The following is a 1,089,406-nucleotide window of genomic DNA, read 5'->3' as shown; positions in this document are numbered from 1 at the left end:
GCTCCAAAAGTAGGACCGAGGACGTGGTGGCGGAGAGCTTCCTTCATGTCCTGCTCTTTTTTGTGTTCCCGCAGAAGTCCCTAGAAGCTTCTCCTCCCGTCTCCTTTGCCAGCCCTGGCTCCCCTGCCCAGCCCCAGCCCAGCAAAAGAGAATGGGATTGCCAAGACTGGCTTATGTGACCTGCTGCCTGAACAAAATTAGGGTTCTGTCAGCAAGGAAGAAAAGGAAAACAACCTGTGAGTGGAACGCAAGAGAAAAATCCGCTATTAACGGAGAGGAGGAAGCATAGTTGTTGTTCCCCCCAGGCTCGAGGAACAGGAGACTCAGATTCTTCTTCCTGGGTAAAAGGCAAGGAGTGAACAGAACTGGGATCGCATTCTCAGGTTTCTTGTGACTGCTATTTATCATCCACGTGTTTCGTATCATTACAAAACCTGGAATTAGAGGTACAGTCTGCTCCACAAATCTTTAGGCTTGAACTCTCAGTTCGGTACTCCGCACGGTGCTGTCTCCACAATGTTCAGAGCTATTTTCAGGTGGCTGTTCTCGATCAAAAAAAAAAAAAAAAAAAAGCAGCTTCCTAAAAATAATTTTGCAGCGGCCATCCTACAACTCCTGGAAATGATGCCCCTTCATCTTGCTGATTGGGTCTGCAATCTGATGGCAGAGCCAGCAGCCATAACTTCACTGTTGGTGATAATGAGATTAAATCCCTTCCCACCGAAGACAGTCCTCATCTTCCAGCACAGCCCAACAGCACTCTGCAACTCTATCCAGCAAGCCTGATGTTGGAGAAGAGCGATGGGCGGCTCGCATCTGGATTCACCACGCAGAGCTGGAAGGCTTAACGTAATAGGCAACTTGCCTCACTCCGATTTCATCCAGAGCTTTCCCCTAGAGAAGAGAAGAAGTCAAGTGGTGTTCCTGGGGTGTCTGCCATGTGGTAGGTGGTTTACATATATTGTTTCTCAAAGCCCTCCTTTCGTAAATTAAGATGGTCTTACTCCTGTCTGAAACCCCCTTACAGGCCGAACATGGATGGGATTCTGGGTTGGCTGAGTTTGGGGTTGGAGGCTGGAGGTCTTAGACTCTGAATTCAGATATCCGGAATTAGAAGGAACCAAAGGCAGCGTGTGGAGTCTGCTTCGGATTCTCTGTCTCCCCCTCTCTCTGCCCCTCCCCAGCAGTCTCTCCTCCTCTCTGTCTCTCAAAGATAAATAAAAACATTCAAAAAAGTTTCAAGAAAGAACCAAACGATGTACACAAGACAGATTCCCCAGCAGACGCCAAGGGTCCAAGTCTAATAACCCAACAATAGTGCAGAGAAAGAGGAGGAAAGGTTGGAAGAAGTCATGGAAAGATCTGAGGGGTTTCCATAAATAAAGTTCAAGGGCACATACGGTGTAGGAGTAGTGTTCAGGTTTTCAAATGTTGAATGATAGTGTTGAACAACAATGACAAGTGGGAGAAACGTCTTTCGGTTGTGATGTATGATCTTTTTTGTACGTTGCTAGATTCATTTTGATAGTATTCTTTTGAGGGTTTTTGCTAGTATGTCCATGAGGGATATTGGTTGGTAATTCTCTTTTCTTGAAAGTTTTTTTGGTCTCATTTTGGTTTTAGAGTAAGCCTGGCTTCATCGAGTCTGTTGCAAAGTATTCCATTTTTTGCAGTTTTCTGAAAGAGGTTGTATAGAATTGGCACTGTTTCTTCCTCACATGTGAGGTAGATTCACTAATGAAAATCCATCTGGGTTAGGAGTTTTCTTTGGGGAATGTTTTCGACTATAAATTTAATTTCTTTAATATTTTTAAGGCTATTAAGATGATGTATTTCTTCCTGAGCAAGCTTTGGTTGTTTTATCCTTTGTCCCTTTCATATAAATTGTCAAATCTATTGGCATAAAGTTAATTATAATATTTATTTATTGCCCTTTAATAACTGTAGAATCTGAGGTGTTGGTACATCCCTCATTCATACTATTGGTAATTTAAACTAATGTCATTTAATTGATCTTCTCTATTTTTTTATGTTTTCTATTTCATAGCTTCTACCCCTGATCCATTATATTCAATCTTATTTATTTTCTTTTTGAGAGACAACCTGACTTTTTACTTATGATACCATTCTGATACAGACTATACTCCCAATATGTTTTGTGTTTTGCCAGAATCCCAGACCCGATGTTTCCGGCACGTTTAAATTCTCGTATAACCCAAACCCCAGCAAGACTGAATTCTCTCTTCTGTATCTCTGATGGCTATTTGTTCAGACTATTCTTGAGTATCTGCAATGATAGAGAGCTTGCATACTCAAAGGTGCCATTTTCACTTGGGACAACTCTGGTCAACAAAACACGCTCTCTTATTTTGAGGGGAAAAGGATTTTCTCCCCTATGCGCCCCCCCCCGCCCCGATCAATCTTAATGTAAGCTCCAGAATGACAACATCTCCAGTGCTTGAAATTAGAGGACTGCCAGTTGTATGGAGTTAGACCGTTGAATTAGGATTCCAGCTCCAACACTGGACCTACCACTCCGAGCCTCAGTTAACTCACCTGTAAATTAAGGATAATGAGAGCACTCACTTCAGAGGATCATGTGGAGATCACGTAAAATCATTCACACAGGATGCTTAGCACAACGCAATGACTGACACAGAGCGGGCACTCCAAAAAGTTAGCTCTTACTAAGTATCGAAGAGAAGGCATTTTGCATTGTACGATCTTCCTCCCCTTCCGAAGAGCTAAGCCCTTCTGGGTTCTGAAGGAGCCAGCGAATGGCTCCTTGATTTGGGGTGGGGTACTCTGGAAGCTTCCCTCAGGCCAAATGCTTGCTGGGAAGTGTCAAACACTGCGTTAATATTATTAAGATGGGAAGACCAGGTGCTCTGGGGTGTCAAGGGGTTCAACTATGCCACGCTGGCACTGGAGCTTACAGCCAACCCAGCCGCGCTCAGCGCGTCGCAAGCTCCCGTGATATTCGTGGTGGTGATGTAGCGGATGCCATCATACTTTTGTAGAACTCCACAGGTGTAACAAGAGTTGCATCTAAGCTGCTACTTCATCTCCGTGGGGACCCGGTGAGACTGGAATTAGCATTCCCGTTTTACAAATGAGAAAACCAGAGTTCAGAAGAACAAAGGAACTTGACCAGGGTCCTCAAGGGCAGAGTAGCTACCATCTATGGAGTGGCAGTTCTGTGCTAGGTATTTTACCAGCTGATTTCGTATATGTTATCTCATTTTATTAAAAAAATCCAACTTATCCATGAGTAGGTGCTCATTTTTATTTTATTGTTCTTAAATGCTTATTTATTTATTTTGAGAGAGTGGCAGAGAGCGATTGCACGCGTGCACAAGGGGAGGGACGGGGAGAGAATCCCAAGCAGGCTCTGTGCTGTCAGCGTGAGCCTGATGCAGGGCTCGATCTCACAACCGTGAGATCATAAACCTGAGCCAACATCAGGAGTTGGAAGCTTAACCGACTGAGCCCCCCAGGTGCCCCGGTACTCATTTTTAAATAAAGAAACTGCGGTTCAGAAAGGTTAAGAGACTTCTCCGAAGTCACACAGCTCTAATAAATCCATTAGCAGCAAACTCCGTGTGCTTTTTACATTCCCCACATGGCCAAGGAGAATTACGCAGAACGTTCTGAACAGCTTCAGGTGGAATGGAGACGACAAATGGTCACCTTGGCTTGGACCACATTTTCTCCCAGGTGTGTTATAAATCTTGCTCATGAAAGAGGTTCTCTCCTGCTCCTAATTTGGTTCCTCAGCATGGAGGAGTCACATTCCTCGAGGGAGAAAGCTAAATTAATGAGTGTATCTGGGGATCCATCTGCAGAATTAGAAGCCAGTTCTCACCAGCCCTTTGGGTGTTCCTCAACAATACGGAACACCTTGGGAAAAACCACTCCTCCTATTACCAAAGAAATGGAAAATAACAGTTGAGACTCAGACCGTGTTCCTTCTACAGCGGTTACAAAGGTTTTGAACCTTGGCTGGGATATACAAGAGAGCTACTGAGATCAGAATTAGCCAAGTTCCAAATGGTCAGCTTGATGGCTGGCTTAGAGATCGAGCCTTGGCGATCCCTTGTGTTTTCAAAGCAAAACACCCCTACCTCACACCATTAATAAACTCGACCACAAAAGAGGAGGAAGAAGTGGGACCTCATTCCACGGAGTATGGTGGTGGCATTGGCCACGGCCCCGGGAGCTAGTGTAGATGGGTGGTTCTCATCCAGGGGCGTTTTTTTCTCCCGGGGAATATTTGGCTGAATGTCTGAGGCGTTTTTGCTATCACAACTTGAGGGGAGATGGGGATGCTATTGGCATATGGTGGGTAGAGAACCAGGGATACTGCTAAACCTTGTATAGTATGTAGGACAGTCCCCCAAAACAAAGATTTATCTGTCTCAAAGAAGAGAAACCTGTTATCAGTGAGGAGGGACTCCCAACAGCTAACAGCCTCAGTAGCATCTTTACAGGTCTTCATAAAGCTGGATGGGGACAGTCTTTAACAGGTCTTCTGAGAGCAAGGTGCCAAGGAGAGACCCCCCCCCCCCAATGCTGGTGTTCATAGCCCAACTCACTCATTCCCTGTGTAAGAGAGTCTACACGGAACCAAGTCATGAGATTGCTTTCTGGCAGGAAGCCAAAGCAGAGGGAGGAGGTAAGGTGGCAGAAAAAGCCAGAACTGCATGAGGCAGGCACACCTGTTTTAGTTGGATTTCCCAGAAGTAGATCCTGAGATAAAAACCTGGCAAAGGAGTTGGGGGGGTCAAGAGCCAGGAGGGCAGGAAGCCAAGCAGAGGTTCCCACCAGAGACACTTTCGGACTGACGGCCGGCAACTCCGGGGTATGAGTTTTGCTCTGGAGTACAAGTTACACCTGCAAGCAGGAAATGGCTTTGAATCCTCCCGCACCCATCAGTCCTTGGCCATGGGCCATGGCGGAGAAGTAAGCTCGCTCTCCAGAACTCTCAGCCTTTGCTATGGATGCACGTGGGGGGCTGCAGCAGCCCAAGGGCGTCCTCAGGAAATCGCTGCAGGCACTGGCCGTGGGCAGTGGGATCACAGGGAAGACACAGAAGTGGGAGACGCACACAGGGAGGGGTAGACAAGGATGTAAGGATATCTGGGCCGAGCGCCTTACCTTTGGCTCTTCACTCCATCCTCCCTGATGGAGCTTTGCGACTGCATTTGTTACATCCCCAGCCCTCAACTTACGCTCTGGTCTGGTCTGTGGGTTCCCCTGATCTCCACCGGAGTGCATTCAAGGGTGTAACCCCACCGTCGGGGGCTCCGAGTCAGACCCGCAAACCTGTGCTCGGTGAAAACCCATCGAGGCCTCCTCAGTGTTGCTGCAAATGCTGGAGGGCCTCCTGCCGCTGGGGTTTGCTTCAAGTATCTCACCCTTCCGCCACTCAGGAGGAGATACGAGCTCCTTCACCCCTTTGCGCGAAAATCCAAGGGCGCCCGGGGCTCGGCAGGGGTTTGGGCTGACCCAACTGACCTTGCTTGGAGCACAGAGAGAGGGGTAACAGTGCAGAGTGTGGCCCACTGGCAGCCTGCCGGTTCCTTCCTTTCTCCCTCTCCCTGTGTCCGAGGATCACGAAGAACGCTCTGCAGGGTTGCGCACAACAGTTTAGTGAGCACCTTCGAGGCCTAAGCTGGCCCTGGGACTCCCCACAGCACCCCGGCGGCTCATCCATACATCTCTTCCACATAAATGTGATGCTGCTGCTCACGGGAATAACGAGGCTTCCTTTCGCTGCCTTGTGTTTTGAACAGATGATTTTATTTGTGTGTCGCACCCCGGTGAATTCTTGTACTTTCATTTATATGTGGATTTCTTTGTTTGTTTCTTACTGACATTGTAATTTCTCTGCCTTTGTCTTAGATACGTTACTTAGGAGTAATCCCCACTTAGATCCAATCTGGGAATCTTTGCTTTTATTTGCTTCGAAGATCGACGCGGTCGGTCTTGTCTCTTTCACTGTAGTTTCCGGAACCTGCTTGGGATTTTTATGCCTCTCTGCCTCTTTGTTTCCCATCTTTTGCCAAATGGCTTATTTGTTCTTTTCTTACTCAAGTGAGTGGAATGTTGTGAATTCTGTTTTTCCCGGGGTAACGGTTACCCTTACGTTTCAAGAAATTGTCGATCCTGTCTTCTTTTTGTTGTTTGTCGTTCCAAGTTTTTGTTTGAATTCAAGTTAGTTAATTTGGTATTTACCCAAAGGATACAAAAATGCAGTCTCAAAGGGTACATGCACCCCAATGTTTATAACAGCATTATCAACAAATAGCCAAACTATGGAGAGAGCCCAAATATCCATTGACTGATGAATAAAGAAAATGTGGTATATATATATATATATATATATATATATATATATAATGGAATATTACTCAGCCATAAAAAGAATGAAATCTTGCCATTTGCCATGACATGGTTGGAGCTAGAATGTATTATGCCAAGTGAGACAAGTCAATCAGAGAAAGACAAACACCACATGATTTCATTCATATCTGGAATTTGAAAACCAAAACAGATAAATTCAAGTTAGCTAACATATAATACAGTATTGTTTTCAAGAGTAAAACTAGTGACCCATCACTTACATATAACACCCAGTGCTCATCACAAGGGCCTTCCTAATGCCCATCCCCCATTTAGCCCATCCCCCACCAATCTCCCCTCAAGCAACCCTCAGTTCTCTATAGTTAAGAGCTTCAAAAATAAAATAAGATGAAAACAGAGAGGGCGGTAAACCATAAGATCCTATATTGTTTTATCAGTGTCAAGAATGAGACAGGATTAATTGGCCCTCTCCACAGTGGATGGTTTAGTACACTTTTATTTTTTTCCCCACCTATGCCCATGTCCAACTTCCCAGGGTTTTTTTGTTTTTTGGTTTTTTTTTTTGGTATAACCTTGGTTTTTAAATCCAAGTTAATGTTATTGTTTAACTGTCCATCTTTTTCTGTTCATAAGTATTTTTACATTAGCATTGTTTCCCTACATAATTAAAAATTTAATTATATTTAATGTGATATTTACATTAAAAAATCTTTTTTAATGTTTATTTTAGAGAGAGAGAGACGGAGCATGAACAGGGGAGGAGCAGAGAGAGAGGGAGACACAGAATCCAAAGCAGGCTCCAGACTCCGAGCTGTCAGCACAGAGCCTGACACGGGGCTTGAACTCACAAACCATGAGATCGTGGCCTGAGCCGAAGTCGGTGCTTAACCGACTGAGCCACCCAGGGGCCCCATGATATTTACATTTTTAATCAATTACTTAGAGAATAATTTCACTTTACACTCTATCATCGCCCACCCCACTTCTTTCCTATTGTGTTTTCCTCATACCAGGGTTCCGTATTGTGATTTGTTGCTAAGATCACTGGACTACTTTTCTGGGAAAACAAAATTAAGAAGAGAGGTGAGTTGCTGCATTCCCCCCGGAGACCTTGTCATCTGGGCCTTCCCTATTTTATTTGCCCCAAATTTGTTCAATTGCCATATATAACATGGCCCCATTTCCTTCCGATCTTGAGAGTTGCAGAAAGAAAGTAAGCAGCACATTTGATCATTTTGTTTGTTTTATTTACATGGTTACTTGTAAGACCTTTTCCCCTTATTCTTAAATTTAAAAATTTTTTTCCAGGGTATTTCTAAGTGTCTATTCTTTCTCTATATTAATTTCTCTGATACTTGGTAAGCCCTTTTAATCTGAAGATTTTAGTCTTTTCCGCTCTGGGAAATAGCTTTCATAATACCTCTGAATCAATTTTTCATGACTCTTATCTTTTGCTCATGATCTCAATCTTTTTACATTTATAGGAAATCTTTTTACATTTCTGAATAATCAGATAATTTATCAAACCATCCTTCAAAATCAATGAGTGTCTTTTCTGCCTTATCCACTGTGTTACTCACGCTGTCCAGGATGGTTTTCTAAATTAGGGAATTCATGTTTTCATCAGAAAGCAATCTATCCTGATTTCGAATTTCTCCCTTTTCATCAGTGCTGTGCCGTCTTGAATCTCGCTGAGAATACAAATTGGGGGGATTTGTCTCCTGTTCCCAGGTTGCTCCCAAGGTCATGACTTGCCCGGAAGCCACTCTCTCCAGCCCCTGCGGGAGGTGCTTGTGTTAATCAGGACTGCCATTGTCCACTGGAGACGGGGAGAACCCGCTGGGGAGAGAACAAGACGGTGCAAAGATTCCCTGCGAACTGAAAGCTTCTCCTCACACGTCAGTAACCCCAGTTTTCTAGAGCGCAGCAGTGCTTTCTTAGGACCACAGACAACTTTAGGCAGCCCCATTTAATTAACTGTGCTGACCGTGCCACACGCGGGCTGGTGGTGAACACCATCGCCATTCACTCCCTATGATGGGTTCTAGTACAATTCATTCATTCATTCATTCAACAAATATCCCTTGAGCACCTCTCTGTACCGAATCTGGTTCATATCATTGCAGATATGATGGCTCAGTTTGTCCTACCCCCATCACGTTTTTATTACGGTGGGGAGACTTGATATACTATCGAGGAATCACAAGTGCTATGAGGAAAAGCAAGTAAATCCAGGGTAGGAGACTAGAGGAGAAAAAAAGCGCTATTTTCGTAAAAATGGTCTGCAAAGATCTTTCTTAAGGTCACTTGAGCAGACAACGGAATAGAGGGGGGGAAGTGAGCCAAGAGGATGTGTGGAGGAAAAGCAGTCCAAGTAGAGGGGAGAGCAAGGAGAAAGGCCCTGAGACAGGAAGGTGATGGACTTCCTAAGGAAAAACAGAGACCGGTGTGGTTAAGGCTGCATGAGGGAGCAGTGCGGGGCAGGGACAAGTCCTGGGGCTAGCATGTTGTGCTGTGCCTGCGTTGTCAGACAGCCCTGTGTGCATCTGGGCCATACCTGGGCTTCTTATGGGAAGGCTGTACCATTCGAGATGCCAGGCCAACTCAGGGACCTAGCTTTTAGCAAACTGCCTCCCAGCAGCCCAGCTCCAGCACGTGGGGCTGAGCCACAAGCCTAATACTTGCTGTGATGAGTTCTCAGGCCACCAAAAGGCCCCCTGCCTCCACTTCTCACTCATACCCATCGTGTTGGGCCAGCTTCCCACCTTCTCTCGTCCGCAAGCCTGGGGCTAAGCTCCAGTCTTCTTGGCCTGAGGCCTGAAGCTGCTGAGGGCCCACGGTACCCTCATTTCAGAGGGGAACCAGATGTCCCACTGTGGCGTTAACAAAGCTGCATTAATCTGGTCAGTGGACTCCTCCCCAAGTGGGTTCAGCCCTCTCCCTCTGAGAGGACCACCTACTGCCTCTGCTGGTTGGGACCCTCCTAACATTGGCCAAAGGCTGGTTGCCCTAGAAGCCTCTGCCCTAGAGTCCTGGACTTTCACCTCCGCCCTCATTCTTCCCATGCTTCCCTAGCCTTCTCCGTCCCCTACAAGCCTGTGGTTCTGAGGTCTCCGTATGCCCCACACCAAGCCCATCTGAACTTTTACAACTGGGTACTTACCACCCTCACCCTGCTCTATATCCAAGCTGGGTGAGGTAAAGGGATAAAATCACATCCAGATTTTTATCAGCAAAGAAACTTATCATTAAGGGAGCCCACCCTTTCTGAAGGGTCTGAGTCTTTCTGAAAGTTTTGGTTTATGTAATACAGTCATCATACACACTGTTAAATTTTATAGATCTAAATATTTGCTTGGGAGTACTGTTAACAATAACTTACATCCTTTCTCACACTAAATTGATATAAATTGATATATATATCCATAAATATAAATAGATATATATTGATTTGTATCAACATAAATTTATATCAAGAAATTCTTCCCTTGCACTCATGTTGCAGAAATCTATGTCGATTTCTCATTGGAATTTTTTGACCAGTCATCCTGGTTGTTAGGATCTATTCCAAATTACCTCGCGGTTATTATCAGATGGGCAATACTTGGGTGAGTTATAGGGTCCGCATATCACAGACACCAAAATGCTTTCTCGGGACGCCTGGATGCCTCAGTCGGTTAAGCGTCTAGCTTCGGTTCAGGTCATGATCTCACAGTTCATTGGTTTGAGCCCCATGTTGTGCTTTGTGCTGACAGCTCAGAGCCTGTGTCTCCCTCTCTCTGCCCCTCCCTTGCTCACACTCTGTCTCTCTCTCTCTCTCAAAAATAAATAAACATTAAAAAAAAATTGTTTTAATCCTCTTCTATATCTTTCTGGAGAAAATATGTAGTTTCTACAGCTTATGAATAAACTGAATTGTAGAGACAAGTTTAATTACTTGCCACCCACTGACACCGATAAAGGCACTTGTCAATCAACACAGTCTATACTGTCTGGCTGCATCGTTAATGTAGTCTGTGTCTTGGAGAAAATAGCCCAGCGTAATACGGGACCGGCATGGCAAGTGACTCAATGACATTTGATCTAACATAAGCCAGTTGACGTCTACTGTGCCCTACGCTCTGATATTGCCAATAGTAATAATGCAGTACCCTTGCAGAGACTCAGAGTGTCTTCAAGGACAGTCTTGACCTTGTATCACCTTCCAGACAGTCTTCATAAGGAGTCCAGTTGGCTTGAACTGGTTCAACAATGGTTGCTATTCGTGAAAGAAAAAGATCTGAATCAAGCATCACCAGCTAGGCTCGAAACTTGTCTTTGGAGCCGGCCCACTGTGGATGACGAAAACTTAATCTTTGATGTTGTGAACAGCAGCTGCTTTGACCAGTTAGCTTTAGAAGATGAATTGACTCAGGATGTTCTAAAATTCACAACATACGCAGTCATTTCTCAAAACTCTTTCTTGGTAGTAGAAGGGGCACAAATTATTAATATCCAACTTAAACAGCAGTGGTTCACAGGCTACAGATTCCATTTGTGTAATTTAAATCTCTGGGCAGTGACTGATGGTGCTTGGGAAAAGGGCCTCTTCGGTAAGCCCACAAGTTCAGCTGTCCTAGTCTAATTTAAAGAAGGGCTGTGAGAAACTCTCCTACGGCATGTGTTTCTGTCCCACAGAGGACAATGTGAGCGAAGCAGGGGTCCTCCCCACAGTAATAATTTACATTTCAGTGACACAAGCCTATACCTCATGCAAAATCTACCCACCGTCTGCTCCTCCCACATGCACTCATAAGCAGTCGTCCATTCCTTCTCTGGTCCCTTCCTTGGTGCTCACCAAATCAGAAAGCCGCCTAAGGGTGGTGCCCCCCACTGCCTCTCTTCCAGAGATGATGTTGCTGGGTCATATGGTATTTAACTTTTTCTTAAGTTTATATATTTATTTTGAGAGAGAGAGAGAGGAAGAGAGAGTGATTGTGAGCAGGTGAGGAGCAGAGAGAAGGGGAGAGTGAGAATCCCAAGCCGACTTCATGCTGCCAGGACTGAGCCTGATGTTTCTTGTTTGTTTGCATATGGATGTCCAATTGTTGAAAAGATTCCCTGTACTCCAGTAAATTGCCTTTGCGATTTCGATGAAAACCAATCAAGCATATATGTGGATCTATTTCTAGAGTTTCAATTCTGTCCCATTGATCTTTGTGTCTATCCTTTTACAAATAACATACTCTTTTTATCACTGTAGCTTTATAAAATTCTTGAAATCGGATAGCGTGAGTTCTCCAAACTTGTTTTTTTCAAAAATTGGTTTGGTTTTTCGACGTGCATATTAGAATCAGTTTGTCAGTGTCTAAAAAAATTCCTGGTGGGATTTTGGTTGGAATTACATTGAATCTATAAGTCAACGTGGAGATAATTGGCACCTAAACTATATTCACTCTTCCAATTCACAAACATGATATTACTATTTACTTTGGTCTTCTTTTATTTCTTTCATTAGCGTTTTGCACTTTGCAACACACTCATTCAGACCATATTTTATAAAATTTGTACCTACGTATTTCATACTTTTGGGTGCTATTAACATGATACTTTTTTAAATTGCAAATTTCAATTCTTCATTGCTAGCCTATGGGAATAGCATTGATTTTTTTTTAAATTAACTTTGTATTCTATAAAACTGCTAAGCTCACTATTTCCAGTAGTTTTTTGTAGATTATTTGGGGTATTTTATGTAGACAATCATGCCATCTGTCAGTGGAGAGAGTTTATCATTGTTATCATTTCTCCTTTCCAATAGAGATGCAGTGGCTAGGATCTCCAATACAATAGTGAACGGGAGTGGTGAGAAAAGATATGTTTGTCTTGTTTTGATCTTAGGGGAAAATATTCAGTCTTTTCTAGTGAGTATACATTAGCTGAGAGGTTTTTTTTTTTTTTTTTTTTTTGCAGATGTCTTTGATCAGGTTGAGGTAATTCCTGGTTTGCTGAGAGCTCTTGCCTGTGAATCAATATTGAATTTTGTTAAATGCTTGTCTTGCATCCATAGAGGTTATCACATGGTAATGCTTCTTTAGTGTTTTGGCATGGTAAATTACAGAGATGGATTTTTAAATGTTGAACCAAACTTGCATTCCTAGGAAAATCCTTGTTAGACATAATGTATTATCATTTTATATATTCCTGGGTTTATTTTACTTGTATTTTGCCAAGGAATTTTGCATCTATGTTCATGAGGGATATTGGTCCATAATGTTATTTTCTTGTAAAATTTTTGTCCAGTTTGGTATCAGAATAATACTGGACTCCTAAAATAAATTGGGAAGTATTCCTTCTTCTTTTCTGTTCTCTAAGCATTTGTGTATAGTTGATGTTATTTCTTCCTTAAATGTTTGGTAGAATTCACCAGTGAGACATCTAGGCCTGGAGTTTTCTTTTTTGGGAGGCTTTTACTAGTTCAATTTTTTAAATAAAGTATTTTACAAATAAGGTAAAGGACTATTTAGGTTATCTATTTCTTCTCGAGTGATATTTGGCAGTTTGTGTCTTTCAAAGAATTTGTTTATTTCATCAAAGTTGTTGAATTTGTCGGCAGAAAGCTATTCATAGTATTCTCCTTACCCTTTGAATGTTTGCGGAGTCTTTAGCGATATCACCTCTTCTTTTCCTGATATTTGTAGTTTACATCTTCTGGATTTTTCTTGGTTAGTCTGGTTAAATGTTTATCAATGTTATTAAGCCTTTCAAAGAGCCAGATTTTTAGTTTCATTGACTTTTTTCTTTTGTTTTTCTGTTCTTAATTTCATTGATTTCTGTTTTATCTTTACTACTTCTTTCCTTCTGCTTGTTTTGGATTTCCTTTCTCTACTTTTTCAAGCTTCTCCAAGTGGAAACTTAGAACCTCACCATATTTGGCTCATCCTTCCTGTGTTTGAAGACATAATGAGTCCTTTGTCCTATTGTAGCCGTCAAGTATTGCTTTCTCAGCCTCATTGTGTCTATGCCGCTGGTATGGGCATGGGTTCTACCTATTGGACATATGTACTCAAGTCTTCAGAAGAGGGAAATATGAAGAAACGGGTCAACATGAGATCCTTCTTTTGACAAGGTTTGTTGTGAAAGTGTTAGCTCTACAGGAGTTTCAGAGGCAGAGTTGCTGGTGTCCAGGGTCTAACATCACTGGTGCCACTTGCAGAGTCTGGATCAAGGATGGGCAGCAGGGATATCTTAGCCAGAATGGCCCCCATAGTGTGATCTGGTGTTGTTCCAGCCCTGCATCCTACAATTTTATCTCTAGCCCTCCTAGAACTTCCACGAATTTCTTTCCTGCTTAAACTCTCTGGATTGAATTCTGTTGCCAACTAAGATCCACTACTGATGGGTCCATCTTTAAAATTTTTCCAATTCTATGTATGTCAAATGATAGCCCTTCTTTATTGTTTAATTATGACTGGAGTCTAGAGTGTTTTAATATATATTTGGCTATTTATATATCTGTGTCTGAAGCACCCATTCATATCTCTTGTCTATTTTTCTATTGTAACAGCTTGTCTTATTGATTTGTAACACCCACACTCCATTCTAATAATCTCTTTGTATTAAATATATTGCAAATATTTCTTCTGCGTATAACTTTCCATCTAACTTTGCTTATGGTATTTTTTTATTGTTGCTCACACGTTTTTTTCATTTTTATGAGATAAGATTTCTTAATTTTCCACTTTTATGACTTTTGGGGGTTTATTTGTTGTTTAGAAAGCCCATGTCCAAACATTTTTTTTTTAAATGAACTATCCTAAGGTGCCTGGGTGGCTCAGTCGGTTAAGCATCTGACTTTAGCTCAGGTCATGGTCTCACAGTTGGTGAGTTCAAGCCCCACATCGGGCTCTGTGCTGACAGCTCAGAGCCTGGAGCCTGTTTCAGATTCTCTCTCTCTCTCTCTCTCTCTCTCCACCTGCTTGCACTGTGTCTCTCTCTCAAAAATAAATAAACATGAAAAACTTAAAAATAAAATAAAAATAAAATGACCTCTCCTGTGTTTTATCCTCATACCCTTATACTTTTATTGTTAACTTCTTAATGCTCTTTGAATATATTCCTGTGCACGGTATGGTGTAGAAGTGTATCACTTCTTTGTAACACCTTTTATTGAATGGTCCAATAATTTCTCCACTCTTCCGCAAATCCTATTGCAGAAAGATTCCAATATGAGTGTACCTGGCACACAGCGAGTCCCTGAATGTGGAATATTTACAAATTCTTCTAAAAATACACTCTCTATATAAACATTAAATATATAAATATGTAGCTAACACTGTGTGATTATTTCTTCATCTATTTCTCATCCTATTCCAGATAGGATTATGCATAGAGTTGTGCCATTCTTCCAGCATTAGAAGCAACCAGCGGAATATACCAGATGGACTGACTTTGCACTATCTTCATCTCCTTGGCAGAACTCTTGGGCATCAGGCATTCTCAGAGGCCCTGCAGTGGTGGGACTTGAATTGGGCAGGCTCTCGCTACAAGAGTTTTCTGCTTGGGTTCCTCGCGTATTCAGTATGTGTGTGGAGCAGGCACAGAAAAAGAGTCAAAAATGTGTCCTTGGCTGTCATTGGGTAAAGCAAGTAGGAGGAGAAGGAGGGGTGAGCAATTTTTTCTTTTCATTTCGCCACATAGAGCTTTAAGGGGGGAAAAAATGTCTCAGAGCATGTCACACTAATCCAGGAGGCAAAAAAAAGGACAGCATGGTACTGGGCAGAGCCCCTCCCGGCTAAAGCGTGAAGAATGGTGAAGGAATGCTTTTCCAGCCTGGGGCCAGCTGCACCTGCTATATTTGGGGTCAGTCTCCTTGAGGCAATGCCTCTGCAGGAGTCACCCAGGGAATTCCTGGGAATTTCCACCCACTTCCTCCCCTTGAAAAGACAGCAAGTGGCTTTTCACTCTGACAGCATTTATGTTTGCATTTGGGTTTAGGATAAATTGTCAACTCAGGCAGGCTTCTTGGAGAATCCACGACAACCAACGCCTCTTTAGGAATGCAAATGAAATGTTCCTCTGTGTGCTATTTTGTATGTATGCTATTTTCTTTGTTTATCATATCTTTAACAAATACGAGGCTGAATTTTTAAAAAATATTTATTTGTAGAGGTAATCTCGACACCCAACATGGGGCTCAAACTCATGACCCTGAGATCAGCTCTTCCAACTGAGCTATCCAGGCGCCCGTATGTTGAATATTTGAGGGCAATGATTTCAGTACTAATTAAAGGCACACAGGAAAGGCAGAAATAGCCATGCAGACAAATGTATGTGAGAGACGAGACTGGCAGTTCTTTGGTGAGAGTGTGCCCTGTAGAGCTCAAAGGGTGGGGGGATGCCTTCAGTTTCACCTACGGGGGAGGATTGGGGGGTCAGGAAGGTGTCTCTGCGGGTGATTTGGTCGTGGTTCTCACTTCCTCTCCCAGGGAAGGTGCTCAACTTCCATTTCCTGCCTTTCCTGTTAAATACCACCATTTGTCCCAAGACTCACAAGCACTCTTCCGTAGCCCTCTGGGACATCTGAACCAGCCTCCAGAGCTCCTACTCTCCTACACCTACTAGACCAAAGAGAGAGGTGGCTGTGCAAGAAGGAGGTGGCTCTGACCTTCCCTCACCCCTTTTAAGGACCCTCTGGCAACTATGGAGGAGCTCAAGCTATGGCCAGAGGCTGACCAGGAGCTGGGCAAGAGGGCCAGTAATATGGGTGGAAGGGAGGGGCCCAGGAGACTGCTATTGGGTAATCTCACCGGGTTAAATCTCACTGCGTTAAAGACCACTCAGATGGTTGATTGCAAAACGAATCATAAGTGAGCGTGCGATCAAACCAGTGTGCTAGAAACTCTGTTAATTCCCTCAACACTCCCACTCAGCTTGCATTTTCATTCCCATTTTACAGATGGTGAAACAGGTGCAGAGAAGGTCGGTGGCCAGTCAGTTCTGAATTCAAACCCCTGTCTCCTCTCCACGAGCCCCTCCCACTCTACTGCCCTTGGGGATCCAGGGTTATATTTTAAACCAGAGGTTCTCAGCCTTCCCTCTGCCCCCACATTGTCCACATTCCAAGGCTTCCCCATCAGTAACTTCCCAGATTTCCCACAGGGATTCTTTGCCAGGGAGGCAGAGAGGAGGCCGTATCTCCACCCCTGACCCTCTGCAGGGCAACCCATCAGATTCAGAGGACAAAGTGTGCCTGTTTTGAAAGAAGCTCCCCAGAAATTCTAAAAGCACCCTCCCGGCCACTTGAGAATCACTGATTCAATTAAACTAACTAAACTTGGCCTTCGCTAGAGGCCAAGGTCACATAATTTTCTTCCTGCCCACATAACTGCCGTTTCCATCCCCAGGGACGAGTTTGGATTAACATTTGATGCTCCCCTGTTAGCCTTTATTCCTTGTTTCTTTTTAATGTGGGAGTTTATCAAAGAATTACATTCTCCATCTAGAACACTCACATCCAGAACCGGTGTGGAGGTACAGATAGTGGGATCACAGCAGGTGCGGGCTCCAGGGCTGCCTGGGAACACAGCGGAGAATTCAGGGACAGGAAAAGGGACGGGGACCAAGAGCTGGGGCAGCAGGAGAACAGGAAGGACCCAGCAGCATCCAGATGTGTCCTAGCCACATCCCCCCAGCCTCCCTGGAGGACTCCTTCTGCCGACCGATGCCCGCACTGCTGATGGCTGCCTGTGTTTGTCAGCCGGAGGGGGGCATTCTCTGGCCGCAGGCACCTGTTGTGTCCACATACTGGTCAGGCTGGAAGCACTGGGGAGCGAAATGCCTCAGAAAGTCTCTCAGCCGTAGGGGGATGGGCGCTAGCGAGCAGACACTGGTTTCCTCTGACACCGGTGAGAAATTTTGAGATACGTTCTTCGCTGGTTCTCGGAGACCCAGCGGGATCGAGTCCCAGGTGCCCATAGAGGTGCCATGCTCACAGACACCCCTCCAATTGTCTTCCTTTCCTCCACTTGCACCCACGCCCTCTCTCAGGGTCTGCTGTGAAGACACCCAAACGAAGACAGATGCTTGATTTGCAATCAAGCTCTTTCTGCGGCTGCCTGACCACACACCAGTTGCCTGGAGGACAGCCTCCATCACACCCGCACCAGACTCCGCATTTGAGTGTGAAACGTGCTCCTCCTCCCTCCTTTGCTTTCAGCTAATGGTTCTTAAGATATCACCTCCCCTGGCCTCAGGGATTAATTCAAGTGGCCCAAGTGAGAGGAAATGAAAGCCAAGATCAAGCCTTCCGCTCACGTACTGGGGGAGAAAGAAAAAAACCTGTCCTTTTCCAGCCCCGAGAAATGGTTGTCCCTTGTGAGTGTCAAGGCAGAGCCGGCGAAGAATGGAGATGAGACTGTGCTGTCGGGGCCCCACCATTATCCGTGGGGCTTCTTCCCTGCGGGGCACAGCAGCTGGAAGGGACTGGGAATCACTAACTGCCTCTGAGCAGCTAGCCACCAGTGACCGGTGGGAGTCGTGACCCCAGCTTCCCCAGCCCTGGAGCAGGGAGCCCGGATGCTCTCGCTTCCATGGTTTCCCAGAGCTTCTGGGAGGCCTCGAGCTCCGGGCACAGAGATTTCCCAGCAGCCTTCCCTCCCTGACTCACTTCCCGACACCCTCACTGGTTCTTCCTGCATTTCCCAAATCCTAGTCAGATCCTTGCCTCCAGGTCCAGTTTGGGGGAACCCAGATTAAAAAGTGACACCTCCAAGGACAAAAAAAAAAAAAATAAGAGAAGAGGGGGAAACCTATTCTCAGTCATCATTCGAACCCGAGATGGAGCAATGCCTGGGGCAACATGTGGCTTATTTTATTTTATTTTATATATCGAACACCCCCCAACGGCCACCTACCCTGTCTTTCTAGATGCTGCGCCCACGGCCCCAGCCTGAGGTTCTCCAGCGCCCTCTCCCCGCCCTCCCCCATCTCCAAACACAGCCCAGACTGGGCCTCTTGCTGGTTGCCGAAACCTTCCAGCCCTTTTCTTATGCTCGAGGGATCCCCGCCACCCTGGCTCACCTACGCCTTTCTCTGTTTAACCTCACCCCCAGCCCCCCCCCCAACCCCCCCTCCCCGTCTTGCAGGGCCCAGTTCTGAAGCCTCCTTCTCTCTTTCCTGTCGGAACAAACAAAGCACCCTCCGTTTCCGGCAGGACACTGTTCCCCCTCCGTGGCACTTTCTCTGTTCCTCTCAGGTCTGCAAATACGAAGAAAACATTTGCTATTTAAATTACCACCTGTCTCAGAGGCCCGGAGATGGGGTGCTTTTGTTTTGTTTCCTGGTCTGCACACGGGGTTCCCCAGGTGTGTTTTCTTTGTGCAAGTTTATCAAATAGTAGGCTCCAATGTGTGCACTCTGCATGGATGTAGTCTGCCAAGGAAAGAGTTTATTTAAGGATAAAGTATCAACTGGGTCCAAAGTCCTCGTGGCAAAGACAGAGTTCTTTTTTTTTTTTTTTTTTTTCTGAGCACTGTGATGCATTTGGTTGTTCACCTTTGGGGTTCGGAGGTGGGTAAACAGGTCACCCTAAAAGAGGAAGAGAAACATTGGCGTTTCCCTGAGGGGCAAAGGGGTGTGGGGCAGAGAGACAGGGCTGGGGGCGGGGGCAGCTGTGTTCCCGCAACGCCGCCGCGACTCTGTGACTCGCAATGTGCGATCCAAGCTCACAAAACGCACCAGGAGGGTCTTTTTCTGGACTGCGGTGAAGTGGCTCAGTCCCACGTGTCCACTGGCACAGAATGAAATGTTGTTAGCACACTTGATTCAGGAGCTGGCAGTAAAGAGCCTCAGGAGAGGCTGAACTCTAGAATTGGCATTCATCCCTGAGAGGACATGAGACTTTATGGAGCCAAGAAATTGGGTGTTGAAGCAAGTTCAGTGTCTACCAAAGGGGCTTGGACATGATACAGTTTGTTCAGTGTGTTTTTCTCCTTTATTGGTCTGTAATTTTCTTCAGGCTGAAGGCAGCAATTGGACAGATAGACCGGTATGTGGATAGATGGATGGATGATTGGATGGATGGATGGATGGATGGATGGATAAATAGGATGGATGGATGGATGGATGGATGGATGGATGGATGGATAGGATGGATGGGTGGGTGGATAAATAGGATGGATGGATGGATGGATGGATAGGACGGATGGATGGATGGATGGATGAATAGGACGGATGGATGGATGGATGGATGGATAGATGGATGGGTGGGTGGGTGGATAAATAGGATGGATGGATGGATGGATGGATGAATAGGATGGATGGATGGATGGATAGGATGGATGGATGGATGGATGGGTGGGTGGATAAATAGGATGGATGGATGGATGGATGGATGGATGGATGGATAGGACGGATGGATGGATGGATGGATGAATAGGACGGATGGATGGATGGATAGGATGGATGGATGGATGGATGGGTGGGTGGATAAATAGGATGGATGGATGGATGGATGGATGGATGGATGGATAGGACGGATGGATGGATGGATGGATGAATAGGACGGATGGATGGATGGATGGATGAATAGGATGGATGGATGGATGGATGGATAGGACGGATGGATGGATGGGTGGATGGATAGGACGGACGGATGGATGGATGGATGAATAGGACAGATGGATGGATGGATGGATGGATAGGATGGATGGATGGATGGGTGGATGGATAGGACGGACGGATGGATGAATGGATGAATAGGACAGATGGATGGATGGATGGATGGATGAATAGATGGATGGACAGATGGATGGATGGATGGATGGATGGATAGGATGGATGGATGAATAGATGGTGGATGGATGGATAGATGAATGGATAGATGATAGATAGATAGATGTTATTCTTGTAGCTGCTCTCTTTCCTCAGCATAAAGAAAGTGCTCAATACATTTCTTTTTGCATGAATTAATGGAAAATGGAAAGAGATGAGGGACTTGGGGTTTCTTGGATAACCAAGGATTCTCCTGCTGTAGAAGGAGCCTAACAGCACATAAAGAACATAAATTTTCTAGTTGAAGAACCGGGTGGGAATCTCAATTTTACCACTTACTAGTTGCGCAACGTTGGGCAAGTCACAACCTCTTTGAACTGGAGCCTCATCACAAACAAAATAACTGCACGAGGGAAAAAGGACTTTTGTAAACTGTAAAGTGCTTTTCAGACTTCTATGTTGGGAGGGTCATTTTCAGGTCCTGCGTTCTTTTTTTTTTTTTTTTTTTTTTTTTAATTTTTTTTTTTTCAACGTTTATTTATTTTTGGGACAGAGAGAGACAGAGCATGAACGGGGGAGGGGCAGAGAGAGAGGGAGACACAGAATCGGAAACAGGCTCCAGGCTCTGAGCCATCAGCCCAGAGCCCGACGCGGGGCTCGAACTCACGGACCGCGAGATCGTGACCTGGCTGAAGTCGGACGCTTAACCGACTGCGCCACCCAGGCGCCCCTCAGGTCCTGCGTTCTAAGACCGCAGCACTTACCCGAATGGTGTGACTTCTCTGCCCCCAGATGCCTCCCCCGACGTGTTCCTGGCCCGTACCTTGATAGCTGTGACAGTCGTTTAGACTGGAGAAATGCAAATGCTCATTGATTTAAATTCACCCAGAGCTCTAAGTGATTCCTGCCAGACTCTCATTCAGAAAGAGCAGGGTTCTTTGGTAGGAGGATCAAGGGAATTTCAGTGGGTGGGGAGGGGACACAAGAGAAGGGACCGGGACCTGTGGTGGCTTTATCTCAAACCCCATCAGGAAAAGACAGTGATACCCCCCCCCCCCTTGCTGTATCGTCACTGCTGTGAGCTTTCATCACTTATGTTCTTGCCTTGTTAAAGGGGGCACATGTTCTAGGAACTCTGGAAAGGCGTAAAGCAGGTGTGGAACGTGGCTTCTCAGAAGCTCCCTCTTCAAGCGCCTCACGGTGAGGGCGTGATGTTTGCCAGATGCACCCTCCCAGCATCCCTGCAGGGCTCTACCCCGGAGCGGCCCATTACAGTTATCCTGTAGATCAGGCCTTCTGTCTGGTCTTAGGGTCAAGGATCCCCTGGCAATTTTGTTCAAATGCAGATTCTACTTCAGATGATGCCGAGGCTGCGGGCCATGGCCCACACTTTGAGGAGCCGGGCTACATAAATCCTAGTTAAAGGAATGAACAAATGAATAATAAATCAATTTATTAGATTTCTGTTATATATATCATCGGCTCCAGGACTTTCATCTCCTAAGGGACTCTTACCTGTCTGCCCCTCCCAGGAAATTGCAGCCTGTTATTTACAGCCAGCTGTCGGACAGGAAGCCAGGGTCTATCTGCAGCCTACGGGGCCCCATCTCTGCTTTGAGCAGCCGCTGTCTGCCCTCACTCCCCTCACCCTCAGCCTGTGCCCTGTAACTCACCAGGTAGCACTTGATGTGAAGATGAAAGGACCAGCACACCTGGGTGTCGGCCCCACTCTTCAAGCCCCGCTTCCTCCACATCAATCACTACAACCCTCTCATGGATCCAGATTAAAAGCTGGGCTCCCAAGTTCTTGCCGTAACAAATTCTGGTTCACGGCTGACCCCAAGGCCAGCTCCGTTTCCACCCCCCCCCCCCAAGAAGAGGTGGTGGGGCCAGCCAGATGGTCACTTCCCTCGCTCAACCTCCGGTGACCAACTCGGTGTCCAGGTGACTGCCCCTCTCTTCCCGACCGCCCCCTCTCCGGGTGCTGCGTTGGCAATAGCTGGCAACTGGAGGTGGAGGCCCCTGCACATCTTCAGGGTGTGCCTAACAGCACGCAGCCTGCCAGGTGATCAGTCTGCTGACAGTGCATCATCTCTGTCCCCGCCATTCATGACTATTAGGCTCAGCGATGGTTGTGGTCCTTTCTGGACACCCAACCCCATTCCGAGCTTCCCTGGTGGAGCAGTAATTGTGAAAGGTGGGAAAGTAGTGGGAGTGGACTTCTGGGCATTGGCATCGCGGAGGTCTCTAATAGCCTTTTTTTCTTGATATTTTAGGAGAAGCTCTGAGGGAGATGAAAAGCCATAAAGCAGTGTTGTGGCACCCACACAAGGAAGAAGGGAAGTATTTCAAACTATGGAAGACTTATCTGAACTGTGGTTAAATCACTTGAGTGTTGATGAAAGAATTATTGAGGAAGATGGGGTTTCCTGGAATTCTTAACAATTTTCCTCCCTTTACAGACGCTTAAAACTGGAAGGTATGAACAAGCCAGATTCTCTCATTTCAATGAAGAGGAAATGGAAGCCCAGCAAATGAAAGGAACTTGCCCCAAATAAAACAAATTGGTGTATTTTCACCTAGTTTATTTCCAAAAGCAGAGCCTGGGACCAGGGCTTGCGTGCCAGTGGCACATTTGGGAAACGATCCTAAGGAGCAGGAGAGGAGCGCTGGGAAAGGCAAAGTGGAGAAGAAGACGAAGCCAGCTTCTGTCCCTGATGGGCTAAGGTTTCCCCATGGGACATCCTGGACGGTGGGTATCAGAATGGCTGCGCAGGTGCCCCAGGCTGACCCAGGGCAGACGGGAGAGATGCACAGTGCCACTGAGGTGAGACGCTTCAGTGTCTTTCCACCACCCCTGGCCGTCCCTGACCGATGGGATGGCCGTGACCACTGCGTGTGTGCAAAGGGTGAAAGGCAGGTTCGAATATGGAAGTCAAATTCACAAGTATTAACGCTTGCTGTGAAATATTGCCTTTCAAATAAGACTGCCAGGATGCCAGACTACTGAAAGATAAGGTATACATTTAACAATAAATACGAAAATCCGAATGGACTGTATCACTAGTAACTCACCCAGTATGCCAGCGTCTGCTCACTTCTGTTCACTTCCTGGGCATGCTGACCTCAGTTAACACTTCAGATTCTAGAACAGATCAAACCTTTCTCATCCCTTGCATTGATTCACTCCGAGTAGGGGGCTAAGAGCCCAAGTGAGCTATAGCAGAGTCAAATGGGGATCCTTGAGCTGGCTCTGCTCACAGCCCCCTTTCATTGGCATAAAGGACAATTTCATCTATCACCTCAAGAAAATCCAAAGAGAATAAATGAGGATAAAAAGACTGTCTTTGAGAAGACACACGCCCTTCCCTCAAACAGCCACACTGTTATAGCTTCATGAAATTCTTTTTTTTTTTAAATCTTCATGAAATTCTTAAACACTTTCAGAATTTGTCATCTTCAATTAATAGATGTATAATAGGAATGTCTGCAAGCTTTTTACCACTGGTGGTAGCTTTTTGCTTCACAGCTGATGGAGACTAGGTTTTTGCCAAGCAGAGGACACAGCTGATCACACTAATGTTCTCTTTTTTCTTTTTCTTTCTTTTTTTTTTTTTGGTCTCCAGACCTAAAAAAAAACCCAACCAACAGTGTAAACCATTCCATCCTTGGCAGGCTTTGACTATGAGATAATTTCTTTCTGTTACTGATCCCAACCCTCTGGCTTCTGCCTCTTGGGGCCACACAGAAAACGTCTGGTCCTTCCCCCCTGTGGGAGTCATTTTCACATCTGAAGACGAACACCACACTCCTCGTCATCCTACAGGCTTATCTTCTGACAAAACAACAAACTTTGGTACGTACCCCTCCTCAAACGTGAACACTAGGGTTGTTTCAAAGAAACATGAGGTTTAATGGAGGTGATCTTAAATACATTATAAATATGAATTCCTACATTCTTATTCCACCTCCCTCCTCCAGGGCCAGTGGAGACTTGGGATGTCATATGTTGACATTGTATGATAAGGTGTTTGATGCCTTGTGGTCCTTTAAGGTACAGTTTTGAATAGTGCAGTTAATCCTAAACTGTCATTAAAACAGCATATTAGCTTCTGTGATAATGCAAAGTGACCTGGTCAGTTGTGGTAGCATAATGTCCTGAATGCAAGAAAAAAAAAAAAAAAAAGAGCGTTTACCACCACAACCATGCAAGGGATCTGTATCAAAAACCCTTCTCTTTCTTCTGGAATTGCCAAATATACTTATTTATTTACTTACCTGGGCCTTGCCCAATTACTAGAAAAAGTTTTGTAATCACACAAATATATACATGATTTCAAATAATGTCAGTGAGTTGTAGGGATAAAGGGGAAAATCAGAATAAGTCAGAGAGTGGGTCAGTCCATACAATAAGAGTCAAAGGTTATATGCAAATTGCTCAAATTTGGATCATAACACCTTGAGGTGAAAGGAAAGGGAATTGTAGTCATTCATTGGAAAATGTCACAGGTAGGAGTGCCTGGGTGTCTCAGTTGGTTAAGGGTCTGACTTCCGCTCAGGTCATGATCTCATGGTTCATGGGTTCAAGCCCTATATCAGGCTTGTGACGACTCCTGGAGTCTGGACCCTGCTTTGGATTCTGTGTGTGTCTCTGTCTGCCCCTCCCTTGCTCGTGCTGTCTCTTTCTTTCTCTCTCAAGAATAAGTGAGTATTAGAAAAAAAAGTTTGTTTTAAAGGAAAGAAAATATCACAGTCATCCCTAAGAAAAAAATACCAAGCCACGGATAAGAAATTTCACATTGCGACCCATCCTTGGTAACTTAGAAGCCTCCCAAGTCAGAGCGCTATTTTCTGAAGCAAACTATTCTTATTTTCTAGGCCCATGATGCTTCTATAGAGTTATAAAGCATGAGAAGCAAAATTGCATATTGCTTAGGAATATACACACATTTAGAGTATAAAGACATAAAGACATGTGTGGAAATAATAATTACTAAATTAAAAAGGACAATAACATCCAGAGGGAGAGAGAGGGAGGGACTTCATGGAGACTTCAACTATATCAATAGTATTTTATTTCTTGTGTTGGATTATGGATATGTGGGAGTTTGTTATGCTATTCTTTGTACTTTTCTCTAGTTCTAAAATACTTCACCGTCTGTATTTTATTCTGTTATGGAGGCAAAATGAGGCAGTACGATCATTAAGGGGGCTATTAAAGTTGTACAGAGGAGGGAGGAAGGTAAATTGGACTGAAATGAAGACAGTGTATTTATAAAGGAAATGGAAAATTTTGAAATATGGATTTTTAAACTGCATGTGGGGTGTGAGGGAAAGAGAGCTGAGATTAACAAAATTTGGGGCATCATAAACTGCATAAAGGGTGGTGACACATAGTAGTCTGGGGATGATCGAGAAGGGATAGTTGGGACTAGGATGAGGGAGGATGTAATAACCATTAGCTCTCTCCGAATGTACAAAGTTTGAGATGTTTGATAGGCAAACAAGTGAAGATGTTGAGTAGATGGTTGAACATATGAGTCTAAAACTCAGAAGAAAGATCTGGTCCACTAATTAAAATTTAGGTCATCAACACATACATGTTTTTTTATACACCTGAGACTGTAGGAGACCACCTGTAGAGTCTGGATAAAGAAGAGGGCCAAGGAAAGAGCTTTGGGCATTATAGCATTTCAAGATCTGAAACAGAGGCAGCAGCCAACTAAAGAGTCTGAGAAAGTGTGCGCAGTGGGGCAAGGTAAAGAAGAAGAAGAAGAAGAAGGTGTTATCTCAGGATCATGTGCAGTAGTGTTTCAAAGACGGGAGGAGTCAATTGGATCAGATGCCACTGAGAAGTCAGATGAGGACAGAAAATTGACCTTCAGCTTTGTCAGAATATAGGTCAAAGGCAACCTTAGGAAAAGCCCTGTCCGTGTGGATTGAACGTGGCTGGAGGGAAAATGGGAGCCAAGGAATTTGAAAGGTTTGCTTGTGCTCAAATATTTTGATGAATTTAGCTACGACTAGGAACAAGGAAATGGGAAAGCCGGGAGGCGAGGGTGCTGGATCAAGAGGATTCCATTTAAGGTGGGAGATGTTAAGGTATATATATGTGGGATGACCTAGATGAAAGGGGAAAAGTGGGAAAAGCTGAGATTAAGAGGTGAGAGCCTGAAGGATAAAAGAGATCTATTTTAAGCTGTTTGAGAGGTAGAAGGGTAAATGTATTGGGGAACAGTAGTAGGAGTGTCTGAAAGTGTTGAGTGCCCATGTGAGATTAAGGTCACAAATTTGAAGTTATTGAATGTCATTTTCCTCAGTACTATTCAGCTTCTTGGGCACATAGAGTGAGCAGAAAACCAGGGTTTAACTGGGTTGTTGTTCCAGGAGTAATTATGAAGGGAGAGAGGAGCAAAGGGTGTTTATAAGGAGACAATTATACTGTGTTGTCTGCATAACTTAAAGCATGGAGGGAGGGAAATAGACGGTGAAGGATGGTGATAAAGATAAAGTCAAAGATTTGGAAGTTTCAATAAAGTCAGATATCTCCTGCCATGAGAGAACCAGAGCAATGAGACAGAAGGAAAAGCAATGATGGTCAGATAGTGGGATATTTAAAATGGAGAATTAGGTCCTGATTCACTTATTATGGTTGACAAAGTCTAGACTAGAAAATGACCATGTGAGTGAGGCCGGAGGGGCAGTGAAAAAAGAAGGGTAACAAAAAAAAATCGACAAAATTCACAGCTACCTACAAAGGCATTGATTATTTAACAAAGAAGTATAAAGATGAAGATTAAAGGTAAAATGCCAAATGATCTCAACATGGGAAGTTACTACAGAGGGTAGGGAGGGAGAAGGTGGGGAGAGTAGAAAACTGTAAATATGCAAGGTTATGTTTTATTTGGAGAGGGGATATAATAAACACCTATTAACTCTAAGTATGGATAGAAAAATGTGTGCATATGCACAGTAAAACCTTGGACTGTGAGTAATTTGTTCTGCGAATGTTCCGTAAGATAAGCAGACATTTCTAGTAAATTTTAACTTGATAAACGAGTGATGTCTTGCAATACAAGTAATATGTGATGGCAAATGTCACATGATCACAACTGAGCCAATGGTTCTTGAAATTCTCTTTCACATACAAGTGGTTTGTATTACAAGCATGTTTCTGGAACAAATTATGCTTGCAAACCAAGGTTTTACTATATTTACTTAAAAATTAAAGGTAACTGCTAGAAGACAAGAAACAGTATCCAAATTCCTTTTTTTTTTTTTTTAGTTTATTTATTTATTTTGAGAGAGAGCACACGCCAGGGAGGGGCAGAGAGAGGAGGAGAGAGAAAATCTCAAGTGGGCTCCAAGCTGTCAGCACAGAGCCTGACATGGGGCTCGATCCCACGAACTATGAGATCATGACCTGAGTTGAAACCAAGAGTCAGACACTTAACCAACTGAGCCACCAGGCACCCCTTAATTCTCAACTCTTTAAAAGGGAAAGGGATTAAAGAAAATGCAATCAATTCACTAAAAAGCAACAGGGGTGGGGGGAAAGAACATAAAATATGGTAAATACAAAAGCAAAATGAGATGGCATAGATGAAATGGAAAAGTTCCTAGAAGATAAAAATTTAATAAAATGACTCAAGAAGTATAAAGAAAGAATGAAACAAACAAACAAAAAGAAATGAATAGCTTTAAAGTAGTAAAGACTTTGAATTAGTAATTGAAAATTTTCCATCAAGTTAAGGGACAGCCCAGATGGCTTCAATGGTGAATTCTACCCAACATTTAAAGAAGAATGAATACAGATCCTTCAAAAGCTCTTATAGGAAATAAAGGAGGAGAAAAAAAAAACTTTCTAATTCATTCTATGAGGCCAAGATTACCCTGATACCAAAGACAGTATCCTTTACGAATATATATGTAAAAAATTCCCAGGAAATTATTAGCAAAATGAATCCAGCAACATATAAAAAAATTACATAGCATGACCAAATGGGATTTATCCAATAATTCAAGGTTGGCTTAACGACCGCCCCCCCAAAACAATTAATGTAATATAGGATATCGATAGAACAAAAGACCAAAACTATCTGAACACTTCAACAGAGGCAGGAAAACATTTGACAAAATCCAGCACCCATGAATGATAAAACTCTCAGCAAACTCAGAATAGAAAAAAACTTCCTCAACCTGATGAAGGGCATCTATGAAAAACCTACAGCCAATACCATACTTAATGACGAAAGACTATAGCCTTTCCCCCTAAGATTGGGAAAAAAGCAAGGATGTCTGCTTTCACCACATTTATTCAACCTTGTACCGTAGGTTTTAGCTGGTGCAATCAGATAAGAAAAAATGAAATGAAAAGCATCTATTTTCTGTTAGAAAAGAGAAGTAAAATTGTTTTTATTCATAGATAACATAATCTTATATGTAGAAAATCAAAATAGTAGAACTAATAAACAAGTTCAGCAACTAGTAACAGCTAGCAATGATTACATACTACATACTAGTGACGAATGATCCAGAAATAAGATTAAGAAAACAATTTCATGTGCAATAACATCAAAAAGCATTACAAACTTAGAAATAAATTTAGCCAAAGAAGTACAAGATTTGTGCATGGAAAATTACAAAACATTGTTCAGAGTACCTAAAAAAATCTAACTAAATAAATATTTATGTTCTATTCATGGACTGAAAGACTCACACATGATGGTAAGTCTCCCCAAATTAACTTATAGATTCAATGCAATACCTGTCAAAATTTTAGATGGATTTTTTTTTCCAGAAATTGTCAAGGGGCACCTGGGTGGCTCAGTTGGTTAAACGTCCGACTTTGACTCAGGTAATTATCTCACGGTTCGTGAATTCAGGCTCTATGCTGACAGCTTAGAGTCGAGCCTGTTTCAGATTCTGTGTCTCCCTCTTTCTCTGCTCCTTCCCCACTTGCACTCTGTCTCTCTCTCTCTCTCAAAAATAAATAAACATTAAAAAGTAAAAAAAAAAAAGAAATTGTCAAGATGATCCTAAAATTTATATGAAAACGCAAATTACTCAGAACAACTAAAGAAGTCTTGAAAAAGAAGAATAAATTTGAAGGGATTTCAAGCCCTAATTAAAAAAAAATTTTTTTTTAATGTTTATTTATTTTTGACAGAGAGAGACAGAGCATGAGCAGGGGAGGGGCAGAAGGAGAGGGAGACACAGAATCCGAAGCAGGCTCCAGGCTCCAAGCTGTCAGCACATAGCCCGATGAGGGGCTTGAACTCACAGACCTTGAGATCATGACCTGAGCCGAAGTCAGATGCTCAACCAACTGAGCCAGCCAGGCGCCCCTCTAATCTTAAAACTTACTATAAAGCTATAGTAACTAAGACAGTATAGTACAAACATAAAGGCAGACATAAACAGAATTAAGCATACAAGAATAAATCCTGACATTTATGGTCAATTGATATTTGAATAATGTGTCAAAGTAATGAATAGTTTTTTAAACATATGACTCTGGGACAATTGGACATCCATATGCAAAAAAATTATTTTAGACCCTAATCCCAAACCTTAAACAAAAATTAACACTACAGAAGTCATTGACCTAAATGTAAGAGCTAAAACTATAAAACTTTCAGAAAAAGCCTAGGAGAAAATATTTGTGACTTTAGGTTAAGCAAAGATTACTTAGATAAGACACCAAAAGAACTATCCATTTCTTTAAATTTTAAATTAGACTCCATCAACATGAAAAATGTTTGCACTTCAAAGGCACCATTAAAAAAAAAAAAAACGAAGACAAGCCATAGATTGGGAGATGTTGCCAAATCATATATCTGATAAAAGACTTTTATCCAGAACACTAAAGAACACTTACAACTCAATAGTAAAAGACAGACGATTCAATTTTAATTATTTCAACAATATTGTATAGTTTAAAATTTCATCTTAATGTCATTTTAAATGGAATTGTTTTCTTAATTTTATTTTTGGATTGTTCATTTCAAGTATATAAGAATACAATCCATTTTTAGAATCTTGAGCTTGCACCTGCAACCTTGTTCAACTTGTTTATTTCTTCTAATAGTTTCCGCTCCCCCCACCCCCGCCCCCAGTGGATTCCTTAGGATTCTACATACAAGATCAAGTCATCTGCAAAGAAAGACAGTTTTACTTCCTATCTAGATGCCTTCCCTGCTCCCCCATATTCTTGCCTAATTGCCCACCAAAAGCTCTAGTACTATGTTGAATATAAGGGGCAAGACATCCTTGTCTTGTTCTTGATCCTAGAGGAAAAGCTTTCAGTCCTTCACCACTAGGTATTGTTAGTTGTGGGTTTTTCACAGATGCCCTTTATCAGCTTGAGAAAGTTCCCTTCTATTCCTACGTTGGCAATTTTTATTGTTGCTGTTACAAAAGTGTATTGAATTTTATCAAATACTGTTTCCACATCTGTTGAGATGATTATGTGGCTTATGTCCTACATTCTGTCTATATGGTAGGTTACATTAATAGATTTTTGCATGTTGAACCTATCTTGCATTCCCAGGATAAATCCTACTTAGTCATGGTGTATAATTCCTTTGATATGTTGCTGGATTCAATTTGCTAGTATTTTATTGAGGATTTTTGTGTCTGTATTCCTAAGAGATATTGATTTATAGTTTTATTTTTCTTGTGATGTTTTTGTCTGCTTTGGGTATCTGGGGAATGCTGACCTAACAGAAGGAGTTAGAAAGTGTTCAATCCAATTTTAAAATGGGCAAAATACTTAATTATTGCCATCTTACTACGGGTAGTTATACACCAATAAACTGATTACACTACAAGAAATGGATAAATTCATAGAAATGTACAATTTAGCAAGATTGAATCATGAAGAAATAGAAAATCCAAACAGACCAATAACAAGTAAAGAGATTGAATTGGTAATCAAAACCTTCACAATGCTGAAAAGCCCAGAACCAGATGACTTCCCTGGTGAATTTCTACCAAATATTTAAAGAATTAATGCCAATCCTTCTCAAACTCTTCCCAAAAAAAATTGAAGAGGAGGGAATCCTCTCAAATTCATTTTATAAGACCGGTATTACCCTGAATCCAAACCCGGAGAAAGACACTACAAGGAAAGAAAACTACAGACCAATATCCCTGATGAATATACGTGCAAAAATTCTCAACACAATGTTAGCAAACCAAATCCAAAGTGCGTTACAAGTATCATACACCGTGATTAAATGGGATTTATTCCTGAGATGCAAGGATCGTTACACATCCATAAACCATAAATGTGATATACCACATTAATTGGTACACTTCCAGGCAGATGGGCAGCCGAACCGCACCTCCAGGCCACTGTTGCCACCCGCAGCCTGCATCGGGGCTGCTACTGATAAACCAAAGTCACTAGGCTGTGGAGCATCACCTCCCAGGGGCCTGGACTGTTGCTGCCTCCATTCCGGGTGCCAGCCCGGCCTTCCTATGTTGCAGACATTTTTCAATCAATATACCTATAATACCGTAAGTGCATTTCCTCTCCTTATGATTTCCTTAAAAACATCTTCTTTTTATAGCTTACTTTATTGTAAGAATACAGTATGGGGGTGCCTGGGTGGCTTAGTCGGTTAAGCATCCGACTTTGGCTCTGATCATGATCTCATGGTTTATGAGTTTTAGCTCCGTGTCAGGCTCCGTGCTGACAGCTCGGAGCCTGGAGCCTGCTTTGGATTCTGTGTCTCCCTCTCTCTCTGCTCCTCCCCTGCTTGCACTCTGTCTGCCTTTCTCTCAAAAATAAACATTAAAAATTAAAAAAAAAAATAATGCAGTGTGTAATAATAAATATACAAAATATGTGTTAATGTTGTTATCAGTAAGATTTCTGGCCAGCAATAAACTCCTAGTAGTTAAGTTTTGGGGTAGTCAGGTTATCCATGGATTTTCAACTGCATGGGGATTGGTGCCCATAACCCCCACCTTGGTCAAGAGTCAACTATACGTAGAACTACATCACACTTCTGCACAGCAAAAGACATGATCAACAAAATGAAAAGGCAACTTGTGGCATGGGAAAAATATTTGCAAGTGATGTATCTGACAAAGAGTTCATGTCCAAAATATATAAAGAACGTACACAACCTAGTAGCAAAAACCCCAAACAATCCTTAAAAACAGGCAAAGGACTTGAACAGACATTTCCCCAAAGAAGATACGCAAATGGCCAACAAGTACAAGAGGGATTCAACACCATTTCATAATCAGGGAAATGTAAATCAAAACCACAAGCTACCACCGCACATCTGTTAGAATAGCCATCGTCAAGAAGACAAGAGATGACACATGTTGGCAAGGATGTAGAAAAAGGGAACCCTGGTGCACGGCTGGTGGGGATGTAAGTTGCACAGCCAGTACGGAAAATAGTATGAAGTGTCCTCAAAAGAATTAAAAATAGAGCTACCATACGATCCAACAATCCCACCACTGGGTATATATCCACAAGAAGTGAAAACCATCTCAAAGAGACATCTGCACCCTCACGTTCACTGCAGCATTATTCACAACAGCCAAGGCATGGGAACAACCTAAGTGTCAATGGAGGCATAAATAAAGAAGATGCAATATATAATAGAATAGTACTCGGCCGTGAGAAAGAAGGAAATCCTGCCATTTGCAACAACTGGGATGAAACTTGAGGGCATGATGCTCAGTGAGATGAATTATATGGAGAAAGATGAATACTGTATCATCTCATTTGTATGGGGAAGCTAAAACAGTCAAACCCATAGAAACACAAAGCAGAATGATAATTACCATGGATGGGAGGTGGGGGGGAATGGGGAGATATTGGCCAAAGGGTACCAACTTGCAGCTATAAAATTAACAAGTTCTGGGGATCTAATGTACAGCATGGTGATTATGGCTAATAATACTGTACTATAGACTTGAAAGTTGCTAAGAGACTAGATCTTAAATATTCTCATCATAAAAAATGTAATTATGTGACATCATGGAGGTGTTAGCTAATGCTATGATGGTAATCATTTTGCAATATATAAGTGTATCAAGTATGTAAGTGTATCGAATCAAATCATAATATCAAATGAAATCATACACCTTGAATTTATACAATACTATGGCAATATATCTCAGTAAAGTTTAAGGAGGGGTGGGAAAGAAGGGAAGATTTGTTTCTCTCTCTCATTAAATAACCAAAACCGTAAAGACATAGGGACTTTGAATACCATAATAATAATAAACTTGATGAGAAAGAGAAAGAGAGAATAGCATTCTTCTCAAACCAACATGAAATTTCCACAAAACTCACCATCTATTAAGCCACTCACACAAATACACACACACCACAAATAAAATCTATAAAACAATTTCCCTGAAGCAGAAATCATACAGGCTATATTCTCAGACCACTGCCATAAATTTAAAAGCCAGCCTCAGGGGCGCCTGGGTGGCTCAGTCGGTTAGGCGGCCGACTTCGGCTCAGGTCATGATCTCACGGTCTGTGAGTTCGAGCCCCGCGTCGGGCTCTGTGCTGACAGCTCAGAGCCTGGAACCTGTTTCAGATTCTGTGTCTCCCTCTCTCTGACCCTCCCCCATTCATGCTCTGTCTCTCTCTGTCTCAAAAATAAATAAACGTTAAAAAAAAATAAAATAAAGTAAATAAAAGCCAGCCTCAAAAGGATAGCCAAAAAGAGTCTACTGCTTAGGAATATTAAAATATTTCTAAACATAAGAAAGACAAATACCATATGATTTCACTCATATGTGGAATTCAAGAAACAAAATAAACAAGCAAATGGGAAAAAAAGACAGCAAGACAAAGCAAGAGACAAACTCTTAGCTACAGAGAACAAACTGATGGTTACCAGAGGAGAAGGGTGTGTGGGATGGTTTCAATGGGTGGGTGGGATTAAGGAAGGCACTTGTGATGAGCGCTGGGTATTTTATGGAAGTGTTGAATCACTATATTGTACACCAGAAGCTAATATTACACTGCATGTTACCTGGGATTTAAATAAAAACTTAATATATTTTTCAAATATAATTTTTGGATACAAAAGAAAAATAGAAATTATTGCTATTTAAGAGTGAACAGAAATGAGAATGCAATACATTGAAAGCAGTTCTCAAGGGAAAAGGTTCAACTTTAAATGCACATATTAGAAAGCTAAACATCTTTAAACGAATTAAACATACTACCAGAAAAATTACACAAAAGCTCTACAGAATCGTTCGAAAGATGTAGGGGAATTTAATAGTGATAAAAGAAGAAACGAATAGGCTACAAAACCAAAGAGAAAATAGTCAATAAGAATTAAACTCACTCTTCGAAAAGACCAACAAACAGATAAACCTCTGGCAAATCTGATCAAGAAAAAATACAGACACAAACAATATTAATGACAAAAAGGGGTGTGGGTCAAAGAGAAGATTGTTATAAATTTTAAAAGACTAAATAGACATAGAAAGCATAATTACCTGCAGATGTGAAAACTTAAATGTAATAGATGATTTCCTGGGGCAGAAAATAAATTTTCAAAACTTACTAAAGAAGACACAAAACCTGAGTAGACCAATATCAATTGGAAAAGAAATGGAAAGGTAATTGAATAACTTCCCTAGAGCAAGCAGCAAGTGGAGATGGTTTAAAAGCCAATTACGCCATACCTGAGAAATGTTTGCACCCTCTGTTCTAGCACTTCCATTTCTAGGGATGTACCCCAAAGAAATACTCACATATGCTCAAAGAGTTGTGCACAAAAGTGTTTCTTGCTTTGGGGTTCATACCAGCCGAAGAAGTGGAAGCAATCTACATTTCCCAACAGCGATGGAGTAGTCAAGAGCACGTATTCCATATGACGGAATACTACACGGCCTTTAAAAAATGAATTTGACCTCCATACTTGATCTCCGAACAAAAAGATCTCCAAAACAAACCGGTCAGTGAGAAAAACAAATTTAAAAACATTGGGTTTGGCATGATCCCATAAGGTAGCAATAGGAAAGTAGATCCACCAATATATGTCCATTTTTATAGGAATGTAAACAGATAGAGAGGGGTCAGGAGGATGCCAACAATGGCTGCCTTTGCAAGGGTGGGTAAGGGCACCATGGCATGAAGAGGCAATGTTGCTCTTGTGTGACTACTTTCCAAGGCGAATATATTCAGGTTTTGCCTGTGTCCATAAAAACATAACTATAAAAACACAATGAGGCATTCAAGTGGAGGACAGAGGTTTCTCACAAGACAACCTTTTAAGTATTTATTTATTTTGAAAGACAGAGAGAGAGTGCAAGCTGGGGAGGGGTAAAGAGAGAGGGAGAGAGAGAATCTCAAGCTCTCAGGGCAGAGCTCAACATGGAGCTTGACCTCAAGAACCGTGAGATCATGACCTGAGCCCAAATCAGGACTTGGATATTTAACTGACTGAGCCATCCAGGCACCCCGCAAGACAACCTTTAAGACCCCTTGCAGATGTAAAATCTCATCACTAACCCCTGTCGTGGAGCCATTCAGACCAGACCCTTACAAAGCAACAGCTGTTTGCCTTTGCCATTCTGTGCCCTGGCTGGGCCAGAGCAAATTCCCACTTCTCATGGGGTGCCCTTCAGAGCTAGAAGGCATTGGAAACTCTGAATAGGTTCTCTCCAAAGACACTTTCCTTCCCTCTGTTATAGTTCCCACTTGGCCCCTAAACGCCGTAAGTTGAGCACCCCTGTGGTAAGACTCAGCAGCTGTCTTATAAAATGTTAAGTTCCTTTTGGACGGAAAAAACAAAACCCTGCTTGTTGTTTTGCCCAGAATGGGAGTCAAGGGGCTGTGTATCTGTCCCCGCAAGAAAATGAGGAGCTTTGCAGGCACACCCATAGCTGCCTGTGGGCTCCACTCAGCTCGGAACTCACTGGTGACACCCGTCCACTCATCCATCCTCCCCAGTCCTCTTGTTGGGTGACCTATGATCCAGAAACCTGGCTCCAATCTCTGTTGTTTTGCGTGTTTATTTACCACCCCCACATCCTTGTCTGTTGAGCTGTGCATGAAGGTCAGGAGCAGGAACACTACTCGCCCACTCCTGCCCATAACCCAGTTTTACCGCTAAGCAAACTCTTCCCAAACCTAGGGGCTTAGAACAAGGGTCATGCTTGGCTGGGCAGTTACTCTGGTCTCAGCTGGACTCCCTCATGGTCCTGCAGACAGTCCGTCTTACCCGTGGTTCTGCTTTGCAGGATGGGCTTGCGATCAGCTGGGTGGCAGGGATGGCTGGGACACGTGTCTTTCAACCTGCAGCTGGCTAGCCCGGGCATGTTCACGTGGTGGGGGCATCTGTACAAAATGGTTAACAGGCCATTTCCAGGCATTAAATTCTCAAGGAAGAGAAAGAAGAAACCCCACCCTATAATTACCGTCCTGTGCAATGTCTCCAGACAAGCTTATGGTTCTTAGAGGTTGTCACATATACCATGGATTCCTAGCTCCTCAGAATCACCTAGCCCAACTCCCCTCTTTCTCTTTGTCGCCAATGAAGAAACTCACCCCTGAAAGGGGAAGGGTCTTGTCCAAAGGGACACAGATTTCCCGAGGGGCTTACTGATCTTGCTCAGACAGATTCTCTGCAATATGGTACACAGATTTTGGATGTTCTGACTCACCTCTATTCCCAGGCCCCAATAACTATCTGGAATTCTGTCCCTTTGGGAGACCAGGAGAGCATGGAGAAACCAGAAAATGACTTCCATCCAAGCCCAGTTAATAACAGCACAGCATGTCCTGCTGGTCAGAGACAGATGCTCTCAGTTATTCACATACACTGTGACCAGGATCCTCCTTCCTAAGAGAGTTCAACATCAGGGGTCCTTTGAAAGAGATGGAAGAAATAGAACCAAAAACTTGAGCTGTCAAGTATAGAGGCTGCCTACAAATACTGGCTATTAACATTCAGGCCTACCTTCATGGATGCTGACCTTGACTCCTCAGCTAAATCCAAAGACCTACAGGTTTTGAGATAACTAGGGTGGCAAAACACACAAATGCCCATCGAATGTATCACTGCATCCCTTTCTTCTTTCCAGACACCATTCCCGTGATTCTCAATAGTGCCTGAGCCCCTTCTCAGAAGGTAGGCAGAGGGAAAGGCACAGAAGAATGCCCTTTGCTGGTATCTCTGGTCTTAAGCCCAAAGTGTCCCTTACAATTGGGTTTTGGAATTGTATGATCTACCTCTGACTCCAAGAATTGATTGTTCATTTAAAGGATGAGTATGGAGAAAAAAAATTTTTGAGTTACACCCTAGCCATGCCAATCCCTGCTCTGGCACTGGCATCACAAAAATAAAGGGGCAAAATCTTTGACCTCTGGAAACTCATCGTCTAGTAGAGAGTACAGATAGATATTCTAGTATTTGTAATGCAACAAGGTAACTTCTATAATGAAGTATGCCAAAGTAGGAGCAAGGGGGAGAAGGACCAGTCATGAAGGAGGAAAGAGAGACTAGGGGTAAAGATCCAGAGGTGAGAATGAATCAACAAATGAAAAGGCAACCTACGGGATGGTAGAAAATATTTGCAAACCTTATAAGGGGTTAATATCCAAAATATATGAGAAACTCCTAAAACTCAATAGCAAAAACATAAATAGTCTGATTAAAAAATGAGCAGAGCGGGGCGCCTGGGTGGTGCAGTCGGTTAAGCGTCTGACTTCAGCCAGGTCACGATCTCGTGGTCCGTGAGTTTGAGCCCCGCATCAGGCTCTGGGCTGATGGCTCAGAGCCTGGAGCCTGTTTCCGATTCTGTGTCTCCCTCTCTCTCTGCCCCTCCCCCGTTCATGCTCTGTCTCTCTCTGTCCCAAAAATAAATAAACGTTGAAAAAAAAATTAAAAAAAAAATGAGCAGAGGACCCAAACAGACATTTTTCCAAAGGATACCTACAGAGAGCCAACAGACACATGAAAAGATGCTCAACATCACTCATCATGAGGGAAATACAAATCCAAACCACAATGAGATGTCACTCCACACCTGTTCGGATGGCTAACACGTGTGGTAAAAGACGAGCTAGAAAGTGTTGGTGAGGATGTGGAGAAAAGAGAATCCTGGTACACTGTTGGTGAGGACGTAAACTGATGCAGCCACTGTAGAAAACAGTATGGAATTTCCTCAAATGTTAGAAATAGAAATACCAGGGGCGCCTGGGTGGCGCAGTCGGTTAAGCGTCCGACTTCAGCCAGGTCACGATCTCGCGGTCCGTGAGTTCGAGCCCCGCGTCGGGCTCTGGGCTGATGGCTCAGAGCCTGGAGCCTGTTTCCGATTCTGTGTCTCCCTCTCTCTCTGCCCCTCCCCCGTTCATGCTCTGTCTCTCTCTGTCCCAAAAATAAATAAACGTTGAAAAAAAAAAAAAGAAAAAGAAAGAAATAGAAATACCATATGATCCAGCTATCCCACTTCTAAGTAATTATCCAAAGGAATTGAAATCAGGAGCCCCAGAAAATACCTGCATGCCTATATTCTTTGAAGAATTATGCACAATAGCCAAGATAGGGAAACAACTTCAATGTCCACCAGCAGATAAATAGATAAAGAAAATCATGTATATACACGCAACGGAATAGTACTCAGCCGAGAGAAAGGAAGAAATCTTGCCATTTGCAACAGCACAGTTGGGCGCACAGAGCACCACACTAAATGAAGTAAGTCAAATGCTGAAGACAAATACTGTATAATCTCACTTACATGTGGCATCTAAAATAGTCAAACTCGGGGCGCCTGGGTGGCGCAGTCGGTTAAGCGTCCGACTTCAGCCAGGTCACGATCTCGCGGTCCGTGAGTTCGAGCCCTGCATCGGGCTCTGGGCTGATGGCTCAGAGCCTGGAGCCTGTTTCCAATTCTGTGTCTCCCTCTCTCTCTGCCCCTCCCCCGTTCATGCTCTGTCTCTCTCTGTCCCAAAAATAAATAAACGTTGAAAAAAAAATTAAAAAAAAAAAAAAAAAAAGTCAAACTCACAGAACCAGAAAGCAGAATGGTGATGACCAGGGGCCGGAGGTAGAGGAGATGGGAAGACATTGGTCAAAGGGTACAAAGTCTCAGTTATGCAAGATGAGTAAGTTCTGGAGATCTAACACACAGTATGGTGTCTATAGGTAAAAACACTATGGTATACTCAAGATTTGCTAACAGAATAGGCCCAAAGTGTTCTCATCTGTGTGTGTGTGTGTGTGTGTGTGTGTCTCTCTCACACACACACACACACACACACACAGTAACTATGTGAGGTGTTGATCGATATGTTAATTCGCTTGACTGTAATGCACTTAGCAACCTACAATTATCAAGTTGTACACCTTAAATATATGTAATTCTTTTAAGTTAAAAAAAAATGGCTCAGAGGTGAGGGAGAGCTTGGCTGATTCCTTGGGGGGCACTTGGCTCGGCATTGTTGGGGCAACCTCGATGAAGACAGAAGGGAAGAAAAACAGACGTGGGAGAAGCCCGGCACAAACAATAAATGTGATTTGGTGGCTGGAAGAGAAAGGAAGGAGTCAGAACTCTCAAAGACGTGTTTACTTGGGTCTCAGGGCAGGTGATGGTGTCGCTGGCCAAGTTAGGGAGCACAAGAGGAGGAGCAGGGGCTGGGATGGGTTTGGATGGAGGCAGCAAGTGGGTAGGTCCCATCCAATGCTGAGTGTGGCCCCTGTGGGGTGGGGAGGGGAACAAGCTCTGGTCATATGGTGCGGGGCAGCAGGGGGAAAAGGCCTGGGCTGCAGAGAGGGACTTTTAGAGAAGCTGAGACAGAGAATGCTGGAAAGAAGGCCTGAAGGAAAAAAAAGAAGGAGCAGAGAATGGAGCCTTGGGGAACACAGTTTACAGGGCCAGAGGAAATGGGAGCTGGAAAGGGAGGAGTCAGGGGAGCGGCCCTCAGTGTCACCTGCTACTAAGAAACTGGGGCAATAAAGCATGAAAGTGGGCACTGTACTGGCCTCATGGAGGTCACTGGTGACGTCAGTCGGAGCTTTGACAGTAGACAGGGCTCAGTTCCAGTGTGGTAGGAATGAGAGAGAGGTCAGAGTGTGCAGGCAGCTGGTGCAGATGGCACTTTGATCATAATGAGAGAGCGCAACGGCTTCAGGTGGCAGAGAATACAGCGTCTAGGAAGGGTGATGCTGTAAATAAAGGAGACTATATTTAAATGTCATCTGGAAAGTGGGATAATAATAGCGCCCTCGTAGGACTATTATAAGGATTAAACTAGAGCATACATGTAAGGTGGTTAGCAAAGTGCCTGGAACTTAGTAAGTATCCAGTAAATAGTCACTATAATATTAATATTATTAATAGTGACAATAATGGCCGTAGAATGCAAAACACCATGGAGAAGCAGGTTGAAGATGCACACAGAGAATGAGCTATTGACAGCTTGTGGTGGCAGGCAGAGAAAAGATCCAGAATGCAGGCGAATGGGTTAATTTTCGTACAGCAAAGGGATTCATTCATTCAACACGCACCAAGCACCTACTACGTGTTAGGCACTCTGCCAAGTATTGGGAACATAAAGAAGGAAAGGAAGACACTATCTCTGTCCCCCCTCCCAGAGCTCACAGTCTAGAAGGCAAGATGAACAGTGATTCAATCGCTCCAGTATGGTGTGATGGAGTGAAAATCAGAGCTGTGCAGAAACCCCAGGAGGGGACCCTAACCTCGTGTGGGCCGGCAGGGGTGGGAGGATCCAAGAAAAACTTCCTGGAGGAAATGATGTCTAGTCTTGGCCTCGGTTTCTGCAGACAGAAGATAGAAACCAGGCTGGTAGAAGTGGGAGAAGGAGGAGACCAGCTGCAGCAAATTGGGCAGGGAGTGGAAGAGTTCACACCAGGGTTCTCCCTTCTGTGCTAGCATAGTCTGTCCAAGGCTTGAGAATGGGTTTGGAACAGCTGCAAAAGGAGGGCATGAGGAACTGGGGACATCACAGAGATGCTGAGTGGTGCTGAGGGCACAGGTTAACAGAGCTGTGCAATTGTCCCCTGGCAGCATTCATAGGCTCGACAAAAATCCTCTCCTTAATCAAACTCTAGTCAAGCTCCTCTAAGCCCGCTTCTCAACCTTCAACCTTGGCCTCCATCCTCGTTGCGTTGGTACAGCCCAGTTTTGGTAAGAAGTCTGCTAAGTCAGTTTAGAGAGAATCCCCCACCCCTGGTATCTGATCAAATTCCTCCTCGCCCACCATACCACCCGTGACACCTGATTGCCCCGGCCTGCCTTCAGCAAGAATCCTGTTAGGTCAGTTCTGCAAGAATTCTCCCTACCCTTGATGCTTTCTCTAGTAGAACTTCTCATGCGTCAACCCTCCCAAACTGCTCCTCGGCTATGAATTCTCACGAGTTCTTGCTTTGTTCAGAGCTGAACCCGGTTCTATACCGAGGCCTCTTTTCCTCTATTACAATAGTTCCTGAACAAAGTCTGTTTTTCCTGCTTTAACCTCAGTCTGGCCCAGTTCTCTTTAACAGGCCAGACAGGGGTAGAAAGGGTGGTTGTGGTTTTTAGAGTATGGAGCAGGCTGAGGGCAGGGGAACTAGCCAAAGAGAGACGATGCCCTCTCAAATTAGGGGAGCCTAGAGAGGACACATAGAAAAAAAGGCACAAGCAGTCCAAGAGTGGATGTGGTAGTAACTGGGGATCAGGAAGCCTGGGTGGACAAGAGGCTGAACTCAGAGAGGGAGACACAGAGTGGCCAGGAACTCCCGGTTGGTAAAGTCCAGCAGATGCCATAGGCATGGAGGAGAGGGGGCGGTCTGAGCAGATCAATGAGATACGGGGTGCCAGGATGATCACCCTGGAAGACGTAGGATGATGGCCGGAATGGGTAGTTGTCTCATCTCTGTCACCTTGATCGACGTAGGGGTAGGACCAGGGTTGGGGCTGAGAGCTCTGGGGCTATTAGCTTAGGCATGGCCTGCCTGACTATAAGGGCACCCCATTCTGGATTTACAACCATTCCCTCCCCTTGCTCTCATAAGTACTTGGGAGAGTTGGTGCCCCGGCTTTCTTTTTCTTTTTTTTTTTTTAACTTAAAATACAGTCTATGAGTATGAAGAGTGACCTATTTTCTCCCATCTGCAAATTATATTCTGATGTTCACCCTGGGGCTGTTCCTTTGTTGCCAAGTAGGCAAGACCAGCAAGTACAAATTTACCACTTGATTAAGGCATCATGATTTGCTTTTAAATATTATTATTCGATGACTTCAAACCCTCAGACCTAGAGGTTTTCATTCAACCTCATCAACCAGACAAGTAAAAGGCAATTACAAAATAGTGTGTGAAATGATGTAGTAGGAGTCTGCAGGAACACACTGGAGGGGCCTAGGCCAGTCTTGAGGTGGTCAGGAAAGGCTTTTGGTGCCCCAAGGTAATACCTGCCCTACTCCTGCCCCTCCCCACCTGGCCCAACCAGAAGTACACATAAGACATTAACCATGTAAAAGCCAAGCAGAAGCTGAGAGTGGAGGGCAAGCTATTTTCTATTATGCTCTTTGGAACAGTGGGGATAGGGAAAGGACACGGCCTTAATCTGGATTCGTCAAAGAAACTATAAATCAAGGCTTGAAAGACACATCCCTAAGGGGACGCTGTTCCTCCCTCTCAGAAAAAGGATCCCAGGCACCATCTCTCTTTAACTTGGGCCCACTTGGCTCCTCAGTCTCCTGGCCCCATGTTTCCAAGACAACAAAGTCCCAGATAAGTCAAACACTGCCGGTGAGTTGGACTTTCCAGAAATAAACCAACACAGAAGAGAGATGTGGCTAAGGGCCCAAGCAGACAGTTGCCTGGATCCAAAAAGGTCATTGGTGGATGAGCCCCACTGTACATGTGAAAAAGCTGACTGAAGATTAGCCAAAGACAAGAGGCATCTTCCTGGGAAAGAACAGAGGCCTATGGGAGAGACATTCAGGATGAGGAGAACTTGAGAGAAGGATTCAGGCACAGGCAATTAATTAAGGACTTGCTCACAGTTGAGACTGGTATGGGAGGGAGAGAAGCAGTACAGAGAAGGGGAGAAAGTCGAGCAAGGTTGTGATTTCAGGTGAAGCCCTTCCAAGGGCAGCTTCTACCTGGTCCCAGAGGTAAGCTCTCTCCTATCACATCTCACAATTGGCCTTCCCTCAGGTAAGGTGGCTGGGCTCTCCTGTTCCTTTGCCAGCCAGTCATTGGTCATGGGCTGCCCTTGGAGGCGTAAACTCCCTAACACTCCAAGATCTCCATCAGCAAATGGGGTCCCAGAGCTGGAGGGCCATTCACTGGAGAAGAGCAGAAGTTAATAGTTGTTGTAAGCAAAAATTCACCAAAGCCAAGGAAAGACACAGATACGGTAAAAGGGACCTGCATGGATCTGGGCAGAGTACAATACCCACTCCGGTTACTAATATCTGTGAAGGTGACGGAACGATCAAAAGAAACACCCTGGACTTGAATGCCCGTTTCCTTCTTGGAACTTCAGAGTTCTGAGGAATTTTTAAGGGGCCACTGCAGCTGGGAGGAGGGGGAGGGTGGGGCTGCACATGCCAGGATCTCCAAGGAGAGTAGCTCATCCTTCCTTCTTCTTCCGTATACAATGCCATTTAAAGAAAGGCTTCTACTAAACAGAAATCTGAAAATCATCCAACAATGGCTCTTCAACCCTTCCATGTGCAAAGAGAACAGAGTAAATCAAAATGATAATTAAGCATGGCGCCCATGGAAGAAGTCATCCACCCTATACCAGGATAGCAGTAATCTTAGCCTTTGCTGTATACCCTCCCTCCTGCCCCCTGTGCACCCTACCAAACTGAAAACCCTAAGCTCTCAACAGCTCTGGCTACACTGTCACAGAATTCTGTGGAAAACCCTAAGAATAAATATGCATAAAACAGACTTTACCTTTCAGTGTATAGCAATGAGATGGTGCCCAGATATAAACCAAGGACAGAACTAAAAGAAGGGAGCTTTGGCAGTGGGTAAATAAAGCTCTTGGAAATGAAAAATGCAACCCCCTAGATACAAAGAAGAGGCCCAGAGGGAGATTTGTGGTCCCAGAGAAGTCTTGCTCTCCATCTGGTTAAACAGGTTCCTGAAAAATAGCTTTAATTTCATTCCAAGAGGAGAGAGATACAAACTAAAAGAGTTGCTGGGGGAAAGAAGTGCCTGGATTCCTAACTTAGCAATCCTTCAACAAATAGTATGTGCCAAGCAGCCTACTGGATCACCTGCCCTTGTGGAAAGGTGGAGGAGGGGAGAGGTAGGAAGAAAGACCATAATTAACAGAAGCCAAGCAGGACCCCAGGAGAAATAAAACCTGGGAACCCAAAGGAGAAGGTGTTTCATGCAGGCCACTGAAATCCCACAGTGTCCAAAATTGCCACTTAAATGTTACCAACCATTGAAGCTACCACCTGCTTTAGAGAGAAAAACACCATCAGCTCTCAAGTGACATAGCTAGTGACGGAGAAACTTTGCAGAGGCATAAACTGGCTGGCCACTTTCATTTGAGTTAGTGGCCAAAGTCATAAAATTGAGAGGTTTTACATAAAAGTCCCAACTTCTGTTTTTGTTTCTCTGAAAATTGAATTTGACAATGCTGTGCCCAAGATCCTGATAGGTAATGGTGGGTGGTAGCTGGGTGGTGCTGTTTAGATGGGGACACTTTCACATTTCTTTATGGGACGTGTCCTCATGGCATGAAGAACAGGACGTGCATACCTATGTAGACATCATGATGCAGATGGACAGGAAAGCCATCGCTGCTATTGATGATCCTGTTTCTTTGCGTGTGCCACCTCTGTCCCATTCAGGACTCCATTTCTTTGCACCAGGTCCTGTAATCATACACTTAACTGAATACAAGTCGGACCTGATTGCATTAGTCAGATTGTATTAATCGTGTCCTGATTGATGGGTGTGCCAGGTCCTCACTCAACTAGGAGGTGCAAGTGAACAGGGTCTAAGAATGTCCATTTCTGGGGAGGTGATTTTGTTAATCCCACTTGCTGAGCGTGGCTCTAAATTCTTGGCCCATGGTACCTCCTTTAATCCTCACGACGGCCCTGTGAGGTAGGTCACATTGCCAACTACATTTTATGGATGAAGGAGCCAAGGATCTCAAGTTGTAGGATCAAGATGTGAACTATTGGGGTTTTGCTATATTTGGGAATCAATAGACTCAACACAAACTAGGATTTGAAAAAAAAGGGGGGGGGGGTGACATTCCTATGTGTTCATTCCACTATGTCGCACTCTAGGACACAACAGGTGTTACATCTAGGAGGATGGAAACGTGTTCATGGTCTGAGCTGGAAAGCTGAAGTCAGGAAAAGGGAAACCCAGGCTGGGAGTGGCCCAGCTCAGGGGGAAAAAAATGGTGTGAGCATGTTTCCCAGACCAAAACATAAGTGGGTCCAGATTTTCGGGAGTCTATTTGCAAGGGCAGGCCACTTGGGAAATGAGAATCAGGATCAGAAAACTGGCTTTATGATTGTCAGGGGGCCGAGATCCAGGCCACGTGGTCAGATAATCACAAAAGATAATATTTATTGAGTTGGCAGGCAGGGTGCTGAATAGTCCACATGTGCTAACTCATTTCATCTCAACAGCTGTATGAAACAGGTACTATTATTATCCTCATCATATAGATGAGGAAACTGAGGTACAAAGAGAGGTTCAGAAACCTATCTGGCATCACAGTTAGAAACTGGTGGAGCCTAGATTGAAGTTCATCAGTTGTTTTCAGAGTCTGTAATCATAAACCCTACATTTGCCACCATCAACGCAAAGAGGACAAGGGTTTAGGTGAAGGGATCTCCTGAGGACACATCAGCAGGTGTCAGGAGGCAAAGTCTGGACAAACAAGGTCAGGGGCTCAACACAGGGAGGACAACCTCAGTGGTAAAAATCTAATATCAAACTCAGATGCTTTGGGGGCGTGGGAAAATACAGGTTCTCCCATATTGCAGGGGATCATATAGGGCCCACTGAGCAGGGAATTTGCCTGAATCTATGAGTTAATATTGGACATCCTTAGAGTCAGAAGTCCTCTTCTCCATATTTACCCAGAGAAGTCCTCATCAGGTTCCTGCTGTGGATGGAGTGCTGTCCAAGGATGGTGATTGCCACACTGTTCATAACAGCAAAGAGGGGACCAACCTAAGCGTCCATCAAGAGGGGAACAGTTAAGTCAATTGTAATCAACCCATACTGGGGAACACTTTCCAACAAAAAGCATACGTATCCCTCATGAAAAGATTCTAAGACCAATGAGGCCGCTGTGGGACTGTATTCTTGGAGCTCCCCTCAAGAGAGGACTTGCCACTGGTTACAAGGAGTGCAACGAGCTGATGGCCTCCAGCAGCAGAGTTTTGGGGATTTGCTGCAGCATTTGAGTCAAGGCCATGATTTTCCTGGGTGCCCCCTAGCCAATGACAGAGCATGGTGGGGTTCTGAGGCCTAGCCATTTCTGCCAAGCGAGGAGCTCCTCTAGGAGGCAGTCTCTGAGCTCTCTGAAAGCTGGCCAAGACCCTGTGAGATCCACATCTCTGTCCTGTCTTGGCCCCCATATCTTTCCCAGGTATTACCCTCAATTAATCTCCTACACTTCTAACTGCTTTTGTGTCTGCCTCCGAGAAAACCCCAAAGTGACACACTCATTGATGGATGAAAACAGCAAATTGCAGGACAATGCATGCCCTGAGATATCATTTAGGTAAGTAAATAAACACATTCATATCTACATGAATAAAATATTTTTTTAAAGACAGAGAAAGAGAAAAAGAAAAATCAAGAAAAGAAGGAGGGAAACTCTCACACACAAAAACATATTTTTCTAAGCATTCATGTATATCGATAGATATGCATTGGAAAGTTCTAGAAAACGTCTGCTCACATGGCATCCGTAGTTATTGCTTGGGGTGGAGGGAGGAAGTTTGGAAGTAATCTGTGAACAGGACTTCAGATTCTGTATATTGCTGTAATTTTCGTTTTATAAGGAGAGCACGTTCAGATATTACTTACGTAATTAAAAATTTTTAAGACATATGCCAGCCATTGGGAACCCAGCTCCCTTGGATCGAGATAGAGTTTTCTTAAAGGGTATCCCCAGCCTCTCAGTTGGAATCAAAGCCTTTAGAGTGGGGCCCATGACTACACAGTAATGTTCCCTTCTGCAGGGGTCAGCCACCCCTGCCCTGCTCCCATTCCCTGCCTCTGTTGGAATAGCTAATGGCCCAGCGATACATCGGAAAGGTGTCCAGAAAGATCTATGGAGTGTTTTAAATTGCATGAGACTTTCCTGGCCTCCCTGGCTGCACTGTACAGAGATGCCATAACTCCCCAGTACAGCTTCTCTGAGAATTGCACTTGTAAATCTTCCCCCTACCTCATGTGGCATGGAGTGCATCAGAGAATGATCCTGGACGATGCTAAATCTAATCAGCAGCATAGATGGTTCATGCAGGAGGAGACCACATTTGTTACTTATCCGCCAGAACTATCTCTTTCACCTTTAAGCTGTCAGAGTCGTCTTTCTCTCTCTTTGGCTCTTCCCCATCCTGCCTCTCTTTCCCCCCCCCCCCCCCCCGCCTTTACTCCTTCTTTCCCCAGAGCCCTTACCAGGGTTGAAGGAGCAGCTGGGAAGGGAAGAGTCCCAGCCTGGAGACTGTGCCCTGGGCACAGGCTGGAAACGTCCTTTTTGGATTGCTGGCCTGCGTCCTCTCTCGGCCTCACTGACACTGACAGGCTGGTGACGGGTCAGAGGTCTGCAATCTGAACGTGGTGTGAATGGTTTTCACAGCATGCCTGGAGGAAGAGAGAGCACACTGGCTGGGTCAAGCTATTACCGTTTAGGAAATTACTATTATTTTTATTTTTAGACACCAATAAAAATGACATCTGGGACCAGGGCAGATGAATGTTCCATTTATAGAGAACCAGAAGCCTGAGTTATGGCTGGGGGTGCCCAGCCAGGGCGTGGTAGGGTGGAAAATGGGTTAGGCAGAAGTTTGAGAGGTCCCAACTCCCAGTGCCTGACCAAAGGGTGTGTTAAGTAGAGTACCATCTCCCAGGTGTCAAGTTCTACTGTGCCCCTGAATCTATATTCACCAAATGTTCACTGTAGCTTTTTGAAGAGGGCACTGTCACCACCACTCCACTTATGAGAAGAAAAAATAAGGAGCACCTGGGTGGTGCAGTCATTCAAGCATCCAACTCTTGATTTTGACTCAGGTCATGATGTCGTGGTTCATGGGTTTGAGCCCTGAGTCAGGCTCTGTACTGACAGCGTGGAGCCTGCTTGGGGTTCTCTCTCCCTCACCCTCTGCCCCTCCCCAGCTAGTGTGCATGTTCTCTCAAAATAAATAAATAAACTTAAAAAAAAAAAAAAAAGGTAACACACCTAAGGTCACACAGCCGATGGGTGTCAAGGCTGGGTTTGATATCTGGTTCAGTTGAAATGATCATGCTTTCCTTCTACCAGCCCTCGATGCCCTCACAGACCATCACACCAGCCAGATCGTCAAGGGAAATCCTGGAAAATGAGCAGGGGAGGGAATGGGACACTTGCTGGGCTAATGTCAATCCTTGTAAGCGTATCCATCATGAATCTTAGGAATGAGATGTTGACACTGAGGTGACCAAATGCTGATGTCCCACCCACCCCCCTACCCCTCGTGTGCTGAAGGGAAGCTAGATTCTTGCTCTATCACCTTTTTTTTTTTTTTAACTTAACTAATGTTTAGATTTACCTGATGTTCCTTTTCTGTCCCAGGATCCCATCTGGGATACCACATTATATTGAGTTGCCTTGTCTCTTAAGTTCCCCTTGGCCATGACAGTTTCTCAGATTCTCCTTGATATTTTTTTTAAGAGAGAGAGAGATAGAGTACACACAAGCAGGGGAGAAGGCCAGAGGGAGAGAGAGAGAGAGAGAGAGAGAGAGAGAGAGTCTCAAGCAGGCTCCACACTCAGCACAGAGCCTGATGTGGGGCTTGATCCCACAACCCTGAGATCATGACCTGACCTGAAATCAAGAGTCAGACACTCAACTGACTGAGCCACCCAGATGCCCCCAGACTCTTCCTGTTTTTGATGACTTTGACGTTTCTTACGTCCATTTTGTAGACTCTCCCGCAGCCTCACCACTTGGTACCTACAAAATCCTACCGTGAGGCAGGATTCGTGCAACTTCCACAGGCATCTATGAACTTTACAACCAGAGAATAACTGAGATGTTAGGACGAAGGCCTTTAAAATTCATTCATTCACTCACTCACTTATTCATTCATTCTACAATCACTGAGCCCTCCATCTACGCAAAGAAAGCACTGGAGGAGGCACAGAGGAGGGTTCCAGAGAAGCTAGAGATGAGCAAGATTTGAATGCCAGAAGCACGCAACTCTCCAGCCAGTAGTCCTGCCAGCCCGCTCCCTCTGGCTTGCAGCTCTCATCTGTGGAGGAAGGGTTGCAGCCGACCAGTGTTTCTCAGAGTAACAAATAGGGCCTCCTGCATTACAGACCCAGAGGTTCTTGTTAAAAATGCAAGTTCTCAACCTCACTTCAGATTCACTGAATCAAATGCTCTGGTCAGGAATCCACTTGGAGGAAGAAAAAAAAGAAGAAGAAGAAGACCGTAGTTGATTCTGAGGCTCAGACAAATTTGAGGATGCCATGAAACATAACACTGAATGGTCTACCTGCCCTGATGGGATATGTATAAGCCCAAGTAGATAGAGTGCAGACAGATGAAAGCAGGTAGGTGACATTACACACGGGCATTGCACTGGGTTGCAGAAGAAACAGAGCAGACAAGGAGGGATGGGGATCCAGGGAAAGAGTCTGATCTAGATGGTTCTGCATGGTGTCAGGGGACAGAACAAGCACTACCTGGGCTTGGGGTTGGCTAGAACCATGTAGGTATAGAATGGAGAATCTGGAATCCAAGGTCACTTGTAGATGTCAACATATAGTGAATCTATAAGGCAGAGGCATAGAAGAAAATGAAGGAAAGCTGGGTTTGGTTCTAAACATGTTGTGTTAAAGGCCTTGATGAAATATATAAGCAGACACGGCCTCTAGGCAGTTGGGGGTCCTGACCTGGCATTCATGTGGGGGGAGGTGCCCTAGACACTCATGGGCTTTAGTATCATCACAGAGCTGGGTTTGAGCTGCCTACTCTCATCGCCCTCCAACCGAGTGGACTTCAGCCAGGTCAATGGATTCCTCTCTACTTCAAAGTGGGTGCAGCATTGACCTTTAAGGGTTATGTTGAGGATTTAATGAGATACCCTATGTAAAGTCCCCGGAGCGCTCTTGGAAAAATCAATATGAATTCACATTCAGGATCAAAGTTAACACTGAAACTGTGAGCCAGACCGTGAAGGAAAGAGTATGTGGTAAGAAGAAGAGATTAAGGCCCGAGTCTTGGGGAAAACAACAGTTAGGGGACAGCAGAAGGAGCCAAAGCTGAAACAAAAGCGAGATCCTTCAGGTCCGAGGAAAGACAACAGCATCCTGCTAACGGAGGTAGCACTGACCTGGGGAGTAGTGGCAGTCAGTTCCCCCACACCAGGGTGCGAGTCCTTGCTGTTCCCCTTACTAGCTGGGAACAGAGACTTGCCGAAACTGTTTCCTCAAATGTAAATCTGGGGTGACAGTACTCACCATGTCTGCCTATTGTGAGAAACAGTCAAGATGCTCCACGTAAATCTTTCACGTCCCAGAGGAGGAGCTTCCAGAACGCTAATCGGCATCATAATTATCATACAGGCAAGGCCAGCAAGTGTTTTGAAGAGCAGTAAATGGTGTCCAATGCCACCGTGAGATTAAGAAAAATGAGGATTTGAAGGAAAAAAATCCTGGATTTGTGATTTCCCTGAGCAGAGACAGGTAGAAGCCAGTTGGCAGGGCTTAAGGAATAGGCTCGAGATAATTAGGACAGTTGATATGGACTGCTGTCTGAGGGCGGCCCAACCTTTCACAAATCATGGCCCACGCAGACAATTATTATACTTATACAACGCACTGAGACAAACCATTGAGGCCGCTCAAATTCACAGAAGACCTGTGCTATCCCCTGTCCAGCTGCCCCAAGGGCTGAGGAGATTAACATGCCAGCTTTCTGCAACCATCTCAGCATCAAGGCACCAAAGCATACCAGGTGGGCACCTGTCCCCACTGGCTGAGAAAGCCAAGAAGACAGCAACAAGAGACTTACAATGATTACTGAAATCATTTTTCCATGACCCACTTGCTTTAAACAGGGGTCAGCAAATTTCTTCTATAACTGGCCGGCAATTGTAGGCTTGTGGGCAATGCAGTCTCTGTTACAACTGTTCAGCGTGGCTACGTAAGCACGTAAGTAGTCATAGACATACACAAATGAATGAGCATGGTTGTGTTTCAAGAAAACTTTATTTACAGAAACAGACGGTGGGCTGGATTTGACCTGCAGGTGGTAGTTACCAACCTCTGAGTTTGAGCTTCAAAATCTGGCAATACGCTTGCACCAGAATCACCAAACACGCAAGGCTGACAAAAATGAAAAGAACTGACGTTACCAAATGTTGGTGAAAGTGTGGAGAAACTGGAACTTTCACATACTGCGAATGGGGTTGTAAATTAGTATAGTCACTTTGGAAAGCATTGACAGTCTCCACTACAGCTAAATCTGCACACCCTACAAGCTAGCAATTCCACTTTTGGATATAAACCCAAGTAAAACAAATGTGTATACCCACCCAAACACACGTATAAGGATGTTTATAGCGGCTTTATTCATAATAGCCACAAGCTGGAAAATGCTCAAATGTCCAACAACAGTAAAATGAATAAATGAATTCTGATACATTCGGTACGATGGAATACTATACAGGAATGGGAAAGAATATATTCTGCTACCTGCGACTATCTGGGTGCATCTCACAGCCATAATATTGAACGAGAGGAGCTGTAGTATTCCATGAATGCAAAGTTCTCGAACAGGCAAGGCCAGTCTATAGTGATAAAAATGAAAAGTGATTGCGTTTGCAGGAAGATATGGATGAGGATTCCTTCCTCTAGGTGGGAGTCACAAGTGTGTGTATATAAAAAGATTTGTCAAAATGTGCATTTAAGATTTCTGTACTTTATGTTACACCTCAATTTTAAAAAATTTAGTGAGTAACACCAAAAAAATGCAGAAGATTCGGAATCCAATATGTCTGTCTCCTGGGGGGCCAACAATAGCATATTTCCCCTACAGAGCCCATAGGACTGAGCCAGTCTTTGGGCACACCACACTTCCAGCCTTGATAAAATTGGGAGTTTTTAGTAAGTTTTTTTTCCCCTTACCATGCTGGACAGGGATATTTCACTGGCTTGGGTCAATGAAACAGCTTCTGGGTGGTGACTGAATTGGAGGTAGAGGGGAGGTGGGGGTTTAATAAAGGGAGGGTGGGGTTAGGTGACAACGGATGACAATGAACAAGATTTATAGGAAAAAAGCTATGCTCGCAGTCACTCAATGAAAGATCCCATCTCCTCCAGCCCACGATTCCTTCTGAAGGCCACTCTGTGATATGACGTTTTCTGCCAAGATGGGAGATACAGTGGTCACACGGCATGGAACATACCACCTAATGTTTAGGTGGTTTGTAGATATCAGCCCTCAGAAGACCAGGGATCTTAGGAAACCGTTATCATACTCACTGGGCTGTTAAATCATCTGGCAGTGTTCTGGTAAGTCTGGCAAGTTCTGGTAAATCTGTGCATCAACATCTAATCTTGCCCGCATGCATACATTGGGAAGAACCAGTTTTTTCTCGAGTTTCCAACAACACAGGGTCCTGTGTTCCTACCTAGTTACCAGGTAACTAGGTAGGAACAAAGTTCAAACAGTGTTATTGCCAACATCCATTTGGGCCAGCCCCTTAAATCTGGTTCTCTTTCCAACCTTCGGCTCTCTTCACCCTCAAAATGAACACCTCGTGCTCTCGTCACTATCTTCTCAGAAGCTGGTGACTGAATGAGTTTTCAGAGAGATGTGGAGGGGGTGTGGGGGACACAGGAAGAGAAGCCAACATCCATGGAGCCCTACTAGTTTCTAGATGCCGTGCCGGATGATTTTATAGATCTGTGCTATACAATACAGTAGCCACTAGCCACACGTAACTACTGTCATGTCTAATTTTAATTAATTAAAATTATTTCAAATTGAAAATTTATTTCTTCAGTGGCTCTGGTCACATTTCAGATGCTGAACAGCCATGTGGCTAGTGGCTACTGTATTGAATAGTATAGATATAGAACGTTTCCACCATCACAGAAATGTTCACTGGACATCCCTGTATAGACTCTTTTCCCCTTAATCCTTGCAACAGTTCCCTGAAACGTTTATCAATGAGAATGCGTTGGACTGCCTGTAACAGAAAACCTAGTCTCGAAATGACTTCAAATATAAATAACAATCTTAAAATAAATAATAAATTTATTTCCACTCAGAGACAAGAAGAAGGGTGTTTCTAGGCACACCCCAATGAATCAATGAGGTTATCAGTACCCACGGTCCTTCTGTCTCAATGCTTTGCCATTCTCACTACTGTCTTCACATCAAGCCTAATCCCTCATCAGGCTACAAGATGGCAACCAGTGGCCTTTGGGGAAAATGTCCTTCTTTGCTCACACGCACCAAGAGGAAGGTAGAATGCCTCTCCTCCAATGTGATTGGACCAGCAGGAACCATGTACCCTTCCCCGGACCAATAGCACATGCCAGGGAGGGACTGCATTATACTGCTCGGGATAAATCAAGATTCCTCTGTGGCATTAGAGGTGGGGAATCCTGAACAAAATCGGGGTTCTGTCGGAAAGGAGGAGGAAGGGAAATGGATAATGAAAAAAATAACCAGGGGCGCCTGGGTGGCGCAGTCGGTTAAGCGTCCCGACTTCAGCCAGGTCACGATCTCGCGGTCCGTGAGTTCGAGCCCCGCGTCGGGCTCTGGGCTGATGGCTCAGAGCCTGGAGCCTGTTTCCGATTCTGTGTCTCCCTCTCTCTCTGCCCCTCCCCCGTTCATGCTCTGTCTCTCTCTGTCCCCAAAAAATAAACGTTGCAAAAAAAAAATTAAAAAAAAAAAAAAACCAATATTAAATTCTACAGTGATTATTGCTATGCCCATTCACAAACAAGGAAACTGAGGCTCAAAGGCATTAAGCGAATCGCTCAAGGTCACAGAACACACATGCAATAGGACTGAGAGGACCAGTCTAGGGTCTGTGCTACTGCCAGCACACCACCTGCCACACAACACTGGATATATTTTGTCATTCAGGAGTACAGGGCCACTCGAGGGGTTATCACCTCACTTTTGATTAGTAGCAGCGTGATGATTAGCTAATAAGGCAAAGCAGTAATGAACTTGCTCTGATCATCTTTCTGTGTTAGCAACTTCTGGTTATCTGTTGAACAGGACACACTATGCTGCTTGCCTCTCCCAACCTTTCCTTTTATGTTAAATATATGATTTTTATCCTCAGAAGGGGGATTATCTCAGAGCAGAATTGGCAAGGTTAAACACTATCTATAAAACACATTCAGCTGTGCCATGAAATGAATTACATAATATATCAGTCATCTACCTGGCTTTCAAAAACCTGCAAATGCATTTCTGTTCAGTATGGGTGAGTATTTTATATTTTGCCTCCCTTCCCATGAAGGTAAAAATGACCTTGGTTCTTAGGAAGTGAAGATATATTGAACGGGTTAGGATCAACACAGTTCCATTTCATTTAGTCTCCACTAAAATTGTGAGGAGTGAAAATGGAGCTGGAATTTATTTTACTATATATTGCCTCATTTGAACTTTAGTAAGGCATTAGCTTCTAAGGAAAACCCTCCCCCTTCCATAATCTCTTATTGATGGCATGTTAAGGAAATTGCCTTGACTTTATTGATTCTGAGCTATGAGGTACAATGTACCCAGTGGTGTGTTAAGCTGAGAAAAGTATGCAGGGCTGGCTACCGCTGCAGAGATGGACCTAGCTGACAGCCGGCACCCATGGCCATTCTCCCCAAAGAGCAGATTAACAGGATGCTGCCTGCGTTGGAGCCTTCCCGCCATGACCTTGCTTTAAAAGAACGAGGCCTGGAAGGAGAGAAACGGAGTATCCAGCTTTCTGGAGGTGGGGGGAGGTGGCAGGAACTAGGTGGCCCTGAAGGTGCCAGGATGCTCCACTTTTGGGAATCTCGGAGTTTTTAACTCCAAAGTGGTCTTGGCAGGGTGAAACGAGTTGCTGGTTTGGAGGGCACCAGCATCCCCTTCCTACGTTTGTTTGAGAAACTACCGTGATCGCACCACTTTGGGTGAGGGAGGGGCACGTGGAGAAGAGTCTAGAAGCAGACAGTGAAACAGCTAACGTGCTGTGCACTAAGAAGCTCCCAGAAATGTGCGGGGCTGGGAGAGAATCGGGCGAGCAGGCAGAGATGAGAAATGGAGACAGGAAGAGGAGGTTGAGGGGCTGGATGAAGATAGGGTCGTTACGGTCGGGAATATCCAGTGTCATTTTAAGTCGTTTATAATAAAAAAAACCATCTGCCGCTACCAAACTTTGATCAAGTCTGCCCCTCACACAAGTAGTGGTTCGGGGTAGAATAGACAGGAGAGCAGGCCTGGGCCGAGGAGGAAGGTCAGCACGGCACTGAGGGAGGAAGCAGCTCTGGAAGGCAGATCGGGTCGAAACAGATCAGAAGGGACCATCTGCATCCCAGCCCGGAACCTCACAGGTATCTTAGAGCCCAGCCCAGCGATGGACACAGAGAAGACTGCCAAGTGTCCCAGGCCATCCCAGCTGCCGAATGAGCTTGTTCACCTCTGATGGCCCCCAAGCCATAGCTAAAAACCTTCCCACCCTAACAGAAGGGCAGTGTCCCTTCTTTTCTGAATATGATACTAAGTTTATTTTCTTACCAGTGGGGTCAGAGAATAGTATGGGCAAAAAAAAAAAAAAAAAAAAAAAAAAAAGAAACCTTTTTTCTTTTTTAATTCATATTAACTGACTTGCATGGCTGTACTCTGGATATTGTGCTAACCAAGGCTTTCCTTTTTTCCCCATCTTAACAAAAGGTGCAGGTAGGTTAGAATGGTGGTGGGAGTGGGAGGCAAAGATCAGGGTCAGGGAGAAGAGGTTATGAGGACAGCAGAAACCCCATCCTACCGGGTAAGTGGTCAACAAACACATGTGGAATGAATTTCACCCCAAGATGGCACTAGACATCGTACAGGTCACGGGCCAATAGCTCAGATGCCTCCAGATGGAAATGAGTGAGGCCGCCAGCGTGATGCATAATGAGGGGCCGCTGCTCCCCGAAAGGCTAGTGGCCTTTCTAAGAGCACTAGCCTCTTCTCAGCTCCAGACGATTATTGCCAAGCAGGCGTGAGGGTCCCCTGTGGCTGGATCTTCTGCTATTTTTTTTCCCCCAAGAAAAGCCAGAAACATGGATTTTCCTATAAAAATATCCATTTGGGAACACCGGAAACCAGTTCAAACCATTTCAAACGCTACACCAGTCAATACAAATGCATCCGCAGGCTGGACCTGACAAGGTCCCCGTGTGAGATGTAGAACAGTGATTCCCAAACAGGAGTAGGCATCACAGTCGGCCACAGACCTTAGTAAAACAGGTTTTAGTGGGCTCCACCCCCAGAGTCTCTGAGCCAGCGGTGATGGGGTGGAGGCGAGACAGGTGCCTGTCTAACAACTTCCCAGAGATGCTGACACAGCTGGCCCCGGACGACACTTGGAAATCCACTGCGGCTGTTGACCACCGGGATCCCCAGCCTCTTTCTGCCCCGCATCAGACTGCTGACAGCGGTGAAAGGGGTCTGCCCTCTCCTCCAGGGTCTCCTGCGAATAAAGTTCTGTGTGTGCCTGCTCTCTGTTTAAAGCCTGCCTTTGGGGCACGTTTTAAAAATAGAAGCACAAGGCTCTAATTCTTGGGCCCTTTCATTTGCTGATAATATTTTCCCGGCGAGGTCTGGGCCCCAAGCATCACGTTGTCTTCGGCGAGTCCCAAACCAGAAGATTCTCTCCTGGAGAATCAGGTGCCCCGGTGCTCAACTGCATTTGATCATGTTAATATTAGAAAAAAAAAAAATCCGATATAAATCCCCTTGGTGTCAGGGGTTCTGCAAGGTTGCTCTAATTGCCTGAAGCTTAAAATGCATTTTTAGCCTCTTCTGCCTTTAGAGTCAGTTCTGACAAGGCCAGGGGAGAGGTCTACACCCTTGGGGTTCTCATTAGGGCTGGAGGGCACACAGTTCTGGTAACTAAGGGGGGTCAGAAGAGGAAGCACATGTTTATTGTTCCAATAGGACTATGCTCACCCAGGATTTCCTCTGTGACTTGCGTCCTTTCAAACGCAGAATTACAGAGCTGGCCAGACCTTCTCCCTTAACACAGGCCCCGACTGTAAAGCAGCAGACTTTCCAATTTCCACAGAGAATGGTGCAGAGATTGCTAAAGCCCATGTCTGTAGGGTGGCCCAGAAAGCTAGAGGTACAGGAATCTGGTGGTCCTAAAAGACTCATCGCTAGGACCCCCGGGTGAGCACTCACACATCCCTGCCATGACAACAGATTCAAGAACTTAATCCCAAAAGTCCGCAGGGCTTCCTCTCACCCCAAACGCCTGCCTGCCCTGGCCTTGAAATCTCCCAACACTTCCTCACCGACCAGCTATAAAGCTAGCAGGCAAGTCTTAAGGTAACCATTCCTACCACTGTCCAGCATCTGGGAAAGGATGTCACAGGGCAAGTGAGCTCCGGCATCATCCATAAGCAAGATGGTCACAAGGGCAGGACTCCGAGTCTCCGTGGGTTCCGCCGGGGAAGATTCCAGCTCGGACATCTCCTCTGGCTGGAGGGGAGCGAGGTTCTGGGCCGGGACCTTCCAGGTGAAATCTAGCCTGGGAAGCTTGCCAAGATCCTGCTCTTGGAAGCCTGCCACCGGAGCTTCCCAAATCAGTCATCTCCCACCGTCCTCCAGTGTCTCTGGGCTGGGGTCTTTCTCCCCTTTGACGGGGGTTCTGGGGCTGTGTCTCTGCCATTGTTTACTGCCCTGAGTGCCCCCTGCTGTAGCTCACACCCACCTCCCCCGTCTGAAATCAGGAATCCTGGGCTTGGTAGACCCATGAAGAGTCCGGAGCCCCATCTGTAACGTGTGTACCTGTCCCCCTCTCCTGACCTCACAGGACGACAAACAGGCAGCGGGCAGGGTTGCTCTGCCAGGGACAGTGGTGGCTTCGCATGGAGCAGCCACACCCCTGCCTTCCCACGCTTCCTCTCAAGTGGCTCTTCTCAAAAGGCTGAGACCATGGGACAGAGCCTTGCTTCCCAAAGTGTGGCAGACGGAGCTGCAGCTTGGGCATTGCCTGGGCACTTCTTTGGAAGGCAGACCCCGGAGCCCTGCCCCAGAGCTGTTGACCTAGAGTCCAGTCTGGCAAGCCCCCCAGGAGACCCCCGTGCACACGGAAACACGAGATCGCTGGGGTAGACGCTTCCCTTCTCTCTCCTCCCACTGCCCCTCTGCTCACCTCCGCTGGAATGCTTAGCACCTTTGCTACAATTTTCACACTTGACTTTTTATGTCCAAAAAAACAGTGGGAGGATGAAGTCAACAAGGAATCTGGAGACCTACATACTGGCGGTGGAAACCAGCTTTGTCACTGGCTAGCAAGGTGGCCTTAGGCAAGTCGCTCACCGCTCTTGAGCCTTTATTTCTCCCCAGGTAAAAATGGAGAGGATGATGTCGACCTCACAAGGCTGTTGCGAGCCAAAGGAGTTAAAGCATCTAACTCTGTCCCAAGCACACAGTAGGCATGACGAGAAGTCCCCCAGGCCTGGCTTAGCGCTTCTCATGTGGTGATATTAAGGAAATTTAATTGAAGCGAACTGAGTTGAAGCAGGCTGGCTTTCAGCCTCCAACGAAACACAATGTCTGCAAGGGGGGTGAGGGTGGGGAGGGTTTCAGAAACTTTGATCTCCCTGCTTGCTTTCGGTTCTCTTGCCCTTGATGGTTTTTACATCGTGCCTTCAGCTGTTGACACGCGGAAGTATGTGTCCCAGCCTTGCAGTACTCAAGAGGATGGATGGAGATTCACGGGGACAGAGAACAGGGCAAGAGGCCAGGTGGCCTTAACATTTGGAGCTCACAGGCCGACCTCCTGACTTCAAAGCAAATGTAGCAAACTGATGGCTACGCCGAATTCAACCCTGGCTTCTCTTTTGTTTGGCAGATAGAGGTTTTAATTTTTTGTTAACTACTTGAAGACGTTTAAAAATCAAAAGAATTTAGGGGAAAAAAACTCATCTGACTCCCTGGCTTTTCTTCTAAGACGTCCTGGCATCACTCAACCCCCACTGCCTGGCAACCCCTGGCTGGAGCTGAGAGCAGCTGCTGTTTTTGTCAGAGCCTTCCCTCTGTGACTTTGTCACAGTCCACACCTTACCCTCTTGTCACCCGTCACCACACATGTTCCCTGTTTGGCCTCAACCCACCTGTCCTTCTGGCCCCTCCTTGACCGACACTTGGAAAAAGCAGAAGACCCCAGGGAATTGGAGGAAGACTTTGGCCTTCTATAATCCATGCAATGAGGCTTTGGATGAATTGTGTCATCCTTTTAAGCATCAGAGAGGCCCTCACGAACCAACATTTTATGTCTCTCACTCTCTGAGCACTTAGGGTATGCCAAGCTTTTTGTAGAACTCTCATAGTTTATCCTTACGATGGTTCTGTGAGCTGTGTCCCATTTTATGGATGAGAAGAGAAATGCCACGAGAGGTAAATATGTGGCCCCCAATCACACAGAACCAGGACTTAAGTCGGGATCTGTAAGACCCCAGGGTCCCTCAGGTTTTGAACACAGCCTTAGCTTCATGTATGTGCATATACAGGGTTGTAAGAAGATAAAACCCCATGAAATAAGAAAAAAAAAAAAAAAAAAAAAAGAAGAACCAACTAATTCCACCATCAATTATTTATAAGCTTTGAAATCAGTTGAAAAGAAAGGGAAAAATCAATCAGTAACAAGTGTTGGCAGATGCGTACTCTTGTACACGCCCTTTAATGTGCAATCAACTCTCTCTCGAGCACTCTCTTCTTGACATGTATGCTGAGGTAAGAACAGGCCCCCTCTAGGGCCTTCTGCATCCCTGTCAGCGAGCCAAGAGTTGACTGGGGCCTTGAGCTGCCCGAACCTTCACACGGGCCTTGCTGCTGGTGACCAGCTTCCCCCCACCTAGTCCTACGGGCCCCCCCTGGTCACCCAACTCAGATGCCACCTTGTCATTCTCTTGATTGATCCAGAATTCCTCCCCTAACTCCCCCCGCCTAGAATATTCCAGGATTGTGGAGTCACAGCGACCAACTAGGCCCCAAATCGTCTCTTCAGTCCTAATCGTATTGCAGTATCACCCTCAGATTGTGGAGCCTCTTAAAGAAACACTTCTCAGCTTTCCATCTGCTGTGGGGTCTTGCTGCTTTCACACCCTGACAGAATGTTAACGGTGGAAAGGTTCTATTTCTGCATTCATATAGACCCATCTCCTCCCACGGGGATTCCTTCAGTACCCCTGACAGAATGATGCTGCAGCCCAGCCTTACACTTTTGGAAATATGAAACACATTACCTCAGGGGGGCATTCTGTTCTCTGTTTCAGAGCTCCGAGTTCTATAAGCCCTCTGTAAGCCTCCCTGAAATCCACCTTATTCTAATACCATTCATCCCTCAGCAAACCTGTGTTAGCACAGATTCATTTTGTATGACACAATTTTGTTAAGTCTATGTGTTTATTTTGAGAGCGAGAGAGCAGGCCAGCGGAGGAGGGCAGAGAGAGGGGAAGAGACAGAATCCCAAGCAAGGTCCACACTGTGAGCACAGAGCTCGATGCAGGACTCAGTCTCACAAACCGTGAGATCACGGGCTGAGCTGAAATCAAGAGTTGGATGCTCAACCGACTGAGGCACCCAGGTGCCCCTGTATGACGTAATTTTACAAGTGACAGAAAGCCCAATAAAATTGACCTACCCTGAAAAAGGCCTTTTAGAAAACAGTTTCATGTGAGGCTTATCCCGGAGTTTAAAAATGCCACAAAGGATCTGGTGGTGCTCCCATTCCAATTTGTCTGCCATGTCGTTACCCCATGTACCCTCAAGCAATCCTGGTAGCTCCTGGGTTATCCTTCGCATTAGCAAAATGGTTGGTGTGGTTCCAGGCCTCTTATCTGATCTTCTAGAAAAACCAGGAGCAACTCTTTTGTTAGCTTTCTCAAAGCCTTAAGACTCACTCCTATTGGCTCAAATTGAGTCATGTATGGATGTTAACTAGATTTATTGTGGTGATCGTTTCACAAGGTACACAAATATTGAATCACTATGTTATATACCTGAAACTAATATAATGTTATATGTCATGTCAGTTATACCTGAATAAAAAAAAAATTTAATTGAGACTTCTATCCATCTCCTGGGCCAATCACAGCAGCCAGAGGGATGACATATGGAGCTGGGGTGGGAAAGGGCTATTGTCTATCCCACCCAAACCAAAAAACCTGAAATGAGGGAGGAGCCAATTCTCTAAAAGAAAGTATGGATGCTGTTAGCAGGAGAGGGGGTAATGGATCTTGGGGAGGAAGCCACAAGTGTCTCCCACAAGCCTCTGCTTTGTGACAGCCACCATGTTGTTTACTAAGGATAGCAAGTTGAATAAAACCCGATCCCTGCCTAAAGAAGCTAATAGCTTGGTGGGGTCCCTCATTATGACTTATAGAATACTCACCAGGGCCGCATTCTGGAGTGGGGGCCACATATCCTCCTTTTATGAGGCACCTTCTGGGCATTTGAAGACACCTTGCCCACCTCTTCAAAATCTTCCCCGAGTTAAACAGCCCCACTTTGTCTGGTTGTAAACCCTCTGGCTGGGTGTGCAAGACTCAGATCATGACAGTCCCCTCCTGTTGGTGATGTGAACACAGGGCGCAGAATTGGACCTGAGCTCTGGATGTGATGGAACTGCCTTAGCTGGAACCCCCCAGCTAAGGTTCTGAGAATACGACTAGAGCACATGGAGTTTACTTGGGAGGTGGTCCCAAGAGATGTCAGTGGGAATGTAGGGGAGACAGCCAATGCAGAGTGGCCAGTGAGCCAGTTATCACCTTGGGCAACCAAAAAACCCAACCCTCCCAGGGAATTCTGGAAAACTACACAAGGCATGCTGTCATCAGCCCCTCAACAACAGAGATTGGAAAGCTATCCCCCAATTCCCTTTTGTCATTGGGCAAGGCCTCTCCGAGGGTCCTCTTTGAAAGTGTCAAGGTCTTGAAAAATAAGACTGAGAAACTGTCACAGATTGGAGAAAACTAAGGACACGGGACATCTAGATTCTAGATAGTATTCTAGATTAGATCTTGAAGAGAAAAAGAGCCTTAGTGGAAAAGTGGCAAAATTTGAATGAAGTGGAGAGTTTAATGAATAAGATTGTATGGATGCTGATTGGTTTCTTAGCTTTGATAAATCTGCCATGGTTATATAGGATGTTAACATCCAGGGAAGTTTCTGTGAACGGTATAGTGGAACTCTTTGCACTCTCTTTGCAACTTTTCTGTAAGTCTAGACTTATTTCAAAATAAAAAGTTTTAAAAACTTTTTCCAGTGCAATAGAGGTCTACAATAGCATTTGTAATGGCCGCCTCACATTTCATTGTATACAATGCCAAATTTTACTGAATCAATACCTAGTTTCCCGCCACCCCCCCCCCCATTTTTCTGCTTTAACCACATTGAAATAATTCCCTTAAATTCACTTTTATGCCCTTGCCTTAGGATACATTTCAAAAGGTAGAATCTCTGGGTGCATTTTAAATGGCCTTTTCCAGTGTCTGAGGGTTCCGGCACCATTATTTCCAGAAGAACTTCTGCCCAGTGCGGTTCCTTGGACCACACCCTGACACACTGAACTCCGATCTCAAGGAGTATAGGCCTAGGAATCTGCATTTTCACAAACAGCCCAGTGACATTTGAGAAGGTTGGTCTGGTCTTGGCTTGAAAGAAAGAAAGAAAGAACTTACACGGAGTTGTAGGTCCCTCGGTTGGCCCACGCCCTCTACAAGGCCTGAACCGACACCCCATATGTCAACTTAGTTTTTTTGTAGCTAAAGAGGCTACCATCCCAAGGGTGATGACACCACTCAATCAGTACTTCGTTTTGGGGTGCAGGTTGCAGAATATTCTGGAGGAAACATGGTCTTGCAGCCAGGGAGGTGGAGCTTTGTGCTTTTCTAATCTAAGAGCAGAGCTAAGTGTGAGAACAAGGGAGACGCTGAACAGCCCTCACCTCAGACTGCCTCTTGCCTCTGCAAACCCAGGAGCTGTGAATGGACATCACCTCCTCCATCTTGCCTTGAAGAGAGGAGAGCAATGTTTCCCCTGCCAGAAAAGCTGTCTTTCTTGCTTTCTAGGGTGACCAATTCATCCTGATTTGCCAGGACGTTTCCAGTTTTCAAACTGAAAGTCCAATGTCCTGGGAAACCCCTCAGTCCTGACAAACTTGAATGGTTAGTCATCCCAAGTGGCCTAGAGAGAACCCTGGGCCCTAACTCAGACACCTCCCTCCCCAACCATGTGGCCAGAACAAGTTCCAGACTCTGAGGTGTTAGAGGAGGAATCCAAGATGCCCCCTGAGCTCTTGATCTGACTTCTCTTCCATAACACCTCTCTTCCTGCTCTCAGCCCCTTCTTCCACCTGGGAAGCCTGCCTCAGCCCCCACCCCCCCCACCCCAGCTGCCTTCTAGGTACCAGCCAACTCTTATTCAAATATCAGAATTCACTGCCACTATCACCTTCTCCAGGTAACCCTCCTGCCTCTCCATAGGCTGGTTGAGATGACAATACCCCATGTTCCCTGTGTCAGGGGACTCAATCCCTCACCAGGACAGGCAGCTTGACATGAAGGTTACAGACGGGCCCCATGCCCACTTAGCAGCCACGTGACTGTGGGTAAGTAACCTAACCTCCTTAAGCCTTCCTTTCTCCATCTGTAAAATGGGTTTAATAATGCTGCCTACCTCATCAAGGGAGTATTGAATTAGATTAAGTGAGAAAAAGTTCATATAATTCATCACATAGTAGATGTTCACTCAATATTCTTTGGATGAATGAAGGCGTGACTACAAAGTTGAAAAATTCAACTCCGAACCAAAAGCTAGCCATCTAGGTAATGCTTCGTTCTTCTTCTCCTTATCCCATCTACTACCCTATCTCTATATTCGCAACATCCTTTGCCATAGGTATTCTTAATCTTCCTAGTGCTGTGGGGCCCTCTGGCAGCCCTGTCCCATAGACCCCTTCTCAGAATAATGTGTATTTTTTATTTTTATTTTATTTTTATTTTTTTTTTAATTTTTTTTTTCAACGTTTATTTATTTTTGGGACAGAGAGAGACAGAGCATGAACGGGGGAGGGGCAGAGAGAGAGGGAGACACAGAATCGGAAACAGACTCCAGGCTCTGAGCCATCAGCCCAGAGCCCGACACGGGGCTCGAACTCACGGACCCCGAGATCATGACCTGGCTGAAGTCGGACGCTTAACCGACTGTGCCACCCAGGCGCCCCTAATGTGTATTTTTTAAATTTAAATTTTAGTTAGTTAACATGCACTGTAATATTGGTTTCAGGAATAGAAATCAGTGATTCATCTCTTACATAAAACACCCAGTGCTCATCACAACAAGGGTCCTCCTTAATGCCCATCACCCATCTAAACCATCCCCACCCTCCTCCCTCCATCAACCCATAGTTTGTCCTCTGTTGTTAAGAGTCTATTGTGGTTTGTTTCCCTCTCTTCTCTTTTTCCCCCCACTCCCATGTGTTCGACTGTTTTGTTTCTTAAATTCCACATATGAGTGAAATCATATGGTGTTTGTCTTCTCGGATTGACTTATTTTGCATAGCATAAGATATTGTAGCTCCATCCACATCATGGCAAATGGCAAGATTTCATTCTTTTGGACGGTTGAGTAATATTCCATTGTATATGTGAATACCATATCTTCTTAAACCATTCATGAGTCGATGGACGTTTGGGCTCTCTCCATAGTTAGGCTATTGTTGATAATGCTGCTAATAACATTTAGGGGCATGTGCCCCTTCAAATCTGTATTTTTATATCCTCTGGCTAAATACTTAATAATGCAATTGCTGGATCGTAGGATAGTTCTATTTTTTAACTTTTGATGAAACATCCGTACATTTCCTCGAATGGGTGCACCACTTTGCATTCCCACCAACAGTGCAAGAGGACTCCCCTTTCTCTACATCCTTACTGACACCTGTTGTTTCTTGTGTTGTTTATTTTAGCCATTCTGACAGGTGTGAGGTGATCAGAATAATGTTTTTAAGTAAATTCAGTAAAATAATAGAGGGGCGCCAAGGTGACTCAGTCCGTTGAGCATCTGACTCCTGGTATTGGCAAAGGTCACAATCTCATGGTTTGTGAGATCTAGCCCTGCGTCTGGCTCTGCACTGGCAGGGCTTGGGATTCTCTCTCTCCCCCCCTCTCTCTCTCTCTCTGCCCCTCCCATGCTCTGTCTCTCTCAAAATAAATAAATAAACTTAAAACATGTTTTTTTTAAATAGACAAAATAAAAGAAAATAATAGATTATAAAGAAATCTAATTATATTGAAATCATTATTTAAATATAAAATATAATTTGCGACGCAGCAATGGATAGCTTCCACATTAAAGCATTCAATAAAGACTAGCAGCAGATCTAATAACGACTATTAACTTAATGATATCTTAAGATAACCTCAAAAACACTAATGGGATAGAAAAACATTGATTTTTCTTGGTGACGGTCCTAATACTATACTTCACTGCCTACGTTTATAATTGACAGAAATGCCAAACTCTACCTAAAGTTAGTAGAAATAAAGATGCAATGGTATAAGCTAGCCAAGTTCCCAGTCCCACTGACTTCTACCTTTGAGCCTTCGAGGGGAGATGTCTGTGGAGCCCAAGTTAAGCACCCCTGCTGTCCGTGCCAGCAAAACTTGGGACACAACCCTGACAGCTGCTTCCCTCCAGCCTGGGGTACAGTTGGATGTTGGGGGAATGTCCCACGGTACCCCTGCTCCTAGAACATGGGATTGTTCTCATTCTAGCCTTCGGGTACATTTCTTAATACATTAGGATCATTGCCATCCAGGCATCTCCCGGGCTCAAGGGGGAATGTCCGTGGGGATGGTCTGTCACATGGTCTTTCCATGACTAGAGTGGCCGCCAGAGGCCACAGCCAATGGCGGCTCTGTGTTCCCAGAAAGATTCCTCTGCAAAATTCACGGTGGAGGGATGTAGCCAGTGCCCCATTCTGGTGGGTTCTGCTGTCCCAGGGCCACCAGTCAGAGCAGACTCCTGTGCTGCAGGGCCTAAAGCTCACACAACTCAGGGACCTCTCTTTCGGAAATAACACAAAATTACTAATACATAATTAGGCATAACAACGAACACCTAGAATGAGAAAGAAATGACAACAAATTAAAAATATTGAAAAGCTGACAACACAAACATCACAAAATCCGGAGAAACAGCATATTATTTTTATTACATAACTGCTTGACTTCCTTCTAACCTGTTTTTCCCCTGTGTTTATCTGTCTGCATTCTCTTTGATTGCTTCATGACACGACAACAATTTTATAATATTTTCTACAGAGCCAATAGAAAGATAATTAAGTTTTTTTCTCTAGCATGGTTGATCAGTTCTTTTTTAATTATGGACTATAGTTTATGAAGTTTCTTATAGCTTCACAATCCATTACTGTTAAGGTTATAGACATTTTCAAGGTTATTGTCAAACTTGGGGAATCTTCTCCAAGCTGGGAAGTTCCCAGGACGTTTCAGGTTTCCTTATGCAGTGGCTCATCTTTATGCTTTGAGTTGGAGATGCCCATTAAAGAGTCTGTCAACCACACCACCACCACAGCGCCCTACTGGGAGGCTGATGCCCTCACATCTGACCCAAGAACTTGGTGAGGTCTTGGTGAGGTGCTGCAGAGAACTGAGTCCTTCACTTACATATCCTGCAAGTGGGAGGAGTTTCCCCAGCCTACATTTCAAATCTTCTTTTTCCTCTGCCTTCCATGTGGTTCTGGGCTGTGTACCATGGTCCGTGTATCACATCATGTGACAGTCTGCAGCCCTGCACCTTTGAGACCCAGTGCCCGGTGAGTCAGCTCCGTGGGTGGTAAGAGAATTCTTGGAAGTCGTTCCCACATGGAATCATCCAGCGTGACTTAAGCTAAACCCCAAGTGACCGTGAACCATGTCCCTCCACACCCAGCTGAATGAGCGACCAACTCATCTGTCCCCGGGCCAGATTCTCAAGTTGCCTTTGGCTGCCTCCGCTGCACCCAACCCCAGGGCAGTGTGACAGAGTGAAAAGAGGTCAGAGTGGAAAGAGGTGTGTTTTGATGGACTGTGGTTAAATAACCTTGCCTTTGCAAATTTTACAAAAACATGTTTTGCTGGAAATACCTTGTGAGGCCCTTCCAGGGCCTGGTAAGGGACCTGCGTATGTAAAACAACCTTAATACACATAAGGCTTACGGTTCTTCAGCTTACAGAGATCAGCTCTGCTTCCAACTGCAGGTAACAGAAAACCCAGGTCAAAGAAGCCCCCCAAACAAGGACTTCCTGATGCATGTACCGGAAGTCAGAAATGGGCAGTTTGAGGGCTTGAGCCAGCAGTTCCCCAGGGACCCAAGCTCTCTCCGTCTTTCCTCTCTGCCCTCTACAGAGTCAGATTCCTCTTATACCTGCATTCTCTCTGTTATTTAGACGGCTGTCAGAGGCCACTGGCCATCTGCCTCTTCTAAGAATGTTTTTGGAACCTCCAGCCACTCTCCCCTCGAGTCTTACTGGCCCAAAATGGGGTGCCCACTGGAACCTAAGCCAATCACAGGCCAGGCCATTGGAATGACTTTCTGCCCACTTGAGTCTGCCTTGGAGCTGAGGTCAAGGCCCCAACCTCATTGCTGCCTCTCCGTGAGGGTAGAGGAGCCAGTCTGTTGCAGTCCCCCAGGGGTCAGAGGTCAGCCCTGGTCCGTGGTCTACTGGGAACACAGAGTCATTTTCAACATTGTTTCTGTAAAAAGATGCCTTCAGACCTCCAAGCCATCCATTCATTCTTTCGTTTATTCAATAGGTTTGCAAAGGTGCCTACGGGGACCAGGCCTGGGCTAGAACGTGGGGATTTGGAAGGGACTCCCACGCTGTCCTCATCCTCCAGTGCTCGGGCCCGTTGATGAGAAATGGAAGGGAGCAGACAACAAAAACAAACGATGAGATGACCTTAAAGACGGGAGGAGCCCGGACAGTCCTGGAGGCAGGACCTGATGGTCAGGTTCATCCTCAAGGGGGAACGGAAGGGAGGGACTGGTGCAGAGGGAATGACCCAGGGGTGCAGAGGCCCCAGCCAGGGGAGGGGCAGGTGTCTCTAAGTGGCTGGAGAACAGGAAGCCCTGGGCCAGGACTGCCTCGGCTCTGCTGGCAGGCATTGGACGCCTCTCCAGGTCCTCATGCTGGCTTCCGGCCTGAGCTGCACCCCGAAGGTGGTAATGCAGGCTGCTGAGCGAGAGCGACGTGGTTAAATTCCGGTTTAGAAAAGACTACTTTTTTAAGTAGGCGTGGAGCAGTGAGGGAGGGATGCCAGCAGCAGTTGAACAGAAATTATTCCAAATCCTGTGTCGCTGGCTCGCATGGCGTTCCCTCTGAAACAGCCCCGGACGCCCACATAGAGCTTTACCAGCGACTCCCGAGAAGGCCCAGAAGGCACCAGAACCAGCTTGTGTCCCAGTTTGGGGCCATTGTCAGTCGTCTCAGACTGCTTGTGTGTGTGCATGCTCATGTGAGTTCATGCGTGTGCTCATGTGTGTGTGTTCATGCGTATTTGTGTTCGTGTGCACATTATATACGTGTGTGTGCATGTGTGTAATATGTGTGTATATATGTGTTCGTGTGTATTCGTGTATGTGTTGTGTGTTCATGCATGTTTGTGTGTTTGTGTGCACATGTTATATACATCTGTGTACACGTGTGTATATGTGTTTGTGTATATGTGTGTGTGTTCGTGTATGTGTTTGCGTGTTCATGTGCACGTTATATACATCTGTGTACACGTGTGTATGTGTGTTTGTGTATGTGTGTTTGTGTGCTTGTGTATGTGTTTGTGTGTTCGTGTGCACATGTTATTTATATGTGTGTATGTGTGTTTGTGTATGTGTGTGTTCTGTATGTTTTGTGTTCGTGTGCACATGTTATGTATATGTGTGTATGTGTTTGTATATGTGTGTGTGTTTGTGTATGTGTTTGCGTGTTCATGCGCACGTTATTTATATGTGTGTATATGTGTTTGTGTATATGTGTGTGTGTTCGTGTGTTTGCGTGTTCATGTGCACATTATGTATATGCGTGTATATGTGTTTGTGTATATGTGTGTGTGTTCGTGTGCACGTTATTTATATGTGTGTGTATGTGTTTGTGTATGTATGTTCGTGTATGTGTTTGTGTGTTCGTGTGCACATGTTATGTATATGTGTGTATATGTGTTTGTGTATGTGTGTTCATGTATGTGTTTGTGTGTTCGCATGCACATGTTATTTATATGTGTGTATATGTGTTTGTGTATATATGTGTGTGTTCATGTATATGTTTGCGTGTTCATGTGCACATTATGTATATGCGTGTATATGTGTTTGTGTATATGTGTGTGTGTTCGGGTACGTGTCTGCATGTTCGTGCGCACATGTTATGTATATGTGTGTATGTGTGTTTGTGTGTGCTCACATACGTCTGTGTGCTTGTGTGTGTGTTGGGAGTGGGGGCTGGTCAGCCACGAGTTTTTCCCCCTCTCCTCCACTTGATGCTCACTTTGCAGGGATCCAGAGTCACGGATGAAAGAGAAACCTGAGCTCAGTCTCCGAGAAACCCCTCTTGCCTTGAAAAGCCTGAAACAGAGAAGGGAGTACGCCTTCTGAGGCGCCTTCAGAGAAGGCAAAAGCCTGAAACGGAGGCGGAGGGCACCCTTTCTGCGCTGTCAGGAGATGATCTTGGGCACAGGTTCTATGTTCCCAGGTTCTCCATCTCCTCCTGTGTAAAATGGGGGAGAGAATTCCCAGTTCTGCCCACTTCCCGGGAGGCTACCGGAACGGACGGCATACATTTGGGGAACCTAGAGTTAAGAGTTCCTTCTAGGATCACCTGCGTGGAACGGTGTTACCACGCCGGGCCGTCAGCTGGTAAAGACTTAGTACTCTGGTGAGCGGTGCTCCCAGGTTCAGACTGGAATGGCACATACCTTCCCCACACTCTGGGGAAAGACAAGAGGTCCCCAAGCATCACAGACATATTTGGAGGAAATGGAGACTTAGCAGGATCGGACTTTGGAAGATTAAGAGTAACTTCCAAACAGAAAAACATATTCTTCTCTTCAAGTAATTGCTGGAGTGAAGAATAGGAAGCAGAGGGCACAGGCCATGCCCACGTCACTCTGAGGACCACAAAACAGGATGATGAGGCAATTGCCAAGTTTATTGGAGGAACATATGCAAACAGACCCAGATCAACCTTAGGTAAGTAATCAATCAGTAAACATTTACTGAATACTTAACTATACGCCGAGATGAATACCATTCCACCAGCGGTTTTCCCACTATGGTTGAATTTAAACAGAATGAATAATGCCATTTTAACCATTTTTACGCATACAGTTCTGTGGCATTAAATACATTCACACTGTTGTGCAGCCATCACCACCATCCATCTCCAGATACCTTTTCATCCTCCCCAGCTGAAACTCCGTCCCCATTAAACATGAATTCCATATATAAGAGGACCTATAATAGTTAAATTCACCAGTTCCTTTAAGTAGATGCCATTTTTTTACATTTCACTTCTTTTTAAAATTTAATTTAATTCAATTTAATTTAATTTTTAATGTTTATTTTAGAGAGAGAGAGAGAGAGAGACGAAGTGTAAGAAAGGGAGAGGCAGAGAGAGAGGGAGACACAGAATCCGAAGCAGGCTCCAGGCTCTGAGCTGTCAGCACAGAGCCCGACACGGGGCTCGAACTCACGGACCACGAGATCGTGACCTGAGCCGAAGTCGGACGCTTAACCAACTGAGCCACCCAGGCACCCCATCACTTCTTTCACTTCTTTTTTTTTAAAGTTTATTTATTTATTTATTTTGAGTGAGAGAGAGAGAAAGAGAGGATGATTGGGGGAGGGGCAAGGGGGACAGGGGAGACAGAGGATCCAGAGCGGGCTCTGCGCTTGTCAGCCCAGAGCTCGTTGTGAGGCTCAAACCCATGAACCACGAGATCATGACCTGAGCCAAAGTCAAGACGCTTCATCGACTGGCAGCCCACATTTCACTTCTTAAATAATAGGGACATGGGTACAGAATTGACCCTGGGATTCACTGATTCACTCAGGTATTCAATCGAGCTAGCATGCCTAAGTGTGAACCACAGAATAGTTGCCCTCTGTCGCTTGATATGAACTATAGAGAGACAGGAAAAACATAAAAACGCCTCAGTAACTTCTGAGCCACATTTTTCAGAGGGCTGTGGGAGAGCTGGCAACAAGGAGAAAGGATGTCTTTTTGAAAGGATAAAGCCCCCTTATTATAGCATTACACAAAATTCCTGCTGCTACAGTTTCCTTCAGGAAAACTCCAGGCGCGGCCAGTACCGGTGTGTGTAAAACAATGAAGACATTCTGAAGCTCTGTTTTCAAAGCCAAGAACAGGCTTCAGGAGTGCAAGGAAATGTCACCGCAAAAGTCTGGGGAGATGGAAGCACCCTGCAGACCACGGTGATTCAGCTTTTCTCTGCACTGTTGTTCCATGGCACGGCCTGTCTTGCTCTCCCTGAGTGTGGAAAGGGGCAGCCTTGCAAGGGGAGAGCCTTTTGCTGGTCACTTCTTCAGCTCCAAGGGCTGCTTGACTCTATGTAACTGACAGCATTAAGAGTCAGGACAGAGTATATTACATGTTTCCAGTACGTGTATATTACATGTATATTACATATAATATTACATGTACATTACATGTTTCCAGTGTGTGTATGTGTGTGTGTGTGTGTGTGTGTGTGTGTGTGCATGCGCGCGCTGCGGGTGAAGCAGAGAAGCCCACGCCGCCCACGCCCGTCCTCCAGTGTTCTCCCAAGGAAGGTGGAGCTTTGTGGGTTGCCCAGCTTAAAGCTTTCTCCACCTCTGCACTGCAACAACCTCCCTGGTCTCAACTCACGAGAGCCTAGTAGCACTGACCCCCGGCCACACGGGTTGTAGTTATGACCACCCAAACTGCCTCCAATCATTGCCAGATGCCCTCTGGGAATAGGTTTGCCAGATTTAGAAAATAAAAAATTAAAAAGATGCCTAGTTACATTTGAATTTCAGATAAGCAAGGAATCAGTGTATTATATTTGAGATATACTTATACCAAGAAAATATTCATTTTGGGGGGTAAAATCACCCCCAGTTGAGAACCAGTGATCTAGGGTAACCAAGCATCCCAGTTTGCCCAGAACTATCCTGGTGTTAGTGCTAAAAGTCCAGCATCCCAAGTGTACTGGGACGGTTGGCCATTCTAGAAGATCTACCCTTAATCCTTCATGCTGGGTTTAGCTTTTGGGCCCCCCACCGGCCCCCCACAGCCCTTGGGAGGTGCTGGCACTTTCAATGGATGGAGAGGCTTCATTGCAAGATTGATGGATAGGGCCCTCCATGGGAACTACTAAATGGTCCTATTTTTTGCTGAATTGATTTGCAAACACAACCAAAACATTACCAATAATGGCTTGAGTCAGCCTTCAAAGTGGCCTATTGATTTCGAAGGCCTCAGAGTAGATTATTCTTCCCAGAAAAAAACATCCATATCCCAGATATTTCACCTTAAATAATCCAATAACCAGAGCTAATGGGACTTCCCTACCAACAATGAGACTATAAGTATGCTTTGGTCTTCCTATAAATCCTCAAGATGGATTTTTTTTTGTGGGTTGTTGTTGCCTTAATTCAGAATTGTATTGAACTGGTCTCCCCCTGCATTCTGGGCTGTTACTAGGCAACAGAGGTGGGTTTTTTTTCCCTGTCATTTTGTATTGGGCAGAACAGCAAAGTGAGGTGGAATGGGGGGTGGGGGTTCCAGAAGCTTCTTCTGTACTAATGCTGCTATTGCTGCCCATGGTGTTAGTCCATCACAGACCCTGTACCCAACTCTTGACATTTTTTTTCCCCATAGAACTTGATTCTCGGCATCATGAAAAGGAAATCTATCTTGGGTTTCTTGAGCCCATCAAGTTCCCAGTCACTTAATGGCCACCTTAAGCCTGTATTAGTTGGTAGCATAGGGGGGTAAAAATAAAATGTTCTCCAAGAACTTGGAAGTGAGGCCTTTCCCCAGGAATTGACATGCAGCGGCTGTGACAAGTTTGATAAATGTGCTGCTGAGAAGTCTGGGGACACTACTCAACTCCCTTAGGGCATCTGGACCTTATCACAGAGAAATGCTAGAGCCTGCCCACACCTGCTCTGTGTGCCACTGTGCACAGCTCTTTCCACTGGTAGCTTGAAATCAGCCTTCGTGGGTATATTTATACCATGGAGCTTGGCAAATACTATAAATCAAGGTGCTTTTTTTTCTCCAGAGAGAAAGCAGTCACTAGCCCACCACTGAGCAGAAGTATAATTAATAGGGAGAGGTCTGGCCAGTTGAGTTTGACCATATCTGGAAAAGGACTGTATAAACAGCCTGGAACTTTGAAACAGGAGCCTTGAGACTTGGCCATTCTCTTATTATAGCTAGACAGAGAGACAAGGCCCAGCCAGCCCTTGCAGACGTGTGACCCCATCCGGGTATCAGGGGTATACTGATCTCTGCTGTCCGTTGATCTGCTTCAGGCTCCCTCAGGGGTCTTCTGAATATAACTTGGCTTCCCAAATTTTGGATTACAATGCTGATCAGTTCTATTTCTCATTATGCATTAGTAAATCAACATTCCAGGCTTACATATCCACCTTGGGAGCATGACTGTGGTAGTTACTGGCTCAGGTATTAGAAGGAGTCGCACCCCAGGGTTGAGCCTCAGCTCTGCTACTTTCCAGCAGTGTAATCTGGAGCACGTTGCTGTTCGTGTCCTCACCTTCGTCCTTCTCCCTGATTGAGACCCAGCTCAGCTCTCCCCATCTCCACAAAGCTTTTACCTACTCTAGCATGCACTGATCGTGTCTTTCTCTAAACCATTTATTTTGCTTTATTTCGAGTCTTGTCTCCACCAACTAAATTTTATGATGCTTGAAGACAAGGACAGTACTTTATATGACTCCTTTATTCCCAGGAAGACCTGTCCCTGTGCAGCCCATGTGGCAGGTGCCTGATACAAGCTCATCGAGAGTTCATTCGTTAATACAGATCCTTGGGGATGTTCCAGGTGGAGTACAAGGTGTGTTTCACACCAACCTGTCCAAAGTGTCAAGACCCCCCACTGTCCTCTGTGTGCTCTTCCCTGATTTCTCGTCTTAGAGGGTGCTTTTGTCTCAAGGACATGACATCACCTATATCGGTGAGGACGCTTTGGGGGACAAAGAACAGAGGGTTACAACTCACAGTTGGCATCAACAATAAGCAAGAGAGGCAATGTAACCTGAGGGTGGATACGGTTCGATAGCCAGGTGGTAAGGTGGTACTGTCCTTGGAGACCTAGGAACTTTCCATTCTACCGCTCACCCATCCTTCGATGCTGGCCTGTCCTATGGATGATGGCAAGGTGACACATCAATACCAGGCACTCATGGCAAAGTCCACAGGAAGAAGGTACCATCTCTCTCTGAGTCTCCTTCTTAGGACAGCGTAAGCCTTCCTGGCCCTCCCCCCTCCTCCACCGCACACAGGCTTTCCCTCATGTCTCACTGGCCGGGAGAGGACCACATACCCTTCCCTTAACCGATCACTGGGCACGAACGACCCCACCACCAACTGGAGGAATAACTTCTCCCTCTTCTGTAGATCTGATAAAGTAGTACAAAAATTCCTCTAAACGTTTAGGGGAAAGAATGGTAACGGAGGTGGTCAGTTCCCTGCCAGTATTTTTTGGACTTCATTATTACAGCATGCAACAACCACCTTCAAACCCAAGTGTTTGTATCTCTGAGCTCGAGGCCTCTATCCTGAAGGCTTATGGGAAGGCTGCTCTGTCCTCAAGAGCAGGCCAGAAGTACCAGGGCATCATCATCCCGGACCCCCAGAAGTCCTCGTCCCATGGTTCTCAGGAGCTGGTATATAAACACCTCAGCTCCCTCACACCCCAACCTGGGGTGGGGTTGGAGAGTAGGGGGAGGGTGAGTGGATAACTCTCAAGTGTGCGTTCTACACTGTTTCCCAGGTTTTCCCACATGTTTAAGCTCCAGGCACCCCCTGGCTCACTTCTCCACCTCCCTACCTCGCCAGAGTCCCCTCGCCTCCCAGAAGCCTCATCTTAGGGTCTGCTTCTGGAAGAACATAGGCTATGACTTCCAGTTAAACTTACAGCCCTGTCTCCCCCTTGTAGCCCAGACATGAGGGGACTAAACAGTCTGGAAGAGAGACACCAAGTTTGTGTCCCAAACATCCTCTCTGCCCACCCCACGTGGAAGTGCCCAGTGCTTAGTAGACGCTTCACGTGCCCTGGCTCCTTCTCCTTCCTGTCCCCAGAACCACATTCCCAGTCCAAGCAGAACTGGAAGCAGAGCAAGGTGACCTCTCATGTGTAGTTCAGACTTTGAATTTCCCTTTGATTACCTTATTGTCATGTAATTGAGGGGAGCTGCTCTCTTACAAACGGAGGGGGTGAAGTTCAGAGGTGGGGCAAAGAGGGACAAGAGAAGACAAAGACCCCAAAATGTGATCTCCAAAAGGTCCTGGTCTTTCTTGAGGGGGTTTCAGCCATTGAACCATGCTGCACTCATGGGTGTAGATTACAGAAGGCAAGATTTTTCTATCTTTTTAAGGGAGGGGGTTGTCACTGTGTCCTCAAGAAGTCCCGACACTGTAATTCTACCAAAGAATTGAGTGATGTTTATCACGGGCTGCAGGTAACCCTGTTTCCTGCATGGTCACCTCTCCCAGGTCATAGCCTTAGCTGGGACAATCCTGACAAGGGCCTCGGTCCCTTTGTCCTAAACCTTTGGGCCAAGCATGATTCAAAATGTAGAGTGTATTTTAGAAAGGTGGTTTGGTGCACAAACCACATCTTACACAACACCCTCAGGGGGCTTTGGGACATCTCCTGGTCAATGGCATTAATATTTTTGCAGCAGCATGTATATGTATATTCACACCAAGTGAGATCAATAAGGTCTATAAATAGCCTCCCCTTACAGTGCAGGTCAGATATTTCTGGCAAATGAGATAAGTCAGATCAGATTTTGCTATTTAGATTACAACTAACTTTTGGTTTGTAGCACTTTTCTGGATCTTGAGATTGTGGATAAGGGATTAAGAAACAATAGAGGCGTGTTTTCATACCAATATATTACCATTTCAAAAAGTAAGTGAATTCTGGCTCTTATCCTAGGTGAGACCTCACCAGTACCCATTTGTGAGAGCCCAGGAAGGGCTAGAGAAGGCCCCAGGCCCCCAGTGACCACTTAGGTCATGTATCATAGAGTTAAGGAGAAGAAGATCCCCTGTGAAGCTAGAAACTGCTGGAACCCAAGGAGCCAGCCAGCAAGAAGGTGGGCAAGGCAGTCTCCAAAAAGCCGTATTAAGTGTCACATTTTAGGGACAGGTATGGGGACAGCATAAGTCAAGGCTTAGGCTGGCAAGAGGGCAGGAGGATGAGGACCAGACATTCCTGCCAGGACCAGACACTGGCATAGGCACTGGAGGCCGGTCAGCTGCCTTGGACCGATCAATAATGGCTGAGCTAGACTCACCTCCAGAAGGATTCAGTGAAAAGGTGCGCTCATTGCCTGGACACAGAGACTCTAGGCCTCCCCCATGTGAAAAGATGAGGTCATCAGATGAGTGAGGGAAGGTCAGGCACCAGGGAATGGCAAAGCGGTCTCTTTTCTCTGAACCACTTAGTGGCCTATCTGGAAGGTGTGTTTTGCCCATGCTGCAATCTATTATCCATCAATTATTAAAAATCTAAGTGACTGTGGTCTCTAGCAGTCTTCTCTTCCCAGAAGGCTATAATTCAGAAGGAGGACAACTTGAGTTTGATGGTTTCACATCTAGGACTCAAACCTTAGCTCTCAAATCTTTGTTAGGATCCTGAACAGCAGGGCACACGGGGCAAGCCTCTCTAACGGAACAGAGATACGGACAAGGTTAACAGGCAGGCGGGGCCACGTCACCTGCCCATCCTCAAACAACCCATTTACGTGGGGGTCAAGAACCTCCGGGCGAAAGGACTGGAACAGTGTCAGTAATCAGAGTTCTGACACATAAACAAGGCATGTTTTGTGAACTGAAAGTTAGTCCCTTGAGGACATACCCACAGGGCCTAGAGAAGCACCAGGCACGTACCTTCACAAATAATAACAGCAAACACACACACAACCTTACAGGGCCAGGCATTATTCCAGACGTTTTTACATAAAGTAGCTCATGTGATGATAACAACATCACGGGGAAGCATAGCTTATGTTTTGGGTCCCACGTCATGGCCCCTCATCTCAACCTTATTTCAATCCAGCTGCGATGGAACCTTCCTCCCTGGACAGGGTCCCCAGACATATGCCCATGGCTTGCTTCTTGACCTCACAGCTGATGCTGCAGAAGCCAACTCAGTCCCCTGAAGGGCAGAGGGCAGGGTAGGCAACCCCTGGGGCCTGGCCCCCACTCCAGGCGGCTCTCCATCATGCAGAGCTGGGAGCTGTGGATAAATGCTCCTGTCCCCTTCCTTCGCGAGGACAATCCTGGGGGGTGTCTGCACACTTCTTAGAGGTTCAAGCGCAACTGGGATCCCACTGCAGCAGAAGTGACCTTCCTTCCCTCCGGTGCTGGTATGTCCTTCCTTCCCTCTCCCTGCCCTCTCACTTCTGCTTCCTGGGGTCACTTTCCAAATATCCAACCTGAACTCTTCAAGTCCTTGTCTCAACTCCGCTTGCCAGAGACCCAAGACAGACAGATACTATTACTATATAGATCTTTATATTTTACACATAACCAGGCACCAATGAATATTTGTTATTGACTGCGTAAATTAATGAATGTGAGGTCAGGGCTGGAGAATGGTTTGGCCCAAATATTTTTTTTTTTTTTTAATTTTTTTTTAAACGTTTTATTTATTTTTGAGACAGAGAGAGACAGAGCATGAACGGGGCAGGGGCAGAGAGAGAGGGAGACACAGAATCGGAAACAGGCTCCAGGCTCTGAGCCATCAGCCCAGAGCCTGACGCGGGGCTCGAACTCACGGACCGCGAGATCGTGACCTGGCTGAAGTCGGACGCTTAACCGACTGCGCCACCCAGGCGCCCCCCAAGGCCCAAATATTAAAAAGGAAAAATCACACACACATACACACACACACACACAACCAAATATCAAAAAGGAAGGTGGGGTTGTCAGTGGGGGGCAGCAGAGGGAAGATGTCATACCGGCTGGTTTGTGCCCTCGGGGCTGAGGGTGTCCTCACATTGCTGTGCAGACAGCTGTGCTGATCCCAAGGCAGAAGTGAGTGTGGCTTGTTGGAGCAACTAAACGTGCCTTCTACTGAAATCGGAGGCTCCTGGGCGCCAAGTGGCCTTGCCGAACTCGCCCCATCACAGATGCAGCCAAGAGGAGCTCATCCTCTTCTGCCCTCACAGGCACCCCCACGGCTGAGAGTTCCAGTGTCCGTAGGGAGCTGCAGAGATCTGCTCCTGAAGTCATCACCTGGGTGAGAGCCAGCGGTCCCAGAGGGTCTCAGGCTTGATGGACAGTTAGGGCAGACTAGAGGGACGTGTAGCAGCAGGTGGCTCAGTCCGGAAGGCGGAGGAAGAGTTGGGAGGACCCCCAGTGCCGCCAAGTGGGGCTGAGGAAGAGGGTCTGCCCACCAGCACCAGATAGAGCTGGAGTTTCTCAGCAAGGCCGGCTGTCCCCCCACAGCAAGCCTAGCCTGAAGATGGTGACAATACAGTGGCCACCGAAAACCTGCTCTGGCTCAGAAGCCCACATAAGCTCTTCTTGGAGACTCCCAGAAGTACCTTGAGATGGGGCTTACAAAAGACGGGAGTTCCTATGAACAATTAACGTGGCATAATTTGTCCCTATGAACGGTGAGGCTTAGAGACGGCTGGTTACAATGCTCTAATTTAGAGAAATATTTCTAGAGCTCCTCACCCAGCCTCCGTCATGGAAGTGTGACCACGGGTTCTGAAGACAGGACGTCTAAGCTAGAATCTCAGCGGGGCCACCTACTAGCTGTGTGCCTAGGACGTGTCTATATTACATTTGCCTTTTTTGTAAAATGGGTACAATATTAGTAATTGCCAGGGGATCTGTCAGGAGGATTAAATGAGATTCTGTCTTTACAACACATGGAGTAATTGCTCAAAACCCATTAAAGAACATTATTACCACCAGTACCTTGACCCTGCCCACAACTTCCCAATTCTCCACTAAGGCTACTACTGTGAATATTGGTCATTTTATTTGGCCGCCCAAGTATCTGGACCCCATTATATTTGGAGAGCTCCCCACTCTATGAGCCTTCATGGTCTTTGGCGTCAACCTGCCATCGTAGATGCTGACGATAACAGAAACTGGCACTCCCAGCATCCTCTGCAGCCAGAGCACAGGCCATCTCCAGGACCCATCAACACTGTGCCCATGTCAGATTTTGACACAGAAGCCGGAAGAAGGACTGGTGGAGTTCTTTCTCTCCCTCTGCTGCAGGTTCAAGTTTTGGGCACAGAGGTGGTAGCAACGTCATCGAGGGTGCAATGGCCACGAGAGTAAAAGTTTCTCCAGACCCCTCTGCCACGTGACTTTGAGTGTTGCTCCAGGCTGCTATCCTCCAGCTCCATCATCTGCCTCTCTACTGATTCTCTAGGTGCCCGGCATCCTTTCCATCATACTCTCTTCTGCCTCAATCAGCAGAGGTTGGTTTCCAATGCCTGTAACTAAGAGCAATGACTGGTATGACCACATCGCAATGGAACCAAGCCACAGCCTGGAGCTCACAGGGCCTCTCCCTCTGAATGCCTCCTAGAGCCACCCTGCGGTCCCGTATTTCTAAATCTGAGGCCAGTGCAAGCCATGACTCATGAGGTCCTCATGGCTTCATGCCTGCATTACTGTGATGCCTCCCTCTAGTCCAGGCTCCGTGGTAGTCAAAGCAACACTGGCAGAATACACATCAGATCTGCTACCCCCTCCTTCACTGATAACTCAGTCTTCGAAGCACCAGGGGCATGCAGTACATCTATGCTATGTTCTGACGGCTTCTCAGCTGCATCTCCTTTCCCCACCCAGCTTCTGTCGCCAGCTCATAAACACCCACCGTACAGACACACCATGTCCCATTACTTGTAGCTCACAAGACATGCCAAGCACTAGGGTCTACTCATCCTTTGTCCACTGAGACTTAGTTCAGAGGTCACACCCTCCAAGGAACCACCCCTTCCTCACAAGGATTAGGTTTTAGAGCCCCCTGGGCATGCATCTATTGTTAAATATTTCTAACTCCTTGATAATGGCCTATGTCTTTGTAAGCCTACACTGTGATTCCCTGGTGACAAGGATGTGTCTTTTATATCTATTTCCTCAGCATCTAGAGAGGGGTAAGAGTTGGGTCAGTGTCTGCTGAATTACTGAAGGAGCAATTGTTGCGTTGATCCCCTTCCTCCCTCAGGTCCTGTCAGTCCTCTGTTTAGACCTCTTTCTGAGTCTTTAGGCTGTTCTGCAGTACCCAGTGGTTACTGGTGAGCACGTCTTGTCCATCTCGGGCATTACAGCCTAGGATCATGTACCCAGTGTTTGTGAATTTGGTCTAATCTGAGTCAACAAAGTGAGGTGAGATCCTGTGTAAGCTCATGCTTACCACACAGCAGAGTTGTTGAAAGCCTATACAAACCCCTTTAGAGATTCTCCTACTCCTTTTCTTCCCCAGGGTAGGTGGGCCCTATCAGCCCCTACCCACAAAGTCTCTTCAAGTACATGAGCCTGGGACTATCTGACCATCTTCAGAGTAAGAGAGAGTGGGACCAAACCACTGGAATGGCCAAGAGAGGCCAAGTGTATGATGGGCTGGATGGGACAGGTAGAGACAGGTGGCCTTGGACCAGAGACCCAGAGCTCTCGACCCTCTTCCAAACTGCTAGGATCTGGGCTACTCAGCTTTTATTATTTATTATTTATTTATTATTTATTTATTATTTATTACTTATTTATTATTACCTTCTTAGAGACATATTCAGCTTTGCCATCCCGAAGGAAATTAGGTAAAGAAGATACCAAAGAACTCCACATAGCAACCTACAAGTGATATGTGTATAGAAGGGGTGTAGGTATGCGTAGACTCATCTATGTCTGTTCTCCAGGGACTTTGTTTTAAAGGAGCTTAGGACAAAACTACCTACTCCTCTCATTACCTCTCCTCCCCACCCATTGTATCTTGAGTCACCTAGAGTACAGCCTGGGAGGTTCCTGAAACATTGTTCCCGGGCTCCAATTTATTTCACCCCAAAAGCTGTTCTATTTTCTATCCCCTACTGTCTCCCTTTTTCCTTCTAGCCTCTTACGTAGGTAGTGAAGTATGGCTGACTTGGGTCCCCCACATCACTTCCCTCAACCTCAACTTATTCATCTGCAAAATGGGACCAATAATACCTATTTTGAAAAGTTGGTAATGAGATAACCATGCTAGTACTCTAAAAGACATCCCATAAATGTCAGTACTATTCTTTTTTTTTTAATTTTTAATATTTATTTATTTTTGAGAGAGAGAGGGACAGAGTGTGAGTGGGGGAGGGCGGGGAGACAGGGAGACACAGAATCCAAAGCAGGCTCCAGGCCCCAAGCTGTCAGCACAGAGCCCGACGCAGGGCTTGAACTCACAAACCACAAGATCGTGACCTGAGCTGAAGTCGGACGCTTAATCGACTGAGCCACCCAGGTGCCCCATATTAGTCCTATTCTTGACTCTCACCCTGGCATCCCAGCAGCCTAAGGCTCACAGTATTTACAGCCACACCTGGCTGTAGCCTAGGAAGAGGCAGCTCTGTACATAAGAGAGGAGGGAGGGAGGAGCCAGTGGACTGGTGAGGATGCCAGGGGTGAGAAATAATTGAGCTGTTTCACAGCAGTAGCTGATGCCCCCAGGCGTGGAGGAATGGTCTCTGGGCTACACCTGTCATAAAGCATCAGGAAACATCCAACAGTCAATTCCTTAGTCTCTGAGTGTTTAAATCATGGACACAATCAATACTGAGTTCCGAATGTTGCAGCAGTCCTTCATCCTGAGGTTACTGGGGGACCACAAACAAAACAGGCTGCCAGCTAACTCCTGCAGATGGGCCACGCTATTTACTCCTTGAGTCGTCCAGCTGCATTCTGGGTGTCAAGGGCCAAAACTATGCACCCGCTAGTGACCTCTCCATCTCCATAATGATTTTGCATAACAGGGTAGCAGAGTCTAACAGAGCCACGTGACTCCATGCACACGCGGAACCGGATTTCCACCTTCTGAGGTCGGACTCCCTAAGAGCAGAACCTGCCAGCTCCCTAGATACGCCCGTACCCTCAATAATGCTGTCCATTTCTAAAATGCTTATTATTCGTGAAGGTTTGGGCATACAACAAGACTCTAAGACCAGGTCTCTCCATTCTCTCGGCTCATAGTCAGTGCTGTAAATTTCCACCACTAGGTCTCTTCCTGTCTTGAACACTTAAATAGTCCTGCTTCTCTAATAACCTGCACATAGAGTTCTCAGAGCATGCAGTCCGCTGGCTTATCAGCCCCACCACCTAGACTAAGACCTTATCTTGCTCATCTTTATAGCTCCAGGTACCTAGCATCGTCCTGCTTTCCACATGAACTCCATCACCTACAAGCAATGGTAAATGCAGCTGGAGAATGAACCAAAACAGGCCATATGTGGCCTTGAACGCCAAAGGAAACCACATGTAATCCTAGACTGGAGATACAGTAGTTCTTACGGTTGTAGCATAATCTGATTTGCATAACAGAATCAGCATGGGTCTCTGTGGAACACCGCAGGAAGGGGTCTCCCAGCACTATTTTAAAATATGACAATACCTTAAGTATGAGAGAGTTTTCACTGAGGAAACCGTATTATTGTAGAGGAGCTTGCAGCAGGGGGAGGGGGCTAGATCCAGAATTCTCTAATATGAATTCATGACCATCCATGAATGATCATTCTCCCATCCCCTCCAACCACACGTAGCCTGCTTTCTGTTTTGCACTCCAGTCATTTCAAGCTACTTACAGTTCCTGAGAAGGCCACGCCTATTCCAGATAACCACACTTTTGTCCATGCTGTGTTCTCTGCCTGCAATGCCTTCCATTCTCGTCTCCTTGGGAAATCCCTACCCGGTGTATTAGAGCAAATTCTAGGTCTCTTTCTGTCACTCAGTCCGCTCCCTAACCAACCGCTGATGAGGCTGCATCAGTTTTGAGGACATTTCTTGGGACTAAAGGTCAAGCTTTTGGTGTAACCCAGGAAGGCCAAAGCGCTAAGCCTTAGAAGCCCAGAATGACCAGCTGCTTCATGTCTCCAGAGTTTAATTGGAGATTGTTTAGCACAGGGGAAAAAAAAAAAACCAAAGATGAAATGGAGGGTTTTGCAAGTTTCTCCGGAAGTTAGAGTATGAGACAGATACCCAGGTAACTCATGTCTCCTCGGTCCTTATTCCCTCAGGTGGGAGCTGGGCACCTTCTTGAGAGGCAGAGGAAGAGATTGTGCCAAGCCACACTTGCATCAGCCGTGTCGGAGAGCAGCCGGTGCTCTGTATCCTTGCCAACCTTTGTGGTTTGGGGATTTTGTGTGAGTGTTTTGCTTGCTCCTTGGACACCTTATCGCTTCTACATCTCCATCCCTGGAGCATGTATGGACTGTTAGCCCTGCAGGAACTTTGGGAACTGCAGCTTTCTCCATTACGTTACACTTCAGTGGTGGTTTAGTGTCTTAGCACCCTCTGTAGGCTGGCATTCTTGCCCAATGTGCCCAATGGGCCACTCCTTCCTTATCTAGCTCTAGAAAACACTCATAGATGTAGCCAGATTACATTCCCATTGGGCGAGCTCTAATTCTCTCCTTTCCTCTGCATCTCAAGAAAGCATACCAGTGCAAGTAACAGTGGGGCTTTCATAGGAATTATATCTGCCCTACTTTTTTAGTAAAGAATTTATAAGCTTCACTTAATAATTACCAGTAGCCACTTTCTTGGCCACACCCCACTGACACCACAGGTTTGCCGATAACCCGCTGTGTGATTCTAAACAATTTCCTTCCCCTAGCACCACACTCAGATCTGGGCAAGTAAGCGGAGCCCCTACTCCAATCCCTGTGTCTCAGAACCCAAATCCCCTCCCCTTGCTTTGGAATATCTTCCTCAAAGCATTCCTACAAACACTTAGGTACTTGGAACCAGCCAGGGACAACACTACTGTTTCAGCAGGGTATCCTGAGCACAGACTGGGATCCATGCAGGCCCCAGTCCCCATTTCTCCCTTTCAGAATGCTCTGACCTATCCCATGGATAGTGGTGACTTAATGCCATGAAGAGCTTCAGGACTCACGCTTATGAGGTTGTCCTAGGGTGACCTGAGAAAAAGACTGCCCCTACTGGCTGACGTGGTATTTCTGTTAAGGGATTGCACAGGATTGGGCTGCCAGAATGGTGCTGATAATGCTGATTTGAGGTGACTCTCACTCACATAAAACATAGGATGAGGTCAGGGTTCTGGACTTACAATAGTTCACCATCAACTCTTAGCCCTGGGTCTCGTGCAGGTACCTGTGGGTTAGCTTTCACTCGATGATGTTCTGACCACAGTGCCATCACCAGTCTCTAGCTCCTGATGGCAGCAGGGATATTTTAGCCTGTAAACCCTCTGCTGTGGGCATGCAGGGCAGTCACCACCCCCAACCCCCGCAGGCTCCGCTGCCTCTAGAGTTGGCTGCACCCATCTCTTCCAAGAGTTTTCAAGACGATTACTCCACAAAGGCAACGAGCCTGTTGGATCAACCTCCCCTCTTCCCATAAATCAATGTAGTGACATGGTGTCTTTTCAGGTCAATGTTAAGTGATGCTGAACAACAGATGGTTTTGTGCTATTGGCTCCATGCATGGGCCTTAGCCTGTCTTCCAGTATGGAAAGCAGGGGTGTAATCAACATTGGTAGCAATCACAGTTTAGACATGCAGTGATTATAGCCTAAAAAAATTCAGTAGAATATATGGTTGGAAGACACGTTGTTCTACATTTGCACTACAAAATTCTAAATAGTACATTTAACATGACCAAAAAATGAAGCACCATTCATATTTTCCAGAATATTCTAGGTAAGCCTTGCATTTGTGGTTGTAATGGTCAGCTTTACGTGTCCTCTTGAGTAGCCTATAGTCCCACACTATTCAAACAAATACTAATCTAAGTAGATATGATAAACATCTATAAACACTTTACAGATGTTACATGAAGTGTAAGAAGATTATCCTTGACATCCGAATGGGCCTCATCCAATCAGTTGAAAGGCATTGAAAGCAGAACTGAGGCTTTCCCAAAGAAGAGGAAATCCTGCCTGTGAAGAGCAGTGTTAGCTCATGCCTGAGCCTACCTTCCCAACAGCCTGCCCTATGGATTTCGGACTTGCCTAGCCAGCTCTCACAATTGCATAAGCCAATTCCTTACAATACATGTCGTAATATATACATATCCTACTGATTCTGTTTCTCTGGCTGACCCTGACTGACACAGTGGTCATCATCCATGAAGCACAGTAACAATCTTGGAGAAAGTCACTGAAGCCATTATTCACAAGTGGCACAGAACATGATACAGCACCACGAGTAATGGTGAGTCCGGCATTAAATAGATGGCATTAGGGAACTGCAGAGGCAAAAAGATCTGTTTTGTTTCAATACCAAGATGTCCCAAGGAGCCATGGCCCTGTGAGTGTTGCTCTCTTTTTCTCATAGTGGGAGATATGAAATTACCCAGGTGTATTTCACGGTAAAGAACATGAAGAGATGGTTGATGGACCTAAAAAGGAAGACACAACGCCTAGAGTCCACAAAGAATATTCGCATGCACGGATAGGACAATAAACAATTCATACATGCCCCTTCTTTACTCATCATTCTAAATCTTCACTGATAAATGACTATGCCTTCCATGGGCCCATGAATTTTATAATACGCTTGTTAGAAAGTTATTATTTTCTAATTATAATTTTATTATCATCATCATCATTATTATATCTATTACATTATTTTAAGACTATAATTTCTTATTATTGTTTCAAATTGTTTATACTGACAGAGACCCTGCAAAAACTATTTTCCCAGCGTTCACACGCTCCAAGAGTGATCACGCCTTCTCCTCCTGCACCTGTTTCCCCATTGGTAATGAGGGATTTGCCTGGTTCTTCTTCAGAGTTCCTTCCAGCTCTAATATTCTGATTCGTTTCCCAAGGAATTCAAAGCACCTTTCATCTAGAGTTAGGACAAATTTCAGCCTTTGGGCTGTGGTGTGGGGTTTTAAATTTGGCTTAAAGAGGGGCGCCTGGGTGGCTCAGTCGGTTAAGCATCTGACATCAGCTCAGGTCATGATCTCTTGGTTCGTGGGTTCGAGCCGTGAGTCGGGCTCTGCACTGACAGTTCAGATCCTGGAACCTGCTTCAGGTTCTGTGTCTCCCTCTCTCTCTGCCCACCGCCCCCCCAACTCATGTTCTGTCTCTGTCTCTCAAAAATAAAATAAACATTAAAAAAATTTTTAAAGCACTAAGGTTGCTTTCAGTTCTCCCACACTGCATTTTCTTTTAACATGTAATAGGAATTTGAAGGGAAAGTACAAATAATAAGGTAACACTCATCATACTCCTTCCACTCAATGTGTGTGTGTATGTGTGTGTATGTGTATGTATGTATATACACACATATACACATACACACACACATTCGTATGTCTGCATGTGTGCATATGTCACATTTAATTTGTGTAGGTGATATATTTATTCTCCATTTTTTAAAAAAAATGAAGAAATCAGGGGCGCCTGGGTGGCTTGGTCGGTTAAGCGTCCGACTTCAGCCAGGTCACGATCTCGCGGTACCTGAGTTCGAGCCCCGCGTCAGGCTCTGGGCTGATGGCTCAGAGCCTGGAGCCTGTTTCCGATTCTGTGTCTCCCTCTCTCTCTGCCCCTCCCCTGTTCATGCTCTGTCTCTCTCTGTCTCAAAAATAAATAAAACGTTAAAAAAAATTTTTTTTAAATGAAGAAATCAAATGTAACACAATGCCTTTGACACTTGGAGGGATGTCCGAATTAGCAGCCCTAAAATGGCAGCCCTTGGTCCCGGTCGGTTCACAGTTATGTTTGGTTTGGCCAACAATGTTTTTAAAAATGTGAATGCTGATGTCTTCCGATGGGACACGCGTTCCTTGGTTCCATTATAGCTCTGTCCCCCACCAACTCGCTACTCACCACACTCACTCGCATTTACATATCCCACCAGGCCATCAAAGGCATTTGAGTTTGTGAACATCAATTGATTATGCTTACCTGAGAACAGAAATAACACAAGTGTTTCCTGTCCTGTCCCATTTCCCTTCCGCTGTTATCTCCCAAGAGATATTACATGTGCAGCTAGGCCACTAAGAAGTCTGTTCTTTCTGCTGTGGATTAATTGTATCCTGATACAACACAGGAAGAACTTGGGCTTGGAATGAACAGGCATGGGCCCAGATTTCATCTCCACCCTTGGCTTCTTTATCCAGAGCTTTCAATTCTTCATTTGCCTGCCAGAGATTTTGTGGCGTTCAGCAAAAGCATCTGGCACAGAAGCGCACACAGCAGGAGCTCAATAAATGCTAATTCCCTCTCTCATCCTGTTGCAGAGTCAGCATGAAACTCTCTCCAATTGCTTCTCCAGGGACAAGGTCTCTTGGGCCTACCCAAGCCAGGTTGTGGCGTGCAACTCCTCATTAAGAGATGTGAAGAGTCTGGAAATCGAAAAGCTAGAGGAGAGGACAGAGTGGGGCTGCCTGTTTTGTTTCTTTTGCAATTGCACGTGACCATAAGGAACAGCATCATGAACAGGGCAAATGTGACAGTGGCATAGGTCAAACGCACCTGCCCTTCCCCAAATGCCTAAGGCAGCACAGCTTCTGGCAGCTCTTTTTTTTTTCTAATCACGGCCAAGATTGCTCAAAAAAAAAAAAAACACATAGGAAAGAAAGCCAAAGGAATGTTGCTCCCTGTCCCTAGAAGCCACATATATCTATTTTTGGTTCCCAGTAAAGCCCAGTACACTGTAATTAGTATAATAACATGCTCTCCTCCATAAAGACAGATGACACAGTTGACCCCGGTCCCCATCTGGGCACAGGACGTGTGCTGTGGGTTGTTTTGTCAGCTGTGGCCTTGGATTATTTGTCAGTACCCTTTCATCTAGTTTGGGCTGGAACCAGGCATTTGCAGGAAGATGGGGTCAACTCAGCCTCTGAGGGAAGAACGGGTAGGTGTGGAGTGTGGGGACATTGGGGGTGAGATTAGTATGGAATGTGGCTCCAGGAGTCACTTCTATAAAGATCAACTGGTTCCCAGCCCCTTTGGGAATCAAACCCTTCACCCTGACCTCACCTGAGGCTCAGTGCACTCAGCGCAGGTCCCTTCCCTGACCACTTCTAGTCTTCAGAGTTGACTTGCCCTTGGGGATACCTTCCAATACCCTCCAAAGTCCAGCCTCCTGGTAAGATGTCGAATGTATACTCTTAAGCCAGCCTCCCCGAATACAGCAAAACCCAAATACCCGTAAGTATGCAGCCATGGAACACTGGACATTGTCTATGGAAAGAAAAGTGAGGACACATGAAGAAGAAACAACGTCAGGTTGGCTCAGGTATAAAGCTTTCTGAATCCTCTGCCTTACAGATAGCACTGTCCAGCTCCCTGCCAATGTCCCTTTTTCCTCTCCCTGCTGTCATTATTGTCTCTCTGGTTCCAGTCTGCTCCTCTCCCAATCTGGACTGCTCCTCTCCCAATCTTCCTCCCGCAGATGACCCAAACTTTCTAACATTACATTTACATGTTACAATTCTCTTGGTCCCTGCCTACCCTTGAGTCATTAGTCCATATGCCTCACTGTCATTTTGCTGCCGCTGGGGAAAGTACAAAGAAATCTCTCACCGAGCTCCATTGTCCTTGTTTGTACAATGTGGCCATCTCGTAGGCCCCTTCCAGTCCAGAAATCCTAACCCCAAGAATAGCTTGTTCAACTGTGAGCAACCCGATATAAGCCTATCAACATTGGATATACGTGTGTGTGTGTGCGTGTGTGTGTGTGTGTGTGTGGTATATAGACACGTAAAACAGGTATGTATAGATACGTAACAGCCAACTTTTATAAAAGCCATCACAGCCTACAATTATAAAGACCTTAGTCAGGCAGATTGTAGCATTCAATCTTTATAATAAACTTAATATAGGCAGGGTAGGTGTTGCTGCTCACATCCAGATTTGCTGACTCTGGAGCAGTACTATCTCTGTGACCCCTCACTGCATTCCTGGTAAGCGGAGGGGCTGAGAATGCTCAGAAAGAACTGGTAAATGGGGCACTCTTGCCCCGAGTTCTCTGAGCCAGGAAAACACTCTGACACTCAGTGGCTGTGTACTGTTTCTTTTTTTTTTTTTTTTTTTAATGTTTATTCATTTTTGAGAGAGAGAGATACAGAGTGTGAGCAGGGGAGAGGCAGAGAGAGAAGGAGACATAGAATCTGAAGCAGGCTCCAGGCTCTGAGCTGTCAGCACAGAGCCCGGCACGGGGCTCGAACTCATGGACCGTGAGTTCATGACCTGAGCCAAAGTCGGACGCTTAAACGACTGAGACACCCAGGCGCCCCAGTGGCTGTGTACTCTTGATCAAGTTACCTAACTTCTCTGAGCCTCCATTCTACCCTGGAGGGGATTCATGTATCACAGTATAGCTATGAAGATTAAATGAGGTTGTCCGTGGAAGTGCTTGGCATAGATCTGGCCCATGGAAACCAATAAATAATATTATTATTTGGATTAATATTGATATTAACGTGTAAACGATCCCCAAAATGTTTCTTACACATATGTTCAGAGTTGTTTTAATTTTTAAAATCCAGTAGTAATACATCATTCCTAATGAAAAGCATGAATCCAAAGTGAGGTTAGATGAGCAAATTCCAAGAGGACATTTGAGAAACCTGATGGAAAGAAAGGCTCCACCTCTTGTAAAATTCTGTGGTCTTCCAGACTGTAGTAATGCCCATGATTCATGCATAAACCAACACAGAGCAAATCATGTGTCGATAAACAGAGCTGCCCACAAAGAAGAGCTGACAGGTCTCTTTAAAGGATCACCAATCCCATAAAAGGCCATAAATAAGAACGAACAATAGCAAGAACCTTGGCTTTCAACACAAGACACATTTCCTGCATGGGGCCGGCACTAAACGCTTAAGGATCCAGCTGGAAACAGCATCAGGCAGAAGCAGGGTCTGCAGCCAGGTCAATTCCAGCTACCTTCCATGCTGAGAGACCAGCTCCCTCGCAGTCAGGAAGTTTGGAGTGAATTCTCTTCCACATCCCGGACAACCAGCTGCTCCCAGGCATGGCTCCTAGGGAAAACCTCTCCTGAGCCCTCGAGTGAGCAAAGAATGTGTCCTCTCATGAGGGGGTCGACTAAAAAGTTTCCAAAGTCAAACACAATGGAACCCACCTCTCGAACCAGCCCACAGAAGAGCTTTACTCCACCATGATTGTTTCCTATGTGACTATTGAACATGCATCCTGAAGCCTCTGGGAGCCTTCTCTCTGAGACAGCTGGTCCTTCCGAACCGATTCCATCTTTTAGATGTAAATGGGAGTGGAGGTTTAAGCATCTTAGGAAGCAATCCAGGGAGAGACAGAATGGACGCAGGTGATGAGCTCTAGCCCAAGACTTGGGAGCCCTGCGTTCTGGCTCTGGCTCTGGCCCGAGTGATCTCTGTGACCCGTGGCTGGGGGTTCCAAGCAAAGCGGACTCTCCATCTGTAGATGGGCTCCGAGGAAACGCAAGCTTCCAAGGTGGGGAGAGCAAGAGACCCCAAAGCCCTTGATGAAGTACTTATATTCTCACGAACGTTAATACCACATGTACAGCCTGTCTCACTGTTTGGGGTTCCACGTGTGGATAAAAGAGGTTGTCCCTCCATATAAAGTTCCAAGTCTTCTTGAATCCGAGGGGCTACCAGACATCCTGTTTCTCCAGCCTAGCTCTGGTCTTAGGCCAATTCTCTACTCACTTAAAAAAAAAAACAAAAACAAAAACTCAGCCCTTGTCACTGAATGCCCTGATGTTCCACCCTGGGACAGGGAGTAGGATCTGTCTGTGGCACTGCCCAGTGGAAGCCATCCACCATCGGACACGTGGGTGAAGTCTGGGAAGACACACGAAGGACATTTAGCATGCCTAGTGCCTCCTGCCCAGATCTCCGACAAATCTAACTATTTCTGAAGTAGGGCCTTATACTTGGGGTGGCCAAATGGGTTATCATCCAAACAAGGACATTTCTGAGAGGAAAGGAGTGCTATTAATAAGCACATCTGGGGGCGCCTAGGTGGCTCAGTCGGTTAAGTGGCCGACTTCGGCTCAGGTCATGATCTTGTGGTCCGTGGGTTCGAGCCCCGCGTCGGGCTCTGTGCTGACAGCTCAGAGCCTGGAGCCTGTTTCGGATTCTGTGTCTCCCTCTCTCTGACCCTCCCCCGTTCATGCTCTGTCTCTCTCTGTCTCAAAAATAAATAAACGTTAAAAAAAAATTAAAAAGAAAATAAGTGCATCTGGACCACAGGAGTGCCTGGCACTGCCCCCAGGTAAACTAGGATGTGTGATCTCCATACTCAAACACATGTATGAAAGAGAGTCGATAATGATCTTATCATTAGCCCAGGATGTGAGCAGATGGCCCAGTTTGGCCACACATGGGGCCAGTTTTGGTTGCCACCTTGACTCAGGGGCACTCCTGGCCTTGAATCGGTGGGAGTCAGAGATGCTAAGTGTCCTGCAATGTCCAAAACAGTCCCAGAAAACAAGGAATTTTCTGGCCCCCAGGGCCAATTACTACTGAGAGATAGTGACTGATACGGTGGGATACTAATAATCATAAATAATGATATAAAACTTGGGACGGCCAATCTCAAACACCCCCAGGGCCAGTCAGGGATGGAAGGGTACATACCCCTTCCTAAGACATTCAGATTCAGCTCTTTGGAAGATACTTTCAAGCCAGACGCTCCCATGGCAACAGGTTGTCATCTCTTACTGAAGGTTTACTGATCGGAAAAGATGCTTATGCTGTATTAAGTGAAAACAAGAGGCCACTAATCAGTGTGATCCCATTTTACATATATCCATGTATGCATGCATGTACACACAAGCATACATGTATTGTCTCTTTATATGTGTATGCACACATGCAATTGGAGATACACATACATATACGTATATATGCATGTGTATATATACATATATACGTATATATATACGTATACGTACGTATATACGTATATACGTAAGTATATGTATATACATATACGTACATATGTGTGTGTGGGCACAAAAGTTCTGGGAGACTATGCAGTGAGATGGGGTGGCAAAAAGAGATGACCCAAAGCTTAAGTGTTTTCTCCTTTAAAGTTTTCTAGGGCTGGGGCCCCTGGGTGGCTCAGTCAGTCAAGCGTCCAACTCTTGATTTCAGCTCAAGTCGTGATCTCATGGTTCACGGGATCTAACCCCACGTGGGGCTCTGCACAGACAGTGAAGAGCCTGCTTAGGAGTCTCTCTCCCTCTCTCTGCCCCTCTGCCTCTCTCTTTTTTAACTCTCTCTCTCTCAAATTAAAAAAAAAAAAAAACCTTAAAAAAATTAAGTTTTCTAGGGTTATGGGGAAGTAGGAAGTTTTTTAGCAGATATTAGCAACTGCTTAAGACAGAGGGCTCCTGGGAAAAGTCTGTGAAAAGAAACAGCAGCTTACAACCATAGGGTCTGGGCCTCTGATTGTCATCACATTTCAAATGAGTCTTGCTAACCCTCAAACAAACCTCTCATGGACATAAATCCACATCCCTGGGCCCAGCCTGTGGACCCACAGGAATTGGAACAGGGCTGAGGGGTGGAGGGTAGACTGGGAGCAGGGGGGTGGGGGGTGGGGGAAGCAGGAGGGAACTGGCTGCAAATGAGCAAACCATTCCCACTCCCATGTTCTGTGAGGAAAACACGTGCCCTGGCCACCGACGCAATCATTTCTGGGCTCTAAAAACAGGAAGAAATTCACTAAACACTACATCCCTAGCACAAAGAGCAGAGAAGTTTTGCCAAGAGTACAGCCCTGTCCTGACCAGGGAGTCAGCTAAGTCGTTAAAGGCAGGACCATGATTTCTGAGGCAAAGGGGAAACCCCCCCCCCCACCCCCGGGGCCTCCTCTGATGGCTCTGAGATAACCATAAATTAGACCGATGGCCTGGACAGAGCACCGGGACTGTCGCCTCATTCATGTGGGGGAAGACTTCTTTTCCAAGCTGTTATGCCAGGCCCCACCCCTGCATGATTCCCTCCACTCTTCCCATCCAATCCTACGATGCGATAGGCCCCGCACATGTACTCATTCATTTCATCCTAACAGTGACCCTAGGAGGTAAGCATTACCGTCCCCCTTTTACTGATGCAGAAACTGAGGCTCCAGTAGTTTAGGTCCCACAGCTAGTCAGTACCAGGTTTCAAGTCCAGACTTGTCGGTGCTACAGTCTTTATGTTCTCGTGCCTCCCCATCCCCGCACACCTCTCGGGAGGAGCCGCAGGAGCTGACGTAGGTTTTTTGCGGGTGGTGTAGCCCTTGCTACTGGCTTTCCTTGGGGATAATGTTCAAAGATGCAAAGAGTTCTGAAACTGGACCTTTGCGGACAGGATGTAGACTGACTGATTAATCGGCTGTGCCACGGACCTAGACATCAGCCAGAAATCTTCCCCTGTAACTCCTAGGAAAGTCAAGTGTAAAAAAATAATGGCATTTGTTTGCAGTGAGTGTGGGGAAAGGGACCCGCACCGCTTTCTCTGACTCTCAGATCCCCTCCAACGTTGTTAAATGATGTATTATTTATTCCTGCATTGCAAACAACCCCAAACTAAGTGGCTAAAACCATACCATTAATCCAGATCACGATACTGCATCCTGGCAAAGGTTCTGGGCTCTGCTGGTGGGTCCTTCTGTTCTTGGCTTGGCTCCCTCATGCACCTGCAGTCAGGCACACGTCCACTGTCAGTTGGCTTTGCTGACATTCTCCATCTTCTCACATTTCTGAGGCCTGCCTGGACAGCTGGGCTCACACAGGCCCTCTGCTGCCCTTGGCCTGTCATCATCCAACAGGCTGGCCTGGACTTGCTCACGTGACAGTACAGGTTGTCAAGGCAGAAAAGCCCACAAAGCCTTTGGAGTCCTAAGCTCAGAACTGGAACAGTGTCACTTTTCTGCCACTTTCTATTGGCTAAAGGAAGTCGTAAGGCTGGCTCAGACTTAAGTAGAGAAATAGACTTCACCTCCTGACGGGAAGGCCTGCAAAGTCATATTGCAAAGAGGCCTAGTTAGAGGGAGAGCAATAATTCATCACAACAAAAATATGCCACAACTGGTTTAACATAAGTCCTATTAGTATGAGTTTCATCCTTCCCCAAAATGGTCCTTGCTCTTGCCCCGCCTTCTTCAATTCAGTTTACTCTGAAGAACCCCAACCAGGTAGATGTCGACACCCATTTTTTACCCCATTTTCTGCACCTTTTATCTAATAGGATCTTCAATTCTTCTAGAAACTTTTGCCTAAGGAGATAGACCCCTACATACACACCCAACTAATGAGGGTGGAACAGCCCATTGCCTCTTCTTTGGGGGGCCTAACCTCAGTTGGATCCCAATCCATTTCTCCATACACCCATTCTTCTAAAAAAGTATTTTTTGGGTATCCGTGATATGTCTATCATGTTCTAGCATCTAGCAGTATAAGGAAAAAGCTAGAGCCAGTTCTTGCCCTCATGGTGTTCAGAGTGGGATAAATAGACACAACGAGCTGGGGATTGAGTTAGCTCATCCATGACATATGGTAATCACTCAGGAAATGTTAGGTATTATTCTTTAAATGTTTATTTATTGGTTTTGAGAGAGAGAAAGAGAGAGGAAAGACAGAGAGAGAGAGCACAAGCAGGGGAGGGGAAGAGGGAGAGAGAGAGAGAGAGAAGAAAGACAGAGAGAGAGCACAAGCAGGGTAGGGGGAGAGAGAGAGAGAGAGAGAGAGAGAGAGAGAGAGAATTCCAAGCAGGGTTCACAGTGTTAGAACAGAGCCCAATGCAGGGCTCAAAGTCACAAGCTGTGAGATCATGACCCGAGCTGAGATCTAGAGTCAGAAACCTAACTCACTGAGCCACCTAGATGCCCCAAATGTTAGGTGTTATTAATTCAGGAGGTGTTATAAGGATTACCTGAAATATATAAATACAAGGCTTAGCTCAATGTCTAGGACGTGAGAGCATTGGTAACTGTTTGCTATTGTTAATTAAAGTCATTGATTATCTCCCAAACTACCAAGTCAGTTGGACATTTTTTTCCAGCCTTCATCTTACTGCAATGCATTGGAAACTTTTGGTCACTCCCCTAATCTGGAGTGTCCTGTTCTCTAGGTATCCATTGACACTGAGGTCCCCACACGGCACGGCCAGGATTTCTGCCCGAGAAGACCCACTTCACAGCCCGTGTGCTTATTAACCCCCATGCTGGGCGCTGATAACACGAACAGCCTCTGCAGGGTGGGGGAGTAAGAGCCAGACCACGGAAGACATAGACCTATTTGGGGATATTTGGGGGGTGAGGAATGGGACCATAGGACTGTGTCCTCAGAGTGACAAACTGTGGAAGACATAGAGAGAAGGGGAGTGGGCAGAGCTCTTCCAGCTGTAGCCATCCACGGGGCTATGGAGGGGGTGGGAGCCCAGTCCCTCCAGCAAAACTTAGGCTCACTGGTGCCTGGAGTATTGGGGCATGGCTCCTCCCTCCTGCCAAAAATGTTGACCTGGCCTCCAGAGTGGTCTTCAAGGGAAACTTTGCTGCTTCCCCCAAGGGCCAGGCAATCCCAGCTCCTTAAAGAGAGTAAGGAGGTGTGTGTGGGCTCTCAGGAAGTGTTCACCCAGGGCACCAATTTATCTTCATTGTGATTCGGCAGTTATTTACTGCATTCCCACGGGGGCAGCACCAGCTGCAGCCAAACTTGGTAATCGTTTCCTGACTTATCCTCAGCAATTGTGTATTACATTCCAGCTGATGCTACGTACACCGATATAAATTGTTCACCAATAAACACGTCTCTTAAGAGCCTTATTTATCTTTGGGAAGCTTCATGAAATAATCATACAGATTCATCATGCCATATTCTGTCCTTAGACTTTATAGGAGATTCCCCATTAACTTTAATGTGGAAGGTTGTTAGGTGTCTGTTTCCCCCTCCCTTGGCATAGATCAAGGTTAGTGCATGGCCAATAAAAGACATATTTTTCAAAAGGCCTACCGGATCATTCCTACCCACCTCCTCAGTGACTGCAAGAGTGCCTTGTCCCAGGATGATTTCTCATGCTTTGCCTTCTTCACAACAGAACAACTTCCCCTGTGCGTTTCTGACTTCAGCCCCCACTTCCCAGTACCCATTGGTCTCATGCTGGGAAAGTCTTCCCGCCTAAAAATGCCAGCATTCTTTCCTCGCCTTCACTCGGTGTCTCTCTCCTCACTGTTCCCAGTGTAAATCTATTCACACTATTCCCACCAACATCGTGGCTAGCCTTCCGTAGGCGTTCCCAGCAGCTCCTGGATGGCCCTCTGCCCTTGGTCTTCCTCTATTTTACACTCATCTAAAGGTTCTGATTCTTCAGGCTTCATTCATCAGCTGAAATATGTCACTTTCAGCTTTCTGATTTTTCCATTGGTTGATTGGTTTGTTTCGGACTTGGCTCTTATATCAGTTAGGGTAAAGGTTAAGCTGCCATATTGAAAATACCTCCAAGAAACCATGACTTTTGAAAAGACCGTGTTCTCGCTGTCTCACATAACAACACTGGGGGAAGTAGGGGGCAGCAGCTCTGCTCTTCATGGGTCACCTCGGAATTTCAGTTTCTCTATCCTATGACTCCACGGTTCTTGGTTCCATGGTCAAAGCCAAGTCATTAGCACATTTGGCATCCGTGTTTGAGTTTATGAGCTCAAAAGAGGAAAAATGTCCTCTTTTGTGTGTGGGGGGGATCACCTGGAATTGACACTCCCACTCACCTGGCCTCGGCCCCCACTTGGTCCCAGAGATGCATCTAGGTGCTTCATGCCCAATGTCAGTTCTGCTACCGTGTATGCGAAAGGAAGAGAATGGATTTTTGTGGACCTCTAGCACTCTCCCCGCAGCTGTGCTTGGTTGACTGACTTAGGACTGGACTGCGCAAAATCAAGCATAGTTAAAAGGAAATCTTCCCTGAGAATAAAATTTGTGTAGGAGAAAGAAATAAAAACCAAAGAGCTAAGTGGTAGACTGCCACCATGCCTCCAATCTTCCTAAACGAAAACATTTTCTGTCAAGTTAATATAAGAAAAGGCCTTAACAGAAAGAGGTTATCCTTGGCTTCTTTCCCACACACGGCATTATCTAAGATCTGGTGGCAAACATTATGGGTTCTTCCTTGACTGTGTATTCAGACTCTAACCATTTCTTCACCTCCCCTACCAATCAAAACAACCATCAGCTGTCTCCTGCATTACTTCAATAGTCTGCTAAGGATTAGAATTCTTCCCTCCTTCAGTTCTATGCCCAACACAGCAGCCAGAGTGATCCTTTCAAACATGAATCAGAACATGTCAATTCTTAGCTCAAAATCTGTCAGTGACATCCATCGCAAATCAGGAGTAAAAGCCAAAATGCTTATAGTAACCTACAAGGCCTACATCTGATCTTATCTCCTACCTGTCTCCCCCTTGTGCCCCATCTTATCACTTACCCCCCTTCTATTCCCCACTCCCTCCAAATCTGCTTCAGTCGCACTGGCCTCCTTGCCGTTTCTAAGATATGCCAACCACACCTGGCCTCAGGACTTTGCGCTGGCTGTTCCCTCTGTCTGGAATGCTCTTCCCCCCAAAACCCATATGGCTCCCTCCCTCATCTCCTCCAGGTCAAATGCCACCTTCTCAGTGAGGTCTTCCCCGACTAACCCACACAAAATGGCAACCCCATATCCAGCTGTTGTGCTGATAAAAGTTTGAAAACCAGCTGCCCCTGGATTGTAGCATTTTACGTGGGTGATGTAAATACTTCCATGAGCAAGTTCCAGCTGCAAACATGAGGTCACTGGACCCAGGCTGGGAGGCATACACGGAGCTGGTGCCAGGTGGCTGGAGCACACCATTGCCCACATTTCCCTAGCATTCTCTATCCCTTTTCCCCATTTGGTTTTTTGTCTCTTCCGCACGATAAATTATTCGTCCAGTCACTCGCTTATTAATAGCGCGTACGTGCCCCGGTAAAACTTGAGCTCGATGAAAGCCGAGACTCTACCTTCACTGTCACACCTCAGCCATCCAGAATATCTTAGACACTCAGTAGCATTTGTGGCAACGAATGAATAAATGAATGGAATGGTGAGTCCCTAATTGAAACCACCGGAGGAGTTGGCCAGATAGAGAACGTACACACCTACAGGAACCCGGAAGACAATCAAACCTGGCAGGAGCCAGGGGCAGGCAGGGAGATTCTTCCCCGGGTTTAAGGAATCAGTGAAAGCAGGGGTGTCTGGGTGGCGCCGCTAGTTAAGCATCTGACTCTTGATCTCAGCTCAGGTCTTGATCTCAGGGTTGTGAGTTCAAGCCCCGATCCTGAGCTCGGCACTGATCTCGAAGCCTACTTGAAAAAAAAAAGAATCCGTGAAAACAGATTCAGGATTAACTTGGGGGCTAAAGGGAGGTGGTAGAAGGTTAAGGCCAGCAGGGTAGGACAGATGAGTAGATCTTCCTAGACAAAAGGGTCAGACACAGGGAAGATAGGAAGAACTTAAGAAATGTAATTAAAGCAGACATGGGATACAATGTCTCAGCTATGAAAATTAATACTACAAAGTTTAATGGCAACAGGCAACGTGAGAGGAGTTGAAAAGAAGGTGGTGGCATCATATACAGCTGATAACATTGCAAATCGGTTCACTCCTTTTGGGGGATAATATGTATTAAGAAGAAGAAGAAACGTCATACCTCTCAATCCAGGAAGCGCATTACTTACACTTTATCCAAAGGAAGAACTTAAGAGAAAAACCCAGCTGTGAATACAAAGATATCCTCACAACAGTCACCATCATAGCCAAAGTCAAAAATGATCTAAATGTTTATTAATTGGGAATGACTAAATAAATGATGGCCCAGGAACTCAGCAGTATATTTGTCATCAAGTTCTGTGGAATAATCATGAAATCATATAGCAACGCTAATGATGCTTATGACATAATGTTAAGTGAAGCCCGGACTACAAGCGGTAGACTATTGGTTGCAGAAACCAGAACTATATTCGCAACATGGCTAAGTCTGAAGGAAAAACGTTGCAAACGCAATGATGTTGGTGGAAAGGGGATTTTGTTTCTTGTTCTAAAATTGGTTTTATGTAATTACTAAAGTTTTAATATTAATAAGCTTTTGGTAGAGACTGTTATTATTATTATTATTATTATTATTATTATTATAGAGAGAGAGAACATGTGTGTGAGCCAGGGAGGGGCAGAGGGGGAGAGAGAGAGAGAGAGAGAGACATCCTTAAAGCAGACTTCACGCCCAGAGCAGAGCCCCATAAGGGGCTCGATCTCATGACCCTGAGATCGTGACCTGAGCGGAAATCAAGAGGCAGACTGAGCCACCCAGGCGCCCCAATAGACAGTTATTTTTACACAAAAGTGGAGGGCTGAAGTGTGGAGAAAAGGCACCCCTTTCCTTGGTGGCAAGCCCTCTGCCCAGAGTGCCACCCAGCCTGGCCACAGTGAGCACTCCATCTGTCCTACCTACCAGGTCCGGGGCCGAAAATCGCTGTGACACGGGGTTTGAGCAGCCTCTTGGGGCTTCCAGCAGTCAGAGCACATTTCCTGCCTATCACCAAGGAGAACAACTTGAGACAAGGAACTTCATGGGGACACTTCCTGCCTCCCAGGCTAAGCAGTGAGCAGCAGCCCCAGGCTCCCTGGCCAAGGAAGACCCAGCCTTCCTTAGTTAACAGCTGAGGAACCTTCTGCCCTGGAGCCTCTTCTGCCCGAGGGGAGCTGGGGGCTTCTAGCAATTATTCAATTAAGTCTCTGAGCCGCCAGTTCCTTGCTCTCAGAGCCACCCGAGTGCAAGAGTCAAAGGGGCATAATTTTGTTTTCCTTTTGCAACTTGTCTTTTTTAATAGCTCACTTTTCCCGACTCCTCCACGCCGCACGATGGGAGCCACATAATCTCGCAGAGACAATCCTTGTCCGGCTCAGATTATCTATTCCCCTGACTCTGGGCAAAGCTACGTTTTAAATCCCCCATAAAAAACAGTTGTCAGCCTTAGCCTGAATCTTCTCCAGAGAAAAATAGTCTTCACCCTCCCGTGACGATGCGCATTTGAAAGGCAAAGCAGTGTCCCGCAGCTCGGCCATCTGAAAGCACCACTCATCTAACCTCTCCTACGGCACCGTGCGTCTAACCACTCAAATTTCCTTGCTCCTTGTCAACCGAGGCAGCAAGTAGCTGCACATCAGAATTACCAGCAGCAGCAGCACGGCACCCACCGGGCCCTTACCTTGAGCAAGGCACAGCTCTAAATGTCATTCACTTGAATCTTCACGAGTTGATGTCGTAGCTACTCTTACTATCCCCATTGTTAGAGATGAGGAAACGGAGACACAGCAAAGCTAAGTAACTTGTCCAAGGTCACACAGAAAGTGGCAGGACCAGGCTTCGAGCTACTTTGGTTTGGATCCAGGACCCGCCCACCTCCACAGCGTTCCCTGCCTTCCCGTACATATAACACTGACACTAAACAAGAAAGCACAGGGGTGCCTGGGTGGCTCAGTTGGTTAAGCATCGGGCTCTTGATTTTGGCTCAGGTCATGATCTTAACGGTCTTTGGATCAAGCCCCGCTTCGCTTCGGGCTCCACGCTGGGTGTGGAACCTGCTTGGGGTTCTCTCTCTCCCTCTCTCTCTCTCTGCCTCTCCCCACCACACACGCTCTCTTTCTCAAAATAAATAAATAAACATTTTTTTGTTTTTAAACGAGAAGTACAGCATCTGCAACAGAAAGGCTTCCAAAATTCAATTTGCCTTCTAAAATATGTCTGAGTTGCTGGGAATTCACTTAAACCCAACCATAAACTTACACTGATGACCAGCCTCAGGGGAGGCTGGAAAGCTTCCAGCAGCAAAAGCCCAAGCGAGCAAGGGTTTTTTTTCAAAAGTAAGCATCTAATCCAGCCCCGTGCTCTGGGAAAGAAAGTGGTAGGTCTCAAAGTAAAAAAGAAGTTTGATTGTAAGCCTTAATCTTCTCTAAAAATAATAATAAAGTCTTAAAAAATTAAAGTCTTAAAATTAAAAAAAAAAAAGGAAGAGAAAAATAAGATAAAAACAGAGAGGGAGGCAAACCATAAGAGACTTAAATACAGAGAACAAACCGAGGGTTGCTGGAGGGGAGATGGGTGGGGGGGATGGGCTAAATGGGGGATGGGCATTAATGGGCATGAAGGAGGGCACTTTTCGGGGTGTTATATGTTAAGTGATGAATCACTGGGCTCTACTCCTGAAGCCAAGACTGCACTGTATGTTAACTAACTTAAATTTAAATAAAAAAAGAAGGTTGACAAAAATCCTGGGATACTCCTGGGCCTAGGTAACCCTGCCTTGGGGCGCTGGGACAGGACCGAACACAGCGGAGAAGGAATATTCCCCGCCTGCAGGAGAGGTGAGCCCAGGTGGTGTGGATGGAGGCAGCAGACCTGTAGGAGGCAGGGAGGCCACCTTCAACCCAGGGCTGGGAACCGGGCGGTGGCCTGGCAGCAACAGAGAGGACAGCTGGAATAGGGTCCTTTGGTTCCGCAGGTGGGAGGGGAGTATGAAATGATGGGAACACAGCCTGGATCTCACTGTCACTGTCACGTCATTTATGCCCACAAGCCGATAAGGAAGGAAGATGACCCAGTTCTAATCCTAAAAAGCAAAGCTAATCACAAAACTTCCTGTTCAAAGCCCTCTGCTTTTTCCCCGACAGCCTACAGGACAGAGCTCTCCTCTTGCACGTGGCGTACAAGACCCTTTGCTGTCTATCCCACCGCTGCCTCCCTCCACAGCGTTGGCCCCTGGATTGCAACACCCCCCCCCCAGGGCCATGGTGCTCCGTTCTCCCGCTGACACCCCATGGCTTGTCCACCTCTGCCCCTGTGCCCTTCTGCGCCCTCCCCAGGAAGCCCGCCTTTCCCTTCCCCTTCCCTACTATTGACTTTACGACACCTGCCGAGCTGCTGCAACCCCACAACTCACCTCTCCTTAGCCCCCTCCTGCCTCCTGCTCCCCAGTTAGTCCTCCTTAACTTTGGGTGCCAAACACACGGTGTTCGGCTTTCTTTAAACACTCACCGCGTGGTATCGTAATTGTCGCCTGCCCTCCCTGTCTCCCTTGCTCTGCCACCATCAACCAGAAGACAGCCACACCCCCTCACCTTTCTCTCTCCCACCCATTCCTATCTGCTTCCTATGAGGCTCCTGAGCCAACCTCTGCTAATAAATGGAGGGGCTTCTCAAGTCAGTGGGCGCGGCGATCCTGTGTCCAAATCAACAAGAGGAAGTCTTTTAGCAGTCTAGATAGCAATAGATTCTTGTTGGAAGGCAAGGCCTGGAGGGTTGTGTGCTAAGTGACTCAAGGACAGGGGACCAGGGAAACCAACCTCTGTGATGGTGCCGGGATGCGGTGCACACCCGGTGACTCTCAGTGGAAGCCAGGCTCTCCACGGGCCCTGGCGTCTTGGGTCCCTGCGTGCAAGAGTGGGTATGCACGTGCCATGCCTTCCCCACGAGACCATAACTGTCAGAATTTCCAACTGTTGGTGGGAAAACTCTTTTGTAACATGAAGACCGTTTTTGTTTTGTTTTGTTTTGTTTTGTCTTGTCTTGTTTCATTCAAAAGACTGGGAGAATCGGAACAAACTAACTGGCCAGTTGTCTCCTCTCGCCATGCCCCCATCCTTGCCTGGGTCACTGCCACCCTTCCGCTGTCCCTCCCTCCCAGGCTCCCGGAGCACCTCCCCCTGCTCCTCCTCCCTGTCTGCTGCCAGGATCATTTACTAGGCCGGGTGGTTCAAGCTCCTTGGCCACATGATAAAGGACAGCGTGCGCAGCACGAGCAGTTTCTATGAGGCAGGTCACTTTCCCGAGTCATCTGTCACTGTGTCACCCAACACACTGCTTTCTGAGCACTTGCTCCCAAAAATGTCTCTGGCTATTCATATTCCTAAAAGGCTCCTCTTGTGGATGGACTTTAGGGTAGAGACGGGATGACCTGGCCTTCTGGCTGAAGAATCCTCTCCGCATTTTAACAGGGTTTGACACTGAAGCCTCAAAAATGGAGATAGGATTTGGCTTTTTCCATCTGCCCCCGAAGATTGGCCAGTGTCAAATGAATCCATCCCTGGCAATCAGCATTCCTCAGAAGGCCTGCCTCCTTGGCTCCTGGGGAATGTAGTAGGATTGCCTGACGATGAGGGCTGGGGGCCCGCCTGTGGGAAGACTGAGCTCAGGTCTACACTGTCAGGGACCAAGAACCTCCAGCCGCTACAACTCAGACTCCAGCACAGCTCAAGGTGCTTCCTGCACAAGTCCCACTTGGGGGCAGATACAGAGCTTTCCCCCTTCCCTGGTCTGGCTGTAGGACACCACTCACCTCAGGAACCAGCTGCATGCTGGTCCACAGATGGGCACGGTCCAGGGCATCAGAGCACGCCCAGGGCTGCGGGCCTTTGACCGTGGTCCTCAGATCCACTGATACTGACTCCAGACTATACTACCTTCCCAGGGTTCCTGTAATCACCTGGGCTGTCTGTGGACACCTAGGGTGTGAGCAGACCCTCCAAGATCTGGTCTGCTCCCTGGAGTGGAACACAGAGCCAAGGATGCTTCCCTACCATTACCCACAGCCATGCCCAGTTCCACGCCTGACTCTTTTCTAATTTCTAGAGGTCAGTTGCTCTTGCACAGAATTCCCTGGAATAAAACCTGGCTGTAATCTAGTACTCTGGTGTAGGAAGGGAGTTAGCTCTCTGTTGTACCCCAGGATCCAGCCAAGCATAGAGCTGCGTGCTAAACTGAGCTTCTTCTGGGAGGGCTCCAGAGCCATCTGCCAAGAGCTATGGCTGGGGAGAGGGGGGTGCCTGGCAGAAGGTGTCAGCAGGGGCAATGAAAAGCAACTGGGTAAGGCGATAGGGAGACAGCCAGGGCACGAGGGAAGGAAGACAGCCCGGGAGATGGCTGGGGCCCTGCTAAGCAAGCCTGGAGTCAGGAGCCGAGCCCCTGGCTCCGAATCCGCTTCTGAGAACAGATAGCATTATCTGGGACACGGGAAGGGGCAGACGAGGGCAAGGATGATGCTGAGCTCCTCTGTAAGGCCAGGGCACGGGCAGAGTCCCTGAGCTGCTAGAATGAAAGAATGACCAGAGGTGGGGGGCTGGGCAAGAGCTTCTTAATTCCCTCTAGCCCAAGGACAGAATTGGCCTGGAAACCTCCTGGGCCTACAGATGATTGACAAAGGGCCTCCACCAAAAACAAACAAAAAAAAAAAAAAAACAGACAAGGGTTTCACATGGTATCAGCTAGGAGGGGAAAGTCTGCATGGGACAGAGTGACATTCCTTCCTGTGCCCACATAAGTCCCCTGAGACCAAACCAGCCATGAGGTGTTTGAGTTCTCAAGGGCGCCTTCATGGGAAGGGGCCCTCTTATCCTCAGGAAGAGGGACAGCACCTCAGAGACCCTCCTTAAAAACCTTCTGGCTTTGGGGCGCATGGATGGCTCCGTCGGTTGAGCATCCGACTTCGGCTCGGTCATGATCTCAAGGTCTGTGAGTTCAAGCCCCTCATCGGGCTCTGCACTGACAGCTCGGAGCCTGGAGCCTGCCTCGGGTTCTGTGTCTCCCCCTCTCTCTGCCCGTCCCCTGCTAGAGCTCTGTCTCTCTCTCAAAAAGAAAATTAAAAAAAAACATTACAATAAAACACCTTCTGGTTTTTTAAGGGCTAAAATTGCCTGAGACCCTCAGGACTGCAGGACAAATAGCACCCCAAGTGTGAAATTATACAGACTGGATTATAAAGGAGAAAGGCTCTCTTGTTTTCAAGGTTGTAGAACTTCTACACCCAGAGGAACTCTGCCTTCCAAAGCATCACTCTGGAAAACCATAAGCATCTTATGCCTTGTGGATGCCATTGCTGGAGGTGTTTTGAGACACCTCCTGCCGTGACCTTCTGAGACCATTTACAAGGCATCAAAGAGAAGCAGTATCATCACCATAAAACCACGCCTTGTTTTTGTCCAAGAATGATATTACCTAGTATATTAGTCAAGACCTTTAAATGACTAGGATCAAAAATCTAACTCCAACTAGCTTTCTTCTGGTTTTTTTTCTACTTTTATAAGCATTATAGTTTTACATTTCATATTTAAGTTTGTGATCCATTTTTCAGTTAATTTTTGTACAAAGTGTGAGACTTACGTTAAGGGGTGTGTGTGTGTGTGTGTGTGTGTGTGTGTGTGTGTGTGTGTGTTGTTTGTTTGTTTGTTGCCTATGGATGTCCAATTTCTCCAACACAATTTGTTGTATTGGCTATCTATCCTCCATGGGATCATTTTTGCACCTCTGTCAAAAATCAGTTAGGCATGTTTGTGTGGGTCCCTTTTGGATTCTCTGTTCTGTTCCTCTGATCTTTGTGTCTATCCCTCCGCTATTCCCATGCAGGCTTGATTGGTATAGCTACTTGATAAATCTTGAAATTTGGCAGACTTATTCCTAACACGTTATTCTTCTTTTTTGAAAATTGTTTTAGATAACTTATTTGCCTTTCCATAAAAATTTTAGAATAATCTTATATGTCTAAAAATCTAATCCTCCTGGGATTTTTATTGGAAACATGTTAAAATCATAGATTAATTTGTAGAGAATTGACATAGTTATTGTATTGAGACTTCCAATCCATGAACCTGGTATGTCTCTCCATTTATTTAGATTCACTTTGATTTATTTCATTAGTGTTTTATAGTTTTCAGCATATAAGTCCTGTACACGTTTTGTTAGATGTACACTTAAGTATTTCATTTTTTTTAAATGAGTGATCATAAATGATACTGTATTTTTAATTTAAATAGTATACAAAAATATAGCCGTTTTTCCATATGTTCATCTTGTATCCTATTTCATAACTCACTGACTACTTTTAGGACATTTTTGTTGTTGTTGTTCGATTCCTTGGGATTTTCTATATAGATAATTAGGTCATCTGCAAATAGGAGCCGCTTTATTTCTTCCTTATCAATATGTATGCCTTTTATTTCCTTTACTTGTTTTATTGTGCTGACTAGCATTCTAGCACAGTGTTGTTTGAGAGTGGTAAAACAGACATCTTGCCTTGCTTCTGAGCTTAGGGATAAAGCATTCAGACTTTCACCAATAAGTATAAGGTTAGTTGGAGAGTTCTTGTAGATACTTTTTACCAAATTGAGAAGGTTTTTGCATCGGTACACATGAGCTATATTGGTCTGTATCTCTATAATTGGTCTATAATGTTTTCATGTTGTATCAGGATAATACTAGCTTCATAGAATGAATTGAGAAATGTTTCCTCCTTTTCTATTTTCTGGAAGAAATTTGGGTAGAATTGATTTAAATTCTGAGTAGAATTCTCCAGTGAGACCATCTGGGCCTGGAGATTTCTTTTGGGGAAGTTTTAAAATTAGAAATTCAATTTCCTTAATAGTTAAAAGGCTGTACAAAATTATCTATTTCATATTGAGTGAGGTGTGATCGTTTGTCTTTTTCAACAAGGCAATCCATTTCCCCCAAGTTGTCAAATTTATACGTGGAACGTTGCTTACAGTGTTCCCTTATTATCTTTTTGATGCCTTTGGGGTTTGTAGTTAGCTCCCCATTCACTCCTGATATCAGTAATTGGTATCTCTTCTCTTTTTCCTTTTGTCAGTCTTGCTAGAGGTTTATCAACTTTATTGATTTTTTTTCAAAGGCCCATCTCTTTGTTTCATTGATTTTCTCTATTGTTTCTATTTTCAATTTTCATCGATTTCTGCTCTTATCTTTATTATTTCCTTCCCGCTGTTGGCATCGGATTTATTTTGCTCTTCCTTTTCAAGATGCTTACAGTGGGAGCTGTAATATTGACTGGAGACTTTTCCACTTTTCCAATGTATCTACATAGTGCTACACATTTCCTGTTAGCGCTGCTGTAGCTGTGTCCCGCAGTTGTGAAATATTGTATTTTCATTTTCATTCAGTTGAATGTATGATTTTATTTCCCCGGATACTTCCTTTTTAACCCATGGATTATTTTCAAATGTGTTGTTTAGTTTTCAAGTATTTGGAGATCTTTCAGTTGTCTTTCCGTTACCGATTTCTAATTTGATTTCATTGTGGTTAGAGAACACGCTATGAAGGACTTCTATCATCTTCAATTTGTTGAGGTTTGTTTTACTGGCCCAGGATATAGTCTATCTTTGTATGTATGCCATGGGTACTTGAAAAGAATGTGTATTCTGTTGTTTGGGTGAAGTGTTCCATAAATGTCTATTAGATTCTCTTGGCTGACTGTGTTATCATCTCTTGATTATCTTTTGTTTGGTTGGTTGGTTGAGACTTGCCTGGCTCTTGGTATTATAAGTGATCTTCTATTGAAACAGGGACATACTCATTTTATAAGTCTGATTCTTATTTAAGCCTTCTGTTACAGCTGGCTTAGGGGAGAGGGGGCCTCGTGACTGGCCTGGGGGAATGAAAGTCCTGGCTCCGTAAATGGCCTTCTCAGACCTCACGCCTATGGGGGCTTGGGGATGCCTTGTTACAGCCTTGGGAGGGTGGAGGTTTAGGCTCCCAACTGGCCATTACCGGCATGCGTAGAGGTGAGCCACACTTTTTTGTGCGGTGTTTGGATGAAGTAGAGCAGTCATTGTCTAAAAGTGTTCTGTCTTGGGGCGCCTGGGTGGCGCAGTCGGTTAAAGCGTCCGACTTCAGCCAGGTCACCATCTCGCGGTCCGTGAGTTCGAGCCCCGCGTCAGGTTCTGGGCTGATGGCTCAGAGCCTGGAGCCTGTTTCCGATTCTGCGTCTCCCTCTCTCTCTGCCCCTCCCCCGTTCATGCTCTGTCTCTCTCTGTCCCAAAAATAAATAAACGTTGAAAAAAAAATTTTTTTTTAAAAATAAATAAAAAAATAAAAGTGTTCTGTCTTGTTAGTCTGCCTCTTTCCTGGTCCTTTGGACCAAAAGAACAGGCTTTTGTTGGAGCTTTTTATTTTTTAAGTTTACTTATTTATTTTGAATGAGAGAGAGAAAGAAAGAGAGAGAGGCAGAGGGGCAGAGAGAGAGGGAAAGAGAGAACCCCAAGCAGGCTCCATGCTGTCATCACAGAGCCTGATGTGGGGCTCAAACCAACGAAACGTGAGATCATGACTTGAGCCGAAATCAAGAGTTGGATGCCTAACCAACTGAGCCACCCAGGTACCCCTGTTGGAACTTGTTAAATCTGTACCCGTTGGTGTTTTCGGACCACTGGCTTCATCAGCTCCAAGTTTGGTATAGAGTTAATGTGTCATTCCTTTGCTCCTAAAGTTCCCAGCTGCTTTTCTCCAACTTTGAGAATCCTTATGTTTGTTTCACCTATACTGTCCAGAGTTTTTAGTTGAACGTAGAAGTAGATGAAACAGAAGCATGTCCAGTCCATCTCCCCAGAAACAGAATTCTAATGGAATTCTATCTTTTCCTATGCATTTGAAACTTGAGAATTTTCTGTACGCAAAAAAGCTCTGCTTTTTAAAACTTGGCATTATGCTGTAAATATGACTTTCATGGATACGGAATATTCCATCACGTTGATATTATGCAATTTCTTAGCCACTTCCTTTTTAACCATCTGAATTGTTTCCAATATTTTATTGTGGCATTACTTTAGCTCTTGTCTTAATGAATGTGTGACTTATCTCCAAGGGCCATCTAGTGTAAGCACCACCGGAATTAACATTTTTGTGCATACAGGATTATTTCTTTATTTGGGGGTGACTTTTTTGGGGATAAATACCTAGAAATGAGGTTACTGAGCTAAAAGAGAAGAATATTGTACACAGTGTATTTTTACTTTAAAAACAATTTTTTTAATGTTTATTTTTGAGAGAGAGAAAGAGAGAGAGAGAGAGGAGGGGCAGAGAGAGAGAGAGAGACAGAATCCGAAGCGAGCTCCAGGCTGAGCTGTCAGCACAGAGCCCAACACGGGGCTTGAACTCATGAACTGCAAGATCATGACCTGAGCCGGAGACAGATGTTTAACTGACTGAGCCACCCAGGTGCCCCATAGAATATTTTTAAAGCGCAGCTTAGAATGCATGTATAAGAAACATCTGTGAAGACTTGCCTGTAGTATTTGGGTTCAAAAGGACCCAAGTGTCTTCACTCCCATTTCGGTGTGAGGCTGAGAAGATCATCAGCTTAACTTAAGAAGACAGACGTGACCATCCTGATCAGGAATCAGTTACTAGTGTTTGTGTCTTAGGCACGTCACCTCCAAGGAATGATCAACGAACCCTTTACTACCCACTACCATGATTATTAGCTTCATCAGGATGTATATTTTAACAACAAATTGTTTTAGAGCATTTGCATGCGCTATGGTTAAAGTTTTTACAGCAGCCACGAGTCACTACAACATTAGGGCTGCATGTAGACGGTTCAGATCAGTAGCCACTTGCCATGCGTAGCCCCTTAAATGCAAATCAGTTAAAATTAAAAGTTCAACAACAAAAAATTCGAGTTCTCATTTGCAGTCACCACTCTTCGGGGCTCAGTAGCCACATGTGGCCCCTGGCTATTATGTTGAACTGTGCGGATTACAGAAATGTCCTGTAATTACAGAAAGTTCTATTAGATCGTGCTGGCTAAGCAATTCTTCTTCAGACCGAGTTGTCACAGAGGACCTTTGTTTCATATTGCCGTTCTCCAAATCAATTCAGATTTAGAATGAAGTATGTCTTCCCACTTACTGAAGGCACCAAGGAGCATCCCACCGAAAGAGGCCGGCAGTAATAATAATCATGAACAGCAGCTAAGGATTTACCAGGTCCCAGGCACTCGGCTACACACCGTTACTTCCCCACAACCCCAAGGCGTGGGTCCTATTTTAAACTATTTTAAATAATGAGAAATTCTGGTGAAAAAAAAAATGTTCTCCCGTTCATTAAAAGCAATTTGTTGGGAAGAAATGCTTTAATATGCTGCTCAGGGTAGAGGGTGAGACTCCAAGATTGTGCCCAAGGAATAAAAGGGTGCTGATCAAATTACTCTGTGATAATTTGTTTTTCTCCGGGGAAAGCTGGCAGAGGACAGAAAAACGTAGTGCCAGGAGGGGAGAAGCATGAAGAGCACAAGAAGCTCCTAAAACTCTTTGAAAACCCTCCTGTGATGCGGGAAGGACCCTCACAGGCAGGCCTGGGGGCAGCTGTGCAAGGAGAAAGGCGAGGCGGTGTGGTCTGGTGTCTCCCAGAAAGTCAGAAAGACGTCCGCTTAATGCTGGACTTGGCCTCTCGCTGGCTAGGAGAGCTTGCTCAAGCCTCAGGGGGCTGGTCTGCAGCGTGAGCCGGTGCCCCCTAAGATGGGCACTGCTTGAAGCCGGCACTGGAGAGACTCAGGTGCTTTTCCAGGGCCACGTCCCAGGTTACCCCCCGGCTGCACGCCTTTGTGGCCTGAGATGAGCCACCAAGAAGGCCAGCGGGCACACAGCCGTCCCGCACTGACCAGGGGCTTGCCTGTGCTCCTCCAAGAAAGAAAGGGTGGCTTCCCCCAAATCCCAGAGGGCTGGGGCTGGTGGCTCACGAGGGCTGCTGGGAGGGGGGGACAGGATGAAGTCAGCCCTTTGGCTGCTCCCAGGACCTTGCTCCCAGCACCCCCACACAGAGGAGATTCTCGGTGCCGCCAGGAAGCAGCAAAGTACATCCTTGCAATTCAGGACGCCGCAGAGTGGGAGCCCCAGCACTCCCTGAGATACGGGGCTGTAAACCTGTCACAGTAAATAGTCAGGAATTAATACACCAACTCCCCAACCCTGGCAGTGCAATTTGCCATCTAAATTGTTACCTACCGCAGGACGGTACATAAACAAAAGAGCAGGCTGCGGAGAATTCTCGGCAGCCCTGGGCTCATGGGGAACTACGTTCTTCCCCAAGAAGAGGGAGGAGAGGTCGTCAAGGAAGGGAGTAGGCATTTCACAAATTCCTGCTGGGAGCCAAGCAGGGGGCTAGGCGCCCAGCAGCACGGCCTTTTATCTTTACAAACGCCCTATGAGAAAGGAATTACCATTCCCCATTCCCGTGGTGCCAATGAGGAACGGGAAGGTCAGAATCATTGGCTCAAGGTCACAAAGCTGGTGAGTTAAGGAGCTGCCTTCAGCCTCGGTGGTGGTGCTGGCCCAAGCTGCATTCTGCACCAGATTGGCTCTTCCAACAGCTCCTGGGGGAGGGAGCCAACACAAGGCATGCGGGCAGCCAGCCCCCAGAACATTCCTTTTGCCCTCTCTGTGCACTCCCGCCCCAGGGGCTGTGTCCCTCTGCTGCTAACAGCCGCCCTGGCCTCTCCCTCAGGAGGACTGTCCAAGGGCTCCCGCGGCACTCTACTCACATGAGCAAAACGCTGGTGGTGCCTAGAAGTTTCCGAACGCCCAGGTGGCCCTTAGTTAACGACTGACTGTTTAGGGGCTATGAAAGCCTCGAGTCGGGACAGCCCCGAAGGTGGAATGTGCTCCAGAGCATCTGGTGGGACCCTGTGGAGGCTGAGACCCTGCCCCGCTCCCCCATCCCTTCACCATTTCCTTTGGAGGCACCTCCTAAGAGATCAGTTTCCCACGGAACCCTGTCTCAGGGCTTGCTTCCAAGAACCCCCCTAACACCGCGCATTTCCTCACTGAAGGCAGCCAACTTGCGTCTGGGACACAGCTGACTGAATGACTGGTCTCTTGTCCTCTGTTAATAAATTACTGGGAGCCAATGCCTCTCTTCCCACGTCCACCAGAGCGCCTGGCACATAAGTCTTTGCCCTGTTGATGAGTACGGACTGATGAAACGTGTGTGTGTTCGGATGCACCGTGAGTCAAGATTTCAACCCAAATCCCAAAGTGCAGACTTGTAAAGCCTCGCTCAAAAAAGCTGTCCACTCTCCCCAAAGAGCTCTCAAGCTGGTTGGTACAAACCAGTCGTATTTCTTGTACGATGATTTCTTCAATCATCCACTCCACCCTTCCCACCCTAACTAGAAGAAGATTCCTTCTTTGGGCCTTCTTTACCCTCCTCTCCCAACACTCCCGGGCCTTGCGCAGACTGAAGAGGCCAGTTCTGCTTTTAACTGAGAGAGCACAGCCCTCTGCTCAGTCCCACCCCTGCTGTGGCACCTGTTGCCGTGTCGCACACAGGGCCGCCGTTGAAAACCGGTCCTGCAAATTGGATGGATGCTGCTGCGCTGAGGTCAGAGCCAAAGGGCTGCAGGCCCGCTCACCGGTGCTATTCCCACCCACAGCCACGTGACACGAGAGGCAAGCCTCCGCGCGGCCTGCTGGGGCTCCAGGGTTGCGGTCTTCTAGATCTGCCTTCACGGGCTCAGCGGGGTCCACAGGTACAGTCGGAGGAACGTCCAGCTCCTGGCTCTCCTCCCCACCTGGACCCTCCCCTCCCCCCATTCCTCAAACGCACACACGCCAGCTCTAGACTCTGCCGGTGAACCTGGGTCACCAACCCAGACCTCCCTTCCTCCTTGGCAACCTCACCACGGGCTCTCTTGATGTCCTCTGGTCAGCGTGCGTCGGTCAGGATGACCCAGTGCACCAGGGAGGTCCTGACGTCTCTGAACGTCAGCAGCTTAGGGGACACCAGTCACTTCTCCTCTGTTCTCCGCTGGCCCAGCTCCAAACCTTCTTACCTGTCCTCCCAGGAGGCCTGTTAGGGGCTGAAGTGTGTCATCCTCAAAATTCACATGCTGAAATCCTAACCCCCAGTACCTCAGGATGTGACCGTATCTGGAGACGGGGTCTTTAGGGTAAGATGAGGTCACTGAGTGGCCCCTGCCCCAGTATGACTGGCGTACTCATGAGACGATTAGAACACAGGCTCGCACAGAGGAAAGACCACGTGAAGACACAGGGGGAAGGCAACCCTCTACGAGCCAAGGGGAGGGGGGGCACCTGGGTGGCTTAGTCGGTTAAGCAGCCGGCTCTCGGCTTTGGCTCGGTCATGATCTCATGGTGTATGAGATCAAGCCCCACGTCAGGCTCTGTGCTGCCCGTGCAGAGCCTGCTTGGGATTCTTTCTCTCTCTCTCTCTCTCTCTCTGCCTAACCCCGTCCCCCCACTTTTCTCTAAATTAATTAATCAATCAATTAATTCGAGCCAAGGAGAGAGGCCTAGGAGGAAGGCAACCCTGCCAACACCTTCAGCCCGGACTTTTGGCCTCTAGAACCACGAGGAAATACATTCTACTGTTTAAGCTGCCCAGCCTGTGGTATTTTGCGGCGGTGGTCCTCGCGAAAGAACAGAAAGCTGCTTGCAAACTTCCCCACCATCTTCCCGCCTGCCAACTCCGCCTCCCAAGGGTATCGGGCAGAGCCAGCCTCGCTCCCCTAGGACAGCTAGGACAGCGGAGGGAGACCTCTGTATCTTACGCTTGTGCGACAAAGAGGAACCCTCCCGGAGTTGACGGTGGCCTCCTACATCTCCCAGACAGAGAAGGGGCCGGCAGCGTCTTTCACTGCCGTGTTTCGTCACCATAATCAAAGCTACTCAGCTACCCCCACCAGCAACCCACGCCCCAGCTTGGGTGGAAGAGCTCTTACTCCTGCCCTGTGCGGTGAAGCAGGCGTCGGTCCTCCCCAGGCCGTAGCTCGGTGACGGCACTGCTGACTTGTCTATGTCACGCTCCAGAATTGGAGAGGGAAGCTACCGAATGTTATTTTTCGAAAAATGTTAGCTGCCTGGAAGGAAGTCACTGCTCTCACACAAGGAAAAGCAACGTGAATATAATCTCCCTCGCGTGTAGAGCCACCTTGAATGCCTGAGGGACTTCCCCAGAGAGCTCCAAAGCCACACCGGACCCCAGAGATGGGAGTCACTGCTAATTTGGGTCCCTGGGTCACAGAGAAATGGAAGGAGGTGGCACAGGAAGAGGGAGGCTGGAATTTTCTTTCCGCTCACAGGGCTGCAGTATACTTTACATTTCCCAAAGGCCATAATTATTTCCCGGAGAAGAAATTCAAATGACCCAGATAGTTAATTCAGTGAGATTGGCCCAAAAAGTATTTACCTAAAAGGCAGTTTTGTCAAAAAGAACATCACAACATAGGCAGGGTCTGCTCTCGTTGCCTGAAAAATGCAGGCACCAGATCCAAGGCTGAAGCCTAATATAATTAGAGAGGGCAGGAGGTTTGGGAGTTTGGGAGGCAGAGAGAGAGAAGGAGGCTTGCAGAGTAGGAGGGAGGGAGGGAGGGAGGGAGGGAGAGAGAGAGTGGGAGAGAGAAAAAGAAGAGGGGATTCTCATGAGCCATCCAATGCAATGACCAGGGTGGGGCTGTCCATGAACCCCTGGACCCCAGGAATTCCCTGTTCATGGAAAAAGGCGGAAGTGCAGGAGAAGCTTATCTTTGGCTACCCCCATCTTCCTTTCCACGCTCATCTCTGCCTGGCTAGGACCAGCTTTCCCCTCTTCCAGGGCCCCGGGTTCTCCCCACCCCCATGACAGAGACTCCGCTCCACAATCACCGCCCTCTGCTTCTCCCAATCCAAACACGCACTCGCTTAGCACAGGGAGCTCAGCCCCGAGTGGAGAGGGAACTCGCTAGTGGAATGAATCCACACCAACCGCCACTGTGTGCCCAGCACCTTGCCCAAGGCCTTTGACCAGGTGAAGCCATCAACGGACAAATAAGAAAGCATTCTGCAAGAGCCTGACGATGTCAGCGTAAGGTACCTCATTTGCTATAATAAAAGTAAATATCCCTTAAACAGTTCCTATGTGCCAGAGACTGTGCTAAACCCTGTGTTATAAATTATTTTACATAATCCATAAAAACAATAAGCACTACCTCTATTTTGCAGATAAGGAAATTAGGAAGAGAGCCAGGGCTGACTCCAAGAAGCCATGCCCTTGGCCACCATATTACTAAGCCTCTCCGTGTAGGAAAATGTTGTAACAGACTCTCACGGTCCCTCTCTCCACCCTCTTTTCCCTCTCCAAAGAACCACCCCCAGGTAGCTACCAGTAGGGTGGCCTTCAACCCCTGACCTCACGATATGTCTCCAAGACAGCCGGAGTTGAGTGATATGGGGCTAGAAAGGGTGTCCTTACAGAGAGGGACCCCACCATGTGCGTAGCTATGGTATGGTTTGCACTGTCGAGTAGGAGATTTACCCACTTAATAACCCTGACCTTTCCCCGCCCTGCACTCTCCCCAAATCTGACTGGTGAGGTTGAAAGAAGCTACCAGAAGTTCTTTCCTCTTGGGGCTCTGGTTGTCTACAGGAAACTTGCATTCTTCCTTGCTCCCCGGTGTGAGGTCAGGCCCCAACATGGGGACAACTGGAATGTGCTGGGAGGTCAGTCTGTCCTACTGGGGGTTCATTATTTTGAGATCCACAGCGGCCACGATGCTCTCTGCCGTCGGCCTGGCTAGCGAGGAAGTTGCTACTTCATTGTCAACCCAAGGGTTCCTGCATCTGCCTCAGCGGCTCGGCTGTTCGGGTGAGAAGGGACATACTGTTTATTGGGCCCCTTCGAATCTCAACGTGAGACGTTGCTCCCTACAGAGAATGGGCTGAGCTGAGCGAAGGGTGGGTCTCAAAGAGTTAGACCAGTTTTAGGTGCTTAGCAAGGGTTAGTCACTCTGTCTGGCCAATGAGGTTTCAATGACTCAGTGATCCATCATTTGAGACCTTCTATCTCTATGCATAGGAAAGTGTGTATAATTGTTTATCCAAATGGGAACCTATGGCAGGTCGGTAGGAGGTAGAGTCTGTTTAAATGCCATTTAAAGGAGTCTGCTCCTAGGGACCAACATTTTGGCAAGCCTAAGAATAGATCTGGGTCTGCCAGCATCATCTTTTCCACACAAAACCAGTCCTACCCCTTCTATGGGGGCCCTGAGAGTCAGGGACCTCACAGGACAGAAGCTTCACTCTCTGTGTGAACCTGGGCACGTCCGCCACTCAGCCTCAGTTTCCCCCTCTGCAAGGTGGAAACAGCAGGACCACCCTTACTGGGTATTTGCAAGGGCTAATTGATAACAAGCAAACATTTTGTGGATGTTTACGTGCTTCGTGTGAAGGGATAACAGTTACGTGGGACTGAAGATGGGCAGGGTGGGGGGCAAAAAGACGGGTGGGAGTAAGGAAGGGGGCCGGAGTCCACGAGGGGACCCATCTGAGGAGTAAAGGCAGTTAGTGGGGCTTGGAGGAGAGCCCACGGGCAAAACAACAACGGCTCCACAGCCTCCTCCGGATTCCGACAACGTGCCAAGTCACCGGGAGGAGGACCGGCGCCTGCCTGCGGATTTAGTCTGCGCCTTCCCACACATCCAAGCATCAACGCGTGGCTCGGGGGTCAGCAGGGACCCCCCGGTTTCCCGTGCGTCCGCCTGGCTTCTCGGTCAGAACATAAGCTCCTTGTGCCACACAGGGCGCCTCTCTGTGCCCCGCAGACCTGGGCACAGGGCTGGTCCGGGGCAGACCCTCAATAAATATTTGCGGATGGTCTGCCAGGAACGAAGCCTGACTTAGGCCAGCTGCCTCACACACCTTCGGCCACCCCTCAGCCTGCGGCCGCCTTTCACACCTTGACACTGCGGAGGGACTGCGACTTCCACCAGCTGTGGATGAAAGAAGCTCTTCCTTGGTACTCTGAGGGGAGGAAAAGGCAAGGTAGAGCTCCAGAAAGCTGCAGGGCCGGCCTCAAGAGGCCCCGTAGAAACACCACCCGCTTGGCCTTTCTGGGGACACAGGGAAAGGTCGGGGCAAAGCTGGCTTTCCTTGCTGGTGGGGCACCGTCACCTGGGGTGTTCACAGCAGGGCCCGCAGGAGAAAGAGCGGATGCGAGGGCAGGAAATCCCAGCAGAGCCCTCACACTCTGCAGTGACGCGAGGCCCTGGCCACGCCCGGCCACCCTGCAGCTCCAGCGGGGAAACAGCTTCCTTTTGTGGTCTGACCCTGGCTGGCCGCCAGGGCTTCAACAAGAGCCTTGTGATGTGCACTTTTGAAATGTGTTGGTGGCGCGGAATGGCATGTCTAACTCGTGTTTAATGCCCGTCAGCGTTTACGTCTCTTTCCCACGCCCACGGATGCAGACTGGCTGCGTGAGGGGGCTGTGGTGTCCAGCCATCTCAGCGCCTGGCCGTGTGGCCGGGGCTCTCTCAGGACACGCTTCCTTTTGTCCTCAGCCTGCCCTCCGTCGGGCCAAGGATGTGGCTCCCTTGGCGGAGGACAAAGAGAAGGCCGACGGGAACTGTCCTTAATGTCAGCCGCTGGACGTGCGTTATGTTTTCCGCGAGGTGCTGCGTGTGGCCCCTGGTTTGCAGCTGGGGAAACTGAGGCTCAGAGACGTTAAATCTTTTGCTGAGGGTAACACAGCTAGACCGTGTGCAGCAGACGCGACACCTCACCCTGTCTCCTCCGGGATTCAGAGTCCTCCTTAATACCCCCAGCCCCTCTCCTAGGAGGATCATTCTCCCCAGGATCATTCCTTAAGGACAGGGCAACGGCAGCCACGTCCCACATTCCTACTGCCTACACCCACCTCACAGATGACCACCGACAACCAGAATTTGAGAAGGGCCAAGAGAGGGCCAGGTCAGCTCACTCCTGGCATGGCTTGCTCCAAGAACATTCGATTTGATTTGCGTTGTTCATTCCCACAGCATGCCTATCAAAGTTCAGAAGTTGCTGTGCTCATTGTTTTTTCCACGATTTTCTCGTTTCTCTGTTGTTTCTTCATTAAGGCGGCTTCTGCCTGACGTTGCTTGTAGAGGCACACTTGGGCTCCAGCAAGTTCCTGGGTGGTCCCCGGGAAACCCGGACAAGAATCACGTGCTGCTTTGTACTGTGGAGACACAGCCCTTTACATTCCCACAGCCCACAGGAGCTGGGGAGAAGCTGCTGTCACCACACAGCCCCTGTCCTGAGAGGGCCAACTCAGAAAGCTCCAGACCAGTAGCAAGCCGCAGGAGATGGGGAAGGAAAGAAAGACAAGACAGGGGGAGTCACTGAGTGGGTCACCTCTGGGGGCACCTGGGGCTCTCTGGGAAACTGTAGGACATGACTCAGAGTTTGTGCTAAGGAAGGTGGGGTATGTACCCGCCAGCTGTTGGTTTAGGCCCACCCCCAGACAAGCCAACACCGGGGCCAGAGTCCTCAGGCAGAGAAAGACACGCATCAGAGGCCGATAGTGGGCACGGGAATGGTGGGCACCACAGGATGTGGGCGGGGTGTCCCTCATCGTGGGGTGGTGTCAGATACCATGACTGTAAGACAGAACTCGTTCCCTCTCTCCCCTCTTCCTCCTTATGGGCTGTGATTTGGGAGATCCTACAGCAAGGACTCTAGCTCACTTGGTCCATCTGCATGCACACCTTCTCGTGCGTCTCAGGCAGCAAAGGAGGATCTGGGGGTCACTTCCCAGTTTGGGGGAGTCTGATGGGATGCAGACAAGGTCCTGGGGCTTGTCGTCAATCCAAGGCAAACGTTCCAGAGAGGAAAGAGGGCAGACCCAGAGGTCCCTTGATGCACCAGGCACAGAAGCTAAGGCTTCGGTGACCACTTGTCAAGCTGGAAGACTGCACTGAAATCTTTCGCAATAATTATAGTATTTGCATGCTCTTCCTGCCAGTTGTCCATTAGAAGCAAAGATGACCATAAAACAAAATCAATCATGGCTCCTCTTAATTTTTTTTTTTTTTTTTGAGAGAGACCACAAGAGAGTGCAAGCAGGGGAAGGGGCAGGTGGAGAGACAGAGAATCTTAAGCAGGCCCCACGCTCAGCGAGAAGCTCAACTCAGAGCTTGATCCACAGCCCTGGGATCATGACCGGAGCCAAAATCAAGAGTCTGACGCTCAGCTGACTGAGCCACCCGGGCGCCCCAATCTTGGCTCCTCTTGTAAACTCAGAGAAGGGCTGGGCATAGGAAGAATGGATCATTTGCAGCCTGGGGGAGGATGCTGTGTCCCCTTCCTTCTCATTATCCAGCAAGGAGCTCACTGCTTCCTTTCCCTTCTGTGGTGGATCCCCCTCCTTTCCTCTGTCTCTGCTTCTCTGCTTCCTCCTGTGGGCTCCTGTCCCCATTTGGCTTTTGTCTCTCTCTCTCTCTCTCTCTCTCTCTCTCTCTCTCTCTCATTCCCTCCCTCCCCCTCAGTACCACTGGGTCTCCAAGGTGCTCATCAACTCCTGTCAGACGTCTCTCTTCATTCTCTCTGCACCTCTCCCCTTCTCCCTGGTCTCCCCCAGAGCTCCTTCCCCGTCCTCCGTAGACACTTGCGGGCCCCTCTGGGCAGGTTTGGAGTTTCAGTGACACGGGGCTGCACAGATCACCAGGGATGGGCACAGGGTGTGCGTATCCCCATGGCGTGCTGCCTGTGCAGACGGAGGCTTGACAGCCTCGTCCATTGCCAAGGACTGCTCCCAGCATCAGCCACCAGCGGCCCTCCATTCACCCGCCTCCTCTTAGCCGCGATCAACATTTCAAAAGCAAACGCACAAGGCCTAGTGTGGGTTCCTATAATTCACCCAAGGGTTGCGCCTGCCTGCCTGCCTGCTTCGAGACAAGCCGCATTCTTCCCTCTGAGTGAGCTATTTTTAAGAAGGCTACCCCCCCTCGTTTCCAGTTCCCATTTCAGCCCAAGCGCTGAATTAGATTCTTTCTTCATTTTGTAGGCTCCCCCTCTCTGTTATTATATAAAACCATTTCAGCCCTTAAGGAGTTGGCATCTGACATCTACAGCTTCTGAATCCCCAGAACAGAGAAGGGAAGGAATAAACAGAAGGGAGGGAAAGAAATGTTCTGTTTCTGCTCCAGGAACATGAATCGGCAGAGAGTTAAATAGCAACAAAGTATTTGGTGTTAATCTTTAATATTCTCAGGAACTTCAATCCCAGAGCTGCCATTCTCCAAGTGACTCTGGCACCTCTCTCAAGATATCACACCTTCTATTATGCTCTAAAAAAAGTACACACCGGAGGGGAGTTCTTAGTGATTAAACTGGAGGGGAAAAAAAAAAGAAAAAGAAAAAGGAAAAAAAAGCCAAGGTGCTCGTTGCTATTTACAGGGAAATGACTGAAAAGGATGAGCCGTGAATTCCTCCGCCATCGGTCTTGCCTGTTTTAAGCAGACCCTGCCTGAGCTCATCCTGTGATGTGATCTCTACCTTCCTTGTCTCCCGAGTCAGGGAGGGGCGTTTGACAGATATCAAGGGCCTCAGGCGGCATCAGGAAGTGGAGGCGGGGAGAGGTAGGGTGCCCCCGCCCTGGCTGACTGTGCCCTACCTCAGATGAGGTGAGCCAGGACGTCAGCGCAAAGGACAAGACTCTTCCTGTGTGGCCCTGCTATCCCAACGTAGACTCCCCCCAGGCAGAACCAGGACTCCCGTGGGGGCAGTTTAGCTGGGAGGGGACCCCTGGAAACACTTGTAGGGAAGTCAGAGGTGAGACGGGAGGGCAGATAGCCAATATGACCGTGATAGCAAGCAAGTGACTACTGGGGGCACCTGGGGCTTAATCCACCCCCCCCCCCCCCCGGACAACTCCGGGAGACCGCATAGATCACGCCATCTCAGAGTTGCTACACCTGGAGGTGAGGGACCTGGAGTGTTTTGTCTACCTGCTCCTGCCAGTCCTTGGCTGCAGGTGACAGGAAGGAGGCTGTTACTTCTCCGGCACTTTGAGCTCATGCACCGGCTGCAGAGGACGCCGCCAGCAAAGAGACACAGGTGCTGATGGCTGGAAGGACATCGCAACGGTAAGCTAGACGGCGAGCACCCACGGCGAGTATCAGTGACCCGTATCGTTCAAGTTTGGGGCTGTAGCTTCAAAATAAAGAGTGGGAATTGAAATCTAGCAGATAAACATTGCCTTCAGCCTGCCACACCTCTTCTCATTGGGTGCCTCCTGGGTTTCCAGGCCACGAGTCACACTGGGTTGAGGAATCTTTGCCCCACCATCACAGTCATAACTGTTTCTCCCGGAGGAAACATTTCTCCTCATTTTGCAGGAAGAGTTGCGTGGACGTGAAGTCCCGTCCTAACCCCAGATTGCCTGCAGGACTTTCTGGAGCTGAAGAATTCTTTCTCCTTTCCTCTGGCACCTGTGGATCTAGAGTTGTGTCCAAGCAAAGCGGAGCAGTAAGGAGGAAGGCGATGCCTCCCCATCAGTGCTCCCCTCTCATCAGAGACTCTTCCCAAGCACATGGCTTTTGTAGAAACACTTACTGTTACATGGTTTATCTGCTGACACCCTCCCTCCCTGCTGGTTCCATGTGAACCAGGCCTGAGCGTCTCTCAGAACCGCCAGCAGCAGGATCTAGGTGACAGATCATCAATAAGCTTTTCTTCAATGAAAGACTAAACGAGTATCCTCATTGAAAATTCTTTGAAGAAGAATACGATCGAGTCTAAACCCCCTCGTATAATTAATTATTCAAGGCCCTTTACAATTTTCTACCCGGATTTCTTACCCGGGTTTCATGCCCTGTCATTCCTCTACGTGGGCTATTGACCATTTGGCCAAAAGGTCACCATTCTTCACTCTGTTGCGCTTTGCATGTGCTCTTTCCTCTGCCTGGAATACTCTTCCCCCTTCCTCTTCCTGTTAAAGGGCTGCCCGTAACCCTTAAGGACCCACCTTCAATGTCCCCTCCTCCATGAAGTCCTCTCCAACTCCTCTAAGAGGTGGAAGATGATCAAATAGGCAGAACTAGCATGTATTCAGGGCACTAGCAACAGAGACAACCAATAGATCTTTTTAATCAATTTCAATACTTCTAAAAAGCCAATACTTCTAAAAATACTTCCCCTCCTCCACGAAGTCCTCTCCAACTCCTCTAAGAGGTGGAAGATGATCAAATAGGCAGAACTAGCATGTATTCAGGGCACTAGCAACAGAGACAACCAATAGATCTTTTTAATCAATTTCAATACTTCTAAAAAGCCAAGTCAGCTAAGTAGACAATATGCAAAATACTCTGATCTGGTTTGGCCTTCCTTCTGTGTTTTATTTTTGGTTTTTGTTTTGTTTTGTTTTTGTTTTGTTTGTTTTGACTAATCAAGCTTGGAGAAAGTCGCCATCAACCTTTTGGAGCTTGGGCCGCTAGAGATCTTAGTATTGCCTCTACTTACAGGCATTAAAATCATTCATTCATTCACTCATTCATTCACTCATTCGGCACACTGCAATGCCTGTGGCCTGGGAGATGCCAGTCACGCACTCTGGGAGGAGTAACCAGTGCATTACAAATCGTTCAGACACTGTGAGGCTCCTGACCACTTGAAAGGGTCTGCCCTGGCAAAATAATAATGACAGCAGTGGATTGTAACATAAGCCACATATTCAAGAGTCTACACTCATATAAATAAACGTGTGAATAAATAATTAAATGGCAGAGAAGGGACAGCTCTTTCTCACACTAGAATTCTAATTAATAAATGCCCAAGGGGTGATGGAAATGGAAAATCATCATTTAGCAACTACCACGTTGATACGGGCGGTAGGCAAGATTCAAACGCTAATACTAAAATTAGTGGACAACTGTGTGCCTGAGAAATGGGGCATTTGCATAGTCTCAAAGTGTCTCCTTACAAGGAATAAGGGAAGAAGACCAACTTTGTAGGGGAGACACCTGGCAGACATCACCTTAACCGAGTGATCAAAGTTAATATCACCAATGATAAGACAAGGTGACATCATGCGCCTCCTGATACGATGCACTAAGGAGGGCACAGCATCACTTCTGTGCTATTGCTGCCAAAAATGCATAATTTCACTCTAATCATGAGAAGATACCAGACAAACCCCATTCTGCAAAATAACTGGCTAGCATTCTTCACAAGTGCAACACTCATGAAAGGCAAAGAAAGACTGAGGAAGTATCCCAGATTGCAAGAGGCTTAGGAGACAGGACAGCTAAATAGAGGCAGACGGTGCAGGTTCCCGAATTGAAAAAGGATATTAGCGGGGCGATTGGTAAAATATGAATAAAGCCTATAGATTGGTTAATAGAGCTACATCAGTGTTAATTCCTTGGCTTTGATCACTGTACTAGGTGATGTGAGATGCTAACACTAAGGGAAGCTAAGTGAAAAATAGACAGAATCTCTGTGTACTATTTTGGCAACTTTTGTCTAAGTCTGAAATTATTTCAAAACAATGTCAAAAACATATGGGGAAAAAATCCTGCTCTATTTCCTCACCTCATCTTATCACAGCACCTAGGGGATTGTTTTGGAATACCTGTTTTATTTATTTCCATCCCCACAAGCCTGTAAGCCTCTCCAGGGACTGTCTAATTCATTCCAAGATCCCCGTGGTGCCAATGCTCCAAGATTTCATATCATCCCCTCCTGCAACACCCACTCCATGTACCACGGGGACCATTGCTTGGAGGTACAAAGGGAACTGTAGAAAAATTCTGGACTTACACGGTGCTGCTTAAATATCACCAGGCCTTTTATGAAGAGAAAAGGCAACGCATTAATAGTGTGATAGGCAGATTGTTTCTACTCTTCTCCTATCCATGTCCCTTGGTACTGAAACCTTTCAGATCCTATTTCCCGCCCTGAATCATGGTCGGCCTCGTACTTGCTCTGACCAACAGGCAGCAGAAGAGACACTGAGCTAGTTTTGAGCCAAGCCAAAAGAGGCCTTGCATGTTTCTGCTTATTGTCCTGGGACCCTGCCCACTCACCAGGTGAAGAAGCCCAACCTAGCTGCTGGAAGATGACAGGTCCCGTGGTACAGAAACAAGCCAATAGCCAGCCAACCACCAGACATGTGAGTGTAGCAATATTTGAGCAGTGGGCCTGCCAGCTGACCACAGACTCATGAGTGAGCCTAACTCAACCAGAAGAACCACCCAACCTAGCCTCACCCAGATTCCTGACTCACAGCACCGTGAGCTAAACAAATGGTTGTTGTTTCAAACCACCAAGTCTTGGCATTGTTTATTACACAGCACTGGATAACTGATACAGGTAACGGTATATACATGATTTATCTCCACATCCTATATCCCCACGGCTCTAAGTTTGGGGACTAGTAGTATTATCCTCTCTTTGCCTCCGATAGGCAAATGCAAAGACACGGATCCTCGTTTTAAACAAAAAGCAAGCCCCAACTGAAATAATACCAGAGAGATCTCCTCTCCCAAGAACGATAATTTGGATGCCTCCCTCCCTCCCTCCCCCCCAAAAAAGGAATCCTGGCAAAGGAGTCTTACTGGGTGAGGAAGTAAAGCACGGGCAAGGTCAGCTAGGCAACTTCTCAGTGCACCGGGGGCTGCTGGGGCAAGGGAAGCAGAGGGGCTGGTGGTGGAGGGAGGTGCTTAAATAACCTGCCTCCACAAACTTTGTCCACACCTCTCCCTGAGGGACAACCAGTGTAGTCTCTGGAGGCTTGGGTGGCAGGGTAAAAGCCTCCTTGGGCTGCAGCAGAGAATTGCATCCCAAAGGGCTTATCAGAGAGAAGAGGAGGGGGACACGGGCTGCCAAAGGGCCAGCAAGGGCGAGGCAGGAGGGTATGTCAGGACTGCTGGAAGTAGGCATGGCAGGCTGGGCAGGCAGCAGCCACGGGGTCCCCATAACTGGTGGGGACCCCCAGAAGCTGGGAACGGGTGGGCAAGGCTCCCAGGAGATGGGATAAGTAGCTAAATTCCACATTAAACGCCAGCAGGAGTGCTTTGGTTGAACACCGCACCAACCGTCTCATGTGCCTGGGGCCCAGGATGGCAGAGTGCAAGGACAAGGCTGGGGGGAGTGGGTAAGCACAGTGCAAGGCGGGGAGGGGGGAGGTTTGAGTTTCTGGATAGAGTCAGGGTGTGTATCTTCATAGACACGTTGACTGTTGTGTGCTATAACCGTCCTATCAAATGAGAGGCTTGGTCAATGCTTCTGTCAAGATAACTTTCGAGGCCCAAGATAGAGCGTCTCTTGCCTGGGGTGCCATATCAGCAAACCAAAACTCAGAGACCCCACGTCCCTGCAAATGCTCTGCTTGACCAGAAATGCAGTCTGTCCAGTCAGCCGATCCGCAAACGCCAAGCCAACTCTGGGCCTTCTCACCCCAAACAAGGTTGACCATGTGGCCTCAGCCCATAAGATATTTTCTATTTTTCTCTTCCTTGTTCTTTATTCTTTATCCTATGCAAGTGTCCTCCGCCTCATTTTGCAGTTCTCTGAGACTGTCCACCTCATGAAGTGTTAGATAAAGTTTGCATCCCCTAAATTGTCTTTCTTTAATCATTTTTTAACATTTCAAAGGTCTCCCCTATCCTGGACACGATGGGAGAGAAGCTGGATATTTACTTTTTCCTGTCTCCTTGGTCAGGATTCAGCACTGGTCACTGAATGGAACACCCTGTCTTTACCTGCTGGGACGCAGGCATACTTCCCAAGGTGACAGCTTGTCTTCGCTTTGGGGAAGTGGCTTCTTGCCCTCAGCACAAAGGAAATGACTTCCAGTGTCCCTTTTCCAGCTCTGCCCCTCACAGCATGCGGACCCTGCGTTTTCCCCAAGAACCGGCAGTCAGAGCTGAGGACAACATAGCCCAGCTGTACAGATCACAAGAAAACAGTGCTCATCAAATGTCAGACTGTCCCAGTATTCGAACTGAGGAACCACTGGTGTGATGTGTTCTGCTGGTAGGAAGGTGCAGGAATAGAGGGGAGAAAGAAGGAGCAAAATAGCCAAAAGATATGTGTTAGTCAGATGGGGTTTTTTTTTTTTTTGAGAGGTTTTTATTTTGGGGAGAGAGAGCATGAGTGGGGGAGGGGCAGAGAGAGAGGGGGACAGAGGATCCGAAGCAGGCTCTGTGCTGATAGCAGAGAGCCCAATGCGGGGCTCAAACTAAAAAACCATGAGATTATGACCTGAGCTGACGTCCGATGCTCAACTGACTGGGTCACGTGGGTGGTCCGCCCCTACCCCTTACCTGAGACTCCTTCCTGTACCATCCTGGGCCTCCTCTGTGCTGCCCAGCAGAATGCCACAGGCTACACTTGGCTCAAAGCTAAGCTTGGATGGAGTCCAGCACAGCTCAACTCTTTCTGTTTTCCCCTTCAAGATGTAAGACAGTTATTAAAATAACTAGCTGTTAACTCCCATGATTAACCTTGAAGGGCCAATAAAGTATAACCCTGTGATCAATTATACAATGATGACCTCCCACCCCTGCCCCTGAGCTGTCCTACTCTTTGAGGCCACTGTGAAGGGCCCAGCATGAGCTGGAAGGTCAAGGGCTGCAGCTCTTGAGAGGCCCATATGCTTTCAGGGGCTTGCCAGTGGACAGTTGGGCATGAGGGGTGCCAAGGCTGATCCCTGACAGAAGGCAAAAATGCTCTTGGATGGCTCCAATCTGTGCCAAGCTTCATCATCACTTGGAATAAGGCCTTTCTTCACATGGTCCAGGCCTCACATGTCTGTGGGAGAAGCTGTCACCTGTACCTGCCCACACGAGAACATATCTTGTCTTTGATCAGAAATACCCATGCAGCAGACCCAAAGCTGACATTTATTCCCTCCTACAAGGCAGGAGCAAACTTTTCCCAGGGAGACAGAGTTTCCTCAAGCCACCATTTATAATGTAAGTCCACCCAAGAAGCTCAGAAGCATCACCTAGTAATTATATCAGATGTGGGTTCCCCAAGAAGCAGCCCCTGAGACAAGGATTCAAATGCAAGTCATTTATTTTGGAATAAAAGAGACTGAGGAAGTTAGGAAATAAATGGTGCCATATCGACTAGCTGGCTATGGGTCACTAGAGTTCAACCCCCTGGGAAAACTGGGAGCTCGCGTAGATTATTCACAAATTAGCTGGGGCACTTTTACACTAACTTCTGCAGTCTCAAGCTAAAGATGAGCCAGTTGGAGATGGAGGGAGGAGAAAGGGGGTGTTAATTCCCAGCATGTCTGACCTTTCATGTGGATCCATCACACAGACTTTGGTGGCCAGATGAAGCCTTCAAGAAAGGAAACAGCCTCTGGCAGGTGGGAATCAGGCCAGCAGGCCCTGGAGTACAGGAGTACAGCTGGGATTCCCTGCGTCCACACGGACCCCTTGATGTGAACAGGACAACAGCAATGATTATAGATAACACTGGTATATCACCCAAGAGTCAGAGCCTACACAGGCAGGTGACAAGGGAGTCCACCATTTCCTCGTGAGGAAATAGAGGATCTGGGAGGTCCTGTGACTTGTCTACAACCACATGGTTGGTGAACTGCTCACACTCTCTGACCCCAAACTCCAAATGTTTGCTACCTGACCACATGGGCAGAATGAGGAAACCAGGAACAAAAGGCTGGGCCCTCAGATGGACAGGGAAACCTTTGAGGACAGATATCAACCACCATTTATTGAGCAGTTATTATCTGCTTGGTCTTGTTATCAGTGTTTTACATGAATTTTCTCATCTCTTCTTCACAGGTCTCAACCTCATGAGGTTGAGACCACTATTTCGCCCACCTACAGATGAGGAAACGGAGGCACAGAAAGGCTAAGAAATTGGCCCACGCCATGCAGCTAGGAAGGGACAGACCTGGAGTGCCAACCTAGACAATCTGGCTCCAGAGTCTCTATCTGTAAGAGCTGTGCCTTGAAGGTTACTGAGCTCTCCTTGGCTAATGCATAATTCCTACAATGTTTTGACATCAGCAAAGAGGCCAAGGCTGGGTGAGGAAGAAGCCAGGAACTCCTAAACCATCTAGCTGTGCACCTCCGCAGAGGCAGCAAGGCACATGGGCAGATCCGGCTCTGGAGTCTACAGCCCTAAATTGGAATTCTGAGCTCTCCATTCGGGCATCTCAGTAAGACTTTGAGGGGCAGCCATGTGCCAAACACTGTACTAGGCTCCAGGGTCACAAAGTTGAGAATCATGAGAACATCCAACTGATTCTATGTCCAGACAAATAGCCAATCAAGGATGAGAATAGAATGAAGACATGGTCACATACGAGAACTCAAAAGAATGATCGGCTATGTATCCTTTCTTAGGAAGCTCCTGGAGGGTGTGTTTTGGCAAAATGAAAACAAAAACCCATAAAGAGAAGGAACAGCAGGTTAATCAGAGCAGAGAGTGACAGGACATGCCAGGGTAAATGATCTTTACCGTCCTAGAAACCAATTAGTACAGAGTGGGGGACACAGGGAGGACAGCGGCAGTGTGGACTTGGGAGGGGAATGACAGGTTATTTGATGGATTTGTGAGAAACATTGATGAGTCTGACAGATCTGTAGATGTACTGGGCACAGATTGGGGGTGGAGGAATTGCCTTGGATAGACAGACAATCAAGCAAAGGGAACAAAATGGAACACTTTTTCAAACATTGAAACGTGACCCTATCACCCTCCTTGATCCATCAATGGGTGATCGTTTCATAGCCTTAATGTAAACAAGGATTTGATTAACCAAAAGTTGCAGTAGAGAGATGGAGGGGGAGGGTCAGGACAAGTAGTGGTAGGATATTAAGTTCTCAACTGTCATAAGAGAAGTTAATAAACAGCATACAAACTTACATATCAAGATATAGTATAATATGTGGTCAAATATACAAAAGGAAGTCAAAAGGCACAAACGTCCAGTTACGAGAAACATAAGTCCCGGGGATGTCATGTATAGCCCCGTGCCTATACAACCCTACTGTGTTGTGTATTTGAAGGTTGCTAAGAAACTAGATCTTAAAAGTTTTCATCAGAAAACATTTCGTTAACTCTGTACGGTGATGGGTGTTAACTCGACTGAGTGTGCTAATCATGTCCTCAATACATACATATATCAAATCATTCTTCTACACCTAAAACTAACGTTGTATGTCAATTATATCTTAGTTTTAAAAAGGAAAAACTAAAATTTTTGCAAAATAAATAGTACACTAACTTAATACAAGTAATATATATATATTATTTATAATACATATATTATAAATTATATATATATATATATATATATATATATATATATATATATATAAAACTTGTGGGGGGCAAACAAGAGGTAGAAACCTTTGGGTATTTGGTGTCCTGGAGGGGCAGGGGGGCCAAGGAGGGAATTTCTGTTTTATATTTGAGAGAGAGAAAGAACACTAGCAGAGGAGGGGGGCAGAGGGCCAGAGAGAGAGAGAGAGAGAGAGAGAGAGAGAGACAGAATCTTAAGCAGTCTCCATGCTCAGTGCGAAGCCCGATGCCAGGCTCCATCCTGTGATGCTGGGATCATGGCCTGGGCTAAAATCAAGTTTGACACTCAACTCATGAGTCATGAGCCCACAGTTTGTGAGATGCAGCCCCACATCGGGCTCTGCAATAACAGAGTAGAGCCTGCTTGGGATTCTCTCTCTCCCCTCTCCCTCTGTCCCTACCCCATTTGTGCACTCTCTCTCTCTCTCTCTCTCTCTCTCTCTCAAAATAAATAAACTTAAAAAAAAATTTTTTTAAAGGAAACTAGTCTAAAAGGTAGCTAAGTGGACTAGTCAGGCCAGAGCACCCATAGCCACGTTCCACTTTGGCCGGGAAAAGCTAGTTTTGCCTAAAGACAGAGAAGGCAGAATTAGGAATTGGCATTATGAAGAATAGTGGCTCCTCCTTGGGGACAAGGTGCAGCCCCCTACCAGCTCACCCATGGCACTTGCAGGACTCCCCAGAGCCCTCCTCCCCTAAGATGTGCTGTGGCTGACAGGGACCCATGGCTGGCTTGGGACGTGTCCATGTTGATGGGAGCACGTCTCCCAAATCGGCCCAGGCCAGGAGGGAGAGATTATTTCAGAGGTGTTGATGCTTCTGTCAAACCTGATTAAAGGAGAAAACCCTCCCCCAAAGTTATTTAAAAGACAAACACAATATTCTCACCCCTGGGAAAATGCAAATAATTGTTCCAGGTCGAGAGATGTCGCTCTCCAGTATTTGCATACGTGGTAAAGATGGGGTGTTTTCTTCGATGAAATGGGGCGGATTCTATGGAAGCAAAGAGGCCCTTAAAATGGCTTCTTTCTCTTCTCAGGTATTTAGGTTACCATCGGGACACCAGGTCGACAAACCTCGTATCCGTGACTCAGCCTCCCCCAGCTCTGACCCGGTGTGCAGACAAGCCTACGGTCCATCTTACAGGCCTCCCTGACTTCTCAGGGCAAAGGTGTACATGTCGCTATGAAAACTGTAATTCTCACCTCAGGAACTCAGCACCTCGTACCACGAGACCAACGCTCACAGCGGAAAAGGCTGATCCAAAATAGCTTTGCAGCAGCTGGAGCCAACGAAGGGTGAAGTGAATTCAGAAAGGCCCAGAGCTGAAGGCCCCTCGCTCCCGATTTTGGAAATAGCAGCCCTGCCCCCTCGGTTTTTCCTTTCCTTTTGCTTGGCCGAATTTCAGAACTAGAGTAAAATCTGCATGTGCCTCAGCCAAGTATTACCCTTAATCGTGCCTCTGCTACAACACATAGTGATACTTTGTAGGACTGTATTGCCATACAAATCCCTCTCATGCACATCAACTCACTTGACCCTTGAAACTGCCCAGTGAAGTTGGCAGGGCGTTTTACAGAAAATTGAGGTGCAGGGAATCTGAATGTCTTTCCTGAGAACGCCCAGCTAATAGTGATCAGAAGAGAGTCATGTTATTTCTAGCCAGCTTTTTTCTACAAAGGGAATGAAGATGGCAACAGTAAATGCATATAATAAAATGGTGCAATACGGAACAGAAACAGGAAAGCATGGGATTTAGAACAGGAAATAAGGGCTGAGAAGAAAAAGGTCTCAACAAACTCCCGCACAGTTCAAGATATCCTGGCAGGCTAAGTGAAAAAGGAAACAAGATCAGCCACATAGTTTTAATTGTAAATGATGTGCCAAAACTAAGATCCAGCATTACAGAGAAGGCTTAGATTCATTTCTCATCCCAAGAAATATGCTATTCAAATCAGCACCGAGGTCCATCAACTAAGGGCTTCCCCCCTTGAAATATACAATCCTGTCACTGATTAGCACAAGTTCTGAGAACCGTGGCAAGGCTCAAAATAAAAATCTCCCTATTCAGGGGCACCTGGGTGGCTCAGTCAGTTAAGCATCCAATTCTTGATTTCAGCTCAGGTCATGATCTCACGGTTTGTGAGATTGAGCCCCACTTATCTACAGATAAGAAATGATCCCTCCATCTGGGACTCCGAAAACAAGCCAACAGGGAGTAGTTTCGGTTGTACCCGAGGAGATCCTCACAAAATGTAGTAACACTTAACTGTTCACACCTTCCCAGCATCTCTCCTTTTTCCTTGCTAATAGAACGCAGTTTTTCTTCCAGGGTCCTGATAGGTCAAAAAGCCCTACCGCCCCATTGGGCCAAGAGATAGGAGTAGGCTCAATGAGATTGAGATTCTTCTGGAAATTGGAATTTTAAGTGGAGAGACACAGAACTGAGACATCTGATGGAAAGACCCCAAACAAGATAGCTCACCAGTGTTGTGTTTGACTAAGATTTTCACGGCTCTCCTGGTTTCCCTAGCCTGCTTGCTCAGCTTTGTCTGTGATTCTATCAACTACCCAACATCCTTCCAATAAATTCGTTTTTAACTAAACTAATAAATACTAGTTTCTGTTGCTTACTATAAAGAAACCTAACAGATCCCTAGAGAAACAGTACAGGCGAGTAGGCAAACCTTTTTTTGACATCTCTTAACTACAGGCCAATGCAATATAAATAGGCAATGTTTATCAGAAACACCCACAGGCTTCCAAACAATTTAGATATGCATTTTTAAAAAACTGCCTGGTGATGCTGATGCCAATACATGATTAATAATCCCTCCTCCAATGGATGAGAGCAAAAAACCTGAGCTCTCATCCTGGACACATTCTGCGTGAGACCGGGGGCCAGCCTTTAACCTCTTAGCCTTTGTTTCTCTATAAAGTGAAGGAGATGGTAACTGTGAGCAAGAAAGTGGGTGGGGGTAATTCTGGAGAAATACCCCCCTAAAGTGAGGGGCCAGCCCTCACCCTAGTAAATTGTGACCATTAGGGAAAGAAGGTCTGGGCTTGCCAGACCTTTCAGCTTTCCGAGAGAAGTCGGAATTCAGGATCATTTGCCATAGATGGACGGTCATCACAAAAAAGTATCTACAAGGAAAACAACACTACGACATTCCATCTGGAAATGTTGCCTGTGTCAGGCTCTAAGCCTAAGGCCTACGGCCTCTTTACTGCAAAGGGAGATTAGAAAGAGAGCAAAGTTTGCCAATGTCTGATAAAGACTCTTTCCTTCACATAACAGGGGGAGCGTTGATGAGGACGTAACTATCATAAGGTGATTCAGTGTTATTCAGTATTGGATCTGTGGACCCCACGTACAACTGTCCACCACCTTGGCCACTCACTCAGGAGCCTTTGAACCTCCCTTCATGCCCAAGCTGGATTCCACACTCCTTGGTGAGATTTTTCTGCCTGCTTCTGACACAGCCAACGTGGAAGACGTGTTTAGGCCGTCTACCCTGGAAGTCATCTTGAGCCAGTATTTTCTTTTTTCTTTTTTTTTTCTTAATGTTTATTTATTTTTGAGAGAGAGACAGACAGGGCGCGAGTGGGGAAGGGGCAGAGAGAGAGGGAGACACAGAATCCAAAGCAGGCTCCAGGCTCTGAGCTGCCAGCACAGAGCCTGACGCAGAGCTTGAATTCATGAACCGTGAGATCATGACCTGAGCCGAAGTCAGACGTTCAAGTGACTGAGCCACCCAGGTGCCCTGAGCACCTACAGCATTTTCGACATCATTCCTCACTCTCCATCTCTGTATTTCCTCTGCTTCCTTATGGATCCCTCCACACATCCCATGCAGGGCCCAGTATCTTCGTATTTGCCCCAAAGAGGGGAGAAGCAAAGTGCCCAGCCATGACTGCAGAGACCAGGGGGGGTCCTGTCATCTCCTCATGGGACAGATGGGCTACTCAAAGGGACCAAGTGACTTGCCTGAGATCATACAGTACACAATCAGCAGACCTAAGGAGCATTCTCTCACTGATTTCATCCAATATGCTTTGAGGACCTCTATTATATTCTAAGCACAGTATATCTCTAAGCACAGAGATAGAGACAAGTCTCTGCCCTCCACAGACAAAGAGATACTCTCTGGAGGTGAAAAATGCTACGATATAAGCCCAGCGGGGGTGGAGGTGGAGAGTGCTAGGACAGTGTTTTGGACCAGGTAGAGAAAGAGCCTCTCTGAGGGGCTGATATTTGAGCACAGGACCAGAATAAAGAGTGCGATGCAGACACCTGTGGGAAGAGCATTCTGGGTTGAAGGGAAACAGCCCCAAGAAATAAACACACTTGGTGTATTTGAAAAGCAGCAAGAAGGCCAGTGTGGCTGGAGCAGAGTAAGTGAGGGGACAAGACTAGGGATGAAAACAAGCCAGGTCATGGGGTGCTATTAGGGACTTTCTCTAAGAAGCTGTTGAGTAGAAGAGTAGCACGATTAGGGTGGCTTTCAGGGATATTAGAAACCATCTTCTAGGCCCCGGCTCAGTGGTATTTACAGAAGTCTAAACTGCCTCCCTTTCCACCAGGGTCACTAAGCACAGCTGCACAAGTTGTGCACTGCCTAACTACAGTTCACATAAGCTATTATAATACCCCCGAGTTGTGAAGTATAGTGACTACATCGCCTCATATCCATGCCTAATCTCTTCCTGGTATGTGTAAACAAAGCTAACAACTTCTGACTCCAGTCCTCACTTTCCTTACGAGGTTGTGACAAGGTTGGTCTGGGGGTTGAAAGGGGCATTGATGGAGGACCACCAGCATTCCACCAGAATGAACCGGAAGTTGATTCTGATCTACAAATCTCCTCACTCATTATCTTCTTCCCAAAGCCTGTAATTTCAGAAGCCAGAGGACAAGGCATGAGCCAGCATGGCCTCTACCAGTGACAAAGCTGACTCCTTGGCTCCTTGGACTGGGCAGAGAAACAATGAGCCTGCAATTCTCCTCCCCTCACCTCCCGGCCTCTGGCATAGGTCTTGCCTTTAACAAGCGTGAGAGAGGAAGAGAGCCTCTTTTTTGTTACACTTTCCTTTCCTTACTTCTTATTGTTTTGCTTACACACCCACCCCACCCCACCCCCCGCAAACACACACACATACTGGAGATGAGTCAGGTCAAGTGAGTCATCTTCCTTGGTCCCCAAAACCTCACTTGGGATCTCTCTCATACCCACTCCTTCTAGAACCCCACGGGCCTACTCTCCGATCAGATCTTTGAGTACACTATAGACAGCAATTGAAAACTTAGCTCACTTTACATCAACCCAGGAGACAGGGAGACAGACAGCAGCTTGAGCAGGTGGCTTGTGCAGATTGATTGTCCAGCACAGCTAACAACACCTCGTTTGGGGGGGGGGGGAATGTTTATCTTCATATCATTGGGGTTTGGGCCTGAGATTGGCATAAAGTGCCAGCACCCCGCAGGAAGCCAATAAAACTCCCGATCGGGGAAGTGTCATTTTCACGGACCCATTTTTAGAAGGCAAGCAGTTAATCAGACATAGCTGCTAATTAGGTGAGCTGTGGAAGGAACAACACATAAACATCTTGCTGGAAGACTCAGCAGAGAGAAACATACAAGGAATACAAGAGCTCACTCCCCAGTCCTTTCTGCAGGAGGTAAACACTAGACCAGGGCCCATCCTACCTGCAAATTACAACATCCCTGAGATTAGCTGGCAGTTTTGCCACCACCTTTCACCCACGGAAAGCTGCCCTGAGAATGTTCTTCTTAGCACATGGGGGCAGGTGTGCACATCTCGGCTCCCCGTTATGTCCTCTGGGAGAATCCCCTTGTAATTGGAGTCTTTAGTCCAATTCCTGTTATAAGTTATCTACTGCTGTGAAACAAACATCCAAAAACAGAATGGCTTAAAGCAATTTGTTACGATCTCTTATGAGTCTGGGTTAGCTGGGCTCAGTCGGGCAGCTCTCACTTGGTGTCCATCATGGAGTGACAGTCAGATGGCAGCTGAAGCTGTCTGAAGGCTCAACTGGGCTGGACATCCGAGATATCTCCCTCGTGGCTGGTGGCCAACAGTGGCTACAGGTTGGAAGCTCAACCTCTCCGTGTGGCTTGGGTTTTCACAGCATGGTGGCTGGCGTCCAAGAGGAAGCAAGAGACCCAGGTGGCAGCTGCTTGGCTTCTTCTGACCTAGCCTCAGCACTCTCAAAACATCCTTCTGCTGCTTTCCACTAGATGAGCAGCTCGCCAAGTCCTGCCCCGATTCAGGGAAGGAATATTAGAATCCACCTCTTAATGCAAGGAACGACACGCATGTGTGGTGAAGGAAGGAACGGATGGAGGCCATTTTTGGAGACGACACGGTTCCCCCAAAGCAGACCTTGAGTGGATGATTCGTGTGCAGGCGAGTGATGGAAGAAGTGTTCCTGGGAGAAATGGTAAGAGATTAGGGAAGCATGCCAGGGAACAGGAAGAAGCCAAGCAGGGGTGGTTTGGGGCAAAGTTCTAGCCTCACCCTGAATGCAGAGATGAGTGCTGGAGTTTATGCCTGAAAGTTTGATCCAACTTGAGAGAAGGAATGGAGCCTTCCATATTTCTACACCCGTGAGTAACTGGCTGGTGCCTACAGGGAGACACAGGGGGTGTGAACACCCAGACACTTCCCTCTCTGGACATGGCACAAAGGGGCTCCAGTAGCCTGAGGGCAGTCCTCTGAAGAGGCACCTGAGCTGCCGGGAAAAGTGAGGAACACAGATGTTGGGGAAGGGGTGCACGGAACTGTGAAAGAGGCTCAAAGGGGCCTGAGCAGAGGACCAGATCTGTCTGCTACAACTGACTCAGACAGTTTGGGGAGAAGACGGGGAAGTAAGGATTTGTCGTTAGAACATCTGCATGCACCATTTTGCCCTCAGCTCTTCCACGAGGTGGGGCCTGAAATCCCCATTTACACAGAGAAAACCCACACTCAGATGGATTGGGTAATGTATCCACAGAGCAGGACCTGAGCCCAGAACCATATGGCCCTGAAGGCCGTGCTCTGTCCTTAAACCACACTAAAGTCACAGAAGAGCAGGAAACGTCAGCTAACAGCTGCCTCTCACCACAATAGGCATGGATGGCCTTGGGGTAAAAAGCCCGGGTTTCCCTCCGGCATCTGACAAAACCACACCATTTGCAGAATGCTCTGCACCACCACCACGGTAGACGTGGCAAAGTTCTCTGCCATTTAAGTCATGTTATTCTCAGAGAGGTGCTGAGTGGTTTGTCCTCCGTTTAAGGCAGTGGTTCTCAACGTGGGTGGGAGCGGGGTTGCTCCTCAGGGGACATTTAGCAATGTCTAGAGACATTTTTGTCACAGGGATGGGAGGTGGGGACGTTGCTACAGGCATCTAACAAGTAGAGGCCAGGGACGCTGCTGAAAATCCTACAATGCACAGGACAGCCCGCTCTAATAATTATCCAACCCGAAATGTCAACAGTGCTGAGCTTGAGAAATCTCGATTTAAAGGGATAAGAGTCAGGGCTGCTAGGTGCCTCCGTAGGTTGAGCATCCAACTCTTGATTTCAGCTCAGGTCACGATCCCAGAGTCGTGGGATCGAGCCCCACAGCAGGCTCCCTGCTGAACATGGAGCCTGCTTAAGATTCTCTCTCTCTCTCTCTCTCTCTCTCTCTCTCTTTCTCTCTCTCTCCCTCCCTCCCTCTGCCCCTCTCCCTATTTTGTGTGCTCTCTCTCTCTAGAATAAAGTGAAAAAATAATTTTTTAAGAAAATAAAGGAATAAGAGTCTCCAACCAAGCTGAATGCCCAAGAGAATGGAGGCTGGAGGACTAGGGACTCTGCCTACTTTCATGTGACCCAAAGGCCAATCAACAGTGAAAACTGAATTTTAGATGACTTTCTGTCCCTATGAACCTGGCTACTTTAGATATCCCATATAAGTGGAACCATGCAGCATCTGTCCCTTGATGACTATTTCACTTAGAATAATGTCCTCAATGTTTACCTATGTTGTAGTAGGTGCCATAATTCCCCCCCCCCCACTTTATTCCATTGTCTGTATTTATCACATTTTGTTTATCCATTCATCTATCAATGGGCAGTTGGGTTTATTTTCTATCTTTTGACTATTGTGAATCATGCTACTATGAACATGGCGTACAAATATCTCTTTGAGTTCCTGCTTTCAATTCCTTTGAGTCTGTACTCAGAAGGGGAATTGCTGAATCATAGGGTAGCTCTATTTTTAATTTTCTCAGGAAACCCCAGACTGTTTTCCACAGTGGCTGTACCAGTTTGCATTCCCACCAACAGCGTACAAGGATTCCAAATTCTCAACATCTTCACCACTTGTCACTTCCCATCGTTGTTATTGTTGTTGTTTTTTAAATTCGCCATCCTAATGGGTTTAAGGTGGTATCTCATTATGGCTATGCATTTATTTTTAACCAATCTGCCATTGTTGAAGGTATTTTTGGACTTCAGCCTTTAGAAATGCATTCCAGTGAAGCTTAGAGCAACAAACGAAAAAACAAAACAAAACTGATTACTTCAGAGTCATATACCTTATTTATAATCCAAAACAGCCTTTCTCACTTTGAAACACTACCAGAATTTGCCAGACTTATCTCTGAGCAGATCTGGGTCATTTCTACACATCAAATCCACTCTCAAAGAACCAAAGTTTACAAGATATTATCTTTAAAACCCAGCTTTATAATGGATTTAGGTTACGGTTGAGAATAAGATTATGCCCAAGGTTAAAGTAAGACTTGAAATATTCACTGTTCAATTCGGTCATAAACAATGTGCACAATAGTCAGCATCTGACTTAAGCTAAGCTTTGGGTAACCTTGGTATTAAATAGATATTTGTATTCTGATACCATTTGTGTTTCTAGTATTGAGTCGCCAAATGTGGCATGCCCTTTACTGGCTGATGAGAATATAAAAATAAACACAACAGTCCTTGCCGGAAGGCACACAATCTAGTGAAAGAGACAGACATGTGGGCATATGATTACAATCAAGGGGCGATATTCACAGTATTTTACAACCAATGGGGCACAGACCTCTGACAAATCAGAGTGGAGCAGGGACCTGCCTGGCCAGGAATTAACCCTGTAGATGCTAGATTATGAGACCATCTAGAGGTCTCAGGAAAAGCTAAGAGCTGGCATGGGGTTGGGGACATGGGGTCCTTAGTTCCGTGTTTGGACACCTGAAGAGAGTACCACCACCGGTACAGTGCGGTGTGGTTGGTGTAAGCCAGGTGTGGGCCCAGAAGAGGGGGTTATTAGCTGGGCAGATGCGTGGGCACCCTGCCATGTCCCTTTATCCCATCCATGACTTCAACCACAGCTACAGTGGCTAATTCCAGAAGCTGACAGTGTTCTACCTCGAGCACCACTGTCTTTCCATTTTTTGCCCCAGAGCCGTCAACATTCTGTAGCTCAACCCAGAAGGGAAGGGCACCACACTCCCTGAGTCAATCCTCAACCAGCAGTGGGGGAGGAAGGAGTCATGCTAGAGAGACACCTTCCTCCTCTCCTTCAGTGAATGGTCCTGGGAGGCCTTCTGGCCTTCTTCTCCACAGTCCTGGGAGCAAGACCTTCATAAAGCATTTGTATATCAGCTTCTCCTCCTCCCTGCCCCTCATTCTTGCTTCCAGGAGTCACTCCCTGAGCCCTCATCTCAGGCTTTGCTTTTGGGTGAACACAAACCAAGACAGGAGGAATTAGGAAAGTTACCACCAAGAAGACAAAGTTCAAGCTGCACGTTGCTTCAGAATAAATGAGGGCACAGAGACCTCAGAAACCAAAGTAATCTTGGAGTAACTGACCTGATCTGTGGTGAAGGCATTTGGAAACACAAGGCCCAGCTCCTTTTAAAGGCCTCTCCCATTTAGACTAACTAGTGTTGACTTTCCCTGAACCTGTGTCAGCCCCCAGGTAGATGTGGGTAGTGGGCAGAAAAATTGGGTGAGCACGTAGAGCTCTAGGACATTGTTTACAAACTGTTTCAACATCTTTTTATGTATTTTCTTAAATTTTTGTTGTCCTATAAACATATTGTCATTTCATCTTTTCCCTTCTCTCTTATCTATGTCGCTCATCTTTTCAGTTATCTCTTTGCCCCTATTCCTGACATTTTTGCTTGCTCGTCCTTCTTAGGACCAATTTTTATCACCAGTTCGAAGCCCTTTGAATTCTCCTTCCCTACTGTCTCTCACACCCATACCTTCTCTTCTTCCCACACTGCCACCCTCAGTGGAAACCCCATTACCACATGCCTCAGGGATTGCCAGCAGTCTCCTGCCCCTTGCCACCACAGTCCATCCCCAGCTTAGCTCCAGGAATATCATCGACCTGACACAAGATGGGATGTGGGCAGGGAACCCAGAAATGCCAAATCCTACCTTCTCCCAGTGAGCTTCTAAGATAAGTTTACCACTGTACGAAAGGAGCAAGTGAGTAACAAGGTGTTGTTTTGTTATTTGCAGACTTAAAATCCTAATGTAGGACTTTCTAGAAAACAAAAGACTGGAGAGCATGTCTGAGTACCAAGGACAAGGAAGATGTCCACCCCCTCAGCTCAAGACAAAACTCCACAGCCCGGCACCCAAGACTGAGGGCAGGATGGTATCCACATTCGCATGACTGAAGATTAGAGAAATGTGTCCCGTTACTCTTCCAGATGCCAGAAAACAAGAGGAAGAGAGCTTTCTTCCAAACGGGACGTTGGAGAGGATAATGAGGAGGAAGAAGATGACCATAAAATGCATCTGTACGCTTGGGTTAAAAAGGTATTTGTGAAACAAGTAGACAATGATCTGAGGCGAAATGGGCTGGCACCAAAAAGACACGACCACAGTGACAAAGACAATTAAAAAATAGGTAATTTAGTTGAACATCAGTGGCATCTCTAAAGAAAAATGGAAGGTTTAAGTCTAGTCCATGCAGTTTGGGTCACAGAAGCTTAACGTGGTTTGTACAGACCTCGAAAGAAAATCATCTATCAAGATGTCACCAAGCAAGGACTGCACAGACACTAAACAAGGTACCCTGGGAAGTCAAACTTCTTCCTATATTATCATCATATGGTGGTGCCGGGAAGGGAACACACAGGTCTAGTTTGAACCTAGAAGTGGGACTATCCAGAGTGGCACAGCTACTCAGTGGAGTCAAGAGGAAGCAAGGAAATCACTGTCCACCCATCCAGGTAGGCTGGCATTTCCCCCTCCGGGAAGGAATGAAAATGGGTGAAAGATGAGGCCATGAGTATATTTCTCCCTTTAGAAGCCTCCCTGTGCTTTTTGCTTTTGCTAAGCATCAGGCTCAATTGTCAGGTCTCTTGTCAGTCAAACCTGAACTATCTGACTCGGGGGAGAAAATCCACAGAATGTCAGGGATACCTCTTCCTTCATTCTTGTGGTCCTTCTTCTAATACTTTCACCCATAAGCAGTGCCTCGTTTGCGTTGCCCTCAGAAATTTCTGAAATGGGTCAAGAAAGGCCACTCATTCAACTCCAAAGTCTACTACCTAAGAATTTGCCCCATTCTGTATCCCAGCTACATCATCCAACCTGACTCCTCAAAGAAGGTCACGCAAGGCGCTTAACCCCAAACCGGCAAGGTAAGAAGGAAATTAAGACCATTATGAAGTTTCCACGCAGAAGTTCTATTTCCAACAATGCCATCACCCTTCTGGTGTTGTCTCAGAGACAGTAAAGTCCTAAAATCAAATCTCCCCCACTTTACCACTTAAAAAAATCAAAGTAGCACAACATCCTTCCTTTGCAGAATTTTGTTGTTTCACGTAGCCCTAAACTGAGAGATGGCTCTTCTGAACCTGGATGGAATCTTCAGGAGCTACAGTGTGGGCTGGCTGCTTGCTTGGAATGGTGTAGCCCTTCCAATGTCTTCCAGGTAAGATTTATCCAATGCTAAGTCTCCCAGGGGTCCCACTTTCTGAAATTCCAAACTCATGGGTCACATCAGAATATCTCGGTCCCAATCTCACCCCATAAAATATCACCATTCACTCCAAACGCTTATCATGTAAACACTACTTTCTTAATCCCCAAGAGAAGGCTGGGGGGAGGAATGGTGCGGAGAAGTACGGCTTTAATCACATTACTTCTACTCAAAACCTGAAATGGTTCACCGATGTTTAGACAATGAAGCACTACTATATCCTTCTCCTAGTATTCAAGGTTTTCCCGTATCTAGCCAAAACTGGGCCTCCCATATCCGCATACTCTATCTGCTGTTTTCCCCTTCTCTCTCTCTCTCTCTCTCTCTCTTCCTTCCTGCCTCCTTTCCTCCTTCCCCCCTCCTCTCTAGACTCAACTCATGAATTAAGTTCCATTCAGATGCCATCTTTTCGATGAGACTTCCCTGGCCATCTACACACAGTGCTATCTTCTCCCCATCCCTCCCCTGCCCCCACCGCCACACCCAGCCATCCCTGAACTCAGGGACCATCACTTGTGCTCTTCATGTGCCACTGAACGCTCCTGTCCTTGGCTACCCAGTGACAAGGCAAACACCAAAACTGTTCCCTCTGTATACAAGAGGTGATCGCATCCTGCGCAGAAATTGGTTTTAATGGTCAGAAAAATCTCACTCTACAAGGACCTGATTTTATATCACTTAGTGTTCTATCCAAAGAATAGAAGCTATTCTAGCCAGGTTATGCAGGAATGAATTATTATAGGGTACTCACAGCTTACGAGATCACTGGAAGTACTCAACAAACAGGTTGAGCTTTCCCAAATGACTCTCAAAACCACAGAAATAACTGGGCCACCGAAAGAGCTACAGTGTCTCTCACAGTCAGGGAGCTACTGGCTACATCATCAGTCTCACAATCAAGAGATCGCCACACCTGCCATGATCCACACCACTGGAAGCATGCCCCACCTGCCCCCTGCCTTTTGACACCCTCAAAGACAGTGACTGGACCCCGAGACCAATACATATGGCTCTGTAAGTGTGCCTGACAACAGAAAGAGCATAAGCTAGTCAACCGCTCACTTTAGCCCCCATACATTCATGTAAGTGCGTCTGACAGGCAAAGTCTAAATCCTACCTAGAACTTGGCCTGCGAGGAAGTCTGGGAAATATAGTTCTTAGCTTTCCAGCCTCTACAAGAAGAGAAGGCCCTAGAAAAAGGGTGAAATGGCTGCTGAGGGTCAACCCATCATATCTGCCAGAAATTGATAGATATGTTAACCTTGCCTCTGATCTGCCCCTCAAATTCACACACGGTTGAATTGTCTGCAGTCCCTGATATTTTTTAATTCATTTTGGTGACCACCACTCCCCCAACTGTGTCAAACTCTTAATAGTCTATAATCTGCATATAAACATTTCAGTACACTAAGGCAATAGTTCTCAAATTTTAATGGGAAAATTATTACAGACCCCCCAGTGTTTGTCAAAATTATTTTTATTACAACGTTATTTAAAATGTAGAAACATAAAAACAGTTACAAAATTCTCATGGTTACAAAATCTAAAAAAAAAAATAACTATAAAAACCAATTTGCAAATTAAACACAAGCAAAACTCTAAAATGAATGAAATGGAAACTAACCACATTTCTTTAGCATGATTAATGATGTTGTTTTGTTCAAAGTAAATCACCAACCCTTGGACCCAACAGTGGGAAAATTCATTTGCACATCTCACATTTCACATGTTAATGGCTTGATTCTTTTGATTTTGAGCAGGATGGCCCATTGTTTCAGTCACTGTCAGTATCAATACCGTTACTTTTCCATTTTAACAATGAACTCATTTTTAACCACTGATTTTTAATGGGCCAATCAATTTAATGGTGCATTCCCAAATAGAGTGCTGAAAATTTTAAAGCACCATTTAATGAAAACTTCTTCAGTGCACAATTACTAATACCCTTATTGTTAATGAACTGTTGAAGGTTGGTTTGTACAAAGAGGTGGCCCGTATAGCACAGCCCTGTGCCGTGAGCACGGTACTAATGGCCACAGTGCAGGCTCTTGGGGTGGTGCGCTCAGTGCTACCCGGGATGGGGAAATGACTCATTCCCCCCACCTCCTTTCTTTGTAGGAACTACTATGAGTCCTCGCTCCTATAGTTTGTTTGAGCTTTACCAACATGCTCATGAACATAAATGGAAACAGGGACAGTATTTGGTTATGATAGTTCCCATAACAAAAGGAACACCTACCTTCAAATCTGTAAGAACAAGACAGGAAATCCAATAGGGAAAAATGTGCAATAAATGTGAACAGTCAATTCAAGGAAGTGGAAGGTGAATGGCCGCCAAGCATGAGAATTGATGCTCCCACTGACACAATGGACTGAATCAGTGATTCGGCTTACTTAACTGTTTAACAGTCTAATTAACTGAATTAAAATAATTAGGAGATACCACTTTATATCCGTGAAATTGGCAAAATTAAAAAGTCAGGCAGTACCAATATTGTGAGCATAATGGGCAAATATCTGGGGGAAGGAACATTTATGCCCTAAAGGTGGAGAAGAAGACCGAGTGCAGCCATACTGGAAAGCAATCTAACATGACTTACGTCTGCTTATAGCCTGTGACCCAGAAATCTCACTCAGGTGCACATCCAAGAAGAGCTCACACCCAGGTCTGTGAAGAAATATATGTGAGGATTTTTTTTTTTTTTTGCAACACATTTTTTTTTTTCTAGCAGGGGTTTGGTGATAAGGGAGGCATACATCATTAGGGGAATGGATAAGCAAAATATAATGCCAACTCAATATGGAATGCACAGAAGCAATAAACATAATGAACTAGAGGTTCATATAGTAACATAGATAAATCTTAGAGAGCTTTGTGTTGGTTACAAGAGTTAGAATAAGATCTCTATTATAAACCAAAACATTTGCATACACAAATGCTATGTATTTTTCAAAGATATATATCTATTCCAAGCTACATACCAAATACATCAGAATGGGTGCCCACAGGGAGAAAGGATATAGGATAAGTATGTGAACAAACATGTGACAGACCTTGAAAATAGAATCAAAGGGATTTGGTGATGGATTGGAAATGAAGGTGAGAAAAAAGTAGGTATTAAAATAAACAGCAACATCCTGATAATATAGAAATTCAGCCTACGTGATGCTGATAGAAAAGGAGAATATTGGAGAAGGACATTATGGGGAAAAGGGAGTGAAAACTAAGTATTCAGTTGTGATTGAGGGCCCAAGGTCATCCATGTAGAAATGTGGAGATGAATTTGGGTAAGTGGGTCAGGACCTCAGAAGTGAAGTCTGGTCTAGTTTATTACTTAATTAACAAGCTAACCTGATATTACATAACAAAGCTGCAAATACAGATGTTCAATAAAGTAAAATTTTAGTGTGGTATTACTCTGCTCCATGAGGTAATTCAGGGGCTCAGGCTTTTCCATCCACCCCCAACGTGTGTCTTCACTGGGACTGACAAAGCTAGGTTATTACTGTCTGGATCACATCCTGTGGGAAGGAGAGAAGAGGGGAGGTCCAAGGCAAGTGGCTTGTTTTTAAAGTGGAATTAACCAAAATTTGCCACCACTTCAGCTCGCCACCAATTGGCTCAAACTTGGCCAAACCTCAAAGTTGGCCACAGCTAGCCACAAGAAAGGCAGAGAATGTTGGGTCTAGCAAGGAAGCCCAGGGCCTGGTTGCAAGCGAATTAATACGGAAGAAAGGAGAACAGATCTGGGAGCAACTGGTGGCCTTCCCAAGCCAGCAATTACAGTCACGAGTGGACAGGTGGAAGGAAAGCCAAGGAAGCCAATAAGATAGTAGAAGATGGTGGTGCAGGTAACTAAGGAAACAGGGAGACCAAAATTAAGGGAAATCTACATTTAATGATGGATACAGTAGGAGGATCCCAAGAAGTAGACTGAAAACCAATGGAGATGTCACACAGCAGTGGGTCCCAGAAACCAAAAACTGACCCCAGGGAACAACCCCCCATAGCAAGAGCAAGAGTTTATATATAAACATCCCATCTTCTTCCCTCCACCCGGGAACAGTCTCTCAAGGACCGCTGTGGACTGAACCCCAGCATGCCCACAGAGGAGACCTGCTTGTTAATTCACACGGACCTACTTCCTTTCCTTCCCTGTCTCACTTCCCTAAACCTATACAGTTTCCTGAGACTGCTTTGGGGGGGTGCCCAAACTCCACCAAGGCCTCAAAATGCACTCTGCAAGTGTTATTGTGATGCTGCTTTTATGATTCCACACTTGTTCAGAGCAGGCTAGGGCTGGAGCCCTCCCTCAGGGCCCCAGCTGCAGACTAAAGAATTTATAACAAAGCTCATAAGCCTGTATCTCTGGGCCACATCATCCACACTCCTACCAGCTACGACTATGACAGATCAGACTGCTCCCTAAATGTAATGCCCTGCTGAGCTACAACAACAACAACAACCAAAGAAAGGGGGGGGGGGGTTGGCCAAGTGACCCCACCAGACACTTCACTCCCAAGAAAATAAATAAACTCTCTATCTCCGAGGGCAACGTGGGAGATGTTTTATTTTCACACATTTGCTCTGCACCTTCCAGGCTGGACTCATGAATCCTCAGTTTTTATCTTGGTGCTATATTAAATGGGAATTCGACTGAATGATAGTGGTCACGTCTCACAGGAGGCTCAGCCCACACTGGGACAGAGCAGTTGGCAATGATGGGCAAACAGCCCACAAGGCAGGGAAGCAACTCTCTCAGGGGCCCTAGGGACAGTGCTTCTTGTCCCTCGTACAAGTCCTCCTCAGCACCTTCTTGCCTCAATTGCTCTCCGTGGAAAGTGGAGCCCCACAGGGAACCTGGCCTTTTACTCATCGCTCTGCCCAGCACTTAGAGGAAGCTCTGTGTATTGCAGCTGCCTTCCTGGGGACAAACAACTGTGAGAGAAGAGATTGCTTTGAGGTTGAACTTTTGATTTCAGATATTGCCTAAATCTAGATTTGAAAGTGTGGTTTAACATTTTAAGGTTGTGTCTGTGTTCTAGAAAGATAAAGCAGGGCAGAGAGAATGACGAAGGGCTAAAGAATAAAGCCTCCTACTCCCCCTTTGTGCCGAGAAAACTTATAATGATTCTTAACCTTTTTTGGGTCAAGTACTCCTGAGACACTGATGAACGCACTGGAGACTGCCCCCAGGAACATACACATGCACCCAAATACCAGAGATGCTGCCTTCCCTTCCCCTGGCCCTCAGAAGAAGGACTTCCGTTAAATAAGGAGGAAGAAGAAGATTGACAATAAGAAAGAACAGCAAGAAGAACAAAGAGAGGCAAAAGCAGGAGATATGCTTGGACGGTACTTTATAGATTAAAACCACCTTCACATATGTTAACTCGTGAAAGGTACAGAATGACCCTGTGGAAGGCATACAAGGGACCCCCAATCCCACGTGGGAGTCAAATGACTCCAAGGCATCTTGGAAGAGGTGCTTCCAAGGGAGACCCCTGAAAGAGGAGTAGGAATCCACCAACGGGGAGGGGAAGAAGAGGGTTCAAGGCCAAGAGGAAAGCAAAGGTCTACAGGTAAGAGAAAGTGTGGGTGTGCATGGTAGGTAATCCTCCGTCTAAGAATTGTTAGACCACATCTCTCCTGTACTCATACCCTCCAAAGGCTTTCCCTCTCACTCTGAGTAAAATCCTAAGCCTTACAATGGCCTAGAGAGTTCTGCATCACCTGCATCCGTCCCCCCAACCCCAGGGGCCTCTTGGATTTCACCTTCTATTTGCTTACACCAAGGCAACCACACTGACTTTGCTGTTGTACCCCAAATGCATTAGCCCCACTAAATGCTCAGGACCTTTGCACCTCCCGTGCTCTGAAGCCTAGGAAGCTCTTCCCCCAATTATCTGCAGGGTTGTCTCCCTCACCTCTGCCCTTGCTTTACTCAGATACCTCTTCTCAGTGAGGTCTTCTCTGACAACCTTCTCCAAAATTATAATTCCACACTCCTCTTCTCAGCTTTTTCTCCTTATCATTTATCACCATCTGACATTTACTTTACTTGTTTATTCTTTATCTTTCCCCATCGGACTATATGGAGAGGACAGATACCTTTGTCTCTTTTGTTCACTATGATTAGAAAGTTGCCTGAACATAGTAAATGCTCAACAAATAGTTGTTCTAAAAATGAATGAATGTAGAAACCCTTAGCAGGGACAGTCTTGAGAGCCAAAGTTCTCCATCAAAAGAACTAGAGGGAAAAAAATTCTGAGTTCCCAAAAGGTATGAGCCCTGAAATAGAGGGAGTAAATTTATGCCATAGGTTGGAAGGAAATAGCTTTCTTATGCCCAAATGGAGAGAATTCAGAGCTAGTGGTAGGAGAATGAGGGGAGACAAAACCATAGCTAGCTGCTACCTGACCCCTGGTGAAATTCTGAGAATGGGGGTGGGGGGGGGTGGGGGGTGGGTGATAGATTCCTCAAATAGGAAGAGGGCACTCGAGGGGCAGGTGGGACTGACTTTTGGCCTTCTAAGTATAACCCAGGGTGGCTGGAAGAGTTCTGCAGAAAATTCAAGTGCCCCAAGAGAGAGGCAATGGTGATTCAGGCACCTGGGGCCTACACCTGGGAGTGAGGCTAGGGGGTGAGGAACGGGTGTGCATCTGGAGCTCCTGGGGCTGGGGGCAGTCTTCAGAAGGGCTGAGAGGGCCAGTGGATTGGTGAGGTCCGTGTGGACACATGAATGGCATGTGGCCCCGTCAACCAGTAGCCACAGCAGGACCCAGGACACGAACCACAGACAAGGTTCATGCCAATGGAGTAGCAAGGACGTGAATCTCCCTTGACACCTAGAAACGTAAATCACCCCAGAGAGAGGGGAGTTGCCAAGTAGTAACCAAAACACTGAGTATTAACCAGGGCTATTCATAGAGACAGGAAGTGAAATGGCGGTTATCAGACACTGGGGGCAGGGAGAGTTATTTGATGGGTATAGAGGTTCTGTTTGGGATAATGAAAAAGTCTAAAGACGGGTAATATTGATGGCTGTACAATGATGTGAACAGGGTAATGCCCCTGCACACTTAAAACTGATTAAAATGGTACATTTTATGTTATGTATATTTTGTCACAGTAAAAAAAAGTATTTAAAAAAGGCAGCATGAGTCAAGTTACCTTGAATTGGCAGGATTACTTTTTTCTACTCCTGAGCGGAAAAGGAGCCATGTAATCATTTGAGTTCAGTTACAGAAAAATAAAGTTTCATTGCTCTCACAGCTGAGCTCGGCGACTATGTAAATGCCCATCCCCTATGTATTTTTGTGGAAGCGGAAGTGGTCCATGCCACTGGGGTGTAATAAGGCCATGGGAGAGGCAGGAAGAGGGAAGAGGGAGACACAGCCGGGGAGATATCAGTGACCAGATGACAAAGTCCTTGTAAGTTATGTTAAGGAGTTGGAGAGAATGAGGGAGCCATCGGAGGGGTTTAAAATAGCAGAATGACATGATCAGCTTTATATTCTAGGAAGAGTATACTCATTTGGCTGCCATGTGAACAAGGGGTTGCTGGAAAGGGTGGAGGGTAAAAATAAGGGTAGCAGGACAGACAGGAAGCAATTCCAAGCAAGCGACAAACTAGGGTCGTGACCATGGAATTGGAGAGCTGGGTGTGGGTTAGGGGCAATTTGGGTATCAGTGACTGGGGCAAGGCAGGGTAGGAGGGAAAAAGAAGCATCAGTGTTGAGACCCAGGCCCTTCTTGGTCAACAGAGGGGAGGATGGTCACTGGGATAAGCAAAAGAGAAGAAGAAAAGCAAATTTGGTTGGGGGCAAGGGTGCTTCCTTCTGCCTATTGGCAGTCAGATATATTTATGAAAGACTCGGCCCTTCCAGCCATAAAACCATGACCAGCTGGCCTGGAAGCAACTTCAAAGAGCATGGAGACCAATATCTTCATGTCACCTGAGCTAAGCCTTGAAAGGGGAGCACATTTCCATCCACAGGGAATCAAGTTGCAGAGATAGGGATGGGCCAGGTTGTGGAGGGAATGATCTACATCAAGGCTCTAGAATTTTATCCTAGCAGTGCTGTGCTGGATGGACTGGTGGGGAGAGACTGAAGAAAAGAGGCAGGGAGTTTCAGATTGCGATAAGAATGATTTTCCTTTAAGCCTCAGGAGCCAGATGAACCTGAGTCTCCCAGCATGGCTTTCAGCTGGCACCTCACCACTATGGAACCCGGCTACCACTTGCAAATGAGGAGCTCTTGACATTGATCTCGGGGCTTAAATGAAATAGCATCGCAGTGCCTGGCACACAGTAGCTGCTTCATAAATACTGGTTTCTTTGTGTTTTCCCCAGTCAGTCCCACTGCCCAATTACCCACCTTTCAAAGATGCTCATATTGAACGAGTAACACTATCATGGTTTTCCCAGCTCATTACTAAAGCCAACCGTCTCCAGTCACCCAGAACCTCTTCTCACCCCATGATTTCCTCCACAGGCTGGTCTATCCCAGAAGCATATAAATGCATGCGGCTGGAGACAACGATGGGGTTGTCAGACTGGACATTTCGGGGGGACATGTCGGAGCCTGCATGGTTCTGCCTCCCATCCCATTTTATGAGAACACATTGGCTCAGATCTGTTGGAAAGCCTCTTCTCACGTATTAATTATGCCCCCACTAATTACACAGAAGGATTCAGGCAGCATTATGGGAAGGGATGGGCCCTGAGCAACCCAGGAGAGAGATGATGAGCTTGGCTTTTGCTTTGCACTTGAGTCCAGTCTGAATTTCAGAACAATTTTGACTGCCTTTCCTTCATTCTCTATGTGCAAGGAGTAGGATTGTAGCCCCTGATCTGGTGGGCCAGCAGAGCTGCATGGGGCTGGATGTGAAGGGGAATATAAAGGGGCCATGTATGTTCCCTGACTCCGGTACCCCACCAACTGTAGGACGGCACACCCCCTATTTAATAATAGGCTCCAGAAAGGGCCAGGGGGAGGGACACTCCCACACTCGACGTCCACCTGCCACTGCAGGAGCACTACAATGTAAAAGAAGAGTGGGTATCTGAACAATGAGAAAATGTGGTGTCTATTTTGCAAGCACAAGAAGACAAGGGCTGGAGGGTTTGGGTCCAGGACGAGGACCCATTCTGCTTTCTCTCCCCCCAAAACATACCCCTGTGGAGCCAGCAGCCTCCTGCACCTCCAGGAGATCCATCAGGCCTAAGTTCCAGAGAGGCCACCCCACCTCCTAGGAGGCCATCAGCCCCTGTGATCAGCAACAGAGCCTTCTCCGGACTGGTCAGCGACCACCGACAGCCAAGGAAAGGTCTTTGGGCCACCAGACAGTCTGTGAAAAGTGGAAATCCAGGGCCATCCAAGGACAATCCACCCCCCCCCCACTGTCCCCTTGAGGTTTGGCAACTGCAACCACCTCCCCTGATTCCTGTCTGCTACCCTGGACCAGATACTCCCGGGGGGGGAGGAATCTGTAAAAACTATGTGACCCAAAAATATGCGGTGTTTATTTACAAGGTGGTGCTAGTGAATAGCTCATTTATCCTGAGGGGGAAAAAATGGTCCAAATGAGTGCCTTCAGGCTATGAGAAACAGTCTAATGGAATCTTTTAATATGTGAATATCTTTAATGATCGAAATAGCACATGGTCATTGCAGAAAAACGAAAACTAAGAACGCTTCTACATAAACGCACGCACATGTCCACAAAAGCACACATACAAGAACATTCTTTGTGATATTATTTGCGATGGTAAATAAATAGAAAGTGCTTAAATGTCCAACGAGGTGGAAAGGGTTGCGTAAAGTCCAACCTTGCAGGATGAGAGGCACAGCATAGGGAACACAGTCAGTGGTATCGTAACAGTGCTGTATGGTGACAGATGGGAGCTACGCTTGTGGTGGGCACAGCGTAAAGTATAGAGTTCTTGAATCACTATGCTGTAAACCTGAAACTAATGTAACGTTGCGTGCCCACTCCACTTCGATAAAAGAGAAACATACATCCTTGCAGCATGGAAAGAGGTTAATGATAGAGTCAAGTGAAAGATGAAGGCAGAGACCAATAGACACGGTATAACTCCATGGATGGAAGAGTTACTTTAAAAGTTTTTATGCATTTACAGAGAAAAGGTCCTGGAAAGATACCCACCCATGGATATGGGTTATTTCCAAGGCGATAGGAAAGGGTGAAAGGAGCAGAAGTCTGGTTTTATAGCTTAGATACATCTGAATTCTGCAAGTTTGGAAGTATTGCTTTCCTAACTCTGAATTGAGAAATGAGAGAATTCACATTACCAATAAATAAATAAACACCATACAAAACCCTGGAGATAACCCTGTCGGGAGGTGTCTACTCTTGCAGGTTTTGTTACGCAAATAAGACGGTACTCATAGCTGAAATTTGTCTCTAAATAATATATCGTGCAGATCTTTCCAAGTCAACAAGCAAACATTACAGTTTTAAGGACCATCTCCTATTCCATTGCATGGATGTACTATATTTACTTAAACAATCTCGTGTTGGTAGACATTTAGATTGTTTCTCATTTTCTTTCATTCTTTTTCAAACAAAAACAATGCAGTAATGAACATCCTTATTGCTGGATTTTTGCTTGTAATCATGATCATTTCCTTAGAACTAAGTCCTAGAAGTAAAACTGTTGGGTGAAAGGTCGTGTATATTTTAAGATTCTTAACACATATTGTCAACGTGCCTTGCAAAGAGGTCGCAAGGTCTCTAATCCCTTATCCACAAAGCCCTGAAAACTGAGAACACTTTACAAGTTTAACATCTCAATTCATTTGTTGTCAGACCCTGACCTGAATGGACACAAGGCTATTTCCAGTCTTTATTTATCCCACTGAGTATGAATATTTGTACATTTCAGGCAGACACATAAATGTGTGATATTGCCCTGATTCCTACAGGGGGTGTTATATAATATACAGTTTATACATCATATTGTTTTTCAAAAATCTGAGAAATTCAACATCCCAACACGTTTCTGGCCCCATGGGTTTCCAGTGAAGGACTGTGGACCAGTGCTAATTCATGCTGCCCCAAGCAAAGTATGAGAGTGCCGTTTTCATAAGTGCTTTCACCTTTGCTAATCTGAATTTTGAAAATCCTAAATTAGGTGGGGCACTTTTCTCCAGTTATCTGGCCATTTGAATGCCCCCTGGAATAGCCTATCAGCTGCCGTCTGAGCGCCTTGGTCCTGGCTCCCCTTGGTGAGGCCATGGGTCTCTGGGCTCTGACGCTTTCCTGCTGTCGATCATGTCTTCACATCCCCTTCAGGGACCACTGGCCCAAACTCTCACATCAGCACTTCCTCCACTGTCTGTGGGAGCTTCTCGCCCTCTGCTTCCTCACCTCTGGTTCCCACTTCCCACAGTGGGGGGACACCATTCTTTTCTAACCCATCCAGGTACTGGATGGAGAGAAGGAGGAGCAGGGTCCCACAGAGACACAGGACCCCTGGTAATACTAGTACTTTAGGAAATCTTGTTTCCAGGAGGCCTGGGACTCTGATGGGGGTGCTGGGTCAGTGTAGATTCTAGGGAAGACTCACACCAACCATAACCCACACCTCTGCCCTGGAGGCCAACCCACCCTGCCGGAGCCACCCTCCGTGTAGGCTTTTTTCTACCACTGTCATTTACAGCAGTCAAAATGACCATGAAATTATAGATATAGCCGTTCAGGGAGACTGACCCTAGCAGTCTGGCCCCAGCGCACCACTTGGAATCACTGGGGTCAAAAAGGCTGCAGGAAACCCAGGCACACTGACTCAAGGGAGCCAGCACCTGGGGGGGGGGGGGAGACACCCAGGGGTGAGATATACCAACAGGAACATAACACTGATGTCCAGGGACGATGCACCATCACAGCTGCCCCAGGTATCTGGAAGTTGGTGGCTATGCCTGTCTCACAGATGCGACTTGGAAGCAGAGGGTCACCCATGGCTGATGCACATAATTTCCTCCCTTCGGCCCAGGCCCGGGGCATGTCACAGAAACATGCAAAGGCTAGGCAAAGGGATCAGGAACACAACTGGGGAGGCTACAATCAGAAATGTGTCTCAGAGAGTGCTGCTAGGGCCTGGGGAGGGGATGTCTGAATCCCAATAAAGCATGACCCTGAGACCCCACAAGAACAGCTGCAGCCAGTGTAGACAGTAACAACCAAAAGAAGGGTCCAGATGCAGAGCCTTTAAGAGCACATATGTGACAACTCACATCCTCAAGACAAACAGTGTTTCGGTAACAGCGTCTGAATGTCCAAGACCACTTGAGCAGGCTTTGGGAAGGGGGCCTACAGGATATGCAGATATTTCCACACACGAGATATTCCCATGGCTCTTAATCTGGGATATTAACAGGGCTCACACATTGGTTCTAGCATTTTAGTAAGTTACTTAAATTTTCTGTGCCTAATTTTTTCTCATCTGTACAGTAGGGATTGTCATCAGGGTCAAAAGAGATCATATCTGTAAAGCACATGGAATCGTACCTGATACATAAACATGGACTAGTATTATTGTTGTTTTATTTTGATTCTGAGTATTATTAGTATTATACAAGAAGAGCCAAAGGTCTTTGTCATGAGCCTGGACAGCATATGTGGAAAGCAATAGATAAGAGAACAATAAACAAAGAAGGCGCCATTATCAAGGGTTGAGTTCTGAGTCCTGAACCACAGGGAATCCTTAATTTCATCCAGTTAGTAAAACGTATGTGAGAAGACACAGTGGAAATGGTCGAATCCCAAGACAATGCAAAAGGACTGAGAGGACAGCAACTGAGAGGACTTCAAGGAAACCTGCTCGAACCCTGGTGGCCGGGCGGTGAGCCCTCAAACTGCAGATGCAGCCCCTATAACAGTCCTGGGGACATGCCGGGAAAGGGGCAAGCCACCAAGAGGGGGATGAGCATATGCAAAATGAGTGGGTTCAGAAAGAGAATTTCCTCTCCACAGCTGCAAAAGTTAAGGACACTTAGAGAAAGTCAGAAAACTGCAGGAGATTAAAAGAAGGGCTTTGCCACCGTGCACTGAAATAGTCTCCAGTGGCTGAAGCCTGTCCCCAAGAGAAACATGGAAGCTGAGATAAAATGGATTCGGTGCATCAGTGGAATGTCACAAGTCTCCATGAGCTTTGGCTCTCCTGGCCAACCCAGAGCCCCACCCAGAATTTGGCTGGGTTGGGAAGGTGGATTCTGTGGGAGAAGCTTCCCCCCAGGACAGAGAGGCCGTGAGGCTGGAACATAGTAGAGGGGGCTCAGGGAAGAGGGAGGTGGTGGTGGGAGGAGTGCAGGGGTGTCAAATGAACAAACACCCACGTGGTCATTTTCAGGTGTTCGCGCTCCACTCTAGGCAGCAGGGCCGGGCTCTGTGTGGACATCCTGGCCCTGCATCCATGTCGCATGAAAGCCACAGAGGCAGAGAGAAGCTGTCTGTGGCCCCCTTGCCATTTCTAAAAGCTGAGGGACTTGACTTGTTACTTGACAGACGTCAGTTACGTCTACCCTTGGTGAATTAGGTAAGAAACAGAACACCACAAAAGGGAGGAGACTCCGATTCTGAACAGATACCAAAACTAGCTTCAGCCTAGCACTTTTGGGGAAAGAAAGACCTTCTTGGAGTTAAGGGCATATCATCAAAGAGTTGTGAAGGATTATTTCAGGATAATAAGATCCTTTCGGGCATTTCTAAACTGGAATTCTAAAATAAGGTGGCAAGAGGGAGAGAAATACAAAATATGACCATTTATTTTGTGTGTGTATTTATACATGTATATATATATATATATATATATATATATATATATAACAAAAGTTCCTATATATATACATATACATATATTTATCATGCATGTTTCATATGTATATATTTATATATGTACACACATACGCAAATACCAAAAAGGGAATATTTACTGACCATTAATGCAATTTATCACTATATATGTGAACAAAATATGTAAACGAAAGAGAGGGAGCAAATATACCCAAAATGTCAATGATGAGATTCTGCGTGGGAGGATTACAGCCCATCATTTTCAATTTCGGGTTTTTCTCTGTTTTTCAAATTTCCAATGTTTTGGGGTTTGGTGTAGTTTCTTAGAGAAGGTGTGAGACCGCCATGCCCTGTGTCCCAGGGAACTCGTTGAGCCTCGGACAAATGTGGCCAGCTTGTCCCCAGCAGCTTCACAAGAGGCATATATGGAAGGGTACAGTAGCTAAACCCCAAAAAGTCCAGCTATATCTTTTTCCCACTCTGCGCACAAAACAAAAACGAATTTTTCCATGGCAACCTACAACCTCCTCCCTTAGACACAGAGGCCACTGTCAGCTTTTAAATAGCAGCATCATGCCTCGTTCCTCTTCATATATACAACTTGAGGAAAAAAAAAAAAAAAGAACAGTCCAGAAAAGACATTCTAAATTGTTATGACTGACATGTCAGTTCAAACTGACTATGGTTATCTGGGTGGTGAGAGCAAATAGGATTATTATTCTATTTCTTTATACTACTGCTATAATATGAATTCAAAAAAAATTTTTTTACACTTTTATTTATTTTTGAGAGAGAGAGCACAAGCGGGGGAAGGGCAGAGAGAGAATGAGACGCAGAATCCGAAGCAGGCTCCAGGCACAGAGCCTGATGTGGGGCTCGAACTCACGAGCTGTGAGATCATGACCTGAGCTGAAGTCGGACGCTCAACCGACTGAGCCACCCAGGTGCCTCTGAATTTTTGAAAATAATAAGATATGACAGTTACATTGCCATACCCCTCAAATAAATGGTTTTAAGGAGAAGAAAAGGTAAAATCTCTTCGCCTCTCCATGCCCTCAGGAGAAAATTAAGTCTCTTTACATAACTCATAAGGCCCCACATGATCTTGTCCCTAACTATTTAGTGACATTTGAAGCATTTGGTTGAACTGTAAGAAGTTGTTGCTTTTCTTAGTCAAGAATGGTCAAGTACTGGCAACTTTGTATGGTTGAACCTACCCAAGGCCCTCTTCCACGACTGTGTGCTGCTCCATTGGCCTGCAAGCCCCAACCCCTTCTCAATCCCTGTCCTTCCCCCCCCACCCCTACCCCCACTGCCTCTCCTTGCTCACCTCTACCCTTTGAAGCCTTTCAGCCTCTTGTCACTTCTTTCAAGCAGCCTTGGATATGGGATTACGGCCCCCTCCTAGGGGATTCCCAGACATCCCATCTGTATTCACTCATTCAACAAATCATTATGAAGCACCAACTGTATACATATGTGTTTATATATGTCTACACACACATAAATACCAAAGAGTGAATATTTGCTGACCATGAACCCAATATGCTTTATCACTATATACATATACATGCTTGTGAACACAATATATAAAGAATACATATCGCAATCTAGCCAAAATCTAAACAGTGGGGGTACGGTAATGAAAAAGGGAAAGTCAGTGACCCCTAGTCCTACTATATGATAGTCTGCTCTGGTTCTTACTTCTAATCTCCACTGAACCGTGCCCCCTTCTAGGTCACACTCTTTGTCTAGTGCACCATGACACGGCCACAGCTCCACGTACTGGTCATGAGATTCACATGCTCGTTAGAATGAAAAATAAGCGAATGCTTCAATTTCATCCACGTATCTGTGACTTACTTTCTCTCCTGTTCCAGTTTTTTAAAGGTTATTACTCACAATTTATCTTATGACAAAAGGAAACAGCTGATTAAAGAAGCCCTCTTTTGTTCTGGATTTCCTGGCCAAGTTGAGCAAGTCCTGTTTGCTTTGACCGCCTCTGGAGTGCTTGCTGGATGAGGTCAGGGAAGGGAAGGAGAACACCGCCCGCCTGCTGTTGGAGTGGCAGGAAGCCAGCTGCAAGCTCCCACTGTATGGCGAGGGGCAGGGGGGATGGAAGGGGTAGCAGGATAGTGACCAGCCGGGACAAACCCCGATCCGAGGAGAAATGTGTATTGAACCCCTATGCCAGCCTCAGGATCTGACCAGCAAAAGCAGCCCGTATGCATTCAGGTCACAGAACTCGAGGGCACCCAGGGACAAATAGGGAAACCAAGCCACCAAGCAGATGCAGCACTTGCCAAGATCACAGAGCCAGGCAGCAGCAAAGCTGAGAGTCAGACTGTGGCTTGCTACCCGGGAGTCCTTGCATTTTCCTGGAGAGGCAGTGGTGGGCTGGGGGGCAGGGCTGTCTAAAAGTCCTAGCTCCTGGCTTCCACTCAGCTAGGAGGACTTTGGGTGATTAACCTGCCCACAGTTGTTTACTGAGCATCTATTATGTTCTAGCACCTGTCTAGGTAGGCAGTCGTGGGGGCGGTAAGTTCCCACCCTTGAAAATCCCCACAATGAGAGTGATGTGATTTGTGGTACCCATAAAGTTGTGCAACTCACCTGGGTGAATCAGAGGTTGTGGCTCGGGAAACCTTCGGAGGGGGAGGTGGCCTCTTCAGTCTGCCCCTCCCAGGGGCATAGACTCTGCTCCCTGAGTCCTGCCTCCTCAAGGTGGAAACTTTTACTTGTCTGAAGCATGCAGGAATTCTGAGAACCAAGATGACGCAGGGAAGGGAATTGGAATCTACAGTGGGCCAGGCCCTATGCAAGGCATTTACACTCTACGCCTTTTGATCCTCAAAACGATCCTTTACAAACTAAGAGACTGAAGCATCAAAGGAAAGATCAAGAAGACCGAGTTCTGGAGTATTTGCTGCAAAGTCCCCAGCACTGTATTCCTTCCTCCAAGGCACTTGGAGTCCAATATTATATTGGACAGCACAGATCTTGCAGAACTTTTCTATCATCGCCAACAATTCTACTAAATAATGCTGGACGAAACCATGAGAGCTCATAAAAGCACTTTCCACTACCTTACATCTTCCACTCTCACTCCTTCCAAAAGTGACCAAGGAGCAGGGGACACTGTAGGTACTCAATAAATATTTGTTGAATGAATGAGGGAGGTGTGGCCAGAAGAACAAGAAGGAGGTGGCTATAGAGGTGAAAATAGAACTGATTTATCTGAGAAACTTAACAGAAGACCATGGGGGAGGGGAAGGGGGAAAAAAAAGAGAGGGATAGAACCAAACCATAAGAGACTCTTAAAAACTGAGAATAAACTGAGGGTTGATGGGGGGTGGGAGGGAGGAGACGGTGGGTGATGGGTATTGAGGAGGGCACCTTTTGGGATGAGCACTGGGTGTTGTATGGAAACCAATTTGACAATAAATTTCATTTTAAAAAATAAATAAATAAAATAAAATATAACAAAACAAAATAAAAACATAAATGCACTCTCTTACGTTAAAAAAACAAAACAAATAATTAATTAATTAATTAATTAATTAATGTTTCTATACAAAATTAAAAAAAAAAAAAAAAGAAATGTTCACTACCTGGTTGAGGGCTTGTACAGAACGAAAGGTTCTTTCTCCATCACCCATCCCCATCCATGAAAACACACAAATGAATGGCAATACAAATTATTGGAGCAATAAAATACATACCTACCTATTATCTTCTCAAATGATTCGTGTCCGACTGCGTGCACTCACAGTAAAGCATTTCAGCTGGACCAAACAGTGGTTAACTCCGATGGGGGCAAGAGTGCCTTTTCAAAGTGAAATTTTTTAGCCCTATTCAGGCCAGAATTTGAGAGCTAGGACACTGGAGTTCCTGTAACTCAGTTCCTTTGTGGTGCAGATGGGGAAACTGAGGCCCAGGCAAGCAGCTGGCCCATGATCACACAGCTAGGCTGAGGCAGACCTGTTGTGCCCATTTGCCACCTGGAATTCAGGCCAGAATGAGACACATGCTCCTTGTCAGAGTAGATGGACCAGCGAGCAGGAAGCTCAGGTTGGCCAGAGAACGAAGATTGAAATCAAGCTGATGAAGAAGCTCGGGGCAGAATAAAACAATAGATTCAGAACAACCTCCGAGCAGTAGGGTTGAGTAGATGCACATTAAGAAGGAGAAAAAAATTAGGAAATATCCAAGTCTGGCAGCACCGAATGTTGGGGAGGATGAAGGAAGCGGGCACTCTTGTGCACTGTCCGTGGGACTGCATATCGGTGGGGCCCTTCAGAGGACAAGTTAGCGTTGTCTCATAGAATTTAAAATGTGCATCCCTATGACTCAGAAATCCCAATACTTCTCTAGAGAAACAGTCACACGTGTGCACACAGGGACATACACAAGATTGTCAGTGGCAGCGTCGCCCACAATCAGGAGAAATTAGAAACAAACTAAATGTCTAACCATGGGGAGGGGTACATAAAACGCCATCTATCCACTCTATGGAACACCACTAAGAAATTAAATAGAGCCTAGAAGACCCACCCAGGGCCACCACATCACACACCGTATCTTTGTATGAATTAGAGAAAGATAGCCCCCTCTGGGTAAACCAGTTAGAAAAAAGCAACCCTCCCTTTGGGCTAAGTTAGCACAGATGGGCTGAGTTTCAGCCTCCCTCATGCCCCCCCCGGTTCTGTGACCAGAGAGGCGGCTTCTGAGTTCAGTCCTACCAAACTGAAGGACCATGTCAAATGGAAAAATAAGTTGCAGTATAGTCTATAAAATATGATGTCTTTAATATATTTAAACACGCATTCTTTATATGTTCTGTAAAGATATAAATATATAATGTGCATGTTAACAAACAGAAAAAAGACAAGAGGGGTATACATCTTCCTGCAATGGCTGTTACCTCTCTGGGGAGGGGGGCACTGTGGGTCAAAGGGGCCTTTAATCTTATCCAAAGGGTTTTGATTTAATTTTTCACAAGGAGGACTCATTTCTCTATCATTTGTAGAATTATTTTTAAAATTAAAAGCTGAGAATCAGGAAGTTGGGCCTTCGGGGCAGAAGGAGGGATTTGTGTCATCCTAGGTTACACCCACCACCACTACCGCCAACGCCAGATTTAAAGGCACCCTGTACCGTGTGGGCCAAAAACCCACACAAGTCCATTCCAGACCTCTGTTTTGATCTCATTTCCTGGGGTAGAAAGTGACAAGAGATCTCAGATGCGATGAAAGACCTTTTTAAAATCAGAGAACAGTAAGCCTAGTGAGACCCTCCCCTGGGTATGCCTGCAGATAACCTTGGTGACTTCAACCCCAAGAACCCCAGCTTTGTCTCCAGGCTGGAAAACAAGAGAAATGGGGGGAAGGGAGTGGAGCTTCTCATCTCCCCATCCTCTCCCAGAGGCAGCATTTCCCCAAAGCAAGGAACACCCGTACGCTCCAGTGGAAAGTGATGAGAAAGCCAACACACCAACTTAAGCAAGATCAAAGGAACCATCCAGGGACTTTGGGGGGCTTTATCACAGTGAAAATGTGAGGGAAGTTGACCGGACTTGAAATTGTTTTTTAATGGTTTGATTTCACGGTCTTCTTGTTACTTAAGTACCATTCATCTTCCTCCAAATCTCTAGCGGGAACTTCATGTGGCTTGGCGGCTCAATTTCCTCTCGGCCCACTGGATGAGACAAAGGTCCAGCGGTCACTTATCTAGGGAAAGCACACTGGGGGCCCCGAGAACCTCCAGCCCCAGATCTCAGTATCCCCCTCTTTGCAAGATTTACAGCCGTCCCGGGAATGGATTTATATCTCAAAACGCTGGCTACTCTTGTCCTGCCTATTCAGAAGCAACCTTTCTATTGATTGTCCCTGCTTTGGGTACTGTTTAATGACCTCTCAGACAATTGGCCGCTCAGACAAGGAGACTTCACTGAAATGACAATGATGTCTGATGTGAATGTGCGACTCCCAGGGAACAAATAGTCCCACACCCATTTCCCCCATTTCCTGTGCCTATCTTTCTTCCCTTTGCCTAGACCACCCACTAGTGGTACCCGCCAACTAGCTAGTATCTGCTCTGGGGCCATGATGTGCTACCAGCTGGCATTTCTATGTTAGACACTCTCTGCTCGGAGAGCAGCCCCAGTGAAACTTCCCAAGGCCCACTCCACACAAGAGAGACTGGCTCTCACAGCAGGGGTAGCATTTCTCTTCCAATGACTGACAGAGGAGGAAAAATCTGGAATGAAAGGGCAGCAAACAGAATGCCGAAAAACCAGAAGTCTAAGTCAGCATCTAAAAGCTGCGGCTGAGGACGGAGGAAATGCTGGCTCCAAGCTGATGCTCTATGCGCTTGTCAGCATAATCTCGCGGCTATTAAATCTGATGTGTAGACACATCTCACAGTCGAGCTGCAGCCCAGCCACAGTTGCAGTTCTTGCTCTGATGCCTCCATCTCCGCCGCTTGCAGGGTGCAGTCCAGCCCCCTTTGTCCACGTTCCTGCTGCTTCGGGGACCGTGACTGCCCTTAGATGGTTCTCCCAACGCTGGCCTTTGGGAATTGTTTGGGAAGTGACCTCAGGAAACAACTGAAGCGAAGTGAGGAAGTGAGGCAGGGAAGGAAAGAAAGTTCATAAAGAATGTGTTATCAAGCAGACCGCTGTGGATGAGAGAGACCCGGACGCCTTGGAGACTTCAAGCAAACAGCATGAAGCACACCTCCAAGTCGTCCCACCTGAGGGGCAAAGAAGTTGGGGCCCCTCTCCTCCAACGCCCACCCACCACTGGCTGAGGGCTGCTCCTTTAGGCGCCTGCTCACCGGCACTTCCGGCCTGCCTAGCGCACTTCCGGCCTGCCTAGCACACTTCCGGGAGAAAGCCTCAGGCCAAGGGCTGTGTGTGCAGGAAGCAGCTGGTACCAGATCCCGGACAGTGGGCTGAGGGACATGGGCCGCGCCCCCGGAGACACTGCTACTCCTCTTAATCCCCATTTGGCCTGGCGGACTCAGTTATCTTTCAAGACCCAGGGGAAATGTGACCTCTTCTGAGATATCACCTCCTTCCTCACTGTCTCTCCACAGAGTAGAAATGAATAGGTTTCTCTCCCAAGTCCCATTAGCACTTCACACACCCTTCAATTAAGCCAGCGACCACGTTTTCTTCTGTCTTGTTGGACTAGTCTTCTTCCCAAACGGTGCAGTATCAACGAAGAGATCAAGTTTGAACGATCCAGGTATCCTATAGTACATTCACTCGTTTATAATTTGTATTTAGTGAGCACCTACTCTGTGGCAAATACTGTTCCATGTACTGGGGACACAGAAGTAAAAAAAAAAAAAAAAAAACTAGGCCCCTGTTTTCCTAATTTTAACAGTTGTGTGTGTGTGTGTGTGTGTGTGTGTGTGTGTGTGTGTGTGTCAAAAGATGACAAATAAAAACAAACAAATAAACATATACTATGTCAGTGGTGATAGATATAATGAAGAAAAATAGAGCCAGGTATGGAATAGAAACTAAATGTGTTGAGGGTAGTCTTCTACGTGGGATGTAAAGGTCTACTCTATTAAATAGCATTTGAACGTGGATGTTGGATAGTGAGGGAGTGATCCATAAGGATATTTGGAGAAAAGTAATCTCGGAAAAAAAAAAATCAAATGTTCAAAGGCTCTGTGGTCAAAGCATGCTGAGTGTGTTCAGAAAACAGCAGGAAGTGCGTAGTATACACCCAGCTCATGATTGATTTCACAGCGAGATCCACCCACAATCCCTTCTGAGTTGGCCAAGCCACCCCTCATCCCGTGCGCATCTCTAGCACTGCATTTACCATATGATACTACAATGATTTGCAAAGTTGTCAAGGGTAAGGACGGTGTCTTTTGATCATTTTTGTGTCCCTGGTGCCACTCAGTACTTGATCTGTTGTCTGTGCTCAGTATCGTTCCTCAAACTAAAGTCATCATTATTCTCCATCTCAAACTTGGGAAAACACAGATCAAATCACAGAAAGGTTTCGTTCAAAGGGTGCATTTGCTTGCAAATTAAAATGCATATGGATATCGGGGAATAGCTTCAGATTTTTTTTTTTTTTTACGTTTTACTTTCTCATTTCTTCAACATGTCCTCTGTTGAGGTTCACCAGCAACATCTCCTCTACCCATCCTGAGCTTGACGATTTCTTTTTTTAAAAAATTACATACAGCACTGTGTACGTTTAAGGTATATATAGCTTGATGGCTTGGTTTACATATGTCATGAAATGATTACAGCAATACGTGTAGTTAATGTCCGTCATCTCAAATAGATAGAATATTCAGAATTATTAACGGGGGAAGTCATTCTTGGGTGAAACTAGGCCCTCTTTGGGGGAGTTACAACCCTAAAATGCATAGCTTTTGTCCCCAAAGGCATTGGATTGGCACAAATGGTTGAAGGTATTCTACAGACTGACCAGAGTGAATTTTTGGTGCTTAAAAAAACAATGATGTATTACAACCTTCATGGATGAACATGGCCTTCAGTCCTCTAGAAACCACCAATGATGTATGTCTCTTTCTAGGGAAAAGGCAGCAGAGGCTCAGGTGTTGGCTCAGATATGGGTCTGAGTGATTGCATGTTAAAGTAGTAATAGATGACAGCATGTTCCATTAAAAATGTGTCATGAGCCTTCCCATTAGTAAGGACATTGGGGTCACAAGGACATCAGTGCCTCATCTGTCCAGCACTCTGTACCTTTCCTATGGGAAGTTTACCTTTCCTATCTCAAACATACAATTGGAGGGAGGGGGACTTGGTTACAGGCTCAGTGGCCCCAAGAGGGAGGTACTATTAATATTCCCATTCTGTGAATGAATAACCTGAAGTTCAGCAAGATGAAGTTTGTGCCCAGATTCACCCAGCTAGAAAATAATAGGGCCAGGGTTCAGACCCAGTTCTTTGTGATTCTAAGATCCCTGTTCTTCATTGGAAATGACAGGGAACAGAACAGCAGTAGAGTAGAGGTGCTGCAGACAGGGACGGGAAGCTGCCATTGAGGCCACATCGTCCCCGTAAGCTTAGGCCCCAGAGCTCAGCCAAGAGATGAGGTAAAGGAACCAAGCATTTCCATAGGGTGGAGCCGGCTAAAGAAGCTTCAAGGACCCCAGATGGACTTTTAAGAATTAGAATTTCTCATAGAGTATCTAACCTAGGGGGTCAAGGTGTCATCTATATATTTTCCCATCCCAAGACCGATCACTGGTGTCAGGAGCTGAAGCACTATGATTGACCCCATCAAGTCAAGAATGTGGTTTCCTAGGAATGGCAGCCTTTACTAAAACCTCACGCAGCTTTAGGCGTCATTCCCTGAGGAGAATGGGGATATAGCAAGGACATAACTTACGGTCACTGCTGGAACCTGGGCAGCTACACCAGAAGTATCTACATCAGCTCCAAGATATGTCCCCATCACCAGTCCAACTCCCATACCTCTTGGTAGGAACAATCTACGAAACTTACTCATTTTGAGAAGTAAAGCAGGGATGTCATCTTTGTTACAGGGAATAGGAACTCATGATACATCTCTAATCCACACAGCAAGGTCAATAGTAGTGCCCCACCTTGCAGATGAGGAAAATGAGGTTTCAGAGAAGCAAAAGTGATTGCCTTGGGTCACATAGGTAGTAAATGGAGATAGCAGGCATCTTTTCATACTGGTAGCAGTTTTACAGGTGAGGATATGTCTTCCAACCTATGGAATCTCTCTCCAAGAATACTTGTACACTGGCCTCAAGGTAAGGTACAAATTCTATTCAGCATTTTTCAGGCTTCTCCTCCTGCCCACCTAGGGATATCCGCATAGACTGTATACAGTCTATATCCATATCCATGGCCTGTCTGAAATCCAAACCCATCAGGAAAAATGACCCAAGCCATTGAGTGATGTACTCTTCTTTGTGTCTTTTGGTTTAGAGGTGGAAAGACCCTTTACAAATGATTGTAACATACTCTGACCGGGCCTCCTTGTCTACATGGAATTGACAACTGGTACCCTTGGTGCTAATAACCTCCACATTTGAAAAAGATGGCATCTCCTACCGGGCTTACTAAGAGGGAGCAGCAGTGTCCGTTCTGCTATCAATCACCAACGCTGTCCCTGGATGGTACTTATAAAGATAGCACTGAGGAGAAGAAAGGAAGTGGAGATGAGTGGAGAGTTCTGTGTGGCTTTTCGGTGAGCACGGGGTTCCTGGCAAGAGTCAATTCCATACCTCTCCATTAATGATGGGGAGATAAGAGGGATTTCTCCTCTTCACACCATGGGCAGAAAGGATCAGGAAAATCACTCATGGATGTTTGGGACATCTACAAGAAGAGAAGATTTCATGTCCCTCCGGCTTTCTCTAGTGCTGGCAACAGTCAGGGAGGAACATGTTTGGAGAGTGGCTGGGGAATTTGTAAATGTCTCCTGAAGGTGAAGGACACATGTGGACATCCTCTTCTTACCTGGAGAAAAAACTCATAAAGGTGCCCAGGAAGAAATAGGGAGAGGCACCTCCACCTCGACAGAAGGAACGCAGAGGTAGAGGGGGAGGCAGGAAGTGTGGGGCTGCCCAGATGTCCCCCAGCCAAGAGAGGAGACACGGTGCTGGAAACTGAACTGCCTGCGGGGAGACACGGTCACCTCTAACAAATCTTTAGCAATAGGAAGAGGTGGAACAAAACTGCCCCAGGAAAACTGTGTACACAGTGATGGCCACATCCAAAATGACCTCAAGTTTCAAACAGAACCAGATCGAACCAGAGAGAAATCAAGACCACTTCACCACATAAGAGTCATGTAAGTTGATCCCTTCTTCCCATCCCTCCCCCACTGCCTCAGTGTAGACAAGCTAGAAACAAGAGGGAGGGGGAATAAGGGAAAGGAAGACTATGTTTTTCCCGTATACAAGTCCTCTGAGTCACAAGTCTAGACAGCAGCGGCAGAGGAGAAATCATGGCATTGGACAGAAGATTGGTGCTTCTAATGGGACCTGGCTACGTTTAATCATTGGAGGTGGCCAGAAAGTTATGAAATCTGCCAAGAACAATTAAAAATAAAAAAAAAAAGGCATCTATTGCAAAGAACAGCAATGAGTAGGAAAAAAATCTTGTGTTTATATCTCTACCACACTGAAAGTTCTCAGTGAACCACCTACATTTAGCTTCTCTTAACCGACATATTTTCCCTAATCCTGTTGAGCCATTCAGAGCTCATTTTTATGTGCCCTCTTAGGGGTGAGAAATAAGACCAGAGCTCTCTCTTTCTCTTTTCTTTGCTTATATCTGCTTGGCTTATGTTCTCCTACAGCAGACATGCTTTCTCTGGGCGACTAGGAACAAGGCCACCATTCTCCAACTTCAAACTCCTTCCTGATCCATAATCCCAGGGACAGGGCCCTTCTCCAACACCAACTGAAAAATCTGAGAGGGACCCTGATTGGCCTTACTTGGGTCACATGACTCCCGGGAAGGGATCAGGGTCTTGTGACTGCCCACCCCCACCCATCATGCTTGAAGTTGGGGACGCACAGCTCCCCAATGCAAGGAAGGAGCATGTTGGAACAGACAAAATACTACTGATGGGCCATGTAACACAAACATGACTCTTCAGGAAGTAGGGGCTCTTTCAGTCTTCTGATATCTTGGAATTCTTGTCTCTCTAGACATTTCTGAAAGATAGTTTAATTCATGAGGGGTTTTTAAAAACTCTTTTTAACAGACTCAAGTAATTATGAAACAGAATAAAAATGAATGATAACAATTTCCATATTTCAGTTTCCTCTTCCTTAAAAGTTATAAAGGCCCATTTGTAAATTTTTTTTTAACGTTTTTATTTATTTTTGAGACAGAGAGAGACAGAGCATGAACGGGGGAGGGTCAGAGAGAGAGGGAGACACAGAATCGGAAGCAGGCTCCAGGCTCCGAGCCATCAGCCCAGAGCCCGACGCGGGGCTCGAACTCACGGACCGCGAGATCGTGACCTGGCTGAAGTCGGACGCTTAACCAACTGCACCACCCAGGCGCCCCATAAAGGCCCATTTGTAAGGAAAAAGAAAAAAAAAGAAAAATCTCTTTGACCATCCCTTTTCTTTGGACAACAACCAGAGCTTAGAAAAAACTAATTTTCTTTTCAATGGGATATAGTCTATTTATTCATATTTTGAAATATTTGGAAATAAACATAAGCAATATCCAAATATCTAAGCAGGACATTAAAAAGAATCAATTGCTCTTCAATCCACCCCCCATCCCCAGAAACCTCCAGTTTGGTCTTTAGTTCAAGGTACCAAAGATTAACTACTAGAACTTCAGGAAGGTGTTAAAGATGCACAGAATAGCATATGGCTAAATATTCCTCTTGCTGTTTTGCAAGACTGATCACAAAAACTATGTCCTCTCTGACTAGCCACCCACCCAAACCTAAGTGTAACTGACCATGCCCCCTTTTATGTCCCTACTATTATTCTGAAGTCTATTTTTTTTGTAATGTTTATTTATATTTGAGAGAGAGAGAGAGAGAGAGAGAGAAAGAGAGAGAGAGAGAGAGAGAGAGAATGTGAATGGGGAAGGGGCAGAGAGAGAGGGAGACACAGAATCTGAAGCAGGCTCCAGGCTCTGGGCTCACCCAAAGCACGGCTCGAACCCACAAACTGTGAGATCATGCCCTGAGCTGAAGTCTGATGCTTAACTGACTAAGCCACCCAAGCACCCCTGTTCTGAAGTCTATTAATCATACCAAGAAGGATATAATGTTGGAGGTAATGGTGGCCATGTTTGTTTATCTGTCTCCCTCCTCCAGGCTGTGGATTTCTTAAGGGTAGCGTTCATGTCTGATTCACCTTTGTATTCTCAACACACATCTGAGAGTATGGGACAAGTGGCAATCTCTGGGATGAGTGGATGGGTGGATGGATGGATGGGTGGATGGATGGATGGATGGATGGATGGATGATGTCAAGAGTGTAGGTGTTCCACGAGTGTGAAAGCCCAAAGATTTGCTAGTGATCCAGGCCAGGGAAAGTCTCTATCTAGACCTGTACTGTCTGGTTCTGGTAGCCACTCTTTGTGGTTTTTAAAATTTAAATGAATTAAAGGTAGACAAAGTTAGAAAATTCATTTCCTCAGTCACATTAGCCATGTTTCAAGTGCTCGCCAGCCACATGTGGCTAGTGATTACTGTCTGGATGGCACAGATTATAGAGCATTTCCATCACCGTAAGACATTCTATTGGGCAGTTTAATAGAGGCCAAAAGCACAAGCTTCCTGAACCAAGAGGATGTTAGTAATCAAAGCAAGGCAAATAAGAAGCAGAAAGGACCGAACACCAGAGGGCAAGGCCAGCCAGCAGAGATCAGAATTCCTACAGAAACTTCTGGGGGACAAATGAGGTCACAGTTTTGGGGACCACACTTTAGTTCCTGCAGGGCTGGCTGCCTTTCCCCAGGCAAGAACCAAAGTCCAGCCAGTAGAAGGAGGTAAACAGGAAGAGCTAGCCAAAGTGAGGAGTATAGCTGCTGAGAACAAGCACAGATTCACCTTACACATTCCCTTTTCCAGGGGAACCCTCACAATTTTGGATCCAAATTTGTCAAGGGAGAAGCAGAGATAAAGAAAAGCAAAGCCACTTAAGCTATTCTTTCTGGCAGGCCCTTAATCTTTTTTTCTCTCCCTTTATGAAATCTCTGATCAGGATGAAGCCCAGAATAAAGATCTCGAAGGATTTCAACTTGAACCTCCAACCCAGAATACTCCTGTGTATACATGTCCCAGAATTCAACCATTCTGGATGAGGCACAGTGAGTTTGTCCTATTATGTTTGCTTACCCAGACCCTGGCAAAGTATATCCGACCCAGGTATTCAGAAAATGTTGTTAAATTACTTAATTGGTCCCCTTTCAGTGATATAAGGAAACAGTCTAGTTGCCCAGGAAAATGTTCATCCGTTACATGTGGGCAAAAAGGGAAAAGATACATCATTTAAGCCAGTGGCTACTGCCGAACAACGACAAAAGTCTTGGTCCCAACATTGGTTTGAGCTCTGCCAGTAACTAACCATGCTCCTTGGGCCTCAGTTCCCTTATCCGTAAAACGGAGGGACTTGTCCTGATGTGCTTCATGGCCTGCCCAGCTTGGTGACAACTGACCATTGCTTCTTTGATCTAGAACACATGTGTTTGCTTTTCCTAAAAGTGCATGAAAAATATTTCTGCTTTCCTTTTGGTGGGGATAAGGGATTTTATTAAAGGATTTAATGCATCCCTCTCCCTCCTCAAAGGTGAGTTTTGGAGCACCCCCAGTCCAGCTAGGGCCAGCTTAAGTGACCTGTAATTAAGTTGTAAATCTGTTCATGATTAAGCAAGTGTTTGTCAGAGACCACAGGGTGGGGAGAAGTCTTCCCTAACCACAAAGAAAAACTGGAAACCTGCCTGGGTGATGTATTTCTGGAGGGAGAAGGGAGAAGAACGTGGAACTCTGAGAATGGGCTAATGCGGGAGGTCATAGAATTACAGGCAAGAAATTTTTAAAAAAAGAAAAAGAAAAGAAACACCAAGGAAACAGCCACCTCTGGTAGGTGAGCAAAAAAATGGGGCAGGGAATAATATGTAAAACTACCTATGTGCCTTGTACTTGACACATTTATTTTGTTTTTGAAAAAAGACAATAACAAAAACATATGCTAGTGAGTTCAAGATCATCGGATTTACTTTACAGATGAGGAACCTAAGGTCAGGAGAGGTCTGCTTTGATTCATCCACATTGCTGAGAGCCTACCGTGTGCCAGGCACAGGTTACATGGTAGTGAACATGTCACACATTTTCTCAGCCTTCGTGAAACTTAGTCCAGTGCGCTCTCAGATACTGAAAAAATGATTACCCAAATAATTATGTACAGTTGACCCTTGAACAACACAGGGGTTAGGGGCACCAACCTTCTGCACGGTCAAAAATCTGCGTATAATTTTTGACTCCTCCCAAAACTAACCTGTTGACAGGAAGCCTTACTGATAACATAAATAGTTGATTAACACAGATTTTGTGTGTTATATGTATCACATACTGTATGCCTACCAGAAAGTAAGCTAGAGGAAAAAGTTATTAAGAAGATCCTAAGACAGAGAAAGTACATTTACAGGACTATATTGTAAAAAAAAAAACAAAAAAAACAAAAAAACAATCCACATACAAATGGACCCATGCAGTTCAAACCCATGTTATTCAAGGGTCAGCTGTAGTTATATGAGGTGACATTGTAGAAAAGGAAAAGTCTAGGGTGTTCTCTAGGGTACAGGCTAACAGCAGGTACAACTATCTAACTGGACGCGGGCATCTGAGAAAGGCTCTTGGGACATAAGTGGGGACCCGAAGGGTATGGGAGAGGGGCCAGGTGAGGAGAGGAGGGGTGAGAGGAGAGACTCCCAGCTGAGTGGTCTCAGAAAGCTCCCCCTAATCGCCCAGACAGTTCCGGGAACCCTGGTAGCACCTTACAGCATTGTTCTCTTTCCAGCCCTCTGCACGTTGGCAGTTACATACTTACTTTGGGGATTTTTAGATGAATGTCTGCCGTCTGCTGTTAAGCACCTCTACAGCAGAGATTTTGGTCACTACAGTATGCTGAGCACCAAAGCCAGGACTAGGACAGAGAAGATGCCCAATAACCATTTACGGAGTGAGTAAATGAAGAAAGCTAGCACACATGGGAAATTTGCTAATTAAAGAGAAATGGGGTATCGGTTGATAATAACACCCTGACCTTTGGTTTGTATAGGGTCTTTAGTGTATTGCCTGACACGTAGAGTTCATGCTTTAAATGGCAGCTATTAAAAAATAACTGTAAGATAATTGTAAGTAACCTAGAGCTGTATGAATACTTGAAGCTCGTGAACTATCACTACCAAACTTTGGAAATCTCCATCCCCCCTTCTCAGTTTTGATCTGTATCATCTGGATGATTATTCGCTTAATATTTTTCTTTAAATCAACCCAGTGGATTCCTTTGGTAAATTAAATGGGGGAAAATGATCGCTTTTTTAAAATATCAGAGAACTCCAATAAACACGCGGAAACAAAAACCGGTTTGACTAAATTCAGATGTTAATGTCTGAGTAATGTTCTTCGCCTGAGGTCTGCTCTCCCTGTGTTTAAAAGAGAAGAAATGCTTTAGAGGCTTCTTCATGCGGAAGGAAACTAATTCCAGACAGAAGGAAGGAAGTACAGGAAGAAAGGTAGTGCACCTAAAAAATATAAAAAACTACGGACTGTTTAGACCAAGAGTAATAACAACATATGACATGTGTGGAAGTAAAATATAGGACAATGAGAGCAAAAAGGCAGGGGAGAGATACATGGTTCAAACTGTTGTTGGGGCACCCAGGTGACTCATTCAGCTAAGCATCTGACTTTTGATTTCGGCTCAGGTTCATGGGTCCGAGCCCCACATCAGGCTCTGTGCTGGCAATGTGGAGTCTGCTTGGGATTCTCTCTCTCTCTCTCTCTCTCTCTCTCTCTCTCTCAGTCTCTCTCTACTCCTCCCCCTTTCAAAAAAAAAAAAACTGTCGTAAGGGTCTTTCATTGTTCAGGATGGGGTAAAAGTACTGATTTAAGATAGACTGCAATAAATTAAAGATGCATTTTGTAATGTCTAGAGTAACAATCAAAAGAATGATACTATGAAGCATAGTAGAAAAGCGAGTCCTCTGAGATAAAATGGGAGAAAAAAAGAAAAATAGCAAAGGCATATTATTGAGATAGGAAAGAGGCTAGCACCAACCTGAGATTTTGGTAGGGCTGAAAGAAACAAGTTTTGTGCTCTTGATTCAACATTTTCTTTCTTTCTTTTTTTTAAGTTAATTTTCTTTTGAGAGAGAGCACACCTGAGCAAGGCAGCGGTAGAGAGAGAGAGAGAGAGAGAGTGAGTTAGAGAGAGAATCCCAAGCAGCCTCTGTGCTGTCAGCACAGAGCCTGACGTAGGGCTCCTTCCATCTCGTAAACTGTGAGATCATGACCTGAGCAGAAATCAAGAGTCCGATGCCTAACTGAGTCACCCAGGCGCCCCTGGTTCAATATTTTCTAACACTGCATCTGTGATCCACCCGAAATCCCATCCTTTATCCCCAGTGAGCAAAATACCAGGGTTCAAAATCTGGCTCACCCAATGGATGTGATAAGGAGGCTATCCCATCATGAAGAATGATGTTTAGAGTCATATGTTCACATCCTCTTTGCTTCTCTCATGGCACAAATATATTAAACAGCCAGAGACCACTTCTAACCAGAAACCCTCCTTCTGAACCGTAATTTTCAAGTAAGCGTGATTTTGCCCACCCAGATGTATTTGGCGATGTCTGGAGACATTTTTTTGTTGTCACAACTCGAGGCACCGCTACCTGGCCTCTGGAGGCCAGGGATGTTGCTAAATCCTACAACGCACAGGACATCCCCGAACAACAAACGATTATCAGACCCCAAGATGTCCATGATACCCAGTCTGAGAAACTCTGCTTTAGGGCAAAATTAATCACAACACCAAACTGGAGGCTTGAGTTGAAGCCACGAGGAAAGGAGTTGGCAACACGGATTGCACCTGTCCTCCATTCCACACCAGAAGAAAACATTTCAGCCCTACTTCCGCAGGCTAGAATCAGATGCATCCTTAACACTGAGGCTCTTCTCAAGAGACTTTGGTCACTGGTTCTAGAACACATTAGATATGTCTAATATCACATAGGCCAAGTCCTGGGAATTAGGAGAAGCCTATTCCTGACATCAAACCGCCGAGGGTCAGCACTGTGGAACTCAAAAATGCGGTCAAGAGATGCTCTTTTGACAGGGTGCGTCCACAAGATCTATGATAAGTAAATAAACAACATCCCTAACTACAGGGGACCCAGGGGTCAATTTGGGGCTTCAGGCAGGCTCTCAGGGTGACTGAGTCGCTTTATCCGTCTTTGCTTTACTTGGTTCTATGGGGCACGGCCTGGTGTGTTTCTTTCTTTCCTTGGCAGCTATGGCTTGCGCCTTTCATCACTCACCTGTGAAGCGCCACCAGGCACCGGTGCCACTCTCGCATCCTCCTCTGCCGGAGTGGAGGCTCCGGGAGCCAACGCGCGTCCTCAAACCTCTGGGATTAGGCCCTCCTGTTTCCTGCTGACAGCTAGGCCTTTGCAGAGCCTCAGAGGCAAGAAAGCAAAGCTCCCCAGAGTCCCACTGCTCCCTGGCAGGCATCCCCAGGGATCCAGGGTAGATGGAGAATTCTCCCAGGGGCAGGCTTTTCCTCCCACTCGGTGGTGGCGCGTGCAGCCTGACGCAAGGCCGGGGGACCAGAGGGGAGGGCTAACCCTCCTCTGGGACTGCGTGTCTCCCCAGCCTCTGGCCCTGCAGGGAGTCTCCCTATTGCTTCCCCCTCCAAGTTCTCCAGAGGCTGCGGCCTCGGGAGGTGTAGCCTGCACGCCTTGGGGTAGCCGGTGGCTTGCGGCTGCGCGGAGGTCGCGCTGATTGGCTACGCGGCCGGGGGCGGGGCTGACCCTAAAGCTGTTGCTGGGTCAGTTTCACCCACCGAGCTCCGGGCCTGCATCTGCGGGGAGCCCACTGGACCTCCCCCAATGACCCAGAACGCAGCAAGTCTGCACGCTCTTCTTTCCCCAAACCTGCCCTGCATCCCGCCCCAGGCCATGCGTCCAGGCCGGAAACTTGACAGCCGGGTTCCACCCTCCCCCGGCCCTGCACCCACCCACCCACTCTCCACACCCTGCTAAGTCTACCCCTTGCTCTCGCTCGCTCCTGTCCATTCTCTCCTCACTCCCCTCTATTCCCACTGCCCCATCTTTGTCTACATGGCTCATCTCTCACTTGAGTGACGTGGGGAGTCCCCACCTGATGTCCCTCACGTCCTACCTCCTACCTGCATGCATGGCCTTCTGTGGACACTTGTGGGGGTGCAGCATCTTCCCTCGTAGCTTTTTTCAGAACCGTAATTCTGACCCTACCACCCTGTTGCTTAAAATACTTGGAAGGCTTGCTCTAGTTTCCAGAAAACTCTAAATTCCTTTGTGCCGGACAGAAGTCCTATTGGAATCTGGCCCCTTTTCTTCTCTTGAGCTCATCTCTGGCCGGTCGAACCCCAGGGAGTGATAATTAGACAAGTCAATCACAGAAAGAGTACAATTTTCTGGCCTCAGGGCTTGCCCATTTTAAAGGTCATCCAGGCAGAGGCAGCCGTCCAGACCACGGAGGCCAGAGTTGAAGGTTCTGATTCAGAGTCTACAGAGCAACAGCATCCGGTGCTGGCCCCAAGCCCCTGGTCCTGCTCCTGTGCCCCTCAAGAGAGCATCTTTCTGTATTCCAGACTCCCGTCAGGCCATGCGCCTCCAATCACAGCCAAGGGACAGGTAATGATTGATGTTCACTGAGCTCCTACTGTGTGTTCCAGGTACCATGCTGAGTCCGCCACCTGCCCATCTCATTAATCTTCACAGCATTCCTGTGAGGCGCTACAATTATTATCCCCATTTTGCGGATGACCAACTTGAGACCCAGAGGTCAAGTCGTTTGCCCAAGATCCCACAGATGGAAAGTGGCAGAGCCGGGGTGCATAACCGTAGGCACGCCCCACACCACTTAGGCTGTACTGTTTTTGAGGAAGCCGGGGTGGCTTCAGAGTCCAGAATGGGGAGGGCACTCTACAGCACATTGTTTATTTTTGTGTGTGTTCCTCCAGCATGAGCTGGCATCTCTTCTGAAAATACGTTTTTGCCACCTTTGAGAATTTATGCATCCTTCTTAATAGGAAGGATTCAGAAGCACCCTGGTGGTGAGTTGCCGCTTGGCCAACCAATCCTGGAAGAACTTTTCTTGGCCAACTTTGGGGGGAAAGAGCAGGAAACTCTACGTGGTCCCTCTGATCCCAGGGGCTGTAGGCAGGGAATCTCAGTTCAGGAGGCGACCTCCCACCCCAAAAGGCCCAGGAATGAGTTTGATGATGAACTTAGACTCACAGTAAGGGCCCCACTAGGGATGGGAGAGAGGGTGCTCAGGTTATCTCAGAAATGATAGCTGAGTTATGTGGGTTCTGTGTCTCCCCTCCAATGTAGAGAAAGCCTTGCCACCTCCCGCGGGTCACAGGAGGTGAGACCACCGCCCCAAAGATGCCAGACAGGGAGGGCCTCAGGCAGAATTGCATAAGAAGAGTCGTATCAGATGTGAAGACCTGTACCTGGGAGTAGGGATGAGACTTCCCAGATGTGATGGATTCCTTAAAAAGTGAAGGCTCAACCTGCCTTTCTCATCCTTGTGGCTGTTTTTCATCTATTCTGTTTTGGTTTCAAGGTCCGTGAACACAGACAGCACAGGTTATTCGGGAACTAGCTCATGTGGCAGCTTCCTTCCAAGAGGTAACACGGAATTCGACGCGGGTTACCCACGCTCCGCGCGCAGTACACGGGAACCATGCTCGAGAAGGATCTGGAGGTAACCGCATGGAGGATGTCCGCTGGGTGCCTATGTACTCCTGCCATTCAGGAGACCACTGCTCCCTTAAGATTTATGACTTTATTTTATGCTTTCTGTCAAAATTCCAAGATGCTGTAGTGACTAACGGGAAGCAAGGAAAGGGAGGGAATACTTCAGGTAGTGGAAATACCAGAGATGATGGTTTCATGTTTTTTTTTAATGTTTATTTATTTTTGAGAGAGAGACAGATAGATAGAGTGTGAGCAGGGGAGGGACAGAGAGAGAGGGACACACGGAACCCGAAGCAGGCTCCAGGCTCTGAGCTGTCAGCACAGAGCCCGGCACAGGGCTTGACCTCACGAACCCCGAGATCACGACCTGAGACAAAGTCGGATGCTTAACCAACCGAGCCACCCCGAGATGAAAGTTTACAAGTTAGCAAATGTTTACTGAGCACCTATTACACACCGCTGGCTGATTCCAGATACACAGAGTTCAGGGCCACGCCACCCCTTCAGACACTCTGAAGGATCCTGCAATGCCCAGACTCTCTGGGAGAATGAAGGTCTGTGGTCAATTCTTCCAGCCATGGGACAGAGAATGGCACCTCAGAGGGGGCCCAGTTCATACCAACCGTCCCCAACCAGCTGTACAGGCTCTGAAAAAGAGTCCACGAACGGACCCAGGGCAGAGGTACAGAGGTACAAACTTTCTCAGTGCTAAATCCTGTACGTCCTCAAGCCCCCGGCGCAGTGACACTCCCATCAGACGTGAATCTGGCCCTGCTGATGTCTGCCCAACCTGACCTCTCTGATACCAATGCATTCTCGCCCCAGACCGTCTAGAGCCTCTTGCAAAACAGCCAGGAACCTTGAGGAGCATGGTGTCCACAACAGCCCCTCTGCCCATTTCTGTACTCCAAACACTTGAAATAAATGTATTCGGTACAAAGGTACAAAACGGATGAAAGTTGTTTTCAAATGCTGATTTCATGCCCCTCCCGAAGGCGCTCTTTTGTTCTTCTATTTAATTTTTACATCAGATTGGTGATAACAAACGCTAGGGCTGATTCATCAAAGGAAGCTGATAATTACTAACTGTACATTTTATTTTGTTCACGATTTTGTTAACACCCGATTCCAAAAAAAAAAATATTCCTTCTGAACAGGCTGGAAGCTGACATAAAAATTATTAGCAATAAAGAGATCTTTTTGCATAGAAATAGATTTAATACCTGCCAGCTGCAGTAAGTGTGTGGGAGTTGCTTTGTGGCAGCCAACAAAATCTGGCAGGCACCTTTCCGTCTGCCTCCAGGTAAACGAACACCTTGTTAACCTAAGGGCTGGTTTGGGGTTATATTTTGCCTTGCAGAAACATACCCATCTTGTCCTGGTTGTGATTCCGGGTGGGCGGATAATTGCAGATCACCAGGGAGGTGGGGTCAAAAACTGGACCCAGGGCAGCCCCTAAAAGGGCAAGAAGGAAGGGGAAGGATCTCCTAAGAATCGGTTGGGGTTGCACCCTGGGGGACCCCAGAATCACTGAGAGAAGCAGAAAGTGAGTGCATCGATCATATATGGACAGTAAAACCTTGGATTGAGAGTAACTTGTTCTGTGAGTGTTCCACGAGACGAGCAAACATTTCTAATAAATTTTAACTTGAGAAACGAGCGATGTCTTGCAATACGAGTAGTAGGTGACGCCGAATGTCACGTGATCACGACTGAGCCAATGGTTCTTGAAATTTGCTTGGATATACAAGTGCTTTGGCTTACAAGCATGTTTCCGGAATGAATCACGCTCGCAAAACAAGGTTTTACTGTACTTGCTCTGTGCACAGTCCTCAGCAGAAGTCAGATGTATGTAAGTAGAGGGTATTGGATGCTTCCCGGCGTCTTTAAATCCCTTTCTTATTTTGAGGGCAATTCCCTGGTTTATGACCCCATGCCTCCTCAAGATAGAAGCTGGGATTTCTCTTGCTCCACTGCTCTTGACCCTAAGGTACGGGCAGCAGATCTGGGCTTCACCGATCTGACACACCCCCACGAGACTCTGACTGGGAGGCTAGGGTCCTGAGGGATGTGGGGGCACACAGAGTCCATGCTGCTGACCAGAGCAGCAGAGTCTGTAGCTCCCAGCGACAGAGGTCCCAAGTAGCTCTCAAGCACCAGGGTTAGGGGCACAGACATGCTATCTGTGCTGAGGGGTATATTCTGTTCGTGATAGAATCTGGCCGTGGTTATCGTGGGCCTTTAGGTTTGTTCCTCTAGACCTCTCAGAGATTCCGTGAGTTACCTGATGTTCTTGAACAAATTCTTTTCCTGCTTAAACTGGCTAGAATGACTTTCTGACATTTGCAAGTGGGAGCCCAGACTGTGACCATAGCTCTATAAGCTGCCAATGACAGAAGCCCACAGGAAATTTGCTGGGTTGCCAAATCGAAATAATTCAGGAGAATGTAGCTTCAGGTATGGTTAGATCCAGGGACCATGGTCAGCTACACAATTTGCAGGGCTCAGCACAAAACGAAAGTACAGGGACCTTTTTCAAAACGTATTGAGAATTTCAAGATAACAATGATGACAATGTGAGAGCATTCAACTACATACAGGGTCCCTCTAAGCCCAGAGCCCTATGGGACTGCACAGACTGCATGCCCATAGTGCTGGCCCTGCCAGGGGCTCAAACAATGTCACCAGGCCCCTGGTGTCTTTCTCCTTTAGCTCTTGGTTCCAAGTCCCACCTGATCCCATGAGGAACTCTGGAATATAAGCTGCATCTCACAGTTATCTTGGCCTGAGACAAGGAAGCTGGCATTTCAACAATCCCCATCTGTATCCCTTAGTCATTGATTAAAGCTGCTCCCTATGTACACAGGCACATAAATTCCCAAGTGCTTCTGGCTCTCTGTGCAGGTAGACAATCTGTGCCCCAGTAGACTGAGGACAGTCTTTAAAAAGAAATGCAGATGTTACCTCTTGGAGATGAACACCAGAGTGTGGAGGAACGGGTCCCCAAATGGTACAGCCTTTCTGAGATGTGGGCAGAACCTAGACCCTGGTTCTGTGACATCCTAGCATACTGGCTCTACCTGTAGCAGCTCTCATGAAATGCTGAAGAACAAGAACCTGTAGTTCCACTGGGCATGTTCTTGTGCAGCCAATGAATCGGGAAGTACGAGGTGACAGGCGCGTAGCGACTGTAAGGTTGTATCTATGGCAGAGCTTTTATTTACCTAACATTTTAAAAATTAATCTTAGGCTATCTAAGCATATAAAACAAAGCTCATGTTCCCTGTTTGGAACCGAGTGAATTGCATGACAATGTTTGCACGAGCTGTATGAGCTGCTGAGTCTGTCACAAGAACAAACTTTGTACCATGTCTGCTCATATCTTTTGACACCTGCACTTAGTCATGGGTGACGACATGTTGCTCTTGAGAGATGCATATCATTAGCTTCGCTGAGGATAGGATCCTAGAAGACTAGGTCAATTATTAACAGTAAGGTATATGAATACATTTTCATTACAGTTCTGTTGAAGTATAATTCACGCACCGTACAATTTCCCTAGTGAGACTGCACATTTCATTATTTTTTGGGATAGTCGACAAAGCAGTGCACCCATCACGACAGTCCATTTTAGGAGATTTTCGTCACTCCAAAAAGACACCCCACACCCATTAGCAATCATTCCTGATCCCCACCTCAAGCCCCTAGTGCTAAGCAAAAGAGTAGACAGGGCTGGTGGACCATCCCTCTTGTTCCTGATCTCAGGAACCATCCAGAAAGTCCTATGGGAAAGAATTAGCTCTGGAAAGTCCCCCCGTATCTACATATGCTTGGGGGTCAAGAGTTTAGAGTGCCTTTCTGATCCCCAGGCTCAGCGACTGGCAAATCAAGAAAGAAAAGGAGAGGCCATACCAATTCAATCGAGCCAAGCTAATGAATCTGGCCCGGTGTCCCAGTCCAAGAGAAATGTGAGCGTTTGCCTACGCAGCTATCCTGAGGGCAGCAGTGGCCTCGGGCACACGAGGCAGAGGTGTGGCCTGTTTCCTTCCTGAACACCAAGGCGATGTCAGGTCACTCCTTACACGGGCCCTGTTTCTCCAAATTCAAGCGTGGGGAAAACAGAGCATTCCCTACATGGGAAGCTGGCGATGCTGGTTGAACCAATTTATACACTTTCTGTAAAAAAAAAAAAAAAAGCCACCTTACCTTTCAGGAGAAGAGAAAGGCAAGGGAACACCCAGCTAAGCATGTTAGAAAATCCTTTAGAAATACATTGACAACACTACTAAGAGATTTCTGTCTGACCAAACATTTTTTTTTATTCTTCCACCTGAGGTTTCGAAAAAAATCATCTACAAGACCCAAGGTCATTAAATCAATTAAACATATATGCCTGCGTAACTTTGCCGTAGAAAAATCTTGGCTACAGTGTGGTGTTATTGAGTTAGGTACATTAAGTAAACACTCATTTGAAGACCTTTTCCACTGGAACGTGAGAATAAGTCAGTGAAAAGAATACATTTTCTGAACATCACATCGGCCCCATTAGGAGAGCTCTGTGATCACATTATTATGTGCTTTGTCTTCAAACAGAGACTTCCCTGTCTTTTTCACCCATAAGCAGAAAAAGTCCTTTCCATGCTCATTATCAGGCTCCCAGAGCCCGTTCTCTCTGATGTGCCTCCCTCCCTCACTTTGGAGCTCTACTTCCTTGAGATCTGTCATTGTCACCTTTATTATAATGGAGTCTTACAATCCCACAGCTAGTGACACTCAGGGGAGGAGTATTCTGATGAGGAGGGTGGGGGTGCCCGGGGAAGACGTCTGTGATGGAAGTTTCCACAGAGGCTACACTGAAAACTCGCAGAGAGAATGGAGGACTGGTAGGGAGATGGGCATTTCACTACCCAGTTCCCCTCCCCTGGTCTCCTACAAGAAAAGTCAAAAAGGCCCGGAGTATCCACGAAAGGGGATCTTGTGTTATTCTAGTTGCATTATTCTCTCCCCAGGTAAACAAGCAGAATCGTACACAGTTGAGTAAACAGGTCGAGGTGATGTATTTTCTTTGTATCATATGTGAGCAAAGGGAGCTTAACACACCCACGGGAGGAAGGAATGAAAGCTGGTTTCCTTTTCTCACATTCCATAGAGCGTCTGACTCAATGGTAGGACAGTTAACCAGACCAATAGGACATGATGAGTTTCTTTCATTCTAAGAAGAGAATGTGCCTCCACGGGTGTTACTCAACCAAAAGAAGGTCCGGGAGATCAGGGTGTATGATTCACCCACATTTGGAGGGTAGAATTAGCCTGCAATATCAAAAAAGGCATCCGAAGTGCAAGACCAATATTTTTAGAAGTACATCTAAGAAACGGCCAGACAGGTAGGGCAGCAATAAATCAGAAAAGGTTTAATTCTTCCAGTTTGTCTGCTTTGGCCAAAACAACAGAATTCAATCAAGTTCATGTGCAGATATGATTTGCATGACTTGTTTAGCATTCTACAGATGAATACAGATCAGGTCTATTCATCTATCTATCTGTCCATCTGGGGTTTTTTTGTTTGTTTTTTGTGTTGTTTTTGTTGTTGTTTGTTTGTTTTGTTTTGTTTGTATTTTTCTCCCTAAGAGTGAACTGCCAAGACAAAGTAATTTTAAATGTACACCACAATGTGCTGAGTTGCAGAAGGATCCTGCAGATTTAGAAAACTGCTAGTGGCCCTCTCAATCTTTTTCATTATTTTTTTGAACTTGCAATTAAAATCATGCTGCAATCTTAGGAGAGACGGGATCCAATGGCATATGAAAATGGCACATGAGTTGCTCTGCAATTTTGAACAGAACTAAAGAAAAACTGCAGAGTTGTGGGAAAGGAAGAAAATATGTGCTTTTTGCAGACATAAAATACGGGCTCAGGAAAATGAGAGATACAGGAAGGCTATTCCAGACAGAGAAATACTGCAGCGGGAAACTCTTCTGCTAATAAGGGTAGTAAAGGCCAAGTGAAGAGGAAAGACAAGAGACCCATAATCATCTGCAAGAGGAAATAGGTTGGGGCAGTGAAATATGACACTTTGCTCAAAGTAACCCAAGGGCAGTTTCAGAGCAGTGGGTGATCCTGGGAGAGATCAGAGTGCAGAAAAGCACAACAAAGGTAAAAGTTGATGAATGTTCACTAGGATAAATTCCAAATGGATTAAAGATATAATTAAAACTAAAACAACTTGTGTTATTAGAAAACATGGAATTCTTCCTCTATAATTTAAGATGGAGGAAAGCATTTTTCCATGACCAAAGATTCAGTAGACACAAAATAAAGAGTGATTAATTTGTCTACATAAAAATAAAAACTTCCGAATGGAAAAAAAAAAAAAAAAAAAAAAAAAAAAGAAGAGGAGAAGGAAGAGGAAGAGAGAAGAAAAAAAAAAACCAAACATTTTACAAACCCCATAAAGACAAACAACAAACTGGAAAAACTATTCACACCACAGACAAAGAACTAATCTTCCTATCGATTTTATAGAAATTGAAGAGACCAATAGGCAATTGATATGACCATCAGTTCATAGAAGTAGAAATAAAAACAGCTCAGATGTATGAAAATATGATCCAACTTCATGTACAAGAGAAATGCAAATTCACATTACACTGAGATATCATTTCTAAAATTCCAAATGTTTGATGACCAGCTGTGAGACTGGGTTTTCCCAGAAAGAGATTTTAGGACAAATAGTTTAGTGTAAGTAGTTTACTTGGGAGGTGATTGCAGGAAATGTCAGCAGGGAAGTGAGGAGAAGGGAAAGGAGATATGATAGGGTGTGTTATTAGGCCAATTACCGGGATGGGTATCTGGACCTCAGCCGGGAAACTGTGGGAGACACTGCAGAACGCACTTCAGAGCTATCCCCTCAATAAGTGACAAAGCTGGGGTGTTTCTCCACCAACTGCCTGGCCACCATTTTTGATGGCGGTTTGTGGGGAATTAACTCTCAGGCATTTCTGCCTTGTCTCCCACACTCACACGGGGGCCAAGCTGGCTTCCTGAAGCCAGAAAAAAGCCCTGGGGCAGAGAGTTGCAGCTGTAGAATAGCGGTGATGGTCTAGAAGGCACGGATGGGGTTCAGTAGCATCCTCCTCCTTTGATGCTGCTGCTAGGGAACAGGCACTCTTGTACGTTGCTGGTGAGAATGGAAATTGTTACAACACCTATGGTAACTGACAGTGTCAGTGAGTTGTTGGCTGCCTGGCAATACCTAATACTGATTCTTGTCTCTTGGTGCATGTACCCTTTGACTCAGCAGTCCCACTTCCGGGAATTTATCCTACAGCTAAGACTTGCACATGAAGCAAATAACATACATAGAAGATTATTCATGCGGCACTATTTGCAATGACAAACTCTTGGAAACCACCTAATGTCCATCAGTGGGAAGGGGCTAGTTAACTAAATTAAGGTGCCATGGAATGCCACGCAGCTATAAAAACAAATGAGGCAGGTGGCTCTGTTGGTTAAGCATCTGAGTCTTGATCTCAGCCAGGTCTTGATCTCAGGGTTGTTGAGTTCAAGTCCCGTGTTGGGCTCCACGCTGGGCATGAAGCCTACTTAAAAAAAAAAAAAATGAGGCAGTACTCTGAGTACTGATGTGGTGAGATTTCCAAGATAGGTTGGGAAGTAACAAAAGTAAAGGGCAAGAAGATTATACTCTCTTTTCTGTAAGAAGGGAGGTGGAGGGTAAGTAAGCCAAACTCATATTGACTCATATATGCACAGAGAAACTGGCTGGATACAGAAGAAATTAATAGTAATGCAAAGGTGAGGGTTGTGGAGGTGGTAACTGGTGAATCGGGTGAAATAGAGATAAAACTGTGAATACATTATTTCATTTGAAAATTAAATTAGAAGTGCCTCTGGATGTGGGTATCTGGGGGATATGGAATTATGTGGCACTTTTCCATCCTATGTTCTATATTTCTGATTTCTTTCCATGTTCTACACGGCGCGTGCATTACTTGGCAATATGAAAAAATAGCAGAGATATAATGACTATGTGAAACTAAGGAGATGGACAGTGGTCAAAAATAAAATGGAAAAATTTATTGGACTAGGTACAGAATAAAAGTTGACTGGCTGTGGCTAAAGGAGGAAAACAATTTACTGGAAGGGTGTGGGATATTTCATAGAATCACCAGAAAGGTAGAAGCAATGGGCTCAAAATAAAAGCAGAACCATCAGAGGAACAGACTGTGGCCATGCCCCCACCGGACTGGGTTCCCTCTGCCGTCCTTAGGGGAACAGGAAGTCAGACCAGAGGTTTCAACCAGAGGCACCAAGATATGACAGCTTGTAGATGTCAGAGCAAGGCGTGAGGCAGGTCACCAGGCAGAAATGCCAAAGCAGATGGCCCAGAACTGGACACAGTGAGGACGTCAAAGGGAGGAGAGACTGAGATCAGAGGCAGACTCTTGAAGAGGACCCTAAGGTTGTGGAGTCCCACCATGCCCAAGAGAGTGATACAGCATTCTGGTGGGAGAGCTGTCAACAAACCCACAAAAATGCCCATAACAGTGTCACCTTGAAACATTGGCCAGACCCAGACAACAAAAGCCAGTTCATGACAGTAACCTGTCTATGAGGAGATGCCACATTCCTCTTAGCCCTAACACCAGAAGGGTCAAAATAAGCAGCTAGGCTGTGGGGAGGACGTAATGGGGAGAGGAACAAGTCAACCTATTCTCTTCATAGTCCTACCTGGGATAGGGAGGATAATTTTTACCTTCCACTGAAGGTAGAAGTATGGACAAACTGAGATTGTGTTTTGCAAGTTAGTGACCGTAGGACTCTGCTGCCTGGAGAAGTCCTAGAAGGTCATGGGCATTCATTTCACGTGCCTTCGAGTGGTAATGGCAAAACCACTCCCGTGGAGGAGACTTAAGGGGGTGTTGGGTGGGGTGGACAGCAATAAAGTTGCTTGTAGGAGTGCCTGCCCGTGCAGTGACAGTAGTGTAGAAAACAGTAAATCTTCTGTAGCTACATTTCACCTGCTCCCATTTCAAAGTCCCAAGCAGAAGTAACTGATTGGCTGAGACCTTGTGCACATGCTCCCATGTGCAACATGCTGCCATGTTGCTCAGAATACTCTACTCAATGAATTGGACAAGTTTAGGAAAGGTGGATGGGGTTGATATACGTGCACTCTAATGGGAGGTTCTGCATTCACTTTTGATGGGTATTACACCCTGCTAAGTGCCAGAGGAGGAGGGAGGACGGGATTCCAAGAAGAGTAAAAGAGACCCTTCCCTCAGTGAAGTAGAGTCCCACTACATTATAGCAACTATGACACAAACGTATCTCCCTTTCATCTAGAACCTTGCGGTTTAAGAAGCGCTTTAATGTGTGTTGCATTTGTTCTTGACAACACAATGAGAAAACTCTCTAAGGCCCAACGTGGTGGTGCCTGGCAAGTGGTAAGTAATCGGTAAATGTTTGTTAAATGAATGAGCAAAGGAACGAGTTGGGCAAGGAAGAGTTAAACCCAGTGTACAAAGTACAGGCTTTGCAGTTGGTCAGTCTAGTTCAGCCCTGTCCGATGGAACCTACCATGGATGTGGCTCTTTCCGCTGTGCAGTATGGTAGCCAGATACGCTTACTGAGCGCTCGAAATGTGCCAATGAGACCGGGGAATTGAATGTTAATTGTCTTTAATTATAATTTATTTCAACGTCAATTAAAATGGCCACAGGCATCTAATGGCTACTGTACCAGACAACACGGGTCTAGAGTTCTAATTCCAGTTCTGTTTATCTCGCTTGTAATCTGAGCAAACTCTTTAGTTTCCCTAAATCACAGTTTGTCCAAATGTGAAACCGGGAAAATAGTGGTCCCCTACTTAACCGTTCGTGATGGTTAAAGGAAGTCTTATATGTGAAAAGGTGGAGTTCACTAGGCTGCAAAAGGCAAAGCTTCATAGCCGGCAGAAACTCAACAAATGGAAGCCACCATTTAGATTCCTGACTGCCACCGCAGAGGAGATGCCAAGACTCAGGGGGATTAGAGAGCTTTGTTCAGGTTACATGGCAAATTCGCCGCAGACTAGGGTTTGCATCTCCTGTTTTCCCTACCACGGTGGCTTCCTCACTACCAGCTTAAACAAGAGCTCCAAAACCCGTTTGGGCAGTAAGAATTGTCTGTGGGTTGAAAAATGTCTTCCCTATATGTTTGTGATTAGTATTCACATTCATGTCGATTCCGCCGGGATTAATAAAACAGAAATTTGTTTGAAAGCATTACTGACTTTATAGGAGCGTCTTGTCATTGTGCAGTGTCTCAACACATACTAAAAGTACAACTATTATCATGTGAGGTACATCAGGATCTTTGGACATTGAAAAGGCATCCTCATCCTCTTTGTTGCAAAGGTTAACACCTTGTTAAAACAAGAGTTAAAGAATGGAAAGATACAGGAGATGCGCACACAAAAGAGTTAAGTATCAAGAGAAAAGGGTGATGCAAGAGATTCCGTCAACCAGTATATATTCCCCGGTACTTGTGCTAGAAACATGAATGGCAGTTTTTACCAAAGAGGGTTTATTTAAAGTCAGTTAATAGAAAAGATCAATGAGTAATTCCCTAAAGGACTCTGCAATCATCAGCAACTATAATAAATAAAGCTCTGAGTTTAGTTTTCAAAAATGAATTGCACCCATTCAAGTGGGGTGAAATAATGCTTTAAAGCCAATTATGAGAAAGATTTCAGACTTTTAATGACTGGTCCTGAGTGGATGAATATAACCCAGAAGATGCACATGAGGACCCGTTGGGATGAAAAAATAAAATACTTCAACTTCTATATTTACTTTCTTTCTTAAAAAAAAAAAAAAAAAGAAGCCAAGTTTCACTGATATTTCATACAAGCATTGAGAGCAGTACATATGTATAATTTAAATAAATACACATCTAGAGGGTGCATACTCTAAATTATTTTACTAAGAAGACTACACAATGCAAAATCTTTCAAAATGTTTGTTTTAGAAGACAATCAGCTCAGGATCACGCTAGTTAATCAATACTGATGATCAATTACTGATTGGTAAAAACAAGCCAAAAATCGAATCTTAGCTAGCTTTTCCTATGTAACAAAACACCCCAAAACGAGTTGGCTTTCAGCAACAACCATTTTTTTATTGTTCTGAACCTGCAGAGTCTCACTCGCACTGCAATCTAAGAATATGGGTTCCAAAAACTAAGAGTCCTATGAGGAAGGGCTGGAAGACCAGGGATTATTATGCTATGAAAAAAGAACATGAATAGGAAAGAGAAATATGTGTGTTAGACATTTACTATCTTGATTTCTTATGGCTTAGATTTGAATACAATTTATAGTGGAAAGAAAAATATTTTGAATGGACAACTGGTTGAAGCAACAGAAATTAAAGCATTTTTTTTTCTTTTCCCTAATTGATCTCAAGATGACGATTTTATAGAACTACATGATTTCAGAGAGTTACATTTGTGTGAACGACACAGTCAGCTGACTTCAAAATAACTGGAAAATCCTGGAGGAGATGTATACATTACACACTTGTCGACTTTTCTCATTTTTACCAAGAAATTGGCCATTTCCTGCTCCTCATTTTTAAAGAGAACCCATGGTCTTTGTTTCTTTTTCTTTCCCCCACCAACTCAAATTCTCCAATTGTAAATTCAAAATACGAGCAGATTTGAAGATGGATTATGAAGAATGAAGCCTTGGTATAAACAAAAGAAAGATGAAGTAAAACGCACGTCCGTCACCGCATGAGAAGTGGTATGACAAATGTGCGGAACCTCTGCATCAGATGTTAGTGACAGGTACCACTTGTCCACCCGAAAGAAATATAGGAAATAAAATCCATTTTAAAGAAAACTTGTGCATGTGTACCGTCCCTTCTGGGTACAGCTGAAACAGTGTTCTGTTAGAATAATTTCGTATCTTAACCTAGCACTAAAATGTCTGCAAGGTTAAATCAAAATGCTGTAGAATGCTATCCGATATTTAAGAAATAATCTAATTTGTAATAGGATTTAGAATTGAAATTTAACACAATACATTTTAATGACCAATAACCTTGGGTATTTAGACCACGATAAAATGTATACTTTTAACAAACAACGAACCAAGGCTACAGTGAAAACAAGAATGTCATTTTATTCAGTGGCATAACTGGAAGAAAAGTCAGAAAGGACTATAGCCTTACTCAAAGAGAATTTTTTTAGTCAGGTAGTTAAAAAAAAAAAAAAATCAATCTCTCTGTTCCTCCACTTTTCTAGGCCCAAAGTTATTTTTTGCTGAGTGGTGCAAAACAGAAAATGGACATTTGCTTCTGGCATTGTGACCTTCTCCAGGCCCCTGTCCGAGCTGCCCCGATGCAGTGTATTTCTGGCATATACTTGTGATATAATCTGCCACCATTCTCCATAAATGTTCAACTTGACAGCAAGTGAGAGGAAAAAAAAAGTCTCTTTTGCATCAGTGAAGCGTGTTACACTACTACAAACACATTTCTCTCTTTTAAAAGATACATGATTTTTTAGAAAGATTAATTCGGATGGGCAACTCCTCAACACAGTTATTTTTCTTCTGGCTATGCACATTAATCCATCTAATTTTTGTTTTAAAACCAATAGGGCTCTTAAATATTATAAACGATCTCTAATTCTTAAAAAGAAATTTATAGCCGGTCCATACGTTTTCCAACTAAGACACAGCATAAAACCTCCATCTCTGTACATAGACACTAATACACGTACACACCCGATCCAACTCCACACTTATCCACTGATGACTAAACCATCTGAGATGGCTTGATGGGGGACGGTGGGGGGCGGGGGGAAGAGGCTGGAGAGGATTTTATTTTTTACAATAGGCATGCAAAATATTTACTGAACAAGACATTTTGCTCTGTCTTTTGCTTTAGTGTGTGGGGGGAATCATAATTGTATTTAGACTTTATATGGCATGGGTTACTCAGTTCACAGCAGAGGCACCTGCAGCAAATTAATTTGTTGTAGCACATTAATTATCTCATAGCTTCTATTTAGGCTGCAGCTGTTGCTATTATGTTAATAATATTTTTTATCACCACTGTATACAACAGGTTATGGAAATAATAGAAATATCTCTCTTTTTGGCTTCCCCCCTTGTCGTTTCCATTTTTCTATGTCAGAAGGAAAGACTGAAAGAAATTTAGGCAAATTAAGCCCCAAAGCGCACTATAATTTTCTATTTCTGAACCGATTTGTAAGAGAATGGGTAACTGAAATTAGCAAAGAATCACCCCACACAAAGATGGCGCGTGCAGAATTTGTGAAAGCGAAAAAGAAGACGAAGGAGAAGCAAAAGAGGGACGGAACACTGCAGTGCTGGGGTGGTGAGTGTTTGGATGGGGGCGGGGAAAATGCTGCAGTTTTCATGAAATAATAAGGTGGGGGAAAAGAGGCATACAAAGAGTAGGTTTTTCATTGTTTGTAAAATATAAACACAGATGAATTCTGTCTTTGGTTTGTTCATGCTTTTCACTCTGCACAGCAGGGATGTTCTTAAGAAGTTGCCCTCTGCGAAATTTCACTAAATGGGAACCGTGGACCCTGCATGATGGGATTATAATCACACCAGCCACTCCTTTTACATAATTTTTTGTTTAAGATCCAGTAAGACTCCCTGTTTTTAATATATATAAAGCAATAGACATGTATGTGTCGATAAACTGAGAGTTTGCGTCCCCAATAGCCCAGTGCAGGCTAAAACAAAAAAAAAAAACGGTGATATCACATCTACAAATCTCAATGGATTCAAAAACAATATGAAAATTTTTAGCTGACAAGAACATGTCTGCTGCCTGCAGTCCCTGCAATAGCTCACCATGTTGCCTACTAACCGAAAGATCAAAAATTATCGATTTCATGGCGCTGCGTGCTCTGGAAAGAAAAGCTACTTTAAAATTTGCATTGTTTAAGAAATGAGTTAAAAGAAAAGAATCATTTTTTCCTGAACACTTTGGAATGTGAAAATGGCTTATTTTAATCTTATCCATGATTTACTATAATTCTATTATTTTTAGCAGCTGGAGTCCAGAAATGATTTTTTTCGATGAATTTAGGATTTTGCCGCAGTATACATCTGCAGTCCCAGAATCCTCCGGTAAGTTAATCCTTCTTGCGATGGGAAACGCCTTTAACCTTCTTGTGAATGAAATATCTGCAACCATTTTGAAATTTTTAATACAGAAGTGTGTGTGTGTGTGTGTGTGTGTGTGTGTGTGTGTGTGTCTATGTTGGGGGGGGGGTTATGTCTCCAAAGCGTGATTTCTTTGCAACGCAGCGGTAGGTATTTGTCTTAATTCTTAGAAACATACACCTTTGTGTTCTTTGAATATCATGGATGATATCTCCATTGCTTTTCCTTCACACTTTCTATGGTAGCCATTGAACGTATGTACATCCTTAGTATGGCAAGGACTGTTGTGTCAAACCAAGGAAGGCCTCGAGAACGCTAACTCCAAGCAGGAACCGTGTTCCTGGCATAACTGAAGCCGCCATGATCGTAGCTACCACTCTGCTGCTGCCACGGCCACCACCATGGCCATCGCCTCCCACCACCTTCACAGCCCCCTCCCTCATGCTGCAGCGCACCAGATGCAAGCTTTCCACGGTGGCTCTCCGCCGAATTTGCCCAGTGGGTTCCTAGATTACTTCTGTGTGCGAGAATAGCCAACCATGTAGCCTGACAAGAGGTATTTACAACTACTTAGCCTGTTCAGCTGGAAAGAAATCAAAAGATAACACTGAACCCTGAGATGATGTATTGCGAATCAAAAGTCCCAATCCATAAATAGCGCACTTGATGAGCTGCTAAATGAAAACCTGATCTGATTATTGCCCAACGTTTTCACGTTGTTCAGAAAGAAATATTTTTAACACACCTTCTTAGAGAATTGGGACTGTTTATAAATGCAGGGAGTATTATTTAGTCTTACCTTTCTGCTGGGAGAGGTTTCTTCTCAAGGAGGTTCGGATATCGAGTCCAGAGGAGACCACACCCTCATTACACAGTTCTTATTTTCTACTGTTTCTGCTTACTTGTAAGTAGGACTGATTAACAGCTATAATTATACATTAATTTAAGGGACCTAATCAAAAGAAGACGGCCACTCATTTCCCTCTCTCTAAAGGAAACTCATTGTCATAGTGCTCAATAAATGTTTAATTAATGGATTTGATAGTTAACTATCCAAAAAGTGAATGGGCCTTCTTTACAGTGCTGCCTTGATTAATGTTTCTGTTGGAAGTGCACAAACACGCTGGGCATTTCTTTCTTTGCCTAAGGTGATTCAGAATCATGTGTTTTAGTGAAGGGATGCTTTCCATTCAGAATCCATGTAATCACTGCTTGATGTGCCAATGGTCTAATATCATGACAAGCAATACTTCCTCTGTTAAACCAGCTGGAGACACTTTTGGTTTCTAGGCACAGAGCCTGAAATTTGGAACCATTTGTCTTTTGCAGCTTTTTTTTTTTTTCCGTTTAATGCAGTCTTTTGCATTAAAATGGATTAATTCATGTCAAACCCAAATGGCTGGCTCTAGAAGAAGGTGTAAAAAGATAACCAAATGTTTTTTATGAAACATATTGCCCAAGGCCAATTTTGAAAAATCATTTTTACAATTATTTTTACAATTATTTTTACAAATATGTTTACAATTATTTCACCAACTCATCAGGTATTTTGATGCTTGTATTTCTTATTGGTTTAATGGTAGCATTTGTCTTTATTGCACAGAAGTTATTCAACTCATATGTTCGGTGAGAAATTGGAACAATTTCTGTTTTTTGAGAGAAGAAAATAAAAATGCTGAGCAATCTGTTAAATTCAACTAATATTTTTAAATGCTAGTCACACAGTAATTCTTCAGTACACTTAAATTTGATAGGAAACACAGCTTACTGCATTGTTGCAAATTTTACATTTCCTTTAATGACATGGTGTTTACCTAAAATATTAGCAGGGATTTAAAAATCTTAATTCCAAATTTGGATTAAGATATCTAAATTATAGAAAATGTTTCAATTGTTTTGGTACCTGAATAAAGAAATACAAACATAGAAGAGTTTTTATCCTTTAGAGGTCCTAATGGTGCAAATATCTCTAAACCAGTTTTAACAGAGTGCCTTATTGAGGAAAAAAAAAAAAACAACAAAAAACCAATCCCCCTCCAAAGGGAATATACAAAAAGGAAACATCCATGAAAAATTGCTCAAATGTTGATTAATCAGTTATCTGATTTTAAATGTATGACTCTAATCGAATCAACTGTATATTCTTTAATACTTTTTATGAGGATTAAAATTGGGGGTCAGTGCCTAGAAACGCTATTTACACTCTGAGTTTACATGAGAAGCACTGTTTTGATGAAATACCTTTTTTAGTTTAATTTGTTTGAATTCTGACTGGCCGAGTTAATCACCACCATCGGCTATATTTAATTCTATAGAATTACTTGCGCAGATAAAAATGAGAAAGTAATTCTAGACAATGGATCTCACCGAACATCGTCTTAGTGTGTGTACTCTTTCCACCGGTATGGTCATGGCAGTTAAACGTTACCGCTGTATGTAGTAAAATACCTTTAAGACGGGGGAGAAAAAGAATTATTTAAAGAACATGTTGGCCCTGAGCATTAGCTTGCCTAAAACTACATATCCTACTCCATGAGTGAATAAGTAGGTTTCCTGCCCATACCTACGTATAAAGACCTATTGTTTGCATTCATTAATTACAGGGATAAAAGACCCAAGACAACTTTCACTGTTGCTTTTTGCACTCTCCATTGTTTTGGAGGAAAAATAAGCATAAAATAATAGAGCAGAGAAACTGAATCAATCATAATTGTTTCAGCTTTGATAAATGCCTATCTTGCTGGGTGACAATCGAGACATTTCCAAGGGAAAGGAAGACCCAATTTTAGCCTGCTGATACGAATTAGAAAATGTTTTTGAGGAATCGAAAATTAGTTTTCAAAAATCACAAGCTGCCTAATTGATTACTCCTTCCATAAACAACACACTTGATTTCTCAAAAAAGTAATACCTTAGAAATGCATTTCCTCCAAAGAAACACGCTCACAAACAAATCTATTGATAGTAGTAGTACTGTGGAACCAGATAAAAATGGAATCCATCAGAATTAACCTAATTGACAGGGTTCTAGAGCTAATCCATTTCCATCAGTCATTTGTTCACAGCGCTTACTCCTAAAGACTTGTTGAATTGCGGACTGGGCGCCCATCCTAAGAGTTCACAGCCTTCGGGAGGAGGGATCGCAGGCGGCCCGGCCGGTGTTTCACTTCCAAATTCAGGCTGAGCAACCGGTCGGGACGCGGGATCCGCGACCCGGACGGGGGGGGGAGGGGTGGGCTTTGGGGCGATGTGAGGCTCGCAGACGAGCCGAGTCCTGCGGGGAGAATGAGGCCCAGACCGCAAAGACCACGGAAGCCCTAAACCGCTGGAGTTCCTCGACTCGACAGCGGGGCGGCTGCGGCGGCGGCCAGCAGCTCCGGGAGCTGGCGGGCCGCGACCTCAGGGCCCGCGCCGCCACCCGCCCCCCACCTCCCCCCGAGGGCCGGAGCCCAGAGGCCGCCTTCCGCGGGCAGCGGGAAGCTTGCGGCAAGCCCGCGTCGGCTCTCCCGGTCGGGGCCCGAGCGGGGGCGGGGACGCCGGGCTCCGGACAGTAGAGGCTCCGGGTGCCGCCCTCCCTCCGTCCCCGGGCCTCCCCGCCTCGGACCATAGCGCCCTAGCGAGCCGCCCCCCAGACCCGCACCGCGGACCAGCCTCGGGTCCCTCTCCGGGGAGCGACAGGGGAGTGCGCGGGCGCCCCGCCCCGGCCCCGGGCGGTCGGACGACGGCGGGCGCTGGGCGGCGCGGGGACTACTTTCCGCCGCTCTCTCGCGCCCCGCCCCTTGTCCTCGCGCGGCGGAACGCTCCGCGCTGCGCCGGTGGCGGCAGGATACAGCGGCCACTGCGCGACTTATAAGAGCTCCTTGTGCGGCGCCATTTTAAGCCTCTCGGTCTGTGGCAGCCGCGCTAGCCCGGCCCTAGGAGCGGAGAGCGAGGGGAGGCGGAGACGGAGGAAGGTCCGAGGAGCAGCTCCGGTCCCCGCCGAGCCGCAACAGCAGGCCGAGGACGGTCGGACTCCAGCGGCGGGAGGAGCCTGTTCCCCTGAGGTGCTTGGGCGCTCCTTTCCTTACCCTTCCGGGGCTGCTCCCGCTCCGTCTTCGGAGCCAAACTTCGTCGCGGGCGCGCGGTCCCGGCGGCGGCTGGGAACCGGGCCCGGCGCGGCGCGGAGGCCCGGGGTGGGGAGCGGGGGGCGCGGGCTGGGGGCGCCGAGGAGGCGGCGGGGGCGGGCCGCGCCCGGGGGGCGGAGGGCGGCGGCCGGGCCCGGGTTCCGGTAGCGCTGTTCCTCGGGGGCCCCCGGGGCGCCGCTGGAGGGGAGGGGGCGACGCGAGGGCGCGTCCAGGAGCTCGATGGCCGGCGGGGGCGGGCGGGCGGGGGGGAGGCTGTGGTTTCCGTCCGGGGCTCCGGCCGCGGCCGAGTTTGGGGGAGGGACCCTGCGCCTCGGGATGCTCCGGGCCGGGGTGGGGGGCGGGGTGGGGACGGAGGGTGGGGGTGCTCCGCCTTCCCAGCCCCATCGGGGAGTTGGGGTACGGGTGCTGGGCCTGGGACGCCAGCCTAGGTCCCATCTGCAGGGCCGATAGGGCCAGGAGACTTTCTGTTCCAATTCTCTCTTTCCGTTTCTCGAGAACGAATTAAGAGAATCCTTAAAGAGAATTGTTAGTATTTTTTTTTTTTTTTTATTTATTTTTAATGCCCTGCTTCTGTGAGTTTGGCACTGGTTCTTGTTTGGATCCGAGCAACTTTAAACCTTAGAGGAACCAAACTCCTAGTGCAGACGGTGCGATGCGTCAGTAGGGCTTGCACAAATAAACCCATGTCCTGCACCTACGTTTTCTTGTACCGTGTGCAGGTGAGTGGAAACGGCGTGCAATGTGCTGAGAGTCTTGGATTTACGGCGGTGGGTGTGAGACCCTTGTAAAAATAGGGGCGGGGGCCAGGGCGACTGGCTTTTACTGTTTCTTATCAAGCGAACCGCGGGATTCAGCTTCTGACTGCTTGGAGGAGAATCTTGGTAGAAATGATGTATTCAGATACTTTTATGGCAGCTAAACGTGATTTTTGGAGCACGTTTTTCTTTTCAGCGGAGTGAATTTTTCCCTCGCTACAAAATTGACCAAATGAAATTCAAAGTGTTGCAACTTCTTTCAGTGTTTTGTCTCGGGAGAGGATTTTGAACAGAGACTTTCGAAGTTCTCAAAGCCAGCTTCTGAATCCGCGAAACTTAAAAGCTTTGGCAGTTGGGTGTAGTTGTTTCCTTGGTTTTCTGTTCCCTTTCGGAGGGAGCATTGTCTCCATACTTTGTATCTTCCAGACATCTGTGGTCTCCCCTCCCCCCTGAGTTTGTGAGTGGTGAATGAAGAGAGACTGGCCTGCTGGTATGCAGAGGTCGGCAAAAGGAAATCGAGGAGTGGTTTTAGTGAAATGAGAGCTTTGTGTCGTGAATAGTGGTGGCTTAGACTAGACATCAACTTGAAGAGACGGCTATCCTTTGATAAAGTCTAGGCTACTGTTTTTCAGATCGTTGGAGTTATAAAGCATTTTGTGTGGAATTTAGGAAGTCATTTCGTTACTGTGAGTTGAACATTCAGTACCTTCAGATATTCTTCATGTGAACTTGTCTGCGTCCTACAAAATAGTCGACGTGCCTTGAAATGTATTTACATAATGCTACTGTTAAGTATCCGCTTAGATTAGTGACCTAAACTACTTTGGAGGCTTTGTTTTGGGTCTAAACAGGCTGCTGCAGTATTTATTTTACGTTCCCAGTTGAACCCACAGAAATCTCTGGATTTAAAAAAAAAAAAAAAGTACCATTATGGTTACTTGAGAATATCATTTCACAAAATTTGCTCAATTTGCACCAGTATTCATTACTTTGACCTAGTCTTTGTTCTGAAGGCCATGTACAAGGACAAGGCCCTAAAGTGATTGCAACAGTAACTTGAAAAACTTGCAGAAGACTGTTCTATAGGATTAAAGGAATGCTGAGACTATTCAAGTCTGAAGTCCTTGAGGGGGAAATGAAATGCACTAGGAAGTTTAGTATAGCGTGCAACTTAGAGTCCTTGTGGAGTCCTAGGCTTGAGATTCTTCTCCCAGAGGTTGGGGACCAGTCGTTTTAAATAGTTTCCAGGGAAAATGAAGTTTTAAGAATAAGGTGGTTAATGAAAAAGTAAAACCACTGTTTTTTACCACTGTTAAAGTGTCAAGAAGCATTCAAAAGTTTTCTTTTTTTGAACCAATTGTTGTTATCTGACTACTTTCTTTGCCAAGAGTATTATGTAGAGTGTAGAGTAAGTATTAAACTTCTCAAACTGAATTGAGCTTCCTATGATTACTAGTCAGGCCTAGAGTAAAAATTCTTCATGTAAATAAAGTTTTGTGTGCTTGTTTTCAGAGAGATACTGCCCAAATAGAAGGGAAGACATGAATGAAGTAGGCCAATTTCTCTAAGGGTATTTGAAGGTGGAGCACTTAGGAAAACTGGCTGCAGATACCCGTCTTTATTGTTTGGAGGGTGGGAAGAAGAGCGTAAATATTGAAACTAGGGAGGTGGGTAATTCAGAAGTTTGAGTATCTTTTTTATAGTTTTAAGAAGCGGTGAAATTAAAACTCCAGAAATGGACTGAGTGTATTTAGCCAAGTGAAACTTTTGTGTTATTGAAATGAGAGAATGTATCTGTTCAGTTACAACAAGATTTTGTTTCTCTTTCATGGTTTACTAGTTGCTGATAATCAGGAATTGCAGATGAGTAGGTGGTGAATTTTAAGTTTGTACTTAGAGCTTGGTGGGAAGTGTGCTTGATTGCTAACCCAGGACGGAAGGGGTGAATGCCTTTTAGAGTAGGACACACTTTTTCAGTATCAGCAACTGTTGTGTAGTGCATATAGACTTGTGACATTGTTTTTGAAAACATGAGTTGTATTAACTTCGTTTTCTTGTAACTCTCTTTTTGTTGGGAATGTGATATCTTCTGTTGAAATAGCTTGACTGAAAACATTTTTATACCATAAAAGTAAATAGTAAACAAAGACTAGGGACTGCTTCTGAGGATTCCAGAGCATGTAGCTACTGCCTCCAGTACCCTAATATAGAGGATACTGATTTGCAGAATCAGTTCTCAGTTTTCAACAGACCATTGTTAATGTGATGCTGTTCTAATTGTGTGATTAGATAACTGGCTAATAGGCTAAAATAAGTATATGCTTCTCAGGTTCCACAAAGGGAGAATGTGTGATTTATGTTGCTTGAAAATGAGTAGGAATTAACTCCATGGCTTTTCATCATTTAAACTCAGGAGAAGGTGATTTCTTCTGTTGACTTAAGAATGCTGCTTTTGCGTTTCATGCAAGACTGAGCTTGACTCAATTGGAAACTTAGACCCATCTGTTGAGGCTTGAACCCTGCTGTCCTTAAAAGTATGTATAAAACCTACTTTCTCTGAAGAAAAAGATGCTCTTAACAGAGAAAAGGAAGTTAAATTAGGAACCCTGTTTTAGAGTTTAACTGCCTTTTTAAAATTTAATTGTGGACATCTCTTAAGAGAGACATTCCCACCCCCAGAGTCTCCCTCAAACCTGATGCTGCAGCAGAGTGAGAGTAGTGTTAGGGCATGTTTTCATTGCATTCTTTGGTCATGTTGAGTGCCCTCCAGTGGATATAATGTAATGCTTCTGGTTGTTTTTTTTTTTTTTTTTACCCCCAGCAAGTTTGTATGGAATCTATTTTTGGATAATTCTGATGAGAAAGCATCAATTGGGAAACCTTTTGAATTCTAGAATAATTTATTCATATTAATATTTCTGATTAAAAGACTGGCTTGAGAAAATGTCATTTCAACCAATATTTATAGGAGAAAGATCAAAGTTAAAATAGGGATCACGTATTTAAGTCACTTTAAGTAGGTTAAGTATATCATAATGGTAAAACCAAAAACTGATACTTTGGGGGTAAAAGATCAGGTGTTTAGCCATCTTAATGAGTTACAGAAACTCAAGTGGTCAGCAAAAGTTAATTGAATCTCTCAATTTGTCTAAATCCATTACATGATAAAACATGAGTAAGTGCTCAGCTCAGTTATATTATTAAGGAATATGTCTGTTAGGATCTAGATAAAAACAAAGCCAGCTGAGTCAGTGTATGTGAACTCTGGACCATAGTTACTGTAGGCTCTCATTGTGTAGAGTTGTGGGTGGTGATACACTAATTTTTTGCCCTTTAAGTTTTTCAATAAAAACCTTTCTCCAGGCTCCTGTATTAAAGTTCTTATGTTTCTGTTAGTAACACTTTTTTTTTTATGAATATACTTGTTTCAAATAGGATTATTAGTAACAAGAATGAAGTGTATTCTCAATTACCTTTTGGAAGTCAGATGTTAATTTTACGGAAAACTCATCGGTTTAGAAAAAATTTTAGATGTCTTTTTCATAATGGGTGGTTGAAATGAAATTGAAAAGTTGATGTAGGGAAGGGAAATGACAGTATTTTTGCTCTTGGAATTCAGCATAATATTGTGGAAACGTTAATGATTTTTGACTATTTGAGAAACGTATTATAGTTAGGAGTTTTTTTTTTTCTTTAAACACGGCAAGAATGCCTCAATTGTTTTATGTAAGTGGTTATTCCAGAATGGATTGTATTCCTTCATAAAGAATCATTTTTTGGAATTAGATGTCCAAGTTACTTCTTAGTATTTGCAGCATTTATTATCTCTAAGGTCAAATAGCTTCTGTCCCAATTTTCCAAGATTTTTATAAGAGATGAGAGTAGATTTGAAAGTTCCTTTAAAAATCATGTACATACAGTTTACTGAAAAAGTCTACCTATTAGGGACTTAATTTATTTCTTGAAATTGGCTGACATACAACATGTTGGCATTCAAGATAAGTGACTAAAGTAAGATTGCTTTCAAAAGCCATATAGGTTTGGTCTTCTGTTACAGTGGGAATGGCCTCTCAGTGTTTCTAGGACCAGACAGCATGGGGTGTCTGAGACCGTGGACTGCAAGAAATTGGAGAGTACAAGTTCCATCTAAGCAGCCAGTCTTCGGTTCCAGCCATTGTGTTGGTATATTCCCACATGAACTGTATTGTTCATGTTGTCATATCATCTGATTGTTTTTTTCTGAGAGAAGAAGGATCAGATTTATGTGCATCCTTTGATTTGCACATGTTGGTGAATGAGATTCATGTTTAAAGACACTGTTCAGCACAAATAAAATACACCTGTTAGCAGGATACTGCTAGTTTGTAACATCTGCAGTACTTCGATTTAGAGTACAGTTCTTAATGATTCTGAAATGAAGATAATACGAATCTGTGGGTTTGTATAACTTAGGAAATAAGATTGTTAAACTGTTAGGGTTATATTTTGGCACTTGGAAGATGCCTTCTATCAATTGATTATACGCAGGAACTTAACATTTTCATGTGATTGTGAAATCTGGAAGACTCAATTAAGTTTAGGAATTATAAGATGGTTTGGGTCAAGGAAAAGGAAAAATAACAACTTGATCATCTTAATTATAGCTTTTTAAAGTATTTTTAAAAGAGATCTCAAAACTTAATCTGTGAAGGTATTAAAAACGCTGGAGATGCTGTGACTGCATGTACGTAATCATGTCAGCCTAAAATTTTATTAATGCCTTTAAATCATGTTCTCCTGGTTTTTATCTGAAGTCTACACTTTTTTTAAAAAATTAATTTTTTTAATGTTTATTTATTTTTGACAGAGAGAGAGACAGAGCATGAGTGGGGGAGGAGCAGAGAGAGAGGGAGGAGACACAGAATCCAAAGCAGGCTCCAGACTCTGAGCTGTCAGCACAGAGCCCAACGCGGGGCTCGAACCCACCAACCGTGAGGTCATGACCCGAGCCGAAGTCGGACGCTTAACCGACAGAGCCACCCAGGCGCCCCTAAAAAAAAATTTTAATGTTTATTTTTGAGGCCAAAAGCATGAGTGGGGGAGGGGCAGAGAGAGAGGGAGACACAGAACCTGAAGCCAACTCCAGGCCCGATGTGGGGCCGAACCCACGAACCAAATCTTGAGATCATGACCTGAGCTGAAATTGGATGGTGAACCAACTGAGCCACCCAAGTACCCCTGAAGTCTACACTTTTAAGATAAACTATTATCAGACCAAATCCAAAACTTAAAAACAAAGTTTAGATAATTAAAAATATATTGAACGTAAGTTTTATTTAAATTAATGGCATTCTATTATTTGGTCAGAATAAATTTATAAAGGCAGTTAGATTTTGGTTAAATCTTTTTTTGCTAGGGTAAAAATTTTCATTTCCGGAGTTGGAAAAGTTGGCAAACTACATGTTTAATTACATGTTTAACCTGCAGACTACATGTTTAAATGACAAGCAAGCTATGTCTGGACTGAAAGTGCAATGCATAGGACAACATTGGTTATAAAAAGCAGTATCTGAGAATAGTGCTACAAATGTATTTTATACGATATGGTATAGAATACAAACTAAACTGATCAGTGGACTTTTTACAAAACATTTGTCTCAGAGGTACTGACTCCCTGGCCTATCCTCCTATCCCTGTGTAACTTTACCAAGCCACTGTAAAGTTTCCCTTACAATATTCCAGAAATTTCCAGCCTTTGATTTCTTTTGAACTTGTTGAAAAGGCTCCCCCTCATTCCCAGCAGTTTGAATAGTGTGAACAGCTGGATGATGCTGGGGTGAAAATGCTCCATAGCACTTCTCGTTTTCTCTCCTATTTTTTCCCTCTCTTAATTTCTTCACTAATGTTCCCACAGTTTTACTTGTGATTTCGTCATTCACATGTTGTTATGCCGGTAGTTTCCTTTCAAGATTCGTAACAGGTATGTTAAACAATGAGTTTAAAAAATTGGGCAGGGGGAGAGATTTTTAACCTGTCTACGTTCTTTCAAGTTCATAAATCCTTGTGGCATACAAACCATATCTGTGATTAATAAGTCTTATCTTAAATGCTGGTAGTTGATTTGACTTGGAAGTAAAAGATGTGCAAAGGCCGAAGGGCTAGTTTAATAAGCTTCTTTTATTAAAAGGGTTTTATGATAGCTTAAATAATTGTGATATATGTGTATGTATATATACCCATTTTATTGTACATTGTCCATATAAAAATGACTGCAGAATTTCTTGGAAAAACAATTTGAAGGTGATCTTAAATGATTGTAGTAATTTGCACCGAGGGGTGGTTGTTGTAAACTACTCTATTTTTTAAGTATAATTAAGTGGTTTGGGGGTAAGAGTGTAGGGAGCAAGTCTTTGAAGTTTTCCACATACTAGATGAGTGCCGTATGTGTAAAGCAGGAACCAGAGTTTCTTAGAAATATTTTTCAATCTAACTGTCGAGGTTTCCAAGTCGAGTTCCATTCCACTGTGTAGAAAGTGCTGGCTGAGACACCTAAATTATTTTCTGAGCTACTGAAAGAATGCAGTGGTGTCAGACATGTATCTCCCTAATAGTTCATAGATGCAAAAGTGGACACCAAATGTTACAGGACACCTAGTATGCGTGGACATAGAACTCTTTAGAAAGCTTAGTAAGTTTAGTCTGTTTTCTCGCATTTTGCTTGATTTTAAAGTTTGGTTTTTTAGGCTCAGCTAATTGGATCCCTTTTTTTTTGGTAAGAATACGTACTGATCTGCTTGAAGAATACCCTGACAATATGCTAAAGGACTTCACGTTTCTCCCTTTGCCATTATATCCCAGATACTACGTTTCTCTAGAAAGCTCCAAGACAGGAAGACTATTTAACCTTCTCTGCTTTTCAGATGAGTCCCCTCTCGTCTGTCTGAAGCTAAGCAGGAACTCCTTCAACGCCCTGCCAGTCTGCATCGAGTGTCCATCTTTAAAATGGAGGAGGGACACCTGGGTGGCTCAGTTGGTTAAGGGTCTTGACTCCTGATTTCGGCTCAGGTCATGGTCTCACACTTCACAGAGAGATCAAGTCCTGAGTTGGGCTCTGCTCTGAGAGCCTCCTTGGGATTCTCTCCCTCTCTGTGCCTCTTCCCCGCTTTCATGTGTGCTTTCTCTCAAAATAAATAAATAAACTTAAAAAAATGAAATAAAATGGAGGAAATAGTATATTCTGGTCAGAGGCCAGTCCTGACCCATGTGGTTTCAAGGACTTTGTTCTTTTAGTTCTACCTAACTCTTCTGTATTAGCCTTATCCCTTCCTCCAGATTCTAATCCCCTTACTTTTTAAGTCTCCATCTCCCACCTTTTATCACTCACTGTACCTTATGTAACTCCCAGAACTCCTTTTATTTTCAGTGTATTCTGGGAATGTTCCCTTCTCTCTCTTACTCCAACTGTAACCTAGTCTGTCCCCTGATAATGCTACTTCCTTGCGGCTCTCTCAGTGGTAAATGTTTTCCCTTTTTGCACACATTTTACTACTAAACTGAGAGGTAGAGAAAGTGTCTTTGTTTTTCATTCACTTCTTAACCGTTATTTTCTAGAACTTCGATCTTTGACTCTCATGCCATCAAATTATACTACCCACTACCCCTCTTTATTTCAGTCACCTACTGACTTCCTGGGGAGGTGTTGGGATATTTGAGAAGAGAAGAAAAAGTAAGGAGGGTCATCTCCCTCCTTCCTTGAACACTTTATTAGCTTGGCTCAGTGTCCTCTTTTATTTCTGTCATAATTCTTGGAGATGTCAGTGTCCGTGTAGAGCAGTGCTACTCAAAATGTCGTCTGGTCTGAACTGTTGGTTACTGGTGAGGATTATGATAAGGGGTTTGTGCCAGAATATAAATCACCTCTGTCACTAAGTTCACTGTTTAGTCCAGCTGACTTTTTTTGCAGCAACTCTTTTTTGATAAAGGAAGCAGCATGTTGATATATCATCTGGCACAGGCTCCTCATGGTGTCGTGGTCTGGCTCTTTGAGGAACACTGGTATAAAAGATGTTCTGGCCTATTCCTGCTTTCTTCTCCAGTGATCTCATTTTTCACTCTAATTCAACCACATGTTCCCATTGTCATATCCTAGAATGCTTCGTCTTATACTAATTACTACCCCCTCCCCAATCTCATTTCTTCTTTCTTTTTTTTTTTTTTTAACTTTATTCTGAGAGAGAGCAGGGGAGGGGCAGAGAGAGAGAGGGAGAGAGGGAGGGAGGGAGGGAGGGAGAGAGAGAGAGAGAGAGAGAGAGAGAGAGAATCCCAAGCAGGCTTAGTGCTGCCAGCACAGATCTGGATGTGGGGCCAAACTCTCTGAACTGTGAGATCATGACCTGAGCTAAAATCAAGAGTCAGGACACTTAACTGACTGGGCCAGGTGCCCCTCTCCAATCTCATTTCAAGTGCCCCACTGCCTTACTCCTCTAGGAAGTACTTGAATTCCAGCAGCCCTTCAGCCCCACCAGAACCTATAATCTATATCCATCTAGCCTTTTCAGGGTCCCTCACCCTCACTTACTCCCACCTGAGATTTCGTATTGAATCATAATCACTTTCTTATATACACTTTCAACAACTTTGTCTCTCCCTGGCTTCATCCCCAGTGGTCCCCAGTCTGTTAGTTCGCTCTCTTTTATGATTGCATCTTTCTTTTCCTCTAACATTCCAACACCTTCTCCCCTATTCTTCCTCATCTAATACCCTTGCTTTCTATCTCACTAAGCATATTGAATGATTTGAAAAATTCCTGCATGCTCCCGTATCTGTGACCGTGTGCTTTACCTTCTCCATCACTGCATGAACTGTAGTGTTCCAAGACAACCAGTTCATTTGTGTACTAGATCTCGTTCCCTTCTTGGTCTCAAGAATATTATCACTCTTGTCAGTCTCCCTTCTCCTGCATCATTGGTTTTTCCTTCTGTGCTGGCTCTTCCCATGAGCACACAAACATGATATTGCTTATCTCATTTTAAAACAATTTTTTCTTCCTGTCTCCCCTGTTACCCACCACCCACACAAAATAGCTTGAAACAATTGCTTTTATTCACTCTCCCTTTCTTTTGAACCCATACCAGGAAATCACCATGTTATAAATTAACAGTCCTCATCTCATTTAACCTATGAGTAGCATTTGGCACAGTTGCTTGAAACACTTTCTTCTTTGGCTTCTAGGCTACGATGTCTGCTAGCAGGTTTTCTTCCTGCCTTGCTGGTGGTTCCTTCTTCGTCTCCTTTGGGTTTTCTGTTCTCTCTCTCTGATCTCTTTTTTTTTTTTAATTTTTTTTTTTTTTTTCAACGTTTATTTATTTTTGGGACAGAGAGAGACAGAGCATGAACGGGGGAGGGGCAGAGAGAGAGGGAGACACAGAATCGGAAACAGGCTCCAGGCTCTGAGCCATCAGCCCAGAGCCCGACGCGGGGCTCGAACTCACGGACCGCGAGATCGTGACCTGGCTGAAGTCGGACGCCTAACCGACTGCGCCACCCAGGCGCCCCTCTGATCTCTTTATTGATGTGACTGAGAGTTTAGTCTTAAGACTTATTTTTTGTTGTCTAAATACACTCTCTAGTCTCATAGCTTTAAACAGATGGCATTTAATCTGTTTGCTTCTGACTTCCAAATTTATATCCCTAGCTTGGGTTTCTCTCCTAAACTTTAGATTCTAATACCCAGCTATTTTGAAAAAAAATTTTGGGGTGTCTAAGAAGTATCACAGACTTAACTTTTCTAGAAATGAGCTCTCAATTTCCCCTAATGGCTGCTTCTCTTAGTTGTTTCTGAATGGAACTGTTATCTTTCCAGTTAACTCAGGCTTTTCTTTTTTTTTTTTAATTTTTTTAATATATATATATATTTTTGGGAAAGCATGCACGCACAAACAGGGGAGGGGCAGAAAGAGGGAGATACAGAATCCGAAGCAGGCAGGCTCCAGGCTCTGAGCTGTCAGCACAGAGCCCGACGTGGGGCTCAAACTCACAAACTGAGATCATGACCTGAGCTATAGTTGGATGCTCAACCAACTGAGCCACCCGGGCGACCCCCGCCCCCCACTTCTTTAAAAAAGATTTTTTAATGTTTATTTTTATTTTTGAGAGAGAGAGAGAGCACCAGGTACTCAGACTTCTAATCATATTGTTCTTTTTCATTTTTTGGTGTTTATTTATTTTGAGAGAGAGACAGAGGCAGAGAACTGCCAGCAGGCTCCATGCCGTCAAAGCAGAGGGCAACACAGGGCTCGAACCCATGAATGGCGAGGTCATGATGTGAGCGGAAATCAGGAGTCGCATGCCTAACTGACTGAGCCTCTCAGGCAGCCCTGACCATATTGTTCTTGACTCCTGTTTCTCTAACACTCAGTATGGAAACCCTGTCTGTAAATCCTGTCTTTTCTCCCTTTAACAATATCTAAAATCTAACCATTTCTAACCATAGCAGTACCGTTGTAATCATTTGCCTGGGTTACTGCAAAGGCTTCCTAACTGGTCTCCCTACTTACACCTTTGTTCTTCTAAAATATATCTTCAACACAGCAGCCAGAGGTAACCCTTACAAAGCAGTAGATAAGTAACTTTTCTGTTCAGAAACCTCCAGGTGCTTACCCAGTAAAAGCACAAATCCCTCCGTGTCTACACTCTCTTTATCACTTACTACTTTTGTCTTCTTTATCTGTGCAGGCTGTTATGTTTTTCCTCCAACTGGTCAAGCATGATCCCATATCGTGGCTCACTTCCTCATCTCCTTCAGGCTTTTTCTTGCTATGCTGTCTAAAATCACAGTCCTTCCCCATCTTCCTATCTCCTTTCTTGCTTTATGTTTCTCCACAGCTCTTGTCACTTTCTAACATAATAGTTTGGTTTTTTTGATTGTTTGTTTTCTTTTTTCTTAGCCTACTAGAATGTAAACTCCAGAAAGACAGGGGTTTTGGTCTGTGTCCTTCACTGCTTTCTTCCTCCCAGTGCCTAGAGTCATACTACATAATAGATGATCAGTAAGTATGTGTTGAGTGAATCTTATCATCTCATTTAGATCATTCCCAGTAGCATACAGGTATATTCCAGACATTTGCAGAGATGGTTCCTTCTTGTCATTTATGGCTCATGTTTAGATACCACTTCTACATTGAGGACTTTTCTGTTCGCTCATTTTAATTTTATCATATTCTATTCTTTTATTTGGTTTGTGGCACTTAATTATACTCTGAAATAACATTGTTTGCTTGTTTGTTCTTTCTTCCTCTCCTGATCTTGTCCTGATTTTATATCTCTGGTACTCAGAAGAATGTCTAGAAGTTATGGGTGCACAGTAAAGGTGTGTTGGCTGGGTGAATATTCTAGAAATGACACCCTTTGTTTTCCTCCGGCTAATGCCCCCTTTATTTCTCTGCTCTATTTCATGGTGTGTCCATACCCTATGGACATGTCTGCACTTTTCATCTCCCATTCCAGTTCATGCTCTGCTTTCATTATTCCAGCGAATATGCTCTGCTGAGCTCCTATTGGACCTGCGTGTTGACCAACCATGTGGATACTTTTTAGCTTTAGTCTTGCCGGACCACCTAGCATTTGGTATTATGTATATATTTCTTTCTTCCTTCTGTAACACCTTCCTTCTACTCACCAGTAGAATTTTCTCTGGTGGTGGAAATGTTCTACATCTATGTTGCCCCGTGTGGTAGCCACCAGCTACATGTGGCTCTAGAGCATTTGAATATGGCAATATGAAAAACTAATTTTTTTATGAAAGTAAATGTAAATGTAAATAACCGCATGTAACAAGTGGCTACCATATTGGACAGTGTAGTTCTAGAAACATTCTCCTCTTTTTTCCTACATTGCACTAAACTTAGTATCACAACTTAATTGCTCAACCCAAATATGTAGGACTCTTCTTTAATTCCACTTATCCTACTTTAATTCCTCTCATTTATTAGAACTAGTCCATCAACAGTCTATTGTTTCTACCTCCAAAGTATTTCTCCAGTGTAGCTATTTTTGTGCTTAGTGCTACCATCTGAGCTTAAGCTGCCACCATCTATTACCTGGACTATTTGCTATGGTTTCTTTACAGGTTCCCTTTTTTATTTCTTGTTCTCTTTCAGTTGTTTTCCCATATAACCAAAACCAGCTTTAAAAACTCCATGAGATCTTGTTATTAACCAGCTTATGACCTTTCGTGGACTTTCAGTGGCACTTAGGAAAAAGAAATGCATTCCTTAACCGAAGGCTAGACAGCCCTACACAGTCTGGCTATTTTCAGCCTCATCTCATTGCATCCACTCTTTCCCACTATAATTGAACCACTCTGGTCTCAAGGTTTAGTTCTTAAAGTGATCGGGTCTTCATGACTCTGGGCTTCTGTTCATGTTATTTCTTGTTTCTGGAATGTTTCTGCTCTGCTCCTTACATGCTGGCTCTTTTGCATCCTTCTTCAAGTCTCAGCTTGAAAATTACCTTCAAGAAGGCTTTGTCCACTCTAAAACCTTCCATTTGTCCTTGTGTCATTCTCCTCCCTTCTTCCACTTGTGACTTAGTTATATACACTTATCACTCTTTGTAATTGTTTATTCACTTATTGTCTCCCTTCCGGTCAAGGATGCAAGGACCATATCTGCTTTAATTGCCACTGTATACCCAGAATCTATTACACGTCCTCGCGAGTAGCAGTTACATAAAAATTTGTTGAATAAATGTGTTGAATAAATCTTTTTTTTTTTAATATGAAATTTTTTGTCAAATTGGTTTCCATATAACACCCAGTGCTCATCCCAACAGGTGCCCTCCTCAATGCCCATCACCCACCCTTCTCTCCCTCCCACCACCCATCAACCCTCAGTTCTCAGTTTTTAAGAGTCTCTTATGTTTTGGCTCCCTCCCTCTCTAACCTTTTTTTTTTTTTTTTTTCCTTCCCCTCACCCATGGTCTTCTGTTAAGTTTCTCAGGATCCACATAAGAGTAAAAACATGTGGTATCTGTCTTTCTCTGTATGACTTATTTCACTTAGCATAACACTCTCCATTTCCATCCACGTTGCTACAAAAGGCCATATTTCATTCTTTCTCATTGCCACGTAGTATTTCATTGTGCATATAAACCACAATTTCTTTATCCATTCATCAGTTGATGGACATTAAGTCTCTTTCCATAATTTGGCTATTGTTGAAAGTGCTGCTATAAACATTGGGGTACAAGTGCCCCTATGCATCAGCACTCAATAAGTGAAATCTATGTATACATTGTATTCATGCCCTTGGTATTGCTATGTCCTTGAACTGTTGAGTAAGTGAAGGAATTGTGGGAAAACTTGTGAAACAAAATCTTGATTAACAAATTGGCAAATTGAGAAAACAAAAAACAATATGCCAATGAGACATTGATATATACCTCCAGGTTATGACTCATTTACTGGTGTATTTTTGGACTTCGAACAGATTTAGAGCTATTACTCCTTGAAGGTTTTTTGTATTGAGATAATGAAAGTAGTCACATTTCGAAAATAAAAGCTTTCTAGCTCACTCTACCTTTTGTAATATTCTGCTATTCTTTCTAAATATAAGAGAGCCTCATGATTATGAAACTTTTTACTATGGTAAAGCTGTCAAAGGCAGCAAAAATGTCCTTCTGTTTGGGAGAGTAACATAAACTTGACATGTATGGTGGGGTATTGAAGGTTGCTAAAAGATTAAGTAATTAGAATCTGTAGTGTCTTAATGAATAGATGCTTCTTTAGGAGCTGGTCCTGGGGTTACTCTGTGGAGTCACATTTGTTTTAATTTAATTTGATTTGAGTTATTGACTAATGTTATATATATAAAACATTATACATATAACATTGTTATGCATGTAACAGCATGTTATATATAATAGAATTGGATCATATTATTTGCCTATAGCTGTAGCCCTTCTTTGGGGGTATCAGTGTCAGCAACATGTATGACGCTTCAAACAAATTAAAAATTGCAATGCCAGGGTCCTGTGCCAGTTCTACTGGGATGGAGAACCATGGGGATGGAGCAGAGTCCTCTTGTTTTTGAAATTTCCAGGTAAGAACCATTGGAGGGATCTGGTAGTCAGTTTAAAGGGTCCTTCAAACAAAGTTGGAGATCTTTATAGTAAAAAAAGATTTTTAAAAGTATGCATATATTGAGGCTTAATTCTGGTTCAGTCCATACCCAGTCTTAATGGCCTAAATTGGTTTTCCCAAATAAATGGTCTTGTTGTGGCTTTCATATGTCATTTGGTCCAGTTTTGTTTTTTACACAACCTGTTTCTGAAGACACATGCAAAAACTGTGTGTGACCTCTCAAGTAACCTGTTAACTCACTTAAAAACCCTTTCTGTTATGGGTCTTCACATTTAGGTTTAATGTACTTGATTAAAATGTAAACTCACTTGCCTTTGGTTTGTTGCCAGTGAAAGTATGTAATAAATAAATGAGGGGATGGTCAACTTCTGTCCTCCACCTGTTTCTGTATGGCCTGAGAACTAAGAATACGTTTTATATTTTTTAATGACTGATTAAAAAGTCAAGGATAAGATCTCTTGACATGTGAAATTATGGGAAATAGCAGATTTGCAATTTCCAGGAGTAAAGTTTTATTCAAGTACAGCCATGCTTGTTCATGTGCATATTGTCTGTGGTTGCTTTCACACTACAAGAGAATTGAGTAGCTGTGACAAAGTTTTTTATTTTAATTTTTATTGTTGAAGTATAGTTGACACACAGTGTTGTATTAGTTTCATGTGTACCACGTAGTGACTTGACTGCTCATCATGATAAACAGTTGCCACTTATCACTATACAGTGCTATTACAGTATTATTGACTGTGTTCCCAATGTCGTATTTTTCATCTCTGTGACATATTTGTCTTATGACTGGGAGTTTGTACCTCTGAATCCCCTTCACCTATTTCACCCATTCCCCCACCTCTTCACTGTGGCAACCACTAGTTCTCTGTATTTATGAGTCTTTCTGGCTTTTTGTTTTTTTTTTTTTTTTTTTTAGATTCCACATACAAGTGAAATCATATGGTATTTATTTTTCTTTATCTGACTTCACTTAGCATAATAATACCCTCTAGGGCCATCCATGTTGTCATGAATGGCAAGATTCCTTTTTTTTTTTTTTTTTAGTGGCTGAGTGGTATCCCATTGTGTATATGTATACCACATCTTCTTTATCCATTCATCTGTGGATGAACATTTAGGTTGCTTCCATATCTTGGCTATTATAAATAATGCTGCAGTAGACATGGGGTGCATATATCTTTTCCAATTAGTGTTTTTGGTTTTTTTGGAGTACACACCTAGTTGTGGAGTTACTGGATCATACAGTATTTCTATTTTTCATTTTTTGAGGAACCTCCATACTGTTTTCTACAGTGGTTCCACCAATTTCCACTCTCACTGACAGTGCACAAGGATTCTCTTTTCTCCACATCCTTGCTAGCTCTTGTTATTTCTTGTCATTCTGGTATTAGCCATTTTGAGTTGTGTGAGGTGATAGCACATTGTGGTTTTGATTTGCATTTCCCTGATGATTAGTGGTGTTGAGCATCTTTTCATGTGTCTTTTGGCCATCTATAGGTCTTCTTTTGAAAAATGTTTATTCAGGTCCTCTGTCCAGTTTTAATTGGATTGTTTGGGTGTTTTGGTGTTGAGTTGTATAAGATGCTAACCCTTTATCAGTATGTCATTTGCAGGTACCTTCTTCCATTCATTATGTTGCCTTTTCATTTTGTTGATGGTTTCCTTTGCTGTGCAGAGCTTTTTATTTTGGTGTACTCCCATCTTATGGCCCACAAAGCCTAAAGTAATTACTGTCTGGCCCTTTACAGAACAAGTTTGTTGACCTCTGTTTCAGATGAGATATGTTCTTTCATAAATGAATATTTCATGTTTTTAAGGAATTTAAGAAGTCTCATAGGTTATACATAATTGTTAGTTGGCTATCTAAGCCTTTGTATTACATTTTATTCTACTGTCTAGTTTTTGAACGTCTTTCTTATTGGCACATTTAGTCTGCCAAATACCTAAAAGCTTATTACATGCTAAGCACTTTGGATACAGTGTGCAACTAAAGGGCCCCAGCCCTCATAGGGTTCACACATTGAACTTTTTTTCTTATTTTTTTAAAGGTCTGTGTGCTGGTATGGTGGAAAAGGGAGACTCCTACAAGTGAAAAAGAGGAAGGTTATTGCTGAGGGATAGAAAGCATTGCATTAAATAAATTACTCCTAGAAGTCATTGACTCCCTGCCATTAATTCTTCCTATAGTCAGAGCCTAGAGATCAACATGTAGAAACTCTCTCGAAATAACTCTTCCATCTCCTTGGCATGATATACTCGTGTTTGATTGCATTTTCTTGTCAGCAGTAGTGCTGTCTGGCTAGGCACATAGTCAAAGTATGAAGTATATAGTGATTCACATCTTAGATTGATCTTTTTCTGTAGTCGCTGTTCAAAGAATATAGTTCTTTTTGTTAACCTTTCTCTTGAACTGATCTGTAACATTGTTAAATACTAATTGTCTTTAACTTTGGGGTGCGAGTGGGACATGTGATTTGATTAAAAGGGCACATGACTCTGAGCTTAAATGTAAGACCTGGATTTCAATTTTAACGGAGCAACTAGACTCATATTAACGGCTGCTAGTCAGACTTTTAATCTAATAGTTTGGGGAATGTTGTCTACTTACAAGGTTGCTGGGAGAATTCAATGAAATAACATTAGGCTCAGAACTAAAGTTACTAAGCATTTAATAATGGTACATTGTTAAATACATCAAGGGCAAAATTAGATGTTTACCTGATGTTACGAGGCTGCATCCTCAAATTATGCTGTAAAATATATTATTTAAAATAAGTCCACAAAACTTGGCGCATTACATTGTGATGCAGTTGATTCTTAGAATAGTACCACTTTAGTAGAACAAGAAATGAATGAAAATCTCTATGAAATTACTAAAAAATAGGAAAACTATTGATATAATTAAATAAAATGTTATTTGTCTAAGTATTTAAAAACTGCAGTGAGTTTGATCTCCTTGCTTTTGGAAAACATTATTATCCAAAGAATATGTCCTTTTTTTTTTTTTAAGCAATTTGTTCTTGCCTTGAGGTACTAAATGGTTGCTGAGAAGTTACCATCTTTCCTTTGCAGAAAGTCTATTTTATGGGCCACTTAGCTTTTATGCTTAGAAACATTTCCTTAATGCTGTGTATCACTGGTTAACACACATTGGGGCTAAATGATTTATTTTCTTGGAGACATATAATTATTTTAAAGCTTATTTATTTTGAAAGAGAGTACGTTGTGCGCGCACGTGCACTGGAGCAGAGGAGGGACAGAGAGAGAGGGAGGGAGGGAGAACCCGATTCAGGGCTCCATCTCACAAAATCCATGAGCTGAAATAGGACGCTCAACCGACTGAGTCACCCAGGCACTGTGGAAAAGTATCATTTCTAATACTAATGTATTTAAAAAAATTTTTTAATGTTTATTTTTGAGAGAGAGAATGACAGTAGGAGCCGGGGAAGACAGAGAGAGAGAGAGACAGAATCTGAAGCAGGCTCCAGGCTCTGAGCCCATGCGGGACTCAAACTCATAAGCTGTGAGATCATGACCTATGTGGAAGTCAGATGCTTAACTGACTGAGCTACCCAGGTGCCCCAGATACTAATGTATTTTTTACATGCATTTAATTCTGGGAATGTATGCAAAAATGTCGTAAAATGTGCAAAGGCTTTGCATATTAGATATGTGGGGTTTTTTTCTGTGTCTTTTTTCATTCATTTTAAAGGCTACATAGTTATCCACTACTGCATCTCACCTGGATGATTTACCACTTACAGTAGCTTCCTTATTGGTGTCCCTGCTTTTCTTTTGGCCCCTCGCCATCTTTTTTTCCATACACACACTTAGAATGAACTCTGAAAAGACTACATCATAGTACATGTGTACCTCTAGTGGCTTCCTAGTGCACTTTGGATTTTATTCTATATCCTTGTTGATCTGGTCCTTTCTCTTTTCATAGTTCCCTGATTTCTTGTTACACTGGTGACTTTTTAGTACCTTTACCAAACAGCTCATACCTTCCTTTCCACTTTTTTTCTGCATGAAGTGTTCTGCCCCATCTTAAGCTGGCTGGTTCCTCCTCCTCTGCTCAAATGTTCCTGTCATCCCATGCTTCCCTAGAATAGCCCTTCTCCACCATTCACTCTCTTCTCACCTTGTTTATTTCTTTCACAGAAGTTCTCTTTAAATTGTTTTGTTTTTATTGCTTAACTTTCTAGTAGCAGAATCCAGGCTTTACTGGATGTACGAGCTTGAGTCTCAGACTCTGGTATTCACTCTTACTGCAATGCCAGTAACATGAAAGGTGTTACATGTTTGTTCGGCGAGTGGATAAATTATTGTTCATTCATTGCCTTGTTGATGAGCATTTGGGTAATTTCCAGTTTTTTTCTATGAATGCTTCATTGTGCAGACCTCTTGGCATTCTTCTGTGAATATTGCTACAAATTATGTTTCTATTATAAAAATGGAACTTTAAAGTCAGAGGTTATTTACACATATTTAATGGGTAGTGCCAACCTACCCTCCAAAAAGTTTCTGGTAGTTGAACTACAGTTGATTCTTGAATAATGTGGGGATTAGGGGCACCGGTTCCTATGTAGTCCCAAGTCTGCATAAAACTTTGACTCCTCCAAAACTTAATGGCTAGTAGCCTACTGTTGATAGAGAAAAAAGCCTTAGCAATAGCATAAACAGGATTAAAACATTTTTTTGTGTGTGTTGTATGTATTAAGTACTGTATCCTTACCATAAAGTAAGCTAGAGAAAAGAAAATGTTAAAATCATAAGGGAAAATACATTTATTATAGTACTGTACTGTAAAAAAACAAAAACAAATGTATACAAGAAACAAGTGTTGACCAGGATGTGGAGAAAAAGGAACCCTCTTACACTGTTGGTGGGAATGCAAATTGGTGCAGCCACTGTGGGAAACAGTATGGAGGTTTCTCAAAAAATTTGAAGTAGAATTACCCTGTGATCCAGTAATTCCACTACTGGATCTGTACCCAAAGAATACAGAAACACTAATTTGAAAAGATACATGCACCCTTACGTTTATTGCAGCATTATTTACAATACCTAAAGTATGGAAGCAGCCTAAGTGTCCATCGATAGATGAATGGATAAAGAAGATATAGTGGGTTGTGCGTATGTATCTAATACCTATACCTATACCTATACCTATACCTATACCTATACCTATACCTATACATCTATATTTATGTCAGATCCATAAGGATATAGAATAAAATCCAAAGTGCACTAGGAAGCCACTATAGGTGCATGTACTATGATTTAGGCTTTTCAGAGTTCACTCTAGTGTGTGTTTGGAAAAAAAAAGATGGTGAGGGGGCCAGAAGTATACACACACACACACACACACACACACACACACACACACACACAGTGGAATATTATTTAACCATAACAAGGAATGAAGTCTTGCCATTCGCAACAACATGAACAGAGCCAGACAGCATGATGTTAAGTGAAATAAATCTGTCGAAGACAAGTAACATATGATTCCACTCATACGGAATTTAAAAAGCCAAACATGAGCAAAGGAAAAAAGAGAGGCAAAACAAGAAACACTCTTAACTGAGAACAAACTGAGGGTTGAATGGGAGGTGGGGGAGAGGAGAAAGTGGGTGATGGGCATTGAGGAGGGCACTTGTTGGGATCAGCACTGGGTGTTGTATGGAAACCAATTTGACAATAAATTGTATTAAAAAAAGAAAAAGAAACAGACTCAACTGTAAAGAACAAACTGATGGTTACCAAAGGGAGGTGCGTGCGTGGGGTTGAAATTGGGGGTGGGGATTAAAGAGTATACCTAATCATGATGAAAAAAAAAATCACGTAAAGTGCAGCCGCGCATTTTGAACCCTTGTTCCAGGGTCAACTGTATCGTCTCAGCAGTCGATATTATTAATCTTTTAAATCTGCTGGGCTGATATGCAAAAAATAAATGAGTTTAAATTCTTTTGTGTGTATTTATTGCTTACTTTGTATTTTTCCTTTGAAATGATGGTTTCTGCCCTTTCCCTGATGTTTTTTTTATTGATTTGTCTTTAGTTCTCTGTGTACCAAGGATATTAGCCTTAACTAAGAGAAAACCAACAATATCTTTATATAGTACAAAACGATTTTCCAGCCAAGAAAAAAATAATTACATTTAATCTTGTATGTACTTTGTTTTTATTGTTGCTTTTATGCATGAGATCTTTTTGTGATTATGATTTTCTAACCTATTTGTACATAGGAAAGTAGTTTGTACATAATGGTCACTTTTTATTAACAATTTAGTTTAACCGTGAACTGTTTTCTGTGCAGTATTATCACTGTGTGTAACTTAAAAGAGTTGTAAAAGTGTCTCTAGAATGTTAACAAAGAATGTCCTCAGTTTAAAAGGATTTCGCTAATCATCATTTTATGAACTTAAGAGGAACAGGATTTTCAGTTTCAAGATGTAGTGGAAACAGATCCTCCCACATAGCTGCAGTCTCTAGCCTTCTAAAATAGATTTGTAGCCTATTCAGCTACTGTGACTGCTGCCTCTTCAAGGAGACGGGAGTATTTTATCCTCACTTTTGGTACTTGAATTGTAAGGTTTAGCTGGTTTGACAGAAGTGTACATGAAACATTTGTGTCTTTTATGGATAGTTCCATTTTAATTGTTTGAAAAGGTACAAAGATTTTCTTATGTTTTAAAATCATATTTGGGGTTTGAATTACTTTACCTGAGATGCTGATGTAGAACTATTTCCTTATTTTATTTTCAGTCAATTATTCTTGCTACGCACAGTATAGAGAATAATGTAACAAACAGCCATGCACTCATGGGTGGCCTAGATATTAAGAGGTGTATGTAATTTTGCTGTATTTTTCTTAAAAAAATGCAGAAGAGTTGAAGCCATCTTAAAACCCATCTTTCTAGATTCCCTTTGTGCCCAGGTATTTAGAAGCTGGCATGTAATCTTTGTACTTTTACCACATAAACAGTATTAAACATTTTGTTTAACTTAGCTGGCATAAAATTATATTTGGAAATTATAAAAATGTGCCTGTGTAGATAGATAAAGCCTGTTTATTGTGTACTTTGAAATAACTGTGTTTTAAAATATCAGTGTTTTCAGTTGCTTAGAGTACTGTAGGCTGAAGAAAAATCATCTGCTTTTTGTAGTGACTTGATCTTAGAGTGAATAAAGTAAAAGTTTGTTTTAAAACATTCTCTTTTTTTTTTTTTCTGGAGTATCAAGACTATTTTAGGATTATGTTACTGACCAGAGATTATGTATGAAGGTACTCATTGGTGACAGTAAGGATATATCATAAGTGTAAAGGATATTACCATTATCACATTATTTTAAGTAGTGAAATCATATTCTCAGACACACGATAGGCCTAAATATGCTGTATCAGTGATTATTCAAGGAACTTCTTATATATAACATATACATGTACCCTATGAAAATATAAAAGGACTCCCTCTAGAATCTGGCAAGGGGCACATGAGTGGCTCAGTTGACTGAGCATCTGACTCTTGATTTTGGTTTAGGTCATAGTCTTGTGGTTTGTGAGTTTGAGCCCTGCATTGGACTCTGTGCTGACAGTGTGGAGCATGCTTGGGATTCTCTCTCTCTCTCTCTCTCTCTCTCTCTCTCTCTCAAAATTAAAAAAAATTTTTTTTAAAGAATCTGGCAAGCCAAGAAGGCTGTACACGTGGCAAAAAAAAAAGGTTTTTTTGAGTATTTAATCTCAGAATTTAGAGAAACTTACAGGGTGGGGTGATGTGTATATTACATGGGAGGACATAGCTGCTACAGGATGTCCTGAGGTAACAGTTGATGCTGCTCCACCTCGATAGGCTGGCCTCTCATACGGGGCCTTCTCTGAAAATTGTATCAGTTTATGCTCCATCAGTCTTTTGGAGCTGTGTATCAGAGGCCCTAAAAGTTTTTACCCTTTTAGCAGTCCTCATGTGGAAGGGAAGTGGAAGAAGCTAAAGAGAATTATTTATATGCAAACGTGTTTGTTCAGCATTGTTTGAGTAGCAAACTAAATGGGGGAGGACAAACTATTCAAGAATAGGAGATTTGGCTAATTATAGTACAGATATATGATACAAATGAAAACACTTTTAGGCATCTACAATAAGGAATAAGGAGTTGATTTATATATATACATGCATATATATACATATGTAGTGTCTACAGTAAGGAATAAGAAATTGATTTATATATGTGTGTGTGTGTGTATACCTTTTTTAAGTTTATTTATGGGGGGCAGGAGGAAGGGGAAGAGAGGGAGAGAGAATCTGACACAGATTCTGCTCTGTCAACACAGAGCCCGATGCGTGGGGCTGGATCCCATGAACTGTGAGACAGTGACCTGAGCTGAAATCAAGAATCAGACGCTTAACTGACTGAGCCACCCACACGCTTCTGATATTTATATTTTTATAATAAAAGCATACTTAATAGTAAATTTAATAAAATACCGAATATACCAAAATGTCATTAATTGTGGGAACGACAAAGAAAAATATTTTACACTAAGCATATATTACTTTATAGGTAGGGTAGAAGATAGAGAAGACCATAAAATGAAGGAAGGAAAGCGATCATTTGGGAAGTGTCCTAATTTTTCCCAGTTCGTATTTCTTCCAATAGCCATTTTACACCTATGTATTTAAAGTAATAGCAAGGGCATCAATATTAGGAATTTTGGAGGAGCAAAAGTGTCACTAGATATTTATATTTTATTGACCAGTGTAGGAAGACTCCGCTCAGAATATACACAGACACAGCTGAGGAGTAAAAGTAGAAAAGTAACTAGATTGAGTTGTGATTTAAAACTGTTAGTGATAAGGGGCGCCTGGGTGGCTCAGTGGGTTAAGTGTCCAACGTCAGCTCTGGTCATGATCTCAACAGCTTGTGGGTTCAAGCCCTGCGCCGGGCTGTGTGCTGACAGCTCAGAGCCTGGAACCTGCTTCAGATTCTGTCTCCCTCTCTCTGCCCCTCTCCTGCTCACGCTCTCTTTCTGTCAAAAATAAATGTTAAAAAAAACAAAAAACAGTGATAAATGAAAAGTGCCTAAACAGAAGATTTGAGGAGAGTATAAATTTTGTGAATGGCAAGATAATTAGTAGTGACAAGAAAAATGCGTATGTATGTGCTTTTAGATTTACAAAACAAATTTTACTTAGAAATGTTTTTAATCCTTGAGGATTTTTTTTATAAGTTTATCATGCTCCTGAAATAGAGTTGGGTTTTCTTACTTTAAAACAGAATAAGTGATTGGTTTTTGTTCTTTTAGTACAGGTTATTGGAAAGTGAATTGTTAGCATGAATGGCCAGTATAAAACTGGTTTTATAATAGATCTGCTTTATTTTTATATAGCAAAGTTACTCCTAGTTAGTAATATTCAAGTTTTATGAAATCTAGGGTAATTAAGATAATTTGTCCTAATAGGAACTGGAGAAGTAAACTTCAGCGTGAGACCTATATCATGTCAAGAATTCTCACCTCTACTTTGACAGAAGGCCATTTAAAGTACACAGGGTGAAGTAGAGGCTCCAATTCACTCATTGTGAACTGGAGTAGCAGCCAGTAAGGCTGATCTTCTATAGTAATGTTGTGGTATGCAAGAAAATATCCTTACTTCTCATAGCCACCTGATGAACTACTACTAGTAATAATAATGTATATAGTTTACTTTGAAATTATTCTGTGGGTGGGCACAAATACTGCCTGATATTAACAGTTGTTAAGTATAGGTAATGTGGGTGTTCATTATACAGTTGTGTCTACTTTCCTGCATATTTGAAAATTTTCCTAATGAGAAAAAAGAAAAACCTAGAATGCTTAAGTAGTCCTATTAAAAAAGTTGAAGGAAAAATTACTCATAGTAACACTTTGGGTAAGATATGGATCAGAATGAACTTTTCACCTAGATAGAAATTATTGTATATAAAGAGTGTATATTTTTTCTAAGTCTTTACAGATTTTAAATCAGAAGTAGCAAGATAAATTTTGAGGTGTTCTTTACAAATTATATAACTGGAAAGAATATATGTTTAACAAAAAGAAAAAATAAAAGGGTGCATGCGTCCATTACCTCACTAAACTGGATAAATTGGCGATCCTGGCAACCCTCTTTCTTTGTCAAAGTACCACTTGGTGGGGATGAAGCTGGCAGGACACAGAGCATCCTAATGTATTCCATAGTTTGTGATCACTGCATTTGGGAACTTCTAGTACTTCATAACTTGTTAGCATTATCCTCCCTTTATCTTGAGTTGGTATTAATGGGCTTTTCCCCATTTTTGTTTCTCCTAATTCTTTTTGAAATGCCTATTAGTTGGCGCTCTGATCCCCTAGATGATCATCTTGTTTCTTCTATTTTGTATTTTGAATATCTTTCTCCTTTATGTTCTAGGAGTTTTTCTCAACTTTGGTTATCTAGTGAGCTTTTAATTTATTATCTCCAATCTTTATGAGGGTAGTAAATTGAAACATTCTGTTTCCTTCCCCCCACCCTTACCCCTATTTTAAAATCCTGTGTTTCTCTGGAGTCCGCGTTTTTTCTGTTACTTCTTTCTTGAACTTTTTCCTTTGCTCTTGAAGGCTTTCCAGATGTGTTTGGTAAGCTTTGGTTGATTGGGAGCTTTAGGATTGGACCCCTAATGATTGACAGGGTGTAGTGGAAGGAGCCAATCCTTGGGCTGAAAGTTCTGTCCAGAAGAAGAATGAGGAAGGCTTTCCTTTTGGGCAGGACTCTGGCCTAGATCTCTTTGGACAGTATATTCAGTTTCTTTAGTGAATAGTTCTCATAGTTTTGGTAAATTTGGATTCATCTGCAGTGTAATGTAGGAGGTGAGTTGATATATACTGTTGCTTATGTAGATCCCCGTTTTCATTCCTATTTTTTACTTCTCAACCTGCTGGATTGATACTTGGCCTCCTTTACGACGTAGGATTGTAGACTCACTGTTATGTATGTTGCATAAATTTTAAAGTATATAAAAATATTAGTATTGAGGAATCCTCAACATACAAATAGATATTGTAAGTTTGGAGTATGAACTTGCTTTTTCCATAAAATCATTATAAATTGTGGTCAAACTACAGGTCATCCCATATAAACAGATTTTACACAATAACATGGCTAAATATTTTGTCTTTGCATCAACAACAAGGAAACAATACTATAAATATTTTTTTCCTTGAAGCCATGTACACTTGAACATGGAACAACACCGACCCCCTACATAGTCAAAAATCTGTGAATAACTTTTGACTTGCCAAAAACTTAACTACTGGTAGTAGCTTTTTGTTGGACCAGAAGTCTTACCAGTAACTATACAGCTGATTTACACATATTTTGTATGTGTATTATAGTGACTAGTTGGTTTCTGAGCCCTGTGGCATTGGCCAAAGGAAGAGCCCAATGTAGAACTTGTTTTAAGTTGCCTTTCCCGGAAATAAACTGGAAACTGGAGTGGAGAACTCAGTTTCCAGAGAGGTGGAAAAATGTAAGCTAAAACACAGTATCAGTGAACAGAAACCTTGGGTATTTCTCAGTGTGGTCTGTAGATCGCTTGTGCATCCTAGAATATTCATTAAAAATTCAGGTTTCTGTGCCCCACTCTAGTCCTATTGAATCAAAACATTGAACACACATAATCCTGCTTAGTATCTTAAAAGATTCATATTGACAGGAATCACCTTCATTTTCTGTCCTTCATTTTGCCTTGTACAAAGATTGTCAGTTGTTTCTACCGTGGAACTAAAACAGTTGTATCCACAGCTCTTGTCATCTTTACGTGTCAAGTGACCTTTGTGGTTATAAAAATCTAGTACTGGAAGAGCAATTTTAGGAATAATTAACACATGCTTCCTTTACATAGAGCAAATAGGACTTTAGACTGTAGTTTCCAACTTTCATTAAACATACTTAAACTCTGTTTTACGGTGATAGAATACACAGTTCACACGTAAATGTTTTAGTCCATGTCTTTACGTGTTGGTAAACCATTATGTTAATTTGTAGTGCAAGATAAACTTGTTTAGGGGAATACTGTGTAGTAAAGGAAGTTTTGTTATTAGGAATATCTAGTGGCCATGAGCCTTCAAACGGTTCTCATTTGCAATTAGTTTCCTATGTGATTCAGTGTTTTCCTGAATGTTACACAGTAAAGCCAAAATGCAAAGATGCTAAGATTTTTATGTATATGATTAAGTTTTTCATACTGATAAAACATTACTCCAGTGAGGAATACTTCTGTTTATAATACATCATTGCTATAAATTTGAACTAGAAAAAATTTACTAAAAAGATTCTTTTTGTGTTGCAAACTTTCATTTGAAAAGTAATGTTACTTCTTAGTAAAAGATCTAAAATCCAGTGTTCTGATCCATTTGCTTTATAAAGGTATTTTATATGGCATTGTATTGTATCAGTAAAGAAAAACCATTTAATGAAAATTTGATCTTTTTTAAAACCACTGTCCAAAAAGATCTATGAGTTTTTCAGTGAAAGAAGTTAAAAAGGGAGAACGCTTTTGGGAACTCAAGGAGGAATTGATTTTGAATACTTTTTTTTCCCCACCTTGGCTTTCACTATAAATTTTCTTCATCTGCATCAATAATTGTGCTTTTTGACATCCTGAATAACTATAATTTGTATTCCTACTTAAAAAGAGGTGCTTGTTAAAGAGGAGTTTTTACTTGGAGTTTTCACCAATGATAGAGCTGTGGTTGAGGTGTATAGAGGAGACCGTGGGGTTTGGGTTTCACGATCACATGGTAAAAGGGGTTGCGGCTATTTATAGATGTGGTCGGTCGGTAGTATTTATCAGCCCATCGTAGTGGCTTAAAAATACTAAAAACAAGCAAATTTTAAATCCTAATGACTTGATTAACTCTTTCAGGGTATCTGAAGCACACCATACACCGGTTTTGAAAATCCTGTGTGGGCAATGGCTACCCAAGGTTTGTATCACAAGTCTTTAGTTACTGAATTGGGGCTCTGCTTCATTGCCATTAACCCAGTCTGGCTCAGATCCCCCTGCTTTACTCTCTCCCTGCTTACTTGTCAGGCTACCTTTTGCTCCATTTTCTGCTCACTCCTCCTAATGGCTTGGTGAAATAGCAAACAAGCCACCAGCAGGAATCTAGTCTGGATGACTGCTTCTGGAGCCTGGATGCAGTACCATTCTTCCACTAATTCAGTGAGTAACTGTTAGGTGGTTCCCTAAGAGTGTAGATATTTCCTCACTGAGCTAATCCTGGCTATCATTGTTATTCTTGGCTGTCTTCCACATGTGACTATTTCTAACAATATTTCAATGGGTCGTATCCCAGATTTTTTAATGAAGATAACACTTCCTTGGCAGTAATGCGAATGCTGTTGGATTTTTCTAGCTGATCTGATGGAACTGGACATGGCCATGGAGCCAGACAGAAAAGCAGCTGTCAGTCACTGGCAGCAACAGTCTTACCTGGACTCTGGAATCCATTCTGGTGCCACCACCACAGCCCCTTCTCTGAGTGGTAAAGGCAATCCTGAGGAAGAGGATGTGGATACCACCCAAGTCCTGTACGAGTGGGAACAGGGGTTTTCTCAGTCCTTCACTCAAGAACAAGTGGCTGGTAAGGGGGTTACATTACTGCCTTACTGAAAGTCAGAATGCAGTTTTGAGAATTCTTCTTACAGAAGTCGGTGTGTAACAGTTTAAGTGGTGTCAAGAAAGGGGGGCGGTGGCAGTGTTACCTTCAGGTAACATTTCGGTAATATGTTTGGTGTAGCACGTGTTCAGCACAATGCTGAATTGGGAATAATGGGTGTTGAATTTATCTTTTCCAGATATTGATGGTCAGTATGCGATGACGCGAGCTCAGAGAGTGCGAGCTGCTATGTTCCCTGAGACTTTAGACGAGGGCATGCAGATCCCATCCACACAGTTCGATGCTGCTCACCCTACTAACGTCCAGCGTTTGGCTGAACCATCACAGATGCTGAAACACGCAGTTGTAAATTTGATTAACTATCAAGATGATGCAGAACTTGCCACACGTGCAATCCCCGAACTGACAAAACTGCTAAACGATGAGGACCAGGTCAGTAATGACGAGGCTGGCTTGTGATCTGCTTTGAAGGAAACTCTCCAGGAAGGAGCCTCAAAATAGCCATCCAATATCAGTATTGAAAACCAATGATGTCTCTTAATTCCCGTACGTTATAGGTGGTGGTTAATAAGGCTGCAGTTATGGTCCATCAGCTTTCGAAAAAGGAAGCTTCCAGACACGCCATCATGCGTTCTCCTCAGATGGTGTCTGCCATCGTACGCACCATGCAGAATACGAACGACGTGGAGACAGCTCGCTGTACTGCTGGCACCTTGCACAATCTTTCTCATCATCGTGAGGGCTTGCTGGCCATCTTTAAGTCTGGGGGCATTCCCGCCCTGGTGAAGATGCTTGGGTAAGAAAACATGGTCAGAAGGCTCACAGCTAAGAAGGAGAAGAGTGCCATCACTGCATTTCTGATGTGGCTTTTTTCTTCTTCCCAGGTCACCAGTGGATTCTGTATTATTTTATGCCATTACAACTCTCCACAACCTTTTATTGCATCAAGAAGGAGCTAAAATGGCAGTGCGTTTAGCTGGTGGGCTGCAGAAAATGGTTGCCTTGCTCAACAAAACAAATGTTAAATTCTTGGCTATTACGACAGACTGCCTTCAGATTTTAGCTTACGGCAACCAAGAAAGCAAGGTAAAAGAATTTTTCTGAATGTGGTTGTCATGGAGCATTGGGAACCCCAGTGTCATGGCTTTCTGTGGACTCTAGCAAATTCTTTGTATGCCTTACCCTTTGTGTGTATCCTTAAAAAAAGTTGGACATCTCTTTTTCTATAAACGTTTGTATGTATCAAGCTAGGTGTTGGGGATATAGTGGGCAAACTCCTCTCAGAACTTTCATTCTTAGGTGGGAGATAGGCACTGAAATGATATAATTACTATTTAATTCGTGAGTTTGGAGGAAGTAAAGGAGCAGTGAGAGCATATAAGTGAACCAAACCCTGTTTTGAAAGTTCAGGGAGACCTGTTGGAGGAAGTGATAGGTTGCGTTCAGGTCTTAAGGGTGAGGAGAGATAGACTAGGTGAAGATTAGAGGAAATGGCACCTTTGAAAGCCCTACAGAGGGAGAAGAGTGATGAGTTTTGGAAATTCAAGAGATACAAAGAGTAAAGAAGGGGCACCCAAGTGGCTCAGTTGGTTAAGCGTCTGACTCTAGATTTTGTCTCAGGTCATGATCTCCTAGTTCGTGAGATTGAGCCCTGAGTTGGGCTCTGTGCTGACAGTGCGGGGCCTGCTTGGGATTCTCTCTCACTCTGCCCATCTCCCACTTGAATGTGCTCGCTCTTTTCTCTGTCCCTTAAAATAAATAAAGTTAGAAACAATAGTAAAGAAGAGGAAAGGTTTGAGTTGAGATTATTGAGCTCAGCAGGGCAGGTCCTGCAGGACCTTGTAGAATATGTTAAAAGAGTAATGACTAAATGCAGTCAGTTTTAGCAAGGTATGAGCTGATGAGATTTGTGTTTAGAAAATCAGGATAGTTTGGAGGTGGGAATATGGAGGGAAGTAAAGGGCAAGAAGGAATGATTATTTGATGATACCTCATTTTAAGGTGAAAACAGCCAAGAGCCAAAGGATTAGGAGTTTTAAGTGCCCATTCTGGTTCACATTTTTAACAACTCCGCTTTGATACAACAATAATATCTGGGCATTACTGTCGCACACCAGCGTGGTTTCTGTTGTTTTGTTTTGTTCTGATCAGTGTGGGAGGAAGAAAATTGGGGCAGAGTTGATCTATTCTTGGGAGTATTGGGATACCTGAATTTGAGTGGAATCCTGTAGAAGGAGGGGGTAAATGGGGCCCCAGTGTGGGAATCTGGATAATGGGGTCTGGGAATACATTTAGATCAGTGGCAAGCTGGCTGACATGCTTGTATAATAAAAATAGGTTGGTTGTTTTCTTGGGCATATGATGACAATTTTGTGATTAACAGTATATACATGTCTTTCTAGCTGATCATTCTGGCTAGTGGTGGACCTCAAGCTTTAGTAAATATAATGAGGACCTACACTTACGAGAAACTACTGTGGACCACAAGCAGAGTACTGAAGGTGCTGTCTGTCTGCTCTAGTAATAAACCAGCTATTGTAGAAGCCGGTAAGTATTCTCAGTCTCGTGTGCAACATCTGGCAGTTCTAATTTGATTCCTTGTTTTAGGAAAAGGGTAATACAACTTGACCTTAATGGGCTGAAACTAGACGGTTCTATTCAGTCTGCAGCCAAGACCGCATTTAAAGTGTATGTGTTGCTTAACACCTGCACTGGTGCTGTTTAAGCCTAGGCCAGTTTAGGCAGAGTTGTTATTACCCATCGAAAATGATGGCTAATACTTGGTAGTTTCTGTTGTGCGTGTTGGTAGCAAAGGAGAGGAATTGGTGGACGAGCCACAGCCTTTTGTTTTTTTATCATGAGGATACAGTTACTCTGCAACTACCCAGCATCAGTTCTTTCTGTAACTCACTTAGCAGTATCTACCTGGACTCTCAAACCAAGTTTCATATCAGAACTGGAAGGGGAAAAATATGAAAGCATTTAATAGAAGAAAATACCTGGAATGAAGTGTAGGGTTAGTAACGCCTCCTTTACTTGTTGAGAGTAGTTTCATTTGAGAATTTGTGGGAGAAAGGGGCATTATGGTTGCCCAGGATAGCTGGCTGGCACTGAGACAGACAGGTGTGGCTGGGTTTATCTAGAATAAGGGGATGAAATTCTGGCCCAGCCGTTCCAGAAATATGAGTACTTGAGGAAAATGCAGAGTTTTGGACTTACTCAGGATCCTTGGAGTGGAATGACAAGGTCATTATTTTAAAAAGTTAGCCAGGTTATTCTGATGTTCATTTGTGCATTCTGAAAACATTCAGCACCTATGTCTTAAGCACTGGAATAAGCACGTGGTATATACTGGATAACTAAGCAGATATGGTCCCTGTGTTTATTCTTCCATTCTGTTGAGGGTGACAAAAATATGCAAAAAATGGGGGCATTAACAGCTTAGAATGAGTATCAGAGAAGAAAGGAACAGTAAGTAGTGATCAGAATTAAAGGGGAGAGAGGAGCTTCTCTGAGAAAGGGATGTAAAATGAGATTGCAGGACGAGAAGGTACCTATTAGCCATATGAGAAGTGGGGATTAGATGTTTTCCGGGCAGAGAAAAGAACCCTATGCTATGTCCTGATGGTAAGAAAGAGATTGTTGAGTTCTAAGTGCTAAAGAGGAAGTGTAACTTGAATTTAATGAATAATGGATGAGTAGCCCAGGACCCAGGATGAGGTTGATGGGCTAGGCAAGGGCCATATATTGCAAGACATTTCTAGGCCCCTGTAACATGTATGTTTATTCATGGTTTGTTTTTTTCCTAGCTTTAGAACCACAGATGTAGAATAGGTCAGTTTGCAGTGCTAGGTGGGATCCAAATTCTAAAGGGTTCCTTCAGGTTATGCTAAAGAATTTGGCCTTTGTCTTAGAGGTAATGAGAAGCTATTAGCGGCTGTTAAGCAGTGGCATCGCATCACAGTGAGGTGTTTGGATTATTAATATTAACAATGTATGACAGTTTGGCCAAAAGCAAGCAGATCAGGCCACCGAGCTGTGTTACAAACTTCTGTTTTGGTATGAAAAATAGAAAGAATGACTGTTTTGAGGCTTCTGATAGCACCCATAAATGTAATAACTTGGGGGCTAAAGGGCAACCAGAAGTGATTTGTGGTGGGGAGAATATCCTAAATGGAGCTACCAGAATGAATTGGTTAATTTTTGGAACAAGGTAATTTAAGAAGCTGAGATAGAGTGACTGGAAGGCCAGTAGGTAGCTGGATTATGTATGGCACAGAGATGCAGGGGGAGACGGGGCTAGAGATTTGGGAGTTGACCTCTCAGTGTAGGGGGGAAGAGGGGGCATGCCGTAAAGTCATCTGCGTGGACTCTTACCTGAGACCTGCCGAATGAGCAGGTCTACGTGTTTTTGAAGTCTGCGGGGTATTCTGAGGAGACGTTTGGGGTCAAATCCACCCTGTTCGTGTGAATAGTAAAGGGAGGGAATGAAATCTGTGAAGGAGAGAAGGTGGAGGAGGGGGATCTAGGCACGGAGCAGGTCTTGAGCATCAGCCGTGTGGCAGGTCTCTGTTAGTAGCTGGAGCTGCTAGGAGGAAGCAGCCAGATAGGGATGATGCTTGTCTCCTAGGGGAGGTAGACTTAACTTTAAGAGAGACACGAAAAGGGGCACCTGGCTGGCTGGCAGTAGAGCATGCGACTCTTGATCTCCAGGTCATGAGTTCAGGCCCCACACTGGGTGTGGAGCCTACCTGAAACGTAAAATAAAACAGACCTGAAGAGATGAACAAGGAGACAAGGGAAAGTATCTCCTACATTAGGAGAAAGATGGGTGAAGTTAAGCCAGTGAGTGAGGAATTGAGCGTCCGTTTACTCTCCACCGCCAGTACAAATGCTCTTCCTTAGGGTCCTGAATGGCAGAAGGTTATGAACCTTTGGGTCACACGGTTTGGAGTCCGTCATTTTCATATGGTTCCTGGTAATAAACTGGAGTTCCAGTACCTTTTAGGATTGGTCCTCCTCCATATTTTTGCGCAGATGTCACCTTCACGCTGAGGTGACCTAATTACCCTACTTGAAATTGTAGGGCACCCACCCCCCGACACTTGTGGGGTTTTCTTCGTGATAGCACTTGGCACCATCTGACACACTGTGTAGTTTCAGCTTATTAATTGTATATTTGTTTATTGTCTGCCTCCAGCTAGACCATGAGTGAGCTCTATGAGAGAAGGGGCCATGCAATATTTTGCTCACTGGTACAGCTCCAGCTCAAAATGGTCTGATTTTATTTAGGTGGATATTTTTGAGATGATTGAATGGACGAAAGTAAAATTACGTAAGGAGGAGAGTGGAGATAGAGAAGGCTTTTTCCACATTGGGTATTTGACAGAAGTTACCACTAGTTGAGGTGAATGGGAAAAGAAGGGGAAACTGAGCACCATCCTAGCAAATGAAAACAAATAAAGGACTTAGAGGGGCTAAGCTTTGGCAGTGAAGAGGGACACCCTCTAAGACTAGAAAACACACTTAGTGCTGATAGGAATTGCCAGCTAATGGCCATTGCCTTAGATCTTTTTTCATATTCTAGGTGGAATGCAAGCTTTAGGGCTTCACCTGACAGATCCAAGTCAACGTCTCGTTCAGAACTGTCTTTGGACTCTTAGGAATCTATCAGATGCTGCGACTAAACAGGTAAATTTTGAATATGCCAGTGCCTTGGTGATAGAATTAAGATGAATATGTACTGAGCATTTGTTTTTATGTCCATAGGAAGGGATGGAAGGTCTTCTTGGGACCCTTGTTCAGCTTCTGGGCTCAGATGATATAAATGTGGTCACCTGTGCAGCTGGAATTCTTTCTAATCTCACTTGCAATAATTATAAGAATAAGATGATGGTCTGCCAAGTGGGTGGTATAGAGGCACTTGTGCGTACTGTCCTTCGTGCTGGTGACAGGGAGGACATCACCGAGCCTGCCATCTGTGCTCTTCGTCATCTGACCAGTCGACACCAGGAAGCAGAGATGGCCCAGAATGCTGTTCGTCTTCACTATGGACTACCGGTTGTGGTTAAACTCCTGCACCCACCATCCCATTGGCCTCTGATAAAGGTAAACTGTCTGTCACAATAGTAGGTTGCAGAATTGGACATGAACCACCTCTAGCTATTGGATGGTTGTCTAGGCATGAGGGATTAACAAGTACGAATCCTGTCCCTTAGTAAATAGGAAGTGTGGCCGGGGTGGGCTTCCGAAGTGTTTGTGAAGTCTGTGCTACTTTCAGGTGATACCAGTAGAGTTAGTGTGGTGGGAATTTTAGGCTAAGAAAATGATTTTGTTGAGTTACATGCCCGCTCTTTATTCTTCTTATCTACAGGCCACCGTTGGATTGATTCGAAACCTTGCCCTTTGTCCAGCAAATCACGCACCTCTCCGTGAACAGGGTGCCATTCCACGACTAGTTCAGTTGCTGGTTCGTGCCCATCAAGATACCCAGCGCCGCACATCTATGGGCGGAACGCAGCAGCAGTTTGTGGTAGGTAAATCTTAGCAGTGACACCTGGCTATTTAAAAGGAATGCATAAATTCATGGGATCCTGAACTTCTTTGGTCATTGGTTCCCTTGATCTTCTAGCCTGAGGGGCTGTTTGCTAATGATTTAAAAAAACTGTGACCTGTCCCTGGCTGCAGAGAAGATCGGGAATAATGTGGCCCCTCGTGCTGTTGCCTTTGACCTCTCCTTGGATCGTCAGTCTTACAAAGAGAGCAGGGTGTGGGGTCCTGCTGTGGGGTTAGGTGCTTCTTGCAGTGTTTTCATTTAATGCATACAAAGGGTCACCTTCTTAGGAAGTAGCAGAACCATCGTTTGAATCCAAGTCCATCTGATTTCAGAGCCTCTCATTCCCCATTGTAACATGAGTTTTGCCTGTAAATATTTAACATACCTTTGACTGTCTCTTCCAGGGATGGTTTAAACTGTTTTCACAGACCTAAGAATACTAAGAAATTTCAAGAAGTAGTAGTAGCATTTACCCATAAGCTCAACCTAAAGCTTTCCATGTCAGGTTTGCAGTCTTTAAAAACTAGCTTTGTTACAAGTATCTGAAGACACTGTAGAATTTATTCCTCAGAATTTATTTTAAGATTCAAGCCTTCAAAGAGCTTTCTCTTATTTAATTAGGTCACTTTAGAAAACAAGAGCCTACCAGCACAGATTTTGGGAATCTCTTATTGGTAGTTGTTATGTGTATGCACTCATTACTGGGCTTGGCTTTCGCCATTCATTACTTTTGGTATTGGCCTGTCTCCATGAGGTGGCTTAAAAGAATGCAAAAGGTACCTTTTATTTTACATCTTTTCTCTAGGAAGAAAGGAGTATCTTGTGTTTTTATAAAAATCAAGTTGTTTATAAAAGCCGAATTCTAACCTTTTTTAAAACTCAGAAACAGGGAAACAGTACTTAACGTTTTGCAAAGGCTAACTTCCTTCTTCTATAAGACTACCAGTCAGATAGTCTTAGAGGTGGTGAGGAGTGGATTTTCCACTTGACAGCTCAATAGAATTTTAGCAGTTGGTGATAAAACTTTGCTAGGTTTTCATGAAATACACATAGATATACAGAAATGGAGCATGTGGAAGAAAAGCATTTGTCAGTCTGCACATTACTTTCCCATCTTTGTGTATCTTCATGTATTCCTTTCACCTGAAGTTGGTGTCTTGATTGTCGGAGTACATCGAAGCTGTAATTCCTGTGTGTTGTATGTGTTTGCGGGGAGGGGTACAACTTGGAATTAGTGCCATCAGGAGCCCCCTACCCCCCAGTGACGTTCAACTTCTTGGAATCCTCCTTCATTCCTAGACTAATTGCAAATTTTGGGGAACTTTGGGTGTATACTGTGAATAATCAGCTTAGGAATTGTGACTCAGAACAGAAAAACTTTAGAGATGAGAATGCCCTATTTGTTAACCATGTTTCTTTTGGTAGGAGGGAGTCCGTATGGAAGAAATTGTTGAAGGTTGTACCGGAGCCCTTCATATCCTAGCTCGGGATGTTCACAACCGAATCGTAATCAGAGGACTAAATACCATTCCATTGTTTGTGCAGGTATGTTGGTTTTATGTGAGGCAGTCTAGATTTTATGTGTCCATAAAATTTCGGAAAATTAGGGACCAAGTTAGGGGCAGCTTTTCCTCTACTATCTCCAGTTCCAAAATGACAACATGCTCTGTTCATGCCCCTTGCCAGAGCACGACAATTGGAATCTCCGTGTGTAGTGTCCTTTCGGTTGAGTGCATTTTATTTTATTAAAAGTCCCTTTGTTTTTCTTGGGTAGTAGGGGAAACACTAGAGCCTGAAGAAGAGAGAGACTTCATACTCCACTTCAGGGGTGCTGAGGTTTGGAGGGAGGAGAGCCGGTCACAGTTGCCAGAGCACAGGCGTCCAGCTACCTCCTGGATCGCCCAATCCAGGAGTTTGGAGAAGAGAGTTTGAGGCTGAAATTGCTCTAGAAAACCAGTGCTCCGGAGCATCAACCAGCTGCCTGAGGACAGGAAGTTAGAGGAATAGGATTTAACACCAGAAGCGCAAAGGCCATCTTCTCTCTGAACAGGGAATACTTGCGCTCCGGTGGGGTGCCTGCCGTGTTTTTCCTTTAGATTTAATTCGGATTTGTTTGTGTTTTTCTCCCCAGCTGCTTTATTCTCCCATTGAAAATATCCAAAGAGTAGCCGCAGGGGTCCTCTGTGAACTTGCTCAGGACAAGGAGGCTGCGGAAGCCATTGAAGCGGAGGGAGCCACGGCTCCTCTGACAGAGCTCCTTCACTCCAGAAACGAAGGTGTGGGTAAGTCGAAACGGAACCACAACCTTTAGCCGGTGCACACCAGAAAGCCTCAGCTTTTCCTCAGGGACCTTTATTCCTCTCCCAGCAACATACGCAGCTGCTGTTTTGTTCCGAATGTCTGAGGACAAGCCCCAGGACTACAAGAAGCGGCTTTCGGTGGAGCTGACCAGTTCTCTCTTCAGAACGGAGCCAATGGCTTGGAATGAGGTAGGCCGTGTGGACGCGTTTCTTCGGTAGCGTGTGGCTTCCCCTCCAAATACTTGTACACGTTTATTTGCCTTGACTGCGTCCTTGGCTTGAATATTCGTTCTCTCCGCTGCCTTAGCAGCTGCTGAGGAAGAACCACAGCTTGAAACGGCCTATTCAGAACAAACAAGTCATACTGCTTATTGACATTAGAATTCGTGAGGGAGACGGATGAAAAAGTTATCCGGCTAAAGTATCTTTTTCAAAAGGGAATTTTTTCCTTTTAAGGAAAGAGGAACCCTCTTAAATACTGTAGTTGGAGGTTAATTTATTGATTCTCTTTCTGTGAATTTGTCTTCAGCATTCGGCCTCATTACAGAGGTGTTCTTAAAACATTAGAACCACCCTGGAAGTTCATTCAGTGATGTTACATAGTTGTACAGTGGATTATAAGAATGGAAAGAGAGCCTATAGATTATTAGGTTACAAAAAGAAAAGAGAAGAAAAAAGCAGATTGCCAAACAGTGAGTAATTTGTCAGTTGGGCTTTTAATGGGCAGTCTTAACGTGTTCCAACTTGAGCTCTGAACTTCCCCAAGCCTGTTCCTCTCATAGTCTCCTTCCAGCTGTTCAAGCTAAAAATCTTCTTTCATGTAGAATATTCTGTTTGTCAGCAACTCCTATTGGGGGTAGACACTTTGACGATTGTGTTTACGGTTATATTTGCTTGAAAGAATAAATTAGTGACTATTTTTAATGCTGTGTGCAATGACAAAACATGCTGCTTTAGGTGTCGGTAGTTACTCTTTGAGGGTAGAGTTTCAAGTATTTCTGTGCGTTCTTTGTTCCTTCTATAATGTGAAAATAAGTGTGTTCTCAAAATATTACCATACCTAAGTTCAGAATTTTCATTTTGCTTCCTTGCCTTGTACCTGTTTATCTAGACTGCTGATCTTGGACTTGATATTGGTGCCCAGGGAGAGCCCCTTGGATATCGTCAGGATGGTATGTGTCTCTTATTTCCCGATTGACTCCAGGTCAAGTTAAGGTTCAAGTTAAGCTTTATCAGAAAAGCTGGTTTGCTCATCTGGGAAACCAGCGTTGGCAGGAAAGTAGTGGCAGCAGTTAAAGGCACTTCTGAAATTCCAGAGTCGGCAGCGGTATCTTTCTCAGAGCCTGGGGAATTTTGAGCCCCACCACGAGCAGACGACATTAACAAATCGCCTGCACTGCAGACGCCCAGTACTAGTGACACATATCACAGGTTGCCTTTGTACGTGCTTTTTTTTGTCAGAGAATCTATACATCCATACAGCCCACCCAGGAAGCGAGAGTAGAGGGAACGGTGGCCCCAGGTTCAGATCTGGCGTGGGTCTACATCATTCTAGTGTGGGGGTTTTCCAGAAAACTCATTCGAATCTGGGTAATGGAGATGGAGCGTGGCAGACACCGCGAGTAAATACAGCTCTTCACTTTGTATTTATTATCTCATCTGGCTTTTCCTAATTATTAGACCACTAAAGCTCATAGGCATCTTCTGTTGGCAGATCTGTAATGTCAGCCCTTAATATAAAAGTTTCACTGGAAACAACAGCCTGAGTTTTCACAGTACTTCTGTTTCACTGGACTTTTCAACAGGTAGATTACATCCGCCAGACCTCCTGGCTTTTGCTTTCATCTCTTGCCTGTGACTTCTTGATACTGGGCGGTCACATGCGCAGTAGTAGACTGCTGGCTGTCCCCCTCAGGGGTTTTATGTCTCCGCCTAGGCAAACACAGAATGTTCCGTGGTAAGCTGATGGTGTGGTTAGAACTTGCTGGTCTGCCTCTGGTGGAAACAGACTTTATAGCCCCGTGGGTGGCCTGGCACTGAGTAATTACTTGGTTGAAGAAGCTGAAGAGGCTAGAAAGGCCTGCTTTCTGACCAGCTCGCGGACATCGAAGGCCCAGGCTTCAGTGTTAACGTTAATGTCTGTCTCCTCTTTCTCTGTGTCCCTTGCCCCTTTTGTTGCCACCCCCCACCCCGACTCCTGTAGATCCCAGCTACCGTTCCTTTCACTCTGGTGGATATGGCCAGGATGCCTTGGGTATGGACCCCATGATGGAGCATGAGATGGGTGGCCACCACCCTGGTGCTGACTATCCAGTTGATGGGCTGCCAGATCTGGGGCACGCCCAGGACCTCATGGATGGGCTGCCTCCAGGCGACAGCAATCAGCTGGCCTGGTTTGATACTGACCTGTAAATCATCCTTTAGGTAAGAAGTTAAAAAAAGCCAGTTTGGGTAAAATACTTTTACTCTGCCTACAGAACTTCAGAGAGACTTGGTTGGTAGGGTGGGAGTGGTTTAGGCCTATTTGTAAATCTGCCACAGAAACAGATACGTACTTTGAAAGGAGATGTCTTGGAACATTTGAATGTTCTCAGATTTCTGGTTGTTAAGTGGTCATGTGTGGAAGTTATTAACTTTAATGTTTTTTGCCACAGCTTTGCAACTTAATACTCAAATGAGTAACATTTGCTGTTTTAAACATTAATAGCAGCCTTTCTCTCTTTATACAGCTGTATTGTCTGAACTTGCATTGTGATTGGCCTGTAGAGTTGCTGAGAGGGCTCGAGGGGTGGGCTGGTATCTCAGAAAGTGCCTGACACACTAACCAAGCTGAGTTTCCTATGGGAACAATTGAAGTAAACTTTTTGTTCTGGTCCTTTTTGGTCGAGGAGTAACAATACAAATGGATTTTGGGAGTGACTCAAGAAGTGAAGAATGCACAAGAATGGATCACAAGATATGGAATTTATCAAACTCTAGCCTTGCTTGTTAAATTTTTTTTTTTTTTTAAATATCTGTAATGGTACTGACTTTGCTTGCTTTGAAGTAGCTCTTTAATTTTTTTTTGCAGTAACTGTTAGTTTTTTAAGTCTCTCGTAGTGTTAAGTTATAGTGAATACTGCTACAGCAATTTCTAATTTTTAAGAATTGAGTAATGGTGTAGAACACTAATTCATAATCACTCTAATTGTAATCTGAATAAAGTGTAACATTGTGTAGCCTTTTTGTATAAAATAGACAAATAGAAATGGTCCAATTAGTTTCCTTTTTAATATGCTTAAAATAAGCAGGTGGATCTATTTCATGTTTTTGATCAAAAACTTTATTTGGGATATGTATGGGTAGGGTAAATCAGTAAGAGGTGTTATTTGGAACCTTGTTTTGGACAGTTTACCATTTGCCTTTTATCCCAAAGTTGTTGTAACCTGCTGTGATACAATGCTTCAAGAGAAAATGCGGTTATAAAAATGGTTCAGAATTAAACTTTTAATTCATTCGACTGTGTCAGCCTTTTTTTCCTTGTCATTGAATGGTTTGTGAGGATATTTATTAGCTTATTCAGCTTCATCCTGAGGAACACACACATGGTGCAATAATTTTAAGTTTTAGTGAAATAGAGTGCCTTACCTCCAGATGGGATCATGTGCCAGGGAAACCTCCGTTCAGAGGCGTGGGATGGAGTCTGGGCTACACAGAACAAAACTGAAAGCCGGATAAGCTAGGCTTCCCCCACTCCAATTACCATCAAATGGTTCCTTCCCATGAAGGTAATAATGAATTAACTACCTGGATTTGGATTTCAAGCACCTTCAAGTAATTGTGACTCATGGGCAGAGGGGAATTCCTTCAACTCCACTTTGAACTGAAAAATGAAGGTGGTTTAAGTGTTGATGTTTATCTAAACATAATCGGAGAGACCAGAATGAGCCTTCTTTCACTTGTCTGCCAGGGAATCCTGTCATCCTGGCGGTAGGTCTGACCAGCTTAGTTCATCCTTCAGGGCGGAGTCTGTAGACCTGTAAAGACTTGTGTTTTGGTCTTTAAGAAGAGTGAAAGTGTTTTGTGCTTAGGGAGGGCTGTTTCTGAGTTCCCGCGCGTTTTTATTTAAGATCATGGCTGTTAGATCAACATTTCACTTCCTCTTTGTTGAAGTTCTGTGAAAGCCACTGTGGTCTAAAATGCGATTGGGATTGGAGAGGAAATCCCATACCTGGTGAGGTGGTTGGTTTCAGGTTCCTTCCAGTTCGTGACAGAATCAGGCTATTGCAAGCAGCTTAACATAAGGTACCACAGCAGGGGGTTTCACTTACAGAAATTCTTAAAATCAGAAAACATCTTCAGAGCTTTGACTGACATCATTATGGTTTTGAAGTTCTATTTAAAAAATGGAAAGTTAATCTAATTCAGCCAGGTGGTTCTGCAATGTATTTAGGGCCAAAGGCCAAAGGGCCAAAAAAAAGCCAAGACACAGGTGAAGAGTGAGAGGGGAGACTCGCTGTGTCCGCGGTCACGGCCTCAGTGTAAGGGTGGAGACAGGGATCGCGTGCTGGCACAGAGGCAGACAGAATACGGGACAAGTGTGGTATGTAGACCACGAACCGTGCTTCAGAGGTAGTGCTGGAGGTCAGTGTGAAAAGGAGGGACTGACAGCCATTCGGAAGAATCGAAAACACGGGGGAAATGCATGACCGACAAAATGCCAAGATTTTAGAGACGAGTAGGATCAGTATTGATGAGGTTTCTTTCGCCCCACGCCATCGTGGCTTGGCAGAGCGCTGCGTGGCAGGCAGCCGTGTGTCCCGTGGTCGCTGTGTTCACACACGAGAACGGCCTCGCTGCAGCCTCACGTCAGGTGTGCGTTGCCAGCATGATCGCGAGAAGCAAGTCACAGATGCCGCGCGGCTTCGTTGGCGGAATGAAAGGGCAGACTGTTCCGAGGAAGTCATGCGTGGATGGATGGTAAAAACAGCAAGGAAGTGATTGGATTGCTGCAAAAATCAGAATAGCGGTTACCTGGGGGACAGGGATGCCTCAGACACGTGGTCCCATTGCGGTGACCGCCACTAAGCTGAAGAAGGAAGCTCTTCCACGTCGGAGCAGATGTCCTAGATTCTCATCCGATTATCTGAGTTCTTGACAGTGAAAGATCTTACAATAAATATGCTCTTCAATTTTTGTTTCGAGTTCTGTAATAAAAATGGAAGGTCTGAACTGTGCTGTTTGGTTTATAAAGTGGATCGCGCCCTGTTGCTGGCGGTTGTCCCCATGGGTGGGCATCGAACTGCCTTCCCTCGCCTGGAGGGGATCACGAGGGTGTGGGGTGGGGCTGAAAAGCCATGTCTGGCTTTTCCTCCTCCATATCGGTGGCCTGGCCGCGGGGAGTCCTCGCCCCTCCCTCCCGCCCCCAGCACCACCTGCGCAGCCAGGGGCCCGAAGTGGCATTTAAGGGACCAGTCCTCCTTCCAGGCCTCATCGGGACTCCACACCGCTCCGGTCCTCCTCCTGGGCCGTGGCTTCTTGCTTCTTGTCCCTGCACTTCCCCCTCCTCAGCCCCCCGGAAGCCTGAGGCTTTCGGGGCCTCCTAAACTTTGGTCCCCGGCCCTCTTCCCTGCCACTCCTTCCTGAAGCTCCTGCCTCGGCCCCTGCATGCACATATACACACCTATACACACACACATATATACGTACATACACGTACGTACATACGTACATGGATCTTGCCACCGTACTTTGCTGTCGGCAGGGGAGGGAGAAGAGGAATCCTGCTTCGTGCCGAGACCGGAGAGGCCCAGTTCCTCTCTCACCCCAGAGCCCCCGGTTTCTGAGCGGCGTCACAGGGACAGAGCCTGTCTGCAGTCACAGAATTGACCCGAGAACCTCATGAGGCGGCCCGAAAAGCCTCACGGTAACGTGGGAAACACGAGCTAGGAGATGAGGCGAGTGTGCAGAACGGAGCGAGAAGATTCTGTTGCTGCGTCCTCGAGAACCCCCGAAGACTGTTCCTCTCTGGACCCCTGTGGCCAGAGCGCGCCCTTCGCAGAGGGACGGCCCCCGGCACCTACTCTCAGGCCGTAAGTTAAGGCAGGGTCTCGAAGCAGGCCTGCCGGTAACGGAGGGAAAGTCAGCCCCTTCCCCGTGCAGCCTGGTCCCCTCTCCCCTCCCTAATTTGTTGCTCGCCGACTGGCCGGCCGTTCACCTCTGCAACTGCAGTGACACCACCTGCCCCTGAGGGGGCTCAAGTGGCGGTTGTAGCCACTTCGAAAGCAAACAGAAGCGGGAAGGAGGACCAGTAGGTGCCTGCGTCCGGGCCCCTTGCCGTTGCCGGAACCCCGAGAGCTCTGATGGGCCCGCAGCCAGGGGCCTTCTCTTCCCTTAGAACTGGAGCCAGCCTGCCGAGCCGAATGTGAGCGTGGGGGCCTCACACGGGGAGGGCAGGAAGGGGCGAGGCCTCCTGCCCGCCCAGCCGAGCCTGTTCGCGTCCCCTACGCCCGAGCTCGGTGGGACCAGGGCCGCTGCTTTCCAGTTGGCACCTTGGATGATAGGATCCCCCCGATTCCAGGGTGGCGGCCTCCCATCGGTGTGAAGCCCGGCGTGGGCTCGCTCTAGTGCCCCGGCACCCCGGGCCGAGTGCCCTCGGGAGAGCGGGAGCCCCGCTCTCCTGAAAAAGGCAATGCCGAGAGGCTCCGGGCCAACGACGCTCCACAAACCATTCTGGAACGTTACAACTTCGTTTTACCTTAAACAGCAAAGACTCCTCCCTGCTCAACTAGAAAGGGTAAAGAAGAATCTTCCGGTGCCCCGAATTAACCTTCTGGGAAGACTCCAGGCACACAACTCCAGGGCCGTTCCCCCCGAGAACCGAACCAAGGGACAGAACAGATTTATTTCCTGGCAAAATAGGGAGACCTGCGCCTGTTCCCTGGACCCGGCAGGCCAGGCCGCTGGAGCCGAGGCCGGGCCTCTGGCTGCACCATGGGCTGCTCCCCCGCCCAGGAGCACAGGCAAAACGAGCGGGGCCAGGGCCACGAGGGCACACAGCCTGAAGTTGGGCACATCGCCTGGGGCCGCCTCCCCACGGGCAGTAAGTAGGCTGGGAGAGATGGAAGGCGACCGCCTGCTCCTGGGGTGCTCTTGCACCCCAAGTACAGCTCTAGCTCTGGGTTACCCCCGTGGGGGACACGGAGGCTGTGCAGTCAGGGTCCTGAGTTAAACCAGACCCTGGGGCCTCGGACAAGTGGACCAGCTCCTCCGAGCCTGTTTTCTCTCAGTTACGAGATGAAGCCAGGGCGGCCAGCTTTGTAGGTGGTGGTGGCGATTAAACAAAGTAACAGACATATGCTTTTGATGGAGTTGGGCCGAATGGAATGGGCCAAGTGGAAGCTTGGCCAACCACCCAGATCACTGTGGCAAAGCGCGGCCGTTGGTGACCGCGTGGCCAGCTTCCCGTGATGCAGTAGATGGGGCCGCCTGTGTGCCCACGTGGCTACCATTTGTGCTTGTCCCGCCCATTCGGTCTGCGTGCTGGTTGCCGTCTGGGACAGACTCCCTCCCGTCTGGGCTCGGGGGGGGGGGGGGGAGGGGGGGAGGGGTAATCAGTAGGAGTTGGAATCAAAATAGAATCATCCCCCCCCCCCCCACCCCGTCATGACATCCAGACGGGCAGACCTTCAAAGAGGCCAGGGTTCCTCGAGTATTTTGCATCCTTTATGCAAACTTTCACTGCCTGCCCGTTGGCGGAGCCTTGCCCAGTCCTCCCCAGGATTCTGTAAAAGCGGGAGGACGACAAGAGGCTAAAACTAGCTTCCAAAAAGGCCTGCTCTGGAGCTGTGGCTGGGAGAACCTTCATGCCTAGTCCTGTCTTTTAAATCTTCTCTGGAGGAGAGAGATGCTCACAGATGCCGGAGGCTGAGGACCATGGCTTCTCATCTACTTGAAGAGCGTGGGCTGTAGAGGAGGCCTGTCCAGGCCACACAGAGGGGAAAGAACAATCTCGAATAGCTAGCAAACCCGGGGTTCCCAGACTCATCCCACAAGAATGGAGGAACCGCTCCGTTCTGAGAGGGTGTCCGAGGGCCCAGAGTCCACGAGAACACCTCGGCCGCAAGGGTCTGGGTTCGGCTGACTTTATTAGGTCCAAAGAGAGCCACGGGTGGCGGTGTGGCCAGCGTGTGTAGCCGAGGGCTGGTGCTAAGTGCCTTCTCGCCTGGTGTCCAACAGCTGGAGGATTTCCAGGGCCAACGAAGCCACCACACTGTCAGCAGACGAACTGTGGGAAAAACCAAGGTAGAAACACTGAGCCGTCTCCGGGGGAAAACAGCCCCTCTTCCAAAGGGACTGGCCTCTCTCGTACCTGAGTATCTGCTGGACCAGCTACTTCGTAAAACTGCCCTCGTGCATCATTTTGAGCGGAAACAGGATACTCCGTCTCCGGGGCCTCAGCCCACGGTCCCAGAGGGGCTCGGAACTGGCCGCGCCGGCACCCCTAAGCCAGGCCCGAGCGCCCGGCCCCGCCATCCGAACCACTTAGGCCGCGTGCACGGACACGGAGCCGTGGGGGCGAGTCAGACGGCAGCCCGACCCTGCCTGGCCCGGATCCTGCAACGGGCCTGCCCACGGCCGGCCTGCAGCTGACTCGTGCGCCCGGGCCCAGATCCCAGACCCGCTCCAGACGCTGGTTCTCCCTGCTCCTTTTTGCCACTTCCTGGCTGATCAGCCGGGAGGCTTTGGGTTTCTTACCCTCATCCATGTGGATGTGCCGTTCAGAGCTTAAAATGGCAAGTCTGTTGAATGAGACATTTAAACCCGCGCCTTAACAACGGTTAGCAAGGAAAAGAATGACCTGTAGCACCGCCCTGAAGGATAAAACTAGTTCGTGGCCGACCCTCGCCTACACAGAAATAGGGCTGTTGCCAAATAACCGGGGGCGGGCGTGCTGCATGAGCGGTGGGTCGCCGTGGCCGGGGGGGCTGTGGTCAGGGGACGGTGCCACACGTTCCTGCTCCGCGCATCAAACGTCCCAAGGGATGGCAAGAATGCGTTTGAACTCAGCCTGATCCCGGCTGAGTCGAGGCCAGTCTGGCAGAGTCCTGCCGTCCACCCTGCCCACCAGAGCAGCCCAGGGGGGACCCGGGGACTGGCAAGGAGGGGACACCGACCTCTGACAGAGCCACGTCAGGACCGGGAACACGGCCATCCACTCGTTCTTGGTCAACATGAGAAGGCCTTTTCTGGTTGGCCATCTGGACGAAGCCCAAATAAGACACCTTCGTGGCAGCAACCTCCCTAACCCAAGATGGAGGTCAGCCTGGTGTAGACATTTCAGTTGCTGGAGTGCCGGGCGGGGGGGGGGGGGGGGGGGTACAGAAGAGGCGACTCGCTTCGTGGTGCACTGAGCCGTGTTTTGACACATTTGGTCCAAATTTGGGTCCAGCTCTGAGGCTGTGCTGGCCTTGGCCTAAAGGCACGGAGTCCCCTGCTGGATGAGGAGTCCCGCAGAGGCAGGCACTGGAGAGGACGGGCTCTCGGGGACTCTCCGCTCAACTCCTGTCCACCCGGTGGCTCTCCCGGGCCCTCCGTGGCACACGTCTGTTCGGAGTGGCTTCCTGACACACGAGGCCAGGTCCCTGGGGACACATGCCACGTGCTCCTCACAGCAGTCTTGCAGGAGGCCTGCGGCCCAGCCCGGGGAGTCACTGTCCACGTCTCACGCCACAGCGTCCCAGCACGGCAAGGAGGCTCCCCACCCCTGGCCGAGCTAGCCGGTCCTTCCCCCTCACCTCACAGAAACCACGCACAGCCTCCCTCTTTGGCTTCAACCTGAGAGCAGGACCCGGGTAGTCTAGGAGACGGCGTCCCTTGTCCACAGACCGCCTCTCGGCAACACCCCAGCCGTGCATCTTTCTTCAAATTAACACTGAACCCGGAACACCAGGAAGCAGAATTCAGAGAACGCTGTGGTTGTGAAAACCAACCACCGGGGGACGCCAGCACCCGTTCTCCGGCTCGCGTGCCTAGTGAAGGCCGGGTGCCCCCTAGGAGGTGGATCCCTCTCCCCAGGCCCGGGAGAGCGGCTGAAGCTCAGGGGACTGTGGCCCCCGCAACCTCAGGCCACCTCCCTCAGCTCTGGGGACGAGGGCCGGACCCCACTCCAGGCTCTGGCACAGTCACGCGCAGTGAGTGGGTAACACAGGCCCGATGAAGGATGGATGCTTGGGGGCAGCTTTCCTCTTATTCCCATGTCGTTCTTCTTTGGTCAGTTGGCATCAACAGCTCAGATCAGAGGAACAACTCGTAAGCACGCCCCTTCCTCCGTCCCCACCTCTCAAGTTCAGGGTGTGTGTGTGTGTGTGTGTGTGTGTGTGTGTGGTGTCATTGTGGGATGAACCCTCCCTGTGGCCCTTACTCTACCACTCTTACAGGTGGAGGAGGCCACCTGTGCACAAGGGGTGACTGCCTGACTCGCGAGGTTCATCCCATCCCCCCGGGCGTCCCTTCCCAGCTCTCTTCCCTATAGATGGGAATATTCCCTCCCCCCCCGGTAGGGCTAAGACATTCTCCTTTCCTCCCTCCCCCTGCTGATTTCCCCACCCACCCCACCTGCCCGGGGGGTGGGGGGGTGCAGTGGCACGGCGGCCCCTCCCACACCGGCAATGACAGGCTGGAAGGTATGGGTCCTGGTCCTCGGTCTACTTACCCGCCAGCGACGGCCAGCCCCTCCAGAGCCCGCAGGAGGCTGCCTGCATCCTTGAGATTCTCCAGATGCTTCTCATTGGATGTGACCTTCGAGGGAGGGAGAAGAAAGTGGTTGGCCGGCCCATCCCTGACTCAGGCCCCACTGGATAGGCACCCTGAGTCTCAGGCTACTGGTGGCATTAGGGAGCAGGCCCTGAGTCCCCACCCCCCAGGGCACTGCTGAGCGGGGCACTAGAGGCAGACAGTGGTGGCACCTGGGGGTGAGCATGACAGAGCCTGTCGGGGCTGGAGACATGCCAGGTCGGGGTAGGGTGCCTTCCATTGGGTCCCTCAGGAGTGTTTGTGTTCTGGAAGCCTGAACTTCCGAGTTAGAGTAAGTGATGACGAAGGAACTCTTCCAGTTGTCAGGGCCAGGACTCCTTGGGACCTTGAGTCCAACACGACCTTGTTCATATGGACAGGAGAATCACAATTCTGGTTGCCTGGAGATCTGGGGGGCCTGCGGGGGGGAAGGACTAATAACCAAACCTGGGCACATACCCCTTCCCAAGTACCCTAAGGAATGGGCCCTTGCTCATTGCCATGGTCCTGGGAAGAACAGGAAAAACATGTGGGGATCTCTAACTCTCTGGTGCCTATGAGCCGAATCACACACAACCTAGGCTTCCAGAGACTTCCTCTGAAAGCCCTCCAGAAGAGTGCATGTCCGCAACACAAGAAGAGGCTTCAGGAATGAACTGGCTCCTCTTAATTCAACGTTTGTGTCCTATTGTCATTTAAAAATATTTTATAAACACTTGCATGGTGCTTTACCTTTCAGAAGGCCCTGCCATCTCCCATCCACTCTCTCATCTATTCTTTTTATGTATTCACCTTGCAACGCAAGCACACGGCATGCTTTACAGACGAGGTAATGGAGGCTGGGCGAGATTAAGGGGCCACAACAGAGGTGAGGTACACCTGGAGCCTGATCCTAATCCCACCACGAAGCTGGAACCAGGCTGGCCTCCGCTGCCCCCCGCTGCTCAAGTGCTCCTGGTCTTTCCACTTGATCACAGTGACCAGGGCCGGATGATCCTCTCCCCAGTTCGCAAGAAGAGGTCAAACATTTCTTAATCACTCATGGTGACAGGAAGGTCGCGGAGGTAATTAGACCTTAACACGGACTCCAAATTACGTGTGAATGAATTTGCACCTCCACGGAGATCCGTTCCCACCCGCTGGGTATGCCAGCTACCAGCAGCCAGCTCAGTTGCATCAGGGGTGGTTTCCGCAGAGGTTTGCATCTTAAAAGAGCCGCATGTAAATCTGTTCTGAAATTACACCCACCTTGATGCGTTCAAAGGCTGCTATTTGAAAACAGTCAGCTGTAGTTCAATTCTGTCTGAAGTAAGCATAACTTGTACTAAAGGGGTCTTCAGTGAGGCTTCCCACCTGGTATTTCTCAAAGTTGCCACATACAGCTCAGTTGAACTATATCCAGAATCGCTGCCTTATCTGTACTGTGGGCCTGTGTGCAGAGGCCCCACAAGTTGCAAAGAAATTACAAGACTACCTCTGCCTACGAGGCTCACGAGGTGAGTTAGAAGGTGCAAATAGAAAACTACAGTGAGCATTAGGTGATCAAAGGAAAAGATCAAAATAGCATCATGTGTAGCCGACATAAATGTAGCCATAAACAAATCCAAAAGAATTAACTGAAAACTATGTGACTGGGCCACTTCATTGAACTCTTTCTTACTAACAACATCAGTTGTCCTGTATATAAAGCTGAGTTAATTAGAAAATAAGGGTTTTCAATAATATCAATCGGAGGTTCTAGTTCTGGCTGGGTAAGATGGGAAAAACACATGCCACCTTTTCTCTCCCTCTACATGTAATTATAAAACCCAAACTATAAAACGCACAGCACAGTGATTTGGGACACTGAAAAGTAAATAGCAGCAGGCAGATTGGGGAAAGGCACTGGACTCAACACACCACTCAGCTGGTGGTGAGTTTACTACTTCTTTCCCTCCAGTACAGCCTGGATTGAAATCAGCAAACCCAAACCATGGAAGTGAGCACTGTGGGGCAGAAGAGAGAGCTCTGGGGCAAGCCAGGCTTGAGAAGTGGGAAAGGAAACTCCCAGACGCTCACAGAGAGCAGATGAAACCTTCCAGGTTCTTTCCTTTCCTTTCCCTCAGTTCTCTTGTCCCAGGTCCCAGGAAACTCTGCAGTGGCAGTGGCAGCAACAACAACGGCCAGAGACAGGAGCCCCAGGTGGCCCCTCTCCCCCTAAACGTGACAGTTGCGGAAGTGAACAGTTTATGGCCAGAGAATGGGAGATGCAAGGAACCAGAAAAGTACTGGGGAGATAATGAATCAGGAAGACCTCAAGAAACAAATCCCATAAAATTGTCTATAAACTCCTAGGCTCACCCTCAACCTGTGCATGCGTGGAACTGATCCAAATGGCATACCAAAAACTTAAGGAACTGAGCTAATAAACCGCTGTCCAGATCCCAGACTGACTCCCAAAGGACAGACACATAAGATAGGTCCAAAGAGCATTGCAAATGCTTTGAAACTAACCTGGCATTGAAATTACTATTCCGGCCTTCAACCTGATCATAATCACCATTCTGTATAGAGTTCCAACTAGACACAGTGTCTCATAATATTTAAAATAGCCAAGATAAAATCCAAAATTGTTCAGCATACAAATAACCATGAAAATCTCAACTCACATGAGAAAAGACAACAAAAGACAATAAGTAACAAGATGACACAGATATTGGAATTATCTGACAAAGACTTAAAAGTGTTATAAAAATGCTAAAACAAGTAATCACTAATGCTCTCGAAACAAATATTAAAGTAGAATGTAACACTCTTAAAACAAGTATTAAAGTAAAACAGTATTGGAATAGAATGTAAAAAAATTAGAAGATATAAAAAATAAGCAAATGAAAATCTAGAAAATATAACCCAAAATTTTTAAAAGCCATGCCAAATGGATTCATTAGCATAATGGAAAGAGGCAGTGAATTTGAAGACAGATCAATAGAAATGGTCCAATCTGAGCAACGAGACAGAAAAACATTTGAAAACACAAATGGACAGAGTCTCAGGAATCTGTGGGATAATAACGAAAGGTGTGTACCACTGGAGTTCTGGAATAAGAGGGCAGAGCATGAATGGATGAAAATTATTTGAAGAAATTGTAGCTAAAACTGTTCCAAGTGTGATGAAACATCTAAATCTACAGATTCAAAAAAGTGAAAGACTCTCAAACAAGATAACCCCAAAGAATCCCCATCCAAAAACATCCACGGTCAAATTGGTTGAGGACAAAGAACTGTGAACTCAGGCAGAAAATAATACATTACTTATAGGAGAACACTGATTTGAATTATGGTGGACTTCTCATCACACTGAGATCAGAAGAGAGTGACACAACATTTTTAAAGTGCTAAAAAAGAAAAGAAGTATCAAACTAGAATTCTATATCTAGCAAAATATCATCCAGGAATTAAGGTGAAATAAAGATATTCTCCAATGAAGGAAAACTAATAGAAGCAGAATTTCTTTAAAAGAATCACTAAAGGAAACTCTTCAGGGGTGCATGGCTGGCTCATTAGGAAGAGCATGTGACTCTTGATCTCAGAGTCATGAGTTTGAGCCCCACGTGGGAGGTAGAGATTACTTAAAAACAAATAAATAAATTAATTAAAAAAAAAGGGTGGTGGTGGTGGGGAACTCTTCAGAGAGAAAGGAAATAACACCAGAAGGAAACTTGGAACCTTAGGAAAAAAAGGAAGAGCAACAGAAATGGTAAATATCTGAGAAAAGCAAAACACACTATTCCCTTTATTTAAAATACACTTGGGGCACCTGGGTGGCGCAGTCGGTTAAGCGTCCGACTTCAGCCAGGTCACGATCTCGCGGTCTGTGAGTTCGAGCCCCGCGTCAGGCTCTGGGCTGATGGCTCAGAGCCTGGAGCCTGTTTCCGATTCTGTGTCTCCCTCTCTCTCTGCCCCTCCCCCGTTCATGCTCTGTCTCTCTCTGTCTCAAAAATAAATAAATGTTAAAAAAAAAAAAAAAATTTAAAATACACTTGGTGGCAGAAAAGCAAAACATACAATATTGTCTGATAGGGTTTTCAACATATGTAGATATAAGAAAATTGGAACATAAAGGGGGAAGGGTAATCTATAACATGGTAATGTTTCTATATTATAATTGAAGTGGTAAAATACTGATTATAAATAGATTATGAAAAGTAAAGTCTTTCATAGTCCCAAAAGCAACAACTAAAAAAACTTAGTAAAAAATACAGCAGACAAACTGTACTACTAAAAAATGTTCAATAACTTAAAAGAAGTTAGGAAGAAAAAAAAAACAAGAAAATGAAAACAGAAGGGATAAGTATAAATCAAGTAAAAAGGTAGACTGTATCCTATCATATCAAGAATTACATTAAATGTAAATGATCCAAAAGCAGCAAATAAGAATTTTTGTACAATGACCAAAAAAAAAAAAAAAAAAATGACCCAACACAATACTATTTACAAGAATTTTAACTCAAATAGAGAGAGACAGGTTGGTTAAAAGTAAAAGGATGAAAATCATGCGAATATGAGTCAAAACAAAGCTAGAGTAGCTATATTATTATCAAAGAAGACTTCAGAACGAAAAAAAATTACCAAAGATAAAAAGGTTTTGTCATCAAAAAGATAGAACAACAAGTGTGTACTCATTTAGCAATAGAAATTAAACATACACAAAGCAGGGGTACTGAGGTGGCTCATTCAGTTAAGCATCTGACTCTTAATTTCGGCTCAGAGCATGAGCTCATGGTTCATGAGTCTGAGCCCCACATTGAGCTTTGTGATGACAGCATGCAAAGCCTGCTTGGCATTCTCTCTCTGCTCTCTCTCTCTGCCCCTCCCCCAACTCACACTTGCACATGTGCTTTCTCCCTTGCTCAAAATAAATAAACTTAAAAAAATACACAAAGCAAAAACTGATACAACTGAAAGGAAAAACAAACAAATGTGCAACTGTAGTTGGAGGTTTCAAAACTACTCTCATAGTAATAGATAGAATGAGTAGGTAAAAATCAGCAAGGACATAAAAGAGTTGAACCACATCATCAACTAACTGGATCTCATTGGCATTTGTGGAGCACTAAACCCATCAATAACAGAATATATATATTTTCCCCAAGAAATCAGGAACATTTGCTAATGTATATAATATTCTGGACCATAAAACAAATCTTAACTAATATAAAAGAACTGAAACCATATATATTATATTTGTAATCATAAACTATAAGTCAATAAAGGTAACAGGGATATCTCACATCCCTTGGAAATTAAACAACTTACTCCTAAATCATCCAAAGATCAAAGAGGACACCCCAGGGAAAATCAGAAAATATTTTAACTTAAAAAAATGACTATACAGTATATCAAAATCTGTGGAATTTTGCTAGAGCAGTGCTTAAAGATAAATTTATAGTACTAAATACATTAAAAAAGAAGAAGAGTTTAAGTTAATAATCCAAGCTTTCATATTAAGAAACCAGAAGAAGAGTAAGACAAACCAAAACTCGAAGAGGGAAGAAAAAAGGAGCAGAAATCAAAGGTAATGTGGTAGATGTAAATCCAAATGTTATCAATACCTACCTTAAGTGTGCATTTAATAAATGTACTACAAGTAAAAGACTAAGATTTTGAGACTAGATATAAACAAAATAAAATACAACACAACTACATGCTGCTTACAAGAAACATATCTTTTCTTTTTTCCCCCTTTTAAATGTTTATTTATTTACTTTGAGAGAGAGAGAGAGTGTGTGTGCACAAGCAGGGGAGGGGCACAGAGAGAGGGAGAGAGAGAATCCCAAGCAGACTCTGCACTGTCAGTGCAGAGCCTGACACAGGCCTTGATTCCATGAACTCTGGGATCATAATCTGAGCTGAAATCAGGAGCCAGACATTTAACTGACTGAGCTACCCAGGTGCCCCCCAAACATACCTTTTTAAATATAAGGGGACAGACCAAATGAAGGTTAAAGAATGAAAACAGATGCCGCATAAACAGTAACCAGACAAAGCTGGGGTAGCTACTATCAGACAAGGAAGACTGGAAGCCAATAATTGTAACTAGAGGTAAAGAGAGACATTTTGTATTTATAGAAAGATCATTTGACCAGTAATATATACCAAGACTAATTTTTTTTTTAATTTTTAATGTTATTTTTGAGACAGACAGGGACAGAGGTGAGCAGAAGAGGGGCTGAGAGAGAGGGAGACCAGAATCCGAAGCAGGCTCCAGGCTCTGAGCTGTTAGCACAGAGCCCAACACTGGGCTTGAACTCATAAATCATAAGATCATAACCTGAGCTGAAGTTGGAAGCCCAACTGACTGAGCCACCCAAGTGCCCCTACCAAGTCTAAATTCTAAACGTACTTAATAACAGTCTAAAAATAAATTTAAAAAAAATGATGAAACCAAAGGGAGAATTAGACACCAAAATTATGGTGGGATTACTTTTCAATCTCTCCCAGTAACATGCATACAAACATCAGAAGGACACAGAAGTTTTACACAAGATTAGCAAACCTGACCTAATTGACATATGTAGAAAATTCATCTAACAACTTCAGAATATATATTCTTTTCAAGGGTACATGGGAAGTTTTCAAGATATGTCATATGTTGAGTTATAAAACAAATTCTGACAAATTCCAAAGGTATTAATCCAACAAAATATATCAGGATCTGTATGCTAAAAATTACACAATGCTGATGAAAGAAAAAACACCTAAACAAATGGATATACTATGTTCATGAATTGGAAGACTCAATAAAGATACTAATTCTCCCCAAATTTAGGTTTAATGCATTTCCTATCAAAATCCCGGAAGGATTTTACGTAGATATAGAACAGCAGATCCTAATTTGTATGGAAGGGCAAAGGAACTAGAATAGCTAAAACAATTTTGAAAAAAGGAGAATAAAGTTGGAGGAACCACACTATACAGTTTTAAGATTTACTATATAGCTACGGTAACCATGACGGTATGGTATTGGCAGATATACAGATCAATCAAATAGAATTGTTAGCCCAAACACAGTCACACACAAATACTATCAACATTTTGACAAATGTGACAAGGTAATTGAATGGGGGGAAGACAGCCTTTTGAACAAACAGCGCTACGACAAAGGATGCCCATATGCAAAAAAACACAAAAAACAAAAAAAAAACAAACATGAACCTAGACACGTATCTTACACCTTAAATAAAACATAACTCGGGGCGCCTGGGTGGCTCAGTCGGTTAAGTGACCGACTTCGGCTCAGGTCACGATCTCACAGTTCGTGAGTTCGAGCCCCGCGTCGGGCTCTGGGATGACAGCTCAGAGCCTGGAGCCTGCTTCACATTCTGTGTCTCCCTCTCTCTCTCTGCCCCTTCCCTGCTCATGCTGTGTCTCTCTCTGTCTCAAAAATACATAAACATTAAAAAAAAAACATAACTCAAAGTGAACCGTGGATCTGAATGTGTAAAATCTAAAACTATAAAACTTCTAGGAGACAATGTAAGAATCTATGTGACCTTAGCTTTGCTGATGAATTTTTAGATACAATACGAAAGCACAACCCCTGAAAGAAAAAAACCGACAAATTGGATTTTACCAATATTAAAAACTTGGCTCTTCGTAAAACATTGATAAGGGAGTAAGATCGGCACAGACTGGGAGAAACAAATGCAAATCACATATCTGATAAATGACGTTTATCTAGAACACATAAAGAACTCTTAAAATTCAACAGGAGAACAACCAACAATCTGAACAGACATTTGACCAAAGAAAGTATTATGGGTGGCAAATGAGCACGTGAAAAGATACTCAATACCATTTTTCATCAGAGAAATACAAACTAAAACTGCAGTGCCATGCCGCTACGTACCTATCAGAATGGCTAAAATTCATAAAACTAACAATGGCAAACGCTGGCCGGGAAGCAGAGTAGCAGAAACTCTCATCCGTTGCTGGTTGGAATGCAAAATTCCAGCACTTTGGAGGACAGTGAGCCGCTTTCTTATAAGATTAAACACAGTCTTACCATATGGCCCAGCAATTGCCCTCTTAGGTACTCACCCAAGTACACTGAAAACTTACGTTCGCACACGAGCCTGTCTGCAAAAGTCTATAGCAGCTTTATTCACAGTCACTAAAAAGCGAAAGGAACGAAGATGTCCTTCCACAGGGAAATGAAAAAACAGGGAATGCATTCATGCATTATTTGGTGTATAGGTCTGACTGGGCTTTCAAAATGACAGATCAGTAAAGTCTGGATGATTTTTGAAAAGATACGAGTTTTAATTTACCTTGCTAAATTATTTTGTCCTGTGATACCAATTTTCTATAATTAGTCAAGCTGGTAAATTAGGACTTCCAGTAGCTTTGAAATGATCCTTAGGAGTGAATCACTCCTTTCTCCCAGAGTGTGGGCCTCTCAGGCCACTGAAGGTTAGAAATTAAGATGGGAACCAACCTTATTTTTGAAACATTCGCCTGTGCCTACCAATGTGGCCTTGGACCTTCTATTTTCTCGGTACTTAAAACTTTGTTGAAAACCAAATTGTGGGTCTGCTCAAAAGCCATCCTACCTATCCTCTTCTGTGCTATCAAAACACAGAATGTTTCGTGCACACCGAAAAATCTCAATGACATAGAAGTGACACTTGTCCATTATGGCAGTGAGTTTCTGGTTCAGCAACTGTTGGAGAACTTCTCATGTCCGTGATTAGAGAAGTCAAGAAAGGGCAGGGACTCTTTAATAAATCACGTAAGAGGAGCCTGGCAAAGGGTGTAAACACAATACTTGTTCCTGCAATCACTATTTTCATTACTAGCACTCAGTGAGTTCCCAGAAGCCAAAGCAAACAAACTCAATTTTATTTTCTAATAACGTACTACAGCAGAGGTTCCTGGACCTCTAAGAGTCTATGAGTGGATTTCATTATTTCAGAACGTCCCTTTCCTGCGAACAGAGTCATGCCTGCCTCACATTCCTCCTCTTTACGATAAAAATGCATCGGCTGAATACGGAGTGCCTGTCATTATCTCACACTGAGACATCCGACTGGTAGCTGTGCGGCTAAAGTCAATCAAAATGAAAATAGGAATTATACTAAATATGTGCAGTTCGCATGGTAGACAGGATCATTCAAAACATGGGGTGTTTAAGAAAAAGGTCAGAAAAAAGTTGGAAGTTTGAACTTAGAATTAAGATCCACCTGGGAGGACTATCCCTCCACTTCTGTTTGATTGAGGATATATAAAAAACTGATGATGTACTTTGGGCAAATACACGACTTATTCAACTGGCTACGGTCACTTGAAGACGGCGTGTGTCAATCAGCACTCACGCATCACTGGGAATAACCAAAACACCGAAAGGAGACGCATGCGTCCTACAGAATCAACCTTCACGTTCCCCAGCAGGCTCACGAACTGTAAGGTAGTGGCTTTACATACACCATAAAGGACAGAACTGGGGTTGGCTCCTTTCTGGAATTCAGCTTCCCAAAGGCAAACTGACAAAAAAATGTCCCACTGTCCCCCATAATGGCAGGACACTGAATTTGGCCAGCCCCCTCAGTTTGCAGGTGAGGCTGTGACGAGAGGACAGTGGCTGGCCCAGGGTCACAGTGGCCTCTGAGGGGCAAAGCCAGGCCTGGCGCCCGCATTCTTTATCCAAGGTCATAACAAATGTGCGAATAAGAACTTTGATTTTCGATCGCTGTGGCGTATCGTGAATTCATGCTCATAAACGTGACTCACAGCATCGTCCTCGTGAAGCTCATAAAATGCTCCAGGACCAGCTTCTCTATTAGAAACGGTTTGGGGAATGGGGACTTGACGTGGCTGCAGCCGAGTCAGGCATGGGCAGACCGTGGGGGTTGTTTATGAGGGTACAATGACATATGCCTGTGTCTTCGGTGATCCTGAATGCGTGTGGCGAGGCGAAGCCAAGTTAGCTTTAGTTTTCTAACCAGAGAGGCCTCCAGACAGGCCCAGGCAACACTGAGAAACTAGAAAAAATCTGGAGGTGAAACAGGCAACAGGGAGCCAGGCCAGGTGCTCCCCGGTGCTTGTTATTACAGACACACACTTCACACAGGGGAGGACTGTCTTCATTCTGCGGCCTTCAGATCTCACCAACACAAGTCGAAACAGGCAGGGAGCTATGACAACTCTACTTCAAAGAGTTGAAATTTCAAAAATAAACCCATACACGGGGCCCCTTTATTTAGTTCTCTTAACATATGCTTTGTCTTCTCTCGGCTGAGGTTTTTAGGTTACTTCAAAGCCATTTTTACCAAACGCATATGGAGACAGGCTCTCTCCACTTGTTATCAGACGCCAGGATGGAATCCGGGGAAGAACTTCCGGAAGGTGTGATGGGGTCTGGCAGTTCCTCCCCCAGGCTCTATCTGGCGTTGTAGTGCTCGTTGGGGGCCTCTCCAGAAACTTCTTGAGCTGCCGCCAGGGTCTGGCCTCCCACATTCACATTACAGCAAGACTGTATTAACACACGCCATGCTGCATCCGGGCCCCTATGCTCATTATGCCTTCCATGATGCTGAGCGCATCTGGGGTAAAATGGAGTAATTGTCGTGCAGCTTTCCATAGCCTCGTGGCCTCCATGCCTTCCCTGGAGTCCACTGAAAAACTTATGTTCCTCAGTGAAAGCAAGGGAGGTCCCTTCTGACCAGGACTAATAAGCAGGGCGATGACTGGAAGGAAGTCCGGAGGTATTCCTGATTCCTGTGAGCGGATCTGCTGGTCACGGAGGGGTGAGGGGTTCCAGCTAGAACCTACTCTGGGGCGTCTTCGGGGAAGAGACAGGACTTACCGATGAGGCAGCCCTAGTCACCAAGACTTGCTCATCTAGATTTGGCCCAGACTCCCAGAACTCAGGCTCTCTGGAGAGGGACAGAGATGCTATACTAAGCCTGAATGGTCCTGGGGCACACGCAGACTGACCGCAATGGAGGCATTCTTCTATGCTCTTCCGGAAGCACCAGCTAGCTTTGATTTGCGGTTGAGCAGCACTGAGGCCCGGAGAAACGGGAACATATTGATTCCTCAAGTTGAAGAAGTCCGGGCGAGAAGAAGAAGAAAATGGCTCTTATTCAAGAGCACCCACGAGTTTCCACGTTGAGTACGTAAGAACTGGGGTGGCAAGGGACTGTGCCCAGGGCATTAGCAGGTGTGCATGGGCAAGGCTAACAAAACCTAGGTTTCAGGTAGGAACTGTTGGGGTTCACCTCTGTCTATAAGACTATTTGTGCTAAAAGGCCCAGGAGTACAAAGGCCCTGGAATTTGGGTCAGGAAAGGAAACGAACACATCTGTGGTACTATGTCCACGAACAGAATTAAGTGCTTTCAAACACATGACTTTCTTTTGGACAACCTTGCAAAATAAATCCGAGTATGCTCACTTCCCAGAAGAGGAAATGGAGGCTGGCAGGGCCTCCGTGACTTGCCGCAGGTCACCTGGCCAGCAAGCGCTGGCACTGAGACAGGACCCCGTCTACCCAACTTCAAGACCCCGGCTCTTCCCGAGAGACTGCGGCATCCTCACATCTGCTGAACACCCAGCACAGCTGTTGGCTGACTGACTGGGTAATGAAAGCAAGTGACTGACTGGCGAAGCGTGGTGTCACCTCGAGCGCCTCCACCTACAATGCTGGTGATCTGGTGTAAAGGCGTGCCCGCTCCGTGCTGCTATGCACGCGGCCCCTTGCAAATCATACAGCATCCTCTGCTCCCCCCCCCCCCCATTGTTGTTGTTGACTCGCATCACTTTCACTGGGAGCGGGGAACCACAGACTCTCTCTTGTAGACCGAACTGGGGTTCCAGGTGTAGACCGAAGGACTCTGCGGGTCACATGTACTGTCCGCTAAACCGTTTCTGATGTGGCGACCGCCACTCGTTTGGCGATTTCTCTCAGTGCCTGGCTACCAGAAGGCTTTATGCATCCCTCCTTGCACCCGGGGTGGGAGGTCTGTCCTTGCTGCTGATGGGAAGTGAGTTACCAGTTTTCTGGGTTGCCATTGTGGACTAGTATTTCCTAGTCTCTTCACAATAACCATATGAGGAAGATCTTCTATGATCCTCTGGTTAGAGATGAAGTGACAGCGGGATCCCCCACTACTGGCCAGTAGTGGAGCTGGGATGGAGACCAGGTCTGGCTGACTCTCTCTATTGCCCCCTTGCCCTAATCGCCATGCTGTCCTCTGCCTTCTCCCCCATCAGGGTCTGGCTGCAGAAGCACTCAACACAGAGACAGGGCCGGTGTCGGAGTGGGGAGGGTAGGAGCGGACGTTACCCATGAGTAATGGGAAGGCTGACATTCTGGAATGGGGGGAGTCAGCCCCAGCCTGCAGGAGCCAGGGTCCCTGGAGGAATGGCTGGGCCTGCAGTGTTTGGGGCCACAGCCTCTAGAGCTAGGGTCAAAGCTCACTCTTTCAACTGGTATTTGCACATTTGGAAGGGAAAGCTGACTTTAGTGAGAACACACCAGTGTGGGAGGATTTCCTTTTTTCTCTTGACCTTTCTTTCCTCCTCCTGGGGTCTGTATGCTTCCCAGTCTAGCCTGACACCTCCATTCTCCTCTCCTGCCCAAAACTGCTGCCTGTACGTCTGGGCACCTGCTAAATCCAGGGGCCGTGGAAATGATATGCTCAGGATTTGAATGTTTTTCCTTTTCATCCCATAAGACATGATTATTTTCTGGAAGAAAATTATCCATATCTGCCTCCTTCATTTCAGGCCAGCCAGTTCTCTCATCTCTCTGCAGGGCAGTAAAAATGCCCTTATTGCTTAAAACTGTCCGTAATTATATCAGTTTCTGGCCATTAAATCTAGTAAGTTTAAAATGTTGAATATAATATAGCCGGTTTGGGAAATCTTTTAGGCCTGATCCAACTGACTAGTTACAACAGCCAGGTCCTAAATATGTTAGGAAAAAGCAGTTTTAATTGGCAAAGAATGATGATCGTGGACCTTGTGTGCATATAAGGATAAACTAGAGGATGGCCCAAAGAAAGTTCCGGTGAAATATAGGATCAGACCGTGCCATTCTCCCCAGAGGGCCTGATCCAAGTGCTGAGAAGGGCAAACATGAGGGAAAGGATTTCCAAGGCAGGGGTATGGGGGTGCCAACTATGGGATGTGGCTGCAATCATTGCCTCCCAAGAGAAGATACTCAAGGTAGCAGCCATCATGTGATTAGGTAAGCGTGAGAACTTGGGTCACAGGAAGTGAGGAGTTGTATGGGTAGTTGGAATTTGACCTTGACCCAAGAAAGTTCCAGCTCATCCTTAGGAACACTATATGGTCATACTAAGGTGCCTATTTGACACTGGGATCCCTAATTTGCGGTGTGGGGTGCAGGGGTGTAAGGGTGGGGCTTTGAGGTGGGAGAGAAGCAGATAGGAGAAGTGGCTTAATAGTATCAATTTCCAGCCCTTTCTCTGACCCTCCTATCGGACAGGGAGACAAAGTAGGGTCATGTCGATGTCAGGTCAACAAAGCTTCCTTCTTTCCTCAGTTCCTCACTCCCCTAAGTAAGGACACGGTCAGCCACTATTCCCCTGGGCTGTGATTCAGCCATTATAAATAAGAACAGTCGGGAAAATGCTTGCAGTGTAGAGTAAAAAACAAAATCTAAACACATGTGGCACATGAGTACAATTATATCAAATGGGGACGGGTACCTTCTAAGCTTGAAGCCACCAGTGTTATAAGAAAATTACACACCTAACCCTCGCTCCCAAGGCCCTCAGTTTAGTGACAGGTGGGCAGAAAAGAAGCCACAACGGTACACGGAGGGCACGTGAAAAACTCTTTTGGCAATCGTAAAGGGTCCTACAAACCCTTTCTTTATGCTCGAGATGAAAGGGTGTACTGAACACCTACTATGTGCCAGACTCCGTTTGGACTCAGGGGATACAGCGTGTGCAGGGGTGTGAGCGCAGAGCTGTGGCTGTGAGAAACACAATGAGAAAGTAAACGTGTACTTTGCGATAGCAGTCGGGGAAAGGAGCACAGGAGGAGAGGAGAAGCGGTGTGCGGTTGGGTGGCCGGGACAGTCCCCCGGTGGGCGGAATGATGAGCGTGCCAGCCATGACAACAGCCTGGGGACCCGCATTCTGCAGAGGGGCAAGGACAGCAGCCACCGTCCCGAGGTGGGGACGACGCCGTGGCGCCTGGTGGCCTGAAGAAGCAGGGAGCCAGCTGGGAGGGACTGAAAAAAGGGTCCAGTGGTGGTGACGGGGACCGGGGCACCGTATCCAAGAGCTCACCTGCCAGCCCGGGATCCCCAAGCACGCTGACTTGATCCCTCCTGACCTTCCTTCCCACCGAGCCTTCGGTTAAGCAAAGACGAGACGCTGCCTGGACCTTAGTCCTCCGTGGCAGAGACGGAGGCGTGAGACAGCAGGTGACCAGGGGGATGAATGTGCCAAACGAGTCAACCCTTTACGGTGGGCCAAGCGTCTACACAGTCCCTTTGGAGGGAATGCGAGAAAAGTCTGCATCCTAGACTTCGTGACGTGGAAACGGAACCCTTGAGATTTCTATCCGGAAAAGGCGGACGTACCATACATTTGGAACTGACATGATCACACAGGAATTCTGAGTGGAGGGGGGAGATAAACTCATCCACAATTACTAGTAATTTTTTTAAACAGACTTATTAGATGAGCATTTTGTTTCTGGGTGACGAAACTGTTAGCTAAGCGAACAAAGTCTTCGACAGACTCCTGCGATACATGTCATGACGGGAGGGAAAAGACAGTTGCTTATGGACGCCACGCATTCTGCTTATGACAACATGCTCCATGGGCAGAAGCACCTTAGCTGTTGTGAAGCCACTGAATTTGCAAGTACAAGGGGGAGACAACGTGGGGGTGGGGCCTATCAACCTGCCCCCACAGACCCTCAGGGAAACATGACGATGGACTTCAAAGGCATCAGGTTGGGATCTGTAAGTTTGGATAGAGGGCCTCAGGGAAGAGGGACATGCGAGGCTCAGGCGGCCCTGGCCGGGCCTGCAGGCCGAGCCAGCACCCCAGAATCCTCCAGTCTGGGCTGGGCCCTGGGCCTCCAGTCAGGAAGGCAGGTGAGGGGCCGCTTTAGGGCTGGTGGGCAGACCCACAGCCACAGGCACCACAGCCACCAACGGCGTGGAGGCAGGGGGTGGCCTGCATGCTTTCCTGGGGTTCAGAGGCAGGTGGCTTCCATGAGGCTCGCTATCACCTCATGTGTCAGAATGAGGCTGGACACGGGCAGGCGGAGCTGATGGGGATACCTGAGCCAAGGGTCTACTCATTTCTCTTCCTGCCTTGCACTGTCCTCCAAACTTCACCTTGTACTTCCGGGACTCTCTAAGGGAACATCGGGGCTTGCTGAGATTTCCTCAGATTGCTAAAATTTGGAAGAAAATGAAATGGAAAGAAAAATTAGAGCACACGTGGTTTACATGATTAAAGCCGTCAGGCACCTTTTAGTCAAAATTTAGGCCAGACAGCTGAAAATTCCCATGGTGGCTGTTGTTGTTGTTGAGGGACTTAATCAAATGCTGAAAGACTCCATTTGGAAGCATTTTAATAGTGACCATTTTGAGAAAATGAGTAGCCCCTGTGAGCGTCTCATCCTCCCTCCCTCAGGCAGACCACAGCGCGAGGACATTCTTTGTGAGGCCTTGAGAAAAGCTGCCTCCAGAAGCAGGGAGGGGAGCTGTAAAGTCTTTGGATCCCACCTCAGACGCAGGTCGGCTGTCAGCTGACCCTGAAGCATCCATTACGCCCAGCTAGGTGGTGACAAGGAGCGTTGTGTGTGGTGCGGGTGGGTGGGCTTGGAAAACTCCCACGAGAGGCCTGCTCTGCTCCGGGGCAAACCTGGTGACCCACACAGCACTAAGCAGACTTGGGATCTACAGGAAACAACTTCCTGGACCAGGGTCAAACTGGCCGTGGGATAGAATTAACTGAAGCAAAGTCACAGAGGCTTTGAGGACAATGTCAAAGGGCCTGGATCTTCCTCTGCAAAAGGCTTTGATGGGCTGAGTTGACCCACCTCCACAAGCCTCTACCCCTCATTCTTCGTGGGTACTTCATGGGGCCAGGGCCGGGGAGGGGGCTGGTGTTGGTGACTAGACAGGGGCTGGAATCAAGGGAATTGTGGCTCCCATGTGGCAATCACTCATGGCCTCCTTCTGGGCCACTGGGGGCACTTTAATAGGGCAGCCAGAGCTTTGGTTTAAGTGAGCCTCTAATGGGCGGCTCAGAGTCTCTAGAAAAGCATCAGGTTGGCTGCTCACACATCTCTGTAGGCCAGAACGGGACACCAAGAGGGCCTTGCAGAGCTGAGGTCCCGAGCTGTGAGACCCACAGGGACACTCCCTCTGAACCCAGGCCAGGCACCATGGGGGGATTTCCCAGAAATAGGTGGTTTGGCCACAAACAGGCTAGACCATTTTCTTCGCCCTGTCCTCAACGGCTCCCAGTACAAGGGCAAGCCTCTTGGAAGCCTAAGAACATTATCCAAGAGGAAAAGCTTTTTCGGGCTTTCAGATGAGGTGGCACAGACAGGACTTCCAAGTACTTTAGGAGCCCCAGCTCAAATGCTCTCCCACTCCTCCTTCTGACGGAAGTGTCACCACTGTGCCTTCCCTCAAACAGCTTCCTCTTAATAATCCCTTAGTCCCTCAAAACCAAAACACACTCTGCTTGGGACTGACACAGAACCAAGCCAATGCTAACGGGATGGTAGGGCTGCCTGACATCTTTTAGGTAGAGAAGGTGGCTGTGTGTGTGCGTGTGTGTGTATGAGTAAATGTGCTGGGAGGGGGCGTTTTAAGGCTTTAAAACACTTTCCTTAGATACACTCACTTATCCTGAAATGAGGAACCCAGTGGATGGCAAAGAGGGGGAAATCCTACATACACTGTAACTTCCGCAGGATTTTAGGTCTTAACCTGACAACACCTGTAGTGAAGATTCCTTCGTGTGCGTTACCCCAACCGGCCTCTGAGTGGGCGGGGTCCTGCTGCTGTTCTCGTTTCTCAGAGGAGGAAACTTCCACCTCAAGAGCCAAAGTGGCCAACCAAGGTCTTCTCGACTGAGAACATCTGGGCTTGGTCATCAAGCGCCACCCTCCAAGTCGGGAGGAGCGTGAGCTGTGATGTCTGTGAGATCCAGATGGCCTGCCAAACAGGCCTCAAGGTGTGAGGGGGCTTGATCTGCCGGCTTCGTGACAGTCTCTTGCCCCATACTGGTGCTTCTCAAATGGGGGTGGTTTGTTCCCCAGAGGACATTTGGCCATGTCTGGAGACGGTTTTGGTTGTCACAACTGGGGATTCATGGAGGTGCTACTGGCTTCTGGCATCTAGTGGGTAGAGGCCAGGGATGCTACTACACGTCCTACGTGCCCAGGCCAGCCCCACGATAAAGAATTATGACTCCAATGTCAATAGCGCTGAGGTTGACAATCCCTGGGTTCGACACCAGATCCTTGCTCAGGCAGGTTGGGTCACCTTCTCGTGCAATACTAGGACGTCTGAGGAAGTTTAGAAGGCTAGCTCCCCTGTCCTGTTTTGTTTTTTCCTATGTGAGGCTGCCTTGGACTAGTTTTGTTTGATACGCAATACCCTTCCTTCTGTGGCATGTGGGTCTGTGACCATCATGGGATGTATCCCACCCATCTAGGGGCCTTCTGAGCTTCCCCAGGCTGAGATGTCCTGGTGGAGCAGCCTTGCAGGCTCCCACGTTCTGCCGTCCCACAGGAGTTCTCCAGAAAGTAAAGGCTTTGCACACAGCTGCTGCAGTCAGTCACGGAGCAGGACCTGACACGTGGCTCTCCGGCCAGCCCCTCAGCTGCTCTCCGGACCAAAATGCCCACCCGCCACACGGACTCAACCAACCTAGGGGAGACATTTCGTATCCAGACCAAACTGGCATTCAATTGTCAGCTGTTCCTTTTTTCCCCATATGACCCACTTGAGTGAAAATTTCAAGCAAGCTTTATTCACTCCTCTGAAATTAGTTCTGTATGAATTTTGGAACAGATCAGCATTCTGGAAAAAATTAAAGTGGGATGAGCACGACATCCTTATTTTGTATTTAGAATATAGTTACTCCTTCATCATTCCAAGATATTCCTTGGAAATGGGTAATTTCATCCCCCTCCATTAGCTTCACTAATAATTTCAACGCAAATCCATGAAAAGAATGAAGGCCACAGCCTGCAATATTACCTATTACCCAACATGTCCTTTTATACAAAATCCTAGAAACAGACATCGGGCCTAGGATAGATAGATGAGTTCTAGGAATTGATGGTCAAATGCAGTCTTTCAGCATATGGATGAGGTGGCTTCTGGAGAATGTAACGTGATCTGAAAGCTCCCTTAATTACAGACATTAGGAGGCTTCAATCCATTTCACCCCATGACAAAAAGGCACCATGATTCAGTTGCTACCTTGATGAGATGCCTTGGTTCATGATAATGAAACGTTGAGTTGAGATCATAGGAATTCTGGCACTATTTTAATGAAACGCAACTTTATGAAAAACAAATTCTTATGCAGATTATCTACTTAATGGACCTTCATAGGGTTCCTTTAAATAGTATAATCTCCATGTCTCTTAAAGTTACTCAAATGATAATACATTTCATTTTACAGGTTCCTATAAAATTAAATTACTTAATAAAAGAGAAGCGTACAATAAAGTATTTGAACATAACCGTAGTTGCAAGGGTACTGGGGAAAAGTCCTTGACTCTGGCAGCTCACTTTTTTTCCCACCCTCCATACTTTTTGATGACTCAACCTTAAGTTTGAAGGTACAATGAAAATACTATTTATTACTATGAACTGTTACGTGTGAAAATTACGGACTGTTTTCTGTTTAAGATAGAATGTATATATTAGAACAAACACACATACACACATCACGTAAACATCCCAGGACAATGGCAGACAAGGCTGTTGGTCCAAGGTGGAGAACAAGAGGATCATCACTCAGAGAAAAAAATGATCCGTAATATACAATAAGAACTACCTGCTCGAATAGGGGGCCTGGAGTTCAGAGATAAGAGGTATGGATGAACACAGTCAGATAGGGGAGGATACAGACGCCTAACCAAGAAAGGGTCTGAGGGCCAGGCCTAGACATCCAGGGAAGGTACTCACTCCACCCAGCTGGGGGGCCATGACCTTGTAACAGGTTCCATGTGCATATCCAACCGTCTGCCCAGGAAGACTCAAAGATTTGCTCTGCGCTGTTGTAGGGTCTCAGTCTCAGAGTTAGGAAGCGCAAAGATCTTAAGTCCCTTCCCCTTCCTCTAGATCTGGTTTTTTCTGTCTGTTTTGTTTTTAGCTTTTGTTGTTTTTTCTCTGAGTGTATGGAGTTGGGGCAGACTCAATACGACTCCAAAGTTCAACCTCTGCCTTTCATTCTTGGATCCAAGGTAGTTGTGAGGCAGCATTATATTGGCAGCTGGTCCTGCTAACATGTACCGAATGCCATGTGCCAGGTACTGTTTGATGCACTTAGAGAGGAATTAGCTCATCTGAGCTCCTAAGAGTTAAACGTTGTTAATGTTCCCATTTCACATATGAAGAGACCGGGGCACAGGAAGGGCACATTCCTAAGGAAGCTATTAAAAAGCTCAAATAGAGACAATGAAATTCAAATCCATAAAGTGACAAAACCTGAGAAAAAGTGCATTTTTGTCTTCCATTCACTTTTTTGTATTAGAACAAGTGGCAAAGATTACTACAGTAACTCTTTTTTTTCTAAACGTGACATCTTCCTAAATTATTTCTTTTTAACCATCTGTATCACGCAGTTTTTAGCTAGTTGATACAGGGCTTCTAAAATTATGTCTTTTATTGTTTTTCTATGTCCTTTTTCTATTTCCTTCTCACTTTCATTATGTCTTCATGTATTAATTTTTAACAGTTTTATCAAGGTTTCACTGACGTGATAAAGGACATCAACATAAGTTATACAATCTGCTAAATGGTACGTATGCGTACAATTGTACACGTCCATGAAACCAACACTATAATCCAGACGGTGAACATAGTCACCATCCCCAAAGTCTCCTGACACCTATTTGTAATCTCTCCCTTCTTCTCTCTGCTCCCACCTCCATTTCCAGGCAACCACTGATCTGCCTTCTGTCACTATTTTGCATTTCATAAAATTTTATGTAGGTGGAATCAGACAGCATATAGTCTCTGGCTAGCTACTTTCACTCGATACAATTATGTTGAGACTCATCCATGCTGTAGAATGTATCAAGAATTCATTCCTTGTTATAGCTGAGTAGTACTCCATTGTACCATTAACCAGTTTGTTAATCTGATCACTTACTGATTGGCATTTGGGCGGTCTCCGGCTTTGGGGTATTACAAATGGAACTATCGTGAACTTTCATACGCTGCTGATGGGAATGTCATTACCACTTCTGATGACCTTCATTTCTTTGTGTTGATACAGCTTTCAATCTGGTGTCATCTTCCTTCCAACTGAAGGGCTTCTTGTAGTGTGGGTCTGCTGTTAATGAATTCTTTCCACTTCCACATATACGAACATGTCTTTTTTTTTTTTTTTTTTGTCTTCAGTTTTGAAAGATACTTTTGCTGGATACAGAATTTGAAGCTGACAATGTTTCCATTCACTACTTCAAAGGTGTCGTTTCACTGTCTCCTCTCTTGCATCGTTTCTAAAGAGAAATGGACTGTCGTCTTCATTTTTGTTCCTCTGTATGTAATGTTTCTTTTTCCCCTGGCTACCTGAGGACTTTTCTCTTTATCACTGGTTTTGAGCAATTTGACTGTAATGTGCCTTTTGTTTTCACATTTCTTGTGTTTGGGGTTCACGGAACATATTGGATCTGTGGGTTTATAACTTTCACCAAATTTAGAAAAATTCCAACTACTGTTTCTTCACATATGTTTGCTGGCCTCCTCTTTTCCAGGATCTCTAATGACACATATGTTAAGCTACTTGAAGTTATCCAAAAGTTCCTTGATGCTCTTTATCTTTTTATTATTCTGTGTCCCATTTTGGATAGTGCCCATAATTATGTATTCAAGCTTCGTTTTTCTTCTGCAAGGTCTGATCCACTGTAGATTTCTTTCCATGGGTATTTCATCTCTAAGAGCTCTATTTAGGTCTTCTTAAAAGATATATATTCATGTCTCTGCTAAAGGTTTTAAGTGTATGGAATATGGTTATAATAACTTTTAACATCCTTATCTGCTAATTCTAACATCTGTGTCAGTTCCGGATTTGTTTTGATGGATTGTGTTTTTCTGCTTCTTTGTATACCTTGTAATCTTTGACGCCAGATATTATGCAATTTGCCCTGATGATTGATATTTTTGTATCCTCATAAATATTCTTGGTTTTTGTTTCGGGATGCAGTTGAATTACCAGAAACATTTTTATGATTTTGGGTCTTTCCTTTTTGATGTGTTAGGAGGGTCTGGAGCCCTCTCAATTGAGCCCTGCTCAATTTGGGGCTAACTGTCCCCTGCTACCGAGGCAAGCAAGACCTTTCTGTGTATTCTACCCTATGCCTCGTGAATTATGAAATTTTCCAGTTAGGCTGGTGGGAACACTATTCCTGGCTCTTTATGAGCACCAGGCTCTGTTCCCTTTAATCCCTTTGGATAGATCTTTCCCTGGCCTCACAGGTATTGATCAGTACTCTGTGGAGTATTCAAGGGGAACCAGCTGTGGGTGTCTGAGGTTCCTCACCTGACCTCTCCTCTCTGAGGCTGTGTCCTGAGAACTCCAGCTGCCTTGGTCTCTCTGGACTCAGCTCCATCTCAACTGGGGTGATCTTCTGGGCTCCACCTCACTGCCCCTCCCATAGGCCGTAGCCTGCAAACTCTCAAGCTGGGGCACCCACAAGATTATCTCCCTGCGAACTCTCTCTCAGGGACCGCTATTTTTCACTGCTTGATGGCCAGTGTCTTAAAAACCTTTGTTTTACAAGTAAAAAATATATATTTATAAAATTATTTTAATATTTTCTTGTTTGGTTGTTGTTTTTGTTTCAGGTTGGAGGGTCAATCTGTGCCCTCTTACTCCGTTTTGCCCTGAAGTGAAGTTCTCATGTATTAATTGTAATGCTTTCCTGTTCAAAGTTTATCCAACCTTTTCTCTATTCTTGGGTACCTGGGATGTTTCTAGCTTTTCCCTTTTTGTGCACACGCGTGAGTCTGCAGTGTACTTTAAGATTGCACAGTCACACAAATAGCCAACAATACACTGATATTTAGTCACAGTGCTGGCATTTTTCCTTAGAAAGCAGAGATTAATTGTATTAAGAAGAATAAAAGGCCTAGGTACTGACTCATGGATTTAAAGATGGGTGGCAACCACAGAATCTCAAGTTCTTATTTGTAAGAATATCTGGGCACCGATATAGCCCAATTCGTTATAGGCCTCGGCAAAGAATACATGCCTATAACTGTATTGAGCCAGAAGACAAATTCTGCCAGGCTTGATTCATGGTAGGTTCCTGAAACCTCAACAGGCAGGGCCATCCATTACGTCCTAAGGCGCCGCGCTCCAATCCGCTGGCGTTTCTCTGCATCGTGTATCTCACAGCCTCATGTGCCTAGGGTTTCTATCTACGTGGTGGCAGGGAAGGCAAAGGGTGAGGGGAAACGATGCCGCCTTCATAGCTACCCAACTCTGGCAACCCGGATGCGGTGCCCGATGCACTGATAGTTGTATGAGAACACCAGAGATGCCTGTGCCCTGTACCACCCACCGGCTAAGCGGTCCGTAGTCCAACGGGGCCCAAGCAGAGTGAGCCGGGTTGTCCCACAGCCCTCGTGAAAAAGACACGGACAATCCATCACCGTAAGGCCTGTGGTCTTCGTGAACGTCCCCGAAGATCCAACTCATCTATTACTTCCTATAAAGAATAGGAGGCTGGTGATGAGACAGAGCGGAGCTACTGATACGTATTTGCTATTTGGGCTTTGAAGATCATGAGGCTGGTGATTCCCTGTCACAGAGGAGACCTGGGAAGTTCTCCTCTTCACTCCCTGCCCAGTTAGAATCAACGTGCTGGTTGCAAAGGACAATTTAACAGCACTTTGTTAGGGGTTACAATAAAGCATCGGTATGGGTTTTGCTTTTGAAAGTGTTTGTCTTATTTGACCTGATATTTAGGTGATTTTGAAGCAAACCATTAAGTGCACAGAAACAAAACATTAGATCAAAAGATCAAACTTAAAAAGAATGCCTTCAAGATCAAAGCCTCTTGTTCATCCCCTTGCTCCAGGAGTGTCTAGCAGAGGGAGAAAACATTTCTTTTGAGAAATATTCTTTTCAAAGAAAGATTAGAATCCAACTTCCAGAGAACGGCCAAAGGGTGGAGAGATGATAAAGGGTGGGGAAAAATCAGTAACGGCATTCAGAGCAAACCTCTCAGCTACCAGTCCAGACAAGCTGGTGCATCCACAGGATGTCTGAATACTCATGAGGGAACAACCCAGCTGTTGGTGAACTTGCCCAGAACCTTTCCAACCATCCACAGGGGCCAGGGGCCAGGGGCTAGGGTGATGGCACGTATCCAGGAAATGAGGCTCTCTGATCAAGACTGACCCAGCTGCTGCTGCCACCGGCCTCCCACGCAGAGCAGGTGGTCGTGAACTGTCCTCACCGCACATGGGTTTTGCCGTAGTGTTTTACGGAGGGGACGTCAATGCAGAAGGGACTGAGAACCAGTTCCTTTCCCAGCCCAATTCTAGGATTCCACAATGACACAATATGTACCGGATGGGACTACTGTTGATCTACAAGGGCCTGGCTTATCGTCCTAGGGGAGAAAATGAGCTGGAGGAGGTGTGTCCATGAATGACAGACACCTGTCTAGTGGCTGACCTCAAAATGTGTGGGTTCAACTCATTGACTAGGTTAATTCTCTCGTTTTCCTGTAGTTGCCAGATGACAGGATGTGTACAGCAGGCTTGGCATCCTTAACCCAACTGCAGCTTAACAAAAGACTCCTTTCCCAGAGCTCTGAGGATTCCTGTTCTGGTCACCCAGACCTTCCAGGCCGCTCTCCAGGGCAGGCCCTTCATTTGAGATCTAATCTGTGTCCTGAATTTGCCCCAAGACTCAACGTTTTGGACTGTCCCTTGCTTCTTTGGACCACCCCAGTCAAAGCCCCAGCCCTTGGACCCTTGGCTGAGATGGGAGGTCAGAGGATAACAACAGGTGACAGAAAAAAGAATAAAGGCTCAAGACAGACTCACTGAGAGGCAGCCCTCAGAGCTGATCAGCCCTCCTGATCTTCATTCATTCTTTCCATGGTGTATGACAGAAGTGTGACTGCAGAAAATCACAGTCCGCATGGAAACCAATTCAGGCGGAATCAAGAGGTAAACCATATGCTGGGAAAAGAGCTGTAACAAGGATCACAGAGGGCTCGCTTCCCTAGTAAAGAGCTACAAACCAGTAAGTATAAGATCAACTGAACAGCAACAACAAAAAACCCTAAAGGGCAAAGCAGGAAAATCGAGCTCGCAAGAAAAGAAACTCACATGGTTTGTGGCCAGCAAATTGCACTTAATCCCACTTACAGTAAGTAAAACACAAATGACAGACACGGCAAAATATCACTTCCACCTCCTGATTGGCAAAGACGAAACCACCAAGGAGGAAGTGTGAAAGGTGCAGCCTGTAGTAGGAGCCTGGGTGGCTCAGCGGGTTAAGCACCCGACTCTTCGTTTCGGCTCAGGTCACAATCTCATGGTTTGTGAGTTCAAGCCCCACCTCGGGGTCGGCACTGACAGTGCTGAGCCTGCTTGGGATTCTCCCTCTTTCTCTGCCCTTCCCCTGCTTGTGCTCTCCCTCTCTCAAAAGAAATAAAACAGGAAGGAAGGAAGGAAGGAAGCTGCCATTTGTGTAAAGGGGGAGGGGGAGAGTGGCCGTCCAACCCTTTCTTGTGTATGCACAAGGCACCCGTGGACGGATACACAGAAAATGATAGCGCTGGACGCCTCCTGAGAAGAGAATCTGGTGGCTAGAGAAAGGGGTGGGGGAGAGCTTGTTCCCTCTATATTCCTTTATTGACTGAAATTTGAACCAGCCATTGCTTTAGAGCTGCACTCATTTTGTCAATATCGAGGGAAAGAAGGTCCTTTCTGGAACCTCGTTCTGGTGCGTGTGCTGCTGTGGCATGCTGAACGAGAGGCTCCGTATCTTCAGAGATTGAAAATATACTAATTTCCATTAAAAAGACAATAGATTGGGGGCGCCTGCGTGGCTCAGTCGGTTAAGTGTCCGACTTCGGCTCAGGTCATGATCTCACATTTCTTTTTTTTTTTAATTTTTTTTTTCAACGTTTATTTATTTTTGGGACAGAGAGAGACAGAGCATGAGTGGGGGAGGGGCAGAGAGAGAGGGAGACACAGAATCGGAAACAGGCTCCAGGCTCCGAGCCATCAGCCCAGAGCCCAACGCGGGGCTCGAACTCACGGACCGCGAGATCGTGACCTGAGCTGAAGTCGGACGCTTAACCGACTGAGCCACCCAGGCGCCCGGATCTCACCTTTCTTGAGTTGGGGACCCGCATCGGGCTCTGTGCTGACAGCTCGGAGCCTGGAGTCTGCTTTGGTTTCTGTATCTCCCTTTCTCTCTGCCTCTCTCTCTCTCTCTCAAAAATGTATATACATTAAAAAAAATTTTTTTAAGACAATAGATTGGTGCATGACGGTCTGTGAAGGTCTTTCATATATTATGCTCTTGAATCCTTGTAATAAGCCTCTGAGGTGGGCATTATTTTTATCTCTGTTTTTCCGGGGGTTGGGGGGGGGGCGTGGGGAGTGAGACTCAGGCTCCTCTCTTGAGCCACAGAGTCAAGTTCCAGAGCCTGGATTTGGCACGTAGTTATTCTGGTGGTCACCCGAGGCTGCATTTTTGGATCTGCCCAACCCAAAGCTCAGAGGCTATGAAGCTGCCAGAAGCCATGTGGGAAAGCAGATAAGGGAGTAAGGGCAGCTGGAAGGCTGAGGCTGTGACAAGTGTTAGAGGGTCCACCTGGGTGCAATCCCGAGGCCTGTCCAGACCTCAGGAGGAGGAGGCAGGGCACATGGTAGAGGGAAGGAGAGAATCTTCTCCGGGGGCCAGGCAGTACCTCAGGCTGTGGCCATAGCCCTGCCTAGGAGGGAAGGGAGCTAGGGCTGGGCAAAGAAAGACGGTTCCACGTGTATGCTCAGGAGCGGCACAGGAGTACAGATTTGGGCCAGGCTTCCCGCCAAAACTGCAGAACGCCTCCTTTCTCTTCCATGCTCGGGCCTTCTCACACCCAGGGCCTTCTCTCTCCGCTCCATCCCTCCCTGCCTCTTGCCTTCAGTCTCTGTACAAAACCTTCCCCCTGGGAGTGACAGTTATCCCGGAGGCAGAGACCTCCTTGCTCCCCAGGGACACCCATCATCTCCCCAGCTGGGCTTCTCCGGGGCCCCGAGGCCCAGTCTGTGTCTTTCTCCGTGGTAGGACACTGCAGATCTGTCTTATAACTGCTCTTTGTGCAAACCATTCACTGAAGACTGGAGAGAGTCCATGCAGGAGGCATGAGAGCTCCCTGCTGGCGCTCCGGGCACATCAGAGGGCCTGGTGCAATTCTAAGCGCTCGTGGCAGACCCGGTCAAAGTCTCCACGATCAATGGCAAGGTCAGGGTGGGGACTGACTCTTGGGGCCACGCAGAGGGTGCACAAGAGCCAAGGTGAGGCAGGCCACCGAGCAAGGGAGGCTGGAGGTCGAGGAAGGCTGAGCAAAGGGCCAGGGACGGATGTGTTTCTTCTAACAAGCAGGAGGAAAGAAAGTTGCTCCCGTTTAACTCAGTGGAAGGAAGGACAAGAGGACCGAACAGGAGAGAGTGGGATACGGTTTCCTGCTGGCTCAAGAACTGAAACGATGCGAGGAGAAAAACAAGGCAGCTTCCTCTTTCTGCCCTTGGGATAGGCGTTTCGGCTGTGAGTGGAATAGGATGCTTATCTTTAGATTGATTTTTCTTGGTCCAAATTTCAAAAGCAAAGTCAGATCAAACGGGGGCCCTGTGGGGTGAAATCTGGTTGTGTAATTTCGCTCTGCAGAGGACAGGACACAGAGCTGGGACCGACGGAGGGCACATTTTAGCTTCTCCTTTCACCCCTGAGACACGGAAACTCTCCGGGGGTTTGAGCACCCTTCAAATGCTGTCTGACTAGAGATTTGGGTCTGTGGAAGCATCCCTCTTCTCTGGAAAAAATTGAGGGAAGAGCCTCAAACCCGCCTAGGATGACAACATTCGCCAGAGTCCAAATACAGGAACTAGAGTCATTCTGGAAAGTACTGCACTGAGTCTGAAGTCATGTCTGTTCGTAAGGTGTAGCCCGGTGAATCTTATTATTGGCCAGGGATGCACATTTGAAGACAGGGTCTACATAGCTGGTTTTCTTAAACCAGGGTTGAAACTTCTTTTGGAACTGATCCCATGAGCCTGTGTGTAAATACAAGGTGACTGGGTTAAATGTCTTCAGAGTTGCTTCTAGATCTCTTAAGTCTAAGGTGTGTGTGAGCAGACCCAAAGGGAAACAGTGATTTCTTTGATAAGGAGAATTATCCTAAAATTCAGTTTGCTTCTATTTATCCTTCGTATTTAAGTTTTGTGGGAAAACCAAACTTCAATAATTTCACAAACAGAATGTGAAGTCTCCGTGGCCATAAACCTTCCATCTCTCACTTTTTGCTTCTTAACTGAATCCCAGGTATGCACTTCTCCACATGGCTTTGCCTACGGAAGCTGGGCCCACCCGAGCCCCAGAGGTTGTGTCCAACCAGCCTGAGCTCATCCCAGCCGAGGCACTGACCCTAAGCTGGTCAAGGAGACTTTAGGGAAAGTCTGTGGGGAGCTACTTTGGAAGGTCCCTTCTCCAAGACTTCGGCAGAACCCAGAGAAGCTCTGGAGGGCCTGTCTTGGTGTGATTTCTGGAATACCACCAGTGGCCTGCTCCAGTCCAACCAAGCAGCTCATGTGACAAGGAGGGCAATTAGAGAGTGAGGGGCAGGGAGAACCTTGGGCCCTCCTGTATCTCTGACTCCCTTCTAGAAGGTGTAACATGCTTACTCTCTGCTTAAACCAGTTGGACTCAGAGGTTTTGTAATTTACTGGTGACATAAGAGAGTAACTACTCCATGATCCTAACAATGCTTCAAGGGACCTTATTATCCCCCAAAGTATAAGCAGCCAAAGAGCTGCCAAACCCACTCATGGACATGCCCGCTGGCTGTTTACTCAGACAAGAAACCCTCCTGGAAGTAATCTGAATGGCCAGTTTCCAGCCTAGTCTTGAAAGGTGATGGTCAAAGATGGCGGACCTTCGGGTCCCTCCGGTTTCCATTCACAGCAAGGCAGGCACTCCCATCTGACCGTCAGGGTCCATAGCACCAAGCACATTGTGGGTGTGGAGGGGGCTCCGTGTCTGAGAGTGCTGCTGGGGGAACATCTGAAGCAGGTGGGCATCTCCTGAGGCTTTCTAGCTTTTTCTATCATAGCTGTATCTCCCATACATTAATTTTTTTTTAGTTAACCTTCTTAAGTTGTCTTATTATTGCTGCTGTTGTGGCAATTATATACCACGGCCTTAAAATGTTTCTAATTCTGGAATATCGTGCCATCATCTGAGGGCAGCGACCATTTCAAAATCATGGCTATTACTTACTGAGTTTATAGTTTCAGGTATTAGAGGGAGAAGGCCCGGTGCGCGAAAATGACTGAAATAAATGATGAAATATCCCCAAGGGTGACTCTAGCCTCTGAATTTTTGATTAGATTTTACAGTCGCCCAGCCCCCAACGCCCACTAAAAACAATCATAAATACTCCCACAAAACTCCCTCAGAGATTCAGCATTACTGAAAACACCCACAAAATACAAAGTGAGCTTAATATGACTTTGGTGCCTGAACCCACACATTTTATGTTGACAAAAGGCCAAGGCTGAGGGGAACTTTCACAGGACGAAATCGTGAGCGGTACCCTCTGACATCCCGCAGAACCTCAGGCTGATGAAGCCTGCGGAGTCCAAGGTCATCAGAGCAGGAGGAATCCTGGGGCATATTGACCCCACCTCTCCTCGTTGTACAGAAGAAACAAGAGCGCAGGGCTAGAGAGAAGCCCCAGGAAGGGGAGAGTGAGTTGGTCTAACCAGAGCTGCCCCTCATCATCTCCATTAGAGCAACCTTATTTTGGTCTAAGATCTGGTAAGGTCTCCGCCCTATGACATTACAGAGATAGTGATGATGACGACAGCTAAGTTCACTGAAGATTTACTATGTGCCATCACTCTGCAGGGACTCGCTCATTTAATCCTACAATGACGGGACGAGGAAGGTGCTGTTACTACTTTCATTTAACAGATGGGGACACTGAGACAGAGGTTAAGTGCCTTTCACCCAGCTGGAGAGCGGAAGAGCTAGGATCAAACCCTCCCCATCCGGCTTCGGAGGCTTTTCTCTTACTCTTACTGCTTCCCTTCCGGGCTTCCGTCCTCTTCAGCGGGCTTCCACTCCTCAGTGAGCCCTTTCTGGCTCTGCGGTGGTATTAGTGATTAGCGGGCTTGCACTGGGAAGGGGCGGAGGGAGACCCAAGTAACTGGACTGAGTTTTATTCCTGAGGTGCCAGATCCCTGGGGGCAGCATGACACAGCATATTCCAGGTGCTTCCCAGAATTATTCGCACTCTCCAGGCCATGAGTCCCCCATGGACAAGGGCTGTGGCACATGTATGCTGAATATCGTCTCTCGATCCTAAGGACCACTGCTACCCTTCTAAGCTCCTGCCTGTAGGAAGGAACCCTGGAAACGACAATTCCCAGACTCCTTTGCCAGCGGGTGCCACCTGAGATTCTGCTGGTGAGATCAGTCACGTGAACTAGGGCAGGCAGGCAAAGAGAGGTCAATATTCACTGGAGGTCCTGAAGACAGCAGCCTGGGGATTTGCACACGGCAGGTGTGAGGTAGGCTTCTCGGTGGAGGTGATATTCCACCCGCACCTCGAAGGATTAGATGCGGTTTACAAAGCGGACTGAAGGCAGAATGACTCCCTGTAGAGAGGGCTTGGTGGGAACCAAGGCATGAAGGTGTGAAGGACGCGGTGGGTCCAGGACCCAGGGATGGGAGTGGCGTCGGTGTCACTGGAGGGCGCGGAGATGCGGTGGGAGAGCGTATGGGGCCAGCTGTGATGGGCTTTGTGGGTCATGCTAAGGAGCTCGTACTTTATGCTGTCAGTAGAAAAAATCATGAGAGTTTTTATAGGAATGGAAGTGATCAGATTTGTTTTGTAACGATAATGTGACTTCAGGACAATATGAATAGTGACAGTGATGTGACAAGTCCCCCTCCCCCGCCCCTTCATCCAAACACGTGGAAATGCTGGGCAGCACACAACCCAAATGACAAGGAAACACATAACTCAGTCTGAGAGAAAGGGAAGGGATCCCTAGAGGGCAGTGGGAAGCGGGGCAGGAAGCCAAAGCCTCTGGGGATCTTGACCAGGGTGGCCCTCAGGGGGACAGGCTGCAGCGCCAGCCCCGGTGCATGCTGGAGGCCACAGGCCCCACACTTGCCACACCAGAGCCGAGCTTCCCGGCTGAGGCCGGGGGTCAGGCAGGCCCGTCCTGTCTGTGGCGCAGGCCTGGGAAACTGTCCACCAGCTGGGGACCGTGTCGGGGAGGCTGCCATGTCTCAGAGCCGCTGATGGAGGAAGAATTATCACTGAGACGTCAGAGGTCTTTGGTGAGGGGCGACATTTGTGCTGGGGCCTAAACTAGAAAGAGGAGCCTGAGGAAGAGCAGAGGACGGTGAGCAGAGGGAACCCCAAGCCCGAGGACCACACACCAAGGGGCCTGAGTGAGGGGCTCCATCCCTGTGGTGGGAAGTTGGTGGGGGGAGGAGGAGGGGCCAGGCCACCTAGGACATTCCAGACCTCTGCAAACAGAGCCCCAGGTGCTGTGATGGGCCACTCCTGGGCCAGGAATGTGCCCCATCAGAGCCCATCCATCCTTTAAAGAAGTTTTTTAATGTTTATTTTGAGAGAGAGAGAGAGTGTGAGTGGGGGAGGGACAGAGAGAGAGGGCATCACAGAACCCAAAGCAAGATCCGGGCCCTGAGCTGTCAGCACAGAGCCTGACGTGGGACTCAAACCCATGAACTGGGAAATCATGACCTGAGCTGAAGTCGGACGCTTAACTGACTGAGCCACCCAGGCATCCCCCCATCCATCCTTTAGGGACCAAAAGTCTCCTGAAATTTCTCTCCCTCCCATGGCCTCTATGAGCGCCTGCTGTGCTTATGGTCAGCACTTATTTGCTGTTTAATTTTCCTGCATAGAAGCTCTGTGATCCTGAATTCCTTCTGGAACCCTAACTCCTGCCTCTCTTCAATTACCGATGCCTGGCATCTGCCTGGTGTGAGGGGCGGGGGATGGGGGAGAGGGGGAGCCTTCCTGCTACAAACACTGAAAACAGAACAGAAGGAGTGCCTCACCCTTTTGATTCTGAGACGACTGATGCCACACCGTACGAAGGGCCACAGGAAGGTTTTCAGCATACTGCAGTGGTGAGTAGGAGCCACAAGGATGCGGACATTGAACGCCGTTTAAAGGACTGGCAGACCTTTCTTCTTCAGAACACAGACCCAATCCGAGGGGTCTCAGCCCCAGAGCTTTGGAACACAGAGATTTCCAGGCCCCTCTAGACCCAGTAAGTCAGAATCCCCGGGGGCGAGGGGTGAGCACTCTTCAAGTTCCACAGGCAAAGAGCCACTGAAATCGACTGAAGCCAAAGAAAAATTCACACTATTAACAGATTTGATTTCTGTTCTTTCCAATGGGCCACAGGGACGCTTGCCAAAACAAACTGCCTTGCTTAACCCAGCCTCTCTCGCCGTAAGAGGCTAAGGATGATGAGATCGTCAAGAGTCCTTGGATGGGCTAGTACGATATCACACTGCAGAAGCGCGTACCCGTCAGCTCAGTATCCCAGGTGACAGAGGAAATGAATGATGTCCTCCTGCCTGGCGACGTTACACCCACACTTTTCGCCCCTATAGGTCACAGGCCTAACACAAATCAACACGTTCACAGTCGACAACTGACTAGGCAGCACTTGGCCTTATGAGTTTACAGTAGATGAAAAATTGTGTACCTCCTGGTGATGCTGCATCTATCATTTGATTCTGCTAATGAATGGGAGACTCAGGCACCCAAATAATACCATATACCACGTTTAGCAACTGACATTCAGTTTCAGATGCAAGGGAGGGAAAATAATATTTGGCTTACAAGGCTAATGCATAAACTCAAGCCAGAAAGCTACCAGAAAACTTTGAAAAATTGGCTTTTGGGGTTCCTGATAGATACATTATTGCAGGTTTTCTGTCTGTAAGGAGAGATAATATTGAGATTCTATGGACAAAAGTATGGGCCTTTTCTAAGAGTTTATGGCTCACTATTCAATCCCACATTGGCCAGTCCCCAAAGTGACTTGTAATTTCCACACTATGCCATTAAACATCCCTGTGCACTCATGTTTTTTCTGTTTTTAAAATAAACAAATTAACCAGAATTGGTACTGTTTAAAGATATTTAGACCTTCCTGTTCTCAGGTTTTTTCCTTTAAGTCAAAAAACAAGATTTTGATCTAAAAATAAGTAAGGGTCCCAACTACCATAATTACATCTTCTGTTTTTGAAGATTAAATCCTTTAAGAATTAAGTTCACCTCCTCTAAACTGTGTTCAGAAGGATGATAACCCTGAAAAGGTGGTAAACATTTGTGCCTGTTGGGGGGCCTCCAATCACGGAAGGTCAAACAGAAGAGACAGTCAAAATACTTAAGAATCGGCATGGTGTGGGACCGAGCAGCCAGAATGGGCACCTGACCAATCCCAGGTGGTACCCACTGGGGCATTCGGGATGGATCTCAGCCTGGGGTAAAATAGCAGGTCTAGGTACTCAGGAATACCTGAACTCTTGAGAACATCACTAAGGAACCTCCACAATTCGGTGAGAACAATTCAGTGAGTTGGGAGGGTCGAACGTTTGCAAAAATGGCTGCAGTTATTCTCCGCTTAGTAGCCGCGCCTTTGACCACGTGACCTTGCAGCTCCTCCTATCAAGAAGTGGACTCTTTTCCCACTTTTAAATCTGGGCTGGTCTTGGGACTTGGGGTGGCCGACAGGATGTGATGGAAGTGATGTACCAGTCCCAAGCCTAGGATTCACGGGGCTCTGCACACTTCCGTTCTCCCTCTTGGACCCAGCCTGGGCGAGCTGGGTTCTCCCTTGAGAACCAGCCTGGGCTAGCCTGCTGGAGAACGGGAGGCCACATGGGGCAGAAATGGCCCAGCCACGATCCCAGGTACGTGAGACAGCCCAGCAGACTTGCATAGCCTCCTATCTGACCTGCAGCTGACCAAGGATGCATGAGATAGCCCAGTCAAGACCAGTAAAAGAATGGCCAGAAACTCCCAGCTTCAGCGGCTGAACAGAATCATGACCCATTAAAGTGGCTCTTGTCTTAAAGTCAGTAAATTTCAGAGTGGTCAGTGTAGCAATATTTAATTGATATAAGTAGAGGTCTTTGAGAAATTTGGATGGGGAGATTATGTTCTGTGGTCCTTTGCTCAAGAGGAGTAACTTAGAAACCTAGCGAACATACTATTTTTGTGTTGCTTTACTTCCAACCATAATAGCCCATATATTTTTCCACATTGCTAATTTGTATTATAACAATTTCTAATGACCACAAAATATTCCACCGAAGGAGTCAAGTATAATTTACCCGATCATGCCCATGTTGGTGGATTTTTAGATTGACTACAATTTCTGAACTATAAATAATTTTGTACATACAACACATCCCATGTTTCTGATGATTTCTTTATGATAAACTTAGGCACAAAATTACTGAGTCAAGGTTATTTGTAATACTATGGTTCTTGAAACACGACGCAGATACTTTCGATAGGGGCTAAATGTTCACTGACACCAGAGGGGATGGACACGGGTTTCATCACACACTTGCCAGCACTGGATTTATTTTGGGGAGGCACAAATTTAGTGGATGAAAAATTGAAAAATGAGAGCTGTGCTCACATTTCTTTGGATGAAAGCCTGGGGCAATCATGGAGCCATCTAATGGATATACCGCCAGATGAATGAGGTTGGCATAAAATTTTGAAAATGTAGAGAACGAAGGGAGAGGTAAATGTTGCTCAGATATTTATTTCTGGAACATTTACAGCAGCCCTAAATTGTGAAAACTGGTACGTATTTATCTGCTTTTCTAAATAAAACGAGCTTTCAGAGGAGGAAACTTCATTACTACAGATAACCGCATTTGACTATGTGTCACTTACCTCTAAATGTGTGTCTATAACGGGCATTATTTAACACAATCATATCGAGGGATTAATACTAAATTGAGAACAAATAAACTCTACAGGATTTCACAGTAAGTTTTCACTGATTTCTGGATTATTCTCTGGTTGCAGAAGACTTCCCAGATAATACGTGCATGCCTGGGACAAGCTTTATCTTAATCAAGGCCTAACGATGCATGCACACAGCCCCACGTCGGCCTGGAGAGGTTCCTGTACCCCTCCATAAACCACTCAGGTGGTAGTGAGAAGCACCACGTAAGTTCAGCCAGGAGAACCCACAGTGACACCCTCCCGGTAATGATACAAGTGATGTGTAGCTAACAGCAGTTAAAGCATTAAAGTTTATAAAACAGAGTTAATTTTCTCTCCTTAGGAAACAAGTTCGAGACTGACTCAAGGTTACCATCTAGAAACATTATGCTCACTTTCTTGCATTCTGGTAGGCTTTGCATAGCAAATGAAAGTGTGGAGTTATATAGCTAACGCCAGAAACTGGGCCTAATGTTCAGCATATCATATCCATGCAATAGCAAGGAAATTCCAGAAGCTTCTGAGCCCTTGTGCAAGCCTAGCCAAACTAGGTCAATCCCAAGACTTGAAGGAAAAGTCAGGTCATGCCTGTGGGACATCTACTTGTATATCTAGTAAGCATCTCAAATCAACATACCCTAAATTGAACAGAACAATTCAACACCAATCTTGTCCTCAAAATCGACTTTTCCTAGTTATTCTTGGTTCCCTTATCTCTCTCATGCCCCATATCCAATATGTCAGGAAATCTGTTAGGTCTGTCTCCACAGTGATCTAAAATGTGACCTCTTCTCACCACCTACACTGCGACCACCCTGGGCCAAGTCACAGTTATCTTTGTCCCTGGTATTGCAGTAAGGGACCTGACTTCACCTTCCACTGTTTCCACCCTCCCTCCAGTCTCTCCATACTGGCCCTGTCACTGTTCCTTGAATCTGCTACACCTGGCTGTTTTTAAAGTAAGTTAGGAACATTCCTACCGCAGGGCCTTTGCACCTGCTCTTTCCTCTGCCTGGAACGTTCTTGTCCTAAACACTTACAGGGATCAGTCCCCCACCTCCTTCAAGTCTTTACACAAATGTCACCTCTCAACTGCAGCCAGAACCCTTCACACCTTGTCTGCCCATTTCTTTGTTAATTTATCCCAGGCACTTATTACTTTCTGATATTCTAGATCATTCCCTATGCCCTCCACCCAAGAATGAAAAGTCCATGAGGACAGAGATTTATGTCTGTTTCGCTTCACTGATGTATCCCCAGATCTAGGGACAAAGTCTGATACACAGTAGGTAAGTGTTTGTTGAGTTGATTTTTTTTCTCCTCTTCATTTTAGAATTTGAGATCAGAGATAAGAAAGAGCACAATTATGAAATTCAAAACTCCAGAAAAGGTCATCAAAAATAAGACAAAATGTTATTAACATTGCTGCAACCCAGTGCTTTGCACAGGCTGGCGTTCCTGCCTCAGACCATAGGTAAGCTTCGAAGCACCAGGATACTTTAAACAAACACCAGTCCCCAGGAAGGTTCATGGGCTCAGGTCCCACAATACACACTGAACACTTTCTGAACCTAATATACTTAAACCTTGATCATTTCACAGACATATATATATATATATATATATATATATATATATATATATATATATTTTTTTTTTTTTTTTTTTTTTTTTTTTTTTTTTGCTTCTTTCTGATCTAGAATAATCAGGACCCGAAGTCCTGAATCCAGATTGAGAAGGAGGGTCACGAAAGGGTGTCTGGTGTGACAGAATTCCTCAAGCTCAGGGACTTGTCCAAGACTGTGCAGCCACATGGATGGAACAGACCCAGAAAGGGTCAGAGAAGGCTACTGTATTTCACTCCAAAATGAAAAGGTATGATTTCTGAATCATTTATTGCCCGGGGATCATCCACACTGCCTGCTGCCTTCATTAGTCAAGACTGAGGGCTGAGTAGGATGGGAAGAAATCAATACCCTGTAGAGGTGGTGCCACTGAGGCAAAGAATATTATATTAACCACTTTTTTTCTCTTTTAACCAGCTGGCATTTTATTTCATGTTTAAATGAAATGCTATTCAATCTTTTAAGATGAGGGGAAATGTTCATTTCAACGTAACAATGTTGAATACAATGGACTGAGTCTTCCCAGGACTCAAGATAACTTCTAATTAGCTCTAAGTTATACACCAGGAATGGATGTAACGAGTGAGTGAGCAGTAACTTATTTAATGGTATACAGCCAGCTGAAAAGATTTCAACCTACCTTGATTTACCTAACTTTCCATTAGTTAACAGCTTAAGCACTGGGTGGGAATGGTTGGTTGGTCACTGTTTTCTACAGAAACAGGCTATGTTTACAGTGTTGCAACGGAATACATTTGAGTAAATGCATCTTTAAGTATCTGTTAATACAAGTGAAGAAACACAAGAAAACACACACACACACACACAAAGTAAGAATTTGGCTGGCATTGAATGCATATTGTCACAGATGTCATTGTTAAAAGATTTCACAGTCTGGGTGGCTCAGTCAGTTAAGCATCTGACTTCAGCTCAGGTCATGATCTCACGGTTCGTGACTTCGAGCCCCTGAGTCAGGCTCTGTGCTGACAGCTCAGAGCCTGGAGCCTGCTTCGGATTCTGTGTCTTGCTCTCTCTCTCTGCCTCTACCCCATTCATGCTCGCTCTCTCTCTCTCTCTCTCTCTCTCTCTCTCAAAAATAAATAAACATTTAAAAAAAAAGATTTCACAGTCTCATAAATTGTGAACTAAAGTATCAAATAGTTTAAAGTATTAAAATACTCTGAAAAATGAGTTGGAATCTCTAATGACTGAACACCGCTTGGAAAGAGGAATTCTACTTTTTTTAATGTTTATTTTGAGAGAGAGTGACAGCACGTGCATGTGTGAGTGAACGGGGGAGGGGCAGAGAAAAAGAAGGAGAGAGAATCCCGAGCAGGCTCCCTGCTGTCAGTGGAGAGCCCGATGCAGGGCTCGAGCTCACTGTGAGATCGCAACCTGAGCCGAAATCTACTGAGCCACCCAGGCACCCTGAGGAACTCTACGTCTAAGAGTTATTTGATGTTGGGCATCTACAGTAAAACTCAGTTTAAGGTTCTAAAACCATCTTGGCCTCTTGATTAATAAAATATTTTTATAATATTAATAAATTTAACACTTTCTATTTAATAAATTTAACAGTTTCTATTTAAGATCGCCGCTGAAGCCCAGGCCTAACTGGTGATGAACGGTCATGCTGAGGATGTCAGAGTCAGAGCAAGAACACGGGAAAATTGTAATCATTTGAGCACCTGGGTGACGAAAGTGGGCATTTCGTTCCTCAAGGGAAGCTACAGTAAAACCTTGGACTGCGAGTAACGTGTTCTGCGAGTGTTCCGCAAGACGAGCACACATTTCTAATAAATTTAACTGGATAAACGAGCGATGTCTTGCGATACGAGTAGTACGTGAGGCCGAACGTCACGTGATCACAACTGAGCCAATGGTTCTTGAACTTTGCTTGGAAATACAAGTGCTTTGGTTTACAAGCATGTTTCCGGAACGAATCACGCTCGCAAACCAAGGTTTTACTTGCACTTTTGTAAATCTAAGCACTGTCAAGAATGTCTGACTAATGGAGACTTACACACAGTTAAAAGGTTCCACTACCGGTTTTCGATGTGCTTGACTCTTCTCTCAGAGATAAATGGAGTTGTCTTCAACTCATTGTTGAGTGGGAACAAAACAATATTTGAATCAGGACCTCCTGAAACTGTTTAAGCAAGTCAGTAAATAGAGCTTCTCATATGTCTGGGATCCAGAAGGAGAGAGGATGCGGATGACGGGGAGCCTAACGCCACCATCTTGGCTCTCACACGCCTGGTGGCCTTCGGAAGGCAGAACACAAAAGGACGGAAGGCTGACAGGAACAAAGCCGTGAAAGAGTCTTCTTTGGACACTCAAGTCTGTGATCAAGAGAGGCAGTCTTATGAAAACTCAGCATGCTGTTAGAAGCCATTTCTTTCAACCATTTTCAAAGTACTTGAAATATTTAGAATATTGCCCAGTTGCAGCCATGGTTTATTTACTCCCAATTATTCTCTCTCCAAAAAGTTCAGATTCCAAGTTGGAAAACGGTCCTTATTTAAAGTGAACAGATCATTTTAAAATGAGAGAAAATGATAAAAAGCTCTGATTCCAAATAAAAAATTCACAGCGAATGTCTGTCGGGGGGAGTATGGGTAATTACAAACATTTCCAAGTGATCTATGTTAGCAGAGAAGTTATCTTTGGCTCCATATCTGTCAAATTTAGATACACAAGTATGGTTAAATGTTTAAAAATTGAAATAATTTATTCCCTGACTAGTGGGATGTGGACACAAGAACATTTTCACAATATTAAAGAATAGGCAAAGTTTTTCTTAAAATTAAATACATTACAACAGTGTGCAGCAAAAGAATGTTAGACAGAATCATGTGTTTATGTCAGGATGAAATCAGTATCACATTCAAAATTCATAAAACATCAAACATTCAAATACAAATGAACAAATGTTATAATTGTTATTTAGCCATTATGATTTTTTAAAATTATAGCGCTGCCTCTGATAATAATTATTTGGCTCTGTCTTCTTCCCAGGGTTTGGAAGAAATGAATTTCCTCTTCTTGAGGTGCATTTACAGAGCTCCCAGCTCGGGAACCTACACTGATATTTCACTCTGTCTAAATCAAGATGAAATCACTGAACGTGTCATGGCAAGAAGTAAGTCTAGGGAGGCTATTAACAATTTAGCATCTGTAGTTCAGGCTGGAATGTTAATTCCACTTCCCAAAGAAAACGAGAGAAATGGTATTCATTAAAATTAAGATCTTGTGACTGCAAAAATGTGCTACCACATTTCTATTAGAGTACATTCAGAGTAACATGCAAATGTCTCTGCAAAGCCAGGGAGGTTCGTGGAGCCTCAGCATGACTGACTTCTCCTGAATTTACTTCTTCACACAGTAAAATACAGACAACTGACTTCTGATTATTCAACAAACGTAAGTGAGCCTGCATACATGTCTAGCAGTGTTCTCTGAGGTAAGGGGTTTTCTAGGCCAGGCAATGTGATCTTTAAGAACGCAGCTGTAGGGGCGCCTGGGTGGCTCAGTCAGTTAAAGCATCCGACTTCAGCTCAGGTCATGATCTCACAGTTCGTGGGTTGGAGCCCCGCTTCAGGCTCTATGCTGAACGCTCAGCCTGGGGCCTGCTTCAGATTCTGTGTGTCTCTCTCTCTGCTCCCCCCTCTCTAGCGTTCTGTCTCTCTCAAATTGTAAATCTGTCTTCTGCACTGTCATTCTCTTCTGACCTGCTTGAGTCTATAACTCAGGGTAGTCTTGGGTAGCACCCCCTGTGGATATGCCTGCGCTCTAAGGTAAGCTGCTCTGGGAAGGGCAGCCGCCTGCAGAAGTGCCCAGGATTAAGTCTGGGAGACACGTGGTACAGCACACAGTCAGAGGCATTCAAAGATCCCCTGGGAAAGGACTGGAGAGCCTATAGTCAGGGCAAATGAGTGTTCCCGCTTATATATGGATACTAAAAGAAGGGACACATTTGAAGGTCTGGAAAGTGGGGGGAGGGAAGGTACTCAGCATCGTGCACACAATGGTAAGCCATCTGCCAGGACCTGCCTTCTTCAAGAGAACAGACTTACTGGCTCAGTAGAATCAGAACCTTAACACAGATAAATGGAACTTGGGCTCTTGCTTTTTAATAGCGAGGTGCAGAGATCAACCCTGAACCATCTAAGCAGAGAAAGATACTGGGGGCTCACAACTTTGAGGGGAGCTAAAAAATTGAGGCTGAACTTCCAGGGACAAAGCCCACACCAATCACTGCCTCTGCTACAAGGTACTCCAGCTTGCCACAGGGCCACTTCTGACTGGGAAGGCCATCAGAATGCAGTCATGATGGGCAGAAGCCCTGCTTCTGCTCCCACGTGCCAGGAAGTCAATCGGCAAAGGGGGATCCCATCACTTCTCCGGAGAACAAACTCACCATCCTTTGCTTATATCACTAGCTCCTGGGTCAACATATGCAATGAAGGGGTCTGACAGGAAGAGCTTAAATCACCTGCCTGTGGCTCAGCTGCAAGGGAGCCCAGAATAGCTAGTACGTAGTATTACCATGAGAGACCGTCTTTGTTTCCTGCCAAGAGCTGAAGGCAGAAAACATTCCCATTTTATGGAGAGAGGTGCACACACTGGGCCGTCAAAATGACAGCCAGGCCTGGAGGGGGAAGATTTACACTCTGGGAAAGGAAACGCAAACCCTTTCTAAAGGTGACTGCTTTGTTGTCTTTTAAATGAAGATATATCAATATTGTTTCGGATGGATAACAATGCATTGTGAGAGACTTCCATTTCCAACGATATAAGGTTAAGGCCTGGATAGACTAGAAATTCTCACACTATAAGAGCCTACATAAGCTGATAAAAAATAACACACATTCCCTAAAATATATAGCTCAGCCTGCGAGGAGAAAATCCCAAGCAGGAAAACACACGGAAGAAATTAAAACCTGGGGCTATGTTTGCTGATGTGGCTGCCTCAGAACATGCTCATTTTGGTACCCCAAAACTTGAGTTTCCACTTCCTTTCTTATTTATCCAAGGTCTCACTTTCTGTTCTTATGTGCTGTGGAAACTCAGTCTAAATACTAATGTCATTGTGAACTAGTACAAAAAAATTCTTGGTCTGTGGTCTACACTTTGAGCAGCATTGCTTTTAGAGTTTGTTAAATCAATTGTATCTGTTAACTTTTCAAAGATAATTGCTAAATAAAAGAGAAAGAACATATCCCTTTCAAATCAGCAGAATATGAAAAAAGGTATATATTTATTTATATTACTATCAATTTCTCAGAAGCCACAAAAAAACAGAAGAGGAATAACTCAGGAATACACAGAATGGTAGAAAACACTAACTCCACATAGGATCACAATAAACACAAATGGAAAAAACGGACCAGTTAAAAGGCAGAGACTGTCAGCTCAGATAAAAACAATAACAAAATCGAACTTGATGCTATTTACATGAAACTTACCTAAAGCATAAAAACAGAGAATGGCTAAGAATAAAGAGATGGAAAATGAAATAACGAGTATGACAATTTATGTTTCAACTTGGCTAGGCCATAGTACCCAGATGTTTTACCAAACATTATATATACAAGATGTTTCTGAGAAAGCATTTTTTGGATGACATGAACATTTAAATCAGTAGGCTTTGAGCAAAGTAGCTTACCCTCCATAATGCAGGTGGGCCTCATCCAATCAGTTGAAGGCCTCAATAGAAATAGGCTGACCCTCCCCCGCCAACTCCCCAGAAGGCAAATCTGCCAGAAGACTGCCTTTGGATTTGAACTGCAACTTCGCCCTGGATCTCCAGCCTGCCACCGACTTTGCAGATTTGGGGCTCACCCAACCTTCAACAATTATGTGATCCAATTCCTTAAAATCAATCTTTCTCCATATGCATATATATGGAAATCTGGCATAACTCCCTCTCCATACACACATGTGCATGCACGTGTGCGTGCGTGCACACACACACACACACACACACACACACACACACACTGTTGGTTCTGTTTCTCCAGAGAACCCTGACTAATACAACAAGCACAAGTAAGGTAAAACAGATCTAACAGATCTTAAGGCAAAAAACACTATTTAGAAACGAAGATGAAGAAGGCCTGCATACAGTGATCAAAGATGAGTTCTCTAGAAGTTTGCCAGGAAACTAACAATTCTGATGTTGTATCCACATAAATACCACAACCCTAAAATATACAAGGTAGAAATTAACAAATTATTAGGAAATACTGAAATCTATAATCGCAGCCAGAGATGTTAACACATCTCTCATTGATTAGTCTATCAAGCAGCCCAAAACATCAGGAAGATCACAAAGATAGGAATGTAACACAACTGGTAAGATTAACATAATGGCTATACATGGAATCCTGTACTTTAAAACTAAAGTACACATTTTTTTCCAAATGTGAAAAATTGCAAAAACTGATCACATATTATGATACAATAGTCTCAATGAAGAGCTAAGAATTGGTATCATAATAGATGGTGTTTTCTGACCTATGATGCAATTAAAATAGAAAAAATGTTTTTTAAAAAAACCTCATCAATTTTATTTTTATTTTTTTATTTTTTATTTTTATTTTTATTTTTTTTAACGTTTATTTATTTTTGAGACAGAGACAGAGCATGAACGGGGGAGGGTCAGAGAGAGGGAGACACAGAATCTGAAACAGGCTCCAGGCCCTGAGCTGTCAGCACAGAGCCCGACGCGGGGCTCGAACTCACGGACCGCGAGATCATGACCTGAGCTGAAGTTGGCCGCTTAACCGACTGAGCCACCCAGGCGCCCCAAACCTCATCAATTTTAAATATTGAAAACGTACTTCTAACGACACGAGAGTGAACAAATGGAGCACAGAATATATTTAAGGGAGCTTAGAAACTATTTAGAACTGAAAAGAATAAAAGAGCTACATATTGAAATTTCTACTTTTTAACTGAAGGGCCACTGCAAGGATAAAGTCTTGAGTTCTTTTATTAGAAAATAAAAGAAATGTTATATTATTATTATTATTATTATTATTATTATTATTATTAATGGTTATTCATTTTTTTTTTTCAACGTTTATTTATTTTTGGGACAGAGAGAGACAGAGCATGAACGGGGGAGGGTCAGAGAGAGAGGGAGACACAGAATCGGAAACAGGCTCCAGGCTCCGAGCCATCAGCCCAGAGCGTGACGCGGGGCTCGAACTCACGGACCGCGAGATCGTGACCTGGCTGAAGTCGGACGCTTAACCGACTGCGCCACCCAGGCGCCCCTGGTTATTCATTTTTGAGAGAGAAAGGGACAGAGCGCCAGCCGGGGAGGGGCAGAGAAGGAGACACAGAATCCGAAGCAGGCTCCAGGCTCTGAGCTGTCAGCACAGAGCCCGATGTGGGGCTCAAACTCACAAACCCTAAGATCATGACCTAAGCCTAAGTCAGACGCTTAACCAACTGAGCCACCCAAGGTGCCCCAGACAAATTTTAAAGTTATAAAGGCACGAGAATGATTATCATGCTAGTGAGGAGCGGTTACAGTTAGGAGGACAGCAGAATGTTGTAGGGGAGGGAAACGCAAGCAAGGGCTGCCAAGGGACTGGCAATTCTGTGTCCTCAACTGCAGCACAGTCACCCGGCTATCTGCATTATAATTGCCCTTTAAATTACGCAAATCCGTTTACATAGCCTCCTGTAGGAAAGATGTCTTACAATGAAAGAGAACTGAGAAATCAATGGAGTCAAAACAAAACAAAATCCACCTGTATGCTCTTTATAAGAGACACTTTGAAAGCAAAAGATGTAGAAAGGTTGGAAGGAAAAATATGGAAAAAGATCAACCAGGAAAGTCATACTCAAAGAAATCAGGCATAACTATATTAATCTAAAAAATAGACCTCAAGGGCACCTGGTGGCTTAATCGGTTAAGCATCCAACTCTTGGTATCAGCTCAAGTCATGAGCTCACAGTTCAGGATTGAGCTGCGTGTCAGACTCTGTGCTGAGAGTGTGGAGCCTGCTTGGGATTCTCTCTACCTCTCTCTCTGTTCCTCTCCCCTTCAAAATAAACAAATAAAATGTTTAAAAAAATATAAAAATAAGAAATGAAAAATAGACCTTAAGATAAAAACCATTATTAGAGGGGCGCCTGGGTGGCACAGTCGGTTAAGCGTCCGACTTCAGCCAGGTCACGATCTCGCGGTCCGTGAGTTCGAGCCCCGCGTCGGGCTCTGGGCTGATGGCTCAGAGCCTGGAGCCTGTTTCCGATTCTGTGTCTCCCTCTCTCTCTGCCCCTCCCCCGTTCATGCTCTGTCTCTCTCTGTCCCAAAAATAAATAAATGTTGGAAAAAAAATTAAAAAAAAAAATAAATAAAAATAAAAAAAAAACCATTATTAGGGATAGAGAAAATTACTACATAATATTAAAAGTTTCAAATCACTGGGGCATCTGGGAGGCTCAGTTGGTTAAGCATCCAACTTTAGCTCAGGTCACGACCTTACGGTCCATGAGTTCAAGCCCTGCATCCGGCTCTCTGCTGACAGCTCAGAGCCTGGAACCTGACTGGGATTCTGTGTCTCCCTCTCTCTCTGCTCCTCCTCCACTCACAGTCTGTCTGTCTCTCTCTCTCTCAAAAATAAACATCAAAAAATTTTTAAAAATAAATAAAAAATAAAAAGTGATAAAATATTAGGCCATAAAGCAAGTACTCAAAACATTTTAAGGACTAGAATCTATAGAGGTCATGTTTCCTGACCATAGCGCCATTCAATTAGAAGTCAATTGCAACAAAACAACCGATACGTTTGGCAATCTAAAACCACACTTCTGAATAACTCATGATCCAAAGAGGGGATGAAGAAATTGTTTTCAAAAGTTAGATATGAGTGATAATAAAAAACACTATATATCAAAAACTTGTGGAATGGAGTGCAAATGGCCGTGTGTGTGTGTGTGTGTGTGTGTGTGTGTGTGTGTGTGTATGTGTGTGGGGGGGTATTTATAGCCCTAAATGCTTGTATTAGAAAAGAAGAAAGGCTCAAAAGTTATAAGCTAATCATGCAAGTTAATTAGAAAAAGCAGAATAAATCTAAAGGAAACAGAACTAATTATAGGAACAAAGGTAAAGCGAACAAACTGAGGGTTGCTAGAGAGGTGGGGGGGGTGGAGGATGGGCTAAATAGGTGACAGGCATAAGGAGGACACTTGTTGGAATGAGCACTGGGTGTTACATGTAAGTGATGAATCACTGGGCTCTACTCCTGAAACCAATACCACACTGTATGGTAACTAACCTGGATTTAAATAAATGAATTTAACACGAAAAAAATCAACCAAGCCAAGGGATGGTTCTTGAAGACCAAGAGTAGACAAACCTCTAGAAAGGTTGCTCAAGAAGAGGGCACCTAAAACACCATGAGGAACAAAAACAGGGGCATAAACACAGAGACGATGGAAAGCGATGGGGTGCTTAGCGGCTCTGTGTCCCACGGGCAGATTATTTAACCTTTACTATGCTTCATTATCACCATCTGTAAATTAGGGTTATCGAACGGGCCAATCTCATTTAATTGTTGGGAAAATGAAGCTGCTTAATGTAATATACCTAGATGAGTCCTTGGCAATAAACGTTTAGTGCTCACTGAATGTTGGCTATTGTTCCTATTGTTGGTGCATTATTACTTGTTTTTCTCCTTAGCCAGTTGGACTATTTTATCAGTATTTTATCAGATCGCCTTTTGGTTTTGCTGATCTTCTCATTTATTGCATTGTTTTCTACTTCATTAATTTCTACTCTTATATCTAGCATTTCTTCCTTCTGCTTTCTTTGGGTTTAATCTGTTATTCTTTCACAAGCTTCTTTGAGTGGAACAATCAACCTATTTATTTTCAACCTTTCTTGCTTTTAAAATTTGTTTTTAATGTTAAAAATTGCCCTCTATCTAAAGTACTAACGAGCTGCCGAAGTTAAACTATGTAATTTTATTGCTGCAAGCCTATAGTGGTTTTAAAACATCTCCAGGGGTTCTTTGACAATCCTCCAATCAAACGATGGAGTCTAATTTCCTGCTTCCCTCAGCCTAGTGACTTGAACTGGAGCAGAGAGAAGTGGCTTCTGAAGCTGGGTCATAAAAGGCAGTATAGCTTCTGCAAGGCTCTCTAGAGATGGTCATCCTTAGAACAAGCCACCATGTTCTGGGAAGCCCAGGCTACATGAAGAAGCCATGTAAAGAGATAACATCAATTGCCAGACGTTTAAGACTAAAGCCTCCAGATGATTCTAGCTGCCAGCCTTTGAGATGTGCCTGCTGATGCCCCACGGTGCAGAAGAGCTGAAACAGGTTGACTTTGACTTAGTCGAAGCCAAACTACAGATCAGCAAATAAATTTTTTTAGGCTATTAAGTTTCAGTGTGGTCTGTTTTATGGCAATAGATAACCAGAAAAGTTCTGAATATTTTCAGTTTTAACATCATCAAATTCTTCTAGAGCCATGAATTATTTAAGAGTATGTGTACGCCAGAGTTGTGGTGATGGTGGTAGTGATGGGATGGTTTATTATTCATTTCTAATTTAACGTGACTACGGTTAGAGATGTGATCTGAGTGTATAATTTATCTTAAATGTGTTAAGAAGTGTTGTGATAATCTATAAGGGTAATTGTTCCATGTGTCTTTGTAAAGAATATATCTTTGTTCAATGCAGGCTTTCCTATACCTATGTATATGTGTGCCTATGTAAACACACACAAATGCCTAACAGACATTATATATGGGTCTCCTTCAGAGGAGTGGTTTTCAAACTTTTTATTCTCAGAACCCTTTACATTAATAAAAAGTTGAAGGGGCGCCTGGGTGGCGCAGTCGGTTGAGCGTCCGACTTCAGCCAGGTCGCGATCTTGCACTCCGTTAGTTCGAGCCCCGCGTCAGGCTCTGGGCTGATGGCTCAGAGCCTGGAGCCTGTTTCCGATTCTGTGTCTCCCTCTCTCTCTCTGCCCCTCCCCCATTCATGCTCTGTCTCTCTCTGTCCCAAAAATAAATAAACATTGAAAAAAAAAAATTTAAAAATAAATAAATAAAAAGTTGAAGACCTTGGAGATTTTTTTGTTTATGTGGGGAGTATTTATCAATATTTACTGCATTAGAAACCAAAACTGAGATATTTAAAAATTTATTAATTCATTTAAAAATAATAATAAAACCATGCATATTAGCAAATGTTTTTCCTTAAAAAATATTTCTCCCTAAGCAAGAAACTTGAGGAGTAAGAGTGTAATTGTTTTACATTTTTGCAAATTCTTGAACGTCTGATTATTAAAAGATAGCTGGATTCTCATATTTGCTTCTGCAGTCAATCTACTGGGATATATTGTTTTGGTTGAAATATACAAAGAAACTTCAGCCTTATGCAGATATGTAATTGGAAATGGGGAAATATAATAGTCTTTTTGTATGATTGTGAATATTCTTTTTTGATGCTACACCAAAATTCAACAAGTGGAAGTTTCTTAAGGATTAATGGAGACATAGAATGGAAAACCATATCACTAAACTTTCCATGCCCTTATTACATGGAAATCCATTGGTTTATCTTGCACTCGGAATAGGTCTTTTACATTACAGAAGTTTGTAATCTCGTATGTTTTTGTCATCTCAAAAGTATTGGTCTACTGAGTTATAAAGATCTGCCCAAATGTTGACACATTTCGTTATCTAATATAAAAAATTGTATTTGTTAACCTCACCACTGATCTCGCCAGGGAAGTCTTTACATATTGGGACACTGTCAAACTCTCAGTGGTGGTTACACAGTCCTAAAATTCTAATATTTGCTTGAAAACTCAGGAGTATGGCAACAACTGCTGTCAGTTGTTTTTCTTAAAGTGGTAGACTTTATATCTTGAGAAAATGCTTGCCAAATGCTTGAATCCAGCCAGTAGTTGTTCTTTTGAGTAAAAATGGTTCTAGACTTCTGGAATGGCATCGTGAGGAGCTCCACAGACTCACGTCTCAGCAAAACAAGCATAACTGGTAGAAATTATTATTACTTTTAAGATTTTTTATTTTTGTTTGAGAGAGAGCATGGGCAGTGGGGAGGGGCAGAGAGACAGGATCTCAAGCAGGCTCCACGCACAGCATGGAGCCCAATGTGGGGTGCAGTTCCACGACCCTGGGAACATTACCTGAGCTGAAACCAAGAGTTGGATGCGCAACCAACTGAGCCATCCAGGCACCCCAAAATTATTTTTTTTAATGGTGTCTAAAATTGTCTCAAGGCCATATGGCAAATGGAGACATTTTTACTCAAGAAAATCCACTAACATGCTCAATAAGAACTGTGAAAGTCTGTGGCATATCAGCCACTATCCTCTCCATTCCTTCCTCTTTCCAACTCACTACAGTGGAAACTCCACTCTAGGCTGGTGTAGCCAGGAATAATGGGCTCCCTTTCCTGCCAGTTCCCAGTTAAGGGCTGTGATACACCCCTAGGAGGGGCAAGACACCAACATTTCCCATTTTGCCCAACTATGTGGTGTAGAAACTAAATTCCATGCAAGTACATCTGAGAAATTGGAGGCGTCCTTCCTTCACCCAGTTCCCATTCGGAGAGTATATGTTCCCTGACAGGTGTGGCACACTGAGAACAGTGGCGCCCTGACGGCCCCTGCCCCAGTTTGCTCATAGGGCAGAAGTTCCATGCTGGAAGAGGTAAGGTGAGAAGGCCAGAGGCTGCCAACGCTATCCTACTCCACTCATAAAGCAGGGATGTCGCTCTGAGAGAAACTGCCCACGGTCCCCTCCCCAGCTCCAGGGTTGTGGCTCAGAGATACTGCCCAGGGCAGAGGCAAGCCATAAGAACAAAGAACTCCAAACTTTCTCCAAAGGAACTGACTTTATTTGGAACAGAGTAGGAGGAAGTTCAAGCTTAAGGATGCTCTTAAGGGCAAAGACAAAGAAGCTTTTGGTGGTGAGCAAATAAGGGAAGGCTAGCAGTCTCGTAGCTGCAAGCTATACTGTAGGCCAGCTTCTTTATCAGAGAGAACTGAAAAAAGAGCCCAAAAGAGAGCCCTCCTGGGGTCAGAAGAAACCTTGAAGACTGGCCTCAAAAAATTCTCCTGCAAGGGACCTAAATTTATTTGGATCAGACTGCAGAGCGATTTTTTCCCTACAGCATTCCTAAAAACAAATACAGCAATCAGTAATTAATAGAAGCTCATGGCAGACAACTTAACAGAGAGTTCAGGGAAAGGGGCAGAGAGCCTAGTAAAACCATGATCATCCCAGGGTGACTGTGCACACCCTCAAGGATAAACTCCTGAGAAAGTGTCATGAAAGGCTCTATGCTGTGGGGAGGGTGGAAAGAAACAGACTCCACCTATAATAGTATTACCAGTCATGGAACAAATAAACAAAGAAGAATAACGAGCTCTGGGAGGAGGGGAACCAGTGACCAGAACTGCCACAATATATTATCTAAATTGTCTAGTTTCTGAACCAGAAAAGACCCCAAATAGCCAAGCAACCTTGAAAAAGAAAACCAAAGTAGGAGGCACCACAATCCCGGACTTCAAGCTATATACTACAAAGCTGTAATCATCAAGACACTATGGTTCTGGCACAAAAACAGGCACATAGATCAATGGAACAGAATAGAGAACCCAGAAATGGAACCACATAACTAATCTTTGACAAAGCAGGAAAGAATATCCAATATCCAGCAAGTGGTGCTGGGAAAACTGGACAGTGACATGCAGAAGAATGAACCTGGACCATTTTCTTACACCATACACAAAAAATAAACTCGAAATGGATGAAAGACCTAAACATAAGACAGGAAGCCCTCGAAATCCTCGAGGAGAAAGCAGGCAAAAACCTCTCTGACCTCGGCTGCAACAAGTTCTTACTCAATACGTCTCTAGAGGCAAGGGAAACAAAAACAAAAATGAACTATGGGGACCTCATCAAGATAAAAAAAAATTCTACACAGAGAAGGAAACAATCAGCAAAACTAAGGCAACTGAAGGAATGGGAGAAGATATTTGCAAAAGACATATCAGGGTTAGTATCCAAAATCTATAAAGAACTTATCAAATGCAACACCTAGAAAACAAATAATCCTGTAAAGAAATAGGCAAAAGACAAATAGACATTTTTCCAAAGAAGACATCCAGATGGCCAACTGACACATGAAAAGATGCTCAACATCACTCATCAGCAGGGAAATACAGATCGAAACCACAATGAGATACCACCTCACACCTGTCAGAATGGCTAACATTAACAACTCAGGCAACAACAGATGTTAGCGAGAATGCGGAGACAGAGGATCTCTTTTGCATTGTTGGTGGGAATGCAAACTGGTGCAGCCACTCTGGAAAATGCATGGGAGTTCCTCAAAAAATTAAAAATAGGGGCGCCTGGGTGGCGCAGTCGGTTAAGCGTCCGACTTCAGCCAGGTCACGATCTCACGGTCCGTGAGTTCGAGCCCCGCGTCAGGCTATGGGCTGATGGCTCAGAGCCTGGAGCCTGTTTCCGATTCTGTGTCTCCCTCTCTCTCTGCCCCTCCCCCGTTCATGCTTTGTCTCTCTCTGTCCCAAAAATAAATAAACGTTGAAAAAAAAAAAAATTAAAAATAGAGCTACCCTACCACCCAGCAACTGCAATCCTAGGTATTTATCCAAGGGATACAAGTGTGCTGTTTCAAAGGGGCACATGCACCCCAATGTTTATAGCAGTGCCATTGACAATAGCCAAAGTAGCAATGTCCATTGACAGATGAATGGATAAAGAAGATGTGGTATATATATACAACGGAGTATTAGTCAGCAATCAAAATGAATGAAATCTTGCCATTGCAACTACATGGATGAAACTAGAGAGTATTATGGGAAGCAAAATTAGTCAGAGAAAGACAAATATGGTATGACTTCACTCATATGTGGAATTTAAGATCCAAAACAGGTGAGCCGAAGGGAATTTATTATTTTTAAATAATATAAAAACAGGCAGGGGGACAAAACAGAAGAGCCTCTTAAATATAGAGAACAAACTGAGGGTTGCTGGAGGGATTGTGGGTGGGGGGATGGGCTAAATGGGTAAGGGGCATTAAGGAAGACACTTGTTGGGATGAGCACTGGATGTTCTACGTTGGGGATGAATCACTGGAATCTACTCCTGAAATCATTATCGCACCAAATGCTAACTAATTACTGGATGTAAATTAAAAAATTAAAAAATTAAAAATAAATAAAAATAAAATGCCTAGTTTCTAAAAAGAAGTTATGAATATGCTAAGAAACAGAAAATAGCACCCATACAGGGAAAAAAAAAAAAAAAAAAAGCAAGCAACAACTGTGATAGGGCTCAGATGTTGGATTTAACAGATGTGAACTTCTAGGCAGTTTTCTTAATGGAAATCATGTTTGAAGAAGTACGATGACAATTTTCATCAGAGAATACTGATAAAGAGAAAAAATTTTTTAAAAATGAATTCTGATGTTGGAAAGTATAATAAATGAAGTGGTAAGTTCACTCGAGACTCCCAATAGTAGATATGAAGAGTCAGAAAAACCCCCACCATATTTAAGATTTATCAGTAGAGATTACGCAATCCGAAGAACAGAGAGAAAACGATGATGAAGAAAAATGAAGAGAGCCTTAGAGAAACGTGAGACACCATTAAGTGTATCAGCACGTGTATAATGGGAGTACCAGGAGGGGAAAGTCAGGAGCAGAAAAATACATTCAAAGAAATAATAGCTGTGAAGTTTCCAAATTTGATGAAAACCAATCTACGCACCCAAGAAGCTCTCCCACTTAACACTGACAAAGTAGAATTCTTCTCTGAAATTGTTTCTCACCTCAGCTGGTGGTCATCAACTCGCCAACAACCCAGGCAAAATATAGTGGTCCTATTTCCTGGTTCCCTCACACCCCACATCCAACACAAGAGCTAGTCCTGAAGGCACTACCTTGAAAGCACACCTCAAGTCCTATTATAGCAGTCCATCATCACCATCATCTGTATCTGTATTTAGTACAGTAACCTCCTAATGAGTACCCTGCTTCAACTCTTGCTTACTCTAATCCTCTGTTCCCACAGCAGCCGTAATTCGGAATCATTTCATGTCCTGATTAAGACTCTCCAAGAGTTGCCTATTGCAATTAAAATACAAACCGTACCAAACTAACACCTATTCTAGTGTCCAGTCACCTCTCCTACATCTGTCCCCTCTCGCCCTATGTGTTTTGGCCTCACTGGCTTATCTATTCCTTGAACAAACCAAGTTCATTCACCATAAGTGCACCTGGTGGTCTATAGGTCCAGAATAATCTCCCCTACATGACCAGCTCCTACTCAGCATTCAGGCCTCGGCTATCAGAGAGGGCCTCCCTGACCATGCCTTCCCCAGTTTCTCTTGACTGAAAAATGGGCCAGGGTGCCTGGGTGGCTCAGTCAGTTAAGAGTCCAACTCTTGGTTTCAGCTCAGGTCATGATCTCGTAGTTTGTGAAATGGAGCCCCCATCAGGCTCTGCTTGGGATTCTGTCTCTCCCTCTCTCTCCCCACCCCTCATCCGTTCACACTCTGTCTCTCAAAATAAATAAACATCTTTTTTTTTTTAATGGGCCAAGTATTGAAGAAACATCTGCCAAAGAAGATATCCAAATGACCAATAAGCACATGAAAAGATGTATAGTATCATTAGCCATCAGGAAAATACAAATCAAAGCCACACTGAGATACCACTTCACATCCACTAGGATGGGTTTACCCGAAAAGACAAATATTAGCAAGTGACGACAATGATAAGGACAATGTGGAGAAACCAGAATTCTCATACACCACCGATGAGGATATAAAATGATGCAGCCATTTTGGAAGAGACTGCGGGAATTCCTCAAACGATTAAACACAGATTTACCGTGTGACCCGGCAATCCCATACCCAAGAGAAACAAAAACTTAAGCCTACATGAAAATTTGTATGTGAAGGTTCCTAGCAGTAGTATTTATAACAGCAAAAGGTAGAGAAAACTCCAGTGACCACCAACGGACGAATGGATACACATAATGTGGTATACCCATACAACGGAATATTATTGGGCAGATAAAAGGGATGAAATACTGACACGTACCACAACACAGATGAACTTCGAAAGCACTCTACTAGGTGAAAAAAGTCAGAACGAGGTGCTGAAGGTAGGAACCTGATTCAGTCTACCGCGTACTGTCAGCATCTACAGTAGCATCTTGGACATAATTGGCACTCAAATCTTTGTTAAGTAAATGAGTTAATACGTTGGAATATCTTCTGTTCTTAGCCCACGTATTTCCCTATGCAGTTTTCTACATGAATATTGTATCAGTCATTCTCTGAAAACATTAATTCTCTCCTTAAACGTTTTCATTTTTGAATGACTAAATATTTTCATGTAAAATCGACAGTTAACATCTCTTTTCTCAGCCATTCAAATTCATTTCTTCTGATTTTGAAACACTGCCAATTTACTTCTTAATAACTTTTTAGTCCCCGCACAGCCAATTATTTATAAAGGTAAAATATCCAACATAAGGATTTGTGAAGCTTCTATGACAGAAGAGAACACAGCCCAGCTCCAGCCTGTCAGCCCCCTTCCTGCACCTATAGATTTACCAAAACTCAACCATTTTTTTTCTCGGTCAAATATACATCCCATCAATTTTAATATAGGGGGGACCTTACCATAAATGGCTGATGCTGACCAGAATTGTAATTGTGATGGAGAAATTTACCGGAATACTCTACAGAGTTCTGATTTATTCCGCAACGCTGCCTAAACCACAAACCAGGGCTCTGGCACCCTCCAGAATAACTTCCTGTGATTACAGACAGGAAAGATTTACTTTCAGGTCCCCAGGTTGGGAAAGTTGCTGCCAACCGCTTTTGATATCTGTTTACTGTTAACTCACAGGTGCTGCAGGGAATCTATCACCTGACCTCCTTCCTCCTGTGGATGCAGTTTTATTGACCCTTTAACTAATGGGTGTATCCGACACCATTGTCCCAGGGATTAAGGTAAAATATTAATGAGTTTAAAGGAAAAAAATTGCTCTCAACCCTTCATCTTACCTCTCAAGAAAACCCTAATGGGGCAAATATAGGTTAAAAAAAAAAAAAAAAAAACAAGACAGAAAAAAATCTCCTTGTTTTAGTTCTTCCATTTCATGACTGGTAAATTACAATTGGTGGAATTTTCTCTGGCATAGAGAATGGAGACGATATTTTTAGAATACAGGTCTCAAGTAGAATTTCACTTTGTAGAACGAGTTTGGTATTCTAATTTAAGAAGTCCACACAGGTTTGAACTGGGTTTGTTAGGTGAGTTGTTAAAGAATGGTTGCTTGTGTATTTTAATAAAAATGGGTATTTGGGTTTGGTTTTAAATCCAGTAAGCAGGCATAGTTTAAAACCTTAGTTTCTTAAATATAAACGTAATAGTACTTACAGGCAAACCAGAGAGCTGGAAGAAATGCTACAGACAAAGCTTTTGTTCTGGATCATAGCTAACACTATCCTAAAACAATTTATCCAGAGTCTTCTACGTAGTAAGGGCACCGTGCAGAGCGTTGGTAGGAAGAGAAAAGTCCAGGGCTTGTAGCGTGCCCTGAGGGAAATCTTGATGTACAGGGTCAGCCAGTCACTCGAGACACCTGACAGTGACAGCAGCAGACAATCAGCAGTGTCCTCTGTGAGGGGAGAGCAGATCTAGAACTGCAACTTGGACACCATGTGTCCAATCATGACTTACAGAGAAAACGGGTGGCATTTGGAATGAAGTGGTCTTAATCAGTGATGTCACCGTAACTGGCAGAAGATGACAGACCCATTAAAAACATTTACTCCCAGCATGTTAATTTCGTCCTAAACAGAACAATGGAGGAGTCTGTACCACTGATTGTCTGATGGTGTAGTTTGAGGAATAAAGGATTATGTCTGAAAAGGTATCATTAGCTGTGACAGGTCTGTGAACATGAGTTAAGGTATTTCTTGCATCCTTTCTAGGATGGGGTTTTTATTTGACTTAAGTGCAATAGAAAAGCTAGTACAAGATGGCCCCGGAGACGACTTTAAATGGCTGTGCGGAGACTGGGGTAGCCTTGAGGAAGGCCCTGCAGGCTGTGTTTCTCTCTTTGGTCTGAGGGCATCTCCTCTGGGGAGGGGGTGCTGTGGGCTAGTGCGAGGAAGGGTTCATGACTGCAATTTATTCCGCCAACCAGATGGTCTCCATCATAAGAACTGCAGGCCACCTCATTTCCACAGAGATCTCAATGGCTCGAAAGACCTAACAGCAATTTTTGTACCACACGTGCATGGTTACCCTAACTCATCAGAATGAGCAAGGTGTTTAACTGTTGTCAATTTTGGGAGAGGCCAGATCAAAAGGGAGAATCTGCAGGTCTGGCTCTCTCAAAATCTAGGTTCTAGAAAATAAGAAGTCTTTGCATGTATCGTTTTATTAGCCTAAATACATCCTGGTACATGGTCAAAATAAGTACATCTCCAATCTCCCATGGCAAATGCCATCTTATCACCATATTTATTTTTTAAATTATTTTTTTTCAGTTTACTTATTTTTGAGAGAGAAAGAGAGCACAAGTGGGGCAGGGCAGAGAGAGAGGGAGACACAGAATCTGAAGTAGGCTCCACGCTCTGAGCTGTCACCACAGAGCCCAATGTGGCACTGGAACTCATGAACCATGAGATCATGACCTGAGCTGAAGTCAGACACTTAACCGACTAAGCCACCCAGGTGCCCCACCATATTTATTTTTTTAACATCTACCATTTATTGGTGTTTCCCATGTACCTGATGCCCTTCAAACCTTTTATATGTATTACATCATAGAAGCCTCCCAAGAACTACATGAAATAGGCATTGCCACTTTGCCCAATTCATAGATCTGGAAACTGAAGATAGGTTAGATAACTCTCTTTTTTTTTTTTTTTTTCAACGTTTATTTATTTTTGGGACAGAGAGAGACAGAGCATGAACGGGGGAGGGGCAGAGAGAGAGGGAGACACAGAATCGGAAGCAGGCTCCAGGCTCTGAGCCATCAGCCCAGAGCCCGACGCGGGGCTCGAACTCACGGACCGCGAGATCGTGACCTGGCCGAAGTCGGACGCTTAACCGACTGCGCCACCCAGGCGCCCCTAGATAACTCTCTTAAAATCACGGAATCGGGAACTGAAAGGGCAGGAGTCGTTGAATAATACATGTAGAGCCCAAGCTTTCATGCACTGAATCCACAGTGGTTTCTCTGTCTAGACAGATCCAAAAGTTTCTCATAACTTAATACAACTCAGAAGTGATATAAATGTGCTATATTTTAAGCGTTTATGGGTTAAAACAAATATAAACTTGTATTTTCCTTAAATCACTCAACACACTGCACATGACTAGAGAATCTGCTACTTGAATTGTGAGTCCAGATGCTGCTTACTGGTTACGTGACACATTTGAGTGGTTCGAGCCTTTGTCTCCCCAACTATAGAAGCACGGATTTCTTGAGGGGGATTCAGGGTAATGTACGTAAAGCATCCATCTCGTTGTGGGCACGGGACAAAAAGCAGCAATTATTATTATGGGATAATCTAGGGGAAAGTCCTGTGTAAACCAAGCTATATGAATCCGGAGGGTATCACTATTACTACCTTGGTAAGGATGATGAACGTGTTAATACAAGGCAGCCGAGAGAATTCCAGCACATTCTCCAAGAACAAGGAGAGTGGCTGGGTCCCCGGCAACCTCACACGCATAGTATAAATTCCTCCAGTGTCTGTGGGACCAAGGGAACCATCCATTAACCTTGCCCACTCCCGCAAACCAGGCTGAGCACTGAGCACAACTTCTGCCTGCCTCCGTCCTGGACAAGAATCCTTCTCAAGCGTGAATGTGCTCCTGAATCGATCCTGAGATGTCCCAGCCTTTAAATAAGCCATGGAGGCTGCTTTGGAACAAGTTTTAAGCTCAGTAATTTAATGAAATTATAGCTTACTGCCATTTTTTAAAGCCTGGAAACTGTCCATGGGTCTTAATTGCCAGACCTTTCTGGTTCTTACTTTTCTCCCTTTATAATACAGAAAACTGGGACCCTGGGAAGGTGCTTTCTCCCAAGATCTCACATTTCCATTACTACTTCAGGGGGCACCTTTAAAAGAAGAGGAGAGGTGTTAATGAGGGTGGTAATGGTCTCTAAAAAACTGTTTCTAGTCTCCAGTGCCCTTTAGAAAGTCAGCATTAGTGTGAAAAGAGCTAGGGGTATAAAAAATTCAACAACTCCTAGGGATAGAAGCTTTGCTTCCTCCAGCCAGTGACACCCCTACTCCACAAAGGCTGGACTGGTGTTGCAGGGAAATTTTCCATTGCTGTCCCTTTGCTCAAAGTCCTGTATTTGGATTGTTGCGGCTGTTATTTCTTAAAGTAATGTACCTGCCCCAACTGGACCCACTGAAAGGTAGTACCCCCGAGTGCTAGCCATAGAGCACCTGCATGGGAACCATCTCAAACTGGATGAAAAGCAGATTCCAGAGCCCCACCCCAGACCTAATGAACTTACGGTAGTTGGCAGGGATCAAGAATCTGCATCTCTGCAAAGCTCCCGGGGGATTCGCATAAACACCAAAGTTTGAGAACAACCGGAAAAAGAAATGATGGACGCCTACTTCCGGCCAAACGATCCAAAATGCTTAGCAGGTACTGCTTACTAGATTACGTCACAAACACATGACATCTGTACTCAGGATCTGTGCTTGACTCAACATTAAAGGAACCGAAATAAATGCGTGCCAGAGACTTATTGGGGGACATTTTGAAAATGAAGGTGAAAAGAACACACTGTAGGAGGTTATCTTTATGACCAGGGATTAGAGGAAGACTTCTCGAGCCAAGCTCTCAAGGTACAAACCAAAGACAAACAGCTGATATTTTTCTGGTCAGCGAAGGACAGGACAGGCAAAGTCAACAAACATGCCAGGCGTGGAGATACTATTTGGCATCTTTAGATCCACATATAAATACCTAGACTATCGACAAATCAGCCAGGAATACCAACAGGAGAATGGGCAAAGGATATGAACAGAAAATTCACAGAAGCACTTGTGTGCAGAGAAATGCAAAATGAATTTACAGTGAAACATGACCTTGCACCCACCAGAGTGGATATGAGTGCCTGGAAAACAGAAAGGTAGATTACACTGAACGTTGACAAGGATACACAGGAGCCAAGGACCCTCCAGAACCATTGTGGGGGATTAACCCCGTACAGCCACTCTGTCAAACAATCTGCAAGGACTTAATGAAATAAAGTTATGCTCATGTATGGTCTATATTCTAGATGCAAAGAACTACGCGTACATAAAGTAACATGAACGGGGCTTTCAAGTACAGTGTTAGGTTAAAAAAGAAATGTTAAAAAAAAGAGAGAATGTGATCACATTCACAAGAACAGTATCACTTGTGTAAAGTAAACACACACACATACAAACACAAAAGAGCTCTCTGTGCATGAGTGGAGCGTGGAGAGGGAGAAGACAAACAACGACAAATAGCTTAGCTTATAGTTGAATTACAACAGCAAAAAACAGTGGGCACGGTGCATCTATCTAGAGAAAGAAACTTTAACTTCAGCTACAAGACAAACAATGAACATTTTCCTTAAGTAGGATTTACAGGATCGACTAAAAACTGTAGTGGTCTCACACTGCTGTATTACAGGAGATTAAGTCTTCCCCGGCAATCCAGGAGCTCACCTCCGAGAAGCCCTCGCCCAGGCACGTGACTCTGCCGATGGCCCGGGGGGGGGGGGGGGGCAGGCTGGTGGCGAGGACGCCTGTGAGGTTGCTGGGAGGGCCCCTCTCCTCCCCCAGTCCAATCCCACTTGTAGACGGTGTGTCAAAGGCGGAGGGGTACCCCGGCCTAGGCTCGGGGTACTGAGATTGCGGGTACTCTGCAGCATGAAGAAGGCGGCCCGTTCTCTGCCTTTCAACTCAGGGAACAGGTTCTGAGACTCTGGTGAGCCCGCCCTGTGTTAGGGTCGCAAGGAGGCACAAAGAAGATGCAGGCCTGGCCCCTGGGAAGGAGTCTTCAAGCTAGTGTCACTACACTACCTATCATTCAATAGTCCTTAATCAATCCTCCGCTGAATACGACAGCTACGCTGAGCGAGGGGACGGTTGAGTATCTGTTCCATTTATGAGATCCTGTATTAAAGTCAATGCATTTATTGAGGGTCTGCTCCATGCAAGAGCTATACAAAGGCATGTAAGAAAACATCCCTGCCTTAATTTGGCAGGGAGAGTAGACAGGAAAAGGTTAATAGGAACTCAAGAATCACAGAAGACAGGCTCGGGAACGCTATTAGGTACAGAGGATTAAGAGCCCGTTAGGGGAGTGTCCACTCCTTCAGCAGACAGAGGGCTGACAGAGACAGGGGGAAACTGGGAAAGTGGAAAGAACAATGGGGGAAGACACAAGCAAAAGCCAAGGTTGAGAAGGCGAAGGGCCCCTCTCTCTCTGGGACTCTCCCTGCCAGTATTTTTCTCTTTCTCTCCTGGAGGGCCATATAAAGGCATTTTCCTCTTTCATCTTGTACATTATGATCCTAGGAGGGATCTCCTCGGCTTCTCTTGTTTTCCAACTACCGTCTCATGACAAATGATGTGTGTTTCACTCTTGCGTGGAGAAGTATTGTACCAAAATATTAGGTTGGAAAAAAAAAATTAGCACCACAAGAGTAAAAACAAATGATCACCTTTCCAAAGGAGATAATTACCCAGCCAAATGAGATCATCTGCCCTGGGAGGGACCAGTCGGACTTGTTGGGGTGGGAGAATGCCCCTCATTTCTTCCTGGCACAACCTACAATTTTCTGATGGTTTGGGTGATACGCTTTTCATTAAAGTACGGCTTGACACTGTTCTCTCAGTCCCCAGTGACCATGAGATGAGTGCGATGGCGATATTTTCCCGAGAAGCCCCAAGGTAAATCCCTCTTTTCAAAAAGTGACAGTATCAGTTAGGTCACTCAGAAAAGTGAGGACGTCTGAAAGTCCGGGAGGTGGGGGTGTCCCGGGGACCTTGAAGAATTAAGACGAAGTACAAGTTAGACAGACTAGGGGCTGAGCCAACTTTTCAAAAAATACTTATATTTAAATATAAATTATTAATTGGTTTCCTAGAAGAAAGAGAAGAGTTAAACTCTAACTAAATATAAGGAAGAAATCAGATTTTACATTATTATGCAAAGCAGACACTTTCAATGCAAATACTTATCCATTCAGTAAATTCTAGAATTTATGTTATTGTCTTGGTTGAAAATGGTTTTCAGGACACAGAAATTGCATGTGAGAAGCCCCTGACATTAAAAGAGCTGTTTTTAATGAAAGAATGGATTTTATAATATGTATGTATATAAAAAATGGATATTAGGGGCTCTTGGGTGGCTCAGTCAGTTGGGTGTCTGACTTCAGCTCAGGTCATGATCTCGGGGTTCGTGAGTTCGAGTCCCGCATCAGGCTCTGTGCTGACAGCTCAGAGCTTGGAGTGTGCTTCAGATTCCGTGTCTCCCTCTGTCTCTGCCCTTCTCCTGCTTGCACTCTGCTTCTCTCTTTCTCTCTCAAAAATAAGTAAACATTAAAAAAAATTTTTAATGGACAATATATATTGTATGTATACATAACTCTGTATATATATGTACACGTGTGTATATGCATATATCTGTATAAACATAAAGTAATGCACTTATATATGTAATAAAATAAAGCCAGGTCTTAGTCATGGCCCAGTGAAAATCAGTGGACACGATGACTGAGCCCCTGGGCCACCCCCCCTTCACCCCCCCCAACCCCCCCACCGAGTGCAGCATGGGCTCCCTGAGGACAGACTGCTCTGATCTGTTCTCCCATTCTCTCTGCAGGCTGCCAATCCCCAGCCTTCTGACCGTGAGAAGTACCAGTCCCCTTCACAAATCAACACGGACAACTCTTCAAATTCGATTCTCGGGTACAAGTTCACAGCTAATTCCTGCAAGAATTTCATTACTAACTGAAGCATAATTTAGAATCTGTGATTGAAATGCCCGCCTGCTACCATCCCCAGCTTTCCTCTTCAACTAGATTACCCTACGGTTGTTGGGAAATGTATTAAGTGCAAGCTAAATAAAGTTACATTTACATGCTTGGATATACACAAGACTACACACGTAGTAGAATGGTATTATATGCTATCTCCCGTTTGAAAAGGGGAAAAAGAAAAACATTAGGTCAATGGCAGATGTAATGCAATAGAAGCTTACAGTCAATAGGATACATGCTTGGGGGCTTTGGAATAAAAGGAAAAGCTCACACAAAATGTGTATTTTGATGGTCATGTGCAAAGTCTGTTTTCCAGATGTTTTGAGCTGTTTGTAATGAAGTTTCTCTTCTCTCTCCCTAAGTCATGTTACCCTGATTGGTGAGAATGGACAGTTTAACTATGTCAAGGCCTATTAGAAATGGTCCTCTTTGACAGTGTCTGGTGCTTTGGGAGGGACATAGAAAACAGGGGTACCATTCACCAGACTATCAACCAGAGGGACCACTGACCCAGAGGCCAGCCCCTTCTCTGCCCATCAAGAGCAGGGTCCCTAGAACATGGTGGCAAATACTTTATGTAAGGGCTCTGAGTTGAATGCAGTCTCTTGACCAAGTAGTTTAGGAGTAGTTCTATAAAACAGGTCAGTGGGGCGCCTGGGTGGCTCAGTCGCTTGAGCGTCCAACTTCAACTCAGGTCATGATCTCATGGTTTATGAGTTCAAGACCTGCGTCAGCCTCTGTGCTGACAGCTCAGAGCCTGAAGCCTGCTTCAGATTCCGTGCCTCCCTCTTTCTCTGCCCCTCCCCTGCTCATGTACGCTCTCTCAAAAATAAATAAACATAAAAAAATAAATAAAAATAATCAGCAAAACTAAAAGGCAACCAACGGAATTGGAGAAGATATTTGCAGACGACATATCAGATAAAGGGTTAGTATCCAAAATCTATAAAGAACTTATCAAACTCAACACCCAAAAAACAAATAATCCAGTGAAGAAATGGGCAAAAGACATGAATAGACACTTCTCCAGAGAAGACATCCAGATGGCCAACCGACAATGAAAAAATGCTCAACATCACTCATCATCAGGGAAATACAAGTCAAAACCACAATGAGATACCACCCCACACCTGTCAGAATGGCTAACATTAACAACTCAGGCAACAACAGATGTTGCCGACGATGTGGAGAAAGAGAATCTCTTTGCACTGCTGGTGGGAATGCAAACTGTGCAGCCACTCTGGAAAACAGTATGGAGCTTCCTCAAAAAACTAAAAACAGAACTACCCTACAACCCAGCAATTGCACTACTAGGCATTTGTCCAAGGGATACAGGTGTGCTGTTTCAAAGGGACACATGCACCCCCATGTTTATAGCAGCACTATCCACAATAGTCAAAGTATGGAAAGAGCCCAAATGTCCATCGATGGATGAATGGATAAAGAACATGTGGTGTCTGTGTGTGTATACACACACACACACACACGCATACACACACACACACACACACACACACACACACAATGGAGTATTACTCGGCAATCAAAAAGAATGAAACCTTGCTATTTGCAGTTACATGGATGGAACTAGAGGGTATTATGCTAAGTGAAATTAGAGAAAGACAAATATCATATGACTTCACTCATATGAGGACTTTAAGACACAAAACAGATGAACATAAGGGAAGGGAGGAAAAATAATATAAAAATAGGGAGGGGGACAACACATAAGAGACTCTTAAATATGGAGAACAAACAGAGGGTTACTGGAGGGGTTGTGGGAGGGGGGATGGGCTAAATGGGTAAGGAGCATTAAGGAATCTACTCCTGAAATCATTGTTGCACTATTTGCTAACTTGGATGTAAATTTAAAAAATTAAAATTAATCAATTAGTTAATTAATTAAAAAAAAAAAACACAGGTCCCTGTTTGATAACATTGCATTTATATGTTAGGATCTCCGTCTTGGATCCTAGCCTCTGGATCCAACCTCTGGATAAGGTAAACCAGCACATTGCTTCGGGATGAGTTATTTAATTTAGTTTTTGGTGAAATGAGGGGGGAAAAAAAGAGGTTGGAAACAAACCCGTGGCTTCTAGGAGGGAAAGAGTATGGATGATCCAGCGGTCGCTGCATTTACCCTCCCATTTTTAGCAATGTTTAAGAAGGTATCTTGATGGATAAAGGCCACAGAGCACTTTGTTCGGAAGCAAACTGCGCCAAATCCCCGGTCTCTTTAACTTAGCTCATTATATCAAGTGCACTTTCTAGTCAGGCCGAAAAACCGCCTCAATGACCACTGATAATCCGCTTTCCCTTTACACATTTTTCTCACATTTCTTTGTCGAGTCTGTACTTCCCTTCACGGCCATTTGCTGTTACAGCGGCACCAGGTCCCTGGCTACCTGTCTTCTCTGTCGTCTCTGTAACCCACACCCCTCCGGGACTCACTAAGAGAAGCTGCTTCACAATTCCTAATTATTAACATAATTAACACCTTTTCATTCTAGAACAGGCCAGTAGTCACCTTTCAAGTGCAGCAATTATGGAAATAAGACGTCCAGATGTGCAGGAATTTCACAACTCCACACCCATGAAGTGCCAGAGAAGGCCTCGAGGTTTCAGACCCACTGAAGTATGCAATGATGCCAATTAGGAAGATAACTTGTGTTTATGCGGCGCCGTCCTGCCCCACCAGCCTAAAGCAGCATATCAAGGCATACAATTACCAGTCACGTATAAAGAGTGACAATATTGGGAACACAAGAGAATCTTTTCAGAAAGGAACACGGGCAGAGGAAACCTCAAGGGCACGTTGGCCTTTCTTTTCCTGTGGAACCGGCTCTCCCGGTGAATCACAGGTGATGGGGCAGAAATGGAGCTGAGGCATCTCCCTTCTTCACGTCTTTCGGGAAGAGGGACGATACTGACAAGACATGGAGGCTGGGCATGTCTGAGCCTGAGGCTGGCAAGGATGGTGGGTGTGCCAGATGCTGGAACCCTGGAGGATCCTGGATAGTTTGGGATGCTCACCCTAGGAAGACACACCTGAACAGGATGAACGTGCAATTCTGAAGCACCTGCTCGTGAATACGATGGGCGGGACGAGGCTCCATGGCAGCAGGTGTGAAAAGATGGTGTTTGCACACTTTGAGTCCACAGAGGGATATGGCCTCTAGAAATGGCCATGTGACCAGCGGTGCCATTGACCGAAAGCCTGTGTTAGGATCAGCGGGAGAGCTGGCCGGCTCCGTCCTCCCCGGCCAGACCACAGACAGAGGAGCACATCCACTTCTGCCCGATGCATTTACGGACAAGAGAGACCAGAAAGCTGGAGGATCTCACGAGCGGAACGTAGCAGATGTAAGACCCTCAGAGAGTAGAGATGTGACTGCAATAAACAGATGCTTCTGGAGTTGGCCTTATTTTATTGCCAGAGAGCAACAGAAGATTCCCTTGGTGGAAGCTGGAGGGCGAAGTTCCATAGAAGGCATACACGTACATCCAAGATAAAGTCATGAAAGGTACTGAGCTTCCCGATATGGGATTTGCTCGAACACAAACGGGACCATCCCTCACAGTTGTCAGTTGGAGGGGCTGGTGCCCTGGGCACACAGGTGAGGGCGAGGCCTGCGTCTGAGACTCAGCCAGGGACAGCAGGCCCTGCAGAGAAGCAAATATACGGTGCTAACAAGTGCAAGACCATGGCCAAGTTCTTCCGTGGGGTCACACAATCCTCCTCGGTTCCCTGTTCCTTTATTTTACCGCTCAAGAAAACCTGTTTTAATTAACATGGAGTGAAATGGACTTTTCTGTGGTTTGTTCTACGAATTCTGGCATGAAAATTACATGTTCACCCCTGCCACCATCCTGATCCAGAACGGTTCCATCGCCAGAGACGATCCCCCTCTGCTGTCCTCTTTCCCAAACCCTGGTAACGCGTGATCTCTCTCTGCTGTCCCTACAGGGAGGGTGTTCTGAGAGTGTCAGGTAAATGGAATCATACCGTATGTAACTTCCGGACACTGGCCTCTTTCATTCAGCACAATGTTTCTGAGATTCACCCAAGCTGCTGTGTATCAACAGTCCAAATTTCTTTTTTTTTTTTTTAATTTTTTTAATGCTTATTTATTTTTGAGACAGACAGAGAGAGGGTGAGAGGGGGAGGGGCAGAGAGAGAGGGAGACACAGAATCCGAAGCAGGCTCCAGGCTCCGAGCTGTCGGCACACAGCCTGGCACGGGGCCTCACCTCACGAACCACCAGACCATGACCCGAGCCAAAGTCGGAGGCTCAGCCGACTGAGCCACTCAGGTGCCCCGCAACAGTCCAAATTTTTAAACGGAGGGTAAGGAGGGACTTCAATGGGCTAGGATGGCTCCTTTGAAATCTCTGTTTCTTCAGATGTTCTAAACTTTTTTGGCTCTAACTGGGAATCAGTGAATCCAGTTTAAGGAAATCACAGGATTTAGGGCCTTTAGTGATCTTTTTCTTTCCACTGGTGTTTAAATGAAATATGAAGTCTAAAAAAAAACAAAGTCCATGCTCACTATAAAAAACCCAATGCTAGGCATGAACACATACAAGCATGGCTAAGAAAATGGAATCTTCCCTCTATCGCTCTCACCTTTCCAGGGATACACTATTAATGGTTTGATGCCTATTCCTTATAGACTTGTTTTTAAACTTAGTCACATGTATTCAGTATTTACAAAAATGGGATATTATTATAAACACAGCTGTGTAACCTGGTACCATAAACATCTTCTCCCATCAATAAAATATGGTTCTACCACAACATTTTTAAATTTTTTTTTTCAACATTTATTTATTTTTTTGGGGACAGAGAGAGACAGAGCATGAACAGGGGAGGGGCAGAGAGAGAGGGAGACACAGAATCAGAAGCAGGCTCCAGGCTCTGAGCCATCAGCCCAAAGCCTGACCCAGAGCCTGACGCGGGGCTCGAACTCACGGACCGCGAGATCGTGACCTGGCTGAAGTCGGACGCTTAACCGACTGCGCCACCCAGGCACCCCCTACCACAACATTTTTAAGAACTGCATAGTATTCTATTATACAGATGGACCAACATTTACATAATAGGTCCCTATGGATGAACATTTAGATTATTTCCAAGTTTTCACTAACATAATATACCAATAAATGCCTTTATTTATATATATGTTAGGGTTTTGAACCATTTGAATGAAAAAATAGAGCTCTTCACAAAAAAAGGGTATTCACTGTAAGAGCATATTAGATTTGACAGATGGTATTGCATTAGGGAACAAAAATATGGAAACATACTGGATTATTAAAATATAAGCACCAGGATTCAAGTTCCCTAATTTGTGTGAGCAGGAAGATGTTTCAGATTAATATCACATTAACTGGCCCTACCTCCACAGGCCCCGTGTTTCCTCTTTGGACAGTTAAATGTGTTTCTCCCCTGAAGCTAAGAGCTGTTTCCTGCCACAGATTTCACAATCCTGCTGTCGCTGAGCTTTCTGGACTCAGCGTACTGGAGTCAATGTCAGAGATCAGAACTGGCCAGCACGAGGACGTTCTGCATCTCTAATCCCTACGTGCCTATTTCCCCCTTGTTCCATTCAATCAACTTCTGCCAGCTTCTCTCTACCCCAAAGCATCTTGATTTTGCTTTCCCAGGGAAACTGGCCCTATACTGACTTCTTTTTATGAGTTTTATAAATTATCTGATGATTGGAGCACATTTGGACACTTCCCAAGGCTGGCCACTGCTCACAAGCTATCCTGATTGCTCAGGCAATGCTTACCTAGGCAGTTCTCATAGGCAAAACCACTAAGGTTCGGTGTAACTTTTCTCCTACTGTTCTATACACCCATCCAGGAATGAGGCTTCAGGGACCAGAGCTGGGCAGGGACAAGCAACGATTCTGTTAAGAGGCAGGTGATTATCAAGGTAAAGAGTGCGGAGTGAGAGGCCCAGAGCCAAGCCACAGACTAAGATGTCTGTTCACCCCCAAGTCACCTAAAAGCTCCAAAGAACCCTCTGCCCCCAGAATTCCATGGCTTAAAGGACTTTTATGCCCACAATTTCCCTTCAGCAGTTCTGGTATACCCATGGCCACGGAAGGAGTCTGGGGTTCTGGACTTTTGCTAAGCTCTGCTGTTATGCTCCCAGTGGCTACAGAGGTCAGAAAGAAAGGAGGAGTGAGGAGGCTAAAGGGATACCAGGAGGAGTGGCCCATCTCTGCCAGTCTGGAAGTGGGGGGGGGGGATGGGGGCCGAGGGGGCGATGTCCCTGAGCTCTGGAGCCCAGCACCTGCCATGTCAGTTTCCCAAAGACTAAAGGGTCTACTCATGTAACATGTGTATATACACACACACACACACACACACACACACACACACACACACACCTCCCACAAAAACACTGAACCAGCCTCAGGTCCCTGCTCTTGGGCTATCACCCTTTCAGGCACAGAAGCCATTTGGGTGAAAGAAGGGAGTTACCCTCAGACTGCCTGAGGTATCGGTGAGCTCTGCGGGTCAGGCCTGCAACCATTCATTAAGGGTAAGAGACCTAGTTAGTTCCAAATGCATCAGGCAGGGCTGTCTCCCTGGGGGCGGGGAGCTGCTTTGGGCCAACAATTGAGGAAATGGCAGGGCAATGATGCACGTAAGGGACTCGTCAAGAGAGCAGCACCATTTGGGCAAATCAATTCAAACTGGGCATGTGTCCCCAGATTCTTGACAGCTAATCTACTCTAATTATCGAAAGAAAATGGAGTGTTCTTGGGTTAATAATGTCTGCAATTACAGAATAAAACCTGATCCTTAAAAAAAAATAGTAAAAACATGAAGGAAAATGTCTACCTAAGGTTATTCTTAGGCTTTTTGTCTTCTGTCCACATCTCCAACCCCAGGGTAACAAAAGTGTCACAAAGTCATTGAGGATCCCTCAGTTTCTCCTTTTTCTATATTTACCTACACATTTTCTTAAGCATTTTACAGATTCAAAGTAAAAATGAACATTTTCTCTGCATTCCACCTTCCTCCTCACTCACAACATTGGTGCCAAATTTGCAACTTCGGAAGTTGTTGGAGACAAATTTCTTAACACTTTGTTTTCCCCATTTGGACTTAATGAGAGCTCCCCAATAATTGCACTCATCTCTGTTTGACTCTCAATAACTTCAGATTGTTCCTTAGGGCCTTATAAGGAATAACTGATCAACAAATACTCAGTAATACAGAATGAGTAGACATATGATTAAAGAAGAAAATGCACCAAAATTATAGCCAACAATTTATCTGGGATTATGGTATAGTTTTTCTTTCCTCTTAAATGTCTTTCCAAGTTTTCTATCAGTTAAAATAAATAGCTTTTAAAAATAAAATAAAATAAAATAAAACATAAAGATGTACCTACATTTCCATTTCAAAGCTGACCTATCCCAAAAGCCATCCATTACAAACCCGAGCTGGGGCCATATCAACATTTGTCAATTCCAATCAATCGTTCACATGATTTAAAAAAAAAAAAAAATTCTGGAAGATAGTCAAGTCCCAGCAAGAATTAACTTGATTGCATCATGGATAATGACACCAGTGGTGCAAAAGGACAGTATTTAGAACATCCCATCTTCCCAATGACAGTCTTGGTTGGAAGCCAGGACTAAGCCTGCACTATGCTGCTTGGATGGCCAGATGGTATGGCAGGCAAGAGAGTTTAAGATCCTTTCTTTAACAAGGTTGGCACCAACCTTTAACTTTATAATCAACCTTTAAACATACTTTCTAGTCATCTCATCTGGAATTTCTGAAACATTTTTCAAGCACAGCGTTGTGCACGGAGATCCAGAAGGCAGGTGGATAACACACTTCTGAATAACTTAAGCACAGCCGTGACAGATCCAGGCAACGTGAGAAAGAATCTTTCTAGAAGGTTCCATTTCAGACATCAGAGAGATGTCATCGCCCTCTGTCACTGCTGCAGTCTGGAAGGGCCTGTGTGGAGGAGGGGCCCCTCAGCTCCCCCTGATATTAAGTTAGCTTAAGACCATCCAGAGATATTTTGGATCAATTCACTGAATGGGATCATACAGACAAGTGTAAGCCGGATAATTGCAAACTGCAAACTGATCGCCAGTGGGATCCACAGAAGTTGATGCTACAACAGCAAAGCCTGACGGTGCACACGGCCTCAACAGACACTCATTCGCAGAGGGGAATTCGCAGAGCTCACAGAAATGAGCTCTGTAGTTCCTGCTCATTTCTGTGACTGTGAGACTCTCCACATCCTTTTCAATGGGGATGCACCAAAAATCCCAGAAAATTTGGTGCAGAGAAGTCAGATACACAATCCCAACGGGGGGCTCTAGGTGGGGCATGTGCCTGGGGAAAGAGCTGAGCTCAGTAGATGTTGCCACCAGCCTTGGCCTGCGTTCCTCTTTCTTTGTCTTGGTGTCTGGGATTTTTTTTTTTTTTCTTCTATTTCTGAAATCTTTCCTATCTTACCTAAGGGTAACTAAGAATAGTGCCATCTTATGATGATCTTTATTTTGGTCTAAAACAGTTCTTACAGCTCCCTTCTGTCATCCACGCAGGGTTAGATAGGAGCTGTTTCACTTTCCATCTGTTTGCTACACAGGACATAGAGACAGGGTTGGGATGCTGGCTCTTCAGGACAGGAACGGTGTGAAATAAACCAAGATTGGCAAACCTGGTGGCTCCTGAGTAGGCAGCATTAAGGATTCCGGCTCCTGGGCACCCTGACTGAAGACTGTCATTCGGCCGTTCTGGGGCCTTCAGGACTCCGTAGCAGCTGGGCCACAGACCGGCACTTGGAAATTCCTGATCTAAATGGAATACTTCGTGCTGTGTTACTGATGCTTCCAGGCCTGGCTTTCTCATTTTAGCGACCAGGGGCTATTTATTATAAGATGTTACGATCTTGAGAGGAGAATACAAGTTCGCAGGACAGGACAACTCAGGAAAAACCCCACACGCGCTGGCAAAACTGAGGGTAGGGAAAGGTCACGTTTGCAAAATTGCTTCTTCCCCCTCCTCCTTTATTAGAAGCGTGTTGCCATGGGGATGTGAAGAGGGCTGAACATGGAGGTCCGTGAAAGGCGCTGCAAATTGGAGAAGGCTTAACCTATAGGAACCGTTGCTAAAATTATTTTTGTGAATGGAGTTGAGAGGCTGCCCCATCTACTCTCACGCGGAGGCCTGTTGAATCTCTTGAGGGTCCTTCCATTGGCCACTTGGCTCTTTGTTTCCCTCTGTCGTGCTGCGGGGATCCCAAGCCTTGGCGCCACGGAAAGAGCGTCTCATCTGATATCCTGGGTTCCTTGCAGCTGTACATTTCTGGACCTCTACAGTGACTTCGGGGCATTTTTTAGGGGTTCTTTTTCTGTTTAGGGGATGAAAATGTAGAAATATAAACTCATATATAGAGAGAGAGATTTTTCAAATCGGTGCCCCTGCTTTAAGCGTCTTTAGAGGTTTCCTGCTTGTCCATGAAGACACAGAACAGTGAGCCGTGGGGAGCAATCCGGATACAGCTCGGAAGGTGCTTGTCGCTCAGCCCTCCTCCGCTGCCACCCCTCCACTTCCACGCACGCTCCACGGAAGTCCCCTTGTGTGGCCACGTATCATCTAAACAAAGAACCAATTCTGGGTCTTTGAAGTTTACTGCCTAAAGAAAGATATCTGCGATGTATGTATTAATAATGAGAATGGATTTGAAGGTTTACGGAAAAGAATTAACTACATATAGTAGAAAAAAAAAAAGAAAGAAAAGAAAAAGTTTCATGTTTAATTAACTTTTGTTTTAACTCATCCTTTGAAGGGGGTGCAAATAAAGAAGACTCGGACAAAGAGGGAAGGAGAAACCGGACAGGAAAAATCGACCGGGACTCTGGAATGTCATGGCTAGAGGGGAAAGGGACAGTCAACATGATGGCTCATTTCCATGGGACCAAGAAGTTAAGGCAGGATGAAAAACTGTTTCTGAAGTTTACTTATTTATTTAGAGAAAGAGAGTCGGGAGGGGCAGAGAGAGAGGGATAGAGAAAGAATCCCAAGCAGGCTCCATGCTGTCAGCACAGAACCGGATGTGGGGCTTGAACCCACAAAGCTGTAAGTTCTTGACCTGAGCTGAAATCAAGAGTCAGACGCTTAACTGACTCAGTCACCCAGGTGCCCCCAGGGTGAAAAGTTCTAACGTAGAAGGTGAAAGAAAGGGCAACAAAGGTAAATTGATATTTATATGAAACTGCTGGTTATACAAGTGAGAGAAACAAAACCTGGACAATTCTAAATGGATTTTTAAAAGGTGCTTTTTTTTTAAATGATAGCACCCGATTATTTCTTCATAATAATGTTCTTATGCAAGACAAGTAGAGCGGATAATTAAATCATGAAACAACAGTATTACATATACTCATTAAGAGTGGAGTCTTAAGTTAGCTTAATTTGAGTCAGGAGCTAAGGCACAGGTCTTTAACGCTGGTTAACTTCACAGGAAGACGACCTGTGTGTAAAGAATCACATTTCCCGACTTGGGACTGAAAACCTGGTGTTAAAAGTAATCAGCAACTTTGAATATTTATCAAAATCCATATTTTCATGTATTTAATGGATCTCTAACAAGTAAGGTAAGAATATCTTCATCTTTGCATCATCAAGTTGAATGAGATTGGAAATTATTAAAATAGGTCTTGGTGGTAGCTGATGCTTCTTGGGAACACCCTAAAAATGTAAGAGATCATAAGACAAAATGAAAGTCTTTTGCCCTTTGCAAAAAAAAAAAAAAAATCACACCACTAATGACGCAAAGGCATAAGAAAATGGGGGCCTGTGCTGAAGGTAAGCAAAGAACTATTTTGCTAAAGAGCGCTGTGCATAATGTTAACCTACACCATGGAACTGGCTACTGCAAGACGGGTGTGTCCCAAAGGCATAAAATTTAAGGGAGTCGGGCGTCAGAAGTGCGAGGGCAGAAAGAATGTAGTGGTCTTTGAGCCTCACTGACTCTGTCATCTGAAATCATTTCTTATTTTAGATATTTAAAAACGGCCCATCCCAAGGCTCTAAGGAAATATGCAAAGGGTGGAAAGGAACACATCGACATGAGGTCACCCAATACGTGCTTGTAAACAAATACTTCATCGGAAAACAGGAAACACAGCGAACCTCTTCTAGAACACGGCTTGCTGGCAGAGAGGGATGCCCCAGGGGGTGGGGGGGCGGGGCAGGAAGCACCAGCTACATCAGCTGACTGCATATACGGTCTCTGCCACGCAGAACATGAGCGCAGCTTCCACCCAGACTCTCTCAGCTCGTCCCGGAGACCAGGCGGACTGTTCGCGGGAAAACCACCACGGTATCGAAATTGCCACTGGAGGAAAACACTCTCTGTACAAGAGAGAACAATTGGCAAGAGCTCTAGGAAAACGGAATGCACTGAAGGCTCCTCCATGTGAAGTCCAAAGCCAGGAAAGGATGGTGTGGTCGAACTTCAGCCCCTTCTGAAACTTCCTCCAATGTTACTGGGGTCCAGCTTAGGAAAGCGAGTGGTGAGAGGGGCGTGCCTTGGACTTCTGTCCCACGTACCTTGTGCACTCGCGCAGACATTCACTTCTCCTCCCCAGCTTTCGAGATCAAGATGTCAATGCAGGAGAGAACTTGCTGGGAGAGGCAGGCGCCGGGCTGACTCAAAGGTGCAGGAGAAATTTCAGGCCAGTCGACATCCACTCTTTACAAATGCCCACGGTCAATCCCTCCTTTGATGGCTCCGCTAACCCCCTCAGGTAGGTCTCCAGCACCGGCACTTACAGAGCCTGGCACGGGCTGGTACCCGGCAGGACTAGGCTCCGGGAGGCAGGAGAGGCCATCTACCCCAGCATCCGCACAGGGCATGCACTGCACGGGAAGCCATGGGTTGCAGCCCCACTGCCAGTAACTGCCTGTAGCGCCGTGGAGCTGTCTGAACCAACCTGGCGCTCTGCTTCCTCATTCTGGGAACAGGGAAAGGGCTGTACTGTGGCTCCAAACCAACATGCTGAGGAGGCCGATGATATGAACTCTGTACGAGGAGTGCTCTGCAAACCAACATACTAAGGGTGTTGATGATATGAACTCTGTACGAGGAGTGCTCTGCAAACCAATACACTAAAGATGCCAATAACGTGAACTCTATACAAGGAATGCTCTGCAAACCAATATACTAAGGACACCGCTGATATGAACTTTGTACGAGGAGTGCTTTGCAAACCAATATACTAAGGGCACCAATGATACGAACTCTGTATGATATTAACTCTGTATAAGGAATGCTCTGCAAACCAATATACTAAGGATGCCAATGATATGAACTTTGTACGAGGAGTGCTCTGCAAACCAACATACTAAGGGCGCTGATAATATTAGCTCTGTACAAAGAGTGCTCTGCAAACCAACATACTAAGGGCGCTGATGATATTAGCTCTGTACAAAGAGTGCTCTGCAAACCAATATACTAAGGACGCCGATGATACGAACTTTGTACGAGGAGTGCTCTGCAAACCAACATACTGAGGACGCCAATGATATGAACTTTGTACAAGGAGTGCTCTGCAAACCAATATACTAAGGATGCCGATGATATTAACTCTGCACGAGGAGTGCTCTGCAAACCAACATACTAAGGGTGCTGATGATATTAGCTCTGTACAAAGAGTGCTCTGCAAACCAATATACTAAGGGCACCGATGATATGAACTTTGTACGAGGAGTGCTCTGCAAACCAATATACTAAGGGCACTGATGATATTAGCTCTGTACAAAGAGTGCTCTGCAAACCAACATACTGAGGACGCCGATGATATGAACTTTGTACGAGGAGTGCTCTGCAAACCAACATACTAAGGATGCCGATGATATTAACTCTGTACGAGGAGTGCTCTGCAGCCCATGCTCGTCAAATCTCTTACTGCACCATCACACCATCTTTCTACCTGTTTCTCAGTCCTGTTTTCTCGATGGGGAAACCGAGGCTTAGAGAGAATGCATGTACATAATGAGTCAACTGCAAAGCCACATCTTACTCAAAACCCCGATGAGGACTCCATTTTTATTTCGAATTTTACCTTTCTGGGCTCTGAAAGTGCTACTATACGGTGTATCTTTCTCATGTTTGTTTAAAAATAGAGGCACCTGAGTGGCTCGGGCATGAAGTGTCTGACTCTGGATTTTGGCTCAGGTCATGATCTCACGGTTCATGGGACTGAGCCCTGTCTTGGGCTCTGCACTTAACGGCACATGGAGCCTGCTTAGGATTCCTTCTCTCTGTCTCTCTCTCTCTCTCTCTCTCTCTCAAAACAAACAAACAACCTTAAAAAAGGCCATTCTGGTAAAATAAAATGGATGCTGTTTTGACAGGCTCCTTGCATGGCTGGGGGCGGGAAGGAGTTCAGGGGGAGGAGTCACCGCCATCCCCCTCGGTCACTGCTGCAGGCTGGCCTGTGTGGAGGAGGGGGCTCCTCAGCTCCCCCGTCCCGCAAAGTGGGATGAGGGAAGGGCCGACCACCTGCGGGGCAGGTCACCACTAACTGCTCTCTGCTAGATGGGGACAAAGCGCACGCACACGCACGCACACACACGCACACACACAGTATTCCGGGGTCCCACGACCCACAGTTCACCATCGTCATCACCACCAACTGAACCTGCTTGACGCTTTACAGTTTACAACGCGCCCTTTTCGTGGTGAGCTGAGATGTAGCGTCCTCATTTCGAAAGGTGGGATTTTCAAAGCCACTCAGCGGCCGAATCAGCCTCAACCACAGACAGTTCCTCTCCCCCTGCGTGGGCCCTGGGCTCAGCCCTCTGGGTCTGCCGTCCTGATAGGGATCCCAGAATCTCGGGCAGCTCTGTGATGAGGGCACAGAGAGAGCCCTGGGGAGAGTGCATGAGCCTCTCTGTCCAGCCTCGTCCCTGGAAGCCGGAGGGGAAGATGATGGGCTAATCAAGTTCTCCGAGCCCCACACTCTCTCTTCTCTCAAAGGCAGAGAGCTTTCTCAAACGGAGCAAAGCAATTTCTTTGCCAAGAGAGCTTTCATGTTCACCTTCAGAACAGCATTTCTGCTCTGCAGAGAGCCAAAAAGAGGAACACCTTCCCTGAAAGAAAATAAATAAGGAGAGAGAAAGTATCTAGGGCCCCAATTTTCCCCCAATAGGATCTGAGTGCCTGGCACCTGGGATTCAGTTTCCCCCACCGCTCCCCCCACCCTCGGCCCCCCAAACAATGACGCAGGTGTGGGGAGGCTGCTGCAGAGGCCGACAACGTGGCCCACTCCCTCTCTAGCACCCCCAGGAGAGTCCCGGGTGCTGGAGAAGAAACGCCACCCCTTAGTTTCTGGGTTACGTGGGGGCCTTAGGAGCCGGCCTTGCCCGTGAGTAGCTCTCTTGATGTGAACGCGTTCCACAGACCACCCACCCCCCTCCTAAGATTCTGCAGACTGCCGCTAAAATGCCAGTGTGATCAGACCGAATAAAAACCATTATGAGGGGGGCGCCTGGGGGGCTCAGTCGGTTGAGCGTCCGACTTCGGCTCGGATCGTGACCTCACGGTTCGTGGGTTCGAGCCCCGCGTCGGGCTCCGTGCTGACAGCTCGGAGCCTGGAGCCTGCTTCGGATTCCGGATCTCCTCCTCTCTCTGCCCCTCCCCTGCTTGTGCTCTCTCTCTGTCTCTCGATAATAAATAAACGTTAAAAAACTTTTAAAAAACCATTATGAAAAAAATCCCAGTCGCCTGGACGTAATGTACCAGGAAGCCATCGAGTGCCCGAGGGGGACTCCAGGGAAGAGACACCATGTACTTTGGGAAAAGAGCAGCGAGGTAGGGGTGCCCTCCGTGAGCAGGCACCCGGGGTAAGGTTGTGGTGGACACAGCCAGTCCTCTGCCCAGTGCCCTCGGGGCTCTGTGCGCCCATCCACGGGCCTGCCCCAGCGGCTCCCGTCAGGGGTCTGCCTTCTACCAGTCCCGGGGAGCTGCAAATGCCTCGGGGTGGCTTGGGCCCATGTCTGAGTCGGAGGGCACGTATGAAAGCCCAGTCCCCTGGTCTCAGGTGGGGACAAATGCTGAGGTGAAACTTAGGTCCAGTGGCCCCATGGAATCAGAATGAAGGCAGCCTCCGTGGGACTCTGCCTGAGGTCCCACTCTCGTTTGGCTTTCGCCCCTTCCACGCCCCACACCTCCACCACCCTCCTTACGAGCTTCCCCTGGGAGCACTTCCTCAATAAACTACTGGCACCCAAATCCTCCCCTCCGGGTGGGCTTCCACAGGACCCCCCCACCCCCCACCGCCAGGGAATGGGGCTCCCCTGATGAGGCAGGGGCGAGACAGTTCTATATCCACTCTTCAATTTTCACTTCCGGCCTCCTGTGGAACAAAGCTGGGAATCATAGCTTAGAGTCTAGAATTGTCCGTGCAGCTGGAGGAAAACGGCCCTTTCTGACACAGCAGCTTTGCTTACTTGTGGATTTAATCAAATTCATGGCTAAGGACTCATCTGGTGCCGTTGCCTAACACGTGTGGGCAGAAGGGCTGGAAACGGCTGTTCTTTTTCTCCACAGTGATTAGTATTATTTGCATAAATCTGCAGAGGCACTCACCACAAAGAAATAAAGTATCCACCTAAGCGGCGCGTGAAAATCAGCATAATATCAACGAAAAGAGGAGATTAGAAAGGAAAGTGTCACCAGAAATTTTAGCTTATCCATCTTCATTCTTCCCCTTTAACACTGTTTGCTGCTGCGTATATCACATTTGCATAATTAAATCGCTGGGAGCTTGTGTTTTAATTTGGATGCAAAGTGTGTATTATTTCGACTGTGTAAAAAAATATTTGATGTCTGATTGAGTTTTTGATGCTCACTCTACAAATTACCAAAGACAGAGAAATAGTTTGATTTTTCCATTCCCTTCCCCTCCCCCACCCCCACCCCCGCCCTGCCCCAACCTATTTGACCATGAAGAGTGTAGATATTACTAGAAGGTTATGGGTAGACTAGTGCACACAGATTTGGGCCTTGAAGGGGCCGTGGGGCGTAGGGGACGCGCCCCGGTCAGCCCGCCCGTGTCCCAGGGTCTTACTTTGGCCTTGCCACCAGTTTGCTGTGTGATGTTGGGTGGGGGCCATTTCTCTCTTTCTCGTTCAGTTTGAGAAATATCTATTGATGTCTACTCTGGGCCAGTAAGGGACTAACTAGATCTACACTGTCCAATACAGTAGTGACTAGCCACATGGGGCTATTTAAGTATAAAACTAAATTAATTAAAATTACATAAAATTAACATTCAGTTCCTCAGCTCCACCAGACACATTTGAAGAGTTCAGCAGCCACCTACAACGATGGTTGCTCTACTGGACGGATCTACAACATTTCCAAGTGGAGAAAATTCCGCTGGACAATGCTGAGCTAGATGGTCTCTAAGGGTACCATCTTCGTTTCTAATGTGCTATGACTAAAATGATACAAAAATGAGCCCAAGTTCATACTGGGCTTTGCAGCGCAACGCTGAAGCTTCTGCCATTTTATGGGTGTTCCCCGGGAGGCCTTTCCAGACTGGGTGGGGCTGAGGGGCAATCACAGGGGACAGAGGGACAGCTTTCTCCAAATTAGGGCCTCCCAGGAGGAGACAGGCATATGCACAAACAGTTCACCAGTGTGGGGGCTAAGAATGGTTCCTAATCTGAGTACAGGATCGGCCTCCTCAAATTTCCCAACGGAAGCCCGTCTGTTATGTCATCCCACTGCTGGGCGTAGCCCAGGCCGCCGTCATAACTGCTGTTCCGTCTAGATCACGTTCTTTAGCACGTGAGTTAATTCTCCCACCCGTGCTGTAGTTATACCATCAAGGTGTTAATACAGGCAGGGCTATGTTTCAGCATAGGCAGCAAGAGAAGAACAGGAAGACTGAAATGGGGTTTACCTTATATGGCCAGCCCCTGGGATGGTGTGAGAGTTTATGTTATTTTTCAACAAATATTCACTTGGGTTTTGCCATGTGGCTTGAGTTGGCCTCACAGGGTAGAGATGTGTCCCATCTCCTTGATCTTGGGCCTGAGCATGTGACTTGATTTGGCCAATGGGGCGTCAGTGGATGAGACACAGGCAGAAGCCTGGAATGTAGTCGCATGATCGGTTTGGACTTCTGTGCTTCACTAGCATGAAAGGACCCACTTCTGGCTGGTTCACTGGCCTTGAGGAGTGGAGCTGAGCTGGATCCACCCTGTGGGCGGGCCGGGCCTACCTGAGCCTAGCCTAGATCGGTGGAACCCAGAGAACCTGCAATCATACGATCAAGAAATAAATGCTTATTGGTGCAATGCGACGAAGCTCAGGGTGGTTTGTTATGTTATTACGTTATTGTGTTATGTTATTGTGGCAACTGACCCATGATGCGAGAAGGGAGGGCCAGGCCTGGTGTGGGGAAAGGACACGGTCTGAGGCTGTGATTTTGGGAAGTAACTGAGCTCTCCTGAGGAGCTGGTCTGGCAGCACCATATTAAGCACGGTGAAGACAGACCAGGTAAGTTATGACAACCGCAGACCCACATGGACCGGCAGAAGCCTGCTCAGACCAGGACAGCAACTCAAAAAGGGAAACGTGGATGTTGAAACCATCTCTATCACTAGATTATAACTTTGCTTTCTTTATTTAAATGTTTGCTTATTTTGAGAGAGAAAGAGGGAGAAAGGAGGGGAGGGCCAGAGAGGCGGGGGGGAGAGAGAATCCCAAGCAGACTGTCAATGCAGAGCCCAAGGCAGGGCTTGATCTCACGAATCGTGAGATCGTGACCTGAGCTGAAATCAAGAGTGGGACTCCTAACTGACTGAGCCACCCAGGCGCCCCCAGAGCTTTGGTTTCATGAAAGACCTACGTGCCCCAGCAACCCTCGTCAGGCATATTATTTGCCTCTGTTGCAAATCTGTTGTAACTGTAAGGGGAAGGGGAAGCTGAAACTAACCTCCTTCCTCAAAATCTTCGTTTTGTGATCACCAGAGACCCCTGGGCACAAAAGCACCGGCTTGTCGCAGTGTCTACTGTAGGACAGACCCACAAAGCCACACGGGAATGGCAGCCATGAGCTGGGACAAACGACACCACAGCCATCCTGCAGGCTCTGTGGGTGGAAACACCGCTAAGTGGCCCCACGTGTCACTGTCCCGCGAAGGATGATGTTTGTCTCTCAGAGGATCAACACGGGCAACTAGACAAATGGCAGCAAGGTACTTGAAGGTTTGCTTATGCTCTTTTAGAAATGAAACAGACCCTGAAACCTCTGTAGAACTGTCTCCCACAGCAGAACGTTCCCTGAACTGTTCATAAACAAATTTTGCCATATTAAAAGCCAAACAAGCACAAAATTTTGGCTGATGTGTTTCACTTGGGTGATTCGGGGAGAAAACAAGTTTGAATATGGTTTGTGCTAAGATGATGGTTTCATAAAGTTTCTCTCCCCCCTTTGGAGGGCTGGGTCAGCGGTGAGTACGGAAGCGAATGGGGAGCGCGCATTAATGAGCTGAGGGCCGAGAATCAAATTTCCCTACTTGAGCTGTCGTGCAAGGGGACAGGCTAATGCGCCCAGTCATATCCGAAATGCACAGCCACGGGCTCCTTCACAGCCATGGGCAAGCGTGCACAAGAGACAGGAAGAGGCCTGCCCGCCACGCTGCTGGACTTGCGCTACAATCTAATGCTTCCATGGCGCGTCTCTGTGGAGCCCGAGGTTTCTACTAGATTTCCCTTGTCTACGTTGCAATCAAAGCTGATTGAGGGGCTCCTAATAATTAGGATGTTGCTACTGTTATTAGAGCTAACGTCATACAAGAAATACGCAAGCAGCCACTGCCTAATAAAGAGCCAAATGAACAAAAAAGTAAACCACCGAAGGGCTGTGGTCTTGTTTTAATGTGAATCCTCACAGGTTCCCATGGCATTGTAATCGTGTAGAACAATGAATAAGCCTGTGTCACCGTGGAAGCTTCTCCTGCAGCCTAACGCTCATTAGCTTTTCCTTTCCCAGCCCAGCCAGTGAGGAGACTACTGGGGACAGAATGGGAGCGAGGAGCCACAGCAGGGCTGGTGTGCTCTTCTCTGGGCTTTTACACAGCTCACAGGAAGGACAGCTACTCACCAGGACAGCACTTGGGGCATGTGATATTAGCCTCTGGTGTTTAAACACTTTAAAAAAGATAACACCTGTTGATGCCCGAGTTCGTTAAGTTCGTATAGATTTGCCTGTCGTGTTCTTTCCTCTCACAGCATCACAGCACTGTTGGGAGCTGGGCCAGCTCTGGGGAGAAGGCGAACCTTCTGGCCTCCAGCAACTCATCAGAACCACGCTAAAGCTGGAAGCCCCTCCACGTTCGGGCAAGAGGCAGGGCCTGTAGGAATCAAGGGGCAGTTTCCCTCCACGCTTCCCCGTGATTTGGGGCATGTAAGCCCAGAGATCCTCAGTGGCCCTACACAAAGCACAGATTAAAAAAAATTTTTTTTTGTCAATGTTTATTCATTTTTGAATAAAAGACAGAGAGAGACAGAGCACAGGCAGGGGTGGGGCGGAGAGAGAGGGGGACACACAATCTGAAGCAGGCTCCAGGCTTTGAGCTGTCAGCACAGAGCCCGGCGCAGGGCTCGAACCCATGAAATGCGAGATTATGACCTGAGCCGAAGTCAGATGCTTAACCAACTGAGCCCCCCAGGCGCCCCGACAAAGCACAGGTCTTGATCCCTGGGACTGCACATGGCAACCTTGGTGGCCAGCCTTCTACCCAGGGCCATCTCCTCGCCTGACCTCCTGGGCCCACTAGCCTGAGATCTGTAAGGTCTCACTCATGCTCAGGAACTACCCTGTGGGGTCCGGGATGCTTGTATGCACCACTATCATATGCCCTCTCACGCTGCATTTGTAATAATTTAGCACAAGTCTCTCTTCCCCATCAGGCTTCGAGCTCCTTGTGGGCAAGGGGACTTGACTCAAACTTTACTTCCAGTGCCTGGCTCAATCCCCTGCAGGAATTCAATTCTTTCTCCTCCTCCTTCTTTCCCCTGTCCTTCCTCCCTCTGGATGTTTGGATGTCCTCTATGTGTGCTCTATGCACTCTGCCATAGACCATGCAGTCTACATGGAGGAACTAAACAGAACAACGCCATGAAATGCTACAAAGGGGTAGGCATAAGATGTTACCCCACGCTAGTCGGAAAAGGCTGTCAGCTGAGACCTACGGAGAGAGCAGGGATGTGCCGTGGGAAGGAGGGGAGGACAGGAGGTGGGGCACAGACGGAACACGGCTCCAGGTGGAGGGGACAGCTGGGAGGCAAGCAAAAGCACGGCCAATGAGGGTAACTGTTGGTGGCCACAGGGGCTGCGGCGAGAGCACAAAGGGAAGCTATGGAGACTCGCCCATGGGCTTAAGCCAGGCAGTCTGGTGCCTTCCCCAGAGGCTCTTTCCTGCCACTTCCTACATGACCCGCTGCTCTCTAGCAGACACATCATGACAGGATTTCATTTTACCTGCCTCTCCAAAGTTCCCAGTGTCATATTCATGCCTCACAAGGAATGCTAGGCTTCTTCGTAAAGAGCATGAACCCTGCCCTTTCCTGCACGTTGAGGTCCTTGGTTCTTTCTCTGCACAAGGTGAGCTCAGCAAACACTGACTCTTTTCTTTCTTTTTTTATTCAAGAGAGAGAGAAAAAGAGAGAGAGTGCACATGCAAGCAGGGGAGAGGGGCAGTGGGAGAGAGAGGGAATCTTAAGCAGGCTCCACGTTCGGCATGCAGCCCGACACGGGGCTAGATCCCACAACCCTGGGATCGTGACCTGAGCCAAAACCAAGAGTCGGACGCTCAAATCGACTGAGCCACCCAGGTGCCCCTGGATGTTCATTTTCATGGTTGGTGACTTTCCGCAACAACTACAAGATGAATAAGAAATATTCTTTCGTGTGCGCCGTGGAAAATAAATCTGAAATAAAATAACTGAAAAACACGCCAGTAAGTAGAGCTCCTATATCCTTGAGTTCTCTTGTTCTAAAATAACTCATTTAAAAAACCATTTGCCAAGTAGTTTTAAGTATACATCATTGAACATGACAAAAGAATGCGAGCCAATCATCTGGATTTGAGGGCTCTGTCACATATAGACTCCTTGCTTTTTCTGATGAGCTTCCAACTTTTCTAATGGCTTAAAAATAACCTATAATACATGAGTCATTACTCAGGATTTATCTTCAAAGAACTCCAATTACAGAATTCAGTCACTAGAATCCCCCCCTTTTAAACACAGGAACAAGTATTCAGGGAAAAAAAAAATCACAGAGTTCACAAGTAAAGATTTCCATTTTTTTTTTTTCTGAACAGAACAGGCATTAAATACAAATGCCATCATTGCAGCTCTGGGTTCAAAGGCACGGTGCATCGGCTTTAAGGTTCATCCCAGTAGGAGACTCAGTCCAAAGTCACACACGTGCTAAGTAGGCCTGTCATGTGTATATGCTGCTTTCAAGTGTTTAGTACGCAAGATGTCCCTTCGTTTTTGGGTGGATCATAAAATAAAGAATTCTTATTTTGACCATTTCCAGTATAGGGTTCCTAGTCCACAAACAGCTCAAAACACTGGAGGGAACACGCAAGATGGCTACTTCCCCAACTCTGAAAAATCAAGACACGGCCAAGCTCCTTCCAGACCAGGCTCTGACTGATCTTGCCAACTCCGTTGCTTCCCCCTCCTCTCTTTCGTGCATTTAACACTCCATCTGAGATTGACTTTCTTTCTCTACACATGGCTCTTCCTTTCCTGCCTCCGTACTCTTGCTCATGCCATTCCTGCCTCTGGAATTCTCTTTCTTCCACATCTGTATATCCAGATCATACACACGGATCACACATGTGTCAAACTCATCTCAGATGCGACCTTATCTAAGAACCTTGCCCCGGTATGCAGAAAAAAGGAGACGTTCACCCCAGTGGAATCACTGAACCACGCATTGCTGGTTTGTGCCATCGACTCTAGGCTCATTAAGGGCAAAGTAAACTCCAGGTGACCCCTAGTGCATAGCTTGATTTACAACAGCCATCAATACCTGCTCCCTACATGAGCAGTAAGGTATTAGGAAGCCATCAACAGGCGTATTTGCTGATTTAATGATAAGTTAAAGCAAATGGATGGGAGCACTGAATCTTAACCCCACTGAACCCCACTGAATCTTAACCACATAGATGCATCCCTACGTTTATTGCAGCATTATTTACAATAGCCAAATGCGGAAGCACCCAGTGTCCATTCCGCTGAGAGATGAATGGATAAAAGAGGAGGTGGGCTTTTATGGACTATTAGCCATATAAAAGCCATTTGCAAGAACATGGACGGATCTAGAGAATATACTGCTAAGCAAAACAAGTAAGTCAGAGAAGGACAAATACTATAGGACGTCACTCATATGCAGAATTTAAGAAACAACACAAATGACAAAGGAAAAAAAAAGAGAGAGAGACAAACCAAGAAACAGTCTCTTATCTTCCGAGAACAAACGGACGGTTACCAGAGGGGACATGGGGGTGGCAGGATGGGCGAAACAGGTGGTGGGGATTAAGGGGTGCACGTGAGATTAGCACCAGGTGTTGTATGGGATTGTTGAATCACTAAATAGTACACCTGAAACTAATATTACTGTATGTTAACTATACTGGATTTAAAATGAAGAACTTGTCGAGCCCCACGTTGGGCTCTGTGCTGACTGCTCAGAGCCTGGAGCCTGTTTCGGATTCTGTGTCTCCCTCTCTCTCTGACCCTCCCCCATTCATGCTCTGTCTCTGTGTCAAAAACAAATAAACGTTAAAAAAATAAATGAAATAAAATAAAATAAAATAAAATAAAATAAAATAAAATAAAACAAAACAAAACAAAACAAAACAAAACAAAACAAAACAAAACAAAACAAAATAAAATAAAATAAAATAAAATAAAATAAAATAAAATAAAATAAAATAAAATGAAGAACTCAAGGGGCACTTGGGTGGCTCAGGTGGTTAAGCGTCCAGCTCTTGATTTCGGCTCAGGTCATAAGCTCACAGTTTGTGAGTTTGAGACCTGAGTCAAGCTCTGTGCTGACAGAGTGGATCCTGCTCGGGATTCTCTCTCTGTCTCCCTGCCCTTCCCCCGCTCGTGCGTGCACGTGCACTCTTCCTCAAAATAAATTCAAAAACTTAAAAAAAAAAATAAAGAGCTTCATAAGAAAAGTAAATGCATGGAGACAAAGTGGGGGAAAAAAAGGTCTCAGATGTGAAGAAAGCTTTGGCACAGCAGTAGTGTTCACAATTGAGCATTTCGGGGTCCCTAAATAACCCCAAGGTGAAAAGCTACCCGTTTAGTGTGTCAGCCAGATGCCAGAGGGTTTGTGCAGGTGCCTTACTTACACTGTTTTATTTATTTCTCAAAGTAATTCTAGAATTGTTTTATGATCAACAAAAAATATCAATGAAAAATAAGTTATCAATTGTATTATTATCCCTGCTTTCCAGAGTAGGAAGGGGGGGTCAGAGAGGCTAAGTGAGCTCAGAGAGGCCCAAACAGCTAAAATTCCTTCCGTCTCCATGTCCCATTTTTTATGCTGCCGCAAGAACACAATAAATCTAAGAGAAAGAACTAGAACTGCAAACACATTCCAAGCCCCAGGAAAACCCGGGGAAATGTACACGTGAAATCCTTTTGGAGCGCTGGTAGCTTCACAGTTTTTTGAAAAATCAAAAGAAGTCAACAGTCGCACCGGCACAACATGTCGTACTTCTCAGAGAGCATCCACATCCACATCCACGAATCTGCTCACCTGTTAGGTTCTGCATACTCCCGATCAGTAAGGCATGGACAGGCAGGGTGCACCTGTGCTTTGCCAGACAGCCCCAGAGTCCTGAGTTCTCCACTTCCACAAGATTCCAGAGAAGTGAATGCCTTCTGCAAGCCTACTCAGGACCAAGAGACCTGGGGAAGTGAAAACCTCACGAAGGTGTGATCCAAAGGGTTCATACTTCCTCGAATCGCTCTCCGACACAGGTCCCATCAGAGACTGGGCGGTGGAAATCCAGTCAAGGGCTGCAGTCCAGCACATCCAGAAGACCAGAGGGTCTCCAGGGCTAAGACCATAGTAATGGTCACATGAGATGGGAAGGCTGAGCCCCTACTGAATCCACGCACCCCTGCACCCAACGTATCATTTACAGAGCTGAGTCTTCCCGTAATGACCAAAGTCCCCCTCCTTCCCTCCCTCCATATGTAGCATACCTCCTAGAAGGCAGCCACGGACCCTTGCGATTTGACCAGGGGCCAAAGAAGTACCTCCTGCACAATGTATGCTCGGCAACAGCAGATCTCTGGGGTTATCCTAAGGAAGCGTGATTATCTAGGTTCGCTGTTGACAGTTCACCACCAAGTCCATTCCACGCGGGATGACCCGAGCCAGACTCCTCCACCTCTGGCCCCTGCATCTGAGTCCTGCTCAGAGGCCAGCACGGAACTGCCCCATTCAGCAACACCAGCATTTCATGGGCGTACGGATGAGAGGGACAGGTAGGTGTAGTAACTGTAGCAATGCTAATACAATTACTACTGATAGTAATAAGCAGCAGCAGAGGCTTCTCAAGTCCTGCCCCTCCTGTAGAACTGACTCTAGGAAAGGCCAGGTCAGGCTTCAAGAAGGGCAAAACTGGAATCTTTTCCACCCTCACCCTATTCATCAAATATAAACATAAAACTGATGTTCCCATGAAGCTCTGGGCACACATATAAGGCACGTAGGTTTCTCCTCGGGAGGTGTCTCACTATGGAATGTGGCGCCCAGGGTTCCTCATTCCCACTTTCAATGCAATAGCATCATTTTTATGTCATTTTCTCCCCTCTGTAAAGTGAAGGAAATATCGCCATGGCACCACTCTCAAGGCCACACATGCCTTTGTGAAACGTGAGATGTCGATTATTGTGTCCGTCTTGCCATTATTAATATGGGCATAAATCCCTTTGATATTTTGTGGGTATATTTCCAGGCACCTGGTAGACATTTTATAATTTAACACTACATTATGATAAACATGATTTGTGGAAGTCATTTCTTCACAAACACAGATCTTTTCCCACACTTCATGCAGGCCTACTATCCATCATATTTAGCATTCCCATATTTAACCTAAGAAGATAATAAAAGTGTAAGTTGAAGGAATCATTTTTTACTGTTCTCACTCGGAGAGGCAACATGTTCTTGATCTTTTGTTTTTGATTGTTTTTCTAGGGTTTTGTTCCAAGCCATGGGCCTGAGGAATGAAAGTTATAGATCCCTTCTCCAGAAAAATACGCATGAGTAGAAACAAAGTTTTCTTATAACTAATTATAGGTCATTGGAGGTTTATTTCCTTAACATAAACACAATATGGAAATAATCTTTACAAAGAATGATGTATCTTTCACTTTTTTTATGTGCTTATTGAACATATAAGCCAACAAGTGATCCCGCTTAAGAACAAACTTCAGGGGTGCTTGGGTGGCTCAGCTGGTTGAGCCTCGACTCTTGATTTCAGCTCAGGTCACAATCCCAGGGTTAGGATCGAGCTCTGCATCAGGCACATCGAGACTGGAGCCTACTTAAGATATTCATTCTCTCTCTCTCTCTCTCTCTTTCTCTCTCCTTTACTCCCTCCCTCTCTCTTCCACTCCCCCCCCAACTCCTCCCCAGCTCGCTTGTATGCTCTCTCTCTCTCTCTCTCTCACAAAAATAAAAAAAGATAAAAATTATATTACAAAAAAGAACAAACTTCAATTTAAAGGCTTTCTATCTTGAATAGCCAAAGGAATTTTGAAGAAGAAGACCAAAGCAGGAGACATCACAATCCCAGACTTTAGCCTCTACTACAAAGCTGTCATCATCAAGACAGCATGGTATTGGCACAAAAACAGACACATAGACCAATGGAATAGAATAGAAACCCCAGAACTAGACCCACAAACGTATGGCCAACTCATCTTTGACAAAGCAGGAAAGAACATCCAATGGAAAAAAGACAGCCTCTTTAACAAATGGTGCTGGGAGAACTGGACAGCAACATGCAGAAGGTTGAAACTAGAACACTTTCTCACACCATTCACAAAAATAAACTCAAAATGGATAAAGGACCTGAATGTGAGACAGGAAACCATCAAAACGTTAGAGGAGAAAGCAGGAAAAGACCTCTCTGACCTCAGCCGTAGCAATCTCTTACTCGACACATCCCCAAAGACAAGGGAATTAAAAGCAAAAGTGAATTACTGGGACCTTATGAAGATAAAAAGCTTCTGCACAGCAAAGGAAACAACCAACAAAACTAAAAGGCAACCAACGGAATGGGAAAAGATATTTGCAAATGACATATCGGACAAAGGGCTAGTATCCAAAATCTATAAAGAGCTCACCAAACTCCACACCCGAAAAACAAATAACCCAGTGAAGAAATGGGCAGAAAACATGAATAGACACTTCTCTAAAGAAGACATCCGGATGGCCAACAGGCACATGAAAAGATGTTCAGCGTCGCTCCTTATCAGGGAAATACAAATCAAAACCACACTCAGGTATCACCTCACGCCAGTCAGAGTGGCCAAAATGAACAAATCAGGAGACTATAGATGCTGGAGAGGATGTGGAGAAACGGGAACCCTCTTGCACTGTTGGTGGGAATGCAAATTGGTGCAGCCGCTCTGGAAAGCAGTGTGGAGGTTCCTCAGAAAATTAAAAATAGACCTACCCTATGACCCAGCAATAGCACTGCTAGGAATTTATCCAAGGGATACAGGAGTACTGATGCATAGGGGCACTTGTACCCCAATGTTCATAGCAGCACTCTCAACAATAGCCAAATTATGGAAAGAGCCTAAATGTCCATCAATTGATGAATGGATAAAGAAATTGTGGTTTATATACACAATGGAATACTACGTGGCAATGAGAAAAAATGAAATATGGCCTTTTGTGGCAACGTGGATGGAACTGGAGAGTGTGATGCTAAGTGAAATAAGCCATACAGAGAAAGACAGATACCATATGGTTTCACTCTTATGTGGATCCTGAGAAACTTAACAGGAACCCATGGGGGAGGGGGAGGAAAAAAGAAAAAAAAAAAAAGAAAAAGAAAAAAAAAAAAAAGAGGTTAGAGTGGGAGAGAGCCAAAGCATAAGAGACTGTTGAAAACTGAGAACAAACTGAGGGTTGATGGGGGGTGGGAGGGAGGAGAGGGTGGGTGGTGGGTATTGAGGAGGGCACCTTTTGGGATGAGCACTGGGTGTTGTATGGAAACCAATTTGACAATAAATTTCATATAATAAAAAAAAAAGAAAAAAAAATAAAGGCTTTCTATCTTATTTAGCTTCAGTAAGGAGCTAAAACTCCGGCAGTGGTGTTTGACAGCCAGGTGTGCAGGTGTGGGGGTCTTTTAACAGTATAACCAAAGCTAAGCTTCCATCAACTAACTCCAGAATTGTCTTGTCTTCTTTGTGACGGATTCATGGTTCTTCACTAAGTCTTTCAAGAAGTATCCTTGTGTTTGGCAAGGTCCGCCTCGCTGGGGCTGCCTCAGTCATCACAGAAAAAAGGCAGAAATCCAGATTTCCATTCTAAAGTCGGGGCGGGAAGAGCCCTCAGAGGCGTTGGCTGGTGTTGCCAGACGTGTGCCGATTTCCCCTTGCAGAGAAGTTAATGAGGCTTCGGCCTTCCGGGGCCACTCAGCCACAGGGGCCTCTTCCTCTAGCACCCTGGCAAGACATCTGCCTGCACCCTTCTCTTTCCGAACGGAAGTTCAGCCAGAGGCGCTCGGGATTTCTCAGGAGCTGTAGGACCCGGTCATGAACGACCTTCTTCGTTCGGGTGGCCCAAATCAAAACACAACTTTCGCAAGTGTTCCATGATCCACTCCTCCCTTTCGGCTCTTCTCAGATGCATTTCGCCCCACACAGGAGCACTGGGGACTGCCAACAGGCCAAGCCGCCCGAGTCGTCCTCTGGAAAGCCGGCAAACTCTGGGCGGTATGTGGGCACTTTACACCCCATGTCACCATTAGACCAAAGCCTTCAGAAGCTGGTGAGTCAAGACCTTGGCTCTCCCAAAAGACAGCTTAGCCCGGTGGGAAATACTTTCGCAGGATTGCCGGGGGAAGGCCTGGTCTCAGGGTATGAGGAGGTACAGACTGATTCCCTTCCTTCTTCACAAAAGGGAGTCAAACCAGGAGCTCTTGGGTTGAAACAACACGTATCTGATGGACAAAGCTATGGCCTAGTTTCTGGAAATACGCCAGGAACTTCATCCAGTTTCAGCTGATGAAAAGTGGCGTAAGTGCCAATGCCTCCAGGATGTATTTGGAAACAGTTAGAAATGAGAAGCACTAGGCGTTCTAGCGTAGTATCTGACAGGGCAGCGCTCCATTCTTTCTCTTCTTACTCCAGCTACAAGCTGCACCTGTGCCCCTGCCCCCAGCTCCTCACCCCTCGCCACTGTTACAAGAGTAAGGGTGGCTTAGACATAAAGCTTTCCCTCTGAGACAAACCCAGGTTTCTGCCTTTTCAAATACAGCCATCTTCCCTACCACCAGCTCAGTCTCCCCACGGGACAGGCACTCCTTTCAGTGCGTTGTGTCCAGTATCAGTCACCCAAGTGACTGCTTGGGTCATTCCCATCCACGGTGTAAAGGACCTGACCTTCTCGCCTTTCCGGGTCACCTTCTCGGATGTGCATTCTCAACAGGGTGATACTGATCCCAAAGAGGTGGGGGCGGGACTAACTCTTGGATGTTACAGTGACTTGTGGCTCTCCCAAGGACCACCAGATAAAGTCTGTGGTGTTAAAATTTTATAGGGAGAGGTAATTAGAAAAACAGATCTTAAAAGGTTCCCTTGGATGCATAATCATGATAATGATAATAATAATAATAAAGATCGACAAACACTGCTCCAGTGTCTTTGAAGAAGGGGGTTGTCTCTGGACTGTTATGCTATCTGGCTGTGGTCCTACATTCTTTACTTGGCTGCAGGCGTCTCTGCAAGGCTCCTGGTTACCACCTAGATGTGAGGACCAGTGACTCCTTCCCCATACATGCTCTAATTATCATTGTAGCCACCGAGGGATGGTGAGGGTCACACCCCACACTGCTCCCCCTTCCTTTACCTTCAAGGCACCACTGACTCGGCCGTATTTGGAAGGGTTTAGACTGTTTCAGAAGGGCTCTGCCATTTAAAAAAGAAGATTTAAAACTCTATGTCAAGTTTTGGTGTTCCTCTAGAGGGCTTCGCCAGTCCCGCTGCTGGGGTCCCTTTTAACCACTGCTTTCCCTGCCACCTCCATATTTCCGGGGCCCCTGTGTTTCAAGTATAAGCTCATTCTCCCCATGCCCTCGTCCCAGGGTCAGGACCCTCTAACCACCAAGAAGAAGTCCAAAATAGTTAACACCCTAGTAACTTCCCCTTCCCCGGCAGAAGAGCTTAGCAACTCTTGGTTTAACCTCCTCCTGTAGACTAGGCTCCCAGCCACATCTCTGCAGAGCCCAAAACCCAAACAGGAAGCACGGAGGCATGGAGGAAGGCAGATGACTCAAGGGACCTAACCTAAGGTACTAGTTAACAGGGAAATGCGTGAGTCTTTGAGGTCAGACAAGGGCAACTCACAAGAAAGTAGGGCATATGCATTTTCAAATCTCGAGAACAATAGATCAATAGCATCTTCCACCCACTGGGTGTCAGAATGGTGCTCATGGAACTAGGAATCTGCCTCCTGCCCTGCTTTCTCAGGCTTTTAACTCTGCTGGACTTGTTTTCAATGCCAGCAGTATATGGCAACCTTCCTCTTTGGGCTTAGGAATCAAAGAAACAACTTGACTTTGACCTCTCCCGGGGATACTGCCTCCTGCTTACTCTGTGAAATTCTAAGCTTGGTGTTCATTGCTCCTGGGTCTTCCTATCTTAGAGCCCTCTCTGGACATCAAGTTCCCACTGATTAGGACAAGCTGGGCTTGTTCCACTAAGCAATGACCTACCTCATTGAGTACAGAGCAGATAATGTTCACTCAAAGGGCTGGGGAAATAGGCACACATTTGTACTGATGTATTGGATGAACAATTTGGTGTAGACTGGACAGACGTGAAGTCAATAATAACGAAAGCAAAACAAGGAGAGGCTGTGTCACAACTTTCCAACTTCCTTCCTTCCATAGGTTAACCTACTACATTAGTTAAAAGGATGCTAGATGAAATAACAGTCCCCCACCACTCCCTCCACCGAAATCTCAGGGGCCTAGAAGTTTACCTTTGTCTCCTTTGACAGTTCAGCACAAGCTTCAAAGGGGCCCTATTACCTGCTGCCTTAGACACACATGCTCCTTCTATCTTGTGGCTCCACTGTCCAGCTGGCAGATGGGCAAGGAGAGAGTGGAAAAGGTACTTCTGCCTGAGGAACCTCAACCCAGAAGCTCACATACATGTGTCCCTGCACCTGGCTAGAACCTGACTGTAAGGGATGCTGGGATATGCAGTCCAGTGTGGGCACCATGCTCGTGGTCCCTCCTTCTCCCATTAGTCCATGGTGGCTGAGCAGAGGCCGCGCTGGAATTGTGATTTCATAGGGAGGGCCTTATGCGACCATGAGGACTCCTCTCCTTTCACTAAAAGGCTTGAGTGACTTGGCAGGGGCTTCTCATTTCCTGAGCATTACTGGCCACCATTTTCATAAATTGCATCCATTATGAATCAAGCTTCTTTAGCTTGTTCAGAGATTTCCATGGAGAATGGTTTTCAACTCTCAGTTTCAGCTATCTCATCCATAGACCACATTTACAGGTAGTTTTCATTTCTGTGGAAGTTTCTGATTTCACCTTCTAATTACAAACACTGTGTGAAAACATGCCTCTTGCACATTAGGATTGGGAGCTCTCTGAGGTCAAGATACAATACAGTAAGTATTCTTTATTGTACTTTCTGCTTTTAAGTTAGGAACCAGGCAAAAGTTTGACAGAGGCCAGCTTATACAAGGGTCTTAGAAGCTCAGGAAATGAGGGCCCTGCTCTGAGGTATATCTGCCAGCCCACCAAAGCAACTGTGTTCACTAAAGTATGAGTTCTTTTCCAAATACACTTTCATTACAGGCACATGTAATTGTCGACAAGAACTACTGTGCAGTCTTCTCCAGGTAAACACTTGCCCTCTATTTTACCGCGGAAATCCAGAATGGCCTGCTGACCCCCCTTTTACCTTGTGGATCCCCCTTCCCCAGTGATCGGGGTCACTGTCTTTCCCTTCCCCCACTACATGTATCAAGACACTGAGGTGTTCCTAGTGTGTTCTGCATTCTTGAAGGAATCGCTCTCAGCTTTCTACCACGTTGAAAAGCAGCTAGAAAACTCTTATTTTCCAACCAACTGTGCTCAGGGCAAAAACCTCACCTTTCCAAGAGCGCCTTCCTATTAACGAGAGCTTGTTCCCCCAAAGAGAGATCGCCAGTGGTGGAATTTTAGAAACCGATGATGACTTTCAGCGAGGACAGAGATACTCTGAGGTGGAAAGGCATTCCTAGTACTCTACAATCACCCTGAGAAATGGTGGCTTTTGGTCTACCCACATCTAAGACTCACCCTGGGAGGAGGGATTCAATGCTATAGGTTGAATCCCAACCTCTAAAGCCAATGCCCTTGGGCTCAGCAAAAGCTCTGCAGAACCTAACTTCTGCTTACAGCTCATTACTGCACCCATCCTGGACTCAGTGATGTGTTTTAGCGTCGTCGTCTCCATGGATACAATTCTAATGGAGATTTGGGGGTAGAAAGTCTTCAGGGCAGTATTCATAATCAATCAGCACTTCCTTATTGTAAGAGAGCTGATTGTCAAGATTGTTGTTTGGGAAAAATATTGTCGGAGGTCTCAAGTCAAACTGTATAATCAGCACTTGTGTTTTATGTAAATGGAAGACATAGTCTTATGCTGCATCAGAGAAGCTAATCATCCCGGCACCATCGCTCAGAGAAAGCATCTGCCATCTGAAATTTAGAACAATAATTCACAGTCCATGGAACAGCGCGTCACCACAGATTAGACTTGTTATAAATTTATAATGATTTCATATAAAAACATTACACTTTAATAGTTTCAAGAAATGACATGGTAGGGCTGGTATAAATGTTTAACTAGCACTGCCTCATATTCACACTTTGTTTATTTCATTACTGGGTATGCTAAAATGAAACAGCGAGCTTAAAAATGTCATCAAATTCAAAACAGAAGACTTAGGGACGGATACTCTATGCAAACCAGATTGCTAGCCCCAAGGATATCCCACAGCCACTTTTAGATCAACACTTGGATATTTCACTTGGCAATCAAGTAATTTTCCTTCACAGGTAATTTCAATTGTTTATCATTCTTACCTTGGTGAAATAAAAAATAGGTCATGGCCCTCATCACTGAATGTCTGTTCATATTCGAAGGCCACGATGGAGGGGCCCCATCCCCCCGTGTTCTACGTGCCCAACTGCTCATTGGCTCTACTGTGACTTTCCATGTTTTTCCATAAAGGAAAAAGCATCGCTCAAAGAATATCAGGTCCTATGAATAGGAGATTGAGATGTGACAGTCACTGGGATGTGTCAGACACACAGACGAGGCCTGAAGCTGCCTGGCAGGAACACATTTGATTTGCTATCATCAGATGTGTATTATCTAGTGTCCCGTCTCTTGCTTGTTCTTTTTTTCTCTGAATTTTCAGTGATTCTGACCATTCTTTTCTGATATGATCATTCACAGAGGTCTGAGGATATGGTGGTATTCTAAATCATAACATCAGAAACCATACCCTTTAAAACCCCACTATTTATTGATTGTAGACTAACCAGACTCAAAACTCCCTGCCATTCAAGCCTGTGCGAAAGGGCAGCTGTGGGACAGTGTATGTCGTAGGATTCCCTTTCTCTGGGATTGCTCATTTTCTCAATCATTTCTGTAACGCTTGAATTGCTATGACTAAATGTCATATGTTACCTGTACAATCAGAAAATAAAAATAAGGATTTAATTTCGCTAGCTAAGGGGGGGCGGGCGGGGAAAACACTCCTCGGGTCTAGGTGGTCCACAAGGAAGACAGGATCGGGGTGGAAGGTAAGGTGAAAGCAGGCAAAGCCCATGGGAGCCAGGGGCCTGGGGAGCGGGTTCGAGCGGCAGGGTTAAGTCCTGGGTAGGAGCCACGGCCGGGGGAGCAGGAGCTAAGAGAAGGGGGCAGCTGGGAAGTGGGGTGCAAGGTAGAATGAGGCCTAACAGTTCAGGCAGCAGGTGGAAAATGCCCCCTCCCCATCCTTGGGGAGGCGCAATGCTGAGGGATGTGCTGCGAAGACTCAGCAAAGCAGGGAGAGAAAAGACAGGAACGGCAAAAGGTCTGATCGTGAGCCGCGAGCAGGGATCTGAGGTGCAAGGGACCAACAGAATCTAAGCCCCTCCTACTTCTCAGGCATTCTCTGCAACCATGGGGACGGGGTGCCAGGCCCTAGGGAATAGAGATTCCTTTATTTGGAGGTTAGAGGAAATGGTGACCCCCAAAGCCTGAAATATGTGAGGACCTTTGGGAAAACCTCTGATCTGCCTAGGAACCTACAGAGCAGATGGTGAAATTTCTCGTTTATTGGCCAAGGTTTCTCAGTGTAGAGCAGAAACTTAGACTTACACCTGAAATGGAAAGCCTCCTCCCCGTGAACGCGATCTTGGAAGGAAAAAGCAGCAGCTTGCAGCCATCTCCGAGAATGTGTCGGTGCTGTGGGGGGCACATCCTGCCCCCCGAGTGCTGGAGCACTGAGCTGGCAGGAAGGCCATAGCAGCCCGGGGGCGTGGGAGCCAGTGAGATGAAATTACTGACTGCATTTAGTCCACTTCCCTCACTGCCAGCTCCTCTGGGTGGGACAGTAAGATCCCATAGCTACACAAGCGGGGCAGAGAGCTCCTGAGACTAGAGACTGGCCTGTGTTTGCTCGTCACTCTGCCCAAGGCCCGGCACCGAGCCTGGCACAAAGTAGGGCTCAGCACGTCTCCTGTAGGCAGACACAAATCGGCAATAGATCTGCTGCCTGGCCAGCCAACACTTCACCTACTCTCCCTTCGGCTGTCTCCCCAACAGGAGACAAGGGTTTGATGAATGACACTTGATTCAGACTACTGTGGCAGGTGTCACGGCAGATCCAAAGATAAACAAAAACAACGGCACTAACGCAAAGACAGTACCTGCCACGGGTTGGGCACCGTTCGCTTTTGCAGAAGTAACTCGTCTGATCCTCCCGATAACCCTATACTAGGAGAGAACTATTAGAATTCCATTTTACAGAGGAGGGCCCTGGGGCACAGACAGGTTGAGCAACCTAAGGTCACAGTTCTGGTAAGGAGAGCCGGGTTTTAATCCCAGCTATTCTGGCTCCAGAGCCGATGCTCTGTTCACCATTATGCACAGAGCATCTTGCATGTTCTCTAGCCACAGAGCACTTGTGGGCAAACACACCCTGCAGGAGTGGGCTCTACAGGACAGCTCAGGACTTCAGTCCATCCAGTGGGGAGCAGGCCCCCAAACCATTCATGTATTTAAACAAATCATATATGCCCAGTACAAGTCCAGGTGCTATGGAGACAGAAATGATGCTAAAAGCGGACAAATTCCTTGTCCTCACAAGTGTTTGTATCCTAGTGAGGAAGAGATATGATAGAAAATAAGTCAACAGGCAAAACACCACAACGAGGAGTGTAATGAAGAGAAAGGAAGCCGGTCAGTAGGCAGAGGCAGGGAAAGGGAGCCTCGTTCAGGGAGGCTCGCAAGGAAGGCCTCTCTGTCCTAGTCACACTTGAGTAAAGACCTGAAAGAAGGGGGTGGAGCTTTGTGGGCGTGGGGAGGAATCTCCTAGAAAGAGGGTACAGCACAGACACAGGATTTGAGGTCCAAACATGCCCGGAAAGTCTGAGGAGTGGGACGTGTGTCTGGACTGACGTAAGCGAGAAGAAAAGCAGTAGGACAGATGACGAGATGGGCTGGGGTGGAGGCCCCCTTGCTACAGCCTTGTGGAGTTTGCTCTGAGAAGGACAGCTATGATCTCACTTCGGGTCTGAAGGGATTACCCTGGCTGCCATGTTGAGAACAGACTGTGAGGCAGGGTGGGGACCGGGAAGTCTGAGGAAGGATGGTCAGCCAAGTGCTGGTATGGAGCAGGCCGGATGCCATCAGACTACAGTTCAGGGGCTTGAAGGAGCAGATACGGAGGTGCCAGGAGAGGCACCCTGAGGAGCATATGTAGGTGGAACAGGACAATGTGGTGTCCTGGGAGTCCAGGGAGGAGAGAGTGTCGCAGAGGTGAGAGCCGCCGCTGTGCCACTTGGTGAGGTCAGATGAAAGGCAGGCTAGGGACGGACGGGTCACCAGGTGCTTCAAAAGGACACCTGATGGGAGTGAAAGCCTCACCAGCTGGGTCCCAAGGGGTTTTGTTGGGAGAGAGAACAGAGGAATGGGGCAGCTAGGCAGGAATGCAGGTCAAGAGAAGTTGTTTTCTCCTTTGTAAAGGTGGGTGATGTCACAGCATGCTGTGCTCTGAAAGGAAGGACCCAGCTAAGGGGACCATGACGATGTAGGGGAGAGAAAGGAGAAATGTCAGAGCAACATCCTCAAGCAAGAGGGAAGACATGGGTCTGGGGCAGAAGCAGAGGGCCTGGCCCCCCAAGGAAGCAGAGGGCAGGAGGTGAGTGGCACAGACACAGGGAGGTGGCCATGTTGGGGCAGGAGCTCGAGGCAGTTAAATCCTGACGGCCCCTATTTCCTTAGAGGAATATGAAGGAAAGTCATGAGCTGAGAGAGAAGACGGGGGAAAGTGATGGGTTTGGATGCCTTTTAAAAGATTTTAAACAGAAAACAGGGAACTTAGACTTGTTTGAGAGACAACTGATTCGATGAGATAAAATTCAGGAAAAATATGCAAAATGACAGAAGCGTTCATGTCGTATCTTGCTGTTTGCCAAGTGCTCTCTAACACAAACTTCTCTCTTTCCGGGGTCAGGACTGACACGGGCCATTCCCTGCGGAGGTAAAAGACTGAATCCACCAGAATAGGCTGCACATCCTCCATAAAACCGCTTATAAGCTCGAAAGCTCTACTGTTGAAAATGCATCATTATTTGGGCATTATTTTATAACACAACATTTATGTAAGTTTTTATAACCTAGCGTGACTCACTAGGACACTTTTTCAAAGCAGCACCTTATTGGGTGTGGTTACACGAGTGTGTATTATTTTGTTCGCTGCACATTTCTGGGAACGTGTAATGTTAATCATGCTAATAAAATGCACACCCTTACTCAAATTTTGGTATAATGGATGTGCGTTAAGTGCAAGTTTCTGCCGTAAAATCTTTAAAGACAGATTCTAGGGGCGCCTGGGTGGCTCAGTCGGTTAAGTGTCCAACTTCGGCTCAGGTCATGATCAGGTTTGTGAGTTCGAGCCCCGCGTCAGGCCCTGTGCTGACAGTTCGGAGCCTGGAGCCTGCTTTGGATCCTGTGTCTCCTTCTCTCTCCGCCCCTCCCCAACTTGTGCTCTGTCTCTCTATGTCTCTCAAAAAATAAATAAATGTAAAGATAGATTCTAACACCTTGGTGTTGTTTCTTAGGAAGGTGGCTGTTTTGTGGATTTACGTCATGGTGAAGTAAGGACTTCAGGAACACTTGTAAGGCAACAACAACGAAATAATCGAAGAAGCCTATGCTTGGTGGTCTGCATTCATGATATCGCACGGGTCACTGAATATTCAGAAAGGAGCTCGTAACAGTCAAGCCAAGACTAATTTGTGTTTAGAAGAGTTCTGCTGATAAGCAGGTCTTACAGCAGTCTAGTTTCCTGGGACACCTTTAATTAGATGCCTCCATTAACCAGGATAAGCCACTTCTCAGCCGTATCACACAGCAGAGGGTTAAGAAAGATGGCTGGGGCTAGCAAACCCATTTCGGGCGTGACGTGAAAACTGGCACAGACGTGTGGATTGACCAACATGAGAAGTGCAAACCCTAACAGTACTGCCCACGTGTATACAGAAAGTGCCTAGGTATGACGACACCAAATTATTTCCGGATTTTTGTTGTTGTTGTTGTTGTTGAGAAAAGACAACTTGAAGGGAAAAGATAGACTTTATAATTGAATTAGAGATTCACACATTTGGGCTACTGAAAGCACAGATCAGTTAGGAACATTCAAATGTGCAACACATTTGTAAAAGTAGGCCCTGGAAGATTTTGCCGATTCTTCCTTTTTCCCAGTCTTTTAAAAAAATTGGGACAAAATACATAAAAAATGTACCGTCTTAGCCATTTTAGGTGCACGATTTCCTCCTTAATTGGGGTAAATAGGATACGACATATGCTATTCACGATGACGACGGTTGACGATGGTTAAGGTGAAATACGTGTGTTCAAATCTCAGCTTTACCACTTACTCACCTGGCCCCCCATGCATGCCTCAGTGTCCTCAACTGGGAAAAATGGGGACATTAATATCTGCCCCCGTAGGGCTGCTCTAATATTGTCCAGGGCAATGACTCACCTTGGTGGCCAGTCCAGAGAAAGCACTCTTCGACACATGTTGGCATTTATATCATCATTAAGAGACTGGTCACAATTGCAACTTTGAGGAAAACTGCTTCCCAGTCATTAGAGTCACCTCTGATCGGCTGTCATCTGATGAACAGCTGGCGACAGTGACTGGAATTCTCTGCACTTAGCGGCAGAGAACATTCCAGGTTCACGATGGCTCAGAAGCTCAGGAGATCCAGGCACCCCACCCCGCATGCACTGTTCCTGGGAAGTTTTTGTGTGGTAGCATATGCTCCAGCCGTGGCCCTGACGTGCCGTCTGGCCACCCTCCTGCCTTCGGAGTGGTTGAGGAGGCAGTAAGCCTGTGCACCACCACACTGCGGACTCTCTGAACCATGCTGCCCATCCTCACGATGCCCCGGGGCCACTGATGAGGCTCAGACTACAGGCTCCAGCTCTCGGTGGCCATGCAATTAAGCCTAACAAGGAGCAAGGAGCTCTTGGGGAGGCACGCGGAGATGCCCACAGTAATTGGCAACAGGCCTCTGGTTCCCCAGGGGCTAAGGATTCTGTGTTGGCAGCAGAGAAGGGCCAAGGGAGGGTCAAGACCTTGAAGGAGGCCAGCTGGGATCACCTGGCTTCATGCATAAGTCATGAGCAGCTCTGTTGACGGCTCCGGGCGCCCCTGAGCGAGACACGGCGAGGCCAATCCCTGGTTGGGGGAAACAGACAACAGAGGCGTTGTCTGTGCCGTGAGACTGCTGCTGGCCCGGGGTTGCTTTGCCACATCTGACTGTGACTGCAATAAAACTGACTTCAGAGCTCTGGGTCCTTGCAGAAGCGAGCAGTAAAACTATATGCATTATGCAGTGTGCGTTCCAGTTCGGCCGTCACTGACGCCCTCAGCAGAAGGTGTGCATCACAGACAGGAAGGATGTGTGTTCTCAAACAGCAGCAGCAACGTTAACTGAGAAAATCAGCAGGATGAAAGTCTACAGCCTGGCAGGGACAGATAGCGGGTCCTGGGTATTTGTGAAGATGCTCGCCGTTTCCCGTGCGCCCGCATGTATGTCTCTCATTGATGGCTTTGTCTGTGCCATGATAGACCATGTCCTGCCCTATGATAAAGCCCTTTGCATAACTAATCTCCTGTAATCCTTACAGAAGGGCTCCACCAGGTATGTACTCAGATTTGAGACATTAAATAACTTGTCCAAGGACACACAGCAGGTAAGGGACGGTGAGGACTGAACCTGCCTATCTATGTCCAAGTGTCTTCTCCCAATCCAGTCACTAGTGACAACTAAAAGGGCTCCCTCAATACTCCTCTCCCCATCTCCACTGCCTGGCCTCTGCCCCCGAACTGATCGATCGGCAACAATGTTGGCTTCTTGCCCTCCACCGGACCCTGAGCTGGGCCCTTTGTCCATGTTACTGCATTATTAATGCATTAGTAGGTGGATTTTATCATTTCAGCGGATAAGAAAACTCTGGTGCTTTCTGGTAGCCCGTTTCACGGGTTTACTTAATCAATATTCTCTCCCTGGTATTTCTCTTCTAGTGCTGTTCAAAATTTCTCCCCTTGTGAATTCTTTACTCATTAAACTAGCTTTTAGAAACAGAATCCATAAACAGTTATGTCAACTTTGAATGTTATGATCATGTTCAAATGTAAGAAAAATGAAAAATAAGAAATAAAAAGCTTACCAAAAGTAGGTGTTAGCAGAAATAAATGGACAGACACAAATTAGGGTCCCAGGCGTCTTCCTTGAAAACACAGCTGCAAGTGTATGGAACTCGCTCGAGAGAGACTGGATTCTGAAAAGGGAACCTCGCAGACCCACATCTTTTGTGCGGCGTCAGTAACCACCCACTCTGGATTTTCAGGCGCAGCCTCTCTCGAGTAGTGTTTTTCTTTACTGTTTTCTTTTTTAAGGAGTTTATTCAAAGAGTGTGCACACGAACCACCCGGGGGACCATGCTGATACGCAGGTTCTGATTCAGCAGGCACAGGGTGGGACCTGGGACTCTGCATTTCACATGCACCACCGCGTCCTAAAGCTGCTGCGGGTCTGGGACCACAGTTTGAGTGGCAAGGGGCTGGAAGTCCTGTTAGCTCAGGACACCATCAAACCTGCCCTGGGTGAAAAAACGCTATTTCAGCATGTTTCACTACACTCGGGATTCAGAACCAGAAGTGCTTTTTGCTGGATAATCTCAACATCTGGTCTAGAAATCTAGCTGTCCTTACCGGGGTGTGTCATGGGCGAGTGCCTCTTCATGTCACAGTAAACAGTAACACTTGCCTCATTTAAGAGAGAGAAGAAAGGAATAAATTTGACAATACACGGCACCGGCCCTCACGACCTTGAGCTCTGAGCCCATGAAAGTTCGATGAAGCAAATTCAAAAACCTCTCAAAGAGCCTGACCGTCTTGCCGTCCTGATGCTTTTACAATTATGTGAGCAAAACATAACACGTACTTGGGAAAGAAGACAACTAAGTAGTTTGAAGCCTAGAAATTGACATAATATAGGAATAAAAATGACGATGGGGATGTTGACGATAATGATAAGAGAATGGTTATGGAGGGCTGCCCAGGTTAGATCTGCTCATCTAGAAAAGAGGACAGTCTCACAGTGGCACCATTGCAAAGGCCAGACATGCTCTCAAAGCAAACAGCAAGCGGCATTTGGGTGCTAAAGGCAACCCACGAGAGAGCCCTTGGGACCGGAAAAGGAATCCCAATCAAATGCCACATAGAGAGCCCTTGGGACCAGAAAAGGAATCCCAATCAAATGGATCCTTGGCTTCAATACGAGTTCAATTCTTTTCTCCCATCCCCCCCGCCCCCCTCGCTCTCTCAAGAGAGCACACCCATGAGTGGGGGAGGGGCAGAGGGAGAGAGAATGTTAACCTCCAGTGTGGAGCCAGACATGGGGCTCAATCTCACGACTGTGAGATCATGACCTGAGCTGAAATCAAGAGTCAAATGCTCAATGGACTGAGCCACCCAGGGGCCCCCTCATTCCATTCTTGAAACCCTATTAAGACTTACTTCAATGGAAACACAAGGAACCTGGGGCTAATGAAGTTGCTGGCAGTTCCCATTAGCTCAGCAAACAAAGAGGAGTAACTATTTAGATTAAATACAAAGGAAAGGGGGGGGGATGGCCTTTTATTTGTATATTATAGTTTTGTAACTGTATAATTCCCTAGAAAGTATGTACGTCCTGGAATAATCTTATACATCCTATGTTTTAAACAGTACAAAACAATACGCATCTAGTCCAATAGATAAATGAAATGCCCAAAACACCTATCTTTAGAAAATATGCCTTACCTACATACACACATATATATATATACACACACATACTTATTGTGTGTATATATACCTCCACAGGAGCACAATTCGCAAACAAATATACAGTAAGTACACATACACACATATGCATATACCCTGTAAGTAAATTGCTCTCCTGTGGAAGATGTGGGGGAAATGACCATGTACCACGGTCGAGTGTTTGGCCGCTTTTCCCTATGCCAAGAGGGTAACTGATTTGGGGGGATCGCCAGATCTGTGGTGCTAATGTACCGTTCCCCTGAAAGGCTGCTGGATTTCTGGATCCATCTGCCACAATCCTTAACATTTCTCTCACTCTGTGTTCAGAAAGAACTCTTTAAGTTGGTTTTATAAATAATTCAGTTGGCTTTTGTCAGAGTTTATTCTGTTACTCAACCTCTCTACTGGGTTTTAAAATTCGAAAGTCATGTTTTGTTTTATGGATGCAATAATCTTTCAAAGCTTTAGGAGGATACTAATTAGAATTTTTTAAAGAGTCTTATTCCTTAGCAGTTTTCTTCTGGAACCACTGGCTTTTCTGGTTCACCCGTTCTTTGGCTATAGACTTTCCTCAAATGTCTGGTGATTCTTCCTTGTCTGTTCATATTCATAAATGGAGATCTATATGAGTGAGTACTGGTAGCCCGATAAGCCACCTCAGAATGTGTAAGATCTCACTTTCCTGACAGCAGTGGGCAGCCTTGCCCTGGGAGAAATGAAGGAGAAATGAGTAGACTTAAATTCAAAGGAGGAACAGGGTCAGAGGTTGAACATCCACTTTGATGGAGGGCAGTGGCTCTGGGGGGCCAGGGCAGCCCAGCCCAGAATTCAGTTACCCTTGTGCCCACCACAGGGCACCTTGGGGAAGTTCCGTGCTAAGCAGGTGCAAGGATGGGCCAGGGCCTAGGCTCTGTCCGCCCTCTAATCTCCTGCTGCCCCTGAGCTTGGGATTCTTCCAGAGCTTCTCAGTAAACCTGCTTTTTTGCCTGCAGTGGCCTGAGGTCTCTTAAATTCTGAATATCCTTTCTGTTGAACTAAGTGGTGTCTTCTAGAAATTTCTCAAATTAGGCATCTATTACTGATACTTTTCCTGGTTTTCATGAGATTGGGCACTTTTGCTTATTTATTTAAAACATTTTATTATTTTTAATTTTACTTGTTTTTATACTTATATCCACCATTTTAATGGAATTTGTGGAGGCAATCAAGGTAAACACATGAATTTTTCTTTACCATGATTTAAAATCTCAAATCACTTAAGAATGTCAATACATGTCTGTGTGTTTGTGTGCATATGCATACATGTAGGTCCTGTGTGTCCAGAATGAAATAAAACATTAACCATGATAATTATATGGGTTATAAGTTTAATAAAGGATGATGCTATTTTCTTTTGGGTTTTTTTTTTAATTTTTAATGTTTATTTATTTTTGAGAGAGAGGGAGAGAGAGACACAGAGTGTGAGCAGGGGAGGAGCAGAGAGAGGGGGAGACACAGAATCCAAAGCAGGCTCCAGGTTCTGAGCTGTCAGCACAGAGCCCAACACGGGGCTCGAACCCACAAACTGCGAGACCATGACTTGAGCCGAAGTTGGGTGCTTAAGCAACTGAGCCACCCAGGTGCCCCTTGTTTGTTTGTTTTTAAGTTTATTTATTTTGAGAGACAGAAAGAGAGAGAGAGAGAGAGAGAGAGGGAGGAAGCAGGGGAGGGGCCGAGACAGAAGGTGAGAGAGAATCCCAAGCAGGATCTGTGCTGATAGAACCATGAGATCATGACCTGAGCCGAAATCAAGAGTCGACCGCTCAGGGCCATCATGTATTTCCCTAAGTTTCTACAATGGCTGTATATTCCCATTTTGCTTTTTTTGTTATTGTTCTGTTTGTTTTTGGATGCTATAAATCTTTTTTATAAAAAGTTCACTTAACGTAAAATTCATCACTTTAAGAGCATGCAATTCAGGGGTTTTTAGTATATTCACAAAAGTGTATAACCATCATCACAATCAGTGTTGGACCACCTTCATCACCAATCAGTGTTTGGACCACCCCCTAAAATCCTGTATCCGTTAGCAGCCACTCTCATTCCCCTCTCTTCACGCCCCCGTCAACCACTAATCCTTCCGTCTCTATCGGTTTGTCCGTTCCAGGGACATAAACGGGATCATCCGCTATGTGGCATTATGTGTCTGACTTCCGTCACTTAGCACAGTGCTCTCCAGGGTCGTCCTTGTACCATGTGTCAGTACTTCATTCCCTTTCATGACTCGATAATATGCCACTGCATGGATATACCACACTTTATTCATCCACTCATCAGTTGATGCACATTTAAGTTGTATCTACTTTTTGGTTATCATCCGCAATCCTGCTATGAACCTCAAACACAAACTGTCTATTCTTTAATGATATAAACAATACTGCTTTAGAAAATGACAAAACATCTTTTCAAAGACTGTCGATAAATCAAACCTCCCCCCTTAAACATATGGTTTTACTATACTCTGAAAGCCTCATACCTGCAAATCCCTGGACAGAATAAATTAACTAGTAATAAACAGACATCCTTGCATTAACTGGAAGTCAACTAATGAGGCTGATCTTCTCAACACAGTGAAGGTACACACGTATGTTAATAATGTATATGGAATTTACAATCCTGATTTCAGAACAGTAGATCTTCCTTTTAAGAATATCATCGTAGAATCTATTTCATTCTGTCACATGCAACATTCAGAAAACAATACTTGTGCACTGAATTAAAACCTACCCGGATCAGGAGAAGAGAAAAAAAAAAAATTCTGTTTTGCTGCCCACTCACAGAGCGCAACCTTTAGAAAGGGATTATTTCCCTTACATTTTCATCAGGGACTGGCAAAGAAAAGTATATCATGTTATTACAGAGCCTGGAAATGTAATGACTTCCAGGTTGCTAAGCAACGGTGCAATGTTAAAGGCCCCTGTATCTGTGATCTCTAGAGACACTCTCAAATTTCATTAAAACCTGCTCATAACCATTACACAAAAGGTCCATGTGGAGTTTATAAACAGGTTTAGTTTGACATGATAATGAAAGAATAAAAAAAAAAAAAAGGAAGTGGCATCCAAACTTCTGTGGTACTTAAAACTAAATCTTTTGGACACCCAGCTAATGAAATCTATAATGTTTCTAGGAGCATTCATAGAAAGCAAATACTATCAGTTTATGGTAAATAAAAGTAGTTAACATCTTAAGAAATGACACTGTGTAGAACTTTGAGTCTATGAGGAAAGGATAAAAAATACATCTTAGGTGTAAATCAGGAAGGGAGGCAAGGATAATTTGAAATGAGACTCCCAATCATCATTTGCTTCAAGGAGGGTCATGAGAGTGGCAACAAGAAAGCGAGATGCCACAGGAAATAATTCTCAGGAACGCTTCCAAAACATTTCCTTTGGCAGTGGTGTTGGCAAAGCCAACCCTGAAAACAGAAGAAGTTATGGCAGGTCTCAGCAACAATCCCACGGGTACCCCTGGGATGCTTGTGTGGGATGCTGGCTGAACACCCTAAGATGCTAACGAGACTTGATCTCTCTGTACCACACATGTGGGCCACTAACCTCCTCAACCATCTCCCGAGCCTCTAGGGAGGAAGAGCGGAAGGAGACTGTGTCGTTTGCGTAGCCTTACTCATCAGCCCTGCAAATCGACATATTAAAATATCAGAATAAATGTCTATTGACATAGATCAGGAGGGTCACTTATTACGATGGTGGACTTTAAAGGCAAATTCTTTCATGCAAACTATGACTGTAGGTGGGATCATCACATTTACTAAGTTAAAAGGGTCGTTGCAGGGTGGCAGAGGGTTCTGATTACCTGAATATTTATTTTCAAAACCCCTGTCCCCAGGCACTCTGAAGGAGCTGGGAAGCACACAACCTTGGGACAGGAATAAGTTCACTGCACGTACCGAAGTGCTCCGCTGGGCCTGGGCAAAATGTTTTTTCCTAGTCAGTATATTTGCAGTACACAAATCAATTGCAAAATGAAAATTCACATCTTGCGAAAGATACACGATTTCATTAAGTTTCATTCATGATTTCGTTAAATCATTGCCAGCGATGGTGGAAGAATCACACCCAAAGCCTTTGAAGAGCGAAGGTTTGACAGCTAGAAAGCCTGGATGAGCACCAGCTGAGGAACGGGAAAATATCTTCAGGTGTGATGACAGGACAGGCATTTCAAAAGGGAACACTAATTTGAATCCCAACGGAAAACTGATGAAGGCCCTAAACAGACCTTAAACCAGTCAAAGACGGTGCTGAGAAGGTTGAACGTGAAGACTATTATAACGTGCCATCACTCAGGTGTGATGATGTGAAAGATGGCACACAAAAAAGGCCACAATCACTGGTAGAGCCCCACGTGATGGAGGGAAGGGCCAGGCTTCAGGCCACCCTGGCAGGGCTCGGGTGGGAATTGCAAACTCAGAAGCAACGTCAGCCCTCTGCTGTCACGGGTGGAACGCTCTCGGTGGGGTCACCTCTGTCCTGGCTGGAGTCAGGGGGACGCAGGTGCTCTCTCTCAGCCTCACCCATCATGTCTGCCTGGGACAGTCGGGACGAACGTCCTCACGCCCTTCATTCTAGTTCACATCGGTCACTATGCAAAGCCCGGTCTCCCCCTTCCCCTGGACCGTCATACACAAAAGGCTCCACACAGACCTTTCTTGGGCTCCCTGCCCACTCCTCCTCTTGAACTTCGCGCACTGCGCCCTTTGGATAGTCGCCAGCAAAATCTCTTGTATCTCCAGTCTCTTCCCAGGATATTCTTTTCGCTTTGTTGCTCTAACTGAAACTGGGCTTTTCCCTCAGGAGGCTGCTTCCTCTGAAGGTGTCTCTCACACCCCTTGAACCACTGGGCTTGGAGGTGGCTCCTTGGGTCTCACCAACACTTGCCAACCATTCTCCATCCCTCCTCCATTCCCCCATTCTCCAGCTTTAAATCCACTGTCACCAGAGAATGCCATTGGCTGCTCTTCCCTGTTGCAATTCCAGTGGATCTCTTGGTCCTCGGCTCTCTGTCCTTGTCCTCAACACCATTCCTGTCACAGCACTTGGCAGCATCAATGTCCAAGGAGAGGATCCCTCGAGCACCACTCAGTTCTTCGGCTTTCTGCCCAATGACCTTGGACCCCTTCGCCCTTCAGACACTCACTCCTGTGGTTTTAGCCTAGACCTGGTCATCACCATTAGCTGTGGCCCTCCAGAATCCACATGTAAACATCCTACGCTCTGGTCACCACCTCCCACCATTCTTCTCTCCAGTCTAGACCTCTCTTACTTGGAATTCCAGACCTATGGATCCAAGAGCCAACTGGACACTCCCACCTGGATGTCTGACAGGCAGCTCACATGTAAAATATCCAAAACTGAGCTTTTGATTTCCCCCTCTTTCCCCAAACCAGCTCCCCCTGAGTTCTGGCCGTCTAGAGCCTGGCGTAGAGCAAAACTGGAACCATCTTCGACTATTCTCTTTGTCTTGGCCTATATCCAATCTGTTGGCAAACACTCTTGGTTCTCCTTTCAAGCCTTGTCTAAAATATAAATATAATTTGTCTAAAATATCATGCAAGCCATGATCAGGACTCCCCTGGACTGCAGTAAGGTCCTGACACCTCTTACCTCCAATCTTTATGACTCTTCTCAACGCAGCAACCGGGGCATCCCAGCTCTCTGCTCAAAACCCTCAGGATAAAGGCCAGTCTCTCCAAAGGCTCAAAGGGCCTCAAGGACTTCCTCCCTCCACCACACCCCCTCCCTGTTATCTCCCCTCACAGCTTACATGTCTCCTTTCACTCAGATGTCACCTCAGGAAGACATTCCCTGCACACATCAAGTTGCAAATGTCCCAACCTACTTCTTTCTTTACTGCCACATTCTTCTTCCTAGTGCTTTCGCTACCTAAAATATAATATAGCTGTATTTACAGCTACATGGTTATCATCTCCTTCTCCCAGAAAGCTCCAGCAGAGCACGGATTTTTGTCTGTGTTGTTCCCTGCTGCGTCCTCAAGCCTTTAGAACTCTGTCTGCCACAGAGTAGGCACTTAATACCTACTTGTTGAGTGGTTACTCTTAGTGAAGCCCTTTCCTGCATAGTGTTGCAAAACACTAGGTAGTAACTCTTTATCAGAATGCCTTATAATGTTGGGGCGCCTGGGTGGCTCAGTTGGTTAAGTGCCCAACTTTGGCTCAGGTCATGATCTTGCGGGTTGTGAGTTTGAGCCCCGCATCGGGCTCTGGGCTGACAGCTCAGAGCCTGGAGCCTGCTTCGGATTCTGTGTCTCCCTCTCTCTCTGCCCCTCCCCCACTCACACTGTCTCTCTCTCCTTCAAAAATAAACATTAAAAAAAAAGAATGCCTTGGGCGCCTGGGTGGCGCAGTCGGTTAAGCGTCCGACTTCAGCCAGGTCACGATCTCGCAGTCCGTGAGTTCGAGCCCCGCGTCGGGCTCTGGGCTGATGGCTCAGAGCCTGGAGCCTGTTTCCGATTCTGTGTCCCCCTCTCTCTCTGCCCCTCCCCCGTTCATGCTCTCTCTCTGTCCCAAAAATAAATAAACGTTGAAAAAAAAAATTAAAAAAATAAAAATAAAAAAAAAAAGAATGCCTTATAATGTTGTCAAAAGACAATTCACTTTAAAAAATTTTATTTTTTTGAGATCAATCCCAATCACACATCCTATCACTATTTCCCACAATTGTCAGGTGACTCATTTACATGACTTTACATTAAGTGGGTATTTTTCCAATATCACTTATTCTGGAATAAAAAGGAACTCCTGTGTTACAAAATAATATGCCTAAACTTGGTCAAGTACTTCTGTTGATCAATTACTTCAAAAAAAAAAAAAAAAAAAAAAAAAAAAGGAGGTCATAATATACCTTTAAACTCAAGTTATCCAAAAGCTTTTTAAAATACTCTGTTGGATATTTAAAATAGCAGCTGAAAAACATGTTTTTAATCTTTAGCTTTTTCTATGATTATTTAAAAACTGAAAATCTGAAACCAAATTCTGGTTCTATCTATCTACCTACCTACCTACCTACCTACCTGAGATACAGAGATAGAATGAGCAGGGGGGGGGGGGGGGAAGACAGAGACAGAGAGAGAGAGAGAGAGGGAGGGAGGGAGGCAGGCTCCACACTGTCAGCATGGAGCCCGATGCAAAGCTTGAACTCATGAACCGGGAGATCATGACCGGAACTGAAACCAAGAGTGGGACACTTAACCAACTAAGCCATCCAGGCGCCCCTCTGGTTCTTTGTTACATACGGTGAATCACCTGGAAAACCATCTTTTTTTCTAAGGAAAGAAACATATTCCTATGAATATGTTCAAATATGAACGGGATATTACCAATATTCCTATGAATATAATGTAGATATTAACTATTGTTTCCTTCAGTGGATGCAATTCATTTCTTAAAATTAATATAGATCATATAAAGGAATGTTATATGTAAAATACTTTAAAAATAAAAAATTTTGAAATATTTAATGCAGGCGTTCAGAAGGGAAGGGTCCAGAACAATGTTCTTTGCTGTCCACATCCACAAGGAAGTATTTTTCAAACATGTCCATCCTAATACTTAACACACTTTGAGTGCTCGTTATTTTGGGATGGTTTCGTTAAAAGCGTGTCATTAAGGAAATCCCACCAAGAGTCTGCAGCATTTTGCACACAGCAACAGCTTCACAGTGGGGTTGATGATGGTCAGAATGATCACTAAAAATCAGGAAAATGCCAGAGTGAGTCATAATCACTATAATTTGAACCAGAGAATAAGTCCCTATAAATGGGAATATTCTAGGTTTGAATTAATAAATCATCCCTCAGAGTAAGCTCCGTTATTTTTTGTTTCTTTTTCCTTATCCCCCCACCCCCCCTCCCCAACCTTGGTTGTTAGGAGGCAGGACATAAAACAATTCCAAAGGCCCTTAGCTTTTTATTTACCATTTATACCGGGTGCATTGCCCGGGAACTAATATCGGGAAGGAAGCAGCATTTCTGGCAGGTCTTCCCTCATTTTGAGGGATATTCTACCTGTTGCCAAGGATGGCACTTTGGTCCTTCCCATGCTTCATATGTTCCCTCTCTCATGCTTACAAATCACCTATTTCCTTTGCTCTGTGAACATTATCCCATTTACACAGTTCTTACTCTTTGGTTTAAACAGCTGTGAGGACTACAGATATTCACACAGTGCCAAGTCTCTCTCCGAGGATTACTTTGTACCACACCTGCAAGATGGAGAGATGTGGCGGACAGCCCTTTAACCAAGCAGTCAAACTGAGCCCACAAGTGGGGCAGCCTGGCATCATGTACTTCTTACGGGATACATCATGAGGGACCATTGCCAGTGAGATATTCCAACCAAAAATGTCGTGAGGAAACAATCACATGTTCCAGAATGTTGGACATTCTGCCAGATGACAGACTCCGGCGCTTTAAAAAGTCAATTTCATAGGGGGAGAACAACAAAAAGCAGAAGACTCTTCCAGAAAAAAAAAAAAGAGACTAAAGGGTGCCTGGCTGACTCCGTTAGAAGAGCACGTGACTCTTGATCTCAGGGTTGCGAGTTTGAGCCCCATGTTGAGGGTGGAGATTACTTGGAACAAAAAGGGAGAGACAGAGAGAGAGACTAAGAAAACAATTAAATTCAGTATGTGAGCCTTGACTAGAATATGGTTCTAAAAAAAAGGTACAAAAGCCATTGTTTTACACGTAGGAAAATCAAATATGAACTGCACATTACTAATATTAACAAGTTGTTATTTTCGTGGGTGTGATAATGTTGTAGCTAGGGGCCAAGTGTCATGATGCTTTCATATTTGCATAATTCAGAAAACACAGACACACAGAAATAGAAAGGGTGGTAAAATGGTAACAATTCTGATAATTCTTGATTACAGGAGTTCTTTTTTCTGTGGTTTTGAAACTTTTGTAACAAAAAGGTGGGTAAAAGTATCGTCAATAGCAATCTCTTTAGAGAAAGTAAGGAACAGTTCTTTTTTTTTTTTTTTTTTTTTTTTCCTTTCTCTCTAGAAGAATCTGAGGAAGTGAGTAGGGGTGCTGGACCTCTTGAAGAAAAGTCAAAACAGAAGGAAAATTATGGTGCCCAGGGGCCACACACATCAGACTGGGAAAGAAGCCGGGAAGGTGAGCAGCTTAGTCCTGAGGAGCCTCTACATGGGAGGGGAAGGGGGAAGCAGGCGCATGTAGGAAATGTGGGAGAAGACGAGTCGTGTTCAAAGTGGATTTTAAGGAAGCTTTCTGTCTTACGTGCACATCCTGAAGAAATCTATGGCAAAGAGCCACATGTCCCCTCAGCAAGACAGATGTCTCCACCCTGAGGGGGACTGGCTATCGAGGACTCTATTCCACTGGCCACTTGCTTCCTGGGTCCGTCTTTCTTAAAAGTTCAGAAAGGCTTCCTCAGGGAATTAGGTAAAAAACCTAGGTGTGGTGCCTGGGTAGCTCAGTCGGTTAAATGTCGACTCTTGATTTCGGCTCAGGTCGTGACCTCAAGGTTTGTGAGTTCGAGACCCATGTTGGGCTCCACAGAGACAGTGCAGAGTCTGCTTGGGATTCTCTCTCTCTGTCTCTCAACTCCTCCCCACCTCAAAAATAAATAAATAGACTTAAAAAAATTCCAGGCAAGATATTTCTTTTCTTTGTTGGAAACAGAAAATTCAGTCATTCATAGAGTTCCCAATTACTGTGCAACCATATGGCAATCATTGGTGGAGAATGCTTTATCCAGTGTGACTACAAATGGATGTGTGTGAATTCAGAGAAAGATCCCCCTTGGAAGAGCCTCTCTCAGAGTTTCAGAACAACCTTTTTAAGTGACCAGATTTCACAAAAAAAATGATTACATTTACTTTCTACTCATTTGGGTGCATTGTGTTTCTCTTGAAAATTTCACTGGTTTCACACCAATCTCCCTTTTTCCTTAAAGAAAATAAAGCAAGAACAGAAGATCTTATCATGAGAAAAATAAGCTAGGAGGGAGACAGGAATCATTTTGCCTTTTTGTTATACCTCAAGAAGCATTTCTTTACTTTTCTAATAGAAATGAGGTCCCTCTTTGGGGCACCTGGGTGGCTCAGTTGGTTGAGCAACTGACTCTTGCTTGGTTTTGGCTCAGGTCATGATTTCGCAGTTTTTGAGTTCGAGCCCCTCATCCAGCTCTGCGCTATTAGCTTGGGACTCACTCTCTCTCTCTCTCTCTCTCTCTCTCTCTTCCCCTTCCCCCACTGTCTGTTTCTCTCTCTCTCAAAATAAATAAATAAACTTAAAAAAAAAATGAGGCCCTTTCTGATCCTAAATCTGCAGCTCATCCTAGTCCTACAATAGAAAAAGAATGGCTGCAGAATTTCCAGTTTCCTACGTGCTCTCCTCGAAGCCTTAACGCCTCTGCACATGAAGAAATGCGGTCACGCTGATTTTTGGTGACAGAGCAGCTCTCTTCTCAGGGCGGAACGAAAGGACCAGGGGACGTGCATGAGACTCTGGAAGGAAAATGATAGCATAGGGAGGTTTTCTGAAAGCTATAGGGTAAAAGGGGCTCCAAGACATAGATATTTGTAATAATCTTTAAGCATCTTCGTAGAGCACTCCCAAGTTGCACTCCTGTCACCTCTGCCACACCAGGTAGACAGGTAGGCAGGTGACAGGAGTCAGATACATCAAGCAGGTCTCAATCACCCTCCAACGGATCACTTCTCTGCTTTCATAAAGTAGTCAACAGTCTACCCTGAAGCCAGTTTTATAGAACAAGTCTGTGGCAGTTTATGAGTAGTCAATATTTTGGGTGTTGAAATAAGCTAGCTTTAATTAAGAGACAAGTCGCTAATCTATAATCATTACCCTGGGAAAACTCCCATTGATACCACGTTTAAGGGATAGGTAAACATGGGAGTGGCTTGAAGGAGTCCATCCTATTTTTAAAGCTAAAACACAAAGTAGAATTACAACGCCTCCCAACTTTCTGGTAAATTGCAATAGATAATTAAATTCTTAGGTTTATTCAACATCTTCTGGATGTTCTAAATACAGCCTAAATAAGGAAGAGCACCCCAGGGGCAGAACATATCCCAACTCCATTAGCACGAATTAAACATTCTCTATCTTGAATGGGTTACTGAAAATTGTGGTTTTAGGAAGTAATTGTCACAGGCTTGGGACCATAAACAGATATTTCAAGAATTCAGGCCTTTTGTGTGACTCACTGGGAAGAAAGTGGCACATTATTCCCCAGGACAGCTCTCTGAGGACCGTGGTTTACTGGTCGCAGACATGCTCCTTCCCTGGTCTTGTGAACGATGCGGCCACATGTATTTTGGAGGCCACCCTCTCCGGATGAAACCAGCAAGCTCACTTGGCTTCAGGGAAGAGAGGGCACTCCTCTGTCATGCCGTGGTAGCCCCACGGCACAGGGAAGGGAGGGAGTGTGCCTTAGTGAATATCCTTGGAGGAAAGGAGGGAGTGTGCCTTAGTGAATATCCTTGGAGGAAAGGAGGGAGTGTGCCTTAGTGAATATCCTTGGAGGAAAGGAGGGAGTGTGCCTTAGTGAATATCCTTGGAGGAAAGGAGGGAGTGTGCCTTAGTGAATATCCTTGGAGGAAGGTCCTAGGGAGCTTCTTTTCCCTCTTAACTTCTTACAGTCAGGAGGCTACACCAGTCAGGCCTCCTTAATCCAAATACTGACACCAGGTAGTAAGCCTAGAATGATCCCTGCTTCTCTGTCAAATCTGGTTCCTTTAGTACTGTGAGCTGAGGTGAGCCTGAGACACCGGCCTCCATAAAGCCACAAGGAATCTTTGCTTACAATCCTCTATCTTTTGAGTTCTTGTTCTCTACGCATCCGTCTATACAACCTCATCCACTCCTCAGAAACTTGGCAGGGATACCATGGAGGAGACTGGAACATCAGACTTTGGGCTAACTAAATGCCTGCTGAGGTCCCTCTCAGTCTGACCCATGCACCTATAAAGCACTAAAATGAGCTCACAATACACACTGAACAGCAAAAGCTAAAATCTGCCAATAACAAAAGCAGAGATTTTATAGACATTTTTTTACTCGGCTCAGTGGATACTTACTTATTAAATATCTATTATATGCCAGCTACTATGATGAAGCTTTATTTCCCAGTTCAGATCACTGTAATTCAATTAGATGCTGCCAGTGCCCTTTTGTTTCAGAGGCCAGAATTTCCTACTTCCAAAAAATAGTGTCCAAACTCCAAATTCTACTAAAATTGCTCCTGGAACTGTCTGGTCTTTCCTGGCCCTTTTCTTATGTCTCCCATTCTAACTTCATAAATTTCAGATTCTGTGCTCAGGATGCGCCTCTTTCTTTCCTCTACATTCAGCTCGAACATCATGTCCTTGCCAACTTCATCCCTAAAGGGATGGTCCCTGTGGAACTTTGCTGCCCTCTCCACTGCAGCGCTGACTGCATTGCAATGAAGCTGGGTGTTTTTCTATCTCTCTAGTTAGAGACCCTTGAGAATAGGGAGCCGGAAAATGTTTTACTATCTTAGTATCCTCGGTGCCCTGCTTGCACGTAGGAAGAATTTTATTACTTATTGTTCTAGGAATGAAAGCATAAATCTCTCAGGTGCTTTCTAGATCAAAATTTGGTCAAAGTCAGCTTGATGAACGCCCACAGAGTCCATGTCAGTACTGGGCAGAGCAGCGGCAGGGAGGCTTGGAAAGGGCAGGGGCGAGGAGCAATCCAACTGGGGCTGATGGGAGCTCGGCCATCTCCTAGTTGGTGGCCATGGGGACATTATTACTCAAGTTCTCTGAGTCTTAGTTTTTAACCTGTAAAACGGGACTGATCCCTGGGGCTGGTTTCTAGGGCTTCTGTTAAATGAGACAATGTACCAAAAGTTCTTAACACAGGGACGAGTACAGAACTATAAACATCTGCTGAGAATCCTTTACGGGTCAGACACTATAACACGATGAAGATACAATGGTATCTTCACACACAGAAATAAACTCAAAATGGATCATAGACCTACATGTGAGACCTGAAACCATTAAAATCTTAGAAGAGAGCACAGGTAATAATGTCTCTGACATCAGCCATGGAAATCTTTTTCTAGATATGTCTCCTCAGGCAAGGGAAACAAAAGCAAAAATAAAGGACTACATCAAACTAAAAAGCTTCTGCGCAGCAAAGGAAACAATCAACAAAAAACATAAAGGGAATCTACCAAAAGACAGAAGATATTTGGAAATGATATATTCCATAAGAGGTTAATAACCAAAATACATAAAGACCTCATACAACCCAAACAATTTGATTAAAAAATGGGCAAAGGACCTGAACGGACATTTTCCCAAGGAAGGCATACAGATGGCCAATAGACATATGAAAAGATGCTCTACATCACTAATCGGCAGGAAAATGCAAGTCAAACCACAATGAAAGATCATCTCACATCTGTCACAACGGCTAGAATCAAAAAGAAAATAACAAGTTTTGGTGAGGATGAAGAGAAAAGGAAACGCTTGTGCTCTACTGGTGTGGATGTAAATTGGTGCAGCCACTATGGAAAACAGTGTAGAGGTCTGGTAATTCCTGGGGAAGGTAATTCCAGGTAATTCCACTGCTGGGTATTTAACCAAAGAAAATGAAAACACTTATTTGAAAAAGATACATGCACCCCTATGTTTACTGCAGCATTATTTATAATAGCCAAGATACGGAAGCAACCTAAGTATCCACTGATAGATGAATAGGTAAAGAAGAAATGTGTGTGTGTGTGTGTGTATGTGTGTGTGTATGCCTGTGCATGTGTCTTCGTGTGTGCATGTACATGTATATACACTGTATATATCTACAATGAAATATATATAATATATACACATAATGGAATATTATTCCACCATAAAAAAGAATGAAATCTTGCCATTTACAACAGCATGGATGGACCTAGAGAGTATTATGTTAAGCAAAGTAAGTCAGATAGAGAAAGAAGAATACCGCATGATTTTACTTATATGTGGAATCTATGACACAAAGCAAACAAAAACAGAAACAGACTCATCAACACAGGGAACAACCCGGTGGTTGCCTGAGGGAAGGGGATGGTGGATGGGCGCGATAGGCAAAGATAATCAAGACGTACCAACTTCCATTTATAAAATAAATACGTCTGTCTTTCTCTGCACCAGAAATGAAGTGGATACGTTGCAAAAAAATAAAAATAAAAATAAAAAAATCAAATAAATAAATAAATAAAATACGTCACAGAAATGAAAAGTACAGCACAGGGAATATAGCCAATAATACTATAATAACTTTGTATGGTGACAGATAACTACACTTATCCTGGTGAACCATGTGTGATGCGGAGAATTGTTGAGTCACTCACTGTGCTGCACGCCTGAAAGTAATAACATTGTCCATCGATGCTTCAATTAAAAAAAAAAATACATACGTTACTACAAAAAAAAAAAAGATGAACGTGCTCAAAAAAATGATGGGGGCCTGTCGAAAGGCACAGCTGACATCCAGAAGAGGTTCCCACTGGCCAGATCATAGGAAGCAGATTACAACAAACTGAATGAAAGAAAAACCCATGAGTCTACCTTGATAATAGAAAAAGGCAAGAAATAAATGGGGCAGAAAAGGTGGAAACAACCCACATGTCCATCAACAGATGAAAAGATAAACAAAATGGGGTCTATATACAAAACAGAATATTACTCAGCTTTAAAAAGGAAGGAAATTCTGACGCAGGCTACAACATGGACGAACCTTGAGGACATTACACACGAAGTGAAATGAGCCAGACATCAAAGGGCAAACACTGTAGGAATTTGCTCGTATCATATAAGGGACCTGGAATAGACAGAGACAGAAGCTGGGATGCACATTACACCACTGAACGGTGCAACCGAACTGGTTGAGATGGTGAATTTTATGTTTTATAGATACATATGTATTACATATATTTACCACAATTCAAAAAGAAAAAGCAAGAACAGCACCAGAAATGACTTCTGTTTTCACATACATGGTCAAAGTCACTCAGATTCCACTTTTCTTCCACAGACGGAATCTAACGGGCTGTGTCGGAAACGGTAAAGAAATAATCTTAGGGTAAATGTCTATCTCCCTTCTACTCTGTCACCCATAACCTGCCCTGCAGATTCGGCTGGGTCATTCACTACAGCTGTCTATCGAATTGGCACAGAAGTTGTCTTGAACCTAAGTCTCTGTAGCATCCACAGACTTCGCTCCCAATGGACCCCTCAAGATAAGTGGGTCTAGAGGTGAACACAGACTGACAAGCCAGAACATGACACAGATGAAGAAGGCCTCCACTCCATCCTTAATTTCAACAACAGCTACTATATATAATGGCTTTCCCAACCAGCCGAATATTTACCGTAAAAAGAAAAGGAGTCAGTCGTCAAAAGTATTTTCAAACAAACATCAGCCATCTACATTTGTAAAATAGAAAACAAAACAAATGGGGCAAAAGGGAAATTTTTCCTTTAGGTAGATAGAATACCAGGAGTTAGAAATGCTGGATGTTAGAAAATCCCCATCTTAAACCTTTACGTTAAAAATAATGGCTACCACTGACGAAACCCAGTGACCAAAATCAGCATCACCAGTGAAGGGGCAAATAGAGATCATGAGCCTTGAGATGGGGGGAAATGAGAAAGGCACGATAACCCTTCTGGGGTTTTCCTGAATCTAATCATCAGAAAACATCACACAGACCCAAACTGGATAAGAGTCTACAAAATGCCCAGCCTATACTCTTCAAAAATGTCACACAGGGGCCCCCGGGTGGCTCCGTTGGTTAAGCATCCAGCTTGTGATTTTTCGCTCAGGTCATGATCTCATGGTTCATGGGTTCAAGTCCCACATCGGGCTCCACGCTGACAGTGCAGAGCCTGCTTTGGATTCTCTCTCTCTCCCTTTATCTCTGCCTCTCCCCATCTTGCACTTTCTCTCTCTCTCTCTCAAAATAAAAAAATAAACTTAAAAAAATGTCATGGAAAGTAAAGAAAGGCTGCAGGTCTATTCCAGATTAGAGACAAATGTCTACCGACATATGTGATCCTGGACTGGATCTTACGCCAGGAAAAAAAAAAAAAAAAAGCTATATAAAAGGCATTATTGGGGCAACTGACAAGAATTGGAATATGGACAGTACAACAGTAAAAGAACTGTATCAATGTTAAATTTCTTGATTTTGAGTACCGTGGTTAAAAGAACATTCATTTTGTTAGAAAATGTGTATTTAATGCCTTAAGGGGGGAGAAGCCACAACGTCTCTAACTCATTCTTATCAATAGTTCAGAAAACAATATATATACGTATGCAAGATAGACAGGCAGAATGTGATCAACGTTGACAAGAGGTGACCGCAGAGAAAGGTAAGTGGGAATTCTTTTAGTGACATCAGGTCCAGGAAAATGACCACTGTCTTCCATCAGACGCCACTGCAGCCATCAACCCCGGCCCCAGTTTCTGTGTGGACTCACCATTCTTCGGAGAATCTTCAATAGAAGCTTCCGCTCTTTTGGGTCCTCCTTAGACGTCAGTACATCAGCAAAGTTCTCTGCATTTTCAGGACACAGGCTGTCTGGGTTTTCCCCTCCATACAGCTGAACCAGCATAGACAGACACTTGGATGAAACTTCAAAAATTTCAGGATCCTCACTTGGAAGCTGCAAATTAACCAACAGGACTCTGTCAGTTAATCAAAGTCAGTTGGTATTCCTCAAGAAACACAGGAAAATCTGGCTTCATTGGGAGAACATCAGTCTGAGTGAGTGTACAGATTGACTAATTGAATGTCTTTTTTTTTTAGTATCTTTTTCAAAATGCATACAGTAACTCAAGGCTAATAGCACCAAATGAGAAGAAAGTCTCACGGTCCTCTCTTTAAACCGTAATAAAGACCGCCAGTAACAAGCAGAGGACCAACAAAAATTTAAATGCATTCCTAATATGTGAATATATACATACAGTGTTGTGTGTCTGCAGAAATGGAGACAGCTTGGGTTTTCAGAAGCACTGCCCACACATTCTTGTTTGTTACCAACTTGTTTAGGAAAAATCTACTTCCTAGAAGATATTTAGGAACATTCTGAATTTGTCCGTGTCTGAATTATTGACTGAACAGGTGGGACAGAAAGCACTGTTTCTGTTATGCATTGAAAGGCATAATATGAAATAACAATCAGACTCCAAAGAAGTATAACCTCTTCATTTTTAAAGTTTTATTTTATTTGTGAGAGCTTGAGATATAATTCCTGGGCCGTGTAGTTTATTTAACATGTACAATTCAGGGATTTTTAGTATATTGTCCAACCATCACCATAGTCAACTTTAGAATTTTTCCATTACCCCCAAAATAAACCCCATACCATGTGGCAGTCACCCTGCCCTCCTCTCCCCCTCCCCACTGCCCAGTGCCCCTGCCCAGTGCTAATCCGCTTTCTGTCTCTCCGGATTTATCTCCTCTGAACATTTCAGATACATGAAATCGCACAGAATGTGATCCTTTGTGACTGGCTTCTCTCACCTACTGTAATGTTTTCAAGATTCATCCCTGCTGCAACATGTATCAGAATTGCATTTCTTTTTATTTATAAAAATATCCTGTTGCGTGGATGTACCCCATTTTGTTTATCCATTCATCAGCTGATGGACATTTGAGTTGTTTTCACTTTCTGGCTGTTATGAAGAATACTGTTGTGAACATTTGTGTGTAAGTTTTTACGCAGACACAGGGTTTTCATTTCTCTTGGGTGAATACCTAGAAGTGATTGCGGGGTCACAGGAGAACTCCATGTTTAAACCTTTCGGGGAACTTCCAGACTGTTTTCTGAAGCTGCCATGAGCACCAGCAATGCAGGAGGGTTCCAGTTTCTCTATGTCCTCACCAACACTTGCTATTATCTGTATTTTTAATATCAGCCTTCCCAGTAGGTGTAGAGTGGTAACCCATTGCGGTTTTCACTTGTACTTCCTTAATGACTAATGATGTGGAGCATCTTTTCATGTGCTTATTGGCCATTTGTACATCTTCTCTGGAGAAACATCTGTTCAGATCCTTTTCCCATCTTTGACATGGGATCTGACATTTTATGATAGAGACTAAGTATATATATTTTAAATACAACTCCTTTAGATTAAACAATGTTTTTCCTATTCTGTGGGTTGTCTTTTCATCTTCTTGATAGTATCCTTTAGAGCACAAAATATTTTTTTAAATTTTGATGAATCCAAATTCATCTATTTTTTTATTCTTTGTGATTTTGGTATCATACCTAAGAAACCATTACTTATTCCAATGTCCTGAGAAATGCATCTAAGAATTTTTATAGTTGTAGCTCTTACATTTATTCTTGTAAGAATATTATAGTTTTAACTTTTACATTTAGGTCTTTGGTCCATTTTGAGTGAATTTGGTGTATGGTGTTATCAGGGGTTCAACTTTATTCTTTTGCATGGGAATTAATCCTTTATTTTGAGATATTTGTAGGTTCATATGCAGCTGTAAGAAAAAATACAGAGAGATTTCATACATATTTCAACCAATTTCCCAGTTTGTAGCTTGTCTTTTCATGCACTTCACTCATTTGCAGAAAGAAAATTTTAATTTTGATTCCTCCAACTTGTGGTTTTATTTCATTGGGATTGTGCTTTTGGTGTCAATTACTTGAAAAACTCTTTGCCTAGCCCTCAGTCCTGAAGATTTTCTCCTGAAAGTTTTGAAATCTACATTTAAATTATTTTTTTGCATAAACTATGAGGTTTAGGTAGAGGTTCTTCCATTCATTCATTCATTCATGCATGCATGCATTCATTGTTGCCACCAACTGTACAACTGCTCCAGCATCGTTCTTAAAGATTTGTTCCTCCATTGAATTGTTTTCACATCTTTTGTTAAAAAGTCAGCTGGGCATATTTGTGTGAGCTTATCTCTGAGTTCTTTATACTGTTCCATTGATCTAGGTGTCTATCTCTCCCCCAATAACACACTGTCTTGTTACTGTAGCTAAATAATACATCAACACCAGGTAGAGTGTTTTCTCTAACTCCAATTTTTTTTTCAAATTATTTTTGCTATCCTACGGCCTATTGTTTTTCTATACACATTTTACTTATTTTTTTAATTTTGAGAGAGAGAGAGAGAGAGAGAGAGAGAGTGACAGAGAGAGAGAGAGAGAGAGAGAGAAAGAAAGAAAGCAGGGGAGGAGCAGAGAAGGAGAGAGAGAGAGAACCCTGAACAGCCTCCCCACTGTCAGTGTGGAGCCCGATGTGGGGCTTGAACTGATGAACCATGAGATCATGACCTGAGACAAAACCAAGAGTTGGACACTCGACCTGGATGAATGGCCACCCAGGCACCCCATGTTTTTCTATATAAATTTTAGAATAGGCTTGTCTATTTATTAAAAACTTCATTGCAATTTTAGCAGGAATTGCCTTAAAATGCTCCAAAAAATGAGGGAGAATTGACATTTTTAGTCTGTTGAGTCTTCCAATGCAGGTATATGTGGTATCTCCCCATTCATGCATGTCTTCTTTGATTTCTTTCACAACAATTTTGTAATGTTGAGGATATACATGTTTTGTCATATTTATATGTCAGCATTTAATTTTTTTTTTGCAAACTATAAATAGTGATTTTAATATTTCCACATGCTCATTGCCAGTATAGAAATACAACTGAATTTTGTTTGTTGATCTTGGATTCTACAACCTTGCTGAACTCACTTATTAATTCTAAGAGCGTTTTTATAGATCCCTTTGAATTTTCTACATTGTGTCACGTGCAAATAGGATAGGTTTAGCTCTTCCCTTCCCAACAGTATGCTTTTATTTATTTATTTTTCTTGTCTTAGTGCACTGGCTAGAACTTCCAGCACTATGGTGAATAAAAATGGGGGGAGCAGACTGACACCCTTGCTTTGTTATCAATTGTAGGGAAAAAGGATTCCATCTTTCACCATTAAGTATGATGATAGCTGTAGGTTGAGGAAGTTCCCCCTCCAATTCTAGTTTGATGGGAACTTTGATGATGGGTACTGGATTTTGCCAAATACCTTTTTTTTGTAATAATTGATATGATCATGTGATATTTCTTCTTTAGCTTGTTTATATATGGTAGAATACACTGATTTCTGAACATGGAATAACCTTTGTAAATGCAATAAATCTTGCTTGGTCACAGTATTAATTCTTTTTATAAATTGGTACATCCAGTTTGCTAATATTTTGTTGAAAATGGTTATACCTAAGATTAAAAGAGATATAAGTTTGGGTTATTTTTTGTTTTTATGGTTTCATTTTGTTTTTGTAGTTTTTTTTTTTTGTTTTTTTTTTTTTTTTTTAGTTTAGTGTCAAGGTAATATAATCTTCGTAAAACTCCTCTTAAAATTGGGATTAAAAATTCTTTAAATGTTTGATAGAATTCTCCAGTGAAATCATCTAGGCCAGGAGATTGCTTTTTACGAAGTTTTAAATTACAAATTCAATTTCTTTAGTGATTATAGGACTATTAAGGTGTTTATCTTAGTTAAGTTTCAGTACATTTTAGAGAATCTGTCCATTTCTTCTAGTTATTGAATTTATGAGCATAAAATTATTCAGAATATTCTGCTATTATCCTTTTAATGGCTGCGGATCTATACTAACATTTCCTGTTTCATTCCTCATATAGGTAATTTTGTCTTTTTTAAATTTTTGTCAGTTTGCTAAAGATTTTTCAATTTTGTTGATTTTTTTTAAGTGTCAGGTTTTTGTTTCATTGATTTTTTTTTTTTTTGTATTGTTTTCCTGTTTTTAACTTCACTACTTTCTGGTTTAATCCTTATTATTTCTTCCTTTTTGCTTGCTTTCAGTTCATTATGCTGTTCTTTTCCTAGTTTCTGGAGGTAGAAACTCAGATTGTTGACTTAAGATCTTTCTCCTTTTCTAATGTAAGCTTTTGTTACTATAAATTTTCCTCTCAGTGGGGCTTTAGCTGCATCCTACATACTTTGAAAGCTTTTCTTTTTCATTCAGTTCTATGCATTTAAAAAATTTCCCTTGCAACCTCCTTTTAGACCCATGAATTATTTAAAGTGTATTTTCTTTTCAAGTGTTGGAAATTTTCCTATGGTCTTTTAATTATGGACTTCTAGTTTGATTACACTGTGGCCAGAGAACCCATTCTGTATTAGCTTAATTTATTTTACATTTGTTTAGGTTTATTTTATGGCCCAGGGTCTGTGAGTGTTCCATGGGTACTTATAAAAACGATGTATTCTGCTGTTGTTCGGTAGGGTGTTCTATATGTGCCAATCATATCCTGCTGGTTGATTGTGTTGTTCCATTTTTCTGTATTCTTGATGATTTTCTGTCTAGTTCCTCCATTAATTGCTGGAGACTGGAGTTTTGAAATCCACTACAGTCTTGAATCTATGTATTCTTTTATTATCTTAAACTCTATTATTTTTCTGCTTCATGTATTTTGAGGTCTTATTTTATACACATTTAAAATGGTTATCACCTCAGTGGGATTGCTCTTTTTATCATCATGCAATATCCCTGTCTCTAGTAATTTTTCTTTTTTAAAATGTTTGTCTGGGGGCGCCTGGGTGGCGCAGTCGGTTAAGCGTCCGACTTCAGCCAGGTCACGATCTCGCGGTCCGTGAGTTCGAGCCCCGCGTCAGGCTCTGGGCTGATGGCTCAGAGCCTGGAGCCTGTTTCCAATTCTGTGTCTCCCTCTCTCTCTGCCCTTCCCCCGTTCATGCTGTGTCTCTCTCTGTCCCAAAAAATAAATAAACGTTGAAAAAAAAATGAAAAAAAATAAATAAATAAAATGTTTGTTTGTTTGTTTGTTTATTTACTTTGAAAGAGAGAGAGAGCTCAAATGGGGGAGAGGTAGAGAGAGAGAGAAGGGAAGAGAGAGAATTCCAAGCAGGCTCCACTTCAGCACGGAGTCTGATGCGGGGCTTGATCCCACAGCCATGAGATCATGGCCTGGACCAAAATCAAGTCAGATGCTTAACCAATTGAGCCACCCAGGCGTCCTTCTAGTAATTTTTCTTACTCAGAAGTCTACTTTATCTGATATTAAGACAGCCAGTCCTGCTTTTTTTAAATTAATATTTGCATGGTACATACTTCTCAAACTTTTACTTCTAACCTGCCTCTATTTGAAGTGAGTTTTTTATAGGCAACATATTGTCAGATTATGTTTTCTTATGCATTCTAGCTCTCTTTGTCTTTTAATTGGTGCACTTAGACCATTTATATTTAAGGTAAATATTAAGATATTAGGGTTTAAGTGTAATATGTGATTTTATTATTTGTCTTCTGTATATTTCTTATTTCTTGTTATTCTTGATTTGCTTCTTTTTAAAAACCTTTTTGTGGGTTACTTTAACATTCATTTTACGGGAGTAAAAGAGAACTTCAATTCCCAGTAGTAGTTTCCTAAGGGACCATAACAAAGTACCACAAACAGGTGGCATAAACAATGGAAATTTGTTGTCTCACAGTTCTGGAAGCTAGAGGTCTGAAAGCAAAGGTCAGGGCCATGCTCACTCTGAAACCTCTAGCAGAATGTACCCTTGCTTCTTCACACCTTCTGGCGATCACTGGTATTCCTTCACTTGTAGCTACATAATTCCAATCTCTGCCTTTGTCATCATGTGACACTCTCCCAGCGTGTCTGTCTTCACATAGTTGTCTTCTTAAAAGGACACCAGCCATATTGGATTAGGGCCCAGTCCACTTGAGAATGACCTTATCTTAGCTAATTATATCTGGAACAACACTATTTCCAAATAAGGCAAATTCTCGGGTACCAAGAATTGGGACTTCATCATATTATTTTTGTGGGGGACACAACTCATCATAACACTTCCTATCAACTTTGTTCCTTCTGTGCTGTTTATTCACCTTGTTTTTTCTGCTCCTCGCTGTTACGCTTCCCCAAATGTCTAGCAGTCTTTGGTTTTCTATTTTATGAATGAAAGACCGGGCAGATTATTACAGGCAGATGGTATGGATTTCCTCTGCATTTGTGTATATCTGTTTCTTCAACTGGCTTCCCCTGTCTGTGTTCTATGGTTTCCTCGAATTCTACAATGCTTCTTCCTAGGCCCTAACCCCATAGTAGAAATCACCTCAGATAGACAGTTCATCCTCTTTATAGGGCAGTTCTTGACTTATTATGCTGGAATAAAGCAGAGCAAAATGGATGAGGTGGGGAGACTGATTGGTCTTCCTGTTCTAAATGTTAATCTTCAATTAGCCTGGGAAATGCCTTAGGGCCTCTATCAGTTTTTCACCTCACTCTGAGTTTATAGATCTTCTGCATCTGTTCCTACCTTCTGGTTAGTTTTCTCCTATGTACGTTGTGGGTAATAGGTTTCTTAACTATTTCAATTCATTCCCATCTGCTTTCTATCATCTAGTAATTGCACAAGATTTCTTTTCCATTAACAGCATCTCTTTCTTTTCTCCCCAAATTTTAAGATATATTTAATCTTTTCTCTCTTTTTATAGATTGTGCGTAGTTGGTGAGATAGGCACAGGTGTTCAGACTTCTATTTCAATCCACTTTAACGTTTCTTCATTTTCCAGCTAATTTTGCTTCATTGTTCAAGTAACTGGAGACTGTTTATAAGCAACATTTTCAAGATGGCTTCTTTCTTGGATAATTGTAAATCTCATAATGTTTGTGGGGTATTTTCGGTGCCCCCCCACACACAAAGATTGAAAATATACAAATCCTCTCATCTTTCCTAGAGTAACAGGGAAAGGATATACCCGACTGCCTACAATAACAGACTAGAAGACAGATACATGAAACAATGGTTTTTAAGACACAAGACATCAGACAAAGCAGGAAAGTGATGCCCAAAGGATGGAAAACAAGTGAGGGGAGCTCCACTCTTGTCACAGGTTAGAGACCTGAGAGGTTTCCAGGCCTAAGCACAGGGAGGGCAACTGAAGTGGATACCAGTAGATTCCTTAAGTTGAGGGGACATTATAAATAAAAAAATCTCACAAATCCAAAGCAACTAGAGCTCATAGGACAAAATAATCTTGATAGCAATTTGTCCATTAGATGAAATGAATTTATGGTTAAGGATCTTCTGACAAAGAAAACTCCAGGCCCAAATGGCTTTACTGGTCAACCTACCAAACATTCAAGAAAGAAGTAATATCAGTTCTACACCAACACTTCCAGAACACTAAGGAAAAAGTGACACCTCTGTACTCCTTCTATGTGGCTGGTATTATCTGGATTCCAAAACCAGACAGAGATACTTCTCCTAGAGAGCAAACTACAACCCATGAATAGAGGTGAAAAAAGCTTCCACAAAATGTTAGCAGACTGTATCCAGCAATGTATTAAAAGGATTACAGGGATGCCTGGCCACCTCAGTTGGTAGAACACGTGACTCCTGATCTTGGAGTCATGAGTTCATACCCCAGATTGGGTAGAGGGCTTAATTTAAAAAAAACAAAACAAAACAAAACAAAAAAAATGATTTGGGTATGTCAATTTTATCTCAATAAAACTGAAAAAAAAAAAAAAAAGACATAAGAAAAAGTAAAAGGATTAAACACCATGACCTAGCAGAATTTCTCCTAGGAATGCAAGGCTAGTTTAACATTTGAAAGTCAATGTTATGTGCAACACTAATAGGTTAAAAGACAAAAATTACACGATCCTCTCAACAATCACAGAATAGACATCTGACAAAATCAAACCCTATTTAATAATAAAAACGCTCAACAGATTAGGAATAAAAGGGAACTTTCTCAAAATGACATAGGATATTTAGGAAAAATCTACAGCTAACACCATACTTAAGTAAAAAGGGACTTCCTTTCCTCTAAGATCATGAACAAGACAGAGATGTCTGTTCTCGCCATTTCTATTCACCATTATATTGGAAGTTCTAGCTAGGGGAACTGGGCAGGGAAAAGAAATAAAAATCATTTAGAAAGTAAAACTCTATTTGCAGATGACACGATACACAGAAAATCCTGAGGAATTCAGCAAAGAACTATTGGAATAAACAAATTCAGTAAGGCTGTAGAATATAAATCAATAACCAAAAATCCATTATATCCACACTGCTAGTGTGTAGAATCTGAAAAGGCAATTAAGAAAACAATTCCATTTATGAGAGCATCAAAAAGAACAGAGTTTTTTGGAACTAAAGTTAAAAGAAGTACATGATTTGTACACCAAGAACTATGAAACACTGTTGAAAAAAGTTAAGGAAAGTCTGCATAAATAGAAAGACATTCCATGTTGTAGGGTCAGGAGTCAATATTGCTCAGAAGTAACATGTCCCTAATTGATCTACAGATTGAAAGCAAAGCTGAAGCTGGCTTTTTTTTTTCTTTTGCCAGAAATTGATAAACCAATCCTACAATTCATACGGAAATGCAAGGGACCATGAACGGCCAAAAAAATCTTTAAAAAGAACAAATTCTGAGGGTTCACATTACTCAGTTTCAAATTTTGCTAAAAAGCTGTAATAATTCATCTAATGTGGAAGTGGCATAAGAATATACATAGAGATTAATGGAAAAGCTTTGACAGCCCAGAAGTAAACCCTTATGTTTATAGTAAATTGGTTTTCTGCCAGAGAGCTGAGATAATTCAATGGAGGAAAAAGTCTTATCAACAGATGCTAAGAAAACTAAATATCCACATGCAAAGGAATGAAGTTGGACCCCTACCTCACACCGTATATGAAAACTATCTCAGAGTGGATCAAATATCTAAACATATACAACTTTCAGGAGAAAATATAAGAGTAAATCTCTGTGACCCTGGGGTAGGCACTGCTTCCTAGGTCTGACACCAAAGGCACAGGCAACAAAAGCAAGACATAAATTGGATCTCACCAAAATTAAAAAATGCTGTGCTGCAAATAATACCATCAAGAAAGTGAAAAGTGCCCCCCCAAATCTAACGATCTGACAAGGGACTTGTATATACAAAATATACAAAGACTCTGACAGTTCAATCAGAGAAAGACGAAAATCTTCTTTTTAAAGGGGTAAAGAAAATAGACATTCCTTCATAAAGGTATATAGATCATCAATAAGCACGGGAAAAGATGCTCAACACCACTAGTCATCAGGGAAATACACATCAAAACCACCATGAGATACCACTTCATACACACTAGGACGGCTATAAATTAAAAACACAGATAATGACAAGTGTTGGTGCGGACGTGGGGAAACGGGAACTCTCACACGTTGCTGGTGGGAAAAAAAAATGGTACAAGAATTATTGTTGAAAGCTCCACACTACACAAAACAATCTACAGATTCAATGCAGTCCCTACCAAAATACCGACAGTATTTTCCACAGAACTGGACTGACTCTAAAATTTGTGTGGAATTGGGGCGCCTGGGTGGCGCAGTCGGTTGGGCGTCCGACTTCAGCCAGGTCACGATCTCGCGGTCCGTGAGTTCGAGCCCCGCGTCGGGCTCTGGGCTGATGGCTCAGAGCCTGGAGCCTGTTTCCGATTCTGTGTCTCCCTCTCTCTCTGCCCCTCCCCCATTCATGCTCTGTCTCTCTCTGTCCCAAAAATAAATAAACGTTGAAAAAAAAAATTTACAAAAAAAAATAAAATTTGTGTGGAATTATAAAGACCCCGAAGAGCCAAAGGAATATTGAGAACGAAGAGCGAAGCCAGGGGCATCCTGCTCCCTGATGTCGTAACGATAGTAATCAAAACAGTGTGGTACCAGTACGAAAACAGACACATAGGTGAAAGGAACAGGACAGAGAGCCCAGAAATAAACCCATGCTTATACGGTCAATTAATCCAAAACAGAGGGGGCAGAAGTATACAATGGGGGAAAAGAGTCTAATAAATGGTGTGGGGAAACTGGACAGCTACGTACAAAAAAATGAACATGGACTATTCTTTTATACCATGCACAAAAATGAACTTAAAATGGTTCAGTCAGTTAAGCGTTCAACTTTGGCTCAGGTCACGATCTCATGGTTTGTGGGTTCGAGCCCCGCATCAGGCTCTGTGCTGACGGCTCAGAGCCTGGAGCCGACTCTGGATTCTGTGTCTCCCTCTCTCTCTCCCCCTCGCCCGCGCACACTCTGTCTCACTCTCAAAGATAAATAAAATTTTTAAAAAATGGATGGGAGACCTAAATGTGAGACCTGAAAGCCTAAAACTCTTAACTGAAAGAAAACTCTTAGACATTGACTTTAGCAGTATTTTCTGAATGTGTCTCTTCCAGGCAAGGGAAACAACAACAAAGTATTAGGGCTACATTAAACTAAAAACTTCTGCACAGTAACAGAAACCATCAACAAAAAGGCAAGTTACTGAACGGGGGAGGCTATATGCAAATGATATATTTGACAAAGGATTAATAACTAAAATATATGAAGAACTTGTAAATTTTTTTTTAATGTTTATTTTTGAGACAGAGAGAGACAGAGCATGAACAGGGGAGGTTCAGAGAGAGAGGGAGACACCGAATCGGAAACAGGCTCCAGGCTCTGAGCTGTCAGCACAGAGCTCAATGCGGGGCTCGAACTCACGGACTGTAAGATCATGACCTGAGCCGAAGTCAGACGCCCAACCGACTGAGCCACCCAGGTGCCCCATATGAAGAACTTCTAAAACTCAACAGTAAAAACACAAACAATTCAATTAAAACATGGGCAGAGGACCTGAATAGATTTTTTTTCCAAAGAAAATCCATAGATGGCCAACAGACACATGAAAAGATGCTCAGCATCACTAATCATCAGGGAAATACAAATCAATACCACAATGAGATACCACTCACACCAGTCAGAATGGCCAGTATTACAAAGATAAGAAATAAGTTTTGGTGAGAATGTGGAGAAAAGGGAACCCTTGTGCACTGTTGGCGGGAATATAAATCAGCGCAGCCACTATGAAAACATCATTGAGATTCCTCAAAAAATTAAAAATAAAAATACCATACAATCCAGTAATATCACTGTTTTGGTATTTACCAAAAATAAAAACACTAATTTTAAAAGATATGTGCGCCCCTATATTTATTGCAGTATTATTTACGATAGCCAAGATAGTTTAGCAACCTGGGTGTCCATCAATGGATAAATGGAGAAAGAAGATGCGGGACATATACACGATGGTACGTTACTCAGTCATAAAAGTGGATTAAAATCTTGCCATTGAAGAAAACATGGATGGATCTAGAGGGTATTAAGCTACGTGAAGTGAGTCATACTGAGAAAGACAAATATCATGATTTCAAAAACAAAATGAACAAACAACAACAAAACAACAAAAAAGAAGCAGACTCCTAAAAACGGAGAACTGGTAGTTGTCAGAGGGGAGAGATGGTAAGGGGATGGGTGAAATAGGTTGAGGGGATTAAGAGGCACAAACTTCCAGTTATAAAATAACTAAGTCACAGGGCTGAAAAACACAGCATACAGAATACAGTTGATAACACTGTACTTTGTAGGGTGACAGATGTTAACCACTGTTATTGTCCTATTTCATGTTTCTAGTTGTTGAATCACAATGTTGTACACCTGAAACTTATATTGTATGTCAACTATAATCAAAAAAAAGAAAAAAAGTGTAAAAAGTAAAATACGAAACAATTTCCTCATGAACACAGATGCACAAATTCTGAACAAAACCATAGCAAGTCAAACTGCACAAAATATTAAGGGAATAACAATAAAGATAACGCACCCTGACTAAATAGGGTGTATCCTAGGAATGTAGGGTCAGTTTAATGTTCCAAACAATCGATCAAGTAATATATCGTCGGTATTAATTTCCTAGGGCTGTCATCATAAAGGACTACCAAGTGGGTGATTAAAACAACAAAGATTTATTCTCTCACAGTTTCAGAGGCTAGAAGTCTAAAATCAATGTGTTGGCAGGGCCATGATCCCCAGAAGCCTCCGGGATGAACCCTCTCTTGCCTCCACCGGCTTCTGGTGGCCCCACATGTTCCCTGGCTTGTGGCAGATGCCCACTTGCTGCCTCTCACGTCACACTGTGTTCTCACACGTGCCCCCGGCTCCGTGTGGCCATCTTACTATAAACACTGCAGTCATATTTGATGAGGGAGCCCAAACTATGCTAGTATGACCTCATCTTTAAAAATTACAACCGCAATGGTCTTATTTCCATAGAAGGTCACGCTTGGAGGTACTGGGAGTTAGAACTTGATCTTATCTTTTTTGAGGGATACAGTCAACCCACGACGTCATATTAATTAGTAAAAAAGAAAAGCCATACGATCATCCCGATGGGAAGAATATTTATCAATATTCAACATCTATTTCTAACAAAACTTCAGCCAACTAAGATAGAAGGAAACTTCCTCAACCTGATAAAAGGCATGCTTCACCCTGAGATCGGACAACGACAGGATGTCTGCTCTCACCACTTCCATTCAACAGTGAATGGGAGGTGCTGGCCAGAGCAGTCAGGCCCGAAAACGGGGCATCCAGATTGTGAAGTGACCACAACTCCTGATTGGCAGAAGGCATAATCCTCTCTGTAGAAAATCCAGTGGCATTTACAAATAAACTACTTGAGCCCATTAATGAGTTTACCACAGTTACAGGATTCAAGAGCAACATACAAATCAACTAAATTTTTCTATGTTAGCAACAATCAAAAATTAGAATGAACCGACGCCACCTACAATAACACCTAAAAAATTGAAATACCTAAGGATAAATGTGATAAAGGATGAAAGACTCGTATATGGGAAAATACAAAATATTGCTGAGAGAAATTAAAAAGGACCAAAACAAAGGGAAGGATATGCCTTGCTCATGAGTCAGAAGACTCACCGTTGTTAAAATGGACATTCTCTCCAAATTCGTCTACAGTCAATGCAATCCCATTCAAAATTTCAATAGTTTTGGGGTTTCGGGATATTTTTTTGTGGGGTTTTTTTTGGGGGGGGAGACACTCACAAGCTGATTCTCACTTTCACATGGAAATGCAAAGGACACAGGATGGCCAAAACAAATTTGAAAAAGAACAAAAGTTCAAAGAGTAACATCACCAGCTTGCAAGACTTATTATAAAGCTAAATAGAACAGCGCTATTGGCATAAAAGTCAGAGACCCAGAAATAGACCTGCACAAATACAGTCAACTGATTTTTCAGAAAAGTGCGACGGCAACATGGTCAAACAATATGCCAAACATAAACTTCAATACCTTGTACCAAAATTAACTCAAAATGGTTGACAACACAGGTCAATTCTAGTGCTAAGGTGGCTCAGGATGACTGGGGAGCATCCACACTCAATGAAAGAAAACTAGGTCCTCAGCAATCTCTGAAACTCATTTCATTCTTAAAAAAAAAAAAAAAGTGGTTCATAGACCTAAATACAAGACTTAAAACTATAAAACTTCGAAGACAAAGCTGGGAGAAGCCTTCTCGACCTTGGGTATGACTGCAAAGGCATAGTTTACAAAAGGAAAAAAGAAAGGTACAATGGACCTCATCTAAATAAAAAAATTCTCTTTGAAAGACACTGTCTAGCTCATAAAATGTTTAGTAAAAGGTAGATATCCCCACTCCTACCCCCATCAGAAAGTGTCCCTCCCTTTAAAGGAGACTCATTTAGAAGGGTTTCTTCAGACCCAAAGAACAGAAAATGTTTCCTCCCCTCAAAGAACTGTCCCCGCCACCCACCCCCTGCAACCTGTCCCACTTTCTGAGTAACGTACATCTCATAAATAGTTATATTTCCATTTCTGTGTGGCAACCAGGATCCTCGAGGCCAAAACCATGGCCCAACTTGAGGAATTATGTTAGACTTCATACTTGTATAGAAACTTCCCTCTATCTCATCTTTGTTATTTATGTTTTCCACTTTATTTAGAATTGCCAGCCTTAAAAACAAACAAAAAAGAGCACACCCAATTAAGTTTGAATTTCAGATGAACAATGAATTTTTTAAAATGTTTATTTATTTATTTGACAGAGGGAGAGAGTGTGTGTGTGAGCAGGGGAGGGGTAGAGGGGGAGGGCAAGAGAGAACCCCAAGCAGGCTCCGTGCCCTTGGCTAGATCCCACAAACTGTGAGATCATGACCTTAGCTGAAATCAAGAGTCAGACATTTAACTGACTGAGCCACCCAGGCACCCCAAAAATGAATCTTTTTTGGTGTATTTCCATCTGGCATTTTGTATTTTATCTGTCAACACTGAATTTATTGCACACATTCTTCTTGGCCGACTCAGATGCTTTATGGAAGAGGTAACAAATACATATATACACACGCATAATTCAGAAATAAAGTAAACTTACACTTGACTGCTTAATACTGTTTTAAAACAATTAAAAATTACAGTTGTGCTTCCCTTTATTCGATCTACACAATATAATGCCTTTGAAAATTGTTCTCATTTTATATTGTATTTTAAAAATACTGCCTGGCATACTATTTTGTCAAAAATATGTGCGAATATTTATTTTCACAGAACAAATTAACTAAAAAAAAACAATAACCACTTATAATGCAATGTTTTCTATTTTTGTGCTGTCTAAAAGCACCTGGAGAAAAGACTCCCTCTGTATTGTTAGAACATCTTTAACAAGGTTTCACACTAGGCCATCAGTCCCTGTTCTTCTTCATTTTAATATATTACTCCTGCCCAAATTCAGCTAAAGAGGTAGCAGGAAATATCATCAAGCTGATAAATGGTGGTAATTGCAGATGACATCGCCCAAGGAAACACTATTGCCCACACAGTCCTGCCATTGCCCCCTTACCCTTGAGAAGTAAGGATACTCTTTAGTCTCATTGACCCCTGGCAAATTATACTTTTAAAGTGAAAATTTAAAGGGAAAAAAACCTGTCACTACCATTATTGATTTAGTTGTAAGTCTATACATCACAGACCAGAGTGCCAGGGTTTAAAAAAAAAAAAAAAAAGAAAGAAAGAAAGAAAGAAAAGATCCAAAAACAAGTTTAAAGTCATTGGGAGGTCAAGTGGGTCTTGTCTTCTGGGGCTCCTGCACCATCCTGACTTTTGTAACAAAACTTCACATTTTCCTTGTCAATAACTACAGAGTAGGGAAACATCGCTTGTGTAAATAGCCATAACTCGGGGGTGCCTGGGTGGCTCAGTCGATTAAACAACTGACTTCGGCTCAGGTCATGATCTCGCAGTTCGTGGGTTCACGCCCCACGTCGGGCTCTGTGCTGACAGCTCGGAGCCCGGAGCCTGCTTCGGATTCTGTGTCTCCTTCTCGCTCGCTCGCTCGCTCTCTCTCTCTCCCTCCCTCAAAATAAATACACATTAAGAAAAATTTTAAGCAACCATAACCAGTCAATATAGGAGATTTAAATGATTCCACTGAAGCAGCAAACTGGCAGAGACCATAGAGGGATTCAGGTAGATTTCATCACCACTGGATGAGAGAAACACGTGCGAGATAGCCGCTCAGGAAGCAGGCAAATGTTCCATCACGCTGCCCTCTGTGCTGCTTGCAGTCGGTTTCCCACACGGAAGCCACAGCGGTTGTTTAAACTTTAGTCGCCTCACATCATTCTTCTGCTTGGGGCCTCCGATGACATCTCCCTGCATTCCGAATCCAGTCCAAATGCCTCGCGCTGATCCACAAGGCCCTGAGCAACGAGACGGCGTGACCGGAGTCAAGTGCAAGAAGCCAGGCCAACGCAGTCACAGGGGACAGCAAGAGGACACAGAGCCCACAAAACGTCAGTTGGGTCCTCGTTCGCGGCCGGAACCACTACTGGCGGGGACGTTCCTATGGAGCGGTTGCAGGCGGTGGCGGCCCAGGGTATTCAAGTGTGGGGCTCAGGGGGCAGGTCACGGCTAAAGGTACGGATTCGGGTGGCAGACCATCCCTCCACCATGGGTGTGGAGCTGGGGAAGCTCTGCTTTCGGGGAGCACAGCATCACTTCCACTGCCACTGCCCGTCAGAAAATTAAGGAAGGCTGTTCTCGGTGGTCCTGGGTAATTTCTTCTCAGCTTCCACTTCTTTAGGGAAAAGTCCTGGCACCGTTTTGGAGGGCAAATACTAGCCTACTTAGTCTCCAGCATGTGAAAGCTGGAGAAGGGCATACGAAGGATCAAATCAGAGCTGTTGGTCAAACGCCCCTATTTTCATCTCCTCCCCTAAAACCAGACGTGCTGTGGGGTTTGGGTGGGAAGACCAACGCCCCCCACCAGGCTGGCGCGTTTTGGAGCCAGGTTTTTCCTGCCCCAGTTTAATTCTTCTACGGGTTTCCTTCTGTCCTCCAGAAATATACTGAAATCCTTACCTGCTACTGACTCCCATGTCCCCCCCCCTTCTCTTCATTGTTAGAAGTTACTCCTTTTTGAGTCCCTGCACTTTTCCTTCAAAGGCATCTTGTGAGAGACAGGAGGTGAGTGTATGGAGGAAAAAAAAAAAAAAAAAAAAACAGGTGGAAAGAGGCCATCCTGGTGAAGATTTTCATGGCAAATCTCACATTTATTTCATAGGATCGTTTCCATGAACTAAAAAAATGTGGATGGAATTCCGATAAAAACTAAATTTGTGTAAGATTTTGGGAGAGTCTCTATTTTTAAGTCTCACAACTAGGTACCCAGCACGCCTCTCCATGAATTTAAGTCACACATTATGTCTTTTAAAATGTTCTACAGTTATCACATGACTTGCATTTTCTTGTTATATTTCTTTTTGGCTTTTATTATGGGGTGGTTTTAGTCACTGCTGTAAAAGGGATTCCCCCCCATTTCTATTTCTGTCAGATTAACGTCAGCAGAAAGAAAAGCTGCTGGGTTTTGTGCATTACGTTATGATACGCCAGCTTACTGAACTTCATTTTTGAGTTCCAACAGGTTTTTTATTTCAGTATTTTCCTAGGTATAAAAATTTTACCAACTTAAGTGATAATCCTTTTTTCGACTCAATATTTATTTATTTTATCTCACAGAATTATCTACAATATCCCACCTCTCATCCATCATTGCTGACCATTACTTGTAGTAGAAGGTATTCCTCTTTTTCCAATTTGAATGAAAATACCTTCAGTGTTTGGTTTTTTTAATGTTTACTATTAATTTCTAGGAAATAACTTTCAGTATGTTTAGAAGCTTCACTCTATCTTAAATGGAGTTTTAAAAAATGAAAATGGCTAGTTACTCTTTCTAGTATTATGACCATGTTTTTAATCTCCTTCAATTTCTGAAAACATTAAATTATGCCTTTCTAGTGCTTCTTTCTGGAGTTTCCGGATCAAACCCTATTTAGTTATATTGGTCCTTTAACATATTGCTAGATTTGATTTACTTTTTTAATTTTCTTAGCTATATTCATAAATAAAAGTGATTTACAGCTGTTCTGTATTATTTTAAAGTAGGTTATGGCATTAAACTGATTCTCATATTTTGAAAATGAATCAGAAAGCTTTCCATATTTTCCTGTACTCTAAACTAAACAGCACAGAACTTGTCTATTCCTTGAAAATTTAGAACTCACATGTAAAGCCACCTAGACTTGCAATATTTTAATAATAACCTTGTGGATGCATAATATTGCATTACCACAATCTAGTTGTCTGTTTTCTCTCTCTCTCTTTTTTTAATCTTGAAAGTTTTTTCTTTTGGTAAGTAATTAATGGAATTCTAGTATTTACCTTTCTAACTGCTTGTGAAAGAAATCTAAGCAGGATATAAAGAGAAAAATGGTCCCTCTTTCCTTTTAGCCGAAGAGCAGGTTATATTCTGTATCATAAAGGAGCCCTTGAAAATACCATTTCTAATAAACAAGTCTCGTAAGACACATAGAAGACAAAAAAGGGTGATTGTATCCTGTGATCAACGTTTAACTTGTAAAACATAGATAACTCAGGAGCGCCTGGGTGGCTTGGTCGGTTAAGCGTCCGACTTCGGCTCAGGTCGTGATCTCACAGTCCGTGAGTTCGAGCCCCACGTCGGGCTCTGTGCTGACTGCTCAGAGCCCGGAGCCTATTTCAGATTCTGTGTCTCCCTCTCTCTGCCCCTCCCCCGTTCATGCTCTGTCTCTCTCTGTCTCAAAAATAAATAAAATAAATAAATAAATAAAATAAAACATAAATAACTCTGATTGGTCATCCTACCCAACAGTATTTGTTCTGGTGATGATACTTAAACTGACATCTTTGAATTTCTACACAGCGTACCTGCTAAAAGTAAGCCACTCAGAAGAGGTGATGCTGGTGATGATGTAGCAAAATTAGTACATTTCCACGCCTTTAATTGAATATAAACTGCTAAAAAATGTGGGAAGTTACATGGTAATTAATACTTACTGAAATTTATTTTTTTTTTAATTTTTTTTTCAACGTTTATTTATTTTTGGGACAGAGAGAGACAGAGCATGAATGGGGGAGGGGCAGAGAGAGAGGGAGACACAGAATCGGAAACAGGCTCCAGGCTCTGAGCCATCAGCCCAGAGCCTGACGCGGGGCTCGAACTCATGGACCGCGAGATCGTGACCTGGCTGAAGTCGGACGCTTAACCGACTGCGCCACCCAGGCGCCCCAATACTTACTGAAATTTAAAAGCACTTTTCCACCTACCCATCTCACTTCTGGGTGCTTCCAATTAAAGGAAATGCAGAAGCACCTCAAATTTTACAAAGATGTGTACTGTATGATGATTATAATAGCAAATAAGTGACAACAATGTGGATGGCCATCCATTGGGAGACGACTGAGGTGGAGAGAGAGTAATACATTCATACTATGAAATACCATACAATTATTAAAAAGAATGAGATTGATAAGTAAAGTACTGACTTGGAAAGATGCCCATAATACTGAGATAAGTAAAAAGTTACAAAACATCTACATATACTATGAACCTATTTTTAGGAATGAGAGCTAAAACAAAACAAGAAACAAAATCAATGATACAAGCGCATGTGATTGTAAAAGATTGGAAAAGAATGCAAGAATATGTGTCAAACATAAACAGTGGCTACACGGGCCAGGGTGGGGGTAGTTTCATTTTCCTTTAGGTGGAGACTTTAGTTCTTCGTACTTTAACCGTTTCTATATTGTTCAGGTGTTATAATGTGCTTATGGCACCTTTTGTAACTTAAATATCTGAAACAGTGTCAACTATGCACATCCACAGATACATAAATATAAGTATCTGGAATACATCTGCCTTCCCTTCCCCTAAGATCTAAAAGAGGGTAAATCTCCTGGGCACCCTCTGTAATGACCCTTAGGTACTGACATGAGGCAAATACAAGACTTGCTATAACCAAATATAATGGCTGGAGAAAATGTGAAGGGCAGGGGTGTCTGGGTGGCTCAGTTGGTTAAGCGTCCGACTTCAGCTCAGGTCATGATCTCGTGGTCCATGAGTTCAAGCCCTGTGGCGGGCTCTGGGCCGACAGCTCAGAGCCTGGAACCTGCTTCGGATTCTGTGTCTACCCTCTCTCTCTGTTCTTACCCTGCTTGCACTCTCTCTGTGTCTCTCAAAAATAAATAAACGTGAAAGGAAAGGAAAGGAAAGGAAAGGAAAGGAAAGGAAAGGAAAGGAAAGGAAAGGAAAGGAAAGGAAAGGAAAGGAAAGGAAAGGAAAGGAAAGGAAAGGAAAGGAAAGGAAAGGAAATGTGAAGGGCTACTTGGAAATGTTACTTTTTGGTTATAAGATTCAAAAATGTATTACAGAATTATATCATTTAGAAGCCTGTTAAAATTACAGTTCACTGACAAATACCTGAAGTCCTCTTTACACTAAAAGAATTCCTTTCCGAAGAGCTCACCTCTAAATAATACAGGCTTGAGGTAGAGAATGTACCCCAAAGGAAAAAGAATAAAAGAGAACACATTTATCCCTAAAAAAGGTTTTTATTCCCATTCAAGAATGGCTATTTTAGAATAAAAGTGCAAGGCTAATAAAATTTAAAAAACCACTTCCTAATAGTAAAAACTTATCAAACAGGCAATTTTTACAACTGGAAGAAGAAAATTCTCCAAAGGAAATCAGTTAAACATAGTTATGGCTTTATTATATAGACGTTTAGCACGAATTCCATAAGGTAAAGTCTCGGTCTTATAAACTAATGGTTCATTTATTCAAAGAGACTGATCCAGAATTAAAACTAACATGAGAGTGTTTGTCTAAAGTTTTATGCTGTAGGACTTTGTTGCCCCCAAATCACCTTTACTGGGAGCTCTGCCCCACGCACCTTCGTGATCAGCAAGGCACTGCAGAAGACTCGATCAGCGGGGCTGAAGCAGCAGTTTCCCCACCAATAGAGCTATTAGGGCAGCTAATTTTAGAGCTACAATGAAATTGCTGGAAATACCCCCGGGTCCATTATTTCAGCACATTAATGAGGCTGTTCACAAAAAGAGTTTATTACAATGAGATAGATGTTTATTAGATCAGTAATATGATTACAGAACATGCTGTATGGGAAGGGCCTCTGGGAGCCGTAGGCAGGATAATTTTGCAGGCATTAAACAAAACAAAAAAGCCAAACATCATTATCAAAACTGCTAACTTCGCTGTATCACGGTTACGGGTAAATATCCACACTATTAAGTATCCACATTATTTTCTTGCTTCAAGAAGAATGATGCATAGGCATGCTTTCTGAGTTTACAAAAAATCAAAGACGTTTTTGGGGGTAGCAAAAATAAAATGAAGCCAACTCAAGAGTGTTTACTGCTCATTTTAAATATGGCCCACTTCTAAAGACACCCAGGAATTGTATTTCAAGGCTGTAGCCATAATGTGTTTTTCACTGCATGTTATTGTACTACTGAGTAATAAAGATAATACCACCATCCACAATGATACAACAAAGATAAAGACAGGGGGGTATTTACTATGTGCTAGTAAGTACTATGCTAGCGGCTCTTCACCCATTGCTTCTTTGTCCTCCCAACAACCCCGTGCGGTGTTACTATGTCCTCCTTTTATATGATGCAGGAATGGAGACTTACTAACTCCCCCATGGTCATTCAGCTGGTGACCCACAAACCGAACTTAACCACAGGTAAACGAGTGGATGTTCAGAGACGACCCAACTGAATCATGGAAATGCCATTGTGTCTTGCCAAACGGCCTCCCGTGCAATGTCAAATGGATTGGATGACTTTGTTTTGTATTCCCTTTATAAAGATGCGATCGTTTCTCTTTTTGTGACTGTTGCCTGGACATGGACAGCTCCATGCACGCTATCAGGCTATTAACCCTACTGGCAACAAAGCAAAAGCAGTTTCCACGGTTTAAAAATCTAGCACACGTTTGGGGCGCCTGGGTGGCTCAGTCGGGTAAGCGGCCGACTTCGGCTCAGGTCATGATCTCACGGCCCGTGAGTTCGAGCCCCGCGTCAGGCTCTGTGCTGACAGCTCAGAGCCTGGAGCCTGTTTCAGATTCTGTGTCTCCCTCTCTCTGACCCTCCCCCGTTCATGCTTTGTCTCTCTCTGTCTCAAAAATAAATAAACGTTAAAAAAAATCTAGCACACGTTTTAGGGGGCCGAGATGTTAAAGACCAGACTGACAAAGTAAAATGCAATCAGGATGACCTTGAAGTAGGTCAAGTTTCATACAGATAGATACAAGGACACATGCTACAGAGATATCTGTAGACACATAAAATGCATGGCAAATTACCCGTTACCCATCATTGGAGTTTTAAATGGAGTTTTCTGCATCGCCCCAAAAGAAACAGCATAACGTGTCTTGAGTCTGACTATTTCTCTCTGATGAACCAATGAAGAAAAGATGTCTTTCCACGGGGGAAACCGGTTCTGAAAATGCTACTTTCTCTGGAGGATCACATAACGTAAAAGGGAGGCTCTGCCGTGTAACACTTGGGGAATACGCCAGAATACTGGAGGCCACTTCTCATCTCCATTTCTGTGATGTAAAAGAATATCTATGGTTTTATCCCCTTTTGTTTGCTGTTATTAGGAAGACATCAAATTAGGTTAAAGAGATGAGGTTATCATCGGATACACTTCGCTACTGTCTCCTAGCACAGCTCCTCCTACTAGTCCCAAATATTGAGTTTTGTGGTGCAAAGAATAAACATAACCAATTGTATTCAAAGAAATGGTATTTTCATAGGAAATCCAAGTGCTACTCCCACTTATCTACTCATTCGACTGTAAAAGATAAATACAACCAATTAAGTAAAATCTTAATAGTACACGATGTCTGTAATCTTTTACAAATATGCCACCACATGGAAATCCACCTTACTCCTTATAACACAATCATCCCGAATAAATTAAATATCTAAATGTAAAACAAACAAAACATGAAAACACTAGAAGAAAATATGGATGAATATAGTTATAACCTTGAAATACGAAGACCTTTAAAACACGACATAAAACTCAACAGTCAGGGGTGCCTGGGTGCCTCAGTGAGTTAAGTGTGACCTTTTGCTCAGGTCATGATCTTGCGGTTCGTGGGTTCAAGCCCCGTGTCGGGCTCTGGGCTGACAGCTGAGAGCCTGGAGCCTGCTTCCGATTCTGTGTCTCCCTCTCTCTCTGTCCCTCCCCCATTCATGCTCTGTCTCTCTCTGTCTCAAAAATAAATAAACGTTAAAAAAAATTTTTTTTAAATAAAAAAAAAAACCTCAAAAGTTAAGAAGGAAAATACTAAAGAAATTTCACTACTAAATGGAAACTACTTTTATGGCTAAAATAACAGTAAAAATTAGAAATACAAAGATAAAATGAAAGCTAATACTTGTTATAACAAAATAAGCTTAATATACAAAAAGCTTTAAAAAAAACCAACAGAAAAAGGTAAGCTAAGTAGAAATAAATGGACAAAGATTACACTAAAGCAATTTATAGAAAAAAAAAAACACACAAATGGTTAACTAACCCATAAAAGAGGATAAACTTCATTCACAATGAAGTGAATACAAGACATCAAAAACCTACAATGTTTCACGTGTCAGAAAGGCAAAATGTTAGCAAAAAAAACCCCCTCAGTATCAGCAAGGCTGTGGGGGAACAGGCAGTTTCAGTGAGAATGAAAATTGGAATTCTACCTTTTGAGGAGGACAATTGGGCAATAAATATCAAAATTAAAAATTTATAACCCTTCCACTTAGCATATTAGACAGGATTCTCCAGAACACAGAGCCAGCAGGAGATACACACGTATGCAGAAGACAGGTTTATTATGAAGGACTGGCTCACGTGATTATGGAGGCTGGCAAGTTCTACAGCCTGCCACACCCACAGGCTGAGGGAAGCTGATGGTCTAGTTCCCATCTAAACCCAAAGGCCAGAAATCCGGGGTTGCCAGGGCAGGGGCAGGGTGGGGGGGGGGCGGGCAATGGAGTAAAACCTACTCTGAGTCTGAAGAGCCCAGAACCAGGAGCTCCAACGTAGGGGGGCAGGAGAATTTAGAGGTTCCAGCTCAAGCACAGAGCAAACTCACCCTTGTTTTCCTTCTCTGTCCTATTTGGACCCTCAAGGGACTGGATGAGGCCCAGTCACGCTGGCGAGGACAATCAGCCTCACTGAGCCTACCATTTGAAATGCCACTCGCTTCCAGAAACACCCTCATAGACACACCCAGAAAAATGTTTCACTCGAAGTCACGCACATTCACTAGAAACTCAGAAGGGAGCTATTCTGCCCATACGTCAGGATGACTGCCTACTTTTTCCTTTTTTGTTTGTGCTTTGTGGTATCATGTATGTGAGACCCTGGCATGGAAATACCTTACTTTATAATTATTTTGTATTTGCTCAGTATTAATGCTCAAAGTGTTTTCAACTAATTATTAAACAATAACTGCTACACAAAAACGAGTTTAGTTCTTCAATACTCAATTTATGTTTCAGTGATAAATTAAGAGAAACTGATCACTGGGTTAAACATTGAATTTTCTGTATTTGCAGTGTTTCTGCATGATGGATTTTGTAATTATCTTGGTCTCCACATTCCAAACAGCTTTGAGGTCTCATTTACATGAAATGTGAGTTTCCTGTTTTTTTTGCCTCAAGTCTATCTTTAATTATGTGCTAAACCATAATTACAAAATAAGTTATGAGTTGAAAATTTTACCCTTCAATTCACACTGACAAAAAGAAAGCTAGAAATAGCTTAACTGCACAACGTACACTTAAATTTACTTCTCTGTAAAACGAGAGGTTGTCTGCTCCATTTGAAAATGTGCAGGCCCACAGGCATGCCCCTGATGGTGGAATGATCACAGCCAATGAGCTCGGCATGCCATGTTTTCAGAGGGGTCACACTACTGTTCCTAAAGACGGCTTCATCCCAAGGACAAGCCAACTACAGAAAACCTCCTAGAGACTGCAGGGAATCCAGTCAAAGTGAAAATAAAAGTACCCACTAGAAGATACATCCGTGTGTTTATAATGCAAAGGAATGATAAACTGACGTCTAAGAAGTACGCTAATGAGGTCAAATGCAACAAGGTCGGTGTTACCCAATTATTTCACCAGATCATGCAGGCATGGCCTAAAATAAGTCACAGATTGCTCAATAAAATTCTAGAGAAGAATAAATTGTAACTTTGATCTAAATAAGAGGACAATTACTTGTTGGCCCAAGGGATGCTCTATTTTTATTTTACTTGCTTTATCATTTGAGTACAATCGACACAATGCTACATTAGTTGCCTGTGGACAACATTCAACCTCTCTACACGTGGTGCAATGCTCACAACTGTAGCTACCATCTGTCACCCCACAATGCTACTGCAATATCATGGTCTATATTCCCTAGGCCGTGCTTGTTATTCCCCTCACTTATTCATTCCATAACCGGAAACCTGTACTTCCCACGCCTTGTCACCCATCTCGCTCACTCATCCTCCCGCCCCCTTCCCTCTGGCCACCATCAGTTTGTTCTCTGTATTTATAGGTCTGATTCTGTTTTTTGTTTCCGAGATCTCACACATGCCTAAAATCATATAACATTTGTCTTTCTTAGTTTGACTTATTTCACTTAGCATAATACCCTGTAGGCCCATCCATGTTGTCATAAATGGTGACATCTCATCCTTTTTAACGGCTGAATAATATTTGTGTGTGTGTGTGTGTGTGTGTGTGTGTGTGTGTGTGTGTGTGTGCATGCACATCTTCTTCCATTCATTTACTGATGGGACTTTTAGGTTGCTCCCATATTTTGGCTATTGTAAATAATGCTGCAATAAACACAGGGGTGCATATATCTTTTTAAATTAGTGTTTTCATTTTCTTTGGGTAAATACTCAGCAGTGGAGTTCCTGGATCATTTAGTAGTTCTATTTTTAAGTTTTTGAGGAACCTCCATACTGTTTTCCACAGTGGCTGGACCAACTTACATTCCCACCAACAATACACAAGGGGTCTTTTTTCTCGATATTCTCAATACTTGTTATTTCTTGTCTTCTTGATTTTAGCCTTTCTGACAGGTGTGAGGTAAGATGTCATCGTGGTTTTGATTGGTAGTTCCCTGATGATGAGTGAAATTGAACGTCTTTTCACGTGTGTGTTGTCTTCTTTGGAAAAATTCCTATTCAGGTCTTCTCCCCATTTTTTAATCAAAAAAAATTTTTTTTGTGCAGACTTCTAGAAGTTCTTCATGTATTTTGGATATTAACCTACTATTAGATACACCAACTGCAAATGCCTTCTCCCATTCAGTAGATGACCTTTTTGTTTTGTTGATGGTTTCCTTTGCTGTGCAAAAGCTTTTTGTTTTGATGTATTCCTAGTAGCTTATTTTTGCTTTTGTTTCCCTTACCTTAGCAGGCATATTTAGAAAAATGCTGTTATGGCCAGTATCAGAGAAAATACCGTCTTTGTACACTTCTAGAATTTTTATGGTTGCAGTTTTCACATTTAGGTCTTTAATCCTATTTTTGTGTATGGTGTTAAAAAGCGGTCCAGTTTAATTCTTCTGCATATAGCTGTCCAGTTTTCCCAGCACCATTTACTGAAGAGACAGTCTCTTCCTTGTGGTATATTGTTACCTACTTTGTCATAGATTAATTATCCATGTAAGCATGGGTTTATTTCTAGGCTCTCTATTCTGTTCCATTGATCTGTGTGTCCGTTTTTGTGCCAGTACCATACTGTTTTGATTACTACAGTTTTATAGTCTATTTTGAAATCTGGAATTAGATTACTTCCAGCTTTGTCCTGCTTTCTCAGAATTGCTTTGGCTATTCAGCGTCTTTTGTGGTTCCACACACATTTTAGTATTATTTGTTCTAGTTCTGTGAAAAATTCTGTTGGTAATTTGGTAGGGATTGCACTGAATCTGTAGATTGGTTTGGGTGGTATGAACATTTTAACAATATTAATTCCTCCAGTCCATGAGCATGAAATACCTTCCCGTTTGTTTGTGTTATTATCAATATTTTTAATCAATGTTTTATAGTTTTCAGAATGCAGGTCTTTTACCTCCTTTCAAGTTTATTCCGAGGTATTTTATTATTTTGGCACAACTGAAAATGGAATTATTTTCTTAATTTCTCTTTTCTTTATTCTTACTTCATTATTAGTGTATAAAAATGCTACTAATTTCTGGGTATTAATTTTGTATCCTGCAACTTTCCTGAATTCATTTATTACTTCTAAAGTTTTTTCACTGCAGTGTTTAGGGTTTTTTTTACGTACAGTATGATGTCATCTGCAAACAGCGACTGTTTAACTTCTTCCTTACCAATATGGATGCCTCTTATTTCTTTTTCTTGTCTGATTGCTGTGGCTAGGACTTCCCAACAGATTCTCTAAAAGTAGGAAAATGGAACTGCATATAACCAATATTTTTGAAGAATATTTCTGGTTGATATGTTTTAAAAACACTATGCCATTTCAAACTGATATTAGGTATTTATCATTATCTCAGGTGAATCTTAAAATCATAGAGTTTGAAGAGGCCCACAGAGCTCTTCTTATCCAACCACTAGCCTGGTGGCAGGAAATGGTCATTTTACCTCCTGGTCAAGCTTTCAAATGAACTGGATGATAATGCTGCCTTTACACACTGTGTCAACTGGTTGCACTGGGTCACTGGATAAGGACAAGGTATGGGCTACCTGCTCCAAACAGTCTGCTTGGGAAGAGACTGCTGGTGATGTCCTCTGCAGCGAAGGGACACAATCCAGCTCCCTCAGGAAAGTCCTCAAACATCAATTACAATTAGCAATCATCACAAGTGATACAGATCCAAAAACCTCGTCTTCTTTTTTCTAAAGTCACTAATCTAGTCATTTCATGGGTATAGCACAGACTCCAAGACATGGAACTGAGTCAGAAAGTAGAAGGACAACATTTTAACGTTCAACCTAGAGTTTTATGCTAAGTCATATCTAGTACTTATTTTGGAGACCCAATATATATATGTGTGTGTGTGTGTATCACAGCACTTACAGAGCTTATTTACCGCCACAGGAAATCCAACCAAATTGTTCTCAGTTTCCACTCAACAGAACAGTATGTTGACCTTTACCGGCAGAGCTGGAGTGAATTCTGTTGATAGCAGCTACTGTGAGAATTGCAGAACTGGTAAATATTTATGAAGTTTTCCTACTGTGCTGGCCACTGGCAAAAAGACTGGGAGGGATGTGTGCTTCTGAGTCACCCAAGAAGCTTGGAGGTACCTATCAGATTTGAGTCTGGCATTTCAAATCCTATATTTAGGAAAAAATTCACTGTTCACTAAAAATGATAAGGTGTACCTGGAAAAATGCTCAAGATTCTGAAGCTAAAGTACACTCCAGATATTTCTCTCCATCTGATGGAGAGACTGTCAGGTATCTTTAGAGGGAAAAGAGCTAGCAGTAAGATGCTGCCTTGCTTGGTTTCTGTGTCTTAATACACTACACTCTGGGCAGACCAAACAGCCCCCATGGCTCCCACTGACACAGGTAAGGGGTGCCTCTGAGGTTAGGTTCTGGCCACTCTTGGAACGGAGAAAGGTTTCTGAGGCCCAGGTTGAAGGTCAACTGTCCTGTGTGCTCTTAGGAGCATCCCTGCCCCACCTCATGAACACCAAGCCTTTCTGTTTTACCACCTACACCCCAAATGAAAATGGAAACAATCTGAATGCCATCATTGACTTGCTAGAAATGCATACACATTGATTTGTTAACTCTCCCAAGGAGGAAATCCAAGCCTAATATTTTGATTTCAATTAAAGGAATTTTAAGCAGTGTCAAGCAAATGGAATGACTTCTTGAAGGGATGTGAGGAAGAGATTCTATTTATTTTTTTAAGCCCTTTCGGTCCTTAGGTTTTCTTTCAACCTGTTCTACCAAATATCAGGAGAGGGGTAGTGAAATCTCTGACTAAAATTGCATTTATCTTTTCATCCTTGTACTTCCAACACGATCTTGTTTCATGTAGTTTATTTAGGACTATTAGGTCTACTTGATTAACTGATCACTTTATCATGAGAAAACAACCTTCCTGGGTGCCTGGGTGGTTCAGTCACTCAAGCATCTGACTCTTGATTTCAACTTGGGTCATGATCTCAGTTTGTGAATTCAAGCCCCACACTGGGCTCCGCGCTGACAGCACTGAGCCTGCAGGACACTCTCTTTCTCAAAAATAAACATTAAAAAAAGAAAGAAAATGACCTTCTATATCCCTAGTAATATTCTTTGATCTGAAATCCACTTTGTCTCATATTAAAATAGTCACTCCAGCTTTCTCTTGACTCGTATTAGAGCACATCTTCTTCCATTCTTTTTCTTTTAACCTACTCATGTCATTATGTTTACAGTAAGTTTCTTCTAGGCAGTATATAGTTGGCTCTTGGTTCTTGACCCAATATGACAATTACCGACTTTCATTTGAGGTGCTTAGACTGGTTACATTTTTTGTGATTGTTCATCCTGTTAGGTTTAAGTCTATCTTTTTGCCATTTGTTTTCTATTTGTTCCAGAAGTTTCTGTTCTCGTTTTTCTCTTTTTTTGTCTTCTCTTTAATAAAATATTTTTGGGGCGCCTGGGTGGCTCAGTCGGTTGAGCGTCCGACTTCGGCTCAGGTCACGATCTCACGGTCAGTGAGTTCGAGCCCCGCGTCGGGCTCTGGGCTGATGGCTCAGAGCCTGGAGCCTGCTTCCGATTCTGTGTCTCCCTCTCTCTCTGCCCCTCCCCCGTTCATGCTCTGTCTCTCTCTGTCTCAAAAACAAATAAATGTTAAAAAATAAAATAAAATAAAATAAAATAAAATAAAATAAAATATTTTTTATTATTCATCTCCTTGGTTGATTAGAGTTATGACTCTCTTGCGCAGTGGCTGCTTTAGGGTTTAATAGTATCATCTTTAACATAACAAAGTCGACCTCTCAAGTCATATTACAGAATTTCACATTAGTGGAAGAATCGTTCAGTAGTAGACTTTCACTTTTTCCCTTCCAGATTTTGCATTTTACATACACACATGCTTTTATAAAGCTCACAACACACATAGCTATTACTGTGGTTTAAATGGTCAATTATCCTTGGGAGAGATGCTAGACACTGTGAATTTAACCCTGTTGAGTGCTTGATATATGTGCATTCCTGAAAATACTTGTGAGATTTGTTTTCCCCTTGGAGGCAGTTCTGTTAATGAGAAACAGTTCGATCCCTTCAGATCTTGTTTTTATGATGTGTTAGGTGGGTCTGGAGCAGCATTCAGTCTAGGACTAATTATTCCCCACCGCTGAGCCAAGATCTTCCTGAGTATCTTTTCCAATGTTCCATGAATTAAGAATTTTTTCCAGTCTGTCTGATGGGAAAAAGAACTATTTTTGCCCATGTGTGAGTAACTGACACTACTCTCTAATCCTTATGGGTGTTTTGGTCCCTGGCCTTGGGTTGCTGCCTCACACACACATACCCTGCAGAATATCTAAGAGAAACCCTCTGTAGATCTCTGAGGTTCTCTCCTTGTGCAATTTTCCTTTTTTTTTATGTTAATTTATTTTTGAGAGAGAGACAGAGGGAAAAAGGGAGGGGCAGAGAGAGAGGAAAACACAGAATCTGAAGCAGGCTCCAGGCTCTGAGCCATCATCACATAGCCCGATGCGGGACTTGAACGCATGACCTGAGCTGAGGTCAGATGCCCAACCAACTGAGCCACCCAGGTGCCCCTCCTCGTGCAACTTTCTGTCCTGGGCACCCTGGTCACCTCGTTCTGTTCCTCCTCTCAGCTTCATCTCAACTCAGTACTCAGGCTGAAACAAAAAATCTGATAGCACGCTCTTGCTTAAAATTCTTCCAAAAATGCACCATTATTGCCCCAGAATGAGACTAAACACAGCTATGTTGGGTGATCCACATTAGAAAAAACGATGCCTCAGTTTCCCGTAGATTCTTCAAAATAACCTGAGAGCTGGCTCTCTGTGACATAAAAGCTTGAAGAACTGCGAGACAGGGAAGTGGCCAAACTACAAGAAGGGTTCACAACTGGGAAACAAGGGGCAGGCCACACAGGGCAGGTTTCAGAAGGGACTATCAGGACGCAGTGCCTAAGAGCTAGGGACACTGAACTCCAAGCGCCACACTCTTGGGAAACAAGATAACCTTCAAGAATTTTACGGCGGAAAGTCAATTCAGGGAGAAGGGCTTTTGTAGTAAAAAAAAAAAAAGTGATGGCATATGGGAGCCAGATTTCTTCCTTTCTCGAAGTCCTTAATTTTTAATTTTTTATTCTGATACCGTCTGGGACTTAAATGAGCTACAACAAATAGGAAAAATGAGTGCACTTTACTGCCCTAAATAGTAACATCTTATAGAACCATAGTATAGTTACTACAAACAAGAACTGAATATGGAGACATTATTATTAACGAATTTATAGACCTTACTCAAGTTTCGCCAGTTTTTCCACTAATGTCCAGGATCCAAGCCGGATTCAGATAGGATTTAGCTGCTATGCCTCCTTAGTCTCCTCCAACTTATGATAGTCTGTCTAGTCTTTCTTGGATTTTACTGACCTCCACACTTCTGAAGACGAGTGGCCAGTTAGTGTGGAAGATACTTTGATTTGTCTGATGTTTTCTCGTGATTAAATCTTGGTAATGCTTTTTTTTTTTTTTTTTTTTTTCCCCAGGAATACCAGAGAAGTGATGTTGTACCTTTTTTAGTGCATTCTATACCAGTAGGTACAGGATGTCCATAAAGCTTATCACTGGTGATACTAACTTTGGTCGCTTGCTTAGAGTGGTGACAGTTTTGTGCACTGTAACAATCAAAATTGTTTCTTTTGTATCTTGTGGAGAAGTAACTTGAGATTTTATTTCTTATTTCTCATTATACGTTTACCCACTAATTTCAGCATCCATTGAGAATGCCAGGTTTCATCTGACTTAAAAAAAATAAAGTGATAATGGTTATTTAATTAAGATTTACACTTAGTAAAAAGGCTTATTTTTTTCACTGTCTGTCCCCGGCAACTTTGCAAAGTGCACTTCTTTAGAACACCCTGAGTTCCAACCCTACTGTTACCTTCAGAGCCTCAAGCTTCCAATGATAATTTACGCCGATTAGTATGTCCTCTACCTGGGATGCACAGTCCTTTGGTCCTTCACCCATCCTCACGCCACATGTGGTTGGCACATTGTCAACCATTCTTCCAACAAAATTAAAAAAGCCCTGGAGGATCTGGGTAAGAGTAAAAGGCAGCAGGAATCTGTCTCCCCACTTAGACAACAATTGCAGTAGCAGAATCTGTCTGATGCAACTACTCTGGAATTCTGGAACCTACTGAAGGCTTACAACGACAGAAGAAGGCTTGGACAGTAAATTGAGGTTAATTTTGTTCAATTCCAGCTCTCAGCACAGTGGTAGTTACCCATTCCCCACCCCAAGCGCCATGGCAGACAGTCATTCATGTGTTTTGGGGGCAGCTTGTAGACGCTAGGGTAGACAAAAAGGATTCAGTCCTCCAAATATCAGGAATCTGTTCTTTAATCACTGACTACTACTGCTTCTGATCACAGAGGTGCAGGCAAAAAGGCAGCCACTCTTATTATACCTCCCTCACTGTGGCAAGTTCCTCTCCCTCTAGATAAAGTGACTTCCATATTTAAAAGACAGCATCCTTCTCCCTCACCTCCCCTCCCAACGTCCCCCCACCTCGTTTTTCTGTTTTCCCTCTTTTGAAAACCAGACGGTAAAAAGCAACTACACATACTGAGAAAATCAGAAAGTCACCACTTGTGCCCGGGGAAAGATGCACACTCAGAAAAGACCTGAAAAGACCTTGTATTCACACAGCAAACTGATCCTTAGCATCAAGACAGCCTACAGCAACCACAAACATAAGTAAATGAACAACAAGAAAAAAACAGCAAACCCTGGGGAAGTTGGAAAATCTAATTGACGGAGTTATCATCATTAGATTCAAATGTCCAGCTCTCACAAATTTTTTTAAGACAGCATGGCATACGAAGAAATAGGTGAACAAGGCACATTCAAAAGAGAAGAGTAAATAAACAGCAACTGTCCCTGAAAAAACCCTAATGGCAAATGTACTAGACAAATGCTCTAAAGCAACAATCTTAAATACGCTCTAAAAGTACTAAAGGAAGTTGTATGGAAAAGTCAAGGAAACAGCGTATGAACAAGATGGAAACATAAATAAAAAGAAAAATCTAAAAAAGAAACCAAAAAGAAATTATGGAGGTGAAAAGTACAATAAATGAACTGGAAAATACACCAGAGAGATTCAAAGGAAGATTTGAGCAGGAGGAAAGAATTAGTGAACATTAAGACAGGAAAATGAATATTATCGAGGCTGGGGAACAGAAAGAAATAGATTGAAAAAACGTGAACAGAGCCTAACAGACCTATAGAGCACCATCAAGTAGACCAATATGCATACTGTGGAAGTTTGAGAAGAAGAAGAAAGAGAGAGAAAGGGGTAGACAGAATATTTGAAGAAAGATTGGTTGAAAATTTTCCACATTTGAAGAAAGATATGAATATAAACATCCAAGAAGTTCAATCAATTCCAAGTAAAATGAACTAAAAAAAAAAAAAAAAAAAAAAACCCACTGAGACACACTATACTTATAATTTCAAAGGCCAAAGACAAAGAGAATCTTGGAAGCATGAAAAGAGAAGTGACCTAACTCTCAATAGATTTAAAAAGACAGATGGGGTGCCTGGGTGGCTCAGTCGGTTGAGCATCCAACTCCTCAGGTCATAATCTCACAGTTTCATGTGTTCGAGCCAGGCATCAGCTCTGTATTGATGGTGCAGAGTCTGCTTGGGATTCTCTCTCTCTCTCTCTCTCTCTCTCTCTGCCTCTCCCCTGCTCATTCATACTCTTTCTCTCAAAATAAATACGTAAATAAAAATTTTTAAAAAATAGGTATCATACAAATAATCTTGTCCAAAAACAAAAGGATGAAGTTAGAAAACAGTGATAAAAAACTAAAAAATTCCCAAATTTATGGAAATTAAATGACACATTCATAAACAACCAATGGATCAAAGAAGAAATCATAAGGCAAGGTAGAAACTACTTAGAGATGAAGGAAAATGAAAACACAACATACCAAAACTTATGAGACATAGCAAAATCAATGCTAAGGGGGAAATTTATAGCTATGAATGCTTATATTAAAAAAGATATTTCAAATCAACAACCTAACTTTACAACTCAAGAAACTAGGGGGAAAGAAAAAGAAAAAACTCAACCCAAAGCTAGGAGAAGGGATAAAACAAAAAACATTAGAGCAGAGATAAGTGAAATAAAGAACAGAAGAATAGTGAAAAATCAATGAAACCAAAAGCTGGTTCTTTTAAAAGATTAACAGAATGGACACACCTTTAGCCAGATGGACAGAAAAAAAAGAGAGAAAAGACTCGAATCACTGAAACCAAAAATTAAAATGGGAATATTATAGCCAATTATGCAGAATTAAAAAGGATTAGAAGACCGTACTAAGAACTGTAAGCCAACAAATTGGATAACCTAGAAGAAATGGACAAATTCCTAGACAAATGGACAAATTCTTGGACAAACACAGAACCTACCAAAAACTAAATCACAAATAAATAGAGAATGTGAATAGAAGTACAACTAGTAAAGACTTTCGATCAATAATCGAAAATCTCGTGACAAAGAAAAGCCCTGGACCTGATGGCTTCACTGGTGAATTCTATCAAACATTAAAAAAAAAAAAAAAAAAAAAGGCACGAATACTAATTTGTCTCAAAACTTTCCCCCAAATTGAAGGAAACATTTCCCAACTTGTTTTAAGAGACCAGGATCATCCTGATGCCAAAGTCAGACAAGGACACTACAAGAAAACTACAGATTAATATCCCTGATAAACACTGATGCAAAAATCCTCTAAAAAAAAAACCAACAAACAAAACTATAGCAAACCTAATTCAGCAACAGCATATTAAAAGTACTAGATGTCATGAACAAGTGGGATTTATTCCTGGGATGCAAGAATGACTCTACATATAAAAAGATGTAATACACTATACATCTGTATAGTGTATACAATGTAATACACTATAATCTACCCAAAGCAACCTACAGAGTCAGTGCAATCCCTATCAAAATCCCAACGATGTTTTCTCTAGATATAGAAAAACCCCTCTACAAATTCATGTGGAATCTCAGATGGCTCCAAATAGCCAAGACAATCTTGAAAAAGAACAACAAAACTAGATGATTCAGACTTCTTGATTTTAAAGCTTACTATAAAACCACAGTGATTAGGGCCACCTGGGTGGCTCAGTCAGTTGAGTGTCTGATTCTTGATTTAGACTCAGGTCATGATCCCAGGGTTGTGGGATTGAGGCCCTTGCTAGGCTGAGCATGGAGCCTGCTTAAGATACTCTCTTTCCTTCTGCCCCTCTCCCCTGCTAGCACACTCTCTAGAACAAACAAACAAACAAAAAAACCCCAAAACTATAGTACTTCAATCATTGCAGTCCTGGCATACAGACTGACATAGAGACCAACAGAACATAGAGAGTCCAGAAATAAATCCTTACACACACACACACACACACACACACACACACACACACACACACACACAGTCAAATCCTTATACACACACACACACACGGTAAAATCCTTATACACACACACACACACACACACACACACACACACACACACACACCCCTTGTTTTTGACAAGGTGCCAAGAACATCCAATGGGAAAAGGACAGTCTTTCCAACAAATGATGCTGAGAAAACTGGTACCCACTTTCAAACGAATGAAGGTAGACCTAACACCATATACAGAAATTAAATCAAAATGGATCAAAGACTGAAATCTAATACCTAAAACTATGAAATATTTAGAAGAAACGTTGGGCGAAAGCTTCATGACACTGGATTTGGCAACAATTTCTTGGATATGACAACAAAGGCACAGGCAACAAATGAAAAATTTTCACAGGCACACTGGACTTCATGAAAATTTGGGGCATCAAAAGATACTATCAACATTTTTTTTAAGTTTATCTATTCATTTTGAGAGAGAGAGAGAGGGAGAGAGAATCCCAAGCAGGCTCTGCACCGTCAGCACAGAGCCCAAGACAGGGCTTGAACCCGCAAAATTGGAACATCGTGACCGGAGCTGAAACCAAGAGTTGGACACTTAACCAAGTGAGCCACCCAGGCACCCCTATCAACGTAATTTTTAAAAATCAACTGGGGTGCCTAGGTGGCTTAGTCGGTTAAGCATCCAACTTCAGCTCAGGTCATGATCTTGGGGTTCATGGGTTGGAGCCCCGCGTCAGGCTCTGTGCTGACAGCTCGGAGCCTGGACCCTGTTTCAGATTCTGTGTCTCTCTCTCCTCTCCTCCCCTGCTCGCACTCTGTCTCTCTCTCTCTCAAAGATAAATAAACACTTCAAAAAATTAAAAATCAGTCTACAGAATGGAAGAAAATGTTTTCAAATAACGTATTTAAAATGGATTAATATCCAGAATATATAGGGAGTTCTTAAAAATCAACAACAAAAAGTCAACCAGATTAAAAAATGGGCAAAAACCTTGAATAGAAATTTCTACAAAGAAGATATTCAAGTGACAGTACGCACACGAAAAGAAGCTCAATATTACTAATAATTAGGGAAATGCAAGTCAAAACTATAATGAGATATCATCTCCCATCCATTAGGATGCCTACTATCAACAAAACAGAAAACGACAAGCTGGTTTGTTTGGATATAGAGACAGGTGTACTCTTGCATACTACTGATGGGAATGTGAAATGGAATGGCTGCCACGGAAAACAGAATAGTGGTTCTTCAAAAAATTAAAAACAGCATTATCACAGGATCTGGCAGTTCTGTTTCCAGGTATATATTCCAAAGAACTGAAAGCAGAGTCTGAAAAGACATTTGTACATCCGAGTTCACAGCAGCGTTATCCACAACAGCTAGGAGTGGGAAGGAACCTAAGCATCCATCAGCAGATGAATGGATAAGCAAAATGCAGGACACACACACATTGGAATATTATTTAGCCTCAAAAAGCAAGGGAATTCTAACACATGGATGAACCCTGAGGACATTATGCTGAAAGACGCCAGCCACAAAATGACAAATACTGCATGACTCCGTTATACATACTAGAGTAGTCAAATCATAGAAACAGGAAATAGAATGGTGGCTGCCAGGGGCTGGGGTAAAAAGGAATGGGAGGTTCTTGCTTAATGGGTATAGACTATCAGTTTCACAAGATAAAAAGAGATGTCGAGATGGACAGTAGAGATGACTATACGACACTATGAATATATTTAGTAACAGTGAACTGTATACACAAAAATGGTTCACGTGGTAAATTTTATGTTTATTTTACCACAAGAAAAAACAAATTGGAAAAAAATTCAACCAGCCCTTCATCCTTGGCCCAACTCACGTAGTTAGTTGTTCCCTCCACGGGCCCGAGGGCACCTGTAAGCCTATTAGAGGCTTTGCTATCTTTTGTTGTGTGATGAATTGGCTAGTCTGCGGCCGTTCCTTGATCTTATGCATAATGCTTACGAAGATATATTGGAGATCCCGTATATTTTCGGAGGAGTATACTCTGGATCTCTGTAATTCAAGAATCTATTGTCAGGAAGCTGCAAGTCTCTGGCTGAAACTGCTGCTCCACACTTCACTGAAAGAAAAGTTGTCCTGAGGACACTGTGGAAGACGAAGTGGAAGGCGACTTCGCGTTGTAACAACAACCACAACAAAGACCAGCTGTTGGCTGACGGCAAAGGGAGGTCTCTCATTCACAAGAGGGTAGTAGGAAGCTGGGAAAGGGCAGAGAAGATAGAAATTCGATAGTATAAATTGTTTTCTGCTGAGTAAGATGGGATTATATAAGGTAGAAAGGAGGACTTAAAACCTTTTATGATTATGAAAGTAACAAATGTTCAATTCATAAAAGCTGAAAGCTACAGATGGTACTAAAAAAAATAGAAATCACATGTCCTCCTACCACCCAGAGTTAACCACTGCAGAGTACGTCTGTCCTGACTACCTACTCTGCGTGGTAGGAGGCGACCGCAAAAATGACCAGGCAAATTTTAACCATGCAAAATGATCTTAACGAGTGGGGAAGTTACAACTGTGCCATGACCTTTAAAGTTTATCAAAACGTTAAAAACTTTCAATATCAAGATTAAGTGTGTGTGTGTCTTATAAACGTGCAGAAGAATACATAAACAGTAAACCTGATATTTACTGCTGTAATCCAAAACGTTACAGTGAGAATTAAGGGTTTGTTTTTGTTTTTGTTGTTCTGAAAAAATACTTATCAAGAGTAGTTTGAATGCTTTTCTGTCATGTAACTCACCATACAGAGAGAGCATTTTTTCTATGCCTTGGGCAACTGTCATGCTCCTTTCTAACTCTGGCTCACCTCCCAACATTTTATCCTTTATGCTTTCACTGTTGGAAAATATCTCCCAGGATTCTTGTAATGTGAAGGTTTTCTTGTTTTTGTTTTTGCCTTTTTTTTTTTTTTTCTTTTTGCCTGCCTTGCTCCCTCTGAGACTCCCTTCTTTTCTTCAAAATCACTTTCCTCATTTATGTAGATGACTTCACTTCCACTAAGTTCCTCTGGCTGCCTATCTAGAACCTCTTAACCATTGTCAACATTCCTGACGTCTGCTGTTCCTCCTGCAACTCCGTTTACATTAGTTTCAAATTTCCCTTGCATCATTAATCGCTTTTAGCTTCTTTGCTGCCCTTCTGTCTTTGTTGCACAATTCTCCCAGTCAATTATCCGCTTTTGTAAAATGCGTCATGGGTTTATCATTGGAAGACAAGGAGGCAACGTAACTACATGCTTTGCTGCATGTGAACTAAATAATACATGTAACGTGACCAATCGCCGGCAGATTTTCACGTAAGTGCACGACTGGTCACTGATGATGATGCACATCAATTATGTACATGCGGATTTTTTCACTGAAGAGCTAGCAGCAAAGTCTGTACTTACGCAATTAAAGTGAATCCAACAAAGTGACTGAAAACCGAACGATCTTGCAGAGGACTGCTGTTATCTGGCTGAAATTTGTACATATTAAAGCCCCGTGAAAGTAAAGGATTGCCGGGGCGCCTGGGTGGTTGAGTCGCTTGGGCGTCCGACTTTGGCTCAGGTCCTGATCTCACGGTTCGTGGGTTTGAGTCCCACATCGGGCTCTGTGCTGACAGCTCGGAGCCTGAAGCCTGCTTCAGATTGTGTGTCTCCCTTTCTCTCGGCCCCCTCCCCGCTTATACTTGGTCTCTCCCACTCTCTCAAAAATAAATAAACATTAAAAAAAAAAAGTAAGGATTGCCTCTGTGAGCATCATGACATATAGTAATTATAAAATGATGCTAATTTAAAATATATATACATTTTGAATACATGTGAATTTTTTATGATACATACTTTAAAATTTATTACATTTTACATTAGCATCCTACAATTAATATATATTCTGATATTTTCCTTAGCCTTATGTTACAAATATTTCCCCATGCTGTTAAATATGCTTGGGAAATATATTTAATAGCATAACAGCATTCTACCCTAAGAATGGAAATTATTTAATTTCTAACTGAGCAACACAGAGGTTATTACCAAAGTGTTTGATACCAAAGATAAAGCTGTGAAAATACCTGTTTACACAAGTCATTCAGTATTTCTCTATTTTCTGTGCATAAATTTTCTAGAAGTGGAATGACTATATTAAAGAATATAAATAATTTTAAGGCTTTTGATATGGACCTATGTATATTTTTATTTACCTCTTTTTGTCCCCAAAGTAAGCTTCTAATTTTGAAGCCCGTATTGCATTTTTAAAAATTAATTTTCTGGGGCGCCTGGGTGGCTCAGTCAGTTATGCATCTGACTTTGGCTCAGGTCATGATCTCACAGTTGGTGGGTTTGAATCCCACATCAGGCTCCGTGCCGACACTGTGGAGACTGCTCAGCATTCTCTCTCTCTTTCTCTCTGCCCCTCCCCCATTCACACTCTTTCTTTCTCTCAAAATAAATCAATAAATTTAAAAAATTCAATTTTCTGTTATTCATAGTGTGCTCAAATGCATTCAGTGAAATTAACATTGGATATTTGCACTTTTGTTGTTGTGAATTGTCCACTCCAATCTTTTGCCCACTTTTCTTCTGGGATATTTCTAGGTAATTTAAGTGGCCTCTTCCTAAACATCACCTCTTTACAGACACTGCTTCAAAAATGGACAAGTGTGGAACTTCAAAAACTGCAGGTTGTTATTGCCTTCTGGTCATTTGTTACATAAGTGAGATGTGCAAATATAAAACCAAACAATTCTGATGTGTCCGTGGCTAGTTCTAATAACGTTTGGAGCCAGTTATAAGAGTCCAATTAGTAACACTCACTTTTCTCACGGAGGCACATAAAACACTCAACCATTAATTATTAAGTCAAGACAAGCGTGCTGGGAACAGAGAATAAAGTACACCCCAAAAACCTTTATTAACTAGACTTTGATTTTGGCATGACCCATGTTTCACAGTTCCCCACTCAGTTCTGTTTCTGTCCCTCAAACTTCCTCTTTTTCCTCCACTGGTCTGCCCTGCTGCCCCGATCTTCTTTTGTGAAACACGTGACATGCTTTCATGTTAAAGCATCACTATTTGAAAGAAGGCTTGAAAAGAGGGCAATAATAATATAGGAGTTTGGGTAATCAATGGGAGAGAACGATCTTTAGAGAGGTTGCTTTCTGGCACCCCCACCGCATAACTGAATGCTTGCCTACTCAACTTCACGCGGGCGGCTCTGGCCAACAACAAAATGCCATTAAAAAAACCTACCACTATACTGCAACCTCTTCAAGAAAAGGTATAGGAAGTCATGGCAGAAAACACACCTGCAGCTTGGGGATGTTTCTTTCCTACCGCTCCCCAAGTCCAAACGCTGAATGTCAGAATCCTGCGTTGGGGGTCGGGGGGGGGGGGGGGAGTCTCCTTTCAGAGAAAGTAATGATACTGAAGCTTCTATTTTGATGGCTCAGAGGATTTTATGCTCACTGCTGCTGTGGTGATTCCAGGGCTGGGTTTTTATATTTTGCAGTTACTATAAGTTTAGCAATTTTCCAGAAACAGAAGTCCCTGGGCAATGCTACCTGCCCTTTTGTATCCTTTCCTGTCAATCTAAGGTAGGATATGGGTTATTTCAGGAATATAGGCTTCCTGCTGAAGGTCAGGGCAACTCCTGCCAAGAAAGAGGTCAACCTCTAGGGAGAAATCCAGATGATGCAATTTTAAAGCAAACAAGCTCGCGAGGCATCATCATTACCAGTCCTAGGAGGGGCTGGCTTAGCGAGGGCAGGAGAGCAAGGGTGCAGATGAACTTTCTGGATAAATTTGTACTTGAATCTATGTCCTACCAAACGTGGTCTATTCTTGGTTATACTGAGGAGAGGTAGAAAATATACTGCATTTGTCAGCAATTAGCTTGCTCTCCTACACAAATGTTTACCAAACCTCTCCTGTGCACCAGACCCAAGAGCCAAGCTGGAAAGAAGAGACATCGAAGCCGAAGAGCTGAAAGCTGAGGGAGAGTCGGCCACGTAGGAGGAGAAGAGCATGTTCTGGGCAGAGACAAGGGAAATGGAGGAACATTTAAAGAAACGAAAAGAGTTGGGGTGCAGAACACAGAGGAGGGCAAAGACAATCACGAGATGACGCTAGAAACTAAGTGCCAGATCATACATGGTTTTGTAAACCTGTTAAGGAGTCGGAATTTATCCACGAAGAGTGGGGGATCATTGAAAGGTTTTAAGTCAATGAGTGAGAAGACGAGTTTGCAGGAGTCTTTCTCTGAAGAGAAAGCATGCCGCCTCCACTGAAGAAGACGGTGGGCAGGGCGAGAGCAGGCAAAAATCCCAGGGAGAAGGCCACCGTGGCCCTGCACGCACAACAAGATGGTTGTGGCCTTTACGACACTGCCCACGGGAATGAAGAGGGATGGCAGTCTGAGTTTTGGTGGCTTGACGGAATGGGGAGGGATGGCAAAGGAAAAGAGGCCAAGATGACGCCTGTGTTCTTGGCTTGGGCCACTGGGGGGAAATGAATGTCATTCACTGACACAGGACACAAGAGAAATAGTTTCAAGGAGGCGATTATGGATTTGTTTTAACCCTGCTGAAGCTGAGGTGTTTATGGTGCATCCAACGGAGATGCCCAGTGAAGAGATGGGCAGTGGCGAACTGGAAAGACAGGTAGCCCTATTAAAGGAGGCAGTAACTCCTTAGAGCAGCTGCTTACTAGAGAGCTAACACGAGGCCTGATCTCTTGGCTTTGACTCGCAAATGGATGACTCAGGATCCCCAGCCTCCATCACCATAAAACCATCACCTGTATTTCAAGCAACTGGTGAGGCAGGCAGCATGCAAAAGAAACAACAGACAAGCCCATTACTATTTAAAGAGAAAAACCTATTTGGTTACTTCTTAACAGAAAGAAATCAGAAAATGAAAAAAAGAAATTGCTTTTTCTCTCCTATGCTTTGTGGGGCACAATTTTTTAAATTGCACAGTGACGTCAGAAACACAAATTGGTAAGTATCTCGTGGCTATAGGCTAAAATGTTGTTCCTGGGAGAATCGTTAACTGCTTGGGAGACAGTGCAGGACAGGAAGGTTATGTTCTCATGCTCGGTACGGACCTCCACTCTGACCACACTGCAGAGGGCCATCTTCTCAATGGCCAAGGAATGCATGGTTATTGCGAAACATATAAACCAGGCTACCTACTGGCATCTCGAATGTATGCTAAGGTAAAAAAAAAAATTGAAAGCAATTATCTCTTGTAGTTTTGAAAATACCTAATTGAGGAAGAAGGAGGCTGTAACATAATTTCTTACAGCAATTAGTTATCTAGTTAGTTATAAAACTCATGTAGGATGTATAGCCTAGCTTTTCATTTTCTCTTCTTAAATAAAATATTACAGTCAAACAATTACCTCGTGCTATCATTTCTTCAGGAGTCATGGTCAATGGGTTATACCTTTTCTTAGCCAGATCTTATACTATGGCTCCAACTGAGGGTTCAAAGATCCCACCGAAATCGTGAATTGTGTGCAGAACTTTGCACATAAGTGAATCTATGCATTTTTCAGGGAAGAGGGTCTAGAACCCTCAGATCTCAAAGCAGTTTAACAGTCAAAACAGACTAAAAATCCCTGTCTCCTATCTACCTTCCACTATGACTCTCCTACAGTGTATTGTAAAAATATGGGGCATAAATTAGGGGATGACAGGTTTTCTCTTCTCTTAAGGATATGTTCACTTTAATAGGACCATTATCTGGAAAGAACGTCAAAAGCCAACAAGTTCATCCACCTGCCTTTAGGCGAAATACCTCCAAAATTATCCACGTCAGATGAAAACTGAGAGCCTGTTTATTTCTCCCCATGGGAAAGCAATTCCAGCACCTCATTCTGTAACCTATTACATTTTTTAACAACCACTGTAAAATTTATCTTTGGTCTGTATGTGCTCTAGTTTAGGTCCTCAATTGCCTTAGTACTATTTTTCTTCACTTTATACACAGCTATAAATGTGTGTTAATCTTTTCCAGAGAAGATATATTGCAATGTTCTTGTCACAGGCCATTTTTAAAAGCAATGACTCTGGTGATCAATGGGTATACACACAACACAGCTCACACACATTAGGCAGACGTCCGGCCATATACTAGAACATAAGGGTGATCAAGTTGCTAGGAGTAAGAGTTTGGAGTCTCACAGAGCCGGGGAAAAATCTCTGAGATGACACATCCCAGGAAGAGGACGCTCTCCTGCTGTGTCTGTCAGTCGGAAGGGTGAATGTGAGGCATCTGGTGGAGATCCAATCTAACCATGGGTCCAGAATGGGTGGTCCCTCAGCAACCCTCAGCTGTAGTCTGACCTGTGATGATGGTCCCGTCGCCCTCCCCAAGGGAGCCTGTGTGTCTCAGGCTTCCCACGGACACTGGCCACCCGACTCCCCCTGCTTGCCTGCCACTCGCATAGCTTTGTTTCCTGTGGTCCTCTCTACACAAATTCTGGGTACCTCTCTACACAAATTCTCAGGCCTCCCAACAGTGGCACCCCGTCCCTCTGATGCCTACCCCCTGGCTAGGATTCATCTGCATCCTCAAGGGTTGCTTCTTGTTTTCCCAGGAATGGTGAACCTTCTCTGGCCTGGGCAACCCAGCAGACTTGTCCACTGTTTTATGGGCTGCAAGCGTTTCCCAATAAGGTCTGACCCACAGCCTCAGTGTAGGGGTGTCCCTAGTCAAGGCCGTCCTTCCTTGACTACTCTCACTCAGTTTTAGGATACCTTATAGAGTTCTTTTTGAATCTTATGGTTACTCTTTTCTCATAGCTACTAATGTTTCATATTAAAATTCTCCTATTTAATGCCAATAAAATGGGCAATCTGGAAGAAATGGACAAATTCCTAGAAACATATACACTACCAAAACTGAAACAGGAAGAAATAGAAAATTGGAAAAGATCCATAACCAGTAAGGAAATCGAATTAGTAATCAAAAATCTCCCAAAAAACAAGAGTCCAGGGCCAGATGGCTTTCCAGGGGAACTCTACCAAATATTTAAGGAAGAATTAACACCTATTCTCTTGAAGCTGTTCCAAAAAACAGAAATGGAAGGAAAACTTCCAAACTCTTTCTGTGAAGCCAGCATTACCTTGATTCCAAAACCAGACAGAGACCCCACTAAAAAGGAGAACTAGAGACCAATTTCCCTGATGAACATGGATGCAAAAATCCTCAACAAGATATTAGCCAACCGAATCCAACAATACATTAAAAAAAGTATTCACCACGACCAAGTGGGATTTAAACCTGGCATGCAGGGCTGGTTCAATATCTGCAAAACTGTCAATGTGATTCATCACATCAACAAAAGAAAGGACAAGAACCACATGATCCTCTCCATAGATGCAGAGAAAGCATTTGACAAAATACAGCATCCTTTCTTGATAAAAACCCTCAAGAAAGTAGCGATAGAAGGAGCATACCTCGAGATCATAAAAGCCATATATGAAAGACCCAACGCTAATCTCATCCTCAATGGGGAAACACGGAGAGCTTTTCCCCTAAGGTCAAGAACAAGACAAGGATGTCCACCCTCGCCACTGTTATTCAACACAGTATTGGAAGTCTTCACCTCTGCAATCAGACAACACAAAGAAATAAAACGCATCCAAATCGGCCAGGAGGAGGTCAAACTTTCCCTCTTCGCAGATGACATGATACTCTATATGGAAAACCCAAAAGATTCCACCAAAAAACTGCTACAATTGATTCATGAATTCAGCAAAGTTGCAGGATATAAAATCAACGCACAGAAATTGGGTACATGCGTATACACCAACAATGAAGCAACAGAGACAGAAATCAAGGAATCGGTCCCATTTACAGTTGCACAAAAAACCATAAAATACCTAGGAATAAATCTAACCAAAGAGGTGAAAAATCTATAGGCTGAAAACTATAGAAAGCTTATGAAAGAAACTGAAGAAGACACAAAAAAATGGAAAAAGATTCCATGCTCCTGGATAGGAAGAACAAATATTGTTAAAATGTCGCTACTACCCAAAGCAATCTCCACATTCAATGCAATCCCTATCAAAATAACACCAGCATTCTTCACAGAGCTAGAACAAAGAATCCTACAATTTGTATGGAACCACAAAAGACCCCAAATAGCCAAAGCAATCTTGAAAAAGAAAACCAAAGCAGGAGGCATCACAATCCCAGACTTCAAGCTATACTACAAAGCTGTAATCATCAAGACAGTACGGTACTGGCACAAGAAGAGACACTCACATCAATGGAACAGAAAAGAGAACCCGGAAATGGACCCACAAACATATGGCCAACTCATCTTTGACAAAGCAGGAAAGAATATCCAATGGAATAAAGACAGTCTCTTCAGCAAGTGGTGCTGGGAAAACTGGACAGCGACATGCAGAAAAATGAACCTGGACCACTTTCTTACACCATACACAAAAATAAACTCAAAATGGATGAAGGACCTAAATGTAAGACAGGAAACCATCAAAACCCTCGAGGAGAAAGCAGGCAAAAACCTCTTTGATCTTGGCCGCAACAACTTCTTAACACGTCTCCAGAGGCAAGGGAAACAAAAGCAAAAATGAACTACTGGGACCTCATCAAAATAAAAACCTTCTGCACAGTGAAGGAAACAATCAGCAAAACTAAAAGGCAACCGACAGAATGGGAGAAGATATTTGCAAATGACATAGCAGATAAAGGGTTAGTATCCAAAATCTATAAAGAACTTATCAAACTCAACACCGAAAAAACAAATAATCCAGTGAAGAAATGGGCAAAAGACATGAAAAAGCACTTCTCCAAAGAAGACATCCATATGGCTAACCGACACATGAAAAAATGCTCAACATCACTCACCATCCGGGAAATACAAATCAAAACCACCATGAGATACCACTTTACACCTGTCAGAATGGCTCACATTAACAACACAGGCAACAACAGGTGTTGGCAAGGATGTGGAGAAAGAGGATCCCTTTTGCATTGCTGGTGGCAATGCAAGCTGGTGTGACCACTCTGGAAAATAGTACGGAGGTTCTTCAAAAAACTAAAAATAGAACTACCCTACAACCCAGCAATTGCACTACTAGGCATTTATCCACGGGATCCAGGTGTGCTGTTTTGAAGGGGCACATGCAAGCCCATGTTTATAGCAGCACTATCCACAATAGCAAAAGTATGGAAAGAGCCCAAATGCCCATTGATGGATGAATGGATAAAGAAGATGTGGTATATATATACAATGGAGTATTACTCGGCAATCAAAAAGAATGAAATCTTGCCATTTGCAACTATGTGGATGGAACTGGAGGGTATTATGCTCAGTGAAATTAGTCAGAGAAAGACACAAATCCTATGACTTCACTCATATGAGCTCTTTAAGAGACAAAACAGATGAACATAAGTGAAGGGAAGCAAAAATAATGTAAAAACAGGAAGGGGCACAAAACAGAAGAGACTCATAAATATGGAGAATAAATAGAGGGTTACTGGAGGGGTTGTGGGAGGGGGGATGGTCTAAATGGGTAAGGGGCACTAAGGAATCTACTCCCGAAATCATTGTTGCACTATATACTAAGTTGGATGTAAATTTTAAAATATAAAAAAGAAAATTAAAAAAGAAAAAGAAAAAGAAGATGTAGTACATATACACAATGGAATAATACTCAGCCATCAAAAAGAATGAAATCTTGCCATTGGCAATGACGTGGATGGAGCTGGACTGTATTATGCTAAGTGAAATAAGTCAACCACAGAAAGACAAATACCATATTATTTCACTCATGGAATTTAAGAAACAAAACAGATAAACATATAGGAAACAAGCCACAAGAGACTCTTAATGACAGAGAACAAACTGAGGGTTGAGAAAGAGGTGGATGGGAGATGGGCTAGATGGGTGATGGGTACTAAGGAGAGCACTTGTTATGATGAGCATGGGTGTTGTATTTAAGTGATGAATCAATGAATTCTACTCTAAAACCAATATTGCACTATACGTTAACTACCTAAAGTTTAAATTCAAAATGGGAAAAGAAGAAGCAAAGAATAAAGAAACTGAAAAGATTAAAAAAAGAAAAAAAAAGAAGTATATTATTTAAACAAACAAAAAAAAAGATAAAACTCTCCTATTTAAATCACTGTATGGTTTCTGCCTTCTGATTGGACCCAGACTGATACAATCACAATGGTTTATTCTTTTTTTTTTCCTAATGTTTATTTATTTTTGAGACACAGAGAGACAGAGTATGAATGGGAGAGGGTCAGAGAGAGAGGGAGACACAGAATCTGAAACAGGCTCCAGGCTCTGAGCTGTCAGCACAGAGCCCGACGCAGGGCTCCAACTCACGGACCGTGGGATCACGACCTGAGCCAAAGTCGGACGCTTAACTGACTGAGCCACCCAGGTGCCCCACAGTGGTTTATTCTTTAACTACGCTCACAGATAGTATTTGCTAACAGTGCATCTTCTATTCTTATTTTTCCTTCCAGTTTAATTGCATTATGGTTGAAGAATGTGGTCTATACAATTCCTCCTTATTGGAATTTATTGATATGCTTTTAACATAACGCAAGACCAACTTTTCAAGATGTGTCTGGCAAACTGAACAGAAGGTACAGTTTCTGTTTTCAAGGTACAGAGACGGATATATTTCTCTTAGCTCCATTTTATTAAAATGTTTATAGTCATTATACAGGCATAAACAAACTTCTTCTGTGAAGAGCCAGATAGTAAATAACATAGGCTTGTGAGCTACAAGGTCTCTACCGTAACTCCTCAACACTTAGGAACGTGCAAAAGCAGCCACAGACAATATGTAAACAAAAGGTCTATGTGGCTCTGTTCAATAAAACTTTATTTACGAAAATAGGCGGTGGGCCAGAGTTAGCCTGCAGGCCATGGCTTATCAACTCCTGCTCTACATCATTATATTTATCCACTTGGTCTGTCAGGCGATGAGAAAGAGAAGTTAAATCTCTTGATCCTACAGTGTTTTTTGGATTTCCTCTGGTGTATTTTTGTTCCTTTCTTTACACAGTCCTATGTTCTAATATATGACACCAAAAAGTTCATAGCTAGTATATACTCCTGTGGATTTTATTCCAGATCTTTGTAGCATCTTTTTGTTCTGTTAAAGACTTTTTTATACATTAAGCCTTATGTTAACGTTTAAAAAAATTTAGAAAGAAAATATAAAATAAGACAATAAAGTTAAGATCAAAGACAAGTTTAACAATATATCTAACTGGAATATATTCGCCTGTTAAAAGAAAGCAAATCTGAGGATGTAGCAAATACCAAAACTTGGTCTATAAGATACATGTGAAAAAGAGTGTTCTAGAAGTTTTGCCTGTAATGGATTCTGCATTTCTTTCTTAAGATAGATCTTCTTCATCTGTCCTGTTTAATCTTTATTCTCTATAAATATAATTATCTAATATATCATATATTGCATCAATTTATACGTATGTGTATATACACACATATATTTTTTTAATTTCATGCTGTTTTGAATCTCTTATATAAAAGAGAGTCTGGTTTGTGTTAGTCTTTCCTCTGTTTTTGGGAGCCTCATCTGTTTCCTGCCCTTGGCCGAAGAGAGAGCTGGCTGTCAGAGTTCAGTCCCCATACTCTGAGCTGAGCAGTGAGTGTTCTATTTTCCATGTAGCTTCACACAAAAGATCTTCTACACTAAAGATCCTTCCACCGTTGGGTTTGAGGATGTTCCCTGGGGGTTGGGGCTATTCCCACACTTCATTATGAGCCCACTGACACTTTTTTTTTGTGACTGCTTTACTCCACATATGCCATTATTTGATATAACCCAGAACTGACTGATTTCCCCACTTTTTTTACTCCGTTGAACCAAACGTACATTTGTTGAACACAATTAAGTCTACAGAATTATTCACCCAAACTACATTTGCCTTCCTTTGAAAGCCACTGAGCAGAAAAGGACAAATCCTAGCAATTCTGAGAGAAATGAAGGTCTGTCTCCATCTTCACTCGGTGGAGAGTGGAGGCCACAAGAGGTTAAGTTCCCTGGGGCTACAGGGGCCCCCAGTCCTTGGCTCCCCAAATCTGAAGAGGCTTCCAGGAGTCTTCACGGAATGTCACCAACCCACCCTCTGACTGAATGCTTTGTAGAAGTCATGTGTCTAGACACTGGGCCCTCTTTAAGTTTCGTTAAAACTGGTTGGTTGGTCCAAACTCCAAGTTCCTGCTGGGCTCTTTTCATATATTCAGTGGTCTTGTGTAGTCTTACTTGTTTGCGTTGAACCTCACTTATCTCCCACATTTGTGAAAATTTAGGGAAGTGTTATCTAGGTCAGCGTGCATACTCCTATTTTAAGTGCGTTTATTTTGAGAGAGAGCAAAAGCGGGGAGGGGCAGAAAGAGACAGAGACTCCCAAGCAGGCTCCACATTCAGCACAGAGCCCGGCACGAGGCTTGAACTCACGAACCGTGAGATCATGACCTGAGCCGAAATCAACAATCAGACACTTAACCGACCGAGTTACCCAGGGGCCCCTGTGTGCATCCTACTGTACTCCTGCAGAGTCCTGCATGCCGAGTACTACTCTAAAATATCTTTTTGAGAAATACTGATAATAGCGATTTCTTCTTCCTTCTTGGAATTCATTTCTTGAATTTTTGACCTCACGCTCATCAAGACGGATTTGAGAAATTCTGCCTTAAATACCTATTGAAATGAATAAGCCATCTAGTTTTAAAATAAAGTAGAAATTTAGTGTTTCTAGGCCAAATAATCTTCTGAAATTTCTTTTGGTTCTAGCTTTGAAAAGAATTAAAGTAGCATAAAAAAATCACGGCATCGTGAAATTGAAATAAAATTACTACCACCTCAGGAGTGCTCTGAAAGACACACGAACAGGTGAGCTCTTACCAGCGGAATGAGCAGGCTGATGAGGTCTGTCAGAGGTTTGCTCAGCAGAAGCAGGTCCTCCGCGGCTTGGGTGTCCCCTCCTGAGCCAGACTTCTGTGCCTTGAGCAAGAGAAGGGAAAGGGGTTCTTGGAAATTAGTCAGTTTGGCCAGAGGAGACAGATCCACTCGGTGTAGGAGAGGAAGGGGGCGGAGGAAGCAATCCCCCATGGCACCCTGAGAAGTTATGCTGTGTTATAACATGACAAAGAGTACTCTCAGTGCCACTGCCACCAGCTCAGGCTGCAGAGACAGACCCAGATGGCCCACAGATAAAGCAAGACCAAGGCCGTCGTTGACAGAATGATGTTTACATTCATGTACTGTGGATGGGACTTTATCTTTCCAACCATGCTGAGATGAGGTGCCTTTATGCACATTTTTCAGGTGAGAAAACTTAAGTTCAGAGAAGTTAAGTAATTTGTCGAAAGCCCCAAAGACAACGAGTGACAAAGCCGGAATCCAAATCACGAGTGCTCATTTCTCGTGAGCATGATCATACACAGTATACGGTGCATGCCATCATCGTATAATTCTGGTATGCTTTCCTTCCCTGCGTGCACATGCTTGAATAACATCTAGAAGAGCTGTCCAATGACCCAGTGCAATGTATCAGACATAGGTCTACACTGCTTAGGAGGGACGGGCTTAAACTGCAACGGAAAAAGGCAATGAGAAGTGAGGGGCTCTAAGGTGTGTCTGTTCTCAGGAGTTTTACAGAACGGTCCGATCTCCATTACAGAGGCGAATAATTTTATGTTGAAAAAAGGCACTGACTATTTATTGTGTTTGCTGCAGTATATGCACAATTCATTCACAAATTTTTGTTTTTAATTTCACTCAGAGGAAATACAACTACTTGTAAGTAATGACCTCTGCCAGGGCCTTCAGAGAAGGCTGTATAGACTGCCTGTCTCAGGTTATTAGCCTGGACTCCCAGACTCTTTTCATGGAGGCCCAGGTCCTTCCAGACTTCAGGCCTATGGGTAGAATTTTTTTTTCCATTTTTTTTTTCATTTTATGTATGTATTTATTTTAAATATAATTTATTGTTAAATTGGCTAACATACAGTATGTAAAGTGTGCTCTTGGTTTTTAGGGTAGATTCCCATGGTTCATTGCTTACATACAACACCCAGTGCTCATCCCAACAAGCGCCCTCCTCCATGCCCATCACCCATTTTCCCCTCTCCCCTGCCCCCTACCCGCATCAACCTTTAGTTTGCTCTATTTGAGAATCTCTTATGGTTTGCCCCCCTTCCTCTCTGTTTGTAAATTTTTTCCCCTTCCCTACCCCCATGGGCTTCTGTTCAGTTTCTCAAGATCCACATATGAGTAAAAAAATATGATATCTGTCTTTCTCTGACTTGTTTCACTTAGCATAATACCCTCCAGTTCCATCCATGTTGTTGCAAATGGCATGATTTCATTCTTTCTCATTGCCAAGTAGTATTCCATTGTATATATAAACCACATCTTCTTTATCCATTCATTAGTTGATGGACATTTAAGCTCCTTCCATAATTTGGCTATTGTTGAAAGTCCTGCTATGAACATTGGGGTAAAAGTGCCCCTATGCAACAGCACTCCTGTATCCCTTGGGTAAATTCCTAGCAGTGCTATTGCTGGGTCATAGGGTAGATCTGTTGTTAATTTTTGGAGGAACCTCCACACTGTTTTCCACAGTGGCTGCACCAGTTTGCATTCCCACCAACAGTGCAAGAGGGTTCCCGTTTCTCCACATCCTCCCCAGCATCTGTAGTCTCCTGATTTGTTCATTTTAGCCACTCTGACTGGCGTGAGGTGGTATCTCAGTGTGGTTTTGATTTGTATTTCCCTGATGAGGAGCGATGTTGAGCATCTTTTCGTGTGTTGCTTGGCCACCTGGATGTCTTCTTTGGAGAAGTGTCTATTCACATCCATCTCTTCACTGGATTATTTGTTTTTTGGGTGTTGAGTTTGATAAGTTCTTTATAGATTTTGGATACTAACCCTTTATCTGATATGTCATTTGCAAATATCTTCTCCCATTCTGCCGGTTCCCTTTTAGTTTGTTGATCATTTACTTTGCAGGGCAGGAGCTTTTTATCTTGATGAGGCCTCAATGGTTCATTTCTGCTTTTAAATCCCTTGCCTTTGGAGATGCGTGGAACAAGAAATTTCTGCGGCTTAGGTCAAAGAGGTTGTTGCCTGTTTTCTCCTCTAGGGTTTTGATGGTTTCCTGTCTCCCATTTAGATCTTTCATCTATTTTGAGTTTATTTTTGTGTATGGTGTAAGACAGTGGTCTAGTTTCATTCTTCTGCATGCTGCTGTCCAGTTCTCCCAGCACCATTTGAAATCAACCACAGGAGAAGGTTTGGAAAACCTCCAAAGGCACGGAGGTTAAAGAATGAATGGGTCAACCAGGCAATTAAGGAAGAAATTTAAAAATATATGGAAACAAATGAAGATGAAAATACAACAGTCCAAACCCTTGGGGATGCAGCAAAGGCAGTGCTAAGAGGAAAATACACTGCAATCCAGGCCTATCTCAAGAAACAAGAAAAATCCCAAATACAGAGTCTAACAGCACACCTAAAGGAACTAAAGCAGAACAACAAAGAAACCCAGCAGAAGAAGAGAAATCGTAAAGATCAGAGTAAAAACAAACAAAATAGAATCCAAAAAAAAACAGATCAATGAAACTAAGAGCTGGTTTTTTGAAAAAATAAACAAAACTGATAAACCCCTAACCAGACTTCTCAAAAAGAAAAGAGAGAGGACCCAAATAGATCACATCATGAATGAAAATGGATTTATCACAACCAAGCCGTCAGAAGTACAAGCAATTATCAGAGAATACTATGAAAAATTATATGCCAACAAACTGAACATCCTGGAAGAAATGGACAAATTCCTAGACACTCACACACTACCAAAACACAACCGGGAAGGAAGAGAAAATTTGAACAGACCCATAACTGTGGGCAGAATTTGAGCCGCCTGCTTTCTCTGGCTCACAGGGGCTCAAGTGAAAAGCAGACACCTGCCTTTTAACCTCTCTGTACTCAAGGGGAACCAAGGTAATCGTAGCGTGGAGCTTCCTTCTCTTCTCCCCGCCCCCACACCTCCCGCTTTCCCAACTGACTTTACCAGAAAGGTAGAATTTCCTTCCAGAAAACAAATGTGCAGCATCACCCTGGAGGTCTGAACCCTTCTGATTCTTGGCTGTTGATCCCGTCTTCTGAAGCACGGCAGAGACAGAATCGCGGCCTTTCCTCACTAACATGTTACCCTGTAGAGCAAACGGATTCTCTCTTGGGAAAGATAAGACAGTCTTGCAGACCAGCACCTAGGCCGTGCGGGGGCACGATGCCACGGCTTCCTTTCCGAACACACGGGAGCAAGCAGATGGGGCCACAAGAACAAGTACACACTGTGGGACTCTTCCCACCGGGACATCCAGTAGTCCTCCACAGCCTCTAAGATCTACATGGTCATTAGTTACTGTTACCAAGAAACGTTTAGACTCTGCCCACCAGTACTCAGGTACCACCCCCCTACGAAGCTGCCAAGGGTTGTGGGGGAATGCTGCCTGTCTGCACAACAGAGAAGTTCATACCAGGACTACAATACAAACTCATCTCCTTGCAAAAATGTGGGACCGCAACGGAAGCTCTGTGCACATGGGAATCCCAGCAGGAATGTAGGAGGAAAAAAAAGAAAAACAAATCCTGAATAACAATCTCAGGGGCCCAGGCCCACCTCTCCTTTCAGTCTGTCTCCAGGTCCTTAACACCACACTCCCTAAAGGCAGCCTCTAGATGGCCTGGGTCTGTGGGCCACTGTGTGCATTTTGTAAGGGGCCCTTTCCACAGCAAGAATATTCTCTCTCTGCTACGACATCGCTATTACCCTCTCCATCTAGGTCCTCTGCCTTTGCCTCTGGCCCATAACTCTCTTGCCCCTGTCACTGCTATACAGTACCTTACCCCCCTCCCAGCCATCCAATGTTCTTGGCCCACCCAGCTACAGCCTAAGTAAGGAAGGACGGTAGACTGAACTGGGGCAGTAGGGGTTGAGAGAAGTGGTTGGACGTATTAGGTATTTAAGGTAAAGTCTACATTATCTGGTGACAGATTAGATGTGGAGTATGAAAAGGAGAGAAAGTTTACGAATGACTCCCAGGTTGCTCGTTTGCACAGCAGGATGGGGGTGGCAGGCCTTGGGGCAGCGGGGTGATTGGGGGAGGCAAATCCCAGGGTTAGCTTTGAACAATGTTGAATTTGAGGTGAGGATGCGTTGTGTTGGCGATCATTTTGAGAAAGCTGCTGGATCTCTAAGGATGCATTTCATGGGAGAACTCTGGACAGAAACACAAACTTAACAGTCTTAAACATATAAAACCTGGGAACGCCAACTTATGAGCCATCTTTAATATTAAATGACAACACAGCACTGTCTAAAATGAGGTAAAGGAGTACAGCTGAAAAAAATAAAAGTCAACAAAAGGCCAGGGAAACACAATTCTTTTTTTTTTTTTTTTTTAATTTACTTATTTAAATTCAAGTTAGTTCACATACAGTGTGGTACTGGTTTCAGGAGAATTTAGTGATTCATCTCTGACCTGCAACACCGAGCGCTCATCCCAACAAGTGCCCCCCCATGCCCATCCCCCATTCAGTCCCCCCCCCCACCCTCCTCCCCTCCAGCAGCCCTCAGTTTGTTCCCTATCTTTCAGAGTCTCTTATGGCTTGGCTCCCTCTCTGTTTTTATCTGACTTTTCCTTATATCTAGCACTGCTACACGAGTCTAGTGCACACAAGTAGGTACTCAACAGAGGTCTGTTAAACTAACACAGAAGTAAGGATCTGTAGAGAACAAGGGACAGTCAGTTCCTCAGGCAGTTGAGGTCTGACGTCCCCAGAGGCTTAAGCACAAAATGGAGCGCTGCCTGCAATGGTGGGGCCCAGACAATCCAGCACTCGCTGTGCGCCCCGATTATCACCACGCGCGTGCTCACCGTCCGCGGATGACACAATTCGGGTCCCCACTCTGTAGGGTCTCACGGTTTGACCAAAAGAACAGCATGCTTCCAAACAACTGTGCTGAACGAAATAAGTCAGTCAGAGAAAGACAAACACCATATGATTTCACTCATACTGAATTTAAGAAACAAAACAGATAAACACAGGGGAAAGGAAGGAAAAATAAGGCAAAAACAGAGAGGGAGGCAAACCATAGGGTTTGTTCTCTTCAATAGAACAAACTGAGGGGTGCTGGAGGGGAGGTCAGTGGGGAGATGGGTTAAATGGGTGATGGGCGTGAAGGAGGGCACCAGTTGGGATGAGCACTGGGTGTTACATGTACGTGACAAATCAGTAAATTCTACTCCTGAAACCATTATTATACTGGATGTGAACTTGAATTTAAACAAAATTAAAAAACAAAACAAAGAACAAACAACTGTGCTCAAGGCAGAGTGTGAAAACTGCCACAAAGGTAGACACAGTTTGGGTGGTCGGGAGGGAAGTAAGAGGAGGTGACATGTGACTTCACATTCGTTGGTGGGAATGGGGTCTACAGGGAGTAGTGTGGACAGCAGTGTTTCAGGTGCTGGGAACCACAGGACAAAAGGCATGGGGTGAAATACAGAGAGTGGACTGTTTGGGGTGGGTATGGGGAGCACGGAGGCCTGGCAGGAAAGGCTGGAAGGCACCCTGGGGCTGGATCTTACAAGGCCTTGAATGACGCACCAAGGAGTTAGAAAATTATATCACAGATAATGAGAGGTCACTGAAGTTTGCAAAGGAAGGAGAGACATGATGAGGATTATGGGCAAAGGCAGAAAAGTCTCTCTTGGATTCAGCAACCAGGCGGAGGGTAGCTCATGGGAAAGAACAATGAGGGGAATGCCACAGAGGAGACCAACTGGATAATTTCAAGAGATACTGAAAACAGGGGCATCTGGGTGGCTCAGTCAGTTAAGTGTCCAGCTTGGGCTCAGGTCATGATCTCGTGGTTCGTGAGTTCGAGCCCCACATCAAGCCCTGTGCTGCCAGCTCAGAGCCTGGGACCTGCTTCTGACTCTGTCTCTCTCTCTCTCCCTCAAAAAATAACTAACACTAAAAGAATTTTTAAAAATAATAATAATATTAAAGATATACTCCAAACAGATACGGCTCCCACCAAGGATAGCCTTGAAGTGCGTGTGAGTCGAAGGAGGACTGACTCATGGCCACATTTCAGTCTTTCGGCAACACCAACTCTGCACGGAAACAGCAGGTGAATGGCTCTCCATCACTTCACAAATGATAGTCAAGGACCAGACTGGGGAGTCGGGTGACCTGGATGTTAATCCTGAATTGGGCTCCCCCCCACCCCCGTCAAGTTAGGCTCTCCTCTCCCACCTTCACGCTGCGGCATCCCGTACCTCCAGCAGCCACACCCTCGCAAACGTAACGGGATGATGATTTCCTCCCCATTTGTGTGGTGACGGTCTTCCCGACGAAACCGCGAGCTCCTTGACCGCTAACACCCTTCCTCTCTGGATCCCTGCTGAAATCACGGTAACCCAGCCCTGTTCCAGACTAATGCGTACAAAAAACAAACCATAAATTATTTCACAAGCCTGCTAGGAGTCAGTTTAGTCAGGAAACATGGCCCGAGTACCCTCCCATGTGCCAGGACACAGACAGGAGGAAGTCATGGGCCACAGGAAGCCTTCTGTAAACAGGAATGTGAGGCGGGCACCTTTCTTCTTCTTGCTGTTAATGATATAGCAACCATTTACTGCTCACCTTCCCTAAGCCGGGTATATACAAGGCACCTCCTATTTACATATATTTGCATACATTTTGGTCTCTCAGTAAAGTCTTGGGACAACCCTGCACAGCAGTTTCACCTTTTTTTTTTTTTTAAACATTTATTTATTCATTTTTGAGAGACAGAGAAAGAACGCAAGCAGGGGAGGGGCAGAGAGAAAAGGAGACACAGAATCCAAAGCAGGCTCCAGGCTCTGAGCCGTCAGCACAGAGCCCGACACGGGGCTTCAACTCATGACCTGAGCCAAAGTTGGTAGTGTGACCGACTGAGCCAGCCAGGTGCCCCCAGTTTTACCATTTCTACTCTGCAGATGAAGAAACAGTACTAAGCAGGTGAAGAAACTTGCCCAGGGTCATATAGGTAGAAAGTGGTGTGGCTGGGACTTGTATCCAAGGCATTTCAGCCTGCGAGGCCCATACCACACCAGCCAATCTGGAGCATGTATTTGTCTCTGCTTCCACATCTCTCCCACACAACCCTCCAGAGGTTAAACTAGGACCGATTTAGAATCACAAGGCATGTTGGAGGCAGGGACTGAACTCCTGATGGAGATTCGAACACCCGCCTTCCCATGGTCCCTGCCTCCCTGGTATATATTCCTGCATCAATCATATCACTCTCCTCCCTGAAAAGAAAAGCTAGGCGCCTATCATTTTAAAGGCTGGCAACCCTCAATTCTTTTACTTTACAGTCGTTCCTGTTAGAAGTAGATCAGGTTTTGAATGCAAAAGAATCTCCAGTGGGGAGCATGTTTATAAATGGAAGAGGTGACTGAAGGTTTGGAAAGTACTTACAGCCTGTGCTCAAGGAGGATGGGCCTTTGATACACATGCCATTTCTTTTCCCAGCCCTTTCCCCAAATTCAGTCTCAAAGACTCTACCTCTGTCAGACTGACACCAGGTATTATGAAGATCAAAGTCGGTGGTCAAGGCCAAAAGCAATACATGGCAGATGTTATGGGGGAGGATTTAGAAAGATGTTAGCTGTAAAATATACAGTGGTGGGGAAGAAATTTAAGAAGTAGACACAATGATCTATCGGTACAATAGAATATAAAAAAAAAAAAACGAATTAGAAAATGTTTTGTACTAAGGAGCTTTCTTTTAAAAACCCTTGAAAATCTATCCTTTGTAATAAAATGATTTCTAATGTGGAATTTTTAAACGTCTGATCCTTTTTATCTACAATCTACAAAACATCATCTTTTACAGATTGATATCATCAAAGCATCTTGCAAGAGTACCTATTGACTGCACCTTGAAGAATTACCTAAAATCACTACAAAAACTGAAATTAGAGAGGTGCCTGGGTGGCTCAGTCAGTTAAGCGTCCGACTTCAGCTCAGGTCATGAGCTCACAGTCCGTGAGTTCGAGCCCCGCGTCAGGCTCTATGCTGACAGCTCAGAGTGGGGAGCCCGCTTTGGATTCTGTGTCTGGCTCTCTCTCTGCCCCTCCCCTGTGCATGCTCCGTCTCTCTCTGTCTCAAAAATAAATAAAAGCATTAAAAAAAACTGGAATAAGAAACAACATTCTCCAAAAAACCTCTAGAAAAGAGAGGACAAGCTAAGAGAAATCCATAATTTGGGATTTCCTAAGTACTTAACAGTGCTGTTAACATTAAAGATGAGCAAATAAATACAACCAGGTAGTGTGAAGGCCATTTCCATCTACCGGCTTTTCAAGATTGGGTTAAACACTAGCTATTATGTTTACTGAGGGGATCTTGGAATTATTTATTAAACCACACTAGACAAGCTAAAGACTTGACCAGCTCAACTGGGGATAAACGATAGCATTTATCAGAATGATGAATAACAGAGGTTAACCGGGGTCTGGGGAATCATTCTTGGCTCCACTGCTAGGACTCCTGGCAAAGAACCAAAACAGCTTGGTTTCAACTCGAGCTTCTGCACCCACCCAAGGCGAGATGCGGCTACCACCTGATGTACATCTTTTGTAATTTTACCAGGATTTAAAATACAGCCATGGATTCATACTGGCTGTGTGCTTTCACATAATCTAAGTATCAGCAGACTCAGTTGGTTAGAGAAATAGGCATGTGCAGGCACTTAACATCCAACACAGAAAGTACTCAATAAACCCACATCCCTGGCCTTCCTTATAGCACGATGCTAAGTAAATCCAGGTTATAGTTTGGGGTGAATTGACTTTTCCATGGGCACTGAACACACTTCTAGTCCTCAAAGTCCTAGTTACTGCTCATAAGAGAAAGCGAGAGAGTTTATGTGTTGTATATGTATGCATGTGTGTGTACACAAACACGTGTGTTGCGTGTGTGTGTGTGTGTGTGCGTGCGCGCGTGCCTAAAATCTCAATCCACTGACCCTAACAAGCTAATTCATCCTGGTGAGGGTGGGCTGGAGCGCCACCCCTAGACAGGAAAGATGGCACAATGCGTGGCCGGCCCTAGGGTGCCTGTAAGGCAAATGATCCCCTCCATCGGGGGACTTCCCCAGCCAGAGCTTGGTTAGGTCTTTCCACAGGCCTCTCCTGCTTTCCTCTCAGATTCCGTGATCACATTATCCGTCCTTGACCTTGGTCGCCCAAAGACGGCTTACCTGGTAGTCCTTCTCTACAGCATCATACGTTCTTTTTCAAACATAAAGACACAACAGAGGAAGCTTAGGTAGGAGACGATGAAAGACAAGGAGCACCACACGGTGCGGTGCTCCAGACGTGGGAGGGGAGGTGCCATACCTGCAGAGCCAGCCGTACGACACAGGCCGTATAGGTCAGCATGCCGTGCAGAATATCGAGCAGGGAGAAGAGCAGGGTGGCGGCCGTCTCACTGTGGTTCTTGTTATCCACATCCAAGCACAGCGTGGCAGTTTCAGTGAACAGGTCACAGACATGACGGACCAGTCCTGAGGGTAAAAAGAAGGGTAAAACATGCCTCATAAACGACAAAATAGGGGCACCTGGATGGCTCAGTTGGCTGAGCATCCGACTCTCGATTCCGGCTCAGGTCATGATCCCAGGTTCACAGGATCAAGCCCTGAGTCGGGCTCCATGCTCAGCGTGGAGACTGCTTAAGATTCTCTCCCACTCTCCCTCTCTCCCGCGCGCTCGCTCGCTCTCTCTCAACAGATAAATAAATGAATAAATAAAGTGTCACAAAAACCCAACAGAAAAGGCATATGTATTCTATGTTGTATAAACTCTAAGCAGTCCTTCAACTGTACTCATACCGGATACCCTTGGGAAAGTTTTAAAAATGCAGGTTTCCAGGCCTCACTCTCAGAGTCTGCTCAGGAGCCTGCGACAGGGCCTAGGGATGTGCGTCTTAAATAAGCTCCCCAAGTGATATGATGCAAAGGTTCCCCAAATTACACTTTGAGAAACACTATCCTACATGAACAGGCTTCACAGGGACAGAGGGCTGCCTGACGCCGGAAGATCCCGTGCTGCATATGAACGTCCTGCTCCCAGGTTCTCTGAAAGTAGTTCTTCACAGTGTAGGTCAGGGACGACAGGTGGACCCAGGGGATATAAGGATCTACGAGTAATTGGGTCATTCCAAGAGGATAAACCAATGAGACATTTTTTTTTGCATGCATTCCAAAAATATATTGAAATATAAGATCGATTATGATTTTAAGAAATTTGGAATTTAAAAACTTCCAGGTTCTATCGTTGTGTCTCTGCACACCTCATATTAAATTAACAGTGCAGGTGGTCTGCACCTTTCAGTTTGATGTAGTCTGTCACAAAAAATACATTTTCACAGGTAGGGGCCATTCCTGTTTACACTTAATTTGGCATTTTTATTGATACTATTATGTAGCATTAGCCTTTGAATTAAAAAAAAAAAACAATTCAGATGTAAATGCGGTGAATATACAGCACTGCAGCGTTACAAACCTAAAATGGTGAATAGGACCTTTAGCATCAGGAGATCATCTGAATGTTCTAGGAAAAGTGAATCTTCAAAAATGCGTATTTTACACAGCAGTTGGTGGGGGGAGCATGGTAAGGAGCTGTACCATAAGCTGGATTTCATTGGTCCTGCAATCCATTTGTCCCTAGTTCCCAGATGATCAATTGGATGGGAACTCTGCCAAATGCAGCCATCTAAGCCTTACTGTCTTTTCCAAGCACTGCCATTGCCATTTCCAGTAAAGCAAGTTAGGTCTCCTAGACAAGTAAACAGAGTAAATCTTGGACTTTGAAAGTAATTAATTTTGTCACTGACGGCAGAGAGGAACCAAAACTACAAAGGCCTCATCCAAAGTTGTACTGCTCATGGCAAAGACCGGTACAAGTCACAAAGCTGAAGGTAAATACACTTGAAGAGAAGGTAGAATGAATTACTGGCAAAGTTTCTTTATCAATGACAAGGTGTGATCACACGTATCACCAATGACACACAGTATAGCAAAGCGATCGTTATGGCATGTCCATGACCAGGGGCTCTTGTCTGAGTTAGGCAGCATCGCTAATACACATGCCATGAATCAGCACTTGGCCTTCATGGGCTGCAGATAGGGCAGAAGGGCTTTGAAACACAGGACGTGGTAACCGCATGCTGCAAGACGTTTTCCTCTGGGGGGTCGTGATCACTTTGTGACCACCATGTAGATGGTCCGAGGTGCAGAGGGGTGAGTACTGGTGAAGTCTCACTCTGTGAACAGCAGAGAAGGACATGACTCCTCAGAAGGTGGCAGTGGACCCTTGGACATCCATCTCCAGGCTGCTTCAGACTAAACAGCTGGTGGGCAACAGGGAGCAATCTACCCGACCTCACTCAGTCTTCAAGGAAAGAGGGCAAACAACGAATGCCATCGTGTCCCTGCTGGGATGGAAAGTCTTCCCAGCGTGCTGTGTGAAAAAGCAGGCAACAAATGCCAAGCTCTGACTTGACACACTGAAGTCACCAGCTGTCAGGGAAGGTGCTCACAGGAGATTAGACATGAAGCAGGACACAAAATATTTCTTCACAGCAGTGATAATGCCAGCAAGCTCATTAGTACGATGTCAAGTGGTCTATTCCCAGCCATATATCCAAAGTTCTTCATCTCCAGAACGTTCACTTCAGGGTCAAAAGCACACATTTTTCTCATTTAAACTTTTTATTATGAAAACAAAGAAAGTCACAAGACAGTCCTTTGATGATTATCAGCATTTTTGCTCATCTTGTTTAATCTATCCTCATCTTTTTCAGGAATTTAAAGCAAATACCAGACATCATCTTATTTCTCCTGTAAACACTTCTGTACAGTCTACAGAGAAAGGTTCTTTTCTTTAGCATTATTACCACCCAATAAAACGAAACCTACTTAATATAGGCAATACACAGCCTACGTCCAAAACTCAACTGTCTCAAAACTGTCTTTTGTAGGATTAGTTTGTTGAAATCAGGATATAAACCAGGTCCGCACATTCCATTTGGTTGCAGACCTTAAGTCTCCTTTAATGTCTAACAGTCTTTCTTCTGCTTGCAATTTTCATGCCTTTTATTTTTGGAAAAGTTAGAACACACTTGTCCTGTAGATTTTCTTGTGGTGGTATTCCTCTATCCCTGTATTTCCTATACAATGGTAATTACAGTGACCGGAGACTCCATTTAATTCAGGTTCAATTATTTTGGCAATAATACTTGGGGCTGGAACTCTGCACGTTGTATTGCATCATATCTGGAAGGATATACCGTCTGGCTATTCCACACTTAACAATGTTAAAATTGATCAAGGTCAGGGGTTGTTAGCCTAACCCAATCATTATAAAATTCCCCATCAAATGTTACCTACTAACGACCACTGTCTAGTCCCATCATTTCATTAGAGGTGGCAATATAGTAAGTTTCAAATTCTATCATTCTGTTTGTACTTTTTTCAGCTCATTTTGCTCTATAAGGAATCTTCATTTAACTATTTGGTTATCATAAAATACGGTTTGTAAAGGAAAGGCAACAGAGATGTTTGATAAATGTTTCTTTGTTGCCATTTACCAGTTTTCAGACCAATGATTTTGGAGTATCAGCAATTATCAAATGTGACTAATGGAGGAATGGGTGAGGGAGCAAGAAACTACCAACAGTTACTAATGAATTCATTTTGTAGCATCATTGTGAATATAGTGGATGTTTAAAGAATACGTTTTATGGATTTCAACTGATTCAATCATTTTTTTAAAAATGTTCAACTTGTTTCCATTTTAGGCTACTGACATCCCCTCGAAAGTGTCCTAACTTCTGCTATAATATGTCCCAAGTTCATCTTAAGAACTCCCACCTCAAAGACACGAATAGACACTTCTCCAAAGAAGACATCCAGATGGCCAACCGACACATGAAAAGATACTCAACATCACTCATCATCAGGGAAATACAAATCAAAACTACCATGAGATACCACCTCACACCTGTCAGAATGGCTCACATTAACTCAGGCAACAACAGATGTTGGCGAGGATGCAGAGAAAGAGGATCTCTTTTGCATTGTTGGTGGCAATGCAAGCTGGTGCGGCCACTCTGGAAAACAGTATGGAGGTTCCTCAAAAAACTAAAAATAGAACTACCCTACGACCCAGCAATTGCACTACTAGGTATTTATCCAAGGGATACAGGTGTGCTGTTTCGAAGGGACACATGCACCCTCATGTTTATAGCAGCACTATCAACGATAGCCAAAGTATGGAAAGAGCCCAAATGTCCATCGATGGATGAATGGATAAAGAAGATGTGGTATATATACACAATGGAGTATTACTCACAATCAAAAAGAATGAAATCTTGCCATTTGCAACTACGTGGATGGAACTGAAGGGTATTATGCTAAGTGAAATTAGTCACAGAAGGACAAAAATCATATAACTTCACTCATATGAGGACTTTCAGAGACAAAACAGATGAACATAAGGGAAGGGAAACAAAAATAATATAAAAACTGGGAGGGGGACAAAACAGAAGAGACTCATAAACATGGAGAACAAACAGAAGGTTACTGGAGGGGTTATGGGAGGGGGGAATGGGCTAAATGGGTAAGGGGCATTAAAGAATCTACTCCTGAAATCATTGTTGCACTATATGCTAACTAATTTGGATGTGAATTTAAAAAAAAAAATTAAATTAAAATAAATAAGTAAATAGAATTCCTGGCTCAAAAATATTAAATAAAATAGATTAAAATAAAATAAAAGGCTTTATGAAGGGTTTCAAAAAATAAGAAATCCCTGCCTCAGATTGAGCATTAGCTACTTCTCCAAGAATCCCTAGTTTCTTTCAAGAAGAAACTGTATTTAGAAACCAAGGTCTGAGCACCAGTGACTCTGCTACTGAGTCACTGATTAAGTAGATAGAGATAAGAAGTATACACCTATTAGAGAAAAATAATGACTTCATGCAAATATTTTCAGTATCAGTGTCCAGAAATGGACCCGTACGTATATGGTCACAAACATTTCAACAAGTAAATTCTTTACAAAAAATTCTTTTCAACAAAAAGGGATAGAAAAACTGAGTACCCATATTAAGAAAGGAATCCTTGACCACTACATCATATACTATGCAAAATTACTTTCACACGAATCATAGATCTACACATAAAAGCTAAAACTGTGAAGGTTCTAGAATAAAATGTAAGAGAAGATCTTTGTAACTAGGAGGCAGGTAAGATTTCTAAGGTCTCAAAAAGCATGGATCATTTAAAAATGAGTAAATTAAACTTCATCACAAAATTAAATATTTACAACATAGGTATCTAATAAAGAACTTAAATCCAGAATACCTAACCAGTTCCTACAACTCAATAATAAAAAGACAATCAATTTTAAAGATGGGTATAAGACTTAACCAGTCAGTTCACAAAAGATATGTCAATAAGCACATGAAAATTGTTCATCATTAGTCATGAGAAAAATGCAAATTAAAATTACGACGAGATGCCAGACACAAACAGAAATAATTATAATGAAAAAAGCAGACAACAGCAAATGTTAGTAAGGATGTGGAGTGACCAGTACTCATATATACTACTAATGGAAAACAGTTGCAGTTTTCATTTATAATTTGTTTAAACATGTATTTATTTTCAAGAGACAGAGAAAGACACAGCATGAGTGGGGGAGGGGCAGAGACAGAGGGAGACACAGAGTCTGAAGCAGGTTCCAGGCTCTGAGCTGTCAGCACAGAGCCCGCTGTGGGGCTTGAACACACGAAAAGTGAGATCATGACCTGAGCTGAAGTCAGATGCTTAACCGACTGAGCCACCAGGCGCCCCCAGTTAGTTTCTACGAATTTAAACATACAGTTAGTATATTACCTAGAAATTCCAATCCTAGGTATTTTTCCAAGTAAAATGAAAACATGTATCCACAAAAAGTCTCATTAGACCTTTATTCGAAATAGCCCCAAGCCAGAGATAGCCTAGGTGTCCATCACTAGGAAAATGGATGAATAGATTAAGATATACTCATACAATGGAATCCTAGTCAGCAATAAAAAGAAATGAGCCACTGAATCCCACAACAACATGAATGAATCCCAAAAAGGAGGCTGATAGACACCAGAAACAGGTGTATAAACTCAGTGGTATGAATACACTTACCTAAGGTTCTGAAAAAAAAAGTGTCCATGTGGATTGAGATCAGAATGGTAGTCGCTTAGTCTAAGGAAGGGACAGGATGGAACCTTCTATGATGATGGAAATCTCCCATACTTTGAAGATGCAGTCTGTGCTGGGATGATAGCAGCATTTACTGAGCACTTGCTCTGTGTCTGGCAATAGGCCTTTACTTGGCTTTTACACTTACTACCTCACCTGACTTCTGTAACAGCTCTGTGAGGCAGATGCTGAGATCTCCATTTCATACATGCAAAAACAAAAACTCAAGTAACAAGTACTCAAGTAACGTGTTCAAGGTCACAGAGTTAAGTACAAGACACAGAAGTGAATGGATCCCATGTATAACTCCCAAGTCCATGTACTTTTATAAATATTATGGAGCCCCTTGGGACCCACCAGTGGGGAAATGAGAGCAGAAGGCCAAGGAGTAGGTTGCTGTGGTCATGCAATAATCAAGTGGGGCGGGGGGAGCAAGGAGGAAGGCAGACACATCACTAAAGAAGCGTGATTTGCAACCTGACCGCAATAGTGGGTAGGGCCATAAAGGGTCAATAAAGAATAGAACTATATCGTAACTGGAAGAAATGGGGAGTATTCTAGAAATCACAAGTGAGCTTTTAAGACACGGTAAGTTTGAGATAATATACAAAAGCCAAAGCCCAAAAGCAATTGGAGATTAAAACCTAGAAAGCAGATGGCAGTCAAGACTGGGAAAGGCTGAAGTCAAAGATGAGCAGGGAAATTGGAAAAGTTCCCAAACAGTAGTCAAGACAGACAAGCAAGACAAGGAGCATTGAGAAAACCCCAGACAGCTCAGGGGTTATAGAGGAAAGAAAAGGTACTAATAAAGGAATAATCATGACAATATAATCATGCTATAGGTAAAAAGGAACGACTAGAATTTAAGAAGAAAAAGGTGTCAAGGGTGTTTAATTGCCACAGTTCCAAGCCTGAGGCAAGTTCACCAGTTGGATCATCTCCAGGCCCTTGACGCTAGCCACTGGTAATCCTGTGGCCCGAAGTCAAACTTCAAGACGTCAATCTTTCTTGGTGCACTTTCCCCATAAACCCGTAGGTTTGGACATATCTGCTCCCACACTGTGTCCAGAATTTCCCCCTAGAGGGAGTTAGGAAATACCATTTTTCTTAAAGTTTTACTTATTTATTTTGAGAGAGAGAGAGAGAGAGAGAGAGAAAGAGAGAGAGAGAGAGAGAGAGAGAGAGAGAGAGAGAGAGAGAGAGAGAGAAAGAGAGAGTCAGTCAGGCAGTCAGTCCGGGAGGGGCAGAGAGAGAGAGAGAAAGAGAGAGAATCCCAAGCAGGCTGTACACAGTCAGCAAGGAGCCCAATGTGGGACTCTAACGTGAGATCATGACCTGAGCCGAAGTCTGAAGTTCAAATGACTGAGCCACACAGGCGTCCCACGAAATATTGCTTCTTAGAAGGGCGGGCTTGAACGTGCATTTGCACAAGGCTGACAACACCAGCTGCCGACAGCCATAATGGAGCAAAGCGAGATACTGCTCTTTGTCCCCTCACCTTATGCCAAGGGACTCAAGGATTAGATAGCTAATACTGGCAAAGTTCCGTGAATGAGATAAAACACGATGCATCTTACTAAAGTGGAGGAAAAAAATCTAAGGAGGTGGCAAAGGGAAGGAAAGGGAGTTAACATTCTCCCACTTCTGTTCTTTCATTCTTCTCCACAGAGAAGTGCTAATCAAGAGAAAGATACTCCACCTCCAAAGAAAGTGAAGTTCAAGGATATTTCCAGGGCTATATTCTCCAGAGTGAAAATTTTCCAAGTGATTTGACTGTCAGTGGACACACACATATGGCTCTTTCCACTCTCTTCTTCCACTAAGAAGGCTGGTATACAGCATAGCCAGAGGCCTCCACTCCTTGGAAAGGCCTGGACACTCTTTTGTTGTTTTTTGGGTTTTTTTTTTTTCTTCCTCTCCTCTCTCATCCAGACCCAGTCTGGGATTTAGTAGCTATCTGTGGCTTAGGTCAGCTCTGCTCCAGACCCCTGGGCAAGTGCACAGGCCCTTGCTGTGTCTCTTGCCTCTCTCCATCCATGCTAGCTGGTATGTACCTGTGTGAAGGGAAAAGGGAGACCCTCCTTCATGGGTGGTGAGCTACAAGACTGATGTCTCAACACTGAGGCAAACACCCAGGGAAAGCCACAGGCAACTCTGTTTCTGGTCTGGCAGGTGGACCTAAGGTAGGAAGTAAAGCTAAAAGCAGCCCTCTAGGTAGACCAGCACAAGAAGGTTTCTGCCTTGCTTGTGCATAAGCTTCCAGAGAGATGCTGTACAAAGACATCTGACATGGTGCTCCCTCTAGCATTTCCCAGCCCCCTGCTCCAACGCCATCGTAAGAACTTCTTAATACTCCACTCTAACACTTCCAAAAGAAATCAAAACTCATTAAGCCATGGAACCCAAGCATTATTTTGCATTAATTACAACCAACTCGGGGCGCCTGGGTGGCGCAGTCGGTTAAGCGTCCGACTTCAGCCAGGTCACGATCTCGCGGCCCGTGAGTTCGAGCCCCGCGTCGGGCTCTGGGCTGATGGCTCAGAGCCTGGAGCCTGTTTCCGATTCTGTGTCTCCCTCTCTCTCTGCCCCTCCCCCGTTCATGCTCTGTCTCTCTCTGTCCCAAAAATAAATAAACGTTTAATTACAACCAACTCATCAAAAAAAAAAATCTAAGAATTATTTTGTATTAATTATAAGCAAATCTCTAAAGGAGTCATCCCCATAAGTTATTTTCAAGTGTTTAATGTTCTGGGAATATTAATGTGCATGAGCTGTTCCCAGCTCCGGTCATTGTGTCCTGATTACAGTATTACTTTTTCAAAATCTGTTGCAGAGATAATATGAGAGTATTACTTTGAAATCCCAAGCTTTTGAAAGCAACTTATATTTCTATCATTTATGATTTGAATACAACGTTCTAAATTCAAATGTAACCTCCCCAAATTGAGGCTTCCTTGTGGATAATTCTGTATTTGCATCATGCAACCATGTGGCCATTTCCCTAGGATTCATTAAAGTCGACCTGAGCAGACAATCTGGAAGAGGAGTATAAAGGCATCCGTGAAATCTGATGGGGGAAAATTGTTCTTTCCCAAATTGATCAGTGCTGTACCACCAAATGCAGAATCACAACAAACCAGCTGAGTTAAAAGTCTGCTTTAAAAACAGAAAAACTAGGGGCGCCTGAGTGGCGCAGTCGGTTAAGCGTCCGACTTCAGCCAGGTCACGATCTCGCGGTCCGTGAGTTCGAGCCCCGCGTCGGGCTCTGGGCTGATGGCTCAGAGCCTGGAGCCTGTTTCCGATTCTGTGTCTCCCTCTCTCTCTGCCCCTCCCCCGTTCATGCTCTGTCTCTCTCTGTCCCAAAAGTAAATAAACGTTGAAAAAAAAAATTTAAAAAAAAAAAAAAGTCTTTAAAAACAGAAAATCACAGAAGTTGAAAGTGGCAAGGCCCATCCTGGGCACACCAGCAGGGTGAACGGAGGCATCTGTGGACTGCGAACCTGAGCCACGGCGCCCAGGTACACGACACCTGTTCTGGTTGAGGGTTAATGAGCAGCCACCCCCACACAGACACGACCCCAAATGAAAATATGTCCCATCTCTCGGGCTATAAACTTAGGAACTATCTTAGTGCAGGTTTCTGCCTCTTATGCCAGCCCCTTCCTAAGAGATCCTGGGTGTCCATACCGTGCCCTGGCCTGAACTCTCCCCATGTATTTGTGCCCCCCAGCACACCCCCTGCCTTGGAGCATTGGTTTCCACTCTGCATCACAAGCCTTCCCCCTCACACCCTGCCCAAACACCAGGGCCCATGGGAGTCCGGCTTTCCCCACTTCGGAGAGGGACACTGGACAAGTTTCACTTGACATAAATGACTGGACAACAGAAAACTGTGTATTCTACTGAAATAAAGTGATCTATCAAACCTGTATACTGGAATAACTTCATGGTCAGAGGCTGGGCCTTCTCAAATATGACAGAGGCTAATGTTTTAATTAAAAAATTTCCCCCCAGGGGCACCTGTATGGCTCATTCGGTTGAGCATCTGACTTCATTCAGCTCAGGGCATGATCTCACGGTTCAGGAGATCAAGGCCCCCATCAGGCTCGCTGCTCTCAGTGGGGAGCCGGCTTCAAATTCTCTGTACCCCTCTCTCTCTCTGCACCTCCCCCACTCACACTGTCACTCTCAAAAGTAAATAAACCTTGGGAGGAGCCAAGATGGTGGAACAGCATGGAAGTTTTTTGTGTGTCTCGCGTCCATGACATGGAGCCAGACCAACATTAAACCATCTTACACACCTAGAAAACTGATTGGAGGATGAACACAACAATCTGCACAACCTGAACGACTGAATTCGGTAGGAATTCACCCCAAAAGAAAGAGCAAGAAGAAATGACAGGCACGGATTTAACCAACACAGATACAAGCAAGATGTCTGAATCAGAATTTAGAATCACGATAATAACAATACTAGCTGGAGTCGAAAATAGATTAGAATCCCTTTCTGCAGAGATAAAAGAAGTAAAAACTAGTCAGAATGAAATTAAAAATGCTATAACTGAGCTGCAATCACGGATGGATGCCGCGGCGGCAAGGATGAATGAGGCAGACCAGCGAATCAGCAATACAGAGGACAAACTTATAGAGAAAAATGAAGCAGAAAAAAAGAGGGAGATGAAGGCAAAAGAGCACGATTTAAGAATTAGAGAAATCAGTGACTCATTAAAAAGGAACATCTGAATCACAGGGGGCCCAGAAGAAGAAGAAGAGAGACAAATAGGGGTAGAAGGGTTACATGAGCAAATCATAGCAGAAAACTTTCCTAACCTGGGGAAAGACACAGACATCAAGATCCAGGAAGCACAGAGGACTCCCATTAGATTCAACAAAAACCAACCATCAACAAGGCATATCATAGTCAAATTCACAAAACACTCAGGCAAGGAGAGAATCATGAAAGCAGCAAGGGGAAAAAAAGCCCCTAACCTACAAGGGAAGACAGACCAGGTTTGCAGCAGACCTATCCACAGAAATTGGCAGGCCAGAAATGAGTGGCAGGATAGATTCACTGTGCTGAATTAGAAAAATATTCAGCCAAGATTGCATTATCCAGCAAGGCTGTCATTGAAAACAGAAGGACAGATAAAAAGTTTCCCAAACAAAAATTAAGAGTTTGTGACCACTAAACCAGCCTTGCAAGAAATTTGAAGGGGGACTCTCTGAGGGGAGAAAAGATGGGAAAAATATATATATATTTATATAATATTTATAAAACTTATAAATATAAACGATAAATTATTATATATATAATACCAAAAGCAACAAAGATTAGAAAGGATCAGAGAACACCACCAGAAACTCTAACTCTATAGACAACATAATGGCAATAAATTCATATTTTTCTTAATGTTTACTTTTGAGAGAGAGAGAGAATGAGTGTGGGAGGGATACAGAGAGAGAAGGAGACACAGAATCTGAAGCAGGCTCCGTCTGAGCTGTCAGCACACAGCCAGACGCAGGGCTCAAACTCACGATCTGGGAAATCATGACCTGGGCCGAAGTCAGCCGCCCAACTGACTGAGCCACCCAGGCGCCCCAAATTCATAATTTTCAGTACTCACTCTAAATGTCAATGGACTCGATGCTCCAAGCAAAAGACACAGGGTAAAAGAATGGATAAGAAAACAAAATCCATCTATATGCTGTTACAAGAGACCCACTTTAGACCTAAAGACACCTTCAGATTGAAAATAAGGGGATGGAGGGGCGCCTGGGTGGCTCAGTCGGTTAAGCGCCTGACTTAGGCTCAGGTCATGATCTCGCAGTCTGTGAGTTCGAGCCCGGTGTCGGGCTCTGTGCTGACAGCTCAGAGCCTGGAGCCTGCTTCAGATTCTGTGTCTCCCTCTTTCTCTCTCCTTCCCCGCTCGTGCTCTCTCTCTCTCCTCAAAAATAAATAAATGCTAAAAAATTAAAAAAAAAAAAAAAAAAAAAGAAAAGAAGGGGATGGAGAACCATCTATCATGCTAATGGTCAACAAAAGAAAGCCAGAGTAGCCATACTTATATCAGACAATCTAGACTTTAAAATAAAGACTGTATCAAGAGATGCAGAAGGGCATTATATCATAATCAAGGGGTCTATCCACCAAGAAGACCTAACAATTGTAAACATTTATGCACCAAATGTGGAACACCCAAATATATAAATCAATTAATCACACACATAAAGAAACTCATTGATAGTAATACCATAATAGTAGGAGACTTCAACACCCCCCTCACCGCAATGGAGAGATCATCTAATCAACAAATCAACAAGGAAACAATGGCTTTGAATGACACACTGGACCAGATGGACTTAACAGATATATACAGAACATTTCATCCTAAAGCAGCAGAATATACATTCTTATCCAGTGCACATGGAACATTCTACAGAATAGACCATACACTGGGTCTATCAGCCCTAAGTAAGTACAAAAAGATCGAGATCATACCGTGCATATTTTCAGACCACAACGCTATGAAACTCGAAATCAACCACAAGAAAAAATTTGGAAAGGTAACAAATACTTGGAGACTGAAGAGCATCCTACTAAAGAATAAATGGGCTAACCAAGAAGGTAAACAGGAAATTAAAAAGTATATGGAAGTCAATGAAAATGATAATACCACAACCCAAAACCTCTGGGACGCAGCAAAGGTGGTCATAAGAGGAAAGTATATAGCAACCCCGGCCTTCCTAATGAAGGAAGAAAGATCTCAGATATACAACCTAACCTTATGCCTTAAGTAAGAGCTGGAAAATGAACAGCAAATAAAATGCAAAACCAGCAGAAAACAGGAAATAATAAAGATTAGAGCAGAAATTAATGCTATCAAAACCAAAAAAACAGAACAGATCAATGAAACCAGAAGCTGGTTCTTTGAAAGAATTAACAAAATTGATAAACCACTAACCAATTTGATCAAAAAGAAGGAAAGGACCCAAATAAATAAAATCAAGAATGAAACAGGGAAAAAAAAAAGAATGAAACAGGAGAGATCACAACACAGCAGAAATAAAAACAATAATAAGAGAACATTATGAGCAATTATATGCCAATAAAATGGGCAATCTGGAAGAAATGGACAAATTCCTAGAAACATATACACTACCAAAACTGAAACAGGAAGAAATAGAAAATTGGAAAAGATCCATAACCAGTAAGGAAATCGAATTAGTAATCAAAAATCTCCCAAAAAACAAGAGTCCAGGGCCAGATGGCTTTCCAGGGGAACTCTACCAAATATTTAAGGAAGAATTAACACCTATTCTCTTGAAGCTGTTCCAAAAAACAGAAATGGAAGGAAAACTTCCAAACTCTTTCTGTGAAGCCAGCATTACCTTGATTCCAAAACCAGACAGAGACCCCACTAAAAAGGAGAACTAGAGACCAATTTCCCTGATGAACATGGATGCAAAAATCCTCAACAAGATATTAGCCAACCGGATCCAACAATACATTAAAAAAAGTATTCACCACGACCAAGTGGGATTTAAACCTGGCATGCAGGGCTGGTTCAATATCTGCAAAACTGTCAATGTGATTCATCACATCAATAAAAGAAAGGACAAGAACCACATGATCCTCTCCATAGATGCAGAGAAAGCATTTGACAAAATACAGCATCCTTTCTTGATAAAAACCCTCAAGAAAGTAGGGATAGAAGGAGCATACCTTGAGATCATAAAAGCCATATATGAAAGACCCAACGCTAATCTCATCCTCAATGGGGAAACACGGAGAGCTTTTCCCCTAAGGTCAGGAACAAGACAAGGATGTCCACTCTCGCCACTGTTATTCAACACAGTATTGGAAGTCTTCACCTCTGCAATCAGACAACACAAAGAAATAAAACGCATCCAAATCGGCCAGGAGGAGGTCAAACTTTCCCTCTTCGCAGATGACATGATACTCTATATGGAAAACCCAAAAGATTCCACCAAAAAACTGCTAGAATTGATTCAGCAGAGTTGCAGGATACAAAATCAACGCATAGAAATTGGGTACATGCCTATACACCAACAATGAAGCAACAGAGACAGAAATCAAGGAATCGGTCCCATTTACAGTTGCACAAAAAACCATAAAATACCTAGGAATAAATCTAACCAAAGAGGTGAAAAATCTATACGCTGAAAACTATAGAAAGCTTATGAAAGAAACTGAAGAAGACACAAAAAAATGGAAAAAGATTCCATGCTCCTGGATACGAAGAACAAATATTGTTAAAATGTCGCTACTACCCAAAGCAATCTCCACATTCAATGCAATCCCTATCAAAATAACATCAGCATTCTTCACAGAGCTAGAACAAATAATCCTACAATTTGTATGGAACCACAAAAGATCCTGAATAGCCAAAGCAATTTGAAAAAGAAAACCAAAGCAGGAGGCATCACAATCCCAGACTTCAAGCTACACTACAAAGCTGTAATCATCAAGACAGTATGGTATTGGCACAAGAAGAGACACTCACATCAATGGAACAGAACAGAGAACCCGGAAATGGACCCACAAACATATGGCCAACTCATCTTTGACAAAGCAGGAAAGAATATCCAATGGAATAAAGACAGTCTCTTCAGCAAGTGGTGATGGGAAAACTGGATAGCGACATGCAGAAGAATGAACGTGGGCCACTTTCTTACACCATACACAAAAATAAACTCAAAATGGATGAAAGACCTCAATGTAAGACAGGAAGCCATCAAAACCCTCGAGGAGAAAGCAGGCAAAAACCCCTTTGATCTTGGCTGTAGTAACTTCTTACTCAACACGTCTCCAGAGGAGAAGGAAACCAAAGCAAAAATGAACTATTGGGACCTCATCAAAATAAAAACCTTCTGCACAGTGAAGGAAGCAATCAGCAAAACTAAAAGGCAACCGACAGAATGGGAGAAGATATTTGCAAATGACATAGCAGATAAAGGGTTAGTATCCAAAATCTATAAAGAACTTATCGAAGTCAACACCGAAAAAACAAATAATCCAATGAAGAAATGGGCAAAAGACATGAAAAGACACTTCTCCAAAGAAGACATCCAGATGGCCAACCGACACATGAAAAAATGCTCAACATCACTATCATCAGGGAAATAAAATCAAAACCACAATGAGATATCACCTTACACACGTCGGAATGGCTAACTCAGGCAACAACAGATGTTGGCAAGGATGTGGAGAAAGAGGATCTCTTTTGCATTGTTGGTGGAATACAAGCTGGTGAAGCCACTCTGGAAAACAGTATGGAGGTTCCTCAAAAAACTAAAAATAGAACTACCCTATGACCCAGCAATTGCACTACTAGGCATTTTTCCACGGGATACAGGTGTGCTGTTTCGAAGGGACACATGCACCCCCATGTTTAAAGCAGCACTATCACAAAAGCCAAAGTATGGAAAGAGCCCAAATATCCATCGATGGATGAATGGATAAAGAAAATGTAGTGTGTGTGTGTGTGTGTGTGTATGTGCGCGCGCGCGTGTGTGTGTATATGTGTGTGTATATATGTATGTATATATATACATATATATACATACATATATATACATGTATATACATATATATACGTATATACATATATACGTATATATATGTATATATATGATGGAGTATTACTCGGCAATCAAAAAGAATGAAATCTTGCCATTTGCAACTACGTGGATGGAACTGGAGGGTATTATGCTCAGTGAAATTAGTCAGAGAAAGACAAAAATCATATGACTTCAGTCATATGAGGACCTTAAGAGGCAAAACAGATGAACATAAGGGAAGGGAAGGAAAAATAATATAAAAACAGGGAGCAGGACAAAACATAAGAGACTCTTAAATATGGAGAACAAACAGAGGGTAACTGGAGGGGTTGTGGGAGAGGGGATGGGCTAAATGGGTCAGGGGCACTAAGGCATCTACTCCGGAAATCATTGTTGCATTATATGCTAACTAATTTGGATGTAAATTTAAATTTTTTTTTTCAACGTTTATTTATTTTTGGGACAGAGAGAGACAGAGCATGAACGGGGGAGGGGCAGAGAGAGAGGGAGACACAGAATCGGAAACAGGCTCCAGGCTCCGAGCCATCAGCCCAGAGCCCGACGCGGGGCTCGAACTCACGGACCGTGAGATTGTGACCTGGCTGAAGTCGGACGCTTAACCGACTTTGCCACCCAGGCGCCCCAATGTAAATTTAAAAAAATTTAAAATAAAATTTAAAAGAAAACAAAACCAACAAAAAGTAAATAAACCTTAAAAGAAATTTTGCCCCAAACCTGAAGGGACTCTGCATATGAGAGTATCTTACAAACAAACTTGCCGCAGCTCCTCCAAACCCAGAGTGGTCCAAAGACCCCCATGATTAGCACTGGCAGAACTGGTCTGGCACTTGGCTCCCAGAGGAGAACACTGTAGTGAATTATTTCAAGTATACGATTTATTCTGGTCACCTGTCCCAGGAGACTGCAATGCCCTTTTCGGTTTTAAGCAGAGATGCTGCATTTCAGCAACATGTAAGCCCACTTCTCTGTGTCCCCTGCCCCCTCATGCATACGTGAGAGAGAGAAATTTTGGAGAGAATAAGCTCCCTGACAAAGTCATTAAAAAGAGAGGTTTAAAACTTGAGCAATTTATGCACTGAAGATATATACTCCATCTGATTACTCGGATAGCTAAAGTAGCTTAGAACTGATTTCCACAAACATATCTGGAGCCATCTTTGAGAGGGAGAACACAAAAAGTAGAAGCAGATGCTAATTTCATATCCCAAACTTAAGATACATTATTTATGACTAATTCAGTGAGTAAATTTTATTAACTCAAAGGGGCGTAAACTTCCTAGTTTCTACCAGGAAATGAAAGAACAAATGACTGATCATAGATGTGCAATGCCCACAAAGTGCTGGAAGAGAGTGGGGAGGAACAGGGAAGGACACCTTCTCAGGAGGGAGTGTGACCTCGCTGAGCAGCGACACAGCCCAGGGTCTGCCCCGAAGGCGTGAAAGCTTTTTCGACCAGAATTCTGACGTCAGCGCAGCACTTGCTGGCTGAAGCATGAAGTGGCTTTTAGGAGCTGGGCCCTGGGCTGGAGCACATCCTCTTGAGTTGCACACGCCAGATCTTCTGCCCTCCCCTTTGTCCTTCCCTGTGATCTCTGAGATGGCAGGTAAACATTCAAGAGAAAACAGGCATCACTCACTCAGCCCCTGGTTCATATGCAATATGCTGAGCATTTGTAATATAAATTTTACTGTGCTCGGCAATAAAGGAGCTAGGGGAAAAAACTCAAGACGTGGTCCTTTCCCTTCAGGGCCCATAAAAAAGATATCCATGTGTGAAACAGATCACGGAATCAAATGCCCACGTGGTGCTGTCAGGCAGAGGGAGTAATGATCCAGTTCACTCTTGTCATTTTTTCTTATACTCTGTAAAAGTTCAATTAATACAAATACATGTATTTGTATGTAAAAAGTACAACACAGACAATACAAAGTTCCCCAACATCCCGTATCCTCGAAACTCACCATACGTAAAGGTTCGCTGTAGGGGGGGCCTGTGAAACATACACAACACACATATAAATATGCGTGGAAGACAGTCTATACCTTGCTAGTTTTCACTGAAGAATATATCAGAGACTTATATGTCTTACCATGTTATATATATAGATACGGTGCTAACTAGTTCTTTTAAGTAACTGTACAGCCTCTCTTTGTAAAATCAAATTCCAGGGGCGCCTTGGGTGGCTCCGTCAGTTGAGCATCTGACTTTGGCTCAGGCTATGATCTTGTAGTTCATGAGTTCGAGCTCCACATCAGGCTCTGTGCTGACAGCTCGGAGCCTGGAGCCTGCTTCGGATTCTGTGTCTCCCTCTGTCTGTCCCTCCCCTGCTCACATTCTGTGTGTGTGTGTGTGTGTGTGTGTGTGTGTGTGTGTGTGTGTGTGTGTAAATAAGTAAATAAATAAATAAATAAATCTCTATCACACAGTTAACAATCCCAGGAAGAAAGGGTGAAGTTCATGTGCCACCTGGTTGCTCTGTAGCAGCCACTCTACACAAAGTGACTATCCCCAGCCACAGCCAACTGTCTCCTTCCCCTACAGCTCCAGAAAAGGGGCGGCAAAGGCAAGAGTTCCTCTCTAAGGAACACATTTCGACATCTGAAACGGAGAGTGGCAGTGGTGATGCCTCATCTCAACGACCAAGGAGCAAACAACACTAGGCGGTAATGAGGACGGCAAGGAAAATGATGGAGAAACCTGGCAGGGCAGGGGCTCCAAGGGTCACATTTGGGCCTCTGGGCCTCTGGCTCTAGCTGCTTCTGGGCCCAAGAGCGATTCTTGGCTTGAGTTGCACCAGATACGCACTCACTGGTAAGACATCTGCTCTTTTCATGTGGCTAATCTAAGTTTCTGACGTACGTAGGTAAGCGTCCTAACCAGCACAGTGGACTGGGAGTTAGAACTGTTTCTTCAAATCTTCTCTTAGTGGGACAGAGTAGCAGTCTCTCCGGCGTTAAATTTCATGCTATGTAGTCGTCTTCAAAAGCTTGCTTTCTGGACTCCATGCCCTATCCATACCCCTCACCTTCCTTTTCTTTCAATCTATAAGTATTGTTCAATTTTTTATTTTTTTCAGAGTCAAAAGTCTTACTGTAATCCCAGGTCACTTTCTTCTCCCCAGAGGCAACTGAGTTTCCCTTGTTTTAGCTACTTATTATTAACCTCTATTTCCCTAAATGATACACACTTGGCATTGTTTGGGTTGCAGGCATCTGTTCACTTCCTCGCAGGCGGTAAGGAAGCTGTGGCTCTTTCCCCACCCCCTACTCACATGCAAACAACTCTCCCTCCTCGTCCCCCCCCCCCCCCCCCCCACTATAGTTATCTCTTACTTTCAATCAGATTGACGGTCAGTGACTACATTGCTATGACCGTATAAACATTATTCCCAATTAAGTCACACGGAAAACTGTAATTATTTTTCCCTTCCTGGGCAACTTCGTGTTTTCTCTAGAGTTAATCAGTTCGAAGACTTGACTCTCATTTTAATGGTGTTTTCAGAGTGTGGTAGGATGAACAGTGCCCCCTCCCCCACAGATATCCATATCCTAATCCCAGGAAACTGTGACTGTCACCTTATATGGCAAAGGGAACTTTGCAAATGTGATTTGGTTAAGGACTTGGAGACAGACTATCCTGGATAACACAAACGGGTTCATTGTAATCCCAAGAGTCCCTATAGGAGGGAAGCAGGAAATGAGAGTGAACAGGAAATGTGAAGACAGAAGCACGAGGTTGCAGTGATGCAAGAAGGGCCAAGAGACAAGGAAAGCAGGCGGCAGCTAGAAGCTTTTTGCCTTGGGTTTTCGAGGCAAAGGAACAGAAGCCCCTAAAAGGAATGAAGCCTGCCGACAACTTGACTTTAGACTTCTGACCTCTAGAACTGTAGGAGAATACAGTTTTGGGTTGTTTTATTTTTTTATTTTTTATTTTTATTTTTTAGTTTTGGGTTGTTTTAAGCACCTAAGCTTGTGGCTTTGTTACAACAGCCACAGCCATAGGAAACCGATACAAGGAGAGAGCAAGAGTAATTCCCTTGGCCGAGTCTGCCATCTTTACCCGGAAGTCCTCAGCCACTTCCTCCCGATAAGATGTACTTCTGAGTCTGTACCAGCTGATGAACAGGAACTCTGAGAACCTGGGGTGGATAAATACTGGAGACACTCTACATTCACTGTATCGTTTTAGGGGAAACGTCTTATGAACTGGCTCATTTTTGGCTGGCCAAAAATAGGGACAATGTATCATTCAAACTAGAGCACAGGAAGCTCGCTGGACTGGGAGCCCCACATGCTGGTCTCAGCACTATCGGGACCTAACAGAGGGACTGACTGCGGTCACCTCGCTCCATTTTCCTGAGCCTTAATTTCCTCGTTAGAAGTTAAAGAAGGAGCGCTCTGTGATACTGGAAGCTTCTCCTGGCTCTAATACTTTATAAGTCAGAATGTGACAAATGAATATTAAATAATATTCATTGACTTCAAACCTATTAAAACTCCACAGGGAAAATTATTTCCGCACAATCCATAAAGACACAGGGCAATAAACTGGTACTATTATTTATAAATCAATACTCCAAAGCTAAAACTCAGGTATCAGGATAAGTCATGCAGAGAAACAACAGACACCTATACGTCTCTTACCAGGTGGCAAGTACCATTCTAAGTGCTTTAACAGATATCCAGCCCCACAGCCCCTTAACTCCATTTTACAGATGATGAAACTGAGGCTTGGAAAGGTTGAGTAACTTTGTCACAGCCATCTGGCTCCACGGCCTATGCTACCACTCACTCTGCAAGACTGCATTTCTATAGCTGAAATGGCTGAAAATAGAAAAGGAAGAAAATAAGGACTATCTATGAAGTTTACCGTGTGAACACAGAACAAGACACAAAAAACAACAGGCTTAAAAAGATGTAATTAGGAACAGGTAAGGATGATAAAGGTGAGGGGGAGGGCGGCGTGTACCAAGTTGAATCTCTGCAACCACTAGAGAAATACAAAGGGCGGAAAAATAAGCCAACAAAAAGAAAGGATAGAAAATTGCCACACCGTGCCTTGACAATAGAACCGCCTCGTTAAAGTCTGATTTTGCAAAAGTTATTTTGGCATTTGTACACAGCAGGCCTGTTATCCCGTGACAATCTTCTACTTCAGTGACATCTTTCTGCATTAGTTAATTAACAGGTGCCACTCACAGAGCGAGCCCATGTCGCTTATGCTGCAGGAGACGCAGAGCACTATTAGATATTCAACACCCGTGCTGTCAAGTAAATGACAACAATCAGCAGGGAATGCATTTCATTTGCAGGTTTCTGGCAGAGAAAACGAATATTAGTTAGGAAAAATTCGATAGGCACCTTCTATGCATCAAATTCCTGAAAATTTCGAAGTCACATTGGGAAGCAATTCAAGCTATAAAATAACTTGTAAATGCTCACTTAAATATGAATGTAAAAAAAATGAAGCCTGCAGAAAAAACTGTAGAGGAAAATAAATGAGGAAACGTGGTTAAAAAAAAAAAAAAAACGTAAGAGCACAATACTCATTCTTTACCTCCTTGCACTTGACTACCTGATGGCTCTTGTCACATCTGATCTTTTAGAAGAGCTTCTCTTGGCGTACAGGACACCCCACTCCTCTGGGTTTCCTCCCTGCCCAGTCCTTCTCAGTTTCCTGGAGCTCTTTTCTCCAAAACCCCCCAATCAAGTGTGTGCACTTATCTGCTGAATGTCTGTATTCCTTACCAGGCCATAAATTCTACAAGAGCAGAAAACACGTCTATTTGGGTTCTTCCTATCTTATGGAAGCCTAGCACAGACCTTGGCTCCTAGCAGGTTCTCCAGAAACAGGTGTTGAGTAACTCACATTACATGACCCAAGAAGGACACATTCTAGAAATTTAGCTGATTAATCATTAGAAAACCCAGCAGTGGAGATTATACTTAACAGTGTATGGAAAGAAACAAAGATCACCCAAAAGAGAACAAGCAGAGGCTATTCAGAGCTTGCTAGACTAGCAAGGGGGTCAGCCACTACCGCTCGCATCGGGCAGAGACTCTAAGGCAAGGCAGGGGAGTGGGAAAGCTTTAGAGGAAAAAGATGGGAAGGGGCGCCCGGGGGGCTCAGTCGGTGGAGCGTCCGACTTCGGCTCAGGTCAGGATTTCGCGGTTGGTGGGTTCGGGCCCCGTGTCGGGCTCTGTGCTGATGGCTCAGAGCCTGGAGCCTGCTTCCCATTCTGTGTCTCCCTCTCTCTCTGCACCGCCCCAACTGACTGGAGGTTGTTGGTCCAGGGTAGGTGGAATCAGGTTAACTAGAAGGAGGACATGTTATGCTATTGGTTTGGGAAGCATATTTGCTTTTCTGCGGTTGATCCTGAGTTGGAAGGAGGGGCAAAATTTAAGGAAGCTGACGGCTGCTGACCAAGTCCTGGCCAATTTGTGCCAATTGCTACAGAGGTGGTGGTGTGGCTTCCTTGAGTGGTTGCCGCAGAGGTTGTAGTTTGGCTTTCCGGGCTAAATGCTGCAGAGGTTGGGAGTCAGGGCGTCATCTTCATATATGAGCTGGCCACTGGCCACATATATACAGCCTCTCAATAGCAGAGGCATCCCTATTCAGGTCCGCAACCGGAAAAGGAGGCCTACTCACAATTTTCATTCAAAATTCTGTTGGCTAGTCTGGCCAAGGCAATGATAATAATAGTTAACGACTCTGATAGTTAATAGGCTTCTCTAAAAGCCTACTTAGGGAGGGGATCAATGAGATTTGAAAGCATTAAACAAGGTGAAGCAGAACTACACACACTGCTGTAGACATAGATCTATCATATAAAACATGGAAAACCAAGTTAAAAAACAATACACCTAGAATAACAGCATATATAGGAGGCATTTAAGAGTCATTTATTGAACACGTCCTATTTTTCAAGCACTGTACCGTTTTACACGAGATATCTTTACACACATTATCTCATCCACTTCTCCATGCAGATAAGAGGGTGGGGACCCTCCAGAGAACTGGAGAGGCAGCAAGGCCCCAGACCTTGATTCTTCCTCACCACCTACACTGCTTGGTAAGCCTTACACACAAAGGGAACCCAGCTCATCAACTCAGGGGAGCTCACTTTTGAACCTCATACCCTTCCGCGTTAGTGAATACGTTTATATTGAATACCTGTTGCTTTTATGATCAGAAAGGTTACAGATATTTTACATCTTTAAAAGTTAAAGATAAGAGGAGCGCCTGGGTGGCTCAGTCGGTTAAGCATCCGACTTCGGCTCAGGTCATGATCTCGCGGTTTGTGAGTTCGAGGCCCGCGTCAGGCTCCGTGCTGACAGCTCAGAGCCTGGAGGCTGTTTCAGATTCTGTGTCTCCCTCTCTCTCTCTGACCCTCCCCTGTTCATGCTCTCTGTCTCAAAAATAAATAAACATTAAAAAAATTAAAGACAAGAATGAATGATAGTACTTTAAACACTTTCAGACCTGCAAATAAAGGCTACTGTTCAGGGTCCAGATGGAATCCCTGTACCACCATGGACTATTAGTCCATCCTGACACCTTTGTGAGGCTTGTTCCATCTCGAAGAAAGTCTCAAGTGTCTCAGTCCTGAGAAGCTTGATACCAAGAAAAGAAATACTACTTAGCCTCTTGGGGGACATCCGAGTGCTGGCTTGGCCTGTCTAATTGGGATGGCTTTAGCACAGGGGCAGAGCACGAAAATCAAGGAGCTGAAAAAATGACCGCCTCTCATCATCCTCCCTGGAGGTGTCTAAGCAAAAGCAGGCCTCATCCCTGTTAAGGACCCACTCCTCATTCGGAAGCTCCACCCCAGTCCCTTCTGCCTTCTCCAAACCTTCCACCGCCGGCCTTGCCGTCCAAACCACTCACCTCATGTAACTTTCCCTCATCTCTCCCCTCACCTGTGTCTCCACTAAGCCAATTTCTCAGTTCCAAAGGGAAACCTTCAACTGGCCTTGCTGCCTCCTGAAAATATCATCCAATCCCTCTTTCTTTTGCTGACAAGGTAAACAAATCTATTTCCTTTCTATTTTTTTTCTGTTAGTAGCGTCACCATTAGATTTTTCAACAGGTACTTAACCACACTCACTTCATCTCTTCTCACTGTCCTGCTGGATTCTCTGTCCCTCATCACCAGTTGGTTGGTGACAGAATACTTGGCTGGGCACAATGGGACGGTAACAGGATCTTTGCGACGACCAGAGCGTCCAGGGGGCAGGTGTATCGTGCTTCTGATCTCTAGCTTGGCCCAACGCCCGGCGATCGACAGGTGCGCCTCCTCTGATAATGGAGCCAAATGCTACTAACAACTTGAGACAAAGAGCAACACTATCTCCCTTCCTGGCACAATCCTTTCTGCCCTTACCCCACTTGGGTAGCAGTGGACTCTTTCCCCCTAACCTTCATCTCCCCTGGGACTATCCGCAAAGTTCTTTCCAGCGTAAGATACGCGCCTGCTGTAGGCTCAAGGCGGTCAGCACTAACACACCCTGAGAGCCAGTAAGCAAGCCCTACTGTGGATCACTCACCTGATCCCACTCAAGAAAGACAATGTCTCAGAGGTCAGTCTCCACCCCTCCTGGCTAGCAAAAATTCTAGTTGCTAGACTCTAATTATAAAGCGTAGGGGTGCCCGGGTGGCTCAGGCGGTTGAGCGTCGGACTCTTGAGTTTTGGCTCAGGTCATGATCCCAGGGTGGTGGGACAGAGGCCCACGGTGGGCTCCATGCTGAGCACGGAGCCTGCTTGGGATTCTCTTTCTCCCTCCCTCTGCCCCTCTCATTCTCAAAATAAAAATTAAAAAAAAAAAATCCCAAAACATAGGATATTAACACATGGCCTATGACTGGAATTAGCCTCACAAATGAATTCTTTCACTTTCCCAACTTATTAGCCCAGTTCAGAGGACAGGGCTCCCAAAATGACATCTTCAGGAAGCGGCCAAAGGCGTGATGAGTTTTCGCATCGCTGAGATCTGAAACCTTGTCGGCGATGCCATCTCTGCCCTCTCAACCCAAACGCCCGAGAGTCCCCGCTATGCCCCTTTTGCTCCGTCTCTGTGCGTTACACCAGCGCCTTTCCTGTTCTGGGGTTGACTTGGATCCCACACACCTACGATCACTGTTTTCGCCTCCCACGGTTCAGCTTCCAATCTCCATCCTACCAGCAGGGCAGCCTCATCTCGTTGGGCATCACCGATGGAATGTCCCCGCACCGCTCAGGGAGCCTGAGCACCAGCCCCACCACCCCTGACCCGACCCCACATTCAAGGCCCTCCACACTCTGGCTTCAGCCAGGCCTGCGAGCACAGGCCCACTCCTCCAGCCAGGATACACAGGCCCCGCCTCTGCGCCTTGTCCTTTACCCCTGCCTCCGCTCTGTTCCCTCCGCTCTTTCCAGGTAAGGTGGCCTCTCTTCCTCATGTTGCCTACAGCCTCCACCCCCCTCAAGGTCCACTTTCACTCACCGCTTTCTCCTCGGAAAGCTTCTGCTTACACACCATCCATTTTTGCAATATCATCTTGCGTTGCTACTTATGTTTCACCTAAAATGTTCCTCCCCAGTGAGACTACAAGCTCCTCAAAGAAAGGAACTAAATGGAACGAAAAACACATTTTAGAAATATTGAATTTGAAATATTTGAATTGCACAAAGTGCTTTTTGTAAGTTTTACAGTGTCTATCATGGTGTTTTGAATAGGGAATGTATTCAGTAAGTACTTTCCGAATGAACAAATAAATGACTAATTTAGACCACTGGCACCTGAGGGTAGGAATGTATCTTGTGCATCGTCCCACCCAGAGCCCATCTCACTGGACTAAATGTCTGTGTGAATGACAGTGAGAAAAGCAGACAGAGGAAGGGGATGATATTTACCTGAAGGTTATGAATATCACAGTTTAGAATTTGTTGCAAAAAGAAAAACATTTAGTGGAAGAGCAATAGTCACTTAGAAGACAGAAGACCCCATTTACAATAGCAACAAAAGAAGATGAGACACTTAAGAATAAATGTATCAAGGACCCTACAAGGTCTACATGAGGAAACTAACATTACTAAGAGATAAAGAATCAGACAAATGGAGACTCATACCATATTTGGGGCTAGAAAAGCTCAAAATATATTTCTATATTTTGAGAATATTTTCTAAGGCTAGAAAATAATAAACCTGTTGATTCTTCCTAAATTAATCTATGAATTTAAAGTAACTGCAAAATAAATTAGGAGTCAACATGTTTTGTTTTAGGAAGAAAAAGAGCATGAGAAGGGGACAGGGGAAGATGGGGGAGAGAGGGGAAGAGGGGAGGAGGGGAGGGTGGAGGGAAGGGGGGGAGAGAGAGAGAGAGAGAGAGAGAGAGAGAGAGAGAATATCCCAAGTAGGCTCCATGCTCAGCCCAACATGGGGCTTAATCCCACAATCCAGGGATCATGACCTGAGCTGAATTCAAGAGTCAGGTGCTCAGCTGACTGAGCCACCCAGGCGCCCAGAGTCAACATGGTTTTTGAAACCAGACAAATTACAAAGTTATTGTGGCAAAAAAATTCAAAAAGCAAAATAGCAAGGAAACTCCTAAAATAGGTAAAGTAACTAGAAGTGAGAACTACCCCAAATGAATGTCTAACTACATAACAATGCCACAAAAATTAAAGAGTTTGGCACTGACATGTGAGTAAACAAAATCAAAGGGAAAAACGTAAAGGCTGAAAATCTGTTCAAAAATATACAGAAATTTAACACAATGGCATTTCAGACTGATGGAGAAAAGGGAGAACATTCACTTAATGGTATTGGTACTACTGAGGCATCATAAAATAATAAATCCTACTCTCAACACTTAAAACCAAATAAATTCCAGGGAGATCAATGATTTAATAATCAAAACTGAATCCATACAAGTAGTAGAAAAAAATTAAGGAGAATTTAGAGTTAAGAAAGCATTCCTAACAGAACACAAAACCCAGAAGCTATAAGAGATTTATAAATAATATTTACGAAGAATCTCCTAATTTCTGTGGCAAAATACAACATGATAAACGTGAAACGACAAAATGGTAAATATCTGCATACCATTTCACAGGAATCAATTTTCACTTACTTGTAAAGAACGCTGACAAACTGATAAGAAAACACTAAAAACACAGGAGAAAAGCGGTCAAACAAAATGAACAGAGAAATGTGTCCAAGAGAAGGAAATACAAATGGCTTCTGAATAAAGGAAGAGATGCTCGTAATAAGTAAACTTCAAAATAAAAACAGACTGAGAGAGGCCTGTGACATCCGGGCACGATGGTATAAATGGTACCAAACTGCTCCTTCTATATAAATAAAATTAAACGTAGACAAAATATATGACACGACCCTTTTCAGATGTTAGACAACAAATAGCACAGGACTCTGATGAGAGAGAGAGAGAGAGAACACGCATGAAGGAAGCCCTATAATCACCCTGATATTTTTTCTGTCTTTCCCGGCATTCCTCATGTTGAGGTACTTTCCAGACTAAGGCGTGCGGTTGTGAGATTCAGACAGAGCACAGCAGCCTCACTTTGCTGAGCAGCAGGAGACTGGAGCTAAGGTTTGCTGAGGCAGCTCAAGTTTCCCAGGTAGACCAATGAAGAGCATGCACCTGCTCAGAAAAGCAGCTTGGGAAATCTGCATAGCAATACCCTCAAGTCTTTGGTCACGTCCCAAGAGGTACGTTGGGTAAGGTTCCAGGGCATGTGATAGACAACAGCCCCCTGGAAGCTGAGAGCTGAAGGGAGGTTCTGACAACAGCACAGAGCTGGGAGACAGAGAGTTCTGGGAATCCACAGAGAACCAATCTTGGTAAACACTCTGAGTCCTCAGAAAAGCCTTATTAATAGTCCCATGGTAACAAAAATTAAAAACAAGGCTTGAAAGGGTCAAGCTGAACTACCAATAAATCAAATGATGGCCAGAAAAACACTCAACAGTCTCTAAAGAAAGACACCAAAATGCAGACTCCCTATTGTGCTTTCAGAATGGTTGCTGTGCAATCAAAAATTATTAAACATTGCAAAAAGTCAGGGAATGAGAAAATGTAACCCATAACCAAGAAAAAAAAAAAGCATTAAACGGAGATAACAAGATGACCTGGGCTTTAAAAGCAGCTAATGAAAACATATAGAAAGACATAGAAGAAAATATGGTCATAATGAATGAACAGATCAGAACTCTTTAAGAAATGAAAACAATAAACCAAATGGAAATTCTAAAACTAAAAAGTATACTACCTGAAATGAAGCTTTCACTGGTTGAGATCAAGAGAAGACAAAGATGGCAGGAAAAAGGTCTGTAAACTAAAACATCTACAGAAATTATCCAGTATGAAGAAAAGAAAAAAACGTTAAATTTTTAAAAATAGAGACCATGATACATCTAAATAGACTAATGCATATACACACATATGTAGTATATACATAACAATTGGAGTTCTAGAGGAAAAAGAGAAATAATGGGGGCAGGGGGAAGAAATATTTGGAAAAACAATAGCTCACAGTTTGCCAAATTTGATAAAACAAAACATACACTTGCAAATTCAAGGAGTTCAGCAAACCACAAGCAGGAAAATTACAATTAAAAGCATAGGGCGCCTGGGTGGCTCAGTCGGTTGAGCGTCCGACTTCGGCTCAGGTCGGTGTCTCACAATTTGTGAATTGGAGCCCCGCGGTGGGCTCTGTGCTGAGAGCTCAGAGCCTGGAGCCTGTTTGGGATTCTGTACCTCCCTCTCTCTGCTCCTCCGCCACTCGTGTGCTCACCCACCCACCCGCCCTCTCTCTCTCTCTCTCTCTCTCTCAAAAATAAGCAAACATTAAAAAAAAATTTTAAAAACCATACCAAAGTACATTAATAGTCAAACTTATGAAAATCAAATATATTGTACCAGAAGTAAAAAGGAATAGAAGGGTGAAATTGTCAGGAAGACCTGACAATCATAAATGTTAAGAGCGCTTAAAAACAAAGTTTCAAAATACATCAAACAAAAACTGGTACAACTAAATGAAAATCGACAGATCCAGTCATAACAGGAGATTTTTAATACTTCTCTCAGTGGTTAACCACTTTAAGAAAATCATTATATAGAAAATGAGCTTAAAAAATCTGAACAGCTCCTCACAAGCACCTTGACGTCTACCATTTTTATAGGCTACTATACGCAACAACTATCGCAGAATTCACATTCTTTACTGGTACACACGAAACCTTCAAAGACAGACCACATGCGGGGCCAAAATGATAAGCCTCAAAAATTTCAAAAACTTGAAATCTTACAGAGTGTGTTCTTTTAACACAGCAGCGTTATTGACAAAAACCATGATACAGAAGCAACTTGAGGGTCCACGGATACATGAATGCATAAAGAGGATATGTGTATATAAACATACATATGTATACACACGTGCACACACAATGAAATATTATTCAGCCATAAAAAAGGAAGGAAATCTTGCCATTGGTGACAAGATGGGATTATGCTAGTGAAGTAAGTCACAGAGGAAGACAAATACCATATGATTTTATTTATACATGAAATCTAAAAAACAAAACAAAACAAAACAAACAGACTAAACTACAGAGAATTAGTCACTGCCAGAGGGGATGGGGTGGAGGGATGGGCGAAGTAGGTGAAGGGGTTAATAGGTACACATTTCCAGTTATAAAATAATTAAGTTGTGGGGGGGATGAAAAGTACACCATAGGGAATATAGTCAATAACTATAATGACAGATGGTGATGACACTTATCTTGGTGGACACTTCATAATGTATATAAATGTTAAATCTCTAAGTTGAAATTTATTCACTTAAATTGAATTAAATTAAAAGTAGGAGCGCCTGGGTGGCTCAGTCAGTTAATCAACCAACCGACTCTCGATTTTGGCTCAGGTCATGATCCCAGGGTCGTGGGATTGAGTCCCTCATCGGGGGCTCCACGCTGAGCATGGAGCCTGCTTGGGATTCTCGCTCTCTCCCTCGGCCCCTCTCCCCAACTTGCGTGTGCTCTCTCTCTAAAAGATAAAAATAAATTTTAAAAAATGTCATCACCACCACCACCACCACCACCAAAAAAGCAAGGATCTGAAAAGAGAAGTCAGAACGAGAAACCCCGAATTCCAGAACTTCAACATTCAAAACTAGGCATTTGAATCAGTGCTTTGATTTCAGCAACAGTAAGGGCCATTTTGGTTATGTCCAAAAATATAAAACCAAAGCAAAGAAAAAAAACAACAAACACACTCCATAGAAATATTTAAAACATTTTTATTTCGGGTGTTTTTTTTTTTTTTCAATTGGAAGTGTAAGTAACATACAGGGTTGTATTAGTTGCAGGTACACAATATAGTGATCCAATACTCTACGTTACCCAGTGCTCATCATGAGGACTGTGCTCTGAGCTCCCTTCACCTCTTTCACCCATTCCCCTACTCGCCTTCCCTCTGGTAATCACCAGTTTGTTCTCTGTATGTAACGGTCTGTGTTTTCATCTCCTTTGCTTTGCTTTATTTCTTAAATTTCAGCACAGATGATCTGATTTTGAATTAAGACGAGGGTGTGTTGAGTTGGTCGGGCAGACAATGTGTGTCCTTACACATTGGTAAGATTCTTCACATCTCTGCTCAAATGCCATCTTTTTTTTTTTTTTTTTTTTTTTTTAATTTTTTTTTTTTTTTCAACGTTTATTTATTTTTGGGACAGAGAGAGACAGAGCATGAACGGGGGAGGGGCAGAGAGAGAGGGAGACACAGAATCGGAAACAGGCTCCAGGCTCTGAGCCATCAGCCCAGAGCCCGACGCGGGGCTCGAACTCACGGACCGCGAGATCGTGACCTGGCTGAAGTCGGACGCTTAACCGACTGCGCCACCCAGGCGCCCCATCAAATGCCATCTTAAAAGACAGGCCTTCCTCAGTCATCCTGTGCATAACCCCCATGTCACATGTCCTGCCCCCTTATCGGTCATGTCATGATCTAACATATATTTGACACACAGATCGTATTCTGGGGGAGAGAAACCATAAAGAATCACTGTGAAGACAAAAGCCTTTCTTTTATCCACTACCCAGTGCCCAGAATAGTGGCTGGACTCAGTCAGTTCTTGACAAATATTTAAATAAATGAATATGTCCATGACTAAGTGGATGGAAATAAAAACCATTTCCATTATTTTAGACTATAAAATGGCTCAGGTCTTGAGATTGATGTATGCAAATATGGAAATGTAGAGCATAACTTTGAATTTCATTTTCCATCAATGTCTGATTACCTACTGATTAAATGTGACAAGTTGCAAAGGGAGAAAGATAATTATTAGATCCCAACATATCATCTATAACCACCTAAATGTAACTAATGATACATTTTATTATACATAACAGCTTTTAGAGGGGAAAAAATATATGGCCATACTGTCACTGTAAAAAAATTTCAATGAACTGTGCTCTATAGTTGAACATAGCCACATAAACGCAGGGTTATACTTGATTTATAAATGTGAACTGTAAACATATTTAAAGTTTCATTTGTAGACACATCATTTTGAATATAATCATGAACTGTAATTTAAAATTCACTGCTCTCTATCACAGGTATATTATGTGCATATACACATGCATAAATGCACACGGTGTCCCTTAAAGGGAAGGAAATGAGCTTTTTTCTCAATGACATCTACACGCCATATTCAATTCTCAATATAACTAAATAATGACGATATTATCCACCTTACAGATGATGAAGTAGTTCACACATGTGCTGGCTGGGTGCACGAGGCCATACGGCTATTACGTATCACTATCACATGACAATCCAATCGGACTGAATGAACCTAAGGTATCTATATACCCAATGTTAAGCTACTACTATCCACATATAGATATGTGGAGTACTAGATTTTTTTAGAAAACGTTTTTATCGATGTGTAGTAGACATAGGAAAAGGTATAAATACCCAAACACATAGTTAGATGAATTTTCCCCAAACTCAATATATGTAAGCAGCCCACAGCTAAAGAAGAATGTCCCGAGCACCCAGATTCCTCTTGTGCTCCCTCTAGACATTATCTCCCTCTCCAAAAGTCATTACTACCCTGACTTCTAAGATCAAGAATTAGCTGCTCGTTTTGTATTTTGTATAATGAGAATCACAACTTATGTTCATGAGGTCCACCCGTGCTATGCTAACAGTAGAGGATTGCTATGTATTGTGACTACACCACTGTGTATTTAAATATCTTAATGTCGATGGGGATTTGAATAATCTACAGTTTCTTGTTATGTTATGAACACCCTCGTACATGTCTCTCAATGTTTTATAGCTTTGAGTATGTAAGTTTTGCCCATTAGATTTATTCCTAAGTATTTGATTTTTTGGATACTACCATATTTAAGGAATCATCCTTAAATTTTTTGTTTATTGTTAGTAAAAACCTGGTTTTTATATTGATCTTATATTGATATTTTATAGCGGCCTTATACCTGGTGACCTTGACAAATTTGCATATTAATTTCATAGTGCATGGATTCTTTTGAATTTTCCAGGTTCACATTCATGTCATCTGAAAATAGTGTTAGTTTTATTTCTTTCATTCCAATTCTTATGCATTTCTCTTTATTTCTCCATATTTGTTTTATTTTAAAAAGCAGTTAAAAATTTTTTTATTCTTAAATATAACTTATTGTCAAATTGTTTTCCATGTAACACCCGGTGCTCATCCCAGCAAGTGCCCTCCTCAATGCCCATCACCCACTTTCCCTTCTCCCCCACCCCCCATCAACCCTCAGTTTGTTCTCCATATTTAAGAGTCTCTTATGGTTTGCCTCTCTCCCTCTCTGTAACTTTTTCCCCCTTTCCTTCCCCCATGGTTCTGTTAAGTTTCTCAGGATCCACATATGAGTGAAAACGTATGGTATCTGTCTTTCTCTAACTTATTTCACTTAGCATAATACCCTCCAGTTCCATCCACGTTACTGCAAATGGCCAGATTTCATTCTTTCTCATTGCCAAGTAGTATTCCGTTGTATACATAAACCACATCAAATGACAAATGGATAAAGAAGATACTTTTAATTTTTTGAGGAACCTCCACACTGTTTTCCAGACCAGTTGCACCAGTTTGCATTCCCACCAGCAGTGCAAGAGGATTCCCATTTCTCCACATCCTCTCCAACATCTCTTGTTTCCTGAGTTGTTCATTTTAGCCACTCTGACTGGCGTGAGGTGGTATCTCAGTGTGGTTTTGATTCGTATTTCCCTAATGATGAGTGATATTGAGCATCTTTTCATGTGTCTGTTGGCCATCCGGATATTTTCTTTGGAAAAGTGTCTATTCATGTCTTCTGCCCATTTCTTCACTGGATTATTGTTTTTTGGGTGTTGAGTCTGGTAAGTTCTTTTTTTTTTTTTTTTTAATTTTTTTTTTCAATGTTTATTTATTTTTGGGACAGAGAGAGACAGAGCATGAACGGGGTAGGGGCAGAGAGAGAGGGAGACACAGAATCGGAAACAGGCTCCGGGCTCTGAGCCATCAGCCCAGAGCCTGACGCGGGGCTCGAACTCCCGGACCGCGAGATCGTGACCTGGCTGAAGTCGGACGCTTAACCGACTGCGCCACCCAGGCGCCCCGAGTCTGGTAAGTTCTTTATAGATTTTTGGATGCTAGCCCTTTATCCGATATCTCATTTGCAAATACCTTCTCCCATTCCATCGGTTGCCTTTTAGTCTTGCTGACTGCTTCCTTTGCAGTGCAGAAACTTTATCTTGATGAGATCCCAAGAGTTCATTTTTGCTTTTATTTCCCTTGCCTTTGGAAACATGTTGAGTAAGAAGTTGCTGCAGCTGAGGTCAAAGAGGTTGTTGCCTGTTTTCTCCTCTAGGGTTTTGATGGTTTCCTGTCTCCCATTTAGATCTTTCATTCATTTTGAGTGTATTTTTGTGTATGGTGTAAGAAAGTGGTGCAGTTTCATTCTTCTGCATGTTGCTGCCCAGTTCTCCCAGCACCATTTGCTTAAAGAGACTTTTTTCCATTGGATACTCTTTCCTGCTTTGTCAAAGATCAGGTGGCCATACATTTGTGGACCCAATTCTGGGTTTTCTATTCTACTTCTTTGGTCTATGGGTCTGTTTTTGTGCCAATACCACACTGTTTTAATGATTACAGCTTTGTAGTAGAGGCTGAAGTCCAGGACTTTGATGGCTCCCACTGTGGCTACTCAGGGTCTTTTGTGGTTCCACACAAATTTTAGGATTGTCTGTTCTAGCTCTGAGAAGGAAGCCAGTGCAATTTTGATTGGTATTGCATTGGATGTGTAGATTGCCTTGGGTAGTATTGACATTTTATGCATCTATTTCTTTTTTCCACCTATTGCACTGGGTAGGGCCTCGAATACAATGTTTAAAAGTAGTGATGGTGGGCATCTTTCATTTGCTCCAATGTCAGGGTGAAATTGTTAATATTCTGATATTACAATATTGAATACGACCTCTGCTTTTTTGGAGGTATCATCAAACCAAGGTAATTCTCTTCTAATGTTAGCCAATAGTTTTAAAATTATAAATAGGTGTTGTATTTTGTCAAATGTATTTTTTGCAGTGTTATTCTTTAATTGTCTATATAGCAAGAAAAACCAAGCTAGAAATGCCTATCTCACGTAACCAGTATATAAATTGATGCAATCATCTTAAAAATTGGATTACAGAGTTCATTAACATTTTTTATCTACATTATAGCTCCTTCATCCTACCTTGCTGGTACTAATTTCATTTTTGTGGAGGCAGGAAGCCGGGTGAGAATCTCAGGGCTCCAGGTCACAGAAAGAGAAGCACAAGACTAAGAGAAGGCATTTGGGTAGCTACACATGCCTTTCTTCTCATCTTCTGGCACCGGATAGAAACGATTATTCCAGAAATCCAAACAATCTGAGAGCATGGTTAGATGTGTGTCCCAAGTGTGGATACAGTGAACACTGGAGGGAAAAGAGTGGAAGCTGACAATGACTGATGTAACATTCTTTCCAAGTTTTGAGACAAGAAGCAAGAGAATTGCAGAAATTCTGGATCCCAGTCATTTTTTTTTTTTTCCTTGCTGCTGCTTTTTCTTCTTCTTTTTTGGATTCTTCTTTCTTCCACGGTTTTTCTTTACCTTTCCACCAATTTTTCATCACCTTCTCTGTTACTTTTTTCTCTCAGATCTCTTTTCTCGCCTTCCAAACTTCAGTCCTTCATTAACAAATCAGTTCCCTGTTCTCTAGCACTTAAGCAAGTGTTTTGGTATTTTAGACCAGAGGTCTCCAAAGTCATCAATTGGAGTGTGTTTAAAAAAATATTAGAACTCGTCAGGGGGCCTGGGTGGCTCAGTTGGGTAAGCGTCCATCTCTTGATTTCAGCCCAGGTCATGATCTTGCAGTTCATGAGATAGAGTCCCATATCAGGCTCTGTGCTGACAGTGAGAAGCCTGTTTCGATTCTCTCCCACTCCTCTCTTTCTCCACCCCTCCCCACTCATGATCTCTCTTTCAAAATAAACACTATAAAAATATTAGAACTTATATATTATTTATATATTATATATACATATATACATATATGTGTGTGTGTGTGTGTATGTATATATATAGCGCCATTTATTTTTACCAAACAAACAAAACCCACCAACAACTGGTCTTTTCACTGAATGTATCATTCTTCTGCACAAAGCCAGGGGTACCTGGGTATCCAGGTGAAAGGCTGGGGGCAACAAGACTCGGGGAGGCAGAGTGGGCAAGGAGTTATTGCAAAATTTCACCACACAGGGACATAACGGCAGTTCACGTACCTCTGCTTGAATGGATGTACCAATTATATGACCTCATTTTGACTAAATTAATTTAATAATTGGGGCGCCTGGGTGGCGCAGTCGGTTGAGCGTCCGACTTCAGCCAGGTCACGATCTCGCGGTCCGGGAGTTCGAGCCCCGCGTCAGGCTCTGGGCTGATGGCTCAGAGCCTGGAGCCTGTTTCCGATTCTGTGTCTCCCTCTCTCTCTGCCCCTCCCCCGTTCATGCTCTGTCTCTCTCTGTCCCAAAAATAAATAAATGTTAAAAAAATTTTTTTTTTAAATTAATTTAATAATTAACAAATTAAACAGTAGAGAAGTCCTTGTGATGCTATCTGCAACAAACCCACAAGCGGAGCTGAAGGGAATACTAATAACACGAGCACAAGAAAAGACTCAGAGCGACTCTGCTCCCTACAGCTCTCCTCGACCACATTAGGATGTTAACAACAATGACAAGGTAACGGGATCTGAAAAGCTTAAAAAATGGAAATTCTGACAACTACCTACTGTTACGAGGAGTTTGCTGTGTATTCTGTCTTGATACTTTAGCTAGAAATATGGACCTGTCATAATTAGCATGAAAATGTAAAACTAAGCGCCTGAATAGAAAAACGTCTTTATTTCAGGTGATCTTCAGTCTAGTATCTCTCAACATTTTATGAAACTTAATGATCAATATACAGAAGCTCCTATGAGGCTTCATACTTTACAGTAAAAGTCAGAAAAAGCATAAACCATCTGGCAACACTTTTCTTCTCATGGTAAAAATGGCTGAAACAATATCCTCCCCCCTCAAAAAAAAAAAAAACAAAAAAAAAACAGAACCTGGAATTTAATCCTTATCAATAAATACTGCTGGCGATATTTTTAAAATACTGCTGAAAACTTGAAGGAGCAAGAACAAATTATATATTACGAGAGGCTGGATCACAATATAGCTACTTCAAAATTGATTCTATATTCCTACCCAAAATACAGTCAAAGAATTACTTTTTCTATGAGTCACTGAAGAAAAGATGTTCTGGAAAAGATATATTCTTGACAGTAAATAATTTATTTACTAGAGATGTTTTTATTAAAAATGGTATAAGTGAAATCACTTACAGAATATCTGCTTTGATATCAATTTTTTATAAAATTATTCTCAGGGTAAGGTTACAAAGATAACTCCACAAGTAAAATTTGTTTCTAGATCATTCCCTGACAAACTGCTGCAGTAGGGTTACTGAATGGCAAAGTACACAATGCGCTAGAGGAAAAATCACAAAATTAAATAAACACCCGTACATACCTGACTATATGCATATAAAATATTTATGGAATATTAACTTTGTGCAAGACAACATTCTGACTTCTTTATATTCATTTTTATGTAGTATTTGCACCAATCCCCTATACTGGATATTATAATTAAACCAACTCTTACAGGTGAGGCCACTGAAGCACGGACAAGGTTAAGAATTGCCTAAGGTCATAGTGACTATAAGTTGTACAACCAGGACTCAAACTCAGGCAACCCGGGTTAAGAGTGCTCCTCCCCAAACATTAGGCCACTCATGTGGTTAGTTTTATAAAAACAGAATCCTGGGGCACCTGGGTGGCTTAGTCCGTTGAGCGTCCCATTTCGGCTCAGGTCATGATCTCATGGTTCACGGGTTTGAGACCCGCATCGGGCTCTGTGCTGACAGCTCGGAGCCTGGAGCCTGTTTCAGATTCTGTGTCTGCCTCTCTCTCTGCCCCTCCCCCACTTGTGCTCTGTCTCTATCAAAAATAAATAAATGTAAAAATAATAATAAATTAAAAATAAGATCTTCACAATGGGCAAATCTTTATAACGTTTTTTACACTTCAAAAATTTTTTTAATGTTTAAAAACACATTTTTAACCCCTCCCCCCTCCGATGTGGGGCTCGAACCCACAAACCATGAGACCATGACCAGAGTCAAAGTTGAACGCTTAGCTGACTGAACCACACAGGCACCGCATAACATTTTTTAATGAGATGCAGAGTGATCAGAAAAACACATGGATTCGCTGCTTATCTCATGGCTGAGACCTTAAAAGAGTTGCTAAACTTGATGATTTACGCAGTTTTTTCTTTACAAAAAGGTACTTGCTAAGACTCTGTGATAACAGACAAGTTGTCGGCATGCTATATAGCTGATACTTACGCACACACGCACACTCTTTTCCTTAACATATACACTTCGCCCACTCCTTCAAGGTAAAGAAGTTTAAACACGGAGCGAAAACATTAACTACTACAGAGATCATTCAAACAAAGATATTTGATGAAGTTTCTACAATCATCTGACTGGGTGGCTGAAAGTACTGTAAGACTGCTCCCTAAAGACCTCAAATTATACCATAAGGAAAATCAGACAAAGAGAAAAAGACTTTAAATACACAGTGCCACAGATTAAAAAAAAAAAAAAAAGAGCCATGACCATTATATCCTACTATACATAGAAATTAATCTGAGACGTTTCATATGAGAGGTAAACGATAAAGCTTCTAGAAAAAAGCATAGGAGAGTATCTTTGTGACTTTGGCAAAATTTCTTAAACATGCCTCATGAAAACATTAACCCTAAAAAATGTAAGATTTCTTTAAATTATGAACATCTGCTCATTAAGTTTGCTGCTGAGGAGTATAAAGAACACCACAGAACTGAAGAAAGTTATTTGCAATATACATATCCAACCAAGGAATCTTACCTAGAAACATAAGGAATCCTATAAATCAATTAGACACCAAACAAGCCAATTTTAGAAATGAGTGAAACATATTCACAGGCACAAAAGTAGATATCCAAGTGGCCAGTCAACAGGTGAAAATGCTACAAATTAGAAACATAACAAGATACTACTACACGCTAACAGAAAGACTAAAATTCAAAAAAACAAGTACCACATACATAGAGCAACTGCAATTCTCTGACATTGCAGGTAGACACGCAAATTAAATTAGCACAACACTTTAGAAAACTGTTTGGCAAAATCTACCGAAGACTAATGTACATCTTTCCTAAGACTCAGCAACTCCACTCGTAGGCGTACATATGCGTGCGTGTACACATGCATGCGTGTGGTTCTGTATGCATCCAAGACAAATGAGGGAATATGGCCACAAAAAGACGTGCACAAGAATATCAAAAGCAGCTTCATCCATAATAGCCACCAAGTGAAAACAAGCCAAATGCCCAACAATGGGAAAAGAGAAACCTGCAATATAATCATACAATGGGATACTGTATAGCAATTTTTTAAATGAAAAAACCCGTATGAAAAGGAACCATGTGAATTACTTTCACAGCAATTATGCTCTGAAAGTAGCCAGACACAGAAGCGGGTGTATTCTGTATATCTTTTATAAGAAGTTCAAGAACAGGCAAACTAATCAATTGTTCTAGAAATCAGAATACTGATTAGCTCTGGGTAAAGCATGGACTGGGAATGAATTTGAAGGAACCTTCTATTGTAGTAAAAATGTTCTTTCTCTGGATCTAGACGTAGGTTTTACATATGTTTTACATATGTTCATACCTATGTAAAAAATCATCAAGCTGCATGCTTAAAACTGGTCTACTTTGTTACTGCCTGTTAGAGCTCAATAAAAAAGTAAATAAAATATGACCCAAAAAATTGAAAGCTGTTTTCACACCCATTTAAATGTTTTCCAAGTAATCTCAGTAGGTCTTGAATCTATATAAGAATGCAAAATGTTCCAATTAGTTTGTAAGAATAGGCAATGTTCTGGGAAAATGGTATTTTGCTAAATAAATTATTAACACATCTTTGCATAACCGGTTTATGGGCTTGAAAATGAGTATAATTGAGCACGCAGAGTCAATGGTGCACCTTTGCTACACACATCTATGCACTGTTAGGAAGATTTTTTCACCGATAACCACCATTAAAACCAAGTACCAAAATTAACTAAACCAGAAGAAAATAAAAAGAGCACAGACGGGAACAAATATTTACAAAACATGTATCCGCAAAAGGACCTGTAGCCAAAATATACCAAGAATCCTTAAAGCTCAACAATAAGAAACAATCCAGTTAAACCCCCCACCCCCACCCCTCAGAAGATCTGAACACAAACTTCAACAAAGAAGATACACAGATGGCGAAGAAGCATATGAAAAGATGTCCCGGGGGCGCCTGGGTGGCGCAGTCGGTTAAGCGTCCGACTTCAGCCAGGTCACGATCTCGCGGTCCGTGAGTTCGAGCCCCGCGTCGGGCTCTGGGCTGATGGCTCAGAGCCTGGAGCCTGTTTCCGATTCTGTGTCTCCCTCTCTCTCTGCCCCTCCCCCGTTCATGCTCTGTCTCTCTCTGTCCCAAAAATAAATAAACGTTGAAAAAAAAAAATTTAAAAAAAAGAAAAGATGTCCCACATCATATGGTGTTAGGGAATTGAAAATCAAACAAGATACCACCACAACTTAATAGAAGAGTGAGAATTCAAAACACTGACACCAAATGCTGGGGAGGATGTGGGGCAAGAACTCTCGATCATTTCTGGAGGGAACGCAAAATGGTTCAGTGACTTTGGAAGATGGTTTGGCGTTTTTTTGTTTTGTTTTGTTCTGTTTTTTTAATGTTTACTTACTGATTTTTGAGAGAGAGCACGAGCAAGGGAGGGGCAAAAAGAGACAGAGGGGGAGAGGGAATCCCAAGTAGCATTGACAGAGCACCGGGAGAGCACTGACAGGGCAGAGCCTGGGGCTCGAACACATAAACCATGAGACATGACCTGAACCAAAATCAAGAGTCGGATGCTCAACCGACAGAGTCACCCAGGTGTCCCTTGGAGCTTTCCTATAAAACTCAACATAAGATTGCCATACAGTCCAGCAACTGTGCCCTTTGGTATTCATACGGGCTTTGGTACTCATATGGGCTGAAAACTTAAGTCCACACAAAAATCTGCCCACAGATGTTTACTGCATCTTTATTCATAATTGCCAAAACTTGAGAGCAACCAAGAGTCTTTCAGTGGGTAAGTGGATGCACAAACTGTGATAACCCAATGGAATGTAGATCGTAAATACAATGGAATATTATTCGGCAATAAAAAGAAATGAGCCATGAAGCCACAAAAAGACATGGAGAAATGTCCTAAATGCATATTGTTGGCAAAGAAGCCAATATGAAAAGGCTACACGCTGTATGATTCCAAATATATGATATCTGGAAAAGGTAAAACTATAGAAATGTTAAAAAGATCAGGGGTTTGGAGTGGGAGGGAGAGAAAGATGAACACATGGAACACGGGGGGTTTGGGGGGTAGAGCCATTTAATATGCTACTGTACTGGTAGACACAAGACAACATGCATTTGGTAAAACCCACAGAACTAAACAATACAAAGAGTGAACTCTAAAGTAAACTATGGATCTGATATAATACTAATGAATCAATACTGGCTCACCGAGTATTGATGAGCACACTAATGTGTGCTCCAGGAAGAGAATCTGTGCTGGGGGCTGGAGGAAGGAAACAGGTGGGGGGGCTTCTCTGTACTTTCTGTGCAACTTCTCTGTAAACCTAAAACTGCTCTTAAAAAAAAAAAAAGTCTACTAATTAAGAAAAAATAAACCAAATCTGCAAACTGCTCTATCATAAAATGCTGTCATATTTTCAAAAATAATGAAGCGTATTTGATTAAGAACTAAAAGGTCATTTCATGCCATTAAAGTCAGTTACAAAATGTTTATTTCATTTATATTTCATCCTAATGGGATTCAAGGAACCCCTGTCCCCACAAGAACATACAAAGCACTGCTGTAGATCCAGACTCCGCTTCAGGGAGGAGAGAGGAATGGATTTTGAACAGACTGTAAACAGACTTAAAATCAGGCGATTTGCAACCAGAAAAGGATTAGACACATTTAACTGGGAAGTTCACGTTTGGGAGAAAAATTAAAGTTTTGGTTTTTTTTTTTTAATTTGGGTTTTGCTATGAAGTTGAGATGGGGCTTGTGAAAGAAAATGTTTTCCTTTATACGTAACATTTTTGCCCCTCAACAGTGTGAGTCTGTAATATCATTAACAACATACGTTGGACATGTCACCTTGGTAAAATAACCCACAAGGCCAAAACCAGGTTTCACCCATGCTGCCACTGTCAAGGCCCTCTGGGGGCTCTCTGGATTTCGGTGGCTGGTTTTCCTCAAAAGACGACCACCCTGCCTGGTGGACAACTGGGCTCAGAAGCAAACCCCGTTAACATTGTCCGATGCTAGATAGCTGTATCTTTGAAAACCAAATGCCGTTTGGGGCCCCACTTCTCATTGTCACTGTTGTTGTTGCTATTATTATTATTATTATTACAGGAACTGTTGTTCTCTCCTTGTCTGATTGACTCACGAGTACATACCTTATGCCATCATCTTTAATTCATATAATTTTCAAATTCATTCATTCTTTCACTAATTCATTGAATAAATATTTATCGAGCAAAAATGACATGCCTGATGTAGTACCAGAAAAATCTAGATAAGCATCCCTTTATCCAATCACAAATACCTGATTAGGCTATCTTAGAAAAACCCTGAGGATTGGCCATTCTGTCAAGATATGATCAGGAGGACTGAGCAGCACTGAAAGGTCTTACCACCAATCTGCTTACCGCTTTCATTTCATAAAATAGACATGTGCCCAAACGATTGTCCTTTCTTTTTTCTTTATTGTCAGAGCCCTAAGGTCACTGCCATTTCCAGCTGGAGTGCAGTTGGTAGAAGCCCAGGATTAAAGAATACATGTTCTTATTCTCTAGGCAGAGATGCCATTTCTAAACACTGGCCAGAAGTCTCAAAAAGGAAGAAAGTGCATACCACTGGTCACCAAGGACATCAAGAGAGAAGATGATGAACCTGGTCTATAAAGGAGGGCCCTCAGGTTACCAGTAATATTTGCCTCAAAGAGGGAGGGCAGTGTTCCAGTCCGTTTCACCGACAGCACACAGAACTAAAGCAAACTCTTGGTTCCAAAGGAGAGGCAGAGAAGAATACCGAGTGGCTGTTACCAAGTAGCTGGTGTCAAATACTTGGTGTTCCGGGGGCAGAGGTGAGCCAGCCCTTGCTGAAGGCACAGTGAGCGAAGGGGGCTCAAGTTCAGAACCTCTGCATCTCAGGGTCATCCCAGATGCTTTTCCTCTGGGAGCCCCACCCCCAAGGCAAGTCTCTGCACCTGTTGGGCCCCGCTTTCATCATTCACATAACGAGGGGTTTGAATAAGTGACTTTTAGGAATATTCCAACTCTGGACGCTGTGAGTTGAAAAACAGTTATTGAATGAAATTGGAACGAAATAAAATCCAAATCAGACAACCGTCCCCAACAGGAAAGGAAATCTGGACACGGGGCAGTAGAAGACAGCTGTTAGGAAGGAGGTAAGGACAAACTATAATGCCCACACAGACTCAATCGTGGTACAAGTTGTTAGCAGAATGAGAGATAAATGGACTGATTTATTCAGCCACTTATAGCTAATATCCGCGAGACACCTAGAGAAAAGGACTGGCTTCAATCCAAAGTTTGGTGCTTATACAGACAAAAGATCATTTTATTGTTTGCCAATCACTCATTTATGTATCTGTAACTGGAAAGAGCTGATACCTTACATTTTATTAAAAATGTTAATGCTAGGTCATTGCTCTTTGGGGACTCATTTTTTAAGCATGCAAAATTCTACCTGCTTTAACAATAAGATGCACATACTGATGTTTGAAATCTAAGTAATCTCTTGACATTTGACTAAAAGTCAAAGCAGTGGACCACAGGACAAACAGAACACTTCACCCATGAAGGGTGACTATTAGCTTTGTTTCATGGTCTGTAAATGAGTTATTAAACTCCTCTATAAAGTTTTATTACTGTTCTAATCCCATTAATAACTGTCCTCAGTTTAAATGGCCTACTGTTTGCTGAATATGCCAGCAAAGTACTGTAATAATTGCTGCCCGACATTAGATTTTTTTCCTTCTAAAACTAAGGATAGAAAAGAGCAGGCGTCAGAGACACTATGCATCACTGATTATACCCTTTAAAGGAAAAAAGGAAAGAGCCAGATGTTAGCGGTCTCTCTTTGTATGGGGATAACCTGCTTGATTCCACATTTCCATCTTTAGTTCCCAAGTGTTTGCAGCCTAGACAGAAGGGAATAAAAATGAATGTATGTTTCAGCACATCTCGAAAGCACTTATGGGGGAAAACAATTTACATCTTAATAGCTTCCTTTCATTACATTAACTCCTCCTCTGCTTTTCATCTTGGAGACTGCAGGAATGTTTGCAAACATTGGCAAGTGCAGGAAAGAATCACAGACTCTCCAGAGCTGCTAAAAGCTCTAGAGGCCATAAGCCGGCTTCCCACGAGCACTGGAATCGCTTCTCCGTCCGGTCTGCCTTCCAGGCTTGTGTCACTCACTTTGCCCAGAAGCTGACCTCTCCACACCCGAGTCTTCAAACTGCTGGAAAGATCTTTCTCGTGTTGAACAGGAAGTGGTTGCCCTGGAACCTTCACTAGGGCTCCAGGTCCCGCCTTCTAGAGCGACTCACCGCATGAACCTCCTCCCATTTCACAGGAGAGGTGGACACCTATCTGAAGACAGTGCTGGGAGCGCATCTGGCCCTCGAGCCAACGTCCCAGCATCTTCTGCCATTTCTTAAGAGGCCTGGCTTCCATCCATTCCTTCCTCTCCATCATGGATGCCTTAAGCTAAGCAGTCTCTAGTGTTATCTGTGGTGTTTCTTCCATGTTTGACCCAGAAGTAAACTCAACATTCTTCCTCAAAGCAAGGAGACATCTGAAGCCCCACAGCTGGGACAACAGAAAGTACACCCCTTCTGAAATGCAGTGTGGGACAGAATTTGAGTTTAAAGTATATAGGAACACGTGGGGAAAACAGGGACAGGAGAAGCGAAGTCAATTCACGAACGCCTTACCAAGACACGGAGCACACATAAATATAAGAAACATTTTAGTCATTATAAACATTTAATGCACTTAAAATTAGTAAAATGGGAACCTTAATATTTCTTTTACTCAGTTCATGTTTGATAAGAAATTTTCAGGGTCTTTTGATTCTACAGTTTCAAGAGGTTGCCTTCTAAACTGGATTTATACTATCTTGCAACATACATACATACTAAAAAACATTTTAAAACTTGATCTCTGTGTCTAAAATAGCTGGCCGTTCACAAAATATTCACGCTTCTTTCCAAACTGTGCCATCATTGCTGGGAAGAGGCTGTTCAATCATGCGCTCCGCTGCTCAAACTCTCTGCAACCTAAAATGGCCATACCACCCATGGAATGTGAGCAAAGGAAATGTGTGTCATTTCTAGCTGAGTTTCTCCCTCAGTTGTGGTAAAATATACGCCACATAAAATTTACCATCTTAACCAAAAAGTCTACAATTCAGTGGTAGTAAATACGTCCTCAATGTCGTAGGACCATTGCCACTGTATCTAGACCACTTTCAATCATCCTAAATAGATTTTGTACCCGTGAAACAGTAACTCCCCACCCCTCTCCTCCCCGCCCCTGGTAACTGCCATTCCACTTTCTGTCTCTATGAATTTGTCTATTCTAGGTACCTCATATAAGTGAAATCATACAGTATGTGTCCTTTTGTGTCTGGCTCCTTTCACGTAGGGTAATGTTTACAAAGTTCACCCATGTTGTGGTATGTATCAGAATTTCATTCCTTTTTATGACTGAATAATATTCCACTGCGCATATATTTGTTACGGACACCACACTGTTCATCCATTTATCTGTTGACGGACACGTGGGCTGTTCCCACCTTTTGGCTTTTGTGAATAACACCGCAACTGACATTTGGGTTTAAGTACCGGAGTCCTCGTTTTCAATTCTTTTGGGCATACACCTCAAAGGGGGATTGCTAGATCATACGGTAATTCCGTGTTTGATTTTTTTGAGGAATCACCGTACTGTTTTCAATAGCAGCTGTACCACTGCCATCAGCAATGCATAAAGGTTCCAATTTCTCCACACCCCTTCCAACATTTATTTCCCTTAAAAAAAAAAAATCAATGGTCATCCTAACCAGTATGAAGTAGCATCTCATTATGGTTTTGATTTGCATTTCCCTAATAACAAATTACGCTGTGCATCTTTTCATGTGCTTACTGGCTATTCGTATGTCTTCTTTTGAGAAATGTCTATTCAAGTCCTTTGTCCATTTTTGAATTAGGTTGTTTGGGTTTTTGTTGTTGAGTTGTAGGTGTTCTTTATATATTATGGAAATTAATCCCTTATCAGATAAACGATTTTCAAGTATTTTCACCTTTAGCTGGGGTTCTTAATAAGCAGGCCTGCCCTCTCCACTATTTTACTATTCTGCCTGTTGGATGTGAAGGATGCTAAGACCCAGGGGAGTAACAGAGCCACAAAACGGAAAGAGATGGGCACCGCATGGAAGAAAGCCACCCGCTAACCAAGAAGGCCACATATTTTACTATTACATAACTGATAAACTTCTTTTGTATTAATCTACTGAAATTTTGTTCCTTTTCTCCATAAGCTACCATTACCCAACTGAACAGTTCTCTTTCCAAATGTTCACAGTCTTTCTTAATTGTATGACCTAGGAGTTCATGATTTCCATTCTCTAGATCACATCTCCATTAGTGCCTCTCTTTTTTTTTTTCAATGTCTACTCATTTGAGAGAGAGAGAGAGAGCGCGCGCGCGCGCACACATGCCAGCGGGGCAGGGGCAGAGAGAGAGAGTCCCAAGCAGGTTCCACACTCTCAGCACAGAGCCCCACACAGTGCTGAATCCCACGAAGCATGAGATCATGACCTGAGCCGAAACCAAGAGTCAGATGCTTAACCAAGTGGGCCACCAGGTACCCCCCATTAATGCCTCTTAATTAAGGTCTTGGGCATTCCCTGACCGACCTTCTTTTTCTCAATTATCACAAACTAACAGCATCATCATTTTAAGACAGCCTTACCTAGAGTTCCGAAGTCCTTCTCAAGTCCTTCCCTCCTTTTGTAAATGGATCTTAGGCAACGCTATTTCTCTGTAACTTCTTAAGAACAACGGCTGAGTAAAAACTTTCAGTTATAAGATGAATCAGGTCCAGGGCTCTCACGTACAGCATGGTGATTATGGTTAACAGTCCTGTATTGCACACTTGCAAGTTGCTAAAAGAGTAGTAGTACTTAAGTGTTCCCACCACAAAAAAGGTACTTATGTAACACGGTATAACTCTGCAATGTACGTGTGCCAAATCAACACATTACACACCTTACAAACATATCATTGTTACGTGTCAATTATATCTCAGAAAGAAGGAAAGAGAAAGAATCTCACAAATAAATACCTAATTATAAAAAAAAAAAAAAATGGCTCAGAGATCGTATTTGGGGATATTTCAGCACATTGCATTACAACCTATTTGAAGTGGTAAAGTTTAACTCATTTTAAATGGCTGGCAGGGTTTTAGAATCGAGTGACTTATCTCGGGCTTCACTTCCAATGATCTGCTTACAAGGTCCCACGTGAGGACCACTGAGCTGTTTTTAGTACTTAATTTGAAATACTTACACTAATTTTATTAATTACACATGAAAATCTTATATGTATTATAATGTAATGCTCGAAACCAACACATGAAATAGGTACCATTATCCTAAAGAGATTAGGACCCAAAGTATCTCACAGGTAACTTGTAGACTTAGGATTCAAACTCAGCCACTCCAATTGCCAAACCGTGTGCCCCTCTTTCACTTCCGTGCTGACTCCTCCAAATCCTTCCCTAAATGATGGGTCTGTATCTTTTTTCTTAAAGCAAGTTTGGAAAACCTTTCTCGGGAGCTCTTTGAAATATTTCAAGGAGGCACAACTCATTCGATGCTATTCCCTGACACTAATATATAGATTCACACCTTCTGTTATATATCCCTTCCTCCTATGTAACATGTTTTTAATCTGATTTAATAAAAAAAGCTTGTTAAGTGTCTTTTTTTCCTTTTACTGAAAAAACTTTGGTAAGGGATAACATGGTTTTGCTATTTCTGAGTATTTCTGCCATTAAGAAGCCTAGCTGAGGGCTGGTGAGGACGTTCTTGGGAAGGGGAAGAACGGTGCACGGGCCCTTCTGCCTCAATGAAACATTAAAGAAAGATAAGTGGACAGTGCCCTTTAACACCCAGCTCTCCTTATTTTAAAATTAAATACAATAAAAGATGCAAGATGAGATCACTGCAAGTTTTTAGCTCCCCGAAATCGCTCTGCTAAACCCAAGATGATGGTCTCAGCCTCTGACAGTGATCTTCAGTGTGTTCTCAAAGCGTCGGAGCTGCCCGTAGGAGATCAGCCAGCTGGATCCCAAAAGTGAGGAACTAGGTGAGAAGTGAGGAAAAATCAGTAGGATGCTCACATTTCATCCGATTCGGTGGCCTTAAAAGAATCGAGCACACGACGTCTTATGTAAATATGGGGCGGGAAGAAAGATACAAAGCCTATCACTACAGAGGAGGCCAGCAGTTGGACAACACACGTGGCCAGGGCATTCTGTGGCTGAAACTGTGAACAGAGGGCAGAGACTCAAAGCACTTATCCTAGAAATGGAACATGAACACTACACTGGGTAATCCGCTATCATTCACCCATCAGTGCAAATTTACTCAGCAAATACCATGCACCAGGAACTACGCAGGGGAGACCATCGTGAATGAAACAGGCAGGTTCTGAACTTCATAGGGATTTCGCTCGGACAGGGGACTTGGACGTTAAGCAATTAACCGACTAATTTGTATTTTAATTAAAGCTGTGATAAGCACGATGGAGGAGAACATGGGGTATCAACAAAGGCTTCCTTGAGAAAATGGTGTTTGAACTGAACTCTGAAGGCAGTAACGAGGCAAGAAGGATGGGGAATGGTACACGGGAAGGTGTGGGGTGGAAAGAACATGACATCAGTTGAGATCAAGTGAATGAGGCCAAAGCACCGACAGCAGAGGGAAAAGTGGCTTGAGATGAAGTAGGAATAGGGGCTGTGTGCTATGTCAATGATTCCATTCTTGCTCCTAGAAACAGTAGAGAGTTAGTACAGGGAGCAACAGAAGATCTGCCCCTGAAATGATCATTCTGGCTATTGCTACACGAAAAACAGGACACAAAAGATAGGCTATTTGCTACCTGATGGTACTTTCAGTTGTACTGACTTGGTTTTTTGCAGTGTCCGGTGTGGCTTTCACATCTGTGACACAGAGCGTGCAGTATCACAATAGAAGGTTCTCCTCTTCCGTTTCTTCCCAAGCTCTTCCAGTTTGCAGTTCCTTTCCTTCTCTGTCTCGTGTCTCCTCTGAGCCCCCACGTCTCTCCTTGCTCCTTCTTCGGGAGTGAGCCTGTTTAAATCTCTCAGACTTAAAAAACGTGGATTCTGATTCTCTCGAAATATCTGTCCTTTCTCAACCTCTCACTTAGGTTCCTTTCTTCCATTTTTTATGGATGGTTCCTTCCTGACAATTATTCATCTTTGAAAAATAACAGGTACCTGCTGAGCAAATACGGGGAGGGACAGGGCCAGCATGAGTGGCATCAGTCCGCAGCCTCCACATGTATCTCTTCAACATTCAACAGACCAGTGGCTAAGCCACTTTGGACATAAGTTGCAGCCAAAGGCCCTCCGTAACACATTTCCTAAGGTTGCTGCCTTCGCCTTGAAGGCAAGTTCAGAGATGACAAAAATGGCACATGAGCATGGTCTCCCTTGCAGCCCCCCATTTCCCGTGGGTTTCCTAATGTCCCTGTGGTTCTGAACAGTTATCACTATAGGGAGACCACCACGTGGCCGGCCTGTATCTTGTCATTCCAATCAAGGACTTATGAGATATGTCTTTCAAGGCTGTGGCATTTACCTGGAGAAAATATACACCTTGATCAAAGTCTCATGGGGTGTATATCACTCATCTTTGTACGGAATTCACAGTACCTGGCAGGTGTACCTCAAAGGTTTTGGCTTGAAGTTTTGCAGGTTCTGGTGTGTTTTCTTCACTGAAGATGGAGTTGGGCTTCTGTTTTATATGGACTTGGGGATGTGGGAGTAAATTAAGTGGCTTTTTTCCCCTGTTACATTATCCAGAAACATACAAAAGGCCCTAAAAAAATAAAATCTGTCGTTCACCTAGCAATTAGTTATTACTTACCAAGCACGACACCAAAACAGTAGTAATAAAAATAGCTACTATTTGTTGGGGCTCCGTTATTTGTCAAGTGCTTTACACACATGATCTCATTTAAATCTTACCAACCCTGCAAAGAAGATTTAAGCTCTACTTTATCAACGAGAAAACCAATTTCATGGTCCCACGGACAGAATAGGATGTTGGAACTCCAGATCTCTAGATTTTTCATTTCATGGAAGAAAAACTCAAGTGACGCACTCTGTCTCAGAGTCGGACATATAAATAACATGATAAGACAGGAGACTGGCCACAGCTCGTAGGCAGACATGCCCTCAAGAGGCACAGTCCAAGCTAATAACTCCTCTATCCTGAAACCACTTTCTCCAAAACCCTGCCTTCGCAGGCCAATATTTTTTATGGTTTTCTGTTAGAACCTAAGTCTAATTGTATGCTTGGATTTGTTAATGGAAACTTATAGATACAGACATTTATATACATAAAGAATCCATTTTATGGCTTTCTTGTTAGGGAGTGTTTTGTTAATTACAGCATCCTTTCTGAGGGGTTTCAAAGTCTGCAACAATTCATTCACCTGCAGAGTACCTAGATAAATATCATTACGGCAACTTTGCAAGTAGGAAACCAAGAAAATGGGGGAAAGGGGAGAATACTGGCTTTTCTGCTGATTCATTAAGTAAACTATTGGCTAGTGTGAGTGGCAAGCCAAGAAAAGACACACTTTGGAATCTGATGACGTACCTCACGATTCCACTAAAGAAAAATACTGACCTGTAGAGATTGAGCTCAGTTAAAGATTTTCCAGACACTTAGTTTTATCTCAACCCCACATGCGGCTTTGAAAACTAAGCCTGCGGTGTGTTCTTGTCCAAGAAGAAGATATAGCCTAACATTTAAGCTGGGATCCTTGCTGTCTCCAAGTTTTATTACAAGTCTGTCTTCATCCAAATATTAGCTTGACAAAGAAGAGAGGTGAACGCATCTTTGAACAAAGAAAAGCCCATCTGGCGTCCACCTTATACTACTCTTAGAAAAGGTTTGGTAACAGTATCCTCACAAACAATTTCATGTCAATTTAAGCAAGGCCCATTCTATGTTCAGTTAAAATTCAACTTTTTTGAGAGTATTTTCACTTTACACTCACTCATACAATGCCATTTTCCTCATTTAACATGAGAATAATTTCTTACGGAGGAAAGCTACTGAATTAAACTTGCTTTTCACATGGGAATTTACTTCAGATTTAGGTAGACATGTTTCAACACTCTTTGAAGCAAATGGGGGCAATTTGTTAATGCAAAGTTTTAGTGATATCAAGATAGTAAGAAGAAAGTAAAACTCAAATACGTAACGAAATTGTTATTTAAATATGTACAAGTTTCTTGGGTAACAATATTTTAAACTCGATTATTTGTGCCTTTTTTAAACATTAGAATTTATACATTATGTTAAGGGAAAGAAATCAAACAGAGGCCACATATCATATTGTGTGATTCCATTTATATAAAATGTCCAGAAGAAGCAAATCCATAAAGAGAGCAGATTGGTTGTTTCCATGGGATTGGGAGAAGAAGTAAAAGGGAACAAATGGAAGGGATACATGGGTTTTGGTCTGTTTTTTGTTTTGTTTTGTTTTGTTTTTTTGAAGTCATGACAATGTTCTGGAATTATACAGTGGAAATAGTTACACAGCCTTGTGACAATACTGAAACCAATGAATTAGGAACTTAAACATGTTGAATTTTGTGGCGTAGGAATTCGATCTCAATTTTTTAAACTACAGTCTAAACAACCGAAATTTCACTAAATACAAAAAAGTATTTTCTATAATTGTCTTGAGAAACTTTAAAATATCAATCCTTAAAATCAGTCTTTCCTCCCACATGATGGAGTCTGTAGGCATGAGGGCACAGAAACTGCTGTTAGGTACAACAGGGCATTTAGAAAGATGGGGGTTCAGAAAACTGAGGTGAAATGCTTGGGGCCACTAAGGAAATTAGGCCACGGCAGTCAGTGGGTCACCCTGGGACCTCTGTGTCCTGAAAGACTAATAGGTTTATTTTTGTGGCATTGACTATGGCCATTAATGCACTTAGGGTCAGCTGGACTGTGTCCAGAACTAAAGAGAACCATACAAGAGCCCATCGGGGTCCATTAGAGTTGATGCTACTTAGGCAATCTGTTCATGCAAAGTTTTCACAGCTTAGCCTAGAGCTGGGCCCCAGTCAGCTTAGAGACACGAGTCAAAATAATAGGATTTTTGTTTTAGTTCACTGATTTATGGGGTGGTTTGTAAGCCGACAACAGCCAACAGAACTTGAAAATAAACACCGTTTAGGATAAATTGGTGTAACTGAATAAATTCTCAGCTGATGAAGTAAAATGAATGTCGAAATCAAGGAACACTACGTATTTTGAAAGAGATGTTCACAAGGGATGCTATTAACAGAGGGCAGCAGAGAAATAAATATGTCTCTTAACAGCTGAAAAAAATCAACGAAATATCTCTGGCATCTTAAACGATAAGATATTATAAAACACAAATTGTGATATCACTGTAGTCTAAACTCTACTCGCACACTCAACAGGGTAAGGTACTTTATTCCGCCTGCAGGTAACTAAAATAACAAATGTTGTCTAGCTCCAAAGGGGGAAACAAGAATCAAGTAGGGTAGAAATTAAGAGAGAAGCCAGTTTCAGCTCAATATAAAGAAACACTTTCTAATAATTAGGATTTTCTCAAAGATGGAGTACGCTGCTTTTGTGAATAAAAAAAAAAAAAAAGAGAGAGGTTTTCTAATGCCAGAGGCATTCATGCAGTAATCTCTCAAGGTGACCGCCAATAAGAGATCCCAGCCCTGGGCAGGAGCTGAGTCACTGAAGGATTTTTTTAAACCTGAATTATCATTAGCTTCACCCAAACCAATGGTCTAACCTTTACAAGTTAGTCAAGGTAGGTAGGTAGGTAGGTAGGGTACCAATTACCCTACCAACCAATTACCCAATCCTCCATTAAAACTGAATTGCAGTCTACCACAAGTTTCCAGATGATTTTAAAGCTTTCGATAGCTTTTGACAAAAATTATAACCTCGTGCACCCCGAACGTACCAGCCAGTTCTGATGTTTCCCACTGTGCTCACCAGCCTTCCCAGGACTGCAGCCACTCGGCCTCCCGCTGTTCGTCGGACATGCCAGGCACGCGCCCTCTTCGTGTCCAATCTGCCCCCCGCCCCCCGCCCCAGGGATCTGCTTCTTGAGTTCTTTCACATCCTCACTTAACAATCACCCTCAAAGTGAGGCTTTTGGCTACCCCACGTAGGGTTTTCTATCCCACATCCATCCAGACATTTCCTAATCCCTTCGTCCTTTTACTTTTTCCTCAGTACTCGTCACCCTGTAACATCTAATGCCATCTAACGTCACCCTCTTGTTCGTTTATTTGGTTTGCTGTTCATTTCCTCCACCGGAACCTAAGTTCCACGAGGGCAGAGATTTCTGTCGGTTTTGTTCATTGCTGTGTTCCTCACACTTGAACAATGCCTGGCACCAGGACTGAAGGAACCAGATCAGGGGTTCAAATTCTCTGTTTTTGTAAATAAGTTTTCACTGAAACACAGTCACACTCATTCCTGTATGTATGGCCTACGGTTGTTGTGGAGCTCCAGGAGCGGAGCTGAGTAGCTGCCCGAGTCTGTGGCCACCAAGCCTAAGGTATGTGCTGTCTGGCTCTTCACAGAAGAGTCTGCCGACCCCTAGTGCACCAGTTGTGGGGCCATGTGAAGTTCTGCTTCTAAATGTCTAGGTAACTGAACTGGGTTAAAGATGGCCAAGGGCTCTTTGCAGCTCCTGTTATCAAGAGGCGGAGTCTGTTTTCTCAGCTCTTGAACCAGCCTGGCTTCGTGATTTCCCTCCACCAACAGCGTGTGATGGAAGGGGCATGACATTTCTGAGGGGCCTCGCAGCTCTCATACGGGCTCTTCTTGAAGGTGGCTACAGTGTGAAGAAGACCAAGGGAGCCCCCCTGGAGGATGAGAGGCCCCACTGAGGATCCAGGCAGACAAGTGAGCCCAGCCCATGCTGCCAACCCACAGAATGGTGAGAAAGTAAGTGGCTTATTTTAAGTGACTTAGCCTGGGGGTGGTTTATGATCTAGCAACGGCTAATTGACACAATGAGATTTATTAATTATCATTTTTAGATTAAACCCTTTAGGCAAATTTCTGCTCTTCCTCATGTATCTTCATACCACTATAAAGGCAGCAGGCTCTTCCTGCACATATGAATTTATATGCAACTTCCTGTTATTTCTTTGTGTTGTTATTTCCTAACTTGAATCAAAATTTAATAACTAACTTTTACAAATATGTTGACTTGTAAAAACTTAAGAGTACTTTTGATATAGTTTGAGTTAGTTACTGTTTAACAGAGGTTGGAAAACCATGGCCAGTGGGCTGGCCACCTCATTTTGGAAATAAAATTTCACTGAAGCAAGGTCATGTTCATTCATTCATGGACTGACAAAGACGAAACGGCCTACAGGCCTACAACATTTGCTATCTGGTCCTTTGCAGATGTTTGCCAACCTCTACTGTACAGCCTAATTTTGAATCTCATTCATAAAAGAAAAAGAATCTAAGATAGCTTTCAAGTACCCGTGCAAAGCCCAAGCAGCTCTCAGTGACTTCCCGGTCTCTTAAGTAAACGCCAATTCAGGGAGTTTTATAATAACCCTGGTAAGAAAGGAGTATTTTGATTTCTGACATTAGCACAAACCAGCAGAGACAAACCTAACTTCTTCAAATGTTTCTTTCAGAGGTGCTACAGTTTTCTGGCTGCGGCAATGTGTCACGTAAATACGTTTTCCTGACATTTCTCTGCTGGTAAAACGGAGCTGGAATTAATATCCATTATTGAAAGGTCATCGCACAGGGACAGGCCAGCAGCCAGTTGTAAAATGTTAATAACTCTGATATTTTTCAAATGTAAACACAAGGTCTTACTTTGTTTTATAATTCTCGCCCTAAATGGTTCGTTTAAAACTGAACGCGGTTAAGCAAAAAACCTGAATTGCGTAATGCAGGTGCATGCTGGTGGGATGGCGACTCTCTTTACCAGTCTGTGCGCTTTTCGGCCTGAGAGGCGGTGGGCACCGTACTGAAGCCTTCCCATGTACCACCTCCCGTACCTCATTGAGTCTGAGATGCCATGGATCGGAAGGACCACTTAAAACCCTATCCTACCCTCAAGGCAAGTGCTCTCTGAGCCTTCGGATATGGAGCTACTCACTTACTGCCTTTCTATGTACATAAAAAAGGAACATGTAAATGAAATTAACTGGTTTAGTTTTTCTAAAAAGTTCCTCCCCTTTGGAGGCCAACTCTTCTCGCTTTTCAACTCAGAATCAGCAATGTCCGTGTTGTTCCACATGCTTGATCCGTCAGAGCACTTGACACAGGAGAGCACGGGGGGAGCAGACCCTCCAGAGACCTCTCAGCGCTGTTAGTGCATGGTCTGAGGATGAAACTCAGTTTACGCCGGCCTAACACAGCACCGTTATGAAGCGCTCGAGAGCAAGAATGCTCATTTCCTCCTCTACCTTACAGTGCACTTATATGCAGGTGACTTTTCAAGTATCAATGCTGGAAATAGCTCTCTGTTTGGAAGAGGGAACTTAATTCTGTGGGAACTGTAATAAATACATAAACGAGTGACTGAGCCAGAATTTATCCAAAATAAAGATTAACAGGAAGACCTAATTCAAACCAACCACTTACATTCAAGGCCACAGAGTGGCAGGTCACCAATGACTCTTCGCGTGGCCACACGCCAGTGAATCTTAACACGCGCTGGGTTTGCAAACATGCATCAGATCTTACCCAGCTTTGGAAAAATCAGTCTGCACAGTTAGTAACCAAGGGGTCTGAGAAGCAGCAGAGCATGAAGGAAAATCAGGACCTTGTGCTCATCTCTAGAGACTGGAAGCAGACTGTTCTGCAGGCCGCAGGAGCCTCCCCACCTCTCTTCCCTTCTCCCCTCTAATAGAAGGGGCCGGCAAGGAGTTCCCAAACTCTGTACTCTTGGAACCCACCACCTTTCCTCACCCCGCCATCCTTGCGGCCTGACCACGCTCCTCAGCCTTAAGACCACGTGGTCTCACCACGCCCACTATCTCTACCTCATCCGCCACCGCAGCTTATGACCACAGTCGTTCACCCACCGTCTCCTGCAGTCAAAACAGAAAGACAATTTTGCACATCATCCTTCAGAGGCAACTGTCTACCATTTTCAACCGGAGCCCCTTCCATTGTGACACGTGGAACTCACAGTCGTTAGCAAAAGCCCTCAAATTGTCCGCTTCCTTCTACACATTTCTAGGTGGTGTCGTCTTGTTCCGTACAGCTGCTTCTAGACCGAAGGTTGGCAAAGCTTTTCCTTAAAAGGCCATACAGTAAATGTTTCAGGCTTTATAGGTCACACAGTCTGTGTCTCAACTACTCGACAGTGCCATTATAAAACAAGTCTAGCCAAAGATACATGTAAATGAAGGGACATGTCTATGTGCCAACAAAACTTTATTCGTGAAAGCAAGCAGACAGCTGGTGGGCAACAGTTTACTAATCTCAGATCGACAGTCTCCACCGCCTGCTTCTTCTCTCCCAACTGCCATCACCCTCGGACCACTTATTCACTTCCGCTCATTCCCTGAGCACAGTATTAACACTAACATCACTAATAGTATTAGCATTAACTAACACTACTCTTGCCACGATTACTTTTGTGATTTCCAGTTCACTCCACAAAGCCTGGAATGGGGCCAGGAATCAGGAGAACTGAAGCCTCCATGGTTGCGGCTGGGGACAGACCAGAAGAGGAAAACATGACGAATGTAAAACTGCCCCTCTGTAACAGAGGGCCCTCGACGCTTCAGCGTCACTAGCTTCCTGGCAAACCTGCCTGGGCTTCTTCAGGTGCTCTGGCTCTAATAGTCCGCCGCATGCAGTATCTCTGTAGCCACAGAGGTCACCTCATAACCAATCCTTCCATACCTGATGTCTCAGTTCCCTAAGTTCCTCTCCTCGAGCATTTTGTCCTTCATCTCGCCTCAGCCACGTAACTCCACATTTTTACGAGCCAGGACCTACAGTCTCTCTATGCTCCAATTCAGACATCTGACTCCTTATCGACTCTCTCAACCAGCCAACAGGGCTGCTAAGAATCTTACCAGCACTATTTTGTAGTCTCCTAATTCTCGGTCCAAAGTTAGAATGTTCTGAAGGGATTCGTGGGTGGGCTTTTTGTTCAATGAAACAAATTATCAGTAAGATGTACAGGAAACCAAGTGACGTCACCAAGACGGTGATAGAGACGGTTCCTGACTTTACTCCCTTCACAACAAGAAACAACTATTCAAGAACCAGACACCGCTGAGAGAATCCTTGAGCACAGACGTAAGGCTGAAGTCCACCCCTGTTACCACAGAGAACGAGACGGACCACATCAGAAGAGTAAGAGAAACAGCCACGTGGTGACCAGATTGCCCCTCCCCCAGGCCATGGCAGCGCCCCAGGGAAAGGTCTCTTCAATTCCGCTAATGGGAAAATGAACCCACAGGGACCAACAGCAACCCCCTCAGACTTTTGAGTTGCTTTGCAGGAGACCCTAGTCTGATCTTGCACCACAGGGATTGCAGGGGGAGTCTGCGGGGCTCAGTCACTGGACATCTGACTACCGGTGAAGCAGGGAAGGGCTTCTAACACCCAGCACAGGGACCTGGGCAGACTGAATTTGTATCTGTGGTGCCCAAGTAGTAATATCAATGAACAGCTTTACTCACCTGTACATTCCAGTTGGGGGTGCACCGTGATCAGGGAACTCACTGCACGGTGCGGATCTGTCTGATTTGGATCTTCAAACAAGTTTTGCCATCCCTAGCGCCCAGCTCGCCCACGCCCAGGCAAGGGGCTGAATCACAGCCTTACCTGCTATGGGGAGTAACTTCCAGCACAATCTGACTACAAGGGCTGGTGACAAGTGGAAGCAGTGTGACCCAGTGACACTTGAGCCAAAGGCAGTTGAGGAAGCAGAGCTGATCATCTGCAGAGCAAAGCCAGTCCTGGGCACGGAGTATTCCTGTGCTACATACAAGTGGAGGATTCATTCACCACCAAGGCTGAGGGTAATTCTTGGCCCCTCTCAACTAAGGGGGCTACTTGGGAAACTGAGGGTAACCTGGAGTGGCGCCTTTATATCTTGTCCAGGAAAGGGAGCAGCAACGGAGCTCCACGCACTGTGCAGGGTGTTATTTGGCCCCATTGGACCAGATGGGCTGGTGACATATCCTCGAAGCCGTGAGCCCAGTAGCACTTGATCCAAGAGGTGGGAAAGCAGAGCCAATAGTTTGCAGACCAAGCCCAGTGGCCCTGTTCAGTCAGAGAACTCAGGGTGCAAGCTGGCTTGACTTAGGTCAACAAAGAGCTTTAGCAGCTTGAGAGTTGTTTCTCCTAATGTTCCCAGGCAGGCAGTGTCATTCGTAGCCCTGCTGATTGCTGAATTATGGCCTTCAGCCAATCTAACCCGAACACACAGGCAACGGTAGAGCCCATTCCATAACCCAAAGTACAGTGGCACACACCGAGCACAGTCCATGGCTTTGCCCATCTGCAGAGCAAAACTGGCAGCCTCACCTGACGAGGGAATTCAGTACACTCTCACCTGATTCAGATCCCCAAATAATGAACTATACAGGTGCTGGATACCATCCCACTGTCCTGCTAGGGCAGGGAAGCTAATTCATAGCCTCAATCTCCTACTGAATAAAATACCCAGTCTCGACCATCTAGAAAGCCTAATCGGAGAATCCAACCAACCACGGAGCCCATCCCGCAGCCTCACTCAGATAGGGAACAGAGCCTGAAATCCTATCCAACTGTTCCATGCCAGTGGCACATCTCTTCCATCCCTGAGGACAAATAGTTGCCTCACCTCCAAAACAGACAAAAACAGCCCATCCCACTTGCCCAAGGACATTTCCAGCAAACACACCCAGAAACCCAAGCTGAGCTGACTGGTGAAGAGCCATCTCTGCCAAAGGAAACTTGCAAAGTCTGGAAGAGGATCTTGATTGCTCAAATGCGTGGATATTAACCCAAGGAATAAGGATCATAAAAAGTCTGGTAAATATGACACCATCAAAGGAAACTAACAAAGCTCCAATAACTGGCCCCCCCAAAATTGAGATCTATGCACTGTCAAGACAAAGAATTCAGGAAAATCTTTTAAAGAAGCTCAGTGAACAAGAAAACACAGCAAGGAAATGAATTAGAAAAACAATGCATAAAGAAAACAAGAAATTCAATAAGGAAATAGCAACCATCAAAAAACAAACAAACAAATCCCCGAGTTGAAAAGTAACTAAATTGATGAATTCAATAGTGCTTTCAGAGTAGATTCACCAATACAGAAGAAGGAACCAATGACCTGGAGGAAAGGTGATTATACAGTCAAAGAAGCAAAAAGAAAAAGCGATGAAAGAATAAAGAAAGCCTACAGGAATTATGGGGACACAATAAAGGAAAAAAATATTCACATTATGGAGATTCCAGAATGAGAAGAGAAAGTATATTTAATGCAATAATTGCTGAAAACTTCCAGAAACTGGGGAGAGGAATGGACATCTAGATGCATGAGGTCCAAAGGACCCTAAATAGGTTGAACCTGAACAGAGTTACGATGAGACACATTATAATCAAGTTGTCAGAAGTAATAAACAAAGAAAGAATTTTAAAAGTAGCAAGAGAAAAGAAAGAAGGTTACATACATGGGAACCCCCACAAAATTCCTGCCAAATTTCTAAACAGAAACTTTCAGACAAGAAGAGAATGGGATGGCATATTTAAAATATTGAAAGAGATTAACTATAAACCAAGAGTTCTATACCCAGTGAAACTGTCTTTTAGAAATGAAGGAGGAACAAAGACTTTCCTAAATAAACAAAAGTAGAAGTTCATTACCATTAGAAATGCATTATAACAAATGCTAAAGGAAGTTCTTTGAGTGGAAGTAAAAAAAGTACCAAATACCATCATAAAAATACAAAAAGATCCTATAAATCTCACTGGTAAGGGTAAGTATACAGTCAGAGCTAGATTCTACAATACGTAACAGTGGTGAATAATACTCTAGTTTACGAGTTGTAAGACAACAAAGGTATTCAAAGTAACCATAACTACAATAATCTGTTCTTAATTACACAATTAAAAAAAACCATCTAAATTGTAACAGCAATAACCTAAAATGTAAGAGAGAGAGGTACAAGTGTCAAGTTTAAAAACTCAACTGAAGTTTTTATCAGCTTAAAATAGGGGTGCTACAAGCTTAAAATATTTTACATAAGCCTCAATGTAACAAAAAGAAAAACTCCCATAGTAATTACATAACAAAAAAGTCAAAACATATGGTATCAGGACATCAAAACTCAAAAAAAAACAAAACAAAACAAAACAAAACAAAACACAAAAACAGGTTAAAGAACAATGAATCTATAATACAACCAGAAACAATCAACAAAATGGCAACAGTAAGTCCCTACCTATCAATAATTTCTTTAAGCAAACAAATTAAATTCTCTAATGAAAGGACACAGAATGGCTAAATGAATTAAAAAACAAAACAAAACAAAACAAGATCCAACAATATGTGAAGAGTCTTCACTGAGAGTGAGGGGATGAAAGAAACATTTCAAGAAAATGGTAACCCAAAAAAAAAAGCAGGGGTAGATATACTTATGTCAAACAAAATGGACTTTCAGCTAAAAATGACCAGAGACAAAAGATCATTATATGATAATAAAGAGGTCAGTACATGAAAATATACCAATTATAAATATTTATGTGCTGAACATTGGAGTTCCTAAATATATAAGCAAAGACTAACTGATGTAAAAGGAGAAATAACAGTTATACAGTAATAGTTGGGGAGTTTAATACTCTACTCTCAACAAAGGATAAATCAACCAGACAGACAATCCACAAGGAAACAGCAGATTTGAACAACACTAGAGACCAAATGGAGCTAACAGACATACATAGAGAATTCTACCCAACAACAGCAGGATACACATTCTTTTTAGTCACTTTATTTTTTAAGTTTATTCATGTATCTTGAGAGTGTGTGTGTGTGTGTGTGTGCACGTGCAAGAGCGGGGGAGGGGCAGAGAGAGAGAGAGAAAGAGAGAGAGAGAATCCCAAGCAGGCTCCACATTGTCAGTGCAGAGCCCGACGTGGGGCTTGAACTCATGAACCATGAGATCATGACCCAAGCCCAAACCAAGAGTCGGACGCTTGAGCCACCCAGGCACCCCCACATTGTTTTTGAGTGCACAATGAACATGTTCTAAGACAGACCATACATTAGGCCACAAAACAAGTCGTAGCAAGTTTTAAAAGACTGAAATCATATCAAGTATCTTCTCTGACACAATGGCATGAAACTAGAAATCAGTACCAATAGGAAAACTGGAAAACTCACAAATACGTGGAAATTAAACACTCTCATGACCAACATGGGTTAAAGAAGACATTAAACATGAGATTAAAACAAAGTGTGGGGCGCCTGGGTGGCTCAGTCGGTTAAGCAGCTGACTCTTGGTTTTGGCTCGTATCATGATTTCACAGTTCACGGGATCAAACCACACATCAAGTTCCATGGTATGAGCACGGAGCCTGCTTGGGATTCCCTCTCCCCTTCTCTCTCTGCCCCTCCCCTGCTGTGTGTGTGCTCTCTCTCAAAATAAATAAGTAAACTTTTAAAAAATAAAACAAAGCTTGAGACAAATGGAAATGGAAACAGAGCATATCAGAACTTGAAGGATGCCGCAAAAGTAGTTCTAAGAGGGAAGTTCAGAGCAATGATGCCTACATTAAGAAGAGCCCAGGGGCGCCTGGGTGGCGCAGTCGATTAAGCGTCTGACTTCAGCCAGGTCACGATCTCGCGGTCTGTGAGTTCGAGCCCCGCGTCAGGCTCTGGGCTGATGGCTCGGAGCCTGGAGCCTGTTTCCGATTCTGTGTCTCCCTCTCTCTCTGCCCCTCCCCCGTTCATGCTCTGTCTCTCTCTGTCTCAAAAATAAATAAATGTTAAAAAAAAAAAAAAAAAAAAAAAGAGCCCAAATGAACACCCTAAATCTGCACCTGAAGGAGCTAGAAAAAGACAAACCAACTGTAATGTGATGACATTGTATGATGACAGATCGTAGCTACACTTGCGGTGAGCACACCATAACATACAGACTTAGTGAATCACTATGTTGTACATCTGAAACGCAACTGTGCTTCAATTTTAAGAAAAAGAACGGAGCCCAAAGTTAACAGAAAGATTAGAACATAAATAAATGAAACCAAAAAAACAGAAAAAGAATAGAAAAGATTAATCAAACTAAGAGTTGGTTCTTTGAACAGGTAAACAAAACTGACAAACCCTCACTAGGTTAATCAAAGAGAGAGAGAGAGAGAGAGAGAGAGAGAGAAACAGAGAGAGAGAAAGGTCTCAAATCAACAAAATTATAAATGGAAAAGGAAACATTACAATGGACACCACAGAAATTCAAAAGATGATTAAGAGGCTACTATAAACAACTACACACCAACAAATTGGACAACTTATAAGAAATGAAAAAATTCCTAGAAATGTACAACTTACCAAGACTGACTCAAGCAAAAAATAGAAAATCTGGACAGATTACTAGTAAGAAGATTGAATCAGTAAGCAAAAACTTCCCAACAAAGAAAAGCCCAGGACAAGATGGCTTCACTGGTGACTTTTACCAAACATTTAAATAAGAACACCAACTATTCTCAAACTCTTCCAAAAAAATTTAAGAGTAGGAAACATTCCTGAACTCATTTTTACAAAGCCAGCATTTATCCTGTTACTAAAAACCACAAAAGGACACTACTAAGAAAGAAAACTGCAGGCCAATATCCCTGATGAATATAGATGCAAAAGCTATCAACAAAACACTAGCAACCCAAAGTCAGCAGCACAGCAAAGGATCATTCACCACGAATAATTGGGATTTATCCCTGGGATTCAAGAATGCTTCAACATATGCAAAATCAATGTGATATGTCACATTAATAGAAAGAAAGGAAAGAATCATATGATCATCTTACTAGACACAGAAAAAGCATTTGATAAAATTCAATGTCCATTCATGATAAAATCTAAAAATTAGGCATAAAGAACATACCCTAACATAATAAAGGCCAAATATGACAAGTCTACACTTTAACATTAGCCTCAACTGCAAAAGACTAAAAGCTTTTCCTCTAAGGTCAGGAAAAAAAGGCTACTCTCAACATTTCTGTTCAACATAGTACAAGAAGTCCTCGCCAGAACAATCAGGCACGAAAAAGAAATAAAAGTCTTTATAAAGGCACGTAAAAGGAATTGTAAACAAAGAAGCAAAACTGTCTACTTGTAGATGATGTCATTTTATTTTTTTTAATTTTTTTTAATATGAAATTTATTGTCGAATTGGTTTCCATACAACACCGAGTGCTCATCCCAACAGGTGCCCTCCTTAATGCTCATCACCTACCTTCCCCTCTCTCCCCCCATCAACCCTCAGTTTACTCTCAATTTTTAAGAGTCTCTTATGGTTTGCCTCCCTCCCTCTCTTTTTTTTTTTCCCCTTCCCCTCCCCCTTGGTCTTCTGTTAAGTTTCTCAGGATCCACATAAGAGTGAAAACGTATGGTATCTGTCTTTCTCTATATGACTTATTGCACTTAGCATAATACTCTCCAGTTCCATCCACGCTGCTACAAAAGGCCATATTTCATTCTTTCTCACTGCCAAGTAGTATTCCATTGTATATATAAACCACAACTTCTTTACCCATTCATCAGTTGATGGACATTTAGGCTCTTTCCATAATTTGGCTATTGTGGAAAGGGCTGCTACAAGCACTGGGGTACAAGTACCCCTATGAGATGATGTCATTTTAAATAAAGAAACTCTAAAGACTCAACCAAAAACGGTTAGATCTAATCAGTAAATTCAGTGAAGTTGCAGGATACAAAATTAACAAAAAAATCAATAGCATTTCTATATGCTAACAATGAATTTTCTGAAAAACAAAGAAATCAATCCCAGTTCCAACAGCATCCAACACAACAAAATCTTAGGAATAAACGTAAGTAAAGAAGTGAAGGATGTGTATTCTGAAAAATACAACACACTAATGAAAGAAATCAAAGAAGAAAGGAAGAAATGGGAAAGTATGAGATGTCCATGGATTGGAAGAATATTGCTAAAATGTCAAAAATACCAAAAACCATCTAGATATTCAATGGAATCCCTATCAAGATGACAATGACATTTTTTACACAAGTAGAAAAAACACTCCTAAAACCCAGATGGAGCCACAAAAGACCCCGAATACCCAAAGAAATCCTGAGAAAGAAGAAAAAAAAGCAGGCGGCATCACAGTTCCTACTTTCAATCTAGAATATAAATCTATGGTCATCAAAACACTATGGTGCTGGCCCAAAAACAAAGAGACCAATGGAACAGAACCAGAAGCCCAGAAATAAATCCAAGCACATACAGTCAACTAATATTTGACAAGGGAACTAAGAATACTGAGCGGAGAACAGATAGAATGAAATTGGACCTATATTTTACACCACTCATGAAAATGAAATCAAAATGGATTAGATAGTTAAATTTAAGACTTGAAACCATGAAAGCCCTAGAAAAAAAATATAGGAGTAAAACTTCTTGACATGCATCTTGATAATGACTTTTTGGATGTGATGCTTAAAACACAGGCAACGAACAGAAAAATAAACAAGTGGGATGACATCCAACTAAAAACCTTCTGTACACCAAAGAACCCATCAAGAAAGTAAAAAAACAACCTATGGAATGAGAAAAGTATCTGCAAACCATGTATCTGACAAGGGGCTAACATCCAAAATACACAAAGAAATCATACGGTTGGGATGAGCACTGGGTATTATATGTATGTGACGAAACACTCAATTCTACTTCTGAAACCAATATTACACTACATGTTAATTAATTAACTTGGATTTAAATAAAATTTTTAAAAAAGACATCATATGATGCAGTAGCAAAAAAAAGTAACCCAATTAAAAAACGGGTAGAGGACCTCCCTGAACACACGCTTCTCCAAAGAATATACACAAAAGGCCAACTGGTACATGAAAAGATGCCTAACATCACGAGTCATTAGAGAAATGCAAATTAAAACCACAATGCAGTATCAGCTTATGCCTGTTAGAACGGCCACCACTGATAAGGCCAGCAGTAACAGATGCTGGCATGGATGAGGAAAAGGACCCTCGCGCACTGTTGGCAGGAATGTAAATTGGTGCAGCCTTCCCATACTATGGAAAACAGTAATGGAGGATCCTCGAAACAAACAGACAAACAAAACAAACAAACAAAAAACAAAGAGCTACCATAGGATCCAGTAACTCCACTTCCGGGAATACACCCAAAGGAAACAAAAACACTAACTCAGAAAGCTACCTGCACCTGCACGTTCACAGCGGCATTATTTCCAGTAGCCAGACATGAAAACAAACTAAGTGTCCATCAAGCAATCAACGGATAAAGAAGGAAGGGTGTGTATGTATACACATAATGGAATATCATGCGGCCATAGAAAAGGAAAACCTACCATTGGTAACGACATGGGTAAACCCTGAAAGCATTATGCTTTGTGAAATAAGTCAGAAAGAGAAAGACAAATATTGTACGATCTCACTTATATGTGGAATCTAAACTATCACCACCGAACTCACAGAAAAAGAGATCAGACTTGCGGTTACCAGAAGCAGAGGAAAAGGAGAAAGGTGGTCAAAAGGTACAAGCCCCCAGTTGTAAAAATAAATAAGTTCTAGGGCTGTAATATACAACATAAGATGACGGTTAGCATTGCTATATAATATACAGGAAAACTGTTAAGAGCAAATCCTAACAGTTCTCATTATAAGGAAAAACCATTCCCAGTTTTTCTTTCTTTTCTTTTTATTGTATCTATAGGAGAAGATGCACGTTAGCTAAACCTATTGTGGTAATCACTGCACAATATATGTAAACCGAATCATCACGCCACACTGCTTAAACCTATACAGTGATGTTGTATCAACTATTTCTCAATGAAACCAGAAAAAAATGTACAAGAAACTAACAAAGCTTTCGCTAGACTTACATTGAAAGAAGCACCACTGGTTTGGACTGAGAAGACCAGAGACAATTCCTTTTAGAATGAAAAACAGTTGTAGGGTCCCAAACTTCTACAGGGAAGAATCAGGCTTAGAGTCTTACTCAGCTACGAGTATGGGCCACTCTTATGGGAAAAGAACAAGGATTCAGAAGTTAGAGGCAAGAGCCACAGAGAACCATTCCCAGGGCAAACTATTCTCAAAGCACGGGAGTATTTTTTTTTTTCCTTTTGGAACAATGAGGGCTGAGGAAACGTGTCCCCCAAGATTTCAACATTGTCATGGATCAGTGACTGTTATCTACCTTTACTTTGCCCTTTTAAATGACAGTTCCTCTGATGGTCCTTCTGGCTACGTCTCCTCGTTACAGTCTAGAAATGTGGCAGAGCAGTAACGTGTGTCCTTAGCTCACAGGTCTTCAAGTTCGAGAGGACCAAAATTCAAGGAGCCGCACCTGACAAAAATGTACCCCAGGGGTTGCATACATATCTAGACTTAACTTATTTTATTTATTTAGAGAGGGAGAGCAAGCATGCCAGCGGGGGAGAGGGGCAGAGGAAAAGAAAGCGAGAGAGAATCTTAAGCAGGCTCCACACTCAGCACGGAGCCCAATGTGGGGCTCAATCACACGACCCTGATATCATGACCCGAGGCGAACTCAGATGCTTAACCAACTGAGCCACTCAGCCACCCCTGATTCGTCAACTTAAAACAGCACTTCTTGACTCCCTGCTACGTGTGATGAGGAAAATAACAAATAGGCAAAAAAACAAGAGTCTCAAAAGGAATTCTAAGAAGCATTTACCTTGTTCATAAAGTAGCTTCATATTTGAATCTTTGCAGGCCACCAGATTGTTGAGCAACGCAATCACACTTTGCATGGTGTGACCCAGAATGTTCTCCTGATGTTCCTGCAATAGATCACAAATTTCATCGTAACTATGCAGAATTACAATTACACCACGATAGAGACAAATGATCGAGTGACCTCTGTCCCTTCATCCTTTGCATGAGGCTAAATGGTCAACTTTCTGCACCTAACGAAGCAGATCCTTCCGCATTGAGACACTCCCCCCGTCCGCGTGTTCAGTTAGCTGGGAGGCAGCATGAGTCATTCAGAGCACAGTGCGGCTGCATGTGGCCTCCAACCCAGGAGCTGAGTGACAGCCACACGGCTGTCTCTGCTTCAGATGGGTGACGCAGGAGTCAGAGCGACCAGAAGTAACTACGTGGACCTGGGGAGACCGCACCTGAAAGTGACTGAGGTCACAAAATGAAACTGCCAGGTCTTGGAGGGACAACACACGGCAGAGCGACCAGGAGACCCTTGATGGACACGTGGCTTCCAAGGCTTACGAGAACACCCGCGCTGCATCTGGCTCCGAAGCTGCTGTGTCACCGGATGTGGGTCTCTCAGCAATGACAGCCCCTTGGCGTCATGCGCCTCGCCATCTGTGTCTTCGCTCGATGTAAGACAAGGGCTTTGCTTGCCAGATACCGACGCCCCCAAATTTCTAACTTTCTTTAGAAACACACACTGAAGCGTAAATGGTAACGTTTGACTGTTCCACTGACACGGGCTCAAGAAGATGAACAGGGAAGCGATGGTCCGCCACCAATCTCATCTAATTATTCGTACAGTGGGTTGCGAGGAAAGGGTGATTAATAGGCACAAGACGACACGACACGTTATTCATGATAAAGTAACTAACGATACATAGGAAACCTATTCTAGTCAAGAAAAGAGGAGCCAATAAATCTTTTCAGGTTTTTTTTTTTTTTGGTCCCATTCAGTAAAATAAAACATTCCACTGCTTATTCAAAGACCAGTCTGTCAGCAAATATAGGTCCTTTTCACTGGAGATAAATCCATTGTTCCTTTGATCTACACATTTTTATGATTAAATGTATCTTTTCTATGGTGCTCTTGGTAATATTTTTGCCTCTTTGTGAAGCCAGTACTTCAATTTTCCCTTGTGCTGATGGGGTGAGGCCGCTTGTGGATTCAGGCATTTCCTTTAGTACAAAAACCCACTATCCAAACCTCCATGACCCCTGAACACTAAGAACCCAGGATTGTACCCTGGTCAACCAGGTTCTCGGACTCCTGCCCTGGAGTTTCCAGACTCCCTGCAGAATGAAGGCCTCTGCCAGCCGCACTACTCAGCCTGCAGAGGGGCGTTAAGCAAAGGTGCACTCTGATTATTAGCAGCCCCCACCAACCTTATCACTGGGGGTCCTCAGGACCAAATATTTGATGCAGGAAATAAAAAAGAGACCCATAACCAGACTGAGAGAAATGGTTCCTTTTCCAGCCATTATTAAAAATGTTTTTTTTTATTTTTTTAATGTTTGTTTATCTTTCAGAAAGAGAGACAGAGAGAGAGTGAGAGGGGGAGGGGCAGAAAGAGAGGGAGACACAGAATCCGAAGCAGGCTCCAGGCTCCAAGCTGCCAGCACAGAGCCGGATGCAGGGCTCGAACTCACAAACTACAAGACAATGACCTGAGCTGAAGTCGGACGCTTAACCAACTGAGCCATCCAAGTGCCCCAAAACATTGTTGTTGTTAAGTTTCTTTGTTGTTGGTTTTCAAACAATTCATATACTGTGACCTTCGTTCAATATAAAGTGAGGGCTTTATGAAGAGTATAGTAGAGAATTCTATAGAGTTACTCTTCTCTCTTGCAGGTATATATGCTTCCTACATGGTGTGGGGGAGAAAAGAGCATGGGACAGAATCATTGTCCCTGCTCAAGATGATTCTGTGGTTCTCCAGGGGAACTAAGATCGCGATTGCTGTGGCCTAGATTATCATTTCCCCCAGAAAGAATTAAATACGTGCGAAGAGCAGTTGAGAAGGTGTACATATGAATTAAACACACTTCCATTAACTTCTATCAAGCTGAGTTATTTCATTTCTCTTAGCAACGTTAATAAGATTTGTTCTTGCTGTTCACAACCATATTAGCCCACAGGGGATAAATTATCTATTAAAAAACATCATAGTCGCTTCTTAAAGTCAGAGTAGAGGATTTCTAAGAAGGGAGAAAACAGTAGGGTAAATATGTGGTGCCAGAGTTAGCCTTGGGCACTTCGCAAGCCTCATGCAAAGAGAAAAGGGAAACTCGAGTTTGGTTCAAAGGCCACGGGCCAGAGTTGGAAGGGAGGGATGATCCCGATGGAAGACTGGGTCCCATCGGATGCTCCTCTAGGGCACCCCATCCCCCAGCACGCTATGCCTGAGCCCCAGGGTGAAAAGACTATAACGGAAGGCTAGGTAAAGACCTGATGTCTTTTTTTTTTTTTTTTTTTTTTTAATTCCCATGGCTCATGAATAAAGCAAGCAGTCTACACCACGGGTACCTCAACGCACTCCAGTAAAGCCCTCTAAGGAGAGACAGAGCAGGTTATGACTGTGGCACAAGAGGGCCTGTGGCACAGGGTCAGGGGCCCAGCCACCAGCGGCCTCGGCGCTGATCTTGGCCCAGGGTGGCAGACACCCATGTGGGCCTGAACAGGGACAAAGCGGGGCTGACAGTTTGGCTGATGCGGCACTACGTGCCGGGGCCTGTATCCCAAGCATGTAACCTGCATTATCATCTCATTTAATCCTCACACATACGCCCAAGTGGCTGCGGTTCTCCCCTTTTTACAGATAAGGACATGGAGGGTAGCGAGGGGAGGTGGGACTTGCCAAGAATCACCCAGCTCTTCAGTGGCGAGGCTGGGATTCGGTCTGGGCGATGGCAGAAGCCATGCCCCTCATCACCACGCGGCATCGCCTGGGGACCACAGGAACGGGGGCGGCGGGGGTGGGGGGGGTTGGAGCCACCACCCCGTGAGCACATCCCAGCTTAACCAATACCACGTGAGGAGCCACGGGGTGAGGTGGGAGGAACTTAAAGGGCGTGGAGTAGGAGGTGGAAAGAAGCAGCCAAGTCCTGAATTGGCGAAGTGTTGCAGTGCTGCCCTCCCTGTGCCACCACCACTGGCACCTGCTGGCCTCATAAAAGCCCTCACTATGCATCACGACGCTGTAAGACACACAACCCGGGAAGCGAGATGGAGGTGCTGGTCACAACTAAAGGAAAGGAAAGAATAAGCATATTACCCGAGAGACTGAAGATACATACTCGAGCCCCCCCATCCGCAGCACCATTGCTCAGACGTAGCATTAGCCTCGGCTGCTGGGTAAGAAAGGCAGCCGAGCTCATCAGAGAAGCCATCACTGACGACCCACGCAGCCACGGAAGGCAATCCTACTGCATTTCAAGATCATGACGAAAACATTTAACTCCTTTATCCATAACCCATCAATAAGCACAGCTGACCTAATTTGTGTGCCTAATGGCATAGTGTATGGACATTTAATAAACAGAGCACTTGAGAGCTCTAATAAAACACAGCATTTGCCAGTAGAGATAATTAGAATGGAAACAGCAAAATTCTGGTGTTTGGCAACATAGATGAAACAACTTCATTAAAATGTACAGCTTCAGCAAATGAAAGGCAGGGGAGCACTGGACCCTGAAGAATCCGCCTTCTCAAAACTAATTGCTTCAGTGCTTAAAGAGGACAGCTCTGAAATACCAAGGGCACAGCAAGGAAACACTACTGAAAAATGATCAGCCATCCCAAAGCACTTTCACTGTAAACAAAGTGTTAGACTTCGTTCTAGTATCTGAGGGCGGAAACGGCACTAAAAGCCTTCAGATGGCCAGATCCGAAAGTTTGGCAGGGGTCTGAATAGTCAAGGCAGGAAATGCCTTTAGCGATGAAGAGTAACAGTGAACCACGGTCACTCTCTGCTGCCCTTGGTGTGGGGTCAGATCTCAAAAGACAGCAAACCGAAAGGCACCCACCAGTCCCGACGGAGGTTAGAAGCCAAGGGGAGGCTAGAAGGCAGAAGCACACACACAAGTGTCGTGAACATGGAATCTCTGATCTCCTGGAAATAAACACAGGACACGCCCTATTCAACACACAGTGAGATCATATTTCAGGGGAAACCCACACGTTGCACGGCAGGATGCTAGTCTGCGGTGCACAAGCCTGCACGCAGTACAAAGGTGCAGCTCTAGGACAGAGTGGGGTGTCCACTCACTGTCCCTTTTACACCTTCTCCCACACGGCTGGGTTCCTAGACAGCTGGAGCCCACAGAAGGCTCTTCAGAGCGTCCCGATGTGACAACCGTATCTGAGGGGACGAGGACACTTGCAGATTGCTGATTTTTCACAAGGCTGTGCCACGCACCACTCAAATCCCATGGGATCTAAACTGAACTCATCCTGTCCTTTCTCCTCACACGTCCTCCTTTGGTCTGCCCACCATGCAGCCAAAGATCCTGGAATTACCCGGGGCCAACTGCCTCGCCAACCTCCCACGTCCAATCAGCAATCAAGTCCCCCTGATTCTCCCCGGGGCCCCTCTAGCAGCTCTCCTCTGCCACAGGCGGTTGCCATCTTTGGCTGGGGCTGCCACGAGCCCCCTAGTGGAGCCTCTACTTCCAGCCTCCTCTCCTCCACTGCAGACCAGGCTCCTCTTTCTCAAGTAGCAAGGCTCATCCCCATTCCTGGGGCTTAAAAGTGGGACCCGCAGGCCCAGGGAGCACATGAGAGTCCACCGTAGGCCCCAGGTGGAGGGCCCTTGCTTCCCACCATCCAGATTGTCCAGAGCCCCAGGGGAATCAAAGGCCTGAAGGGAGGGGAGGCCACAAGAACCACGGGTGGCAGAAGCAAGGGCATTGTGGTTCCCGTGCTTTTGATCCCAGAGCAGCATCACGTTATGATTTTGGAAATATTCTCATGATCTCCTGAGCCAAATTCTGACCCCCGGGGGTAAGGAACAGGGAAGGGAACAAGCTGAAGGGGCACAAATTTAAGATTAATTTCACAGGGCGCCTGGGTGGCTCAGTTGGTTAAGCGTCCAACTCTTGATCTCAGTTCCAGGTCACGATCTCATGGTTCATGGGTTCGAGCCCCACATTGGGCCCTGTGCTACTTGGGATTCTCTGTCTCCCTCCCTCTCTCTGCCCCCCTCCTCTCTCTCTCAAAAGGGAAGAACACTAAAAAATAAGTAAAATGAATTTCACCCATTTACCTCATAAATGCATACAGGATTTCCTGGGAAGCAAGGCAAGGATATATGGACATCCAGAGTGGGAATGTTTGAGGCATGACGAAGTTGGGGCTGGGGTGACCATTACTGGGCATTTGCTGTGCCAGCTGCCAAACAGTCAAACAGCTCCTGGGCCCAGGGGTCAGGGCTGCTGGGGGCTTAGCAGGCTCTGAGGAAGCACTCTTCCCCATAGGTAGCCAGACACATAGGATGCTCTCACCCTAAAAGCCTGGAGGCACAGAACGAAGTCCCTTCTTTTATTTGGGTCATCATCTTTCTGATTCAACACATGCGAGAAAAGAATTTAAATTTTTGAATCTGACTGACAGATATTGTCGAGGCCCTCAAGCAGCAGCAACTACAAGTTCTTATTAGCAATACATTCCAGCTGGCACAGAAAGGAGGCTGTGGACCAAATGGTACCATTTGCCAATCATATGCCGAGCTCAGCTGGAGAACTCCAGCCCTCGCTCCACGCCAATGGCCGAGTGCTGCGGATGCCCCCCTGGCAGGTGAACTGTGCCACTTGGCTTCCTCAGCCCTCCTGCCCTTTCACACCATTTAAGCTTCTAGCAGCAACCTCCCCTCCCCCCGGCTCCCAACAGGGCGCTACGCCTCAAGACAGGCACAGCGGGTCAGAACCAGTGCCGGTCGGGCCGGAGAGCCCTGGCAATGGAGACAGAGGGGAGCAGTGGGGACCAGCGTCCCCAGACGCGGGCTACACCCCTCCCACGTTTCTGCCTGGGATGCTGATGGACGGGCTGATCTGCCCCACAACACCCTGTGTGAGCTAAACACAGGCCCGAAGGGGACAAATGAGCAAATACGGGGGTGTGTCCAGACACACAAGTCCCTCTGCCTTCCCGTTACACCCCTGCCACTGCCCGAAATAATAATCACAATGTTAACAAAATAAGGCCTTGACAAACTACCGTCCCCTCTTAAAGATTCAGGCCAGGTGTCCTTGGCAGCAGCTGGGGGCCGTGGGGAAGGCGGTCCTTCCCGTTGGACAGCACGGTCATCGCCTTCCCGTGCCTGACTGCATCATAGCACCTACTGTATACATAACGGTTGGTTCCTTCATTCATTCCTCACCTGATCTCGAGCCCTTGGAGGGCAGAGCTGGGACTTTCGATCAAGTCCCCAGTGCCAGGAGTGGTGCCTGGTAAGCAGAGGCCTCTGGTGTATTAACGAAAAACCAATCTTGCTCCAAGTCGCTTGGGTCAATACAGCTGGGGAAGGGATAGATAGCTCCTGAGAGTCTCCGTCAAGGAATGAACTTGTCACTGACCAGAAACTGCCTTCAATTAAATAACTGATAAATATTTATTGAGCAATAAAAATGACCGTCCTCCAAACGTTTAATAGGTACATACTCGCTTTTGGATATTTGCAATAAATGACAAATTCAGACCTTTTCCCGTTAACCAAAATACATCAAATCTCTCACGTGTGAAATAGTTGTCAAGGACTCACGAAGCATGTGCATCGGCATGGAAAATATACACTCCACAATTCCTGACAGACGCAGACACGGTTTTAATGGGGCTCTCCGTTAAAAAGGATTGCTCACAAATATAAAGAAGTGTCCCATTTTAAAGAAAGAAAATACTGCGTTCGGGGACTGGAAAGATCGATACATTCAATTATCACGAGACAGTTTTCAATTACGGCTGTCTTTTACTGTGGGAGTTTGCCCACACTGGGGAGTTCACCAAGTGTGGTGCTCGCGGTTCCTGTCTCAAAGGAGTACTGGCCACGTCTGCCGGAGAAGACCGTGCTGGGAGCTGGCGAGTTTATATGAACCTAGGGTTTCAGAGAGCAGAGAGAGATGGCGCTAGGCAGAAAGGAAACCGGGCCGAGGAAAGTCAGAGCTCCTTGGCTTGCCCCAAACCAGCAGGCAAACCTGGAGTGAAGTGAGAATCAAAGTATCAGACTTTGGCAGAAGCTGAGAAAACTTTCTAGTTCAATCTTTTGATTTTAAAGATAAAACAACTGAGGCCCGAGAAGAGAAGAGAAGAGAAGAGAAGAGAAGAGAAGAGAAGAGAAGAGAAGAGAAGAGAAGAGAAAGAGCAGGAGAAGGTGTCTTCCTTCTCCACCACCTCACTCTGTCCTCACAATTCTAAAAATCACATCAGGGCATGCAGAGTCAGGTAGGCAGCTTTACAAACGTTGTTATTGTTTTGCAAACACTGGAGTAATAATATAGACACCGGTCCCTGGAGCTACAGATTCAGTTGACCTTAATTAACACCTCTCCACTAGGTCAGCAAGTGGTAGGTGGGCTATTCCTGAGGACGTGATGCCTACTGACCTCCCCCCCCACCCCAAAAGCACACACGGTCTGGATCCCATTGGGTTTTCAACCAGCTTTTGTTACACGGGGCTGCCTCTAAAGTGGCAGTGAGAGCCTAGCCATCTCACGGTCTGAGTTGAAATTTTAAACAAGGAGCACCGTTTTCCAATAAGTTATTCTGAGCAAGGAACAAATCAGACATCAGGGAAACTGCAAACACACACACTGGATGTTTACCAACCAGCAGCACAACGCGGCCCGGATCTTTGTCACTCACCCTGGAATTTGGTGCATCTGGTATTTTAGGCACGATCACACTTCTGTTCTCAGTCTCCATTAACAGAGGGCAATCAGCTTTCCTTTTCTTAGACTCTACTTAGATAGTAACAGTTATATTTGTATAATCACTTTGGAACATTCAATATGCTCATTTTTGGCCGCACAATGATAGAAAATATACGATCCTGGAGAATACATTGGTTGTGACGGGATAAAAATCATCTGAGGAATTTTTCATCTATTAGATAATACAAAATGCCAGCAAAGACCCAAAATAATAACTAGAACTTGAAGACACTCTAATAAATGCATAAACTGGGTAAAAACATAGAAGTGTTAACATGGATCATGCTGGACAACCATGGGCAGGGTCAAGGGGTCTTGTGTTGGGAAAGGTTTGAGAGAAGGGATCAAGAAACACACAGACGCTGAGTAGAGACCAGGGTATATCTTGGAAACACAAGAAGAATAAGGAGATTCCAGAGGAGCAAGGAGACTGACCAACTTAACCAAGAAAGAATGTGACCATATATTGGCTGGTCTCATTTCTGAAACCTAGAAGGAGACTGTGGACTATGGAGAGCTCAAATTAATTTCTTAGGTCAAGCCAGGCTGGGCATCTCCTAAGGACCTTGAGATGTCAGCTGAAACCTGATCCCCCTCTTTAACATCTATTCTGGGACAAATCCCTATGGGAGTCTTGGCTGGCTGCTGGACAATCAAGGCTCTATTCATGCAGTGCCCATCTGCTCACACCCACTGCTTCTGGATCAAAGCAACAGTCCCAACAGTGCCTGGGAAGTGCCTTGAGCTTAGGATGAAGGAAAAGGGAAAGATACAGGGTTTTCATATTTTTAATTCTTGTACCCCAATAAACGGGCTTCAGCTTTAAGAAATTACATATCGAGATGGCGTCATTAAGTTTTCTTCATGCAGGTCAGAGAGAAAACCAGTAATCAGAATGAGTGCTAAGAATGAAGAGAGGGACGAAGGTTAGAAGGGAGAGAGACTGGAGAGGATGGGAAGGAAGAAAGGAGGGACTAATGGATTTCCTCAAGACGGAAAAGCGAGCCCAGAAAAGACAAGCTCAGGGTGCAACCCCAAGTCTACAGGTGCTGAAACGAAAAGTCTCTGCATCACAAAGCAGCGGGTCACCTGAATTAGGAACAAAAAGTCAGCCGACACAGTACATGTCCGGCCACTGGGGGCCTCCAAATAAAAGCTGACCAACATGTCATCGGGAGCTGCACAGAGACAACTGCTCAGGTCACTGCCTTTAGCACCGCCTGGCGTCAGCCTGGTGACACATGCCATTCTCACCAGACAGGGAGCAGAGGAGCAACTGATTCTCTTTAATGCCCAGCACTTCAAGCTTTTTCTCAATTCATGCAGCACACGGGCTGGGATCGTTTTCTTGCTACCACACTCTCACCTGGCCACCCCGCTGTGAGTTTACAGAGAAGTGGTGTCACAGCCCCTTCTGCATGTGAATCCTGATGAGCTGCAAATGAAAATATGTGTGGTCCCCTCGGCACACTGATTGACACGCGTCCTCCCTTCTGCTGGCGTGCATGACAATGGATGGGCACAGGCAGGTGAATGCTGGTGAGTCTGAGTCAGAGAAGGAGTGATCTTTAGAAGATGCCCCTGAGCTTCTGTGCCATGCATACACCATCCATAGAAGACTGGAGTTTGTCACCAATCTTAGAATCTCCTCTCTCAGGGCATGAGTAACACAGTAAACAACCAAAACAAACACACAGGTTTACAGACACAAAAACCTACATTGGAAGCTGTTGGGTACAGTCATCATAAAGACGTGACTGCCAGTTGACCCCGGTGACCGAAGGCTCCTCACCCTTGCCCTGTCCTTGGAATGTGGGTTCTGCTCGCCTTTCCCGCTCCTAGAGGCCGCTCCAAGGACACAGCCTTGAGATGGCGATGGGCCGCGAACACCTGAGCGGCCAACATGGCCACACCCAGTTAGGGCCTCTTTCTAAACAAACTTCTAAGGTTTGGCAGGTGGCTGCACAGATCCACTGTCTTGCTGCTGCCCGCCCAGGACAAGCCTCGTCCGTACGTGGGTTCCCTCTGCTTATTGAACTGCCACCTACCGAGCTGGAGTGGCCGGCCTCCTCCTTCACCTCTCCCTGCCCTTCCAGTACCAGGGTCAGTTTCAGATTTCACCCAGGAAGCTCCCTAGAGAGTTGTGAACCAAATGCAGGAGAAATAACCAACAGAACTTCAACCATGTCATCATGCTCTGAAGTGCCACAGAACGTAGGCTCCACCAGAACGACTCCAACAGCAACGACTCTGAGCATACAAGTCACTGTCACCAGATCCACCAAGGGCAGGGGAAGAGGCCAAAACCTCAGACAGCTAGAAACGTCCTTTCAATCCATACAGAGGACAGGGAGCCCTTGCCCTCTTGTCCAGGGGGATGGAGCACCTGGCTCATCATTTCGCATCAGTGCCCCATGCAGGTGCGAGCGCCGGGAGCTCCACTGGAAGCAAGCGGAAGGGAAAGCCCTGCCCCTGACACGTGCACAAGTGGGCAACCTTGTGACCTGCTGGAGGTTCAGGCCCACCTCCAAGGTCCCCTTCTGCTCCAACATCCTTTCATGCTAAACCCAAGGCTGTATCTTCCGGCAATGGAGAGAATAAAATGGAAAAAGCACTGCTAAGAGAGTTATTTAAAAATGAAGCCAGGGGTGCCTGGGTGGCGCAGTCGGTTAAGCGTCCGACTTCAGCCAGGTCACGATCTCGCGGTCCGTGAGTTCGAGCCCCGCGTCGGGCTCTGGGCTGATGGCTCAGAGCCTGGAGCCTGTTTCCGATTCTGTGTCTCCCTCTCTCTCTGCCCCTCCCCCGTTCATGCTCTGTCTCTCTCTGTCCCCAAAATAAATAAACGTTGAAAAAAAAAAATTAAAAAAAAAAAAATGAAGCCAGGAGGACATCGAGAAAGTGGGGCTCATACACATCTTCTTTCTCAAACTCTCAGATTTTTTTTTTTTCTAGTTGAACTCAGGTAAAAGTCAGGGCATCTACTTATGTTATAATGCACATAGGTGGATTTTCTGTATAACATCAGCCCAGCTACCAATCACATACAGATTAACATAACTGTAGATATACCAGCACCAATGCATCTTTTCTTCAAAACAACTGATGGAAATCTTCTCTTTCCTTTTAAAACCTCCAACCTCCTCTGTCTCCCCAGAGCACGTTTTCTATTTCAAAGCTGTATCTCCCGGATTGCAATCTCTAAGACTCCAAACGTAAGTGCACAGTTTATTTCATAGCTTGAAGTTTTGTCTTTGACACTTCTCAAATGTTTATTTGAAAGCAAGGTAAATAATATCAAATTATGTCAAGTATCAAATGTCTATGCTTTACTGGAGTCAAACAAGACAGTTCTGCACACTCTCAAATATTTACTTGTGGATTATAGCAAAGATCACTCCAATGTAAGTTTTAGCACAAGACAGGCATCCCTCATCCATGCCTTCCCAATGTGCATCTAACCAATAGGTTGTGGGGTGAAACAATGTCCTCAGAGTCCTGCTTTCTTCAGCCCCCTAAAAGAATCCTAAATACTAGAAGCCACCCCAGTTACCAGAAGTCCAACGTCATCACATAAATACTGGAAGAGGGGGAAGAAGAGGTATCATTACAATTTTTTAATTGTTTTTTAATTTATATCCACATTAGTTAGCATATAGTGCAACAATGATTTCAGGAGATTCCCTAGTGCCCCTTACCCATTTAGCCCATTCCCCCCTCCCATAAGCCCTCCAGTAACACTCTGCTTGTCCTCCGTATTTATGAGCCTCTTCTGTTTTGTCCCCCTCCCTGTTTTTATATTATTTCTGTTTCCCTTCCCTTATGTTTATCTGTTTTGTTTCTTAAAGTCCTCATGTGAGTGAAGTCATATGATGTCTGTCTTTCTCTGACTAATTTCACCGAGCATAATACTCTCCAGTTCCGTCCACGGGGTTGCAAATGACAAGATTTCATCCTTTTCGATTGCCAAGTAATACTCCATTGTATGTATATACCACACCTTCTTTGTCCATTCATCCATCGATGGACATTTGGGCTCTTTCCATACTTTGGCTATCGTGGATAGTGCTGCTATCAACATGGGGGTGCATACAGTCTTTTTAATTACAGGTTTAACAACATAGAAAACAGAACTGACTTGGACAGAATGGATGCGAGCTCCCATATTTAAAAACAAAAAGAGGTTTTAATGTGAATTTGTATACATTTGAAAATACACGCAAACACCCACGTACACAAACACATCTGGAAATCTTTACAAATACGAGAACAATTTGTTGATTATTCGTTATTTGGGGTGGTCTTCCCCGTTGATGTCCTCCTGCGTTACAGAAAACAGCCTACCCTATTTTGGAGGTACGACCCGAATCATCTCCCCTGCACTCATCTGAACGCCATCCCTTCACCGAGCTGCCCCGAACACCAGCCGCGCCAGGCCCGCCCTAGACGCCGATGCCACGTTGCGCTCCAGCAGGCACCTGCCGTCACGGGGCTCCCCACCCACTTCCCACGCAGCGGGCGCGCGGGGAGACAGACGCGGCCCAGGGGAGTACGGCCCGCGGATCAAGTCAAGCCGTGCTCCCGCACACCAGGGAGCGGGGCGCTGCTGAGACCAGGAAAGATTGTAGGCAGGGCAGGGGAATGGGGCCAGCCAGGGAGAACCAGCAGGCTTGAAAGGGTCTAGGACCCGAGGAAGGACGCAAACCCAGGGACCCGGGAACCCGAGGTTAAGAGAAATGGGACATTGCAAAGGCACGCTGAGGCTGACTACTCTGAGTACGTGGATGACACCTGCAGAATGCATGCTAAATCTCGGCTAATGGTAAGTGACTAGGTTAGTCATTTCTCTTGGATTCATTGGAGTTAAACACAAACTAGATATACTCCAACTTCAACAACAACAACAACAACAACAGCAACTAGAAATACGCCGTGGCTGTTCCAGACATACATAGGTTACAGGGCCATGGCACGGACTGGGCTGGGCGACTCGGCATCACCCTCCTGGTTAGCTCCACAGGGCCCGCGGCCTGCTGGCTTCTCTGAACTCCTCACCTCACCTGGGACCCGTCTTCATGACCTCACCTTAGCAACTTGCTGGTACTCAGGCCTGTGGCACGGACCTCATGCTGAACCCGAAGTAACCAGAGTCTACCTCTGGCTGGAAAGGCCAGCACCCTCTCCTTCGTGACATCACGCAGAGGGCACAATATTTTCTAGAGATGTGTCAGATGTATGGATTCTTACCTACCCCTACCTATGAAGTTCTACCACCTGTGAAGAGCTCAAACCGTTACTGATTCTGTTACCATCTACAGCTAGGATTTAGCTGTGGAAGAGCCCGAGGCTCAATCATTTCCCCCTTGTCGGGGCATCTGCTGGTTCCGGATGAGGCAACGTGAAGATACTCGAAGCCAAAGGATAACCAGAGCAATTCTTAAAACTCCTCAGAACCTCTGCACTTGAGGGACATTCATCAGCGAGTCGCAGTTCTGTTTTCAACTCCAGAATCAAACTTCTTTTGCATGAAAGCTCTTAGATAATGACACTTATGACTTTTAAGAGATCAGGTTAGGAAGAGAATACAAGAGACTCTGGATGTGAGACGCCGATGTCAAGCAGCAAAAATGAAAGAAAAGCGTATCATTAGCTGTTTTTGTTTTTTAATGGAACTCACAGGCCTCCATGCGCTCCCCACGAACGCCTCAGAGCCTCCATGTGGCTGGAAACCTAAATGAAGGCTCGGAGAAGATAATGGAGCTTTAATGATGGAAATAGTAAGAAAATGAAATCTAATCATGTTCCATTAAGCATGCTCTTAGCTCCCATTTTTACTAAATTATTTTAGTATGATTTTGCCTCTGTCTATTGAAATAACCTTTTATGGCCATTTGATTTGCAAAACACAAATAAGTCTCATTTATTTTCCACTATGAAACCCTGTGGGGTTTATAAGAAGAAATGGATCATCTAAAATCTTACCCCCTGGGGCACCTGGGTGGCTCAGTCAGTTGGGCGTCCGACTTCGGCTCGGGTGATGGGCTCGCGGTCCATGAGTTCGAGCCCCGCATCGGGATCAATGCTGACAGCTCAGAGCCTGAAGCCTGTTTCAGATTCTGTGTCTCCCTCTCTCCCTCTCTCTCTCTGCCCCTCCCCCACTCACACTCTGTCTGTCTCTGAGAAATGAATAAAACCTTAAAAAAAATTTTTTTTTTTTTAAATCTTACCCCCTCCACACTCAGGAAGTGACCAGGGAGATGAGTACTTTGAGATTTTATATATATGTCTGTGAGGAGAGCATTACACTAGGATTAGGATCTCATTCAGCAATATCGTATCACCTGCTAGAGAGACCATCTTCAACCAGCCACAGCTTCCATACCAGCCTTGAAGGGGAGCCACAATCGTCCCTACTTCCTGTGCTGGTGGTCACCTCACCTCCTCTGACCTTAGTCCTCATGCTCATCCTCCTCCTCCTCCCACTCTTTGATGGACTTCTATCATGTTTGGAGTGCTTTGTTACTACTGGCCGGAACCGCTGGAGCGTTTGCTTCCAGGAGATGCTCCTACATGGCCACTTAGGTAGGAGTTCTAGAATACACGGCAGCGAGTTGTAAGCAATCATGCACTCAGCCCAGGGGCACACAGACATGGAACACAGCGAAGGACGGCGGGGGTGGCTGTTCACTCTGGGCTCTGCAGAGAACAGAATCACCTGCCAGAATACTGCAGGTGTGGTTTTAAATATTCTTTCCAAAGCACGTTTACTTCCAACATGTGTAATGATGAAAAAGCTAAGTATAACTGGAATCACAACTTGCTAAATAGAGGGGTCTCTGGTTCAAATCTTGATCATGCCTGTCAAGAATCAGAGGATTTAGGGGATGCCTGGGTGGCTCCATCAGTTAAGTATCTGACTTCAGCTCAGGTCATGATCTCGTGGTTCGTGAGGTTGAGCCCCACGTCGGGATCTGGGCTGACAGCTCAGAGCCTGGAGCCTGTTTCGGATTCTGTGTCCCCCACTCTCTCTGCCCCTCCCCTGCTCACTCTGTCTCTCTTTGTCTCTCAAAAATAAATAAATGCTAAAAAATTAAAAAAAAAAAAGAATTAGAGGATTTAGGAGGAAAAATTCGCATTCAGCAGGAATGATAACTATGGGAAAAGAGGCTGCAAAAACGCCACCCAAGGACCGGACAGGAGTCCAAACCCATTGTTTATTCTAATTCTATTTTAAGGACTGAAAAGAAGATCAAAAAACATGACAAAGAACAAATTTATTAAACAAATTTCAACTATAGACCATAAAGTTAAATAAGGATGTAATAATTATTGACATCTGCCCCCAGTATTAGAAGAATTCCCAAACCAGGAGAAGGAGAAATACACAGAAACGCACTAATAATGGGGCACTCTATTCACTTCCCTCAATCTAAGATTAAGGAAAAAATCAGTAAGGTATGTATTTTACATATATGATATACCTTATAGATATAGAGCTTACAGGTATATGCCAAATTCTGAACCCTACAGAGAGTAAGAGAACAGTTTTCAAATGTTGAGAGAATTCAAGAAATGTACCACAGCATATACAAAGAAACATCAATAAATCTCCCCCAAATAGAAATTTATTCATTGGACTAATACTATAAATATAAAAAACCAAACAAGTTTTTATTAAGTGCAATTTTAAAATTCTTGAGGGAAATACAAATCAAAATTGAAAATGTTTACAAAAATAAAGATAATGAAAACATTACATATTAGAATGCAGGAGACACTGCTAAAGCAGTTCATAAAATAAAAACATATAGCATTAAACACCACAATAAAAATGCTAAAATACAGGAAGTATTCAATTTTTAAAAGCTACAAAAAGATGAAGCTAGTGAAAGCAAGCAACAGGATGAAATTTAAAAAGATAAAAGAAGAATTTAATCAATTAGAAGATTTTTGCCTCTACTAAGATATATTAAGTCACAAAGGCCAATACTGCCTTATAATAACCAGAAAACTCCAGACAAATTATAAAATCATATTTGTAGAGACATCAGAGAGCTGTGGAAGCACCAAGAAGGAGGCAAACTAAAATTCTAGAAAGTAGAGAAATTTTCCAAGGTCAACTGATAATTCCATTTCTTCCTCCAGGGTCATCTGGATGACCTCAGTACATACAGGAGGCTCCAATGTGAGAAACTCTCAAAGGTTTTAGCGCTCGGATGGGGCTGGAAGGATGAACAGGAAATTTAAGAGGCCTCATACCAAAGCAGCATCCCTCAAACATTTGATGGGTGCTACAGGAGGTTGATAAGATGAACAGAAAATCTGTAAAAGGTGGAGTAGAATCTCCCACAGTTGGTAGTACCTAAGAAATAATAACCATTCAGTCACCGTATGTCTTTTGATTGGAGCATTTAGTCCATTTACATTTAAAGTAAGTATTGATAGGTATGACCTTACTTCCATTTTGCTCCTTGTTTCCTGGTTGTTTTCGTAGTACCTCTCTGTTCCTTTCTTCTTCTCCTGCTCTCTTCCCTTATGGTTTGATGACTTTCTTGAGTATTATGCTTAGATTCTTTCATCTTTTTGGTATGGATACCACTAGGCTCAGATATAGCATCTTGTGCATATAGCAGTCTATATTAAGTTGATGGGTGCTTAAGTTGAAACCTAGTCTAAAAGCACTAAATTTTTACACCCACTCCCTATATTTTTAAGTTTATTTATTTTGAGAAAGTTCGTGGGAGGGTCAGGGAGGGAGGGATAGAGAATCCCAAGCAGGTTCCTTGCTGTCAGTGCAGAGCAGATGTGGGGCTCAATCTCACGAACTGTGAGATCATGACCTGAACCAAAATCAAGAGTCTGGACGTTCAACCTACTGAGACACCCAGGCACCCCTCTCCCACTTCCCATTTTACGTATACGGTGTGATAATTTACATCCTTTTATTTTGTGAATCCCTTGACTGATTTTTGTAAACATAACTGATTTTACTGCTTTTGTGCTTTAACCTCCATAGTGGTTAATCTATGCAATTTTATAGATGCACAATAATTAATCTACAACTTTTATTATATGTTTGCATTTATCTGTGAAATTCTTCTCTTTCATAATCTTTTTTTTTTTTTTTACTCCTAATTATAGAATTTCTTTCCACTCAAAGAATTCCCTTTAATGTTTCTTGTAAGTTTGGTTTAGTGGTGATGAACTCCTTTGTTTGTCTAGGAAACTCTTTCTCTGTCCTTCTAGTGTGTACCTTGCTGGGTAGGTATTCTTGCTTGTAGGTTTTTACTTTCAGTACTTTGAATATGGCATGCCACCTCCTCTGGCCTGCAAAGTTCCCACTGAAAAATCAGCTAACATACTTAAGGGGTTTCCCTTGTATGTGATGGTTTTCTTCTCTCTTCCTGCTTTTAGAATGTCTTCATCGCTACTTTTTGCCTTTTAATTATTATGTGACTTTGTGTGGACCTCCTTGAGTTGATTTTGTTGGCGGGGGGGGGGGGGGAGGGGGGGTGGATCTCTGTGTGTCTCCTGGATCTGATGTCTGTTTCCTTACCCAGATGAAGGAAACTTTTAGCTAATATTTCTTCAAATAAATTTTCTGCCTCTTTTCAATGAGATCCCTGCAATGCAAGTGTTATTATGCTTGATGATATCACAAAGTTCCCTTAATCTATTCTCATTTTTTGTTATTCTTTTTGATGTTCAGTTTGGTTGCTTTCCATTACTCTGTCTTCCAGCTCACTGCTGTGTTCTTCTGTATCCTCTATTCCACTACTGATTCTCTCTAGTGTGTTTCTTTTATTTTGGTCACCGAGTTCTTCATCTCCAACTGGTTCTTTTTTATATTTTCTATCTCTTTGTTGAAGGTCTCAATGAGATCCTCCACTGTTTTCTCAAGTCCAATAAGTATCTTTGGAACTATGACTTGGAATTCTCTGTTAGGCATATTGCTTATTTCATTTCAGGCTTTTGCTGCGGTTTTGTTCTCTTCTTTCATTTGGAACATACTCCTCTGCCCCCTCCTTTAGTCTAACTCTCCATGTTTGTTATTGTTATTAGGAAGGTCAGCTCTGCCTCCTCATCTTGAAAGTAGTGGCCTTATGAAGAAGCGGCCCTGTGGTGCTCCGTCACAGAATGCCCTCTGCTCACCAGAATCAGGTATTCTAGGGATGTCTCCTTAGAGAGACTGCATGCACCTTACTTCCGTGGCTGAGCTGTGTTTGTCTTCAGTCCAGTCAGCTGCAATGACCCACTCTGCCTGCTTTGGGTGCACTGGGCAGGGTTTGGTCCCGGTGCTATTAAGGGGCCTGTCTGGAACCTTGGGGCCCAGACTTGCAGTTGGGTGGGAGAGGCACTCAGAACAGACACCCTCAGTCCATCTGCTGGGGCTGCAGGTGCACAGAGTTGCAGGGTGCGCTCCCTGCACTGTACCGAAAGGCTTTAATTCATCTACAACAAAGGAGGCAATGTGTACAATGAGGAAAACACGTACCTCCAGCAAATGGTGTTGGCAGAACTAGACAGCTACATGCAAAAGAATGAAACTGGACCACTGTCTTACAGCACACACAAAAATAAACTCAAGATGAAGACTTAAATGTGAGACATGACCGTAACTCCTAGAAGGAAACATAGCCAGTAATTGCTTTGACATCAGCCTTAGCAACATTTTTCTAGATGTGTCTTCTGAGGCAAGGGAAGCAAAAGTGAAAATAAGGTATTAAAAATGCACCAAATAAAAAGTTTTACATAGCAAGGGAAACCATCAAAAAAAAAAAAATCAAAGAAGGTAACCTACTGAATGGGAGAAGATACTTGTGATGATATATCCAATGAGTGGTTAATATCCAAACCATTAAAAAAAAAACATCAAAAATTTTTCATTTTAAAAAATGGGCAGAAGACCTGAACAGACATTTTTCCAAAGAGGACATACACATGGAGGGCAGACAAACGAAAAGATGCTCAACATCACTCATCATCAGGGAAATGCAAATCAAAACCACGATAAGCTACTGCCTCACATATGTCAGAATGGCTAAAATCAAAAAGACAAGAAACAGCAAGTGTTGAGAAGGACATAGAGAAAAAGGAAGCCTCTTGCGCACTGGTGGCAGGAATGCAAATTGGTGCAGCCATTATAGAAAACAGTATGAAGGTTCCTCAAAAAATTAAAAACTGAATTACCATATGATCCACTAATTCCAGTACTGGGAATTTACCCAGAGGAAACAAACAAACAATTCAAAAGATATGTGCACCCCTATGTTTACTGCAGCATTATTTACAATAGCCAAGATATGAAAGCAACCCAAATATCTATCTATAGGTGAGTGAATAAAGAAAATATGGTACATTCCACATACAAGTGAAATTATATGGTATTTCTCTTTCTCTGACTTATTTCATTTAGTATAATACTCTCTGGCTCCATCCACATTATTGAAAATGGCAAGATTTCATTCTTTTTTATGGCTGAGTAATATTCCATTGTGTGTGTGTGTGTGTGTGTGTGTGTGTGTGTGTGTATACACACATACCACTTCTTTATCCATTCATTAGTTGGTGGACACTTGGGCTGTTTCTACACTTTGGCTACTGTAGATAACGCTGCTATAAATATCAGGATACTTGTATGTCTTTGAATTAGTACTCTTTTGTACTCTTTGGGAAAATACCTAGTAAATCAACTGCTGGATTATAGGGTAGGTTGTTTTTTTTTGTTGTTGTTGTTGTTGTTTTTTTTTTTTTTTTTTTTTGCTTTATAAGGAATCTCCATACTGTTTTCCAGAGTGGCTGCAGCAGTTTGCATTCCCACCAGTAGTGTGAGAGGGTTCCCCTTTCTCCACATCCTCGCGAACACCTGTAATTTCTTGTGTTGTTTATTTTAGCCATTCTGACAGGTATAAGGTGATATCTCATTGTAGTTTGGGTTTTTACGTGTAACTTAAGCAACAAAATAAATGAGCAAGGGGGGAATAAAAAGAAATAGAGAGGCAAAGCAAAAAACAGACTCTTAACTACGGAGAACAAAATGATGGTTCCCAGAGGGGAGGGCGGTGAGGGGATGGGTGAGAAAGATGGCAGGGATTAAGGAGGCACTTCCTGTGATGAGCACCAGGTATTGTATGGAAGTGTTGAATCACTGCATTCTACACTTTAACCTAATATTCCACAGTATGTTAACTACCTGGAATTTAAGTAACAGCTTAAGAATTGGCAGTATTTCTGAAAACGGGTATGAAGACAGAGATAAAACAGAAGACCAAGTGAATATCTATTTAAAGGATATTTAGAGCCCATCCCCTCCCTGACTCGGCTCAGTGGATGGCAGCCATGTCTATACATTCCCAAGCGGAAGTCTGGGGTTCTATTCTCTGGAAAGGTCTCTGAGCTGCAGGGTTCCAGGCACAGGCCCTCACGTGAACCCTAAACATAGCCCCAGCCCTAACCCCTACCCCTAACCGCTGGAGAGGTCTCTGAACTACAGGTGCCAGGCACAAACTTTTACCCTAACCCTAACTCTAGATCTGAGAAAATGGGTTCCTGAACACACAATAAGAAAAGCTGAGAAGCAGCCTAGTTATTCTGGAGAAGACCCAAACATTTAAGAATTGGTAATACTTCTGAAAATGGGTGTGAGGGTAGACATTAAAAACAGAAGGAATAACTGAATATTTAGAGTATTTAGAGCCCCAAGCCCCTCCTTGTGTCAGCTCAGTAGATGATTGCCACTCTATTCTCCCCCAGCAGATGTCTGAGGTTTTATTCTTTAGAGAGCTCTCTGAGCTGCAGGATACCAGGCACATACCTTTACCCTGGCCCTAACCCTACATCTTAAAAAAAAAAAAAAAAAGATGTGGTATACATATACAATGGAGTATTACTCACCCATGGCAGGGAGGGGGAAGAAATCTTGCTATTTGCAAAAACATGGAAGGAGCCAGACAGTTTTATGGTAAGCAAAGTAAGTCAGAGAAAGACAAATACCATATGATTTCACTCATATGTGGAATTTAAGAAACGCAACAAAGGAGCAAAGGGGGAAAAAAAGAGAGGAGCGAACCAAGAAACAGACTCTTAACTATAGAGAACACACTGACGGTTGCCAGAGGGGAAGGGAGTAGGCAGATGGGTGAGACAGGTGATGGGGATTAAGGAGGGCACTTGTCATGAAGAGCACTGGGCTGTCTGTAAGGGCTCTTTGTTTTTTAAGGTTTGTTTATTTTTGAGAGAGAAAGAGAGACAGAGCATGAGTGGGGGAGGGGCACAGAGAGAGGGAGACACAGAATCCAAAGCAGGCTCCAGGCTCCAAGCTGTCAGCACAGAGCCCGATGTGGGGCTCCAACTCATGAACCTCGAGATCATGACCTGAGCCAAAGTGACGCTTAACCAACTGAGTACCCAGGCACCCTGTATGTAAGTGTTGATTCACTATATTGTACAACTGAAACTAATATTACACTGTTAACTGGAATTTAAATAAAAACTTTAAAAAAAAAGCACATTTATCTTGCTAAGCAACTGAGTAATGTGTAAAATTTTTGAATCACTATATTGCACACCTGCAACTAATATAATGCTGTATATTAATTACATTTCAATTTAAAAGTACATTTGAAGAAAGAAAGAAAAGAAAAGAGGAAAGAAAAAAGGAAACAGAAAGAAACAAACAAACCAACTATGACTAGTCAGGAAAAGGACTCCATCCCAAGCATTCACATGGTCTCCCCCTTAAGGTATTTGTCAGATTCTGAAAGTACATGAGCATTAAGTTTGAGAACGAGGCTGGGACATCCTGAAAGGTAGAGTTGATTCCCCCGGTCTTGCAGGACTGAGGGGACCGACAACTACCACGTGTTAATCAAAAGTCCAGGAAAGCCAAGCCCAAAGAACTGGACTGTACCAGATTAGAGCCAAATCTTAACAGCCCTGACCCAGCTTACTCTCTAATTGGACTAAGTTGATCAGACTCTACCCCTAAACGTCTAAGAGAAAACAGGTGGGGCCTCTCTCTCTGATAGAAGATATAATATCATCAGTAATCTCTATAGTGTTTACCTAAGATAGTATACAACAAAAAATTGCTGGACACGCGGAGGCGCCTGGGGGGCTCGGTGGGTTGAGCGCCCGACTCTTGAATTTTGGCTCAGGTCACGATCCCAGGGTGGTGGGAAGGGCTCTGTGCTAAGCATAGGGCTCCGTGCTGAGCATACAACCAAGCTTTAGATTTTCTCTCTTCCTCTGCCCCTCTCCCCTACTTGTGCGTGTGCTTTAAAAAAAAAAAAAAGCTAGACATGCAAACAGGCAAGAAAATTTGACCAATATTAAGAGGGAAAAAAAATGCTGGAGTTACCACAGAAGGATTTCAAAATAATTATGAATAATGAAGAAAACAGTGGCAAAACAGATGGAATAAAGGGAGAGTCACAGAAAGCTGTAATCTGCTTAAAAAATCAAACGGACATCCTGGAATTGAACAATTAAAAATATCTATATTAACAATATCATGGATGGGCTTGAAACGTAATTTAGATTCAACTAAACCCATGCTTTGTCGTCTAGAAGATAGGTTAAAAAATAACTAAACAGAAAGGGAAAGAAATGATGGAAACAATGTTTAAGACTGTAAGTAAACATGTGGGACACTCAAAAGATCTAACAGGTAAAATTTGAGCCCAGAATGAAAAGGGAATGAGCAGGAACAAAGGAGGAAGGAACAAAGCAGAAGAAATACTGAGAGAGGTAACAGCCAAGTACTCTCTGCAACTGATTAAAAAAGTATTTTAAATTAGCAAAAAAAACCCTTAACCCACAGATTCAAGAAGCTCAGTTAATCCAAAACAGGTTAAAAATAAAACACAGAAGCAGATCATAGCAAAACTGTAGAAAACCAAAGGCCAAGTGAAAATCTTAAAAGCAAAATGTCAAGGTCAAAAGAACAAAAGTGGGGCGCCAGGGTGGCTCAGTCGGTCAAGCGTCCAACTTTAGCTCAGGTCAGGATCTCACTGTTCGTGGGTTTGAGCCCCACATCAGGCTCTGTGCTGACAGCTCAGAGCCTGGAGGATGCTTGAGATTTGTGTCTCTCTCTCTGCCCCTCCCCCACTCGCGCGCACACTCACGCGCTCTCTCTCTCTCTCTCAAAAATAAACATTAAAAAAAAATTTTTTTAAAAGGACAAAACATTACCCAACAGTATTCTTTCTATCCCCCTGCTCATCCTGGTTTTCAATTACTAGCATTTGATATAATATTATGGATGCTTCCGTCCCCATCAGAAGTGAGTTCATTATAGTCAAAGGATCATCCAAGCCAGTGAGTATGGTTAGTGATCATTAAGAACTCTTATAACAATGGGTTTGCCTTAATTTTCAAGTACATGATGTAAGTGATGTATACATTCTCTTAAATTTAAACATATTTCATTTAGCTAAAATGATCAAAACCAGGGATTAGAGAACAAAAATCTAATGAATTGATTTCCTGTTTCAGATCTGTCAATCTCTCACCTGTAGTAACAGGGTTCTGGGGGATAAAACAGACAATTGCATTAAATTTAGCTTTATTTTCTCCAGATTATCATAACCAATGTCATTACTGCAAGATATTTTAGTTGAATACACAAATATGTCAGGAAGGGAAGGAGGGAGGGAGGGAGGGAGGAAGGGGAATGGGTTTGTATTGTTGGGCTTTTTCCGAGTAGTCCCTAATCACCTTGGCTCCAAGGAAGAAAGTTCTGTGAAAATAAACCCTTTGAAAGTCCTTGTAGAGCGGCCAGGGGTCTTGGCACCTCTCTTGACCCATCCCAATAATGATGGTAACAGCAAGGGAGGAGGAAAGGTTAACACTGGAAAGTCAGCATCTTCCTCTCCCCCAACAGAAATCGGCCCAGGTAAGGGGAGGGATTTCAAAGCCTCATCTCACTTGACTAAAATCATTAGTGCTTGCTAAGTACACAAGTCTGACAGAGAGGATACAAATGAAAATCAGGGGGAAAAAAAATGTGGAAACCGACACATTATCCTCCTAAGTTTATAACATACATTTACTAAGCATCTACTCTGTCCCCAGCATTGTGCTCCCGTCCACTCCACAGTCTCACATACCCAATGAGGACTTGACCTACAGCGGCCTGCAGAGCTGTGTCATCGCACTGGGGAAAATTCCTTGTAACGACGAAGTCTATACATTATTCCTCACAATAAATCAAGTAATTTATGGAAACGAAACAAACCTTAATAGAGAAGACCGAGGTCTTCACTTTTCTAGAAGTAAGGTTCTGGTCAAAATGTGCAGAAGTACTAAAACATCTAAAGAAGAAGAATGAGGAAAAGCTGAAATTAAAAACATTATTTAGAAGTGTGGGTGGAAATTTCACCAGAGTAGACGTCAAATCAACCAAGCAGGCAAGGAAGCTAGCTTGGGAAGAGACCTAAACATGTATATGCTTTCGCATCATTTTTAAAAAATGTTTTAATGTTTGTTTATTTTTGAGAGAGTCAGAGAGAAAGTGAGCTGGGGAGGGGCAAGAGGGAGAGGGAGACACAGAATCCGAAGCAGTCTCCTGGCTCTGAGCTGTCAGCACAGAGCCTGATGTGGGGCTTGAACTCACGAACCCCGAGATCATGACCTGAGCCGAAGTTGGATGCTCACTGACTGAGCCACCCAGGCGCCCCGACTTCACATCATTTTAAAAGTGCTTTTTCCAAACAGTGGGAACGGATGGGCCCTTTACAGAACTGTGCAGAGCAGAGTATTTAACAAGAGTAAAGGTAGCAGACCACAGTGGTTAACAGTATAGACTCTGGGTCAAGATACTACCAACTCTTAACAGCCTTGACCTTGGCAAGTTACTAACCTCCCCATGCCTCTGCATGCTTCATCTGTAAAATGGGAAAGGAGGGGAGAAGGAAAACTACCTCATAAGGTTGCCATGAAGATCACAAGTTAGCACCGAGAATAGCGACTGGTATATACTAAACACCCTATGTGTATTTTAAATAAATTAAATATTAGGGAAAACCAAATCTAGATATTTACTTCAAGGCACAATCCACAGCAAATTTTAAGTAGATTTGAAAGTTCAGTGTTAAAAAATAAAACCACAACTATAAGAAAAAGAGGTACTTTTCAAATGAGGAGTAGGAAAAGCATTTTATACACTAACATCAGGGGCACCTGGGTGGCTCTGCCGGTTAAGCGCCCCACTTCGCCTCAGGTCATGATCTCACAGTTCATGAGTTCGAGCCCCGCGTCGGGCTCTGGGCTGACAGCCCAGAGCCTGGAGCCTGCTTCAGATTCTGTGCCTCCCTCTCTCTCTGCCCCTCCCCTACTCACACCCTGTCTCTCTCTCTCATAAAAATAAATAAACATTAAAAAAAATTAAAAAAGAAGACTAACATCAAAGACCAAATATTAAAGAATGCATATAGGACTTAAAAATTAATTAAAATGTCTAAAATCAACATAAATGTAGCAAAAAATCAAATGAAAAACTAAGAAAATATTGCTGGGGTGCCTGGATGGCTCAGTCGGTTAAGTGTCCGACGTTGGCTCAAGTCATGATCTCACAGTTCATGGGTTCAAGCCCCGCATCGAACTCTGTGCTGACAGCTCAGAGCCTCGAGTCTGCTTCAGGATGCTCTGTCCCCCTCTCCCTGTGCCCCTTCCCGACTCACGCTCTGCCTCTCTCTCTCAAAAATAAATGTTAAAGAAAAAACCAAAATATTGGAATCATATACGGTAAGTTTGATATGTAAAGAGTTCTATAAGTCAGTGAGAAAATGACAAACATGTGCACAAAATAATGGCCATAAATAGGCAATTGACAGAAGAGTAAATAAAATTTCCAGTAAACGTCTTCACAGAAAACTTTATTGGTATTCAGAGAATTGCAAATGGCAATGATGAGAAGATCTGCTTGTAAAACATGGACGTACACAGCAAAGACTTATATATGCACGTGGGGACATTTATTATGACTATTGGCATGAATCTAGAAAACAGGCAATTTTATGAATTGTTCTAAGGAATATAAATTGATATACCTCTTTTGGAAATTCTACCTTCAGAAAATTTCTCCTGAAGACTAAGAATATGCATAAAGGTAGAAATATGTGAATGTTTTTAATCAATAGCCACCTACAAAAATAAAATTCACTCATTCCAAGAATATGGGTATTTATTTTATGCTATATTGAGATAAGGTCTGTCAATCTAGTAGTCACACAGTATAGTTCATGTCCTTACAAAGTTTACCAATTAGTGGAAATGAGAACAAAACCAACAAGCTAAATGTCCTATGGTTGCTTAAAAGCAATGAAACAGAATCACGTTTTTGAGAAAGGAAAGGATATGTGTGATAAATGCAAATTAGAAAACAGTATTAATACTTCTACACAGGAACATAAGCAAGGTTGGAAGGCAATATACCTAAGCGTTAACGGGATTATGCCTAGGTAGTTGGGGAGAGTTGGTTTTTATTTCCTTCTTTCACATTTTAGCATCTAACATTTTGTTCTATAATGACAATTTTGAAACCAGAAAAATATATGTATCTGAGAAGTAAATGCCTCAACGCGGGTTCATTCTTTCATTCCTTCAGTAAGTATTTAACACTACTGATGTGCCCCTCACCGTTCCAGGTGCTTCTTTACCCTCACGAAGCTGAAATCACAGTGAGCAGAGACACAAAGTGGACAAATAAACAAGAAAAATATCAAAGTGTCAAGGGCCACAGCAAGGCATAAAACTGGGTGTTCTGACCGCAAGTAAGCCCTTTAGTTGGAGCGGGGGCCGGAGGAGGCCCCCCCAGAGGAGGTAAGATTCAGACTTAAATGACAAGAGGGACCTGCCACACCACGGAGAGGGGCGAGCTTTCCAGGCAAGGGAAACCGTGTGAAGTCCCAAGTGGAAACCAGTTGACAAGCCAGAATAACAGGACGCCGCTGTGCCCGGAGTACGCGGGAGAAGGGGCCTGTGGGAGGAGATGGGGGCAGCGAGGTGCAGGGGGCCGATGGGCTGGGCCGCTGGAAGTCCGGGTGAAGAGGTTTGGGTTTATTTTCCACGGGATGTTACCCCACGGAAGGTGTTCAACTGGGAAACCACACGTGAAGCGCCCGTGGACTCCCAGCACAGATTTCCAGTTGAGACACAGTCAGTTAACTCAAAGAGAAACCAGTTGGGGGGCGCCTGGGGGGTGCAGTCGGTTGAGCGTCCGACTTCGGCTCGGGTCACCATCTCACGGTTCACGGGTTCGAGCCCCGCGTCGGGCTCTGTGCTGACAGCTCGGAGCCTGGAGCCTGCTTCCGATTTTGTGTCTTCCTCTCTTTCTGCCCCTCCCTCCCTCCCTCCCTCTCTCTCTCTCTCTCTCCCTCTCTCAAAAATAAACAAACATGAACAATTAAAAAAAAAATACAGAGAAACCAGTTGGTATAACTGTATGTTTTCCTCCAGGAGATTTTAACTTATCAGCTGCCAGTGAAGAACAAGAGGACAGCTGGGCTTCAACAAAGTGGTAGGTCTGACGGGGGAGTAAGGGACAGGGAAGGGGGTGAGGGAATCTGGGTGCTTTCAAAGGCAGGAGATGGAGCTGAGGAAGGGAAGGGACGACACAGAGAGGCTGGCAGATAGTGAGGCTGGCTGGATCAGTGGCCTAGACATCTGAGAACTTCTGAGGTAACTACTATGGCTAAGATGGAAAATCAGTGAGGGGGCGGCTCGGAGCCAGGCCGTGAAGACAGTGCACTTATAAGGGAGACAAGCTTGGAAACGTGTCCACAGATGGGGACGTCAGGTGTGTGTAGGGACGGAACGGAACAGAAGACGGGTGAGGTGCCAAATGGCCATCCACACGAACACTGAAGTCACCAAGAACGAGGACAGCAGTAGTCAGAACTCTGGAGGAAAGCGAGCCGGACTCCAGAGCGACGTGGCTGCTACTGACTTTGTTGTGGCGGCCGTCCTGTGTGCCGTAGGCTACTTAGCACATCCCTAACCTCTACCTTCCAGACAGAAGTAGCAGCCCACCGGAGTCTAATTTCCCGAGGTTGGTGCCCAGGCTGGAGAACAGGCTGACTCCGCAGACTCTTTGCTCAGGAGGCAAAGTCCACTGAGACCCTTGATCTCATGCAGCGTGGAGGTGACAGCGAAGGGTCCCACCCACAACGGATACTCAGCTACTCTGCTGTCCTCCCATTCCACGTGGGGCATAATGTAAAAATCTCAAGGTAAGTCCCATGTGCCACCCACAGGCAAAGCAAAAGCGAAGTCTTACTTGTTCTCGTGAAGCAGGGCCATGCCAACGGATTCTTGGGGAAACTGAACCAGGCCCAAAGAGCTTTTCTGTGTAGACCAAGGAAAATACACAGGGGCTTTCCGTCTTCAGGCTCAAAACATGTAGGGCTTTGCGCTCACCAGGACATGGCAAGTTGTCCACATAGCTTTTATATCTTAAGGAAAATTTGGCTTCTCCTATCCCTCCCCCCAGAGCATGTTCCAGCCTGAACGTTTTAGGCAGATAGTCCAGGGTCCTGCGCAATCAAGTCCCTGGTGACACCAAACAATGAATTCAGTGTAGAACCACCTTGTGTTGTTGTCTGGGTTCCTGCCCGGGCCATGGGGAGGGAGTAATGAAGGTACTTATGGGGTGGGGGGTAGGGGGGTAGGGGACAGGTTTCTGGGCAGGTCCTAAGGAGGTAACAACACCCACATTCAGAGAGGTAATCCTGATCGCCATCCTGAGACAGCAGAGTTACCATTGGGGGAAAAAAAAAATTAAGGCCAAAAAAGAGATCTGCTCCTCAAAACACAAACTTAGAGACTTGGGGCAGGGGGCAGCTCTGCACAATAGAAGAGCCCAAAGGTAAAATGTACACTTCGTCACACGCCACACGGCGGAAAGGGGTGACCCAAACAAAACTCCTAAATGCCGCAGCTGCGCTGCATTCTCCGAACGTGGCGTTTCCCGAAATTAAAACAGTAACAACTTTCTTAAAAACTCGTTTCTAGGGGCACCTGGGTGGCTCAGTCGGTTAAGCGTCCGACTTCGGCTCAGGTCATGATCTCGCGGTCCGTGAGTTCGAGCCCCACGTCGGGCTCTGGGCTGATGGCTCAGAGCCTGGAGCCTGTTTCCGATTCTGTGTCTCCCTCTCTCTCTGCCCCTCCCCCGTTCATGCTCTGTCTCTCTCTGTCTCAAAAAATAAAAATAAATGTTAAAAAAAATTAAAAAAAAAAAACTCGTTTCTAAGCATGCCTTTCATTAGTGGCAGTCCCCGACTTCCCAAAGGACTCAAGCTAATAAACTTTAAGAGTTCTCAGGCCCCTTGGAGATGAGGGGACCTGCCGAACATCACAAGAATCTCCTAAAAGCAAAGCTGACCAACAAGGAGAGGTCCCAGTTGGACCCAACCAGTTCCTCCCCTACCCGCCCCCCCCCCCCACAGCAGCCTCCAGTGCAAGACTCAAGCAGCTGACCCTGCTCCAGCCTGCTACCCCTGCCATCCATCTAAACTGCTTTACAACACGGCATACTCTCTAACTAAACCCTCTAAAATGTTAATTGCTAAAAAGTGGCTCAACTGGAGCTATGGAAAACTATCGAACGTTTTATAGTGAAATAAAAATAAAAATCCAGTGCTTCAACAGACACAGAGCATCTCAGGAGAGCAGACACAGACAGAGAGACATATGTGAGCAATCTCCCAGAGCACATGAGTAATACATTTCAAAGCAAAACCTGCCATGGAGAGCAAAATGAATTATTTTTACAACGAAACCTACAAACTGCCATGGTTATTTGGCACAGCAGGAATTATTCACATGTGAATCATGTGGGGGCAGCATCAGAATAAAAAAAGAAGATGATTTCTGCTTTGACCAATTTAGATCAAGAAACATTAATGTGAATTTTAATCTAAAAAAGCAGCCAATATATGTGGACACTTTTATCACCCATCAAATACACAAACACAAAAAGACCCAAGCAGAATTTCATAGTTAATCTCAGTTGCTGCTTCTACAAAGACTCCTTTGTATTCTTTCTCATGATTGCTTACACGGTAGGCTTTTTATAAACCACAGTTAAGTGGTTTTCTGTTAGTATCCCATTATGGCTGTGACAAATTACCACAAACTTAGTGGCTTAAAACAACGCAAATTTATTGCCTCATAGTTCTGGAGGTCAGAAGTCCAAGCTGGGTCTCACTGAACTAAAAATCAAGATGTTGGTGAGGCTGCATTCCTTCCTGGAGGCCAGTCTTTTCCAGCTTCCAGAGGCTCCTGGCAATCCTTGGCCTGTGGCACCCTTCCAGAGTCAGAGCTAGCAAGGGCCAGTTGAGTCTGTCTTGCATTTCATGCTGTCACTTTTAGAGCCCCTTCTGTCTCCTCCTTCCATATTTAAGGATGCTTATGATTACTCTGGGCCCACCTGGATAATCCAGGATAATCTCTCTAAAGTAAACTGATTAACAACCTTAATCCCGCCTGCAACCTTAATTTCCCCTTTGTAGCAACCTAAAATTCACAGGTTTCAGGGATTAAGACAGGGACCTCTGGTAGGTGGAGGCAATATTCGACTTACCACAGGTGAAAACTCTAAAAACCATTCCTAAGCATAGCATAGGAAAGAATCTACATAAACGTATTAAAAGACTGCCTATAAAAGGCATTTCCAAAATGGGAGTGTTGTGAACAGTAACTACTGGTTAATATCTACAAAATTAAGAAATACCTACTGGTGAATACTGCCTTACACACATGTCCTAAATCATGCTTTTCACATAAATGGTTCCAAGGAGATCTTTCTAGATTAAATGTAATCATGTGAAATCCTTGCTTAAGGTTCTTCCAAGGCTCGCCAGAGGACACGAGGCAGAGTCCAAACCCTTTGGCACGGACATAAGGGACTTCAGAGTTTGAACCCAATGCACCTGGCATCGACCACTGCTCATTCAATGAAGGCCTTTGCTGAGAACCTATGATGTGCTGTTCCCCGATTTGGGTGCAGGGATAGAACGGTGACAAAATAGGACAATCTCTGCTGTCTGGAGTCAATGATTCAGTGACAGACCCTAATCAACTCATCACATGAAACTGCATCTGTGACAAGCGGTGTTCAGAAGCACAGGGTGCTGTGAGCACCTGTGACAAAGGCGTCCCACCTGGTCACAAGAGCCCAGATGATCCTTCAGAAGAGACAGCCAAAAAGGCACAGGCACTGCCCGAAGTTGCTCTTGCCAGGAGAGCGGGAGCCATACAGGCAACGGCACAGGTGGGGGCCCGTGCCCTTCGGGAAAGAGGACTAAGCAAGTACACACTTTGGTGGAGCCCCACACGCTCCATCGCGCAAACTGCACGACTTCGGGCTCAGCACAAACGTGCCCCGGCTCTAATCACCCAGCACCCGAGAGCTGGCCCGCTGTTATCGGTTATAACTTACACAACGTTGCACTAAACTGCTGATTTATGTTGGCCTCCACAGTAAACCGGGAGCTCACTGAGGCCAAGCCCCCAGTAGTGCCCAACGAACCAACCGACTGAATGACAGTGACTGCCCCAAGTCGCACACAAACTTCCACATGTAACACTTTCCACTTCTATCCCTGACACTCTCAGGAGACAGGGGTAGCTCTGGTTGGCGCCCATGACTTCTCACAAGGAAAATCGATGAGAGGATAACAGCCCTGAAATCCAGGAATAAGGAAACGAACCAAAAAATCCTAATAAAAGAGAAAGGAATGATTAGTGATGTTTTTAGAGGGAATTAACGTAATGGGATAAAATTGGTAGAACTGGTAAATATCCGAGAGCTGGTGATTTGAGGGGGAAAAAATCATGAAACACTAGCTATTGTAGTGCAAACAAAACAGAAGTCACAAATACAACAAACTAGGAAGAAAAGTGAGGAAATAACCATATATGTTTAAATAAATATTCATACAGTGCCACTCTGATAACTGATGGGTTTGGATGATATTTTAGAAATATTCAAATTTCTAAAATACAGAAAAAAGCTTTAAGGGGCAATAACTAGGGAAGCAATTTTAAAAGTTGTCAAACGATAAAAAAAAATAAATGAAGAGATCAATCTCCCATAGAGAAAACTTGCAAATAATGTATGTAGATACTGTGCCCTCAAGTAGTCAGAGCTGAATTCGGCATCCTTCCAGCGCTGGACGAGCTTCATGACCTCCTTTCCAAAGAGTGAAGTACAGAAATAGGGAGAAAGGAACATTATACAAGAGAAACCTGATAAACCTCAGCTACACAGTCAAGGTCAAGGCTCAGTGACAGAGCATGTTGATTGCTCTTCATAGGTCTTAATGTGATGTAATGCAAATGGCACTTCACCTCTCTGGTATTCCTCCCTCACACCCATGACTATCTTACCACGAATAAAAAAACAAAAAACAAAAACACAGGGAGACGGAGAGGGAGGGAGAGGGAGGGAGAGGGAGAGGGAGGGAGAGGGAGGGAGAGGGAGAGGGAGGGAGAGGGAGAGGGAGGGAGGGGGAGGGGGAGGGAGGGAGGGGGAGGGGGAGGGGGAGAGGGAGAGGGAGAGGGAGAGGGAGAGGGAGAGGGAGAGGGAGAGGGAGAGAGAGAGAGAGAGGTCACATGGGGATCACACAAGGAAAACAATTCTCCAAAGACACTGACTGGGAAAATGAGAGGGGCTGATTTTTTTTTACAGCCAGTGGGACTCAAAGATGGAAGTTTTAGAGGTCTGCAACGTGACCAGTGTGGAACCCAGTGAGCACTGCTGTGCTCCTGTGGAGGAGGAGAGTAGATAGCCTGGGAGCAGATGGCGCAATCTGAGGATTCCCTAGGATGCACTCGAAGAGACAGAACTCCCTTCTTGGAGTGTAACTGGAAGAAGTGGCCTCTCCAGGGACCAAAGAGCCGGGGGTGCCATTACCCTTCCCCGCCTCTCAGCATAAGTGCAGAGACACCTGCTGAGGGTAGGTACCTTGAACATTGGCTCTTTGCCGTGCTTTACTCCAAAATCCGTACCCCTCACTTTGGTGCGATTGCCCTTCATGGACAAAACTGCATTAGTCTCAGTGCAGTGAGACCATCCCCCTGGGACCAACATGGATCCGAGCCACACCAAGTCCCTAAAGTCTGGAGTTTTAAAACTCAGCTGGCCTAGCTGGGATAGAACACAGGTGTACCCCAGACAGCCCAGACACAGACGAGGCGAAGCAAAGATCTGAGGGACACCTAAGACACAAAAGGGGAGATTGTTCACTCTCCTAGAAGGGCTTCCTGGACAATTGCAGGTGTGAACTCCCCTCTCTGGAGACAAGAGGAATGGAGACGTGATTTGAGGGAGCAACGGACTGTGGGTGCTGCAGAGTGGAGGGATCCCTGGTCACAGAGAGAGGCAAGAGAGAGAGAGGGAGACAGAGGGCGAGGGGGAGAGGGACAGAGAGCCATTTCTCTCTCCTGCACCTCAACATAAACTAACCTCAGTAAGAAGCAGAGCGCCAACAGGGGCAGCCTAAACCACCTGCACCAAGGCCTGCCCCACTGTGCTCTGCAGGTGCTGCTTTTCTAGGCAGTGGGCCTGAGAACCAGAGCAGCAGGCCACTCCCCCAGAAGACCAGCACAACCCCCCTGCATGCACATCGATGGACTACGGAGTTATACAAAGCTTCAGCTCTAATGGAAATAGCATGAGGTCTCTGTTAACAAACAGACCAGAGCACACCGAGTTAAACTCACCACATTCTGGACAAGGTCCAAACTCTCTCCACTGCCGGCAAGGAGAAACTCTGCAAAGAAACGACCCAAGATAAAGGGCAGCCAAAACACAGCAGCAGAGTGCACACAGCATACACCAGAGACACTTCCTGAAGTGCCAGGCCCTGGACAGTATATGACCTCTTCTTCATAAAGCCATTAGTCTCAGCAGCAGAAAACATAATAGGCTTTCCTAACACACAGAAGAAGATAGAGACCTAGACATAATGCCAAGATGAAGGAATCCATCCCTAAAGAAAGAACAAGAAAAGGTCATGACCAGGGATCTAATCAAAACAGATGTAAGTAAAGTGCCTGATCCAGAATTTAAAGCAACAATCATAAGAATACTAACTGGGCTCGAAAAAAGCATAGAAGACACAGGGAGTCCCTTACAGCAGAGATAAATTAACTAAAAGTAGTCAGAACAAAATGAAAAATGCCATAACCAAGATGTGAAACTGACTGAATGCAATGACAACAAGGATGGAGGAAATAAAGGAATGAATAAATGACATAGAAGATAAAAATTATGTTAAATAATGAAACTGAAAACAAATGAAAGAACAATATGGGATCATGAATACAGACTTAGGGAATTCAGTGACTTCATAAGGCATAATAACATTTGTTTGATAGGAGTTCCCGAGGAAGAGAGGGAAAAGGGGGCAAAAGGTTTATTTGAGGAAATTAAAGCTAAGAACTTCCCTAATCTGGGGAAGGAAACAGACATCCAAATCCAAGAGGCACAGAGAATTCCCATCCAAATCAACAAAAGCTAGCCAACACTAAGGCATATCATAGTAAAATATGGAAAATACAGAGATAAGGAAAGAATCCTGAAAGCAACAAGGGAAAAGAAATCCTAACCTACAAGGGAAGACAAAGCAGGTTAGCAGCAAATATCTCCACAGAAACTTGACAGTCCAGAAGGGACTGACATGATACATTCAATGTGCCGAATGGCAAAAATATGCAGCCAAGAATATTCTATCCAGCAAAGATGTGATTCACAATAGAAGGAAAGATGAGGAGTTTCTCAGACAAACAAAAATGAAAGGAGTTTGTGACCACCAAGCCAGCCCATCAAGAAATATAAAGGGGACTCTTTGAGTGGAAAAGGAGTACCAAAAGGGACAAAGACTAGAAAGGAACAAAGAAAATCTCCAGAGACAACAACAAAACAAATAATAAAATGGCACTAAATTCACATCTATCAATAATCACTCTGAATGTAAATGGACTAAATGATATAATCAAAAGACACAGCATATCAGAATGGATAAAAAAGAACAAAATCCATCATATGTTGCCTCCAAGAGTCACATTTTAGATGTAAAGCCACCTGCAGATTGAACGTGAAGGGATGGAGAACCATCTATCATGCCAACAACCATCACAAGAACACCAGAGTAGCAATACTTAATATCAGACAAACTAGACTTTAAACCAAAGACTGTAACAAGACATGAAGAAGGACAATGTATCATATCCAACAAGAAGACCTAACAATTGTAAATATTTATGCCCCCACCTTGAATCACCAATATATGAAAACAATAGCAAACAAAAAGAACTCATTGATAATAAACGTTAATAGTAGGGAACTTTAAACCCAACTTATGGCAATGGACAGATTATCTAAGCAGAAATTCAACAAGGAAACAATAGCTTTGAATGACACACTGGACCAGTTGGACTTAACGGATATATTCAGAACATCTCTTCCTAAAGCAGCAGAATACACATTCTTTTCAAGTGCATATGGGACATCCTCCAGAACAGATTATAAATCAGGACTCAACAAGTACAAAAAGATTGAGATCATACCATGTAAATTTTCATACCAAAATACTACAAAACTTGAAGTCAACCAGAAGAAAAAATTTGGAAAGACCACAAATACCCAGAGGTTAAAGAACATCCTACTAAAGAATGGTGGGTCAAGCAGGAAATTAAAAAAGAAAATTTTTAAAGCACATAACAACAAACGATAATGAAAACACAATGGTGCTGGGAGAACTAGACAGCAACATGCAGAAGAATGAAACTAGACCACTTTCTTACACCATTCACAACATAAAACCAAAATGGATAAAGGACCTGAATGTGAGACAGGAAACCATCAAAACCCTAGAGGAGAAAGCAGGAAAAAACCTCTCTGACCTCAGCCACAGCAATTTCTTACTTGACACATCTCCAAAGGCAAGGGAATTGAAAACAAAAATGAACTACTGGGACCTCATGAAGAGAAAAAGCTTCTGCACTGCAAAGGACACAATCAACAAAACTAAAAGGCAACCAACAGAATGGGACAAGATATTTGCAAATGATATATAGAACAAAGGGCTAGAATCCAAAATCTATAAAGAGCTCACCAAACTCCACACCTGAAAAACAAATAATCCAGTGAAGAAACGGGCAGAAGACGTGAATAGACACTTTTCTAAAGAAGACATCCAGATGGCCAACAGGCACATGAAAAGATGCTCAACATCACTCCTCATCAGGGAAATACAAATCAAAACCACACTCAGATATCACCTCACGCTGGTCAGATTGGCTAAAATGAACAACTCAGGAAACAACAGATGCTGGTGTGGATGTGGAGAAACAGGAACCCTCTTGCACTGTTGGTGGGAATGCAAACTGGTGCAGCCGCTCTGGAAAACAGTGTGGAGATTCCTCCAAAAATCAAAAATAGATCTACCCTATGACTCAGCAATAGCACTGCTAGGAATTTACCCAAGGGATACAGGAGTGCTGATGCATAGGGGCACTTGTACCCCAATGTTTATAGCAGCACTTTCAACAATAGCCAAATTATGAGAAGATCCTAAATGTCCATCAACTGATGAATGGATAAAGAAATTGTGGTTTATATACACAATGGAATTCAATGTGGCAATGAGAAGGAATGAAATATGGTCTTTTGTAGCAACATGGATTGAACTGGAGAGTGTTATACTAAGTGCAATAAGTCATACAGAGAAAGACAGATACCATATGTTTTCACTCTTATGTGGATCCTGAGAAACTTGACAGAAAACCATGGGGGGAGGGGAAGAAAAAAAAAGTTAGAGAGGGAGGGAGCCAAACCATAAGAGACTCTTAAAAACTGAGAACTGAGGGTTGATGGGCGGTAGGAGGGAGGGGAAGGAGAGGAGGGAGGGTGATGGGTATTGAGGAGGGCACCTGTTGGGATGAGCACTGGGTGTTGTATGGAAACCAATTTGACAATAAATTTCATATTAAAAAAAAAAAAAAAAAAAACCACAGTGGTCCAAAACCTTTGGGATGCAGCAAAAGTGGTCATAAGTGGGAAGTATATAGCAATACAGGCCTGGTCAAGAAGGAATACACAACCTAACACTACACCTAAAGAAGCTAGAAAAGGAAGAGCAAATGAAGCCTGAAGCCAGCAGAAGGAGGGAAATAATAGATATGAGAATAGAAATAAATGATTTAGAAACACACAAACATAAACAGTAGAACAGATCAATAAAACCAGGGCTGGTCCTTGGAAAGAGTTAATAAATCTGATAAACCCCTAGCAAGACTTATCCAAAAGGAAACAGAAAGGACCCAAATAAGTAAAATCACAAATGAGAGAAGAGAAACCACAACCAACATCAAAGAAATAAAAACAATTATAAGAGAATATCATGAAAAAAATATATGCCAACAAATGGGGCAATCTGGAAGGAATGGATAAATCCGGAGAAACATACAAACTACCAGAACTGAAACAGGAATAGAAAAGTTGGGTAGACCAATAACCAGCAAAGAAAGTGAATTAGTACTCAAAAATATCCCAACAAACAAAAGTCCAAGGCCAGAGGGCTTCCCAGGGAAATTCTACCAAACATTTAAAGAAGAGTTAATACCTATTCTTCTCAAACTTTTCCAAAAATAGTAATGGAAGGAAAACTTCCAAACTGATTCTAAGAGGCCAGCATTACTTTGATTCCAAAACCAGACAAAGACCCCACTAAAAAGAACTACAGGCCAATATTCCTGATGAACGTGGATGCAAAATTCTCAACAGAATGCTAACAAATCGAATCCAACAGTCCATTAAAAGAATCAATCACCACATTCAAGTGAGATTTATCCAGGGGTGGCTCAGTATTCACAAATCAATCAACATGATACACCACATTAATAAAAGAAAGGATAAGAACCATATGATCCTGTCAATAGATGCAGAAAAAGCAGTTGACAAAGTACAGCATCATTCTTGATAAAAATCTTCAACAAAGTAAGGGCAGAGGGAACATATCCCAACATCATAAAGGCTATATATGAAAGACCCACAATAATATCATCCTCAATGGGGAACAACTGAGAGCTTTTCCTCTATGCTCAGGAACAAAAAAGGAATGTCCACTCTCAACAATACTACTTAACATAGTACTGGAAGGCCTTGCCGTAGCAATCCAGCAACAAAAAGAAATAAAAGCTTCTAAATCAGCAAAGAAGTCGTCAAACTTTCACTCTTTACAGACATCTGTGTAAAACTTTCACTCTCCACAGACTCTATGTGGAAACCCTGAAAGACTTCACCAAAAAAAATTGCTAGAACTGATACATGAATTCAACAAAGTAACAGGATATAAAATCAACATACAGACATCTGTTGCATTTCTGTACAGCAATAATGAAATAGCAGAAAGAGGAATCAAGGAATCCATCCCATTTACAATTGCACCAAAAACCATAAGATATCTAGAATAAACCTAACCAAAGAGGTAAAAGAACTGTATTCTAAAAACTATACAACACTTATGAAAGCAGCTGAAGATGACACAAAGAACTGGAAAAACATTCCAGGGCATCTGGGTGGCTCAGTCGGTTGACCTGACTTCGGCTCAGGTCATGATCTCACGGTTTGTGAGTTTGAGCCCCACACTGGGCTCGCTGCTGTCAGCTTGTCAGCGCACAGCCTGCTTCAGATCTTCTGTCCCCCTCTCTGACCCTCCCCTGCTTGCGCTCTCCCAAAAATAACTTAAAAAAAGACATGGAAAAACATTCCATGCTCATGAAGAAGAGCAAATATTGTTAAAATGTCTGTACTACCTAAAGCAATCTACACATTTAATGCAATCCCTATGAAATACAACCAGAAGTTTTTACAGAGCTAGAACAAACAATCTTGAAATTTACACGGAGCTACAAAAGACCCCAAAAAGCCAAAACAATCCTGAAGAAGAAAAGGAAAGCCGGACGCATCACAATTCTGGATTTCAAGTTATATTACAAAGCTGTAGTGATCAAGACAGTCTGGTTCTGGAACAAAAACAAACACATAGATCAAAAGAACAGAACAGAAAACCCAGAAATGCACCCACAACTATATGGCCAGCCAATCTTTGACAAAGTAGGAAAGAATAACCAGTGGAAAAAAGACAGTCTCGTCAACAAATGGTGTTGGGAAAACTGAATGGTGACACAGAGAAGAATGAAACTGGACCACTTTCTTAACACTATACACAAAAATAAATTCAAAATTGATGAAAGACCTAAATGTGAGACAGGAAACCATCAAAATCCTAAAGGAGAACACAGGCGGCAACCTCTTTGATATTGGCCACAGCAACTTCTTACTAGATACATCTCTAGAGACAAGGGAAACTTAAGCAAAAATGAACTATTGGGACCTCATTAAGATAAAAAGCTTCTGCACAGCGGAGGAAACAATCAACAAAACTAAAAGGCAACGTTGGAACAGGAGAAGACATTTCCAAATGACATATCTGCTAAAGGGTTAGTATCCAAAATCTATAAAGAAGTTATCAAACTCAACACTGAAAAACTAATTCAGTTAAGAAATGGACAGAAAACATGAACATTTTTCCAAAGAAGACATCCAGATGGCCAACATACACATGTAAAAATCCTCAACAACACTCACCATCAGGGAAATACAAATCACAACTACAATAAGATACCACCTCACACCTGTCAGAATGGCTAAAATCAACAACACCGGAAAGAGATGTTGGCGAACATGTAGAGAAAGAGGAACCTTCTTATACTGTTGGTGGGATTGCCAAGGGGTGTGGACCCTCTGGAAAACAGTATGGAAGGTCCTCAAAAAGTTAAAAATAGAACTACTTTGAGCTAGCAATTACACCACTAGGTATTTACCCAAAGGATACAAAAATACAGCTTTGAAGGGGCATATGCACCCCAATGTTTACAGCAGCATTATCAACAATAGGCAGACTAAGGAAAGAGCCTAAATGTCCACCAACTGATGAATGGATAAAGAAGTTGTGGTTTGGGGTGCCTGGGTGGCTCAGTCGGTTAAGCGGCCGACTTCGGCTCAGGTCATGATCTCGCAGTCTGTGAGTTCAAGCCCCGCATCAGGCTCTGTGCTGACAGCTCAGAGGCTTGAGCCTGTTTCAGATTCTGTGTCTCCCTCTCTCTGACCCTCCCCCATTCATGCTCTGTCTCTCTGTGTCAAAAATAAGTAAACGTAAAAAAAAAAAAAAAAAGTCTCAAAAAAAAAAGTTGTGGTTTATATACACAATGCAATACTACGTGGCAATGAGAAAGAATGAAATATGGTCTTTTGTAGCAACGTGGATGGAACTGGAGAGTGTTATGGTAAGTGAAATTAGTCATACCAAGAAAGACAGATACCATATGTTTTCACTCTTATGTGGATCCTGAGAAACTTAACAGAAGACCAAGGGGGAGGGGAAGAAGAAAAAAAAGAGAGGGAGACAGCCAAAGCATAAGAGACTCTTAAAAACTGAGAATCAACTGAGGGTTGATGGGGGGTGGGAGGGAAGGGAAAGTGGGTGATGGGCACTGAGGAGGGCACCTGTTGGGATGAGCCCTGGGTGTTGTATGGAAACCAATTTGACAATAAAAAAAAAAAAAAAAGTTGTGGTATATATAGTAAATTCACTAAATTCTTAGTGAAATAAGTCTATCTGAGAAAGACAAATACCATATGACTTCACTCCTATGTTCAACTTAAAAAACGAAACAGATGAATATAGAAAAAAAAAGAGACAGGCAAACCATAAAACAGACTCTTAACCACAGAGAACAAACTGAGGGTTGCTGGAGGCGAGGTGGGCAGGAGGATGGGCTAAATGGGTGATGGGTATTAAGAACGGTATTTGTGATGAGCAGTGGGTGTTATATATATGTGATGAATCACTACATTGTATTCCGCAAACTAATATTACATATGTTAACTAAATGGAATTCAAACAAAAACTCAGAAAAAGAAAAAAAACAAAAAACAAAAAACAAAAAAACATGACCTGACAGCTTCAGAGCTGAATTTTATAAACAAAAGAACTTCCTGTGAAGGGAGACAAAGTTTCCATGCTTTATTCTAACTGGCAAAAAATAGGACGGTATTAGATCATTATAACTTGTGTGCATGTTTATAAATTATGATACCAAGAATAACAACTAACAAACCTATAACAAAGAGATACACTCAAAAATGCTATAGACAAATCAAAATGGAATTCTAAGAAAATGTCCAAGTAATCCACAGAATGGCAGGAAAAAGAAAACAGAGGATCAACAACAAAAAAAGGGGGAAACTAGAAATAAAATGGCAAACTTACTAACATAACGTATCAATAATTATATTAAATATATAGCATATAAATACATCACTGAAAAGCCAGACTTGCAGAGTGGATTAAGGGGGGGGGGAGGGGGGGGGGAGAGAAAGGACCCAAATATATGCTGTCTACAAGTAACTCATTTAAAATATAGAGATAAAGGCGGCTTCAACAGTAAGAGGATGGAAAAAGATATGCCATGCAAACATGAATCAAAAGAAAGCAGGTGTGGCTGTACTGATATTAGAAAAAACAGACTACAGAGGAAAGAAAATCAGAAGGAACACAGACATTACATAAAAATAAAATAACCATAAATAAATAATAAATAATGATAAAATTACATAATCGTGCCAATCATCAAGATATGAACATCCTCGGTTTGTATGAATATGAAACAACACAGCTGCAAAACACCGAAGAACCAAGTGGGAGACAAGGAGAAGTGACCGAGCCACAATTACAGCTGAAGACTTCCACGCCCATCTCTCCACAGTTGACAGAATAACTAGACAGGAAACCAGCAAGGATACGGAAGAACTCAACACCACCATCAGCCAACAGGATCTCATCCACTCCAAGAAATGCGAGAATACACATTCCTTTCAAAGGTCCACAGAACCTAAACCAAGGCAGGCCCCATCCTGAGCCATAAAACAAATGTCACCAAATGCATGTCAAGCGAACTATGCAGTTACCAATGTAGACTTTCTGGTCGTGATATCGTACTGGAGTTACAGAAGACAGAACCACGGTGGGAAACTACACGAGGAACACAGGACCTCTCTGTCCTACTTTTGCAATTATTGGTGAAACCAGAAATATTTCAAAATACAAAGTTAAAAAAAAAAAAAAACCACAGTAATGAATTCGACACAGAAACCACGGACCAATTTTGTTGATACATACTTGTACAAAAATCTTAAAAAATCGTTTGCATTTTAAGCCCAGCACTGCACTGAGAATGATAATGCACTCTACCCTCACCTATCCGACAGATATTTAATGTGGGGCTACTTACCACCTAAGGCTACTTCCTGTCAGGTGGTAGGTGAAGCTAGAGACACAGCTACCGCCTCTTATTCTCACAGACTATTTCAGACAAGAGGAAAAGCAAGTGTCTCTGGAATCTGCAGGATGGAATGAACTGTGCCATGCAAAGAGACGGGAGAAGAACATTCTGGGAGAGACTAGGAGAAGCAAAGGTCCTGAGGTAGGAGAAAAGCAGCCCTAAGCACAGCCTATTCAGTGAATGGAGAGGTCAGGACGGTGAAAGCACAGGAAGGGCAAGAGAAGGCAGGCATGTGGCCGGGGAGGTAATCACCACATACCACAGAGGGTTCTGCAGGAGTTCAATCCTTTGCCAGATGGAATGGGAAGTCACTAAGAAGAGAAGAACGCGGCTGTGAGGGCCTCACATAAGACATCAGGTGACATACAGTACGTTTCTCTATCACTTGAGAGTATTTCATTCAGACACAGAAACAAGGAAGAAAAAAAGGGGATGCTTGAAGTCGATGACACGGACGTGTAGAATGGACGCATGCTGAGCATGAATGGAGATGGAGGAGAGGACCAAAGGATTCACAAGTCATTAAACATGCACGAGACCCCAGACCCTGAACATTCATGATATACTAAATATTAAACTAAATATAAGACCAGGAAGCACCAAACACTCAGTACAACAGGCAGACAGAGTTAAGCCACACGCTGATGACACCTGTTCAGGTCCGGCGTGTTCTTTGCCGAAGAAACACACAAAATCCACAGATGTTCAGCAAGCACACGGTCAAAGCTGCAGCCAAGGCCACCTGCACGCGTCTCAGTGTCTCTCGCAGACAGCAAATACGTATTGCTGGCCTGAGACATTTTCTGTTGGTGGGCCATCTTCCTCACGTTTCAAAGCTGAGGAGGGCTGATGTAGCAGGCAGGGGTGAGAGATGAATACCCCGTCCCCCAGGATTTGGGGCCTGTGCATGCCAGCTTGCCTGCACCCTCCTTAAAACGTGTTAATTTACCTCAATCCTTGCTTCTCACTGTGTGTGCTTAATTGATTCAGCGAATTGTGTGATGTGAGAATTTTTCTATTTGACCTGTGATCTTTTGTGTCCAATCAACTCTTGGCTACTTTGTCTAGCAGTATACTTGCAGGTAACCATTATGTAAGGTAATAACTTATATGACAGTTATAACAGGTAACAGTGGGTTACACAAAGATGTGTATTTTTTTAAAACAATTTTTTAAAGTTGTTTTAACTTCCTTTTTTTTTTTTAAAGTTCACTTATTTATTTTGAGAGACAGCATGAGCGGGGTAGGGGCAGAGATGGGGGGGGGGAGAGAGAGAGAGAGAGAGAGAGAGAGAGAATTCCAAGCAGGCTCTGCACTGTCAGGGCAGAACTCTTGAACCATGAGATCCTGACTTGAGCTGAGATCAAGAGTTGGACAGTCAACCAACTGAGCCACCCAGGTGCCCCCAAAGATGCGTACTGTAAACCCTACACCAATCGCTAAAAAGGAAAACACTCAACTGATCCAAAAGATGGCTCAAAAAGACAGAAAGAAGAGAGAAAGAACAGAAGGAACAATAGAAAACTGGAAGTAAGATCGTAGATTTAAATATACTAACAATGATAACTGCATTTAATGAAAATGTTCTCAACACCTCAAAGAGAAAACTAATATTATTGGATTGGATAAAAAGGCAAGCCCCACCTACATCTGTCTTCAAGAAAATGTCTTTGAATGTAGAGGCATAGACAGCTTAAAAGTTAAGCAAAGGAAAAGGATACATCCTTTACTAACACTAATTATGGAAAGCTACGGTCGTAATGGTAACATCAGACAAAGTAGATTTCAGGATAAAAGTAGATTCCAGGCAAAAAGAGGGGCACCTCATAATGATAAAGAGTTCCATTCCTCAAGGCAACATATAATCCTAAATTTAATTTTTACATAGAACAGAGCTTCAAAACAGAAAACAGAACTTACATAACCAAAATCAACTAACTAAAGCCACAAGACACTCTCTTACTTCTCTCTCAACAAGTAACAGACAAGTATCCAGAAAAGCAGTAAAGATATAAAGGACTGAACAACACTAACAACAAACTTGACCTAACTGACATTCACAGAACATTCCAACCAACAAAAGCAGAATACACATTCTTTACAAGTGTTCAAGGACCATTTACCAAAATAGACCATATACTGGGTCATAAAACAAGTGGGAAGAAATTATATAGCATGCAAATCATACAATGTATGTTCTCTAACTACAATCTAATTAAATTGAAATCAATAAAGAATATATTTAGTAGGCCTAAAATACTGGCAAGCTATATAAGACACTTCTAAATAACCCATGAATCAAAGAAGAAATCACAAAGGAAATTAGAAATTACATAAAACTAAATGAAAATGGAAACAAAACATATCAGAATTTGTGAAATGGAACTATGGCAGTGCTTAGAAGGAAATTTATAGTACCAAATGATTATATTAGAAAAACAGAGGGGTGCCTGGGTGGCTCAGTCAGTTAAGCAACAGCACTTGATTTCAGCTTGGGTCATGATCTCATGCTCGTGAAACTGAGCCCCATGTCAGGCTCCACACTGTCCATGGAGCCTGCTTAATATTTTCTCTCTCTCCTTCTCCCCCTGTCCATCCCTTGCTCTCTCTAGCTCTTTCGAAAGAAAGAAAGAAAGAAAGAAAGAAAGAAAGAAAGAAAGAAAGAAAGAAAGAAGGAAAGAAAGAAGGGAAGGAAGGAAGGAAGGAAGGAAGGAAGGAAGGAAGGAAGGAAGGAAGGAAGGAAGAAAGAAAGAAAGAAAGAAAGAAAGAAAGAAAGAAAGAAAGAAAGAAAAAGGAAGGAAGGAAGGAAGGAAGGAAGGAAGGAAGGTCGGTCACAAATCATTGACCTCAGCCTCTACCTTTAAAAATTAGCGTTAAGAGCAAAAAAATAAAACCCAAAAGAAATAGGAGGATATAAAAGCAGAAATTAATGAAATAGAAAAAAAGAAAAAAGAAAAAATCAATAAAACTGAAAGCTAGTTCTTTGAGCAAGCAAAGTAATTAAAACTTCAGTCAAGTGAATTAAGAAAAAAAAGAGGGGTGCCTGGGTGGCTCAGTTGGTGGGGTGTCCAGCTCTTGATTTCAGCTCAGGTCATGGTGTTGGCGGGTCATGGGATTCAGCCCTGCACTGGGCTGCACACTGACAGCACAGAGACTGCTTGGGATTCTCTTCTTCTCTCTCTGCCCCTCCCTTGCTCTCACATTCTCTCTCAAAATAAATAAATCAACTTAACAAAAAAATAATAATAATAATTGACGCACCTGGGTGGCTCAGTTGGTTAAGCACCTGATTCTGAATTTTGGCTCAGGTCATAATCTCATGGTTCATAAGACAGAGCCCCACATCTGGCTCTGTGCTGACAGCATGGAGCTTGCTTGGGATTCTCTGTCCCTCTTTCTCTGTCTCTCCTCCACTCATTCATGCACACTCTCTCTCAAAAACAAAACAAACAAACAAAAAACATTAAAAAAAGAATTCAGGGGCGCCTGGGTGGCTCAGTCAGTTAAGTGTCTGACTTTGGTTCAGGTCATGATCTCATGGTTCATGAGTTCGAGCCCCACATCGGCTCAGAGCCTGGAGTCTGCTTTGGATTCTGTGTCTCCCTCTCTCTCTGCCCCTCCTCTGCTCGTGGTCTGTCTCTGTCTCTCAAAAATAAATTTTAAAAGTTAAAAATAATAATAAAAAAATAAAAATTAAATTTCTCATTGCTATTCAAATAAGCAATATCAGAAATGGTAAGGAGGCATTGCCATAGATTTTTAGACACTAAACAAGAGAATATCATAAACAACTTCATGCTAAAAAATGTGACAACTTAAATGAAATATACAAATTTCTTGAAAGATATCAAAAAGAAATAAACTGAATAACGCTATGTCCATTGGTGAAAACAAATTGATACTTTATACCTATGCCACAAAGATAACTCTAGGCCCAAATGGTTTCACTGGTGATTTTTACAAAACATTTAAGGAGAGTATAGCACCAGTTCTAAAAAAATAAAATAAAATAAAATCTATTCCAAAAAAACTGAAGAGAACATGTTCCACTTCATTCCTTGGGTCCAACATTTCTGATACAAAAATCAGAAAATGATTACAAGAAAATTTCAGATCAGTATCCTCCATGGACATAATCACAAAAATTCTTAAAATTTTCACTAAATCAGGGGCGCCTGGGTAGCGCAGTCGGTTGAGCGTCCGACTTCAGCCAGGTCACGATCTCGCGGTCCGTGAGTTCGAGCCCCGCGTCAGGCTCTGGGCTGATGGCTCGGAGCCTGGAGCCTGTTTCCGATTCTGTGTCTCCCTCTCTCTCTGCCCCTCCCCCGTTCATGCTCTGTCTCTCTCTGTCCCAAAAATAAATAAACGTTGAAAAAAAAAATTTTTTTTTTAAAAATAAAAAAAAAATTTTTCACTAAATCAAATCCAACATTATATAAAAGAAATAATAGAGCATACTCACATGCGGTTTAGCTCCAAGCAGCAAGCAATCAATAAGTTTACAATAAAACTTTTTTTAAAGAACTATACGATCATTTCAATAGACATGGGGGAAAAAATCCATCACAGTGACATCTTGGCATACTAGGAATGAAAGGAAACTTCTCAGCCTGCTAAAGGACTCTACAAAAATGTACAGCCCATATCAGAGACGATCCTTTCTCTCTAGGATCTGGAAAGAGTCTAGGATGTCTGCCTTCACCACTCTATACAGCACTGCACTGGAGGTCTGAGCCGGTGCAAAAAGGGAAGGAAAACAAAAGGCATGTAGATGGTACAAGAAAAAGTAAGTTTTATTTACAGAGGTTATGATTATCTATGTAGAAAATTTCTAAAGATTCTATTATAAAGCTATTAGAAATAAAAAGTAAGTTTGGCTAGGTTGCAGGATACAGTTTGGTACACAGAAATCAATTGTATTTTTATATGCTAGCAATAAACAATCAGAAACTGAAGTTAAAGAATGCCACTTACAACAGCATCGATAATATTAAATACTTAAATGGAGAAAGTTGTGTATACACCCTTCCTATGCAATGAAAACTACAAAACAATGCTGACAAGCTATCAAAGAATATCCAAATAAATGGAGATATACCAAGCTAATGGATCAAAAGACACAGTGTTATTCAGATGTCACTTCACCCCCAAATCATGAACAGAGTCCACAAAATCCCCATAAATATTCCAACAGACATTCTGGAAGAGAAATTGACAAGCGTATACTAAAACCTATATGAAAATGCAGAGGACCTACACATGTAAAACAAAAGAGCAGAAGACAGAGTCCAGAAATAAACTCACACATAAACGATCAATTAATTTTTGACCAAAGGTGTCAAAGTAATTCAACACAGAAAGGATAATTTTTTCAGGGAACAGTGCTGGAACAATTGAATACCCTCAAGAAAGAAAATAAACCCCAACTCTCCCTTCACACCATATACTCAAACATATTTCAGATCTCAGTGTAAGAACTAAAACTATTATGCCTCTGAAAGAAAACACAGGAGCAAATTTTGTGAACTTGGTTTTGGCAAGTATTTCTTAAGTAGGATACAAAAAGTATCTAGTATTAAAAAGCATATATTTGGACTTTATCAAAATTGAAAACTTTCAGACTTCAGAAACCTTAGTATTCAGAACGCTACTACGGAAATAAAAAAACAAACCACACACTGCCATAAAAATATTCAGAATATACATCTGACAAAGTACTGGTAGGGAGACATAAAAAAGAACTCTTACAACTCAATAACAAGAAAACAAACAATAAAAAATGGGCAGGAGATTTATATAGATACCTTCTATATATAAAAGATACATAGACATACACAGATGGCATATGGGCCCAACAATAGTAGTAATTAGGGAAATACAAATTAAGCCACACTGATGTGCTACTATAAATCCATTAGAATGTCTAAAACGAAAAAGATTAATCATACCAAGTGTTAATGAAATTGTGGAATAACTGAAACTCTCATCCAGTTAATGGGGATCTAAAATAATAGAGCCACGTTCCAAGATAGTTTTGCAGTTTCTTAAAAGGTTAAACATGCACTTATTCGACATGCCACCCATTCCATTCCTAGGCATTTAGTGAAAAGTAAAGTAGGTCCACACAAAAGTTTATACACAAAGGTTCACAGCATTATGCGTAACAGCCCCAAAGTGGAAACAGCCCAAACGACCATCGACAGATGAACAGATAAGTAAACCGTAGTGTATCCACGCAATGGACAGTTCTGGCAATAAAAACAAATGAACTACTGATACAGACAACAGCACCTACTATGAGCTCAAAATACATCCGCTGAGTGGAAGAAGCCAGGAGTCCATAAAAAAAAAAAAAAAAAAAAAGTCCATATCTTATTACTCATTTACATAAAATTCCATATGCAAACTATCATGTGAAAACGAATCTACAGTGATTGAAAGCAAATTAATAGTTGCCTGGCACAGGAAGGGGCTATGGAGGGATGGATTACACACAAGAGCAGGAACTTTTAGGGGGCAATGGATATGTTCATTACCTTGATCGAACAGACGTATGCAAAACCTCACCAAATTACCTATGTTAAATATAAACAGCTTATTCTATGCCAATACAGACAACAGACAGTATGTGGAGATCCAGTGAATGAATGATGAATGTAATATTTCAAGTCACCATAATGATGAACTACATCAACAAACACTGTCGGAACAACAACTCAGTGGTGAAGAAAGGGGAGTAGGGAAGAGCAAAGCTGGATTTGTACCCATTCCTTACAACAAAGTAATTTCAGAGCAAAGATTTAAAATGTAAATCGTGACACTACAACTGTACAGAATAAAATGCAGAATAAAATGCAGATACAAACTTGTTGAGGGAAGTCCTTGCCCAAGCATGCTGTAAAACACTGAAGGCACATACTTAAAAGCAAACAGGTCAAAACATAAACAACGGAGAATAATACTCAGTGTGAGTGTGGCACAGGTGGTAGTGTGTAAAAAATTTTATATTAACATTTCTGAGGGGCGCCTGGGTGGCTCAGTCGGTTGAGCGCCGACTTCGGCTCAGGTCATGATCTCACAGCTCGTGGGGTCAAGCCCCACGTCGGGTTCTGTGCTGACAGCTTGGAGCCGTGGATCCTGCTTCAGATTCTGTGTCTCCCTCTCTGCTCCTCCCCCCTGCTCACGCTCTATCTCCCTCTATCTCTCTCTCAAAGATAGGGAAACATTAAAAAAATTTTTTTAACATTTTTGAGAGGAATATTAAAACACAAAAGATACATATACTTTGGCATAACAGTTCAACTTTTAAGAACTTACAGAAACTCACAGATGTGCAAAGCTATTTTTTTCAGTGTTGTTCATGTTAGCAAAAAAGGGAAGGGAAAAATTGTAAGTGTCCGTCAGTGGGGACTGGCTAGATAAATTATGCCACTACAATGAAATGTTATATGGCCATGAAATAGAATAAATAGTACCAATGTGCATGCGGACACACACACACACACACACACACACCGTGCTGGCATGGACGTTATACACTAAGGCAGATACAAAATAAAATATTTAGTTTGTTCCATTTTTTATTAAAAAAAACAAAGAGAGAGAGGCGCCTGGGTGGCTTAATCAGCTAAGCATCCGACTCTTGATTTTGGCTCAGGTCATCCCCTCACAGTTCGTGGGTTTGAGCCCATGTGCTGCCAGGCTCCAGGTTGACAGTGCAGATTCTCTGTCTCCCTCTCTCTCTCTCAAAAATATGTGTACTTGTTTTTGAGAGAGACAGAGTGCAAGCTGGGGAGGGGCAGGGAGAGAAGGAGACACAGAATGCGAAACAGGCTCCAGACTCTGAGCAGTCAGCACAGAGCTGGACATGGGGCTCGAACCCACAAACCGCAAGATCATGACCTGAGCACAAGTCGGACGCTCAACTGCCTGAGCCACCCAGGCACCCCAAAATAAATAAATTTTTTTAAAGACAGAGCTATAACACATGTGTAGAAATAATACAGAAATATGATTTAAGCTGTGCGGTATGATATTATGGAAGATCTTCACATTCTACGTTAGATACTGCTGTGCTGTTGGGATGCTTTACAAGTAGGTGCTGATTTTGTTACCAGAAAAAAATAAACCTAAAAATCCTATGTAATAATTTGCCCTCACTGGCTTCTCATCACAGTCTTTCTCCAATTTGGTACCTCTAATAAATCCAAAATGCAATTTCACTTGCTAGTGCTATTTAAAAAGCTCTCCTTTTCCCATAAATCTGTAAACGGCTTTAGTCCGTCAGATTTCCTGGCTCAGTTTGAAAATCCTTTGCAGCTCTGGGTAAGCGCATAAATTCTGCTTTTTCTTGCTCATCCAAGAAAACAAACGCCAAGAGCATCAAAAGCAAATGCTAATAGATGTTTGTGGCTTTAATCGAAACTAGTAACTTTCTGCTGACATTTCCACTTTCTTTAAAAGTGGGTATTCTCAACCGTTTTGATCACAAAGAAACTATTGAATCCTACATTACTGGAGAAGTTTATGCAGAAGTAACATTCAGAGGTTAGTTACATCCTGAGAATGGGCGATCACTGATTTTACACTAGGCCCTCCAGGAATTCTTTACATTTACCACAAATTATTCTACTCCGTCCCCATCTACCCAAGGGGCCTAAACACAAGAGTTTTGGAGTCAGGGGACTAGGAAATGCCTGATGACCACAGTAGGCATTTTATTTTTTAACACAAACCTGAACCCAAAGGTGGCCCATGGCCAATGACTGGGCATCTCCAGACAGTCCAGAGTCAGAAGTAAAATCAAATGGTGTCACCAGCCATGGCCGAACTACCTTTTGCAAGTATATCACCTTGGAGAACACTAGCCCGTCTTTCTATTTCATCTTCCCACCCATCACCAAGGGGAGAAAGATCGGCTGGTGACCACAGTCTAGGATGGATGGATCTAAGTGTAACAGCCCTGCCTCACCTCTCTCATGTGTTCATGAATGAATCAACACATACTGAAAGGCAAAAAGCGGGAGGGCAACGTGCTGGGAGCAAATGAGGTTGTATCCAGCATGGTTTCTTCCCTAAGTGAAACTCGCAACGTAACTGAGGATATGAGACTTAGGAAATCACCTACCACGGTACTAACCGACAGAAATAGAATGCAAACCACACGTTTTAAATGCTCTGGAAGCTGCCATAAACAAATAAAAAGAGATACATGAAACTAATAGTATTTCACTTAGCCCAATATAACCAAAATATTATTTTAACATATAATATTAGAAAATTAATCAGCTACTTAACACTTTTTTTTTAATCTGATATTTGACACTTAGAGCACATTTCTAGTCAAACTGGCTACGTTTCAGGGCTCAGCAGGCCCTATGTGGCTACTAGCTCCCCTGTGAGAAGTGCAGGTCTCTGGGGGAAATGTAATCAACACACAGGCACTGAGACGAGTGAAGGCAGAGACTCCCATAAACACCCAAGATTCACAGACATGCAGACAAGAAAACTGTCTCTTCAGTATAATACTATCTTTTCGCTTCTTTAAAATTTAATCTGGTGGTTTGGTTTCTCTGCTTCTCCCTCATCCCACTGTACCGGACTCCCTTCACTTGTCTGCTGCTCATTTTTACTGAGGTTTCACTCATTTCTTTACAAGTCTAATTCCACAACCAACCAAGAGTAAAAACCAAAAAATGCAAAAAGCTACACTCCTGGGAAGCGGAGATCACTTGTCTACTTCTGTGCTCTTTAACTACACTGTTTCCTTAGAGAGAAGGAAGAAGGAATACTATTTCCTCCAAGTGGGGCCCAGGATCTGGAGCAGAACTAACTAGACATGAGGATGATAATAAAACTCAGGATTCCACTGGCTCTGGAGAAGCCATATAGAACACACTCCCAATGTGTGCCCTATGATTGGCCAAAGATATCCTAAACTCTATTTTAGCATTTTTTTTTTCCAGTGGACACAATATGTGGTATTTATCTTAATAAAGTCCATCTTCTTTCAAACCAGTTGGACTACTTATGCAGAAACCAGTGACGCTTCAAGCCAAGTTTGCTGATATAAGTTTATTTTCCTTAGCTTCCACCCATTTATTCTGGCTAACCAGCTATCAGGATACTGATCTGATGAGAGTGTTCAGTTGGTATATGGACAACTTCTCTTCATTCAATCCAGAGTCAAGAGATTACACCCTTGCCCTAGAGGGCTATTTTGCAAATACAAATTGATGACACAAGCTACCAAGAACAGATCCGTGCATATCCATTTCCTCCCCTTCACACACACACACAAACACAACCAAGTACGTACTTTTATGACAGTGCATGGATAGCGTGTAAAGTCATCTCGTATACAACAGCTGGTTTTAGAGTTCCATTCTGCAATCTATAGAAACCCTGAACAGGGACCCATGCAAGTTTGAAGCAACAGATTTATCTCCTACATCCAGTAAGCACTCTTTGTGTAACTTTGAAAGTATCTTCCTAAGTCAAGCATTTTGAAATTTTAATCAAATCTTGTTTTCTACTTTAGAAACGCATGCCCATGTGCACAGCAGAATCGTATTAACAGCATATTGGACACAAGTGTGCAGAGTCCTAACCTCATAAGGAACCTGTCATTTTAACATACCCTGAAAGAACCAATTCACATCAGGTGGGTCACAAGTAGAAAAGAGCCAAGTAATTTTAAAAGCCTGATGGATGCACAGGACTGAAAACATTTCTTAAAAGTAATGTGGTTGCCAGTCTATACTACACTGGTGTCTCCATGATTAAATCCTTGCGGCTCCAAGGGTCCATAAAGAGACTCTTTTCCTAAAGATACCGTTGACTTGAAAGATTTACTCGAGCTTGCTTCAGCTGCTATCCTCAAGATTGCTAAAACAATATAATTGTCAAACTAGCGTATTGCTAATCCCATTTTTATTGTTAACATTTGCCACTGAAATTGCTCTTTAATTGTTTGTTTTGGAACAGACACATAAAACATCATGACAGCGATAGTTTGGCACATATTGGAAAATCTGCTATGAATAAAGATTTTTTCCCCAATAAAATACAGTTTGCCTATATTACTTGGTATCAGAATGATTTACTGAAGTAGGCCAAAACATAAACCACTGAAATAAAGTGAGGTGAGATTAGAGTTACAGCGAAATCCACAGGCTGATTCATTCAAATTCATACTTAAGACACATTTAAAAGCAACTTCTACTCTTTGGAAAAGGGCAGAAGGGGAAAGAAGAATGCCTTCCATCCCGCTCAGCCAGCAAGGCGGCCCTCGGATCCAAGCCACTGGGTCCTTCTGATGGTTCACATTCTCAAGAACCCACATTTGTTACACAGACCCAGACTGCCTTAGCATGCTAGGCCCTGAAGGCTGAATAGGAAGCCATTTAGCTTAATCCAACGCAGCCTGCCTGAGTCTCCAGCCCCTACTCAACACAGCTGCCTCCCAAGGCCAAGGAAAAGGCAGGCCCCCCCACCCAGGTGGGCCCCGCCAGGGAAGCAGTGCCCAGCTGCTGTGACAGCTCCTCTGTTGTAAGCAATCGCTATCTGGCTTTCCCCACCACTTGGCCTGTCCAGAGCTGGGAAACTTGCAGCTGGACCCCAGGATTAAAACCATTCTGCCCTGCTCTCTGCCCTGAATGTGGTGTTGGAACTCCTTAGATCAAACCTCTGAAACCGACCTTCGTGTCTCATGTCTCCTTCCCCACTTTCAAAAGCCTTGCTGATGGAGATTCCAGCCCTCAACCAGTCTCCAAGTTTCCAGTATTATCCCACAACCCTCAGCCTGATTCTCTCCAAGGCCCAACCTCTGTCTGAGCAGTCTACCTTCTCAGTGCACACGGTCCCTGCAGCTAGAGGCTCTAAAAGATCTTTTTTTTTTTTTAACTAGAGGATACTATCTGATTTTGAAAAGCATAAATTATGCGCGAAGCCAAGCACATATGAAACAACCACAGTATAAAGCCTGAAGGATCTGGCTCCCACCCCAGACTCCCTGCCTACACTTCCCCATGGTCTCTGGTCCAGGTGCATCCAACTACTCACCTTCTCCTCATGGCCACTCCCTCTCAAGGCCACATTCAAAGGTTACTACTTCTTTTTATTTATTTATTTATTTTTTTTAATTTTTTTTTTTCAATGTTTATTTATTTTTGGGACAGAGAGAGACAGAGCATGAACGGGGGAGGGGCAGAGAGAGAGGGAGACACAGAATCGGAAACAGGCTCCAGGCTCCAAGCCATCAGCCCAGAGCCTGACGCGGGGCTCGAACTCCCGGACCGCGAGATCGTGACCTGGCTGAAGTCGGACGCTCCACCGACTGCGCCACCCAGGCGCCCCCAAAGGTTACTACTTCTGCGAGACTCCTCTCCCTGCAATGAACAGAAGATCCTCCCCTGGGATCCAGAGCATTCTCTCGCTCCCCATATAAAGCTCCTACACTGCTCCTGTCCAATTATGTGCTCGCACATCGCTCCTCCTGCATTATGAACCCAGAGGGCCCAGATGTTTAGCTATCCAGACAGGAGGGAGCACTGTGCCTCCTGAGGAGACAGTTACAACTGGAAATGGCTTTTTTTTTTTCCTTCAAAACAATGAAGACGACTTTCAAATGGTTATGTGCTTAACCAATTTTCTATTTACTATAATTGACAATGTTACATTAGTTTCAGGTGCACAGCACAGTGATTTGACTAAGTCTCTACATTATCCTATGCTGCTCACCATATGACACTGTTACAATACCACTGATGATATTCTTTACACTATCTGTGCTTTTTATTCCCATGACTTATTCATTCCATAACCGGAAGCCTATACCTCCCACTCTCCTTCACCCATTCTGCCCATCCCCCACACCCCTGGCAGCCATCAGTTTGTTCTCTGTATTTATAGGTCTGATTCTGCTTTTTGTTTATTCATTTATGTGGTTTTTTAGATTCCACAAAGCAGTGAAATCATATATTTGTCTTTCTCTGACTTATTGCACTTAGCATAATATTGTCTAAGTTCATCCATGTTGTTGCGAATGGCAAGACCTCATACTTTATAGGGTTGAGTAATATTCCTGTGTGTGTGTGTGTGTGTGTGTGTGTGTGTGTGTGTTTACTCCCCACATCTTCATTATCCATTCATCTATCAGTTGACACTTGGGTTGCTTCCATAGTTTGGCCACTGTAAATAATGCTGCAATTAACACAGGGGTGCATGTATGCTTTCAAAGTGTCTTCCTTTTCCTTGGGGAAATACCAATTAGCAGGGTCATATGGTATTCCTGGATCATATGGTATTTCTACTGTTAATTTTTTGAGGACTCTCTATACTGTCTTCTACAGCGGCTGCCCCAGTTTGCATTCCCACCAACAGTGCATGCAGTTTCCTTTTCTCCACAACCTTGCCAACAATTGTTATTTCTTTTCATTCTAGCTGTTCTGACAGGGGTGAGGGGACATCTCATTGTGGTTTTGATTTGCATTTCCCTGATGATTAATGATATTGAGCATCTTTTCATGTGTCTATTGGCCATCTGTGTGTCTTCTTTGGAGAAAGGTCTTTAGGTTCTCTGCCTATTTTTTTATTTTTTTTTAATATGAAATTGATTGTCAAATTGGTTTCCATACAACATCCAGTGTTCATCCCAACAGGTATTTTTTTAATCAGACTGGGGTTTTTTTGGTGTTGAGTTCTGTGAGTTCTTTATACATTTTGAGTGTTAACCCCTTATCAGATAATAATCATTTGCAAGTATCTTCTCCCATTCAGTAGGTTGTCTTTCTGGTTTGTTTATTGTTTCCTTTGCCGTGCAGAAGATTTTTATTCTGGTGTAGCCCCAGTAGTTTATTTTTTCTGTTGTTTTGCTTGCCTGAGAAGACAGTTCTAGAAAAACGTTGCTACGGCTGATGTCAAAGAAATTGTTGCCTCTGTTCTCTTCTAAGAGTTTTGTGGTTTCAGGCCTCACACTTAGGTTTTTAATCTATTTTGAGTTTAGTTTTGCGTATGGTCTAAGAAAGTAGTAGACTTTCATACTCTGGCATGTGGCTGGCCAGTTTTCCCAGCACCATTTGCTGAAGAGACTAATTTTCCCTATTGTATGTTCTTCCCCCTTTTGTCACAGATTGACCATAAAAGCACGGATTTATTCCTGAGCTCTCTATTCTGTTCCAAAGATCTTTTTTGTGACAGTGCCATACTGTTTTGATTACTACAGCTTTGTACTGTATCTTCACCAGCGTGGCCCATACTTAAAGCAAGCTCTTTGTTCTATCTGCGTACGATCTGTACATGGCTATTTGACACGGATAGGACATCAAATTCACAACGCTGCTCCCTTCATCTTCACTCCCCTCTAGGCCTACAGGAAAGACACAGAAGCTGCCTGCAATTCCTGCCCATAAGACAAACATTTGCTTTCTTAATGAGAAACATCTAGGAGAGGACGCATGGCTGGTAAGAACACACTGTATGAGGAACTCGAGAAAAGAGGGAAGTTACAAAGCCTGTATCAGATTGTAAGTACATCAAACAGAAGATGGAAAACAGTTATGAGCTGAGAGTAGAGAAAAAGTCATCCAGATGTCACTGCGGACCACCAGCCTTTTCTACTGTAATGGGGGTGGCACCAGCCTTTTCTATCGTAATGGGGGTGGGGGGCTAGAAGACACAAGGAGTATCCAACACACAGGACCCTGCACCATCTTCCACGGTGTCTCTTCTGATCAAACTGTTGCCGAGAAGCTGCTACACGTATGCAGGACACCACACTGGCCGGGGGGCTTAGGCCCAAACTTAACGCAAGAATATACTGTGTTTCTGTGAAACCAGGAATCCCTCAGTTCTAAGATGCACCCATCATTTTATCAAGCACTAAGAAAGAAAAATGTTGCCAATTAAACTATGACATGGTTTCTCATTACTTAGAAAGTTCCTTTTATTTTTATTGAAAGAGCCCTTTTAGACATATGCGGACATATTTTTATAATGCATCGCTCTTGGGCACTGAGAAAAAGAAAAAGAAAAATGAGATGAATTAGTTAAGGCAATGACAACCAGGTCTCCTGGCTGAAAGCAATCGCAAAATGCCACTGATTTGGAAAGTACATCCCAGTTTCAGAAATGTTAAATCTGTTAAATGCTAAAATCTGTTATTAAAAAAATGCATCATAGAATCACTAAAATGCTATGTCATGTCTTGCTCGGTGATAAAAGTTTAGAAAGGACAAGACAACTGTTCACAGGATAACTGCTATGAGGACATCTCACAGATTAAAAAATGTAATTATATAGAGGGAAAAACCTGAGATCATGCAACTCAAGAAAGACAAAAAAAAAGAAAAGGGATTGAATAAGGTTTTTCACAGACATCAAAGTCCTGTCCCCAAAAGCAGTGATTCCCAAATGTTGGGTTTTTTTTTTTGTTTGTTTTCTTTTTAATTTTTAACAACAGGACCTCTTTTTAAAATATGATCCTCCAAGAAACCTGAGTATGGAGCTGTTCCGGTTAGGGGAAAGTATCATCCCAGACATGCCTGGGAGATCAGGACTCAGGACTGGCTGAGATCCTCACCTGGAGAGTGGAGGTCACCTCTACCCACTCTCTACGACATGACAAAGGTCTAAACCATGGCATTAATCAATTAAACATCTACCATGGTAAGATATGAAGCCTTGCTAGGTGCTCATTACACAAAGATTAATCAAGCACAGAGGAATTTTGGTAACCTTCCAGAAGGAATTTCCTATGTGTGGATTTCAGACCTTGAGGGGACTGGGTAGGATGAGAACTTTTCATCAGTCACAAAAAGAGCTGCACTGACCTAAACAGGTCAGAAACACTCCTACCACAGCAAGGGGATGAGACACATCCCCACTTAAGGCCCACGGTAGCTCTAGAGCGCTCTCCATAGGTCTTCGACACCAGTCTCTTCAAACGCAAGCCCGATACGGCTGGGTTTGGACAGCTTTGGCTCTTGCCCATACCCAACCCAACTCAAACCGGGCAGCTGACTGCACCCGCCGCCCTCCAAAACAAATCCAATGCCGCAACAAATCAGCAAGTCACGTATGTACCCTGCTGAAGGTGGAGACACACACCGGCCACTTGGCGAAGCTTAACGTCCCCATTAGACGGCTCTCCGTCTCCACGTTTCTTCCTCCCATTTATCTCCATTTTTTTCTCCTGACACTGCTTATAAAATCTCCTTACTATTCAAAGCGATTCACTCCAGCCTCTCACTTTGCACATCCCCCTAGCACGGTGGCTCTGCGTCATCTCATCGTCACCTGAGCGCGCTTTGGAAATACCACCCACTCTCACCCGTTGTCCCCATCCAATCACATGGCTCAGCAAACCCAACCCACTCTCCTGAAAGGAAAAGGTTCATCTGTAGCTAAGAAAAGTAATGTTTTCACCATTTAGCCATTATCAACACACAAACAACCTATAGGCTAACAGTTTTGGATTAAAGAAAGCTAATTTCCATGGGTACAGTTAGCAGACTATCATGGCTACTGCTCCATTAAAGACCAAGGGAGGTTAGACCAGTCTGGCTGGGGACGTGTCTCCTCCTTTGTCCCTTCTGCTGTCAGTCAGCTTTGTAAGGCAAGTTTTTGGTAACGGGGGATAACCCACTAGGTACAAGAGAAAAGAGTGCTAAGGGCACTGTGTTACTGTACGGATTTCCAGCCTACTTCTCAAACCTGTCTTTAGTAATAAATAGGGATTTATCAGAAATGGGAAGTCAACTCTGCAATCCCATTTTATTCTCTACACATAGGAACCATAAGTGAAATGTTTTCTTTAACAGATGGTTTTCAATTGAGTAGCATTCTGTGAAGAGAAAAAAAGGTGTTTGGAGCTGTTCTACATCCTGAAGAACATAAATTTCTGGCCATAGGCCCAAAACTGCTGATCTGACTCATGACTACAACGTCAGAGGGATTCACAGCGAGCATCAGAAAATTCATACTGAAGCATAGTGGTCATCCCTCTGCCCTTCCTCCGCAAACCAACCTCAGATGAAGGACTTGTGACACGAGCGCAGGTGGTTAAACAGTGTCCCTATACAATTTCAGAGCTGGACAGGAGCTCAGGCAAGGAAACTGAGGCCCGATAAGGTGAAGTGAGACAACGAAGGGCACAGAATCCTTCTGGACAGTCAGGGTTAGAACCCAACCACACAACGTGGTCGAAACCTTCACATTCTTAAAATTTCACTCGAATTTCAGGTACACGTTTCCCTTCTTACCAGAATTACTTCAAAAATGAGTGGGATCAGTTTGCTCTCTTCCACAAGTCTGTTAAAAAAAAAAATAAAAATAAAAAGATAAGCACACATTAGATAACTCGTATTTAAACTGCTGCCCTGATAAAGATTACCACAGCCCCCGCTTTCATTGCTTAAGTTCTGTGCCCGAAAAACAGATGATTATATTCATTTTTAATACACTGAACTACCCCTACTAAATACAAGAAATATGGGGCTTCTTTGCAAGTGACTATTAGCTTAGCCTTACTGGTCTGTAGCAAGTAAGATCTCAAATAGATTGACATTTATAAATGTAAGAATTAATTAAAATTCACAACTCTCATTAAGGCTATGAAAATAGGCAATGCTAGCCGAAATAATGTAACCAGCCCTCGCCGCACCGTTAAATTATAAGTGTGCCACACTGTAATCTTTCATATATGCCTCATTAGCTATCTTCTCAGCACTAATGAATTAATGTCTAATGATTTTTAATCTTTTACTTAAAAAAAAAAAAAAAAGTAGACCCTAATCAAGACTTTGGGACCTTTCCCTCATCAAAACTAGTTAATTATTATCTATTGTAACAAACGATTTTTTTCATGCGATTTAAGAGAAAATAGCCTCAATTCAAAAGTAACAGTTCTTATTAAAACGACACTTCAGTCTCTAGATATTCCTTTGGTCTATGGCAGTAAACGCTTCTCTGTAAAGGGTCAGATGGCAAAGATTGTAGGCTTTGGTCGGCCACAGTCTCTACAGCAATCACTTAACTCGGTCACTATAATGTACGAGTCATCATAAATAATACAGAAATGAATAGGCATGGTTGTGTTCCAATAAAATTTTATTTACAAAAACAGGTATGTGCCATATTTGGCCCATAAGCTATAATCTGTTGATCCCTCCTCATTCAGTTTTAAAAATAAATCAGATGCCTTCATCTTATTAGCATTTACTTTGATGATAAACCACAGCACTGAAGACGAGCATGTTGCCTTCATTGTGGGCGTGTGCAGTTTGTCTGTTTCACAGAAATTGCCTGGTAGATAGGAAGGGAATTTATCATCTGGCCTCCCTCGAGCTTGTTTGTCTATGATAACACACTGATAAAAGAGAAGCCTATGAGACACGCCAAAAAAAAAAAGGATCGGGGTGTTTATAAATATGTGTTATGAGAAAGTGAGATACAGAAAGAAGTCCCAAAGACTGGAGCGCTTAGAAAGCCCCCAGTGTCTAGCAGAAGTAAATGCGATTACTTTTGCAGTTCCAATATACTAGGGGATAAGATTTTGACTACAGATATCAAACTCATGTACAGCCTCTCACTTTCCTGGGCAACTGAAGGCTCAGATGTGAGGCTAAAGCTCCCCACCTAATGCCTGGGCAGGACGGGAAATGCACGGACTCGAGACCACACACAGCCTCAGGCTGGCACATTCCCAGTCTACTTCCTCAGCTCCTGAGATGGTGACCATCCCTCTTCCTAAACTGTGCTTTAAAAACGTTTATGATCTTTTAAAAAAAAAAAAAAAAAAATTTAAAAAAAAAGGGGGGGGGCGCCTGGGCGGTTCAGTCGGTTAAACGTCGGACTTCGGCTCAGGTCATGATCTCATGGTTCGTGGGTTCAAGCCCCACGTCGGGCTCTGAGCTGACGGCTCAGAGCCTGGAGCCTGCTTCGGATTCTGTGTCTCCCTCTCTCTCTGTCCTTCCCCTGCTCATGCTCTCTCTCAAAAATAAATAACATTAAAAAAATTTTTTCTAAATGTTTACGATCTGTACTCTTATTAGGCCCAGGCTGAAACAGCTAAGCATATTTCTCAGAGCTGCCCTGGCACCCAAACCCACAAAGTCCCGGGGACACGGGCCCCACTTCTTCTCCAATGGAACCTATAGGTGACAGCGGCTTCTTCTACCCTCTCCCCCAACATTCAGATCCAGGAACATCTGCTCACAGTACCAGCACCCTCCTGGCGGTATTTTTTTTAATGTTTATTTATTTTTGAGGGGGAGGAGGGGCAGAGAGAGAGGGAGACACAGAATCCAAAGCTGACTGTCAGCACAGAGCCTGATATGGGGCTCGAACCCACAACCATGAGATCATGATGACCTGGGCTGAAGTCAGACACGCTTAACCAACTGAGCCACCCAGGTGCCCCTCCTGACAGTATTTTTAAATATATGCCACTACTAGGATGTGCCTACAGAAACTACCATAACCCATTCTTATGGATTACAACTAGTCCTTCTCTGGGCTTTTGCACGATGAGCAGGCTGGCCGGGCCTTCAACTCACTATCCAGCCCCCTTCAACTCACTATCGGTTCTAGCACGCCAGGCCTCACATTTTTCTGAATACCACCAACCATAACAATTGTTCTCGGATTGGACTGACATAATTCAGAGCCACGTCTGGTAAGTAAAAAGGGAGCTCAAGCTAAATAAAAGCACTTTTAGTTTTTAAAAAACACAACATTTCTATGACATTTTCCATGACTCATGAAGTAAACCGCAAGTGTAAATTCCCAAAAACAACTTAGCCAGTCCGGAGCAAGGAGGGCTGCAAATGTTTACAAAGATCTAAGGCAGTGTTTTTTCCAGACTGTGGGCAGTGGTCAGTAAGTGGGCAATAAGAGGAGTTCACTGGCTATTGACTAGCATTTTCTTGATTAAACATAATAACATAGAGACTACCCAAAGCTGTCACATAGGGTGTCGTTCGATGACATTTTTGTGTCGGTTACAGGTCTACAGGCGTGTATACTGGATGGTGATGCAAAATGCATTTCTCTTATGTGGGTCGTAGTTAGGCATCTGAAATCCACAGATTTTAGACAACTTTGGAGACAATATTCACTTGCCTTCAATAGGCTCTTACACTTTGATTTTTAAAAATCTGTCTCTTCATTTTAACCACCTCCTCTCATACCACCATAGGCCCAATTAGTGGCTTGGGTCTCAAATGATCAAACCCTCGGTATGCTCCAAGTAACGAAGCAAACTACTCAGAGCTTTCTTCCTTTAATTTGTACTCTGGAGAGCAGCCCCAGCGCTCAGGCCTCTGTAGACCAGGGAGGATGAGGCTTACCTCCAAAGAAAGCTGATGTGGCTGAATCCCCGGGAATTATTCAGGCAGCAAATCTTAAGTCATCGTAATAGACTTCTGCAAAAGTCTATCTCAGTTGGGGGATCTGTTCAGTGGTCAGTCACCATGATTTTAAATCACAAGTAGCGGGGCACCTGTAGGGAGGGTCTCAGTCGGTGAAGCGTCCGACTTCGGCTCAGGTCATGATCTCATGGTTCCCGAGTTCGGGCCCCTCATGGGGCTCTGTGCTGACAGTTCAGAGCTGGAGGCTGCTTTGGATACTGTGTCTCCCTCTCTCTCTGTCGCTCCCCCACTTGCATCTGTGTCTTTCTCTCTCTCAAAACTAAACATTAAAAAAAATTTTTTTTTTAACATTTTAAATCACCAGTATCATTTTACTGCGCGAGCCTGTTGTATCCCTACATTCTAAAATAATAAAATTTCTATGGTCTATGGACAACCTGAAGGACAGGAAATAAAAAGATTTATCTGGATTTTTTTTTAAAACCAAAAACAAACAAAAAGAGATCTTTTTGAAATTATCCCTAATCTTCAAAGGACTATGAAGATATTAACTACATCACAGCATACTTTTCTTTCTTTATGTTAGCCCTCTTAAGCACACTGATTTTAAGTAATTCCAGATGAAAACTGAAATAAACTGCCCTCCCCAAAAGTAGTTCACTGGACCACTGGAAACAGTTTTTTGGGTTTTGTTTTTCTTTGGCAGGGACAGGGGGAGGGTTCAGGGACAGGCCTTCTTTGTTTTGTTTCTTCCCCTTAACAGTACAATTTAATAATAGGTGGTATGTGCTTAAAGAGTTTTCCTTACAAAATTTTGACTCAGTAGATTCACCGGGATTTTGTATATCTGTTTACATTATTACAGGTGCTGTTTGAAACAGCAAATTTTGAATACACTTATGAAAACCTTTAGGATACATTGTTTGACATTCTAACTCCCTCCTGTACCTAAAGTAAGTGTTGGTTGCCCTTGGTACTGGGAAACCTCTTAAAAGTTTTATTTACTGATGCTTGACAGTTCAGGCTAAATATAAAATAAATTAGCAATGGTTGGATAGAAATGACTAGATGCAATTTAGGTAGGAAAAGTAGAAATAGGGAGACGCCTCTGCTTCTGTTCAGAGAGCTACAGAAGCTAGTTGGGCTGAATTTCATCTTTTTTTAAAAATATAATTCATAGTCAAATTGGCTAACATACAGTGTATAAAATGTGCTCTTGGTTTTGGGGGTAGATTCCCGTGGTTCATCGCTTACATACAACACCCAGTGCTCATCCCAGCACGTGCCCTCCTCAATGCCTACCACCCACCTGCCCCCACTCCCCTAGCCCCCATCCACCCTCAGATTGTTCTCTGTATTTAAGAGTCTCTTATGGTTTGCCTCCCTCCCTCTCTGTTTGTAACTATTTTTCCCCTTCCCTTCCCCATGGTCTTCTGCTAAGTTTCTCAAGATCCACTTATGAGTGAAAACATATGTCTGTCCTTCTCTGACTTATTTCACTCAGCATAGTCCCTTCCAGTTCCATCCACGTTGCTGCAAAACCTTTGTTAACATTTTTCAACTTTCCTTTAAAACATAGACTATGTAGGGACGAACCAGGAACAAGAATTAAAAGTACCTGAAGTCCCCCGACCTACCCCACCATACTTCTACGTATTCAGAGAAAAGAGGAGCCAGAAGGAGGGGAAGGAAAGGATCTCTGTCTGTTCTGGCTCATGTTGCAAAACAAAGCAAGCAGCCCCGACAGTGATTCGATGGGTCTGGGAGACACCAGGGTCGGTCCGTGGATCTGCACTGTCAGGTTCGCTCTCTGGCTTGCAGTTTTTACCTACCCACATGGGTAGAGACAATACACACGAAGCAAGGACCAGAAGTCAAGACTCTCCATCTCCATGGTTGGCCCTATCCATCGGGAACACTATCCATCCCCCCCCCCCCGCCCCCGGAGGGTTTCTCCATCTACTGTCCCTGCATTTTAACAATCCATGTTGTGATACAGACCTTACTTAGTGCTAGAGATTTTTTTTCCCTGAAAACTATCTCAGTACTCAATTATGACTAACACCATTGAGCATGTGCCATGGGCTAATCTTATACACTCAAAATCTGTGCCTTCAAACTCAGAGTCAAATGGCTTAGAGACACAAACAGAACTAACTTCTGTCATGGATGTATACACAGGTGACAAGAGAATGGACCTGGGGAAAACCCAGCAAGCCCAGACTGGTGAAAAGAGGTGTTTATGAGCCTTGAAAGAACTGGCCAATTCAACTGAAGCGTACCTACATGGAAAGGGGGAACAGGAGGGACGGGGCAGTCTGGGTAGTGAAAGGACAATGTGCAAGATGGAGCAGAATGATGCAGCCTTGAATGTCACGCCAAGAACTCTGGGTTTTATGTGGGTTTTATCTGTAACCAGAAGACTGGTTACAGGAAGTTTATGCAGGATTTTAAGCAGGAGAATGACACAGTAAGATCTGCTGTTCAAACTCCAATCTGACAGTAACGGGGGAAAATGACGGGGGGGGGAAGGAGTGCAGTCTAGAACATTCCTACTCAAAGAATGGTCTGCAGACCAGAGCCGGCCTACAGACCATCACGGGTCTGGGACAAGACAACTAGTGAAATTTGAAAGACTGAGTTTCTGTGTGTTGGGATAAGAACTTTGCAGCAGTATAAAAAGTGACCCCACCAAAATATGATGAAAACCAGGATATTTGCATAGCCTCAAAATCGTTCCCCACAAAGACATTTACGTTGGAGAAACCTGGCAGGCACCACCTTAACCAAGGGAGCACATTTCACGTCACTAGGAAGGAGACAATGACATCACGTATGCCCTGATACCATGCACTGAGGAGGACACACCATCGCTTCTCAGGTACTTTCACCAAGACTACAAACCTCCATCTAATCATGAAAAGTGCCACGCTCAAGTTGAGGGGCATCCTACAAAGTTACTAGCCAGTGCACTTCAAAAGTGTTAAAGCCATAAAAGACCAGAGTGAGGAGCTGTCCCCAACTGGGGGGACTCCTACCAGAGAGGAGAAGCCTAAATGCAACGTGGGACCCTACGTGACACCCAGAACTAGAAAATGGACATTAGTGAGAAAACTAGCAACACTGGAATAAGATATGCAGAGAGTTAATACTACTACATTAATGTTAATTTCCTGGTTTTGATAACTGCTACAGTTCCATAAGATGCCAACATCAGTGGAAACTGGGTGAAAGGCATAAGGAAATTCTTTGTACTACTTTTATAACTTTTCCGTGAGGCTAAAAGTGTTTCAGTATTAAAAGTTTTTTTGTGTTTGTTTAGTTTTTGTTTTATGGCTCCCAAATGCTCTGACTCTCCTCTCTTGAGAAGTGGGATGTGTGTCCTCTCCCCATGAACCTGGGCAGGTTTGGAACTGCTTTGACCGATAGTGTAGCATGGAAGTGACACTGTATGACTTCTGCTTATATTCTGCGTGCCTTTGTTAGATTTCACTTTCATCATATTTTCTGAAAGTATTTATTCTGGTTATCTGTTGCCGCATAAGAAACGATCCCAAACTTAGTGTCATAAAGCAATAATTACTTTATGATGCTAGAGAATCGATGGGTCGTGGATCTGGACAGGGCACACTGAGATGACCTATCCTTGTTCCCTGATGTCAGCTGGGAAGACACAAAGGCTCAGGTGATGAGAACAGCTGGGGGGGCCGTAGGCATCTCGAAGCCTTCTTCGCTCACACGCCACATGAGGCGACTCAAGGAAGGCTCGGCTAATTCTGCCCACTGGATCACCTACTGCTCTCCTCTCCAAGTGGCTTGGCCTCTCACAGCATGGCAGCCGGGTGCCAAGAGGGAGCACTGCTAAACAACCGTGTGGAAGCTGTCTGGTCTTTTCTCCCTGGTATCACTTGCACTGCATTCTCAATGGTTACAAGCCTGTCATTAAGCTCAGCCCAGCCTCAAGTGGAGGAGAAACACAGACAACTCCCAACGGGAGAGTGAAGGAAGAGCATGTGGGATGGGAGAGACTTCTGCAGCCATCTTTGTAAGACTCAATCCGCCACTGCACTGGCCTGTAACACACTGAAATTTTAAAAACTGTTTCTTCACCACAGACAGCGTGAGTAACATTAGTTTAGAACCAGAGAGAACAGTTGATAGGCTACTACAGCAATCCAAAGGATCATAACAGGAGCCTCAGGAGCCTCGTATTTGTTTTCTATTGCTGAATAACAAATTAACACAAACTTAGTGGCTTAAAGCAACACCCATTTATTAACTCAAAGTCCCGTGGTCAGAAGCCCAGCTCAGCACGGCTGGGTTATCTACTCAGAGCACAGGGACCTGGAACTGACTTCCCCTTTGGAGGCCGGGGGACGAGGGGATGTGTTTTCAACCACAGTCTTGTGGACAGAATTCAGTTCCCAGTAGGCCTGAAGTCCCTCTTTCCATGCTGGCTACAGACACAGGTCCCTCTCATATCCTACAGGCCACTCAACATCCCTCCCCCAGCTGTAAAGCCAGCAAAAGAGGACTCTCCTCCATGTCAAATACTTCTCGAGCTTCAACTCTCTTCGACTTCCCAGTCTCTGACCTCCAGGCTGGATTTAAACGACTCTTGCAATTAGCAGAGCCTAGCTGGATGATCTCCAGACTTTAAGGCCAACTCGTTGTGGCCCTTAATTACATCCGCAATATTCCATCACAGCGGCATCGAATTACTGTTTAGCTGAGTAACTGGGAGAAGGTGTGTATATACCTTCTGGGAATCTTGAAGGCCATCTGAAAATTCTGACCACTCCAATTTCACCTCATCCTTGCCTCCTTTTTGAAAGCATAACTCAGGAGTGCCTGGGTGGCTCAGTAGGTTAAGCACCTGAGTCTTGTTTTCAGCTCAGGTCACGATCTCACGGTTTGTGAGATCAAGCCCCACATCAGGCTCTGCACAGACAGCGTGGAGCCTGCTTGGGATTCTCTCTTTCCCTCTTTCTCTGCCCCTCCTCCACTCATGTTCATTCTCTCTCTCAAAGTAAACACATATTTTTAGAAAATGAATAAAAAATAAAAGAATAATTCATATTTAGTTCCTTGAATAAGCTGCTTCTGGTCAACTTATATAGAAACCCCAAATAGATGCTGAACTTTGTAAAACTTCAACAATGCTGGTTAAGAGTTTTAGAGTTACTTTTTGTTTATAAGTGAGCACTAGACAACAAACAAAGCTTTTCCATTTCTTATGACATACGTAATTTGCCAGTCTAGTGTACCAACAACAGCCATTTTAAATTAAAAAAAAAAAAAAATCTCTAACATCACGCTGAATTTCAAATTATTGGCCCAGTGAATCCGCTCCAAAAAGAAATGGTTTTATAACGTGTAGCTTTGGTATGATATTAAGTCTATTCTGAGAGCAAGCTATTTCTAATGTTTCTCCTTGAAATGTTTGCCCTTGTCTGCAATGCTCACTAATCCTCTTGCACAGAATTGCAGAATACCAATTATTTATTTACCAATAAGGTACACATCCAAGGAGATGTTCTGCACAAGAAAAGGGCAGGGCTGAAATTTCAGCAGCTCTAGCACAGGACGTGTTTAGATCTGGTCATTTTATAAAGATCTACAGCGTCCTTCATATGGGTAAGCATTGTATCTTTTCCTTGAAGAAGTTTATACCCCAGTGGGCAAAAAATATATATACACGACATCAAAATTAACTGAATTCAACTTATAAAGCTGACTATTTCATTGGCTGAGAAAGTCTTAGAATTGTTAGACTACAAGGCTATTCCAGAACGTACCTCCCACGTACAGAATCTCCCATTGCCTCAAAGAGCATGAAAATGATAGGAGTTTTAGTAAGAAACTATGGTTAAGCAAAAAGCAAGTGTTTTCCAATAGAAAGGAGATTCATACAGAAATTTAAAAAGTGTATATTACATTAGCAACTTTGCAAAAAGCTTTTGTACCCATTACCTCAACAGATACCCAACACAGGCCTGTGATGACCCACATCTGTTGAACGAAACGAGGCCCGAGACTGTTTCTATCATACAAAGTACAGAAGGTGAGACAGAACAGCTATACCCAGAGGATCTCCACACGGTACACGGCACTCATGTACAAAATATCCCTGACTCCAGGGTCCCTAGGTGGTTCAGTCAGTTAAGTGTCTGACTTTGGCTCGAGTCACGATCTCCCGGTTCATAGGTTTGAGCCCCGCATCGGGCTCTGTGCTGACATCTCAGAGCCTGGAGCCTGCTTCCGATTCTGTGTCTCCCTCTCTCTCTGCCTCTCTCTCTCTCTCTCTCTCTCTCTCAAGAATAAACATTTAAAAAAATTTTTTTTTTTAAATATCACTGACTCCCAGATGCTACAAGGTGCCTGAAAGCCACATTCTGCCCAGGGATTTACACTAACTGTCCCTGCACAGGCAACATTTTTGTTAACCAGCCAAGGGCTTTGGCCCCACATTCCCGCATCTTTTCTGTCTGCCCGGGTCCTGAGCCCTCACCCTGTGCCTTTCTGAACCTATGGCTCTATGGCTGGTCTCTTATCTCTAACACTGCTTTGAATCCTTGGCACTCTCCCCAAGACGTGATTCTGTACTGGTCACAAAGCTCTACGTTCATACCACCAAGAAGCACGCTGCTGCTTGCACCAAAGCAAGGAGGGGACTGAACCAAAAGCAGCACTACTAGTAAGACAAGTAAGATAAAGGACTGGCAGGGGCACGAACCAGAGACAAATCTCTAGGAGAACAACCAGTTTTCACATGTGGCCAGCATCTCTTGTCCCTACAGACATGAGCCCAACACTAAAAAAGAGCCATTGTATAAGAGCTAGTCCTGAAATTCTTTTCAATTTAATGAAACTATTTATTTTCTATGGTCTCTTTTTGTCCTGTTACTTAATGAAATGTAAGAGATTTTGGGGGGGGGGGGAATTTACTTGAAGCCAGGCTAAGATTTGTCTCTTTTTTCTTTCACTCATTCGTTATTTATTAACATTACTCATTAGATGCCATGCATTGAGCTAAGTTAGAGCTCTATCAAGTATTCTACGTGCTAGGACAGATGTCTAAACAGGGTAGAGAAGGGGACCACCTGATGGCTCAGCTAGTAGAATAACTGGCTCTTGGGGCGCCTGGGTGGCGCAGTCTGTTAAGCGTCCGACTTCAGCCAGGTCATGATCTCGCAGTCCGTGAGTTCGAGCCCCGCGTCGGGCTCTGGGCTGATGGCTCAGAGCCTGGAGCCTGTTTCCGATTCTGTGTCTCCCTCTCTCTCTGCCCCTCCCCGTTCATGCTCTGTCTCTCTCTGTCCCAAAAATAAATAAACGTTGAAAAAAAAATATTTAAGAATAACTGGCTCTTGATTTTGAGGTTGTAAGTTCGAGCCCACGTTAGGAGTAGAGATTACTTAAAAATAAAATCTTAAAAAAAAAAAAAAAAAGAGTACAGATGGGACAACAGAAAATACAGTTGACCCTTGAATAACACAGGATGTGTGGGCACTGACCCCCTGCATAGTTGAAAAATCCATGTGTAACTTCTGACTCCCCCAAAATGTAACTACCAATAGCCTACTGTTGATCTGAAGCCTCATAACGTAAACAGCCCATTAACACATTTTGTATGTTTTATGTATTATATACCGTATTCGTACAATAAAGCAAGCTAGAGAAAAAACTGTTAAGGAAATCATAAGGAAGAGAAAATATGTTTACAACACTGTACCATATTTATTGGAAAATATCCACATGTGAGTAGACCTGCACAGTTCAAACCCATGTTGTTCAACCGTCAGCTGTAGTCTTTTCTGGCTGAGAAGCATAACAGAGGCTTCAAAGTGAAACCAATGATGACAACAGTGGTAAACATAGATCACACAGTTAATAAGTAGAACATAGTCCCAGGGCTGTACATGTGGTAACTCAATGGAGTTGAACAAAGAAAAAGAAGATCCTAGCAGTCAGGTAATATGATGATGATGATGATGATGATGATGATGATGACGATGATTGTTTTGTTTCACATGAGAAACTGAGATATGAGGAAGTAAATTGGTCAAGTGCCAAGGAGGGGGCTGAGATATAAACCCAGGCAGCTTGGATCACACCCCATGGGGCAGGTACCACTTGAGTAGAACCTCGAAAGAGGAGGAGGTTATTGACAGGCAGTCGGTGGATGAAGGGGGAGGAGGACAGGCAGGGATGAAGTATGTGCTGGACAAGGGAAAGAGCATGACCAAGAGCAAAAACGGGATGAGCTCATTACAGGCAGCAACAAGCAGGTGAACAGGCATATTTGTGGCCACAAGCATTTCTATGGTCCACAAGCTATGAATGGTTGTTACGTTTCTAGATGCTTGGGAGCTGGGGGCGGGGGGGGGGGGGAATCAAAGAATATTTTATCACATATGAAACAGCATGAAATTCAAATTTCAGTTTTTATAAGTAAAGTTTTATTGAAACACAACCATTCTCATTCATTTACATGCGGTCTCTGGCTGCTTTTACGCTGCAATGGCAGAGCTGAGTAGCTGCAACAGGGTCCATATGGCCAGCAATGCCTAAAATATTTACTATCTGGCCTTTTATAGAAAGTTTGCCAAGCGTTGCTCTAGGTGACTGGGTGCTACTAAGTAAGGGGCTGATTAGGCGAAATGATGTCATTACCAGCTTTCTGTTTTTACAATGTTTATTCGGGTTACAGTGAAGAGGATGGGCTGGAAACAAAAAGGAGGATCAGTTAGCTGATAATGACTACTCTCAAAATATATGGTGATCAACACGAAGCAGGAGTAAATGGGAAAAGGAAAAGGAGAAATATCAGTGAGTTATACCCGTAGGATTTCAAAATCTACTGGATCCAGGGGAGAAAGAGAAGAAATACACAATGACACCAGGTACTTGATGTGTCCTACCTGGAGGCTACCACCATGACCACGACCAGAAAAATGCACATCACAGCGAGCAACCTCACTCATAGACCACTGCCCACCCCTGTACGCGATGTAGTGAGTGCTTTACCTCTCACTTACCATGGTGAGTGACTACCATGGTGGTCATGACCAAGGTGAGGTAGGAATGAGTAACCTTATTCTAAAGAGAAGAAAACTAACACTGAACTTTATCCAAGGTAACACAGCTCATTAGTTTCCAAGTTCATGATGTGAACTGCTCTAAGATACTATAATACACAGAGGGAAAAGCTACTCTGGATAAGAAAACGAATTACATTCTGAAAGAAGAGTGACAAGTAGAATGAGGGCAGAAACCCCAAGGCACAACATCATTTCAGGATCTGGCAGGAAGGAAACATCTCAGTGGTGTCCATCTTCAAAGAATGTAGGAAGCAAGGAGATCAATGGGGTGGAATGGAAGAGAGTCAAAAAGAACAGTTTAATACCCTGCTCAACCCCTCCTAGATGTTCAGATCTTAGGGTCAGTCCCAGTTTCCAAAAATTATACTGTATTATACTGAATAACTCCCCACACTCATTTCAGGAAGCTGTTTCTTTTTTTTTTTTTTTTTTAATTAAATTTAATTTAAATTTTAGTTAACATACAGCGCAATGTTGGTTTCAGGAGTAGAATTCAGTGATTCATCACTTACATACAACACCCAGTGCTCATCACAAGTGTCCCTCTTAATGCTCAACACCCATCTAGCCCATCTCCCACCCATTTCCCTCCATCAACCCTCAGTTTGTTCTCTATCATTAAAAGTCTCTTGTGGTTTGTTTCCCTTTCTCCTTTTTTTCCCTCTTCCCATATGTTCACCTGTTTTGTTTCTTAAATTCCTTAAATTTCTTAAATTCTTAAATTCCACATATGAGTGAAATCATATGGTATTTTTCTTTCTCTGATAGACTTATTTCACCTAGCATAATACTTTCTACCTAACAAACAAACAAACAGAGTGATGATCAACTTGAAGCCACTGAACCAAAGGCTACCTTGCTGACCTTGAAAACCACAAGATAGGTTATGGATTGCCATTAATGTTAATGTTTTATTTATTTATTTGAGACAGAGACAGAGACACAGACAGAGACAGAGAAAGCGTGCAAACAGGGAAGGGGCAGAGAGAGAGGGAGACAGAGAATCCCAAGCAGGCTCTGCACTGTCAACACAGAGCCCGATGCAGGGCTCCAACCCATGAACCATGAGACCATGACCTGAACCTAAATCAAGAGTCCGATGCTCAATCAAATGAGCCCCCCCAGGTGTCCCAACGTTAATGTTTAATAAGAACCACCAGCCTATATGAGTATGTGTGTTAAACAAATAGGTGGTTTTTTTCCTGATTATAGAAAATAATTATTAAAAATCATATTAGAGCCACCTAAGTGGCTCAGTCGATTTAGCGTCCAACTCTTGATTTTGGCTCTGGCCATGATCCCAGGGTTGTGGGATTGAGCCCCTCCATCAGGCTCCGTGCTTAGCATGGATTAGATTCTCTTAAGATTCTCTTTCTCTCCCTCTTTCCCTCTCCTCCACTTGCAGACTAAAAAAAAAAAAAAAAAAACACCAACGTATAAATAGTTTAAAAATCGTACTAAGGGGCACCTGGATGGCTCGGTGATTAAGCGTCCAACTCTTGGTTTCAGCTCATGATCTCATGGGTTGTGGGTTTGAGTTCCGTGTCAGGTTCTACACTCACAGCACAGAGCCTGCCTGGGATTCTCCGTTTCCCTCTCTCTCTGCCCCTTCCCCTCTCGTACTCTCTCTCTCTCTCAAAAATAAATAAACATTAAAAAAAAAAAACTGGACTATCATAGGATCCAGCAGTCCCACTTCTGGGTATTTATTCAAAGGAAACGAAAACACTCATTTGAAGATACCTGCACCCTCATGTTCAACACAGCACTCTTTACAAAGCCAAGATACAAAAGCAGCACAAGTGTTCATGGAGAGATAAATGGATAAAGATGTGGTGTGTACACACACACACACACACACACACACACACACAGACATACGGTGGAATATTTAAAAGTTCAGCCGTTAAAAAAAAAATAAAGATCTTGCCACTTCTGACAATCTGGATGGAACTTGAGGGCATTATGGTAACTAAAATAAGTCAACAAAGGTGATTTCCATATGATCTCACTTAAATTTAGAACCTAAACAAAACAAACAAAACACGCAAAACCAAGCTCACGGACACAGAGAAAAGATTGGTGGTTGCCAGAGGTGAGGGTTGGGCAGGTCTAGGAGACATGTGTGAACTGTTTTGAGTTTTTTATAGTTTAAATAAATTGAATATAAACAAACAAATGGAAAAAGAACAAGGTAGGAGAATCTACTCTACCAGTTAACAAAGTTTATTATAAAACTTCAATATAACATAGTATTGGTATTAGCTTAAAACCTCCTACAAATCAAATTGGAATAGGCAGAAAAAAATCTTAATTTTACATAGCTATTTATATAAAATTATTTACGTGAAATATAGAAATAGAGGAGCATAAAATATAGTATTTTATTGAATGTTACCTTTGGGAAAAATAGAAAATTATATTACATTACAATGAAAATATTGCAATCGCAGTGCTATAAAAAAAAATCATTAATAAGGGGCGCCTGGAGAGCTCAGTCGGTTAAGTGTCCAACTCTGGATCGGCTCAGGTTATGATCTCACGGTTCATGAGTTCAAGCCTGGCATCGGGCTCTGCCCTGGCAGTGTGGAGCCTGATTGGGATTCTCTCTCTCTCTCCCCCTCTCTGTCCCTCCCCACCGCGCTCCTGCGTTCTCTTTCAAAGTAAATAAACTTAAAAAACTCATTAGTAAGTTCTGATGTATTAGTTGCTTTTTTTATTTTTCTACTCATATAAGGCATAGGATCAACCTCATCTGGAAAATAACAGCTACCATTTCTTGTGCATGTACTCCGTCCCTTGCAGTCATGCCTCATTCAATGCCTAAGGACACTTACAGAGGGAGACACTGAAACACAGGTTGGTGAAGCAATTTTCTCACAGCCACTCTCAAAGCCCATAATGGATCTGGCATTAGAACTGGCATCTGCCTAATTTAAGATATATTACAGCAGAATAGAGGGTGGGAAGAAATGGTCAACTCATACCACATATACTGCGGCTCACTAAGAACATTTCCCCATATCATTAAATACTCACTGAAGATATGAACTGTTGGACCTTCATAGTTTTCTAACCTACAATGTATTGAGCTCATCCTATATTGATGGATCCTATAACAAGGATCCACTTTCTACTAGTATGCACTAGGGGTGGAAAAAAAAACAAATGTAGTGGTTAAGGGATCGCTTCAAAGGAGTTCAAATCTCACTCAATCGTCCTAGCTCTGGGATCCTGGATAAGTACATCAACTCCAAGCTTTACTTTCTTTGTACGTTATATCACTGCCTACCTACCTCATTTCATGAGGGTGAGGAGTAAATGTGGTTGTGCACGTGAAGCACCCAGCCCTGTCTGAAACATAAAAAGCTCTTTGAACACAGATACTAGCTATCTTTATTTTCACTGTGGTGTTAAATAACGTATCAGTGGGCATTCTTATATATAAATATTTGTGCATATCTTTTACTCTTTTCTTAATATATATTCCTAGAAGTGGAATCAAAGGATATTTAAGGTTTAATACATATTGACAGTTTGCATGTCACAAAAGATGTACTAATTTATGAAAGAGTACATTTCACTAGACTCTCAACAAGTGCTATTAAAAAAAATTGAGGGCATCTGGGTGGCTCAGTCAGTTAAGTGTCCGACTCTTGATCTCAGCTCGAGTCATGATCTCACGATGTGGGAGTTTGAGCCCTGCATCGGCACAGAGCCTGCTTGAGAATCTCTCTCCGCCTCTCCCCCACACCTCAAAAATAAACATTAAAAAAAAAAAACTCTACCAACATTATCTTTTTATTATCTTAATGGAATTGTCTTGAATACTAATTAGGGTTACCTTTTTTCATGTGTATTGTCAGGAATGCCCTCTTCATACCCTTTGTCCATTTTCCCCTTGGGCTACCTGACTTCAGAATTTCAAGATAACTAATGAAGTCTGTCCCTAAAAAGCTGACCATGTTGTTTACTTTGTAAACAGTTGCATTAAGCTGGATTTATGACTCCAAGCAGACAGAAAAAAATGCACACGCAAAAAACTGGTACATTTTGAGGGTAGGAGGTGTCTCAGAGGCATTTACCTCATTGAAAAGCCACAGTTAGTCTCCTCCACTGCCTGGGGTTTTTTTTTCCTACGTAACACTCTATGGCAAAGAATCCTAAGTGATAACACATGTTCGAGATGGCAATAAAACTGTGCCAAGAAAGTCACAGAACATTTGAAACTCAGACCACTGTTTAGTCTGGCAGCTCTCACGCTCTTTAATTCCATCACAAGGGCCCCTTCTGTACAGCAAACACTGCAATATATTCTGACCAATAACTGTCATCACATAAAATCAAAAGACTTGATAAGGAGGAGGACTCGGGTGTTGAGACACGAGAAATAAACTGGGAGTCTGTGCTTTATGCCTCGTGTTACGTTCCACGCATCCGGGCTTCACGTCGTTCTCTGGAGTTGACAGTGACGGGGTACACAATATATTCACAGACAGCATGGCTTTATCAAGAGTAGATAAACAACAACAAAAATGAGCCTATACTGCAAGTACTGTGTTATTTCTGAACTGGTAAATTACCTTAGTAAATCACCACAGCAGCGGAAACACTAAAACGGAACTCTGATGCGAATATCTGCCGAATGTTACCAAGGGATTGATTCCTTCAGACTTTAGAAGGTACAGGGATCCTACCAAGAGACTTTGTTTAGCTATTATTTCTACGCGGACGGTTTTTCTGGCTGTAAAAACCAAATAATAAGGGCTTGCAAATTAACCGTATGATTCATAAAGAGACCCAATAACCATATAAACACGCAATACAAGGGCGCCATAGAAATGCTTTACAGCAAGACGGCACTATCTTCCCCCTTTGCCACTGTGTTCAGTGCTGCACATTTTAACACCATCAGAAACAAAATAAATTTGTTGTACAAGTACAAAAGAGCCAGAAGGCATTAAGCGGTAAGTCAAAAATCAAAGAAGCCAATCAGGAAAGTTGGAAACTCCCACCAAGCAAAGACAAATAAGTATCTATCAGCTAAAATACACCTATCTGACATTAATATTCTAGTCCAAGGCAACTGGTTCAACTGTCGTCTCTACACATCCCTTAACGAACCAATCAAATAAAGATGTTAATCTGATGTGAAACAGACAAGTAATTTAAAGACTATGCCTTTTAAATCCTGAAGATAATGACACCTATCATGGCTGGATGGAGAACTGGAAACCTGTTTATCATGGCAGAAAATAAAGTCGAAAGCTTTGATGCCACACCCGATGTGTACGTGAGAAACCAAGTATTGCACTGAAGGGTATCAATGTTTAGACGGCTGATGGCCTTGAAGACTTGCGAAGGACGGGTCTGCCCGGTGCCACCGTAACAGCCATCTACTCGTGGGCACTGCCTCTCCCACCCCGCGCTATCATTCCTCCGGGCACACAGGCCACTTCAAGCTTTCACCTCCCCACTGAACAAGCTGCAAAAGCTCACTGTACACTCACACACACACACACACAACTGTTTACAAAAACCCCACAGAAAGCTTGCTCTCTACGACTCAGTCATTTCTCTTAGAATTCCCACCCAGTCGAAGAGCCTGCGGCGGAACCAAGCCCAAAGCTCTCCTGCTCAGGTTTGTAATCTCGCCCCGGAATTTACATCACGCTCTGACAGCCCAGGTTAGACCTCCTGCAGTCAAGTAATGATTTGAGTACCACGACTTTCACAGTGCTTCCGTGTCACCTCCACAATGACCCCAGAGTTTGCGGAACAGTCTCTGGCCCCGTCTAGAGGTCCAACGAGCCTAGGGCTGTTGACGGTGAGGAACTGAGGAGAAGATAATTAGGGATGTGTGGGCTGCCGGCACTGCCCACTCCTCCAGGGCTCGGCCAAGCTTCGCTAGGAAACACACGGACAGTCACAGCCCCAAAGTCTGGCCCCAGATGCGTAAGTCTGAGCAAATAATGAACCGATGATAAAATATGGCCAAGGGCACAGTACAACTGAGCTCTAATGCACATGCTAGGTTTGTATGTAGCAAGCGACCTGGATGACACTCACTTTAAGCAGGAATCCAGGGACAATGTGTAGGAATGCCCCAATAACATATACAACCCTTAATGCGTATAAAACACTGCCCCTTGAAGCCTAGAAAACCAAGGCTACAACCCACCTCTCGAAGAAGGGTTCCAGAGAGGACTGAGATCCCCAAACAGGTGAGTCCCTCTGTCCTATCTGAGAGGGCTAAAAATAAACAGTAATTCCAAACACGCTTAAATAGTTTATTAAGGAAAATGTAGAACACTTTTTTCCACAGGGAAAGTAATTATTACTCAATCGTTTTAAAGGCAAGAGTGAAGAGAGGAACTCATAAAAATAATGGTCACCACAAAAAAATTTTTCAGTGGCCACAGTCCCATTTTTACTATCTTAAAGTAGGCAACCAAGGATAGTAACAGACAACAGCCCCAAATAGAAATATGTAAACAAGTCTTCAGTACGATGTTAGTATTGTTTTCAGAAATATTCTCCAAATGGGAACATATAACATAGTTTCCAGTTATCCAAATAGAGATCCAATTCCTTGACCTCATCGCTTCCTAACACTTTTCTTATCCTGCCCTCACACACCCGGTTTCTACAGGTTTAGGAGACTACTGACGGCAAACACCTCAAAAGTCTCACTCGCAAGCCTCCCAAAAGCAGAAGGCCACTTCCTAACTCCCCCGCTCAATGACCCCTCCAGGCTTGCAGGGGTTCCATTACTCCTCCCTTAGCAAATACTGCAGGGGACACCCCCTAGGGGCAAGGATGTCTGTGGAGCAATCCACTACTTACCCTCTTGCTTCATCGTTTTTACCCTTCTCCGGAGATCAAGAGTCAGGCCAACTTCTCCAGGAAAGGGACTGAAGTGAAGTACTTGTGACTCTGCAGGCCACGTGGGCTCTTTCAAAACTACTCAGCTGTGCCACCGTAACGCAGAAGCAGCCACAGACAATAAACAAGGCCCAGTGGCTGTGTTCTGATATTATATTTACAAAAGCAGGTGGGCTGGATTTGGCCCAAAAACTGTAGTGAACCAGCCTCTGCACTAGATCATTCTCGGCCACACAGGAATGTCTCTAAAAGATGGCTCATCTTAAAAAGAGCAAGTTCCTTAAAAACAAGAAGTTCCTGTGACCCCACATCTCCTTCCAGCTCCCCATTTTTCAGCTCCCCTTAATAGCAAAACTCTCTCTAGAACTACTGAGGCTCCCCGTCTCGCCTTCATCATCCCCTCCTCGAGGAACTCCGCCAGGCTTTTGCCCCACACGCCACTGAAAATGACCCCCGAGGAAGCTACTCCTGTTGCCTCTATAATGGTCCCTTCTCCATCCTCATCTGACTGACACTCTCGGGAGCATGTGACACTGGGGAGTTTTCCCTTCCTCTGAAAGTCTCTGGAAATCCGAGGCCTGTTTCTCTACTGATGAAGGTAGCATTAAGACAGCCAGGCACCTCCCTTCCCTGGGAACGGAAGCTCTGAGCACCGTCTCGAAAACAGCGGGCCCCAACCCATCACCCCCATTCTCTAACCCTGCTTTCTGCTCTTTACGCCATTTGTATCACTAGCTGAAATTATGGTGTTTTTTTTATCGATCTCCTTGTTTATCGTCTGTGATCCCCATGGAATCATCAGCTTCGTGAAAACTAGGACCGTGTCTGTTCTACCTCAGTGAACACAACTATTTGTGAGATGACTCAAGGAATCAATGAATATTAAATTTCATGCAGAAAGAAAAATATCAGAGCTTACTCTGCCCTGAAATTCCCTAATTTTATGATGGAAATAAACTGCAAAACTTTAGGGTCACCTGGGTGATTCAGCTGGTAGAGCATCCGACTCTTGGTTTCAGCTCAGGTCACGATCTCACACTTTGAGGGATCGAGCCCTGTGTCAGGCTCCATGCTGACAGTGTTCAGCCTGCTTGGGATCTTCTCTCTCTCTCCCTCCCTCTCTCTGCCCCTCCTCTGCTCATGCTCTCGCTCTCTCAAAATAAATAAATAAACTTAAAAAAAAAAAAAAAAACCTGCAAAACTTCAAGAGATTCTGTGGAGAACCAAAAAAGAAGCAAATGGATTTTCCTGTGGTCAAGTAAGGAAATATTTCAAGGAAAAATGTTAGGTGTTGTTTTGTTAAAGACAATGAGATCTCTCAACATCTATTTAAATCCAGAAGGGAGGAACTGTGAATTATCATTGATTGTAGCCCCCAAAATACCAGGGGCCGCCGTGACTAAACACTTCAACTTCTGACACGACACGCAGTGAGTGGCTCAATTCTGGGTGCCATGTGGCCAGAGACATCAGCACGTGGGACTCTCAGCCAGGCGCTGCCTGCGTCTCCATAAGGAAAGCTGTCACTGAGCCCGTGCAAGTCGGACAGGAAAACTGGAACGAAGAAGTCTCCAGCATATGGGCTGCTGGGAGACTATTCAAAAGACCGAGTTGTTTCTAACAAAAGAGCTGAACTGTCCCAGTGGACCCAACTGAACCTCATACAATAAGGATAAGCAATGAAATATTTACCAACTCGCCATGAACTTAGGATAAAGCTCTGTGGTCGTTAAGCAAGATAATGGAAGAAAATAAGCAGAAGCACATACTCCCACCTGTAGCAGACAAAAATCACTCAAGAGTTTCTTTCTTTCTGAAAACATAACGTCCAAACAGATTTTGACTATGGTTGATTTTCCTCACACATCACCAAGGAAAAGAGAATGCCTTGGATAAGTCCCTAAGGTTTTAGGTTGGTGTTCTTCCCTATTTCTATCAGAAACAGAATGCTGGGGTGGGACGAGAGAAGTAATTTCATGGTGACTCCATGTGTGCTAACAAAGACTTAACATGTATACAGGGGATACGGTGATGACTTACAGCATGATTCACATAATAAGGAGGGGTTTCCACCCAGTCAGTATGGTTTAAGTCATCAGCACAGGAGGGTTCCAAACCTCGGAGAATGAGGAAAGGAAGAGGTTCAACGGAACCAGGAACCAGGATCATGTTATTAACCAGAATTGTGCCAGGAGCCGCCACGGTAATAAAAATCAGAGGCGTGCCAGAACCTAGTGACCACGGCAGAGGGAAACAAAGGAGAATGATGCATTTGTGATTAACAGACCCACATGACAGTGAGGGGGACTGTGTTGAGCAGCTGGACCACTCTTGTAAGTAAACGTGATACGGTGAAACTGAACACGGTAGGACTCCAAAGCCCACTGTGATATCTGCTTGAGTCTGCTCTTAAAAGTGGCTCTGCTGGGGAGTACAGACAGCAATGGCCCAGGAAGTCTGATCCAAAACCTGATCTTCTTCAAACTGTCTTGGGGTTTGGGGCATACAAGTTCCCTCTGGGACCTCATTTCCCTCACATGTAAAATGGGGATATTAGCCCAGTGCACTAATCATGTCTTTTATTCTTATGTTTGTTTCTTTAACATCTTGAGGCCTTGCTAACTCCAGAGGGAATGCCTCTCCCAGGGCCAACTACTTCTCAGAGACAGCAAACAAGAGAGCTTGCCTTTCCGCTGTCTTTGAACTTGCCCTTCCTATGCAAACCAGCCAATCCAGAGCCAAACAGCACTAACCACCTCCTTTAAGGCTCTCTTCCACTCCGGGCCTATACTCCCAGGTACTGGACCAGAGCTGGGCCCCATTCATTCCAGGGCCAGGTACCTGATGACGAGAGGTAGCCCCTACACCCCTAAGGCCTGGTGAAATTATTCAAACTAGTCAATCCTAAACCTGCTCAGCCCTTCCTTCATTTGTAAACTATAAGAAGGGCTCTTTGTCCCCATTTTCTTCTAACTTCCTCTGCCCCTCGACTGACCCTGTTGCATCCAAAGGTGACCACCCTCAGCATGGCGTGCCCCCACCTTTGGATCTGTGACGATAACAAGCTACCTTTCCAAGGGCAGTTTTCTCCTAATCTGTGGACCTCACCACACCTGAATAAGAAAAATACACATATACATTTTAAGACACCCAGATCATCTCCAAATTCCCATAACATCCCTGAAATTGTAGTATTTCTATATTCATTTGAATAAAGACCCTCCCCCCAAAAAAGTTTTATTCCTTTAGATCAGGGATCAGGAAATATTGCATGAAAAGGGCTAGAAAGTTAAGTATCCAAGGCTTTGCCCGACACCAGGTCTCCGTCTCATACGCACCTGTGTTTGTATGTAAGTTTCACAAATCTTTACAAACATCAACACCACTCTCACCTCACGGGCCGCGCAAAAACAGGCCACAAGCTCACTGGCACTGTGGACCACGCTTGGCCAATCTCTGCGTGAAGTGACAAGGGTAAGTCAACAGACCTAAGGACATCTTGTGAAACACAAAATGCTGTATTGAAACCCCCTCAGATTGAACCCGGCTCTGCAATACACAATGGCGGGGGGGGGGGGTCGCTATTTGCAAAAGTGTACAATAAACTCCAACTGGCTTCCTTCAATGTAAATGTCACACCAAAAAAGTGAACTGAAACCACCCACTTTAGATTGCAAGGTGCTATTCTACTATCAGTTTTCAAAGACCGTTAACAACCACTAGCAGGTGGAAGAAAAAGCACTTTCCCGGAAAATATAAAATGCCAAACTTTCTAAGCGCAAAACAAAATTTTATGCTTGTAACTGTTAAAAGGATAATCTCAGTGGAAGTACACAAAATACCCCATCAAAGTTGATCACTGGGACAAATTTAATTTCCGAATTCTATTCAACCCATATTTAAGTACCAGTAACATACACGCTGACCAAGTGTGCAACACAATAATCCCAAATCAAGGCAGAGAGAATGGAAAACAAAAAAATAAAGCTCTTGATTCAAGAAACCGATGAAAGGAGCAAACTCAAAATCGCTCAGTATTTTATTTTAAATCTTCTGCACTTGCTTTAACCCCTGAAATGACTGTACTTTAGTAAGAAGTGTTGATATGTCCTCAAGTTGAACAAGTGGCTGGGAACACTAGAACATGGGCTATGTCCACAAAAGAGGCAAGAGACCATGAAAATGGACGCTCAAAGGCTCAGAGCCTGTTGGAGAAACCCCGGGTTTTATTCTATGGGTGCTAGTAAAGAATAAATGGGAAAGCCACAGAAGAGTGACCCTAGGATGGAAATGGGAGCCGCACAGCCTCAGAGATTGACTTACTTCTCACGGTCAGGCTTTCTGACATCCATAGGCAACCCGAGAAGCAGGAAATTATTTCTGGGGAAATCAATTCATTCTAAGGTTAACAATAAAGTTTCACTGTATTACATTGTTATTTCACTTGCTGATATTTCATGAGGGGAAATATTTAGCTGTGTAAATTCAGCTATTTGATGGGGCAACAAACACCCAACTGGCTTATTTTAACAACATGGAAACCTCTCGAACATCCCTGACACTTCTGATGATTCGGGCTTTTAGTTTTACCAGGCTATAAAATTTAAATGATGATGTATCACAATATGGCAAAAACAAATGTCATTAAGAAGATAAATTAGGGGCTCCTGGGTGTCTCAGTTAGTAAAGTGTTCAACTCTAGAATACGGTTCAGGTCGTGATCTCACGGTTTGTGGGCTGGAGCCTCACATCAGCCTCTGTGCTGACAAGGAACCCACTTGGGATTCTCTCTCTTCCTCCCTCTCTGCTCCTCTCCCTCTCATATACACTCTCTCAATCGCTCTCACTCTCTCTCAAACACATAAACACACACACATATATATATATATATATATATATATATATATATATATATATATATATATAAAATTAAAAGGCAAATACATATGGATATGGAAGCCATCTAGTACCAGGGGACATCCTCTGTGGCTTTGACAGTTCTGTTATGCAATGTCAAACTAATAAGACTGCCCCAGTCTGCTTCTCTTACCAAAAAACTCTTTTTCTTCCTATTCTTTGTAGGGTGTTGGAGCTCTGGTTTTAATTGGTGTCACCAAACATTTCACTCTACTGTCAAAGGGGATTCTTTTCTTTAGGAGTACTTCCTTCGCTATACCTACCTCTAATCATATGAAAAGGAGGAGGAGTAAGGAGAAAGAGAGGGAGGGAGAAGAAAAGAGGGAACTCTTAACACAGCATTTTCTGTGGACCAGATGCTAATATTACCCCTATTTTCCAGATGAGGGAACTTAGGAACAAACAGGTTAAGAAATTTGGCCAAAATCATACAACTACTTGGGTTAAATTCCTTTTTTTTTTTTTTTAATGTTTATTTATTTTTGAGAAGAGAGAGACAGAGCATGAGCAGGGGAGGAGGAGACACAGAATCTGAAACAGGCTCCGGGCTCTGAGCTGTCAGCACAGAGCCCAGATGCAGGGCTTGAACTCACGGACCGTGAGCTAAAGTCGGATGCTTAACCGACTGAGCCACCCAGGCGCCCCAACTTCGGTTAAATTCTTTTAGAAGCTCCCATAACCTTCTAGACATGACTGTACCTTTGAAATCATTACACTGTTTTATAAAAGCCTACTGATAAATGGTTCCTCCACTAAATCCTTAGCACCTTGAAGGTGAGAACTTTACCTCTTATCTTTGCATCATTCAATAGTTGCCGATTCAATTTTTGATGAACGAACGAATGAACAAATGAACCAAAAACCAGTGAGGGAAGTCCCCTGAAGCTCAATGACTGTAAAGGCAGAAGTATTTTTCACTGAAGGCTATACTGTGGACTCACTGTGAATTTCATTTAAGAGATCACAAAATTTCCATTCTTCTAAAGGCATTTTTGTGAATCTTGCCATAAAAGAAACAGCTCTAACATTTTTTGAGCTAACTAAAATGACAGTTCTTAGATACAGAGCATAAACAACTTTTTGCAATTCAGGATAAGAGCTCAATATTGCTCCAAAAGAACTCAAGAAGTTAAAATTCAATTTGTTTGCTAAGGAAGATTTGCTGCAAGCTAATTAGCTCTTAATGGAAACAAGCTCCTGGGGTATAGCTCTCCCTGAGAGCAATGGTTTGGGGCAACCTACCATAACATTAAGGAGAGAGAAAAGGGCAGAGCTCAGGGGAGTTAACATATTCCTTCTGATAGCAAAATTGGACCAACATGGTAAACAATTTACCTTTCTCCTATGAACCCAGGAACAAACTAGATTTACAGGCCAGTGGTATTAAAAAAAAAAAAAAAAGTCAGGGTCAGGTACAACGCAGCTTTGATCATGCTCTTGTCCCTTATTTGAAGGAACAATAAATTCTCAATTGTACTCTGACTAAGCCTTTGAAGACCTCTTTATCCACTAAGAATCCTACAAAATAAGAATAAACACAATAAAAGAATGTTGTACTTGACACAGGATGAGTTAATGTTCCAATAGTTATTATTTGGAACTCCCAACTCTTAATACAGTTGATCCTTGAACAATACGGGTTTGAACTGCATGGGTCTGCTTATATATGTGTACACACACACACACACACACACACAGTAGGGTACTATAATTGTAGTTTCTTTTTATGATTTTCTTAACATTCCCTTTTCTCTAGCTTACTTTTTGTATGTATATAACACATGTAACATATAAAATATGTGTTCATCGACTATTTATGTTCTAAGGCCTCAGGTCAATACTAGGCTATGAGTACTTAAGTTTGGGGGGAGTCAAAGTTATACAAAGTTCTGACTGTGCCCCTAACCCCGGCATCATTCAAGGGTTGATTGTATATACAATATTTCAAAGAACATGGTGTAGATGCATCCAATAAATAAGTTAAATTTACAATAAATGGCTTGTGTTTATTTTATATTACTAGAAATCTATCTGCACATAAAAATTAAGGCATTCTGGAGGCACCTGGGTGGCTCAGTCAATTAAGCGTCCAACTTCAGCTCAGGTCATGATCTCACGGTTTGTGAATTCGAGCCCAGTGTCAGGCTCTGTGCTGACAGCTCAGAGCCTGGAGCGGCTTCGGATTCTGTGTCTCCCTCTCTTTCTTCCCCTCCCTCCCTCACACTCTGTCTCTCTCTGTCTCTCAAAAATAAATATTAAAAAAAAATTTTTTTTTAATTAAGGCATTCTGGGGGCACCTGGGTGGCTCAGTCGAGTGTCTGACTTCAGCTCAGGTCATGATCTCATGGTTTGTGAGTTCAAGCCCAGCATTGGGCTCACTGCTGTAAGCTCAGAGCCCGCTTCGGATCCTCTGGCCCTCTCTTATTCTGCCTCACCCCTGCTTGCGCTTTCTCTAAAAAAATGAGTAAATAACCATTAAAAAAATTAAGGCATTCTACTCTTGATATGTAGTTATAATCAGCATTTTCCCTAAAAGTCACTGCTAGCAAGTGACTGGGGATGATCTCCTAGATTAAAGAGCTACCATTTCTAACACTGGCCAAAGTTAAGGAAGGGTGACATTCTTTTCAAGGTTACGCCTAACTTTGTTTTACTTACAGTAAGCAACTAAACATAAAACATTCACAAAAACAGCTTATACCACAAACAAAATCAAATAAAAATCAGCAACAAACATATGATCTGATCACAATGCAATAAAACTAGAAATTAATAACAAAGAGGCGATATTCACCTACCACAATGGCAAAGGTCAAACACGTATATACACTAACGTGGTAAAGGTCTGGCAAAAGTAGACATTCTCTTATGCTGCTGGTGGAGCAAAAACTGGCCAGCCCAGATTGGGGGCAACCTGGCACAACTTTTCAAACTACAAAGGCTTAGCCCAGTACTTCCCAAGCCTGTCTGCACATTCACTTGTGGAGAATCAACAGTTACTGATGTCTGTGTCCAGCCCTACAGATTTTGATCCAGTTGCCCTGGGTATGGCCAGGCTTTAGATTTTTTTCAAAGATTCCCCAGATGACACTAATGCACAGACAAGTTTCGGCACTGCTGGCTGTGGACGCTTCCAGGAAGTAATTCCACTCTTCGTGATTTATCCTACGTGTATGTATTCACACATGTGATGAACGGCCTATGTCATTAGTTGTAGCTTTGTTTTATAACACCAAAAGATTAAAAAAACATAAACGTCACCAGAAGGGAATCTGTAAATAAATATGGAGTATTCATAAAATGCAATACTTATGTATCTGCTAAAAACAAGTACAGATGGTATGTGACTTATATCCCAATAAAGCTGTTGTATTTATTTTCAAAAAGGAGTGCAGAATGGTGCATACAGCGTACAACCATCTATGTGAAAAACCACACACACACACACACACACACACACACACACACACACTGAGAAGAGTGGCTTTCTCCTTGGGTGAAAATATGCTTTTTTCTGTATACTCTTTCAAATACTTAAATTTGCAGTGTGTTATGTATTAACTCTAAAAAACAAATTTTAAAAATGAAAATGAAAATATGAAAGCAATCTGGTCATATCATTCTGCAAGCACACAGAATTTGTATATGGTAATATTCAAAGGAACATGAGAGGGCATTTTGGAGCGATGGAAATACTCTATCTTGATGGAGGTGGTGACTGCACAATTTCACATGTTTCTCAAAATTCAGAAAAACCGTATACCTAAAATGAGTGAGATGTATCCCATGTAAATTGTCCCTCAGTAAACGTGTCTCAAAAAAATTATGGCAACCTGGGCGCCTGGGTGGCTGAGTCGGTTAAGCGTCCCACTTCTGCTCAGGTCATGATCTCACGGTTCACGAGTTCGAGCCCCACGTCGGACTCTGTGCTAACAGCTCAGAGCCTGGAACCTGCTTCCGATTCTGTGTCTCCCTCTCTCTCTCTGCCCCTCCCCTGCTTATATTTGGTCGGTCTCTCTCTCTCTCTTTCTCAAAAATAAACAAACATTTTAAAAAATTAAAAAAAAAAAAAAAGCTTATATGACAACCAAACCTCTAGAACAATGCCAGTAGCAATGCAAATCAGTACAACAAACTGGGAAACTGCTCAGCAGCATCTACTTGACCTGGGCGAGCACAAGCTCTGTGAGTCAGTGTTTCCACTCCAGCACGGGTGCTCAGTGGAGACACGTGCGTGGATTCACCAAGGAGCATGCAAAGGAAAACTCACTGGCCGCACTCTTCATGACAGCCAAAAAAAAAAAAAAAAGGCAAGCTGTTCAAAGTCAAATGGATTAGCATGCTCTGCTGTATCTGTGCAAATGGAAAGCCAGGCAGGAGGTGATTCGGTCTGAGGAGTGTCACTGCCAAGACCCAACTGATGGCAAACAGAATGAGCAAAAAACCCCACGAAAGCCCCTAACTATAAAGAGAGATACTCAACCTCACTCATGAGTAATGCAAACTAAAATCACACTGAAAAAATCTGTCTCATCAGGCCGGACCAATTCCAAAGCTTAGCAACAAATTCCGAGGCAAAGCTACAGGGAAACAGGCATCCTCAAACACGTCCCCGGGAGATGCAAAATGGGAAAATCCCCACGGAGGACAATGCGGCCGTGTTTTTAAAAAAAGCTTTCAAATGGACTTATCCTTTGAAACCTAAATACCACTTCTAGGAATTTACCCCATAAGGTGTACAAGCATACGTACAAAATGATATATAGATTATTGTTTGCAGTATCGCAAGATTAAAACTCAAGTCCATCCATCAGACACTAATTAGATTTTATATCCATACAATGGAAGATTCTATAACTGTAAAACTTAACAGAGAAACTCTCTATATATTGCTATAGAAACAAATATTGGGGATATACTATTAGGTGAAAAAAAGAAGGGGCAGAAGACCATACACCATATGCTACTTGTGTGTAAAAGAGAGAAATGAGAAAATACCTATTCACATTAGCTTAAAATAAATAAAAGTAGTTACCCATCTGTGATAAAAGAGAGGTGAGGAAAAAGCAGAATGGACAGAGGAAGGAACAGGACTTCTCAGTATCTATCTCTGGATATATACATATATATATATTTTTTAAGTTTATTTATTTATTTGGAGAGAGAGAGAGAAAGAACACACAGGGGAGGGGCAGGTAGGTCAGAGAGAATCCCAAGCAGGCCCCCCACTGCCAGCACAGAACCTAATGTGCCACCCAGGCACCCCTACACTTTTTTAAAACTCCAGTTAGGGAAATAAAAACAAACTCTGAAGTCTAATTACATATGACTTTTCCTTCCCGATCCTTTCCGTCAAGATGTGTGAGCAGACTTTGCCAACTGCACACAGATTGTTAAAGTCTGTGGGCGTGGGGCCTCCCTTTAAAGGGGTGGGGTGGGGAGAGGGCAGGCGGATGGCAATAGGTCTTTAATGCTTTCTCTTGACCTCTGGAGCCTCAGCCAAAACAGCCTGCCTCTTCAGAAGAAAGGCAAACACACAATAGTGAATCCAGAAAGAGACCTTACATAGAACAAAAGCGGTATTTAAATGGGTGCTGGAGGGTCATAAGTGGTCTCAGTTAACAAAATTATTTGGATATCTTTGTATTCAAATTTATCTTGCCCATTCAAACTGTTACACTGTATATTTTATGGCTATATGAGAATTCAAAGATTATTTTTCTCATTTTTCTTAAAGTTTTTTTTTTAACATTTATTTATTTTTGAGAGAGAGAGAGAGAGAGAGAGAGAGAGACAGAGCATGAGTGGGGGAGGAACAGAAAGAGAGGAAGACACAGAATCCGAAGCAGATTCCAGACTCTGAGCTGTGAGCACAGAGCCCAACATGGGGCTCGAACCCACGAACTGCGAGATCATGACCTAAGCCGAAGTCGGATGCTTAACCGACTGAGCCACCCAGGCGCCCCCTATTTGTCTCATTTTAAAAATTATTTGCCTAGGTGGAAATCTTTGCATATATAGGAGTTTTTCTCTACAAGAGATACTTTGAAGGAGAACTGAAGGTTATGTACCTGTTACAATTTAAGTAAATAAGTATTAAGACGTTCAATGTTATCATTACACAATGTAAAATAATATCCCATTCTTATCCATTAGTTTGGCAAGGATATCACCAAGAGTATAAATAAATACTAATGTAAAAAGTCTCCCAATAATTTTGATACGTAAAAAAGCAAATTTTAGAAAAATACATACACGGTGATACTATCTATGATTTCTTTAAATCAACAACCCGAAAGCAAAGCCATTTATTTCAGTATATGACTATTAGATCTAAACAGCCTGAAAAGATTCAGGACAGACATCACCAAAATAATACAAATTATTACCCCTGGCAGAGACCTGTGTATGGAAGTGTGGGAGGGAAATGAGGACGCCTAGGGACGTATTGATTTTACTGTTGGACTTTAATACACACACAGTACACACAATATACATAGATCTTATTTGTGCAATGAAAGCAAAGAAAAACATTTATAAAAATTAATCCACTGAAAGCTGCTTGTAAACTTCAAAAAAAAGAATAAAGTGTCTTCCAAACGTAGTCATTTTTAAAATAAAAAGATTGTATATGGGTCATCTACTGCACTAGGTTCTTCCTCTCAGCGTGAGGAAACTCAGATGAATTGAATAGAGAGTTGGCAAGAAGAGGAATTGCCTGGAAAGCATGCCACGTGAAAGAGTCAGCATTAAAAAAGTAAATGCAATCTGCCCCAGCCAATCAAAACAGGGAATTAGGCTACAGTATTAGCACCTGGTACCAAAGCTCCAGGAAAGAAAGAACTGTCCGAAGTGTTATTTAACTTTTAATACAGGTACACTCTTTACAATTAAATTTCTTCTGTAGGAAGAGAGAACAGTGCCTTTGAGTGATGAATTTGGAAGGCTCACTGGTCAGACTTTTAAAAGGCTGTAGGGACACAGGATTTACAATTGACAAGGATGAGTGCTCCCCAAATTCGTTTGCAACGTGGCACAGGGAGTACAGGGTGGTATTTATAGGTCACTCTCTGGAAATGAATGAGTTCGCTCACAGCAGAAGGAAGTGGGCCTGAAGTCTACATCAGCCTCAGCACCGCAAATGACCCAAAGACGCCTCGGCACCCCCGCGACTCAGTCGCGGCATACCTCTGTGCCTTGGCTCGCACACTAGAAACGTGTCCGTTCAGCCTCTCACTCTGAATGGACGGTCTACAGTGTTTCCTGTTCACTAGGAGCACTGCTGGTGGCTCGTCACTATTCACTACCTTCTGTGGTGGAACAAGAGACCAGATGAAATCAAGGGGGTTGGGGCTGTGTGACTCAGTTCCTTGTGAAAGACCAACTGGCGGCTGTAGAAGTCAGTGCACCTGCAGATGGTGCCCAAGCGCAAAGGTCCCCAGATGTCACCTAACAACCAAAACTAGCTTTCTTGATTGAAAGCAAGGAGGGCTTCCGCTTCACCCCTTCTACGTACCTGGGGGCTCCCCTGTGCAAGACTGAAAGCAGTTGCCACTATCCTAGCAACTAGTTTTGTAAAATTTGCACCACACGTAGTATCTTCAACAGAGGCACTGTTAGGAAGTGCTTAAGAGGGGCGCCTGGGTGGCTCAGTCGGTTAAGCGTCCGACTTCAGCTCTCTCACGGTCCGTGAGTTCGAGCCCCGCGTCGGGGTCTGGGCTGATGGCTCGGAGCCTGGAGCCTGCTTCCGATTCTGTGTCTCCCTCTCTCTCTGCCCCTCCCCCACTCATGCTCTGTCTCTCTCTGTCTCAAAAATAAATAAACATTAAAAAAAAAATTAAAAAAAAAAGAAGTGCTTAAAAGAAGTATGCCAAGGGGTGCCTGGGTGGCGCAGTCGGTTAAGCGTCCGACTTCAGCCAGGTCACGATCTCGCGGTCCGTGGGTTCGAGCCCCGCGTCGGGCTCTGGGCTGATGGCTCAGAGCCTGGAGCCTGTTTCCGATTCTGTGTCTCCCTCTCTCTCTGCCCCTCCCCCGTTCATGCTCTGTCTCTCTCTGTCCCAAAAATAAATAAACGTTAAAAAAAAAAAAAAAAAGAAGTATGCCAAGTAAGCAAAATGGTAGAGTCCAAAACTACAGATTTAATAAACTGCTCAGTACAATAGGAGGCACCAATCGACATTTTTAAAAGTATACGTTAGTTTCTTTCTCGTTAAAGAATTTATCATTTTAAAGCACCATGAACTCCACAGTTGACTTTCCACAGAAAGCCCATTAAGGGGATAAAAATATGAGAACGGGACCCAAAACAGCATCAATGAGAGACACCACAACCATCAAACGTGAGAAATGACCACTTCGGTTAACTCAAACGTTAGCCTTTCAGAATCTCATCATCTGTGACATTGTTAGAACACACAAAATCCATTTCAAATCTGGGGTTACAGTACCTGGCGAAGGTTGGGTTGTGTTCAGTGAGGGCAACGAGCAGTTTGAGAGCATAAGCTGGTACTGGGTCAGGCTCCGCGAGGATGTGCTCGTACCTGAGATGATAAAGTGATGAAAAAAATACTCAGTGGTTTTCTTCACTTAGCCTCCCCTCTGGACAACAGAAGCAATAAACCATAAGGTGCCAACATCTGGGGAAAAAAGAAGCCAATGTGTGAGCCGAAGGACCGGCACAGGGCACTTAACTTCATGAACCTTCAAACAGCTTCACTTGCCAGTGGTGATGAGGGCACCCACCCGCCACACAGAGGTCTGTTTTGGGGACGCTGCAATGAGACGACCCGTGTAAAAGGATCGGCGTGAGGCTACACACAGAGTAAGAGACTGATAAACATCAGGCACCTGTGGCAGGGACCCCAAGACCACCCTCAAGTGCAGAGATTTGCTCACGGTGGAGTCATGGTGGACATTCATTCAGTAGAGCTTTGTGGCCAGGGCACGCAGATGAGTCATCAGGGAGAAGGACGCAGGGGGAGCCAGGAGGATTCTGTGCACAGGCTTCCTTATGCTATCTCCTTCAGTAAGAGGTCAGAGACAGCACAGTCTTTCCTCCGGCAATAAAAACGTGGCACACGTGTGTGGTCTTTCTGCCCATCAGAGACTCAAGTGACCCAGGTTTTTACTGGGCGCTGGACGCTTATGCAACCTCTAACAAGTATCAAAACCCATCCCAGGAGGGAAGCAGGCGTTCGGCATAAAGCATGCTGGCTGCACGATGGCCTGGCCACCCTGAACTCCCCCCATCAGTTAAATGGTGACTGGCAACACTCGGAGAGCCAAGTTCGAAGACGCCAGCCAGCCAAGGGCCGGCCTTTCTAAGGACAGCAGTCTCAGACCTGGCGTGTTAACTCGTTTCTGCACAGCACTTTTCTCATTACCACTTGAACATGTGAAATGTAAATGATTGCCAGAGAGAATAAAACTAAAAAGATAAATAAACAGAAGGCCTTTGTTAAAAATTCCCACAACACAGCTCAGACTTTGCTCTCATGTTCTTTGTCAGGCACAGGCTGGTTAACATACCGTGTCCTCCCCTTTTCAGGCTCAGCTATTTGGTATACGGTACCATGTAGGTGCTCCATAAATAAGTGGCAGGTGAAGGGATGGACAGTTGGATAAATGGATGGACACATGGACAGATGAACAAACCAACCAATCAACTTGATGAGCCAACTCTCTGGAACAACCAACAACTAAAAGGGAGTTAAAACACCTCCCAAAACCCAAAATGTATATTTAAAAGTCCATGACATGAAGCGGATGCTTTTCATCTAGAGAATAAGGCCCCAGGCTCTTATCAGAGCCTATTTACTCTCATTTTGGAAATCATTATATAACAAGCTTAATTATGCAGTCTCTAATCCCACAGCCATTAAAGTAGGAGCCAAGTAAAGGGAGGAGAGGGACTATTACAGAAAGAACTGGGACTTGAAGGCATAGGAAACACACAAAAAAGCTAATCCAAGAACTCCAAACAGAGAGAAGTCTGGGGAGCATTTAACGTAGAAGAAACAGCTGCTCGTACCTCGATGGGACCACAGGGCCCATTATACACCATCATGTTCAAAACGGGGTAGTGAGTCAAGAAAATGTTAAATTGGGTAGAGTGCTCTGTTTAAGGAGACAGGAAGTATCACCTTTCAGAATTTTAGAAGTTTCTTATAAAATATTTTTAAATTATAGTAAGTAAAAGTTTTGCCCAGGTATGTCAAAGATCAAAATCTAAATATCAATCATTCATAAGAAAATCATAAATGTTAATAAATCAAAGAAAAGGGGCGCCTGGGTGGCTCAGTCAGTTAAGCATTCGACTTCGGCCCAGGTCATGATCTCACAGTTCGTGGGTTCGAACCCCGTGTTGGGCTCTGTGCTGACAGCTCAGAGTCTGGAATCTGCTTCGGATTCTGTGTCTCCCTCTCTCTCTGTCCCTCCCCCACTCATGCTCTCTCTCTCCATCTCTCAAAAATGAATAAACGTTTAAAAAAAATTTTTAATAAATCAAAGAAAACAACATGTCAAAAAAATACAGCACAACCGAGCATAAGTACTTTTAGGATTGAAAATAATCAAATTTAGGAAAACACTACATTTTATCATATGAATAAAACAAACATCGCAGAAACACCTTTAGAGGTGTTAAAAAATGTATTCATAACATTTAACATCCAGTTTGAGAAAAAAAAAGGAACTCCACATATTAGAGAGAAATCATTGTTCCTTTCTTGTAAAATAAAAAGCTCTTACATCCTAAGTTGGGGGTACCCAAGACAACCTTCCAGTTTAATGATTTACTAGAAAGACTCACAGAAGAGCTGTTACACTACCGATCACAGTTTGTTACGGTGAAAACCAGCAAAGATGAAAGATGCACAGGGCAGAGTCCAGGAGGGACCGGTTATGAGCCTCCAGTTGCCCTTTCCCAGCGGAGGTGTGTGGACAGTTTATCATCCCAGCAACAGTGTGGACAACAAGGATGAAAGACTACCAGCCAGGGAAGCTCACTAGAGCACTGGCGTCCAGGGTTTCATCAGGCGTCAGTCACATGGGCACGGAGCGTCCGTGTGGCTAATCTTACTGCTTAGGGCTCCAGCCCCTCCAGGGGTCAAGCTGATTTGGTATTGCCCAAGGCCCCCACCCAGATTCACATCGTTAGCATAAAGGGTCTGGCATGGCTCAAGGCTTCATGTACACAGAGACTCTTTATCTGGCAGGATATTCTGAAGGCTCAGAAGTTATCTCCCAGCCCATCAAGGGCCAGTTTCTTTGTCATTAATGTGAAGGGCTTGAGCACCCCACACTTGCTAAGTTATTAGCTCTTTAGGGCACACATCCTGAAGAGGGAAACTGAGGCTTTACTGAGTTTAAAGTGATGTTTGGGGCGCCTGGGTGGCTCAGTCGGTTAAGCGGCCGACTTCAGCTCAGGTCAGGATCTCGCAGTCCGTGAGTTCGAGCCCCGCGTCGGGCTCTGTGCTGACAGCTCAGAGCCTGGAGCCTGTTTCAGATTCTGTGTCTCCCTCTCTCTGACCCTCCCCCATTCATGCTCTGTCTCTCTCTGTCTCAAAAATAAATAAATGTTAAAAAAAAAATTTTTTTTAAATACTTAAAAAAATAAAGTGATGTATACAAGTCAGATAAGAGGAGAATGCACTCTTCAGCTGCTTACCAGTATTTGGGAATTGTCAGCCAGAGAATTTCAAATGAAGGGGGGGATGGGAGATTTCTGATGCGTCAGTCCAATTCTCACCCTGGACGACTGGCTCCCCTTGCCCTCATTCCCAGACTTAGCTGAATCACTGAGGAAAGGGCCATAAGCCTAGGAGTTTTAAAACGCTTCCCATGTGATCTTCTGTACTTTTCTTGTGGAAAACACAACAGACGATATGGACAATTGGTTAGAAATGCAATAGGAGGGGCGCCTGGGTGGCGCAGTCGGTTAAGCGTCCGACTTCAGCCAGGTCACGATCTCGCGGTCTGTGAGCTCGAGCCCCGCGTCGGGCTCTGGGCTGATGGCTCGGAGCCTGGAGCCTGTTTCCAATTCTGTGTCTCCCTCTCTCTCTGCCCCTCCCCCGTTCATGCTCTGTCTCTCTCTGTCCCAAAAATAAATAAACATTGAAAAAAAAAAAAAAAAAAAAGAAATGCAATAGGCAATCTCAGTAAGACTGAGAAAATATAAAATATTTTAAAATGGAGTTAACAAGAATATACAGAATCTACATTTATAAAGAACACACGGATGAAGCCTGACTGCCTGAAATTCAAATGTCTTAGGTTGTTTGAGGTTATCTAACCTTGAAACAGGAGGGAGAGATGAAGCCTGTACTGGCCTGTGCATGAGAGTTTTCCCAAAGAATATTATGTTTCTCTCCCCTTGGAAAAGAAGGGTAAGATTCATAATAGATATGTTTGGAATACAAATACCCAATATATTGAATATACTTCCATTTCATCAAAGATAGGTTTATAATGGTCAGCAAGAACGAGCCAAGAGAATGCTGTGATTTATTAAGCTTGTCTTCCTAACGGAGATAAAGCAGCTGAGCTGATAGTAATTGGATCTCACACTCCTCTGAATGTGACTTGGCAGGGGGGAAAGAAACAGTGATAAGCCTAGACTTCTGAAAAGGCTTGGAAGGAGAGTGACCGGGGAAGAACTGGCCCATTCCAATGGGCACAGGCTGGAGAGGAGCACTCTGAATGCACTGAGCCTGGCCACAGACTGAGATCACTAGCAACATAAGCCTCCACACTCTTTTACTTCTAGAATCCTCCCTTATAAATAAGGGCTCTTTTCCAGGTCCCCAACAGCTAGGACCCAAGCAAGAAAAGCCATTCATACTAAATCCACATCTATCCCAAAGAAGAGAAAACCACTAAAAATCACCTATTCGGGAATCCAAGGGGTGGTCTCTTCCCTATCTGGTCAAGTGCCTGGTGAAACTGATGCCCAATTAGGTAAGCTGGCAGGAAGTAGAAACAGGCCATCAAAAGAACTCTGCATTATTGGGAGAAGTCACTCTGGGGAAGTGGCCAAAGAATTGGCCAAGTGGAAAGAGTAGAAATTCTGTTGAGGGTAAGGGGAGGCCCATATCTTAAAGAGGTCCACTCTGCCAATCTGGGGGGGAAGAATTCCAGAATATCCAAGGAACTTCAGAGAGAAGTACAGTGAGGAAGATCCTGCTCAACAAAAAGCTGAATTACTTTACAAACCCATAATAATAATTTTTTAAGTTTATTTATTTTGAGAGAAAGCAAGCACATGAGTGGGGGAGGGGCAGAGAGAGAGGGAGACACAGAATCCAAAGCAGGCTCCATGCTATCAGCACAGAGCCTGATATGGGGCTCCATCCCACTAACTGTGAGATTATGACCTGAGCCCAAATCAAGAGTCAGACATTTAAGCAACTGAGCCACCCAGGTGTCCCCAAAACCACGATGATTGTTAAGTGTTGGGTGGGACCAAGAAAATACATACACACACACAAATTAAAAGGAAAGAAAGGTGACACAATATTGGACAAGAGTGATCTTAGAAAGGAGTTAGAGTGGTCAGGACATAGCTTATGAAAATATATTGTCAAGTAATTAAAATTTAAGTAAAAAAATTTAACTTCCATTAAAAGACTGAAATGAGTATTCACATAATCACAAAGCCCTTTGTAGCATGACAATAAGAAATGAATCAAAAAACTTTATAGCTTTAAAGTTTTTAAGTAATATTTCTCAATGGCAAAACCACCATAAACAAATCAAATGAAGGAAAAAGTTGCAGAATGTTGGTAGAAAACAGTAAATATTCTAATATATAAAGAGCTATTGCAAACCAATAAACATCCAAAAAAAAAAAAAAAACGAACAAAATGTACCTAAGAACAATGTAAATGGCCAAGAAGCATGGGACCGGCGGGGGGGGGGGGGGGGGGGGGGGGGGGTGGAGACTGTCAACTTCACTAATATCTGAAGGAATTCAAGTAAGAGATAACAAGGGTACAATAAAATAGGTTCATAAATGGAAACTGGTCAAATAAATTCTTCATCACCTCTGAAAAAAATCTGCCAACACACACCCAACAAATGCCCTTACAAACGTAGGTCAGTTTATGATTCCAACCCTAGAGATTCAACAAAGAGAAATAGCACGTATCCAAAGATGCAGCCCTGAAAGTGGTTCTTTGTAGCAGTAGATATAATTGTGAAATACTGGGAAAATCCTAGAGACTCAGTAACTGGAAATTATTTAAATGATTTATAGTACATTTAGAAATGTAGGTGTAGAGGGGCACCTGGGTGGCTTAGTCAATTAAGCGTCTGACTCTTGGTTTCGGCTCAGGTCATGATCTCATGGTTCAGGAGTTCCAGCCTCGTGTTGGGTTCTGTGCTGACAGCATTGGAGCCTGCTTGGGATTCTCTCTCTTCCTCTCTCTCTACCTCTCCCCCACTCTCTTTCTCAAATAATAATAATAATAATAATAATAATAATAATAATAATAAAGAAATGTAGGTGTAGATAAGTAGATTACAAAACAGTCAATAAAACAGGGTTATATTAGAATACAGATATTCACAGTATGGTGTGTGAGAATTGACAGAAAAGACAGGTTCCCAGGAGTAAATTTCAACAAGTACTAAGCAAATCTCACTAGAATGGAGAGATCGTATAGAGGCACGGGCAGTTATTAACATAAAATGGTTGCCAAAAGGCAAAACTGGCTTGAATGGCTGGGTAAGCGCTGTTAATATTACTTTCTACAATGTAAAGGGTTTTTGAGCAAGGGAAAGATATGAGGAAAACAGTGTGTTAAAAGGCATATCTAACAGAAAGCAAGATGGATTCAACACTTAGGGCTTAGAAGAAAGAGAGGTGTAAGGTTACCTTAAGAGAAGGCTACCAAACAGCAAAGGCGTGGAGGTGAAATCTGCCTTTGGAGCGGTTTTGAAGACCTCCCCTCAGACCTCTGTGAGCAAAGAGTAGATAATCTATTCTTTGGCATTTTCTGTATAGTTTCATCCAAAATTTGACTAGGTGATATCCTGAGTCAATTTCAAAATTTTATGAACTAAGAGAGGGTATAAACCAAATAAAGAGTGGATATCTTGAGAACTTTTCGGTCTTGTGATTTTTTACGTGACCTAAATTCTACATGATATTCCATTGTCTTGCATGGATGCATAGATACTTAAGTCTATCAGAAGTTAAATGGATAAATAAGTGGATGGAGAAACAAATGGCATATATACACACACACATATATATATATATATATATATATATATATATATATATATATATATATATACACACACATATTTCTTTAAGTGAAAGAAAAACAGGTATGACCTCAAAGAAAATGTTACAATATAATTTCAGATAGTAAACCCTAATCTCGTCTGGATTTCTTCAATAAAATCAACAGCAAATTTTTATTACAAAGACCTGAAAGGCAAAAAAAAAAAAAAGACTTCAATAAAGCAACAAACAAAATATTATCCAAAAACCTGGAGTATTAGAATTATCCCAAGTCAGAAGGATACAAGAATATTTACCCCTACTTTAATTCCAAAATTATCCCAATTTAGATTCCTATAGGTTGTGTCCTGGGGCAGAGGGCAGGCGGGAACCACTCTACCTAAATGCACTGATTAGGTACACACTCAAAACAGCAAAGGCTTAGGTAAAAGGAACAAAGTCGAAATTTATGATGCCTCTATCTGCTGCAAAAACATCTGTGATTTAAATTTTATCTGCAAAATAAAATTAAGGAAAAGCTAAAATTGAAATACTCGACCTACTCTGATTCCCACCAGAAATGGCCAAGTTCCTGTCTATTTTAACATAGAATACTTGTGGTTAAGGGAGACAAATACGCAATACAGAACCATCTGGATGTTGTTTAAGCAAACAACATATAAACCAGGTAGTCAAACTCACGACTTTTACTGGATATTATTTCAAAGCCCGATAAACAGCTCTATGGTGTATTGCCACTAATGGAACCCACTTATCAATTCCAATTTCTAAAAGAAAATACAATTCTAATTTGTAAAGAATATAGTCCTTTCTGAGATTCTAAAAAACAAAGCCTTAATAATTTATAAAGTCATTATGGCCCTGGTGATTGTACAAGTCACAAGAGAATTATAAAGAAGAAAGGCAGTACTCATTTTCCCCAGGAGAGAAATGCTGAATGCCATATTGTCATAAAAACACTCTAAGCACATTTCTATCAGCATGATCTCTTTTCAAAACACACAAAGCTAAAAGAAAATATGAAAACTAAAGTACACGTTAGCAAAGTAGTTCCAGTCTAGCCAAGGCAAATTCCAGAGATTTTCGCCATGGCTTGCTGCCTTACGTAAAGCCTATCCTGACTATCCTACCTGAAACAACCCCTTCCTCATTCCCCCTACTATCCTTCCCTACCCTCTGACACTGTTTTATGTTTTATTTTTCTATACAATGCTCACAACTAACTGGAGTGATCTTACGTATTTATTTGTTTACTTCTTTGTCTCAACCACCAGAATGTAATTGCGCTGAGGGGCAGGGATTCAATCTTGCCCACCATAGCATTCTCCGTGCCCAGCACATCGAAGTCACTCAATACATATTTATTGAATGAATTAACTAAGAAAGAAAGAGAAAGAAAAAAAGGAGGGAGGATGAAAGGAAAGACTTTCACCCTTGTATGCACAATCACACAATATAGTACAAATGACATTATTTACCTCTGTATGAATATTAAAACTTCTTCTTCCCCAAGAAGAGCCATGGTGGCTTACCTGAGTTAAGGATCTAGCCCCATTTGTGGTTAAATGTTGAAGGAGAAATGCCCACACCTTATGCAACAAGTCTCAGACAAAAACCAGTCAGGAGAAGATTACTTGCAATACTATGAGTTCATTGGACATTAAGCTGGAGAGAGGTGCCGATTTTAATGGATGAAGTCATTCTGGACTTAAGTTCCATTAAATATTGCCTCTTCTGCATGACACTTTCAGATTAAACCTTGTCTTTCAGCTGAAGGAAATCACAGTAATTTTTCAAGTATATACGGTTATTTTTCTTCCCAGAAAAAAACATTTTCTCGTGAATCACACAGAAAACTCAAGTTACATCAGCAGCATTCCAGCTATCTTGAAGGAGGGAAAACTGAAGGAAGAAAGAAGAAGGCAAGAAGTGAGGGCATATACACCGAGTGTGGCAGGGCCAAGATTTGTCTATAAGTATATTCTAATCACGAGACCCAGACTACCAATGGCCAACATCACCTACTTTAACACACAGAGTTTTCTCAAGGTGGTTGCAGAAGAGGAGCTCAGAGAGGTTGCACACATGAGGGAGGTTTGAGAAGTGTTGCTGAGTTAAAGATGGAGAGACCCGGGGAAAAGAAATGTGGGCACCTAAGGGAAGGGAAGGACTTTGGTCCTACAACTGTGCACCAGGGTGAATAATGGTCCCAAACAATATGCCCAAGTCCTAACCCCCAGGACCTGTGAAATCGACCTTCTTTGGAAGGGGCTTATGGGGCGCCTGGGTGGCTGAGTCATTTAGGTGTCCAACTCTTCATTTCAGCTCAGATCATGATCTCATAGTTTGTGGGTTCAAGCCCTGCATCAGGCTCTGTGCTGATGGCACGGATCCTGCTTGGGATTCTTCCTGTCTCTCTGCCCCTCCCCTGCTTGCTCTGTCTCTCAAACCAAATACTAAAAAAAAAAAAAAAAAAAAAAAAAAAACATAATGACAGGTGCCCTTTTACGAGAAAAGCAGAAGCAATTTCAAGGCTTCAAGACACAAGGAAGAAGGCCATGAGAAGACAGGCAGAGATTGCAGTGGATGCTGCTATAAACCCAGGATTGCTGGCAGCCATCAAGGGCCAGGAGAGAGGCATGGTTTCTCCCTCAGAGCCTCCAAAAGGAACCAACACTGCCAAGACTTTGACTGTGAACTTCCGACCTCCTAACCTGTCAAAGAAGAAATTTCTGGTGTTTTGAGCCAGTCAGCGTGTGGTATGAAACTAATGCAAACTGCAAGAAACCTAATTCTGCCCACGACCTCAACAAGCCAGTTTCTCCCCATAGTCTTCAGGCAAGGACACCCACAGATGCCGGACTTCGGGGGCATGAGATCCGGAGCAGAGGACCCAGTCACACCATGTCAGACTTCCAACCTACAGGGCTGAGTAGATGCTGATTAAAGCCACTAAGTGTGTGGTGATTTGTTATGCATCAATACGAATCTAATAGGATATCAGAGTTTAATATTCCTGTATCATCACGTTAGTTAATACTCATGATGAAAAGTTACATAAAAGTTTTGATGGTGAGCATCTTTTTCTTGTTCTTGATCTTAATGGAAGTGCCCTTGAGTAGGATTTCAAAACCGTGATCAAAGGAGTTCTCGGGAGATGTTAACAGATAAGCCATCAGAAATAGTGTCTTAAGGTCATAAAACGTTGAGAAACACTGAGCTTTAGACAGTTAAATGGGTAAATTGTGAAATTCAAAAGCTAAGGGGTAGTAAACACACAGATCATTTCGGAAAGAACCTGTACTCTGTGGCAGGTTCATGACTACTACACAGGCTCAGTGTTGAAGGAAGCGGGCTTCAGTATTTAAGTTATACTTATGTAAACACTTCTATTTTCAGAGCTTACAGACTTCTTTAGTTAAAAAAATATTAATTTCCGTATTATTTGGCTCTGGCAGACTGTCCATGTTCCATAAAAGCTGTGCCTATCTCGGTCATTATTCCCAGCAACTACAGCAACATCTACAGTAAGATGTCCTCAATTAGCACCGGTGAATAGATAAGCTGATTAAGAGAAAAATATTCCCTCCCTGGCTCACATCGTGCAACTATCACATGCAGATATGTGCTGGAAATCAGCTGGCCTGTGTACTTCTCACTACTCTGCCTCTTCCATGCCTTTGCTTACCCTATTCTTGACCAGAAGACCTACTCCTCTTCTCTATGCAATCCTATCTAGATTACACCCTTTCTATGCAATCCTATCTAGATTTCAAGGTCTAAATGAAACACCATCTCGCCAGCCATGGTATGACAACTGTCCAGAGAAAAGGCACTGAACAAATACAACTTAAGTTCAACTCTTCAGAAAGCAAAGCACATACACTGTGAAGATGTAACAATTCTTTTCTCTTAATTCATTAATTTATATAGGAAGCAATTCAGCCTTGTTATTTATGATAGATGAAGTGATGGGTGATTTTATCTGTTAACTTGACTGGGCCATGAGCACAGAGATAGTTGGCCCAACATTATTCTGGGTCTGTCTGGATAAGATTAATATTTGAGTCACTAAACTAAGTAAGCAGATTGCCCTGCCCAATATGGGTGGGCCTCATTCAATCCGTTCAAGGCCTGAGTAAGACAAAAATGCTGAGTGAAAGGGAATTCCTCTGTTCTACTGCCTTGAGCTGGGATACTGTTCTTTTGCTGCCTTTGGACTTGAAACATCATCTCTTCCTTTTTAAGTTTTTTTTAATGTTCATTTACTTTTGAGAGAGGGAGAGACAGGGAGACACAGAATCCACAGCTGAGCTGTCAGCACAGAGCCTGACGTGGACCTCGAACTCACAAACTGCAAGATCATGACCTGAGACAAAGTTGGGCATTTAACAGACTGAGTCACTCGGGAACCCTGAAACATCAGCTCTTCTTGAATCTTCAGCCTATCAGTTTCCAAACTGATATGTACCCCCAATCAGCTCTCCTCATTCTCAGGCTTTCAGACTCAAAACAGACCAAACCATCAGCTGGGTCTGATGGGTCTCCAGCTTGCCGACTGCTGATCTCAGGATTTCTCAGCCTCCACAGTCATGAGAGCAAATTCCTTATTGTAACTCTCTATATATACACATGCCTCCTATTGGTTCTATTTCTCTGAGAGAACCATAACTAATATTTAATAAGATATTTATTCTTACAACTGAGTTTTCATTTATATCACACAGTCGTTCTGGTAAGCACCTGAACACAGGTATCACATGGTATTTAACAAGATTAAATTATTGTCCTCCCTAAACATTTTGTTAAAGCTATGACAAAAGACATCCACTCTTTCCCTAGGATCACCGCCCAGGAGCCATTTAACCACCAAGTAGAAAGAGCCTCTATGAGAACAAAGTCATGTAACTGTAGGCAGAGCAGAGAGACGGTGAGAAAGACACAAACACACAGGACTGTAGACATCACTCAAAGCCCCGAATCCAGCTATATTAGATGTCAGCACAAGCTCCCAATGTGAGCACACAATTATTTTCCAAACTAGTGTGAGTGTTACTATTTACAAATAAAACAGTCTTAATACGACACTTTTGAGTGAAAACTGGGAAGCCTACTGCATATGTGCAAGAAAAGCCCAGCATCTTGACTTTAGCACGAGTATTATTTAAGGCCAAAGATGGATTAAAACCTTAACAAAATTAAAAGTATCAACACTAAGGGGCGCCTGGGTGGCTCAGTCAGTTAAGCATCCGACTCTTGATTTTGGTTCAGGTCATGATCTCACAGTTGGTGAGTTTGAGCCCCGTGTCGGGCTCTGTGCTGACAGTGCAGCACCTGCTTGGGAGACTCTGTCTCCCTCTCTCTCTGCCCCCTCCCCGTTCATACTCTCTCTAAACAAATAAATAAATATTTAAAATATATTAGAAGTATCGACATTAATATGTGTATTTGCCAAACCAAAACAGATGTAGGTCACTCTTACAAACTCTAGAAACTTCACAATTCTTTTTTTAAAGTACAAGCGAGATACAATATTTTATTAGTTTCAGTCATACATCATGGAAATTCAATATTTTTACACACTACAAAATGATCTCTGTCTAGTTATCACCATCTGTCACCTCCCCAACCTCCTCAGGTAACCAACAGTTTACTTCCTATGCGTCTGTTTTTGTCTTCCTTGTTCATGTGTTTATGTTTTTTTGATTTCACGTATTAAGTGAAACCAAATGTTGTCTTTCTCAAGTCTGCCTTGTTTCACTTAATGTAATATCCTCTAGGACCATTCATGCTGTCACAAATGGCAAGATTTAAGCCATACATCTACCTACTCGATGAAGAACACAAATTTTCTATTATTAGCATCTCTAAACTTCTAATTACCAAGAGTTATCATCAAAGACCAAACTCCTTGCCAAGACTTCTAGGTTTCCAAAGTCAAAGTAAATAAACGTATTACTTGTATTTCACTTTTTAAGTTTTTACATAACATTTACTGAGCATTTACATATATTGCAGGGAGGCACAATCAGCAATATTTATTTCAATAGCCACTTCACAGGTCTGAAGTAGGTACTGTTATCACTATGACCGTATTATTACAATCTTCATTTTAAAGGTTACTAGGAGAGATGATACCATACCTAATAGTAACAGTCGTGCTGCTGTTGCCAAGGGCGTACTATGCCCCACACACCATACTAAGCGTCTTACAAGAGGTATCCCATTTAATTCCCGCAAGTATCTTCTGAGTTAGGTACCACGGTCTCTATTCTACCGATGAGAAGACTGAGGCTGAGAGCGTGAATTGCAAAGCCAAGATCCATGCTTCACATCAGAATCAGTCCACAAGCCGTGAAAACATCCTACTCCATGTCCCAACCAACTCCCTATTATTATTATCCAAAGTGGATTTCAAGTTGCTTAATAAAAACCTGAACTCGTCTACATTACTTTTGTTCTTCAACTGCCATGTGGTTTCATTTGTATTTTTCTCTGCAACCCCTCATCTCTGGAAAACATAAAGATACGTGTTACGAGAAAGACGTATTATTTAACCCAGCTCAGATGCGTAAAACAAAAGCACAGGATTATAGAGTTAACACTTATTTTATAAACTGTTCCAAAAGTGGACAGACTTCAAGATATGAAGAAATTTCATTTCAAATCTGCATGGGTGTTCACCAGCTATCACTAAACTGTGAAGTCCTGTTAAAGAAAACCCTGTCCCTATGGTGGGGGCACATATCAGGCCCCTAAAAAATGCTTCTGTATAAACCATTAGATAGCAGATATCCAAAGTAAATCACATTTTGCACAAATATATTTTTATACCTATGTATATTTTCTTGTCAGAAATACGCATGTAATTACATACAGATCAGAAGTGTAAAATGGCACTAAAAGCATGAATTAATCCCATGAGACAGTGTTCTAATCTCATTATCTACCCATGGAAGCACAAGCATACACACTCCGAGATAACATATGCAACCAAAAATACTTTCATTGAGAGCTTCTTACTGAGAAAGCTCCACCAAACAAAGTTTTAAATTTTTTTTTCATATACATAACCACTTTTTTACTTTGGGTATCAAAAGTATTCTTTTTTAAAATTTTTCATTTTAAGGCTGATGTTTGATTTTGCTGTGTATGGGTTTGTTTTCTTTTCATTTTGTTTCTTTGTTTTTGTTTTGGTACGTGTATGCTGTGTTTCCTTAAATACAGAATGTGCTTTGGTTACACGAGTTCAGTATTGATACAGTAGTTCCACTCTTTCATGATGTTATTGATATTTATTGTAAATGGGCCTGTACCTTCTTAATAAACATTGGTTCTTGCAGAAAAGGACATAAAAAAATAATAAAATAAAATAAAATAAAATTTTTCTAATATCTATTTATTTTTGAGAGAGAGAGAGTGCAAGCATGAGTGGGGGAGGCACCGAGAGAGAGGGAGACACAGAACCCGAAACGGGCTCCAGGCTCCGAGCTGATTGTTAGCACAGACCCCGACGTGGGGCTCAAACTCACGGACTGCGAGATCATGACCTGAGCTGAAGTCGGACGCTCAACCGACTGAACCACACAGTAAGAAAAGTATTCTTACAGTATATATTCATTATCAGGAGTCTCCCTGAGACCAAGTACAGGCGTGCAGGAATAAAAGAAACAAGAGTCTGGCTCGATAAACCAAAGCCATTACAGATTCAACTCCAACCTGTCAAGACAGGCCCCCTCAGCCAGGAGGCGGCTCAGACACATTGGCCACAGGCTTCACAAATGTACCTTCCTAAACCAACGACGAGGGCTTGAATGCTTCAAAATATAATCAGACCAGGTTTCTATACATCGTGGAAGTTAATTTTTTCCTCAATGAGAACCAGAGATCCGGAGAAGTTGAACAAACTGAGGGGAGCATTTGGTGAAAAGGGCTGTTCCTGAAAACCTGTTGACCTCAGACTGCAGCTGGGGCCCCCGAGGACACCAGGATCAAGCAGGCACATCAACGCACGACGTGCAACCTTGAATTCTGTAAATCTTTCCTTAACAGTTTTTCAACTTTAACTCCAGGCATACTTTGGAGATATAGTGGGTTCCAACCCAGGCCCCCAAAGTAAAGTAAATGCAGCAATAAAAATGGTCAAACAAACTTTTTGGTTTCCCACCACGTATAAAAGTTAGTTTGCACTATGCTATAGTCTATTAAGTGTACATTAGCATTATGTCTAAAAAAAAAAAAAAAATTCACATACTTTTTAAAAACTTTACTGCTAAAAAGCGCTAACCATCACCTGAGTTTTCAGCGAGTCATAATCACTGATCACAGATGGAAACAAATACAGTAATAAAAAAGTTGGAACCACTGTGAGAATTACCAAAAGGCAGCCCAGGGACACAAAGCGAGCAGATGCTGTGGGAAAACTGGAGACTTGCTCAACACTGGGATGCCACAGACCTTCAACTGGGAAAGGTGCAACGTGTGTGAAGCACAATAAAGCAAAGCATAATAAAACGAGGTAACCCTGTACTTTTGATAAGACTCATAGTGCGGGAGAAAAAAAATTCAGTGTGCCTCAATTAGAAGGTGTCATTTTAGAGTTTCACGTGTTTCCAATGGGTCGTCTTGGTAGTCACCCTACCGTGTCTGCTACCTGAGCAATGGAGTAGAAGGAAAACGTAACCCCATTCTGTTAACTAATCGTCATTACTTGTTCTAGCACCACCAACCACACCCCTGCAGCCCTGCTGAAATATCCTATTTGTAACTAAACTTAATTTCCATTCCAAGAGTTTGGGGTGAAGGAAGATTTCTGTCCATCTCTTTGATTTCTGAGTAGGGTCAGAGAAACATCCCGATTCCACGTTCCAGTAGTCGTGTAATGTTGACCTTGAATAATAAACCTTACCTTCTGGCCATTAACACCTTTAAATCTGCGTAACCTCAGAGTCATGTGCCTTATGGAAAACAGCTAAGGCTCTAAACGGATTCTCCTGGGTTCTAGGCAGTGTAGTAGTCTGTAGTGCCTCTGTTTCCAAATTTCTTTTTTGCGAGCACGTAAGCATATGTACAAAAACATAAGAACATCAAGACCCCAACCCCATCATTAGAACTAGTCTGACAGAAGCTTCCAGACATCTTGCACTTCTCTGCACGAATGCAGCATGTGGGACTTACTGGGGAAGTAAGACGTCTCTAATGAGAGCCAGTAGATTGCTGTCAGAGTCAACATTCGCCTCCTTCTTGCCATCCCCAACCTCCTGGTTCACGAGTAGAGATGTGGTTTCTGAGAGCAACCGCAAGCTGAAGAGTCTCCACTCCACTTGAAAGAAAAGTGCCAAGAATGTGAGTCCGTGGCGACAGAATGAAACCAGAATGTGCACCTACTGGCATTCTCAGTGACGGGGTCATACTTACCATTTTGGCTCTGAACCAAGGAGACCAAGGGTGGCAGGATGTAATCAACAACCTTAAAGAAAAGATGTAAAAGACTTGGTTCAAATGTTTATAATCACAAAACTGGTATTAACCACTATCTGTGCTTTTTGCACTGACAGAATCACTAATCAAAAGAGGGGGAAAATCAACAGCTAAATTTATCCTGGATTTAAACTCTACATAAACCACCAGGCTCATTTAACTCTGAAAAAGTCCTCAGGTCAAAATGACATTCTGATCATCAAAACAGTAATTTATCAAAACCTTCAGAGTCTATGAAAGGAACCTTAGTATATAATCCAAAATCTGGTTGGCGTGGGTTGACATTAAACCACCAAATGAATATATATAAGCTAGTGATCATTATTCAAGTTTAAACTACACAACCAAAATAGTGGGGGGAAAGGAGACACCCAATCTTTGTGTGTTATTAAATACATCAAAGAGCTATGACAAGTTAATCTTGGTTATTTTTAGAAACATATTCAAAAGATATAAATCCACTATACAAACCACCTCTAGGATTTCCTAGTTATTGAGGGTACAATCAAATGTGGTTTGAAACCAACTCCAAAATAACAAATCGATTCCCCCCGATGAAAATGAACAACGAAGAAAGGACAAATCATTTCTGCAGTCTAATTTGGAAACCAACTACTCTCTCCTTTGAGGGACTATTTTGGTGACAAGAAACAAAATTCCCGTTGTTTACAACTGAATGTATTCCTGGTCCAAAGACAAGCATTTGTTCTCCCTACACTGGAAAAAGGGCAGGAGAAACTGTTCCCAGCCCCACAAGACCATCCTGTTATCCAGACCAATGAGATGAAGCCCTGCACAGGTAAAGATCTCTACACGTGGGCAGTAACCCACCAGTGTTAACCTATTCTAGTTTAAAAAAAGGTTTTTAATGTTTATTTTTGAGAGAGAGACAGGCAGAGCACGAGAGGGGGGAGGGGCAGAGAGAGAGGGAGACACAGAATCTGAAGCAGGCTCCAGGCTCTGAGCTGTCAGCACAGAGCCCAACACGGGGCTCGAACCCATGAGCCTACGAACCATGAGATCATGACCTGAGCCGAGGTCAGATGCTTAACCGACTGAGCCATCCATGCACCCCCTTGTAAGTTCACATATAATATTCTATCCAGATATTGGTACAAAGACCCTAAGAACCAGAGATGTTTTGATCACCCTCTTCCATTAAGTGATGTCACATTGCTCAAAGCATAGATGTCACGCTCCATTAAGGAATTTTGATTCCTCTGAACTGCCAGTTGTGTCAAAAGCAAAAACCATGCAAAGGAAACAAACATAGCCCACTGTTAACACCCATCAACATGGTCAACGCCTACCTTAAAGATTTAAGAGGATGCATCAAAAGAGGAGTGGGACTGAAGTAAATGACAGGTGTCCAACTCACATTTGAAAAACAACTAAGCATGGTCAAAAAGCAAGATCATCAGACAGAAGATGAACAGACAAAAATCAACAGTATTCCTACATGCCTACAATAACCAACTAAATGACATAATTAAGCTAAAATCTATAGAAGCAATCAAATTCTAAGGTATCTACGGTATCCTTTTACAGAAAAAAAATGTAGAAAATATTTACAGGTACAATGGCCATTGACATGCTTCTGCAAAAAGCTTGAAAGCTGTCACAACCATCCTTACAACAAGGAAATTGCGAAACAAACAAAATCAACAACTCTTCTCAGACACCTCCAAGAACTGAAGTCACAGAACAAACCGCTCCCCCAAAGAGACAGGCAAACAGAATCACAGCTTAACAGGAGAAGAAAGGCCAGTGGAGTCAGCAGCTGGCACAAAACCTGAAGGCTAACCGAGGGACTGTTGGGAGCCTGAGCTTGGGGGATAAAACCTCCTGGTGCCCAACCTTACTGGAGCACCCACACGCCCAGGAGTTTACTTCCCCGATTCCCCACTGGACTCTCAGAGTGAAGATCAGAGAAAAACCCCTCATGCTTCCAGCAGAGGGAAGGAAAATGAGCCATTTTGAAACACGCTCAGAACATTCTTTTCTTCTTGACAAAGGCCTGGACACAAAGGACACTATCTTACCAGAGCCTATAGTAAGGTTTCAGCAGAACCTAACCAACCTGGGAAAGACAATCCCAACTCCAGCACCCTCCGAGCCTTCCTGTCTCCCCCGGGCACAGGCGCAGGGACAACTGACAAACACCCGTGAACGTCAGAGACCAGACGCAGAGGCTCACAAAAAGAATCCTAACCACAGGACCGTGGGACGTTTCCCCTCTGGCCATGCCTTACTGCAACATCAACCGGGCTCCTGTATAACAACATGGATTACCACTGAGAGAGTTGCAAGGCACGGGTTTTATGTGAGAAGGAGTTATTAGGGAAACCCAAAGCAACAGGAGAGACAAAAACTAGGACCCCGGAGGGAATTTTAGCCTCTGAAAAACCACAGGTAGAGCAGACGGGGAACGCAACCTGGCTTCAAGCCACATACACATCAAATCTCACACTAATGACGTGCTTATCTCAATTCATTTTACCTGATGGGTCACGCTGGCATGAAATATTCCAAGTGTTAAGAGAAAAAAAACACCAACCTAGAATTCTGAGTGAAATTATCCCTCAAAAGTAAAAGGAGAAATAAAGATTTTTCTCACACAAACAGAAACGGAAAACATTTTCTGCCAGTAGACCTGCTTCGCAAGAAATGTTTTCAAAAGTTCTTCAGAAGGAAGAAAAATGATATAGGTCAGAAACTCAGATCTATATATCAGAGAAGGAATAAACAAAGGTAACACATGGTCATTGATGAACAGACTCCGAGAGGTCAACTCTCTGCAAATTAACCCATCATTCCAGTGTAATACAAATAAATAGTCCAAGAAGGTTTGCATTACCTCCTCATATTGATTCTTTAATGTATTTGGAAAATAGTGACAATGCTATAGAAACATAAAGATGGGTGGAAATTAAGACAGGCACACTGGTGCCTTCAGCAAGGCTGGACCCTGAATAAGTTCTTCCCTTCCTCATTCTTGAAGCCTCTCCCTTCCCCCCATACGTTTTTCTGCAGAATGCTTTGTTCCGGGAACTCAGTATCGACGTTGACATCTCGCTGACCTCAACGTACACTTAATAATGAGACTCGGACGGTTGTGCCAACACTAGACATGAGACCACCTAGGAAGACATGACGAAGGCGGCTGGCAGCACATCCCTATACATTCCTATCGAAACCACCCAGATCCTGTATTTTCCTAGAAAACCCCTCAGCCTTTTCCTAGGACAGGCTTGCCACTCTTAGAGACACTAGCCTCCTGCAGCCTCCTCTGCCTGGCAGAATAATCAACTACCTTCCTTCTTTATACCCAAACTCTGTCTTCATATTATATTTTAGCTCCAGAGCACAGAGGTCGATTTCAACAGCAGTAGAGAATCAAGAATAATACAAGATTTTCAAGAAATTGTGGGGCAGAGATGGTTTACCCTACCAAGTTTCCAGGCTTCCTATAAGGGAAACCAAGTGGTGTAAATGTAGAGCTAGACAAAGAAATTCATGGAATATAACCGAGAGCCTAGAAACAGACACATATGGGAACTCAGCAAGGGGCAGTGATAGTATTATTAGCATCAGTGGAAAAACATGTAGACTATTCATTTAAGGGAGAGCTACAATTAGCTATCTACTTGGTAAAAAAAGACCAGAGAACACTGAAAAAATAATTACAGGAGGCTTAAAGGTTGAATAGTTAAAAAGAAAGGCTTTTAAAGGAAAATAGAGCATAGTTTTGTGGCATTAAAGTAGGAAAGGACTTCTTTTTTTTTCATTCTTTTAATGTTTATTTTTTCGAGAGAGTACAAGCGGGGGCGGGGCGAGGGGCAGAGGATCTGAAGTAGGCTCCACACCGACAGCAGCAAGCCCAAGGTGGGGCTCGAACTCACGGACCATGAAATCACAACCTGAGCTAAAGTCAGACACCCAACCGACTGAGCCACCCAGGTGCCCTGGAAGGAGTTCTTAAGTAGCATCTAAAAAGCACAAACTAAAAGAGAAACATTAATAAGTTTGACTACATTAAAATAAAAAAACATTTATATAGGATGAGTCCCTAGAAACAAAATGAAAAGAAAAGCCATTGGCTAGGAGAAAGTTCTGCAATCCCCAAATCTGACAAATGGATTCATATGCAGAACGCAAGAGAAAAATCAATGAGAAAAAGATGAACAACCCCCAAAACTGGACAAAAGACAGAAATGATGGTTTTCAAAAGAGAATACCCACAGAGTCAACAAACATATGAAAACTATTCAAACCCACCATCAGAGAAATGAAAATTAGAACACTGAGATACCAATTTACACAGATCCAGTTAAGAAATTACCTTAGTACCAAGAGCCTGAAAAACTTAGGGGAAATGGGTACCTACATACCACAGTAAACCAATAAATTGGTACAAGAACTTGGAAGAAGAATTTCATAACACCAACCAAAGTTTCCAGTAACACATTCAAAGCTATTCACTGAAGATCTGATTATAAGAGTTCAAAAATAGAATGGATAAATCTCACATCAATATATTTAATGAAAACAAGCAGCCTGCAAAAAGACACAGACAGTATCTCACTATGTAGCCCAAAACAATACCTATAAACTTAAATACACACCAAGTGTAAATTTCTGGATTAAAAATATATTTAATTAGTTTTAAAAGAAGAACTCTAGTTCATTATAATATCATTTAATTTTTTAATTAACACTTGTCTTCTGAATGACTGAAGGCAATTAGAATTGTATCCCAGATGGTAGAAATTTAATCCTTCCAACTGAGAATGATCCTTTAGAAGAAGAAACAGGCAAAGGATGGTAATGGAGAAATAATGTGCTTACTATAATATGGCAAATGCAGATTACAAGACAAATTAGATTATTTGACTATTCACCTTTAATGCATATTTTTCCCGAGCAACGACAGTTGTTACATTACCAAAAGAAAGCTGCCCATAACTCACAAACAGAGAAATAAAAATAAAATTACTCTGAAAATGTCCAGATGCTTAGCAAGTCGAACAAGGCAAGGGAGATAAACACTGAAAAACAGTTTCATCCGTTTTATTTATATTCTATGCAATAACTACATAAATCAAAGTAGTAAATGGTTTTTCAGAAAAGATCATTGGTTGTAAAATCCTAAAATGAAAAACACCACATACCTTCGCAAACGTTCACTTAACCAACGATTCTAGCAAAACAGGATAGATGAAAGTTAAAGTTTTAAAACGCTAGTTACTTTGGAGCATAGAGCAGAGAAACAATGGAGTCAAATTTTAATAGAAAATATAAAGAAAATATAACAAAAGAAATAGAGAAAAAAAAACATTTCAATATACTCCTATACAAATCAGAAGGGTTACTATATCTACTCTCACAAAATACAAGAAAAAGATTTGTAGGAGTGATACATCTCAACATTTACACAAATATTAAGTGTAAGTAGACCCACATAAGTAGATTACACACACACACACACACACACACACACACACAAATAACGTCAATGAGCTCGCAGTACGTAGGTACAGGGATTTTATTATCACCACTATCAAAACTTAATAGCTACTAAGGTGTAGAATGGAAATGAACACAAACATGAAATAACTAACATTACATAAATTGGGATGTGTGGATGAGCCAGAGTTTCTTGGCAGAGAAGAAGGTGTATTTTGTCATTGCCACTGTCCTTGAAATAAACAGCCGCTAAAAGTTAGATTTAAAGGCCTATAGATCCATCCAGATGATGACTTGGGCCTTTTTTCTTTTTCCTTTTGGAGATATTTAGAGTAGTTTACTCTGAATTTGTTTTAAAAACATCCAGATGAACCTTAAAACAATTACCTGGATATATAACCTACAAGATACCAATCAGAGATGAGAAAGCAACTCTAAATTGAGAGAGCAGATTGGCACACGGTGACACATTGAACAAAATTCTAGCCTCTGGCCCCAAATGCCTGGAGGTCCCACAGTAACTCACACAAAGAGGGGGGCAGCTACAAAATACAAGACCACAGCTCCAAGGGTGCTCAAAGTGACACAGAAGAGCGTGGCAGTGGGGGAGAGGGACCCAGAAACTGGCTCTTGGAAACAGCAACGATGATTGCTTGGGCCCAGAAGCAGAGCAAATTTGTTATTTCTTAAAAATATCTTGAATCTGTATTTCGGTACAAATCGTTTCCTGTATATCCCTGTGCACTTTTCCCTGATGCATTTAAAAATGTCTTTCCAAGAATGAGTTCACAGACCTCACCAGACTGCCAAAGGCTTCCAATGTACAAAATGCAGAAACAAATCAGAGTCCGATGCCAAGAATACCAATCCACGGGGCTCATTGGAAACTTGTACCCTTCCAAGGGTGGGCCACTTGCCCAAGATTTCCAGCCAATCCATGTATCTTTAAAAATGGACTCACCTCACCAAAGAAAATAATCTTTCTAACAACAGGGTCACCAAGATAAAGACACTTCACAGCTGTGAACTTCAGATTAGAGTCTTTCCAGTGCTCACCAACCACCTCTTGAGGGAGTACTCCCTCAAGAATATGGCCCACTTCAAGAATATGGCGAGAGTATGGCACCCTTCACATACAAACTAACCTTTCCTAGGGCAGACATTAAAACCAACTCATGCATATCATTTTACACCTCTACGGCAAAGTATTTTCAAGTAACTTACTCTAAGTATCTCAAAATAATACCAAGAGAAACCTTAAAATGGCTCATGAAAACATTTCACGTGGGGCGCCTGGGTGGCGCAGTCGGTTGAGCGTCCGACTTCAGCCAGGTCACGATCTCGCGGTCCGTGAGTTCGAGCCCCGCGTCGGGCTCTGGGCTGATGGCTCAGAGCCTGGAGCCTGTTTCCGATTCTGTGTCTCCCTCTCTCTCTGCCCCTCCCCCGTTCATGCTCTGTCTCTCTCTGTCCCAAAAATAAATAAAGGTTGAAAAAAAAAATTTAAAAAAAAAAAAAAAAAAGAAAACATTTCACGCTTCTCTCCCTTAGCATACAGGATTCCGTCGCCTGAAACACCCACCCCTCACCCAGGAGGCCACTCAGGAGTTAATCCCTACCTATGTCCAAGACCTAGTTCAAGAATAAAATCATCTCCTCTAAAAAGCATCTCCAGACCCTGTCAGACTGAAAGGGCTCTTGGCATACCCCCAAGCAAACCACCAACACAGCACTCTTCAAACCATGGTCCAATCTTTCTTTTTCATCTTGGTCTCTTCCTCCCAACCAACACTTAACCTATTCAGAGCAGGATCTGATTCTAGCTCACTAGTGTATCTTCCTCAACATTCACTGATTTTTTTATTAAGTTTTTCATTTTAATTCCAGTATAATTAAATCTTTTTTTTTAATTTTTTTTAACGTTTATTTATTTTTGAGACAGAGAGAGACAGACTATGAATGGGGGAAGGGCAGAGAGAGAGAGAGACACAGAATCGGAAGCAGGCTCCAGGCTCTGAGCCATCAGCCCAGAGCCTGACGCGGGGCTCAAACTCACGGACCGCGAGATCGTGACCTGAGCTGAAGTCGGACGCTTAACCGATTGAGCCACCCAGGCGCCCCTATAATTAAATCTTTTAAAGAGGTCGTTTACAGGGGCTCCTGGATAGCTCAGTCGGTTGAGCCTCTGAGTCGATTTCGGCTCAGGTGATGATACCAGGGTCGTAGTATCGAGCCCCACATCAGACACTGCATTGGATGTGGAGCCTGCTTAAGATCCTCCCTGTCTCTCTCCCTCTGCCCCTCTCCCCAGTTCACTAAGATAAAAATAAAAAATATTAAAAAAATAAAGAGGTGGCTTACAAAAGGCACTTATTATAAATATGCAAGTGAAAAATACATAAGTAAACCAAAACCTTAAACCTTTTTTGGGGGTCTACTTATTACATCACTGCTTTAACTCTATTCATATTAATTCATCCTATTACTATGAAAAGAATGTTTCAAAAGTTTTGAAACCTAAAAGTACTCATTCTACACATGGCAATTTTGAAAGAAAGAAAGAAAGAAAGAAAGAGAGAAAGAAAGAAAGAAAGAAAGAGAGAGAGAGAGAGAGAGAGAGAGAGAGAGAGAGAGAGAAAGAAAGAGAGAAAAGAAAAGGGATTTGCTTTTGTATCCTGGTTGTAAGCTGAGGTGAGCCCAACTTTGAATTTTAAATAAAATTCTCAGGCCTGCGTGCTGTAAGAAATCTCAAGTCCTGTCTCAGATTTCTCAGAACGTGCAATGGCTTATTTCCTTCTCCATGGTTCACCGCCAACTCTTGAGTTTTCACTTGCTCTAGTATTTTATTTGCTTTTTCCCTTCTCCTGCTGTTTGCTTCTGAGACCGACTATCCAAATGAAAGGCGGTCAGACCAGACATGACAATGAGGACTCGGTCCCACGACCTCCACAGGAAGCAGGCACAGAAGCCAGCTCACAACACCTGCTGCAATCAGCTCAGGACGCTCAGGACTTGGAGGACGAACGCCAGCTCCACGGCTTGTTGTAGCCTGCCTCCCACTCACGACCAGCCAGCCAAAGTCACATATGCTCCCCTAATCCATCCCATAGGAGGCCCTGTTTCTCATTAGTCTGCCTCCAGCTCCCCCCGTGCCGACCAAGATACACCTTAAGCCTTCCCTTTTTTTGCCCTAAAGTTTTTACACCCTCTGCCGAATGCAAGTCAGGGTGATGATGTCCCTACTGCTGCAAGCTCCCAATCGGCAGCCTCTGTGCGTCATCATTCAGGTGGTCTTCCCTCATCTCCACCTTGCTCACGGTACCACATGATCCCTTTGTAAGGACTGAATTTCAAGTCTCCCAAGTTCTCCATATGTACACCAGACTCTACTGATGGTTCGGAGGGATGCAGCTTTGTAATGGCAACACCCACAATTTGCAACTGAATATTGAACCTCCTGCTTTTAGTCATCTTTGAATCACCTGCACCTTTGATTTTTTTTTTTCCCCACTAACCTTGTCTCCCCGCCCCCCCCTCCACACACACACAGCTCGGTTCTGAGGCTCCTGCCCTGTTGCCTGTCTCTTCTAGGCCCCCTCTTCGTTCCTTTCTTCCTCTTCATTTTCCACCCAATGCCAGCTCCTTATTTATACAGACAACGTGTACTTCCCCTGCCGCCCCCACCCTTTTGTTCATCCAAGCTTCAAGGCGGCTCCTGGATCCCTACCTACAAAGGAAATGGAAGTTCAATACAGACCCGTCTGTGGCCTAATGGTTGTAACAAGGCCAGGAAGATATTTCAAGGTGACAGCTTTTCTCTGTCTTCCGCAGGCAGGCCGTACTGCCCTACACACAAAGAGGAGGTCCCCCTGCACGTAACCCAAGACCCGCACCCCTCACAGAGATCTCTGTCCATTCCCTCTTCCAAATACACTTTGAAACAGCATTCATTTGTTATTTTCTTAACACCCAATGATGTGTTAGTCAATTTTTAATTTTAGTTCCAGTATAAGTAACATACAGTGTTATATCAGTTTCATGTGTATGGTATGGTGATTCAACAATTCTACACATAATAGATTTTTACCTAAAATGGGGCTAAGTTCCCTTAGAGCCTGAGAAATTCAAATCCCGTATCATGCCAAAACAAAGACGACTACTGATTAGTCATGTTATAAAACATTTCTTGATGTAAAAATAATATGTGGGGAGTGCAGCGTGACTCATGACAAAACTCAACCCGCATTTTGAGAGGTCACATTACAATGCTTTCAAGACAACCCAATGCCAGATGGCAACGAAGCAGCATAATAACAAAGAAAAAAGGACAAAAACCTAAAAAGCCTCTTTACTGAATAGCTTTCAAGCCACAGTGAGGAAACCATGACAACAAAATCCAACCCTGTGGATGACAAACCTTCAATTGTCATGGCTTTACCCACTGGTACTACGTCGACCTGTTAACAAACAAGAGGCTGAATCACCTGAGACAAGACACAGCGAGGAACTGCTGCTGTGAAGTAGGTGGTTTGTTCAACAGTGCTTTTCTCTTCTAGAATCTTCCACAGAATTTATAAACCACAGATAAACCATTTAAGTCAATACCACTGCAACTCTAATCAGGCTCCCCTACACTAATGACTTCTACCATAAAAATCCATGATTACTCATTTTAGTTGTAGAGCTAATACACCTGTGTACAGAACAATCCAAGGAGCTTTAATACTTAATGCTTGTGACAATTACTTTCTTAAAGGCATTCGTCTGTGGTAAAGGTCATTTAAGGACATGTCCTAAAAACAGGGTCATAGTTTACTAAAAACAAAAATACAGGTTCCCAGGTCTAGGGACTTTTCATTTCTTTGCTCAAACCACCCCCCCAACTATGTGTGCATATATATGCACATTAGTTGCTGCCAGTGATCCTCAATGTCCCAAAAGAAATGAATGTCTGTGACCTGGGGATGCTGACAGCTCTGGGACACTTAAACTACACAATCACAATGACACCAAAATATGTAAATAATGCTCAGATGGCTAAACTTTACTTCACTTGTTCTTAAAGCCTTGGATGCCCAAAATGGTAATTTATCATTTAACAAACTTATGTTCCATTTTAAGAAATGATGAACACGAGATACTGGAGTTCAGCAGGTTTAACCCATAAATAACCACATAACCATATTCAAATTTTCTTTTCTCACAAAGAAAAAAAGCAACACTGTAACCTATGGAAAGTGTATTTCTGAAACAATCATTTGTTGAAAGTATGCTTTATACTATTATTTTTGTAGTGGGGTGGTTTTTTTTATTTTACAGATGAAAGTGCATCATTTGAAAACTGAAGTTTACTATTCCAAGCACTCAATTGAAATTCTTATCCTACATTTGAAAATTAACCACCACTTCCTTACAGTAAGCCTTGGAAAATCTGGTACATCGGACAGCACAATAATTAACATGTCGCATCAACTACCAGTCCCCTTTCCTCTGAAGTCATATCGGCCATACAGGGGACACATGCCTACGCCATGAATCCTACCTCCACTAATGGCAGAGCAGGCCACGCAGAATACCCCTTTTGAGGAGAACAACTACCAAAACTAGACACGACATTGTTTAACTCTTCCTTACAATATTAAATACCTAAAAAAGATGTTAAGGAATTCCCAAGGCACAAAAGATTGGCAAAATTTCAGAAGACTGGCATTTGCTATTGGCAAGACTGGACTGGGCAGAAACAGACACTCATGTATTACTAGGAGGTGGGGGAAGCAAAATAGTAACCCCTATGTAATTATCCTTCAATCCCACAATCACCACTCTGGAAACGTGCCCTGAAGATATACCTCCAACAATGGGAAACTGCATGTGCATGGGCTATTTGTTTGTAACTGAAAAATATTAGACACTACCTAAACGTCCCAACATAAGAGATGGGTTGAATAACCTATGATACATACACACAGAATAGAGTACTATACTGCTCCAATGAAGAGTGAGGAAGAGCTCTACGAACTGATATGGAGTGGCCCTGCTCTGAATACATCTTTTTCTACAGCTTTGACTTTTGGAAGCATGTTAATCTTATGTGTACTCAAAAGATAAAAGGATAGGAAGGGGAAAAAGAAACCCAACAATTGAAAGCAAACTGAAAACTAACCAACTGTGTTTCAGATGAGTATTATAACCACACTAAAAGAGGTGGAAGGGGACCAATCCAAGTATCTTATGAACACAGCATAGAGTAGATAGAAGGAACCATATGGACAGGGACTGGGTTTGAAGTTATTAGCGTGAACTCATGATTTCAAAATGTGTGTGTGTGTGTGTGTGTGTGTACCAATATATGCAAGCACGCATACGTGTGTTGTGTGTGCTCATACATGTATATACATGTATCCATTTCCCAGCTCTATTTTATGTATATATTTCCCAGAAGCAGAGACATCCCAGGAAAGAGAGGCACACTTAGGGCCCTACACCGTGGTTTCTAATGCCACCTCCCATGAAAAGGAGCCAGAACTCCTCTGAGAATTGACTGGGAAATGACTAGACCAGGCTAGAGAAGCTAGAAGCCAAAGCAAGAATATCTTGCTGTGCCAGCAAGTTAAAAAATCACTCAGAAAATGATGGAGTATGTCACAAGGACACAGGAATCAATTCGAAAGACTTTATACTGGCCAAATCTGTTTTGAGCACCAAAATAATTTCAGTCATGAAGCTCCGGATAAAAACAGGAATCTGTGGTACACAGAATGATGGTAGAAAGAAAGATGTCCACCATCCTTATCCCGAGAACCTGATAATTTGTTATCATACACAACAAAAGGGATTTTATAGATGTGATTAAGTCAAGGATCTTGACATGCTTATGCTGGATTAGACAGATGGGCTCAATAGAATAACAAGACCTCCTCATAAGAGGGAGAAAAGAGGGTCAGAGTCAGAGGAGGAGATGTGTCAACAAAAGGAGAGGTCAGAGAGATTTGAAGATGCTACGCTGCCACCTTTGAAGATGGAATAAGAGGTCACACATGAGCCAAGGAACACAGGCAGCCCCAGGAAGCCAGGAAAGGAGAGGGAAAAGACTTTTCCCCTTACTTCTCCCAAAAGGAACACAGGTGTGCTGACACCTTGATTTTAACCCCAAAGACCAATTTTGTACTTCTGACCTCCCAAATCATAACATAATAAACTTGTGTTAAGTCCCTAAAGTTTTGATAATTTTTTACAGAAGCAATAGGAAATTAATACAGGATACAAGTCCACACCAATGATTAATAGATATGCTAATTCTCATCAGTTACTTTGCAAAAAAGGGGGGGTTACATTTACCAAGATCTATACACTTTTACTTATTTATGAGAAATATATTTTTTGAAATTTAACAGAATATTTTGACGAAAATCTTTATTAATGAGTATAAAATAACCTAATTATTTTATATTAAAAAGACTAATTCCAATTTTACTTTTTGTGTACATTATTCATGTAACAATCTACAGTAAAGGATTAATATGCCCTCATATGTATGCCTTTAGGCATTCACAAATGTATAAATACACAAATAGAAATGAATTTAAAGTATTGAACTGTAGCTTTAAAATTAAGTCTATTGGGGCGCCTGGGTGGCGCAGTCGGTTAAGCGTCCGACTTCAGCCAGGTCACGATCTCGCGGTCCGTGAGTTCGAGCCCCGCGTCAGGCTCTGGGCTGATGGCTCAGAGCCTGGAGCCTGTTTCTGATTCTGTGTCTCCCTCTCTCTCTCTGCCCCTCCCCCGTTCATGCTCTGTCTCTCTCTGTCCCAAAAATAAATAAACGTTGAAAAAATTAAATAAATAAATAAATAAAGTCTATTAAATAAAACAAAATGGGTATCAAATTAAATTTACTCTCTGAATAAACTATTCTAGTTTTCTTAATAAACAGAAAATCATATTATCTTCTACACATATTTATATTTCTTTGTATTAACTACTTAATTATCATCTTTAACCAAAGTAATCAACCTTCTTTTTAATCAAGCATAAGAAAAGTTAGAGAGAAAATAAAGAATAATTTAGATATTTTTCTGTCTACTAGCATTTATGCCATACAATTTAAACAATTTTAAAGTATAGTTAAAAGGTATAATTCAAAAGCATTTACAAATTTTGTTCATCTACTGCCCTTGTAAAAAATAAAGTAAAAACTATACTTAATGATCACTGTTTTGTAACTGTTTCTTATTTAGAACTGTTTAGGCATCCAAAGATTATTTATTAATTATTGCTCTAAGGTCTTAATGTTACTTAAGGATTTATAATTATAAATTAATTTATGAAAAATATTTTTATATTTACGTACACTTAATTCAACATAACATACATACATAAAGGTATACTAATCCTCAGGCATATGTCTCGGTTAACTTTCACAAGATGAACACACTCCTGTACCCAGCACCCAGATCAAAAAAAAGACTTTACCGGAACATTGCAAAGGCCCCTTGTAGCTCCCTCTAGTCACCACCTGCCCTAGGAATGACCACTATCCTGACTGGTAACAGCTTTGTCTGTTTTCAAATTTAATGCAATTGGATCCTGATATTTTGTATCTTCCATCTTTATCTCAGCATTAACTTTGTGAGATTTATCCAAGTTCTGAAGCATAATGATGTATCATTCATTTTCTCTGCTACGAGGTATTCTATCATATGACTAAACCGTAATTAATCCATTAGATTGCGGAGATGGACATTTGGATGGTTTCCTGTTTGGAGTTATGAGCATCTTTCTATATGTATTTTGGTGAACATAAGCCCATATTTCTACTGAATGTTTATTTAGAGGTGAAATTGGTGAATCAATGGCATATACTATGTCTGGCTTCAATAGCTACTACCATTTTTCTGAAGTATTTGTACCAACTCACATTCCCAGAAGTTTCTCAGAGTTCCACATTCTAAAACCTCACCAGCTCTTAAGATTAATTCAAAAATCTGGATTAATTAACGATAAATTACTCAATATTTATTAGCCTCTAGCCTTTAGTTTAAGAACTTACAAAGGGACAGGTTTTCATTTAAAAAAAAAGGCATTATAACTTAGCTTAGTTTTTTAAATTAAAGAAATTGAAATATATTTTAGGTGATGTATGTATATTATTGCCAGAATTTTCTAACAAAGAATCACCTTTGTTCACCGTTATTTTTCTCTTTGCTACTGGTTACATGTTCTTGAAACCACCGTGAATGGGAGCAAGTTGACTACACAATCCAAATCATCGTGTACTGCTGACTGCTGTGTAGGCCACACTGTTGATTTCCAACTCTGAGCAATTAATGTGGTCTAAACTCTGGAAAAAATCTGAGTTAAGCAATCGTGCTCATCAAGAATTAAATGCATGTAATCACTTCCACATAAAGTATTGATCAGCAGCCTTGAACACAGTTTGCACTAACATTTCCAACAATGTTATGCTCCTTAGAGTGCTAGGTCTTCCATTTCATGTATTCCAGTCATGCTCAAGAAGAGGTAATTAGAAGATTTCCCATAGGTTATAGCATTAAAAAATATTTCTTATGAAACCCATGAGTTGCAAATACCTTTTCTATCGTAATACTATGGGCTGTAGTTTCAACGATTATTATGATGGCATTTTGTGTTTACCAAATAAACTAAATGTTTATATACATCTAGGTATAGATGTTTATAAACAGTGGATCTTAACAAATTATCCATGGGGTATCGTTCATCAGGATAAAGAATCAATAAGCAATACTGGGGCAATACTCAGAGATCACTGCCATAAGAAACAGAGTTTCTGGTAATAGCGGGTATGGTTATCTGGATTAAATTAAATCACTGAAAACAATGATAAAGGCCAGATAAAACATAAAAGAACAAGACCTTAAAAGTATTCAAACTCTGAAAAGACAGTGGAGGAACTTCTAGACCAATTCTGAATGGAAGTCTTAACTAGAGAGTGGAGTAGAAGACATGAGCACAGACTTGATTGTACCCTGGCAGTGCCTCCCACTAACCCAAGCACAGGCTCTGGTGGGGGTTGCAAGGGCCAGAAAGGTCGGAGTCCAGGTCTTCCCAGCGCATGCAGTTTTGTGAATCTCCTACCCTGAGCGGGGCATCTCTTAACAGTGATGGAGAAATTAGATCTATTCACCAACCCCTCCACACACATTCACACTCCTGGGAAGTGCTGCAGAGGCTGCCCTGGGACGTTATGATCTCAGACCTAGAGCCTCAGAGATTTGCACACTAGGTGCAAATGATCTTGGTCTGAGGTAGCCCTGATTGGCAGGGCCCCAAAGCAAACACAAAGCCTCTTAGAGGAGGGAGCATCCACAATAGGCTTCAGGAAATACCCACAGATTTCAAGGCCAACAACCAACAAGCAGTAAACATAAGTTCTCCAAGAAAACGAGATGAGTTGTACATGGGAAAGATTGTATAACAGACACTACCTCACATCACAGTCTCTTAATATTGGAATTATCAGACATAGTGTAAAACAGCCACATCTAACAAATGCAAACAAATAAACCAATCTGGAAGATAACTATAGGGAATAGGAAATTATAAAAAATACAGTAGGCTAGGGGCGCCTGGGTGGCACAGTCGGTTAAGCATCCGACTTCAGCCAGGTCACGATCTCGCGGTCCGTGAGTTCGAGCCCCGCGTCAGGCTCTGGGCTGACGGCTCGGAGCCTGGAGCCTGTTTCCGATTCTGTGTCTCCCTCTCTCTCTGCCCCTCCCCCGTTCATGCTCTGTCTCTCTCTGTCCCAAAAATAAATAAACGTTGAAAAAAAAAATTAAAAAAAGAAAAAAAATACAGTAGGCTGAAAAAACAGATAAGCAGAATTTCTAGTGGTAAAAGAAGTTCTACACATGGAAAATAACCATAATTAAAAAGTCAATGGCAACGTTTGGCATGAGACTGGACACAGTAGATAGAAATTAACCAAACAGAAAATGACACAGAGAGAAAAATATGGAATATGTAGAAAGACAGCAAATATAGAAAGTACACTGACAAAGTTTAATGTATATGTGGCCTGAGTTGCTGACGGAGACAGAGCAAAGGAGAGAGAGAATGAACAGAGATGATGGCTAAGAATTTTCCAGAACTGATGAAAAAGGACAATCCACAGATTCAAGAAGCACAGAGAATCCTAAGCAGAATATAAAGAAGTACCCAGTTAGTTACATCATAGTGAGTCTACAGAAAACCAAAGACCCTCCTTCTCTTCCCCAAAAATAGTCTTAAATGGAGACAAGGGACAAAGAGACAGATTATCTTCACAGGAAAAACAGACTTCAAGAAAATTCAGAACATAAGATAATGAAATAATATCTTCACAGTACTAAACAAGAACAAAAATAACTGCCAACCTAGAATTTAATACTCAGAAAAAATCTCCTTCAAAAAACAATGACTTAACAGACAAAGAGCATGCCACAAGCACTCCCAAGCTAAGGAAACCTGTGAAGGATATACTGCAGTCAGGAAGAAATGGGGCCAGATGGAGGGAGTGAGAACTAAGAAAGAAAAACAAAACAAACAACAACCAAAAAAGCAGTATATACGTGGGCAAATGTAATTGAACACTATATTACAGTAATAATGAGTATTATATTATTACTTAATAATAAAAGAGAGTTAAAGAGAAAGAAACAGAACAAGATAGACTATAAAGTATCAGGCAAAAGTAATATACATCACAGGGGCACTGAATGGAGTTGTTGGCTAAGGTCTGTATTTTACTAAAAAGATAGCTTCTTTTTTAAGTTCAGCTTTTAATAAGTTAATGTGCATGATGTAAATTTTAGGGTAAGCAGTAAAATAATAAAGAGAGAATCTAAACACCAACCTTCTGTAGAGAAAATAATTAGTGCAAAAGAAAGTAAATCACTATACAAGAGGAGAAATTAGAGGCAGGAAAAGAGAAAAAGTCTGAAAGAAAATGGTACAATGAATCCAAATATACTAGGAACTACACTAAACGTAAATGGAGTACATGCTCCAGTGAAAAGTTAAGTACTGTTCAAATTAGATTTTTTTAAATACTATGATATTTACAGGACACAGATCTACAATATAAGAATAGAGAGATGTTGGAACAAAAAGAATGAAAGAAGGTATGTCAGCAAATATTAAGCAAAAGAAAGTTTTGTGATTATATTAAAATGAGCCAAAAACAAGCCTTTAGGCAAAAAGCATTACTAGAAATTAAGGTCACTTCACAATGAAACAAAGCCAATAAACACTTGAAAACAACAGCCTCATTAGTAGTCTTGATCTTACTATTTAAAACCATGGTGAAATGTCACTATATACTCATTCATTAAAAAGCCTGAAATAACAAGAGTTGAGAAGGCGGTGGGGATCCGATACTGTACTGGTAGTGTGAATATAAACTAGTATGACGTCTCTGGAAAACACTACGGCATTTTCTAGACAAAATGAGTTTGCATATATTCTACAACCACTCATTCCATTCCTAAGTATGTATCCTAGAAATACTGCACGCTTATGTGGTGCAAAATACATAAAGGAATCTCCTTTGCAATATTTTGAAAATGCCAAAAGCTGGAAAGAGCCTAGTGTCTATCAAGAATAAATAAGTAAACTGTGATATCTGCATATACTCAAAATCAACATTGGGCTACAATATACCGGTGAAAAATTAAACCATATAGATACTTCACAACAAGAATGTCCCACAAACACTAAGCCAAAAAAGCAAGTCACAAATAAATACATAGCGTATTGACACAAAGTACAAAAGCAGGCAAAACCAATCTATGTGGTTTAGGAATGCACACACAGGCCTCCAGAGGAAAGCATGGGAATCATCGCTATGGAAGTCGGGATAGTGGCCCCCTCTCCAGGGAGGAAAGGAATCGTGACTGGGGGAATTCAGGGCTGTGGTCATGGTTTTTTAACTGAGTGGCAATTTCTGGAGCACTGGTTTTACAGTATTAAACTACACATTTTTTTTAATGCATTTTTAGAGAGGAGGAGGAGGTGGAGGAGGAAACAACCATGAAGAATTGATAGACATTTTCTACACTCAAAAAATCATGATTCCTTCTCTTGAAACACATGTCCTGAGAGTGCCCAGACGCCATGTAAGAGGTGAGGCCCCCCCGAAGTCACTCTACTGGAGAGACCACATAGAGGATGGAGAAGATGTCCCAAGAGTCCCAGCTGGAGGCAGACACGTGAGTGAATGAGGCTTCAGATGATTCCAGCCCCAGGCACCGCTGACAGCAAACACTTGAAAGACCCCAAGTCAGAACTGCCTTGCTGAGTTCGGTCAACCCCTAGAACCATTAGAGAGAAGGGGAAAATGATAATAAGGGTTCTCATCTTACCTGGCTTTTTTATGTTTATTTATTTATGAATATAATTTATTGTCAAACTGGCTTACATACAACACCCAGTGCTCATCCCACCTGGCTTCTTTTCTTGAGGCTTTCTGCGGGTGAGAATGAGATCACAAAGCCTTTCCTCCCTCCTCTAAAGTCAGTGCTCCACTCACCTAAGCATCAACGTAAGGCAGAGGTTCTGAAATGGGGGCAATTTCTCTGCCCAGAAGACCTCTGGCAATGTGTAAAGGCCTTTCTACTTATCACTGAAGAGGGAAGGACTGAGTGCTACCCACATCTAGTGAGTAGAGGCCAGGGACGCTGCTAAACATCCCTCAATGCCCAGGACAACTACTACGACGAGGAACTGTCCATCTCCAAATGCCCATAGTGCCAAGGTTGAGAAACTCTGCTCTAAGAGTTTATGCAGTTGGGTACCACAAATAACCAGGAAAGAAGTAAGAAGAAGGAAGCGGGGGGTAAGGTGTGGACCAGAAGAGAAAGACAATAATGAGCAATGAAAATTCCAGAGAAGTCAACAAGGAAGGAAGGGAGTTCTTAATGTACCTCTTGTGAGGGCAGCGGCTTTTCTGAGTGGTTATTTCATGTGAGAATAGATGGGAATCGAGCATATGTAAACTAGTCTCTTTACATACAGAGCTACCAAGTAAACAAAACACTATCTTTCTCACAAGCTGGCAGAACTGACCGTAGAGCGATAGTCTTTCAACAAAACAGGATATTGTATTATTGCTTCAAAAGCCGACAACGTGATCTTGATAAATTCTTCCGAAGCCATCAGTCCTAGGAATACAGTTAATTATTACAGGTGTTTATTTTCATGTTCAAAATCGCGATATCAAAGTACTTGACACAAAGATGTCAAATGCCCCACGGTCTACTCACCCACGGCTCCATCTAGGTTAGTTTCTCCTGAGTCTATAGACTTAATATGACTCTGTAAAAAATAAAAATAAGATTGCAAAATAACTCTGAAAGGAAATATAACTGATCTTTCTCCCAAAACTGCACTTATCATTCTTAATGAAGTAATTCCTCGAAAGCATTAAATACTATACACATAAATACCATACATACAATCACAATTTTAAAATATGATCATATGAATAGTATATACATATATGTGTGTGTGTATATATGTATATAATAAACTATAATCGTTTTTAAACATACAGTTCACTATCCATGAGATGTAATGTCGGAATAAACTCATTGGCAATAGAAGCACAGAAATGTCAACCTATAAATACTGAGGACAATCCAACTGATACGTAACCATTTCCAGCATGCCACACTTGTTCCCTTACTACCTCGGAAGTTAGTAAGGATGCACATAATCAGGTGAAACAGTCCTCTCCAAGGAAGGTCGAGCCTTAGCTACCCTGTGTGCAAACTGCATCGAGATGTAGCAGTTCAAGGCTTGCCTTCACGGTTAACTAGCGTTGTTGGTCCCTCATATATATTCTAGCTAAACCCCAACCCTGTGCCTCCATGCAGAATGACCCCCAATACTGTTGTGGAGGCAGGCCTGAGCAGCTTGGCTGTGAGCTCCCTGGGTGAGTTTTCCAGTCCCCAGCTGAACGCCCCACACAGAAGAGTTACTCCGTGAACATGATCTAAACAAAACAGTAGAAGGGCGCCTGGGTGGCTCAGTTGGTCGAGTGTCCCACTTCGGCTCAGGTCATGATCTCGTGGTTCTTGAGTTTGAGCCCCGCATCAGGCTCTGTGCGGACAGCTCTGTGCTTCTGATTCTGTGTCTTCCCCTCTCTCTGCCCTGCCCCACCCCTACTTGTGCGCATGCTCTCTCTCTCTCTCTCAATGTAAATAAACATTAAAAAAATTAATTTAATAAACACAACAGTATAAACAGGCAGTGCCACCATACTAGTGACATGCGGGAGCCCTGCAACTTAGTTCTGTCCCCTGGCTCAAAAAATAATACATATATGGTATTTTATACGTAATAACAAGTAGCAAACAAAATATAAGATTACCTTGGAATAAGAAACATAAGCAATTAGTCTGAAGGGAAAATGAAGCTACGATGATCCAATGGTTCTTCTTAACATTTATTTATTTTTGAGACAGAGAGAGACAGAGCATGAACGGGGGAGGGTCAGAGAGAGAGGGAGACACAGAATCTGAAACAGGCTCCAGGCTCTGAGCAGTCAGCACAGAGCCCGACGCGGGGCTCGAACTCACATACCGCGAGATCGTGACCTGAGCCGAAGCCGGACGCTTAACCAACTGATCCACCCAGGTGCCCCCCAATGGTTCTTCTTAAAATATTTGGTAAATAGAAATGACTATATATGACATATACATAAGAACATATGTGTAGGTTTGGGGGTTATCAAGAATAAATAAAATCCTTATACGTATATTTGAGTTAGGAACTAAAATGTCCCCAATTCTCTGCATGAGCTTCCCACACCTCATTCATTCATTTGGAGATAATGACTGTCATGAATTTATCATTTCCTTGGCATGTTTTCATAGTTTTACTAGATATACATGTGTCCCTAAATAGTGTACTGTTTGTTTGGGTATTTTTGAACTTCACTGAAATGGCAGAAAACTGTATACAGTTTATACAAATGGGATAGCATATAGCCAATAATTGTGGGGGGAAAAGAAATTTTTAAAGCTGTAGGAAAATACTTATGAGTCAAAGTTAAATAGAAACAAGACAGAATACAAATACACACACAGCATCGTCTCAACCACATACAGTGTAACTCATATGTATGTTAGACGGTTTCCTACACACAAGTGCATATATGCAAATTGAAAACACTCTGAGTAAACAACAATATGTTAACAATGGCGGTCTCTCAGAGTGGTGGAGTTATGGGTGATTTTTTTCCTTCAAATCTCACTGTAATTTTCTACATATTCTTTAATAAGCATATATTTTATAATTTAAATAAGCACAAATTGCCTTTAAGAGAAAATCTTAAAAGACATATGCTCTTTAAAAGCTAAACATATAAGACACTTTAAATTGGTTTTTTCAATCTATGATTACAAAAACAAAAAAGACCACAAAAAAATAACATAATACATAATAAAAAAAAAAAAGTAGCTTGTCATGATAATTTGGTTGAAATAATTTCACAAAGTTCCAAAAGGGGCACATAACTTTTGCTGAGTAAATACAGAATTGACGTTGAATAAAATATTCAGAGAAAGATGTCTTTTGACTTACATAAATCTATTTAGAGGTTTATGGATTACTAAGTAAAGAAAGAAAGCCCCACGCAGTGTTTGTACTCTGATCTTTCCTGTACATATATTTTAAAATATAGATAATACACAAACACAGATGAGGACAAAACTTTCCAAGGAAGAAATCACAGGGACCCACAAGCAGAGGTTTCCTTTAGGAAGACAGATGCCGGCCTGGAGGGTGTGTGTGTTTTCACATTTCATTCTCTGCCTTCCACACTACTGGAATTTTCTAGTCATATTACGTGTATTAATTCTTTTCTTTTCTAATGTCAAGGAGGGTCATCTCGATAGTGGAATTATGGGCTTCCTTCAATTTACTTTGTTCCCCTGTTTAATTAAAAAAAAAAAAAATCCCTACTGAATGTTTCATTGATTTACCAACGTTGATGTCTTTTGATATATTTCTTTTTCTAGTAAGCATGAAGGCACATAAATTAGGAAAAGAAACCAGGCGCACTAGTCTGCAGAGAGGGCTCACCCGAGATGAGCCATCATGAATTTAAAGTGAGACTAGTTATATAAAAATAAAATAAAACGAGACCAGTTATTTTGTTGTTTTTCTCTAGCCGTATCTAGACACTCAAAGCCAGAGGTGGAGAATTAACTGGGACCAGAATTAAGGTCGGCCAGAGGAGGGTACTGGAAGAAGAAAGCAAAGGGCGTTACAGGTTTGCATAAGGCAGTAATGGGGACTGAACAAGGGACTCGGAGCTGAGTGAAGAGCAAAGTGAAGTCATTGGCCCTCGGGAGCGCAGGACAGTGAGCGGAAAGGGCTAAGATGAAATTAAGTCTCAGTTTAACCGAAAGGCTGCTGGAGATGGGGAACAGAGGAAGGGGGCTGAAAATCAGGGGTGGTGGCCAGCCAGTGTGACACTGGAAATGAGGTCATGGATGCTGGCAGCTGAGAGAGGGAAGATAAGTTCACGAGGAAAGAGGGGGCAGAGAGGCTGAGGTGTTGGAAGGATGGTCCAAAGGGATGTCTGGTTTCCCAAGAACGTGGACAGGCACAGCATGGAGAAACTGACAGTGAGCTCCACGCTAGAAGATTCCGAGGAACGAGCAGCAATGACCCAGGAATCTGTAGGAACACAGCACAGGCGTAACACAGGCCATCTCCTGAGGGTGCCAGCTTCAAAGCTGGGAGTTTTGGCAGAGGAGCAAAAAGCATGGATGCCTACCCCACAGCCAGGCTCACCGCGGGGAGGAGCGGGGGGCAGAAAATGACCCCCTCCAGAGAGGAAAGCTGCACCCCAAGGGCAGGCCAGTGCTCTGCAGTATTAGTCAGTACCTCAGAGAAGCTGGAAATGAGCTCCTGTAGCAAACTGTGTATGTGAATTAATCCACGGTTCATAAAAGGGAGGAGGGAGACTCAGAATAACATTTGTGTGGCAGAGAATAAACACATTTATCATATTTTTAAAAATGTAAGAGTGCACTCTCTCTGCCCTACCCACTGCAACTCAAGTCCATACCTACCAACAAAACAATATTCACTTAAAACAAAACTCTGCATGGGGCGCCTGGGTGGCACAGTCGGTTAAGCGTCCGAGGTCACGATCTCGCGGTCCGTGAGCTCAAGCCCCGTGTCAGGCTCTGGGCTGATGGCTCAGAGCCTGGAGCCTGTTTCCGATTCTGTGTTTCCCTCTCTCTCTGCCCCTCCCCCATTCATGCTCTGTCTCTCTCTGTCCCAAAAATAAATAAACGTTGAAAAAAAAAAATTAAAAAAAAAAAAAAAAATCTCTGCAAAAGACAGGAAGCATGTCTTTTCTTAAACAATTATCTCAACGCCCAGGATAAGTGAAGATCTCTTAATAATGGAGGTTATGATTATACTTTTGTATTAAAATCTACCAGAATAATTTTATCACTTCTTGTGCTTGAAAATTAGAATTGTGATGGCTTTTTTTGTAGGAAATTATAACCGCCACACAATCACTGCACTTTTAAAAACTAACAAGGCCAGAATGTAAGAAAAAAAATACAAGAAAATCCTCTCCGTCAGCTCATTAATCACCAGCGTTTTCAAAAGGACACAAGAAACACAGTGAACATTAGGTTAACATACATCATGAGTTCCCGAGCGTATTTCCTTAATCTCACTACTTCCTAATTCCCAGCCCAATTCAATGGAGGCCCAAAAGAACGATGGTATTCACCACAGGATTTCCCCATAGCACTTCCCCAGATGTTTTACTGCTCACACTGTCCCTACTTTTTTTTTTTTAACTAGAGAGGGAGGCGGGTATGATGACACACTGTTTCTGTTAATAAGAAGGGAAAATAGCAATTATCAGCTTTTGCCTGGACCCTTTGAAAGCTTAATAATGGTTTTAAAGGTGCCCTGCCAAATTGTTTCCAAATACTTCCCTCTTTAAAACATAAAACGACCAAAACTTCATTATCGTTGGGAAAAAATGTTTACAAAACGTTAATTCCTATAGTCACGTGTCCGTGTATAAGAAGTATCCTGAATTTTTTTTTACCAAAAAAAAAAAAAAATGTCTATGAGCCAAATAGGCAAACGATGCCTGGTGCCAGCATGAAAACTGAAGCTAATGCGAGGTACAGTCCCACCGCTCCCTCCACCCGGCGGGACCCTCCTAACGAGTGACCATCACCCCAGCCTGACTGCCGTCTCCACACCCACGGACGGCAGGCCTGCAGCTCCTAGACAGCTGCTTCAGGGGAAGCCCAGAAAGTTCTGGGTGCCAAGCCACTGCCACTGGGCACAATTACTATAGACGAACCACACTTGATACCTCAAATTAAGGCAGATCAAGCTACTCTCCCAGATACATTTTGAAAAATACTAAAAATACTTACCTCCATATGGAACAATAAGGCTTTCAAAACACAGTCCTAAACACATACACATGAATGAACTGCTCCCTCGGGCCACCAGGACAGAAGATGCACTGTGCTGTGGACAGTTCCACAAAGCCAGGCTGTGGACCGCTCTACAGGACACTTAGAGCTGTGCAGCCCCCTTTGCTCCCCACAAAACAAGCAAACAAAACTCTCAAATAAGTCCAGGAAACCGCTACCTGAGCAAAAATTAAAAGAATTATTTCAAAGCACAAAACCCAAGAGGTTTTAATATGCTAATCTGCACTGTGAATTTCCAAGGAGCTGTAGGATGTCGGATAAGTTCCCTTTGCCTGGTGGCATCAGTAAGGCACTGTCACCTCTGTCATACCTTTGGCATCTTCTGGACAGATTATGAATCAATTCACAGAAGCAACCACCAACTCTCCACAGTGCATAACAACATGCACAAGAACTCTGTACCTAACTAAATTTGGGTCCTTCATTTTAGTCGGTACTCCTTTCCCTTCACTAGTTTTTCATCAAAGCCATCAACACTAAGTATAAGAACAATAAACACATAGCTAAGGCCAAATAACAAATGCGATGAGAAAAATAATGGAAAGATTCTGGGCCCAGCCATGATTCAAACTAGGAAAACAGCCCAAAGAAAGCCAAATGACCTTTTCCATTTTATTTGCCTAAGCTCGCTCTACCTAAGTGCCATTATCAAGGAAAAAAAAAAAATACCGCCAAAGATTTTCCAATATCCTAATTATCTTTCGACCAGGCACACTATTATCTATTCCCAAAGGGCCTATATTAAGAAAACCCTACAGAATACCTCCCACCCTGCACAGAGTTCACCCATTCTTGGGAGAAATGAGGAGATCCCTCCTTGGTGTGGCCTCCTCCCTTGTATGGAGCATAGATAGCATTACATAGAGCAGATGTGTTCTCTCAAAAATACACACACACCGTTCCTGAATGTCCATGAAGACTTTTAGTTGGACAGATTTGCTTGTTCCTTGAAAACCTAAAGCGTTCTCAGCTAACGTAGGCAGAGAAAAGTGTTCCGCATGAGAACAAAAATAAGAGACAAGGACAATTATCCCCATCCCAAATAAACACTGTGCCAAAAGATTCCAAGACGGCTGCAGGGGCAAAATCACCATTGCCAGGCATCAATATGTCGGTGCAGTGAATTACAGAAGTATAGTCGTGCCAAAAGGACACCTATACAGTACTTAAAAACAGATTAAAAAGCAAATTAAAAGAAATTAAAAGCAAACATAAAAGAAGGTGGTAAGTGAAATTCTAATAATTTGCAAATTCATGACTGTACAACCACAATTCTGTACTTTACAGAAATTAGGATTCCACGCACTTAGGATGATAAAGGTTTGAAATTGGGGACAAAAGGACCCTACCGCCTCCCCTGAACACACTTCTTACAAAATCAGTGACCTCCACTCAACATTTGTACTTCAAAACTTCATACTTTACCATGAACCTTCTAGAAAACTACGGTCTCATTTGGGGATGACAATCATTTTTGTTTTTTAATTTCAAACCTACAATACGGTGGAGATGTTCACTTCATCTTAACTAGAAACCTCAATGGCATTTTGAAAATCTCAGGTGTTTGTTATTAACATCAAATAAGACTGGAGATACCGTGTGACAAACGTCAGCTTTCTCTTTGTGTAGCTCCCCATTTTATCAATGACATATACTGTATTCCAGGCTAGGAAAAAAAAATAACATCATTCATGAGCCATAACTGAACAGAAAGACTACTTTTTGTGGGCAAAAACTGAAATAAAAGATAGGACAATGATTTTTCATTGCTACCCTTCTCACCAAAATTAAAGAAAAAGTAAAGTTGAGCTTAACTTGGAGAAATGCCATCCTCAAAAGAGATACTGTGCATAACTGGACAACATAAGTAAATCATGATGATAATACATTCCCAGCATTCCATTCTTGCCAGGTTAAATTTCTTCATGACGTTTAATACTAAAATCTATTGAAGTGTTTTCTACAGACATATTTACCCTGCTTGAGCGCTATCTGAACAAAATACATTATCAAGAGAGAATGTATTTTTCTCCAAATGTCAAATTTTATTACAGTCAACAGATAAAAATATAAAAAGGTCACTTCCCTAGAGACAAATAAATACCACAAGGATTTTAAAATTACTTCATTCTGACACCAAATTCCACAAACAGTAGAGACAGCCACATTTTTATTAGGAACGTGAAAAATTCAGTGTTACTCACAAGAATAGTTCCATAACTGAAAAGGAACTCTTCTGTTACAACTTGAGGTCGAAACACCTGTGTGATGAGAGTTTCCACAGATTAAATCCTGAAAGCCACGTATAAGAAACCAAAAATGAAAATATTTTGTCTGAGTTGATATTTCTAGGCTCCAGCTTACCTAGACAAGAGTCACATTTCTATTATTTTTTTCCTAATAAAATAGTACCTGAGAAGTTACGAGGTGAAGCACTATAGGCATCAGGGGGAGACACATCTTCAGCTGTTTCGCTTGGACTGTTGATGGGTGTTTACGACCAGAAACATTGGCCAAGGCGTTAAGAATGGCACCTGCAAAGCACATCCGGGATCATTCATGAAGGTTACAGACCATAAATACTTAGGGACCACTGGTCATGGCTGGAACACTAATGGGATTACTACAGTAATTAATCTCTAAATAAAAGAAATGGGTAGGGGCTGTGCTGTTTTCTTCACACATATTGAGATTGTAACAGAAAACTGTAGCCTCAGGGGACAGAATGGATATAAGCTTCATCTTTCATCTAGCAATTCTAAGTAAAATTTATATAGCATTGGTTTTATATATGATTTTTCTTCCCTTTTTTTTTTTTTTTTTTGTCTTTTCTAAATTTTAACCATGAGCACTTCTTACTTCTGTAAACAGGGAAAGGGTATTTAAAAAATTAGGTCATGATCTCACAGTTCGTGAGTTTAAGCTTGAGTTTGTCAAGCTCTGTGCTGACAGCTCAGAGCCTAGAGCCTGCTTCAAATTCTGTGTCTCCTTCTCTCTCTGCCTCTCCTCTGCTCATGCTCTGTGTCTCTCTCTTTAAAAAAAAAAAATAAACATTAAAAAAATCTTTTTAATTCTAAGTGAGCAGATTATAGCTTGCAATCTTAAATAATAAAATAGGATGGAAGTAAAAAAGATCAATTCCTAAAACTTCTCCTTGGATGAAAAGTCCAATAATAAAACTTACACTGTGGACATCTGAATCTTAGCATCACACCCTAAAACAGGATGAGTCTGGCACTAAGCAAGTCAACTACCAATCGACCAGACTGTAGCCTTCGGGTTAAACTTTAAAAGGTTATAATCCAAAAAATATTTGAAATGTTCTATTTTCAGTCATTAACAACCAAAAAAATCTCTCAAAGTATTAGTAAGGAGCAAAAAGATACCATTAATCAGCCATAAAGGTATTTTCATTATTCTGATTTAATACTCTGAATTTCTGAGTATATTCTACCATAAGGAACTGGATCAAATTTAACATTTTAAACATTTCTGGTTTATAGCTACATCTGCTGGAAAAGCATGGAATGAAATTTAAGCTAAATGTACACATTCCTTAGATTACTTTAATTTCTCCAAATAACAATGAAATAACAGATCAGCCAGGAAAAAAAAAAAAAAAAAAAAAAAAACATCTTTGGCAAATTAATATTTTTATTTAAAGCTTTTCAAACCGAAGAAATTTTCAAACTTTGAATTTTAATATCAAAATTCTTTAATATTAAATGCTAATCCTTATGCATTTTTAAATTCTCTTAAGGGTAAATAAATGTGTGGCTGTAACCCAAAAGAAAAAAATCTTTTCTTCAGAATTAGGCAGAAGGAAATCTTGAGAAAGTCACCTAAAACAAAAGGCCCAAACCCAATTTTAAGCTCTTACAATCTTTTTCTCGTGTTTATTTTCTAAAATTGCCAGTTTACCACAGATGACACCTCAACGTAACCTTCAGCCTGCTCGTTGCCTCAGTCATGTCGCTGATGTAAAATAATTGTAAAAACAGATAAAGCAAATCCTGAGTTCAAATCTTGAAACTACACATTCAAGAAACGGTGTCACTGGGCTTTCCTGTGTTAAGTGAGAAACAAGAAGAAAAAAGAGGCGAGGCCTAAAAGCCCAAGCGCAGGAAGGGAAGCGTCAAGGGGCCTGAGGAGAATTTACCCAGGATCCGCGGCAGCTCGTGCACAATGTGACGGATGAGAAGGTCCAGGCACTTGGACAGGTATTCATTGCTGCTTTGCAGGTCCTTGCCTGGAGTGGTCTTTCTGCTGTCTCTCTCGATGTACATCACCAGTCTACATACAGGGAAGTGCAAAAGATTACCTCTCATGATAAAACAGTTGATAGCATCCATCTGAAAACGTCGCCAAGGCAAATGTTTCCAGGGGGCACAGTCCCCGTCATGCTGACATTTAGATTTTAGCAATTTGTCAGGCACCGTCTGTTTTTTGCCTTAGAAAAATCTACACGTTTATGAGGAAAGAAAACAAGGCAACTCTGAATATATCTGCCAATGTATTACCAAACAATGCCCTCATTTCATTTAGCCTTGGCCCACGAGAAAGAAACCACATTCTCCAGATGATGGATGAAAGGCAGAAAAAGGCGTCTGGGCAGAAGAACGCTCTCGGAGTTTCAAAGGTTCAAAGGAGAACCACAAGTTGTCTGCGCTCGTGTTGGTCATTAGTACTAAACTTGCTTGGGACCTCAGGCAAGTCACATGAATTCCAGCTCCTTCACTAAATTGTGTACATGAATCCAAAGAAAGATTTTCATTTCAACACTGGGTGATACAGAGAACAGACACTACATCTAAACATCTGGCTTTCACATGTCCCTTTGTCCCCCAGTTTTAGGATATCTAAAACGAGACTTCCGCAACCCACTGGCATTCAGTAGACGTCAATCTCTGACCAACTGTGCCTAGCCCAGACCCACGGAACATATTGGGCCATCACTCTAGATATTGAGGGTGTGGTTAGAAACTTACAGGCTCATGTTTCATCCCGTTTGCTGGACCCACCAGGCATCTTCCCAAGTGCCCATTCCCCTCAACTCTCAAAAGGGCGGCGAGTTCACAGGCTGCATCATATGAAAGCCTCTTTACATCTCCCAATGCCAACATCCCTCTTCCCAGCTCCACTGTCCCTACCCTCTCACCCAACTTCTACCTCCCAGAGAAAACTTCCTACCAACTCCTACTGTCAACTGGGAAGAAGTGGTTTTGCACAAAACGCTTAAAAGTATACTTTGGGGGCACCTGGGTGGCGCAGTCGGTTAAGCGTCCGACTTCAGCCAGGTCACGATCTCGCGGTCCGTGAGTTCGAGCCCCGCGTCGGGCTCTGGGCTGATGGCTCAGAGCCTGGAGCCTGTTTCCGATTCTGTGTCTCCCTCTCTCTCTGCCCCTCCCCCGTTCATGCTCTGTCTCTCTCTGTCCCAAAAATAAATAAACGTTGAAAAAAAAAAAAAAATTAAAAAAAAAAAAAAAAGTATACTGATATCTTAACACTTAGCATTTACATGGCCCCCTTTGTAAATTTAGTCATGCTTTTGTCTTTCTGCTATTATCTGGAGCGGCACCAAATCACAAGTTTATTTCCATCCACCAGTTAGTATCCTCCGCTCGAGTCACTGATTACAGTGCCGGCCACACTCTAACAAATAGATGGCATTAGTCAAAATGAAGGAAAAATACTGTTAAGTCAGCAAAAATGTATCAATACTACTTAAAGAATTCAGAGCACATAACTGCTCGATGATGAGTAAACCACAGAAACGAGAGGTTAAGTGGAAGCTAAGAGCTTCACGACATGTGACACGATGATTTGGGACAGCCCGTCAGCCAGCCAGGAGCTACCAGCGACAGGCAGCACAACACGTTATCACTGGGGCCGGGCGCTTCCAAGACGAGAGCAGCAACTCCAAGAACCTCTTGATTAGTCGGCGCTACTCCCTCAGCCCAATCTAGGAAGCAAGATCTGAAAATACTAGACACACAGAAACTCATCTTCCTTTTCTGCTTTCCGAGATGGGTTGCCTGACGGACACCTCCCTGCCCAGCCTCACCATCTGTCGAACAGCTTTTCCAAAGTGAAAGAGTATAGCGTCTCCTCCAAGAGGAGTACTTCAAACACACCCTCTAACCATTATCTGCTCTTGATCCTACTTGCGTGTTCTTCCACTGTGATAGTTCCTCGACTTCGGGGAAACTTCTCTTAATTGACTCCATGACATCTTCTCCCGATCCATCAGTCTTTTCTCTTCTTCACTTACTTCCTGCTTTATTATCTCCCATCATCTACCATTTCATTACACCCTTGCCCCTTTTCTTCTCTTTGCACCCATCTAGCCAAAGGAAGTCTGCATGAATCCAATGATTTGCTTTCTGGATGCCTGCAGAGAAGGCTGCTAAAACTCAACACCACCATAAACGTGTGACACCAAGAATGAACGGCCCAGAGCAGTACCAAAATCTGACTGTATTTCATCGGTCAATGTATTCCCAGTCTGTTTTCAAAAGTCTCTTCTCTTCAAACCCCCAAGTGCCCAACCTCTCATGAGAGCAAACAGAAAGCATCATGAAGGAACTCTCCTTCCAAGTTCTCAACATGCGCACCTGTTACGTATCCCGCCCTCGACACATTTCCTTCCGTCACAGCGGTGGACCAGTAACTCCTTCCCTTCCACCTTCTCAGAACCTTAGAACTGACAATTACTCGTTTTCCCTTTTATATATTTACTCTCTCCCATTTAACAAAACACTGTTCGTGTTCTTCTAGCAAATTCCTCATTGTCTCTCTCCTTCCCATCTCATCAAACCTCTTAAAAGAGGGGTGCCTGGGTGGCTCAGTCAGTTAGGTATACAGCTCTTGATTTCACCTCGGGCTCTGTGCTGGGCTTGGAGCCTGCTTAAGTCTCTCGTCCTCTCCCTCTGCCCCTCTCCCACTCACATCTGTGCACACATGCTCTCGAAAGAAAGAGAGAGAGAGAGAGAGAGAGAGAGAGGGAGGGAGGGAGGGAGGGAAACAAACAAGTCTTGAAAGAGAAATCTATACCTAGCACCCTCCACAGTTCCTCCTACTTGCTCCTCAACCCACCGCAGTCTGACTCACACCCATCACTCACTTCAAGGCCACTGACAACGTCCATGACATCGCATCCAGCAGGTACCGGTCAGCAACGTTCAATACTGTTGCCATGCCTCTTACTCCTCTGTATGACACCAAACATTTCTAGTTTTCTTCTTCAGCTTCTTTAGTTGGTCCCTCTCTGTGGCTTTTGTCCTAAATACTCAAGTTTATCAAGACTCAGTTCTAGGTCCACTGCTCTTTTCTTCCTACCATTTGACCCATGCCATCTCATCTCCACCAATGATTTGATTTCCCACTGTAAACACAGATGTTTCCCAATTATGTATCTGCAGCCCAAATCTGGTCTCTAAGCTACAGATCTATATATTCCACTGCTGACTCGACATCTACTTTTGTCTGTCTCAAAGGTATTTCAAAATCTACATATCCCAGCGAAACATAATTATCATCCCAACAAACATGGTTGTCTTTCAGAGTATAATATCCCATTATACAATATCACTCCCAATGCTATCAAACAACCCAGAAACCTTAGACTCATCCTTACACATCACCTCCCTTTCTCTTACTTCTCACACGAAGTCAATCATTAAATGCTCCCCAAATCAAGTGCAAGCTTCCATACTCCCTTCTCCTCAACTACAACAGCCTCCAAGCTAGTGTACGTCCTACTCTTGTCATTCTAACCCTTACACACCCTGTATCTATGTGGATCTTGTCCATTGAGTTGTCCCTGTGCTTAAAATCTCCATGTCTTTAACATGTAAGTTCTTAAAACTCCCTATCAAGACCTTCAAGGCCTCCCGAGTCTGGCCCCCAACTACACCTCCTGCTATCTTCCCCTCCGGTTAAACTTCCCGCTCCCCTTCCCTAGCAACAAGATATCACGTCTCTAACTACAGGACGCTTCTCTTCGTTCCTTGCCAGTCAACTCCTACACGTATTTCATCATTCACTGTAGTGATGACCTTCTTAAATTCAACCTCTCGATACCGTCTCATAGAACAGAATACATTAAAGCCCTTACCCAAGAGCAATTTTATAATCTATTTTTGATTATCCTTTTTCTTTTAATATTATTTATTGTCAAGTTGGCCAACATATAGTGTATACAGTCTGCTCTTGGTTTTGGGGAATAGATTCCCATGATTCATCACTTACATATGATACCCAGTGCTCATCCCAACAAATGCCCTCCTCAATGCCCATCACCCATTTTCCCCTCTTTCCCGCACCACCACCCCCCTACCCCGCATTGACCCTCAGTTTGTTCTCTGTATTTAAAGAGTCTCTTATGGTTTTTGCTTCCCTCCCTCTCTGTTTGTAACTATTTTTTTTCCCATTCCCTTCCCCTATGGTCTTCTGTTAAGTTTCTCAAGTACCACATCCCATGAGTGAAAACATATGATATCTGTTTTTCTCTGACTGCTTTACTTCACTTAGCATTACACCCTCCAGTTCCATCCACGTTGCTGCAAATGGCAAGATTTCATTCTTTCTCATTGCCAAGTAGTATTCCATTGTATATATAAACCACATCTTCTTTTTCCATTCATCAGTCAATGGACATTCAGGCTCTTTCCATAATTTGGCTATTGTTGAAAGGGCTGCTATGAACATTGGGGTGCATGTGCCCCTATGAATCAGCACTCCTGTATCCTTTGGATAAACTCCTCGTAGTGCTATTACTGGGTCGTACAGTAGTTCTATTTTTAATTTTTTGAGGAACCTCCACACTGTTTTCCAGAGAAGCTGCACCGGTTTGCATTCCTACCAACAGCGCAAGAGGATTCCAGTTTCTCCACATCCTTGCCAGCATCTGTTGTTTCCTGAGTTGTTCATTTTGGCCACTCTGACAAGCATGAGGTGGTATCTCAATACGGTTTTTATTTGTATTTGCCTGATGATGACTGATGTTGAGCATCTCTTCATGTGTCTGTTGGCCATCTGGATGTCTTCTCTGGAAAAGGGTCTAGTCATGTCTTCTGATTATCTGATAATATCTGTCATTCAGGAAATTTAAGAGTAGCTAAGAGCAAAAACTATGTCTGATTTTGCTCACCATATCTTTCGACTCATGAGCACAGTTCCTGACATGAAATAAGTGTTGAATAAATATTAGCTCGCTAGACGTATATTGCTTTGAAACTGCTGTGAATGCTTCTGCGTTGGTCTCCCAAGGTACAGGTCCAAGAGCTGCTGAGGTACACACATAAGAGTGGAACCACGAACATTCCACTATCGCGTCACTGCCCAACTGCTTCCTAATGTATTCCCAACAATCAGGTAGCAGTTCCTTCCAAGTTACAAGCTCATTGGTATATACCAGTATCAGATTTCATCTTTACTCATCTACATCTTGTGGTCTTCATTTGAATTTTCACCATTGTTAATACAGTAAGCATATTTTTTTTGTTTGTTCATATTCCTCTTTCGTGAAATACCTGGTTCAGTTTGGGTTTTTTTTTTTTTTTTTTCGGTTTTCAATCTTTTGTTAGTGACTCATAGGCATTATTTATGTGGTCTAGATCTTTCCTTTTCCCCTTCTTTTTGTCTTTCACATTGAAGTCCTCAATTCATTGGAAATTGACTATTATATGGATTGGGAAGGAATCCAAATCCATTATTCTTCCAGGTAGATAACCACTTGCCTGGTACTATGGACTAAAAAGGTACTTCCAACCTCTTTTTTTCCTTAGAACAAACTGAGGGTTGATGGGGGGTGGGAGGGAGGGGAGGGTGGGTGATGGGTATTGAGGAGGGAACCTTTTGGGATGAGCACTGGGTGTTGTATGGAAACCAATTTGACAATAAATTTCATATATTGAAAAAAAAAATAAAAGAACAGAAAAATAAATAAATAAATAAATAAATAAATAGGTACTTCCAAAACTAAGTGTGAAAAAGGAAGGGTAAAAGAACAAATATATGGCAAAATCTGATTAAAAAGCAGTTGATCCCTAGATTACCTCCTCTTCCTAGTGAATCTAGGTGACTGCCACTGAACTTGCACCCAGGCAGACATTGAAGTCTGGAGATTTCTTCTCTAGAGAAAGTAAAACAGAAAGTTTCTAGACTGGGAGAAAGAAACCACCATCAAAGTGCAAATAGGGGGAAACTAAGTGAATCCCCACTGGGGCTTCCAGCCCCCTTTCCCAGCAGGCCCCCAAGATCCTGGCAGCCAGGTTCCTGCCCTCCAGCCGATGACTAGAATGCCCTTTAGCAAAACTGGCCCAAGACAAACATACTGGAGATATTAATGTTAAAGTTCAGGTTAAAAATGCCTGTACCGATGACCTTAGGATGAAACTCAAAGTCAACAAAATTCATCCATGCACTGAGAAATTCTAGAACAGGTTGTCATTCCTTCAACTCTTAATGGTAACCAGACCAAACATTACCACTTATCCACAGGCATGGTTTTGCTTGACATTATATTTGGTGATATTCATCCATGCTCTTTTTCAGTGCTGTATAGTATCCCAGTGTATGGGTATACCACAATGTATTCATTATTGATGGATGCTGAGGCTGTTTCCATTTATGAATGATGCTAAGCATACCTTATGCTTGGTACATGTAAACATTTCTGTTGGGTATGTACTTGCCAGTGAAATTACTGGATCATAAAGCATTCTTAGATTTAGTTGAGTAGACACTGCTGATGATCAGTTTTCCAAAGTGATGATTAAGACAATTTACATTCCAACAGGCAGATATAAAAATCCCAATTGCTCTACATTTTTGCTAAAATCTGCATTATCAGGCTTTTTCATTACATATACCCACAATTCTGGTGGGTACCCATTGGTATGTTATCACAATCAAATGGAATTTTCCTGATGACTAATAACGCTATGCATCTTTTTGTGTGTTAAATGGCCGCTTGGAGAGAACTTTGTCAACTGCCTGTTCAAGTCTCGTGCTCATCTTTCTACTGAGTTATCAGCTTTCAGTTCTTTACATGTTCTAATTAAAAGCCCACCGTTGATTATCTGTGTGACAAATACCTTCCTGTATTATCTCGTTACTCTCTTAATGATGCCTTTTGATGAACAGAAGTTTCTAATTTTAAGGGGATCCAATATATCAATATTTTCCTTTATGATAGTGCTTTTGTGTCCTGTTAAAAAAAATTCTTGGTCTACTCCAAGGTCATGAAGATATTTTTATTTGTTACCTACTAGAAGCTTTATTGTTCAAATAACATTTTTTATATTTAAACATGCAATCAATCTACCTGAACTGACTTTTTGTACAGTGTAACTTACTACAATTTCTCTATACTGATATCCAAAATGATCCAGCACCACCTACTGTAAAAACCACCATATCCCACTTGTCCTCCCATCTCTTCTGCTCTTCTCCATGTTTTCCAACCTCATCTCTCTCTATCCTGATCCCACCTCACTTCAGAAGATTCTCTATTCAGCTGTGTCTAACCTGCCCTTAACCCAATCCACTGAGCTCCCACCTTCAGTTACTGTATTTTTCAGCTGTGGAATGTCTATCTGGCTTGTTTTCACAGATATAGCTCTCTATGAAGATTTTCCATCTTTCAAATTCCTTGAATATACTGATCTAGTTATTTTAATGTCAACATGTGATAAGTCCATTGTCTGTGTCCTCTATGGATACTGATATCTTGTTTATTTTTATTTTTGTCATATCATCTTTTCTCCTCCTAGTTATGATTACTTTCTATTAAGTGTCAGGCTCTATACAGGAAAACTGATAGAATTTTCTGAGACCTAAGGTTAGACTTCTCCAGACAGGGTTTACATTTGCTTCTGGAAGGCAGGTGGGGTAGCAATCAGCTGGAATCATCTGAATCCAATGAGAGACTGAGATGATTCAAAAGTGGGCTTCTTTCCTTGTTCCAGGAAATCCTTTATGTAAATAACAGGTATTCCAGAAACAGAGAATGGAGAAAATAGAAATGTTTGCCTATTGGAAATCAGGAGACCCAAAAGAAATCCTGCCAAAATTCACAGAGTATAAAAAGAGCAAATTACCACTTGTCTATAAGGAATTGATTTTCCCTTAGAATTTAAATTATCCGTTACAAAATTTAATAATGTGCTACCTAATTACCATCACTTGAAATGTCTTTTTTTAAGGCAAAAACTACTCAAGTAGTCTCCGCACACTAGCACAGACTTTTTTTTTTTTTTTTTAATTTTTTTCAACGTTTATTTATTTTTGGGACAGAGAGAGACAGAGCATGAACGGGGGAGGGGCAGAGAGAGAGGGAGACACAGAATCGGAAACAGGCTCCAGGCTCTGAGCCATCAGCCCAGAGCCCAACGCGGGGCTCGAACTCACGGACCGCGAGATCGTGACCTGGCTGAAGTCGGACGCTTAACCGACTGCGCCACCCAGGCGCCCCAAGCACAGACTTTTAACACATAAGAAAATGTCCATTATCTCTGTTGGGAGAAATAAAAGACTGATGGGATCCATAACAATATCAGACTAACTCTAGAATGATGCTCCATTTCTCTGTGCTCCCCCCAGAGCCTTCCCATTACAGGATGTGTTTACATAGGCTATACTAGGACAGCCAGCCTTTACTGACAAGGGAGTATTAGCTCCTAAAAGAATTCTCATTCTACGAAGAAAATAAAATGTGGAAACATTTGAGTGTAGTGTCCATAAACACTTTCCATTTGCTGCACAAAACTGCAAATGATATTTCTTAGCATTCTACAAAGATAACAAGTTTAAAAGGTCAACAATCTGAACTGTAATCCAAGTAAACCACAAATAAACGAGATCCACTCCTCTTCCCCTCCCCCATTACCTTTCATACAACTATTCCTCTTTTTTTGTTTTTAAATATAATCTTAAAATTTTTTTAATGCTTATTTATTTTTGAGAGAGAGAGCGAGCGAGCGAGTGATCACGCACAAGAGTAGCCGGGGCAGAGAGAGGGGGAAATGCAGAATCCGAAGCAGGCTCCAGGCTCTGAGCTGTCAGCACAGAGCCTTTCACAGGGCTCAAACCCATAAACCACTATCATGACCTGGCCCGAAATCAGACAGTTGACCAACTGAGACACCCAGGTGCCCCTAATAGCATTATTTCTGCCCAGGATATGTCTGTTTCCCAATCTACCACGTGTCCCCCCCCCCCCCCCCAATTAACTCTGTGATTCATTCCCACTAATCTGACCACAATTTTCTTTTTTTTTTTTTTTAAGATTTTTTTTTTTTTCAACATTTATCCATTTTTGGGACAGAGAGAGACAGAGCATGAACGGGGGAGGGGCAGAGAGAGAGGGAGACACAGAATCGGAAACAGGCTCCAGGCTCTGAGCCATCAGCCCAGAGCCCGACGCGGGGCTCGAACTCACGGACCGCGAGATCGTGACCTGGCTGAAGTCAGACGCTTAACCGACTGCGCCACCCAGGCGCCCCTTGACCACAATTTTCTTAATCCCATCTCAATAGGAATTCTTTTGCTCATTCCACACACATCCACCATTATGCTTCCCTCATCTGCCTTCTGTTAGACCTCCTGCCATACTGCCATGCTTCTGTGGCCAAACTTGCCATGTCCTAAACTTTTTTATATCTCCTGTACTTACATCAGTGCAAAGCCTTTAGTAAAATGAACTTGATGATTACAAGGATGATGATACTCATTTATTCATTCAACACTTACAGTGTCTGCTACGTGCTAAGCATTTTTCTAGTTGACGGGGATACACCTCATGGAATGTACATTAAAGTGGGAAGAAGACAGATAATTAACAAATAAATAACTACAAAAATAGTTTAGGTGGTAATAAAATCCTATACAGAATGTTAAAGAAAAATAAGACAGCCGCTTGTCAGAGAAGGCATCTCTGACAGGACGACATTTAAGCAGAGAGGAAAGGTCTAGGCTGATGACATTAATCTGACAGTGATCATGTGCCTATGGTATGCAAGGCCATTAAACTAAATGAGATCACCTCAGGAGGGCCTGTCCAAAGAGTGAGCCATGGGACTACCACAGAGACTGGATCATAAGCAAGGACCAGCAAAGGACACTGAGCAAGAGTTGACTAGTGAAGGATGAAGAAAACCAAAAAAACATATCCTGGATGCCAAGTAGAAAGCACTTCAAGGAAGAAGACAGTGGGGCCACCTGGATGGCTCAGTCAGTTAAGTGGCCAACTTTGGCTCAGGTCATGATCTCATAGTTCATGGGTTTGAGCACCATGTTGGACTCTGTGCTGACATCTCAGAAGCCAGAGCCTGCTTCGGATTCTGTGTCTCCCTCTCTCTCTGCCTCTCCTCTGCTTGTGCTCTCTCTAAAATAAATAAATAAATAAACAAGAAAAGAGAAGAGAAGAGAAGAGAAGAGAAGAGAAGAGAGAACAATGGACTTCTGGTTTCCAGTAAAGTCAAGTTAGGTTATTCAGACAAACTTTCCCACTATAAGCAAATCAAAAAAAAACAGGTTGAATAAAATATATATCCACTTAATAATCACACCAAACTACACAGAGTACAAATAAGCACAGGAAAAATTCTTAAGCAATCATCTACTGTTATACAAGAACAGTGTGGTTTGTATAGAACTGTCAGTGACAACATCATACTTTGGTGCAAAAAGCGCTGTCTCTACAACAATTTAAATGGCAGAGAAGATGATACGCTTTGGAATACTGTGTCAGATGATGCAGAAGAAACTCAAGGAACTGATGTCAAACATGCTGTGGTGACACTTCTATAAAGCAGTTTAAGAAGATGCATGTTGAATGCAGAAGAATGAAACAAGACCACTTTCTTACACCATTCACAAAAATAAACTCAAAATGGATAAAGGACCTGAATGTGAGACAGGAAACCATCAAAACCCTAGAGGAGAAAGCAGGAAAAAACCTCTCTGACCTCAGCCACAGCAATTCCTTACTTGACACATCTCAAAGGCAAGGGAATTAAAAGCAAAAACGAACTATTGGGACCTCATGAAGAGAAAAAGCTTCTGCACTGCAAAGGAAACAATCAACAAAACTAAAAGGCAACCAACAGAATGGGAAAAGATACTTGCAAATGACATATCAGACAAAGGGCTAGTATCCAAAATCTATAAAGAACTCACCAAACTCCAGACCTGAAAAACAAATAATCCAGTGAAGAAATGGGCAGAAGACACAAATAGACACTTTTCTAAACAAGACATCCAGATGGCCAACAGGCACACGAAAAGATGCTGAATGTCACTCCTCATCAGGGAAATACAAATCAAAACCACACTGAGACACCACCTCATGCCGGTCAGAGTGGCTAAAGTGAACAAATCAGGAGACTACAACAGATGCTGGAGAGGATGTGGAGAAATGGGAACCCTCTTGCACTGTTGGTGGGAATGCAAACTGGTGCAGCTGCTCTGGAAAACAGTGTGGAGGTTCCTCAAAAAATTAAAACTAGAATTACTCTATGACCCTGCAATAGCACTGCTAGGAATTTACCCAAGGGATACAGGAGTGCTGATGAACAGGGGCACTTGTACCCCAATGTTTATAGCAGTGCTTTCAACAATAGCCAAAGTATGGAAAGAGCTCAAATGTCCATCGATGAATGAATGAATGAATGTGTATATACACACACACACAACAGAGTATTACTTGGCAATCAAAAAGAATGAAATCTTGCCATTTGCAACCACATGGATGGAACTGGAGGGTATTATGCTAAGTGAAATTAGAGAAAGACAAAAATCATATGACTTCACTCATATGAGGACTTAAAAGAGACAAAACAGATGAACATAAGGGAAGGGAAGAAAAAATAATATAAAAACAGGGAGGGGGACAAAACAGAAGAGACTCATAAATATGGAGAACAAACTGGGGGTTGCTGGAGGGGTTGTGGGAGGGGGGACTGGCTAAATGGGTAAGGGGCATTAAGAAATCTACTCCTGAAATCATTGTTGCACTATATGCTAACTATTTTGGCTGTAAATTTTAAGAAATAAAAAATTAAATTAAAAAAAATGAAAAATAGATCTACCCTATGACCCAGCAATAGCACTGCTAGAAATTTACCCAAGGGATGGCAGGAGTGCTGATGCATAGGGGCACTTGTACCCCAATGTTTATAGCAGCACTTTCAACAATAGCCAAATTATGAAAAGATCCTAAATGTCCATCAACTGATGAATGGATAAAGAAATTGTGGTTTATATACACAATGGAATACTACGTGGCAATGAGAAAGAATGAAATATGGCCTTTTATAGCAACGTGGATGGAACTGGAGAGTGTTATGCTAAGTGAAATAAGTCATACAGAGAAAGACAGATACCATATGTTTTCACTCTTATGTGGATCCTGAGAAACTTAACAGAAGACCATGGGGGTGGGGAAGGAAAAAAAAAAGTTAGAGAAGGAGGGAGCCAAACCATAAAAGACTCAAGGGTTGATGCGGGGGGGGAGGGGTATTGAGGAGGGCATCCATTGGGATGAGCACTGGGTGTTGCATGGAAACCCGTTTGACAATTTCATGTTTAAAAAATTAAATTAAATTAAAATAAAATAAAATATAAAAAGAGAACATATAAAAAAAGATGCATGTTGAGTGTTGAAATAAATTTTATGAAATGTCGAGAATGAAAAAAATTCCTAAATCAGTACATTTTATACATGCAACTGTAAGCACATACATGTAATCACATGTTTAAGTACAACTTAACTTAGAGTTATAGGTAGATATTTGTCTATTTCATCAAATTCCTAAAACAAATTCCTAAAGCCTTTTTGAGCCTACCATCAAAAAACTGGGCTTTTGTGTTATAATCAGAATTGCTTTGAATTCAACTCCCCCCGAGATGTTTTCATCAGATTATTCTAGCTTTTGTATGAAAAATAAATTATGGAGGGTGGGGGGGTGGATGCAAGACCAGAAGCAGACGGACACGTCAGCAGGCTAGCGTCACAGGCAAGGAGAGATGCTGCTGGCTTCCACTGGGGTACGGGTGGTCTTGATGCAAAGAAGCAGATAAATGAGAAGGTAAACACCTTTTGGAGGAAGAATCAATACAATTTGCTGATGAAATGCACTGAGTGATAAGAACAACAACAACAAAAATGGGTTACTAAGAGGTTTGGGACCAAACGACTAGATGAAGAATACTACTGAGCGTTTTGGGCATTATTGTGGTGATGGGAGCCTAGGAGTTGAGACGAAGTCAGAAAGCAGATCTGGTTGGTCTATGTTAACTTGAAGATTCCTCTTGGGCATGCCACTGAACATGTGGAGATCATATAAGCCTGGAGTGGGAAGAAGTCACACAGGTACATATCAGCAGATCGATGGTCTTGAAGCCACTGTATTAGACGAAATCACCTCAGAACGACACTGATCAGGAAACAAGGAAGGCCCAGCACGAAGCAGAAGAGAACCAGCTAAGGGACTGAGGTGGAAAGAAAGCAAGGACTGTATGTTAAGTTCCACTATGAGTCCTATACATACAAAGGTAAATTCTGGGCCCAGTTGGCAAGGTGAACCCAAGCATCCTATTTCCTATTTTTACCAGGAAACCCTCATTAGCCCTAAATTAGGAAAGTGTACCATTCACAGCCAGAACCTTCAGAGAATTTCCTGAAGATGATGGTGCAGATATACATGCGCTGAGGGAAGGCCCAAGTCCACAGGATGGAAAACCCTGCCTGGGAAGTAGGCAGAACCCCAGCAGCACACTAAGCTCTAAATGGCAGGGGAACAACACAGGTTTATAGACTTAGGAGCTGAAGAGAAGAGGTAAGTTTCTCAACCCTATGAATAACTCTTTAAAGGAAATACATACCAGCAGAACTGACACAAAGGCCATGCTAACTGAAAGGAGAAGGGGCACAAGGGGATTGCAGGAAGGAGATTTTTTTTTTCATTGTAAGTATACTCTTTAATCCCCATCACCTATTTCCCCCATCCCTCCACTCACCTCCCCTCCGGTAACTACCGTTTGTTCGCTATGGTTGAGTCTATTTCTTGGTTTATCTCTCGTTTTTCTTTGCTCCTTTATGTTGTTGTTTAAATTCCACATGAGTGAGATCATATGGTATTTGTCTTTCTGTGGCTGACTTATTTGGCTCAGCGTTATACCTTCTAGCTCTATTTTCGCTGTTGCAAATGGCAAGATTTCATTTTTTTACAGCAAAATATTACACTGTGTGTGTGTGTGTGTGTATCACCTCTTCTTTATCCATCATCTGTCAATGGACACTTGGGCTGCTTCCATAATTTGGCTAATGTAAATAATCCTGCAGTTAAGTATAGGGGTGCATGTACCCCTCTGAATTAATGTTTTTGTATTCCTTGGGTAAATACCCAGTAGTGTGATTATTCAATTATATAGTAGTTCAACTGTTAATTTTTAATTTTTTTTTTATGTTTATTTTTGACAGAGAGAGAGAGAGAGACAGAGCGTGAGCGGGGGAAGGGCAGAGAGAGAGAGGGAGACACAGAATCCGAAGCAGACTCCAGGCTCCGAGCTGTCAGCACAGAGCCCAATGCGGGGCTCGAACCCACAAACTGCGAGATCATGACCTGAGCCAAAGTCGGACGCTCAACCAACTGAGCCACCCAGGCGCCCCTCAATTGTTAATTTTTTGAGGAATCTCCTTACTGTTTGCCACAGTAGCTGCACACCAGTTTTCATTTCTACCAACTTTTTCTGCACAAACTCGCCAGCATCTGTGGTTTGATTTTGGCCATTCTGACATGAGGGAGGAGACTGTTCATTATAATTTTTTGCTTGTTTTTGTTCATTGTAGTTTCGATTTGCATTTCCCTGATGACGAACGATGTTGAGCATCTTTTCATGAGTCTGTTGGCCATCTGGAGGTGGTCTTTGTAAAAATGTCTGTTCATGTCTTCTATCCATTTTTTTATCTGGATTATTTGTTTTTTGGGCATTGAATTGTACACCAGTTCTTTATATACTTTGGATACTAACCCTTTATCAGATCTGTCCTATGAACAATTCCTAAAGTAACCACACACCAGCAAACCTGACACAAAGGTCATGCTAACTAAAAGGAGAGGGAACACAAGAGAATTGCAGGAAGGAAATTTCTTAAAACAAAGGAATGACTTGATGAAAAGCAGCATATTAAGGAATATTAACCTGGAGGGGCACGAAAGACGAGAAAGGGAGTAAGCCAGACAAGCGAATGGCAGTTACATGTGAAGAGGACAGTCACACAGGTGAAGAGGAGAAACAGAAAGGAACTCGAGAAATGAAAAACAGACTGCCTGGAAGTGGTGTAAATAAAAGCAATTCCCCTAGTCTATAATCAAGAAAACAGCACATGCACACGGTGGGAAGGCAATTTCACTGGCTTTAAAAATAGAGAAGCCACGCTCTTTGCTTTAACTTATCCGTGCCCTTTCCTGACGAAGCCCTCACCGCTGCCCCCCGGCGACCCCCACTCCAGGACATCTTCAGTCCCTTCGTGTTCTGCTGAGCTCACTGTGGACTATAAATGGACTATTCCAACGGTCTGTTTCTGCAGATCTTCCCACACTACTGCAATATGATGCAAACTGGGGACATTCATCCCGTTTGGATTCATCCTAGACAACTTCCCGAATGCTTCCTTGCTGTGACTATATGTTATTTCCAGAGAACCAAAACACCACACTTTTCTTTGCTTCACTACATATGAAGCCCGTTTTTATCTACCTAATGCACATTCTTTAACTTATAACTGTTGTTTTCCCCCATACAGCAGAAACTTGTACTTTAAATAGGAGATGCACTTCTCTTCCATCTCGTTGTCAGAATCCTCAGAAAATTAATCTTCCAATTTAAAAGTTCTGTAATTAAAGCCATTCTCTCTCAGCTTAGGGTAGTCAGGTGATAAATGGAATGTTGGCCCAAATTCAAATTGCACTCACTAAGCATATCTACAAACCTACTGAGTGACTGTTTCTTCAGTTCCTACATTTATAACTGGAATAGACATACTTAGCAACCAGCAGAATCCATTCATTGGCTATCTGTTCTGTACAGTGAGGGCTATTACGATCAGAAGGGATAAATGGCAGTATCTGACATGTCCCCTAACAAGACAGTAACCCATACCGACAGAAAACCAAATCACAGGAATTATACCAGTAACAAAAAAATGGAAAGGTTGCAGGGGTGATAAAATCTACAATCTCCCCATTTAAACTGTCTACCTACCTGTGCAAAATCTTAGAAAATGACTGATCTTGGGGCACCTGAGTGGCTCAGTCAGTTAAGCGACTCAGGTCATGATCTCAGCATCTGTGAGATCGAGCCCCATGTGGGGCTCTGAGCTGACAGCGCGGAGTCCGCTTGGGATTCTCTCTTTCCCTCTGTCTCTGCCCCTCCCCCACTCACATATGATCACTCTCTCTCTCAAAATAAATATTTAAAAAAAAAAAAAAAGAAAGAAAGAAAAGAAAATGCTAGATCTTGAATGACTGTATGTTATCCAAAACACGAGCAGGCTGTGACTCTAACTACATCTGTGATTTAAGATTTAGTATCCCTACTGGAGCAAATCAACACAGCCCTCCATCATGGTTGCTATTGACCTGACAAAGGCTTTTTTACTCTGTATCATTCTAGAAGAACCATCAGCATGTCTTTGCTTTGACTCATGAGGGTACACAGTAATTGTTCACAGCCTTGCCTATGAGTTATGCCAACGATCTTGCTCTCGGCCAGAGAACAGTGTGCAAAGACCTAGATCATCTTAACCTCCCACCCAACACCACACTTGTATGCTACTTAGTGACATTAAGCTGATTGGACCTGAGGAACACTTAGTAGCAAGTACTTCAGTTGACTTAGTAAGACCTAGGAGAAGTGGATAAATCCCATAAAAATCCATGGGCCCACTAGTCCTCAGCAAAGTTTCTGGGGCTGAACGGTCTACAGTATGTTGGGACATCCCTTCAGGTCAAAAACAAGCTATTGCATTTTCTACTAGGACCAAAAGTGGGCTTTTGTGAACTTAGGAAACAATATATACCACCTTTAAAGGTGTTCCTTTTGACTCATTTTCTGAGGAACCCATTTAAAAATTTGCTGGTTTTGAATGGAGTTGGAGTGAAGACAGGCTTTGCTGCCGCTCCAGTGTACAGAATAAGGCTCCTCTGCCCCTCGGGCCTTAGGACCTAGCAGAGCTAGTGATCCTCTGGGTGTCTGTGGCAAACAGGAGTGATAGAGGGAGCCCCAGGGAAGCACCAATAAGCGGGTCACAACACAGACCTTCGGGGCTCCTACGGTCTGAAGACTGGTGCTCGCCCCCAAATTCACAAGCTGGAATCCTAACACGCAACATGATGGTGCTAGAAAGTCATTAATTAAGTCGCCTGTAGGAGGGCTCTGCCTTCATGAATGGAATTAGTGCCCTTATAAAAGAGATCCCACAGAGCTCCCTGGTTCCTTCTCCATGTGAAGATACAAGGAAAAGTCTGCAACTGTAAGAGGGCCTTCATCCACACTGCTGGCACTGTGATGTCAGACTTCCAGCCTCTGGAACCGTGTTTCGATAGTTTATCAGCTACCAATCTTTGGTATCTTGTTAGAGCGGCCCCAACAGACCGAGATAGGGGTTTTAGAGCAAAGCCACATGCTCATCTGCAGATCACTTTTCTTTCGAGAAAAAGTTCTTGTTAGAATGAACGTGCGACCACTGACATCAAATTATCACAACGTCTGAGCTACCTATCATTACCTGAATCATTAACCTGACACACCGAGTCACTAGACTGGGCAGGCAGAGCAGATTAATAGAAGAGACTGAGCCGGAACAGCTCCAGAACGTCTTAGTAAGTTGCCTAAGTCACTCTTGCGCATTGCCTCCCCTCTCTTGATCCTGATTAAGATTTATGACCAACTGACCGAAGAGGAAAAGCACTGAGCCCAGTTACTCAATGGTTCAGTGCAAAATGCTGGCACCAAGTCGAAGTGCACTGCTGCAGTTGACAAACCCAATCCAAGAGTTCTTGAAAAGGAAACGTCCCAGTTGGCAGAGCTTCAAATACATTTCGTTGTACCCTATGTTTAAACTGAGATGTAGCCAGAAGCACAGATGCATGCTGCTTCACAGGCACTGGCTAACAGCTTAGGAGGGACATAGAAAGAACAAGATACAAAGACTGATGGTAAGACACTCTGGGAAGGGAGCATGTGGGTAAACCTCTCTGGACAGGCACAAAGCATGAAGGCATTTCTGGACCATATGAATGACCCTCAGTGGGTGGGTATCCACGTCAGAGGAGGCTCTCGATACCTGGGTAGACAAGATGACAAGTTGTGCAAATGTCAGTCACCTCTCTCTCCAGCCACCCCAGGACTCGCGCAGTGGCCCCACATGCCAAGTGGCCAAGGTGAATAATGGAGGCTATGCATGGGCTCAGCAATAGGAATGCTCATCAGCCACGACCATTACCACTTCAGCCAACAGGAGAATTCAGTGCTTTTCAAAGCCCCCCACTTTGGCCCCATTTCCTGGAGAGACCAGCCAGTCGTCTAGCAACAAGTCGGTTTATGGAAGAGGCTGTAAACTCTCCTCAGTGAAATAGTTACAAATCCTGGATACAGATTTGCTTTCCGTGCCCATAAGCGCCTGCCAGTTCCACTAAGCATGGATTTAAGAACTGCCTTATTTATCATCATGGTAATCAATATAATACTGTATCTGACCCAGGAACTTAGTAGCATCCAAAAAGTGTGGAAATGTGCTCATGCCCATGCAATTCACTCATCTCAGCAAGCACTCCTCTACCCAGGAGCAGCTGGCTTGAAAGAAAGGAGGAATGGCCTACTGAAAACTCAGTCATGGGCCACCCGGGAAGCAACACAATGAGAAATTGTGTTCTATCGCACAGCACTCACAGGATTTTTACTTCCAATCTCCATGACCGGGAGGCTCTGCTAGATTGGTTCCGAGGAAGGAAAGTTCCCCCCAGAGGACAGAACAACAATTCCGTTTGGGTAATAAAGAGGGTTACTCTACTGGTTAAGAGTGAGTGGTCATGATTACGCGTGGACAGGGGCAACGAGAAATGGGGTTCTGTAAAGAGCCTCTGGGTACTTCCATAATAGCCGAAGTTAATGAAAATCTCAGCAACCGAGAAAAGGCGGGCTCACTGAGGAATTGTATCTTTCAGGTACTTGACATGCTCAGAAAAGTCCAAACCTGCGATTCAAGTTTATTTTTAACAGTGGAACTATACTGATTCATAGGGATTCCTGATACACATTTTTAAATGCCCTTAAAAAGGTAGCTTCACCAACTGGTTAAAAGGTGTCCTTTGGGCTATACTCTGGATCTAAGATAGTGGTAGGGGTTTTTTTTCCCCTTAACGTGACATTATGATGGGTAGAAATAGTATCATTTTAATTTCTATTTCTTTGATTATTTGAGGCCAAATATCTGCTCGTATCTTTATGAATCTCTTTACAGTATACGGGTTAAAACTCTTTGTTACATACGACGCTGTAAAAATTTACAGGTTTTGTAAGCATGAAATCTTATTTATAATCTTGGGGAATATAAAAGTTTCTACCCTATATATAGCCAAACCATCAGTATTTCCTTTTATGGTTTCTTTCATAGCCTTTCTACCCTGAAAAGCTTTTGCTGCCCATGTTTAAACATATTTTCTTCCAGCTGTTTACAGTTTCTTTTTAGTATATAATTCTTTAATCCATCTGGAGTTGACTTTTGTATGGTGTAAGCTGAGAAAATTTTTTCCCACACAGTTAACCAATTATACAGAATAAATGTTTCTTTTAAAAAAAATCCTTCATGATCAAAGTAGACTTTTTCTTTATTTTGCCGATTACCATATTAACAGCAATGCTATAGGGAAGGGGGAAAAAAACCTTGAGGAAAATGGCATCCATCATTTCAGGCTCACAGAGCAAACCTATACAATGAACTTACAAGACTATTCATCCTCTGAAAGGGTTATCATTGACTAGAGACACGTGATCACCTGTCATATTCAATAGGAATATGAAACCATTTGGAGAAGTAGGTGAACGCTGTGGGGCTATCATATAATTTTCATCTGATCCTGACAGCTCGACTTCACTGCCTGTCATGCTAGATAGATTTGAAAGCTGACATCATAGAAAATGTGCTGATATTTAATCCATAAAAGGCCAATGGCGACGACAGTAAGCAGGAAGAAAGGTCTACATGATGTAGCCGAGGTTATCATAAGGTCTCGATGTGAGGTTGCAAGTTCTTGGGCGGAGGGACAGCATCCTGGGTAGCTCAGAATTCTAGCCACTAGTGGAGTTCTAAGGGACAGGTAAGGAAGGAGAAACAATTTCCCATATGAACCCATCAAAGAGAATGTTACTATCTCTCTAAAGGCTGCCTTCCTTTTGCATACTTTGATATTCAACCCTGCATTTTAAATGCACTGAACATCGCACCTGGGCTGCAAACCATGGAGTAACAAATACCAACCATTTTCCATCATCTGGACTGGCCACCTATGTGTTTGTGAGAGTATCATATTCCTAAATGTGATCTACAAAATCTAAACAAACCTGACCTTTGACTGCCTTAAGGATTCCTTTAATCCTTCAAAATCACCTGGTGCCCATTGCTAACATTCTTTTTCTTCATTAGATTTTTAATTACAGGAGTGAAATGATTACAATAAAGCCAAAATAAAAATGAATAAAAATAACAATCTCCCTATCCTACCCTCCTCAGATAACCAACTTGGTATTATCCTTCAATGCCTTTTTTTTTTTTTATATAAATTTTATACAAATAGAAGAGTTTGTGCCATTTTTATTTGTTTGATAAAAATAACTTCCTAATATGAAGTTCTGCCCTTTCACTTTGTCACATATATATATACATAGCGAATATATCTCCAAGTTAATGAAATGAAGCACTCACTTATATTACAGCTATATCATCATTTCAATATCAATGGATCGTAACTGTATTTCCAGATATTAACCACTAGAAACAAGGCTACATCGGACCCCCACAGGCACACATCCTGAATAATTCATACTTCTATTTCTAACACCAAATGCAAGTCTGTTAGAACCAAAGCGATGTGTATTGTTAACAGTCATACATGTTTTTAAATTACTTTCCGAAAAGTTGCACAGATTTGTATTTCCACGAGCCATACTTGAAAGTGACTTTGGATTTCCAATTATGGCAAGATGGAATTAGGCCCCACTGCTCCCAGATTTTCCCTCTTATGACTAAAAATGCCTGGATGTAATATAGAGAACAGGCGTAAGATGGAAAAGAAAATGGGGAGCTGCCTGGACAACAAGGGCCTTGAGCAACAACACAGCCGTGAGGCTCCTCCGTTTCTTCTCGCTACTCACGGATTCGGAAAAGGATGCAGCGGAAGTGGTGAACCCAAAGCCACCCCCTAAAGAGAAAAGGCCTGTCTCCCTCCACCAAAGAACCAGTAAAAAGATGGCCTAAGGGGAAACTTTGAGAATATGTGCCTTCCTTTGGCAAAACACCAAGAGAAAATAGCACACGACCCTCTCCTCTATACTTTCAGTGGAGCCAGGCAGCAGGCCAGCCCCAGAAGAAGGCGGCCCACTCCGATTCCCCAGCTGGCAGGTGTGAGCGAGGCCAACAGGAAGCTCATCTTCCACCCTGGTGGGAGCAGATGATCTGACCCCACCGCCTACCGCTCCCACTCCAGGGGGTGGGGGGTAGCACCCATGAGAAAAGCAGGCAGCAGACCCTCGAACTCCCCGACCAACCAAATCAGCCACTCTACAATTTCCCTGAGAGGACCGTGTTGGCATATTTGAGCAAGTGGCACAAGCAAGCAGCAATCTGATTCCCCATCAGGTTAGTGTCAATGGGGTCCAGTGAGGAGCTGGACCCACATTTCTTCCCAAGCAACAAGACTTCCAGACAAAGAGTAAGGTGAAGACAGAGTCTCCTAAGATAACAGGCAAAATGTCCAAGACACAATCAAACATCATGAATTGTAGCAAGAACCAGGAATATCACAACTAGAATCAAAAAAAAAGACAGTCAACAGATGCTAACACCAATATGAATCATGCTAGAATGATCTCCTAAGAATTTTAAAGCCACTGTAACAAAAACATTTTCACACTCTCTTAAAACCAATGAAAGAACTGAAAATTTCAGGAAAAATAAAGGTTATAAAAAATGTAAAATATAGAGCTGAAAGATACAATAACCAATATTAAAAAACTCACTGGAGGGGCGCCTGGGTGGCTCAGTCAGTTAAGCGTCCGACTTCAACTTAGGTCACGATCTTGCGGTCTGTGAGTTCGAGCCCCGCATCGGGCTCTGGGCTGATGGCTCAGAGCCTGGAGCCTGCTTTGGATTCTATGTCTCCCTCTCTCTCTGACCCTCCCCCGTTCATGCTCTATCTCTCTCTGTCTCAAAAATAAATAAACGTTAAAAAAAAAAAAAAAAAACAACTCACTGGATGAGCTCGATAACAGAATGCAGGTTGGAGACTACATAATCAGTGAACTTACAGACAGATTCATTGCATTTACAAAATATGAAAAACTGATTTTAAAAAAGGCTTTAAAAAAAATAGTCTATAACCTGTAGAACAATCACAAAACACTTTATACAGGGATACTTCATTTTATTGAGCTTTGCAGATATTGTCTTTTTTACAAACTGAAGGTTTGTGTGGATCAAGTCTATCGGTGCCATTTTTCCAACAGCATTTGTTCACTTATGCCTCCGTCGCATTTTGGTAATTCTCACAATATTTTAAGCTTTTGCCTATTATTATATTTGAAATGCTGCAATCTCATACAACTTTAATGAATGAGGAGAGGAGTTGCTTCTTATGGATGAGCAAACAAAGCAATTTCTTGAGATGAAATCTACCCCTGGTGAAGATGTTGTGAAGACTGTTGAAATGACAACAAAGCATTTAGAATATTACAGAAACTTATGTTGATAAAACGGTGACAAGGTTTGAGAAAACAGACTTCAGTTTTGAAAGAAACTCCACACGGGTAAAAGGCTATCAAACAGCATCACATGCTACAGACAAACCATACATGAAAGGGAGAGTTAATCAACACGGCCAACTTCACTGATGGATTATTTTAAGAAACTGCTATAGCAACCCCAACTTCAGCAACTACAACCACCCTGATCAGTCAGTGGCCATCATCATTGAGGTAAGATCCTCTACCGGCAAAACGATTATAGCTTACTGAAAGCTCAGATGATGGTTAGCAATTTTTTTTTTTTGCAAAAAGATATTTTTTAAACCTGTTTTTAAGTTTATTTATTTATTTTGAGAGACAGAGAGAGACAGAGACAGAGCATGAAGCAGGGGAGAGGAAGACAGAGAGGGAGAGAGAGAGAAGCCCAAGCAGGCTCTGCACCATCCACAAAGAGCCCAATGCAGGGCTTGAACTCACAAACCGTAAGATCTTGACCTGAGCCAAAATCAAGACTCAGATGCTTAAACAACTCAGTCACCCCAGGAGCCCCTACAATAAGGTATTTTTTTAATTAAGATATGCACACTATTTAGACATAATGCAACTGTATACTTAATAGACTACAGCACAGTTTAAACAACTTTTATATGCACTGAGAAATAAAAAAATTCATTTGACTCACTTTATTACAATATTCACTTTATTGTGGTGGTCTGGAACTAAACCCGCAACATGTCTAAGGTATACCTGTGTGTGTATCCTCAGAGTCCAAAGAAGGAAAGGAAAGGAAAAATAGAACTGAAAAAGTATTTGAAGAAATACTGCCTGGAAAATATCCACATTTAGCAGAAGAAATAAATATACAGGTATAAGGAACTGAACAAACTCAGGGAGAAAGCCAAAGAAATTCACACCAAAGATAAATTATAATTAAACATCTAAATCCTAAAGGCAAAGAAAATATCTTTAAAACAACCAGAGAGAAATGGCCCATCACTAACAAAGAACACCAACTGCAATCAAAGATTTTTCATATGAAACTACAGGGAACAGAAGAAAGTGGAATCTTTTTTGAGACTTAACAAAAAGACAACAAAAAAAAAGTCAACCAAAGTTTTAACTGCAGTGAAATATGCTTCAAGAATGCAGGAGAAATAGAGATTTCTCAGAAAAAGGAAAAGTAGTGATTCTTTTAAAACAAACCTATCTTTAAAGAATGGCTTAAGAAAGTTTCCTAAACATAAAGGAAACTATAACATCAAGCTAACAGTATCAAAAAAAGTAAAGAAGGATATGAGAATCCATAAAATTAGGGGTATGTATAATATATCTACCTCTAACATACTTCTCATCATTGAAGCAAAAATTGTAACTCCATCTGATGAAATAATCAGTGTATATAGAGAATATACAGAAGATTTAAAAACAGGGAAAATTTTTATACAATCATGATTTTTGAAAAAAGTCAGGTTTAAGCCCTAAAACATCAATAATCACCTTAAATGTAAACGGTCCATATGCACTAATTAAAAGACAGAAACTGGCAAGGCAGATACAAAATTATGAGTCAGCAATACACTGTAAGGAACTTACTTCATATGCAATGATATAGGTAGGTTTAAAGGAAAAAGGTGAAAACAGATATAAAATGCAAACAATTTAAGGCAAATTGGCTTTAAGGCAAATAAAGGCAAAGTGGCTACATCGACAGCAAATGAAGTGGCTATATTGACACTAAATCAAAGAAAAGAAAACCTTTCAGAGACAAAGAGGAACCCAAATAATGATAAAAAAACATCCATCTACCAGGAAGACATAATTACCTTAAATATGTACACACTAAACAATGGAGCCTCCAAATACGTGAAGTAAAAATTTTTAGAGCTGAAAAGAGAAATAAACAAATCCACAATTGTAATTGTAGACTTCATTATCCTTTTAGTAATTGCTAGAAATAAAAACTGTAAGAGTACAAAGTATCTAAACAACACAATGAAACAAGAGAATCTAACTTACACAAAAAGAACACTCCACCCAACAAGCAGCAGAATTCACATCTTTTTCAAGCACCCACAGTACATTCACCAAGATCAGTCGGCTCAGGTAATCAGTCCAGGGTCATAGGATCGAGCCGAACCTCAGGCTCCATGCTGACTGTGGAGCCTATTTAAGATATATTCATTCATTCATTCATTCATTCTCTCTCTCTCTCTCTCTCTCTCCCCCTCCCCCGCCCTCCCCCACCCCCCACTCTGCCCTTGCACACATGTTCAAAGACTGGATGACACCCGAGTAAATATATCACTCTCCCTAAACTGATACGTTGGTTTAATGCAACTCCTATCACAATGTCACCAAGGTTTTGACAGACATAAAAAAGCTTATTCTAAAACATATGCAAAGGCCTACAGGCCCTGGAGAAGCTAAAACAGTACTGGCAAAGAAGGAAAAATGGGAGGAATCACTTCACCAATATTAAGATTCACCATAAAGCTACAGTAATCAAAACACTATGGTACTGGTGGAAAGACACACACAAATCAACGGGACAGAATAGAGAACCCAAAATGAGTCACCCAAAACAAATGTGCCCAACTGATTTGTGACAAGGAACAAAAGCAATTCAAGGTAGAAAAGACAAGTTTTTTTTAACAAATGGTGCCAGAGCAATTAAATACTCACAGGCAAAAAAACAAACAAAAAACAGAAACAAAAAAACCAACACCTATCTAAACTTCACACTTCATATAGATATTAACTCAAAATGGACGATAAATGAATGGCATACAAACAAACATCTGGCGGGGGACGGAGTGGGGAGAAAATCGGTGGGATCTACCTAGACTTCTGAGACTTGATATTGAGAGCAAAAAAGGAAAATTGGTCAAGTGGACCTCATCGAAATTAGAAACTTTTGCTCTGAGAAAGACTGTGAAGAGACTAAAAAGACAGGAGCGCCCAGGTGGCTCAGTCATTTAAGCATCCAACTTCGGCTCAGGTCATGATCTCATGGTTATTAAGTTCGAGTCTGCATTGGATTCTAGTCTCCCACCCTCTCTCTCTGCCCCTCCCCGACTCATTCTCTGTCTCAGTCTCTCAAAAATAAATAAACATTGAAAAAAAGATTTTTATAAAGGGGATAAAAAGACAAGCTACACACTGGGAGAAAATATCTGCAAAGCATATATCTGACAATGGACTCATCTCTAAAATACATAAAGAAGACTCAAAAACTCAAGAGCAAAAACAATTTGAAATTATGCAAAAGACATGAACACACATTTCACTGAGGAGGCCAGAGAGAAGGAAAACAAGCACACAAAACCACAGTCAACATCATCAGCATTTGAAATGCAAATTAAAATCACAATGAGGTATCACCACACCCTTGAGAATGACTCAAGTTAAACCAGGCAACAGCACAAGCTACCGAAGAGACAGAGAAACCAGATCACTCCTACACTGCTGGTGGGAATGTAAAACAGGGCAGCCGTTCTGGAAAACAGTTCGCTGGTTTCTGAAAACATAAAACGAAGAGCCATCATATCAATAGTGTGGGGAGAAAATGCGCTCCATGGTTCTCAGTATCTCCGCATGTCAGATGAAGAGACACTAAAGCATTTGTTCCCAACTCCAGCTATGTTTAGGTTTGTATGGCAAACCGCTTTGGAAAATACAACGTCTCCCCCCAGGAAGAGAGCAGATTTCTTTCCCCGATCAGGATAATGGAGATAATGTCTCCTTCTGGGGGTGTGCCAGCACTCCTCATAAAATGAGGGGTTTCTAATCACTGAGGCCCTCAGCAGTGACACAAACCCCCTCACCGTGTGCACGGCATCCACCTGGGCCTGCCTGCGCCCCGCTCCCTCCACAAAGGGACCCGGGTGTCAAGGGGGACCAATTCAAACGGACCCTCATGCTGTCCACTGTGCCCTGGGTGATGAAGGCCCATCTCTGACCCAGGAGTCTATGTCTGTTGCCTGCATCTATTAAAACCAGCAGGTTCACTTGTTAGCTTCTAAGTAGGATGAAACCTTCCTGTTCTTCAAAGCTATTTATTGCTAAGTAGTAATTGCAAAGTAAGGATTCCCTTGTATAAATGGACCACAATTTATCCGTCTACATTTGGACATCTCTACTCTTCGAAAGGCACTCTTGAGAGAATAAACAAAGTCACTAAGAGAAAATATTTGCAAGCCACAGATGTGATAAATAACATATCATAAATATGTATTTTTAAACCCTCAAAATTCACGAAGAAAACCACTTTGATAAAGGAAAAGATGTGCATAGGTTGTTCAACAAGGAAGATACAGAGATGACAAATAAGCACATGAAAAGATGATCTAAATCATAAATCGTGAGGGAAATGCAATTAAAACCAGTGAGCTGGAACTGCACACCTGGCAGAAGGGTTAAAGTTTACAAAAAAAAAAAAAACACTAGCCATGGGGAGTCGGCAAGGATGCTGCAGAAAAACCGGAATTCTCATACACTGGGGGTGGGAAGGAATGTCAAATGGTACAACTACCTTGGAAAATCGTTTGTCTGTTTCTTAAAAACATTAAGACCTACCATAAGACCAAGCAATTTCACTTCTAGAAAGTTACCCATGAGAAATGTTAAAGCATATATCCAAAGATTTATCCAAAATGCTCATTTTTTAAAATTAACCCCTTTATGACTTGAAGGATTACAAAACAGAGATTTCCTAACCACATCATTTCTCCTGTTTTTCTTAGTTATGAAACTTCTATACAGAAAAACTTTGCCAAATCAACTACTGGATTATTCCAAACTAAAGTCAGTTAAATGCTGGGTAAGCGCTGATTTTGGCCCCTGATTGAACAATATTCAGGCTAATGGTCACCTGTCCTCCTAAGGGTTGTTTACTATAATCATGACCTCAAAAATTCTTTACCCTGCTATTTTAATATATTGTAGTCATTATTCCTTTTAGTGCTCAAAATTCCATCCTGGGCAAGTAGAAGATCCTTCAAGTTGGATCTTACGTTCTTTTGACAGGACCTTAGCAGTTTCTGGTAATTTCCCTTGCTTTCAGGAATGAAAACATGTCCTGGGCTCTATAGCTTATCTCCTGCATGAATGTCTGGCTTTGCCCAAGACAGTGGCCATTTGCACAAAACGCTTTTTAGTGGAAAACAGCACTTAGGGATTAAAATCTGTGCTGGATTTTTAGTAGCTCAAATTATAAAGTAAGTAATTTCTTTAAAAAGAGACAAAATAAAATAAAGAGTAAGTCGTGAGTTCATTCTGATAATTTTGATTTAAATTATGGATGACAGGATTTTACTTTTTATTTCATAATTGTTTATTTTCTTCCATATTAGAAAACCTTGGTTCCTACTTCAATTGGCATAATTATTACCTTTCTCTTCCTGTAACACACATATACGTTTATACGATAGTTTCAAGTCAGCAATACAATTATTAACATTAACAACAAAAACAAAAGGAAGTTGAAGTTTCCTTATTGTGGTTTTTTGGTCCCTAAAACACATCCCAATAGAAATATACTATCAAGTACTGGGCATCTGGTTGACTCAGGTTGGTTGAGCATCCAGTTCTTGATTTCGGCTTAAGTCCTGATCTACAGGTTCATGGGTTCAAGCCCTGCATCAGGCTCCATACTGGCAGTGCATAGCCTGCTTGGGATTCTCTTTCTCTGTGCCTCCCCACTCTCTCTTTCCCTCTCAGAATAAATAAACTGGAAAAAAAAAAAAAAAAAGAAAAGAAATATACTGCCAAGTACTGTGATTTAAAAACACATTCCCATCTCTTCTCTGGAGAGTTATACCACAAAGTTGACATCAGGTTATTTTTCAATTTTTACAGACTGTTTTCTTTTTAACCTTTTTTATTTAATTTTATTTTTCATCATGTACAACATGTACATGGTTCTTAAACCTAGATCATAAAACAGTTACGTTAAGAGAAGTATAGCTTTCATCCCGACTCCTACTCCCTATTCCCTTTCTCTCCCTATTCTCTTCCTCTCCCTATAAATTGCCATATTTTGGTAATTTTTCATGTATGCTTCCCTTCTCTTTTTGAAAATACTAGTAAATGAATCTATCCTTTCTGTTTTCACTCCCTTTCTTATACAGAAGGTCGCCTACCATAAATACTGTTCTGCACCTTGCGTTATTTCAGGATAATAATGTATCCTGGAGACCACTCACTCCATGACTGTGTAAGGAGATCTTCCTTGCCCCTTTCCACAGTTGCCAAGTCCTCCATTATGGGGACTGTGGTTGGCAGAATTCTAATAATCTCTCAAGATTCCCACCCCTCCGGCATCAAACACCAATCTAGGTATACAGTGAAGAGAATGTGAAGAAGTCAAGTCCCAATTCGATTAACCCCAAAATATGCAAATTATCTGCATGAACCCATCCCAGTCAGGTGAAGCCCGTAAAAGCAGAGTTTTCTGTGGCTGGTGGCAAAAGAGGGAGGTCAAAGACATTTGAGGGGGGTGGAGGGGATCCAAGGAATAAGCAAGCAGGACTCCTACTGGCCTCCAAGAAGAAAGCAAACTGCTTGGCTATGAACTGCCAATGGAGAGAAAGGTCAGCCTTCAGAAGCGGAGAGAAAGCCCCCGCCAAGAGCCAGCAAGGAAATGGGGACTTCAGACCTACTGCTGCAAGGAAATAAATTCTGCCAACAATTAGTGACCTTGGAAGAGGCCCCCGAGCCTTGGACGTAGACTACGGAAGCAGCTACCGCTTCGACTTCAAGCAGACGGTCCCACTACCCAGAACCCTGACTCCTGACCCATGGGAACCGTCAGATTAAAATGTGCCGGTTTGGGGGTTTTTTGGTTTTCGGTTTTTTGTGGGGTTTTTTGGAGTACTTTGTGATGGCAGGGACAGAAAACTAACATGCCCACAGTTCTCTAGCCAGTCTCCTGCTCGTGGATATTTACATTGTTTAGTCTTTTTGCCATAACAAACAATGCCTAGTAAATGTGTCATTTCTCCTCTTTGCTAATAAAGGATCTTTGGACCCTCTGTCCTAGAAGTGAGATGGCTGGGCCAAAGGGTGAAATATGTAATTTTTCTAGATATTGTCAAATTCCTCTTCCTAGTAGCTTCCACATTTTACATTCCCACAGGCAATGTAGGAGAGGCCCGGTTTCTCGACAGCCTCATCAAGAGAATACATTTGCAGACCCTGCTAGTGTACGGTGAAATCCTATCTCTGCTGGTTTCTCTTAGAATGAGGAATAACGATGTGCATTCCTCTTACAACAGGGAAACTTGTGCATATATTGGTAGGTTTAAGGGTCCCTCATTCGTTTCTCCATGAACCGTCTCTTCATAACTCTAATCTCTGCTTCTGCCATATCACTCTACCTGTTGACGAGTTTTGGCTTCTGCACCCCATGTGAGAGGCTTCTCTTAAATATCTAGTGATTCTTTTTTATATACATTTTGTGTATTTATTTTGAGAGACAGAGAGAGAAAGAGCGCGTGTGCAAGCAGGGGAGGGTAAGAGAGAGACAGAGAGGGAGAAACCCAAGCAGGCTTCCCACGGTCTGCACCGAGTCTGATGCAGGGCTCAATCCCACGGACTGTGAGATCATGACCTAAGGTGAAATCAAGAGTTGAACACTTAACCCACTGAGCCACCCATGCGCCCCAAATACCTGGTGGTTGTTGATTGTCTATTTATGTTTTCAAATGATGCACTCAAGTGTTGTTGGGAGGTGTACGTGCAGGAGCAGGACGTAACAAGGACGGGCTCCATTCCAAGAATAAGGGGGAAGGTTTCACTGGATGCAGAAGGGGCCAAGCAAATGGCAACCCCTGGGGGGGCTCTTACTGGGATTTGGCCACCTTCCCAGAGATGAATCTCCACATTCTGGCCAGTAGTGCATAAGCCAGGCTGCCAACAGTCTGCAACTGCAGTGAAATAGGGTGTTGGAAAGCCTCACCCTTCTGAGTAATCAGACGTTCATACAACCCTCAGACTTCTCACAAGGCACCTCATCTCCCTCTTACCTATATGTGAAAATACCAGATTGGCACTATCCAGAATGTGGTTCAAGTCTCCTGCTGTGGCAGAAGAGGCAGAGTCTCCTGGACGTTTTGGGGGGGCGCTGGGAATCAACTCTCCAAGCAGATCCCCCATCATTCCTGTCTCGAGTCTCCCCCACCCCTCACCACGGCCAAAGGTAGCAGCGCCTCTCATTTCCAACCTTTCCAGAGTTCGGACATAGTCATCAGTGTCCTCATGGCTTTCGTCTTGCAGACAAAAAAAGGATGTCAGCAATCTCCATTCTGCTAAATTAGCAAGCATCCACCCGTCAGCTTTCCAGCTTCCAAACTACAAAGATGAGGTGACAATGCTCATCGGCTTTAGCCATCTTTCCCTTTGCCCTTGTGGTTCTGTGACTTTCTCCTTCCTCCACCTGCAGAAGAGGGCACGTTCCAGCAGAAAACGGCTGCCAGCCCCTCTCCAGTTAGAAATCCTCCATCGGTTCCCTCCTGCCCCTGGCAATGCGGGCACGTGAGGTCTCCCGGAACTCTGCTCCGTCTCTCCTACTGTCTTCACAGAACCGTCCGGGTCTCTGCCATCGGCTGTGGGTGCTCCGGCCTGTTCTTCCACACTGCCTTTCAAAGCACGAAAAGCATCCCCAGCAGAGGCCACACTCTTTCAGCTCCTCTGCCGCACCTGCACAAACGGCCTCTCCACGAGCTTCCATTACTCGTTTGCCGAGATTCCGTCTGTCCCGTTCGTTCTGCCCCAGTAAGAGCTGCCTGTTCTTGCTCTGTCCCCTCCCAGTACAGTGTCTCTCTCAACGGACTCTGACACACCTGCTTACTCGTGACTTCTTCACCTACTCGGCACCTGACCAGGACAGCTCGTGGCCAAGAAGCAGGTGGTGAGAGGGAGCTGTTCTCTTTAGGAGTGAGGAAATGACATCATCGGCCTGCAGCCTCACTGACGGGGGCAGACTGGCCCCCATTCAGTCCTGCTCCAGATCTCCCGGGAACAGGCACGCCTGGCCCCCACAACCGCGCACAGAAGGCGTCTGCGTTTTGCACCTGCCGAAGCCGAAGCCCCAAGGTCTCCTGTTCACCAAGGTTTAGAGGATACCGAGCCATCCCTGCCACACAGCACGGGAAGAACGGAGCCCGTCCTCACCTCTCCAGCAAAGCTAAGCCTCACCTTCCAGGCTCCTTCTCTACACGCATCCTGCTCACCGTGTTGCTCCAGAGAGAGCAGACACACAGAAATCACAGCAATTTTCTGAGAGGACCAAATGGTTCACGCCCTGGCTATGACGGTCTGAATGGTTTAGTCGTTGCCAGTTAAAGAGTTTCTGCAGTTGGGGTTAAGAGTATTTGAGACAGAGCGATCGGAGTTGCCGTCAGAAGAGATTCTTAAAGTGACCAGAAGGCTGAATGATCAGAGGAAGCCAGCCATGAAAACATCTGAGGGAAGAGCATTATGGGCACAAGGAACAGAACCAGGGAAAGGCCCTGCAGTGAGTACAGTAGGCTTACTGTGTTCAAAAAGCAACAAGAAACACCATGTAACTGGAATGGAGTGAGAGCCAAAGAAAGTCAAAGACGACACAGGCTAAGAGGTGGGCAGGGATTAGAGGAAGGAGGGCAGAGTAGGCCATGGTAAAGAGCAGGGCTATCATCTCAGGATGACAGGATATTATCAGAAGAGTCTGAGCAGGGAAGAAACAAAAGCTGATTCACACTGTCTACAAGATTCTCTAGTCACTATATGGAGATCAGACTGTGAATCCGAGAAACGATGTAAGAACATCTGTTGAGAATCTATGTTATTTATCCTGGGGAAGATGATGGCAGACACACAGAGTAGAGGAAGCGAAGCCAGCGGAAAGAGACCCTTACAAATAGACAAGAACAACTACTACCTTCGGATCTACTGGACTAAGGATGCATGCTCCCATTTAAAACAACTACAAGGGGCGCCTGGGTGGCTTGGTCAGTTAAGCGTCCGACTTCGGCTCATGTCATGATCTCACGGTCCGTGAGTTAGAGCCCCGGGTCGGGCTCTGTGCTGACAGCTCAGAGCCTGGAGCCTGTTTCAGATTCTGTGTCTCCCTCTCTCTCTGCCCCTCCCCTGTTCATGCTCTGTCTCAAAAATAAATAAATGTAAATCAATCAATCAATCAATCAATCAACTACAAAATAGGCACAATACACGGAACATCGGTTTTCAAGACGCTGGACGTGAAACAAAGCCGGACAGTGATCTCTGAGACACAGAAAGAAAGAAGCCTCTGTAGGAGCCTCTATATCCCCTCCACTTAGACCTGATTAACCTGCAACCTAAGGACATACTAAACGGCAAATACCAAGGAAGAATCTTGCCTTCCAAGTGATGGATGCTCAATTAAAATTACATGCTCATAAACTAGCATTGGTGTGTGACTACTAGTATCTATCTACAGGAAAAGGAATTTTCAAAGATCAGGTACATAAAATTGCACTAGCAATCAGCACTAACGTACACATTTTGCAATCACCGCAAACGTTGACATTTACAACTGATCTGACGAGGAGGATGCCAACTTTGACCCCTAATTAAGCAAAATGTTATCTATCCCTCAGAAAAAGAATTGTGTTCTTCTCGTTTGTAGACCTGTATTACAAAAAAAAAAAAAAAAAAAAAAAAGCTATATTCCTTTGTTAGTATATTCTTTACTATGTCAATTTAAAAATCTGTGGATATTTGTGTTCTCTCATTATAGAAGTGTATTCATCAATAAAAAAAATTGTGGATATTTGTTTTCTCTTATTACATAAACACAACTATAATAGCCACAATTCTGGATCTTACCCCATAAATCCTAACATAGTTAATCTCTACAGGAAAAAAATTTCTAATCTCTAATCTAGATCAATCTCAGCAATGCTACGGTCTCCTGAGTATTCTACAATAAGGAGAAAGCTAGATCCAGAAACAGACATTCCATATGGTATTCTTCAAAAATCCGTATGTATTCAAGGTTCCTCTGAGGTGTAATGGAGCATGAACTAGTCCAGAAGATGTTAATCAGGAAGCATCAGAGCATGAAGGGAATCCCAGGAGCATCAGGACAACTTCTCCTTTTAGAGGAAGGAAGTGGAACACCGGGAGACTGAGGATCTGCCCAGCAAAGGACCACTCCAGAAATCCTCCTGACTCTGCCTCCTGCTCCACTTCTGTAGACTGTCTGGGCTTCAGTGGCTCATTCCTGAATCTTACAAAAATGAAAAATGACCAAACCACCAGTCAAGAATGCCTCTCAAAGATGCAAACAAGAACCAACTTTAACACCCTGCCTTGGATTATCCTCACATCTAGGACACTCCAGGTATTTCCCACCAACCAGCTTCAGTTCCACAGGTCTTCTCTGCATCGTTGGTGTTTCCCAGATGATGGTGTTAAGTGAAAAATTAAACCCTTAGAAAAGTCTAGGGGAAAAAAAAATTCAATGTCAAGTATATAGAGGCCAAGAAATACTACGAATAAAACTAATAAATGGTAAATAATTCTTCTAATATATTGTTGGATCTGGTTGGCTAGTATCTTTTTGAGGATTTCTGTATCCCTGTTCATCAGGGAAATTGGTCTCTAGTTCTCCTTTTTAGTGGGGTCCTTGTCTGGTCTTGGAATCAAGGTAATGCTGGCCTCAAAGAATGAGTTTGGAAGTATTCCTTCCACTTCTATTTTTTGGAACAATTCAAGAGAATAGGTGTTAACTCTTCTTTAAATGTTTGGTAGAATTCCCCTGGAAAGCCATCTGACCTTGGACTCTAGCTTTTTGGGAGATTTTTGATTACTAATTCAATTTATTTACTGGTTATGGGTCTGTTCCAATTTTCTATTTCTTCCTGTTTCTGTTTTGGTAGTTTATATGTTTCCAGGAATTTATCTATTTCTTCCAGATTGCCCAATTTATTGGCATATAATTGCTCATAATATTCTCTTATCATTATTTGTATTTCTGCAGTGTTGGTTGTGATTCTCTTCTTTCATTCTTGATTTTACTTATTTGGGTCCTTTCCTTTTTTCTTTTTGATCAAACTGGCTAGGAATTTATCAATTTTGTTAATTCTTTCAAAGAACCAGCTCGTGCTTTCATTGATCTGTTCTACTATTGTTTTTTTATTTCGACAGCATTGATGATTTCTGCTCTAATCTTTATTATTTCCTGTCTCCTGCTGGTTTTGGGTTTTATTTGCTATTATTTTTCCAGCTGCTTAAGGTGTAAGGTTAGGTTGTGTATCTGAGACCTTTCTTCCTTCTTTACCAAGGCCTGGATTGCTATATACTTCCCTCTTATGACTGCTTATGCTGCATCCCAGAGATTTAGGACTATCATGTTATCATTTTCATTGGCTTCCATGAACTTTTTATTTCCTCTTTAACTTCATGGCTACCTGTTCATTCTGTAGTAGATGCTCCTTAATCTCCCAGTATTCGTGGTCTTTACAAATTTTTCCTTGTGATTGATTTCGAGTTTCAGAATATTGTGGTCTAAAAATGTACAAGGTATGATCTCGATATTTTTGTACTTGTTGAGGGCTGATTTTGTGGCCCAGTATGTGATCTATTCTGGAGAATATTCCATGTGCACTCGAGAAGAATGTGTTTTCCTCTGCTTTAGGATGAAATCTTCTGAATATATCTGTTACATCCATTCGGTCCAGTGTGTCATTCAAAGCTATTGTGTCCTTGTTGATTTTCTGCTTAGATGATCTGTCCATTGCTGTAAGTAGAGTGTTGAAGTCCCCTACTATTATGGTGTTGTTATCAATGAGGTTTTTTATGTTTGTGATTTATAGATTTATATATTTGAGTGCTTCCACATTGGGGGCATAAATGTACAGAATTGTTAGATCCTCTTGGTGGATATACCCCTTAATTATGACATAATGCCCTTCTTCATCTCTTGTTATAGTCTTTATTTTAAAATTTAGATTGTCTCATATAAGTATGGCTACTCTGGCTTTCTTTGGGTGACCATTAGCATGACAGATGGTCCTCCATCCCCTTACTTTCAAGCTGAAGGTGTCTTTAGGTCTAAAATGGGTCTCTTGTAAACAGCATACAGATGGATCTTGTTTTCTTATACATTCTGTTACCCTGTGTCTTTTGACTGAAGCATTTAGTCCATTGACATTTAGAGTAAGTACTGAAAGAGAGGAATTTATTGCCATTGTATTGCCTGTAGAGTTGGAGTTTCTGGTGGTGTTCTCTGGTCCTTTCTAGTTTTTGTTGCCCTTGGTCTTTTTTTGTTTGTTTCATCTTTTCTCCCATCAGAGAGGCCCCCTTAAAATTTCTTGCAGGGCTGGTTTAGTGGCCATGAACTCGTTTAGTTTTTGTCTGGGAAACTCTTTATCTCTCCTTTTATTCTGAATGACAGCCTTGCTGGATCAAGAATTCTTGGCTGCATATTTTTCTGAGTCATCACGTTAAATATATCCTTTCTGGCCTGCCAAGTTTCTGTGGATAAGTCTGCTGTGAACCTGATCTGTCTTCCCTTATAGGTTAAGGAATTTTTTTCCCTTGTTGTTTTCATAATTCTTTCCTTCTTTGTGTATTTTGTGAATTTGACTAGGATATGCCTTGTTGGTGGTGGTTTTTTGTTGAATCTAATGGGAATTTTCTGTGCTTCTTGGGTTTTGATGTCTGTGTCTTTCCCCAGGTTAGGAAAGTTTTCTGCTATGATTTGTTCACACAAACCTTCTACCCCTTTTTCTCACTCTTCATCTTCGGGGACTCCTATCATTCAGATGTTGTTTCTTTTTAATAAGCCACTGAGTTCTATAATTCTTATATTGTGCTCTCTTGCCTTAGTTTCCCTCTTTTTTTTTTTCTGCTTCATTATTCTCCATAATTTTGTCTTCAATATCACTGATTCACTTCTCTGCTTCATCCATCCTTGCCACCATGGCATCTCAACAATCCTAAAATTTGTATGGAACCAGAAAAGACCCAAAAGGCCAAAGCAATCCTGAAAAAGAAAACCAAAGCTGGAGGCATCACAATCCCAGACTTCAAGATGTATTACAAAGCTGTAATCAAGACAGTATGGTACTGGCACAGAGACCCACAAACAGATGGCCAACTAATCTTTGACAAAGCAGGAAAGAACATCCAAAGGAATAAAGACAGTCTCTTCAGCAAATGGTGTCGGGAAAACTGGACAGTGACATGCAGAAGAAAACCTAGACCACATCCTTACACCATACACAAAATAAACTCAAAGTAGATCAAAGACCTAAACATAAGACAGGAAGCCATCAAAATCCTAGAGGAGAAAGCAGGCAACAACCTCTTTGACCTTAGCAACTTCTTACTCAACATGTCTCCAGAGGCAAGGGAAACAAGCAAAAATGAACTATCAGGACCTCATCAAGATAAAAAGCTTCTGCACAGCAAAGGAAAAAATCAGCCAAACTAAAAGGCAACCAATGGAATGGGAGAAGATATTTGCAAATGACATCTCAGATAAAGGGCTAGTATCCAAAATCTATAAAGAACTTATCAAACTCAACACCCAAAAAGATTAATCCAGTGAAGAAATGGGCAGAAGACATGAATAGACACTTCTTCAAAGAAGACATCCAGATGGCTAACAGACACATGAAAATATGCTCAACATCCACTCATCATCAGGGAAATACAAAGCAAAACCACAATGAGATACCACCTCATACCAGTCAGAATGGCTAACATTAACAACTCAGGCAACAACAGATGTTGGCAAGGATGCAGAGAAAGGGGAACCCTCTTTTACTGCTGGTGGGAATGAAAACTGGTGCAGCCACCCCAGAAAACAGAATGAAGGTTCCTTAAAAAATTAAAAACAGAACTACCCTATGACCCAGCAATTGCACTAGTAGGTATTTAGCCAAAGGATACAGATGTGCTGTTTCAAAGGGGCACATGACCCCAATGTTTATAACAGCACTATTGACAATTGCCAAAGTATATAAAAAGCCTAAATGTCCACCGACAGATGAATGAATTAAGAAGATATATGTATAAATATACATATACATACACACACACACACACACTCATAACGGAGTATTACTTGGCAATCACTATATATACATATACACCACACACACACATGCACACACACACAAAATGGAATATTACTTGGCAACCAAAAGAATGAAGCCTTGCCATCTGCAACAACATGGATGGAACTAGAGTGTATTCTGCTAAGCGAAATTAGAGAAAGACAAATACCATATGACTTCACTCATATGTGGAATTTAAGATACAAAACAGATGAACAGAAGGGAAGGGGAGCAAAAATAATATAAAAACAGGGAGCGGGACAAAACACAAGAGACTCCTGAATATAGAGAACATACTGAGGGTTACTGGAGGGGTCATGGGTGTGAGGATGGGCTAAAGGGGCAAGCGGCATTAAGGAAGACACTCACTGGGATGAGCACTGGGAATTATGTGTAGAGGATGAATCACTGGATTCTATTCCTGAAATTATTGCACTATGTGCTACCTTGGATATAAATGAAAAAGTAAATAAAAATAAATAAGTAAAACAAGTTCCAAATTGAAACCATCAGAGAAAATCATACCTTGCTTGGCAGCCGAGCAGCAGCATCTCATGGTTATGAATCAAAATATATAAAAGAACGAGGAAGGCTTTTGCTCTAATCGAAGTTGATGGGCTGTCAAGTAAACGGATAACTGTAGAAACAAAGTCCTGTGGAAGATATTAAAATATTTTGTGAGAAAACATGAAATAAATAGAGCAGTCAACTTTCAGGGTCAAGAGTTTACAATAAATAAACAGATGGCAGAAAATAAAATAATTTCAACTATTGTTATTGCATTCTTAATTTGGGCGGGAGTCTAACCAAAATTTTAATATGTATTATCTCATTTAAACCTGGAAAGTAGCCATAACAAGGTGACAGTATTATTCTTAAAGAGAAAAATGAACCTTGAAAAGTTAACCAATTCACAAAGCTGGATTGAAATCAAGGCCAATAGGACAACAAAGCCCATCCATCTCTTTATCAATCAACCGCCCAACAGTAAGGGTGGCAGTAAGTAATGACAACTGGAAGTCACAACTGCATGTACCCATGAACCTCTGCACAAACCTGCATGTACAGAAAGCACATCTCTAGTCTACACACCTGAAGTCCTACAGACGTAAAATACCCAATACAGGACACAAAAGAAAAACCTGTACTCCTATATAACATTCTTTAACAAAAAGCATAATACAACACAGAGGGATAAATACTAACATTAGCATTATTTTCACTTTGTTTCAGGTGCCTAAAGACAGGCAAAAAGGAAATGCAGGCACACACACAGAGTTAATGAATATAAGCAGGCAGGAACACGGAATGATTAGCAAGATGGCCACACAGAGCAAGAGTGAAAGTTCCCAACAGTCCTTAAGACAGGTAAGCACCTAGCAGTAACACCATTATGTCCAAGGTAAATGTAAGCAGCTCTTTTGCTATGCCACTGTCCTTTTACATTGGGTGCTGCATTGCCAAACAAGAAGAATTTACAGCCAGGCATATGCTTTTATTTAAGGATGGAGATATACCTACGTATCTATATCTATGCATGAATCTCACCTAATTCCTGAACCAAATAATCAAGCTAAGTCATCACCTGGGTTAAATAAAACCATAAACACCAAGGAATCTTTGAGTCATCTGTTTCCACCCCCCACACAAACACATAATTCCAAAACCATTCAAAGATCCACTAGTCTTAGACTGCAAAACTGTCCCAATTACAGAAGACTTCAAAGACATGATAACTGACTGCAATTCAAGATCTGGCAATTTTGTTTCACATCAAAGAACACAACTGGGATGATCGTGACATCTGAAAAAGTTATGTAGATGAGTTAATGTTAAATAAATGTTAACTTCTTTTTAAATTCATTGCCTGATTTTAGGGAATATTCAGTAAACTGATTACAAGTAAAGGAGCATCAGGTGTGCAACCTCTTCTCAAACTGGTCACACATGTACTTGCACACACGAGGTAAAAGACAAAAAGAGGAACTATAAAGCAAACATGGTAAAATGCGAACATTTTCCGAATGTGGATGAAGGGTATATTGCAATCCTTTGAACTCCACATCCAAAACTAAGCTCAGAACCTACCCTAAACATGATTCTCCCCCTCTGAGGATCATCAGCTCAAGACCATGCTTAAAAAACCTGAGCATCTTCTTTGACTCCTCATTCCTCCCATGTACAATAGATCCCCTGTTACTATGAGAATGATACCCCCATTGATGTTGCCTTATATTGCAATACACCATATTTTTCGATTACTAGAACATGTTTTATCTCACTTTGCTTTCTTCCATCTATCCTAGAAATCTTAGCCACAGTGATCTTCTCCCACAGCAAATAGGAGTACATTATTCACCTATAAAATATTCTCCATAGTTCCTGCAACTCCTAAGATGAAGCCAAAATTCCTTATCATGGCATACAAGGCTCTTCATGATCTGGTTTTTTATTACCTTCCCCAAATCACTTAATATACCACCATTCCTCTATATAACCCCCAACACTCACCCTAGGGAAATAAACCAAGAAAAGAGTATATTGAACACAAGAAAGAGGCAAAGGGAATCCCCAGATGATTTCCAGGGTGATAGCTATAAATGGGCACAGAGAGCACCCTACCCATATTGGAGTTGGTCAGAAGACTCCAGGAGAGATCTCCTTAAGGAGAAAAAAATGGACAGAATACCCAATGTATGGGAATGCAATCTGAAATTTAAAAGTGATGTAATAACATTCTGCTGAATGTTGAGCTAACCAAAATTAACAGAATGAGTGCATGTATGTGGCAGGCAGGGCTGAATGTCAGACTTGAAAACAAACTCCAAATGAATATAATATTTAAAAAATAACAAAAAAAGGGTGAAAAGATCTAGAAGAGGCTACAGGAGATAAATACATTAGATATGTGTATCTAACTACTTACACACACACACACACACACACACACACACACACACACACACACTTACATACTTATACAAGCATTTATAGACATGAAAAAGGTCCAAACAGTTAATTATACGAGAAAACAAGTACAGACAATATACCTCAGGAATAGAGGCAAAAATCCTCTACAAATATCAACAAGTTGAGTCCAACAATACATCAAAAGTATAAATTAAAAAATCACAGGGGCGCCTGGGTGGCGCAGTCGGTTAAGCATCCGACTTCAGCCAGGTCACGATCTCGCAGTCCGTGAGTTTGAGCCCCGCGTCGGGCTCTGGGCTGATGGCTCAGAGCCTGGAGCCTGTTTCCGATTCTGTGTCTCCCTCTCTCTCTGCCCCTCCCCCGTTCATGCTCTGTCTCTCTCTGTCCCAAAAATAAATAAACGTTGAAAAAAAATTAAAAAAAAAAAATCACAAACAAGTCAAGGTTATCTCAGAAATGCAAGACTGGTTCAATATTTGAAAATCAATCATTGTAATTCATCAGACGAAATAAGAAAAACCACATGATCTTATCAGTGGATGATGAAAAAGCATTTGACAAAATTCAACATGCATTCATGATAAAAACTCACCCAACTAGAACAGAAGGGAACTTCCTCAATCTGTAAAAGGGAATCTAGAGAAAAATTCTAACTAACATCAAAATTAAAGGGGAAACACTTGATGCTTCCCCACCAAGACTGGGAATTAAACAACCATGTGCATTCCCATCACTCAGTGTTTTACTGAAAGTCACTGCCAGTGTGATAAGGAAAGAAAAATAAATGTCATTCACACTGGAATCAAAGAAATATTCTCAGAGGTTGTGATTAGCTATATAGAAAATCCCAAAGAATCTATAAAAAGGCTTCTGCAACTAATAAGTTTAGCAAGATCTGGTGTATTTCTATACACGAATGATGAACAATTAAACAGCAAAATTTTAAAGTATCATTTTTCAATAACTCTAACAATAACAACAAAAAGAAATACAGGTATAAAACTAACAAGAAAGGTAGAGAATTGTTAAACTGCTAACTCTAAAAAATTAAGAAAGAAAAAATGTTAAAGACATAAATAAGAGACATTCCATGTTCATCTATTCAAAAAAAAAAAACCTCCAAGTTAATATGCCAATTTTCCCCCAAAGGGACCCATAGATTTATTGCAATTCTAATCAAAATAATCCCAACAGGATTTTCTGTAGATATAGACAAGCTAATTGTAAAATTTATATGGAAAGGCAAAGGAACTCACAAGCAGAACAATTTGGGGAAAAAAATACATAACCACACAATGACTTTAAGACATTAAAAAAAAAAAAAAAACAACCCTACGGTAATCAAAACAATGTGGTATTGACAAAATGACAGGTTACACAGACCAAAGAAACAAAGTCAATGATCTTAAGACAAAAGTACAATTATTTCGTTTAATTCCCACAATTCCCTAAGGTAAATTTTTACCTTTTATCAGACGAGAAAATGGTTAGAGGTGAAGAACAATGCACAAGGACTGGTTGTTGGACACTTGCAATACTGCCATTCTTTCTCCAAATATTTTCTCAATTGCTAACAAGTAGGAAATCTAATTAACCTGAGTTTCACTGAATTTCATGTTTACTTCCCTATCCAGGGCTTGTTGGGGAAATGTTAACACGCAACAAGAACAAGAGTAGACAATTAATAATCTAAGATAACTAAGCCTTAGCAATACTATTATAATTATACTGAAGCTTATTTACATAGCCTTTGTTTTACATCAAGGTTGAGGCCTTCTGGAGGAAAAACGTGGTTTTAATTAAATATAAAATGGGTAGTTAAACCTCTATATTATATTTAACTGTTTTCTAACCTTAAAGCATTGATTTCTTGAACCTAGAAAAGGAAACTTCCTAAGTAATTGCGTTAGAAACTTCTATAATTAATGTAATCAATCATAACCAAAGAATGTCATAATGTTTTAAAAATTAGAAGCCTTTATCATTGAAAATATTTGTTATTACAGTTTTACACTCTATGGGGTGCCTGGGTGGCTCAGTCAGTTGGGCATCCGACTTCGGCTCAGGTCATGATCTCACGGCCCGTGAATTCGAGCCCCACATCAGACTCTGTGCTGACAGCTTAGAGCCTGGAGCCTGCTTCGGATTCTGGGTCTCACTCTCTCTCTGTCCCTCCCCTGCTCAAGCTCTGTCTCTCTCAAATATAAACATTAATAAGTTTGTTTTTTTTTTTAAATAAGTAAGGCACTTCATACTGGCTTCTGAATTTGCTGTGTCTTGCTTACAACAAAATGAATCAGTCTGAGTTTATCCTGGACGAGTCTCAAAGCAAGAGACTGGACTTTATTATTGGTTTCAGTCCTAATTTTAGAGATCTGGAGATAGAAAAGTTCTTAATCTAGAGACATTTAAAATGACTTTGTGGTTTTCTTCAGAAAGGAAATAGGCTGGCCAACTGTAGGACTATCACAGCACCCTTTAAAAATATCCTATTTTGTACAAAATGTTTACATTCTGTATCTTATCATGTACAAAATAACAGTGCCACTAACATCAATGGAACTTCAATGGAATGAATTACTAAGCCTTGTCAAAATAGGCATTTTCCATCTCCTTTAAAATGTTGCAAATTGTCCAACTGTAACTAAAAGAATGCAGTTTTTTTGCCTTGTGTTACTTTCAGACTCACTACTGTCTAATAAAGCACAAATTTCATGGACTAAAAAAAAAAAAACAAAGGTGAAAAGGGAATTTTGGATAAAGGACAGTCTTTTCAGGGGCACTTGGGTGGCTCAGTTGGTTAAGCCTCTGACTTCAGCTCAGGTCATGATCTCAGTTCGTGCGTTCAAGCCCCACGTCGGGCTCTGAGCTGACAGCTTGGAGACTGGAGCCTGCTTCGGATTCTGTGTCTCCCTCTCTCTCTGCCCCTCCCCCCCCCCCCCCCCGCTCTGTCTCAAAAATAAATATGCATTTTAAAAAATATACTTTTTTAAAAGGACAGTTCTTTCAATAAATAGTACTGGAATAACTGGATAGCTACATGCCAAAAAAAAAAAAAAAAAAAAAAAAAAATACTGCAATCCATTCCGTGCACCATATATACAAAAATGACGATCATACAAAATAAGTCATACGCTGCATAAAAAGTGTAAAACTATAAAATTCTTAAAAGAAAACAAACCAGAAAATCTCCATGACCTTAGGCTAGGAAGAGTTTTCAGATATGACACCAAAAGCACAAACCATAAAAGAACTAACTGATAAACTGAACTTCATGAATATTAAAACCTCTCCTCTGTGGAAGACCCTGTAAGAAAAGACAAGCCAGATACTGGCATAAAATATTTGTAACCAGAATATACGAAGAACTCGCAAAACTCAATATTAAGCAAAAACATTTTTAATGGGCAAAATATTTAAACAGACATTTCACCAAAGAACCTATGCAGATATTCAAATAAATACAAGAGGATGCTTAATGTCCGTTACAATAATGCAAATTAAGATCACAATGAGACACTCGGCAATTATTAGAATGACCAAATGAAAAATGACTAGGTTGTTGGGCAACTAGAATTCTATATACATTGCTGATAGGACTGCAAAATGGTACAGTCACCCTAGAAAATAGCTTGGCACTCGGGGCGCCTGGGTGGCTCAGTCGGTTCAGCGTCCGACTTTGGCTCAGGTCATGATCTCACAGCTCGTGAATTCGAGCCCCGCGTCACGCTCTGTGCTGACAGCTCAGAGCCTGGAGCCTGCTTCAGATTCTGTGTCTCCCTCTCTCTCTGCCCCTGACCCACTCGCATTCTGTCTCTGTCTCTCTCAAAAATAAACAAATATTAAAAAAAAAATTTTTTAATAAAAAAGAAAATAGCTTGGCACTTTGATAAAAAATTGTTAAACGCCCACCTACCATATATAATATAGCATTCCACTTCTAAGTATTACTCTAGTTGAATAAAAATATATGTTCACAGAAAAACCTACACACAAAGTTGACAACAAGAGTTTTCTTAATAGTCAAAAAATGGAAACAAGCCATCTGTCCTTGAATGGGTATGTAGATAAACTGTGGTATATCTAGATAATGGAATATTACGCAGCAATAAAAAAATAAACTACTGATATGCACAACATGGATGAATCTCAACTACATTTAAAAAAACAAGTCTCAAAGATTACATACAGTACAGCTCCATTTACATAACATTTTAGAACAAGTAAACCTCTGGAGCAGAGAAGACATCAGTAATTGCCAGGGATTGGGATGGGAAGTGGTCTTCCTAAAAAGGGAGGAGCAAAGTGTCATCCTTTGGGATGCTGTAATCATTCTGTGTCCTTCTTGTGGTAGTAACGACAGGGTCTAAGCATATGTTAATTCTCACAGAATTGTATTCCAAAAGGTGATTGACACTGTACATAAATGTTAGAAGTGATAAAAGTGATATATATAACACAGAGAGAATATAATACAGATGTAGATACCTCTTGATATACACACACACACACACACACACACACATACATACACTAGGCAAACTCAACAAGAATACAAAGCAGGAATTGTGTTTGTGTACCTAATATACAAAGAGTTACATAATGATTCTTCCTCCTATACAAGGCAGAATTTAGGCCAAAAAGAAGTAAACAAGACAAGGAATACCTTTAATGCTAAAGGCCACCATTCAAAACAAACACTTAACAGTAATGAATACAGCAATGAATGCTATGCCTTAAATAAATAGCACTGGGGCACCTGGGTGGCTCAGTCAGTTAAGCGTCCAACTTGGGCTCAGGTCATGGTCTCAAGGTTGGTGGGATCTAGCCCTGTGTCGGGCTCTGTGTTGACAGCTTGGGAGCCTGGAGCCTTTTTTTGGATATTTTCTCTCTCTCTCTCTCTCTCTCTCTCTCTCTCTGCCCTTGCCCTGTTCACACTCTCAAAAAAATAAAGATTAAAAAAAAATAGCATAGCAACCACTTCTATACAGTGGAAACTATAGAAGATGTAAGGAGCAACAGACTATCACACCACTCTCAGTCCAAGACTGTCAAGAGAACAAAAATAAGTAAGGATATAAAAGACTAAATAACATAAACAACAAATCAGATGTTATGGGTATATATCAAACTTTATACTTAGATAACAGAAAATGTACCTTTTCTTTTTTTTTTTAATTTTTTTTTTTAATGTTTATTTTTGACAGAGAGAGACAGAGCATGAATGGGGGAGGGGCAGAGAGAGAGGGAGACACAGAATCGGAAGCAGGCTCCAGGCTCTGAGCCATCAGCCCAGAGCCTGACGCGGGGCTCGAACTCACGGACCGTGAGATCGTGACCTGAGCTGAAGTCGGACACTCAACCGACTGAGCCACCCAGGCGCCCCGAAAAATGTACCTTTTCTTAAACACACACAAAATGTTCCTTTAAAATGACCATATAAAAGGTCACAAAGAAAACCTTAATATAACCCATAAAATTAAAAAAAATTTTTTTAGATTTCACCCATCTCCCCACTCACCTCCTCTCGGGCAACCACCCATTTGTTCTCTGCATTTAAAACTATCTTTTGTTTCAGGGCGCCTGGGTGGCTCAATGGGTTAAGTATTCAACTCTTCATTTTGGCTCAGGTCATGATCTCACAGTTCGTGAGTTCAAGCCCCACATCAGGCTCCGGTCTAACAGTGTGCAGCCTGCTTGGGATTCTTTCTCCCCTTCTCTCTCTCTGCCCCTCCCCCACTCACTGTCTCTCTTAAAATGAATAATCTTTTGTCTCTTGTTTCACTTGTTTTCTTAAATTCCACGTGAGTGAAATCATATGGTATTTGTCTTTCTCTGACTTATTTCACTTAGCATTATACCTGCTAAAGCCCATCCATGTTGCTGCAAATGGCAAGATCTCATTCCTTTTAATGGCTAAGCAATCCTTGTGTGTGTGTGTGTGTGTGTGTGTGTGTGAGAGAGAGAGAGAGAGAGAGAGAGAGAGAGAGAGAGATCTTTATCCATTCATCTATCAATGGATGTTTGGGTTGCTTCCATATCTCGACTATAGTAAATAATGTTGCAATAAACAAAGATGCATTATCCTTTTGAATTATTCATATTCTTTGGGTAAATACCCAATTTTGAAATTGCTACATCATATGGTCGTTCTATTTTTCAATTTTTTTGAGGAACCTCTAAAATGGTTTCCACAGTGGCTGCTCCAATTTTCATTCCCACCAACAGTGCATGAGGATTCCTTTTTTTTTTTTTGTTTTTCACATCCCCACCTCTTGTCTTTTTTATTCTAGTCATTGTGACAGGTGTGAGATATTTCACTGTGGTTTTCACTTCCATTTCCCTGATGTTGAGTGATGTTGCGCCATCATATCATGGGTCAGTTAGCCATCTGTAGGTCTTCTCTGGAAAAGTGTCTTCTTAGGTCCTCTGTCCATTTTTTCATTTGGGTTATTTGGGGGTTTTCTGGTGTTGAGTTGTAGAAATTCTTTATATATTTTAGCTTTTAAGCCCTTATTGAATAGGTCATTTGCAAATATCTTCTCTCATTCAGTAGGCTGCCTTTTTGTTTTGTTGATGGTGTGCTTTGCTGTGCAAAAGTTTTTGATTTTGGTGTAGTCCCAATAATTTATTTTGATTTTGTTTCCCTTGCCTGAGGAGACATATATAAAACAATGTTTCTAGGGCCAACATCATAGAAATTACTGTCTATGTTTCCTTCTAGGAATTTTATGGTTTCAGGTCTCCCAGTTAGGTCCTTAATCCATTTTGAGTTTATTTTCATGTATGGTGTAAGGAAGTGGTCCAGATTAAACTTTTAAAATGGGGGTGGGGGGGGTGGAGGGTGTGCCTGGGTGGCTCAGTCAGTTAAGCATTCAACTCTTCTGATTTCGGCTCAGGTCATGATCTATGGCTCACAGGTTTGAGCCCTGCATCAGGCTCTGCACCGACAGTGTGGAGGCTGGTTGGGATTCTCTTTCTGCCCTTCCCCTACTCTCTTTCAAAAAATAATAAAAAAATAAATAAATAATAAAAAGTGATCCAGTTTCCCAGCACTATTTGTTGAAGAGACTGTCTTTTCCCCATTGTATATTTTTTGCATCCTTTGCAGTAGATTAATTGACCATAAAAGCACAAGTTTATTTCTGGGCTCTTCATTCTGTTCCATTGATCTGTGTGTCTATTTTCGTGCCAGTACCATACTGTTTTGATTACTACAGCTTGATAGTATATTTTGAAGTCTGGGATTGTGATACCTCCAGCTTTGTTCTTTTTCAAGATTGCTTTAGGCTTTTGGGGTCTTCTGTGGTTCTATATGAATTTTAGGATTGTTTGTTCTAGTTCTGTGAAAAATGTTGGTATTTTGATACATATTGCATTAAATCTGTAGACTGCTTTGGGTAGCATGGACATTTTAACCATATTAATTCTTCTAATTCATGAGCATGAAATGTCTTTCCATTTCTTTGTGTTTTACGGTTTAGAGTATAAGTCCTTAGTTTATTGCTAGGTATTTTAATTTTGGTGCACCTGAAAATGGAATTTTCTTAATTTCTCTTTCTGGACTATGGACTATGTATTGATTTTTGTATCCAATGACCTTTCTGAATTAATTTATCAGTTCCAGGAGTTTTTCAGTGGAGTCTTTAGGGTTTTCTATATATAGTATCATGTCACTGCAAATAGTGAAAGTTTTATTTCTTCCTTACTAATTTGGATGTCTTTTCTTTTACTTATCTGATTGCTGCGGCTAGGATTTCCAATTCTATGTTAAATAAAAGTAGAGAGAGGAACGGCCTCTTGTTCTTAATCTTAGCGGAAAAGCTCTCACCTCTTCACCATGGAGTATGATGCTAGAAATGGGTTTTTTATATATGGCCTTTATTATGTTAAGCTATGTTCCCTCTAAACCTACTTTGTTGAGGATTTTTAATCATGAATGAATATTGTACTTTGTCTAATGTTTTTTCTGCATCTACTGAGATGATCATATGGTTTTATCCTTTCTCTTTGCTGATGTGATGTATCGTGTTGATTTGTGAATAATAAACCACCCTTGCGTCCCTGGAGTAAATCCCACTTGGTCGTGGTGAATAATTTTTTTAGTGTATTGTTGGATTCAGTTTGCTAACATTTTGTTGAGGATTTTTACATCTATGTTCGTCAGATACATTGGTCTGCAGTTCTTTTTGTAATGTCTTTATCTGGTTTGGGTATCAGGGTAATGTTGAAACTCACAGAATGAATTTGGCAGCCTTCCTTTCTCTTCTATTTTTGGGAAGAGTTTGAGAAGTGAAATATTTATTAGCACAATGAAATAAAACTAAAAATTAATAAAACACCAATCCCAAAGATCCTTGTACCTGGAAATTTTTAAACCACTATTTTAAAAAGCCCTGAAGGAAACAGAAAAATACAAGCCAAAATTGAAAAACTTAAAAATACAGTAAGACCTTGGTTTGCCAGCATAATTCATTCTGGAAACATGCTTGTAATCCAAAGCAGTCGTATATCAAAGTGAATTTCAAGAACGATTGGCTCAGTTATGATCACGCGTCACTCAGCATCACGTACTACTTGTACATCACTCGTTTGTCAAGCTACAATTTGTTAGAAACATTTAGTCATGTTGTGGAACACTCACAGAACAAATTACTCACAATCCAAGGCTTTCATGTATAGTAAAAGCACTATTTATCAGAATCTATAGGATGCATTTAGAACAGAAAATACAACCTGTAAAAAACACTGTAAATGAAAGTAAAAGAAGAAAAAATATATGAACTAAATTCCCAACACAAAAAGCCAAAAGTTAAAAATGAGACAAATCAAAGAAAATAAATATGTAAGCAGAAGGTAATGAAATAGAAAATACAAAAAATGGGTAAAGGATAAATAGGTCAAAATGCAGGCTTTTTGAAAAATATCAACAAAATAGATAAAGCACTAAATCAATCAAGAGAAAGGGAGGGGCGCCTGGGTGGCTCAGTTGGCTGAGCGTCCGACTTCAGCTCAGGTCATGATCTCACAGTTTGTGGGTTTGAGCCCCACATCAGGCTCTGTGCTGACAGCTCGGAGCCTGGAGCCTGCTTCAGATTCTGTGTCTCCCTCGCTCTCTACCCCTCCCCCACTCATGCTCTGTCTCTGTCTCTAAAAAACGAATAAACTTTTAAAAAAAATTTTTTATAAAGGGGGAGACAGCAAAGATATACAAAACAACAACAAAAAAAAAAGGAAGTCAAAAAAATTCCCCTTGCCTGGCTTCAATATAAGGGCCTGAAAGTCAGCTGTGTTATGCGTAGAAGCCGTGCATATTTCACTGTTGTAAAATGTTCTAGGTGAAAACAGAAAACTCTATGAGTCCACTCGAACATTTGGGTCGCTTGGAGTTTGGGACTGTTATTAGGAAAGTTGCTATGGACATTCTCGCACATGTCTTCTTGTGAACAAATAACATATGTATCCACTTCTTTTGAGTATGTACCTGAGAGCAGAATTGCTAGGTCAAGGAGTAGTCCTCTCTTTGGCTTCAACAGAGCTTGTCAAAGGATTTTCCAAAGTGGTTGTACCAATTTATTCTCTACTAATCTATGAGAGTTGCATTGGCTCCACATTCTTGCCAACACTTGTTGTTATTCATTTTTTCATTTTATTTAAATTTCTAACTATGAGTTTCGAGCAAATAAAATGAACACAAACGACAGTCACTTCAGAAGGAGAACCTTTGTAACAAGTCTAGTATTACTTTAAAGCTATCCAAAGTTTTATAAACAAGGTAACGCATTTCTTATTCTTTTTTTTTTTTTCTGAGAGAGAGAGAGAGAGAGAGAGAGTGTGCTAGTGGGGCAGAGGGAGAGTTGGGGGGGAGAGAGGGGGAGAGAGAGAGAGAGACAGAGAGAGAGAGAATATCTTTAGCAGGCTCCACACTCAGCATGGAGCCCAATGCAGGGTTCACTCCCATGACCCTGGGATCATAATCTGAGCTGAAATCAACAGCCAGATGCTCAACCTACTTAGCCACCCAGGCACCCCAACACACCCCTTATTCTAACTTACAAAGAACATAATTCATGGCAATTAACAAAGTAAATCTATATTTAAACAGATTTAACTCCCTGACAAAGAATACAACATAAGACTTTAGCATAAGAAATCAAGAAAATGAAAATGTGTATTAACCCCAAGAAAACAATCTTACAAGTGATGAATACTCTTCATAAGGGTTTATGTACATTAAAATGCATTTTATTAAATTTTAAGCATTTAAATTTCTCAAATATTCACAGAGGTAGCATTTATGAACTCAACTCCAAAAGCATTATGCCAAAAACAGAATTGGTGCTCTTTCTTTTCCAAGTGCCTAGTAAAGTGGCTAGGTAAAACTAAAAACTCCACAGTTTTCACTATACAAGGTCAGGAAAAAATCAACCCCTGTAATCAAGAACAAAAACACAAACCAGTTAAGAAAAAACTTGAGAGAGGTGTAGGACTTAAAAGCACAGCTCTTGGCTGAGTGATAAGACAACCCCTGAAAACCGGAATAGCAGCTTCAAGTGCTAGGAAAGCACCTGGGATCTGAAGCCAAGCAAACCTGACTACAAATGCCACATTCCTTGCCAAAATATCCTCACCAGGATTCCGTTTCCTCAACTTTAAAATGAAACAGAGACGATTATGCTCACCACCTTTTAATAAGCTTGATATGGTGACTGAAGGCTAAAAGATACTACAATAACTAAAAATACTAAACACCGTATTTTACATACAATTATTAAAACATCATAAAAGTTCTGCAAGAACTAAATTTTTGACATTTGTATGAGAAACAAACAATAGAAAGAGGAAAACAATCAGAAGCATATTTAAGACTTCAGCAAATAAAGAACAGAGTGTTCATTTACTGGGATCCTTACTTTTCTACTTACGCCAGAAAGACTACAAATATGCCATTAAGAATTTAAATTTAAATAAGGGGGAAACAGCCGTATGATACTATACATCTGCCAACATAAGTACATAATCTTGGAAAAAGTATTTGAAATGTGTATAAATCACTTTTACCAATAGGAAATTTAGGAACACTCCAGTTAAAAAAACACATGACCTAGCAAACAACAGATGAAAGAATTTTAAACTGCCTAACAAGCAAATAAATCCTCTGCCCTCACTAGTAGGCAAAGAAATGCAAATTTCAGGATAAGATTTCATTTCATTGCAAAGCAGACCAGCAAAGATGAAAAGGGATGACAGCCAATGTTGGCACGGTCATGGGTAAATGGATAAATCTTAAATACAGCTCATATGAAAATAAGTGTTCAACCTTTCCTCCAACTGGGAGGAAAGTGACTTATTTCTTAAAGGCCTTAAAAATGTTATTTTCTCCTGACTCAGCTGTTACAGCTCAAGGAATGTATCCTAACAAAGTGATGAACCAAAGGGACTTGAAGTACAAGAATCCTCATGGTGGTACCGTTCACGTACCAGAAACAACAACAGGCAGCCAGCCATCTTAACATCCCCAAAGAGGGGATCTGTGAAGTAAATCATAACCGTAGCACAAACTGCGTCTACCCCACATCCAGTTTCGACGTGTTCTTCCGTGGCAAACTCTGGGACGATGCACTCGGGGGGTGGAGGTGGTAGACGTGAACTACAGGACCTGAGGAGTCAGGTCAGGAAAGGCCACGTAGTCTCTGCCCAGTTCTCTGAGGGCACTCTTGGAACCTGACCACCCTGCCGTGAGAAAGCCCAAGTAACCTTCAGAGGCCCACGTGCAAAGCAAACGAGGCTCCCAGCCCACACTCCCAGTTGGGTGCCCGCCAAAGGGCAAGTCCTATGAGTGAACCATGGAGAAAATTTATGCCCCATCCCACCCCATCTTCCCAGCGAACACGGCCTTGCCCCAGTTACAGCTTGGTGAGCGAAATAAAACACTGCTCTTAAGCAAGCCACTATGTTTTGAAGGGGTCTGCTACATAGGAAAGATGAATGAAATACACAGCTTAAGTATATAATGAAAGACGAAAACTTTCCAGGCATTAAAAAAAAAAATTTCATACAGCAATACACGTAATTTTAAAACATAGAAATGCCCACAAATAAGTGATGAGGTCTACTGTATTTCTCCCTGATGGAGTGGATGCAGCCATTACTAACAATCTGGCAAAACTAAAATAATTTATGATTTTGATTGGGGGAAAAAAACCTAGACAAACTATAACACACACCAAAAATAAATTATATACTAGATTTGTAACGCCGGAACCCTGAGTCCCTTGAAAAGATGGAGTATATTACAGATTACAGTCTTGATGTAGGCTTAAATGTATCTTGTGCCCTAAATAATTTCTCATGACTAAATGAGAAGAAATGGTCTCATGACTAAATGGTCACCTCTGAAGAAATGACCAGTCTGACTGACTGACTCCCGACAACTAACTGCCCAGGACTCCATAATTAATTGTAAGCAACATGCACCACATGTCTAGAACAGTAGTAGTCTCACAACACTTAGAGAGTGAAGGCTACAGGTGCAGGCCAAGACTCAGTGTCAAGGATGAATAATCAAAACTACCTTTAGAGAACCAAAACTGACCTCAGGTCCCTTCAGTTTGCAGCCCACTATGTATTCAGCTTTGAAGGAAATTCATCTTGCCATTCAGCTCAACATACCAAAATGTTACATGTGGAGGGGGGGAAAAAAAAACAGACGCCATGTAGGTCTATAACCAAACCACAGCATGATCAGTTTACATCCAACAATCCAACGGTACTCAGCAGTGATTTCAGAGAGCACAGATCTACCTAACAAAGATGGCAGGAGGAAATATTCAGGATGCTAGGAATTGGTATATGATGCATCCATAACAAACAAAATAATACCTTCATCAAAATTAAGCAGAAGGATAAAATATCCCTCTAACACATGTCACAAAGACAAAACTATGAGATGAATAAAAATAATGATGAGGCCGAGAACTTCAACATTATCTTCTGCAAATCTCAAGAGGGAAAACTGACCTGCTTCCATCACCTGTCACAGATAAAAATCGAAGAGGACAGCCCAGCCGTCAACTGATAATAGCCTCAAGGGAAAAAATGTGGATAACTACATGGACATAATTTTTTCCTGCTTAATACTGATGGAAATAAAACAGGTACTGATTAAATCTACAATTGTTTTTGGGTTACACTTTCCTTAAAGAAGTTTAGCCAAGTATCTGACTAAAATATCTCGAAGAATACATTTATTAATGGAGATGGACTAAAAATATCACAATAGCAACTCAAGGTCTGATGAATATGCATAAATTACCACATTTTAAATGTTTAATTAGCGACCATTGAGTCAGTATGCCTAGTGACTCTGAGAAGAAAAAGAAAACCTGAGTAAACTTGGCATTCAAATGTTTCTGAATTTTACATGCACAAAATTTCTCAGGGCTCTTTCTCGGTACTTCCAAATAACAGAGGTCTACGGCTTCTGGTTCATTATTAATCGCTACTGTGCTACTTGGTCAAAACTCAAAACCTGAAGCAGCAACTTCAGTCAAACTAGACTGCTAAATAAAAATGGACAGCAGCTATTGTCAAAATTAATCAGCAAGGCCAAAAATGTCAGAAGGCAGTATTTCTAGCCAAGAACACTCGGAAGGAAGCCGTTCTTACCAGGGAGCATGAACAAACTCACCTGTGAAATATGATATGCCTTTAAAAATTCATGTTTAAATCTTTAAGCCCCACAGCATATAAAGTCCAAAGGATGCCTTACTGATTACCCAGCTACCAAGTACGTTCGAGGTCACTTATCTTAGGAAAAACATAACCGAGGCAGATGTTGGAATCTATGTAACTTAAACAAGTTGATGTGAGTTTTCGAAGCTCAGTTAACTGAAATACAGCAGAGTGGAGTTTCAGGAGTTTTATACGCTTTCAATCTGGTAACATCAACAATCAGGCACTGAGTTTTTACGGTAAGCCCTTTGCTAAAGTCGCTCCAGTGATTAACTCACAAAGCAGTTGACGAGTGTAGCGTAACTTCCATATCCTTACCCCTTTGCCCTGTACGCATCGATATACACAAGTGTGTGTGTATACATACATGTGTGCTCTTGGATGGATGGAGACAGTCACTGCGGGTTTAGAATGACGCACTATTCTGTCGCCCTGAACATCGTTACTTGGCCTCAGCTTCTTCAAACGCTGTTTGGGGGTCTGTGGTTCATTCTCTGATGGAGGCCTCGGGAAGAGCTCCTGTTCACACATCTACCTGTGGTGTTTACAACAAAGACTCAATGTGACTGAATGTAATACACTTGGCGAACATCTTCTTTTCTTCAAAAATTTAAACACCTTACTCCATTGAGTTCTGACATCAAGGATCACTGCGGCAAAATGTCCGATGCCAGCGTAACTGCTGTTCCCTCTAAGTGACTTGCTAAGATGTAAGGTCCTTTTGCTTTGATGCTCAAAGGACTTTTCTTTACAATGTCATAGTACTGCTATTGTAGAATGGTTCTCCTAGATACGCCGTGTGTCCTTTTGATTTGTGCATTCAAATACTCATTTTATTCAGGAAAATATTGGATTGTAGTTTCTAGTATCTGTTCTGTTTCAATAACTTTGTTTTCTTCGTCTTCCGTAGCTAAGACTTTCACTGGGATGCTTTTCGCCTTTTCCTTAATTTCTTTTTTCATTTTTCTCCTTTCCATTATTATCCTTACAAGACGAAAGTGTCAGTGCCCACTGCCTTTTGTGTGCCTTTATGAAACTGTCTTCGTTTCTGTTTTTCCTCTTATTTTGGAATCTTTCCTGAAATAAGTTCTTGTACTTTCCTGCAGCCCGCTTCTATCTGATCCACCCTTCCATTTCCGATTTGAACAGCTCTTCCCACAGCTTCCACTCCAAATTTCCTAATTCATCTTAGTTTTTTTAAATATTACGTTTTCATGTGCTTTGGGGCCCTGTGTTTTCTTTCAACAATCCTTCACTGTCCAGTGGAATGTTATTCAGAACCACTTATTCTTACACTCTTTTATACCATCCTTTCATGGATTTTTGACCACACCCTTTTGCTTTGCTGGTGTCTGAATGAAATGGATTTTCTCATACTTTTAGGAAGGAGGTTCTACTGTAGACAGTAAGGACAGGCCAGGATAACTTCTTTGTCATTTTTGTGATTTGAAGGCTCCTTCCTGTGTTGTGACTGAAATAGTCACAGATAGGGCCTCTTGGAGCCAAGTCGACAGCACATTCCCAGAGCTGCCTTACCGACGTCCTCTACACCCTTCCTCTCAGGGTTCCCACCGTATTTAATGTGCACCGTATTTAATGGTTTGTCCAGCGTGGAGTGTTATCCTCCTACAAGAGAGTTTTTCCTTGACTATTTCTGAAAATCTTGAAGGGCTTCAGTTACTCCTGCCCGCTCTGGTCTCCCTAGTCTTTCTGTACTCAGCCACACACCACAACCTGTAAAGCCTCCCCGACATTCAATGACTCATCTAAGAACCACATGCCAGGTTTTCCACTCTGAGTGGGGAATTTTCTGATAGAGATTGAGCCCTTGCTGGAAATTCCTGGATTGGTCAGTTTCTGGGACTGTCAGAATTCACTCTCTCCTTTCCTCCGCAACCTCCCGAACAGCTGCGGACCCCACGTTGTCCTTCCCAAGTTCACCACACCAACTCCTATTCCGGTGTTTGGGGAATAACTTGACACCTGTATAAGGAGGTTTGAGAAATCGAAAAAATTCTATGCAAGCAACAGCATTCTTCCTCCCCACATCTACCCCAACAAGAACATACTTATTATATAATGTTTACCCTTGAGTCTTTCTCAGTTTTAACAAAATTCATAGGCAAGGGGCTATGATGTTGATGATATTGAATAATCCTGTAAGATATTATAATCTAAAATCAATTACAGAGCGGCAATCTCAAATATGGAATATGTGAACAAACCGACAACCATATAAATATTTTTAAGTAAGTATCTTAAGCATCTATATGTATCCTACTCAAAATCCACTCACTGCAACCAGGTTGGCACTATTCTGAAAAGTACAAAATGACTAGCAAACTCATGAACTGTTTTTTTGTTGTTGTTGTTGTTGTTGTTGTTTTTTATTAAAATTTTTTTTTCAACGTTTATTTATTTTTGGGACAGAGAGAGACAGGGCATGAACGGGGGAGGGGCAGAGAGAGAGGGAGACACAGAATCGGAAACAGGCTCCAGGCTCTGAGCCATCAGCCCAGAGCCCGACGCGGGGCTCGAACTCACGGACCGCGAGATCGTGACCTGGCTGAAGTCGGACGCTTAACCGACTGCGCCACCCAGGCGCCCATGAACTGTTTAATACCACTAAATAAAAGCACCAAAGCCTTCCTGAACATCAATCCAAAACATGGACCACTGCCCAAAATACCAAAACAAAAAGCCAAGAAGGCATACACAGAAGCTGTGGTCAACCCCCAATCTCAGGAATATACCAGGATCCAGTGTTAAGTTCCTCAAATACTCCGTGTACAAACACTATACCTCTCCCCTCAGAGCACTCTTTCCATCAGAGAATAATTTTCCCAATGCCATAGACTGCAACGTTGTCACTGGAAGTCATGCAATTCATATGTGAATTTAACAGAATGACACTTTCTGAATCACAAGGCAGAGGGATATCCGGTAGGCTTTTAGATGGCAAATATTATCTTTGAAAACTAAACGTCTTTAAAGAAATGTTTTTTTTAATTAGCTTGGAATTCTCCCCTTAACTAAATAAGTATGCCTAAAGTCATCTATGAAGACCTGCAAAAATTAAAAGATGACTAATCTTGTGATTTTTAGGACAGAATAAAAAGGATAAGACACTTTTTCTTATATCCAACGCAAGCAATATTCCAACTAGTAACACAGCCTGTCCCAATGAAAGACACTCCTTCCGAGCTCCCCTGAAGTCCTTCATCACATTCCATCTTTGTCTATCATAAAGTACCACATTACCAATCTGCCAGAATACTTCCCTTCGACACATGTTCAAAGGTAGTTGGTTTAATAACTCATACTATTTTCCGTGAGGGATAGAGTTCCTAAAACCCTACATATTCTGAGACTTTCTGTAAGCTTGAAGAACAAATAGGAAAAAGAATACATATTACAGTGCTTCAACCTTCAATACATTTTTTTTAATATTTTTAAATTTTTATTTATTTTTGAGAGACAGAGACAGACAGCATGAGCAGGGGAGGGGCAGAGAGAGAGGGAGACACAGAACCCGAAGCAGGCTCCAGGCTCTGAGCTGTCAGCACAGAGCCTGACGCGGGGCCCGAACTCGTCAACCACGAGATCATGACCTGCGCCAAAGTCAGACGCTCAACCGACTGAGCCACCCAGGCGCCCCCAGTACATTTCTAAACAACAAAGAGGAAAGCTTAGGATCACAAACGATACCAAAACTCAATGAACGTAAACTAAATGTATATATTTCATTAGTAGTCACATTGTGAGTAAACACCAGAATTTTTGAAGAATTCCTGCACCTCAAAAACCAAATTCATCAATGAATATCTATGAGATGTTACGATGTTCTTCCTTCTAGACCACGCTGCGTATGAGTAAAAACTACCCGTGTGGTGGCCACACTAGCATACCTAACACCACGGCCACGTTCACCACACACACCGTCTCAAGGAGAAAACTACTGAACGTTCCCTAGAGATCATCAGAAACTTTACAAAAGTGAAGAAAAATGTAAATTGTAACTTAAGGGCTATAACATGAATCCTTTTATTCAAATTATGAAACATTTCAAGGACACAAAAAGGTGAAGTGATTTTAACAATCCATTCAACTTTACCAAATCTTGGCATTTAAAAAAAAAAACCCAAATTCCTTTTTCTTTTTTTTTCTTTTTTCTTTTTTTTTTTTTTTTTAAAGAAACAACATATTACAGAGACACAGCTGAAGCTGCTGCCCTCCCTCTATTATGAAGGGTAAAAAGCACCCTCAGACTCTGCCGGTGACGACACAATTATACACCCGTTAAAAATACAGATAATTATTTTTGCCTATTTAAAAAATACTTAAGTTTATTGATTTTTGAGAGAGACAGAGTGTGAGTGGGGGAAGGGCAAAGAGAGACGGAGACACAGAATCGGAAACAGGCTCCAGGCTCTGAGCTGTCAGCTCAGAGCCAACTGTGGGGCTCGAACTCACAAACCGTGAGATCGTGACCTGAGCCCAAGTCAGACGCTTAACCGACTGAGCCACCCAGGCACCTCTATTTTTGCCTAGTTTAAACTTTGTGCATGTTATTGTATTGTCCATATACTTTTTCAGCTTACCTTTTTCAGTTTTATTTATGAGATTTGTCCACATCTTTCTTTCATTTGTTTATTTAAATTCAAGTTAGTTAACATACAATGTAGTATTGGTCTCAGGACTAGAACCCGGTGATTCATGACTTCTATACAACACCCAGCACGCGTCCCAACAAGTGCCCCCCTTAATGTCTGTCACCCATTTAACCCATCCCCCTGCAAATCTCCCCTCCAGCAACCCTCAGTTTGTTCTGTGTATTTAAGAGTATGGGACTCTTATAAGAACCAATACATTTTCAACCTAGTTCAGTCGTTTTTACTTACTGTATATTGTTCCACCCTATGGACATGTTACAATTTAATTTTCCAACCTCTTGTTGACTTTTAGGTTTCTTGCCACCGTAGGACACTGGAAAAGGCTGTGAGACAAACAACCCTGTTTCTGTGTACAACCGTACAAGGATACACTTCTCATGAAAAGATTTATTGCTGTGCTATGTACATCTTCAGCTTCTCTGGACACTACGAAATTGCACTCCCAAGTGATTACACCACTTCACTCAGGAGGGTTCCTGCTGACCTCTATCTTCACCAACAACTCCTACTGGCAGACTTACATTTTTGCCAACCTGAAGTATATGAAACTGACTCATTTTAACCTTCATTCTATTCATCAACATTCAGTGTGAGCATCTTTTCCCGAGATTACAGACCCTTCTAGTTTCTTCTTCTGTGAAGTAACTCTGCATAGACTACATCCATTTCGTCTTGTCTTTTCCTTTTTATGTGTAGTCTATTTTTCATAAGCTGGATGCTAAGCCTTAAGAAAACTTTCCCTATAGCAAGGTCGCAAAGACAGCCACTTACATTTTCTTTAAAAATTTGTTCAAGTTTCCCTTTTCGTATTTTAGTCTTATGATGTAAGAAAAGAGACCTAACATCCAAATATCTTCCGAGAGGGGAATGGTTGAATAAAATGCAGCGCATGCACTATGAAGCACTGCTTTAAAAGTGAGGTGGGGGCAGGGGGACAAAGAGCCTATCTATAAATGACAATCAAGTGATCTCTGAGATACATTACAACACACACACACACACGGTACAAATGGGCTTATGCTATCCTTTAGTCTCAAGAAGGGAGAGAATATTTCAATGTCCACCAGAGGTCATTTTAGAGTCAATGCAACATACCGACGCAAAGGACGACCGTACATCACATTTTCAGCCAGTCTGCTCAGGAACCAGGGCTTGCTGGAAAGGCCGCATCCCATGTTGCTCTCGCCACAGCCCCAGCAGCACGGCCCAGGCGCAGGGAGAAAAGAGTCACCCTGGATGGGCGTGGAAGCCACCTTGGCTTAGAAGCTTGTAGCCCACAGGCACCAATCTCTCTTGTAACAACTCCATAGATGACAGGTTAGTCTTAGGTTTCCAGAAACACAGAGCTACAAAGTTTACTGAAAGTCAAATTTTCACACAAAACAGGGAAGGGTTTTCTCAACCCTTTACCCACAGATAAATACAGGACCACTGGAGGGTAGGGGGCAGGTAGATGAAATGAGATAAAGAGATACAAGTATCTATAAAATAAATAGCACATAATACAAACGTTACACAAATAGAGATAGAGAGATAAATACACAGATATCATCCGTAGAGTAGACTGGAACTGAAGCCACTGTTCACTCTTAGTAGCACAAAAGGAACAGCTGGGTCATTAGTGTGTGTCTTCCATTATGAAAACCACCACCAATGAAATGTCTTCAAAAGAAAATCTAATTCAAATCTGATCAAACCTTTAAGCCTATACAAGAAACACAGGAGCAACATTTTAAAGGACGCCACACTGTCTATGTTGTTTGCTAGATTCAATCAACAAAATCCAAATGTGGAAAGGCCTGTGAACCGTGACTGTTGTCCTTAACAGATTCATTTCAAGGACTAAAAAAATAAATCCAAAAAAAAAAAAATAAAGAGAGCAAGAGAATCTATAGATTTAAAGAGGATTAAGAGAGACAAATCAACATGAAATAGAAAGGAGATACACACACCTTGATCTGATCCCGATTCAAACAATCTAGAAAATAATAATTTATGAGCCAGTGTAGGGATCTCTGATATATGACTGTATTAAAAACTTATTAATTGGTAGGTGTTAAATGATACTGGGAATGTATCTATTTTAAAAGGTTGCTTATCGGGGCGCCTGGGTGGCGCAGTCGGTTAAGCGTCCGACTTCAGCCAGGTCACGATCTCGCGGTCAGTGAGTTCGAGCCCCGCGTCGGGCTCTGGGCTGACTGCTCAGAGCCTGGAGCCTGTTTCAGATTCTGTGTCTCCCTCTCTCTCTGACCCTCCCCCGTTCATGCTCTGTCTCTCTCTGTCTCAAGAATAAATAAACGTTAAAAAAAATAAAAATAAAAAAATAAAAGGTTGCTTATCTTCTACAGATATAGATGAGTTACAAACAATACAATGTCTGCGTTTTGCTTCAAAATAACTCAGAGGCAGGAGTGTGTATAAATGAAGTACAAGTAAGAAGGGAGCAGAGATGAGACGACATTCACATGTACTGAAAATTGACGATGCAGATGTGGGCCAATTACATTATTCTCTCAGTGGTTTTCAGGCTTCACACTTCTTACTGAACACACACTCAGACCCACACACAATTATACATACACCCCCATGCACGCACGCACACACACACCCACGCATATCCCCACCCCCATACACACCCACACACACGCACACACACACAACCCCACCCCTCACCCAACACCCCCCACACACAAACCCCGTGCGCGCGCGCGCACACACACACACACACACACACCCACACACTCACTCTGTGCACACCACAGACACACACACTCCAGTCCCCCCCTAAGAACCCAGGCTACAGCCCCATCACGCTCACAGGAGCCCTTCAGATTTTCGTTTCATCTTCAGGGTTAGCTTCTGGATGTTTCTGTTACATTCCCAAAAAACTCAGTTTTGTCTTTGTCATGACTATCCAGCATTTGTAAGTTTTTACGGTGAGAGGGTTTTTGGGGTATCTACTCAGCCATACTGGTATACACAGATACCTTTTAAGATTCTGTTCTCGTTCTGTTCATATTTTCTTAATTCCACAACCAGTCAGCTTCTACCAGACACCAGGACATCACAAGACACAGATTTTGTAACTGGCGTGATTCCTGGACCAAAGTAACAGAGCCACAACTTTCAACAACCCACAAATAACTTACTGTGGTTCCACGAATTTAAAAGATTACGAAAAGAAGAAAACAAGAATCTGCATGTGACCTCTAAGTATCCTGGTTGAAATTTTTAAAGATAGAAAAGTCAATCAAAAGGCATGATGGGACTGCAACCACGCACTTAATGCTGCTTGAAACCAAAATATTTTGGCAAATATGAGAGACACATAATCTGGATGCAATGTTACCACACTTTTTACCGGCACTGAGTCTATTTCCAAACATACGTACAACCACAGTGCCTTTTCTATGTAATCTATGAAGGAAAAAGAACTTTTTAAAAACGAGACTAACCTAGTAATTTTACTTAAAAGTTCTCCTCAAGGACCAATTAAGGAAGGCCATGCAAATGGCTTCAGCCATGAACATGTTCTCCCTGGGAAAATAATGGCAAAAATAATTCTTAGATGGACAAGGGTGAGCTGCTGGGATAAATGGGGATACCTTAATGTGACGGAATGTGATTACCCTTTAAAAATAATACTGAAGTTATACTGACTTTGACACACATTCCTAACATGTCATTGGAAAGAAAAAATACAGATTACCAACAGTATGGAGTTAATCCAATTTCTGCGAGAAGATTCTAACAGTATGTGTGTGTGGCAGCAGAGAGGAAGGAATATGTGAATGCATGTATACACACGTGTATGCATGTGCATGTATCCAGGCACAAGTATGCATTTGAAAGGGATAAAAGATCAGAATTTTTACAGAGTTTAGCTCAGGGAGGTAAGCACTCCAGTCCTCCATATGCTATACATTCTGAATTTTCTATGCTAAACATAGAAACCCCAAAATTCATAAAAGTTATAAATATAACCTAATAAAAATAAATTAGGATAGCATTGCCTACTTTAAGTTTCTTGATATTATAATTAAGGGAAATTGCAATGACCTCACCCAACATCTTTCTCCCCAATAAAACAGCAGGAAATACATTTATGAACTCCCAAACTCCTCCAGCCCCTGATCTGGAAGGTTTATAGGATACATTACCAACCTGGAAGAACCAGAAAAATAACATTAAAACAGCAACGACAAACAAAAAAGTTTAATAAGGCAAGGATGAATACCTAACCTACATGGTTTGTCTTACATCCATCCAGTCACACCTTCCAGAAGTCTCTTGTTCACAGCCACACACCCATCTGAACTGTGAAAAAGTTATCAACTCCCTAACTCTACCAATGATGTAAGAGTTACACACGAAGTACCATTTACCAATGGTTCAAAAAGTGTCCTCACATATTTGGGGAGAAAAAAAATGGAAAAACTATTTATCATTTTTTGTTTTGCTCAATTTCTCCAGTTACTGGAATATTCATAACACCTGATTTGTGATTCAAGGGAGTCCCCTGTCACCATGGCTGTGATCACTCACTTCTCCCATCACAAGTGTATGGAACTAACACTTGTTTTGGATAAAGGAATATTCTGCCATTTAGCACATTTATCGGAAAGACAACCCTTTTGAAGACGATGACACAAAATAAACAGTGAATCCACGTGGCTGCTGGATAATGGTCGTGTGAAGACAATGATACAAAAGTAGCTAATGCTGGTGACAGGGAAACTGAACAAATTCCTTCAGCATACTGACACCCACTTGAGAACACGAGCATGGTTCCGAAGGGGATAATAATCTGGTTAGTTTAGTTTACGATGAGAACTTGGCTACAGTTACATAATCCAAATGGAGAGTCAGGTTAATTGCTAACTGCAAATAACTATGAAAACACGCAGAATGCTAATAATCCCAAACTCCACGTTTTATTAGAAGAAAAACATAGCATGTCTCTATTGGCTGCTGGTTAAATTGTAAGTGATTAGTACTGTCATCATCTACCTTTCTAGAGAATAGTCTAGCACTATCTACGCAGGGCCTTCTAAATGCGGCTAATACCTGTGGTAATCTATTATCGGTGAACGCAAAGAGGGATACAACAGGATGTTCACTACATCGGAGTCAGTGGAAACCAACAATGAGAGGCAAATGGTTCAACAGTGGGGAAAGAATTAAACTGTTGGAAAGCCATGAAATGAAAAATTATACAATGTTTTTTAATGTTCTTGAAGAATATTTAATGACGATGTACTATCGAGATCAATCTACACATTTTGATCATAATTTTATAAATGTGTACATAAAACACATAGACACACTGACAAAAGACTAAAGAGACCGACCAGGCTGTTAACAGTAATTATCTCTGGGCAGTGAAATTACAGCTGATTTTGTCTCATTCTCTAGTTTCTTCTATTTTCTACCCTAAACAGCAATTTCTTGCAATTAAAAGGAATAGCACGAATGCCTTTGGGGACTGATTTTCAACTTTAAAGAGATAATGATATACAGGCAATGGCCCCCAAAAAGAGCATGTGCAGTTGTCCCTCTGTTCAACCGGAAGGAACCCACCCAGTATGTGTTCCCAGGTCCCCCCCTCGTCCACTCATTCTCACCGGTCAACAAGCAAACGCTCAGGACAGAAACTCAACTTAGCAATAGGAAGGTTGGTAAATCTGCCCCTGAAACACACATGTATATTTCTTTAATGCACTTTTAAGTAAAAACACAACTATGGTCACTCTGTCAAAATCTGTGAAGAAGGCTAGTATCACAACCCTACATGAGCGAGGTCTCCTGCCTGTCCCAGCCTCTTCCCACTGGCCTCCCTTCTCCCCAGCCCCTCCCCTCCACCAACTCACTAGGTTCAGGCCTGGGGACCTTCTTTCTCTTTCCAGATCCTCCCACTTCACAGGGAAGCTCAACTACAAAGTTCTTCCCCCAGAACTTCACAGGGCAAACTCTTTCTTGTCATTTAGGGCTCAGCTGGAACATCACCTCCTCAGAGGCCTTCCCTGACTCCCTCCCCCCCCCCCCAGGTAATGATATCTGGCTCCACTCCCTGCACACTGCCTATTGCAGACACCCTGTGTTCTTAAGAGCATTAACTCTGTCCAAAATCGCTCCACATCCTTGTTTGTCTGGCATGAGTATTAGCTCTGGCACTTATGCCTCTATGAACCTGACAAAATTACCCAGCACGCTCAGTTTCCTCCGCAAACACCCCAGGACTGCAAGTCACTAAGTGACCCGTGGTAAATGTTCAATAAATGCTAATTCTTTTCAATTAATAAAAAAAGAGCGTTATATTTTAAATGAGAATTCACTGCATATTACTGACCTGCCATAGAACCATTTTAAGAATGAAAGGTCAAGAGAGAGAAGATGCACTTTTTCCTATTCTCCACACTAAGGACAACTAAAAATCCTGGACATTGTATATAAAACAAACGTGAGGTGACTCTGAAAGAGAGAGAAGACAGGTCCTGAGGATCAACATGGCAATGAGTTCACTGGGTTTTCTCTTTGCCTCAGATATCCCAGATTGGGTGCTAGGTAATCCAGGAGCCTGGAAACACCAACAGGCACAAGACACAAGAAAGGCCAGCTCTCTCAAGCCAAAGGGTCAAGAAAGGGGCAGCCCAGAAAGATCTAAAACTTTCAAACAACAGCTACTCCACTCCAGCCAAACACCATGGGAAACCACGGCCCCACCCCTATCAGCAAAGTGAGGAGCCTGGACTCCAACCCCGCACAGAGCCAACACGCTCCCCGCTAGGGCAATTCCAGAAGAGAGCAAGCAGAGAGCTGGCGATAACATCCCAACCTGGCAGTAACGGCAGCCATTCGCCCCAACCCTGGCGTCAGTACAGATCACGTGGGGAGCCTGGGCCTCCACCCATCAGTAGCAGTAAGGAGGTGCCCTTCCCTCCCCCTGCCAAGATGGCATCAGAGAAGGGAGCGGGAAGCCTGTACCTTTAGCACCTGCCACCAGGAATGGGACTCACACCCCCCACCTACAGTGCCAGGGGAGACAGGCCTGAGGAGCACTCCCCACTCCCGCCAGGGGGCCATCAGGGGAGGCCTAGCGGCAAGTGTGGACTCCCACAGCCCAGCAGTAAGGAGGGGCCCCCCATGCCCTTAGGGTGCAACAGAATTCCACCGGAGAACCTGGATTTCCACCCCAATACGGCAGGCACCAGACACAGCCCTCCGTCCTCTGCCAGTTCCACGTCAGAGGAGGCCTACTCCCACAGATTTAAACAAAATCCAGAGTCTTCAAACACAGCAACCTAAGTGTTTAACGGGCAGAGTTTCAGTTTTCCAAGATGAAAATGTTCGAGTGAATATACTCGCCACTACTAACTGTGAACTTAAACATGGTAAAGAGGGTAAATTCTGTATCATGCGATTTCCACCACAATAAATTTTTTCAGTACCAATACTAACGAAAATCAAAAGATTACTTATCATTCAATACATTTCATTGTTCAACCATTCATTTTGTTAGAATATGTGGAATATTAGTTGTGTGTCATAATAACAATTATAAAAACCATATTCGTCAATGCATACTATTTTATTACCTTTGTGAAATATCATACTTGAAATGAAATCAATCCATGCCTGTGCTCAAGGTGGGGAAAAAAACCCAATTGCTAAAACTCTCGGCCTCTCTTATCACAGTTTACACAGTAAAACTACTCAAGCGGTGCTTTTCCTAATAATGTAACAATACTTAATGACTTGGAAAATTTAATAGCAAAAATTAGATACACAGACTGTTAGAAAAAAATATGTGTCTCTGAGGCTCCAGCTCCTTAGCAGAATCTGAAGGAGAGTGATCAGAGTAAAGGTAAGAGGGAGTTTACTCTCCATCTTGACTTTGACAGATCAAGTTTACGACGTCAATCAATGATTCTTACTTACTGACATTTCCACTTACATTACAAAAACCAGAATTTAACGTGCAGACCTTAACACAGAAGAACCAAGGCAAAGAGTATATCTAAGTGGTTCCACTCTATACTTGTTAGTGCCATTGCCCTTACTGTGTTCTCAAAACTCCAATATGACCAGTATCTCCCCTCTAAAAAAGGATGATTAGTCCAGTAAGTTTCAAGAACGCCACACACTACATTCCCCCTGTGAAGATTCATAATACACATGAGCATATAAAACCCTGGGAAAGGCTGTACAATTATAAAAAGATCTTTTGCTTTGACTCCAAGCTTTCCAAACACGTATATACCACCACGGTCCGCTTTTTCTACCTGGTAACACCTCACTCAACACTAAATTTCTAGGACAGGGCTTCTCAAATCATAAAGTTCAAACAAACCACCTAGAGATCTCATTAAAATGTAGATTCGGATTCAGCAGGCCCGAGATGGGGCCCGAGGGGCTGCGTATCCAACCCCCTCCCAGCTGATACCCAGGCTTCTGGTTCGCGGATCACTCTGTAGCAGGCACCAAGAGAAGACACATTGAGGAAGGCTACAGAAGAGACTTCTTTAGAGCCCTGCGGTTTTGTGATCGGAACTGAATATTTAAAAACTCTACTGTATATAAAATAAAGGAATCTCAAAGGATTAGAAGGAAACTAAGTTAAAACAGGAGACAAAGAGCTGTCCAGGTGCTTTGTATTAGCCGAGTATTAGGCAAGTCCAAGTAAGCAGAGAACATAAAGGGACTCTCCCCACAGAAGGCAAAGCACATGGGGAAAGAGACGGGGGCTAAGGAGAAGGAGGCATAAAAAATATTAGCATAGAAGAAGACTCATAAATTTTCTAACTTTCCATTACGAAAATGGGATACGCAGGCAGAGCCATTTACTGGATTTCTACTTTAATCACTAAAAGACTCTTACAATATCTTCAGATAAATGGCCTGTGGTACAGAGGTTTGGCAAAGTTCAAAAAGGTCCCCTGAGATGAAAAATAAATTCTACAGAGATGATATTACTTGTTTTCTCCTGCAATCGTAATGGTTCAACAACAATTCGTAAAGTACAGTAATAGGTGAAGTCTAAGTCAAACCTTTTCTTGGATTAACCTCTGAAGATGAATCCCACAAGACAACATTGAAGTGAATAAGGTCAACATGCACTGCTGAACTTTGCAGATGGCTGAGGCCAGGGAGTTTATTACTGCGTTCAGTCCCACCTTCTCAATAACACTCTGGAAGGCAGTGGGAGAATGGCGAGTGATTCTACACAAGGCCTGCAAAGACAAGAGAACAGATCTGTCAGACAACTCCAAGTGCATTAACCAGGCCTCGGGACGATAACACGCTTCTGTACCAAGGAGCAGAGGCTGCTTACCTTGCTCCTTTACTACTTATTCTGGCATAACAAAGTCAGAAAATTTCAGGATATTCAAACATGAAACAGTAATCCAGACACCCATAAAAACTAAAGTTGTTATAAGATAACAGAGACTCTTATGATAAGCATGCAAATTATAAAGGGTTAACTGCAATGACAAACTAACTTGTAAGCTGATATAGAAACACTTCCCTTGAAGTAATAAAAAACATCAAGTGCCTTCTTTTTGCAGACACTAAACTAAGGGGTGAAAAAATACCCATAAAAATAAATATCTAACATTTATTGTTTAGCATGTGAAAAATGATTATCTCAGACTGTCTGAATACTATCACATTTAATTCTCCCAATAACATAAGAAAGGTATTATTGTTTACCTATTTTATAGACAATGGAACTAAGGCATAGAATATTTAAGTTATTTGCCCAAAGGCATATAGCTGGTCAGAGGCAAAGCTGGAATTCAAACCTAGATAATCAGACATCTGAGCTTTTCCTACCTCACTCATGAACTATTAGAGATGAGACATATTTATAAAGCAATAGAATTTAATGAGCACCATAACAGAAGTGAGCTCACTGAATTTGTTTGGAAAAGAAGGTAAAGCAGTCGACAATGGCTACATAGGAAGATGATCTCGAGCCAGTTTTTGAAGGGTAGGGGGGAAGTGGATCAGGTGGAAAAGTAAGCAAATTCTAGCCAGGACCTAACTGTGAGACCTAAAACTATAAAAACCCTTGAAGAAAACACAGGCAGTAATTTCCCCGATATCAGACATAGCAACATTTTTCTAGATATGTCTCCTGAGGCAAAGGAAACAAAAGGAAAAATAAACTGTTGGGACTACATCGAAATATGAAGTTTCTGCACAGCAAAGGAAACAATCAACAAAACAAAAAGACAACCTACAGAATGGGAAAAGATACTTGCCAATGACCTCTCTGATTAAGGGTTAGTATCCAAAACATATAAAAAACTTATGCAGCTCAACACCAAAAAAAACAAACTAAAAAATGGTCAGAAGACACGAACAGATCTATCTCTAAAGGAGACATTCAGATTGCCAACAGACACATAAGATGCTCAACTTCACTCCTCATCAGGGAAATGCAGATCAAAACCACAATGAGGTATCACCTCACCCGTGTCAGAATGGCTAAAATCAAAGATATAAGAAAAAACAGGAGTTGGCAAGGACGTGGAGAAAAAAGGAACCCTCTTGCAATGTTGGTGCAGCCACTGTGGGAAAACTGTACGAAGGTGCCTCAGAAAGCTAAAAATAGAACTACTTTATGATCTAGTAATCACACTATTGGGTATTTACCCAAAGAATACAAAAACACTAATTCAAAGGGATACATGCACCCCTATGTTGACTGTAGCATTGTTTACGACAGGCAAGATATGGAAGCAGCCCAAGTGTCCACTGACTGATGGATGGATAAAGATTTGGTACACACACACACACACACACACACACACACACACACACACACAGGAATATTATTTGGTCACAAAAAAAAGAATGAAATCTTGCCATTTGCAATGACATGGATGGAGCTAGAGAGTATAATCCTAAGTAAAATAAGCCAGTTAGAGAAAGACAAATACCATATGATGTCACTCATATGCAGAATTTAAGAAACAAATCAGCAAAGGGAAAAAAAAAAAAAAAAAAAGGAAAGAGAGACAACCAAGGAAGGGGGTAGGGGAATGGGGATTAAAGAACACACTTATCATAATAAGCTCTTGAGTAAATATATAGTTGAGCCACTACATTGTACACCTGAAACTAATACAACAGCATATGTGAACTATATGTATACTGGAATTCTTAAATATTAACTTAAAAATAAATTCTAGCCAGAGAGAAGAGAACACGCGTTCACATGGAGACACAGAGAAGCAGAGCGTGTTCGAAGAAGGGGAAGTTGATGCTTTGATAACATACTTCAGGTGAAGAAGGAAAAGCCATCAGTAGGAAAGGGGAAAATGTGATGATTCGTCTAGAAAAGCAGGATGGAGCCAGAGATGCTCTACCAAACCAGGACTTATGAATTTTGTGCCATAAGCAATCAATGGGAAGACCTCAAAAGTTTTTAAGCAAAAAGGATGGTCATATTCTGGGCATATATGGGCGACTCCAAAGAGAAATAAACTTAAGCCAGAAACAGTTTTACAAAAGCATTCATTGTAACTAATGTCCTATAACCTCCTTCTTTCTGATTTATATGTTAAACAGATCTATATAACCTTGATCAATGAAAAGATCAAATATGAGATGAATGGTTACAAATATGTCAAAAGAAAAGCAAAGGGCAAGGGAAAAGATAAAGACTTCAAAAATATTTTCGACTTCTTGAAACTCTCAGGGAAATGGTGGCTACCAGGGGCCTAGGTGAGCGGAAGATGGGAAAATGTTGGTCAACAAGTACAAACTTCCAGTTTCATGAGTAAGTTCTGGGAATCTAATGTATATCATGGCGATTACAGTTAATAATATTGTTGTATATATGTGAAAGTTGTTAAGAGAATAAATCGTAAATGTCCTCACCACAAAAAAGAAATGGTAATCATGTGATGTGATGCAAGGGTTAGCTAACACTATGGCGGTAAACATTTTGCAATATATATGTGTATCAAATCAACACGTGATACATCTTAAGCTTACACAGTGTTATGTCGATGACATTTCGATAAAGCTGGAAAACAATAATCACTGACTCGATTTCAAACATATACCAAGGATCTGTAATCATTTACAGATAGCCATATCAGAATGAAACACCCAGAAAAAAAAAATCAATCTCTACTTTAGCCACCTTTCAAATTGTATTTCATTCTCTCCTCGTCCTTCCATGGGAGTTACAGATGGCTAAGTTAGACATGATGGTTTGGAAACCATTAAAGTACAGTTCTTGAAGTCTAAAGCCCAAATCGTGTATGTTTCAGTAGAAAAGTAGACACTAATATCTGAAAACAGGACTACAAAAAATAAATTCACTAAAAACAAAGCTAGCTCTGATTCCAGAACATGAAAGTTTTTAAGACTCATTTAAGGGCTCCTGGGTGGCTTAGTGGGTTAAGCATCTAACTCTTGATTTCAGCTCAGGTCATGATCTCAAGGTGGTCATGGGATCCAGCCCCATGTCAGGCTACACACTCATAGTGCAGAACCTTCTTGAAATTCCCTCTCTCTCTCTCTCCCTCTCTCTCTCCATCTCTCTCTGCCCCTCCCCTGCTTGTGCAGGTGCATGCATGCACTCTGTCTCAAAATAAATAAACCTAAAATAAAACTCATTTATAAGGTATGTAAGAAGATTGCTGTATATAAAATCAAAACAGAATTATTTCATTACTTAATCCAAGACTTAAAAAAAAAAAAAACATTTTTGAAGTTTATTTATTGAGAGAGAGAGACAGAGACAGAGAGAACCTGAGCAGGTTCCATGTTGTCAGCGTGGACAGCGACATGGGGCTCCGTCTCACAAACTGTGAGATCATGACCTGAGCCAAAATCAAGAGTTGGGACAGGTAACCAACTGAGCCACCCAGGTGCCCCAAAAGAGCATTTTAAATGGAGTCCCTAAAGGTCATGCTACCATCAGAACTTTTGAGCAAGATTAAGGGTTCTCCCAACAGAGACCTCAAGACACAAAAGACTAAGTGTCACTGGCATTTTAAAAACCGTTAGAGCAGCTCTCACAGCAAAACTGACTTTCTATCAGTACAAAATCCCTACCTGATCATAATGAGGATATTTCTTGGTAAAAGATTTGTCCAGACTACTTCTAAATGTATTCAAACCAATATGAGGGCAACGAGAATGTCTCATCTTCAGAATGCGGCTCAGAGAAGCCTAACAGACTTTCCATTTTAAAAAGCTCATGCAGAAAATAACCTTTAACCCTCCACTTCTGGATATCAAACACAGTTGAGAGCTTCATGGAGGCTCAGTAGCACATTAGTGCTTGTATTTTCTGAATCAAAAAAATCAAATCTCAACTCTGATCTTCAGTGATCTGGTTCTGAAATACTTACTTATTAAAATAGTGCTTGAGACTACATTTCAAGACTGGGAAAAAAACACTTCTAGTCCAAAATTCACTTCAAAACATGCTTTAAAAAGAACACTGTGTTACCTCCAGAATTCTTGACAGTCTGCATCATGAAAGCAATTTCTAAGAAATAGACTAAGTCAAAAGTGGAGGCCATACCTCTATTACAAACTTGGACAGAATCACCATGGAATAAAAACTTTAAAAACGATTTCTAGTTTGCCTTTTGAATGTTGTTGTTTTTTTTTAACGTCCTATCAAAATTACCTTGGGAGCTTTTCTAAACTACACACATTCTCATCTGATTCCTAAAGAGATCTTATGATATATCACAATAGGGGCAAGGAGTGTATAAAGTGGAGGAAGTGGTCAGTGTTGCTTGTAAAGCTCCCCGCCAACCCCAGTGAAAACCACCATGCTATAGGATTCTTCACTTTTTACCCCCTTCATCTCAGCCCATTAGTAATTATGTTTACTCCAGTTATCTCTCTCATAGTCTCCATCTTACTCGATCTAACTCTACGGGCTTCTCTGGTTCCCACTATGGTTAACAGAGAGAGAGATTCCCTATAACCCTAATTCTAGTGATCGTTTTTATCCAATCAATACATTTCCTAAGTCAGGTCCACTCCACCCAATAACCAATCCCTAAGCCAAGGAGGCATTCCTGAGTGGGAAGGTATAAGGGAATCTCTGGGACCAAGAGATGACCAGGAGAACTGGGTGAGAAATGGGTAAGAAAATCAGTGACGAAGGCAGCAGACACAGACTGTTATAAGAGGACAAGAAGCAGACTGGCGCCCCAACACTGGGTACTTTTCTTCTCCAGCCAGAGCTCATGCATTCCTCTGGTTAATAGAGACCTACCAAGTACCCATCACATGAGCTGAGGAAGGGCACAAGAGGGAAAGGGCTCCTACCTTCCAGGAGTAACACTAATGGGGAAAAATCGTGCTTACATACATTACATAAATACAGCTATAGTCATTGCTATGAGCCAAACTACAAAGAGATTCGAGGGGCCAGGAGATGTGCTACCAGAGGGACGCCTGGGTGGCTCAGTCAGTAAAGCACCCAACTTCAGCCCAGGTCATCGTCTCATGATTCATGAGTTCAAGCCCCTCGTTGGGCTCTGTGCTGACTGCTCAGATAGCTAAGGTAACTAATTTATGTAGCAATATGTGTTACCTGCTTAAATAACAAATATTGCCCTGGAAGTGAAAGCACTCACCAATTCTGAACTTCTGCTTGTGCCAATCCTTTAAGAAAAATGGTGGAAAGCTGTTGAAAAGCTGCAGCAGAGAAGAGAGAGGAGACATGATTTCATGAAGTGCATTCTGTGTGGACAGTGATGTCGGTGGGGCAAACTGACCGTGGGAAGACCAGTGAGGAGGCCACTCCAGTGGGCCAGGAGAAAGATGGCGGGGGCTGGACTGTGGCGGCAGCAACAGAGTTGCAGGGAGAGGTAGACGGGGCCAGACAGAGACTTGGGCATGAGCATCCCAGGACGGGTTAAGTAGCTGCATGTGAGCACGGAAGTGGAAGGAGTTAAGAGAAGAGACCCTTCGTTTTCCCTACTCCACCTCCTCTACCTTCCCCCCCCCCCCCACCCAAGGTTCAACATGTCAGAGTCTGAGGAGAGGGGGCCATGAGGGGAAAGGGGCAACCCTGCACCAGTGGCAGTGACAAGGAAGACAGAGGATGACACAGCGGAGGCGGCCAGAGGGGATGGGCCTGTTCACAGAGTAAATAAATTCACTGAGTGAACAAATCAGTATAGATACTGAGAATAACAGAAACCAGGTTTGTCTCCGAGAAACGATTTACAAACACGGAAAATGAGAAGGCCAGAAAGGATCTTAAGGTATGGGATTAAAATCGGAAGTGTCGATGTGAAAGCGTGAGTTTTGTTCCACATACGTACAATGATACACACACACAGATGCATTTATAAGTGTATGTTTATGTATGGATATATTTTTTCCAAGTCCGAATTTTAAGAAGGCCTAGAAACAAAGACACCTCATAGCAGTAAGCACAAAGAGCACTCGGATCCTGTCCTCTAAATACCAAAGGTTCCCCGAAGAAATGATGGATTCCAGAGCTAGCGGAGAGCAAGTACAAATTAAGCCAGAACATTGTGTGGTGTCAGAAGATAATGAAGGGCTCAAACAATGACAGAAATAGGTCCACAGAACACAGAAGCCGGCTTGAAGGGATAACACTGGCCAGACCTAGGAGGACTTCAGCATCCAAACAAACAATGCAAATAACAGAAGCAGGAGTGTCACATTAAGACCCACTGAAGTTATTCATCACAATAATGGTAGAAATACGTACATACACATGTGTGGGAGAACGGAGAGAGCTTCCTCACAATAGAGTACCAAAAAATACCAAAGGCCTGTGTTTCCACAGCTCATGAGGTAGGATTTTCACATTTTTAAAGAGGTGTAGAAAACAAAACAGAAAGAATGTGTAACAGAGACCGTACGTGGCCTACAAAGCCCAAGATATTTATTATCTGATCCTTTTACAGAACGTGTTTGCCAACCTCTGACAGAGAAGGAATAATATACACAGATGATCCTCGCATGGCAGCCCTCCTCAACGTTGCTGGGGGGAGCTTCATGAGGAAGCGGCACATAGACCCGGCTGGAGCCTCCCCTACAAAACCAACGCCCCATATTCTTTAAAACTGTCAAGGACGTGAAGTACAAAAAAAAGACTGAGGAACTGTTTCATACTGGAGGAGGTTCAAGAGATAGAAAAACAATACACAACACAGGATACTGAATAAGAGCCTGGAGCTAAGGTAAGTGAGAATTCTGGGGGACGACTTGAAAAATTTCACTGAAAATTTAATGATTCAGAAAAGTGCTAGAACAAAATATAAGAGGGGCACCTGGCTGGCTCAGTTGATTAAGCATCCAACTCTGGATTTCGGCTTGGGTCACGATCTCACGGTTTGTGGGACAGAGCCCCACACGGGCTCTGCACCGACAGCACAGAGCCTGCTTGGGATTCTCTCTCTCCTTCTCTCTGCCCCTCTCCCACCATGTGCTCTCTCTCTCAAAAAGTAAATCAATAGACCTATTTTTAAGTTAAAAAAATATATATGTATATACCCCAAAACGAACGTGTGAAATTTAATAGCTCAGGTAAAGAAAGGGCTAGAAGGCACACAACTTGGGCGGGAACTGGAAAAAACTTAACCAAGAAAAGAAACCATGCTCAAGTATAAAGACGAACATGACATAAACCCAACAGGGGTGCCTGTCAGTTAAGCGTCCAACTCTGGATTTCGGCTCAGGTCATGATCTCGCGGTTCATGAGTTTGAGCCCTTCACCAGGTTCTGGGCTGACAGCTCGGGGCCTGGAGCCTTCTACGGATTCTGTATCTCCCTCTCTCTCTGCCCTGCCCCCACTCATGCTCTTTCTCAAAAATAAACATTCAAAAATAATAATAAAAGAAAATAACATAAGCCCAATCAAAGGAAGACTTTTTTCTAAGGGCCAGGATTAAAACGGATGTTCTAAGATACCCAGAGGCGTCACAGAAGTTCCCTGACATACTTTGTAAGCTCCTTCTGACAGTCTTTCTGTAAATACTAATACGATAACTTAGGGTTCTTTTCTATCATTTTGAAATTACATGGCTCCAGAAGCACATGTGTGTGTGTATGTGAAAGAGAGACAGACAGATGCTCCATATCCTTTGCTTAATGACATTCAGTAAGCAGAACTGTTAGCCCTTAATCTTCAGAATTACACTGGTCAATTTAAGATAAGAACTGGAAAATATCCACACATACCCTCAGGATTTAGCAACATGAAAGCCAGTGGAGATCTCAGCAAGATCAGCCTCAGTGGCATTTTAGGACAGATACCACATTGGGTTAAAGAGGAAACGGGCCAGAAAGGAGGAATAGTTGGTAACAATAACTCTTTTTATTACTTTAATTTTTAATGGTTGTTTTTGAAGGAGACAGAGATGAGCGTGATTGGGGGAGGGGCAGAGAGAGAGGGAGACCCAGAATCCGAAGCAGGCTCCAGGCTCCGAGCTGTCCACACAGAGCCTCCTCACAGGAGCTTGAACTCACGGGCTGTGAGGTCATGACCTGAGCCGAAATCGGATGCTTAACCGACTGAGCCACCCAGGCACCCCTATAGCAGTAACTCTTTAAAGGAGTATGGCCATGAAGGGAGATATGCAGCCCAGAGACACTTTGATATGTTTGCATTTGTGTTTTTTTTTTTTTTTTTAATGGGGTAAAGAATACACGAATGCTGATTAGAAGGATCTAGTAGAGAAGAGGGTTAAAGATTTAGGAAAGAGGGGTGCCTGGGTAGCTCAGTCAGTAAAACGTCTGACTTTGACTCTCAGGTCATTATCTCACACACGGTTCATGAGTTCGAGCCCCACATCGGGCTCTGTGCTGACAGCTCAGAGCCTGGAGCCTGCTTCGGATTCTGTCTCTCTCCCTCGCTCTCTGGCCCTCCCCCACTCACGCTCTCTCTCTCCCTCAAAAATGAGCAAACATGAAAAAAATTATAAAAATAAAAATCAAAGGACTTAAGAGAGAGGAAAAAATAAGCATTTGAATGAGATTCCTAAGGAGCGAACAGGAAGAAGACGTGGAGAAACATGGGAGAGATCGGTCTCTGCAGGAGAAGGGACAGTTCATCAATCGTAACAGGAGGGAAAGACGGCTCAGGTGTGGATGTAAACAGGTCTATAGACGTGGCAGACAGACACTGGGATAATTACCACTGGAGGTTGATTTTCTCTGCCAAGTATGGGGGAAAGTCATTTACCGAGGATGCAGGAGAAAAATGTGGGTTGGAGGTTTAAGGGAAGAAAACAAGGGACAAAAGGGAGAGGTGCAACAATGAGCAGGCAACAGAAAGATGAGACCGGTGATCAAAAAGAGTATTTTCATAAATCATATGAGCAAGGGTTGTATTTGTTTGATACAACCATGTTAACACATCTTCATACATAATCATCTTCTACACCAAGTCACTACAACCATGTGAGCAAAGAAGTAGACAACCAATCAAAATATAAAAGCTGCAAAACCACAGACGCCTGAACACTAACATGAATTCACTTTATAATTAATTCATGATAAATGCATTTAGCAGAAAATCTGAAAGAGGGAGCTCAGGAAAAGTCAGGGAACACTAAATGTAAACCAAAACAAATGCTGTACCCTACCCACTAGCACTTCCAAATGATTTTTAAAACCATTTCCCAACAGTCCCAAGGTTTTCCAGCCCCAGTTTTGAAAATTTTACTTTAGGAGAAAATTATTGTCCTCACCAAATATATTACTCTGATATTTCTGTGTCCTACTTATCCGGTGAGATTTACTCTGTTCGTGGCACAATTCTTCAAATTCGGTGTTTAAATATACCCAGATATATCCCTAAAAGATGCTCCGCTTACCGATATTGCTGTTATCCTGAGAGAATCAACAGTGGAATGTCTGAATAAGAACCATAAAACGGGTCCAATTTCTCCTGTAATAAAGCCCTGGGCCTGAGCAGAAAAGGTAGTGCAGACATTTTCAATAATCTTTGCTGCCATGTGATTCACAACACGTTCTTCCTAGAGAAGGAAAGAGAGAAGAATAAAAGGGAGTTATTTAGGGGTTCCTGAGTAGCTGAGTCGATTAAGCATCCAACCGGCTCAGGTCATGATCTCACAGTTCATGAGTTCGGGTCCTGTGTCGGGCTCTACGCTGACAGCTCAGAGCCTGGAGCCTGCTTCAGATTCCTTGTCTCCCTCTCTCTCTGCCCCTCCCCCACTCATGCCGTCTCTCTCTCTCAAAAATAAACATTAAAAAATATTTTTAAAAAAGGGGGGGAGTTATTTACCAAAAGATATATACATACATATCATTTCTACATAACCACTGCAGATAAAGGCCTGGTAACAAGAGTCTTTCATCTGACCCTGCGTGTTTTATGTATTTCAGTAGGTGTAATCATTCCTTTAGGCTATTATGAAATTATCACAATTTAATCACTAAACCGGTTTAATCATTTCATCACTAAAATCTAGCATAACATAATTTTAATATATTTTAATAAAAAGACTGACTGGAAAACCGTATGGAGGTTCCTCAGAAAGTTAAAAACAGAACTACCTATGATCCAGCAATTACCCCACTAGGTATCTACCTCAAAGACACAAAAACAGTGATTCAAAGGAAGACATGCACCCCCATGTTTCTAGCAGCACCATCAACAGTAGCCAAAGTATGGAAAGAGCCCAACTGTCCATTGATTGATGAATGGATAAAGAAGATGTGGTATACACACACACACACACCCAAACTACCCATCAAAAAGAATGAAATCTCGCCATGTGCAATGATGTGGATGGGGCTAGAGAGTAATGCTAAGCTAAATAAGTCAGTCAGAGAAAGACAAATACCATATGATTTCACTCCTATGTGGAATTTAAGAAACCAAACAGACGGACATGGCGGGATTAGGGTTAGGGGTGGGTATTAAACCAGGAGACAGACTTTTAATTATAGGGAACAAACTGAGGATTACCAGAGGGGAGGTGGCCAGGGAGACAGGTAGAACAGGGTGATGAGGACTAAGGAGGGCACCTGGGATGAGCACCAGGTGTTGCACGTAAGTGACGACTCACCAAATTCTACACCTGAAACAACGATTACGCTGTGTGGTAACTAACTGGAATTGAAATCAATACTTAAGGAAAAAAATTTGTAAAGGCTGAAACCATCTGAAACGTATGCAGTATGAGCAGAATGTAAAAATGAAGAGAATTTTAAAATCTGAAGGACTAAGCAAAACAAGCTTCAGGAATCACTCAGGGCTGGGAGTATTAGTGTAGCAATCAGCCAAAGAGCATTTAAAATACAAGGCAATGTCTTAGGAAAGGTATTGCCTCTGTGGTGTGATACCAGACTAAAGGCTACTCCAGGCTGTCGTAACAATGCTTAAAAGCTAGCCTCAAAAAGGATCAAACTGCTTCCACGTAACTTGGATGAGTTCAAGAAAAAGCACACAAGCACTTTAAAAAAAAAAAAAAAAAACTTTTTTTAAATAAAATCTTTAAAAAAGAATACAAACACTCCAGCACCTAACAATATAAAAAGCACAATGTCCAACATCCGCTTAATATGGCCACACATGCGAAGAAGCAGAAAAACAGGACTCCTAGGAAGAAAACTCAATCAGTAAAATGACACAGGTGACAGACTCAGAAGAAAAATATATTAAAATGGACAGTATAGTTTATACACTCAAGAAAGAAGAAGAAAGCATAGCATAAGCATGACAAAAAGGTGAAATCAGGGCACCTGGGTGGCTCAGTCGGTTAAGCATCCAACCTCGGATTTTGGCTCAGGTCATGATTCCAGGGGTTGTGGGATCAAGCCCACATCAGGCTTCGCACTGACCGTGCTTGGGATTCTCTCTCTTCCATTCTCTCTGCCCCTCCCCCTGTGCACGCACACGCTCTCTCAAAATAAACTTTTAAGAAAGTGAAATAGAAGATACAAAAATGGCCTGAAAGGCTAGAAATTAGTCTTATAATGAAAAATACACTTAGTTGGATTAACAGATTAGACTCTGCAGGTCCAATGATTAATGAACTTGAAGGCATGGCAATTAGCAATAAAAACTATCCAAAATAAACACAGAATGAAAATGGGGGGGACAATGGAACAGAGCATCTTAGCATCAGTGAACCATATAGGACAACTTCAAACAACCTAATGTACGTGCAGTGAAAATCCCAAAGGTGACAGGAGTGGGGGAAGGTTGAAATACTGGCTGAAAAGTTTTAAATTCATAAAAACTGGTAACTGTCAATTTAAGAAATTCAATGAACCTCAAGAGGGAAGGAACAACAACAACAACAACAAAATCACACCAAGGCACATCATAAACTGCTAAAAAGCAGTACTAAAGAGAAATACTTAAAAGCAGCTAGAGTAAAAAAGACACATTATGTAGAGAGGAAGAACAATAAGGTTGATGGGACACTTTTCATCAGAAAAGTAGATTCCAAAAGAAAGAAGATTCCAGAGCAAAGAGTATCTCCAAGGGATAAAGGTCATTTCACAAGAGATAAAAAAAAGTCATTCAACAAGAGAATATAACAATCCTAATTACTTATGCCCCTTAATAATGGAACTTCAAAATACCTGAAGCAAAACCTGATAAAACTGAGAGAACAGAAAAATCCACAATTTTAGCTGGGAAATTCAATACCCTCTACTCGGTAACTGACAGAACAAGTAGCCAGAAAGTCAGTTAAGGATACAGAAATAACACTATCAACCAACTTCGACACTGACAGAATACTCAACAAAGGTAAAATACAATGTTTTTTTTTTCAAGATCACACAAAACATCACCATGTTACAGTATACACTGAACCATAAAACATCCCACGAAACTCTGTACTCATGAGTTAATTGGAGACGAGTCACAGACTTAAATGGGAAAGCTAAGCCAAAAACCTTCTAGAAAAGACCATAAAGAGTATCTTAGCTATTTTGAGGTAGGCAAAGCTTTGTTAGGAAAAAGGCACTAAGCATAAAAGAAAAAATTGTTAAATTAACACTCACAAAAATTGTAAATTTATCCTCATGACACCATTATTGCCTCATCGTGTCTTAGACTAGGAGGAAATATTTACAATACGCACATACTGAATACCTGAATATTTTATGTAAGTTCTAGGTCAACTGAAATATTGACAATTACATTAAAAATTCTATGTAGAATACAATCCCATGTTTGTTTAACAAGAACATATGCATATGTAAATATCTAAGTTAAAAAAAAAAGAGCATAGAAAGAGATAGATACAATACCTATTAACAATGAGTATAATAGGTGTGAGTTGTGGGGTCCAATAGTTCTATTTTAGACATTGCTTAAATTGTTACAGTACATACGTAAATTTTTTCAATCAAAAAATTATGTATTTTTCATGAAAATGCAAAAAAAAGTAGGAAGATACTGAGTTATAGATCTAGGTTCAAACCATTCTACCAACTGTATACCCTTGGGCATTTTCACCTCTGTGCTTTAGCTTCTTCATCTATAAAAATAAGACACAAAGCAGTTTGGAAATTACATAACATACGCGGATACTTAACCTAGGTCATAAAAAATAGCATATTTTTTAAGTAATATATTTTTAACATGTTAGCTTCACTTCCAATTATGAGTATCACAAAGTATGAATTATAAGGCTGCTAGAAAAACAGTTTTAAAGTTACCTGAACTTCTTCAATGCTTCCTCCCCATTCCTGATGTTTCCTCCCTTGTGGCTAGAATATAACCCTTTCATCCTCTCTCTGTTCCTTTATTCATTACACCCAAGAGAAAAGAAAATGCTTCACCTAGTTGGTAAATTTGAGAACAATAAACAGCATGCCTAACCACTCAGCTCAACTCCTGCCCCTTTTTCCTTGAACCCAGGCCAATCCACACAGAGTCGTTTTCTCATATTCCCCATCTCAAGTCTGACCTGGAGAGGTACTCCTCTTGGAAAGCGCATCTGTACCTGAGGGGTGCAAAGATTCCCTGAGGTGGGAGTGCAATATAAGGAAACCTACTTGCCCACAGATACCAAGCTATGTCCTCCACCCTCCCTAGCTCTCAGTACATACATGTATGACATTTTGGTCTTTTATGCCTTGCTCTGTGTCTTCTCATTAGGTTCTGAAACCTTTGCCCTGCGATGTAGAGGTGGGGAGCAAAGGGCTATCTGGGGGGAAGAACTCTCTCAAATACCTTACCATGGGCTTTCCATCACAACCATCAGCCAAATCCTAGAGGACTCATTCCTATTACTTGAAAACCACCACTATTTTAGCACTCAGGTTGGAAAGGAGCCATGTGTCATCCCAGTGCTCTATAAACTCACTGAGGCTGTCAGGTCAATTCAACTTGCTACTACCTGAAACGAGCTATCCTAGTCCCTCTGAAATCCCCTGTGGGATGCAATACAAGCAGTAAGATTGGTGTTATTTTCTGCCTAATTAACTCTTCAAAAGGGATAACTGGACTGAACTAATATCCGTCACTTAAATCAAAGACCTATTTCATCATATTATGAGGATAAAAGTTATGATGATTAGGAAATGATCCTATGAAAATAAGCCTATGATGATTATGCTTATTAATGAAGAGTTATACTCATTTTTAATAATGGTAAGTAGATCTAATGTATTGTGGGCAGTCTTAAAAAAAATTTCACTGCCAATGTTATTTTAGTCTACATGCCTACTTCTTCAAAAAGGAGTATCAAAATTAACATCTAAAATATTGACATGAGGGGTGCGTGGGTGGCTCAGACCATTAAACACCTGACTCTTGATTTTAGCTCAGGTCATGATCTCACGGTTATGAGATCAAGCCCCACATCAGGGTCTGCGCTGGGCTTGGAGCCTGCTTAAGATTTCCGCTCTCTCTGTCCCTCTGCCTCTCCCCTCCTCAAAAAAATACTGACATTATTTTCACATTTGTTGGTTTAGCAAAACTATGATCTTTCTTCTAAAGACTCCAAGGTATCTGGAGTTTATTTTCCCTGGTTTACTGTTTTAGTAACTCATTAAATCAAGAAAACAGGATTTCTATTTCTTACAATATAGTGGGCTAGATATCTGGACAACTCTATCCCTCCAAAAGCAATCCACATGCTAAATTTAAAATAAGAAAATAAACAAACCTTTTTAAAAGCATCAGTGAACTAGGACCAAATTGTTAGGCCAGTGACTGTATAGGCAAGAACTCTGAGAGATACCCTCAGAGATATCCAGAGCACTTAAGCTGATGTTTACCCTGAGAGCACTTGTCTAACAAGGTGAACAAAAGGAATGAGAGGGCGGGCGAGTACCCACACAAGTTGGAAGTTAGGTGAAGAACCAGCACCGAGTAAAGCTAGAGCTCCCAGTGGCCACAACCAAATATAATAGAGATGAACAAAAAGTAACTTTTCCATCTTCCCGACTCCCCACTGATCTGAGTTGGGGGCTGCAGGTGTATGTTAGGGAAAGGAGATTGCAGGGAAAAAAGCCCAAAAGCTAAAAGTGTAAGTAGGCCCTCACTTGAATTACAGAGTATCTCCTTCAAAAGAGCCACAGTTGGTCTAACAGCTAATTTCTTAACAGCAACAAGTGTAGTCAGAAGACACTAAAACAATACCTTTAATTGTTAAAATATACTGTCAACCCACAATTGTATTCACAGAAAAAAAATGTATTTTAACAAGAGCAACAGAATAGCCATTAAAAGAATAAAAATAATCATTAAAAAAGCAAACCAAAAGGACATGAAGAAAAAATAAATACAAAACAGAATAAACAAAAGCAGAAAATAAGATGCCAGCTATAAATACAACTATACCAACAACTACAATAAACATAAATGGACTAAATACTAAAGAAAAACTATAAAGCAGAAATTTCGTTAAACACTGTACGAAGAGACACATCAAAAATAAATTCATTTGGGGACACCTGGGTGGCTCAGTCGGTTAAGCATCCGTCTTCAGCTCAGGTCATGACCTCATGGTTTGTGAGTTCGAGCTCCGCATCAGGTTCTGTGGTGACAGCTCAGAGCCTGGAACCTGCTTCAAATTCTGTGTCTCCCTCCCTCTGCCCCTCTCCCACTTGTGTTATGTCTCTCTCTTTCAAAAGTAAATAAAAACATTAAAAATTTTTTTTAATTTATTCAACTAGAAAGGCTAAAATTAAGAGAATGAAAAAAGAAATATCAGTCATATCTAATCCAACAAAGGATGGTATAAGCAAATTAATATCAAAGAGCATAAGCTTTGGACAAAAAGCATTACTGTTGATTTTTTAAGGTAACAACATAATGATAAAAATGTCAGTAAACCAAGGGAAATATAATCTAAATTTTTATGTATCTAATTACCAATATTCAAAATACATAAAAGCAAAATACAACAAAATTGCAACCCTACCAAGCAAAGTGTTTAAAAACATGTCTCAGTAGCTGATAAAATAGAGAAAAAGCAATCAGCATAGATACAGAAGACTTCTATCCCTATCAATCAGATTAATAAGCCTGACCTACTGGGCAGAAAAAAACTTTATCCAACAATGGCAGAATTCACCATTTTTTCCCTGAATATACACACATACTGAGTCATGAAAGAAGTCTCAACAAATTCTAAATGACTGAAATCATACATACACCGTTTCCTCTAAACATGATACCATAAGTTAAAAATGATAATAAAAAGATAAATAGAAAAACCATAAGGATAGGTATGAAATGAGAAAGAAACAAAAGAGCTATAGGATTATTAAGAGTACAAAGCATGTAAGGGGATAAAAATAAGTCAAAAGAATGTGAAAATTTAAACAGAAATCCAACCAATATAAAAATCCTTGAAAGGTATTATCATTGACGTTTCACCAGTTTTTACATACTGAATGCAGCAGAGCCAAACTCTGAAACCTCCTCTGTGAAGTCACCTGCCACAGGAGGAGAGGATATGCAACCTCACCCTTGCATGTAAAATGCAATGCTGTGTGCTTCTTACCTTACACCACCTCTCTGGAAGCTGATCTATCTCACTTGGTGCTAAGGGTCCCTTCCTCATGCCATTCTCAACGGTTCACTTCAAGACACATCAGGTAACTCCATCCTTAATAAGCCCTTTTGCCTCCTACTGAATAGGGTTCAAAACATTACGGATGGTGGCTCTCTGGTCCTCCCCATTCGGCAGACAACCACGACTTCTGGTGCGGTGCCAGTCACGTCCCCGAGACACGATGGTGAAGGTCAGAGTGAATGAATTCGGCTGTATCGGGCACCTGGTAACCAGGGCTGCTTTTAACTCTGGCAAAATGTGTATCGTCAGCATCAATGACCCCTTCGTTGACCCCAACTACATAATCTACATGTTCCAGGATGATTCCACCCACAGCAAATTCAACGGCACAATCAAGGCTGAAAACTGAAACCTTGTCGTCAACGGAAAGCCTCTCTCCCGTCAGCATCAAACGGGGCGATGCTGGTGCTGAGCATGCTGCAGAGTCCACCGGGGTCTTTTCCACTATGGAGAAAGCTGGGACCCAGAGGATCATCATCTCTCCCCCTTTTGCTGATGCCCCGTGGTTGTGATGGGCAGGAACAACGAGAAGACTGTCAGCAACGCTTCCTGCTGCCCCAACTACTTGGCCCCTCTGGCCAAGACCATCCATGACGATCCCAGCACCGTGGAGAGAATCACGATTCGTGACTCCGTGCCATCACTGCCACCCACAAGACTGGGGACGGTCCCTCTGGGAAGCTGTGGCACGACAGCCCAGAGGCTTCCCGTAACGTCATCCCTGCTGCTACTGGCACCACCGCGGCTACAGGCAAGGTCGTCCCTGAGCTGAACGGAAAGCTCACTGGCATGGCCTTCCATGTCCCCACCTCCAACCCGTCAGTCACGGATCTGACCTGACGCCTGGAGAAAGCTGCCAACAGGATGACATCAAGAAGGTGGCAAAGCAGGCACGGAAAGGCCCCCTCCAGTGCATCCCGGGCTACCCTGAGGACTGGGCTATCTCTTGCAACTTGAACAGTGACACCCACTCTTCCACCTTCGATACTAAGGCTGGCATTGCTCATTGGTAAAGCGGTCAAGCTCATTTCCTGGCAATAAATTTGGCTACAGTAACCAGGTGGCGGACATTATGGTCCACATGGCCTCCAAAGAGTAAGAGCCCCCTGAGCCACCAGCCTCAGCAAGAGCAAGAGGCAGAGAGATGCCCTCAGGTGCTGGATGCCCATGCCCCAACTCAACCCCCAATATACTGTGAATCTCTTAACTGCTACACAGTTTCCATCCCAGGTCCCCTGAAGAAGGGGGGAGGCTCAGGAGCCCTTCCTTGTCACATACCATCAATAAAGTACACTGTACCCAGCCAGAAAGAAAAATTATGGCTAGTTTAATAAAGAAAACACTGGATCATTCACAGTCCACATACGTGTTGCCACCTCTCGCTGCAGAAACACCAACAGAGTGGTGAGGACCCACAAAGAACCTGATGCTGAGGCACACACATTTCTTTTTTTAATTTTTTTTTTCAACGTTTATTTATTTTTGGGACAGAGAGAGACAGAGCATGAGTGGGGGAGGGGCAGAGAGAGAAGGAGACACAGAATCGGAAACAGGCTCCAGGCTCTGAGCCATCAGCCCAGAGCCCGACGCGGGGCTCGAACTCACAGACCGCGAGATCGTGACCTGGCTGAAGTCGGACGCTTAACCGACTGCGCCACCCAGGCGGAGGCACACACATTTCTTTATCAGAACATTAAACTGTGACAGGAACAAAATCAGAAAATCTAACTCTACATTTTCACTTGTATCAAAAGCCAAGAATTTTAAACTAATTTTTCCCTGTGTTTTAGGCCTAAAACATTTCAAAGATAAGACATTTAATGTCTAACATCTCTAGTACTTCTAATTTGAGCCTGGTCTTTTCTAATTAAACACAAAAGCAACTTTAACACTAGTTTTCATTTTTAAAAAAAGAGAACTCTAATTTCAAAATGCAAATTAAATGTCCTCTTAAAATAAGTGTTACTTCAAAATTATCTAATAAGCTGTTATTCAGAAAAAAATGAAGCCAATGGTTTATATGTTTTTTGGACCTCATATTTTTTTTTATTTTTTTTTTTTAACATTTATTTATTTTTGAGACAGAGAGAGACAGAGCATGAACGGCGGAGGGGCAGAGAGAGAGGGAGACACAGAATCGGAAGCAGGCTCCAGGCTCTGAGCCATCAGCCCAGAGCCCGACGCGGGGCTCGAACTCACGGACCGCGAGATCGTGACCTGGCTGAAGTCGGACGCTCAACTGACTGAGCCACCCAGGTGCCCCTGGACCTCATATTTTTTTTTTTTTAATTTTTTTTTTCAACATTTATTTTTGGGACAGAGAGAGACAGGGCATGAACGGGGGAGGGGCAGAGAGAGAGGGAGACACAGAATCGGAAACAGGCTCCAGGCTCTGAGCCATCAGCCCAGAGCCCGACGCGGGGCTCGAACTCACGGACCGCGAGATCGTGACCTGGCTGAAGTCGGACGCTCAACCGACTGCGCCACCCAGGCGCCCCTGGACCTCATATTTTTAACTACAACTTATGCATTGTGAGTTCAGCACCTATAATCACACACCGACTATTATGCAGGTTATCAAAACAGATGTGGTTGATTAGATACAAACATACAAATAATCTTCTCCCGTAAATATGGGGAAATTCCCTAGGAGCTGCTTCTGGCTTGTCATTGTAGAATAATAGGCTACTACCTACCCAGATAAAAATAAACACTTCAGGGGTACCTGGGTGGCTCAGTCGGTTAAGTGTCCGACTTGGGCTCAGGTCGTGATCTCATGGTTTGTGGGTTCGAGCCCCGCATCAGGCTCTGTGCTGACGGCTCAGAGCCCGGACCCTGCTTCGGATCCTGTGTCTCCCTCTCTCTCTGCCCCTCCCCTGCTCGCGCTCTCTCAAAAATGAGTAATCGTTAACAAAAAATTTTTTAATATAAAAATAAACACTTCAAAGAAAGGTCAGCTTTCTCACCGTCCTTATCCCACGCACATATAAACATACATCACGTAAGCTCATTGCCAAATATTCCTGAGATCAATACAGCAATGACCAACTGCTCCTTAGTACTGTATACAACATTAAGGTCAAAGCAATGGAAGGGAAAGTTGTCAGACTCAGAGGGGGCCCAAGTCAGAAGCTCATGGAAGGTCATGAAGCACAAGTACCCTCCTATACAGGAAACACCACCAGGTGGGTCACCTAGACCTTGGCCAACACCAAACCACTGAAGAGTAGCATGTGTAGGATTGAAATCCACATCCTCTGACTCTCAGCTGAAGGTCTTTGAAATGCCAACCCCAACTCTGAAACAGATTCAGTATCCTCATAGATACCTTTTCTTCCACACTGCCACACTCCTTTTTCAGCAGTCACATAAGATCTTCCGAACTGCTTGTGTGACCCACCATATGTCTCTTACTCTCTGATTACTTCTCTTCTCTCCCTCTAAGCACTGACATCTGTCACAAGGACAAAAACATCTGACTCGTATCTCTATCACCATTGTTAAAGTTACAGAAATCGTGTTCAGAAAGTAGGCTGTTTGGAAAACACCATCATAATATCTTAGAGAACTTTAAAAAGAGAAAACCTACTGAAAATGATCTTAAACTCCTGACACTCTCAGTGTAAGCCCACAGCTTCCTCTCCCACAGTGCATCACACACAACATGCCATAGGATAGGGTAGGTCTGTGGGCAAATTACTTTGAAAATGCTGTATATTCTCCCAAGTAGTTCATAATTACAAGCTCTGAAAAGTACTAACAACAAATCAAACTGCTCAACCTTGTTTAATCTGGTGTCTCTAAGTATTTGACTAGAAAATGCTTTATTCTTTTAACACCTATAAATATCCCAGGCAAAGCTAATTTTCTATGCATTGTGAACAAAAAGTTTATAACTGAAAACTGCAGTTGGCGTCTAAAAAGAAGTCTACATATCAAATTAAGATGAAGTAAAATTTCTTTAAAAAATGAAGTAAAATTTCTATACTGCTTTCTTCCCAATGCAGAAATTAAAGAAAAGGGCTAAAAATTGAATCAATTTGGCCCATATTCAACAAGATCCATTACAAAGTTTTGATGTGGAAAAAAAAAATCAGTAATTGAGGCAAAAGAACATCTCAATATATTTAAAACAACAGAAACAGCACAACAATGTGAACGTACTCAATACCACAGAACTATATATACTTAGTGGTCAAAGTGGTTTAGTTTTATGTTACCGTGTGTTTTACCACAATTTTTTTAATCCAAAGAGAAACAGGACAAACCACTTTCTTGACAATAAGGTAATGCAACTTTGTTACTTTAACAAATAAAAAAAAAAAGGCAATAAAATCCCACCCACATGAAAAAGTTTTAACCACCTCATAAACAACCCTGGATCAAGGACAAATTTAAAGCTAGAACTAGGGACTATCAATAAAATAGCAATAATGGAAACACTACATGTCAAAACTAGTGAGATACAGCTAGCATGGAACGAAAAGTTAATAGCCTGAAATGTCTTACTGAGTACACAAGAAAGAAACCAAAGCAAATGAAGTTACCAAAACAACAATAAAAGGCTGGTATACAGAACTAAGGATTAAAAAAAATTTCTTTCCTAAAAACTGAAGGCAGGGCAGCATCTTAATTTATCTTTACCTTTCTGCACCTAGCGGTGCATAATAGATGTTTCATAAATGTTACCTGTAAAGAATGCGACCTACATCTGAGAGGTAGCTTAAGCAATAAATTAAATGCATCGGCTGAATCCCATCAAAAATTCAAAGGAACTTCAATCAGTTATCTTCAGTTTTTTTTTTAATCAAATGTGTCATTCTCCTATTATTGGTCTTCTCATTGAGTATGCATTCCATTTTCTACTAATATCAACCGATTTTTCTCAAATTTATTTGCAGATGTGTTCTTAACATCCAAACAGGCGAACATGAAAAGGTGAATCTAAAAACTACATGCAAGTGAAAGGAACAAAATTAACTGAGAAACTCTTGAAAAAAATGTTAGTAGGGGAAAACTCCCCATATCCTTAGTATTAAATAATAGGAAGTATTAATTTAGATAGTATGACACAGAGACAGATAATAGACCAACAGAACCAAACAGAGCCCAGGAAAAGACACTGATGTAACAAGGGGACACTGCAGAGCAGTGGGAAGAGGGTGACTGTCTCATTAAAAAATCCTGGGAGAACTCATTACCCATATATATATATTTTTAAGATAAAACTACCCAGGGGTGCCTGAGCGACTCAGGTGGTTAAGCATCCCACTCCTGATTTCAGCTCAGACCTTGATCTCGTGGTTTATGAGTGCAAGCCCTGTGTCAGGCTCTGTGCTGACAGTGCGAAGCCTGCTTGAGATTCTCTCTCTCCTTCTCTCTGCCCCTCCCCTGCCCACGCACTCTTTCAAAAATAAAAACATTTTTAAAAAGATAAAACTACCCATACACAGCAGCGCACACACAGAACAATTACAAATAAAGTTCTAAATAAAGGAAAAATAAAACTTTCATTTATTTTTAATTTTTTTTTAACGTTTATTTATTTTTGAGACAGAGAGACAGAGCATGAACAGGGGAGGGTCAGAGAGGGAGAGGGAGACACAGAATCTGAAACAGGCTCCAGGCTCTGAGCTGTCAGCACAGAGCCCGACATGGGGCTCGAACTCACGAACCGCAAGATCATGACCTGAGCCAAAGTCGGACGCTTAGCCGACTGAGCCACCCAGGCGCCCCAAACTAAAGCTTTTAGAAGAAAATGGAATAGACCATCTAATGATGGTGAAGTAGAGAAGCATATGAGACACAAAAAGCCAATCATAACAGAAAAAATTGATAAATTTAGCTACATTAAAATGAGGAACTTCTGCTTATCATCAGATATTGTAAGAAAATGAAAAGCCCTTGGGGCACCTGGGTGGCTCAGTTGGTTAAGAAAATGAAAAGTCCAACCACCATCAGAAAGGATCTAGTAACACATATAAACCAAAGATTAGTATCCAGAATACACAAACATTCCAATGGATGAAGTGCCAACGGCATCTGCGTTTTTTTTTCAAACAGTTCAGAAAACAAATGAATATAAATGAATAAATGCATGTACATATGAATATATACATACACACCTATATTACAACAAAGCAAGGAGAGCAAAATGTTAAAAACCGTTGACACTAAGTGATGGAAATAAAGGTCATTATTAGTCTTCTTTCCTTTTCTAGTTATTTCAAACATTTTATAACAACAGGCTTGTGGTAAGGGAGGCAGTGTAGAGAATTCCTACAAAGCAACAGAAATCCCCCCCCCAACAAAACAAGATAAATAAAAAAGGATGGTGACCATATTAGTAATCACAAAAATGCATATTAAAGCTATTATGAGAAAACATTTAATGCCCAGAAGATTGACAAAAATTTAAAGTCTGACTAGATCAAATGTTCAAGACATGAGTTCAAGGGTACTCCTATACCCTACTGGTGGGAATACAAACTGATACAACGTGTGTATGAGTGTATTGAGGCACATTCCAACAACGTACAATGCAGTAGTATAAATGAACTATAGTTTACACAATTGGCATGTATCAACTTCAACCTAATTTTGAGCAAAATAAAGTCTCCACAGGATTCGGTGCCATTTATTTATATAAAGTTCAGCCTTAAGAACCAATCAAAGATGGAAACGTGATAAAGAAATACTTGGGAATGTTTATCATAAAGTAAGAATAGTGGCTACTCCTTGGAAGAAAAGAGCAAGCTGCAATCCAGGGACAGAGAAGAAATATATTACCAGTTTTTTTTGGTTTTTTTGGTTTTTTTTTTAAAGAGAGTGGGTGTTGGGAATGCAAGCTGGTGCAGCCACTCTGGAAAACAGTATGGAGGTTCCTCAAAAAACTAAAAATAAAACTAACCTATGACCCAGCAATTGCACTATTAGGCATTTATCCATGGGATACAGCTATGCTGTTTCGAAGGGACACATGCACCCCCATGTTTATAGCAGCACTATCAACGATAGCCAAAGTATGGCAAGAGCCCAAATGTCCATCGATGGACGAAGGGATAAAGAAGATGTGGGGTGTGTATATATGTGTGTGTGTATACACACACACACACACACACATACACAATGGAGTATTACTCGGCAATCAAAAAGAATGAAATCTTGCCATTTGCAACTACGTGGATGGAACTGGAGGGTATTATGCTAAGTGAAATTGGAGAAAATCAAGTATCACATGACTTCACTCATATGAGGACTTTAAGACAGAACAGATGAACACAAGGGAAGGGAAGCAAAAATAATATAAAAACAGGGATGGGGAACATAAGAGACTCTCAAATATGGAGAACAAAGAGAGGGTTACTAGAGGGGTTGTGGGAGGGGGGATGTGCTAAATGCGTAAGGGGCACTAAGGAATCTACTCCTGAAATCATTGTTGCACTATATGCTAACTAATTTGGATGTAAATTGAAAAAAATAAAAAATTAAATTAAATAAATAAAAATAAAAATAAAGAGAGTGGGTGTATCAGTGTGCTTTTAACCATACACATAAATTTCACATACTCTTTTGTTTATGATATATGTTTCACACACACACACACCCCTACATCAGGAAATATCAGTAGGTGCTGGGGAAAGTTTTTCTACATGGAAAAAATTAATTGTTGAAAATAAGAGGCTTAAAAATTATTCACCTTCAACTACATCCTAAATACATTAGATACATGCTAAAGAACTGCTACAATTCAGTTATTTTTGTAAACAAATCTTTTTTTAGGGGGGATAATCACCCCCTAATCTATCTGTGTTACAGAGACAATGTTCAAGTTTAGGTTTCTCCCACTATCCCAAAGTACCCTGTTCCTATGAAACCTTTAGGAAGCCCAAATGGTATAAAACCAAGAGCTATCACCATAATTTAAACAGAAAAGGTTTTGAGTATTCCCAGACCCCAAAAACAACCTCTCTCAGGCTTCTCTGATACCTTAGGACCCATCTTGTTAATGGATGCAGAAAATACATCAACACAAGGCACAGATGCTCGAAGGCACGGTGGGCTCAGTGGCTTGATGCTGAGATGCCGAACATAGTTTCTGGGGAAGGAAGGACCTTGGCGGGCCACTCTCCCTGCTTCTCAGGACAGGCAGAGGCCTGCCTGTGTAACAACTGGCTGCAAAACAAACCCTGAATGCTGTTTTGCTTTTTGCCTTTTTTCGTGGGAGCAGAAACCCTCTTCGTATTTCTTTCAATGAGAGAAAACAAGTACTAATGTGGGTCTTTTGTAAAAGTTAAGTCGGGCATAACATGTACTTTTGAAAAGTGAGAGACACCTGCATGTGCTGTCCAAGCACATATTTAACTGCTTTTCTAACGTACAATAAAATTTTTGTAGAGAGGCCTGGACTTCCCTCCCTCTTTATGGAAAATACACAAGACCTGTCATACATACCAAGACAATAAAAGGCACATTTGCTACTAAAATACGAAGTATCATAATGATTAAAAATAATTGTTTAATAACACACACGGATATCAGGCATTATTCTTCATCTTACACATACAATGAAAAACACGGAAGGGTGTGGGAGAAAATATTCGATTAAGGATACAACCTCATGAACTAGAATTAGTAACCTTTTACTGCCCATTAATCTTATTATGGAAACTGGTCTGGATCACCCAGCAGAAGAACCAAGAGGCACTCAGAGATCTTGGAAGGAAGGAAGATCTATTTTACACGGGTGGGCTCAGAGGAGAGCATTCTCCAGAGATCTGAGTGCCGAATGCAGGTGGGAAGGGTAATTTATAGCGTCATCTTCCACATTCCTGACGGCTTTCGGGCACGCTGCAAACAGGGCAGGAAGAACCCAGAAGATGAGTCTCTGAGCTGGGAATTAGAGCTTGTTTTAGTCCCATAGGCCATCTTATGGTGCAGAACTTTACTTATTTTCCCAACAGTAATTTGGCACCTGAGGCAAGTAGGGTGGGAACAAGAATCTGGAAGGGAAGTCGTCAGGCAGGGACTGAAATTCCCTAATCAGTCCTGTTGGCCGTCAAATGACGGATTTTTCCCTAACAATCTTCGTTTTAAAAATTAAGATACAAAGTTTGCAAAATTTCTTTATGCTGTGAAAAAAGTTCCTAGAAGACTCCCTCTCTCCTTTGCGTTCCCATAGTTCTGTGCTTCCACATTTATACAGTTGACATGATCCACTTTGTTTTTATCTGATCTCCCCCAATAGGTAAGATCACTGTGCGTGAAGAGTATTCATCTTCTTCATCTGTGTGTCCCCAAGTGTGCCTAGCTTGAGGTCTTTTTTTTTTTCAAATTTTTTTTTTCAACGTTTATTTATTTTTGGGACAGAGAGAGACAGAGCATGAACGGGGGAGGGGCAGAGAGAGAGGGAGACACAGAATCGGAAACAGGCTCCAGGCTCTGAGCCATCAGCCCAGAGCCCGACGCAGGGCTCGAACTTGCGGACCGCGAGATCGTGACCTGGCTGAAGTCGGACGCTTAACCGACTGCGCCACCCAGGCGCCCCAAGGTCTTGAGTGATAAACTGAAACACATCTTTTGACTACAGAGAAACGTGACTTAATTCTCATATCTTTGGTAAAGCACAATTTACTGGCTTTATTCATACCCCATAATGACAGCTGACATCTCCAACGCTACGGGCTAGGAAGTTTTCAAACTTCCTTTCTGGATCACTAGGGCAAGACCGTGCAGAGCGCTCCTGCACCTGGAACATCATCCCTTACCATTCGATGACGCAGGAAGTAATGAACTCAAAAGGAACATGTTTATTGGGACATATTTTTTTCATTCCTTAAGGAATGTTTTTAGCCTATGGCTCTGCCTTGGGTGAAACAATGTCAAATGGTTTAAAGCAAACAGAAAACGTGACCCTTTTAGGTCAGCTACTCGATTCTTTACAAAGTCACACACAGGAGCTCCCTATGCCAGTCGGTTAGTTGGCCAGCTGGCTGGTTTGCAGCCACTACCGATGGCATGAGAAGGACCGTGAATAAATTGAAAAAAAGAATCACATGATAAATACCACTTAATATTAAAATCAATGGATACTGGCGGAAGGTTCCTGTTTCTGAACTGCACGATGGCAAGCCGACAAGATAATCACGGGGCTTGTGAGGCCCCCAGCGAGGTCTCTGCATACACCCTGCTTGCTAAACTGGTGTGTCAAGGAGTTTAAGAGCAGGGGAGTATTGAGGACAGGTTATAAAAAAGCTACTTACGCTGCTTGTGTTTGCTATCGTATTTTAAAAAGGCGAGACGCTTCAGAAAGTGAATGAGAGAGCTGGTTCATTTTTGCACTTGCGCCAGCCACCACAGGTCACTTGCTCACAGCGGCTTGTCGGGATTATTTAAATTCAGGAGCGATACTCGGTTGACAAGCTCCCCGCACGGCCGCAGGCTACACTCCTCACACAGCGCCTGAAGGGTTATTACCATGCGGGTGTCTACAGAGGACCACAAAGGAGCCTTACCCCTTCCCGAAGGCACCTCATTAGCACTGTGTACGAAGCCAAGGGAACGGCCCAGCATTCTCTAGGGTTCTTTTTTTTTTCTTCCTAAAAAAAAGTGGAAGGAAAAGCAGTGAAGCTAACAGCACAAAAGAGATTAACCCGTTCGAGAAAAAGACCGTTTCAAACATACAAACTCTCTGAAGCTTCTTAATATCCTATTGAAAAGTATCACTACCCGGCAATTCTGACCCAGTGAGGGGGTCTTTTACTACGTTGTACACACAAGGTGTTTCTCCTTTCTCCTCATGTTCTATATGATGTTCATCAGACCCCTCCATCAGAAGCCAGGCAGGAAGAAGAAAAAAAAAGAAAACTAAGAAATGACAATACGATCCACTTGGCAGAGAAACTACTCTATTGACAATCGTAGGTGAGAATACAGATATTCCTACCTGAAAGGTATTCCATTATTCGAAAGGATTTGAAAGCACAGAACTCACAGCTCTGAGGAGGATCTCAGGAAAACCCACAAGCACAAGTAAAAGGCAGTATGTTGCCCGGTAAGACAATGTGCTAAATAAAAATTAGCAAGTGTGACTGGTGGGTTCGCTGATTTTAATGATATCGGCAAGGATTCTCTCACAGAAGAACCAAGTTAGGGTAACAACCACAGAAACACCACTGTAATTTCTCAAATAAAATCTAATTATAAATTAGGTACCACACAGAAAGATTGGGGGGGGGGGGTGGCAATTAATCCCTTTAAGGCAATGAATCTCTTTAGGTTCTGTTTGGAGAAAATATTTAAGACCATCCAAATTTTAGAACTGGTACCTTATTGGTCCAGATGCTTTTTATACGCATGATGAGAATCATGACCCATTAACACCGTATCCTTGCTCCCACACAGAATCCCACACAGGTCAGAGGCTAGACATTATCATCCCAGGCTGCTGCAGCTTGAAAATCACTATCGAAAATCACAAAAATTCAGCACCCAATTTCACGTCCAAACGTGATTTTCTTCCCTTCCAGCTCACTTGTTCAGACCGTCTACCACACCCTTTCTGTACTCTATCGCCTACCCTCCCCCAGCCACTTAGATCCCCTGGTCTGTCGTTGAATCCCTCCTGCCAAAGGCCAAAACCCTTCCCGCATGTCCTTTTCCCTTCTCTGGGGAAACCAACCCCCGAGGGAGCCGGCGGCTTGCTTCCCCAGGCCTGCGCTCAGGCAGCGGGGCTCTGAGAGGGGTGACCCCACGACACAGAGCCCATGGATGACGTGGGATCAGCAAGCCCAGGGAGCTTCGTTCTCACTCTGCAGCATCCGGTTCTCCGACCGACTCCCTCTCAGAAAGGGCCACTTCACAGCTGTGATCCTCTGGCCACTGCACCGACTTTCCTCTGCCACAGAGATCACGGAAGTCGTGAGTGAGAAGGCAGCTCCCGGCGTTCCTACCCCTGCAGCCATCTGCTGCACCCAGCGGTTACAACGGGACAGGCTCCTCCACCCCTTCCACGTGGGCCCAGGATCCCATGCCCATCCTGCCTCCTCCAGGGTCATCACCTTGCTATCTACCCCATACTGTCAAATTTTCCAAGTCCTGTCCACGGGGTCCTTTCCATTTCCACCACAATAACCTCACCGTCCCCATCTTCCAAACGGGGCTCCCTGCGGCCTCGGCCCCTCCGCTCCTTTTCACACCTATTCTCGATTCACAATGCTGGTCCCAGCTTCCTCACCGCCTGCTAGAGGCTCAGCGCGCTCCAGGATGCTTTCTTCCAACTCCCTCGCTTGAAGTCAAGTAAATAAACATATAAAACAGCTCCTGTTGAGTTTCTGGTGACTTTCACGCCACTCGATCCAGCAGGCTCTTTTCAGAACTTTTTCATGGACCGTCAGCTACCTCAGCCCTACTGGCTTTCTCTTTCCTGAAACACCCTCTTCGCCCGCCTAACTTCACTCCTACTTCGCTTACTCTCATTTCAGCTCAGAATCTTTTCTTACCATTCTCCCACCTATTCTCCACCTTTAAGCCAGAGTCATCCCTCTGGCACTGAAATCAGATGACACCATTACCCTTCTTTAAAACCCTAGTGACTTCCCCTTGCTCACAGGCTTAAGACGACGACATCGGACTCATCCAGATTCCTTCCTGAACATGCCCTGGCCAGTCTCTCCAGCCCTGCCTCCTTGCTCACTCCCTCCTGTCCCATGGGTCTTGGTGTGGGGCGCGCCTTACAGAAGCACTTACGAAGTGCCAGGAATTCTTCTAAATGATGGTCACACAGCCGTGAACAGGACTGAGAAATTTTCTGTTTTAATAGCATTTAGTGGGGAAAGAAGAAGACGAAGAAGAGAAAGAAGGAAGAAGCAGGTGGAGGAGGAGAAAACAAGGCAAGTCAGTCAAGATGCTGGGGCCGCTACAAAGAAAACCAGAGCAGGGTACGGAGCGAGAGGAAGACCGTAGACAGGGTGGCCCCATCTCCCACCACGCAAGACCACGCAAGGAGAAGACTCTCTGAAGGGATCCGAACAGAGAAAACGCAAGTACCTCAGGGAGAATCACTGCCAGCAGGATGAACAACTGCAAAGGTGTTGAGGCAGGAGTGTGGCATGGCGGGTTCAAAGAGCCATGGGGAGGTCAGTGTGGCGGGAGGAGGAAGGCAGGAGGACAGCAGGGAGAGAGGAGGTCACACAGGCACCGGGAAGGCAGCCCCCCAGGGCCTACAAGGTCAGTGGCAGGATTTGGCCGTGACAAGAAGCGCTGAAGGGCTCTGAGGAGTGACAGACACTGTAGACGCCCGTGGCTTAACAGGCTCAGTCTGGCTAACACAGGGTAACAGGCACAGAACAAAGCAAGGAGGTCATCTTAGAGTTCTTGCAACTGGGCAGGTGAGAGATCATTATCAGCTGGACAAAAAGGTGACACAACAGGAACGCCCAGGCTCCAAGTGGGAGGTACCCCTGATACAAGAAAATACACACAAACAGTAAGCAAACTGCCTCATCGTGTTGTTGGCCGATTCCGCTCTGCTCTTCCGTTCTCAAGCCTGTCACCTTGGGGTGCTTCCAGAGAGCCAACAGGACAGGGCTTAGGTCTCTGTATTGTACACAATACACACTATCACATCGGGTCAGTCTTACTACACCTGTACTGAGCGGAGATTTGAAGGTTCACATATATTCAGAGTGACCATTCCAGAAAAGCCCTCATCTCGTGAAAAGTTAATGATTTTATGGTGCAGGGACCTAACTTCCGTTTCCAGTTTGCTAACCTAAGTTGAAGTCAAATGCCACAGAACCACCCCTTTATTAAAATAGCCTAGCTTATAGCCAATTAAAGTATGTACCAAAGAAGAGGATTCTTTACATCTACTTCTCAAAGCAAATAGAAATAGCATTCTATATGATGCCAAAAGATTCTAGAAAATGCAAACTAGTCTGTGTGACAGAAAGCAAATGAGTGGATGCGGGCAGCAGTAGGAAGGGCAGGAGGAAGGTATTATTGCAAAAAGCGTGGAGAGTCTTTTGGAAATGACAGGTATGTTCATTATCTGAACTGTGGTGATGCTTTCACAGGTGTGTGTGTGTGTGTGTGTGTGTGTGTGTGTGTGTGTGAGTATAAATTGATCAAATTGTAATCATTAAACATGTACAGTTGGCTGCATGCCAATTATATCTCAATTAAGCTGGAGGGAATAATAATTCAAAAGAAGAGAAGAAAAGAAACAACAAAAAAAAAGAATTACACTACACTCTCATCCCTGATCAGATGGCCAACTAGGCACCTGACCACTCTTCTAATGAAAGCAACTCTTTTTATTCTGACATCCTCACAATGCATCAGATATCTGACAGGGAAACAAAGAATCAAACCAAAAGTTAGATAACTGCAAGCATGAAGGCCAAGCTGAGCACCGAAAGTCTGCTTTTACTCTGGGGGCCTGCAAAACTTGGTCATGACCCCAGGCTCATGGCATCGAGCCTCATGTCAGGCTCTGCAATGACCACTGACCATGGAGCCTGCCTGGGATTCTCTCTCTCTCTCCTCCTCTGCCCCTCTCTCCCCCACTCATGCTCACTCACTCTCTCTCTAAAATAAAAACATTAAAAAAAAAAAAAGACACATTCAGTACAATTCCAAATACACAGCAGAAGACTCAAAATTATCAAGATAACAGTACTTCCCAAATTGATCTGCACAATGTGATTTTTTTTTTTTTTTTTTTTAATGATTTGCAGAACTGGACAAGCTGATTCCAACATGCAATGCTCTTAGGGGCGAAATCAAAACAACTTTTAGGGGCGCCTGGGTGGCGCAGTCGGTTAAGCGTCCGACTTCAGCCGGTCACGATCTCGCGGTCCGTGAGTTCGAGCCCCGCGTCGGGCTCTGGGCTGATGGCTCAGAGCCTGGAGCCTGTTTCCGATTCTGTGTCTCCCTCTCTCTCTGCCCCTCCCCCGTTCATGCTCTGTCTCTCTCTGTCCCAAAAATAAATAAACGTTGAAAAAAAAAATAAAAAAATAAAACAACTTTTATAGGATATTAAGGCTTGTTAGCCAGGATATGTCAGAACATGTCAAACAGCAAAAGAGGTAATCAGAAGGTCTCACCTGGGTGGCTACAAGGTAGATCAGCTCCCCAAGGGTTGGTAAGAGGCACTGTTTTAATTTGCTATTTCTGAAGTTTTCCCTAATTAACTCAGTTAAGACAGTAATTGCCTGAAAAGGGGGGAAAAAGAGAGAGAGAGATTAGTTCACATGTATCTCTTAGTTCTTTAACCTATAGGTAAAAGACAAGACACTCAACAAAATTCACTCTCCATTTTTAAGAACTAGTTTCCAAATTATTTTCAAAATATGGGTCTTATTCCTGAGAAAGCAGTAAGTGTCCCAGAGAAAGGTAAAAATGTATCTAGTGAAAGAAAGGCACATACATATGGCACTTGTCAGTTACTAAGAGCTTGCACTCCATGGCTGATCCTGCAAGGCCACTGTTACTCAGTCTCTAAACACAAGGAACGGAGGCTTCAAAGAGGGACAGCAGGTCTCCGTCCAGTTCACTCAGATACCAGGAACTGAACACAGATGGCAGGACAGAGCCTACCATGCTCCAGCACCTCCGACTTCGAAAAAAGTCTTACACTGCCTTAAACTTTTAAATGACTCCTCCCAAAATCTCAGAGTAGTAAATGTTATTCCGAAGTGTCAATATAATCCACTTAAAAATTCAGTAGGCTATTTTATCAAATCCAGTTAATTTCCTAGGTGTCATGCTAAGAAAATTACATACACTCATTGCCGGAATTCATACACCAGAACACACGTCAATGAAATCACAGTGTGACCATAAACTAAGAGTAGGTTCAGGATGCTATATATAGAGGGGCCCGATTCTGAAACAAACAAACAAAATACGTAGTGTGGAAGCACTGCTCTAAAACAGCGTAATTCAGGGGCTCCTGGGTGGCTCAGCTGGTTAAGCATAAAACCTCGGCTCAGGTCTGGATCTCGCAATTTGTGAGTTCCAGCCCCAAAACGGGCTCTGTGCTGACAGCTCAGAGCTTGGAGCCTGCTTCAGATTCCTTGTCTCCCTCTCTCTCTCTCTCTCTCTCTCTCTGTCTCTCTCTCTGCCACTCCCTCTTACCTCCCTCCCTCTCTCTAATAAATGAGCATTAAAAAAAAAAAAATGCTGGGGCGCCTGGGTGGCTTGGTCGGTTAAGCGTCCGACTTCGGCTCAGGTCATGATCTCACGGTCCGTGAGTTCGAGCCCCGCGTCGGGCTCTGGGCCGACAGCTCAGAGCCTGGAGCCTGTTTCAGATTCTGTGTCTCCCTCTCTCTCTGCCCCTCCCCTGTTCATGCTCTGTCTCTCTCGGTCTCAAAAATAAATAAACGTAAAAAAAAAAAAAATTTTTTTTTTAAAAAAAATGCTATTTGCAATCACTAAAAATATTAAATACTTAAATATAAACTGAACAAGGGGTGCCTGGGTAGCTCAGTCAGTTAAGGGTCCGACTTCAGCTCAGGTCATGATCTTGCCATTCCCAAGTTCGAGCCCCACGTCAGGCTCTGTGCTAACAGCTCATAATGTTAGCTCAGAATCTGGAGCCTGTTTCAGATTCTGTGTCTCCCTCTCTCTGCCCCTCTCCTGCTAGAACTCTCTCTCTCTCAAAAATAAACAAATATTAAAATATATATGTGTGTGTGTGTGTGTGTGTGTGTGTATATATATATATATATATATATATCCAACATATAAAGGATCTACATGTTCTAACTACACAATATCATTTAAAAGAAATCCAAGAAGATCTAAATAAATGGAAAGATGAATTTGTGTGTGTACTGTATTGTTACGTAATTATGACGTATTGCCATCTTAAAAAACCTTTCTGACTATGGAGAGACTGACCCTCCCAAGGCTAGCCAATTCTTAGAGACAGCAAAGGCTCAGGAAATTTTCTTTCATATGCAAACTAACCAATCCAGAGCCATACCCTCCTCTATCTGGCCCATACATCCCCCCCAGAAGGTAATATTCTTCTGCCTTAATCATCCCAGGGGCAGTTACTATCCAACTATCCCAATAGCCCAGAGCCTACTTAAGTTATTCAACTAGTCAGTTCCAAGCTATTCACCCTACCCTTGCCATGCCTTTCCTGTAGAAATCCCAATAAAGGCTATGGCTTAAGCAGGCCCCTCACTGCCATCTTTTGCCTCCTGACCACCGTGGTATTTTTCCATGTGGCCATGTGTGGCATGCCATGCTAAGTCTCAAGGACCTATTAGTATAATACACTTTGTTTTCCCGAGCCTCTCCTCTGTGTCCTCTGGCGGCCACTCCTGACCATCTTAGAAACAAATACACAAGAGGTATACTAGATGGGAAGACAATATAGCAGAGATGTCAATTTTCCCCAACCCAACAGCCCAGATTAATGCAATTCCTATCAAAATCCTAGACAAAAGTTTATGGATATCAACAGGATTATTCTAAAATTTATGCGTAAAGGTAGCGGCGCCTGGGTGGCTCAGTTGGTTAAGTGTCAACTTCGACTCAGGTCATGATCTCACAGTTCATGAATTCGAGCCCCTCATTGGACTTTTGTCAGCACAGAGCCCGCTTCAGATCCTCGATCTCTGTCTCTCTGCCCCTTGCACTCTCTCTCAAAAATAAATTAAAAAAAAAATAAATAAAGGGCACTGGGTGGCTCAGTCGGTTAAGTATCCAACTTCAGCTCAGGTCATTATCTCATGGTCTGTGAGTTCAAGCCCCACATCAGGCTCTGAAGCTCAGAGCCTGGAGGCTGTTTCAGATTCTGTGTCTCCCTCTCCCTCCCTGTCCCTCCCTCACTTGCACTCTGTCTCTCTCTCAAAAATAAACATTAAAAAAATTTTTAATAAAACAAAATTTATGTGTAAAGGTAAAATAAATAGAATAGCCAAAACAATTTGGGAAAAAAAGTGCTGAAATTAATCTGATCTCAACACTCAGTATATACATAATGTAATCAAAACTGTGAGGCACTGTCAGAGACAGATATATCGATCAATGGAACACAGAATCCAAAAATAGCTCCACAAGTATGGCCTGCTGATTTCTGAGAAAAGTGCAAAGGCAATCCAAAGGAGGAAAGTCAGCCTTTTCAACAAATGATGCTGGAGCAACGGACTATCCAAAGGACGAACAAAAAGCAAGCCTCAACCTAAGTCTAACGCTTTATACAACATACAAACTTAAAATGGATCACGGACTTAAAAGTAAAACATGAAACTATAAAATTAGGGGAGGGGAGAATGGCGTAAACTCTTCAGGGTCTAGGTAGAAAGTAGATTGGGCACCAAAAGCACAGACACTGTATCAAAGAAGATATACAATTGACAAACAAGCACATGAAAACATGTTCAACATCATTAGCAGTTAAGGAAACACAAATTACAACCACAATGAGATAACACTGCACACCTATGAGAATGGCAAAAATAAAAAAATAAAAACAGCAACAACACCAATTGCTGCTAAGGATGAGAAAAACTAGACCACTCAGAAATTGCTGGCAGGATACAAAATCGTACAGCTACTCTAGAAAACTGCAGCAGTGTCTGGAAAAAAAAACAAAAACCAAAACACACTCAACGTGCATATACCAAAGGACCCAGCGAACCGTACTCCTAAGCATACATCCCAGAGGAACTGTGATTTGGTGGCAAGTCCACGCTTTCCTGAACCCCAAATCTTAAGCATTTTTCCCAGAGAAATGAAGACTTTCATCCACACAAAGACCTGTACATCAGTGTTTGTAAGAGCTTTACTCATAACTGTCAAACCTGGGAATGACACTGGTGTCTTTCGACAGGGGGATGGTTAAACGAACTGTGGTACAACTGATCCCATGGAGTCCCAGTAAGCAATAAAAAGGAACCAACTACTGACACGTGGAACAACCTGGATGAATCTCCAAAGAATGACACCAAAGTCTAAAAGCCAGTCCCGAAAGGCTACACGATATGACTGCGCTCACACGACATTCTCAAAATTATACAGGTATAGAAATGGAGAATAGATTAGCGGTTGCCAGCGGTTGGAGTGGGGGTGAGACAAATGATAAACAGCAACATGAACTATTCTTGGTGATGAAACGCCTCTGTTCCTTAACTCTTTCAGTGTCAGTATCCTGGCTGTAGTATCAGACCGTAGGACTCCCAAGATGTTACCATTGTGAAAAACTGCATCAAGAATACACAGTATCTCTGTACTAGTTCTTACGACAGCATATGATCTACAATTATCTCCAAGTAAAAGGCCTAATTCTTTTAAAGAGTCAACCTCATACTACATTTGAAACCTAGATCCTACTTTCTGCTTCACAAAGTTAGGGGCAGGGATTTACAATATTTCCCCACTGTCGAATCCACTGGCGTTCTGAATCCGTCAACGTCACTTGAAATTAAAAACACTTTAATGCTGAAGATCTTTAAAGAGATAAAACTGTCTGAACCGCCTGCAGCTTAACAGAAATTACTTTGGAGCTTAGTGTCTTGTAAACAGATACACATCATATAATCCAAGCTAGTAACACCACAGCCAGCGGACAGCTCATTTGCAAAACAGTTTAACTTTGGATAGCACTAAACGGTACACAACACAGAATGCTTGTCTGCAATGTTATTTGCATAGATTTTCCACTTGTTTTTTCCTTTAATGTTTATTTTTTGAGAGAGAGACAGAGACAGAGTGCAAGCAGGCAAAGAGACAGGGAGACACAGAACCCGCAGCGGGCTCCGGGCTCTGAGCTGTCAGCACAGAGCCCAGCGTGTGTGGCTCAAACTCAACAAGCCATGAGATCATGACCTGAGCCAAAGTCGGACACGAAACCAAGTGAGCCGCCCAGGCGCCCCTTCACTTGTCATTTTTAAAGAAATTTTAATATTGAAAAGCACAACTGTAAGAATAATAAACAACCATTCCACATGAGGGACAAATAACCAAAGAGAAAAACAAGTTTTCGTTGACCTAGGTACAATGACATTTGAAAATGCCAATACTGGGGCGCCTGGGTGGCGCAGTCGGTTAAGCGTCCGACTTCAGCCAGGTCACGATCTCGCAGTCCGTGAGTTCGAGCCCCGCGTCGGGCTCTGGGCTGATGGCTCAGAGCCTGGAGCCTGTTTCCGATTCTGTGTCTCCCTCTCTCTCTGCCCCTCCCCCGTTCATGCTCTGTCTCTCTCTGTCCCAAAAATAAATAAACGTTGAAAAAAAAAAAAATTTAAAAAAAAGAAAATGCCACTACTAAACAGAACAAAAGGTTAAACATAGATTTGTTTAGCCCTTCTTTAAACTCAAAAATATGAGTAATTTGAAGATACTGTTCTTATGTATGTTTTCTTGTATTCTGTGAAAATTCACCTGGCCTTCTAACACTGAAACTAACAGAAAAAAAAAAAAAAAAAAAACAGCAGATATTCAAGCATTATGCTAGTATTGTGTGCCATTTTTTGAAAAGCCTAAGTAAAGGAAAATAAGGTGGGGGGGAGAGGGCTTATTTCTAGCATCACTGTGCTTTGAGGCAAATATACACCGTCGTTAATGGAGACCATCCTTCTGCAACTAAAGCCATGATTGGTCGATTGGCCACTACACATAATAATTTAAGATTGTACTATTTCTTAAACTGCTTTGAAATCCAAACCCGTTTTATCACAACTCTGACAAGGTGGAATGAGGCCTCTTCTGGCTTTATACGAAGGCATCAGATTGAATTAAATGGTCAAATGTGCACCAACCTCACGTAGCCTGGACTGAGTCTCTCGGGTCAAAGGCAAAAAGACAGGAAGATGACGAACTAAGAAGTATGAATACCAATCGGAAGTTCCGCAGTTATAAAACTAATGCTTGGACACTTGCACAGATATCATTTGCTTGCTCTTGACCCTCAAAATAGTTCTTAAGTGTCCATGTTCACAGGTATACAATTAACAGCTACAAACAGAAACTGAACTAAACTCCAGATCCAGGAAGTAGCTGGCATTTCCTAGTCAGTGTTTTTACCCCACAGGGACATTTTTAAAGCCCTACCTAACTACTCCCAATAGGAGACACAGCAGCAGTCATCGTAAGGGCTATACCATAACCTTTTAAGTTAGATGTTGTTCAGTATTCTCCCCTAACCTCTGAAATAAGAGGTATTCCATCCACAAACTCAAGTAAACCAAGAATTCCAACGGACAGCACTCTGCCCAGGCTTTTTCTTTCTTAGAACCCCACTTTCAATGTCCCAAACATAGTGAGGGCATATAAAATAAGAACACCGTGAGCCTCACAGTTCTTGCCTGAATTTTATTTGTACTGAATCTTACATTCCTTTGGATCCTGCGTTTCTGATTAAGCCTTCACAAGTAAAATCACACCTGTGGACTTGAAACTTAAACCCTCATTTTCACAAGTGCTGGTTAAAAAGTGAGGCAGAGAAGGAAGTCTTGACACATAAAGACAGGTCAATGATGCAGAAGAAAGATGGCAAACTTGCTTGACGGGAACAGAATTCTGTTCTGTGTTTAATAACCAAAAATATTATTGCAACGAAGCAGCGTAGTCTGCATGAACCTCTCCTGGTGACATCTTGACATCAAAGTTTTAATATTATCTCCGTGGACGTAACCTTTAATTATCTCAGTATCGGTTGGCATCTAACTCCTAAAATCAGGCAACGGGGAACCTCAAGTAAGGACTGCTAACTTGTCACTTCCCTGTTGAGGCCTAAATATAAACAAATAACCTATAATCGGTGGATTCCTTCTCTTAAAAATAACAAACTGTCGGGGCGCCTGGGTGGCTTAGTTCTTTGGGCATCCAACACTTGATTTCAGCTCAGATCATGATCTCATGTTTGTGGGTTCCAACCCCGCACGGGGCTCTGCACTGGCAGTGCAAAGCCTGCTTGGGATTCTCCGTCTCGCTCTTCCTCTGCCTCTTCCCCAGTCGTGCATCCAAGGTCTCTCTCTCTCTCTCAAAAATAAATAAACGTTTTTAAAAAAAAAAGGAAAACTGTCAGGAAAAGCAAATAAAACACCTAAGCAGATTTCTTATGCCGTCTTTTACGGTCATATAGAAAGTTTGGAAGCACTCAGTATACCAACTCTATCAACTTCATAGCCTCTTGTTTTGTTTTTAAATTAGGTGTCAACAAATTTCAACTGCAAAAGAAACCGGTCACTTTTCGGTCACCGGTCATCCAGTCCCTCTTCCTAACACTCCTCAACCTCTTTTGTGGCTAAATACCTTTCCTGTACCGGGTTTAGTCTGTGGGATGACAAAACAGGCATTCTGCACCCTAAATATGGAAACTGAAAGGATCCCCAACTCCCTCCAGAACCTCTTTCCTCCCACAGTGTGGTGCAGTCAAGAGAAGGCCACGATCTAAACTCAGCCAGCGGGGCTCTTGCTCAGAAATATGAACCCTGGGGCACCTGCGTGGCTCAGCTGGTTAAGCGTCCAACGTCAGCTCAGGTCTGGATCTCACGGTTCCTGAGCTCAGCACAGAGCCTGCTTCAGATCCTCTGTCTCCCGCTCTCTGCCCCTCCCCCACTCACGCTCACACTCTCCCAAAAATCAACATTTAAAAGAAACAAAGAGAGAGAGAGAGACAGAGAGAGAGACAGAGAGAGAGAAAAGAAGGAAGGAAGATAGATAGATAGATAAACCTTGAGTGGAGTGACCCGCAGTAATGGCATAGCTGACCTTCACTCACTCATTCTGGCAGTGGCCCCAAGCAAGACTCCAAGAGGGTCCTGCTCCAGAGGCCTTCCAGAGCCGCCAGGTCCTCACTGCTCCAAAGCAGTCTCTTGGAGCCTTTGACCTTGCTCATCCCCTAATAAATACCCGTTAGGCTACACTTAGGCAGAGTCAACCCGGAAAAGTGGCCAACAGTGCCCCTCCTTTCCTGGACACACAAAAAGATTCCCCAGCCCCCTTGGTGTAACTAGTTCCCGCCTACTCAACGTGGAAACGATATCCATACACCCACGTGCAATTTTCTCGCCTCTCTTCCCTGCCCCAGGAAACGTTCAAGCACGACACTGGATGGAGATGGAAATGTGGAAACAGCCGGGAATGCTGAGGTCAGCTGCCCTTGGAGCCACCTAGGCCCGCAGGATCAAAGGTGAGCCCGAGACGTCCAAGGTCTTTGTTACCACAACATAAACTAGCCAGTCAGGAGACTGATCCCTCATTCAATTCAAGGAGACCATCCTAGTTATACACAGAAATAAAGGAGTTTTCATAATTCAAATAATCACTAATAAAACACTCAGGAAACTATGGCACACACATCTAAGGAGGAAAGATGATCATTTGTATGGCAGCTAAAATCTGCCATCAACATTTCTGTCATGGATCTGCCACCATGAATTCAAGGCACCAACTACTAGAAAAGCAGTGTATTAAAAGTATCTGGATAGATCTTGCTATGCAGATTAAGTTAAGAAATCAGAGGTCAGACTGCAATAAATCTGTAGTGTGAAACCTGAGTAACCGTTAAAATTCTTTTGTACATTCTGATAGGTGATAGACAAAATATCCTGAACACTCCTCCCACTGAAAATAACAAAAAATGCTGGAAAAAATCTTTTTAAATAGCTTTATAAAATGCATAGTTGAACCGGCAAGAAATTAGGAAACCTCAAAGACCAAAAGTAGAGAGAAAAGAGGAAAACAGAGAAATAAGTAAACCCTCAAGATACTTTAACCCTGGCGGCATGTGCTAAATCTTGGTGATCTTGAAACAACCTTTTGAAACGGAACAAGAGACAAACCTCAGGGCCTGCCCATAGTGTGGCATCAAATATAGGAGACCATTCACATTCAGATGAAACCCCAAGGATGGATCAGGAGACTACAGATGCTGGCAAGGATGTGGAGAAACGGGAACCCTCTTGCACTGTTGGTGGGAATGCAAACTGGTGCAGCCGCTCTGGAAAACAGTGTGGAGGTTCCTCCAAAAATTAAAAATAGAATTACTCTATGACCCAGCAATAGCACTGCTAGGAATTTACCCAAGAGATACAGGAGTGCTGATGCATAGGGGCACATGTCCCCTATTGTTTATACCAGCACTTTCAACAATAGCCAAATTATGGAAAGAGTCTAAATGTCCATCAACTGATGAATAAATAAAGAAAACGTGGTTCATATATACAATGGAATACTACTTGACAATAAGAATGAAATCCGGCCATTTGCTGCAACGTGGATGGAACTGGAGAGTGTTATGCTAAGTGAAATAAGCCAGGCAGAGAAAGACAGATACCCTATGTTTTCACTCATATGTGGATCTTGAGAAACTTAACAGAAGACCACGGGGGAGGAGAAGTGGGGGGGAGTTACAGAGAGGGAGGAAGGCAAACCATAAGAGACTCTTAAGGACTAAGAACAAACCAAGGGTAGATGAGGGGTGGGGGAGAGGGGAAAGTGGGTAATGAGCAAAGAGAAGGGCACTTGTTGGGATGAGCACTGGGTATTGCATGGAAACCAATTTGACAATAAACTATATTTAGAAAAGAAAAGAAGAGAAAAGAAGAGAAGAGAAGAGAAGAGAAAAGAAAAGAAACGAAACGAAAAGAAACGAAACCCCAAGGATATATGAATAAAAGGTGAACCAGCCTACAAAAGAGGATGGTAAGGAATCTTGAGATCTTGGTACTGAATGAAACAGTGGGAGACAGGGAGGAAATCTTCCCTAAGAACTGAACCAGGTCTGAAAAGCAAGTCTGCAGATCACATTCACATTGCCTCTCACCTGGGAGACCGGAGATTCAAGCACCTGGGACTTTGCCAGGCTGACCAGCAGCAACCTGACCTTAATGATGGTCTACAGTTAATGAGGTCAAAATGCTAGGATTCCCCGAGACTGTAGAGCAGTGGTTCTCAATTTTATTGTGCTTCATAATCACCGAAGAATTTGCAAAGATACACTGCTGAACTCCACCCCCAGAGATTCTCATTCAGTAGGTCTGGGGCGGGGGGCCTGAGAATCTGTACTAGACGTCTAACAAGTTGCCCAGTGATGCTTAAGGTCTAGGACAACATTGAAATCACTACTGTGGAACTCAATATTGCCTGCATATTGGAATCATTTGCAAAGCTTTAAAAACTATAGACACCTGCATCTAGCCGCAGAGACTCTGGTTTAGTCGGTCCAGGGCATAGCCTGGACATCCGAATTACAGAAAACAGAGTCTGAAAGCTCAGGGAACTGAAAATGTTGACGTGGTTCTACAAAATGCAACCTGCCCAGCCACCCCCTAAACCATCCCTCCAAGGTGGGCCTGAAAAGCATGCCTTAGTGAGAGGGACACCGGCATCTTTGAGAAGCTCTGAGGTGGCTATCCTTGACAGGCCAGAAGGGACAGTGGAGCAAACCGACAGTGGAATTGGGTTCTCTGGTCACAATGGGAATAATGGGATGGGATCCAGCAAGGGTAGGAGCCCATGCAGCACTTAACTGTAGGCACAAGTGCCACGGTGAGTCACATGCAATCTGTGATCACAGATTCTGACCCCCTGGAGTCCAAGACAAGGACAGCCTCTCACCTAGACCCCAGGCCCAAGCTGCTTCACAGACCCAGAGCTCCTCCATTAAGCTAATGGTCCCCTCCGAAGAGATCCCTACAAAATGGCCACAGAGCGAATGCTGGGGATGTTCCCCACCACCTTCCTTCCCCAGACTGTCCTCAGACATTTACCATGGGACTGAGCACTGGGAAAAGGGAAACGCCCAGACCCTCTGGCTCTGAACTTGGGCTGATCTCTGGAGACCTAAGAAACCACTGTACTGCAGTAGTCAGATCAAGAAAGAGCTTATCAAGGCCATGTGCCACATGGGATCTTACTAAACCCATCTCACATCTGTCCAGTGGGCCCGTGGACCTATCCTCAGTTATTTTCCTAGGTCTAGAACATACAATGAGAAAAGATACACTCAGCAACTAGCAGGATCCCCACAATGGATTCCCAACGAGTGGACTGAGGTCTATTCAGAGTACCAAGAGACAAAGTAGAAGGTCCTGGAACTACAACACCTTCCCTGCCTGCCCACCCAATGACAGGAAACCAAAAGCAGGTCATATCCAGCCAGGTCAATTATTAGGACTCAATGGCACCAAATACTTGAGAGGTACAGGGATGGTGATTTCTACCACGTCCCCGTTTAACTTGCCTGTCAGGCCAGTACAGAAGCCACATGGGTTACAGAGCAGGACTACAGATTACTGCAAATTTAATCAGCTGACGATGCCTATTAGAGCTGCAGTTCAGCCGTGCTATCTTTACTGAACCAAATTAACATAGCCCCTGGCACTCCTTATGCTTTCTTTCCCAGTCCGATCAGTAAATAAAATCAGAGGCAGTTTCAACTTACTAAATTGCCCCTATGTCAAGTCTCCTGCTCTGTCATAATATAGTCCAGAGGAACCCCCATCACCTTGATAATCTGCAGGATATCCTACTGATTCGTTATACTGGTGGCATGCTAACTGGACCTGGTAAGTAGCACCCTAGCTTGTATGCCAGAGGGTAGGAGATAAATCCTGCAAAAGCCCTTGGTCTATTACACTGGTGAAGTACCTAGGAATCCAGCGGTCTTGGGGCATGTAATAAATAATACTCCTTCTAAATTAAGAGAGGGGTGCCTGGGTGGCTCTGTCAGTTGAGCATCCGACTCTTGATTTTGGCTCATGTTCTCATGGTTCACGGGATTGAGCTCCGCACACAGCCCTGTGCTGACAGCAGGGAACCTGCTTGAGATTCTCTCTCTCACTCTGCTCACCCCCCCACCAAAAATAAATTAACTTTAAAAAATAATAATGAAGTAAAAGAGAAGTTGCTGCACCTCGCATTACCCACCTAGATAAGGAGGTTCAATAGTGGGGGAGTCTGTTTGGGTTTTATAGGCTCCAATCCATTTCCTGATCATTGATAAGGCTGCCGGTTTTGAGAGGGGCCCAAGAAAGGGTTCTGCAGCAGGTCCAAGCCAAAGCACAAGCTTCTCTGCCAGCTGGGTCTTAAGACTCAGCAGACTCAATGCTATTGTATGTGACTGTGGCCGACAGCAATGCTATACAAAGCCTATGGCAAGCCATAGCAGCAGACTGCTAGCACAGACCTCAAGGATTCTGGAACAAGGCCCTGTCCTGCCCTCTGTCAACAACTGTCCTTCATCTCAAAAGCAGCTCCTGGCTTGCTGCGGAACCCTGGAATAATATGGGGCCTGCCCTGCCCATCATGAACTGGATGTTACCCGTAACATGGGTTACACACAGCAGCATTTTACTTTTCAATTAAAATGGTAACAATGGGCCCGGGCCAAGCAGATTCACTCACTCCATATGTATAGGTGACTCAGACTCCCATGATTATCTGCTCCCACTGCTCAGCTGCCTCCCTGTTCCTCGGCCTATACTCATGATTTCCCAGAATGTTCTAGATCTCCTCCCTCTCAGGAGAAAAAAAGCATACACCTGGTTTGCATATGGATCTGCATGTTATGTCTGAATCAGCAGGAAGTGGATGGCCACGTCACCGCAACCCCATTCAATTTGGTCCACAAAGACAGTGGTGAAAGGAAATGCTCCAGGTAGGCAAAATTGTGGGTGGTACTTCTCTAAACGAGAGAGATGGACCAAAGGATGGGTCTATACCAACTCAGAGGCAGTAGCTAACTAGAAAGAACAAAATTATACATCCCCCCCCCCTCAAAAAAAAGTGTGGGGAAAGGAGTATAGACAGAGGCCTCTTGAATGGGAGCAGAGTGTAAATACATTCATAACCCACCCTATAAATGCCCACCAGAGGGGATCAACAGTCAGCTGGAAAAGCAGAACCACCTGTGGGTGCCAGTCAACACTCTTCACCGGTTACCCTGGTGCTTGCTCAAGGAAGCCATGTACAACCAAAACAGCATGGAGGCCAGACTGGTGACTATGCACAGGCCCCACAACATGGAATTGTGCTCACAAAGGACGACTTGGCCACTGCCGAGTTCCAGCCTGCCGTGAACAGAGACCAACACTGAGTCTTGATGTAACTCTGTTCCCTAGAGGACCCAGGTGGTCACACAGTGGCAGGCTGATTACACTGGAACTCTCTGATCATGAAGGGAACAACATTTTGTCCTCACAGGGGCAGATGCCTATCCCAGGTATCGATTAACCATCCCTGTCCCTGCACTTGAGCCACCTCTAACATCCACGGTACTGCCCTTTCAATCAGCCTCCCACTGCGACTCCCAAATGTTGTTCCAGAAATGGCATCCACCCCACCCCCCTTCTTCTCTTTGGACCAAGAAGTAAGGGCAACTCCACTACTCCTAACCCTGGATAAGGGCACTATCGCCTTTGTAAACGAACCATCAGATAATTATCCCAATTTGAGTATACCATGTGTTCGGAACCATGAATGATAGAATTCCCTTTGAAAGCCCCACTTTCCAATTTTTCCCGCAGTTGTTTCTGAAACCAATTAACATTGGAAATGACAGTGCCCCTGACCCCTACTCTTGGGCGCATTCATCTTTTCCTTCTTGAAAAAAAAAAATCACACCAACATCATACACTTAGACTGACCAACGAGTAAGCTGTCACGTTTCATTTTGAGTAATAGCCTCTGAAGCCTTCACAAACTATTCATTTTATAATTCTGAGTTCATTTTACCCAAATTAAAATTTAAAAAAAAAAAAGGAACTGGGGGCACGTGGGTGGCTCAGTCGTTTAAGTGTCTGATTTTGGCTCAGGTCGTGATCTAGCGGTCTGTGAGTTGGAGCCCCGTGTCGGGCTCTGTGCTGACAGCTCGGAGCCTGGAGCCTGCTTCGGATTCTGGGTCTCGCTCGCTCTCTCCGCCCCTCCCCTGCTCATGCTCTCTATCAAAAATAAATAAAACGTTAAAAAAAAAATTTTAAAAAAACAAAGGAACTGTTGGAATTGCCAAGGACAGTGGATTCACACGTCATCTCGGTATGTGAAGATTAGCCCCTGAATTCCGCTTCTTGGCTACTCACCAAGCGACAATGGTCGCCAACGGCAACTGTGCAGCAGTGGCTAAGAGAGGGTGGTACAAAGTTAAGACACTGGCAGTCTGCAGAGACCTCAATCTAGAATCTGCCTTCAACGATGAAGAAAGCCATGCTGCTCTAACAAGGTACTGCAGCCAGGACTCTGAGCAGCTCCCCTAGAAAGAGACGCATATCCTACATTTCCACCCTTCTCTGCCTCCCCCTGGCAACCACAACCAGACCTGACCAACAGGGAGAGAGAAGCCAGTCCAGACAGGAAAAACAAAGGCAAACACATATTCCAGGTACTGCCACACTGTCCTGCTAGACCCTTTCTTCTGTGTCTAATGAAGGAGCGACTGGGGGCGGGGGGTGGGGGGTGGGGTTAGGTGACACATGATACACCTACGTATCTTTATCGAGGATTAAATGACATTTTTATTTGGGATCAGCAGAACACAACCACACCAGCTATGTAAATGTTTTCTGAAGAAACCAAGTTAGGGGCACCGGGGTGGCTCAGTCAGTTAAGCATCTGACTCTTGATTCTGGCTCAGGTCATGATCTCACAGTTTGTGGGTTCGAGTCCCCCATCAGGCTCTGCACTGACCGCAAGGAGCCTGCTTGGGAATCTTGCTGGCTCTCTCTGCCCCTCCCCCACCCGCATTCTCCCCCTCTAACTAAACACCAATTTTTTAAAGAAACAAAGGTACCATCGTACTTCATTAATATTGAGTCTTTTAGGGCCTGGAATATTTAAAAGCTATGGCACAAAGAACATAACCTCAATACTGTGGTTTTGAGCTTGCTATATACATATCTACTATTATTCACTTGTTACTGTGTTCTTAATAGTCGGCCCACCAACACTCCTCAAATAGTAGAAATACAAAGGAAGCTCATTTTAAACTGCAGTTTTCTGCCTCAGGGATCAGCTCTGATTAGTTCTGTTTTGTGCAATTCTCTCCATCACCACTTCTCTTTCCAGGTTTCTTTCATCTAATAGAAAATTAAATGTGATGCTCTGCTAGGTTCCCAAGAATTACTAAATTACATCACATTCAAATATAGAAGCCTCACAACTGCTGCTCAAAAAACATTATAACAAAGGTATGTGCATGGCCCAGGTAAAATGAGCATAAAGACTGCAGCAGAAAACACAGAAGCTAAAAATTATTCTGTAAGACGTCAGGTAAGAAATTAAATGAATTCTACCATTATAAGAAATTAGGAAACATGCCTTTTAAGAATCCTTTGATGCGAGAGATTTAATTTGTATGCAAAAGTGACTCAAACACGGCAATTCCCCCAAATGATCCGTACTTCTGCATCATGGCTTACTACAACAAATCCAAAATGTTTCACTTCATTCTACACAAAGACCTGAATACTATTCAACCGTTGCTTTATTATTTTCAAAAAATTTCTCTCGTGCTGTCCAACAAGTAACAGAAAAACAAGTTTGTTTTGCAGGAGGTACAAGGGCAGAGTCACTGAAACTAACAACGTGGGGGATTAGGATTGATAACAGGCTCAGCTCAGGGCTACAAACAAGCCAGAAATGGTTTCACAGTATCTGATGTAAAAGATGGCATCTCTCAGCCCCTCAACACAAAAACTCCTGAGGAGACTACATCCAGGCTAGAGTGGCGTACAAAGCACTGTGACATTATGTAACTGTTACAAAAGGCTGGGGGGGGGGGGGGGGGCGTATAAACCCAACAAGGTACAAGTCTTTTTTTCAGGAAAAGATCTAGCACCATTTTTACAAATCGCCATCAGCCAGAAGATCCTGCTCAAATGTAGGTTTCAGAAAGCAAAGTATTACCAGAAACATGGCTAGTTTTTGAGAAGTTCTTCCCACAGGCTACATTTTAGCAAGTGCTTTGTCTTGAGTTGCAACACACGGGCAACACACGACACTGTTGTCAACGGAGTCCTGATGATGGGCCAAATTTAAATAGCCCCTTTCCAAAGAGAGAAATCATTTTCTCTGAGATTCTGGTTGAAAACCTAGCTCTCTTTTTATGGTTCCTGTTGCCCTGTCAAACAGCAAAGGTAATAACGAGCCTAACTCAAAGTGTATTTGGAGGTCAGACAAGGCTGATGTCCTTCTCACTCCTGGTAACGTTCCCAAACCTTCCATCGTGACAAAGGACCCACAATTCAGTCCTGCATCATCATATTACACTAGGCTCCCTGGTGCCCTGGGCTACGGACTCCCCAGTCCCTCCTCTTCGCCACTGAGGACGCTGGCTCCTTGCTCCTCCCCTTCCTTCCCACCTGTCCTCCTGTCCACATCTTCATCCAAGCGGACATCCACACCCAGCACCCTGACCACACGGTTCCTTGGCCTCATCACTCAGCTCCTCGGTCTGTTCCTCCACCCCAGCTCAGCCGCTCACCACACAGTCCCACCCCAGACCCTGAGTACACCTGCGGTACTTCTCAAATACAAATACTCTCTAATCTCCACTCCCACCTTTTTAAGATCCTTTTTCAAAGCCCTTCCACAATAGTTGTTAAAACTCGACCGTACCATCCATGCCAATGAACACGCTCACTTCTCACGGACTTGCTTTCCTACAAGGACTGGGCTCTGGGGCCTAAAACTCAACACCATGGGGCCTTATGTGAAAGGGTTTACAAGTGGCCTCGCGCCCTCCGATGGACTCAACCACTCCTGTGACTGAAAACCAACTGCCTTCTGGAGAGTATCCTACAACTAGGCGGATTGGTTCCCTTCACCTTAAGTTCTTTACAACAAGCTTGGTCTACGGAACCCTATTTTCTTTTCCTAGTGAGCCAGCTTTCCCATTCAGGAAGAGGACAGCTTCATAGCTTCTCCTCTACTTCAAATACGCTGGACACCCACTCCCCTTTCTGATGCTGACCTTGACGTACTTCCATTGCCAGAAGCCAGTAGATGAAGACCCTGCATGTTTTCACCACCAAATCATACCCCCCTACCCCGCTCCACCTACCGTTATTAATTCTCTCTTCCTCGTTATAGTGGATACAGTGCCCCTTCTCTGACCTAAGGCCCATCACCCTACTCAGTCATTCCCTCCCACCCATGTGAAGGATTATATGCTTTCAGCTAGCCCCTCACTAGCCTTTATCTTCAATGCCCCCTCTGGAGTCAGTCTCTTCACTGGCATTGACATGTGCCTCGTCCTCACAGGTAAACTGCTTTATCTAGATACATACCTACCACTTACTCACCTCTGGTTTTCTACACAATCGTTCCCAACCATTACGTGCTTCTTACCACACAAACGATACTTACGAAAGGTCACTAATAACCATCCCTCTGGCCACGTCCAAGAGAAAGGTCTGTTTTCAACTTAACCTAAATCTGAGAAGCAATAAAAAGGACGAGCATTTTCTCATTGGCACATGGTTGTCCCTTCCCTTCTACTGAAGCAACCATCCTGAGCTTCTTTTTGCTTCACCATGGTTCCTTCGTAGGCTCCATTAGGACTTCCTCTTTAATACCCTTTGTCCTTTATAAAGCTCCACGAGGACAGGGACAATGTCTTTTTTGTTTATCGTTCTGTCTCCAGAACTTTGCCCAAAGAAAGTGCTCGTTGAGTAACTGATGATGAGAGGCCAAAAATAAATAAATAAATAAACAAACAAACAAACAAACCTTGATCCATACCTAATATCCCATACAAAATTAACTCAAAACACATCATAGGCCCAAATAGAAAATCCAAAACTTAAGCTTCCCTCTCAGCGCAGCCAGCAGCATGTCGGTCTCATAAAATCCCAAACTGCAAATATTTACAAAGAAACACAGGAAAAATGTTTTGTGGTCTTGGGAAAGACAAAGTTTTTTGTTTTTGGTTTGTTTTTGTTTTTTTTTTTACGTTAGATAGGAAAAGCGTGATCTGTAACAGAAGAAAGCTGAAACTTAATCAAAATTGACTTTTGGATTACAATATAAAGAGAAGAAACTGACAAGCCACAGACTGGAAGAAAACACGGAATATATAAAGCACTCTCAGATACAGACATTTAGATATACAGACAGCTAAATATTGAGAGCTGGTAAATGGATGGACGATACACGAAGACAGATAACTCAGTAACAGACGGCTCAGTGACAAGAAAACAACTTTAAGGAACTCTGGAGATGACGATTTGCCCAAAATGGATTGCTCTATACCCATCCGGTGTCACCTCTTTCAACCACATGCTTCCCAACTGCAAAGTGGCTCGGATCATCACTAGTCACACCTACGTGAGGACACCTCTACCATGCTGTTGTCACTCATGCTACGTTGCCTGTCTCGTATTTTCTCATAAGGCTAAATTAACTTGATGTTGAATAAAAATCAGGGTAAATATAAATATATATTAATGCACACACCATTACATATGTACATCCTGCTATACATACAGGGACTGAATTCACCAGAAGTCATCTAAGCCCAGAGTTTTGGAGGGAAGGTTTTCAACAATGTATTAACAGACATAGGGCTCTCCAAATTTCTCTTTCTGATTAGGGCAATCCCAGAAAGTTGTGTCATTCAGGCAACTTGCCCATTTCATTTCAACTGCAAGTATGCAGACCTAAAGTCATTCAGATTATTCCCTTAAGACCTTTTAAAGGAATTTGGATTTATGCTGCTCTCTCCCTTTTAGTTCTGACATTGGTAACTTCTATCTTCTCTGTTTTTTAATCAATCTGACTAGAAGTTCAGTAAGTTCAAGTTACTGAAGTATGAACAACCGGTTTCACTGGTTTTTATCTATTACTACTTCCCTGATTCAATGATTCCGGCTCTTATTTTTAGTATACCTTTATTGTCATTGCATTGGGTTTAAGTTGCTCCCCTCTTTCTAGCTCCTCCTATTGGAACTTAAAAGTTACCTTCTAATATGGTGGTTCTCTATAGCCCCTGAACCAGCAGCATCAAAAATCACCCAGGAACTTTATTAGAAATGCGGATTACATGCCCCACTCCAGACCTACTGAATGAGAAATGATGGGGGGGGGGGGGGCGGGGAGAGCCAACAATCTGCACCTTAACAAACCTCCCAGGTAATTCCGACGCACACTAGAGTCTTTGGAACTCCCGTTGTAATAGGGGCGTTTCACGCTATGGCTATTTCCCTCTTGATTCCACGTTAAATTCCCCCCAAGTTTTTGATGTATCAGGTGTCCATTATCATTCACTTTACAGTATTATTTAAATCCTCTTGAGCGTTCTTTATTGGCACATGAGTTGCTTAGAAGTGTTTTATTTCCAAACATTTGGGGGATTTTCCAGATTTCCTCCCGTTATCTATTTCTAACTTCATTTCCCTGTAGTCATTTAGTCTAAATTTTAATTAACATCATTAATCCAATTTATTTTAATCCTTTGTTAAGATACAGTTTTTTGTGTCTGAAAATGTCACCTTAGGGAACATTCAGTGTGTACTTCAGGTGAATGTGTTTTACAGTTGTTGGAATTAGTGTTCTATAAATGTCAAACTAGTTCATTCTCATCTGTATCATTCAAATCTTACATGTTCTTTCTGACTCCTTGTTTAAAACCTATCCAACCATCCGAACGGATTTGCCTACTTTTACTTGTAGTTCTAGCAAAGTTTTCTTTATCTATTTTAAAGCACTATTGACACATACAGATTAAGGACTGTTCATACTTCCTAACGAATTGAAACTTTCATTATAAAATACTCAGCCTCATCTCTGATAATGCTCCCTTAATGTCTACTTGGTTATTAATATACCCACACAAGTTTTCTTGTTATTAGTGTTTCCATGGTATATCCTTTTTGCATGTTTTTTAGCTTATCTTTCTCTTTAAAGTAGGTCTCATTTAAAGTGTACATAGCTAGGTTTCTCTCCTTTATCCAGTAGGACCATCTATCCCCTTTTGAATAGACTTAAGCCACGAACACGGACTGTAATTACTAATGTGGGGAGGTTTAAATCCATCATCTTGCTATATGGCTTTCCCTTTGTCCCATTTGCTCTTTCTTCCTCTCTTCCTACTTTGCTGACTTATTTTGAATTGAGCATTCATTTAGTATTCTATTTAATCCCTTCTATTGACTATTTAGCTATAGCTATTTAATTTTTTACTAGATACTCTGCAGATTATAAGAGCACCTGTAAATTATCACAATTCACTTTAAATCAACATTATATTTCATACACAATGTAACACAAATATGTTTATGCTACACGTGAAATATAAAATGAGACAGAAGAAATACTTGGCAAGATAATTGTCGCAATTTTTCCAAAATTCATCATAGGTATCAGCTCACAGTGCCAAGAATCTTGTTAAACCTGGCCCAAGAGATACCTACAAAGACGACACTAGGTAGATGCTACTCAAACTGCTGAAAATATCAAAACTAAAGAGACAATCTTGAAAGCGATTAGAGAAGTACTATATGTTACACACTGGGAAACAAGGACATGAAAGAATGCAGACTTCTTATCAGAAACCATCCACGCCATAAGACACTAAAACGGTATTTTTAAAGTGTTGAAAGAAAAAAAAAAGTGCTATCTCAGAATTCTGTCATCTATGAAAACACTCTCAAAAATAAAGAAGAGGGGCGCCTGGGTGGCACAGTCGGTTAAGCGTCCGACTTCAGCCAGGTCACGATCTCGCGGTCCGTGAGTTCGAGCCCCGCGTCGGGCTCTGGGCTGATGGCTCAGAGCCTGGAACCTGTTTCCGATTCTGTGTCTCCCTCTCTCACTGCCCCTCCCCCGTTCATGCTCTGTCTTTCTCTGTCCCAAAAATAAATAAACGTTGAAAAAAAAAAAATTAAAAAAAAAAAAAAAGAAGAAATAAAGAGAAAATGGGTAAATTCATCTCCAGACGGAATTTAACATGAAATGTTAAAGTAGATCTTTCAGGTTAAAGGGAAAGAGGCCTAGATACAAACCTGGGTTTTTCTAGGATATTTTAGGAATATCTTAGAAATATCTTAGAAAACATACTTTTTCTTAATCAGAGACTCACAGGGAGCCACAAGAGTCGTACAGAGAGATCCCGTATTCTCTTCCTCCAGTTTCCCACAACGGTAACATCTTGCACAGTCACACTACAATATCAACAACCAAAACTGTGGCATTGGTACAGCACGTATGTAGAGCTCCGCATCATTTTATCACATGCGTAGATTCACGCAATCACAACAGAACTATTCCATGATCACCAAGACCTCCCTCGTGCTATCCCTTTGCAGTGAAACTCCCCCTCTTCTCTCAGTATCCCTACGCCCTAGCAACCACTCGTCTGTTTTCCAGCTCTGTAATCTTGTAATTTCAAGAATAATATATTAACACAGTCTCTCACTCAGCACAACACCCCTGGAACCCACCCAAACTACTGTGCATATCAATAGTCCCTTCCTCTTTACTGTTAAGTAATATTCCACGGTAAGGATTGTGCCAAGGTTTATATGACTCACAAATTGAAGGATGTGCCAGTATTTTCAGGTTTGGGCTATTATAAATAAAGCTGGCATGAATCGCCAAATACAGACTTTTATATGAACGGAAGATTTCATTTCTCTGAAATAGAGCCCAGGAGCAAAACTGCTGAGTCATCTGGTAAACGTAGGTTTCGTTTTTTAGAACACTGCCCAAATGTCTTTTACGCTCCCACCAGCAGTGGACAAAGGTCCAGTTCGCAGCATCTTTGCCAGCACTTGGTACTGTCGTTATTTATTAAATCGTTTTACTACACGTGAAGACGCAGTCTTAGTTTGCATTTCTATAACGAGTAACAATGCTAAATACTTTTTCATGTACTTATTTCCCAGGCATATATCCTCTTTGGTGAAATCTCTCTCACGTCTATTGGCCATTTTCTAATTTTTTTATTCATTTGTCTGTTTACCATTGAGTTTTGAGAGTTCTTTACTATTGTAAACATGAGCTCTTTGTCAGACATGTCGTTTGCAAACATTTTCTCCCATGTGTAGTTTGTCTTTTCATCATCTTAACAGGGCCTCTGCCACAGCAAAGTTTCTCACTTTGATGAAATCCAATCTGCTGGGTTTTTTTGTTTTGTTTTGTGGGCTTTTTGGGGGGTGGGGGTGCAGGAGGCGCTTTTATGGATCATGCTTCCGGTGTCAAGTCTAAGAAATCTCTGAGCGTCATGAAGAGCTTCTCCTCTGAACCCTGTGGATAATCTTATTTTCTTGCAAAGAGTGTGGAGTTTTGTTGTCAAGCAGTTAAAATACCAGTCAATCACCTCAATCCTACAATGGCTTGGTTTTCCTTTAGTCCTGAGGCATAGTTCTTAGACCTCAAGGGCAGCCCTTCTGGAATTTCAGTGGAAAGCCCCAAGTGTTTATCAAGTCCCTCTTAACTTGGTTGGACCTGACCCCACAGCCTACCTCCCCAGCACTGGGCAACTGCTGAAATTTCTGCTCAACTCCTCAACCTGCCAGCTGCTGCTTTCTGCCTGGTTCCATGCAGTATCATTCAGCTCCGGCACAGCTTCCGAGTTGGCCAAGGACTGCAGAGGAACTGGCACACACACTTTGTGGGTCTTCTCTTGAAAGATTTCCCCCCTACTCTTTTTCTACTCTGTCCCGCAATGACAAATGCCAGCCTCGGTTCCTCGGCCCAGCAAAACTGTCGTGTTCTACCTGAACTCTGCTTCCCTGCATGAACTCGACCTCCTGCAGGGAAGAAGCCAACTAAAAGTACATCTCCCATAGCCTGCTTCCCTCCTTTGAATGGTGTGTCCTCACCAGCTTCCACAGAATGGCTTTCATATTCTGTCCAGATTCATCCAACCCAGGTCTGATCTTTATGTTAATTTTTCATTTTGGAAGAATTACACATTTACACCCCAAACATGATGAAACTCCGGGAACTGGTTCCAAATTTATATGGAAGACACTTTCTCCTTTTCTAGAATTGAAGATAAAAATCAACAAACTTGTTATCTCTCTGTTTGGATAGATGGGTTGCTCTTCCCCACCCACTTCTAAATGCCCCGTTCACTAGTAGGGGTAGCTCATCTAGGGTCCTATCTCCAACTAATTGCTTCAGGAGAGGTTCAGGAGAACCTCAGGCTGCATCTTCTATCCTTAAATTGTACCAAAACTCAAAACCTGACAGGAATAACCCACCAACGCGATTATAAACAGTCTTAATGTCTTAGTATTTCAGATTTCAGTTTTCCCTGTTTCTGACTTTTGAGAGTTTCCCTTATTTTCTTGTGCATTCGGCTATTTTAAAATCTCTTTGTTAAAGACTTTATCCCCGCATTTCTAGTTGTTTGTTTGTTTTTTGGGTGTTTTGTTTTGCTACTGAAGTACTTTCAGGTTATCTAAGTAGCTAAACTGTGATGATTAGAAGGCCAGATGTTATTTTTACAATGAGAAAAAAATAGTAAATGTTACACGGAAAAGGTGGGGAAAAACGATTTTGTGTATGTACGTAAAATACACCTAAAAATACAGCCCAAAAGTGCAACAAGTATCCTTTGTTCTTCAAAGAAGTTTTAAGTTGAATAACTAGGATTGTGGGAAATTAGGACCATGACAGAACAGACTGTGCATCGTTGTGCAGCAAGAAAATGCTCCAGGACTCAAGCCACCAGGGACAGCAGAGGAAGTGGTGCGATCATCTACGCTTCACTCTGAACAAGGGCTCCAAGTCAACACTCTATACCACAACCTCTAAAATACACGTGGGATCTGTCTCTAAATACAGTTCATCGCATCCTGTGCTTAGAGTTCCAAAAGCACACATTGTTCAGAGAGAACTAAGTAAGTTAAATAATGCTTCCAATCACCATATATCCACTGCTTAATATAAAATTTAATTGTAAAACCAATTCAGTAGAAGGGTGAATATCACAGTGTTGATAATCTTAAGTCAAGAATTCTTGGGAGGTATCATTCTGTTGAGCAATGAAATCACAAAATGTGATTATCCTACAAAAAAAAAAAAAAAAAAAGACATAAAAAACAAAATACAGGAGCCTGGCTGGCTCAGTCAGTGGAGCATGAGACTCTTGACCTTGGAGTTATATGTTCGAGCCCCACGTTGGGTGTACAGATTACTTAAAAATAAAATCTTAAAAAATAAGTAAATAAATTTTGAAAATTAGATTCATTTCAAAGTAATGACAATAATAGTGTTGCATAGCATACTGAACTTAGTAAATTAATCTGTTGAAAAGAAAAAGAAAATAGCAATCAATGACAGCTAATACATTAACCCATCATAAACTAAAATTGTGCATTTCATTTTAGAAAAAGGTTAAAACAGTTATAACCCATATAATTTATTTCTTACTGTATATTTAACATGGCAGTTAAAGTGACGCTGCAAAGGAAAAAGATGCACCCCAGAATGCATAGATTTGGCCTCACCTCTTTAATCAAGTGATCAAAGTGTAACTAATTGTGGACACCTGACACTATCTGCTTCCTGGTATGATGAAATCTGAAACACCCAACATCACCTATGATAAATTTTTACCCAAAAACAAAGTTTAATCTGAATCTAATCAAGCCTCTTAACCTAACTTACAGTTTATAGGAAATTTAGGGACTAGATGACCCAGAAAAAACAGACAGACGAATCCAGAATGTAGAACATTCTACAAGACAAGTAGCTTGGATTCTTCAAGAAATCAAAGCCATGGGGGATAAAAACGGGATGACAAATTCGTAAAAAATATTAGCACACCCTCCCTCCCTTAAAACCAACAGCGGATTGTAAAAACAAAAACTCCACAAGCCAAGTGGAGTTTCATCTAAAAACACAAAGGTGGTTTAATTTTAGGAATGCCAATAATTCCTGTTAATAGAGACAGAAAAACTATGCCATCACCTCTATAGATGTCCTATAATCAAATTCAACACTCATTCACACTAAAAATAAAAACCTGGTAGAGCCTTATTTAACGAGATTTTATACGAAAACCAAGTATTAATGAGAATACAGAACACTAGAAATTCTTTCATTTTCGTTTTATACAACTTTTTAAGAAAATCATTTAGACTATCCTCTAATGTTGAACATATGCATACCCTATGACAAGCAATTCTAACTCCTAGGTTTACCCAACATAAAGTTCACACAAGTAGATCAAAATGAGTGTCCAAGAATTACTTATAACAGCCAAATATGGAAAACTACCCAAAGGTCCACCTCCAGTGGTGTGATATATCCATTTGAAGAAAATGAACTACAGGTTCCTAAAACAAGGATTCCCCAAACATGATATGGAACAAAAAAAGCTAGATACCAAAGAGTACATGTCATATGATATACTTTAAATATAATTCAAAAGCAGGCAAAATAATCGTAGTATTAGATATTATGATAGTAATCACCCATAGAACAAAGGGAGAGACTAATGATTGGTAAAGGGTGTAAGGAATCGCTTGTTGTGCTGGTAATGTTCTATTTCTTAACCCAGTCCGAGTTTCCTGGGTTTTCATTTTGTGACAATTTACTGAGCATGATATATACGTTTTGTACATATTTCTGTATATCTGTAACTCTTCAATTAAATAAAAAGCATTATAATTTTTAAACCAAGCAAGCAAGCACAAAGTAATCCCTAAATCCCTAATCCCTAAATATGTAACACAAATTGAAAACAATATATGATTATATATCATGTCGGTAACAAAGAATTATTTCAGTCAACCTGAAACTCAGTATTTTAGCTGTATACATCATCCAGTGAATTATATCCCAAGGACCAAAACGAAAAACAAAACCAAACAAAATGCTACAAAAATACTTTAAACTGTACTTCACATTTTTATTGTTAGCAACAATATTGGATTGGTATTGTTTTTAAACTATTCTAAACCATAGGTTGAAGCAGATAATTATGTTAATGTCATTAGCAGCCAAGATTTTCAGCTTATAAGAAAAATAAAAATTTTAAAGAGGTAAAAACTCAAATTTAAATTGGAAATTGGAAAGATCAGTATGAATGGACTTATTTTTCGTTTTAGGAAATAGTATTTCCTAATTCTAACCCTTGGAAAGTTCCAGAAGAAATGATAATCCAGGTAGCAAAGAGCACTCATACCCAGACTTTGTTCTCTAAGTACCATTTCCAACCAAAATTAAACAAAGTTCCTTAGAAAACTGATGTCAAAACTAGGGCTTAGTTATTCCCAAACTAAGCCTGTGAAATCTTGTTGACAGAATGCAGGCAAGTTATCAGAGATAGTAGAGTCATGTTGAAAAGTAAGAAGCAAACTCAAAAGGGTTCCCATTGGACTTACTACAATTAAAGCATCAAAAAGACTAGTAATGCTAAAGACTGAAATACATAAACATACATATACTAATCCACAGTTCTTAATAATACAAAGAAAATCTCATTGGCCACATCAAGATTACCAATGCACCAACTCAATGTTCTGAAAAATAGTCTATAAAGGAAACAATCACTTATCCTGCCTTTGCTAAACAAACTAGATTTTAGGATAATAATGTAGTTGATATGGGCAAGTTCTCCTCTAAGAAAAACTCCCGACTGTAAGTAAGTGAAAATCATCATTTTTGCAACCCTAAAGGACTAAGGCGTTTAAACAATGATCAATGGATGCTAAGAACTATGAAGTAAAAGAGAGATGGGCAACCCTGCAACAAGGCTGACAAAACCTGTAACCAGTGAGCAATCCTAACATCACCAACGATGAGGCAACCAGACATTGCCTGCCTCTCCCTGTGAGGCAACAGGAAATACACAGAACCAAGTGTGAGGAATTCCAATCGCCCTCTCATAAAACTGAACTTGAATCTAATCAAGGCTATACATCAAAAATGGCAGTTCACAGGAAATGCAGGTGATTAAGGATTATGTTAAATGACACCAAAAAGGTGGAATAAGATTTCCACCATTCCAGCTTTGGCTAAAACAAATGACGATTTGCCTTTAGTGGATGATAGTAAAAAAAAAAAAAAAAAAAAAAAAAAAAAAAAAAAAAAACAATAGGGAAATGTTTGAAATTAAGACTTAAGAGTCTACATTATCTAAATGCAAGGCAAGACCCTATTTCAACCCTCGACCAATGAAAAGTTACAAAATGAATGTAGGAGATCATCAAGAAAATCTGGAGAGTGGCTCTGATCCCATGGCTCCCTGGGAGTAACTAGTGTGGCTGCAGGAGACAAAGGAGGGCCTGTCCTCTAGGCACCACGAAACTCAGGGCACCACCAGCACAAGGTTCCACCCCCAAAGGCCAGGACACCTCTACTCAGCAGCCCCCACTCACAGCAAGGAGCAATTAATGTGGGATTGAGCAGAAGCCCCAGAGCCCAAAAGATGGCCCATAACCACTATAAACCTCATTGCTGATAACCTGTCCCTGTGCATGAAGAACCTTAATGGTCCTAGACCTGATTTGGTGCACGTTCCAAACTCACTCTGTAATCAAACCCTCTAGTTGGACTCAGATAAAGGAAACTGGATTCCTATGTATAATGACAGATTTAAAATTAGACAATGACAATGATACCTATGATTACACTGTCCAGGAAATGACGTTCGATGAAAACTCTGTAGGTAAATGGAATGCCTCCATAATCCCATTACAAGCTAAACCAAATGCAGAGGAATGTTTTCTGTTCCTATCCACATGTAAACCACAGCCATTCAAGACGGACATGTGCTGATGCCTACAAACCAAAGAGTAACCATGACGTCCACATTGTCCCTGACCTGTGGGTTCTGGGATCCACATTCCGGCTTTCTTAGTAATACCGGGTTATTCATTCTCTGTGGTAATAAGATATACAAAGGTTTCCATCCAAATGGTCTGGACACTGTATGTTAGGATGTCCTGAAGCTAAAATGACTAAACAGGAATCCCTGGATGCTAGCCAGATCTAAGCTATGATCATTTGTACATCAAGTGAGTCCTCACAGGCGAGCGTCCATAAGCTTTCAAATCCCATTATTCAAAAAAGCTCTGGTTTCTATACATTTGTCAGAATGCTCTTCCTTCAACAAGGAGTTAATGAATTAGAAAAAAAAATCACTTATTAGTTTTTCTGCAATTACTGGAAAAAGGTTCCAACGATACCCTAAACGCTCTTCAAGCAGTACACGCTGAAATAAATGGTTTATCTCCAACGGTACACCAAAATGGGACAGTCCTTGAGGCCCTGACTGCCCAACAAGGAGCTGCATGTCCTGTAGTTGGTGAAATATTGTTTCCATTGTTGACAAATCAGGAATTGTAACCCAAAATCTAAAGGAGCCTAAAGAGCAGATAAAATTTTTCATCAAGTAAGTGACACCTCTCCCACAGACCCATTTTGTCGATTAAGCCTTGGCTCCTAGGAATCCCCGCTCTGGGGGATTTTTCAGTCCTTGGCTACTGTTCTCCTTACAACCATCAGATCAACCTCCCTAGTGGGTTGCATGCTCTCCAGGGTTTCAAATGCCTATTGACAGCCACATGCGCACCAAATGGCATCCTTAAGCATCAGGACACGGGAGAACATCAACAACAACCACAGAAGCGATGAAGACGGAGACGACGTGGCTTTCCAGCCTGACAACTCCTAACAGAAAACAGCGAATGCGGGACTCTCTGGCCTGCTGAGAGCACGACAAAAAAGAGGGAATCGTTAAAATCCAACACGGAGACCAGACTTGACAATTTCCTGAGCAGACAAAACCAGTCAGTCATATAAGCAAAGCTTCATTTAACTCATCTTGCAAAACCAGCAAGGATGACCTCACCTCGGTCGCTTCTTGCGTATTCGTCGGGGTATCAGAGGTGAAACATAAACAGTCCCCCAAGGTGATAGGAGGATAGCCACTAACCAACTCCCTTTAAGAAGACCCTAATGTTATCACCAAGCACTTTAAAGAATCCACGCACACTGCCTTCCCAGTATAAAAGCTGCTTTACAAGAGCATACCTCTGAGCCTCATTCCGTGTTTTGAGTGTTCCCAGTTCACAAACTTAGTATGTGCACAATAAAATTTTACTAATCACTACTTCAAAAAAAAAAAAAAAGAGAAAAAAGAGAACAATCTGAATATTGACTGGATACTAGATGTCTCTGACTTCTGCTCAGGTCATGATCTTGCAGTTTGTGACTTCGAGCCCCATGTGGGGCTCTGTGCTGACAGCTCAGAGCCTGGAGCCTGCTTCAGATTCTGTCTCTCTCTCTCTGCCCCTCCTCCACTCACACTCTGTCTCTCTCTCTCTCTCTCTGCCCCTCCTCCACCCTCTCTCTCTCTCTCTCTCTCTCTCTCTCTCTGCCCCTCCTCCACTCACACTCTCTCTCTCTCTTTCTGCCCCTTCTCCATTCACACTGTCTCTCTCCCCTTCGGAAATAAATAAACATTAAAAAAAAAATTTTTTTTTAAAAACACTTGATTTGGTTGGGTGTGATACTGGTATTATAATATTTTTTAAAATCCTTTTCTGTTAGATATATATACTGAAATACTTATGAGTTAAATATGATACCTGGGATTTTTTTTTTAAAGAAACATGACCATAAAGGGGAGGGGAAGGAGAGAAGAGACAGATGACAAACAACACTGGCCAAGTGCTGATAATTATCGGAAGTGAGCGGTAAATCCTTATGCTAGTCTCTCTACTTTGATGTATGCTCAAAGTTTCCACTATAAAAATGTTTGATGAAGGGGTCAAACTAGAAAGGCGGTTAACTTTCCTTCCAGTTCTAAATTTCAGGGTTCTATATTCAACTTTTTCTGTAACATATCCGCTGCATGCTTAAGACTAAATTTATGCACAATACCAGGAATATTTCCTGAAAAACATTACACATAAGCAGCACAATGGTTACGGGGCAGTAAGCGTGTCATCTAGAAGGAGAGGCTTAAGAAGTTGCCCGTCTCTGGAGAAAAGAAAAAGAATGGAATAAACGCTTCTAAATACACACAAGAGACCACGACCAGCTCTTCTCTGTAGCCATCGGTGAAAGCGCGAGACGAAAGAGACTTCCGTTATACCACAAGGATAGTAAAGCAGCTATTTCTCCGTATCTTCCCTCTAACCAATGACACTGCCATACTTCCCTACCATTCTTTCAAGGACTTGTTAAATCCTCCAGCGCTGACTCGGTGCCTCAGACACTCGTTGCTCTGCTGGCCAGGCACTGCAGAATACTAGGTTATAAAATGAGGTTCTATACTTTCTAAATGCCTAGGAGATCTTCAACCACAATTCTTTTTGGGGGGGGGCAGGGGGGGGTCCACCAGTAGTAAACCTACTAGCCAAAATTTTATTCGTGAAACCAGGAACACCCACAACCGTGAGTGTTACAGAAACCTGGTCTCAAGAGTCCTGAAGCTAAGCTTCACCGATGGGCTCCACGGGGCTCTCAAATCCCCTGGAATGACTGCACTTTCCTGGAGAGGCTGCCATGGCATTCACCTCAAACAGCAATAATCACTAATGGAATAAAACCACACGCCCTGCAGCAAGAACCCGAAAAAACAGGGAAAGATGAAACACCGTGTTGCATACCCGTTAAGCCAGCTTCTTGAGGCTAAGAGATAAACTCTTAAACTTCTGAAACTTGGTTTCTAGTGTTCGAGTGCCCTCTAGTGGCTGCTTCAATTGTGACAACCAACGGCTCAGCAGGAACGAATACAGAATGACAAAGTGTAAGAAGTAACAGCATACAGGAGTACCTGGCACAATTCCAAGGTACTCTGTGCACTTCTCATTATCCAGAAGAACTTAGCTCACAACATAATATGCATAATTAGGAAGTTTCCCAGATATATCATGACCCACGAGTACGTTTTTTTAGTAAGTATAATCTTCCCCAAGGTCCATTTCAAATTAACATCAGCAGCCCCCAGAAAAGAACGGTACACCAAGGAAAGATGCGAGAACCTCAGGAATTAACACCCATCCCCTCCCGTCAATGGAGGCAGCATCAAGAAGGCAATGGTATCTGATAAGGGACGGCCACCAGGAGTCGGGGGACACAAGGTATCCGGTCCCTGAAGAGAGACACGCTGGCCAACGAACACCCTGAGTCCGCACAGAGACCAGTTCAAGAACCGCCCGATCCGACGGTCTCGGTGACAGCACCGACGGCAACTGCCAGCAGGGACAGGCCACGGGCCTGGGGCCAGGGTGTGAGCTGAGCACATCGCCCAGGGTGACTGACAGGTCCCTGGTCGCCGCAGAGGCCTTCTGCCCAGACGGACGGGAATTCCTACGGCAGAACATACTTCCTGGAATCATGGCCACCTGGAGCCCCGCGCACAAAGATGCCAGCTGGGCGTGGGCAACCTCTCAGCACTAGCCTTGGCCTCCAGCCGGTCTTCCCAGACTCTGCCCCAAGGCACCCCCTCACCTGCACACCTTCCGTGACGGCTACCTACACACACACCTCTCCTTCAGGGTGTCCACAACGAAGGGGGAACTGATCCTCTAAACAAGAACCTTCTCACCCTCAGGACGTTTCTGAGTCTACAGATCGGTCTTTCCCAGAAAACATCCTACTGATATCTAGGACAACTGTCTATGCCTAGGAGATTCATTCAGGCTTGCCGCCCAATGCTGTGGCTCACTATTCACGCTATTTAGTATTCCGCTCTGTGAGGGTGACACGCTTTGTTCTACTGTTGACAGACACGGGAGTTATTTCAAATTTAGGGCTACTACAAATCATGCCGGTCATACACATTCTCGTGTGTCATTTGGTACCCTGGGTGACAAAGGAGGAGATGCTGGCTTACAGAGGAAAGATGTGCTCAATTTTTTGCTGTTGTTGTTTTTTTAATCTTTATTTTTGAGAGAGAGTGACAGAGAACAAGGGAAGGGAAGAGAGAGGAGGAGACACAGAATCCCAAGCAGGCTCCAGGCTCTGAACTACCGGCACAGAACTCAATGTGGGGCTCAAACCCACGGGCTGTGAGATCATGACCTGAGCCGAAGTGAGACGCTTGACCGACTGAGCCACCCAGGTGCCCTGAGATGTACTCAGTTCTTGAAGATGATCACCCAGCAGTCTTCCAGAGTGGCTGTGCCCATTTACATCCCCACCAGCAGCACAGAAGCCTTCCTTCTGCTCAGTATTTTCACCAACATTTAGGACTGAGGCTTTTTAATTTTTGCCAGTCTGGTGACTGTCTTGATATTTCACGTTGGTTTTGACTTGCAATTCTCTGATGCCTCAGTATTTCGAAATCTCAAAAGACAGCACATATCCAGATTGAGATCATTTTTTTTTTAACAGCATCTACCACTATGAACCTAGTCCATCCAAGTCACCATCACCATCTGAACTACTGCACAGCACAGGCTCTTAAAGTGCTTTCTCTGATTCGACCTTGCCCCTGTCCTTGTAAAGACAGAGTGATTCTCTTCAGATACAAGCTACATGGAGGCTCTCTGCTCATATCCTCCAGTGGCTTCCCATCTCATTCGGAATCAAGTCCCAAATCGGAGCAGGGCTTATGACAAGGCTTGGGACGACCTCGCCCCTGGCGACTTCACTAACCCCATCTCCTGCCAGGCGTCTTCCTCTTGCTCAGTTCCAGCTACATCACCTCCGTGCTGTTCCTCGAAACATGCCAACCGCTCCTCTGATCTCCAGCCCTTTGCACGTGCGGCTCACCCAGCCGAGGGACGTGCTCCCTCAAACCCTTCAGGTCTCTTCCTGGATGTTCCTACCCCAGGCTTTCTCTGGCCAACCCATCTAAAATAGTGCCACCATCACCTCATCCTTCCCAGACCCCACTATCCTCCTTTAGCTTTTCCGCTGCATCTAATAGCACCTAAACTAGATATCTGCTCTCTCTCCTCACACTAGAACATACACTCCATCGAAACAGATTTTTATTTCTCTTGCTCAGCACTATACCCTGGCACCTAGACTATACTTTGTTCACAGACACCAACAAATATTTGTTAAACAAGGAATAAAAGAGTATCAATACAAGGAAAAAAAGAGTATCAGGGACGCCTGGGTGGCTCAGTCGGTTAAGCGTCTGACTCTTGGTTTCAGCTTAGGTCACGATCTCATAACTCTTTAGATCGAGTCCTGTGCTGGGCAGTGTGCTGGCAGTGAGGAGCCTGCTTGGGATTCTCTCGCCCTCTCTGTCCTTCCCCACTCATGCTCTCTCTCTAAAATAAATAAATACAAAATAGTATTTATATGGTAAATATTTATAGTTAAAATAAATCAATACAAAATAAATAGAAAATAGTAGCTGAATTTCTTCCGGAAGAAGAACGTGCCTGGAATAATGGTCTCCCTGCACATAACACACTACCACACCCGTAGCAGACACCCAATAAATGTTCAAATAGTAAAAGAACAATGAATTTGCCTTTTTCTTTCCTATTCCCTTCTCCTCTACCCTTCCAGATCTTCTAAAGCAATGTAGAATTTACTTCCATACCACTATTCATTTTTTAACATTATATATATATATTCTTTCTGAAGAATCCGTTCTTTCCAGGTCACACGTCACAACATTAACAGCTACTATTTGGACTTAGATGCTAATGGAGTCACTGTCTATATTTGCTGCTTCTTTCTGTTACCTTAAGATTTGTTTACAGACAGCTGCTCAAGCAGCTTGCTCGAGTACAATTTTTTTAGAAATGTGGGTGAAATTAAGATGGAGTCTCTGAATTTCTGAAAAAGTCTTTTGTCCTCAAAAATCAAACAGGATGGCTGTACAGAGAAATTTAAGGTCACACGATCCCATAAGTGTTGTTCTTTTTCTACCACTTTCTTAGTGTTGGTCTAATTCCACGGCGATCTTCGGCTGAAATAGTGGTACAAATAAATTATATGCAAGTCTAATTCGCTTTTGTTTATAACCTGAGTTTTGGTTTTCTTTTACTCTTTATAATTACAAATTTCACCAGGATAGGACTAATTATGGGTCTTTTTTCAGCATCTTGCCTGACATTTGGTGAAACCTTTCATCTAAAGATTGAGTCTTTTTTCAGCTCAGGGTGAAATTTTCTTCTATTATTTCTTTCATGAATGTTTGCTTTGATCTCTTCTTCTGGTAATCCCATTATGTTTATCTTTGACAAGTGCTGTCCAACAGGAATACAATTCAAGCCACAAAGGGGATTTAAAATTTTCTAGGAGCCACATCAAAAAAGAAAAAAGTGAAATTAACTGTAATAATTTATCCATCCAAATGTATCCAAAAATATTATCTGCATAAAGATACATTATCAGAAATAACCAAATAATATTTTTATCCAAATAACATTCAGTGATTTGAAAATGTAGCCTGTAAAAAAATGTACAAGTAAGATGCTTTTTTCTTTTTTCATATGGAGTCTTCAAAATCTGGTATGTGTTCTCTACTTGAAGTTCATCTCAATTCAGATTACCTTTTTTTTTTAATTTTTTTTAATGTTTATTTATTTTTGAGAGAGAGAGAGGTGTGAGTGTGTGTGTGTGTGTGTGTGTGTGTGTGTGTGTGTCAACAGTAAGAGCAGGAGAGGCAGAGAGAAAGGGAGACACAGAATCTGAAGCAGGCTCCAGGCTCTGAGCTGTCCGCGCAGAGCCTGATATGGGGCTTGAACCCACAAACCGTGAGATCATGACCTAAGCTGAAGTCAGACACCGGTTTTAACCAACTGAGCCACCCTGGTGCCCCCAGACCACCTGCTTTTCAAAGGCTAGTGCCTGCCATACTGGACAGACCAGATCTCCAGAACTATCTTTCATGCTTTAAGTTCGTAATTTTTAACCTTTCTTTTTTTCTTCTGAATCCTAAGAGAATTCTTCCAGGTGATCTTCAGAGTTTGTTTATTTCTGAGAGAGAAACAGAGCAAGTGGAGGAGGGGCAGAGAGAAAGGGAGAGCAAGAGAATCCTAAACAGGCTCTGCACTGTCAGCGAGGAGCCTGACACAGGGCTCAAACTCACAAACCATAAGATCATGACCTGAGCCAAAACCAAGAGTTGGACACTTCACTGACTGAGCCACCCAGGCGCCTCCCTGATCTTCAAATCCACTCACTCAACTTCTAAGATACTCATCCTACTTATTACAGCACCTATATGACAGTCATATTTTATACCTTCAGGGCTCACTCTTCATGGCACACTGCTCCTGAGCACTGACTGCCAATTTTGATTACCCAGTCCTCTAGAATGTCACGAACAGGTCTTAGAATTTTTCTTTAACTTCCCTTTCAACTCCTACAGCCACTCTATTTCATTGGAAACCCTTGTTCTGAGTCATGAGAAGCCACCCTCCAACTTTTGAGCTACTAAGCCTCTGTGATGAGTGATATTGCCCTAGCTGCTGGGTATTTTAGATTAAAAGTCTAGTTTATTCCTCTCTGATAACCAAGTTAGGTACCATCAGGGGTCACACTGGTCCCAGAAAACAAGAAAAAGGGTTAGACTTAGTGCCATTTCCTTTAGTAGCTCAGAGATCTCACAATTTGCAGAAAATGGGGATGGAACTGAAGCAAAGGAAATCCAGTGACCTTAAATGAACTGTCCGTTCGTATCTACTCAGAAGAGGGCTAACTGGGATGCCATCCCAGCAACTGGCTGAGGTACCAGACAGCACAGTTACAGAACATTTTTCATCGCTACAGGAAGTTCTATTGGACAATACTTGGCTCAACAATTCCTCTTCAAGTCTCAAATACCATACCACCAGGTTCTGGCTCTACAAGATCCCCTCTCTTTCACACTTTCTCTTTCCTTCAGGAGTTCTTAACCTTGCCCCTAAAAGCCTTGGTTCTTTTCACCTATTTCAACCCTTGACATTCCCCAATCCAAGGGGAAACGGACACTCAAAAAGGCAGTGCAACAGATTTCACTTAGTGGGACTCGAATTTACTGATTGACTAAGAGATGCTTCCTAGGATCAGTACTCGAAAGGAATGGTATATACACTTCAAAATATCTTCTAAGCATGCACGTCCATTAAATACTGGGGTCACAGTCAGAAACAACTGACAACTGATGAGGATGAAAATACTAACTTCAGGGTAAAAAGGAGTTTAATCTGAATTACGAGCTGTGCTTCACTAGGAAATAAATTAGGTATAATAAGATGTTAGAGAGACTACAAGGAAACTAGCGATGAAATTAACCTTCTCCAAAAATTACTGAAATAATAATGAAGAGAGCCTATAAGCATTTTAACTCTGCCAATCACCTTTAATAACAGAACAGGTTGCAAATGTGTGGCTGTGTTTAAGCCTAAGAGCCTACTGAGCCTCTTTTACAAATGCCACAACTCCACAAAGAAAAACTTACGTGAAGGTCAACGCAAGTTGCGTGTTCTAAATCACAAAATCAGGAACGATTTTTTTTTTTTTTTTTTACCATTCATAACATTTCAGTAATAAAAGAGAATTACCTCAGTAACAGGTGTATTTTCCTGGAGCTCAGTTGTGTGTGAGGCCAGTAAACCAATCACCCGAGCAACCTTGGCCCGTCTGTAAATGGAGAAAAATAAGGTCTGAGGAGAACTAGGAAACCAAGTAACATCACACAATTATGAGCATTAACATAAAATAAAAATGGGATGTGCTGGGGTAGGCATGTACTCTCTCATGAGTATGGCCCCAAGAGACGCACGCTCACGTACAGGAGACATGAACAGCAATGCCCTCTGCAGAACCGGTTGTGATGGGACTAAAGCTGAACAAGTCGTGCTTTAATAGAAAATGCAAAATAAGAATTCTGAAAGGCCTTAACCAGATAGGAGAAGGAAAATGTAATTAACCGTTTTATTTCTGAGTAGAGCAGTATTTGGCTGAAGGTTATGTTCTACTTGTTAGGCCAATGATTGTATACATAAGAGATAAAATATCAGAACAGTTAAACATTTATATATCCACTTCTACAGTAACTTTTATAATCATGGATCATATATTGTCCCAAAAACTACTAGTTTTAGTGAAGTTTGTTTCATTATCCAACAGAAAATAAGGTTGATAAATTATTAAATATCATTTTCAGGTGGAAAATTTTATTTCATGGAGAAAATTAGTCATAAGATTTTTTTAATTCGGAAAAAATGGTTGAATGTGTGAATTGATAAGAACCGTGTTCTTTTTCTTTTTTTTTTTTTTTTTTGAGAACCATATTATTGATGCTTTTGCACATTCTCTGGGCTAATCAGTGTTCCTGTCAGCCAGAGAACCTCTGCTTTTCTGGTTCTTAAGCTACACAGGACCCATGGAGGGAAACAAATCACACTGAGAGAAGAACCATAGGAAAGTGTTTATGTTGCCAGAACTCTAACATACAGACATAATTCTAACGGATTTCAACACTTGTTGAATTAGCCATTCACATGTCTTAACCATATACAAACTGAAAAAGTCCTAGGTTATTTGTATGATTAGTATTCTGCCTCTAAATAAAAACAGTATATTGTTTTTTAAATTTTAATTCCTTAGTCAACGTTATGGAAGTTTCAGGTATACAATAGTGACTCAACAATTCCATAAATCACCCAGTGCCCATCATGACAAGTGCACTCCTTAATCCCCATCCACAATCTCACCCATCTCCCACCCTACTCCCCACGCAACTAACCATCAATTTGTTCTCTACAGTTTAAGAGTCTGTTTCCTGGTTTGTCTTTTTTCTTTGCTCATTTGTTTCTTAAAATTCCACATGTAAGTGAAATCATATGATATTTACCTTTCTCTGGCTTATTTCCCTAGCATTATACTCCAGCTCCATCCATGCTGTTGCAAATGGCAAGATTTCATTCTTTTTATGGCTAATATGCCATTGTGAATATATGCCACATCTTTTTTACCCATTCACCTATGTATGCACACTTGGGCTGCGTCCATAATTCAGCTATTGCAAATAATGCTGCTGTGAACATAGGGGTGCGCGTATCCCTCTGAATTAGTGTTATTCTTTGCATAAATACCCACTAGTGTGATTACTGGATCGTGGGGTAGTCCTATTTTTAATTTTTGAGGAACCTCCATACTGTTTTCCACAGTGGCTGCACCAGTTTGCATTCCCAACGGTGTACAGGGCTTCCTTTTTCTCCACATCCTCGTCAATACCTGTTGTTTCTTGTGTTTTTTATTTTAAGCCATTCTGATAGGTGTGAGTTGATATCTCATAGTTTTGATTTGCATTTCCCTGATGATGAATGATGTTGAGCATCTTTTCATAGGTCTGTTGGCCACGTGGATGTCTTCTCTGGAGCAATGTCCGTTCATGTCTTCTGCCCACAAATAATTGGATTATTTGTTTTCTGGGTGTTGAGTTGTAGAAGTTCTTTATATATTTTGGATACTGATCCTGATATGTCATTTGCAAATATCTTCTATCCATTCCACAGGTTGCCTTTTATTTTGATGTAGTCCCAACAGTTTATTTTTGCTTCTGTTTCCCTTGCCTCAGGAGACAGATCTGGAAAAATGATGCTTTCCCCGACGTCAGAGACATCACTGCCTGTGCGCTCTTCTAGGATTTTGATGGTTTCGGTTCTCACATTTAGACCATTCACCCATTTTGAATTTATTTTTGTGTATGGTGTAAGAAAGTGGTCCAGTTTCATTCTTTTCCAACAGCTATCCGGTTTTCCCAACACCATGTGTTGAGGAGATTGTCTTAAAAAAAATTATACTTTAGGGGCGCCTGGGTGGCGCAGTCGGTTAAGCGTCCGACTTCAGCCAGGTCACGATCTCACGGTCCGTGAGTTCGAGCCCCGCGTCGGGCTCTGGGCTGATGGCTCAGAGCCTGGAGCCTGTTTCCGATTCTGTGTCTCCCTCTCTCTCTGCCCCTCCCCCGTTCATGCTCTGTCTCTCTCTGTCCCCCCAAAAATAAATAAACGTTGAAAAAAAAAATTTTTTTTTTTAAATTATACTTTAAAAGTGATCAATTTGGAAAAAAAAAAAAAAAAAAAAAGACTGGTAGGACATTGGACCAGAAGTTACAAGGAAAAGCATCTAGTCAGTGATCTGCCACCAACCCATTTTGTGACCAAGGCCAAGTCAATTATGCTTCAATTTCCAAACGTGTGAAATTTCAAGGGAGAGATGGATTAACTTCTGAATTTTTTTTTTTACAATGAAAACACAAATGCTTAGTATCAGAAACTGACTAATGAATTAGAGGACGCAGAGCAAAAACTTACTTTATCTTAGTTCAAAGACAAGCCCAAAGTACTTATGAAACACTAAATTGTTTTTTCATTCTACAAAATTAAATAATGCCTACAAGATTTATTCAAGTAAAAGAAAAATGTATTACAATGTGCTAAGTAAATGTTTTTACCAATCTCACCAGAAACCACTCCTATCAGAAAAAGAAAAAAAACAGACTATCTTAAAACCCTTATAGTTTTAAACTATCAACTATTTAACAAAACATTCCTTAGTCTATACCAAATACTTACATACAACTATATCTACATATGATGCCCTCAAAAAACTGGCTTCTTCACAAAATCAGCCCCTTGTTTAAATATCACCATTTCAGGCACCCCTGGAGTCCCAATACCCTGTACCTCACAAGTGTCCCCATACTCAGGACAGCATCTGCACTGACCAATAACCTTTCTGCAGTGACAGGCACGTTCCCTGTCTACACTGTTCAATACAGTATCCATCACATACATGTGACTAGTGAGCACTTAAAATATGGCTGGTACAAGTCAAAAAATTTTTTAATTACTTTTAAATGTAAACTTTAATAACCACATACAGCTAGTTGTTACCACATTAGAGCAGATCCAAAATGCTCCAGTTCCTTCTTGGGTTTACTTCTTTATTATCTGTGTCCCCTACCAGCCTAGAAGGTCCACAAATGCAAGACTTTGTCTTGCCCAACCCCGCAAGCCCCAAGACAGTACACCTCGCATCAAGTAGGCCCCAATAAACGTTTGCTGAATAGGACAGTGACATCTAAAACAAGGTAACTAAAGACGTTAGTGGAAAAGGAGTGGATAAATACAGGACTGTACATGGTAAACAAAAGTGGAACAGGGTTTCCAATATAAATCTCAAAAAAAAAAAAATTAGGGCTAACATCATTGAGAAAAAGATCCCTTGTAAGAAAAAGCAGTACAACCTACAAAGGGCATCGTTATACACCATGTAACAAAGAATTAAAAGTTAACCCAAGAATAGTGGGGAAATTCAACCTGCTTCTCTTCCAAGCACAGCAAGAAGGCCACATGAATACATACATACATACAAACATCCATAATAAACTATGAAGGTCAAAGTAACAAATGTATATACCAAACTTACCACAATCTACCAACAGTGACCACACTTATTCAATGAGAAGCAGTATAGGGTGGTGTTTATCACCCTGAAATGAAATGTGCTGGGCCTAGCCTTGACCCCACCATGAGGAAGAAGGAAGGACAGTTCCTTGGGTTACTGACTCATCCTTCGTGTCCCTGGTTACTTTGATGGACTGACTACAGTATGTACCTAACCAAGGTGCTCAGAGAATCAAAGGAGATAATCCTTGCCAAGAAATTACCATGTCGTCTGACATGTTATATGTGCTGTGTGGGTTAGCTATTATTACCACTACGTTAATAACATTTTTAAGAATGATTTTATATTAGACCACAAAGATAAATCCACGGAATCCCCAAAGGCAGAAATTATACGGAACGTACTATGTTATAAAAGTGCAATAAGAAATATAAAGCAAAAATACCTAGATACTTGTAAACTCAGAAGCACTTCTGTATGTCTGATGTGTCAAATGAAAATTGAAAACACTGATCATTCATAATCATAATCGACAGAAATAAAAGTGAAACTAAGGAGACATTTTGCTGCTTTATGTAGCAGACTGGACACTGACACGCACCTTCCTGTTCTCTCAAGGGTCTGATAAATGAAAACCAAATTTATAATTAAATGATAACCAGCAGTGCCTGGGTGGCTCAGTCACTTGGGCATCCAATTTCAGCTCAGGTCATGATGTCATGGTCCGTGAGCTCAGGCCCCGCATCAGGCTTTGTGCTGACAGCTCAGAGCCTGGAACCTGCTTCATGTTCTGTGTCTCCCTCTCCTCCGTGCCTCCCTCTCCCTCCCTCTGTCTCTCTCAAAAATAAACAATTTTTTTAAAAATGTATAATTAAATCTTCTGTAAACAGAAAGAAGGACTGAAAGTGGACCAAAACGTACAAGGAAATCCCAGGTGACCAGCACAGATGAAATCATATTGACAGAAGATGAATAGAAGAACTCCCTAAGAACCACAGATAAAGACAGATCTTCCCAAGGAAGCCCCAGAGGTTGAGTCAACTGAAAGAGAAGGCAAGGACGAGCCACTGGACAGTCACCAGATTGCAGACCTGCACAATTAACGAGTGAGCCAACCAGGTCCTGCTGCCTTCCCATCTCCCTCCTTGGTAACACAGGATAAACCCTGCAGCCCTGGTCTCCAGGATAAAAATGGAAAATTATTCCTACGGTAAAGCAATCTACCCTGAGGTGGGAAACAGATGTAGATATGGGGACCAGAGACCGCTGTCCTCTACACCAGATAGTAGAGCAGAAAAGGGGGTTAATGCAGGAAAGCCAGTTCCGTCCCCTAGAAAAACCCATCCTTGCAACTCCTCAAGAGGCCCACGGCTTGCCTGCCTGCTCTCCAGCCGCTGGGCTCCCAACAAACAAGTCCATCAGTCAACAGGCATCACCACTCACGCGTCAGCTCTCCCTTTAAAGAAGCTGCTGCCAATTCCACCACTAGATATTTACCCAAAGGATACGAGAATACAGATCCGAAGGGGCACACGCACCCTAACATCTATAGCAGCATTATCAACAATATGCAAACTAGGGAAAGAGCCCAAATGTCTAACAACTGATGACTGGGTAGAGAAGAAGTGGTATATAGGCACAATGGAAGATTATACAGCCATCAAAAAGAATGAAATGTTGCCATGTGCAACAATGTGGATGAAATGAGAGTGTATCATGCTAAGCGAAATAAGTCAGAATATGATTTCACGCATACGTGAAGTTTAAAAAACAGATGAACACACAGGAAGGAAAGAAAGAAAGAGGGAAGCAAACCAGAAGAGACTCTTGACTACAGAGAACAAAGTGAGGGCCGGGGGGGTGGGGGGGGCCTAAATCAAGGGTGGGTATCAGGAGGGCACTGATGATGGTCATGGAGCATTATACATAAATGAGGAACTGCCAAATTCTACTCCTGAGACCAGTATTACACTCTGTTAACTAGCTAGAATTTAAATAAAAATCGGAAAAAAAAAAAAAAAGTTGCTGGAGAAACAGACTTAGAGAAGCACAGAGAAAACTGGTATTGCCAACTTCTATCCCGATCAGTTTAACCATTTACTCGTACAACAAACTCAGTCCCGAAGACCACTAAGGATGTGAGGAACGAGCAACATTAAAAAGCAAGACCGTGATGAAAAATAAGACCCGACCTATAGGCCGAGGAGATAAGAATGTAACTTGTATAATCCTAATGTTTAACCCTGAATGTTTGTTATTATACTTAACCCTAAATTCTGTTCCAAAACAGAATTTTTATAATCCTACAATTTATCCTCAAATTCAAAAGTACGCAAATAGGCCAAATACAAGCAGTTAGAGAAAAGGGTCAACCAGAACATGAAAGTGAAAACCAAAATGTAGTATGAGTGTTGAAATACAATAGAGATTCTCCAGAATAAGATGAGCGGGGATAAACATCAAACTTGAAAACTCAAAGATAAAACCAAGGGAGAACACTGAAAAAGTCTGGAGGTTCTTCAAAAGCTTGAAGAATTACCATAGGGCCCAACAATTCCACTACTAGGTATACATCCAAGAGACGTGAAAAAAATATGTCCACATAAAACCTTGTGTGAAAATGTTCACAGCAGCATCATTCTCAACAGCCAAATTTGGAAACAACCTAAGTGTTCATCAAGAATGGATAATCAAGATGTTGTATTATCTGTACAATGGAATACTATCCAGTCATAGAAAGACTGATGTAGTGGGAGCTTAGGTGGCTCAGTCAGTTAAGCGCCTGACTTCAGAGCCCCACATCGGGCTCTGTGCTGACAGCTCAGAGCCCAGAACCGGCTTTGGATTGTCTCCCTCTCTCTCTGCCCCTCCCTGGCTCCAGAGTGTGTGCTCTCTCTCTCTCATAAATGAATAAATGTTTAAAAAACAAAAAACAGGGGCGCCTGGGTGGCGCAGTCGGTTAAGCGTCCGACTTCAGCCAGGTCACGATCTCGCGGTCCGTGAGTTCGAGCCCCGCGTCGGGCTCTGGGCTGATGGCTCAGAGCCTGGAGCCTGTTTCCGATTCTGTGTCTCCCTCTCTCTCTGACCCTCCCCTGTTCATGCTCTGTCTCTCTCTGTCCCAAAAATAAATAAACGTTGAAAAAACAAAAAAACAAAAAAACAAAAAACAAAAAAAAACTGAAGTACAGGGGCACCTGAGTGGCTCAGTCAGTTAAGCGTTCGACTTTGCCTCAGGTCATGATTTCATGGTTCATGGTTCAAGCCCCGCATCTGACTCTGTGCTGACAGCTCAGAGCCTGGAGCCTGCTTTGGATTCTGTGTCTCCCTCTCACTGCCTCTGCCTCTCTCTCTCTCTGACACTAAAAGAAATGAAGTACTGATAAACCATATGCTAAGTGAAAGAGGACAGACACACACACACATCACATTTGGTGTATCTCACTTATACAAAATATTCGCAATGAATAAAGCTACAGACAGAAAGTAGATTAGTGGTTTGCAGGGACCAAGGGAAAAGGAGCAATGGACATGGGGTTTCACTGGGTGATGAAAATATTCTGAAATTAGATAGTGGTGTGGTCACACAGCTTTGTGAATATGCTAAAAACCATTTAACATCGGGTTTTCAAAAAACAATTGTCATCACATCTACAAACTAAAAAAACACAGAATCTAAGAGATGAAGAAAAAGCATTTGACAAAAATCTAACACCCGTTTATGTTAAAAAGCTTTCAGTAAACTAGAAATAGAGGGGGAATTTTTTCAACTTGGTAAAGACTATCTACAAAACACCTAGAGTCAACATCCTACTTAAATCTGGGAAACTCAAGATTTTCCCACTAAAATCAAGGCTGTTGCCTCTCACCACCATTCCTCAATGTCATACTAAACGCTCTAGCTAATGTAGTAGGACAAGAAATAAAAGGTAGGCAGATTAAGAAGGAAGAAATAAAGTTCTTTGTTCACATAAGATGTGATTATAGAAAATCTTAAAGAACTGATGACCCCCCCCATCCCACTCCCAAGCCAAAAAAAAAAAAAAAACTATAGCAACTACAGATTATGACAAGGTGCAGGATACAAGGTTAACATCTAGAAGTCAATCACTTCCCTATATATTAACAAGTGGAGTTTGAAATAAAAAACAGGGTGCCTGGGTGGCTCAGTCGGTTAAGCGGCCGACTTCAGCTCAGGTCATAATCTCACGGTTCATGGGTTCGAGCCCTGCATCGGGCTCTGTGCTGACAGCTCAGGGCCTGCAGCCTGCTTCAGATTCTGTGTCTCCCTCTCCCTCTGTCCCTCCCCAGCTCGCACTCCGTCTCTGTGTCTCTCAAAAATAAAATAAAAAACGTTAAAAAATATGTATTTGAAATACAAAACACAATACCATTTACATCAACACCCAAAAATGAAATCCTTGTGAATCTAACAATATATGTACAAGATCTATATGATTAAGTACAAAACTATGATTAATGAAATCCAATAACTAAGAATAGAAAGGTATTACATGTTCACGGATCAAAAGACTCAATATTATCCTGATGTGAGTTCTTCCCAACATGATCTCGAGATTCGATATAATTCCAAAGTCCTACCAAGTTAAGGAAGGAAAACCTCCAAACTCATTCTATGAGGCCAGCATTACCTTGATGCCAAAACCAGACAGACGCCAATAAAAAGAACTACAGGCCTATATCCCTGATGAACGTAGATGCAAAACTCCTCAAAAAGCTACTAGCCAAAAGGATCCAACAATACACTAAAAGAACGACCAAGTGGGATTTATTCACCATGATCAAGTGGCATTTATTCCTGGGCTGTAGGGCTGGCTCAATGTCCACAAATCAATGTGATACACATTAATGAAAGAAAGGATAAGAACCACATGATCCTCTCAATAGATACAGAAAAGGTGTACGACAAAATACAGCATCCTTTGATAAAAAACCCTCAAGAAAGTAGGAATAGAAGAAACATACCTCAAGATCATAAAGGCCATATACAAAAGACCCACAACTAATATCCTCACTGGGGAAAAACTAAGAGCTTTCCCCACTGAGGTTAGGAACACGACAGGGATGTCCACTCTTACCACTGTTATTCTACACAGTATTGGCAGCCCTAGCCTCAGCAATCAGACAACAAAATGAAATAAAAGCATCTAAATTGGCAAGGAAGAAGTCAAAGTTTCACTCTCTGCAGATGCCATGATATTCCTCATGGAAAACCCAAAAGACTCCATCAAAAAACTACTAGAACTGATATGTGAATTCAGCAAAGTCACAGGACATAAAATGAACACAGAAATTGGTTGCCTTTCTATACACCATTAATGAAGCAGCAGAAAGAGAAATCAAAGAATCATTCCCATTTACAAATGCACCGAAACCATCAGATACCTAAGAATAAATCTAACCAAAGATGTAAAACATCTGTAAGCTGAAAACTATAGAAAGCTTATGAAAGAAATTGAAGAGGACATGAAAAAATGGAAAAGCATTCTGTGTTCACGAACTGTCAGAAGAAATACTGTGAAAATGTCGATACTACCCAAAGCAATCTATACATTCAATGTAATCCCTACTGAAATAACACCAGCATTCTTCACACAACTAGAACAATTCTAAAATTTGTATGGAACCAGAAAAGACCCCGAATAGCTAAAGTAATGTTGAAAAAGAAAATCAAAGCTGGAGGCATCACAATTCTGGATTTCAAGCTGTATTACAAAGCTGTAATTATCAAGACAGTATGGTACTGGCACAAAAACAGACACACATAGATCTATGAACACAACAGAGAGCCCAGATGGACCCACAAATGTATGGCCAGCTAATCTTCGACAAAGCAGGAAAGAGTATCCAATGGAATAAAGACAGTGTCTTTGGCAAATGGTGCTGGGAGAATGGACAACGACATGCCGAAGTATGAATCTGGACCCCTTTCTTACACCATACACAAAAATAAATTCAAAATGGGTGAAAGACCTAAATGTAAGACAGGAAACCATCAGAATCCTAGAGAAAGCAGGCAACCACCTCCTTTACCCTGGCCACAGCAACTTCTTACTTGACATGTCTTACTTGACATATCTCCTGAGGCAACGGAAACAAAAGCAAAAATGAATTTTTTATCAAGGTAAAAAGCTTCTGCACACCAAAGGAAACAATCAACAAAACTAAAAGGCAACAGAATGGGAGAAAATATTTGTAAATGACATATCAGACAAAGGGTTAGTATACAAAATCTATAAAGAAATTACCAAACTCAACACCAGAAAAACAAATAACCCAGTATAGAAATGGGCAAAAGACGCAAACGCTTTTCCAAAGAAGACATCCAGATGGCTAACAGCCACATGAAAAGATACTCAACATCACTCAGCATCAAGGAAATACACATCAAAACCACAATGAGACACCGCCTCACACCTATCAGAATGGCTCAAGTCAACAACTCAGACAACAACAGATGTTGGTGAGGATGCAAAGGGGTACCCTTTCGCACTGCTTGTGGGAATGCAAACTGGTGCAGTAACTCTGGAAAACAGTGTGGAGCTTCCTCAAAAAATTAAAAATACAGCTACCCTATGACCCAGCAATTGCACTACTAGGTGCTTATCCAAAGGATACAAAAATGCTGATTCGGGTGCACATGGGTGGCTCAGCTGGTTAAGCATCCAACTTTGGCTCAGGTCTTGATCTCACAGTTCATGGGATCGAGCCCCGTGTCGGGCTCTGGGCTGACAGCTCAGAGCCTGGAGCCTGCTTCAGATTCCGTGTCCCCCTCTCCTTCTACCTCTCCCCAACTCATGCCCTATCTGTCTCAAAAATAAATAAAACATTAAAAAAAATTTTTAATGCTGATTCAAAGGGGCACATTCACCTCAGTGTTTACAGCAGCACTATCAACAACAGCCAAAATATGGAAAGAGCCCAAGTGTCCATCAAGTGATGAATTGATAAAGAAGATATGGTATATACATACAACAGAATATTACTCGGCAATCAAAAACCATGAAATCTTGCCATTCACAATAACTTGGATGGAACCAGAGTATATTATGCTAAGCAAAATAAGTCAGAGAATGGCAAATATCTTAGGTTTTTGCTCATATGTGAAATTTAACAACAAAACAGATGAACACAGGGGAAGAGAAGGGAAAAAGAGATAAAAAGAGAGAGGGAGGCAAGCTGTAAGAGACTCAAATACAGAGAACTGAGGATTGTTGGAAGGGTGGTGAGTTGGAGATGGGCCAAATGGGTGATGGGCATTAAGGAGGGCACTTGTTGGGATGAGAACTGGGTGTTATATTTAAGTGATGAATCACTAAATTATCTTCCTGAAACAAAACAAAAAAAGAATGTACTCAAGGAACTGCAACTAGTAATAAAATGTTCATGTCAATAAAAAATAAAAAAGAATCCCAGCAAATTTTGTGGATACTGACAAACTGATTCTAAGGTTTATACAGAGAGGCGGAAGATCCAAAATAGCTCACACGACACTTTAGAAGAACAAAGTTGGAGGACTGATAACCCCTGACTTCCAGATTCACTATAAAGCTACAGTTAATCAAGACAGTGTAGTATTAACAAAAGAGTAAACAAAAAGGTCAATGAAAGAGAATACAGAAGAAATAGACTCACATGAATAGAATCAAAGGATCTACGACAAAGGAGCAAAGGCAGTACAATGGAGCAATGATGGTCTTTTCAACAAATGGTGGTAGCAATATTGCACGACATGGAAAAAAAAAAAGAATCTAGACACAGATCTTATTCACTTCACAAAAATTCAAAACAGATCAACTTAAGTGTAAAATGCCGAAGTATAAAACTACTAGATGTAGGGCGTCTGGGTGGCTCAGTCGGTTGGGCATTCGACTTCGGCTCAGGTCATGATCTCGCAGTCTGTGGGTTCGAGCCCTACGTCAGGCTCTGTGCTGACCGCTCAGGGCCTGGAGCCTGCTTTGGATTCTGCATCTCCCTCTGTATCTGCCCCTCCCCGCCTTGCGTGCACGCGCTCTATCTCTCTCTCTCTCAAGAATAAACATTAAAACACGATCTCGCGGTCCGTGGGTTCGAGCCCCGCGTCAGGCTCTGGGCTGATGGCTCAGAGCCTGGAGCCTGTTTCCGATTCTGTGTCTCCCTCTCTCTGCCCCTCCCCCGTTCATGCTCTGTCTCTCTCTGTCCCAAAAATAAATAAACGTTGAAAAAAAAAAAATTTTTAATAAAAAAAAAAAAAAAAGAATAAACATTAAAAAAAACTTTTTTAATAGAAAAAAATTTTAAACTACTATAAGCTAACACAGGAGAAAACCTACATAACTTTAGGTATGGCAGTGACCTTTTAGATACAACCATCAAAAGCACAGTCCATGAAAGAAATAATTAATAAGCTGGACTTTATTTAAAATAAATATTTCTAGGGACACCTGGGTGGCTCAGTCGGTTAAGCGTCCAACTTTGGCTCAGGCCATGATCTCACAGTTTGTTGGGTTCGAGCCCCTGTCGGGCTCTGTGCTGACAGCTCAAAGCCTGGAGCCTGCTTCAGATTCTGTGTCTTCCACTCTCTCTCCCTCCCTCTCTCTCTCTCTCTCTCTGCCCCTCCCCCACTCACACTGTGTGTGTCTCTCTCTCTCTCAAAAATAAACATTAAAAAAATGTTTAATAAAAATGTCTATTCTGCAAAAGATAACATCAAGAGAATGAGAAGATAAGCCAGGACTGGAAGAAATTATTTGCAGAAGACATACTTGATAAAAGACTGTCTTTCAAAATGCACAAAGACCTTTTAAAACTCAACAATAAGAGGGGCGCCCAGGTGGCTCAGTCAGAGGAGCGTCCGACCTAGGCCTAGGTCATGATCTTGCTGTTGCCGACTCTGAGCCCCATGTCGGGCTCTGTGCCGACAGCTCCTGTTTTGGATTCTGTGTCTCCCTGTCTCTGCTCCTCCCACACTCGCACTCTGTCTCTCTCAAAAATAAACACTAAAAATTCAACAAGAAAACAACCCAATGAAGAAACAAGCCAAAGATCTTAATACCTCAACAAAGAAGATAAACAGATGGCAAATAAACCTATGAGAAAGTGCTCCACATCATAGGTCATCAGGGAAATGCCAATTAAAACAATATGCCACCACACACCAAGAAGAATGGACAAAATCCAAAACACTGGCAAAGACCAAATGTTAGCAAAGCTATGGAGCAACAGAAACTCTCATTTGTCGTCAGTGGGAATACGAAATGGTAGAGCCACTTTGGAAGAGGAAGACAATTTGGGAGTTTCTCACAAAACTAAACCTACTCCTAACACACAGTCCAGGAGTCCTGCTCCTTGGTCCTTTGGTACTTAGCCACAGGGGTTGAAAGCATATGTCCACACCGTGTTAACAGCAGCTTTATTCACATATTATGCTAAACCTGGAAGCAGCCAGCATGTCCTTCAGTATGTGAATAAACACACTGTGGTACATGCAGACCATGTGCTATTTGGCACTAAAAAGGAGCTGTCAAGCCATGAAAAGAGATGGAGAAATCTTAAAAAAGCCCATCTGAAGTCCACACAGTGTAGGGTACCAACATCGTAGGATTCCAAGTAGGGATTCTGGAGAAAAGACAAGACTATGGACAAAGTAAAAAGTTGAGCAATGGTCACAGGGATGAATAGGCGGAACACAGACTTTTAGGGCAATGAAAACACTCTGTATGATCCCATAATGACAATACATGTCATTGTGCATTTGTCCAAACCCATGGAAGGTATAAAACCAAGAGGGAAGTATAAACTATGAATTTTGGCTGATTGTAACATGCCAGTGCACGTTTAACAATGCAGTTGTAGCAAATGTACCACTCTAGGAGGGGGTGCTGATAATGGGGAAGGCTATGCATGTGTGGAGACAGGAAGTATAGATCTCTGTACCTTCTTTTAAATGTTGCTGTGAGCCTAAAACTGCTCTAGAAAATAAACTCTTAATGAAAACAAGCAGAAAAGGTGAATTTTACAGTATGTGAACTGTCTCAGCAAAAGGGAGCAAGAAAAGCGAAAGAAAATGAAGAGTCAAGAGACAGGAAATCCCACACCCATCCCATAGGAGTTTCGGGAGCAGAAAAAGGATGAAACACAGACGAAGAAATCCTAAAGAAACAGGGAAGCTAAAGAAAGGCTGAAGCACTTAAAAAATTGTCAAAGCGGGGCGCCTGGGTGGCGCAGTCGGTTAAAGCGTCCGACTTCAGCCAGGTCACGATCTCACGGTCCGTGAGTTCGAGCCCCGCGTCAGGCTCTGGGCTGATGGCTCAGAGCCTGAAGCCTGTTTCCGATTCTGTGTCTCCCTCTCTCTCTGCCCCTCCCCCGTTCATGCTCTGTCTCTCTCTGTCCCAAAAATAAATAAACGTTGAAAAAAAAAAATTAAAAAAAAAAATTGTCAAAGCAAATTAGTACAATGCAATACGCAGGCACATTCCAGTAAAGTTTTGCAGGCCTGGGATCAAAAGAAAAATGCAGGCACTGAAAAACAAAATCAAACTACTCCCATGGAAGCAGAGGAAGAAGGTTAGCATCCGAGTCTTAGGGGGTGTGCTGACAGGAGGCAGCGAGAAAACTCTGAAGCCCGGCATAGGGGTGAGCAAGGCCTGGGGGCACAAGAAGGTCTCATTCAGCCCCCTCTTCCTGAGCCCTAACACTGGACAGAAAGTTCTGAGGAGGCAACGACTACAGAAGCAGAGCCTCTGAGACACCTTAAAAAAAAAAAAAAAAAAGACTAATGAAAACAAATGAAATCCAATCAACCAAAAGGTAAAGTAGGGCCAAGAATTCACAAATGAAGAAACGGTATTTACAAAATTGATGATGACAATTTACTTTATTCAAGCGCCAAACTTAGGCCAAAAATTAGAAAAGTCCTTCCTAAAATTCAAAGGGTCCCAAAGGACCCCAAACAGGCAAAATAACCTTGAAAAAGAAGAACAAAGTTAGAGGTCTCACGCTTCCTGACTGCACAATTTACTACAAAACTGTGGTAATCAAGACACGGTGATCCTGGGGCGCCTGGGTGGCGCAGTTGGTTAAGCGTCCGACTTCAGCCAGGTCACGATCTCACGGTCCGTGAGTTCGAGCCCCGCATCAGGCTCTGGGCTGATGGCTCAGAGCCTGGAGCCTGTTTCCGATTCTGTGTCTCCCTCTCTCTCTGCCCCTCCCCCGTTCATGCTCTGTCTCTCTCTGTCCCAAAAATAAATAAACATTGAAAAAAAAAAAATTTTTAAAAAAGACACGGTGATCCTGGCATAAAGACTGATATATAGACTCATGGGATGGAACAGACAGCCCTGAAATAAACCCTCACATATTTCCTCAAAGGATTACCGACAAGGATGCCCATACCATTCAATGGGGGAAAAGTAGCCCTTTCAACAAATGGTGCTAGGAAAACTGGATATACACGTGCAAAAGAATGAAGTTAGACCCTTACCTAACACTATATACAAATATTAACTCAAAATGGATCAAAAACCTAAATATAAAAGCTAAAACCATAAAACTCTGAGAAGAAATAAAAAGCTTTAAGACCCTGAATCTGGCAATGATTTCTTGCATATGACATTAAGAGCACAGGCAACAAAAGAAAAAATGGGAAATCTGGATTTCATCAAAATTTAACTTTTATGCATCAAAGGACACTATCAAGAGTAAAAAAGGCAACCACAGAACGGGAGAAAAAAATTTGCAAATCATATAATCTGATAAGGGGTTAATATCCAGAATATATAAAGAACTCTTATTAATCAGCAACACACAACAACCCAATTAGAAAATAGGCAAAGGAGGGGCACCAGGGTGGCTCAGTCAGTTAAGCATCCGTCTCTGCATTTTGGTTCAGGTCATGATCTCATGGCTTGTGAGTTCGAGCCTGCACTGGGCTCCGTGCTATGATCCTCTCTCCTCTCTCTCTCTCTCTCTCTCTCTGCCCCTCCCCCCGCTCACAGATGTGCTCTGTCTCTCAGAATAAGCTTAAAAAGAAAGAAAAAAGAAAAAGAAAATAGGCAAAGGACATGAACAGACTTTTCTCCAAAGGAGACAAACAAATGGCCAATAAGTACGTGAAAAGATGCCCAACATTACTAGTCATTAACAAAATGCAAATCAAAACTATAATGACAGCTTCACACTCATTAGGATAGCTACTATTAAAAAAAAAAAAAAAAATGAAGAGGATGTAGAGAAAATCGAACCCTTGTGCACCGCTGGAGGGAATGTAAATTAGTACAGCTGCTGTGGAAAACAGGATATTTACTCAATAAATGAAAAGACAGAATTACCAAATAATCCATTCCTAGGTATATACCCAAAATAACTGAAAGCAGGGACTCTAACAGATTATTTGTACCCCAATGTTCACAGCAGCATTTTTGCAATAGTACAAGGTAGAAGCAACCCAAACGTCCATCAACAGATGCAAACAAACAAAATGTGGCATAAACATATATTGGATGTTAATCAACATTAAAAAGGAATGGCATTCTGATACGTGCTACAACATGGTTGAACTCCGAAAACGTTAAGCTAAGGGAATTAAGCCAGATACAAAGAGACAATAGAAGATCCCACCTATATTACACACAGAATAGGCAAATTCATAAAGAGTATTAGAGAGGTTACCAGAACTAGGAGGGGAAAGGGGAGTTACTTGTTCGATGAGTAATGGCTTCTGTTTGGGATGATGAAAAAGTTCTGGGAATAGGGGTGATAGTCGCACAACGTTGTAAATGTACTTAATACCACTGAATTGCACACTAAAGATACACTAAAGTGGTAAATTTCACATTACGTATATTATGTATATTCCCACGGTTAATCTAGTTTCTTAATTACAATATTATGTATTATTGTGTGTGTATTATATACCTTGGTAAAGTTCATTGGCAAAGGATACAAAATTTCATAATTATCCACTGTTGAAAGTTAATTTTTTATTTAAGTTTATTTATTTTGAGTAAGACAGAGAGTATGCAGAGGAGGGGGACAGTGAGGGAGAGAGAGAGAAAATCCCAAGCAGGCTCCACACTGTCTGTGCAGAGCCCGATGCGCAGTCTGAACTCATGAACCACAAGAACACAACCTGAGCCAAAACCAAGAGTCGGACACTTAAACGGAGCCACGCAGGCACCCCTCCGCTTTTGAAAAGTCTAACAAAAGAGCATTTTTATACACACCAAGTGGGAATGCATGTCGATACGGTGCTTGTAAAGAATGTTTTAGCAACTTATCAGAAGTCACAAAACCATTTATTGCCTTCTACTCATTCCTTCTAAGAATCTGCCATAAAGGGAAAAAGAGAAAACAAACATGCACCAACAGTTAAGCACAAAAATGTTCATCAGCATATTATTTGCAGTGTTATAATATCATCCAAAAATAGGGAACAGGGCAAATTAAATGATTAGGCATTCATAGCCTAGAAGGAAAGGCATACCTTGAAAAAAAAAATCTTAAATATTTAATGACATTAAAACATATTATGTCAGGGCGCCTGGGTGGCGCAGTCGGTTAAGCGTCCGACTTCAGCCAGGTCACAATCTCACGGTCCGTGAGTTCGGGCCCCGCGTCGGGCTCTGGGCTGATGGCTCAGAGCCTGGAGCCTGTTTCCGATTCTGTGTCTTCCCCTCTCTCTGCCCCTCCCCCGTTCATGCTCTGTCTCTCTCTGTCCCAAAAATAAATAAAAGTTGAAAAAAAGAAAAAAAAAAACATATTATGTCAAAAGGGGAAGAGAAACCAAATTCTGTGTTATTCTGTTTTGTTTTCCTATATGCTAAAAAACACCAAGGAATAAATATACCCATTTCAACAGTGATGGTCAATCCCCCAGCTAAGGACCCTACATGCTATTAAGGTGATACGACCTGGGTCAGAGAAGGCCTCACTGAAGGAACTGGCGTCTGAATGGACAAAGACAATAAATGAAGGTTCCAAGCAGAGGATGTGTCCACCTTAGTTTTTATCATTTTCCTCAGACACAAGCTGTTTTACAATTAAGCTTCAAGCTAAAAAATAGGGGGAAACAACAGTACTTGGAAAAGATTAAAAAAGGTTTTGTTTCCCCCCAACAACACAACAAGTCAGCAGGGGGCACCCCAGTCAAGAACGTAAGTTGTAGCTAAAGTGCTCGGTTTTGTTGGCTTTTCAGTGAGCACGCCGCAAACCTTCTCAAAGTTTTACACACTCAAAAAAGCCTAAAAATCCTAGTTGCAATGCCAGGTTTTACCTTGGGAAAGTGACCCTAGAAGATGCATAACAAAAATTATCCAAAAAAGCATTTTGTGAATACCTCGTTTCCCACAAATTTTGCCAGCAAAGAGTAATTGCTATCTTACCATCATTACCACGTTGCACAAAACCTTTCACCTTCATGTCTTCATGTGCTTCTCTAACAGTAAGATAAACAGGCTTGATAATATCAAATACAACCACTGCAGCCTCCACACTCCAACATTTACTACCTACCCAGGAAGAATCAGGCACTATGCAAGGCATTTCATATATTTATCTCATTCCGTTTTTTTAAGCTTCTTTATTTTGAGAGACAGAGACAGAGAGAGACAGAATCCCAAGCAGGCTCCACGCTGTCAGTGTGTAGCCCGACGTGGGGGCGTGATTCCATGATCCATGACATCATGACCTGAGCTGAAATCAAGATGCTTAACCCACCCAGCCACCCAGGCACCCCTCAAAATTCAGTTAACAAGAATCTATGAGGTAGATATGCTATCCCCATTTTACAGTTGAGGAAACTGAGGCTCAGCACTTATGGCAGTTACCCAGGGGGCAGATCTGTGATCCACACCCAGGTCTGTGAATCAGAAACCCATGCGATTTCATCACCCCACACAGACTCTTCGAGAAGTAGAGACTCAGAAAAAAGTAATCATCTGGCCAGGTCTCCCTGACAACTGGAAACCAGAGCCTTCCAACACTTTACCTAATGGTATGCTGTCTGCATACTCAACAAGTATATCATACACTTCTATCAGGGGTTTACAGAGCATAATACCATTAGATTTTAAATAACATCATAAGGGACTCAGGCATTACGCCAGAGAAAGATGCAGTGGCAACGGAAAACTCCAAAACTCCGTAGCAAGAACTAAAACGGGGATCAAAAGCATCTGATCAAGAATACTCCAGGGGCGCCTGGGTGGCGCAGTCGGTTAAGCGTCCGACTTCAGCCAGGTCACGATCTCGCGGTCCGTGAGTTCGAGCCCCGCGTCAGGCTCTGGGCTGATGGCTCAGAGCCTGGAGCCTGTTTCCGATTCTGTGTCTCCCTCTCTCTCTGCCCCTCCCCCGTTCATGCTCTGTCTCTCTCTGTCCCAAAAATAAATAAACGTTGAAAAAAAAAAAAAAAATTAAAAAAAAAAAAAAGAATACTCCAAAGAGTAACAGTAACAAAGTTTCCAGATATAGTTTATAGAATCCTAGAATTGGAGTGTAAGGCCTATTCCGAAATCTTTTTAAATTTACAGTTGGGATGCCTATAGACATTGCCAAGGATTCACAGTAATGATTACTTCAGTACGTAAGTACTTAGGACCATGTGCTTTTGATAAACATGTATGTTCTAATGACTTACAATAACGAAGAATAATTTATTTAAATATAAACGTTACTTACATATCCCAGTTTGGAGCAATTCGCAAATGCTGGATTAGTAAATGGAACTAGAATAAAAGAATAAAACAAGATGTACATTTCCTTCATGAAATAACACAGAAAGTGACTAAGTTAACAAATCACACCTGTATACAATTGAAATGTGAATCCTGCATTAGGAGACAATCAATTACTCAGGAAGATGCAAAAGCACTGAACACACAAGATAAAAATAAACACTAAGAACATTACTTTGTTTCTCCTACCCAATTACATTCCATAAACGTGCCCCCACGCCCGCCTTGCTCCAAACACACACCAAGCACCAAACAAGTAACCTCAATACTATCTTGGAAGCAAACAAATTTAAATTTTTTCAAGCCAGTTCCCCAATGAGCACCTAACTATGAAAAATGCTCCAGACCACTGTAACCCCTTTCTGAGGAAGACTTCAAAAGCTCTACCAAACTCCTGTGGTTTTACCGATGGCCAAGACAGTCCAAGAAAATATTTACAGGGGAAAAAGAAAGAAAAGCCTTAGAGACTCTGGGTCTCCTATCAAAGTGATATCAGAAATCTCGGGAGTTTGCCAGGTCAACCGAGGAAAGCAGGCCTTGTTCCACATGGGCAGCTCATTCTGGCAGCTGATGACAAGGTCTAATGTCTTAAGATTTCAGATATGAAAAATATCTTACAATTATTACAAGTTAAAATACAACGCAAGCCCGAGTATAACAAAAGAAAAAGTTCAAGATCACGGTCTACTCAACTTCTTTCGGATCTAACGACTGGACAAAATTCTGGCAAACCTGTAATCTTGATAAATCTTTTTCTTTTCTTTTCACTGCACCTAAATCAAGTGAGTATTTTAGCACTGATGTTTTAATCTTAATAGAAATACGAAAGCTACACGCCAAAGGCAGGCTGCCAGGACCACGAAAGGAGACTTCACGACTGAACTACCCACCAGAGGTGAATGGAGGAGGCGCGTGGCCACCTCCCGGTGTCCAGTCACGACACACAAATAGCAAAGGAGGTTCAGCTTGGCTCGCGAGGCCCCCGTGCTCTTCTCAGTGGAGTCGATCTGTGAGCACACCTGCTGCAAAAAGTCGTTCCAATCTTGGTCTTTTAGAAATGCTAATTTATCCACTGGAGAGGAAAGAACAAATTAAAAGTGGGTATCAGGTAAAAAAAAAAAAAAAAAATTGCTGAAAACACTACAAGAGAAATAAAAAACGGAACGCAGAATTTCAGCAGCTGAAAACAAAGACGATCATAAATTTACAATGTCAAAACCATAAAGTCCTCCAAAGAGGACACTACTTTTATTTATTCTTCTAGATTCCTCTCCTTTTCTACCCATGGACACTTTTTCTCTATGTGAATGGAAAACCACCTTTAAAAGATGCCTAAAGGAGAATCATCCTGCAACCGAGATTTTAACAAAATACTCAAGAAAGTTGTATTACAAAAAAGCAAGTGATAGCCTTCGTATAAATAAAGCGATCTAGCCGGAAAATGTTGGAAAAGCTAAGAATTGTGCAGTTGTTAAAAAGTTCCAATGAAATGACTGTTAAACGTAACAGGTTAATACAGTAGTTGAAATCCTCTGGGAGATCCAATCCCAAACCATATACAAACAGAAAACAAAAATGGGCAATAAGATGCCATCCAAAATGACCACAGTTTTGGCTAATTTCCATCTTTTAATAAAATAAGCAGTAATAATTTCCTAAAATAACTCAGAGTAAAGAGGAAAAGGGAAGCAATATTATTTTGAAATAATACTCCTCTAAGGTTGGCTCTATTTGGCACTGTATATTTAAATTCAAATGTTTTATTTTGAATTTACTTTGATTTGATATGAAATCCTGGATTATACTCCAGCGATGATGAAGAATGTTTTTCTAGATCTAGTTTACCAGCTTAAAATAGATTTTATCACACAAAATACATCAAAGTTTAAAGTGTAAACAAATTTCTGATGCTCACCCCACATAAGACTTCCCATTAGGTGAAAGGAAACCGAACCCATCTTCTTTGAGTATCTTCATTCCCAAACCCTCTCCACAAAAGTAAACCATCTGACCCCATTGTCAACCCCCTAGAGTCGAGTCTCAATTCTTCGTTGTGGTCTCCGACCCTCTGTACCCACAAGAATACCATAAATGTTGGAAATCCAATGGGCTCTACAAGAGGGAAGGGCAAGAGAAGGGCCCGCACAGCTTTACGGGAACGTTCACTTCCACAGGGGTACAGGGCAGCCCAGACTCAGCTGGGCACGGTCAAAGGATGGCACAAATGGATTACAGGTCGTTTGCAATGCACACAGCACTACCCCAAGAATATAGCCAGTTGGCAAGAAAACAGAAATGTAGCTATTCATAAATAAATAAAACCTTCCATTTGCTTTAAAAAAGCAGGCAGAGGGGGCGCGCTGAGTGGCTCTGACTCTTGGGTTTCAGCTCAGGTCATGATCTCACGGTTTGTGCATTCAAGCCCCACATTGGGCTTCTCGATGATGGTACGGAGCCTGCTTGGGATTCTCTCTCTCTCCTGTCTCTCTCTCTGCCCCTCCCCTGTTCACATGCTCTGTCTCTGTCTCTAAATAAACTTAAAAAAAAAAAACTCCAGGGGCGCCTGGGTGGCGCAGTCGGTTAAGCGTCCGACTTCAGCCAGGTCACGATCTCACGGTCCATGAGTTCGAGCCCCGCGTCGGGCTCTGGGCTGATGGCTCAGAGCCTGGAGCCGGTTTCCGATTCTGTGTCTCCCTCTCTCTCTGCCCCTCCCCCGTTCATGCTCTCTCTCTCTCTCTCTCTCTCTCTCTGTCCCAAAAATAAACGTTGAAAAAAAAAAAAAAATTAAAAAAAAAAAAAAAAAAACTCCATTTGCTGTTAGAGGTCTTATTTATATCTGTCTGCCAAGAGTCTATGTGTTTGACAAGTGCTTTGTAATCCTACCTGAATATGCTGGTAGATGCAGTATCTTTGGATCAAATTTAATTGGTGGTTGTTTCATTATCTGTGGTTGGAAAAAAGAAAAACAACCTTTTAAAGATGCCTTTTGAGACATATCGGTCTCCTGACGTAACTCCAATTATCAGGTTATAAATCAAGGAAGACAGAAAAGAACACTACAAAACCTGTCACCAAAAAGAAAAAGAATTCAACAGTGCCCTTTCTAATTAAAATATGCAAACACTGGGGCGCCTGGGTGGCTCAGTCGGTTAAGCGTCCGACTTCAGCCAGGTCACGATCTCACGGTCCGTGAGTTCGAGCCCCGCGTCAGGCTCTGGGCTGATGGCTCAGAGCCTGGAGCCTGCTTCTGATTCTGTGTCTCCCTCTCTCTCTGCCCCTCCCCCATTCATGCTCTGTCTCTCTCTGTCCCCAAAATAAATAAACATTAAAAAAAAAAATTAAAAAAAAAAATATGCAAACACCAACACACAAAACACCATAAGCACTTGTTTATAAAAACAAGATCATTTTGAGGCACCTGGCTGACTCAGTCAGTAGACCATGAGACTTTTGATCTTGAGATCAGGAGTTCCAGCCCCACAACGAGGGCAGAGTTTACTTTAACTAAACAAAGTTTTGTGGAAAAAGAAGCACTTTATCTTGGCTTACTCTTAAGCTAATCAACCTCTAGGTAGAAATTTAGTCATTCAGGGGCACCTGGGTGGGTGGCTCAGTCGGCTAAGCATCCGACTCTTGGTTTTGGCTCAGGTCATGATCTCACGGTTTCCTGAGTTCAAGCCCCACGTGGAGCTCTGCACTGACAGTGTGGAGCCTGCTTGGAGGTCTCTCTCTCCCCCCTCTCTCTCTGCCCCTCCCTGCTCATGCGGTCTTGGTCTCTCTCAAAATAAATAAACTTAAAAAGAAAAAAAAAGAAAGAAAGAAATTTAGTCATTCAACAAATATTTACTGGGTACCTGTAAGGGTGAGGCACTATGCTAAGTGCTAAGGGGGATACAAATATATAAGAGACATGATCCTACAGTCAGAGAGCAGATACTCTGGGAAAATAAACATGTTAAATGCCAAAAAAAAAAAAAAAAAAAAAATTCAACAATGCAAAACGGGCAGGACGTAATTAGAGACAGAACATTTCACAGGAATTTTTCTAACACATTAGAGAATGCAGCAAGCACTTTAGGCTGACAAGGCTTATGGAAGAACCAGAAGGAGGGCTCAGGTTTTAAAGAATAAGAATTTCATGGTTGAATTCGAGAACACACTATTCCAGGAAGATGTAATCAGCATGAATAGGAAAGTACACAATTTTTTTTAAGAAACTGGAAAAATGGGTAGTTAGATCCATGAGTTTGGAACAGCCAGGGTACTTTCACCTCGACAGTTTTAATTTAAAAATTCAACCGTCATTTCTATTTATCTAACATCTCCAAAACCTCTTTATAGAGCATTTTAAAAAGCTTTGCTGGTGGTTTTCTTGCCAAAAATGCATAACCTCCTCCATGTTAATCATGAGAAACACTTGGAAAAACCCAGGTTGAGGGACAGCCTACAAAATACCTGGTAAGTACTCTTCAAATATGAAAGCCACGAAGGCCAAGGAAAAACTAAGAAATTACAAAGCCATGAAAGACAAGGACAGAAGGTAACAGAAAAAGGCCTAACAGCAAAGTGGAACAAGAGACCCTAGAAGAGAAAAAGGACATCAGTGGTACAAGTGGTAAAATTCAAATAAATTCGGTAATTTAGTTAACACCATACCAATGTTAGTTCCCAGCTTTGCTAACCATACTATGGTCCCATGAGATGCTAACATCAGAGAAAGTTGGGTAAAAAGTACACGAGAACTCTATTTTTGAACCTTTTCTGTATATCTAAAATTAGAAGTTTAAAAAAAATTTTTGACTAAGGCTGCCCTAAAACAAATAAGTATGGTTAGAAAAAGAAATAAAGAAACAGAACCTTGTCAAAACACATTACAAACTGTTCTTAGAAGGTCCACTGGGAAAATGACCCATTTCACATTAAATCTGGCATGATATACAGTTACTCCGTCAGATAGCTGAACTCATAAAAAGAATTAGCTCCATTATGAAAAATAGCTGGGTAATCTGTATTAAATGTTGTCTACCTAGTAGATAAATATGCATCCAATTACCCATTTGTTCTTTCTTAATTTATTTTTGAGAGAGAGAGAGATAGAATGCAAGTGGGGGAGGGAGAGTGAGGGAAACACAGAATCCAAAGCAAGTTCCAGACTCCCAGCTGTCAGCACAGAGCCCGACACAGGGCTCAAACTCACGAACCATAAGATCATGCATGCCCTGAGCTGAAGCTGGCCACTTACCAATTGAGCCACCCAGGCACCCCAGAACCCATTTGTTCTACATTACAGTAATGTTCCCCAAAGAAATGGGGGGAAATGGTCATAAATCAAAACAGAAAAAGACATTTTAAAAAGAAAATTAAAATACAGAATAGGTAATACAGAGGGACTGAGAAGTTGATTTTTTTTCTTAAGAATATTCATCAGCCCCTGGCAATACAGAGGTATATTCCAAGAGACGTGAAGCAACAAAAATCACGCCGGGTATGAAGTGCACCGTGAACCAGGACTCCCCAAGCCCCCAGTGTCTCCCCGCCATCTGGCCTGCAGTCCTGAGCACCCACTAGTCTCTTTGTGACCTGCCCACTCACCCCAGCAGGGGGAGCAGTGCTCACTCACATCTGCCTTCCTAACACATCCAAGACTAGAGTGGTTGGAGAAATTCATTCGAGAATGTATAGAGAAACGAAAGGAATGAGGACTAAGGTCTGAGGTACAGAAGCCCATGGACTGAGGGGAGGCAGAGCCGATGCAGAAGAGGAAGAAATTCAGCACTCAGTGAAGGGTCAAGTAACACAGGAAGAGGAGAGGGTCACACACAGGGTGGGCGTCAGAAGTGTAGACGTGTGGCACACATGAAATAAAAGGAGACATGAGGAACAGCAAAGAAAAGAAAGCCAACAGTATCTGGAATGAAGATATCACCAGGACTTCAGCCCTCTAAATAAAGTCTAAATAACGCTCAGCCCTCAGCTGTTAGGGCATCTTTCCCCACCTTTGGGTTGTCGATAATTGGGGTGATGACAAGATCAGAGTCTGTGTAGATAAGCTCTCTCATCCGGGATTCCAGGTCCTGCTGACTCAGGTGTTCACTTGCAATCTGAAATAAGAACAAAAATGAGGCTTTGTTTCTGTGACTTACTGCAGGGCTTTTAAGAACCGGGCTAATAAGACCCTGAGTAAGACACCACTGGAAGGGTCACCTGTATCTATGGACCTCAGGTTGCTACTCAAAACACTTCCAGAGACCGTCTTCTTTGATCTTCACAAAAATCCTCAGTTCTATCCATCATCATTCTCATGGTTACAGAAGGAAAAAACAAAGGTCAAAGTAACCGATTCGTTCACATTTACCACAAAGGCTGGTTAGTTAGAAGCAGAAAACAGATCTTCTATAGTTTGATGTTTCAGCTACAATGAGGCAAACTTGTTTTTCAATTACCAGGATGGTTTTTATCATTCATCCACTCGACACTCACCAATTTATTCTGCTTTACAAAATATTCAGTATGAAGCTAAAATTACAGCATAAAGGAATTTCAAGATCAAATACTAACCCTCTACCTAAGCATTAAACACCTCTATCTTAATTTTTTTTTTTTTTCAACGTTTTTATTTATTTTTAGGACAGAGAGAGACAGAGCATGAACGGGGGAGGGGCAGAGAGAGAGGGAGACACAGAATCGGAAACAGGCTCCAGGCTCTGAGCCATCAGCCCACAGCCCGACGCGGGGCTCGAACTCACGGACCGCGAGATCGTGACCTGGCTGAAGTCGGACGCTTAACCGACTGCGCCACCCAGGCGCCCCAAACACCTCTATCTTTATAAAAGCTAAAGTGGACAGGGGCGCCTGGGTGGCTCAGTCAGTTGAGTGTCCGGCTTCAGCTCAGATCATGACCTCACGGTTCCTGAGTTTGAGTCCTGCATCGGGCTCTGTGCTGACAGCTTGGAGCCTGGAGCCTGCTTTGGATTCTGTGTCTCTCTCGGCCCCTCCCATGCTCACACTCTCTAATATAAACATTAAAAAAAAAAATGTTTTAAATAATCATAAAAGCTAAAGTAGAGTTAACACATAATGAAAATGAGTAACCATATTTGAGATTTATCTTTGTGTTCTACTTAAACATAACTCTCATTCCTAGTGTGATGCCACCTTAGGACTTCACATCAGACCAAAAAAAAAAAAGTGGATTTATGCTTTAACAACTTCCACTGAGGCAGCTCTTCCTGCCCATGGAGCCTATCCCCGTGCTTTAATAAAAACACCTCTTTGCACGGGTAGCGGGGCAGCGGGGGACTTCCACTGAAACACTGACCAACAAACAGAACAAAACAGAAAAAACAAAACAAAACAGTGAAGTGTAAAATGAGGAAATTCTCCAAAACTGAGGCGAGAGCATGACTAAAGGAATAATTAGCTAACTAGGTTCTTGGAAACAAGACCACCCCTTTGCAACTTAGAAAACAGACTTATCAAAAAACACATGAAGAATAAGGAGGAACTTGGTAAAACAAAGAATTTAATGTTTAAAAGCACGGGCATTTAAGACAGAAAGACTTCAAAGAAATGTCAACATGAATGAACTAAAAACATATTAATATAAGAATTAGTAAGGTAGACCAATTAGAAATGTATATCTAAAAATTAGTTTCCTATATATAAATGAAACATAAGCACGGTTAACAGAGTCTAAAAATGAAATACCCACTCACAACAGCAAAATAAAATATAATTCTCAGGAATAAAGTGTTCAAACACTGCAATCATAAAATTATGTTCCCTTGTTTGAAAATGAACATGTATGTATAGACTCAGAAATAGAGATATCAAAATATAACCAGTGGTTACCCTGGATAATTAAGTTACAAGTAGTTTTCCTTTGTCCTCTTGTACATTTTCCAAGTTTTCTACAATTATAAAGATTTTGTAATTGAATAAAAAAAATCACTTAAAAAATTATACAAGATAAACTCTCCTATACTACTTACACAATTACTGCTTGACTATTCTCAATAAAACGATTAAGTGCACTCCTCTACAATAATCATGGCCAGAAGAGACTCAACATCTGTTGCATTTCAAAATGCATTTTTGGGGGCACCCGGGTGGTTCAGTTGGTTAAGCATCCAACTCTTGGTAACAGCTCAGGTCATGATCCCAGGTCGTGGGATCAAGCTCTGGGTTGGACTCAGCACTGAGCATGGGGTCTGCTTAGGATTCTCTCCCTCTTCTTCCTCCACCACTTCCCTGCTCTAAAAATAAATAAAATAAAATGCATTTTTACTGTTACACAATTTTCCCCTCACATATAACTAACATACAAACGGATCCTAAAATTCACAAGGAAATGCAAGGGACCCAGAGTAGCCAAAACAACCTTGAAAAAGGACAAAATTGGAAGAATCATACCTCCTAACTTCAAAACTTACTAAAAAGCTACAGTGATCAAGAGTAGCCAGTTAGTTACCATGCGACCAGCATGAAGAAAGATGCAGAGATCAACAGAACAGAGAGTCCAGAAATAAACCTCACCTTTACGGCCAATTGATAGTCAACAAGAACGCCAGGACAATGAACTTGGAAAGAACAGTCTTTTCCACAAACGGTGCTGAGACAAATGGAAATCCACACGCAAAACAATGAAGCTGAACCCTCTACCTCATGCCGTGTACAAAAATTAACTCAAGTGGAATTAAGACCTAAAGAGCGAAGCGCAGACATAAACTTTTGTGACCTTGGAGTAGGCAATGGCTTCTAAATTATGACACCAGAAGCCTAAGCAACAACACACACACACAAAAAATAATTTGAACTACATCAAAATTAAGAACTTCTGCGCTTCGGGTGCCAGGATGGCTTAGTCAGTTGAGCAGCCGACCCTTAGTTCAGGTCAGGTAATGATGCCAAAGTCGTCCCACAGCCTCCATGCTGAGTTACGGAGACGGCTTGGAGTTCTCTCTCTCCCTCTGCCCCTCTCCCCCACGTGTACATGCTCCTGCTCTCCCTCTCTCTCTCAAAAAATAATTAAATAAAAATAAACACTTCCGTGCTTCAAAGGACACCATTGAAAAACACAATCCACAGGGTGGAAGATTTATAAATCACATACCTAGAATACATAAAGAATTCCTTACAACTCAATAAATGAGCAAAGATTTGAAGAGACATTCTTTCAGGCGTGCCTGGGTGGCTCAGTCGGTTGAGCGTCCGACTTCAGCTCAGGTCACGATCTCACAGTTTGTGCGTTCAAGCCCTGCGTTGGGCTCTGTGCCGACTGCTTGCTCAGAGCCTGGAGCCTGCTTCAGATTCTGTGTCTCCTTCTCTCTCTGCCCCTCCCCCGCTCACGCTTTGTCTTACTCTGTTTCTCAAAAATAAATAAAATGTAAAAAAAAAAAAAAGACATTCTTTCAAAGGAGATATACAAATGGCCCATAAGCACATGAAAAGATGCTCAATAAAATCAGCCATCAGAAATGCAAATCAAAACTAGGTATAATTTCACACCTCCTTGTCTGGCTATAATGCAGCATTATCCACAACGGCCCAAAGGCTGAAGCAACCCGAGTGGCCAAAGATGGGTGCGTGGATAAACACAATGTGGTACCTACACACAACGAAGTATTATTCAGCCTGAAAAGGGAATGGAATTCTGACACACGGTAGACCTTGAACTCATCATGCTAAGTGCAACAGGCCAGACACAAAAGGGCTGATTTTGTACAGTTCCACTTATAGGAGATTACCGGGCACAGAGGCAGAAAGTAGACCAGCGGCTGCCCCGGCTGGGAGGAAAGGAGGTGGGGAGCTATTGTTTGGTGGGCACGGCGTCTCAATGTGGGGTGATGAAACAGTTCTGGAGACGGAGAGTGAGGACGGTGGCACAAAAATGGGAATGTACTTAACATCACAGAACTGTATGACTAAAAAACAGTTAAATGGTAAGTTCTATGCAACATGTATTTTACCACAATTAGGAAAAAAGACAGTAACTAGTTTCATTAGAGATGGGTAAAAACCGGAAGCCTCACACGCTGCTAGTGAGAATGTAAAACGGCCCAGCTGCCTTGAAAACCAGTCTGGCAGTTCTCTGGAAGGTTGTTTTTTTTTTTTTTTTTTTTTTAATTTTTTTTTTTTTTCAACGTTTTATTTATTTTTGGGACAGAGAGAGACAGAGCATGAACGGGGGAGGGGCAGAGAGAGAGGGAGACACAGAATCAGAAACAGGCTCCAGGCTCTGAGCCATCAGCCCAGAGCCTGACGCGGGGCTCGAACTCACGGACCGCGAGATCGTGACCTGGCTGAAGTCGGACGCTTAACCGACTGCGCCACCCAGGCGCCCCTCTCTGGAAGGTTTAACAGAGTTAGCACACGATGCCACAATTACACTCCTGCAGGTATAAGGCGAAACTCAAGGCAGGCCCACTCAAAACGCTGTACGCAAACATTCACAGCAGCATTGTTCACAATAGCCAAAAGGTGGAAACACAACCCAAATGCCCACCAACTGATGAATGGAAAAATGTGGTACACACAACCAATTATCTGGCAATAAAAAGGAACACAGTACTGATATACTGTGTTATGTGAAAAAAGCCAGTCACAAAAAAGGACCTATTGTGTTATTTCATTCATTTGCAACGTCCAGAAGAGACAAATTTATCAAGAGAGCAAGATTAGTGGCTGCCTAGGGTGAGAGGGAAGAGAAACAGAGGGGACGGGAGTGACTGCGAATAGGGATGGCATTTCCCTGTGGGAGGCGAGTGTTCTCAGAATGACTGTGGTGGTGGCTATGTGCCTGGGAATATGCACAAAGCCCCCGACCCATACACTCTAAGCAGTGAATTAAATGGGATGTCGATCAGATGTTACTGAGGCTGTTACCAAAAAAATAACTATGAAACAATGCTCTCGTAGGAGTACTTACCAGAAAAAGAGAGTGATAAAGAAAGTGACTTAATTGCAAATTTTGTCATTACGATCATAGTTTGGACATCAACTTGGAACTATTCTTCTGAGTCTCCATACCTTATGCTAAGAAAGAAGGAAAGAAAAGCAAGAAAGGAAAAGGAAAGAAAGATTCCATCCCTGCTCACCTTGGTCAGAGAAGCCTTCTGTGGTGAATGTTGAGTCCTATCCTCACCAGGACTTAGTCCGACCGCACTGCTAGTTCTCGGGGTCGGGCGAGAACTGGAAAATACATACCGGTCAACATTATTCAGAGTGCAGAAACTCTATCCTGTTTACTATTATCTGGGAAAAAACACATCTCACGATAAAATGATACAATGTCAAGATTCTGGGTGATCTCATAAATTTAAACTCTAATTTCTGTTTATACAACACCTTTTTTGCAAATATTTCTAGTTTCCTGGCTAATTTATTATTTATTTATAGCACCTATGCTATATACAGTATTTTCTATTTTAACCTGAAACCTTAAAACATTGATTTGATTTTTTTTTTTTTTTTTTTTTTTTTTTTTTAAGTAGGCCCCATGCCCAGCGCAGAGCCCAATGCAGGGCCTGAACTCACGACCTCAAGATCAAGACCGGAGCTGAGATGAAGAGTCAGATGCCCAACTGACTAAGCTACTCAGACACTCTTGATTTTATTTTTTAAATGTCTGCTCATATCAGCAGGATTAACACAGTAATATAGATCAGACAGTCTACAAAGGATGGAAAATATTTACAATTCTATTTCAGAAAATGTTTGATATGGAAAATCATCTTGGTATCTATTTAAGATAAGGAACAAGTTATAATCTGCATCTGTGTTTAATGATTCCTCCCATACTTAAAAATTCTGGTCAGGGGCACCTGGGTGGCTCAGTCAATTAAGAATCTGACTTCAGGTCATGATCTCACAGTTCATAAGTTCGAGCCCCGCATCCGGATCTGTGCTGATGGCTCAGGGCCTGGAGCCTGCTTCAGATTCTGTGTCTCCCTCTCTCTGCCCCTCTCCTGCTCACACTCTGCGTGTGTCCCTCTTTCTCTCAAAAATAAACAACATTACGAAATTAAAGAATGCTGGTCATACTCTGTGGGTAACTCCATTCCTCCTGGGCTCTGATTTGGAGTTTTTCACATATTAAGAAATTTTTCCACTGAGATCATTAGGGTCTTTTTTTTATGTTTATATTTGTTTATATTTTTTTACATTTATGTCTCTTTCACTCATCTGTTTTTAGTCATTCATTAAACAAGTAGTTTAACTCACGAAATATGCCAAAGATTGTATGTACAAAGTTTTTTAAAAAACTGAATTAATGCCTAGAATGTATATAGATAAATTCAATATACTTTATATTTTCATAGGGTAAAACAAGTCAGGAAATTTTAGTTCATTGTTATAACCCCTTTGTCATTAAATAAAACTATTTATGTATAGGACCAAAACTATAAATACAACACTTGACGTTTACATGTTAAAATTTTAAATACATTGCTCTTAATTATATTAAAATGCCATTCTGTTCTCTTTAAAATTACTTCAATGATTACATTATTAAAAAACGTTATTTAAGTCTCCACATAAAACAACATTTAACATGGCATGCCTGGATGGCTCAATCGATTAAGCATCCAACTTGGGCTTAGGTCACGATCTCATGGTTTGTGAGTTTGAGCCCCACATCGGGCTCTCTGCTGTCAGTACAGAACTGCTTCAGATCCTCTGCTCCCCCTCTTCTCTCGAAAATAAACATTTTTCTAAAAATTTTTTATATAAAAAAAATTTAACAAAAACACAACCTGTTCTTTCCTCAAAGTATTCAATAAAGAAGCTTGACTGCTAAAATTTCACATTCAATTCTATTTGAAGGGCAAGTAAAAATGAGGAGGTTTTAACCCTTATAAATAGGAAAGACAAGTGGTTCGGTTAAAAACTTTTTTAAATTTTTTTTTTAACGTTTATTATTTTTGAGAGACAGACAAAGCGCGAGCCGGCAGAGGAACAGAGAGAGAGGGACACACAGAATCCCAAGCAGGCGCCAGGCCCTGAGCTGTCAGCACAGAGCCCGACGCGAGGCTCGAACCCACGAACTCTGAGATCATGACCTGAGCCAAAGTCAGACGCTTAACCAATTGAGCCACGCAGGCACCCCTCGTTTGGTTAAAAAACGTTTAAAAATGCACAGCCACATCAACATTCCATTGGCCAGCACTTAACACGAACTTCAAAAGCAGACTGATACGGAATTCGGCATTCACATCCCTGCGCTTTATCTCTGGGGAACACGGTTGGCCAGCAGGACAACAGATGCTTTAAGAAGACCTGACTGTCATCGCGCAGGGATTCCTTACTGCTGTCATCTTACAAACCTCAGAAGAAATATGGACTCATTCGGCTGACCCCCAACGGTACTTTTAGGCCGCAACTCAGCTGGATTTTCTGTGGCAGGACAGAAAAAACATTACGTGTAAAGAACCACACATACCATGAGCGGGGCATGATGCAAGCAGAAATTTAAAGAGAATGGTAGCAAAAACTAGAATTTCTCAGAAACGGCACCCTCAGCGGCAAGAACGTGCTCCAGCGAAAGCTCACCTAGTCTGAAAGAGTGACTCAGTCGCTGACCACTCTTGTCCCCCTTGGCTTGTCCACTTGGCTTCAAAACCTCCTTGGAATCCTGGGTCCCAGAATGCTCCATCACTTTTCCGCTGCTCAACAGGAGAAAGCCAACACAATCAAACTTATTTTTGAGCTTTCTACAGTATTCTGTGTAGAACAAGAGGCTGGAAAAGTTCATGAAATTACACGTACCATCTGGCAAAGCCATGGAGTTAGAGAAGCATGGTCACGGAGCAGCTAAAGTGAGCACTTACTATACGCAAGGCTTTGTACTGTCTGTAAATCTTACCAGTGGCAAATAAGTGGCAGATCAGGCAAGTAAACCAGAGTCCCTAAGTTTATAAGTACCAGTAACCTGGCAGTGAACTTCCCTCTTATTTTTCCCCTTCCAGTATTGCCTGGCCTGGACTCCAAGGCACTGAGTACAGACAAAAGGAGCCTCTAAGAGAAGCCTTCTATTTCTGTTCTAAGAAACAGGAAAGGGGACCCCTATAGGTCAGGACAGAGGAAATGCCATGATTTAATTTCCTTTTTTTCCTTTTTCCATTTTATTCTGTTCCTGCTACCAGGTAACCCTGCAGCAGCTAGCTGGGAACAGCAGCAGCTCCTAGCCACTGGCTCGAACTCACAGAGGGGCATCTTCTGTAGCCAGAGAGTCATGATCTTAAGAACAGGAGGCAAATCCCTGCCATCCTCTTCTTTTTCCTCCTCTCTCGCTGTCCTCCTGCCACTTGGCCCCAAACACATCCAGCAAGACACAAAACCTGTAATACACCACGACTAAGTGGGGCTTATTGTGGGACTGCAAGGCTGGCTCAATATTTGAAAACCACAGTCTCAAGAAGAAAAACCACATGATCTTATCAACCGATACAAAAAGGCATCTGACAAAATTCAAAAATCGAATTCAGATTCGAACTGAAGAAGGGCAGCTACATGAACCTCCAACTCATCGTACTTAATGGTGAAAGGCTGAGTGCTTTCATCTCAAAAGGCAGAAACCAGGCAAAGAGGTTCATTTTCATCACTCCTGATTCAGTGCCTTACTGAAAAAGTCCTAGCAAGGGCTGTAAGGCAAGAAAAGAAACCAAAGGCATAGAGATTAACGAGGAAGAGGACACACTAAGGTCAGAGGTCTTCTGTGCCTTGCAGACACTGGAGGACCACGACCAGAGCCCCGCTTTCTATGAGTCCCCACAGAGCGAAACACAATGGTAGGAGCGTGGTTGAATCGCACTGGACCAGAGAAACCCAAGTTTGAGAGAGACCTTAAATAGAATATTTAGGAGAGACCTTCTCTATCCAACACGCTGAATTTGCCAAGATGAGAACCAAGGATCACACAACCATTCACCACTGAATAAGCTGACCGGGGCAGGGCGGGGGGTCAATTAAAGGGCCCTGATTCGACCACTCCTCACCTTGTTCTTAATACCATCCCTTTTTTAAGTGTCCTGGGCTAACAAGATTTTATAATAAAAACGAGGTATATTAGCCAGAATGAGACAGGAGCTAGGTTATGCTGTGGTAACCTGCAACCCACAAATCCTTGTGGCTTAGAATGTCCTGTCTCCCTCATGCACACAGCCACTAAAGGCTGGCAGGGAAGCTCTGCCCATCACAGTCACTAAAGACCCAGCCCGACGGCAACTGTCTTCCCAATTACCTCATGAGGAGGAAGCAGTGTGGCCAATCTCATACGGGCTCTTCAAGCGTCTATGCAGAATGAACACACATCACTTCTGTTCCCATTTCATTAACCAAAGCAAGTCACGTGACCATGCCTGACTCAAGGGGGGGGGCGGGGGGAGGAGATCCCACCATGTGCTTGCAAGGTGGGAAGGGAGTTATAGTTGATGAACAGAACTAACGACCACCATACTCAATCACTGACTGGAGAAGAAACAACTGATCGGAAAAATGAGCAAAATCGCGAACACATAAGGTCATGACTAAACTCTTCAAGCACACTTGAACAAATGCTTGATTTTCTCCTAGTATGAAAACAGACAAATTTACGTCATTGACGCTGCATTATTAGAACAGTAATCAGTATGGTCACCTGATAACCACATCCCCCCACACAAAGGTAAGCTTATACACTACCTGACGATGGAATCCTCAGTGCTCGATTCATGATCTCTCCTAACGAAAGCATCCTTCCAAAATGAATGCTGCAATAGGCCTGCCCAAGTTAATCTAGACAAAACATAAATGTTAAAATTCTTTTCACATGATTTACCATGCATAGTTCCCAAGTCATGTCCCAATTACATATATCAGATTTTATAGTTTATAAATTTCTCCATTCAAATGTACCTCCGCAATTCTTTCATACTTTACTTGCATTTTAGTATACAATTAATCTCTTAGCAACATGCAAAAAATAATAATTCTGAAGCCTTAAATGGTACAGAATGAAAGAGTCTAAAAACTCAGTATTGGTTCATATTGCACGGAGCCTGATGAAAACATTTTGGGTTCTCAAAAGAGTCTATGAAAGGAGCCTATAATTAGCTTAAAATTTTATTTACCATTTTTTAAATTATAGTTACTGTTCCTTGCCCCCCCCCCCCCCCCCCCGAGTGAGAGTGTGATCAGAGGAGGGAGACAGAGAGAGAGAGAAAGACAGACAGGGGAACAGAAGATCCAAAGAGGGCTTCTGCGCTGACAACAGCAAGCCCGATGCAGGGCTCAAACTCAAACCCTGAGGTCACAACCCGCGCCCAAGTCACGACCAAGTCAGACGCTCAACCACGTGAGCCACCTAGGTGCCCCCATTAGCTTAACATTTTTAAGGAAATATAACAGATATTATCAATCTATAATTCTATCATCCTTTATTCTACCTACCCTACCTGTTTCATGACTTTCATTTTTGGGACTTCACTTTTAGAATTTCATTCAGAAATAAACAAGAAAATCAACCTCATAATTTTATACAGTCACGCGTCTGTGTAGGAGTCAAATGTTATCCAGCTACTTTGCCCACATTAAAATGACCTGACGCTGGCTGGGGTGCCTGGGTGGTGCAGTCATTGGGCATCGGACTCCTGATATCAGCTCAGGTCACGATCCCAGGGTCATGGGATCAGGTCCCACGTCTGGTTCCACGTCAGGATCCACAAGGAGCATGGAGCCTGCTTCGGATTCTCCTTCTCTGCCCCCTCACCACCCCCAGCCTCTGCCCTTTTCCCCCACTGGTGCAGTGCACTCTCTCTAAAATAAAATTTTTTTAAAGACTTTAGGCTGTACCTAAAAGCCAGACTCACTTGCAAAGCATTAATTTTTACTATTAATATGCTTCTAGTTACAATCATCAGATTCAGAATGGCTAAACCTGTCTAAAATTTCAAAATAAAGAAAACTGGACTATTCAAAATGCCTATTGAAATAAAAATTACTTTGGGGTGCCTGGGTGGCTCAGTCGGTTAGGCGTCCGACTTCGGCTCAGGTCATGATCTCGCGGTCCGTGAGTTCGAGCCCCGCATCGGGCTCTGTGCTGACAGCTCAGAGCCTGGAGCCTGCTTCGGATTCTGTTTCTCCCTCTCTCTCTGCCCCTCCCCCGCTCATGCTCTGTCTCTCTCTGTCTCAAAAATAAAAAACATTAAAAATTTTTTTTAAAAAGAAATAAAAATTACTTTGATCAAAATTGAAACAGAAGGTATCCGTAATCACATATAATATCCCTTTTTCACAAAGGGCTCCTAAAAAACACGAACAGAGAAATAAAAATTGCCAATGAAGCAAAATTTCTTTTTTGTCAGCTTAGCAAAAACGTAGAAGGTCAACAAAGTCTGATGTAGGTAATACTGGGAGGGAAGGGGCTCTCTGGAGGTAATACGCCAGCACACATTCCAAGCAGGTAACAAATGCACCAAATTGTTTCATGTTCTAAGCCTCTGGCCACCAACCCCACTGTCAGAAAACTCCAAGGAGGTGACTGCCTAAAGGAACAATAACAAATACAGAAAAGGGTATTTACCGTACCAGTGTACGTGATATTCCAAGTCAAGAAGTACTCTAGGGGCGCCTGGGTGGCTCAGTCAGTTAAGCATCGCACTCTTGATTTCAGCTCAGGTCATGATCTCAGAGTTTGTGAGTTCGAGCCCCTCATCAGGCTCTGTACTGACAATGTGGAGCCTGCTTGAGATTCTCTCTCTCCGTCTCTCTCTACCCCTCCCCTGCTCACTCGCTCACAAAAAGAAACACACATTTAAAAAAAAAATAAAAACCAAAAGGAAGTACTCTCGGGGTGCCTGGGTGGCTCAATCACTCAGTCAGCTAACCTTCTGACTCTTGATTTGGGCTCAGGTCATGATCTCATGGTTCTTGAGTTTGAGCCCCACGACGGGCTCTGCACTGACACCACTGAGCCTGCCTGGGATTCTCTCTCCTCTTTCTGCCCCTCCCCTGTTTGTGCTTGTGTGCTCTCTCTCGTTGTCAAAAAGTAAATAAAAGGGACAGAAGTGGACAGAACTAGGTTATAGAGTGGTATCATTTATGCAAACAAGTATACAATATAGGGATATAAATATGTGGACATGTGGACACCCATCCTAAATCAAGTAGATGTGTACCCTATCAAAAGGCATCTGGAAGACTAGAGCAAAATAACGCTAATCCTGAGAGTATTCCATTGTAAGCACAAGGGGAATTAGCAATTCCTTCTGCACTTTTTTTCTCTATTTAACGAAGCTGGAGAATGGGTGATTTCCTATGTTACATTAAATTTACTCTTCATGTTACACCCTGACGCAGAGACCCCAAACACTTGCCTAAACCACCCCTACGCCCCAGATACCTAGTGACAATCTGAGCTAGAAACCAATTGTTCTTGTCTGCTAACCCAGGGAGACCCGCTCCGGACTCCTCGCCTGCCTTCTACAATCCCATGCCACAGTGGCTTCTCATTTGCTGCCATTACTGCAACCCAGAAAATTCAAGCTGTGCCTATTGGCCTCTCACTCGGCACTCTCATTGTGACAGGATTATCATAAAAACACATCATATTAAAATACCACTCAGCAGTTATTACATTAACTGTATCTTGACAGTATCATCCCTAGTTCAACAGTGTCAGACAGACTTAGCCTGAAATCCACAATGGAAAACAACGCCCTTCTTGGACTTAAGAAGTTACAAGAAAATCTGTCAACCAATTAGGCAACTATTTAATACGTTAAAGGAGAAATGAACTTTAAACCTTCCTCATGATTAAAAATCCCTGCAAACAGAGACAGAGAGACAAACCAGGTTAACTACAGAACACACACTGATGGTTACAAGAGGAGAGCTCGGTTAAATAGGCGATGGGGATTGAGGATGGCACCTGTTGTGATGAGCACCAGGTGATGTACGGAAGTGTTGAATCACTCTCCTGTACACTTAACATTACCTGTTAACTAACTGCAATTATTTTTTTTTAATTTTTTAACGTTTATTTTTGAGAGAGAGAGAGAGAACACAAGCAAGGGAGGGGCAGAGAGAGGAGGAGACACAGAATCCGAAACGGGCTCCAGGCTCTGAGCTGTCAGCACAGAGCCCAACATGGGGCTCAAACCCACGAACTGCGAGATTGTGACCTGAGCTGAAGTCAGACGCTTAACCAACTGAGACACCCAGGGGCCCCTAAATTTTTTTTTTCAGACAGAGCAAGGGCACAGGTAGTGGGGGGAGGGAGGGAGGGAGAGAAGAGGAGAGGGGAAGGGAGGGAGAAAGGGGGAATTCAAACAGGATCCACGCTCAGCACAGAGCTTGACACAGGGCTAATCCCATAACCCCAGGATCGTGACCCGAGCCGAAATAAACAGTTGGACACTCAACCGACTAAGCCACCCAGGCACCCCTAAAATAAGAACTTAAAAAAAAACCTGCAAATAGAAAACACTCTTAATGTAAATTCATATTTTTTTAAAGAGGTAATTTTTTTTTTTTAATTTTTTTTTTCAACGTTTATTTATTTTTGGGACAGAGAGAGACAGAGCATGAACGGGGGAGGGGCAGAGAGAGAGAGGGAGACACAGAATCGGAAACAGGCTCCAGGCTCTGAGCCATTAGCCCAGAGCCTGACTCGGGGCTCGAACTCCCGGACCGCGAGATCGTGACCTGGCTGAAGTCGGACGCTCAACCGACTGCGCCACCCAGGCGCCCCTAAAGAGGTAATTTTAAAAGTTCTGTGTATATTAAGAACAGTACTATTTTTAGAAGTACATGAAAGGAGAAAAAGATTCTTCTCATTCATATCAAAATACTATCCATACATACCTTTTCTGAGGATCTTTTTGAAGTAAACCATCAAGCAAATTAATAAAATCTGAAGAAGCTTTAGGAAGAGAAGAATCTATACACAAATTGATCCCCAAAAAGAAAAAAAAAGTGGTAAGTACATGAATATATGCCGTGCATAAACTTTAGAGCGATAGTATTTGAGCACACGTTTAAGAGAACACTGAATCCATTAACAACTATATCCTCCATTTAATGGGAGTGAGGAATGAGCATAAAAATAAAAAACATTTTTTCCTAGACCATAAAAAACATGCATCTCAAAAACTAAATTGGGACTAACCTCTACACTTTCTCTTTACTGAATAAGCCTGGCCAGGATCACCAGGCTGACAAATTCATATCCTTGTCTCAACTTTTAATTATGCCTCATTTTCTGAGGCATTCTTAATTTGACCAACTTGGCTTTATAATGTACGGTGATAAGAATACTTGCAATCCCTCTTTTCTTCCCCTCTCTCTTTTAAAGATTTTTAACAGGAAAATCATGTCACAATATTATGACACTGTCCAATTCCAATAGTCTGTAAATGTTAGTTCTTTTTCAATTAGAATATACCACAAATTATCAGTCTGTGGATACAAGTGGCCCCGAAGACAGTGGACAAAGACATCCAACAGAGGGCACTATTGGGCACGATGGTCATTAGGGATGAAGATCCCTAATTAAGTGTGGGCCACCAGATGTACCCTGACCAGATCTTTGACACCTGTATTTTCAGATTTCTGCTCCCTGCCTAAAAATCTTTAAATGACAAAACAATAATCAATACTTCTAGTATTCAAAACAAAAACAATAATCCAAAGTCATCATTACAGGAAATATTTTGTAGAAATCAACCATTCTTAAGTTAAAGAAAAAGTAAGCAGTTTTGTTTTCTTTTAAGAACTATAGACTATTTTCAAAGTAATGTTTTGGCTTTTTCATTTAGGATGACCCTTGAAATCTTGAAAGAATTCTGTATTCCCAGTTTTTCCATTAATTAGTTCTAAAAAGTTTTCCTCATCAAGTTCTGTTTTCATTTGTGTATCTTAAGATTCACTTTTCTTGTGGTATATACTAAAGTGTTTTCCTATGCTATGTTTGGGCCTTTTGGGTTTTTTTCTTTTTCTTGCCTTAAAATTGTTAGAGGTAGATTGTTATATCAAAATCCATTTGATTAAAGTTCCAATCATTTTAAGACACTACAACTATGTCTAGTTTAAAGTCTTTAAAAACTTGTCAGGGGTATTCTGATTCATCGAGGAAAGAGCTGACAAATGCCTGACTTATCCCTATTCGAACACTAAACAGAAATAAATACAAGGAACATGAGTACAAAGTAAGTAAATAGTACATTCACAAGAAACACAAAAGTTTGAGTTTTTAAAATCTTTATACCAGACTTCTGTTGATATAGGAGCACAAAATAATTAAATGAAGGAATCTATTAGTAGTGTTTTTCCATTATCTTAAGAAGGCAAAGGGAATGCTAACATTTCTAAAAATATCAACTTGGGACTATCTATAAAATGTAAATTTGGGGGTTAGGAATCAAAAACAGACTTTGGGTAACAGTGTACATTTATAGTGTCAGATGTAAACTAACTGCATTTATAATAATAAAAAAAAAAACCTACGTTTTGGTTTGTTTTTTTAAATGTTTATTTTTGAGAGAGCATGCACACAAGCAGGGAAGAGGCATAGAGAGAGGGAGACAAAGAATTCAAAGCAGGCTCCAGACTCTGAGCTGTCAGCACAGAGTCCATTGTGGGGCTCAAACCGACGAACCGTAAGGTCATGATCTGGGCCAAAGTTGGACACTTAACCAATTGGGCCACCCAGGTGCCCAAAAATCCTACCTTTTGGAACAGGTGGCAAAGGATCTGCATAAAAAATCTTTTCAATTAATTCTGAAAAACTTTCTGAGAAGAATGGAGGTCTTCCTGAAATTACATGAAAAATTGTAAAATTAAACAATAGTTTGCTATTACCAACCTATAATTCTAAATAAATCTCAACTATAGATAGTTTAGGACTACACAACTTACAGGAAAAAAATATATATAGCAATAACTACTTATTGAATGCCTGGTACAGATGAGGCACACTGTCTGTATATTTTCCTATTTCTGTAATTCAAAACCTATCATCCTAACGAAGATGCTAATTATGTGTGGACCATTATCTAAGGGCTGTATGGGCCAATGGACACATCTGAATAATTCACAGGCACAGGTACCTTTACAAGAATTTCCACTAATAATCACAGTTTTCAATAAGTAGGCACATGTTAACATTCCAAATGATTATCATGAAAAATACCTGTATGTCAACAGTTCCTTGACGTAGATATCAAAGGTTCTAGGCATATGCCTAGACACCAAGCATACAGGAGGAATACAGAGGGAAGCAAGCCAAAACCAGTATATATAAAAATTTAGAAAAGCTAGTTTTCATGTCTTCCAGGATAAATACTCACAAACTACAGATTTAATCTTTTTGTGTGTGCCCAGCTCTGATTTAAACTGTACCAGAAAGTAATCACCTGAAAACATTTCATAAAGCAGACAGCCCAAAGACCAGAGGTCACTGGTGATGGAGAAGTCAGTACCCCTTAAAATTTCAGGTGCTGTATATGTAAGAGATCCTGAAAGTATAAAGAACAACTTTGTTAGGCATTTTTAACAATCCCAAAAACAAACCTGCCTACAAAAGACCTGGTAAGGCAGAAAAAAAAAAAAAAAAAAAAAAAAACAGGAAGAAAACACACCTTCATGTACATTTCACCTTTTTTAAAGTTTTCTGATTTTAAGGTTTCATTTACAAGGATACGTAAGAATACAAACAGGTTTGGGAAATCCACTTGAGTTAGAGGTGTGGCACAATTCTGTATGTTCTTTTAAGTTAACAACTTAATCTAAAGAACCTCTGATTATAATATTTTGACTAGAATAGGGTTATACAGCATTAACATCCCAAATTCCCACTGGCTTACCAACAAATATTTATTTATTACTCAAACTACATGTCAACCACGGATCAGCCCCTGGGCTCAGACCCTCACAGTCAAAGAGCCAGGCTGAGAGAGGCTGCATCTCAAGACATGCCTCCTCCATCACCAAGACAGGGAAAGAATGCACACTGCACACGGGCTCTGAAAACTCCCACCTCCAAGTAACTCACATCACTCCTGCTCACATTTCCTTAGCTTTGGCAGGGAGAAGATACAATCCTACCATGGATCCAAAAGAACAGGAAATATTTCACGATTAGCACTAAGGCGTGCCACATACACTTTACCCTAAGCTTAGTAGAACATGGAAATTGCGGATTCTTAGGGCACTGGGTGGCTCAGTCAGTTGAGCGTCCGACTCTTGATTTCGGCTCAGGTTAAGATCTCGCAGTTCATGAGTTCAAGCCCCACTTCAGGCTCTGCACTGACAGCGAGGACCCTGATTGGGATTCATTCTCTCTCTCTCTCTCCCCGCCCCCCTCTAAATAAAATGTAAAAAGTAAAATATGTAGCAAATTCTCGAGCTAGCAAGTTCCCTTATTTACTGATGAGAGAAATCAAAAGCTTAGAGGGTTCCCTAACATCCCCCAAGTCACACAGCGGGCCACTTGCAGAACACCCACCAAAACTCTACCTAAAACCCTCCCATCTTCCAGTGAGAATGTTCTTTCCATGAAGCGAGCAATCATCAACCGTCTGGAATATAAAATTCTACTGAGGTAAGCCTTCCAGCAAATACTATCTCAAGGGCCCACTGCGGCCACAGCAGCAGCCTCATGTGTCCTCAGGTTTTAAAGTTCTCCTATGTGACATTTTGGCTAGACAATCACATTTCATGCATACATTCATCTCAGTCACCAAACACGTACAGAAGACCTATTTGCCTTTACTTTTGCCAGATCCTGAGAAAGCAAATCTAAGCAAGACCCCCAATGTGCCCAAGCACCCCGCCCAACACTTAACTGGTACATCATTAATATGTGTTAACTGTGAACATCTGTCTCTCTTCCTCACCTAGAAATGCAAGTTCAGTTAGGCCAGGGACTTTTACCTTTGTTCACATTCGTATTTCCAGTATCTAGAACATGCCTAAATTTTTGTTGATTTATGCAATGTATTTCACACGAATCAATGGATGTACTAATGAACAAATGAATACAAAGTCCCTACCTTTATAAGTGAATGTAAAAAGACAATGTAGAAAAATGATTAACATGTTAAGTTCGATGACAGATTTACATAGAGAACATTACGAAAGAATTACTGCTTCACACAATCTCTCCTCAAGCACCGGGATTCCCAGATCCCACGTCACTGCAAAAATCACCGCCCAAGAATTCACCCTAAAAATCTTCCCTAATTGCAGAATATCAGCTACTCAACAATGTTGAAAAACCATCTACTGAGCCACTAGTGTATGCCAGGCACCGTTCTAAGTGCTGAGAATACAGAAGAAAGCAGGGAAACATGGCCATCCTTATGTTCTATTGAGCGGTCAGGGACACAGGAAGCCAAGGATAGGATGCAGGTTTGTTCGAGGTTCCCTGTACCTCACACGGTACTGGATCTATGCAAAACCCAGTAGGCCATGGGCAAAGCCATCCCCGTATCCAGACTTCTCCTCCTCCCTCTAATTTTCAATACATTATTTTGACTGTCAAAAATGGCAAAAATATATTATTTTGACTGGACAGCATCTCCTAAACACACGACTTGGGCAGCCCACAACTAGGGTTCCGATCCATAAGCTTTCCACGTACCTTTGACTCTACCTCTTAAGGTTTTCTTCAGTGCATTTTCCCCACTATCACCTCCTCCTTCTTCTGCTGCCACCAAAGCAAAGAACTCTTCCAAATTTTCACCTTCCACTTTGGCCAAGCCAAAATTACTGAACTTCAATGTGCCAGGCCCTTCCAAGAGGATCTATGAAGATTAAAAAATGTGTTCAGAATCCAATTCCATTTGTACTTCCTTCAGGACCTCCCCTAATCTCACTGAAGAACTCTGAGCATGGGCTTTCTGGCTTCATCCCAACTCAAAAAATTAAATGCATACAATTTTACAAGAAGCCAAAGAAAAATACATCCAACATTTTAACAATAGAATTAAACACTAAACTGCCCATTCTCAGATGTATACAATGAACACATGATAACCATAGCGGGGAAAACCACACGCTTTGGGGAAAGATGAAGAACAATGTATGTGGAACAATCGAGACTCACCGATCCTCGGTGACTGCTGGAGGAGGATGTGAAGACCCACCTGTCCGTGTTATTTACTCAAGGGTTCAAAACTAGGGTTGCAAAGGTAAAGATCTAGGCCTAGATCCACCACTTACTGGCAGCCTGAGCTGGAGAACTTACTTATTACCCTTTGAAATCTCAGTCTCTTTACCTGTATAATGGGAAAAAGACTACTGCCCTTCAGATTGTTTTCAGGATTAACTAAGGTTATACGTGCAGAGGGTTTTTTGTTTTTTTTTTTTTAAACAACGACTGGCATGTGATAAGTGCTCAAATGTGCTCACACAATTTGTGATGAGAAGTTACCAGCTGAATGGTGAAACCACACCAGTGTCTATTACTTGTATCTTGTCCCCCAGAGCCATTAAAACTATTTCTGGGTAGTCACGACAGGTCAGGTGGATCTTTGTTTTTAAAAGCAATTTAAGGTCTACCCTTAATTTTTGGTCACAAATACTAAGGATGTCTGGTAGTCTACAACAGTGGCTTTTAAATTTTTTTGAGCACCAAATCCCCTGTAGGTCCTGTTAAGATAAAGTGCTAGTCCCTACCCCCAGTTTCTGATTCAGTAGGTCTGGGTGGGGCCCAAGAACCCGCATTTCGAAGGAGTCCCAAGTAATGCGGATACTGCTGGTCTGGGGAGCACACTTTGAGAACCCCCAGCAGGGGTCAGCACTTTGCAATTTTTTTTTTTTTTAAGTTAATAAACATTTTAGACTTTGCAGGCCATAAGATCTTTGTCCTGACTACTCAACTCTGCAGCCCACTGACAATACATAAATAAAAAGATGGGTTCCAATAAAACTTCATTTACAGAATTGGTCATGCTGCCCGACCCTGCCAACCCCTGCTCAAAAGAAAAGGTTATGTTACAAAGCAGTGTGAATTTCCTAGATTACATAGAACACTAGACTTCATTAAAACAACTCCCTCACAGGGAGCTGTACAGCCACTGGGCCAAAGCCCAGCCAGGACTTGTTTTTATATATGCATGAGCTAAGAGTGGTCTTTAAATTTCTAAGTGGTTGCCAAACATCAAAATAAGGTAAGTTTCCTGATATGTGTAAATTATATGTAACTGACATGTCAGTGTCCATAAAGTTTTATTGAAACAAAGCTATACCTTTTAAGTATTGTCTACAGCTGCTTTCAGGGCTAGGACCACAGTTAAGTGGTTGTAGACTTGAGGCACATATACAGTTATTTCAAACGAGAACTTCTCATTATAAAGTTTTCATGGAATTTTTTATATGTTATCTTACAGAGGGTCTATAATAACGTTTAACAAGGAAATATTCAACTTTTTATTTCATCATGTACATTTTAACAAAGGAAAAGTAGCAATTCAAACCAGTAACAAGTACAATCCCTAAGAATATGTACTTATAAATAATAGATGCCATTGAACGAAAGCACCAGAAAACGTCCTAGAAGCTTAACCTAAATGTAGTACATAATCCGTCTTCATATCAAAGACAAAGAAGCTACTAGGGCAGAGAGAGAGAAAAAGGGTAACTTGCCCAAGTTCACACAACTTCTAAACGTTAGGGTCAACTGTGACTCTGAAACTAAGCAGGTTTCATGACTCTACTACACTAAAGCACACTTAGTTACAGATCATTAGTTTTACCAGAAGCTATCTGACCCATAATACCAGTAATCAAGCAAAGCCAAAAATGCCATTATCAAACTAAAATAGTGGCTCATAATCAGATACCACAATTTAAGAGCTAAGCATCTTATTTTATAGATATACTGAGCTCATCAGTCACAATATACCTCAGCAGCAATAATAATTACTCAAAGGACTCTGAAGGGAGGGGAGAATTTGCATTCTAAAAGCTACTTCAACAGGTAGCTAAAAAGGTAGCTAAAATATGGCGCTATGCTTTTTAAAAATAGTAAGTCAATTTCAAGATGTTCTACATTTTATCTAAATTCTGTCTAAAATTAAAAACACCTTTGAGAAAGCATTGTAACTTAAGCCAGAGCAGTTAGGAAATCAAAACTTCCATGAATTACCTTGCCTGGAGAAATGTCACAAAAGAGAATGCCAAGTTGATGAAGATGATGTAATCCAGCAATGAGGTCAACCCCAAATTCTCTCACAACATCTTCTGGGAGGTTTTCATCTTGAGCAATCACCATTTCTAGGGAACCACCTGCAAGTTGATTAAAACCACCAATTTTAACCCACCAGCATGACACAATGCCCCCAGGAGGTTCCAGGCTAGTGAGATACTGAGCTTTAAAAACTGATCAAATCAGTATACCTGGACAGACTGGCAGGGGAAATATACATGTGAATGAACACAGTGGACCAAGCACCCTAGGAGGAATCTGTATCCACTCTCCAGAGTCAGCTTCCAGAGAAAGACTGCTTGGGCTGGGAGAATGGTCCACACGTAAGCAGGCGGGATGAAGGGAGAATCCCTCTAATGCTGTAACTGCTAACTCCAGATCCCATAGGAGTTGAACAGCTGCAAAAATTAGTGGTCAATACTAACCCAAATTGTGCATTTAAAGCACATTACGCAAAGTATAGCCACATTTACTCTTGTGCAAAGGTGGATCGCATTCTACAAAGTACCGCATGGCAGAAAAGATGCCTTTCCTTAACAGAAAATCAACACCTTCAGCGTACATCACTGAGGAAATTAAACGTCGAAGGCAAACACATTGTGAAAACCATCTCTATACTCTTCTAAGATCCCGGTCACATTTCTACCATCAATGTGCCGGAAACAAACTTTTTTTTTTTTTTTTTTTTAAAGCATCAAGATTCCAAGAGGAGCCAAGTTCAGAGAAACCTATATAATCCTGCACATGATGTTCCTTCCCCAGAGCACTCTTTGTGAAGACTGTATATCCCAGGCAGCTGTCCTAACTTAGGTTCAAATAAAATGTTTTTCCTTTCTCTTTAAAAAAAAAAAAGTCTTGGGGCACCTGGGTGGCTCAGTTGGTTAAGCATCCCACTTTTTTTGAGTCTCTTTTTTTTTTTTTTTAATTTTTTTTTTTCAACGTTTATTTATTTTTGGGACAGAGAGAGACAGAGCATGAACGGGGGAGGGGCAGAGAGAGAGAGGGAGACACAGAATCGGAAACAGGCTCCAGGCTCTGAGCCATCAGCCCAGAGCCCAACGCGGGGCTCGAACTCCCGGACCGCGAGATCGTGACCTGGCTGAAGTCGGACGCCCAACCGACTGCGCCACCCAGGCGCCCTTTGAGTCTCTTTTAATAAAGTATTTAACCCTTTCACATTTGTGATTGTATACAATACACACGTATTGTGATTGGATTTATTCTGACATTCTTAATTTCTACTTCTCTTTTCCTCAGTTTTTTTCTCTCCTTCTCCTGGCCTCTTAAATTCCATTCCTGACTTTTGGGTGAAGATTGAGTTTTCTAGCTTCCATTCTCCTGTGTCCATTGGTTTGAAAGTGAAGTATTATCTGTCTTCTAGTGATTACTTGAAGATGCTTACCGCTTACATATAAGCATATTTTTGTGTCAACATCTAGAATTAATATCTACATTCTTTTCCTAAACCAGATAATAACTAAAGCCCACTTTTACTTCTTTCCTCCTGTCCCAAATATTCCTGCCACAATCCCACTATTCTCTATTTCCCCAGCCACTGTTTTCCATGTCAAGGTCATTTGGAATCGTAACTTAACAGAGAAGGTTTTTAGCTTTTCACTACTATTTTGAATGTGTCACTTTTTCTCTTGGATTAGGTTTATTTGTTTTGGTTAGGACTGATTTTCTTGTATTCTTTCAGATAGTAAAATTCGGGTGGAAAACTTCCAAAATCCTTACATGTCTGCAATATCTTTTTTATTTATTTTTTTAATATATGAAATTTATTGTCAAATTGGTTTCCATACAACACCCAGTGCTCATCCCAAAAGGTGCCCTCCTCAATACCCATCACCCACCCTCCCCTCCCTCCCACCCCCCATCAACCCTCAGTTTGTTCTCAGTTTTTAACAGTCTCTTATGCTTTGGCTCTCTTCCACTCTAACCTCTTTTTTTTTTTTTTCCTTCCCCTCCCCCATGGGTTTCTGTTAAGTTTCTTAGGATCCACCTAAGAGTGAAACCATATGGTATCTGTCTTTCTCTGTATGGCTTATTTCACTTAGCATCACACTCTCCAGTTCCATCCACGTTGCTACAAAAGGCCATATTTCATTCTTTCTCGTTGCCACGTAGTATTCCATTGTGTATATAAACCACAATTTCTTTATCCATTCATCAGTTGATGGACATTTAGGCTCTTTCCATAATTTGGCTATTGTTGAGAAGTGCTGCTATAAACATTGGGGTACAAGTGCCCCTATGCATCAGTACTCCTGTATCCCTTGGATAAATTCCTAGCAGTGCTATTGCTGGGTCATAGGGTAGGTCTATTTTTAATTTTCTGAGGAACCTCCACACTGCTTTCCAGAGCAGCTGCACCAATTTGCATTCCCACCAACAGTGCAAGAGGGTTCCTGTTTCTCCACATCCTCGCCAGCATCTATAGTCTCCTGATTTGTTCATTTTGGCCACTCTGACTGGCGTGAGGTGATATCTGAGTGTGGTTTTGATTTGTATTTCCCTGATAAGGAGCGACGTTGAACATCTTTTCATGTGCCTGTTGGCCATCCAGATGTCTTCTTTAGAGAAGTGTCTGTTCATGTTTTCTGCCCATTTCTTCACTGGGTTGTTTTTCGGGTGTGGAGTTTGGTGAGCTCTTTATAGATTTTGGATACTAGCCCTTTGTCCGATATGTCATTTGCAAATATCTTTTCCCATTCCGTTGGTTGCCTTTTAGTTTTGTTGGTTGTTTCCTTTGCTGTGCAGAAGCTTTTTATCTTCATAAGGTCCCAGTAATTCAAGCATCCCACTCTTGATTTCAGCTCAGGTCATGATCTCACGGTGGTGAGATGGAACCCCATATCGGGCTCTGTGCTGGGCATGGGACCTGCTTAAGTCTCTCTGTCTCTGTCTCCCCTTTGTCCCGCCCCCCGACTCGCACATGCACACCTACGTCCTCTCTCTCAAATAAATAAATAAAACTCTTTAAAAAAAATAAAAAAGTCTTAGCTGGCATCTGAAAGTTCAATCAGAACGGTGATTAAGGTAGGAGGTATTTGGGGGGTTATTTTGTTTTGGTGGGTAAGGAACCACTCCAAATACAGGCATCCATCAGTAAGGCTGTAACAATGGTGGGGGAGAAGAACAGCTGAGGCAAAAAGTAACACAGGGAAAGTTCCCTGATCACCTCTACAGTGCATACAGCTGTGAAAGTAATTAAACCATAGTCCTTTCCTATTGATTCAGAAAAAAATAAAATCCAAATAAGTTCTTATTCCAAATAATCCATTTGATGGTTCAGTGTTACAAATTATAAGTGCCAAAAGACTCAAAGCTAGAAATTACAATATACCTTAATATTTAATGATCCTTTTTTATTACTCAATGTATAAATAGAAGACACTAACAGTGGTACTGTTTCCCAGAAAACACTGAAACTAAAAGCCCAGATAACAGTGATATATTTAGTCATTTTTCTCCCTAAACATAGCCCTAGAAAGTTGTATCAGGCAAGAGCTGTAACAAGTTATCTCTATTGTTTAGGAGGTGATATTTGTTGAGTCATCTTTGTACTTTTTCACATTGCCTAAGTTTTTATAAACACGAAGTACTCTTTTCATAAAAATAAAAAGATGATCACTTTATACGCTAATTAGCTAACAGATAGCTACTTGACCTAAAATACTTGATTTTTATTCATCGGGAAAACTTGTCTGATAAGTTAATCACTAAAAAATATTTCTAAATTTTTATGTGGGTGACTTAGTAGTATGTTATTCCAAAGTAAACCCCAAATTGAATTTGACTTGTCTTCCTCTTACCAAACATCTTTGCTCTATACCCTACCCTAATATCCAAACAATGTATGTGTAAGTCAACTTAGTCAAGAGTATCAGGTGCTTATATTTGTTAATACCAAAGGAAAATAAAACCTACATGTTTTTTCCAAGCTACCTAAGATGGATGTATTTGTAACATGTCTTATACACACTCACCTGTGCAGAGTTCCACCACGAGCCAGAGATGATTGCTGGTTTCATACCATTCATGAAAAGTTACGATATTCTTGTGTTTAATTTCATGGGTGAGACGGACCTATAAAAACAGCATTCATTCACACACACACACACACTCACAAGTTGTTAAAATCTGCATCTATTAAGAAAACCTAAACACACAATTGGGAAGTGGTTAACAGTGGAATTTAGTGGAATTCTATACAGATATTACAAATGATGGTTATGAAGGCTGGTGACACCAAAAAATGGTAATATACAATCTTAAAAAAAAAAAACCTCATGCAATACAGTTTTGTATATTTGTGTAAACATTACAAAAGAAATATTCATAGGAAAATGACTAAAAGTTAAAAATAGCTGAAACTGCTGATTTTAATTTTTTTCTACTTTTCTACTTTCTAATAGTGAGCACACAATGCTTTCATAATCATGAAATAAATCATTTTCAAGGGGAAAAAAACCTTACCAAGTAAAAATAATTCAAAGGCTCAATAATAGTTAAATTATATATCAACTGACAAAATATTAGCCCGACATGAAAACAATTTTAAACATAAAAAATGATAGTATAATGTTAAGTGAAAAAGGCGAGAAACAAATTATGTAATACCATGACTTTAAAATTCAAAGAGAACTCATAGTAAAAAAAGACTAGAACAAAAAAAACCAGGACAGGACTGTCTTACGTGACGGAACTATGCTGCCCTTTTTTCTTCTACCCATTCTTCTATATTGTACAAATTTTCTATAATGATGCTGTATTACTTTTACAATATTTAAAGGAACTCTCAGAGGGTTCTACAATTTTCTTTTTAAATATATCCTTAGTGGGGGTGACTGCCTGGCTCAGTCAGTAGAGCACCCAACTCTTGACCTCAGGTCGTGGGTTCAAGCCCCACACTGGGCATGGAGCCTACTAATATATATCATATATAATATATATCCATCCTTAGTGAATCCTAGTATCAATTCCCTCAGGCTATTAAAAGAAGAATCATTGCAGTGAATATACTGATCTTAAAATGTACATTTCCATTAGATCATAAGAATACCTGTGCACCAAAACAAGAGTGAATTCCAAACTCAATAATAAAGATGCAAGGGTGCCTGGGTGGCTCAGCCGGTTAAGAGTCTGACTTAGGCTCAGGTCGTGATCTCACAATTCAGGAGTTGTAGACACACAGCGCAGAGCCTGCTTCAGATCTTCTGTTTCCCTCTCTGCCCCTCCCCAGGGTGCGCTCTAGCTCTCTCTCTCAGACTTAAATTTCTTTATTTCTCTCTCAGAAATAAATATTTAAAAATAAAATAAAGATGCAAGAACCTGTCAAAAAAAATACTCAGTTGCCTCACGGGGGTTTTGCTTTCTCCTTTCAAGACCCCATTAAAAATGGAAACTAGAATCACAAAAACGTGTGCTTTATTAGCAAACCATCCAGACTCACAATTGGTGTCAACTACCCAAGTGCTTTGGATCCTTGTTTTCTGACTCTCCTACACACACACACACACACACACACCCCACAGTCACTCACACTCAACACCGGCTAATCGGCCCATAATCTGTAGAAATACAGAGCTCCCTACTTAAAAAATGGAATGTGGTACATACACTCTAGAAACAACTCAGTGGGTTCATATTCTAACACAAAGAAAGGGAAATGAATCCACATAATTTAGAAAACATAATTGAGATGGGGAGAAAAAAAAAGTGGTCAAGTGAATCTGAGGAGCACCTTGTAATAAACTCCCAATAAATTCTGTCCCAGTAGAGACTAGGGAGGGCATAGGGTGAGCCTGTCTAAATGATTCCCACTGACTCAGCCACCGGAAGGGGAAGGTCCTAATAGAAAACAAACGTGTGGAAACTCCCACAGAAATCAGGCCACAGTCCAGCCTCGGACGCTCACTACCACTCAGGATATGCCAAGTACCCACTCTGCCAGACGCCTCCGCTCTCTCCATCTCGCCCTCCACCACCCGTCTGTTGATTAAATATACTACTAAAACTAATCTCCTTTCCGTGTGGCTACTATGAACTTTAAAGTCAGATCTGTAGCCCCCATTATATTTGGGTTGACCAGCACTGTTAGATGTTTACTAATAACCGTATCATCTCCAAAATCTGGCACACATCCTAGCTCGTGACCACTGCTCCTTCACTTAACCAACTCACGGTCTCTACTACTCACTTCTGGTTCAGTTCAAACCTCCACACTCCGCATAGGAGCGAGCAACCGAGGCAGACGCCAGCCATGCTGACTGATCCGACTTCCGTTTGGAATCCCCAAACGGAATGGCCCCAGCTAGTCTGTCCACCAAGTGACTATTCACGCTTTTGTTTTCCTTCTGCCTAGAACCCAGCCTTCCCCTCCCCCACCTAATTGAGGACTTAGCTTGAAAAACGCCTTGTGTTCCTAGCATCGAATCTACAGATGAGCCCGCATCTTGTCTCATACACCTGTCTTTCTTCAACTACCCACACTCCTTACAAAAGCCCACACCACCTCACACCCATTAGAATAGCGATCTTCAAAACGAAACAAAAAACAGAAATAACAAGAGTTGCTGAAGATGTGGAGAAACGGAATCCCTTGTACACTGTTGGTGGGCGTGTAAACTGGTACAGCCTCTGTGGAAAACAGTACGGCAATTCCTTAAAAAAAAAAAGTTAAACTAAAATATTCCACTTCTGGGTATATCCAAAGGATTGAAAGCAGAGTATGTCCCGAAGACACACGTGTGCACCCGTGTTTGCCTACTCACAATAGCCAAAAGGCGGAAGCAACCTAAGTGTCCAATGACAGGTAAATGGATAAGCAAAATGTGGTATATACATACGATGGAATATTCTACATTCTCAAAAATGAAAGAAAGTCTGACACATGCTACAACATGGACGAACTCTGAGGACATCATGCTAAGTGAAATCAGTCAGTCATAAAAAGACAAGTGATGTATGACTCCACTTACATGAAGTACCATTCAGAGACAAAGTAGAATGGCAGGTGCCTGGGGCTGGGGCTGGAGAAATGCGGAATCGTTGTTTAATGTGTACAGAGTTTTAGTTTTGCAAGATGACAAGAGTTCTGGACAATTCAGCAATCGTACTTTGGGAATTTATTCAAACGAGTTGAAAACAGGTCCACACAAAAACCTGTTCACACATATTGCAGCTTTATTCTCAATTAAAAACAATCAAGATGCCCTTCCATCGGCAAATGAATTTAAAAAACTGGTACACTGGGGCGCCTGGGTGGCTCTGTCGGTTGAGTATCCGACTTTGGCCTACGTCATGATCTCGCAGTTCATGAGTCTGAGCCCCGCGTCGGGCTCAGTGCTGACAGCTCAGAGCCTGGAGCCTGCTTCGGATTCAGTGTCTCCCTCTCTCTGCCCTCCCCTATTCGCACTGTCTCTCAAAAATAAACAAACATTAAAAAATAAATAAAAACTGGCAAATATGCAATGGAATATTGTCCATCAATAAAAAGAAATGAGCTCTCAGCCACAAAGAAACAAGAGAAAACTTAAATGCATATTGCTAAGATATCAACCTGAAAAGGCTACATACTGTGTAAGTCCAAGTCTATCACATTCTGGAAAAGGCAAAACTATGAACACAATAGAAAGATCAATGGTTGCCCAGGGTTGGGAGGAAGGGGGAGGGGTGAATAGGTGGAGCACAGATGATTTTTAGGGCAGTGAAACTCTTCTGTATGATTCTATAGTGACAGATCCATAGCATCACACACTTGTCCAAAACTATGGAACATGCAACACCAAGAGTGCACCCCGAGGTAAACTACGGATTTGGGATGATGATGTGCCAATGTGGGTTCGTCCATTGTAATAGATGTACCACTCTGGTAGGGATGTTGACCATGGGGAACACTATACATGTATGGGGACAGGGAATATAGGGGAAATCCCTACACTTTCTTCTTGATTTTACTGTAAATCTAGAACTGTTCTTGGGGCGCCTGGGTGGCTCAGTCAGTTAAGCATCTGACTCTTGATTTGGGCTCAGATCTTGATCCCACAGTTGCTAGATGGAGCCCGGCCTGGGTTCCACAAGGAGCGTAGAGACTGCTTAAGATTCTCTGCCTCTCTCCCTCTGCCCTCCCCTGCTTGCACAGGTGTGCTATCAAACTGCTCTTAAAAAATTAACTTTAAATTTTTTTTTAACGTTTATTTATTTTTGAGACAGAGAGAGACAGAGCATGAACGGGGGAGGGGCAGAGAGAGAGGGAGACACAGAATCTGAAGCAGGCTCCAGGCTCTGAGCCATCAGCCCAGAGCCCAACGCAGGGCTCGAACTCACAGACTGAGATCGACCTGAGCCAAAGGAGGACGCTTAACCGACTGAGCCACCCAGGCGCCCCTAAAAAAAATTTTTTTTAAGAGAGAGAGACAGACAGACAGACAGAGCACGAGCAGGAGAGGGGCAGACAGAGAGGGAGACACAGATTCCGAAGCAGGCTCCAGGCTCTGAGCGGTCAGCACAGAGCCCCACGCAGGGCTCGAACTCACGGACCGTGAGATCATGACCTGAGCCGAAGTCGGACGCTCAACCGACTGAGCCACCCAGGCGCCCCAAAAAATTAACTTTAAAAAAAAAAGTGGAGTTCTAGAGATGGTGATGGTTGTACAGCAACATTCATGTACTTAATATCACCAACTGTACACTTAAAAGTGGTTAAGATAGCAGGCGCCTGGATGGCTCTGCCGGTTGAGTGTCCGACTTCAGCTCAGGTCATGATCTCGCTGTTCATGAGTTCGAGCCCCACATGGGGCTCTGTGCTGATAGCTCACAGCCTGGAGCCTGCTTCAGATTCTGTGTCTCCCGCTCTCTCTGCCCCTCCCCCTCCCTCCTTCCCTCATTCAAAAATAAACATAAAAAAATTTTTTTTAAATAAAAATGTTTAAAAAGTGGTTAAGATGGTAAACTTTTTGTTATGTGTATTTTACCACAATTGGGGGGGGGGGGGAGCTAAGTTTGGTCCAGGATATAAATTTCAAACTCAAGTCACTCTCACCCAAAGTCCTTCCTTTGGCAAGCTTCATAAATCACATACTAAATTTAAAAGTAAATCATCTAGGGGCACCTGGCTGGCTCAGTCAGACTCCTGACCTTGGGGGGTAAATTCAAGCCCCACATGGAATGCAGAGATTATTTACACTTTAAAACTTTGAAAATAATTTAAAAGTTAAAGTAAATGATCTAATATAGACTATATTGTTCCTGACTTTTCCCAAAAACACCAAGTTGCTAATTACTTAGGGATGTTTATTGGTCATTCTTCACAATTGGTGTGGCACTAAACAGACAGAAGGTCACCCATTCCAGATTGAAAATGTGGCATCTGTTACACCGAATTCAACAGCTTCTGTTTATATGCTACTTGTTCTCCTTGATCGTAGGTAGCTCTGTGTTTTCACAAAGGGAGGAAAACATACTCCACTTACCCAGTTGGTTATTTCAGGCCTTTTGCACTTATCAGTACAAAGAATAGCTACAAAATTGATTGTTCCCTTCCGTCGCCCTTTATAAACAACAGTCTTGCTTCCTCTGCCAATCTCCTCATACAGAATGAAGTTTTCCATCTCTGGGCCAACTTCTCACATTGGATAAAACAACAGCCTAATAGCATCTCTAGTTCCTAAAAGGCAAACAAAAATAAAACTTACAAATGCAAGCTAGTTGCACGATTAATTAGCCTAGGATAGTATGTTAATCTAATAATTCTATAAACTCAGAAAATTCACCTGCAAGTGATGTATACCAGTGTCTTTTTGTAGGGGAAAATAAAACTAAAAAACTAATACTCAACTTCCTTCAACAAGGTCTTAAAAAATGATGAAAATGACAGCTATTTCTAACACATGTAACAAAATGAGGGATGAATGAGATTCCAATTTATCTCCACACTTTTGTTACCAAGGAAGGCACGTTGTGTCAATATCTGTAGAGAATGGGGCAACATATGACCCACCTAAACCTCAAACAGGAGAAGCAAAAGAGACAATGTATGTTAAAATACTTTATAAACAAATATGGAATGCTAATATTTCCATCTAATCCAGAGATATTCTAAGAAATCAATCCAAATATTAAAGTCAGCTGTTACCAAACTCCTGGTTCCTGGGCCAAACCCTGCTGCTTTTGTAAAATTTAACTGTATCATATCCACACCCATTCACTTATATATTGGGTAAGGCTCCTTTTAGACTACAATTGCAGAGTTGTTATGACCAGAGCAATGGCTTCAACACATTCTAAAATACTTACTGTCTGGCCCTTTACAGAAAAGGGTTTGCCAACTCCTGTTTTAAGTTAAAAAAAAAAAAAAAAAAAAAATTTAACCAACCATTTCATCATCTAGGATATAACCAGATAAGAGTTCATTTTCTTGGCCAACAGAATGCCCTAATTTGCATGCATGAATAGGAGCTGATGCAGTCTTTCATCAGTTAGATTTTATTTAGAATTGAAGTACAGCAGTGAATTCAGGATTTTAAACAACATATTTATAATACATCAAAGTAGTTAATTTGCAAAATATATTTTAAATTGGCATCTCATAGATGGAAGGATTTTACATAACTATAGAAAATTTCCCAGAAATCATCCAGTAAGCAGTAGATATACTCTTTAAAAGCAGCTCATGTTTCTATATGGTATCCAGTAAGTCAGAAACTATACCGAAAACTCTTTGAAACAGAGAATGTAAAACTGAAGTTAATGGGTATGGTGTTTCTTTTTGGGCAAATGAAAATGTTCTGAATTAGTACTGATGATTGCACAACTTTGTGAATACACTAAAAATCACTGAATTGTACGTTTTAAAGGGGTAAACAATATAGTATGTGAATATCACAATTTTTATCGATATAATTGACATGTACATTAAGTTTAAAGTGTACAGTGTGTTGATTTCAAACATTTATGTATCATAATCTGATTACTATCATAGCATTACTCAACACCTCTACATGTCACATAATTACCACTTCTTGTGGTTAAGAACATTTAAGATTTAGTCTCATAGCAACTTTGAAGTACATGATACATTATTGTTTAGTGTAATCACTATGATATACATTAAATCTCTGGAACTTATTTTCTGTTGTGGGCCATACAAACACTGGCTGAGGGACATATTTGGCCAAGAGGCAGCAGTTTGTCCTGTCTTGGCATATGGAACCAGTAATCCAGGAATCTAACAATTCTATGATTCCATCTTCCAATGACATTAAAATTTACTGCAAAAAGCGAAATAATCTACTATAAAGACGTATAGGCTAGTAGTTACACTTAGTTATTTAGATTACAAACCTGGTCTCTACACCAAACCAGAAGAACCCAGACTATTGACAGCAAAATTCTTTAAACTCTAAGTGGAAAGGATGTGGGAAAAATCTGAATTTAAATCAAAGGAAACCCAGGACACCTGGGTGGCTCAGTTGGTTGGGCGACCAACTTTGGCTCAGGTCATGATCTCATGGTTCATGGGTTCAAGCCCCGCATTGAGCTCTGTGCTGACAGCTAAGAGCCTGGAGCCTGCTTTGGATTCTGTGTCTCCCTCTCTCTGTCCTTCTCCTGCTCATGGTTTCTCTTTCTTTCAACTATAAATATTTTTTAAAATTTTTTAATAAACGGAAACCCAAAAATGGCACAGATAGTAAAAGGGTTCATTAAAAAAATAAATTCTAAGTTCCCTCTAAGTTCCCCATACTCTCTCCACTCTAAAACCCACTCTTTAAAAAGAGCCAATCCTGACTCCTGACCCACCAAAATGCAGCCTAGACACGAGTAATTTTGTGGCAACAAGTATGTAATATAACCAAAGAAAGATTAAATTGGCAGTATGTTAAGATGGAAAAGCTATTTAGCCAGGAAAAAAACCAGACCTTTAATTACATGTTCACAACTTGGCTCTATTAGGATACACAAGGATAAGGTGTTGAAATAGTCTCCTGACTTTTTATATAAGACAGAGAGTTGATACCTTCAGGGTCGACTGGGTGGCTCAGGTGGCTAAGCATCCAACTCTTAATTGTGGCTCAGGTCATGACCTCACAGTTGTGAAATCAAGTCCCTTGTCAGGCTCTGTGCTGGGCCTGCTTAAGATTCTCTCTCTCCCTCTCTGTCCCTCCTCTGCTCACCCTCCCTCTTTCCCTCCCTCCCTCTCTCTCAAATAAATACATAAATACATAATTGATTCCTTGAGAATATGATTTTAAGCCACAAGAAAAAAAATTAAATCTTTACATTTTCAATTTGATTCAAGCCAAATAAATTCTTTTCTGAAATCTTTTACTGAGTAGGGGCATCTGAGCAGAACAGGCAGTCTGAAATTAACAAAATGCATCAATTACAAAGTCAGCCAAGGTTGGTTTACTATTGAAGCACTTCCCCTCTCTGGGGCTCAATTTCCTTAGAATAAAATAAGAATTGGATCAGATAATCTTGTAAATTACCTTTTCAAATTGGAAATTCCACAACTTACTTAAGATTCTTTTTGACTCCAAGGGCATCCTCACCTTATACTTCCTAATATTTAATGTGTAAGCTCTTATATTATAAAATAAAAAACAAATACAGAAAACCTCCCAAAAATAAATGTATAGTTTAATGAATTATAAACGGGACTGACCGTTGGGATGTTCAAGCCCCACATCACATTCACAGCATGGAGCCTGTTTAGGATTCTCTTCCTCACTCTCTACTCCTGTCCCACACTCTCAAAATAAATAAGTAAACTTAAAAAAATAAACACGAGGGAGGGCTAACCTTGTGATCACCACCCACTTGGCCTGCCACTCCAGAAGTCCCTTCCTGAGCCTATGGCAATCACAACTCCTCTTTTCCAAAAGTAATCTCTCTCCTGACTTTCACAGTTATCACCTTCTGGCGTATCTTTAACGTTTTCTCACCGAGTGTGCATTCCCAGACACCACAGGTTAGTCTTCCACGTTTTCTAAAGGCGTGGCACGTCTTTTAAGGCTCTTCTAAATCTACAAGTTAACCTAGGTATTATCAGAGAACCCAGAAGTCAGAGCAAGTCACGCTTAGGAATAAATGAGGCATTTAAGATACAGGGGCGCAGAACCTACATTCAACAAACTCTTGGAAACTGACCAGGTGATAGAAGCAGGAAGATAAAACCCTCCCTTCATTTCTCTCTACCTTCAGATCATTAACTCCTCCACCAGCGGCAGCCACCGAAGCCCCAGCCCAGGCCTACTGAATAAGAAATTCTGGAAGCGGAGCCCAGCAATCTGTGGTTCAACTCCCTCCCGCCCCACCCCCCGGGACGCACACTCAATTTTACTACCCACAGGCCAAAACAACCTTTTGCGAGGGCATAAAAGGTGGCAGGCACTGCGCTTTGCATTCAACAGGTGCTTCTCCTCGAAGCACTTTACAGACCAAATTAACTGCAGGCTTTGAGTTTAGTCTGACCTGGAAAGTGCAGGCTCGGGGTCGCTAAGTCAACACCCCCCACTCCAAGCAGCTGGTGACCAGCGAACTGGAGGCTTTCACTGCCTCTCTACGTCCACGGACATCTGCCAGCACCGCCGGCTTAGAGCTCGGGACGCGTTGCTAAGGTGTTTAGGGGAAGAACTCCGAATCGAGGGCGTCCAAAAAGCGCATCTCCCGAACCCTACAGCCATGAATCCTCCCTGCACCCAAGTCCTTGAAGAGGTATTCCGTGTTCCCTGAACCAAAGCCTCGAGAGAATTGTCTAAGGTGTTTAGTTTAACCTGGTAACAAAGCAGAGCCCTGAGAGAGAGGAAGACTCGAGGGGCACAGGGTCCACGGAGGAAGGGTAGGTGAGTGGCGCCCCTCCAGGCCCGTACTGTCCTCCGCGCTCGCTCATGGAGACCCGAACCCAAACTCGTGGACCCTAAAACTACCACCGCTACTCACCTGAACGCTTAAGGCGGAGAAGCCGCCGACCCAGCGGACTGCTCCCGCGAAGGCGCCGGTCTCAGCTTCTACCCCTTCGGGACCGGTCCACTTGCCAAGGCCAGGGGCGAAGCAATGGCGTACGGTGGAACGCGCAGGCGCAGTTCAAAGCTGTGTGGTCCAGCACCCCTCTGCATTTGGATTCGCCCATGCCGTCTCCAGGGCAGCACGCAGAACGCCGGAAGGAGCGCGGGGCGCTGACTGGCCGAGCCGTTTGGGTTCTCATTGGCTGAGGCCCGGAAGTGCGGGACCTTGGCAAAGCGTTTGTCCAACCTAACTGGGTGTGGGGGCCGGGTTCTTGGGCAGATAGGGGACCTATGCGCAGTTGGGGGCTATGAAGGCCTAGGCCGTTGTCATTTCTTCTCCCTCTACACTGTCTTCTGTTTCCTCCCATCCGTTTTTTGACGCTTGCCAGAGCTCAAAGACGTGGCGACATAGTCTGAGTAATAGCTGAGAATGAAGCCGGCTTCTCGTGTTCCTCACTCTTTAGAAAAGTGAAGACTGTGGACAACCTTGCTTCTTGCACATGAGAAAACAGACCAGATTCTCCGTCTGTTTATGGTTTTCGAAGCTCCACGTCCTCAGATTCCAGACGCCAGACGTCAACACCAGCTCCCCTCTTCCTTCCATTCAAGTTAGCTCAGTGGTTCTCAAATTTCAGCATCCGAATCACCTGGATGCTGTTGAAACACATTTCTGGGTCCCACCCACAGAACTTCTGATTCTGTGCATCTGGATGAGGCCCAAAAGTTTTCAGTTCCATCATGTTACCAAGTGATGAGGATGTTACTAATCAGCGGCCATGCTTTGCTTATAGAAGGGCTGTGCCTCTCTTTAATCTCAGGTGAATCACATCTATTCTTTGACTTCTAACCCTTCTACGTTCTCAGGAATCTTTCTCAGTGGTTTCTGCTTGCAGGATAAACCTGGAAATACTTTCCAAATGACATGAGCAAAAGGCCAAGAGTAGTGGAGAATGGAGAATGCCTTCTGAACCCTGAAGTTTTTTCTGCCCAGAACAGTGCCAGCAGCTAATGTTCTAATCTTTGGTGAAAAAAATTGGAAGGTTCCCTTTTGGGGAAAGAGATTTGCCTAATACCTGGCAGAAGGGAAGGTCTCCCATTGAAAGAGCTCAGTGCCTTATCTCAACTAAAGGAAGTTCACTAATCAATAACCTTCCCCAAATGTGTGATAAACACTGAATAAGCCTTTTAGTACCTTACTCTGGCATATGAATACTCTGGAATATGAACACACAGAAATATCAAGATATGTGAGGAAAGATTCTAACATGAAAGAGATTAAAATAAGCTAACCAATGCAAGTAACTCAGAGGAAACAAATACAATGCAGAAGCCAGGCTAAAACTTCAAAATTATTAATATTCTAGATGTGAAAATGCATAGCATCTATAGTTAGTATTTTTTTTTCCTTTAATCCAAAAGATATTTAAGAGCAGCTTTTATTTGTTTGCTTTTAATTAACTAGTTAGATGTTGTTGTTGTTCGACTGTGTGTATTTGGTTTGGGGAAGCTATTGAAACTTCCTTTGTTATAATAAATGATTAATATTTTTTAATGTTCCACAGGAGTTTGGAATGAAGATCTCTTATTTGTTGGCTTCAAAATTTCATATGCATACTTTCAAGTTTATTAAGTGACATGTTTGAATCTTCCAGACCTTCTTTTCATGTTGCTTCGTCCTGATTGCTCTGCCAGTTCTTGAGAAAGGTGTTTTGAAGTTACTCGTTATGGTCGTGGATTTGCCAATTATTTGTTTCTGGGTTTAGTTCAAGGTCAGCGAGCTTAGAAAAACAACAGCATAATGACCCCAGTGAAAATAGGAGGAAAGCATTATTAAAGTTAAAACAAGAAATGAATGAAACTGAAAGGGAAAAAAAAAATCCACCCAGGAGTATAAATTCAGAGGGCAGGAGATTGTTTCCATGATTCTCTTCTGAGCTATAATTTCCCCAGAGAACTAGACACAGAAGCTGACCATGGTGCCCTGGGGGCTCCAGCTTTTCCTAAGATATGATGTGCTCTATGCCCAGGTTACCAGCTCAGGGAATGGACTGTCCTGGAGACAGAAGCTGGAGTCTGGGAGCCTCAAGACCAATGCACCCCATCTCTCTGGAAAGTCTGGGAGAGGACACGATCATTCTAGCACCAGTTTACAAGCGTAAATGCACTGAAAGAGCCAGATGCCATCTCCCTCTTGGATGGGAGGTTTTCAACCTTATAATACTAACCCATAGCTTTTAAAATTACTGGCCTCCTGGGAGGTCTTTTCCCTTTAATAACAAAATTAATCACTCTTAACATCCTTTACACATACTGTGGCAACTCCAGGATGGACTAGATTTTCAGAGAAATTACTTTTTGGGGTCATTACTTGCAACAAATTCCTTAATGACTGGTCCCTTCTCACCATCTCCTCCTCAGCACATCCTATGCACCTCTGACCCCGCTTCCCCCTCATGCACCTGATGGTGCTTTCTTCTTCTTCCTTCCCAAAGCCCATGTTACTGTGCAAAACATATTCTACTGATAGTGTGGTAATAACAGAGGTTACAACACAGAAAAGAAAGAACTTAAAAATGAATGTTAGACATGGTCATGGCAAGGGTGTTAGGAAGCAGGCATTTGCACACTGCCAGGGAGAGAGCAGTTTGGCAATACATATCGAAATACCAAATGCACATCCTCATTGACCAAGCAGTTCTTCTAAAAATTTATCATACATGTGTGTGTGTGTGTGTGTGTGTGTGTGTGTGTGTGTGTGTGTGTGTACATTTGAAAAATGGCATACGCACAAAAGTATTCAATGCAGATGAGGCTTTTTTTTTTTTTTTTTTTTTTGGGACAGAGAGAGACAGAGCATGAACGGGGGAGGGGCAGAGAGAGAGGGAGACACAGAATCAGAAACAGGCTCCAGGCTCTGAGCCATCAGCCCAGAGCCCGACACGGGGCTTGAACTCACGGACCGCGAGATCGTGACCTGGCTGAAGTCGGACGCTTAACCGACTGCGCCACCCAGGCGCCCCTGAGGCATTTTAAAAAAACTGGTAACAGGGGCGCCTGGGTGGCGCAGTCGGTTAAGCATCCAACTTCAGCTCAGGTCATGGTCTCGCAGTTTGTGGGTTCAAGCCCCACGTTGGGCTCTGTGCTGACAGCTCAGAGCCTGGAGCCTGCTTCGGATTCTATGTCTCCTCCTCTCTCTGCACCTCCCATGCTCATGCTCTATCTCTCACTGTCTCTCAATAATAAATAAACGTTTAAAAAATTTTTTAAAAAACTGATAACTCAAATTTATATCAGCAAGAGACTGATTAAATTAGAAATGAATTTTTCTCTTTGTGTGCTGATATAAAAATATACCCAAGGCTAGTTGTTAAGGGGGAAAAGCAAGGTGCATAACACTGAGTGTAATATATTACCATTTGTAAAAAAAAAAAAAAGAGGAACAAGAATACATGTAGTAGATATTGGCTCACATAGGCAAAGAATAGCTCCAACATCTCCTGAGGGAAGGACAAGAAACCAGTTAACGGTTGATTGTTGGAGGGGACCCGAGTGGGTGCAGGGCTGGGTATAAGAGATGACAATGTGTACATCTCAGATTTGAAACCACATAACGGCACTACCTATTCTACTGTATGTCACATAATTTAAGTGAATATATATATTTTTTAATTATATATTACACACATATATGGAATGTAGCTTGTCTACATTCTGCAAGCCTTCCCGCCACGCACCATGCTCCTCCTTCAGACTCTCCCTAGAGCTCCATTTTCCCTTCTCACCTCTTCTACCCAGTCCAAGGCTGACACCCCTCCTTCTTTGTCTTCAAGGAAATATTGTCTCAGTCCCATCACCTTATCTGATGGAGCACCTGAACTTCCAGTCCATTAACGACCTCCCCTAGACAGAACTGATCTAATCTTTCATCCGCAGGAAGGTGGCTAAGGAGTTTCTGTAAACAAATGTTGCCCGCTCCTAATTGTTACCTTTAGAAATGCAAAGAGACTGTAGATTATTTGAATTTCGAGTTTTCTCTTAAGAAATCTCAGGCTGAATTATTAAGCCGCATTCCCTGTCCCTGAAAGGGAAGGGCCCTTTCCCTTTCCTCCTTCCTGGTACACGGTTAACACTGAAATGAGTGTTCTTATCCATCCATCTCGCAAGCAGTTCTGATTTGCTGCCTGAGGGTAAATTCGCATGTGATAGGATGGTGTCAAAGGTTTAACATTTGCTTTGTGATTTGTAAAAAATACTATTTTTAAGCATAGGAAGGCATTTCCCATGTGGAGATCAGCTATTCACCTATTTTTCTACTTTCATTGTTTCAGTGTTCACACTGGATTATTCAGCCCATCTGGAATTTATTTTGGTGAACATTGGGAAATTAGGTTCTAACTTTATATGCCTCAGAATAATTAACCAGTTATCCCAGCACTAACCTTCTCCCTTTCCTCGGGCAATTGTGACGCCTCCTTCACTGTAGACCAGTTTTTTAATATGCACATTAAGGTCTGTTTCTAGCTTATTAATTTTGATCTGTGGAGCTATTTGTGAAGTAGAGATGATCCTTAATGATGTGGGCTTTAAATTTTTATAACATGGAAGAAAGAAAAATTACCTGCAGAGAATGAAGGGGCAGGATGACAAGGAGAACATGGAGGGGAGGGAAAGATTAAGACAAGGCAGTGCGTGATATGTGATGGGGCGTCATTTAGAGTAGAAGCACTAAGATACACTAACAGCCCACCTGTGGCTGCAGAACGTCAAATTATGAGAGAAAAGGTCTGGCACGGTGACCCTCTAGAGTTTGCTGCAGTCTAGGAGCAGGATCAGAGGAATCATATGTATTCAAGTGCATTCATTCAACAAATATATACTCGGGGCTGCTGTACATCAGGCAAGGCATTCTCTCCTGAGTCTAAAGCAGTGAACAAAAAGATAGGAGCCTATTAGAAGTGGAGAGAGAAATACTGTCCCAGGAGTAGAATACATAGTGGGGCTTATACATCTGGGTTTTCTTTTAAGACAGGCATTGTGGATGATTGTCAATTATTGGCAGTGCAGAACATGAATCTCTTTCTTCTGTTTGGGTTAGGTTGAGTTGCTTACTATCTTAGGTTGAGTTGGCCAGAAGTGGAACCTAAGAAGGGGATTTTTGTGCATGTGATTTATCGGGAAGTGTTGCTAGGAAGAGGAGAATGAGGAAAATAGGAGAGGGCATGGGAACGGCTAAGAATGAGTGTGGTCTATTTGGAGACAAGATTTGGCCCAAATCCCCTGGTAGCTCTGAACCATAAATTGCAACCTAGAGTTGGTTCCACTTTAAAGCTGAGGTGTCACTTCAAATGCTAATGTAGCAATCAAATATCAGGCTACTAGGGATGGGCAGCCTAATTTCCAAGGTTGAGGTGGTTACTGGTCAGATAAGAGTAAATTTCAGCAGAAGGCGGTACATGGAGGATGGGTATACTAGCCAGGTACAGAAAACCTGGGTAAGAAATCGGGAGTATGAACTACATTGAACAAATGAGCCTTACACTAGCCTTAACCCTAATTCTAACTATAGCACTGGAGGTAACCCCAGCTGTAGTCCTATGGCTTTCTTTGTCCTAAGGTTGGCAAAGTCAAAGCCATAACCCTAAATCTACTTTGTTTCAACACTAGACCTATGTAAGCCCTAACTCTAATCCAAGCCCCAAATGTAACCCTGACTTTAGCCATATCCCAAACATAACTCTGCCACTAGGTTAGCCTGAGCCCTAGTCCTTGCCCCAATCTAAGCCCTGATCCTAACCTTATCCTAAACTCACGTCATAGCTTGAACCCTAGCCCTCGTCCTAGTCCTGTGGTTCTCTTTATTCTTTCTTGAGGTTTGTTTTTTTTTTTTTTTTTTTTTTTTTTTGGCCCAACTCCCAGCCTTCCCAATACACCTGTGAACCTCCCAGTATCTTACCAACATATTCCCTTTAATCAAAGTCCATTTCTGTTGCTTCCAGTTAAGAGTCCTGAAAAATGTAGAAATTGATCCCAAGAGTAGATGCAGGCTAAAGAAAGACCTTAAAAATTCAGAGCAAACACGGGGTGGATATCAGGTCTATCTGGGGAGCAAGACAATGAAATCTAGTTCATCTTAAGGGATGGGAATTTGGCAACCTGTAGCAGAATGAGGGAAAATAATAATTGAAATTATTATCTGCAGTCACCTGGGATGGATACCCATTTGAAAAAAGACTTCAGAGTAAAAAGTAATTGCTACAGGGGACACACACACACACACACACACACACACACACACATACACAAAAGAATTTAAGATCCAGGACCTGAGATAGTTTCTTCTAATGGGGTTGGACAGTATTAAGTTCCTAAATTCTTGGTTTGAAGCATGGACTAAAATCTCAGGAATCTGTATGGCTGTGATGAAATAATCTCTTATTTCAAGGCTACATGATTTAAATTGAAAACAAGAAATGTAATCCTTTGGATTACAAATACGTCGGCTGAATTTATAGTCGTCCCTATTTTCTTAGTTGAATAAAACTGGTCTCAACAGTGGTCTGTTGTGTTTTAATACCAAAGCTCCAAGATATAAAATATAAATCAAAAGTTCTTGGAATTTTTGGTCTCGGGCTGTCTTTCCACTACTTTTTCTCTCACTTTTTTAAAATGATTTACTTTTTAATTTACATCAAAGTTAGTTAGCATATAGTGCAACAATGATTTCAGGAGTAGACTCCTTAATACCCCTTACCCATTTAGCCCATCCCCCCTCCCACAACTCCTCCAGCAGCCCTCTGTTCTCTATATTTAAGAGTCTCTTATGTTTTGTCTCCCTCCCTGTTTTTAAAATATTTTTGCTTCCCTTTCCTTATGCTAATCTGTTTTGTGTCTTAAGTGAGTGAAGTCATATGATATTTGTCTTTCTCTGACTAATTTCGCTTAATATCCACTAGTTCCATCGATATAGTTGCAAATGGCAAGATTTCATTATTTTTGATTGCTGAGTAATACTCCATTGTATTTTTATACCACATCTTCTTTATCCATTCAGTAGTTGATGGACATTTGGGCTCTTTCCATACTTTGGCTATTGATAATGCTGCTATAAACATTTGGGTGCATGTGCCCCTTCAAATCTGTATTTTTGTATCCTTTGGATAAATACCTAGTAGTGCAATTGCTGGGTCATAGGGTAGTTCTATTTTTAATATTTTGAGGAACCTCCATACTGTTTTCCAGAGTGGCTGCACCAGTTTGCATTCCCACCAGCAGTGCAAAGAGATTCTCCTTCTCCACATCCTCGCCTACATCTGTTGTTGCCTGAGTTGTTCTGTTGAGCCATTCTAATGGATGTGATGTGGCATTTCATTGTGGTTTTGATTTGTATTTCCCTGATGATGAGTGATATTGAGCATTTTTTTGTGTGTTGGCTGGCCATCTGGATGTCTTTGGAGAAGTGTCTATTCATGTCTTTTGCCCGTTTCTTCACTGGATTAATTGCTTTTTGGGTGTTGAGTTTAATAAGTTCTTTATAAATTTTGGATACTAACCCTTTATCTGATAAGTCGTTTGCTAACATCTTCTCCCATTCTTTCGATTGCCTTTTAGTTTTGCTGATTGTTTCCTTCACTGTGCAGAAGATTTTCATTTTGATGAGGTCCCCATGGTTCATTATTACTTTTGTTTCCCTTGCCTCTAGAGATGTGTTGAGTAAGAACTTGCTGCAGCCAAGATCAAAGAGGTTTTAGCCTGCTTTCTCCTCAAGGATTTTGATGGCTTCCGGTCTTATATTTAGGTCTTTCACCCATTTTGAGTTTATTTTTGTGTATGGTGTAAGAAAGTGGTGCAAGATCATTTTTCTGCATGTCGTGTCTAGTTTTCCCAGCACTACTTGCTGAAGAGACTGTCTTTATTCCATTGGATATTCTTTCCTGCTTTATCAAAGATTAGTTGGCCATATGTTTGTGGATCCATTTCTGGGTTCTCTATTCTATTCCATTGATCTGAGTGTCTGTTTTTTGCCAGTACCATATGGTCTTGATGTTTATAACTTTGAAATACAGCTTGAAGTTGGGGATTGTGATGCCTCCAGCTTTGGTTTTCATTTTCAAGATCGTTTTGGCTATTCAGGGTCTTTTCTGGTTCCATGCAAATTTTAGGATTGCTTGTTCTAGCCCTGTGAAGAATGCTGGTGTTATTTTGATTGGAATTGAATTGAATATGTGGATTGCTTTGGATAGTATTGATGTTTTAACAATATTCGTTCTTCCTATCCAGGAGTATGAAATATTTTTCCATTTTGTGTGTGTGTGTGTGTGTCTTCTTCAATTTCTTTCATAAGCTTTCTATAGTTTTCAGTGTATAGTTTTTTTTTTTGTTTTTTTTTTTTTTTACCTCTTTGGTTAGATTTATTCCTAGGTATTTTATGGTATTGATGCAATTGTAAATGAGATCGGCTCCTTGATTTCTCCTTCTGTTGCTTCATTATTGGCGTATAGAAATGCAACTGACTTCTGTGAATTGATTTTTGTATCCTGCGACTTTGCTGAATGCATGGATCAGTTCTAGCAGTTTTTTGGTGGAATCTTTTGGGTTTTCCATATAGACTCTCATGTCATCTGCGGAGAGTGAAAGTTTGACCTCCTCCTGGCTGATTTGGATGCCTTTTATTTCTTTGTGTTGTCTGATTGCTCAGGCTAAGACTTCCAAAACTATGTTGAATAACAGTGGTGAGAGTGGACATCCTTGTGTTGTTCCTGACCTTAGGGGGAAAGCTCTCAGCTTTTCCCCATTGAGGATGAGATTAGCGTTGGGTCTTTCATATATGGCTTTTATGATCTCGAGGTATCATCCTTCTATCCCTACTTTCTTGAGGGCTTTTACCAAGAAACGATGCTGTATTTTGTCAAATGCTTTCTCTGCATCTATTGAGAGGATCATGTGGTTCTTGTCCTTTCTTTTTTTGATGTGATGAATCACATTGACAGTTTTGCAGGTATTGAACCAGCCCTGCAACCCAGGTTTAAATCCCACTTGGTTGTGGTGAATAATTTTTTTAACGTATTGTTGGATCCGGTTGGCTAGTATCTTTTTGAGGATTTCTGCATCCATGTTCATCAGGGAAATTGGTCTCTAGTTCTCCTTTTTAGTGGGGTCCTTGTCTGGTCTTGGAATCAAGGTAATGCTGGCCTCAAAGAATGAGTTTGGAAGTATTCCTTCCATTTCTATTTTTTGGAACAGCTACAAGAGAATAGGTGTTAACTCTTCTTTAAATGTTTGGTGGAATTCCCCTGGAAAGTCATCTGGCCCTGGAATCTTGTTTTTGGGGGGATTTTTGATTACTAATTCAATTTCTTTACTGGTTATTGGTCTGTTCAAATTTTCTATTTCTTCCTGTTTCAGTTTTGGTAGTTTATATGTCTCTAGGAATTTGTCCATTTCTTCCAGATTGCCCATTTTATTGGCATATACTTGCTCATAATATTCTCTCATTGTTGTTTGTATTTCTGCTGTGTTGGTTGTGATCTCTCCTGTTTCATTCTTGATTTTATTTGTTTGGGTCCTTTCCTTTTTCTTTGTGATCAAACTGACTAGTGGTTTATCAATTTTGTTAATTCTTTCAAAGAATCAGTTTCTGGTTTCATTGATCTGTTCTATTTTTTTTTTTTTTTTTTTTTTTTGGTTTCAATAGCACTGATTTCTGCTCTAATCTTTATTATTTCCTGTCTTCTGCTGGTTTTGGGTTTTATTTGCTGTTCTTTTTCCAGCTCTTTAAGGTGTAAGGTTAGTTGTGTATCTAAGACCTTTCTTCCTTCTTTAGGAAGGGCTGGATTGCTACATACTTCCCTCTTATTACTGCCTTTGCTGTGTCCCAGAGGTTTGGAGCTGTGGTGTTATCATTTTCATTGGCTTCCATGTACTTTTTAATTTCCTCTTTAACTTCTTGGTTATCCCATTCATTCATTAGTAGGATGTTATTTAGTCTCCAAGTATTTGTTATCTTTCCACATTTTTTCTTGTGGTTCATCCCGAGTTTCATAGTGTTGTGGTCTGAAAATATGCACAGTATGATCTCAATAATTTTGTACTTTTTGAGGGCTGATTTGTGTCCCAGTATATGATCTATTCTGGAGAATGTTCCATGTGCACTGGAGAAGAATGTATATTCCACTGCTTTGGGATGAAATGTTCTGAATATATCCGTTAAGTCCACCTGATCCAGTGTGTCATTCAAAGCCATTGTTTCCTTGTTGATTGCTGTTAGTGGGGTGTTGAAGTCCCCTGCTATTATGGTCTGATTATCAATGAGTTTCTTTATGTTTGCGACTAATTGCTTTAAATATTTGGGTGCTTCCCATTTGGAGCACAAATGTTTACAAATGTTAGGTCTTCTTGGTGGATAAAGCCCTTAATTATGATATAATGCCCCTCTTCATCTTTTATTACAGTCTTTATTTTAAAATCGACATTGTCTGATATAAGTATGACTACTCCAGCTTTCTTTTGTCAACCATTAGCATGATAGATGGTTCGCCATCCCCTCACTTTCAATCTGAAGGTGTCTTTCGGGCTAAAGTGTGTCTCTTGTAAACAGCATATAGATGGATCTTGTTTTCTTATCCGTTCTGTTACCCTGTGTCTTTTGATTAGAGCACCTAGCCCATTGACATTTAGAGTGAGTACTGGAAGATATGAATTTATTGCCATTATGTTGCCTATAGAATTGGAATTTCTGGTGGTGTTCTTTCTAGTCTTTGTTGCCTTTGGTCTTTTTTTTTTTTTTTTTTTTTTTTGTCTTTTCTCCCCTCAGAGAGTCCCCCTTAAAATTTCTTGCAGGGCTGGGAGGTTCGGAAGATGGTGGCATAGGGGGACGCTGGGCTCACCTCGTCCAGCTGATCACTTAGATTCCACCCACACCTGCCTAAATAACCCAGAAAACCTCCAGAGGATTAGCAGAACGGAGTCTCCGGAGCCAAGCGTAGACGAGAGGCCCATGGAAGAGGGTAGGAAGGGAGGACAGGCGGTGCGCGCTACACGGACTGGCGGGAGGAGCCGGGGCAGTGGAGGGGCCGCCCGCCAGGCAAGGCGGAATCCCCGAGTCTGGCTTGCAAAAGTGGAGGGGCCGGACAGAGTGTGTTCTGACAGCCAGCAAGACGTAACATCTGGAATGTTATAAGTCAACAGCTCTGCTCGGAGAGCGGGAGGGCGAGAGGACACTGGGAGGGAGAGGTGTGGAGTCCCAGAGGACAGAGCTCAGCTCGGGGGGAAACAAAGGTGCTGGGAAGCGCCATCTCCCTTGCCCATCCCCAGCCAAAATCCCAAAGGGAACCAGTTCCCGTCACGGAACTTGCTTGCACCGCGCAAACACCGAACGGGGTGCTTCTGTAGATCCATCCCTCCGACGGGTTGGCCTCCCTCCCACAGGGGACCACCGAGGGCAAAGCAGGCTAAGCCTGCCCCTCCCGCCCCTGTGCACCTTGGGGATCCACCCCAGCTAATATGCCAGATCCCATCGAAGCAGCACCACAAGCCTGGCAGTGTGCAAGCAGCCCAGACAGGGGCCACACCACTCCACAGTGAGTCCTGCCCCTGGGAGAGGGGAACATAAGGTACACACCAGTCTGATTGTGGCCCCAGCGGTGGGCTGGGGCAGACATCGGGTCTGACTGTGGCCCCGCTCACCAATACAAGTTACTCAGACAGCACAGGGAAAGTGCCCTGCGGTTTGGAGCCACCTCAGGGACTACCCAAAATGACAAAACGGAAGAATTCTCCTCAAAAGAAACTCCAGGAAGTAGATCAAAAACGATTTAAGCAATATAACGGAACAAGAAAGTAGAATAATAGTCATAAAATTAATTGCTGGGCTTGAAAAAAGTATAGAGGACAGAAGAGAATCTATTGCTACAGAGATCGAGGGACTAAGAAATAGTCGTGAGGAGCTAAACAATGCTATAAATGAGGTGCAAAATAAAATGGAGGCGGCCATAGCACAGATTGAAGAGGCAGAGGAGAGAATAGGTGAATTAGAAGATAAAATTATGGAAAAAGAGTAAGCTGAGAAAAAGAAAGGTAAAAAAATCCAGGAGTATGAGGGGAGAATTAGAGAACTAAGTGATGCGATGAAACGTAATAATATCCGTATAATAGGGATTCCGGAGGAGGAAGAGAGAAAGGGGCTGAAGGTGTACTTGAACAAATCATAGCTGAGAATTTCCCTGATCTGGGGAAAGAAAAAGGCATTGAAATCCAAGAGGCACGGAGAATTCTCTTCAGACGTAGCTTGAATCGATCTTCTGCACGACATATCATAGTGAAACTGGCAAAATACAAGGATAAAGAGAAAATTCTGAAAGCAGCTAGGGACAAACACACTCTAACATATAAAGGGACACCCATAAGACTAGTGGCAGACTTATCTACTGAAACTTGGCAGGCCAGAAAGGAATAGCAGGAAATCTTCAATGTGATGAACAGAAAAAATATGCAGCCGAGAATCCTTTATCCAGCAAGCCTGTCATGCAGAATAGAAGGAGAGATTAAGGTCTTCCCAAACAAACAAAAACTGAAGCAATTCATCACCACTAAACCAGCCCTACAAGAGATCCTAAGGGGGATTCTGTGAGTGATATGTTGCAAGACATCGCAATGACTCTAAACCCATATCTTTCAATAATACCTCTGAATGTAAATGGACTAAATGTGCTAACCAAAAGACATAGGGTATCACAATGGATAAAAAAACAAGACCCATCTATTTGCTGCCTACAAGAGACTCATTTTAGACCTGAGGATACCTCACCTTCTGATTGAAAGTGAGGGGATGGAGAACTATCTATCATGTTACCAGAAGTCAAAAGAAAGCTGGAGTAGCCATACTTATATCAGACAAACTAGACTTTAAATTAAAGGTGGTAACAAGAGATGAAGAAGGGCATTATATAATTATTACAGTGTCTATCCATCAGGAGGAGCTAACAATTATAAATGTCTATGCACCGAATACGGGAGCCCCCAAATATATAAAACAATTAATCACAAACATAAGCAACCTTATTGATAAGAATGTGGTAACTGCAGGGGACGTTAATACTCCACTTACAACATGGTCAATAGAGAAACAAGGGCCCTGAATGATACATTGGATCAGATGGACTGACAGATAATATCTAGAACTCTGCATTCCAAAGCAACAGAATATACTTTCTTCCCGAGTGCACATGGAACCTTCTCCAAGATAGATCACATACTGGGTCACAAAACAGCCCTTCATAAGTAAAAAAGAATTGAGATGATACCACGCACACTATCAGACCACAATGCTATGAAGCTTGAAATCAACCACAGGAAAAAGTCTGGAAAACCTCCAAAAGCATGGAGGTTAAAGAACACCCTACTAAAGAATGAATGGGTCAACCAGGCAATTAGAGAAGAAATTTAAAAATATACGGAAACAAATGAAAATGAAAATACAACAATCCAAACTCTTTGGGATGCAGCTAGGCAGTCCTGAGAGGAAAATACATTGCAATCCAGGCCTATCTCAAGAAACGAGAAAAATCCCAAATACAAAATCTAACAGCACACCTAAAGGAACTAGAAGCAGAACAGCAAAGACACCCCAAACCCAGCAGAAGAAGAGAAATAATAAGATCAGAGCAGAACTAAACAATATAGAATCTAAAAAAAACTGTAGAGCATATCAATGAAACCGAGAGTTGGTTTTTTGAAAAAATAAACAAAATTGATAAACCTCTAGCCAGGCTTCTCAAAAAGAAAAGGGACATGACCCAAATAGATAAAATCATGAATGAAAATGGAATTATTACAACCAATCCCTCAGAAATACAAGCAATCATCAGGGAATACTATGAAAAATTATATGCCAACAAACTGGACAACCTGGAAGAAATGGACAAATTCCTAAGCACCCACACACTTCCAAAACTCAACAGGAAGAAATAGAAAACTTGAATAGACCCATAACCATCGAAGAAATTGAATCAGTTATCAAAAATCTCCCAACAAATAAGAGTCCAGGACCAGATGGCTTCCCAGGGGAATTCTACCAGACATTTAAAGCAGAAATAATACCTATCCTTCTCAAGCTGTTCCAAAAAATAGAAAGGGAAGGAAAATTTCCAGACTCATTCTATGAAACCAGCATTACTTTGATTCCTAAACCAGACAGAGACCCAGCAAAAAAAGAGAACTACAGGCTAATATCCCTGATGAATATGGATGCAAAAATTCTCAATAAGATACTAGCAAATCAAATTCAACAGCATATAAAAAGAATTATTCACCATGATCAAGTGGGATTCATTCCTGGGATGCAGGGCTGGTTCAACATTCGCAAATCCATCAACGTGATCCATCACATTAATAAAAGAAAAGATAAGAACCATATGATCCTGTCAATCGATGCAGAAAAAGCATTTGACAAAATTCAGCATCCTTTCTTAATAAAAACCTTCGAGAAAGTCGGGATAGAAGGAACATACTTAAACATCATAAAAGCCATTTATGAAAAGCCCACAGCTAATATCATCCTCAATGGGGAAAAACTGAGAGCTTTCCCCCTGAGATCAGGAACACGACAGGGATGTCCACTCTCACTGCTGTTGTTTAACATACTATTGGAAGTTCTAGCATCAGCAATCAGACAACAAAAGGAAATCAAAGGCATCAAAATTGGCACAGATGAAGTCAAGCTTTCACTTTTTGCAGATGGCATGATATTATACATGGAAAACCCGATAGACTCCACCAAAAGTCTGCTAGAACTGATACATGAATTTAGCAAAGTCGCAGGATACAAAGTCAATGTACAGAAATCGGTTGCATTCTTACACACTAATAATGAAGCAACAGAAAGACAAATAAAGAAACTGATCCCATTCACAATTGCACCAAGAAGCATAAAATACCTAGGAATAAACCTAACCAAAGATGTAAAAGATCTGTATGCTGAAAACTATAGAAAGATTATGAAGGAAATTGAAGAAGATATAAAGAAATGGAAAAACATTCTGTGCTCATGGATTAGAAGAATAAATATTGTTAAAATGTCAATACTACCCAAAGGTATCTACACATTCAATGCAATCCCAATAAAAATTTCACCAGCATTCTTCTCGAAGCTAGAATAAGCAATCCTAATATTTGTATGGAACCACAAAAGACCCCGAATGGCCAAAGTAATTTTGAAGAAGAAGACCAAAGCGGGAGACATCACAATCCCAGACTTTAGCCTCTACTACAAAGCTGTCATCATCAAGACAGCATGGTATTGGCACAAAAACAGACACATAGACCAATGGAATAGAATAGAAACCCCAGAACTAGACCCACAAACATATGGCCAACTAATCTTTGATGAAGCAGGAAAGAATATCCAATGAAAAAAGACAGTCTCTTTAAGAAATGGTGCGGGGAGAACTGGACAGCAACATGCAGAAGGATGAAACTAGACCACTTTCTTACACCATTTACAAAAATAAACTCGAAATGGATAAAGGACCTGAAATAGGTGAGACAGGAAACCATCAAAATCCTAGAGGAGAAAGAGGAAAAAACCTCTGACCTCAGCCGCAGCAATTTCTTACTTGACACATCTGCAAAGGCAAGGGAATTAAAAGCAAAAATGAACTATTGGGACCTCATGAAGGTAAAAAGCTTCTGCACTGCAAAGGAAACAATCAACAAAACTAAAAGGCAACCAACAGAATGGGACAAAATATTTGCAAATGACGTATCAGATAAAAGGCTGGTATCCAAAATCTATAAAGAGCTCACCAAACTCCACACCTGAAAAACAAATAATCCAGTGAAGAAATGGGCAGAAAACATGAATAGACACTTCCATCAAGAAGACATCCAGATGGCAACAGGCACATGAGAAGATGCTCAACATCACTCCTCATCAGGGAAATACAAATCAAAACCACACTCAGATATCGCCTCATGCTGGTCAGAGTGGCTAAAATGAACAAATCAGGAGACTATAGATGCTGGCAAGGATGTGGAGAAACGGGAACCCTCTTGCACTGTTGGTGGGAATGCAAATTGGTGCAGCCACTCAGGAAAGCAGTGTGGAGATTCCTTAAAAAATTAACAATAGATCTACCCTATGACCCAGCAATAGCACTGCTAATAATTTACCCAAGGCATACAGGAGTGCTGAGGCATAGGGGCACTTGTACCCCAATGTTTATAGCAGCACTTTCAACAATAGCCAAATTATGGAAAGAGCCTAAATGTCCATCAACTGATGAATGGATAAAGAAATTGTGGTTTATATACACAATGGAATACTACTTGGCAATGAGAAAGAATGAAATATGGCCTTTTGTAGCAACGTGGATGGAAATGGAGAGTGTTATGCTAAGTGAAATAAGTCATACAGAGAAAGACAGATACCATATGTTTTCACTCTTATGTGGATCCTGAGAAACTTAACAGAAGGCCATGGGGGAGGGGAAGGAAAATAAAAAGGTTAGAGAGGGAGGGAGCCAAAGCATAAGAGACTCTTAAAAGCTGAGAACAAACTGAGGGTTGATGGGGGGTGGGAGGGAGGGGAGGGTGGGTGATGGGCATTGAGGAGGGCACCTTTTGGGATGAGCACTGGGTGTTGTATGGAAACCAATTTGACAATAAATTTCGTATTAAAAAAAATTTCTTGCAGGGCTGATTTAGTGGTCATGAATTCCTTTAATTTTTGTTTGGGAAACTTTTCATCTCTCCTTCTATTTTGAATGACAGCTTTGCTGTGTCAAGAATTCTTGGCTGCGTATTTTTCTGATTCAACACATTGAATACTCCTTTCGGGTCTGCCAAGTTTCTGTGGATATGTCTGCTGCAAACTTGATCTGTCTTCCCTTGTCTTCCCTTCTCCTATGTTCATCTGTTTTGTTTTTTAAATTTCACATATGAGTGAAATCATATGATATTTGTCTTTCTCCGACTGACTTATTTCACTTAGCATAACATACCTTAGTTCCACCCACACTGTGGCAAATGGCAAGATTTCATTCTTTTTGATTGCCAAGTAATATGTGTGTGTGTGTGTGTGTGTGTGTGTGTGTGTGTGTGTGTATACATCTTCTTTATCCATTCCTCATTTGGGCTTTTTCCATACTTTGTCTATTGTTGATAGTGCTTCTATAAGCATTGAGGTGCATGTGCCCCTTCAAATCTGTATTTTTGTATCCTTTGGATAAATACATAGTAATGCAATTGCTGGGCCGTAGGGTAGCTGTATTTTTTATTTTTTTAGCAACCTCCGTACTGTTTTTGAGAGTGGCTGTACCAGTTTGCATTCCCACCAGCAGGGCAAAAGTTTTCCTATTTCTCCACATCCTCACCAACATCTGTTGTTTCCTGATTTTTTCTTTTGAGCCATTCTGACAGATGTGAGGTGGCATCTCACTATGGTTTTGATTTGTATTTCCCTGATGATGAGTGACGTTGAGCATTTTTCATGCGTTGGTTGGCAATCTGGATGTCTTCTTTGGAAAAGTGTCTATTCCTGTCTTTGCCCGTTTCTTCACTGGGTTATTTGTTTTTCTGGTGTTGAGTTTGATAAGTTCTTCATAGATTTTGAACACTAACTCTTTGTCTGATGTGTCATTTGCAAATATCTTTTCCCATTCGATTGGTTGCCTTTAGTTTTGTTGATTGTTTCCTTTGGTGTGCAGACGCTTTTTATCTTGATAAAAAGTTCATTTTTGTTTTTGTTCCCCTTGCCTCTGGAGACATGTCATGTAAGAAGCTGCTGCAGCCGAGGTCAAAGTGGTTGTTGCCTGTTTTCTCCTCTAGACTTTTGATGGCTTCTTGTCTTATGTTTAGGTCTTTCATCCACTTTGAGTTTATTTGTGCGTATGGTGTAAGAAAGTGGTCCAGGTTCATTCCTCTGCGTGTCGCTGTCCAGTTTTCCCAGCACCCCTTGCTGAAGAGACTGTCTTTATTCCATTGGGTATTCTTTCCTGCTTTGTCAAAGGTTGGCCATGAGTTTGTGGGTGGTTGGATTTTCTGGCAAGCCAGTGGCCCATGTTTCAAAGCAGAGAGGAAATTGCCACACCTTGTCTCTCTACTACTAAGAAGGATACACGATGTTTGCTAGGCTGCTTTGGATTTCTGAGGCAAAATATTCGGATGTGTGACCCTGAGTTTGCCAAATTATATGAGAAGGATGCCAAATTTGAGTGGATCCAGGAATGAGAGAGCCTTTCCAGCCTGTCCAGGCTAATGAGCAAATAGCCCTGTGATTTGGTCCATATACTCCAACGGATGCAGTGGTCTGCGTCAGTCCGCATGGATCCTGTGGTCGTCCTTGACAGCACTAGCCCATGGGTGGTGTCTTTGAATCTGAAACGGAGCATCCTCTCCTCATCAACTAACTCTCTTTGAGAAATAGTTGTTACAGGCCCCTGGAAGATACCATTTGATATTAGGTACCCTTGGGACGTGAGCTGCTTATCATGACCTGAGTTATATGATCCACCAAGTCATTAAGGTGGGTGTGCCCAGTGTTAGTACTACATTGTTAATTGTAGGTCCTGAAGGTATTAGCAAGCTGCCTGAGCAGGTTGGTTACACTCCCAGCATGTCTACTCTTTAACCCTCCTTTTTTTTAAATGCTTTATTTTTTTAAGTAATCTCTACATCCAACACGGGGATCAAACTCATGACCCAGAGATCAAGAGTTACATGCTCTACCAACTGAGGCAGCCAGGCACCCCTAGAAACTCCTTTTTAACCCACAGCTTTTTTGTCTTGGGGAGTTCTTTTTGACCAGTTGACTATTGAAGAAAAATTCAAGCCTGGCCTACAATGTTCTCTGCAAGGTTTCTTAGAACCAACCAGAGGTGGACCGCTTTTGCGTTATAGACATGAGAGACAAAGAAAGACCGCTTTGAAAACTAAAGGAAAGAAAATCTTCCCAGGGATGGGGGGAGCTTTTAAATAGCAAATCCACTTTTCTGGGTGGAGAAAAGCCCAGAAGTAAAGAGTAATAAGATTCATAGGCAGTAACTAACAGTCACAAGAAGTAATATCCTAGGGCATCATTCCTCTCTTGTAATCTTATCCTGATATATTTAATGCAACAATCTCCCCCACACCCTTCTGTGCCCTTCCTGGTCCTTCTGCTCTGCCTATCATCAGTCTAGGACTTACAGCCCATCATCGGCCAAATCCTTTGGCTGTTCCCTGAACACATCACCGCTCCTGTAATCCTTTCAAGGCATGGCTATTTTATTTTTCCCACACCTCAAATGTTTGGGTCATTGTCACTCTCACCTTGTTTTTACTTTCCCAATCACTAAAATTACTCTCCTGTGTATGCTCACCACTACCCTGAACCTACCTCGCTTTCTTCATTAAACTCAGCATTAAAAACAACTTTGGATCTACTCCTGAAATCCTTGTTGCACTATACGCTAACTAATTTGGATGTAAATTTAAAAAAATAAAATTAAGTATTATGTTGAAAAGTAAATAAAAATTAAAAAAAAAAAACAAACTTTGGTTAAACTCAACTTTCTTCCTCCCTTTCATGCCAACATGGAGCTGGGGATTGTGGTTGGAGAGAAACACGCAATCATGCCGATCTAGTCCTACTTTAAATGTGTAACCCAGGCATCTCAAATGGTCTCTCAGGCCTCCAGGAAATCCTACATTTTCTTAGACAATTCACTTTTTCCCTCTTTGGGCTGACTCACAGTTTCTCTCTCGTCCAACCTCAGCTAGTCTCATCACCACACTCACTCACAGTGGAAGCACCGAATCAACACAGTTACCTCTATCTGAATCCGTGAACCCCATCTCCCCCCTTTCACAGTGGATGGCCAGCCTCCCCCCACCCCCCAACCCCACACACACACTTGTTCCCTGGGTCCATCCCCTCTCTCCTGCATCATCAGTCTGCTCCTCTGGCGTTAACTTGATACATCCTACTTTTTTGTCTCTTGCTAGATGCAATTTCACGAAAATAATTTAGGAGATTTCATGAAACTGGTATCTTTTTAGCAAAATTCAAACGACATGGCCTCAAACACAGAGAGAAAAATACAATAAAACAATCTTTAAGGAAGAAATTGAAAACTTTGCAAAAGATGCCGAACGTCCAATCCCTCAAAAAGCTAAGTCAAGGTAAGTTTTGTGAACCCAACTTCACTAATAATATGTACTTTTTCTTTTATCGAAGTACAGTTGACATACATGTTACATCAGTTTCGGGTATATGGCATAGCGATTCCACAACTCTACACGTTATGTTTTCCTCACCACAAGCATAGCCGCCATCTGTCACCATACGGTGCTCTTACAGTAGGCATCGACTATATTCCCTACGGTCTCTTTATTCCCATGATTTCTTGATTCCATAACTGGAAGCCTGTATCTCCTACTCCCTTTCGCCCATTTTGCCCATCCCGCATTCTATTCTCCTCTGGTACCCCCCCCCCCCCGGTTTGTTCTCTGTATTTATGGGTCTGTTTCTGCTTTTTGTATTTGTTCCTTTTGGTTTTTTTAACATTCCATTTGTAAGTGAGATCATATGGCATTTGTCTTTCTCTCTATAACTTATTTCACTTAGCATAATACCAATAATATGTCCATTTTAGGTAACTTGACAGAAAAGGACTTCTTGTCTTTTAGAGATTCAGACTGAAGTCAACCTGTGTTGTCTGGGATTGGGATTTGCTTCAAAATAATTTAAGAGATGAGGGAATTGAGTCAGGAGGAAGATAGACGGGCTCTGTAAGGATCATTGTTAAAGTTGGTCTGAATACATGAAGCCCGTTAAAGGATTCTGTTTTTACATTTGAGGTTTTTTTCACAGGTTTTTTAAAAAAACTGCCGAACGCGTGGGTGATGGCGGTTAATCTTGGAATATCAGAGGACAAGGTAAGGAGTCTATAGATATATTTTCAGGATCATTTCTTTCTTTTTTTTTTTTTTAACGTTTTTATTTTATTTTTGAGACAGAGAGAGACACAGCATGAACGGGGGAGGGTCAGAGAGAGAGAGACCCAGAATCCGAAGCAGGCTCCAGGTTCTGAGCTGTCAGCACAGAGCCCGACGTGGGGCTCGAACTCACAGACCGCGAGATCATGACATGAGCCGAAGTCGGACGCTCAGCCGACTGAGCCACCCAGGCGCCCCTAGGATCATTTCTTTAAAAAGAGGAAGAAGAGGAGTGCCTGGTGGGCTTAGCTGGTGGAATATGTGACTCTCGACCTCGGGGTCATGAGTTCAAGCTCCACCTTGGGTGTAGAGATGACCTAGAAATAAAGTCTCTCAAAAAAATAATAAAAAGAGGAAGAAGAAATTAGGGAAAAATGGAACACTTAGAAACACTTTTGAAAAGTGTTTCCTCTGAATTATCCCAGGATCTTACCTGAAACCCGTGTCACAATGGGCACTATGTGACTAGTAAAACTGTTTACAGTCTTCTTCCAGTAACACAGTGTTTATTTAATTATCCAGGACCCCAAAGAATTTTGACTGTTAAAACAAGGGGAGGGGTGTCTGGGGGGCTCAGTCGTTTGAGCAGCCAACTTCGGCTCAGGTCATGATCTCGCAGTTTGTGAGTTTGAGCCCCGCTTGGGCTCTCTGCTGTCAGCACAGAGCCTGCTTCGGATCCTCTGTTCCCCTCGCTCTCTGCTCCTCCCCCGCTTGCATTCAATCAAAGGAAATTAAAAAATAAAATAAAATAAAATAAAACAAGGGGAAAACCATGCCTGCTAGTGAAAAAACTAAATTTTCATAGATACATTATCCTGTTTTTCAACTCTCGGTTTTGTGCAATTCCTGTGTTTGTCTATTCCTATGACAGAAACAACCCTCTAGTTATTATCCCTCCATATTTTGCTTTCTGGTCAGAATTAGTACCCCAGGATATTTTTTTCAATTATCTTGGATATTGTTATGTATTTATCCTTCCATATGCACTGTAGGGTACATTGTCATTTCCTTAAAAAAAATTATTTGGCATTTGATTGGTATTATATGAAATCCATGGATTAATCTGGGGATAAATGACATATCACAACAGCAAGTCTATCCATCTGGTGAACTTGCCTGACATGTAATCACTATCCCCGGGTCTTAGTGAACTCTAATGAAACATGACAGACCTGCATTAGCTGTGCTTCAGGCGACATCAGGGGGCCTCCAAGTGGCCTCCACGGCAGAGATCCGCAGAGGCCAGAAGCCTGAGTGAGTCATTTGCAGGCCCAGCACAAGGGGTGACAAGAATAATGGGGTGGATTTGGGGAAAATGTAAACCCTCAGATTTACCGGGGAAAAGGGCAGAACTCCAGGCAGGCAGGCCTGGTGTGGACTCAGGCTGGGTGTGAGCGGACTGAGGAAGCCAAGTGTAAGCAGGTGAGGACGTTGCTGCTGTGTGAGTAGTATCACCCACGCTTTCTGTGTGTGTTTTCTTTTCTTAATTCGTTGCGCCTTCTATTATCGTAGTTTTGCCTTTCCTATTATTTTGTGGGCTGGGCTTTTCTTTCTTTACCCAGTCTGAGAGTCTTCTCTTTCTGAAGGAGGATTAAACCCTTTGGCATTTCCTATGACCACTGATTACATATTGGCCTTATTCCTGTCATGTTTTATATTTGACTTTATTATGCTTTATCATTGCTGCCCTCTATCAATTTGGATGTGCTACCCTACTTCGATTTCTCTAGCAATAACCCCCAGCATCTACAAAAAAAAAAAAAAAAAAAAAAAATGTCTATTTTTCCATCAAAATCATACATTACCCAGGACAAAACCTTCAGACTTACCCTTTTTTTTCTAAAGTTTATTATTTATTTATTTATTTATTTATTTATTTATTTATTTATTTATTTTGAGAGAGACATAGAGGGCATGAGCGGGGGAGGGACAGAGAGAGGAGAGTGAGAGAATCCCAAGCAGGCCCCGGGCTGTCAGCACAGAGCCCGAACGCGGGGCTCAAGCTCACAAAACCGTGAGATCATGACCTGAGCAGAAACCAAGAGTTGGACGCTTAACCAACTGAGCCACCTGGAGAACCCTATCTTCTTCTTCTTTTTTTTTTTTTTTTAAGCATGCTTCAGTTGGCCCGTATAGCCTTGCTGATTCTTTTTTATTTATTTTTTTAATTTATTTTTGAGAGAGAGAGAGAGTGCGAGTAGGGAAGGGACAGAGGATCTGAAGCGGGCTCTGGGCTGACAGCCGCGATGCCAATGTGGGGCTCCGACTCACCAACTCTCGGCAAGAAGATGGTGACCTGAGCTGAAGTCGGATGCTCAACCAGCTGAGCCACCCAGGCGTCCCAGACTTACCTTCTTTCTAAGTTTTTTTAAAAATTTATTTTCTCTTTTACTGAACTATAGTTGACCTACAATGTTACATCAGTTTCAGGTGTGCGGCATAAAGATTCAACTTTTCCATACTTTATGCTGTGTTTAGCTCAAGTGTCTGTCACTTTACGACACTATTACAGTACCATTGACTCTATTCCCTGTGATGCATCTTTCATCCCATGATTTGATCGTTCCATAACTGGAAGCCTGTGCCTGCCTCCCCTTCCCCTTCACCCATTTTGCCCAAGCCCGCATCACCTCTAGACTTCTTTCTCCAACTTCTTCCCGCTCCCATAGCATTCGAGATTTTGTGGCAACTGTACTTTAATTTCAAGGTATTGATTTTTTTTTTTAATTTTTTTTTCAACGTTTATTTATTTTTGGGACAGAGAGAGACAGAGCATGAACGGGGGAGGGGCAGAGAGAGGGAGACACAGAATCGGAAACAGGCTCCAGGCTCTGAGCCATCAGCCCAGAGCCCGACGCGGGGCTCGAACTCACGGACCGCGAGATCGTGACCTGGCTGAAGTCGGACGCTTAACCGACTGCGCCACCCAGGCGCCCCTCAAGGTATTGATTTTATATACATTTAAATAATTTCTTCATAACCGGTGCATTAAACATTCTCATCATATTATTAAATGTTATCCCGACTTCAAATTACACCAGTTTCAATAGTTACCATTATTTTTTAAATAAACTTATTTTAGAATAGTTTTAGAGTCATAGAAAAATTATGAAGATGGCATAAATGCTTCTCATGCCCCATGCTGAATTTTCTCTTAATGTTGTTGTTGTTTTTTTTTTTTTTTTTTTTTTTGAGAGAGAGAGAGAGAGAGAGAGAGAGAATGGGCGGGGGAAGGGCAGAGAGAGGGAGACACAGAATGTGAAGCAGGCTTCAGGCTCTGAACTGTCAGCACAGAGCCCAATGTGGGGGCTTGAACTCATGAGCCATGGAATGGTGACCCGAGCTGAAGTTGGATGCTTAACCAAATGAGCCACCCAGGTGCCCCTGAATTTTCTCTTTAAAAACCCTTTATGGCATGTTTGTCACAGATATTAATACATAACTAAGGTCCATGTTTTAATCAGATTTCCTTGGTTTTTATCAAATGTCCAGGATACCATGTTACATTTAATTGTTGTGTCTCCTTATGCTTCTCTTGGCTATGGCGATTTCTCCGATTTTCCTTGTTTTTGATGACCTTGACGGTATTTTTTTTTAAAGAACTTTTAATTTTTTTAATGTTTATTTTTTCTTGAGAAAGAGAGAGAGAGAGAGATAGAGTGTGAACAGTATAGAGGCAGAGAGAGAGAATCCTAAGCAGGCTCCGTACCCACAGCATAGAGCCTGATGTGGGGCCCTGAACTCGTGACCTGTGAGATCATGACCTGGGCCGAAACCAAGAGTCGGCCGCTTAACCGACGAAGCCACCCAGGCACCCCGACCTTGACAGTTTTGAAGAATACTGGTTAGGTATTTTTAGAATGTGACTCACTTGAATTTGTCTGATATATTTCTCATGATTTGACTGGGGCTATGGGTTGGGGGAAGAAGCCCACAGAGGCGGAATGCCCTTCTCATGGCTTCGTATGAAGGGTACATGCCATCAACATGACTTGTCACTCACTGGTGATGTAAGCCTTGATCACCTGCCAGAGGTGGTGTTTACCAGGTTTCCCCACTGTAGTGTGACTCTTTTTTCCCCTTCTCTACTGAACTCTCTGGAAGGAAGTCACTATATTTAGCCCACACTTCCAGAGTAGGGAGTTATGTTTCACCCCGTTGAGAATGGAGATCTACATACTTAAATTGGAATTCTTCTGTGTGGGAGATTTGTCTCTTCCTCCCCATATATTTATTTATTCAATCGTTTATTTATGTCACTGTGTATTTATGGATATTTATTTTTCACTTTGGGTTATAATCCAAATTACTCAATACCACCTTATTTTTTGGTCAAACTGTTTCAGCTTTGGCTACTGGGAATTCCTTTAGATGACCCCTGGGTTGTGTTGACGTAGCGCATTACTGTGGTTTTTGTTTTGTTTTGTTTTTGAACACTTCTTATCTTCTAGCCTTACGAGATGCTCCAGGCACAAAGTCTATTTTGTCATTATTGTCTTGTATGTCATCTTTTAGCCTCTTTATTTGCATCTATGTTTGTTTGTTTTCCTAGACTACATCCTCAAGGAAGATTGGTGTCTTGTTTCGACAAGTAAACACAAACTTGTTAAAATTTTAAGGGTAAATAGGAAAGAAACAGAAACAGGTGGTGAGGCCTTCAACCCACTGAGGTGGGGAGGAAAAGAATCCATAAAATGTGTTCTATCCAGCAAACTTCGGAAATGGAGGAGGAAGGAGGAAACAAGGGCCTCGTCAAGTTTCCTCAAGTTGGGTGTCATTTCTCCCGTTTGGCACTGGGATGTACGACCCTGGAGGGTTGCTCTACGTGAGGCTTGAGAATGGAAGCAGACTCCAGCCTGAGTTCTTTTCAGGAGGAAGATCTACCCTTTCTGCAGCTTGTCCAAGACGGTGAGACACGGGAGCTCCCACGCTCTGCCCTTGCCTGTGTGTTCTTCTCGGCGATAATGTCGTCCCATGTGCGATGCGGTGGCTCTGTGTCCCATCCCACGGGATGACTCAAGTAAAATGAAAGCCACGAGCACTTGATTCCTGTTTTTGAAAGTCCTTCTTTGTCACCTCCGCTAACACATAGGCTTAGTGCCTTTTTTAAAGAGCCCTGTGCTGCTGTGTCATCAATATAATCGGTCCTTGTGGGGTGGGCTCAGGAGGAAGAGAACAAACTGTTTTGCCCACCATAGTCCCTTAGCTAACTGGGCTTCATCTGTGCCAAGGTCTTTTATCCTACATGGGGGTTGTTTCTTACGGGTTTATTTAATCCTAACGTTTAGTTGGAGAAACAGGAGCCTATTCATATTGGGTCAACTACTTTATATTGCTAAATGTGGTAAATTTAGTAACACCAGGGGGAAAATGTTCTACTTGCTGAGGCTGAGCAGTGCAAGATTGTTACTTTTGTTTCCTTTCCAGAGCCCTTGCAGGGCAGAAACACTGATCCTGCCTCTTCTCACCTTATCTCCCAGGGTGACGCAATCATAGAGTGTCTAAAGAAGTTTCCAAGAGGTTCTTTGTTTTGCTTTGACAGTTTCCAACATAACTTGCGCTAAGCACAAACACTGACCAGTATGCATAAGAGTCACGGCAGGATAAGCGTCCTAGTTGGGGTTCCCCCCCCCCCCACCACCAAAAAGCCCCGGAGAGTTCAAGCAATATATTTGGTGATCCCAAGAGACATGGGCCAGAGAGCAGAGAAGTGAGACAGGGAAAGAAAGACGGCCAATGAAGGCTGTTTTAGCAAGGAAGGATAACTGGAGCTTCATCACATGGAAGAAGTCTGGGAGCCCGCATAAGATGTGCGTTGTCCTAAGGTGCTAGGGATCAGAGACTTCTGGGACCAGGTCCCCCAGAGCTTCCAGGCCACTGTACTGAGGAGGGCAGCCTTCAGTGGTCAGAAGAGGCAGTCTGCAAAGGACGTGCAGGTGCTGGCAGTTGGACACTGGCTGCACTAACCGGTGAGGCCACAGGACATTTGGGCGGAGTACCAAGTGTGTCCCTCACATCACGTTTTCTCAATTAAGTTAATTCAGATGTCATAACACAGTGCAATGGTGATGCCTGTTCCTTGCCTGATGGTGAGCATCTTTCCTCGCTAACAGACCCCAAGTCTCTATAGTCATATGACCCGGCTGAGCCAATCGTATGACCTCATGCTTCCTGGTGAAGCACAAAGCGAGCTTCACATAAGCTTATAATTTGAACTGATAAAGCAATTTTTTTCTTTATAATTTTCAAAAGGACACAAAATAAATGAAATGAGAAAACACATTTTGTGTATGTGCCCATTTGTCAGACCCCCTGTGGCAGGAAACGCTAGCTGAGCACCAAAATCTATTCTCCCCTTCTTCCTGGTTGCCCAGCTAGACTACATTTCCCAGCCTCCCCGCAGTGTCGGTGGCATGTAACTAAGACCTGTAGCCGGTGAAATTTGAGTGGTGGTGATACATGTGTTCCTGCCAGGCCTGGCTCATGGGACCTCCCCTACAGGCACCTCCATGCTCTTTCCCCAAGCCCTTCACTGAGTTGTTGGTCATGCCCAGGATGACCCAAGATGGCAGAGCCACAGTTGGCCCATTCAGTCCACAGTCAGTCCTTTATGTGGAACAGAGCTCCTCTACCAATCTGGAATTACTCTAGATTGTTACTTGAGCAAAAGACAAACCATTGTGTTGGACCATTACATTTTACGTTTACTTATTACATCAGTTTAGCCCACTCTAATACACTCCCTGATGTCCCCCCTTGGACCTCCATGGGCCCTGGAGGAAGAATCCATGCTCAGTGGAAAATAAAGCAAAACATGAACATACGCCACTAGGAAACAGGCAGCTAGGAGAATATTGGCCACACATAAAACATTATGCACCAGAAACTCTTCAAGGCATATGAATTTGAAAAGACGTAGATGGGAGTAAGTAAAGAATTAAAATAGCAGAGGTAGTTTTCTATCAGGATAAACAGAGAATGAGACTCTTTAGTTTGGAAAGAGAATAGATGAGCTCAAAGTCCATGCAAGCCTGAGGTTTAGCTGGTTGGAATCAACAGAGTCAACCAATGAAGTGTGGAATCATAGGACTTGGAGATAAGAAGTTGTTTTGTGACAATATTAACTGATATGAACAAATATACCATAATCAGAAAGTAATATAGGACACTCATTAACTTGAGAATAATACTGTAGATCTTTTTAAAAATTTTTTTAATGTTTATTTATTTTTGAGAGAGAGAGAGAGAGAGAGAGAGAGAGAGACAGACTGTGGGTGGGGGAGGGGCAGAGAGAGAGGGAGACAGAATTCCAAGCAGGCTCCAGGCTCTGAGGTGTCAACACAGAGCCTGAAGCGGGGCTCTAAATCACGGACGGAAAGATTATGACCTGAGCCAAAGTCAGACACCCAACTGAATGAGCCACCCACATGGCCCAATACTGTAGATCCTGAAAACAAATAGGATCTAGCAGGGTTTTGATAGACGGTTGCTTCATAATGGGTTGCGGAAGAGAAGTTAAGGATAGTCAGAACATATTCTCAGGATCTTTTAACACTGATATAAAAACTGAAAATGGCTACATTCTCCACCCCACAACAAAGCAATAAAATGAAAATCCTTGAGTGCATTCTGGGTCAGATGGTTCTTTGGTTAGATTCTGAAAGATTGATCATCCGACAAATAATTACTGAGCAATTACTATGTTCTAGACATTGTGCTGAGATTACATGTTGGAATAAAACTACCTTAGGACTCAAGAGAGAGAAGGCAGAAAATAAACAATAATGAGGACATTTTATAATATATTAAAATGTGCTACATAAGAAAAAGTAGAGGGGGGCCAGGGGAATTGGGGTGCCTGAGGGAAAGATGTGGCAATATTGAATGAGATGGTCCCAGGAGGCGTCGCTGGGAAGATGAAGGGAAGGGCCGTGTGGAGGAAGGGAATTCTGGGCAAAGGGAACAGTGATGAGTTGAGAATGTCCTTAGATGTTCAAGCAATGGCGAGGAGATTCATTGTGTCCGGGCAGTGAAATGACTGAGTTGGAAAGAAGAGAAAAATGAGGTGGACCCTTATTTTCTGGGAGAAGTCAGCACTTTTAAGAGAGGAGGACCATGAAATGAGTCACATTTTACAGGGACATTGGCTCTTGTGCTGACATCGGACTGTGGGGAAGGGAGAGGAAGAAGGCAGCGAGCAAGGAGTTAGGAGGGATCCAGGGGAGATGGCGGTGGTTTGGAGTAGGTTGGAAGCAAGGAAGGTGGTGAGAAGTAGTTTCTGGATTCTATTTTGAAGGTAGAACCGACACACTTCCTGATAGGTTGGGAATAAAGAGAAGTTAAAAATGATCACTCTGGTTTGTGGTCTGAGCAACCGAAATCTCTTAAGACTGGAAAAGTAGAACCTGGGGCAGGACCAGTAGTTCAGGTTAGTACATCACAAGGATGCTTGTTAGACATCCAGAGGGCAATGCCAACTAGGAAGTTTGTCTACATGAGTGTGGGGTTCAGGAGGGAGAGTCAGAGCTGGAAGTGTGAAGTTGGGAGCTATCCATGCATAGGTGGTGTTTAGAGCCTTGGAACTGACACCAGATGCAATACGGAAGTTAGTGGTATTAATCCATTTTTTGTTCTTACTTCCAAGGACCCCATGATCAACTGGTCGGTGTGATACACATAAGGCTACATGTCTTGATCCTCGGAGTCCTTTCCCATATCCCAATCCTAACCAAGACTGAGGATGATTCTCCTTTACTTTGTAGGAGGATGAAAACAAAGTGTTCAGTCAGTCATATGGGGCTAGAAGCCTGGATTGATTCCAATTTTGTCAATAGTGTATGACGTTGGGTAAGTTAATTAACTTCTCTGAGGCTCCATTTTCTGATTTCATTTTTTTAAAGTTTATTTATCTATTTTGAGAGACAAAGAAAGCACGAGTAGGGGAGGGACAGAGAGAGACGAAGAGAGAGAGAATTCCAAGCAGTCTCTGTGCTGTCAGCGCAGAGCCTGATGCGGGCTCGAATCCACAAACCATGAGATCATGACCTGAGCTGAAGTTGGATGCTTCACTGACTGAGCCACCCGGGTGCCTCTCTCATCTCATTGTTTTTTGGGAGGTTTTTTGTTTGCTTTTTAAATTTATTTTAGAGAAAAAGAATGTGAGTGTGGCAGCGGGCCAGAGGAAGAGAGAGAGAGAATCTTAAGCAGGCTCTGCACTCAGCGCAGAGCCTTTATTGGGGCTGAATCCCACAATCCTGAGGTTATGACTTGAGCTGAAATCAAGAGTCAGATGCTCAACCAACTGAGCACCAGGTGCCCCTCATTCCTTTTTTAAAAAGTTTATTTATTTAATATTAAATATATTTTATTGTCAAGCTGCTTTCCATAAAACACCCAGTGCTCATGCCAACAGGTGCCCTCCTCAATGCCCATCACCCACTTTCCCCTCCCCCCCCAACCCCATCAACCGTCAGTTTGTTCTCAGTATTTAAGAGTCTCCTATGGTTTCCCTCCTTCCCTCTCTGTAACTCCCCCCTCCCCTCCCCTCTGGTCTTCTGTTAAGTTTCTCAGGATCCACATATGAGTGAAAACATACGGTATCTGTCTTTCTCTGTACGACTTATTTCACTTAGCATAACACTCTCTAGTTCCATCCACATTGCTACAAAAGGCCATATTTCATTCTTTCTCATTGTCAAGTAGTATTCCATTGTATATATAAACCACATCTTTATCCATTTGTCAGTTGATGGACATTTAAGTTCTTTCCATAATTTGGCTATTGTTGAAAGTGCTGCCATAAACATTGGGGTACAAGTGCCTCTATGCATGAGCACTCCTGTATCCCTTGGGTAAATTCCTAGAAGTGCTATTTCTGGGTCATAGGGTAGATATATCTTTAATAAAAAAAAAATGTTTATTTATTTATTTTGAGACAGAGAAAGAGAGTGAGCAGGGTAAGGGGCCAAGAGAGAGAATCCCAAGCAGGCTCTGCACTGTCAGCACAGAGCCCAACTTGGGGCTCGATCCCAGGAACCATGAGATAATGACTTGAGGGAAAAATCAAAAATTGCACAATTAATCAACTGAGGCACCCAGGTGGCTCAGTCCTAAACCGCAGATGATAATGGCTATCACAAAGAGTTGCTGTGAAAAATCAATGAATTTATGCGATTCAAGTACTTAGTACAGGGCTTGGTGCACATATGTACTTAATAAATGTTAGATTAAAACACCGAGCTAAGACATTCAGTGAATGGGGATATAACGATTGGACTTTTGCTCTTGTTGTGGAATGGCGGCAGGTTCAAGTTCTTTTCTTGGAGGATGTGTGTGTGGGAGGCGAGTAGGTGACTAGGTGAGGGGTCCCTGATCATTTGGGGTACTCTCAGGCTGAGCTGATGCTTGATAGTTTCCCACATATTTATTAAATGAGTGGAAAACACCCTCCCTTCTTTTTTTCACATAGTAACTGAAATAGTTACTAGAAATGATTGCTTTTAATTAGCCTTCAGTTTTGTGACCCTTTGCTACACGCTCCCAGTTGAATTTTGGGAACCCACTTACATCACAGTGGGATTGTGCTGTGTTCCTTAAGTGTTACTGGTAACAGTGGTGGTGGTAGAGGTTGAGGCTGTGGGTGAGCCCCCCAGCTGGCCCCGAAATGGTCTCTAGGTTTCCTCCACCTGGCACGGGCCCGTGGTCTGGCTCTTTCCTGAAACCCCACCACGGTGCCAGTTACTGAACGTCTTTCTCACTTCTGTGTCCTCGTCTGATGCTGCCCCCTGCCCTTTGCAAGATTGGTTGCTATTCCTCCTCTGGGTCACCTCCTTAGACAGATCCTCCCTGACCGATCAATCTATCATAAATCCTCCTATCCTACTTCTCGTGCCTTTTCTTCTAACCTGCGTCACAAACTAACTGAATGTGCAGGTGTATCATGTTATCTGACTCTTCTGGACCGGAAGGTCCGTAGGGCCAAGACTTTGCCTTTTTTGTTCACTATCCAATACCTGGGGCATGCACATGCATGTGTGCACACACACACACACACACACACACACACACAATGTTGAAAATACCCACCCTCAAGTTCTTCTCTAAAACTGCTTTTGAGGAGAACCCAAGCCAACAAAGCTAGCATTTTAATTCTTTTGTCAGGTCATTTTCTGTATTTCCATCTTGGGTCCCCGGCTGTATTTTGGGTTTCTAAAGGGCAGGCATCAGATATTCTTTTTTGTATTTTCCCACAGCTACTTATTCAGGGCCTGGCAAATATCAGCATAGATATGTTGATTTTGATTTGATTTGACAGAAGAAAAGAATACAGTGGCTTTTTGCACCCCAAGGGAGGCCAGAATCACTTCTGGTGTGGAGACCTCTGCCTAATGCTGGATAAGGCTGGGACCTGCCAGGGCAATTAGTATTTTCTCTTCCGTATACTCATCCAGCTTCTCTCCCAGGTCCCTGTACCCTTGACTTCCAGAAGCAGCAGGTCACAAGCTGCTGAAGTAGCACAGGGCCCACAGCTGGGGGCTCAGTGAAGGGGCCCTGCCTGCCACCTGCTCCCTCCAGGCTGGAAGCGACAGAGGGAAACCAGCCCGGCCTCCTCAGGGGTGGGATGCCCATGTCTGTCATCTGGTGCTGGAAACAGGATGTCAGGACCCTATGCCCACAAGGCCAGAGTCAGGGACTCAAAATGAATGAACGGATGACTTTAAAATTTGGCACCCCGCTTGACTGAATCTCATGGATATAGAGAGTGACAGGCAGCTGGTAAAGGTGCAAAGAGCATTGGACATATTCGGCAGGCAAGGGTTGTAGTTATGGGTCTACCACTAATTTGATGCTCCTTTGGTCATGTACCACTTTTCTGCCCACAGTTTCCTGAAAATGAGAAGGTTGGACCAGATGATCTCAAAGATTCCCCAGCTCTAGTGTTCTTAAGTTACAGAACTGGAAGGAACCTGATCCATCATTTATACTTCAAATAGTCTTTTTTTTTTTCCTTAAAAAAACCTCACTGTTGGTAACAGCCCTACGTCTACTCTAAACCCGCAAGGAGACAGTGCCAGCACATTTGCTCTTACATAGTCCCAGGCAGCTTTGTTTATCGATGGACCAACCTGACAGATACATGGTCATTTCTTTTGTAACTGAAATTTTTATTGCGATCATTGCAGAATCACATTTAGTCGTAAGAAATAATACACTTCACCCAGTTTCCCCAATGATCATGTTTTGGAAAACCTTAATATGTTATTTCAACTAGGATACTGACATGGATATAATCCACCTACCTTATTCAGATTTCCCCAGTTTTACTTGTACTAATTTAAGTGTGTATAAGTTCTACATAAATTGGATCACCGGTTCTAAAACCACAAGAAGGATCTCTTGTGTTGCCCTTCCACATACCTTGCCTTCCTCCTGGCCCACCTCATCCCCTATTTGGTTTCTCAAAAATCTTTTTATTTGGAAATATTCCAAATGTGCAGAAATGCTTTAGTACACTCTGTACCCAGATTCACCGATTGTTAATATTTTCCCCCATTTACTCTACTGTTTTTCCTATCAACGTGTTTTTTTCTGAATCACTTGAAAGTTAAATTGCACACATCATGTCTGCACAACACTTCAGTGTGTATTTCTTTTCATTTTTTTGATGTTTGTTTATTTTTGAAGGAGAGAGAGACAGAGTGTGAGCATGGGAGGGGGGCAGAGAGAGAGGGAGACACAGAATCCAAAGCGGATCCAGGCTCTGAGCTGTCAGCACAGAGCCCGACGCGGGGCTTGAACCGGTAAACCACGGGATCATGACCTGAGCCGAAGTCAGAGGCCCACCCGACTGAGCCACCCAGGTGCCCCCTCAGTGTGTATTTCTAAGAAGAGGGATATTCTTCTGCAGGACCATAGGACAAGTTATCAACAGCAGCAAATTTAACATTGATCCAATACTTTAATCTGCTATCAGGATTCCAACTTTGTCCATTGAAATATCTTTATAGCATTTCCTTTCCTTACACATTACATTAAGGATCACATTAAGCTGTCACGACTTTTTAGCAACCTTAAATCTGGAACATTTCCAAGCCTTCTTTTGTCTTTTACGATGTTGACATGTTTGAAGAATACAGCCCCTACCTGCCCCTTTTTAATAGATGTTCCTCATTTGGGGTTGGTCGAAGGTGTCATCATCAGATTCAGGTTGTTGGTTCTCCCCGGCATACCGCACAGGTGATGTGTTCTGAGGACATGATCTGCGTCTGCTCTCATTGGTGATGTTAATTTTGACCACGTGGTGAAGGAAGATGTTGTCCACCTGCTCCTTTGTGAATATTTCCCCCTTGCTGTTATAAGCCTCAACCATCTATATGGAGAGACACGTTAAGCCAAGGAAATATCTGTTCCCCAGTAAAATCCGCTCTACCGTTAGCATCCATTGATGATTCTTGCCTGAACCAGTCTTTACCGCACCCTTCAAATCCTCTACGAGTATTTGAAACCAGGTTTTCTATGCTTCAGCTTCCTTGCGTCTTTGGTTCTGGTCAGAATCCTCTCCGTGTCTTCCAAATGTCCTCTACGACCTTTGGGCAAAGAGTGGGCCGAATTAGTAGACTCAGAGGTCTCAACTGGAAATGAGCTAACGTGGGTTGTTCCGCGTTAAACTGTCCACCAGCGATTTGCATAGTACAGTGGCTTGTGAACACTTCCTGTATCCTTTTCGGATTCCGCCCGCCACCCCCGCCGCCCCCCTGCTTCGGTGGCATTTTGTTGAGACTGCCATCAACAACTCCCGTGCCCCTGTCCCTGGCTCTGCCCTCCCCCTATTGAAGCCTAAGGGTTGCTTCCCTAGGAGACTGCCCGACCTGCAGGAACGCCACGCCTGGACTTCCATTGCTTTGGCGGCAAACTGCACGCGCGAGTCCCGTGCTCCCCTTAGATTGACCCTAGACGGACAATAAGCGCGCAAGTGATAGAAAAAGCGCGCGGGGAACGGTATGATAGCTTTTCCCCACCCAGGTATTCCGCTGGGTACCTCTCCGAGCCCAGCCGCAAAGGGCAAGGCGCAGGGCAGGCCTAGGGCCGCGGCCGCAGGGCAAAGGGGCGCGGCCGGCGGCAGCCGGAGCGCGATCCCCCGGGCGAGCATCCTGGAGGGCGGCCCGCAGGTGGCGGCGCGGGCCGGCGGGCGGGGCGGTGGAAGGGGAGGGCTCGGCGCGCGTCCGGCGGTGACGGCAGCGCGGAGGGGAGGTGCGAACCGCCCGCCCGCCCGCTCGGGAGCCATGGCGAGAGGCCGCGCCGCGGCGCCCGCATCAGTGCCCGTGTCTGCAGCAGCGCCCCCGCCCGCCGCCCCGGGGCCCACCCCGCCGCCGTCCCCGCGCGCCCCGAGCCCGTGACGCCCGCGCGCCGCGAGCCAGGCGCCCCCCCTCCCCCCGGAGAGGGGCTGCGCGCGGGAGGGAGCGCGGGGCAGCCGAGCACCCCGACGACCCCCGCGTCCCGGAATCCCGGACCCCGAGCCCGCGAGCGCCAAGTCGGCGGCGGGCAGCAGGGGCAGGGGGCGCCGAAGCCGAGCCCCGCCGCGTGCACCCCGGTGACGCCCGGCCGGCTGCTGCGGAGGGAACCGGAGCCGCCGGGCGGCGGGGGGCCCGGCCGGGGACAACGAGGAGGAGGAGGCGGCCGGCAGAGCCGAGCGCTCGGGTGGCCCCGCGCGGGAGGCCCCCGGGACCGCGCCGGCTACGGGGCCGCGCCCCGAGCGCAGCTCGCAGGTAAGACCCGGGTCCGCGCGTCCAGCTGGGGTGGGGGCGGGGGGGAGGAGGGACACGGGTGTTCGGGGAGTGTGGGCCCGTGCTGCGGTGGCGGGAGAGGGTGGGCTCCGGGGCCCTGAGGGGCAGTACCCCTCTGGCATTGACCACACCTGAGGGAGGCCTTCGTGGGGCCCAAAAAGGTGCCCACAGGGCATGGTGGCGGTCACACCGCGTGGCCTGGATTCCGCGCTCCGGCACTCTTGAGATGACAGTGAGGCGACCTTCAGAGAGCCCCGAGCTGAGCCCGGCCAGAGCGCGAGCAGCACCCCGGTCCCCACTCAGTCGCAAAACTTAACGTAAATTACATCTTCTGAGTGGGTCCGGGACCGGGCGGGTGGCTTTTAGGACCCTTCCTTTCCATTCTGAGAGTTAACAAGTTCACTTCTGTCACTGTTTGGACATGAGTTTTTAAATCCTTTTTGAATCTACCAGGTCAGCGACTTGCAGGTAAAAACAAACGTAACGAAATGTAGTTTTTTTCTTTTGTGGAGTTGTGTTTAGGGAAGCACAAGTGAAAAAGCCCAGCTGCTCCTAGGGCTGGCGCTGGTTGCGCACTCCCGGTTCAGCCCGCGTTTTAAAACCCTTCCCTGTACTTCTCAGAAACACATCAGCGTTCACTTTGAGCACTTCCGAAGTACGAGTGTTTAGGCCTCTGATTTTTTTTTTTTTAAGTTGCTTTCTGATATTCTCCACCACAACTTAATTGCTGCAAACAAATGTGTGAACATCGTCGGTGTTGTCTGCAAGTCTGTAGGCAGAATGAGTCCCCTTTCCTGGAGCATCGTTTGTTTATCTGTGGCAGGGAGTGACAGACTGGGTCCTTTTCAGTTTCCAATTACAAGACCAGCTGAGACTGAGCCTTGCTCAGCTCTGAGCACTCTGCGCAGGGGAGGGTCTCCCCAGTTCCAGTGGAGGATGATAGGCAAGCTGTCTTGCTGGCAATTTGAGTTGGACCTGGAGTGACAGCATCTCTCTCTCTCTCTCTCTCTCTCTCTCTCAGTACGGAAAGTGTGCCCTTTGATCTCTGACCACAGCTTTATCACAGAGGTGCCCAGACAAGCGTGGGCTGAGCCCCCTGGAGAGCTGAGCAGGGCTCAGGGGTAATGAGCTGGGTTAGAAAGCCCATGTCTGTGTGCAGCAGGTTTGACAAGAGTTGGGTCTCACCTTGGCCCCAGTGTGAGCTGGTTCCTGTTTGACTCCCCAGGGGCCTGTGAGATTTGGTTACCCAAGCTCTTCCTGGAGGGTGTCTCTACCCTGGCTGTGTGGCTGGTGCTCCTAAAAGGACCAGGCCTCTGAATGGGAAACCTGGATTCAAATTCCAGCCCCTCTCTCTTTACTGGCTTTGTGACCTTGGGCCCTGATTTAACCTCTCTGTCCCGGCTTTCCCCCTCTCTGGGGTTGCCTGCCTCCCCGGAACAAACATGCATTGGATTGTTCCAGGGATTACAGAGTGTTTTCAATGAAAGTGTTTGTAAAAGTTTGACTACACGACATGGGAGGTTTTCAGGTCTCCTTGCCACATGATTAGGGATGTGACTGGTAACCCTTTTCAGCTCTAACAGGGATAATAAAGCAGATATTATAATACTAATTATCATCTTTCTTATGGGTTTACCGGGAAGGTCAAATCAGATCATTGAAAAGGGCTCTGAAACCAGAACAATATTTCTATTGCAAGGAGTTCCTAAGCCATCAGTTTCCAAACCGACAGCACCTATGTCTCCATCTGATGTGGACTCTCTTTTAGTCGTTGCTTTCTGAGCCCCTGCCTCTGACCTTGCACACAAAAGGTCTCTAATTGTTAGGTGACTTTTTTTTTTCCTATTAAAGTTTTATTTATTTTTGAGAGAGAGCGTGAGCGGGGGAGGGACAGAGAGGGAGACACAGAATCTGAAACAGGCTGCAGGTTCTGAGCTGTCAGCACAGAGCCTGACACGGGGCTCAAACTCAGGAACCGTGAGCTCGTGACCTGAGCCGAAGTCGGACGCTTAAGCAACTGAGCCACACAGGCGCCCTGTTAGGTGACTCTTGAGTTGACCATCTCATGTATGTTCTTAGATGTTATTTTATGGTCTTGAGAGAGTGTCTTTTGTCTACAGACACACTGCTGAATGGGGCTTCTGGTTCCTCCCCACATTGTTTTCCTTCTTTTGAACAAGTATTACCTATTCTGAACAAGTATTACCTATTCTGACTTGCCTTCTTATTAGGTGTATCCAAATGGAGGCCATCTGCCGTGTTGAAAAATTCAAAGTTTTAGTGGAGAGACAGTAACTAATAGCATACGTGTAAATCTGGATGCCTCCAAGCTATGTATAATACCAATGATGTGCAGCTGCTTAAAGAGATGCTTTGGCATGTGTTTTATGAAGGGACATGTGGCTTTATTATTCATTGAGAAGCTCATTTAATTACATGTTTGTTAGTAGTGCACCCAAGGCGGAAGAGGGTGGAACACAGGTGGAAGGCGAGCTCTTGACATCCTTGTTTGGGCTTCTGGTTCTGCATTTGAGGAACGGCTGCTCCCAGCCTCACCTGGTTAGTGGGAAGAGGGCTGTAACTCTCTTTGAAGACTAACGAATAGCAGTGACTTTTTTTTTAAGTTTATTTCTTTATTTTGAGAGAGAGAGAGGGAAAGAGAATCCCAAGCAGGCTTTGCACCATCAGTGGAGAGCCCGACGCGGTGCTCGAACCCACAGACTGCCAGATCATAACCCGAGCTGAAATCAAGAGTTGGACGCTTAACCGGCTGAGCCACCCAGGCGCCCCGTGGCAGTGACTTCTAGTGACCACTCACAAGCCTTGGGAATCTTTTGGCCTCAGTGTCTCAAGCTGTGAAATGAGTTATATCAATATTTCTGAAGCTTGCCCCGTAACCTTCAGGGCAAAGAACTCTGGAAAGAGGGATATGGGAGGTGCAGCCCGAGGTTTCTGGCACATTTCAGTGACTTTTTCAATGTGAGTTCAGTGATTCCTTTAATGGAGAATAGGATGCAGGATTCATCTGTTTTAATGTAAAAGATGCTTTAAATTGCTGCCTTGAGTCATAAAGTACTTGAGGACGATGCACTTTTTCTCCCCCGAGGCTCTGGGGGGCTTCCCTGCGGCATGTGTACCCCAGTTTGAGAATCTTGGAGCTGGATTATTTCTAGCGGCTTTGCTAGTTCCGGGCTTTATGATATGCTAGGACTGTTAAAAGCAGAAGGTAATCTCCTCCCCAGAGGACATGAATTTTATAGTAAACGCTGAAAAGGATGCTCTAGTATTGAAGGGAGGTAGGTGTATTATTGACTTAACCACCAGAGTATAAATTATCTGGATTTGAATGTTAAGGAAGACCATACTCTGGGTTACAGGGGACTTTGAAATCTTTTTTTTCTCCCCCCAAAATTTGTTAAAGATAACTGTGAACCTGTGGATCAAGTGGTTTGACTTTTTCTGAAAAGTATTCCTTGTATCATACCATTCAGAACACTTCATTCTTTACTGCACTCCTCCTTAATGATTAGACTTAGTTACTAGACAGTGAGATTGTCTTTTTTTAAGTTTATTTTGAGAGACAGTGTGCATGGGAGGGGGAGAGAGGCAGAGATGGAGAGAAAATCCCAAGCAGGCTCTGCGCTGATGTGGGACTCTATCTCACAAACCATGAGATCATGACCTAAGCCGAAATCAAGAGTCAGACACTTAACCGACTGAGCCACCCAGGCATCCTGATAGTGAGATTATTATGATTAAAAGCTGCTGTCTCCTGGATTACGTTCACACAGATTAGCTATTGGCAGGTCCTACATTGGCTTCTGTAGATGCAGGTTTGTATATGTCACTTAAAATGGGTATTGCTTAGAACCAGGGTCAGGATTTTGATTTTCCTTCTCTAGGTTTGGGGAGGAAAAAGCATCTATGCGCATGATGAACCCTGGGATTTTCAAAGTTCTCTGTCACTTCTTCTGGTTGTTTTGGTAAGATCAAAAAGTCCTTCCAGGCAGTTCTTTAACATCAAGAGCCTATGCTGCGGGCCTGGGGTTTTATGATAGGAGCATTCTGCGAGCTCTCACTATTTAAGTTTTGCAAAAAGTTGAGAAGGTGTGATCTAGTATAGGCTTGCCTCCTTTTATTAAGCTCCTTATCAAATAATTTCCAGTTGGGGATGTGGTCAAACAACAATAGTCTCCCTAGAGTGTTACAGTAGGTTTGGGTTCACTTATGTTATTGAATCATGAATTTGAACCCGAGGAAGCAGGTGAGCAATGAGGGCAGTCGTAGTTCAATCCTTGAAGTTGTCGGAAGACCTTTGGGAAACTTTTCCTGGGAGAGTGTAGGGAAAGAATTTCATTGAGACTCTTTATGCCTAAGGGGACCGAGAGTCCAGATTTATGGTGGGACCACTGGGCCGTGGCCTGGGTGGAGGAGGGCGATGTCCAAGAGAGGGGGATCCTGACTGTTGCCGGTCGTGCGTCTCCCTTGGTCCCCGCGGTCCTGGTCCCAGCTGGTTGCAGAAGCATAAGGCGTCACGACGCAGCCCATGGCAGGTGGGCCTCCAGTGCCAACCAGCATCACCTGGGCGCCCTGCACACCTACAGAGACCCACACGCAGCCCCAGACCTGCTAAATCTGAATCTGCATTTTATTTATTTAAATTTTTTAAATGTTTATTTTAGAGAGAGAGAGAGAGAGAGAAACAGAGCATGAGTGGGGGAGGGACAGAGAAAGAGAGAGACGCAGAATCTGAAGCAGGCTCCAGGCTCTGATTTGTCAGCGCAGAGCCCCACCCGGGCGAACTCACGCGAGATCACGCCAGATCATGACCTGAGCCGAGGTTGGACGCTTAACCGACTGAGCCACCCAGGCGCCCCTGAATCTGCATTTTAAACACATCTCTGGGTCGTACTGATGCTCAGAGACCTCTTTCCCTTTTCGGGGTTCCCCAGAATGTTCTTCCCCCGGGCACAAGGCCAGACTTGGCATATGTTGGGAAGAACAAGTGGCCAGCACATCAAGTCCCCTGCGCACTGAGAGGCGCTGGGGCTCAGAGCTGGGTTCAACCTCTTGCCCGCCCCTGAAAGGACAGGGGTGGGGGCTTCTCAGAAGAGATCACCGAGCCTGTTCCCTCCCCAGCGCCCACCTCTTCCCTTCAGCTGCGGGCAGTGACGTGTAAAATGGGAAGACCCAGGGAGGGAAGGGACACACGGTCGCCTCTGGATCAGCAGTGACGAGAAGCAGTCCAAAACGTGGCCATTTACCCCCCTTCCTGCCGCAGCACACGCCTGAAACGTGGGGTGATGTTTCGAGTTCTGAAAAATGTGCCAGAGCAGCAGTTCTCCCTAAGTGCTAACCGTGTAGTTGGAGAGTCTACCAGACGCTCACCTCCTCTTTGTTGTGCCAGGTCACGGGACATTACCGGACAGGGACAGAGCGGCGGAGTGGAAGCCAGACAGAAGGTGGGTGGGTCTGACCCCAGCCTATAGGTAACCTTCCTCGCCCTCTCTTCTCCCCTCCCGCTTTCCCAGCAGCGACAGAGTTCTCGGCCTAGGGGGCCTCTTCCGTGACCTCACGTAGGGATGGGCGCAGGGAAAGTGCCTTTGCAGAATTCTTCCTTTCTTGCCCCAGACCCCAGTCTGAGAGATGAAATACCTAATGTGTCGGCCCTCTTCTATTTCGTTTTAAAAAGTTGTGGCGAGGGCGCCTGGGTGGCGCAGTCGGTTGAGCGTCCGACTTCAGCCAGGTCACGATCTCGCGGTCCGTGAGTTCGAGCCCCGCGTCGGGCTCTGGGCTGATGGCTCGGAGCCTGGAGCCTGCTTCTGATTCTGTGTCTCCCTCTCTCTCTGCCCCTCCCCCGTTCATGCTCTGTCTCTCTCTGTCCCCAAAATAAATAAACGTTGGAAAAAAAAAATTAAAAAAAAAATAAATAAAAAGTTGTGGCGAAATATACATAACAAAAATTCACCACTGTAGCCACTTCCCAGTGGACAGTTTCATGGCATTACATACGTTCACACGGTGGTGCAGGTAGCACATTCGTCCATCCCATCCCCCCTGTGTACCCAGTAAACACTAACTCCCAGTTCCCTTGTCCCTCCAGCCTCGGGTGACCGCCGTTCTACTTTCTGTCTCTGTGAGTTTACCTCTCCAGGTACCTCGTATAAGAGGAATCATACGGTTTTCTGTTTTCTATCCGGCTTTTCTCACTTAGCATAATGTCTTCGAGGTCCATCCATGTTGTAGCATGTACCAGAGCGTCATAACTTTTTCAGGCCGGATAATATTCCATTGTGTGTATGTGTCACATTTTATTTATCCATTCATCCATCTTTGGACGCTTAGGTTGCTTCAACCTTTTGGCCATGGTGAATAATGCATCTATGAACGTGGTGTACAAATATCTGTTTGAGTCTTTGATTAACCTTCTCTTGGGTGGGTACCCACAAGTGAAATTGCTGGATCCAGTGGTAATTCTATGTTTCGTTTTTGAGGAAGCACTGTACCTTTTTTTCTTGCTGGCTGGATCATTGTTTTTGTCCTACCAGGAAAGCACAAGGGTTCCAATTTCTCTACATCCTCACCAACACTTGTTATTTTCAGTTTTGGTTTTGTTTTTTTCTTTTCTTTCTTTTTGTCGTTTTTTTTCTTTCTTTCTTTTTTTTTTTTTTAATAGTCATCCAAATGGATGTGATGTGGTTATTTCTTTTCGTTAGTTTGTTTTGTTTTTGTTTTTGTTTTTTTTTTTGGTGGTTTCTTTTGAGTCACTTTTCTCTATTCTGTTATTCTCTCCCCACTAGCCACAGTTTTTGCCCAGCTTTGAGCTATGGGGAATGCCTGAAAAGTAGAACTCTTGTTTCAGTCCTTGCTCCGAATTACCGTTTAACTCTGTGGGCATCGCACTGAATTTTACTTAGTAAGTGTGCTGGCACTCAGATTACTAAGGCTTCTAGAAGCTGCTGTCTGTGAGTGGATGGTCTTTCCTTCCATTCTTCTCTCTCCTTTTTAATTTTGAATGGAAATTGGTGTGTTTGAGTTGGGGGACCAAGGTGGACAGCAGTAGAAAGCCAACTCAGTAAGGCAGGACATCACATTTTGCGATTCCGAGTCCAGAGTTCTAAGAATAAATTTCGTTTGCCTGTTGGGCCTTGCCTTCGAGTGGCAGGTGTTTGTTTGGTGGTCTGACATCTGCAGGGGTCTGGCAGCACAGTTGTAACGTCAGGGCCATGTTTTTGGTGTTGTTTAAAAGAGTGGTCCAAAAATGTGGGCCTTGCGCGCATTGCAGAATTTCAAAACGTGGAAGGAAATTGGAGGTTTATTTAAACTAAAGCGACAGGCAGATTCTTGTCGTGTTACATAGTTGGCATTGGTCAGCTTTGTGCCAGGGAATTAAAAACACCAAAAAAACAAACACAAAAACCAAACCTATGATTCAGGAATAGCAGTGTAATGGTTTTGAGGAAAGGTGGGAAGAAGGAAAATGAGCAATTTGGTACATGTGTGAGTCATTGGTGCCGTGTGAGTGTTCCCAGTTGGACGCAGTCTTTCTGAGACCATTGGTTCACTGGCTTTTGCAAGAGAGAAGAGAATAGTGGCATCCAGACGGTGGGTATTACATTGCAACCTTTGCATCCAGAATATGTTTTAAATGCTGAATACTGTGGGAATTGTACAGTGGTGTTTTATGGACTTGGGGGTGGGGGGAGTAGCTTTATTTCCGTTCATTTGTTAAAAAAAAAAAAAAAATCCTCCGGGCTTAATAATTTGGATAAACTGACACTATTGATATGTTTGAAGCCATGTTTTTTGTTTTTTTTTTCCCCCTTTAAGATTGGTGCTTTTTCAGGGTTAGGTGTGTTGAACCTGGCAAAAAAACCCAAAAAACAAAAAAAACCCCTCCTGTTTCTGGCAGCCAGTTTCTGAATCATTAACTTGTATGGTAACCTCATAGGGTTATTAAAGGGATTACATGAGTCAATATGTGTGCTCGGCTCACAGTAAACATTTTGTGTTAGGCATTATTGTTGTTGTCGAACTCCTCATGATCTGTTCAGCCACACATAATTTCATAGCACACACTCTGTGCCATGCCCCAAGGGTTCGTGTTGGCTTTCATCTTTATGGTACTGACAGGGATGGTCCCCATGACCTAAGGCAGTGATGTGGGCTGTGGATTTTGCTCACCTGACCATTAACTTCCCTCCTTTGGCTTTGAGGAGAAACGGTTAACCTCCAAGGATCCCAAGGCATCAGAGAAATCACTTTGGACTCGATAGTTGGACACAGATATCAAGACGTTTCAAAGGTCTCTTGTGGAAGAGGTGTAGTTTGGTGTTAAATATTTTGAGAAAATATCTGGGGAAACAGAAAATTCTTAATACTGTAAGAATTTATCTTACATTTATTACATCTTAATACTGTTATCTACTGTAACAGTAGATAAAAGGTATGACAAGCAAATCACTGGGAAAATAGACTAAACTTTTGACTGCTGCGGTAGGTGTGTGGATACCGTACTTGGAAGGAAGGAAAATAGTTTAAGAGATTACAAGAGGAATGCCGTAGCAACTATTGGATGTTAACTTGAAAAACTTTTAGCTAAGTCTCTTGATCCTAGAAATGATACTCCAATGGAAGGGAACAAGGAGAATAAAGAGGAGAGTTTGGTTATTTCATCATCAGACTTTTATCCTTTTTGGTAATCCTTTGTATACTGACGGAAGAGGCAGCGTGGCGGAGAACCTCAGCAAGACCACGTGTGACCCTTCCCCTCGCAGACTCAGAAGTTGCACGCGCATTTGTTAAGCAGGGCAGAGCAGGGATGTAGACGTTGTGAAGAGAAGGCCCATAGTGGGGCGCGGTGTCACGGGGCTGGCTTCACTCCGTGAATGTGCCCAGGCAGGTGTGTGGTCTCAGGCTCTCAGGCCTCATCTGCCACCGGAGTGACAGACCCATGCTGAAGCTCTGGCTTGGCTACAGGTGAGAGAGGGTCGTGACTTCAGCTGGGCAGTAGGTGAGCGGTAGTGTGGATGGACAGAAATGGATTCCTTTGGGTGGCCTTGAGGAGCTACGGCTTGCCATGTCTTTGAAGAGATGGTGGGAGGGTTAGGGAGGTCAAGGATAAGGCTGAGAGTTTTGAATTGGGTTAACTCCATTGTGATAACTCAGTTGCGCAGGGGTTAGGACTTGCAGGATCCTGTTTTGAACGTGCTTGGAGTTTGATGTGCTTTGGAGGTTCCCTAGCGAAGGTGTTTAAGGCAGTGGAATGTCTGAGTCTGAGGCTTGGAAGAGAGATCTGGGTGTGAGGTGAGGGCTTGGGGGCCATCCCCGTGTAGATGGTAGTAATGTCACGTGGAGAACTCTCAGAGGTCGACCAGGAGGAGACCAGAAGTGCATGGGGAGGGAGTGTTCTGGCAGCGATGAGTGGGGTTCGTGGGGTCACTCTGTTGTGGGGGGCCAAGTAAGATAACAGCTAAAATCTTCTTTGGGTTTGTTTCTACTTAGTTGGTATGACAAGATCTGTAGAGTTGTATCAGAGGGGATGCTGGCCTAGCCTTGGAAATAACTTACAGTATGTTGACTACAAGGATTCTTGTGTTCATGAACATTTGCAGGTTTCATTGCCAAGCATCACGTACGCTTGTTTCATGGGTGTCCATGTTTTATGAATTCTCGTAATTTGTGAGCTCTGAATTCAAGATTTTGCTGCACTTTCTTGTGATTCCTACACATTTAACTCGAGGGTTTATAGTGTGTAGGAGCTATAGAATCACGGTAAAATTGGAGGGAATTAGAAATTGCTTGCTTGAACAAAGATAACTTCTGCAGCTCCGCTACAGTGGAAAAAATATGTAGTCTGACAATACTAACCGCTGGTGAGGATGTGGGACAAGTGGAAGTCTCACATGCTACATACAAAGAACGACCACTTGGAAAACTGACAATACTGGGGCACCTGAGTGGCTCGGCTGTTTGAGCGTCTGGCTCTCGGTTTCAGCTCAGGTCATGATCTCATGGTTCGTGAGCTTGAGCCCCGCGTCGGGCTCCATACTGACAGTGTGGAGTGTGCTTGGGATTCTCCCTCCTCTCTTTCTCTCCCTTCCCCCTCCCCCCGTCCCTCCCCTGTGCACGCGCACTCTGTCTTTCTCTCTCAAAATAAATAAACTTAAAAAAAAATAAATATTTACTAAAGCTGACCATATCCATTATGACTCAAAGATTCACTCCTGGGCATATACTCAACAGAAATGCATGCTGTCTTCTTGGTTAATAGCAGCTTTACTCATGTTAGCTCCAAACTGGAAAAAACCCAAACGTCTATTCCCCAGTGACTGTAAAAACAAATCATGGTTTATCCACATAATGGAATACTACTCAGCATTAGAAAAGAATGAAATACGAATACCTGCAATAAATAGATGAATCTTACAGACAAAATGTTGAGCCCAGGAGACCAGAAATACAAGTATACTCTATGGGATTCCATTTTCAGAAAGTTCAAAAGCCGGCAAAACTATCCTGGAATAAGGATCAGAAGAATGGTGGTTACCTACAAGGAGGCATTGACCGTGCAAGGTGGATAGGCACATAAGAATTAATGGCTCTGCATGTGTAAGACAAATTAAAGGTTCTAGTTAATTTGGCAACTATTAGATTTTAACTCAATGTGATGTAACATAGTTCCACAGAATTTACCAGTGCTTTAACCTGTGGTTTTCATCCCATTGCCCCCACCCCCTTGGTGCATACACATACACCCCTAGTAGATGGTCCTCAAGGCAGCTGTTCCTCAGTCTTTAGGGTAGCTAATGAAGCATGGGTGTTTAGTGTTTCTTCTTTGGTTCACACAGGGTGTATTATCATGGTGGCCCAGGCTCAGACGTAGGGTGAAATGATAGAGGCACTTGCCTACGGTACAAAATTTAAGTCATCAAGACAAATAATATTTTATGGGGCGCCTGGGTGGCTCAGTCGCTTGAGTGTCTGACTTCGACTCAAGACATGATCTCGTAGTTGGTGAGTTCAAGCCCCACGTGGGACTCTGTGCTGACAGCTCGGAAGCTTGGAGCTTGGAGCCCGGAGGCTTCTTCTGATTCTGTGTCTCCTTGTCTCTCTGCCTCTCCCCTGCTCGTGCACTGGCTCTCGCGCGCGCGCGCTCTCTCTCTCTCTCAAAAATAAGCATTAAAAGATAAAATAAAAATATTTTAGTGCAGTGTTTCTAAAAAAAAAAAGCGCAAAGAAATCTGTGATGAACAAAATATCGACATTTGCAATAAAGGCAGAATCAGTATTACTGATTTTTTTTCCCTTTTGCCTCATGCTCCCACATGGCTTGAAGGGCACTGTCGTGGGCCCAAAGATGGAGCAGGACAGCGTGAGGCTTGAGAACCAGAGTTCTCGGCCTGGACGTCCTGCCTCAAAAGAGTGAAAAGTGCAAGGGCAGGTTAGTAGAGACGGAATGGCAGTTGAGTCTGCTAATGCTTTTTGTGTTTTGTGAATGGAAGCAACTGTGTTGTGTCTTACAAGGATTCTTCTCAGCGTATTCAACATTCTGAGAAGGGAATAACATATAAAGGCACTTACGGTGGTCCTTCACATACTGTGATCGTTCTTTTAAGTTTTTGTGGATTTTGTAGTGGTAATAGCAAGAGTGGCTTGATACTGAATTAAAATAGGAAGTTGTCTCTGACCCTCCCCCCGTTCATGCTCTGTCTCTCTTGGTCTCAAAAAAGTAAATAAAGGTTAAAAAAAAAAAAAGGGGGCGCCTGGGTGGCGCAGTCGGTTAAGCGTCCAACTTCAGCCAGGTCACGATCTCGCGGTCCGGGAGTTCGAGCCCCGCGTCAGGCTCTGGGCTGATGGCTCAGAGCCTGGAGCCTGTTTCCGATTCTGTGTCTCCCTCTCTCTCTGCCCCTCCCCCGTTCATGCTCTGTCTCTCTCTGTCCCAAAAATAAATAAACGTTGAAAAAAAAAAAATTAAAATAGGAAGTTGTCAAGGCTTAGATAACCGTTTCACGGCGTTAACAAGATGTAAAACACTGTCTTTTAGTGCGTAACAGTGTTTAATAGTAGAGAAAAATTCATGGTTGCCCCCCTTTTAGCTAGTCCTGTGGTTGCTATTGATAAAATTACCTGGTAATCAGGGTAGAATCTAGTGATTTGCTAGCCTCCGGACTGCATGTTTACAGACACATCCTTGCTATTGTATGTTACCAAGCGTGGTTTCTGAAATGTGGCCTTCTTTTTGTCTTTTTCTGGTGAGTAAGTCCCATGTATCATGTCCATTTGGCTCCTCTTTGTGGCCAGGATGTGTCGCCTGGACTGAGAGAGAGAGAGAGAGGTCCCAGATTTTTTAGCTCCTCTTACAATTGCTATGGATACGATATCCGTGCCAACTGGAGTCTCCTGTCTGTCCTGTTCCAATAGGCTTCCCCTTAGAGGCTGAAATGCTTGCCCTTCCTGATGCTAAGTATAGGTTGTTCAGCGTATTAGAGGACTTTTAAAAGTGTACTATATGGGAATTAGTTCCAAAACGTTATTATACCAGAGAGGGGTAAAGCTTCCCAGCCCTTTAAAACCTCACTTCTTTGTTCACATCCTCCCCAGCCCCTTTCCAATTTTGCTGTGCATGGTCTTCTCCTAGCAACACGCAGTGGTCAGTGGGAAAGTCAAGCTGGCTGAGAGCCTCCCCACCGGAGACTGTCCTCTCCAGCCACCAGGGTCCTGGAGGAGCCCCTACCCTGTACCCTGGCAGCAAGGCACACCTGGTGGCATACTGGCCTTTCCTTGTATCTGCAAAAGTTTTTCGTTAGGAGTTCCATTGCTTTAATAGATCCTGGGTCATTCAGATCTGTTCTTTCCTCTTGAGTTAGTTTTGGTAAGTTCCGCATTTCAAGGAATTTGCCTGTTTCATCCAAGCGGTTGATTTATTGGCATAACAATTATCCTTTTAATGTCTGGAAGATTTGTAGTGGTGCCCTACCTTTTATTTCTGAGCTGTGCCTTTTGTGTTCAGAACGCCGCGGTTCAAAGGAACTGTTGGATCAGAGTAACTCAGCTCTGGAAAGTGGGGGGTGGGGGGTGGTTTTGGGAGAGGGAGGGGGGTGGGTGGAGGAAATAAAGCCTGGAGGAGGGAGGGCAGAGTGGCGGGGACTGGCCGTTGTTGGACGCCGCCTCTCTGGGGAGGAGCTGCTGGGGGAGAGCGGTCACGTGGGCGGTGAGCTCATTAGGCTGGGGACACCAGCTGTGCTATTATTAGGGCTTTTAAAGTCCGTGGCAGATGTTCTTAGGCGGAGCTCCAGCCTTGTTCACTTCCCACATATGGCATAATACAGTACATGGAAAAGGAACGCCTCGGTAACTGATAGCTTTTCCATGAAACACATCACTCCTTTTTCCCGCGAACTTTTCCCTCCTCTCTCTCTCTCTCCCCGTGTCGTTTGCTCTCTCCGCTGTTCCTTGTCTTTTTCTTTCTCTGTGTTGTCAGTTTCTTGTCTTTTTTTCCCGCTTTGTCTCTTTCTCTGTTTCTCTGTCTGCCGTTTGCTGTCTTTCTCTCCCTCCCTCCCTCTCTGACTCTCTTTCTCTCTCTGTTTCTGTCTGTCCCTGTTTCTATTTCTGTGCTGTTCTCACTCCCCCCAGCCCTCTCTCAGTCCCTCCCTCCTAGACTTCCTTCTTCCCTCCTTTGAGGCTCTCTTATTTAACCCCGTGTGGGACTAGGAAAGGACAGAGTGGCACGTGGAGAAAGTTTGCCCATTTTAGGTTAAAAGTGAGCCTCGGCGTTTCGTAGAAAGTGTAAGGAGTGCAGGTAAGTCCGAGGGTGATCGAACACTGGAGATTGTCTGGTCAAGAGCCTGTTCTAAGTGGCACGGTTAGCTTGCTGCTCTCTCCGCTCCTGGGGCGCGGCAGTGGCTCTAAGGCCCCTGCAACCGGACAGACCGAGGAGCTGGCCAGGGCACTGGTTGTTTCCGTGCATTTTTGCACACAGTTTGTGCGTTGTGGTTTGGCTGCTGACCTCTCCTGCCACCACTGTCCTGGGACTCACTGACCAACTTTTATCAGTAAGCTTCCACGCGGGCCCTTCCCTTGCCCCTCATTTTTATAGTAATGCATCTCAGCTGGGAAACACGAGGGAGAGTCTGTATCAAATTGACTTAAATTTTTGTTCTGGGGGGCACTGAATCTCTGCAGGGAATGTGCTGTTAAGTGATAGGACCTCGGTGTATATTTTTAAAGCTTAAAGCTTCATTATAGAAGTGTCCTAGTGTTTATTTCAAACTGCTGATGTTTGAAATATTTATGACTTTTGTAGCTATGACCCAAATTGATCATATTTTAATTTCAAAAATAATGAAATAATACGTGTATTAGCGTCATATCTTACTCTGTCAGAAATAGATTTCAAGAAGAGCTGCTGTAACCTGGATATTTTTCCCCAAAGGGAAGTAAATATAACTATTTTAGAAATAATACTTCATTGGATTTTACCAATTATTTTGTTGTTTTAAAAAAAGGTATTAACAACAACAACAAAAGCCCAAACCCAAACTATAGCATGAGATCCGCATGAGAAGAGAGATACTGAACTAGACTTGATTATTCTTACTGATTTCTCTGCTCATTCAGAGATTGGGAAAGAAAGCCAAGCATGGCCTGTTTTCATTTTCCCTAACTTTATCTGAAGAACGGGAATCTTAAAGTAAGAAGTCTTTTCCCATGGTGGCCGCCCCAGCTCTTACAGACTGGTAGGGGCAGGTGCTGTGGCTCCAGGCTGTGGGGGTGACAATGACATGTGTGTGTGCTTCATGGCAGTATATTTGCTGAGCAGCTTATGCATATCCCAGAAACATTGGTTCTGATTCCGTAGGTCTTCAGCAGGTAAGCGTCTGCTTTGGTTGTGGTCAGTGCCTTCTAGGCAGGATGAGGAGCTGGAGATCTGGTTAGAAGAGTGAATGGAAGTGTGTGTTGAGTGGCCTCCCTGGGCCAGGCGTTGAGGTATGACTGTAACGTAGACAGCCCAGGTCTGGGGGCTGGTGAGAGAGGCGCCATCGAGTAGCAGGTGTAGGCTGTAATGCCAGGTAGTGACTATGGGCCATAGGGAGGGAAGGGTGATGGAGGCTGGAGGGGCCACGAAGGCGTGCTTAGGGAGGTTATGGGTGAGCAGAGACCCCAAAATGGGGAGGAGGATGAGCCATGGGAAAACATGCGTCCTCTCAGAGCAAGCCCCGAGTTCCCAGGCCTCTGCAAGAAGGCTGGTGTGGCTGTAATGCAGGGTACCCCCCCACCGCCCCCCAGGAAAGTGGATGTGGATGAGGGGGATGGTCAGGACAGGCCTGTGTCCTACTGGCCTGCCTGGCTGTGGTCAGGAGTTGAGATTTTATTTTTATTTTATTTTATTTTATTTTCATTTTATTCGTTTTAGAAAGAGAGAGTAGGGGAGAGGGACAGAAGGAGAGAGCGAGAGAATCTTTTTTTTTTTAATTAAAAATTAAAAAAAAATATTTATGTATTTTTGAGAGAGAAAGAGAGCACGAGCAGGGAAGGAGACACAGAACTCACAGTAGGCTCCAGGTGCCCAATGTGGGGCTCGAACTCATGAGCTGAGAGATCACGAACTGAGCTTAAGTCGGATGCTTAACCACCTGAGCCACCCAGGCACCCCAAGAGAATCTTAAGCGGGCCCCACATTCAGCGCTGAGCTTGATGCAGGGCTCGATGCCACGACCCTGGGATCATGACCCGAGCTGAAACTGAGAGTACATTCAACTGACTGAGCCACCCAGGTGCCCCAAGACTTTATTTTGCGTATGTTTGGAAGGAAGTTGCTGGAGAATTCTGAGCCGGGAGGGGGGTGATGTGAGTGGATTTACTTTTTGAGTGGGTCCCCCAGCTGCTGTGAGGAGAGCCAGGGTGTGGGAGCAGGGAGCGGGGAAAGGCCCAGGGAGAGCGGTGGCAGCTCCAGGCCAGGGTAAGGATGCCATGTGTCTTGGGGTAGAGGCTCAGGACAGCTGGCCGTGGCTGTGAGGACCTGTGACAAGGAAGAATCTGGGGGTGATGCCTTAGCTCCCCTACGTTCTGAATGGAACTTTTAACACCAGGAAACACTTACCTGGTTTAAAACTCCTGGTGTTAAAAGTCATTCTGTGTAACTCATTGGTCAAACGGCTAGTAGGGGCTGCTGGAGCTAAAGTTTACCCAAAAAATGAGTGGGGGTATCTTCATCTCAAGCCCGAGCTGGAGGCTGAGAGGAACGAGAATGCTGTGCTCCTCTGTAGCTGAGAAGTCACTCTTCTGGGCACAGGGAAGAAGGTGAATCTCACACTTCGTCCCAACTGAACGAGCATGAAGTAACCATGATTATAGTGAACTGTAGCGATTTGAGTTTTCCATTGAAAAATTCCCGAAGATTCTTCAAGCAATTCCGATAATATTTTCTCCGTGAATGTTGCAAATTTGCTTAGTCTGTGTCTGGATATAGCACCCTCTTTGAAATGTACTATTTTAAAAATGCTTTCTCTTATGAATGAGAGTGGGGTTGTCTGGGGATAGGTTGCCAGTTTCCTCACGATGCAGGTGACAGCATTTTCCCCCAATGAGGATCAGAATTTCAGGAACTAGAAGGTTAGAAAAAATATTAAACAGCTGATCCAAGGTTTATCATCATCACTCTTGCTTACCTCATAATCTGAGATTATTTCCCTCCCTGCAAGGCCTGACCTTGAGACTTGGCCTGGGGAGAAAATCCGACTCGGCCGCAGTTCCCTGGAAGCCAGTGAGAGGATTCTGCTCCTTCACCTGCAGGCTTGGAGGGACTGAGTTAGGAATGCTTAGCAGGTGGCTTTCAAAAGCACGGGCTGACGCTTCACGTAGGTCAGCCGCTGAGGTTATCAGTAAAGAAGCTGGAAGGTACATTCTCTTGGAACCTGAAATATTTGAGGACAGAAGATCTTGTGTTTCCTGGTAGAGTATGGTAAGAATAATCAATACAAGAGCCTGGCTTATTTTGGGGTTGCAGTAAGCCAGGATGAGTGGGGCATGCCTGGTTGTTCCAGAATGTGCTGCTGTCTTTCAGGTAGTGGCTGTGGGGCTTGCGTTTCTCTGCCACTCACCCCGTGCCGTGTATGGCCAGGGGAGTCTTGCCACGTACAGCGTGAAGCCCCAGGGTGTTGTTCAGATTCACCGAGAGTGTGTCAACCCTCGAAGTTGTCTTCTTTTTTTTTTTTTTAATTTTTTTTAAATGTTTGTTTATTGTTGAAGGAGAGAGAGTGAATGGGGGAGGGGCAGAGAGAGAGGGAGACACAGAATCCAAAGCAGGTTCCAGGCTCCGAGCTGTCAGCACAGAGCCCGACGCGGGGCTGGAACTCACAGACCGTGAGATCGTGACCTGAGCCAAAGTTGGATGCTCAACCGACTGAGCCACCCAGGTGCCCCACCGAAGTATTCTTTCCAGCCTCTAAACACGTCTTGGCCTTTCCACTGTGTCTTATTGGCATCTGAATAAATAAATACCAAGTTATTAGGAACCAAATTAATGCTGAGATACCTATGTGGCTTAGTCGGTTAGCATCCAACTTTTGCTCAGGTCATTGTCTCATGGCTTGGGAGTTCGAGCCCCGTGTCGGGCTCTCAGCTGTCAGGGCAGAGCCCACTTCTGATTCTCTGTCCCCTGCTCTCTCTGCCCTTCCCCCACGAGGGCTTGCTCCCGCGCTCACTCACTCTCTCTCTCTCTCTCTCTCTCTCAAAAATAAACATTAAGGGTCGCCTGGGTGGCTCAGTCGGTTGAGCGGCTGACTTCTGCTCAGGTCATGATCTCGTGGTCAGTGAGTTCAAGCCCCGTGTCGGTCTCTGTGCTGACAGCTCAGAGCCTGGAGCCTGTTTCAGATTCTGTGTCGCCCTCTCTCTGACCCTCCCCCGTTCATGCTCTGCCTCTCTCTGTCTCAAAAATAAATAAACGTTAAAAAAAAAAATCAACATTAAAAAAAAAAAACAATGCTGATGGCCATTTCAGTTATAAATGTTGGCTACCAGACAATTGTCCTATTTTACTTCCTCAAGTTTTTTTCTGTCCCCCTAAGACTGACGCCAATATTTTTAAGGCCCCGAAACAAGTGTGGTAGGACTGCTGCCCTCCTTAAAACGAAACCCCATTGTCATTGAATTAAAAACACTGGCTGCTTTGTTCGGGAATGTGGGAAGGAAGGGATTTTTCCTGTAGCATATGATCGAGTCAGCTCTTTTAGAAACGTAGATCCTAGGCTAGAGTTTCCTCAAGACGTATTTCGATGTGTTTGTTCTGGAACTATCAGCACATCGCATTCTGGGCTCTTTTTAATGGGCGCTGGGTAATTACCGTGGCCTCCCATCCCCGCGAGTAGTACAGCGAGCCATTCAGGAGGAGAGCGGTGGCCCCTGACCCCTCCCCCTCGGAGATGGCGTGAGGCACAATTAGAGAGCCCTTGCAAGGGGCTGAGTGGTTGCTGGGGCATAAATAATGCAATCTACCCTGTCTGTGTGTGCAGGCGGCGGGGCCAAGCGGATTTGATGTTCGGATGCCTGAGCCTCGTAATCTGGGTCCCGCGTGCTTGGGCTCTGTGACCTTGGGAGAGTTCTTCTCCGGTGATCCTGTTCTTGCATCTGTAGGATAAGACTGTGTCGCATGATTGTGGGGATTCAGTGAGGTGACGTGTGGCAAGATTTGTCGCCTCCTTGTTAGCAGCACGCAGCAGGCACTCCTGAAGTTACCTGTCCCACCTCTGAAATCCTGAGCATAACCACGTTGCTCTTTGAACTCCAGGCCGTCCAGCCCTTTGCACACAGTTCCTTGCCACATCCAGGTTCCCGGCGTCTCCCCTCCACCCCGGCCTGTGTGGCCTGTCGTCACCGAGCAGCCGTTGTCCTTCCTTTGCGCCACCCGGAGGAACTCTGCCTGCCTGCTGAGGGCTGCCGGAGAAGTTACCTGGTCCCCTATCACCCAGCGTGTAGGCCCTGCAAAGCGACTTCAGCTGGGCCGTACGTAGGCTCTGCTCAGTTGTTGATGTTGCCCTGGCTTCTCTGCCTTGTGCCACAGTGACCGTTCTAGACTCTCCACGCCTCTCCCAAACATTTTACCCCCGGCAGAGTGAGCGGGAGCCAGCTGGCTTGCTGCCTCCCGGCCTTCATGTCCAGATGTTAAGAGCCTTTCTTCTGCCCCATCTCCTGGGAAGTGACGGAGGGACCCTCTTCCTGCCCGAGGCCGATTTGCATGGTCTGTGGGTCCGCATCCTCTCCCACCTCCTCAGCGTGGCGCTTGGAAGATCGGTCCTCCTTTCTGTCTCCTCAGCCTCATCCTGTGATGCACTCCAGTTCTCCCCCATCTTTCCAGAACCCCTTTCTCCCGTGGCCATGGCTCTTTGCTCCCCTTCACTGCCAGTCTCACCGAAACCTCCTCCCCCCTCTCCCTGGCCCTGTTGCTCCCAGGCACCTGAGCCCATTATTCCCCCACCAACAGCACTGAATTTGGTGCTAAGTCCAGGGCACACCTAGTCCTGGCATTCTTGACCTTTGACACGCTCACATTCCTTCTGTCTTGGAACGCTCCCCCGCCCCCCCCCCCCCGCCCCCGCCCCAGGGGCTTCTGGGAAGCTGCTCCCTCCTGGCTTCCCTCCCACTTCCTCCAGCTCCCTGCCTCCGGAGGCTGCAGGCTCCTCTGCCCCCACCACGTAGCTCCTGAGTGCTGGTGTCCTCTGGGTGTGTCACCGCAGCTGAGCACCCTGCCTCGCACACTGGCCCTGGAGGTGACCGTGCCTGTGGCCTTGGTTGTTATCGCCGCCCAAATCTTGTCTGGGTTTCGACCTATTTAGCTGCCCGCCTGCCCACCGCACACCCCCGTTTGGGGTGCACAAACGCGGCCCAGCTCATCGCCACCGCTTGCTTCCCCTTTCTGCCACCTCCTCCCTGCCACGAAACAGGTCTGCCTGTGAGCCCAGTCACATGGGGGGCACCCCTGTTCCCAGCTGCTTGGGCAGGAAGCTGGGCCTTCTCCCGGCTCTCCGTTTCCCTCACTCCCGCCCCTTCCCCTGGGCATGTGCCTCCCAGACCTCCCTGGCTTTGGCTGCTCTAGTGTTTACTCTGCTGCTAAGGCGACCTTTCTTTTTTCTTTCTTTTTTTAGATTTTTTAATGTTTATTCATTTTTTGAAAGAGAGAGAGAGAGAGAGAGAATGGGGGAGGGGCAGAGAGAGAGAGGGAGGTACAGAATCCGAAGCAGGCTCCAGGCTCTGAGCTGTCAGCACAGAGCCCGACGCGGCGCTCGAACTCACGGACTGTGAGATCATAACCTGAGCTGAAGTCAGACCCTTAACTGACTGAGCCACCCAGGTGCCCCTAAGGTGACCTTTCTAAAGCACTCATCACATCCCTTCAGTCCCCCGCGTACAACCTGTTCGGGAGACCCCCACGGGGCCGAAGAGGCTGCTGCCCTTGTTTCCCTTGCTAAAGCCCTTCCGAACTTTTTGTTTCCTTGCTTGGGTCCTGCTTTCCCTCCTTCCTCCTGGACTTTCCCTCTGCCTGTGGAGGCTGCGCCCTGCCTCTCTCCTCCCTGCAGAGCCTGTTCTGGCGTCGTGGCTGATTCCTGCTCACCTTTTAGGTCTGACCCGAGGTTGGCCTGGGGAGCCTCTCCTGACCCCAGGTGACTCCTCTGTATCAGCAGTTTTCCTGGTGGCCCGTCACGGCTGATATTTTTGTCTGTGGCCCCCGGGAGGTGAAAGAAGGTCCGTGAGAGGCGTCAGTTGGATGGTGGAGAGGGCACGCAGACATCTGCCCTGGCATGTGGCACTTGACCCAAAGGACTGTTCTTGTCTGTGTCTTACAGGGGGCAGAGCTTGTTGAGATCATTCTTCCCAACAAGTTGCAAGTCCTTTGAGGGCAGGGATTTTTGTTGGGTCCTCTTCCCCCTGTACTCCCAGTAGTACTAGAGGTAGGCAAAGTGCCTGGCATACAGTAGGCGCTAAATAAATATCAAATGAGTGAAGAGCAAAGGTGATCTTTTTACTCTGGTTCAGTTTTCATCATGCAGACTTAAAGTGGCTCTGTCCTCCTGCCAGGGTGATGGAAGGATGTGGATTTGGAAATGGGAGCGGTCCACTGGAGCAGGCTTTCTCTGCAGCCTCTCCGTGCCCTGTTGTCACACATTTGTGGACGTTTTCACATCACCAGCTGTAATCACCAGAGCCATGAAACAGAATTCCTGGGTCATGAGATAGCCGTGGCTGCTCTGACTCATGCCGCAAACTGGGGAAAATTGACGTGTTTCTCGTCCTGAGAATCAGACCAGGCCTGACTTTACACATCGCAGTGCCTTTTAACCTCGCAGGGAGCTGATGCTTCTTGGAAATTGACCCGGCAGAGGGCAGCAGGTAGTTCTGGGGTACCGGGGAGCAGGGGACTGCTGTTGTGCATGAAACAATGGGAAGATGCTTTTGTGGTTTTAGGATTCACATAACTAGATGGGTACGGTTCTTTGTCATTCATTTATTGGACACGTTTATAGCTGTCCATTTGATGCCCATTTTCTTGTATTTATTTATTTATATATATTTATTTTTAAAAATTTAAATCCAATTTAGTTAACATGTAGTGTAATATGATTTTGGGAATAGAACTTAGTGATTTATCACTTACGTATAACAGGCAGTGCTCATCCCAACAAGTACCCTCCTTAATGCCCATCCCCCATTTAGCCCATCCCCCCCCCCCCCACCCAGGACCCCTCCAGCACCCCTCAGTTTGTTCTCTGTATTTAAGAGTCTCTTATGCTTTGTCTCCCTCTCTGTTTTTACTTTTCCTTCCCTTATGTTCATCTGTTTTGTTCCTTAAATTCCACATATGAATGAAATCATATATACCTTTCTCTGACTTATTTCGTTTAACATAACGCACTCTAGTTCCATCCATGTTGTTGCAAATGGCAAGATCTCATTCTTTTTGATCGCCGAGTAATATTCCGTTGTATATACACATCACATCTTTATCCATTCATCAGTTGATGGACGTTTGGGCTCTTTCCATACTTTGGCTATTGTTGATAGTGCTGCTATAAACATTGGGGTGCACGTGCCCCTTCGAATCAGCATTTTTGTATCCTTTGGATAAATACCTAGTAGTGCAACTGCTGGGTTGTAGGGTAGTTCTGTTTTTAATTTTTGGAGGAGCCGCCATACTGTTTTCCAGAGTGGCTGCACCAGTTTTATGCCCATTTTCTTAATGATTTTATTCACTGGTTTATGGATTTTATTTTCAGCCTTCCCCCTTAAGGAGAACAGAAGCTCCTGGAAGTTGGGAGCCCCATCTATGATGTCACTGGGGATGCTCAGGACCTAGCACGGTGTCTAGCCCAGTGTTTTTGTTGAAGGAATGGCAGGCAGGGTGGTGGGGATGGTGAGCAGACATGCAGCCCTCCCGCCCCCAGGAGTTTACAGTCCTGTCACGTAGATGGACAGTAATGAGATTTCACAAAGAAATGTAAAGTTGTAGCAGTGACCAAGAGGCTACTGTGCTCCGAGAACTATCACAGCAGCTTTTGGCTTAGGGAGTTTGGGAAGGCTAGAGGTAAAGGCTGAAGAGAGGGGGTAGGGCCGTTCAGATGGAGGAAGAATCATGATCCATGTTGGGAACTCATGTTAGAGGAATCTCTTTCTGTCTCTAAGATTGGTCTCTAACACCTGCCTCTCCTTTCTCATTGTTAATAACAACAGACATTTAGTGAGTGTTTACATGGATTACAGCAGTTTATCCTCCCAGTGACCTTGTTGAGGTAGTTCTTAGGGAACCATTGGAAGTGGAGTAGCTGGTCTGGGTTGAGGGGTTCAAGTCCAGGGCGTCACTTGAGTCTATGCTTCTCCCCCTTCCAGAGACGAGCAGCGTGTGGTGTAACGTGCAAGAGGGGCAGGCAGTCCTGGATTCCTGAAGAGTGTCTGGAAGGGTCTCTGCTGGACTTGTATAAGTGAAAGACAGGGTTATAGTATCCTTAGCACCTTGTTTAGTGAGCGTGTGGATCAGAGAGGTCAATTGCTTTTTCTTTTTCTAATGGGGACCTCAAGTGGAGGGGAGGGGAGACTGGGATTGGAGCCTGGCAGAGAGAGGTTACAACCTGCTGGATAATAGGAGACTTTTTCTTTTCTTTTTTTTTTTTTTTTTTTTTTTTAAGTAGACTTCATGCCCAGCACGAAGCCCAACTCGGGGCTTGGACTCATGACCCTGAAATCAAGACCTGAGCTGAGATCAAGAGTTGGATGCTTAACTGACTGAGCCACCCAGACACCCCAATAGTTAAAATCTTTCTAATAGTGTCTCCTCCTAGAGGTGGTGCAAGGGTGTTGCCACAGGGTTAGGAAGCTGAACTGCATTTACCTGGACTAAAATACCAAGGATACATTGTTTTGTTTTCACAGCCTTGGTGTGCAATTGACATACTTTGCATTTCATCCAGTTTACTTTTTTTTTTTTAAGTGTATTGCATAGTTGTGCAACAGTTGCCACTGTGTGTGTGTATGTGTATATATATATACGTGTGTGTGTGTGTGTGTGTACATACATATATATATAGGACCTTTTTATCTCCCAGGAAACAAACCCTGTACCCATTAGCTGTCACTAGTCAATCCCAGTCTTTCCCTTTCTCCCACTGGCTGCCCCAGACCCACCCTTTCCCGGCCCTAAGGAACCACTAGTTTCTGTCTCTGTGGATTTGCCTGTCCTAGATATTTCACATAAACGGAATCATATAATAATTGGCCTTTTGTGTTTGGCTTCTTTTGCTCAGTGTAATGTTTTCATCCACATTGTAGCATTATAGCACTTCATTTTTTTTTTTTTTTAAAGTTTATTTGTTTTGAGATAAGGAGGGAAAGAGAGAGAGCAGGAAAGAGGGAGAATGAGAATCCCAAGCAGGTTCTGTGCTGTCAGCATGGAGCCCAATGTCGGGCTCCATCCCACAATGTGTGAGATCATGACCTGAGCCGAAATCAAGAGTTGGATGCTTAATAGACTGAACAACCCAGGTGTCCCCATTTTTTTGTTGTTGTTGTTGCCAAATAATATTCCATTATATGGGTATATATCATTTATCAGTTCGTTGATGGATATTGCTTGTTTCCACTTCTTGCCTTTTATCAATAATGCTGCTGTGAACACTTGTGTACAAGTTTGTGTGTGGATATAGCACACATACTTTGATTTTGCTTGGATAAATAGCAGTAGGATTGCTGGTCATATAGTAACCCTATGTTTAATTTTTTGAGTGACTGCCAGACTGTTTTGAATGTACCTGTGCCATTTTCCATTCCCATGAGCAATATATTAGGGTTCCATTTTCTCCAGATCCTTGTAGACACTTGTATTCTTCATCCTTTTGATTGTAGTCAGTCTAGTGGGTAGGAAGGGCTATCTCTATGTGGTTTGGCATTTTGCTGATGCCTAGTGATGTTGAGCATCTTTTCATTTCCTTCTTGGCCATTTGTGTATCTTTGGAGAAATGTGTATTCAAGTCCCCTGCCCATTTTTAAATGAGATTATTACTATTGAATTGTAAGAGTTCTTTATATGTTCTAGATACAAGACCTTTATCAGATGTATGTTTTGCAGATATTTTCTGCTATTCTGGATTGTCTTTGCACTTTCTTGGTAATCTCGTTTGCAGCACAAAATTTTTTTTTGATGGAGTCCAATTTATCTTTTTTTGGTTACTTGTGCTTTTCATGTTATAGCTAAGAAACCATTGCCTGCTTAAGGTCATGAAGATCTATTCCTGTATTTTCTTCTAAGAGTTGTATAGTTTTAGCTCTTACATTTAGGGCTGTGATCCATTTCAAGTTAGTTTTTGTCTCTGGGGTGAGGTAGGAGTCCAGTATGTCTATGACAGATCCTGCAACCTTGCTGAAAGTTCTAATAGGTTTTTGGTGGGTTTCTTAGGATTTTTAATATACAAGATCATGTTATATGCAAGTAGAAATAGAAGCTTTATTTCTGCCTTTCCAATACGAGCTTGTTTATTGCATTTTCTTGCTAGTTGCTCTGGCTAGAACCTCCAGTATAATGTTGAATAAAAGTGGCAAGAATGGGCATCCTTGCCTTGTTCCTGATCATGGGGGAAAAAATTCATTCTTTCATTAATAAGAGTGATGTTAGCTGTGGGTTATTCATAGATGTTCTTTATCAGGTCGAGGAAGTTTTCCTTATTTCTAGTCTGTTAAATGTTTTATCATGAAAGAGTGTTGAATTTTGTCAAATGCTTTTTCTGCATATATTGAGATGGTGATGTAGTTTTTGTCCTTTATTAGCACGGTATTTTGCAGTAAATGATTTTCACATTATTACTTCATACTTTCTTGTATTACTTTTCAGGACTTCCATTAAATGAAAATGCTTTTGAAATAGAGACTTCTGAGTAAAAATCGCCTCTGCTTACAAATTGTTTTTCACTGAACTAAAGTTCTTTGTACTTTTGGAAACTGAACCCATGAAAGCGATTGCTTCATCGTGTATGTTTCAGAGGAGAAATGCAGTTCTTCATGCTGATGGCAGACGGGCTGTTCCACTCCCTAGGGCTGATCACCTCCTGTTGCCACTGCTGTGGCTGCTGTCTCTAATATCGAAGTCGCCCCTGACCTGCCATGGTCTGGAAGTGTTACTAATTATACTGATCTCCTTACTGATCTCCTTGTCTCATCTTTAAAAAGAATAATGATCCTGGGTTCTTATTACCAGCGAATGTTGGCCTCCTTTGTAAAGAATACGTTAGGAAGGATGCTTCTGTGGAATTTGATCCCGGGAACTCTGCTTTCGTGTTCTTGCTGATCTTGCCTCCCCTTTTTGGAGTCAGGATTAGTGTATCTGCAGCCATTATTGTGGGTTTATGGGCAGCAGCTTAGCAACCATTTCATGGCACTCAGCTGTCTCAGTTTGTCTCTGCTTGTCACCCTCCTCCTGCCTTCCCTCCTCTCCCTTCCCCCACTCCCCTCTTTTCTTCCCCTGTCTTCCCCCTCACCTTTCTTCTGGTCTCCCCTCCCCCATTCCCTCTCTGCACTCCCCCCCCCCTTCCCTCTTCTCTCCTGGCCCCTTCTTTTCTCTTGCTAGTTCCCTCCTCCTGACCCTACCCTCCTCCTTCTCCCTTTGTCTTGGGAATCCTTTGTCCTTGCTGTGACCCCTGGCCCCCTTCCACCCTCCCCCCCCCACCATCCCCCTCTGCCCTGTAAACGAATCTCAGTAGTTTCTGATGGATGTTGTTTTTGGCATTTTGCCTGTGGGTTTCTCTTAAGTATGAGACCCTGTGTCCTGTTTTCTCCACGGAGGTGGGGAGTAGAGGGGGGACACAGTTTTCATGGTCTGCAGGGTTTGGCCATTTCTGAGCCAGTCCCTGGCTTTGCTTTTCAGTATCCCTGGTTCTCACTGTGGCCGAGCTCCTCCCCCACCTTCCATAGGGGACTCATATTGGAAGATTTGAAAGAGGACAATGCTGTGGTTTCCATGAGCTATTGATGACCTGATGGGCAACCTTTTTCCTGGCCCTTTAAAATGCCTGTGGTTGGTGGGAGACACTGTATTTTTTAATTTTTTTTTATTTATTTTTTTTATTTAAAAAAAAAAATTTTTTTTTCAACGTTTTATTTATTTTTGGGACAGAGAGAGACAGAGCATGAATGGGGGAGGGGCAGAGAGAGAGGGAGACACAGAATCGGAAACAGGCTCCAGGCTCTGAGCCATCAGCCCAGAGCCCGACGCGGGGCTCGAACTCACGGACCGCGAGATCGTGACCTGGCTGAAGTCGGACACTTAACCGACTGCGCCACCCAGGCGCCCCAGGGAGACACTGTATTTTAAATAAAACAAAATGATTGCCACGCTTATAGTTTAATATTTTGAAAATGGAAACTCGAATAGAACAAAATGATTGCCATGGTCATAGTTTAATATTTGAAAACGGAAACTCAAGCATTTGCCCTCCTGTTGTGATTCTTTGCCCTTATTGGCAGAAGTGGGTTGGTTTGGAATAGAAAGGGTAGTCTGACCAGCTAGTTCTCTTGATTTGCTGGAACCCAGATGTGCCGGCCCCCGGTCTCGGTAGAAACTTAACCTTTCAGGTGGCACTAGGTACCTGACTTAGATTTGGGACCTAAAAACTAATGTTGGAAATCTATTTGTTTATGTATTTATTTTTTTTGAAACAGCGCATGTGGGGGACAGAGAGAGGGGAGAGAGCGAATCCCGAGAGGCTCCATACTGTCTGTACAGAGCCCAACATGGGGCTCAAACTCATGAACCTTGAGATCATGACCTGAGCTGAAGTCAGATGGTTCACTGACTGGGTCATCCAGGTGCCCCTGGAATTGAAAAATAACGTTTTTTCTGTTAGAGTCTTAATACCCCCTCCCCCCCCATCCCACTGCCCCACACCATAGTTTTCAGGCTTTTCTTTTTTTTTTAGAGGTCATTTGAATATTGTGTTATGTGGAAGTTTTCTCTGTAGAAGACGGCCCGTTTCCTAGAAAGTAGCCGATAAATTGGATTTGCCAGTACAAGTTTTATCTTGCTGTGCCAAGAGGCTGGGCTCCAGAGCCAGGCCGCCCAGGTTCAAGCCCCATCTGTGCCACCTGCCAGCTGTGTGGGCTCTTTCTCTAGCTCCTAGGCTTGCAGTCTCTTCCTTGGTAGGACTGAGGTGGGGTGCCTTCTTCATGGGGCGGTGAGGTCAGGGGAGGGGCTGCAGGTTAAGTGCTTGCTGATAAATACCACTTATTCATTATGAATATTCAGTTAAAAGGTCAGCCATTGAAACAGCCTTGAGCCTGCTGTCAGTTTTCTTTATTTTCTTTATTTTCTTTCCTGTGTTCTGGTTTTTCACTTGAATGACATGATTGCTCTGGATTTTTAAGTTAGCCCAGTTTAAGAAATTAGAGCTGTAAAACCAACTTAGTTGAAGAAAATAAAATCCTTACCAGCTGAAGCCTGTGTGTTTCTTAGAAACATAAAAATATATGGCCATTTAAAAAAAAATTTTTTTTTTTTAATGTTTATTTATTTTTGGGACAGAGAGAGACAGAACATGAACGGGGGAGGGGCAGAGAGAGGGAGGCACAGAATCTGAAACAGCCTTCAGGCTCCAAGCTGTCAGCACAGAGCCTGATGCGGGGCTCGAACTCACGGACCGCGAGATCATGACCTGAGCCGAAGTCGGCCGCTCAACCGACTGAGCCATCCAGGCGCCCTTATATGGCCATTTTGAAATGTGATGATTTAAATTTCTCAAAGCAGGAACCTATTGCTATTATAAACTGCTCAGGAGGACCCATTTTATAGTCTATTACATCTCTATAAATGTATACCTTTTCATTTTATAACCTTATTTAGAAGCTGGACTCCTACCTTCATTTAAAGGAATCTTGCTGTGGAAACTGGTTCATAGAGTTCTATTTTGTTTTTTATTTTATTTTAGAGACAGAGAGAGCACACATGAGTGAGGGAGAGGGATGGGGAAGTAAGAGGGAGAGGGAGAGGGACAGAGAGAGGCATAAGCAGGCTCTGTGCTCAGCATGGAGCCCCATGTGGGGCTCAATCCCATGACTCTGGGACCATGACCTGAACAGAAATCAAGTCTGATGCTCAACCTACTGAACCAGCCAGGCGCCCTAAGAGTAGAGTTTTAAAGATGAAATCGCATCATCATTCAACTCACTTAAATGCAAACTGAACGCTCCCTGTGAGGTAGGGTAACTGTGGATCCAGTCCTTTGCCTAAGTAAGGCTCATGCTTAGAAGTGAGTCTACTGGATGCTTGGTTCTCTGCGCGGTTGGGACCCAGTTTGGGATCCAGTTTGCATCCTGGCCTTCAGTTGTCCTGTGATCCTGAGGCCATGCCATCTGGCTTCCACTCTGAACCAAGACTCCTTCACCTGGGATGGTTAGAAATCAGGCCATTGTGTTTAGGAAACGGAAGCATGTACAGTGTACTTTTTGTTCAGAGACACTTCTGAATCAAACCCATTCCCCCGGGCTGTTGTTACGATTGCCCATTACTTACAAAGGTAACCTTAAAAACCTGCGTGTTGGAGCTTTCTGATTATTTGAACTTTAGATAATTAAAAGGTTTAGCGTGAGTGGAGTCTCTGAGCCTGTAGAGAATTGCTGTCTTTCACTGTTGCCCTCCCTCCTCTGCCAGGCCAGTGTCTGTCTTCGTAAAATGTGTTCTGGAACAGTGGTCTTCGAACTGAATGGCAAACCAAAACCAGGGACTCACGTGGGTAGCAGATCCCAAATTTGGAACTGGAAGCTTTGCCTTGATAATCGTAGTTTTGACTGAGCAATTTTTGCAATTTTTGTTCTTTTTGTTGATTCAAATCTGCCATAGAGCATACTTGAAAAGTGAAATCACACGTGATTTTGGTACCATTCAGGAACTCCCAGGAGACCCTCTGAAGGCCATAGCTTGGGAAGGCAGGGTAGAGTCCTTCTAGTGACAGCAGATGTGGGTTGTGGTCTGTGTCCCTCTGCTACCTTGCCTGGCTGCTTCTATAAGGCCTTCCCCCTCTGGAGGAGTGTGTTGGCTCCTCCGACCAGCTGGGAGGATAAACCAGCTGTTGCCTGGAGTTCCTCTGGCTCCAGGATCCCTGTCCTAGGAAGGTGGAATTCAGAGGATGTCTACTGAGCGCTCGGAGCCCTTCTGAGAGACGGAAAGTCGATCCACATGTTTACAGTGAAGTTTGGATTTAGGCCAGAAGGTACAGTGTCTGCTGGAATTTACAGTACTTGTTTTGGGAAGAAGCAGCATAAATATTTTCCACTAAGACTAACTCCCAATCTATAAACCCATCAAACACTACCGGCTCATATTTCTGGTGTTAATTGACTGGTTTTCTCCTTCCTTTCTTAATGTAAGTGTATGTTCTTTGTCCATTCTGAATATCATGAATTTTGGTATTTTCTAAGGGCCCTGAAATAACTATTCTTTGGTTCATTAGGGTGGCCTTGGTTTCGTTGAGTTTTTAAGGGACAGTGCAGACTTCGACCGAAATTGGAGGTACCTATATATTCATTTTACCTAATTCAGAATAACATTTTAGTGCCTAATATTTAAATTCATCCTTGGGCATCTGGGCGACTCCCATCAGTTGAGCACCCGATTCTTGATTTTAGCTCAGGTCTCGATCTCATGGTTCTTAAATTTGATCCTTGAGTCAGGCTCTGTATTGATGGCGTAGAGCCTGCCTGAGATTCTCTCTCTCCCTCACTCTCTCTGCCCCTCCCCTCCCCCAAATAAATAAACTTAAGTAAATTCCTTCTTTACATTAAGCATGGTCAAGATATTAGGTTCCCTTTTTTTGTTTTTGTTTTTAAGTGAGACAGTTTTGGTGCGCCTGGGTGGCTCAGTCAGTTGGGTGTCTGGCTCTTGAATTTAGTCATGATCCCAGGGTCATGGATTGAGTCCCTCACTGGGCTCTGTGCTAAGTGTGTAGCCTGCTTTAAGATTCTCTCTTTTTTGGGGTGCCTGGGTGGCCCAGTCGGTTAAATGTCAGACTTTGGCTCAGGTCTTGATCTCACTGCTCCTGGGTTCGAGCCCTGCGTTGGGCTTTGTGCTGATGGTGCAGCACCATCATTCTCTCTCTCTCTTTGCCCCTCTCCCACTTGCTTTCTCTCTCTCTCTCTCTCTCTCAAAATAAACTATAAAAAAATTTTTAAAAATGTCCTCTCTCTCTCTCTTCTCTCCACTCACGCAGGCTCTGTCTCTCTAAAGTGAAATAACAGCAGCAACAACAAAAAACCCAGTAGTAAAGCAGTTTTAAAAATGTGTGATTATTATATCCCGGAATTATCTTTATATATTCAGTGGAGATAAAGTGGGATGTGAATGGTTCCACACAAGCTAGTCTTTTGGAAGATCTGGAAGATAGAAAAATGGGCTTATTTAAGATTTACTCTTTCCCCTTTCTGTCCTTCAGTTCTGGGTTTGACATTCATCAAGTGGAGAGAAAAGAAGAAGAATGTGCTAGAACCCCCAAATTTGAAAGATTAGCCCATAGATCTCTATGGTTGACTTTTTAAAAAAAAATTTTTTTTTTTCAACGTTTATTTATTTTTGGAACAGAGAGAGACAGAGCATGAACGGGGGAGGGGCAGAGAGAGAGGGAGACACAGAATCGGAAACAGGCTCCAGGCTCTGAGCCATCAGCCCAGAGCCTGACGCGGGGCTCGAACTCACGGACCGTGAGATCGTGACCTGGCTGAAGTCGGACGCTTAACCGACTGTGCCACCCAGGCGCCCCTATGGTTGACTTTTTAAATTAAAAATATTGACTCTCTTTTTTATGCAATAGCCAATTTTTAAGGTTCTGTGATTTAGGACAGAACAGAGATGAAAGCAAGAAACCATCCCAGATCATACTGCTTGGAAATAACCAATGTTGATGCACAGAGAGCATCTTGCCAGAAAATCTCCTCTGTGTGTGAGGTCCACTTGACTTTTTTAACTTTTATTTTATTTTTTAATGTTTATTTATTTTGGGGACAGAGAGAGAGACTGAGCATGAATGGGGGAGGGGCAGAGAGAGAGAGGGAGACACAGAATCGGAAACAGGCTCCAGGCTCTGAGCCATCAGCCCAGAGCCCGACGCGGGGCTCGAACTCACGGACCACGAGATCGTGACCTGAGCTGAAGTCGGACGCCCAACCGACTGAGCCACCCAGGCGCCCCTCCACTTGACTTTTTAAAAATGAATTCATTTTTATCAAGACAATCACATCCCCATAGCTTTTTAAAAAACCTTTTTTATTATAAAATGAAACATAGACACAGAAAGCCACGCAAAACCATGAATAGCATAGTGAATTATTATTAGATAAATACCTTCTATAGTGATAGCCCAGTTCAGGAAGTACAACTTTTCAGCTTCTGCAGAAGCCCCTCTCACCCTCCCTCCAAAGGTAACTGTTGTTCAGACTTTTGTCATGATCACTAGGTGTCATAGTTTATTTTTGTGTGTGTGTGTGTGTTTTTTTTTTTTAATAAACTTGATATGTATTTTAAGTCTTCTAATATAGAGGCTTCCTCTTCCTCACAGTTGAATAACCCAGGCCATTGGCACTATGGAGTTGACCACAGCTCTGAAGTAACTCTACATTAGTGCGCATTCACAGTGAAGTTCAACATGGTCCTCAGTCCAGTGTATTTCCTGCTAATTTCATGTACATAGTTTCTAAAAAGTCAAATAACACTAAGAGGCCAGTGAAAACAACGGTAATTTCCACATCCCTCCTGCTCAGCTCTCTATCTTATTCCCTGGAAGTCACAGGCTCTGAGTTTTGTCTTCTCATCTTTGCTTCTGTAGTTCTAAATTACCCTGGCACGTTTATTTTATTTTCACGCTCGATTGGTAGTTGGACTGGATATAGAATTCTCGGTTGAGATAAACTTTCCCTCAGAATTCTGAGGGCCATGCTCCCTGTCTTTTAATCTTCAGTATTGCTGATGGACTACTGATTCCTGATCCTTTGCATGTCACTCAGTTTTTTAGAAGCTTCTGAAATTTTAGGATTATGTGTAGGATATTTTTCATTCATCACACTGGGCATTCAGTGGGCCCTCTCCATCTAGAAATGTATATTCTTCAGTTCTAGGAAACAATTTTTATGTATAATGTAAATGTAGAGAAATATTTATTATATATGATATGCAGAGATAAACATATAATCATATATATAATTGCATAGTCCTTATATAATTTTTTGATATTTTTTTTCCTGTTATTTTTCTTTTTTTCCTATTCTGGAGCTCCTTTTATTGGCTGTTGTACCCCCAGGATGGACCCCCTCTTTTTCTTATCTATTTTTCTCTATTATTAATTCATATTCTTCTTATGGAGATTTCCTCAGCTTTATTCTCAGTTCTTTCATTTCTTTCTTTTTTATTATTATTTTTTAACATTTACTTATTATTGAGAGAGAAAGACACAGAGCATGAGCAGGGGAGGGGCGGAGAGATGGAGAGACACAGAATCTGAGGCAGGCTCCAGGCTCTGAGCTGTCAGCGCAGAGCCCGACATGGGGCTCGAACCCACAAACTGCGAGATCGTGACCTGAGCCGAAGTCGGGTGCTCAACCGACTGAGCCACCCAGGCGCCCCTCAGTTATTTCATTTCTCATTTCTGCTATCAGTTAATTTCCAGTATTAATTTGAGAAAGTTCACTCTTGTTCTCTGAGTGTCCTCCTCCCATTTTTTTTGGAATAGTGTCCTATTCGTATGTTTTGGAAACAATGTTTTCTCTCTCTGAAGGCATTAATGATAATATTTTGAAATTTGCTTCTGGTCCCTGCATTGTCTCTGTTTCCTGTTTTGTTTGCTCTGGTGTCTGTCTACGGGTTAGAAGCTTTTTACAAATGTCTGGTGGTCTTTGCTTGTATGGAGAGTAAGGTTCTCTATTGGCATTGTGTATGGAGAGTGGGGCTTGTTGATTAAGTATTATGAGTATTATAAGTGATGGGGCACTTAACCATTTTCACTTTTTCACTTTGAGTATCTGTAGTTGTTTCCTTTGGTGCTGGTCCATTTCCCCAGAGGGGAACCCCTTCATTTCCTGCCTGGCTGCTGGTGTTCTGTGAATTGAGTTAGGGAAGTGAGCAGGGGAAACTTACACATACTGCCCTATTTTGAATCCAATCTCAGTCCTTCCTGGTGTTCTAGGGCACAGTGCTTCTAGGGCAGAGTTCAACGTCTCTGACTCCGGTTTTCTGTTGCAGTGGAGAAAGAACCATTACCCGGATGGATGTTCAGGCAGGCCAACAGGATCTATGGAGGCTGATAAAGCGTCAGATTGTGTATATGAACCTTCTGCTAATCCCAAGCTTGATCTCCCTCACCATCCCCCCAAAGCTCAGTTCCTAAAGCCCTGAGCCTTCTCAGAGTGCCTCACTTCTCCTTGGGACCCCCCTGCAGGCACTTGTTATCGTCGATTCTGCTCTGCTTAGGCAAGTAAAGCTAGGTCCTGCTGCTTTTTATCTAATGAAAATTTTTTTGAAATTTTCCATGTTCTCTTCCATTTGCTTTGTCTTTATTATATCTTAAAAAAATTGTTTTTGTGGGACTTAGGGGAGTAAAGTTGAAGGACCTTTGGCCTTCGTGCCCAGAGTGGAGCTCTATAGGGCTTGAGCTTATGACCCTGGGATCAAGAGGCAGACGCTTAACCTACTGAGCCACCCAGGCACCCCAAGCTGACTCTACTTTGAAGGCAAAGTTTTATTTTTACATACAGAACCGCCAGTGTTGTGCGGTAGTCCAGTTGAGAGGCAACCCCTTTAGCTTTTGTCTTCCTAGTGGTGGCGATCTCATCGTTTATGTGTCATTGTTCACCAGCCTAGCCAGATCTCTCCATCTTCTGAGTGAACCGCTGTGAGCATGAGGGTGGCACAGATCTCTCTCTGACCTATTCTTTGATAATTCACTAGGGAACCTTCATTCCAAGGCAGGCAGGAAGACAGGCAGGCAGCTCAGTGGGTGGGATCTATGCCTTCTCATTTTCCTCTGCAGTGGGGACCGCATTAACCCCGTTCAAAGGTCAGGGGCTCCTTTAGTCAGGACTTCCCCTCTACCTGCAGCTTTCTTTTCAGCCTGGGCCAACATCTGCGTTTTCTTGCTTTGGCTCTGGTCTGTACTCATGGACCAGTTTGAATAGCTGAGTAGCTGTTTGGCAGCCCAAGACCTGAGCGAACTGGCCTTCAAAGTCTTATTAGAGGTGGCTGGCTTTTAGCCACGGCAGTTGGACGAGCCAAGTAAGAAGGGAAGGGAAGGACAGTGATGGGTGATAAGTATGTGACCTCAGATTGTGAGACCTCCATCTTTTATTATTATTATTTTTTTATTTTAATTATTTTAATTTAAAAATTTTTAATTTTTTTTTTTTTTTTTTTTTTTTTTTGATAGACAGAGCATGAGTCAGGGAGGGGCAGAGAGAGAGGGAGACATAGAATCCGAAGCAGGCTCCAAGCTCCGAGCTGTCAGCACAGACCCCAATGCAGGGCTCGAACCCATGAACCATGAGATCATGACCTGAGCTGAAGTCGTACGCTTAACAGACTGCGCCACCCAGGCGCCCTGAGACCTCCGTCTTTTAAATCATGAAAGACAGTGGAGTTCTGGCTGTTTCATCCTCAGTTCCCAAGAACCCAGTCCTGGTGGCTGTCTAAATGTGGCTTAGATTTTTTTTTCCCTTGTAGGTTTTGTTCAACTTCTCTCCCTTCTAATCCCATCCTCTCTACTGCCTGGCGACACCCTGGTGACTCATTTGGAAGCCTTCCTTGACTTGTTGCTGCCCTCTGACCTTGTGATATAGCTTAGCAAGTGCCAGATTTTTTTTTTTTTTTCAAATGTTTATTTTTTATTTTGAGAAGAAGAGAGAGAGGGAGCCCATGGCACAGGTGGGAGAGGAGGGCCAGAGAGAGAGGGGAAAAGAGAGAGGGGGCAAGAGAGAGGGGGAAAGAGCTCCCAGAGCCTCCCAAGCAGGCTCTGTGCTGTCAGTGCAGAGATCATGACCTGAGCTGAAGTCGAACGCTTAACTGAGCCACCCAGGCACCCCTGCCCAGCTTTTGAATCATGAAATCTGCTGTCTCCCTCAGAAACAAGGAGTAATCAGTGAAGTCCAAAGTCACGAAGAATTTAAAGATAATTACAAGTCAAAGATACCCCCCCCGGGCAGTTCTTAGGGGCATGGCATCAATCCTGTGCTGAAGAGTTCAGTGTATTGGTGTCTTACAGATATTTGGCTTGAAATTACTTGTTGGTTAAGAGTAGTGGCTCCTTCATGGTCCCCAGGCAGCAGCAGCAGCAGCAGCCTCACACGGGAGCTTGTTTGGAACATAAATTCTTGGGTCTTACTCCACACTAACTAGAGAAACTCAGGGGTGGGGCCCAGTGATCTTTGTTTTAATAAGCCCTCCAGAAGGTTCTGGTGCATGCTAACTGGTTTAGAGGACCTTACAGACTCAGAAGTTAGCCCTTGTGGACTTAGGTTAGTGGCACAAAGCCTGGAAATCATCTCCCACGGGAGTGGTAGTCTTACCTGAGGCTTCCTGAGTGAAATATCCCTCCAGTGTCACTGCCTAAGGCCCCTATGCCATTGTGAACAGTTTCACAATGTGATTTGGGAAAGTAGCCAACTGAACCAAAAGCCTGATTAAATCTCTTTTTCTTTTTTAGAGAGAGAGAGAGAGCGAGAGCACATTCACCTGCATGCATGTGGGGCAGGGGCAGAGGGGGAGAGAGAGAATCTTAAGCAGGCTCCACATTCAGTGCAGAGTTCAACACAGGCTCGATCCCACGACCCTGGGATCCTGACCTGAGCTGAAATCAAGAGTTGGATTCTCAACTGACTGAGCCACCCAGGCGGCCCGGGCTGATTAAATCTTTAGGGAAAAAATAACCTGTCTCATTCTGCATCATGTGAATAACTGGCGAGGTCTGTGTGTATGGACGTTGGTGATAAGAACAGGTAGTGTTCTGGAGGTTTCCTTCCAGTCTTTATCCTGTGTGCATATGGCTGTGGGATGTGTATTTTACCACCTGAGATTACACTGTGTGCCCTGTTCTGTATTGTGTCCCCTGTCTCCTCCCAACCCATCACAAAAGACCCCTGGACACCACCACTCTAAGGAGGTGGCAGGTGGCCCCAGGATTTGGGTTCCAGCTGCCAGAGGCACCTACCTTCGCTCTGAGAAAAGTGGTGGCCAGCCAGAAGTCATTTTCCCATGGCATTTGGGGTTGTTGGTGCTCCTGGCCCATCTTGAACCTTCTGTTAAGGGGGAAAGGCAGGGGGAGCCAACTGGCTGGGCCACTCCACTGCCATTCAGATTCCCTGACGCTGCAAGCCGGCTGAATGTTGCTTTTTCATGTGCTGCCGGGAATAAAGCCGCCTGATTCTTTCCTCGCAAACAATGGCTGTTTCTATGAGTTCTTGCTTCTCGCAGGCAGTGTCCCACACAATGAAATCTTTTCTTTTCCATTTGTTTAAGCTGGTGGACCTTATGGACTCTGTCTAGTTGACTTTTATCTGATGTTTACAGTTAGTGTAGTGTGATAGCCGGCTCATTCTTTGCACAAAGAGAAAGCAAAGGTGGATGATGGCGGCCCCCCTCCCCTCTCCCAGAAGAAACAAAAAAAAGGCACTCTATGAGAGAAAAACCACAGTCTCTTCCAGAATAAGGGATCAAGTTGGTAGCAAGGGAAGAGGACCCTTAGGGTCAGCTGGATGCTTTGAGACCTGGGGAGTCTCTCCTGTTGGAGGGGGAGCTGGGTATACTCAGCTGGGGTCCCCGTTCTGTGGTGTGGTCTCCTTTCCTCCTGGACCCAGGCGAAGACTGGAGAGATCAAAAGGGGTGACTGCCTCCCCGCCCCTGTCCCTGAGCCCCAGGCGCAAAGGAGCCAGCAAAGGCTGGGTAGGTGCCCATACTGGCCTGCTCTGAGCCAAGTTCACACTGACCCCACTTGACCTGGCTCGACAGGTAGCACAGGCCTGAACTGGCCTGAGCAAAGAGGTATTCTGAAACCGCGGACATTGCCTTTCTTCCCTCCTTGATTTGTCTTCCCTGAGTGAGATGAGACCCCAGACCTCTGTTTGCTTTTCCCAAGCCTTGTGATAGACTTATTGCTCATCTCACACATTTGGGAATCGAAATCTCTATTCCTGCACACAGTCTACCCTACCCTGACCCTTCAGCTGTGACAGAAGATACTGGGATGCATAAAAGGTATGCTATCATTTTTAGTAGAAGTTTCTCTAAGCACTCTGGCTCTGTCTGAAGAATCTTCCCTCTGTTCTCTAAGATGAGTTTCCTGGAGTCAGTGTGTTTATTCAGTACCTGGTATTGTTGCCATTTGGGTGTTGAGGATATAGCATAGATGTGGGGACCTGTCCTTAAGAAGCTCACATAAGGGTGTGTGTGTGGGTGTGTGTTTACTTGTTGAGAACTGTGTATGTCTGTAACGGTAACAAGAGCTACCATTTATTGAGGGCACGTTATGTGCCAAGAGTGTGCTAGGCTCTTAGTCAACGTAATCAAGAAGTACTTGTGGACTGAGTGATCTCCTTTAGCTCTCCCTTTGGCTGGAGAGTCAGGCCTGGCTGGTTTCATGGCCCACCCTGCTGTCCTGCCTTGTCCTGGCCCCCAGCCAGTACAGAGAGGCAGATGCACGCTGGGCAGCAAGAGCCTTGCAGGCCAGGATCAGGAGCTTGGGTTTTAACAACGATGGGAAGCCGTGGGTGGGTTTAAGCAGAGGTCGCCTGCTCACCAGCTAACCAGTAGAATAGCCACACCAAGAATCAGGGACTTCCCACGCCTCACCTGGTGAGTGGCAGCAGCAGTGTTTTACTGGGAGACTCCATTATTTCCTCTGAAAATGGCCTTCTGCTGTTTTATGACCGTCATAGTTGTTCCTGGCATGGTTGACACATTTCTAAAATATGTTACAGTTTATATATGGTGGAGAGTGGAGATGACTCGGGTTATTTTATTCACCGTAGCAGACACAGCCAAGTCAGCAAGAGGTGAATCATTCCCCATTTTCCAGACTAATCATTGACGTGGTTATAGCTGAACATTTGTTTATTTGTTTAGTTGTGCATGCCTGAAGCTATACACTTGTGAAAAAATTTTATTTATTTATTTTGAGACAGAGCGCATGTGTGTGCATGGGTGGGGGGGGGGGGGGGGGAGGGAGAATCTCAAGCAGACTCCAAACTGTCAGTGCAGAGCCTGGCACAGGGGCTCTGGAACCCTTAGGAACCATGAGATCATGGCCTGAGCTGAAATGGAGTCAGGCGCTCAACTGACTGAGCCACCCAGGTATACCTGAAAAATTTTTATTTTTCAAATTGCCGTACGGAGAAATAGGTATTTTTATTTTGGTGTCTAGTTCTGTAAGTTTTCTTTCTTTTTTTTTTTTTTTTTAATACATGTTTTAGTTTTGGGAGAGACAGAGTGCAAGCAAGGGAGGGGCAGAGGGTGAGAGGGAGACACAGAATCCGAAGCAGGCTCCAGGCTCTGAGCTGTCAGCACAGAGCCTGATGCAGGGCTCGAACCCACGAACCGCGAGATCATGACCTGAGCCAAAGTCAGATGCTTAACTGACCACTCAGGCGCCCCTCACTTCTGTAAGTCTTAACATGTGTAGAGTCATTAGCCACGACTTAGGTACAGAATAGTTCCTTTACCCCGAAGATCCTGCCCTGTCCCTTCATAGTCTCTCCCTCCTGTAGACTTTTTAAAAACTTAAAAAAGATACTGGCTTTATTGAGATAATAATGCACGTACCGTACAATTCACCTCTTTAAATATAGAATTCACAGGTTTTCAGTGTATTATCACCATAATCAATTTTAGAATGCTTCCATCACCCCAGAAAGAAACCCCGTACCCATTAGCAGTCACCTCCCCCCCCCCCCCCCTTCTCTAGCCACAGGCAACCACTAATCTACTTTCTGTTCCTGTAGATTTGCCTATTCTGCACATCTCACATAAATGGAATCATATAATATGTGGTCCATTGTGTTTCGTTTTTTTCACTTAGCATATTGTTGTCCAGGCTCATCTATGTTGCAGTATGTGTCAGTCCTTCGTTCCTTTTTATTGCTGGATACTACTCTGTTGTCTGGGTATATACCACATTTTGTTGTATCCATTCGTCAGTTGAAGTTTTGGATTGTTACCGCTTTTTGCCGATCTTACCAATAACGCTGCTCTGAACGTTGGTAAACAAGTTTTTGCGTGGGCGTATGCTGTTACTTCTCTTAGGTGGCTACCTATGAGTGGAATTGCTCCATCGGGTGGTGACCTTTGGAGGAATTGCCAGGCGGCTTCCCCAAGTGGCCGCTCCATTTTGCCTTTTCCCGTAGGCAGAGTATGAGGCTCCTAGTTTGTCCCGTCAGCCTATCAACACTTGCTGTTAACTGTCTTTGATTTTAGCCATCCCAGTCGGTAGGATGCCTGGGGTGCCGTAGCTCAGTGTGGTTTGGATTTGCATCCCCCCCCCAACCCATGGCTGCTGATGTTGAGCGTCTTTTCATGTGCTTATTGGCCGTTGACACACAGACTTGTGAAATTATTTTGTTTAATTAACACATGTCTTGGATGAATATCCAGTAAATGCTTAAAATATTTCAACGTAAACAAAAATACACCCTTTTCTCTTACATCACTGGTCTTTATATTTAGTATATGTATTAACTATTAATGTTAAAGAGATTATTTCATCAAGTGAGTATTGTAAAATGAAAAGCATTCTTTTTTATGCTGTTCACTTAGAGATCTTAACAGAAACGAGGCAAGAATTCGTGCTTTGTAACGTCTCAAATGCATCATAAAAGTATGTATTTTTCTTTTTTTTTAGACTAAAACAAATTTTTTTTTAATTTTTTTTTTTTTCAACGTTTATTTATTTTTGGGACAGAGAGAGACAGAGCATGAGTGGGGGAGGGGCAGAGAGAGAGGGAGACACAGAATCGGAAACAGGCTCCAGGCTCTGAGCCATCAGCCCAGAGCCCGACGCGGGGCTCGAACTCACGGACCGCGAGATCGTGACCTGGCTGAAGTCGGACGCTTAACCGACTGCGCCACCCAGGAGCCCCTAAAACAAATTTTTTTTGATGTTTATTTTTGAGAGAGTGTGAGCGGGGGAGGGACAGAGAGAGAGAGAAAAAACACAGAATCTGAAGAGGCTCCAGGCTCTGAGCTGCCAGCACAGAGCCCAACGCGGGGCTTGAACTCACAAGCTGTGAGATCATGATCTGAGCCCAAGTCGGACGCTTAATCGACTGAGCCACCCAGGCGCCCCAAAAGTATGTATTTTTCAAATCTTAAGCTTAAATGTGTGCCATATGAGCATACAATATTGACTACTTGGGATTTGTATAAAAATCCACAAGTTCTTACTTTTTTCTGGCCCTGATTGTAATAATAGACTGCTCTCCACCCTTTTTTAATACCTTCATTGACATTTCTATTTCCTATACTAGGGTTTTAAAAATAAAAATTCTCGTGTGAGAGACAAAGTACCAAAGTAGCCTCAGTCAGACGAGCCAGTCGTATATGGATTTGAACCAACCTGTAACCTGAGTCACGCTGAGCTGCTATGAATAGAACAGGCCTGGTGAAGGGCACCTTCTGCCTTAGCCGCTCAGACTGAGCCATTTCCTAGCCACCGAGGCTCATGACGATGGGAAGTCGGGCATTGGTGCATGTTAAGGTGCAGTGATTAAAATCACTGTATCACTGGTATATTACTCTTTGATATACAGACCACCTGGGATATCCAGTGCTACTCTGGATATCAAAGAGATGGGATATTTTTATGTAAATATGGCTGGAACATAAGCTCCTGGAAGCTTAGAGTTCAGTTTTGGGCAAGTGGTGTTTTTTTCCTGTGCTGACAAGCTCACATGAAAATGAATGGACAAATGAATGAGTAAGTGATGAGAGTAGCAGAAACTGATTGCCAACCTCCATATCCATCTTCCACTACCCTTTCCTGCTTCCTAAAGGAATTCGGATTTGGTCCCACTCTTCAGCTTTCTTTGCAGTATGCGGGGTGGGGGTGGGGAGGCAGAGGGTGGGTGCTGATTGACCTTGGCCCATCCCTGTGGTCCCTTTCTTACCATGGTTTTGACATGGGTGGTGGCGATTGGGACGAATCTGCCTCAGTCTCCTGAGGAGGGTTCTTCTCGTGGGAGAAGAGAGACAAAGAGACATGTGAAGACAGCCTCTCTTCTTCCCGTGGACATTGTCACAGCCGCAGTGACGCTGTATCTGCTGCCCTCACCTAACTGTCAGAGGAGAACCAGCCTGCAGGCGGCCCTGACATGCTACATGTGCCCGCACGGAGCAGGAGGGACGTTTGGGTCATGGGGTTGGCTCTGACTCATCTGCCTCTCAGACAGGCCATGTGTCCCTCCTCCATAAAGTGTCCTATGCCTTGGAGAACTCACCCTGTTTAACCTGCTCCTTGGCCTGCCCCTGGTTAATCAGAAGTATTTGAAGACACCGAAAAGTACAGCCAACTGAGTAGATTTTTTTAATGGCAGTAAATCTGAGCAAGTCATTTCAAGCTGAGCTCAAACTTCACTTCCTCCTCTAGTCCTTCCCACATCTCTGCCCAAGGCGAATGGGATTGTTGGTGTACCTTTGAGTTCTGGTTTTCCTTACATTTTTCTTACTGCTCTGCCACGGGGCATTTTGATGGAAGTCAGACCTGTGCCCAGCTTTTGGGCAAATTTGCCCCTCTGAGTCTCCCTCTTCATGTTTGTTTGTTTGTTTGCTTATTTTTGAGAAAGCATGAGTGGGGGAGGGGGCAGAGAGAGAGAGGGGTCAGACGATCCACAGCAGGCTCTGGGCTGACAGAAGTGAGCCCGATGTGGGGCTTGAACTCACGAACCGTGAGATCATGACCTGAGCCAAAGTCGGATGCTCAACTGACTGAGTCACCCAGGTGCCCCTTAAATTTATTTACTTAAAAAAAAAAAAAATTTTTTTTTTTAATGTTTATTTTTGAGACAGAGAGAGACAGAGCATGAACGGGGGAGGGGCAGAGAGAGAGGGAGACACAGAATCGGAAGCAGGCTCCAGGCCCCGAGCCATCAGCCCAGAGCCCGACGCGGGGCTCGAACTCACGAACCGTGAGATCGTGACCTGAGCTGAAGTCGGTCGCTCAACCGACTGAGTCACCCAGGCGCCCCTTAAATTTATTTTTATTTTTAAGTGTTTATTTATTTTTGAGAGAGACCGAGTGTGAGCGGGGGAGGGGCAGAGGGAGAGGAAGCAGGCTCTGGGCTCCAAGCTGTGAGCACAGAGCCCAATGTGGGGGGAGAGGGGGGTCGGCCGCTTACCCGGCTGAGCCACCCAGGCGCCCCTCTCCTCATGTTTAAAATGTGGATCATACTCATGTCAGTAGGAGTACATGAGGTTTGTTTGTAGTGTCCTTTCCCTCTTAAACTCTATTTTGTCATGTTCATCTTTATGATGGTAAACGACGACCAGAGGAGCCCCTGAAGTCACCCAGGCCTACATCCTGCCCGATGCAAGGATCTCTCCTAACATCCAGCCTGTCCTCGCTCATCCTTTGTTTGGCCACTTGACTTGTTCAGCTTACCTCCCCTGTCCCAGTGGCCTCTGGTGGAGTGACTGCTGTGTATTTAGATGATTCCTTTGGGCTCTACCTTGCCTTATCTAGCATCTTGTCCTCCACTTTCAGGAATGTCCAAAGCCATTGTCCAGGGCCATTCACTGCAGTATATGGCAGAAGCTTTAAAACAGACTAAACTGCTAGGCACCTGGTTAAATTATGGTATGTCCATTCAGTGGATCACTGTGCATATGTGAAAGGCGAAGACATCTCTGTGTGCGTCGATAACGAGTGATTGGAGATACAGTGTGAAGTGAGGAGAAGCAAAGTACAGAAGAACTACGTGTGTGGTATGCTGCCTTTTATGTGAAAGAGATGTGGAGCTGCCATATGTCACCACAAGTTGAGATCATTGCTTTATATACCTCGAAGAAAGAAAAATGCTGCAAAGTAAATTGTAAGATATCATTGGCTATATATAAGACAGACCTTGATTTCAGAGATCTCGAAATGGGAAAAATGTGCATCTTGAGGGAGTTTTTCTTTACCAACTGCCCTGTGTGCTGTGTGTTTTTTTAAACAAGTGCTTATTCACGTAACTTAAAAGAAATCCAGCTGTGTGTGTGTGTGTGTGTGTGTGTGTGTGTATACACACACGCACAAGATAGATGTAGGTCTTGGGCTTGAGGGAACTTTTACGTGTACTTTTGTCTGTATACAGATTTTGAGATTTCACTTTCACTCTCCACCCCAGGATGGGAACCACGTTAACCATGTCTCAGAAGGATATATACTTGTCTTGACAGATAGGCTTTCCGGTAGTATTGATGAATTCTAACAGAGTTTTGAAAACAGCAGCTTGGTGAGAACTGTGGTCTCTTTCTCCCTATGCATTTTCCTACAAGAATACATGTGATTAGGCATGTGTAATTTTCTTTATTTTTTTTAATTATTTTTTTTAATGTTTTATTTTTGAGACAAAGACAGAGCATGAACGGGGGAGGGTCAGAGAGAGAGGGAGACACAGAATCTGAAGCAGGCTCCAGGCTCCGAGCCGTCAGCACAGAGCCCGACGCGGGGCTCGAACTCACGGACCGTGAGATCATGACCTGAGCCGAAGTCGGACGCTTAACCGACTGAGCCACCCAGGCGCCCCTCGTTGGCCCATTTTTAAATTGGGTTTTGTTTTATTGTTTAGTTTTAATAATTGTATATTTTGGATAATAGTCCTTTATCAGAAGTGTCATTTGCAAATGTTTTCTGCGTGGTTGTTTTCTCACTCTCTTGATGTTGTCTTTTTCAGAGCACAAGTTTTTAATTTTAATAAAGGCCCAGCTTGTCAATTATTGCTTTCATGGATTGTGCCTTTTCTGTTGTATCTAAAAAGTTATAGCCATACCCAGTGTCATATAGGTTTTGTCCCTCATTTTCTTCTTGGCGTTTTATAGTTTCGTATTTTATAACTATCAATTTTTGAGTTAATCTTTGTGAAAGGTGGAAGGTCTGTGTTTAGATTCATTTTCTACATGTGGATGTCCAGTTCTGCCACCATTTATTGAAGAGACTGCCTTTGCTCCGTTGTCAGAGATCAGTTGACTGTATTTATGGGGTCTGTCTCTGGGCTGTCTGTTCTGTTCTGTTGATCTGTTTGCCTGTGCTTCCACTATACCACACTGTGTTGGTTACTGTATATTTATAGCAGGTCCTGAAGCTGGGTCACATCAGTCTCCCAACTTTGTTCTTTTCCTTCAGTATTGTGTTGGCTATTCTGAGGTTTTTTTTTTTTTTTTTTTTTTTTTTTTTTACCTCTTTGTATAAACCTTAGAATTAGTGTGTCAGTTTCCACAAAATAAGTTGCTGGGATTTTGATTGGGAACACACTGAATCTATACAGCTCAAGTTGGGGAGAAGTGACACTTGGACAATATTGAGTCTTCCTATCCATGAACATGGAATATCTCTCCATAGAGGGTTTCCAAGAAACCCCATTAACAGTGAACAGAACATACAGAAACTCTACTCACGTGGAGCTTCATTTCCATGTGAGGAAAATGTGCCCTCAACAAATGAGGATAGTATATTAGAAGGAATGACTTTCTAAGAGGAAAAATGAAAAAGGGAAGAAGATACAGTAGTGAGTGTTGGGACAAGTGCAGTTTTAAACAGGGTGGTCAGGAAAGGGCTCTCTGAGGGGTTGATGTGCCGTAGGCTCTGAACAAAGATGAGAGAGAAGGCCGTGAGGATACCTGGTGGGGGAGGGAGTTTCCAGGTAGAGGGAACAAGTACAAAGATCCAGAGCTTTGAGGAATAGAGGAGGTCAGTGTTATAGGACCTCTTTTGGAGTATTCATTTGAGTATGTCGTAGGCAACTCTGAAAACTAAATAAAAAATGTTTTCAATGCCCTTCAAATGTTGAAGGGCTACCAAAGGACCGTACCTCAACGTTTGTTGTCCCTTTGCATTTGTTGGGGGTGGAGATGGGGTGGCAAGAAATGCAGGTGGGATGATAACATAATGAGCAGATGGCTGCCTGTACCCCAGGCTTCACTTAATGGTCTGGCTGGCTTGTAGTTGCAGCCTGTCCCGGGGGTGGGGGTGGGGGTGGGGCGGAGCCTGAATCTTAAGGTTGAATGTTTATACGTTTTTGTCTGGTATGTTTTTGCAGTCCCTTGGGAATTTCTTGAGCTTCCTTTCAGGGCAAAACAAACTGACCTTCTGGAGGATTTAATGGCTTACACAAAAGGAGCTTGTGAAAACTAGAAGCACCCCTCCGGCCTTCAAGTTGACCTAGAGTTTATTTTATTGTTTAAAAAACTCTTTTCATGGTATAATTTTAGATTTTCAGAGAAGTTGCAAAGAGAGTACGGAGAGTTCCCACACATTCTCGACCCAGCTTCCCCCGATGTTAGCATCTTACATGACCACTGGCCTTCAGCAATGTGTGCTTGTGTGCAAATATGCATGCGTGCACACCCCCCCCCTCCCCCACACGGGGAGAGGCCACTGTTACTGCTCAGTCCTCTGGTAGCTCATGACACTCACACCTCCTGGGTACAGAACGGACTCTGGTGGCGGCAAAAGCAGGCAAGGAGCTACTTCGAAGCTCTGATTCCAAAGCAGGAGATACGGGGGAACAATCAGCTGTCTGGAGAGCACGGAGTATCATGTGAACTCAGTGCCACTTGAACTTTATTTAGGAGAAGATTGGCCTGGGATACTTAATATAGACACTCCAGCTATCATGTGAGAATTCCATTCTGCTTAAGTACAAATACAAGAGAATTTGGAAACGTTTACTTTTGCTTCTCTTAATGCTAAGTCATCCCACTTCTTTCCCATCTAATTTCTGAATCTGAAGACCAGCGATATATAGTAATTTATTAATTTCTGAATCAAGAGCGGCAGGTCCATTCATCCCTCCAGTTGCCTGGATTTTCATTTTTTTCCAGTAGTACTTAGCTCTTGAAGTGGTACACGTCGCTTTGGAAAGGGACAGCCAATCCAAATGGTGACAGCCATTGGCACTCACTCTGGGGCTTAGGAGGGAACCCACACCCTTCTAGGATGTTGCTGACGCCATCACTCTGGAATGCAGCTGTCTCTCATGGTGGCTGTGGACAGCTGCTTCTGACCTTGGCCGCCCAGCTGTGCAAGGAGGGAACATGACGTTGCAAGACGAATTGTGGCCAAGGTCCAGCTCAGGTGTTTGCAGCAGGAAAATCCAGGAGTGGACAAGAGTTTGACGATGGGCAGGCCACTCAGCTTCTAATACTATCCACTTTCATGTGGGAAATGGGATTTTCCAGACACGGGAGTAGAATGCTGCCAGTTACTTTTGTGGAAATCTCTTATTCTCACAGAGGACTATTGGTATGATGTAGGGCTGCCCAGTTAGTGGAGATGCAAACAAAGTTCTCTCTAATCCTTTTAATTTCTTTTGGCTAAGGATAGATTAAAAAAAAAAATGTTTTTGAATACAGTTTTTTTTCCCACCAGGGCCAATTTCAGGAAAATAAGGTTTGCATTTACATGCTTTACAAAAATGCCAGTTGGGGCACCTAAGTGGCTCAGTCGGTTAAGCGTCTGACTTCGGCTCAGGTCATGATCTCCCAGTTCCTGGGTTCGAGCCCTGCGTCGGGCTCTGTGCTGACAGCTGGGAGCCTGGAGCCTGCTTCAGATTCTGTGTCTGTCTGTCTGTCTGTCTGTCTCTCTCTGCCCCTCCCCCGCTCACACTCTGTTTCTTGCTCTCTCAAATAAATTAAAAAAAATACCACTTATGCTTTTAGCATTAAAAAAAAAATACACACACACACACACACACACTTGTCTCAGAGACTGTTTATTGCTTAATGTCTCAGAAGTTATAAAACCAGGTTAAATACTGCTCTGCTTGTGAACCAACTTCGTATTTGAATAAAGCACCTCTTTTGCTCATCTTGTTTTTCTTCTTCTCCTTCTCCTCCTCCTCCTCCTCCTCCTCCTTCTCCTCCTCTTCCTTCTGCTTCTCCTTCTCCTTCTCCTTTTCCTTCTTTTCCTTCTCCTTCTCCTCCTTCTCCTCCTCCTCCTCCTCCTCCTCCTCCTCCTCCTCCTCCTCGTACAATCTGGTGCAAAATACAATATTCACCAGTGAAGTTTCCATTTCATTGAAAACCAGTGCAGGACAGTCCTTTGTCTCCCGCCCATCTGGATTTCCTCACGACCCCCCCCCCCCCCCCCCCCCCCCGCAAGGAGTTGTTCTTCAGGCTAGAACTAAGGCAGGCTTGTGTTACTGAGGAGGTGTGCTGTGTAGTTTCACGTGTGTCCTTGCCTACGGCACCATGGGAGATGGATGATATTATCCCTGTGTTGTAGACGTGGACAATAAACTGGAATGTTAAATCCCTAAGGTCACATGGGTAGTATGTTGTGAAGTGAGAAGTCTGGTCCTAGTTTTCCATTCCCAAATCCAGTGTTCCTTGTCCTAGACCAGGGGTCTGCAAAAGATTCCGTCCCACCACCTGTTGTTGTAAATAAAGTTTTATTAGAGCCCAGGCACCCCCATTCATTTAGATATTGTCGATAGCTGATTTCCTGATACAAAGACAGAGTGGAATGGTGGCAGAGACCATATTGCCTTCCAAAGCCTGAAACATTTCTATGTTGCCCTTTACAGAAAAAGTTTGCCGACCCTTGTCATAGTCCATAGTTACAGAAGCATTCACATTCTTCGTGTTATCAGACTCTTTCTTCCAGGAAAGCCTTTGTGGCTGAGTTCTGCCATGAACAGAGACAAGGCAGGCAGGAGCAAGGTAGCTGTGCCTTACTGTTTCAGGGGCCTGATACTGTTGGCCACATGGTGGGCCACAGATTGTTGCCACGCTCCTGTGGAAAGGTGGAACGTCTGTCCTTCTCCTGGAGTGTGGGCTGGCCTTGTGACTTTATCAGTGTATCGTGGCAGAAAGTGATACTGTGTAACGTTCAAGTCTAGAGAGATCTATAGTTTCTGCCTCATACCTGAGCACCACCTCTTAGGGTCCAACCACCATATGAGAAGCCTAAGTTGCCACATGCGAATAGCATGTTGCCACATGAGAGAGAGGTCCCAGCCTTCCCACCTTGCCCGCCAAAGTGCCGGACACGAGCGAACCCGTGTTACCAGCTGATGCAGTATCATGAGAAACCCAAGTGAGAACATCAGAAGGACCACCCAGCTGAGCCTCTGCTATTCCCACAGAATTAGGGGAGAGGGTGGTGGTGGTGGTGGTGATTAGCAAGTGTGTTTTGTGGTGTTTTGTTATACAACAGTAGGTTTGCTGCTCCAAGACCAAGGTGAGATAAGACCTGGGGGAGACGCCACAGGCACCTTCCAGATTGGGTGGTAGCAACACATCACAAAAATGTGAATTCGCAGACAGTCCTGGGGCAACGCCAGAAGACTTTGGGGTGGGAGACACGTTTTTGAACTTGCCACCTGAGTTACCCGAATGTAATTCTGAAGAACTCTCAAGTATTATCAACTGAAATCTGGGAAGCTATCATGTGATTCTAGACTAGTAAGAGTAGAGTGAATGTTGCTTTATCATGAACTTTTCATGGAAAAGCAAGTGAATAGTAGACATTTTGAGCTACTTACAGAATGTTTCCTAAAATACTGAAGTTAAGATATTTGTGTTAGACTTCCTGGAAATGAAAGCTTTTCTGAAAATGATTTGTCAATTTCTGAATTCCTTTTGCCTTGGAATGTTGAGGGTTTATTTTCAGTGGGTGAATTAAGTAGCTGTATTTTTTTTTCTCAGCACTCATGTGGGGTAGGGGGGTTCAGTTTGACATTGTTGGAGTCTAACCAGAGGGATTGTGGAAGGGCTGGAGTTGGTTTTTAAAACACGTGCCTTTTGGGGTGCCTGGGTAGCTCTGTCGGTTGAGCATCTGACTCTTGATTTCAGCTCAGGTGATTTTCTCATGGTGTAGGATCGAGCCCTGCGTTGGGCTCTGTGCTGAGAGTGCAGAGCCTGCTTGGAATTCATTCTCTCTCCCTCTCTCTCCCTCTCTCTCCCTCTCTCTCCCTCTCTCTCCCTCTCTCTCCCTCTCTCTCCCCCTCTCTCCCCCTCTCTCCCCCTCTCTCCCCCCTCTCCCCCTCTCTCCCCCTCTCTCCCCCTCTCTCCCCCTCTCTCCCCCTGTCCCCGTCCCCCCCTCTCCCCCTCTCCCCCCTCCCCCTCTCTCTCCCTCTCTCCCTCTGTCTCCCTCTGTGCCCTCCCCTGTTCGCACGCTCTCTCTTTGCCTCTCAAATAAAATTAAAAACAAACCAAAAAATTATGTGCCTTTCTGCAGATCTAATAAATCTATGGCACTGAGCCTTCCTGAGATCCTGGCCATGAAGCTCTCTCATATCACAGAGCATCTCAGGATAAACTTGGCAGCCCAGAGATCATCTTCTATGGTGGATTCTTTGCCTCCTGGATAAGGGCCAGGCTCTTTTATGGCATGGGGTGTGAAGGCCAGGGCCATCTTGGTGTACAATTACATAGAATATGGTGTGAGTAGTGCCCCCTGGAGCTGTGTGATGATGCGGCCTTCATCTGCCCTGCCCCTCCAGCTTTATCCCTTGAATTTTGAGTTCCACCCACATTGAACCTTTTAAGAGTTTTCTTGCTCCTGCTTTCCCTGCCTTTCTGACTAAATAAACATCCCCTCAAACCTTGTTATAAACAACAGCTGGTTATTAACCAACCTATTTACACATTGCACCCCAAATAATTTTAAAATTGGCTCTACCCATACCAATACTGTCAACACATCTACTAAATAAGATTGACTTTGTGCGGCTCTTAGAATGTTCTTAGAATGTTATCTCGTTGAGTGTGTAGAGGTGTTGTGTGCAAGAGACTTTGATGATTTCTTTTCTTCTTCTGAGTGCTAATGTTACTCATTTGCTCTGCGATTATGTTCTTTTCCTTCTGTTTATAAGCAATGTTAGTCTCCTGTCTTCATTGACTTAATTTTCAGATGGTGTAAAATGTTAACATGACCTGGAGTCCAAAGCATAGGAACAGGTGCGCCCAGAGACAGCACTTTACTTCCATCCTGTTCCTACCTACCCCCAAAGGTAACCAGTTTTTGGTTGTTAGTTCATCCTGTGTTTCTTTTTATTAAAATAAACAGCTACTCATATGTGAGTGTTTTATTTCCTCTTTTTTCTTGGACAAAAAGTAGTAACCTTTTATGCCTTCATTTTTTCATTTAGCAGTATGTTCCGGAGACTATTCCATAATCCGTTTATGGAGATATTCCTCATAGATTTTTTTCTTTACTGCTGTGTAGGATTCCATTGTTTGGTTGGACAAACTCCTATATATAAAGAGGTTGCTTCTAATGTTTCACCCTTATAATTCATGTCACGATGAATAACTTCGTGGGATTTTTTAAATGTTCTATGTTTTGCATATATCTTGTTCAGTTTATTGCAGAGTGTTTTATTTTGCTGTCCTATATTTTGCTCTTGTCTTCTACCTGGTTATTGTTCATGGATGTGAAGGCTGTTGATTTTTGTGCTACTATATTCTATTTTACCATTGAATATTATAGAATACTATATTTTACTATTTCTATTGAGTTTTGTTGTTATTTCTCGTGGTTTTTCTAGGTATATAATCTGATCATCTATAAAGACATCATTTTACTTCTTCTTTTCTCTTATGCTAATTGTTCTTTTGTCTAATTGTGTTAGGTAACACCCCCAACACACTGTTATATGGTAGTAGAAAGAGCCAGTGCCCAACTTTGCTCCTAACCTCACTGAGAATGTTGATGTGGTTTCTCCACCTAGTAAGATAAGATGTTGACCAGTGTGTGTGTGTGTGGGGGGGGGGGTGGGTGTGTGTGTGGTTAAGGCAGTATCCATCAATTCCTACTTGATGGATTGTTTTTTATTAGATATAGGTTGTTGAACTATATTGAAGTTTTTTAGCATTTATAGAGATCACCACTTTCTCCTCAGATCTAGTAATCTGGTGGATTATATTAATGGATTTTTAAATGTTGAACAATTCCTGGAATAGATCCCATGATGTGTGTGTGTGTGTGTTTGTTTTTTTTTTTTTTAAATGTTTATTCATTTTTTGAGAGACAGAGTGTGAGTGGAGGAGGGACAGAGAGAGAGGGAGACACAGAATCCGAAGCAGGCTCCAGGCTCCGAGCTGTCAGCACAGAGCCCGACGCAGGGCTCGAACTCACAAACTGTGAGATCATGACCTGAGCCGAAGTGGGACACTTAACCGACTGAGCCACCCAGGTGCCCCATATATGTGTGTGTGTGTGTGTGTGTGTGTGTGTGTGTGTGTGTGTGTGTGTGTATTTTTTTTTTTTTTAATGTGATAGTGGATCTTATTTGCCCACATTATGTTAAGATTTTTTTGTTGCTATTGAGTTAGATTCGCCTCTGGTTTATACTTTTTGTGCTGTATTTCTCTGGTGTAGCTGTCATGTTATATTGGCTTCATAAACAGAAATGGATTTTTTTTTTCATTTCCTGTGTCCTGGAACAATTTAAATGTACTTGGGATTATCTGGTTTTTGAAGGACTAATAGACTTCCCCTGTGAAATTCTGACTGGAAATTGAATAGTAGAGTTTGATGGAGAAAATTTTCATTATGTGGAGCTTAAGGATTTCTTTAAAAACTTCTATGTTGGGTTCTATATTCTCGAAGTGTAAACAATAAGCGAACCAGTGATTTATCTAAAACCAATTCCTTTTCCAGAGATTGGAATTTGGCAAAATGATGGAAAAAAGGAGATCTGCCAAGATTGGGATCATTCTTTATTATCAGCAAGTCTATTTCAGGGGCGCCTGGGTGGCACAGTCAGTTAAGTGTCTGACTCTTGATTTTGGCTCAGGTCATGATCTCATGGTTTGTGAGTTGGAGCCCCGCATCGGGCTTTGCACTTTCAGCATGGAGCCTGCCTGGGATTCTCTCTCTTCTTCTCTCTGCCCCTCCTCCACTCATGCTTACACACGCTCTCTCTCTCAAAATAAATAAATACACATTAAAAAAAAAACAACACCACACTTTATTAGGGAAAAGAAGGCAAACCTGTCCCAGAGCATCCTTTGTTATTATATAACATGCCAGCAGAGGCCGGGCAGATAACATAGAGGGGCCAGCCGGCTGGGGGTCAGGTACCAGGAAGTGTTGGGGACGACAGCAAACAGAGGATGCCTGCTCTCTAGCTCTTGACCAAGTGCCACTTCTCAGGAATGTGAATCTGATGTTGCCAGATCTCCAAATTTATCGAGAGGCTGAGAAATCCAGATTTTTTTTTTAATGTGAAAACTTTTGACTCTTAACACTTGGCAGTTAGTTGAAAAATTAACAACACGGTGCAGGCCAGATGTGATACGGCTGTGCAAATGTGAGCCCATCGGTTCTCCCGAGGCCACGTGGGTGGTGAAGGTTTGAAGTTGTGCATAAGCTGTCTTGCTGGGGTCTGCTATAAAACTTGCATTTACGATGAGGAAGCTCTGGGGTGTGTTAGACCCACCTAGGCCATGGAGGGATGCCACCGGGTTGTCCTGGGAAGGTGATGGAGAGGGAAAGGGGTAGCCTAACTTGGGAAAGCGAAGTGTGTGGGTACTGATCCTTCCTACCCTGAGCAAGGTCATGCGCAGTGCAGCATCCGTGCCTCTGTGGGACCTCCATGGTTGGCACCCTTAGGGGCAGTGCTTGGTGGGGACCAGCAGTGCACCAACACTTTGCTTGGAGATGACTCAGTCCTCCCTGCCTCCCACACATCCAGTTCCCTCTTTTTTCCCCCTCTTTTTTTTCCCTGTGCGTTTCCTCTTTTTATTTCCTGTCTTGCTACCGCCTCCATATGTTGTGGTTATCAAGGCCCGTTCACCCTAAGGAGATCTTACCACCCCCTGACACTACGTGATGACTGCAAGCCAGCTGTCAGTATTCATTCAGTGTGGACATGCTGTTTGACCAACTCCCCAGCAGCAAGCAGCCCTGTTAAGTTCAATGAGAAAGACTAAGTAGGTGCTTTTTCGGGGGGTGGGGGTGGGAAATGTGTTTCCTTTAGTCCCTCAGTAGCTATGGTCTCTGGCCTCACTGCTTTCTGGGATGTTCTTATACAGAAACTTTTGGCTTCTATTGTCAATACCATGCATTCCTAATTATTTGTGCTACTTCTTGAGTAATCCCAAAGTCTGCTTTGGATTACTTACTCAAAGTGGATGATAAAAATTGAGCCATGGCTTCCCAGTTCTGTGGAGATGCCTGCATCAGTGCTTTGTGGAATATTTCTTCTTTGCCAGCAAGATGGTGTAAGTACAGAATCTGATTTTTTTTCAACGTTTATTTATTTTTGGGACAGAGAGAGACAGAGCATGAACAGGGGAGGGGCAGAGAGAGAGGGAGACACAGAATCGGAAACAGGCTCCAGGCTCCGAGCCATCAGCCCAGAGCCTGACGCGGGGCTCGAACTCACGGACCGCGAGATCGTGACCTGGCTGAAGTCGGACGCTTAGCCGACTGTGCCACCCAGGCGCCCCCAGAATCTGATTTTTAATGTGGACCAATCACTTGTCTCTTGGGGGATTATTTAGAATTAATAAAATCAGGAATAGGATATTTTTGTGTGTATGTGCCTAAGTATGGATTGTTAGCTGAAGGAACTTTTTCTTGTGGTACAATTTGTCTAGAGAATTCGGGGTTTAGGGGCTTTATTAATTATGGCTAAGCGTATTTTATTAAAAAGAACAATCTCTGAAGCTGATTAGCTCCGTCCGAGCTGAGAACTATTTCTTCTCCGTTGATCCTACAGTGAAGTCAGAATAGTGACAGCTTCTGTTACCATAGCTGCGGAATCTGTTTTCAAAAACACAAGGCTATGATTTCACTATAGTTTAGTGCACATTGAGAAGCTGATATGGAAATGGAAATGAAGCCTTATTTAAAAATGCCATTGAAAACAAAAATTTCCTGTCCTTTTTTGATGCTTAGATGAGAATTTTTTTTTTTCTTTTTCAAGCTTTCAAGTTTTGTGGGTCAATTTCTGAAGCTGACCTTGATTCTGTCATTCAGGAAGCCCCTCCAACATCCCCTTCTCATTTCCTAATATGACCGATGACTCAGTGGAAATCCATTATACTTTAGAGTCACTGCAGTTGTGATTAGCTGGTCATGTAGTTGTAATTAAGTCAGAAGGTGGGGTTGGTTATATTCAGTTGGACGAGCCACCTAATTCTTTCTACAAATTTCATGGAGCTTTTTACTGTGTTCCAGGCACTGAGGACACAGCAATGAACAGAATAGGCAGAAGTGAGGCTTTATTTTAATCAATTTCTGTCCATATGATATAAGGCATAGAATATAAACCATGTGTACTTGAACTTTATATATAGCTTGCTTGTAGGAAAATGCCTGTTGAAATAGGGTTCCCATTTCCCCAACAGGTTAACTCCCTCTTGGGGGAGCTGTCACTGAGCAAGTACTTTATGCGCTTAGAGTGCATTTGACTTTACTGTAACGTATTATCTCATTTAATCCTTATCACAGCCCTGCACAGTAAGGTACTCTTATTACATTCCATTTTATAGATGAGAGAACTGAGGCTTGTAGAGGCTGACTAACTTTAACTTGCCCAGCCTCACACAGTGACTAATGGTGACTTTTCAGAGGGGCTGGGCTTGTAGTGGAAGGTGCTTTAGGAAATGCATTTGTTCCTGCGGTATTTTTGTGGCTGCGGTGAGGGAATGTACTCATATCCAGGCTGTTCAAAAGTTGTGGGCATCTAGGATGTTGTGGTGGTGCTAAAGGTCATCCAGCCATTGAGAGGTGACAGTCCAGCCTGTTGTGTGGGAGGACGCCCAGGTACCTAATGAGGAGGGGTAGCACAGGACCGTTGGGGGTAGTTCTGTGGGTGGGGAAGGGGCACGAGGCTGGGATGCCTAGAAGATGAAATATTCTCTTATTGTATTTGCACGCGTCTCGCTTTTATTAAAACAGACACCCCGTTTTCTGCACCCTGTTTTGCCGTCTGCCATTTTCCCACTCAGTCTTTCCTGAGCATCTTGCCTTGACCAGCATGCGTTTGTCTGCACTGATGTTAGAAATGGTGTTACAGCGAGGCGTGTACAGATGTGTTATGTGGTTGGGCCATGCTTGATTGAATTGAAACCCGTGTTATTGGACGCTTTCATTTTCCAGCTGTTGTCTGTTACGCAGTGCTAAGAAGAGGAAAGTTAACTCTACAGCAGTTAGGGTTTTTTCTCAGGAAATACTTGCAGAAGTGGATTGCTTTTGATGCGTGCCCCTGGGCACGAGTTAGCTCATTATCTGCACCATTGGCAGCAGGGTAGACTAAAACTAGGGGGAAAAAAGCGGGCCTGTTTGATAGGTAACAAGATAGTATCTCATGTTTTAATTGCCATTTCTTTGGTTTTTGTGTGTGTGATTTTTCTCCTGAAAACGATTACTGCATCTTCTTTCATAATGATTCATACGTAAGTAAGCATTTTCTTTGGGGATTTTAACTTTTTTTTTTTTTCAGGGTAAAAGGATCTTCATGATTTCTTTGAATGCATTTGTCTCGAAACTGACAGGATCTTATAATATTAATTCTCTTTCATGCAGGATTGTGCTTTTTATGTCCCGACTGTTGTGGAGAATTTCTGATCTGTGTAAGTGGTAAGAGAAGAATACCATGAGCAAAGCTGATGTTTACCTTGTACATTGATTGCGTTCGTCGTGTTCTGCAGTGGCGAATGGGCTTGGATTCAATACCATCCCCACCGCTAGGACCTTGGACCCTGGGCGAGTTCCTTCCAGCCCCAGTTTCCCCATCAGCAACTTGAGCAGGGCCATGATGCAGGCCTCACAGGCTCCTGTGGGTTTTATGTCCGCACTCCTGGGGGTGACGCACCCACCCCCGGCCAGGCACGTGGTCACTGGGCAATCACCAGGAGCCGTTTATACTCCTTTCCTTGTTGGAGTCATTATGATTCTTTTAAAAGGCAGCCTCCTCCCAGGGAGTGAGTGTAGTTACAGCCAGGACCTAAGGAGGGGTCGGGCGCAGAGAACTGCACCCTTCTCTCCTCATCTCCCACCCTTGTCCCACATTCCTGGGCCTCCTTCCCACTCAGGTTATTATGTTACTTTGTCCTGGAGCGTGACAGTTTGGCAGCTGCTGTTCTTGGCTGGGCAGGGTTGATTACTAGTTCAGGCCTGTATATCGAGAGGGCAGCTGAGGCCTCGTGTGCTTGGCTTCCTCATGGATCTCAGCTCTCTTCCCTCCCACGTTTTTGCTCCCCAGAGAGCCCCATGCCCCTTCGTGTGACAGTGCATGCATTTGGGCTCCAGGGCTTCCTGATGTAGGACATCTGGCTCTCCTCAGGGGACGTTTCCTCCTCCGAGCAGCAGCCCTTCAGCCCGGAATCTCGGAGATTGCCAATAAGCCACCCCACGGTGATTTTGGCTGAGGTTACCACCCTCACCACCCTTCCTGGCTTTGGCCAGCCTGCAGACCTCCCGCTGTCCTGGGCATGTGAGGGGATTTCTGCTGCAGTTTTGGATTTTCTAATTGGAGTTTGAGTGGGGCTGGGCACTCAGAACCGCTTCTGTCCTGCCTGCCACCTGTCAGGCTGGCCTTGCACTCCCCGGCCAGCAGGATAAAGTGTCGGAAGGCCATTCTTTGTCCTGAGTTGGTCTGGGAGTGCAGAGCGACCCTGTTCTGCTGGGGAAGCCCCCCCCCGCCCCCCCCCCCCCCGCAGAGCAACATGCTGGGTTACCATTCCTCCCCTGGGAATGCCGTCTCTGAGCGACCCACAGCTACATTTTGAATGTCTTCTCCAGCTTTTAGGGGGTCTCAGGTGACACGTATCTGTGCTGGGTCCTGGCAGCTGATCTCACTGAACTCGCTTTGTGCTGGAAGGTGCAGAAAGAAAGGGTCCTCTGCGGCCCAAAGGGGAGAGTCAGGCTGTAGGCGAGGCTCTGCAGCTCAGCCTCCCAGGCCGGTCCCCTTTTGCAGGAGAAGGAGCTATTTCTGGCATGTTATAAATCTGTTGCCGTCGGCTCCGGCTCAGGGAGCTGGGGGAGCTGGGACTGTTACGTAAGGCTGTCAGCGCTCGGCCTTTTATTCCCTTTCCTTCCTTCTGGGAGCTAGGGCCGGGCTTACAGGAGGCAGCGTGGCTGGGCATTTCTGTTCTCTCCATTGCAGCAGGGTTATTTTTGGAAACTGGGGGATATGGTCACGTGACAGTGGTTTTCATTCAGGAGCCCTGATCGATTAATCGAGTCTGTCCTTCATAGCATTGACTGGGGACATGTGTCGGTAGGTTTGCTTCTGACCTAAGCAAGGTTTCGAAAAGACAAGACTGAGTTACAGAACAAAACAATAATTTTTTCTCCGATTGCCTTGAGTTAGGGACATTTTCTTTGAGTGATTCTTGATTTTCTTTTATTTTTTAAAAAATGTTTGTTTATTTTTGAGAGCGCGCGCAAGCAAGCAGGGAAGGGGCAGAGAGAGAGGGAGACAGGATCTGAAGCGGTCTCTGCGTGAGAGCCCTATGCGGGGCTCGAACTCACGAATCACAAGATCGTGACCTGAGCTGAAGTTGGACGCTTAACCTACTGAACCACCCAGGCGCCCCTTGATTTTCTTTTAAAAACTTTTGGGGATGCACTTTTTTTGGAACTGGACAACGGTACAGCCTTGAAAATGGCATTTATTTCCTGTGTGTGTGTGTGTGTGTGTGTGTGTGTGTGTGTATGAGAATGTGGGAAAGTGGATGCCAGAGAGGACAGACACGCATGATGGGCACTCGAGAGCCACCCACATTCCACGCCTTCGGTTAGCCTGGTAGAAACCGTGACAGTACGTGCCTGCAGTCCCCAGCTGTCCCCAGTCCTGGCCTCTCCCTTTCCAGGGCCCCTTTCCAGGGCTCTCGTAGGAGTCCTTGAGACCATATGGCATCTCCTTTCCTGTACGTTTGGGTCCCCCTGATGTGGCTCTGACTTTCTGGCTGTGGTGGCCGACCCTGCCTTCTCCAAATATTCTTTCTCTTGCTGTGGGTAGTCGCACTTGCCCTCTCCCAGGATGCCCCTACCCTTTGTGGTGTGGCATAGCAGTTGTTGAGATTTTTGCGTTTGTTAGAAATGCTTCCCAGTCCTGCTTCTCCTGTTATCTGAGAGAAAACTTTGAGCAAGGCACTTCACCAGGCCCCACCACTGCCTCACTAAACGAGAACGGCTCTACCAGGCTGCCTCTGGCGTAGGTTTGTTTTCACGGGACAAACGGCTTCAGGCGTGTGAAAGCTGGCAGTGAGCTGTGTCGTCCCCTCGGGCCGGCCGATGGCTGCTTCTTGGTGGCCTCGCTCTTTCTCCCACATGACACCATCACCGCAGAACCCCTCCTCATCCTCCAGCTGTTCCGCTCGCGCGTGATGTTTTTCCCCCACTTAGCTGCTGTGCGGTTATTTAAGGAGCTGGCCCTGCTGATGGGAGGGGCAGAAGGCTCAAACGAGGCAGGGAGGAAGCGATAAGATGGAGAAGTAGGGGAGGAGTGGACCAGCGGGGTTGCCCCTCGGCTGCCTGCCAACCCAGCCTGGCCCAGGAGGTCAGACCCCACCTTGGGCTGGCGGAGGGGGTGCGCATGCTTATTTCTTACGCGGAATCGAGTGGTTTCCTTGGGGTCTTCCCTCTGAGTTCCTTCGCCCCTGTTATGGCGGGAGCATGGTTTGGAGAGACAGTGGACAGATGCAGGAGAATGGTCAGCGGTGAGAGATCGTGTGGGATATGATTCTCCACTTTACTGAATGACACAGTCACACGGGATTACTCACAACTGTAATAGAGCAGCGTCTTTGGGGCCGTTCAGATCCTGGGCAAGTTATTTAATCTCTCCGAGCCTGTTCCCCTCCTGTAAAAAGAAGATACTGATATTACTTTTATAGGTTGTGAGCCCTAAGGGAGGTCATGCATGTAAATTACTAAGGCCAGTGTCAGGCCTGTGGCTCATTTTACAATGACAGGAGTGTGGAGGCTGTCTGCATTTTGAAATAGCACATGTAGGTAGGTCTCACTGCCTTCTGAGCACACACTTTGCTCAGAGAAGCAGCTATAGTATGGCAAGAAAAAGAATAGCCTTGGCCAGAGAGCGGGGCAAGCCAGGCCCCAGCCGCACCTTAGTGTCCTTTGTGAGTGAGTCGGTCTCTGGGGTATGTCCGGGTCCAGGAGTGCATGCGTTGCAGCCACAGCCTACAAATTACCTGGCCTCATGTGCTTATTCTTTTTTTTTTTTTTTTTTTTTAAATGTTTGTTTACTTTTGAAAGAGAGAGTGGGAGAGAGAGACAGAGGGAGAAACAGAATCCAAAGTAGGCTCTAGGCTCTGAGCTGTCAACACAGAGCCTGACCGGGACTCGAACTCCTGACCCACGAGATTATGACCTGAGCTGAAGTCGGACGCATGACCGACTGAGCCACCCGGGCGCTTCTCGTAATCTTACTCTTGAGAGAGAAACAGTGTGTTGTAAATTTAACTGTGCCTCCGCTCTGTGTTCAGGTGCTCATGCTTAGGATCCCTTCCGAGGCCTGGCAGGCCATCTGCTTTCATTGTGTCTATTTCTTCCGGCTACTTGAGAACCAGTTGGTGGCACCCACATTTTACAGATGAGAGACATCTTGGAACCCGACCAAGGATTGCAGTCAGTAGGTGGTGGCAGAGCTGGGACTAATCCCAGGCCTGTTTGGTCTCCAGTGTTGGGTCTAAAAATCATCTTCCTGTGGGGCCGAAAAGGCGTGGGTGGCTGTGAGCTGACTGGTTTGCCTTCTCGCCAAGCTTGGGGCAACGTGGGGGGGCTCCTGAGGTGTCCTTTGCCTTCAGAACCAAAGGCCCTTGTGGGAGGGAAAATTCTAAAGTTGTTCCCTCAGGATTGCTGTCTCCTGGTTAATCAAGCACTAACCTAGGTACTGCCTCAAAGGGGCTTTCCGTTGGAATTAAGGTTATTGGTCACATGATTTTAAGACAGGGAGATTGTCTTGGCTTATCTGACTGTAATCACAGGAGCCCTTAGAGGCAGAAAAGGAAGATGGAAGAGGAAGCTATAAAGATGCGGAGGAAGGGGAAGATAGGTTCTAGGCAAGAGGATTCAGTGTGCTCGGAGATGTGGGGGGCACAGACGAGGACCAAAGAGGGGCCCCTGGGAGCGCATGGAGAGTGTGACAAGGAACTCAGGCTTGCTAGCAGCAAAGACTGGCCCCCAGCGACAGCCCAGCAAGGAAATGAGGGTCTCATTCCTGCCAACACAAGGAACAGATTTCAACCGACAGCCTGAATAAGTTTGGATACAGGTGCTTCCCCAGAGCGCCAGGAAGGAGAGCGGAGCCCTCCTGTACCTTGCCTGGAGCCCAGGGAGGCCCAGGTCACATTGCTAACCTGTAAAGCTGTGAGTTCATGAATGGGTGTCATTTCAGACCACCAAATTTGTGGCAGTTTGTCACAGCAGCGGTAGAGGACTGATACAATCCTGATGAACCGTTAGTCCCTTTTTGGAAACTTTGGCTGTACGTGGACCTATCTGTTTAGAGCTACTTAACTGTGACAGTAAGTCACAGTCCCCAGATAGATTGGATGCCTCTGCCTGGGGGTGGGGGGCGGGGGGAAAGCCTTGAAAGCTCAGATACCTGGCTGGCCATGGAGGGGGTCACCTTGTACTGGCTTCTCCTTGTCACCTGTTGGGCCACCAACCTGGAGCTGCGTTCTGGTTTTCTCCTGTCAACTTCTGAGTTTGTCCTGCTGGAAGCTTCTTTTCTGGCCCTTGGGAGATACGGTGATTTGTGTTCACGGAGGGCAGTATTACTTGGCTCTCCTGCCAGAGGTCACCTGTGTGTGGGTGGGGGAGGGTTCATGGTGATAGCCCAAGGGGTGCGGGGGGAAGGGCTGACGAGGACGAGGACACAGAAGCCTTCCCATAACTTCCTGTGCTTTTGGGGCTCCTGGTGTGGCTTAGCTGCAGGGGGCTGGCTGGTTCATGCTCGCCCAAGTCCTTCCGTTCTCCGGATGACGCATCTGAGGCCCACAGAAGCGACACCACCTCAATGTCCTACGGTTCCTTCGTTTCTAGTTCAGGTTCCCAAAGATCACCCGCGGGGCGAGGAGGCACTTGCACACGTGTACTTTGTCAGCACCAAACTTGAGTAAGACGAGCGGCCCGTCACGTCCTCTCACCACCAGGGGGGCTGGATCGTTGACCACAGGTTGAGCAGAAGAGTGAGGCGGCAGGAGGCCAGAGAATTCTCTCGGCTCGAATGCAGAGCCGCCTCCGTGTGTACTTTCTCCGACTTCTTTTCCCGGCACCTCTTTTGCTGAAAAATTGACCAGGTTGCAGAATTTCTCACTCCTCTGCTAGGAAAAATCCCTCCTTCCCGCAGGCCCCGCAAGCAGAATTCAGGCAGTGAAACAGAGGCGCTTTCATGGCTCGGGACCATCTACTCTTGCTTCTCTTAAGCCGTATTTGTTTCCGCTGCCTCAAAGAGGCCTTTTGCTTGGTGTGCCAGGGTTCGCCGGAGCCAGAGAGCACCCAGGGCTGTGGCTGCTTTGTTCCTGAACCCCGTGAAGCCTCAGAAATGCCTGCGTACGTTAGACGGAGGGGAAGGCAAGAGACCGGGTGCCAGGAATTGTTTTCACATTGGGTTTCCGTCACCCGTCGGGATTGCTGGCTCTGTGACCTTCGGAAAGTTACTGAACCTCTCTGAGCGTTCCTTTCCTTCACTGTAAAATGGGGCTGGTTACGGTACCCCTGCAAAGAGGGAGGTGGGGGTGGTGGGTGGTGCAAGTTAGAGCTTCCAGAGTGCTCTCGACACAGTGCCTGGCACACATTATGAGCTCCCGATGGAAGTTGATACTGTTGAGAATTTGCAGACCTTTGCGATATGCACTGCCTTGTAGAATACCGGTGTTCAAAATTGTGCACGTTTAGGGACATTACGGGTCACTTCCCCTACCTTCCCATAAATAAATAACGGTAAATAAATAACGGGGGAGGGGCCATTTGAGAGTTTGCCAACGTGGAAGGTTTCCTGTGTGCTTAGCATAGTGCTGGATGTTTTCGTCGCATCCCTGTCTGAGAGATGTGGGCATTGTTCCCCCAGAGAGGAGGGGTCCGAGGCTCTGAGGCCGACAGGAGCTTATCTCTGGCCCCTTCTCCCCAGATGATGCTCTGGGGTTGTTGGGGCCACGTGCTGAAGCGGGGTGGCCTCCTGTGCAGTGGCTGCTTGCCTTCTCAGTTTGCTTGGTTGGCTGGCTCTTTTTCTGATCCTTGAGCTCTTACGTATCCAGAACTATCTGCAGAAAACTGCATTATGAATAAAAACACGGGTAAACACTTGTTCTGGGAAGATTGATCTTGAAGCATTAGGGTGTCTCTCCCAGCACTGCTCACCGGGTGGCACCTTGGGGAAGGAGGAAGAGTCGTCGCCCCTGTCCCACCACCCCCAAGACGCGCTATGACTTTCTTCAAGCTAGAAACTGGCTGAGGGATTTACAAGCAGCTTTTGAGCAGTTTATAAATGAGAATTCCTGATTGCTGGATTCCGGATGGGTCGTCTTACACGAGCTCACGTTTGCTGTATAGTGGTCAGTAATGGAAAGGATGCAGTGGGGTTCAGTTAGAGCCATCATGGAGAGCCCTGGGGGTATGGTCCTCATCCCTGGAACAGCTCGGGAGTGCTTCACAAGGTTTCCCTTTGATTTCTGTTAGTTTTCAAGGTTAGCATTTGGACTTGTAATTTCTGATTTGGGAGTTTGGATCCTTTGGTTCCTGTGGATCACAGAACCATAACTTCTTGGCTTCAGGAGATCCTTAACATCATTTGGACCAGCGCACATTTTTTTTTTGTTATTGTTTATTCTGCAAATATTAACTTAGTACCCAGGACCGGCCCAGGCTTTCAGGATGCTCACGGTGTGTAGGAGAGATGTGTCCCAGACAAGTGATGATGAAGGCATGGTGATGTGTGACACACAGGGAGGCTTTCCCAAAGTGAAATCCATGAAGTAAATGCCTCATAAGCAGGGATCACGCGGAGAAAGGTTTCACAGTGAAAAAGGGTCGGAAATGCCGGCATGTGACTATCATGGTGGAACCAAGGAAGGCGCCAGAATCTGCGAGCCTGTGATTGTTTTGAGAGTGTTATTTTGATACTTGACTATTTTGAGAGTGCCACACCTGGCAGGGAGGTTTGTGGTGGATTATCTCATCTTCCAGAATTCATTGGTTTGGGTGGACTGTAATTTGTAACCGTTTTTGTATCAATCGTTTAGGTTGTTTTCCACTTGATTTTAATGGGCCAACGATTGGTCTTTTCGTTTCAAGAAGGGCTCCTCAGCACAGTGAAATCCCATGCAGCCTTAAAAAAGAATGAAATTCCAACACATGCCACAATGTGGATAAACCTTGAGGATATTATGCTAAGTGACATAAGCCAGTTGCAAAAAAGGCAAGTACGGTATGGTTCCACTCACATGAGGTACTTAGAGTAGCGAATTCATAAACTAGAAAGTAGATGGTGGTGGGGGCACTTGAGTGGCTCGGATAAACGTCCAGCTCCTGGGGCGCCTGGGTGGCGCAGTCGGTTAAGCGTCCGACTTCAGCCAGGTCACGATCTCGCAAGTCCATGAGTTCGAGCCCCGCGCCGGGCTCTGGGCTGATGGCTCAGAGCCTGGAGCCTGTTTCTGATTCTGTGTCTCCCTCTCTCTCTGCCCCTCCCCCGTTCATGCTCTGTCTCTCTCTGTCCCAAAAATAAATAAACGTTGAAAAAAAAAATTAAAAAAAAAACAAACAAAAAAACCCTCCAGCTCCTGATTTCGGCCCAGGTCGTGATCTCACGGTTCATGAGTGTGAGCCCCACATCGGGCTCTGCACTGATGGCGTGGAGCCTGCTTGGACTTCTCTCTCCCCCTCTTTCTCTGCCCCTCCCCTGCTCTATCTCAAAATAAATAAACATTAAAGGAAAAAAAAACAAAAACAACAACAAAAGTAGATGGTGGTTGCCAGGTTCTGGAAGGAAGCATTCTGTGGATTGGTTGCACAACAATGTGAGTGTCCTTAAGGACTCCTGAACTTTACAGTTAAGAGGAGAAACCCATGGGGGAGGGGAAGGAAAAAAAAAAAAAAAGAGGTTAGAGTGGGAAAGAGCCAAAGCATAAGAGACTCTTAAAAACTGAGAAGAAACTGAGGGCTGATGGGGGGTGGGAGGGAGGGGCGGGTGGGTGATGGGTATTGAGGAGGGCACCTTTTGGGAGGAGCACTGGGTGTTGTATGGAAACCAATTTGACACTAGACTTCATATATTGAAAAAAAAAATGGTTAAGAGGGCACATTTTATGTTGTGTGGGTTTTACATGTACCACAACAAAATAAAAATAACCATGGCCTAAAAAGTTAATGTGGTTAGAATTAAAATTCACAAATTGTGCGATGGGATGTACTCAAGTGTGCTTCGCGTGTGAATGCACACGCCTTTGGACTTGATTATTTTCACTGGGGTTTGAGATGAGAAGACATATTGGAGTAGTTCCATTCTAGTTAGAGAAGGAGAGGGAGGCCTCTCAAGCTTCCGAAGGCTCTGCCAGCTGCAGCATATAATGTGGGTACTTTGTACTTCAAAACGGTCGCCTGTGTTGTGATGCGTGAGCGAGCATTTGCTGAGGTGTCCAAAATAGGTTTTTTTTAAAAAAAAATTTTTTTTTTTTTTAACATTTATTTATTTTTGAGAGACAGAGACAGAGCGTGAGTAAGGGAGAGGCAGAGACAGAGAGAGACAGAATCCGAAGCAGGCTCCAGGCTCCGAGCTGTCAGCACAGAGCCCGACCCGGGGCTCAAACCCACGAACTGTGAGATCATGACCTGAGCCGAAGTTGGACGCTTAACCGACTGAGCCACCCAGGCGCCCCCAAAATAGTTTTTTTTAAGAAAGTGCTTATACTTGAACTATTCGTTTTATAACTGTATGTTTCTGGGGTGAGCGTATGACCGCTGTAAATCCAAGTAGAGGTGCCAGGAGGCAGGACAGTAGCCTGTAGGGCTAGTCATCGGGATTTAGGCCAGTTCCCTGACCTGGCGGGCCATGAAACAAAAGTTGTGTAATCCATGGCTGAAGTCCTTTTCAAGAAATCTGTATGTTTGAGACCCTTTGTTTAAAACACACACACACACGCACACACACACACTTTGATTCAAACAGCATTTTCTTAGCTTTCAGTAGAACAGTGGCGTTTTGCAAAAGGAGAAAGCAGTTCGAACTTCTGTGTTAGGATCAGACAGAATGCATCTGAGTGCGGATTACAGAAGGTTTGAGTGAGGGTTCAGTCCGTGATGAAGAATTCCTTCCCTCTCTGAAACTTCCTTTCCACAGCTGCCTGCTTGCCTTCTCTGTGGCGGAGATGTGATTGACCCCTGCTCTCTGTAGCACGTGGGGCTGTTCTTGGCATTTCGCGGTGATAAACATCCTGGGCCACATCCACCCGAGCCGAAGGGCCATATACAGTTAGCCAGGCTGTCCTTCCGGATTTATGACCACCCCTCCCACCTTCCCACTGCAGGTAATACATAAAACTGGGAGTTTCTTAAAACTCTTGCCAACTTGAACCTTGTTATAATTTTTAAATCTTTGTCAGCCTGATTAAGACTTTTTTCTGGGGGGGTTGGCGTCTGGGTGGCTCAGTCAGTTAAGTGTCCAACTCTTGGTTTCCACTTGGGTCATGATATCACGGTTTGTGAGTTTGAGCCCCATATCGGGCTCTGCGCTGAAAGTATGGAATCTGCTTGGGATTCCCTCTCTGTCCTTCTCTCTCTCTGTCTCTCAACAATAAATAAATAAAAACTTAAAAAAAGAAAAAGATTTTGGGTGTGGGGGGAGGATCATGGCTAAGGTTCCTTAATATGCTTGGTGTGTGTGTGTTTGTATTTCTTTTTGGGGACTGGAGAGAATCTTTATATCCTTTGACCATTTTTTTCTTTTGAGCAGTTTGCTCCAGGTTTATAAATCACGTCCATTATTTAGACATCATATCTAAGTGTCTCTGGTTTAATATCACTGCCATTCTTTTTTTTTTTTAATTTTTTTTTTCAACGTTTATTTATTTTTGGGACAGAGAGAGACAGAGTATGAACGGGGGAGGGGCAGAGAGAGAGGGAGACACAGAATCGGAAACAGGCTCCAGGCTCCGAGCCATCAGCCCAGAGCCCGACGCGGGGCTCGAACTCACGGACCGCGAGATCGTGACCTGGCTGAAGTCGGACGCTTAACCGACTGCGCCACCCAGGCGCCCCTCACTGCCATTCTTAATGTGGCTTGTTTTCCTTACCTTCAAGTTCTTTTTCTTGGCCTTTTCATTAGTGGGAGCCCATAAGGTGTGGTCAGCACACCTGGCTGGAGCTCCCCAGGATTATCAGGGGTCAGACCTTTAAGTTTTTAAATCTCTGACAATGTCTTTCTGTTGTCTTTGCACGGAACAGTAGCTTAATTGATTCACTGGTCACTTCTGGAGGTCTCCTGGTCCGCCTCCTCCGGCCTCTGCTGCCCAGAATGTTTGTAGGGCTCTGCTTGGATATTCTAGGCTTTTTCTTAACAGGCGTCTTATCCGTTTGTCTGTATTTGAATCACTGACCGGCTGTTACAATCCAGTTCTCTCTCTGGTTACCTTTCACTTTTCACCAGGGATATCCAGGCTCCCCTACTCCTTCCCAGGTTATGTTTGTGTGTTCATTTTTTTTTTTTAATTTTATTTAGAAAGGAGTGTTGATTGAAGCATTTGGAGGTAAAGTCTCATAATAGTAAAAATGGTGAAGGGGAATGTGAAAAGCGTTCTGCTGTAGTACAGCTTCCAGCTGGCAGGCACCGAGCGAGGGTGCGCTGAACGAACGCTCCTCGGAATTGGGCGCGTGGTGTGGTGAAGTTCTCTATAGGAAGAGGGCTACCTGGGGACGCCGTGGTCGAGGGAGACGCCCCAGAGGGAAAAAAGGGTGGGAGGGAGGGGCTTTCTTGATTACAAAGCCCCAAAATGCATGGGAACAGTGTAATACACAGCAACAGATTGCAGCCTTCTTCCTCTGCCTGTCTGGAGAGCCCGGCTTGGCCTGTCCCGGGTCCCACTCAGGGGACACTCCTCGGGCCTTAGCGCTGGGAGCTGCTGTGTGCCCCACCCCGGGGGAGGGAACCAGGCCAAGATGTCACAACCAGGTTGCTTCTGGTGTCCCTGGGCTGGGCCCAGACAGGTAGCCAGGGACAGCTGGCAGAGGGACAGAGGGACCACAGGCAGGCCCCACCCAGACCCCCAATTGCTGTGTGGCTGCATAAGTCCTCTGTGTGTGTTCATTTTAATGAAGGCTGAATTCATTAATATAGAATAGAGACTCTTGGTGTATTGTGGTAAATAACCTCTTGTTGAAGGAAAAGGTCACAGGCCCAGGGCTGTAGTTTTTGTTCAGAACTGACTGTACCATGTTGGGTGAGATATCTGTTAACTTTCCCCTCTTTTTGTTTTCTTTCTTATTTAAAAAAAAAAAAAAAAAAGAACTCTAAGTACATTATGTACTGGAGCAGTAACTCTCAAACTTTCCTGGTCCCAGGACCCCTTAAAAATCACTGAGGATCCCCAAGAGCTTCTGTTCATGCGTGTTATGTTGATTGACATCTATTGTATTAGAAATCAAAACAAAAATTCAAGCCACAGGGATACAGAAGTACACATTCCACGAATAAGCCTTCGGGGCAAAGATGTCACCACACATCATATGGTCTCTGGAAAACTCCATTGTGTATCCGTGAGAGTATGAGAGTGGACTACTTTGACCTTGTGTGTGGACCCTTCACACTGGCCTCAGGGAACCCCAGGGGTTCTCGGGTCACACTTTGAGAACTGTCGTGCTAAAGCATTTCTGCAATTGACTGCAGTTCTCTTATCAAAGTCGAGGAACTTGCTTGGAAATACCTTGGCTTGAAGAAAACGCTTTTCAGGACTTGTGATCTGAGCCCACATCATCTCAGGGCCCTTATTTTTTATTTTTTTATTTTTATTTTTTTCAGAGACTCGACTAACTCTGCCCTTCTCTCTCGATTGTCCTGTAGATTCCCTGTAAGGAGCCCCCGCTGGTGTGCCAGACCTACTGGGTCCTGTCCACCCAACTGCCCCAGACTCCGGCAGCGGGGCCCCCGATGGCAGTGGGTACCTCCCCGTGAAACCTGCCAAGCTGGACGCCACAGCTCCGCACGACGACACTTTGGCCAACTCCGTGCCCCCTTTGGAGGTGTGCAACCATGCAGTCCTAGCCTGCAGCCCGGGCATCCCTGAGGAGCACTATGTAAGCGAGGCTGTGGAAGATGCTCCCAGCTGCAGAGGGTACCGGGATGCCTGCACCATCACCGGTAAGGGGGCCTTTCCTGCCAGGGAGGGAGGGTGGCCTCAGTCAGTGAGGACTGGGGGAGGGTGTGGCCGCAGGAGTGCGTTGGGCGAGGTGTGAGGGGCCCAGGAGGAGAAGTCTGAGTGCAAAGAGTCTGAGCTGTGGGATTTTGAGACCTGCCGTCTAGAACCAACGTGAGATGAAGACAGTGCCTCGTAGAATTGCCGTGAAGGTTAAGGATGGGAATTTTGAACCCCCAGCAGCACGCGTGGCCCGTAGCGATGCTCAGCGTAGTTCGGTGCCGCTCCCTCTCTCTGACGCTCAGTTTCTGATTCACACATAAGGACAGGCGTGATGGAAATAGCACACAGCTGGGTGCTGGGATGCAAACATGGGGAACTGCTTTCCGCACCCTTTGTATATCACCAAGGTTTGTGCCCGTATCGCTCCTTACGGATGCCTGCGTCAGTCACGTCTTCCCCGTGTCCCAGGAGCAGAGCAGCGTTAACTGTACGAGAGCTCTCGCTTGCTCCTTTTCCCCAAAGGGGTCATCGAGAACAGGGCTTGGAGCCGGTGCAGGCAAGGGCTCTGAACAGAGATGGTGTAGGATGGTGTGTGGAACAGCAGCAAGGGGCATCGTTAGAGTTAAGTCCAGATGCGTTCATATCAAAGTTTGCCCCAGTTCTCATTCTGTCTGCAGTGTTTACTTTTCTTCCCCTGTTTGAAATGATGCCCGATGACAGCTTAAAATGTGCAGATTTGCTTCCAGTAGCTTTTCATGGCTCTGTCTCACGTTAAGCATGAAGGACCTCCCATGTGTCAGGAGTGTCCTGAGTGTAGAGGGACGCTGAGATGGCCCAGGAGCCCAGCCTGGGTGCCTAGCCCTCGTGCTGGACTCTGGCCCCGTAAGTGGCCCTCTGTCTACTCTTGCTCCAAATCCCACCCCTGCGTGCCCACCTGCGGAAGGAAGGACACATTTCTGACATCTCCTTTCTGTCTGCATCTGCTGTTTCCCCTTGCTTCTGGATCTCTGCTATCAGCACAGAGACAGGCTGTGATCTCTCCCTTTGTAAAGATAATCCTTCTTGGCTCCACTTTCCCCACAGGCGGTGCCCGTAGCTGTGTCTCTGCTTCTCAGTGAGCTGACTGCATTTTCTCTTCTGTTCTCACCTGGGTCCAGGCTGCGACCCCACCATTTGCTGACCCCACCATTTCCTCAGCACCGATGGGCTCGTCCAGTGCAGGAGTCCGTCCTTAGCCTTCAGGATTTAACACTGCCGACCGCTCCCTTCTCCTGGAAATCTGGTCCCTTGGCTTTGGTCTTGATTCTTCTGTTCTCTTACCTTGCTGGCTGCTCCTCCCAAGCCTGGGGATGTTGGGGGGCCCGGGGCTCAGTCCTTGCTCTCCCATAAACACCTGTGCCCCAAGTGCCCTCCCCCAATCTTCAGGATTTAAAACCTGCCCTGTGCTGACCACTGTCTAGCTGCTGTCTTCAGACTCAACCTCTCCCCTAGAGGCCAGACATGATGGTCTTGAGTCCGCATCTCACCTCTTCACCTTCATCTCTTCACGCCTTCGGGCATCTCAAACTCAAACAACCAAAAATGAACCAGTTTCCACCTCCGCCTGCTTTTCCAGTGGTCTGCCTTGGCTTTGTAAATGGTGCTTCTGTCTTTCCAGTTGCCCAGGGCAAATGCCTCGGAGGCATTTGTATTTCTTTCACTCCTCAGTTTGCTGGGAAGTCTGTTGGCTCTGTCTTCCGTGTGTCCAGAACTGGACCGTCTCTGAGCAGCTCCACAGCGTCTACCCTGGTCTAGGCCACCTCCATCTCGTGTCTGGATTATTCCAGGGGGCTCCTAATTGGGCCTCCCGCTTCCCTGCTTGCTTTGTGCAGTCTCTTCCCACCGAAGAGTCTTTTTACACACGTCATATGGTTTAACCCTTCTGCTCCAAACCTCCAGCAGGCTTCTATCTGATTGAGGCCTGTGAGGTCTAAGGGACAGGATTTTCCTGTCCCTTTGACTCTTGTCTGTGCCCACTCCATCCCAGAGACACTGGCCTCCTTTCTAATCCTTGGACTCACCAAGAATGTGCTGCCTCAGGGCCTTTGTCCTTGCTGTTGCCCGGCACCTGGATCACCTTACGCCCTGATGGCCTCATGATTCCCTCTTCACTTTCTCCAAATGGCATTTCATTAGAGACCTTTTTGTGACCGCTTTACAGGAAGACTGGCCCCACCCCTCCCTTTTCCCTTCTCCCTTTCCTGTCTTTTCTTCTTCCCCCGACTTAGTCATGAGCTACATGGGTTTGTATTTTGCGGGCAAGGACTTTGTGCAGCCCTGAATCCCAGTGGCTGAAATAGCACCTCATGTGGCCAGAGCCCAATAAGTGGGGTCTGTTATCCCCTTTTTACAGGTAAAGAAACTAAGTCACGAGAGGTTCGGTATCCTGCCTAAGATCCCTGAGCTGTGAGGGGTGAGATTTGCATGCAGGTCGTGACCCCGAGGCAGGTGTTCTCGGCCGCCCAGGCATACAGTGCAGCGGGGTCGACAGATGAGCTGGTGCAAACTGTGTACTGTGGTGAACACAGTGATCGGCACGGGCACGTGGGAACCCGGTAACGGGGTGCCTGGCCGAGCCTTGGAGGGGAATGTTTGGGGGAGGACCCAGAGGGCTTCCCGGAGGAGGCAGCGCCCCAGCTGCGTTTGTGCAAACACGTGAACTAGCCCCTGGGCTCCCGGTGGCATCTGTGCCCGTTGAAATCCAGGCAACATCCAGCCCATGGAAATGGTTTCGCTTTCTCTGAACGTGACGACCGAGGACGGAGAAGCGCCAGAGCGCGTGCTGCTGAAACTTCAAACCCTGCGGGGCGTGGTGGCGGGAGGCTCTTGCCGGGACACGGTGGCAGGCGCCGTGGGACGGCTGAGAAGCAGAGCTCAGCGCTGTCACTTGAGCAGGAGGCTTAGTGAACAGGAGGGAAACGCCGGCCCTGTTCCACGTTCGAGGTGCTGGCTGATGCACAACACACACGCTCAGGCTAACGTCTTACTAGATGCTCACTGTGAGGAGGACACACAGTGGGAAAACCCTCGGGGAGACCTGGAGTGTCCCCAAGAATGCATCCGTGGCTCCCAGGGCTCTTCCAAGTGTGGCCCTGGGAGCCCGCGAAATGTAGTCCGCCCCCGGCTCCCAGCTAGCCGTGAGACGAACAGCAGACTTTTTGTTCCTCTTTAGTTTTTGGGCAAAGCCAGCCACCGGCCACAAAGCTCTGCTCCCCTGCGCCGCCCCTGCCCCGCCCCTGCCCCTCAACTTAGGGCTATCACATTTTCGGGCGCGTCATTTTGTCTTGGGGGCGGTTCGACACGATGAGCCGATAGGGTGGCTGGGCTGCCTGGGGTTACGTAACCCATTGTACTTCCAGAACTGCTCACGGTCTTAGGATTTGCCCCAACAAGCAGACTGAGAAAACTGCCGAGGAGGGCGCAGGAGGGTGGCTGTGCCGAGGTCCTGCCCGAGCCGGGTTCTCATGGAGGATCCGTCTTCTCTCTGAGTTGCCTTTGGAGTCGATTCCTGCACATGGCGTTGGTATGTCAGTTCAGGCAGCCCGTCAGGGCCCAGCCTCTGCCAGCACTCTCCCGGGGCAAGCTCACCCGGACAGACTCATGTGGTAAGTTGTCTGCTGGGCTTGTCTGCTCTTCGTTTCCTTTGTGGTGTGGCCGGAGAGGAGAGAAGACCGCAGGAGAAGTAGTTTCTCTCCTGCTCTGTTCTGCTTGCCAGGTCGTCCTTGGGTGTGTGGTGGGGAAATCGCAGTATTGAATCATGGAAGGGCAGCGCTGAGGGTGCTTAGAGGCTGTTCCTCCCTCGTCCCCTCATCCCGGCTCAAGGGAGGCAGTGACACGGGGCCGTGAGGGCCAGGTCGGAGCTGGGACCAGGCCTCCCAGACCCCCACCACCCTCCCCCTTGTGGTTCTTTGCAGCAGCCGAACAGGAAGGGTCTCCAAGGCCCTCCTGGCCTCTCCAGCTCTTCAATTTTCTTAATCCTGTGTCTTTATCCTGGTTTCTCAGAGCCTCCACTGGCATCTGGCTCAGCAAGGACTTTTTTGAAAGGTGAAGAACAGAGTTAGTGTCTCCTTTTCTCCTTCTCTCTTTTCTGCCTTTAGTTTTTTTTTTTTTTTTTTTCCTTCCTTGACTAAACGTGTTTGGCTCTGTATCTCTGATCCACACCCCGGTGATGGAGAGCTTGCGAATCATTGCTGCTGTGGCTCGTCTCCCCTGCTGTGGGGCTGGTCCGAGTGCAATAGTCGGTGAGTGTCCAGTCTGCATGCTGTTACAAGAGCTGTCTGGGCCCAAACCCAGTAAACTCCTGAGAGGCAAGCCCCTCTTGTCCTGTTCAAATTGGCTCAGGTCTCAGGACGTGTAGGAGTTTGGATGAGAGATTGTGGGGTGCTGTGTGTGTGTGTGGGGGGGTGGGGGGCTGTGTAAAACGTCTTTACGCATGTTCAGTAATTCTGTTCAACTAACATCTATTCAAGGCCAGCTTTTTGCTGGGGTCCGTCATGACAACCGGCTCTGTCTTAGAGCGCTGGAGGTGAGAAGAGGTGTAAGTGACCGGTGATGGCCCCCACGAGAATTGCTTTGGCTCTGCTTATGGAGCAGCCCTGCCCAGGTGTCCCTCCCCATCACAGGGCCATGCTTTAGGATTTGTTCCTTTTCTGTCACTGGTCTAAACCATCAAACTCAGTGGTTTATCCTCTGAAAACATGCTCAAATAAAATAGGATGGACGTCTTTTATCAACCAAGTTTAAGGTCTTGCTAATCAATTCCTATGTAGTATAAAATTCTTCATGTGTTTTCCATGGAAAATTTATAACCTGAATGGTACTTACTTGGCTGAATGAAGCAGAAAAGATTGGACAGTGAAATATCCCTTCTTGCACAGGGTGAGAAAAATGTGAAATAGAATCTAGAGAATTCTACATTTTCTCTAAACTCAGAAGTTGGAACTGTTCTTTTCTCCTTCTTAGTGGAATGTGGTCTGTTTAACGGTTGGTTTTTGCACATGGAATTCAGGACGCGGGCCTCTTACGCTGATATTCTAGAGCTAACGTTTAATCTTTAGCAAAACACGAAAACATTCACATCTGTCTTTTAAACACGCTGTAAATTATTTTGCAGCGATCTTGCTTCCCCTCAGTCTCTCATCATTAGGTGAGTGGGTAGAATATTTGTCACACAGGGTGTTTGACATATACTGTAAAGTGTAGGTAAACTGATCAGTGGGATTCTTAGCGTGCAATCGGGAAGCTGTAGTTTCAGGTGCTTGATATGCTTTACCTTCCTAATTGCTTTCCCTTATGAATTTGAAACAAGTTTTTAATGTATCCAATGTATTCCTGGTAGTCTTTGCCCACCTTAAACCATTTTAAGAAGCTGGCAAATAGTTTAAATTATATTAAAACAATTAGGGGTGCCTGGGTGGCTCAGTTGGTTGAGCTTCTGACTTCGGCTCAGGTCATGATCTCACGGTTCGTGGGTTCAAGCCCCGCGTCGGGCTCTGTGCTGACAGCTCGGAGCCTGGAGCCTGTTTCCGATTCTGTGTCTCCCTCTCTCTTTGCCCCTCCCCTGCTCATGCTCTGTCTCTCTCTGTCTCTCAAAGATGAATAAACGTTAAAAAAAAAAGCAAACTTTAAAACAATTAAAGAGCGATCTTCTTATTTATCAGGCGTGCTTTGCAAGGGCTTCAGAATATCCATCCCAGTGCAAATAGCATTCCTAATGGTTTTCCCTTAGATGCTAAGTTTTCGTAATGGATTTACATTAATTTGACTTCCGGGTATCAGAGTGAGGATCTCTTCATACACGCGTTGTGAAGGTGTCCTCTCTTCGATGTGACCAGACCAGGGTTCAGGGGTGTTTGCTGGCTAAGGGTCCAGGTGGCAGCCTCTGGCCTCAGCCTCCTGTTTCCCTCTGTGGCCGAGGTCCTCTGTGAGGGCTCTCCAGGGATTTGGGGAGAGAGGGTTCAGGGTATGTTGCTGCCAGGAGCAGGCCTTGCGGCTAGATTCGGATGTTCCCCCGTCTGCACTGTTTAGTGGTGACCCTGGGACTCATGGCCCCGAGAGACTTGTCTGATCTCTGATCGCTTATCTGGTGTGACCACTGACAGATTTGAGCCCTTCAAGCTGAAACTGCCATGAGCTGGAACTTCATAGCTGTAATTAGACCCGGAAGAGATCAAATGTCGTAAATCTTATATTAGTCAGTGCTCTGCAGAGAAACAGAACCAACAGGATATACATCCATAAAGAGGTTTATTATGAGGAATTGACTCACACAATTATGGGCTGATAAGTCCCAAGATCTGCAGTCAGCAAGCTGGAGACCCAAGAGAGTCAGTGGCGTGGTTCCAGGCCAAAGACCAGCAGCTCGCAACCTAGAAAGAGAGCGTGTTGCAGTTTGAGTCCAAGGACAGGGAAGAAGTTGATGTCAGCTCGAAGGCAGTCGGGCGGGAAGAATTTTCTTACTCCAGGGAGATCTCTTAGTTCTGTTCAGGCCTTCACCGGGTTGGATCAGGCCCACCCACACTAAGGAGGGCAGTCTGCTTTACTCAGTCTACTGATTTAAGTTTTTATCTCATCCAAAAATACCCTCACGGAAACACCTGGCATAACGTTTGGCAAAATACGTGGGCACCTGTGGCTCAGTCAGGTTGACAGTTAGCCATCACAAATGCTAACAAAGGCTGACACTTACCCAGTAGTTGCTCTGTGCCTGGCAAGGCTTCAGGCACTGCTGCGGAAGCTCATTTTGTCCTCAGCACAGCCCTGCCAGGGGGAGGAGGGTACTGCTATCACCCCTACCTTTAAGGAGGTGCAGAATGGACTGGCTTGCCCTCTTCTGTAAAATAGCAGTCCTTGGGGTTCAGACCCAGCAGTGTTGTTTGCTGACCTTATTTAAGTTAACTTCCTTCATTGTGAAATTAAAAAAATTTCGTTTAACCAGGGTTTTACATTATAAATCCCATATATGCAAGTGATAAAGCTTGGATTGTACCAAAGCTTATCAATGTAGAATAACATTCTATCATCTATATAGTTAAACCACTCTAAGAAAAAATCATACCAAGAATTGTTCTCTAAATTCTTTTTTTAAAAAACACAAATGGGGGCGCCTGGGTGGCTCAGTCGGTTAAGCGTCCGACTTCGGCTCAGGTCACGATCTCACGGTCCGTGGGTTCGAGCCCCGCATCGGGCTCTGGGCTGATGGCTCAGAGCCTGGAGCCTGCTTCCAATTCTGTGTCTCCCTCTCTCTGACCCTCCCCTGTTCATGCTCTGTCTCTCTGTCTCAAAAGTAAATAAACATTAAAAAAAAAATTAAAAGAAAAAACACAAATGGGGAAATTATTCTTCAAAACAAAACACAAAAGGCCCATACCGTAAACTCTGCTCTGCATTTTTAAAAAGTTGACACCATTTCTTATGATGGTTTCGTTACAGTACCTATGATATTGCCTTTTTCTTTAAAATAGCTACAAAGTCTCCTGTTACCTGGAATTATCCTGATGCATTTTTTTTAAGTTTATTTATTTGAGAGAGAGATACAGAGCGAGCAGGGGAGGGGCAGAGAGAGAGGGAGAGAGAAAAAATCCCAAGCAGGCTCCACTCTGTCAGTGTAGGGCCCGATGTGAGTCCGGAACTCACGAACAGTGATCATGACCTGAGCTGAAACCAAGAGTCGGATGCTTAACCGACTGAGCCACTCAGGCGCCCTCCTTATTCATTTTTTTAATCCAGCATTTCTCAGATGTAATGTTCCTTTTTTAACAGAAACTTTTTAATTCCTTCTTTATTAATTGGAAATTAATAGATCACGAATCCTTGTCAACACAATAAAAACAACAACAGTATAGTGCCTGGCTGTAACGTAAACGAGAAGCTAAAGCAAACTCATGAACGAGTAGGCTCCATAGCTCAGGAGTGAAAGCACTGGTCTTGTAAAACAAACTGACGTGACCTGGAGTTTGGCCGTGACCGCGTGCACACGGCCTCATTAGGGGCAGTCAGGTCCTGCCCCTTGTGGGTGGAATGGCCGAGGGGCGCCTGGGTGGCTCGGTCAAACATCCAACTCTTGACTTCAGTGAGGTCACGATCTCACGTTTTGTGGAATCGAGCCCGGAGTTGGGTTCCGTGCTGACAGTGCAGAGCCTGCTTGGGATTCTCTCTCTCCCTCTTTCTCTGCTCCTCCCCTGCTTGTGTTGAATGTCTGCTCTCTCTCTCAAAATAAATGAACTAAAAAAAAAAAAAAAAAAAAAAGGCCGTGAAGGTTGTGGCTACTGAGGCAGCTGACCATATGCTGGTCACGTAAGGTCCAAACAAGAGCCACTGTTTGGAGCAGACGCCTCTTGGTGGAAGCTTTCAGTTATTTCCAGTGTTTGTGTTTTAATAGTGCTCCAAGGAACATTCTTGCGTGTATATCTTTTGGGTCACTTAACCAGGATGTCTGTAAGCTAACAGGGTGTGCGTTTATGATTCGATGTAGATCATAGCACTGCCCTCCACAGAGCCTGCTCCCGCTCAGTGTCTACCGTGGGTGTGCCGGAGAGGCAGCTTTCTGGCAACTCTGGGCAGTGTCAGCCCTCTTCATCTTGGCTAATCAGGTAGTCACGAAAAAGGGCACTTCATTTTATTTTGTATCTTTTTCATGGTGGATAGTCTTACGGTGTTTTTATGTTGTATTTTATTTTCTGCAAACAGCCTATCTTTTTGCCTGGCTCATTTTTCTGATGGGTCGTTGACCTTTAAGAGGTATAATTGAGTTTCTGTTATGTGTTCAGAGGGTAAGGAAGTGTGCCAGCTTGAGATTCTTTTGTATTTCAGAAGAGGAAAATTGTCTTTTAAATTAGAGAGAGAGAGAGAGCTTGCCAGAGAGTGTGCGTGTGAGTGGGTGAGGGGCAGAGGGAAAGAGAGAGAGAATCCCAAGCAGGATCTGTGCTCAGCACGGAGCTGGACCACCAGACTTGATCCCATGACCCTGAGCCAAAATCAAGAGTTGGATGTAAACTGACTGAGCCACCCAGGTGCCCCCAAAAGAGGAAAACATGTCTTAAAAAAAATTTTTTTTTTTAATGTTTATTTATTTTTGAGAGAGAGAAAGAGACAGAGCACGAGCGGGGGAGGGGCAGAGAGACAGGGAGACGCAGAATCCAAAGCAGGCTCCAAGCTCCGAGCTGTCAGTACAGAGCCCGACACAAGGCTCTAACTCACGAGCTGTGAGATCTTGACCTGAGCTGGTTGGACGCTCAACCGACTGAGCCACCCAGGTGCCCCAAAAGGAAAAAATGTCTTAAGAATAGTTACATGAATTACTATTTAACTACTATTACTATATAACTATTTGATATTAATAGGAGAAGTAGAGGGTGATAAAAAGATTGTGTAAAGGGGATTTCTGAAGTGGAATTTCCAAGGTTTCTATGGAAAAGCAGTATTTAAGCAGAAGTCTGAAGAGATACGTAGGAATTAGTGGGGTGGGGCTGGGGAAAGAGCATTCCAAGCAGTGAAGACAGCACGAACAAAGGCCCTGTGGTGGGAAGATGATTGGTAGTAATAGCTACCATTGATAGAGCACTTATTATGTATTAGACGTTATTTTAAGTATCTTTTACATGTCCCTGCGTTGAATTGTCATGTATTATTTGTGTAGCATACTTCCCCCAAACGTTGCTCATTTAAAACAGCAAACATTTCTAGTCTCACCTATTTCTGCGGGTCGGGAATTTAGGAGTCGCTTAGCTGAGTGGTTCTGGCTCAAGGTCTCTAGTGATGTAGCTGAAGGCCACAGGGGATATCGATTGAGCACCTATGTGATGAATGCACTTGTGAGGAGAATTTCTGGGGTGAGGACTTCAGTTTGGACAGACATTGCCAGAGAGGTGGTATTTTTGTATTGTTCGAAGTGGGGGTGTCTGGGCCCACACCCCCTGCACCCTGGGTATTAGCAAACACCTTGCGCTTTGCCAACTGAAGTGTGAAAACAAGAGCGCATATGGCCTCGATTTATATTCCTCTCAGCGTGTAGCGGTTGAGCATCTTTTGGTATTTCCTAGCAGAATTTTTATTTTTATATTCTGGGATTTGAGATAAATTCTTCTTAACAGTTCCTGTTTTTAGCTCATGGAGTAGTAACTCCCATGATTTGAAATAAGAGAATTGTTTTTTATTTTCTTTTATTATTACTATTTTTTAATGTTTATTTTAGAGAGAGACAGCGTGTGAGCAGGAGAGGGGCAGAGAGAGAGGGGGACACAGAATCCCAAGCAGGCTCCAGGCTCCGAGCTGTCGGCACAGAGCCCGACGCGGGGCCCGAACTCATGAAGTGCGAGATCATGACTTGAGCCGAAGTCGGACGGTCCACTGACTGAGCCACCCAAGCACCCAGAGGATTGTTATTTTGTACTTTCCTTTCTTTGCCAACGGGAGAGAAGGTCTCGGGGTGCCTGCCTCACTGGGTCACCGTGAGGGCTAAACGAGTTACTACATGCAGAGTACTGAGCAAGTTGTTGGTACATAGTAAACATTCAATTAGTCTGTTTCTTTGTTGTTGCGGTTTCTTGCCTGTCTATCATCTGTCATCTGTCTGTCTGTCTCACTGTCATTGTCTTTTTATCTATTTCTGTTTGGCCTGGAGGAGAGCCCAGGCTGCCTGAGGTGGGTTGGTAGGTGGAGGGTAAAGGCATAGTTGTTTTACATGTTACCCTTCAGCCTCCCCTTTGTTTGCAGACCCCCTCCCATCTTCTTTGTTTCTTGCTGTCCCATGGCCCCCTCTGCCCTTTCTTGGGCCCCAGGTGTATTCTGGCTGGGATTTGGCTCCATTCATGGGGAAAGCCTTGCAGTGTGGCCTCAGGGGAGGGCAGGTCTTGGAGGCTTCTGGAGTGTTGGGGAGGCAGAATTTATTTCTCTACCTGACGGGAATGATGGATTTACTGGGGGTGGGGGTGGGGGTGGGGGTGGGGGGAGGGCAGGGGGAGCAAGTGACATATTTTTGTGAAATACTTAGAAAAACTCTGAAGCTCTAAGGAAGTCCAGTGGAACCTTCTACAGTGATGGAAATGTTCTCTGTTACAATGTCTTCATAGACTTTTAGGATATCATCTGTGTTAAAAAAAAAAAAAAAAAGCTTTAGTTGATTATGGAAGTGACTGGCGTCTCTGCATCATTTGTAAAAAATGATTTTAAAGCTACTTCCCATTATGTTATTGAATATTTGTCTGAAAAATTTCTTGACGAGGGGCACCTGGGTGGCACAGTCGGTTAAGCGTCCGACTTTGGCTCAGGTCACCATCTCTCAGTTCATGAGTTCGAGCCCCACGTCGGGCTCTGTGCTGACTGCTCAGAGCCTGGAGCCTGCTTTGGATTCTGTGTCTCCCTCTCTCTCTGCCCCTCCCCTGCTCACACTCTGTCTCTCTCCTACTCTCTTTCTCTCAAAAAATAAATAAACATTAAAAAAAATTTCTTGATGAACTCTTGAGGTTGTTGCTAGAACTGCTTTCTTTCCTGTTTATGTAAGCTTCTTTTTTTATTAGACAATGAATTTTTTGTTGGTTGTGTGTGGGGAGGTCTCTTTTTGCTTTGGGTTCTTGGAAACTCATTTGCCTTAGGTTTTCATTGAGTAGCTATTCTGGTAAAACTGCCCTTTGCCTACCTCTGTTTAGTAAGACACATAGGTTGCTTTTCTTTTATGCTTATTCTAACATAGTTCTGTTGAAACATCATTGGACATACTTGGGGTTGAAGAGGACATAAATGGATGTTGGCCCACTGTGTTTTCTCAAGGCGCCATGAACTTGGCCCCTGTGGGAATTCCACCCACCCTGATATTTCAGCCCTAACAGACTCTGACAGTATTCCCAAGGAGACAGAATGTGGCTTCCTGGGGTTCTGCGCCTAAAGCATGTTGGCTTTGGGGCAGAGAGGTCTAGATGTGTGTTAACGGCTACAGCATCTGCAGTGGGACCTTGGGCAAGTCAGCTAGTCTCTGAACCTGTTTGTGCATCCCTAAAATGGGATGACAGTAAGCACCTCAGGGTTGTTGCTGGTACTCAGTGTGGTAATTCCTATTCAGGGCTTAGTACAGCGGTGGCTTGTGGAAGGCGTTCAGTAAGGGTTAGTGACTCTTTTTTACTTATGGCTCAGCTTAATTCCAAGTTCTGTGACACTGCCTCCAGAAATGAGGTTACCACGAAATCTGTGCCCATCGTCCGTGCCCATCGTCCTCATCTGGCAGTTCGCTGTCTGTGCAGCTTGATTTTGAATTCCAGAATTGGGGAAGCCCCGCTTTGGATGGTGTCCCCTCTGCCTTACGTAGATAGGGATCACCGTGTATTTTGTGATTCTGGATGGAACAACTGTGTGAGCTAAACCGAACCTTCTCAGCGGGAGAGAAGGAAGGTCTTGCTTCTCAGTGGTTAGAAAGATGATGATAAGGCTGAGCCTGGGGGCCCTGGGACCCTGACATTCTTTCCCTTCTCTCGATAGGAATCCTGTTCTCATTTCCCCCCAGTGTGTTGAGTTTCAGCTTACCTGATAAATATAATTGTACTTTTTTTTTCTCTATCAAGAAAAACCTTTGCAACAGTCCGTTCAGATGGCCATAACTGCAGGTTTGAACTCCATCGCTCAGTGTTATTTCAGCTCTGTTTCTTCCTACTTGGGGGGGGGGGGGGGTTTGTGGTGAGGAGAAATGGGATGGGACAAGGCTGAGGTGGAGAAAGGAAGTCTTCCGGTGCCCAGGCTCCTTTTGCCTGGGACCCAGGAGGCTGGGGCGGCCTGCCCAGGTGTGCACGCGGCGCCACCTAGTGGTGCACGGAAGCACCAGCAACCAGACACCTGCAGTGCCCGGGTTCGCAACTTTTAAAAGGGATTGAAGCAAAGAGCAGGTTAATTGTCCAGAGGATCTGACAGGTAAGGAAGACAGCTTCAGTTGTGTGGAACAAAACAAATCCGCTCCCATCCCTCCATGCCTTCTCCTGACTTGTTCCTTCCACCTTTGTTTTAATTGATCCCCGTTTTTGCAAGGTGGGGAGTATCTTGAGAGCGACGTGTGACCATGTCTTTCCTGCTTAAAGTGTTTGTTAGGAGATCCTAACCTAGATGGTGGTGTGGTGTCAGTGCCATGCACTGAACTTTATTCTTGCAGCTATCACTTGTCATACTTTATATCATTTTATTTATTTACTTATTTATTTTAATGTTTACTTTTGAGAGAGAGAAAACACGTGAGCGGGGGAGGGGCAGAGAGAGAGGGAGACACAGAATTCGAAGCAAGCTCCAGGCTCTGAGCTGTCAGCACAGAGCCCGATGCTGGGCTTGAACCCACGAACTGTAAGCCTGTGACCTGAGCCGACATCGGATGCTTAACCGACTGAGCCACTCAGGCGCCCCCACTTTATGTCATTTTAAATTGCGTATGTATTAGTCAGGTTTTGTTGGGTAACACCCGGCTCCCAAGTCCACAGTGGCCACTGCAACATTTATTCCTTGCTTGTGGCTGTAGGTCACCCGGGGATGACCTGGGCTCCACCTATCTCTCTCATTTGAGGATTTGGCCTCCGGCGGCAAAGGCTGTCTAACACTGTAGTCTTCTGGCAGAGGACAGGGCTTATGAAAACAAACTCCATGAACACGCTCAGAGTCTCTGGTTGTACATGTGGTATGTGATACCTGCTCACGTTCCATCGGCCAAGGCAAGTTCTGTGGCCCAGCTCGAAGTCACGGAACTGCAAAGTGATTTTTGTTTACAGTGAACCAAAGCAAGGGGAGGTAGCGAAGGAAGAATTGGAAGCCAGATTTTAGAAGATCCCGAAATGTCCGGGGTGCATAGGTCGGCTCAGGGATCTCTCTCCTCTGGCCTAGAGTAGCAGTCAGCAGACTTGTCCCTAAAAGCCAGAGAGTAAATATTTTAGGTTCGTGGGTCACATGGTCTGTGTGGCAACCACTGGCCTCTGCTGTTGTAGCTGAAAGCAGTCGTAGACCTAACGTAATGGGCGTAGCCGTGTTTGAATAAAATTGTTGTTTACGAAAACACACAGGACTTCACTGTGGATCGTAGTTGGGGGACTCCTGGGTGAGACGTTCAGTGCTGGTTTGTATCAAGATGTCAACTTAACAACAAAAGAGAAATATCCCTTATTAGTTGGGAAACTCTTGGGGAGTCCAGTGAAACCCCACCCACCGTTCAGCATTGTTGAGCCATAAATAGTTGTTCCATTGTCACTGAATTTTCTAGGCAGCCAAAGTTTATTGTTTCTGGGTATGAAACCTCATTTTGTTGATCCGTTTTCTGTAGAAATGTCTGTAAAGGGTATTCGAAGCTCCTTGGTCTTTCCAAGGATGATGGGGGTTTAAGGTAAGTTAACCTTCCTGGTGGATGCGGATTATCGTTCACGGACGGTGTTTGGTGACGGACTTGGAGATGTGCCCTGAATAAGGGTAGTAGGTGTGCTCAGTGACCCTACGTTCACATGTGTTGTGGTTACATTTGTGTGTGTGTGACCACTTCATTGAGATATAATTCACCCGTTTAAAGTATATCATTTGGTGGCTTTTGGTTTACTCCCAGGGTTGTGCAGTCATTACCACAAATCAATTTTAGAACGTTTTCATCACCCCAGAAACTCCAGACCCTTTAGCTGTCACCTCCCCCCCACCATCCACTCCCATCCCTGTCCCCCATGTGGCTGAATTAATGAGCTTTCAGAGGGTGACCTCTCGGATTCTGCTGCCTGTGTTTTTTCTTGGCCCTGACAGGCTCAGTCCTGGTCTTGGAGAGCAGAGTGAGGGATCTTCTCGAACGGCCATCATGCTATGCAGGTGTACATGCAATAAACACTTTCACTGCCCCTGACACCTGTGCCTCAGAATGCATCACCTGAGGAGGAAGCTTTAACATTTGTCCTTTATTCTTATTATACCTTTATATTTCTTCATTTGTATTCTGCTTTGCAGGACGTCTTCCTGTGTAATTTTCTGCTCTTTGAATTTACATGTGTGAGTTTGAAACCTGGTTCGAGTAACATGGAATTGTTTCACGCTCAGGTTTTATTTGATTTATCTGTTTTGTTTGATTGCTTCTTGTTGGACTGCTGTAATGCTTTTTGGGGGATGAGTTTGCAATCTTTTAATATCCAGATGATCTCACTTCATGCTTTAAAAAAGTAACCATTGTTCACTTATAAACAGAATTTCCTGTCTAGGAAACAATTTAGATGAATAAAGCAGTTGACTGCATTGAACGGTGGAGGCATGGTAGGCATTAGGATTTTATAAAATTGTGTTCTGTTAATAAAGTTTTCCTGATTTGACTTATGACTCTTTATCTCAGCATTTAACCTCAACATTAATGGACTTTCATTCCATAGTAAAAGCTAACTTTGGGGAGGAGAGGACAGGTAGGAGGATGTGGGCTTTGAACCCTGGCAGCTGCTTGGCTGCCTTAAGAGCTTTAGAGAGGCTAACTATAAATATTGGGTATAGGGGCGCCTGTGTGGCTCAGTTGGTGAGCATCCCACTCTTGATTTTGGCTCAGAAAGAAAGGAAGAAAGAATATATATATCTATATATACACACACACACACACGTATATATATGCATATACATACACATATATGTATATATACATATGCATACATATATATTTACATATATGGAACAAATATGTATACAGGGAATAAAGTTTTTTGCAAAACAGAAAGCAGATGTAAGCAAAAAGTTAATAATTTTAAAACAGGAAACTGGATCTGAACCCCCAAAATTAGAGCAACAGAAGTCAAGGGGGGGGGGTTGGTGAGATGAAGTATAATAAGCTATCCCATCTGTCCTATGGAGAATTAGAAAAATATAGATTTACCTCCTAGTAACTTAAAGGGAACTACTTACCTGTATCAGTAAGATGAGGTTCGGCTGCATAGGAACAGCGCCCTCACCTGGCAGGATTTATGTAGCGTTGGTAGCACTCAATAAATGGATTGTTATTGCTGTTGTTTGTTATTCTAAAAAGTAAGCCGGATCCCTACACAACTTTCACACCCAATAAAATCCAGATGGCTCAAAGATAGAGTATCAAGAATGAAGCTGCAAAAGTGGTAGAGGTAAATATTGCTGGGAATTTTAATAATCTTGAGATGGGCAAGGCCATGCTAAGCCAGATGCAGGGGCTAGAACTGTAAAGAAAATAATGGATCATTTTCACTGTTTGAAAGCGAAGCCTTATACTGGGTTTCTTGCTGTGATACAGCGTATCTGTCCCTGAAAAGCTTGCATGGTCTGCAAAATCGCGGGCCCCAAATGACAGTTCTGTGACTTTGTAACCAGAACGCTAAACCGTACAAAGCACAAAGGACACAACTGGTTGCAGGGCAAAGGCTGTGAGGCACGCAGAGGGCGGGGGCTCGGAGCCCTGCAGCTCCCCTGAAGGTGGGCACGGGAGGAAGAGCAGCCTCTGCAAGCCCAGAGCCACGCAAGGCTGGCGTGTGCCCCCTTGGGGATGGAGCCCTAGGTGTAGAGCGTATTTTACACTTCTTTAAGATAGGGCTGAAAGGGCTCCTGCCTGTGCAGTACAAGAGTGCCCTCCTCTTACACAGGCATGTGAGCTCCCGGTAGGAAGGCCTGTTGCAGTACACAAGGCTGTGTGGAAAAAGCAGGAACCATGAGTAGGTTTGCAAGACCAGTGACAAGCTGGGGAAACGATTGCACTATATTTGATAGACAAAGGGTTCATATAAGGCTCCTCTCTATATCAGTATTGAAGAAGAGATAAGCAAGAAAAAAGTATGTATGAGCATCCTGTAGTGAATTACAAATGTGGGCACCTGGGTGGCTCAGTTGGTTAAGCGTCTGATTTTGGCTCAGGTGATGATCTCACAGTTCATGAGTTTGAGCGCTGACTCAGGCCTCTGCGGTCAGCATAGATCTGTCTGCTTCAGATCCCCTGTCTCCCTCTGCCCCTCCCTGGCTTCTGCTCGCTCTCTCTCTCTCTCTCTCTCTCTCTCTCTCTCAATCTCTCTTAAAAATAAGCATAAAAAAAATTACAAATGACCAATATGTCTGTGAAAAAATGTTGGATATTACTAAGAACTAAATGCGAATGGCCAACAGGTACATGAAGAGGTGCTCAGCATCACTAGTCATCAGGGAAATGCAAATAAACACAATGAGCTATCACCTCACACCTATGAGAATGGATACTATCAAAAAGACGAGACAGTAAGGCTTGGCAAGGATGTGGAGAAAGGGAACCCATATGTGCTGCTGGTGGGAGTGTAAATTGGGGTGGGTGCTATGGCAAGGATATTTATTCCAGTGTTCTTTCATTGCAAAACTGTGAAATGCTGGTGAATGTGGAATCTCGTCCCTGAATTGTGTCATGCATTGAAAATGGGATACTATGTAGCCCTTAAAAAGGAGGTGGATCCGAATTTATTGCCATGGAGCCGTGTCTGTGACATATTGAGAGCATCACCGGTGAATTTTCCAAGATCTCTTTCGTGGAGAGACACAAAATCAAAGGAGGTGGAAAAGAGATTTTTTTCAAAGTGGTTTTGGAATTAGAGACCATGTTGTCTTCCTCCTGCTCCTTGTAAATCGGTGGCAGGCCCACCTGTGATGTTCTCTTCCATCAGCCAGAGGGATCTCATCCATACCTGTTCCTTCAGAATGTTCCCCGGATCCAGCCGCTTCTCTCAGCAGCATTCCTGAGACACCTTCGATTCTTGCCTGGACTGTGGCAGTAGCATCTTGGCTTATCCCCAACGGGTAGCCCCTTCAACCTGTCCACATAGCAGCCAGAGAGACCTGTTTCATCCTTGAGTCAGACTGTGGCACTCTTGTGGAGGGGCTTCCCAGTGCGGCCAGGGTGAGATCAGACTTCCTGCCACGGCCTAAACGTTCTAGACGCTCTGGCCTCCCTCCCCTCACCTGCATGGCTCTCCCTACCCTGGCTCCGGCCATACAGGATGCCTCTGGTTTTTCTTTATATTTACTCTTCTCTGTGCTTGGAACACTGTTCGCCCTAGATCTTTATTCCAGTTTCTGCCCCGATGACCCTTCCCCAGAAATGAACAAATCATTGTTATTCGTGGCTTTATAATATTTCATTCAGTTGGTATGATTTACTTAAATGCCGCTAGACACGAAGGTTGTATTTGGCAATGCAGTGACTTTTTTTTTTAATTTTTAAAATTAAGAAATTTTAAATTCAAGTATAATTAACTCAGAGTTATATTAGTTTCAGGTGTACAGTATAATGATTCAATTCTAGGGCGCCTGAATGGCTCAGTCAGTAAGCATCTGACTTTGGCCCAGGTCATGATCTCATGGTTCATGAGCTTGAGTCCCACGTCAGGTGAACTGGAGCCCTGCTTTGGATGAGCTTGAGCCTTGTTTCTCTCCCTCTCTCTCTCTGTCCCTCCTGGGATTCTCTCTCTCTCTCTCTCTCTGTGCCCCTCCTGAGATTCTCTGTCTCTGCCCCTCACTCCCTTGTGCCCCCCCCAAAACAAACAAAAAATAATTCTGTAAATTTCTCATCAAGGTAAGTGTACTGTTAATCCCCTTTATCTATTTTATCCATCCCTGCACCCACTGCCTCTGTGGCAGTTTGTTCCTGAATTTAAGAATCTGTTGTTTTTTTTTTGTTTTTTTGTTTTTTTTTTGCAACGAACATCTTTTAAAAAGTGCATTGAAGATGTGACTGTTAACATATAGGAATGTGCAGAAATAATTTACAGGTAGTTAATGACTCCCATTTGTATTTGATAAGCTTTCTTTTTTTTTTTTTTTTTAAATGTTTATTTCTTTTGAGAGAGACAGGAATAGAGAACAAGCAGGGGAGAAGCAGAGAGAGGGGGTGGGGAGAGAGAATCCCAAGCAGGCTCCACTCTGTCAGCACAGAGCCTGACACAGGGCTCGAATCCACAAACCGTGAGATCATGACCTGAGCTGAAATCAAGAGTCAGATGCTTAACTGACTGAGCCACCCAGGCACCCGAAGCTTTCATTATTTTAATTTCAGATCTCATAAATAGTTGGCCCAAGCAGCTATTGTCATTGTTCAAGCAACGGTGATTTTTTTTCAAGCTTTTATTTAAATTCTAGTTAGGTAACATAGAGTGTAATATTGGTTTTAGGAGTAGAATTTGGTGATTCATCACATACATACAATACCCAGTGCTCATCACAAGTGCCTTCCTTAATACCCATCCCCCATCTAGCCCCCTCTCACTCCCTCCATCAACCCTCAATTTGTTCTCTGTGGTTAAGAGTCTCTTATGTTTTCTCTTCCCCTCTTTTCCCCCCTTCCCACATGTTCATCTGTTTTGTTTCTTAAATTCTGCATATGAATGAAATCGTATGGTATTTGTCTTGTTCTGATTATCTTTTTCTTATTTTGCTTAGAATAATATACTCTAGCTCCATCTACGTCATTGCAAATGGTAAGATTTCATTCTTTTTGATGGCTGAGTGATATTCCATTGTGTATATATAAAACACATCTTCTTTATCCATTTATCAGTTGATGGACACTTGGGCTGTTTCCACAGTTTGACTGTTGTCAATAATGATGCTGTAAACATCAGGGTACATGTACCTCTTCGATTCTGTATTTTTGTACTCTCTGGGTAAATACTTAGTAATGCAGTTGCTGGATCATGGGGTAGTCTGTTTTTAACTTTTTGAGGAACCTCCATTCTGTTTTTCAGAGTGGCTGCACCAGTTTGTATTCCCACTAACAGTGCAAGAGGTTCCCCTTTCTCTGCATCCTCAGCAACATCTGTTGTTTCCTGTATTGTTAATGTTAGCCATTCTGACAGGTGTGAGGTGTTGTCTCATCACGGTTTTGATTTGTGTTTCCCTGATGATGAGCGATGTTAAGCATCTTTTCATGTGTCTGTTAGCCATCAGGATGTCTTCTTTGGAAAAGTGTCTGTTCATGTCTTCTGCCCATTTCTTCACTGGATTATTTGTTTTTTTGGGTGTTGAGGTGGCTAAGTTCTTTATAGATATTGGTTATTAATTCTTTATCCGATATGTCGTTTGCAAAGATCTTCTCCCATTCCATAGGCTGCCTTTTAGTTTTGTTGATTGTTTCCTTTGTAGGAGCTTGTTATTTTGATGAGGTCCCAGTAGTTCATTTTTGCTTTTGTTTTCCTTGCCTTCAACAATGTGTCTAGCAAGAAGTTGCTGCGGCTGAGGTCAAAGAGGTTGCTGCCTGTTTCCTCCTCTAGGATTTTGATGGTTTCCTGTCTCACATTTAGATCTTTCGTCCATTTTGAATTTGTTTTTGTGTATGGTGTAAGAAAGTGGTCCAGTTTCCTTCTTCTGCATGTTGCCATCCAGTTTTCCCAACACAGTTTGTTGAAGGGAATGTTGTTTTTCCATTGCGTATTCTTTCCTGCTTTGTTGAAGATTAGTTGGCCATGTCATTGTGGCTCCATTTCTGGGTTTTCTATTCTGTTCCATTGATCTGTATGCCTGTTTTTGTGCCAGTACCTTATTGTCTTAATGATTACGGCTTTGTAATATAGCTTGAAGTCCAGAATTGTGATGTCTCCCAATGTCTTCTTTTCTTTCCCAAAAGAAAAACTTTGCTTTTCTTTTTCGGGATTGGTTGGACTATTGGTGGTCTTCTGTGGTTGCATACAAATTTTAGGATTGTTTGTTCTACCTCTGTGAAAAATGCTCATGGTATTTTGATGGAGATTGCAGTAAAATGTGTAGATTGCTTTGGGTAGTGTTGACATTTTAACAATGTTGTTTCAATCCATGAGCATGGAATTTTTTCCATTTTCTTTGTGTCCTCTTCGACTTCTTTCAAAAGTGTTCTCTAGTTTTCAGACTACAGATCTTTTACCTCTTTGCTTAGGTTTATTCCTAGGTATCTTATGGTTTTTGGTGCAGTTGTAAATGGGATCGATTCCCTGATTTCTTTTTCCGCTGCTTCATTATCGATATATCGAACTGCTGCAGATTTCTGTACAGTGATTTTATATCCTGCGATATTGCTGATTTCATGTAGTCTAGCAGTGTTTTGGTGCAGTCTTTGGGGTTTTCTATACAGAGTATTGTGTCGTTTGCAAACAGTGAAAGTTTGACTTCCTCCAAGCAAGGACAGTTTATGACAGCTTCGTGGAGCTATAGTTTCCACAACCATAAAATGTCCCTGTTGTAATCACACAATTTACTGATACTTCGTAGTAGATTTACAGAGTTGCAGTACTCCCCGAGTACCTACTCCGTCTCTCATTCCCGTCTTCAGTGTGTAAGGGTTCCATCCTAGTGATTGTGTAGTCGTGTCACGTTGTGGCTTTTCGGCAGGGACACTTTTGTTATTAGGGTTTTTTTTTTATTGTATTAAAATGCATATAATATTTCCCATGTAGCCATTTTTAAAGTGCGTAATTCAGTGGCATTTGGAGTATTCAGATGTGCGTAAACACCATCCATTTCCAGCACATTTCATCACCCCCCGAAGGGGACTTCCTACCCATTAGCACTCACTTCTGTTCCTCCCTCCTCTTCGCCTCTGGCAACTACCCCTCTGATGTGCTTTCTATCCCTACAGATTTATGCGTTCTGGATATTTCACATAAATGGAATCATACGATACGTGGTCTTTTGTGAGTGGTTTCTTTCACTTAGCACGATGTTTTCGGTGTTCATTCACCTAGTAGCATGTATCAGTGCTTCATTCCTTTTTGTCCTTTTTTAATGTTTGTTTATTTTTGCGGGAGAGAGAGTGCAAATGGGGGAGGACAGAAAGGAAGACACAGGATCCGCAGCAGGCTCCAGGCTCTGAGCTGTCAGCACAGAGCCCCACACGGGGCTCAGGGCTCAAACTCACAAACTGTGAGATCATGACCTGAGCTGAAGCTGGACGCTTAACTGAGTCCCCCAGGCACCCCGGTACTTAATTCCTTTTTAAGGCTGAATAACATTGCACTGTATGGATATACCGCATTTTCTTTTTGTCAGTTCACGCATTGGTCATTGGTCATTAGATTGTTTCCACCTTTTGAGCGCTAGGAAGACTGTTAGTGTGAGCATTTGTATACAAGGTTTTGTTTGAATACCCGCTTTCACTCCTTTTGGCTGTAAACCCAGGAGTGGAATTGCAGGGTCACATGGTGATTCTGTGTTTACTTTATTGAGGACCTGCCAGCCTGTTCTCTAGAAGGGACACCTCGTGTGTGACAGAGGGTGATACCACTGCTTACACTGGAACAACAGGCAAGAACTGGGGCTGCTTGGGGCAAGACAAGACGCATGGGCGTCCGTGCCCAGCCCAGCCCCTCCACCTCTTCTGTTCCCTTCCCTCCTGGTGTTAGCCACCACCTGCCAGTGTGCTTGAATATTCTTAATTGAATATTATTATTGAATATTCTTAAACGTCTATTCCGTGTGTATCTTTTCTTGCCCCTGGGGCGTTGAAGTCCCAAGTCTGAGAGAGAAAAGAAAATCCTTAATGCAGTGACCATCCTTTATTTCTTTAAAAAAAAAAAAAATAGGGGTAAAATATACACAACACAGAGTTTATCATTTTAACCATTTCTAACTGTGCTGTTTTGCAGTGTTAAGCACACTCACGATGCTAAGTATCACCTTCATGCATCTCCAGAACTTTTTCCTTTTCCCCAGCTGAAACTCTCCTCCCTTTAAAAGCTAACCCCTGTTCCCCTCTCCCTCCAGCCTCGGGCAACTACCATTCTACCTGCTGTCGGGACCTCATGTAAGAGGAAGCATACGACGTTTGTCCTTTCCTGACTGGCTTATTTCACTTAATGTAACGTCTTTGGGGTTCATCCATGTTGTAGCCTGTGTCAGAATTTCCTTCCTCTTTAAGGCTGAGTGATACTCCACCGTGCGAATAGACCACGTTTTGGCATCCGTTCATTGATCGATGGCCACTTGGTTGCTTCTCCCTTTTAGCTGTTTGTGAATAATGCCGTTAGGAGCGTGGATGTACAAATAGGTATTGAGGTCCCTGCATTTGCTTCTGGATATATATCCAGATTTGGAATAGTTGGGTCATAAGGTAGTTCTGTGTTTAACTTTTTTGAGGAAGCTGGTTATGTATGTTTTTATCAGATGGACTGTAAACATGCTTGTATATTTTGTACTTGAGATGTTTTGGATTCCTTTCTTAGATTTAACCCTGTATGTGAGAGTACTGGTTTAAGGGCCACAACCAATTTTTGGTTCTCCAGACGTGCTGTCACGCTGTTTGTGCAGCTGTGAACACTTTAATTATGATCACACGGACACTGGCTATTTTCATGTAAAATCCACCCCCCCCCCCCCGATAACTTAATAATGATACAATCTATACTTTGAAGAGAAACTATCAAGAAAATCGGAAAACCAAAGTATTTTTATTCTATTTGTCTCTTACTAAAACAAATTGCTTTTCTTTTTAAGTTTATTTATTTTGAAGGGACATAGTGCAAGTTGGGGAGGGGCAGAGGGAGAGAGGGAGAGAATCCCAAGCAGGTTTCTCTCTGCCAGTGCAGAGCCTGACGCGGGGCTTGAACCTCTGAAACCGTGAGATCATGAGCTACGCTGAAACCCAGAGTCGGTTGCTTAAGTGACTGAGCCACCCACGCGCTCCTAAAACGTATTCTAATGGGTAGTAACACTTCCTATTTTTTGTGCAGGTTTGACTTTGGGCTGGATTTATACGCATTAATTTTTCCTTTTAAAATATCCATACAGTTCAAGCTGTATGTCTTACTTTTAGAATCAGTCCAACCTGTAACGTACTATCCTCTGCTTTTCTAGGTCTCTATACAAAGCCCACGGGAGGCACTATTTCTGAAAAACTGGATTTGGTCTTGCCATTTGGGGGCCTGCGTAGCAGGCTCCTTCCTTGACTTTGCCCTGCCTCTTGCCCTCTCTCGTTGCACACAACCTGGCGTGTTCGGGCGGACAGTGCCGGGTCAGTTGCACGTGACTGCACTTGAGCGTCATGTCACAGACCCTACTTGGACACGGCCATCGGGCGGATCGGCCGTCTCTGCCGCAGTGTTCCTGCTGGGGTAGGGATCATCCGAGCTGGTGTTCGTGTGTGGTTATGTGAGAGCTCAGAACCTGACACCTAGTCTCTGTGGAATTGACCCCATGTGATTGTTGATCCTTTTTCTTAGAAAGAGTTGCTTCTGGTGGCACTTAAGGCCACAGCCATTGCTTTTCCTTTCTGTAGTTTTGTTGGCCTCTTCTTTCCCATTCCATGGGGGTTTCTCTGTGTGGCCCTGCCTGTCCTGGAGACCCCCTCTGCTGCCCACAGCGAGGGAGCTGGCCCTTAGTGGGGCGAGGCGGAAGAGGAGGAGAAAGAAGGGTTGTGCCTGTCTCTTTGGGGCTAGAATGTGAGCCGAGGCGCTGCGTGGGGACAGGTGGGCCTTGTGTCTGGTCCCTCCACTGCTTAGCCGTGAGACCCCCCCCCCCCCACCTTTTCCCCTGTGTAAGGGGAAGGGGTGGCTGAGGACGGGCTCCCTGGGAGCTCACACCCGTTCTCGTGAGGGGTGTCAGAAGAGTCTTGCATGGAAGTAGGCGCAGATCAGAGGTGTGGGAAGGACGGAGCCCACAGAGAAGCCTGTTTGCCCTTGTGTTCTGTTTGCACGTTGAGCCACGCGCCTTACTTATTGGTGTTGTTTTTAAAGAAGGCAAATTTAGTTAATGAAAACCACCAGAGGCTGCCAACTCTCAAATGTTGGTGTGCAAGAACCCGTCGGAGGTACTTGACATAAAAGCCAGTTCCTGGTACAGAAGGTCTGGGGTGGCACCTCGGGAGCCACCTGAAGACCCCCTCGTAGAGAAGCCCACCCGTTGGTAGTGTCACCCCCAGGTACGGTTTTCCGGAGGGTTCCTCAGCACAGATCAGTGAAGGAAGGGAAAGGCTTGCTTGCAGATTCCTTCCCTAGAGGATCTTCACCAGGACCCGCCAGACTGGGAATGAGCCATGTGTGAATTAGGGTTGGGAGGAAGTGGGCTGGGGTGTGGGGTCCAGCTCGGCCCCTTACGAGCAGAGTCACTTGGGCTCCTCACATCACCTCTGAGACTTGGGTTTCCTCATTTGTAAAATGTGTTCTTCATCCTCACCGTGCCTGCTGGTTGGTGAGGGTGGATGATGTTCAGGAATGGGTACACATGCTTTGGGTCATTCTGCAAATGTTTATCAGCATCCAAGATGGCACTGTCGCTTTCTGAGGCTTCTCACGTGCTCGGCCGTGTACCAGTCTCGGGTCTGTTGCCAGTTGCTCAGTGACATTTGGGCGCCGCCTCCTCAGCCTGAGTACAGTCCCGTCTTCCGTTAGATGAGATGGTTGAGCCAGTGGTTTTTAGCTCCAGTGGTCCCTTTGTAGACCAGTGGTCCCTTTGTAGGTTGTGAAATCACAACTTTTGTGGTGTAGACCGTAACTCCTAACACAGTTCCCCGAAGATGCATAGGTAAGGCTCTCAACCATGTAACCCTATAATAGGAATTTTCTAGAAAGACACCAGTTACAAAGTGTCAAGTGTCTCTGGCACCAGTATGGCGTGTGTGTAAGTCTTTGAGTCTGCACCCTTTCATCTTAATAATTTCAAGAGAAATGAATTGTTTCCAAGTCTGTACAAGGGGTTTGCAAGTGGCCAAGTAGGAGAGGGGTCTTGTCTCTTGCCGTCTTGCAAGCATTGCTGCAGGTTTACCATCACTGCTAAGCTTAATGGGTGGTAAGAAGCTTGCTTCCTCAAGCACAGCCCTGGGGTCATACTGTTCAGCCACCGTCCTTGTGGCCAAGTGGAAACTTGGTGGGTAAAGAAATGGAGTGGGGTTGAGGGGGGGCAGAATAGAAAACAGATGGGTAGAATAGGGCCAGTTTTTATGAGTTAAGGTTCCTTTACTTTTCTTTGATTGCCACCTTTAATGTAGCCTAGAACATTCTCCCGAGGCGCAGAGTTGAGGCATCATGGGAAATCCCAGAGCACAAACAGGAGGAACACACACATGCTTAATTTGACCCTCGGGTGTTTATAAATTTTTATTTTTATTTTTTGAGAGACAGAGGGTACAAGTGAGCAAGGGGCAGAGAGAGAGAGGGAGAAAAAATCCCACAAGGGGCATTGGGGGGTGGGGTGGGGAGAGAAAGAGAGGAAGAGGGGGAGGGGGAGGAGGCGGAGGAGGGAGGGAGAGAGAGAGAGAGAGAGAGAGCGAGCGAGCGAGCAGTAGAGCTCACCTGATGCGGAGCTTGAGCTCACCAACTGTGAGCTCATGACCTGAGCTGAAGTCAGTTGCGTAACTGACGAGCCACCCGGGTGCCCCGGGTGTTTACAAAATTCTGAGTGAGTGTCCGACTTTTAAAAATCAAGAAATCTCCTGTAAAAAGGCAGGTTGAGGAATCAGCATAACCAGGGCCACGAGCACCTCGTGGCTGGAGCAGGATGTGCTCTACACAGAGTTCTTGGTCTGGCTGCTCACACACGTGTGGACAGGAATAGAGCTTTTCTGCAACGCCACGCCTTTGTTCCATGGATGCAGAAATGGAGCTCCCGACGGAGGAAGATGGGGCTTGCCGGGGTGACGGGAGAAGTTGGGGACGGAGCCAGGCCCGGCGGCCCGCCCCCCCCCCCCCCCCCCCCCCCCCCCCCCCGCCCAAGCTCCTGGAACAGTGCTCCTGCTGTACCTGGGCCTCACGCACCTTCCAGCAGGGGGCAGTCATGCTGCTGGTGAGCCTCACCGTCTGTCTCTTCCCTGACTTTCCCCTGCCCCTCCCTTCCCTGACTGTGCCACTTTGTTCTCAGAGAGCCTTCCTCTTTGTCCAGCACGGTTCCCTTTCTCCTTTTGTTCTTTCTACTCCCCCTGCTGTTGCCCCAGGATCTCCCCGAGCCTGGGTGAGTGTTTAGAACGCTTCTCCCCTACATTTGTGCACTTTCCTGCTCTCCTGGGCCCAGAGCCCTCCAGCTCTGGCCTGCAGACAGGAGGCCCCAGAAACCCCTACGGAGCCACCGCACCCCATCTGGGGGTGGCCACCGCTCAGAGCATGTAACTGCGTGGTCCTGGATATGTCGATTTCTTCTGAGAGGCCAGGGAGCTGTGTCTTTACATGAGACTCCCTGGTTTTTAAACGTCAGACACTAATTTAGAGCTGCCTCCTCTGCTGTAAAATGTTAAGCTTTATCTCAGGCGCCTGGCAAGTTCCATGAAGACTGCCGTGCCACCTGTGTATCAGAGGGGCCTCTTCTAGCCCCTCTGTGGGAGGGAGGATCTGGCCCCAGTCGGGTGTCGAGTGGACGTAGCTGCACTTTTAGCCCCAGAACTTCCGGATGCCTCGCAGGCTCCAGCACCGTGTCTCAGCTCCCAGAGAGCCCTAAATGTACCTCGGGTCGGGGGACCCACTCTAAAACGTATGCCTTGGAGAAGGCCTCTGAAGGGTTCTACCTGCGAACAGGTGAAGAGATCTGTTGTGGTTTGCTCCCAAAGTGTTGCCGTTGAATCGGTGTTTGCTGCGTGATCGAGGGGACACTCACCTCCCAGCGGGACTTACCTCTGTGCTGAACAGAAACCTAGGGGGATGCCAGGAGGGGCCTGACAGCACTTGGCACTACGCGACTCCACCTCCCCTGTGCCGAAGGCTGGGCCTTGGTCCATCCCGGGGACATGGGGCTGCCAGACTAGCCCTGCTCCCTGTTGGTGATTCGTCCTCACCTTTGTCCCCGTTATTTATGGAGCGCTCGGTGAGCACTTACTCTTGGCCAGCTGGCTGTAAAGGTGGCTAATTCAGTTCTTTTTCCTGAGGGGCTTACAGTTAGTGAAGAGGGGATTACAGCAAACACTCATAACATCGTAGCGAAATAGTCGATGTACTACATATATAGCCACGGGACGGAAGTCAAGGAAAGCTTGAAATACAAGGTGACATTTGAGTGGTATTTTGAGATGGAGTTTGCTGGGCAGTGAAGGGCATTCTAGGCAGCTAGGACAGCTGGTGTCAAAATCAAGATTTGTGAAAAACCGTGCTTAGCAAATGTTGAGAAGTTGGTGTGGCTTAACTGAAGGGGTACTGGAGAAAAGAGCAGAGACTGCACTTGATGAGAAAGGCCGTTTTAGTAGAGACTAAGATAATGGTGGCTTCAACAAGGTAGACACTTCCTTCTATCCCTCTTACAAGTCCCAGGGGCAGATTGGACCCCACCAGGTGGTCCCAGGCACCCTGGGTTGCCCTGCTGTTGCCTTTAACTTGTGTGGCTGAAGGTGGTTTCAGCACCAGCCCCCTCTCTGCATCCCACAGCTGGAGAAGGCGAGGCTCGGGAGCTCTGTGAGCATCCTGATAACCAGGCACAGGGACATACCGTACTGCAAGGAGAGATGGGAAATGTAGTTTTTAGCCGGGTAGCCACGTGCCCAGCCACACCTTGGGAATTCCGTTACCAAAAGGAAGAAGTAGAAATTGGGTTTTGGGAAACCTCTGTCCCCACAGCTTCTTAGGAAGGCGGGTGTGGGCTGAATCATGAAGTACTTTATAGGGAGCTGGGAGGTTTTTTTTTTTTTTTTTTTTTCCTTTAAGTTTATTTATTTTGAGAGAGAGAGAGAGAGAGAGAGAGAGAGCATGAGCAGGGGAGGGAGGGGCAGAGAGAGAGAGGGAGAGAGAGAATCCCAAGAAGGTTCCACACTGCCAGCATGAAGCCCCATGTGGGGCTCGAACTCACGAATCGTGAGATCGAGACCTGAGCCGAAATCAAGAGGTGGATGCTTAACTGACTGAGCCACCCAGGTGCCCCTGAGGAGCTGGGAGGTTTCTAAAGCAGGGCAGTGCCATGTTTTAAAAACATCTTTCCACAGATGGGTCCAGGGGAGGTGTGGCTGGCAACCATAGAGCTGTTGTAGTAACTGGAGAGTGGAGAGATACGAAGGGCTCAGTCCACCCTGACAGCCGGGGTGAGCCTGGCCTTTCGAAGGTTTTACATGCTGGGGCTCGGTGGGTTCTGGGCTGTGGTTGCTGCACACTTGCCAGAAGCCAGGGACCTGTTGGGGTCTGAGTTCAATCAGTAGGCTGATACCTTATCCGAGAACACGTTTTAATGTTAATGATGTGGGTTGGAGCTTTGGAGAAATGATGACCGTTAGGAGCACAAAGGGGTCCTTTCCTCTAGGTTTGGCCAACAGTGTTCTTTTACACCTTGAGCCTGAGTCAGTAAGCCCCAAGAGAGGGGGCAGGGCCATCCTTCTCAGGCCCCTGATCCTTCGTGGTCCCGCAGACAAGTTACTTTACTTCTCCGTTCTGCTTCCCGTGCTCTGGAAGGAACATTCTGACATCTCCCTAATTTGTCAGTGTGTTTAATTGAACATCCCGACCATACTTACGAAGTTGTCTCCCTGTTTAGAACAAAGACTTCCCGATCAGAATATGCTGGGAAATCGTCAGCGTTTCTCTTGTGCCTGCCTGGGAGATGGGCTGCAGAGGGCAGAGGGAGGGGCACGGCTTTCAGCTGAGGCTTCTCGAACGGGATCTGCCACTTACCCGTGTGGCCTTGACCAACAAGATATTCCATAGCCCCTGTGAATCTCAGCTTCTGCATCTATAAACCAGAGCCAATATTATGTGTGTCCCAGATTTCTTGGAGGGTCAGGGAGTGCCCTGAAGGCAGCTGGCTTGGGCCGGCCACAGTGCAGAATTCCTGGGGAATTCTCGGAGGCTCTCTTACTATGTTTACTCAACCTCAGGCCTTGGTACGTCTTCTCCATGCGGCAAATGTGGCGTCCCCTCCACTGGAGGTCCCCAGGGCTTATGGTCTCTATAATCCTTCCCTGTGCTCTGATTCTCTGGGCCGTCCAGGCAGCTGAAAACTTGCCGTGTTTATATGACTGGTCACATTATGGCAAAATCAAATACACAGAGTTTTTTAAAAAGACGTTTTCACACACTCTTGCTTTTTGATACTTTTATCTCGCCGGCCATCACGTGCTTCTAGGAAAATGATGTCTCTTGGGCATAAGGACCCACATTGTAAATAGGTTGACCTTCAGCCCTGGAAATGTGGAAGGACAGGTCAAGGCTCAGAGTTTGAGCAGCTGCCAACATGCTCAGAAGTGACACGTTATTCTTAGAAGGGATTTTTGTTTAAGATTGTTGCCTTCCGCACCACCCAAAGCAGTGACGCTGGAAGATTCTAGCCTGTTGTGAGGGTGAGTCACTCAGGAATGTGTTGGTCTCCTGCCTCTCTCCCTAGGCATAGGCTGGCACGGTCCTTTGTGGAGCCAATCCATGTTCAGTTGAGAGATGCCACCAGCTGGGCGTCAGCCCTCCTTGACCCCACGTCCCCTTTTCACAAGGCTGCCATTTTGTAGCCATGAGGCCTGTCCTCAAGACGAGCATTGTGGGAACTTACTCTTCGCCGATTGTGAGAGAAGGAAATATTCACTTAATTACGGGCCCATCTTGAGCCTCTTGGTGGCGTTTTGTTCTTGGCGGGAGGTGGGAAGAAATAGGACACGTCTGTCTTGAGGTTGGGCTGTGGGCTCTGGCCCCGGGGAGGAGGTAACTTCTGTTCGCGGCAGAGCGGCTCCGGTCTGGTTTTCACTGGCTGCAATGCCAAGAGCACTTGCAGTGGCATTTCCCACGTTAGGCAGAGAAATCAAATGTTCAGATGCTGTCCCCACCCCCACCCCCACCTGCCAGTCCCAGAAGCTCCAAGTAAAATTCTAAATGTCTTCACTTTGTATTTATCTTCTTCTCTTTCGTCGGTGCTCGGAAAACCACACTGACTTCCTGAATCGAAATGCTCTGCAAAGAAGCTGTGCAAATTAAATTGAGCAAGAGGGTGTGTGGGGTGGTAGGAGGTAGCGGGAGTCTGACAGGTCTCAGTGGGCTCCTGCCCAAAGGGAAACACTGGGTCACTGAACGCTCTCTTTACCTGTGCTTCTGTGTTTTTTTTTTTCCCCCTGCTGTGTGGCCTTAGACCCGAAGGACACAGGAATGTAGGTAAGTCTCTGGCATAGCTATTCTTCTGGGCACAGATGTCACACTCTGCTGGAGTGTGAGCGGCCACATGGCCACTGCCCCGCCGCTGCCTTTGCCTTGGTTCAGCCCGGAGAGGAGCAAAGGGACCGGTCTTCCCTGCTGTGCCGGCTTTGGTCTCCAGCAAACCCCTGCCCCGGGCCCTTCCTGCTCCCTCCGCCCCCCGCCCCCAAGCTTGCCGCACCCCGGGACCAGCACCCCGGGACCCACACTGTTTGCTCCACTCATTTCCTCTGTGTGTGTTCAGGCCGGACCTTCCTCCTTTCCTTCGATGCCTCCTTCCACGTCCTCGGGCATGACTCATAACTGTGATCTCTTGTCAGCACCTCTTCCTTATTTCCCCTTGCTGTCGTGTGGTTTCGTTGATCTCCAGAGGGTTTTCTTCTCCTCCCTGCACTTCGGAGAGGGACAGGGGACGGGAGATTGAATCCTATGCTCTGCCCTCCACCTTGACCCAGTCCCCCACCTGTGTTTACTACTGCAAGGCAAGACCATTGTGCAATAACCTTCTGGAGAATTGCTCTTATCCTATTCTTATCTTTTGAGTGGTTTTTCTCTTGGAAGGCTCATTCCTAGAACAAGAGACCGAATTAACTCTCTTCTTTTGTCCAGCCATGAGCACCGTAGGTGCTTCGGTTTATTTATGGGTTGACAAGACCACCACTGCCTACACCTGCCATTTACCATCGTGGGTCCCAGTCAGTATATGACTGATGTCAGAATCAGCTGAGAGATAATCAGCACTCACCCATTAGCATTTACTATTTTTTAAAGTTATTTGTTTATTTTGAGAGAGAGAGAGAGTGTGTGTGCTTGTGGGGGGGGCGGGGGAGAGAGAGAGAGACAGAGAGAGAGAGAGAGAGAGAGAGAGAGAGAGAATCCCAAGCAGGCTCTACACTGTCAGCACAGAGCCTGAAGCGGGGCTCGAACTCATGAACCATGAGATCATGACCTGAGCCGTAACCAAGAGTCAATGCTTAACTGACTGAGCCACCCCGGTGTCCCCCCATTAACAATTATTTAATTCGTTCTTCCTAGGGGTAGAGAAATTGCCTAAGATTGGGCTTATCCTGGGTACTTTGATTTTTTTTTTTTTATAACAGTTTAATTAAAAGGTCTCTTTAATGTGCTTTATATGGATTGATTCACCTTCACAGGCCTTATGGCGCACCCCCTGAGCGCAGTCTGGGCCAGGACCTATGAGGGGTGAGGGGGTACGGGTGGTGGATTGAGAACAACTGTTGATGGAAATTTGCCATCTCACAGGGAGGTGGGTTGAATACTAAACTACCCAGAGGACAGAGCTTAATAAGGGCAGCAATAGAAGAGCTGACAAAATGCTGTGTGAATATAGAAGGGAGGAGAGAGGTTAGCTCTGCTTGAGGTGTTCAGAACACCAGCATATCTGGGAAGAGGTGGTATCCCAGCTCTGCCTTGACGGAGGGACACCGGTTACTTTGGTGGAAGCCCCACAAGAGTACAAGCATTGCAAGCACAGGACCATAACTGTGGTGTTTACTGTTGCATTTCCTATGTCTCTGGGACGCAGAGTGTATTTGGATGGATGAATGGAAAGAACGATGGGTGGATAAAGTTGAGTGAATGAATTAAATGGAGGCAGAATCCTACATGCGGGGGGTGGGGGGTGGCTTGAATGGTAAGAGTGACAGGAAGAAGTTGGCATATTGGTGAAATTATAACTGGTTTGGCTTATACGTAGAATGATTGAAAGAGAATGGTCGGAGGAAGGGTTGGGAAGGATGACCGAGCCCAGAAAGCACGGGAGTTGTGGCTTTACTTCGAAGAAAGTGGGTGGCTTTCTTTGAAGAAAGTGACTATTTCAGGTGGGTGTTCTAAATTTTGAGAATGGAATTTAAATAGGAAAAAGACGCCCGACGTGGCCTCGCCTGGCCTCTCCATGCCGTAAGTAGCCGAAGACACCTGCTGTGGCCACAAGGTCATTTAGTTTAGCAGCGAGGCCGAAACCAGTCCGGGCTCTCACTTTGCCATCTTCTTGCCTCCAGATGTGTGCAACAGCACCGATCTTCCGGAAGTCGAGATCATCAGCCTGCTGGAGGAGCAGCTGCCCCATTATAAGTTAAGAGCTGACACCATTTACGGTTATGACCACGACGACTGGCTCCATACGCCCCTCATTTCTCCAGATGCCAACATTGACCTCACGACCGAGCAAATTGAAGAGACGCTGAAGTACTTCCGTGAGTACTTCCCTTTGGTCTGGTCCGTGACGGGCTGTGCTGGTTAGCCGTGGCCCCACGTGGGACTTTGTACTGCTTAGCATGTCTTACGGCCTACCATTCATGGATGAGTGTGCCAAGAAATGTGGCAATAGGATTTGGCTACATGCAAGGCCTTGACTTCGAGTGTTCCGAATAGAAGTCTTAGAGTGGTGGGGACCAAGTATGAATTTTCATGTGAGCTAGTTTTCTCTTAACTGTACAGAAGAATTTGAAAAGGCTCCCATTTCCCCCCCTTATCAACATACCATGTGAGAACCTAGAAACCCTCACTGGGAAGGAGTTTGCATTTAAACCAAAGGTACTGGGAACATCTTGGCTGCTTAGTATTATTTGTATGGCACAGCAAAACACATATACTAAGGCTGATAATTTATTTTGTATTTTTTAATTGAGGTATAATTGACATATAACATGGTATTAATTTCAGGTGTACAACAAGATTCAATATTTGTATACACTGCAAAACGATCCCCACAGTAGGTCTTGTTAACATCTCTCCCCATACATAGTTACAGAAAAAGTTTTTTTTTTTTTTCTCATGGGGCGCCTGGGTGGCTCAGTCAGTTGAGCGTCTGACTTCGGCTCAGGTCATGATTGCTGCTATCACCATGGAGCCCACTTCAGATCCTCTATCCCCCCCTTTCTGTCCTTCCCCTATTCGTGTTCTCCCTCTCAAAAATAAATAAAAAACATTAAAAATTAAAAAAAATTGAAATAAAAGATTAAAAAAATTTTTTCTCATGAAAACTTTCACGATCTATCAGCAATTGTAAATACGCAGTATATAGTGTCATTAACTATAGCCACCATGCTGTATATTATATCCCCATATAACGGGAAGTATGTACCTTTTGACTCCCTTCACCTATTTCTCCTGCCCCTTCCCCCCAACGCCCCCCAACTCCCTGCCCCTGGCAACACCAGTCTGTTCTCCATATCTGCGAGCTTGGTTTGCCAAGGCTGATGGTTTCTGTGTGAGAGCCCACTAGGCTGGTTATTCAGGAAAGTCAAAATGCTGCTCCCACAGCAAACCAGTCATGCCTTGGGCTGCAGAAGCTGACACCTGGTAGGGTGAGAAGCATACTAGGGTTTGTTTGTTTGTTTGTTTTTTCTCCCAGTGTGTGATGCCAAGGGTGTGAAACCTGATTTTGCAGATTTGGAAAACATGTGATAATTTAAAAAACTCATGCTCATGATGCTTCCAGTGTTCATTCAAGAGGTGCCTTTGTATGGGGCGCCTGGGTGGCGCAGTCGGTTAAGCGTCCGACTTCAGCCAGGTCACGATCTTGCGGTCCGTGAGTTCGAGCCCCGCGTCAGGCTCTGGGCTGATGGCTCAGAGCCTGGAGCCTGTTTCCGATTCTGTGTCTCCCTCTCTCTCTGCCCCTCCCCCGTTCATGCTCTGTCTCTCTCTGTCCCAAAAATAAAAATAAACGTTGAAAAAAAAAAAAAAATTAAAAAAAAAAAAAAAAGAGGTGCCTTTGTAGAAATAATTGTACTCTTTAGAAATTCAATGTAGCCCTATCAAGTTGGTAGGACAGACCAGCCCTCCTTGGTCATGATACCTCAGACTTTTGAAAATTCAGGTTAACTTTAGCCTAGTCTAATTGGTGACGTCACTTTCAAGGTGACATCTTTACATACCTGTGTGTCATTGTGCCACCTTTGAAATAAAAAGTACAGCAGTTCTGTTTCTACTTGGTGGTAACTTGATTCAAAACCAGCTCATGATACAGCTGTAAGTTTCTGTCACTATTTTTTCAATACAGAGTGATCTCCAGTGTTCTTGAATTTGTGAAATCGTTTATAATAAACAAGTTGGAACTTCAAGTTTCTCTCTTAGCATGTATCTGGGGCTGTTTTCACATTTTCTCTATTGGATGTTAATGAGAAAGGAATTTTGTTTAAACTGACCTGTGTTTTTATACTTAGGGCAAATCCTACAAGTCTCTGTGAACACTATAGATATCAGTTGCGATAGGAATACAAATAGAATTATCCACACCAGGGCAGATAGTTAGCACGTAAGACTTGTACCAGTGTTCACGTCAGAGCTTTAGAATTTCCAGCATGTCTGGTTGGTACAGGAAGCTCTTTGCCAGTCACTTTTGTTGACTCACGGTATCTGTAACAACAAGAGACGGGTTGGGTGGAAAACTGTGTCCGGAGTAACCTCCTGGGCAGGTTCTCTATTTGGTTCCTTCAGACTTCTCTGCGGTAGGATTCGCCACAGAACCACTTTTTCAAAAATCCCCGTGTGTTCCTTACTCTTCTTTACGAGACCCTCCTGTGATTCTGCAGGACCCCGCGTGGCCACTTCTGGCGCGGGAGGCTCCTGGGTCCCTTCTCCTGCACAGATTAAGCACGTACATTCGCAGCATCACGGGAACCATCCATGGGCAGTACTTAACTGTCTGCAGAGAACTTCCGTTTGAATTGCCTCCTTCATCCCTGTGAAATGTCTGCAGTTTGGGCAAAGCTGATCTGATTATAGAGGAAGCATGGAGGGCTCCTAGTGTTTGTTCCATAGCACCGACCTCCAGCTCCTAAAATCCTTGCAACAGTGTGCTGGAACAGGCACCGTGGCCCGTTTCCACATGTTCATTCTGCTTTTAGTTATATATGTGAGAGAGGGAGAAGAAAGAAATCCTGGTGGATTTGGTAGTGGGCAACACAAATTATACTAAAATTGGAAGAAGCGAAATAAACACTGAGCAGAGATTCTGAAAATTCTTAAGAGGGTGGTTGCATCCCAGTCTTGCTCTGTATTTTCTTCTGTGGTACTTGCACTTAGAGCCAAGTAGGTATTGCTAAGTGTTGGTTAAATGAATGATCAGAGGTTAACTCTTGTTTTTTGTTTTTAATTTTTTTTAATGTTTATTTGTTTCTGAGACAGAGAGAGACAGAGCATGAGTGGGGGAGGGGCAGAGAGAGAGGGGGACACAGAATCCGAAGCAGGCTCCGGGCTCCGAGCCGTCAGCACAGAGCCCGACGCGGGGCTCAAACTCGAGGACTGCGAGATCATGACCTGAGCCGAAATCAAGAGCCAAGACACTTAACCGCTGAGCCATTCAGGCTCCCCCGCAGGTTAACTCTTTAATACAGCATGCTCTTGAGCAGGACTTTGAAACTGAGGTCCTGGGACCTCAGGTCTGTAGAGGGAAATTGGGGATTCTGTGGACTTGTAAAGAAATGAAGTTACATCTTTCTTTTCATTAACTTCTGACTGAAATGCAGCATTTCCTTACACTGTGAACATAGAAAAGAAAGCACAGTGGTATTAGCAGGACCTGTGACTTGGTCACCGATAGAAATCAAGATTTTCATGTCATGCTACAGTGGAAACAGATACTTTGAAACACCACTTTTACTCATCACTGCTTTGAAATTGCGTTCATTAGGTGTGCTGATAGATCTTGTTATTTTATTCATTTGTTTGCTTGTTTATTTATTTATATTAGAGACAGACAGACAGACAGAGTGTGAGTGGGAGAGGGGCAGAGGGAAATGCAGTCAGAATCCAAAGCAGGCTCTAGGCTGTCAGCACAGAGCCCGACATGGGGCTCAAACTTGTGAACTCGTGAACCGAGAGATCATGACCTGAACCCAAGTCCAGAGGCTTAACCAACTAAGCCACCCAGGTGCCCCTCGATCTTATTACTTAATACATTGATAAAGAAGCTCTTGTATCACAGACTTTTTTCAAGTTTTAGAAACTGCATTATAATACAGCTGGTTTCCTTTGTAGTCCTTTGTACTTTATCTTCTGTTTTCAAATCTTTCTTCTGAGGTGTCTGTGAGCCTTGCCGAGCTGGCTGAGAGGTCGGTCGAAGGCACAGATCAGGAGCCCTGCTGGGTGCGTGGTGTCCATTTTGGGTTTCATTGTTTGTTTACACACGTGTAACCCAGGTGATACGGTGGCCACAGTACTGTGACTCACCAGTGTGTTAAATCAGTGGTGAGGTGTGTTAAGAAGATAACAACTGTTTCCTTTTAGATTTACTTTCTCATCAGTTAGGGCAGTGGTTCTCCGTTGTGGGTGGGAGTTGGGGAAAAGGGGTTACCCTAGGGGTTCTGATAATAGGGGATGAGATAAAACTCAGCTCCCTTTCTTACATGCCATCACCCAGACTAGAGACAATGCTTTGCCTTTTGAATCTGGTGTTCAGCTGGTTTGTTTCTTTGTTTTTATTTTATTTTATTTTATTTTATTTTATTTTATTTTATTTTATTTTATTTTTTTTATTTTACTTTATTTTATTTTATTTTATTTTTTTCATTTTTTATTATTTTATTTTATTTATTATTTTATTTATTATTTTATTTTTATTTTTATTTTATTTTATTTTATTATTTTATTTATTTTATTTTATTATTTTATTTTATTTTATTTTATTTTTTATTTTACTTTATTTTATTTTATTTTACTTTATTTTATTTTTTTCATTTTTTATTATTTTATTTTATTTATTATTTTATTTTATTTTTATTTTATTTTATTTTATTTATTTTATTTTATTATTTTATTTTATTTTATTATTTTATTTTATTTTACTTTATTTTATTTTTTCATTTTTTATTTTATTTTATTTATTATTTTATTTTATTTTTATTTTATTTTATTTTATTTTATTTATTTTTTATTTTATTTTATATTTTTTTATTTTAGTGGGCTCCATGCCAAATATGGGGCTTGAACTCACGACCCGGAGGTTGTGAGCCACATGCTCTACCAACTGACTCAACCAGGCACCCTTCACCTGGTCTGTTAAGAAGAAGTGTCCACATCTTTGAGTGTCTACCTTTACCAGGTGGTAGAATGACCTTTTCAGACAGATTTTAACAGGGAGGTTGATTTTTTGACTCCTGATGAGTCTGCAGATGTACTCATAAATATGGGATGTTTAGGCTTAGATGGTCTAAGAGGAAGAATGAAGAGACAACTTTGCCCTTAGTGTGTATGAGGCACTGTTTCTAATTCTTTACATGTATCTCATTTAATTCTCCGACTGACCTCTGAGTGAAAGAGTTTTGCTGCCCCTGTTCTACAGATGAGGACACTGAGGCACAGGGAAGTTAAGAAACTCGCCCAGAGTCACACAGCTACCAAGGTGGGGTGCTGAGTTTCAAACCTAGGTTGTCCGGTTTGGACTTCATATCTTAACTACTCTCAGTAGCTAAACGAGAAAACAGTTGTAGTTTAAGAGTAAAGTCCATTTGATACTCCTGAAATCATTGTTGCAACATGTGCTAATTAACTTGGATGTAAATGATCAACAATAAATAAATTATAGAAAGTAAAAAAAGAAAAAAGAATGAAGTCCATTTGGTAAATGTGATACAAAGAACAAACCCTCAGTTTGAGAATATATATTAGTAGCTATTTGTTTACAAAATGTGTGTCCCACAGATTCAAAATTGAACTTTTTTTTTTTTTTCCAACGTTTATTTATTTTTGGGACAGAGAGAGACAAAGCATGAACAGGGGAGGGGCAGAGAGAGAGGGAGACACAGAATCAGAAACGGGCTCCAGGCTCTGAGCCATCAGCCCATAGCCTGACGCGGGGCTCGAACTCACAGACCGCGAGATCGTGACCTGGCTGAAGTCGGACGCTTAACCGACTGCGCCACCCAGGCGCCCCAAAATTGAACTTTTTTTTAACGAAGGTCACTGTCCTAAGTGAAACTTAGCTGCATGTAACTGAATTTCAGGGGGAGGTTTCCTCCCTCCGTCCTGTGGTTTTGCCTCTGTCCTGTGGTCTACAGGTCACGCTTCCCCATCTCCAGTGGAATTGAGTTGTGCCTGTGGCTGTCGACCTTTCTTGTCACGTAACATACTGCAGAAACCAGACAGGAAGGTGTCTGTCTTGGTAGGTAGTGATGGTTCCTTCTGGTTCCTCATTTCCAGGGGCTGCTCTGTATGACTTTCTGATTAAGAAGCATTGGGTCAGGGCGCCTGGGTGGCTCAGTTGGTTGAGCGTCCGACTTCAGCTCAGGTCATGATCTCACAGTCCATGAGTTTGAGCCCCGCGTCGGGCTCTGTGCTGACGGCTCGGAGCCTGGAGCCTGCTTTGGATTCTGTGTCTCCCCCTCTCTCTGCCCCTCCCCCACTCATGCTCTGTCCCTCTCTGTCTCAAAAATAAATAAAAACATAAAAAAAAAAAAAGCATTGGGTCAAGAAATCCCTCTCTGTCTCAAGTGTAGAGGATTCTCTGACCACTTCACCTCTGAGTTTCCCTGGAATAATCTTTTCCCTAAGAAGAGAAGGTTATAAAGCAAATAAGGGTTTCAAGACACTGTTCTATTGTTTACTTTCACCGTAAGGTAATGCTGATGAATCAGCCCACAAGTATTTATTGAGTCCCTGGTATGCTCCTGTGATCCTTTGTGAACTTGACTTGTTTGAGTTCTGGATGAGGTTTTCTGGCTAAGGAAGTAGAAACATCTCCTGGATTATTGATTTTCTTCTGTTACCTAAGCAGGGACTTTGCACCGGGTTGGGCCAATGAAGGAAGTCCTCAAGGCCTCTGCTGGCATCCTGCACGGAGCTGCTCGCCCTGCTTGTGTGCGAGAAGTAGAGCGGGCTCTGGGAACCTGCGTATTCAACTAGGTCCCTGTGCCGTTTTAATTTTTTAAAGTTTAATTTAAAAATAAAGACCATTGCCAGAGAACCTAAGGCCTGTGGCGAAGTGCCTCACGAAGCTCGTGCGCGGTGCCTGCCCTGCGCGGGCCAGGGGTCACGTATGGGTCCTCCTGCCCTTCACGCTGGCACCTGGGGTTGGGCCCACGGAACGCACGGTCGATACCGTGCCCCCATGTCCACTGTGTTCGTTCGCTTGTGTCCCCGCAGCCCCAGTCATAACGAGCACGTGTATGAGCCTGCGTGTTATGCTTTACCTGCCGATCAGAGCTTACTGTGGGCCAATGGGAGTCTGCAGGGGGCGGGGCATGAGGAGGACACAGGGCATCTGTGGGGGCTCGCTGGCCAAAGCGTCGGTGGACCTCAGTGTCTGCCCTGGGCCACAGCTGGAGGTCCTGGTGCCTGGAGCAGGGCTGACCACTCTCTCTGGCGGGTCACTGCAACCTCTTTTACCAGGTTGCCCTCTTCTTCAGAGCTTCTACATCAGTGACTGTCAACCCTGATGGACTGACAGAGCTTTTACAAATAAGCCCACACGGGGGTGCGTGGGTGGCTCAGTCAGGTAAGCGTCCGACTTCGGCTCGGGTCATGATCTCATGGTCCATGAGTTCGAGCCCCACGTCGGGCTCTGTGCTGTCAGGGCAGAGCCCGCTTTGGATCCTCTGTCACCCCTCTCTCTCCCTCTGCCCCTCCCCTGCTCACGCTCACACGCTCTATCTCAAAAATAAACATTAAATAAATAAAAATACAAATAAGCCCTCATTGCAGTCTCCAGTAGGGGTGCTCTGCTGCTGGAAGTGTTGGTGTGCCTGGCCCGCATCTCTCCGTATACTCTCCTCCCAAGGCTTTAACTACCAGCTACTTGCTGGCGACTCCCAAATTTCTGCCCACCTCTGACACCCCTTCCTCCTCCCTCCCTCCCCTGCCCCAGGCTCCCGTTCCCAGTCATGGCTTAGCATGTCTTCTGCCAACACTGGCCCCACCCCCGTCCTTACACACGTTTGTCTTGATAGATGTCACACGGTTCACCCCCTTTCTGTGTACTGCTGGCCATCAGCCGGCTCTGTTAACCCTTCGTGCACGTGCATCTCTGACCACCCCTCCGACCCGGCTGCCACCATCCTGGAGGAAGCCACCGCCGTCCTGTCCCCGGGCTGCTGTAACCCTCTCCTGCTTCCACTTGGCTTCTCTGCTCTTCTCTTCTAATTCAGCAGCCCGGCTGGTCTGTTCTCGAGACCCCATTGGGCCATGCTGCTCCTTTGCCTCTCACTGCTCTTTGGATCAAACGCGGGGTCTTCTAGGACCCCGTGACCTGGCTCTTGGCCCTCTGCGCCGCCAGCCTCATTGTGGCCTCCCCTTGCACCCTGACCCTGCTGTGGACATTCCATGCTTGTCCTTCCCTGTTCTCTGATTCTCGACACAGTGTGCCCTCCTCAGAGAAGCCTTCCCAGAGCACCCACTTGTAGGGTCCCCCCCTTTCCTTTTTTGCTGCCTTCATCGCTCTCCTCTCTCTCTCTCTCTCTCTCTGCTTAGATTGTGATAACGATAACGTAAGCGGTAACAAGAGTCTCCTCTGTGGGGTGCTTCCTGTTAGGCAGGCTGGCACTAAAGTGCTTTGCCTTCGTGAGCCTACAGGACACGTACGCTGGGTTTGAAGTATGTGATCCTCTCCTTGTTACGCGACTTTTCCCGATACAGTGCAGTTGTGTATCCACGTTGAATTGGCCATTTAATCCTTAAGTTGGTTTTTCAAGGTATTAAGCCCAGCTTTCATAGAAACAGCTCTGTTTTGTGCTATGCGTGAAGTGACCATAATTATATAATAATATTAGTAAGCAAAAGGGACACGAACAGGCTTGGGAACAAACACAAATGACCATTGGCAGGAAGGAGGTATATTCCTAAGCGCCCAAATGCCCAGCCTCGAGAAGCCGTGGTCTGCTGGCGAGTGGTGGCCGTGGGCTCTCCAGGGCCGTGGCTCCTTGTTGTGGCTGCGGGTCAACCAGGAGTGCCTGGAAATACAGACAGCTGTAGGGCATTCCTTCTTTCTAACCAAAGCGAGGTGCCTCCTTATCGTGAGATGTGGCCTTCTAAGTGCTCTTGTTGGGGGGTGGGTACCAGGGTGATGATTAAATATGAAAAGTCCTTATTTCCCACTGGAACTTTTTTTTTTTTTTTTTTTGAGAGAGAGAGGGAGGGGGAAGGACACGGGTGGGGGGGAGAGAGAGAGAGAGAGGGAGGGAGGGAGGGAGAGAAAGAGAATATTGTAAGCAGGCTCTGTGCTCAGGACAGAGCCTGAGGTGGGGCTCGATCTCATGACTCTGGTATCATGACCTGAGCTGAAATCAAAAGTCAGATAGATGCTCAGCTGACGGAGCCACCCAGGCGCTCCCAAAACTTCTATTTGCAGCATGTATCTGTGTGTACTTGAATTGTCCCTGGCAGAATTTTAGCTCTGCCTCTCCTCTGACCAGTCATCTCTGGTTTTGTTACTTTTCATTTTTGGTAAATCTCTTTTCCCCTCCCTCTGCTTCACTGTGGACCTTTGTCAGTCTTCTGTCTTGGGGTCTCCTGTCTCCCCCACCTCCTGTGATTTAGCTGTTGCCTCTCTGTAGGCGACTTCTGCATTTCTCTCTCCGCCCACGGGAAGTGTCACGTAAACCAAACACCGAACACAGTGTGTCATCTTTATGTCGGCTTTTATTCCCAGCTGCCTGACATGCACGGAGGCCTCAGGACCCAGCAGCAGCCCAGGGCACGTGCCATGCTTTCTGTCCTCAGAGGCACCTTCTCCCCTGTCCTACATCTGCAGATATTCAGTACACATTTCAGCCCTCGTCCTGAAGCCTGTGAATGTTGATGCCATGAGCAAGTCATGGAACCTGTTCGTTCCTTGGTTTTCTTTTTTCTCTCTTTTTTTCTTTTCTCTTCTTTTTTCTTTTCTTTTCTTTTCTTTTTCTTCTTTCTTTCTTTCTTTCTTTCTTTCTTTCTTTCCTTCCTTCCTTCCTTCCTTCCTTCCTTCCTTCCTTCCTTCCTTCCTTCCTTCCTTCCCTCCCTCCCTCCCTCCCTCCCTCCCTCCCTCCCTTTCTTTTTCTTTCTTTCGTTAAAAGAAAAGTTGTGTGGGGCGCCTGGGTGGCTCAGTTGGTTGAGCGTCCACCTCGTGATTTCGGCTCAGGTCATGATCCCAGGGTTGTGGGATTAAGCCCCACATCGGCCTCTGTGCTGATTCTCTGTCTCCCTTTCTCTTTGTCCCTCTCCGGCTTGAGTACTCAAGTGTGTGCTCTCTTTGTCTCAAAATAAGTAAACTTAAGTTTTTTGACTCTGTTGGTGACATGGCATTGGGAGGTAGTGTCCATTTCTGATCAGGGTGAGAAAGCAGGGTTATCTGTCAGTGTTTGACAGAATCCATGACAGAATCATGGAACCTACTCCATTTCTCAGCTCTTAGTGCCTGGCCTTTCAGTGAACATAGATGGTCTTTAAACGGAGTCAGGTTCTAAAAATAATATATCCTTTGATCATAAAAGTAGGCTGATTGTAGATAATTGAACAAAAGTTAGGACAAAAAGAGGACTAACTTAGCAACCACTTATCATTTTATTTTATTTTTTTTGGTGAGATGTTTCAAGTGGTTTTTTCCTCCACAAATATATTACATATTTGGGAGTATAATGCTCTTTTACTTAATTATATATGTTGGCCATTTCCCCATGGCATTAAAATTCTTGAAAACTGCAATTTTTTCATTGTTGCTTAATACAATAGACTTAATCATTAGTCTATTATTAGAATCTGGACTGTTTCTAATTTTTGCTCAGATAACACACCAGTTACATACATAAGTGTGTGTCCACCAACTCGTGATTTTCTTAAGGTATATTTCTAGAAATTGATTTACTTGGCTTGAAAATGTGATGATTTTTAAGTTTCCTTGAACTACGTTACTACTCATTCTTAGAGTAAATATTCACTTCATGCAATAAAACCAGCCTATTCTTTTGAGTCATCAGATTATTAGGAAACCTGATGTATACATGTTGAGTAAGTGGATGAGTAGGGCATCTTTCTGTGGGGTGGTAAGACTTCATAATCTTCCTGACTTTTTCCTCACCTGAGAAAGGTCTGTGGAGATTTGGAAATCGGTGGATGCCTCATTCTTTGGATTCAGAATTCTTTCCGGGTTACGTCCCTGATGTCTGCTGGATGGTTTGCAGGGGATGGTGGTTCAAGATAAATGAAAAGCACGGCCACTGAGCGTTTATCACATTCTGGGCACTTTGAGTCACCTGCACTGCTTAGAGGTGGAGACCGTTTTTATCTCCATTAAAAAACATTTTTTTTTAATGTTTATTTATTTTTGAGAGAGAGAGAGAAACAGGGTGTGAGTGGGGGAGGGGCAGAGAGAGAGGGAGACCCAGAATCCGAAGCAGGCTCCAGGCTCTGAGCTGTCAGCACAGAGCCCACTGTGGGGCTCGAACTCACCAATCGTGAGATCATGACCTGAGCCGAAGTCAGATGCTTAACTGACTGAGCCACCCAGGTGCCTCTTTTATCCCCATTTTTAAAATGAGGCCGAGGGTCAGAGAGTCCCGTGTTGCTGGCCCAGGGTCACACAGGAAGGGTCTGAGCCCAGCAGGACTAAGCCCATTCTCTTCCACAGTATGGTATCTTCAGTGCAGTCCAGGTTTTATTGTCTATGGTTTAAAAAGGTCTTATGTGCTTTTGAGGTACTTAAAATGGACAGAATTTCACCTCTCCCCAGCTCTGAATTGTGATCTTCTCATCTTTTTTTTTTTTTTTTTTTAATTTGTTAACATTTATTTATCGTTGAGAGATAGAGACACAGCGTGAGCAGGGGAGGGGCAGAGAGAGAGGGAGACACAGAATCTGAAGCAGGCTCCAAGCTCTGAGCTGTCAGCATAGAACCCAATGTGGGGCTCAAACCCACGAACCGCGAGATCATGACCTGAGCTGAAGTTGGATGCTTGACTGACTGAGCCACCCAGGCGCCCTGTGTGATCTTCTCATCTTTAACCAAATCTTTTTATTTTCAAGACATCAGGCCGTGCAGTACTTAGAAACACTTTACCTGGAAACACTGTATTTGGTCTTTAAGAAGTCTGAACACGTCCTACGTGTTTTCTTATAAGACACCTGAGGAAGACCTTTTTTTGCCTTGTACGGGTCATTATCCATTAATGAAGGTTTGGAAAATGATAATAATTGGGTAATGGCCTCAGGCGCTTGGGTGGCTCAGTCATTGAGTGTCTAACTCTTGGTTTCAGCTCAGGTCATGATCTCATGGTTTGTGAGTTCGAGCCCCACATCCCCACTTGGGATTCTCTCCCTCCTTCCCTTTGTCTCTCCCTCCTTTTCTCCCTCCCTCTCCCTCTTTCTGCCCCTTCCCTGCTCTCTCTCTCTCTTTCTCTGTGTCTGTCTTTCTCTCTCCTTTCTCTCTCACAATATAAACAAAACAAAACAAAAAATATAATGGCCTGAATAAGATGACTGAAGTTTATGTGAGTATGGCAACTCATTTCAGTGTGTGTGTGTGTGTGTGTGTGTGTGTGTGTGTGTGTGCGTGTGTGTAATTCAAAGTGTTATCAAGGGATAGCCTTAAATTTTTTACCAAGGACAGTTTCATGCATGGTACCTGTAGAAGTTTAGCTGAAATTGAGAGATGCCGCTAATCTGTGCAGGAGAAGGTGAGGTCTACTTGAGGTTTAGGTAACTTCCTTATATGATGAAGCTTTTCTTCTCCTGAGTGGTTCTTAGAGAAGAAAAGTCATCAGAGACCCAGCAGTCAGCCCTAGGTTAGAGGGCCATGTCCCCCTCATTTGCCAACTCCATGTGACCTTGAGCAAATCACATAGCCTCTTTGGAATTCAGATTTACTATCTGAAAATTAGTCAGGTTCTGTGAGTCTCTGAAATATGTCATCAAGAGCTTTTTTACTCTTCTGTCAAAGGGTATCTATCCCATGACAAAGTTCTTTTATTGTTATTTTTTTGGTTTATTGCCATTTCTTTTTTAATGTATTTTTCTGTATTGTATAATACGAATTAAGAGACTTAGGACTTTAATTTTCAGTTTTAAGAAATTGTTACAAAGTAAAACCAGCTTCATAAATTAAAAAAAAAAAAGGTAGTGTTTGCTTTTTTTATATAAAAGTGCTTTTGTTCTCAGGTGGTATAGGGAAAATTTTAAAGAATTCTCAGAATACTATAGAAATATTGGCCTAATTCTCTAAGCACGTTTTAAATTGCCTAGAACTTTTCACATTAAGATTTAGATCAATGGTGGCTTGTCAGTTAAGCGTCCGACTTCAGCTCAGGTCATGATCTCACGGTTTGTGAGTTCAAGCCCCGTGTTGGGCTCTGTGCTGACAGCTTGGAACCTGGAGCCTGCTTCAGATTCTATGTCTCCCTCTCTCTCTGCCCCTCCCCTACTCACGCTCTGTCTCTCAAAAATAAGTATTAAAAAAAATTTTAAAAAAAGATGTAGATCTGTGCAAGGCTTATGCTCTAAAAGAGTACAAGTTGTTGAAAAGAATTTCCATAGTCACTGAGTAAATCCCAGGGGTACAGAACTCACGTATGCTTCGTGTTTGAATGGGCCAAAGCCCCAGCCCAGTGCCTATGTCAAACAAGTATTTTATAATGCTTTTTAATTTTTTTTTTTTTTTTTTCAACGTTTATTTATTTTTGGGACAGAGAGAGACACAGCATGAACGGGGGAGGGGCAGAGAGAGAGGGAGACACAGAATTGGAAACAGGCTCCAGGCTCTGAGCCATCAGCCCAGAGCCCGACGCGGGGCTCGAACTCACGGACCGCGAGATTGTGACCTGGCTGAAGTCGGACGCTTAACCGACTGCGCCACCCAGGCGCCCCTATAATGCTTTTTAAATAAGAGAAAATGCAAAGATACATTAAAAAAATTTTTTTTTAAATATTTATTTATTTTTGAGAGAGGGGGCAGAGAGAGAGAGAGAGAGAGAGGGAGGGAGGGAGAGAAAAGAATACACAGAATCGGAAGCAGGCTCCAGGCTCTGAACTGTCAGCACAGAGCCCAACACGGGGCTTGAACTCACAAACCCGTGAGATTATGACCTGAGCCTAAGTCAGACACTAGCCACCCAGGCACCCCAAGATACATGTCTTTAAATTAAAGTTTTTCTCCTTTCTGGGGTGTCTGGGTGGCTCAGTCGGTGAAGCGTCTGACTTCGGCTCAGGTCATGATCTCGCGATTCGTGAGTCTGAGCCCTGCGTCGGGCTCTGTGCTGACAGCTCAGAGCCTGGAGCCTGCTTCAGATTCTGTGTCTCCCTGTCTCTCTCTGCCCCTCCCCTGCTCACACTTTGTCTTTCTGTCTCTCAAAAATAAATAAACATTAAGAACGAAAAGTTTTTCTCCTTTCTTATCTTATTTTTTTTTTGGCAAAAACAAGCAAAATAAAAAACCTGCATTAGAGAATAGAGATTGTTTGGATTTTTGCTACCTTCCAGAGATTGCCTTCATCTGATTAAAGTTCTAAGTGAAACAAAAATAGAACCACTGCAATATGCACTAAGCCTACACAGATCAGATAGATAAATAACACCCAGTGCTGACTTTCTATAGGGGGGTGGTTAATAATTCTATGAGGAGCGGCGTGAGAGAAAACATTCAGGGGGGGCAGTGTGCACATGCACGAGCGTGCATGTGTGCAGGAGGGGTGCCCTGTAGAACACTGGGGGTCTGTTCTCACCCAGGCGCTGTGTGTGGTGGGAGGGGTTGAGTGAGGGGAGGGAAGATAAATTAATTACAGGGATGGAGCATGTGTTGGGATGGAAAAGGGATCTTATGGCCAGGGAAAAACTTCTCAGTTTCATTTGCTAACAAAAATAATACCAAAATGCATACATTATAATATATTTATAAGTAGATGCCATGAGTTTCTCTCATGTAAATGCCCGTGTTTTGGCCGTGTCCTTCTGTCATGCCTGAGACCTGATGCCATGTGGTTTTCAGGCGAGCCCCCAAATGAGCCCTGGATTGTGCCTTCTCTCCATTTCGCTCACCCGTCACACAAGTGGACTCTTCTTTGGCCTTGTTTGCACTGCCTTTAGCTACACAGGTGTCTGCGGGGTCAGCGGTGGCTCTGGCCGCCCGGATGCACCCCACACGTGAGCTGCACCGGCTCATGGCATCCCCACCCAGGTGTGGGCCCAGGCACCGGGCACTGGGGGACTGGACGTTCTGTCTCCAGGAGGGGGCCAGGCTAGCCATGTGCCGGCCTGCCTGGTGGCAGCTGTGGCCCTGGGCACAGTGTCTGGTCACCAGGACAGCCAGGTACTCATCCCGCGGGCAACCTACCCCTGTGGCCCCTCTAAATTTACCTCGCCGTCTGCCGCCTGCCAGCTTTTTTTTCCTCATCAAACCAGATTCCAATGTTGAGTATCCTTTCTTTTAAGAACAGAAATGCTTGGCAAGCCGTTCTGTACAGATTGACTGTTTCCCTTTTCACGTCAATCCTGCGCGTCTGAGACAAAGTTGGAACTGTCTCAGGTGGGAAATTGACATGACAGTTCAGCCCGCACCCCATCGGCGCCTCCTGGGAGAACGTGCTCCATCCGGAGAGACTCAGAGTTACAGCAGGAACAGAATCGGGGATCGTTGGAGCTTCTGGTTTGCATTTGCAGCCCGTGCCATCTGCCGTGTGACCTTTGGGTCCCAGGAGTGGAATGCCCCTGGCAGCCCCCGAGGCTGCAGCAAGCAACCTGGAAGTGTGGGGCACGTCAGAGCTCTGTGTGTTCTCTGTGTGCTTCTGGGATGTGTGGGTGATTTTAATAACCGCATCAAGGCCGAGGTGCATGTCGGCTCTGCAGTGCTCTGTTGAATGCTGTCTCCCTGCCATTGGATGTCTCTCTAGAAGCCAGGCATTGTTCTGCCCCGGAGAACCCTAGAGGTAGCATGGTGCACGGGTGCCTACTTTTCCTGCGTCTGAAATGAGGTGGAGATGGTTTGGGAGGGGGTAGCTGACAGCAAGCTGTTTGTTAACAGCCTGCCTTCTGCCACGGGAGCTCAGTGACTGGCAGTGGCAGTGTTTTAAAAAATAAACATCGGAAAGAGAGCCCTGCAGAAGCATCCTGTTTGTCAGTTTTCTGTAGCAGGTGCAGGGAAGGTCGGCTTGCAAGGCTGTGTGTCATGTGAGCTCCGCCAGCCCTGTCTGGAATGGAAGGTGAGGAAGCTCACTTTGGGCCTTCCCCTCTTCTGTCTTTAGGCTCCTGGCCACTGTTGGGTGCAGGTAGAAGGCCAGACGCGCTATTTCCTGAAGGGAGGAAAGCTCTAGAGACGGAGCATGCTCCAGAGGGGATTGGGGCTGTCGAGTGGTCCTGCTTCCAGGCAGGAGGGGAGCACACCGGGAGCTGTCCTTCTCCCCACCTGTTTGGTCGACAGCACATGGCCTGCACCCATCACCGCAGGGCACGGAGGAAAGTGACATATGGCGAGTTCTGTAACGTCACATACTTTGGAGCACATTCATAACTGTGTTATTTGTACTTTAATCGTTGTTAGTGTTGACTCATCTTTTAAACGTATTGAACAACTATTCAAAATTATATATATGTATATGTATGCATTCAATTATATATATATATATATATATATAAAATCACTTATATATGGATATTTAATTCATATGCTCACACAACTAATAATTAGAGACTTAGAAATTAAATTCGTTTTTAATTTTTTAATTTAATTTTATTTATTTTTTTATTTTATTTATTTATTTTTTTCAACGTTTATTTATTTTTTGGGACAGAGAGAGACAGAGCATGAACGGGGGAGGGGCAGAGAGAGAGGGAGACACAGAATCGGAAACAGGCTCCAGGCTCTGAGCCATCAGCCCAGAGCCTGACGCGGGGCTCGAACTCACGGACCGCGAGATCATGACCTGGCTGAAGTCGGACGCTTAACCGACTGCGCCACCCAGGCGCCCCTAATTTTTTAATTTTAGAGAGAGCACATGAGCAGGAGAGGGGCAGAGTCTGGAGAGGGCAGAGAAAGAGAGAGAGAATATCCTAAGCAGGCTCCACACTCAGCACGGAGCCCGACATGGGGCTTGATCCCACGACCCTGGGATCATGACCTGAGCTGAAATCAAGAGTTGGACACTCAACTAACTGAGCCACCCAGGCGCTTCAGAAATTAAGTTCTTTTAAAAATTTAAATTTGATTACAAATGGATATAATTCGATTCCCCTTAACAGACCAAATCTATTAGAGTCTCATAAGTGCGTATAAACGAGAACATACAGCTCTCCTTGTGGCCCAGGACTCGAGCCTTGTCCCCACCCCGGGTGTAGTTTGTGACCGAAGCGTCAGGCCTGTTATTTGACCTGCCTCCTCATTTCATTTCTGGGTGGCTTATTCATAGCCACCCTACTTGGAGAAATGTTCGTGTAATGCTTTGTAAAAGGCATTAGTGGCAGAGACAGAACAGTCCTACACACCCACCTTCCCCTACTTCTTAAGATGGATTAAAAATATCTTCCTATCATCTTCTCCTTCCCTTTATGTATCTGTAGCCTTGTTCAATTGGTTGCCCTTTCAGTCTTGTTATTCCCTGACATTCATGGCCTTTACAGACTCAACCTGTTGGCTTTAAATGTTATTAACTCTATTCTGTTTTTGATGTGCAAATTTCACAACCTGGCCCATGATCATCCTTTTAAGCCTTGTCACCTCTACCCAAGACCTCATGGGACCGTCTTTGCTTTCTGGCAAGCTGGCATTGTAGGCGGATCCTGATTTTTCCTACCCCAAGACATGAAATTAGCAGCTCTCCAAGGAGGCATGTTGAGGTTTAACCCAAGTCTGGACACCAGAAGGTTGACGTGCTGGTTGTGGGTGGAGTGGTATCCTTACCGGGCCCCTTTCTTGACAGAGCTGGAAATAGTATTTCTTTTTAATATCACAAAGTCCCATTGATAGTTTCAATTTAATTCCTGACCGTTTTTTATTTCGTTCTGGAAAAAAAAAAAGGCTTCACAATTTGTTTTTCCTGTGAGATGCCAACTTGAGTTTTTTTTATCTCCTTTCATTGTGTCGCCCCCCCCTTTTTTCTCTCCCACATTTCACTTGTAAATAATCCTTAGATGTTTTCTTAATTATTGTGGAAAGACTTTAGGGGTGGACCATGCCCAGTTTATATCCAGATGTTCTTATTGCTGAGTGATCCTGGGTGAGCTGTTTAATCTGTCTCTGGGCCCCCTTTCCTTGTCTACACAGCTGGGGGGGCTGGTGATTAGGTAGCAGGGTCTGAGGAATGAGTGAGACAGGAAGTGCTGACTTCCTGGTGAGCAGCCTGCATTTCCTAAATGGTATTGGTGATGAGGGTGAGTGAGAGGTGACTTCTCTGAGGCTGCTCCTGGACCCTGTCCCTGATCCCGATTCTCCCAGGGTGGGGCAGTGATGGGGGCAGCCTCCGCCCGGCGCACGGGAAGAGGACCTTGCTTCTTCAGCTGCTGGAAGCCTGGGAGAGGGAGGGCTGGAACCCTCGTGGAGGGGGGTGGGGGGGGCATGTGGGACTTTTGGATGAAAGTGTGGATTTGAAGGCAGATACTCCTGGATCTTAACCTCAGCACCAGCTCTGCAGAGCTGTGGATGGATGGCTTTCCCCTTCTGACCCTGTAAGATGGGAGTTTGGGTGTAGATGTTCACTTTGATACTTGCTCGGAGCTCCTGGAAGTCACCCATGAGTGATGCTCTTTCCTTTGTACTTGATAACGCTCTGTTTTCTTTCTTTCCCATTTTCTTCAGATGTACATTGGATATATACAATATTTGCACTTGATAGAGGTTGTGTTCAGTAATAGGTTACTGTTTAGAAATACGCTCCCTGCCCTTCCCCCCACCCAACTGTCACTCTGGCTTATTACTGTGAACTCAGTCCCTTTTCGTTAATTATGCTGGGACAAGCCAAGAAGTGCCGTTTCTACCTCATTTCCCTAATTATAGCTTACAAAATTGTGCTGTCTTTTTAACTGCCCATACTGGCCTACAGAATTTGAGTGGTGAGGATGATCCCAAACTGATATTTTTTGCAAACTCACTTTGTCCCAGGCACTGTGCTGAGTGCTCTCCCTTCCATTAATTAAAGGCTCGCCTCATCCCTGGGGCGGGTATTATAATCACCCCATTTAGCAGATAGGACTCGGTCTAAGAAGGTCATAGAGATGGCGAATGAGGAGCCCAGATCAAACATCACGCCATCGTACTGCTAAAGCCCATGCTCTTAACTGTGAAATTAAACTGCCTGCCATTAGTCTGTCGTCCATCTGTACATCCCTATATCCCTCTATCCATCCACCTGTTACTTTTTGCTTTTATGGTGATGTGTTATGGGTAAAGTATTTTTTAAAATTCATAGCACTGGAAGGTACATGTGCCAAGCCTTTGTTTAAGGGGTCTTTACGCTCATCTGACTTTCTGTGATGCTTTACAGAGTTTGCATTTCCTGTTCCTTTATTACATCTTCCTTTTGCAAACTCATACTGGACCCTTTTCCCCAGACGTAGTGGATTGAACCTGTTGAATGTGCTGGTATTTGAGGCATCTGTTAATTGTTGACTCGTTTATCTCTGAGGCCTATAATCTTCTTTAGAAATGCCATGAGGAGCTTGAAACAAACAAAACCTCAGAAAACCTTGGGGCACCAGCCTCTGCTCCCTTAAGGTGAGGAATGACACGTGGGAGGGCCACTTGGGGGTCTGCTGTGGGGCTGGTGGGAGGTGCTGTCCTCACCAGAGAGAGACCTGATAAAGGGCCAAAGGGAGGGAGAGGTTCAGATAATGGGGGCAGGTATAGCCGGAATTAAAATCATTGGCTGCTGACTTTAAATAGGCAGATGTCCTAGAAAATCTTAAATGTGTATCCAAGTTGGGTTCAGGGAGAGGGAAGGGCAGCAATTAAAGTAAGTGAGGGAGGCAATGGAGTCTGCTCTCCACTTTGCCCAGCAAGAATTTGGGATTGGGTGGGGAGGGGTACAGGTCCTCCAGGGTGTAGGTGACAGCTGGGGACAGCATGGCCAGAGACAGTGCCATTCCTTGGCACTGGACATTTTCCAGACTTTCCCAAAAGCCTGTTTACAACTTGAGCCAAGATTCATCACCAGCTGCCTTTAACTTTCCTTTCCCCTTCTGAGACTTGAGGGGGTTCTGCTATTGGGTGGTGCTACAGAGGCAGGAACCCCACTTGCCACACAGGACTGGGCGTGCTCTCCCACATGGGCTCAGTCGGCCGCCTGGCAAGTGAGAAGCTCTCCCTGTAGCATCCTGTGCTGGTACGCAAGCATGGCCTGGTAAAGCGACACAGGGCCCTGAAGTAAGGAGAGGGTACCTGGAGCTGGGAGAAACTTCTGGAGCCTACACAGGTGCAGGAAGCCAGCTCTGGGGAACCTCACAACACAGCATTAAAGGCTCCTCTGCTTCTCATGATTTAGGAAGGTTGAGATTGATTTATATATAGTACAGATGCTGCCCAAGAGTCTATATGTAGGGTTTGTCATTGTGTGTGTATGTATGTACGTACATGAATGTGTATATATATATACACACATACATAGTTTTCTTCTTGAAACTTTTTTATTCAAATGCACATACTGTGTCTATTACCCTCCCTATCTATTCATCCTGTTGAAGTACCTCACATTCAAAGTGTGGTCTGGGGACCAGCAGCATTGCCTTGCGTTGGAAACTTGTTAGAAATGCAGAATCTTGGGCCTTCCATGGACCTGCTGCATCAGAATCTGCATTTTAGCAAGAGCTCTGGGTGATTTACATGCACATTAAATCCTGGGAAGCCCTGCCCTAGAGGGATGTCTTTTCCTCCTCATTTGTTAGCCGAGGCACCATATGCCACGGGTGGAATAAAGAGAAATCACCCTGTGGGGTCACTGTAGAAGGGGAGAAGCATGCCCTCTCCGTAGTGGTAAAGAGACCTTTTACTATTACTCATTCACAGCTGACACAGTCTTGAGTAGAACACGAAGAGGAACACTTAACCAAGCCCATGCTGCTGCTGTGGACACCAACAGATAGTTCCAGTTCTCGGCCAGCAGGCTGGTGAGGTTCTGTAGGTAGTTTTGTTTTAGGGCAGCAGGGTTTTGAGGGAGATTTTGGCCCCCAGAGGACGTTTGGCAGTGCCTGCTCCTTACATCTACGAGGAGAGAAGGTGGTGCTTCTGGCAAGTAAGAGGGCAGAGGCCGGGGATGCTGCTTAACAGCCTGCGGGTGCCTGGCAAAGGATGATCTGGCTTTAAATGTCACTAGCGCTAGGACTGAGAAACCTTTCTGTTTTAGAGGAGGGAGTTACCTATAAGAAGTCCAAAATCTGTCTCATTATCCATGACTCATTTTTTTTTTTTTTAATTTTTTTTTTCAACGTTTTTTATTTATTTTTGGGACAGAGAGAGACAGAGCATGAACGGGGGAGGGGCAGAGAGAGAGGGAGACACAGAATCGGAAACAGTCTCCAGGCTCTGAGCCATCAGCCCAGAGCCCGACGCCGGGCTCGAACTCACGGACCGCGAGATCGTGACCTGGCTGAAGTCGGACGCTTAACCGACTGCGCCACCCAGGCGCCCCTATCCATGACTCATTTTAAAGAAGTATTTAAAACATGCCAAACACTCGGAACTAATAAATGTTAACTCCTTTTTTTTTTTTTTTCCTTCAGGAGATAAAACATTACAGATGCGTTTACAAGGACAGTTTCAAAGCCCCATTCCCTGCTTCCCTCGAGGCAACCACTGTCTTGAAAGTGGGTTGTTTCATTCCGCTGTGTGTGTTTATGCTTTGATTACACACACGAGTGTCCATGAAACAGTATATCGAATTGCACGGGCCCCTCTGTAATGGCGTGCTTCTCTGTTTGTAGGTCGAAGGCTGTTTTTCCAGAAGTTTGAGCAAAGGCGTGAGCAGAACTGCCTCTCAGCGAACACGTTTCCATTTTTTAAAGTAATTTACATTTTCCTTAGGTGGCGGTCAACGATTTTAAGAAAAGATGTTCGGTGTTTTAAATCAGGCTGGGGAAAGAAAACCAGAAGTAATGGTGGCATTTCTCCGATGCAGACTCTGTGGTGGCCCAGGGTCTCTTACATTCTTTGGGAGTGATGATGGGGGCGCAGTCCCCGGCCCCACCTGCCCACACCCTCCCTTCTCCCTGGGTGGCACCTCACAGCCCCTGCTCCCAGCTTCCCAGGAAGACATTTCCTCCATCTCTGCATCATTTTTCAGCGCTGGCCAGTTTCTATGGCAACGGTGAGATTGAAAGATGAGCAGGGAGCGGGAGGCGAGGCTCGAGTGAGACCTCGGGGTGGTTGTGTGTGTCCGTGACGTCACCATCCTCTCGTCTGGATAGGACGATTCCGGATACTCCCATTCAGGGCTGCTGGCTGCCGCTGCTTTATTAGCAGACCTGCCCCGGGGGCCCCAGGAGCTCTGCAAATCACCTCCCTTCCCTCCTGTCCTCATCCCACCAGAATTTTTCTCCTGGCTGCACCTTCTCTGTGTTGACTTCGGACTGTCATTAAGAATGCACAGCTTCATTCTGCTGTGTTTCAGGATGCTCTTCTGCCCGGTGTTCTGGAAGGGCAGGGAGGCATGGCAGCGTTTTACTTGATGTTGATGGCGCTGTGAAGTCTGTTCTCTCCTCTGCAAGAATACTGACTATGCAGAAATTTATTGAAGCGGATTATTATGAACTAGACTGGTATTATGAAGAATGCTCGGACGGTAATTATGGCCCCCGCAAAACAGAGCAGGGATGTGTAGGGGTATTGTTTCCCTCTGGGGTGGGGTGTTGGTCCTGAAACCTTTCCCAGGGAGAGAGGCGGGAGGGGGGGGCAATAGAACCAGCACCACCGCAGGCGTGCATGGCCCTGACAGTTTTCAAAGCTTGATGGAGGAGATGGCAGGTGGGCAGGGCTCACTGAGATCCCTCTGTGGTCAGTCGGTCTTTGCTCAGGGGGGCAGATGGTGTTGGTGTGCAGGGCTTGTGAGCATTATACTTCTCTTGGATTGAATTCTCTTGGGGGTGAGGCGCGAGTGTGGTGGTGGTGCACGCGCGCGTGTGTGTGCAAGGGGAGATGTGTTCTGACCTCTGTGCTGTTGGCGGGGCTGGGGAATGGTGTATTCAGGAGGTGGCTCTCTGGACTGTCGGTGGCAGGCCTGGAGGAATCCTCCCTTTCCTGAGCCCAGACCTGGGGGCTGTGGGGAGGCCGGAGAAAAGGCAGAAGCAGCTTCCCACCCAGCAGGCAATTCCAATGAATTTTGCTTGTAGGATCCCACGGAGATGGGGGTGGGGAGACTTTGGGAGGGGCAGGGAGAGACTGTCTCCTTCTGTCACAGGGCACAGTTTGTGCAGGGAGGGTGTGGCACATTCCAGAGGAGACTGGGTGGAGTTTGTGTGGCTGGACAGGCCTCAGGAGGTTCCGGATACATGGAAAATAGCACTGAGCTGCATTCTCAGAGAGGCCACAGGAGAGGCACCTTAGGCTCCTGTGGTGTTGGGCCCCAGAATTGGGCATGGGCACAGTTGATCTGTCTTACTTAATTTCTTCTTCAAAATGACCCTCAAATCACATGTCTTCTACACACACACACACACACACACACACAGGACACAATATATACAGTTTGAGGGTCTGTTCCCTAGTGTTCCCAGCCCCACACGAACCATTAATAGGTAAGGTAACTGTTTTTTAATTGATTCGGGAGTTTCAGACTGCTCTAAGACCATGACCACATTTGATTAACCTGAATGATGTGGCAGGCTGGGAGCTGGCCTCATTAGTAAGCAGAAGAGCTACATAATTGTCTCTTATCTGCTAATTTCTGCCTCGGCAAGGGCCATGGGAGAGGGACCTAGAGGCTTTCTTGGAGAAGGTGGGTGGGTAGTAAATGTGCTGAGAAAGTTCCCCAGTTGAGCCCCACCGTCCCCGCCCCCCCCCCCCCCCCCCCCCCCCCCCCCCCCCCCCCCCCCCCGCCGCCCAGCATTATGTGAAGACAGTGTCATGTTGAGTCTGTGTGTTTTTAAATATCCTGAGTAATGGTGGTGGTGGGCAGCTCCAAGGGTCTTTGGGGGAAAAGATGATTACATGCTTTTTTTCTCATGGATATATTACTCTTGAAGCAAGTTCCCAACTCCAAAAGGCAATGACAGGGATGCTTCTTTTCAGAACCGTCAGTGAACTCTCGTAGTTTCCTTGGTGATTTGTGACTCACTGAGCCCTCCCTAACTTTTTAAAGTGTGGATCTCAGTGGATCACTGGGATGGGAGCGTCGGTTCCAGCAGAGCGCCTGTCCCAGCCCACGGATGAGTCGGGTGTGGCCATGGCTCCCACGGATCCATTCTAGAAGCCAAGCAGGGGAGGGAGGTTTCTTCCTGTCTTGACCCAATGGCTACACTGCCCAGCTCTCTTTACACCTTCGTCCTTGGGAATAAAGCCAGTTACTCGTGGTGGTCATTTTGAGGAGTGAGAGGAGGCCGGCTCTTATCTGGGTGTCTGTCAGAAGGATTGTCTTACCCGGCCATTTCTCAGTTGAGTCTTTTGGCCCAGAGGCAGCCAGATCCCTCTTCTTCCACCAGAAAAGGAAAGTGGAAGGAAAGGCTGCTGATCTGTTCAAGGGTAGATCGGTGTTGATTGCGGTTACTTTCTAAATGTGTGTTGGGCAAAATACTTGCCTTTACCCTCCATTCCAGTGGGGATGCAAGGGAGAAGGCCACTGGGACAGAATTTACTGGGACAATTGCCATTTTCATAATCCCATTTTTAAAAATAGTTAGCAAAACAGGGAATAAAAGGGACAGAAACCCAGAAATCACCTAGTTTAGGAAATCCAGGAGGTTGGGATTTCGAGTAGATGCCAATTTTGTAGTTAACTTGTTGATTCATTTCTAACTAGTTGGGTTCCTGGTCTCTGCAGGCTAGTCTGGAAATACAATTTGCCTTTGCTTATATATGCGTCTTTAAACTTGCAAATTGAAATAGCCCCTTTATCTCCCAGTCCTGACCACCCAGGTAGGAGTAGACACACAGCATTGCTTTGTCTCTCTTGTCATTTGAATCTTTAATGAGGGAAACTTCTAGGGAACTTTCCATACTAATAATGAGATGAGTCAAATGTTTTGAAGAAGATGCAAAATCATCATTTATGTCAGACTTCCTGACTTGCACTTCAATTGCAGGGTTAGCACTAAAAAGTAATATACATATTTATATGGGTGGGAATATGGATTGCAAGACAATTAGGACCCCTCTTTTAAAATTGGAATCAAGAAATAGCTTGATTCTCTTTTGTCTCTGAGGTTTAGGAGAGCTTTCTTCAGTGCTGAATGACCGTACCCTTCCCCTTTATCAGTTTTAGTTCTGGAATCTTAACACACCATCTTCCTCCCCACCTCCCCCAACCACACCGCATCACAGGAAGACCCCAGGGGTATAACAAGAGGCATGGGGCAGGGGCTTAGAATGATAAGAAGCTGGAGGGGTTGATTGCCCAGTATCTTAAAGTAAATTTGAGAGATTTCAACAAAGCTCTCAACAAAGTGTAGCTTGGCCTTCGCAGAATTTACACAGATACACCCAGTTCCTACAGCTTAAGCTACAGTGTCAAACGATGTCATGGTGCCTACATTGGATGTGTCCCCCCTCTGAAGCCTGGCATACTATGAAAATCACCCATTTATTTATTTATTAAAAAACTTTTTTTTTCCTTTTTAAATTTTATTTTAGAAAGAGAGCACACAAGGAGAGTAGGGGCAGAGGGAGAGAGAGAGATCTCAAGCAGGTTCCATGCACAGCACAGAGCCTGACGTGGGGCTTGATCTCACAACCCTGGGATCATGACGTGAACTGAAATCAAGAGTCGGATGCTCAACCAACTGAGCCATCCAGGCTCCCCTCCTCCTCCTCCTCCTTCTTTTTTTTAATTTCCTTTTTTTTTTTTTTTTTTTTAATTAGAGTGAGAGCAGGGGAGAGGGGTAGAGGGAGAGAGAGTCTCAAGAGGGCGCCATGCCCAGTGAGGAGCCCAACACAGGGCTCCATCCCACAACCCTGGGATCATGATACCCATTTATTTATTTAAAAAAAATTTTTTTTTAACATTTATTTATTTTTGAGACAGAGAGAGACAGAGCATGAGTGGGGGAAGGGCAGAGAGAGAGGGAGACACAGAATCCGAAGCAGGCTCCAGGGTCTGAGCCATCAGCCTAGAGCCCGACGCAGGGCTCGAACTCACGGACCATGAGATCGTGACCTGAGCTGAAGTTGGACGCTTAACCGACTGAGCCACCCAGGCACCCCGATACCCGTTTATTTAAAAGGGAGATTCTCAGATTTACTCCAGACCCAGAGAGGTCCTGAGAAATCTGAATTTTTAACACATGCTTTAGGTGGTTCTTTACATCAGGTGTGTGGGAAGCTGTGCCAATGTCAGTGGAGACCATCTGCAGACATAGGGGTCTGGGAAAGAATTCTTTAGGTCTGTCACAGAATCTTATGTTGTTTCTTGGCTACACTGGTCACTTACGATTTTAAAAACTGTGAGACCCAGGGTGCCTGGGTGGCCCAATCAGTTGTGTGTCTAACTCTTGATTTTGACTCAGGTCATGATCCCAGGGTGGTTGGATCGAGTCCCGCATCAGGCTTCATGCTCAGCCTGGAGCCTGCTGAAGATTCTAAAAAACAAAATAAAAAAACCCGTGAGGCCTGTTTCATATTTTAAAAGGCTTGGGTGCAAGTGTTTGTCCTTAAGTTAAAGAGCGTACTTTTGTAATGACTCTAGAAGTAGGTAGAACACCACACAGTGCACGGGCATGGAGTTTCTGCTTGAGGCCTGTTTTGCGCCCCGTATGGCTATGTGGTTTGGGCACATCCTGGGACCTCTGTGAGCCTGTCAACCCAGATGGCCCATCTGGCAAGTGGGGACAGCCACACTGACCAGAGCCATTGTGAAGAGTATAAGGAGCGTGAATAAAGGACAGTTGACCCTCGAACATCATAGAGGTTTGGGATGCCGACCCCCTCCCTGCCGCACGATAAAAAAAAAAAAAATCTGCGTAGAACTTTTGGCTCCTCCAAAACGTAACTACTAGAATAGCCTACCGTTGACTGGTAGCTTTATCAATAACATAAACAGTCGATTAAGGTGTTCTTACAATACAGTAAGCTGGAGAAAAGAAAAGGTTATTAAGAAAATCATTAGGGAAAATAGATTCACAGCACTGGATTGTATTTATCGAGAAGAAAATCCACGTATAAGTGGACCCATGCAGTTCAAAACCATGTTGTGCAAGGGTCAACTGTAAAAGCTTTTTGTAAACAGTGATGTACTGGGCCAGTGCTTAATTTTATTTTCTCAGAGATAGTGTAGTTAGTAAGTTCTTTCTACAAATCCCTTTCATGGGGCACCTGCGTAGCTCAGTCGGTTGAGCGTCCGACTTGGGCTCAGGTCATGATCTCTCTGTGAGTCTGTGAGTTTAAGCCCTACGTTGGGCTCTGTGCCTACAGCTCAGAGCCTGGAGCCTGCTTCGGATTCTTTCTCCCTCTTTCTCTGTCCCTCCCTCACTCACGCACACTCACTGTCTCTCAAAGATAAACATAAAAAAAAATTACAAAAAAAAAAAATCCCTTTCAGAAGGTGAGTGGCATTTGGAACAAGGGTATAGTATCTTGACCACCCGTTTCTTGCTGCACTTTCTTTGTGACTGTGCACCCTCTCTCCTCACTGAGCAGCATTACAGATGTGGATGTCCAGGCAGGAGGTGGTCTCGCTCATGCTGATCTCATCATGGGGAAACCAGTGGATGGCTGAGGAAGCCTTTCTCTGGGCTTCTTACTTCATAGTGAAAAGTCCGTGGCAATACACGGGGGCGGTCATGTGTGCTCTACTGCTTGGCTTCATTGCAGTGACCTCTAAAATGCCACTCTAAGGTAGGGGTGGCCATTTTGGGAGTAAAGTTTTGCTGGAGATACTTTAGGCATTAACTGAAAAGCTGTTACTAGGGGTGGGGTGGGTGCCTGGGTGGCCAAGTCGGTTAAGCATCCACCTCTCGGTTTCAGCTTGGGTCATGATCTCACGGTTTATGAGCTGTCATGGCGGAGCCTGCTTGGGATATTCTCTCTCTCTCTCTCTCTCTCTCTCTCTGCCCTTCCCTCACTCATGCGGTCTCTGTCCCTCTCAAAACAAATAAGTAAAAATAAAAAAAAAAAAAAAAAAGACTTGGTTTTTGATGATTTTCTAATGTTCCTGCACTCTGTGTCATACGATGCAAACAGGCCTCTGTGTTTTCATCTTGTGTTTATTGCAGGATGCACCTTTGACAGTGCAGGACGGCTCTTCCCTTCCCAAACAACACCCTGTGAATGGCTCTTAAAGCGACTTGGGGGGAAAAAAAGAATTAAGTGTAAATGCATAATGTAACTGTCAGCTCTTCTCACTGGCTTGAGTAAAGTAGCGGTAATGTCCTTCCTAAGAAGTAGATGCAAGCCCAGAGCCCATGTTTCTGTTACTTATTTTTTTTAATGGCATAAGCGAGGTCCTTGGAGAAGGATCGTCAGTAACCGGCACCCTTAGCCAGGGCCGAGAAATGGAGGGAGGAGGTGCATGGAGCACTGAGAGAAGTCTGCGCTGTGGGTGGCCCTCGGAAGAGGACAAGGACACTCACGGCAGGAGAGTGCCGTGGGGTCAGGCGGGCAGGGGGCTGCAGGGGAGGCACAGGCTATGGAGGCCAAGAAGCGTATAGCCCGCGTCTCGAGACGAAGGGACACCCTCTGGAGGGCTGGTGCCCAGTAGGACTTGTTGTGACAATGGCAACATTGTGCGGTGCTGTCCAGGATGGTAGCCACTGGCCACGTGTGGCTCTGGAGCACTGGAAACGTGGCTAGCATGACTGAATCTTGAATTTTACTTAATTTTAATCAATTTAAATGTAAATGTAAATAGCGCCAGTGACTTGTGGCCCGTCTCAGGCATGGTGGAGCTTCAGGACAGTGACTTCTGTGATGGTATGTTGAGTAGATCTGAAGAGGGACACTCACAGAAGGATGCCCCTCCACCCTGCAAGAGGGGACACCTTCCACCTACAGCCTTCCTGTCCAGTGTTCCCAGGGAAGGTCCTGAACTCAGTCCCTGCCGCCCTGCCCGGGGCCCCAGTGTCTGCTCCTTGCCTCTGGGACGGCAACACCCTTGCTACTTGACTCTTCATCCAGAGGTCCAGGGTCTCCCACTTGGCACAGGGATTCCTGGGCTTTCTTGCTTTGGCTTTTGGAGAGATTACTCTGTCAGAGAAGATGCTCTTGGGCCCGTGTCTGCCTTTAACCTTGAAATGAATGCAGATGTGGATGAGGTTTGAGAATTCCTTCACATCCCTGCAGGGTGGGGAGGGAGGAGAGATTTGGGGTGGGGGGCAGGGAATGTCCTGAAGGACTAAACCCAGGCATATGAGGTGACATGAAGAGTCTAGGATGGTTTTGTGTTCAAAATGCCGTGTCCTAAATGTTTACTACGTAATATGTGTAGACTTGGGCTTCATTTGTTAAAGGTAGCCTAGATTTGAGTTAAAAGCTGAGTATAAGAGGGGCGCCTGGGTGGCGCAGTCGGTTAAGCATCCGACTTCAGCCAGGTCACGATCTCGCGGTCCGTGAGTTCGAGCCCCGCGTCAGGCTCTGGGCTGATGGCTCAGAGCCTGGAGCCTGTTTCCGATTCTGTGTCTCCCTCTCTCTCTGCCCCTCCCCCGTTCATGCTCTGTCTGTCTCTGTCCCAAAAATAAATTTAAAAAAAAAAAAAAAAAAAAGCTGAGTATAAGCAACTTGGTTATGAGTCATCACTGAGAGTATTTTCAACTACATGAAATCAGCTTTTGTTTTCATTTACACACACCGTGGCCCAGCACAGTATCCTACACGTCTTATAGTCGGCCTTATATTTGCTGAATGAATAATACTCCCTCTGTCCCTCCCTCCCTTGCCAGGGTTTCAGACTCACCGTCGTTTGAATTGAATCAGGCCCAATTTGATGCCATTTATTGAGATTAAGTGGCATTTTTTTTTTCCTGAGCGTGTATCCTCATAAACATTGTGCTGAAAGCTAATGCAGATTTTCAAAATGCGATTTTAAACTCCCTGCCACTGAATTTCTGCTAAGCCTCCTTTTTACAAAGGACACATTTTTAATGTTATAAAATGTAGTAATCATTTTCAGGTTCCAAAATATTAACCAGACAATGCATATGTCTCTAGGGTTTCATTTTTAAATAGCACTTTTGTTATATTCTGATTTTCTATTTCAGGCACTCGTGTGGTCTTAAATTCATTTTTATGGAGGTAGCGATTCAATGCAGCAGACATTTTTAGCTTACCAAAACAGGATCTTCAGACTTAAGGATCCAAAGATGAATGAGACCTAGGGCCTGAGCCTGTGCAGAGAATTCTTGATAATGGTCTTGCCTCTGCTGAAAGCCTCCCTCTTGGTTACCTGGGGGAGGTGAATCGGGGGGAGGAGGAATAGGTCTGATGTGGCTTTTAGGAGCCGGGAGACCTGCCACAGTGTAGCTGGGAGGCAGCTGAAGCCCAGAAATCACAGAATGTGCTGTACTTCTCAGATGCCAGCGTTCAGGGCCACCTTCCAGTGGGTTTGATGGAGGGACCTGCCATTTTCACTGTTAAAGGCAAAATTAAGCAGTACAGAGGAATTGGTATTGAGACACACAATTAAACTGGATTCTTCTTCCAGGCAATGTTGTAAGCTATTAGGCTTTAGATTATTTTCCCCCTTATCCCAGCAATTGGAATTTACGGATTTGACTGTGAATGCGCAGATTTAGGATGAGAGTGGGGGTTATCAAATGCAGATTTAAAAAGAGCAGATGCAATGTATTATTACCAAAGAAAGATTGAATTAATCTTAAAACAGGTAATGGTTCCTGCCATGTGTTTTTTTTTTTTTAATTTTTTTTCCCTTCTGCTAGAAATGAGAATGATCACTTCCTTTCCCATTCAGCACTGTGTCAGGCTGTTGTCAAAGTCCGCTGGGTCTCAGCTTCTGGAGCGTGCCCACCGAAAACCTCCCATCTGAGGGCATTGTGCAGTTATTTACCAGGGCAGCTTTTCTTCTAGGGTCCCACCTGTAGACAGGTGCACCTGCTTAAGGCTTTCTTGGTATCACCCTGTGCAGTTGCTACGAAACTTCCAGGGAGCCACCATTTCCTCACTGCTTCCTGGGGGAGGAGAATGGGGAGGGGCATCTGGAGGTGGAGAGCTTGCCTGAGGTCCTCCACCTGCCTGCCTACCTCCCCCTCTGAATCCACAGCACCTGGCACGGTCGCCCTGGGGCAGGCAGGGCCTTCCCGTTCTGGCAGGTGCTTCTCCCTCTCCTGCCCCCACCCTGTCCCTCCTCTCTGCTCCTGGGAACCACACCCCCTTCCGGGTCTGTGCTGGGTGATGCTGGGCCAATGGCCCTGTGTACACCCTCCACTCTAGCTCAGCCAGGGCACATCCTCGGCCCCGTCCAGGGCCGAGCGTGTGCCCCAGGGGCCCGGGCTCCAATGGCTCCTCTGGGCAGACGGCTGGGAGCTCCCCCAAGAACAGCCCCTTAGGGCAATGTTTTGGCTCTGGGGTGACTTCAGCAATGTCCCTGAGAGACGTGGGAAGGGAAGAAGAGTGTTTTGAGTACGACTACCAAGATGAAGAGAGGAAGCCCACCAGCGAGCAGCATGAAAGCCTGGACCTCTTGGAAGAGGGTAAATTCGTACTTTGTTCAAACTGACCCTTTCCCTGTTAGTGTCTAAGTACGCCTGGCTGTTTCACTGATCTCACAGCACTCTTTTATTTCCCTATTGAGGTATAACTTCAAGCACACAGATCTTACGTCGGTGGATGGCTTGTGATGACCCCCTTGTAAAACCACACGTAGTACGTCTGGCACCCTGGGAAAGCCCCTTGTGCCCCAGGAGGGAGACCATTGTCCTGAGTTCTATGACCTGAGATTTATTTTGCTCCTTTGTTCTTGATCTACACAGATGGAATCAAACAGGGTGCATTATTTTGACTGGTTCCTGTTGCTTGACTGATTCATACATGTTGTTGCAAATATCAGTTAGTTGTCTTTTTGCTGTGTGTGTGTGTGTGTGTGTGTGTGTGTGTGTGTGTGTGTGTGTGGCATTCCAGTACTCTGCTTTAAGAGTTTTGGTTGTTTTCTTGTGACTGAACAGGTTTTGGTAAATTAGCAAGAGACTGAGTCATTATTATTTAAAAAAAAAATTTTTTTTAAACATTTGTTTATTTTTGAGAGAGAGACAGAGTGCGAGTTGGGGAGGGGCAGAGAGAGAGGGAGACACAGAATTCAAAGCAGACTCCAGGCTCTGAGCTATCAGCACGGAACTCACGAACAGTAAGATCATGAGTGACCTGAGCCGAAGTCGGAGGCTCAACCGACTAAGCCACCCAGGCGCCCTGAGACTGAGTCATTATTAAATAAAGTATGTTTTTGTGCTGGTGTTGCTTATCTTTAAAAAGTCATTAATCACTGATTTGAAACAGGGATTTTTTTTTTTTTTTTTTTAATTTAGGATTCTTTCAAATGGAAAAGTACAAGGCTGACTTCGAAGTCACCTGGGGACCCACCTTCGGGCTCTGTTAGAGGGACACTGCTTCTGGAGAAGTGAGGGTGTTAATTCAGTGAGAGGCCCAGATGCTCAGTGGGAGTTTCCTAGTTGGGCTTCTGGGGCTTTTGCCCGCAGTGCAGAGAAAGGGATTTTGGGGGTGCAGCAGAATGTTTAAACAGTGACTGCATGTATGTTCTTTAGGTCTTGAGGAAAAACAGTCTGAATACCTTTACAAAGTTCTGCTCTGAAATGGTTTATCTTCATGTCTCAACATAACTTTTATTTTAAAAGTTATTTATAGGGGCGCCTGGGTGGCTCAGTCTGTTGAGCGTCCAGCTTCAGCTCAGGTCATGATCTCACAGTTGATGAGTTCAAGCCCTGTGTCGGGCTCTGTGCTAACAGCTCAGAGCCTGGAGCCTGCTTCCGATTCTGTGTCTCCCTTTCTCTGCCTCTCCCCTGCTCATGCTCTGTCTCTCTCTTCTCAAAAACAAAGATAAACATTAAAAAAAATTTTTTTTAAGTTATTTATAATTGGCCTTATCAGAAGTGTTTTCGTTTCAGAAAAACATTCTGTCCTAAAAACAGTAACATTTTACCACAGGACAGTTAAAAGCATTAAATTGGAGAAAGCCGGGGAAGGGAAGAGCTGGCAGAGAGATGGGGGTCTCCAAGCTGAGGCCTCAAACCCCGCCTGGCCCTTTCAAGAAGGAGATGGTGTAGGAATGGCTGGCCGATGGGGACTGTGCATTAGTCAGGTTCCTGCAAGTACTCAAGAGAAAGGCATCTGCCTGCTCTCCTAGAGCTAGGGCCAGCCCAGGTTTCCCTGGGTCAGCTGGTGTCCCTTCCAGCCCCCGTGTCCCCACATCACCTGGGAGCCTGTTGGAAATGCAGATGCTCAGGCCCCAGACCCACCAAGTCAAAACCCACCTTTTAACGAGATCTTCAGGGGATTCCTGTGCATATGAAAATATGAGATGAGCAGTTGCCGTAAGCAGAGTGAGATGAGTTTAGAAAGCAGTCACAGAACCATATGATTCTAAATTAAAGGCTATACAAGATTCTGGAACAGTGTCTTAGAGCCTAGTCAAGAGAAGAAAACATTTTGTGTTGTATATATTTCATCTATCCATATTTTTAACTTTAAGAAAAATACTGGGAGCCAGATGATGGTGATGAGAGCCAGTGTTTATTGTGCTCTTACTACGTGCCAGGCACCGTTGTGAGTACTTCATGTGGATTTGTGCATTTAATCCTTCAAACAGCCAGATCAGAGGTTAAGTGCTATTATCATTTCCATTTCACAGGCTTGTAAGAGGAAACTTAAGTTAACTTGTCCAGAGTCACAGAGCTAGTAAGTGGTTTCAGCCTATGTAGAACAACTCAAGGGCCCTCTGCTCTTTTAAAAAAAATTTTTTTTTTTTTTTCAACGTTTATTTATTTTTGGGACAGAGAGAGACAGAGCATGAACGGGGGAGGGGCAGCGAGAGAGGGAGACACAGAATCGGAAACAGGCTCCAGGCTCTGAGCCATCAGCCCAGAGCCCGACGCGGGGCTCGAACTCACGGACCGCGAGATCGTGACCTGGCTGAAGTCGGACGCTTAACCGACTGCGCCACCCAGGCGCCCCAAGGGCCCTCTGCTCTTAAATCACCATGCTAGCAGTTCTCAAAGTGGGGCCCCCCCACCCAGTAGCACCAGCATCACCCAGGATTGTGTTAGAAATGCACATTCTGGGGCCCTGCCCCAGACCTGCTGAGCCAGGCTCTCTGGGGTGGGGCCCAGCAGACTGGGTTTTAATGTGCCCTCTGGCTGATTCCAACGCACATTGTCCCCTGTCTACATTTCAGAGATAACCGTGGGTGTTGGTTGGCCACCCCCTTGGGAGTTTCCCAGGCGTAATCTGAAACCTCCTTGGGCAGGGAGAGGTGAAGGAGGAGGCCGGCCACTCCAGCTCGGTAGGTGGCAGTTCAATAAGCAGAGAGGGAACGGGCGAGGCTTGTCCTGGGCGGGCAGCAGCAAGACAGTGGATCTGTGCAGCCACCTGCCAAACCTTAGAAGTTTGTTTAGAAAGAGGCCCTAACTGGGTGCGGCCATGTTGGCCGCTCAGGTGTTCGCAGCCCATCGCCATCTCAAGGCTGTGTCCTTGGAGCAGCCTCTGGGAGCAGGAAAGGCGAGCAGAACCCATATTCCAAGGAGGGTGTGGGGAGGCTCCAAGTGGCCGACTCCCGCTCACAGGTCAACTGGAGGTCGCATCTTTTTGTTGACATCCCCCAACACAGGGTCCCTACTCAATGATCTCATTTGAGAGGGGCACTGCTTTGTATTTGGCATCTTAGGATAGACTTACATTCTCTTTTGTTTTTTCCCTTCCCATTGCCTTCCTTTCTTCAATAAAATGTTTAGCTGTCCTGTAAGGGGGGAGGGGGTGACTTGTTCATAGTAATTTTAGGACAGTAAGCTCAAAAGAAAGACTTCATAGCCAGTGTGCTCAGTTTTCTTTGTCAGAGAAAATTCATGAGACTGGCTCCCGCCCTGAAGGAAGTCTGGAGCATAGGTTGGAAGATAGAGGTTTGTTTTGGAAGATTTGGTTTCTGTGGCCAGTCCTGTGTCCCAGAGCAAGCCCGGTGCTGGGCAGGACCCTGCTTTTCTCCGACATTGTCTTGAGTTCATGGGCCAGCAAGTCCCGTGTATGGAAGAGAAATGCTCTTGAATAATGAAATTATGTGCAGGATGTGGACGTGACTGCGTTCCCTGGATTCTGAGCTGTTTTAGGTGCTTTTCTTCCCTGTGGACTGATCTCAAAGAGGTGATTTTGGCTGACCATTGAAGGACACAATCAGTATTTGGGTTGCTCTGATAGCTGTGAATACACGAGACATGTGTTTTCTCCCAGTCACCTTGTGGGGGTGATGGGTACTTTCTAATGTCACCCTCTCACCTTCAAAGCAGCCTTTGCAATAGTGCTATTCCCATTTGCAGTCAGAATGACTGAGGCTCAGCTCGGCTGTCCCTGTCCAAATTCCACCGCCGTCACCCTGCCTGGGGTCTACCTTCCACTGCACCCAGGCACGAGGTGCTGATGGAGTCGAAGGCCCCTTCTGGCCGTTCTAACCCACGAAGTGGGTGCTCACAGGGAGGCGGGGCTCCCAGGAGAAGCAGCTGTGAGAGGCTGTCTGGCTCTTACCGTCCTCAGGGAGAGAAAGTGCCTGGGCTCTGTGTCTTCTGGCCACTGAGAACTTGCACAGTGCAGACACAGAACTGACCTCAAGCAGCTTCGTCCCATGTGGCGGTCTTGGAGCAGGGCCCTGCTTGTTTGCCCCAGCCCCCTCTGCTCCGTGTGAGATCAGGCAGGAAGCCCGTCTCGGTGCTGCTGGGAGTGAAGGGCACTGGCACTGGCATCACTGAAGGGCACTGACGAAGATGAACTTCTGAGGTCACTTCCTTGTGGTTTGCTGTGTGGCAGATTCCCACCGCTTTCTCAAGGGCATGCCTCGGGAAGCCTGATCTCATGAGTTTTCCTCACCCGGACACTCCTGAGGCTGTTACCCGACTGCAAGATTCCCTCCCCGATTGCTGGCAGGCAGCAGGATTCGGAAAGAGCACATAGAATTTTCTGGGGGTTACCGAGTGCTCTCGTAGCAGGTTTTGGTTTTCTGAGCCCGCAGGCTGCAGGAGAGCAAGTGTCCTGTCCTCAGAGGTGGCTCCTGGTGGCCAGGGTGTGAGTGGCCACGTCGGTCTTTTGCACAAAGGGCCATTTTCAGGTGATGAGCACTAACCAGAAATTATCATCTGGAAAAGCAGAGATGGAGAAACACCAGTTGGCAGTGGGAACGTAGAACTTGGTGGAGAGCCTGGGGCCCGTGTGACTGTGCATAGCTGCACCCTGCTGGGTCATTCAAGTTCTTCAGCTGGGCCCAAGGTGAAGCCTGAGAGGCAGCACAGACAGCGGATTCCTCCAGTTTGAGGAGGAAATCGCGGGCTGCTGGCGGAGGGCCAGGCTGCGTGGAGAATGGCCGGGGCGGGGAGGCGGGGGAGGTGTATGATGTCTGCCCTGGAGAAGGAGCTGTCAGGGTCCCACCTTGGTGTGTGTGTGTGTGTGTGTGTGTGTGTGTGTGTGTGGACACGGTGTGGCCAGCAGCACATGAGGGCGCTATGCAGGACTCTCTCCTGTAGGGTTAAGATCAGGAGGGAGGTGACCCGGCTTATCAGTCCTGGCCTCAGCACTGTGTGCTCGTGGTGTTGATTACCTTGGTCTCCAGCCTGGGGTTTGGTTGTTGGTATCCATGGCTACCCCACGCAGGCCTCCAGTGATGTCAGTTGCTCAGGGTGGTTCTCTTACTGGAGTGCAGGTACCCGCATAGCCCCAGGGCTGGCCACGGGCAAGGTTCACCCAGAGCCTTTGTTATTTTGGGGTCCTCTTGCTGCTCTGCCCACTTCTGGCACCTTTCCCCTGCCCCCTTGCCGCCCCGTCTTCTTGTATCCGAACTCCCAACGGCATCTCTCACTTGGCCTTTCCTGCTTGCTCCTCTGTATTATGCTAATTTATGTATGCATCTTACCAGCTCAGCTTGAGAGTGGGAGTCATGTATTTACTCAGGAGACAGTGGCTAAGAGTGCCAACTTGGGGGTCAGACTGATCAGGCCCTCCCATAATAGCTCTGTGACCTTAGGCAATGTGGACGGCCGACAGTAATACTTTTCTCCTAGGATGAATGTAAACACTGAAGGAGATGATAGCCATCCCACACTTGGCAGAGTGCCAGCACGTGGTGAGCAGTCATAATTGGCGATCACCAAGCAAGCCCTCTTTAGATATCCTGATCACGAACGGCCACCATAGATCAACACTGAGTGTTCCGGTCTAGGGCGGGGTGGCTGTTTATGGCCTCTAATAGACCAGGCCCAAGTCCTTGGTTATGTCCTTGGATAAGCCACTTGGCCTCTCCCTGTCTGGTGTGTTAAATGTGGCTCATACTGGTGTCATGGAGCTGTTCTTGGTTTTAAGTAAATAATGTTTGTAAAATGACCAGGGTGGTGGCTGGCATGATGTATATACTCAAGACTCATTTCCTTTCTCCTTCCCTGCCTCTTCAGTAACCTGCCACGGTGCTCTGCTCTCAGCCCACCTCGGAAGGGGACGTGAGCCAATAACATAGTCACACTTAAATTTCAGTTAATGATGCTGGTGAGCAGTTAAATGTCGCCACAGCTGTACGATCAGGTCTCTGCTCTTGGCAGTGCTGTCCCTCTCCCACCTCCCAGTGCGCAGACCGGGCGCCACGCAGGCGCAGGCAGTGGCCGAACTGACTACTGTTGTAGTGGGCTGGCCTCTGCCACCACACTGTCCCGGAGGCCGCCTCCGTGGCCGCCGTGGCAAACCAGCACCTGTTCACCCAGGTGTCCGTTTGCTTCCGGCTGGAGACCACAGCTACTTACCAGTTGATGCCTTTCCTTTGAACACAGCTTCTTTCTTAGCAATCTCCCACCTCGTCATCGCTTTGTGTTACTTTAGACTTGAGATGGCCCTTTTCCAGATGGCTTCTTCCCTCCACCCCCCAAAAGCTGGGAGGAATAGGGAGGTGACTCTCTGGGACATTTGCTTATTTGGGGGTGATAAGCTCTACACCAGGGTTTCATGTTTTCACCTCTCTCTGGGGTGTCGGTTAGACGTGAGCCTTTCTTTCCCAAGACTGGTCTGTGAGAATACAAAATCTTCCTTTTTTTTGAGTACCAATTATGTGTTGGGCCCCAAATAAGACTCTGCTGCCTTCATGTGCCTTACATAACCCAGGTAGGTGGGGACATGGGACTTTTGTAAGAATTGCATGTGGGGCACCTGGGTGGCCCAGTTGGTTAAGTGTCCGACTTCGGCTCAGGTCATGATCTCATAGTCTGTGAGTTCAAGCCCTGTGTTGGGCTCTTGTGCTGACAGCTCAGAGCCTGGAGCCTGCTTCGGATTCTGTCTCCTCTCCCTGCCCGTACCCCACTCACACTCTGTCTCTTTCTCTCTCAAAACTAAATAAGCATTAAAAAAAAAAAAAAGAATAACATTCATTATGGCTCTAGCCATTTTTGATGGGTGGGTCCTCACCCTGTTCTTCCACACCCTCTACAAGGGCTGCATCAAAATAGTTCTTTTTTAAACCAAATAACGTGTGTCTTCTGGGTCGTAGTGGTTAACCCACTTGGGCTGTTGGGCTGATTGTGAAGGTGGATATTGAAGGACAACAGCTAAGCCCGGGCTGAGGCTGTCCTTTGGGAAAAGGATGGACGTGTCATGCCTGGGAGGAGACTCCAGAGTCACTCTTTTCAAAAACCGGAGAGAGGCGGCTGTACTATCTGAGCACATTTTAGTGACGGTTCTCTAACTGAAAATAACCTAGTCTCTGTGGGGTGCACTGGTACGTTTGTGTGCCTTTTCTCAGGGCTCATTCCGAAGTGGGTGATCGCTCCTCCTGAACAGTTTTGCGGTCTGAGAACCCCGCTGTGGTCTGCGGAAGGCTCAGTCAGGGATCGAGATAACAAGACAGTGCCTCTGCAATGCCATGTCATGAGGCAGCGGTTGGGGTACAGTAAATGTAGCCCCCGAATGCTTGAGTGTCGTTTGCTAACTTAAAGCCTTGAGGTACCACCTGCTGCCATAAAATTCAGCTCTTTTAACTGGACAGTGTAATGACTTTTAGTGAATTCCGAGTTGTACAACCGTCACCATAGTTTAGTTTTATTTATTTAGTCTTTTAGAGAGCGAGGGAGAGAGAGCGCACATGCATGCTGTAGGGAGGGACGGGGGGAGAGAGAGAGAGAGAGAGAGAGAGAGAGAGAGAGAGAGAGAGAGAGAGAATCTTAAGCAGGCTCCGTGCTTAGTGTGGATCCCAACACAGGGCTCCATCCCACGACCCTGGGATCATGACCTGAGCCAGAATCAAGAGTCGGACACTCAACTGACTGAGCCACCCAGGTGCCCCCACCACAGTTCAGTTTTAGAACATTTGTATCCCCTCCCTGTGTGAGCTCCCTCACCCCTGTTCACAGCTAATCCCATCCCCACTCCCAGCCCCCAGCAGCCACTTACCTGCTCTCTAATCGGCCCGTATCGGGTACTGAATAGGAATGGGATCCTACAGAGTATGGTCTTTTGTGCCTGGCCGCTTCTGAGCATCAAGTTTTTGAGGTTCCTCCATGTTGCAGCATGTATCAGTACTTATTTAGTCATTTAGAGAAAGTTTCTTTATTTATTTAGAGAGAGAGGTGTTAGTGTGCAAGAGAGGGGGAGAGAGAGAATCCCAAGCGGGCTCTGAACCGGCAGTGCGAAGCCTGACGCGGAGCTCGATGCGATGCACGGTGAAATCATGACCTGAGCTGAAATCAGGAGCCAGACCCTGAACCAGTTGAGCCACCCAGGCACCCCAATGCTTCGTTCCTTTTTACAGACTGCACACACATACCACATCTCGTGTATCCGTTCACCAGTAGAGAGTCACTTGTGTGTTTCCATGTTCTGGCTTATAACGGGGAATGCTGCTGTGAACATTTGTGTACAAGTTTTGGGTGGACATAGGTTTTTATTTCTCTTGGGTAGAGGCCTAGGGGAATTTTTTTTTTTTTTTTTTTTTTTTTTTTTGAGAGAGTGAGAGAGTGCAGGCAGGGAAGGGGCAGAGAGAGAGGAAGACATAGAATCCGAAGCAGGCTGCAGGCTCTGAGCTGTCAGCACAGAGCCCAGCGTGGGGCTCGAATTCACGGACTGTGAGGTCGTGACCTGAGCTGGAAGTCGGAGGCTTAATCGACTGAGCCACCCAGGCGCCCTGAGGCCCAGGGGACGGTTAAAGTCTGTGACCTCAGGCAAGTCCTGTGACTTTCAGAGCCTGAGTTTCGCTGCCAGAAAGTTCGGAGATCCATGCCTCTAGCCCACCCGCCCTGTGTCTGGCCGCGACACGCAGGGATTGCGGCCCTGCGGCTGAGTCAGAACAGCCATTCAGAGATGCCCCCCTCGCCGGAATGCTTTGCCAAGCCGCCCCGTCTGGATGACTGCTAGCCATCTTCCATGGGAAATCTTCCCAGCAGGAAGATGGGCGTTGGGGAGGAGCAGAAACTCCCCAGATGGAGGAGCAGGAGAGGGACCGTCCCTGCAGAAGGAAACGGGCACACCTGGGACCAAGCCAGACATCCGAGAGTGGTGTCATAGGGAGGGCTGAGCCGTGATGGAACATGGGCATGGGGGCGGCGAGGAGCCGGTATGGATGGTCCCTGGATGATTTATGTATCGAGGCTGCTGCTTGTGGGCAGTGGCAGAGCTGGTGAGGGTTTTTAAGTGGAGCATTGACAAATCAAATTCTAAAGCATGTAGACAAAGCTTTAAATAAAGGACGTTTATTCTGTAATGCCTGGAAACTTAGCAGCGGTGGTGACTCATTTAGAATTTCTTGGGGACCTTTTCAGCTTTGGCTTTCAGGTTCTGAACCTCCCACCCCTTGCCAGGGGCAGGGCAGACAGTAACTAGGTATTAAGTTTACTTCCTGGAGGATCAGGGGCCAAATGTAGGGATGCTTTTTCAACTGACGGCTGCTGTTACCGGTCAGAGAGAGAGAGAGAGGGATAATCCACCGCTTTGTGGACCATGCTTTTCTCTGATACTTGAGTGCCAGCTCCTGTCTCCACTGGGCGTATCGAAAGTTTATTCAATATTGTATGGTTGTTATAATAAATATTACAGAAAATAAAATTTACTTAAAAAAAAAAAAAGCTAGTGCTAAGGTACAGAAGATAAAAGGAGAAATTATCGGGGAAGGGGACTAGAATTGGGTTCTAAAAAAAAGTTGAAAAACAGTGCTCTAGTTAATTAAAGAAATGACCTGTGAATAAGCTAGAACACACGGCCAAACTACCCAAAAGTGCAAATGTAATGGGCAGTCGTGAATATCTTCCCTCCTTTCATGGATGTTGGCTACTTGGTCTTAGCCATGTTACAAGGGAGCAGTGTCCCCTGAGGTCTTGGGATACACACACACTTATGTGTATATAGGTGTATAATTTTATATATGTGTGCATTTATGTCACCCTCACACATATTTGTATGTGTGCAAAATATTCATTCACTCATTTGTTCCATACGTATGTAAAACTGACATAGGAGAAATGTTCTCAAAATTAGGTTAAGAAATGATGAGAGCAGGTGCGTCCGGATGGCTCAGTCAGTTAAGCGTCCAACTTCTGGTCACCATCTTGCGGTTTGTGAGTTCGAGCCCCACATCAGGCTCTGTGCTCACAGCTCAGAGCCTGGAGCCTGCTTCAGATTCTGTGTCTCCCTCTCTGTCTGCCTCTCCCCTGCTCATGCTTTGTCTGTCTGTCTGTCTGTCTCTCTCTCTCTCTCTCTCAAAAATAAGTAAAAGGTAAAAAAAAAAAAAAAATTTAAGAAAAATGATGAGAGCTAACTGTTGACATAACTTTAGGGGAACCATTTCACCAAAATGCAGCACATAAATGGGAAGTAAGGGCTGCTGACAAGAGTTTCTCCGAGAAGTCTGATAAGGCCAAAATGTCAAGGGGGTCTTGTCAAGCCTGTTAATGTGACGAGAAGACACAGGTTCACAGGTTGTGTGCTGGGACCTTCTTGCCCTCCACTTCATCAGTCAGGCCTCCTGAGTTGTGCCTCTGGCTCCCTGCTCTGGCCGCCCTACTGCCTGCACAGCCTCTGTCCTCTTCTCCCGCTCCTGCCCCAGGGCTCCTTCAGATGGCCACTTCCGATCTGTCCCTGGAGAACCACACCCCCCTCCCCCCACCCCCAGTCCCCAGCCCCATTGTTTTCTTCCCTGTGGGGATTTCTCTTGGGCCTCAGGTCTTAACCCCCGAGCCTCTCACTTGGCTGCATCTCCTTGGCATTAGGCAAGGACTCATTTCTATTCAGGGCCTGCTCTCTGTGGATACTGGGGATTTCTTGGCTGAAGATGGATGCCAGCATTTATCCTCAAAATCGTTTTGGGCACGGTTTAATTTGCATCAAGTTTGCATGCCTGATTTTCAGCCAGAGCACCCCGCCTCCCTTCTGATCTGCACCTTCAGTTAGCTGACAACCCAGTTCGGGCCTCCCTGTCTCTGCTCAGCCGGCCCCGGGGCCACTCATTCGAATTTGACTTCATGATTCTACCTGCCCACCCAAGGATCGGCGCTCAACCCTTTTCTCACTGCAAATCGGATTCTTCCTAACCACAGTTTAGTACCTCAGCTCCCGGGAGGGCATTCCTGCTGTGGGCTGTGCACGGCCCTCTGCCTGGCACACACATGATCCTGTGGTGACCTCAGCCGCTGTCCCGTTCGCCAGTGATTGTGCTGGGGCAGCCCCAGCATGCTTCTGAGCTTCTGTCTCACCAGCTTGTCTTGCCCGGGGACCCTAGGCCTAGGAAGTGGAGTGCCTTTGTCCTCTCTGCCCCAGCGAGAAGCCCAGATCCTATCTTTCTGATTTACCACCCACCCTGTCTTCTCTCGTAACTCTCTCAAGAAAAGAGACCACTTCTCTCCACTTTTGCAGCCACTTAGAATTTCCTTGGATTTGTCAACAGCTTTGACCACCTCCACCCCCACCTCCCACCGTTTCTCTGTGCTGGAGCCAGAATCGTTCCTGAAATACAGCTTTTTTGTAGACCCTCCCCCTTTGAGAACCCTCCAGTGGCTTCAGTTGTCCCATTATTAAAGTCCAGAGTCCCTAAAGGGACTTGCCAGGTCTCACACACCCTAGGCCCCTGCCCAGGAATGCCCTGATGGGGAACCTGCCCATTTTCTGTGTGTCCTGGAAGGGCTAGTCTCCTGCCCTCTCAGCACAGAGCCTGGTGCACGTTTGGCACACGTTAGTTTGACACTGTTAGAGGTGTCTAAGTGTCCACTCTATCTGCTTTGCTACTGTTGGCGTATTATACTTCTTTTTCTAGAACTTGGACCCTACTTTTACCATGTTGTTGTAGAGGTTTATGGCTGTCCTTTTCTTTTTTTTGAACATCCTTTGAGTGGAAGTGGATTGATTGGGTAGTGCTCCCTTGGACAGAACTGGAGCCTCCATTTGGAATACTGTTCCCGTGGAGAGAGAAACGGGACCGTGGTTTATTGGACATTGAGGATCTAGAAAGCTGCTTGGAAAGTGCAGCCCGTACTTGTCTTACTGTTTAAAGACCTCACTGGCTATTTTCCCACCTCATTGTTCTCACTCCTGCCCCCCTCATTTCTTGGAAGAGGAAACCGAAGACACAATTACAGGGCTTTTCCAGGGCCTCATGACCTTGGTAGAATGTCCTATGAAAACCTAAGCCTCGGAGTCGTGGCACCAGAGATCTTTCTCCTATGCCACAGAAGTTTCTTGCTCTGTTTATGCTTCCAAGAATTGTTGATTTGTGCCAGCCTCAGCCTTGACCTTGAATCCTTTATGGTTCCCCCCCTAACCTAGTTAGGGCAGGAGCCAAATTGGCCTAGGTGCAGTCCTTACCTTACAACCTCATTTGCTGTGACTTCAGTCGGGTCCTTAACTTTTCCCAGCAACAGTTGTCTCATCTGTGGAATAGTCACAACAGCACAAACCCTTCAGGGGTGTGGTGAGGCTTAAGGAAAAAGCTCCTTAAATCTCAGACGTAGAAGGGGCTTTATAAATGTTAACTATTGCCCTTGCTGGGAATCTCGTCTTCGTCTTCCTCTTGTCTTCTCCTTTGTCTTCCTCTTCCTCTTCGTCTTCCCCCTCCCCCTTCCTCCCCCTCCGCCTTCCTCTCCTTCCCCCTCCCCCTTCCCCCCTCCTTCCTCCCCCTCCCTCCTCTGCAACCCCTTCCCCCCTCCCCCTCCTCCTTTTTTTTTTTTTTTTTTTTTTGAAATTCACCATTTGCTAGCTGTATGACATCAGAGGAGTTATTTAACCACTCTGGGCTTCTGGTTCCCATTTGTAAAATGGAGTTAAAGTTCTATCCTGTAGCATTTTTGATAATCCATTAGAGTAGTATTGAACATGGCCTGGCCATAGAAAGTGTGCCCAGTAAGGGTCTGATTTCTCTGCTGCTGCTGTTACTGATTTCTCTTAAAAGTTGCATCAGGGAGGATCCCAGGACCCTATAACTATAGTCGACTGTATATTTTCTGAAAAATATTTTAAGTAATTCTTTTCCTATCAGTGCATGGTCACTACAAAAACAAATTCTTTTTAAAGCACAAAAATTAAAATGTGTAATACCATCTAAATGTCAATTATTTTTATGGCTATCCTAGTTTTTTTTCTGTGTATTATGAATCAGTACATTTTCTCCTGGTTGGAATTGTACGTATTTTTAAAAACATAACTGGAACAACAGCGCACATACCTTAACAATTCAGGGTCAACAGTGGTTTTTCACTTATGCCTCTGACTTCTGAAGCTGGGAGCTGTCAAAGGCCTGGGGACTTTGGGGAGGTCTCTACCTCACCCTGTAGCCCTGACTGAATGTGAATGGTCACCCCTGCCCTCCTGTCACCATGGGGGCATGGTGACAGTATGTGCCCGACTGGTTGATGCTAGAGAAAGCCCACCATTCCAGGTTTACATCTATGGGGCCAATAGCTAAAGTACATTAAAGCTTTTTAAGATTAGCCTCAGACAAGGGCAACACGAGGGATCTTTGTGGTCGTAGATACACAAACCTACACGGTGATAGAATTGTTAGAGCTTCGTCATTCAGGAGCACACAAGCACATGTGCACACACAGATGAGCACCAGTTAGTCTGAGGAAATCGGAGTCAGATTCCTGGATTTTATCAATGTCAGTGCCCTGGCTGGAATATCATTTTACCAAATGTTACCCTTGCGGGGAAACGGGGTAAAGGGTATAAGGGATCTCTGTATTATTTCTTGCATCTGCATGTGATTATCTACACGATTAACTACAGTGACCTCAATTCAAAAAATTAGCTCACAAAATGTAAGTGTAAATTCTAATTAATACAATCCCGGAGAAAAAAAAGCAGCACCGAATCGTGCTCTCTTGTGTTAGGGTGACATGGGGCCAGATTAGTTAAGGTGCAGCCCGGTGTAATTTTCCTCCCCAATAGCAGAGGGCGTGGTCCTCAAAGGCAAGGGGGGTACTAAGGCCCCCAGTCATAATCCCGGTTTCAGCACAGAGGCCTTTTGTGACTGCGGTGGGGGTGGGGAAGGGGGAAGGGGGAAGGGGGTCTGTTTCCAGTCCACCCGGGAGCCGGTGGGGGGGGGGGGGGGGCTCCTGCATCTTTATCTGAGCGCCCACAGCCCAGCACAGCTGTCCAGCATGAAAACTAACTCCTGTTGGGGCGTAGGAATCTTCACTTAGGGATTTTTCCTGACCCAGGGCTAAGGGAACAGTTTAGAGCAATTTGAGCCAGACTCCACCTCCATCAAATTAAACTCTGGTGTAAACCAACCCTTACAAATCCCCCTAGCCAGGCAGCTCCCCTGGAGGGGAGGAAGGAGAGTTCCTGAGGCGAGCCCCCGCCCCCCCTCAGCTCTCATCAAGTGCAGGGTGAAGGCAGCAGAGGGAGGGGCCCCGCCTCCTGGCTCCGGAAGGCCTTGCTGGTAGGATTTCAGATTTGGCACCAGATTTCGGGGCTCCTTCAGCTAGAAAATCATTCCAACAGATCAGATTCCTCCGAGCCCATTCACGAGGCCGATCTTTACTTGGGTTTGATAAAATATTTAGAGACCTATTGCATTCCAGTCGTAGAATCTACTAGCAGTGTAGGTTGGCTGAGTAACCCACTTAATTTCCAAATGCCTTGCTTTGGCTGCTACTGAATGTGGGTCATTGTGAGAGCTTCGCCAAGTCTTCACCAAGAATTATTTTGTAGAGTCGTCGTTATAAAGAGTTACTATGAGGTTACTTCTTGCAAAAGTGGCAAGTTTATAATTTTTTACACTTGGGTCCTCAACCCATTTACATTCATTCCTTCCTCCCCAGAATAAAGCCTATGCTACCTTCTTGGTGTTTGTTGAATCGCAAATCGATTCCCTGCCATCTATTTAAATAAAGCAACCCTGAGGTTTTTCCGCAGACTAAAGCATTCTTTCATCACATGACCTTTTTCCCCCCACAGGAGAACAAAGACGGTCAGTTCTAAAGTGGCCTACATACAGCCTCTTATGACCACAGTAAATTATATATATGATGAAATATCACTCTGTGTACGTATGCGTATTTGTGTATAGCAGTAATAGTCTTTTTGGTGTTGATTAAAGAAGAATCTAGTACCCTGGTTTTCGTGGTGTAGAAACTGGTCTCATAGCTGTAGAATTGAGGGGAGGCGAGGGGAGGAGCTTTGTCATCATGTCATTATCAGCTAAGAGTGTTATTTAATAATTGCACCACCAGCTGCTTTCTGAAGGATCCCACTCTATGTGGTTGGGTCTGTATGGTTAGTGAGGTCTACACCCTCTCGTTCTGGTAAGTCACACATTGGTGGCTGTGCTGCTGACCCACTTCCATTTTCTGAGTTTATATGCAGCCAGACCCCTTTCCACTCCAGCGCCTCGTCCGTAGTGTCACCTCTAAGTGTGCACATGCACGTGAGTGCACGCACACACACACACACACACACACAGTGTCAAACCCTTGCAGGATTGGAAGTTACCCCTCTCTCAGTCCTCCTTGGGGCTCTTCCCCGGAAATGAAATCCAATGGTGCTCAGCACAGTGTGGGTTGAACACAGCAAAACCAACAACCCTTTGTGTCCGATCCACAGGCACAATTTGAGGGCCACCAGTTTTGGTGGGTCATTTGTTTGGCCGGTTTGTGATTGTCGTTTCATTGCCACTTTTATTTTTTGCAGTTTTATGTGCTGAAAGAGTTGGCCAGATGACTAAGACGTATAATGACATAGATGCTGTCACTCGGCTTCTTGAGGAGGTAAGTGTTTCCTGGGAGGCAAAGGGCCATTTATGATTGACTGATTAAATTGATTAAAGAATACATTATTGTCTGAGTGAAGAATTACCAGAATTGGGCTCTCTCAGGGTATAATGCAATGGCTTTACTTTTTGAACTGGTAACTATGTAAGTCTTTGTAGCTGTAACTTTGTACCAGGTATGTTAGGTTTTAAAAGGAATGTATTAAAGATATAAAATAGGACTACTTGCTAGAATAGCCAGTTTAAGATTTTTAAAATTATGAAAAAAAATTTTAATGTTTATTTTTGAGAGAGAGAGAGAGAATGAATGGGGTTGGGGCAGAGAGAGAGAGGGAGACACAGAATCTGAAGCAGGTTTCAGGCTCTGAGCTGTCAGCGCAGAGCCCAGTGTGGGGCTTGAACTCACAAACCGTGAGATCACGACCTAAACCGAAGTCGGACGCTTAACTGACTGACCCACCCAGGCACCCCAAAGTTTAAGATTTTTTAAAAACCTTTAAACTGTATTGTAATACTATATTTTAAGGGTGTCTAAAAATGTCAGAAAAATACATCATTATCCATATCTATATATTTAAAAAAAAAAACACTTCCATCAGGTTAAGGGAATAATATGCAGCATAGAAATAAAATCAGCATGGAAAGAAAAATATAGGAAACTTGCTTAGGGTTGGATGAGTTGCTGGTATTTTAGAGACTGGTTTTCTCAGTTTCTTCTTAGCCTTCTGTTGGCAGTTGAGAATCCCGGTGCTGTGCACACCTCTACAAACAGATGAGTAGCATATGTGGACCGGCCAGAACACAGTAGGTTCTTAAAAGTATAGGGGCGCCTGGGCGGCTCAGTCGGTTGAGTGTCCGACGTCGGCTCAGGTCATGATCTCATGGTTCGTGGGTTCAAGCCCCACGTCGGGCTCTGTGCTGACAGCTCGGAGCCTGGAGCCTGTTTCGGATCCTGTGTCTCCCTCTCTCTGACCCTCCCCCGTTCATGCTCTGTCTCTCTCTGTCTCAAAAATAAATAAATGTTAAAAAAATTTTTTTTTTTTTTTTAAAAAGTATATATTGAATAAGTGCCCGGCTTTAAATGTTACCAGGCCTTCACGGCACAGGTGCTAACTTAGACCCTCGTTTCTGCTCTGGAACTGGGATTGACTTTGGGTCATGTTCTTATTCATTAGCCCTTCTCCAGGAAAAGAGTAGAATCATGTGGGAAATGCAGAAATCATGGTTGTCATTTTCGGCCGGTCGTGGGACAAGGTTGAAACACAGGGCTGAGTGGGAGTGATGGGACCCAGAGTTTTTAGAGGCGTCTTTTTACCCCGCTTTTTTTTTTATTAAAAAAAATTTTTTTTAACATTTATTTTTGAGAGAGAGCACGGAGGAGGGGCAGAGAGAGAGAGGGAGACACAGAATCTGAAGCAGAATCCAGGCTCTGAGCTGTCAGCACAGAGGCCAACACAGGGCTCAAACTCACAGACCGTGAGATCATGACCTGAGCTGAAGTCGGACGCTTAACCGACTGAACCACCTAGGCGCCTCATTTACCCCATTTTTTATGTCTCTCTTCCCCCGTGTTTATTCCCATCTGCATATCCAGTTTTCTCATAGCTGCTCCGAAGCCTGGACTCTGAATTCCCCCCTGAGTTTCTCAGGGCTCACCTGCCCAGCAGCTCGTTCTCCCCCTTCTCCTGCAGTTGGTCCCTCACTAATGGACCCAGCTGTGTTGAGTGTGGGCAGGAGCTGAGAGCACTTGGCCACCTGCATGTCACAGCAGTTACCAACTTCTCAGGCCCAAGCAAGTGATGCTAGGTTTTGGGCTGTGTGACAAGGCCTTCTGGTGGCAAGTGGCTGGCATTAGGCACTTGGGGGCCAGCTTGGTTGGCAGTACTGACTTTTTATTCTTTATTTTTTTTTAATGTTTATTTATATTTGAGAGAGAGAGAGGGGGAGAGAGAGAGAGAGAGAGAGAGAATGAACACGAATGGGGGAAGGGCAGAGAGAGAGGGAGACACAGAATTGGAAGCAGGCTCCAGGCTCTGGGCTGTCAGCACAGAGCCCGATGTGGGACTCAAACTCCTGAACCTCAAGAGAAGACCTGAGTTGAAGTTGGACACGTAACTGAGACACCCAGGCGTCCCATAATTTTTTGTAACGTTTATTTTATGTTTGAGAGAGAGCACAAGTGGGGGAGGGGCAGAGAGAGAAGGGGACAGGGCTCCAAAGCAGGCTGTGTGCTGACAGCACAGAGCCCGATACGGGGCTGAAACTCACGAACTGTGAGATCATTACCTGATCCAAGGTCGGACGCTCAACTGACAGCCATCCAGGTGCCCTGGCACCACTGGCTTTTGAAAATGAGAACCTTTCCCACTGTGTCCATCCCCCCCCCCCCACCCCGTCGTGGTGCCATGCTGTCAGCTGTCAGGACCCCCTTGTGTTTCCAGCATCTGCCCCTCACCCCCCACCGTTAGCCCTCTGGTCTTCTCAGGGGGTTACGTCTGGACCTTTCTTTTCATTCCAAGGCCACTCTGCTCCACCGGCCCCCAGAGCCTCAGCGGTGAGGTTTTGTTTTTCTCTGCAGCTGCCCCCATCCCAAGCCTGCTGACCACTTTGCCCCACCCCCCACACTTGGAGACACTTAGGAGACCTCACTGTGGTATCCAAAAGCCACCTACGGACCACATTCTGAAACCCCTTCTAACTTGTCGCCAGGGACATGCCCCATCTTTCCCTGGCTCATGGGGACCTGTGAAGCCGTCTGTCACCACGGCCCCAGGTGGTCTGTAACACAGCCCGCCTCCCCACCCCCCCATGAGCCCCGTGAGCACAGGAGTCATCTTGCAGTTCCCTCCGTTTTGTTTCGTATTTTTTCTGGGATGCTGCCTCTGTGAGTGCCCACTGCTTGCAGTTCTCGGCTCCTGCCAGGCGTGAGCTGGAGTGCCACGTGATCCCCCCACAGGGCGAGATTTGTCTCCGCTTGAACGTCTGGGGCTTGCTTCCGAAGAGGCCGGGGACCACAGCCTTCCTGCGGATAGGATACTGGGTGTCAGTAGTTCCCCTCCCCCAGCCCGTCTCCTGCCGTCATCCTTTTAAGAAGCTGAGTTGTTGGAAAGAAGGCTTGTGGGGCGCTTTCCTCAGGTGGCTCTCTTGTGCCTTCTCTGTTTTATTTTTAGCAGCTCACCATGGCAGTGGTCTGGGTGTCTCCATTTTATTCATAATGCCATTCTTGTCCTGATAAGAGCCACATCTGAGTCACCGCCTTTCCTTGGAACTAGGTGGTTCCCGGGTTCAAGTCTCCCGGCCTGGGTCACGTGACAATTGTACCGTGCTTGGCTTGGCTTTGGTTCCCTTTCCTCTGACCATCTGCTTCAGTTTGCAGGCCTGCCGTCCACAGGCGGGGTGCCGGGGAGGGAGGCGGCGGGGTGTGCGCGGGATGCCAGAGCACAGCCCGGCAGGGGGGCGGAGGGGAGCTCTTGCTTTGTCTCCCCGGGAAAGAGGATTCCTCAGCTTGCCTTGGCATCCTGCCGCTGGAGTTACCTTTGGAGAGGGCTGTTCCGAGGGTCCCTTAGTCATGCGTTTTATCCTGAGATCGGTGAATGAGATGAGTCAGCTGCTCAGTGTGGGAGGCTTGTTGCTCTCCATCCCGAGGGCTGCGTCAGACCACACGAGCGTCACCGGCAAAAGGGGCTGAGCCACGTCCCAATCCTTTTCGGCAAAGCACAGGCAATTGGAATGAGCTCCACGTGGCTGCATTTCCCGAGGAAGGAAGGAACCGGCTCTCTTCATTGTTGATTTCCAAGGGCCTAAATGATGTATTTGTAACCTGTCGTTCTCACTGTCGTTTAGCCCAGTGGTCATAGCCTAGATGTTTTCCTGTTTTTAGAAGTAAACACTTACCGTATGTCGGCGGGTTGTAATAAATAGGAGTGCTTTCATTCCTTTGGTTCTCCAGAAGAAACCCAACCCGTCTGTCCCCTTAGGAAAGAAAACACAGCTCTACTACAGTAAGTTTTTACCTATTGTAACTTTTCGATGAACTACCTTTAGATAACTTTTAAGTAGTCTCTACACCCAATGTGGGGCTTGACCCTACAACCCGGAGATCGAGTCCCTTGCTCTAGTGACTGAGCCAGCCAGGCACCCTCCCTTAGATAACCTTTAGGCACCATGTAACTGTTTAATTTTTTCATTTCATCCATAAATATTTTTATCATTACTTTTTGTCTTTTTTTTTTTTTTTTTTTTTCCCAGCAGAGAGTTTTTATGTTACTCTAAAGATGAGATCTTTGGTATAGATGAGGGGAGGGCCGCCCAGCTGCAGGGCAGGGAGGCCCCCGGGTCTGAGGTTTGCCGTGTAATGGCGGAGGGCGAGGGGCTTCATTGGGCGCACAGCTCATTGGTTTTTCTTCCCCTGCTTATTGCCCTTGAGCTCTGGCCTCTGTGTGCCGTGGGAAGCCCTCGCCGTCCTTCGGGTGCTCCAGCTGGCCTTGCCCAGCGGACCTCCATGATGACCATTTTTGCTCGATTTGTGTGCCGTGGGGTCTGCCCATAGGACGTGGCGCCAGGCGTACAGAATGCCTGTGCTTGTTGGAACTCAGCACGGTCCGCGCTGGGATGGACGCGTGATGGTGGCACAGCGGTCAATGGGCGTGAAGTGCTAGCTGGGTATTCAGCGTGAGAGCTTGTTCCGGTGGACGGATTTAGTAGACTTGCGTTACGTTCGCGGAGACCATGCTTCCAAATGGACACTGGTACTCCAGTTTTAACCGAGTTTTAGCCGGCCGAAACTGCCTGCACCAAATGCTCGCTTTGAGTCGGCCTGGAGAGCTAGGTTCCCTCCCGCAGTCCCTTGAGGTCCTTTCCCCCAGGGACCAGATGAGCACACCTGTGGAGCTAGGGACCCTCCTTGGAAGACGCTGTAACCAGCGTGGGTAAGTCCACAGAGAGGAGTGTCTCAGCTCATTGGGCAGCTCATTGTGCAGCTCATTGGGCTGGTCCCCTTTGTTCCTTGGCAGGCACAGGAGGAGGCGCGAATTGTGGGAATAAGTTGGACGTATCTGTGGCCCTTGATGTGACACCCAGCTGGCTTCTGGGGCAGTGGTGATAACAGTTGCAGGTTTTCGGACTGCGAAGACCAAGGGGAGAGGGACCACCATCTGTGCAAGAGAGAGTGTCAGATCCGGAGTTCTCCCAGACCATACTTTGACCTCCAGCGCTTGCCTCATATTTCAGCGAAACTCCCATGAGAAGCAGGGCAGGTGTGCTGCTGATGCACAGAATAATTTGGTGCAGATGTAAGAAGTTAGAAGTAAAAGCTGCCTTTTTTTTTCCTTTTTTTTTTTTTAAATATCGTTCACCTCTGAATCATAATGCTAGAAGACTTTTCCAAGGGTAACCCCACCTCCCCTCGCCATCTAAGATGAGAGAACAGATGAGGGAATTGGGTCCCGAGGATGTTCGGGCAGAACCCGACCTCTTACAGTCATGGAGAAGGGTTTGCCCGGAGCAGTTAAACTCGACCGGTACCCACTGTAAGAAATGCACCTTAGGTTGTGACTTGATACTCACCTACATAAATACGTGACAAGCAAAAGCGTAAACATGAATTAATACCCTTATCACGTGGAATTCACTTTGGTATTTCAAGTTTGTGCCGTTGAATTTCATTTAAAACAAAATAGCAGTTGCCATTACAAAAATGATTCTCAACCTACTGACGGTTTATAAAAAGCTAATCTGGAGTCTCCCTGACCTTTGTTAAGTGGAAGCTGTTGGCCCGAGGCCATGTACGCATTTGCCTTTGCCACCTGTTCAGATGGGACACCAATCAGGAGATAATAGGCTTTTGGTTCAATTTTATAAGGAAAGTAGTCATGTCTTTTTAATTTTTTTTTTTAATTTTTTTTTTAATGTTTATTTATTTTTGAGACAGAGAGAGACAGAGCATGAATGGGGGAGGGTCAGAGAGAGGGAGACACAGAATCTGAAACAGGCTCCAGGCTCTGAGCTGTCAGCACAGAGCCCGATGCGGGGCTCGAACCCACGGACCGCGAGATCATGACCTGAGCTGAAGTCGGCCGCTTAACCGACTGAGCCACCCAGGCGCCCCATGGAAAGTAGTCATGTCAAGAATGGGAGTTGAACTTACCCGTTAAGTAAGTTACCTGAAGTTATTTGTTACAACTTTCTTAACACCTCCGGTGTCTGCCTCTTTACTGATGGCACCTCCCTGAGGAAACTTAGGGACCGCTTTTTAAGGATTTCACAAATACCAAAGCTGCTGCAGAGAAATGTTTTCGGAAGCATGTTTCTCTGGTAGGAACAGAGACTTGTTTTCCTAGGATTTTAAGGGTCTCTCCTATTGCCCGAGGTCTGTGTAGCTCTTGTGCGTTATGTGGGCAGAGCGCCCCCCTTCTCTGAACAGGTATCGAATGCTGGTATGCGGATGGCGAGTGATTCATTCCTTTGTCATTTCTAAATGCCCTATTTTCCTCAGTTGACACGCAGCACCCTTGGCTCCTTCAGGAAGCGCAGGTGTTTTGAACGTCTGTTCTCACTCTTGCCTTTCATAGAAAGAGCGGGATTTAGAACTGGCTGCTCGGATCGGCCAGTCGTTGTTGAAGAAGAACAAGACACTAACGGAGAGGAACGAGCTTCTGGAAGAGCAAGTGGAACACATCAGGGAGGAGGTGAGGAGCTGTGGCGAAGGCCGGGCCGGGTGGGCTTGGGCTCAGGCCCCCTAGACCTGCCTGCTCCGAAGTGGCCACCTGGAGGCAGAAAGCCGCCTTCCCGCTGCGCCTTCTGTTCATGACCCTCCTTCGGACAGTGTGGACGGCACCAGCTGGGTAGGAACAGCCCTCATGGTCCCCGTCTCCCGAGAGTCCGCATCCTCCATAGGCTGGGAAAGACCCTCAGCACGTGGCAGGAGTGCACACGGGCTAAGACGGCAGTGAGCAGGGGGTCCTGAGGGGGGTGGGCATGGGCAGGCTGGCGGGGAGCCCGGTCAGGAGGAGGCCAGCCTGTGCTGCAGAGGAGGCCAGTGATCGCAGTCTTCCTTACCATATAATTTCATGTTTGTAAAACAGACCCAAAAAATAGCCTGTTGTTGTCATGATAGAAACCCTGTCATTTCCATGATACAAATCTTGGCGAAAGAGTATCAGTGGTCAGGGGTAGGGGGTAGAGTAGGTTTATCTCAAGGGACTCGGGTTTCAGAGGAGTACCACTGGTTTCCCGGAAGGTCATGGTGTGGGCAGGAGGAGGCAAGTTCTGCAGAGTCAGATGGTGTTGCAAGGCTTAGGAGTTAGAGCCGGGCCCTACTTTGTACCTTTTTTTTAATTTTATTTTTTTAATGTTTGTTTGTTTATTTTTGAGAGAGAGAGAGAGAGCACAAGCGAGGGAGGGGCGGTGAGAAAGGGAGACACAGAGTCCATATCAGGCTCCCTGGTCCAAGCTGTTACAGAGCCTGAAGCGGGGCTCGAACTCACAAACCATGAAATCATGACCTGAGCCAAAGTCGGACACTCAACCAACTGAGTTACCCAGGCGCCCCTGTAGTTTCTTTTCCATTATCCTGTTCTTTTAATTTGGAATTTTAGCCGTGAGGACTTTCATTTGATATTCTTCTTCTCCTGGTTTCTTCTCCCCCCCTTTTTTTTTTTTTTTTTTTTTTACTTTTTTCAATGTTTATTTTTGAGAGAGAGAGACAAAGCGTGAGCAGGGGAGGCACAGACAGAGAGGGTGACACAGAATCTGAAGCAGGCTCTAGGCTCTGAGCTGTCAGCATAGAGCCTGACCCGGGGCTCAAACTCACAAATTGTTAGGTCATGACCTGAGCTGAAGTTGGACGCTTAACCTACTGAGTCACCCAGCCACCCCTGTTTTTGTTTTTGTTTTTTTTTAACATGTATTTATTTTTGAGAGAGAGATTCCCAAGCAGGCTCAGAAATGTTAGCGCGGAGCCCAACATGGGGCTCGAACCCAAGAATTGTGAGATCATGACCTGAGCTGAAATCAGGAGTCAGCCATTTAACCGACTGAGCCACCCAGGCACCTCTCTTCTCCCTTATTTTCTATCAGAAACTTTCTAAGTGGGAAGGGATGCCCTTACTTGTGTCTCTTAGATGCATTCAGACCTTTTCCTCATTAAAGCTGTTCCCAGCTATTGTTGTCTGGGTTTAATAATTGTTTTCATATGATGAAATAGATTTGCATCTTTTGAAAGACAATAAGGTCAAATGTGGTTGTGTTTTGGAGAAGTAAAGTTGACCCCTGCTTTCCTTGCCCCCAGTGGTCATGGCCTGACTTCCCCTTCCCTCAGGCATTAAAGCATTCCAGGTCAGCCTCGTCTTTTTTCTTTTTTTTTTTTTTAAATCTTATTTATTTTTGAGAGAGAAACAGAGCATGAGAAGGGGAGTGGCAGAGAGAGGGAGACACAGAACGTGAAGCAGGCTCCAGTCTCTGAGCTGTCAGCACAGAGCCCGAGGCGGGGCTCGAACCCACACACCGCGAGATCATGACCTGAGCTGAAGTCGGACGCTTAACTGACTGAGCCACCCAGGCGCCCCTCAGCCTGGTCTTCTGAGCAGAGGAACGTGTTGCCCAGGACCCAGTAAATGGTCAACCATTGCCCCTCACGGGCTGCTTCCCCGCGCACCTGCCCTTGTGTTGGGGCTTCCTCGCCTCACACAAATGGCATCCAACTCTTGGGAAGTGGAAATACCTCTTTTTCCTTGGAAAAGCTTTGAATTTGAAAGCTGTGATATGTTCCCCTTTGGCATATTATTAAATTGTCAGTCTAGATATTGAAACTAAAGCTTTTGTGCACATAAAGTCTGCTTCTCCATGGAAGTCATAAACACTCGGTTGTGTAGGAAAGCCAAAATAAACCACGGACCCCAAATCAGATTAGAAACCAGAAAGAATGAAAACTTTGTTCTAATTTTTGCTTACAGCAGTAGCTCCCTGTCCCTCTGTACTGAGTGGTAAACGGGCAATGAAAACTTTTATGGCACAGGTTTGTTTATTTTAGACGTCAAGTATAAATCAGGTGATTTGCAACAGCTGCCTTAGCAGTAATCAGTGTGGCCACTTCCTGATGTCTGCCTCTGTTCTCCCTGTGTCTGAAATTGCTATCTTGTGATCCTTGAGTACAGAGCAAGGCCTGGCCAGGCTTGGCTGGGAGCCCTGTGAGGGTGTAGCAGTCACAGGGTGGGGCCGTGAGGGGTGACAAGCTGTTTGTAGCTGCTCACCCAGAGCTGGCATCGCCAGGGTCCCGGTCCGCGGTGGCATTCTGTTTCAGCAGAAGTGAATGGCCTCTTTTTTTTCATTTGGTAACAGGATCTTTTTCTCTGGCCGTTTGCCCAGCCGATCATCTGGCCACTTGCAAAACCCATATGCTGCCTTGCCCCCCTTCCCCAAATACCATTCTGGAACCTTCTAGTCCCCTCTCACCTCATCTCTGAACCAAAGTAAAAATTATAAATTTAGGCAGAGGGCTTTCTGTCCAAAAAATAACGGACTGTATTTTTCTTAAACGGGGTCAAATGCAATCTCTTTTCTTTGTCGAGCACAGCATCAATTACACGCGTTCACTTTTGGTAAGGAACGAAACGTCGTCCCCCCAGCAGCAAGTGCTGGAACGTGACTGGGGCATTGTCAGTGCTTGGGGATGAATGTGAGCCCCCGCCGTGTCTGTGCAGGTGTCCCAGCTCCGGCATGAGCTGTCCCCCCCTGTGTCTGTGCAGGTGTCCCAGCTCCGGCATGAGCTGTCCCCCCCTGTGTCTGTGCAGGTGTCCCAGCTCTGGCATGAGCTGTCCCCCCCTGTGTCTGTGCAGGTGTCCCAGCTCCGGCATGAGCTGTCCATGAAGGATGAGTTGCTGCAATTCTACGCCAGTGCTGCAGAGGACAGCGAGCCCGAGTCCGTGTGCTCCACTCCGTAAGTCCCTGCGGCCGGGGCACAGGCGGCTGGCTGTTGCCAGGGTCTCTGGACTCGCCTCGGCAGGGTCGCCTCGCCGGCCGTGAAGGTCAGCCACTCCCAGCCTTCCCCAGACCGAGCATCTCCTCTGCCTCAAACAGATTGATTGTGCTATTTCAGCGGGACATTTAGCAGTTTTGATTGATCTGGCCTGGCCATGGGCCCGGCAGGTGGGTTCTGGAACCAGAGATGCCATGGTGGGCCCCTGGAGCAGAAGGTGTGAGGCCTTCTCTGGGGGTCAGCAGAGCCTCACGTTAGGAGCACGAACTCTCGAGCCCAGTGGCCCGAGTTCAGACCTTGGCTCTGTGGTTTTACTAGCTGCGTGCTCTTGGCCAAGTTACTTAACCACTCTGCTCGTTTCTGCATTTGTAAAATGGAGAGACTGATAGTCCTTATAGGGTTATGAGTGTGCAAGCAGAGTACTTAAAACTGTTCTAGGCACGTTAGAAGTGTGTTACAAACATTAAATAGACTTCCAGGCATCCAGAACTGTGTAGGCTTTGAGCAGTTGATCCTGCTGACTTCTGAGGCCATGTGGCAAATGCCAGTGATGGACAGAGGGTTGGGATGTGGGTCCTGAGGGTGGCGAGTCTGTGAGCTGACGGGTGCTGTTTTCCTGGGGGTCACTGTCACACCTGCATGTTTCATGATCACTCGATGGAAGAGCCCCCCGAGGTTCCCTGGGTTTGCCAGGTTGCGGGGAACAGACGTCTATCCCCAGAGTGAGCCCGTGCTCTCTCCCCCAGGTTGAAGAGGAATGAGTCATCCTCCAACGTGCAGAACTACTTTCATCTGGATTCTCTTCAGAAGAAGCTGAAGGACCTTGAGGAGGAGAATGTCGTGCTCCGATCCGAGGTGAAGCGCGCTCCCTGCTCCCGTCCCCGCTGGAGGGTGGTGGCCCCTTGGCCTCAGGTGGCCGGAGCCGCCGTGGCTACAGCACCATTCTCAGAGGCAACAGTCTGTGGGAGAGTCGCCTGCGCTCAGCTCCCAGCTGCACCCAGCGCTTGTCAGGCGAGCCACGTCTGTGTGCTGGCCATTGGCCTCCGGGGAGCACACGCCCATCCGGGTGGGATCCTCAGGGTGGGGGACAGTGGTGGGCCCCTCCTCGTTCAGCTGGGGCAGGGGTCCCTCGGTGGCGGGGGCAGGGGGTCTCTCCATGGTGTCCTCCAGCTCTGGCATGGAAATGACGCGGAAGCCCAGGGTGAAAGCCTCATTTCCAGGTTGCCGCAGGTCAGATATGCCCTAAGGAAATAGCACATGAGAACTTGGAGACCTATTTCCTAGACAATTAAAAAGGTAGAGCCAAGGCCACTTGGGAACTCATGCTTTTGAGTATTTCTGACTGGCTAGTCATTGTGCCAGACACTTTGCCTGTGTTCTTTTTTTCAAGTTTCACTGCAAGGCTGGAAGCTCCTCGTTTACAGCCAGAAAACCGGGACCCAGGCAGCGGAGTGTTTGATTTGCTACCATGGTGCAAGATAGTGAATGGCAAAGCCAGGATTTGTGAGGCTCTGTGATTCTGAACCTCCCGTTACTTCCCTTCACCCACTGCCCCTACCTGGAAACACTGAGGCATGCAAGTTTGGTACTTTTTGTCCTAATTCAGTGAGTTTATGCTCTGTGGCCAGAGGTATGGCTAGTCGAGTTAGGGCTGCAAGCCCACCTTAGCTGGCCCAGGGGTCCCTGAAACCCCTCCAGTAGGACAGACCACCTTGAACTTGCTCACATGTTGGACAGAGCCTCATGCCTTGGCTGAACAGGGCTAATCATGAGGAAGGTGATGTTCTCTTAGATCTTAGGTCTTCTAGTCCTCATTTACTGGTGGGTAATACAAGCCCAGAGAGACCAAAGAGGGCTGTCCAAGCTTTCTCTGCCAGCCAGTGGCTGAGCCAGGATTGCTGCCCAGAGTTTTCCATTCTAGTGCCTGCCCCAGGTAAATGCTCCAGTCCTGGACACACAGTGGTTCAGCTGTCAGAATGCCCACCTAAAGCAAGAGGGAATCCGATCCCAGCTACAGATTCCATCTCAGTTCAGGAGTATAGTGTCTCCCTGGGATCTGGGGGCTCAGAGATACCTTCTTTCTACCTGGGATATTTTCATCAAACCTTCGGATCTCTCTTTTCCCACGTTTTCAGCCTGGAGCAGGTTCTCTGAGTCCTGTCTCTCAGGTCTCTGAATGTTGGTGCTTTCCTATTGTACCTGGTTTTTACTAAGCTGAATACAATAGCTCTAACTCCAAGTCAGACCTCACAGGAAGGTGCCTCACATAAAACAAGTGTGAGCCATTCTTGTGGTCATCCTTAGAATGCCCGTGGTAGACAGAGCTGAGTCCTAGATACTGTTGGGGTCACAAAGGGGTCTGTGTCTGCGGTCTGGGACAGACGCAAACGAATAGACAGACATTGATACAAGGGTGGCTCCTGTAGCATGCATGTTGCTTTGTGTGGCGCCCTCTGGTGGTACACCGTTTTCATCTCTTCAGCTTTGAACATCCGATTCCTTAACTAAGCAGGGCATTCTGATGGACTTTCTGGATTTGAGGGTATAATGGATCACAGATGGGGAGATGGCCAAAGGCAGCATCCCAGACCCAGGTTCATCCTCGCTCTACGCCTCGGCCTTGCCCGCCCCACCAGTCCAGATGTGAATGTGGGGCCTCTGACCTGACCCTTGTCCACAGGCCTGCCAGCTAAAGACGGAGACCATCACCTACGAAGAGAAGGAACAGCAGCTGGTCAACGACTGTGTGAAGGAGCTGAGTATGTCCTGGCCCTCGTGCTCCACCCCTACCCCCTCTTTTTATTTTCTGCATCATTGTGACTAGACAGATTTGCATCACCCTTGAGAAAGTACAATCTCCCTGCCAGCTTGGGTTCAGTAGCATTTTTCTGAAAACTAGAGGCACCCCTCACTCTGATTCATGAGAAATTGGGTGCTAGGTTGCCATCCATGCACTGTCTTAATTTCTCTTCTCACGGAGACGGATGTCTGATTTCGATGTTGGCTTTCTACTGGAATACTGGAGTTATATGATGCCTAAATTAAGCCCGGTTACGGAGTTCCGGTGTTAATGTGCAAAAACTGGTTTCTCGTGACTGATGTGCAAAAGTTGAGGCCAGAGTTCTCTGCTTTGCAAACAAGTACTTCCCCTGTCCCCTCCATCATAAGTTTACAAGTTAAGACAAAAGGGCAAACAATATTTTGAGCTTCAGCAGAACACTCAGTAGATGAAACACACCCTGTGTTCACATCTAGTAAAATGAGTTATGACTCTGAATATGGGTTGAAAGCACCCAAGGGAATTAGACTGTGCAGGTAGCAGTTCCTTCTAGAATGGGGTGCAACAGGGGTTCCTGTTAATGATGTGGATCTGCTCGTGCATGAAGGTGAGAATTTGGGCAGATGGACCTTGGTTTGGTGTGGCATCTTCTGCCTGACGCCCAAAGCCTGATTTCCTCTGGGTCAGGGGGGTTGGGCCCCCACACCAGGCCCGGGAGCCACACCTGGGGGCTGCCCTGACTGAGCCGGGGCAGGAAAATGGGTACTGTTCCTCCCTCCGTGTTCTCTCCACTTCTGCCCCCCTCCCCCCCCCCCCCCGCCCCCGTCTTGTAACAAAGATGCTTTTTCTTGTGCAAGCCACAAAGAGACCATTCTCTCTGGGTCTGACTCCCTCTGGTGATTGTCATTTCTTGATTAAAGGGGATGCCAATGTGCAGATTGCCAGTATCTCAGAGGAGCTGGCCAAGAAGACTGAGGATGCTGCCCGCCAGCAAGAGGAGATCACACACCTGCTGTCCCAGATAGTTGACTTGCAGAAGAAGGCCAAAGCTGTAAGGCTTCTGTTTCTCGAGCCGGTGCAGATGGCATTTGCACCTGAAGACCGTGCCCTTTGGTCTCATAGTTTAGGATTTTGTGCTGCCCTTTTGGAGAAAAAGGCTTAGCAGATTCAATAGGACAAAGCTCGTTGTCCTGAACCGGGGAGGGGATCCTGTCATCACCACTTATCTCCTAAAAAGAATCTGCACGTTAAAAGAGTTTGTGAACAAAGGTGCTGTCGATAGGGAGTTTTGGAATTTAATGTTTGAATTTTCTAGTCTAATATTTGTTCTTGCAAAGCACACCCAGTGTGCTCTGTGGCAGAACAACACTCCCCTTTTTAAAATCAGCCTTGCAGCAGCAAGAAGCAAACCCAAATACAGTTTAGTTTCCCAGCTCAGGCCCTTGCTAGAAGCAAGGCGAGGTGATGTGCGTGTGGAGAGGGGCCGTGGCTGTGCTGGATGGGGGCAAGGCTGCTTTCAAAATTGTATAGAAGGAGGACGAACTTTTTACTCTGGCACAGAAGTCTCGTTGTAGAAATGTGACAGGATTGTAACAGCTCAGATACTAAGAGGAGAACAGTGAGCCGCTTCCAGTGTCTTAAAAGAGAAGCTGACTGGCCCCTTGGCGTGTTGCAGTGTGCCGTGGAAAATGAAGAGCTGGTCCAGCACCTGGGGGCGGCTAAGGATGCCCAGCGGCAGCTCACGGCCGAGGTGAGCGGCTCTGCCTCCCTTCTCCAGGCCCGTCGCGCTTCTCAGCCCCCCCCTGCCAGGCTGGGGGTCACTACCCGTTTTTCTTCTGAATCGAAAGTCGTTCTTACTCGTAAATACGTGCTCACACTGTCACTGCCACGAGGGCCGGGGAGGCTGGCGCCGCACAGCCCGCTCCTGCTGAACGTTTCCATCAGCGAAACGACACGTTGCTCGCCACGTAAAGGCGCCTGTTGAGAGATGTGGCTGGAAACGAGGGTGTGACGATCTCTCCCATTCGTGTCAAGATAGATGGATGCTGTTGGGAAACATAATTTTTTAATTTGAGTATAGTTGGCACACCCTGTTAGAGTCGTTTCGGATGTACGACGCAGTGATTGAGCATCTCTGTACATTATTCTGTTCTCTCCACAGTGTAGCCACACCTGTCCCCATACAGCGCTGTTGCAGTGCCATTGACGCTGTTCCCTATGCTGTGCCTTTCATTCCCACGACTTCCGCATTCCGTAATGGGAAGCCTGTGATCTCACTTGCCCGTTGTCAGAACTTGGGAGGTTTCTGAGCCCATGAGCACGCACGCGCGCGCGCGCGCACACACACACACACACACACACACACACACCCGGCTGGAAGCCAAACTGAGCCTCAAGCGCTCTTTGGTGTCCAGCTTCAGGGCTCAGGGCCGCCGGTCCCTGACCCGCACGCTTCTCTGACTTGCTGCAGCTGCGCGAGCTGGAGGACAAGTACGCGGAGTGCATGGAGATGCTTCACGAGGCGCAGGAGGAGCTGAAGAACCTCCGGAACAAGACGATGCCCAACACCACGTCCCGGCGCTACCACTCCCTGGGCCTGTTCCCCATGGTGAGCGTCCGCTGGCTCCACGCCCCCACCTCCCACCCAGCAGGGCGCAGGGGTGCCCCCGGTAGGGAGGCGGGGTCTGGAGCGTAGTCTTTGCGGGAGGCTTCTGGTCCCACAGCTTGGCTCTCGATCGGAGTCAGGGGCTTGTGTGCCCAGCTGGTGGCTCCTTGACTACGTGATTGTTTCTTTCCCATCCCTCTGACTCCGTCGTGTTTCCTCCTCTTCTCCTGGACCGGTAAATTTCGTAGGAACCTCAGGTATTTGGAAGATGTTATTCATACATTATTATTTTTCTGACCTTGTTAGAATATGAGCTATTTTGGCCTCACCGTGCATTCCAGAATTCTTAAATTGCCCATGTAGTCCTGCTGGTTCTTTCTAGGCTTATTTTTTTGTAATTTTTTTTAATGTTTAGTTTTGGGGGGGGGGGAGGGAGAATGTGAGTGGGGGAGGGGCGGAGAGAAGGAGACACAGAATCTGAAGCAGGCTCCAGGCTCTGAGCTGTCAGTACCGAGCCTGACGCGGGGTTCGAACTCACCAACCGCGAGATCGTGACCTGAGCTGAAGTCGGGCACTTAAACGACAGAGCCATCCAGGCACCCGTTTCTAGGCTTATTAATCATTCTCTCGGTGGTTTTCAGTATCTGTGATCTGAAAAAATCTCTCTCCCCACTATGGGAGCTGCTTTTACATTCCTACAAAATGATTTTCCCTCAGTCTTATTTCTTAACTCTGGCTTGACCTCTTTTCATGTTTGGGCTTTGAGGAAACATGGTGGAAAAGCGGCTTTTCCGGGTTGGCCCCTCCCTGTTGGGGTCGGGCAGCCCAGGGCAGGCCCCCCCCTCTGCCGCTCCTTCCCCTGTGATACTTGGTGAGCTTCCTCGGAAATCTTACCTTCTTCTGTCAGAGGAAAACCCCTTGAAGGTGGGGACCGTATCTTACTGGCTCCTCTTCTCCTTCCCTCTGTCGAGTAGCCTGTTATCTGCACTGTGTTCACATGTTGTAGAAGTGTAGATGCTTAGCAGACACCGGGTTTGGATGGGTGGGTAAACAGACTGAAGAACAAAGTGCTGAGAACTTTTATATTCAGGTTCTATTTCCGTGGTTTGAGGGCATACCGCGGTCTCTTTGAGGAGAGGACTTTTGAGAGAAATACTCCCAAATGAGATACGAGTAGATGGCAGCTTCAGTGTTTGTGCAACTCGGTCCCTTCCGGATTTGGCCTTTCCTCGGGGCTCTTGCCTTTCACACCCCCCCACCTCCCCCGCCGGTGCTGACTCTGGCTACCCCCGACGCTTGTTGCCTGCCCCATGTTGCCTAAATCACGATCTCCTTTCCTTTTTGCTCATGTATATCAAAATCAGCCTAGAACGATCTCTCTCTCAGCTTGACTGAAATTTAGTGAAACCAAAACGGAAGCTGTATGACGTAGCTTTCCAAGGAGTAGATTGGCGATCCAGAGTGTCCAGGAATCCCGGTTACGGGATTTAAGAACAGGCTGTGCCCCAGATTCCTCCACCTAGAGCTGATGACACGGAGCTCAAAGACTGTCCTGCGTGGCGATGTACATTCCCTGCCTCAGTTTCCCTCCTTCCTGGCTTCCCATCTTGGCGTGGTGACCTCCGGGGGGCATCTTATCTCCCATGCACTTGGGGTTTGCCCCACGGCATTCCCCACTCACAGGGATGGACCCATAGTTTAAAACGAAGCCCTTACGTAGCGAAGTCCAATTAAAAATCTGTATTTGGGGGGCGCCTGGGTGGCGCAGTCGGTTAAGCGTCCGACTTCAGCCAGGTCACGATCTCGCGGTCCGTGAGTTCGAGCCCCGCGTCGGGCTCTGGGCTGATGGCTCAGAGCCTGGAGCCTGTTTCCGATTCTGTGTCTCCCTCTCTCTCTGCCCCTCCCCCGTTCATGCTCTGTCTCTCTCTGTCCCAAAAATAAATAAACGTTGAAAAAAAAAAAAAATCTGTATTTGGGTTTCTTCTGCAGAGATCCTCAGCTTTCATATTTGCTGAGGTAGAGCTTCTGTTTGCCTTTTTCTGTAGCTGTTGGCATAACTCAGTTTTTTGAAGATGGCTATTTTTAAAGTGCACTATGTATTAAAGGTATTTAAGGCAAGTTGAGTGGTGCCGTGCCTTGTGTTTCTGGAGCAGAACACCAGGGCTGCCTCTCTCGCTCCCAGACTCTCTAACTGCTGAGTGGCACGGTGAGTAGCAGTTTCTGCCTGAGGAGTACATCCCCGGCTCTCTTGCCTATGGCAGGGGTTCCTAATCTAGAATCCCCACCCCGGATTCAGGGGGCCCGTGAACTTGCGGGAAGGTCATGTCTTCTATTTTCATTAATCCCTAGTCGTTTCTTTCTTACGTGAAGGTCGGCAACAAACCACAGCGATGTTAGCACCCCCGTGGTTTTGTCACCAGTTGAAATCATAGGCGCTTTCATGGCACATTTCAGTTGTAAATGTCTCAAAACTCCTGTTCATGCTGAGCTCCACTTCAGAAGCCAGAGCCTGTGTGTTTCTGTTTCACCATCGTCGTTACTAACGTTCTTGTAACTGGTTCAATAGATCTGGCTTCCTTTTTGTCCTCATTATTTGATTCACTTAAAAATATTATTCTAGGGGCGCCTGGGTGGCGCAGTCGGTTAAGCGTCCGACTTCAGCCAGGTCATGATCTCGCGGTCCGTGAGTTCGAGCCCCGCGTCGGGCTCTGGGCTGATGGCTCAGAGCCTGGAGCCTGTTTCCGATTCTGTGTCTCCCTCTCTCTCTGCCCCTCCCCTGTTCATGCTCTGTCTCTCTCTGTCCCAAAAATAAATAAACGTTGAAAAAAAAATTAAAAAAAAAAAATATTATTCTAAGAAGAGGTCCATGGCCTCCCCAGACTGCCGGATGGGGTCACAACCAAGAAAAGTCATAGAGCCTGTTTGCGACATCCTCCCAGCATGGCCTTGAAATTGGTAGTTTAGTGTCTTATCTCTCCTAATTTGTGTGAAGATATTTTCCTCATGCAGAGCTCTGAATGTAAGCTGTGTGGTGAATTATAGTATTAAGCAAAGTAGACTGGGGGCACTTAGGTTGCTCGGTGGGTTAAGCGTCTGACTTTGGCTCAGGTCATGATCTCATGGTTTGTGGGTTCGAGCTCCACGTCGGGTTCTGTGTTGACAGCTCAAAGCCTGGAGCCTGCTTTGGATTCTCTCTCTCTCTCTCTCTCTCTCTCTCTCTCTCTCTCTCTCTCAATCTGCCCTTCCCCCGCTCATGCTCTGTCTCTCAAAAATAAACAAACATTGGGGGGGAAAAAAAGTAAACTGGGGATGCTTGGCTGGCTCAGTTGGTTGAGTGTCAGACTCCTGATTTCAGTTCAGGTCATGATCTGAAGGTCATGACATTGAGCTCTGTGTTGGGCTCCACGCTGGGCATGGGGCCTACTTGGCATTCTCTTTCTCTCCCTCTGTTCCTCCCCTGCATGTGCATTCTCTCTAAAACAAATACATGAATGAATGCATGAATGAATGAATGAATAGTAAACTGGCTTTAAAAAAGTCAGTCCTGTTCACCCAGAGAAGCCTTTTACAACCTGGGTTATGTTGACTGTCAATCTGTGGGTAGTAATTACTAAATAAAATTGCCCACTTATGAATAGGAATTGAAAACAAGCCCACTAACCATTTATTGACCCAGCTTCTTGCTGACTCCTGTGAGTCTCCCCACTTGGTCCCAGGTTCCAGACTGGAGCATCCCTCCCTGCCTTTGGGGCTTGGAGGTAGACACCTTGGAGTCCCTTGCTCTGTCTGCTGGGAAGCCATTAGCCACAAGTGGCCATGCAGATTTAAATCCACTGAAATTAGTACGGTTCATTCAGGTTCTCAGCCACACTGACCGTGGCCGGTGGCTCCCGCAGTGGACAGTGCAGAAAGCACATTCCTGTCATCCCAGGAAATGTGTTGGTTAGTACAGAGTCAGCCCTTCCCTTCAGGTTGTCCTAGGTGGTGTCCTTCTCTGAGGCCTCGGCAGGTGCTTTGCTGCACACACCTGGTCCTCCTGTTGGCATCTACCTGTGGCAGCATGTGGGAATGCTTGTTAGGCTCCAGCTGATACGGTGAGGAGTGGCAGGTGGTCAGGGAGGCAGCCTGTATTGTTGTTGAGTCTCAGGCTGGGGCCTGGCCCATCCGGAAAGTGAGAAGTTATCAGTGCCAGGCCTTCCCCCAACCCACAAAGTTCACAACTTAGCTGGAGAGAGATCTAAGTGGGCTAACTGTTCAGGGAACTCGCAGGGACTTCATGTGTTTGGTGTCTTTCTAGGGGGAGGAATGAAGGATTACTGGTGGAAAGGACGTGTGAGCTGGCCGTTAGAGGGAGGTGGGCGATGCGTCGTTGACGGGGAGAGCTTTTCTTGCCGGGGGTAGAGGGCCATGAGAGCAGAGGCTCAGATGCCAGTGCTCACGACTCAGGTCCCGTCCCCCCTAAGTTCCCTGCCACTCCTTGTGGCAGAGTCACAGCTCTGTGGCTTGGCCAAGGGAACATGGAGTTTGCTCTGAGACCCTTAGCTGCATGGGATCACAGGGCCTTTACAGCCAGTGCCCACCGGGACTGCTCCGTTCAGGACCTGCCGTAGGGATTGCTCAGTCAGGGTTTCCAGCAGTGATGAATGCCGTCAGCCTTGTGTCACGGTAGTTTGCAAGCTTCTGAGACCTCGGTTGACACTCCTGTGGCTAGCCAGCCGGGCGCGTCTTTTAGAGACAGAGCACTTGAACTGCTGTGCACTCAGTGTGTTTTCTGGCTTTTCTCAGGACTCCTTGGCAGCAGAGATCGAGGGAACGATGCGCAAGGAGCTGCAGTTGGAAGAACCTGAGTCTCCAGACATCGCGTACGGCCTCGGTTCTAGGCTTCCCAGAGACTGGCTCGTGCCCCGTGGTCATCAAAACTAACAACGTCTGGGTCTCAGACAACCCCCCAGTGATCACTGTGGTCCTTCCACAGATTTGGGTCCAGATTAAGGGAGACAAGAGAACACAGCCGATAATAGCCCCCAGCAACTCTTACTAGGTTTCAAAGATAGGTTATGAACTTCTAGAAAGTTGAGTAAGGAGAGAGATGTTTCTTATCTCTGTTAATTACAGACTCTGCTTTGACACCACGACTTGTTTTTATCTTTCCTTTCGGTAAAAAACACCGAAAGGTGTTTGAAGTTTAAGCTTTAAACAATTTTAATGTCTGTTAGGAAAAGAAAAATGAGATGCGGTATGAAGGCTCTTCAAGGAGTGCCCAGGCTTCCACTTCCTTCCTGGATATGTTTAGGGATATTGGCCTCTACCAACTCTCTTCCTAACGTGAGCTCTTGCTCTAGGCCTGCCCTGAGGTGTTTCTGAGGACACCGTGGATCCGATTTCATTGTGTATTTTCTGTACCCGAGGCTCACAGCCGGAACTGAAATGGGATCCCGGGAGTGACCACAGTCCCTGAGCCTCGGTGCATGTGTGAAGGCCTCTGCATCCCAGAAGGAGGTGGCCGTTGTAGCAATGTGCCTACCTTGTCTCCTTAAAAAGAAACAAATGAGCATCAAAGGGAGGTTCCGCTCTTAGAAATAGCAGTTGCTAAAAAAAATATTAATCTGGTGTTTACCATCTCCTTATAGAAGTTTAAGACTAACTTCGTCTTGCTTTTTTTAAATGTATATGAATGGTCACCAGATACTCATTCCGCAGATATTTTCTAGAGCCCTGTTATGTGTTGAGCAGTGAACACTGCTTTCTTGGACTTTACGTTCTGGTGACCGTCATGAAAGAGGAAAAGTATCTGGGAGACAAAAGCCCTACTTTAGTATTTTTATTTGTGGGTTAAGCCTAAGGGAGAGAAAAGCAGTATCCCCTTGCTAGCATCACCTTTAGGACACAACCCCGTATTTATGAGAGGCCTGAATTCAGTGGGCGTTGAGTCTCTTGAGTTCCAGCCAATGCCCTAAGAAACACCGGAAGCACGGGCTGGCAGGTTGTTTGGGGGCTCACGTGGGCCAGCTGCCTTTTGGCTCCTAGATGGTAGTTTCTGGAAGGTTGGACTCCATGGTCATTCCTGCATTTGTTTATTCATGGATGATGTTGTGCATTCCCCCCAGTCACCAGAGGCGAGTCTTTGAGACGGTGAGAAACATCAACCAGGTCGTCAAGCAGAGGTCTCTGACCCCGTCCCCCATGAACATCCCTGGCTCCAACCAGTCCTCAGCCGTGAACTCCCTCCTGTCCAGCTGCGTCAGCACCCCCCGGTCTAGCTTCTATGGCAGTGATGTTGGCAACGTGGTCCTGGACAACAAGACCAACAGCATCATCCTGGAAGCAGAGTCAGCTGACCTGGGGTGAGCCAGCCCAGAGTTTTTATCTGGCTGTTTCGGGGAGAGGTAGTGTGTTTAGAGTGTAAGTTCAGTCATCAGAAGAGGAAGACTGATAAAGAGTCACAGGAAAAGTCTAGAGCTTTCAGTGTTTTAATCTGGTTTAACAACACTCTGTGTTTACAGTCATTCTCGATTCTGGTATTTTCACAAGCTTAAAGAGGTACAACAGGAAGTCTTCTCTGTCAGATGCTGAAGGGGAGGGTAAATGAGTATTTTTCTGTTAATCTTCACTGTTGAGCTGCAGAATGGACATTTGTTTCATAAGCCCTTTGGTAGCTTGGATGTTTAAAAGGTAGAGGAGGACTCAGTCTCTCTCTCCTGGCCAGAATCTAGTTTGCTTTGGAAGGTGGGGTCCTGGACCCCCTCAAAGGTGCTTGTCCCTGGGGTGGGCTTCCTTAGCAGTGGGCACTTCTTTGTCCTAAAGCCCTGCAGACCCACCCCTCCACACACACACACACACACACACACACACACACACACACACACACGCCAGCTGTGTTGTGTACCCTTTTTTACGTGATAATAAAATTGGGGGGAACTGCTTAATCAGAACAGCTCTTTTAATTCAAGAGGACAGAGAAACGCCTCTTGAACCAGTGGCCCTTCTGGTGACTAGGACCCGCATCCTGAAGAATTCTCCCTAAGGGCTCCCGAGGGAGAGGTTTATAGCAACGGGAGTCCTTCAATTTTTTTTATTTTTTTTAACGCACCTTAGTGCTCTCCCTCTACCTTCCAAAACACCCACCAGAGGGAACTAGTTCTTCCGGGCAATCATTTATGCCCCCATTTTTGCCTAAATTTCAGCTGTTTGCCTCGTCCGCTTCCCTATCCATCCTGCAGCCACTCCGACCTGTCCATCCCGTGCACCTAGCAGGAAGGCCTTCCTTGCCACACGCACCTTGCACCGCGCCCCCTGCGGGGTGCCCCACGCTCAGCCCCATCTCCCTCCTTCTGCAGGAATGACGAGCGGAGCAAGAAGCCCGGGACGCCGGGCACCCCGGGCTCCCATGACCTGGAAACCGCTCTGCGGCGGCTGTCCCTCCGCCGGGAGAACTACCTCTCCGAGCGGAGGTTCTTCGAGGAGGAGCAGGAGCGGAAGCTCCGGGAGCTGGCGGAGAAGGGCGAGCTGCTCAGCGGCTCCCTCACGCCCACGGAGAGCATCATGTCCCTCGGCACCCACTCCCGCTTCTCCGAGTTCACCGGCTTCTCGGGCATGTCCTTCAGCAGCCGCTCCTACCTGCCCGAGAAACTCCAGATCGTGAAGCCGCTGGAAGGTGATCACCGGGGGCCTCGGCCCCTCTCCACCCTCCTCAGCGACCGCCTGTGGTCCCTGATCCACCACCGGCAAGCGGGCAGCCTCTGTAACACCTACTCCTTTTTCTTCCGCGACAGCCTGCCGCGCTGCTGGTTTGAGTTCCTCTGACGGCGGCGCCCGGCCTGGGCCCGGCCGGGGCAGGTGTGCGAGTGCGCACGCGGGCCGGGGCTGACCTCGGCCAGCAAGGCCAAAGACAGGGAACCAACGTGCTGACGCTGGTTTCCCAGTCCTCTCTCCTTTGCATTTAGAACCTTAGAAGTAAACCTCTTTGCGGGAGGCAGAGGCCCTGCTAAGGTACTGAAAAGTTAATTAGGTCACGCCTGGGGTCTGAGAAGCACCGGGAATGAATGCTTGGACACCCACCCACCCACACACACACACACACGTTGGCGTCGGGGAGGGGTGCAGAGCAGCGCAGGAAGTAGTTTTTTTCAGTAACCGTGCGAAAGCGATTTGCAGTTGGTGGGCTCACACGTTTTGCTTCTGGTCTTCCAGTGAGGAGGACGTGGCTTTCTTCCTTCCGCCTTGGCGGTGTGATCCGAGCCAGCCTCCTGCGCCTCCTCCACCGCTGGGGGGCCAGGCAGGGGGCGGCCGCGGAGGCCGGTGAGTTCGCGCTTCCTTAAGCCTGCCTTTCCCAGGGGCAATTTACTTTTCAGTTCCAGGGACACCCCGGATGATTAAACTCATGGAAAATGTCACATTTTTTCTTTCTTTGTTCTCCAGGCATTATAAATGTCCTCCCTTTTACTTACCACCACCCTGGCAAGAGCCACCCAGTGTTGGTATTTTTCATTTTTGACTCCTTTGGTTTGGAAACCCATGTGAGTTTGAGAGGGTGTTTGAGAGGGTACTCTGTATTACATTTCTGACGCAAAGCCCAATCAGAATCTGGGTAAGGCTGTATTTATCACTTTAGACCTATATTCTTAAGGCGTGGTCTTAGACATATGCTCTTAATTGCCGCCCCTACAATTTATGACAGATATACTGTTGATGTACTATATGTATATCTCTGCTCTCTGCCTAAAAAAATTAGGATTCTTTTCACCCCATAATAACCCATTTCTGACCCATTGGGGGCAGTATCACCCCTGTTGAGAATGTGTGCTGTAAAATGAGGGTGTGCTTGTTAAAGATCTAAGACTTAACTGGGTCCTGGGTCGTATAGTTTTCAAAGGAAGGAAGAGGGTGGGCCGACTTTCTTTCTTCGTGATTATTTTTTAATTGTATAATTTAGGCCCTTATTAGATTTCAGAAAAGGGATGGCTCATTCTTTTTTTAATTGTTTATTCAGTTGTGAGCTTGGTGATTGTTTCCTGATCCATAATTATGTCTGTTTTTCTTTCAATAAAATCTTCCATTTCTGCAATTTTACTTTCTGCCTTTCTTTTCTTTTTTTCTCCTTTGTCTCTTAAAGCTCATTGGAATTACCATCTCTATTTTGTCTGATTTCTGTATTTGACTTTGTATTTCATTAGATCATCTAAGAATATGTCTTTGGATTAATTTTCCAAGCATATTGCAGGAAGAGATTATTAAACTTTTATTTCGACCAATTCATCTTTTTTTTTCCTCTTTTAATCTTGTGACTTAGCAGTGTTTTTGTGTTAATAGAATAAGAGGAAATCCCATTAGATTTGCTAGGTGAGTTTCATTGATAGTAAGTACCCAGCTCACCAGGATGCTAAATCACCACCATTAAGAAGTCATCTTATCACCATGGACTGTCATGCATTCTCATGATAGAGATCCCTGTCCTCCATTTTGTAGTTCTCTGACTTCTTAGCTGTTTAAAATACAACCAATATTTCCTTTCTTCCTTCCCTCCACAATTATTTTTTGTGTTACTGTGTTTAATATGATACGATGGAGTGCTGACACAGAAGTCTGCCTGACACTGGGTTCAGCGCATCTCTGTGGCATTAGACAAGTTACCTTTTTGAGCCTTGTCCCCCTTATTTGTGAAATAAGGCTTACATCTGCCACACAAAATTGTGGTGAGGAGTCCATGTGATGTGTTTTGTATTATGCCTGGCACCTAATAGGTGCTAATTAAAACTTAGGTTCCCCACACTTGCCCCTGTTGCAGCAGCTCAGGTCTGGAGGGTGGCCTTCCCAGTGTTGAGAACCCGGACCAGCACTGTGCTGGGGCCGTGTTCTTACATCATCCGTTTCCGCTGGCCTGCTCAGAAGCCGATAGGACTCCTTTGGTCTTCGGTGGCCCAGGTAAACGGGCCTGGGGTGAGGCCCCTGGAGGTTGGCTGGGATCACAGCAGATAGCCAATCTGTGTCTCCCTTACCTATTTAATTCATCTTGCTATCTGCTCATTGGTGTCAGCCAACATAGCTGGGCTCGGTGTTTAAGGTTAGCACTCTTGTCTCATCATCTTACCTTAGGTGTTTTAAGCAAGTGAAGAACAAACAAAACTTTCCAGACTAGAAGAGACAGCCCTGCATTAAAGAGATGAGTTGGGCAGTATTTCCCCCCGACCCCCTGGAAATACCGAGATGGTATTTCCCCAAAAACAAGTCAGTATGTAATTAGAGGACAGCATCTACTTCTAGGCAATGCTAGACCTTGTCCAACAGGTTAGCTTTAACTTTTAAGTCCCAGGTACTCTTCTGACATAAATGGATTTGGTTTTCTTTTCCTTTGATGATACAAAAACTTGTAGTCAGAGCAGTGGGATGTGGAGGGAAAGCAAACAGAAGGAAAGGTGTGGTGACTGTGTTTTCTCTGCTGTCCACACGCTCGTTTCATAGAGCTTCATCTTGGTGCCACCTGGGACAGGGAAGTTCCTCTCTTTCCCTGCCCCCCAGCCTTGTTCTCATGTGGTTGGGGAGGAGGGGTGTGATGACAGGTAGCTAATAGTACTTCTCCTTTGTGCTCTACAGATGAAGGAAGCCAGGGTGGGGTGTGGAGAATAGGAAAGAGGCAGCCGAGGCTCTGAATAAGATGCCGTTCATATTTAATTTTTGATTTGCCCTCCATCTTGTATCCAAGGCAGGACTTCAGGCAGCCAGGAGATTCGTAAGAATTCCAACATGGTGGTCCCAGGCAGTGGCAGGGGGAGTGAGGGGGAGCTAGCTGTTTTGCCCAGGTGTTGGACTCGGGAAACCTTTCTGGGGCCTCAGAACCAGTCAGGAACGGAAATGGTCTGTGAGCTCCACAGCCTGACGTGACTCAGATAACAGGGTTGCGAAGGCTTTCGCTAACGGTCACTTTTGCAGCATGGAACACACTTGTGTGAGGACTGAAGAAGCCAGTCAGGTGTGGTGTTGACCTGATTTCTGAGAACTCACACTCAGGAGGCCTCCTCGCTGCTGGCCAAGAGACGGTGTATGTGGTTAAGAGGCTGGACACTGGAGCCAGCATGGGTTTGAATCCCACCCAGATTAGCCACTTGCCAGCTTTGCAACCTCTGGCAAGTTACCTGACCTCCCTGTGCTCAGTTTCCTCATCTGTAAAATGAGGACAGGGTGATCATGATTAAGCGAGTTAATAAATGTCGACCTCCTAGGACTCCTGGCCCTTACTAAGTGCTCAGTAAAGGTTGGCTGTTCGATGTGAATAAGAGCTGCCCAAGACAGGGGCCAAAATCCAAGAATGAATGATATGTCAGCATAGTCTTTCCATTGCAGTCTCACTAAATTCCCTCGGCTCTGCATGTTCAGGAAAGGAAAATAACCCCATGTCCGTCTGCAGCCTCTTGAATCCCAAGCAGCAAACCCTTCGTAGCCTCGTTTCTCTCTCTCGAGCCCATGCCTGGGGTGGGGCGGGATGAGGGCAGTCTGTTGCACAGCTAGTTGAACAGATAGTTGATCTGTTGACTGGGACAGTTGTCCGGGCCCAGACCCCTGCCTCCCTGAGTTCCTTCCCAGTGCTTCGTAAACATCTCAGCCCCTTCCGGAAGGATGAGGGCCTTTAGCACTTCTTGACACGGTCCTTCACTTTCCAGTGTCTGTCAACTCTCTTCCCCTTCCAAAAGTAGAGGTGACGTGGCCACTCTGGACCCAAGGGTTGGTCATCCTGCGGCAAGACCAGCATGTGCGGTCCCAAGCTGGAAGTCACAGGGCCTTGTTAAGACTTCTCCCCAGTGCAGTGTTTTTGCCAGGAATGTGCCCGTGCTTCCAGTGAACACATGAACAGGGGGCTCAGTATGCATTATGAATGGGGGTCTCCGGGGGTGGCTGGAGAGATTCCATCGGCAGCTGTGCGTGTATGTCTCCTGACGGGCCTTGGACAGCCACCTGGAAGTTTTACCGCCCACCACTTAGGCTTCTCGCTTAGTCTGGGTTCCTGGCTGGAGCACGGATATCCTTTGTTTACACACCTGTGGACTCTGGGAAGCAGGCAGTGTGAGATTGAAAGAACCTGGCCTTTAGCACTGACCTCTGGCTATGCCACCCCTCCAGGACTTTGAAAAATTATCCAACTTCAGTGCACCTCAGTTCCCTCATCAGGGGCTTTGGAGCAGTGAGTTGACGTAATACGTATTAAAAGAAGCTGCTGTACAGGCATGCTCCGTACAGGGTAATGAAAAAAAAAAAAAAAAAAAATGAAGCCGTGACATCTAGGATTCAGGATCCCGTGAGCGGGTTTCAGCATGTCTGCAAAGCCCCGACCAGTTACGCACGTTGCCGCTTGCCTGTGAGCTCCTTATCGGGATAGAGTCTGTGAGCTCTCCAGGTTCTCGAAGGGTCTGAGAATTGAGACCACAGCTCCTGGCCAGGGTTTCTCAGTCTCCACCCTGCTGACATCTGGGGCCGGGTCATTCCAGGTTGTTGTTGGGGTTGTCCTGGGCATCGTCCTGTAGCATCCCGGGCACTACCCATGAGATGCCCTTAGCGCTCCGTCCTTCCCCCCAAGTTGTGACAAAAATGTCTCCAGATGTTAACAGACGTCCCCAGCTGAGAGCCACTGCTCTAGACGTCTCTTAGTAGCTAGTGAGGGAGCAGGGATGTGATGCTCTCTTTCGTCCTATGTGCCTCTGTATGATCTCACTCCTTTTGCACTGAGGATGTTTTCTATGTCGATGCAGTAGATTCAGAGTAAGTAGGTGGCCTTTCAAACTGGGACGGGCCTCAAAGTGGGTGTCTAGGGACTGTCCTGAACACGTATTAGCAGCGTGTCCACTGTTTCTCTTTTAAGTGAGTTTGGAACTGCCCACTTACAGAGTCCTTTCAAGACTCACCGGCCGGGACTGCTTCCTGAGAAGTTCCTTCCCAGCAGTATGTTGGAGGCAGCACAGTCACCAGGCACGCCACAGGGTCAGGAGCTGCCGTTGAGGGGGGTTCCCTGCATCTTGTTCACATTCCTGGACTGATCCCCGACTCCAATGCCTGCCACCGTTTTCCTTCTCTTTTCTCTTGACTCCGGAGCTGCTGACTCCTGGCTCCCTGGTCCCCCTTTCTGATGAGGCCTTGGAGGGATTCTTGCCTGCCCAATAGAGGACACCCTTAGTAACTGGGTGGTTAACCAGTGGTAACTGGGAGGCATTGGTGCAGGAAGGCTCTCACTTTCCTATGCCTGAGAACTGCTCTCAAAGTCTCTCGAGTAGAATGTTTATTTGCGTGACCCACTAATGCATCTGTAGAATGGGGACAGACACCCAGCCTCATGGGCCATCATACCTGGGCCACGTGAGGTGTAATAAATGTTCCAAAGGCGAAGGGGTTGCTCTTCAAAAGGCAAATGGATTGGCCAGAATCCCAGGACATAGCAACATACCAAAGGTTTTGAGACGTTCCTCCGTAAATCTACTTGTCAACCCAGGTTTGCTAAGCATAATTGTTCTTGGAACACTTCTCTTCGTGAGCACCCGTGACACCCTCGAGGTCCTCAGGGACACACTCCGGTGTTATTACAGACCTTGCACGATGTCATCTGAGTCCCGGGGTCTGGTGTCACTAAGGAGATCTCCTCTGCTTCAGACCTCTGTACGGACTTAACATGCTCGTCACTCACACCGAGTTCGTCCCTTTCCCTTTCCCTCTCCCAAACCTGCAGCCTATCAGGTTTGCTGGTCGAAAACAGAAACCCCAATAAGTAAAGAAGACTGCAGTCGTGCCTACGGCTTACCTCTGTGTGCTACTCTAATTGCCTTTTGCTTTTCTCATGTTGTGGGTCCCGAGTTGACATGGTCTTACTCTGCCTCTGCTTCTGTCTTCCGTGTTCCCAACGGTGCGTACTTGGCATAGACTCTGTACTTGTACCCTCCCCCGCCCCCCACCCTTTTGTACTTGGTCTTGCTTATTTTTTTCCTCTCCAGTTCCTAAGTTGATACGATGTTGGATTTGGGGACTGACAATGGGTTGACTAAAAGGTTGTCACCAGACATCCTTGCCACGCCTTATGGCTTTCGTTTTACTTTGTAAAAAGCTTTGTTTTTTATTCCTTCAGTTGGTGCCCCTCCCAGGCGTGGCAAGGTGATCGCCCGTCACACAGTAGCAAGAGCCAGGGCCGCTCCCCCGGTGTCCCTGCCAGAGTTCACCCACGAGGCTCAGGGCCCGCTTGAGGGTCACGCTCCGCACTCTGAGGGTGGTGACAGCCGTCAGCTCAGACTCGCGTCCTAACCCTCTCTTCTGCCTTGTCCCCCCTTCTCTGCCCTTTCTCCTGCAAGGCTCCGCCACCCTTCACCACTGGCAGCAGTTGGCCCAGCCCCACCTCGGGGGCATCCTGGACCCCCGGCCCGGTGTGGTCACCAAGGGCTTCCGGACACTGGACGTTGACCTGGACGAAGTGTACTGCCTTAACGACTTTGAGGAAGACGACACAGGTGACCACATTTCCCTCCCGGGCCTAGCTACCTCCACGCCAGTTCAGCACCCAGAGACCTCAGGTGAGGGGTCCCGAGCACGCGTGACTGTCTCAGGCAGCAGAAGTTACCCACGCCGGCCTCAGGCTTTCCCAGAGGAGATACAGGAGCCGCCCGCGGCCGAGGAGGAGGAGGAGGAGGGGTCTGGTGAGGGCACCGCCATGAGTCCTGTAAACCTGGCACCTTTACCAGAGGCCGAGTTCTGGGCCATTCTCGCCTCTGTTCCGAGCACCATCCGTAGTGGCTCTCTGTCTGTAGCTTCCGCTCGTCTGTGTGGGTGACGATTAAAGCATTCCCATCGTGCGGGTCTGTTTTTTAACGCAGAGTCTGATGCCTCCTTTTTGTAACAAATGGGTGTAGCTCCCTGCCCGTGTTGGAGGTGCATGGCCCAGCGGGGCTCCTGACGGGGGAGCAGGAAAGGCTGCTAAAAAGGAGGGGATTGTTGCCCCCGCCCCACACATCAGCTCCCCTCTTCCTGTTGTGGGTCTCTCCCTGAGTCTGGGGCAGGGCGGGGGGCAGATTGTCGAGTCCTGCGGTGATTTCCAAACTGAGCTGAGCAGAGTTGGGCATTTTAAGGGGGAAGATAGGAGCGTCGGGTCGCTCAGATGGTGAATGAGAGACCCTGTCCCTCCGCGGAGCATCGGAATAGGAAAAAGCCCAGAAGGTGTTCAGGATTGCAGACAACTGGTGGATAGAGCAGCCTTTTCACATTTCTAACTTCAATGAAGGTGTATGTGTTTTCTTTCCAGCTTACATATGTGTTCAGAGCGGATTTTTAAAAAGTGTTTTAGCAGTACTCCTTAATCCAACAAGCCCTAGGACAATGACATCTAGAGGGTCCCAGGTTGGAAGTATTTCCAGAGAGAGGACCCCAGATGAATCTGGAAAGGAGCTCTGGTTGATTACCCACCCCCTGCTGCCCCATTAAAGACGTGACCATGCGTTTGTAGAGTTACACCCTAGGTGTCACTGGGATGAAACACTTTGGGCTCAGGGCCCTGGAACTACAGGGGTCATGTGGTCACCATTTGCCCCAGATTTCCTGGGACAACCCCCCCCCCACCGCGGCCCGGACTGCAGTGCTGAGGAGACAAGGAAGCTATCTTGTAGGGTCAGGGCAGAGACCCAGCCAATGATGAATTCAGCCAATGTTGTCATCCTCATGACATCCCGAGTCATTAGATTTGAGGAGAGGACACGCATCTTTGTGATTCATAACTTTCGTTCATGAAGGCCACAACTCCCCCCGCTGAGGTATAGGGCAGGAGCGAGCTGAGGTTCGCGATGGCGCCTCCCAGGCTAAGTTCGGATGCCTGTGGCAAGGGACTTTATTTGGACCCAACTTTCCTTTTTCTCTTTGACATCAGCTTCAGAGGTAAAGCATTCAAAGTAAAAAGGATTGGTTTAGCACACAGGTTTATGGTTTGCTTATTTACTTTCTTTTTTTTTTTTTTTTTTTAATTTTTTTTTTCAACGTTTATTTATTTTTGGGACAGAGAGAGACAGAGCATGAACGGGGGAGGGGCAGAGAGAGAGGGAGACGCAGAATCGGAAACAGGCTCCAGGCTCTGAGCCATCAGCCCAGAGCCTGACGCGGGGCTCGAACTCACGGACCGCGAGATCGTGACCTGGCTGAAGTCGGACGCCCAACCGACTGCGCCACCCAGGCGCCCCATGCTTATTTACTTTCTTAGCAGTTATCAGGTTAAGCTTGCAAGGGAATGAAAATGTTTATTACTGAATACCTTCCGAACGGGAGACCAGCTGTGGTATTGTCACTTACCTTTGTTAGCAGCACCGTTGTCCTTCCGGAAGGCAGACGGTGGCACGGGAATCTGCTGATTTATGTGACTGAAACTGTAGGAATCGTGTCAGCTGTGATGACCTCTCCCTGGTGAATGCTTGAAGTGTGAAGAAGCATCATTAACTGTGTCTTTAAGAAGTTACACAAAAGGAGTAAAACTTGTCAAGTCAGCTAAGAGCTTCTCTTGAAGGTCAGAGGGGGAGAGGGGACCAATTATGAGGACATAAGTCCTGACCACTTTCCTTACCCTAGACAAAGACGTATTCAATTGCTTCTTCCCTCTTTCCTCAAACCTCAGCAAATTCATCCCAGCAACTTTGAAGAGAGGCACACAAATCTATAGTTGACATTTAGAGGGATCCCAGGTTGGAAGCATGCGTTCAGAAACAGTTCTATAGATCGCTGAAGGTAACACAGGAAAGGGCTGAGCATTTAGAGAAGGGTTCTTTGGAGCTCATTTGCTGGGTCAGAGGGGATCGGTGCAAACAGCGATTTGGCCCTTTTCTCTCTATTGGGAGTAACAGGGCCGTTTGGATTACTGGAATGTAAGAAGCATGTCACTCTAAATAAATCACCCGAGAGGCCCCAAGTGGCACTCTGTACACAGTCTTGGAGTCACAGGTAAATAGCTAAGCTTCAGCAGGAAGGACTAGGGCATAGTCTGTCTTGGGATTTGTATCCGGGCTGGTCTGGTCCCTGCCTTGGTCTGTCCCTAATGCTTAGGGTTTCTCTTTTTTTTTTTTTTTAAGTTTATATATTTATTTTGAAAGAGACAGAGACAGCACAAATGGGGGAGTGTCAGAGAGAGAGAGAGAGAGGGAGAGAGAGAGAGAATGAATGAACGAACCCCAAGCAGGCTTTGTGCTGCCAGCAAAGAGTTGAGTGTGGGGCTTGAACTCACAAAACTGCAAGAAGTCAGACGCTTAACCGACTGAGCCACCCACGTGCCCTGATGGCTTAGGCTTTTCTGGTGCCAGACAGCACAGTCCCAGGAGCTGCCTCTGGGAATACTTAGTAGGGAGAAACTGAAAACGGGAAGGGTTAGCCTTTTTTCTTGCAACTATTCCTAAGGGAGGAAACTGGGGAGACTTATATATTAGGCACTTTTATCTAGAGCCTGTTAGCTCGTGGAGAAAAAGTTTTGAGCACGGAAAAAAAAATTAATATGTTTTAATGTATTATTGTATCATTATTGGCTGATTTTTATAATCCCCTGTCTTTTTTTTTTTTTTAATTTTTTTAACGTTTATTTATTTTTGAGACAGAGAGAGACAGAGCATGAACAGGGGAGGGGCAGAGAGAGAGGGAAACACAGAATCTGAAACAGGCTCCAGGCCCGACGCCGGGCTCAAACCCACGGACCGTGAGATCATGACCTGAGCTGAAGTAGGACGCTTAACCGACTGAGCCACCCAGGGGCCCCTATAATCCCCTGTCTTAAAAAAACGTGATTCCTTGTTGTTTGTAAATAATTTAGATGATTAAAATGGATTGTTTAAAACAATTTTTTAGATTATAGTTTTACTTTTTCAGGGACATTTTATGTTATTAGCTCCTATAGAAAGTACACTTTCTCAGAAACAGTCATGATCTTGTACTGTCCCTGTTGTGAATTTTAGGTGTTTATTTGTAGGGAGGAGCCCGGCACGTGAGAAAAGATTCAGATCAGAGTTTTCAAGTCACGCAGTTGAGTCGGCAGATGGTCGGGCTGTCTAGTTGAATTGTTTTGGACGCCCTGATCCTTAAAGGGGAGGGAGAAGTAGGTTGAAAGCACAGAAGAAAGGGAAGGTCCGTTTATTTTCACGCTCGCGCACAGGAAGGCCACTCAGGTGGGGGAAATTCCCCTAGGGCAGGCTCATGCCAGTCAGGGCGGCCTGTCTGGCTGTGGCCCCGCAGTGGAGCTGGGGCCAAAGTAAGCGTTGAAGGCAGAACTCACCTTTGGTCACGACAGCCCTTGAAAGTAGCCTGAAGCTGCAGCGTGGACCTCCCCCCAGCACCCCAGGCACAGGCCAGGAATTGGCTTCTTTCGTAGCTCCCTTAGTGGACACCTATGTCGGGGATCTGTGGAGGAAAGGAGCCAGAGGGGAAGTGGGGCCCGCTGAGTAGTACTTCAGCGCATGCGTGGGGCAGGAGCCTGAATAAAGGCCCGCCGTCCTGTCCTTTCTGCCCCAGGACCCAGGTGGGTCCTGAGGGAGAGTGGGCCGCGGGGGCCTGATGGGTCTGGAAGGGAAGCCCGGTTCCTTCGATTCACAGACCTTCGGGTGTAGGCAAGGTCCCTTCTGTCTCCACGGAAAGAGTTGATGACACGTGACCAACCCAGCCTTCGTTCGGGAGCGGTTACAGAAGTTTGGTCCTTGCGCACAGAGCAGGCGGTCTGCTCAGACCCACTGGTGTTAGGCAATACTAAGGAAGGCCCGGTGCTCTTGCATCGGGATACCTATTAGACCAGAACGAAACAGGCCAGCGGCTACCAGGAGGTGGAAACATGAAGGAAGAGTGAGGTCCTTGACTCCTCCCCAAACCGCCAGCTGGAGTCAACCCTGCTTACAATTTCCCGAACAAGCCTGCGCTTTGGGAGTGCTTTCCGGACGGCAGCCTTACCTCTGAAATCCATAGGGGAGCCTTCCCGTGCTCTGGGGGGACCCACGCAGACAGACGGCTGGGGGCGGGGGGGCTCAGGCTGCTGACACTTAGCGGAGGAGCTCCGGGGTGGGTGCTGGCGGTGGGGTGAGCTGTCCGGCTGCACCACCTAGTGGTGGGAGGGGGAAGTGCGCCCCTGAACTGGCTTGGAAGGCACTTAGCGGGGACGCTCTTGGTGCCGCTTAAGTCAGGCCAGCTGCCCACCCCCGCGGGCATCCGCCACAGAAGGAAGGACGAGAGGACAAGGTCTAGGGCCCAGCTTTGTGAGCACCCAGAGGATCCAAAGAGACTTTTGCATTTTGCCCCTTCGACATTTTAACCACAATTCTTTAAAAAAAATCCCTTTTTCTCCAGAGGGTATTTTAAGGGCCACTTGTGGGAATTTCTGCCCCTCTCTGCATGAAAAGCTGTGAGAATGCTCATCGGTTAAATCACATACTCCTTAGATGAAACAGGGAATAGCCTGGCGCAATGGGAAAAAATGGGCTTTTAATTATTTTAATTTTGCAGGATCCAAAAATAAGTTGTACAGAAACCAGAAAAAGATCTTGTGTGGCTTAAAAATCTCTGTGATAGAAACCTCCTGGTGCCTGTAGGCCCGGGTCTGCGGCAGGGGCTTGGAGGTCTCTGTTGAGCTGCAGGGACAGACGAGGGGCTATGTTGAAGAAATGCTCAAGAGGCAGCCTTTGGGGGCCCATGTTAAGCCTGGAGCTAAGGGCTTAAAAAATACCACCCTGTAACACTATTTGGCTTAAAATCTCTTTTATTTTTTTTTAAGAAGGGAGGAAATGCACTGCCGTGTCAGAAACTGTTGTTGATTCCCCACCCTCCAGAGGAAAACGCTTGTTAGAGCCACGTGAACCCTGGACACAGTATTTATATTAATGATGAAACAGAGGGCACACAAAAGATTTATGGAGCTTTTCCCACAGGAACTCATGAAACTTCTTTTTTTCCCAGAAAAAATCATGGGCAGAGTTATATAAAGAAGTGACAGAAAGAAGTCTCTAAAGCATTTTCCTATGCCCTGACATTTTAAGTCTTTTAGGAAGAATTCGAAAGCATTGCTTTCTGCCCCTTCTTTCTTTTCTTTCTTTCTTTTTTTTTTTAATGGGCAAGCAGCTGACAGGCAGACATGCCCGCCTCCTTCCCTTCCCCCAAATGTGATTATTCCTTGAACAAAAAGTAACAGTCATTAGGATCTAGTAAAAAGGTAAAAACAAAACCAAAGCAAAACCAAGAAAAGGTGCTGATGCTCTTAGGATTTAGCTCAAGCCATGCCGTTAAGCTGGATAGACAATGGTTTCTGTTTTCTGTGGGTCTGGTTTTTCTTGGATAGAAAAGGCTGGCCCGTGGGCACCGATGTGGACGTGATGGCAGCTACTGGAACTGTAGGGGCAGGTGGGAGAGAGAACATGGGCGTGTGCGTTGGTTAATGAGTTTATAGAAATTGCGAAGCAGATCCGAACTGTGTGACAGCAACTTCACACGCTGTGTGTTCAAATTAAGGAAAGGAAAACACTGGAGGCATTTTGTTCACTTTACGTAGGTTTGGCCTCTTCCCATGGAAAGTGGGGAAGAGCATACGGAAGCTTTCAGTGCATCACAAAGGCAGAGTCTCTTTTTCCAGGATCCGGAGATGTGTTTGCAATTTTGATTTTTAAGCTATTCATGTTAGCCTGGCGTGGCCAGGCTTCTCTGTCCTCAGAAATCCCCTTTGAAACAGCCTTGCCCTGGTGTGTTTTTGGTGACTCCTTAGAAACCTCCGGGTGCAGGTATAGTTTTTGGCCTCCGTGTGGGCTCACGTGAGGGCTCTTTTAAGGACTGGGTGCCATGATGGCCCTTAGAGGGGAAGTTCCTGTTCTCCCCAGCACATTACCAGCGCGCGGCATGGGGGGAAGGACAGCACCACTCGGATTGACTGAAATGCACGGGTCGCTGTGTACAGATCACATCATACGGGTGGGAGACCGGCAGAGTCTTGGTCATGCTTCATGTCCCCGCCAGAGTGACCCTTTGCTCTCCTCACAATTAGAGCAGGCGGCCACGGGGAGAGCAGCGGGCTTTCCCGAAAGCCCGTCCCCGGGCGACCCAGACAGTCCACCGAGCAGCCATCACCCAGGTCTGCGTAATCCTCAGTGCTGTCTCAAGGCCACGCAGGGAGGAAGCCCCAGCTCACTGGAGACCGTGGGTCCCATCACTAGCTGCAGCGGCGAGATCCCGAGCGCCCAGTTTCGCCGTCAGTCCTCGCCACCCTTTTCCCCTCCAGAGGAGCACAGCCCGTCAGACCGTTTACCCGGTGCACCTGCTCTAGGCAGAAAGCACAGCAAGGACGGATCAGAGAGCTCTTGAGCAGGGTAGCTCTTGCCCTCGGAAAGCCCTTCCGTGCCCCGACCTGCGGCTGGCCAAGGGGGTGTGCCTGCACGAGGCATGTTCGCAGAAAAACGAAGGTGCACGCTGGCCCCCTGCGTGTAGTTCGCCAGTGTAGGCGATCTTGAATAACAAGGATTAACTCAGTTTAAAGGTCCCCTTTGACAGATCAGGATTTTGTAGCCGTGTCAGAACCTGGCAGAGAAGGAACGGATGTGAATAACGAGGGATTAGGGGACGCTTGAGGGAAGCCCTTGTCGGTGTGAATACTCTAACCCACGTGGTGCTGTCCCCGAGCAAGGCTGTGAGGCCCTGCAGCCCAGACCGAGGAAGAGGAAAAGGATTTAAGCAGGAAGTCGGAGTGTTAAATCCAAGCAACCCTGTCCTTGGAAGCCCCGGGTGAGCAGCAGGAGGTGTGCACACAGCTGCTGAGGCAGGGCTCTGGTGTCCCGTGGGGACCAGCGGACTCCAGGAGGGAGCCCTCCCCCTGAGCCCCTGCCCCTGCTGGCGAGAAGGCATCCTGTGCCTCTTTCTTGGAGGAATTGCTCTCCCGCAGGCAGGGCTTTGGGAATCAGCCTGTGGCTGCTCCGTGGGGAGCACCAGAGGCCTCGGGCGACTCACTGTCTCTGTGTTGTGTCCCAAGGAAGGGAAACGCTGCAGCAGCCCGGCAGGCAGTGGTGACGCGCGGAGAGCGGGGCCAGGCGTCCCAGTGGTATTTCGGAGGGGCCGAACCTCTGGCTTGGCACTCTTGATTCCTTCCTGTTGATCTTCCTATCCGTTGCTTCTGGGAAATGATGACTTCTGAATTTTAGCAGCCTTTTCCTGTCCCCAAACCCATCTGTGTCAGATGGGTTTTGCTTCTGCTGATGCCACCATGTCTCTAAAATGTCCATCTTGCACCACGTGTCGCAAGGGAAGATCCAGTACGTGGCGGGGGGAGAGGAGCGAACCTTTGGGACCTTTTGATTCGATAATCTCCCGTGTTTAAAAGGGGTCCACTCCTAATTAAAGCCAGCCTTGCTTTTGATTTTTTTTTTTAAGGTGATCTCTCTTTCCACTGTTGTGTCTTCTTCGTTACCTCTCCTTCCTGCGTTTTTCTTTCCTCCCTCCCTCCCAAATAACCCCTCACGCCTGTTATTTGGGATGCTTCTCTCAGGCTTTTTATTGCTTTTGTTGCTAGATCTTATTGTGGCCAGAGAATCGTGATTGTTTGGTTGCCTTTTCTTCATAGCTTCTTCCATTTTTGTTTTCTTGGCTGCGATTTTCCAGTTACCCTGCCCAGTTCCTAAGCCGTCACATTTATCGGTTGAGAAAGATTCATAAAGGCTGTTTTCATGTGTGTTTTTGCCCCTTCCTGCTCTGCCCGGTGCTGCCCGTGGGTAAGGGTTGGCTCTGGTGGCCGGAGTGCTAGCTGCCTCTCCAGGGGCCACGGGCGCCTGCCTCGACCCAGAGAGATGAGTTGGACGATCATAATCGGGGCACAGCAGTCTTACGTTGCGCCTCTAGTCCCTGCCACCATTTTTGTGCTCTGGCCTTGTCCTGCCTGCCTTCAGTTTGCCTGTCTCCGACAGTTTTTGTTTCATCTGGTTCTGGGCTTTTTTTTGTTTTGTTTTTTTATTTTTTTGTTTTTTAAGACCCAGTCAGCTGCGTGTGGATCTGTAGGTTTGGGGCACCAATCTCTTCTGTTTTGTTTTCCTTTTTGTCAAACCCAAGGGAAAACTTGCCAGAATGAGCTAGAAGATTCTAGTTCGTGGCCTTTTGAATCTTTGGAGTGCTCATGGCCTCTGAGAACCAAATGCGTTCCCCCTCCCCCAAGAGGTCTCTGGGGGCTGAGCTGCTAGAGGGGTGTCGGGACGGGCAGGGCGGGGGGTCGTCCCACTACCGCATTGTGCCATTGTGCATGCTATCCAGAGCAGCATCTTTTTTTTTTTCCTTTTCCTTTTTTTTTTTTTTTTTTTGCATTTGAGTTATGAACGAGGGTGACCTCTACAATCATGATGTCTCCCATAGACTCGATCACTCATTACTTCCCACTCGCCAGCTTTCTGATGCATGTTCCTAATGCTTCTGTGATTTACTTTGCCCCAAATCATAGTCTTCAGCTGCCTTAACAACAGCCCCTTAGCGCTTTAAAAGGAAATACATTGAGGACAACTTCTCTTTCATTAGAAATCAGACATCCTAGAGACGGCAAGAAAGCAGCCGGGGGGACGGGGGCCGCACGCACTGGTGTGTGTCAGACCGCACCTGATCCTGGAGCTAAAGACAGCCCTGGGCTCTGGGAGTCTTGCCAGCTTGTTGTTGGGGCAGCTGACATCCCATCTCCCACCCTGCGGACCACACATAGACAGTAGTGGAGCCAGCTCCCCCGAGCCCCTTTCCGTGTACACAGGAAAGGGAGCCATGTGGGCCTTGCCCCATTTCTGGGTGGCAAGGCCCCTCCCCATCCCCACACCTCTCCCCTCTCCTTGGCAGAACTTGGCACCTGTTTGCCAGTAAAAAGAGGTGTGAAACACCACAAGAAGGAAGCCGATTCTGACCCCTGAGGAGGGAAACCAGATTACCCCCAAGGGCTCATTAGCTCTTCAAACTGGATCCACTACTGGCCAAAGAACGCTGATGGGGAACCCTGTCTGGATTGGGTCGGAAGCTGCAATTTGATGCTCTGCAAACCAGTGCTCAAAAGTGTGGTTATTTTTGAAAGACCACCTTCGATCCAGAACATGTGATTACACCTTCCTTGCCCAGATCCGGTTAACAAGGTAGCTCATCGCTTCTTCTGTCCCTTGAGGGCCATGCTGGGATTTTAACTTTCTCATGGGTTTACTTGGATGCGAGGAATATGTTCTGTTCCCCCCTCCCCCAATTTAGCACACCATCCTGGGAAGTGCATGTCACAGACCAACTCCACCTTCACCTTCACCACATGTCGTATCCTGCATCCTTCAGATGAGCTCACGCGGGTCACGCCAAGGTAAGGGACCCCGGCCCCGGGGTGGGTAAGGATGGGGTGAGGTCGGGGCGCTTCCTGCAAGGCTTACTGGCAAGAAAAGCCGAAGTAGAGAGGCTCATTCAGAACCAACTTGGGCCAGCTGAGGCGTCTCGTAGCACCTGCTGTTTGGGGTCCCATCTTCCCTCTCGAGTTGAGGCCCTTTTTGATTCAGATCCAGCACAGAGAGATGTGGACCCAGGTTCTAGGTGCCTTTTTAGCGGGCTGCGTCTCTCCCTAACCAGCCGAAATTGACGCTTCCACAGTCAGCAAAGCCACGTCCGTTGGGATTTTGTCCCAAAGTCTGTCAGTAGAGCATGGGGTTCCTTCACAGAGTGGAGGCCGCATGCCTCTGGAATAGACTGCAGGAACCATGTGCCACAGCCACAGTGTAATGACTGAAAGGACAAGACTCGAAGACCCGGCCGTGTGCCCAGCATGGCCCATTTTCCTTCGGTGCCTTCCAGAAGCGATAGAGATTGACACTGTCTGGCAGGAGGACTTGTATGGCCCGGGGTGGTCTGCTTGGCTTGGTTTCACGCCTTCCACAGCTTCTAGTGAAAGAGAAAACGGTCTCCCTCCATGGGGTGAGGTGACCCCCTCAGCCCTTTTCTGTATGGTGCAGTCGAGCAAGATCCCGGGGCGAATGCAGGTGAAGCAGGAAGGGAGGGAGGCGAGCAGGGCCAGCTCGGAGGGAGCCGCCGCCCCAGGGAACACCTTAAACTATGAATAATTCTCCGCAGGTCATGTGAGGAGGACGACGAAGCGGCCCTATGCCCCGTCGAGCTGAGAGGAGATGTAGGGCAGAGAATGAGCCCACAGGCGAGGCAGGGGGTGAGCACACCGCCAGCGGTGCCTGCCCCTGGCAGGGCCACCTGGAAGGAGCTGTGTGTGCACGCGTGGCCGCCACTAACCCAGGACTTAGGCGTGGATGTGTCTCTGTGGTTGTGCCTGGCTAACGTGGCCTTGACAGTGGATGCCCCTAACCCCTCTAAATGCTCAGTTGAGCCGAGTGCCGGCACTAATATGGGCCTAACCGAAGTTCTCAGCAGAAAGGGAATCCACATCTGAGCTTGTCTTCTCTGACTCCCTTCCTTCCTCTGGAGAAGCCGGCGTCCCCACCCGTAGCCCGATGTTGGAAGAGCTCTAGGTTTTTTCCCACGCTCTGGGGCTTCTCCCGGGAGAGGCTGGTGCCTGGTGATCTTCTGTCTAAGCCGTAGGACTCAAAACAGCACTCCTGTCCCCATCTTGGGGTCCCCAGAGCCTCATCAGGGACAGAAAAGACCTGGGCATTCACTAGCAAGAGGCGGCTTTTTGCCTGGGTTTGGAAGAATGGCAGCTTGAGACCAAATGAAAGATCTTCCTCAGAATGGCCTTGTAAACAAGATTTTAAGTCCCCCATGTTTTTGCCCCCTACTGCTTGTAGACCAGTTTTGTAGAATTCCACTTGTGCTTTTTGGAGAATCCATTTCTTAACCTTAGGAATCTGCTGTGGCTTCTAATCTCGTGTTTCTGAGTGCTCCCGACCCGCCAGCATCCCGAGCCCTGAGCTTGCGTAAGATGGGCCTGTTCTGGGTTTCTCACCCTGAGCTGACCAGCCAGCGGCAAGGTCACCCCAGTGTGCAGCCAAACGATGCCTTAGCTCGAACGTGCTTGTGAACCCTCACTCCCCCAGCAGAAGGCCCCTGCTCAGGTCATTCCTGGAACCTGCTCCAGAGCGAGGCCCCTCCCTGCCCATACCCCTACTTGGTGTCTTGCCCAAGGTATCTGGCCTGCCTTCCGCCAGGCTGGGGAGAGAGGGCTCTGTTCCCCCAGCTCCTGGGGCCCACCCAGCTGGCCTGCTCCAAGGGGCACCTGCAGCCCCTGCCATGGCCCTGGGGAGGTACCAGGGCAGGTCTCCTAAGACTCTAAGGAGGGGTGTGCTGCCCCGCCCTTAGGGGTTTAGCCAGCAACTGTGAAGGACCTCCATGCCTTTGTGGCCTGGCCCCATCCCTGCACCAGCTGTTAAGAGAGGGTCTTTCCTGATTTTTAAGCAGACAGCAATGTCTTTCCCCCTGCAGCCCCTGTTATACTGCGCTGGCCTCACTCCCTTTACTGCTGGACTCCAGCTTCTGGAACATAGTGGGTCCTCAGCCAGCATGACACAAGTGGATGGAGAAATCTTGCTGCTTTCCTTTGGTGACACAGGTGTCGCACCTCCCGTGAGCCTTTTTCTAGATAGCTCCATAGATGCAGGCCTGATAGTACGTGACACGGCTGCCTCTGACCCCACAACTCCGCTCACAGAGGTGGAATCGGCAACCACGGGAGGAGGACTAAGAGGGAAGCACGGTGCAGGGAAGGGCGCTATAGTGGAAGTCAGGAGGCCGGGGAGTGCTGCTGCTGTGATGCACACCCCTCAGCCTGTCTCCCCCTCACCCACAGGCTCTCCACCTGCTGGGGCCATTCCTGGGGGTAAGCTCTCAGATCCCGAGTCCCGGTTAACTTCTTGCCTCGGGAGTAGTCAGTAGGAAGGCACACCGGAACTTGAGTAATGGGGTAGGGAAAGAAAGCCTCTCTGCTGAAGGGCTCCCCCATCCCCCATCTTTGGGGTCACCCAGACTTGGGCTCGAATCCTGGGTCTTCCACTCAGTAGCTGAGCGTGACACCGAATCAGCCACCTAACCTCTGAGACTGAGTTTTGTCACCTGCCAAGGGGACAGTTGTCCCCACCCTCCGGGGCTGAGACAAGGGACTCATGTGCAGCTTGTTAACTTTAAACCATGCCCCCATGCAAGGGAATCCAAGGCCCCCAGGGGCGGGCGGGAGGGAGGAACAGACGTAGAAAGAGGCATCTGGGGAGCCTGGGCGGGTCCTCTCTGCACTCCTGCAGGAGACTGGCCACGAACCTTTTCGTGGGGGCTCGTGGGCATTTTCTGATGAATGACCTCTTGTCCTTTCTTATCAGCCTTAACTCGGCTCCAACTCCAGCTTGTGGCGGCACCAGCCACTTGAAGTCCACGCCGGTGGCCACCCCGTGCACTCCACGGAGACTGAGCCTGGCCGAGTCCTTCACTAACACCCGCGAGTCCACGACCACCATGAGCACGTCTCTGGGGCTGGTGTGGCTGCTGAAGGAGCGGGGCATCTCCGCGGCCGTATATGACCCGCAGAGCTGGGACAGGGCCGGCCGGGGCTCCCTCCTGCACTCCTACACCCCCAGGATGGCGGTGATCCCCTCCACCCCACCCAACTCGCCTCTGCAGACACCCACGTCTTCCCCGCCCTCCTTTGAGTTCAAGTGCACGAGCCCTCCCTACGACAACTTCCTGGCTTCCAAGCCGGCCAGCTCCATCCTGAGGGAGGTGAGGGAGAAGAAGAACGTCCGGAGCAGCGAGAGCCAGACAGACGTGTCCGTCTCCAACCTCAACCTCGTGGACAAAGTCAGGAGGTTTGGCGTGGCCAAAGTGGTGAACTCAGGGCGAGCCCACGTCCCCACCTTGACTGAGGATCAGGGACCTCTCCTCTGTGGGCCCCCGGGCCCAGCCCAGGCCCTGGTCCCCGGGGGCCTGGTCCCCGAGGGCCTGCCTCTCGGATGCCCCACGGTCACGAGTGCCATCGGCGGGCTGCAGCTCAACAGCGGCATCCGGCGGAACCGCAGCTTCCCCACCATGGTGGGGTCCAGCATGCAGATGAAAGCCCCCGTGACTCTCACCTCGGGCATCTTGATGGGTGCTAAGCTCCCCAAACAAACTAGCTTCCGGTGAGGACGGGAGGGGGGCCCTTCCCCTGGAGGAGACCCGTCTTTGCTCCTGCCTCCCTCTCTCCCCCACTGCACTGCGCGTTCTCCCTCTCTCCCCCTCCGCCCCTCCCCTCTTGAGCTAGACAAATCAACCTCGTGCCTAATGGGGGAAGAGTGGAGACTTTGTACAGTGTGTACATAGGACCTGGAGACTTGTATCCGCCCTGCCCTTCCTCCATATCCCACGGGAAGGGCCCTGGCTGTCCCTGCTGTCACCGGGACTTTGTGCGGCCGGGGACAGGGGCAGGCGGGCGGCCCTTTCTCCTCCTCTCCTTTGAGAAGCACTGAAACCCCCCAGTCGTTCTTATCCCATGGATAGGAAACCAGTGAATCTGTGGCTCCCAGCGCTGTGCATCGCGAGCCGGCACGGGGCACCGCGCCTCTGCCGGCCGGTGTCTCTGGGCGCCTCCCCTCGCTCGCCCCGGAAGCGCGGCAGGAGCCTCGGGCTGCGGCCCCACGCAGCTGATGTAGCTTTCAGGAGCGCAGGGCTGTTCTTTCTTTCAGGGGCGGCCCGGCTTCCTCAAGACCTTCACTCCTCTGCTTCAACGGAGAGTCGCTTCTTTTTTTTTGAGGTGGGACTTTTTCTTTCCATGCCTTCGACCTCAGTCGCCCTTCACTGTCCCGTAATCATTCGTCAGGCCGGAGGTCTGACCTGGAAGAATGTATCCACGCTCCCGTCGCCCCTTGCGGCAGCCCCCGTGTGTTCTGCGTGAGGGTTCCGTCGTCTGTTTTTTTTTTTATAGGCAGGGAAGTAATGGTACTAGATGGCGCGTCACAGTCCGCGTCCCGTGGCTCCAGGACGCCGACACCGTACGGTTTTCCTCCTACCAAACCGCTGATGAGAGAGCGGTGGGGCTTGGGGACCCCGTGTCCCAGCCCCGTTAAGCCCAGCCCCGAGACACGTTTAACAATGCGATTAAAAGGAAAGCGGGTAGAGGGAGGCGGCTGGGAGTGGAATCTGTCAGCAGTAAAAGGAACCCCAGCCACCCAAACCAGTTCACGGGAGAAAGGGGGCTGTGGCCGTCTGCTGGTTCCAGTCCTTCCTGGGACGCCCCGAGACTGGTCCGCGTGTCTTCCCGGATGTGGTCTTCATGCGGGCATTCAGCGCCCACACCCTGGGCCCTCACGTCTCGGGCCAGAGTGCTTACCACAAGCTCTCTTCTCCCTCTCCCGCGAAGGCCTGTGCCTAGGAAAAGATAGGTGCTCGTGGGAAGAACCGTGCGTGAACAAGGGAGCCTGGTCCTGGGGGTGGCGCTGATGAAGTTCGGACCTTTTATTTATTTGTGCTGTGTTTTAAACCTGCGCCCTCCTTTCCGGTTCCGGCGTGGCTGTGGCATTCCAGTCCAAGCAGGTAACTTATTTATTCTAACCTGAGGACTGCGCCGTCCCTCAGTGTTCCGTGGTCCTTTGTTCCAGCCATCTGCGGAAGGGTAACATCCCGTGCAGAGGAAGGTGTCGCGTTGCCGGCCCCCGCCCCCTCCCCCAATGTGTCCAGTTGAGTGAGTGGAAACCCACGCCCGCTGAAGCGTCTTTGAGAAAGTCTCAAAGGAGCAAACGTCAGTCCTCCGATTTTAGAGTATTTATTCTCAGAACACGAAGGTGTGGGCTGTTTCGGTTGTATGCGTGCACTCACTGCAAGGAGATTTTTTTATTTGAATGTATTTTAAAGCAGTAGGTAGAACCACAAAGGAGTATGAAAACCACGAATTGAATGGACCACTTTGTGTATTCAGAGAGGAGCCACCCATCACCACAAAGGAAATACCAGTGTAAAAAATCGGCAATTCGGAGGTCGCAGTACTTAGTATAGTTCATGATCGACCTTGTGCAACCACTACCAAAAAAGCGTGTTGTAATGCATCGAAAAACAATACAATTTCCTTCTCTAATGAATATCAATAAAATAAGTTCAAATGATGGAAACCACACTCGGATTCTGACTTGTATTCCATTTTTCATCGAGGAGATCTCTTTATGGGACACCTAAAGCTGTTCAGCTCTAAATGAAAGCCGTATACTGTCCATACTGTTACAGCCACCCTTTCACACAATATTATACACCTTAGACAACTTTCCGGTTGGAACCTCGAGAGCTTCCCTACATTATACCATGTTGACGTACCCACTATGAACACATTCATACTCCTGTGGACCAGTACCCTAGGGCTGGGCATGGAGTTAATTCCCACCTTTTCTATCACAGCCCTATAATGAAAAAAACCTTTGCCTGTATGTAATTTTCCACATATGGGAGCCCATCTGTGAGATAAATTCCTAGATAGAGGTCACCAAATTGCCCTCCACAGAATTAAGAAACTTCTAAAGACCAAGGATTGCAGAGGGGTATCAGAGAATTGGGACAAAAAGGATAAGACTGAACCTGCTGCCTCAGTATGTGTTAGCAGTGAAATTATGCAGGCAAACATAGTCGTGGGTGGTGGCAACGTGGATTTTAAGTCAGATGCTACCATTCGGTCACGGTATGACCTTCGGCAAGCCCCTTAGGGCCTTTGGGGCTTTTTTAAACCTGTAAAATGTCAACAGTAATATACCTCTGGTATATTAATTGGTATAAATGTTAATTGGTTGAGTACATTCATCTTCAGTATCTACTGTGTGAGACATTGTTCTAGGTAGCGGGGACCTAAGTAGCTTCTGCCCCTGTAGAGTGAACATACAGTTCAAACATGGAATAATAAGGGCCATGCAGAGAATTACAGGGAAGTGTACATTGGGCCATCAAGGAAGGCTTCTCCAGGAAGGTGGCATTTGATTCAATGGTGTGAGATCTGGCACAAGACCGTGTGGGCAGAGAGCAGCCGGCACAAAGGCCGGAAAGCATTTGGGGTGTCTGGGGAGTGGAAAGGCGGCCTGCCCAGCTGCGACAGGGAAACCAGGGCACTCACCAAATGGTCCGTCTGACCCCCCTGCTTCCTGGCCACTCCGCCGTGGACAAGACACATGATTAGTTCTGGCCTGTGGGCTGTGAGCAGAGAGAAATGCATGCACGATTCTCCATGCTCCTCCCCTTCCCCTGAAGCACAGGTCGAAATGGTGTCACCTGTTGGTACAGCCTCCATCATCCTGGGTTGCTGAGGAACCATGTAGACCAGAGTCCGTGCCAACCCGCATTTGGCATGTGATCTGAGGGACAAACAAACCTGTTAAGCCAGTGAGTTTCTTGGGTAGTACATCAGAATCCCTTTGTGTAGGGCCCAGGCGTCTGTATTTTACCAAGCCCTCCGGGTGATTCTGGGGCTAAAGGGCCAGGCTGAGTTGGTAGGGAGTCTTGCCCTGGGAAGGAGCTTTGCCTGCCCAGTCTCTCCCTGTCTCAAGGGGCTCGAGGAGGCCAGACAGCTGCACCCACCTTGCTTGAAGGGGAAAGGCAGAAGAAGGGCTTTATCTGCCCAGCTGGGGCAAGAAAGGCATTGAGACAAGGTGACCCTGGATCTGGGTTTCAAGGATGGGCAGGATTTGCCCCGGGGTGCGGGTGGGGTGGCAGGAGGGCATTCCAAGCAGGGAAAAGATGTTGAGGAATGGGAAAAGGATCCTAGGATGCATTTTTCCAGGCCCTTCCTTACAGTAGTAGGGTAACTGATATGAAGGGCCAGTAGAGTTAGAAAAACCACCATTTTGCAACCATAAAACTAACTCATCTTGACAACAACGAATGCCAAAACGATAGAATAATTATGCACATATTCTCCCACAGAGTGCGTATTAATTTGCAAAGGGGGAAAAGGTACCTTTGCAGTGGAGAAATCTGTCATGCACCACTTTCAAGTCGTTAAATTTACCATTACCCAAATGTGACAAACTGCCATCAGGTGTCTCCTGAGGTGACGTGCTGGGAAGCACACATCACTTCTGTGCAACTCTGGCAAAATTGCAAAACCTGAATCATGAGGTTGACAAATTGGCTAACTCAAGTTGCGGGACATTTTATAAAACCGTGTACCTGTTCCCTTTAAAAATGTCAATGTCATGAAAGACCAAGGAACTATATCAGGAGAATATAGACAACTAATGCCACCCATGATTCTGAACTAGAACACCTGCTATAAAAGCTATTGGGATGATTGGAGGAATTTGAATATTGGGTATATTTAAAAATACTGAATCAGTATTTCATGAACTCAGTTGTACTGTAGCTATGTAAAAGCTTGTCCCATTTCTTAGGAGATGCTAAAGGATTAAGATAAAGGGGCTTGACATGTGTCTACAAGTCATTTTCCTGTGTTTCTGGAAAAAGCAAATAAGAATTTGTTTTTAAAAGATGGATGCCAGGCTGCCTCAGTGGTCAGTACAGCATGTGACATTTGATCTCGGGGTTGTGAGTTCGAGCCCCATGTTAAGCATAGAGCTTATTTAAAAGAAAAAAAGAAAAGGGGAAAAGGGGCGCCTAGGTGGCTCAGTTGGTTAAAGCGTCCAACTTCGACTCAGGTCATGATCTCATGGTTCGGGAGTTCAAGCCCTGTGTCGGGCTCTGCTGACAGCTCAAAGCCTGGAGCCTGCTCCGGGTTCTGTCTCCCTCTCTGTCAGCCCCTCCCTCACTGGCATACTCTCTTGCTCTCTCAAAAATAAACATTGAAAATTTCAAAAAGATTCAAGGAACCCTGAAAAGGTGGGAAACACCCTAATAGCATAGGTCTTGTAAACTATAAGCATAAATGCATTCTTCTGTCTCCTGGCTATGGCGGGAGGATCCTGGGGCGGCTGGGTTTTCCCTCCCTGTCCCGTGTTGAATTTCTTCCTGTATTTCCTGAGTCCTACCCCCAGCCCAGGTTGCTGAACTAGAAGGCACCATGGCCCAAGGGGATGTTGTCAAATTCTTGGTTTAAATGAGGACAGAAAAAACTGAGTATATGTTTGCATTAAGGCCAAAAGATTCGGGATGAAACCTACTGGGCCATTTTCCTTGTTTACTGCTGTTGTCTCCTCACAACCCCCATGACCCAACAGGTTCTTTGAGCTGGTACATGAAGGAGGGCTTTGAAGAGGGCCCCTCACCTCCCCTGACCCTGGAGGGCCAACTCTAGGGTTTTGGGAGAGCCCCAGAGGAGTCTGAAGATCTAAATATAGAAGAGCTAGTTTCACAGTGGGGGACAGAGAAAGTGGAGCTATCCCAGAATACCACTGCAGCTCCTCGCCCTTCCTGGGACAGTGACGACATGAGAGTAGAAATGGAAGCAAGTGGGTCTCCTCAGAGAGATCCCCAGGGGATCACCAAGTGTCTGGCACCAGGCAGATGTGGGACTCCCTCCCAAACAGTGCCTGGGAGCAGAGAGGCAGGTATGCCTAGGGGGCCTGTCCGACAGGGGGAAGAAAGCAGACGGGTGCCTCCGCCCAAGCTCGTAGGACTGCGGTCACCCAGAACTTAGACTTCATGCAAGAAGTTTGTGGAGGTGGAAAGCTATGCCAAATTACCTAAGTGGATTGGAAATTTAGAAAAAAATTAAGTCTTTGCTCAATGTGGGCTCCTGGCTGGAAAACCTGTGCTGGGAGCATTTTCTGTCGCCAGTAGAGGGCGTTGGAGACAGCAGGAGACCTGGAGGAACCTACTCTGAGGAGCCAGTCCTGGAATCACGTGGGTTTGCTCTTCCCTGGAAAGCAATTCAGGGAAGGCTACCGGGATGAACAGAGACATTGAGGGAAGTCAGGAGGCATGGTCTGAGTTGAGCAGGTGAAATGGAGGGAGGCATTCCAGGCCAAGGGGGCAGCAGATTCACAGGCTTGGGGTATCAGTAAAGAAATTCAGAACAGGAAGGAGACCAGCTCCTACATACCCTGCCACCCCTGGGAGGCAGAAGAAAGCGAAACATAGTTTACAAAACATACCATAGTAGGGTGTTTCCACCTTTGGAAATTAGTCCACCCCCTTTTAATACATCTTCCTTTTAAAAATACTTTCTGTTGGGGCGCCTGGGTGACTCAGTTGGTTAAGCATCCAACTCTTGATATGGGCTCAGGTCATGATCTCACAGTCAGAGATCGACCCCTGCATCAGGCTTTGCGCTGACAGTGTGGAGCCTGCTTAGGATTCTCTGTTGCCCTCTCTCTGTCCCTCCTTGCTTGTTCTAATTTTCAAAATAAATAAACATTAGAAAAATAAAAATAATTTTTGTCCCTTGCCCTTTCCAAAAGCATTTGAGAGTGGGCTCTAGATATCGTACCCCTTTCCTCTTTAATACGTCAGCCCATGTGTCCTAAGCCCAGCAGAGTGACCAAATCCAGGGTTGGAGGAAGTGTCTATTCAGCAGTACTTGGGCATTCCCCCTAATGCCCAAGGCTCAGGCTGATTCTGCTCTCCAGTCCCAAAGAACTTAAGACCAGAGAGGGAAAGTGGAGCCTTTAGCTTAGGCCAGCAGCATGAAGGCTTGGCAATGCCTGTGAGCAGACACGAGAGACCCAGGGAAAAGAAGCAAAACAGGAACCCGGTGCCGACCACGAGCAGGGCAGAATGAGGCAGGATTTTCTACGGCCAGGTTGCTGCACCACTGAGGGACTGGGAGAGGTGGTCCGCAAATGGCAGGCCAAAATTTAGGAACATCTTTTCAGAACAGAAAAACAGAGGTGTTGTTCTCCTAAGCCCCCAAGTAGGTAAACCCTAAGTCCTCACTGAGGCCTCTATTCACTACCTGTGACACCAAGGCCCAGTGTAGCAATGGCTCCATGTGACTCCTGACTCTTCTGGTTGCCTGATTTCCAGCCAGTGGCCTTCACTGCCCTTGGGTCCTAGCTTGTGACTGGAGAAGTAATTGCAGTATGCACCCAGCTGTTCTGAGTGGGTGCCCCCAGTTCTGCAGAGGCTCTGGAACTGACCCACCAAAAAGACAAAGTACCTGGCTTAGGAACTGGGTAAATAGGTACCTCCACCCTCATCAGCTAATATCCTGTCTCTGGTTCCTCCAAGTCTGCTTTGTCAAAGCTGGAGTCCTGACCCCACATGAATACATAGGTATGAAGAGGGAGGGGGGTCACTGAGCCAGGTGTCAACAGCCAACAAGCCACCGGGACTTTACAGACACAGAAAATGGTGCTTCTCAATTCTTAGTCGTGAAGCATTTGTTGGTTTGCTTTAAATCAATCCAGATGGGCCAATATTTGTCAAATACAACTATGAAAATGCAAAATCAAGTTTTAAATTATTTGATTCAAGACATTAAATTACATTTCAAGGGAGCCTGGGTGGCTCAGTTGGTAAGCATCTGACTCTTGATTTTGGCTCAGGTCATGATCTCATGGTTTGTAAGATCGAGCCCTGCATCAGGCTCTGCACTGACAGCATGGCACCTGCTTGGGATTCTCTCCCTCTGCCCCTCTTGCTGGCTTGTGAATGCACACATGCGTGCTCTCTGTCTCTCTCTCTCAAAATAATATGATATATGTATCTATATATATATCTCAAGAATATAAGAACATAACATAGGAGAAGTAAAATTCTGAAATTACTGCATGTTATTCAAAGTATGCATAAAACATTTAATATAGGGACGCACTATTACACTTTGTCATTCTGCAATCATTGCTAAACAGTTGTAAGTAGTGATTTTCCACAGTAAATACCTGCATACATACTTGGAATGAACACTGTATCTCAAAGTTTTCAATGTGGTAAAGGAGTTGAGAGCTAGTTCAGATGGACAGTCTTGCTCCTTGTAGGGGATAAGGTATATCTATGATGCTTCCATGTTTTACCTTAATAACACCCACCATAGACAAGCCAGCCTCAGAGAACGAATATTGACGGGAGAGAAAGACAAGATTTTTCAAGCAATCTCTTGACAAATAATTCCAATGGCTCTTATTTTACAATCGGTAAACTCTGGCTTAATACAGAGACTTCAGGAAAGATGGCAGAGTAGGAGGACCTTAATTTCACCTCATCCCATGGATACAACTAGGTAACACCCACATCAGCGTAAATAACCCAGAAAAGGACCTGAAGACTGGCAGAACAGACTCTCCACAGCGAAATGTAGAGAAGAGGCCACGTCAAAGAGGGTAGGAAAGGCGAAAACCAGTAGAGAGCTAAATCAACTCACAGGACTGTCCACGGGAGCTCTGGAGAAGTGCCAGGAGAGCAGAGAGAAGAAACAGACCCTCACAAACAGGAATCCCAGGCACGGGGGACCCACAGAGGGAAGACGAATCTTCAGAACATTGGGCTTTGAAAAACAGAGGGGCATAATTTCACGAGTTCTTACAACGAGTGGGGGCTTAGCCCCTTGAAACTTTAAAAATCAGTGGGCTTGGCTCTGGGAGAGCAGGGAGGGTAAGAAGAAATGGGAGTCGCCACCCTTGAGACAGCACATCAAACAGCCCTGCAGCATAGAGGCAGCAGTTTGAAGACCTGCCTTGGGTAGAAAGGAGAAACATTTATTTACTAATCTCAGAACATGTGCTGGAGGGTCAGGGATCACAGGGAGACTTCTCCAATAACAAAGGAGCTGGTGGGTGCCATTTCTCCCCCCCCCCCCCCCCCATCTAGACACAGGAACATCTGTGGGAATGGCTGCCCCTGCATTCTCCTGCAGACATGCCCCCGCTCCAGTATGCCCTTGGTCAGAGCCTATCCAAAGCAATGCCATCAGCCTGGCATTGTGCAAGCAGCTCCAAATAGAGGCCAGACCCATCCAAAGTGACTCCTGCCCCAAAGAGAAGGGAAAATAACCACACACACACCAGTCCAACTGCTGTGGGCTGGGGACAGATATCTGGTCTGACTGTGGGCCCTGCCCACCAACAAAAGCTTCTCAGAGAACACAGTAAAGTACCCTGCAGTTCAGTGCTACTGCATCTCTGGAAAATGCCTGGTTTGACTCAACTCAAGCCCAGGGTGGCCCCAGACTGGCCCCCTACCAACACAGGGACCAAACCCTCCTCTCACAAGAGGCAAAGGGAGCCATGGTAGATGACTGAAGGAAAAAATCAGCCAAGACACAACAGCAGGGTGCATGCAACATACATAGGAGACAGCCCTGAAATGTCAGGTTCTGGTCAACATGGAACATTGTACTGCAGGACACTACAGGGTCCTTCTTCATAAGCCCACTACTTTCAAGAGCAGGAGGTGTAGCTGACTCAACACACAGAAAGAGAGACAAAATGAGGAGAGAGGAATCGATCTCAAATGAAAGAACAGGACAAAAATCACAGCAAGATGGCACAAAAACAAACACTCATATCGATGGAACAGAATAGAGAACCCAGAAATGGACCCACCAACGTATGACCAACTGATCTTTGACAAAGCAGGAAAGAATATCCAGTGGAATAAAGACAGTCTCTTCAGCAAGTGGTGCTGGGAAAACTGGACAGCGACATGCAGAAAAATGAACCTGGAGCACTTTCTTACACCATACACAAAAATAAACTCAAATGGATGAAGGACCTAAATGTAAGACAGGAAGCCATCAAAATCCTCAAGGAGAAAGCAGACAAAAACCTCTTTGATCTTGGCCACAACAAATTCTTACTCAACACGTCTCCAGAGGCAAGGGAAACAAAAGCAAAAATGAACTACTTGGACCTCATCATCAAAATAAAAAGCTTCTGCACATTGAAGGAAAAAAATCAGCAAAACTAAAAGGCAACCAGTAGAATGGGAGAAGATATTTGCAAATGACATATCAGATAAAGGGTTAGTATCCAAAATCTATAAAGAACTTATCAAACTCAACACCCAAAAAACAAATAATCCAGTGAAGAAATGGGCTAAAGACATGAATAGACACTTCTCCAAAGAAGACATCCAGATGGCCAACCAACCCATGAAAAACTGCTCAACATCACTCATCATCAGGGAATACAAATCAAGACCACATTGAGATGCTACTTCATGCTGGTCAGAGTGGCTAAAATGAACAACTCAGGAAACAACAGATGCTGGCAAGGATGTGGAGAAACTGGAACTCTCTTGCACCGTTGGTAGGAATGCAAACTGGTGCAGCTGCTCTGGGAGACAGTATGGAGATTCCTCAAAAAATTGAAAATAGAACTACCATATGACCCAGCAATTGCACTACTAGATATTTACCTAAAGGATACAGGTGTGCTGTTTCAAAGGGGCACATGAACCCCAATGTTTATAGCAGCACTATCACGAAAGCCAAAGTATGGAAAAAGCCCAAGTGTCCATCGATAGATGAATGGATAAAGAAAATGTGGTATATATATACAATGGAGTATTACTCAGCTATCAAAAAGAAGGAAATCTTGCCATTTGCAACTGTGGATGGAACTAGAGGGTATTATGCTAAGCAAAATTTGTCAGAAAAAGACAAATATCATATGACTTCACTCATATGAGGACTTTAACATATAAAACAGATGAACATAAGTGAAGGGAAGCAAAAATAATATAAAAACAGGGAAAGGGCAAACATAAGAGACTCTTAAATATAGAGAACAAACAGGGTTGCTGGAGGGGTTGTCAGAGGGGGGATGGGCTAAACAGGTAAGGCTCATTAAGGAATCTACTCCTGAAATCATTGCTATATGCTAACTATATGCTAACTAACTATATGCTAACTGCTGACCATATGCTAACTATATGCTAAATTTAAAAAATAAATAAATTATAAAAAAACCAAAAGTTATGGTCAAAGATACTTAAGAGGGGAGGACCTCAGTGAGACCCTCAACAAAGAGATAGAAAACACACAAAAGAACCAATCAGAGATAAAGAAGTCAATAACTGAAATTAAAAACACACTATATGGAATAAACAATAAACTAGAGGAAGCAGAAGAATGGATCCATGACCAGGAGGACAGAGTAATGGAAAGCAATCAAGCTGAATGGGAAAGGGAAAGGGAAAGAGAAGAGCAGAGCAGAACAAAGAAGAGAAAGAAAGAAAGAAAAATGAAAATAGACTCTGGAAACTCAGCAACACCATCAGGCATAATAACATTTACATTATAAGGATCCCAGAAAGAGAAGAGATAGAAAAGGGAGGGGGGGCAGAAAGATTATTTGAAGAAATACCTGAAAAATTCCCAAATTGGGGGAAGGAAACAGAAACCTAGATCAAGGAGGCACAGAGAGCCCCCATTAAAAATCCAAGGAGGTCCACACCAAGACACTTGGTAATTAATATGGCAAAAGTAGTGATAAACAGAGAATTTTAAAAGCAGCAAGAGAAAAGAAAACGATTATATACAGGGGAAACCCCATAAGGCTATCAGTGGATTTTTCAGCAGAAACTTTGCTGGCGAGAAGGAAGTGGCATGATATATTTAAAGGATATATTTGAGCGAGAGGAAAGAAAAAAAAAAAAAAAGCCCTGCAACCAAGAATACTCTATCTAGCAAGGCTATCATTCAGAATAGGATAGATAAAGAACTTCCGAGACAAAAGTTAAAGGAATTCATGACAATTGAACCAGCTCTAGAAGAACTGTTAAAGGGAACTTTTTCAGTGGAAAGAAAAGACCATGTGGCCTATGTGACCTAATATGTGCTCAATTCTGGAGAATGTTCCACATGCAGTTGAAAAGAATGTGTATTCTATTGTTTCAGGATGTAATGTTTTGAATATAAGTTAGATCTACCTAGTTCAAAATGTCATTCAAAGCCACCATTTCCTTGTTGAGTTTTGTTTGGGTGATCTATCCATTAATGTAATTGGGGTGTTAAAGTTCTCTACTATTATTGTCTTACTATTGATTACTTCCTATATGTTTCAATACACTTGTTAATAGCTGCTTTATGTACTTGGGTGCTCTCATGTTGGGTGCATAAATATTTAGAATTGTTACATCCTCTTGTTGGATTGTTCTCCTGATTATTACATAGTGTTCTTCTTTGTCTGTTGTTACAGTCTTTGTTTTAAAGTCTATTCTGTCCAATATAAGTATTGCTACCCTGGCTTTCTTTTCACTTCTATTTGCATGATAAATGCAGACTGAAAGTGAAGGGAAGGAAAAGCATGTGTCTTTATGTCTGTAATGAGTCTCTTATAGGCAGCATATAGATGGGCCTTTTTTTTTTTTTTTAATCCACTCTGTCACCCTATGTCTTGTGATTAGAGTACTTAGTCTGTTTACATTCAAAGTAATTATTGATAGGAATGTACTTATTTTCCCTTTGTTGTTTTATGGTTGTTTTTGCTGTTCTTCTCTGTTCCCTTTCTTGTTCTTTTCTCTCACAATTTCCTGGCTTTCTTTAGTGAGAAGCAAAAAAATAAAGAAAAAGGAATCCAATTTTATAGCTATTACTGGTTTTTGATTTGTGGTTATCCGGTTTGTATATAACATCTTATGCATGTAGCAGTATATATTAAGCTGATGGTTAAGTTTGAACCCATTCTTTACTCCTCCCCGCCATGTAAGAAAAGTAGGAAGCACAAAAGTCATAAAATTAACTATAAAAATCAGTCAAAGCATTCACAAAAGGATGTAAAGTATAACGTCATATACCTAAAATGTGGCCACAAAACAAGTTTCAACAAATTCAAAATTATTTAAGTCATACCATACATCTTTTCTGACTACAATGCTATAAAACTAGAATTCAACCACAATAAAAAATCTGGAAAATGCACAAATATATGGAATTTAAACATGCTACTAAACAATGAATAGGTCAACCAAGAAATCAAACAATAAAAAAAAATACATACAGATGAATGAAAATTAAATCACAACAGTCTGAAATCTTTGAGATGCAGCAAAGGTGGTTCAAAGGGGAAAGTTTATAGCAATACAGGCCTACTTCAAGAAGAAAAAAAATCTCAAATAAAAAAACCTAACTTTACACACAAAAGAGCTAAAAGACAAAACCTCCAACTAGTAGAAAGAAGGAAATAATAACAATTAGAGCAGAAATAAATGATATAGAAACTAAAAATATGATAGAACAGATCAATGAAAATGAGCTGTTCTTTGAAAAGATCAACAAAATTGATAAATCATCATAACAAACAAACAAAAAAAAGAGTCAAAATCAGAAAGATAAACAATTGACACCACAGAAATACATAGGATTATAAAATAATGATATGAAAATTATTTGCCAGTAAACTGGAAAACCTGGAAGAAATGGATAAACTCCTAGAAACATAATTTCCCAAAACTGAGTAAGAAATAGAAAATTTGAACGGACCAATCACAAGCAATTAAATTCTGTCAGTAATTTAAAAAAAAAAAAAAAACTACAAGCAAACAGAAATCCAGGACTGGACAGCTTCACAGGCAAATTCTACCAAACATTTAAAGACGAATTAATACCTATTCTCAAATTATTTCAAAAAATACAAGAGGAAGGAAAGCTTCCAAATTCATTCTATGAAGCCAGCATTACCCTGATACCTAAACTAGATAAGGACCACTACAAAATGAAAATGACAGGCCAATATCTTTGATGAACATAGATGCAGAAATCTTCAACAAATATTAGCAAGCCTAATCCAATCATACATTAAAAAAAATAATTCACCATGATCAAGTGGGTTTATTCCTGGGATGCAAGAAAACCCTGATAATCATAGATTAATCAACATAATAGATCAGCAAGAGAAAGGATAAAAACCATATAACATTCCAAAAAAATGTTTAATGTTTATTTTCTTTTTGTGAGAGAGAGACAGAGCGACAGAGTATGAGCAGGGTAAGAGCAGAGAGAGAGGGAGACACAGAATCTGAAGCAGGTTCCAGGCTCTGACTTGTTAGCACAGAGCCCAGCATGGGGCTCAAACCCACAAACTATGAGATCATGACTTGAGCTGAAGTCAGATGCTTAACCAATTGAGTGACCCAGGCACCCCCATATGATCATTTCAATAGGTGCAGAAAAAGCATCTGACATATAGTACAACATCCGTTCATGAGAAAAACCCTCAACAAAGTAGGTTCAGAAGGAGCATACTTCAACATAATAAAAGCCATATATGAAAAGCACACAGCTAATATCCTCAATGGTGAAAAACTGAGTTTTTCCCTTAAGTCAGGAACAAGAAAAGGATGACCTCTCTCACCATTTTTATTCAACATAGTACTGGAAGTCCTAGCCACAGCAATCAGACAAGAAAAAGAAATAAAAGTCATTATGGTCGGCTGGGAAGATGGCAGGGTAGGAGGACCCTAAGTTTACCCTGGCCCATGGATACAACTAGATAACAGTCATCTTATCATTGTAAATAACCCAGAAAATGGCCCAAAGACTAGCAGAACAAACTCCACAACTAAAGGCAAAGAAAAGGCCACAATGAGTAGGTAGGAAGGATGAGGATGGGGTCTGGGAGTGAAAAAGACCTTGACCATCTGTGGTGGTGAGGGAGCTGGTGGTGCAGAGAAGTGTGGGAAATAGACTTTCATGCAGAGGAGCCCATGAACAGGGAGGATGAATCCCTGTAATATTTGCCTTTGTAAGTGAGAGGGGATGAATTTCATAGTTCTTACAACCAGCTGGACTTAAAGCCTGGAGTTTTTTAATTTTTTAAAATGTTTATTCATTTTTGAAAGACAGAGACAGGGGCGCCTGGGTGGCGCAGTCGGTTAAGCGTCCGACTTCAGCCAGGTCACGATCTCGCGGTCTGTGAGTTCGAGCCCCACCTCAGGCTCTGGGCTGATGGCTCAGAGCCTGGAGCCTGCTTCCGATTCTGTGTCTCCCTCTCTCTCTGCCCCTCCCCCGTTCATGCTCTGTCTCTCTCTGTCCCAAAAATAAATAAACGTTGAAAAAAAAAATTAAAAAAAAAAAAAGACAGAGACAGAGTACAAGCAGAGGTGGGGCAGAGAAAGAGGGGGGACACAGAATCTGAAGCAGGCTCCAGGCTCCGAGCTGTAGCACAGAGCCTGATGTGGGGCTCGAACTCACGAACCGCAAGATCATGACCTGATGATGATGCTCATCAGGTTGGATGCTCAACCGACTAAGCCATCCAGGTGCCCCTGGGTGGCTAACCCTGGAGTTTTAAAAATGGATGGGCTTGGATCCGCAAGGGCCCAGAGGGAATTTGGAAGTGGAAGCTTCACCCTTAAAGAGGCAGCATGACAAACAGCCCACAGAGATATAGTGTAGAACCAGCAGTTTGAAACACACCAGAGGCAGATGGGAGGGAGAGGGATTTTCTCATCTCACAGTGTGCCTACAAGAGACAGAGATCATGAGAAGGCCTCTCCAGGAACAAAAGAGCTTGAAGACACCATTTCTCTCTTCCAACCCCAGCATAAACAACAGCCATCTGTAGGAACCAGCACCCACACTGGCTATCTAACTTGCTTATATCAAGCCCTGTCCCCCTGCCCCTGGGAAGGGTGGATCTACCCTTCCCAGTCATGCTCCCTTTGGTCCCAGCCCTGCAGGCTCCTCCCCCAGAAGATCAGTGCAAACTCTGCCAACACCACACCTCCTGACTTGTTCATTTTGCAGGAGCTTCAGTTCTGGTGTCAGTAAGGTCTCATTTCGCAAGCGGACCACTGCCCACCTTGTTAAAATATGCGCCACCCCTGCGGGGGACCAAACATACCACATTAGGCAAAGAGAGCCTCTTCAGACAACTCGACTAAAGGAATAAGCCAAGACTCAACAGCAGAGCACATGCAACATACATAGGAGACAGTCCCTGAAACACCAGACCTTGAGGAATAGAAGACCTTGCACTTCAGGGCACTACAGGACCTCTTCTTCATAAAGCTTTTCTCACTATGGACAAGAGACACTGCTGACTTCCCTAACACACAGAAACAGAAGGTCAGACAAAATGGGGAGACAAAAATATTTCCCAGTTGAAAGAACAGGACCAAACCACAGCAAGAGACCAAAGCAAAACAGATATAAATAATATGCCTGATAGAGAATTTATTTTATTTATTTATTTAAAAAAAATTTTTTTTCGACGTTTATTTATTTTTGGGACAGAGAGAGACAGAGCATGAACGGGGGAGGGGCAGAGAGAGAGGGAGACACAGAATCGGAAACAGGCTCCAGGCTCTGAGCCATCAGCCCAGAGCCCGACGCGGGGCTCGAACTCACGGACCGTGAGATCGTGACCTGGCTGAAGTCGGACGCTTAACCGACTGCGCCACCCAGGCGCCCCGCCTGATAGAGAATTTAAAGTAATGATCATAAAGACACTCACTGGACTTGAGACAAGAGTTAAGGACATCAGTGAAACTCTAACACAGAGATAAAAAAAAGAGAACCAACCAGGGGCACCTGAGTGACTCAGCTGGTTAAGTGTCCAACTTCGGCTCAGGTCATGATCTCACGGTACATGAGTTCGAGCTCCGCATCAGGCTCTGTGCTGACAGCTTGGAGCCTGGAGCCTGTTTCAGATTCTATGTCTCCCTCTTTCTCTGCCCCTCCCCCACTTGCATTCTGTCTCTCTCTCTCAAAAATAAACATTAAATTTTTTTTAAAAACAGAACCACAGATCAAAAACACAGTAAATGAAATTAAAAATACACTTGGTATAAACAGCAGGCTAGAAGAAGCAGAAAAATGAATTAAAAATCTGGATGACAGAGTAATGGAAAGTAACCAAGGTGAGCAAAGGAGAGGAAAGAAAATTATGCAAATTGAGAATAGTCTTAGGGAACTCAGTGACTCCTTCAAGCATAGCAACATTTGCATTATAGAGATTTCAGGAGAAGAGAGATGGGGAGGGGACATTTATTTGAAGAAATAATAGCTGAAATTTTGCCTAATCGGGGAAGGAAACTGATATCCAGATCCAAGAGGCACAGAGATCCCCTCCCCCCATCCCAATTCAACCCAAGGAGGTCCACACCAAAACATATTGTAATTAAAATGATAAAAAGTAGTGATAAAAATTTTAAAGCAGCAAGAGAAAAGAAGACAGTTATATATAATGGAAACTCCATCAGGTTATCTGGAAATTTTCAGCAGAAACTCTCATGGCCAGAAGGGAATGGCATGATATATTCAAAGTGCTGAAAGGGAAAAATCTTCAGCCAATAATACTCTATCCAGCAAGGCTATCATTCAGAATAGAAGGAGGGATAGAGAGTTTCTCAGACAAACAAAAACTAAAGGAGTTCATGAACACTAAACTAGCCCTACAAAAAATATTAAAGGGGACTCAGTAGAAAGGAAAAACCTTAAGTGAGAGCATGAAAAGTAAAACACACACACACACACACACACACACACACACACAATCACAAAAACAGTTAAAAATAAATATTTCTATAAAAAACAATCAAGGGATTCATAAAATAGAAGGATATGAAATATGACACCATATATCAAAAACATGGGGTAGGGGGAGGAGAAAAAATGGGTTTAAACTTAAGTAACCATCAACTTAATATAGAGTGCTATTGCATAAGAGGTTATATACAAGCTTAATGGTAACCACAAATATGTAATAGATATGCAAGGAATAAAAAGAATCCAAATATATCACTAAAGAAAGCCAACAACATAGTAACAAAATGGCAAGAAATATGTATCAATAATTGCTTTGAACGTAAATGGACTTCATGCTCCAATCAAAAGACACAGGGTGACCAAATAGATTAAAAAAAACAAGACCCATCTATATGCTGCCTACAAGAGACTCATTTCAAACCAAAAGTCACCTGCAGATTGAAAGCGAAGGGATGGTAGGTGCCTGGGTGGCTCAGTCGGTTGAGCATCTGACTCTTGATTTCAGCTCAGGTCATGATCTCTTCTGAGTTCAAGCCCCACATGAGGCTCTGCACTGCTGGTGCAGAGCCTGCTTGGGATTCTCTCTATCCTCCATCTCTTTCTCTCTCTCTCTCTCTCTCTCTCTGCGCCCCTCCCCCACTTGGGCTCTCTTTCAAAATAAATAAACTTTAAAAAAAAAGAAAATGAGGGAATGGAGAAGAACTTATCGTGCAAATTGATGTCAAGTGAAAGCTGAGGTAGCAATACTTACATCAGACAAGATGGGCTTTAAAACAAAGACTGTAACAACAGACCAGAAAGATACTATATAATCATCAAGGGAACAATCCAACAAGAGGATATTACAGTTGTAAATATTTATTCACCCAACATGAAAGCACCCAAATATATAAAACAGTTAATAACAAACATAAAATAATTGATAGTAATACAGTAATAGTAGGGGACTTTAACACCCCAGTTACATTGATGGACATACCATCCAAACAGAAAATCAAGCAAACAATGGCTTTGAATAGCACTCTGGGCCAGATGGATTTAATAGACATTTTCAGAACATTCCATCCTAAAACAGAATACACATTATTTTCAAGTGCACATGGAACATTGTCTGGAATTGATCACATGTTAGACCACAGAAAAAGTCAACAAATTAAAAAAAAAAAATCAAAGTGATACCGTGCATCTTTTCTGACCACAATGCTATGAACTAGAAGTCAACCACAAGAAAAAAATCTGGAAAGCACACAAATACATGGAAGTTAAATAACATGCTACTAAACAATGAATGGATCAACCAGGAAATCAAAGAAGAAATAAAAATTACATGGAAAAAAATGAAAGTGAAAACACAATGGTTCAACACCTTTGGGATGCAGCAAAAGTGGTTGTAAGAGGGAAGTTTTTTTTAATGTTTACTTTTGAAAGAGTCAGACAGAGGGAAGGCAGGGGAGGGGAAGAAAAAGAGGGAGACACAGAATTCAAAGCACGCTCCAGGCTCTGAGCCTTCAGCACAGAGCCCAATGCAGGTCTCAAACGCACGAATTGCAGGCTGAAGTCAAATGCTTAATGGACTGAGCCACCCAGGTGCCCCAAGGGAAGTTTATAGCAATACAGGCCTAACTCAAGAAGCAAGAAAAATCTCAAATAAACAACTTAACCTTATACTTAAAAGAAGCTAGATACAGAAGAACAAACAAAATCCAAACCCAGGAAAAGGGAATAAAGATTAGAGCAGAAATAAAGGGTATAGATACTAAAAAACAATACAGTAGATCAATGAAACCAGGAGCCGGTTCTCTGAAAAGATCAACAAAATGATAAACCTCTAGCAAAATTCATCAAAAAGAAAGAGAGAGAATCCAAATAAACAAAATAAAAAATGAAAGAGGAGAAATAACAACCAACACCACAGAAATACAAACAGAATATTATGAAAACCTATATGACAACAAATCAGACAGGGTAGAAGGAATGCATAAATTCCTAGAAACATATAACCTCCCACAACTAAAGCAGGAAGAAATAGAACATTTAAACAGATCAATTACCAGCAATGAAATCGAATCAGTAAGAAAAAACAAACTCCCAGTGAACAAAAGACTGGGACCAGACAGCTTCACCGGCAAATTCTACCAAACATTTTAGATACCTATTCTTCTCAAACTATTCCAAAAAATACAAGAGGAAGGAAAGCTTCCAAACTCATTCTATTAGGCCAGTATCACTCTGATACCAAAATTAGATAAAGACACACAAAAAAGAGAACTACAGTCCAATAGCTTTCATGTATGTAGATGCAAAAATACTCCAAATATTAGCAAACCAAATCCAGCAATACGTTAAAAAAAAAAAAAATCTGTGCCAGGGGCACCTGGGTGGCTCAGTTAGGTGTGTGACTCTTGATTTTGGCTCATGTCATGATCTCATGGTTTATGAGACTGAGCCCCAAAGTGGGCCTGCTTGGGATTCTCTCCCTCCCTCCCTCCCTCCCTCCCTCCCTCTGTCTCTTTCTCTGCCCCTTTCCCACTTGTGCTCTCCCTGTCTCATGCTTTCTTTCAAAATAAACATTTTAAAACAATTATACACCATAATCAAGTGGGATTTATTCCTGAGATGCTAGGGTGGTTCAATATTTGCAAAACAATGTGATACATCACATCAATAAGAGAAAGGATAATAACCATATGATCATTTCAATAGATACAGAAAAAGCATTTGAAGAAGTACAACATCCATTCATGATAAAAACCCTCAACAAAATAGGGTTAGAGGGAATTTACCTCAACCCAATAAGGGCCATATATGAAAAACCCACAGCCAACATCATACTCAATGGGGAAAAAGAGTGTTTCCCCTAAAGTCAGGAGCAAGACAGGATGTCCACTCTCACCATTTTTATTGAACATAATACTGGAAGTCCTGGCCACAGTAATTACATAACACAAAGAAATAAAAAACATCGAAATTGATAATTAAGAAGTAAAATTCTTGCTATTTGCAAATGACATACTATATAGAGAAAACCCTAAAGACTCCCCCCAAAAAACCCCTAGAATGGATAAATGAATTCAGTGGAGTCACAGGATTCAAAATCAATGTGCAGGTATCTGTTGCATTTCTACACACTAATGAAGCAGCATAAAGTGAAATTAATAAAGCCCCATTTACAATTACATCAAAAACAATATAAAAATAAATCTCACCGGGGTGCCTGGGTGGCTCAGTTGGTTAAGCGGCCGACTTCGGCTCAGGTCATGATCTCACAGTCCGTGAGTTCGAGCCCCGTGTCAGGCTCTGTGCTGACAGCTCAGAGCCTGGAGCCTGTTTCAGATTCTGTGTCTCCCTCTCTCTGACCCTCCCCCGTTCATGCTCTGTCTCTCTCTGTCTCAAAAATAAACGTTAAAAAAAAAAAAGAAAGAAATCTCACCAAAGAGGTGAAAGACCTATACTCTGAAAACTCAAAAACATTGATGAAATTCAAGGTGATGCAAAGGAATGAAAAGACATTCCATGTTCATGTATTAAAACAAGTATTGTTAATGTCTATACTACCCAAAGAAATCTACACGTAATCCCTATCAAAATACCAATACCATTTTTCACAGAGCTAGAACAAACAATCCTAAAATTTGTATGGAACCACAAAAGACCTTGGATGGCTGAAGCAACCTTAAAAAAGCAAAGCAAAGCTGGAGACATCACAATTCCATGTTTCAAGGTATATTACAAAGTGGTAGTAATTAAAACCATATGGTACTGGCATAAAAATAGACATATAGATGAATGGAACAGAAACCCAGAAATACACCCACAATTATATGGTCAATTAATCTTCGATGAAGGAGGAATGAATATACAATCAGAAAAGGACTGTCTTTTCAACAAATGGGTGTTGGGAAAACTGGAAAGCAACATGCAGAAGATTGAAACTGGACTACTTTCTTTCACAGTACACAAAAATAATCTCAAAATGGATTAAAGACCTAAATGTGAGACCTGAAACCATAAAACTCCCTGAAGATACCATAGGCAGTAATCTCTCTGATGTTGGCCATAGCAACATTTTTCTAGGTATGTCTCCTGAGGCAAGGGAAATAAAAGCAAAAATAACCTATTGGGACTACATCAAAATAAAGTCTCTGGACAGTGAAGGAAATAAACAACAAAAGTAAAAGGCAACCTACTTAATGGGAGAAGATATTTGCAAATGACATATCTGATAAAGAGTTAATATCCAAAATATATAGAGAATACAACTCAATACCCCCAAAATAATCCATTTAAAAAAATGGGCAGAAGACATGAACAGACATTCCTCCAAAGAAATAATAGAGATGGCCAATCAACAAATGAAAAGATGCTGATTACCACTCATCAGGGAAATGCAAATCGAATCTACAATGAGAGATCATCTGATACCAATCAGAAAGGCTAAAATAAAAAATACAAGCAACAACAAGCGTTGATGAGGATGTGGAGAAATACTCTTGCGCACTGTTGGTGGGAATGCAAACTGGTGCAGCCACTGTGGAAAACGGTATGGAGTTTCCTCAAAAAATTAAAAATAGAACTACCCTATGATCCACTGATCACACTACCGGTATTTACTCCCAAAATACAAAAACACTAATTCAAAGAGATATATGCATTCCTATGTTTATTGTAGCATTATTTATAGTAGCTAAACTATGGAAGCAGCCAAGTGTCCATCAATGGATGTCCATGAATGGATAAAAATGTGGTGTGTGTGTGTGTGTGTGTGTAGCAGAATATTATTCAGCCATAAAAGAATAAAAGCTTGCCATTTGCAATGACCTGGATGGAGCTAGAGAGTATGATGCTAAGTGAAATAAGTCAGTCAGAGAAAGACAAAAACCATATAATTTCACTCCTAAGTGGAATTTAAGAAACAAAACAAATGAAAAAAGAATAAGAGACAAACCATAAAACAGAGTCTCCACTATAGAGAACAAACTGATGGTTATCAGGGGGCTTGTGGGGGTGGTGATGGATGAAATAAGCAAAGAGGACTAGAAGTACACCTATGATGAGTTCTGAGTAATGTATAGAATTGTTGAATCACTATATTGTGCACCTGAAACTAATACTATGTTAACGATACCGGAATTAAAAAAAAAAAAAAAAGGAAACAATAGGACCTCACTTTTCTACAGCAACACTAACTACTAGAAAAGAATGAATTTCATCTTTCAGTTTCTAAAGAGAAACTTTCCAACCTAGAATTTATATATAAATATATACTCTATAAGAACAAATAACATAGGAAAAGAGTTACAAAAATAGTTCAGGTTATTCACTGAAAGTGCACACAGAACGCTTAATATAGGGACTATTATACTCAACTTCGTCATTCTGCAATCGTAACTAAAACAGTTATAGTGATTTTCCATATTCAATATTTATATGTTCACTTGGAATGAACACTTATCCAAGTTTTTAATGTGGTAAGAAGTTGGATTATTTTATCCAAGCTCATTCAGATAGGCATTCATGCTCCTTGCAGGGGATAAGGTGTATCTACGATGCTTCCATGTTTTATTTTAATAACACCCACCACAGGGAAACCAGCCTCAGAGAGGGAATATTGACAGGAAAGGAAGAGGAGATTTGTCAGGTCATTTCTTGACAAATAATTCTAGTGGGGCTTATTTTACAAGCTAAATTCTGGCTAAAAATAAGCACTGTAAATTTTACTTTTTTTTTTTTTATAGAGAAGAGACAGCTTTTCTATTTTAATGTCTATTATTTTTGAGAGAGAGAGACAGAGACAGAGAGTAAGCAGGGTAGGGGCAGAGAGAGAGGGAGACACAGAATCTGAAGCAGGCTCCAGGCTCTGAGCTGTCAGCACAGAGCCCGACATGGGACTCGAACTCACAAACTATGAAATCATGACCTGAGCTGGAGTCAGCCTCTTAACTGACTGAGCCACCCAGGGGCCTCAAATTTTACTTTTTGAACTTGAATAATAATTGAATTATAAATTTTTTTCAAGCTTGATTAAAAATTAACTTGAATACTGTTAGAAAAGTAAATGAAGGCTTACATTTGCTCAGATTTTTATATATTTTTAGCTTGCGGTTGACAATCTACACACGTTGCAGTGTGGTCCCACTATGTGTGACCAGTCTGCTGCTGCTACCCCCTGAGAGTCCTGCACCTGAAATGATCCACCTCTCTTGGTAACCTGCTGAGATAATATGGCAACGTCAATTGCTCTAAAAGCATCTAGCCATTCATTCCCTATTTCCATTCTTATTCTGTTTACGGACTGGCATCAGCCCACAGACCACTCTTTGAGTTGGGCTGGTATGGAAAACTTCTAAGGTAAAAGGCACCTTTTCATTAAATTTCCCATTGCTAAGTGAGGACATTTTAAATATTTGATATGGTTAGTTTTGCTCTTAGCAAATCGCTCTCATGGTATGGAGGAGCAGGAAGAAGGCAGACACCAAAGCTGGGCTATACCTTTTGGCCAGCCGTCCAGAGTGGGGAGAAGGTGATGACTTGGAATGGCCCCAGGGGTTTCCCTTCTCCCTCAGAGCCATGCCCTCTCTACCATGTTTCACTGGAATACAAGTTCTATAGTGAAAAGACTCCCTCACATTGTTGGTTTCCACCATCAACAGCCCTTCACCCCATGCCTGACCCAAACCTACCTGGTCCTTAGGACCCTCTCAGAAAAAGGCTGTCATTCCCCACTCTCCACATTCCTGAGGGCCCTGGACCTCCTTGCTCTCTACTACTTCCTTTGGATTGTTCTTTTCCCATTACCTTTTTTTTAGAACCACTGCCATGTTGAAGTCCATGCTTCCCGACCCTCAACCTCCCTCCCCACAAGGCTGTTCTTGACCATCTTCCTGGAAACTCCCCCTCATTGTTTGAGGGTGTAACACTGAGCTCATAGTCTTTTTCTCCAGTTTATGTCTTGCTGTCAGCCTGGGTGACTTCAACCACCATGGGGATGGCCCTTTTGGCTCTGGGCCTTCAATTCCTATACTTCGTCCTCTCCACTGGCCTCATCATGACTCCATTTTTGATGTGTTCTTGGACCTTAAAGAAGAATCTAGACTCCTGGCTCCTCTGCCCCTTTAATTTGCCACCCACCCTTCATTTTGTTACTTTTCTTTCTATCCAGTCTTCTAGACTGTGCCCCATGATTCCAAAACAAAGTTCCTAAGTGAAAACCCCAATTCTGGATCATTCGACTCTTCACCTTTTTTTCCTGATCAGACTGCTGGCTTCCGGTAGAGAAACTAAACCATGAGCATGGATGCCAAATTATTATCTCCCACCCCAGCTGGGCCTTCCAAGTAGCTAGGCAATTCTACATTTCCCTTGTCACTATCTCTCTCATTCTCTTTAGGTGCTATTTCTGCCCTTCTCCCCTCCTCATTTTCTACTCTACCTCTGCCTCACTCTCAACAAATACAATTTCTTCGGTCATACACATGAAAAGATGCTCAACGTCTCACTCATCATCAGGAAAGACCAATCAAAACCACACTGAGATACCACCTCACACCAGTCAGAGTGGCTAAAATTAACTCAGGAAACAACAGATGCTGGGAGGATGTGGAGAAATGGGAACCCTCTTGCACTGTTGGTGGGAATGCAAACTGGTGCAGCCGCTTTGGAAAACAGTGTGGAGGTTCCTCAAAAAATTAAAAATAGAACCCCCCAAAATAAAAATATGACCCAGCAATAGCACTTCTAGGAAAAGGATACAGAGGTGCTGATTCATAGGGGCACGTGCACCCCAATGTTTATAGCAGCGCTTTCAACAATAGCCAAATTATGGAAAGAGCCTAAACGTTCATCAACTGATGAGTGGATAAAGATGTTGTTTATGTATACGACGGAATACTTCTTGGCAATGAGAAAGAATGAAATCCTGCCATTTGCAGCAACGTGGATGAAACTAGAAGGTATTATGTTGAACGAAATAAGTCAGAGAAAGACCAATACAATATGTTTTCACTCATACATGGGTCTTGAGAAACTAACAGAAGACCACGGGGGAAGGGAAGGGGAAAAATAGTTACAAACAGAAGGAGGGAGGCAAACCATAAGATACTCTTAAATACAGAGAACAAACTGAAGGTTGCCTGGGGGGTGTGGGGGAGAGGGGAAAATGGGTGATGGGCATTGAGGAGGGCACTTGTTGGGATGAGCACTGACTGCTCCATGTAAGCAATGAACCAAGGGAATCTACCCCCAAAACCATACTTTACACACTGTATGTTAGACAATTTGACAATAAATTATAGTTTAAAAAGTTCCTCTGTCATAGAGAAAATTCATCACACAGGAATGGTCTCGATTTTCTGTGACCAAACCTGTAAAATTGCTGCAGGCACACTCCTTGTTTTTGCTCTCCTTCTGTTATAAAGGAGGGTGGGTTCTTCCGGACTCTGGCCCATGTCTCCACCAATTCAATGGATCTCAGCCCCTACCTCCTTTTCCTGGGACCTTATTTCATCCATTATATCCTCACTCACCTGTATTTTAAAATCCTTCTTTATGAAGAATTTCAAACTTAGAGCTAAGAGTTATATAACAAACAGTATGTTCTTACCATCTGCATCAGTCAAGGCTCTTAGTTACAAACAAGAGAAACCTGCCATAGATGGTTTAAAGAGAAGAGAGGCTAAGCAAGGAATAATAGGAAGATTACAGAATCTCCTAAGGACAGAGAACCTGGGCTGGAAGCTATGGAGGTAGGAACATTTCCAAATCATGCTACTGGCCCACTCCAGGAGAGCCACTGTAGTCCAGACTACTGATGGTGTAGATGATTGATGAGGCCAGCTTCACAAGCTCATGCCCCAGCCGCAGAAAGAGGCTGGGGGAAAAAAGTTTTGGCTCCTACTTGGGGATGTAGAGAATTCCTAAACAGAGGAGGGATGTTCAAAGGTGCTGAATAGACCAAAAGAATGTTGAATATCCCCCACAGTCCACCCCTTGGCTGTCCACCCCCCTTCTTCCTTTTACTTCAAACCAAACACCTCATCAGCAACAACACTTCCATTAGCACAGTACAACTGTCCCTCTCGCAAATAGTAAATGCATGGCCTTCTCTAAAGAGAAGTTTAGGACCTATAGGATATGTGCAGACCTGATCTTCCATCGTGACCCTGTCCTGAGACAGTGGGCCTGTGGATGCATCGCAATGTTAGCCATTCAACACATCCTATATGAAAGAATAAAGTCAACGTGTCAGTTGTTAAGCTATTGTTTCTCAGCTCCTAACTCACCATTTTATACATGAATGGGGCTAAGGATGGGACTCTGCAAACCATTTCCACACCAAGTGCTACTGACAGGAGCATCACTGTGAGGCTTGTCACTTCCTGTTTGTGCACCTTTCCCATAAGTTTCAACTAGCAACACTTCTTCACCCTGGAAGGAGCAGCTGGTTCCAGTTGTCTTTTCCCTCATTCCCAGAACCTTCCCCAAAACTTCATCTCGCTCGTGCTCGCTCTCTCTCTCTCTCTCTCTCACACACACACACACACACACACACACACACACACACTGCTCTGTGATCACAGCCAGGTAGCACTCTCTCCTGAGGTCTGGGCTCCACTTCCTCAATACCACGCCAAGCTTCTACATTTAATGAATCTCAACTTCTTCCCTTTGTTCCCCCAGTCCTGCAGAGGTGGGGCTCTTCTTCCCGTTGATGCTACTATGTCATCCCAGGTTTCCTTTGCTTTTTCAGTCTTCAACACCTGTTCGATTCTCTATAGTCCATCTGTTGAAAAAGCCAGTGTGGTAGTCCTGGTTTCTGGTTGGCAATTAGGGCTTCCTTCCTCCTACACCACCTACTTCATGTTTCTTTTGTCCTCAGCTGGGCAGAATTCTTTACTCAGTGAAAATAGTGCAAGTTTTCATCTGGGGAAGATCTGAAACATCCCCGGTGGCTATGCCTGTTTGGTTTGCAGGGAATGTGGGCAGCTTGGTGAATAAAAGAAATGATGATTATCAACTACATCCTCATGATCTGTTCAGAAACAAGGACTTTAGTATTATAAATGAACCAAAGTCTATCTGCCTGATGTGCAGAGACAATTACACGAAAACATCAAGTATGTAGAAAGACAAAGGTTTATTGGAGAAACAGCCAAAGGAGCTAAGAGGGCAAGCCTCAAATCCACCTTCCTGAGGAAGTCAGGGATATTTAGAGGCAAATGAAAAAAGTCTGGGTCAACAGTTGCACCTGTGCTTATTGGTCGGCAGTGGAGGTTAGTACTGTTATGGTTACTGGTTTCCATCCCCACTGTCTTTTGGTCACTTCTTATTCTTGAGGAAATTGGGACAATGACCATTCTAGTAACAACTTGCCATAGTGAAGATCAGAGTTAGAGGGATAAAAACTTTCTGCACTCATTAGAAATACTCTTCAGTTCCAGGTGGAAACCCAACATTCTGTATTATCAAGATTTTTGTTATTTCTCCTTTAGGCAAACAGTCTGATTTCTGGGGTCATTGACCATGGACAGGCGCTGATGGGTCCCCACTGCATCCCCCAGCTCTTCGTTATCCTTAATCCATAAAACTGCTTGTGTCACGAACAGTTCAAGGTCTGGATTTTCTAATGGCAGATACAGCAAATCTGAATATCTGGAATAAACTTGTTCCATTACCTGTGTGCCTCTGGTGATCTTTGAGTGGTCAGTGCAGCAACAGGCATGAGGTTTGTCCAGGCATGGGCTGTTTTGGCAATTTTTCTCTGAAGTCTGTATCACATTGTCCAGGTTCAGTTTGGAGGGCTTTGGAGAAGGCAGTTTTAGTTCTCATTGACTCCAAGTGAAAAGGATGGGAGAAACTTGCAAATGGTAGTTTGGAGAGTCATACCCAGAATTCAGGAAATTGGGATCCAGTCCAATTGTATAGGTAAACACTCAAGGACAGTTAATCAGAACTAGACTCTAAAACCAGCCTCATTCCCAAAGACAGATTAGTTTGTAAAGTAAGTCTAATTTTAATAAACTTGGCTTTTTTTTTTTTTTTTTACATAAGCACAGCAAGAATAGTGATTGGCCATACAGGTTGTTGGTTTTTAATCGGTTTTGCAGGTACTTTTCATAAGGAATTTCAGATTAAACTTTTAACAGCCTCTTGAGGCTAAGAAGCCAAGCCAAATACTTGGCCTCAAGAAGACAGGTATCACAAGTGAGGTCTGGTGGCCTCTTCTTGAGGTCCCCCAAATATCCTGAGGTTCCTGCACCTGCCAGAAAATGTCCTTCTTTACTTGCCTGGTAAGGCTACTGGGAACCCTATAAGCAAGATACCAGGCTTATTCTTTTCCAAGGGGATTCATTGGCTTCATAAAGGCAACCTTATCACTTAAAACTGTCTGGTCATATCAGTTTATGCACATCTCTCTCAAATATGGCATTCTAGTCAAAGTCATGCTAAAACCAGTGTTTCCAATTATGTCCTGACATAAGGAGACCAGACTCTTATTGAACTTATGCAAATAAATAATTGCCATGAGAATATCATACTCACTAGACTTTCTAAATTCTGGGAGGGATCAAATAGGGAGAAAAAGAAATGTTTCATATTTGTTTTCAAAGGAGTATTTTACCAGATTTCTGTAAGTCATAGCTTCAGATTTAGAAAAGCAAACGTTAGAGAACCAGCAAGGTGTCAAACAAAAGTCTGTTTGAATACAGCTTTTCCATTTGTTCCAGAAATTCTGGTTTTAGAATCTTTAGGTATCAGAGACCTCTGTCATTATGATGCAATTAACAAGGAAATTCTGTGACCACATTTCAATAATTAGAATAAGTGATGACATTATATAGGATGTATCAAAACATCCTATATAACTGCTCGAACAGTTCTAGCATTCACCCATAGAATATAACCTAAAAAGGTCTATTAGCACTTACTTGGCAATGCTTCCCGTGTAATTTGACATACCAAACAAGTGTGATTAGTCAAGATGACTTCGTTTAGAAGTTGAATTTTGAGAAATTTGTCTGAAATACGAGGTGTTGAAACACATGCCTAAATAAGATTACAGATGACAAAGCTTAATACTCAATTATGTATTTAGCCAAGGTGGCAGTTAGGGATTCTAAAGCCAAATGCAGTGGGTTACATAGTTGCTAACAGAACTTAGTTCTGTTTGTTCATTTATTCGTTCACTCATTTATTTATATAATCTCTACACCCAACGTGGAACTCAAACTCAAGACCCCGAGTTTGATGCTCTTCCAACTGAGCCAGCCAGGTGCCCCTAAATCTTAGCTCTTTTAATTGAAACTTTTTTTTCTAGGCAGGTTAAAGATAAAGAAAAACTTTTGTTTACAAGTTAGACCAATTATGTAAGAAGAGTGTCCTTTTAATAGATTGGTATACATCTTATACCAACATACATCTGATATTAAAACTCATTCCAACAGGATGAATTAAAAAAAAAAATGTGTGCAGTCCCACCTTTTCTCGCCCTATCTCCCATGTTGATATATTTACCAAGACAAGGACATCCAGAGGGCTTCATGGACCTGAGTTTTTGGAGCGGGTGCTGGGATGTGTGGACTAGAATCCCCATCAGGAATCAAAGACCTTCAGCTGTAGGAATGCTGCCAATGAGCCTCAACTCTCAGAGGCCATCAGGGATTGCCTCGACTAAAGACAGCTGCTTTACCAAGGGCATGCCTTCTTCCCAGGTGGCCACATCCAATGACTGTTATAAAAATCCAACCCTTTCATCCCAATTTAGGAGGATTCTTTTAAAACTCTTCGGAGAATCAGTTGAGGGTTCTCTTGATATCGTATCACTTCTCAGTGTCTGCCTGATCACGCTCACTCTCCCTTCTGTTCCCCAGGTGCTGATCACTCCCTAATGAAATTTTTTGTTTTGTTTTGGTTGTTCGTTTTTGTTTTTGGTTTTTTTTTGTTTTGTTTTTTACACATACTAGCCTACATAATCTTAGTCCTGACCATGCACAGAACTCCTTTCCAAAGATTCCCTTCTCACAAAACTACTTTTTCCTTCTCCCAAACCTACAATTTTTTTTTTTTCAGATTTTGTCCTAACTTTTCCTTCTCAAAAACCAGTCTCCCTTTCCTTGCATACAGAGTTGTTCCCCCTCATTCAGTAGTCGTAATTATGTTAAATTATTTACATCTGTTTATTTCTTAGATTACTTATAAAACTTCACAAGGCATTAGACAAAGTTCTAAGGGGCTTCCCCCCCCTCTTTTCTGACAAATTTTGCAATGGAGATAACATAAACTTATTTGATTTTAAGTATGGACAGAATAAGTTTTAAATCTAATGTTGATAATTCTAAAGCTGTATCCATTTTAATTAAACCAACCTTAATTTAGCTTTCATAGCAAATATTTTCCCAGATCATGTGAACTTTTGAGACATTTGGATTAGTTTCTGTCTTTGAATTAGAATGCCTAATTCTTACAAGTGCTTTTTTTTCAACGTTTATTTATTTTTGGGACAGAGAGAGACAGAGCATGAACGGGGGAGGGGCAGAGAGAGAGGGAGACACAGAATCGGAAACAGGCTCCAGGCTCTGAGCCATCAGCCCAGAGCCTGACGCGGGGCTCGAACTCACGGACCGCGAGATCGTGACCTGGCTAAAGTCGGATGCTCAACCGACTGCGCCACCCAGGCGCCCCAACAAGTGCTTTTTTAAAACCAACTAAATAGAGCTCTTTTAATACCTTCCAGAGGTAGAGAAAATCTCTCACATTTACAACGTATATGGAGAAATACACAAAAAAGATGCAAACCAAATCTTGAAAACTCGATCTCCAAATATCTACCTTTTACAAAACAAGTTTAATTGTAAGATGGTATTATAATTTATGGATCCATTAATCTGTAATTTTCCTCCAGAGCCTAATGAATATTGCGGCCAAGCAGTGTTGAAAAAACAAAAAAAAGACCACAATTTTGGAGAATACAGCCCAAAGGGTAGCATGTGGGGATAAATCGTCATTTCCCATTTTCCAGTTGGAAGACAGTTAGCTTTATTCAAAGATACCAGAAGCTGAAGAAACAACCAAACTGAATGAAGCCCAGAATACCTCTACGAGCGTTGGTCCCTCCTCAAAAATTGGAGCATCACCAACTGAACCTATGGCTTCCTGGTTTCCAGTTCCTCCCTAAAAGCCAGCAACTGAATCAAAGGGCTCCTTAATCGGTTTTTTCTTAAGAAAAAGAGACTAAAAAACCCAAACTCCCTACTTGGAGGCAGCTGAATGGGAGGGAGAAATGAATTTACCTGTCGTCAAACACACAATACTTACCAAGAGACGTCTGTCCATAGTGAAACCGAAAACCATTTTTTGGCCAAAAGAGTTCAATTAAGCACCAGCGATTGGTGGCTCCCAGTTGGGGTGGGGCCCTGGGCACGGTCTCCAGGACAGAGAGCCTAGGCAGCTGTCTGGACCAGTCACTGGACTTCAGTTATCAACTGGGGGCCGACAAGCTACGGCCAAAGAGCTCCTGACTGGGTCACCCAACTTGTAAATGAATCCAACTTCTCATACACAGCAAAAACAATCACTGAAACATGAAGGACGCCACAAGAAAGGGTTTATTCAAGAGGCAGCCGAGCGAGGAGATAAGACCAAACTCAAATCTGCCTCCCCAAAGGAGGAGAGTCTGGGATATTTAAAGGCAAAGCAAAAAGGTCTGGGTAAAGAGTTGCACCTGTGCTTATTGGGCTGCAGCTTCGAGTAGTTTGGTTAACCCTTCGGTTACTGGTTTCTGTATCTGCTTATAAACACTAGTGTCTTTATGTATAGAACCCGTAGGGTAGAAGAAGCATACCAGTTGGCTGGCTGTTCCAGTAATCCTGGTGAGGGGTAACATGGTTCTGAGCAAGGTGGTGACAGTGGCGGTCATAACAAGTGGGCAGCTTCTAAATACATTCTGGGTTTTTTATAAAGTATTTTTTAAGTTTATTTATTTTGAGAGAGAGAGAGGGAGCACAAGCGAGAGAGGGGCCAAGAGAGAGAGGGAGAGAGAGAATGCCAAGCAGGCTCTGTGCTGTCAGTGCAGAGCCCAATGTGGGGCTCGAACTCACGAACTGTGAGATCATGACCTGAGCTGAAATCAAGAGCCCGCTGCTTAGCTGGCTGAACCACCCAGGCGTTTTGAAGTGAAGCCAACAAGATTTGTTGATGTTTTCTTTCTTTCTTTTTTTTTAATTAAAAATTTTTAAGTTTATTTTCAATGTGGCAAAATATACTGAACATAAAATTTACTACTTGAGCTTCTTAACTGTACAGTTAAGCTCTGTGGCATTAAGCACATTCACATTGTGGTAGAGCCATAAGCACCGTCCCTTTTCATCTTTCCCAACTGAAAATCCTGTGTCTGTTAAACACTAATTCCCAATTCTCCACTCTATCCAGTCCCTAAAAACCACCATTATACTTTCTGTCTGTATGACTTGGATTACTCGCATATGTGGAATCATACACTATTTGCCCTTTTGTGACTGGCTTATTTCACCTAGCATGACGTCTTCAATGTCAATCCATGTTGTAGCATGCGTCAAAACCTCATTCCCTTTTAAGGCTGAATAATATTCCATTATATATAGATGTCACATTTTAAAATTATTTTTTATCAAATATAATTTATTGTCAAACTGGTTTCCATACAACACCCAGGGCTCCTCCCAACAGGTGCCCTCCTCGACGCCCATCACCCACTTTCCCCTCTCCCCCACCCCCCATCCACCCTCTGTTCTCAGTCTTTGTCTCTTATGGTTTGCCTCTCTCTCTCTCTGTAACTTTTCCCCCCTTCCCCTCCCCCATGGTCTTCTGCTAAGTTTCTCAAATTCCACATGAGTGAAAACAAATGGTATCTCTTTTTCTCTGCCTGACTTATTTCACTCAGCAGAATACCCTCCAGTTCCATCCACGTTGCTGCAAATGGCCGGATTTCATTCTTTTTCATTGCCAAGTAGATTTGTCGATGTTTTCAATGAAAAGTGTAACGGAAAGAGGAGTCAAAGATTACTGCAGAGATTTTGGCCTGGGCACCTGGAGGGATGGAGTTGCCATCAGCGGAGTTGGAGTCCAGGCACTAGCTGGAGAAGGTTGGGGGCAGGGGAAGGTCATCAGTCCAAGTTTGGATTTATTGAGATGGAGGCATCCATTAGGTGTCCGAGGGGAAATGATGCCTAAATCTTTGCCTTTGGACCCGATTTGTCACCTCTGGCTAGAATGTGAAAGCCCGATGTTAGTGCCATGTCTCTGGTGCTTAGCTCTGTGTCTGGACCACAATCATCTCAGTAAATAGCTTTTGAATGAAAGGGTGAAAAAAAAATGAACAACTTCAGGGGTTTCCCACACAGACCAAAGTTTGTGCTATCCAGATTCCAATCCCACAATTCTTTTCCGGACAGTGGAAGAGAATAAGAATTTAAATCTGCATGCTGTGTCTAGTGTTCCTTGGAAACCCATTTTATGAGTTCATTAATTATAGATGAAATCTTTCTCCTTTGAAGTGGAGAAGTCCCTCAGAGAGACAGGAGCCTTCCCTGCTGCTGACAGCCTGAATTCAGCTGGAGGCTGGGTTAGATCGAAGATGGGGCTTCAGCTCTGGTAGGGATGAGATGGTTGAAGTATGTGGCATGGTTGCCCACTTCGCTTCTCCCTTTAAATGTGGGTATGTTTTTTGTGTCGTGTCTTCTCCTCTCAGAACACCTGAGTGGACTCCAGATCACCTTCTCTTGGGACTTCCCTCCGTTCAAGTGCAAGTCCAAGTCATTATGGACCCTCCAACCGGGTGTTCCTGATGGGGACCACAGCCAGATCCAACCCTTCCCTGGGGTCCAGCACAGAACAGGAGGAGTTAATTCGGATACTGCGTATGCTCACTCTAATTCAGCCACAGTTAGAACTCGTGTGTAGGTCTGACTCTGCCGTGAGCTGCCTGTCCTGCACCCTGGTGCCACTTCCTTCGAGGAGGCTTCCTTGACCCCCAGTTTGGGCTTCTGAGTCCTCATTATGCAAGGAAGATACAGAAGGCGAAGGTGAAGAGAACAAATTTTTATATCTCATCCTTTATGTTCAAAGCGCAAGAATACATGCACCCAATGGAAATTAACATGTTTACTTATTTGAAGTTATTTTTCCTTTCCATTTTCCTCCACTCAGATCTGGAAAGCATAAGGTACTCACTAATTAGAGGTAACCATAGCTACCAAGTTGCCTTCACGATATATCTAAGACTTAATTTTTCTTGGTTTTAATTCTACATAAAGCACCTCACTTGCTTGTGGCTCTTATTCTCTCTTCAGTTTCATTGGGTGATTTTCCAAACCTAAGGCACTTTTAGTAGCCATATTAAAGGCTCAAAATTAACATAATAAAAGAAACCATCTCCATTCTTAGAAAACAGCCCCCATACCCTGAATCCTCTGGTTTTAAAATTTCAACCAACTGTTGAGATAACCAGCAGGTTGGGAAGGAGAAATGGGCCTGATCCTGCAGATTTCAACATGGGCACCACTGTTTCTTTGAAGAGATGCTTGGTACCCAGAGGTGTGTGTGGGTTTTTCAAATGTCCACTTGAGGGCGCTGTTGTCTTCTGTAGGGGTGACACCAAACCTCCATTTCTCCAGTTAGGTAAGTTGTTAAGCATGAAGAACTTCACTGACACCTGGTTTCCAACTTGCCTCAGTGGTGGTTCGATGACACTCAGAGACTGGCACCAGAGACTGGCACTGCCCGGCTGGCTGGCCCCTTAATTCAGCCACACTGCTTTCTCCTAGCTTCTGCGCATTACCTGTCAGTTCCTGGTGCATTGCGCTATGAATTCATGAGTCTACCAGCTGGCTCGGTCTCTGTACCTGCCATGTCAACATAGTGCCTGGCACACGGGTGTAGTTCCACGCATGTTAAGCCAGTGAAGGGTTTGTAACAGACCAGACAAGTTGATGTAAGAGAGTAGTTGAATCCTTTCCAAGAAGGAACTTAGAGATCGAACACATGGAAGTCATTCTGGCTGTGGTCCACAGGTGTTCGGGCAGGTAAGGCTTGAACTACTGCCAATGCCTGCTTCTGTTTGCCCACACCAGCGTGTGAGCCATGGGCAGGAAAAGGTAGAGAAGGTGCTGGTCTTGGGTCTTGGTTAGATGTAACATTCCATGGTCTTGGGACTTGGTTAGACATGTCAGCAACTCTTGTTCTTTCTTGAGATTTTCCCAGCCAGAAGCCTCTAGGGAGTCATATTAAATGAGTCAAAATTAACATAATAAAATAAGCCATCCCTTCTTAGAGAATAGCCTGATGCCATTAATGACTGGGTTTAAAATTTTCGGCACATCTTGAGATGATATCACATCAAGATCCTATAGTTCCAATAGGAAGTGCCAGACTGAGAGAAGGCTGGGAGAAGGCAGGGGAAAATCCCTGAAGGCTCCAGGTGATGCCTTTCTTAAGCTGAATACACTAGAAACCGGAAGGGAGGTCTAGGGCACAGACGGTTCCAGGAGATGCCTGTTAGTTCTGGGTTGAGGAGTGACATAGGAAGCTCTTAATGCCCAGAGAGCATGAGCATTCCCTGGTTTTCTATTTCTTCTCGTTCTCTGTTCTCTCACGCGACAGCTCCCAGGCAAACCCACACCGCGGTGGTGACAGTCAGTAATGAAATCAGTAGGAGCCAAAACTCTGAACAAGGGGAACCTGCTCTTTGATCAGAGGAGCTGTGATCCCAAGAGGGTGAGGCCAGCCCCCGTGGCTTTTTTCTCCTGCCACTGGGACCTGAATGGAAGTGGGTGGGAGACCCAAAAGGGGAACCCGCAGAACTGAAAAGGGCAGGGGAGACTGCAGAGAAGGAAGGGCTCAGGAAATTGAGTCTATATCATTGTTACGGACTCCCGAGCCCTGCATGTCTGGATCAGGTCCTAATTAGCATATCAAAGACTTGGAGAATTTAAGTTATGGTCTACCAGCCTAGACTCTGAATGCCTGATCCCAACTGATCAGGAAATTAGTACTTGGATGGGAGAACTTCCGTCATATGTAGAGCACCACTCAGTTCCCACAGTCACTGGGGGATTTGAGATTTTCCAAACCAGGAAACTTCATTGGACTTCACCGAAAACTGAACTGCATTGGAACCATACCCCACAGAAGGTGGGTTAGACCTTGTAGACTGACCCTAACCAGGTTGGGAACCTAACCGCTAAAACAAAAATATCAACATTTTTTGTAAGACTTAAACAAGATCCATAATGCGATATTCAAATTGTCCAGAATACAATTCAAAATTGCTGAGCATACAAAGAACCATGAAATTTTCAATTTTTTCTCAGAAAACACAATCAGCAGACACCAATGATGAGATTTCACAAATGTTGGAGTTATCAAAGACTGTCAAGCTGCTGTTATAAAAGTGCTCAAATGAGCAATCGCAAACATCCTGGAAACACGTGTTAGAATAGAAAATCTTCGCAAGGAAATAGAAGATCTACATGGGGATTCTAGAACTGAGAAATACAAAACCATACTAAGAAACTCACTGGTTGGGACTCATTAGCAGAAAGGAAATGACAGAGAAAGAGTGAGGGAACCAGAAGATTGATAAATAGAAATTATCCATGGTAAGCCGCAGAGAGAAAAAATGAACAAAGTCTCTGGGACATGTGGGACAACAACAAAAGGTTGAATGTTTGTGTCATCAGAATCCCAGGAGGAGACAAGAAAGCATGTGATGCTGGAAAAGTATTTGAAGAAATAATGGTTGAAAACTTCCCAAGTTTGGCGAAAGATACAAACTTACAGATTCAAGAAGCTGAACAAATCCCAAACAAGTTAAACTGAAAGAAATCCACACCCAGATACAATATAAACAAACTACTGAAAGCTGAAGACAGAGAAAATACCTTGAAAACAGCCAGAGAACCGTATAAAGGAAAAGGATAGGGAGCAATGGAGGAGCTTTTTAAAAGAATGGTCAGGGCAGTCTCTGAGCAGGATATGTTAGAACTGAATGAGCTGAAAGGTCTAGTCATGCTTTTTGGAGCAAGAGGGAGCCAGACAAAGGGAACAGCAGGTGCAAAAGCCCTGAGGCAGGAGCGAGTTTAGTGTTTCCATGGAATAACAAGGAAGACAGTAAGGCTGTAGTGTGATGAGTGAACGAAGGGGTGGTGGTGAAGACGAGGTCAGAGAGGTGGGACTGATAATGACCATATGTCTAGGGGGAGGTCTGTCACGAGGGCTTTGTATAAAGTGGAGAACCCTGGCAGGTACGTCCTCACCTGGGGCCCCCTGCCCCTGTTCTCTGGGAGGACACATCTTAGAGCAGGGGACAAAACAGATAATTTTATTAAATCCTTTCAGAACCCAGAGCCCAGGGGAAATTAGCGAGGCAACAATTTTTCCTCTTTTTGGCTTGACCTCTGCTTTATGTATCTTCAAAACTCACAATCGTTTGAAGTTGTTGAAAAAAAAACCAAACAACTGAAGGTACCTGGAAATCTAAGTAAGCGGTCA

At 43.9% G+C, this 1,089,406-nt stretch overlaps 4 protein-coding genes and 5 long non-coding RNA genes across 28 annotated transcripts; 6 read left to right on the top strand and 3 right to left on the bottom strand.

Annotated features, from left to right (window-relative positions):
- Positions 1-189,208: 189,208 nt before the first annotated feature.
- Positions 189,209-191,917, top strand: LOC123576203. Its single transcript, XR_006701225.1, has 3 exons — positions 189,209-189,629; positions 190,320-190,399; positions 190,706-191,917. It is a non-coding gene; the product is annotated as an uncharacterized LOC123576203 (long non-coding RNA).
- Positions 191,918-192,004: 87 nt separating this feature from the next.
- On the bottom strand, positions 192,005-193,949 carry LOC123575761. The gene is made up of 2 exons (XR_006700984.1): positions 193,508-193,949; positions 192,005-192,883 (listed from the first exon to the last, which is right to left on the bottom strand). It is a non-coding gene; the product is annotated as an uncharacterized LOC123575761 (long non-coding RNA).
- A 260-nt stretch (positions 193,950-194,209) lies between these two features.
- Positions 194,210-235,471, top strand: CTNNB1 (catenin beta 1). 3 transcript variants are annotated; one of them, XM_045436437.1, is made up of 17 exons: positions 194,293-194,478; positions 201,208-201,273; positions 222,363-222,423; positions 222,856-223,083; positions 223,298-223,551; positions 223,677-223,915; positions 224,004-224,205; positions 225,522-225,666; positions 228,707-228,810; positions 228,889-229,227; positions 229,493-229,651; positions 231,101-231,220; positions 231,807-231,957; positions 232,043-232,164; positions 233,087-233,147; positions 234,179-234,399; positions 234,705-235,471. In XM_045436437.1, the coding sequence occupies exons 3-16, from the start codon at positions 222,411-222,413 to the stop codon at positions 234,385-234,387; spliced, it is 2,346 nt and encodes a 781-aa protein (XP_045292393.1). In that variant the 5' UTR covers positions 194,293-194,478; positions 201,208-201,273; positions 222,363-222,410; the 3' UTR covers positions 234,388-234,399; positions 234,705-235,471. The 3 variants fall into 3 exon arrangements, with proteins under 3 accessions (XP_045292392.1, XP_045292391.1, XP_045292393.1); XM_045436436.1 differs by lacking the exon at positions 201,208-201,273 and having other exon boundaries at positions 194,210-194,478; positions 234,864-235,471; XM_045436435.1 differs by lacking the exon at positions 201,208-201,273 and having other exon boundaries at positions 194,232-194,478.
- Positions 235,472-240,082: 4,611 nt separating this feature from the next.
- ULK4 (unc-51 like kinase 4) lies at positions 240,083-823,171 on the bottom strand. Of its 4 annotated transcripts, XM_045436431.1 has the most exons (37): positions 823,060-823,171; positions 818,592-818,785; positions 813,105-813,204; positions 809,053-809,192; positions 806,545-806,707; positions 804,317-804,418; positions 803,631-803,714; positions 801,768-801,843; positions 797,607-797,699; positions 795,477-795,589; positions 795,251-795,320; positions 793,022-793,115; positions 787,922-788,026; positions 784,809-784,869; positions 782,816-782,997; positions 781,870-781,916; positions 762,345-762,423; positions 726,075-726,182; positions 721,482-721,565; positions 703,768-703,929; positions 693,970-694,152; positions 664,110-664,237; positions 625,628-625,761; positions 623,881-624,002; positions 623,673-623,729; positions 616,237-616,288; positions 616,040-616,134; positions 596,435-596,486; positions 596,195-596,339; positions 580,215-580,307; positions 547,757-547,805; positions 488,131-488,236; positions 421,533-421,699; positions 411,973-412,071; positions 361,510-361,695; positions 242,669-242,754; positions 240,083-240,241 (listed from the first exon to the last, which is right to left on the bottom strand). In XM_045436431.1, the coding sequence occupies exons 2-37, from the start codon at positions 818,727-818,729 to the stop codon at positions 240,163-240,165; spliced, it is 3,834 nt and encodes a 1,277-aa protein (XP_045292387.1). In that variant the 5' UTR covers positions 818,730-818,785; positions 823,060-823,171; the 3' UTR covers positions 240,083-240,162. The 4 variants fall into 4 exon arrangements, with proteins under 4 accessions (XP_045292387.1, XP_045292388.1, XP_045292389.1 ...); XM_045436432.1 differs by lacking the exon at positions 721,482-721,565; XM_045436433.1 differs by lacking the exons at positions 803,631-803,714; positions 804,317-804,418.
- Positions 301,833-304,090, top strand: LOC123575760. The gene is made up of 2 exons (XR_006700983.1): positions 301,833-302,886; positions 303,821-304,090. It is a non-coding gene; the product is annotated as an uncharacterized LOC123575760 (long non-coding RNA).
- On the top strand, positions 321,190-323,553 carry LOC123575762. Its single transcript, XR_006700985.1, has 3 exons — positions 321,190-321,543; positions 322,018-322,244; positions 323,047-323,553. It is a non-coding gene; the product is annotated as an uncharacterized LOC123575762 (long non-coding RNA).
- Positions 823,172-823,359: 188 nt separating the features above from the next.
- On the top strand, positions 823,360-849,138 carry LOC123576202. 3 transcript variants are annotated; one of them, XR_006701223.1, is made up of 6 exons: positions 823,360-823,942; positions 824,687-824,828; positions 825,152-825,279; positions 843,102-843,278; positions 843,970-844,034; positions 848,966-849,138. It is a non-coding gene; the product is annotated as an uncharacterized LOC123576202 (long non-coding RNA). The 3 variants fall into 3 exon arrangements; XR_006701222.1 differs by having other exon boundaries at positions 848,647-849,138; XR_006701224.1 differs by lacking the exon at positions 824,687-824,828 and having other exon boundaries at positions 823,362-823,942; positions 848,647-849,138.
- A 7,894-nt stretch (positions 849,139-857,032) lies between these two features.
- LOC123610420 (transcription initiation factor TFIID subunit 4-like) lies at positions 857,033-859,053 on the bottom strand. The gene is made up of 3 exons (XM_045501012.1): positions 858,133-859,053; positions 857,963-858,043; positions 857,033-857,680 (listed from the first exon to the last, which is right to left on the bottom strand). Exons 1-3 carry the CDS (start codon positions 859,051-859,053, stop codon positions 857,642-857,644), a joined length of 1,041 nt encoding a protein of 346 aa, XP_045356968.1. The 3' UTR covers positions 857,033-857,641.
- Positions 858,751-1,053,700, top strand: TRAK1 (trafficking kinesin protein 1). Of its 13 annotated transcripts, XM_045437019.1 has the most exons (18): positions 858,751-858,859; positions 924,878-925,064; positions 927,593-927,889; positions 960,922-961,116; positions 1,008,240-1,008,316; positions 1,014,888-1,015,004; positions 1,018,152-1,018,252; positions 1,019,038-1,019,146; positions 1,020,972-1,021,050; positions 1,021,991-1,022,121; positions 1,022,746-1,022,820; positions 1,023,541-1,023,678; positions 1,028,461-1,028,537; positions 1,029,783-1,030,019; positions 1,031,013-1,031,329; positions 1,037,994-1,038,212; positions 1,047,874-1,047,976; positions 1,050,939-1,053,700. In XM_045437019.1, exons 5-18 carry the CDS (start codon positions 1,008,266-1,008,268, stop codon positions 1,051,735-1,051,737), a joined length of 2,553 nt encoding a protein of 850 aa, XP_045292975.1. In that variant the 5' UTR covers positions 858,751-858,859; positions 924,878-925,064; positions 927,593-927,889; positions 960,922-961,116; positions 1,008,240-1,008,265; the 3' UTR covers positions 1,051,738-1,053,700. The 13 variants fall into 13 exon arrangements, with proteins under 13 accessions (XP_045292975.1, XP_045292973.1, XP_045292974.1 ...); XM_045437017.1 differs by lacking the exon at positions 924,878-925,064 and having other exon boundaries at positions 858,752-858,859; XM_045437018.1 differs by lacking the exons at positions 858,751-858,859; positions 924,878-925,064 and adding an exon at positions 872,487-872,678.
- Positions 1,053,701-1,089,406: the final 35,706 nt, after the last annotated feature.

This window comes from Leopardus geoffroyi, chromosome C2, assembly GCF_018350155.1.
Source record: "Leopardus geoffroyi isolate Oge1 chromosome C2, O.geoffroyi_Oge1_pat1.0, whole genome shotgun sequence".
NCBI lineage: Eukaryota > Metazoa > Chordata > Mammalia > Carnivora > Felidae > Leopardus > Leopardus geoffroyi.
Note: the sequence above shows the minus strand (reverse complement) of the source record. Positions and strands in the feature narration are given on the sequence as shown.

What these genes read in the sequence shown, in the direction of transcription:
- CTNNB1 (XM_045436436.1), top strand. An exon ending in CAGATGCTGCGACTAAACAG is followed by an intron (nt 228,811 to 228,888) that starts GTAAATTTTGAA and finishes TTATGTCCATAG; the next exon opens with GAAGGGATGGAAGGTCTTCT. An exon ending in CCCATTGGCCTCTGATAAAG is followed by an intron (nt 229,228 to 229,492) that starts GTAAACTGTCTG and finishes TCTTATCTACAG; the next exon opens with GCCACCGTTGGATTGATTCG.
- ULK4 (XM_045436431.1), bottom strand. Translation starts at nt 818,729, where the DNA reads ATGGAAAACTTCATTCTGTATGAGGAGATTGGCAGAGGAAGCAAGACT. An exon ending in GCATCTACCAGCATATTCAG is followed by an intron (nt 782,998 to 784,808) that starts GTAGGATTACAA and finishes TTTCCTCTCCAG; the next exon opens with TGGATAAATTAGCATTTCTA. An exon ending in CGAGCTGCCGCGGATCCTGG is followed by an intron (nt 624,003 to 625,627) that starts GTAAATTCTCCT and finishes TGTGCTTTGCAG; the next exon opens with GTGCCATTCTTAACGCCTTG.
- LOC123610420 (XM_045501012.1), bottom strand. Translation starts at nt 859,053, where the DNA reads ATGCCCTGTGGGCACCTTTTTGGGCCCCACGAAGGCCTCCCTCAGGTG. An exon ending in TTGCGGCTGGGCTCGGAGAG is followed by an intron (nt 858,044 to 858,132) that starts GTACCCAGCGGA and finishes TTGTCCGTCTAG; the next exon opens with GGTCAATCTAAGGGGAGCAC. An exon ending in CAGGCGTGGCGTTCCTGCAG is followed by an intron (nt 857,681 to 857,962) that starts GTCGGGCAGTCT and finishes CTTTGCCCAAAG; the next exon opens with GTCGTAGAGGACATTTGGAA.
- TRAK1 (XM_045437012.1), top strand. Translation starts at nt 931,441, where the DNA reads ATGGCGTTGGTATGTCAGTTCAGGCAGCCCGTCAGGGCCCAGCCTCTG. An exon ending in TCAGCACCCAGAGACCTCAG is followed by an intron (nt 1,038,213 to 1,047,873) that starts GTGAGGGGTCCC and finishes CCCCCAATTTAG; the next exon opens with CACACCATCCTGGGAAGTGC. An exon ending in CTCACGCGGGTCACGCCAAG is followed by an intron (nt 1,047,977 to 1,050,938) that starts GTAAGGGACCCC and finishes CTTTCTTATCAG; the next exon opens with CCTTAACTCGGCTCCAACTC.